Source organism: Elgaria multicarinata, chromosome 2 (assembly GCF_023053635.1).
Source record: "Elgaria multicarinata webbii isolate HBS135686 ecotype San Diego chromosome 2, rElgMul1.1.pri, whole genome shotgun sequence".
Taxonomy (NCBI): domain Eukaryota; kingdom Metazoa; phylum Chordata; class Lepidosauria; order Squamata; family Anguidae; genus Elgaria; species Elgaria multicarinata.
The window spans coordinates 72,297,487-73,450,919 of NC_086172.1; the positions used below are offsets into that span (position 1 = coordinate 72,297,487).

Here is a 1,153,433-nt window from a genome sequence, read left to right on the forward strand (position 1 = left end):
CAATGAAGATTCATCTCACGTGGTTCCCCTAGCTCTGCCTGGTCATATGTACATGTGTGACATGGAGGACTGCTGACGGTCTCCTGGAGAGATGCAAAAGTCTTCTGGTACACCAAGTCTCTAAAAGCAGCACTTTGAGGACTCTGGAGAAAAGAAGCTGTCTGTTAATGTTTGTTTGCTTCCGCTGTGAGCCTCAAACCCGACAGACTTGTGATTAAGTTTGTCATGAAATCATTATTTGCTTCAGAAAATCCTAATCTTGCTTACTGAAACAAAAGCCTGCTAAAAGCTCTCCCAACGTAAACATAAAAATTGACAACGGAGTGTGGGAATGCCAAGATGAGCTAAATGTAGATATTTGGGGAAATACCTTCTTAGGCCCCACATCCATTTCCGTTTCAGTAAAGCCCAAGTCACCAGTGTGGTTAGAAAACAATACATGGCTGTCAAAACCTCAGTAGCTACTCATTGGAAGAAATGTAGGATCCCCTACTTATAAAACGTGTGTGTTTTGGTTTTGGTTTTTAGAATGTGGGGTATTAGCATGATGCTGAAACTGATTTAGGGAAAAAAATCACTTATTTATTTAGTTATTTGTTACAATTCTATACTGCCAAATAGCTGAAGCTCTCTGGGCTGTATACAATTATTATTATTATTATTATTATTATTATTATTATTATTATTATTATTATTATTCTATACCATCCAATAGCTGATGCTCTTTGAGCAGTTCACAACAATTCATTAAAAATACAACATTGTAAACATTACAAAACAACATTTTTGTCTTCATTTCTTATTTCTGTATGTTATAAAATAAAAAGGGGGAAGAAAAGAAAACAACATTATAATGAAACATGGTCAATTTTTTTAAGGCACAAAATTTAAGACAATTAAATAGCTAAAAACAATTTAAATTTAAATTTAATTACAGACCTGTTCAAGACAGCTGACATACGTGCCCCATGATATGCCATTAAAAGCCTGGGCCTCATTCCAGTAGTACACGAGGTTGAAAGCAAAAGGGGAGGGGCCAAGATCACCAAATGTCCATGTATATTTTAGCTTAATTCTCTTACTGACCGTAACTAAGCTTAAGCAGCGGAGCACAAAATCCATGAAACCAACAAATGATCTGTGGTTGGAGGAAAGGGGTTGGGCCATAGGAAGACGACATGGACCTCTGGGGAACTCCAAGGACCAGATTGGGACTTCAAGAGGTTCCCCACTAACTGATCATTTTGAAACTATGCAAACTTCAGAGCCATCTTAATACTAATCCCTCGCTACCAATGAAAAACTGGTTGCCTGCTCTGAACTATTTAATCAGACACCACAGCCTTTTGTTTGGTGAGTATCTTCCCTATTTGGGTTAATTCTCTTGACTGTTCCTTGCAAAAGTTTTGTGTGGTTGCTGCTTCCCATCTAGATGTCAAACTTTCTCTTGTCCCTGAATGCAAATTAGGTTTGTACTCACAACAACCCCATACTTTAGTTTGCTATTATTCCCATTTTACAGATGGGGAAATGCAACTCTGAGATAGCGCAGAATTTATCATTTCAAAGAAAAAATGAGCCTCGAATGTAAGTTTCCCATCCACATCAATCCAAACCAAGCTCTCTAATCCTTAGGGTTGCAAACCTCCCCCAGATTTTACAGGTTCAGCTATAATTTAATCATCTAAGCCAACTGCAAGAGCTGAAGTCTATAAAGCAATAAAAAGCGTGTTGTGTTTTGTTGAGTGTGAATTTGCACACTAAGAAGAAGGACAAGAAAAATAAAAACCTTGCCAAGATTCCTCTTTGGGGAAATGGTTTTGAAAATATTGCATTCCAGCAACAATGCATTTGATTAAAAAGACCCAGCAAGTTCTGAGCCTGAACATTACTGCCAAACTCATCAAAGCAAATGCCGTTCTGATTTTACCTGAAGCCGTGTTAAGATTCCGACATCTACCCTCGGGCAAGGCCTTTGGACCAAGCTCATTTCCCTCAAGTTATACCCAGATAAATTCTCACTTTGTAAAGACAACAAAAGGATGGAGTACCTTCCCGAGCCATGCATTGTTTTAAGATGAGAAACATATGGCAGCATAAAGTACATTGGGTTTATGTTATTGTATTTATTCACAAACATTGGAAGCCATCTGCTTCTAAGGCAGAGCAGGCTATTAATGAATTATACAGGCAAAATGGCCATACTTTATTTTATTTTATAGCTGTTGCATACATCAAATCACTTCATCCCACTATATGAATTTTACCATTCATCATAACAATGAATGTGTAGTCACTCTTCACACCTAAACCCTTTTCATACAAATTTACTCACACCTTCACTGAATGCATGAAAGAGAGTGAGATTGTGCTGGCAAGCCATGGCCTTGTTGTCAGCATCCCCCTCCAGCTATGCCCTTGATTTCTAGAACATGTGAAAAGGCTCCTGGGCACAAATGAACAATACATTGATGGTAGGGTCCATGCAATTGGGATTCCCAATCATGCAGGGTCCCGTCTCATGGAAGCCCCTATGCATTTATAACTTGTTGTATGTGCATGAACCATTTCATGCATTAAACTGAATATATTGGTTTGGAGGCATGGCAAGAGCGGTGCACCAGTGTCAGAACTTCAGCTACTAGGCCGAACAGAATATATAAAAAATCTGTAGTTGCGCGAGAAGTCTGGTTTGAACTTTGAGCTTTTCCAGACCATTTAAAGGGACTAACTGGACATTACAAGAGATGCAACCCACACAACTTTCCCTTCTCTTTCACTGCCGCCCCCCTCCAGTAATATCTCATTTTACACATGTGATGTCGGATCATTATGATGTGTATTTCCCCACTCCCACCCCAGATAATTAGCTGTCATGGCAGTGAATCCCATAGTGCAATGGCTCTCCCACAATCCAGGCCTTCAAGAGGCAGCTGGACAACTATCTATCAGGGATGCTTTAAGGTGGATTCCTGCATTGAGCAGGGGGTTGGACTCGATGGCCTTATAGGCCCCTTCCAACGCTACTATTCTATGATTCTATGACTTCCCTGCCTTCCTTCCCACAACAGATCTTCCAGCCCCCTGTAAATGCTACACAGAGCCAGGAGACCCTGCTGAATGGGGGGGGGGAGAACTCCAAAATTGTGCAGGAGGACCTTCTTTGAACAGAACTCTTCCTCTAGTGAAAGGCCCATTCTTCTCACAGAAGGAAGATCCCACATCTCCAAATGATTTTTTTAGAAAAACTGGAGCTCTTTGGTTTAGGAATTAGGGCTACCCAGAGACAGTTATCAGCACTGTTTCAAGAAGCTTCCAGTAGTCAAATTATAGGATCTCTGCTACAGACTTCTTCCAGTTTCGGGATTGACCCAGCTGCTTACTTCCTTGCTCATTTTCCTGGAGTGCTATGGCAATAGCTAATGTGTTTCTGATTGCAGATTTACTTAGGCAAATGAACTAATGAAAAGTTTCTCAATGTAATGCAAACAACTAATTATGTATGCCATATTATTTTTATGCTCCTAATGGGAAGGGGGGATAGGGTTCATCTTTGTCTCCAATGTTGTTCGTTGGTTTTTGCTAATTACCTGTCATTTAATAAGGGAGACGACATCTCAGTAAAAGCTGGCAGGAGACAAATTAACACCAGTAGTGACACAAGCTTGCCCCCACTGCTAGTCAAATGAATCTAGGTGTTTTGTGCCTTATTGATATGTCTCAATTTATAATGTGAAGTGCCTGGTCTAAAGCTACTTCACAGTTTTATTCCTCTCTGAAGGCTTAAAATGTATTACTAATATCATCTGCCTGCTGGCCAATTTTTGGTTTTGCGTCATTCCTGCAGAGCTGCCCCAGAGTTCATAGAAGCAGCCCTCATCAGGGTGCCATAATGACAATCCACAGAACTTCCCCCACTCCATCCAATCAATTAAAGTGATGCATTCGTGGGAGCCTTCTCCATGGCCGAAATAAGAACAATACTTCTATATAGAAGGATCGCCACTGTTGTTTTCATAGGAAATGGCTAAGCTGGAACAAATATATGAATAATTCCATGTACACTTACACTGTGGCCATTTCGTACATGGCATTTGTCCTTATATCTCCAGAGATCCATACAGAGACTATCTGATCCATGTGCTCACTGCCAAATAATCACGTATGGACTTATGCTATATTTCACAGTGCAGGGATGTACAAGTATTTCAGTTCAGCTCACAAGTCATTTGAACCTGCCACACTCATTACCCGAATCGCAAACACGAATGGTAGTCTATTTTTTTCAGAAAGAATTTTGCAAATTCCCAAAGTTGTGATTGCGTTTTAAAAAAGAGTATTTTGGAAAACGTCCACATTAAAATGCACATTTAAAACAACAACAACACATTTTTTGCAATGCACACTTTTCCCCATTCAAACAAAAAGCAAAACAGGGAGTGAGTGAAACAGAGCTAAAAACTGCAGTTCAGAGAATCTCGGTGAAATTGAGCACCCCTGATTCCCCTTCCACTTTACCTACGAACTTAGGATCTTTTATGAAGGGTTGTATAGAAATCAGTCAACTAACCAAGCAAACAAGCATGTCTAACTTTGAGGATGTCCTGACATGACTTGCACAAAACATCAGTTACTTTCACACTGATTGGCTGGATGATGTCAGTAGGCATGGCCACAGCCACTGACAACATCACCCCACCCATTTTGCCCTTCTCTATGCTTAGAGAGGCGTCTCAGAATTCTGTGTCTCTCTCAGCATTGAGAAAGTCGCTGGTTTTGCCTGGCATCCCCATCGGCCACTACTCATTGCACAAAAAACTGGGAAGAAGGGCTGCTTCTCTCAGTGCTGGCCACTGGCCATTAGAGATGCTAGAGAAATTTGAAATGGACTAAAATGAGTTCAGATTTCTAAGAATCTGACCTGCAGACCTGCAGAACTGTGGACCGATCTCCCCAGGACATGCAGAGTCCACAGACTTCCGATTTTTTTTAACTTTCCCAAAATGTATGCAAATTAATTCACAAGAAAATACACAAATTCATGCTGGGAAATACATGCGGGGAAAAGTTGAATGGAATGGGGGAAAACACACTAAATGTTACACACTAACATAAATTATGTAAATTGTGGCAAACTTTCTTACAGAATTATTTGTGTATTTTTCAGCATAATTAGGAAAAAAATGAATCCCTCTGTGAACAGATGCCAGAACAAATGACACTGCACAATCCATGAAATACACGTGGGATGAATTTCACAATATCCAGACATCCCTACTTCTCACCCACATTCCTGCTGTTACCTCCAATCTCAGATTGGAGATAACAGGCAGGAATTTATCAATGTCCCCTGAAAGAGCCCAAGAAGGCTCCCTGGGTTGGATGCAAAATTTCCAGTCCATGAAGGTTTTGTATCCCTGCTGTAGTCTCTGGACCCATCCAGACCCTATGGAGGTCCATTGTTTCCTGGTTTTCTGTAGTCCATGCTGACAATGCCAGAGCACCGGCGAGACAACTGGCTGACTGTTGTATGACTTTTGCATCACTGGGGATCTCTACTGTGCCCGTGTTCCTAGCAACTCTCTTGGGGCTGCCCACCCATATATCTCCAGTTCCTGGTATTTGTTATTGGTAGTAAGCATGACCTATCGAGTTATACACTAGGGATGTGCTCCGCTTCTAAACGGACCGGCGAATTAGAAGCGGAGCGGGGGGCTTCGCCTGCCCTTAAGGCGGAGGCGAAGAGGATTGGGGGGCCGGCGGAGCGTGGCGAAGAGGATCGAGGTGAAGGTGGATCCTTCGCCTCGATCCGGAGCTCTGCCGGAAAGGTAAGTGGGGTTTACCGGGCCCTGCCGCTGTCGCTGTCGCCCATGCGGCAACAGCGGCAGGGCCCGGTAACCCCACCACCACCCTCCTCTCCCTTACCTACCTCCATTCGCGGTCCGTCGGCGTCTTCAATTGAGCCCGCGGTTCAACCAGGAAGTCTGGGCCGCTTGCGGCCCAGACTTCCTGGTTGAACCGCGGGCTCAATTGAAGACGCCGACAGACTGCGGACGGAGGCAGGAAAGGCCCCCCTCCCCCTTGGTCCCTTACCAGGCTTTGCCGCCGTCGCCGCACGGGCGGCGATGGCGGCAGGGCCTGGTAAACCTCCCACCCTCCTCTCCCGGCCTTACCTGGCGCCACTCCCCTCCACTGCGGAGCTCCGATTCGGAGCCGGAGCTCCACGGCGAAGAGGAGCGGAGTATGGGCGGAGTGGAGTGGGCCGACCCAAAATTTTCGGATCGGCCCGCGGGGCGGAGTGGGGGGTCCGTGCACACCCCTATTATACACTTCTCGAAGAATATAAGGGGGTGGAATCTGCAGAGTAAATATATGGTTGGCTCAGCAGTGTGTTTAAAAGAAAACCCAAGAAGATGTGACAAAAGCAAATTGGGACTAGCTTTCCTGAAGCCACTTCTTAGCACTTACATAATAGGGTTGTACTTCTATAAAGCAAATTTTGCAGACCATTGAACCATACAATAGAGAGTAAGTGAATTTCTTCCTGAATAATTGTTCAAAACAAGAATAATGTGCATTTCGTAATTTAGCATCCCTTCCCCCTAAGTTCATGCACAGCGTATTGAATGCCCTGTCACTTTGTTTGGACCATTATAAAGCAGCCTTCCCCAACCTGGTGCCTTCCAGAGGTGTTGGATTGCAATTTCCATCATTCTCAGCCAGCTGGAAGGATGCTAGGAGTTGTAGTCCAACCAGGTTTGAGAAGGCTGTGATAGGTGTTTAAATCTTTCACAGTTGATTTGTTCAGACATTGCAATAGAATTTAGCATATCTATGACTAGAAGTGAGCTTTGAAAATTGACCTGCTAGCTGAGCGCGCAATTGTCTGAGATAATGCAGTGCAATTGTCTGGATATTCTAAATGTTATGAAGTCTATAAATGTAATTTCGCATTGTGGTGAGCCTGGCTTGGCTTGGCCAGTGTCTTATGGAGGGATGTGATGTGACGGGGAATTACTTACAGCTCTAGAATGGAAGTTACTTCTGAGTGATAATGAACTGCAATCTGTTTGCAACTTGCTGAGAGTACAATAACAGGACCTGGTTAATATCTCAGGTGAGTAAAGGTTAGAAGTAGCACAGGATAAAAGAAAGGAAGAAGTCACCTCTGATAAGACTCCTATAAAGACACCTCTTCTGCAAAGAAAGAAAGCTACCAATTTTGGTAATTATGAATGCTTCCATATGAGGCTTTTATGACATCATCACTGGGCTTCTTTGAACAAGTGATTTATAGCTTGCTCATGACTGGCCACTCACAGAAGTTTGCAGGTCTTTTTGATGATGGCATGTGTCTCTTGCATGTCTCCTGCTCCTTCCCCCAGCTATTCCATTTAAAAAAAACTTTGAAGATCCTGATTCTTCTGAAATATCTCAAGATTTCCTGCCATGTGCAACCAAAGTTGTTTTACAAAACACCCAGTAAAGGGCACTATTCTATTCAAGTATATGAGTAGGGAAGTTTTCAATTACAGAACCACATGGTCGCCCCCCTCCTCCCGTGTAATTCAGCTCATTACAATTGTGGAAAAGAAGCTGGAAGCAAAGCACCATGAAGCAAACGTGATTTCCCTTTAATCTAAAGAAGCCCACCGTCCTGCACTCACAGAATCCTACAGAAGTTTGAAACGTCACTGTCTTCTACTCGTGACCCTCCTGTGTTTTCTTACCACGTCCATCTTTTTCCTTAATGCAGAAAATCCCTTAAGGGGAAAAAGATGGAACGGTTGCACAATGCCTTCTGACTGTTAGCACCAGAAGCCATTCTTCTGGAGGCACCCTCCATTACAGTCCATAGAACAGCCTTCCTCAAGCTGTTCTATTTTTTTCCCCTTAACGGATTTTCTGTGCCAGGCATTAAGACAGAAGCAGCAGTAAGAAAACACAGAAGGGTTATGAATGGAAAATATTGCCATCTGGACCCCTGCAAATTTCCATGAATGAGGCAGGGTGATGGCACCGTAAAAGCCTAATCTGAAAGCACTCTATAACTTAAGGGGCTGTCAAAGATCACACTAACCCACAATTAATGGTTAGTGTGTTGTCTGAGCCCAGGATATTTTCTGCAGGGTGGCTTGTTAACCATGTGGTGTAGCTTTTTAAGCATCCTGAACAACCCAACAATAAACCATGGATTCTCAAAGTGGCTTGCTTGAGAAAAAATAAGCCACATGGTATGGTTAAAAGCCACCCTGTCGAAAATGTCATGGGTTCAGACAACACTCCAACCCAGAGTTCAACAACAACAACAAATGGTTCAGCAATAACCCACACTCATCCTCTGAATGTGGGTTCACATGTTGTGAGAATTCAGTTTAAGAGAGCAGAAAAACTCTAAAGAATTAAGAGGACATTTTATGGATTACACAAATTTGTAGAAAAGTTTGAGGAACCAGTCTCACTTAGTGCAGAGAAAATCAGATTAAATCAAGTCTCTGTCCATCATTTCCTTCTCTACACTTGTACAAAGCCATTCTGATCTCGGAAGCTAAGCAGGGTCAGGCCTGGTTAGTACCTGGATGGGAGACCGCCTGGGAATACCGGGTGCTGTAGGCTAAAAAAAAGCCTACGGCCATACTACCTTGAAAGCCATTCATCCCCCACCCCCATAAAAATAAGAGAGGGGATTTCGTTTGTCAACCTTCAGAAGCTGGTGTGGGTGTAGATCTTTTACTTTAATCAAAAATAAAAGGAACAAGGTGCCACCACTTTTTTCTTTGTATTTCTTTCTTCACTTTAAGGAAAGCCAAATTGCCATGCAACATTTTATTTATTTATTTATTTATTTATTTATTTATTTATTTATTTATTTATTACATTTCTATACCGCCCAATAGCTGAAGCTCTCTGGGTGGTTCACATGAAAGTTCTTTAGAATTTTGGTTGTTGTTTATTCGTTCAGTTGCTTCCGACTCTTCGTGACTTCATGGACCAGCCCACGCCAGAGCTTTCTGTAGGCTGTCACCACCCCTAGCTCCCCCAAGGTCAAGTCTGTCACCTCCAGAATCTCATCCATCCATCTTGCCCTTGGTCAGCCCCTCTTCCTTTTGCCTCAATTTTGTTTTCCCCCAGCCCCATGAATGGCTGAAAAATCCTGGAACAAAAGTTCAGTCCAGTTCTATGATTAACAGCAAAATCCTCTATATGTGAATTCAATAGTTAAGTCCCATTGAATTCAGTGGGGGTTACTCCCAGGTGAATGTAGGATTGCAGCTTAAGGGAGAAATTGCACTCCACTGTATACTGAAGGTAGCTTTCATTCCCTTTAGGAGATATTGGGCCATGTTTTCTGTGCAACCATGGGATGTGTGTGAAGAATTTTATTTATTTATTTATTTATTTATTGCATTTTTATACCGCCCCACAGCCGAAGCTGTCTGGGTGGTCTACAAAAAATATATAAAACAAACAGTATAAAAGCATAATATAAAATACAATATAAAAACAAAACCAGCATAAAATTGAGCATCAATGCAGAAACTAATACAGATTTAAAATACAAATTTAAAACAGCAAAGTTAAAATTAAATTGTTAAACTGTGAAAATGCTGAGAAAATAAAAACGTCTTCACCTGGCATCTAAAAGAGTATAGTATAGGTGCCAGGCGAACCACAGCAGAGAAGGCCCTCCTCCTGGTTGCCACCGGCCTCACCACCTTTGGCAGGGGCTCACGGAGAAGGACCCCTGAGGATGACCTTAGGGTCCAGGTAAGTACATATGGGAGGAGGTGTTCCTTCAAGTAGCCTGGCCCCAAGCCGTTTATGGCTTTGAATGTTAATATCAGTACTTTGATAGCACAATTGAACTCTCAAGTTGTTTCTAAATAGGTAAAACTCTGTCGTTGTAGTTCACTTACATCCCAAGATGGACCTGAGCCATATGATCCAGTCATGGGATCAGGAAAAAAATAGTTACTGAGATCCTTCTGCCAGACTTAGCTTGAGGTCAGGAGTGATGTCAACAACGGGTTATAATTTGTTTCCCCTTGCCTGGTTAAGGCAGAGCTGCACTAAAACATTCTAGCTGGACTTCCACCAATTCCTTTCACTAATCTTACGGCTGTCCTCAGTGAGCCTAATTGATTCCACACCTCAGGCCTTAAGATCATGCCACTCGGGGTGATTTCAGATCCCAGAGTACAGGAAAGTTTAGGACTGTATTTTTGCTTGACCTGCAATATATTGACACTTCATTCACATCTTCCCAAGGTTGAATTCCTTTAGCGCTGTCTTTGAAACTCAGCAGGATCCTTTAATATTAATAAAGCACAACACTCCATCCATGGTATATATGGGATTGCTTTTTTAAAAGAAAGCAAAATATTGGTGCCTATTGCCTCTAGAGATTGTCTTGATCTAAATAATAATATAACCTTCTCTGTAACATTTAATTAATCTTCTGCTATAAAATGTGCCCTCCCAAAGACGTTTGTCTTCCCCTTGAGCAATTCAGTCATAGTCACCTTACAATAGCCCTATACACACAGAGATATACTTGAACTCTCCCTGGAAGCCTACAGAATCAAAAGACATGAATAATACCTCTATTTGTATGTACTTTTTTGTCTAGCTTTTATTCAAGAGATCTAGAAGACTCTGAATTATTGCTAGAGTTCAGGTGTTGTTGTTTTTAATGTGATGTGCCCAAACTCAAATTTGGCAGGAATTATATCCATATACCCTGATGCCTTTACCTCTAAACCCAGAAACCTTGTAGAGACATTTGGTTATTATTTGGTGAGTGGAAAACATTTTGTATATATTTAAAGGCACTTTCTTCTCATTAGAATGCCACATATCACTGTGATAGATATCTTTCTAACTGGTTGACATACCACCCTTCCAAAAAGCTTTCAGGGCGATTTACAAAAGCAATAGATATTGGCACTGCTGACTGTGTAATTGGGGACTGGAAGAAGGAACCAAATGGTATGCTGTTATAGCGGAAATACAATTTACAGATTATTTGAAGAGGTAACTCATTCAGTTATATATTTCCAATACTTTTCTTTGAACAATTTTATGTATTATTTTCATAAATCATGGGCACCCAAATCCTCGCTTTTTGGTATCATCATCATCATCATCATCATCATCATCATCATCATCATCATCATGATGTTTTATGCCTTGCTTGAATGAATAATTGCACAGTCTTCCAGCACAAAACTCCAAAGTGTTTAGTCAAGCTCTTGAAAATGGCTTTCTGCTGGTTAACGGCAGCCTTTCTCCAGGCATGTGAAGGAATGTTGTCTCCTAGTCTGGTATAGCTATAGAATCTCCTGAATTGCTCAGAGATAAACACAAAAGCTGCAAGATGTTGGTGCTTCTTGTTGCCTCTTTTCAAACTCCTGCACATTAAGTCGATGGAGAATAACATTTTTGTTCACCTGAGCAGTTCTGCCAGGGCTTTTTGCTGCCAATGGTTCAGAAAAAGGAAACACTTTTGAGTTTATCATCCAGCTGAATAAACAAAAGGAAGCGATGCTGTCAATTCCAAACAAAAAGCCCTCAGGCCAAGAGAGAACAAAAGGCCAAGAATACATTCAAAGCCCTTACATTTAGGGGAGCTGCTGCACGTCTGCTCCTGTTAATACACTGGCTGAAAGTACATTTCAGAGCAAACTAGAGTCCGATTTTCTGTGGGCTCTTAGAGCTCTCTGCCTTTTGATCATTGACATACAGTTTTCTTAGTCCCAGACCTTTGTCTAGCACATTATTTTGAAGGATGGATCAGGTCAGCAGAGCAGATAGCTTGGTGACCTCCATTCTTCTGACTTCCATCACCAATCACCATCTCTCTCTCTCTCTCTCTCTCTCCCGAAAACTCCTCAGTGTGAGAAAATGTAAATCACAGGCACCAATTAGATTCTGATGGGAGTGGCATTCAACAAGGAGAACTTCAGTAAATATCTCAGCTGACTTGGGCAACAAGTAGTGAGATGTGTCACTTCAGACCATATCATACGGCTGCCCTGGGCTCCTTCTGAGGAAGGGTGGGATGTATGTATGCATCTACTGTATGTCAAGGAGCTGCTGAAGGAAAAAGAGCAGCTACAGTTCTGCACATGTTGGGCTTTTCTACATGTGGTACGTTTCGTATGCTCATCATTCCTTACGCACTGTTGTTTATGGGTTCTTTAGACAATGTCATGTCCCTCGAGTTTTGCTTCTGTGTCTAACCAGCACTTTTGGCAAGTTTTCTTAGAGCAGAAAAATATGTGCCATTTAATTGTGAAAGCAAAAGAACGTGGGATTTCCTCTGGTGTATTTGCACTATTGCATTATACCACAGTGCCACCTAGAGGTTATGTAGCAGAAAACAGAAAAGGAAAGGCTTGGATCTACATCTTGGATCCAAGCACTACATCTTGGATCCAAGATGTAGTGCTTGAATCTCAGTTCGGCGACAAAACTGTTAGTCAATACAGTGGATTAACAGCCCGTTAACAGCCTGTAGAAAAACTCTCAGTCTGTGTAAAGGCATTGCACCAGGACAAGGCAGGATCTGCACAACTGTGCATGGGAGGGATGTGGTGCAAAGGAAGGAGGTCTTTGCCCCTTCCTCCTCACTCTGCCTCTCCCATTCTGGCTTATATCCCTTTTCATTAACATTTTATTGAATATTAATGGAAGACACAAAGGGGGGAACACCCTTCAACAATACAATAAGAATCCAGAAAAGATAACAGTTTTGACGTTTCCTGATTTATGAATGTTTCCTCCAGATTCCTCCACCCAATCAACATTCCCCAGTGAATTACAACTACTGGTGGAAAGGATAAAAATAGTTTGAACATAATGAGAAAATTAAATTAGGTGAAACTAGTGGGAGGAGGGAAGAGAAAGGAGAGGAGAAAAGGGGCTTTAAGCACACAAGACAGATGATCACTTAGAAGACAATTTTAGAAAAAGAAGCCAAATTATATCAAATTTCTCTGATCTTTCCCCACTGTAATATGTGATTCACAGGCTTAAAATGGTCAGGCTTAAAAGCTAACCCAGTTTTCAAATTTAGGTGCAGAACATGATTTTCAGAACTGTAAAGTCATATGTTTGTTTAAAAGTGACACTTTAGATTGTACGGATGTGTCCATGTACAAGGAGATGAAATGAAAATTCTATCTGCTTGTCCCACTACTTACCCGCAACATCCCTCATCTTCCTTCCTTCTCTGCTTCACTTCACCCATAACCACCCTTCGTGCTTCCTCAACCTCCCCTCATCCCCATTTTCAGCCTTAAGGCCCAGTTTCCACTTTGGAGAAAGCTTGTGGGGCGGCATTCCACATGGTGATGGATGGAGGCCATGGGCAATAGTGAGCCAGGCTGAAAAATCTAAATCCACTCCCTAAAGTTCCATTGTTATTCATTTACAGCAGGAAGCACGTCTACTCAGAAACAAGCGTGGGCAGTCCCACTCCAAGAGCTCAGGATATGATCACAGATGGACAAAGAAGACCCAGTGGATAGAACAAGCAGGAACAGGGCTCCTCCACCAGCAAACCTTTCTGTATATTTTCACTTTGGGGATAAACAAGCATACAGAAAGCAGACTCATGGTGTGCTTCAGATAGAGTTTGGTCAGCTTTAATCAGAGCAATTAATTGCAGAGGAAGATGATTTAATTATGTTGTTTCTGGCATCAGTGTGTATCCTAGCTTGGCTTGCACAGTCAGCTTTCATGTTACATATTAATTAGTGCTGTGCCAAAAATTTCTCCTGCATATCTTTTTTACCATTCTCATTCAATCTGATAGAAAAGGAATTGCTTGTGAAAAGAAATTTAAAGGAGAAGGAAATTTCGGAGAAATTCTCATGGGTTGAGTTCAGGGTTCTTGTGCTTCCATTACTGAGGGGGTGGCCAAGGAGTGTACAATGGGAGTCTGCAGCTTCCCGCACTTCAATTAAAGCCCAAGGTAAGCCATCATGAGGTAATTGTTCCAATAGGGCTTTTTTGGATGAGGAAGTGCAGGCAGCCTGGGAAACCTCAACGCAATGGAAAGATGTATAAATAGAAAGTAATCACACACACTTTTACTCTTGGCTAGCACTAAATTTTCTCCACCATTTTTTGTGGCGGCCCCTCCCCCCACCCCCACAATGGCCTTGAATGATTCTAAGTATAGGGCATGGCTAGAAGGATGCAAAATTGTGTCAAAACTGCCAATACAATTGCTGTTGTTCCCACTTGCAGTGACGGCACAAAAGACCAAAAAAAAAAGTGAGGAAAAAAGAGATAAGCTGTGCTACATCCATTGCTAATGGTGAACTATACCTCCAAGAAACTGCAAATTTCTACTTTCCCTGGAGAAATTTGGTGAAGTTGTCTTCCCGGTTTCTCTACCCACAAATAGGGTGGAGAATTTGGAGAGACCATCCCTTTTGTGCATGGGTGGTGCCATAAGGGATCAGCAATGAAGAAATGAGATTGCTTTTTATTTATTTATTTATTTATTTATTACTCACCTGTCCCTCTGGATCGAGGCAGGGAACAACATCAAATATAAACATACTATAAAATATATAAAACTGATTAAAAACATACAAAACTAACGCATTATTAAAATAACAGCCAGACATTTTAAAATTTGACTGGGGCCATAGCTAGACCTAAGGTTTATCCCTGGATCATCCAGGGGTCAAACCTGTTCATCTAGGTGACACACAGGGGATCCAGTGCTCAGGCAGGGGCGAACCCTGGATGATCCTAGGATAAACCTTAGGTCTAGCTGTGGCCTGGGTAGGCCTGCCAGAAGAGATCAGTCTTTATAGCTTTTTTAAAATTCAGAAAGACTGTTAACTTGGTGAATCTCTTCTGGCATATATATACAATGGCAAAAAGATTAGTGTATATGATGGCAAAGGGATACAAATGCAGATTGATATTCCACACTAAGAAGCCCAAGAAATGTAGAATTCTAAAGGGTGTTTAGGTTCCACTGGTCTGTTGGTGACACAGAGCTGTATGTTACACATCATCCATTCTGCTTCCCTATGTAGATAGGCAGGCAGATAATTCCCACATCTTCAGAACCACTATGCGAAACATTCTCTTTCTTTTGCCTACAATCATATACATATGGGTTGATGCAGTCACTGGTAGTCTAAGAATTTGAATTCTTCTTGCAATACTCAGTGAGCTCGCTTGACATGCCAGGGCAGGTTAGAATGCAACACAAGGAGAAATCTCCTGTAATCCCAGACTACCATCATAAAAGGTCCATGGAAGCTGCAGATATATGATGCTTAATGGCACAAAATCAAAGTCATCTGCACTTCAGTGAGGATCTCAAAAAGCATTCTCTGGCATGCTTTTATTTTAGCCTTAGGGCTTACTATTGAAGAGAGGGAGCAGTCAGTCCTTCCTCATGTTTTTTCCTCCTCTTTCTGTCAAGGTGGTTGCTCCTTATTACACTCTTCCTTTTGTACTTTGCCCTGTGCTGAATAATTGACTTGACATCCAGTTCAAGGCTGTAATGCAGATGGGGCCTTTTGTGTTCATTCATGTATACTAAATTTCTCCTGAGCATCCCTATTTTTCCCCATAATTAAAAATAGCCAGCAATATAAATGAGCCTCTAGAGTAAATTTATCTTCCAATATATCAACCCCTTAAAGTTTGCCAGGTCCCAAGATTTAACCCCCTGGTTTCAAGAGTTCTTTAAAGTATGCGTACATTTGAAAGGAAAGATCCATTGAGTTGGCTTTTATATAGATCTATTTAAAGGAGAGATGTCCCTGAGTTTTGTAGGGAGGTTTTTCCAGTAGGGATTACCCCTAAAATTTACCACTAGGGATTGCTACTAGAAATACATTTTAAATGAGTATTTAAATGTGTATTTAAACACAAATGTTATGTGGATTAAAAAAAACAGATTAATGCAAAAACAGGACAAAACAGATTTATGGGTGAATGTAGGCTGATCTGTCCATTGCTATTTACCTTCATGTGAGATTCCCACAGTAAATTTCTCATGGTCAGAAATCACTTTTTTTATCCCCAATCCTACAATGGAGATCCATGTCCACAACTGCATATGGATCCAGAACCAAATGTGCTCCTCCATTAGAGTCCACATGCATCAAAGTACAATTAGAACCATTTTGTGATTTTATTATTAAAAAGTGGTGCTACATTCATGGCTAATCAATCCAGATGTGCATTAGAAGATGCAATAGAAACACAATGTTTCTGGGTTGTTGTTGTTTTCGCTATTTAAGCTCTCTGATTTATGTAGGTTAATTGAGAAGAATGTGACCTCTGCCTAACAGCTGTTTGCTAAAACACCAAGGACATGTGCTCAGTTTAAGCAAGAGCTAAATGGTGACAGACTTACCATATCCCAATTTGGCTGCTGTTGTTTTATAATGAGATGATAAGATGCAATGGCTTGTGATGATAAGAACTGATCTTATCAAATTCATATATTCAGGTTATCAGTTGTCAACTGTTGGTATATCGTGTGAATAACATATTACATGGGCACATTCTAAATTCAGGTTTTTCAGTGAAGTCTCAGAGAGCTGTTTAGCATATGTTTAAAATCAACATTAATATTGTGTGTGATGGGATAAAATGTATCATCCCTTGTAGAGGAAATAGTTTGGCCCAAACATTTATTTGAGTTTTTAAAATTTAAAATAACAGTTTCCCTGTTAGAACAGATTCCTAAAACCCTGCCTAGGACATGGAATGTGGTAATTTGTGATTCACCCCTGGACTCCAGTAGCACAGTTACGTCATAAATGGATGCACATGTAATTAGGTTGTATTTTAAAATGTCCGTTAACAGAAACCATATTTAAGACAATTATAGTTCTGTATCATGATACTACTTAACTAAGTTTAGAACAGGAAGATGTAGACACAACTTACAAGCTTTAAAGAACAGGCATTTCCAGTAGTTATGGCTTTCTGATAGCAGAGATCTCTTCCCTCCTGGAACTGACCACACCCAATATCTTCCCTTTACAGTACTCTTATACTCTCACCCCTTTGCATCTATCCATACTGCTCTTTACATCACTTGTTACTCCTTTTTTCCCAGTGAGCTCTGCCCACACCAAGAGAATTGCACTCTGGCTATGTTTATGTACCCCAGTCTTAACCACAGGATTACCCTTTTTTGTATTATCTCACACAGCCTGTTTACAAATCATAGAATAGTAGAGTTAGAAGGGGCCTATAAGGCTATCGAGTCCAACCCCCTGCTCAATGCAGAAATCCACCTTAAAGCATCCCTGACAGATGGCTGTCCAGCTGCCTCCTGAATGTCTCTAGTGTGGGAGAGCCCACAACCTCCCTAGGTAATTGGTTCAATTGCCATACTGCTCTAACAGTCAGGAAATTTTTCCTGATGTCCAGTCGGAATCTGGCTTCCTGTAACTTAAGCCCATTATTCCAGGTCCTATACTCTGGGATGATTGAGAAGAGATCCTGGCCCTCCTCTGTGTGACAACCTTTCAAGTACTTGAAGAGTGCTATTATGTCTCCCCTCAGTCTTCTCTTCTCAGGGATAAACATGCCCAGTTCTTTCAGTCTTTCCTCATAGGGCTTTGTTTCCAGATCATCCTTGTTGCCCTCCTCTGAACCCCCTCCAGCTTGTCTGCATCCTTCTTGAAGTGTGGTGCCCAGAACTGGACACAATATTCAAGATGAGGCCTACCCAGTGCTGAAAAGAAGGGAACCAGTACCTCATGCATTTTGGAAGCTATACTTCTATTAATGCAGCCCCAAATAGCATTTGCTTTTTTTGCAGCCACATCACCCTTTCCCTTACTTTGCTTTTCTGCTTTTCACCTATCCCATATTTCAATTAATGCCACCTTAGAATGTGCTGGCAGCTGGTTTCTACTTATGCTGATGTTTGCTCTCCACCTATGCTAACTTCAGCAATAGCCATTTTCACAGTGGAACCCTTTGGTGTACTGGTAAAACCTTTACTCTTATCTATTTTGTTCAACCTATGCCTTTTTTGTGTGCACATTCTCACTCCTACACTCACCCACCCAGTGTATGTGACATAGGATGTGGTTATTTGTATGTGGTCCTAAGTACAATTATTATTATTATTATTATTATTATTATTATTATTATTATTATTATTATTAGACCCAGATGTCATGTAACTTTGATATGCCAGCAGTCCTTCTGCATGAGTCTCCCCTAGTAATTTCAACGAATGTCCAAATGGAGCTGTCCCTTCCATGAAGTACATTGTGAAACCTCTATTAGCGAAGGCATCAAAGGTTCAGGTATGAAATGCTTGTAATGGCTTTTGATGAGATGAACCAAAACTTCACCAAAATTCCCTGCCACAGCAGTCACCCACTATACTTGCCCCAGACATCAGTAACTTTAGCAAATACAACTGTCCAGGTTTACCGGAATACTTAGTAAAAGGAGGGAACAGAGCGTTAAATATAAGAGGGTGGCAGGGAGGGAACAGAGTGTTAAATATAAGAGGATGGCAGGCACAAACAGGGAAGACAAATTGCAATTGCAAATTGCAATTGTAAACCGCACAGAGAGCTTTGGCTAAGGGGTGGTATATAAATGTAATAAATAAATAAATAAATAAATAGAAGAATGTGAGCAAATCCATTTACAGATGTTGTAAGATTAACAATGTGCATAAGTGGGCCAAACCACATAGATGAAATAACAGTCTCTCCAGCTTCTGAGGGGGCTGTAGAAAGCAATAAACAAAGACATGTTTCAGAACAGTAATACTGTCAACCGATAGTGTCAGATTACAGCAGACTAAATATTACAAAGCGACTGAACTGAAGAGCAATGCATTAAGGACAAAAACGCCTTCAAATGCTCAAATATAACCAGCTTGCCAATAAATGTGTCTGATTATCAAGACAATCAAATTGCAAAGGGAGCTGACAGTGAGATGATAGAAGGTTTTTAGAAAAACAGGCCCCACTTGCTTCAAAATTAGCAGATTTGCTGGTTTGTAATTGGCAGGGTAGCTGCCTGAATAAACATAGCATCATCCAACGTCTGTTGGCTTCAAGTTAATTAGCCATGAGTTCTCTATTTTGGAACAAGAGCTCTGTACTGTGAGCTTTCCCAAATGGAGCATTTAATCGTGACTGGGGGACTTGCTCAGGTTGAGAAGCATTTGAAGCCAAGCCTAATATTCCATTCCTCGATGCAGGACTGTTCTTTGGGGATGCAGCTAATACACTTCAGGCCCCCATCTTGGAAAGATCTCAAGAACACTTGATTCTGAGTCTGTCGTAGATCTGTTAGTTGCGGTTATTATTCTTTTTAAAAAATATGTCCCTCCCATCCACCCCCACAAAAAAAGCCCACCCCAGACTCAGCTGACTATGAACACTACAGAAAAGGGAACCAGAAGGCCCACACAGGCAACCATTTAACCACGCATTTTACCATATATCTGTACTTGATCTCTACCTATACAGCTGAAAGTTTGTGTGTGGGATGTATGTCCGGAAATGTTTACCCACTTTCAGATGAGTTACAAACTTGAAATTTGGTATGTTGATAGGTCTGGCTGTACAATGTACCAGAAAAATCTAAAAACACAAAATTTTGGGTTTTAAGTCTTTTTAAAGAATTTATTTTTTTAAAAAAACTAGGCTTATGTCTACAACTCCCAACGTGTCTTGGGTAGAACTCCCAGCATGCCTTGGGCAGGAAACCAAACATACTGGCCTTTGGTGGCCATTGTGAGTGTGAGGGTGGGGTGGGGTGGGGGGTGCTGTATGCCTTTTACAACCAAGACTCCTAAGGTCAGTGTTAAGCAGTCATTCCCACATAAAAGGAAACTACCCACCTAAATGGGGTCCATTTGCAGTGCTTTCTCCTGCCGACTGTGAGTAGTTTTAACATCATAACTAGATATAACAGTGTGACTTTGAGAGGGGAAACTCTGAACATGCTCAAAGGCACTCTGTCCTGATAATCGCTGTTTTCTCAGAACCTTGGGGAAATGCACATGTGGCCTTTGCCCTTAAGAAGGAGGGAGGAAGGGGAGGCACTTTCACATGCCCAGAAACAGGCCTGAAGAAGGGGGCAAGTGCCCAGGCCAGCCCCAGCCCTTCAGTACAAACTCCTGAGAGAACACTTGATGGACAGGAAGCATGGGCTGAGGCAGTCCCAGCAGGACTTGAGCAGAGCTGGGTGTGTCTACTGACAGTGACTTACCTCCCCTCCTCAGCAATGCTATTCCTCAACACTATTGAGGAGCATCATTGGCAACGAGAGGAGGAAAGTGCCTCTCAAAGGATGTGGGCACCTGCAGGCCACCAAAGGCATGCTGGGAGGTGCAGTACTGGCATGTAGAGCGGCTGATTTTAAATAAAGCATGGATTAACAAACCAGGTCACTATGTGTAAGCCATGTAAGCCATCTCTCAATCCTAACTCAGCTACCTCTTCTCCTTCTACTTGACTTTCCCCAACTGCCGCTAACCCTGCCCACCATTCCATTCTCGCCTCAGCTATCAATCATTCCTCCATTCACTCTCCTGTTTCAATGGTATAGTCAGGCTTTTACATAAAAATCATAAACTTTATTCAGTAATTCCTGCATCTGTCTTGGAATGTTGTAGTTTAGTTATAACAGAAAACAGCAACAATACAGCATAAAAAATCTCAACAAGTTAAAGGGCCTTGGAAAAGTGAAAATCCATTAATGCAGCCATTAGGCAAGCCTGCCTGGGAAAAGGGAATTCATAAGCAGAGTGCCACATCTAAGAAGGCCAGCTCTCCAGTCGTCTGCCACCACACCTCAGACAGTGTTCAAAGATTAACAACTCCCAGCATGTCCTGGGCAATTTAATCCATTTAAAAGTTAACTCACAGGCATAGTATTGGCCTACTACTTTAAGATGATTACCTTGCAGACATATATCTTAGGGGGCCAAAGCAATGCTTGGTATATTAGTAGTATACAATAAACAACAACACAAATTACAGTTTGTAAGAAACCAAGCACCGAAAAGCTAAGGAGGAAGAGAGTGTAAGTGAAATTCTCATTCTCCCAAAGCAAGCAAACCACAAGAAAATGATGGACTGTGGGGTTGTGAAGGTGACTAGGGTTGTGGAAAACTGCTGACTAACAACATAAGGCCGCCTAATTCTCTCTTCTTCATCTTTTAGAGCAGCCTTCCTCAACCTGGAATGTTCAATTTACAGACAGGACTTAATGGAGGTGCGACAACTGTGGTACCTATAATGTGGTATAATTCCCCTTAGAGCTCGACAGAGTGATACACATGGCCCACCTGCCATGGATGAGCCTGAGAGAGCTTAATCCATATGCCCCCTTCAAGCATTACTCATGTGAAGGGGAAAAGTGTGTAGCAGGGGGCTATGTGGCCATGCCTGAAGCCCTAACCCTGGCAACATGCCACTCCTCCCAGCCCTGGTATCCAAGTGTTCACATGGACATCTGAGGTAGGGAAACTTTGCATGTAGGCCATTAGACACTTCCCCAGGTTTCTGAACCCTGATCCCACATAGAGGTCTATGCACAAATGCTTCTCTGATATCGATGCAAACATATGGACAGTGGAGCTGGGGCTGAAGGCATCTTTCTTTCTACACACTTAACCCATTCACATGAATAGCAATGAAAGAGGACTATGGTAGTTTGGTTGTCTAGATGGACTCAAAAGCTGCATGGGGAGTTGTGTGTGAGTACTTCAAGAGAGTTCTGAAAGATGTCTTCCCATGTAGCTTTTAAGTGTGTGTGTGTGTGTGTGTGTGTGTGGAGAGAGAGAGAGAGAATATCTCACAGCACTGTTTCTAGGGCTTTCCCAGGCCAAGCTGATTTGTATCTAGTGTTTAGATAGTCCAGGAGAGGAAGATGAAGATAAAAGAGACAGAGGGGGAATTTTCTGATTAGCCCTTCCTTAAGTGGATTATGCTGGCCTTGCACAGTATGAACAGTCTTAAACCCACAGCATGCCTGCACAATGTTTGTCAAGTTATTATGCACATAGTCATAAGAGGCAGCAGGTTTCCAGTAACAGCCAATTTAAGTGGATGTTAGTTTTGAGAGACTGTATGTTCTGTGCATAATAACTGTTTGCTGCACAACTGCATTATTCAAGAATAAATAAACAGGAGCTAAATAAGGGACATTAGCCAGCTTTATTTTCCATTTGTTGGGACAATGAAGTGCAGCTGATTCTTATCTAATCAGTGATTTCATGAATGTCCTCCTACAGGAAAGCCAGATGCAGCCTGAACATCTTCTGTAAGCAGTAATGATGTACTTGAGTACACAATGGGTAATTACTTACTTTGCTACAGGAATATATATATATATATATATATATATATATATATATATATATTGTTTTCTCCAGAATGATGCCAAATTGTCTTGCAACTGGTGGGTAAGAAAGGACTGAGAAATCCACTATCTAGTGATTTGCATCCCAGTGTGAAGGAGCCCACAGACAGAGGCAATGGTGCCATTTCTTTTTTAAAAAAACGCTCCACATTTCTTAAAGACTCTGTGCATGAATTTGTTAAGTTGTCTGATGCTCCTTGAGGAGGCAGCCCCCGCCCCCAAATATGGATGTCGACAGGAAAGCTTTTGCACCTCTCAAAAATGTCGTCTTTGAAAAACCCTGTCGATGCTTCTTGTTTCGCTCACTGAAATGATCATGTTCAGAAATCATCTTTAATATTACTTCCAGGGCCCACATGGATGCAACAGTGGCATTTTTTGATTAGCAGGGATGCTGGTATCATCTGGCACCCTCATCAGTCAGCACCATGTACATTGATGGTGCTATATAAATAAATAATAATAATAATAATAAGTCAACATTTAGAGTGAGGAAGGACTTTCCCCTCGGCAAGTTTGAGGTGTGTGTTGGGATTTGCCTTTTTCTGTAACCATGAGCTACTTATTAGGGCTATGCATTCACTTCGGATAGGTCCAATTCCACTGGTGTAGCAGAGCTGGGGCTTGCAGGCAAGCAGTAATGACACTTTTTGATTTGCAAGGATGCTGACATAACCTGCCTCCCACCTGAGAATTCCCTGAGTTTAGCTGCAGTCCTCACAGTAGTTGAGTGGGGGTGGGGGAGAGAGAATGATCCCAACAACAATATATTGTTCCTTATTGTAATGCAAGTTGTTGTTGTTGTTGTTTTGCCATTGTTTGGTCTTGAATGGACAATTATTACAAATGGACAATTATTATTGAATGGACAATTATTACAAATGGACAAGCATTACAAAGGTCCTGCTGCTGCTGAGGATAAAACTCCTAGAACAGGCTTGTTGGTATTGATCAACACAGCTGCTTGAATGTTTGGGCTCTCTTTGGGGGTGTGGCTATGGTGACTGTCATGATGGGCACCTGCCCTTCAAAATTACTGCTGCCAACTTCAGAGATATTTGGACCACCTCCAAACTGAGGTGACTCATATCCAAAGTGGATTCCAAGCTATAGTGGGCTGATACCACAACCCAGGGTTCCAATTCCCCCTCCACAGGAGGAGAAGCCTCTGATGGACTGCAAATTTCTCAGACCCAGAAGAGGAAGTGGCCGCCTATCAATGCTTGTCTGTTTAGGATTTGTCTTGTTAAAGAAAGAGGAGCAGGCTTGGCTGTTTTGTTCATTTTAGGATGGTAGCCCACCATTGCGAAAAGCTCCAACTGAGCTTTATCACACCAGTGTTATACTGTGCTATCACTGCAAATTGTGTGCAAAAGACTCCGAAGTTTTCCAGCTTATAATCTGCTTTTATTGTGAAGTATTCCCATGCATCCTGCTTTAATTGCACTTCTTAACCAAGAGAAGTGCAATATTTTGCTACTAGTTTTCGAGCGTATCATTTGTTGTCTTCTGAGCGGCCACTGGGGCGCAGGAGCAGGATTTGAAGAAAAGTTAAACAAATGCTTACATCTGCGTAAGCTTTAAAGATAAAGACATCAAAATTGGCACCTTAATAGATATTAAGGAGAGCTTTAAGCATACCAAATTTGAATCTGATTGAGTCATCCGTTGATTTTTTATGGTTTTTTTATATTTCCCCGCTTAAACCCATTTCCTAGAATGCAAAGGATCTAGCCACCTGGTAGCAACAACAACAACAGCTTAGCGCTGTAGGGGATAATTCGAGGGAAACAGCTATGTGGGATGAAGTTCTGAGAGAGGTTGTTTTGTGTCACTGCTGAGAAAGTGTGGGAACAGGGGTGAGCTTTTCTAGCCAGATAACCCATGTTCCCTCCTGCCCCATCTAGATGTATCGGTTTAGCCTCGCAGCAGCAATTCTGCAAGCTTTTCAGCTGATGTCCTTCTAAAGTGGTATTGTATAGACACCCTCAGCACTATCTCATTAGCATACTGATGGCACTTGATTCCATATCTCTGCTGCCACCTCTGTGGAATGTTATTGCCCAAGTGCCATGGAGCAGAGCACCAGTCTCTCAGCACCACCTTCTGGAATCAACTGGCCAGATCAATCTCCCAGTTGATCACCAAAACACAATGCCCCTAATTCCCATCTGAGACAGATAATCTAGATAGAGTGATTCCCAACCTTGGTTGCCCGGATGTTGTTAGACTACAACTCCTATCAGCATGGCCAACAACATCTGAGGACCCAAGGCTGGGAATCACTGATTTAGAAGGTATCCCAAACTCCTTTTTCCAAGAGCTAAGGCAAAACATTTGTACAGTTTTTCACAATAGAGTCTCGATATGGTGAAATACAATTGCATACAGAGAATGAAGCCATTACATCTGTGCCTGGGTTTACCATATGCTGATTGGTGGACTGTGACATAGGGAGCTATCAGACTACTTGTCCATCTTGTCCAGTATTGTCGCTCTGAGTGAGACAAGCTCTTTGAGGTCCCAGGCAAAGGACTTTCCCAGCACCTCTTACCTGATCCTTCTAAATGGGGATGCCAGGAATTGAACCTGGGACCAACTATAAACAAACCATATGCTTGACCACTGCATTGAGTTACTGTCCCCCACCAACTAGTAGGTCCTCCATTCATAGATTAGTAGGTCCTTCATGTAAGCCAAGATACCTTTCCTACACAATGGGTCCTTTTGAAATGGAGACAAGAAGTATACAAAGCAGCTAATTAGCACATGCTGGACTTGAGCTCCAGAAAACCAGATGGAGAATGGAAATGTCTTGTTTAGGAGCATCAGCATGAGAAGCTGCAATTGCAGGTATGTAAAAGTCCAGAGAGTAACACAGCCTCCTATAGTTTTTTATCCCAGTTCCCCAAAGCACTTAGTTAAATTTAAACTCAAGCACTCATGTGGAATTCACTAAGGTGACTCAGGTTAAGTGAGTTTCCACCTCTCACACATTTATCGAAGGTCAAATTGCTCAGGTCTTTTCATTAAGGCCTGGGAGTACTAAATGATGAAGAAATGCCATCGACTCTTCTCTTGCATAAATTTCTAGCCCTCAGGGCTATGCATAGCAATGACAGCAGTACTGGCCAGCAGGGACACGATTCGATTTGAAATGTAGGTAGCATGGATTGAAATCTCATCTTTATATAGCTTGAATGGCATCTGGAATTTCAGTCACTTGTCATTTTGTAAATTTATTTATTTATTTATTTATTTATTTATTACATTTCTATACCGCCCAATAGCCGGAGCTCTCTGGGTGGTTCAAAAAAATTAAAACCATTCAAAGTATAAAACAACAGTATAAAACCATAATATAAAATACAGTATAAAAGCTCAACCAGATAAAAACAGCAGCAATGCAAAATTACAAATTTAAAACACCATGTTAAAATGTATTTATAGATTGCTAAAATGTTGGGAGAATAAAAAGGTCTTCACCTGGCGTCTAAAAGCATATAATGTAGGTGCCAAGCGAACCTCCTTAGGGAGCTCATTCAGAATGACAATAACAATACTGGGAATAACAATGGCGTAATAGTATCATATGGGTTTGTCCTTGTGAAGATAAAAGACAAGCAAGAGGAAAGCTTAAATGCAACTACGTTAGGCAAATTAGAGATGAGAAAAAGATGAAGAGACATATGAATGCCAACCTGATAAGGCTCTCACAAGATAGGGAGCAGTGTCGAAGACTAATCTACGGACTGAAACATGAGAAATAGAGGAGGAACACTATTGTTAAGAGAGATGCGTATGCATCTTAAGGTATTTCTTCCATATATTTCTAAAATATGTATTTTCCTCATAAAAGAGTTCACATGAACGGCTTCTTTCCTCCCCCATCCTCCAAAAATTCAAGTTTAAACCACAACACACCACTTTCTAAGGGCTCATCTACACCAAGCAGGATATTGTACTATGAAAGCGGTATATAAAAGGCAGGAGCCACTCCAAGCAGGATATAGCGGTATGAAAGCGGTATATAGTATGTGTCAATGGGCCCCAACAGTTGTCAGTGCACTTCAGTTCCACTATAAAGCAGGAGTGTGGCTCCTGCCTTTTATATACCACTTTCATAGTAGAATATCCTGCTTGGTGTAGATGTGCCCTACGTCTCTGAGGCATTAATTCTTTTCTTAATTTAGGACTGAGCTCTCTGTCTGCAGGCACAGTCTCTCTTGCCTAAATAAGTCAAGTGTGATGAAATTTTCTGGGCACGGTCTCCTCAACCAAGCTTTTGGACATCTGCTTCCCATCACAACAGGTATAGCTAGAACTCAGCTGATCCAAAGACAGCTAGAGACAAGCAGGCTTAGAAAGCTCCAGATGGCAGAAAATGTGGTGGGGGTGGTTGTTTTTTATCCAAGATGATGCAGTGAAAATGTATAACATGCATCACAGGGAATATTGGGTCTGTTGATCTGTTATCTGGCTAATCCCCAGTGTGGGACCCTACCTGAATTATCTTGTTCAGGCTTCAAGGTTGGTCTCAGGAGATGAGAGATGCCAGCCTCTTTCAACAGAGGTCTAAGCTAATCCCAAGGGAATGGGAAAGAATGAATAAAAATGCTCCTTTCGTGCAGCATCCTCTTCACATGGGATTCCGCCAAAGCTTTCTCAGCTGTGGATGGAATACCAATGAACCAATCTTGAATATTCAGTAGAGGGCTGTGAGTCCGCTGAAGTGTAAGAGTGCTTTTATAATGCATTGCCACTGCCACATGGGTCAAGCTGCTCCCCGCTGAAATATGTCTGCAAGGCTTGAAGGAAGTGGTTCATGTATGTCTCTCCCAAGCCCGTTGCCTCACTGATTTTAATGTAGCGTAGATGAAGTCAGACCTGGGCTTCAGAAAATGAAAAATGGTAACAAAACATTAATACTGTTGATGGAGGAAAAGGGGGAGAGAGAGATTGAGAGAGAGAAAGAGTGACTGCTGTGGGTGTACTTTGTATCTGTATAAGATTCAGCATCTGTATAAGATGCACTGGTGTTTAAACTACTACGAGCTTTTCTGGGATGGGAGCAACTACAGGTATGGAAATCATGAGAACGGACAATTAATTCAGGTTACTTTTTACTTGCTTGCTTGTTTCTGGTTCTTTAGCATTTTTGTTAAACTCGAGGACCAGAAATTTCATGTATAGTTTATGCAAAATTGAGCTTAATTGGGACTAGATAGTACCATTTAAAACAAATAAATTAAAGTCAAAGCCAATAATTTTTTTAAAAAAAGTTTTATATAGCATCGTTTTAGTGTTGGCCAATGGCCAATTAAAACCATGACAAATCATAATCCTACAAAAAGGGACATTAGCTAAAAATACCAACTCACAATGTAAAAATTCATCAATTAAATGCTTAGCATCTCCATCTCCAGTGTTCTAAAGGCTATCTATAAAGTCATCCACTACTTGAATAAACCTGTTCTTGGGTAAGCTCAGATTTATTCACTTGGCATTTATTATTTTCATTTTATTTATTTTTTGGCCTAAAATACCGTGCCATATACTCCAGCTGTCCTTACTTACCAGGAGTAATCACAATTTTCTAGTATTGGTTCCAGGTAAAATGCTGCTCTTTTTTGTCTTTTAGGGACAAAAGATCCCTAAAAAACAACAAAAGATGTTTTTTAGGGCTTTATATATACTAGTACCAAATCCTTAAACCTGTCCCAGAAGCAAATAGGGAGGCAGTGCAGTTCCCTAAGCAAAGGAGTTGCCTGCTGAAAAGGGGCAACTTCTGTAAACAGCCAATCTGCTGCATTCTGCACTAGCAGCAGCTTCCAGACCAGCCTTAATGGGCAGCTCCACATAGAGTACATTGTAGCAATCCAGCCTTGACATTACTACCACCTGTACCACTCTGGCCAAGCTATCCCTGTCCAGGAAAGGTCATACCTAGTGAACCAGGCGAAGCTGGTAAAAGGCACTGAGTTCCCACGGCCACTTCAGCCTTCAACGGCCAGTGATGGATCTAGGAGTGTGCCCAGGTTACCAACCTGATCTTTCCAAGTCAGTCCAACCCCATCCAGAACAGGCAATGAGCCTATCTCTCAGTCTCAGGAACCACTCACCCACAGGGCTCCCATTTTGCCAGGATTCTGATCCCATTTTGCCAGGCTATCTTTGTAACTTCTGTAACCCTGTAGCCAGGGTTAGGACTGGGAAGGATTCCTAGATCTGGGGGTGGTTTTTCAGACAGATTAGGCTGTTTTCCTAGAAATTAAACACTGTGGGTGATCCTTAGCATGTTACACATTTCTTCTTATTCATACCTGCAAAATATTGGATGAAATAATTGAAGGTTTCCATTCCAAACTGCCAATAGAAATCAGTGTCCACCATGGTCTACTCATTACAGGATTAACTCTGTTTTTGTTATGTATCTCTATATAGCCCCTCCATTTTTCAGCATATTTTTAAATGTCTTAGAGCCCTTGTGGGGATTTTTTTTCCTTATGAATTCTCTCTGAAATCCATCTATTTGCAACAAGGAAAATAGGGAAATAGTTTCCTTTCCATGACCTAGACACAATGCCCTGATAGTTATAATTGTGTGGTGTGACCAATTTTCCCTAGAGTATTGCAAGATATTATTGATTTTCTTCACCTTAAGTTTTAAGTCAAAAACCCACACAAAATCCATTCTTTACCATCCTGCTCCAGACCTTTCAGCATGTGACAGACAGCTGTCTACAGTCATTCTCCACACTTGTCATTCTGTCTCTCTGAATACTTCATACTTTACGTCTGTCATGTCAGTTTATAATGGTTTATGCATGGTAACAAGGAGAGCACAGAACGCAACTTCATAGGGATTAATTTTAAGAAGAACATGGGGTAAGAAAGGTTTTGTTTGTTTTAAACCTCACAGGCTAGTTTTCAGACCATGCAATGTACAAAGCTGGCAACCAGCTTCCAAAATGGAGTATTTCCATCTTCCTGGAACAAAGCATCTAGACTTGTAAACATTTCAAAAATGCCACATTCAGTACAATACACCTGCCCTCATCTTTTGTTAGTGAGACCACCCTTAGACACACATGCCCCCAACAAAGAATGGGATGGCGGGAACACAACTACACCAATACATGGAGGGAGGAGCGCATTTATTTCACAGGGAGGGAAAATAATCCAGACTTTCCCCACTCCAAAAAGAAACCAAACATGGAGGGCAAGAGGCAAAATGAGTGCAGGACGTGGACAACATCATATGAGTACTGGGCTGAAAAGCTGCATACCAGGCATGGTGTGTGATGGAGTTCTAGCTAAGGTCAAAAACACCACCAACACACATTCAAAAGAAATTATAAACTGCCCTAAGAATGATGCAGAAAAATGGAAGCCCCTTTCACTGGGAAAGAAAACTTCCAGGAAATTTCTGAGATTTTTCTTTTCTTACCTTCTAGAAATTAAAGGACAGTTTTCAGAATTTTCTCCACTTTTTCTTCACATTATTATTATTATTATTATTATTATTATTATTATTATTATTGTGATGGCTGCATTCCCTCCCCTCAATGCCCTGGAGTGATGCTAGGTATATGTGGCATTGTGAAGAATGGGGCAAAATGGGGGCCAGGCTGTCAACACAGGTGATGCAGTGCAAAAAAAAAACACACAACAACAACCCACAACCCAAAACCCTTGGGGAAAAGAAAGAAGGAAGCTGTTGTACACCTGCCAATGGTGATGCCTACCTGTGAAAAATTGTTGGAGAATTTCTCCTCCCCCAGGAGAAATTTGGTGAAATTGCCCGTCCAGTTTCTCTACTCACAAATAGAATGGAGAATTTTGAAAGGCCGCTTGTGCACAGGTCTAGTTTTACTAACACATAAATGCTAGATAAAATTACTTTTTATTCCAATGTATTCTTTTTATGATTCTCATCAAAATTAGAGAAGGCTTGGCTGGAACCCTTTTCCCTCGGTAAATCAGTTTCTCATGTGCAAGAGAAGCATTCAAACATCTAATTTCCCATCTGTATTCTGAAGTGGTACATTCACTGAGAGTGAGCCACAGAGGGTATTCCCATGTAGAGCCAGTGTGGTGTAGTGGCTAAAGTGTCGAACCGGGAATCGGGAGATCCAGGCTCTAGTCCCCGCTCAGCCATGGAAACCCACTGGGTGACTTTGGGCCAGTCACACACTCTCAGCTCAACCTACCTCACAGGGTTGTTGTTGTGAGGATAAAAATGGAGAGGAGGAGGATCATGTACGCTGCCTTGGGTTCCTTGAATGAAAAAAGGTGGAATATAAATGTAATAAATGAATAAATGTTTACTCAGACGTCACCCCTACTGTGTGCAATGGGGCTTATTCTCAGGAAGGTGTATATAAGATTGCAGCCACAGTAGGTAGATGATTGAGAGATGATGGTGATGACAATGATTGTGTAATCAAAGTGCTTTACAGAATACAACAGGACAGGTCCTTGCCCTGAGGCACTTACCATATAAATAAATAAATAAATAAATAGGTTATCCATGGGTAATGTGGTGCCCATGGACAGCAATCTACCCACAAGGTAACTTCCTCTGTGGCCACTGAGGCACATCCTTCCTCCCAATTTTATTTTAAAAGGATTTCTACATTTTAAAAAGGATTTCTACATTATCTTAATGGCAGCTGGGACCACTTCAAAGTGAAGGGAGAGCATTTAGCTGCTGCCATCTTCATTTTAAGAATGCCTCTGGACCGTATCTGACAATTAGAGACATCTGTCAGGTTTCCCAGTCTCTCGGGCAAGCACACATTCTGGCAAACTAACAGGGGACACCCAAATCACTGAGACTTCTTTATTGCAGGAAATTTCATGGCAAAAGCTTAATGGTTACACACTTCAGAAATCATATTGCTAATGGCCGTTAGCTATAGAGTCCAAGAAATTCCAGACCAGTCAAAAGCTAATCACTACTACCATGATGAGATCCCCATCAATGTGGTTTCCCCGTTGCTATCTCCACGGTTTTGAACACAAAGGAAGGTCAATCCATACATGGGTTCCAAATCCAGACAAGGGAGGGGAATGATTCCTGACAACATCCTTAGGAAATTAAAGTGGTTGGTGGCTGCAAGCCAACATTTTCCTCTGCAGGATGCCCAGCCAAAAAGAATGAGAAAAGAAAAAGGGACCCCTGTCATTCCTCTCAGGTAAGATGACAAGGAGAAAGAAAGAGTGATGAGGGGATGAGGTGGGGAGGGGAAGATGGAGGCATAATTAGAATGAGAGGGGGGAAAGATGGGGGAATGAATTGGCTGGCAAAGAGAGGGGGAGGGAGAAAAATGCTTACCTTTGTCATTTTCCGTGACAAAATAAGAGCCAGAAAATCCAATTTTTTTATTGAAGCAAAACTTCCTGTGTGTAGGAAAAGCAGCACAATAAAAATGTCCACTGAATGGGCCACATGGTCATTGTTTGCTTCCTCTTTCCTCCCCATGTGAAGAAAGAGGAAGCTGTTCATCTCTACTGTGGGACAAAAAAGTGATGGTAGAGAAATGCAATCCCCGCCCCCATCTGATGATGCTCAATAACATCTCTGTATTGCACCAGATCAGCCTTCCACAACCCAGTGTTCCCCTGATGTCTTGGACTCTAAATATCATCATGATGGAGGTTCCAATCCAACACATCTGGAAGGTGCCAAATTGGGGAAAGCAACTCTAGATTCTGAGGATAACCAATGTGTACTCTGGAGGAGGGATGGACTGTGCCTGCTGGCCCTCTGTGAGTTGACTGAAACTTCTGCTCACTGCTTGCACGCATCAAAACTGTATGTGTGCAGTCTGTAAGTGTGATCTCTACTCTTCAAAAATGAGTGTGTATGGAGAAAGCCTACATATGAACAGGGCTATATACAAAGAATCAATGAACACATGGAAGTTGAGGGCAGGGTGAGTGAGCATCTTTCCTCCACCCCCATGCATTGATTATTTCTCAATCAGTCATCTAACAGGGCCATAGTTTCCATAGTCCGTGGGCCAGATCTATATCTTGTGACAAATCATTTCAATCCCATCATGGTAACGCTATATCCCTCTTGCTCATTTATGCCACATAGGACACATACTGACATTTATTACGGCATTTGGGTTTATGGGGAATAAACAGCATGAAATAACACTATGAGCATCATCACACAGGGGAAAATCGTGTTTCCTTACCATTGCTTCTCTGCCCATGCATTTGTCCCTCATTACTTCTTCCTTCTCAAGGGAAAAGAAAGAGGAAGTAAACAATGTGTACGTGACCCATTCAGTGGGCTGTTTTGATCGTGCTGCTTCTCCTGCACACAGCAGGATATAGCAGAAAGTTCTGTCTCAAAAAAATAAGTTGGGCTTACTGGGGTGTTTTTTTGTCACGTAGAGAAGGCTAGAAAGGGCAGGAAGCGCATGGGAGGCAGACAACATCATGAGAGGGACCAGCGAAAATCAGTGAGTGTTCAGTAACGAGTGTGCAATAAAACGCTCATCTGATGGTGCTCTATGATAGAATGTGCAATGTGCCCCAACAGACAGTGCACTTCAATACCGCTATAAAGCAGTAGTGTAAATCTAACTCAGGTGTAGTATTGTGGAAAACATGTTGGATGTATACCTGCAAGAGCTGGGTTGCCTTGAAAACCCATCTCTTTTATGGGCTTATTGGTAGCTGTGCATAATTCCTTTCCAGCATCACAGTAAGGAATAACAGCATGTTGTGGGATTGGGCCAAATAAGGGTTGCTTGCGGATTCTTACATGGAAAGCCCAATGAAATAAATGTGACTTAGGCTGGACTCCTAAACACACTTAGAAGGGAGTAAACCCTCAACACAGTGGGATGTACTTCTGAGAAAACATGCACAGGATTGCACAGTCAATTCTGTGTATCAGTGTTCTCAAAACATTGCAAAGAAAACTGGATATTAAAAATGATATATCATGGCTCAATAATCAATAACGTGTCCTCTCCCCTACCCCCTTTGTGTGTATATACGGTTTCAGCTATTTCCGCCAGAGAGTTAAGGATGTGAGTTCTGTGTTGCAAAACCACCATGCCGTTGACCTCAGATTTCCTTTGTCCCACGTGGAGGCATTTTCTGCGTCTTATCAGCATCCTGAATCAGAGGCCATGGCATGGGGTGCTGATGGTGCAGCTTAGCTGAACAAGGCTCTTCAGTCACTGCTTCAGAGACAAGATAGCTGCAGGCTATATAATCAGTATGTGTGAAAAGATCAATCCTCTTACATAAAATAAAGCAAGAATTTCTCAAACTAGCCCTCCAAGGAGGAGAAAGAGAGAGGGAGAGGGAGAAATTTCAGAACTCATGAGGGAAATAAACAGTGATTAAATAAAGGCCAGCCAAAGAAGAAGAACAACAACAATAAAATGAAAGAACTGGGAACAGAGTGGGGTGGGGGAGGGGGAGTTGCTTTGTAACTTTTCAGCAATTCTCAAGAGGAGAACCCAGATGCTACATTCTTTGTGACAAAATGATGATCAGCAACTGATTGTGCACATTTTAAAGACTGCATCTGCTGGCAGAAGTAATTCCAAGACTGGGCTCAGGCCCATGAGAACACTAGGAAAAAATGGTTAGCATGCCATGAAAAAGAAATTAAACTATGAAAGACTTCGGTGAGCCTATGTCAAAGTTGGCCCCAGGTTTGAGGGTCCTCTCCAGTTCCATCTGGTACCCCCCTCTAATGTTGTTTGTGGAACTTCTGACATCACCAGGGGTCCCAGAGACTTTTCATGTGGCAGACAGTAGTAGTGCATAATTAGACCTTGGACACAAGCCTGACATCAAGGGTAAGCATGGTTGTTCCTATAGTCCAACAGAAGCCTACTGACAAGAATCCCAAGGACTTGTTCCTCCTCTTTATCATTACAACCTGGTTGTTCACCTGCCTCTCACTCTGGCCCAGACAAGGCTGGCGGTAAGAAAGAGGAGAGGTAGGTGCAATGAAGATAAAGAGGAGGAGAAGCAAGAGCAGCTGGTGACAATGGTGGTGAGATGTTGGCTCACTGAGGGAGGGTGTCTTGCCCAAGTGCCCTCCAAAACCTGGAGCTAGTAGTGGACTTAATGGTCCCAAGCAGGCTCTTTTTGGATGGCCATCTGTCTTACTTCAGTTGTGAAACACAGCAGTAACATTTCTCTCCTCCTACCACAACAGCTTTTCCAAGCTGTTTCCAAACTGCTTCTGCGCATATGTTAGAACAACGATACAAGTGTTTCCCAACTCTCATTTTAATCTATCTAAATAAAAATGTAAATGTCCGTTCGAAACAGACGTTATATCTCTGAAAGTTCTTCACCGATTGCTTTGAAATTTTGACACAACGTTGCATTCGAATACGCGAGCGTTGTTATGCAACTATGTTCTCTATGGGGTCAAAGGTTTGTCTTAAAATCGAAGAAATAGGCCTCCTCAAAACCAGTCCTGCTGATCATTGTGACATCGCCAACCAGTAGGCCAATCCGCTGCCTCTGACTCCTCTCCTATTTGCATGTTTTCTCACAATTGGCTGAGTGAATATAGATGTCACACCTGTGACAGTTACACGTTCTGAAGAAAGGTAACTGCCAGGAGTTTCCGCTAACCTCCTCACCGTAAAAACATCCTTTTTAAAAAACCAAACAATCTGCTTTTCTTCATCCAAATAATGCCTCGCAGAAGATCACACTTAGGTCGTCGTACTTGCGGAGCGGAAGCATTGCGACGAGAAATTGCAAATCAGACTGAGGAAGAACGGGCATCAGCAAACGAGAAAAAAAGAAAAAGAAAGCCTCAAATACATGCCAAGGAACCAGCCAAGCAACGTTCAGCCAGACTTGAGGATGCACAGTTGTGAGCACGGCATTCGCGTTCTACAGTTTCAGATCTGCTTTGTTCTCAACAGAATGAACGCTACAGGCTGAGAGCGGCTGAAAGACGTCAACGAGAAACAGCACATCAGCGTCAAACACGACTCCGTGGTAAACAATCACACGATTACAATCGCCTTGCATTCCGGTACAACCCAGCTGATGATTATAGTTTGAGGCGGCATGTTCTCATTGGCACTATGACTGAAGTGTGTCCTTATTGCAAGGCTCTTAAATTTAATGGAGAAACAAAAGGAATGTGTTGCGCTGCTGGAAAAATTAAACTGCCTCAACTTGGAGAACCACCAGAGCCATTACAAACTTTGCTTGCCGGATATACCGCAGAATCAAAGCATTTCCTATCTAACATCAGGAAACACAACTCATGCTTCCAAATGACGTCGTTCAGCGCAGAAATCATCACAGCTCCATTTATGCCAACTTTCAAAGTCAAAGGACAAATTTATCATAAAGCCAGCTCCTTCCTTCCGTTTCAAGATAGTCAACATAAATTCCTACAAATGTATTTCATTGGTGATGGCAATGATGAATTGAATGCACGCTGCGGAATTTATACCGGCATAAAAAGGTCCATCGTTTCAAAACTGCAACAGCTACTTCACGAAAAAAACAATTTAGTACATTTGTTCAAAACAGCAATTGACATGATGCCATCTGATACACACAAGATTGTTATTCATGCTGACAAAACGCCTGCTGGAGAACATGTGCGAAGATTCAATGCTCCAACTATAGATGAAGTGGCAATTGTTATAGTCGGAGATCAATCTTGACAGGACCTTTCAAAGGTGAAGATGTCCTTATTCCTCGCATTACTATGATTCCAACAGATATGCCATTTCAATTTAAGAGATTGCAATTCCCAATTCGATTGGCGTTTGCAATCACCATCAACAAAGCTCAGGGCCAATCTTTAGAATTGTGCGGTTTAGATCTAGACACAGATTGCTTCTCACATGGACAATTATATGTTGCGTGTTCTAGAGTCGGCAAACCAGACAATCTCTATATCTACACAGACAATGGAACAACTAAAAATATTGTATATCCACAAGCATTGTGAAATTAAACATATTAGAAACATCCGCTTTGTCTTTTCTTTCTTTTCAATTTAACCAGACTGAGCCACAGCAACACGTGGCAGGGTACAGCTAATAATAATAATAATAATAATAATAATAATAATAATAATAATAATGTCACAGAGAAAAAGGTCACAGTTATCCCATTAGTCACATCAGTCACTGGTAACACATCAAAAAGTATACCGAAAACCCACAGAAAGTGGGCCTACAAAAATGCATCCACACCAACATCAAGAAAACAGTCATACTTAAAACATGTTCAATAGTCAGTAAATTCCTGAATCAGTAAAAGACAGCATGACTGCCATGAGTGAGAAAAGAGAGATCTTCATCTTCATCATCATCATCATCATCATCATCATCATCATCATCATCATGAGTATGGGCATTTTTGCATTTTAAACTCAACTAAATCATAGCATCACCATGACTACAGCAATAAAAAGGTGGGATCTGCACCACTGGCAGACATCATTGTCACCATTTCCCACAAGGCGCTGATGTCGTTTTTTCTGGAGCATTGTGGGAAATTTGAAAATAGTCATTTGCCATTAGGTAAAACCCAAACCAGATAGGCTGGCTGGTGGATCCAGTCCACAGCAGGGTTCAGCATTGATAGGCCTTTGGCAGCTGCCTATGGATGCTGGGTCCTGACAATGGGCCTTCCTTGAGTAGGGTGACCATATGAAAAGGAGGACAGGGCTCCTGTATCTTTAACAGTTGTATTGAAAATGGAATTTCAGCAGGTGTCATTTGTATATATGGGGAACCTGGTGAAATTTCCTCTTCATCACTACAGTTAAAGCTGCAGGTGCCCTGCTCTCTTTTAAATCTGGTCACTCTAGTATAGCTCCTGAAGTTTTAACTGTTGTGATGAAGAGGGAATTTCACCAGGTTCTCCATATATACAAATGACACCTGCTGAAATTCCCTTTTCTATGCAACTGTTAAAGATACAGGAGCCCTGTCCTCCTTTTCATATGGTCACCCTATCCTTGAGTACTCATTCACAGAGGAGGCTTCCTGGTGTTTCTCTATATAACATACTTTTCTGGCCTTGCTTTCTCACAGTCAGCCTCTCCTAAGAACAGATAATTTTACCACATCTCTGCATCAGATGTGTTTGGATTATTCATTCATTCTCACTATAGAGACCCAGTAGAGTTTATCCACCTTTTGAGGAGCTGCCCGTTGTGCCACTGTTCCAATCCCAGATTTGAGCTTACCTCCTTCATATCAGAACACTGACTCCTGCAGAAACAAAGTGGAAGTGTGAGCTGCTGAGATATGGGCATTTAGTATCCTTACATACTCAGTTTTAATTCAAGGAGAGAAAATGTGTTCCTCAAAAGCCTGTTAAAATTAAAGCTGCTTTGCCGAGACAGGAAAATATGTGTCTACCAGATCATTTAAATTAAATAGCTGTATTTCCAGGGGCTGTTATTTGAATTTAAAATGTCTTTGTTCCTTGTTATGAGCCATATTAAGCATATTTGCAAAGTTAACAAACACAAACACATTAGAGTGAGAAAGTGAAAGAGAGAGGGAGGGAGGAAAAGAGATAAAACTCTGTCAGCATTCCTTGTGAAAGTGGTGTAATACTGAGCACAGACCAAACCTATGGAAATAAGAGTCTTCTAATTCATTTGTCTTTCCCCACCTTTCAGGACCTTGTAAATTGTAAAGAGCAGCCACCGGAGCCCTCTGGTCAGGACCATATGACAGAGATGGGGTATAACCCCTTTTCTCTTACGTTGCAGTGCCAAAGAAGCACCACCCCAATGCTAATACTAGTCTGGTATCAATGGGAACTTTCCTTCTGTTCCAAATAGTATCTGGGAGAAATTTGATTGGGATTACAAGATGTGTGTGTGTGGTGATCTGTGTACAATTTTTAAAATAAGACAACATCCATCACCTAGCTACACATTTAACTACATGTTCTAGTTTGACCTTCAAGTACATGCTCATCTGTAACAATGGCATATATTAAAAGATGTCAGTTTTCCTCATTTTCATTTATTCCTGCTAAAGACTTTGCATTTCTTGATGAGGAGCCTGAACATTTATTGGTGTAGAGCAGCTGTGGGATACATGTGGTCCTCCAGATGTTGTTGGACTCCAACTTTCATCAGCTGGAGCCACCATGGGCAATGGCCAGGTGATGGGAACTGTAGTCCAACAGCATCTCAAGGGCCACACATTCCCCGTCCCTGGTAGAAAGACTTTTAGGGCATAGATACAGCAATGGTACTTGTATGCAATTGTTGGCTATGTCAAGGAGCCTGAGACAGTAAGTGAGGAGCACAGGGGGTGTCATGCAAATAGGATTTTTGCCTTAGATGCCATATCACATCTTCTTGTACAGTTCCCAATCCAGCAAAGGAATCCGCTGCACAGGAATCCTCTTCTGGTTATCCATCTATAACATGCAGAGCATCGTGCTTTTATGTTTATCCAACCAACCATGCTAACATCAACACAGGATGCCCCAGCAATGATGAAAATGGGTCCGGGCTTAACATTTAGTAGTATCTGTACATCAGATTCTCTGGTATTCCTGTGCTAATCGCTAAGTCATCCTCTGGCTCCCCTGTAACTCACCTTAATGATGAGAGACAGATTTATTTCGGAAAAGTGCAGAAAACCAAACAATCAGCACCTTTTCCCTGCTTGAAAACACACATGCAGAGACAGAGCAGACCCTGGCTAAGCTTTACAGAAGAGAGCAGGCAAGAGATACTATCTCTTCAGGCCATGCAGTTACACTGGCTGAATCACTCTGTGTCTATAGACAGTGATCTAAACGAGAAGCATTTTAGGGGGTTGGGGTGGGTGTCGGGGGTGGGAATGCCTTTTAAGTTTTTGGTCCACTGTATGGGACACAGCACTTCGCAGCTGTATTTTGCAGCTGTAGTGGAGCCCAAAGAGTGTGGGTGTTTGTGTCCCATTTCTAGAGCCAATAATTTAAAAAAGTCTTGCTGCACCATTCAGGCACCAATTCCAGTGCCAACTGCAGCTGTTTGAGGGCCCTCGGTCAAGACCCCTTCCGTGGGCCTCCTCCCTCGATGAGTCTACCTTCCCCTCCTCCTCTTTCTCATCCTTGCTACCACATGGTTGTTTGACAGGAAGAGCCAGTCAGCAAAGCAGCAGTGGCATCTCCTGCTTCTCCTCACTCCAGGGGGCTTTTGACAGAGGGCCCCTGCTGGGCCCAACCATACCTACTCTTGACACTGGGCCTGACTAATTTCTGCCTTCCACTATGCGCACACTCTAGTGCTGCCTGAATCAAGTAACTACACCCTTATGTAGTTGGCCAGCCCTGATGGCAACATCCCCGTCCCATCCCTCTTTAAACTGGAAATCTGGGATTTCCAATCTTGGATTGGCATTGCTGGGTTTTTTATTTATTTGTTTGTTTATTTATTGTTACATTTCTATCCTGGCTTTTTTTCCTCCTTAAGGAACCCAAAGCAGCAAACAAAATCTTCCTCCTCTCCATTTTATCCTCACAACAACCCTATGAGGTAGGTTGGGCTGAGAGTCCTTGACTGGCCCGAAGTCACCCCGTGAACTTCCATGGACTAGAACCTGGATCTCCCGACTCCCAGTCCAACACTCTAACTACTACACCACACTGTCTCTCAACCTTTTTGATGTTTTATTTATTATTACTTAAAATGAACATTTTCGCCATTAAGGATGCCTTTCAGGATGCCACCCTCTCAAGATGGTGTACAAGATAAAAACAATACAAAGCGGATACGATAAAATCAGTAAGTACATATGCAACAAAATTGAAAGATTACTAATAAAAATCAATTAAAAGAGAAATTACCAGTAAAACCAGCCCAAAACAGTATGGGAAGGCTACTAAAAGAAGATTTATATTCATTTATTTTATTATTATTATTATTTTACATAGATTTATATACTGCTTTTCAGTGGGCTATCAGAGTGGTTTACAGAAATGATAAAAACATAAAATATAACAATAAAAACACAATATCACAAAACACACAAAAAAACACAATCACTGCTTAACTATAACCAGACTGGCTGGGTCCCGCTGGCTAAGCATATCCCTTTTCCTGGTTGACTGCAGTTTGTTTGGCATAAGGGAGAAAAAGACACACACCCCTTGCTGGAGTTTAGTTCCACACTGTAAACACTTTGATTGCTGGTTACATGTGGTGGAAAAGGAAGAAACAGCATAATTGTTTGGAATGACTTGGGATTCAACTGCATGGTCACTGTTGGTGGTTTGGAATGGATACTGCTGTGACCTCTGTCCTGTATAATTGCATGAGTTTATCACATTTGCACTGCAGGTTACTAAGTGCTTCCCCTTTACTAGGCATGAATTACTGTGGATTATATCAGGCACCACTCTTAAACAGGGGACATTTGGGTTCATGCATTTTTCTGAAAGCTTGGGCACATGGTTATATTTAATGATGCCTGCCTCTGCTCTTTACTCTTTACTCTTTCACCCTGTTCACAGGACAGCATGGAATATAAAGAGATGTGTGCCACCCACAGTTTTACCAGTACTATTCTTTTGGCCACTATCCAATCCATGTTATGGATTGCTTGTCAATTGACAGCATAATTGCTAAGCATGTTGGCTTAGAGGTAAATCCTTCTAAGTTCAATGGGTCTCTTCAGGTCATGTGTTTAGACTTGCAAGCTAACACACAATCCAATGCTCAGAAGTATGTTCCAGTAAATTCAATGGGGCTTACACCTCAGGAAAGTGAATCTAGAATTGCAGTCTAAGACTGTTTTTGGGTGGTCCAGGAAACAGTTAGGCATTCCTCCTACCCCATCACCAACAAAATAACCAGACAAGACCCAAACAGACAGAAGCATAGCAGTGAAATGGCAGAAATGGAAGAGGCAGGCTAGGACTGGGCCTTATTCTAGCACAACCTTCTCCAACCTGGTGTCCTCCAGATGTACTGGAGTGCAATTCCCATCATTCCCAGCCAATATGGCCAATGCCCCTGTTGGCTTGGAATGATGTGAGTGGCACTCCAACACACATGGAGGGCACCAGGTTGAAGAGGACTGTTCTAGGGACTGTAACTGAATGTGCTTCCAGAGGGAGGACTTCCAGAAGACAAGTGTGCAGCTGTTCCATGTTTTCCCTCCTTAATGGATTTATTCTGTTAAGGAAAAAGACAGAAGAAGTGGTAAGGAAACCTGCGAAGGTCACGAGGGAAGATGAATAGAAAATGTTCATGAATGAGGCAGGGTGATGGCACCATAAAAGCCTCATCTAGAAGCACCCAGAAACACTGATAACGGAACGATTGTGTGAACCAATAAAATATCATTTCACAACTCTGCTTATATTTGAAGCAGAAACGTATTTCCACTTCACACATTAAAATGAAAGCCCCCACCCAAAAGAGACCATGTGAGCCATTAATTCTTCCTCTGTTGCCATTTCCATGCCATATTTGAAGCTGCTCTCAGCCCTGTAACAACTTGCATGATGAAACCCATACAGCCTCAAGGGACCTCAAATGTTTAATTTTTTTCCATCTACCTTTCTTAGGGTATGTTTATACAACCCTTGATTTGTGGTATCATTCCAGCTGAGTTGAGCCATTCCAGATCAAGTCCTGCGATTTCTTCACCACACACTCAGAATCCTGGTGTTCATCAAGGATAACTTTTGTAAACCACCCAGAGAGCTTCGGCTATGGGGCAGTATGTAAATATAATAAAATAAATCAATAAATAAATCAATAAAAAGCAAAGGTTGGGCAGTAACAGCAGTAGCAAACCTGGATAACAGAGAAATAAAACACAAAGTTTGTTGGGTACTTAAAATCTATAGGTGGGATTCTCGAATGCATATAATCTGAAAACATCTCTGTTGTTAGCAATGGCTGGTGAGACCTCTAGTGGAAAAAGTCAGCCTCCTAACAAACATTTCACTTGCTTTAGGAAGCAGCTGTTTCCTGTCTACTTGAGATCATTGAACAAACAAGGAACCAGATATGACTCAAGAGAAGCCAGGATGGGGCTGTTCTGAAAAAAGGTGGCATTACCTCTTCAACACTTCCTTACTTTGCACCTAGAACAGGCCTCTAGGGCAGCCTTTCCCAACCTCATGCCCACCAGATGTGTTGGATTGTAATTCCCATAATTCCCAGCCAGCATGGACAATGGAATAATGAGAGTTGCAATCCAAAGCATCTGGAGGACACCAAGTTGGAGAAGGCTGCTGTGGAGTGTGCATAACATGCGATCCATTAAAGGTTTAATGATCACTTGGATTTGTAGCCCACCTTGAAAGCTTCTCGCAGTGACTCACCACATCCAGAGATACTCAAAATTTACCATAAAACATCTGTCATACAGAAAGCTGGATAGAAAATGCTGCCTGGTTTTGTGAGATCTGAAAACAGCTGCTTTGGCTCTCGATACATGGAAAAGCGGGTACCAAGCTGCATAACAAAAGTGAATCAAGCTGCGTAACAAAACTGAAAAGTTCTAAGGAGGAAGAAAAGAAACCGAAAGTTCCCTACACCCCATGGATCAAATATGGTACAAATATGATTCACAATCTGAAAAACCCTGACACTCACTCATTTATGACTAATTCAATTATTATATTTTTCGGGGGAATAGCGGGTGGCTGGGGAGAATATGAATAACAGGAGGAAGTATAACAGATCACCAAACAGAAGAGGATTTCAGTGTTGATGAATGTACTTTGAAGTTGATTGAGCTTGTGTTCCTGCATTATAGACATACAAGGGGCAGCCTGTGAAAGTTTCATAAGTTGTTTTTAAAAAACACCTACTGTCTGTATCTATTCTCCTTCCATCTCCTTACCCTCTAGCAGATACCACTCAACCCACACTCACTGACAATAACCTATTGATGTTCAGTCGTAATTAGCCATTCAAACAACATCTAACCACTACACAACACCAGCACTCAATTAGGAATAGAAAACATGGGAAATTATTTCCCCACTTCTACTGCTTGCACTGGGTGGGGGGGTGGAGGTGGAAGGCTTCCAGTCTCCACTGGAAGAAGAACAAAGTTGCCTACAAATTGCCTAGCTGGCCTAAAATCCTGATTCCAGATGGAATGCAAGACCAGGAATCAGAGAGAGACTATCCAAAAAACTTGAATATCTTTGAGGAGCAGAGAATAGCAAGAAAAAGAGCTTATCTGATAAAGCAAGGCTATCTATACGACTGGATACCAGGGATGAAATTGCCATCCCTTACTATGCATCTTCAAATGCATGACCAGAGGAAGGGAAGGTCACTCCTCCAAAGCCGGCACACACAACCTCAGAATGGCCAATCATCTAAGACCAAAGAAGCCATTGACTCTGCAGTGTGTGAAATAAAGGAGGGCCCAAAACCAGCTCTGAAGAGAGAGACACCCTCCAGTAGTTGTGCTTCCAGACAAGGCTTTTTTTGCCCCATCATCCTGCCTCATTCATGGAACTTTTTGGGGGGAGGTCCCAGGTGTTGTTGCCTTCCACTTGCAACTCTCCTGTATTTCCCCACCACTTCCTAAGTCTTTTTTCTTACTGTGGAAAATCTGTTAAGGAGAAAAACATTGGAATAGCTGCACAAAGCCTTCTCACTGATAGCACTAAGAGCTCTCCATCAGGAAGAACCCACGGTGCACATATCAGTGCTGTAGCCTGGCTGAACTTTCTTCTCACTGAAACCCTTAACATTCTTTCATCTTTGGAAGGATGTGCCATAGGGCCCATCTGTACAAAGCATGGCCAATGCAGTTTATAATATCAAACCAAAGTACGTCCATGCAAATCTCCCATACACGAGCACTGCATGTTACTTTTATTTATTTTATCTATTTACAATATTTATATACCGCTCCTTATCAAAAAGATTTTGGAGCAGTAAACAACAAATTGAATAAAAGAATACAAAAATCATACTAAAAATAAAAAATGTAAAAGAACAATGGAAAGAGAAAAATAAAAGACCTATAAGAACAATATAAGAAGAGTCCTTCTGGATCAGACAAAAGGTCCATCTAGCCTCGCATCATAGGGGCCAACCAAATGTGCTGAAGAAGCTGCCCAACAGAACATGAAGGCAAACAGAACATGAAGACAATAGGTCATTCCAAAGATCATTTGCTCTCCAGCAAATGGTCTTTGGAGATAATACTGGCTCTGAAACCAGGAGGTTGCATCTAGCCACCATGACTAACAGCCATTGATAGCTTTATCCTCCATTAATATGTCTTATCCCCCTTTGAAGCCATCTAATATGTTGGTCAGCACCACATCCTGTGGCACAATGATGCGTCCTTTTGCAGGGACGTTACCCTGAAGTTCATGTTTAGTACTAAAAGGCCAAAGTGAGAGCCAAAGAAACTCTCTTGTAGGTGCACCGCAGGGATCCCTCTATCACATACTTAGATCAGGTGACATTTTGCCATCATTTGCCCGGGAGCCAATGGAACAAATGTAAGTGGAACAAAACTAATCAAAATAGTATTTCAGCATAGTGGAGAAGAGCTGACCTACACAGTCAAATAGCCCTACACCACTGCAGATTACGGAGGAGGTTGCATATTTGAATGTGTTAAAACAACAAGTCAAAACCTCACTGTACACAGAAAAGTAATACATCAGAGAGAAAGCCAAGCCAAAACCTACTGTACAAGTTTTCTATGTGCAGGGACTGGGAGTGCATGATACAGAGGGGCATTTAACCACATACCCCTCCCCACAAGCCACAAACACACAGCCTGAACCAGTATGCTTCCTACAGGAGTGTACCAGCTAATTATTTTGAATGTGCAAATAAGCTTTGAAACTACTGATAATATTAATGAACTGAAAAAGCCTACCCATTTCATCTCAAATTCATACATAACTTATAAGGTTTAATAGTAATCAATAAGCGTTATTTATGAAACACACATTCATAATATATTAGAGATGATTACAAGCACATCAATATGTGGAGTATAAGACAGTGGTAATTCTAAACTATAGTTATCTAATGCCTTTGGAACAGCCATTCACTACAGCAATCCGTAAGCATTGATTTGCTGTTACAAATATGCAGATTCATTTTGAAAACTCAGTAGAAAACTCATACCCAAAATAAAAGAATCCAATCTAGTAAGGCATCTGACAGACCAATGTGTCTGATTTGGGGCTCTGGATCAACAGAGTACAATTTAGCAATTTGTAAATGTGTGAAATACACATAGATGGAGCTACTTGTAATTCCAAAGCTAATCAGATACTTAAATACTCATGAAATAGCTGGACTAAATCCACTAACTTAATGTAGCTTGCTAAATGCAATGCAAAATCTTTGTCTGGGATTGTTGTGCAATTCTAAACCAATATGCTGCTACGAATAATAAATATTCGTAGCGGCATATTTCTGTCTTATAGTTGCCCTCTTTTTCATTAGGGCAACAATCCTGTGAGATGGTAGATGGGTCACTGTTATGCCTGCTTTACAAACAGGGAAGTGAGGATGAAACATTGAGTTGGATCCAGATTTAGGGGGAATCTTCACTATTGCTTTTAAAGCGCTTTGAAAACGTTTTGAAACCTGTATATGCAGTGTGTCCTGGGCCCCAACAGTTGTCAAAACTGTTATAAAGCACTTTAAAGCAGTAGTGTAGATCCCCCCTTAGTCATACATAGACTAGACCCATTGGAATCCATGGAAATAAAGTTAGTCATGTCTAACCTAAGTCCCATTGTTTTCAGTAGTAGTACTAAGTCTGAACTCAACCCATTGAGATTTGTCCAAGATTACCCATTGACCTTGTACAGTGTGAGACTTGGGGTGCCTCTACATTAAGGGAAAACCCCAACACCCTTACCAAGGTTTCTTCTTCTGAAGTCTTTCTGCATTCACTACGTGCCCCCTTTTGACTGCGACCACATGATTTGAATTGAAAACTTTCCCTTTAGGCAATGCTATTAAATTCAACGAAACAGCACAATCTAGTGGCAAAATTATAGCACTATGACAGCTTTACCCACTGGGGAAATTCCATGATACTGGGTTGTTGGTTGTGTGTGTGTGTTGTGTTTTTTTGATGCAGAGGAAAGTGCAGGAGACATCCTTGAGGTTGACAGTATCATGCAAAGGACCTGCAAACATCCGTGAGTGGCCAATCATGAGCATGCAATAAATCACCCATGTAGATTGTGTACCTGTTGTCAGTATCCTAGTCTAAGACCATTGGACCACAGTAGATCTTTACAAAACAACCTTCACTTTACAGACAAGAGAATGCTGGGTTGTTGCACCTTTTGTGCTCGTGATTTTGATTTGAAGGCTCTCTACCAGCCACTGACAACAGGTACACAATCACACGATAAAATAACAGGCTTACACAGTCTTCTAGTAACATGTCGAAAGGGTGGTGGAACATTGTGTATGTGGTGAGTGTGATTGTGTCTAGCTCTTGGAACTGAGAGTGGCTGGTTGCCTGCCTCTAGCTGTGGTGCACCTCACATGAGGTTTCTAGTTGTGGCAAATTCAATAGGAGGCTTCCAATTGAAGTGAGTGTCCCAAGCTTCCACCTCTCAGACCAATGCTTATTCACATTTGGAAGTTCTGAAACCCACTTCCTGCAGCTGCCACACCAGACTTGGCTAGTCAGTCATAGCACCAGCTTTATACAAAACTATACGAGAATATACAGAATGCAATCAAAATATGCACATTCTCCAAGGCCTGTTGGAAACTAAGCACATTGCCCAGAGAATGTATAAAATGCTCTCAAGTTATGCACATTTACCAATACCTGTAGGAAATTATGCATATTGTCCAGAAAATGCACACAATTCCCTCTTCGTGTGAACAGATTATACAGACATTCTCCATGATGACTGGTGATTGTGCACAATGCCCAGTTCTAATTCACATTACTTCTAACATATGCAAAGCTTATTCTTAAGTATATAATTGCTTGAAACAGCTATTTATTAACATTATTATCATTATTATTGCCACTGCCACAATGGTGGGTACCGGGTGAGATGGGATAACGGAAAAGTGACAGACATACTACCATAGGAGCTGCTTTTCACAGAGAAAAGCAAAGGATTATGCCTCTGCTGTACAAGAATGATTGTGACGTGTGTACAATTGTATTTAAGTTAAAATAGGCAACCTTAAAATAATGCTACTTAAATTGTTCAGCCCAAAGCATACATTGTGTTCTCTCCAGCCGGAATAAATGGCTCCCCATTAAACAAATGCCATCAATTAGGACTTGTTAATCTTCCTATTTGTTTCCCTCCAAGCTTTTTAAAAGGCCAAGACGGGTTTATTTTCCCAAAGCAATATGTCAGCTGCACATAGTTGTCCTGGGTACTAGTGGTGTAAGATGAAGCCCATGCTAAAATATTACTGGGAGGTTAATAGAAGACGAAGCAAGAAAAAGAAAAGGTATATTTCTCTAGAGGCTATTAGTGTAAAACTATATAAGCTGCATGTAACGACATAAATGTGCTTGCAAATATTGTTCCTTGTAGCATTCTTTAGCAAAGAAAGAATAATAAAACACACACACACACACACACACACACACACACACACACACACACACACATATATATATATATATATATGGCATCTACAGGAGGGTGGAGCGTTGCATGTCCCCATTTCTACAAGCAGTGGGCAACTGCTGCTGCAGGCCTGTGTTACTACAGGCTTTGGGGCTGATGTGAGACACACGTTGTGAGATGGAAATCAATGCATTGGGTTAATGGTCCTGGAAATATCTACTTGCGAGTTTGCATGCATGCACTGCCAAATTCTCCCTTTACTCCTTACTTACAAAAATACAACTATAAAACAGCCTTCAGCACCCTGGAGCAAGATGAAGCAAGTTGTCTCAGGTGGTGTAATTTAGGGGGAGGGGTAGATAAAGGCAGGTATTGATGTCTTAGCATGGAATGGGGCAATTTGATGCTCCATTTCAGGCAACAAAATATCTTGGGTCAATGCTATTAGTACATGAGATCAAGCCAGTTTCTCAAATCCAGAAGCGATGCTTTCTTGGCTACCAAATCCCCATGTCTTCATTATTAGCATTTTATTTTTGGATGTAGTGGAGCAACACCCACTACATCCAGAGGAGGATAAACAATGGGAGAAAAAACAATCCTTCCCTCAAGTATGTGATAAAAGAAAGGCCAAAGACATATAAATGCTAGATCCAAAGTACCTAGGCCAGTGTCAGGGAAAACAATTTGATAGGTTGGGTCCAGATTTAGTCATCCTTAGGGTAGACCCATTGGAATGGGTGGGACTTAAGTTAACTTTCCCAACCTGATACCTTCCAGATAGTTCGTACTACAATGTCCACCATTCCTGACTATTGGCCATCAATAGAACCATTAAGACTGCAATCCTATGCATGTTTAGACAGGAAAATTTCTACAACTCCTAGCATTCCTCACCCAGCATAGTATGGATGGGTTGGTGTGATTCCTGTTCCTGGGCCTGGCTTCCCAGAATTTCCAATCATGGAAAACTGGGGGATTGTATATGTCCAGCAGGATGAGCCTGTTCACCCTGCACTAGATCACTGAGCATCCAGTTCTATATGCCTTGTAAAGGGAACCAAGTGTCCATTTCTTTGTAAGATCTTCCTGAGAGAAGGCTTTATTGGCCATGAAATTACTCCTTCATGCTCTCTTAAGTCAACAGGATGGCTCTGGGAGTCTTTATCACATACTTCACCAGATACTGGCCATAAGTTCTGATTAGCACACCCTAAAAGCTACAGTCTCTTTAAACACACAGTAAAGCTTCATGTGGAGCACTCACTCAGTAAGGGATACTGTTAGAACCTGTAAGCCAAATGTAAGTTTGAAAGCTGCTTTGAACATATAGAAAGGCAAGAAATGTTTTAAATGAATGCATACATACAAAAAATTTAATGGTTTAAGTGGGATAATTAACCAATTCCATTTAAAACCCCAATCTCAAAGTTGTGCTTTATATTTTGCCCACAGGTTTATTTATTTATTGCATTTTTATACCGCCCAATAGCTGAAGCTCGCTGGGCAGTTCACAAAAATTAAAACCATTCAAAGTAAGTATAAAATTAACAGTATAAAATCATGATATACAATATAATATAAAAGCACAACCAGGATAAAATCAGCAGCAGTGCAGAAATACAAATTTAAAATACAAATTTAAAACAGCAAATTTAAAATAGAATTTACAGACTGTTAAAATACTGAGAGAATAAAAAGGTCTTCACCTGGCGTCTGAAAGAATATAGTGTAGGTGCCACGCAAACCTCCTTAGGGAGCTCATTCTACAGCTGGGGTGCAACAACAGAGAAGGCCCTCCTCCTGGTAGCCATCTGCCTCACTTCCTTTGGTAGGGGCTCACAGGGAAGGACCCCTGAGGATGACTTTAGGGTCTGGGCAGGTACATATGGAAGGAGGCATTCCTTCAGATAGCCTGACCCCAAACCATTTAGGGCTTTAAATGTTAATACCAGCACTTTGAATTGGGCCCGGACCTGGACTGGCAGCCAGTGAAGTTGGAAAAGGACTGGCGTAATGTGGTCTCGTTGGCCAGTCCCTGTTAATAAATGTGCTGCCCTGTTTTGTACCAGTTGAAGTTTCCGGACCGTTTTCAAAGGCAGCCCCACGTATAACGCATTGCAGTAATCCAAACGAGAGGTTATCAGAGCATGGATAACTGTAGCTAGGCTATCTCTGTCCAGATAATGGGAGCACTTGGTATATCAGCCTAAGCTGATAAAAGGTGCTCTTTGCCACTGACTTCACCTGTGCCTCAAGTGACAGGTTCGGAATCTTGTGGGAGATGAAGCTTTTGAAATGTGAAGATCAGGATGGTTACCATTACCATTTCGCTTTTATTTGGTTCCATGTATCTCGTGCTTGTTCTGAACATGTCCTAAGCAGCACAATGTGGGTATTTTGAAAACCTTGAATTTCTTATATCAAAACTTGGAATACCAAAAAATTCAAAATCTCTCAGTCCAAATGCAGGCCAAAAGTGAAACCTCAAACTTGGAATATGCAGCGAGTTCAAATGCATAAAGTCAGCATTTCAAATTAAAAACAAAACAAATCTGGTTCAGGCGACGGCAGCATGGATAAGAGGGATTAATAAAACAGAGGTGCTAATATGTTACAAGGGAAGCTGCAGTAATTTATAGTTAGGTTCAGTGGATGTCAGAAAGACAAACAGGTCTAATTTTCTACAAGAGTCCCATGGAGGAAAAGAGTCGTGTTTGCCTTTCCCTCGTTCATTTGGCATCGGCTCGACAACAGTGCTTGGGTTGCTCTCCATGAGTTTTATTGAAATCATTCATCCCACCCCCGAGGAATAATCATTCTGCAAAAGAAACTTTCCTTTCCCCCTGCCTCTGTTCTGGTCAATTCCAGAATCTTTTACCCTTCGGCAAGAAAGCAAGTGACTGAAAAGCTGTTCACATGCCCCATAGCTTCTCTCTAGAATTGAGATTGCAGAAAATTGTTGTGTTAGGGGAATGTACAGTCTCCCATACTATCCACATTCTCGGCTCAGATTGAAAAGTTTTGCTATGTCTCTCAAATCACTGACATGGCCAAGAGCAAACTTTCATATACTTTAGCATGTCTCAGTCATGTTAAGTGGAATGTATCTCATGACTATTGATGTAGAATTAACTTGATAAATTCTAAAATCTCTTAGCTGACATTTTGCCCAATAGTAGTCTGTTCTCAATATAGCACCATTCTAGGTGAAATACCGTACAGTGCAAGAGGCTTTTCCTATTCCTTCTGAAGTACACCTCCAGAGAAGCACCTGACCTTAGCATTGTGCCACATGTCTCTTCCCTCACCTTTGCATGACCTTCATCTGCCTCAAAGATGGAAGTAAAGAATTTGTGCAACCTTCTGGGAGGTCACTAAGGTTACAGAATGTACAAACTTACTAAGGTTACAGAATATACAAACTTACTACTTACTATTGTACAAAGCGGGCAGTTGGTTGTAGCATTGTTCCCAGGAGCATCAACAGCTCTAGTTCATAGCAGCAGAACTGCCAAGCTGTAGAACACCTTTTAAATTAAGTTTTAAAAGAAATAAATGAGCAAGACTACCCAACCACTTAGCATGATAGTTCACACACCTACATCTACACACACACACACAAACACACACACACATCCCCAAAAACCTCTGAAGTTCACCTAGGCCAAAAATTTTGGCCAGCTGTACCTAACCTTCTGTGCACAGAAAGATCAGACTTCAAAGCCCACTTCCTAGGCAGGCAACTTTTAGAAAGTTTACAGTGAGTATTCTAATCCACCACCACCACCGACCCCCCCCCCATGTGATATATGCTCTCTCATGACAACTTAGGTAATATGTTCATTCATTAGCATCAAGAAATGTACACCTTTGTCAAAGTTACATTGAGATTGTGAAGAATAACACTCCAAGCAACATAAAATGCCTTGAATTTAATAGAAAGATCCAGTTCCACTAAAGACAAGATTCAATTTATTTTTATTTTAAGTTGATAATCAGAACCAAGGACAGTGGTTGCACAGCAGAGCTTTACTGAAATTTTCAATGGGTATTTGTTGTAGAACCTTTGTTCTCCATTCTGATTTGATTTGAACATTGTCGGCGCAATCAACCAAGGATATACCATCCTGTAAAATCTTCTTGTTATCAGTTCCCATGAAATTTCCATTTAAAATCCAATTTTGCATTAAAACAACAACAGTATTTTTTCTGATTGGTTTTGAAACATTTGCAAGTTTGGGATTTGCATAGTTTGTCTGGAACAGACCAGTATATTTGCATCATCATGGAGTTATTCATATGGATCTCCTGAAGAAAGTGGGAATATAACCACACTGACAACAAAACAAACAAAACAGACTTCTCTGGACTACGAAATTCACATTATTGTCGATGCATTTGTACATGTCTATGTGTGAGAGAGGATGACATGGTTCTAGCAGTTTATCTTGAATAATACACTGTCAAGAAGAGCAAGGAAGCTGAATTCTTCAACACAGATAACAACAGCCTTTTGGCTCCTAACAGCTACCCCATTTCAGGCACGGAATGCAACTCGTAACATTTCAAGGACAAAAAGAGAGAAAGAGACCATCCTCCCAGCAGGGGTGATCCATCACTGCCCTTCTAGAGCTGCCTTTTAAGACAAGAAAGCCTAGTCTGACTGCTGATTGGAAAATCCCAGATTCATCTTCTTGGTATATAGCAGACATCTGTGAGTAGTGTTGCCAACTTTGGGACCAGCAAAGAGCTCGCATGGCAGGGGTCCAAGTCAAACTAGGTCCAGTTTATATACAGGTGTGGCTGTTAAGCTCATTAATAATTACTCTGTGTCAACAGCTGCCTTTGACTGACAATCAATACGTCAAACCAGAGCATCTTTGCTCTTCTCTCTTGGGCTGATGCTGCGAGTTGACGCTGTTCCCTAAACAACTCTTCTCCTCTCATGGAAGATCTCCTGGTTCCCATGGAAGATCTCTTAGGTTAAACTTCAGAAATCAACTCAAGGCCAAAATGTAACTGCCAGAAAAGGCATTCTGACTCTTTCAGATTTGACCTTTCTTTTCACCTGTAATTAGCTGAGCAGTTGTACAGTGATATACTCACTCTCATGGGAGCCATCTTCTCACATTGTATTGAATTCTACATTATGCTTATTAAATGCAGAAGCAATCTTTGATTCAAAAGCAACAAGGCCTAGTGGCCAGGGCCAAATCCTCACAGTTAATCAGTTAAATCTAGGATTTTTGGGGATGTTGAGTAAATGGATTATTATTTTTAATTCAAGCAATTTAATTGAAGCAATTGCTACTATTCTACACAGAAATAAGTCCTACTGTGATTAGTGCTGCTTGCACAGGATTGTGCTCTCTGGAGAGGTTATTAGTTCTATCTAAACTATTAAACTATTAAAATTATAAGGAGTCCAGTTGTGTATAGTTTTCACACACACACACACACACACACACTTTTATTACCCACCAAAAACACCACTCTGACAATTGAACAAAAATGCCAATGAAAGTCAAAATATTTATTGCCAAGAATATGTGTAATAAGGGGGAAGATGGAAGGAAGCAATAAGAAGAATTGTGTTCATATAACTAAAGCAAGTCTCTAAACAAAACAAAAAATAGGAAGAGAAGTAGTCCAATAAATAAGGTATCCAGCTCTATGGGGTTTCCCTTCTCAGACCTGTCTGCTGCTATATAACCCTGGGCTGGACCGCATCCCTAGGCCTCAGCCTGTTACTACCTGGCAGCTTCGAAGCTGCTTCTAGATGGAGTTCCCTCCTCCATTGTCTTCTCTAATTATTTTTATTCACTATTCCTTCAGGCTGCCTGGTCTTCTTCCTCTCTCAATTTTGTTTTGTTTTGTTTTTTTGTTTTTTTGTTGACACAGTCTCAGATTTGGCTAACCAAAAAATGCTCAGAATCTGCTATGGCCATTCCTCAGGCACAAAAAGTGTTGTGCTCCAAACATTCTGCAGGGGGCTCCACTTAAGATGAACATGCACTGCATTCCTCAATTCACACAACTGTATGTGTAATCATTCAACCCAAGTACAGTAGCAGGGATGATCCAAGCCCTGGATTAAAAAGGAGTATTCTAGTACAATATGAATGTGCGTAGACAGAAGTCCTATACAGGTGTTATTCCTGAATAAGATTTTGGAATGTGTGTGAGAGGGACAGGACTATGCACACCAGCCTTGCCCCAGCAACCCCAGCCTCCTAATGACGAGTAGGAGGTCTGAAGGGGGCTTCCTCTACTCATGTTCACTTGAACGCAAGTAGAACCTTTTGCATGATCAAAAATCCTGATAAAACAGAGTTCCCAGTCTGATGGAGGCTTCTACTTGTGTTCAAGTATGCACAAATGGAAGCCCCCTTCAGCTCTCAACATGGGGACTTAGAGGGCATGGCCAGGCTGCTCAGCCCCATGCCTGGCTCTTACACAAGTTCCTGGTGTTTGAGGCTAGAAACTCACAACTATCTCAATGAGCGAACATACAGTGTAAACACTCACACATGGCAACATATGAATACCCTGACAGATTAACACTATGCCAACTATCAGAGGATTGGGATCAGTGGGTACTAGCAAAGCACTTATGCACAATGTAAGGGGGGATTTCATCTGAACAGCCCTTGAGGCAGAGCTGAAAGTTCTCTTAAAATAATGTTTCAACTTGAAATGTGGATGTTTTTCTTTTAAAAAAAATTGTCTATTTTGTTTGCATACTTTGACTTTCATAGCACAAGGACAAATGAAACAAATGGAATGAATTAAGGCAAATTACAGAAAAGTGAGAAAATTATGCACATTAGGATGAACACTACAAGGCTAAACTAAAGCAAATTGAAGTATAAGAAGTGAGGGTAGATTCCTCAGAGGATGCCAAGGATGAATTTGAATGTTAATATTATAAAAGCACATCTTAAAATAATATTATGCTCATAGTACCAATATGTTTTAGTGGTTTCAGTCCTGTGTGTTGAACAGGACTGGCCCTTACAATGGAACCAGTTACCTAGAGAGGTTGTGGGCTCTCCCACACCAGAGGCATTCAAGAGGCAGCTGGACAACCATCTGTCAAGTATGCTTTAGGGTCAATTCCTGCACTGAGCAGGGGGTTGGACTCGATGGCCTTATAGGCCCCTTCCAACTCTACTATCCTATGATTCTATGATTCCATGAAATGGGGTGAAACCTCAGATGGCGGATCCTGAGGGATAGTGGATTCCACCACCAGGACAACTGTGCCCTTCCCCAGTATTCCAGAAAAGTGTGCTGGCTACTATCCTGCTATCACAGAGTGGCTAGCAAAGCTCTCTGGAGTGCCACCCACCTGATTCATAATTTTGAACATTCCTCAGAGTGTGGCATTGGGTGGCAGAGTCCCTGGGAAGACCCACCAGTCACTCAAAAGAGAGCAGTCAGAATGGCTTTCCAGAGCGTGGCCCAAATGCCTGAAGTGGGGGTGGCCCTGGAGATTGCCAGCGTTGCTGTGGCATAGGCTGTCTGTAGGGCCACTTCCCCCCCCCCCAGTGCCTTGCTCTGAGAAAGAACCCCTCACAGAGAGGCTTCAAAGGAGAGGCTTGCAGTGCGGCAACAGAGGGGGAGGGGCATCATTACTGCCATTGTCGGGGGGGGGGGGAGGTGAGATGAGGAGGAGTAGAGTGGGCAGGAGCTGCCACTATCTCTGTCAACACAGCTGGGAGGGAGATAAGAGAGGGTATTAGGGGATGGGGGAAGGGAGGAGGAGCAGGGCAGGCTTTGCTTTCATCAACATCATCAACAACAACAACAACTTTTTAATAATTATAATGTATTTATTTATTACCTGCCTCTCCCTCTGGATCAACATTGGGGGAGGGGCAGGGGGGCCACCACTGTTGTCACAGCTGAGAGGGGGAGAGAAGACAGGATGGTGGTGCAACCTTCCTCCTTAGGCAGCAGGTCTTGTAACAGCTCTGACGTTGATTCTGAATTAAAACATGTCCTCCATTAGACTTAAACAATGTGCCATAGCAGCCTTCTGCAATCTGAAGCCCTCCAGGTGTTTTGGACTAAAGTGCCCATCATCCCTGGCTGGGACTAATGGTGTCTGAAACATTTGGAGAGCACCAGGCTGGTGTAAACTAATCAACACTACACTACATTCAGCGGCAGTGTTGGCTCTCAGTGGTCACAAAACATTGGCCTTTGTCCAGCTGAAATGGTCCCCCACCCACCCCCATTTTTTTGGACTACAAATAGTGTGGTAAATTTGAAATGGACATTTGTTCACAGCACTAGTGCTATAGCATAGCTGTTGAGAGTACTTAACCCTGGAAGCCAAAGCCCAAAAGCTTCCTAAGACATCACTTGACTTCTGTGATCATTCTACAGCAGCCCTCTACTTTTGACCTTTCCGCTCCCACAACAACAGCTCCTCTGCCACCACAACTACGTCTCCTGCCATACAAAACGGCATGTCCTTAAGAAGTCCTTAACATGCATACTTATTATCAGCAGATGTTTGATCAAGATTTATCACAGAAGTGGCTTCCTGAGCATGGACAACATTTCATCTTATTTTACTGTTGTTCCATAGACAGTTTAGAGTGATTGCAGTTCTTATACTTCTAGAGGAAAGCAGTCTTGACATCATGTGATAGGGCCAATGTCAAGGTCAGGCACCTGCGTGGGCCCACACCCCACCATGAGCCCACTGAAAAGAGCTCTCTGGGCTTGCTCCTCCTCTTCACCATTGCAACCTGCTTCTTCACCTGCTTCTCATTCTGGACCAGACAACAATGGTGGGTGAGAAGGAAAAGTAGCAGATGCCGCTACCTACTTGTTCACTAGCTTTCTCTGCCAGTCAAACAAGCCAGTGGTACCTATGATGAGATAGAATATGAGAAGGAGCAATAGCAGCTGGTGACAAGAGCTGTGTTAAAGTAGATTCATTGAGGAAGCCCATTGAGGATGTCTTGCCCAAGGACCCTCAAAAACCTGGAATTGGCATTGTCATGTGACCACAAGTGGGGTGATGCACAAGTCACACAGGAGAGGGCATGCATGCTGATGCTGACTATGCATAGCACACCCTGGGGTATATCCAATATCTCCTCCCTCTGCAGCCCATTGTGCCCCCCAATTAAATGTAATCCTCTGGAGCAGATTTGGGCAGGGGGGGGGGATAAGAAGAGACCTTTCAGAAAATGTACTGCATCAGACAACACAACAACCCACCCTGTGGAAAATATACTATGTTCAGACAACATGATAACTGAAGATTCAACAAATACCCACAATCAACAATAACCCACACTCAACCACTAAGTGTTGGTTAGCTTGTGGTATGAACCCAGCCACAAACTTGGATTATGCAAAGTGTCCAAGCCATTTGCAGGAGCTGTGCAGTTCACCAGTATCTAAAAACTGTTCTGAATAAGTCCTGTGTTTCTTTGTGGTCTGGTAATCAACTGCTATAAATGGACTGAACTAATCATCTTTGAATGTAGAAGGGAATGTTCTTGTCCCCCCCTTTTTTTTTTTGCATTCAGCTACCGATCACATGATGAAGAGTCAGCTTGCATGGATAGCTGGTTCCATGTAGCAAGTTTAACATCATGAAAAGATTGTTTTAACAAGGGCTGAATTTCTTTCAGCCATGGCATCCATTGGGTGACTTTGGACCAGTCACACTCTCTCAGCTGAACCTCCTTTGCAGAAAAGTATTGTGAGGATAAAACCGTGTGTATCACCCTGAGCTCATTGGAAGAAGGGTAGGATGCAAATGTGCTAAACAAAATACATGCAATTAGATCATGATTCGAATTAACATCTACTCTTTTTCATAAACAGGTCACAATCCACATTAGGGACAAGTCTCCTGACGACAGGCTTATAAGAACCAAATATGTGAATGCAAAGTCTCAGTGGATGTCAAGCTCCATATTAAATAGCAATTCTGGCATTCTGCTCCTGCGCTAATGATTGAAAGGTCTCTAAAAATAAAACAAAACCTAAACAGATTGGAAACACACACAGGCATGCATAGGTTGAATTGTGAATTCTAAAGCTGCTCAGCTCAGCAATCTTGACAGCAGATCTTAGCAATACGCCATGTTTTAGATAAGTTAATACAGACATAGGAGAGAGGGGGAAGAACCATTTTTAGACATCATTAGCATATACAGTACAAAAAAGCCCCAGGCTATTCAATTAATTCTAAACCATAATTACGGATAAAAACAAAATTGTATAAATCAGCAGGATTCTGCATTCATTTTTACTATAATGATCATTTAACATTTCCAATTGGATTTGGGACTCAAGCTTAAGCACATAAATTATATCTGTTTCACAGTTCTGTTGGCTCTCACACCAGCCAATCAGGTTAATGTGATGTATCTCATATCCATTCTTTGGTTCCACAACAAACACAACATGCATCTTTATTAGGTCATCAGTCCAAAACACATTGTGCATGAATGAAAGACCCATAGCCATCTCAGACACAAGCCCACAAAACATGAGGGGCCATCCATCATTGCATTCCCTTGGAAATTATCACAGGTTTGGAGTCAGGTTGGACCAAGACCATGCCCAAGGCTCAAGCATGGTGGGGAGAAGGGTGGCCATCTCTCTGACTTTACAGGGACAGTCCTCTCATTGAAGGCATGTTCACTCTAAGGCATGTTTAAAGGTTAAGAACTATAAGAAAGGAGAGCAGGAACTTTATGGAAATTTATATACTTTTTTGATGGCATGTAAGTGGAATCAGGGACATTTTACCAAGGCCATTACCATGAGGCAAAGATTTGGGGAACATACTCAATTGTAAATAATGTTTGATGGTATATATGCAAACTAATTTCCTGGTATATATGTATGAGAGAGAGAGAGAGAGAGAGAGAGAGAGAGAGAGAGAGAGAGAGAGAGAGAGAGAGAGAGTCCAGCTCTTGTAAGATCTTATTAAATTTTCTTGATCAGGACCAGCAATATTCTCAAGAGTGAGCCACCCTCTAGAAAGGAATGATTTGTACAGGAACTCTATGGTTTATAGATGGGAAGGTAGATGCATGCCCCCTTGTTTGAAATTCTAACATAGGAACTAAAAGTCCTAGAGTTCCTTAGTTCATGCTGGCAGGGGGAGCCAACAGGATGTGACAGCATGAGAGTGGGACAAGCACCATGATAATCAGGGACTGAGATCCCAGGAACAGTGGAAGCCAGTGCTGCCAACAAGATTTATAGGTCCCAAACCATACATGAGGAAATGAGTTAGGCATCTGATCCCAAGAATGCACAGAACGGCTGACATTGGATCTCAGGGACAGGGAACAGGGTCTAAAAGTTGCTTGTCTCTGCATGTGTTCATGTGTAATTCATATTCATACATGCTCTGCTGCCAGGTCTCACTATAAACATAGCCAGCCAGAAATGTAGGTCACTTAAACAAAATGAACAAAATGAACCAGTGAGGGAGGAAGCAGCAGCCAGGCACCTCTCCATTGTGCCTGGGTCCAGCTCCAGCTGAGAGCCCCCTCCCTCCTGCTACCAACTGTCTCTGCAGAGGCCACCAGTGAGGGAGGAAGCAGCAGCCAGGCACCTCTCCACCGTGCCTGGGTCCAGCTCCAGCTGAGAGCCCCCTCCCTCCTGCTACCAACTGTCTCGCAGAGACCACCAGTGAGGGAGGAAGCAGCAGCCAGGCACCTCTCTCCAGCTGAGAGCCCCCTCCCTCCTGCTGTCAACTGTAACTGCTGAACTTTGCAACTAAGATTGTAGTGCCTGAATTTGCTTTCCTTTTCCCCCTCCTCCTCCTCCCTCCCAATCCCCTTTCCTTTTGTGTCATGTCTTTTAGATTGTAAGCCTGTGGGCAGGGACTGTGAAGAAATACTTTCGTAAGCTGCCATGAGAGCCTTTTTTGGCTGAATGGCGGCATAAAAATCCTTAAATAAATAAAATAAATATAAAAAAAACCTAAAGGCCACAGATGAATTCTCCATCTTGTCAAAACAGAGGAGGTGTCTGGGAAGTGCTTGTATTACAAGTTTGTAATGGGGTGAAATAAATTATCCTTGTGCATTGTGTGTAACACAGCCAAACCTGATCAGGATGCAGGCACTATTTTGGTCAGCTGTTCTCTAAAGGACCAACAATATCTGGTTCCAGGGAAGGAAGCTGACTGCTGGCGGTCACTCATGACAGGATGCCTGGTGATGCAGTCTTTGAGTAAGGACTGATGGCTTAGATTCATCAGACTGCTCACCACATAGAACTGCTGAAACAGGGAGTAATTTTACAGACAGTTGCTAAATGCAGCAAGTAAGAGCTAATCTATGTCCAAGGTCCGGTTTGAATTCAACACAACAGCTCCGTCACGTTTCTTTAATCACATTTCTTTAACTACACAATAGTCTGGCATGGAGGGAAAATATTATAAAAGAAAGATATTGCTTTATTTGGCACTGCTTCATACATTGACAGGAAACAGGCAAACTGGCGCAGCGCCTGAGGAAAGGAAAGAAGGTGATAAAAGGCCTGGATGTAAAAGGAATAGTTGAAGTAAAAATCAACCAAACCAGAATGTAGTTAGTCCATGGAAAAGGTTATTAAGGCCAGGGTGAGGCTTTATGCACACACTTTTCTAATACTGAAAATGTTTTCAGTAAAGAAGAGAGGTAACCATTATTTACAGCATTCAATGAGATAAAGTTAAAAGGCAATTATTTCCAATTGCAACAGAGTGCTTTGAAACTGGTATAGGGTCAGAATGCTTTGAAGCTGGTATAATGATGTTGCCGTATTGCCCCTCTGCCCAGTTCAAACATGCCTTGCTCCTTCCATTTCATAAAATGGAAGCAAGTAGACTTTTCTTTTGAAAGACATGGGATCCTACACCACAATGAGATCACAGGTACAGAGCTGAGCTGGTCCTGTTGGGTGATGTAATTGTTTTAGATCAGTAGCCATCTATGCGCATGTACAATCTCCCTGCCATGTATTTCTGCAGGCTGTCTGTGGACAGTCTAATTAATGCTACCATTTTAGTTGTTCTAGCCTATTTTGCTGTTTATTTGGGGTGGGTGGGTTAGCTACATTATAATTTGTTATTGTTTACTGGAATTGTAATGTGTGTGTTTTTATTGATGTGTTACTACTGTAAGCCATCTTGAATAGTCTTAGTAAATAGGCAAGATACAAATAAACCACAACACAACCACAATGGTGAGAGACAATGTAATGTAATACTTATTAATTATTTAATTAATTGATTTGATTACATTTCTATACCACCCACTTGTGAACCACTAAGCTCTCTTAGTGGTTCACAACAATTAAAACCATAAAATTCAGCACAATAAAACATAATATAAAACGTTAAAAGTGTAAAGCTACAATATAAAACCAAAATAAAATCTGCAGCAGTGTAAGGATTTAAAACACAGTAACAGATTGAAAAACAACATAAACTGAAAAACTAAAATGCCTGAGGAAATAATAAGGTCTTCACCTGGTACTGAAAAGACAACATAGGCGCCAAGTAAGTGTCTTTGGGGAGGTCATTCCACAACCAGGGTGCCACAACAGAAAAGGCTTTTTCCTTAGTACCACTCACCTCACTTCATTTGATGGAGACACCTGGAGAAGGTGCTTAGAGCAGCCTCCTGCAAGTGTGTTGGACTACAGATAACAGATTATGGGAGTTATGCACCAACACATTTGGAGAACACCAGGATGGGGAAGGCTGGAACTGAAGAGACCTAAGTTTGAATCCAACTCAACTATGAAGGTCACTGAGTGATCTTGGACCAATCCCTCTCCACCCCCACCCCACCCGTGTGTGTGTGTGTGTGTGTGTGTGTGTGTGTGTGTGTGTGCGTGTGTTAACCAACCTCACAAATCTGTTGAGAGGATAAAATGGATAAACTGTCAGGGACCATAACGCAGTGGTAGAGCACACGCTTGGATGCAGAAGGTCCCAGGTTCAGTCCTTGGCTTCTCCAAGCAGGGTTAGGAAACCCTAAAGAACCACTGCAGGTCAGTGTCAGTAATACCGGACTAGATGGACCAATGATCTGACTCAGTCTAAGGCAGCTACCTATGCTCTTATATATTCCATCTTGAGCTCCTTGCAGAAAAGGTGGGATATAAATGTATGTAATAAAACAAACAGATAAATAAAATGGCATTGATCATAATTGTACTACAAATGCAATCTATTTCATAGCTGTTTTACAGAACCCTGAACCAGTGCCTTAAGCAATCACTTGGATGCTCTGGTACACGAATGCATAGATCCGCATGGCTGGGGGCTGCCTCATTCATATCAGTGCTGTGAAATGCTCTATGCGTGCAACCTATTATGCACATGGCACATTCTACAAGATTTAAATGAGCAGGGCTCAGCTCTTTATCGTTAGTCTTTTAAACAAATATTATGGAAGGCCCTTAAGCAATAAATTATGCAGTACATTATTATTAATGATTATTACCAAGCTAGGAACTAATATTATATTATATTAGCATACCAATTTAATATAAACTAAACCTTATTTCCATTACATTTTGCTAGAGAAAGAGGTAATTCGGTTTTATTTAGGAAAGAAAGGATGTAGTTCAAGCTTTCGTTTTGAAGGGAAGAAAACTTGTATTGTGCTTTGATGAGTGGAGGACAGCCCTTATCTATGGACTTAGTCATCACAGAGTTGAAAGTCCCATTTCTACCACTCCAAAGCATCTAATCTTTCCAAATATCCAGCTCAGGTTTCTACTCCAAAAAGAATCGGTTAAGCTTTGAACTTTTTGTACTTCTCTGAATTCCAGTACAAACAACATTTTAAAGCTGTCCTTGGAAAAATGTGGGGAATAAACAAAATAGCCTTTAGGTACAGTACAAGGGAAGGACTTTTTTTCATTAAATGGGAAAAAATCAACTTTCAATGTGAAAAGAATGGGAATAGGCAATTATGTAAGGTTTAATCATGACCTGGAAGTACTTCTGAATAAACATGATTAAAAATCTACTGAATGCCACATAAATGATGTGCTGTCTCTTCATCAACTGATACATTAGGACAACAGTGTGACATAAAATTTAGCCTCATGTAATTCCATGAGATTTACATAGTATCATGGTTATGCTCGGTGCTGCATGGAACAGAGATGAGAAATGGCTTCTGCCTGAAGAATTTACAATCAAATATACCAATGAAAGCCAGTGTGAATCCTTGGATTGAAAGTTGAGCTTTAACCTGAAAGATCACCTGGATTAACTTCCATGGCAAGCTAGGCCATTTCTACACAAGTCCAAAAATCCGGGCTGGTCATGGCCAAGTCCCTGTGCGTCCAAATGATGCACAGGGACTCCTGGGTGCAAGGGGGGATGAGTGCAGGTTTTCCCATGGATAAATAATAGCTGGGGAAACCCAATTCTTCCCATGGTCTTGGGATCATACTGAGACTGCGGGAGGTGTGGGCGCCTGTCCTGTCTTCTTTCCTCCTCCTTCTTTCCGCAAGTAGTGGGGGTTAGCAGAGGGAAGGAGCCAGGCCAGGAGGAATAAAGGGACATAGTGTGGGGAAGGTAGCAGGGTCGTGTGTGTTTTTCCACCTTAATTTTCACTGGAGCACAAGTGCACTCCAGCTCTTCTTCTTTTAAAAATAAATAAGCGGCAGCCGCAATGGGCACAATGCCTGGGATGTCATGTAGACATGTGAACACAGGGTGACAATCTCAGAAGCAGGTAAGCCTGGGATTGCCCCCTCTCCCTCCCTCTACACCCATAGGTGTAGAAGGGCCCCCACTATCATTCAATCTTGGTTCACCATCTGTAAAATGGGAATAACAATTGTCCTGCTTCATAGTAGTAGTAGCAGTAGTAGTAAAGGTAGTAGTAAGATGAAAGGCAAACACAATCTCTCTATATAAAAGCCCAGAGGCCTCCTCCAAGCCACTTATGCAAATAGGAGAGAAGGCAGAGGCAGTGGATTGGCCTACTGGTTGGTGATGTCAACCAGTAGGCCAATCCACTGCCTCTGCATTCTCTCCTATTTGCATGTTTAAAAATTCTGAGCTCACAGGGCCTTCTATGGAAGTTCCAAGAAAAATAACTGCCATCTAGGGAAGTTCCAAGATAGAAAGCCAGAGGGCTCTTCCAAACCGTTTCTAGGGTTTGCCTTCTGGTGCCATCTAGCGACGTTTCTCAGAACTGTGGCCTCTATGGGAGTTCCAAGTTCCGAAGAAAGATAACTGCCAGGAGCTTCCAGCCTAGCAGAGGGGCCAAAACTCACTAACTTCCTCACCAGACTGCTCCTCTACACCTGTCGTATGAAGGGCTTTTTTGGTAGTAAAGATAATAAAGCCAGTGGTGAAGTGGTGAATTTTGAAGTGCCGGAGCTCATCATGATAGCCACCATAGACATACACCAATGAAGAGTCCAAGATGTCTGTGTGTATAATATAATATTATATACCCTGATCATCTATAAAATTCAGACGGTAACAGACCAGTCACTGGCTCTGCTCAGAAGACACCTTAAACCACAGCTTTAACCATGGTGAATAAGACAAAAAGCCTTATTCACCATTGTTAAAGTCGTGGTTTAAGGTGTCTTCTGAACAGGGCCACTATCTAAGCTTAACCACCCAACAAAGGCATCATGTGCCAAGCCAGATCTGTCCTCCAACCACCCAAGCTTACAACACCAGCAAATACTCCTCCAGCAGATGACATCCTCGCTCATGCTGAGTAAAAATTACTGGAACTGCACTCCCTCATTTTCCTGTTCCACAACGCCATTAAAGATGTTTTGTTGTCCCTCAACCAGGGATTTAAAGGCCCGCTTCCCCGGCGCATTAATAGCCAATCAAACACACGAGGCTGGAGAATACACTTAATCCATTTACTTCCGATACTGCAGTATGGGGGTGCTCTCCCGTTCCACAAGACGGAGGCACCCAGAACAAAGGAATCTCACAGTATATATAGGCCCTGACTACAAGAGGGTGTTAGTCTCTTTCTAACCTTTCTATTGGTCAGTTCTGGATTAGCAAGTTAAGGTGCACAATCTCAATGAGTCATAGGTTACATTTGATGCTCTATTGGTCGAAAGTTTTTCCCTTTGTCTGCTAGGACATGATGTCCACCATTAAGGAATGCAAATCTGGCATATAGCCACATGTAGCCACCCTTTGGCAGAGAAGCCATCTTTTAACCCTTGGCGCATTACATTCATTAGAGAGATGAAACCTCTCCCTGGGGACATCAGTTTCACACCAAGGGTACAGTGCATCTTAGTAGGAAAGTGGCTGTAATCTTCATTACAACAAGATTCATACACTATTGGTGCTTGCTGAATAAAGATAACCAGGTGGAAAGGGAGGGAAGTAAACTGGATTAACTGTCACAAGAAAAATATAAGGGTTTTGAAGACATGAGACCCAAAGACTCAACATGGAGCATAAAACAAGTAGGAGTCCTTTCCTATATACAATTAATGCTTCAGGTTGGTGGTACATATTGTTCTGTGTATGAGAATAATGCAGGCTAACACTGAACAAGTTGCTTTCTCCAAGCAAAATCTGGTGTTAGTTGCACCATCAAGTGAAAGACAACTCACATTAGCACTTCTGATGCAGTAGCTTATTTATTTGCAATATTTATATACCGCTCCCCGTTCAAGAATTCCAGAGCAGTGGACAAATCGAATAAAAGAATAAAAACAGAATAAAAAAAAATAAAAATATATTTTAAAAAAAGAAATAAAAGTGCAATAAAACCACGGTTGGGCAATAAGAGAAGGCTTCCTGGAACAAAGATGTTTTTGGGAGGTGCCAGAGGGAATACATAGTTGGCGCCTGCTTGACCTCCAGAGGCAGGGAATTCCATTGGATGGGGGTCACCACACTGAAGGCTCTTCCACTAGTGGACTCTAATCACACAGTGGCCTGGTTCAGACAACACACTAAACCATGCTGCTTAACTACAAAATGGTTAATGGAATGCATTAAGGTCAATGCATTCCGTTAACCATTTTGTGGCTAAACAGCATGGTTTAGCATGATGTCTGAACCAGGCCAGTAGGTCTATGTGAGACCACAAGGAGCATGCCCTCCAATGACCTCTGTGACCAGACAGGTTGATAGGGGAGAAGGCGTTCTCTCAGGTATCCTGGTCCCAAGTTGTTTAGGGCTTTGTACACCAGTACAAGAATCTTAAACTTGGCCCAGTAGTGAATAGGCAGCCAGTGCAGTTCCCTCGGCAAAGGAGTTACATGCTAGAAAGGAGCAGCTCCCAACAACAGCTGAGCTGCTGCATTCTGCACTAGCTCCAGCTGGTAAAAGGCACTCCGAGCCGCATCATCTCGAGTAGTTCGCTCTGCAAGCACCTCTATTGCAGAGGGACCATTCTGTGTTCCAAATCCTGCAGTGCAGGCTCATCCGGTCATATAGGGGGATCATGCTTTGGGGTAGGAGGATTAGGTAAGATGTCCCTTTATTCAATCAACAAATGGAGTGATGAAAAAAATGCACTTCCAGGTTAATCCTGAATACGCCTAGATGCACACACATGTCTGTGCCTCCCAGCTTGTACGTTCACAGCTTTGATTCTGCCACAAAACCAAACCCAGGTCTAGCTGACATGGACTTCATTCTTCAGAGTAAATTTCAGACTAAATGCTCAACATAACACTCTGCAGATCTGTCTAGAAATTGAGAGGAAAGCTCACAGAGAAAACCCAAACACTGTGTTTTGCATAAATTCGTCTTACTGATACGGTAGAAAATGGGAGGGGGGATTATGTTTTGATACTTGAACGAGCAGGCCACAAAACTAATCTCCCCTCAGCTAAAATTGAATTTAAATATAATCAAACTTGCATTGCTTCGGCGCCTTCATTTATCTTGCTTAAAACTTATATGCAGTCTTCGCTTGGACTTCCTCTGGGGCTGTTTGCTTTTGTTTCCTGAAATCTGCTGTCCTCAGCATTGTCTGCTTTCAAGAGAGATGATGGATGGGGCACCAAGTACATCCGTTATCTGCTATCTGCAGGAGCAGAACCCATGTGCGTGGCCTCTTCCTATCCTGCCATCGTAGTTACAGCTAAGCTCAAGAGGAACCAACTCTTCGAAAGATAAAGCAGCATTTCGGAACAGGGCTAGGAAAGAAGATTACACGCGGTGTGATTGATGCATTGGCAGCTCCATTGTAACAGCTGCTCTTCTTCCATAGGGGTGAAATAATTCCAGACAGACCAACAGTAAAAAATTGTCTTTACCATTACATCATCTTCCCACGGTCTATGAAAGGGGTGGGAAGCTGAACTTAACCAGGAATGATTGCGGGTTTCCATTTAGCAGAGTGAATAAAGTTCGGTTGTCTGGGCTCAGTTCCTTAATAAATAATAACTTGAGAAGAATGTGCTTGCTAAGAAGAAAATGTGGAGCACAGGAAATTGTTCTATAATTAGGATGGGTGCATGAATTAAGATCAAATCACGCATTTCTTTAAATGTGTGTCTCGCAGCTCTGTCTTAGTTTCATTTCTACTCTAGAGTAGGTGCAGAGCCCCTGATCTAAATCTTTAATGCCCCCCTCACCCCCATGCTAGGGTCCTGATCCAGATTGGGGACCATGCATCTACTCTAGAGTAAAAATGAATTTTAAAAAGAAGCTGGGGCTGCCTTCATAGCACCGAGTTGGCAACACCTCCATCTTCAACCCCATGCTTTCCCTCTCCTGGTGCGGTGTCGAGTAATCCCAGTGCCAAAGAGGGAGCACAGGGTTTCCCAGAGCCACTCCTGCCCTCTTCCTGGTGGAAGGCAAAAACAAGTGCCTCCACCATAACTCCCTTTTAACACATTTTTTAAAAAAGTGACAAGGTCACTAATCGCTACAATGAGATTAGAGCCTTCAGCGTGGTGGCTCCCCTCCTGTGGAATTCCCTGCCTCTGGAGGTCAGGCAGGCTCCAACCTTGTACTCCTTTCAGTGCCTCCTGAAAACATATTTATTCCAAGAAGCCTTTCCTTAATATGCAGCCTTGAATCTCTGTTTTTGCTTCTTTTAAATTTTGTTTTAACTGTTTTATTTTGTTTTTATTTTCATTTTATCTTGTACACCGCTCCGAAATTTTTCAATGGGGAGCAGTATATAAATAAATAAATAAAATAATCTTTATTGAATATGTCCATCCTATATAGGGCTCACAGATTCTTAAGTACTGTTCCCAACTTTCCAGTCTTAAGAAGAGTAACACATATCTGTAATCTTTAAAAGCTGCATTTTTATCACCATGGAAGCCAACACCCAAAGAAATCCATGGACTATCTCCAGATGCCAAAAGCAATTTCTTTCCACGTTGACAAGAAAAATCACACTCTCAAACAGGTCCCTATAAGGCCATGTCTTCTTTATTGATACATTGTAAGCCGCTCCGAGAGCCTTTTGGCTAAGGTGCAGGATAAAAATACTCTAAATAAATAAATAAAAATAAGCCTATTTGTATTCATTTCCTGTGTGCTATTGATGCAGGACAAGTCATGATTATGCTTTTATCCAGGATGCAGTATGTGGTATTGGTATTTTATGTCTGGTCAAAATAATACTCCCAATTACAATGCATATGCTATTTCTTCCTTTGGTTCTGAGCATTGCGGGTTGTATCCAATGGTGTCTGACCCACAGTGGAAAGGACCTAGCAGTTAGAATGGATTTGTCCTTCCCCCTGCACACATACCCATATGTTCTCCTTACATGCAAACACTTCCAGAACAAATTTCATCATGGTGCAAGGTTGGGGGAGAAAGGAGAGACAAGGAAAACCCAATTGCATGAGTGAAGGTCTACTCACATAACATTGGATGTAGTCCAGTATCTTTACTGCACATATATTCAAACCTTTCCCTTCCACCATAATGGCTAAAAGCCTGCTCTTAAAAAAGAAAAAAGAAAAAAAAGATGCCTAATATTATTAGCAAGGTCATTTTTGTGTACCATCTGCAGTTATGAATGCATGGAAGATGCATACCTGCCCTGATGTTTTGTCCTGCTCGTCATTCCAAAATGAACAGAATATTGTCACGAAGAACCTCAATGGTGGGCCTTCTCCATTGCCACACCCACCCTCTGGAAAACCCTCCCTTTTGTGGCCCTAAGCCAATGCTTACTTGGTTTATTCCTAAATCCAGCACTGACTTCAGTTGTTGCCTGGAGGGGGAATAGATCAAGGCAGGAACTAGTGTCTGAATTGCTTAGCAAGTCTTCTCAAAGTGTTGGCCCTGACTGGGGTGGAATGAGGTGGATGTCTGTCATTAGGACTCCACTTCAAGCAGCAAAACGTCTTGGGCTGCCACTGCTCCACACATGCCCCAGTTGGGTACAATCCTATAAAACTGGGAGAGCTGGAGCTTGCAGTCTGGTTCTGCCTTTGTCATCATGACAAACAACCTGAAAATCAGGTTCATTTATGGCATTGCCAGGAAGGTTCATTTAACTGCCTTCTTGCCGCATTCATTTTCCTGCTGATTCCGTTCCAAAACATCACTTTTACAACATGATCATTAAATTGTTTGTCTCTTGTGTGTGCTTTAAAGTGTGAAAAGGGAAGGAGGGGAAGAAATATGACGGCAAGGCATCACTCCATATGGCAGCTCCTGAGGGCTTGTCAAAGGCTTGCAGACAGGGACTTACACGATTGCAAGGCATCACCCTATCAGCAATGCCAATGTCTATACAAGAACAAAAGACAGTGATGGAGACAAAACCAGAGAATTGTCCATCCTTCACGTGCCAAGAGCCTCAAACGAGCTTGTCTGGTTTGGAAATCCTGGCAAAGCATTCTTACGCTACATTGCCATAGGAGACAATTTTAAGTGTCCATCAGCCAAGTGTTTTATTGCACACTCATTACTGGGCACTCACAGATTTTCACGGGTCCCTCTCATGACATTGTCTACCTCCCATCCCTTCTAGCCTTCTTCACGCTACAAAAAAACACCCCAGTAAGTCCGACTTATTTTTAAAGTCAGAAGTTGCTGCTATCTCCTGCTGTGTGCAGGAGTAGCAGCAGGATCAAAATGGCCCCCTGAATGGGCCACGAGCTAGTTGCTTACCATCGCTTCTCCGCCTTTCAAAAGAGGAAGTAATGAGGGACAAATGCACAGGTGGAGAAGCAGTGGTAAGCAAATGCGATTTTCCCCTGTGTGATGACACTCTATGATGGAATTCTAAGAGAATGAAGAGGGCACAATCTATTTGTTAAACTAGCTTAAAAGGAAAATGGCTTCGTTTCACAAGGTCAAAGGAAAAGGAGGCTTTGCTGGGTGGGCTTCATCAGCAACAGGGCTTCCAGGCAGAACTGCCATTACCTGGTTGGGTATGAGGGTGCCTAGAAACCATTCCAGTCTTGGGTTTAGAATGTATCTGCTAGATGTCAATTAAAAACTCTGCTCATTCATGGGTTTACTGTGCAACCTTGTTCAAAGCACTAGTTCTGAGAGTTCTGCTTCAACAGTTACCTGGAGTGATGTGGTGGATGCCTTCCTCTGGTAACTCTCACCTTGTTCCTTGTCATCTATGCAATCACTGGCCACATGAGTCCTACGCAGGCACATGTGTGGGTTAAAATTGTGTAGGGGGACAGGGCTTTGCATAGAAACCCTGTTCCACTGTCCCTGGATGCACGGGCTCTTCTAAAGGCCTTTCTGTGTTGAGCAGGAAGATCTGCAAAGGGTTTCTAATTTCTACTCACGTTCAGCTAAACATGAATAGAAGCCTCTGCATGATCTGAGGCAGGATTTCTGATTGCGTGGAGGCATCTAACTGCATGCAGCTGAATACAAGAAGGAGCCCTTTGCAGATCTTCCTGCTTCACCCAGGAAAGGTTCTCATGGAGCCTGCACACCTGGGGGCACTGGGCAGGAATTGTGAGCTCCCCTGCCCCCCTACACCATTTTAGCCCTTACATGTACAGGCGAATGCCTGCCTAGAGCTACAGTTAAGGCAGTTCACGTGGTATTTGATCTACAATGAGCCTTTCGAACATGGATGTTATCCTTTGATATTGCAGGCATCAATGATAAATATGAGTGAACCAATCGGGAGATTCATTTGCTCGAGTAAGGTTTTGGCTTCTCATGTCCATAAGGCTGGGATTTGTCGACAAGCTCTTCAAAGGGGAATGAGAAAAGAAAGCATATACATAATTCATCCTTGGCTAGATTGTTGAAGCTTGCAGCCATCAGCCATGACATATTTACATCTCTCTAGCTTTTCAGATGTTCAGCACAGTGAGTGACATATTTACTTATCACAATAACAACAACAAAAATCAAATAACTTGTTTAGCTGAGCATATAAAAAGGAAGGCAGTTGATAAAAAAAAACCCCACAAAAACCCAGTTGCACGTAAAAGGAAGGTCCCTCAAGAGGTGTGAAAGAGATACGGATCAAGCTGTCATCACCAAGACAGGTTCCATCTGCTTTAGGGAGACATTGTTGAGGCTGATGGATCTGTAATGTAATGCAGAGACCAGATAATAAACCTGAGGTAGGGCACCAAGTTGTGCAATGACCTCATTTGCCAGTTGCATGTCCCTGATGTCTTTGAATGCTCCTGCACAGAAATAGGGTCCTTAATATTTACAGAAAGTTAAGAAAGAGAGGAAAAACTGAATGTTGTTATTATTATTATTATTATTATTATTATTATTATTATTATTATTATTATTAATTTACATATAGCACCATCAGTGTACATGGTGCTGTACAGAGTAAAACAATAAAATAGGAAAACCCTGCCGCATTGGCTTACATTCTAATAAAATCATAATAAAGCAATAAGAAGGGGAAGAGAATGCACCAAACAGGCACAGGGTAGAGTAAAACTAACAGTATAAAAGTCAGATCAAAATCAAGTTTTAAAAGCTTTAGGAAAAAGAAAAGTTTTGAAAACCCCTCAGGACCCTCCCCACATACCCTCATGTGTTTATCCACCTGCATGGCCACATGAATGCCTGTTATGCACAGTATTTATTTGTTTGTTTGTGTATTTGTGATATTTATATACTGCTAAATATATATTTTTTAAAAAAAACTAATTCACCTGTATTGTTACACTCACCCACTTCTCTCAGTAAATGAGAAGTTTCCGGAATGCTGTGCTTCCCCAGGTTTGGAGTCTTATTGGCATCTTGTAACATTTGTTTTTATTTACAAATATTTAGGTCTGGAATAGGTACAGGCATGGCTTAAACACCAGTGGGGTAGTGGTAGATGTTGAAGTGCAAGAGCTCATCAGAGCCCCTGTAGCCATGCCCCCAAGGACAGTCCATAATGCTCCTAGGAGAGAGAGAGAGAGAGAGAGAGAGAGAGAGAGAGAGAGAGAGAGAGAGAGAGAGAGATCACTTTTGTATTATTTGAACTCAAAAGAATACACTCTGGTTTTAAACTCCATCATAAAACACAGACATTCCAAACAAATACATATATCCCTACTAAAATCTCTCAATTAAGTTTATGAGGCACAACTGCAATCCGATGCTTAGTTACCCAGGAGTTAGCTCCATTGAACTCAATAGTGTTTACTTCGGACTGCTCGTAAAACACATGGAGTTTTAACAAATGGTCTCCAGACTGCTGAAATGCAAGCTTTCCCTTTTTAAATAGAAATGCAAACAATCTGACAAAGAAATGTTGATATCTAAACTGCTAGCATGAAGTAGGAACTCCATCAAAGAGAAGGAAAGAAATATCCAGCCTTTGTATAATGTATACTGTCCCAAACAATAGTAATGTTTGAAAGTCTTATTATCACCTCATTCTCTTGCCAGAGCAAGGAGAGCCCATTAATTACCCCGGTGCTTCAGCAGGTGATGCCCTGGCTCCTGCTCTGAAAAGCGCCCTAGAGCTATACTCCTTTGCATTTCTGCTCCACTGCACCACTGTTAAACACTCCAACAGACAGCCAAAGTCCACTGCTCCACATCTCCACCCAGCACCTGAAAATGCTTACATAGCCCAATCTTTTTATTGTGAGCTTTTATTGTTTTTAACTGATATTTTACTGTCTGTGCTTTTATTGCTTTCAATGTTTACTGTCTATGCTTTTATTGCTTTTAATGTATGGTTGTAAGCCACCTTGGAGGGCTTCTGCCCTGAGAGGTGGCTAAGAAATGCTTGAAATAAATAAAATAAATAAATGAAACGCAGCTCTCTGCTCTGTGTGTTTCTGCATCTCTGGCATTGGCTCAAACTGTGATCCATGCTGATAGCCCTATTCACAGAAATCTGACAGGGAACTCATAACAAGATATAAAACTGCCGAAGGTCTTACCACAAGAAGCAAAGCCCTATTTTCCTGCTACTTCCTGGCTGAGTTTGGACGACATGCTAATCAATGGTTGTTTCCCATTCTGTTCCTATTACACCCCCCACCCCACCCCACCCCCGTTGATTAGTGTATCGTCCAAACTCAGCCCCTGTTTGGTTTGTGACTCCTACATACTACTCCTTTTCACCTCTCAACTGTAGTCCATGTTGGAAACACTGCAACCTCATCTGCAAGTTACAGGTAGAGCCAGTGTTACAGTTAGTTCATGGGAATTTAGGCATAGCTAGCCTTAGGATCGCTATAGCCTGCAGTGTGGCTTCCTGTCCTCCCCTTCCTTTCCTCTCCCCCCTTCTCTCTCCAACCTTCCTCCATTGCTGAGAGCACATGGCTTGCTCTCTCACTCCTGCCAGTGTTATAGAACACAAAGAAATGGACTGGACAAACTTGATGTGAAACCCTACATTGTACATGCACGTTTCTGCAAGAGTATTTGTGAGTAAAACTGTTTTCTTTCCTTCACTAAAGAAACGTATGGTTTCTTTTTTGCTTTATATGTGCATGTGGGACTGGTAAAAGCTCATTCTGTTTTCTCCTCTGCTAACTGCCTTTTTATCAGGAGGCAGCAATACCAAATAATCCTATCAATTCATCCCTTTTTTCATTCAAATGGCTACCACTACAGGTGTTTCCAGAGAAGGTGCCTCATCTATAGACTGTTATGAGGGTAGGGGGGGAGCAGATGTCATTGTCTTCTACTTATCTCTACCATTTTCCCCACCACTTATCACATGCATACCATTTAACATAAAGAAGTGACACAACACTGATTTTGGAGGTACCATTTTTGTTGTATCCAATGCAACACCAAGTTTTAAAGCAAGGTTTCTTGTTGAATCTGAAAAACATAAACATAAAGGCATGGATCCAGACTTAGTCAGGCTTAAAGTAGACCCTATGGAATCATTGGGACTTAAGCTAATTAGAATTTCAAGCTTTTCGTCTTTCATACGATGAACATGTATGTACTCATGGGTACATCTACTGTGGTCCCATTCAAACAAATGGGATGTAAGTATTAGTATCTTCTACCATTGCCGTTCACTACAGTCTTCATCATCTAATGGATCATGTTGATTGTATCTCAAACATTAACAGTCCATAGAAGTATGGCAACTAAAGGTATCCACTAAGGGTATCCCTAAAGGTATCCACTTTTGAGGTTCTTTGCTGCAAAAAAAGAGGCAATGGCAAAGGTTGGTGTGTGCATGAGCATGAACACTTTAGGAGGGGGGAATTATTGCAAAACTTACGTATAATTTAATAAAGTAGGACAGAAACTATACATGGATTATAGGGAGTCTAATACAAAATGAAAATTTGCAGTCATACTATGACTAATTTCTATATAATTATTTCATTTCTATTATTTCATTTCTTAACTGAAGTTCTCTGGGAAGTTTACAACAATTCATAAAAATACGACATAATAAAAATAGTCTAAAAATGTTAACATAGAAAAATTAAAACAACGTAAACAGCTAAAAACCATTTAAATAAAAACAATGTTTAGCACAAACCTGACTTCAATAGTAGTCTAGAAGTTGTGATCTATGGCATAGATTAAAATACAGAAAAGCAGCGGTGCACAAGCTTGTTAACCAAACCGGCTGTGAAAGAAAGCATTAAAACACCTCTGACATGCAGAACTCAAAAACTATGTCCTTTTCTATACATCACATATTTATTGTTGACCTCTGCAATGCAAAGAATATCATTAACTAACGGCTTTTTCTTTCTTTCTTTTTTAAGGCTGTTGCCCAGGAGCATTTTCTTTTCTTTCTTTTTTTATAAGTCCTTCTTGCACATGGACATTCTGTTTTTCCTATTGTGGGGAATATGGAGTGTGGGAAATAACGAGGCAGACAAAAGATTGGGATTTTAAACAGGGCCACATTTATTATTAGATCTGCAGAAAGGGAAAACCTAAGCGGGCATCTTCTCTAATCTGGCCTCATGCCGTTGTTTTATTGGGTGAGACATTCACGGCCTGAGAGTGGCGCCTCAAAGTTCGCCATCTCCCAGGCTTCCCCTTTTGGGGTAGGGAGGTCTTCCGTGTCAAACGCCCCTCGTCCCGCATGGCTACGATGTCGGTGAGGAAGGTTGGCCTCCAATGTAACCCTTATCACTGCCAGCTGGGATGCAGGGCTCGCAGCTGGAGAGCCTCAGGCATTTCCGATCACCACAACGGCGCCTCTGAATGCTTACCAACCCTAACCTGCTCAAGTTGCCCACACATACCTGCCTATCAGCAAATGCAATCAAATTGTTAACAATGCCAAATCTACCCAATTATTTCTCCCCACCTGTCTTACAGTGTGAAGTAGGTGGTGGTGGGGGAACTCATAACCAATAAAAGATTATGAGCAAAAAAATCCTACTTGGCCCCCAAAAGGACGACCAGCAAGTCCACACTACCTACAGGGAGGGAGGGAGCTGTGCTTCAAAGAGGAGGAGGGGAGGTGCGAGACCCAATTTATGAGCTCGGATTCCCCCTCCCCACTCTGTTGGCACCATAGGGAGGCTGCCAAGGGCGTGCCTCCACGCCTCGTCTCCCACCCCCACCCACAATAGCCTCCCCATGCCCAGACTACGCCAGGTGTGGAAGTAAGGCACTTGAAATAAGCCCAGAAAAGTTTGATTGAATAAGGTTGTAGAACACATGTAAAATGAATGTTAATTCAAAGAAGTCAGCCTAGATATCCATGCTAGCTTGGTGTCCTCCTTTGCATTTGCCCCACTTACAGTGAAGGGCTGGACTGATAGTAATTTACTAGATGTAAATATGCTAGAATGGGCACAGGTATATTACCTAAGCCTCTTTCAAATGTTCAATAAATGCCTGCGGGTGAAGGGGGGAGATTGCAGAAGAAGCCCCCACACACACTACCCAACGTACATGTGTTAATTTTGAAGATCTGCAAATGACACCACATATACACAACTGGGACCCTTGAGAACATGAAGTAATAGGAAATAGTCTTAATTCACTTCAAATCTCTGCATGCTTATGAAGTCTTTGATCCCGTTCCCACCTCATCTTAAGAGTGCCCAACATATTTCTATGCATTATCATTAAACAAATGCAACAGACTTCATGCGAGCAGGAAGAAAGCAAATGTAGCATGAAAAAAAGAATAAACGGTGTTTTGCTTCACTGATAACAAGGTAAAACAAGATCCCACCTGCAAAGGAAAACATGATTAATGGGGGGGAAAATAGAAGGAATTGGAAATGTAAAATGTGCTAATGAGTTTTTCTTCATTTTGACGGTTTTGGAGTTTTGACTAAACAATAAAATACCACAAAATAGCTTACAGCAGATGGAATTAGACACAGAGGATAGTGTGTTACAAATGCAGGAAAATGCAGTTTAAACATGTTGAACGTTATTAAACATCGTATAAATGTTTAGAGATGTAACTGAATTCAATAGGGCTTGTTTCCAGGTAAGGGTGTACAGGATTGCAGCCTCAGTCAGCTGGGTAAAGCATAATATAGCTCTTGAGATAGTAAGGTCCATTGTGCATGAATTTGCTGAAAAAGCCTGGTGCAGTGTGCAGTGCTGGAGGAGGGGGTGAATTTCAACCCAGTGGAGATCACATGAAGATACCATTTATTCATCACTGTCTCCCCATGTTATTGAGATCTGCAAAACAGGGCAATCACGTTGCACACATTGCGATGCTCACATGTTTCAGCCACTCACATATATACTAGTTCAGCCAACTGCTACTTCCTTAAGTTCCTTGTTGGCTTGCATGTTAAACGATCGTCCCATGCGATCATGTGATTGATGAGCATGTGAGGCCCACCCATGGTAGTCTTTCCATGCTCTGCGACATGAGGTCTTTTTTAATCGAAGATGTCCAAAACTGAACCTAGGATCTTCTGCATTTACCACTGATCAATGATAATACTTGATGGCTATCACACTATTATCTTTGAATAGTAACTTTCAGAACTCTCATGAATAAGCTTTCTTTACAAGCTTTCTTCACAAGCTCACTTTACCAAGGACAGTCCTCTGCTAGAAGGCATCCTCTATTTGAAAGTCTGTCCAGTCCTCGTCCAGTTTAACCTTATAACTTTAACAAGGGTGAACAGGAAGTTGTCCATCAACAGTTAGTACCTGGATAGCAGACTGAACAGGTAAGTACACTAGTCACCTTGGCAATTTTCCCTACTGTGATGAGATGTATTGTGTTTCTGTTTAGATGATAGTGATCATTTCTAAATATCCTCTTTCTGGGGTGATGTAGAAGTAACCACCCTAACACATCTGCAATGATCTTTCTTGGAAATGCTCCATTCTAAAGTCCTTTGCTGTTCTAAAAGTCACTTCCTCCTTCTTTGTTATAGTTCAGGAAAAGCAGATGTTTTCTTTCCCTCCTTTCTTGTAAGAAATAGCACATTTTTCATCTTTATTGTCAAATGGAAAGAAAGCCATTTCCAAGAAGTGAAATAGCTTTCAAGGGCCAAAACAGTGGGAGTGTATAAATGAGCCCACCATTGGCCCGGCAAGTGTCCAAGGTAGTTTTCTATCTGCCAGGCCACCATAACAGATGGAGACACCTCTCAGTACACCCGCAAACTTCTTTTTATTGTCCCGCAAATGGAGTAAAAACAACAACTCACCACCCAATAATGACTCATTCTTATTCCTTTCACAAAATGAACTGCACTTCCTTTCATCCCTCTTCATTACTCTTATTTCTCGTGGCAGTCTAAATGGCAGGACAAAGTGAAAACCATTCTTCTTATAAAAGCCATTGGGCTACCTTCCTGTTTTTTTGCTTTTGTTTTTGTTTTCCAGACGTAGTTTGAAGAAAAAAGAAAAACAAGAGGCGATGCTGGTGCTATCCTTTCAGCTGTCTCTTTTTTATATATATAAAACTGTACACCTTTGGTGAAAGAACAAAATGATTTTGTTGTGGACTGGCCTAAAAATGCCTGCCCCTTTCCTTGTTCCCACAAAAAGAACACCTCGATTTTAGCCCTGCCTCCAGTTCCTAGACCCACTCTCAGCAAAGTCCTGTCTAACACAGAAGGCGTCAACCTTCTGCCCAAGGACCAGTTGTTGTTGTTGTTGTTGTTGTTGTTGTTGTTGTTGTTGTTGTTATTATTATTATTATTAGAGTTGGCAATCATGGGAAGAGTAGGGATGGGTGAGAATTTCATTTCAATTGCTAAGAATCTACAAAAATCCACACATTTCTTCATATTCAGGATGGGAAGAACTTGAAAGTTTTAAAATTTGAATGTGGGAGAAACAGATTTATCACCCAGGGCCAGTGCTTTGGGTGCATCGCTTTTAAAAGTCTGCATTTGAATCCTTATGTATTAACAATGTTACTGCTGAATTAGGGTTCCCACATCTTTCTTTTCTGGCAGGCTCATCACCTTTAACAGCTATACAGTAGGCATGTACATTGTGGTCCTCTTTATACATATTGAATTTGGCTAGGATGGATGAGAACTTAATTTCAGCTCATTTTTTATAAGAATTTACACAAAGCCACAACTTTCTTCATATCTGGGATGGAAAAAACTTGAGATTTTAAAAATGCAAATGTGGAAAAATACAAAAATGACAAATTCCCTCCAACCCTCAAATAGCAGACTATCCTATGCCAGCTCTCCAAAATATTATTTATTTATTTGTTACATTTCTATACCTCCCAATAGCCAGAGCTCTCTGGGCTGTTCACAAAAATTAAAACCATTCAAAGTATAAAACAACAGTATAAAACTATAATATAAAATACAATATAAAAGCTGAACCAGATAACAACAGCAGCAATGCAAAATTACAAATTTAAAACATCAAGTTAAAATTTATTTATAGACTGTTAAAATGCTGGGAGAATAGAAAGGTCTTCACCTGACGTCTAAAAGCATATAATGTAGGTGCCAAGCGAACCTCCTTAGGGAGCTTATTCCACAGCCGGGGTGCCACAGCAGAGAAGGCCCTCCTCCTGGTAGCCACCTGCCCTCACTTCCTTTGGCAGGGGCTCGCTGAGAAGGACTGTATAGAAGGACTGTAAATAGAGGACTGTACTCTTGACAGTGGGACACATGGCCACCCTATCTAACTGTTAGGGAGCTTCATAAGTACAGGATTAGGAAAACAATGCTATTTTGAGGATAAGAAGAATGGAATTATCTCACTATTTAAACATCTATATATTGACATTGCGTATGTTGAACTGTTCACAGCCAATCCTGTTCCGTACACTACATGAGGCCTATTCTTGCTTGGATAGTTTTGGGCATTCCATCTCCCCAGGTTTTTACCTTTCAGCAGTGGATCGTGCTTTGAGAAGAGCGTGCAGAACAGAGTTTTCAACCAGATTGAGCCTGACAAGTATCATATGCTTTGCTGCTCCCGCTAACTACTGTTTCCCTCACTGGCCTTACTGTCATTCATTCTGAAGAGCAGGTGCATTAGCGCTGGGGAAGAGTGGTTCAAGCATCTATAAATAGCTGGATTTGCCCAGTATAATTGCTATTTTGTAAGTGTCTGTGGGAATAAAATATGGTATTTCCCTTAAACAGCTGAAAATCTCTCTCCTTCCTGGCCCCTCAGCCTTCTTTTTCTGATAATCTGCCTTCCTTTCACTCTCCGGCTTTAAGGCTATCAATCATTTATTGCCAGACACAAATTACTTCCTCAGGCAGGCCGCAGCCATCTACTGTCCAGTAACTGCTTGTATTACTTGGCACTCTCCCCACCCCCACCCTCCATCCCTTATTTCTCTCTAGCTCTATCTCCCTCACACACCATCACAAAGTAAAGGACTAGGCTCACATTTAGCCTGAGCCAATTTTAATGCATTCCTTTTTATTTATTTAATGGATTGCCAAACCACCTTTCAGATAAAAATTATCATCCCAAGGAAGTTTACAATAATCACTAAATATAATAAGAGTAAACAAAAAGAACACAGTTAATATTAAAATAATAGTTAAAACATTCAAATAAAAATCTCAGCAGCAGATAAAACAATATTGTGGCTTCTCCTGAAGAAAATTTTGTTGAGTATGGAAGATCTCAATAATTATAGGCCAGTAGCAAATGTCCCCTTCTTGGACAAGGTGATTGAACATGTGGTGGGGGACCAGATCCAGGTTCTCTTGGATGAGACTGATTGTCTATGTCCATTTTTATTGGTAATTAGGCCTGGATTTTGCATCAAAACAGCTTTGGTTGCCTTGTCAGATGACCTCTGTCAGGAGAGAGATGGAGGGAATGCAACCCTGTTGATTCCCCTTGACCTCTCAGTGGCTTTCAGTACCATTGACCATAGTGTCTTGCTCGTACTAGCTCCCAGTCCAATTCAAAGTTCTAGTTCTGGACTCAAGTATCTGTTGGAACACCTCCTTCCATATGAGCCTACCTGTGCCCTAAGGTCATCTTCAGAGAACCTTCTCAAAGTGCTTCCTCATACTGAAGCCCAGAGGGTGGCTACTAGTGAAGGAGCCTTCTCAGTGGTGGTTCCCAATTATGGGAAAAAATCCCCATGGAAATTCACCTAGTGCCAATGTTGTTTTCTTTTCATCACAAGGTTAAGACATTTTGGTTATCTCAGATCTTTTAAATCTTTGCTATTTACATGTAGGTAGTTTTAACTCTTTATTTCTTGGCTGGTTTTAGCTCCTCATTCCCCATTGTTTTTTCTTGTTGGCTCTTGTATTTGCTTCAGTAAGTTAATCATGTTGGTTTTACTGCGGTGTTTTTAGATCTAACATACTTTGGACATATAATGAGAAGAAATTAGAAAAGACAATGCTGGGGAAAGCAGAAGGAAGAAGGAAAAGAGGAAGACCAAACAAGAGACGGATTGACTCCACAAAAAAAGACATGAAGTTACAAGATCTGAATAGGGTGGTTAACAGCAGATGTGAATGGAAGTCACTGATTCAGAGAGTTACCACAAATTGAAGCCGACTTGAAGGCACATAACTAACTTTCAGGTCTTTGAACTGTATTTTTAAAGATTTTTTAATTGCATGACATCTAAAGAACTATTAATTTGGAAAATCCCACCAATCTGCCATTTTATCTGTATACCACCCTGAGATCCTTGTGATATAGGATGGGGTACAAATGTCTAAATTAATTAATTAATTAATTAACAGGCTACGCCCATTCAGTTTATCCCAGAATATGCTGAATAATAAATATAAGAATAAAAAGAATGAATGTGATTTATCTGTACAATATTCTAGTTTCTCTGTTTGGGCAATGCCAGCCAGTCAGATCTGCTTCTCTCCACCACATGAAGCTCAGCACTGCTCCTGACAGTACTGGAGAAGTGTCCAAGGACTGGTTACTGAGTGGCGACTTCATTAATAAACTGCACATCCCAAGAGAACTTTAGACCTCCAGAGGTTACCCCAAAAAACACATTTCTCCCTTCTGCAACGTGTTCTCACCACCTACCCAATCTCTGGAAGTCAAGAACTTCACTGCAGTGCAGGAGGGAGGAAGGGTTCCAGCACTTTGGCAGGGGATGAGGGAAGGGAGCTTTTCTTCAGCCAACTACAAGCAGTGCCAGGAACAGCCAATGAATTTCCCACGGCCCATGTGTAGAACATGCCAACGTAAGCAGGCACCTGATATGATGAAGTCTTGCCAGTTCTACAGTGCCACAAATGCATTCAGGATATGGGGAGGGAGTGGGCGAAGGAGCCGGGATTTGGGTTGTGACTTACAGCAGAGTTGCTTTATACAGAGAAAGCATGGCAACACAGTACTTCGTATTGGAGGCAATAAACATAGGCTAGAGCCTGTTTAAAAGAAGTTCAAATTAAATTACTTTATTAGTGCTTTTATACACATCATCCAAAAGCACATGGTGCTTGTTGCAGCAGCAAGAGGAGAAGAAGGATGAGGAGAGAGTAGAAAATAGGAACTGATTGAACTACAGGACATTCTCTATCACCCCCAGTGTCTGGAAGCATGCAGAGGGGTTCTTATTATCCAACAGGATTGAGAGAACAGACTGCAGTTTGGTGATCACCTCCAAGACAAACTTTGCATAGGTTAGTGTGATGAGTGAACACAGTATAACTGAGGTATTGTTTGGAGGGCCTTCTGATAGTTCCTCAACAGCATAAAGCAGCGACAGTGGCACAGAGTAATTGACTGAATATAATTAGACACCCCTAATGAAAGGATTAATTACCATGTCCTGGATTAATGGCGAAGGAGCTTTGGTATTTGACAGCTCCGCTTCCGAAGGAGCAATTTTCAGTGTGGGTTTTGCTCCTGAATAAATCTTTCCATTCTTTTCACACAGTGTTGTTCATGAACCTCAGTGGTTTCTCCAATCTGACAGTGTTTATTTTCCCTATACTTGGCTTGATCTCTAAGTAAATGGAAAATAAACCAACTGAACCAAAAGCCGCCTTTCAGGAGCTTCACAGTTGCCCTATGTTCAAACCCAATATGTTCAGAACAAAGGGGTGCTTAAATTGTGAAGGTTTCTGGAGGCAACTGAAGAAACAGGCTCTATTCCACAACAGCTTATGCCGGAATAAAACATGATATCGCCTAAGGCAGCCTTGCCCAACTTGGTGCCCTACCCAGCAGGGGATGATGGGAAATGTAGTCCAACACATTTGGAGGGTGTTAGTTTGGAGAAGGGTGCTCTAAGTTGCCACAAGACTCTTTGGCATTTTAAAAAATGTGACAGGGGGCTTACCCACCTACCTGAACTGTTTCCCCAAAGACTTTGTGATGAAAATTGGGCACATTTCCAGAATATTTCAGCCAACAGATTTCTGAAAAATAATACAGTGAAAGAAAATAGACCTGCAACTAGAGAACAATTGGCAGCTCTCTCTCTACCAATCTCACAAACTAAGGGATATTTTATTTGATTCTGAATGATAGCTTGACTTGACTTGCACAAGATGTAGTGATGTCCACCAATTTGGATGACTTTAAAAGGGATTGGAAAAATTCACAGACGAAAAGGCTATCCATAGTAACTATTCTTGATGGCTATAGGCTAGTCCAGTATCAAGGTAATATGCCTATGTACACTAATATCCTGGGGAACATGGATGGGAGGTTGCTGATGCACTACTGCTTGTGGATTCCTGGGATACAGCTTCCTGGGCCACTGTGTGAACAGATGCTGGACTAGATGGACCCTTGGTCTGATCCAGCATGGGTCTTGTTATGTTCTTATGTTCATATGATCCAGTACAAAGCAACTGGGGGGGGGAGCCTCAAAACCAGCAGGAATCCAATGTCTTGCTTAGGCACATGCAGAAGGATTGTGCTAACCCAGTGGATTTTTTTTACTTTTTTGTTCTTTGAAGCACTCTCACCCAGTCTATACCTAGCTATAAAGTCTTCAAGGCTCAAACTTTCTACAGGTTCAAAGTAAAATGCTAGACGTGGGACCTGCAGTGTGCCTTCACTTGCTTGCAATAGTGCTTCTGTCCAGTGTTCCTGTAAGCCAGCCCTTGTCCAGAATATTATAAGCTGTTGGAATGCAAGCTTCTTGGACCTGCTGGCACAACTGACATTTTGAAAAAGTCTCCCAGGCGCTACCACAAATAGCCATGGGGGGGGGTCAAATCTTGAGAACACCCCCTTCTCTGGATTCTTGCTTTTCTTGCTTCTCCTCAGCCATTCTTTTTGTCCTCACCTCTATTAAAGTCGATGGAGCAATTTTGCTCCATTGAATTTAATAGAGGTGTGGGAGGGGGAAGGCTCCTCTGCCTAAAGCTGCCTTAAGGGAGGGAGACATCAACCCACCACCAAGGGACTTGATGCCCCCAATGACCCTTGGACTGACATGAGCTTTCTCTTCCCCAATCCCATTTTCAGCAAGACACCCTTTTCCCCATCTCTATTTAAAGTCAACTGAGCGATATCATTCCATTGACTTTAATAGAGACAAGGACAAGAAAGCAATTAAGAGATGAAGAGGCAGTGAAGTTGAGTGGACGGAAGTGCAAAGGTGTGGGCACATTGGGGGGGAGGGCATCAGTGTACCCATGGTTGCTGATCCCTGCTGAGAATACCTTGTTTGAGTTCCTTACAGCAAATTCCATATTGGCTAATGAAGTACATACAGACGTTGCAAATCCCATTCATTTATTAAAGAGGCTACTGCGGGATTGCTCCAGATAATCCCCATGCCAAGGAGCAAGCGCAGGTTTTATGGTGATCATCCAGCCCCCTCCCCCCTCCCTCCCTGAGCAACGCAGTACAAGGAAGAAGAGGAGGAGGAGGAGGAGGAGGAGGCAGCTTGGGGAAGAATTTCCAAGTCAAAGTAACACATTCATGTTTAAAACTAGTCTTACCATTTGCCAGTCAGGGATTAGCAGACACACCACTGAAAAAAGGATGAGAAACAGGTAAACGGCACACTGAATGATCACAGTGGAAAAAAATATATATTGAGCAAGGCAGATCGGGGTGTTGTGGTAGCCATTCAGCTAGCCAGCCAGGGTGACTAATCAGGAGTTGCCATCTGCTGGAAACGCCCCCGGAGCAGCTACAAGGCAGCGCCTGAGCCAGGCTGCTCTAGCTCTGGGTGGAAAAGTTGGCTCTTTGCCCTGGGGTGGTTTTGAATGTGCGGCTACATTATCTAACTGACACCACGCAGATTTGGAGTCACTCCGGGGTAAAGAAGACGTCAAGACAGCCCCCAGATTTTTTTTCTTTTTCAACATTCAATGGTTATTGAATGCACACAGTCTTATGGGCTGTTTTTTAAGGTGGGCTGCCCCTTATTATTATTATTATTATTATTATTATTATTATTTATTTATTTATATAGCACCATCAATGTACATGGTGCTGTACAGATAACACAGTAAATAGCAAGACCCTGCCGCATAGGCTTACAATCTAATAAGTTGTAGTAAACAATAAAGAGGGAAGGAGAATGCAAACAGGCACAGGGAAGTGTAAACAGGCACAGGGTAGGGTTTTTGTTTTGTTTTGTTTTGTTTTTTGCCCTGAAGTTTTTCTGTACACCTTCATATCTCAGGACATCTCCATACATGCCGATTCTTGATTCTCAGGCTCAGTCTCCCATCCTCTTTTGGCTACAGTCTTGTGGGTGCTCATCATCACCTGATCAAAATTGATTTTTATTTCATTTGTAAGTAGATAGATTAGGTTGGACTGAAAGCCACCAATTGGCCCAAAGCCAACTTGCAATGCAATTTGCCATACTGAAATGTGTGTGTGCTATTTGAGCAAAACAAATCTAACACACACACTCCTTGGGTTCATAGAACTAGTCTCAAATTTATTTTGATCCTAGCCATGATCAAGACAGGAGCATGTAAATGAATCTTCGTAAGGTGCTTCATTTGTCTGAGTATGAAACAATTAATTAAACACAGCCCTGTTTGGCTACAACTATTAAAAAGAGAGTGGGCAGCTTTCCTATCAAGGACTTTGATGGATAATTAGCTCTTCTGCCCTGTCCACCGCAGGCTTTCAACAAGTTCCCTCTCGGGTGTAACGATGCTTAACATTCAACAAGTTCCCTCTGGATTGTAATGATGCTTATGACTGCTGATGCAAATGTCTCTTTAATAAATGAATGGTAATTGCAAATGCCTGTACGTACTTCATTAGCCAATATGGAAATTGCTTTCACTCTGGGATAGTTCACAAAGCGGAGCTTGGCAGAGCCATTGCTGTGGGGGTCGATGCAGTCAGCATTCCTCACAGAACCCTCCCACCGCATTTAACCTTGCTGTACTTAAGTTTTTGCAAGAGCAAAATTGTTACCGAGGGAGTGCCAAGGGAGTTTATCATCAAGAGGGCTTGGGAGAAGTCATTTGGGCTAACTTCCTTTGCGGTGGGTGGGGGGTGCGATAGGAAAATCTGCTCATAGCTGTTTATAATTCCCATATTGGAATATAATGTGCCACGTCCCTTTATTGAAACGATCAAGCTCTCTCTGGAGAGTCCTTTCATCTCACAACAGATGCACAGTTTCACATAGGATGCACACATCCTGGGTGATTTAAACACAGTGGTGAGGCAGCAACACTGTTCATTAATGCATCTACAGACAACAAGGAAGAAGCTAATGGGGTGTGTGAATGGAACTTCATCCTACACTAATTTGGAATTTACATTTCATTTGGAATCTGTCTGACGAATCACAATTAACACAAAGGGCTATTTATATATTGTTCCTTATGTTGAGGGAGGAGGATGTGCCAAGAATACAGAGCCTTCAAACTACAGGATATCCCCCTTAAGGTTGGGTCAGAGATAATCACAGCATTCAACTTACTAGTCTTCATGGTTGTAGAGCAATATACATGAAAATATAGGAGATATTAATATTAAACACTTAAATTGGCACACACATTGATACTGTTGTTTGCGTGGGATGTACATATAGAAAACCCAGATTCAATTCCGTATTTTGACATTAACCTTCGTATCTTATCTACTTCACAGGGTCATTCTGGGGATCAATGAAATAAGAACTCAAAAGCACTTTGCAAAGTGCTAGTTAATAATCTTTATGTAATCTATTTTATGCTGTTTATGGTTTTATGGTTTCTAATGTTCCATGTTTTAATCTTTGTAAACCGCCCAGAGAGCTTTGGCTATGGGGCGGTATATAAATGTAATCAATCAATCATCATCATCCAGAAATTTGTGCAGCTCAACTATGGGCTTACTCTCAGAAAATGAATTTACCTTTTCACCACCATTCTCACCAGCTGTTGTTGCTCCTCCTCTTCTTTCTCAGGATTGCTTCTGCTTGCTTCACAGGCAGAGAGCCAGTGAGCAAGTAGGCAGGGTCATCTACTGCTCCTCCTTCTCAGTACCACCACTATCTGGGCTAGAGTGAGAGGCAGGTGAACAAGCAGGTTGGAAAACCCCAGGAGGCTCTTGTCAGTGGGCCCCTGGCAGGCTGTGAGGGGCCCACTGTCAGTGGGCCCATGCCTACCCTTGTCACCAGCCCTGCTCACAGCTACGTCTATTTTTTCTCTTTTACTTTAAAGACAGTAGGGGAACCAATCTGGATTGAGTTCATATTGTGTTGGACTAAGGGGACTTTAACCTTTTGCCCCCTGCTGTAGTTCCAGTCTAGATCTGGGCAGTATCCTTGCATTCCATATTGATGAAAAGTGAGCAATCAAAGCAAATGGATCACTTAGTATATTGCAGGCATGCCCCTACCCACCCAATGTATACTGTAGGAATTTATATTGCACGGATGCCCCCCACACCCAATTCAGAGAGGGATTCCACTGGACAGCAAAGGGTTAAAAAAACTAAATTACCACACACACACACACCATGCTAGGCTCTCTACAGTAAGTCCCCTGTACTTACTATAGAGTAAAAGGCAAAGCTGCTGGCTCTGTCTTTAAACTAGTTTGGACCTTAGACCCGAAAGCTCTTCCTTCCATTTCTTCATGTTGCAAATGGCCTCTGTCCAGTTTTTCCACCGTACCTTTTATGACCCATCCACATTCTAATGTAGTTTATGTCTCCTTCTGCCTAATGGCCTCTTCCATTTCTAAAGGCAATAATATACATGTGCTGCAAATGCAGCTGCTAGCCCTATGGCAACTTAGAAAGCTCTTTGGCTGTCATTTGCTAACAGGAAAGAGAAGGGCTTGTTTAAAAGTAGTAAGCCTGCCCACCCATGCACCCCACCCCACCCCTCTCTCTCTCTCACACACACATACACTACTAACATTCTCAGCCCTCTCCCTGCCCATGGGAAATAGGGGAATGGAATATTAATGTACAACAGCATTAATGTTGAATGCATCCTAGCCAACAGGATGTGGCTATTTCCGAGTCTGCATAAACCTCTGTGGCAAAATCCAGGCAGGTAAGACAAATCTTGAGTTAGTTTCTTTTATTCCCTTACAGTTTGCTGAGCTCCCTTGATTCACACCAGCTTTCAGTGGTGTGTTTTTGTTTAACTAGGAGCAGTGAAGTGGAAACTGCCATTAGATGCTGTCGCTAGAAAGTGTGGCATTGCCCGTTTACCTTCCCTGTCTAGTTTGGTTCAGTAAGGCGCCCACAGACTGAGGAGGTGGAAGCAACAGCTAGCAATCAAAACACATGGTTTGCTTGTGATGTGATGTTTCTCCCACCACATGGACAGCCCGCCCCCACCACCATGTTATTGCATAGATTTGTCTGGCCACACTAAGGACAGAAATGACTAAAAGCTTTAAAGAAGCCCTTTTATTTAACCTGATCAAGAATTTTCCTGTTACAGCTAAAGCAAGTAAGTAAAAGTGAAACCAGAACCAACACAGAGAGAAAAGACTACATTGTAAGACACGGGCGGGGGTGGGGGGGAACACACCTCAACTCCCTATTTCTACATGCATTAATGATTTAGTGGCCGTCTTTTTCCCCCAGCCAATTATTTCTCTCTCAATAAGATGGCTAATTCATCGCTATTGCTTATGCCAACACTACTGTCATATACCCTCCTGCAGAAAGGCAAGTGTATCCAGCTGGTATCCCTCATACAGATGCAGCAATTCCTGTGGAGATAATGAATGGGGAAAGTGCAGCCACAATCCGGTTTGATTCCAAGTTTGAGAGGGGCCCTGGCAAAGTGTCAGCGGGTTGTGGGTGGCAACAGCAGCAGCACTGTAACTTGCAGTGGAATGTTGTGAGCTGCCCACCATTTTAATTACCCACAATGCCCTGACCACCTTTTTAATTACCCACAATGCCCAGGGGCATTTATGAAACATTAAATGTTAGGCACCTCACAGCCACCTGCCACTAGGTAAGCCCAAACCTGAGAGGGTGGGCACATTCCAAGGGCATCCATCAGTGCTAGTGGGCCATGGAAGCTGCCCAAGCATGCCAGCTGGTGACTCTAGGCCTGTTCACAAGACGCAGAAACTGCTTCTGGCTTGTATTGTATTCTGTCCATGTATTGCCTTCTTCACACTACTGTTTGCCAGTGTGATTCTGTCCAAGGAGCACTCAGAGATCACTTATCCTCCTTTCATACCATGGAGGGAACATATTATTATGGAATTAATTATTATGGCATTTTGTTCACTGGCTTGCTGCTTAACACTCCAGAATGATTCTTTGATGCCTCATCAATGGAATCTAATTGTTAGGTGAAGTTCACCTGATACCTGGAGATCTTTCTTCCATGCTTTGAAGGAAAAATGTGTGTGTGTACACATAAGAGCAGTTTTGAAGAGACAGAGCTGTGAATGAGCTGAAGGTGTAAGCCTAGGATCTCAGGTAGGATAGGTGAGCTTCAGGTTCTGCCCAAGAATTTCTCACTGCTCAGAAAAATATGAAATATGCAACAATATCCACAAAGGCAAATGCTCACTGAGTTATTTCTAGGGATCCTGCAAGGATTACCAAGTGCTCCAGAGCAGGCAAAATCACTCCCTGCTGTTTGTGGGGGCTACCAGCACCCAGTCCTGCCCCCCCACCCCCATGTCAGCTTGCCAGACTGGAGGCCTTATACACACACAGGCTCACTGGGTTACTTCTAGGGTGCTTGCAAGATATCCCTAGCTGAGGCAATAAGGATTACCAATGATATTAACAACCACTCACAAACCTCTCCTAACTCATCTACTTACGTAATGTTTCCCTAAACAGACAATGCTAGTTACAAATGCACAAACAAAACAAAAATAACACAACCGAAAAGCATACAAAATAGATTCATTCATTATATGTGTCATGGTGGCAGATGTTAACTTACAGCCAGGGTAGGGTGACCATATGAAAAGGAGGACAAGGCTCCTGTATCTTTAACAGTTATATGGAAAAGGGAATTTCTGCAGGTGTCATTTGTATATATGCAGAACCTGGTGAAATTCCCTCTTCATCACAACAGTTAAAGCTGCAGGTGCCCTGCCCGCTTTTAAATCTGGTCACTCTAGTATAGCTCCTGCAGCTTTAACTGTTGTGATGAAGAGGGAATTTCACCAGGTTCTCCATATATACAAATGACACCTACTGAAATTCCCTTTTCTATACAACTGTTAAAGATACAGGAGCCCTGTCCTCCTTTTCATATGGTCGCCCTACAAATTGAATCAATTCTTTTGCATCAGTTTTGCTGAAAACCAACAGTGATCGTAGCTGTCCTGCAAATCTCCCATTCTCTCTTCCTTCTGAAGGTGCACACAGAAGTTGTTTTCCTCCTTAAAATCTGCTCTTGAGAGCAGTAGTCGAAACCGTGGATTCCTTGTAGATATGATGGGTCACTGTCCACCCACTTCTTACCTAATCAGAAAATATTCTACTTCAGGGGGTGGAGGGAGTTCCTTGGCAGCGTAGAAGCCCATTTAAAAAAGTTAATTGTGTTCCCAAGTTCTCTCTCCTGGCATTTATGCTGATGATATTAGCGCTAAAGAGCTTGAATGAAAATTTGTTGAAGAAACATTCTCTTTTAAAATGTTAATCCTTCACCTCTTTCCAGATGGCAGCTTGGAATGCTTGGTAACTGAGGCTTATAAGATATTCTTGTTGGGTACCATTCCAAATCAACTTTCTGTGACATACATATTAATGAACACAAAACAGCTGAACTCAAACAAAACGCACCAGCAACATTTCCCTCCACTGCATGGGGCTGATAGTAATCATATGCTGCTCACTCTTGCCATTGCTATCACATTTCCATTGTTAGCATTACAAAAGGAAAAAAGGGGAAAAGGTGAGTAGAAAGATTACTTTTGAGAGTTTAACATGGAATGTAATCAGTCCCAAGGAACACTGGGTAGTTTTTAATCAGCTCGGCCAGTATCCGCTGTTCATCTTTGTTACCCATTCGCTGACACGATGCTATCTGACACAATGGTTGTTTTTTTATGGCTTAAACAAGTTCCCACATGGCTGAATACGGGGCCATCTTGAAGTGGATTTGGCCATATTTGGCAAGATGAGACCTAGGGTGGTGCAGTGAACTGAATGCTAGGTATGGAAGATGCAGCTTCACAAGCCCTGCTCAGCACTGGAGAATCCTGGATGCATTTAGTCAAGTCACTGAATTTCAGCATAATCAAGGTCACAGATGATGATAAACAAAGACATTGCTGGGTACTTAAAATGGGGGGGGGGGGGGCAATCTTTCCATTGGCATCAGTGGAAGATTTTTCAAACTTAATTGCTAGTTGGAGGGGGGAATTGGGGGAGGGCTACAAGGCACAGGGAAGGGAGGGTTAATCTTTCCTCCTAAGCTGTGATTCCCCCAGGAAATCCCCCCCTAGATGTCAGCTAAGCTTCAGTGGAAAACATCCCTTGGCTCTGATGGACACTTATGGCTCTGGGGCGTAGACAGACCCCAGGCTGGCAGGGAAAGATTCAGGGCTGGGACCCCATGGGCCCACCACTAGCAATGCCCCTGCCAATAAATAATATGTTGGACAGTATCATGCATGCTGAAAGGTGCAACAGAAATTAATATTCTTCTGGGGTCATATGATGCTTTGACAAAGCTAAAGCTAAGTAGGTTTCCGTCTGGTGACTACCTGGTGTAGACAGCAATGTAAACTGCTGTAAGCTTGCCAATAAAATAGTGAGATGTAAGTATAATGAGAATACCTGAGCTCAGTTCAAACTTCTGATGCTTACCCTGCCCTGGGAACTTGGTCCATAAAGGATTCTCTCCGCTCAAAACAACCTACCAATGCACAGGGATGATATTTGGAGCCCTTCCTCTGGGAGCCCTCACCATCTAAGCGAGGTGGGTGGTGACAAGAGAGAGAGGTCAGGTTTGGTTGTAGTGTGCTGCTTATGGAATTCTGTTCCTAAAGAAGCTGCTTCTAAATTGACATGTTATTGTCTAGTTTTGTATATATCTATATAAATAAAAATGTAAATGTCCGTTCGAAACAGACGTTATATCTCCGAAAGTTCTTCACCGATTGCTTTGAAATTTTGACACAACGTTGCATTCGAATATGCGAGCGTTGTTATGTAACTATGTTCTATATGGGGTCAAAGGTGTGTCTTAAAATCGAAGAAATAGGCCTCCTCAAAACCAGTCCTGCTGATCATTGTGACATCGCCAACCAGTAGGCCAATCCGCTGCCTCTGACTCCTCTCCTATTTGCATGTTTTCTCACAATTGGCTGAGTGAATATAGATGTCACACCTGTGACAGTTACACGTTCTGAAGAAAGGTAACTGCCAGGAGTTTCCGCTAACCTCCTCACCGTAAAAACATCCTTTTTTTAAAACCAAACAATCTGCTTTACTTCATCCAAATAATGCCTCGCAGAAGATCACACTTAGGTCGTCGTACTCGCGGAGCGGAAGCACTGCGACGAGAAATTGCAAATCAGACTGAGGAAGAACGGGCATCAGCAAACGAGAAAAAAAGAAAAAGAATGCCTCAAATACGTGCCAAGGAACCAGCCAAGCAACGTTCAGCCAGACTTGAGGATGCACGGTTGCGAGCACGGCAATCGCGTTCTACAGCTTCAGATCTGCTTTGTTCTCAACAGAATGAACGCGACAGGCTGAGAGCGGCTGAAAGACGTCAACGAGAAACAGCACATCAGCGTCAAACACAACTCCGTGGTAAACAATCACACGATTACAATCGCCTTGCATTCCGGTACAACCCAGCTGATGATTATAGTTTGAGGCAGCATGTTCTCATCGGCACTATGACTGAAGTGTGTCCTTATTGCAAGGCTCTTAAATTTAATGGAGAAACAAAAGGAATGTGTTGCGCTGCTGGAAAAATTAAACTGCCTCAACTTGGAGAACCACCAGAGCCATTACAAACTTTGCTTGCCGGATATACCGCAGAATCAAAGCATTTCCTATCTAACATCAGGAAATACAACTCATGCTTCCAAATGACGTCGTTCGGCGCAGAAATCATCACAGCTCCATTTATGCCAACTTTCAAAGTCAAAGGACAAATTTATCATAAAGCCGGCTCCTTCCTTCCATTTCAAGATAGTCAACATAAATTCCTACAAATGTATTTCATTGGTGATGGCAATGATGAATTGAATGCACGCTGCGGAATTTATACCGGCATAAAAAGGTCCATTGTTTCAAAACTGCAACAGCTACTTCACGAAAAAAACAATTTAGTACATTTGTTCAAAACAGCAATTGACATGATGCCATCTGATACACACAAGATTGTTATTCATGCTGACAAAACGCCTGCTGGAGAACATGTGCGAAGATTCAATGCTCCAACTATAGACGAAGTGGCAATTGTTATAGTCGGAGATTATTATTTATTATTATTATTTATTTATATAGCACCATCAATGTACATGGTGCTGTACAGAGTAAAACAGTAAATAGCAAGACCCTGCCGCATAGGCTTACAATCTAATAAAATCATAGTAAAACAATAAGGAGGGGAAGAGAATGCAAACAGGTACAGGGTAGGGTAAGCAGGCACAGGGTAGGGAAAAACTAACAGTAGAAAGTAACAGTAGAAAGTAGAAAGTAACATCAATCTTGACAGGACCTTTCAAAGGTGAAGATGTCCTCATTCCTCGCATTCCTATGATTCCAACAGATATGCCATTTCAATTTAAGAGATTGCAATTCCCAATTCGATTGGCGTTTGCAATCAAACCAATGGGAGCGTGAAGGAACAAAATTGTCTTCCATTTTTATATTCAGTTTGTTTTTTAGGATAATATGAGGTTAAATCTGTCTGTGCGCGCGCACACACACACGAATTTAACAGAGGGCAAATGTTTAGTAAGAATGTAGAGGTCAGGAAGTTGTGCTCAAAAAGCAGGAGATACAGTTCAGCTGACGGTAAGAGGAAGAGGGGGGAAGTTTTGACTCGGGAAACAAAAATTTAGGCCATAGTCCAGGCTGGTCATGGCTGAGTCCCTGTGCATCCAAATGAAGCACAGTAACTCTCGAGGGCAGAGGGGGATTGGCATGGGTTTTCCCAGAGATAAGGAAATGCTGGGAAAACCCAATTCTTCCCACGGTCTTGGGATTGTTCCGAGACCATGGGAGGTGTGGGCGCCCAGGTCTCGCAAGTAAGCGCGGCACCAGAAATGGGCATGGAGCATGGCTCCGTGCCCTCAGGGGAGGGGTGGCAGCAATTTTGCCACCCCCGGGATGGCAAGGAGGGAGTTTGGGGGGCGTTTTTTTTAGAAAACAACAACAACTCACATTTCCGATGGAGCGGGGCCTCGCTCTTGTGCGACAGGCCCCACTGTTCCCCCCCCCAAAAAAGTGGCACCCACACTGTCACTGGATGTGGCATCGGCATGTGGACCCAGGGGGAGGATCTTGGAACCAGGAAATCCCGAGATCCTACCCCCTCCCTCCTGGAAAGCCAGGAGGTGTAGAAAGGGCCTTAGTTTGGAGAAATGAACAAGAAAGAAGGCCAGAGCCCTAGAGGAAAGAAAGAATCACAGCTGCTGGAACTGGAGAACTGTTTGAGAGAGGTGGACCAATGGTTAGCTGGATGTGCTTGTCCCTTGTTGTTTTTATGTCACTATTGTGCATGTCATTTTTGTGTGTGTTTTGTTTGTATTCTTCAGCCAGATGGAAACATTCTTGGAACTTTGTGGTCTCTTTGGGCAGCGAGGGGGCAGGTACCCACCTCATATCTAACAGCCAACCACCAAATAACCTAAGCTAGATACCTGAGACCTAGAGAGTTATGAGGCTGATTTGATGGTGGCAGATGGGAAAAGAACGTTTTTCACCTGGTGGCTGTGGAAAAGGCCACAGGAAGGAAAAGGCAAAAAGGAGTTCAGGCATACTATTTTGCCTGTTTTCCCTTATTTGTTTATTTATTTATTTATTACATTTATATACCGCCCAATAGCCGGAGCTTCCACCTAACATTCAGTACCCTTGGCTTCTGGGGGCAGCGGGGTGTCAGTTGGAGGTCAGGGCTTCCTACTTTAAATTTAAACTTTTTAATGTTCACTGTTTAAAACTTTTGTAAACTGCCCAGAGAGCTTCGGATATGGGGCGGTATATAAATTTAATAAATCATCATCATCATCATCATCGGTGTTTATCATCCCTGTCTAGGATATTAAAAGATGTGTAACTTGTTGTTGTATAAAACATCAAACAAAGGCACAGCATTGCACAGAACTGGTCTGCTGCTGCAGGGTTACCAAGAAGAGGTAGCAGTCTGTTGCAAGGGAATTAATTAAAGGTGTTAATTTGTGTGTGGCCCTTTTAGCTTCACTTCACAACTGCCAAATGCAATTTGTGCACTATCCTTTTAACGCCATTTAAACACACACACACACACACACTTTGAATCCTGGGCATCTGAGAAACCCACCACAAAACACAACCAGAGCGCAGCTGAACTGCCATCCCATCTCCCAGTATGAGAGCTTTGTGCTTTTAATTACAGCCTCGAGCCATTTTTATTTGACTGTTGTCTTTAAGCAACTGGAAGGAAGGAATATGCTCAATAATCACAGAATTAGGACTTCTTTGCCATCTTAACTTTTGTTTTCATCTCATTTTACAACACTCGGGCACTATTTTGTCATTTTTAAATGAGGCATTTGAAAGGCCTGTTTAATTATTAACATCGCAAGAACATCAGCATGGATCCGCCCTAACAGCGCATGGCCATCTTCCTCGTGCTCCGTAAACATGATATTTTAATCAAGACACACAGACAAATCTGAGCCGAGTTCATTGCCAGAGGCCTCTTGCATATTTTATCACACAAGCAAAACAACATAAAAGGAAACCAGGCTTTTAGAATAAGTTTTTTTAAAAAATAACCTTGAGACTTCCTTGAAAATTACACCGTTTAGAAGATGAAATGATAAAAATGAACCATTTTTTTCTATTGCCTATCAGGTGGGGAAATTGTCCTGCGAGCCCGAACTTCTTGTATCTCATTTTGCAATGAGGTTTTGCAGACCCCATGAGACCAAAGGTCCTTTTAGAAGAAAGCGTTTTTCAGTGTTCGCAGCACCTAAATGGTTTACTCCAAACCATTGTTAAAAAGTTAAACCAGAGTAAGGACTAGTTTTATCCTCAGATCCCTGGGAACATAAAAAAAAACCCACCTTCCTACTAGATCAGGGTACTTCTCCATCCAGCCCAGTACTGATTCCTCTTAAGTGGGATCTCAGCCAGAAAAAAAGCTCTTTCCCATCACCTGAAACCTGATCATTAAACTGGACATGTCAGGGATTGAACCTGCGATCCACTGCATACAAAGCAGGTGCTCTGCCACTAAGCTATAGCCTCTCCTCAAATTATGATGAATACAAATGTCTATATGTTATGGTTGTTCCCTTCTATTTGGGAGTACTAAGCCCAAATAGATCAGGTTAGGGCTGAACCCTCCTCTGTGACATACTAGCTTTCCATCTGCTAGGATACCTTGACCCAAGAAAGCCTTTCAGACATGCAGTCTGCTGCCTGCATTCTGAAGCGGGGGCACCTAGGAGGAGGACAGCACCACCTGCATTTTCTGAAGAAAGAATTGGCTCACACATACAGGCTCCTCATTTGGCATCTGCAGCATGACATGGCGATTTGTACATCCAAATGAGAAATCACAGATTAAATACCCCTGAAGTGATTGTTTGCATCATCTCCCAACAGCTTAAACATGATGCCCTTTCACGGAGTCCACTGACACATTCAAAGCTGCCTTAAATAGGGTGACCATATGAAAAGGAGGACAGGGCTCCTGTATCTTTAACAGTTGCATAGAAAAGAGAATTTCAGTAGGTGTCATTTGTATATATGGAGAACCTGGTGAAATTCCCTCTTCATCACAACAGTTAAAGCTGCAGGAGCTATACTAGAGTGACCAGATTTAAAAGAGGGTGGGGCACCTGCAGCTTTAACTGTTGTGATAAGGAGGAAATTTCACCAGGTTCTCCATATATACAAATGACACCTGCAGAAATTCCCTTTTCAATATAACTGTTAAAGATACAGGAGCCCTGTCCTCCTTTTCATATGGTCACCCTACCTTAAACCAAGTTGGACGATTGGTCCATCTAGCCTAGCATTGTCGACACTAACTGGCAGTGGGTGTCCAGGATTTCAGTCAGGATTCTTTCCTAGCCCTACCTGGAGAAGCTGGGGGTTGAACCTGGGACCTTCTGCATGCAAAGCAGGGGCTTTACCACTGAGCCACGGCCCTTCCCCCAAGCCATGGGCCTCCCCCCAATGAATGATGGCTCATTCTCCCAATGGCTCATTCCCCCAATGAATGATGGCTCATTCTCCCAATGGCTCATTCCCCCAATGAATGATGGCTCATTCTCCCAATGGCTCATTCCCGCAATGAATGATGGCTCCTGCAGCAATCAAAGGGTAGTGTACTCATAAGCCAGCCTTGCATATGGCTGCCACAGTTTGTTTGTGTGTGGGCTGTCCTCTCCAACAGTCTGTTGAAAATGTAGATGTCATGGGGGCTGCTCTGGGGAGGCAGACATGAGAGGCCGGGGCTGTGAGCACAATTCCACTCCCAGCCTCCACCCGCACACCGCCTGCATGGAGAGCTAATGAGCGAACAGCTCTAGTGGCTTGATTTATCAAGCAATGAACATGTGTGTGCAAGCTGATAACATTCCAAAAGCAACTAAAGTGTTTGTGGGGGAGATGAATTCAATCGAAGGCAAATTCAATCAAGGGAAGAAAGAGGGAATCCTCCTACTTTAAAGGGGAAGAGGAGTTTACAAGCTGCACAGTCTGCAATATGCTCAGCTGAAACACCACAATCAGAGTTTTCATATGGCCTATAAGCTAGGAACATAGGAAGCCGCCTTACACTGAGTCAGACCATGGGTCCATCTAGCCCAGTATTGTCGACACTGACAGGCAGCGGCTCACTAGGGTTTCAGGCAGGAATGTTTCCACAGCCCTACCTGGAGATGCGGGGGATCAAACCTGGGGCCTTCTGTGCGAAAAGCAAGTGCTCTACCTCTGAGCCACAGCCCCTCCAACGTCAAGCACCATACATCTTAGTAGAAGCAACTCGGGGGGAGTCCACACCAGCCATTTATTGTTCCAGAATCATCACTGACAGGGCATATGATGTTCACCTGCTCCCACGGTGATCTCAGCTGCACCTCTCAATTTCCCCGGAATATCCCTGACCTCTTTTGTCACCATTTTTCCAGCTCTCTTGCATCCATTCCGAAAAATGTTTGTGGTTTGCCCCCTTTTGTGAGATTGTTGCTGTACACTGCGAGTTCCAGGCTCAGCAAACAGCCAATTACTTTTGAGGGGCATGTGCATGGGAATTGGAGGTGTGCAGGAGTGGACCTGTCCGCCATTTCCACCACATGTTTTGAATGGTTATTGGCATGCTTTGCTGCCAATTGTTGTTTTTTTAATACAAACATATTTCTGCTCAGGAGAGCATATTCGATGGAGTTCCTATCCCCCCCCCATGTGTTGCTGTGCATCTGCACTCATGCACATCCCTCACAAGTCATTAAAAAAAACCTGTGCCCATAGCCATCTGCCTAGCCCTGCCCACATGTGCCGATACACATGCAGAAGCACCGTAACGAGGCACACGTGCTCCCGGAACGGCATCCTTGTAATTGTGGGAAAGATCAGTTGTGTGTGTCCCAATGACTGGTGATTGCAGAAGCGAGGAGCATTCAGAAGCATCCTTCTTCCACAGCGAAAGGGCTGCAGGAGGGGATCTACACTAGTATATGAAACGTCGTTTTTACAGTCATTGAACGTTTTGTTTTTGAACAATTTAAAACGTAGCAGTTTTTAAAACGTTTACTTACTTTTCTCTTTCCGTGGGAATGCATTCCTTTTGGCCACACTAAGAAAATAAATCCATTTGTAATTTCCCCTCCTACTTCCTCTTCTCTCTGAGACAATCCCCCACCAGCCAGCAGCCTCCCAAAAGTGAAACAGGAAGTGGCTGCAAAAAAGAGGCTTGAAAGAAAAAAACAGCTCCAACTTTGGGTGCGGAAATTACATAAACATGCCCCCCAGGAATGTGATTGGCTAATTAAGAACTACAGGAAACCCATTTAATACGATGAAATTGGCCACATCATACCAAATAGAACAACTTATTTCAGAGAAGTTCAAAATAAAAACCGGAGAACAGACAACAATAAAACCTCACAAACTATATGTCATGTGGCAAAATACTACCAAACACACACTTAAAAACGGTAAGACACGTTCTAACTTGACTAGTGTAGATCCCCTCCAGGTGTAGATTAGCCATGCTGGGAATTGTAGGACCTATTCTGTCTAAACAAGCATAGGATTGTGCGCAAAGAAGCTGTTTTGTATGGAAATAAATCTTTTGTGTGACAGTATGTTTTCTAGTCGCACAACACTCTTCATCTAGGGGAATCAAGTATAATGAGAGTGATATCCAGTACAAATCTATAAATAAATACAAAAATTTTACACCTCTGCCTGATGAAGAGTTCTGCAATCAACTAAAGTTGGTTAAAATAAGAAGCACTGGTTTAGCTGTTTGCATCTTGGAGGTGATGTCTTTTATTCCCCGTTTCTGTGAGGCAGTGATTTCCAATCCCCACTGCCATATGCTGCTTTGAATTTTATGCTGCAGTGGTTTATTAACGCTCAGATTTCTCTTTGCCATTAAGGGGGGAATACAGCGTTTGAAATGGACTGTGAAATAAGGTAAAGAAAAGTTTAATCATGCTAAAATCAATTTGGTGGAGGGTTTTTATGAATAGTTACCACAGCCCTGCAGCTCGCTGCTTGTTAAATATTGTGCATGCTTTTGCAATCTGACCAGCTTGGGCTGCTGCAGTTTTATGGCTTTCTAGCTAAAGGCTTGTTAGCTGTTGAAGAGAATCCAATGTCTTGTAGGACAGGACTTGCCATGTGCAAAGTAAGAGTTAGATCTAGATGCCAAGTCTCTTCTGTGAGAGCCATGCATGGTCAGCCCTACCATTAGGCAGAGTGAGGCCACAACCTCTGGCAGCAGATGCTGGGAGGCAGTGGTGGCAACCCCATAGCCTCTCCTCCTGGATCCCACCCGCAAGGCATTTCCCTCCCTTGAAGGGCCTGCTGCCCTCAGTTTGTGGTGGAGATTGCTGTCCTGTTGTCTTGAAGCAAGATTGGCCTGCCAGTCAAGTTGCTTCTGTATGTGGAATGGAAAGGGTGCCATCTTCTTCCTTGCCTGAGGCAACAAAGTGTCTTGGGCCTGCCCAGCAGCAGCAATAATTTGGATTACTTGTGAAGATCTGAATTTGTCTCACCACTTATGCAGCATTAGGAAGAAGGAAATGGGACCTAAGGAGGCCATCTAACTACTTAGCAGCTAGAGAAGTGAAGGAATGTCTCAAGGACAGCCAACCTGATGCCCTCCAGATACATCAGACTTCAATTCCAGCTCCCAAGCTCTGCCAACTAGAGGAACCCATAGCTCCGTGGGCAAGATCCAGGAACCCAGTGGGGCAGAATAGGCCCGTGGGTCAGGGGTTCTGCACCCCTGTTGTATAGGATTGCACTGTGAAAGATCTGCAGTGATGGATTATACATACACAAAATCCCACACAATATGGTACACTTTCCATCCCTTTCTCCTGTACTGCTCCTCGCTTGTGCTCGAAGATATCCAAGCAGGAGCATCAGAAGCTTCTCTAATGAATGTATCCTAAGGGAGCCCCTTTAGCTTCCCTTTCAGGTTGTCTATGAATATTCCTTTCCTCATCAAAGTGAGCAGAGGAAAGCGAATGGCTTATTCCATTGGCCAGATGATGGTGAGCCATATGTTATGGGTGGGGCAATCAGAAGAGATATTAGGGAGGCTAAAAGGCAGTAGGAGAGAACCTTCCAGACATTGTTGAGCTTCTGTCATCCCCAGCCAGCATGGCCAATGGTGAAGGAAGATGGGCATTGTGATCCAACAACATCTGGAAGGCCACAGATTCCTCACCACTAATGTAACAAATGTTAGTCTCAAAACCATTCTAGACTTGATAATATTGTGTAAGGCACAGAAAGTGTAGGTGTTTGTGCTAGTTGGACATTATGTAGTTAGGTTGAGCTTTGTTTTTGGTGTGTGTGTGTGTGTGTGTGTGTGTGTGTGTGTGTGTGTGTGTTTTAAGGTTTATATTTCCTCCACATGCCTTTCATTTATTCGTTGACTTTCTCAGCCACCTTTTCCAGCAAGGCCTTGTCTGTAACCTTTGTAGGCCAGTCCCTCAACCCATCTCTGTTCTGGCCAACCCAAGTGTTAAATTGGATAAAAGCAACAACATAGAGTGTGGAGGTCAAAAACAGAGTAAACACAGTCTGAACTTTCCTGAGTCAATAAAAAAACAAAAGCAAGCAAAGAAAAACTCAGAGGGAAAGTGCAAGTAACTCAGGCCGAATCTACACTAAGCTTATGATGTTGTAAAAGAGACTTGCAGGAGTAGGACTTCTTGCCGCTTTTTTTACATCTTGTGCAATACTGTTTCCCTCGAAATATTGTTTTCTCCACAATATGTAGTCTCATTGGGTCACACTATTTTCCTCCTCTTCATCTCTTCCTTGGGTAACTCGCCCATTGGTCTCAGTTGGAGCCCATCGGAGACAACCACTCTTGCGAACCAACTACTCAACTTCCTTCAATGCTAAATTGCTCTGTCCGCCCTCTTGTGATATAGAGCTTGCACATCTTTCAGTCGAAGGATTCATCCCTGGTCCCACTATTGGGCCTGTTCACCCAACATGCTAACCCACATTCAGTGGTTGAGTGTGGGTTGTTGTTTAACTGTGGGTTAGTATGTTGTCAGAACCCAGGAATTTTCCACAGGGTGCTTGTTAAGCATGCAGTGTGGTTTGTTAAACATCCTGAACAACCCAATAACAAACCATGGGTTCTGAAGGCAGTTTGTTTGAGAAAAATAAGCTACACTATATGGTTAACAAGCCACCCTGCAGAAAATGTCCTGGGTTAAGATAACACTCTAAACATAGTTAACAAACAACACATGGTTCAACAACAACCCACACTCAACCATTGAGTCTGAGTTAGCATGCTGTGCAAACCCAGTCTATGGCCACAGCTAGACCTAAGGTTTATCCTGGGATCATCCAGGGTTTGCCCCTGCCCGAGCACTGGATCCCCTGTGTGTCACCTAGATGAACATGTTTGACCCTTGGACGATCCAGGGATAAACCTTAGGTCTAGCTATGGCCTATGACTCCATATGATTACACCTATGTTTTAAAAGCAAAACTGTGTTGGAAATTCTTGAATTCACATTCCAGTCCTTCAAAAGGCTCATATCCATTTCAATTATGATGCTATGGTTGCAATTTTATAAAAACTTATCAGGGAGTAATCCCATTGAACTAAGTGATGCTTATTTCTGAGTAGACATGTATAGTTAAGATTCCATTGTATGTTGATGTGAAGTCCAGTTGCTGTAAAGCACAGGCCCAGTAGGTTGTGGTTGCCAATGAGGTGTGGGGATTAGATCAGTCTTCCTTGCATTGATGCCCTCCAGATGTGTTGGAATGCTACTTCCTTCATTCCCATCTAGTGGCCATCAAGTTGAGGATGGCTGGATTAGAATATTATGCCTGGACTGGGAGGACTTATGATCAAATCGCTCAGCTCACTTGGTTATTTTGGATCAGTTGCTCCCTTTTGTAACCTCCAGCACAGCGTCTCTGTCAGTATAAATTGTGATGACATCACAAGTGCTTACTGAGAGCTTTATCACACCAGCGTTATACTGTGCAATCACCGCGAATTATGTGCAAAGGACTCCAGAGTTTTCCATCTCATAATTTGCTTTTATTGTGAAGTACTCTGAAGTTTCCCAGTTTATAATCTGCTTTGACTGTGGAGTACTCCCATGCATCCTGCTTTAATTGTGCTTCAAAGGCAAAAGTTTTGACACTAGTTTTGAAGAGAATCATTAGTTGTTTTCCAAGCAGCCACTGGGGGCGCAGGAGCAGGATTTGATAGGTTTAAAGAAAAATTAAACAAATGCTTACATCTGCATAAGTTTTAAGATAAAGACATCACAATTGGCACAGTAATAGATATTAAGGAGAGCTTTAAGCATACCAAATTTGAATCGGATTGGGTCATCCGTTGATTTTTTAATGATTTTTTACTATTATTATTATTATTATTATTATTATTATTATTATTATTATTATTGCACCATCAGTGTACATGGTGCTGTACAGAGTAAAACAATAAAATAGCAAAACCCTGCTGCATAGGCTTACATTCCAATAGAATCATAATGAAACAATAAGAAGGGGAAGAACATGCACCAAACAGGCACTGAATAGAGTAAAACTAACAGTATAAAAGTAAGATCAAAATCAAGTTTTAAAAGCTTTAAAAAAAAGAAAAGTTTTTAGCTGAGCTTTGAAAACTGTGATTGAACTTGTAGTTCGCAAATGTTCTGGAAGAGCGTTTCCCACCTTAAACCTATTTCCTAGTATGCAAAGGATCTTAGGAGCGCTGCCGCCCGGGGTGTGATTTAGCTAACAACAACGATAGCTAAACGCTGTAGGGGATAATTCGAGGGAACAGGTACATGGGATGAAGCTATGAACTCCTTGAAAGAAGGGTAAAATGGAAATGTGCATTGATGTTGTTGTTGTTGTTTATAAAAAGAAAACAAATTGTGCCATGCACCTTTAAATTTCAGCATCATTTCATTTTCTCCTTCCTTGCCACTGCTGCTTATAATAAAATAGAAAAGTTGAAGTTTAACAGCAGTTGCCTTGGTAGGAAAGTGATTCTCATAAGGTAGCTGAGAAGCTGCATGGAGGAAACAAGAACTGATTCATGTTCAGCCTTGTTGGGATCCTGCAATGAGCCCTGATTGATAAGGTGCTGGGCCTGGTAAATCATAATGTAAATAAAAGGACAATTTTTCAGAGGATGTATTTACAATGGGGTTAGCATGCTACATTTTCTAGGGAAATATATGTTCTTGTCAGAAAACTTCAGGGGAAGTAAATGAGTTTGAATCACATGAGTAGGTTTAAATGCCAAGCTGAAATTTAGTAAACTACTTTGCACTGTCTCTTTTTCTTCATTAAAAGAGGGACATTTTTCTCTGTCTCTTGATGCTGTCAATAAAAAGCCTGGGTTGTACCCTTTGGGTCAGGCCTTGTTTCCTGAGAGCCGTGAGCGCATTATGCTGAGCACCCACCCACGATGTCTGTCCAGCTGACAGATAAACATACTGTATGTGCAATACCGTGGAAAGCCTCCACAGCCCTGCTGGGTTTCTACCTTTATTACTGTTTTTTATTGCTATGATTGAGTTTGTTTACCTGGAAAACTACGTTATTTACTACAGAAGGCAGGGAATTCATTTATAGTTATTTATTTATAGTTATTTATCAGGAGAAGGGGGAAGAGTGACTGCCCCAGCCTTCTCACTAAACTCGCACAGTGCTTAACCTGTCTCTGTGTGCTAAAAGATTTCTTTTTACATTGACCCTTTGCCACTGGGGCTGAGATGCTTTGTGACTGGGACACTTGATGCTTGGTGATCTAGAGCTGTCGTGAGCAGCACTCTGTTTGTAGAACGCCTCACCACAGGAGGGGAGGTAATATTCGCCAACCATGTATCCACACACACTCGTACTCCCTGAAATGAGGCTGTGAAGGTGGCACAGGTGAATCAGCAAAAGCAACTAGCCAGTTCTTCCAATGGGAGCCTTTGCTGGATCTCCATCTGTTCCATGAATGGAAAGAACCCTTCCATTTTCAAGAGGGACACCCTGGATCCAGTCCCATGGCAGAAGTGAAAAACATGGTCCCCCTTAGAGGCACTTTGATTTCTACAATAACTTCTTGTAAAATACATTAAGTTACCAAGACTATTTCCCATGTCCTCTTTAGTCAATCAGAGATCTATGGAATATTGATTTACAGTTCTTAGCTAACTATATTCTAGCAGCAACCAGTAAAATAAGTATTAATTGTAGATCCTCTGATTCTATCTCCTGTTTAAGATAACCTAAGAGGATTATTCCAGTGACTGGAGTAATATAATTAATATCCTATAAGTTGATAAATTAGAGTCAATATATCTGACTAGTATTGTCTCAGTCTTAGACAAAGCCAAAAATACGCACAACATCAGCATTTCGAGAATGACATCTCCAATAAATGCCACATGCTAATATTGATGTAATTCAGTATGCGTAGAATTAAATTACTGTGAGATTATATATAAATTAGCACTAATAAAATTAATTGGTATATAATTCATTATCCCTGTCCATTCTTTCTCTTGTATATATAAATTCCTTATTTATTTAATATCCTCCTCAATATCTAATAGTGAACTGTAGATTTTTCTAATGAGATTACTTGGAGAGGCCCTTTTACCTAGATTTCAAAATTAGACTTATCCTGCATAGTAATACCAGTGATCTAAAGCCATCCATTTTGATAACCAATTCTTCATATGAGATAATTTGATTATCTTTCAAAAGGTTGTATCCAGGTATTGTATCCAGATGTTTTTGTTTCCGTATGTAATCACTCCCAACTGAGATTGCATCTTTCATTGGTTCATTATAAACCACTAATGTCAGTGGAGACAAACCTGGATATAAATACTACTATCTATGGCAAATATATAAAGATGTTTCAGATTTCATCAAGATTCTTGTTTTGTAGTTCATTTCTGAAACCGTATCAAATCAGTTAAGCTTATTCCTGCATAATCTTGCTCTGCTTTCATGTTTTCATCTAGTTTATATCATTCATACAAGAAGGCTAATTTTGTTGAATGATAATATTGAATAAGCTTCAGAACTCCAATATCTCCTCTATTATTATTCTGATAGGATAGTCTAGCTGAGACTGTTGAAGGGTTATTAAGCCAGACAAAATTCAATATCAGTTTGCCAGGAATTCAAAGTCCGCTAATAGAGGTCTATTAATAGGTATATAAATAAACAAAATATATAGCAATATATTTATTAAAATGGTAGCCACGATCCAAAAGTGTAATCTCTATCATTATAGTGTAACAATCTTCAAGGCTCAACCAGAAGCATTTTCTTTATGTCTCAGTAAAGACATAAAGAAAATGTCTAATTTTAGGGAAAGATTCTAGTGGATGTGTCAATCAAAGATCGATCTAATATTGGTCTGAATACTCCATTGGAATCTCTACATATGAAAAATTCCGCTGTGGACCATAAGATTGAGAGAGCAAGCGTAAGTTCCAGGAGAGAGTGGCTAGGGCCATTCAATGTTGCAGAGTTCTCTCCCACCCATGGAGAGGGGGGTCTGCAGTCAGTCAAGGTGCACTGCTGGAGGCCTCCTCATTGTGGCAACATAAAGCTCTACCACCACCATTCTTCCACAGTCACTGTTTGAGAGAGGGATTTTTTTAAAAAAAGTATTGGTCAGGACAAATAAAGGAATGGAAGAAGAACACAGCCCCCCTCTACAATTCCTAGGGCAAGCCTTACAAGGCTTAAGTAAGTGGGCCATGTGTCCTCTTTCACAATGGACAGTCCTCTATTTGAAGGACTGCCAGAGGACTGTCCTCTGTTTTGAAGGTGTCCTATATGTGAAGGGGTGTGTCCAGTCCATGTCTGGTTACAAGATCAACAACCACAAGAAGCAAGAGCTTGAAGTTGCCCACCTATCGCACCTGCACATCAGACTGAGCAAGGGTGTATAGGTCACCTGGGCCAGTTCTACACCAAGCAGGATATTGCACTATGAAAGCAGTATGAAAGCATTATATAAGCAGCAGGAGCCACACCAAGCAGGATATAGCACTATGAAAGTGTTATATGGTATGTGTCAATGGGACCCAACAGTTGCCAGTGCACTTCAATACCACTATAAAGCAGTAGTGTGGCTCCTGCCTCTTATATACTGCTTTCATAACACTTTCATAGAAGCTATATCCTGCTGGGTGTAGATCTGGCCCTGGTTGCTGTCTCCCACACTATGGTGAGATGTACTATATTTCTGTTGAAATTATAATAATTATTTCCAGATTTGCATATATCACATAAATTAGCATATGCACATTTTATGCAAGCTGATGTCCTCTTTTGCCCTCTTTTTGGGTGATTCATAAATGGCCACTTTAGTTCCTTTGCCAATGACTCTCTCCCCGCAAACTTTATAGGCTTTTTCTGCCATTTTTGCAACCAGTCTGGCAATCATAGAGAATTGGAAGGGAGCGTAGAGGCCATCTGGTCCACCTTTCTGGTCAGTGCAGGGTGGCAGCTACACATTTTCAGGGAGATGGCTAACCAGCCTCTGCTGGAAGTCCTCGACTCCTCACTCTCCTTTATTCCTCATATTGAGGCAGTAGCTAAATCTTATCCTGTATAATATTGCCAGGATTCGATCATTTTTGTCTGTCTCTTCTGCCAAAACGCTTTTTCATGCACTGGTTATTTCACGGTTGGACTACTGCAACCTTCTTCTCTCTGGCCTTCCTTCTTCTCACATCAGTCCGTTGGTTTCTGTTCACCACTCTGCCGCAAAGATCATCTTCTTGGCTCGCCGCTCCGACCATGTTACTCCGCTTCTGAAATCTCTTCATTGGCTTCCAATTCACTACAGAATCCAATATAAACTTCTCCTGTTAACCTTCAAAGCTTTTCACGGTCTAGCTCCTTCCTATCTCTCCTCTCTCATCTCACACTATTGCCCCGCTCGTGCTCTTCGCTCCTCTGATGCCATGTTTCTCGCCTGCCCAAGGGCCTCTACTTCCCTTGCTCGGCTTCGTCCATTCTCTTCTGCTGCCCCTTACGCCTGGAACGCTCTTCCAGAACATTTGAGAACTACAAGTTCAACCGCAGCTTTTAAAGCTCAACTAAAAACTTTTCTTTTTCCTAAAGCTTTTAAAACTTGATGTTGTGCAGACTTCTACTGTTACTTTCTACTGTTAGTTTTACCCTACCCTGTGCCTGCTTACCCTACCTGTACCTGTTTGCATTCTCTTCCCCTCCTTATTGTTTTACTATGATTTTATTAGATTGTAAGCCTATGCGGCAGGGTCTTGCTATTTACTGTTTTACTCTGTACAGCACCATGTACACTGATGGTGCTATATAAAATAATAATAATAATAATAATAATAATAATAATAATAATAATAATAATAAGTCCTCCAATGAAGGAGTGTCCTCCACCTCCCAAGGCAGGCTGTTCCACTGCTAAACACTTTTTAATGTCAGGACCTTTGAATTTTAACAGGAAGCTGATCAGACTGACAATACCCTGTACTAATCCTACTTCTCCGCCATGTGGAGTGGAGGCAGGCTCAATCAGGGCAACACCCCAGCATCTAAAGACCACAAGAAGAAAATCCTGTGCATAAACACATGTATTCCAGATACACACACCTCCCCACGCCTATGTCAGGTACCCCTCTTATATGAAAATCCATGCGGGGAATTTTAGTCCTCCTCGAAATGAAGCCCAAAATGTCCAAATGTCCTACTGGGACTTGCCAGTCCAGTCCAATTAATTATACTCTTTAGTCAATTCTAATTTCAGTCCATGTTCCAACTTTTCCCCTGCTAAAGCGGAACTTATTGATGTGTTAATTAAAACTATTCACCACACATTTTGGAAATAGCTCTTTTAATTCAACCAGAAAGAAAGAAACATATCTTTTATTAAATCCATAGGTCATCTCACAATTCCCCACTCCACCCCCGCAAATCCCAAAACTCAATGCAGTCTCAGGAAATCTGAATAGGTTAAAAAAATGTATTTCATTAAATGTTTGTAAACAATGCTAACACATTTAGCCATATTGGCCTATGAGCTGCTCTAATTTCTTCCTCATCATGTTGGCAGTGATGGTGGCTCTAGTTTCCTCAAACAATGCTCATAATTCCTAGAAATAATTTTATTCTGCTTTAATTTAGCTCATAACTCATAAATACCGACAATCTCTGCCCACTTATTAGAGATATTGTTTCTTCAGTGGATGTGGCTGATTCTACCCAAGAATCCCAAATTCAGCATCACAAGCTGCCTTCTACTAGGCCATCTTGCAAACTATTTTCTACTCCTGTCTGTCAGTAACTGTTCAGAATCCAGTAGTAAAGCGATGTGATTTTAGACCTCAAACTTATTTATTTATTTACTTACTTATTTTATTTATGCTCTACCTTCCTACCAAAAAAATGGCACTCAAGGCATCATTTATTGTTTATTCATTCAGTCGTTTCCGACTCTTCGTGACTTTATGGACCAGCCCATGCCAGAGCTTTGTGTCGGCCGTTGCTACCCCCAGCTCCCCCAAGGTCAAGACTGTCACCTCCAGAATATCATCCATCCATCTTGCCCTTGGTCGGCCCCTCTTCCTTTTGCCTTCCACTTTCCCTAGCATCAGCCTCTTCTCCAGAGTATCCTGTCTTCTCATTATGTGGCCAAAGTACTTCAGTTTTGCCTTTAATACCATTCCCTCAAGTGAGCAGTCTGGCTTGATTTCCTGGAGTATGGACTGGTTTGATCTTCTTGCAGTCCAAGGCACTCTCAGAATTTTCCTCCAACACCACAGTTCAAAAGCATCTATCTTCCTTCGCTCAGCTTTCCTTATGGTCCAGCTCTCGCAGCCATAGGTTACTACGGGGAATACCATTGCTTTAACTATGCGGACCTTTGTTGTCAGTGTGGTGTCTCTGCTCTTAACTATTTTATCAAGATTTGTCATTGCTCTCCTCCTAAGAAGTAAACGTCTTCTGATTTCCTGGCTGCAGTCAGCGTCTCAGTAATCTTTGCACCCAGAAATACAAAGTCTGTCACTGCCTCCACGTTTTCTCCCTCTATTTGCCAGTTATCAATCAAGCTGGTTGCCATAATCTTGGTTTTTTTGAGGTTTAACTGCAATCCAGCTTTTGCACTTTCTTCTTTCACCTTTGTCATAAGGCTCCTCAGCTCCTCCTCGCTTTCAGCCATCAAAGTGGTGTCATCTGCATATCTGAGATTGTTAATGTTTCTTCCTGCAATTTTAACTCCAGCCTTGGATTCCTCAAGCCCAGCACGTCGCATGATGTGTTCTGCGTACAAGTTGAATAGGTAAGGTGAGAGTATACAACCCTGCCGTACTCCTTTCCCAATCTTAAACCAGTCCGTTGTTCCGTGGTCTGTTCTTACCGTTGCTACTTGTTCGTTATACAGATTCCTCAGGAGGCAGACAAGATGACTTGGTATCCCCATACCACCAAGAACTTGCCACAGTTTGTTATGATCCACACAGTCAAAGGCTTTAGAATAGTCGATAAAACAGAAATAGATGTTTTTTCTGGAACTCCCTGGCTTTCTCCATTATCCAGCGGATATTGGCAATTTGGTCTCTAGTTCCTCTGCCTTTTCTAAACCCAGCTTGTACATCTGGCAATTCTCACTCCATTAATTGCTGGAGTCTACCTTGCAGGATCTTGTGCATTACCTTGCTGGCATGTGAAATAAGTGCCACTGTCCGATAGTTTGAACATTCTTTAGTGTTTCCCTTTTTTGGTATGGGGATATAAGTTGATTTTTTCCAGTCTGATGGCCATTCTTGAGTTTTCCAAATTTGCTGGCATATGGCATGCATCACCTTGACAGCATCATCTTGCAATATTTTAAACAGTTCAGCTGGGATACCGTCGTCTCCTGCTGCCTTGTTATTAGCAATGCTTCTTAAGGCCCATTCAACCTCACTCTTCAGGATGTCTGGCTCTAACTCACTGACCACACCGTCTGAGCTATCCCCGATATTATTATCCTTCCTATACAGATCTTCCGTATATTCTTGCCACCTTTTCTTGATCTCTTCTGTTTCTGTTAGGTCCTTGCCATCTTTGTTTTTGATCATACCCATTTTTGCCTGGAATTTACCTCCGATGTTTCTAATTTTTTGGAAGAGGTCTCTTGTCCTTCCTATTCTATTGTCTTCTTCCACTTCCGCACATTGCTTGTTTAAAAATAATTCCTTATCTCTTCTGGCTAACCTCTGGAATTTTGCATTTAATTGGGCATATCTCCCCCTATCACTGTTGCCTTTTGCTTTCCTTCTTTCTTGGGCTACTTCCAGTGTCTCAGCAGACAGCCATCTTGCCTTCTTGGTTTTCTTTTTCTCTGGGACGTTTTTTGTTGCCACCTCTTGAACAATGTTGCGAACTTCTGTCCATAGTTCTTCCGGGATCCTATCTACTAAATCTAGTCCCTTAAATCTATTCTTCACTTCCACTGCATATTCATTAGGAATATTAGTGAGCTCATATCTAACTGATCTGTGGGTCTTCCCTATTCTCTTTAGTTTGATTCTAAATTGTGCAATAAGAAGTTCGTGATCTGAACTACAGTCAGCTCCAGGTCTTGTTTTTACTGTCTGTATAGATGTCCACCACCTTTGGCTGCAAAGGATGTAGTCAATCTGATTTCGGTGTCAGCCATCTGGTGAAGTCCATGTATAAAGCCATCTTTTCGGTTGTTGGAAGAGAGTGTTTGTTATGCACAGTGAGTTGTCCTGGCAGAATTCTATCAGCCTATGTCCCACTTCATTTTGTTCTCCTAGACAATGCTTACCTGTAATTCCAGATGTCATTTGACTGCCCACCTTAGCGTTCCAGTCTCCTGTAACGAAAATAACATCTCTTTAGCAAATAAAATTTATTAAAACAATACATTAAAATAGAATAAAAACATAACAGTTACACATTATTATTATTATTATTATTATTATTATTATTATTATTATTATTATTAAGAGCACCCAACCTACCAGACCCACCTATGAGCTGAAGGCCTTCTTAAATAAAGCAGTCTTTGCCTGCCAGCAGAAGGACAACAGAGAGGGAGCAAACCTAGCCTCCTATGGAAGGGAGTTTCATTGCCTGGGAGCAGCCACTGAAAAGGCCCTCTCTCATGTCACCTTCAAATGCACCTCAGAAGACAGTGGTCTTGAAAGAAGGCCTTCTCCAGAAGATCTTAGGAACTGGGCAGGCTAGTATGGGAGAAAGCTGTCTTTCAGATAGCCTTGGTCCTAAGCCATATAGGACTTTATAGTCAAACCCCAGAATTCTGCCCAGAAACAAACCAGTTGCCAGTGAAGGTGTTGTAACAAGGGAGTCATGAGCTCCCTGTAATCAGTTCTGATCAGCTGAAGTTTCTGAACAGTTTTTGGAGGCAGCCCCACATAGAGTATGTTAGGGTAGCCCAAACAGGATGTGTAACTAAGGCATGTGGGCAGATCAGACATCTCTGGGGACTAGACTTATTGGTCTTATGGGGTGGGAGGGTAGATAGCCATGTGTATTATTTAATTGCCAAGCTCATAACTAACCTTTCTGTTCCACCACCCCTCTCCTTTTCCATGTTTTACAACTGTTTCTGCATTCCTGATTTGCCAACATGATTTTTTTAAAAAAAAATACTCTGAGCATGTGCAATTCCACATTATAAACTTACTTAAACCATGGCAAGCTGGGAAGTTCCTGATTCAAAAGTCATCCAAGTCAAGCGTTCCTTCTCCTGCCCTCCCAACACTGTAAAATAGGCGTAACAACAGGTTGGATCAAGATATTGTCATGCATATTTATTACTCTATTATTTACTGACTGCATTTTTATCCACTTTTCAGACAATTATTGTCTCTCAAAGCCAGCCCCATCAATAAAAGAGAGATACGCAAGGCTTTCCATCAAGCTTATAATCTAATATGGCATGACACATTTGCAGGAGGAGCAGAAGGTCTCAGCTTGATTCCTGGTGTCTCCAGGTAGGGCAGGAAAAAGTCTTGCCTGAAAGCCCCAAGAGTCACTGCCAATCAGTGGTCTGCCAATCAATGATCAGACTCAGTAAAAGGCATCTTCCTCTGACACACAGAGGAAGGGGAGTGGAGGGAAAAGGAAGAGGAGGAAGATGGGTTTTTCAAGTTGAGAACAAGGTGGTGAGCCAGGCTGATCTTCCCTTGTTGGTGTTCTTGATTGAATGAGGCTCTTGTTCCTTAGGCTGATGGATGGGGCCAGAATTTCTTTTCTCCTTACTTCAGCAGTCCCAGGGCAACTGTCAATTGGAGCCAAGTGGGGTAGAGAGTGGGAAGTGAGCCCCCTGCAACAGCTTCTTCTCTGGCTGATGGATGGAGCCAGGTTGGTCTCCCCTTGGCTTGGTTTTATCCCTTGGTAGCAGCAGGTGCAGCCTCTCTGTGTCCCTTGGTCCCCTGGCTGATGGCAAAAGCTAGATCATGGTTCTCTTCTGCTCTCCAGCATCAGGAGCATGACTAACATATTTCCCATTGATTTCAATGGTTCTACTCGAAGCATGAGCAAGTCTAGATATAGCCCAATATGTTTTAATATATGATTCATAAGCCAGCCTGAAGGCCCTCTATACAGTTAGTGGAAATGTGGAAGACGGTTGTTATTTCAAAGAACTCAGTGGTGTGCTTCTCATGTCGACATCTGTTTGGGCCTGTTGCTTTTAGTGGTTAGCTATGCTTCTTCTTATCTCTTTGAGCATGAACAACTGGAGAGACTAGAATATAAGCCTCTGATGAGATCTCAGGATTAGCCAAGATAGCTGGGATGGAGCTATCTGTGCTGGGTTGCTGCCAAACATGCTCAAAGTCATTGGACTATGGCCAGGATATATGGAGGTTACTATGATTTTTGTGAATCTCCCAGAGAACTTCTGCTGTTGGGCAGTATAGAAATGCAATAAATAAATAAGCATAATAGCATATATGAATCCCTGAGACATTTCAGGGAGAGGGGGGCAGTAGGGATGTCAGAGAAATACACAATGGAATCAAATGAGTTTGGATTTCTATAAATCTAATGCACAGATTCCACAGCAGACCAGTTGCATGGAATTTGCAGACTTGGTGGACTGTTTTGGAATTTTATGCAAATTTAGAGAAATACATAAAATAAGAAAATGCACATTTGCCCCATAAGCTAAATGAGTGGGATTTGCACATTTTTTTGCAAATGCAAATTTGCGCAAATTTGGGAAATTGGAAAAATCCAATTCCACCAATGAGCAGACGATGGAACAAAAGGCACCTGACAATCTGCAAAATGCAGACAGAATGGATTTTACAAGGCCCATGCATTTTTAGGAGTGGTGGCATCCAAATGCAGGGTGATCTGGAAAGGTGCTTCGTATGAAAGGATGGCATCGGAGTCACATTTGTTGCCATATTTTGATGGCAGCCCAGCAACTGTAGGGATGTAAGTGTATAATCTTGCTCTGTAGTATTTTCTTTCTTAGTTTTCTTTCTTAGTTTTCTTTCTTAAACCCTGCTTAATAACATCTTTAGCCTTCTACCATTAGTGCGTTCATTGTATCCTGAGCCCTAAAAATAAATCGTTGTCTCTTGGCAACACAATAGGAAAAGTGGTGGCCTGAATTATCCTATGCAGTTAAAAAAATGAAATTAAAATCACAGCATAGTTATGTGCTGTGATTTTTTAAAAAATGGAATAATTGAGGTTCTACTTTTTCTACCCCAAATAGGATCCTCAAAGTAGGATACAAATCATATATTAAAATAGAAAAACATTTAATTCAATGAATCAGAACAACACCAAACTGCACAGAAACAAACAGCAGTAAAACGTCAAAAAACAGACACACCAGCACAAAAAGCCGGCAAAAGCAAGGCTGTTTTGACCAGTCTACTGAATATGCGTAATGAAGCACTTTGTCCAGCCTAGGGTGCTGCTTGAAGTTGTTTGCTAACTTTGCCTAGAATGTGTTAAAACAAGATCCAATCTGTTCTTTACAGGACATGAGAAATCCTTCCCTGTGCAAGCATTCCATGATTTCCCAGTTGAATTTAAATCCACCTAGTGCATAAACTGTAATGTTAGCAAGCCAGCAGCTAACCCTCCCTATCTGCACTGATCACTGGCACACTTCCATGACATGCAAATAGGTCTGTGTAGGTGTGCATGGAACGCTAGGAAGGGGCTTCTGTGTCAAAATCTAGCCTATGAGACAAAGGAGACATGACTTAAAATTATCAATTTCTTCTGCTGCCCCTTACGCCTGGAACGCTCTTCCAGAACATTTGAGAACTACAAGTTCAATCGCAGCTTTTAAAGCTCAGCTAAAAACTTTTCTTTTTCCTAAAGCTTTTAAAACTTGATTTTGTTCTGACTTTTATACTGTTAGTTTTACTCTACCCTGTACCTGTTTGGTGCATTCTCTTCCCCTTCTTATTGTTTTATTATGATTTTATTAGAATGTAAGCCTATGCGGCAGGGTCTTGCTATTTTATTGTTTTACTCTGTACAGCACCATGTACATTGATGGCGCTATATAAATAAATAAATAATAATAATAATAATAATAAAAATCAAGACAAAATAATAGTAGTTATTACTATTAGCACAGTAGCACTGTTGTTGTTTTTAATGTTTTTTTAAAGCTTCACAGATAGTGTCCCAGTTCAGACATCAGAATCTCAAATAGTAGTTTATCAGCTCAAGATAGCGCTCCCTCCCCCCTTCCACTCTTCCCTTTCCCCTCAAATTCCCATGTTTGGCACTTCAATCCTGGCTTGTTAAACCACCGTGTCCTGTGATGCCCAACCTGAGAAGTGGTGGTAAAACACTACTTGCCAACCAGGCTATTTTCAGGTATGAACCAGGCCAAGAGCCCAGTAATCCTTACAATAGGGTAGGTGGGTGGGTGCTTGTGAAGGAGGAAACTCACTTACCATTGTAAAAAGTTGCTGAAGAGGAAGAAATTCAACAGAACAGCTTTTCTTCAAACAGAAATGCAATTATTTATTTATTTTTATTACAGTTATAGCCCACCTTTTTTCCTCTAAGGAACACAAGGCGCATACATAATCCTCATCCTCCTCTCCATTATATCCGCACAACAACAACAACCCTGTGAGGTAGATTGGGCTGAGAACTTGTGCCTAGACCAAAGTCACCCAGTAAGCTTCCATAGCTGAGTAGGGATTAGAACCCAGATCTCCCAACTTCCAGTCCAGCACTCTAGCCACTACACCCACACTGTGAAAAGTAGGGCCGGCATCAAGGGTAGGCATGGTTAGGCACTTGCCAGGGGCAGGGCTGGTGCCAGACTATTTTGCACCCTAGGCAAGGCGAGCTACTTGCACACACACACACACACACACCAAAACATTGCCAACCTCGATTTTTCAGAACAGAAGTTTTGTAGAAAAAATAAGAAGCACAAAACTTGAACTTATGTATGTTTTTTCTTAAAACAGCTAATTTGTATAAAATTGTGACCCTTAAATGTCAGTACTGCACCCCTCTGAGGTCTGCGCCTTAGGCGGCTGCCTAGTTGGCCTAATGGTAGCGCTGGCCCTGGCCAGGGGCCCACACCCCAGCAGCAGCCAAAGCCCCTCTTGGAGTTGCTTCCCCTCTTCGCCATTGCAACCTGCTTATTCACCTGTCTCTTGCTCTGGCCCACACAGTGATGATGGTGAGGAGGGGGAGCAGTAGATGCCACTGCGCACTTGCTCACTGTCTCTCTGCCTGCCAAGCAAGCAAGTGGTAGCAATAAAAGAGGATGAGGCGCAATGAGAGCTGGTGACAATAGCAGCGACAATGAGAAGGTAGATTCAATGAGGAAGGAGCCCATTTGGAGTGTTTTGCCCAAGAGCCCTCAAAACCTTGGAGCCAGCACTGGTAGAAAGCTCTGCCTATTGAATTCTGGCCCAGATGTACTACCGGAATAATAATTTTAAAAGGTAGTAAAACTCCACTTCATCTGAATTTGGTGCACACATGCTACCTGAAGCATCATAAGAGCACTGCAATTTCATGGCATCCTGAATGGCATGACCTCATTTCTACAGCTTGAAGCCCAGTTTACATCCCATTGATCCTAACAGTGTAAAAAGGGCAGAGTAGAACCCGGTTTTAGTGGTGAGTGGCATGGTTGCAATAAACGGAACACAAATAATCTAGTGTGTGTTGCAAATAAGAACAGCAAGGTTATAGCTGCCAGGGAGAGGTATTTGAAAGCATTAGCGGTCGTATGTTATTGCTGGCATCCTCATAACATCCCCCGCTTTTCTAAAAGAACATTGCATTCTGAAGTCAAGTCCTTAACAATCCCCTCTTTATCCTGCCAGCGAATATTAGATTCAAAAGGGAATGACAGCAATTTTCATGTGTGAAGCTATAAATGTGACTGTTTAATAAGGAAGAAAGGACATGTACATACAATGAGTAGTTTGGAATGTATTTTATTTATTTTATTTTAACCTGATTATCACTTGTAAACAACTCTTCTTTCTTTAACAAATGAAATGGCTAGATATAAGATGGGGCCATACATCAGATGTGTGCAGGTTACTATACCCTTTTATCTCTTTTAAACTCCCTGGAATATCTGCATGAGAATAACTGTGCAATTCAATATATGTCTAATCAGAAGTAAGCCATATTGAGTTCAAGGGGACTTATTCCCAAGTAAGTGTGCTTAGGATTGCAGCCTTAGGTTAGTTTTAATGAAAGGCAATAGTTAAAAGTTACCCTATTTTTAAAAGATGCTCCCTTGGAGTTTAACTCAAAGCAATTGTTTTCCTTGAATTGTGACCAACCCCTATGGGAAACATAGCTACACCTGTTCAAAGTGATATTATTTATTCAACCAACTGAGTCTTGTTCTATAGCAAAGCTGCAATTAAACACAATGGCCCTGTTCAGATGACACACTAAGCCATGGTGGTTAAGCATTTTGAGCTAAACGTTATGGCTTAGCATGTTGTGCGAACCATTCCTAACCATGGGGGCTACATAACCATGGTTTAACCATGCTCGCTAACCATTTCCTACAAAAGGGTTAGTGTCCTAACCATGGCTTAGTGTGTTGTCTGAACAGGGCCATTAAGTGGATGGTGCGTGGGTCTGCATTTGGTTTCTTCCTGTAAGGTTACTCCCATTCTTCATCAAGATTATGTGAACTGAATTTTGATGGAAATTGTGCTCTGCCGCTGAGCTACTGACCAAATACAGGTTGCATAACAGAAAGGTGTGAAGTAAAAGTTCGCCAATTTCTATGGATTTTGGCTTAGCAAGGATCAATTTGTTTTGTATGGCCTTACAGTTGATCAAACTTGTCCATTAAAACTAGGGCTTGATATATTTTCAATTTCATTGTTGCATATTATATAAATTATATAGTGTGGGGATATGAAGGCTTTTAAGATCTAGAGTGGGGCACCTGCACCTATTCTAGAGTAAAATAAAAAAGGGGTGGTCAGCTGCTAGTTATAGATTTAAATCTAGGATAAGTAGATATATCTAAGTAACTGCTTTTGAATTAACCCATTGGTTATTCTAATTCTAGCTTATTACTTTCCACTCTTTCCTGACTGCTGTCAGCCCTCCAGTATTCCCACTGTATTAACTGAGGTCCTTTAACTGGAAACACCAGGGATTAAACCTAGGATTTATTGTATGTAAAGCATGTCCCCAACTTCCCAACTTTCTTCCAAGCACCGTCCTTCCAAATGCCTCGCACATCTTTGCTGCAGTTTCTAAATGGCAATCCAGAATTAGAACTCAAAGCAAATTCTTCATGTATTTGAAACGGAGCAAAAGTTCAGGATTTAACTGTTTAAATGTCCAACCTTCTCTAAATGCTTATATTCTAAAGCTTATAGAAGCTTTTTTTTTTAATAAGGATAAAAAAATAAGGGAATTCATCATTTGAAATTCAACATTGATGGATTTGCCTTTTGAATCTTAAGTCTTGTTAGGGGGCAATCCTCTGGGATTACTACCCAGTAGACAGACGCCTATGCCCTGCTGGACTGCTGCTGGCAGGGCGGGAGGAGCAATGGAGGAGATTGTCTCCCCATCCTACTTTACACACACACACACACACACACACACACACACACACACACACACACTAGATCGGCCTATGAGAGGTCACGCTGCTGAGAGCAGGGCCAGAGATGGGACTGGAGAAGCCATAGGATGCAACAAATCCCAGGTTTTCCTCTTCCTTCATTTCCCACAGCTTCTGTCCCACAATACTTCCTTTTTCTTTACACGGGGAAGAAAGAGGAAGTAAACAATGACCATGTGGCACATTCAGTGGGCGTTTTTATCCCGCTGCTTCTCCTTTACATACTACATCTGGAAAAAATTGAGCAGATGGGGTGGGAGACACACAGGAGGTGGACAGCATTGTTAGAAGGACCCACAAAAAAGCTGTGAGTGCCCAGTAATGAGCATGCACTAAAACACTCATCTGTTGATGTGCATAGTTATTTATTTTATTTTATTTTATTTATTTCATTTATATCCCACCTTTTTTTCTCCAAGGAACCCAAGGTGGCATACATAATGCTCCTCCTCTTCATTTTATCCTCACAAGAACCCTGTAAGGTAGGTTGGGCTGAGAGTCTGTGACTGGCCCAAAGTCACCCAGTGAGTTTCCATTGCCATGTGGGGACTAGAATTCTGATCTCCCAACTCCCAGTCCAACACTTTAGCCACTACACTACACAGGCTCTTGTTAATTGGGATAGCGGAAGGAGGGGGTAGGGAAACGTATTAAGAAAACACGAATTAGAAAATTTGCCAGCAATTCAAACTGGAAGAGTTTCTTTGAGAATTTCCCATTCCCCAAATATGCGTCAGCTTTATTGTCAATTGAATTAAGCGCAAGAGTTACAGTACGAGGCACAGTCAATTTGATGATTAGCTTCAATGGTATTTAAGAAGCCAAGCTGTGCACAGGATTGCAGAAAAGGCTTGTAAGAGCTGAGCTGTTAAATCAAAGCTGAACTCCTTGTAAGAGGGCAGCTCTGCTGCAAGTTAAAGATAAGTAGAATTCATTTTGTTAGAGGCCAGTTGCTGCCGATTACTTAAAATTACTTACTTCTGCTAAAATATTTCTTCTGCTGCTGCAGTGTCTACAACCTTGCCTCCCGTCCTTCATTTTCTCTCTGTTTCCTGATACTTTCCACATTGATTTCAATCTCAAAGTCCTTGCTGATCATTTTCTTAATCCTTGTTCATCTTTATTGACATGCCTCCGTTCAACTGTTAATTTATTTATGCATATTCCTAAAAGAGCAATTCATAGACCATCCTAGGACTAGCAAGGCATGGATGTTCTGGAGAGAATCACTCTTAAAATAAAAAGGAAGAAATATGTTCTAAGTGTTTCTTATGCGTACTTTAAAAGAATGTCTGAAACTTACAGGGCTTTTGTAAATACCCACAAAGTTTAATCTTTGCCTCAGATAAGGGTTTGAAAAGGTACAAAATGAAGGAAGGGAAATAAACAAAATCAAGACAAAAATTGTAAGTTGTGTCAAAGAGGCCAAAACACCAATCAGGGTCAAAAAGAGAAACTGCAAGATAGTAAAAATAAGTAGTTTTCCATGAAGAAAAAAAGAGGCAATTCTTCACCTAAAACTACAGTGAAATGAAATATTCCAATCATTTTTCTGCTGACATATTGGGAGTGTCTTGTTCTTCGCTGCAGTACGACGGCTGAATATTTTGGAATGCTAAGACGCTCACGAGTAACTGATTGTGATCTGCAAGACGCTAAGGATCCTAGACTTCCCTTCCCCCACCGCTCCATTTCCAGTTTTTGCTAGTTTGTGCCCCTTTTCCAAGATAAAATAAAAATAGAAGTTAAGCGCAGACCAAGTTTATGACTGCTGGGTTAACAGAGGATGGTGTGTGTGTGTCTGTGTGTGTGCACACGTGCGCACAGGGCCAGCATCAAGAGTGGGCATTATTGTGTCCTTACTTATTGTATCCCAGTGGGGTCCAATAACAGGAGCCCTCTGGATTTGCTCCTCCTCTTGAGCATTGTCGTCTGCTTGTTCATCTGCCTCTTGTTCTGGCCCAGGCAATGGTGGAAGGGAGGAGGAGGAGGAGGAGGAGGAGGAGGAGGAGGAGGAGGAGCCACTGCTATTTGCTCACTGGTTCTCTTCCGATCAAGCAAGCAAGTGGTATCAAGGTTCCTCTATATTTGGCCCTGGTTAGGCCTCATCTTGAGTATTGCATCCAGTTCTGGGCACCACACTTCAAGAAGAATGCAGACAAGCTGGAGTGTGTTCAGAAGAGGGCAACCAGGATGATCAGGGGTCTGGAAACAAAGCCCAATGAGGAGAGACTGAAAGAACTGGGCATGTTTAGCCTGGAGAAGAGAAGATTGAGGGAAGACATGATAGCACTCTTCAAATACTTAAAAGGTTGTCACACAGAGGAGGGGCCAGGATCTCTTCTTGATCATCCCAGAATGCAGGACATGGAATAATGGGCTCAAGTTACAGGAAGCCAGATTCCGGCTGGACATCAGGAAAAACTTCCTGACTGTTAGAGCAGTACAACAATGGAATCAGTTACCTAGGGAGGTTGTGGGCTCTCCCACACTAGAGGCATTCAAGAGCAGCTGGACAACCATCTGTCAGGTATGCTTTAGGGTGGATTCCTGCATTGAGCAGGGGGTTGGACTTGATGGCCTTATAGATTATAGATTATAAAATTTAAGATACAGATTATAAAATTTAAAAGGGGGAGGAATGGCCCTGTTCCTCTCCTCCCTGCCCCCCCTTTTTACTTTTATTTTTACAGGCACAGTGCCAACTATGGCGACTAATCAGGGGGTGCCATGGGCACCGCTGCCAAAGTGCCTGACTGTTTTGGAGCGGAGTTTCCAGGGTTTGCCCACAGATGGCTTTGCAGTGGCGGCTGTGTCATGTAGATGACATGCTGCTACTGTGAAGCCACCCCGGGGCAAACCCTTTGTATAGACGTGCCCATTGTCCTCACCATAAAAGTCCATGAACGAGGCAGGTTGATGATGCAATGAAAGCTTACCCTGCAAGCACCCAAAGTGTAAACCTTCAGAAATCAAGCATTAAATTAAAGAAGACGATGTTATTTTCGCCGTTTCTTTTTTACAAGTCTCCCATGTTTGGTAATTTCTTCACTCCAATGTCGTAGTTCATATACCTGTTACAACCCACTTTTTGCTTGATTTAGGAATGGAAAATGAATAGCCACTGATAAGCACAGGAAGCAAAGGTCACACTCCATGGAACCCTGCAAGTAGGTGGTTCCTGCTCTGATCATAGCCAAACCATCTATTTTCAAGTGACCTAATTCCTTTTATTATATAATGGCCCTACTATTGCTAAGGATTCCACAGTTTGAGCACCCAGAGTCAGATATTATAACCCTCTTGCCAGTGCAATGTCACTGCTTCTCCTGATGCAATAAGTCACCTAGGGCCAAAGTAGACATTGTGGCAACTTGACCCATGTGAGTATTGCCTGTTTCCTATAAGTGGGAGGGGGAGACATTTAAAGCACAGCATGTGCATGGGAGCTGGTCCTCTGACCTTACCCCCCCCCATGCTCCCCCCCCCTTGAAATAGCCATTTCTCTCTCAATGAGTCTCAAAGAGCAGAAGTAGCCCTTGTCAAGAGAAAACCAGCTGGAGAGAAGGGGTTTCAGATTTAGTGCTCCTCTACATTTTACAAAAAATCACGCTGCCTTACCGTGGCTTTCTGCATTCGCATTCTTTCTAGGATGCGATCTGTACCATTACATGGGCAGCCACATGGCTTGGAATTGAATACTTCTTCTATCTGCTCCATATGTTCAATTAACTTTAATGAGACAGCGCCATCCATTGGCGTAATTACAGCAGAACACTGAGATTACACAAGGGGGGATGCTATGGTTGGATATTACCACATTATCTCTGAGTTTTTTTAAAATCTACAATCTCTAGGAAATAGCATGGGAGGGGCATTGGATGCTGACAATGTCATGTAATGAACCCATGAACCTCCTTCCTATCTCTCCTCTCTCATCTCACACTATTGCCCCGCTCGTGCTCTTCGCTCCTCTGATGCCATGTTTCTCGCCTGCCTAAGGGCCTCTACTTCCCTTGCTCGGCTCCGTCCATTTTCTTCTGCTGCCCCTTATGCCTGGAACGCTCTTCCAGAACATTTGAGAACTACAAGTTCAACCGCAGCTTTTAAAGCTCAACTAAAAACTTTTCTTTTTCCTAAAGCTTTTAAAACTTGATGTTGTGCAGACTTTATACTGTTAGTTTTACCCTACCCTGTGCCTGCTTACCCTACCCTGTGCCTGTTTGCCTTCTCTTTCCCTCCTTATTGTTTTACTATGATTTTATTAGATTGTAAGCCTATGCGGCAGAGTCTTGCTATTTACTGTTTTACTCTGTACAGCACCATGTACCTTGATGGTGCTATATAAATAAATAAATAATAATAATAATAATGAACTTCCGTAAGAGGCCAATCACTAGTGTGTTATAAATTGCTCTAGAGGAGCTTATAAAGTTTTGGAATACTGCTATAAGTGATCAGGGAGCTATCTTGACGACAGCGTATTGGTTCTAATCCCCACATTTGTGCTCCTGTGGGATTGTCCCCCCATGAAAGAGTGAGCGCAGGAGGTTGCATGCGAGGAGGAGCCCCTGTGCACCAGGGTGCCAGCACCTCCTTGCATCTTAGTTTTTTTGTTTGTTTACCTTTTAGGCAGGCCAGCAGGCATTTGGCTCACTGGCCTGGCCCCTGCCCCCTCTCTGGGTACATGGCAACCAATCAGGGTTCACCATCTGCCCAGACATACCTCCAAAGCAGCTCCGGAACAAGGCAATAGGCGGCAGCTGCCGTCGTCACCTCGCTCCAAGAGGAAAAAGTCGGGGTAAGTCCTCGACTTCTTTAATTTGGAGCTTCAGGGGAAAACCCTGGGATGGCTCCGCAATGGCTGCTGCATCATATAAACGACCTAGTGCCACTGTGGATTCACCCTGGGGCTTTCCCCTCATCAAGACAGGGCCCAAGAAAAAGATAGCATGGAATGGTAAGTCCCTTCCCAATGATCTATAATTCTATGTGCATAGCAATATGTTGGTGCCAGGAGCCAGCCACACTGCCTGCACAGCAACCAACATTGGCATGGCCAACTTGCCTCTGGCCCTGATGTAGAACCATGCCACTTTTGAGGCACTGTCATTAGGTGAAGAGACAGAAGAGCCTGTTATGTGACAGCCAACTGTGGCTGGGGTCCCCAATGTGCTCCTCATTGGCACCAAGAAGCCACAAACACCTCCTTGGTGCCAGCCTAGCTCCCTGCCCCTCTGGTTTTTTTTTTTTTTTTTAATGATATTATTTACCGTATTTCTTCAATTCTAAGACACACTTTTTTCCCATATAAACATTTCTAAAAATGGGGTGCATCTTAGAATCACGGGTGTGTCTTAGGGTGGGTTTTTTTTTTCTGTTGGTGGTACTGAAATTAGTGTGAGTCTTACAATCAATGGTGTCTTACAATCGAAGAAATACGGTAACTGAGAGGCTGGTATGCTCCAAAGTAAAGTGTTGGCCTCCAGCACCATCTTTATTGTGTTGTTGCAGCCCAGTATTTTGTAGCAAGCCCAGCCTCCCAGAGAAAAAGAAAAAGTAAGCTGATGATACAGAGCATGGGTGGTGGGCTGTTTTGCCTGTGCTGTTTGTTGTGCCTTTAAAACTGGAGCAAAAGTGGGGGTTCAAAAGAGTGATTTTGTGTTTTGGAATTCATACCCCACTTCTGCCTTGTACTTAGGTTCTTTGGCAAGTTACTTTCATTTTAGCCTCACCAGTTCACGTTCTGTGAACTATGTGTTTTCTGACTAACCACACCCCACCATGGCAGCCATTTTGTAAACAGGCAAGTTCTCCAATGACGGCCATTTTGTGAGGACACCCACATCACTCCCTCAGTTCCAAATCTGCTCTTCAACACAAAAGTATTGGGGACCATGGTTAAGTATGGCCTCAGCAGGCCCAGTGGAGGACAGCACAACCCTTTCATTATCATTTAATGAGAACGATTTTCCTGACAGAACTTGCTTCTCTTTCGAGGGTTTTAAGTTGTTGCAGTATCGCTGGACAGGATGAGTAGTTCATGGATGCCTCCAGAAAACTGGTGAGAAATGAAATAGTAAATTTGTATACAGAAGGCCATGAAGAAATCTACACAGGAAAATGACTCCTCTCAAAAGTCCCAATACCTATAAGTCCGTATCCAAGAAGAAATTTCCATCCTCTTCCAAGTCTTCAAGGATTTTAAACCATCCTCAAATGGGCCCCTCCAAAATTTTCACTTAGATTGTAAGCCTATGTGGCAGGGTCTTGCTATTTACTGTTTTACTCTGTACAGCACCATGTACATTGATGGTGCTATATAAATAAATAAATAAATAATAATAATAATAATAATAATAATAATAATAATAATAACCTAGAACGTTATTTACTGCCTTTATCTCAGTGTGAACTGCTAAGGCTGTGACAAGTCAAGCAGTGGTTTGGAAAAGTCAATTTTAAAAAATTATTTTCAGCGATGCCGTGTTGCAGCACATCATGTCAACTCAGTCACTCAACCTGCATCAGTCACATTGTGTTAGGTTTCTCCTGACCTCACTCCTGTGCCTGGCACTTTGGATAGGACTTAAGAATGGCATACAGGAAGGCTGATGTGACAGGAGGGCTTTAGCTCTTTGGCATAACATTTGTTTTGCATATGTAAGCTCATCCAGTCTTGTGTTTGATTTGGTAATGATGTGAAAGCAAGGCATTGCCTTACAAAGCAAGGCATACTCCAAGACCCAACTGTGGTGTGAAAACAAATTGAAGAGGATGATGTCTGGATCACCACGCCCACCTCATAAAATTCAATGGGTGCTTCCAAATGGGGCTTTTATTGTGTGATCACCCTGACTCATTCATGTTATTTTCCTGGGGGAGGTGGCTCCAGATGTTGTCTTCAGTTTGTAGCTCTCCCATCCTTTCCCACTACTTCTTTCATCTTTTTCTTGTAAGGAAAGATCCATTTAGGAGGATAATATGGAATAGTTGTCCAATGCCTTTTCATTGTAGCACTAGAAGCCCTTCATCTGGAAGAACCCCGTGTTTGGGGCAGAGCAATTGCAGGATAAAAGCCTCATCTAGGAGCACACATAGTCTCACCAACAACAGTGGAACTCTCTCAATGTATATCTGCTTACATTTGCAGATGTAAGGCCCTTGCTATTCATTGTCCTGTAAGCCCTTGTTTTTTAACTGGTGTGTCAGGACCCATTACTACAGGGGACTGCCAATGGTGCCCACAGAGCTCTCCTCTCCATGGCCCTTTAAAAATGTTTAAATAAATACCTCAGAAAATGTTAGTGTCATGGTTCCTCCTGAGGAATCTTCGTCTGAGTTGGAAACGGACTTACCAGAGGCTGTAGACCCTCCTTCCTCTGAGGATATACCAGAGGCAGCGTTGCAGGGAGAAAGGGGCCATACAGCCGAGGAGGATGCAGGCCCCTTGGAAGAGCTCCATGAAGGCCATACTCCCCCACCTCCTGTCTCCAATGAAGCAGATTCTGAGCCTGAAGTAAGTCATCCACCCAGCCCGCGGGAATGAAGGAGATTGAGGCATGCAGCGCAAGTCCGGCCAGAAAGAAGAAGTCTGCGTCTGCAGAAATGTAATGCTGTGAACGCTGCACTTAAATAGCTGGCTGAGACAGAAGGCTCAGTAATGAGCCACAGCTGGAGATGGGTGGGGCCAGGCAGGATGCAGGATAAAAAAGGGAATGAAAGAAGCTGCCTGCCACTGGCAACAACCCTTGTGAAGTTGCTGGTTCTGCTGCTTGTGCCGTGACTCGTGCGTTGGCATTTTGGTGACTTGGACCCCGGACTGGACTTTGGAACTCCCCTGACTCTCTCTGCTCTTTGGACTTTGACGCTGCATCTCTGCTGCCAGGATTCACTTATCTCTGCCTGTTACTCCTGGCAGCGAGGAGCTTTGCAGCTGGCCGGCTTCCTGGACAGACCTGATAAAGACTCTGTATTTGTAAATACGACAGTTAGGGCAGTCTCCTTTCTCTCCCTTTCTAACACCTAGCCTTATTTTTTTCTCTATCCTTCAGCCCTCAGCCTTACTATGACCCCCTCTTTCCCTGCCTCTAGCCTCACTATTTCTCTCCCACCAAGGCTTTAGCTTACTTTTGATAAACCAGGCTCTCATGGCAGCTATTATTGAGTAGCCATATCTACCCACGAGTTCAAAACGGTTGGGGAACCTTGCATAACTAGGCCACATCCTGATTTAAGGTGGGTTATAAAAGCAGCCCTGTAAGCATATATACACCAGTTGCTGGGGAACATGGGGGAAGCTGATATTGCACCATGTCCTGCTTGTGGGTTCCTGGTCAACAGCTGGTTGGCCACTGCGTAAACAGAGCCCTGAACTAGATGGATCCTTGGCCTGATGCAGTATGACTCTTCTTATGTTCTTAACCGTAAAGATGAATGATGGAGGAGGAGGAGGAGGAGGAGGGTCCCCAAATGCATGTTTAAGTTAAAGTTGGGTCCTGATTTAGTAAATGTTGAAGGCTAGTGCTATAATCTATATTGATCTTCCAGCAATGAAACCTCTGACAAAGAATTGTTGAATTGATTGATGACATGGAATGTTCATGAACATTCAAGTAGCTCAGGGAAGTTTTAAGCAAGAGAACACAGGAATTGGTGAAAGAAGAGAAAGTTGTCTGACTTGGTGTGACAAACACAACCTTTTCCCCTTCCTGTTATGTCCCAAGAGCCCAGCTGTGACCTAAGCAGGAACCAGTGAGGCCAGTGGAGGAGGCACCAAACCCAAACACCATTGTGGAACTGGAAACCCCCTAAGCCTGAGTTGCCAGACAGCCCAAACATGCTGGAGACCCCTGAAACTGAGACATTAGAGACACCCAAGCCTGGACCCAAAACTGCAGGCTCCGGGCTAAGTTCCAGCGATAGGCCAGCGCACTGGCTTCCAAGAACTCCACAATCCATGAAGTCAGTGTGCCAATGCAGGCAGCATATCTGGCATGAGTTCTTGAAGAGACGAAGGAGTGCGAGGCTCAAGGCCACAGTCTGCTCCTTTTTGGAAGGGATGGAGTCTGAGAGAGGGCTCTGGCTGTCCAGACAGAAAATCCTGGCCTCAGGCCTTATTGAGTTCTGCTTAGTGCAGTGACACTTGACCCACCTTGCTGCCAGAATATGATATGACACTCCCTTCCAAAAATGTCTCTGAACAAAGGTCATCTTTTGGAACCAAAATCCGCATTATTCCACATCTGAGACTTGGCTGTCCCACCCCCTTCGCATGACTCAGCCTTATGCTAACTAGGTTAACACAGGAATCACCTGGAGGACACATAACCAGGTAACCCCAGGCACAGTATGAATTTTTAGTTCCTCTTTAGAAGTTGCCCAGACCCCATAAAAATACTTTTGTTTGTGAAATCTCCCTCTGTCTTGGAGGAGATGGCAAAGAGTCAAGATTACACACTTCCATGCTGTGGAGTCCCATGTGCCTCCTGACTACAAGATGCTTTGCTGAGTTATTTGGGTTCAGGTCCCAACTAATTTAAATCTTAGCTACATAATTCTGTTTCCTTTTGTTTCAAAAGCAACTAACTATTTCTGGATGTTTCTCTCCTTGATTCTTGTATAAAAATAATAAAACTGGAGGTGATTTTAGTTCCACCTAGCTTGAAGATTGGTGTTACTCATACATTTTGTTTCAGGTGTGAACGTCCAAGATTTCTATTAGAACTTCTTCAAGGGTGTTGTAACAATTTCTGCAGAAATTATTTACAACAGATTGTCTTGCTATAAACACTTGAAGAAGGCCTAATAAAAAAGCAAGAGGCCTAAATGCGTTGGGCTTTTTCCCAATAAATTCATTTATAGCATCCCAAGGTGATTCTCCCTTTTTGTGCTTACCCACATGTTGGACTGCATGGCATGCACCAGGGGTACAAAAAGTGAGGCCCACTATGCCATTTCTGGTGACGAAACAGCCTCTCGTGCATCTGCCACTGACAAAAAAGCAGCAGCATCCAGATGCAAAGACCTAGCCCCACCTCCCTCCAGAGCCTTATGCAAAGTGGCCTCCATTGCCTACCAGCTCAGATCGGACTGGGGTCAGAAATTCCAATTATCCCCATATTTTAGCCAAGCTCCAAAAAAAAAAGGGTGGAGGATACATGTATAGAAGAGACCCACACAAGTGGTCTGCTTCACGATTTTATCCCACATGTTGAAGAGGCAAGCAAGACCTGTCCTAAGCTGCACAATGGCTTGCCTCTTCAGCAGTAGAAACCACTTCAATGAAACTGGAAAGGAAACCGACAGTGATGTGCTCACATCTCTCCCACACATGTATATTTTCTTCTTTGGATCCTGACATTTTTGATTAAAAAGAAAGAGGTGAATGACTGCTAGCTCTTTTATAACTGACTTTATAAAGCTAAATTATACATTAAGCAATAAATAGAAAATTGGATATAAAAACATGATAATTTATCACTGCCATAAAAAATATGTGAAGATATACTGCTACATAAACTCTTATCCCTGCCAATAAATGCAGACACAAATAGCCTTTTGCATTGCACTTAGAAACTCTGACCCAGGTGCTGGTGTCTCTCAAGAGGACAGGTATTTCAAAGCTGTGGAGCAATCATAGAGAACACCTCTCTATGACCCTGCTCAGATGACATGCTAAGCCACGGTGGTTAAGCATTTTGAGCCAAATATTATGGTTGCACATATCGTGTGAACCATGACTTAGCATGCCACGTGAAACATATCTAACTATGGTGGCCACATAAACACAGTTCAAACACACACTAACCATTTGTTGCAAAACGGTTAGTGGCCTAACCATGGTTTGCATGTTGCCTGAACAGGCCAAATGTGCCCTAGCACAGAGACAATATATTTAAGTAGAGTTTCTGTCCACTAACCTTATAGATCACGATGGGTTGAAGGGATATAAGGAAGATAGGAAGCTACCTTCTACCTGGTCAGTCTATTTGTTCAACTAACACAGCATTGTTTGCTCTCATGAGTAGCATCTCTCCTGGGACTCAGGCCGACTTCACGTTATATACCACCAGGTCCATTTTAACTGGAGATGGAAGGGGTAAAACTGGGGTATTCTGCATGCAAAACATGTGCTATGTTGCTGAGCTATGGGCCCACCCAACTAATAAGTTCCAGAAAGTGAAGGGTGTGGAATAACTTATTAAGTCATGCACAGATAATGCCTTTGCATTAGACAACAAATCAGACCAAGCTTATATTAGAATGAAATCATTACTACTATAAAACTTAATGAATATAAAGGAAACTTATTTGACTCCATTTGGCTACCAGGCAACATTCCCCCCACCCTTTTTTGAGCCCTGTTTGCACACTGATTAGCTCTTGCACCCTGGGCGATCCCTGTCACTGCACCTTTAAATATCCCAAGAACAAATTAACCCTTAGCTGCATCCAGTGGAGGCTGGTAGCTCTAATTTTGGTAAGGCTATGAATCTATTCTGGGTTTTAGTCTAGAACCATCCAGAACTCTAGAGCAGCTAACCAAGGTGCTGAACTCTAACCCCCAAATAGGTTCAGCATCTTGGATAGATCCTTCAGAGTTCTAGCTGGTTCTGACTAAAACCCAGAATGGATCCTTAGCCCCACCAAAATCAGAGCCACCAGCCTCCTCTGCTTGCGCCTTTATTTCGTGTCTTCCCCTAACATTGCTATTCCAACACAATTCCTTATGCATTTTTAAGGCCACATCTTTTTGTAAAACCACCATGTTGAATGGTCACCTTTTGTATGCCAAATTTCATAATGGCCAGGTTGTAAACCACTTTGAATAGAAAGTATAGAAATACATCAAAATAACATCATCACCATCAACGTCATCTATTTCAGAGAACTGAAATAGCTACCTATCAATATGACAAGTGAGGGTGGTGGTGGATGAAGACAGAGAAACTTTCTAAAGAGTAAGGAAGCCAAACTGCTGGGCGTTGGGGATGCATCTTCCTTCTCCCATCAGGATCTCATCACATTTGCTTTGCTTCTGGAGAAGCAAGTCGGTCGTGAATTGAAATGGGTGCTGGATCCCTCTTGAGGTTCTCCTTGACTTCCCTACCTCATGACCATCTTGCCCTTCTCCACTTTGTACCAATATCTGTATTTGGCCATTCCAAATAATGTTTTTAACATTGCATAGAACAGGAAAACTGGACCATGCTCACTGGTCTTATATCCCCACTATGCATTAAGGGGGAATTCTGAAGAGGCAGGGGTAGCTGCACTCATGATTTAGAAACTTAATCATGGCAAATTCTCATCAAAGGAGAGCCTATGTGTGTAGAACTGGCTCCCTTCTTCAGACCAGCATGGATGACAAGGTGAGGGCACAACAGCAGGGGCAGAGTCAGTGGGCATGCCCCTACTCTCCTGCAGCATGCAAAGTAAATCACATGATTTGGAACACCCAATAGGCCTCTAGTTCCTAAGGAATGGGAACTGGCATTTATGTGTATGATTTTGGACATATTTAGAAAAATGCCACTTGTAAGCTGGCAACCTCAATGAATGTGTAGCAGGAGATCATATCCAGGACTGGAGTAATGATTCCCTTTTTAGAATCTTATTGTAAATCACAGGAGTTGCGAGATAAGCAGAGGCTAGAATCGTCAATAAGCAGTCCAAGGTCTGCATGCCAAAAGTATCCGTCGGAAGCCAAAGTAAACAATACAGGTTTCAGGAATACACAGAAGAGTAGTTGAGATCTTTCCAGGGTCAGATATCATTCAAACAATGTCAAGGAGCTGATAGGGAGGTGACTGGAACAGAACACCAAACACAACAATTGCTCCCAGCAATCAAACAGCATCTCCAGCTTGCTTTATATTGGGATGCTGCTGTTGGAGTGAGACCAGCGGCATTGGGATGCAGCTGGCTTCTGTCTGCTAACGTGAAGGGCCCTTCCCCAAACTCTCTCAGGCTCAGCTGTTCAGCCTTCCTCCTCTATCCCAAACAGAGGCAATCAGAGACACAACACTTATTGTTGTATGATAGATAGATATAGATGTAGATATTTGTTGTATGGTTTTATTGATTGTTTTCTCTTTTAATATTGTTTTTAACATTTTTATGCTACCTATGGTATTTTATTGATTGGTTTTATCTTGTTTAAATTGTTTTAACTTTGTATGCTGCCTGGGGTATTTTGTAGATAGGTTGGGTATAATGATGATGATGCTTGTGTGACCCCACACATTACCTAATGTACAAAAACATGTTTCATTAAGGAGGGTATGTATCTGCAAGCTCAGCTGCACAGAGTCTTTTTTGTTGATCCCATGGTTCCCTGGATTAATAAATTAATTGGTTTAAATATCTATATATCACCCTTCATTACCAAATCACAGGGTACAAAACTCATCAAAACAATAATTAAAATAAAATACAAACATAAAATAACAACAAAATCTATTAAGGCAAGTATTACACCATCTAGGTTGGCACATTGCAGTAGGGAAAGAATTCCAAAGGCGCAGTGCCAAAAGGCCTTCTCCTTGGTTGCCATCAGATGGAACAGCCATGTGCAGGTGACAGAATATCCAGGAGGCTCTGATCTGTAGATCTCAGTGAATGGACAGGTTAATATAAGAGAACTGAAAATTAATTTACCATAATGAGTTTTGTTCCCTTTATGACAAGGCATTTATTGTGCATGCATGATTCCCTATTCATGGTTATTTGCAGGTTCTTTAGATGGAGTGGTGATCTTCCAGTTTCAATCTTCCAGAGTGCTTTCCTGTTTTGTTTTGTTGTTTCTTTAGAATGGGGAAAAAGGGGGTATTATTTCTGAAAAGGCTGTTTCTACTTGTGTACTTGTGCTAATACACTATAGAAGATTTCCACCTGGAAGTTATGCAGCAGAAAACAGGAAAAGTAAAGCTCTTTGCATAGAAAGATCTCAATTCTGTGATGTAACTGAAAGTTGATACAGCAATCACCAGCCTCATGTAGAAAAGCTCATAGTTACAGGTGTGGATATGTTACATGGGATATTAACATGGGGCTTCTCTGAGATTTCTTCTCAGAATTACATTGTTCTGTGGATGGTGTCCTGTCTGAGGTGGCCCATAAATGCATGTTCATCACTTGATTACTTTGGCATCCAGCAATGACCTGCATGTGTAAATGAAGAAGTCACAGGCAGAACTCTCATGCTTTTCAGTAGAGTTATTTCACATTTATGAAGCATCACGTGTATAATAATCAAAGGTAGACAAATAAGTGACATACATGCATATAAGAACCAGTACTTTCATTCACTTTTGTGAACTATATAAAACAGAAAACTTGTATGTCCAGTGAGTTTTTTGTCCCTTACTTGGGGTGGGGGGGGGAGGGGGGAGAGAACACGGGGGAAATATTAAAATCAATTGAAATCCTTTCATAAGCAGTTGTAAAATATAAATAATGTCACATCTTTTTTTAAAAAAAATGCCATATTTTCTAACTTCTTTGACTGCATGCAATATTTTTTTCAAGAAAAGTCTGTTTACTAACAATGCAAAGTAAATTCAAAAGGAAAAGATTTTTAGCATTAAATTAACTTTTCATCAAAATTTTAGCTATTTCAATCCAGCAGAGAGAAAGGGAAATCATTCATTATTTTGTTAAATTTAATTAATTTACTAAAACTCCTCATGGTTCATTGAATTCAATCCTGTATCTTCCAATCTTTCCTGGGTCCATTAAGCTCATGGGGTTCAACTTCATCTCTTCAAACTCATAAAAACCTCATCAAAATGGAAATAAAATGCGATTTTGAACTTGCTAATGAAGGAAAAAATGTTCACTTTCCAGCACGGTTGAATTAATGGATTATCTTTGCCAGACCACTTTAAAGAAGAACTTCTGCATTTGAGGAGAGAGTCTAAAATAGGGGATAATTATATAAAAAGCCATTTTCTGGACTGGTAATTGTCACTGCCTTTCATCTGCTGTGATTAAGGATATTTATGTAGGAAGAGCCAATCTCCCAACCTAATGCTCCTTCTTCCTATAGTTTTGAAGGGAGAACATAATTTCCCCCAACAGTGTCTTGCAGTGATTTCTGCAGTTGTGATTTGTGGCATGTTGTGGCCACAAATCTTTCACATATGTAGTGGAATATTTGATGTACAGTCATGTATGAACCAGTGCAGGTATCACAGATGCCAATAGGAGTTGGGTGAGAAGAACATGTTCTTGCTGTCATGTCTTTACCAGCCAAATAGCTTTATGTTAAAGGGATTTTTTAAAAAAAACAAATCTTAGAATTAGGCAACCTATCCAGCATACTGTTTCCCACAGTTACCATTGAGATGCCTCCAGTTCAGGAAGTGCACAAGGAGAACATAAGAGCACTGCCCCGCTGCCCCACTATACCGCCTGCGCACCACTATACTGTCATCAGTAGTTAATAACCTGACTACTGATAGACCTATCCTTCATTCATTTGTCCAATCCCCTTTAAAAGGGGACTGGATAGCAGGGATGAGGTCAGCGTGCCCCTCCAAATGTTGTTGGACGGTGCATAGTGTAAGGGTTGAACAAGCACATCAGTAACCTCTTACCACTGGATCTAGCATGGACCCCCAGAAACAATACATAAATAGCTCACCAAAGTGAGGTGGAAGACTTTATTAAGACTAAGGGTAGGATATACATGGGAAGAACAACTAAAACCAACTAAACGCATGCATAGCATAAAACCCAGTAAACTGGTAAAACAAGAAAATTCTAACTGTAACTTAGGGTGATCAGATAACCCAGAAAATTCTGGAGACCTCCTTTTGGAAAAGACAAGACAAGAGGCTTGGGGAGGGATCTTGCCTATATACTCTTTTCCCATTTCATCTTTGGCTCCCCGCTCCTTCCTTGGCATTGACCTGGCACCTCAGTTTCACACCTCCCTGGGCCCACTCCTCCCTCCAGCTGCTCAGGATGGTTTATGACCTTGGTGTAGAGAAGGAGCTTCTTTGTGGCACCAAGGCCTCACTATCTGCCTTCCTCTCCCCTCCAGGTGGTACGGCCAAGGCTCTTCGTGATTTAAAACTTCACACATAGTACAAATACAGAGAACCTTTTCAGGCACTCAGTATCTGTGGATACTAAATATATTTGGGGATAGGGTGGCAGCAATAAGCTCCACCCCCGATATACACATTTCCATTTAAAGGTCTGACAAGGGCTATTGTAAGGTTTCTGAGTTTGTTTAGAGAGCTTCCTATGTAAATAGCTCTATGCATGGGAAGGCCCTCTATAGAAGTTTGAATTCATATTGGAAGGTCAGATGTGGAGTTTTCCCTTTTCCCTACACCCAGTATTCATGGATAGGGAGTACCTGAAAAGTATTTTTAGGCTACAACCCTACTTACCTGGTGGGATTTACTTCTGAATAAATACGTTAAGCACTGCTAAAGATATATGCAGGCACTTAACTTTGAAATTGAAATCAATAGAACTTGAAAAGGGCTTATTTTTTGACTAGATCATTCGTCGTATTTATTTACAGGAAGGTACTGGGCAGCGAAACAGATGCACTCATTCTTATTCCTTCCTTTAAAATGTTAATAATAAATACATTTTAATTATTTATTAAATGCTATCTTCACCTTTCTTTCCCCATCATCTCTAAATATTTTCCATTACCTCTTAAAAGCTTCTCTCTCGCACATACATCTTTATAGGTGGTGGGGGAGGATTAAACTGATTTCTTTAGTGCTTCCTGGCACAGTCTGATGAAAATGCTAAGACAAATTTTGGATGACTAAATATTCTTGTTGCCCTTTCACATTTACCTTTGCTTCCTAAAATATCATGAAATACCAGCCTAAGGACAAACCAAACCTTCTACCGCTGCTCTTTCCATTTTGAGTTCTTGTATATTTATTGAGGGCAGCTGAGTGCAATTTGAGGATCGTAACTTTGCTAGCGATCAAAGTTCTCACTTTTGCTTCTATGGCTCCTCTTGAAGACTCCCCCACAAAAACTCTTTTTCATCTGTTCCTTAAAGTATTTCCAAGGAGAGCGATATAGCCTGTGCGATTGTAGTATCGATATACCTGCAGCACAAGCAATTATTTTTATCATAGATCTTAAACCAAGGATATTTTACACTACTTTGACAGCCATTCCTTATTTCCGGGTAATGTTGATGAGAAGTGAAGTTCTATGACGAGGGCAGAGGGTGAAAGCTTGGTATTACTACTGAGATATCTCAGTATTCACCAAACTACACTTTCCAGGATTCTTTGTGAGAGGCCAAGACAGTTAAAATGGTATAAAGCCAGTATTTGTGATTAATGTAGAAATGCTCCATAATTAGTTTACTCTAGGACAGGGGTGGGCAACTTATGGTACTCCAGATGTTTGGTCTACAATGCCCATCAGTTCTAGCCAATGGTTAGGGATGATAGGAGTTGTAAGCCTAAACATGGGGGGGGGGGCAAGTTGCCCACTCCTGCTCTAGAGACATGTCCACAACATTCCATACAACTGGAAGAATTTGAAAAATAAAAGAAGAAGTTCTCAGTCTGCTGCTTCAAAATCCAAAAGCTGACTCTGCTGTGCTGATTGCCAGAAACAGAAGGCCCATTAGTTTGTGAGGGCAGGATGCCCAAGTGTATAAAATGACTGGTGTAATTGATAGCTCTTCCATGTGGGCCAAGGGACTCTTCCATGTGGATATCTTGACACTTAACATAAATATAAATTAAAAACTCTGTAACAACATATTGCGATAGGGCAGGGCTTGCAAAGAGTTACAGCACTCCAATTCCATTGTTTTTGATAACTCTGTTGCCAATTTTTTGTATGCGAGACCAAACACTGGCTTTGAAGTGCAAGCCCTCCCAGCTTCAACCCGCCTCAATTCTTGTCTTCCCCACCCTCTCCACTTCATCCTGCTGGTGCACCTCCAAAAAGTCTAATTACTGGTAGCACTAACACCATCAAAACAACATAGAAAAGGTGAGCTAAAGGAACAAGTCAAGTTCTGATGTAATACATGGGAAAGAGCTGAATTCTTACAAGATATATCTTAATTTCTCAAAATCTCCTTGAATTTCTTTTTTTGGGGTTACTTGCTGTTAGTTCTCTTGGACCTCTCAGCAGTTTTAATACCACTGATTATAGCATCCTTCTGGATAGGCTGTCTGAGTTGGGATACAGGGTCTCTGTATTGAAATGCTTTTGCTCCTACTTGTATGTCTGATTCCAGAAGGTGGTCCTGGTGGATAATTTCTCTGTCCCATGGCAATTTTGCTATGGGGTTCCTTAGGGTTCTAATTCCCTCCATGCTTTCCAACCTCAACATGAAACCATTGTCAGAGGTTATTTGGGGGTGGGGGGTGCTGAGGTGTCACCAATATGCAGATGGCTCACCTTTACCTCTCCTTTTCATCTAATTCAAGTGAGACAGTGGGTATTCTCAACCAGTGTCTCAGGATTAGTTCCAAGCACTGCTGTGGCCCCTATAGTTTAGAGTCACAATATTATTAAGAAGTAGACTGGGATGGATTAGAACACAGTTCAATCATGAGGTACGAAGGGCCCGAGAGCCTAGCTCTGCCTAGTTTCTCATCTGATGGCAGGCTGAGGGGGGCTGGTTTGGGTCTGCTCAGACTGGGAAATATCAGAATGATGAGAGAATAAGTCTACCTGGTTCCACAGAGGGGAGTAATCTGAGGGAGTTGAAGACTCCTGACCAGTTGCAAGTTTCGACTTTGAACAACATGCCTACCGCTAAGAAAGCTGATAGGCTCTCTGTAAAAATCAAGCAGGCAGAGGAAGACAGACTAAAGAAAGACGGGTTTCAAACACCTATAACACCTATAGAAAGCAGAATAGAAATGTTTTCTTTAACATACTGCTGGTTTATGGCCTAGATTTCCCTGTTAGGACAGACCCTCCCCTATATTTAAGCTAGGGGTGTGGGGGGGAGCTGCAGAGCCTTCACTGGAAACAACCAACTTAATTACCCCAAACACTTTCTCATCTGGTCTAGTCATGATTTCCTGTTTTGCTTCAAACTCTGTGCTGTTAAGAATCACCAGGAAATATAATGCTGGATTTTTCATAATTCCTGGCTTCTTGTCTACTTTGAATTCTGTGCTGTTGAGATCTTGCCTTAGAATCTATTCCTGGACTTGACCTATGTCTCTGACTGTATGTAAATATCTACCCATGAAACAATCTCTTTTCCATCCTGAATCTTGTACCATGACCTTAGGGTACAGAAGTTGGAGAGCCTGTGATAGGAACATCTCTACTGCCCAGTGCTCTCTCTTGCCTTGATTTACCATCATTGTAATTGCCTCAGATACTGTCATGCCTGGATTTATCATGAACTTAAAACTGTTCTCTGTTCTGAAACTGATACCCCTTGTGGCATGTATATTGCAGATCCTCAGGAGAACAGAAAAGTAGTAATGCTAGTATTTCATTCATATTCTAACCGTCTAATCTGTAATGACTACCATTGTGCCCCATAGCTACCAAAGGATCAACACCTCCACCACCAGTAGGGCGATGAAACTTTCTTAGTCACATTCTTATAAATGTACTTAGACCTTGAGGATGAATCTTAAAAGTGAACCAAGAGCACGTTGATCACTTATAATGTCGGAAATACACAGGAATTGCTCTAGATATTGGTCTCTGTAATGCAACCTGCTCTCAGATCCATCTGTCTCCAGGGACAGCTGTCCTCCCTGATCCACAAGCTTCAGCTCCTATATTTTCTAGTTAAAAAGAATACCCAAAATGCCCAGTTGGTTCCCTTTACCTAAACAGGAGAATTACCCAGGAAATAAGTACACTATTGGTAATGCAGGAAGATGAACAACACATGGAATTTTATATTTTAAAAAAGAACCATTTTTAATTAATCCTTTTTCCTTTTTAATGTGAATTTAACAAAACAAAACAGAAAACAAATCATGAAAATAAAAATAAAGAAGGAACAGAAAATTACAAGCATATAAATATCAATATTTCTATGCAATAACTTTTGTGAACAGGCCAGAAAGCTTCAGCTATTGGGCGGTCTAGAAATGCAATAAATAAATAAATAAATAAATATTCTATCAAGTTCAACATTCTTTCTTTTAAAAAAAAGTGTGTGGGGGAGGTTATGTATAACAGTCAAGAAAAGCAGACCAAATATCCATATATTTATCCACTTGTGAGTGGCGTCTCTATACCACTCATTCAAATGTTGATAACGTTGTTAGGTCCTCAGTCCATTGCATTATGGGAGGTGAACATTTATCCTTCCAATGTAGTAATATCCATCTTTTGGCTGTCATAAGGGCTTAGAAAATCCATTTTAAGGGCTCGGAAAATCCATTTTAAGGGCTCAGAAAATCCATTTGTGCTGACCATACGTTACATTAGCTTCCAAGAGACTAGTAAATAGTTTAGGAAGACATGTACATCATTCAATATTAAATACTGTTCCAATATGAAGTTTTTCCATATTATGACCTCTCCCAAAAGGAGGTGACTATTGGGCATTGCCAAAACATATGAATAAAAGAAGAAACAAACAAATTAAAGTTCATTTAATACAAGAGATGTTATATCATCACTCATTCAGTTCTTGGGCCAGATCTACACTACTGCTTTAAAGCGCTTTAAATGCGCTTTATAACAGTTTTGAAAACAGTATATAGAGTGTGTCCGGGCCCCATCTGTTGTCAAAAGTGTTATAAAGTGCTTTAAAGTGCTTTAAAGCAGTAGTGTAGATCCTGCCCAAGGTCTTACCCTACCTACTCTACACCTTCCAACTCCCACTAACTAGATGCAGTTTTATCAATCCCTAAGGCCCTGTCTCCCATCTCCTATCTCTTAACTAACTGACTGTCTGTTCTCCCTATATATAAATTCAGTCTCCACACTCACACATACACACACACACACAAAAGCCCCTCCAAACTTTCGTGCACTCTCTACCATACAATTAACCCTAACTTACCTGAGTTCTATTTAACACAGAAAACACATATACTGTAAACATTAATACAGATACAACATGGCAAGCTTTGTGATTCTCTCACAGTCTCCTTCATTTGTGTACAACTCAAGTATGTCATTTCAAAAATGTATCTTTCAGTTATGGATATATATAAATCTTCATCAAAAGTATTCTTGGAACTCGTTCCATCTTGTAAATTTAATATGCATTTGAGGACCAAGGTCACAGAATATTACTTGAAGCATTTCATCTTGTTAATTTAATTCTATCAGTTACCATAAACATATGTCCCACATGACGTAGATAGTAATTATATTACATTCATGTTTTCATATATATTAATTGAAGAAATAGGACAAAATTATCTTGGCCTCTGCAGGGAACACTGCTTTGCATAATAGATGTTACAGAGTGATGGTAAATATGTTGAGGCCTCTAATAATTAAATCATTTTATCATATGGTTATGGGCTTTATGTCAAGCCAGTATTACACTCATAATCTACTCTAGCTAGACTGTGATGTGATGTCTCAGTACATTGATTCATTACACCTGTGGGGGGACAGGTGGACGGACCAGAAATACATCTCTTGGTGAGAAAGGGCTCAAAACAGAAAACATCTTTAATCAGAACCATATGCCTATTAACACCAGTTGCTGGGAAACATGGGCAGGAGAGTGCTGTTGCAGTCATGTCCTGCTTGTGAGTTTCTCGTGGGCAGCTGGTTGGCCACTGTGTGAACAGAATGCTGGACTAGATGCACCCTTGGTCTGATCCAGAATTGCTCTTCTTACATTCTTATGTTCTTCATTTCACTTTGTCCTCCGTGTAATTTTGTGTCAGTTTAACCTTTATCAACATAGCCTTTGTGTTTTTATCTGAACTCCTGATTACTCCAGGCCATTAAGATGAATGAATTTATACTACATTGTATTCCTCCTGCCAAGGAGAAGACAGAAGGTCACAGAGCAGCACAATTTACTATGAGGGATGTCTCCTTTTGGCAATACAAATGGATGGCATTCAGAGGACATTCCAACGTATTTTATTTCCTCTCATCTGTATAGAGGTCACAACTCTTTTTGCTGCAGCATTCTGGGAACTCTGTTTTCAGAAAAGGATTGAAAATTACAGGTGAAATGCTAGCACTTACCTTGCAGTATTATTGACTTACATCAAACCAAAATGGAAAAAGTGAATAGAAAAGCAACAAAAAATATCAGTCATAAAAGGGAGGTTAAAGATTAAGGCTCAAATCCAGCACAATAGATGTTTTCCTATGCAAACCAAGAAGTAGGATAATAGAAGCTCCATACTTGCCACATTCTAAATTGTGCTAATTCATGCAACTGAGTTGCTAAAATAGTTTTATATAGTCAGACACTGTGTATGGGATAGGATCCTCCATTCATAAACATTCTCACCAGTTCAAAGTATGCTACTATTTAAAAAAACTACACGGTGTCCATTATGTCTGTAGGCTAAAAAGGAATTGTTCAAACAAACAAAAACACATGTCTCCTATGGCCCCCAAAAGCAAGCCAAATCAAATGCTACAGGGGGATTATTATAAATTCATTTCAATCCAACAAAAGAAGATCCTCAAGAGATGTTTTCAGTTTAGTTGTAGTTGTCCCTTAAGAGAGAGGAAGGTATTTCTTCTCTATCCTAGCCACTCACTTCCAATGCATTAATTAGAAATTTATAATGCAAGAATGTTTTGGAAGGTATCAGAAAAATAGCTGTCTCTGTTGCATATTGAAAGTGGCTGTTACCTTCTTATATTAATTCATCTCAGTCTGAAAATGAATTTAGTCCTTGGATCCCCAAACTATTAGCCATCAGGATACAACCCATAGTTTCAGAAGTGACACTTTTCTGCCATTTTAGTATTGGCACTAGACTTCCATTGTCTGACATCCTTGTACAACAACCAAGCAGGGTGAGGCATACCAAGCCCCAAGAATGATCGCTCTCTGCCATTACCTCCTTTAACTAACTAGAAATAATGCTCTCAAGTACCTGGCCAGCAAATTATGCCTGCTGCACCTGGGACAGGTGTCACTTGAAAAATAATTGGTATTGCATCAGCTATTTATTGCAAGTGCTGGCTATAGTGAACATTTCAGCCAAGTTCATTTGAAATGTGCCTTGATGAACTGTTGTTTTAAGACCATGACTATAATGATAAGGGAAATCATTCTGGCAAGTGTATTATGCTGGTTAAAATGAATTACTTTAAATCATTGCCCCTTAACTTGTGGTCCCGCAGTGTGTGCATATATTATTTTATTCTTAGAACTTGAGTACCCAATACTAGAGACTAACACAAATTGGGGGAATAAATCCTTGATTGAAAACTCCCATTTCCATGAATTCTCAACAATATTTTTCATATAGATGGCGGTAGCAGTTAGATGTCCCAATTCAGATTAAGAGGCAATGGCTTGGTAATGTTAGGAAGTGGTCTATGTGCAACCTATGTTGTTTAGAGTAGACTCACAACTAGCTAAGGGAAGAGGGGACTGGCAGATGAAGGTAGGAATATTGTCAGCCAGGTAGAGATGCAGAGTACATGATGGATAGATCTGAAAGGACTGCCAAGCTCATGTGTAATGGATCCATTCTCACTGAGTATCATATACAGGATCAGTGGGGCAGAGTTAGGGAGAGAATATAGGGTGACCATATGGAAAGGAGGACAGGGCTCCTGCATCTTTAACAGTTGTATAGAAAAGGGAATTTCAGCAGTTGTTATATGTATGTATGCAGGACCCGGTGAAATTTCCTCTTCATTAAAACAGTTAAGCTGCAGGAGCCCTGCCCTCTTTTGTATCTGGTCCTACTACCTATGAAAGTAGTAAATGACAGCTCCTTTCTTGGGAGACTTGTTGAGATACTGTTTTTTGTGATCATGTCTATTAACGCCTTTTACAACTCTTCAGGTTTGCTTGTGGTTCATGATAAATTGAATTATGTGGTTTCATCTGTAGAGGGACAGGCAAACATTAGGGTAAACATTTACCCTGGTTGTTTTAAACCTTTCTAATCTAATCATCCCAGAACAATAAAAAAAAATCCTCTGTGTGTGTAATTAAACTATATTAAGGGTAAATGTGAACTTATTAAAACATACTTAACATCTGTACAAACATGCAAAACCATATAACACCACATAAAAAAAATTCAAATACAAAACAAAGAAAACATTAAGATAGTACAACTCTCAAATACTCTAAAGTCTAAATCTCAATCTGAAACTAAAGACACTACAAAACCACTTTGTTTTTGTTTGTTTTTTGTTTTTTTAAAAAAAACAATTAGCAGAGCCAGGACAAAAGAAATAAGTGTGTAAATCATGACAATGGTGGCTGCATCATATTACCTTTGATCTTTTTTAAAAAAAATGTTATGAGATTGAGGTTGAGATGGATGATCTCCCAGGATCCCTGCCAATTTGTTTATAAGAGCAGGGTGGGGGGCTTAAACTTGCATGACAGGATTGGGCCCAGGCAAATCATCTGTCCTGGCACAGTCTGTTTGTTAGGTCAAATAAGTTGATATGTTGCCCACTATACTCCTGTTGTCAAGGAGATTAGCTTTAGCAAAGTGTTAAAGAAGCAGCCAGAAGCTCCTTCTAAAAGAGGACATGTCTTCCTCCTCCCTTTTTATGTGGTGATGAAGTTATCCAGCTGTGCCTGTGCAAAAGCAAACCATTTTGAGACTAGGCAGATTGGTATCAAAGGAAAGGGGGGAAAGATGAAACCGAGCTGGTCTGCTTGAGTGTTTTAAGCTCTGAGCCTCCGCCTATGCTCAACCTATGTATTTGTAAATAAAAACAAATAATACAGCCTCTCAGCACTTGAAGAATTGGGGGGGGGTGCGTAAAATATTATCTGTTACAAGTCTACAAACGATAGAAAACTCACAGACAAGCATCTTTTTAAATATATTAATTATTCCATTCTTCTGTTATACTTACTGATTTACAGTTCAAACTTTCTTAATTCAGTATTTAAACAGTATGTTTTTGACTTGGAATTGTGCTTTTGAAATCTTCAGCATTTTGGAAGGAAGGCAATGTTGCTAGGCTGTGGTGAACACTGCTTTCACCTTTACTGATCAGCACTCAAGGATACACTCACTGCTCTAATGGATTGTAGGCACATTTATGTTTTTTGCAGAATTTAACCTAAAATGCATTTGTTTTACCCGAAGGCCATTTGTCCTCACATTATTCTAGTGGTGTGCTGCAGTTACCCTCTTATAGCATGCAAGGAATGAAATATAACTTTTGCACAAGCCCAAAGTGCTAAGAAGATTCTGTCCCAATGGGATATGTCTTACAGTTATGAGGGTTTACTTGGGCTGTTTATATGAGCTTCAAAAATACATTTAGGATCTTCCTAAGACTGACTCACAAAGGCCTCAGCCTGGTAGAGTCTACATATAGGGGTGGGGTGGAGACATAGTAGTAGGTCTTGGGCATCTGTGCACACACAGCCATGCTTAGAATGTATTGTGCAATCTGTGCACCCATACGTCCAACGCATACAATCTGTCAACCTCTTTTTATGACAGACAGATTGCTTGACCATGACATACTGGCATTCAGATGCATTTGCATTGGCCTTGTCTCGTATAACATAATCCAAACATGGGGAACAAGCCAAGTAGCACAAATAGAACCTACAAGTTGAGCTGTTGGGTGAACAAGGCCAGAGAGAGAGAGAGAGAGAGAGAGAGAGAGAGAGAGAGAGAGATCTTTTCTTAAAAAGAAGTGAGCTCTGATTTATGGTTCTTTTGAAACAGGTGACCCCAGTTGTAGCTAGTATATAGGAAGAGTCCCTGGATTTTCTCTCTCTCTCCCTCTCCCCTCCTTCCCTTCATTTCACTCTGTTTTTCCCCAATTCAATAAATAATGTAACCCCCCGATTTTTGTAGGTTTTCTTGTTCAAAATTTTTATAAGCTGCCTTTAGTTCTAGAAGCAATGGACTAAAAATGTTTTCAGTAAATACGATAAGTCCTTGGTTTAGCTTGAATAAACCTGCTCTCTCAAGACGGATGGTGAGGAAAACATTGGCGTTGTAAACTATCTAATTATGTAGACAACCAAACCTTACCAGTGTTGTGTGGGGAATGCTTGCTGAGAAGTAGCCCAACAATGGGCAAGGTGAAATGGTGCATTTTGACACCTTTCAAGCGGAAGACCTTAATACCTCATTACTATTAAGGGTAGCAGACCTTAATATGCTACACAAGTCTGCCAGGAAGTTCTCCTGAGGAATGCCTGTTGAAATGGATGGTAGCTGTGCAAAAGCATGGTGACCATGGTAGATTGAACCCATGACTATTAGTGGCAGGTGGGTGCTGTTTGTATTACTGGTTTTGGACACCAGAATATATCTGACTGACACCGGCTATACTGTGGCATGGCCAAGCTCATATTCAGCTTTGTATCTGTAAGCTAGGCAGAGGCAGATCTAGGCTTGGTCCTGCTTGCCCATTATGATAGTCTATTCATAGTAGGATAGACTCATAATAACCATAGCTGTGCCTTCAGGAGGAAGCAAGCAGTAAGGCAGAGTCAGCAAAGGTAGCCTACATGGATGGACAGGGATGGTAAAGCACTACTTTTGCCTTGGGGCATACATTGTCAGGGAAGTCCAGCAAACTTGAAGGCTGCATTCTTATGCACACTCACTTGAATGTAAGCCCTATTGAAGTCAGTGTTTCTCTTCTCCCCTGGCCCACCACACCACCCCTTACGCTTTATCTCCTTCCATACAATTTCTATGGCCCTGTTCAGAAGACACCTTAAACAAAAAAGCCTTAAGCACTGTGGTTTAAGGTGTCTTCTGAACAGGGCCTATATCTGTTTTGGTAGATCCTCCAGGACAATTCAGGACCCTCTGGATGATTCTGACAGCAGCTATAACTGTTAGAGCTGCCACTTCTGAATCCTATAGGATTTCATTCTAGTAGGCCTTGGGCTTTCCTACCCTAGATCATGCCATATATGCACCAACCTCACCATCTTTAGATTTTACTGGAGAAAATAGGATGCAAATCATGTAGATTCAATAGTCTTTTTTTTCTCCTCCTTCCCCAAATAGATGCCTTCAGGATCAATGCGGCATCTCCATTTCCCCACACCTACACCCACCTACACCGTCTACTTTTCCCATTAACGACCTCCCCAATGCTAAAATATTTATGTACGAAGATGAGACTGTTCTTCAGTTTGCCACTAATGATGTTTGCTTCCATTTCTAATGCCCTCTTTGTTGAAATGACATGTATGATCACCCAGTTTAATACTATTCATCTCTCTCCATCTTAATAAAAATCTGCCAAGCGTTCTGTCCCTGAGAGCTTTAATCCTGCTAATATCTTTAATGCGCTCGACCCCATCAACTCAACTTGCCGATTCTGCTTTGGGCTTAAATTTGCTCTCCAGATGCTTAAAAAACATCCCTCTTTTCTTTTTCAAGCTAAGCAAGCTGCTGATTAAACTACAAATAGCAACAATGCTGTTCAAAGCACCAGGGGGGTGGGAGAGGGTGGAGCTGAGCTGTAGCTGCAGCTACTGTGGTGGTTTAGTCTGTTATTTTATGCAGTTTGAATTGGTTCTGTTAGGCATCAGTGACTATCCTTTGCAATTGAATCACTGAAGTAATTATTCTAATGCAATCCTCAAGGCAATCATATCAAAGACTATGGCTTGTCGTGCACTCATAAGTAGAAGCACTCCCCATTGAACTTGGTGGGACATCCAAGTAAACACACAGAGGCTGTAAGGGCAATTTCTCAAGGAATATTTAGTACCTTGGTACAGATGCCCAAGTTTCTTTGTGTGTGTGTGTGTATTTTTAAAAAAGTAGTGTGTGTATCTTTTTTCCTTTTTTTAATTTTATTGTGAATATCAACAAACAAAACAGAAAATACATTGTGAAAACGGGGAGAAAAAACACATAAATTGTGTATAGAGAATTATCATTTCCATCATATAAACTGGGGGTTTATATGATGGAGTTATACAAAGTTTTCAAGAATATTCGTATGTTTATCCTCTTGCAAGTTGCATCTATATAACACTCATTCAAAATGTGGTTAATGTTATTAGGTCCTCGATCCATTGCATTATAGGAGGTGTAAATGTGTGTGTGTCATGTCAGTTGGGAAGGATGCACAGCTATGTCAATTCCTTGTCACTTTCTCCTTTAACACATGTGGAACTGAGAACCAAAGTCTTTTGTAGTTGCCACTGACACAATAAAAGGTAGTTTGCTAGATTCCTTACAGGATCACAGAGACAGTGAACTCGGATAAAAATAATAATCTACGTTATCTTCTCAATCAGCAGTGATTAATTTCTCCATCCAGAGGACCGCAGATTCTCCACAAAGGCCAGTGTTCCCCTGTCATGATGTCATCACTCTTTCCCCAGCAACTTGGCTAGGAAGATTTTGACCATCTAGGCTGAAGAACCTGAAGCCTCCACTCAACCAACCATCTTTATTCCTATTTGGACATGTAGAGATTACATCAGAGGCCTCTCTGCATTATCTAAGTGATCTTATTGGCATTACTTTAGCCTGTCTTGGCTACCATACATTACAACTTGGCCAATGAGTACTTTTCAAAAGAGGTCAGCATTTAAGGTGGGTTCAAAAGTGAAGAGGAAGAAAGATGTAAACAATGTATAAACTGGAAAATGTAAATGAAATAGAACAGAGAATCTCCACTTAATGAATATGTTGTGGACACTTCCTATATAGTTCCAAACAATTAGTCCTAATTAGAGTAGATCCCTGAAATGAATGGGACTTAATTTAGATTAAAATTGGATACAACCTTTAGGTCAAACCATAACAGAAAAGAAAAGAAAGCTAAGATTTTCAGGGATCCAAATTTTGTATCACATTCTACACAAAGCTGTAAGAGGCTTTAAAAAAAAAAGTCTGCGCCTAAGGATTTCCTCCTCTATCAAGTACTTAGAAAGAATTCTGAGGTTAGATGAAAGTTGCTACTAATATGTCCTGGCAGTTTCATTTTCTCTCTATATTCTGAAGTATCTAGGCAAAATTATGCAACCTCTCACCTAGGACCAGTACTTAAAAGAATCGTCCTAATCTGCATATTTTGCTCTCAGGTGGGACCTTCTATCCAATTCAGCAACTCTACAGAAATCTTGATAGTTCTGATTAATTTGTACAATGGGAAGAGTAATAAAACAACAACAGTCATGCATTGGAGGAGCATGTCATGATGTCCAAGGAAGGATCTTTAACACAATATTGTCCTACAGCAGCCTTCCCCAATCTGATGCCCTTCAGATGTTTTGGACATCAACTCCCATCAACTCCAGCCAGCATGGCTAATGGGTAGGAATGCTGGGAGTTGCAGTATAAAACATTCAGAGGGCACCAGGTAGACTGCCCACACAGTTCAGATCACAGTCCACTCCAAGCAGAGAGCTGGAATGAAGGGACACCACACTAAAGTTCTTGCAAAGTGGATTTCTCTCAAAAGGAAAAGCAAGTCTGTATTCCTTAAACTGTATAAATCAGGATCGAAAGATCATCAAGCAAAGCTACAAACATGAATTGTCTTTGCTAGCAGTTTTCCGTAAGCATGGCCTATGAGAATCATCTTGACAACACTCATTCTGACTGATGCCGATACTTCCATTGAATAAACAGCCAACGTTATTGTGACGGCATCAGTGCGAGACAAGTAGCTATAGGGAGGAAAGGGGAACTGCAGAAAAAAACAAGCGTTTTGAGTGGTAAATCCACGGAGACGGGATTTGCTGAGTCTATGAACAAACTAAGCCACCACATCAAGGCTGCTTTATGGAGATGGCATTGAAGAGCATCAGTATAGATGAAAGTGTCAGAAGCAACTCTGTGGAGAGGCTGTGTCACTCTCATGCCAGCAGTGTCAAAGCAGTGGGAAATGGCACAAGATATGCTGTGTTTCCTCTGGAACCTGCGGGGGTGGGGGGGAATCAATCAAACCTCTGGAAGTTTAATGAGTCTTTGATGAGGAGAAGAAAATGATCTGAAGCCCAGATTTATGTAAAAATGAACGACTTTTTTTTTTTTAAAAAAAAAACACCTTTTCTTACAAAGGCATTTGGGGATATAATGGCAATATTTGACATAAGACACACCTGTTATTTTCTAAAACTCTCTCGTAACTCTCCCTCACTTACCGACTAGCACACCTGGAGTCCTGCTCCTTCCAGCATGGGATGGAGGTGGACAAAAAGACTGGAGGGAGGGGAGAATAAGGCAGGTAGAGCCATGGCTGCATTGGGAGAGGTGAAGATGTGTCCTATGTTGAGGTAAAAGGTGAGGACCCTATTTCTAATGTTACATGAGTGGGTATACATTCCAATAATAATTTAGACCACCTTCACAACCTGTTGCTCTCAGATGTTTTGGACTACAACTCCTATCAGTCCTGCCATGGATTATGGGAGTTGTGGTCCAATATATCTGGAGGGCACAAGTTTACGGAACGCTTCTCTAAGCCAAACTTTTATGTAAAGGTGGGCAGGTCAAAAGGATCCTCTAAGAGGATCCTTTACTTTTCTCTTTGCATGGGATTTTCTTCTGAACCACATCCCATGTGTTGGAAATCACACTTTCTTACCCAGCATCAGATACTACGTCACTTCCAAAAGACACTGCTGAAAGCCAGAGGATATAGCAAGAGGAGCCACATAATTCATTTCATATCGTCAGTTTTTCTAGGAACCTGTACCTTTTCCCCACCCCAAAATCAATTCTTGTCATAAAAGCATGTTAAACAAACTGTGAAAAAAATAAGAAACCTTGTATTTAGGATTATTTGAATATATCTTATATAAGACTACAGTAGTGTAATTCTTACTACTCGAGATCTGCCCGACTGATTTTGCTCATTTTTGTTTTAAAATAAAGCTTAAGCAGTGTAGATGTGCAGACAATTTTGATAGTTTTAAAAGCTTGAGCTTTAATAGCCAAACAGTATGTTTCCACACCCTGGCCAAGGGCCTGAGGCAGTCAGATATCTACAGCACCCACATAGTCTGTGCTGTGCAGCTGTGCAGGGAGAAAAACACAAAGCCAGGAATGGAGGGCCTTGGGCTCTGTGAGTTGAGCCCAGTCTCGAAGCTGCCTTATTTATTTATTTAAAACATTTATATCCCGCCCTATATCATTAAGATCTCAGGGCGGCATACAGGGATAGTGGTGGAGGCAGCAGCAAATATTTTGAGGTGATGGCGGTGGCGGAAGAGGAAAAGAAGCTGCCCTCAGGAAAGCTGGGTTTTGAAATGTGGGAGAAGAGGGAAGGAAGTGGGCTTGAAGCCTGCAGGGAAGAAGTGAATGTTGTTCAGTGGTGACAGGTGTGAGGAAGCAAGGGCCAAAAGTTGCATTGAATGAAAGTAACCTCCATAAAGCTTCTGGAGGACTGACATAGTGGGGAGTAAAGGAACAGTATGTTTCACCCTTGTGCTAATAGTAGCCATGGCAACATGGGCTTTACACTAGTCTACAACAGACCAGGCAGGCAATGGATTCTGAAACCAAGTTCCCCTAGTTTATAGATTGTCACATGCATCCTTACCATTGAACCAAGGGTTCCATTCTATTTTACCCCTTTGAACCCCTATTTTTGAGCACCACGCCGCTCAGCTCTTCACCCAACCAACTGCCATGTTGTTGCTGTTATTACTATCATCCCGCCTTTTGTCCAATGCTGGGCCTCCGGGCGGCATTACAAAATTTAAAACATATACATTTAAAACCTATAAATAGAGATATACAAAAGTTAAAACGATATTGAACATATTCCAATATTAAAACATTTAAACATTTAAAATGACAGTTTTAAAAGTCCTTGGCACAGACAGAGGTCCAGATCTTTCACCAAAGGCCTGCCACAACAAAAAAGTATTTCCCTGCCTCCTAAATCACATCAGGGAAGGAGCCAGTCTAGCTTCCCTGGGAAGAGAGTTCCACAGCACTGGAGAAGCCACTGAGAGGGCCCACTTTTAAAATGGCTTTGTGAATATTCCCCTTCCTGGGAATGACCTGATGCAATTGTGTTGCTAATTTAGCATTGTACAAAGTGGATTTTTAATGGAAAACCATAAAGGAACTCCCAGAAAACTCAATAACTATTGTGAATGTTAGCCCCCCCCCAAAAAAAAAATTCCCCACCCTTCCCAATCTTCAGAGGATGGTTTCAGCCCTCCACACACACCCTGATTATGAGGGAAATGTTCTATTGTTTAGATGACACAGCATTTGTTATTTCACTTGTTTACTTCCCTGTTTGTGACGTGTTGCCAATCAGCCAATTAATGGTGCACAGAACCTCAAAACTAGCAATTGCCAGCAAACAAAGCACAAAGTGGATGAGGAATGCTATAAACACATTTTGAATTGCCAAATGCTAAACATCTGCTTCTCTAAACTCTTCTAGCCCGATTTCAGGGCGGAACGGATATAATAAGTTCCAGTGGAAGTTGTCATACTTCTTAATCCATTAACGGTTGCTTCGCAAATGATTTCCAGTCCAGTTCCCTTCTAGGGAACTTTCTTCTGCATTCTGAACTTTATGCCTATACCGTAACTAACTAAATAAATAGAGAGAACTGCAAATGTGCAGAGTACCTTTCCGTTCTTTGCTTTCACACAGAAACGGAGATCAGGGCCGGAATTATGATGACTGCTTTACTATATAATAAACGCAATAAGGTAATCCATAATGTGTTTACAGACAGAATGCAGGCATGCATAAGCCAGGGAGTCTCTTTGCCAAAGGCTACTCAACCAAGATAAAAATAAGTTCCTGATCTGTCAAGCTCCAAACATGGGGCTAAACCCAGGGCACTGGGATACTGCCTTCTGCCACCACTCCAGCACAGCTAGAGTCCACACAATGGACATTATTCCTCATAGGGAAAGGACCAGTCAGAGTCTTGACTTGCAGTTGCTCAATTTTCTGTCCCCTTTTACTACAACTGCAAATGACAGGTATACAATCTTTGCATCAGGGCTGTGATGGGCAGCTGTCAGATGAAGCTAGCTTATATTGGTCCAGTTCAGACATTATGTCAGGACTAGAGAATCCTTTTTAGCTGGAGGGCTGCATTCCTTCAAGGGAAATGTTCCTGGGACTACATGCCAATGATGGGCGAAGCCAGTACCAGAAATGGGTCAGAATAGAGTGACCCCACACTCTCTTCTTTATCCCATTCTACCACCCTATCTCTCTCTCTCTCTCTCTCTCTGACCCTGTTCAAACAACATGCTAAGCCATGGTGGTTAAGCATTTTGAGCTAAACATTATGGCTAACCCTAACCATGACTTTGCATGTTGGGTGAACCTTTCCTAACCATGGTGGCTACATAAGCACAGTTTAAACACACTCACTAACCATTTGCTGCAAAAGGCTAAGCAGCCTAACTATGGCTTAGAGTGTCATCTGAACAGGGCCTCTCTCTCTCTCTCTCTCTCTCTCTCTCTCTCTCTCTCTCTCTCTCTCTCTCTCTCTGCCTCTTGTTCACACATTCTCCATCACATCCAACCTCAGAGATCTTTGATTTGTTTAAATTAATAGATGGGAATTGAAGTCCACCGAAAGTCCAGATGTTGGTGGACTTTGGCTCCCATCATCCCTGACCACTGACCATGCTGGCTGAAGTCCAACAACATCTGGAGAACCACACTCCTGGTTTAGTTAGAGAAAACAAATCAAGACCACAAGATGGCTTCAGATCCTGGCTTACTCTCAAATCATTATTTAAGCAAACCACTGTTCCTGAGTTCAGCCATCATAGGTAAGTTTAAAAGTGTAAGTGTTCAATCTTGTGCACAAAAAAGGAGGAGGGGGAGAGAGCACAAGAGTCCATGGTTTTGGCAAACACCACAGGTTTCTCTTTACTTCTGAACTGGAGCACTGAATCAGACCACTGGTCTATCTATCCCAGTATTATTTATTCTAACTGATGGTGGCTGGCTCTCCAGTCAAGTTCTTTCCCAGCACTGCTATCCAAAATCCCTTATTCATTGGAAACTGCAGGGAATGAACCAGAAGTTCTACACCGAGCTATGGCCCTTCTGAATAGACTAGATAGTGACCATATTTTCATGCCACCTCAGCCCATCATGGCCTATTTAAGCCTTGGTGGGTCATGCCCATTTTGACTATGACATGGGTTGTTCTAGGATTACCTTAGGGTTGTTTAACCTTCACATAACCTACACTGCCCAGGTTCACACAACATGACAAGCCACAATGCATGCCCACCATAGCTTGCATATTCAAAATGGTGGCTGGCATGCCCCCATGCCCCCCATGTGTGAATTAACCCACGGTGGCTTACTGTGACATGTGAACTAAGTGGTGTTGCTGTAAGGCATGAGAAAAGTAAGAAAAGAAAAGCTCCATGTCAACCCATTCAGGATGTGGGTGTATGCGTAATAAGTACCTTTCACAAGCTTTAGTGCTAAGACTGATGATAAGGCTAGATTGGAACATACCTCTTTGCAACTGCCTGCACATCCTTCAGAAAGGACCACATCAACATCTGAGAACTTATTTGCCACGATGGCAGCTACTGTAGCCACTTAGCTCTATAGAAGGTATTAGCCAATACATGAAGAAAATTACAATGGGTTGTTTTCGTCAGTGCAAAAGAACCGCTGGCAGATAGATTTCCCCTTTCTCCCTGAATCCTCCCATGAGCACCCCAAATCTGCTCTGAAAGGTTGGGGGAACCCTCTGGAGCAGATTTGGGGTGTATGCAGGTGGCTGCACAGAGTGAGGAGAGCATGAGGAAGTCCAGTCGTGCAAGCAGAAGTCCCGTTTCATAAGCAGATGTCCGCTTCTGTGAGGTTTGGATCCAACCCAACATCTCCAGCATCCAAATCTTCCTCCATGCCGCCTTCTGATCTATTTTCATGTAAATTCTTATTTTCAACGTATCATAGAAGTCATTTATGGGGGCAATCTTTTCTATGGGGAAAAATGGTCCATTATTCGAAAATTTAAGAATAAACACGGGTGCATTTTTTTCACCTTCATTTCATACAATGAAAACTGTTTCTCCACCACTGCACACAATACAGCAATCTCAGAAATATTATTAACCAGAAAGTTCCAGGATCATCCACCTTTGATTTTGCCTTCTTTTTGACAGTCTCTTCCAAAATGCACCAGCTTCTGTGGGCTTCCTTGGTGTGCATGATGACCGACACAAGACATCAAAGCTCCTGCCACCGTTTAATTACATTTGCAAAGCATTTAAACCCATGCTGGCAACAAAGCTTTGAAGGCTGGCATTTTAATTTTACCCCTAAATTTCCTATGAAACTTGGCATTTAGCACGAATATTTTGGCAGCATTCAAAGCCGATCATCTCACCAGGAGGTTCATGAGACATAATCTCTTAATTTCCCCTCCTATCATGTTCTCTGGTATTAAAATGTCTTTGCTTGGGCCACAGCTCTGCAGAGCGTTTAAGCAGGTGCTCAAGTTCAACTCGAGACACTAAAAATATAGAATAGAAATGCACTTTCCAGAGACTTTTACTAGTGCTTCCAGTGCTAGACAAGTGAGGTTTATTCTCCCTTCCCCAAAAGATGTTCTGCTTTTTCTAACCTCCATCTCCAGGAATAAAATTAGGCTGAAGACTCACACCATTCCTTCGGATATTGGAAGCGGCAAGATATGGCCATCGTTGTCACTCATGGTGCGTTCATTCATCCTTCTGTTTCAGTATCATCCCTGGTCAAAGAGGCTTTGCAGATTGTTGTGGTGCGACTCTGACATATGAGCTGTATTCCATGTTAATCTGTTCCAGCAATGACAGAAAGGGATCATGTGACAACTTAAAAACAAAGTGTTTTTGTTAAAAAAAAGTATCCAGAGAATTTAAAGGAACATCTCCTCCCACATATACTTGCTCGGACCCTTAGGTCACCTTCAGAGGCCCTACTCCGGATACTCTGCTGAAGAGGGTGGCTACAAGAGAGAGAGTCTTGACCGTGGTAGAACCCCACTTATGGAATAAAGTCCACAAACATAGCCTGACGCCTATGTTGTTATCCTTTTGGTGCCAAGCAAAAAACTTTCTTTTCTCCCAGGCATTTTAGTGACCTAGTTCTTGGTTATTATGGCTGTTTTATCAATTCCTGTGCTATTTCTTGTTTTGTATTATAATGTATTTTATTCTTTTTAATATTTGTATTGTATTTTAAATTTAAAACTGTTCTATGGCATTTTAGTTTTTTTTTTAACTGTTTGTAATCCACCCAGAGAACATTGTTTATTGGGTGGATTAAAAATATAATATATTCATTCATTCATTCATTAAAAACTAGCAGGTTTACTGTAGCATAAGCTTTCATGGTCTGGAGCCCATTTCATTAGATAGCCTGAAATGTTGGCAGTTAAAGATGGATATGAATATAGGGGGGGGATCATAAATGGTGCAGCCAAGGGCTATGAAATGCAAGAGGCAAAGAAACATAGATGGCTAAAGGAAGGTTCACTTGACCCATACACATGGGGGGGGGGGGTTTGAAGAGCTCAGCAAGGGATTGACCTTGGAGCTAAAATACAGGGCCCCACAACCCAGGAGGTCCCCAAATGACCACCCAGAAAGTGGCAAGTACAGAAGCAAAATCTACTTTATTCCTGTATTTATTATAGTTCATACAGCAGTAAACACATACAACCCTTTCCCATCAAACCCAGGTGAGGCAGTGGCTGTTCTGAACCAGTGCCCGGGCACGGTAATGGACTGGATGAGGGCTAATAAACTGAGACTCAATCCAGACAAGACGGAGGTACTGTTAGCGGGTGGTTCATCTGTCCAGCGATGTGATGTTTGCCCTGTCCTGGACTGGGTTGCACTCTCCCTAAAGGATCGGGTCCGTAGTTTGGGGGTGCTCTTGGATCCAGAACTGTCACTTGAGGCACAGGTGAACTCAGTGGCAAAGAGCGCCTTTTATCAGCTTAGGCTGATATACCAGCTGCGCCCTTATCTGGACAGAGGTAGCCTAGCGCCCTATATATCCTAAATTACAAGAGGAGAGGAGAAGCAGGGCAATGCCAGCAGCCTTCTTAAAATAAGATATATATTTTTTCTTCCTCTTCCCTTCCCATCACTTTTTCCTTTTGTGTTGTGTCTTTTTAGATTGTAAGCCTGCAGATTGTCTTATTTTACTGCTTGCATGTACCTTTGGTACATGGTAACCTTTTTTGGCCGAGGAGTGGGATAAAAATACTTTCATTAAATAAATAAATAAACTCATTAAAAAAAATCTTAAAACCAGACATTGTTTATCCTGTACTTTGTACTTCTGACATATTTAATAGCATATAGCAATAGGGATGTACGGATTTTGGAAAATCCATTTCATCTTTGTTTTGTGGATCGTCAGGTGCCTTTCATTCTGTCATCTGCTCATTGACGGAACTGGGAGGTTTTCCCATTTCCTGAATTTGTGCAAATTCGTACTTGTGAAAAAGTGCAAATCATCCTCCATACAGAAATCCTCTCCCCCAATGTTTATTTTCATGCCTTCGCCTATGGAAGAAATGCACATTTTTGACCAATGTTTTTTGTTTTGTTTTTGTTTTATACACATTTTTCTACTATTAAATCTGTGTAAAATTCCAGAAAGTTAAAATACCAGTCTGCAAGACCACAGAAACTGTGCAACTCAAGAAAAGCGAGTCCACTGTTTAATCCACAGGTCAGATTGTCTTAGAAATCATTTGTTTCTGTTATGGATTTCTCTGACATCCCCACAGAGCAGTGTTATGCATTCTGTAGACTTCATTAAAGGAGTCTTTGTTTCCAAATGGTCTAGTTCATTATTAAGTGGAACGGGCCTTTGCAGGAGGAAATGGTCCCCCAAGATTTGACAAGGTCATTGCCATGGGGTGCTTTGCGGTATAGGGGTGGCAGCACTGCAAGACAGCGTGACTCGTCCAATGTCATTCAGTGAACAATGATCCCTTATAGCATCCTGAAACATGAGATTCATTGCGACATTTCAGGGATGATGCTGGGTTGTATTTTGCAGCCCATATACATCAAACACATAGATTTCACTGTTCTTGTCCTGGAATGCCAAGCAAGTACAGTAACAGTGACTAATGCAACCTATTCCTAATTGGCGCTGATGAACCAGAAGCCATCGTCTTATCTGTGTGCTGAATGCACTTTCACCCTAAGCAACATCAGCAAGTGCAGCCTCACGCTCATCAGTATAACAAACAGTGCCTGCTTCAGGGAAGGCAACAAAACAGGCCCTTTTTGATTAGCTGAAATACTGATTTTTTCCCCCTTCAATACCAAGTAGCAAGGGATGCAATGAGGTTGCCTTTTCATGCTGCCGCTGCACTCCATTTTTATCAAGAAGTTATTATGTATTAATCTTGAAATAAACTGTTCAAGAAAGTCTGGAGATGTCAGGAGAATGGGGTGATGAAAACATCCTGTGAGAGGTTCTCACTTTGCTTTATTTTGTGTCTGTTTATGTATGTGACAAGTGGAGTAGGAACGGGGGCGGGGGGCACATGGGGTGTGTGTGTGTGGTTTTGTGTTTCTTATCCTATTTGTGTCTCCTCTTTTTCCTGACATAGCACAAATAGTCAGTGCCAGATCCTCAGACGTAGTTCCTAACAAGAGTCTGGAGATTATACACAAACAGAGCTTCCTTGCTGCTCAGTAAGCTTGCCTGGCCTGGAAGCTTTTATAGGGGTCAGGGAGCATCACCTCATTCACACTGGCTTCCCCACATATTTTGAACAGGCTTAAGAACATAACATCATAAAAAGAGCCCTACTGGATCAGACCAAGGATCCAGTGCAACTGCCACCCATGTTCCCCAGCAAATGGTGCCTATAGGCTTAGTGCCTCTGTTACTGGAGGTAGCACATAGCCAACGCCAACAACAACAATAATAATAACAATAATAATAATAATAATAATAATAATAATAATAATAATAATAATAATAATTTATTACTCGCCTATCCTTCTGGATCGAGGCGGGGAACAACATAAAATACAAAATATTATAAAATACATAAAATTGATTAAAACATATAAAAATGAATACATTATTAAAATAACAGCCAGACATCTTAAAATTCAACTGGGTAGGCCTGCCAGAAGAGATCAGTCCTTATTGCTTTTTTTATATTCAGAAAGACTATTGAGTTGGCGGATCTCTCCTGGCAGGCCATTCCACAGTCTGGGAGTGGCAACAGAGAAGGTCCTCTGGGTAACAGTTGTTAATCTAGTTTTTGCTGGCTGAAGGAAATTCCTCCCAGAGGACCTGAGTGTGCAGGGCGGATTGTATGGGAGAAGGCGATCCCAAAAGTAACCTTGACCCAAACCATGTAGGGCTTTAAAAGTAATAACCAACACTTTATACTTCGCCTAGAAACTAAATGGCAGCCAGTGAAATGATTTTAAAACTGGTATGACTAGTAGCCATTGACAGCCTTCTCCTCCAGGAATTTATCCAACCCCCCTTTAAAGCCATATAAATTGGTGGCCATCACTACACCTTGTGGTAGTGAATTCCATAGTTTAACTATTTTCTCTGTGAAAAAGTACACAGCACTTCCAGGCTTATCCTCGCCCACCCCCTTTTGAAGAGGCTTTTGTCCATAGTTACCTCAGAACTGAGTAGTTGGCAGTAGCCAACCCTGCCTGCATGCTAGTAGGACCCACTGCTAGTGAAACAGGGAACTAGTGAATCCTGCATCAATCAGAAATGAGCTGAAGAAATGGACCAAATCAGCAGAGTTTCCAGAAAGGATCTCCACTGTCCTGTCCCATTACAGAAATGAACATCTCCACACAGAGATCAGTCATCAATATAACTGGAAAAATCCTGAAAATATAAATCATGATCACCATAATAATACAAATACAAATAAATACAATAAAACAGTCTAAAAACAATACAATACTAAAAGTGTTCATCTAAACTACACAAAATTTCACCCCACCGCAGCCTCACAGCCTAGAATAAAAGCAGCCCACAAGAATTGGGCCATAGCTAATGTCTGAATGCGTGGGAAAAGAAGCATGTCTTCTCCGGGCCCTCCAGGTAGGGTTGCCCCCCACCACCACCACAAAAAAGAGCTGTTCCCAACTACTACCCTCTGAACTTCTCTTGGAGGGGACACACAGAGAAGGGCCTCTGAAATTGACCTCAGGGATGAGCTAGGTTCATAAAGGGAGATGTGAGCCAGAACCAGAATTCGGCACTAACTGCAGTTCCTGAACCATCTCCCCTTTCTCACCCAGCATACAAAAAACACATTGCAATAATCTTCCCTAGAGGTTGCCAGAGGATAGACCACTGACTGTAGGGGTTACCTTGAATTGTTTATCGTAAGTCTAAGCTTTCCCCTTGTCTTTCTTAGCCTGGCAATCCTGCCCAAGCCTGAATTACTCAGAGAGCAGATTGTGCTGATCAAATAAACTATATTTCAGATGGCACGTCAGGGGAGGGTGTCAATTTTTTTAAAGTACCCCATGTTAATCTGAAAATGGAAAACTACTGCAGTGGGGAAAGACATGGGCTAGAACCCTTTCACCTCTGCTGTTCCCACCCTCAGGGAGGTGTTTGTGTGCTTTGTATAGGACCATTCAAAAGTGGTGTGTGTCACCCCCACCCCACCAGTAGCCTGAAGTATTATAATTCTTCCTATCTCCTCCACGTTCTACCACCTCATTCTGCTATATGTGGGTAGACCCAGTCACCTTGCTTGCCTCTGTCTTACCACAGAGATCACTGGGAAGTAGAACTGAGTTAAGGGGTCATAGTTCTGGCCCTGAGTACAGGCTGCTGCCTTTGCATCAACCTGCTACATTAAAAGGAACCAGAGTAGATTTTATTTTGTGAGCTCCATCCCTTATAATGTTACTTTTCAGAGTGGGAAGGAATAAATGCCATTTCCCAGGTACTTCCCCTCACCCCATTTTTGGCAACTCATGAAACAGCAAAAGTAGACATTTTAGTAAAAGCACCCCAATTGCTAAAGAAAACTCTGGGTGGCTTATTCCCCCTCCCCTCAGAAATGTAGCTGCATCTGACACAACTCCTTTGGGAGCTCTTCAAATTGCAAACTCTCTGTTCCATATTACATTTATTCCTCTAATGGATCCTAAATGAGTATTTGCCAACAAGCCTATTACGTGTCCATCATTCTCCAGCTTTTCCTCCTCACACCCACACTGATTCTCCCCTTTCTCGCAGCTTTCTCTGCTCCCCTCCGTCTCCCCCGCTTCTTTCTTATTTGTTTCAACTGCCAATTTCAAGCTGCATGGCAACAATAAGATCTCCCTGCTGCTTGGGCTGCTTATATAACTTGAAGATCCTCTCCTCTTAGAACGGCAATCCCTGGAGGAGCAACTTTATGGGTTATTAGTGGTTGCATCAGCAAGATATTTTCCCACCAAGACCCAATGCGTTATTCATGCAGCTGTAGGTTTGTTGTGGTAATTTATGGACTCGGGGGAATCATGATTTTTATACATCAGAACAAACTGTATTTCTACCACCTTAGGGTTAATTGCTGGCAGTGATGCCACTAGGGCAAGACCACAGAGCACATGTCCAAGCTGGGCCCCCAAACAACACCCCATCAGCAACAGCCCATGCAACCTCTTTCCTCCCCCCCCCTTTCTTTTGCTTTTTACAAAGTGGGTGCCCTGTGGAGCAAACCTCCATAGGTGCCAGCTGTCTTCACTTCCCCAGAGTGCTTCTGAGTCTCACATGGGTCACAGAAGCACACTAGGAAGTGAAGATGGCAGGCATGTTTTTCTGGCGCTTCACTTCTACTCTGGAAAAAAGTTTTTTTAAAAAAAGAAGTGCGAGAAGGAAAGATGTCAGTTAGAATGGGAAAATGGAGTACTATTTTTTTTGAAAGCATAAGAAAACATGTTATGCTACTTGTAAAGTTATGTTATTCTGCTATAGCACAATGTCACCTAGAGGTTATGTAGTGGAAAAACAGGAAAGGAAAAGCTCTTTGTGTATAGAGCTGGGATCTCAATTCTGTGATGAAAGTGAAAGCTGATACAGCAGATTAACAGTATAAAAGTTCTCCGTATGATATCTAATGCAAGCAGTCGAGGGGAGCAATGCAGAATTTTTGATATAGTTTTAATGAAAAATATCAATTGTGCTATAAGTTTGTAATGAAGTCTATCTTCCACATTTTCATAATGTTTTATGGCTTTAAAAAAATTAACAAGATTCGTAATGTTCAGAAATGATCATCATTAAATCTTGGGGGGGGAGGCGTTGTGTGTTTAAAACACATACTTTGCCTTATAAGACTTTTGGCAGCCTGTAATAATAAAAAGGATATATATAGTCAAGAACAAGTTAGATCAGTCAAGAATTACCATTCCAAAAACCTTAGAAAACCTTATTCAGAGGAATAAACATTTAACAGCAGATGTACAAATGCATAAACAATATGGATAACTCTCAGGAACAATATACAACTTATGCAGAAATACAACCATGCTGGCTTATAACATTGGCTCAGGGAAAATGTCCTTGCCTGGTCCTCCCCTTTTCCTTTCAATTAAAGCTGTGCACAAATGGCATTTTGAAATCCTCCACCCTATTTAAGGGCAGAGCGATTGGGGAGACAATTTCACCGAATTCCTCCAGTGGGAAGAGAAATTTTCCCAACAATTTCCCACAGGTAAGGCTCACAATTGGCAAGGGTTATAGCACAGTCTCTTTCTTTCTTCATTAGGGTTTTCGGTGTTTTTGTGCTGCCACTGTAAACCGTGTTGGTAGGCTGGCCCTCATTTTGCATCCCCCACAATACAGGTGTGTGTTGGTGTGTTGTGGGGGCAGTATTGTGTCTGGATCCAGAAAAGTGTTGGAGCTAGCGTTGGGCCAAAATCTGTCCTCGGATATTCTGAAAGTTTTCTGCCCCCATGAAAGAGTCTTCCACCATTCTATCTCATTCACAGGGTGTTTTATAATTTATTTTTGTTATTTCTTTGAGCTGAATCCTGTGAGGTGGGCTCTGTGTGTGTTTTCTTTCTATTAGACATCTCTCTGTTGCTCTGCAGCCTCCCAGGCTGCCTGCACATTTTGATCTGAAGAAGCCCTGTGAAAGGAAGTACAGCACAATGACTTCTTCTGGGCTTTAATTGAAGTGTGGGAAGCCAAGGAGGCTAGAGGCTGCTGGAGAGATGATTGTATGATAAACAACAGGATACTTGTGTACACTCTTTGGCCACATCCTGTTTAATGTAAGCACAAGAAACCCAATCTCAACCCATGAGAATTTCTCCAAACAAAATTTCACCATTGAATTTATTTTTGAAAGTAATTTCTTTTCTATCAAATTGAATGAGGATAGTAAAAAAAAAAAAAAAAGATGTGAGGAAAAATTTCAGCAGAGCACTACATTCAGGGTTAACTTGAGCTGTATCCACCACAATGCAAACCTCTGTACCGTAAAGACAGAGTTAACTCTAGGTTGGCCATGGTCCTCCTTTAAAGTCCTCTACACAGTCCTCTGTTTCAAGGTCCCCTCTATTTGAAGGGACATCCATTCCAAGTTCAATTTAGGCCTAATCCACACCAAGCAACATATTACACTGTGAAGCTACACTACTGCTTTATAGCGGTACCGAAGTGCACTGACAACTGTTGGAGCCCATTGACACATACCATATACTGCTTTCATACCTCTATATCCTGCTTGGTGTGGCTCCAGCCTTTTATATACTACTTTCATATCGCTTTCATAGTGCTATTTCCTGCTTGGTGCAGATTAGGCCAAGGTGAAGACATATGTAAAACGAACCATAAGAAGGGAAAGTAGGATCCTTGAAGTTGCCCATTAACAGTTAGCACTGTTCTCCTGGTCAGTGTTCCCAACTATGGTTAGATAGATATATTGTATTTTTGTTAATTGTTGTGAAGCACCCAGGGAGCTTTGGCTATTGGGCCAAATAGAAATTTATTTATTTATTTATTTATTACATTTTTATACCACCCAATATCCGAAGCTCTCTGGGCGGTTCACAAAAATTAATAAATAAATAAATAAATAAATTTGTAAATAATAAGATATATATATATATATATATATATATATATATATATATATGTCAGCAATTCTTTCTAAATGTGCAACTGTGCATACACATTAGCATGTACAAATTGGTGTCTTTCCCCCACCCCCTCATTTCTGGCGACACATTTCCTTTTTCTTGGTAACTGAGACAGTCACATTTTATAACACAGAATTCGTCCGGCCTAGTTTTGCAAAATAGAAATAGAATGAGAAATCAATCAGTTTCTCCCTAGAGTGGTGGTACATTTTCAACTTTATGTATTTATTTAAAATTATTTTTAGGCCACCTTTGAGGGTAAAACTCATTATTGGCAAATTTCAAAGCATAGCCAGTCTTAGGCCATAGCTAGATGGGGCGATATCCCGGGAATCGCCCTGGGATCATCCCTGTGCATCCACATGACACACAGGGCATCCTGGGAGAAGGGAGGGATGATCCCTACCTTGCCCTGGGATACCACCCTACCCTTTAGGCACAGTTTTTCCCAAGACCGCAGAAAATATGGCCCACCACCGCAGTTTGTCCTGGCTCCTTGTGGTTACTCGCATGGATCCAGCAACCATGCACAGGGTGCAGAGCTTCTCCAGAGCTCTGCACCCATTGGGAGTGGGTGGGGGGACAGGAAAAATTGCTTTTAAATAAAAAAAAAACCTTACCATTTCCGCACGAGCGCTCCTGCGCTCTTCTCCTTTAAGAAAAAAACCCAAAATGGCAGCTGCAATGTCCTGTTCCTCCGAGGACATTGTGTACTGCGTGTAAACAGAGGGGGATGATCTCGCAATAACAATATTGCGAGATCCTCACCCCTCCATCGCGCTATACCCGTATTTCTAGCTGAGGCCTTATATTGCAAACAGAGTGAGTGTTTAGATACACATCCTGAAAGCACTAATATTCTCCTTAACGCACACACAAACTGAAGGCTTTTGCTCAATTCATATTGCTTTCATTTATGTTCCTATAGGGTTTCCTACAAAATTCAGTCAAGGTGTCCACGAATCAAGGCTCCAAACTGAGGAGAAATTCTGAACTTCCCCATTCTTGCCACTTAAAACCTTTACACAGAAACATCACAGAAATAGTTTATACACATTAGCATGTACAAATTAGTTCATGTTGCTCTGAGTGCAGCCCTGAAGGATTAGTAAAATAGTCCACATTAATTAGACTGAAAACTCACGGCTGGGCTAAATAATAAAGCTTCATTTAGAATTTCCATTTGCTGTGTAAAGGCTGCATACCTACCTCGCACAAACCAGTTGTGCTTCAAACCATAGTTTTGTTTTATTTCCAAATCTTTCTGAACAGAATTGCTGGATGCTTTTGTGACTGTAACAATTTTCAAAATAAAAAGATGCCCTCCTGTCCCAATTCACAGAGTTGGGACTGCATTTGGTTCCTGTTTATGAACTTTTCTACATGAGGCTGCCAATCTGCTGTATCTGCTTTCAGTTTCATTTCAGAATTGAGATCTGAGCACTACACAAGAATCATTTCCTTTCTTCTACATAACTTCTAGCTGGCACTGTGGTATAGCACACTTACACAAGTGGAAAAAAAGCATTTTCTTTCATTTTTCACCAACAATACCACATTTTTCCCAACTCTAAAAAAAAATAATGCCGAAAGTGTTGTTTGAAAACAGAAGTGAAACTAGAGCATCATGACATTGTCTAAAGACCAAGTAGACAACCATGAGTAGGGAATGATGAGCACACAAGAAATGTTTCCTGTAGAAAAGCTCCATGCCTCAAATTCCATAAAGAGGCATGGAGAGAAGATGCCAGTCAGAAAACGAGCCAGCCCCAGCCCAGATAAAGTATCTCCCTTGATACTCTCTGCTGTGCTGCAGCCTTGTGAGTCCTTTCAAGCACCCATGAAAAGTGAACAATGTGCCTGGGAGAGCAGACCCCTCCTGCCACACTGTTGCCTTTCCAGCCAGAGAACGTCCGTGGCGATACAGCAGAGGCGGTGCAACCTGTGGCGCTCCAGATCTTATAAAATCCCAACTCTCATGAGCCGCGCTCAGCATGGCCAACGATCAGGATGATGGGAGTTGGAGTCCAACAACATCTAGAGGACGAGGTTCCCCACCTTTGCTATATGCCCTCTAAGGAATGATCAGCAGGAGGTTGAAGATGAGCCCCCAGCCAGCCCCCCTGTGTCCTCCCCACCCACTACCCATCCCAGTTAGGCAATCATCTGAAAGCACGGATGGTCCTTCAAGGCAAAGATTTAATTGATAACATCACACTTCATCAAACTATGGAATTCATGACCCCAAGATGCAGTGATAGCCACCACTTTGGATGGCTTTAAAATGGGGTTAGACAAATTCCTGAAGGAGAAGGCTATCAATGGCAACTAGTCCTGCTGGCTATATGCTACCTCCAGTGTGGGAGACAATAAGCCTATGTACACCAGAATGGTGGACTAGATGGGCACTTTGTCTAATCCAGCATGGCTCTGCTTTTGTTCTTAACAAGGGACTCTGCAAAGGGGCAAGTGCACAGGCTGGATGAGGGCCCTTTCTACACCTAAGGGTTATCCCAGGAAAATGGAGGGCTCATTCCTGCCTGCTCACGGGAACCCCTGTGTGGCATTTGGATGCACAGGAACAATCCTGGGGTGGGTGGGGGGAAGCAGGTGTAGAAATGGCTGAGATGTGAGAGACATGGGGCCAAGCCTGGGCTGTCCATCAACTTCCAAAGCCCTATAATTCCCTGTTTAAATATTACTCAGCAGCAGTGGGAAGCAGCAGCAGTGCTCGAAAAAACTCTTGAGTGGCCAGGGTCTGCCATTTTTATTTCCCACAATTCCCCTGATATTGTGAACATTCTGAGAAATTAAAATGGCAACCTGACCCAGCTGCCTTGTGCTGCTTAGTGCATGGGCCAGGAAAGTTTTGTGTGTTTTTTTGTTTTTTTAAAGGGGTGTCTTGAACATGGGCGGCACCTGCCAGAACGTTGGAGCCCTGGCAGTTGCCCAAGGAGGACAGGTAATATGTCAGCCCTAATTCTTCATTTTACACCCACCTAAAAAAAAATCAATTTACCAATAACATGCAGCTCAGTATCCAAGTTCACAATAATGTACTGATATTTAAAACCATAGGCATACTTCAGTGCAATCGATAAACATATGTTTATTATTAGGAAATCAGATTACTTGGATTTTTTTAAAGAATAGAAATTATTTTTATCCTGCTGAATAGCAAGCCTTTATTGTTCCATGATGGCACCTATATACTTCAGATACCTGGCTTCCAAACAGCCTTGTTCAAAATGACTGGGGACAGAGGGCCTCTACAGCAGCTCCAGCCCAACCATGTGCATTCTAAGAGCGTCTCTACATGAACGATTTATTGCACATCCATGGATGTTTGCAGGCCCTTTACATGATGCTGTCAACCTCCAGGATGTCTCCCACACTTTCCACCTATAATCTTGCTTTTTAAAAAGACAGAGATAATGTGGTATAAATAATCATAGGCTGTCCCTGGCTTGTAAAGCTGGCATAGTGCTATAATTCTACCACTAGATGGCACTGTTTCATTGAACTTAATAGCAGGGGAAGTTTTTTCACTTCAGAATCATATGGTCACCATCTAAAGGAGCCTGTTATAAAGACTCCAGAAAAAGAAATCTTAGTGATGGTGTGGAGAAGGGGTCCATAATGTAGAGACATCCAAATCTGGACTCAAGAGGAAGACGGGGGGGGGGGGGGGGAGGAAGAAAGACAAAGGCTCCTTGAAAACAAACAAAAACCTCCTAATCCATCAGTTCCATCACCCCTGGGGACATGAGCCAATCAATATCTTACAAGAAGGCAAAAGTGGGGCCTGACTGGTGAAAAGCCAATCATGGAAATGTATGCTAAGATGAATTGCCATTCCTCATGCTAATGAAATATAATTTGAATCTAAATGTTTCATTATTAGGTAGACCATAAAAGAAAGAAAAAACCTATTCAATGCCTTTGACCAAGAATCTAGGAAATTCCCTTGAGCAATTTAGGATACTTAATTAGGATTAGTGAGCAGATGGAAAGAGGGAGACGGATTTGTTCATTTAAACAACAGAAAAAGAAACCCACATAAGAAATAGAACATGCTGGCATTGTTCCTTGCCCCAAATAAAGTTTTGTCCCTTTTAAAAATAGAAGTTAGTCAGGTCAAACAGATCAATGTAAGCCCAATTCATCACAGGGATGTTTGTGAAGAGTGAGGCTAAAGGGTAGCCTTGGGAGTTGTCCTGCTGTGGTGTCCAAGATGAGAATGGAATTAGATATGATTTTAAGTACCTTTTGCTAAGACCCAAAGGGGACTCTGGGTGCCCATGAAGAGCTTCCGTGTTGCCACTTTCTTTTCCTTCTGGAAACCCCTTGCACCTCATGGAATGTGGCTCCAACCTGTCCCCAAAGTTTCAGTTGTTGCTTTCTGGAAAGCATGGGGCGAGGGGCTTGGAAGGACTCTTCAGGGGGAACATGCAGGTGTCATCCTTTGATGTGAGGGACAGGATTTGGATGGGTTAGATAGGGATGAGGATGGTGGCACAAGCTGAAAAGATAGACAGCGACCCAGTTTGCACAATCATCACTGCCTACCATAGCTTGTTTAAGCCATTGTGGGCTGCAGCACATGCCGGGTGGTTTTTTGAATATTTAAAAGACAGCTGTGGTTTGTCGAGTCATCTGAACCCAGGTGGCAGGAGTTGTGCAAGGGTTAAACAACCCTCGCATAACCCTACAGCAGGCAATTGGTTATGCAAGGGTTGTTTAATCCACTCACAACCTCTACCGCTCGGGTTCACAGGACACAACAAGCCACAGCCATGGCTTAAATTAGGGTGACCATATGAAAAGGAGGACTGGGCTCCTGTATCTTTAACGGTTGTGTTGAAAAGGAAATTTCAGCAGGTATCATTGATATATATGGGGAACCTGGTGAATTTTCCTCTTCATCAAAACAGTTAAAGTTGCAGGTACCCTGCCCTCTTTTAAATCTGGTCACTAGTATAGCTCCTGCAGCTTTAACTGCTGTGATAAAGAGGGAATTTCACCAGTTTCTCCATATATACAAATGATACCTGCTGAAATTCCCTTTTCTATTCAACTGTTAAAGGTACAGGAGCCCTGTCCTCCTTTTCATAGGGTCACCACACTTAAATACTTAAAACGGCTACCAGCACACACTAGCCTATGCTGTAGCACACTGTGGCTTATACAAGCCATGCTGTGCTGTTTGATCATGAAAACTGGCCCAACATGACTAACACAGGCCTAGATGATGGGACAGGTCATTTCCCAGTGCAGTCTTTCCTTCCCTCCCCACTATTTCAAAAGACTTTCTGGCTGGGTGGTCTCTGAGTTGGTACTGAAATCCTCAAGGTCTCTTGTTCTGGATGATTTAAAATCACCAAGGCTGGCTGGCTATTTCTGGCTTCCGTGAGTCCATTCTAAAGAATACCTAATCGATCATATCAGGTTAAGTGTCAGTCAAAGTGACACCATTGTCATGATCAGATCATTATCTCTTGAAATCCTAAATCTTTGCACTTCTGTGTCCTCATCAATTTTCCTCTCTCTGCTTTGAGCTGTTCCATTAACCAACAGGGTTCATCTACACCAAGCAGGATATTACACCATGAAAGTGGTATGAAAGCGGTATATAAAAGGCAGGAGCCACACTACTGCTATATAGCAGTATTGAAGTGCACTGGCAACTGTTGGGGCCCATTGACACACACCGTCATACCATATATCACTTTCATACCATTTTCATAGTGCTATATCCTGCTTGGTGTAGATGTGTCATGGGCCCCAACAGTTGTCAGTGTACTTCAGTACCACTATAAAGCAGTCGTGTAGATCTTGCAGTGCACTTCAATACCTCTATAAAGCAGTAATGTGGCTCCTGCCTTTTATATACCGCTTTCATAGTGGAATATCCTGCTTGGTGTAGATGAGCCCTAAGTTTGCAGGTCACCACCAGGGTATTATATTTATTTATTTATTTATTTATTTATTTATTATAACACTTTTATCCCGTGCTTTAGTCATAGAAGGCGCTCAAGGCAGCTTACAAAAACCATTCTTAAGACAGTCCCTGCCCTCAGGCTTACAATCTAAAAAACATGACACAAAAGGAAAGGGGATTGGGAGGGGGGAGGGGGGAGGGGCAAAGCAAATTTAGGCACTAGATTCTTATTTGCTAAGTTCAGAAGGTCATTGACACAGTGGAAGGGCTGCCGCTTCCTCTCCCTCTGATGGCCTCATCAGTGACAGTTGGTAGCAGGAGGGAGGGGGGCTCTCAGATGGAGTTGGATCCAGGTATGGATAGATAGGAAGATTATATGTAGGAACTTCCACCCATGTTCATTGAAGACCTGATACAAAATCCCTGGAAGCTGTTGGAGGTTTTTTTTTTGTCATGATAATGTGCTTAATTAGAAAAGGGGAAATTCTCCTTAACAAATTGTTTCAGGAGATTATTGTGAACTAAGGTGATGGTGGCATGGCTCTTACTAACTAATGGACTGGACCACTTGTGCTAATTTGGATACTCTGATTAATAGGTAATCAATGTTAATATCTCAAGGAGACTTCATTCTGGAATTCTTGCCTCATTTATGTTCAAAAGGACTGTGGTAGAGCTTAACCATAGAGCAACATTTCCCAAGATTAAACCTTAATAAAGTCAATTACTCTTCGCCTGCAATCCCACAGAAGAAAAGGTTACGGTAAATTTAAATAGGCCACTTGATCTCCACATTATTCATGGAGTCATTGACATATGGGAGTTGTGGCAATCTGTGGTCTTAAATACAGCCTGGGTATTATCCACATCTTGGCTTGACTTTTCTGAAACCAGACGAATTACTTCAACCTCAGCACAACGGTAATTATAGCTACCTATGTGTTTTGATCTACAATTCAACAGGGCATAGATTTACAAGTCTCCAGTACTATACCGCTCAAGTCACAAATCGAGAGGAATTTTTAGTTATTAACTGTTTCTGTAGCACATTTATAGGACAAAGGTCTTTTGAGGGGGTGAGAACCCACTAGTTGAGCACACACCTTGGGGGTAGAAAGTCGCCAGATCAAGAACATAAGAAGGGCCCTGCTGGATCAGACCAAGGGTCCATCTAGTCCAGCACTCTGTTCACACAGTGGCCAACCAGCCATTGGCCAGGGACCAACAAAGCAGGATTCAATGTCTAGTATCTCCACTGTAAAATGGAAAGAAAAAGGAGGGTTGTCTGGTGACAGGACTGGGAAAGACCCCAAAGACCTAAGACCCGGCAGTGCTGAGCAAGATGGACGAATGGTCTGGCCCAGTGTGAGGCAGCTTTTATATTCTATAATTTAAGAGAGGAACTATAGATCAGTGGTAGAACACCTGCTTTGCAGTCAGAAGGTTCCAGGTTCAATCCCTGACATTTCCAGTTAAAAAGTTATTTTACAGCAGGTGATAGTGAAGTCCTCTGCTGAAGAGAATGAAGAGCCCCTGCCCCAAGCACGCGAAACTATTCTCCATGCTAAATTGACAAAGAGCCTGACCTGGTATGAGGCAGCCATTTATCCTCACAACCATCATGTGTGATTGACCAAATGATCATCCCTGGAAACATCAAACCCCTGTTCTCCTAATTCCATACAATGTAGCAGGCCTCATGCTTTGACTTCTCAGGCTCTGCATGGGGTCAGTATTTGAAATGTGTCTACATCCTTTGAAAGGTAGCCACTGACTTGGGGCAAGGGAACAGCCTTCATGTCCTGAACACTGAAGAACTGTAAACAAACTCAATGAAGGAAGTAGGTCAGGAATACACTTTGCACCACAATGGAGAACATTCTATGGGTCAGTTTGGAGTGGTTATTTTGATGAAAACAACAGCCTGCAGGGAATAAGACACACCATCACTTCTCCCAACCTTCATAGTGGTCCTGCACTCATTTCGCCTCTTCCCCTCCATTTTTCGTTTCTTTTTGGAGCAGGGAAAGGAGCAGGGAAAGTCTGGTTTTTCCCCTACATGTGAAATAAATGCACTCCTCCTTCCCATGTATTGCTGTCATTGCATTATATCTGACCATCCTGTTCTTTGTTGAGGGCATGTGTGTCTATGGGCAATCTCGCTAGCAAAAGTGGAGGGTGGGGCAGTTCTCCACTCAATTGTGAGGGGGGAGATAGGGAGGTCCCATTTAACTCAATGTTCTTATTCCTGAAGAGACATGACCAGGGGTACATTTTCACCTTAAACAAAATGCAGAAAATGCACCTGGACAGGGGTGGTAGTGTTTCATTCTGTGAAGCGTCACAGTTAAAGACTTGGGGGTTTTTTTAGAAATGGAGCAAGGCACCAACACACAAGGGCTCCATCACACCTACTTTTTTATCCAGGTTTCATCCAGGTTTCTCCCCCCCTCCTCCATTTCCTTAGCGAGTCAAGCGCTGGGCACTTTCACGTCTGTACATGGTTGCGCTCTTTCAGCTCATGTATCTTTTCACCTGGAGTGCTACTATGCTGGTGAAATCTCTGTACCCTTGGGAAAGGTTTACAGGGGGTGAGGAGTGAAGGTTTGTTTTGCTCCATTGAAAGGGTGGGCAGATGCACAATTATTTTAACTAATTTCTTTTGTAAAGGTGGTCAGGTCCCCTCTTTTGCTCCAAGGTAACCAAAATACTTACATCTGTGTAAGTTTTAAAGATAAAAGAGATCAAAATTGGAACAATGATAGCTCTTAAGGAGGGCTTTAGCCACCCCAAGTTTGAATCAGGTTGGTTCAACCCTTGATTTTAAGGATTTTTTTAATTGAATTAACAAAAATGCTTACATCTGTGTAAATTTTAAAGATAAAGATATCAAAATTGGCACAGTGATAGCTCTTAAGTAGAGCTTTCAGCATGCAAAGTTTGAATGAGATTGCTTCATCCCTTCATTTTTTAGGATTTTTCTAAATTCCCCCCCCCCAAATGTTTTTCCTGGACGTTCACAAGTGTGATGGATCACTTTTCCTTTCCTTTGATCATCTGAAGCTGTGCATCTCCAAGTTTATAAAATAGAGATCTACTGGCTCCCTTACTCTCGATCAAGGTGGAGAAGTGGGTAAGAAATAATTTTTTATTATTATTATTATTAAATCCCATTGATTTCAACTGTATTTACATTCAAGTCATAATAATGTGTTTGCAATGTGCAATGTGTTTCAATGGAGGCAATTTACACATCCACCTGCCAGTTATAAAGGGTTAACAAATCAAGTGATGGACATGTCTGTGCGAAACAGGCTCAGGGATAAATAAATGTAAAGCTACTGCCACATGCTCCAGAGTTTGTCCGCATCAGCAAACATTCATATGCAAATTATGACTGTTCAAGTCCATAACCATTTTCAAAGTTCATTCACAGTCGCAGGATTTCTCATGTCTGATATAGAAGGATGAAACTGACAGTCTTACTTCTTCCACATTCAATTATTTTTAATCTCAAATTCTTTGTTCTACTTTTTCTTCTTATCATCATCATCACCATCACCATCACTTCTATACTGCCCAAGAGCCAAATCTCTATGGGAAGTTCACAACAATTTATCCCATTTATGAAAACATTTGTGAATTTTGATAAGTTCTTACCAAAACATGAATCAAGGAAAACTCTTACATACTCCTAGTTATCCCAAAATAAATGTAAAGGCATTTTTAAACAGAAAAACATCCTGCAACTTTTTCCTGTGGAAACATGCATGGGACTGCACCCTTAATCTTTAAGGTGCCACAGGACTTTTTGTCCCGATTTAGACGACACGCTAAGCCATAGACCATAGCTAGACCAGGTCTATATCCGTGGATTGTCCCGGGATCATCCCTGTGCATCCAAATGACACACAGGAGTTCCTGGGAGCAGGCAGGGACGACCCCTCCATTTGCCTGGGATAATCCTTAGGTCTAGCTAAGGCCATAGTGGTTAAACATTTTGAGCTAAACACTATGGCTTATCATGTCATGTGAACTATGACTTAGCATGTCATGTGAACCATTCCTAACCATGGTGGCTGAATATTGAATAACCATGGTTTAAACAGGATCACTAAACATTTGCAAAAGGGTTAGTGGCCTAACCATGGCTTAGCATGTTATCTGAACAGACCCTTTAAGTTTAAGAAATATTTACGTTAATACTTCAGATAATTTGGTTTCTTTCAAATACAATAGTCACTATTGGGATATTACAACAATTTTGTGCATCACTTCTCTCATACACTCCGAGTACAAGGAGATTCATGAACTTCTACATAAAATCTAAAGCTTCCATTGCTTTGGATGGATGGATAATAAGGTTAGCACAATCATGTGACACTGTGACCAAATCCTCCCTCATCTTCCCCTAACTGCCCTTGATTATCCAAGCTATGGAAGATCCACCAAAATGAGACAGTCATAAAAATGTATCTCTTGTGTCACAAATCCTACCATTTAAGCAGCCGTTAAAACCAATGTCCCATGACTTGACTGTTCAGCTCTACTACTAGAAGAATTATGAGGTGGGTGTGGGAAGGAGGGAGGGAATAAAAAGATACATTTGGGAAAGGAACAGAAGCTGGTCTTCTCTAGTGTTCTTAATGACAGGTCAAGATCTCCAAATAATCTCCCTATCTCCCCTGCAGGGGTTTGTCATCAAAGAATGAAGGCGAAATGCTTGTTCTGGAGAGGGAAATGGGAGGAGAAAGAATGAGCACACATATTACCAACAGCTCAGTGGCCATGTGGAAATGTGTCAGTCACTGTCAAGAGCAGGAGAGATTAAAAAGGAGTGAAAGACATTGCAAATAGGAACACAGTGATTGGTGCACCACACTGGGCAGGGATTTACTGGAGTTGAAACTCAAAATCAATTTAGGTAGGTCTACATAGTAATTAGACATGGTGCCATCCACCACCCAACATTCTGTTTGCATTAAATGTGGGATGACACCATAGAATAGAGATGTCCATGCTATCTGGAAAAAAGATACAGCATCCTCATTAACTAGAGTAATCATCCAAGTGAGTAGCTCTAAATAACTACTCATAAAAATATTGTTATATTTGGCTTTCTGTACAGGTGACATTAGGAGGACATAAGGGGAAAGAAAGCATGGCTCTCTCCTACTGTTGCTGCACAATAGGGCCAGCATCAAGGATGGGCCTGGTTTGGCACCTGCCGAGGAACCACACCCCAGCAGGAGCCCACTGACGATGCTCCTCCTCTTCCCCATTGCAACCTGTTTGTTCACCTGCCTCTTGCTCTGACCCAAACAATGGTGGTGAGCAGTAGATACCATTGCTCACTGGTTTTCTTCCTGTCAAGCAAGTGAGTGTTAGCAATGATGAGAAAAAGGAAGATGAGCAATAGCAGTGGATGGCAATAGGGATGAGAAGGGAGACTCAGGCGTGTCTACACCAGCCATTTATTCCAAGATCGTCCCGGGATCATCCCTGTGCATGCAAATGACACACAGGGGATCCCGGGAGCAGGCAGGGATGATCCCCCCATTTTCCTGGGATAACCCTTAGGTGTAGAAAGGGCCTCACTGAGGGAGGGGGCCCAATGAGCATGTCTTGCCCAAGGATCCTCAAAACCCAGGAGCCAGCACAGCTTCTTGTTGGAATAAGCAATAGCATTTCATTCAAACCCATTGTATGAAGTGTGAAATAACTGGTTAATGTATGTAGGGAGTTGGGGGGCAGTGCTGGTTTGGATTTTACTTTTGCCTACATACTTTTCCTGATTTATAGGAATCCTCAAAGAAAGAGAGGGACAAACAGGGAAGAAAGCATGGCCAGCAGCTCTGAATGTAAGTTTTCAGTGGGCAAGCAGAATAACGGGAAAGTTCCATTATGGAAATTTAAAATGGAAATGCTACTATCCAAAGATGACCTATGGAAGGCAATCACCACAGTCAGACCAGCAGAAAACCCTGGTGAATGAGACAAAAAAGGACCACAAGGAAAGGCAACAGTAATTTTCTTGGTGGAAAATAATCAGTTAATCCACATAAGGAATCCGACCACAGCAAAGGGCATGTGGAATGCATTGTAATGGCAGCTAACGAAGCAAGTCAATGCATGACAACCAAACCTGGACCCTCACTCCCTGTGAGAAATAAAGAGATATGTTACTTTTTCAATAAAGTTAATGCCAATATATATTCAATAAAGTTAATGCCAATATATATTCAATAAAGCTAATGCCAAAATGTATATTATGATTTTGTTAGAGTGTGGGCCAATGGGGCAGGGTCTTGCTACTGAGAATATATGGTTGAAAATAGCTTCAGCCTGGAAACACTGATCTTCGCTGAGGCATAATTGGGAAGGGCCCAAACAGGTGCAAAGCGCCGTTAGACTATTCAGTTGAAGTAAAAGAGAATAATACGGAACTTGTGGTTAGACTAGTGGTCAGAAGAAGTGACAAAACTGAAACATACATCTGTTGTTTCTTAACTTGTGATTTTGTGGTTACCTGATGGGTGGAGGGATGATCAAGAGCAATAAAGTGGGTAGGCCCAGATAAATCAAACCTATATTTGGGCATAAGTAAATAGAGATGGGTGGAATATTAAATGAAATGAAAAAGCAAGTAATCAAAGGCGGGACAAAGCTGCGTGCCGGGATAGGCTGTAACCCCACAAGTCTCTGACCAATCACGAGACGGGGAGGGACCTCTTCGGCCGGGTGTAGGGTATAAGATGTCTTGACATGTGCTTGGAGGGTGTGCCTACTTTGCTGGACACCCAGACTTGCAATTCTGTATCAATAAAAGGAACAGAGTGCTTTCACCATTGTCCTTGAATCTTTATTTCAAATCGCATTTCTAACACTCCCCAAGAAAAAAAAGCATATAGATGTAAAGTATCATTTTTAAGATATTCACTGGTGGTTGTTTTTAAGTATAATTTTAATGGTGTTTTAATTTTTGTAACTTTTACTGTTTTAATTCTTACCTTCGCTGCTCCAGAATCTGTTTCAGATATGGAGTGGTATACTAATTCTGAAAATAAATAATCAGGGGGTGTTATTGACCTGCAGTACTGTCCTGCGGAAGATATTATAGTAAATGCTCTTTTCTTTATCAGGGGAATGTAACCGTAAGCTATCGGATAAAATGAATCCAGTGGATACATCGAGAAGGGGTGTGTTGGAATAAGCAAAAGCCATTAGTTTATTTATTTATTTATTTAATGAATTAAACACCTCAAAAATAAATTTCTCTAGGCGTTTAAAAAAATGAAAAAATACTCCCCCAAATCACGATAAAATCAACATGATAAAACTAACAGATATGTCAAAACAGCTTAAAATACAATAGCACATTGCAAGAACAATATCACAGAGTCTAAAATAATTAGCCCGCTATATGAGGGGGTTGAAAAGCCACTAAGGGTGCAATCCTATGCATTTTTGGACAAGAAATAAATAAAGTCCTACAATTCCCAACATTCCCCAGCCAGCATGAACTTTTTCCTCTCTAAACATGTATGGGATTGCACCCTAAATAGTTATTGCATGTAGGCAGTTGACGTGTTGGTTTTGGTTTCACTTTTGCCTGCTTTAGTTTTAATAAGAGGATGCGTGTAGTAAGATGGCTGCCTATTTGGTACAGGGCCAGATTTAAGGTTTCACTGCTAGTGTATAAAGCCCTAAACAACTCGTCCCTCTCTTCACATTTCCTAGAACAGCCTTTTTGAGACGGCGTGATCAGAACAGAGGCCAGAATTCCAAGGGTGGCCATGCCATCAGTTTGCATGAGGGTATCACAATATTGCCAGTTTCGTTTTCAATCCCTTTCCCAGTTTGAGTTTTAGTTTTTCCATGTGGGAGAGGAATGCACATTGTATTTCTTTGTGGATTCTTCTAGCTAGTGGAACAAAAGGAATCGGCTCCTTTGCCTGAATAACCTTGGGTTGCTGCCAAACAAACACACTATTGCCCTGCCAATTTGGGGGGAGGGGGGGTCCAGAAGTAATAGTCCCATATTTCCCCACCACTTGTTCCATTTTTTTTTGTTACCACTGAAAACCCATTAAGGAAAAGGAGATGTCATTACTGCATTATATCTTCTGGTTGCTAGTGCAAGGAGTCCTCCTTCCGGAAGCACCCTTATTGCTAGAAAGGTTTGCAGTTCTCCTTGATACTTTTCTCCTACTATCTGATCCCATTCCTTTACCATTTCTCAAGTCAAAGACAGGGCTGTTGATAGCCTTACTGAGCTTATCACCGAGCAACTGGATCTGGGCAAGCAAGCAGAGGGAAGCAAGCAGAGAGGCAAAAGGGTACAAGTAGAGTGTGGATCATTTAAGGTAGGGTTGGGCAACTTGAGGCCCTGAGAGTTGTAGATCGTACCCCTGATCTAAGGCTTATGATGAGAGTTCAGAGATGATAAGGGGAAGGAATCCCTGTTAGTGCTAGGTAGGGAATCACTAGGGTTTCTCTTGTTAGCACTAGCAAAGGAATCCCTTCCTTATCTCCAATCTCTCATCAGAGATAAAGCAGGGATTTCCTTGCTAGCATGAGAAAGCCAGGCAATGCCACCATGGTGGAGGTGCAGGGCAGGTAGGGTGACCATATGAAAATGATGACAGGACTCCTGTAACTTTAACAGTTGTATTGAAAAGGGAATTTCAGCAGGTCTCACTTTTATGCATGCAGCACCTGGTGAAATCCCTTCTTCATCGCAACAGTTAAAGCTGCAGGAGCCCTACCCTCTTTTGTATCTGGTCATGCTAGGCAGGGCTCCTGAAGCTTTAACTGTTGTGATGAAGAGGGAACTTCACCAGGAGCTGCATGCATACGAATGACACCTGCTGGAATTCCTTTCTCTATACAACTGGTAAAGATAAAGAAGCCCTGTCCTCCTTTTCATAGGGTCACCCTATGCAGCGGGTCTAGTGGGCTTCCCAAAATATGCCACACTTGTTGCACCCTTGATCTAAGTAGTAGCTAAAGCAGTTTTCATTTCTATTTTAATTGATAGTTTCAAAAGTATATACTATCACATAATACATTGATACAAAATCTTACCTAAACATTGTGTATCTACAAACAATCAGGCTGAACCAAATTCCCATTTCCACAGCCGCATCCTTTTACTTTTTTCAAGCTAGAATTTTAACCCTCTTGAATTATTTGACTGATTAATGTATTTTTCCTCTCTCTAGAATTTGAACTTGAAATTCTGGAGAAAGAGAAAAATGCACTGATCAGTGTACTGAAATTCACAACAACGTCTTGGTTCAGGAGAAGAAACAATATTGACTTCGGACCTGCGGTTGTGTTTAGTGGAGTGAGTCTCTTAAGGGGTACCGTCATCCAGTGAAAAGCTTCCTAGATTTATATGGCAATTAAGTAGCAATTAGAAGAACACAACTAAATAACCTTTTCAAATGTGAAATATCTATTAGGAATTCAATTATAGTAAATCTTTAAGAAAACCTTTTTAGAAATAACTAAAATCAGACTTCAGGTTTTCATTATTATTATTATTATTATTATTATTATTTTGAATTAATATAATTTCTTCTAACTACCTTCAAAATGTTCAGGAGGAGAAAAATGTTCATCTCTTAATCTTTGCAACACCACACAACCCCCTCCCTCCATCTAGCTGCTTCTCTGCAACGAAGATCTTCATTTATGCTTACTGGTTTTAATTCTACTTCTCATTCTTTTGCCTGACAAGTCAGGAGTGGATTATAAGTGATGGATGGGGATGAAGGAAAGCAATGACCCCAACAGACAACGTGAGAAGTAAAAACAAGATAGCAGATTCTCTATGTATTGGCACATTTTGCTTCAAAAGAAAATAGAAAACCTTTGAGCAGGGCCGCAGTCAGAAAGCCTGACAGCTAACAATGATTAAAAAGCCCATAGGAAAGAGTTTGGAGTGATATAACTTTCTAACGAGCAGGCTACAACTTTTGTTACATTCACATTGGGTTTTGGATGGAAATGGAAGCTGTTATTTGAGGAAATGTATAGATAGGAATGTAAGAAGAGTCATGCTGGATCACACCAAAGACCCTAACTAATCCTGTTTCCCAAAGTGGTCAACCAGATTCCTAGAGGAAATCCACAAGCAGAGAAATAGTGCCTCTGATACTGGAGGTGATATACAGCCGTCATGACTACTAGACATCGATAGCCTTATTCCTGGCACCCTGCCATCAAGCAAGTTGGATGGTTCCAGATTGCAAGCTAATTTCCGTTTTGTATGCAGTTTTATTGTATCTGCTTGCATGCAACATATTATAACCAAGAACACAGGGTTGGTCCCAGTTCACACAATCACTAGGGTCAATGCTGAAATGGTATGGCAAATGGCAGAGATGCAGCACAAGCCCTTTCCCTTCCTATGGTATGCAGATAATCTCCCTTACATGAGCGGCCTGATCACACAGATCACATCTGGTTCACACAAAGTGGCAGGGAGGGTGTAAGAATTCTGCAAACTGGGCCTCTACATTATCAGGCTTTCCTGTGGAGGCCCCATGTCATAGCCCTCTTTGGAGGATGATCTAGAGCACCCAAGCCAAACATTGTGGAGGAGCTGCCTGTGCCTTGTGCCAGATTTGGGTGGGGGGGATCTTGGAACCTTGGAAAAGACAGGCATCATACCTTCCTCTCAAGACACACTTCACCCTATCTCGGACTAGGTGTCAGGTGTTGTGTGGCCACCAGGCAGCACAAGTGCCTAAAGTTGTAGGCTCAGGTCGATAACAGACAGAGAAGTGCCCACCTGAGTGAAGACTCCTTGTGAGTAAAAGTATACTCATGAGCAAATCTCTACTCTTGAGTAGACCATTCCTTAGGTGGCATTGATGGCTTGCTGCTGTGCTCTGCTTCGGGCTCTGAAGGTTCAGGCTTATAAGCCTTCAACCCAGAAATTCTGGTTTGTTTGTGAGTTAAACAACCCAGAGTTTACCCAACAACAAACCAAGGACAAGTGTGTTAACACTGGATTGTTTAACCCATGGACAACCCAGCGTTTCTTGGTTCTCATGGGCATTCCTGTGTTGTTAATTGAAAGCAGAAGATAGCACGCTCATCGTTTCACCCATCTCTGTGACATGTGAACCAGATCATGTAGTCCAGGACACGGGCCGCTTTTTCCTAAAGCTTTTAAAACTTGATGTTGTGCGGACTTTATACTGTTAGTTTTACCCTACCCTGTGCCTGCTTACCCTACCCTGTGCCTGTTGGCATTCTCTTCCCCTCCTTATTGTTTTACTATAATTTTATTAGATTGTAAGCCTATGCGGCAGGGCCTTGCTATTTACTGTTTTACTCTGTACAGCACCATGTACATTGATGGTGCTATATAAATAAATAAATAATAATAATAATAATAATAATAATAATAATAATAATAATAATACCAGCTAGTTAGTAGATGTCTATTCTCGGCTAATTTTGCTCTTCTTTGGACTACCCTGCATTTAGACTTCTGACTGACCTTGCCTTTGGAACGCATCCCAGCTAAAACCCAGAGTTCTTTCCCAGTGCCACTGTAAGCAGCATAATCAGGTTCACACAAGATATGTATCCATTCTCTGGCTAGATGGCGGTAAGGCATTATACGACCCATGCTAAGGGGATCTCTAAATGAGTGATTTATAGCATGCTTGTGACTGGCCATTCCTGAAGGCTTGCAGGTTAAGTTTATGATGTTGTAAACACACAGGATGTCTCCTGCCCTTCCCCCCAGCAATCCTGGGTTTTTATAACACTGAGATCATCTGGCACCTATTTATGATGGGGTTTTAGTGGGTTTTACCTAGGTGACCATATGAAAAGGAGGACAGGGCTCCTGTCTTTAACAGTTGCATAGATAAAGGGAATTTCAGCAGGTGTCATTGGTGTATGGAAAACCTGGTAAAATTCCCTCTTCATTACAACAGTTAAAGCTGCAGGAGCTATACTAGAGTGACCAGATTTAAAAGAAGGCAGGGCACCTGCAGCTTTAACTGTTGTGATGAAGAGGAAATTTCACCAGGTGCTGCATGCATACAAATGACACCTGCTGAAATTCCCTTTTCAATACAACTGTTAAAGATACAGGAGCCCTGTCCTCCCTTTCATATGGTCACCCTAAAATTTTACCACTAAATGTCTGTTGCAAGCAATTACGTGGACCAATAGGCATGCCAAAAAGGTGGCTGTTTTGACATGTGTTAATAATGTGTTACTCAGTTATTATGAGGTCCAACCCACATAACAAATGCTCTGAAAAGACACTTGGGTTTTTCAGGGTTTTTTACAATTTGGACTTGGATATGTATGATACCAGGACTTTGAAATACCTTGTAAATACTGCCTACCCTTAGAATTGCCTCAGCCTACCAATACCTGAATTAGTCATCTGTCTGTAGCTCCCACCTCAACTAGCTCACTGAGATAGTACAGTACTGCATTCTTTTACTGTACAACCCTATCAACTCTCTCCTCACTCCTCAAAAACATTGACAGGGGGGGGGGAGATTTCTAACATTATCAGGCAGTCTGACTCTGCCACTTGAGGTTGATGATAAATAATTGACATCAGATCACAAAACAATGAATGTCACTGGTACCCGTCAAGTCACAAGCATTCAGGAAACATTCCAAGCTGCCCTAAAGCTATAAAAATAATAAAAACAGGGCACTGTCTCGTCAGCTCAGAGTGACAGATGCACGCTATAATACATAGTGCTATCCAAAGTGTAAGAGTTTATCTTCACACAGGAAAAATCCTGTGCCTTACTCTGGCTTTCATCCTTGCAGTAATCCTGCCATCATGACACATCCCTTCACATGTGACCACATGATTTGTACATTTCTTGGAAAGGCCCCATTGTGTTTTAATGAGACAGCACCATCAAGTGGTGGAAAGATCCCGCAATATCCAGATAATACAACAATATTTTTTAAAATGTGTGATTTCTAGGGGATAGCACAGGAGACGTCCTGGTTGTGGATGATGTTGCATAACGCACCCACAAATGTCCATGAGTGCCCAATCATACGGGTGCTACAAATTGCTCATTTAGAGAAGCTTGATGACTTTGGTTACCAGGCTGGGATTTCACTATGGCTCACTCTCACACCATAAGGCAGATGTTTGCAGTAAATAACTTTGAAGAGGAGATTCTCATGAACATTTCCCCCCATAAAATGGAAAAGCAGCACACTAGGTCACTAACCATATATCAGACTACCACACGGATCTAGACAAAGAGACTTACAAAATGTGGCCATAGAGCCAGGAAAGAGAGGGCCCAATCTCTTGAGATTCACCCAATCTCTCTTATATAGGGCTTCCAATTGACTGGAAAGAAAGGTATGTGGGTGGGGCAGGAGGAATAGCTTAATTTATCCTTGTGTCTTCAACAGCTTTTTGATCTGCAAAAAGTCAGCAAGCAAAGCATTTACAAAGTGGAGAGATAAGCACCATCATCTGCTAATGTCTGCAAACAATGCTGCTGATGAAAGCACAACTACAAAGTTTAGTTGAAAAGTTGACAACTCAAATGTGTCCTTGCTTATAATTGTAAACAGGGTTTTATAAATGATTGTTATACCGTAACCTTTTCTAGACTTCAAAAAATGGAGCATAGTAGGGGTGTGCACGGACCCCCCCTCCGCTTCTCTTCCAGATCTGTGATTTGCAGATCGAGCCGCTCCGCTCCGCCCCCGCTCCGCCTATGTCCGCTCCGCTCAGCTGCAGAGCTCCAGATCTGGATCGGAGCTCCATTTTCCCCCCCCCATAGGCTTGCATTGAAAGCTAAAAAAGTATACAACTTTTTTTCTGTTAAAGTTAGAAACCTCAAGTTTGGCACCATGACACCTCATGGACGTATATACATGCACGCCAAGTTTCAAGCCAATCCCATCATCCCCTGATTTTTGGGGAATTTTTGAAAATCGGCCACCCCATTCACACCCATTTCAATAGCTCCGTCAGTTTGCACATTAGAAACCTCAAACTCGGCACCATGATAGCTTATCCAGGGATACACATGCATGCTAAGACTCAAGGCAATCCCATCATCCCCTGATTTTTGGCGGGGCTCTAACCTCTAACACACCACCCATAACCCAAATTCACACCCCTTTCGATAGCTCTGTCAATTTGCACGTTAGAAACCTCAAAATCGCTACCATGATAGCTTATCCATGTGTCCACATGGACACCAAGTTTCAAGCCAATCCCATCATCCTCTGATTTTTGGGGAATTTTTGAAAATTGGCCACCCCATTCACACCCCTTTCGATAGCTCCGTCAATTTGCACATTAGAAACCTCAAACTCGGCACCATGATAGCTTATCCAGGGATACACATGCACGCCAAGATTCAAGGCAATCCCATCATCCCCTGATTTTTGGCGGGGCTCTAACCTTTTAACTCACCCCAAATCAAGTCCCATTTTACAACTGCGTCAATTTGCATGTCAGAAACCTCACCTTCGGTCCCATGACAGCTTACCCATGTGTCCACATGGACGCCAAGTTTCAAGCCAATCCCATCATCCCTGGATTATTGGGGAATTTATGAAAGTCGGACACCCCAGTATCTGCAGACGGCTCAATGGGCCCATTTCAAAGGAAATCCCAACATGCCATGAATTGGGGAGTAGAGATAAACCTAAATATGAATCTTCTTCCACACATGAAAAATGTATTTGGAACTTCCAAAAGTCTAAGTGAGCGCAGGAAGGACTTTTCCCCTGAGTCAAAGCAAGACACACAAAAACCAAACCATCCCTGCGAGGTGGGCAGGGGAAGAGGGAGGGAAGGCAGGCAGGCAGCAGACATTTCTGGGGGCACAAGGAAGTGAGCCAAGGATAGTTTCAAAGCCAGTAATGCATATAAAATGGAATAAATAAATAAATAAATAAATAAATAAATAAATAAATAAACAAAGGAGGGGTGGAAGAAGCATTCCTGTACAATCCGACCCGCACACTCAGGTACTCTGAGAAGAATTTACTCCAGTCAACAAAAACAAGGCTGACAACTATTACCCAGAGGGCCTTTTCCTCTGCCACTCCCAGATTGTGGAATGACCTGCCGGGAGAGATTCGTCAACTTAACAGTCTTCCGGATTTTAAGAAAGCTATAAAGACTGATGTCTTCCAGCAGGCCTACCCAGTTGAATTTTGAGATGCCTTTTAATAATGTGCTGCTTTTAATGTATTCGTTTTAAATGTTTTAATTATATGTATTTTATGGCATTGGCATTTGTGCTGTACCCCGCCTTGATCCGGAGAGAGAGGCGGGTAACAAATTTATTATTATTATTATTATTATTATTATTATTATTATTATTATTATTATTATTATTATGTGGCTGCAACTCATGATGACTACGTACAGTGAATCAGCTCTCCCACTTCAAAATGCATACCTCAAAGAAGCACTTGGTTGATCACTATGGCAAATAGCATGCTAGCCTAGATAGGCTTTTGGTCTGTTATAGCTGGGTTCTTCTTATGTTCTTCTCATTCACAAACACACTTCCTCTGCCCCTGCTCATTTGTAACTTCCAAAGCCACTTGTTAAGATGAGGGACAAAACATGACACACAATACATTTCATGAAATTAAGAGATCATTCATAAAGAGCCATCCAGTACTTGTAGAAAATTTGGCTCAGCTTTGGACGATCTGAAAGTTTTTAGGAATAAAGTGGCTTTCTACATGAGTTTAACATGCTCAAGCAGCTTATTACTAAATAGCCATGACTAACAATAGGTGAGTTTCCACCAACTTGACTCAGAAGTGAGCCAACTTGTTTCTCAATAGAACAGGAAATAGCTCTTCTTATTTCTAGGGATATCAAACACCTGCAATGGATTCAAATGAATTTGGATTTCTATCAATCCGACCTGCAGATTCCACAGCAAACCAGACTTTTCCTGAGTCACGTGGATTTCACAGTCTTGCAGAGCAGTTCTTTTACTTGGGGGGGGGGGTGTTCTTCAAATCTGTACCTGCGCAAATGTGCATTCGCGCACGTGGACATTTGCGCAAGTGTAACAAAATTCTCGTACATCCCTTAAAAACAGCCAATTCCATCAAGGAGCGAACAATGGAATGAAAGATGTCTGACAATCTGCAAAACACAGGTGGAACCTATTTAACAAAACACATGCATCCATACTATTTATTGCCAAGGCAAGCCAAATTCAACTCTGCCCTACCCTACAGCAGCAAACTCTGGTAAGAAGGAGCAAGCAGGAGAGGCAGGTCTCCCCTGTCCCAATGTCTGGTGCAGGACAGTAGAAATTTGTCCTACCTTCTTCCAGCACGCCACAACTTGCTGCTGCTAAAGTGCCAGCATGAGCAAAGGGATTTGGGGGATCAGGGAATAGGGGTGTCAGAGCAGATAGAAAGGCAGGCTAGGTTACAAAGGGATAAAATTCTTCTTTGGCTCAGATGAAAATCGTAATGGGGTTGCTATGCTCACCTTGCCTGCGAGGTGATGGTATTGTGACATACACCTATATATGTCATGGTACAAATATTACACTAATGAAAAGTGTGTATATTATTATTTGTTCATATCATCGCAGCATGTGGATTAGTTCCATTCCTCCCCTCTGTCATGAGTCATTTAGCTTGGGGGGAAAAGAGGCTAAAAAGAGACATGATAGAGGTGTACAAAATTATGTATGATGTGGAGAATGTGGACAGGGAGAGATTTTTCTCCCTCTCTCAAAATACTAGATACCGGGGTCACCCCATAAAGCTGATTGGTGGGAGGGTCAGGACGGATAAAAGGAAGTACTCCTTCACACAGCCCATAGTTAAACTATGGAATTCAGTACCACAAGATGTGGTGGTGTCCACCAATTTGGATGGCTTTAAAAGGGGATTATAAATTCCTGGAGGGGAAGGCTATAAATGGCTACTAGTCCAGATAGCTATGTGCTACCTCACCCACTTTATAGGGTTGTTGCAAGAGTTACAGGATAATATATATAATGAAGTGCTTTCAACTTGCAATAGCTATACAGGTTGGTATTTTCCTGTACAAACTTGTATTTTGTATTTGAGATATTTTGTACTTCCCATTTTTAATTTTTGCATATGATTGTTAGCCACCCAGAAAACTCTGCTTAAGGATGGAATATAAATTATTATTATAATTATTATTATTAGTAGTAGTAGTAGTAGTAGTATTTGGGCCATTATCTGGACCATTGAGGGTACTGTAAAGACTATTTCTTTTTGTAGAAAAAGAAAAGAAAAAGAAAGACCAGGCTTAATATCCAAGGTAGTAATGATAGCGGTGGGAGGGGGGGAATACACTCATAGTACTTAATCAAACAGTACAATATAAAAGTGTTTTCCTATATAGCTATAGCTACATGATAAAAAAATGTAGTTTGAAGTGGTCTTCAGACATCTCAAGTAAGCCTCTCTTTCTGGGGGAATGGCAGTTTTTTGCAACACTCCCCTCAAATAACATAGATTTCTTAAGCTCCAAGGGAGCTGACATTCTAATTCTTATGAGCTCCTAGTGTCATTCTGCTCCAAAGGTAACCACATCTTGCACAATACAGTCTTCAGAGAGGAACATTTTATTTCCCCTTTGGAAAACACTGTTGCCACCCTGTGTGCCCCATCTCACACTGTATTTTGTCCCTTACTGTCTATCATACACAGAGGGGCTCTCTGTGAGCTCTCCAGGAGTGGAGAGCTCTGCCCCCAATTCCATCTTGATTAGTCTCAGCAAAAGCTGTACTACCCAACCCAAGAATGCAATTTAATGGGGCACTCTCTCTAGGATCCAAACATTATGTCGGTTGATTGTTTATGTGTTTGTATGTAAATGATTTTTTATATTCTGAACAATATTATATTTTAAAGGTTTTCAAAGTTTGTTAACCACCCAGACAGCTTTGGTTATTGGGCTGTACAGAAATGAAATAAATGAAATAAAATTAAAGTAGGTTTCTGTGCCCCTGTATGTGTGTGTGTGTGTCTTGATAAGAACCTTTGAGCAGGTGACACAAACCATCTCTTTCCAAACACTGCACTGCCCCCTGCAGGGTATTTGGCAACAATGCAGGGCACATTAGAAACTGCAGGCAGGTCTGGTCTCCTGGAAACATAAACTACTCAGGATGCCGGCTGTGGCCTTTAACTCTTCAATGCTTAGCTTGAAATGTTTTGTTTCAGATTTACTGTGGAGCCACCCTTAATGCAAAGGCTATCTCCAAGGCACTTCTTCAGATGACAGCTCTCTGCCCCCACTTCTTGTTTTCCTCTCTTCTGATTTAAAGCTGTCCTCACCAGTCAAATTTAGGATCATCCCTTCCCAAGATGAGATAAAATAAGACAAAGAAGGGGGTGGTTGGGGAACAAGGCTGAGTTATGGGGCACTGTTTGCCTCCCTCTGACCCTCTGCCAAGGACACTGGATAATTACCCTGAATGGTGTGATGTTGTTTTCTTGTTTTGTGTTTCGGCTATGCCTGCTCACTAGGAACATTTTGTTCATTCAGGATGGTTTGCTGTTTATCTCGTTAATTAATTTCTGGGCCTTTCTAGGCTCCCACATTTGCACACACATAAAGATCAGCACGTCCCTGTATGTGACTAAGCATCCAGTGATAGCTGCATTTAGGCTTCGTAATCCTTGAAGAAACCAAGATATCGTCATGTCTTCATTATCAGGTGGCTCAGGACAGTAGTCATTTAATCTACTGTATGTGAACATTGAGCATTTCGGAGTCTAGTTCACTCACTGGCTAGACAAAGATAACACGAGGCACATGAGCTGAAAATGGATGAAGCCCTTTCCAGGTGTTACGCCTGCAGAGGCATAGATGAACACACATAGGCGGGACAGGACTGTGCATGCAGCCCAACAGTCTTGCAGGGGGCTTCTACTTACATTCACTTGAACAAGAGTGGAAGCTTTATCAGAATTCCCAGTCGCACAAAGGGTTGTACTCATGTTCAAGCAAACTCAAATAGAAGACCCCAAGCTGACCCCTGTGCTCTTCAGAGGGAGGTCAGGGACATGGGGTGGGTGTGGCAGGCACACACCAGGATGTTGGAGATAGGACCAGGATGGACAAGGCCCTGGCCCTCTTATGCCTGATTAGGAAACACTAACATGCATAACAGTGCTCAAGCCTATAAACCGAATGAAGGGAACAAAATAACATCCATTCAAACTCCTCAACTGAAATCTGGATTGCCAAATATGTCAGATGAGTCCATATAATGTGTGCAAAGAATGCAATGCAAGGAAACGTTCTTTGGAGCAAGCATAATCACTCAACCGAAGGTGTCTGGAGAGGATATAGCTGCAGATTACTGAAACCAGTGAGCCAAGCATCCCACTGTATGGGAAGGCAACATAGTCACTAGCCAATCTTAAAAGAAGAAAATATTTCATTGTAAAATATTAACAATAGAGATGCTGTTGAATTGCACCACAACATCTTCAGACAGGAACCCATCCCTGAGCCATAGAAGGATGATGTCTCTTGCACCTGGTGTCCAGTGGCAAACAAGCAGTAGAAGTACATAAGAACACAGGAAGGTGCAATATACTGAATCAGAACATTGGTCCATCTAGTCCAGTATTGTTAACACTGACTAGCAGAAGCTCTCCAGGATTTCAGGCAGGATTCCTTCCTTGCCCTAGGTGGAGATGCTGGGAATTGAACCTAAGACCTTCTGCATGCAAGTTATATGCTTTACCATTGAGCTACAGCTCCTCCTCTAGCCAGTACTTCCCTAACCAATGCACCTAGCCAGAGCCTGGGAGCAGGTAAGGCAGAGTCCTAGTGTACTCAGGACATTGCCTCCCATGCTTTCACTGGCCCCATGGCCTCCTGAGCAGTAAGCACCTCTCACTAAGGCACCACAATCCAAATGTGCAGGGGGTCCCATTTTGGGCCCTGACCAAAAGTCAAGGAGAGTCAACGCCACCCAGTCATGGGCTGGCCAAGGCATGGAGAATAAGATATCCATTCAGAAAACCAGGGTCTGGACGAGAAGCTTTGGGTCAAGCATAGCAGAGCAGTCCAAGGGCAGGCATAATTCTAGGAGCAAAGTCTAGCATGATTCCAGGTGGAGCAGAGAAGGTCAATCAGTGAAGGAAGTAAAATCAAGAAGCTTGGCTGTAAAGAGATGACCTAAAGACCAGTATTGTTCCTGCAACCAACAGACCATAACTGAGACCTGATACAGCCTTTTGGTCCCTGGGCTCCTTCCAGCCCTAGCTGCAAATGGTTAGTCCAGCCTTCAAAGCCTCCTTCTGTTTCCAAGTAGGCCCTTACTCCCAAGGAATCAGGTTCCTTTGGGCCTTGAGATGCATACTTAATCTCCAGGTAACCTTCTGCCATCATTGCTCTTGGCATTCTGCTCCAGGTGGCCTCCTGGCATCAATTCCCTTGGGAGCTGGGAGGATCGGTTCAACCTCTCCCTCTGACTCTGCAGGTGAGGCATCTGCTGCAGCTACATCAGGAACTCCTTTGGAAGGTAGTATTCCCCTACAAACAAGCCTGGTGTAGTCTCTTCTCGGAATTTAGGGGGGTACTTTCTGGTCCTCCTCTGTAAGCAAGCCTGGTGTAGTCTCTTCTTGGATACGGGGGGTATCATTGGAATCAGGGGCTCCCATTTGCCCTGTAGGGTCTTAAGATTCCATGCTAGTTGGAACCTCATTCAAGGAGGAGTCATCCTGGGACCCAGGACACTGTGAGAAGTGGGTGATGCTAGTGAAAACACTGTCCACTCACTATATTAGAGGATTGGAGCTTGTGAGTGGCAACTGTCCCGGGGCAATTTGGGGAAATCCCTGGGCTGCACTAGATTCCACTATATCCCAGCTTCTGATGTTGACCTTGAACAAGGAAAACTGGCTGCGCAAGTCTGGAAGAGAGGGTTGAGGAAACCATTCCAGTTTCAACACTCCGCTCTGAAATAGGAAGGAATAGATTGTCCCGTCCCGTCCCACCCCGATCACCACACACACACACACACACACCACCACCACCACCACCACCACCACCAAAGCTTTCTAGAGTGGAACTAAGTGCTCTTGCCCATTTCTAATTAAAAGCTGCTTTACTGCTGCATGACAGGAAGTGATAGATGAATTCAGCTCCATGTATTCTGCTGTCACAACTAGCAGCAGAAGAAAGATCAGCCTCTTGCATTGCAAGTGGAGAGCCAAGTTCCTAAGATTAGGTCATGTGGATCCAACTGGGGACCAAACCTAGGCTGTGAGGTGGGGAACAAAGGTGATCAGAATAGTAGAGGCTATGGGTAGTATCCAACCCCTTCATTCTGCGAACTCAAATAGCTTTAGCAGAGCTCCACTGAAGGCTTCATCTCACGTACCTGTTTCCCTCGAATTATCCCTTGCAGCGTAAAGCTGTCATTGTCGTCGTTGTTGCTAGCTAAATCACACCCCGGGTGGCAGCACTCCTAAGATCCTTTGCATACCAGGAAAAGGGTTTAAGGGGGGAAATGTAAAAAAATAAAATAAAAAATCAATGGATGACCCAATCTGATTCAAATTTGGTGTGCTTAAAGCTCTCCTTAATATCTATTACTGTGCCAATTTTGATGACTTTATCTTAAAAATCTACACAGATGTAAGGATTTGTTTAATTTGTACTTTAAACATATCAAATCCTCCTCCTGCGCCCCCAGTGGCCGCTCGGAAAACAGCAAATGATTCGTTCCTAAACAGGTAGCAAAATAGGTTGATTCTTTTGGCTTTATAGCACAAGTAAAGCAGGATGCATGGGAGTGCTTCACAGTCAAAGCAGATTATAAACTGAAAAACTTCAGAGTCCTTTGCACGCAATTCGCAGTGATTGCACAGTATAACCCTGATGTGATGAAGCTATGAATCTTTCCATTGTGCAAGCAGTTGCCCATTATGCTGGTGCATCTCTTTGTGCAACAGTTGCACAACCAGCCACACAACAGATTGCACAAGACTCTTGAATTTGCACAATGGGTTACACAAGCATAATGCACAACCTCCAGCGTAATTGCACTTGAGCAAACATAACTTTAGTTGGATTCTTCTCTTAGACACAGTTCAGAGCCCAGTTTCCACTAGCGCAACATCATTTGCGCGAACAGAATGACCCAGTTGGATGTGGCCCATTATCTTTATATTTCAATAGAGTGAACGGAAGAGATCGCCCAGAATGCCTCTCCTCATTTTCCCTCTGTGCTGGAATCATCTGGAGAGCTTTTTGCACCTTTTGGCAGGGCTCCTTCACAGCTTGGGTCCGACTTCACTCTCAACTGCACTGCGTAACTGTGAGCAGATGTGTGACGGAGGGTCCTACCTTTCAAGTATGGGTTCTAGCAAGATGGCCTTGTAGTTTCTCCCAGCTATATGCCTTTGTATGTAGAGCTATTAGGAATCTTGATCCTCCTAATTCATCATGTATCTCCCCTGGTGATCATGTCAACAGAACCCACTCTAATAGCACTTATCCAAACTTTTGATTGTTTTAGCTACCCCCTAGGCTATTTGGATAAATTTTGTTATGCTGCATATGATATTGCTGAACAATATACAATTTCTCTGTCTTTCTCGATGCATATAGATTTTGATTTATAAGGCAATCTTGTGAATGGGAGAGGCAGGGGTGGGGGAATTTGAGAGCTGTCAGTAAAATCCACTGCGCAATTACCTTCTCCCTCCTTTCTTTCATTCATCTCTGCTCAAGTTCCCAAGGCACCAGGTGTCCACCACCCATGGGGAAGCCAGAAGGCTGGGCATTTTGGTCCCCAGCAAATCTCAGCAAAGCAGATGAGAGAATAACACTTTGCTTTGCTGCTTTATCGTCTCCATAAGGAAACACATAATTCAGCCTTCCTACCCAGTGGAGTGCTGATGAGATTTATTGGAAATGCAAGCCATCTTTATGAACATGCTGGGAGCCAAATGTATGGTTGTGAATTCATTTGCTGGGCGATACTCAAAGAAGAAAAGAAGAAGAAGAAAGGGGAGATAAATATCAAACGTGGTATGGAGTGTGTGTGTGTGTGTGTGTGTTTGTGTAGAATCAGATGTTTGAAGCCACAAAATGTACATAAATAAAGCACACAGCACAATGATTATGTCCTTCAGGACTCTTGCAAAGATTTGTACGTGCTGCAGGATCCCCATGGCCAGCCTCCAATTCCAAGCACATTAGTAGCTAATCTTAGTGAAGATCAGCTGTATTTGAGAACATGCACACACCCCATTGAGCACTTTGGCATTCAGCAATGGTAAAACTCACAATTAAATGGCTGTGCAGTGACAGTCAGTTTAACCAGGAAAGGCATTCTTACCTGGTGGTTGGCAGATCTTCACCATTGTACTGCAAAATACACAAAGGATACTTTACTGTTTTACTGCTCCAAAAGGTCACACATGAATGACCCACTGAACGTAGACACTCCCCACGCCCCATTTACTGTGCAACTCACTTATAGCTAGCCTGACCACAACCACCAGGGAAGTCCAGACTCCTCTGGGAAAATAAGGACCACTGGAGCAACCTGCGCTGAGGGGCAAATCACCGGGAAAACAGTTGACCTGCCCGGCGGCGGTTGCGGTAGGCCTTGTTTCCCCAGCGACCCGGCGTTCTTCCCCAGGATTCCAGGAAATAGGAAGTCTCGCGAGACTTCTGGGCCAGGAGCTGAGATCTCGTGCAAGCTCACTCAAGATCTGGCTGCCTGGCCAGGAACAGCACTCACTTGGAGGTGGCAGGAGAAGACGTAGCAGCAGCGGGACGACGACAATCCCCATCACCACCGGGAAGGTACGTGGCTGGGAGCGCAGCCATCCTCCAGGGGGCTGGGGGGCTGGGCGTGGGGCCAGCAGTGCGAGTGCAGCCATCCTCCACCCCATCTTCAGCTGCATGGGTGGCTTAATCCTGACGAGAAATCCATCAGGAAGCAGAGGCTGCCCTCCTGCCTGCCCAGGTGTTGGAAGAGGCCCCGGTAGTGCGGCATGAGGTCGTGCTGGAGCCGGTCCTTGGCCTGCAGGAGGGCACCGGTCTCAGCATCCCTCCTCCCTCCTCCCGCTGCCGCCTCCAGCTGCTGTTGCAGCTGCAACATGCTGGCGCTAACTTCGGCCACCCGGCCATGCTTGACGCCAAAGTCACCACTCCAGAGCCACCCCAGCTGGCGCCGCGCCTTTCTCACAGGTCTCCTAAGGTCTCGTAAGGCGACAGCGGCGGCATAGTGCGGCTCAAGGCTTCCACCATGCCTAGGCCAGAGCAGTCCTTGGAGACATGAACAGGAATCCACTGTTAAGCTAGCTTCATACTTTTTTCCACTTTCCAAATCCTGATGACTGTTATTTTCTGTTGATGGGGAGGGGGATGAAGGAACAGAACATTCTCAGCAACCTTGTCAAACTACAACTAGGACCCTTTGAGAGAAGCCATGTCAATTAAACTTCTATAAAAATGAATTTGTTTGTGTGTTGCAGATCTGCAGCAGTATGCCCATCACATTGAGTTGAATACAGACATAGAATGCAATCTTATGCATGTTTCTTCAGAAATAAGTCCTATTGAGTTCAATAGGTAAATGTGTAAAGGATTGCAGCCTAAATAAATTGAACTTAGATCCCATTGAAATCAATGGAATACATTTGTCTGAAGACCCATTGATTGCTATGTCAACTAAGTGTAGCTGCGTTAGTCTGGATCCAGCCCAGTGTTTCCCAGATTTTGACAGCTATGTGGAGGCGCTTTTTAAACAAAGGGGGGGGGGGGTGGAGAAAAAAAAAAAAACCTGGCTGCTGCTGATGAAACCATGCAGTCTACACATGTAACCACAGACTTAAGATGGAATCTGGAAGGTGGTGGCAGACAAGTAGTTTAGGCTCTCCTAGGTACCATGCAGGTTTTGGGTTAAGAACCTAAAAAGAACTGTGCTGGTTCAGGCCAAAGGCCCACCTAATCCAGCATTCAGTTCCTACAGTGGCTGACCAATGCACAACTGGAAAGGCAATGAGCAGAACATGAGTGCCACAGCACCTTCCCACCAGTACTAGCTCCCTTGAGTCAGGCAGTCTCCACAGGGCCCCTCCCTCAGGGAGTGTACCTTCTCACTCCTCGTGGTGGTTTTTCTAGATGAACATGATGGGCTTTGCCAAGTCATGCTGTCTTTAACTGATTCAGAAATGTCCTGACTATTGAATATGTTTTAAGTTTGACTGCTTTCTGGATGTTGGCATTGCATGTATTTTGGTAGGCCTGATTTCTGAAGGTCTTCTGTAAAAATAATAATAATGATGTGATGCTGGTGACTGATGTGACTAACGGAACAATTGTAAATTTTTCCTGTTGCCATAGTTCTTTAACTTCCATAGCCAGTGGTATATTTTCTTCCCCTCTTTCTTCTTCCTTTTCTGCAGCAATTTTGTCATTAGATATTACTATGTCAATGAGGTAGATGTGTTTGTCTTTGTTGTTTTTGACAGTTATGTCTGGTTGAAGTTGAAACAAGCTAAGAGGCGCTAGACTTTACTCCACTTTGTTCCATGGCTAATGTTTGCAGGGTAATAGTAGTTTATACTCTTTCTGAATGCTTGTTTGCTTGTTTGTTGTACTAGATTTTCTGTACTTGTCAACTGCTTCATTTGTTCAGTGATAGCAATGTGCTGAATCTGTGAGTATGAATATGAGAAAGGTGATGGAGAAAGAGTGTTAAATATTAGGAAAGGTGAGACTATGGTCATCCAGGGAAGGATTTGCAGTCAGAAAAGATATTTGAGGGAAGGGGAGACTGTATCACACAGCGTATAGCAAAAACTTCGAAGAACAGCAAAAGCTACAAAAGTAGGAATGAGTGAAGTTAATTTCAGATACATTGAATGTCTCACTTGTTCTTTATTTCAGTGATTTTAACACTAAGGTGTTATGTAGAACAGGTTTGTCTTAATTGTGTGCTGTGAAATCATACCTGTGACCAAGGCCATGTTTGGGTGGGCATGCCCCCTTGGGGGCTGGACATGTTGGTGAGCATGCCCCCTTGGGGCGGCCATGCTGTCCTCCTTTTTGGTTTCCAAAATATGGTCACCCTACTTATAGCACCCTTGCTTAGTCTGAATGTTCTCTTAAAACCCTGATCCACAACATGATGTAATGCCTGGGTAGGTATCACTAATGCTGCCTCCTTATATTGAGGATCAGTTGATCAATATGGATGCTGCTTACTATTCCCTACACCAGGTGTAGGCAACATTGTACCTGCGGTCACCAATTCTCCCCTGGACATCTTTTTTGGGTACTCACCAAGGTGCCCTAGTCAGCCCATCTTTTTTTAAAAAAAAATTAACACATTATCTTACTGGCAGCTGAGATTACTGTGAAATAAGTTTCTGTTGGTGCTGAAATCCAAAGTAGTTGTTTAGTGTGTTGGGACTCAGACCTCACCTCTGCCTTGTACTCAGTCTTTTGGGTTGCTTATTTGTGCTTTGCTATGCCTCTTATGGCAGCCATTTTGTGGTGGTGCCCAAGACACTACCCCAAAGGTTTGCCTACTCCTGAGCTATATTGATCCTTGATGATGCATTAAATCAGGGGTAGGCAACCTGGAAACCTTGAGATAGTTTGGACAGCAACTCCCATGTTCCCTGGCCATTGGCTGTGCTTGCAGGGACTTATGGGAGTTGTAGTCCACAACATATGGAGGTTGCCTACCCTGCATTAAATAGACTGAGGCCCTTGCTAGACCTACCTGAAAATCTGGGCATGTGGAGGGGCCAGCCCGTGCTTCAAGTAGCGCGGGCAGTCGCTCCTATCCACACGTCAGACGCGATGGGCTGCAGGAAAGCCCCGTCGTGTCCGCCATTTTGTTTTACTCCTTAAAGGGCCGGGTGCACAGGAGTACACCAACGTCCAAGGTAAGGGTTGTTGTTGTGTGTGTTTTTAAAAAAAGGGTTCCCCGCTCACCCCGCCCCCAATTTCCCCACCCTGGCTGCGATTCCCCCCGTGATCTCCGGTTTCCCCCCCGCAATCTCCTATCCCGTCCCCCCCATCCCCCCCACCCCTCAATCTCTCCCCCTGCCCCGATGGGCTCAGTGCTCCTGTGGAGCGCTGTACCCTGTCCGCCACTTTCCCCGGCTACTCGCGAGTAATTGCGGTAGCCAGAAAAAGCAGCGGACTGGTCTACATGCCCATGGTCTCGGGCTCAACCTGAGACCGTAGGAAATACCAGGCCACAAGCAGTGCCGGTTATCCCGGGCCAAGGGAGGGTTACCCCTGCCTGAGCCTGAGATCCCCTGTGCATCAACTGGAGACACTGGCGGGCCCGGGGCTCGCACCAGGCTAACCCATAGTCTAGCAAGGCCCTGAGATGATGTTAAATAGTGTGAGAGATGCATATTGACTATATAGAAAGAGAAAAGATAGGGGAGAAGCCTCCTGGAATCCCATGTCAAAATGAAGGCCACATGCATGTATCTCACAGCTGAGTGATTTGAATTGGTGGCAACTGCATAACAGTGTTGCTTTAACTCCCTTCTGAAAGTTGCATTAATGCAAAGCCTGTAATAAAGCAGGCTGAGCCCATGGATATCACTGATCCAGAAGCGCTGGTGCAGAAAAACTTCTGAAGGCCATGGTACCCGATCAAAACTGCCCAAGGAATAGCTATCCCCCTTGCCCACAATGGCATTCATGCTAAAATCATTCCACTCTGTTCTTAACAAAGATTTATTGCTGTCAGGAGCCACGGCTAAGCAATCACCATCCTGTCCTGTACCTGTTTTGTTCGTGTTGTTAAGTGGTTTATCTCTTTTCTGTGCTTTTAATGAGATCTTCTTGCTGTTGCATGGCCTCAGTAAACAAGTGTAAAAAGATAGTTATATCAGAACAACCAATATTATCTAAACACATGTATCTACAAATATTATTATTACATCCGTTTGGAGTAGCCATTTGTGGGGGAATTTGTTGCTTGTTAAGGAGTGAGCTCCACCCTGCTTCCAGATGGCAAAACTCTTTTATGGGGCTTAAATCAATGCTTCACTTTATGTTGCAGCTGAAATTATCCAAGTATCATGTGCCCGCTACATAACATCTACATAAGAAGGCAAGCTGTCACCAGTGTCAGGTTCATCTATTAGCATGCATGTTCCAATCAAAACAGGATGAATAGTTGTGTCAATGGAGATACACACACTGGAACTAAACAAAGTAGGCCTGCTTTGTGTAATTATAGGAGCACATTTCTGTCCTGTCCCTTTAAAATTCCCTGGCATGGGAATTTCAGAACATTGTGGCTCCTCTTTTATCATTTTACATACTTCCTTCAAATCCTGGAGATTTGATTATTTTCTTGGCTCGTCGTTTTGACCATGTTTCTCCTTTGATGAAATCTCTTCATTGGCTTCCGATCCCATACAGAATTCAGTATAAGCTTCTTTTGCTGACATTCAAAGTGTGTCCTGGTCTTGCACCTTCTTATCTTTCTTCTCTCATTTCACTTTACCATCCCCCTCGTACCCTCCATTCTTGAAATGTTATGTTACTCTCCTGCCCAAGAGTTTCTATCTCTCTTGCCCAGCTTCGCCCATTCTCTCTGGCTGCCCCGTTTGCTTGGAATGCTCTTGTAGAGCAACTACGTACCACGAGTTCCATTGTAGATTTTAAAACGCATTTGAAAACTCATTTGTTTTCAATAGCTTTTGGTATTTTAACTTGATTTACTGTTCTTATTACTATGTTTTTTTCTCTTATTTCTGCTTTGTGAACCCCTTTCCCCCCTTCATATGTTTTAATGTGATTTTAGATTGTAAGCCTCTAGGCAGGGTATCACTGTTTTATTTGTATATTTTGTACAGCACCAAGTACATCGTTGGTACTATATAAATAAATAAATAAAAATAACCCTTGGGTATTTCAGAATATCCATGGTACTTGTTAGAACCAACATTGCCCACATTGTATACCCTCATTTCTGATATTCCAATAATAATAATAATAATAATAATAATAATAATAATAATAATAATATTCTGGCAGGAATAGACTATATGGACAGACACAATACAGCTTCAAAAATAATTCACCAACAACTGGCCGTCAAATTCAACCTCATCAAACAACCTACGCCATACTATACATACTCACCCGAAACAATCTTGGAAAATGCAGATCATAGAATATACTGGGACAGAACAATTCATAGAGACAAAACAATACCCTGCAACCAGCCAGACATAACAGTTATAGACAAAGCAGAAAAACACACTTACCTCATCAACATAGCAATACCTAATGACAAAAAATGTTGTAGAAAAGGAAAACAGAGAACACCAATGGCTATGGAAGTCAAAGAACTATGGCAACAGGAAAAGGTCACAATTATTCCATTAGTCATATCAGTCACCAGCATCACATAAAAAAAAACCTATACAGAAAACCTTCAGAAATAGAGCCTACCAAAATACATGCACACCAACACCCAGAAAGCAGTCATACTTAAAACATGCTCAATAGTCAAGAAATTCCTGAATCAGTAAAAGACAGCATGACTTGGTAAAGCCCATCATGTCCATCTTGAAATACCGCCATGAGCGACAAAAGAGAGATGATGATGATGATGATGATGATGATGATGATGATGATGATGATAATAATAATAATAATAATAATAATAATAATAATAATAATAATAATAATATGATCCTATATGTCTTTCTCAGAAAAAGACTCAAGGTGTTTTACAAGCTTTTTACTTCAAACCCCTTTTGGGGCTTCATAAATTACATTGACAGGTAATTAGGTTGCAGGGAAGTGAGGAGGAGACATGGGGCAGCCTAAGGAAGTCTAGGGGCAGATCTACACCTCATGTCATATCAATATGATCCCATTATGGTGATGCTATATCCCTCTTGCACATTTATACCTCGAAGCACACACAATGACATCTGCTGTGGTATTTTTGATAGTACAAAATAAAAAGCATGAAATCTCTAGAAAACTGGCATATGAAATGCCTAATGTGCCCCAACAGTTCTCAGTGCACCAATACCAATAAAAAGCACTAGTGTAGATTCAGCCTAGGGTGTTGTTTGACCATAGTTAGAAGAAATGCAGAGAGGAGAAGAGTTGAACAACATATCTTCAATTCTCCCTACTGTCTTCTCCTTGTAAGGCAGTTTTTAATTAATTTCTAGATCAGTTCTGTTTCTAATGTTTTCTCATTGGTGTGTGGGGAAGGTTAACAATGTTTCAATCCCTTTTCCCAACCATCTGTTGTGGGCAGGGAATGATTTCAAGTTCTTTAGAAAGTCAAACATGAAATTGTAGTAATTTGTTGTAAATTGAACTGTTATATGGGCTTTAGCAGCCCAACTTATATAAAGAGGGTTTCATAAAAAATTAAAAATATCTTCCTTGAAATTAATTTACAGGGACTTGACATTACAAGTCCCAGCATTCTTGACCATGGGACATACTGGCTTGCAATTATGGGAGTTGTAGTCCCAACACCTTTGGAGGGCACCAGGTCGGGGAAGGGCTGCTCTAAACAAAAAAAAGAGAAGTAGGTGGCCCTAAGTTGGCTTGCAATTATGGGAGTTGAAGTCCAACACCTTTGGAGGGCACCAGGTTGGGGAAGGGCTGCTCTAAACAAAAAAATAGAAGTAGGCACTTTCTGCCTCCTTAGGGAGGATGTGGCATTAAGGCTTCTGAGCCTTAACTCACAATTTCCCTGCTTTTTGGTGCTTGGTTGAAAATTGTAAAGCCTTAACATTGTTTTGTAGGGCTATGCTCCGCTTCAGTTCAGAGAAGCGATAGCGGGGTGGAGTGGCCTGATTTGCCTCCGGTAAAGGCAGAGGAGAAGTGAGTCAGAGGGCTGCGGATCAGGGCGAAGAGGATTACCTCAATCCGGAGCTCCAGACTCAAGTAAGTAGGGGGGAGGGGGACTCATCTGGGCAGGGAGGAGGGAAGCTTACCTATGTCCATTGCGGGCTTCAATTGAGGCCCCGGCTTGAAGCGGAAGCGGCCGCGGCCTTCTCTTCCGCTTGAAGCCAGGGCCTCAATTGAAGTGCGCAACGGATGCAGGTAAGGGGGCGGGGGGGTTGGCCTACCTGGCGACAGCGGAGCCAGGTAAGGGGGCAGGGATGAGGGAGGCTTACCTGCGTCCATCGCCATCCACCGCGGGCTTTAATTGAGGCCTCAGTTGAAGCCAGAAGTGAAGGCTTCCGGCTTCAAGCTGGGGCCTCAATTGAAGCCCGCGATGATGGACACAGGTAATGGGGGGGGGGGTTGGCTTACCTGGCACCGCAGCTGCCGCAGTCCATGCGGCGATGGTGGTGGAGCCAGATCTCACTCCATGGAGTGGGGGACGGGCGGATCGGCCCAAAGCGGATCAAGCCACAAAGCGGATTGGGGGGTCCATGCACAGCTCTATTGTTTTGTAAACCATAGGGGTTTTGTTCAATGAATATTTGTTTTGTATGAACAGATATGTCTATTTCCTTGTATTTGAAACATTTTTCTTTCTGCATAGTTTATTTCTTCTTCTTCTTTTCTATAACGACAAACAGGATGCTGTCAGTTCAGATTGTGCATATGAGATGCCAAAGGGAATGTCTGACTCAGGTTTTGCTTTAGAAAGTGCTGCTTGGGTATTAAAAAGGTTGTCCCCGATGAATGAATGAATGAATGAATGATCAGATGCCTTCTACCAAGTAGGTAGAAAAAGGCATCTGAAGTGGTAGAAGTGCTAAGACAGGCAGGCCAATAAATAATTTGTACGTTTCTTCAGGGCACTATGAAAGCTTCACCGCCTAGAACTTCCAAATCCATCTTGTATATCGCATGCAATCTTTCAGATGAACCATCTCTTAAACCAACAGCTGAGCGCCTTAGAAAACTTTTAAATAACTTTTCAGTCCCGTCCCGTCCCGTCCATAGCATGCAGGCTAAATTCTAGTTCAGCCTTCCAAACCAAATATTTTCCTACATTTCCAGTTATCACCTTCACCTCAGCTCCAGTTCAGGACCTAGTGAGCCTGGATCACAGGAACTACTTTATTGCATAACAGTCCTTGTATTTCACTGTCCAATGTGGAATAGATTTGATGACTTGGATTCTTCATAGGTAATGACCGTAAACACCAGACCCTCTGCTTGGATTCTTCTTCAAAGAGAGTCCTAGAGGTCTTCAAAGGCAGTAGGGATTGATTATGAGGCTTGTCTTTATTAGGGTAACCATGTGGAAAGGAGGACAGGGCTCCTGTATCTTAGTTGCATTGAAAAGGGAATTTCAGCAGGTGTCATTTGTATGCATGCAGCACCTGGTGAAATTTCCTCTTCATCACAACAGTTAAAGCCACAGGAGCCCTGCCCAGCTTTAACTGTTGTGATGAAGAGGGAATTTCACCAGGTGCTGCATGCATGCAAATGACACCTGCTGAAATTCCCTTTTCAATGCAACTATTAAAGATACAGGAACCTTGTCTTCCTTTCCCCTTCCCCATCCCCACAGATACACAAAAAATGTGGCATATATCTGTTGTTGTTTTAGTGCCTAGCAAATCAGGAGCATTTTTCCTTCTCCTTTTAACCCAGCCAACATGAGTAAAAGGGGCTACAGGCCAGAGGACTGAGATGTAAGCTTAGTCGGTGGGACTACACTACATATCTAGCAGTGCCTGAAACGCACAATATCACATAGCAATCATTCTCCTTTTAGTGAGAGGGTGGACTGGATTTTTATGGGTTTATACCAATGCAGCCTCTGTTTTATATTGTTTTAGTGGATTTGTTGTTGTCATGACCTTGGAGCCCAGGTATGAACTGGATTTGGACTCATAGCCTTTCTACATAAAGCTTTTATTGTGTGTGCTCATAATTGCTCACTCATGGTAATTTGTGGGTCTTTTATATGACATCCTCCCCCAGAGCCTCTCCTTGGCTTTGTGATCATTATCACACTTTGTTTTGTTTTTCTTAACAGGTATATTCTGGTATATTCTGAATGGTGATCCATGTATTTGCATACCGTATTTCTTCGATTCTAAGACACACTTTTTTCCCTAAATAAACAGCTCTAAAAATGGAGTGTGTCTTAGAATCGATGGCATCTTAGAATCGAAGCAATACGGTAAGAGGAAAAGAGGAAGCTCCTGAAGCAGCCTCGAGCCATGCAAGTGAGGAGGAGCTGGGAGGGTAAGCGCCTAGTTTTTTGTTAGTCAAATTTATTCATAAGTCCCATCAATTTCCATGGGACTTTACTCGCGTGTCATCGTCCCCTGGTGCACAGACGAGTAAAGAGCGGGACTGGAGAGTTAAGCATTTTAGCTCCTTAATTGCGTCTTCTCCTCTCTCTCCCTGCCCGAAAATATTGTTTACTCTTTGTTTCAAAGCCCCCCCTTCTTCCCGCGCAAACGGCGGTTTCTTCTCTCACAGAGGGAAAAAAGAAAAGGACACAACCATTAGAAGAAAGCGCGGACGGGGGGGGGAGGAGGTTGGCTGGGCGGTGAGGGAAGTATTTCTTTGATTCTAAGATGCCCTTTTTTCCCAAATAAACATCTCTAAAAATGGGGTGCGTCTTAGAATCGATGGCATCTTAGAATCGAAGAAATACGGTAATTCTGTTATACCACAGTGCCATCTACTGGCTGTATAACAAAACATATAGAAGGCAGGGAGGGAAAAAACCAGAAAAAAAGCATGTGTAAAGGAGTCAATCTTAATCCCATAAAGAATCTGGAAGCAGAAGCCCTGGTAAAGGTGCAGGAGAAAAGCCTCATGTAGGAAACCCTTGGAGGCTGAACAATTTGTGGTGCCAGCAGAGGAGGCTCTGGATCCAAGCACCACTGCAGAACCAGGGGTCCCTGAGTGCAAGAACCCCCAAGCTTGGGCCAACATCTGTGGACTTTTGAGCCCAGCTCTAGCACTGGGCCAGCACACCATTCTCCAAGAGCTCCACATTCTATGGAACTGATGCACCAATGCCAGCAGCATGCCCAGCATGAGTTCTCAGAAAAACAGAGGAGTACTAGGCTCCAGACCAGAAGTCTGTCCATTTAAGGCTTCCATTTGTGGGAAAGGGCAGAGTCTGGGCGGGGCCCTCTGGACTAAACTATAAAAGGCTTCAGTCTGGGTTCAGACCTTGTTAGAGCAAGTTGCTCACTAGGAGCAAAAATTGGCCTACTTTGCTTCTGTTTTCGTGTATGTACACTCTTGCTCAGACGTGGATATGATAGCTAGCCTGGACTGGAAAGTGTCTTAAGTGGATGTTTTAGTTTTGTAGTGTTAAATCGGTATATTTTAAATTGTAGTTTATGTTTAACTTGTGTGTGATATGCCTTGGGAGAGCTCCTTGTCCTGAAAGGCAGCAGAAAGATTAATAATCATAAAATAAGAAATGAAGAAACCAAATAATATAAAATGAAGTACTAAAATAAAATAAAAGTAATATAGGGCTGAAGGTAATATTAACATAACCACCTTTGAAAACACCAAGTTGCAAATGCTTAAAACATCCAGTGAAATGCACGGAAATCTACTTACACTAATAAATCCCATGGGGTGAAATTACATGTTCTTATATAGGAGAAAAAAATATTCAGTTCCCACAAGATAATTCTTTCTCAACTATTCTCTTCTTCACAACTCTGAATTGCCTCTCTGAAAATAAAATGGCCTCCGTGAAAAAAAGAGCCTTGTCATTTATTCTGTGGCCACCGTCAGTTCCCCTGTGCTAGAAAGGGAACTTACTTGGCATAGCTGCAGAGGTCTTCTGAAAGGCAGACAGATGTTCATTCAATGAATATCCACACCAACAGTCAACAGGGTTGGCATCAAGGGTAGGAATGGTCAGGCATTGGCAGAGGACCCACATCCCAGCAGGGGTCTCCTGACAAGAGTCCTATGGACTTCCTTCTTCTCAGCCCCACTGCACCCTGCTCATTCACCTGTCTCTCATTCTGGACCAGACAACAGTGATGGTGAGAAGGAGGAACAGTAGATGCCACTGCCTACCAGCTCCCTGGCTCTCTGCCTGTCAAGCAAGCAAGTGGTGACAATGATGATGAGAAAGACGATGAGGAGTGTAGACGAAGGTTGGAGTCAATCCAACCTTCCTGCAAGGTAGGCCCCGGACCAAACGTCCTGTCGTCCCCGGCCACCCCTTGCCCTAGCCTTCTTCCCAAACGGGACGAGCCAGAGATTCCTGGAATAAAAACACACACACTCAGCTAAAGGCCAAAACAAGTTTAATACCATTCAGCTAAAACTAACACGTAAGGTTTTGGCCAGAGGTAGCAGCAAATGGGGAAGAGGGGAAGAAGAGGACGGGAAGGGAGGGGAATCAAAGGAGGGACCACAAAAGGATGATGTACTAGAAGCCAAGGCTCCATCTAAAATTTCAAACACACAACCCACCCCTAGCCATAAAAGCGGCTAGCCTTGTCTCAGGAAATCCAGACATTTAAAATAAACAAAAGACCCTAGCTTGCTCCGAGAAGCTGTCCCATGCTGACTTGGGTGTTCTTCCTCCAAAACCAGAACAGAAGATGCTCATCCCAAACAGGATACCCTTTTTATCCCCTTTTGGAATTTAGGGCCCCACGACCTATCTGAACCAGCCCCCAGCTCTGCCCGGCTCCTAACAACCCTCCCCTCCTAGGGAGGGCTGCACCCTCTCTCACACAACTAAACCCAATTATCCTAACGACCGGGGAGATAACCTGCAGGTGAGAGGCCCAATCTGACCTTGGAGTCTCGGCGCCGAGAGTTCCACACTCCCACCCCCACTTAACATACCATCATAGCTACACAACACATACCAGAACAGAAACAGAACAAAAAAAATAGTACAATTAAAAAGCCAGTACAATTAAAGAGCCAGTACAGCCCGCAAGTCAGAAAGGCCCCATGTCCTTCACAAGGAGCAATTGCACCTGGTGACAATGGCAGTGAGAAGGCAGATTCACAGAGGGAGGGGGGCCATTGAGAGTGTCTTGCCCAATGGATCACAAAAGCCTGGCGAACAGATCACTTACCCCAGTGACTTCAGCCCATGATGGGTTTTCTTTTTTTAATCTGTTCCTGTCAATGCATGGGCATTTATCCTGCGATTGAGACTGATTACTCACAGAGGTTTGCAGATCCTTTACATTACTTTGTCAACCTTCTGCACCTCTCCTGCGTTTTCCGAGCATTTCCACAGCTTAATTTGAAGCAGAAGTAATGAGCTAACGAAAAGAACTGCTGTGACTCGTAGGTGAAATGAAGATGTGGTGCTAGATATACAGCTAGGAGATGATGCTGTTGCAAATGAAACCTATAGATTCCACAGTTAAACAGGAGAAAAGGGGGTGGGCAGGAAGGGAAGCCAGTAAAGGGCAGCTCTTATCTCGCTAAGAAACCAGGAGCAGAAGCCTGGTAAAAAAGCCTCAATGGAGAAGCTCCACCTCCATGACTAGCATGGTGTCAGGTTTCTCTGAGTATCTGCTTCCCCCATTATTTGATCATCCAGCTTTGTGCTAATGTGCCATTTTAATTCTGCCATACACCAGTGTATATATATTAGAAGTATATCTTGCTTTTGTTAGTGGGGGACAGAATACGCCTGTGTCCAGCGGAATCAGTTTAGGATTTTTGAGGCAAAACTTTCAGAGTGTTTGAGGAACATTTCTTTGGGTTTGCATCACCATCCACCAGACTCATTTTTTTGGAGGCTAATTTGTCTGATCTCCACTGGCATTTCTTGGAGCTCCTCCCGTATAATGTGCCTCAGCTTATGACCTTCAACCTCCCTTTGAATACTACTACCTTCTCAATTCCCAGCCTGTTTTGCTGCTGGTGTTTAACAAGGTTCATCTTTTTCAGAAGGTGCCTTGATGCAAGACGTCTTTTCCCAGATGACCACCCGAGAACAAGGTAGATGTCCTCCCAGATAATCAGCCGGTGGTAAATGAAACACAGGGAATATCTGTTTCCCTGTTTCTGATCAGCCACTGCCGTGTTTGACTGCTTTCATATAAGGCAGGAGTGCACGTGTGACAAGACAAGATTCATTATCCGTACATCACTGGTTTCACTCCCATTAATTTCCCCTGGTTACAAAGCTACAACAGCCTTCTGCTGCACCCTCATTAGCTCAGCACTGACCCGACCCTGAAAAAAATCCCCCCACTCCACTATGCTTCAAGGGACCTGCGGCATCTTTGAATCAAAAACTTTCTTCCCCAAAGTCATGCATAGCGACATGGCTTGTTTACATTGGGTGCCTACTCCGACCTCAAGCCACCATGTGTCACACCAGCATGTTTTGCCCTTTTGTAAAAAGCATAACACCTTGCTTCAAACTTTTCTTTCCTTCTTTAAGCCTGTGACTTTGGTTAATACGGCAGATCATGCAGAAAACATGTTAATTTCTCTCTCTCTCTCATTTAAATCACATTTCCAACGATGTGCCTAACATGAATAATCTGGAACAGTGGTTTCAAACTCTCTGTACTCAGGGAATCCTTTCTACATTGATTGGCCTACCAGGAAACCCCCTGCCCATCTGCCATAGCTAGACGGCACCAGTATGCTGCAGAGTATGCCTACGTAACTCACACAGGGCACTGGCTAGGAGTTAGATCTCTCCTTTGCTTTATGTCAGCCTTCCCGGCCTGCTCTCCTCCAGATGTGTTAGCATAACCACCTCCATTTTTAACAGGAAACTGTAGTCTCCATTGCACACCAAGCAAAATGTCATGATGCCCTGTATGAGAATGTCTCCTTGTGTGCATCCTTGTATCCTTCTTATCTAATATAAACAAGAATCCTGGCTCCAGCTGTCTTCAAGTGCTGTTGTGTCAAGGTTAACTTTTGTTACTTACTGTCAGGCCAAAGGTATTGTTCACAGGACTGTTTAGCATAATTAGCTATGCCTCAGTGTTATGTTCTGATTGGTTAATGCTGCTACTGGGCCCTGCCCCTTGAAAGCTTTAATACTGTACCATATTCCCTGTGTCTTTTGTCTGATTGCTCCCTTTGAAGAGACCAGGCCTTGATTACTAATCAATAAAGCGCTTTTGAACCCTCTGTCGCTGGAATGGTGGAGTCGTGCTTAAGGGCTGTTTGGATCTCGTCCTTGGGTGAAAAGAACATTGATCTAACAATACTGCAACTCTCATCATTCTCAGCCAGCATGGCCACGGCCATTTTAGTTCAACACATCTGGTGGGCATCAGTCTGGGGAAGGTTGCCTTACATGGACTGAATGTTCAACCTAGAAACATTCCACATTTCCCTTTAGCTGCATATTGCAGAGGAAGATCAGGAGTGATGGGTCACTATTTCAAGGGAATTTGTCCATTGTTACTGATCTTCTCATTGAGGAATCCCTGATAAGCTTTGAAGAACCCTTGTGTTCCTTGAAACACAGTCTGAAAGCCGCTGACCATTATCTGTCACCCATCACTTCTTTTTTGTCCTGAAGAAACACAGAATGCTGTTGTTTGTTTCACAATGTTTAAAAAATTGAACTAAATGAAGCCCATTCAGTTCAGTTTTCATTACTTACTTAACAGATACTCCTAATACTGCCTTTGATACTGGAGATAGCACATAGCCATCAGGACTAGTAGTCATTGATAAAGTCTTCTCCATAAATTTGTCCAATCCCCTTTTAAAGCCATCCAAAAAAAATTATTTATTTATTTATTTTATATACTGCCCCATAGCTGAAGCTCTCTGGGCGGTTTACAAAAGTTAAAAACAGTAAACATTAAAAAGTATAAAAAATTTAAACCATCAAAAATATAAAAACAGTATAAAACAGTACCCATTTTAAACTACAATTGTTCTGGAGTCCATTAAAAAAAAAAACTTAGCATATGTTGTTAAATGCTGTTAAATGCCATCACTACATCTTGGGGAAGTGAATTCCATAGTTTATTTCCTGGGTAGACTTGTATAGAATTGAGCTGTTTTGTATGGTTGGTTGGCTGGGAAAATGTCCAAATTGATCAGAATTACATCAGTCCCTGGCCCTACTCCATGGCCTTAGTCCCCTCACCACCACCACCACAAGTGCTGAATGCAAGACCCTTCCCGAATTGCAATTCAGGGACTGGGCAAAAATAAGCTTCCTACCCCTGAACTAGAGCATTCTGGGAAGAGAAGGTCCTGTCTATATGTGGGGAAAGCCCTGGGGTGGTTCTTCAGTGGTGCTGTGGTGCTTATACGACACAGCAGCCACTGCAGAGCCATCCTGGGGCTTTCCCCCAAAGCTCTAAAGTAAAAAAAACTTACCCCAACTTTTTTCTCTGGAGAGAAGAAAGGATGGCACTTCTGCCATCTATCACTGCTCCAGAGTCACAACAGAGGTGTGGCCGGGCAGATGGCAACTCAATTGGTCACCATCTGCCCAAGCAGTGTGTGTGTGTGTGTGTGTGTGTGTGAGCGCCAAATGGCCACTGGAACGCCCCTACACTTCCTCCACCATAGGGAGAAATGAAGTTCTCTAGTCCTTTAGCAGGGTAAGCCCTGTGAGGTAAAGGGGGGAACCAGGGAAGGACAGGCAGCCCCTTCTCCAATGGATGTAAGCCCCACAGTCACTCCTTGGTGTGGAGACAACCCTGCAGGAGCAAAACTGTGGGGTTTGGGAGGGGCTCACGGCACCAATGCGCTGTTGTCAAGACAGGCCCAAAATTGCAGCCAGCAAGAAGCAGCCAGCAAGAGAATTTCCTTTGCTGCTGCCTCTACAGGCTGTGGCAAAGAAACAAAGACTAAAGGGAAGGTTTAAAACACACACTCGAGTGAGTGACAAAACAAATATAATTTTGACAAATGAAACATTAAATTAGTTTGATTTTAACAAAAAAAAAAGAACAAGGTCTTTGAACACAAAATTAAATAGGATTATAAATCAAAAGGAATTCTTGCACATGCTTCTTATGCAGGCTTTCGTCTTTTCTCATTTCTTCTTCTAGATGAGGAAGTGGAGGGGTGGCATTTCAAAGAGGGTGAAAATTAGGAATGTTTCAACATGCATCATTCAGGTTGGTGTGACATCACCCTGCAGGGGCAGAGAATGAAGAGCATCTACATCCCTCCTGTAAGGAGGCTTAATACCGGGATTTGCAAATGGTGCCTTAGGAAGTCTCTCTAATTCAAGAAATGAAATTGTTCCCTCATCTCCTCCAAAGATTTGTGAAATTAAAGTAACAGCAGATAGCTCTGTTGGTGGAATTCACTCTGAGCCCAAGCCTGAGGAAAAGGGAAAGAAAGAAAGAAAGAAAGAAAGAAAGAAAGAAAGAAAGAAAGAAAGACAGACAGACAGACTGGATGGGCTCACAACCTGCTTTGAAAATCTATAGAAAAGGGGAGCAATAGAAGAGCAAAGAAGAGCCATATTAGCTGCGAGAGCAGTCAGTCAATACAAGGTTAAGGGGGAAGACACATGCATTGTGCAGCTTCAATCTCCTAGCCCAGGAGCGGGGAATCTATATGGGTCCACGGCCAGAATCCACTCACCCCACATCCTGTCCTGAACAAGCCTGCAGAGGGGAGAGGGAATGGGCCATGTAGGGTGCCCAACCCTCTATGAGCCACTGGTGGTCCTCTGTCCCTGTCATAGCCCAACACACACAAACTATGCTGGAGGAGAAAGCCTCAAGACGGAACACTCTATACTTCTCTCAGGAGATGGTTCTTTCCTATGAGGAAACTCACCATGAGGTTCCTTGTTTCTATGGTCATAATGCTCCTTCCTTTTGGCACAGATGCACAGCTACTTGAGGTCAAGCTGTATGTGGCCTTTTCTGATAGTCCTGGCCTTAAATATAGGATTGTTGTCACTAGAAATTGCCAGCAGTGGGTGGGGGTACAGAGGTTTTGATAGGAGCCTCTTCCCTTCACTGTGGTCCCAACCAGCCCTACCATGAGGCAATGTGAGGCAGCCACCTCAGGTGGTGTATGCTGAGGAGCCAGGAATAGCAGTGAGGTGTTGGAGGTCAGACCTGTACGTGTTAAACTATGCGGCCTGCCCTACACACACACACAAGCAAACCTGGTGTGGTAGAGAATACTGTCCCATCACCAGCGTTGATGCAAAATTCAACTGATGATTGGCTTCTGTATGTGGAATGGGGGGTGCACCATTTTGTCTGCCACCTGTCTTGCACTAGCCCTGCTGATCTGGACTCACACCTGCAATTTGCATTCCCCCCCCCAAAAAAAGGAGGGGGGGATCCATTGAAACGTAAACATGCTTGATACGCATTCCGAAATTGAACAAGCCCCTAATCTCTTGAGGGAGTGCCATCTCCATTGTTGTCATGGGTATTAACATACATGTCTCCTCCTCTGAAATTTGCCTCTATTTAAGGTATCACTACCATCCCATCATTTACAACCCACGCCTTACGATTTCTGAAATACATCTCACTGGAGATGAGCAATTACTTTGCAATGACGGCTACAGCTCTGAAAGGAAATCAGGCTTCTGTCACGGTTCCCTTATGTTTTTACATCCTTCCCCCTCACTCCTATCTGGTTTTTTTCTGCTTGCCTCCCTTTACGTCTTCTCCCGTTGTTTCCCCAACAGCAGTCGCCAGATGGCGCTGTGGCACACACTTACCGGTATTGATGATAAAATGATGGATGCTCCCTCTGCTACCGATGAAGTACAAGAAGACTTATATTAGCCCAAAATGAATAGCACCGTGTCAGCCGAGGGCAAGCATTTATTTCTACTCGGTTGCCGTTATTTTCTGCCATGTTGTCATATTATCTACAGGGCCAGCAGCTTCCTGTCGAGCAGGTGAATCACTGTGCCTGGGCTCTGTGGGCTGAGTTATGCCTCTCGGGGCCTGGGCTCACTCTTCCTGCCATTCTTACTGATCACACTTTGCATCGCATATTCCTAACACCTTGACCAGCCCAGAGCTTGCTGTCACTTTCTATTGCACAGCATCATTTGCATCTGCAAAGCACACAGGCTGCTAGTAAATCCCACTGTGCTTTTGTGGCAAGCAGCTGGTGATCTCCCCAGCTGGCTGTGGGCAGGGATCCAACCTGCTGATACCCTTCCGGGCAGCGTCAGCAGCTGGAAGGGATCTCTGGCAGCCGTCTTTCTTGCCCTAACTGCTGTGGCGTGTCCACCCCTAATGCAACAGGTTGGAAAGCTCATACAGAAGGCATGTCCATGAGATGAAACAGGCATCCCCTCTACATCTTAGAGCTTCATCCCACCTACCTGCTTCCGTCCCATTATCCCCTTAAGCGCTAAGCTTTCACGTTTGTTGTTGTTTTTGCTACAGGGTGACAGCAATCCTTTGCATACCAGGAAGTGAGTTGAAGGGGGGAAATGTAAAAAATCATTAAAAATCAATGGATGGCCCAATTCAATTCAAATTTGGTATGCTTAAAGCTCCCCCTAATATCTACTAATGTGCCAATTTTGGTGTCTTTATCTTTAAAGCTTATGCAGATGTAAGCATTTCTTTAAAATCCTGCTCCTGCGCCCCAGCGGTGGCTCAGAAGATACGCTCAGAAAGCAGGGGCTAAATAGAGTGAATCTTTTTGCTTTGAAGCATGATTAAAGCAGGATACATGGGAGTACTTCACAATAAAGCAGATTATAAGGTGGAAAACTTCTGAGTCCTTTGCATGCAATTCACAGTGATTGCACAGTATAACGCTGGTGTGATAAAGCTCTTAGAGAGGCATTGCCTCACTTGGGATTCTGTACTCAACTCTGGATACCTGATATACTGTAGATAAGGATATCACCATTGCTTCTTGCTCACCTAGCTGCACCCTCCTTCCCAGAAGAAGAGTGAGTGGGTGAGAAAGTGAGTTGCAACAAAAGAGAACAGACGCTGTTCCCTTACCTCTCCCGCTGGGCAGTGGTGAGGAGTGGGCTTGACAGGGGCCCTGTGCCCACTACCACAGCTCACAAGGAGAGATGAGGAGAACATGCAGGCTGTGATGGGTGATGCTCCTTCTCATTTTTCCAGTCACTGGCTTGTCTGGACAAGAGTGAGAGGATAAGGGTTACATTAATGTATTACATGCAATACTGCATGTAATAATGAAGCCACAATGGTCACTTTCCCTAAAGATAGATAACATGATAGAGGTGCATAAAATTATGCATGGTGTGAAGAAAGTGGAAAGAGGGTCCCGTCCCCGTCACCCTTCTCATCAACTAGAACTCTGGATTATCCAATAAAACTGATTGGTGGAAGTTTCTGGACAAGACAAAAGGAAGTAATGCTTCATGTAATGCATGATTAATTGGTGAGATGTTCTGCCACAAGATGTGCTCATTAAGTTGGATAACTTTAAAAAATGAATCACACCAATTGATGGTGCATTAGACTATAAATGGGTATTAGTCATGATGGCTATAGTAAGAGCCAACAGTATGTCATTGAACATCAGTTGCTGAAGAGTTACAACAGGAGAGAGCTCTTGCCCTCGTGTCCTGCTTTTGGGCTCCCCAGAGGCAGATGGGTGGCCATTGCAGGAAATTGATGGGACTACTAGATCAGGCTTCCCCAAGCTTGAGGTCTCCAGCTGTTTTGGACTTCAGCTCACATCAGCAACAACCAGCAAGGGCAATGGTCAGGAATTCTGGGAGTTGTACTCCAAAAAATCTGGCAGTTGGGGAAAGGTGGGACTAAGGCAGGGGCACGCAACCTTTGGGGGCCTGTGGGTAATATTTGGCAATTTGAGAAAGTGGCATGGCCACCACCCCTCCAGCTTCCATGGCTAGTCACAGAAAGCAAGGAACCTGCCCAAGAGACTGAGTACAAAATGGAGATGGGGGCTGAGCCACAACGCACTACACAATTCCTTTGCATTTGCGTTTTTCAGGTCCAACAGAACTTATTTCACAAAAAGCAAACTCTTTCCCCCCCCCCACCCGTCTGTCAGCCAATTCCTTCCTTCCTCCTGCTTTTTCTCTCACACTCTGGATCACCACCATATAGTCAGTCAGTCAGACTCTCTCTCTCTCTCTCAATCACTCACTCTCTCAGCACCCACAGTGTCTGTCTCAGTAACACCTCAGTGGGCACCAAGAAATGTGTCCAGGGTACACTGGTGCCCATGGGCACCAAGTTGCTTTTCCTTGTACTAAATAAACAGGTGGTCTTATCCAGCAGGTCTCTTCCTATGTTCTTAGAAACAGCTTAGAAGGAGGTAAGCTGAAACAGAGGAATGGGATCATGGAGTGTTTAAGTTTTATTTATTTATTTATTTGTATTGTATTCAATCCCAGCCCCTATCTGCTGCATTTTCACTAGAATTCTTCCTCCTCACACAGATCCTGCTCACTTTCAACTCTGCGGCATTCCAAACCTGTGGGCTTTCCTTTGCTTAGTGGGCAATTTGGAGCAGAGAAATGATTGGTCCCACTTTCTCCACCACCACTACCACCACTACCACACACACACACACACACACTTCTGGGCTCAAAATTCCACCCCAAAAAGTTGCTTCACTTTAAAAAAAGGAACCATCCAGGCCCGACATATTCGCATGCAAGCTGCACAAGCAGCTAGCTGCACATGTAACCTTAGATAGAATAAACATTGCTGTCTGCCTGACCTTGAAATTTGAGAAATTCCCAATCTCCTCTAGAGCTGACAGAAAGTACAAGGAAGAAGGAGTGGGTTTCTGCTTTTCCTGTCATCTTTAAAGTGACGATCCATTTGAAAGGTGTCACATTTTCCTTTCCCTAGCTAACGCTCAGCCTTTGCATGGAGTGAACTTGGCTAGCAAGCAAGCTAGTTTGCCTGATGTAAATAAAAAAAGGGGGTGTATAACAAATAGTGTTTTTCTAACAGTAAAATAAAGAATGAGATGTAAAGGTATAAGGAGCTGAAAGTGAATTGCAAGACTGTGGGGGAATGGATCAGAGACTGCATCCTTCAAAGGACTCATATAGGTAAATGTAAAACATGCCTCAGCACAGTGGCTTCTTGTTGAAATAGTGTGACTGATCCCTTAAATAAGAACCATATGGATCAGTCCCTTAAAAGATGATTAATACCTATGGAAGAATGTGTACATTTGAGCTTTTGCACAGCAACATAAGAAGGGCCTCGTGGGATTACACCAAAGATCTTTCTAGTACTTTCTTCAAAAGCGCCCTGTGGCAAATGCACAAGCAGTTAAGGCAATAGCCCTTCTTTGTTTCTTGACCTGAGTATTAAATAGCCCAGGGGTGGGGTACCTCAGGCCCAGGGGCCAAAACTGCCCATCCAAGGCCCCTAAGAAGGCCCCACCCCTTTTCCCCAACCATCAATCCTTTGTGCAGTCCCCTGCTGCCCGCCATTTTGAAAGATTGAAATTCCTTGCCTAAGGCTTGGTAAATGCTTTTGGCTCAACTCCATTTGCCTTTGGCCCTGGCACACACACATCCTCCTGGGAGCTTCTGCAAAATTAAATTTAGCTCAAAGACATTCTCCTCCTCTGTGATAGTCAGAGGTATAGTGGCTCTGAACAAGATGATTCCATCTTGCTATTGGGGCTGGTAAATCCTGATATACATATGCTCCATGGATTCGCCCAATCCATTTTTAAAGCTCTCAGAGCTTCATGGTTCTCCCTGAATAATTTCATCTGCATTCAGGGAATCTCTAAGCAAAAAACAAGTCTTTCCATTCATGGACAAAATTTATTTTTCAACCTGTTTCCCCACAGAATTTCATGAATACATTTATCACTTCTCCTGGATGGACAGTATTTCATTTGTGTATAGGAAGGGGGGTTTCTTCTAGTTAATACCCTTGAAAATTAAGGCACATTACTGAGTGGCCTAACTGGCAATTCTCATTGGGATAAAACATACCCTCTAATGGCCAAAACAGACCCTTAATGTGTGTCCAGCGGCTATCTCTCTCTTTCTTTTCATTTTTACTCGAGTGTAGGTGAAGGGCCCTCAATCTGGATTGGAATGCTGATGTGGGGGGCTTTTAAGATCCAGATCTGTGGCCTTAATAGGTCAGCTAGGTGTCATCAGCATATTGATGCCTCATCCACCAGCTTCGTGTAGATGTTAAAGAGCATGGGGGACAAGATGGAACCTCACAGCTCACATGCTATGAAGTATTCCATCCAACTAGAATGTCTTTGTTTAAAGTAGAATACATGAGATTAAGCACAAAATTAAATCTCTCAAAAGCCCTAGTCACTAACTCATCAGATCGCATGACCTTCAGCATGTTCCAGTGTTCTCTGAAAGTCTTCTTCATCACTTGAGACAGTTTTTATTGATAGAAGGAAGTGCTGTCTTGTCCATTTCCACACATGACACCTCTGGTCTCGAGCAAAGTTTCATAGTTAGCTTAATTTCCTTTACTTAGGTTCTCACTTGGCGTACAAAGAGATAATATAGATTCCCTGTCAAACAGCTGAACCCAATCCAGATTGCTTTACAGCTATGCCATCACTTTAAGGGGTGGAAATTAGGAAAGCAATACTCTGTTGTCCAAATTGCCAGACTGAACTAAATAGAAATGAATGCCCTGGTCACATTTGTATAGGAACACTTATTCCTACACTATAGCAATGACTTTGAAGGTACAAAATACAATGTGCCATATCTTGTATTGATTTTTGACTGCTGAATGTTTTATGACAAAGGACTGCCCAGCATGAATTCTGAATAGGAGATCAATATGATGCTTAAGATATCATGCCACTTGATTGACACATTTCCTGTCCGTTCTTCTAGGATTGCTGGCCAATTTCCATGTGTATCTGATGCATGCCTTTCCTTGTAATGGGCAATAGTTGACCTTCTATTATCTTCTATCTAGATCATATGCTCAAATGCATTTTAAAATCTCTATATGGGTTTCTATCAAATTGTATCTTGTAGTAAAATACAAAACCATCAAGTGGAGAGGAAAAATGTTTTCAAGGTTTAGTACAATCGGGACCTGCAACACAATGTTTCAGGGTGAAGAACTCCTGTTCAGCCAGCCACACCTTTGTTCAATGTACTCCATTCCTCCTCCTTCCTATTTTCCATTTTGCCCCTAACACTCAGACAACATTCTGTGCCCACTCAGCATTCTCTGTCCTCATTGGGATGTTTTTGGGCTTTCCCACCCCTCACAGACTTCTTCTAAAGATGTATTGTACTTCTGCAAAGCTTATTTTCTGCCCAATCCTGCTGATACCTCCCTCTATGATTATATTAGAATGAAGGTGTAGCCCATGAAAGTGACATTAAGGTAAGTGCATAGTAGATCTTTGGATGGTTTGATCTGGGATGGATTAATGGCCAATAATATATATTAAGAAAGGGACTAGATCATATATAATTGCAGGGATTCCTCCCCCTGCCTCCTTCCCAAGCTCCTGATAGCCTCCAGGGGTGGGGCTTGGGAATGATGGAGTTTAGGGAGCTAATGGTGAGGGGCCTGCAGACAGAGCCCAGCCTCTGTGGGCTAAATGGGGAACATCCATGGGCCAGATTAGGCCAACAGGCCAGAGATTTCCCATCCCTGCTGTAAGGTAACCCAGTATTATTCTTTCCATATGGAACATGAGTGGTTTGTCTAAGTCCACCTATTGAGTTCGCAGCAGAGGCAAGATTCAAACCAGAGCTTGTGAGAATTCTTGACATTTCTATTGCTCTAATAGAAGCCTTAACTCTAAAAATAATAATAATAATAATAATAATAATAATAATAATAAAATAATAATAATAATAATAATAATAATAAATTATTTCTTACGCGCCTCTCCATTTTGATCGAGGCAGGGGACAACAATAAGCGATAAAATACATAAACCTGAATTAAAAAATAATATATACTGTTAAAAACATCCTAAAATATTTTAAAAACATCTTAAATATGCAAATATAATAATGAAAAAACAAAACAAAAAAGAGGGGAAGCCAGAAATAATAGAAAAGAAAGAGAAAGAAACAAGACTTTTATAGACAGCTATTGTAGGCTTAGCTCTCAGTAAAAGAACAATGAATTCCTCCAATGGCGTGGGACGTGCTGAAGCCCTCATTTCTGATAGGCCATATATAGACTCTAACAAATCATAGAATCATAGAATAGCAGAGTTGGAAGGGGCCTACAAGGCCATCGAGTCCAACCCCCTGCTCAATGCAGGAATCTACCCTAAAGCATTCCTGACAGATGGCTGTCCAGCTGCCTCTTGAATGCCTCTAGTGTGGGAGAGCCCACAAGCTCCCTAGGTAACTGATTCCATTGTCATACTGCTCTAACAGTCAGGAAGTTTTTCCTGATATCCAGCTGGAATCTGGCTTCGTTTAACTTTAGCCCATTATTCCTTGCACTCTGGGAGGATCGAGAAGAGATCCTGGCCCTCCTCTGTGTGACAACCTTTTAAGTATTTGAAGAGTGCTATCATGTCTCCACTCAATCTTCTCTTCTCCAGGCTAAACATGCCCAGTTCTTTCAGTCTCTCTTCATAGGGCTTTGTTTCTAGACCTCTGATCATCCTGGTTGCCCTCCTCTGAACACGCTCCAGCTTGTCTGCGTCCTTCTTGAATTGTGGAGCCCAGAACTGGACGCAATACTCTAGATGAGGCCTAACCAGGGCCGAATAGAGAGGAACCAGTACCTCACGTGATTTGGAAGCTATACTTCTATTAATGCAGCCCAAAATAGCATTTGCCTTTCTTGCAGCCATATCGCACTGTTGGCTCATATTCAGCTTGTGATCTACAACAATTCCAAGATCCTTCTCGTTTGTAGTATTGCTGAGCCAAGTATTCCCCATCTTGTAACTGTGCATTTGGTTTCTATTTCCTAGATGTAGAACTTGGCATTTATCCCTATTAAATTTCATTCTGTTGTTTTCAGCCCAGCACTCCAGCCTATCAAGATCACTTTGAAGTTTGTTTCTGTCTTTCAGGGTATTAGCTACCCCACCCAATTTTGTGTCATCTGCAAATTTGATCAGCGTTCCCTGCACCTCCTCGTCCAAATCATTAATAAAAATGTTGAAGAGCACTGAGCCCAGGACTGAGCCCTGCGGTACCCCACTCGTTGCCTCTCCCCAGTTTGAGAAGGTTCCATTGATAAGTACTCTTTGAGTCCGATTCTGTAGCCAACTGTGGATCCACCTAATAGTTGTTCCATCTAGCCCACTTTTAGCTAGTTTATCAGAATGTAATGTGGTACTTTGTCAAAAGCTTTGCTGAAGTCAAGATATATGACGTCCACAGCATTGCCACAGTCCACAAGGGAGGTTACCCGATCAAAAAATGAGATCAAATTAGTCTGACAGGATTTGTTCCTGACAAATCCATGTTGGCTTCTAGTAATCACTGCATTGATTTCAAGGTGTTTACAGACTGACTTCTTTGTAATCTGCTCCAGAATTTTCCCAGGGATGGATGTCAGACTGACTGGTCTGTAGATCCTAGGTTCCTCCTTTTTGCCCTTTTTGAAGATAGGGAACGTTAGCCCTCCTCCAGTCGTCTGGCACCTCACGCGTCTTCCATGATTTTGCGAAGATAATAGACAGCGGTTCTGAGAGTTCTTCCGCTAGCTCCTTCATTACTCTAGGATGCAGTTCATCGGGCCCTGGAGATTTGAACTCATTCAAGGAAATTAGGTGTTCTTTGACCATTTGTTTATCAATCTCAAACTGCAATCCTGCCCCCTCAACTTCTGCTTCACTTTTTCCAGGGGCAGTCATAGACCCGCTTTAGGGAGAAGACTGACCCAAAGTAGGAATTGAGTACTTCAGCCTTTTCTTTGTCATCTGTTATCTATTTGCCATCCTCATTAAGAAGTTTAACCACCATTTCTTTCTTCTTTTACTACCCATGTATCTGAAGAAAGCCTTTTCATTGCTTTTAGCATCCCTCGCTAATCTCAGCTCATTCTCAGCTTTAGCCTTCCTGATGCCATTTCGGCACTTCTGTGCCACCTGTCTGTACTCTTCTTTTGTAGCCTGGCCTTCCTTCCACTTCCTATATGTATCCTTTTTCGTTTTCAGGTCGTCCCTAAGCTTTTTGTGGAGCCACATTGGTTTCCTCTGTTGTCTTCTATCTTTTCTCCTTGTTGGAATTGTTTGTGATTGTGCCTTTAAAATTTCCTTTTTAAAATACTCCCACCCATCCTGCACTCCTTTTCTCTTTAGGCTCACTTGCCATGGGACCTTATTTATCATAGTTCTGAGTTTATAAAAATAAGCTTTCCTAAAATCCAGAGTACGTGTATGGCTACACTCAGCTTTTGTCTCCTTCAAAATCAAGAATTCAAGTATGACGTGGTCACTTTCCCCCAGAGTTCCTGTAACTGCCACTTTATCCACTAAGTCATCCCTATTGGTCAATATCAAGTCAAGGATTGCCGATCCTCTAGTTCCTTCCTCCACTTTCTGTAGGAGTAAGTTATCACCCACACATGTCAGGAATTTCTTGGAAGGGCCGCTTTTGGCAGTATTTGTCTCCCAACAGATATCAAGGTCATTGAACCCCCATCACTACTACATCACACTTCCTTGAAACACGGACAATTTGTTTCTCAAAAGTTTTGTCCTCGTCTTCTCCTTGATTGGGTGGTCCGTAGTAGACTCCGATTATCATGTTCTTTTTATTCCTTGCCCCATTTATTTTAATCCAGATGCTCTCGATGGGGCTCCTAGTCTGATCCACCTGTATTTCTGTGCAGGGATAGGTATTTTAAACATATAGTGCAACTCCGCCTCCCTTTCTATTTCCTCTGTTCTTTTTGAACAAGTTATATCCTTCAGTTGCTATATTCCAGTCATGGGAGTCATCCCACCAAGTTTCAGTTATATCTATCAGGTTGTATTTGCCTTCATGTAATAAAAGTTCAAGTTCGTTCTGTTTGTTTCCCATACTCTGGGCGTTAGTATATAGACATCGAAGATCATGTGTTTTATAGTCTGGCTTTGTTCCTACATTGTTGTGGACACTATTTGGGGGCACTATTGGAGCTGTTCTCTGTACTGTGGTGCATGGGCCTTCATCCATTGTTGCCTCGAAGTTTACGGCTCCCGCCCCAGTAAGCTGTAGCTAAATATACTGCCAACTAGCACTAGACTGTAAGCAATATCTAATCTGCAATACTAAAAGGTAAAACTCCTCATCTGATCCTATTAAAGTGATCTAAAGTATAAATTCCATTATCAGCTCAGTTCCTCCACCTCAAAGGCCATCTCTCTATTTTCAAAATGGGATTCTTGTTAATTTATCATGGGAATATGGATCAAACTGCAGTTGATGAGAATTGCATGCCAAGTCTCTCTCACTCTAAAATTGTTAGTGGAGCCATTCCTTTGCTTTTAATATACCTAAGAGATGCCAAATAAGTTAACTTGAAAACAACCCTTGGAGAAGTATTAAAAGAAAAAGTTGTTTTCCAATCATTGGTACAAGCTAACAAATAAGTGTTATGATAAGATGTGAGGGGAGTGGAGAGGGATCAGATCCCAGAATCCCCCCCCCTTTCTGAGGTCATAGCAGTGTCTTCAGCCTTGGAAGGAAGACTCTGAAGAATCCTATGGACAATGGGACTCCTCCAAGAACCATGGGTTTGCTCTTTCCAGCAACTTACAGGTTGTTAGTAGCAATTCTGTTGCTGGAATTCGGATAGGTGTAGCCCACTAGGCCCCTTTATTTCAGTAATGCTGTTATGCTGAAAGGATGGGAAAATTAGGATGTGTGGATAGGGGGGAGGTCTTTCTTTCTTTCTTTCTTTCTTTCTTGCAACCCCTGCTGGGCGCAAACAGCAAAATCAAGCCTTTCTTGGGCTAGCTCTCTAAACAAATCAAGTTTTACACAAGCCCCAGAACAGGATAGCCACTTCCCTTGTAGCATTATCTGCAGTTTGATGGGCTTTTAAAAATGATTTGAAGAGACACACTTCTTTTCACGTCTGTTAATGGTTTTTTTTTCTTTAAGAGTGAATCCTTTGCACCACAACAATTATTCCCTCCTGCTTTAAGCCGACTTGCACCCTCATCTATCAAGAGGACACTTGAATTGTGCTACTAACTCTGCTTTTGTGCTAAGAGTTTCCCCATTATCTAGAAGCATCCTAAGGGCTAAAAAGAAAAAGCACAGGCCAGGAAGTGACCAGCAAAGAAATGAATTCCTAGCGCTATCCGCTGCCTGTAAATGAAAAGAGAAAGTTGTTGATAAAAAGAAGAAAAAGGCAGCAAAACTCAACGATCTTCCCGGGCTTATTGAGCCCTAGAGCATAGCAGCGACACCTTGTATATTTGCACTGCAGGAGGCCTATTTGTGATTAAAGCGCCAGACTTCTCATAACTGCTGATTACATTGTAGGTGTCAGGGGGACAGGGAAAGGAAGCCAGCTTGCAACTGTCTTTCCATTGTGCAGTTCTTTACTCAAACATTTGTCAGCATATGGATGCCTTCAGTTCAGCATAATGTAAATGTAATGGAGACTGGCAAGTCGACTGAAGAAAGAGATGCTGTTACATACTGTGAGCCTAAATTCCACTCTTTCCTCTTATATGTTAATCATTCTCAAGTGTAATATGCACCATTTTGAACCTCTGAACAAATCCCGACAGAACGCTTTTAAATGTTCTCTCTTACACAACCCCTTTTTTGTAAAGAAGCTAAACTGTCTCCTGCTGTGCATAATCCCAAGGAACCCAGCCCACTATACTACAAAGAGCTTTGGCCACTGCTTTTAAAAAAAATAAAATCCAAGCACACACACACACACACACACACACACACACACACACACACACACACACAGAGAGAGAGAGAGAGAGAGAGAGAGAGAGAGAGAGAGAGAATGTCTTTTCTTTGAGAAAAGAATAATTTTGCATTTCCTCAGGGAACTCTTACTGATGCTTGAAGTCCCACCCAGTTCCTGCCCTCTTCACTCGATTATGTTCCTTAATCACTCCTCAGAGGTGGGTTTTGTTTTTTTTCAAGCTGACCAATTTCAAGCGGCAATGATGCGTTTGGGCTGTCTCTGGAACTCTTACGTACATTTCATGGAGTCACATTGGGATTGCTCAGTCCCCATTCTTTTTTGTTGGGGACAGTTCCAATTACACCTTCGTTTTTCGGAACTGCTGCTAAACAGATCTCTGTGCCATTGGTTCCATTTCTGTGATGTGATGTGAGAGGGAAAGAAAGAAATGCTGTCATTTCAAAGTTGCATTACTTCTTCGTTGAATTGTACTACATTGTATCCTTAATTGCATAAAAATCACATCATTAGTAATAGCCGAAAAAAGCTAAATAAATGCATTGCCATTTCTGAATATAAAAGACACACAGCGAATCTGAGAGAATGTAACGGTCAATGGAAGGGGGGGGGAGATCATGAATTTCTCTCTGTGTTTTAGGCTCTTACCTTAATTATCTTTCCTATCTAATTTACTGTTGGTTTCAGTGGGCTTATTAAGTCTTACAGTGTAGCAAATATCACTGCGGTGTCCCAGCTTTTAAGATTGAATAAAACAACACAAGATTACTTCAAAGTTGTTTTTACTGGAATTGTTAATTAGTCTTATTTTTCTTGCAAAAAAATGTCAACTAGAACTGAACTAGACCAGAATATCTGCTGAAGTGTTTGGTATGGAAATTCCTTGGTTAAACTTCTTACAGCACAATCCTATACATGTATACTCAGAAGTAAGTCCCACTGAGTTCAACAGAGTTTACTTCCAGATAAATGGGCACAGAATCTAATACTGTGCCAAAAATTTCAATTATTCCATTTTGCCATTTTGTAGGGGACAAAAATTCTGGTGAAAGAGGCTGGGAAAGGTGAGAGTTTTGGAAACGTTTCCCTTGAGGTGGGGGACAGGGTTTTCACATACCTTTTTATTTATTGGCAGTTCTAAGGGGTCTTCTTTCTATTTATTTATTTTTAAAAACAACAACAACAACACCCCCAACACTTTTAGGACCCCAAGAGTTCTTACTGAATGCCTATTGGGGAGGGGAGGGTCATATGGTCTCCAACAGGCATTCACAAAGAACTGCTGGGCTCCTCCAAGTGCTTCAGTTGACCCCACTTCAGAGCTCCATCCGACGAGAGTTTTATTGCACGCACATTACTGGGCACTCACGGAGTTTGCTCAGGTCCCTCACATGACGTCGTCTGCCTCCTGCACGCCTTCCGCCCCTTCTGGCCTTCCTTTCACGACAAAAAAAATCTGGTTAAGTCCACTGTATTTTTAAACTCAGAATTGCTGCTCTCTCCTGCTGTGTGCAGGAGAAGCAGTGCCATTAGAACAGCGGACTGAATAGGGCTCGTGTTCATTGTGTACTTTCTCTTTTGAAAGAGGAAGTAACTGAGAAACAAAAACACGGGTGGAGAAGCGACGGTAGGGAGTGTGTTTCCCCCTGGTTTGATGTATATTACTATAGTAGTTGTGTGCCTTTGGCACTCGTTGGTTGCTATCATTCATATCAACTATCTTTCAGTTTAGACATCTTTCATATCTTCCTGAATCAGCCTGATTCAATCTGAAATGTGGCTGAATCAGACGTACTCCCCTAGTATTTTGAACCTGAGAGTGAAATGCTGAAAAAGTAATTGCCAGTAATGTAACTTACTGTTAACACTAATTGATTTAAGTGCAACTTATGGACAAGGTCACTTTTTTGTTATTCTGTATTCTGTTACTCTCGTGCAGCTCGGGAGTTCATGGCATCCGTGACAAACATGGGCCTATCCCAACTGGTTAACAGATGGAATCAAGATCTGACTAGGGCTATCGACACAATCGCTCCCAAACGTCCTCTCCAGCCCGCTTCTAATAGGGAACCCTGCTATACAGAAGATATCGGGGAGCTGAAGCGGCAAGGACGACGACTGGAGCGCCAATGGCGGAAAAATCGACTTATATCCGACAAGACACGACATAGAGAACATCTTCGTTCCTATGGGGTGGCAATACGTGCAGCGAAGAAAGCTTTCTTCGCTGCACACATTGCGTCTGCGAATTCGCATCCAGCTGAATTTTTCAGGGTGGTAAGGGGTCTAACGCAGACACCTTCCCCCCTGAACCCAATTTTAGAGCCTTCGGTAGTTCGCTATGATGCTTTTAATGATCGTTTCACAGATAAAATCTCTAAAAAAAAAGCTGACTTAAACACACTCATTATAGCAGAAGTTGACAACGGAGCGTCCAGCGACTCCGCAAGTAGGATTACACTGGATCAGTTTCAGTTAATGAGTACCAAGGACATGGACAAGCTGCTTGGATGAGTGAGAAAAACGACTTGCCCTCTCGATCCCTGTCCTTCTTGGTTGGTCATCCAGGGAGGAGATACACTTAGATCACAATTACAATGTATTATTAATGCATCACTCAGGGAGGGTAGTTTTCCATCATGCTTAAAAGAAGTGGTGGTACGGCCGCTTCTAAAAACACACTCCCTGGACCCCCTGGATTTAATAACTATAGACCAGTATCAAATCTGCCATTTTTGGGTAAGGTGATTGAGAAGGTGGTTGCAAACCAACTCCAAGCAGTTTTGGATGATGCAGATTATCTAGACCCATTTCAAACTGGCTTCAGAGCAGGATATGGAGTTGAGACAGCTATGGTCGCCTTAGTGGATGATCTATGCCTGAGTATTGACAGGGGGAGCGTATCCCTACTCTTGGACCTCTCAGCGGCTTTCGATACCATCGACCATGGTATCCTTCTGGATCAATTTAGGGGATTGGGAATCGGGGGCACTGTGCTTCAGTGGTTCCGGTCCTACCTCTTGGGCAGGTTCCAGATGGTGATGCTTGGGAATAGCTGCTCCTCAAAGAAGGAGCTGCTGTGTGGTGTACCACAAGGTGCCATCCTTTCCCCAATGCTATTTAATATTTACACGAAACCGCTGGGAGAGATCATCCAGAGGCATGGGGCGGGGTGCTATCAGTATGCTGATGACACCCAAATATATTTCTCTATGCCTTCGACAACAGCGTCAACTAAGGATAGCGTGTCTCCTCTGAATGAATGCTTAGAGTCGGTAATGGGCTGGATGAGGAAAAACAAACTGAAGCTGAATCCAGACAAGACGGAGGTGCTCACTGTCAAAGGCTACAACCTGGGTTTGGAGGTGTGTCAACCGGTTCTGGATGGGGTTACACTCCCCCTGAAAGACTGTGTTTGCAGCTTGGAGGTGCTTCTGGATCCGTCGTTCCAAATGACAGCCCAGATAGATGCAACGGCCAGGAGTGCCTACTTTCAGCTTCGGCTGATATGCCAGCTGCACCACTTCCTAGAGTTAGAAGACCTAAAGACGGTAGTGCACATGCTGGTAACTTCAAGGCTCGACTTCTGCAATGCGCTCTACATAGGGCTACCTTTGTACCTAGTCCGGAAACTTCAACTAGTTCAAAATATGGCATCCAGACTGGTCACCGGTACACCTAGGGGTGACCACATTACACCAGTTTTAAAATCTCTTCGCTGGCTGCCAATTCGTTTCTGCGCAAAGTATAAAGTGTTGGTTATCACCTTTAAAGCCCTACATGGTTTGGGTCCAGGCTACCTGCAGGATTGCCTGCTCCCATACAATCCACCCCAAACACTCCGGTCCTCTGGGAAAAATTTACTTCAGCTACCAAAGACTAGATTAACAACTGTTACCCAGAGGACCTTCTCTTCTGCTGCTCCCAGAGTGTGGAATGGCCTGCTGAAGGAGACTCGTCAACTTAACAGTTTACCAGCATTTAAGAAAGCCATTAAGACTGATCTCTTCCGGCTGGCCTATCCAGTGGGATTTTAAGATGTTTTTAAGATGTTTTTAATGTTTCTAGGATGTTTTTAACAATGTATATTATGTTTTAATTGAGTATTATGTATTTTATTGTTATTGTTGTTCCCCGCCTCGATCAGAATGGAGAGGCAGGTAAGAAATAAAATTATTATCTATCTATCTATCTTTCTATCTATCTATCTGAGATATACTGGTGTAGCAAAGAGCAAACAATCCCTCCACTGCTGGATTTGTCTCCAGCTTTCATTTTATTTATTTTTCTTTCTATTTTGCAACATATCTTAGACTATATAATGATGATCAAATTTTGTCTGCAACATTTTTAATACAAACGAAGATATAAAACAAAAAGATCTAATGCAATGAAATTTCCTTTTCAGGTTTAGTGTTGAGGAAGACTCATCAAAATTTAAAATGTGAAATTTGCAGAATATCTGATCATCTCTGCTTGTCAGTATGATGCACAATGTGTAAAGTTAAAACAGAATTCCTGGGCTTTATGAATTTTCAGTTTGTAGCACAGATAAGAAATGATAAAAGGAGTAAATGAACCAAAGGAAGAGCTGGTTAGAATTTAGATTAAAAGATAAATAGCTCGTCTGATAAATTATGTCTGACTTCCAGGGAGAAAAAGTTTGGCTCTTTCATAAATGATGACATGGTACCAAGCTAAACTTTTCTGAAGGCGCTTTACCTAAATAATTACTAGCTAACGAACGGCATGACACTTGGGTGATGGGAATGTTAATAAAAGGTTTGTGTGGTGCAGTGCCCTTGTACTGTGCTTGTCAATCAGAGAGCATAGATGCTTCAATGATGTCAGTGCTGTTTCTCAAGTCTAAATCGTAACTCTCTAAGAAGATGGTGAGCTCATGTTCCATGGGAGACTTGGATAGGACAGGTGCAGGCTGTCAAGCTCCCATGCAGATGGGGCACTGCGGCTAGAATGTGAATAGAATTGCCTCCATTGAAGAGGTTTTGCCTGCTCCATCAGAGTCTAAGACAGATTCACATAACATTGATTGTCCATGGGTTTTGGTCTGCAACTCCTTTGTGCATGGCATACTCAGGGAGAAGTTTAGCCCTCATTTCAAATGCTTTTCATGAGGATTTGAGCCACAATTTAGATGTGTTCTGGAGTAGGCATGGCTGGGCACCTGCTGAGGGCCACAGCCCAGCATGGGCTCACTGGCAAGAGCCCCCTGGGCTTGCTCCTCCTCTTCACCATTGCAACCTGCTTGTTGACCTGTCTTTGACTCTGGCTTAAATGGTGAGGGTGGCAGGCCCGGCACAGGGTCTCTTTCCACCTGAGGCAAAAGAGAAGATGCGCCGGCCCCACACGGGCCCCCACAATGCCCCCTTTCCCCTTCCCTGCCATGCTCTCTAACCTTTACCTTTCCTGCCACCATGTCAGCTCTGTGGAGAGCCTCACAGGCAGAAGAAGTGGTGCAGGGCCCTCACAGAGGATAGCTAGATCTAGGGAGATCTGGGTGTTCTCTCACAAGAGCTCTGCAGCCACTTCTTCTGGCTGCATGTGGTGAGGGAAGGAGAGGGTGGTTGGCTGCTCTAGAGAGCTCTGCCAGTTGCTTTCTTGCTGTGGCAGATACCACGACAGGAGAGAAATTGCTGTGGCTTTCCAGAGCATCCACTGGAGGCTGCATGGGAGTGGAGCAGTGCAATTTGCCACTCCTCCTGCTCTGCTATCAATGCAGGAGCATCGCCCTGCATCATAGGTGGGCTGGCCATGGATGGTGGCGAGGAGGAGGAGCAATAGATGCCACTATCTACTTGATCATTGGCTCTCTACCTGTCAATCAAGCAAATGATAGCAATGATGAGTAAGAAAAGAGGAGCAACAATGGTGATAGGCTCATTGCCAAAAAAAACCATTGCCAAAAAAACCCCACTCACACACTACTGCCAAATCCCCTGCCTGCCCATTGACCCAAAGCCTTCCACCCACCTAAATCTGCAACCTGCCCCCTGCCCCCAAATTTGTTGAGGGATATATATTATTTGTAATACTTCTGAACCATGTAATATAATATAATCTTCAAGCAGATCTGCTGAACTAGGTAGTAGGTTTTTAAGTTAGGTTGGGGAACCTCAGGCCCAGGGGCCAAATCAATACAGCCTTCAGGGTTTCCCCAGATGGCCCCACCCCCTTCCCCCAGTTCACAATTGTTTGATAGTTTCCCAGCTTTTGTGCACCTTTTCCCATTTCAAAAGGCTGAAATGCTTAGTTACTGCCAGAAAGAATTTTAATATAAAACCTGCCAGTGTTTTTTGTATTTTGGCCCCACTGCTTTTGGGTTTAGCCTGCCCACCACAAGAAAGTGGCCCAAGAACTTCTCCAAAATTGTATTTCGCCCTCAGGCTGAAAGAAATTTCCCAACTCTGGTTTAAGAGAAGAGAAAGTGTATCAAGTTAAGTGAGGCATTAGAGATTAAGACTGTAATTCTATTTCTGCTGTGCTGAATCCTACCCCATATTTTCGGGAAGTTTTTTTCTCCCTGTGAAAGAGGAATTTTTTTCCTGCCTCTTTCGCAGGGAGGGGGGATTTTGGACAATTTTCTCCTTGGAGAGGGGGAAAGCATTTCCACATATCTATTTAAAGTGTAGCCGGGTGTTTTCTTTATGTAAAGCTCTTTTACATAAAGAAAACTAGGGGTGTGCACGGACCCCCCCCCGCTCCTCTTCTCTTCCAGATCTGCGATTTGCGGATCGGCCAGCTCCGCCCCGCCCCCGCTCCGCCCATGTCTGCTCCGCTCCGCTGTGGAGCTCCGGATCCGGATTGGAGCTCCGTTCCCCCCCCCCCTTCATAGGCTTGCATTAAGCTAAAAAAGTATACAACTTTTTTTCTGTGAAAGTTAGAAACCTCAAGTTTGGCACCATGACACCTCATGGGAGTATACACACGCACGCCAAGACTCAAGGCAATCCCATCATCCCCTGATTTTTGGGGAATTTATGAAAATCAGGCACCCCATTCACACCCCTTTCCATAGCTCCGTCAATTTGCACGTGAAAAATCTCAAACTCGCCACCATGATAGCTTATCCAGGGATACATACGCACGTCCAGACTCAAGGCAGTCCCATCATCCCCTGATTTTTGGGGAATTTATGAAAATCGGGCACCCCAGTCACACCCCTTTCGATAGCTCCGTCAATTTGCACGTTAAAAATCTCAAACTCGCCACCATGATAGCTTATCCAGGGATACACACGCACGCCCAGACTCAAGGCAGTCCCATCATCCCCTGATTTTTGACAGAGCTTAAACCTGCAGACAGCTCAATGGGGCCATTTCAAAGGAAATCCCAAGATGCCATGAATTGGGGAGTAGAGAGATGAATCTTCTTCCACACTTGAAAAATGGATTTTGAACTTCCAAAAGTCTAATTGAGCGCAGGAAGGACTTCTCCCCTGAGTCAAAGCCAGACACACACAACATCCCTGCGAGGCGGGCAGGGGAGGAGGGAGGGAAGGCAGGCAGCAGACATTTCTGGGGGCATAAGGAAGTGAGCCAAGGATAAGCCAGTAATGCATATAAAATGGAATAAATAAATAAATAAATAAATAAACAAAGGAGGGGTGGAATTAAAAGCAGCAGCGTTGCTGAATAAACAACAAGAACTTTTTCAAAAAGGCTATATCTGTCTTTTACCAGTAATAGGGGGACGTGCCCAGGGGAGGGGGAAGCAGCTGCCAATTTGACTGGTCCTAGTGACCAGTCTTTTAAGAAGCAACGCTGTCAGTTCAACTCATGAAAGCCATTGCTCCACCACGAGAGCTCTACTGAGGAGTAAAGCTGTCACTTCAACTCATGATAGGCATTGCTCCACCGGGTTACTCTCTTTGGAGGGCTCTGATGGCCCTCCAAGTACAGGAGAGAGTGGGGGCACGTCCACATGGGGTGCCCTAGGGTAGCTCATCCCCTTGCACCACATGTATTCAGTTGTTCCCCAAAGTTAGGGTGGGTAGCACTGCTGTGTGTTTTCCTATCTGTTAGTATGATTTCAGGTTGTATTTGTGCATTTGGTGGAGCTACTGTTTTAAAAAAACACTGGGAAAACTCCGTTCAGAGTAGAAAGAGAAGTTTCCCAGAATCCCAAGTTACCCATTTTGCCTATCCCCTCCTCCAACTTTGGGATCATGTGATCATGACTGGGAGTTGACTCTGCCCCTCAGCCCTTCGGAAAAGGTATTTTTCCTGCTGGTTTTTTAAAAAATTCTAGCAAGCGAACCACATCACGCAGAGAGCTGAGAGTAGGCTCAAAATGACCCCATCCATGACTCTCTAAGCACAAGAATTTTCAGAAAGATAGCTTCAAAAACAACACAGTTATCCCCCTTTCTTTTCCGCAATGCAATCCTATGGGCGAAATGTTTCAAGATGGCGATCGGACCGGACCGCGGAAAGAGGAGCGCTCCGAAAGTGGGCGCTTCTCTTCGCCTTGCTTCTAGGGGTCCGTGGTCCGCTTCTACTCCGCCTCTGGGCAAGGCGGAGCAGGCCAATTCGCTCCTACTTCTGCGCTTCTAATCGGAGCGGAGCACATGCCTAAAGAAAACACCCAGAGGCTGCATTCATGGCATTGAGTTGCCGCTGCTTTTGAGAAAAACCCGCATTTTTGCTGCTGTGTGCTGCTGGTAGCTAATCCCGATGCAGAAGGTAGTGCGGGCTTTCCAGGGTCATTCCGCTCACCAGACCCACCCCCTGGGCTTCCAGCGACCAATCAGCTGCCCCTTTCCGGAAGCCCAGTCTTTACCAGAAAGGATTGGCTCTCAAGGAAAGCAGGTGGCTTAGGGACACTTGTGGAATGTGTGGCACCCCTTCCAGTGACTTGCCTGTCCTGGATTGTGCTGGTGGACACCCAGTCACGCCAGTGGTGAGGCCACAAGTGCCTGCCATTCCTGGGCCCCAGGAAGTAGATCCCTTCCAGGCATTGCATGCTGGGAGTTGTAGGCTCTTTCCCTGCTAGGGCTGTGCACTAAATGGCAGCTTCACCAAGTCCGAACAGGCTTTCACAGTCCTAATTCTATATACCAATCAGGGACATGCAAAGCAGTATGTGTCAAAGCCTTTCCTCAGATTATGGAAAAGAGACTAAACATAAACTTGATATATTAAAGAATTATAACGAAAATTTTTATGCAGCCTGTAGATACCATTTATTTATTTATAGCATTTTTATCCTGCATCTCAGCCAAAGAGGCTCCTGGAGAAGCTTACAATCAATTAGTAGAGAAGAGATGTTAAATGTACTAACCTCTGTCAATAATTAGATTTAACGTATTTCTTTTCATCTATTTACTTTCTTTTTTTCTTTTTCTTCTTTTTGTTGGTTTGGTTGATTTTGTAATCAAATCTTTATTTAAAAAAACACAAGATGGCAAGGGAGTTTAGGCTGAGAGATAAGCCCTGTCTGTGCACATAGTTGCACCACACACACACTAAATGCATGGCAGGGAGTAGGAGCATGCCTACTGACCCCACCACTGTTCTTATGTATCCATTGCCATCCCCACAACCCCTACATCTGGGCATTCAACAAGATGTCTGAAAAGTAAAGCCAGTGAAAGGGGCTATAATGACTTGCCCAATGCCACCCAATGAGTAAGGATTTGATGTTGGGTCTCTCTAATGTAAGTCCAACTTCCTAGCTACATCACATCACAGTTGCTTCAAAGATAAATATTTCGTACTGTTTCCAATGAAGTGCTCTTGTACTTCATAGTTAGAATCACCTTAAATGAAAATGTCCATAAACATGACAGTTTAGAAAATGCAAATTTCCTGCAATACAAGCAGGTTGACACAAGAGCAACGTGATTGAAAACAGCAGCATTTCTTGGTTTTATACTTCTCAAATATTATACCTTTCTAAAACACCAACCTTCCGAAACCAAATGTGTTGTACTGCAACTCCCATCATGCTGTCTGGGAATAATGGGACTTAGGACTTAGCTAGACCTAAGGTTTATCCCAGGGTCGTCCCTGCCTGCTGCCAGGATCCCCTGTGTGTCATTTAGATGCACAGGGATGACTCCGGGACGATCCTGGGATAAACCTTAGGTCTAGCTAAGGCCTTACTATCCAAAACATCTAGAGAGCACCAGATTGAAGAAGGCTGTAATACTAGGGTGACCATATTTAGGAAACCAAAAAGGAGGACAACATGGCCGGCCCCAAGAGACTGTGCCCTGAAGTGAGAAGAAACCAGATGTGAAAGAGTTAATGTCAGAGTGACCTATCTAGTTAGTTGTTAGATGAGCACTGGCTAACATCCACATCATTTAACTGAGCACAAGCATATGTAACCATAGCAACAATCTCACGCATGTTATATAAATCACAGTGGTAAAAACCTTACCTCGTGCAAACGCACTTGTACACATTACGAAAGGTAAGAAATATTCACAGATGCGCAGTAAGACTGTATTACGTATGTTTGAAAAACTGTACAAAAACTTGAGAAAAAAGAAAGTCTGGGTTGCTTCTGTACTTTGAACACAGACAGTCATTTCGCTGTGAAATTAAAGCTAAGCTAAAACCTTACCCCGTTTATTGCTTATTGGATTTACGGCAACTAGACACTTACTTAAATCACGTCCTGATTGGATGCATATATCAGCCCACCAACATAGCCGGCCCCAGAGGGTGTGTCCAACCCCAAGGGAGCACGCCCAGTCGAACATAACTTCGGTCACATGTCTGATTTTACAGCACACAATTAAGACAAACCTGTTCTACACAACATCTTAATGTTAAAATCACAGAAAGAACAAGTGAGACATTCAATGTATCTGAAATTAATTTCATTCACTCCTACTTTTGTAGCTTCTGCAGTATTTTGAAGCTTTTGCTATACTATGTTTGATACAGTCTCCCCTTCCCTTAACTTCTGACTGCAAATCCTTCACTGGATTCACCTTTCCTAACATTTAACACTCTTTCCCCATCACCTGGGGATGACAAGTACATTAAAGAAATAGCATTTCATAATGATTATTTAAGAAATAATAACACCTGTTGAGTAAGGTTGACTATGTTTTATAAGATACTTATCCCAGACTGAAAAACAGATTTTTATATCCTTGGGTTCCTTTTTCCCTGGGATTTTTAGAAACCTAATTTGTCCCAAAATGATCATGGTGATAGAAATGTGGTGTTCCCATTAAATAAGTACAAGCATTTCTATGTTTGGCTCTCTAATACTTTAGGAATAATATGATTCATGTATATAAACATCTAGGATAATTGTTAATACCAAGCACCAGGGGAGAAAATATAAGCTGTGGATATTTTTTTAAAATTATTATTAAATAAGAAGTCTGGCTAGGTTCATAAATACTTAAATTAATCTTCATTTTTAGTACATTGATAATTTTATTTCCTGAAAAGTTTACCTTACAGCACAGTCCTAAGCATATTTATAATTTATTTAAAACATTTATATCCCGCCCTATATCATTAAGCTCTCAGAGCGGCGTACAGATAAAAGCATACAGTATAAAACAATAAATATGCACAGTTAAAAACAAATTAAACCACAAACCAAGTTAAAACAATATATAATTTAAAAGCAGTAAATTATATACTCAGAAGTTCCTGTGAGCGATAGGATTTACTTCCAAGAAGATGTGCGTAGAAGCTATGCCTTTATTTTTGTTTTTTGCCTGTAGAGTTAGATCTGGGGTGGGGTGGGGAGACACACTGTAAAAACTGGATATAGGATTGTACAATATTCTCAGAAAAGTTCAGTTTTTGGAGTAGGCTATTTGTTGGTTATTAGTGCAATGTATAGCCTAATTTTGCTGAGTTCTTTTCTGTTGAAGAAAATTGATTCAGTAGCTAAACACGTAGTTTTTCAGTTCTTTGGTTTGCCACTTTTATTCTATATTCATATTTCACATGTGTCATTCTAGTTAGAAGCTAATAAATCTAATTCTTAGGAAAGGGGCTGTGGATGGACCGTTCAATTTTCTTTCTTTCTGCATTCAGTTTTGTATATAGATCAAACCATGAAATGAAGAAATCAGTCTCAGTACCTCCCCCCTGCACACACAGCTAAAATGGAACAAGGTTGAAAACAGTTCTATGCACACTTACTTGGGAGAAAGTCTCAATAGGTCCTAATTCAGAATAAACATACAGAGGGTTTCTCTGTAAACAAAACAAAAAATAAAACCGGAGGGAAGGATAACAAAAGGCTGGGAGACAACACAGAGGAACAGCACCCTGACTGCAAGCAGTAGCTAACAATGAGTGGAAGAAAATAAAAGGCTTCCCTATGGAGCCCCCACATGCCACCAGGCTTCAAGAAAAGGCTTCTCTAGATTCCTCCCTCTCTCTGGCTCCCTTACCTCTGGGCAGCAGCTTCCCAGCCAGGAAGGGGCGTCATCACTGGGAGGGCGGGGCCAGCAGGCCCCAGAGACTTGCCTCGCCTGGAGAACCACTACTCCCAGCATACTCCCTGACAGTCATACTTCCTCTCCTCGAGTCTCAGACTTCCGGGAAATCGATAAAAAAAACGAATGGGTATGTTTATAAATTTCAAAAGAGCTAGCCAAATTGGCCAGATTGGAAGATAGTTCCTTTTCTTGGCTGGCAACATTGCACTGGCCAAGGGATGGCCTGGATCGCCATGTGGAAGGGGCTTGGAAGCTGCAGATTTTCTGGACATTTTATTAATTAATGGGATTTCCCCCTGGATCCGGTTTGGCTCCATGTTTTCCTGACCTATCCTGTGAAAACCGGACAGTTGGTCACCCTGTTATGCTAGGATAAATCTTGAAATACAAACAACTGGAAATGTTCTAATGGTATTTTTAAAAAACAACAACTTGGATTTGAGTAGAAATGAATTAAATGTCATTTCCCTAGGAATTTAAGTGGAATTTGTAATTTACAACAACAACAACAACAACAACAACAACAACAACAGACCTGAATATGATTTCTGGCCTTTTAACATTTTGGGTATCTGAAATAGTATAGCAAATGTCACGCCTTTTCCATTCTGTAAATGTACACTATGAAATGTTTTCTGGCATTCTCAGTAATATGTATTTTGTTTTCCAATAAATAAATAAAAATACCACTTGGTTTCCACTAAAATTCACAGAGTGTAGAAGTCAAATACAGAATTTTGCACTTCACCTGAATTTGAAATGTCAGATTACCTTGGGGGAGGTGATTAATTCTATCTGACTGGCTCTGGCTTCCTATAACACTCTTAGTGGCTGGCTGTCAAAGAATAAAGCAGAGGGACTATAGGTCTGGAAACCTTGTTTTCCTTATCTTCATTATACTCAAACTAACATGGATACAAATGTCAACTCGAATTTGCAAAGTATGCAGTTCGATGATAAATGTTTTTAAAAACATACACGCAAAGTTCTTTGGCAAGCACTCCAGAGTAAAATGTTATTTTGTCATCTTTTGAAATATCCACACAGAGCATAGGCAAGAGAAGGGCAGCAAGATCTTTTTCCAAGGTGGAAAAAGAAAACCAAGAACCCTGCTGAGAAAATAATAAAAACATATTTTTAAAAATCAGGGAGATAGAAAGACAGCACGAAGGCAGTATCAGGAAGAGAGTAACTTTGAGGAAATAGTCTGCTTGTAACTGACTGAGAAAGTCTGAGACGTTGGGCAGGCAGGTGAGGTAGATTATATAAGGGAGTTGTAAATTTTCTTCACTGAGAAACGTTTCTTGTTTTGTTTTTGCTGTTTTGAACCCCAAACTCAAGAGCAAGGTGTATTTTACAAGGATCAGGATCATAAACATAATAAAGATCAGTCCAACTAACGTTTGCATACTGAGCCATATGGTGGGGACTGTAATGTAGGAAGCTAAGCCTTAGGGGCTCTTTTGAGGGCCAAAAGCCAGGATACAAATAATTTAATAAAACAAACAAACCCTCCTGATCTCAAAAGAAATGGATTGTCTGTTCCTTCTTAAAGCTGCAGCCCTGTACCTACATATGTGCTTTCATACCATTGACCTTGGTGTGGCATGATCAGAACTGTGCACAAGAGGCTCTCAGAATTCTCCACCATATTTTTCGGTAGAGAAATTGGTGGACAGTGTCAGCGAATTTCTCCAGGGGAAGGAGAATTTGTCCAACAATTTCTCACAGGTAGGCATCCCTATTGGAAACAGCTTGTTTCTTTCTTTCTTTCTTTCTTTTTTTTTCAAAAGGGTTTTTGGGTTTTGCCAGTGCCAACATCAACTGTGTTGTCAGCCTGGCCCACATTTTGCATCTTCCACAATGCCACATATACCTAGCATCAATCAAGGGGACTGAGGGGAGGGAATGCAGCCAACACAAAAAATAATGGTAAAGAAAATGTGGAGAAAATTCTTTAAAATGTCCTTTTATTTCTAGAAGGTAAAAAAAGAAAAATCTCAGGAATTTCCTGAAAGTTTTCTTTCCCCATGGAAGGGGCTTCCATTTTTCTGTCTCATTCTCAGGGCAGTTTATAATTTATTTTGAATGTGTGTTGGGGTTTGTTTTTTTACCTCAACTAATCCATGTGAGGTGGCTGAGGGTACTGTTTATATTTTTCTTTCTATTACACATCTCACTATTGCTCTACAATCTCCCAGGCTGCTTGCACTTCCTGATCTGAAAAGGCCCTAAGGGTGGAATAAAGCCCCATGATTTCGTCTCCTGAGCAGGAAGTGCAAGAAGCCAAAGAGGCTCCAGGCTGTCAGAGAGATGAATGTATGATGAAAGACAGGACACACCTGCATACTTCTCAGTCATCTCATAAGTAAGGTAAGCACAAGAACCCTGAACTGAACTCATGAGAATTTCTCAGAAATTTCTTCTCCTTTGAATTTATTTTTGAAAGCAATTTCTTTTCTATTAAATTGAATGAGAACGGTCAGAATTTTCGAAAAAGAAATTTATGGCACAACACTAGGCATAACAGTGTGTAGGATTGAAGCCTATGTAAATAACACCCTGTCAATCAAAGGCATGTGATAGACATAAGAACGTAAGTAAAACCCCACTGGGTCACAGCACAGTCCTAGCTTCTCCAGCACTCTGTTCCCACGCTAGCCAGCAAGCTGCCTATGGAAAGCCCATAAGCAGGACATGAGTAAATGTACCTTTAACTCGTGTTCCCCATCAACAGGTATTCGGAAGGATACTGACTCTAATACTGGAGGTAATATATCGCCATTATGACTAGTAGCCTTTGGTAGCCCTATCCTCCAGAAGTATGTTTGGCCTTCAAACAATGGGAAATGGGCTAAGTTTGTTTTTATAGCTCAGCAGAGTCAGCAAAGCATCCCTCCTACAAAACACAAGGACAACCTTGAGGTAGGGAAGGGAAGGAAGAGGTGTTGCAGACAATTGCACTGAGGCATCCACCTCTCTGGCAGGAAGTCACTCACTTTATCTACAGGTTAAGAGGCTTGGCAACAGTTCCAAGAGGCTCCTGCTGCTGGTCTCCCTGTAAATAAATGGGAGGTTTGCGTTTCCATGGCGACAGGGCCTTTTCTACCTCCATAAGCAGTAACACATGCTAACAAATTAAATGCTAAAAATACCAAAGAGAATAGGAGAGCAAAAGGTTCCATTTTCTCTCCCCGTCTTGGGCTAATTTAAATGCATTGACGCTACCCAAGAGGGAAGCGGTTCTTTCAAGTTCAAAGATTTCTAACTGAACTAATAAAAGAAAACACGGGGACTTCATAGTGGAATGAGGCGTGCAGAGCGTGTTGATGCGGGATGGTGTCTGAAAGAGCTAATGAAGGACCTGGATGCACCATAATTTTCATTCTCATTTTAATTGCACTGCCTGGTCCCTTCTTTTCCATCAAACAGGCCCCAGCCAGGAGGATGGAAATTCCAAATATAACTGTGATACTGGTTCACTTCCTTCTAGAGAAGCTGTCAGTAAGCACTAGATGAGACAGAGTTTCAGTTTGAAATGCAAGCCTAACTGGTTTTCTCTGGAGTGTTCTCACAAAATGAAGCCATTTACAAGGCACAGTGTTGACACCTGCACATAGGTTCCTCGATATAATAACAGGCCTTAAGGGGTCCCACAACTGAGTGGCTGAGATTATAAAGCAGCATCGCTTGCCATCATAATATGTCAGCTATGGAGAACATAACATTCCTCACTTCCTTAAAGCAGTAGGCCGTTCAGGGACATACTTTTACAAGGTCAATTCCCTCGTGTGGAGAGAGTACTGGAAATGGATGCCTTTTGTAATCAACTGTTATAAATGGGGTGGTTGAGCCAGGGCAGAAAAAAACCAGGCCCAGTGCACCATCCTAAAGCACCATCCATGCACAAAAGCAACAGAAACAGCTGCACTCAAACTTCTTTGTCTTTGAATTGGACCTTGCATTAATGGCACCACATGGGCTTTAGCTAGACCTACCTTTTAGTGCACGACGGAAGGGTGAAGACCTCACGATGGTTTTATCATGAGATCCCTCCTCTGTTTACACGCAGCGCACAATGACCTCAGATGGAGTGGCGTCGCACCCACCATTTTTTTCCAGTTAAAAGGCCAGCAGCGCACGAACGCTCGTGCGCAAAAGGTAAGTAATTTTTTAAAAATAATTACTTCCCCCATTCCCCCCCACCCCAGCCCCGATGGGCGCAGTGCTCCTGAGGAGCGCTGCGCCCCATACACAGGTCCTCGCGAGAAATCACGACGAGCCAGGACAAACTGTGGCGCCTGGCCACACGTTCCGTGGTCTTGGGCTCAGCCCGAGACCATGAAAAAACCAGGCGTAAAGGGGAGGTGAGATCCTGGGGCAAGGGAGGGATCATCCCTCCCTGATCCCGGGATCCCGTGTGCGTCATCTAAACGCACAGGGACGACCCCGGGGATCACCCCGGAATTTCGCCCCATCTAGCTATGGCCATGGAGGCTGCTGGAAATAACTTCTATGCAAGGTTGTACTCCCGACGCAGCCATAACGTGTTGCACCAGTCACTCTGGGATCTCTCACTGATGTGGATGAAACTCAGCATTAATTGGTCTGCAAGGGAAAGAAGAGGCAGGGAGAGAAAAGGGTGTGGCAGAAAGAGGAGAGAAAGGGGGTGGTGAAAAGAGGTGATCCACCCACTTTTAGCTCTGGTCTTTCCCACCACTGGCTTCAGCCCTACCTACCAGCGACATGCAACCCCTGACATTACCCACAAGGGTCTGCTGCAATCCTCAACAGAAAAAAGGTTGCCCACCCTTGGAATAAGTAATTTCATGGGCCAGATCTATACCCAGCAGGATATAATACTTTGAAAACGGTTTGGAAGCTGTATATGGAGTGTCTCCTGGGCCTAAACAGTTGTCACTACTGTTATAAACCATTATAAAGCAGTAGTGTAGATCCTGCCATAGAGACCTTTTCCAACAGCTCCATATGAAACTGCGCTCCAGTTCTTTTGGCCAAGTTAAAACTGGCATTCCGCCCCCCCCCATGTCCCCTCCACATACCTGCACACACATACAAGCAAGAGAAGGGATGCTTCATCTTTTCCCTTCCCTCTTCAGGCTGTCATCAGCTCAAAAGCATGCTCCTCCCCCACAGTCTGCTTTTCTCTCCTCTAGCAGGAACAGGGAAGGGGGAGGAGCAGAGACATCACAAGAGTTGCTGCGAAGGGCCCTTTTTGAGCAAAAAAAAAAAAAAATGGCCAGCAGGGAAAGGGCTAACTACCTCCTTTCACTTCTGCCCTTCCTCCATTCCAGACTGGCAGCCTCACCCTGACTGCTTCTCATTATTTAATTATTTGATGCAGTTGTTTTAGAAGAAATTCAAATCAGAAAAAATGCAAACAAGACCATGTGTAAAGTGCTGCTTGATCCTAGGTGGGACACCATACGCCCCATAAGACTAGCAAAGAAAGAGGCTGATCAAGGATGGACCATGGTGACAAACAAGTGGGATTACAAAGAGAAGGCCAAGAAGCAGTTCTAAGCATCCTTGGCCCAGAGAGGTGTGCCAGAGAGAATAATATGAGTTTAATAATGATGTGACTTCCTATAGCTGTATAGGAGCAAAACAGCACAAATTTAATCCAGGAAGCTCAACCAGTACCTTCTAACTGTTACTTCATACCCACAATCTGGGTAATCCTGGGAGTCTCATTCTCTTAGGCAAGGGTGCTGTTGTGTTAAAGGTGACTGGCTATATGCACTCAATCCTGATGATACCAAGGCCAGATCTAGAGAGTCATCACATGGGGAAAATAGCATTTCCTTACTGTTGCTTCTCCTCTCCCGCTTTTGTCCCTCGTTACTTCCAGCCCAGAGGGGAAAGAGGAAGTAAACAATAACCACATGTCCCATACAGGGACTGTTTTTATTGCTCTGCTTTGCCTGCACACAGCAGGAGATCGCTGCACATTCTGTGGGTGTTTAAATCGAATTAAAAGGCAGAAGGAGCAGGAGGTGGACGACATCATCTAAAGGACACACACACACACATATCTGTAAGTGGGCAGTAATAAGCGTGCGATAAAACGCTTGTCTGATAAACTTCCTACACTAAGCAGGATATAACTCTTTGAAAGCAGTTTGAAAACGGTTTGTGGAATGTGTCATGGGCCACAACAGTTATCAGTGTACTTCAATATGAAGCAGTAGCATAGATCCTGCTCAATATGCCAAGTTGTGGAACTATTTGCGGGATGTTACGGACTTCCTGAAGGAACATCTTTCCTTCTCAACTCCACCCACCCCAATCCTGGCACCTAAAAATGTAAAGTCTATAGACACAAAAATACAAATGATACAAACATTAATGAAGTGCAGTAGAACTTCTTTGTGTTACAGGACAGATTTTTCCCTTCTTGTTCCAAAGAAGATATTTAACGATTGCTATTAAAGAGCCAGAAAATATCATTCTTAACCAATAATAGAGTTTATGAATGGGAGTTATCGCTCAGTGTAATGAGGATTTATTCAATACAGATCTTGCCATTGTCATTTCAATTATATAGAGTAATTACATAATCCTCACACGGATAGCGTAACAAGGAAAGCTTAGAATGTAAATTGATATTTCATACTTACGACAACTAATAAGGGGCATGTTTCACAGAATGGTAATAACAGGAGCTCCTGTCCCTTCTCAATTAAATGTTTACTCCAGATGATCTGACCGGTTCTATCCTGCAGAATACAGAATACTCATCTTACAAATCAGATACTGCAAACATGAGGAGTCCTCATGCATGCAGCAAACTATGTGTGGATTATGTCATACCTCTCACTGTGCACAAAGCAGCAATTTGTGCTCATGGGAGCCAATTAATGGGCTGGAACAAGGCAATTTGTGATAATGTGAAACAGCCCTAAAATCATGTGAAAGCAGGGGGCAAGATGACGACTGGGTGACACTTGGAGAGTTGACTACCTGGAAAAGAATTGCTTCTGATTTTTCCATCCAGCTTCTACCGAATTGCTAATCAATGTAATTACTAGGAATTGGCAAAGGAACCAGGAACGAGGAAATGTGCCAGATAATCAGAACCAAGGCACAAAACTAGGAGTCAGAGGATGGTACCCAACTAGCGTCCCTCTGTCAACAGAAGGCATCCATTAGTAGAACAGGGAACAGGTTTCAATTTTCAGAAATTACCCCTCCTCCCTGTACCCCATCTGCTTCCCACCCCCCAATTGCACTAGAAGTGTGGGGAATCATCTGGAAAAGATATTGGGAGACGGCTGCCCCAAGGGGAAGGGGAACCGCTAGAAATGCATCCCTTCTCATTCTACAGAGAGATGCCTTCTGTCAGTGGAAGGATACCACCCAAAGCCAATGAACACATCACAGCCAGGAAAAGCATGGTTTCTCAGGCAAAGAAAGTCCAAATGGCCAACCTGCATAGGTGAGGCAAGTCTAGAGCATGAGAATATTTTACTGCCCAGCAAGATCCTCAATTGACAGTTCTGATGGCTTACTAGCTGTACACAGAGCCAAGGAGTCCCAGTTCTAGCGCTGGCAGATCTTGTCATACAAGATTAATGCTTTCCCACATCATGAAATTGACCTTGGGAATCCATAGTCTGGGCCAATCTGGTATCACTATACAGCCACTTCAAACATTACACCCTAATTTCAAGGTGGAATTTCTGCTTGATTTCCTAGTCAGCTATACAGGTTATAAACCACTGTCCCTACACATTTCTCTGTGCTATAGCGATGGACATTTGAGTTATTGGGACTGACAGACATATTTGAGTGAATGAATGAAATATAAATTTATTTTTAAACCCATGGGAAAGAAGTGCATATAGTTAAATTATATTGGAACTTGTTGTTTGTTGAATGTTGTGCTCAGCATTTGAACATTTCTTCTCATAACTTCCTTCCACAACTGACAGAACATTGAAGTACAATACATATTTGGTTCAAGAAACTGTGATTACTAGAATGAAAATAGGCCGTTTTTAGCATTCTCCCTCAGAACCTGAGTCACAAAGCCTGTTCCATGAAAATGTAGGGTGACCATATTTTGGAAACCAAAAAGGAGGACAACATGGCCGCCTCATGGGGGCATGCCCACCAACATGTCCAGCCCCCAAGGGGTGTGCCCACCAGCATGTCCAGCCCCCAAAGGGGCGTGCCCACCCAAACATGACCTTAGTCACAGGTCTGATTTCACAGCACACAATTAAGACAAACCTGTTCTACATAACATCTTAATGTTAAAATCACTGGAATAAAGTATAAGTGAGACATTCAATGTATCTGAAATTAACTTCACTTATTCCTACTTCTGTAGCTTTTGCTGTATGTTGAAGCTTTTGCTATACTGTGTGTCAGCTACACCAAGCAGGGTATATTCCAATATGAAAGCGGTATATAAAAGACAGGAGCCACACTATTACTTTATAGAGGTATTGAACTGCACTGCAGGATCTACACTACTGCTTTATAGTGGTACTGAAGTGCACTGACAACTGTTGGGGCCCATGACACATCTACACCAAGCAGGAAATAACACTATGAAAGTGGTATGAAAGTGGTATATGGTATGTGTCATGGGCCCCAACAGTTGTCAGTACACTTCAATACTGCTATAAAGCACTGGTGTGGCTCCTGCCTTTTCTATACTGCCTTCAAAGTGGAATATCCTGCTTGGTGTAGATGAGCCCACTGACCTAATCTACACCAAGCAGGATATTGCACTATGAAAGTAGAATATAAAAGGCAGGAGCCACACTACTGCTTTATAGCAGTATTGAAGTGCACTGACAACTGTTGGGGCTCATTGACACATACCATATACCACTTCCATACTGCTATATCCTGCTTGGTGTGGCTCCTGCCTTTTATACACCGCTTTCATGCCGCTTTCAAAGTGCAATATCTTGCTTGGTGTAGATTAGGCCATAGGTGCTTAGTAAAGGAGATTTCAGAGAGTTGGAGTGTGGGTGGGTTGGTATACACACACACACACACACACACAATTTTGGCAAGGGTAGAAAGCCTGTATGAATGTTAGTGGTCAGTTAGGTGGAAGTCACATTAGAAGCCACTTGGATTTCAAAGATTCTTTTTTCCAGAGCAATTATTCCATAATGACTTGCATTAGAATTATAACCTGCCATCATGCTGAGGGCTTTGCTTCTCTTTGCTTAGTGTAAAGAGAAGGTTTATTTCAATACAGTTTAAGCTGAACTCTAATAAACCTCATTTACTAAACTTGTCCTCCCATTTTGTTCAAGTTCAGGATCTTCAATTAGATTTAATGAGACCTATTCCATACAGCAATAAAATATCCTAGGATTGTTAAAGGCACATTTATTTGAGCTCTAATAGGAGACAAAACCACTTTTCCTGCGAATGTCTTAAAATAACCCAAGCATTAACAGTATGAATGCATATTTAATGATATTGTCACATATATTTTTCCTGACAATGAACATGCCAGCACCTCTCCTTCAGCAGTTTTTGCTTGTGCTTACCATTAAGGGAGCTGTTTGTTTCAACCTATTTGAAGTCAACAACTTAATATTTGTCTTCATTTAAGGGCAAGCAGTTATGCAAAGATACTTAACATGAAGGCATACGTCTCTCTTTATGTACCTGTGGTGGTCTCTCCAGGTGCAGCCCACATTTCCTTGGCATTTATTTAGTACTGGAGGGTGTCAGTAGATGGCAGTGTGGTTTCTATAAATCAGCATAAACCATCTTTTCTGGTGCGTTTGTATTTTTTTGTACTTAAAAACGTACATTTTAAAATTATTATTAATATTATTATTATTATTATTATTATTATTATTATTATTATTATTATTTCTATACTGGGAAATGGCCTGCCAGGAGAGATTCGTCAACTTAACAGTCTTCTGGAGTTTAAGAAAGCCATAAAGACTGATCTCTTCCGGCAGGCCTACCCAGTTGAATTTTAAGATGCCTTTTAATAATGTACTGCTTTTAATAATGTATTAGTTTTATATGTTTTAATTAATTATATGTATTTTATGGTGTTTGTATTTGTATTGTACCCCGCTTCGATCCAGAAGGAGGGGAAGGTAACAAATAAACAAGTAGATGATGATGATGACAATGATATGATGACGATGCACCATAGCCAAAGCTCTCTGGGCAGTTTACAAAAGATTAAAACATTAAAAATGATATACAAAATTTAAAACTATTAAACATACATCAGACAGTATCAAAAAGACAACATACATCTAAGTGTACATAATCCTGTCATCCAAAACCATTGTTGGTTAGACTGTTAACTTTTTAACATGAAACTATTGACCTGTCTGCAAACTTATTTCTTTCCAGCAATAAATTCTAAACCGCAGGTAGAGAGTCTGCAGAGCTACCTTGAGCATTTTTAAATTAAAGTTGGGGTTTAAATAGTTGTAATAAAACTAAATATATAGAGGATGGTAGACAGCATTAACACTGAAGAGAAGATTGTTTCTAACTTGAAAAGATGGTGAAAACAGTGGGGATGGGGAGCCTTCCTGGTCCTGCCACGTCCAAAGTTTGGACCTGAAGATTTTCTTTTGAGCTTTCATACAGGGATGTAGAACGTCAAACACAGTGAAGCAAATCTGGCCTGCCTGGAGCTTTCAATCTGGCCCTCCAGGGTTGTTAGATGGTCATACAGGACTCTGACCCAACCAACAATCATTTAGTGGTTTCCTATTTTTTGTTTAGAGAACACTTTCACTATCTTTGGGATGGCACTCAGCATCTTTCAGTATGTGTATGTGGGGTTGTTGTTGTTTTTTAAAAAAACATTCCTTTGCGCAGGATTGCACCTGCACAATTGCGCAAATGTCTCCTATTTTTTTTAAAAAAAAATGTTGCCCTGGAATGTCCCTCTTTACTTCTAGGACAACTTGCTGGTGTGTGGCCCCTGGGGGACAATCCCAGAAGTGGAAAATTCTGTGATTGTCCCTCCCTGCTCCCCAAAGGGCTGCAGGTGTAGATGAGACCTTCACCTCCACAGTGTCTGATGCTTCCTTTCTTAATGGGGCTTAGTCTCAAGCTGCAACAATATGGGAGAGGCTGTGGCATGCAAGTATCCTCATGGCCAGAGTCTTCAGAGTCTGAAAATGGCAAAGCAGCCTCCTCTGGACACAAGAGAGCTGATCCCCAGAACCTTTTGGGGAATTGGGTCCTGGGGAGGTGAACACCTTGTGATGGTTTTCTGTGACTGAATCCTCTCTCTGAGCTGTTAACTCTTCTTCAGATAACAAGGGGTGGGATCTACTGAGGATGAGGGTTTATGGCCCATGACAGTGTGTGTGTTCGTCTGAATGTGGGTGTGTATGGGGATGGTATGTGTGAATGCATGTGAAATGGTTCGAGACAAACATGTCAGGGCTCCGTGCCAGTAGTGGAGTTGGCTCCCCAAAGTGCTTGTCTGGAGCCCATTTGGGTCCCACCTCTGCTCATTTGGAATAAAAGAGATGGCAAATGACAGAGGGCCAAAATAGATAGGGAAACAGGGAGAGTTAGTAGTAGTAGTAGTAGTCGTAGTAGTAGTATTGCATTTATATCCCACCTTTTTTCCCTCCAATGAACCCAAGGTGGTGTACATCCTCCTCCTACTCTCCATTCTATCCTCACTACAACAACCCTGTGAGGTAGGTTAGGCTGAGAGTTTGTGACTGGCCCAAAGACACCCAGTGGGTTTTCATGGCTGAGTGGGGACTAGAACCCAGATCTCCCAACTCCCAGTCCGACGCCTTAGCCACTGCACCACAAAGTGTCAGTCAATACTGGTTCAAAACCAACCATGGATCCCTGGAAAGCAACTGCTTTCCTGGACTTTATTTGCCATTCTGAAATGTGTCAATACTCACTCAGTCGGGCAAATACATAGCAGGCTCAGTGCAGACTCCAGTTTCGCCAGCTTCTTAACTATACAGTGACAGAAAGGAATGGACTGATATGTTCCCCATTGTTTGTGAGGAGATAGTAATGAACTGCAGCTGCAGTGGCTACAACTTGAAATAAAAGGAACCAAAGGAGCAATGTAATTTGCTCCGACCATAGATCCCATCACACAGGGCTTGATTACTTCTCTCTCTCTCTCTCTTTTTAACCACTACAGGATTCCTCCTTTCCTCCATCCCTCCCCTTTCTACCATTGTCCTCTGCTTTCATGAAAGTTCGGAGTTGATGTATTTCAGGTTGTTCAAAATTGACTAGAGGGAAGGTTAAACTAGAAATGGGGAGGGAGAGTGATGATTCACAAACACACTTTATATGTTCTCCAAAGGGATTGATTTAACTATAAAAGCAAAAGATGGGGCAGATATTGAACCAGTGAAAGGGAAGCAAAGAACCCCCTCTCCCCCAAAAAATAAGTTGATGCTTCAATGCTTCAGCACCAAGGCTGAACCCGCAGTCAGAAAGAAAGTACTTTTATTCTATTTACAAAGAAGCGGCATGAGGTATTATTTATAATATGTAGAGGCAGATTAAAGATGGCCGCTCAATTTATCATCCGTGCGGCTCATTGCTGAGCTGTGCATGGCACAGATTAGAATGGATAGCTTCCACAACAGGACCCTCCTTAGATTAATATGATAAAGCAAATTCAGGCTCATGTAAATCTGACCAGCAACGATACCAATTGATTGTGTCGTTCTTTCATTGAAGCTTAAGTGCATTCACCTTTCTCACTGCACAGTGTTGTTGTTTTTCTCATCATTCCTTTTCCAGCCATGTTTCCTATTGAGGTGTCTTGCTCATTTTACAAGTACGTTAAACTGAATTCCCTGCACCAGATGATGCTATTTCACTGCTTTCTGCTGTAAATTACTTTCTTTGGCATTCTAGAGTTTAAAAGAGAGAGAGGAAAACTGTTGTACGTTAAGAAGAAGAGAGAATTGTATGTGAGACAGATAGTCAAACAGTTTGTCATGTGTTGACTAAAGGTCAAACTACACTGTGTGTTAAATGTGTAGTGTGCAGCTGACCATCTCTTTCTTTTTACTCACAAGTAAGCATGCAGGGCCCCGATATGGACTGGGACCATCATGTGCAGGTAAGGGAGGTTTAAATCTCCCCCCACTCCACTGCTTGTTTTCCAGAATTCCTCTCTTACACATGTAGTCTAAAAAGGCAAAGGCCTTTTAGGCAAGTCCTGACTCACTAATCTTCTTGAATTCATTGAGAGTGTCAACAAACATGTAGACAGATGATCTGGTGGACAATGGATTTCCAAAAGTCTTTTGATAAAAGTTCCTCACCAAAGACTCCTGAACAAACTTAGCAGTCATAGAATAAAAGGGGAGGTCCTCTTATGTATCAGTAACTGGTTAAAGAACAGAAAACAGAGATAGGAATTAAATGGTCAATTCTTCCAATGGAGGGAAGTAAATAGTGGAGTCCCACAGGGATCGGTATTGGGACCAATTCTTTTCAACTTACTCATAAATGATCTGGAATTATGAGTGAGCGGTGAAGTGGCCAAGTTTGCTAATGACACCAAATTATTTAAGGTTGTTAAAACACAAAGGGATTGTGAAGAGCTCCAAAGGGATCTCTCCAAGCTGGGAGAGTGGGCGTCCAAATGGCAGATGTGGTTCAATGTAAGCAAGTGTAAGGTGATGCACATTGGGGGGGGGGAGGGACAGCTTGAAGTACAACCTGATAGGATCTGAGCTGGCGGTGACTGAACAAGAAAGAGATCTTGGGGTTGCGGTGGACAGCTCAATGAAAATGTCAACCCAGTGTGCGGCCGCTGTAAAAAAAAAAAGGCAAACTCCCTGTTGGGCATTATAAGAAAAGAAATTGAGAATAAAACTGCCTTTATGGTGCGACCTCAGTTAGAATACTGTATATAGTTCTGGTCACCACACCTAAAAATAAGATATTATAAAGCTGGAAAAAGTGCAGAAAAGAGCAACCAAAATTATTAAGGGGCTGGAGTATCTCCCCTATGAGGGAAGGTTACAACAGCTGGAGTTGTTTAGCTTGGAAAAAGGCAAGCTATGGAGAGACATGATAGAGGTATACAAAATTATGCATGGTGTAGAGAATGTGGATAGAGAGACACTTTTCTCCCTCTCTCAAAATACTAGAACCCGGGATCATCCCATGAAGCTGATTGGTGAGAGATTCAGGACAAACAAAAGGAAGTACTTCTTCACACAGCACATAAATTTTAGAATTCACTACCACAAGATGTAGTGATGGCCACCAATTTGGATGGTTTTAAAAGGTCTCTTCTTTCGTTGCTTCTCCTTAAGCTTGGAACCATTTCTTTACAAATATATCAGAATTGTTCTTGTGTCTTAAGAAGCAAACAAAACACTGCTATTTATGGTGGAACATTGCATCATGTGTGTGTAAGTATATATCACACACAGTATTGATGGCTCTTCTTGATTGATTGATTGATTAAATTTCTATCCCACCTTTCCACCAACAATGCTACTCGTGGTTAAAACAATAATGAAATGCCAATTAAATATAAAATCTTGATTAAAACAATTAAATGATCAGGAATCAATTCAAACACAATTTAAGGAAACAGCAATAAAAGAAGTAGCACCAAATGAGTTCAAACTCCCTTGAGCAGCAGACTAGCTTACATGCCAAAGGCCACCCTGAATATAGACATATTTGCCTGTCAGCAGAAGGACAAAAGAAAGGGTGCCAACCTAATCTTCCTCAGCAGGGGGTTCCAGGGCCTGGGAGCAGCCACTGAGAAGACCCTGTCCCTTATCCCCACCCAAACGTGCCTTTTATGGCCACAGCAACCAGAGAAGGGCCTCCCAAAAAATCTTAAACCTGGGACAGGCTCATATAGGAAAATGCAATCTTTCAAATAGCCTGATTTCTGCTTCCTCAGTCTTCAGAACCTAGGACCAAAGCACTCATTCTGCTAATTGCATAGATGGAACTGAACCTGATTTTGTTTTTACTCAAGTATAACTGCATGCATCACAGTTTGGATCAAAAGCATCAACTGAAATCAATCGTGCCTTCTTGTTCAATTTTTTAAAAAAACAACAATGGGCAGGTGGGGAAAAATTGGAGGGAAATGGGGAGGGAAATGTTTAATCTTCTCCTCCTGAAACTCTGCGTTACACTGCTTAAAGAAAAGTATCAGACTTGGCTGCACCTACGCAATTAGCAGAATGTGTAGTTTGGTCCCTAGTAAAAAGGGTGAGGCAGCATGGAAGGACCAGTGAGGGAGAGGACCTCTCAGTCTCCCTGTCAAGTGACCAGCATCCCTTCCTTGGGGAGAATTACTCACATTGCCTAGAACACTACTGGAAGTACATTGACAGTGAGTGATGATGCTTCCAGCAGTACAGAATAAAATAGAACTAAGGGGGAAATAGCACTCATATCAATAGGTGGCTTGTATGATAGGTTGGACTTGGGAAAGAGCATTTGTGAATTGATTGCAAAACCATTCTGCAATAGAGGAACACTTCTCATTTCAACAGGAGGTTCTTTTCCCCCGCCCCTAAAGTTGTGTTTAAATGGCCTCTCACAATTCCCCACCTTATTATGGGCAGAGAAATTGGCCTGTTTTGATGGATTTCTCCAAAGGGAGGAGAATTTCACCAGTGGACTCTCTGTATGCAGGGAAAGCCCTGCGGTAGCTTCGAATCTGCACTGCGACACAGGTGCAGCTTCACAGCCACCACGGGGCTTTCCCACAAAGTTGCACATTGAAAAACTTGGGGACTTACCCTGACTTTTTCAATGGAGCAAGGTCAGTATGGCTCTTTTGCTGTCTGATGTCGCTCTTGGACCAATCCAGAGCCAATCCAGGGGCAGTCCCTGGTGGAAGGTGACCAATCGCTGGACACCTTCCATTAGGAAGAGGGGTGGCGGCTCTGGTATCTGGATGGCTGCCAGAAACCCCACACTCCCTCCTTGGCATCGGGATTACCCGATGACACCACGGGAGAGTAAAACTGTGGGATTTTGGAGGGGAACAGCCCCCAACAACATCTCAGCAATAGGGCTCAACATTAGCAGTGGCATTCGCACACAATCTTCTTTCTTTTTTCCTGTGTTTTGTTTTTGTTTTGCTGCTGCTGAAAGTAGCAAAAGCAGCAATGGTGTTGGCAGCCTGGATACCATTTTAGTGCCCAAGACATTTTCAGAGGGAGGGGGGAAGAGAATGGCAACTGACACACACAGCCCAAAATTAAAAATGGCAAAGAATATTTTGGGGAAAAAATGCTGCCACGTGTTTATTTATTTATATTTATTTAGTTATTCATTGCATTTATATACCGCCCCATAGCCGAAGCTCTCTGGGCAGTTTACAAAAGTTAAAAACAGTAAACATTAAAAACAAATATACAAAGTTTAAAAACATAAAAAGCTTTAAAACAACAATGTATGTTCCTTTTTTTTCCTACGAGGATCATCAGACAGGGGTGGGGGTGGGGAATCACGTTTCCTTACCATTGCTTTGCCTCATGCTTCTGCACTACAATATGGGCAGTCATTTTCCTTTTCCTTCAGACGGGGAAGAAACAAGAAGCAAGCAACAATCACGTGGCCCATTCAGTTGGCGTTTTTATCGTGCTGCTTCTCCTGTACACAGCAGGAAATGGCAAGTTTTTTACAGCCAAAAAAATCGGATTTCCTGGGTCCCTTTTTGTGACGGAAAAATGAGCCGAAGGCACAGGAGATGCACAGGAGGCGGACGGCGTCACCAAAAGCACCTACGAACATCCATGAGTGGCCAGTAATAAACGTGCTATAAAACGCTTGTCTGATGACGCTCTGTGAGGGTGAGAAAAAGAAAAATTGCAGAACTTTCCGTGCAGCTCTATTGTTGATTTTTATTCTGCTGCATTGAAAGAACACTCCTGTACCCTCCTTCTCCCTGCCTCAAGGATCCGTACTCTCTTCACCTAGAATATGTAATAAATTGGCAGTGGCGGTGTGTGTGGGAGAAAAGTAGATGTTTTGCCATACAATTCCCATCTGCCCTAGTCAGCATAGTCAATGGTGAGGGATCATGGGAGTTATAGACCACAAGTTGCCCCTGATTAATTAAACACACGCTGGCTTGCAATGTGCTCTGTTGCCTCCACCAAGATCCAGCATAGAATATCCCAAAATTCAAATTTTCCCTTTAAAGCAAGACTGGGGAACATGTGGTCTTCCAGATGTTGGTGGACTGCAACCACCATTAGCCTCAGCTCCCCAGCATAGCCAATGTGAGTTGCAGTGCAGCAACATCTGGAGAGCCCCATATTCCCCACCCCTGGAAGGCAAGTTCCATTGCAGCAGAAGCTTTGGGGAAGGGATTGAATCCCCCTCCCTGATGAGCACCCTATCGCTGCTTTGAAGAAAAAAATACATTTTAAAAACACACCATCAGATCATCCAGTCACTGATCTTCCACAAATGTGCAGTTTGGCCCTGAAGTGGTGGCTTTTCTACTTTGCTGCTCAACTGCAATCTTTGGTCTTTGGGGTGGCTGTTAAATGAGTGACAGACAAGCAGGCACAGCAGAACCGACTGAATATAAAAGTCAATGCAGAGTGACAAAGGAAAATCCTGGGTATTTATGACTTGCTGACATCTCCCATTTGAGGCATTTTAATCAGTGGAATGTTCCAAATAGAAGGTGCTGATAGCTGGTATCTCCATGCTGCTGCCTCAAAAGACTTGCCAGGACGTGGGAGAAAAAGGCTTTAAAAAATGGAGCAACGTTTGGCATATTTAGCAAAGGAGAGCATCGGGAGCTGCACACAGAGGTGATCTTCCTTCGCAGCTAATATGACAGCTTATTGCAGTTTATTATTTATTGGATGGCAGCAGATCCCCTAATTCCTCACTCATAACTGAAACAAAGCCAAAGGGCTTAACTACATATTACTTTGCCCGCTCTTCCTTGTAAGTTTAAACAAAGCATGCTGCGACATCTTAACTTCACTCCCATGGCCATCAGCCGGTGACATCTGGTTGGGCAGGCCAGTGTTTGTTGCAATGATGTCATGTATGTAGCAAAGCTCTAGACATTACAAGTAGTGGTGCACTGAGACTGGACCTTGAGCCCAAAGTCCATGGTCCCACAGCCCAGGGACCTCCAAATTACCACCGAAGGGGTGGCAGGTGATGAGGCTTGCAGGACAGCAGAAGCAAACTGTTATTTTATTCCTCTAGTCATGGTGGTGCTATGACCTAAATGAGTTTAAAATGTGCAACTGTAGAGTCTTTCTTTCATTCATTCATTCATTCATTCATTCATTTATTACATTTATATCCCGCCTTTTTTCCTCCAAGGAACCTAAGGCAGCATACATAATCCTCCTCATCCTCTCTATTTTATCCTCACAACAACAACCCTGTGAGGTAGGTTGGGCTGAGAGTCTGTGACTGGCCCAAAGCCACCCAGTAGGTTTCCTTGGCTGAATGGGGACTAGAACCCAGATCTCCCGACTCCCGGTTCAACACTTTAGCCACTATACCACACTTTCTATGAGGGGTGGCCAACAGTTTTGTTTGTTATTATTCTAACATATCAGGAATGTAGAACAAAACATAGAACAGCAGCAGGGGTCAGGGGAAGAGAAATGTGCTTCCCAACTGAAGTTGTCTAAAGGAGGCCTCATAGGACCCCTAAAGGCACAATCCTATGCATAATTAGACAGAAAAAAGTCTTACAATTCCCTGTATGACTGTGGCCACAGCTAGACCTAAGATTTATCCTGGGATCATCCAGGGTTCGCCCCTGCCTGAGCACTGGATCCCCTGTGTGTCACCTAGATGAACAGGTTTGACCCCTGGATGATCCAGGGATAAACCTTAGGTCTAGCTATGGCCTCAGCCAGCCTGGCTGCTTGGCAGCATGCTGGGAATTGTAGGACTTTTTTCTGTCTAAATGTTCATAAGATTGTGCCTTAAGTCCAGACTCTAAAATTATCTAGCTGCACCACTGATGGTAATGATAAGAAAAAGAGACTGAGCACTGGCAACCTCTTTTGGCATGTGACTATATCTGCATGTATTATTCTTCCCACCCCTCCTTTCTCTTTAGCCACTTTATTGTCTACACCAGGGATGGGCAGAAAGTAAACCTCCAGAAGTTTAGGACTTCAACTCCAAGCATTCCTGATCACTGGCCATGCTGTCAAGGGCTTCTGGAAACTGGTCCAAAACATCTTCTGTGTACCCCTGGTCTACATCACTGTCAAAATGGTCAGCTCCTTCAGAGCAGGGATCTGCTCTCCCCTTCTTTTTGCTTATGATACTCTGTGCAGCACATTGTGAATGACTGCCATTGTATAAATAAAATATGCAGTTATTTAATGCAATTTTTAATTATTTTTAGTTTTGCTTTTATCACATTTTTGAATTGTCTGGTACCGATTTTGCCTAAAGAAGAATCACCACCACCACCATGACCAGTGAAAGGAACAGTACAAAAGAAAAAGCTGTTCATTTCACTCATCTCCCACCACCACTAAGTTAATTGTAGGCTCAGAGTCATGCTATCATCTGCAAGTCCAGCATCTTTTTGTTTGCGTTTTACTTCCCTTTTTCCAAGTCCATCAAGATTTTTTTTTTAAAAAAAAAGGAGTGGGGGAGAGATGAAAGACACCGCCTCTCTACAGGTGGAAGGGTTCTCTTCCTTAGATATTGAACCAAAGTTTTCTTCAGTGGTCTAACATTCATGGTCAGTGTGGGTGATCAGGCTGTAAGAAGAATTAAAAAATTAATGGCATCACCGCATGGATACTTTTGAACGGAACTGGAGCTTTTGGATTGAAGGAATGCAGGATAAATTAGTAGAGCTGGTTAGGTTAGGTTACTTTTCTCAGCAAACCTTTTCTTATTGGATCTGCCTCATCTCATTTCAGTCCAGTCAGCACACAAATTAATGAAATCAAGCTCCTTCTCAAAAATGGGATTAGGTGGGTTATACAATCCATTCAAGTTTAGGGCTATTTTGCATGTGTGTTAACCTATTTCTAGCCCCTCTGTTGGTGCTCCTGACTGTGAAGAGAAACAAATGTGCAAAGGAGGAATGACAGCCATATATATGTATTTACCACGTACTTCTGTTGTTCAGGACCCATGGAAAAACATCAAACTTTCCCCCTCTTTTTCAGAGGGGTCACCATGTTAGTCTGTTGCAGCAAAAACAACAGAGTAGTACCATAAAGACTGCAGCAAAAACAGAGTAGTACCATAAAGACTAACACAGTTAATTCTGGCATAAGGTTTCGTGAATGCTGCCCACTTCATCAGTTGCAGGACTGATGAAGTGTGTCTGATGTATGTTCATAATGCATCTGATGAAGTCGGCAGCGTCCACGAAAACCTTATGCCAGAATAATTGTGTAGTCATTAAAGTGCCACAAGATCATGTGTGTGTGTATTTGATTCCCCCCGCCCTCTCCACTGACTATGAAAACAGAAGAGATGGAGGGGAGAATCACACTTTATTTCCAATTCATTTCTCCGCATAGTAGCTCAATGCACAGAGGGAGAAATATGGGAGAGAAATGTGCAAAGCAGCCCATGGTAAAGTTAATCAAAAGCAGGGCTTCTGTCACACAGTGGTTAATCTATGCCAGGCATACTCAGCCTATGGCCCAACAAGCCCAATTCAGCCCACCAGCCATTTATGGTTGCCTACAGTCCAGGCAAGAACCAAAATCAAGTTTATTAAAGTCCCATTGCCAGGCCTGATCATGGGCAAAGGATAATTTATTTTCAGAAGGGAGTGAACCATCTGCACTAGCGTAGTTTCTATCAGCAGGTAAATTCTTAATAACGAGCAATTAAAATGAGTCTTTCTGCAACCTATAATGCAAGTGATATTATTGCGAAGAGTGTACAGATAAATGTCATGCTACAGCTAACTTTGGGACAAATAATTTGAGCTGGGGGAAGGAGGACAGACTAGTCGTAACATGCAACACTCAGATGACCTCTGCTGCCTTTGCCTTAGAAACAACACAACACTTAGCACAACATTGAATTAAAGCCCATCTGGCAGAGGCACCTTTTAACCTTTAATAGAGGCTTTGCATCTGTTTTTTCTAAGAAAACAAATAACTGCAAGCACCAGTCAATTAAGGCACGGAATGTGGTGAAAAGATATTCAATGTGGTAATTCACCAAATAAACTCATTAGACAGTGGGTTTTGTGTGTGTTTTTACTTTGATCACTGAAGAGAGATTATACATCCTTTTTGATGCAGCTTGAAAAAAATACTCCATCTATTTTCCATCTAATTACCCACTAGATATTTTCCTTTTTCAACCTTGCTGCTGAGTTCAAAGAGCGTACTGAAGCTGGGTTTTTTTTTCCTTTCTCCTTCTTCAAGAAAAGTCACCATAATATTAGCTTTGTTAGCAAAGTTTCAGCAGCCATGTTCTGCTAAAATGGGAACATCTTATTAAATACATTGTGCTGACATACACTATGCTTCTGTGCAGTGACACAAAATACTATTTAAGCAAAATCTAAAACCCTATTTGGACATTTAGGCTACAACTGCAGGAGAGGGAGAGTGGGGCCCATTTGCTGATCCAACCACCATCACATCCTCACTGGCCCTGCCCACCCTGTGGGGCAGGGGGAGGTCTGAAGGGTGGCGTCTGCTCTCTGCACATGTAGGTTTGCAAGCGATTTAGAACCCTGTACAATAAATCAGTGCCATCTGGTAGCAATTTTTTTTAAAAAAAAATTATTCTTGCATTCACAAAATGAAGGCTTCAGTGTAAACTCAAACCAAAGGCTCTTCCATGAAGATCAATGCATCCAAAGATAACATTTCACAAGGGCAGGATCTACACTACTGCTGTAAAACAGTTTATATCAGTAGTGGAAACTGTTGGGGCCCAGGACACACTCCATATACAATTTTCAAACCATTTTCAAAGAGCGTCATCACATGGGGTGGGTGGGGAAGGAACTCAAGTTTATGATTTGATAAAAGGGAGAAGGGCCTGCAGCCAGCCATACCCAAATTGTCTGCAGTCTCAGATACAAACTTCTCTGACCCAATCAATTCAGCCTGTCAGCTGCAATTCGTGCCCATCCATATACAAATTTGCATGTCATTTTCTTCCTTTCTTTCACTTAGGAGACTGGCAAGTTCACACTTTCTTGGATTTCCATTTGTCTCCTTTTCCAACCCCCTCGGCAACCACCTACAGAGAGGTAAATGAATACTACGAAGAAAGGTCTTGAGAAGCCAGGCTGAAATTGTCAGGGCATCCAAGACACTCATCAGGCTCAGGCTGATCAAACGATGCCTGGACGCAAGGGAACATATCCAGACACCCACTGGCTGGCTTTCACCTGCCAGATATGCACAAACTGACCCTGGATGGCTCCCTGCTGCATGAATCTCAGCAGGCTGCTCCGAGAAAGGGAAATTTGTTTACAACGTGAGTAAGAAAAGGTCAAATTCTAGCATTTCTTGGTTCAGTGGTTTACAGCACCTTCCAGAAGCCGAGGACTGCTGGGAGATGCAACTGGCCTCTTTGTTATCTGTAAGGGCAAAGCCAGAGAGAGGTTTAATTTTCCCATATCTGACTCCAAACACATAGTTGTCAGATGCTCTGTTGAGTAAATACTGGTGCACTTGCAGTACAGAATTAAATCCTATTGTTTTAAAACACACACAAGGAATTTGTGTATGCTGGCATGCAAGAGATGCTGAAGCAGCAGCAGACTTGCGGGAAACACTGGTTATGGATGAAAAGGGTGAAAAATATAGGAAATTAGGAAGCAGCCTTATACGGAGTCACAGTATTAGTCCATCTAGCCCAGTACTGTCGACACTGACTGGCAGTGGATCTCCAGAGGTTTAGGCAGGACTTTTTCCAGCCCTACCTGGAGATGCCAGGGATTGAACCTGGGACCTTCTGCATGCAAAGCAGGTGACCTACCCCTGAGCTACAGCCATGGAAGTTGGGGATGGTGGGTTGATATTCACACCCCTCAAAAAGCACATACTTGACCTAAAAATGACTGAGTGAAAATTCAGCATGGATCAATTCAGTACAACTACAGATGATATCTAGATAAATGCCTGTTACCAAAAAAAGGACCTGGCCTTTTTCTACCTACATTCTAAAAAAAAAAAAAAAATCCTATAAAGTAACTTGAGCATTAAATCACCCATTCCTTCTCACTGCCCAATGATCTTAGTTTCTTGCAGGATGGATGGATGCACCAATAGGTTTCTTCCCTCTCCCTCCCCAAAATAATTCTCTCCTGCATTATGACCATTCCAATGCCCTTGAGAAACAGCATTGTAGTAATGTGTGATAATCCATTATAAACCTATATGTAGCCACCGGAGCCAAAGGAGATAGATTGTTCTTATTAACACAACCCTGGGTTCCATTATGCAGAAAGAAAATGGAGCTTTTGGAATGTCCAGTCAGTGGAACAATTATAATGATAATGATAAAGCAACAGGGCCACACACACAAAATTCCAGTGCAATTTCAAGACTACACTGCTGGCTGAGCATTAGTTCAAGGAGTTTGTTTAATGCTTTTACTCTTCATGAATGCTGAATTTTCAATAAAGATTTGGAAGCAGCATAAGTAGCTGATAACATTCGCTAGGATAGATTCACCCTTCTATCACTTATTCCCCAGCCTAAATAAAGGGTGGGTAAAAAATTGCTGGGAAGCAGCATTCCCATAGCAAGTGTCCACATACTGGCACGATCCACCCAAAAGCTTCCCTTCATATGTACATCCCGGCATATGGTCTCTTTCGGCACATGATACTGCCACCTTTCTGAAGCTAAACAGGTCTGGATCTAGTCAGTGCCTAGGTGGGAGATTACATTGGACATACACACCCCTATGTATGTCACACTGAGTTCCATGATGCAAGAAAGGATATGACTGTACCAATAGACTAAAACTGAAATAAATGGGAAGTGTAGAAGATTGGATTGTGTCCAAAATGTCTTTGCCCTTAGTTTGTGTTTGTGACCTCCATAGCTTAAGAACTCAAGAGACATGATTTCAGCCTTTGGTGACCTCTCAACATACAGGAAGTAACAGCATATGTTGGTATCCAAACAGGGGTGCAGACTTCTCAATTTCCGGGGGGAGGGGGGGCATGGGGCTAAACCAGGGCAAGGGGGCTATGCTTATTTGTTTACATTTATGTATGTATATATTTATATTTCTGGAAACCATCCTTCATCAATGGATCCTAGAGTGTTTAAAGCCACATTAAAATAACAAGTACTCAACAAAAATACTATATTTTATTATAGTTTATACCCACCATCCAAAGGCCCATACAATATACCATCCAAGTTGAAGGCCAAGATAAAAATCAATAAACTCTTTTTAAGGATTTAAATAAATTTATTATAACTAACCAGAGGGAGCACTTTCCTTCCTAGTGGATTTTTCCATATCAATTCAGTGACAATAAGTATTTGAATCTTTTCCCATACTGAAGACATTGGGGAGGCATCCCTTCCAAATGTACTCCCCAGTGGACGGTCTGTCTTTTTCTCTCAACAAACCTCTCCTCACACTGAGGGCGCTATTGCAGTGACTGGCTGGAAATGAACTTGTCATCTATTTCAAATGTTAATATGGCTGGATTCACATAGCATGCTAACCTACCATGGATTATCATGTTGTCTGAACACAGCACATTTTCTGTAGGGTAACTTAATGCGTTGTCTGAACACAGTGCGGTTTATTAACCATCCAGTGTGGTTTATCCAGGGAGCTTCGGCTTTTGGGCAGTATAAAAATGCAAATAATAATAATAATAATTATAATAATTATTATTTTCTTGAACAAGCCACCTGGAGAATCCATGGCTTGTCAATGGGTTGTTCAGGGTGGTTAACATCCACACTGCATTGTTATTGATCAACCCAATGGAAAACATGCTGCATTCAGACAACACGATAACCTGCCCTGAAGAAAAAGCACAGTATTCAGAAAACACAATAACCCATCCTGTGGAAAACGCACTGTGTTCAGAAAACATGATTATCCATGGTTCAAAACCAACACACTGGGTGGGTTAGCATGTTGTGTGAACCCAGCCAGTATCTGTGAAGTTTCTGCCTCCTTGTCAAGACACTGAGAATGCTACTCATCTTCAGGATGATGCCTCCCATGTCACTCATATTGATTTGGCAATGAAGGTTTGCCCACATTCTTGACAGTGATGAGGCTTTTCTCCAATGGCGCATCCCTGGTATTCTTAAAGGCCAGTTTGGCAACAAAATTTATCCCACATTGAAAACTTATCCCACACAGTGATATGGCTTCTTCCCCATGTGGAATATTTGATGCCAACAAAACATTGATTCAGTGCAGAAAGTTTTCACACACCGAAAACAACTGTAAGCCTTTTCTCTGATGTGAGCTCTTGTAGAGGGCTTGACAGTGGAAAGCTGGAAAGGAATCAGAGTTGTACTGACATAGTGTGCTATATGAATGCATAGAGAATGAGTAGATTTCAGCAAGCTTTAGCTAACAAAGGTAGGCCCCTTTTATAACGAACAATTTCAAGTAGGTCTCTCACATGCCTTAATTGGTACCAAGCAAGTACTGCTCCATGTGTCAATAAACCTGCAAGGCCTGTGACAAGCTACCTCATCCTTCTAAAGACAAGGGTATCATGCCTTGATTCTCATGGAGGAGCTGAGAAACTCCCCCTTTCATGATGGAATGTTGTGGCCCTGTTCTCAGGGAAAGGGTGAATAATTTCCCAGCCTGCAATGCTTCAACCATCATCAGGAAGGATGAAGGGAACTATATAAGCTTATGCTAAGAGCAGACCAATTCGGTCTCGTTCCATGGGAGGAAATGTTCACAATCAGCCTGGAGAACTTTGCTCCTAGGGGAACATCTCATACACTGTGGGGTCCCCAGAGTATAATCAGCTGCGACAGAAGACTGGAGGCAGGTCTTATCAACTGAAGGGATATGAGCTTTCTTTAGCCCATTCTACACCATAAGGGTGTAGAGCGATGCAGGGGAGATGATCCCGGACTTACCTGTTTCTGGGATCATCACCCTGCATCCAAACGGCCGCGTGACGTCCCAGGCGTCAAGCCTGTTGCGGCCACCATTTTTTATATTTTTAAAGATAAAGAGCTAGAGTGCTCCAGCAGGGGGGAGGAGGAGGTAAAAAAGACCCCCTGCTCCCCACCCCACCCCAGTTCCCTCCCAGCCCGGCTCCTTCCCTCTACTGACCCCCACTGCTCAAGGGGAGGAGGGAAGGAGGTCTGCCCACATGTATATTTCCTTTATATAAATAAAATATATTTATTTTGTTCAAGCCAGGGTAAGTTTCAGCTTACGGGGGGTGGAGTGGTATTTATTTATTTATTTATTGCGTTTCTATACCGCCCAATAGCCAAAGCTCTCTGGGCGGTTGTCCTGGCAGCTTGTCTTTGGGGTCCCTCCCTCCCTCCACTGCGCCATCCCCTTCCAGGGACCCCAATGCTTCCCCATCATGCCATGCCAAGAGTGATGGGCAGATGAGTAATGTCTCTCTGGGTGTAGTGGCGCCACGCAATACTCCCACTGCCCAACGAGAGTGAGCAAGGAGCAGCTACTGCCTCTGCTTGCTCACCCGCTGCACTCAGCCGTACTGCATCCATAGAGCAAATGGAAACAGCAAGTGCTCATGACCCAATCACAGGCCTTCTGGGTGGCGTGGCAGGGAGGAACGGGCATAGTGGGAAGCCCAAGCAGCTTGCAGTGGCTCACCTGTCTTCTCCTCTTGGGAGGCACACAGAGGCTGGAAGGCTCGTCTAGTGGGCTGGCATGGGCTCTCTCAATCTGTCAAAGCAGTCGAGTGGGGAAGACTGGGCCCAGTGAGGATGTCCAGAGAAACTGAGCAGAAGCAGAGGCAACTGCTCCCTCTCCTTACTCACCTCTCTCTCTCTCTCTCTCTCTCTCTCTCTCTCTCTCTCTCTGGGAGATGTAGCAGGGAGAACTGGGCCCACCCCATGGTAGAACATCTTCTGTAAATGCAGAAGGTCCCAGTTTCAATCCCCAGCAACTCCAGGTAGGGCTGGAAAAACTCCTGCCTGAAACCCTGGAGAGCTGCTGCCAGTCAGTGTCAACAACACTGGGCTAGATGGACCAATGGTCTGGCTCAATATAAGGCAGCGTTTTGTGTTCCCACTTTGCTGCCCTGCCTCCACTATCAGAGGCAATCTGCCTGTATAAACCAGTTGCTGGGGTACATGGGTGGAAGGGTGCAGTTGCACTCCTGTCCTGCTTGTGGGTTTTCTTTGGGCAGCTGGTTGGCCGCTGTGTTGGACTCGATGGACCCTTGGTCTGTTCAGCATGGCTCTAGTCTTACATTTTTATTCCATGTGGCCAAAGCAAGAACAGCTGCCATTTCCTCTTGCTGTTTGCTTTGCCTGTGTTCTCCACTTCGGAGAGGGAGAGGGCAGGAGAGTTACACCAGGCGGGGGCTGCTCCTTTCAACCAACCCTGATGTGCTCCATTTGGCAGATGAGGGCTGTGTAGAGCAGCAACACCAGCGTAACTTCACAGGGGCAGCCGAAGCTCTCTGGGCAGTGCACAATTAAAAAACATAAAATACAAGTATAAATTTAAGACATTAAAAAGTTTAAAAGGCAATGTGAAACCAGCTACATTAAAGACCAAGGAAAGCCTGTGTAAAAAAGGTATGTCTTCAGGAGGTGTTTAAAAGTATGTCTTCAGGGGGCGTTTTCTGCCTCCCGAACCGCATGAGAGAGGGTCCTCCAGAGGGAGGGTGCCACCACAGAGAAGGCCCGCCACTGTTAGCAAAATTGACTCCATTTTGGAAATGATTGCTGTGCATGATGGGTATGCCCTATTTGTAACCTTCTGCTGTTTTTCTCTTAGCTGCATCTTCAAAGTAGTTGGAGCCAAGTTAAGCAGAATGCACTTCAAAGGAACAGGATGTAGCCTAGTACCTTATCTGGAGCTGCTAACAAGCAAGCATTCCAAAGTTGTATTATATTAGAGACTATGTCATAGCAATTAATCAATCCAATTAGTAAAAAGCACCTAGCTCAAACCAACTCCAGCCCGCCTCTTGATGAAACAAAGAGGAGGAGTTGGGAGGGGGGAGGAAGGGGGATACTAGCTAGAAGTATAAAAATGTTTTACTATCTGTAAACAGGGTCCGAACTGCTTTTATTGCCCTTCGCACCAAAGTTGCAACTTTCAATAAACCTCTTATAATCTCTTTGGAGGTCTGTGCCTTTCTATGGGATCCACCCCTAGGAAGAAAGAACAAGGCTATTTGTCTAACACCACTGAGGTTCTCCATGGCGGCATTCCGTTCGTCTTGGAATGGCCAGTAGGGCCTCCTCTGAGGATTGTAGTTGTCATCTGGGTGTATATAAGGGAAGACGGTCTGCTAGGTTTCCTGGTCCCAAGTTGTTTTAAGATCATGACCTTTCCCCCTTGATATGGATTAAGCAATTAGGTTTGGGGCCAGTGGGATCCTTGCGGAAACAGGGTTTTTCTTTTCTTGCTTCCTTTCCCTGGATCACTTTGGTCTGTGCCACAAGCTACCTTTAAGCACCCATTCTAATACTCAACTGACCTTCAAAGTAAACTGTGCTCTGCATTTGGCTGACACACTCCTACAGTCACCTAATCCTATTGCTAACATAAAACAACCATTTGCAAAGAATTGGATGGTTTCAAGTGCACACAGTAAGGAACTGCAATTTGCTTCATGAGCAATTTTATTTACATCGACAGCAGCAAAACTAAATTGAAAGGGCCATTCCTTCATTGACTGGGTTTGCTTCTCAGCTAAGGCCAATAGTCTATTCAGCTTCAAAAAAAAAAAATCAATTCATCGTTGATTTAGCCTTCTGTGTTATTAACACCACAGTAATACAGGATATAGATTTCCCACTTCGATGAAATGTTGATGTCTCTTTTAGAGTCAGGGAAAAAGCCACCGAAATATAAAAAATACCAGTTTGATTAAGGACACCATGTATCTTTGAAAGAAGCCTACATCAGCCACATCTGAAAGCCTTTCCTCAACAGACATTTGTTTGTTGTTTAAATAGCACTTATTTATTATTATTATTTTCTTCAGATGATACTTTTAATTTATTTTTTTAAATCCTGTTTCAACAACAGAAAACCCTGAAGCTGCTAACAGCATTTCAAGAGCCAGTGTGGTATAACCGATAAAGTGTTGGTCTACGATTGGAGAGGCTCATGTTCAGATCCTCACTTGGCCATGAACCTCACTGGGTGACCTTGGGCTAGTCACTACCTCACAGGGTTGTTGTGAAGATAAAAAAAAAATGGGGGGAAAGAATAGGTTCTCTGTCCTGAGCCAATTGGAAGAAACACAGGATATGAACTATTAAAAATATTTTATATTAAAATCGCAGGGGGAAAAGATAACATTAAATCTATATAAATAAAAATGAAAAAGACCGTTCATTACTGTCGTTATATCTCCGAAAGTTCTTCACCGATTGCTTTGAAATTTTGACACAGCGTTGCGTTCGAATATGCGAGCGTTGTTATGTAACTATGTTCTCTATGGGGTCAAAGGTTTGTCTTAAAATCGAAGAAATAGGCCTCCTCAAAACCAGTCCTGCTGATCATTGTGACATCGCCAACCAGTAGGCCAATCCGCTGCCTCTGCCTTCTCTCTTATTTGCATGTTCTCTCACAATTGGCTGAGTGAATATAGATGTCACACCTGTGACAGTTACATGTTCTGAAGAAAGGTAACTGCCAGGAGTTTCCACTAACCTCCTCACCGTAAAAACATCCTTTTTAAAAAACCAAACAATCTGCTTTACTTCATCCAAATAATGCCTCGCAGAAGATCACACTTAGGTCGTCGTACTCACAGAGCGGAAGCACTGCGACGAGAAATTGCAAATCAGACTGAGGAAGAACGGGCATCAGCAAACGAGAAAAAAAGAAAAAGAATGCCTCAAATACGTGCCAAGGAACCAGCCAAGCAACGTTCAGCCAGACTTGAGGATGCACGGTTGCGAGCACGGCAATCGCGTTCTACAGCTTCAGATCTGCTTTGTTCTCAACAGAATGAACGCGACAGGCTGAGAGCAGCTAAAAGACGTCAACGAGAAACAGCACATCAGCGTCAAACACGACTCCGTGGTAAACAATCACACGATTACAATCGCCTTGCATTCCGGTACAACCCAGCTGATGATTATAGTTTGAGGCAGCATGTTCTCATCGGCACTGTGACTGAAGTGTGTCCTTATTGCAGGGCTCTTAAATTTAATGGAGAAACAAAAGGAATGTGTTGCGCTGCTGGAAAGATTAAACTGCCTCAACTTGGAGGACCACCAGAGCCATTACAAACTTTGCTTCCCGGATATACCGCAGAATCAAAGCATTTCCTATCTAACATCAGGAAACACAACTCATGCTTCCAAATGACGTCGTTCGGCGCACAAAATCATCACAGCTCCATTTATGCCAACTTTCAAAGTCAAAGGACAAATTTATCATAAAGCCGGCTCCTTCCTTCCGTTTCAAGATAGTCAACATAAATTCCTACAAATGTATTTCATTGGTGATGGCAATGATGAATTGAATGCACGCTGCGGAATTTATACCGGCATAAAAAGGTCCATCGTTTCAAAACTGCAACAGCTACTTCATGAAAAAAACAATTTAGTACATTTGTTCAAAACAGCAATTGACATGATGCCATCTGATACACACAAGATTGTTATTCATGCTGACAAAACGCCTGCTGGAGAACATGTGCGAAGATTCAATGCTCCAACTATAGATGAAGTGGCAATTGTTATAGTCGGAGATCAGTCTTGACAGGACCTTTCAAAGGTGAAGATGTCCTCATTCCTCGCATTCCTATGATTCGAACAGATATGCCATTTCAATTTAAGAGATTGCAATTCCCAATTCGATTGGCGTTTGCAATCACCATCAACAAAGCTCAGGGCCAATCTTTAGAATTGTGCGGTTTAGATCTAGACACAGATTGCTTCTCACATGGACAATTATATGTTGCGTGTTCTAGAGTCGGCAAACCAGACAATCTCTATATCTACACAGACAATGGAACAACTAAAAATATTGTATATCCACAAGCATTGTGAAATTAAACATATTAGAAACATCCACTTTGTCTTTTCTTTCTTTTCAATTTAACCAGACTGAGCCACAGCAACGCGTGGCAGGGTACAGCTAGTGATACAATAAAAATATATTTCCCTGTTGTCTAAATGTAGTGAGTGAGGATGCATGACGAATTGATGAGGATTTCCTAAAGTAATGTGCTAGAACTCAAAACACCCTGTTTTGCATTGCCACTGTCCACACCTCAGATGGTGCAAGACTATGGGGACTCTTAATACACAGGCAGATTGATAAAGAAGCAAGTAGTGGGGGCTGGTGGCTCTAATGTCAGTGGAGCAGTGAATCCGCTCCGGGTTTCGGTCAGAACTCTTTGCATTTTGAATAGCTCCATTAGAGTTAGGACTGAAACCTGAAGCGGATTTACAGCCTCACTGACATTGAAGCCACCAACCTCCACTGGGAACAAGTGATATTTGTAGTAAAATTATAGAGTTGGAAGGGATCTCAGAGATCATTTAGTCCAACCCCCTGCTGGGCTCTGTACTGCATGGCACAGCTACAGCATCTTCTTAAATACTTCCAGCGAAGGAGAACCCACCACCTCTCAAGGCAATTTGTTTCACTGCTGAACAGCTCTCATCATGGCTAGAAGGTTCCTCCTAATGTTTCACCGAAATCTCCTTCCCTGCAATTTATAGCGAATCAGGTCCTTTTCAATAGATGTATAATCTCATGAATTCTCACCATGAGTCCTTCAAATAGGTCTTTAATGTCACACATAAAAACATAGAAGAGACTGTCACAATGATGTCCTTCCAAGTCAACCACTGAGCCTACAGCTGAAATGGAATCATTCTCACACACGCGTCATCAGCATCATGTTTAGGGTACATTTGGCCATATCCTGCTTTGTTGGAATGGACACATGAAAGAGCAAGGCAGAAATAGACATAATAAAAATTGCATGGTGCACCATGCGTAACTGTGCAAACAGGGGATGACTGAAGAAGCTTGCGAGATGTGGCTATTAGTGACCCTTCGGCAGGGTATTCGGTGTCCCAGGTTCTTCAAATGCGACATCCTGGCTTAAGCAGTATATATGAACCTGGTTCTAGTGTTGAAATCATCTCTCACCTACCTGGCATCTCACCCTCATTCATCAACGGCTATTCCAATCCCACTTTGAAGGCTGCTCATAAAGTATTTCCCATTCTTGTACAGGCCCTAAATATAAAACATTTCCCCCTCACATTTGCTATCCTCTCCACCACCTCAATGCACAATGTTTTTCATGAGCAGTTGTTCAGATCCAGGCCTGTAGTATTCTCTTGTTAGGAGTGTATGCTTCCCAAGGGTCACAGAGATGGAGGAAGGAGGTTACAGCCTCCCTCACTGTGAATCTATGCATTCCCCACCTCTGTGTGAATACCCACAGGCACATGTATGCCCCCCAACACTGGATTGACCCTCCAGGCTGAAAGGGCTGCACACCCATGTCCTATTTGATCCTTTATCTGAGCACACTTTTAACCTAGGCCCTGGTCTTTGTGGTATGTTAGTATTAGGTGCCACATGCCTGCTGGGGTAGATTTGTGGGTACCCAAATATAATTTCCTTTTGAGAAGATCAATCACTGGCTTTTTCACTATACTTTGGCCTTAGCAGGTCACTACCTTTGGGCTAAGGAAGAAATTTCCTGCCTGATCAGGCTGCCAGTGATCTAGAAGGTTTTCTGTTGTCCTTTGATGCTCGAATGATCTGTCATGACGCGTCCTGCAGGCAACTTAGTACTCTTTTTCCTTATTTTGTTTTTGTTTGCTTGGCTATGGCACATTGTAATGTGACCTCTGAAGATGAAGTTGTGCAGAGTGCTGTGCCAAGGATCCTGTCTTGAGTCGTGCTTGGACCTGCAGCCTTCTGACTTTTTCTCTACACAAGTGATTTTTGGTAGGGGTGTGCACGGACCCCCAAATCCGCTTCGTGGCCCAATCCGGAAAATCCGGATCGGGCCCGATCCTCTTCACGCCGCTCTGCCCGTCTCCCACTCTGCTCCACGGAGCGAGATCCGGCTTCGCCGCCGTCACTATATGGACGGCGGCAGCAGCACAAGAGAAACCACCCACCCACCCTGCCCCCTTACCTTCCTCCATCGCGGGATTCAATTGAGGCCCCGGTTGAAGCCGGAAGAGGCCTCGGCCTTCATTTCTGGCTTCAACCGGGGCCTCAATTGAAGCCCGCGATGGAGGAATGTAAGCGTCCCTCCTGCAGAAAGAGCCAAACAGTTTCCACTTCCAGGTCAAAGGTAGGCAGCAATCAAGTGGTGGTCCTCGCACTGGTGGTTATCATATAGTAAACTACTGCTGCAATCCCACTTTCTCTGCTACCCCCAATCATTTTATTTTGGACTGCTTGTCATTGAACACACTTTATATCAATGCTATGCCTTATGGGGGTGCTTCAAAATCAAGCATTTCTGGCCAAATTTCATTTTGGCGATTATTCCTCTGGAAGCTTCTAATGGTCACGGGGTCGGGGTTCTCCTACATTCATGCTTCCCCCTCCCATACTTGCAATCTCAGACTTTCATTTTTTCTTAATAAATACCGCAATGATGTTTGGTGCAGCCTGGAAAAACCGAGAGGAGGAGGGCAGTGAGATGAGATCACAAAGTAACTAGGTGGGGCTTCTACCAAAATAAATTAAAAGGCAAAATTAGCAATTTGAATGGGTATATGACTGGGTAAATGACTGCAATGACACAAATTCATGAAGCCTTAGCAATGAAGAATAAGGGGGCAAAATATACAAGTTTCCTTTTTTGTTGGCAAAACAGGCCAGGAAGGACAAAGTAAGACTTTTTTGCATAGCAAATAGAGTAACATGTTAGCAGAAGGCATAACACATGCACGGGAAGTAGCATATTATATTTGAGAGGTTTGAACCTGGAGATAATGGGTTTTTCCACAACAGGCTTTTTATCCTGCAACTTAATGAGCTTTTGCTTCCAGATTCTTTGTGGGATTAAGATCAGCTGCTTACATGGGCTGTTTTTGGGGACTGTCTTCCTCAACAAGTTCAATATGTTTCCTTTTACAGACACTGGATGGTGCTATGGTTATAGCAGAACTGCACAATTTCATACAGTCATTAAAGTGGATTTATACTTATTACTGCATTATCCTTCATCTTTTACAAACTGGGATAAAGGACAAAAAGTATGGGAGACACCTTGGAGGTTGACAACATCATGTAAAGGACCTGCAAACTTCCATGAGTAGCTAATCACAAACATGCAATAAAAGCCTCATGTAGAAATGATCCATTTAGAGTTTAACAAAGATTGATAACACACACACACACACACACACACACACACAAATGTCTTCTATGCAATTTCATTTTTCTTTGGTCACAGCAAACTGCAGTGCAGTGACTGGGGAAAGAAGGGGGAAAAGAGATGTGCTAAATTATGAACAATGAAGAATAAAGCACTTCTGGGGACAGCTTAAATGACTGGTGGTATTGTTGATTTTTAACAGGCCAATTAAAATCCCTGAAGCTCCAAGGGCCATTCATTAGGGTACAGGGAGAAAAATAGGGGTGTCTTCAATGCTTTGTTCCTTTAAAAAAAAAAGCATCAACAATGAACATCTTTCTGTGCTGTCCAATTATGCTATAATTAAACTAAATCAGCTAGTTGGAGCATCAGCAAGAGAAGAAAAAGGCAGCAAACAATTGAGCTCCACACAGGAGTCCTTTCTTTTATTCTATAGACTGCCACAGACAGACCAGGGTGCTTGCAAAGCCAGGAACTTAATGGATGCATCCCACCAGCTTCCAAACTGAAAATACTTTTTTCCCCACTCCCTTTTTCATCCTTACTTCCAAAAATCAAAAAGAAAAACAAACCACTGACATCATCCACTGAAGTGTTGATTAAAGGAGTTGACAGGAAAGAGAGGGAATGAAGAAGCTGTAGTTCTGCCATCTAGAGTCCAAACACTCAGCTGAATCAGAAATTTGTTAAGCAACCTGTAACACAGAGGGAGAAAGAGAAATGTGTGCACAACCTAGGGCAGCTTTCCCCAATATGGTACCTTTCCCATGCATGGACTGCAACTCCCATGATTCTCAGCCAACATGGCCAATGAAACATGCTGGCTGGGAATTATGGGAGTCACAGTCCAACAGATCTGGAGGACACAAGGATGGTGAAGGCTGATTGAGAGCAGGGATGACAAACTGGTAGGAACCTAGGAAGCTGCCTTATACTGAGTCAGACCATTGGTCTATCTGTGTCCTGCTCCAAGTAGTTTCAGTTCTTTGCTATGCAAAACACAGAGTTGATTAAAATAGATAAATCAAGCAAGCAAAATTCAAGCAAAATTTTACCAGACAAGTATGGAATTTCTACAGAGAAATCAGAGGAGTAGCTAAGGTCGCAGAATATCAGTCAAGCAGAATCAGACCCAGAAGGCAGCATCAGGCAGAAGTCCAAACACAAGCCAGATAAGGGAAACACACTCCCAATCAAAAGAAGCTGACAAAATGGTATTTTCCAGCAAAGGCTAGACTTAGCATGCAGGCTTATATTATCAGAGCCTCCTAGCCACACCCAAGCCTCAGCTGCACTACATCTCAGGCCTTACTCCTGAGGAATTCCCTCCTCCCGAGGAGTTGTTCTTTGGAGTCGGGTACTTCTTCTTAAAGGATCCCTGCTGATTTGCCTCTTGAGGCAACTGCACACTCTGGGACCGGGGGGTGGGGGGGTAGGGTTGCCACTCAGTCTCTGAAGCAGAACTTCCCTCTTCCATACACGTGATCCTCTCTTCTGAGGGCCCAGACTCCCCCAGGCCCCCTGATATGAGTGATTCCATGGCATCATTTGTCTCTAGATCTTCCAGCTCCTCAGAAGAGGAGGGATTTTCCAACAAGGAACATGGTAATCTAGCCCAGCATTGTCAACACTGACTGGCAGCAGCTCTCCAGCATTTCAGGCAGGATTCTTTCTTAGCCCTACCTGGAGATGGTGAGGACTGAACCAGGGACCTTCCGCATGCAAATCATATCCTCTACCATAGAGCTACAGCCCCTCCTCTGGTAGTCTATGGGCTGTATCTGGCCCCTGAAGCAATTTATTCAACCCATGGCAGCTCTCCAAAACTTTTACCAAGGTGAAATTAAAAGTCTGTATCGTCTTTCATTGAATAGACATGGGGAATGCTCAAACTGTATAAGTGAGTGAGAGATCCCACACTTGTATATAATACATGGCCATGCCTGAGCACATTCTCCATAACGGTGTAGCTCTTACCGTTAGATACATGGCACCAAAGTTATCCCAGATCCTGAACACTCATCAGTATACCTGATAAAATACACTTCTAGCATCTGAGCCACTCTTATTATTTCTTCATTAATTTGTTATTTTTATATCCCACCTTTTCCTCCAAGGAGCCCAAGGCAGCCTATATGCTCCTCCATTCTACTTTATTCTCACAACAACCCAGTGATGTAAGTTAGGCTGAGAGTCAGTGACTGGGTTCAATATGCAGCCCACCATGGCTTATTTATTTATTTAAGCCATGGTCGTTTGCAGCACATGCCGGGCAGCTTTTGAATGTTCAAGCTGTAGCTGTAGCTTGTTGTGTCATCCGAAGCCAGCAAGGTTGGACTGTTGCGGTGGTTAGCAAACCACCCAGAACCAATGGGCTGTTTTAGAGTTGTGGGTGATTTGTTAACCATGGCAACAGCCCACCCTTGCTGGGTTGGATGACACAGCTTGAATATTCAAAATAGCCACCCACATGCATTGCAGCCCATCATGGCTAAAATAAGCCAAGATTGGCTGCTTGATCATGCAAACAGGCTCAGTGGCTAGCCCAAAGTCACCAGTGAACTTCATGGTTAGGTGGGGATGAGAACCCAGGACTCTTGAGACTCAGTCCAACACTCTAACCACTACACCACACTGGCTTAGAAAAGCCCTTAGAATACAAAAGTTGATCATCCCTGATCTGGATAAATAAAGCTGTTCATATATGTGATGGAGGGAGCAATCCTATGACCCCTAGACAGAGTCAAGTTTGGAGTCCTGGATCTCAGGAGTATGAGTTCCCTGCCCATCATAGCCGACACAGACAAAACCATACCAGCTGCCTCTCAGAGGTCGCAAAGTGGTCTCTCAGAGGTCAGAAAGGTGGTTCTGTGGTCATGAAGGGGAGGGAACTGGGGAGGCCAGCTTACAAAGAATCCTCTGGCTTTCCCAACCTCCCACTCTGCAGAGCCCCAGTTAGATGGGCAAAAAAAGCCCATCTAGCAAAAATGCAGAATGGGAGGAATGCAGAGGGACTCAGTTCTTGTTTTGCGCTTGTTTATCTATTTATTAAATTTATATCCCACCTAAATGTGCTCAAAGTGGCAGCAATAATAAAATCAAGATTAAAATTAAAATTAATTACAACATAACGTAAAACAAAACAATTAAAAACACAACATCATTGTTGCACGTTTTACTAACCTGTATTATGGTATATTGGCCTCATGTCATCTGCTGGGACCAGGGCCTACTTTTGCCTTGAGTTAGAATTCCACCCACATGATACATGATCCTAATGAAGAGAATATATATCATACAGAAAAGGGATCTGCTGTTCTCATATGTGAGGCAGAAATCATCATTTTGAGAGAATAGTGAGTTTGATGGTTGTGCGGGTGGGGTGGAATATGCAGACTTTTGCTTTTAATAGAAAACACAAGGTTCCTGCAATTTAAAGTAACAATGAAGATTGAGAGTTATATCAGACAAGTGTTTTCTTGCACGCTCCTTACCGGGCACTCATAGATTTTAACAGGTCCCTCTCACAATGTTGTCTGCCTCCCAGACCTTCTAGACTTCTTCATACGACAAAAAAACACCCCAGTAAGTCCGACTTATTTTTAAAGACGGAACTTGTCGCTTTCAAAAGAGGAAGTAATGAGGGACAAACGCAAGGGCGGAGAAGCAACAGTAAGCAAACACGATTTCCCCCTGTATGATGACGCGCTGTTTCTCTTCCTAACCAAGAAGTTATCCACAAGTTAGTCTCCATGCATGGAGAACAGGGTCATACAATTCTATGCATTAGAACCATAATCAGTAACTTCTTTTTTTGCAACTAAGTTTCAATGTTTTTATATTTAATGGTCAAATAGTAAAACAAATGTCTCAGATCTAAATAGGCTTTTTGCCCTGACTTTTAAAATGAAAGACTAACCAGGTGCAATTCACCTGTCTTTATATCTTCACATTTTCGAACTAAACACTGCCTTTCTACCCAGCCCATCACCCAGCCCTAAGCATTACACAACAAAGGCTCTGAACTTGCCCTACAATTAAAACAGCAGAGGGTAGAAAATTGCCCCCTTATTTCCTCACCCAGACATCTCTTTTGTTGACAGTTTTTTTCCCATCCCTTCATGCTGGAGAATCCTCAAGGCCTTGGATAATAATGCTGCACAGAAGCAGCTTCTTGGAAAAGGTTGAGGCTACATGTTTGCCTCCCTTCACAAAGCACCCACCCCTATCCCCAGTAGACAGCTTTTGAATGGCTAGACAGACTGATGAGTTTCCATCAACCTGCTGTTTCTCTCACTCTGCAATTACTTCTTGCCTTGCACCTGCTTGAAGTGGGAAAAACAGGATGTTGATGGAGTTCTTACCATATTGCAAGAAAACTTTCAAAGAAGGTCACACTTTCTGAATAATCCAGTTTATGCTAGTTTTATACCCATGAGCTGCATTGTCCATCTCTATGCCCACCGATTTCAAATTAATTTGAGAACAATTGTTATACAGCAGAACTTAATCAGAGGCTGTGCCAACAGAATCAAGTAAACTCATCCCACCCAACCCCGTTTTGTTACATTTTTCTGCACATACTTCTGGTGTTCCCCTATGGCCCACCAACCAACCAAATCAATGGACCCACAAGTGATGCAGGTCCATTGATTTGTTGACTGAAGTTTCATACTGAAGGTTGTAACAACTGCATGGTCATGTAAATGTTTTCTGTTTGGCTTCTAGGGTTTTATTCAGGTAAATTAGAATTAATGGGATGTTGGGGGGGGGGTAAAAAGTTAATAGTCCGGAGACAGGAAAGTCTCATGGGTTCCCTTCCTTCCTGCTTCATCGTTCCTCTGTGACAGCCTTCCTGAACCTGGTGACTTCCATAAGTATTGGACTACACCTCCCATCATCCCCAGCCACTGACCATGCTGGATGGAGGCACAGTCTGGACAGATGGACATAGTTCCTCCAACTAGCTGGCTTCCAGACCAGATCTACACCAAGCAGGTTATAACACTATGAAAGCAGTTTGAAAACAGTATATAGAATGTGTTGTGGGCTCCAACAGTTGTCAGTGCATCACAATGTCATTACAAAGCAGTACTATAGATCCTACCCCTGGCTTCTTGATTGCCTGCTCCAACTTTGGCAACTATTATGGAATAATAAGAAGATGTGAATGGATTAGATTTAACTGCATTCTTGCTAAATAACAGGGTTCTAAAACAGTTTTTCAAACAGTTTATTTTCATTTATATCTCACCTCATGGTCCCAGCTTTTCCATAACACTGTCAATGGGAGTCCCCTCTTTGGCTCCGTTTCAGACAGAAAAACATCTTGGGCTGCCACTGCACCTTGCTGAAGGTGAGGCATACTGGGTCTAGCCAGTGCTTGAAGGGAGAGTTACTGGGCGCCCTATGCCTGCCCACTTTTGTCCCTTGGAATATAACTGAGGTATATAAATCCAATCCTCTAGCAAAGGTGCAATCCCATGCAAGTTTAGACAGAAAAGTATCCTACAATTCCCAGCATTCTCCAGCCAGCATGACTGGCTGGGGAATGTTGGGAGCTGTAGGACTTTTTTCTGTGGCTGAGGAGTGCTGTAAGACTTTTTTTTCTGTATAAACATGCACAGGGCTGTGTCTTAATAATACTTAGCATTAATATAGCACATGACAATTGTTATGTGCTATATTATTCACTACCAGAATACATTCATCTCATTATTTTCTAGTCCTCAAGAATCTTCCAGTTCTTCAGAAGATTCTCCACATTCCCCAGCCTTCTCGTGATTGTGGGCGTGGGGAGAATCTTTTAAGTGTGACTGCAATTTGTCGTTCAAGTCTTGCAACACAGAAGTGCCATTTTAAAATGAAGGCTGAATTCTACACACACTTGCCTGGAAGTAAGTGCCATTAGACTCATTGGTCCTTACTTCTGAGCAGAGATACGATTGCACTGTAAGCCCATTTTTAATTCCTTCTTCCCCAGCTTTTGGTGTTTGGCAGCTGTGCATAACATAATAGGTTATGATGATGAGGCCAGAATCAAAATCAAGAGTTTTTCCAGATGGCCCTGAGAGGAGGTAAAAGATTTAGTTTTATTTCACAGGAGTCCTGATAGCATCAGGCTCGGAGTCTCGATACATCAATGTCTCGCAGCAGGTGCCAACTTTGCAAGGAGCTGCCGGGACGCGTACGTCTTCAGGCTGCAAATCCAGTCCCCTTGCTCCCTTTTTCCTCAGCACAGATGTAGGTTTTTGACTCGGCCAGCGCAGAATAAATTAGAAATCCCTGAGGGAAGCCACCATCAGGATGTGCAGCTGTAGTTTCATTTCTCAAAATCCTCCCCCACCCCCTCCATCTACCTCTAGCTGCCAAAACAGGGGAAAGCAACATTCCAGATCTTCTGCTGGCTCATGACCAAGCTGACATCCTCTAGTGTTAAGTAAAGAACTGCCACGTGAGCCCCTCTGGGGCAATGGGCTATAGATCTTTGCAAAGAAGACTGAGCTATTGTCTGGATGAGTGGTGTGACCAGATCCGTGCCATGTTGTCATCTCTGCACTTAATTTTGTTGTTACCTACTACATGGGTATTCTGCCTTCGCAGGATAATCCTGGGATTAACCCATTTTATCCTCCTAAAAAGCTTGTTAAACTGAGAGCTTCATCCCACGTACCTGTTTCCCTCGAATTATCCCTACAGCGCTAAGCTGTCGGCGTTGTTGTTATTGTTGTTGCTACCGGGTGGCAAGATCCTTTGCATACCAGAAAATGCGTTTAAGGGGGGGAAGCAAAAAAAAAATCATTAAAAATCAACAGATGACCCAATCTGATTCAAATTTGGTATGCTTAAAGCTCTCTTTAATATCTATTACTGTGCCAATTTTGATGTCTTTATCTTTAAAACTTATGCAGATGTAAGCATTTGTTTAATTTTTCTTCAAATCCTGCTCCTGCACTCCAGTGGCCGCTCGGATGATACATTCAAAAACTAGTATCAAAATACGGCAAGTCTTTTGCTTTTATAGCACAATTAAAGCAGGATGCATGGGAGTACAATAAAAGCAGATTGTAAGCTGGAAAACTTTGGAGTCCTTTGCATGCAGTTCACAGTGATTGCACAGTATAACGCTGGTGTGATAAAGCTCGGAGTCCATGTCACCCATTGAGCTTCATAGATAAAGGCCAAAGTAGATGTTAGAAGGGACACAAGAAGCTCCCAACTCTGGATTTCTCAAAGGTCTAATGAAGGGGCTGGGGAAGCATTTAAAGGAGAGATGTTATCAAAGAAAGGGGCTGCGTAACCCTCCCCCAACACCACCAATTCTCCTTTACAAATGCCTATGCTTGATCTCACTCTCACTCTCTCCCAGAAGCCCAAATGGAAACTGAGGCTGTCTCTAAATGAGTGGTTTATCTCCCCCTCTTGCCCCACCCCTTATCCCACAGTCAGAAAATGCAAGGATAATCCACTTTAGAAAATAAATCCGCCCAATTACCCCGTGTATTGGAGGCGTTGCACTATCATTCTGCCACTAGATGGAGCAGTTTTGTCGATTTGAATGGAAGTTTAAACTCAGGGCAGAGAGAGGAAGTATTCCATTCAAACCATGTGGCTGCCCATGAAATGAGCTGTTTGCAATCTCGGGATGAAAATGGAAGCAAGAAGCAGGGTGGGTGGGTTTAATATAGATAAACTCTGAGCCTGGCTGGAGGGGAAAGCAGCACCAGGTAATTGGTTTGGAATCAGCAGGCAGTAAATGGGCTAAGCACCCATTCCTCCTACTGCTAATCCTCCCCTGTAGGCCCCTCTGCCCCCCCTCCCCATTATCTCAACAAATGTGGGCCGAAAATCCACATTTGCCACAATAACTGAGGCTTTGAGCACAGATGTGCCTGGGCAGCTGTCATCAATTGAGACAGGCCGTCATTCCATCTGCTTCAGCATTGTTTACACTGCCTGGCAGTGACTCTCCAGACTGTCAGACAGGAGTCTTCCCCCGGAGATGCCACTGACTGAACCTGGGCACTTTCAGAAGAGCTTCAGGTCTTTCCTCGACACAGGTCTTTCCCTGTACCCCCACGGCTTTGTAATTTGACCCTGCACTAGCTTTCCTCTGCACTATTTGCACCATCTTTCAATACAAAGTGCAAGAACTGGGTCTGGAAGCACATGAGTGTTTTGTCAATGGTTTTGTCAATAGCCAATGGTTATTTTTGGATATTCGGAGGCAGAACCTCACAAAAGGCTGAACCGGACAGGTGCTGTGGTGCCAGGCTGTTATGGGGTCGTGTTTGCTGCTGATCTTATCTGACTCGCTGATCAGATACGTTATTGGGGTTCCCAGTAGCTGGAAGGATGTATGTTTTATGCTTTTAATGTATTGTCTTGCATTTTCCTGCTTTATTAGCCTACTTTAGCTAAATAAACTTATTTCCTTCAACATTGGTGTGTTCATTGCCTCTGAATATCCAAGAAGAACCATTGTCTATTGATGAAACAATTGGAAAATCAATGACTCCCCCACCTTGATGAAGCTACGCAGGTCTGGGTCTTTCCCATGCATGGAGAGGAGACAACCTGGGACTGCATGTGGCCATCTTGAGTTTCATGAAGGAAGAAAGGTGGGATAGAAATGTAATCAATAAATAAAGTCTTGCAAAATTGCATCATCATAAAAACACAGTAGCACAACTGTGAGCCTTCCTTTTCCTTTTTCATGGGAGGTTTCTTGTTCACAAAATCCATCATCATCTGTATTGCTTAATTTAAGAGCCCAGAACTTTAAAACTTTCTCAGTTGTTTCCCACATTGGAACACAAGAATCTCCCAATGCATGGCAAAAGACCTTTCATAATACAACAATGTCTGTCTTCAGGTGAAGGATAATCCATTGTACACTGTGATCATGATGAAGTAATGGCATTGCTTATGAACAGTGGTGTAGTGGTAAATTTGGAAGTGCAGGCACACCCACCATGACACTCCTCATAGATGCACCCCTAAGAAGGGTACAAAAATTCAGAGACCTCTGTTGATGCAGATCAACAGACAAAGAGCTTCATCACACCAGGGTTATACTGTGAAATCATGGCAAATTGTGTGCAAAGAACTCTGAAGTTTTCCAGTTTATAATCTGCTTTGACTATGAAGTACTCCCATGCATCCTGCTTTAATTGTGCTATAAAGCCAAAAGACCCACCCTATTTTGATACCCCTTTAGGAGCGAATCATTTGTTTTCCTAGCAGCCACTGAGGAGGATTTGATAAGTTTAAACTACCAATTAAACAAATACTTACACCTGTGTAAGTTTTAAAGATAAAGGCATCAGAATTGGCACGGTAATAGATATTAAGGAGAGCTTATACCAAATTTGAATCAGATTGAGTCATCCGTTGATTTTTTTAATGATTTTTTTTACCTTTCTCCCCCTTAACCCCTTTCCTGGTATGCAAAGGATTTTAGGAGCGCTGCTGCCCGGGGTGTGATTTAGCTAGCAACAACAACAACAACAACAACAGTGTTACACTGTAGAGGATAATTCGAGGGGAACAGGTACATAGGATGAAGCTATAGTTCTAGCAGTTTTCATCTCCATAGAGCAGGCCCTTTGTAAAACAAATGGGCCTTAGTTGACTATTCAAGACCAAACCACACCAAAATATTTTGCATTACAGCAGGGAACAAAATATTGTTGCTGGGAAATTTCACTCCCCTCCCATGTACTGTGAGGATTGCGGCTAAGCTCAGAAGTAACAGGCAATTCTGAAGCAGATGGCAGATGATGGGCTCCATCACACCGCACTCTCAACATGCCTGGTTTGCTGTTTTGCAGTACGGTACTCACATGACGTAGTGCCTGTACTGCAGTCACCCTGCCTCTTCCCCTCCATTGTTTGTGTTTTCCTAGAGCGGCTTATTTCTTCTACACAGGATTAAAGCACTCCTCCACCCCCATGTATTGCCATCTTCGCACTATGTCCTTTTTGGGGGGCATGTGCTTTGAAGGGAGGTCTTGCTGACAAAAGAGGGGGCAGGATAGTTGTCCTTCTCCAGCAAGCCATGTCTATTGAACAGGCTTGTGCTGAGTCAGCTGAGCGAACTTTTGCTGCTCCAACCCCACCCCGCCTATGGGAATTAACAAAAATGCTTACATCTCCATCATTTTTAAAGATAAAGGCTGACCTCGGATGACATGCTAATCAACTGGGGGATAATAGGAACAGAATGGGAAACAACCGTTGATTAGCATGTCATCCGAACTCAGCCAAAGTGGTGAAACTTGGCACTGTGATAGCTCTTAAGCAGGGCTTTAGGCATGCCAAGTTTGAAGCAGATGGGTTTATCCCTTGAGATTTTAGGATTTAAAAAAAAAATTCTCCCCTCAAACCATCCCCACCCTAAACACACACACACCCTGCTCTCTGATTCTACATTAATTCATCCCTGCCCATTTATGGAGGGATCTTTTATCCTTTACTTTGGGGATACACAGCTGATCTCTATTTTTCAAAATTAGCTATAAAGCTTGACCTCTGGAAGACTTCCCATTCCTAATAACCATGTATAGTCCTCACTAAAGTTTGGGTATTTTCTAGGATAAAAGACAAATTGTGCTCCGTGGATTTGTTTTCCACAAGAGGCCCAATCAGTATCAAGGAAATTGGTGGCAGCAGGTAGGAGACTGAAGAAGGTGAAGGGGGGGGATACATTTCAAGTGGTAGAATGAATTAGATTACATTGGTGTTGTAGCAACGCAGGAAGATTCCACAAAAGCCTATAACACAGGCTAATGAGAATTTTATCATGCTTGTTAAACGGGACATTTAATTGTGCAAAGGGGTTGTTGAATGCAATGTAAAAACTGGTTAATAAAAAGAAATTTTAATTGCATACTCAGGCCTGTAATGTCTATGCTGTCCGACAGAACGGAATAGCCTCAGGCCGCAGCAGTCAAATGCTTTCTTCATTTTGTACTGGTGAACATGTAATGCGATTAGGGCAGTTAATTTCCTCTGACTGGCATGGAAATTAATGAAGCATGGATGATTTACATGGTGGGTTTTATAATTATTCCAATTGATCCGGGCAGAAGTTAATGGTTGTTGCTTTTCTTGGAAAGGTAGCAGCCTTTTGTGTGTTCACACATCCACTTCACTCTTGGATCGCAGCCAGATCTACAGGATAAGGCTTTGTAGACGGCTATTGTAGCTGTCAGTGGTTACAAAAACCCTGAGCGGTGAAGCAGGGAGGCTTTGGTTCAAACCTTACTTCAGCCATAAACTCATAAGGTGGCCTTACACAAGGCTCAGCCTTCCATCTGCCATATGGAGATAATACTGTCTGACCTTATGGTGTTCTTGTAAAATTTACTGAAATAATGTATCCAAACTGTCCTAACAACTATATAAATGCTAAGTATTGTTATTAATCAATAACAATCTAATTGCTGAAAGCAAGCCAAAGAACATGTAACTACATTTACTCATGTTTATTTGTTGTTTCCATTGTCTCTCCCTAACTATTCTTCTTCTTGTGTTACCTTCCCAATGTCAACATTCATATTTTAATCATCACATTTGGGGGAGGTAGTCATTGTTTTCCTTATTAAATTTTGTATAGAGTCTCATATATCAATGCCATTGAATAAATAAGAATATAACAACAATCCCAAACTTAATTGCATATGTGTTCTTATTTAACTCTTTGCTAATTTCTGCCTTTTCAACTCCTCATTTGCTTAATTAACTCCTAATTAACTCCAGTTGTCTCTTTTACCTTGACTAATTAATGAACACCCTGTAAATGCCTCTGAGAGATAGCTTATCACCTCCCTCTAAATCCATATTCTAGTTTTGATCTAATGCCCCAATCCCTGAAGTTTAACATTTTATAAATGGGTCAGTGAATGCCCATGACCTTTTCCCCAGGAGCGTATTAAATCTGTATTTATTTATTTGTAGGCCTCCCCAAGATCTTTCCCACATCAGTAAGACATCGTGCATATTATGGCCCTGTTCAGAAGACACCTTAATCCACCTACGCTTATCAGTGGTGACTCGCCATTAGAGGGTCTTTATTCAAAAGCAATTTACCACTGAATAGCCAGTGTGGTGCAGCAGTTAGAGTGTTGGACTGGGAACTGGGAGACCCGGGTTCTAGTCCCCAATCAGCCAGGAAGTTCATGGGTGACTTTCAGCCAGTCACTGACTCTCAGCCTAACCTACCTCATAGGGTTATTGTGTTGATGCATTTACGTATTTTATATTTACTGTTGTTCCCTGCCTTGATCAAAATGGAGAGGTGGGTAAGAAATAAATTATTATTATTATTATTATTGTTGTTGTTGTTGTTGTTGATAAAATGGAGAGAAGAAGGGCCATGTAAGCCACCTTGAAAGAGGGGGAAAGGGTGTGATATAAATGTAATAATAAATAAATAGAATCTGTGAGTACTACATGCTGGCTTCACACCAGGGCTGGCCCTGTTATTAGGCAGAGTGAAGCAGTTGCCCCAGGCAGAAGATTCTGAGAGGCAGCAACAAGTGTTAGAGGAGAGACCTGTGCACCATATATCCTGCTCTTCAGTTAGCTTGCTCCCTTCAAGTGTAGTGAAGAATGCTGTCCCATCATCAGTGTTGAAGAAAGGTTCATCTGCCAGTCTTCGGATAGGACTTGTTCTCTGCTTTCAGAAGTTCTTCACAGCCAGATGTCTGGGCTAGGCCTGGGTCACACAATAGAGGACAAATTCCACCCAGAGGAATTTGACTAGCCACTGAGGGGCAAAGAATGCTGTACTTAGTATCTCATGCATCAGATGCAGCAAGGGCATTCTTAAGACCTTAAGCTGAAATTTTGAACTGGGAAGTAGAGAGGGGAAAGGGTGTGGCAAGGAAGATATGGATAAAGCCCTTCCTCCCAGAAACAACACAGGCAATACCCAATTTATATGATTTATATTGATATAGCAGAGCAATTTCCATTTCAAGACAGGATGGGAAGCAGAATGCTTACACAGTTTCCGAGCACAAATATTACATGCTAGAAAGCATATTACATATTTCTGAAGCTAGCTCTTGTAGTGATCTTGGGACAACCTTAGTGAGGTTTCATCATGGCATATTTGGAGCTGGGACTCAGCCCTTCTGATTGCTAGATCGCTAGAACATGTGACATAGTAATAAATGGATTGTCTCTGAGCATGAGTGGAGAGCATTTCCTCCATCCATGAGTAAGCATGACTAGCTCCACATATGTTGGACATCAGGTGGCAAGGTTTCCAAGTTGCAGGGCATGAGTTCTAGGAAGGTTTGAGTTTCACCATCTCTCTTTTTAGAAATGAACCATTGGTATGTTAGAGTAACAATACTGCAGTTGAAGGGATCCATGCTGAGATTCAACTATCAAGATTCAAAGGACTGTTGACCGAGCCCCTGAGTTGACATGATTATAAGCTTTCATTTCAGCAAACAGCATGATAAGTATTCTTATGTTTAATTAACTCAGCATAATATTCCTGCTGAGTGCTGAAGCAGCAACGTGTGTACCGACATTTATTCTCTCCCACACCCAAAATACAGAAGGACATATTATGAAAACATTATCATTAAAAAAATAAATTGGCTGGTTTACTGGAACCCATAAAAGCACTAGTATGCAGGTGCTTGTTACTGGAATAAAAAAATGTATTTCCCCATTTCTGAACAGAAAGATAACTAAAGTGTGGTGGTGTAATGGTGTCAGGGCTCACAGGGACGGAGCACCAACAGTTTTTTATTAGCAGGGACGCTGATGTCATCTACCACCCCCTCAAAATTCCCCTTTCCCTCTGAGCTTAGCTACAATCCTCATAGCAGCAGTGGGGGAAATGAATTATCCCAGTGACAATATACTGTTCCCTGTTGCTATGCAAAGAGTTTTAGAATGACTTGGTCTTCAATGCCCAATAAAGACTAGTTAGCTTAATGAAAGCAAAGTTCTTGGTAAAGATAAAACTGGTAGAACTGTTTTCTAAATACGAATCAAAACAGCTGCCTGCAGTTTGGGACTCTCCTTGGGGGTGTGACTATGGTGACCATCATAATGAGTGCCTGCACTTCAACATTGACCACTACACCACTGCTAACATGTATTTAACTTGCATTGTTACAAGAAGTGAACTGAAATGGGGAGGGCATTTTTGTTAAAGGGGCTCCCAAAGGGGGACCTTTTTCACAGTTTTGAGGAAGTCATAAAAGTTCATGGGGGAATCTTATTCCCAAGGCAACTGAGCTGAGAGTCCTTAAGTGGGTTAAAAATGTAAGGAGAAGCCACTGTGGGGGAATTTCCCAACTGAGCTTTCCATTGCTGTGGCAGCTACCATTTTGAATATTCAAGGCACCAGATCTTGTTGTTTCATATGAACCTGGCGAGGATGGATCGTTGGGGGTTTGGGGGGTTTGTCAAACAATCCACCTTTGCTGGGTTTGCACATAACAACAAGCTATGCCCTGCCCCCACCATGGCTCAAATATTCAAAATGGCAGCCGCCACCACCACAATGAAAAGCCCCGAGGGGAAATTCCCCCATGGTGATGGCTGCTCATTACCTGCAAACCAAGTTCTTGGCTAGCTGCATGGTGGCACTTTCATTGCTTTAATTGTGGCATTTTCATTTTCAGGGATTTTCAGCGTGACATAGCTAACAGTTCTTTGTGTGCGTGTTTTTCCAGATATGCAAAACAAATAATGGGATTTGTTGAGGGGAGTTGGAAGAATTTGAGGTTCATGTACTTTCCCTCCAGAGAGAGAGAAAGCAGACTTCCTTCATTCTCAGCCTATGCATAGCAAAGTTCATTACCAATGCAAATACTTCCAAGTCACTTGAAGTAAATACCTTCTTTATTTGCAGTCCTAAAGTATTTGAAACAGTTATTATAAACAATAGCTTAAGCAGCAGGGGTAATCAAAGCATGTTAGAATTAGAGATATCAATCCCTCCCCTGGGGTTTGTAAGACAATTTGCATCTCATGAATCCTTTCCACAAATTCATATATATATATATATATATATATATATATATATATATATATATATGAATTCTAAACATACACATACATACACAGAAGCTTCCAGTCCCTGAGGAGGGGCTTTCCTTTTCTGTACCAGCCTGATGGACCTCTATGAAATTTAAGGCAACTTATTATTTTAAGGCAACTTATTATTTTGCTTGTTGGGGCCTCCATTGCCTTGACCATTCAAAAAGATGTCTCTTCCCTTACTCTATCAGCACAAGTTCACAATTTTGCATGAGATTTGCAATGAGCATTGAACCATGCAAAATACTCCTTGCATCTTTGGTTCTAAAGACCTACAATAGGCCAGTGATCTTCTCCATCCACCCCAATATTCATTGGCAGTGTTTAGGTCCAAGCTTTGAAATGCTGCCATATTTCCTGTTGGAAGCAATTTAGGATTAAGCACTTTGGCAAAGTTGAGGGCTGCTTGTAAAAATGCAATTCAGCAAGTAAGGGCAGTCCTAAGGAATCACCAAAAGGGAAACATGTGACTGGAGTTTAAGAAAACCTCCTCCCTCTGCCTTGATTTGTTCTGCCTAATTTGGTGGAGCTACTGACTTCTAAAATTAGGTGAGAAAGACAAGAATTCCAGCTCTGCCCAAACTAACACACACACACACACACACACACACCATGCACCAGTACCTCTCAGATCTCAGTCCATGGAAGCAGAACATTTTCCTTTAATCACATTTATTTAGTTTTCTTCCTTTAAATCCAGCCAGGTTACGTTCTGAATAAATTCAGGACGTAATCTGTCTGGATTTAAAGTCAGAGCAAACTGACTTTAAACAGTGTGTTTAAATCATGGTTATGTAGCTACCATAGTTAGGAATGGTTCACACAACAACATGCTAAGTTCTGTTTGAACCACTTAAGTCTTACTTTCTTTTTCTTGATTTCAGAATAGCAGGGCATCTGTCATTCTTTTCTGCCAATTTTCTTTGATCAATTATCATTTTTTCAAAGGATGTGTTAGATCTCTCTGTTAAAGCGAGATGGGCAGTATCTGGCAAAAGTCATGCTCCCCTCTGCTGTTTTGGTGTGCCCTGACACAGAGCCCTACTGCAGACTCTCTGAACTATTTTGGCTATTCTTGCAGATTCTCCAGCTGTTCTGTCCTTCCCTATCACAGACCCTGTGACTATTCTTGCCTGCCCTAAAACAGAAGTGTTGGAAATGCCAGGTTAATAAAGGTTATTTTATTAATGTTTATGCACTCTGAGTTATGTCAAATGGCTTATGTATCTTAAATACAAAAAAAAATACATTTTTAAAAAATGTGCAGGTTTTGAGGATTCAGAATATGGCAAACCTACTAGTAGTCCTACATTACAGATCCTGGCACTGTAACGCTCTATTCATATTTATGTCTATCCTATACCAGTGGGAGTATACAAAGGCCTGATGCTGGAGGGTTTTTTTTGTTCTTCCAGTGTAGTCCAAAATATAACCAAGAGCATCATCAGACGGGTGGATTTTCATGTTTCCCTACCGTCGCTATGGTCTCCTGCTGCTGTCCCACGATAGTGATGATCTCTTTAAACAAGGTGAGAAAGAGTAAGCAGCAATGCCCACATGGCCCATTCAGGGGCTGTTTTTATTGCGCCACTTTTCCTGTACACAGCAGGAAATGGTGGCACATTCTGGTTTGTTTGGGGGTTGTTGTTTTTTAAGTCAGATTAATAGGGGTCTGTTTTGCAATGGAAAAACAAGTGGAAGGGGAGGGCGGCATGCGGGAGGTGGACAACGTCATCTAAAGGAAGTGCGAACATCCATAACTGAGCAGTATCAAGCGTGTGATAAAACGCTTGTCTGATGATGCTCCTAGCCTGCCTGTCTTTGTCCACATGTGTGATTAAGCATTCCTCATAACAAAGTATTAGCTATATTTGCTTTAAAAACAACATGCAGCAGTCTACATAATCTATAAACCCAATTGTAATATGGGATTATCATTCAAATTCTTAATGTAAAGCAGCAGGTTTTTCACAGGGATTTAAATGATTAGACTGAGCTTTCAAGAATATAGTTCAGCGAAAGCCCCGTTAGTTGCTCAACCAGCAGTATGCAGCACTGTGTCTTGAAAAACAAGCTGAGCAAATGGAGGCAAATTTTGTTTGGTTTTAAATTAAGATGGGAGGGGGGAGGGAGAGTGCTGGTGTGGTTTGTCCATGGATTTATTGATTTATTTATTACACCATTGTGTACATTTGATTTGCAGCAATTTCCACCTCTTTGTGAATTAATAAACTAACATGATTGCAAAGAGCCCGGTTTTGACATCCAGTCATTACAGCACCTCACCCCTGTGTCTCATATATATATGGCGGCTGTTATTTCCTTGGGCAATTTATCAGCTGTCAGTTAACAAAGGTTGATGTTCAGCTATTTAAAATCCAAATGCCGCCTAACAACGCATTTCCCCCAAACACTAATGAATGCACTGTCTATGATGAGGTCTCATGTGCAAAACCAAATACAAGAATAAAGAGGGAGGGCATTTGTTTTCTAACAGAGCACCACATATGCTGGCAGACCATCTGGTAAGTTCACTTCAGCAGCCATCACACAAAAAGTGGTTTACATGTGCCTGAAGAAGCAGGATTCTATTGCGCAATGAAAACAGTGTGCTCCACGTTTGCCCAAGATGACACTTGGAATATTTTGTAGATAGGCGGGGTATAAATTTAATAATAATAATAATAATAATAATAATAATAATAATAATAATAATAATGAGGCCAAGTGCAGGGATTTAGCAATGTTAAGGCCACGTAGAGTGGTCATGTGTCTCTTTTAAAGAGGACAGTTCTCTACTTGAAGGGCTACCAGAGGACTATCTTCTATTTTGAAGACACCCTCTGTTTGAAGGCTTGTCCAGTCCAAGTCAGGTTTAAAGATAAAGAAGCATCTGAAGGATGAGTTGGGCTTTGGAATTGCCCATAAATAGTATCTGAATAGTGGAACGAGCAACGAATACTAGTCACCTGGGGTCCATCTACATGGGGCCGTTTTCACTGCTGATCCCCCACAAAACCCGCAGCATCACAGTTGCGAAGCGACAACCTCCATGATATATGGGCAGGATGGAATATAGAATATCTTGCTCCGAAACTTCACAGGATCGGTTACGTGACTGTAACGTGCAGCAAGTAGTGACTAATGAAAGCATTTTTTTTTCTTCTGTTCAACTCCCTAGCAGTGAAAGGATGCCTTTGCACATTTATGCAGCTTTGAATCTATAGGCACCCACCTTCTCTCTGCTGTGCGCTTTTGTAGCTGCGAAACTTTGACTCAACAGGCTTCTGCCCCCTTCGCTCATGTGTTCCTAAAATGAAATGGAGGAGTTACTTCGGAGTAGACATGAAAAAATCCACCCTCACCCACCCACCCCCTCTCCCTATGGTGGTGGCTGTGCCCCTAAGCCCAGGTGAAATAGGAAAGCCTGAAGTACCTTATTTTGAAAGTACACAATTGCAGAACTGCAAAAGGATACAGCAGTAAAGAGTGGAAAGGCAGCGAATGAGTTCATATTCCAAACAGCAAAGTTTCAAAGTAGCAGGGCCAGCTCCCCTCCCCACTCCTGTACTCGGCATAGTGCAATGAAAGGCAATGAGTTGCTTCCAGGTAGCCATGTTTAGCCCTCTACTCTCACCACGTGCCCCCCACCCCATGCAACTTTCCTTTCAGCCAATCAGCACCACTTCCACCAGCCCACATCGAAGCCGGCAGAGATCACATGGACTGTACTGAATCCGCAGTGACTGGGAAATCCATCACAAAATGAGTTTGGGGGAAAAACGTATTCAGGGCAAGAAACACAGCACTAGCTATGAGAGGGGTGTGCGTACTCTGACATGATTGACTTGGGGGTCGAGTAGAACCAGAGTAAAAGCTCCTTATAGATGTCCTCCTGGTCACACTCTTCCACACTAGGATGAGATGTACTGTATTTCTCTTTAAATTATAATAATGATTTATATGCATCTATGCATATAAATGATCAACTGCAAATTCTTTCCTCTTTCATCTTGTTTCTGAAGATATGTGTCCTCTTTTTTTTACAATTTACAAAGAGCCACCCTAACTGCAGGAGGTCACTGCCCTCTCTTGCTGGCCTCTCCTGTTCCTGTAGGGAGTGAGCCAAATGATTCATTCAACACAAGCAGAAAACACCCACACACTGAGGGGGCAAGCGACCAGGCCAATCAAGTTCAATGGCACTCAGGGCAGCAAAACTGAAAGGCAGGCAACTCCAGACCTTGCAGTTTAAAGAAAAGGTTCACTGCAAAGAGATGTTGAGCCTCTGTGCCCTTTGGCTGAATACGTCTGAGCAGAACTAGCCTTGCCATGAAGTGGCACGATGCCTGCTGTTTCAGGCAGTACATTCAAGAGCGGCTGCTTATTTATTTATTTATTGCATTTCTATACTGCCCAAAAGCCAAGGCTCTCTGGGCAGTTCACAACTATTAAATACAACATGATATTTTCTTCTTGCTTCTGTTCTCCACCTAAAAAGAGTTTTGTTTTGTTTTTTAAATTAGCTTCAGTCCAAAGTAAGGAAGAATTTTGACTTTCCAATTCTGACATGGAAAGATGCAAGGCCAGCATTGCCTACAAAGAATTTCTCTCTCTTTCTCTTATTTTATTTTATTACGATTCTATACTGGGCAATAGCTGTATAGCAGGGCAGTTCATGAAATGTAACCATAAAATGCAGCAGTATTATAAAACATAATATAAACACCTTTCAATGTTTAAAACAGAATAAAACCAAAGTACAAACCAGAATAAAAGCCAGCAGCTTTTTCTTTTTCTTTTCATTCCCTTCCTCAATAAGGTTGCTTCTGAATGCCTAATTGTATCAAGCATTCTCATGTACCATTTAAGCTATAGAGATGCACTTTGCATGCAGTTTTGTAAAAAAAAAAAATGCCACCATGTGCTTTTACAGACTTGCGCAGGTGTGACTGTGCCAGCTGCACAGCAAGAAGTCTTTTCATTACTCCAAAGTTTAGAGAGAAAAGGCAATATTACCAGTGAGAGGCAAGGGTGTGTTTGGAAAATGGACTTTGGCAGGCTTGGCAAGGGTCTGGATATAGGCCACTTAACTGTAACATGTAGGAGAAATAATGGGAAAAGGATGAGAAGCTTTTGTAATTGTCAATCTCACTACAAGATTATCCCCCTCCCCACTCCCTCAGTATGACAATGATGGATCACAGCTAAAAATACTAATGCCTTGCAACCTCTCCTGGGTTGTGTATATTCTGCCCCATTAACAAATAACCAGAGTTTCCCCCCACCCCTACATATAGGAATTACAGATTTTGTTTTTTTCAGAACTGACTATTTCCTTTATGATCAGTTCCCTGCTGTACAATTCCTCATGAGTAAGTATTCAAACACCAAACATGAACATAACTTTGTTAAACTACCACCCGACATTCATAGGAATCATAGAATCATAGAGTAGTAGGGAACGCCATCGAGGCACTCCAAGCTGCTGTGGCCACTGGGCATATTGATAAGGGAGAAGATGCTCTCTCTCTCTCTCTCTCTCTCTCTCTCTCTCTCTCTCTCTCTCTCTCTCTCTCTCTCTCTCTCTCTCTCGTACCCTAGGTCCAGTTGTTTAGGGCTTTATACACCAATGACAAAACTTTAGACCTGGCCCAGTAGCAATTCCTTCAGCAACTCTTGCTCTCTTATTTTCTTACCAAGAACAAAGGATAAGCACTTCAACAACAACACTAAGCCTATGTTAAGGAAACAAAACTTGTTCCACTGCAGATTGGTTTTTCATCAGTTGCCCCCTTTTACCTGACCAAGATGTGGTAAAAATAGTCAAACCATTTCCTATTACTGCCATTAACTGCCATCTGTTATCTCATTAAGGCGGAAGTAGATGCATGCCCTACATTTTTCCAGCGAAAACTTTCAAAGGGTTTTTTAAACTTTCACTTTTGCTTTAGTTAGTATCAGTTTTGCATCCTTGCATTGATTAACCAGGCCTCCTTTGCTTTCAGAAGAATAAAAAGATCAATGGAGATTTCTTTGAAGTAACATGCCTCATGCCAGATTTAGAGGAGTTGAAGAAGAAGAAAAATGCATTTTGTTCCAAAGACAATACATTTCATCATTTCCTGCAGGCTGCCTGAGATCAAACTACATGTCACATGAATCATGTAGCATGGAGCTCATGGGCATCTGCTCATAGGGGCAAGGGGGTGCAACTGCCATCCCCTCTCCCCCAGATTCCAGTCACAACATCACTCTGAGAGAGGCAACAGTGACTGCTCATCTATCTCTACATGCAGTTTCCAGCCATAAGGGCAAAGCTCAAGGCAGGAGATCAGAAAATTAAACACAAAGGGCTCCATCACACCAGCAATTTATCACACACTTGCCATTCCTGTTATGTAGATTTGCAGCATGGTACTCGCATGACTAGGGTGACCATATGAAAAGGAGGACAGGGCTCCTGTATCTTTAACAGTTGCATAGAAAAGGGAATTTCAGCAGGTGTCATTTGTATATATGGAGAACCTGGTGAAATTCTCTCTTCATCACAACAGTTAAAGCTGCAGGAGCTATACTAGAGTGACCAGATTTAAAAGAGGGCAGGGCACCTGCAGCTTTAACTGTTGTGATGAAGAGGAAATTTCACCATGTTCCCCCTATATATGAATGACACCTGCTGAAATTCCCTTTTCAATACAACTGTTAAAGATACAGGAGCCCTGTCCTCCTTTCCATATGGTCACCCTACATGACATCATCCCTGTCCTGCACTCATCTCGCCCCTTCACCCCTTGTTGTGTTTTATTTTGGTGCAGGGAAAGTCTGGATCCCCCCCTCTCATTTTATTCCTTTGTTGGGAGCATGTGCTAATGGGGTCTTGATGACGAAAGGGGAGGGCGGGGTGGTCCTTCTCCTCCAGCACGGTCATCATAGGGACTGGTTGGTTAGTCAGTTGAATGGACTGTTTAGTGCTCCAGCTGTACTGCCCCCATTGCCTGCAGAAGAGCCCAGATGGAACCTTAAAAGCTATTGCTAGATAACAAAGCCAGAGCAAGGGGGGGAAGAGCCCACGCCCATCAGAGTACCACAACTAATGAACTGGAGGAGGGAGGAGGAGCGGGGTGGAATGGAAGAGCAAACAAGTGAAAACCCAAGTGAAAGGGACCATGTGTGAGGGAGCCCTTGCAGTGCTTATGAAACGGAGATAAAGAATGGCAACTTCGTCCAACCCCTCTGGAGGGCACCAGGTTGGGGAATGGCCTGTCCTGGCTGCACATTAAAAGGGAAAGAGAAATGCCTAAACCACTACAAGAGTTTCCACTCTGTGGCATTAGGCCGTGAAATGAATAACCTTTTCTTGAAGGCTAATATTCATTGGTCCAGTGAAGCATTTTACATAGCCTGCCAGTAATGAGCTACCCTGTCACCGATAGTCAATCAACTGTCCAAGACTGTAAATCCACTGCTAGAACCTGGGCATTGCAGTGTCCATTTCCCAAGCAAGCCCTTGAGAAAAAAGACTGAAATTGACAATTGAAATTGGACTAACAAGATGTAGAATAAATGCAAACAATTACTATGGCGTCTTCCCCCTAGCCCCACTATTTTAAAATAATAAGAAAGATTCACATCCTTTCCCATTGGAATGCAGCATTTTTCGATGGATAAAGGTTTCATTACTCTTTCTGTTTTTGGTCCATTCGGTAATCGGTCACCTATGAAGTAAAGCACTTGAGAATGGTATTTGTTTGTTTAAAACACTCCAAAGCGAAGACTGCTGAAGCACACAAAGTGGGGTGTTTTGATGAACTCTAGAACTGCGTGCATTTGGCAATTTTACAATATGCATCATGCATGCCAACAAATGTAGGGTGACCATATGAAAAGGAGGACAGGGGTCCTGTATTTTTAACAGTTGCATTTGTGGTTTATTCGTTCAGTCGCTTCCAACTCTTCGTGACTTCATGGACCAGCCCACGCCAGAGCTTTCTGTCAGCCGTCGCCACCCCTAGCTCCCCCAAGGTCGAGTCCATCACCTCCATAGAAAAGGGAATTTCATCAGGTGTCATTTGTATATATGGGGAAACTGGTGAAATTCCCTCTTCATCACAACAGTTAAAGCTGCAGGAGCTATACTAGAGTGACCAGATTTAAAAGAGGGCAGGGCACCTGCAGCTTTAACTGCTGTGATGAAGAGGAAATTTCAACAGGTTCTCCATATATACAAATGACACCTGCTGAAATTCCCTTTTCTATGCAACTGTTAAAGATACAGGAGCCCTGTCCTCCTTTTCATATGGTCACCCTACTTAAATGAAGCAAGGGAAAGGGAAGCAGAGGTCAAGTGAGTTAGGGGCAAGAGGGACTCCCCTGCTGACCCACTGTCTGCCAAGCATAAGCCCGGCACCAGGATGTGGCATCCTTGGGCCTCTCGCAGGGCCCCACCAGCACTGGCTCCAGGCACTGTCACTGATGGTATACCTGGGGGCAATTTGGAGCCGCCACTGCAAAGGACTGATCTGGACCTTTAAAGTGATTTATGGTCTAAAACAGTGGTCGCCCAATTCAAGGCATTAGCAGTCACCCCCCAGTCTCACCAGGGCCCACACCCATGCATTTTCTGGAAGCATCGCTTCCAGCTTCCGGGAGTAGGTTTTGTTTGAAAATAAGGTGCACACCTTATTGCACCCTCTTTTTGCAGCCGCCATGCCACTGAATATCCGTGGCAAATTCAGGGGCAAGGCAGGGATGAGTGGGAGCCACAGGTGTGGAGGGCAGGAACAAAAGATAAGGCTTTTTCATGCACAGTACCTAGATTGCGCTACGCCCTCCTGAGAGAGGCCCGCCTGGCTTCCTCGCCCTTCGCCTTTCGGTGAGCGGCCAAGACCTGACTATTTCAGCAAGTCATTGAGCTATGTGAAAATTGGATCACCAGGCTGAGATTATGCCCTTGAGTTGGTTTCCTGGCATTTTATTTAATGTGGTTTGGCAATTGTTAGTTAGCTTCAGTTGCTCTAATTGGTCTCATCATTGTTGTATTGTTTATCCTATTAACCCCTGGGGGTGGGGGCTTGTACCGGAAAGTCCCGATAGAAATGTTCTTGTAAGTAAATAAGTAAGTAAAGGCACACTCCTCTGCACGTTTAGAAAGAAAAAAGTCCAACAACTTCCAGTCCTGGCTGGGGCATGCTGGGAGTTGTATGACTTTCTTCTGTCTAAACATGCATAAGATTCTGCCCTTAATCTTCAGTCTTCCTTCCACTGAATCCTATCCATACTTAGCTAGCAGTAAGCCCCATTGAATCAGTGGGGCTTGCTTCTGAGTAAATTTGCTTAGGATTGCACAATGTACATGCCTGGAAACACTAACTACCTTGTTTGGTGCCAGAGACATCACTGGTGTATTAAGTGGTGTCTTTGGGATCATTGCATGATTGCAGCAGAGAAGGGGGCTGGGGGATAAAACTCTAGTCCGGCCTTGAAAGGGTAGTGGGTGAAAGTTTGACTCAGAGGGGATCTACACTAGTATATGAAATGTTGTTTTTACAGTCATTGAACGTTTTGTTTCTGAACGATTTAAAACGTAGCCGTTTTTAAAACGTTTACTTACTTTTCTCTTTCCATGGGAATGCATTCCTTTTGGCCACACTAAGAAAAGAAATCTGTTTGTTCTCCCCCTCCCCCCGGTCTGCCAATTTCCCCTCCCACTTCCTCTTCTCTCCGAGAATCCTTCACTTACAAACAATCCAGCAAGCAGCCTCCGAAAATTGAAACTAAAAGTGTCTGCAAAAAAGAGGCTTGAAAGAAAAAAACAGCTCCAACTTTGGGCGCGGAAATTACATAAACATGCCCCCTAGGAATTCAATTGGCTAATTAAGAACTACAGGAAACCCATTTAATACAATGAAATCGGCCACATCATACCAAATAGAATGACTTATTTCAGAGAAGTTCAAAATAAAAACCGGAGAACAGACAACAATAAAACATCACAAACTGAACGTCATGTGGCAAAATACTACTAAACGCACACTTAAAAATGGGAAAACATGTTCTAACTTGACTAGTGTAGATCCCCTCCTAGATGCAGCAAGCCAAGATTGGTTTTATACCTAACAGGCCTACGACAGGAGCTGAAACAGGTCCAGAGGCAGGGAGTTTAAGGGTGGAGAACCTGTGCCCTTCTAGGTGTTGTTGGACTCCACCTCCCATGAGTCCCAGCAAGCATGTCCAATGGTCAGGGAAGATGGGGATAGTAGTCCAACAACATCTGGAGGACCACAACTTCCCCCCTCTTGTTATACGTATAAGACCACTTGCCCTGAATTCTGGCAGCCTTCTCTGAGTTATGCAAGAGTACTTGGATTCCAGCTAATGTAGAAAATTGATTTTGTCATGAGCAGATTAACCTGCATCACAGTACTCCAATGCATAGTACTAAAAATGGTTCTTCCATTTCTTTCTACCTAAATATTTATGGATGAATCCACTTGCAATTGTGGCGTAGTTGCCAAGTTATTTGTGCCTGCAGCAATGCTTAGGGCAGAATTACACATTACATGGAAATGTGTGTGACTGAAACAGTATCCTGACAACTGGGTGTTGTTGTTGTTGTTGTTTTGGGATGCATGTAGGCTTTTTTAGTGGAGGGGTGACATAATCCTCTCATCCAGCTGCAGCTGTTCCTTAGAAAAAATATCCACTAATATTTGTTATTTGCATTTGTTTGCAACGTGTACTTCATCCCGGATAGAGCTGTCGGCAAGAGTGAATAAACTCCATCCTTCAGAAATAATTTTCTAAAAATCAATCTTTCTTCACCAAGAAAAGCTGAATTCTGTAATGTATATATCTTGCATCGTTCGCCATCTCCTAGTCATGGGGTTGGACAAAGAACTATGCAAGCAAACTATGAACTGAAAATCCTACACAATCCCAACCCTGATCCAATGCTAGAATTTTCAAGTCCATCTTCATGACCTTAAGGACTAGAAATGTGCTATTAGAAATGAAACCTGAAATTCTCAGGATTGCTGTGCTAATCCCAAATTCTTCTGTACCCTCTCGTATTAGGGGTGCACAGGCATACTGCTATGCATCCCAAAAGGGGTTGAGCCATTCCAACACTTGCAAAGGCTTGCATTAAGTTTGCACGAGTCAAGGCGTCTGGAATCCCACCAAGGGAGGGAGAAGCTCACTGGAAGAGTTATAGCAGGAACAAGTGGCCCTCCAACTGGTGGAGTGCAGCTCCCAGCAGTGCTAGCTAGTATAGCCAATGGTGGGGGATGATGGCAGTCGTGATCCCAAAACAAATGGAGTGCAGCATATTCCCCATCCCTGAGTTAAAGCACAAAAGTGGATGGTGAGGGATTCCAACCTAACACTTGCAAAGGCCCAAACATTTTGGAAGCGGTCAGTCTGCTGCTGCTTTCCCTTGGCCCAAGGTTCAGGAAGAAGGGAAAGCAGGGAGACAGCAGGCACTCCCCACAAGCCCTAGCAGAGTATCTTTCCTTACCCGAGATGGGATTGGGCCTACCAGTCCCAGAGTCCCCAATGGGAAACTGAGGTGCCACATGCTATTTCCAGCAGGGAGAAGAGCTTCCACGATGGAGCATCAGATTTTGTGGGCAGAACTTCCAGTCCCATCCCCAGCGGTCAAAGACTGGAGACCACCTGTTCCCTCCTTCATCTCCTTCCCATGTAACAAAGTACATTCCTGCAAGCCTGGCCTCCTCCCCCCCCCCCCGATCTCTGCACCTTGTCTGCAGCAAGATAGCCTTGTCAGCATGCTGCCCTTTCCACCTTCAGGTGTCATGCAGTGCCTGTGCATCCAGCAAAGTATCCTGAAAATCCTGGAACTTCATGACTTCTTGCAATTGCCCAACCTTGCTCAGGCACTGCACAGCCCTGAAGGTGGAAAGACCTTACAGGAAGTATGCTTTCAAAGTGGGCAGGCATCTCCGCACCAGAAAAAGTAAACTGGCTGGCCGGTAGCCAGCCAGGCAGAGCCAGCTGGATTGGGAGGTGCACTAGTGGGATGGGTGCATGGGCAAGCAAGAGGCTACTTCTTGGTCCTGCCAGCTGCCTGCATGGCCGGCCATGCAGGTGGCCAGCAGAACGAAGAAGCAACAAACCCTTTGGAGAGGGAGAGTGCCTCTCTTCCCACATTCCACCGCCAGCTGCGCCAACTTCCTACTGCCTCATGGCAGGGCCGGTCCTTCATTTCTGAGCTTTGGAGAAAGGAAGGATAAGCCAGTGGCATTGGCTTGCAGAATCGAGGCTAGCACAGTCTTGACAACAGCCAACTGCAACACATACTAGGTGCCTGTTGCTGTTGCGAGAAATCATAAAGCAGAAGTCATCCAAAGTTAAGCTCTTCTACATCCCATTAATTTCAGTGGGTAAGACTGAAGCATGTACTTAACTCTCTCAGTCAATCAAGAAGACTTACTTTTGCTTGTATTTCGCTACATTATGTTTCAGTTTATTTGGGCTTTTTTACTTTTTTATATAATTTATAGTTCTGGTTACATAGGTCAAGATAGATAGATAGATAGATATTCAGTGTCAATATAAATGCATGTTCCCATCTGGGTTTAATGTTATTTAACATTAGCTAATTTAGGATACCCAGTCTCTTTGCCCACCCACCTATACTCTCCAAAACTCTGTATATGCCAATGGAGGCATTCTCCCATCTTCTTCTTTGTTCACAAAATCAATGAATTTCTTCCATACCACCTCAAACTTGCCTTCGCTTAGTCGTCCTCACACTTTCCTCAGTTTTGGGGTCATTTTTTCTAAAAGAGCAATCTGCCATACCTTTTGGTATCAATTATCAATAAGGGGCACTTTGCCATCTTTCCAATGCTTGCCTACCAACCATCTAGCTGTCAGTAGTAGATGGCTTATTAGTTCCTTATTTAACAACTTACTGTCCAATCCTCCATATTGATTTAACAGTGCTAGGTAAGAAGACGGATAAACCCATTGTCCAGTTATTGAGCTAATCTCCTGGAAGACTCTTTCCCCAAAAGTACTCGCCTTAGGGCATGACCACCACATAGGTATATATGTCCCTACACCCGAGCATCCCCTCCAACATTCTGGGCTCATCACTGATATTCTTCTAGGTGTGAGATACCATCTGTGGGTCAGTTTTAACATTAATTCTTTATTTTTACTTGATATTGTTTTAGATGTCCCACAATGCATTCCAATCTTTTTTCTCAATTCGAATTCCTAGGTCTGTTTCCCAGACCATCCTAACTGAATCATTTGTACCAACTTCCTGAGTCATTATCCACTTGTAGAAATTGGAATCCAAACCTATTGGTGCTCCTTTGTATTCCACCACCTCTCATTCAAACACCGTTAAATTCCTAGTGGCTGCAGTTTCTGTTTATTTGTATAGTTAATGGGTATCACAAATCACTCTTACAAATCCAAAATGGCATTTTTCTCTTTTGCAAAAGTGATTATGCTCAATTTCTCTGCTTTTTTTTTTTTTAATGCTGCCACTCTGACATCAAAAGTAGCCAGAGTTCCACAACGTGGACCATTTTTATTTAAGAAATAAAAATCAGACTTAGGAGGGAGATTGGTATGCTTATACAGACTACAAAGCTTTATGTGGTCCATTTCCTCCTGATGAAGGAGGGAACATACGAGCAGTAACACATTAAACTACGATTACCTAAGAATATGTTTTATCTTCTGTCCGTATCCTTTTGGTTCTCCCAACTTTTTAATCTTGAATCCAATGCCTGGAGAAGCAAGCCATTTGCTTTTCATTTTAAATTGATCACTGTTTCTTTTTGGTTGTCCAAAGGCAGGAGATGGGAGGAGTTTGGACGATCCCCATGGCTATATATATCGCTTTTAAAAATTCTTGTTCTGAGCTGCTCTTTGATAGAAGTAGTGGGGAAGATGATGGAAAGCATATAAAAGTAAAGAGATGACAAAAGTGTTTATGAACAATGGGGTTTGGGGCAAAAATGAGCTGTTAAAACAATAACCAAAGAGGTCTTTTTTTGGGGGGGGGACACAAGGATAGGGTAACATTTAAACCAAGGATAGGGTAACATTTAAATCCTTCATGAGGTCAATGAACCCAGTGGAATTTTAGGATGTTTTTTAGGGTGTTTTAATAATACTATGTATTTAATTAAGTTTTATGTATTTTATACTTATTGTTGTTCCCCGCCTCGATCCAAACGGAGAGGCGTGTGAGAAATAAATTGATGATGATGATGATGATTTCCCACTCCAAATGCTAAATCTGGTGCCTTCCACTGTAACAATTTTGAAAGAGGTAGCCTTGGGGATGTCTATATGCCCTATTAACCCCATAGTGGCTGCGCAGTGGTGCTGCATTGTATATATGACAGAGCCACCAACTCACAGCCACATCGGGCTTCCCCACACACACACACGAAACAGTGCATTTTCAAAGTGTTGATTTACCGCAACTTATCCCTTTGCTCCAAGGTCACCACGTTGTTTCTTGTGTCTGGTGGCTCTGATTTGAGTAGGCATAGCAATGGACGGATGAGATAAGCATGGGAACGCAGGGCAGGGGATGGGCTTCAGAACCACCAAATGCTGCAGCTTTTCCTGGCCAGATAGCTTGCGCTCCCTCCTGCCATCATTTTCACCTCTCAGCAGCGATGCTGCAGAGTTTTGTGGGAATCACCTACCAACGTGATTTGGACACCACCACTCCATGTTAGTCTATTGCAGCATAAACAACAAAGGTTCTTGCGGCACCTTAAGACTGACAAAAGGTTTGTTCTAGCACAAGCAGTCATGGACACTGTCCATTTCATCAGATGCATCTGTTGAGGGCAAAAGCATCACATGCAGACACACACATGCAACATTCATGCTAAACAAGCAGAACAGGAATTTAAGGATGAACGTACACTGGGGTTTATTATTTATGCTCTCAGAGACATTTGCACAGTTCTGACTGAACTGAATGATTTATGGGCCTGTCCCTGCCACACAAGCTAGAATCTTTAGGGATTTACTTTCGCTCATACCAAAAGTAGTTATTTTCATGGATTAATCACTTTTATTTTTATTCATTTTTAGCACAGCATATCCCCAGAGCTCATAGAGTTAGCATTTGTATGTAGTTTCCTGTTACAAATAATTAATTTGGAAAGCACCTGCACCCTGGGTTCTAGGGGATCAGGTCTACTCGTGTTATCTCAAAGAAGAGATGTGGGAACACAGTGAAAAAAAATGCAGTGTGAATCTATTTCTGCTAGCAGAATTAAATTCAAAGCCTGCTGTTCCCTTAGGTCTCACATAAGGGAGCTTCATACCAACCTGATCCAATGTAGAAACATTTTAAAAAATTTAAATAGGGTATTAACCATGGTTGCAAAACAATGGCTGCTTTTGGACATCCCGTATTTCTTCGATTGTAAGACGCCATCGATTGTAAGACACACACTAATTTCACTACCACCAACAGAAAAAAAAACCTAAGACACACCCACAATTCTAAGACGCACCCCATTTTTAGAGATGTTTATATGGGGGGAAAAGTGTGTCTTAGAATCAAAGAAATAGGGCAATACTAAACCATGGTTTAGCATTATGAGAATGAACCTAACCAGCCCTGGGCTCATCTGTTCTTTCTTCCCTTCTCCTCTCCTAGCACAGCCATGCTTCCATTTTAGAGTAACTGCAGTTTAGTGTGTTACTGTGGTTAATCATAATGACAGTTAGTGAAAATAAGCCAGCTTCATAAAGCATGGTTTGAAGTTGGCTTGTTTCCACTAACAATAGTTAAGCTTAACCAGTTTTGCTGGGTTAGGACCGCACAGCAAGCTGTGGCTAATGGAAAAGGGAACGCTTCAGAAGACTGCGCGAGTAAGCCCAGGTGTCCAAACCACACCACTGAGTAAATGCTAGAAGCATAAATTATTTTTCTTTGTCATTTATTGAGCCTCCAATACGGATTGAAGAAACTATTATTAGCCCTATTCAAGCATTTAGATTCTGGTTTTTCTCAGCATGTGTGGAGGAGGAGTGCTCTAACCCCAAACCCGCCTTCCGTTGCTGCACCTCACTTGTGAAGGGCACCTATATGAAGAGGAGAGCCTCCTGTATTCATAGAGGCTCTCCATGTGAGCCAGATACACTGGAAAGGCATCCTACCTGCTCACATGGAGGGCTTCCGTGGATACAGGAGGCCCTCCTCTTCAGACAGTCGGCTTCCTTGAGTTGAGGGTGACAATTGCAATGAGGGAAAACTGTGGGACTCGAGCACTCCTTGTCTTCACATCTTGAGAATAACCAGACACAGAATACCTGAATAGCGCTATTGTCATATTTCAAATAAGAGTGCTCCGTATCAGACAACCCAGATTTAAAATTGTATGAGTTGTGTAATTCAAATCCTAATAAACCCACTGAAACTGAAGTCATTGAACTCCAACAAATATTGAGCAAACTGCATTCTAATTGAAATAAATAATGGAAGAGGCCAAAATAATACAACTGAATACTGAACTATGTCACTACAAATGATTTTCACACCAAATGCATTAGCAGTCAATTTCAAATAATTGTTATAGTATTGGTACCTGTCAGGGTTTCTAATATCGGCTGAGATGGAATACTCTTATATTCTAGAAAGCTGCTTCTTCTAAAAATCATTTCTTTAGCTGTTTAAAATTTAGCTACGTCTTTATTATGATTTCCTTCACAGCTATCTTGGGAGGAAGATCGTTACAATTCACATTTTACAGATACAGAACTGAAATAAAGTGATTTCCAAAACTCAGTGAGTCAATGACTGAAGGGGAATTTAACACGCACCCCAAATGTGGTCCAGTTGCAGCATGCTGCGCACTGAGCCATGATGAGACAGTATATCCAAGGGGATGCCAGGCCCCAGCCAATGCCATTGCGTAAGCAGCACTCCCAGAATGAGAGGCTTACAAGTTATTTACAAGCATTCACATATCTGAAAGACTTACTTGTTAGAATGTAATGGATATCATTTACTCCAGTCTCCTATGCTAGGTTCACTCCAAGAGATAACACCAAGTATTTATGGAGTAAATGATGTCCATTAAATTCTACCAAGCAAGTCAGTTTATCTTCTTCATATTTTGCCTCTCATTCTTTATGTGTTACTCTTTTATAATTTTATATGATGATGCACATTTGCATGAGTTATGTGATATAAAATGGTGGATATGTGATAGTATAAACATTATAAATTGTCTTTTTAGATTACCCTGAAGAAGGACCTGAAGGTCTGAAGTGCATCGGAGTTCTTTTATTGTATTCAACTTCCCTTTTTTCCATCCCTTTGCCCTTGGCTTTTCTAGCATTTCTTGTGGGTTTCTTCCTTTTGTTGGCTCTTAATAGATCTGTTACTTAGGATGACAATATGAAAAGGAGGACAGGGCTCCTGTATCTTTAACAGTTGCATAGAAAAGGGAATTTCAGCAGGTGTCATTTGTATATATGGAGAACCTGGTGAAATTCCTTCTTCATCACCACAGTTAAAGCTGCAGGAGCTATACTAGAGTGACCAGATTTAAAAGAGGGCAGAGCACCTGCAGCTTTAACTGTTCTGACAAAGAGGAAATTTCACCAGGTTCCCCATATATACAAATGACACCTGCTGAAATTTCCTTTTCAATACAACTGTTAAAGATACAGGAGCCCTGTCCTCCTTTTCATATGGTCCCCCTATCTGTTACCAACTCTTGGGGCAAAATCAGATGTTACTTTAATTGTATAATTAGCAACTAAGTCTGTGGCATTGTTGTTGTTGTTTTGAATAGTACAGGTGCAAGGAGTAGAGCAACTTTAATTGGGTCTGCAGCATGTGGAGAAAGGAGATTTAATCCTTTCCTTACCAGCTGCAATTCCTATGGGAAAAAAACCCTTGTCTCGTAGAAATTCGCCTAGTGGCGCAAATGGGAGTTATTGTTTTTCCCAAAGGCTAATTGCCATAGGAGGGGATAGTTTCATCAAAATTATGCGGGGTGGGGGGGTGGAAACCAGATGTTGTGGATAATTATGGCATTAAAGTAACATCTACTTTGACCCTTATATGGATCCTGAATGATCAAGGTTGCAACAAACAACCCAAGGGAGAAGGCTAGGTCCATCTAGCTCTAGCCGAGTCTTATCCCTGATGTGCTAAATTTTTGTGCATAGGGAGTTTTATAGCATGGAAAACATTTAAACATGCATTCATATCCATCTACTTTCTGTAGTGATACAGTCCAGGGAGGGCCAAAATGTATGCCTTCTCCAGGCATTTCAACATATGCCACGGTGTATACCATTACATGGCCATCATGCATTGACCCCGCACTTTGAGTCATTCTATGAAGTTTCCAAATCATTGCTCTTTGCCGCGAAAGTCTCTCTACTAAAAACAGCATACATGCAATAGATGTAGAGATCTATTGGTCCATCTACTATTGTCTGTTCTCAGTGACTGTGGCTCTCAGTGAATGTGCATCAGGACTTCAGACTCAGGGCCTTCTCAGAGACTTCCTGAGTCTCAACCTGGTCCTCTATGCTTCCCCAGATGACAGTGCCCCCTTCCCTAGCCCCTTGCAAAACCACTGATCATTTGGGGTTTGTGCAGTTTTCCCCCCATCTTAAAATGTTGAAATGCCTCTCCTAAGACTTACTGGCATTAAGAGCTTAAAGCTACAATACACTGGTATTTTTTTTTGCATTTTGGCCCCACTCCTTTTGCCTTGGGCACCCCTTCCTTCTGACCACTGAAACATGGGCCCCAAGAGCTTCTCTGAAATTCATTGTGACCCAGGGGCTGAAAGAGGCTCCTCACCCTTGCTTTAACCGAAGATGCCAGGGATTGACCTTGTGCACCAAAGCGCATGCTCTACCACTGAGCTACGATACGACCCCACACATTTTTCAAGATCATGCAGATGAGCCTTGCATAATCCTGGATATCTACCCCAGCCTAATTTCCAAACATTTTACAAAAGTACTGCCAGACGTTCCTTTTTAGGTCGGCTTTTGGTATTCATGGACAGTTTATATTCATTTATTCTTAATTTGTTTCTTAAATTGCCATCATTAGACACTTACTCGAGATGCTGAATCAAGTTGTTGACATTATACAGCCTTTTTTCTTCCCTCTTTTTAATCTCTTTTTGGCTGCTTTTATATTCTAATAGGGTCGTGTTATTACCAAGAGTTTGTGCCCATCATGAATTCCGGTGGATCTGAATCTGTCAAAACAGTTTGTGGTGTTAGGTGCCATCTAATGCTTTTCAGCTGACAGAACATAAATATACGGTTTTCTCATTTCAGTGGGTCCTTTCTAATATCGAAGTTCAGCTTTATGATGGCATTTAACATGCCCTTTCCACATATGAAGCCATCCTGTTGCTTCTCATCAATCATTATTTGGTTTTTGAACAGACTGCGAAAATAGGATAAGTTCTGTATTTCTTGCAAACTTTAGCAATAAAAGTCTTTGTTTTTCTCTTTGTATGAGCACTAAGCATCATTGAGGTGCAGCTAACTGTTTGCAAACTGTATACTTGTGAAGCAGCTAAGGTCTTGCAAGGAAGTCTAATTCAACTAAACCTCTTCGCAAAGTTTTAAAAGTCAAAACAATCCAAAGACCAATTAACATACAAAAATGAAAGGGGCTAGTATTATCATCACTCCATCTCCAGCAATGAAAAGAACAATATTTAAACAATATGGTCATTATAAAGAGATAAGCTGTGGTCAAGAGTGGCTTCTAATTTTTTTCAGGCTGCAGTCCTCAACATACATACTACAGAGTCAGCTACCTTGACCAAAGTGAAACTTATTTCTGAGTTTACATGCCTAGGAATGTGCTATTAATGTGTAGATTGCAACTAATATATATTGTCAAACATTTTTAATTCATAACATTTTATATGCTTATATCCAATGCCATAAAATCTAATGTATATAATAGGTAAAATATCACATATATAGCTATAGGTGTGTGTCTCTCCTCACACTCCAATCAATGGCTTTTCTCGTTGTAGATTCTTCCCCTTCAAATCTCTCTTGCGCCTCATTTGGGAAAACATGGTCTAGATTATATACTAGGAATTAGACAACCAGGAACGCTTGAGTTTGCCAAGATTTTCTGAACTCTGTTTTAAAGCTCGGTTTACCTCGCTTCTATTTTCTTTGCAACTTCTTCTTCTTCTTCAATGGGGAAAAGAGCACAAATTGTGCAGATTCTCTTTTTAAAGTGTGCACTCCCTCCTCCCTTATTGACCAAAGCATTAAAATGCATAATTTTTGAAAAAAGCTCATTTTGAAATACGCATTTCTCAAAACTACGCATTTTTCAAGCATGATTGCAAGTTCGGGTATGTTTGAGTTTTCCTGAAAAAAATTGTGATCCTGTTCAAGTTCACATTTGGAGGCAATTTTTGATTATTTGCAAACTGAAATTAAGTTCTTGTACATCCCTGTTACATACTGAAGTTATTTGAACTGTGGTTCTTTATTACTTTGCAATCTCCTGTTCAGAGTATTTGAAGTGGGTCCCATTCTTTCCCCCACCGCCTCCCACCGCCCTCCTAACTTTCTTAACACATGACAAGGAACATTTGCCACCAAACTCTTGAAAGGCAAAAGGAGGAGCTGTCAATTAGCTTTCAGGTTGACTGAAATACATTCCATCGACTGAAATTCAAGAAGTTCCTCTTTTGCCTGTTTCCCATCTGGGTTTTCCTTTGAGCATCTTCCACACCAGGCCTTGGGTGAGCAGCAGCTTAGCAAGGTCAGAGGGCACTGATGAGAAACACAGCAACATTAGTCCGTACAGGGAAAAGGATCAAAAGATCTAAGCCTGGCTTTATACTTGGTCTTCCATTAGGTTTGTTAGCACAGATGCTTCTTGCTGAATTAGAAAGTGCAAGAAGAACCCTTTAGATTCAAGGGGTGGAGATGAGGGAGGAGGTGGGAATTTAGCTAGCTACTGGGATTCAGATCTTGCCCTGTTCTTTTTAATTTATGCATAAAAAAACATGGCTCTGTTTGTGAGAGGTTTGTGGACAAAGATGCTGCAACAGGCTGTGCAAGACTTCATATAACACACCTCACCATTGCAATCCGGGCTAGCAAACCTACAACAGCATACAGCTGTTTCAGTGCTGGAATGATTTGCTACTGGCTGATTGTGTGAGAAACATCCCAGGAAGAGGCAAGCACCTCCCTGCATGCAGCCATGCAGAGATCCCTGTAAGGAACCAACAACGCAGGAAGGCTGCAGTCCAGGCACATCCTGCTCTAGACTGTGAGACTCAGTGGGCCTAGTGAAGCCATTTGCCCGTGTGTGAAGAACCAATACATCAGACCAGGCTATCTGTTATGATGAAGAGGGAATTTCACCAGGTTCTCCATATATACAAATGACACCTGCTGAATTTCCCTTTTCTATGCAACTGTTAAAGATACAAGAGCATGTTCCTCCTTTTCATAGGGTCATCCTTCTACTGTAAGCCTTCAAGCAGCTTATTACCATCATTGAGAGAAGGTGCAGTAGCATGCTACTTGAAGAAGTAATGTCCCTACTCTTCTTTTTTCTGTAAACAACTCAAAAACAGGCACAGCAGAGAATTGCTTAAGTAAGTTTATTTGAGGAAACAGACAAGTAAAAGAGTCGATCTCTTTGAGATTCAAGCACTGCACTCCCATGGTTTCTAAAATACATTTACTCAGGAAGAGGCACAGCAGTATGCTGAGAATTTTTAAGGGCTTGGCAGGGGCGTTGCTAGGTATTAAAAAGACCTGAGGCCTAGGCCCATAGTCTCTTAAGACACGTATTTGCATTAAAAAAAACCATGGGGTTCAGGCTGACATGACACAAATTTGTATATAATCTACATGGGTCAGTTTATAAGTAAACATGGCCTGGTCCACTAGATTTGGTGGTGGTGGTGGTGGTGGTAATGGAAGTATAGGAGGATTTATGAAGGAGTGAGATGAACTGATTGGCATTATGGAAGGAAATGTAAGTTGAAGGAGGTCCTGGAGAGTAGCTGGCACAGACGTTGCTGAGTGGAGTTGGAAAGCATAAGAACATAAGCAGAGCCATGCTGAATCAGACTAAAGGCCCATCTAGTCCAGTATTCTGTTCACACAGTGGCCAACCTGGCTGTGGGAAACCCCTATGTAGGATATGAGTGCAATAGCACCTGCCTGTTCTTGTTCCCCAGCAACTGGTGGATATAGGCACACTGTCTCTGATACTGGAGGTAGCATCGAGGCATCAGGACTAGTAGCCATTCTTAGTCCTTGCCCCCCTGAATGTGTCTAATCCCCTTATGAAGACATTCAAATTGGAGGCCATCACTAGACAGTTTTCAAATGGGGTCAAGGGGATTGTTTTGTATTTGATCAAGGCTGTAAGATCCCTCAAGTGACTCTTCTGAGACCGAATGTCTCGAGTATTAATTAGCCAACTAAAGAAAACAGAAAAGGCATAATGAATCTGGCTTGCCACTCATGGTTTCATGTTGCCTCTGTTGTCCCTGTGATGCTCCTTGTCTGCAAGTGCTGCAAAGAGCAGGATAGGAACAATGAAGGTCACGCTAGATCAAAAGAAAAGTAAAAGAATGGACAGTCTCTGTTGTGATAGAGCCTCACCCTGAGATTCCCAAGTCCTGCACAGTGTGCCCTTGATCTTTGTATACCCCTGAGCTTTTGAGGGGGCCTAGTCCACCTTTTTTTCTCTCCTTCCATTTCCCTCTCAGTTGAGATTCCAAAATCTCCCACACTGGCCTCATAGCTGCTTGCAGTCATTGTAGATGACTGGCATCAAAATAGATGCCATTTTGGCTAATATACCTACTTACAACCTCATTTGCCAAGATATGGCAAACATGGGGGGAAAGGAGGCTTTTGAAGAGTGAAAATCAATAGAAAACATCCCTCCCTTACACACCATGTATCCCATGAATATACTCTACTGAAGCTGTTTTCCAACTGACCAGACTTATTCCTACTTATAGAGTCCAGTGGTGGAGAAAAAAAAAATTAAAAAATAAGTGTGAGATATTTGCGGGGACAAAATGCAAGTATAAAAAGAGGTAAACACCACCTCCCGGCCACAAATTCTCCCCTGCAAATCCCCACAGCCATATTACCCCTACAGTTGCCTTGCCAGAAAAGCATGGGGCTGGGAACCCCATATTTTCCTCATAACATAGTCCTGCCTTCAGCTACAGCTTCTCTTCTCGACTTCTCCGGTGCAACCCTGAATCAGCCATTACCACAACATTTCACAGAATGCCTCAATCCTCTCATAAGGTTTCTCTACATCAAGCAATACTCCCGCAGTCTTACAGGGGCTTTCTCTTCTGGAGTCTTTGTGGGCTTATGATTGGCACAATACACATGCTTCCCTCCCCCTCTGTTTTTGCCAGTTCCTTCCCGTATGTTTCATTTATACCGCCAGCAGATGGTGCTGCTATATTGTGCGATTTAGATTGATTACCACATTATCGGTGATGTATAAAATGGCAAATTCTTGCTTAAAAACAATGGGAGAGGCTGATGATGTCATGAAAAAGACCTGCAAAGTTCTGTGAGTGAACCTTCACGAGCACACAATAAATGCCTCATGCAGAGGCAGCCATAGCCAGCTCACTATGAGGCAGCTTGAGGCCTTCTGAGGCCCCTGCCAAACCAAGGCTGGTTCCTATGTGGCATTCTTGAACCTGCTACCAATTCTGTCCAGCTGCTTTGCTCTGATCCAGTCTGTGCTGCCCCAAATGGCCTCATGTGTGCCTCTCAGGTATGTGCGGCGGTGCTACTAGTGTTTTGTGAGTTGCTTCATAAAAGGAGCCTAGGAATGCCAGGAGCCAGGTGCTGTGCATATTTACTCTTCCAAGCAGTTACTGGAGAATTATACAGCCACCAGAGACCAAAGGGCCATCTATTCCAGCATGCCAGCCTACACAGCCCAAACTACCAGAGGCCATAGTCAACACATGCCATTGATGTCAGCCCAATTGCTGATGCTGAATTCAATCTCCAAATTCGGCACATCTCCCACAAGCACACATTTCCTCTTTTGATGTCATTTAATGCTGAGAAATGTTTCCGCTGTCACTCTGCATTCCAAGTTTTCTTATGTCTTTACATTTCCTAAAGGAGATTCTTTAAGGGTCAGACAGTGAGAGACCTTGCTGTGCTGTTTATTGCATCCCATTAACTTTTGCTCCTAAAGATGACATCGTTCTGAACGTTTGATCCATTCTTTTAAGGGCGCACGTGTGGAATTTATTCTCATTTTCTTCCCAGCCAAGCGGTGTGAAGTCATTAACATTCATTTCAATTAATGGGACTACAGCTGAAAATAAACCCAGCACCTGCAAGTAAAGGAAGGAAGTGACGACGGGAATATTTTAAACAGTGCCTCCTTTGAAACTTGGTGGAACCTTTAACAAGCAAGGTCATCCTGTACTATACCCATGACAAAAACATAGCCATGGCAACCAGGGTATTAATATTTCAATATTTGCATCTATTTAACATTTACAAAACCATCATATTGAATATTTCAATATTTGCATTCATTCAAATCGTATTCCTAAATGCCCAGCTTAAAAGCAAAAATATCAAGATGGTCCATGTAGCTGTGAATAAAGATGAACACTAGATGTTGTCTTTATTAATCTGCTCTGGTTTGGGCTGATCTAGATATCTCTTACTTAGCTTGCTGATAGAGGCAGGTCCAGGTAATAGGGGACTCTTGGCAACGTTCCCTCTGGTTCTCCCCACCCACCCACCCACCCCAACATTGGTGCTTGAGTGGCCTTACCTAGCAGAAGCAGCATGTCTGCATCTTGGAGCTGCTGCTGTATACCAACAATGCCTTGGAGCAACACCATGTCAGGGGGGATAGTGGGAGATTTAAATGGCATATTCCAAGCCCAGTCCCTTCTAAAATGGCAGGGTAGGCACCAGCTACTCAAGAGTGCTGCATGCTGATCTTGGCAGAGGAGCTAAAGTATTGCTAAGGTCTGCTTGTAAATACTTAGATATGAACTATACAGCAGCACAAGTTTAGGTAACTTTCTTTCAACTGTCAAAATTATGTCCTGTAACTTTCATATGGCCAGGATTGTACTATCCATTATGACTGTGAAAACCTACTTATCTAGTCATGCTCCTGAATTTTATAATTAGTTGGTTTGTTGGTTGAAACTTGTGTGTATGTAATGCTCAACTTTGTAATGAGGTTGGATCACTGTCTTACAAATTTATTATTAAAATTTCCAAAAATATATGTAACTATCGGAACATGCACAGCCTGCATCTAAATTCCTGCAATGCACTGAGTTTATTGGATTAACTCTTTTCTTTCAGAAGGAAATGTGATGATGTCACTTTAATCCTGTATAGAAAGGTTGGCATTTGAACTCTTTCCACAAAACAATAATGTTAACAAAAAACAGCCACATGAGTTGTAAACACCTCCATATTCCAATCCAGTTATCTCTTCTCCTTATATCAATCAGTGACAATAAGTTAACATTATATAGAAAGGCTATGTGGAATCAACCAACCAGGAAGGGATACATAACTCAGTGATGTATGACAGTATGACACATTACTCAATTCCAAACTACAGCTCCCAAGACGCAGTTTGATACTGCACATGCACAAAAATCAAATTAAAAGAGAACTCTCGTTTGAAATTACATGAATGAATTTGCTGCTTCCCAAGAACATAACAAACTCATTTGGGGTAAGTTCACCTGTCACATGTATATTAGAAAGGTTCCCACCTTTGTACTGTCTTTTTTTTCTCCCCAAATGTCACTGCTTTCTTCAAAACATCAGGATTGTTAACTACATTAACAAAATTCTCAACATGTAATTTCCCAGGACAACCACAGTGTTTAAGGCCTATCTATGCATGTTCATGGGAACACTTTCCAAAGGATTTTGGAGCTTGACCCCAAGATCTGTGAGATAATTCCACATTCAAAAGAAGTACTCCATCACCAACACATAGTTAAACTATGGAATTCTCTACCACAAGTTCTAATGATGACAAACAACTTAGAGAGCTTGAAAAGGGGATTAGTGAAATTCATGGAGGATAAGGCAATTAATGGCTACTAGCCATGATGACTACATATTATACTACAAACGAGAAGAATCTTGGAATTGTTGTAGATTGCAAGCTGAATATGAGCCAACAGTGCGATATGGCTGCAAGAAAGGCAAATGCTATTTTGGGCTGCATTAATAGAGGTATAGCTTCCGAATCATGTGAGGTACTGGTTCCTCTCTATTTGGCCCTGGTTAGGCCTCATCTACTGCGTCCAGTAGACTGGAGTAAACTGGAGTATTGCGTCCAGTTCTGGGCTCCACAATTCAAGAAGGACGCAGACAAGCTGGAGCGTGTTCAGAGGAGGGCAACCAGGATGATCAGCGATCTGGAAACAAAGCCCTATGAAGAGAGACTGAAAGAACTGGGCATGTTTAGCCTGGAGAAGAGAAGATTGAGGGGAGACATGATAGCACTCTTCAAATGCTTAAAAGGTTGTCACACAGAGGAGGGCCAGGATCTCTTCTCGATCCTCCCAGAGTGCAGGACACGGAATAACGTGCTCAAGTTAAAGGAAGCCAGATTCCAGCTGGACATCAGGAAAAACTTCCTGACTGTTAGAGCAGTGCGACAATGGAATCAGTTGCCTGGTGAAGTTGTGGGCACTCCCACACTAGAGGCCTTCAAGAGGCAGCTGGACAACCATCTGTCAGGGATGCTTTAGGGTGGATTCCTGCATTGAGCAGGGTTTGGACTCAATGGCCTTGTAGGCTCCTTCCAACTCTGCTATTCTATGATTCTATGATTCTCCAGTATAAGGTGCAGTATGCATTGCAATACCAGTTACTCAAGAACACAAGAAGGAGTGTGCTATTGCATTCATATCCTGCTTGTGGGCTTCCTCTAAGCATCTGTTGGCCACTGTGAAAACAGAATACTAGACTAGAAGGCCTTTACTCTGATCCAGCATGGCTCTTCTTATAGGGATGATCTGAGTTCTACTCCGACATATCTGGAGGGCACCAGGTTGATGAAAGTTGTAGTAAACCATACTAGCACTTCAATACTGCTATGAGACTCTCATCATGTTCCATTCTGATTGCTGAAGTACACTGCACAACATATCATGAATTACTTGTATGTAGGGCAGTGCTGTAGTGACACTGGAGTAGAGCTGTGTTTCTTGCCCCATCTTCAACATTATGTCCCTCCAAGATCCATGTGTGGAGCACTGTTGTCTGTAAAGGAATCCCTACATGTAAGTAACTCCATGTGATCACCATGCTCATGAAGTTGGATGTTCCAGTCACATGCAGCTCATGTGCAAGAGCAGCTGCTCACATCTATGGGTTCCTTTGAAGACAACAGCACACAACATGTGGACGTCAGTGGTCATGGTAAGTTCAGGGACACAAGGTCATGGACAGGGTGAGAAGTGCATCCCTGCTCCAGCTCCATGACAGCACTACTGTAGACATGCACAATGCGTAATCTGCTTGTCATTTGAATTTTTCACTTCAGTACTTTGGTGTGTGTGTGTTTATTGCCTTAACTTCCTTTTAGGTGGTGTCATTATTGCCTTAATGCTCACTATTCATTTCTTTCCAATGCTTTTTAGCAAGGATCATCTTGATCTCCCACTACGGTTGCTTTAGCAGGAATGAACGAAATGCACAAGTGCATTTTGCATTCAGTGTTTTTGAGTTAACAAGCTGATTGACTTCAGGCTAAAGTTTCACAGTTTCCCATCTGACTTTCATTACCTACAAGAAGATGGGAATTCAACCTGAACTGAAAGTAATTAAAGGAGCCTTGGAGAAAGGGGGGAGAAACTTTCTCTTCCAATGTATAATTGTAAGGAAAAGAGCAGAAAATGCAAATACATTATAGATGCAGCGATCAGTTGTTTTTATCACCACTTTGATGATAGTCGTTATAAAGGGCCAAAATGTATTAGCATTCTCCAAAGAACCCTTTTGCTGTTTGTCTAACATTGTCTAATTGGTATAAGCTTACTCACAATCTCAGCCAGAAGTGAGATAAGAAATTTACACTCCCATTTTTTACTTTGCCATATATCAAAAGGGTTATTTTCTTTATCACTCTGTGTGACTGGCTGAGATATCAAAGGGAAACTTTAGCATGGTTTGCATATCAAGTTGAAATATTTCAAACTCCTTTGACAAGACAAGTGGGGCAAAATTGGCAGAAATACCTACCTGTTACATAGAGCTTTTCTACCCTACAGCTTATCACAACTCAGTTTTATGCACTGTTGCGCTGCATTTGGTAGTCTGTCTAGTATTTTAACTTACCTTTCTCTGACGCATCAGAGTCTGACTGGCACAGAGATACAATATTTGGTGGAGTGGTCTTGCAATCCAGTAAAATCTACCTTGTAGTAAACTCAGTGGGTGGATTTTGCACATGTTCAGCATTGGACTCATCCATTTTGCCTCCCCACTATTTGTTTATTTATTTACTTATCTATCTTCATAAAACAAGTGCAGAAGTATTATTCATTCACTCATTCATTCTGTAGGGAACATTATGAACGCACGTGCTTTCTGAAGGTGGTTGATCCACAGGGATTTGATGGCACTTTTGACTTATTTTGATTTCCCAGGATTTTTGTGCCTTTAAGTTGGCCCCTGAGTGTACTCTCTCTGAGGCCAGAAAACCCTCTAAATTAGGCTGTTGCCAGCCCCTCAGCTGCAGAGGAGGCTGCTGTCCAGATGCCAGTGCTGAAATAAGATGCAACTTCCAGTCCAGTTGGCTTCTGTACAGAGAATGGGGAACGGCTCTCTTGCCCTTCACCTCAGGTGGCAAAATGTCTAAGGCTGGCCCTGTTCTTCACATCAGCAGGTGTCAAGCCCCATGCAAGCCCTGATATGCTGGCAAAGCATCTTGCCACACTGTGTGGGTAAAGTGCATTTACTAAACAGTTCACCCCTTGTGGCCAGATCCTTGTCAACCAGATCTCCAACTTCATTTGGGGCCTAAGGCATGACCACTTTTTATCCCTAGTGGAACAGGCACAAGGGAGAGGGCAAAGAACAGATCACTTTAGTATGACAGCATTGAAGGAGCTTCCTAGGCCCTCTGCTTGATGCAGGAAATACAGAAATAGAGTGTCTCCAACAGATGGCTGACCAGACTCTGTTTGAAAATTTCCAGCAAAGGAGAGTCCACCACCCAAGTTAATATGCAAGCAAGTATCATGGTCAGGAATAGAATAGAATAGAATAGAATAGTGTAGTCTCAACCTTGGCAACACAACTTTTAGTAACACCTGTAGCAATCCCTAGGCATATTTCATGAAGCCATTGAAGCTCATAGCCTAGACAAACACATGGAATAACACTTAAAACCAAAGGAGAGAGCCTCATGGAATTTTCGTGGAAAGCATCTCTTGATTTAACATCATGAGCCTAGGTAGCCTCCTCTTGGTGGACTCATCTGTGTGGAAAACAAGGGTGCAGCCACTTAATTACCTACTGTTGTTTGCCTCTTCTGCAGCATGTCTTCCCTTGCCTCACCATTACTGAAAAGAGACATCAGGTTGTAAAGAAAGATCATGGCTAGGCCCTGTCCAGTTCAACATTGCATTAATGTCCTAGATGAAGGCTACTCAGCTATGACACAGAATGGGAGCAGTTGCAGATTCTTCGGAGAATCTGCAAAACTGAACATGAGCAGTGTGATAATGTTGCACAAAAGGACCATGCTGTTATAATTTGAGCTAAGTGGAGAATAATTTTCAAGGCTCTAAAAGCACCATGACTGCTACAGCTGGAAAAATCATAGGAACCTAGAAACTTGACACTGGCAACTAGGGATCTGAAATTTTAGTTAATCCCTGCTGTTCTGGTGCCAAAAAATATGATCTATGCTGCTAAAATGTTGATCCTGGTGCCCCGGACTGCGCAATATTTTTCTAGTCCTGCAGCCACTGCTTCAACAATACAAACCTGAATGTAAGTGCTTGGTTGGATTCAAATGGCACTGGCACAACCAGCGCATCTAGAGTAGATCGGAGCTGTTGTTCCTTTGGCTCTCAGGGAATTGTTTTATCTCAGCAGCCCAGCTGCAGAATGGTGGAGAGCCATGTCAACTAAGAAATAAAAATGAGTGATGCCTATAAAAGAGAGATATCATGAGAATCTGCCATTTGGGAATAATGAAAGGCACGGGCAGCTCAAGCCGATTATGCAGCCTTACTAGAGGCCTGTCAGCTTTGATAACAAAGGCAGCCATCAATTCCTGTAAAAATGGCAACAGTGTGAATTGGAAATTTTGAAGCACCATTTAAGGTTGAAATGAGATTTTCTTCAGAATGCATTTGTCTGTGTGTTCCTGCTCACTTGAAAAGCACTGGACACTTCAGAAAGAAAGGGCAGCGGTGAAAGTGTTGGGTAGGATCTATTATTATCATCATCACCAACATCATCCTCTCCTCCCTCCTCCCTGCTTCCTATAGAAAGCTTTTCAAATAAAAAATGTAAGATTAACTCTGTTTTAGTTTCCATTCTTCCCAAAGTATTCCAGCTTTCAATTAACTACTACATTCATATTTCTGCCTTCATCTAGGTTAGCTTTCTTGTCCAAAAGGATTTCTGTGCCCTAGATACCCAAAGACCAGAGGAAGCACTGTTAACATATTGGCTAAATGGAAACCAATTTTCTAAAAAGTTGTCTTGCTTAGTTATTCCTCTACTTACAAAACCTTTTGAGATATTTATGCAGCACATGAAACTAACCAATGTACTTTTGAAACCTTGCTTAACTAATATAAATCAAACATGCTAGATCAAATCCCAATTGATTTAGGGCATCAGAAAAATTCCAGAAAACTCCTATCACTGCCCTGTTGAAATGAACAGAAGCTGTGCAAGAGCAGGGGAGCGCATAGGAAAGAACCTCCTGCCGGGCACGGCTGCCAATTGTACTCATAAGACTGGACCTTAACATTAAACAAAATGGAAATAAAAGCTGTCGTATATTCTCAATGGAGTGAATGTTCTCGTAACTACTCAAGTCCCAATCCTCCCTCATCTAGAAATATCAACTTCTATGATTAATTCATAATGCAGCCATTTCACAGTTTCCATTAAGCTTTTATATTTAACAGAAAATCCTCAAGGAGAAAACAAACCTCTCAGCAAGAATTTAAAGCCAAAATCTACAAAAAAATAAAATAAAAATAAAGTCAGTGATAATATCCCCCTTTATCCTATCTCTCAGGAGTTCTTTCATTCACTCTCTTTCAGGCAAATTTGAAAGTCCCCAAATCCTCCTGGTCCCAACTGGACTAGTTCTGTCACTTAACTCCATTAACATTTCTCTCTTTTTCAGGGCTTTTGCTTTGATGGCACACACACACACACACACACACACACACACACACACACACACAAACCCCCCACCCCAAACTCTTCAGTTTTAATATAAATCTGGGGCATGTCACTTTGGCATGTCACTTTTTTATTTTTAGAAAGATACTCACACTTTTTACTTTGTTTCCACCAGTTTTCCAAGAGATTTTTTTTTCCAAATTACTTCATGATGTGTACTCTACTCAGGCAGTTTCCATTACTTCACCTCATCGTAGAACTATATGACGCTTGCAGAGAAATCCTATAGCAATAGCAAGATTCTGTGGGACAGTTACCATCACTTCCAAAGCTCTGTCTGCTCACTCTAGCCAAGGCAAGAGTTGCCCCCCCCCACCTGCCAGCTTTTTCTTTGCATTTTTGGAGGGTCATCCTTTATTTCTTTTTCCCCCTCCCAATGCAGGAGAGCTCCTGACTACTCACTACTACTACTTACTACTACTACTACATCACTACTCAGGAGGACACATGTAGATCCACCTCAAGCTCCAGTCACCACATGGCTCCTTCCCTTTGTGTCAAGAGGTTCTCTACCAGCCCTGAGATGCTTCCAGATGGAAATATTTTTAAAGGATTTTCTGAAGTAAGGAAACGTTTCTTTGTTTGTTTGTTTAAAGCATTTATATACTGCTCCACATCTAAACAGTTTCCAGAACAGTGAACAATAAAAGATAAAATAATAAAAAGATAAAAGAAATAAAATGCCATGTTTAAAATTGTTATTTTAAAAACATGCCTGGTCCATCAAGGAAGACTTCCTAGAATAAAGCTGTTTTCAGGAGGCCCTGGAAACAACAGTGCAGGGAGTTTCATAGAAATGAGGCCTCCACATTGAAGGCTTTTCTTTGGGTGGACTCCAGTCGAGGCATAGATCCATGCAGAAGAACCAGGATGACCTCAGTGACCAGGCAGGTTGATAAAGGGAGAAGGTGCTCTCTCAGATATCCTAGTCCTTAGTTATTTAGGGCTTTATATACTACTACCAAAATCTTAAACTTGGCCCAGGGCCCTCAGCAAAGGAGTTGCCTGATGAAAAGGGGCAGCTCCTGATAACAGCTGAGCTGCTGTATTCTGCACTAGCTTCAGTTTCCAGACCAGCCTTATTGGCAGCCCCACAAAGAGTATGTTGCAGTAATCCAATCTTGAGATTACTAGTGCCTGTACCACTATGGCTAAGCTAGCACTGTCCAGGAGAGGCCACAGCTGGCAAACCAGCCAAAGATGATAAAAGGCACTCCGAGCCACCATGGACACCTGATCCTCCAGTGAAAGTGATGGATCTAGGCGTATCCCCATAGTGCAAACCTGATCTTTCAAAGGGTGCACAACCCCATCCAGATCAGGCAATGAGTCTATCTCCCAGACTGGGGAGCCTCTCATCCACAAGACTTCCCTCTTGCTGGGATTCAGTTCCAGTCTATTGGCCCTCATCCAGCCAATTACTGAGTCTAGGCATAAATCCAGAACTTGCACAGCCTCACTTGATTCAGATGTCACAGGGAGACAGAGCTGTGTATCATCAGCATGCTGATGGCACTTGGCTCCAAATCCCCTAATGACCACTCCCAGCAGCTTCATATAGATGGTAAACAACATTGGGGACAAGAGGGTACCTTACATAACCTCATAGCTCCATTGCCAAGGGGCTGAGGAAAGGTCACCCAATGGTACTCTCTAGACGGAAAAAGCAGCAGGAAAGCAAAGGAGGGTTACGAGTCAAAGTTGTATGCCCCCCCCCATAAAATTAAGTGCATATGGCAGGGTGATAGAGCCATACAAGCCTCATCTGGAAGCACCTCTGGACAGTATGCTCAGTGCTGGTAAAGATTGAGCTATATTTAGTTGAGTTTGTATCAATAGTAGCTGAATATTGTTTGTTATGGTCTGCAGATATAATCTCCAAGGCTTTGTGGGCAATGTGATTTGTGGGCATATCGTCCGCTGCACTAAGAAAGTAAAGGTGTCTGTTGTGGTATGTCATCATCTCCTCCTCCACGTCTTCTTGCAACCACAGATCCTTTGCAATAGTTTCATTCACTTTTATTGTGATTATGATTATTTATTCGCAATATTTCTGTGCCACTTCTCATTTGCACAAATCCTGAAGCAGTTTGCACAACACCATAAAACAATATCATAAATACGCAGTAATACAATTTTAGAGAATGCTGAAAACATTTCATGGCTGGGGGGAAGCCAAAGAAGAGAGAGAGAGAGAGAGAGAGAGAGAGAGAGAGAGAGAGAGAGAGAGAGAGAGAGAGAGAGAGAGAGAGAGATGGGTGCTATAAATGCTAAAAAGATGTCAGCCACTGCATCCTGCACTTTATAAGCAACAAACAGGCCTGGGTCAATTCACAGGAAGATTCCTCTAGCAATACAGTAAGGCTCAGGTGCTTCATAAGGCTAGGGTGACCATATGAAAAGGAGGACAGGGCTCCTGTATCTTTAACAGTTGCATAGAAAAGGGAATTTCAGCAGGTGTCATTTGCATATATGGAGAACCTGGTGAAATTCCTTCTTCATCACAACAGTTAAACTGCAGGAGGTATACTAGAGTGACCTGATTTAAAAGAGGGCAGGGCACCTGCAGCTTTAACTGTTGTGATGAGGAGGAAATTTCACCATGTTCCCCATATATACAAATGACACCTGCTGAAATTCCCTTTTCTATGCAGCTGTTAAAGGTACAGGAGTCCTGTCCTCCTTTTCATATGGCCACCCTACATAAGGCAATATAGGACCAGGACAGCATAGGGCATCTTTGCTGGCCCCAGGCACTCCATCCTCCCCATTGGAATTTGGGACTGAAAGACCCAGGAAAAGTGTGGGTGTATGGAGAGTAAGTTGTAAGCAAGCACAATTTGTGACAATGCACAACATCATTACTACTCATGGATGCAGCACATTTTTAAGGCCTTAACTTCCAATTTCCTTGTTTTGTGGAGTTCGAGCCAACCTGAGAAAGCCTTAACTCTGGTCTTTTAAACGTACAGGGTGGTGTGTTGTTTTTTTAATCATTGAACTTCTATACCACTTTTGATTGTAAAAACAGCTCTGAGGCAATAAAGTATCAATGTAATTATAAAGTAGGGTGACCATATGAAAAGGAGGACAGGACTCCTGTATCTTTAACAGCTGCATAGAAAGGGGAATTTCAGCAGGTGTCATTTGTATATACGGAGAACCTGGTGAAATTTCCTCTCCATCACAACAGTTAAAGCTGCAGGTGCCCTGCCCTTTTTTAAATCTGGTCACTCTAGTATACCTCCTGCACTTTAACTGTTATGATGAAGAAGGAATTTCACCAGGTTCCCCATAAATGCAAATGACACCTGCTGAAATTCCCTTTTCTACTCAGCTGTTAAAGATACAGGAGCCCTGTCCTCCTTTTCATAGAGTCACCCTATTATAAAGGGCATTCAAAGTCAGAATAAAACAAATAAAACAAAGCTAGATTTTTTAAAAAAACTTCAAAAACCTTATTAACCTGGGGGTACAAAAATGGCTTCACTGCCCACCTAAAAGAAACAGAGAAGGAGCCTCTCTAATTTCCCTTCTCTTCAAAGAAAGATCGGAAGAGGATGATTGTAGAACCCAAATCACAACATCACACTCCACTTCCCCAGTTATATAACACCAGAGCAGTACTTCACCTCTGCTAATTGTGGTCCTCTTTCATCCGCTATTTCTCATTTATCTGGTGCATCCTTCCTCTGCTCTGGCAATCCAGCCTCCAATGATCTATGCTTCTGCAGTGTTTGCAAAAAGTGCCACCTGGCCTGGTGCTCCCTTGGGAAACTGCTGCCTCCTCTTGATCCCTGGGCTGCTAGTAGATGGTTTATACTCAAGCGTCCTTCAAAAGCTTCGCCGTCCACATAACCATCAGTTCTTGGAGAACTGACCGTGTTAGCAAATCGTTAATCTAGACCAGTCTTTGTCAATCTGGTGCCGTCCAGTTGTTTTGTACTGCAACTTCCAGCATTCCTGACTATTGGCTGTGGTAGGTGAGGCTGATAAGAGTTGTCATCCAAAACACCTGGAGGGCACCAGGTTGGAGAAGGCAGCTATGGGCATTTGAATTAAAACTTTCTGCATCCACATTCTGCAGTCCACGGATAATATAATTCACTAGTTTATCAAGGATGACACCTTCCTCTACCAGCAGGTTATGAAGTTCCACTGCTAATCCTATTATAAACTAGCTCTTCACATCGGATCCTGGGATAGTTTGCTACAGGCCCCTTTTTGGGTTGCCAGCTCCAAATTTGTCTAGCAAGATTTACTTTAATTAAACCCTCCATTCAACAGAATGGAACAGGGGAAGCTCTATCCAACCATCTTTCCAGTGCAAATGAATAAGAATTCTTTAAATCTCCATCCTGACGTCTCCTAGCTTGCAGGGCCAGGCCTCCTTCGTTGTGATTTTAAAGGCTAAACTACACATGATACTAAACTAACAGGCTCATTAGAAACCACATTAAGATTTGTTTTTATTTAAAAGCAGCTGGAGGGGAGATTTGCATCAAAAATTGAGGGAGCAGGGGGAAGGATACATCCTACTACTTTAAAAAAACTTTACTTTGTTTCTAATGATGCATTTGGTCTCACAGCTAGGGTGGGATCCAGATTTAAGCTGGACCAACTTTGCTGCTAGAAGTGGATGTGTCCATCTCTTCCTTCCCAGGCCATCTCCTTCAACCTCCTGAAGATGCTACACAGAAAATCAGGAGACCCTTCTGAATGGGGAGAGCTGTGGTGTGCGTGAGAGGGGGATTCTCCAAAATTGAAACAACCTTTCTGTAGCGGAGCCCTTCTTCGTGTTGGATGCAGATTGTGGATCCAACTCCTAGTTTGTCCCCAAGTGCTTAGACAACTGGCGCTAGTAACTTAGGACTCTGCCTTATATTGAGTCAAACCATAGCCCTGTATTGTCAACCCTGGCAGTGGTCTCCAGGGTTTCTGCCAGGAATTGTTCCCAGCTCTACCTGAAGACGCCACAAATTGACCCTGGGACCTTCTGCATGCAAAGCTGCAGTTAAAGCTGCACCCATTTCTTCAGCATCCGCCTTCTGAAATCCTGCTCTGATGAGTTCACTCATCCACAAAGACCAAAAGTTCAAAGCTTGCTAGGTGCTCACTGGTTCCAGGTTCAGCTGGAGTCCTATTCAGGAGTTCAGGATTTGTGTAAAAGAGGAGGAGGAGGAGGAGCTCTCTAGCCTCACTCCGCCTCTTGCACATTTCCATCACCCTTTACTCATGTAGGGCGACAGGCTAAAGAAAAGAGCCTGCTGTAATTCTGGAGGCTCTCCAGTCACCTCAGAAAGCTGGAAAATCAGGGTTCTTGATCACATGGCGTACGTCCACAGATACAGCAGCTTCTCCTCTTCAGACTGTTACCCTACACAAGTACAGAATGAAAGAAATTCTCAAGGAGGGGGTGCAGCTAGAGCGTTTCTTCTCCTCACGTGCTGATTCCACAACAGTCCTAAACACCTGAATAGGTACATTTCTTCTTTTCTTACAGTGATTTCACCTTTTTCAAGCCACCCCACCAGTCATAGTAGTTCCCTAAATGAACAAGCTCTAGTCAGTTACATGAGTTACTCCAGGCGTACACATATGAGAACCTGTTCTTTCAACAGAACTACGGAGTGGAACCACTAACTCAGCAGAGAGACCAATAACTCTGCAGTCAGGAGATAGTATAGCACCATCTGCTGGCTGGAGGCACTACATACCTAATTATTACTATAATTGTGGCCTGTTTAGCACTCTCTTTAATGATCTTCTCTTTGAGTGACTTAAACTAAAGATCACCCTTTCAAGACCAGTGCAGCACAACAATGGAACCCATACCCACTACACTTAACCACAAGGCTATTAAGGTAATAGGCATTAGTGTAAGATCTTTCCCCAAGGAGCCTTTATTTCATTTTGCGGTTAACAGTTCTGTACTGTATTACAGCCTGCCCTTGTATTACCAGCAGCCTGCCTCCTTCCAAGCTGGCAAGTTGAATTCTGCCTTCTATGATTTCCTGCTAATTTCTGCCATTAAGGAAGAAATTCTGAACAGGTTTCTTTTCTCACCTCCCCACCCTTCCACTACCACCACCCACCCATATATCCTAGGTCTGATGTTTATAATTGGAAAGGAGTTTTGATCTAGGAAGGAAGGAGAGGCAGATTAAATATGAGGCAGATTAAATTTCTCTGCAAGCAGATGCGGTGCTAGGATAAGGGCAGGGAGGGCACCGATCCCCTGCAGAGATCCTGTGGTGGTGGCAGCAATACCCCTTACTCCAATGGAGGCTGGTGGCTCCAATTTCAGTGGGGCTGTGAATCCTTCCTGGGTTTCAGCCAGGATCAGAAAGAATTCTGAAGGAGGTATCCAAGGTGCTGAACCTAGCCTGGGGATGAGGTTCAGCACATTGAACAGCTGCTTCAGAGTTTTTTTCTGATACGCTGATGACACGCAGCTCTATCTCCCTGTGACAACTGAATCAGGTGAGGCTGTGCAAGTCCTGGACCAGTGCCTAGACTCAGTAATGGGCTGGATGAGGGCCAATAAACCGATACTAAATCCTGGCAAGGCGGAAGCCCTGTGGGTGAGTGGTTCCCGAGTCCGGGAGACAGGCTCATTGCCTGTTCTGGATGGGGTTGCTTTGCCTCTGAAAGAACAGGTTCGTAGTTTGGGGGTACTCTTAGACCCATTTCTGTCATTGGAGGCTCAAGTAGCCGCCACGGCTCAGAGTGCCTTTTACCATCTTCGGTTGGTTCGCCAACTACGGCCTCTCCTGGACAGGGATAGCTTGACCACGGTGGTACAGGCATTGGTAACCTCAAGATTGGATTACTGCAACGCACTCTATGTGGGGCTGCCCTTGAAGCTACTCCGGAAGCTGGAGCTAGTGCAGAATGCTGCAGCTCGGCTGTTGTCTGGAGCTGCCCCTTTCCAGCTTGTAACTCCTCTGCTGAGTGAACTGCACTGGCTGCCTATTCGCTACCGGGCCAGGTTTAAGGTTCTTGTACTTAAACCGGGCCAGGTTTAAGGTTCTCGTGTACAAAGCCCTAAACAACTTGGGACCAGGATACCTGAGAGAGCGCCTTCTCCCTTACCAACCTGAGGTCATCCGAGGGCCTGCTCCTGGTGGTTCCACCTAGATCCATCCTCCGATTGGAATCCACCAGGGGAAGAGCCTTCAGCGTGGTGGCGCCCCTCCTGTGGAATTCCCTGCCTCTGGAGGTCAGGCAGGCTCCAACCTTGTACTCCTTTCGGCGTCTCCTGAAAACATCTTTATTCCAAGAAGCCTTTCTTTAACATGCAGCCTTGGATTTCTGTGTTGTTGTTGTTTGCTTCTTTTTAAATTTTGTTTTAACTGTTTTATTCTGTTTTTATTTTCATTTTACCTTGTACACCGCTCTGAAATTTTTTCAATGAGGAGCAGTATATAAATATTCTAAATAAATAAATAAATAATAATAATAATAATAATAATAATAATAATAATAATAATAATCCCAGAATGGAATCACAGCCCCAATGAAATCAGAGCTGCCAGCCTCCACTGTCTTCCTTCCTCTCCTCTGCTCCTTTTCCATCCCAGCCCGCGTCTCTTGTTCTGTGCAAGCATGGCTTATCCACTGCCACACTTATCTGAGCTGTTTTGATGCCCTGCAGCTCTGTGCCTCCCTAGCTTCATACAAGCAAGCATGCCAGGCAGGGCTCCCAGAACAACAATCCTCCATAATGTTTAAATGGATTGGGGTAAAGAGTGAACATTGGGGTTGAACCACGCCTGGTGGAATATGGAGGAGCATCAACTTGGGAGCCCTGCCTGGCATGCTTGCTCAGAACTATAACCATCTCAAGAGCTTGTTCAAAGAAAAAGCAGCACCATGCCTGCTATATTAGAGGATATTAGAGTATGGAGGAAATCACATTTCCCCAGAGACAAAACATTGCAATTTGGTTAGGACAATGCAATGTAAGAACCTAAGGAGTGCCCCAATGCTGTATTGGACCAAGGATCCCTCTAATCCAGCATTCTGCCCCCTGCTCAGAGCTGTATTGCTTCCGATTTTTCCTGTTATGGTAACAAGCTATCGATGAACTTCTGACCTAACCTTCATGAATTGGTCTAATTTTTATTAAAAGCCGTCTGTGTTGATGGTACATTACAGAAGTGCTTCCTGGGGAGGGGGGCATCTGAACACACCCTCACACACAATAAATGAGGATTCTTTTTCCTTGTCTTCTTTTTTTCCTGACCTTTACAGTTATGGTAGTGAGGTGGGGGGAAGACAGAAAACAGAAATTGGAGGCATGTTGCTCTCACTGCTGTTCTTCCAATATTTCTCCAATCCCTCTTTCAATATATATGTTAATATTGACTTATTGATTTATTGAACTATATTTATGAATTGCTTATCTTAAATGAATTCCTAGGCAATGGACAGAGGATCAGATAACCTTAGTAGACACTGAAAACCCAGAAGGGTTGGCACCTAATCTATAGCAGTAAAGAGAATGAGCCCTAGGACACTCAATGCCCTATTCTGAGCCATGGTTTTATTTATTTGTAATATTTATATACTGCTGAATATAATAGAATCTCTCAGCCATTTAATGATGGACAAGACCTCCAACATCTTGGGTACTGCCAGAAGGGTGTCTTCTGATGGCACTGCAACCAGGCAGGTCAATAGGGGACCAGGCAATCTCTTAAGTATGGGAGTCCTAACAATGTCTTCAGTTACCTGAATAGGATGAAGAGTATGAAGACATAGGATGAAGAGTATGAAGCTATGAAGGGCAGTGCCCTCACTGTGTTCCTTCTAAAACATACCCATTCCTGTCCGAGGGCAAAACCTGGCAATGAAAGAATTGTGCAGAGTTGCAAGCAGTAGTTGGCTGTGTATGGCCCCAGCAAATACCACCCCAATTCCTGGAGAAGTTTTGCACTCCTTTAGGAAAAAGTCTCTTTCCTACTGTTTTGTTTAATTAATAAGCCAACAGATATATGGATACATTAATAAATTAGGACAGCCCAGCTGAAGCACATGGGAGGCATGGTGAGGACTTTGGGACAGAAGTCCAGGTCCCCACTCAACAAAATGAGCAGGAGGGCCCTCCACCACAGAAATCGTGTAGAATCATAGAATCATAGAATAGTAGAGATGGTAGAGGCCTATAAGGCCATCGAGTCCAACCCCCTGCTCAATGCAGGAATCCAACTTAAAGCATCCCTGACAGATGGCTGTCCAGCTGCCTCTTGAAGGCCTCGAGTGTGGGAGAGGCCACAACCTCCCTGGGCAATTGGTTCCATTGTCATACTGCTCAGGAAGTTTTTTCTGATGTCCAGCCAGAATCTGGCTTCCTGTAACTTGTTTTTATTGTGCGGCTTTTCCTGCACATAGCAGGAGATCACGGCACAAAAAAGTTGGATTTGGGGGGGGGGGCTATTTTGTGACCAAAAAATGAGCAAAAGGAGCGGGAGGACATGCACACATCCGTAAGTTGGCAGTAGCAAGCGTGTGATAAAACGCTCGTCTGATGAACTAATAAGAAATGAGGCAGAGTTTGTCTGGCTGGTACACATTCCTTTTATTTCTGTTGCAAAGCCGGGAGGAAACCAGGTTCGCAAGGTAGCAGGAGAATTTGCTGCATGCTTTCTTTTCACCCTGTGTCTGTCCTCACCCTTATTGTCCTGTGGCTCCATTACATTGTTAACCCAACGTAACACTCATTGTAAAATCCCTGCTTCTGAGCAGCTTAGAAATTAATGTAATGCAACATGTAGTGAAATATTCCAACCATGAAGCAACAGCGCCACCTTAAGACACTTGACCTCCAAGACAACCAGGACAAAAAGAGCTAGTTTTGCTGCTCCCTGGCTCACTAGTAACCATGGACTCCTATAGTAGCCTGGCGGGCTGATTGACTAGTAAAAGGACTGCATTGGGACTGTCCAGTGTAGAAGTAAAATTCAACTACTAGTCCAGGGGTTCATCTTGACAAAGGGAAAGCCCCGGGATGGATCCGCAGTGGCAACAGGTCCTTTATACAATGCAGCGGACATTACAGGCATTCCCCTGGGCATTCCCCTGAAGCTCCGCTTTTTTAAAAAAAGTCAGGCACTTACCCTGACTTTTTCATGCCTAGGGGGCAGAAACCCGCATCTCCAGTCTGTCGCCATCCTCTGGCTTTGTGCCGGAGGCGTGTCCCAGACCAATGGCTAGCCCTGATTGGTCGCCATTTTTTTCTCTCTCCCTCAAAGTACTACAACTGAATGAGGCCATTCAAGGAAGTTGAATTGTGGGAGATTCAGGAGAAACACAGTACATAGTTGATTTTGCTACCACAAGATGTGATTGTGGCAAACACCTTAGCCTGTTTTAAAAGGGGGTTAGACAAGTTCATGGAGGATAAAGCTATCACTGGCTACTAGTCATTGTGTCTATACCCCCAGGACCAGAGACAAAATGCCTCTGAATACCAGTAAAGGGCTATTGTCCTTGGGTTCTGCCTATGGACTTCCCAGAGGCATCTGGTTGGCCACTGTGGGAAACCAGATGCTGGACTAGATAGTCATTTGTTCTGATCAAGTAGGGGACTTCTTATATTCTACCCTGCCAATTCTACTGCTCATCCAGGAAACTGTGGAACCAACATACAGGAAGTGGATGACAAATATGGTAAATCTCATCCATCCGACTTCAGTTCCAGATTTCAGATCAATGAGCACCAGAGTGTCTCCACTTCTTGTGAGTTAACCCCACAGTTTACCAGGAAAGCAGTACAGTTGGGGTGTGTGTGTGTTGCCATTGATGATTCCTTGGAGGCTATTGCTGGTGCAGAAGATAGAGCCTCCATGGATGTGATTTCATTAGTACAACACTAACATGCTGAAATCTTCTGCAAACATTTTATTACTATTTATAAAAGCCCTAAATGTTTCTGGCCTGACATATCTTTTTTTTACCACTCTCTTCCCTATAGCCTATGTTAATCTTCTCCATTAGGGTAGCACCAAATTATTTCATTGTTAAGATGTACATATTTTCTCACACTTGAATGTCCAAGGAGCTGTTTCCAGAAATAATCTGAACTTCATATTCCTAAGAGTTCATCCATTATTGAGCTAAGCAAGGCTGAAATTTTAAATTCTACACCCATCTTGAAGTTTGAAGGCTTTATTTGGAAAGCACATATTGGCTTGTTTCCTTTATATAGCACCAGCAATGTTGTCTTTGACATTTACCCACCCTTGGCTGTTAACATCACCACGCTCTTGTAATAACTCTCATTTAAATGCAGGAAGGACTACAAATGCCATGCCAAAGGCACACACCTAAAGGGGTAGAACTGAATGTCAAGATGAACATCACTCATAATTTTACCCACTTGCTAGATATTTGGCAACAGCAGGGAGAAAAAAATCTGACTTTATGAAATTGCAGTAGCCATGAGGTTTCTAAGATTAAGATTTGTAAGGTATTAAAATAAAAGGGGGGACTTGATGCTGCATAAGCAGACTCACCTCTCCACTCTATCACCATTAAACAAAGCAGGAACTCCTTATGGCTGGAAAGTGAAACCTGGAAGCAGGGGGGCCACTTGCAAATCACCACAAAATAGGAAATGCACAACCAAACAGAAGCCAAAAGAGGGTGCCAACTTGCATGCCATTTTCATATGTTAATTTTATGTATACATGCAAATTTGGAAACAAATACTATAATTTAATTAGAAATTCAATACATCTTACCATAGTATGGAAGACTGTGGCCAGGTTTGTGCCCGACTCAGTCTGCTATCCAGGCCCCAATCTACACGGAGGTGTCTTCTGACCCTAATGTAGTGTAAAAATGCATTTTTGCAAAATGATATCTGCTCCTCCAATGGCACACGTAGCCAATTAATGCGGTGTGAACTTGATATAAATTCCACTTCTGTGAGGCAAATGTAATCTTAAACCACATTGATGTGGCTATATAAGCAAAATCTTGGATATCAACAAGTTCCCTTCCCTTTTGTTAAAACAAACTGATGCGCAGGTGCAATGCTGCAAAGGAGTGATGGTTCAAAGGAGTGGCGTTTTGTTTGTTGGTTTTTTATAAAAAGGCATCCCAAAAGCAACATGCTGACCAGGGCTGGGCAGAGGGGAGCCCAGTGGGGCCAGTTGGCATGGGCCTACTACCCCTCTCCCTTTTCACTGAAATCTGAAATGGCACCTCTGTTTACTGAGGCCAGAGAAGCAGGGTTCTCAAAGCATTAAAATGGTGAGCAGAGAGAGAGAAAATACAAAAGGAAGTGGTAGTGTTGAATGTGGGAAGAAGAAATTGTGGTCTGGGCAGCACTAACAAGCAGAAGGAATGACAGAGGAGAGAAACTCAGAGCATTTCTACAAAGGCTTTTATTGCATGTTCATGATTGGTCACACACAGAAGTTTGCATGTCCTTTGCATCGTCAACCTCCAGAGTGTCTCCCATGCATTTTGACCTTTACCTTCTTTTTAAAAGACCGGAGATAACACGGAAATTAGGGTTAATCCAATAAATCAGCAATGTGTAATTACAGAGTTGAGCTATACGGCATCGCCATCTAGTGGCTGTCTAATGAAACAAATAGAACTTGCAGACTTTGAGTCCTGGAATCAAAGCACGTTTCCGCCTGTGTAAAGGAGCCAAACTTAATCCTGCAAAGAATCCAGAAGCAAAACTGCCAGTAAGTTGCAGGATAAAAAGCCTGGTACGATGGCAGCCTCAGCAGGTACTCAGAAAGTAAAGGGGACAGATCCAAAACCCAGCAAAGAGGAGGAGATAACCATCCAAGTTATTATAATGGTTCTGTGTTGCTCCTTCCTGCCACAGCAGTGCCATGTGTGGGTTTTACACAGAGTGTCAGAAGAGATACATTGTCTTTCTTTTAACTATATTAATGCCTTGGGGCTGACCTATGCCAAGATCAACATGGCCATGTCTCTGGAAAATGCATTATATGAAGGGATAATGAATTATCACGCAAGGGACCAATGAGACAAATCACTCACACATACACATCCCTTAATATTTATTTATTACATTTGTGTACCGCCCCATAGCCGAAGCTCTCTGGGTGGTTTACAACAGTTAAAAACAATGAACATTAAAAACAGATATACAAAATTTAAAACTGCTAAAAATATAAAAAGCAACCATCACTTACCTCATATATCAACATATACACACACATAATTCTTACTATTATCAATAATAATCTGTATAGTTTATAGTAATTAGAACTAGAATTACATTATTAATTTGATATCCAGTGTTATCATATTTATTAATAATAAATTTATTTTGAAAGAAGCTAATTCCAGATAAGAATGATGTACATTTTCACATGACTTTTTTCCTAGGCCCTAATCCTTACAAGTTTTAATTCTCCCCCCTGCAGGTCTCTGATCAGCCTATTAATGTTAGTGCCACTTATGCACATGCATTGGGACAGGGAACAATTCTCTTAATGAATGCATGCATCGCGATAGGATTTAATTGGCGCCTAGCAGGAGATCTACACTTGCCAAAGAGGTAGAAAGTTCAAGGGAGAAGGAAAGCAGCAAAGAGCCATTACGAATTTAACCAGCTGTGTTAAAGCCTCAAAGCTTAGAATTAAAAGCTTTTTAAAAGCTTCAGTCAAACTCATTGAGTCATCAAAATTTAAAGGCGGAATGACTCAAACGTGGAAGTTAACCAGGGTCTTTAGCTAGAATAACAGGCGGGAGAAAGACAAGGCAGTCAGAGGGGGGAACACAAAAGAGCCTGCTAGCGTTATTGATATAACATTCTTGAGCGGCTATAAATCCAGCGCTTAATCTGCAAAGTGCGGTCCCGTGACAGTCGGCTGTCAGTGGGACATGAATGAGAGTGGGAGCTTCAGAGATCGTGGATGAGAGTAACGTTGGGTTCCGACAGGGACGTGACTCACTGCGCCGGTGAGGCTGATGGGGACCAAAATGGGATCCTGCTACCAGTTTGGTTGACTTGGTGAGAGGATTGTCTAAGCTTGATCCCAAGGATTCAAGGGTCAGCCCCACTGGAAACGGTAGGAATGAGGTGCGTCTTAGCTGGGTGGGGCATTGCAGCTGAGGTCACTGCCTAGGAGGCAAACAGGGTGTCTAATGAGGAAAGATTCCAGAGGGAATGGTGGGTATGGAGACCTGGATTTTGCTATTAATAGAACGGCTTAACGTCAAAATCATGCACATTGTGATACAAGTGTGAAATTTGGTATTTATGACCATGTAGATTAAAATTAGAGATAGAGGCATCTCAGGAAATCATTGTAATGGCCAGCACCTTGGGAAATGGTGCCCAAAACCCAGTTTTCGCACAAAAACTCTATTATTTGTAATCCCACAGAAAAGATGTCTTAGGGTGACCATATGACCAGATTTGACTGGATTTGTCCAGGTTTTTGATGGCAAATCTGGGTGGGGGAGGGGAAATCCGGATTTTCTTCAAAGAGCAGCTCTAATGGGAATTAACAAAAATGCTTATAACTCCGTTATTTTTTAAGATAAAGACATGAAACTTGGCATAATGGTAGCTCTTAGGAAGGGCTTTAGTCATACCAAATTTGAAACAGATCTGTTCATCCATTGATTTTTTAGGAATTTTTTTTAAAATTGAGGTTTTAAAATTATTATTTTTAAAACCGTCATTTTTAAAGATAAAGAGATGAAACTTTGCACCATGAAAGGATTTAGGTAGAGCTTTAGCCACACCAAATTTGAAACAGATCTGTTCATCCATTGATTTTTTAGGAATTTTTTTAAAAATTGAAGTTTTAAAATTATTATTTTTTAAGCTGTCATTTTTAAAGATAAAGAGCTGAAAGTTGGCACCATGATAGCTTTTAGGTAGAGCTTTAGCCATACCAAATTTGAAACAGATCTGGGGCCAGTAGCAAACCCTGTTAACAACAACAGCAGCTTGCAATGAGTGAAGATACAGTCAGAAAAGATATTTGAGGGAAGGGGAGAATGTAACACACAGAGTATAGCAAAAGCTTCAAAGTACAGCAAAACCTACAAAAGCAGGAGTGAGTGAAGTTAATTTCAGATACATTGAATCTCTCACTTGTTCTTTATTTCAGTGATTTTAACATTAAAATGTTATGTAGACAGATTTGTCTTAAATGTGTGCTGTAAAATCAGACATGTGACCAAGGCTATGTTCAGGTGGGCACGCCCCCTTGGTACTGGACACGCCCCCTTGGGGATGACCACGTTGTCTTCCTTTTTGGTTTCCAAAATATGGTCATCCTATCTTAGTACAAAATTAAAGAGCATAAAACTTGCTACAAAAAACTCGGTAACAATCTTTTCATAGGAGCAACCCTCGTCAACATATAAAGGTTTTATTCCTTCCCATTTGTCTGAGACGTCAACAACATGCACTATCTCACCCTCATTTCAATCTTGCACTTTGTGTCGCAAGCCTGAAACTTTCAGAGAAATTGTCATTAAGCACTCTGCTATATTGGGAGCAGGGAAGCGGAGGAAGTGTGGGCTGCTCAACATTAAAAGTTCTCACTGTGAACCTGCCTGGATATTACCATGGAGGACTGTTTGTTGGGCACATGTGAGAAGTCTTTCTCATGAGTTATCCTCAAACTATGGGATGCACCCCATCAAGAACTATAAATGCCACACACACACACACACATGCACACACACACTTGGCCTTTTAGAAAGGGAATGGATGCTCATCTTTTCAATCTGGCCTTTCAAAATATGTACTTTTAATTTTGGTTTTTTTTACATTTTTACTGTTCTCATTTCTATTGCTATATGGTTTTGTTTATTTATTTGTAATATTGCTATACTGCTAAATATAATAAAACCCTTAAGTGGTTTTAAATTGCTCTACACTGCCTTAGTAGCTCTTCAGCAGATAAGATAGTAAAGAAATTTTAATAATAATAACAATAACAACAATATTAGGCAAACAAAGCTCAGAGCTTAAGGGCACTTAGGGCAGCCATCCCCAAACTGGTACTTTCCAGATGTTCTGGACTACAATTCCCATGACCCAGTCACCTGTCCAATGATCAGTGGCTATGGAACTTGCAGTCCATAACATCGGGAAGGCACCAGGTTGGGTTAGTCTGACCTACACAATCAAAACTACTTTCTTTTAATGAGAAAGAATCATAATTCTACTTTATTCTGCCCTAGTCAGACCTCATCTGGAGTCCTGCATCCAGTTCTGGATGCCGTACTTTTAAGAAGGACATCGACAGTTTGAAACAGGTTTAGATGAGGGTATAAAAATGCAATGAATAATAAACAAAGTTGGTTAGGAATTTGGAAAACAGGTCTTATGAGAAAAAGCTGAAGAAACTGGGTATATTTATCTAGGAGAACAGAGGATTGAGGGGTGGACACGATAGCACTCTTGGAATAACTGAAATGTTATCGCATAGAAGGTGGGAAAGACATGTTCTCTCTGCCCCAAATGCGAGGGCTAGATCTGATGGACTTGGAAATATTTTGTTTGCACATTAGGAGAAACTTCTTAATGGCAAGAGCAGCTTGAAAATGCAACCAATTATCTGGGAGAGGGGCTTCTCCCTGAAGATCTTCAAGTAGGGGCTGGACAGCCATTTGTTGGGGGCGCTCTAGTCCCTGCATCAAGCAGGCGTTGAAGCAGATGGCCTGCAAGGACCTCCTTCAAACCCTATGATTCTATGCACAATATTCCTGTTCCTTCCAATCCTTTTTTTAGCATCAGTACTTTGTCTGCACAGAATAAATGGAGGCGGGAAAGAAGAGCCGTGGTGATGTTCACACACCCTTTGCGGTGCTTTGTCTACCAGCTGAAACACTGGATCCAGCTGGCCTCAACTGTAGGACTCCTTTGTACAGCCCTAGTACTTCCCCTGTCCAGATTTCTTCCCTGGTTCCGGATGCAGGCTTTCCACTGAGTGCATTTTTGTCTGTTCCAGCTGCCACAGCGTTTGCTAGCTCCTATCAGTTATGTAGATATCGCTACAAGGCTGGAGCACCCTCTTGTGCTGGATCAGATTCAGCGAATGTTGCAAAAGGGACCCCTGAGTCTGCACAGAGTCTGAAGATCACACTACATTTTATTATTCCATTTCAAAATGCACCGAGTCAATGGGAAGTCTACCTTTGATTTTCCTGAAATGGAGATCTAAGCTAAGGATTGCTAAGTTTTGAACCAGCCCCTGTGGCTGTTCTTTCTAAAGCTGTTTTCTCTCCAGAAATTAGTTGGGTGATCGTGTTCCTCTCCACGCCATGAAAAGTTGTGAGTTTCACATGTTGGTTTCTGCACATTATCAACCCTTTCTTAAATGCAAACCAATTTCCTAGAAGGGTAGTGGGCTCTGCCTTGCTCGGGGCGATGCAAGCTCTCCTGAGGCAGCAGAGCACCTCCGCCACATGTGGCTCCAATGCTGCTCATGCTCCTTCGCTGCTGCCCCTGCTGAGTCTCTCAACAATGCCCCACCCCCTACCGCAACTCCCACCTATCTCCTCATTGCCGTTGCTGCCGTTGCCACAGTGGAAGAGTTGTGCTCTCCAGGGCACCTGGGCACTCGCCTGCCAGCTGCACCCATGGGGAGGCCCTCCTGACAGGGGAGGATTGTGCAATTGACCACTCCTCCTGCTCCATTGCTGAGGTGGGGGGGTGTTTCCCTGGAGGGCTGGCCTGCTGTTGCTGGATGTCTTCAAACAAAGCTGGACAGTCCTCCGGTGGGGATGATTTTCTGCATCGAGCGGAGAGTGAGATTAAATGGTCCATGAGCTCTCCTCCAACTCCATTGATTCTATGAAACAACAACCACAGCAAAGTCTGACCAGCACCAAATTTATAGCTAATGAGTGTTGAGGTCTGAGAATCACTCCTGAATGCCTTCCTCAGACTATGGGTAATTGGGTGTTTTTGTCAGAGGGGACTGAAGAAGGAGATCGTGTTATTATGCTACCGCCATGCCTAGAAATCCAAGAGCTCTAAAGGCACAGTGCTGGATGCAACTGTGTATTATGTTATAGGCTATCGTGATTCTCTTCTTGACTATTTACTTTAACAAAGCCCTACCTGCTATGCACCAGAACTGAATAAACCTCTTCTCAAGTTTTAGCAGGAAACAACATGAAGAACTGACATGAAGTTAAGGGGAGGAGCAGTTCACTAACATTTCCTAACTAGAATTTAACTTTGATTATACACAAAAATGGTGACCCTCCCCACTCCCAACATTTACAATCATGGCTCCTTAGGGATATAGGATCTTTGGTGTAGGGGGAGAAGTAAAAAAAGTGCAGAATTTAGTGAAGTTACGCTTCCCAAATACCATCATAGCTCTGAAATCTGCCATAAAGTGCTGATTGGGCACTTTGGCGATTGGGCGGTATAAAATGCAATAAATAAAAAATAATATTTGTGTTTGTGTGTTTTAAAATAAGAAGCATTTCTCAAATTTGAATTTCAAAAGCAAGATTTGAAAACGTTAAAATTCAAATGAATTTTTGCTTTTTTTTACATTTGTGCAAAAAAAAAATGTAATTGAGTTCTAATGTGCACAGCGGAGTATGATTTTCTAAGGGCCTGAGAAGTTACATTAGTAATATTGAGTATTAATTGTTTGTTTCCTTGGTCATGGACATGGTTCTAAGTGATGTTGCTTTACTGTTGTGAAACTGTTTTTATTTTATCCACTGTAGAAAAAAGAAACCCCAGAAATTAACTGGGCTGTATAGCAATATCATGCAATATCTGAGAGGCCTTAACTTCTGCTATCATGTGGCTTTGTTAAGGTTTCATTTGAAACTCCTGCAGGTTTACTATCTGAAACAAACTTATCTCTCATTATAGCATATTTGATTGAATAATTTTATCATTATGGGAACAAGCCTAATCAAATGTCAGGGTCCAGGACTCTTCTTTCCCTTATCCACCTCTGACTTGTGCCGGAAAAGGACATTGGAAAAATCCACTTTCTCCATTAAACTACTAGCCGCAGTTTGTTGTTACATCTGACCCATGCCAAACTGTCATTAGTTTAAACTATGGTTTATTGAAACAAGTCAAGATCAAACTACAGTTTCTGAACTTAGATGGTTTCAATAAATGAACCATGGTTTAATCCAGGGACTCAGGACCAAGGGCCAAATCCATCCCATCTGTAGCCCCAATCTGAAGTCCCCATAGAGCAATGCTCCCTTCCCATGGTCCCACCCACTTTCACCAACCACCAATCATTTGGTGGCATCCCGTCTCTACTGCAGTTTTTCTCCCATTTTAAAAAGTTGAAATGCCTCTGTTAAGACAATGGGGTTCATCAGATGAGGCTGAGATCCTGCATTACTACCAGGGCTTTCTGCTTCCAGATACTTTGCAAGATTAACATCAACAACTTTACACAGGCAGACACATGGTTTGAATCGAGGAAAGTTTTTTCTTGCCAAGTTCTATATGTTTCTATATGTCTTGTTTTTCAGCCACTAGATGGCACTGTGATTATGCAGCAACGTCATCATTTCACTCAGCCAATAGATTGATGTCCCATATCGCATTATCTCCGATCTTTCTGAAACCAGGAGAAAGGTCCTAAACCTGAGGTTGACAATGTCATTAAAGGACCCACAAACTTCCAGGAGCAACCAATTTTCATTGCATGCTGTAAGCCCCACGTGGAGAAGCTCTTAGTTACCGGCAGTAAGAGCTTTAAGCTAAAATATGCTGGTATTGTTGGCCCCGCCCCTTTTGACTTTGGCCCCATCCACCACTGCAGTGCAGCTCCCGACAGCTTCTCCTACATGGAAGTCAGCCCTTGAGCTGGAAGAGGTCCAACACCCCTAGTTTGAACCAACTGAAGTTCCTGGTTCTGATGCAACTTTAAACTATGGTTAGTTTAAACCAGGATCTTCTTCACTGTCATGTGACGATAAAGGTTTGGTGGGGGCAAGAGCTCACACCCAAGGTTTGAGCAGGCTCACTTCTGTAACACTGCAGCAAACCAGTTTCACAGCCTCTTCTCAGTAAGGAGCAGAACACCATACTGTAGCAGAATGTAAATGTGTTTGCCTACATGTTACACTACAATGTAGATTAGTGTACACAATTGCAGCTACCTATGAGAATGCACTACCTATGAGAGTGCACTATGGCCATGCACTAAGAATAGCAACAGCAACAACAAGAAGACATTGCTGGATTTCCCCCCCCCCCTGGTTTTTCGTCCTTCAGTGCTAGAAGACGGTAAAACTCTGGTCAGCTGACAGGTCTCCTTGGCTATGGATCCCACCAGCTACCAACTTGACATAAATAAGTTGCCATTAGCCCCAAAAGCCATTGTGGTGCAGTGTTGGACTGGGAGTTGTGAGGCACAGGCTCTAGTCCCCACTCAGCCATGAAGCTCAGCTTTACACAAGTAGGTTGTAAGAATTAAATGGAGAGGAGGAGGATCATGTAAGCCGCCTTGTATTTGTTGGAGTAAAAATGGTGGGGTATCAATGTAATAAATAAATAAATAAGCAAGGTAATGAAATAAATAAACAAACAAGCAATATGGCCCAGCTATTCCTATTAGCTATGATATGACCATTGCTAATATCTTAGGGTGCAATCCTATGCATGTTTAGAGAGGAAAAAACACCTACAACTCCCAGCATTCTTCAGCTGGGGAATGCTAGGAGTTGTAGGACATTCTTGTGTCTAAACATGCATAGGATTGTATCTTTCGCCAACTTTTCATGAAGGTTGGACAATGGAAGAGGGTGAAAGGCCTTGTAAAGCACAAGAAGGGATGCGTAGACCTGAACTACAAACGCTGCATGAAAGGCAAGAAATCCTCCCTGTACCGTTCAAGTCTAGGCAAGTCTCCCCCCTCCCCCCATCTCCCAGAAGCCATGGAAGGCTGTTTGCTTTTACAGTACCGTTATTTATGGCGAGTGAAGTGTGCCGTAAATGCAAGGATGGAAAGAGGCTGTTCAGCTAGAGTAAGATGCTCTTCAGATGGCTGCTCAGGGGAGAGAGAAATGTTTTTGCACCGCTAATTGCCTCATAAATTGGTTTTAGCCTCGTGGCTGAGGCTAACGTCCCCATTTAAAGTTCATAAAAGCACTCCATGCGCTAGTTGCTTTGGTCTCGGCAGATGTGAAGAGAGGTGCTTGTTGGAGGGGCGGAGGACAAGAGGGGCGGCCCTCATGCAGCTTCAGGCTTGAGGGGGCAATTAAAAGCACGGAGGTTGTGCAAACGTTGACTCTGATCCTTGTCTCACACAGACAGTGAAAAGAATACTGAGACCTAAACAGTAACTGCCTAAGGGAGTTTGTGGTTCAAATCTCATCTAAGCCAAAAACCCATTGGATGGTCTTAGCAAGCCCACAATTCTCTCAAGGCAGGGGCCTACTTTACAAGGATTAGAAGGATTCATAAGATAATAGCTCGGATCCAGACTTAGGGGCTGCCTATATGTGGGGAAAGCCCTGCGGTGGCTGTGGATCTGCGCTGGGTAGGTTAGATGACGCAAGCGCAGCTTCGCAGCTGCTGCAGAGCTTTTCCGCGATACTGTGATATGAAAAACTTGGGGAATTACACAGACTTTTTCAAACAGCGCAACATCAATACAGCACTTCTGCCATCTGACATCACTCCGGGGCCAATCTGGGGTCAACCCGGGGGTGGTACCTGGTGGAGGGCTACCAACGATTGGCTGCCTTCCACCAGGAAGAGGTCAGGTTCAACTCTGATGCCCAGATGGCCGCCCAGAAACCCCGCGCTCCCTCCCCGGCATCGCCCCGGGAGAGGGAGGCGGCGCCAACCCAGCACCGTGAAGACAGCCCTTGATCATGCTTAGAGTAGACTCATTGAAATCAAATACACTTGAGTCATGACTAAAGAGCAATTGATTGCAATACGGATTCGAATGGGTGAAACAGCACCACTGCTTGGGCAGGAGGACTGCAGCAGGATGGGGGAGAGGGGAAGGGTCAGATTAGGCACAGTAGCTTAACAAACTATGCATGGTAGCTTATTAGCCCAGTTGTGGGCTTGGGCATCATGGACTATTTCAAAAATAAGCTATTGTGAGTAGTTTTTTAACTAATCATGGCTTAAATTGACATCCGAACCCAGATACTTCCACTGAATTAGCTACATAACCCCAAGTTCTCCTTCTTGATTAGTGACAACAAGCTTGGACCCCATCAGCATTTATGTAAAGTTAGGTTTTTTTTGCTCCAGTACGCTTCACTATACACTTGTTTACTTCGAGCTGCATTTGCCATATTGATGCTCACTCTCCTACTTTGGTGATATCCTTTTGGAGCTCCTCACAATTCCTTTTTGTTTTAACCACGCTACATAATTTGGCACCATCAGCAAATGTGGCCACCTCCCTGCCTAACCCTAACTCCAGATTGTTTATGAACAAATTAAAAAGCACCAGTCCCAATACAGATCTTTGGTGAAGCCCTCTGCTCATTGAAAAACCTCCCATAAGCCTCTGAGAAATGTTTTTGAAAACCACTGCACTAATCAATAATAATGACTTCATTTACATTACAGATGTCGACAACTGCACTGTCATTTGGAAAGAAAAAAACCTGGGCGGGGGGATACCACCTACCTTTACATGTATTTCATTTTCTCTGCATCATAGCCAGATTCTGCATTCAATTCTCTAAAATGTTTAACACTAAGATCAAGTTTATGTATGGGAAGGAACTGTAACCACTTTTAGTTTAAAAAAGAAGGGGGGAGAGATTTGAATGCTTTGTCCATGGACTTCAAGGGGTGCAGTCATATCCTCCAATTGAATCCCAATTAATTAAATTCTGGTGGCAGGCTAGGCTTAATTAAATAAAAATGTGTGAAGCAAGTTTAAGTAAGGGCAATTAGATGGAAATGCACTGTGGCTGGATATGAATGCTGATTAACCTAATAACAGACAGTAGTGCAACTTTATGGGAGCTAAATGGTTTGTTTAATGGATAGAATGGCTTATAGTGTGTGATATATAAAGTCCTTAACAATAAACATTTAATTAGCAAACCTTCTTCTGTTTTTCTTCAATGTGCAGAGCAAAGTGGTTAATAAAATAAGTCACCGGATTGGAGTAATTTATGTCTTGGTGAAAACTAATCTTGAAACTGCACTGGTGGTAGCAAATAGAAAATGTCTGTTTCTCTGAGATTCTGGAAGGCTTGAAAAAGCGAATGCTCTATCACATACATCACATCCTCCGAGGGCAGTATACATGGGGCTAGTCCGTCACCCCCCAACTCCCCACCACTCCATTTTCTCTTCAAAACAACGCTTGGAGATGGGTTAAGTTGAAAGTGACTTTCCCAGGGCCATCTAAGCATCCCAGGGCTGACACAGGCTTGCAGTTGTAGGAGAAGACAGTTCTCCTGGCATAGACACTTTCCCCCTGGAACACACAGCCAGAAGGAGAATGCTGAGTAGCTCAAAAATGTACACAACTTGCATTTCAGGCTGGACCAAGACACATTTCTGCTTAAGTCAGAGCATCAGGCAAGACCCTTGACCCTCCTGAATTTTCAGTGCATAATATCCACAGCCAGCAAAGTTACTCTGGCACCTGAGGCAGAAAATCCCACCAGCAGCTTTCTCCCTCTCTAGCAGCAGCAATGCAACCTTAGGAAATTAAATAACTAAAAAGCTGCTGTCAGGACAGCCCAAATCAGCTGCTTAAGGCAGCTGCCTCAACTATCAACGGAATAGTTGCTAGCCCCGATTGCATAGCCCTGCCTGCATTTTAAACCTTAATCAGCCTCTTGAGCTGTTGAAGTTCAGAAGTGCAGAACCTCAGGCCCGTGGGCTAAATCCAGCCCTACAGGATTCTCCAGATGGCTGTCCTGCATTGGCTGAAGCAGTCTCAGTGATAGGGCTGACCACACAGTCAAGTAATATTCCAGCCATCAGACAGATTTCAGTTCAAGGGAGTTCAGGCAAAGCAGGAGTGGTCAAACAGGCAAAGGGTTCAAACACAGGCAATAGGAACGTTGCAAAATTCCACCTGGGTCCACGTGGACAGCAAATGCCCCAGCATCTGGCCCTTGCGGGCCCAAGCAGACATGCCTGGTGCTGGGAGGGACCCACATCCAAGTGCTCATGCACTGCCAAGAGTACTCGGACAGAGGTCTGCCTTGGCATCCAGATCACATGCTTTTCTCTCACTGAGTTAATGGAGGCAGCCATTAAGGATTAATAGGGTCTTTAAGGCCCCTATCAGCAGGGGGAAGGAGAAACGCACAATTTTCCCAAGACTGTGGAAATCATACATATCCCCCACTGCAGTAATTGTGGCTACCATTAACACAGCAGGGGAAAGGGCCAAAGCTGGGCAGGCAGCTGCCAAGCACTCACGAACCTCACAAGCCCTCTGCAGGGGCTCACAGGGCCCAGCTTGTGGAGTGCAGCCCAAGGCAGCAGGTGGGGCAAGAACTCCCAGCTCACCAACCCCTAACAGGCAATCAGTCCAGTATATGGAGTCAGGCAAAGCAGGAGTGGTCAAACAGGCACAGTGAAGCAGTCCAATACATGCACAATCCAGTAGCAGAGTCAAGCAGTAGTCCAAGGTCATAGCATAGGGGTTCAAGGCAAGGTCAGGAAACCAAAAGAAAAGGCAGGAGAAGCTTATAAGACATTGTTTCCAGCCACTAGTAAGCTCTGACTGCAGGCTTTTACTCACAAAGGGTGCTGAGCCCTGTCCATTTTGTGGGGCTAGAGAGCCCTGTCCATTAGGGCTCTCTAGCCCCACAAAAGAGGAGACCTCAGGCTGAGAGAGGTTCAACATCCCTGTAAAAGATTCTCTGGCCATAGTTTATGCATTCAAGGGCTTTACTACATGAGGCTTTTATCATGCACTCGTGAAAGGTCACTCACGAGCCTCCATGGCTTCTTCCGTCCTTTATGATCAATATCACAGCTTTTCCCTTAACAGGGAAAATGTGGTATTAAATCTGGGTCATGCAATATTGCTTAGGGTGACCATATGAAAAGGAGGACAGGGCTCTTGTGTCTTTAACAGTTGCATAGAAAAGGGAATTTCAGCAGGTGTCATTGTATATATGGAGAACCTGGTGAAATATCCTCTTCATCACAACAGGAGCAGCTGTGCTCCTGAAGCAGTTGTGCTTCAGCACAAGCAGGAGCTATACTAGACTGACCAGATTTAAAAGAGGGCAGGGCACCTGCAGCTTTAACTGTTGTGATGAAGAAGAAATTTCACCAGGTCCCCTTATATACAAATGACACCTGCTGAAATTCCCTTTTCAGTACAACTGTTAAAGATACAGGAGCCCTGTCCTCCTTTTCATATGGTCACCCGAATATTGCTGTGTGTAAAATGCGCAATTGCTGCCATCAAGTAGCTGTTTAATAAAACACTTAGAACTTGTAGAGAAAGAAAAGCCCGAAACAAGCAAAGAGAAGCACGTGCAAAGAAGCTGATCGTGATCTCAGAAAGCATCTGGAAGCAGAGGACCCGTTAAAGCTGCAGTGTAAGAGCCTGGTGTAGAGAAGCTCAAAGCAGCCAAGGTGCTTTTGTAGCATGCATTTGCATCGGGTGTAATGTGTTGTGTTCTGCCCTGATACTGCAACATCTCTAGTTTTTGATGGGAAGATGTTATCAGTCCTCCCTTTTTCCTACTGTGCCCCTTCGTACATGACTCCAGAAGCATGAGAATTGCTGTAGTGTCTCTCTTTTCTGTGCTGCTGAGATCAAATGAGTGGTTACATGGGAGAAACCTGTCATACTGCAGCTTTCCCCACACCAACATCTGTTTTTGTGAGGAATTAAACTGTTATGGGTAAGGATCACACCATGCGCTCTTCCCATATGACCTGACACGCCTGACTTGTTACCTTACCCAGGTAGCACAGGAAGCAGCATTCCCAGCTAACATCATATTTGAATGGGACCAGCACCTACCTGTTTCCAAAGTAGCTACAGGCAGCTGCAGCTAGGGATATTCCATCCCACACTCGAAGGCCCAGAGAAGTGGTAAGGAGAGAGAGTTAGTTAGTCCTTACTAGACGGTGTCCAGATTTGCCTAGGACTCCTCAAAACCTACTGATTTGAAGAGAACTATAGGACTCTCATCTTTAAATCCTGAGCTGTATAATTCAAAACCAGCACATGGGGTGAGATGTACCAGTCTTCAAATCCACCCAGACCAGAACCATTCTTTCTCCAGCGGCAAGGTACTGCTGGCAGAATAGGACTTCTGGGTCCTCTCCTCTCCCTGCAGCCTCCTCCATGACCTCCAAACCAGCAGCTTGGAGGGCATGGAATACATAAGGCCATTTTGCTGGCCTTATGTATTCCTGCTCATCACAAACCGGCCTGTCTCATGACCTAGCAAAGATGGGTGGTCCCTTGTTAGCAAAAACAGCCCAAGGAGAAGAGCCTGATCTTTAACTGTCAGCAGCAAGCTAATGAATCCTGGGTGCTTGCTAAGTCGCCGCTCCTGCCTGGTTTATTTATAGCCTTGCAAATTGAACCGACAGTACAAGACCCAGGACAGACTGATTGCCAATCACGCTTGGGTTTCGTTCAGGCTGCTAATGAAGAAGAAAGGGACACCGTGCTTTGGTAGAAGCTGTGATACATTTGGCTTCAGGCACAAGTCATCCCAAGACAAAGCTGCCAGCCCCACGTCTGCAGCATCATTAATTTATGGTCCCACTGAGCACCCTGCAGTTGTTGCTGCCAAGGACACTCTGTCCAGAAAAGGCATCAACATCATCACAATAGAGGTGCAGGGGTTATTGATTGAACAAACATTAGCTGTTACTTCATGACTTTTCTTGCGACTATTGTACATTAAATGGAAATACGCAAGCCACATTGCAAAGATATGAAGGTTGGGCCATCAGCTTCCTGCTCTTCCCACAAGACACACCATGATCATAAAGCCTTCTACTCGGTGTGATTGATCAGTATCTAATTGTGCTCCAGGATTAATGCTAATGATCCTCATGATAAAGCAATGCTTGTGCAACATTAATGCTTCCAAAGACAATGGTCAAAAGCAGTGGCTTGCTGCAGAAATTTGGTGCCGCCACTAAATTCCAGCAACAAATCACCACTTTTCCCATTATTATTATTATTATTATTATTATTATTATTATTATTATTATTATTATTATTATTTTCTTACCCACCACTCCCTTTGGACCGAGGCAGGGAACAACATTAGTACAACAATACAATATAAATCAAATATATAAAATTAATTAAAAAGCCAATGATATAGCGTAAGCATTGCTTTACGCCAATGCAATGTCATCAGTGCTAGTGCTGGGCCACAAATGGATACTACTCACTCATTTAATCCTTAGCACAGACTTGCAGGAAATGACTAATCCAAAGCAAAGGCCAATTCAGACAACCATTTATGTACATTGAGACGTTGACTGAATGGATCCACGTGGCACTCAGATCACTGGGGTTGATTAAGAATCTATTGTTTCACCATACCATTTTGCTCCAATGCTGATTTACTCAATCCATATCTTGGCATGTGCAAAGCATAATTCAAACTGACTTCCAACATTTTGTGAATGCTTTCTCCAAGGATGCGGTATTTAAAATAATTTCTAAATAATTCCTGACTAATCCACCACAAAGTCATAGGTTAGCACAGGGTTGTGGGAACAGTTTTGTAAGTGTGCATTGAAATAATGGGGGAATTTAACATTCTACAGCCTTTGAATTAAAATCTGAAATAGAATACATGATAGTTCCTTTGCTTTGCGAACTAGAAAAACTACCTGGTGTCTAGAGAGAGGAGGAGGCAGGTCCACTTCATGAAAGACGTTCATTGTGACTCTGTAACCACATGGCTCACCCAACTATCATGAGGTGAAAGGTTGCCAGGTTTTGTGCAGCTGCTGGTGCTTACACTCTTTTAATTAATTTTATGTATTGTATTGTATTTAGTGCTGTTCCCCGCCTCAATCCAGAAGGAGAGGTGGGTAATACAATTATTATTATTATTATTATTACATTATTCCCCCAGCCTGGCACTCTGGGGTCGCTAGGGGAGTTTGTTTGATTTGCACTTCTGTATAATTATGAACATTGTGTGTAAGTATTGTACATGTATGGTGCTGATCAATGATCATAATAAAATTTATCTAACTTTCATGAACATGTTCTCCCCCTGCTCTCTGTCCACACCACTGATGATGGGGTCAGGGTGGCCATGTGTCCTAATTTACAGAGGACAGCCCTGTTTTGAAAAGCTGTCAGTCCACTCTTTGGATGTGCCTTCTACTTGAAGGGCTGTCTGGTCCAAGTCTGGCTGGAAGAAAAATGCTATAAGAGGGTAGAGCAAGGGCCTTGAAGTTACCCATCAGCAGTTAGCACTTGAACAACAGACTGGGCAAGTCACTGGCCTCACCCACATGAGACGACAACCCATGGTGGGGTTGTCACCTTTGTTTGTTTCAGAGCGGCCTGGCATGTTGTCTGAACCCGGCAGGACATGGGTTGCTGAGAATCCATGGCTTGTTAACGGATTGTTCAGTGACTTGTCATGAAGCTGGCAGCATGGGCTCTGCATGGTTTGTTTGAAAGGGCTATACAGATGCCTGGCAAGAGCAGTGAAAAAATGGACCACTCTTCGCAATGCCCTCTGCCCCTCCTCCTCCAGGTCAGTGACTCATATGACAGCAACTGGCTTTATCCCCCTATGAAGCAACTTAGCACAGCTGTGTGTGCATGCATGATTGATTTACCGCTAGCTAAACATGTGTGGCCCCAATTCAGGACCATGGTGATTCAGGTGGGGGGTAAAGTTTTCCACCTCCTGTTTTCATGCTGAAACCTCTCCCAGGGGGGGTTAAAAAACCAAGTATCTCTCTTCCTCCCCCCCTTTAACCCCATAGGGGGTGGATTAGCTTCACCCACTAAATCCTGCATTGAAAGCTGCTGTTAAAGACACAAAAGTACAGCAGCCTGGCTTTTTCCTGGTCAATTGGCAATCTTCACTGCAAGAGATCTCTATGACCTTGAAAGCAAGAGCAGTGTTTGAATCACCAAGTCGTTACACATGCAAAACACATGCTATTCCATTGTGCTGTGGTCTCTTCTTTACAACTTTTTACAGTGATAATCATACTTCTGTTTATGTTCCAATTTTAATGGGTCAAATATGGTTCCAGGGATGGTGAGAGAGATGGGATTCTAACTCAGAGCTTAAATTTCAGTGCCTAAGTTTTTGCACTAGTTTATATTTCTGCAGCGATTTCTAGCATAACCTTTACATTTTGTAACTTTGTACTAGCATAACATTAAGCTTCACCGACTTTGTATATATTAGCATAGCAACCCTTAAGAGTTCAGCAAATTTCTCATGGATTTTATAATATTCATAAAATTGTCATCCTGCATAAACAGACCATAACAGTACTTTGCATGCAGGGATAAAGATATGTGTATAAGAGAGACAATGTGCTTTTGAATATATTAGAGAAAGTTCTTTGAAATAAAAAGAACAGTACAAGGAGGCAGGATGACACAAAATTATATTTCTGAACATATGGGATAAATAAATTCATGAAGTACATGTCACTAAAAGTGGGAGTCACATTTCTCAGTACACCAGGATAGTTTCTTGTTGTTGTAAAACAAATGGAATACCACCCAGAATGTCAGGTATTCTAAGAGTTACAGAGTCCAAGTAAATGGCTGATTTTTTTTTATTTTTTTTTAAAAACCACATCTTCTGTTAAATACAGAGAATCAAAGTCATTGAGTTAGAGAAGCATTGGAAAACAGGGATAACATCCAGCGAGCATCAGGTAAGATTTTAATTTTTTTTAGGAATACAGCCATATCTGCAAGTGAGAGAATTACATAGGCAGCATATATCAAAATAGAACTGCAATTGTCCACGTATTCATTTTTCAAACAATGAGAATAACTTGCTTTTTCGGCTTTATTAATGTTTCCCCAGAGCAAAAGTAAACAGGAAGAAATGAAGAATTCTGATTTGACATGTTAAATGGCAGCAACTATCTGCATTTTTATTTTAGGGCAAGAGCTTGTATACATGGTACCATAGCTGAGGTTTAAAAAAAAAACTGGAGAGGAGTGGGTTAGAGGAAAAGTTGACCTTGCTGCTTAGTAAACATCATTGAATAGGGAGGCATTCAGACCAAGCCAGTACCTGAACCTTATCACAATTTTCCTGATCTCTGGTTTGGCCAACTCTAGCTAGCAACACACCAATATAGCACCACCACCTTCACTCACACCTGAAATCCAAAGTCTGTCTCCCACTTTTAGTATCTCATGTTTGCTATAAAAAGTGGGACTAACATTTATTAACTTCACACATTCCAACTCCTCATAACAGGCTTTTTAATCTTTCATTAAAATATTTTAAACCATGTGCATATGGCGCAAAAAGGCCTGTCCATCCATGTGCTACAAAGCCCATAAGACGCTCATACTTTCCAAGTCAAGTGGAACACTTCTCTCTGCAGTTTGCAACAGCAGCCATGCTATATAAAGGGAAAGCTAGGCTTGTTAGCAAAGATGGACCTGTGGTTTCCACCCACCCTGCCCCAATTACTATACATTTCTCACCAAATGAGCAGAGGCACACAACGTACTTCCAATCCCTAAATGATGTTGCTTCCTGGAGGAAAATTCTCCTTTTCCAGCTTGGTAGCTCCAAAAACTTTTGGAAAAGTGGTGTTTCCGTGCAAGTGGGAAGCTGCCCAGAACATCAAGGGAGAAGGTGACCTATGCAAAACTACTTTGTGATGCTCAGCATTTATAGTGGTCTGGCAATCCCAAAACACTCCACAGACCAAAAACTTCTGAGGCTGCACTCTGTCCAGCAGAGCTGTCCAACAGGTGAGAAATGGAGCAATGGGTTTTCCATCACTACACTGCACACCTGGAACTCATGGGTAAGACTTACTTAAACATGGAAATTGGTGCTAAACTTTTCTTGACTTATGAAGTGCTATGTTAACTGTGACTGAAAGCTTGGCTCTACATTAGGGTCAAGAATCCACTATCCTATAGGATCTCCCTTAAGAGAACTTTCTCTTTCAGTTACCTTTTTACCAGTGCAGTGTGTGGCTGATTGTCAGTCATTAAAATGTGGTGCTTATCGTAAAGATGAGAACCCCAAGCTGCTCACACTGTATGAAACAGTGAAGGATGTTTCTCCTCAGTGGTAACAAAACCCTATATTAAAATCAATTTGTTGAAATCCACCAGGGAATTTGCTCTTCTAATTGGCCAAAGAGCCCCCCCCCCGGCCAAAAACACACACACAACAACACATAGACAAGGATGAGTTATCCAATTTGGTTAGGTACCATTGGCTAAAGATTGAATAGTTACCTCAGGATCATGCAATCACCTCTGTTGGCCATAGTCTTAGAACACAGAGGTTTTTTGCCACAGATCATCCATGTTTATTTCTGAACACACAGTTCCTGCAAAGATCTTTCAGAACCTTTCCAGTTGCACCATTGTCTGAATGACTTAATTTTTTGTGAAATGAAGATTAGAGGCTATATCTAATGCTAGTCTACCTTAAGTACCATTCATTTCAATGGATCTACCCTAAGTAGGACTATCATCTTTACCATCTGTAAAGCTTCCTATGTATGTTAAGATGAGGTTATAGTAAAATGTGTACTTTGGGAGAGGAGGACCAGCTTTACTTTTGCAAAATCTCTCTTTAATGAGACATATTCCATTCTCTAAAATCTTTGCAAAAGTTATCTCAAGTTGCCATATTACTTTATCAAGTTTCCCTTTGGTATATCTACAATCATAGCCCTGATTTACAGTTGGAGGTTTGAATTATATGGAACCACTCTGTGCCAAGCACATGAACATAAGCCCCATTAAGCTTTTTGAGAGCTTAAAGGTATCTTGATTTCTTCAGCATTCAATAGGGCCCAGCATAACTGGCTCTTTGCAAAAGATGCCTAAAAAGTCTGCAATCCTGCACTCATTTCTCAGGAAGTAAATCCCACCAAAGTCAATGGGACTTAGTGCTGAGTAGTTATGTACAGGATCGCAATGTTAATATTTTACCAAAATGGAGTTATCACACCCAAAATGCACCTTAATTTAACTGCAGATCTGGAAATCAGTAATCTTCACGGAAATGTATCTACACAATCAAGAGGAGGGTGTTGATCATTTTCCTTAGGAAATTCTTCCAGAAACAGACTGTTCACTCACTGGGCAGGGAATATGATAATGCCCCCCAAAGCACCACCAGTTTCCTCACTCATTTTCCTTTTCTTTTTTTTTAAATCAATTGATTAATCACATGAGTTATCAATGTCAATTGATTAATCACATGAGTTAACTCACATGAGTTAACTGATACATTCACATAAAATAGCATATGTGTAGAAGCAATGTGTTTTTATTCCATTAGCAGGAACATCCCTGCTGGTGAAAAGGTTCTCCCAATCCTCATGAGCAGATTTTGGGTGGGGATACACAGTAGATTACATGAGGCAGGGCGGGTGGGGTGATTTGCAAAGATCTGCTCTCCTCTATTCAGCCGGTGGAAAATAGCCTATAGATCAAGAGTGCCCCACTGACGGAAGAAATCCTTCTGTCCATGGAAGCTACTTTGAACATACTTTGTTTTTAGATGATTCACACATTGCAAGCATTGTCTTAGAGTATGAGATAACATAGAATGCCTCTGTAAGATGTGCTTGCCATTTACAGCATTTATAAGGGCTTATATGTTGTTGTTGTTTTTAAAAAACTGCTGCCTAATTAATTGGTGACACCTTTTAAGTCAATTAAATATGTTTATAATTGATTCATTTAGCCAATCAATCATTGAAGGCCTAATACAAATATATTCCATTATAACACTTGAGCTTTCTACTCTTGTAGAAGGTCCAGACCATATGAGAAGTTTTCCTATTTTTCAGTTGAATTATTCCCTTTTTATTGAGCACATTTCTTCAGAAGCAAATTGAGATCAGTGAGACGGACCCCTTTCCCTGTTACACCGACTAAAGAAAATTGAATGAGACCCGAAAACTACAAGCTTATTAACCATTCTTTTAAAGGCCAAACTTGATACCATTTGTACAGCGTCAGAATACAGAATCAATAAAGTACGTAATACAGTACTGGATGGCTGCTTTTCCAACAACAAAATGAAAACTTGATCAGAAAAGTTTTGTAACACTTGTCTCAAAAATCAGACACAAACATCATGAAGAGACAATAAATTAGAAGTCAGCAAAAATTTCTATGTATTTTTAGCAGCTAGAGAAGCAGTTTAAGTGTCATACCTTGATTCTGGAAATTATAATCTCATCATCATTTTTTTTAAAAAATCCACAGGGTTGATTCCCGCCTTTTTTGCATAAAAATAGATATTACACTTAATGGATAAACATATTTTACTTGATATTCCTTTATAGATGCCTCACAGTGTTTCCCTTTGTAGGAGGACAAATTGCTTTTAGAAATACTTAAGAATAGTTCTGAATGATGCAAGAATAAGGATATGCTGCATTAACCATCAACAATGCAATAATTTACAAGCTTGTAGTGGGCTAATTTTAGGAGATGGTTGATGTACTATATAGAATAATTTAAATAACGGAAGTTTGGCAGAAGGAAGGTGCATCACCAGGTCCAGAATACATTGATTCTTTTTCCTTTTGGAAAGCCCACTGAGTCATTTTTTAAAAATTTTTGAAAACATTATAAAGCAGGTAGCTTGAACCACTTTCCAAATTCAATTTCATAGGTGCTCTCGGGGGGGGGGCACATTCCAGTGCTGGCTGGGGCCAAAGGCGAAAGAGGTGCAGCCATAAATACCAGCAATTTAGCTTAAAAGCTCTTACTGCCTGCAACCAAGCCTTAGGAGAGACATTTCAACCTTTTAAAATGGCGGAGAAAGCTAACAAAAGTCAGGAACACCCTACCGCCACCCCAGCAAATGATTGGTGACTGGGGAAAAGGGGGGAAACAAGATGGCCACCTGGGGAACCTAGGTAGGCCAAATTGGAACCCAGGTTGGCCAGATTTGGCCCCTTGACCGGAGATTCTGCACCCCTGTTATAAAGACTGGAGTTATTTTACAAGAGACTGATGAAGTAGTTGTAAGTGCATACGCAATTGTAACTACAATTACAACTGTAGTAGCAGCAGCACTCACACACAGTTCCCTAAAGCCCTTGGTTTTATGGATGCACTCTTGACTGTGCAGGGACTCTGGATTGGGATTTATAAGTGGATCACAAAATGGGACCAGTGTCTTGTTACTGAGTTAAAGAAAAGCCCCACCTTTGGCCTTATAGACTGGGATCGGACAAACGATAACCAAGAGTGGGTTAATGAATGGTGGGTCACTGTGTCATCTGTTGGGGCCTTTTCATACTATGGTTGGTTATTTGGCCGAAATAGCCAACACTGTGCAGAATTATTTGAACAACCATTGTTTAGCGTGTCGTGTGTCAGACACCGCTGACTATTTCATCACACATAGTTGGTTATTTTCAGTGACAATAGAGTCCCCTGGCAAGAGCGATCGAAGTGGTGGCTGCCGCTCTAGAACTTGCAGTGGCTGATCGGATACTAGCAGGAGGACTGAGGGGAGAGAAGGCAGGGGATATGTCAGTCAAACACACCATTGACTATAATCAACTTGAGGCTGGCCTTAATCCACATCACGGTTGATAATGATCATGCCATGGAGGGGTACCACCTCAAAAATCAACTATAGAGTTGACTATTAACCCACCATTGACTATTGTGTTGTCCGAACCCAGCCATAGTAAAGAGTTGTTATACTCTCTACCTCTGCTCTCCCCACCCCAACTTCCGTGTTTGTACAAGCCATTTTAAACTTCTTCTTTTTTGTGGTGCAACTTGGCTTGCTGTTCTGTTCTAAAAGCAGCTTACGTTTTATAAGATTATTCAATATGTATTTCAGTGCAAGAGGAGATAGCCTGTCCGAGAGGAATCCCTTCTAGCCAAATAACTGCATGTCTACACCTACCTGCTATCTGGGGCGGGGAAGGGGGGAAGATCTCATGCTTTCCCACTTCCTGGATTGTCCCCCAGCATGCACACACCACCGCAACGTCCCGGAAGTCAGGAGGGATGCTCTGGCGTGGCGTGTTTCCCGCTCACCAGAAAAGGGGAGACTTTTGCATAAGTGCAAGGGTGTGATCCAGCGCAAAAGTTTAAAAAACACACACACACACAAAAACCCCAAAGCCAGTGCTGTAAAATGCCGACAGCCATCCCAAGGATGGCAGAAAAGCTCACCCCCTTACCCCCGATGGGCACGGAGCCCCTTCCCCCAGCAGAGCTCTGCACTTGTTTGTTGTGATGCGCTACTTGTGGGGAGGAGGGAGGACCCAGGAGCGCGTGCCACACCGCCCACCATCCTCAGCGTTGTCCCAGGACGGTGGGAAAAATCGAGATAACTGCTGTCCATTTTATTCCTGGGAAAGTGTGTGGTCATCCCCAGTTGACCCCAGAATCCCATGCATCATTTGGACGCACAGGTACAAACTCATGATGGCCCCGGGATAAATGGATGGTGTAGACATGCCCTAAGAAATACAATTAAAAAATCCAAAAGAGAACTTGGAAACAAATGAACCCAAACATAAAAGGATCATAAAAAGAGTTCTCTGGCGGCATCAGTCATTCAAGGAAAGTTTTAAGTACTACAAGCTTCAGTTGTGCTGGGAGGAAACAAACCTGTTGCTATTGATAGAAATATTGTTCACTCTGAAAACTGCCTAGCAACGTGTTTGCACATAACAATACACAAAGCAACTTAACAGGAACAATGGAAGCAATGCAAATTCAAATATATAAATTGGAACAATGGTTTTCACATTTTCTACCGAGAAGGAAATGTTTCCACTTTGACTAGTTGATTCAGAAAACCATGATGTGTGCTACGTAACCCCTGTGCATCGCAAAGGACACTGGGGCACATTTCAGGGTGCACGTTCAACTCAACAAGACATTGGCCAGGCCTGTTGGGCCACAGTGTTGCTCTACATGAACTGAGAGGGTACTCTAGAAATCACTAAGCTCTCATCAGAAGCTCCACATTACAGGGGAAGTTCAGTATCAGCGAGCAAGCTGTCTGGTAGGAAAATTGGCCTTCAATCACTGGCCTTCTTACTGAGAAGCTCCTGATAATCCCTGAGGAAATCCAGGATTTCTTAAAATACAATTTGAAACCCACAGGAGTACCATTTCCAAGCTGGCTTTTTACACTGCAATGTCTCAGAAGTGAGAAATTTCCATTTCAACCAACTCCATTTTAAAAAATAAGTTATGCATCTATTTTCTCCCCTCCCGCCTGACCCCCTGCCTTAAGAGCCACTGCACTGCCAAATAAGTGTTTAAGACGGAGCGCAATAACTGGTGCACCAGCATGCTTTTCACAAACAGTGACGCTGCAGGCACTGCCAGGAGCTTGCATGGGTCCAGCAGCATGGGGGCATATTACTAGACAAGCAACCGCCACTATCAACACCCCTATGTGGCCTCCTAAGAGGCATCTGTAGCATAGAAACAGCTACACTGGCACAACTGTATGGACTGAATATTGGTATTAACTTCTTATAATGGAACATAAGCTGGTTGGATTTCTCAAGCAATGGACACAGCTATAGGTACACCAGTGCAAGTCCCTGTGCACTTTGGCAACTGCTCAAAATCTATAAGCTCAAGCTGTCTGGCATAGTCACCAACTGTGCATGAGATAAAACAGATGAAGAGGGGTGTGTGCATCTGTACACTTCTTCAACACACAGAGGAAACAAAAATAGGAAATAAAGTCCCCCCCCTCCTCAACTTTCCCCAGATTTCATCATGTTGCAGATCTCTCTCCACTCCTTCCTTTCAGATGCAGCAGGATTTAGAGCCACTTCTTGCTCACTAGCTTAACAAATCCGGAATATATTTTTTAAAATTCCCAGTAAAGCTATGTTTATACCTTTACAGTGCTTTTGCTTTATTTTTAAAAGACAAAAAAAAAGCAAGTGTGAATGTAGTATTTTAAAACACATCTTTGGAGGGACGTTGGGTTAAGCATAGCTTTCTTCATTTTCCTTTCCGATATGCGCTCACAGTTAACTTTCTTTGCATTTAAATGTATAAATCACAGTTCTTGTTAGATTTTCCGAAGGAAGAATGACACACACACGCACACGCACTCACACACAATCATAATTTGTGAACACTGTACACTAAATATTTCTTTTCAACAGCATGACAGGCATTGGGCTTATGGCAAGAGGTCTGAATAATTTGCAGGGTCTGGAATCCAGGGGATGCCACGTAAGCAACTTCAGCCACAAGACAGGTTGACTGCACTTTCCCACAAGGTAAACTTTATTGTGTAGTTTCAGGATAATGGGACAATTAGTATTTCACGGCTTATGATGCTGAACACACCCTAATTCCAAATCACACAAAATTACTCTGCCACTTTGGTAACAACCTTTTGAACACTGTTCAAATCAAAAGGAAAAAGGACTTTTTTTCAACCTGTCTTCCTTTATTACCTATATATTTGATAACAACACTTTGAATTCAATGTACTTCTAAAACGTTTTCTGTGAAGAATCCAACCTTTAGGCTTTTGTTCCTTTAAAATTCTATTATTTTTAGACTTTCCCCAGCGGGGGGAGAGGAAGAAAACACCTCTTGCGCTCTTGCTGAAGAGAAGCCACCAGAAACAGTGGGACCTCACTGCACCCGTTCTGTGAAATTCTCTGGGAAAACTCCTCGGCATTGGTCAAAATCTTTGTTCTGAAGCCAATCAGACTCTTTCACACCCATCAGCCATCCTTCATCCTGCCAGAGAGAGAGAAAGAGAGAGAGAGAGAGGTGGAGGAAAACAGAGTTTGACCAGTGTAAACAACAAATGGCAAGGCAGCATATACCTCTTAGCTCAACGAACCTGGCCTTGGGTAAATAAAGTGATACGTTAACTATTGTTGATAGTCAACTACCCCACTTGAGAATGGTCATTGTGCTTCTTTTGCATACATTGAAGCTTTATTGTCACAGACTGTACTTTCCATGTTTACCATTTAATCTCTGTTCACATTTTTCTCCCTTTACACTCATCTGCATCTATATGTCAGCTAAGGATAACATTCCATACATCCACAAAAGATGCCATAATAAATGTGCTAGTCCTTCAAGGTCCTACAAGGCTTCTTGTGTAAATGAAATTTCCTACCCTCCAATTTTATTTTATTTTTTGCCTAACCCACTGTCCATTTGGCTATCTGAAGATGAAGGTACTTGGCTTCACATCCTCAGGTCTTCAAGGTTGCAACTCATTGCCTCTAAGAGTCTTCAATCAATTGTCCTGTCCAACTCAATTCAAAGCACCCAGAGGTGCTGAAACCACCAAGGCACAGCATATACAAGAAACCAAATCTTATGTCAGGTCACATCAAGTCAAGCCCAGTCACATCCAATCAAGTCAGGTGTTGTCAGGTCAAGTCCCATTTAGTCAGGTCATATCAGGTTTGCTGAATAGCAAAGCAAGGTTAGACCAGGCAGAGTCTTTCAGCACTTTGGACAGCTCCAAGTTAGCTGAGACTCAGGCCTCATCTACACCAAGCAAGATACTCCACTATGAAAGTGGTATGAAAGGCAGGAGCCACACTACTGTTTATGGGGGTATTGAAGTGCACTGACAACTGATGGGGCCCATTGACACATACCATATACTGCTTTCATACCACTATATCCTGCTCGGTGTGGCTCCTGCCTTTTATATACCACTTTCATAGTGCAATATTCTGCTTGGTGTAGATGAAGCCCCAGACAAGGAGAGCTGTTGACTAAGCAACTGTCAAAGGCTTTCTGAGGCTTACAAAAGCAAGCAGCTCCAGATCTGCAGTAAGCTCCACCCCCTCAGAAGGCTATAGGGGGAAGTGTGCTTTGCATCTGAGAAGTCAGGTAGAGGCATGTCTTCTGGTCTGGAAGGGCCTGGGATAGCAGGGTCAGGCTAATGAAGGGATTCTCCTCTATTTCCATGTCTGCTTTGGAGTAAGAGGACAGATCGAGTCAGGGGAGCATGACATCAACTAAACTACCGTATTTCTTCGATTCTAAGACGCCATCGATTGTAACACACTAATTTCAGTATCACCAACAGAAAAAAAAGCTTTGATTCTAAGAAATAATAAACGCATCTGAGATTCTAAGACGCACCCCATTTTTAGAGATGTTTATATGGGGAAAAAAGTGTGTCTTAGAATCGAAGAAATACGATAGTTTGTGGATTGTATTTTGACTGTTTTCTATTGTGTGACACCAAAGCATATCCTTGTTGGAACATAGAACATAGATCTGTACATCTATAGCTCAGAACCAATTTCTCAGTCAACTGAAAGCAAAATTAAGTTATGCCGCAGTGCCTGGTTACATTCTTGCAGATCAACAAAATCAACCTCCCCCTCCTTTGTTGAGTAGATTGGCTGATGCCCAGCCTGTATTCAAATGTCACGAGCGATCCTTTGGAAAGGGGGACGGGATATGAAGAATGGGCAAGGAATATGCCATATAAACCTCAAAAGAGTTTGAAAGAAGCTGTCCAAAACATAGAGAGAAGTCTTCCCGTCACTGAGCATACCACCGCATTCTCACTTTGCAAACAGAGTCTACATGGTGGCTATAGCTAGGCTGTCCACAATGGACTTACTGCCATTCACTACTTGTAAAGTAAAACTGCAGTGCTTGTGAGCTCCTACTCTAGAGCTTAGAGCATCACCTAATATTGCACTCCAAAGTTATTGCAAAATGCCATTCTTGTGATTGGTTTCATCCCCCTCTTCCTACAAATACATCATCCAATGGTGTAGGCATGTCTGTTTAATATAGACCTTTGAGAGTTGACTAGTTGTTTTAAACGGATATTGTTGGTTTTTATGCTTTTGATGGTTTTAAATTTTGTATATTTGTTTTTAATGTTCACTGTTTAAAACTTTTGTAAACTGCCCAGAGAGCTTTGGCTATGGGGCGGTATATAAATGTAATAAATAAATAAAAATACAATAGAGAAGAGAAGGCAGTACTACAATGCCATGCAGAACTAGTTTTCCTACATGATAATATCACAACCAATGTTGTGATATTATCGTGTGGGAGAGACAGAATTTGTTTAAAATGGGAACACAGCGTAATTTAGCATGCAAAGTAAACACATCAAAAGGTGCTGTTGGCTAGGAAGGGGTAATCTTAATTCCGGCTTGCTCACTTTAGGAAGAAACTCTGCCATATAACAAAAGCAATAGAAACTTGTTCTCTCTATAGGAACAGAAAGCATCAAAGAAAGGGAAAATAGTTAGTTTCTGGGCACATTCACACATACTGTTAGCTTCACCCTTCCCGGTGCCTGTTTACACTTCCCTGTGCCTGTTTGCATTCTCTTTCCCTTCTTATTGTTTACTACAACTTATTAGATTGTAAGCCTATGCGGCAGGGTCTTGCTATTTACTGTGTTATCTGTACAGCACCATGTACATCGATGGTGCTATATAAATAAATAATAATAATAATAACATGAGGCATAAAGTGGTTCTTGCATTAAGAGATCTACGGGTTGTATCCAATGTCAGTTTAACTTAAGTTCCATTCATTTAAATGGGTCTGTTGTAATTAGAACTAACAGTAGATACAACCCATTGCTACACAAATGTAAGCCCATTCACATTTCAGTATGCCCCATTTATACTTTCTCTTGTATGTGAAGAACAGTCACACATTTACACTGTTAGAGAACAATTCAAAGGCTATTTAGGCTTTGCATCTGAAAACGTTCATTGGAAGTCAGGAGTCAGGTGTGACTGCAATCCTGGTCCACAAGTCTGACTCGAATCGCAGGTCCTTCCTACTGTCAGGCTTCTACTGGAATGTCTCCCCAACAATCCATTAGGTTGGTTATATAGATTATTTTATTTTATTCTGTGCCTAGGAATTTTCTCCCTCAGATCCACTGATCCCTCCAATGAAGTATGCGGGCAAAAGGACGTCTTAGGCCAGAAGTGCACAATCTTTTCAGCTCCAAGGGCCATATGTGATGCTGGCTCAGGGTTTGGGAGGCGCACATGCATATTTATACCCACATATACACATATGTGCACATGCATAGATTCCAGTGAACCTGATACAGATCGATCTTTCTTCGCTGCTAGTGAGGATATGGTTGCTACATATCATGTCCATCATCAGTTTAAGCTAACTATTTCATTTGCATGAGGTGCTCCAGGAATCTTCATTCATAATGGGGATTTCAATCCAAATCTTTCTGGTCCAGATCTAACATTCTACATGCCATATCATATTGGTTATGAAACAAAGGAACAAATAAAAAGCCCACATACTCTCCGTACCTGCTCTTCAGGGTTGTCAAATGGAATCACCAGGACAACATCCCCAGCCTTCAATTGTAGTTCATCATTGTCAGTGGCAGCATAGTCATGCATGGCTTGTACCTGAAAAGAAATAAGGACTCCAGTGAAGGGGTGGCTGCCCTTTTACCAGAGCCGGTTGGGCAAGTTGTGTGCAGGCGTGTTCGAACTGCCCACCAGGAGTCAGTCAACCAAGGCAGGAAGTTTGTGTGGGACAGAGCAGGGCGGGCCAACTGGGCAGCAACCCCCTTTCCTTTCCCTGGAAGGGTGGCCAGCAGGCACTGAGAGCAAACAGAGAAACTAGCATGGTTCAAACCATGAATCAGCGCTCAGGAGACCCCCTAGGAGGTGAAGGCAGAGGAGGGAGGCACACAGGCCTGCCCTGAGAAGGAGTGACCAAAAGACGCCAAGGCCTTCCACTGTTCCTCACCTTAGCACGCCCTTCCCTTGAGGCCTCGCACCTTCTCAACCAACCCTAGAAGGTGCGAGGCCTCAAGGGAAGGGCGTGCTAAGGTGAGGAACAGTGGAAGGCCTTGGCGTCTTCTCACCCCTCCATTTCATTTAATTGTACTAAATCACACACACACACACACACACACACACACACACACTCACACACACACACACACACTCACACACACCCCTCTTTATTCCCTGATTTGTGCCCTTGTCAGAAGTGGTGATATTTCTATCCCATTCCCACCCTCGTCATCCCCCACAAACTACTTTCATTAGTTTGGAGGCTGACTGGTTTCTTGACCTCAATAACTGGAGCAGAGATCTTGCTGTTCCATCTGCATAGAGCTTGGGCCCACATAACCCCAACAAGCAAGTAATATTTTTTAACAATCAGCCACTCCACATCTCCTTACCCTGTGAAGTATTTGAACCAGAGAGCTCTGTACTTGGATGATTACATCTCAAGGACATAAATGAAGGGGGACAGGAATGGCTGTTCCTTTTAAATTCCTTAGCCAGTTTCATTAGTAAAAGAGCAGTGGCTTGGAGCAGTGATTTAATTACAAGGTCCCCTTCTAGCTACTGTTTTAGGAGGCTATAGGGGGATGATTAGACTAGAATTGGAGTGAAATGAGAGGACTGTGTATTTCATTAATAACCCCCACCACCCACACACACACACACTTCAAATTCTGATCTGGAGTGTACAAATTGAAATATTTATTCATGATCCAACAGGCATGGTCTCAACTGAATGTAAGCCTATGCGGCAGGGTCTTGCTATTTACTGTTTTACTCTGTACAGCACCATGTACATTGATGGTGCTATATAAATAAATAATAATAATAATAATAATAATAATAATAATAATAATAACATGAATTATTTTTCATGTGGCATTTCATGCATTATCACTCATTTTTACCATCCAGAACACTTTTATGACAACATCAAAGGAGACTTGCCACCTGTAATATGGAGATAATGATAGTGGCATATTGCACTATAGTGACACACTCCAACCAGCAAGGCTGTTGTAAGGATAGTTAAAATAATGTGTGTGAGCCACTTTGGGCATTTCAAAAGCGATACATAAATGTTATGTACTGGAATTTCCACACATGTCAACATGCAAAATAGTTCACAATTCTTATTTTGATCCTTCTCACAAAAGACACTAATTTCTCAGGGGCCGAACCACAGCATTATATCTGATAAAGATGAGTTCCCCACATGCAAACCCTCCATATAGAATGACACACGTGGGGACTCACCCTGCATTTGCTCAGGTGACCCAGCCCATTTTGTGGATGGTTAATCTTACTTGCTCTTCCCCTTTCATTTTAATGTTCAAATGAGTTTTTCATGCAATGCCTTCTGGGATACATGCCTGGCTAGGATGAATGTTCTGGTGTGTCTCCACCCCACACACTCACCTTGAACAGGAAACCTGGTGGCATGTCAGCCCTCTCAGAGGGGGCTCCACTCTCAACTGTTCCATTGACTGTGGCTGGGAAGGTCTCCACAACTACAGCAGGCAGAGAGCTCTAAGAAGGGAAGGATAATAAAAAAAGGACTGAAGTAACAAAGAAACAAGGAATAAAACAGTGGGTCCTGCTTGAGAAAAGAACACAGAGGCCCACTATAAATCAGAATTCATTCACCAGAACAATAACAGCCAGACATGAATCTTTTATTCAAAAAATCATTGGGTGCCGGGGCCTTGTTTTTTTGTTTTTATTTTTATCCCTGCTGTGGATGTTACGATTTATGGTCCAGAGTAGCCACTGAGGTAAAGAGAATGATACATGAGAGGATTGGAATAAAAAAGGGGCATCACAGAAGGTGACAAATATTAGAGGGAAATCAGGGTGTATAAAGATTAATGGAACAAACAGCAGGTTCTGCCACAAGGGTGTGAAGAGGGAGAGGTTTACAGTAAAAGGCAGAAGTTCTTCTAAATCCTTTCCCCCCACCCCATCCTTGATCTAAAATTTGTGTTCCTCTTGGATGCCTCTAACCTCTATGTCATCGACACTGCTCACAGTCACTGCAACTAACAGCATAGTATGACCTTGTGGAAGCAACAAATTCATTGCCTCTGGCCAGATTTCTTAACATAGCCTGCATGGTGAAAAAAATGGAAGCTGACCACAAGGAGGGAGAAAAAGGCAGTGGTGGGTTCTGGGTCATTTAAAAAATGTAGCCCTCATAACTTGCCTGGAGGGATCTGTCAGAGTAAGTGAAGGCTGTTGGGCCGTATATAAAAGAGCCGCAGTGATTAACTGGGACTGAAGAGCTCAGTGGAGATGGTCTTCCAAATTCAGACCACCTGCAGCTGCTGCTGTAGCATGCTTAGCTGTTTGTGTCAAGGCAAAGAGATAGATAGATAGATAGATAGATAGATAGATAGATAGATAGATAGATAGAGGAAGGCCATCTATGGACAATTAATGGGCTTTGTTCCATAGTTACAGGCCAGCAAGCCGGGCCTCTCTACTGGGGATTCTGTCCAAGTGGCACTACATGAATATCAGAAGCTAGGACATTCAGGTTTCAGTGGGTTCACATCCGACTATGCTAAAGGGGAACTAGTGCTTAATCCCATATGCCAGCAAGAGCCAACATTAGGGGAGAATGAGACACACACCCCTCCCTCTCCCTTGCCTACGATCTTACTGAGGCAGATCCTGAGTCAGTTTCGGTTTTAGCTGCTTCAGCTCCAGCTGCTGCTTCTTTGCCAGCTGCCTCAGCACCAGCAGGAGCGGCTTCTGTGGACTGCAACACAAAAGCCAGTTAAACTCCTGGAACCCCAACGTGCCCAGGAGATCACATGCCTTTTGGGGACCCTGCCATGACGTGCTACATTTCTAGGGCTTGTATGAACCATGAGTTCCTGCAGGTCAGTGCTCAGCAGAATTTGGTCCCTTCGCTGAACTGTAGCAGCCACAATTCAAATAGTTGGGTATCAGGCACTCCCAGTTTCTGCGTTGGCACAGTTCCACGGTGTACCACTCTGACGGAGAACAAGTGCCCCTGGGCTAAAATGAAACCTCGGTTATGACCTGATGGTCACCTTGCGTGGGTCAAGCGCCTCTGTTTCAGAGGCATTTTCATACATGAAGCTTAAAGGAGGCTCAGCTATTCAGGGGTAGGCAAACCAATGCCTTCTAGATGTTCTGCACTACAATTCCCATCCGCCCCAACCAGCAGGACCAATGTTCAAGGATTAAAAGAGTTGTCTACCACTGGTTTACATTAACTTCAGTTCACATGGAAGAGAAAACAAAAGGAAGGTGTTTATTCTGCAAATTTTCTAGCCAACTGAGGGTTTATATCTGCATTACAAAAGTGCTCAAAGCAAGAATTACTTTAAAACTTCACATCTGAAACACTCTGATGGCCCTGTCCTTCGGCACATAAGCTAAGAGCATACCAAAGGTCCTGTTTTCCACGCAGTTGCAGGATTTTTTGTATTTTTGCATTATTGCTACTGTATCACTTTGTACTGCCTTGCATTGTTTGCAAACTAACATTTTGCCTTGGGTAAAATATTTAAAATGTGGCTGACAGATAAACTCATGCTGACGGAAATGGAGACGGAAACAAGGGTATGATGAACTCTAGTACTCTCATAACAAACTTCCTTACAACAACAAAAACACCTGCCGTTTGGATACAGGATAGTCGACTGATACATGAAGACTGAGTTCACAGTTTACCCAAAAGAAAAAAGAAAAAAGACAGCCAGATATGAAAATGGGGTAAGCCTTCCACACATATATGAATAGAGTTAGCTATGAATGGTGAAAATTATGAATTCGCGAAAAGGCAGTGCTCTCCGCCCCAACAGAAAGAGTATTTATGCTATCAAAGACTGCCACCACCTGGCCACTGGAGAAAAAGCTCATAAGAACCCATCCAATTTCCTATCCATCCATAGGGCTCATATAATTCTTAATCCTGCTAAGTGTCTATTAGAGGTATGCAAAGGAAAGGTAGATAATGTGGTAATAGAACCTAGGGAAGAAGGGAAGCAGAGCCCCAAGTAGCTATTAGGTTCACTATTGAGGCAAGTGTTGCTCTAAAGCAGGGATAGGGAACGTGTGGTGCTCCAGATGTTGTTGGACTCCAACTCCCATCAGATCTCGCTATTGGCTATGCTGGCTAGGACTGGTAGGAGTTGCAGTCCACCAACATCTGGAGACCACATGTTCCCCATCCCTGCTCTAAAGAAAAATCCAAAGTCCTCCGAGGCAAACTGTTTACTAAAAAACATCACATAAAGAGTGCCTGGTGTGAAAGTACAGTGAATTGCATCAGCTGGCATAATCTAAAATAATTCTTTCTCCCTTTACAGTAAACCAGCCCATCCAGTATCAACATACCAACACCTGGATGCTATTAACAGATTATGTTACCAAGCAGTTAAAAATTTTCAGGTATCACAAACAACTATGGGTCTTGTGGCACTTTAAAGACTAACAAATTTTTTACGGCACAAGCTTTCACGAACATCAAATGCAAGTTGGCTGAACTCTATGAAAGCTTAGGCCATAATTCATATGTTAGACTTCAAGTTATCACAAGAGAACTTGATTTTGCTTCAACTCCAATCATCTGTAAATCTGTTCGATGCTTTCTTTTAATAGTCCTAAACAAATTAAAACTTTGATTACTAGGTCAAATGTCCAAGTAATTGGGAACACTTTTTCACATCCACCTGATACAGTAAATGTGAATTGCAAGGATGCCATAGGTTTAGAATATTTAAAGCCCAAATTTATAAAGGCTTACTCAGAGGTAAGTTCCATTGTGTTTAATTGGGCTTATTCTGAAATTAAAATGTGTATAGGGTTGCATTCTTATTGTCTCACATGCTGCCTGTATTTGGGAAGGCAGGCAGCAACTCCCAGATGTCTTACAAAAACAGTAAGTGCTAAATACATCCATATGGGTCTTATTCATAGGAAAATAGGAAGATGCCTTCTGCCAAATAGGTTCACTTATTTCCCTGCTGTGCGTGCCGGTGGAATTTGCAAAATCACCCTCACCTTGGGTTGCAGTGTTATACAAACTCAGGCAGCATAGCGTCTTGGAGTGGGCAGCACCTCTCAAACAAACCATGGGCTGTTGTTGGGTTGCTATCCATTCCTAACAAGCTTTGCTGCACAGGTTTGCATGACACAAGCCCTGGTAAACCGGGCACCCACAGGAACCATGCAAAAATGGTTCCCGTGGGGCCCCGGCACAACTCAATAGCCCCTGTGGCTAAATTAAGCCATAGTGGGCTGCCATGCCATGTGAAACAGCCCACTGAGTTAGACCATTGGTCAATCTAACCCAGTATTGTCAACAGTGGCTGGCAGCAACTCTCCAGGATTTCAGACAGGAATTTTTCAATTCCTGGAAGTGCTGGGGACTGAACCCAAGGCCTTCTGCAATCAGAGAGCCAAATTGTGGGTTAATTCTGAGTAATCCATGGGTTAATTAATTGATGTGTTATCGTTATGTATGAACCGTCTCTGTGTTCAACCTTACTGCATTTTGGGGGGATCTTACCTTTGAAGAGATGCATTCTCTCCTGCTCTTAATTCTGTTGTGGGTGATATTTAGAAATGGTTTTAAGTTTTAATTGTAAGTCACACCTTGGGGACCTATTTAGGCCCAAAGTGGGCATATAAACTTATAAATACATACAATTTAACCTCTACTCTTATTTGTTCCACAGAGGTATGTACTGTCCCTGATAACTGTATATTGAAGAGTGGTGTAAAAACACAAAAACAAAATAAACCAGATAAATAATAGATATCTGGAAATGGCTTGGACTTTTTCACAGTTTTATTGGATGAGTTTCAGTTATTGAGGCCCGAGGATGTGGACAAGGTGCTTGGCCAAGTCCGGTCGACCACCTGTGTGCTTGACCCTTGCCCCTCGTGGCTCATTACATCAAATAAGGAGGAGATCGCCGGCTGGGTCCAGGAGGTTGTAAATGCCTCCTTGAGAGAGGGAGTGGTGCCGGCCTCTTTAAAAGAGGCGGCAATTAGACCACTCCTGAAGAAGCCTAACCTGGACCCGGAGGATGTTAACAACTACAGGCCAGTGGCTAATATCCCCTTCCTGGGCAAGGTGCTTGAGCGGGTGGTTGCAGGACAACTCCAGGCACTCTTGAATGAAACGGATTATCTAGATCCATTTCAATCGGGTTTCAGGCCTGGTTTTGGAACGGAAACTGCCTTGGTCGCCCTGTGGGATGACTTCTGTTGGGAGAGAGACAGGGGGAGTGCGACCCTGTTGGTTCTCCTGGACCTCTCAGCAGCCTTCGATACCATCGACCATGGTATCCTTCTGGATAGGTTGTCTGAGCTGGGAGTTGGAGGTACTGCTTTGCAGTGGTTCCACTCCTACTTGGATGGCTGATTCCAGAAGGTGGTGCTGGGGGATTATTGCTCTGTGCCGTGGCTCCTAAGCCATGGGGTTCCACAGGACTCTATCCTATCCCCTATGCTGTTTAACATATAAATGAAGCCGCTGGGGGAGGTTATCTGGAGATGTGGACTGAGGTGTCAGCAATATGCGGATGATACCCAGCTCTACCTTTCCTTTTCATCAAACCCAGGTGAGGCAGTGACTGTTCTGAACCAGTGCCTGGGCACGGTAATGGACTGGATGAGGGCTAATAAACTGAAACTCAATCCAGACAAGACGGAGGTACTGTTAGCGAGTGGTTTATCTGTCCGGCGAGGTGATGTTTGCCCTGTCCCGGACGGGGTTGCACTCCCCCTGAAGGATTGGGTCCATAGTTTGGGGGTGCTCTTGGATCCAGAACTGTCACTTGAGGCACAGGTGAACTCAGTGGCAAAGAGCACCTTTTATCAGCTTAGGCTGATATACCAGCTGCGCCCTTATCTGGACAGAGATAGCCTAGCTACAGTGATCCATGCTCTGATAACCTCTCGTTTGGATTACTGCAATGCGTTATACATGGGACTGCCTTTGAAAACAGTCCGGAAACTTCAACTGGTACAAAACAGGGCAGCACGGTTACTAACAGGGACTGGCCGACGAGACCACATTACGCCAGTCCTTTTCCAGCTTCATTGGCTGCCAGTCCAGGTCCGGGCCCGATTCAAAGTGCTGGTATTAACATTTAAAGCCCTAAACGGCTTGGGGCCAGGTTATCTGAAGGAACGCCTCCTCCCATATGTACCTGCCCAGACCCTAAAGTCATCTTCAGGGGTCCTTATCCGTGAGCCCCTGCCAAAGGAAGTGAGGGCAGGTGGCTACCAGGAGGAGGGCCTTCTCTGCTGTGGCACCCCGGCTGTGGAATGAGCTCCGTAAGGAGGTTTGCTTGGCACCTACATTATATGCTTTTAGACGCCAGGTGAAGACCTTTTTATTCTCCCAGCATTTTAACAGTCTATAAATAAATTTTAACTTGGTGTTTTAAATTTGTAATTGCTGCTGTTTTTATCTGGTTGAGCTTTTATATTGTATTTTATACTATGGTTTTATACTGTTGTTTTATACTTTGGATGTTTTTAATTTTTGTGAACTGCCCAGAGAGCTACGGCTACTGGGCGGTATAGAAATGTAATAAATAAATAAATAAATAAATAAATTTTAACTTCTCCTTCCTGGATTGGTCTACCTCTTCTGGGACTATTAAGAAGCTCAGCTCCTTTACCCAATTCTTTCTCCTTTTCCATTACTATGTGCATCTGTGCCATGGCAATTACCTTCACTTCCTTCATATTATTCTCATTATACAGAGAATTAAACAGATGAGCAAACATCGCTTTAGAGAAAAATGGATGCTAGCAGACCAACAGAAAGAAGCCATTGCAGGAACAAGTATAACGTTCACAGCTCTGCTGGGAACAAAAATAAGACCAAAACCAGACACACATGAATTCCATGTCTTCTCTATACAGACACCAATCATATGCTCCCCTCCATTAAAACAAACACCACAGAGAGGCAACTATATGTATTTCGAGGATAAATGGTGCCTAAGATGGTCACCAAATTCTCCAAATCTCACCTCACATATAACAGAATGTAACACAACACTCATAGCTGGAAGAGGCCTATAAGGCCATTGAGTCCAACCCCCCACTTATTTTATCTCTTGTATTCCTTTTCCATCAGCCAAATCTCTCTAGGACAAATTAGGAATTGCCGAAGGTGAAAAGAGAACAAGCAGTAATTTTAATACTATAAGGCTAGACTCACTGTAAAAGTAGAGGAGCAGACAAAATGGCAACATTATAGAATTACATTATTAAATCTCACATATTTGGTGAGCATTTGATGCAGCAAAGGACCTGTCACTGGCTGGAAATTACATCCTCAACATCATTTCCCACAGGGGGCGATGAGGCCTTTTTTTGTTGTTGTTTATTCGTTCGGTCGCTTCCGACTCTTCGTGACTTCATGGACCAGCCCACGCCAGAGCTTTCTGTCGGCCGTTGCCACCCCTAGCTCCCCCAAGGTCAAGTCTGTCACCTCCAGAATATCATCCATCCATCTTGCCCTTGGTCGGCCCCTCTTCCTTTTGCCTTCCACTTTCCCTAGCATCAGCCTCTTCTCCAGGGTATCCTGTCTTCTCATTATGTGGCCAAAGTACTTCAGTTTTGCCTTTAATACCATTCCCTCAAGTGAGCAGTCTGGCTTTATTTCCTGGAGTATGGACTGGTTTGATCTTCTTGCAGTCCAAGGCACTCTCAGAATTTTCCTCCAACACCACAGTTCAAAAGCATCTATCTTCCTTTGCTCAGCTTTCCTTATGGTCCAGCTCTCGCAGCCATAGGTTACTACGGGGAATACCATTGCTTTAACTATGCGGACCTTTGTTGTCAGTGTGGTGTCTCTGCTCTTAACTATTTTATCAAGATTTGTCATTGCTCTCCTCCCAAGAAGTAAACGTCTTCTGATTTCCTGGCTGCAGTCAGCGTCTGCAGTAATCTTTGCGCCCAGAAATACAAAGTCTGTCACTGGCTCCACGTTTCTATTAAACCTCTCTCAGGGTTGCTCTTCCTCAACCTGGTACCCACTCTGCCTTCCCTACACTTACTCCTTTTTTCCCCTGGGGGAGAGGGGAAGCAGGCAAAGAAGGGCTAACACTAGGGCTAAAGCCCTTCAAACCTTAAGATGAACACTCAGGCCACAGCTAGACCTAAGGTTTATCCTGGGATCATCCAGGGTTCGCCCCTGCCTGAGCATTGGATCCCCTGTATGTCACCTAGATGAACAGGTTTGACCCCTGGACGATCCAGGGATAAGCCTTAGGTCTAGATATGGCCTCAGACAAACCCTTCTCCAAGGTTTTCCAAGCGTCCAACTGTAAAAGTGGCAGGGCACAATGCATTTTCAGTTAGCACAAAGCTGCTCACCCATGTCTATAACCAGAGATAAAGGTTTACGAGATGTTTCAGGCCAAGCTCTGACTTTAATCCCTAGAACACACCAGGATTTCCAGCCCCCCAAATAAATACTATGGGAATTAAGGGTGCAGGAGGCCCAAGGTGGTATCAAGGCCCAGCACATTCTGTAGACCAGGAACTAGGTAAGCCCTGTGATAGAGCCCAGCAGCCAGAACAGGACAAGTTTCAAATACATGGCGGTTTCAAACACTTTCACTTACTTGGCTGATCTCAGTCTCAGTGGTCTGGTCAGGCCAGTCCACCACGAATGCACTATTGCTAGGATTATCGTCAGGAAACTGATCCATAGATTGCACGCTGCTAGAGGGAGTCTTTTCAGACTGATGGATGGAATTTAAGGGGAAGAGGTAGAGGGAGAGAAGGAGAGAAACAGATATGGGAGGAGAGAGCCGTGGGCATGGGTACGGGAAGATACAAAAATGAGAAGAGTGCAGTGAGAAGTAAGACAGCAGACAATGAAACAGTCCCAGGGTAAATTGATCTTTGGACAGGTAAAAGGCAAGCACTATATATTTCTTGATGTGTAATGGTGGGGGCAGGAAGGCAGCTGCAACATTACCTGTACATCCACAATCCTCTGGCAAAAGAGTATCACTGACTGGCTGAAACTGGGATGCCTTGTTAGAGTGATGGAGGAACTTTTACTAGTTTCAGGGAGTGCAAGTGGAACTATACTGGAAGGCTACTAATGCAAGTGTCAGCCAGCCCAGTCTTCCAGAGGATGCAAGTCAATCTTTGAAAACTTCATAATATCCCCCCTGCATTGGTAAACTGCTCTTGCTTTCTGTATTATATCTTCTATGCACTAACGACCTAACCCCCCCCAAAAAAAGCAGCACCGCCTTGGTGGCTTCTCCTCTGCTAGAGATGGGAAAAGTACAAAGTTTTAAATTCTGCCACTGAACCTCAAATAGCAGAAGATTTGATTTTAAAACAAAATAAGGCAGGAGCGATGTTCTTCAGGTTTGCTCACAAAACGGATTCTTCTTTTTTTAAAGTATCAGCATTACAACGGAGTTGCCAAAAAAAAAAAAAGCAAGCCTGTAACTTCTGTTACAGGAATTTCAAGAGGTAATGGCTCTTGAAATGCTTTTTTGAGTTGTGGCTTCCAGGCACAGTTAAGCCTGAACTGGTGCACTGAATTTGAGTTTGACTTAACGACTAAGCTGCTAATTTTAGTTTATTCTATTTTATAATATATGGGGAAATTTTATTCTATAATGTATTTGTGTCATTTCAAATGTAATCTAATTTCACAGTTTGTTTTTGTTCTAAAAAATACTCTTTCCCATCATCTCCACCATGAGCTCCACCTTGAGCTCTTCTCCTGTTTCTTTGAACCCAACACCTTGCTGGAGAATAGTATTTAACAAATAAAGGTTTAGCACCCTGTATCTATCTTATACTCATAGGTATCAGATTCCCAATAAGACCTGGGTTCCTGGACTTGTTTAATCCTAATGATATATACTGAATATACTCTAAAATAGCTTTCTTCCCTTCCCACCAAGATCTGCATCTTTGATATCACAACTATCCCTAACCACCTTTGTCATAACTGGCTCTCTCCACATGCAGACACATCTGAGTATGCATTCTGCATACACACACCCTCATCACCATACACATCTGGTTCCCATTGAATTGTCTGGATACAGCTTTAGCTGTGTGTGGTATGTGCATTCCCATCCTGGGCTGCTTGCTGTTGTGTACAATTAGTTGCACACCACTAGAGGTGGCTCTACATAATTCACTCCCTCAATGGCAGTGATATCTAAGGATATTTCATGAAGGAAAATCCTTCTTAACAAGACATCATTCAGAAATAGACTTAAAGGCTCTATCTAAAATCAAGCTAACTACAGGCAACAATAGCTTCAGCACTGGTTGCACACCCTTTCATAGAGAAACATTCCCTTTCAAACATCTATATTTACAGTCAGAAATAAATGGATTATTTGGCCAATAATGGTTGTAGTCCTAATATTTGTTTAAAAGGCTATTAGTCTGATTTCAAAAGCACAATCTGATGACCCCTTCAGCATTACACTCAAACATACTTAGGCAAGCAGAGCAGAGCACTCTAAAGGAAAGCAGATCACAACAGAAGTCATCTTAGGGCACAGTCTCATGGGTTGTGGCCTTGAGTATCCAGTGTCCTGCCAGGCTACTGCCAGCAGGGCGGGAGGAGCACTGGAGGTGAATTTCAGTTCTACAGCCTCCTTCCCCCACCCCCCTACGTGGGTCTCTGGCCTATCCTCTCCACTCCCCACCTACTGGAACTTCCTAGAGTGGCTGCTCATAAACTTTGTGATTGTACAAGAAAAGGAACAGGGTACTGTGGCATCATACCACTACCATAGTTGCTACAGCACTGCCACATGGCAGTGCAAGGTAATCTGTCATCTGATCAGGTTGCTGCCAAACCAGAGTACCCTGGTACTATTCTTTTTAAGTAAGAGGCACAGTGCATCAGAATTCTTTCCCCCACTTCCTAACGTTAATGGCTAGTTTTACTGACAAACATGTATGGAGCAACAAGGTCTTTTATGAGACTTAACAAGTGTTTTGACTAGGGCTGCAAGCTTACTCATTAGTCGGTTAATACATTAGTTCAGATGACCAGTTTTAATCTCAGGGAACACAAATTTTAACTGTTCAAACTGAGTGTTAAGTTCATATATTCATTTTTGAGGCTGTTCTGTAGCTGGTTTTGACACTGAAATAGATTTATGAAAGATGGTCTTTCCTTCTAACAAAAAGTGGTATCAATCAATAACTTATAAGTTATCTTGCACTTTCTTCAGAACATCAAGAAGGCATCTGCATTGAGGTTTTGGTAATTCGCAAATGTATTCACATTTAATAAATAAAAGACCACTTTGCCTTCTAACAATGAAGTGGGCTGTAATTCATGAAAGCTTATGTCCTAATAAATTTGTCTTTGAGGTCTCACGAGGCTCTTTGTTGTTTGTACTTATTAATTGTACATTATTTTGCACTTTCTTCAGTGTCTCAAGGAAGCATCTAGATTAAAGCTTTGGTAATTTTGAAATGTATTTAATCAGTTATCTGGCAGTTCAACAAATAATTTTAGTCCAGCTAAATTTTAGTTCATCTAAATCCCAATATATAATAATATATGTTCAGATGAGAAAAATATCCAGCAAACGTATGGCAGAGAGGAATATTTGTACATCTTTTGATCTAAACTTAATGTCTGGAAACCCAGCGCCATTCCACACATTGTGAGCATGTAAGTAGAAAAATCTGTTTATTAACCTTTAGAAGTAAAGAGGAAGGGAGTAGAGGTAAGTTAGCAGAGAAAAGCTTAGCAAGATAACAACACAGCTGCTTGAGTCAGAAAAGACAGATTCAGCAGTTTAGGACAAGGCCGTTGTGATGGAGAAACAGGGGGAACCTCAGACTAGGCCAGTTCTTTTAAAAGGCCAGTTGCACCTCAAACGCATATAGTTTGCAGAGATAAGTAATTCAGGCGTGTACATTTAAAACATATGAAGAACCCGCCTGTGAAGACACAGAATTAATAAAGACAGCAAAGAATACACAAACATGATGAACAAAGATGTTTTGTTAGCAGACAACAGAGAGCAAGCAAAAGCATACATCTCAACATGTCCAAAACTGGATGGGTTCTTTATAAACTGATTTATCCCAGTGGATTATTTGGGAGCACAACATGAAAGGAGGCAAGGCTCCTTTCAGTAATGAGAAGATCCTCCATTTCTGCATTAATGATCAGTTACAATAAAACAAGAACAAGCATAGCAATATATGCTGTGTTTGTATAAGATGAGGATTAAGTTTGATGGCAGTTGAAACATATGCATGGTACACAGTCAGAGTTAAGAAATGACATGCAGTTTTTGAGAGGGATAAAAAAGCAGTAAGGTCCACAATGATCACAGCAGCAAGAGTTAAGCTTCAATAAATGCCATTAATAATATGTTAATATCAAAGCGCAGGGTATGAAGACTTTCACTCTAAGACAAGACAGAAAATTGTAGCTGTAACACACCAAGTGAGATCAATGCACAAAAGAAGATGGGAACAGAATGTCATGACAAGCATGACAACCTTTGCATGATAGTAACAAGGAAGATGCACACGCCAAGCACCACATGGGTAGAATTGCACTGAAAGCTGTATTAATAGAAATCTTACCTCCCATAAATCCCAAGGCAGAGACTAAGCATAGCAAAGAGCAATAGGAATAAAAACACATTGAGACTTCATTATTTCAGCCAACATAGAAAATGCAAACATATAAAGTGTCAGGAATATCCTCCAACCTAATTTAAGGGCAGGCACTTTGAAACATATGACACCCTGACATTAATGCAAGCATATTGCCTATTATTTTGGATTGTCCATTTCAATGCTCATGTTCTTTAGCTCATCTAGCAGCTAACTAATAGGCCCATGTTAATACATCACAATCTGCAATTATACAAAATTGTGGGTTGTTATGAAAAAGGCGACATGCTGGTGCACAATCTGATCCCTCTTGCTGCAATGGGTTTTGCTAAACAACCCAGGAATGCTCTGTCCCTGGTTATTTAGCATTGCATCTGAACCCAGACCTTCAACATGTATCTTCCCCGACAAGCCAAGGAAATAATCCTAGAACAAACCATGGGTACTTTTTGGTGTAGTTGGCTAGTGTGGTGTACTGACTGATATTGTGAGCTCTGTGGACTCCATCATGGACTCCCTAGGTGGGCTCCTGCCGAGTCAAGCCACTGTAACTCAGCCTCAGACCGCTGGTCTGCAATACAAGGATAGAAATACTGGCCTGGCCTGCATAATTATTCTAAGATTGCTAAGATAATGTATGGGAAAAGCCTTAAAGCATTATGTAAATGTTAAATATTGTTATTGAGTGTGCAGATCAACAAGACTCCCTGGGCCCGTTTCTAAATATATCCCCGGCTATCTATGTCACTGTGAACAGTGACACACCCCTCCCCACTGGAGCAGATGAGATCTCTATTATCTAACATTTCATGGTGTCAAGGAATGGCAATGATTAACCAACCTGGGCCACAGGCGTGGGTGTGGGCGACTTCCCTACAGAGCTGTTATCTGGTTTAATGGGATCAAAATCCAGATCCAACAGGCTGGCTCCCTCCTGGAAGGGCCCAGGGGCATCAAACTTGGCAGCATTAAGGAAGAAAAGCAGTATTGCATATTAGTCAGATAGAGGAGGCAGGTGGCATGCGGATGGCGTAATCCAGGAACTGAAGGTGCAAAAGGTATGATAAAACTGTATGGTATAAATAACAAATGCTCATGTGTGCTCAATGGCCATGGTCATCAAAACAAAGTGTAAACATTCCACATATCCTCAGTGGTATTTATGGTAGCATCCATTGCATCTATCATGGCCCAGCCCCAGGCAGTATTATATGGGATCTTCTTCAGGTTTCCATGATCTCTGACCTTTCCACACAGGGCCCCAACTGTGGTTCAGAAATCACTGTCTCAAGTTCTACCAAAAATTCTTCAGCCTGCACCTTTCCATACAACTGTGGCATCTATTCCGCTGGTCTAAACACTTCAAACTTAAAAAGGGGAGGTGTGTATGATGCGGACAACTCTTTCAGTGGGAATTACACAGCACATCTGAAACATCATAGTCAGGAACACAGTAGATTCTTCTCTGCTAAGTGTTTCTAGTTTATTCCTCTGTTTGTCTGCCCATATTCCAATGCGTTCCACACTAGAATATTATTTCCAAGACTGATAAATCATGCCAGTTCTGTTATATACCTCCAAGTATATATTACATTGCATCCAATCATGAAAGAAACTTCAAGGTTCTTTTATTAGCCAGTAGTTCATATACTCTTACTAAGGGCCTGTTCAGACGTGCATGGAAGGTGAGTGGACAGGGGAACCATGTGGCTCGGAGCAGGGTGCTACCCACTACAAGGAGGTCTGTCACATGGCACCGTGTGGTTCCCCTAACCACCCACCATGGTTAGAGTGCTTACCTCCATACAGTTTAGCCATGCATCCTGGCATCCTCTGTGCCTTGAATGGGTGGGTGGCAACTGCTCCATTTGGAAAACGGGGGGGGGGGGGAAGGCCACAGATCATAGAAAATGTCAGTGGTGACAAAAGAATCCCTAGAAGTGCTGGATGCTCACACCAACAGTCTCTATAGTCGTGCCATTTTTTTAATTTATTGTTTTGCTGAAAACAGTGAAAGTACCCACGAGGTTCCCACGAAGCTCATCTGCCCACTGTGGGGAGGGAATTCTCCCCTCGCACAACATGGTAAGCCATCATGGGTCATGTTTTTGAGTGATCCACGGTGGTGTCGCATGTCGTCTGAACAAGCCCTATGAGAGGTTATTGAACACACATTCATGTGCACTGCCTTTCCAGCAACAGTACTAGAGACCATGGCAGTGCCATTCAAAGATTGAATAATGTCCTTATTCCTGCAAGATAATTTACAAGCAATCCCTGTTTTTCTCAGCCGGCTGTATCTGAAAGAAGTTTTGCCTAAAGATTTCACCGGGGCTCTACTATTCAAGCAATTTCCTTGGCCATAAAAAATATATAACTCTATTCTTCCGATCCTACTGGTCCTGAACCAAACGGGGCATAACACTAGGATATCTAGTGAAAACATGAATATACCACCCGATAGAGACTAAATTGTGGGTGTTTCCAAGCCAAAACCTTTATACATTTGATATGTACATACACATACCCCAACACCTTATTTCAAGAGAGAATCACCTTTCCACATAGCTGGAGTGTCTTATCTTCATATTTTAACTTTTACTTTCCTTGTATCTTTCACTAGTTTCCAATGATATAACAAATTATCAATGGAGATGGTTCTCTGACTTACCATATCCTCAACGCAAAGAAATTAAACTTTAAAGGTTAAACAGCAACCATGATTTGCCACCTAAAGATTTCTTAGGTAGCTTCCTCTGGAGTAAGGACTTCTAGGTACTCGTTTTCTGTGCTTGACTAAAAAAATAATGGAGGTCAAAGAAGAACATAGACATGCCAGAATCTTACCTGTCACCTGTGCCAGATATCCAAGAGTCCTCTTTCTTGTTAGCTTTCCCTTCCCCTCCTCCCAAATTATTAGCCCAACAATAAACAGAAAGGGGTGCATGAAAGTCAACGGTCATAGGTGTTTCGGGTGGTTTCTGCTCTAGCCATGCGTTGAAACCCCAGGCTCCTTCAGAACAATGCTGCCCAGTTCAGTTGTCCTGAATTTTGGACACGTTTCAAGCCGAATGCTGTGTTTACACAAGCTTCCCCCCACCCCCGCCACAGAAATGTACAATACAAAACATGGTGTAAGAGTTGTTGAGGCATGCTATAAGGAAAGGATAGGTGTGGACAAGGATGGAAGGCTGCTCAGTGGCCCACGGCTTTCTCAAATATCAAAGAGTACAGGGGAGATATAGTCAGAATTTGTGCACTGGGAGCAGTTTCTTGACTCTCCTGTCTACAAGGTGCAAGTTCTTTCACTTTTAGTCTATGCTTCCCTATTACTGCAAATAAGTCTTGTGTTTCCTTTCTAGCACTCCACAGTCTTTCCTGTTACCTCACGAGGGGGGGGGGATATAAAAGCAATGCTTGCATTTTAATTCATAGCCATAACATTGTCTGTTGCCAAGGGCTAAACAAGGCACGACAGGAGATCTCTGATTAGAATCTTCCACTGTGTTTTCTCTCTCTCTCCTTTAAATGAATTAGCAGCTTCACACAGTTGAAGCTGCTTTGAAGATTGGGGAACTGATGAGAGTGTATTTAATCCTTGCCTTTTCCCCAACCTAAATCCACCCTCCACCCCTGAAGCTTTTAGCTCCACAAGAATAAAGCTAATATTAATTAATTAATTAAATTTATATACCACCCCATAGCTGAAGCTCTCTGGGGTTACAGCTTGGGAGGTGGGGGTGATTTAGATCCAGGAACAGGAAAGGGAGGAAAAGGTTAAACACCCTCTCTAAGAGATCAGTTCCCCAATTACTTAATCCACCATCTGGGCTTCTAATCAACCTAGTGCCCTCCAGATGTGTTAGACTACAATTCCTATAATTTAAGGTGACCATATAGAAAGGAGGACTCTTGTATCGTTAACAGTTGTAAAGAAAAGGGAATTTCAGGTGCCATTTGTATATATACAGAACTTGGTGAAATCCTCTTCATCACAACAGTTAAAACTGCAGGAGCCCTGTCCTCTTTTGTATCTGGTTACTAGCTCAGGGCTCCTGCAACTTTAGCTATTTTGATGAAGAGGGAATCCTAGTCCACCAAGGCCTGTTAGCACCATGTGCATTATCCATGTGACTTTGTGAGGTGACCCCACAACCCTTGTAACCTGCGGCCTACACTTGCCTTTTCTCCCAACTCCAGGCCCCTCACGCAATGTTTCAGCCGTCGAACAGGAGGAAGAGGTAAAAGCCGCAGGCCACCGCGCTGAGGTAGGGAAGGAAGAGCGGAGTCAGGAAACAGAACGGCTAGAGGTGTCACTCAATGCTTTTTATGAATAATGATTTTTAAATATATATATATATATATATATATATATATATATATATATATATATATCACAATGATGATGGTGATGATGATGAGTAGTGAGAATATAGCCAGAAAACTGGTCAGACTGCTTTTCTTCTCCCCTCACAGGGACTAGAATTAAGTCATCCCTGGGAAAGGTCAGTATTGTACGTTCCTCCCCCCACCTAGAAACTCCCTCAGGCATAAGCTACACTGGAATAGTTTTGTTTGCAAACAGTTTGTTAAACTATTCGCTTGAGGGGCCATGGGATTCCAAAGAGCTGGTGGATGCTCCTGACTTGAAAATAATTAAGCGCAAGCCTCAGGGCCAGGAATGACCTGCTAAAGGTTGTTCCCAAAGTATCTACAGGCACCATCACAAACCCCATTTATCTTGCATAACTCTTATCAATAAGAGCAAGCCACCCCTTCCTGGCCCTGGAGGGTAAGGGCTAGAGTTTTATAACAGCAGACACTGCTAAAACCACACAGGTACTTCAGATTCATCATGCAAGTGCCTCGAAAAAGGCATAGTTCCAGTTCATATATTTAAGAATCCCACATCACAACTGCCATGTGGAGAAAGTGATATGTGGTCCAGGGTGTCCACGCTGGTACCAGTTACCAGGAGGCTGCAGCACACATAATTCTCCCCCGATGTTTAGGAGGAAAAATCACTGAACAGAGCTTCCAAAGAATCAGGCACTGGCATAGACACCTTAGGACTTCTTCTATATGGTTATAGTGCTAGGACTGCTTGATGTGAGGGATTTTTAAAATGTATTAACTGGGGCACATGTTCTGTAAGCATGAGGCCTTACCTCTCCTCTCCGCCCCCAATCTGAAGCTCCTATTTAGCTGGAGAGAAACAGGTTTGGTCTCCTTTGTTGCAGTGGCAAAAGATGTGAGGCAGGATGGTCGGGGTCTCTGCACAAGCTGCCTCCATCTTCATTCTACCACAACAGATTCCAGTCCAACAATATGGGATTAAAGCTCCCTTACCCTTTTGCCCAGTTCAAATCCAGTTCTTTGCTCCTTACACTCAGCTTAATACCCGGCTGAGCAGTTTTCATGGCCTGACACCTCTAATAAGGAAAGGGAAACAGGCGGGGAGAGGAGGGGGCAAGACAGGGCTGGGAAGAAGGAGAAGCTAACCTGTGAGGGGGTTGTCACACTGATTTCTGGGACAAAATTGTCATCAAACAGGTTGATGATGTTCTCCTGCTTCATCTCCTTGGACGGAGTGAGTTTTGGAGGTGGCGGCACGGGAGGGCCTTTCCTCAACTGCATGCAAGCGGACACATGGCGATGGCACAGACAGCAACACCCAAAAAACCAGAGACAGGAACCAGGTTAGCAAAAAAACAAAATAAAAACACAAACAAACCACAAACAGAGGGAGGTCTAAGGGAGGTCAAAACAAAACAAACACACATTGGGAGGAGGTGGGAGAAACAATCACACACTTCCAAAAGAAGGCTTCGCATCATTAGTTACACTTCATTCGTGGGCAGGTCTCCCTTCTGCAGAGGAGAAGCGTAACACAATTAATATGCATAAGATGGGTCATGCATACATAATTAGAGTCTATGCAACCTTCTGGAATAACAAGGTGGTAATTCACATATTACAATAAAAAGTGCTGAGGAGGAAAGGAGGGCAGCAGCACTACCTTTGCTAGCAATATCTATCTGCATATGAAGAAAGTAGATTCCCAAGCCAGCTTGAATGATTCCTTAAAAAGGCACTCTCCCAACAGTATAAAACCCAATCTTTATGAGTGACACTTCGTCAACACCAGCACTTCCATTGGGTTTTCTGCAGCCTAGGCAGGATTGATGGAAACCAAGAGAAATTGAGCCCATTTCTTTTTGGAATCAGAGCATTCCTGTGCAACACCACAGATGTCACAGGGGTAAAATTATGCTGGTCTGGGGATCCGTATTCTCCTATCACACATTACATGACGGGTTTTCTTTTCTTTTAATCCGAGACACACTTGGGGTCACACCCACTGGATCAATTACCATCTAGATTTTCTCCTTCACATCCATCTTCCTTCTCAGATCTTCTATTAGTCTGATGCCTCCCAATGAATATACTACAAAATTCTAAATTAGCTGGAATAAGTCTCTTTTTTAAGTAGAATGTCAAAGCAGTAGGTTAATTTCCCATTGTATTTAATTGCTTGGTTAATCTAAAAATGTTTCTCTATCAAAATATCACACAAAACCTTCCTGTCACTTTGCCTTGCCTAGGAAAACAGATCTGCTTAGCTATTAAGATCTTAGTTGAGTAAGAACAATCTAAACTACACAGTGGAACAGAACTGCAGTCAGGATAGCCATGCAGGTCACAGGAAATGCCAAAAGAATTCGCATAATCCACAAACTTTCTTCTTGGTGTTCCCTGTAATATGCTATACCTCCCTTGGCATAACTACTTAAATCAAAAAACTGTATTTAATACACAGGACAGCACTCGCATTTCATAAGTATGTTTATCAACTGGCTGATAATTAAAAGCTTCATATGTTCTAGGACAGGGATAGGCATAAGGTAGATTGGGAAATGTCAAAATTACAAGTGAAGCAAGCTTAAGGGGAGGGCTCAGTTCTGGTGGTGAGGAAAAAAAATCTAATCTGAGCCATGTGCTCAGAGGAATTCTGTTCCTTAATTCCAAGTGTATGTCTGTCCTCTCAAGCCACTGTTTCGTACCTGGCTCTGGCTAGTGGACCTCAGGGGTCTAATAAAACAACAGATCCCACAGAAATGCCTTCCATTCTTTGTAGCACAAGCCAATCAGGCTTCCTAAACTCATTATCAGCAATAGCCAAAAAAATTCTGCATTTTTTTCTTACATTAGTGAAGGTACTTCGAAATGTCCTGTGCTCAGATCTCTTGGGAAAAGGCCATTCTTCGAAGTCAATGCATGAGAGGATGTGGGTGTTCACTTACACTGCCATCTTCTCTCACACACCCCACTCATACTTATCAGTATTATTTTGCCTTCCCACCACGTAGCTAGAACTTCATCTGCACCTACACCCACTGAAGACTACAAATCGAATGGAAACCATACACTCTCAAGAGGACAATCTTCTGGCCAAAACTGGGCAATGTGTCACTGTTTTCCACTGTTTTAGAGAAGGGACGTGCCATCTTGAATAAGACCCAACAGATGTAGTGTGACTTCAACATAAAATAAAATAAATTACAAGCATGCTGGCTGGGGAATGCTGGGAGTTATAAGTCTTTTTTTCTGTCTAAATAAGCATGGGATTGCACCCTTCATTTCCTCTTCAAATGCTACTGCATTTAGAAGACTTTAAAAAAATAAACAATCCTTTTTCTCTCTCAGTATGTCAAGTGAAGTCACACTAGAGCTCTAACAAAAAAAACCAAGAACACACTTTCACCATTTTGGAATGTAGATTATTCATTCTCATTCAGCCATTGCCGTTGTCATAGGCAGATTATCTAGCATTCAGACATCAGAGTTCACCTGTTAGTGATCAATATAGTCTACTCAGGGAGAAGGTTTTCCACCTTTTTCTACATACTGATCATCTAGACATATTTTATATTAATTCCCCTAGCCTTTGGTATTGCTGTGGGTCTGCTTGCAATTTATATTATTTTATGTTGATATTCATAGAGTGTATTTTTCCATTAAAAATTCCTATTATTCCATTCCATCCAAAACTCTTAGAAGGGTATAAATTTACCTTCCCTTTTGCCATTAAAAGAAAAATATCCCATGTTGCCTTATTTTTTAATTATGGATCCTTTCCTATCACTGAGCAGAAAACTGAACTATAACATTCAAGGTTTCTTCCAGCTGCAGAACCACTCAAAAGTTCACGGGCTGGCAGGAGGCATAATACGGATAAAACTGTTGTGTGCATGTTTAAAAAGAAGGTCTTCTATTTCACAACAGGTGTAGAACAGGAAGTTGCCTGCATTTTTCAAATATATAATTAGTTTGCATGAGAAGGGGATGGTGAGAACAACCAATCACTGAGCTGAGAAGGGCTTAGCTGAACTCCAATCTGTCAACATTGTCAATCTTCTTTCAAAAGCTCCTGTTGAAGTTCTCCAGATTTTATTTCTTCCTCAACACACCCAGCTTACTAATTTACCTGCAGGTATGCAACTCTGCTAGAGTTCTGGAGGTTCATCAGACGAGCGTTTTATCGCACTCGCTACTGCCCACCTACAGACATGCATGTGTCCTTTAGATAAGGACATCTGCCTCCTGCTCCTTCCACTCGTTTTTCCATCGCAAAGGAGACCCCTTTAAATCTGACTTTAAAAAAAAACAAAAAACACGGAATGTGCTTTCATCTCCTGCTGTGTACAGGAAAAGCAGCACGATACAACAACCCCTGAATGGGCTATGTGGCCTTTGTTTATGTCCTCTTTCCCCTCCGGCCAGAAAGAGGAAGTAATGGGGGACAAAAGTGGGGGAGGAGAAGGAAATGTGCTCCCACCCCCCACCCCCGGCTGTGATGACGCTCTTGTAGTCCAACTATCAGAAGTACTCCTAAGCGATGAAAAGGTTTCCTACATTTTCAACATCGCCTACTTATGTTCCATTCAAAATTCTTATGAAGGGATGAATGTGTATTTCCTTTTGCTGGTGTTTTGTGGCCTTTTGGAATTGCCTCTGATGTGGTACCTTTGTGTAACAACAGATCATAATGAATGGCATAATTAAGATTTGTTACAGACGTTAGCCTAAATATGCATTGAAAGAGAACCACCACCTGATGGCAGTGTTTACCCCCTATTATTTTCTGTTCATGCATTACCTTGGCCAATCTCCCCCCACCCCACGCCGTACTACAGCAATCGTGCTGCTTTATTTTTCTGAGGACTAGAAAGAAGTTGTAATTTTTTCAGATAGCTGAAGGCACTACAATAAAGGCTTTGTTGCCCATGTTGTGCAGGCCCGTCTCACTATCATTTCTGTTCACAGATTTTGCAGGGGTTGCAAAAAGCTGCTTGAGCCAAGACAGTAATTGAGAACAGAAATGAGTGTGTACACTGTTACCATAATACCTTTGGTTTTTCTCAGAAACATAGTTTCTACAGCGTTTACGGCAGCCTAGCCCAACCTGGTGCCCTCCAGATGTTTTGGATTACAACTCACATAATCCCTGACCATTGGCCATACTGTCAGGGGCCAATGGGAGTTGTAGTTCACAGTATCTGGAGAGCACCAGATTGGGAAAGGCTGATTTAAAGGATGCAGAGATAAGGTGCACATGAGCTACCAATTCTCCCTTATTTGTGAATATCTTGTATGTACTGTGGTATAGCAGTTGATTCCACAATTGCACTTGATTGGATATTGTCTATTTTGGATTTGACTCTTCTTAGCTGCCTTGAGCATTTATTTATTTATTTATTTGGAAAGGCATGATATAAATGTAACACATTAATAAAAAGCCCATCTCACCAACAGGAAAGAAGGCTTGTCATTTTCTAGAGTTCATGAAATATACAAAAGCTACATGGCTAGTGGCCAGCATGAGAATTAATTGCAAAATCCCATAATTGATGCACCCAATCAATCCTACTCCAAGTGTTGCGGGGGAGGGGGGGGTGGATATTATGCACTCCGGTGCCCTCCGCTCACCACAGGTTCTTCTTTTCCCCATCTATACAGAAGCAGAGGGCAGGAGATGGCTGTTTGCCACTACTTTCAGCATCACTGAGGGAGGTAGGAGCAGTTGTAGGTGCAACCCACAAGAGGGAGAGAGAGCTGCTGCTTGCCCCTCCATCTCCACCTCTCTCCAGATGGGGAGGATGAAGAGGAAGGGCAGCCTTTCCAGAGAGGCTTAATCCCACCACCACTAGAAAGAGAGCAAGCAACAGTGCTCGTTGCTGTGACACTGTGGATCCAGGATAAGCAACAGGCCCTTCCAGGGTACTGAGGGCTTGGCAGCTGCCTATAAATGTTAATCCCCTATGATGGCTCTGAGCTCAAGATAGAGGGGTTGTTGTTGTTGTTTTTTTAAAAAAAGCCACCAACCCAGGAGTTTGGTATGATGCTTCATTTGTGCACACACTGTGACCACTTTAATAGATGAAGCTATCAACATAGGTATCCTAAATGCAGCCCCAAAAGCACACCCTAGAGCCTTGAAATGTAAGCTTCTATTCAAGAGTGGCCAAGTGACCCCTTGTTTAAAGTTCTAGCAAGTCGCTTCAGCTCATATAGAAGTAGTAACGTTTTTAAACCTTTGACACAAGTTACTAGTAGGACAGAAGGGAATGTAGAAACAAACTTTAAAATACAACTGGAGAAGTCATACATTTTTTAGGGCAGCTTGCCTCTAGGGGTCTAGTATACTTAAATATACGTAAATATCTGCATATACATAAAAATCTGTGTGAGGGAAGTGTAACTGAAAACACACTGCAGACATATGGGGTGCCATAGGAGCATTTGCTCTGCAATTCTGTTCCATATGCACCTCTTATGGATTTCATTATATTAAGCAATATACAAATATTACAAATAAATAAATAAAATGTGAAATATCCGACTATCTATATAACGGCTGACCCTATTCATATAAAGCCAAAATGTAAGCTATTTTCAGTCTGGGTAAAGAGGGCAGTTCAAAAAGGAATTGATCCAGAGACTGGGGGCATTCCTAGTAATAACAGTTCTGTTGAATCAAAGGGTAGTATCCAATGTTCATTCTACATAGAGTAGACCCATTGAAATGAATGGGTCTTACAATAAGTCATGATTGACTTGCGTATCATTCATGTCAACAGGTCTACTCTACACAGGGCTAAGATTGTGTACTACCCAAAAAGCCAGTAAAGAATACATCAAAGAAGAGACACTTCCCATGATGTGACGGGGGTGAGGTATTAGAGCTACCATCCCTGTTTTTGAAGTGATAGCAGCTGTGCTATCTACACTGCTCCTGATCCTATCAGGCTGTCTGAGTCAGTAATAATTGGCATGTGGGCTGTGGGTGACCAGTCCTTTCTCCAAAAGGAGTGCCGCAAGTCAAGTTCACTTCCCTGATCCAACTGCTAGGGCTGTGCATGGGTATCCCTTTTAAAAATGCAAATAACCCACCTGTCAATGGTTTGGACTCGTGTCTACATCAGGAAGCACCCCAAATTGCCTATCTAGGAGAAATTGTTTAAAGTCACTTGTTAATAGTGGAACACCCGCACTGGAACCTTTGAGCTTCTCCATATCCAATTCCAAACTAAGTCTAAACACCTTCAGTTTGGACATAGAACACTTCTGAAATAAGCCTTGGCATTTTCTTTCCTCCAAGAAGTTTACTGGTGGACCACAGGAGGTTTCCAATTAGAATTACCACATTTCTTTTGTTTGGAAGGTGGGCCTATTGCTTTACAAAAAAATAAAGTAGGAACATTAAAAAAAAAAGCAGGTGTTAACCCCATTTTCAACCTTCTACTGAGAAAGTATCTTCCAGAGGGAACCTAAGGCTACAATCCTGTGCACACTTACCTGGGAATTAGCCCCAGTGTACACAGTGGAACTTTCTTCAGAACAAACATGCAAAGGAGTACACTGTAATGCTTTCTTATAGACAGGCCTCTCATCAGTCTACAATTAAACTAAATATTATGAAAATTAACCTGCATTTTATGTCCCACAGCGAGAATTCAATAGTCAAGATGACCATTCATTGGCACACATGTTACCGTTAAAACCAGCACAACATTCTCAAGATATTGCTTGCTTGGTGCTTTAAAGACTAGAACAAACCTACCTTTGTCTGGCCAGCATGAACATGGAAAAGGCCAAGTAAAAGTCACAGACACACTGTATATCCAAGAAAAGTTAAAATTACTGTCCAGCAAAAATGATGGGCGGTATCCAATTTGACACTACTGCTATTGTAAACTATGCTAGTGTTAGCATAAGTGACCTCTAATGCAATGCCAATATTTATTTATAATACTTTTCTACCACTTCACATATTAAAATCCCTAAGTGGTTTACATTAAAATACAACATAGCACTATAGGAACAAGATACAAATAATAAATAATTAAGAACATTAACAACATTTACACACATTGCAATATATTAACAATAAATCAGGGTGGTAACAGAGTCCTCCACAGGTCAAGGAAAGCCTGTGTGTATAGTGTTTGATGGCATGACAGGTTTTCCAAGGAAACCCATCATGCCAGCAAACACTATTGGCATTGAGCTTGAGGTCACTTATGCTACCGCAACATAATTTACATTAGCAGTAGGGTGGAATTAGATACTGCCCAAAATATTACAGTTTAGGAAAAAGTGTAAATATTTTAAAACCTGGTTCAAATCTTTGATATTTTCCTGCTGTGACATTTTTTTTATAGAACAGATGCTACCATGTTTCCTGTTCAGCGATTGGTACAATCCCCACTGCTGGATAAGCAACAGTACAACATACAGTGGTCTGCCCAGATTTTCAGGTAGAGGTTTCACATGCTGCTCATTACCGTAGATTTATAATTGCCAACCTACAGTTGTTCTCTTCAATTGCTATAGCTTTTGGCTAGCCATAGTGATCACATAGTGACCATGCAAAAATGATTCTGCTTAAAGAGGTCAAGATCAGGCCTGTGCCATATTGCATCTCAAACACTGCAAGTACAAAAGGCTACTGATGGGGTCGGGGGGGGACCCTTTATAATTGGCATTTTGGTATCTTCATTCTGTTACTGGTCCAATTCACTTACCTGTTTCTTGTCCACTGATGACAAGAGAATCATAACACACCTTTCTTAATAAGCAAAACCATTTGCCTTCATTTCTTTAAAAAAACAAAACACATCTTCCTCATTCTACTGCCTGGTTCCACTGAGAGCTTCAGTTGTTGGGCGGTATAGAAATGAAATAAATAAATAAATGCCCCGTGTCACTAGTTCATTCAGAGGCAGTGCATGCCTACACAAGTGCTTAGCCATGCTTCTACTTGATCTTATGTACAATCATGTACCACACCTATTACACAAGAAGACCTGCTTAGTATACACATCTCCTATTGAAGAGGAAGTACTGTTGTTCGTTTCTAGACAAAAAAAATGGATTAGGTAAGTACAACATATGAGAGGGAGAGAGAGACTAGATGTTACAAGTTGTCTAGAATTATGAATGGAAAGAAGACCATTGTTCTACACAGAGTAGCCGTCAAAGAAATGCAAACAAGAATAAGCTTGATATGTGTGTCCCCAAGGAGAATACAGCAGCGGCAGCAGCAACAGCCCTCACTACCTGAGATGGAGACTTAGGGATGCCTCCCCCAGGTGTTTCCAAAGTGGATGGCTCTGGCTCGTGGTTGATGGCCTTGGTCTCAGGGCTGGTGATGGGAGTCCCATCAGGTGGAGACGAGGGAGGTTTGTTTGCTTTTGTACTATCACTGCAGGGGGGGAAAAAGAGGGAGAGAACATTTCAGAATTGACATTGGATGCAGCCTTCTTTAAAAAATAATAATTCTTGAAGACAGATTGCATAGGAATGCTGCTGAAATGCTTCTTTCCCCCATTGCTTAGAGGAAGGCACAAATAATGTAAAACAGCACAAATACACAACTCCAAGTCCATAAGACAAGGCTCAGGACAGAGGTAGTTTAAGGGGTGACGGAGGGTGTCCTTTTTTGCAGAAACCAAAATGTGCCGAGGATGGATAGCTGGCCCACAATGGTGCCACAAACTCTTAGGGCAAAACTTCATGTGATGCTAAACTGTTTGGCATTGTACGTATCTTTTTAAAAATTATAATACAGCTACAGATGTGGGGAGGCTTATGGAGAGATGAGGTTTAACCCATTGCTCCAACGCCACAATTTCAAGAAAACTCCCCATGGGAAAATGCCAATGGGAGTTCCCCTACTTTGCCAAGTAACAGCTTGAGGAAGAGGAGGTGATTTGCATCAGGACTGCAATGTAGGAAGAGTTCTAAGGACCTTCCTTGGTCCCAATCCTGACACATGCAATGCGAAACCACTGTATGTGTTTAATGTCACATATAGTTTACACCTTAAATAAGGTAATTTGTTGTCCCTATGATTTCCACAATAAAGGGCTTGGTTGTTATTAAATACTGCCTTAAAATTAAGCAGGACCTCTGATATACCAAGCAGGCACACAGTTTAATCTTCTGAGTGAAAGTCTTTCAACCACCCACACAATGGTATTGCACAATAATTACTTTGCTCTCTAAAACATAAAAGTGATTGGCTAGCCATGACGTTTACAGGCACATACCAAGAGATGGGGCAATAGACTTCATATTTAAACAACAGTAGAGGGCTCAGGAATGGAGCAGACAAGCTGTATTAAACCACATGATTCTTCGAAAGCAATCATGAGAGCTTGTTTCCCACACCACATTTTGTCATCTCAGTACTCAGATTATTACTATAATTTAAAATGGCTCTCACTCTAGCAACAAAACGGGATGTGGAAGCTCAGTTCATGTATATGGCTGAGCATTCATACAACGAAGTAAATCCAACTGAATTCCATAGGAGTTACTTCTAAGTAAATATAGTTGGGTCCTGGTTCTAAGAGGGAGGATCATATGGAAGGTGGTGATACAAATACAGAAAAGTGGACCACCAGTACACACCTCAGTCATGTATATATAACTCCCTTCTACTTTTTATTTTGCCTCACTGCAACCTGTTTCAGCTTTCAAGTCATATCCAAGGGCACACACAGTTGTAAGAGGGTGTGAAGGAAGCAACGGAGATCTCTGTCTTTTAATTCAGAGTCACTCAGTAATATCAGCCGCCATGCATACTTATTCAGCAAGCTAGTTAGTATATGCACACATTGTAATAAAACAACATGTCCCCCACCCCACCCCAATCCTATGCCTTTGAAGATTACATTACTTTCAGGGAGTATACAGGAAGAAATTAAAAAGACTGACTACAACAGAACTTGACCTTTTCAGGATAGAAAACACAATTTATGCCATTCAAGGCTGCCATAATAGTATAAGGAAGGAAGGGTTTAGGGAGGGAGGGAGAGAGATTGCTTTGTTTTCAGCTTTCAAGAAGGAAGAACAGGAGGCAGAAAGACATCTCCCACAAGATTTGAAGGAAAGAAGATACTAGTTCCTATATTTTTTCCCTTCTCTTCCCCCACCCCTTACAATCGTCTTCTCTCATCACAAGTCTTCCGAAAGTTTCCTGCATTTAAAAGGAAATCTGGATCACATGGCAATTATATGGCACCTAGTTTCAAAATTCTAACATATTCTAGGAGGCAAGCCAGCAGGAAATGAAAAAGGACAGTAGCAGTGCTGTGATTTTACCACCCTTATTGCACAAGACACAATGAGCTATATAAGAGAGAGCCCAACAAAATGTCTAGCTACGTAAGAATTCTGTGCGCACACACTCAAATCTACACAGTGAGATATGCAACAGTGCATCCCACACACTTCAGTTTTCTCCTTTTGCCCATGTCTGCCAATTTTCCCCAGCACATTGCCACAGCACGCAGAGCTCAGGCTCTTGCAGGGGCTTGACAGAAGCCTTCAGGCTTAGGACTACCAGGAAGAAATTTAACAACAAATCATAGGAAGAACCTTAGTGGAGTGGAGTGGTTACAGGTATGAGCTAGGAAGATCCTAGTTCAAACCTCACCACTGACCCTTAATAGCTCTGTATGGGGCCAGCATGGACAGAAAAGGCAAGGCCTTTCCACCATTATCATTGCCCACTATGGCAACAACTGCTGTTTGACCCATAACCAACAACCTGTATAAGCTTGCACTGAAAAAGTAGAGCACAATGTATTACTTCGTCTGGACTTAGGGAAATGTAAACAACAACAACATTGTAAGGTTTCTAAATCACCAAAACAGAAAAGGGGGGAGATATTAAAACAAAGAAATAAAAATTATTTGGGTTATTCAGACACACAAATGCAATCTAAAAGAAATTCCAAATCAAAGCAGTTTGAATCATGCAAATAACTCCGTTACAGTCACCAAGCTAACAATGCACTATGCTGTTAGAATACAGCCTAATCTTTGGCTTTTGCATCCAACACGAAGCATACGGGGAAATGCAGCTTGCCGTACTGGTACCTGCTCATCTTTTTCCTCAGCCTGGAGAACAGTTTAGTTTTCTTTCTGTTGAGGACGGCACACGTAAGTGATCTCCATTACAACACGGGTCAACCAATGAGAAAGAAAGGTGGAGATTCCGTGCATGAGCTAACACAGCTGCCATGAAGACATTCATTCAAAGAGGACCTACCGGGCCCTCTCCCAATGTAAGTCAGATAAGCCTGGCGGCGAGTGTATGTGAATGTGTGTGCATGTTGGACATTTTCAAATGTCCATTAAGTACTATATAAATGCTCAGAGGATGAGAAAAGGAGGGAGGGTTCATTACTTTTATTTGCATGCTACTTGTCCAGTTACCTCATAGAGGGAAATGCTGATGGTTGGAATAGAAGGTGGTTGAAAACTAGGAAGACAAGTGATCCTGCAGAGGGTTGGGTTTTGGTAACTGATAGTCTCTGGCCAATTACAGTATCAATGGAAAACCAGCCCCCACAAAACCAATGTAATATTTTGGCTAGCGTGCCAGATGGGGTCCAATCTCAGAACCTATTTTCTGTTGGGGTGTATCTGCCTTTCTTACCCAACATATTTTAAAAGATGGATTTTCATTCTCCTTTTACTAATATACAGAATACTGGCTGATCTGGAAATTTTCATCTCGTTTACCTGTTATATTAGAACTATTCATGCATATTTCTTGGGCCAGGTTAACTTTAAAAAATAAACTTCTTGCTTATATACAATAAGCATAATTCTCTCTAGACCCCACTATGGTTTTAATCCTGCCCTTTTCATTACCTGGGACTTTTTCTCCAAAGCCCTCTCCTTTGGTTTCAAACCTACTGGCAGCAAGAAAACCTCACAGCAAGAATAACTCCAAAACAAAATGGTTGCTTCAAGTATGGCAGAAATCACTCTAGGGTATTCCCAGAGAGAAAGCTTTAATGTTAAAATTATGATTGAGTTGAAGTTACATTGACTCTAAATGGCAGGAGCAAAGGAACAGTAAATTAAAGGGATCAAACTAAATTACTCTCCCCAGGGTTCCTATTCTTCTAACTGAGCAGTCCTATGCAAGTCCCATTAAGTTCAACGGGGCTTACTCCCAGCTAAGTGTGTAGAGGGTCATGTTTCTCTGCTTAAGATATTTGTATGCTTGTTCAGTCTCTCTTGCATTCCTCTCGTTCTTCTTGTGCCACCTTCTTTCCCGCCCCCAGGCTTTCAGCAAAGGTTTGTTTTGCTTAGCATTGTGCAGAAATGTGTTCATGAATGGTTGATAAGCAATCACTCTATATCTTTGGGAAAAGGGCACAGGTAATTTCCAAGAGTATAAGAACCACTAGACTCCCTGATATCAGCCAGACAATTCCCCTTACTTTTAACATGTTATCTATTTAGTGCATGTGTGAAAGAGTGCATGTAAAGCAGTAGGCTAACACAGATAAGGCACCACACTAACCTCCATTTGCTTTCTGAAAGCACTACAGTCAGGCCTTTCCCTAATGCCGGCTTGGCACATTTATCTCATTACTGCACACACAGCAACTGGGGCTCAGAGCAGCTGAGAGTCCAAGTTCCCAAATTGCTTCATCACTCATACATTTGGGTGAGAGCCAGAGACCATCTCATCCAACAAGTGAGGCCTATCTTCCCCTTAACTGTAAGAGCTGAGGGGTGGGGGAGAGGATGCAAATATTTACACAATCCTAACAGTTTTTATCCTCTTCCTGGTCTTGTCCCTAAGTTGTGTTGGTTTCCTCAAACAAAACTATAAAACACAATAGATTTGTTTACAAAGAGTCCCAAGGTATATTGGTTGAAAAGAAGTAGTACGTTCCTGGGTGAGTCCCTGAGCATGTCTACACCAGGGAGGGGAGGGGGAGGATCTCGTGATATGTTGATCAGTCCACATGTGCCGCGCGACATCCCGGACATTGCACCTGTTGCGGTGTCCTTTTTTTTTTTTACAGCGAGAAGAGCTGCAGCGTGTGAGCGCTCCAGCGAAAATTTCAAGGTCATTTTTTTAAAAAAAACCCAAAACCCCCCGACCCTGCTCCCCTCCCCACTCACAAAACCGGGATGGCCACCCACATCTCCCACGGTCTCAGGACGATCCCAAGACCATGGGGAAAATCAGGCTAAAAGCCGTCCCGGTAATCCTGGGGGAATGGAGGGATCGTCCCTCCCTGCCCCCGGGATCCCCTGTGCATCATGTGGACGCACAGGGATGATCCCACAGCGATGCCCAGGGTAAGGCATCATCTAGACATGCCCCCTGGGTGAGTCCCTCAGGCCTAATCTACACCAAACAGGATATTGCACTATGAAAGCGGTATATAAAAAGCAGGAGCCACACTACTGCTTTTTAGCGGTATTCAAGTGCATTGACAACTGTTGGGGCCCATTGACACATACCATATACCGCTTTCATAGTGCTATATCCTGCTTGGTGTGGCTCCTGCCTTTTATATACCGCTTTCATAGTGCAATATCCTGCTTGGTGTAGATTAGGCCTCAAAGTATTTGAAAAAGCAGAACCAGATGTATGGTTACTAACCTTGCTCACATTTTTCCATCAGCAATTCAAAACTTCCCAAATTATACAACAGCATCATTCTAATAAGTAGACTAACTCTGTATCTTTTACATTCTGGGCAATCATGTAAACAATTGCCTATTACCATGTTCTTCAAGACAAGGCTTCAAAGGGACTTAAAGGCACCTGTACAACGACCCCGTTTAGACAAATCTTTTGCCTATATATGCAGCCCCTTCCGTCCTTGAGCAATCACACCAGGCAGACTCTGATGAACCAACCAGACTATTAAATTATGGTTTGAAGTTGATTTAATATCCTGGTTTGTCCTAAAGCTGGTAACCATATTTTCTGGTTTGGAAGAAGAAATGTTCATCCAAAATGTGGCCACTGACCTAGTTCGCACATAACATTAACCCATGGTTTATTTCATTCATGGTTTCTTGCCCCACTGAAGGGGGTTTGTTTTTTCAGTCCTTGGGTTGTTTATTTTCCCCCTCTTTTGCCTGCTCCCTCCCTCTATCACAAATGCCTTGGCAGCACTGTAGTACCAGCATGTAAAGTAGGTGATTTTTTTTTTTACTGCTCTTATTCACTACCTATGTAACAACCCACAGTCCTGGGTTCACATGTAAACACAACCCAAAGTTCACAATCCAACTACAAACCATGGGTTTTCTTACTGGGTTGTTCATGGTTAACAAACAATGGTTTGCTAGCATGCCTACATTCACACATCACAGCAACCCATACAATGGGTTGGTGTCATGTGTGAAGCAGGACATCGTGTGTGGTTGGATGCCTCAGCTGCATGGCACCATTAAGCCCTCATAGCGGCAATTCTAAATGCATTTGTTCATGTGCTAAGCCATTCATTTTATTATATTTAAAAGTGTATTAAAATGTGTCTGACATGAACCCCCTACCCTTAATAATATGAATCATAAGTAAAAGAGTCAAGGAGCTCAAAGGGCCAGCCTTTAGCCCCAGAGCTGAGAATAAGGTTTATTATTATTTATTATTGTTATTTATATAGCACCATCAATGTGCATGGCATTTTACAGAGTACAAGAGAACAATTCCCTGCCCCAAGGAGCTTACAATCTAAAACATGACAAAGGGGGGAAAACAGAGGGAGGGAGGAAAAGGAAGGGGAGGCAGGGGTAAACAGGGAAAGAACATGTGATTAGTTCAGTTACACATACTTATGCTCAGTTACTGACTGAGTTACAAAAAGGCACAGGAACTACAGAATGGTGCCAACCTTTGCCACCGTTTTAACAGGACCTGCTTCAGTGCCTTTGAATAGTAGCCCAGCACACAGAAATGTACTTTTCCCATCACTATATCTCTGCACCAGGAAAAGCTTCATTTGCTAAATTCCTGCATGTCAGCCTGCTGTTTAAATGCAGGAAGAGGGCCAGGAAAACACCAGAGGTGGCAGCTAGGGTGACCATGTGGAAATCACAACAGTTAAAGCTGCAGGAGCCCTGCCCTCTTTTGTATCTGGTCATTCTGTTGCAATGAAGAGGGAATGTCACCAGGTGCTGCATGCACACAAATGACACCTGCTGAAATTCCCTTTTCTATACAGCTGTAATAGATTCAGGATCCCTGTCCTCCTTTCCATATGGTCTCCCTAGTGGCTACCGTAATTGCACTCTCCATTCATAAAGAAGCAAAAGACGTATTAGCTGTGTTCAGGCATTCTTAATCTGTGCAGAATCAACAGGTGAGAAGGAACGCTCTAGCCCCACCCCCTCCTCATGAGTTTCCATCATCCCTTTCTTGTACAGGCCAAAGGCCTAAAGAGGAGACCCTCCTGTATCCATAGTGGCTCCTTACTCAAGGATCCTGGATCCTCGTGTAGGAAGCCTCCATGGATACAGGAGACTCTCCTCTTCAGACTGTTGCCCTACATGAGCGCAGGGAGATGGAAATGTGTGAGGAGGGTGGGGGAGGGCTTCTCTCCTCACACGTTGTTTTTACACACATTAATAACGCCTGAACAGGGCTATTGTTTGCTTCGTCTTCTCTATCATCTCTCTTCTTCCTGTCCTCCAGGCATGACCATATTAAAAAAAATGGTTTTGAACAACCCCCCACCTTTTTTTAATGGGTTTATACATCAACTTGTTCAGGACATGTCAAGAAACATCAGCACATGGGGTAATGGCACCCTTATAGTGAAAGGCATTTCCACAGTATGACACTGAGAGGAAAGCACTGGGTGAGCCAATTCCTGAGTTGTCAGGATGAGAGCCAGGAAAGACAGGTGTGTTTAACAACCAATGTAAAAGAGAAGACCCCAGTTCAGAGAATAAGGCAAATGCAACCACTGAGCTGCCTCACTTCCCCACAACGAAATGAGATTTCCCCATATTCCTTGAAATAAAAATACTAGTCAGTGCTTACTAACCTTGGCTGAGCTTTAACAGGATAGGTGCTTGTTGCCTGCTCTTTCTCTAGACTCACAAGGACATCGTTCAAGTTTTGGTTCAACTGAAACAAATTTTTAAAAAATACTTAGATAAAAGCATAACAAAACGAAGGATGGAAGGTCAATACATCGGAAGGGCAAGGGCACTGTGCTGAGGGACTCGCTCTTCCACGCACATTCGTCTAATTCACGGCCACATAATCTGAACGCACCAAGTACTGTGGGCATCATTTGACTTCCAGGAACAGGTGCCGCATGAGTGAGGTCTGTGTCTCATTTATGAAACAAATTCAGCTCATGTTTCTTCTGTTTCCGGCCTTTTCTCTCTATCTGCCCCTTCAGTCACACACTTGTCCTGCTATGGGCCCTTGCGTCAATACAGCCTCTTTGTTCCTCACTGGGATTTAATGCCTTCCTTCTGCTCTCTCTTCCCATCTGCAGCCAGAAGCCTTGCCTGCAATTGCAGCCTTGGTTGCTATGGAACCACCGTTTGTCACTAAACAAGATCCTAGGCCAAGCTTCGCATCGCACTGGAGGAAAGGAGGATTTCATCTATGCCTGCAGCACTTTGCCTGCCACAGCAGAAATTCAGTTAACCTTCCCCATCTCTAAAAAAATGCAGATATCTCTTAAGGAAAGAGACCTTTCACACACATAACTTTTGCCAAGGGAAAAACGGGAGTAACAGGATCACAACATCTTGTTACCAAATAGTAACAGATTGCTCAAGGTTTGGTCTCATAAAATACTACAGTGTTGGAAGACTGTGTCACTAGCATAATGTTACTACGCAGTCTGGTCCTAGCACTTTTGTCTGTTTAAACAAAGGAAGGAAATCTGGTATTCTCCAGATGTTTTGGACTACAACTCCCAATAGTGCCAACAAGCATGGTCAATGGTCAGTAATTACAATGGTCAGTAAAAACATCTGGAGGGTACTAGGTTGTAGTACCCTGAACTAAGTGAAGGATTCTAAAAGTATTTCCATACAGAGGTTTTTCTAGTCCCTAAACATGGTCATTCTCTAACCTTGATCTCTGCAAGCCTTGTGACAATTCTGTACAGGTCACATCACTTGATGTTCCCATTCTGTTTTATGGCAAAGGCTTTAACTGCCTTTAATTGCTGCATGAAAGACAGAAGTTCAATGGGTGCCTTTTTTCCTAGCCGGACAGGACATCTTGTTGAATTTCTGCCTGTCATAAATCTACAACATCGTTCTGGTAAAACCAGTGTACCAAACTCATTGTGAATAGCATTTATTTCCTGTAATATATGTATTTTACTTATTTACTAAATTTACATAGCTAATCCATAACATATGTTCTCAGGGCGGCACACAAAACATAATGACAGGGGAACTCATCTTATTGCATTTTAGCTCTGCACAAATGTGTACTAAATTTTGTAGCTATCACCAAATTCTTGCAGAAATATGGCTGACAAAAGCAACAGTTTTTCCCACCCTAGACAATCTAGACTGGACATTGTCTGAAGGTGCATGATGCTGCAAGAACATGCTGAAGCAAAGCAAGTTTGGGACTTATCAGAGTTTACCTGGATTGGAGACCACTGGGAAGACACATATACAGTCTTGAACCCCATGATGGAATAAAAGCAGGATACTATGACAAAATATCCATTTTCTTCTGGAATATCCAATCAGTCCATGCCCCTTTGTGTTGTTTGAATTACTGTTATTTGCATTTCAGAATTGTCTTGTCCCAAGCTACTTTTACATTGATCATTGTGTAGCACACAAGACGCTAAATTCCCAATTAAGGTAATTAAATCCCTGCAGATGAGTGCAACTTAAACAGATGTGCAGAATTTCCTTAATCTGCATCTACTGTTTTCAACCGTAAACATGCTCATTCACTGTTGTGGGATTTATGGAGAATTCTGGGAAAGAGAGAGAGAACTCATGTTGCCCTGAAAATATATGTTCTTCTTCCCTGCTGCTAAGGCAGAGGTAGTGAACTTTAAGCCTGAGGCCAAATCCAGTCCTCCTTGAGGCTAAATCTAGCACTTCAGGGTTTCCCAAATGGCTACATGCCTATCCCCAGCCCCAGCCCCAGCCCCAGCCCCTTTCTCCCAACAATTAATAATTGTTGATTTCCCAGGTTTTGTACAGTTCTTTCCTCCATTCTAAAAGGTTGAAATGCCTCTCCTAGAAGGCTTAGTTACTGGCTTTGACACTGTTCAGACAACACGCTAAGCCATGGTGGTTAAGCATTTTGAGCTAAACATTATGTCTAAGCATGTTGTGTGAACTATTCCTAACCATGGTGACTCCATAACCATGGTTTAAACATGCTCACTAACCATTTGCTGCAAAAGGGCTAGCAGCCTAACCATGGTTTAGCATATTGTCTGAACAGACCCAGCAAGAGCTTTCAGCTAAAATATGCTGGCATTCTGGGCCCTGACCCTTTGACTTCACCCTTTTTGCCTTCAGCTTATCCACGACTGAAATGTGACCCTTGACAGCTTGTCTGAAATGGAATTTGGCCTTTGGGCTGAAAGAGATTCTGTACTCCTGTGCTAATGGGCAGAGGACTTTCATATGGAGACATTTACTGTTCATTGGACATTAAACTAAAGCTCCTTATGGATTGGTACTTATTATCTGTTAGCTAGAGAAGTCTCTACAATAAAACACTATTATCAAGGATTCTCAGAGTTTGTCACAGTTGAGCTTCCATAAGCCTTCCAAGCTTAACAAACATGAATTAGCCAACAGAACTCACCAGACATATAGAAAGACAGGTCCAAGGAACAATGAGGGAGCAGGGCCATATGAAAGAATAACTTTGTTTTATTTGATTTATAGCCTGCCTCTCTTCCCTGAGGAAACTCAAGGCAACATATACATTATTCCTAGGCAGTTTCCCATCCAGGCATTGCTTAAACCCAGAGCTGCTTAGCTTCAGCAAAGTTGGTGGCTTTAAAAGTACCTAAGAAAGGAGAGGCCAGTGAAGTAAAAGACCATGACATGAGTTGGGAATTGTGCCATTATTCCCTGAGTATCATCAACAAATACAGCTGTGATTGAGGAAAGATATAGGGGAGAAGCCAGGTGCCATCATCAATGGTCCCCAATAGGAACATGAGTGTCTTTACCTTGCCCATTTCCTTATGAAAGTTCTCTTCTAAGCCAGCAATACTCTGGAATGTGTTGACGTAGAAACCAACACGACTGGTGAATGAAACATAATACAAGTCAGTGGAGCCACAATAGGCAGATATTTCCCCTTCCGTCTCATCATTTCAACCTCATCCCTTCCTAACAGGCTCTTGTTTCCTCCAATTATTCAGTGGTAGGTAGGACTAGATCACATGACCTCCACTTAGCAAAGGAAACCATATGGAGAGATACATTAGTTTATCTTTCTTAGCGCCAGAATCAGTTAAGAACTCCTTAACACACACCCACGAGTAAATACAGAAACATGGTACAGAGCTCACCTATTCCATAGTGAAGGCAGTTCTTCCTGAAGATCAATGTTCATCTCCTCAAATACTTTCTGGGCTTTTACTAATTCTTCTTCAGCCTGGAGAAGAGAGATGGGGCAATTATCAGTACTGCCCATGAGGTACCATTCAGGGGAGGACTCACATAAGGTTGTGGCATATTCTATAAATGGGTCCTGCTTAGGGCTATAGATATACTGCCCAAGAATCTGCCTTTATCCACCTCTATTAAGGTGGTGGTGGGGGCTTCTAGGGAAAGGCATAGACCTGGTGAAAGGAAGTCCTAATGACCATAAGAGAAGAAATCCCCAGTGATCTTCGACTGTGTCTTTGGATGTGATGTGGATGCTGAAAGAGCTGGAAGTTCATGTGCCTTGCACTTCCTGTTCCTTCACATCTCCAACCTGTTACCTGGTGTCATATCCAAAGCCACATTAAGCCTTACACTTACTGTATTCACATCATTTACTGTATGTCATAGCAGCAAAATATGGATTTTAACTAGTAGTGATGGTGGAATTCCAGAATCCTGCTTCACATATGTGGAATATGCTTATTTCAAGGCTTGGTCTTGATCAGTGATGATCCATAGATTACAGTGGTGTTCTGAAATAAGCATCCTCTAAAATATGGACTATGAGGCTCCCTGGGCAGGTTGTTAATTCAGACCAACAGAGATTATGAGAAAACTCTCCGATTTTCCTGGAAGCCCTATGATGCTCTCACCACTCAGAGATTGGTGACAATGACAAAGACCCCACAACAAAACCCATCTCTCTCTATTCCTGGCAAGTAGGAGTCATGGACACCAAATGGAAATCAATCTCCACTTTCTGCCATGGTAAGCCAACCATTTTCTAATTAGGACCCTCAATCTCAATTAACTCTAATCTCACACTACACTCAGTGGTTCATTTATGGTGAGAAGTATAGATGATTGACACTCCCCTTGTGGTTAAAGCTACCATGGGGGAAAATTTAAACAGCTAAATGCATTACATACAATGCTTTATTATTACCAGAAAGCATTTTTTCACTTATAGCCTAGCACAATGTAAACAAACAGTGAATCTAGAGTCTTATCAATTCAGTAGCAGGAAAAACACAAACAATTTGCTTATAATTTAAGTCATAGAGCAGGAATGCCCCAAACCTCTATGGACTGCTTTTTATACAATGGATCACTGTCATGGACTGGACTTCTGAATACTTATACTGTCAAAGGAGGCCTGTGTTCTAAACCTCCTGTCCTTGCCAGGAAATACAAGGGAGATTCCAACCTGACTGCATAGGATGCTTAAATCAAAAACACTCTTGAATACCGAGTCAGATCCTTTGGCTAAGGCATAGATACACTTTCTTAGTAGTTTGCTATCAAGCTAACCTGATGGCTTTTTAAAAAGATCTTTTTAAAATGAAAAAAAATCATCATCATGTATGAATTAATATTTTTTTACTCCTATTTCGGAGTAATTGAGAAAAAAGGGAAATGTGGAGAAAATAAAGTCAGACTATATTTAGGAATGACTGAATCAATGATCAGAATTCAGTAGAGATTAATTTAGTGGAGATTAGGCTCCCACTCTCAATTGCTTCAAACACCTTTGTAAGGCATTTTTATTTTCACAAGAGTTTGGGGAGGGGGTGGTTTAAATTGGGTTGAGGGCTTTTAATGATTTGAGGGGGAGGTTTTTAATGGAATTGTCTTAATGCAGGTTGAGGGTTTTAATGGAATTGTTTTATATGTTATTGTAAAGCGCCTCGATGCCAGAAATGTGAGGCGGTGCTATAAAAATGCTTTAAATAAATAAATAATAGAAAGTTTGAGGCTTGGAGCACATAATCTGCCTGTTCTTACTTTGTCTCTCAGTACTGTACTAAACTGCTTCTATGCTATTGCCAGATGTAACTATTCATGTCCCACAGCTAAAGGAACTTAAAAAGCCATCTGTGTGAGGTTGTAATTATTGTGACATCCCAATGGGCTGACAAAGTAACACCCAAGGCAATGTCCACTCTAGAAATAAGCAAAGAAAGATTCTTCAGTCCAATCAAGGTTCTATGGTTTGATAAGCAAGCAAAAGGGACACAAACAGGAAGGGAAAATTTAATTTGAGGTACATTCTACAGATCACCCACTTACTTCTTGCACAAATTATTAACAAGGTGCCCATATCTTAAGGATACTTTCTACACTACATTTTTATGACACTAAAGCTGCAATCCAATGCACACTTACTGGGAAGTAAGCTCCATTGAACACAAATGATCTTACTTCTGAGTAGAAAGTCACAGAACTGCACTGTAAAGCCATTCCAACACAGTTCATAGCTGATTCACCTATTCTTGAGGTTAGATTTTTATCAAATACGATTCAGAAACTAATTAGGTGGGATGTAATATCTAAGTCCCAAATTGGAATGTTTGATTTGCCTTCATTTCTGTTAAGGAATTCCTGTACTCAGCAAGATGAAATGGCAGCCCGTCCAATCCAGCAAGATGTAGGAAGGAGTTTGCTAGGCACAGATGGTTTGATAGGCTAGCAACCTATCTCACAAAGCAAACATCTGTATTGCTTTTAGTCAGCATTTCGGTAGAGTTGTCGGAAGGCAGGAATTTGCTGCCCTAAGCAGTTTGTCTCTATCCAGCCAATCAGCTCTCACCATCACCTTGAAAACCCGAATGCATTCCAAAAGGGAACATGCTGCCAGAGATGTAACTTTGCCACTACTCTCTCGATGCTTCCACACATCTTTTTCATTTATCTATGAAGGGCCAATGTTCCAAGTTTAATTTGTTTTAGGGTGTAGAAGGCCTTCTCTACCCAGCAGTATTTGCTGCCAGACCCCAAGGAAAGGCTGGGTTATTGTGACAGAGAGCAAAAAACTGAGAGCATGCTCACACATTTAAGGAGTTGGATACATTTTGATTATGATCTGCAGAACGTACCTCAAAGATCATCAAGTCCAGGGGTCGGCTACTGGCAGCTATCTAGGGGGGTGTCTTTACAATGCTGCTTTGGCCGCTTGTTCCCTCAAAACCCCACAGCATCGCAGTTGCAGGGTGGGAACGGTAAATTTTGACGGCAGGAGGGAGCACAGGCTTTCCAGTCGAAACAGCCACAGCGCCAGGCTCAGTGAGCCCTCCTTCCCGCTGTCCCCTGCCCGGACTTCCCACAAACTACCCTGGGCCTTGATCCGCCCCCAGAACGCCCCCAGCCTCAACCTGATGCGAGATCACCACTGATAAACAGAGGAAAGAAGATGGTGACCTCAGCGCAAAGGAAAAAGTCTCAGTAAGTCAGCGACTTTTAAGCACAGTTTCGGGGGGAAAGCCTGTAGTGGCTACGGGTTGGTGGCTGCATCATATAAACAATGCAACACTAACTTGCAACCACCATGGGCCAAACAGGGCTTATAGGCAAGCCTATGATCAGGCTCAAGACATAAACACAGAGTTAGAACAAAATTGAGGCAAATTGTATGTGAAGTGTCAGGGCAGATTCAGTCTTAAATCCTGCTGACAGCCTATTGAATCTTAAACCAATCTGATGGATCAAACTGGGAGTTTCTACTCAAAACAAAACAAAACAAAAACAATGCTGAACAGGAACAAAGGAAATCCTTTGGATCAAGTTTCTTTTTGTTTTTGTTAGTTTAATTCAGAGCATGATCTCTAGGAAAAACCCAATTGAAGATTCAGAGGACTCCCTTTCCCGTTCCTCCTATCCAGCTGAAGCCGGACTGTTCTTACTATGCCAAATTGTTTTATACATGTAGTAAATAAATAGAATCACCAAACCAACAAATGTATTATAATTTCTGTCTAGCATCCCGAAGCTTAATCCATAGGCATAGGAGCAGAGATTGGCCCAGACATTTTAACAGTTTCCTATAAAGTTCTGAAAAGTTAAAAAGGAAAGGGGGGAAAAGCCTTTAAAGCAACCTTCACCAACCTGGTCCATCCTGGTGTTTTGGGCTAAAAAACCCATTAGCCTCAGCCAACAGATGTTGTTTGTAGTCCAGCAACATATGGAGGATTCAGGTCGGGCAAGCCTACTTTAAAGTATCCAAGAACACACAAGGATGGAAGTCCCAGTTTGCAACCAGCAAACTGGCCAGCTCAGGAGAGTCAAAGGGTTTCTGAGGAACATACAAGAAATGTGGTTCCTTCCAGCCAGGACAATGTTAGGGTCCTTCAGCCACAGAATGTTTCTCTTTCTCCATTGCTGCATCTCTCACCTGCCAATGGCATCGTTTAGTCTTCCCCACACTCCCCACCCCAAGTATGTCTACTGCCAAAATGGAATCCAGCAAGGAGGCCCTAGTTTCCCTCCCACATGGCAAGTAATGTCCATGGATTTATTGCTGAGCTCCTTCCTATGAATCTTAAGGATTCTTGGCAGGATCCCTTTTTAACTAACACCCACATTTCTCCAATGATTTTGGAAATTGGAACTAGAAAAACCTTCATAGTCCAGTCCAGTTTCTAATCCAAAGCATAAAGGGCCTCAAAAATGTGTAGAAACACTCCTAATGCTTACTCTAAATCCAGTTATAAACATTTGCATTTTAGAGAAAGCTGATGTACAAACAGAGGATGTCATTCACAAGGGAGTCCATACAGTTCCAGGCAATGTAAGCAGGGGAGGCTGAAGGTAGAAAATGGATTCTCCCCTTCCCGGCTCATCATATGCTGGGAGAAAGGATAAGAGAGGTGGATGTAGCAGCAATGCTATCATCTCTGAGGTTCCCAAACAGAACAATTCCCAGGAATTAATGGCCGGGTTTGGGCGAAAGGGACGAGTGACCGTTGACTGGGAATCATGAACAAGCAACAGAAGGTTGACGTTTGAGTGAGGAGGGTGGGCTGATCATGGTAGAGTTATTGGAAAGTGGAGGCAGTGCTACGAAGCTTTTTATACATGAATTTTAGGCTTATTAGCTGCTAACAAGAACCCCAGGGACAGAAAGAGGAAATCTGTATAAACTGCAGGAAAATACATGCCACCTTAACACTGACTGTATCCCCCACCCACCCATATAAGTATCTCAGAAACTAGAGGCATTTGACCAGGGATCAGCAACTGGACGCCCCAGGGCCAGCTACGACATGAGTAAGCAAGAGCACCAGTTGGCAAACAAGAGAGATGTGTGGACGAAACATGGCACTGGGGCTCGCTGGGTGTGTGCTTTGGATGGACAGACCTGGGGCTGCTCCACCCTCCTTTCTCCTATTTAGCCATCCCATAAACCTAGCTCCTGACTAGGCCATTGCACCATACCAGCATACCCCAACCAGTGCCCTCCATATGTTCGGGATTTCAATTCCTATCAGCCCCAGCCAGCACGGCCAGTGGTCAGGAATGATGGGAATTATAGTACAAACCATCTTGGCACCAGATTGGGGAAAGCTGTAAAACTGGTGGCTCATTTGTTAAACAGCAGGAACAACCAAGAACTATTAAAAGCCTAAACTGGAAAAACTACTCGGCTTCTTAAAAACATGCCATAGCTCCAAGTAGGCCAAAAATGACGTACAAAATGCATGCATGCTTTGTCCTTGCCTTTTAAACCTGTGTCTTAGAATAGCCTTTCCCAACCCGATGCCCTCCAGATATGTTGAACTACAATGCCCATCATTCCCAGCCAGCATAACCATGGCAGTTAGGAATGATGGGAGTTGCAGATGAACATATCTGGAGGACACTGGGCTGGGGGGAAAGCTGTTTTACATCTACATGGATCCTCTTTTGTGTTCCAATATTGCAGAAACCCAAAGCCATGAGTTCAGAGAGACGGATGTTTACACGGGGGCTTGGAGTGAACGCTGCCTGGAGATTAAGAGCACAGCAGGGAGGGCTTCAGCCAGAAATAGCACATGCAGGGTTAGAGAGCAAAGGAGGCTGGGCTGTCACCTGGTTCCGCAGCAGATTAGTCTGAGCTACGAGATGCGCTTGTAGCTTCCCTTGGCACCACTGAGGCGCAGCTTTCTCAAGCAACGAAACAGGCTGTGTGAGAGCATTTTCAAAACAAAAACAAGAGAACAGACAGGACACCTTTTCAGAATTTTTCTTTTTTTTAAAAAAAAAAAATCAAACAAGTTAAGAGTGTTACAGGGCCAGGCTGAGCCAACGACCCCTGACAAACAGGAGAGAAAGGAAGCATTAGGAGACAAGTCAAAGGCGAACCCTACGCGGCATGCCAAGTCTAGTGGTAATTAACGCTCCACAGTATGGTCAAAGAACACCAAGGCCAAGAGCTTACGAATACTCCAGCTGCAGAGAGCAACAGAGAAGAAATTGTTAGTCATTTAGAAGGCAACACAATCCAGGGGGGGTTGGGGGTGGGGGGAGGTCTCCCTCTGTGAGGCACTAGAAATTTTAAGGAAAGCCAGGATTAATAAAGAGACACCAAGATTATTAACAGGCATGCAGATCACTCGAAATTCTCAGCATTTCATTTTAACATCACATTATATCGTGACTGGTAATTCCTGCTCTTTAAAGCGCCTTTAACAGTACGATTTGTACAGAGATGCCACACCAGCCAAATATCTCCCTGCCACACCTGCAGTGAAATGAGCCGCACCCTCCTTAGGTCCGAAGGCGGTGGCGCACCAAGGAACATGCCTTACTCATATTAAGGGCCATCAAGCGGTTAAAGGGGCTGCTGTGCTTCTGGTTCACCACCAAGACTGGCCAAGCTCCACCATCCATGTATGAGCATGAACACCTGAGGTGGAGAAAACTACACATGTACAGCTCTAGCCTGTCCCAGGTCCTGGAACGGTACAATACAAGTCTATGTGCAGAGGCTTCCTCACCTCAGATAACCACACTAACATGTGGATGCCAAGGGTGAAGAGAGCCACAGGTCATCAAGAATGCAGTGGAAGGGAAGCATAGTTCCACAGTCCCATTAGTCATTTAATTAGTCACTTCTTCATGCAAGTAACACTTAAAGTGGTTGATAATGCAAATATAGAAGAAGAGGTACAAAGTGTGGTCATAAGGAACACATGTTATAGAAAGGCAGATGGACAAATGTTTTGAGAAATGATGTCCCCCCCAGTCCAGCACTTCACAACCTTTTCAGCCACAAGGGCTGGATTGGATGTTTTCTGCCATGCCAAGAGCCACACATAGACATATACATACATACATACATACACATACACACACACACACACACACACTCCCATTCACATACTCAGACACACATATAGGGCTTCTCTAAACCAAGGTTTTATCCAGTGATCGAGATTAGTTACTCACAAAAGTTCTTTACATGTCACTGTCATCCTCCAGGGCCTCTCCCATGCTTTGTGACCGTTTCCGCGGCTTTATTTGTAACATGGAAAATGCAGTATTTAAAAATGGCAATTTTTAATAATTCTGTGTAACTGTGATGTTGCACTATAACCACAGTGCTATCTAGTGGATGTATATAGAACTTGCAGAGAAATGAAATTCTCTGGGGGGAAAGGGGGAAGCGCATGTAAATAGCCAATCTAAATCCTGCAAAGAATCTGGAAACAGAAGCCGTAGTAAAGCTGAGGGATAAAAAGCCTGATGTAGAGAAACCCAAACACCCACTCATTCTCATTCCTCCAAACACACACACACACACACACACACACCTCTATCCCCACCCCAAACAGGGCTTTTCTTTGCTAACACTAGCAAGGGAAAGAGTTCATGTATCTCTCACCTCTCAGGAGAAACTGAAGTTAAGAGAAGTGTTTCCCTTGTTAACTCTAATGCATATATTTTAATTTATATGTTTTAAATTTTGTGATTTTTTAAACCCTAACCCTTACATAGGCTGACGTGGGCTTTTTGTCTTTCTCCATAAGTTCTCAGTGAATTCTACACATTTTATTTTACAGTCACTAGATGGCACTGCTGTTATAGTGCCGTTATGGAAGTATACAGCAAGTAAAGCACTTCATAAGCATTTCCCAGAGAAAAAATGGACTTTCCCCATGCTTTACAATGGGAGATAAAGGTCATAAACTGGCAGAGGGACTCTGGAAGTTGACAACGTCATGTAAATGACCAGCAAACTTCCATGAATAATCAATCTTGATCGCACAATATAAATCCCATGCAGAGAAGTCTTTGGTCTACCTGTTGAGTGACCACATGGTTGAGAGGCCCATGTGGCTGAGAAAACCACCATTTTTGGCATTACTAATCCGTATTGCCTCTTCTCCCCAGAAGGAAAACTGGTTTTGATCAATATTCCCTTCTCTCCAGTTGTCTATCTACATTGTGCCATTTGATAAATCTCTAAGCCCATTGCCACTGACTTTCTATTAAACATTCACAGAATTTTGGAACACTTCACTTAGAACAGAGATGACAGACACAGGTATGAGAACTGAAGAATTCTCCCCAAATAATGGCATGTTTATCCCTTTCAGTGAAAAATAACATCCGTGAAGAGAACATTAATCCAGTAGATATTAAAACCAGTTCCTAAGTAGATACTGATCCCAGGCTCATGAAATCACTCCAGCTCATGACCATGACTTGCTTCATCAATAACCCCAGGAGTAACAGATGAGAAGGTCAAGTAGGTGCATCTTCCAAGGGGTCAATGCATTCTTATATCTCAACTGAAAACGTCTAGAGCACGGCTGGGCAACTTTTTTGGGGGGGGGGGGTGTCCAAGGGCCACTTTCCACCACAAAGGCCACACTCCTGCCACCACCAAATATCAGCAGTGCAGCTGTGGCAAAAAAAACCCCAAAATTCCAGAGATGGCCAGTGAATTTTAGCTTCAGGCTGTGATGTAGATTTAAAAGTGACAAATTTAGACTGTTTTAAAACTAAATTTGTCCATTTTAAGCCTCTATCATGGTTCATTGCCAAATTTCAGAAGGAAATTGAAGATTTATTTGCCATCATATCACCAAATTTTGGTGGCACTGAAGGCAGAGGGTCATGCAGCTCACAGGCCACAAGTCACCCACCTCTGCTCTAGGGCTTGGGACAATTGCTCCAGGCTCATGCAGCAAATCTGACTCCACCCTATGATACATTGTCCAATCAGAAGCGGTTGGCTCAGAGAGAAGTCCCAAACGCACTGGCAATTAAAAAGGAAAGGAATGTTCCTGGGAAAGGTAGCGCCTGGAGCAGTTCTCCACATTGAGGCTGTAAGGAGCCGCCTTCATCCTGCAAAGTCTTGCCCTCCTTTCTTTGCTTAAGTCAGCATTGCCTAACCTGGTGCCTTCTAGATGTGTTGGATTATAAGCATGACTGGCTGGGGAATGCTAGGAGTTGTCGCCCAACACATCTGGAGAACACCAGGTTGGGGAAGGTTGGTTTAAATCCTTCATTTAAGTAGGGTGACCATATGAAAAGGAGGACAGGGCTCCTGTAGCTTTAACAGTTGCATAGAAAAGGGAATTTCAGCAGGTGTCATTTGTATATATGGAGAACCTGGTGAAATTCCCTCTTCATCACAACAGTTAAAACTGCAGGAGCTAAACTAGAGTGACCAGATGTAAAAGAGGGCAGGGCACCTGCAGCTTTAACTGGTGTGATGAAGAGGGAATTTCACCAGGTTCTCCATATATACAAATGACACCTGCAGAAATTCCCTTTTCAACACAACTGTTAAAGATACAGGAGCCCTGTCCTCCTTTTCATATGGTCACCCTAATTTAAGCATAACCATTTGCACCTGTTGACCTGCCAGCTCTCCTGTAAATATCAACTTCTATGCTGTTTTTCAATCTAGTAAAATCACGTTTTTCAGGAATTGTGCACTGCTGCCATTTGTTTTCTTGACTGGTCACCTCGTTTGCAAAATACTGTTTTTTTAAGGTTAACTAGAGACATGAAAAATATAAACACAATATTTCCTTTGAATTGAAAATAAATAGCGATCCTATCACACTTTTTTTTTTTAAAAAAAATATATGGCATCACTGACAATATCCTAAATAGTTGGTTGAGAGAGAGAGAGAGAGAGAAGCAGCTATGCCATTTCTAACAAGAGCTCTTTACCTTGGCAATTTTAGTTTCATCTTTCTTCTTCGCAGTCTGTAGAGATTCATAATGATGTCTGGCACTGTCATAATCTACAAGTTTCCTTCCCCGTTTAGCAATGCGAGACTGAAAGAGGGTGGGGGTGGGGAATGAGAGAGAGACAGAAGGGAGGAAGATATCATTACTGAACACCAAAGCCATGCAATTCAATGAGCTAACAGTCTTTACAGTCCAGTTTGTATACATTCTAAGAATGCCAACGATCTGCAATGGTCTCACAGCCAGTTTGCCGAAATATGTTTAGGTTGCCAGACAGCCAATGGAAATTCATCCTTTTTCTCCATGTATGTGGTCAAGTGTATATATGACTGATTTACTACATTCTTAGATGTACACCACCCAAACTGTTTAAAAAGCTAAACAAAAGATATGGAGGGCTGCCCTTGGCTATCTATCCATCCGTGTACAAACAAGAAGGTTTATCAGGCTAGTTTCCGCCTCTAATTTTAAAAGAAATTACTGCCATGCCCACCATGGTAGCCATTTTATGAGTAGGCAAGCCCCCTCGTGAAAGTTTTTTTAACCTGGTGGTTGTTTATTATGGTTTTAATTTTTGTGAACCACCCAGAGAGCTTCAGCTATTGGGCGGTATAAAAAGGTAATAAATAAATAAAAAATAAATAAAAGCCACTTTGTGAGAGTGCCCACAACAATCTCTCAAAATTCCAAATGTACCCCCCCCAAATCATTTTACGTAGTTGCAGACCATAGAGGTCAGAGACAGAGAGGCAGGAAGGGCATAGCATTAGCAAGATACCATGCAGAAACAGCTCCTTCTCCCCTTCTCCATAAGGCATAGATTTTTCAATCTTTTCACAGTAGAAGCAGCCCATGCTAATATGAAATGTGGAAGAATATAGAAAGATAGAACAGACATCACTCTACACAGTTGGAGGCTGCTGTCTGAAATAACTGCTATTCTTTTTGAAATAAAAGATGATATTTTGGGAACAGAACAACTGCCATGAAATACTGCATTTGCCAAGCCTAGCTGTCCACATAAATAGCTCAAGGGATTACACAGTGTCCTCTCAAACAGGTGTGTATTTTGTTGCATCTCTGACCAGTCTGTACATTGTGCTCTCTCACCAGCTTCCTGGCCTGTCAGACATGCTGTACTTGGTTTTATCTCTTGTATAATTAAGTTTCCAGAACAGCTCTGAATGAAGCCACTGGGCATCTTTCAAGAATTCAGTCACATTAAAACACTAGATGGATTTCAGATGCCTCTATCAAGGAAGCCATTTTCTGCTACGAATTTGGCTCAAGTCCACTAAAGCTACCAGAAAGACTCACCTAACTAATATCAGTGACTATCAGTGACTATTGGGAAAGGCATGTACAGAACAGCTGAAATTAGTTCGCCTTGACTGTCTAAGAGGGTGTCTTCATGGTGTCGAGTTGGTGCCGCATTCCCCCAAAACCTCATGTTTTTGCTCCTGTGATTATCCTGTGCCCCAGATAATCCCCATGCAAAGGAGCAAGTGCAAGATTTATTGCTGTCATTCGCCATCTCCCCTGCTTCTCCCTGGGACTAGGGTGAGGAGGAGGAGGAGGAGGAGGCAGCAGCTCAGGGGGGAGAAAATAAATTATTTTTGGAGGAAGAGGAGGCAGCAGTTCGGGGAGGGGAGAAAATGCTTTTTTTATGAAGAGGCGGCAGTGGCAGCAGTTTGGGGAGGGGAGAAAATATCTTTTAGGAGAAAGAGGAGGAGGAGGAGGAGGCGGAAGTGGCAGCAGCTGGAGGAGAGAAAATAATTTAGGAGGAGGCAGCACCTCAGGCGGAAGAAAATATTCTTCCCCTGTGCAAGGGGTTTTTTCCGGCATCCATTCTGCTCGCTGGCCCACCTTCACCCTCTGCCTGGTCGGACGGAGACCAATTGGGGCTTGCCATCCACTGGGAACACCCTTGGAGCAGCTCCTGAGTGAGGACAGACCGGCGGAAGACTCAGGCTGCCCTCACTCTGGCTGGAAAAGTTGAGGTAAGTCCTCAACTTTCCAGCTGTGTATTTTTTGGATCTTTGCCCCAGAGTGGCTTTGAATCTGCGGCTGCATCATCTAACCAACGCTGTGCAGATTCAGAGCCATCCCAGGGCAAAGAAGACATCAAGACAGCCGCTTAGAAAGACACATTCATTTGCAACTACTGGTAAAGAGCCAGTAGGATGGGATGAAGACTTGGACTAGGGGGACCTATTGGGTGAAGTTGGGCAAACTCACTGGTTCTCAGACTAACCAATCTCACAGGGTTGATGTGAGGAAAAAACGGATAAGCCTATGGACACCTTCCTGAGGAAATCTTATAAGTAGTATGGGGAGCGACTGAAAGGCTTCTAACCGTGCAATCCTATGTATGTTTACTCAGAAGTAAGTCCCACTGTGTTGAATTGAGTTTACTCCCTGGTAAGTGTGTACAAAATTGTGCTGTGAAGCTGCAGCCCTATGTCCACTTATATCTAGCTGTAAGGTTCTCCACTTCTTTCAGTCCTAACAATAATCCTGTGCAGGAAGTTAGGCTGAGAATGAGTGTGTGTGTGTGACTGGCCCAAGGTCACCCACTGAGCTTCATGGCTAAGTGGGGATTTGAACCCAGCTTTCCCTGCTCCTAGTCTGACACTGTAACCTTGATTCCCCAGATGTAGTTGGATTACAACCCCCATCATCCCTAGCCACCATGGCCAATGGGGAGCCAAGGTTGGAAATCACTTTGCTATACTAAAGTATCTAGTTTGAAAGACTGTCCTTTTAGAAGTGACCATATTTACCTCTGCACAGCTGGATTTGGAACTGAGGTTACTTAGCACCCATGCGCATGACTGTGGGCGTTACTAGACGAGGCTCTAGCGCGCGTTACCTTCCGCAGTCACGTCGAGGCTTCCAGATGACGTTCACGAGGATCCGCCGTTATCCTGCGGCGAAGCCTCTTTCTCCCGACTTTAAAAAAGTGAGTTTTAGGGCGCCTTTTCCTGCCGTCCCGCGGTAATTCGGAGTACGTGTGGGGGGATGTGAGGTCACTGCGGTCCGCACTGGGCAGGAAAAGGCGTGCTAAGGGGGAGTGGTCAGCGGCTTCGGTCAAGCCGCCTCCGCCATTTGCGCACAGTCCGCCAGCTGGGGCAGCGCGGCGGAGCGGCTTTTTTTTTTTATTCCCCCAGTGACAGTTTGCGCAGGAACGGAGGAACGGAAAAGTGGCTAGTGTGCTGCTGGGGTGTGTGGGGGATGGGTGGGGGATGTGCGCCTGTTCTAGTGGTTTTTTTTTTACTCCCCCAGTGACAGTTTGCGCAGGACCGGAGGACCGGAAAAGTGGCTGGTGACTCCTTGCGGTGGGCAGCTACCGTGGCCGCATAATGGCGGTGCTGTACGCTGCCTGTTAGTGTGGGTACCAGGCTGGCAGAGGGCAGAGCTGTTTGTGGGCTGCTGCCATGGCTACGGCCAGATGTGGGTTGGCTCCTTGGGATGGGGCACAGGGCACAGAGGCGGTCATCGCCGCCGACACCTCAGAGGCATGATGGGAGATGTAGGCACAGAGTGGCCATGCAGACGATTGACCTCGGGTCATATGACACCCGCCACGACCCCCATCAGGAAGTGAGCGCATCAATGTTGACCCTCAACAGCACCAGCAGCACTTCAGCTGGCACTGCCGCCGCTGCGGCCGCCAGGGCCGGCGGCGGCATCGCTGACGGCTGCGCAAGTTTGCGGTCTTTCGGACGTGCGCAAACCGTGCAGCGAGCGAAAAAAAAAGCCGCGGCAATCAGGCCGGTGTGGCTGCGCACCCGTGCTCGCGGCGGCAGCAGCACAACCGGCGCAAACTTCCGCCACAAATCGAAGGCAGGTGTGGATCATGAGGCGTCACGGCTGAACGGGAAAATCCGCTTTCACCGCTCCTCAATGACGGAACACCCGGTAGGTCTAGCAACGCCCAGTGTGGGCATCATCCGAAGAAAACAAAGACACTTACACACAATGATGTAGGGGAGCCAGTGCTCGCAGGGACTCAGCATCACCAGCACTTTTTCATTAGCAGGGGTGTTGACATCTGCCACCCCACTCAGAATTTTCTGTTCCCTCTGAGCTTAGTTACTAAGCTCACAGTTACTGGCAGGGGGTGGGGAAGGCAATGAATTGTTCCTTGTGATGCAAAGGATTTTGAGGTGACCTCATCTTGAACAGGCAATTAAGGCCCATTAGCTTTACAAAAAAACACACCACCTTGCTTAAAAGAGATGAAAATTCCTGGTTTGTTGATATGGGCCAACCCAACTGCCTGCAATTTTGGACTCTTTTTGAGATTGTGGTTATGGGGCCTGAACTTCAAAATGTACCACTTCACCACTGCTTACTTGTAACTATAGTCCACCCTGCCCAAGGATGATACACACACACACACACAATCTTGCCCACTTCTCCATGTAAAATGGAACTTCTGAGTACAATTTAACAAGAGTGCAAGGTCCCACTTGAGGGAGATGAACTCTGTCTCTATAGCATCACTGCTGACAGTTGAGGCCAGTTAGCTCTGCAACTTTACTGAAGAAGAAGTTCCAGCAAGTGGTCAGCCAGGTTAGCAGCAACCCAATGTGCACTTAATGGCACCAGGTAAACTCACCAAAAAAAGCCGTCACCAGAGGTTAGCTGCTCAAAACTAAATGGGGAAACACATGCACAGAGAAAAACAAGGTTTCCTTCACAAATTGGTTAAGCGCATGAGAAAGGGAAGACAGCTTGGTTTTGTCTCTCTTCTGGGATGCAACAAAGGGGGTTAAACAGGGTGTTTGATTTCACTGGGACAAAGCCAAGCTGACCTTTTCTGTGTGAGATCATAGTTACAAGCCCTGCCATATGGAAAGAACATTTCCTCTTCAACCTTCTCAAAGCTCACGTGATTGGATCCTATGCTTAAGAGAGAAAAGTTCCCCATGATGGGACTGCCGCTCTCTCTAGCAACTGTACATATATATATATATATATATATATATATATGTGTGTGTGTGTGTGTGTGTGTGTGTGTGTGTAACTTTACCAGATGCAACCAATCCCTCAAAAGTGCATTAATGGATTCCTTGTGATTATGTTTCCTTGGGGAAAGAAGGGGGTGTTGAAGGCAAGGCAAAAAGAAATGAGGAGCAGAGGCTTTCAACCCTAAATAGAAAGGAAAACCTCATGCAATGACAAAGAGGATAATTCAGCCAGAAAAACCAGTGTGTGTGGCATTTTGTTATATGAATTGTTTAAAAAAATTCCCATCTCTCCCACTCATTGAAAAAACAAAGGTTTGCAGAAATATAACTGCACAAATACAATTAAGTTTTACACAAACCTATTTATTTACATAGTCTATTCTGCAAGCCCATCTTCAGTATGCAGAATGAACATTTGTGCTGGCTGGGTACATTTGTACACAAAATGTACATAGTCCCTAGCTACTCTTCTTTCCATCTTTTTTTCTTTAAAGAGCACTAGGGAAAAGGCATCATTTCGTTACTGGAGCATTTTTGCTTTGAGAGTTCTGAGAGATGACATGAGTGGGGAAGACTCAATAGGTCTTGTGTCCAGTCTGGGCTAATTTTATATCAGCTTCAGGCCATTGAATAATGAAAAAGCAACTGCTGCATTCCACAGCCAGAGACCAGACTTGATGGCAAAAAATGCATCCATAAGAACACACAGGAAGGAATGATAGAAAGGAAATTGGTGGTGTATGCTGAGGGGCTGGGGTCATATACAGCCAAACACAGCAGTTAACATCTGCCAGGAAATTGAGCAAGAAGGCGCTTTTTCATCATACTGAATAGTGCTTCCTGATGCAACACACATTTATTTATTTATTTATTTTATTAAAATGTTTGTATCCCGCCCTATATCGCTAGGATCTCAGGGCGGCGTACAGATAAAATTATACAAACAATAAATATACACAGCTAAAAACATTAAATCATTAAGCTAAAACCAGTATAGAATTTAAAAGCAGTAAAAACCACTTAAATAGTTTAAACAAAGTGCAAGCTTGGTGAATTTAGCACATTCTATGGTTTTGGTAAGTATTATATCCCAGATGCGATCAGCCAAGCCCTCTTCACAACTGTTTTTCATCAGAAATTGAAGTACTGTTCTGATGGACTTTTAACTTTTAAAACCAATTAGTTCTTAGACTTTCAGACAAGGGGAAATCCTATTTCCTTACCATCACTCTGCTTCCTGCTTCTCTTCTACGTTTGAAACAAGCTGAAATTACATGGGAAGAGAGCAGCAACCATGTGGCCCATACAGTTCAATGCGACAACCCATGCGGAACTATCAGGACTATGCCATCTGATGACTGGGCTGATAAAGGTTGATAAAGAGAGAAGGTGCTCTCTCAACTAACTTAGGCCGTTGCTAGACCAGGGTTTAGCCTGGTGCAAGGCCCGGGCTCGTCCCTGTGCGTCCAGATGACGCACAGGGGATCCTGGGCTCAGGCAGGGGTCAAACCTCCCTGGCCCCAGGGTAACCAGCACCGCTTTTGGCCTGGTATTTCCTGCGGTCTCAGGCTGAGCCCCAGACCGCGGGCGTGTAGACTGGTCCGCCGCTTTTCCCGGCTACCACAATTACTCGTGAGTAGCCGGGAAAAGCGGCGGACAGCGCTGCGGCCATCAGGGCAGGGGGGCAGATCGAGGGGAATCGGAGCCATGAGGGATGGGGGAAACCGGAGATCGCAGGGGATGGGGGGGAATCAGAGCCATGGGGGATGGGGGTAATCGCGGGGGATGGGGGTGAAACCGGAGATCGCAGGGGATGGGGGGAACTGGAGATCGCGGGGGATGGGGGGAATTGGAGATCGCGGGGGAGGGGGGAAAACCGGAGATCGCAGGGGATGGGGGGTGGAATCGGAGATTGTGGGGGATGGGGGGAAATGGAGCCATGGGGGGAAACCGGAGATCGTGGGGGGAAATCGTGGCCAGGGTGGGGAAATCGGGGGGGGCGGGGAACCCTGTTTTTAATTTTTAAAAAAACCTACCTTAGTCACTGGTGCGCTCCTGCACACCTGGCCCCTTTAAGATATGAAACAAAATGGCCGACGTGACGGGACTTTCCTTTACCCCATCGCTTCAGACTGTGGATAGGAGCAACAGCCCGTGCTACTTCTAGTGCGGGCTGGCCCCTCCACACACCCGGATTTTAAGGTAGGTCTAGCAAGGCCCTTAGTCCTTTATTGTTTAGGGCTTCATACACTATTACCAAAACCTCAAACCTGTTGTAACCCAAAAATCTGGAGGGCCATAGGCTGCCCACCCATGGACTATACTCTCTGTGCCTGACATAAGAATAAGGCTAATGTCCTTTCACCAATCAACCCAAAACAGGAAAGGTAAGATCCTGCAGAGAACATAGTTTCTTACAAAACTGTTCCTTTATTCATATATAGCATAGCCTTCTTTTTTCAAAAAAGAATAAAAGGATAGGAGTAAAATGAGCCCCATACTTTTATGTCTGGAAACTGGCCGAGGTAGGTGTCCATAGTTAGCAGTGCCTGATCCACCAACTTCTGATGGAAGTCATTCCACAGCAGGTCATTGTTCTAGAACGGGAAAAGAAGATTGGAGATCAGTCAACAACTTTGTAAAATACGGCAATGTTTCTTATATTGGTCTTTCTGAGTCATTTCATATATGATGGAGGGCAAATCCAGATGTACCATGAAACATACATTCTCTCAACAACTGAACTGCAGCCAATCCCAAAGCACTGATGAGTGAACTTGTGTAAAACACATGTTTGCAAACTTATGTTTGTTTAGTGATGTACATGTAAAAACATGTATACTTACCAGTGCCCCCACTTTCTTTGGGGCAGAGAGCTCAAAATGCATCAAAAGCTGCAACGATCTGCAGAAATTAAATAGGCAAAGGTTTCCCCTTGACTGCATCTCCCACACAGCAGGGGAAAGCTCTGTCTGTTGAATGTGTGCCTGCCATATAGTAGTTAGAGGCACAAAAAAACCTGCCAGAAATGGCTAGCCTAGCTATGCCTTCATCTGCAATGCATATAGTTTGGTCTTTGGTTTTGTTATATATGTGGGTTCCAGCCACTCATTGGAGCTCTTATCCAAGGACCCAAAGCATCAGCAAGTGCCCCAGTTCCATACAATAAGAGTAGTTAAGAAATAGTACACATATGGGTCAGTATACTGCCCTGTTGAGGATCTAAAACAACTGCTACTCTTTGGGTCATGTTATGTTTTTGTTGTTCTGCAGAATATTTAAGATCACATGATGAATGTACTGTGGCCTAGGCCTAATCTACACCAAGCAGGATATTGCACTATGAAAGAGGTATGAAAGCAGTATATCAAAGGCAGGAGCCACACTACTGCTTTATAGCGGTATTGAACTGCACTGACAACTGTTGGGGTCCATTGACACATACCATATACCGCTTTCACACCGCTTTCATAGTGCAATATCCTGCTTGGTGTAGATTAGGCCCTAGAACACACTGGCCCAATTCAAATGTAATATTAAACTGGCCCTCCCCAACATAGGCCTCATGTACACCAAGTAGGATATTCCACTATGAAAGTGGTATGAAAGCAGTATATAAAAGGTAGGAGCCACACTACTGCTTTATAGTGGTATTGAAGTGCACTGACAGCTGTTGGAGCCCATTGACACAGACCATATACCGCTTTCATACTGCTACATCCTGCTTGGTGTGGCTCCTGCCTTTTATATACCACTTTCATAGTGCAATATCCTGCTTGGTGTAGATGAGGCCCTGGTGTGCTACAGATGTTTTGGACTTCAACATCCATCAGGCCCAGCAAGCATAATTAATAGTCAAGAATCCTAGGCATTGTAGTCCAAAACATCTGGAGGGCCCTAAGCTGGGGAAGGCTGGGTTAAACAATGATATGAATTGAGCCTCAAGCTTGCTCACCCCCAACCCTTTTCTTCCAATGTAACCATGAGGAGAAAATTGGAAGCATCCACTTCCTGTTCAACACTAACCATGGTTTATCATTACATCTGAAAAGAATAATCTGCAGTTAATTTAAACCATGATTTATTGAAACAACTATGGTTTATGATCTAGCTTGCTTCAGTAAGCTATAATTTAAATGAACCACATTCTGTCTTTTTTGGATAGAACAAGAAACCATGGTTAGTGTTAAAAGGGGATGCTTCCATTCTCCTCATCGTGGCCACGCTGCAGGAGGAAGCTGAGAATTGAGCAGGCTTTTTTTATTTAACACTAAACTATGATTGTGTCATGTTATGTCTGAACCGAGCTGTAAACTCCAAAATCAGACTAACAATTATGGCCCCATGTGATGAATTTGGAGGTCACAATACATAAGTGATGCTGACCCATGATAAAACAGAACCTCACCTCTGCTATTTTATTGGTATCATCTCTTCCCGGCCACTCTGGCTCATAGACTTCTTGCAAACATTCTGTCAGTTTCTTGGAAGCGTCATGCATTGCTTGGAGATAGAAAAGAGAGAATCCGAATTTTGAAAGGCACAGCAGCATCCCACAGAGTACTCATCCCAAAGGGGAAAGAGGAAGGAAATGAACTTTACTCACTGACCTAGTCCTCATCCCAAATACACAGTGATACTTTAACTGAGTTATTTTCCAGGCAAGGAAAACAGAGATTAACATAGGAACACTATATGTACCAAGAACCACTGGGTTTAACATTTCCCATCTAGTGTGGGCAATCAAAAGAAATGGAACATATTTGTTTCAAAACGGTGTAAACAAACTATCATTTGGTAGTGGCCAATTTGCAGTTTTGAACATAAAACATTGTTTGCAGGGTTGTACTTTCAGAGCATTCAGAACAAACAAGTCTGAATTTCTCTCTGTCTCTCATTCCCTCCAGATAATGATAACATACTGGCAAAAGCGTATCGGGAGTTCCTATGAACAATACAATTAGTCAGGACCAAACCATGTGTGTGTATGCATGTGCGTTTAAATTATGAGCGAAAGTATTCCAAAAAAAAAAGTGAGGGGTAGTTCCATCAGAAAGAGAAGTGTCCAATTTTGATTGTCCAAACTAGCACTTCAGTCATGGGAATTAGGAATATATATATATATTATTATTATTATTATTATTATTTATTTTATTTATTACATTTCTATACCACCCAATAGCCGAAGCTCTCTGGGCGGTTCATTAAAATATATATATATTCCACCATGTGACCTTCCACCATGTGACCTCACTCTGGTGTCAAAGTGGAGGCATTTCCGGGTGGATGGCACCCTATGATTGGTCATTGGAAGCCTGGGCAGAGGGCTTGGCGAACAAAATAGCTGCCGGAAAGCCCGTGCTGCCTTCTGCATTGGGATTAGCCACCGCCACCCCTCAGCAGCGAAAGTGTGGGGTTTTCTCAAAATAGGTGGCAACCTGGAGCCATGAAGACAACCCCCAGGTTTACTCTAAGTAAGATTAACATTGGATGGCAAGGAAAAGTACCCATCCCTTGAGTGTTTGCTAAACTCTTGCTGTCAATGGTTTTGGACTCTGAGGCATTTCATGTGACTGGTAAAGGCTATATGTACATTCGGTACAACCGTATGCTAGAAGTAAGTAGCAGTTGCCTGTGATAGATACTTGCCAACCTTCACTAAAATTTCCTACAACTAGTTAGCTATACATTTGTAGCTTTCTAAAGTTAATACAGATAGCATTAACTCTTAGCTGTAAAACACACACAGGCCTAGATAGCAACTGTTGACATTTATCTCACAGAAGGAAGATTCTAGAAATGCTATCACAGCTATTTTTCCAGGCTTTACCTTTTACTGAAGCCAGGTATGTCCGGAGATCCTTCTGCAACTTGCTTCCTTCCGTCTAAAAAGACAGAGAACAGAGAGAGGGAGTAAGCTATACAACAGCAAAAAGGCAACAGTTTGTTTCAAGACTCCATTTAAAGTGCTGGATGCTTAGATGGACTGCCTTCTCCCTTAAAAAAAACAACACTTGTCTGATCATTGTGATCTATGGCTTTTTATCGTTGGTGCTCTGTTTAGGGAACACTATCCTCCATCACAACTTAGATTATCTTCACTTAGTTCCCACACTAGAGGCTTCTTAATTTTCCAAGGCTTTTAGTTTTATTTATTAAATTATTTATACCACCCCATTCAGCCCTCAAAGCAACACACAAACACATACATAGACATAAGGCAACTTATATCCATACAAGTATGAAAATACTGATTCCCAGTAAACAGAGAGCATTAAAACAGACCCATACAAACATGTCAAGAGCAGAGAGATCTAACAAAACGCATGACAAGACAGAAAGGTTTCATCATTTACACCTACACAAAGGGATAGGACCAACTAGGCTTTCTTTAGAGAGGGAATTCCACAACCCGAGTGCTACAGTCAAAGGGCCCTGTCCCAATTCCCAGCCAAAAACACCTCCTATTGAAAGCAATAGAATATAGGGAGAGAACTTGGATAAGAAATACAACAAGCAGGCAGATATATGGGAGGAGACAGTCCTTCCAAAATCCTGGTCCCAAACCATTTAGGACTTTCATGGTTATGACCAGCATCTTGGAATGAGTCCCATTAAATTCTGCTTCTGCTTTTATTGTATCATCTGTTAATTTATTTATTTGTCTGCTGCTTTGGTGATTTTTTTTTAATTGTTCTATTTTTTCTCAGACCCGAACATTTTAGCTGTTCCTATTGTATTGTTAGTTGGTTTGGAGCCTTTAGTGGAAAAGCTACTCATAACTATTTTAAATAAGTAAACAAATCTAGTCCCACCCCTTCTGTCTCCATTTCAGTCTCCTCTGCACATGAAGGATGACTTTGTCTAGACAAGACCGAGAAGCTGTTAGTGAGTGGTTCTTCTGACTGGATGGAGGATGGTCAGCCTGTTCTGAATGGGGCTGCATCCTCCCTGAAGGGGCAGATTCATAGCCTGGGAGTTCTCCTGAAGCCATCTTTGTCACTTGAGACTTCTCGGCCTCAGTGCTATGGAGTGCCTACTATCAGCTTCAGATGGTGGCCCAGCTACACCCCTATCTGAACAAAGATAACCTGGCTTCAGAAGATGTGGACACCGAACACCAATTCTAGCCTGCTTGCAATGTTTCCAATCCTGATTCAGGATTCTGGTTTTGACTATAAAGATTTACATGGCTTGGCACTGCAATACCTGATGGAGTGCAGATAGCTTGGTCCAAATCATGTAGAGCACCTCCATGGATATAGGAAGGTTGCCCCTTCAAAACATCCACATCTAAAGGGCAATGGAAACAGAGGTGCAAAAGACAGGGCTAGCCTTCTCCCCCTCCTCACGTATTTACTATACTCAGTTTTAAAATGTCTATAGACTACTGTCAGATACTGTCATGTGTTTATTATTTGACAGTCAAGTAATTACATGGCAACTATCAATTGTAAACGTGTAAAATATCAAGTATTATTGGATATCAAATATTCAACAGATACATAATATTCAGAGAATATTATTTTCAGAGAAGGCACTTATGGAGAATTTTGGGAACTATTTTTTCCAGTTCTACAGACTGTCATACAGCCAGTTGTTTCACCAGAGCTAGCAGCTATACAGCAGAAGAAAGCAGGAATCAGCAGAGACCATCTCACTATACTTCTCTTGATTGAGAAGCAGAACTTCTCTTTTTTCTGATGCCATTGTCTTCATAATATGTGCCTCTGAAGGGAGTACCAAGGAGAGGAGATCATTCTGATTGCCTTTTCACAGCTATAATTAACTAAGGTTGGATGGACTTTCACTATTGCCACAGAAGCTGCTGTGGACTTTCAAAAGGGAGGATGCAGGAAATGATTGTTCGTCTTACAGCAAACTCATACATGATACTGTATTTCCATTTTTCTCTTATCCTTATACAGGGGACTTCAAAGAGAGGAAACACAGAGAACATCTACCTCAGAAGGTACCAAGCTTTGAATAGATGTTTCTGCCATGATCCCCTTCTCTCTTCCAAATATTCATCCTTATAATCAGTTTTCTAAACTAGACAGCGGCCATGCTACTGCTACGACTATGCTCCAAGAGCTGCACTTTATGCAACATAGACAGTGCTTCTGATATGTAGCCTACCACCCCAGCTGTTGAGGTAGCAAAACTTCCTTCACAGGAAGGAAACTGCCTAAGGAATTATTTGCTACCACCACTGCATCCTGATCCTGTTTAGTTCAAGTAATGCTTCATGAGATCAAAGATGAACTTGGGATGGCATGAGGTCAGTCAAAAATCCATTCCCTACTGATTGTGCAATTAAGGCTGCAGGACTGTGGCACATTTACTTGAGAATAATCCCAACCGAACTCTGTAGTAACATGCATAGGACTGGCCTGCATGATACACCAATAGCAGTAGGAACACATACAAATGCAGCTAGGTTCCAAGTAGTAGAGTGCTATTTTAGAAAGTTATCTGTGAATCATGTTGACAATATTATTGAGGTATGTACACCTGTATGAATACATCTGCATTCTGCATTTGGAAAAATTATTACAGTATTAGCAGGTTAACTGTACACTTTTTTTCACTAAAAGGAAAATGGAGATAGGAAAACATTTTCCCAACCAAATCTATTTCTCTCTCTTTATATTAGCACCATGAAAGTTGCAAACATACTTGCCTATTGGGTACCATATCAATGTTTAGGCAAACCATCTTATAAAATGAGCAGAGGGATATTGAGATTAATTTTCAGCTTGTTTTTTAATATAGAGATTCTGCCAATAGCAAACCAGTAAAGATAATAGAATAGGAAGTGAAGGTACTTGATCATCTTAGTTCTAACATGAATAAGGTGGACCTTTGGTCTGCTGCACCAAGGTTCTTCTCAAGGTTGTTTTTTTCAGTATGGAAGAGATATTTCAGTATAAAAGTTTGGAAGAGACATCACAGTTCATGGTACAGTAATCCCTCATTTGCATCTGGCAAACAAGTTTTCTCAGCAATAGTGAATTTATACCATAGGAAGTGATACTGTAGCCAACCCATTTTTAACACTTATTAATCAAAAATTCTGTATTTGGCCTTAAATTATTCACATATTCAGATTGCTAGCAGTCATTTCAGAACAAGTCCCAAAACATCCTCCATAGCACTTCCTAGCTTGGGAAGTGCTATTAAGTGTTAGTTGAACTTAATTCCCGTTCCTTTCAATGGGTCTTAACTAAGTAGGATTAACATTGGATACAAACAATAATATGTTGCTATTCAGGTTTGTCAAGTCATTACAGTAATGACAATACATTTATAATATAATAATGTTAATATGTATTCCCTCAGCCAGTACATGGCAAGTGATGCTTGCCTTTCATAGGCAGAAACAATAAAAAAAAAGGTGGAGCCATGCTAGAACACGCTATAAAACTCTGGCCCTGTTCAGACAACATGCTAAGCCTCAGTGGTTAATCATTTTGAGCTAAATGTTATGGCTTATCGTCCATGTGTTAGTGTGTTGTGTGAACCCTTCCTAACCATGGTGTCTAATAACGACAGTTTAAACACGCTCACTGGCCTTTTGCTGCAAAATTGTTAGCAGCCTAACCATGTTCTGAACAGGCTCACTGGTCTACAATGGATGACTATCCATTTCATTGTCTAAACTTGCCCTTAGTTATATTCAATTTTTGCTGCATAGCAAATTGTAAGGATTTGTAAATACACCTTTCAATGGATTCTGTGCATTACTCTGCAAGTTATAGAAGTACATGAACATTGGTCTTGTTAGCCCAACAAACTATGAACAGCTTTGGATTGTCTATGACACACAGGCACATAAGAATGAGGGAAAGGACAACAGCAAAACTACTGCCACCATTCTTTCATTTCACAGCCATCACCCATCGCTGACTGACACAGAGGATGCCTGCCCCCTCAGTGACTTGGCTAGTGCGCCTACCCAGTTTTTACAAAGAAAGAAAATGAGCAGGAAGGATATGGTTGTTTATTCAGTCATTCACATGAGGGCTCAGTTTATTCCTGAGAACAGAAGATCTGCTATTTTGACAGATACGTTTCCCTTCTGGAAATCTTCCACTCATCAGTCACAAAATTGAGGCTCATCATTGGTACAATGCATGCCTCAAAGTGGAGGATGGACAGGAAGTATGGGTGGTTGTTGAATTGTGGACCGTTGTTATATGCAAACCCTGCACATTGGTTTAATTATGGGTTGTGAACCACAAAAACCCAGAAAGAGAAATCATGGTTTGTTGTTGGGTTATAAACTTTGGGTTGTTCCTAGTTAAACTACCTGTAGAGAGCGAATGAGCTATTCTTCTGCTCAGGGGAGGCTCTTTTCAGGTGCTAATTTCTCGGCCAGAAGGTGACTATGTCCAGGATCATTCCTAGCATTTTGTTATTTTTACTCCCTCTTGCACAGTAGACACTGACTAGTGCGGAAGGCTCAACCACAACTCCCTCAGTATGTCAAAAGAACACGCTGGGAATTATTTTTAGCATCAACACTTTCCCGAACAACAACGCCCACAAGTGGGAATTTCTGCATATGCAGCACACCTGCTCTCTGCCAGCAGTCCAAAAATGCTTCCCTCTAAAATGACAGCATTTAAGCTGCTCCAGATATAACTACACACAAAGAGAGCAGCAAAGAAACTGCTAGTGTCACATTGTAAATGCCATGAACAGCACCGTGATTAATCCTTGATAAGCATCCACGAGCAAGTGTATTTCAAATCACACAAATATATAGCTGTTGGAATGCACAATATACATTATAGCTATATAATGCATATTGTGCATTTCAACAATTCACGTGATCCACATGCATCTCCTCAACAATTCTTAAAACAGCATGGTAAGAATAAATGTCAGCCTATTTTTAATTTCATTTAGAAGATTTTTATATTACTCATCATAATATACATTCCGGGGCAGTTTATACTGTATATTTTAAAAAACTGGTAAAAACAACAACAACAGCAAACAAATGCAACACACACAAGCTTAAACTTAAAATAAAAGAGCATGCTATACAACAAACTTGTCAGCGTTTGACAAGAAGGTAAGAGGGAGTTAAAAGCCTGGATCAATAAGAAAAGTGTTTGCCTGGAGCCTAAAAGATAACAGGGAAGATAATTTTACGTATAACTGGAGTATCTCAGCTGAAAAGTCTTGTCCCTGGTTACTGTCAGTCTTATATCAGATGGTGAGGGTACCCAAGGAGGGCCTCAGCAGAGGATATTAACATCTGGGAAGGTTGATGTGGGAGTAGCAGCCTCTGCTGACCAAACATTTTTTAAAATCATAACACTGATAGGGCTGCAGCTTAGATAATATTGTTTTCTATCATTTTACCATACTTGGGCTTTGGGTGAGCTTTGAACTAAATGTTAATGCAGTACAACGGCTAAAGAGAACAAGCTATGAACAAGAATGTCCTTGGTGGAAATTTTGCCCATTCCCTGAACAGCCTAAGACCTCCCCCAGCCCTGCAAACCAGGGATAATCATCCTGACTTGGCTTACTAAAATTGGATGTAAAGCATTCTAAAGAGCAAAATGCGTGCACAGAAGGGGGCGAAGTATTAACTAGGCTCCTGTTGCCCTCCATGTGTTTGGGAATACAACTCCCAGCATTCCTGACCATTGGCAATGCCAGTTAGAGCTGATAGGAGTTGAAGTCCAAAACATTAGGTCCTAAAGGTTGATGATTAGGAGGACACCAGGTTTGGGAAGGCTGAAATAGGCCTTCATTGATCACAGTTCACGCACTTTGCTGCATCAGGTCTCAACAGCCACTTACATATATAAATGCAAGTGCAAATGCGGTAGTTCCATTTGCTAGCCCCAGTCTCAGCTGACAAGGATCCCAATTCAAACCTAGAAATTTCCCTGATTGGAGAAGCACCACAGTTCAGTGACAGGAGAGCACCTGCTTTGTATGAAGAATTAGAAAGTCAATCTCCAGCTAAGTGGCTCCAGTTGCAGCTGATGGGCAAGGCAGGCCTGAGACCCTGAAGAACCCCTGCCAGCTCAATGTCAACAATACTAGATGGGCCCATGTCTGGACTCAGTATACAGCAGTTTCATATGTCCAGGGTGGGGAAGGGAGTTTCCTCATTTCAAAGGCAAGTGGCTGCTTTGATGATAAAACCCAAAAGCAAAAGAAATGTACACAGGTGTCCCTTGTAAGTCAGAGAGCAGAAGGAAACAAAATCATGGTAGCCCTTACAATGAATCTGCCACTTTGATAATATAAGGACTACCACTCTGCTCTTGGCCTTACAAGTGTGCTCCAGTTAGTGCAAGAGACAGATGCAAATGACTACTAGCTGTTATCTTTTCAAAAGGTGAACTGCCGTTGCATCTCTGCCCCTGTTGCCTTCGATGCAACCTCAAATCTGCTTAGGCATAGATGGTCTAGCCTAATTAAGTCTTCACATTATCTCCTCCTATCCTGCATCTTAGCACAGCCATACCCTGCAGACTGTTGGGGGAGGGGTTCATTATCCCCACCAGCACTTTTTTTTTTAACTGAACATCTACTCTGAAGAAGAGTTCTCTGAGAACTCAAAACATTTTAGTGGGTCCTAATAAAAGGTATTACAGCACTGGTGATTGAGGGTGGGGCACTCTAATGGCAAAAAAAAAAAAAATGGTGAAAGGCAGCATGCAGCGATGTGCAACGTTTGCCCGCCACGGTAAAATTAACAGCTTATTCTGAGGAAGTAGTGCAAAGGACAGTAATTTGATACAGGTCATCAGAAGAGGAATATTCCTCGTCCTCCTGACCAAACCCAGTTGTGCTGCCCATCAATCTGCAGAGGTGCCTGGGACCACCGGAATGTTAGTACCCCTGCCAAAAAAGCAAGCTGTGTTCGGCTTGTGTGTCACGTAGCGAAGTCAGCCTCTAAGCAAAGACGGAGGCAGATCTCGTGCCATCCACAGGATGAAAGGAAGCATGCTCGTAGTTCTCTGAATGGACATACAAGGTATTTAGAACAAGATCCACCCCCTCTCCATTCAGGAATAAGAAAAAAAGATGGCAGTGCAGGGCGGTGAGAGAAAAGGCTAATTTTATAGCCCTTCCTCTTTCACAGCGGACCATGTGCCTGCGTTGACTGTACAAAAGGAGACTCTCAGCTTAGGGCAAATCAAAGACAGCTGCCTGACTTCACAGCAATGCAGCAAAGAAGCAGACCATTTTTCAGTGGATGCCTAGAAGCCATTTCCATCCTTTCTGGGACGCGCCAGCTTGAACAAAGAAGGGTCTCTTGGTGCACACAGCATCAACTTTCTTTGGTGCTCAAGTTTCCCTAAGCGCAATGCCACAATTCTGGGAACAGTCTGGGGCCGATCTGCTTTCTCAGAGAAGACGGAGAATGCAAACATGATTATGCCATAATTAGGGTGGAAAGAGGACCAAAAAGAGGTCAATGATGTACAAAAAAAATGCACAGATAGATATTACAATTTATATAAAAATACAGAATATCTCACCCTAGCGTGGAAGAATTGTGACCAGGTGACCTGTGTGCCTTGCTCAGTCCACTGTCCAGGTGCTCTTAACAGGCAATTTCAACGCCTAGCTCTTTCTTTTGATAGTTCTTTTATCTTTAAACTGGACTTGGAATGGGCAGGCCTTTAAATAGAGGACAGTTCTCTGATAGCCCTTCAAATGAAGGCCTGTCCTCTGTAAAAGAGGACCCATGGCCACTCTAGCATGATGTACATTATGTTTGGACAGATATTTACACTAAATGCTGGGGGTGGGGGTGATGGGTGGAGTGCTGCTAAAACAGGGGCAAACGAACTGGCTGGCTCCTGCCACTTGATCGCTCCTGCTGCAAATGAAAGGAGCTAAACAACCTAAGGAAACTCTGACTCTTAGCAGTGCATGCTAACTGGGAATTGTGGGCTGTCAGGGGAGAGACAGTCCAGAATTGAAATCCAGCGTGTAAAGAGGAAGCCTGACTAATTTCAATCCGGAAGCCATCCCAGAGTTGTGGCACCACTACAGAGAAGGCCCTCGTCTGTCGTGTTACTCAACAAGTATTCCAAGATGGCAAGTAGGTAGAGATTTTAATACTAGAAAATCATCCCCTACAGGGCTAAACAAGGCCAAGTAGTGTTCTGGTCACACACTAACTTATACTGAAGGTGGACTACCACATGTTCCTTCTGCTGCCATCTTCCCCACCCTCCCTTGCCCCTGTAAATTATATCTCATTCCATCAGCCTTTCAAGGAAATACTGAGCCCAGGGGGAGAGGACATTCTGGGTTTTCAGAATTCATAGTGTAGAATGATATCACTTTAAAGTTGCTCACCAGTTGTTTGTTGAAGTTTTGCACACACTGCTCAAATTGCTCATCTTTTGTTTCATCAGCTTTGCCAAGTTTCTGGAGGACCTACACACACAAAAAGAGAATAGAGAAGAGTCTTTAAAACCACAAAATCACCAGGTATAAACATTACTGCCAGAAAAAGAAAGATTGGGGAGAAGCAGATGCCCCAGGTTCAACCACAAGCATTTCGAACTGCAAAGATCTCACACAGTGGCCACCCATCTGCTTTGGATGATCACTGCCAGGTAGAGGAGGCAGTACTGGGAAAGAGGACACAACAGTCCGACTCCATGTAAGGCAGCTTCATAGCATCGCTATGGGACGTGGGGGAAATCTCTTTAGCCTGTTCCTGAACTCTGCAATTCAAATAGTTTTTTTTTCTCTCTCTCTCCTGCATCATAGATACACACTTGTATCCTGAAGAACTTAGAAAGCTGCCTTATACTGAATCATACCACTGGCCCATGTAGCCCAGTATTGCCCACGCTGACTGCCCAATGTTTTAGGCAGGTGTTTTTCTGCCCTACCTATAGAGGCTGGGGATCAAACCTGGGACCTTCTGCATGCCAGGTATGCATTCTTCCACTGAGCTATGGATGAATGGGACTTTAATTAGATGAACATTGGATACAATCCATTGTGTTTAATAGTTAGAAGATCTCAGCTAACGAAGTATTAAATAACTATTAAATACAGAACTTTTGAGTTGCTCTTCTTGAGTTGCAGGGAAAGGGAGAGGAGTCAACAAGAACAGTTGCTGGGGAACATGGGTGCTGTTGCACCATGTCCTGCTGGTTCATCCCTGGCCGATGGCTGGTTGGCCACTGTGTGAACAGAGTGCTGGAAATGAGCAGGAGGTTGGACTCGATGGCCTTATAGGCCCCTTCCAACTCTACTATTCTATGATTCTAAGCATCTTCACTCCCACTATGCAGGTCCCTCCACAGTAGGGTGACTATATGAAAAGGAGGGCAGGGCTTCTGCATCTTTAACAGTTGTATAGAAAAGGGAATTTCAGCAGGTGTCATTGTTATGCATGCAGCACCTGGTGAAATTCCCTCTTCATCACAACAGCTAAAGCTGCAGGAGCCCTGCCCTCTTTTGTATCTGGTCATTCTAGTATAGCTCCTGCAGCTTTAACTGTTGTGATGAAGAGGGAATTCCTCCAGGTGCTGCACGCATACAAATGAAATTCCCTCTTCGATACAAGCCCTGTCCTCCTTTTCACATGGTCAGCCTACTCAACAGAAACTTCAGTGCGTCTCCTCCCACAAAATAGGGTATTTTGTGAAAGAAGGAGAAGTAATCTCGGGTGGACTCCTGTCATATTTGTCATCATACTGCCACTAGAATAACCGTGGCAATCAGCCAGGCCTCTCTCCGCACCAAGAGTACTTTGTCACAATGAACTTCACCCACCATTCCTAGCAGAGCGAGCTTTAATCAAGGCACTTCATTTATCAGCCATTCTCTTTTAACACTCTTTGTACATAGTCAAGTGTGTAGTTGAAGGTGGAGTTGCCTTCAACACAATTCTGTTTCCTACATAGCTAACTGTCTGGCTTGAGCGATTGCAGGGGTGGAGCTGCAGGGAGGACACTGTTAAGTAACAGCTGCCGTGCATCTCAGCTGCTTTAGCTGCCCCCAATGTTCTTAAAGGCTGCTCCACGCATTTTGAGTGGTGGCATTTTTTAGGTGCGCATGTAAAATATTTTACAGGTGCACCTGAAAAAGGTAATATTTTAATGCAACACGTACGTGTATCGTGCAGTTCATATATCAGAGAGTTGGAATTGGCACTAGCCACCAGTCACGTTTACGCTTGGCAAAAAATCCAGCTTTTCTGACAAATTACATGAAACAGCCCAAAGTCAGTGGATGCGTTGAGACAATTTGCCAAACTATCAGTCTGGGATCCTCCGGAAAGCTATTGTTTGCTGCATTCAGAAACAACAGGTTATGGCTTGCCACCAAACAGAAGTAGAAGCTTCTAAGTTCTTCCATTCACATGAAAAGGAAGGAGAGCTGAAATTATTAATGTGCACATACGAAGCTACAGAACGCTTAAGCTTTATCTGCGGAGCTGCGCAGATTCATATAGGAGGAAAACCGAGTGGGGAAAGGAACGAGGCAGCAAACCCTCATCTTCTTCTCTCTTTGCCCGTTCCCCCTTCTTTGTTTTAATTTTAAAAGCTTTATCTGTGGAGCACCGCCAATTCATATATGAGGAAAACCAGTGGGGAAAGGAACGAGGCAGCAGACAAAGATGCAAGAGGAGGGCTGAACACATCTCCTCCCTCTCGCTGCCCGTTCCCCCCTCTTTGTTTTAATTTTAAAAGCTCTATCTGCGGACCTCTGCAGATTCATATAATTCTAAATGAAAATAGCGCGAAAGAACGAGGCAGCCAGTGGAGAATGCGATAGGTGGGAAGGTGGGGAATCGGCCAATCACTTTGTCCTGCCCTCAAAGTTATGCCCACATTTCAAAATGCAATTTAACTCCCCCAAGGACACATAACTATAATGCGGTGTAAATTAGAAGATTGATCCAACTACAAATCTGCACATTATCCGGTTAAAAACCCGGCACTGCAGTGAATGGACGGCTGTGTCATGTGTCCTGAAACGCAAATCTGCGCATTTAGGTCAGGGTAAAGAAGCTGTATAGACATCTCCCTGGTCATTCCAATCCAATTGTCTAAATGCAACCAGTCTTTTTAGGCTGCTTTAGCATGGCTGTTTGGAAACCTCCCTAGTCAATAAAACAGCCAAAGCTTTCTCCAGTACTACAATAACCAATGATGCTAGCAGGTCTGAGAAGCTGCCACATGGACCAGATCATACTTTTAAAGAGTCTCTTGGAAAGAAGAAGAAAAATGTGTACATACAGGACTTCCCGTTGACCCCAATGCTGACAATGTGCCTCACTCACATGCTTAAGAGTCCTTGGTTTCCACAAACCCTATAATTAGAGATAGATCAGGATTCCTACTCAATTCACACTGTCATTGTGAATTTAGTCATAGATGCTCACACACCCATGTGAACAGCTGATCTCTGTAACATTGCAACATGCATGATAAAGCGCTCAGGTTTCAGCGTATCATTATACCCAAGGGTGCACAAACATCACTGATGGCCAGTGTTTAATCACTGAGTGGGTGGCTAGCTAAGCACTGTCCTCTGCAGAAATCGGAGCTCTCAGAACTCCACCAGTCTGGAGAGACAGGAGGCTATGTTAGCAGGGAATGTGATATGCACTTGGCCACCAACCTGTGTTTCCACCACGCCTGTTATACAGCAGCCTAGTCTTTGGAGATGGGGGAGGAATTGCGCCTGATCAAGGTCTCATTTGAGTTGAGTTTAGCCACAGTGCCTAGATAAACAGGCAGCTGCAAATGTATGAGAATGTAAGTTAGTGTATGCAAATTAGCAAAGGATTGGGGGAGGAAAAGAAAGGGGTTTGCAGTAATCTCCCATCCAAGGCACTGACCAGCTATAGAGCCACTTCTCTAGCATCAGGTGTTTCCAGTCTAATCACTGAAGCCATGTTGGCTCAGAGTGTCAGGGCTGTCAGCTAGAAGAGAATACTTTCAAATGGTATTCCAGAAAATCCAATGTCACTGTAGCATAATGGTTAGAGTGTTGGACTGTGATTCAGGAGACGCGGGTTCTAGTCCCCACTCAGCCCTGAAGCTCACTGGGTGATTCTGGGCCAGTCATTGGCTGAGTTCAGATGACACGCTAATCAACTGGAAGTGGGTGGGTAATAGGAACAGAATGGGAAACAACCACTGATTAGTGTGTCGTCCGAACTCAGCCACTGACTCTCAGCCTAACCTATCTCATAGTGTTGTTGTGAGAATAAAATGGAGAGGAGGAGGTGGATCATATAAGCCGCTTTGGGTTCCTTGCAAGATGAAAATGTGGGATATAAATATAATAAATAAGTAAAAATAAATGCATCCATTCTCTCGCTAATTGTTTTTTTTAAAAAACTTAGCTAAAAAGTTGAATTTAGGAGAGCATGGCAATATACAGTGCAAAATAATTTTAAAATTCATTTCAATCATCTTACATTGGTTTTATGTTCATTTAGGACACTATATGAAATAGCAAATCCTTTATCCACATTTCTTTTTTGCAAACCAGTTTTATTTTTATATATCTCTATCATACCATCATACCCAGCACTAAGAGGGAAATCTTCACATTTTTCCATTCTCTGAAAACATTAAATCAGTTTGCTACTTCTCTACTTGTTAATTCCATCCTTTTAATTGAAAATTTATCAATTCACCATTAGGTTTTAGGTGCAGCTCTATTAACCTTGGTGGGCATATGCAGCAAGAGGAAAGAAGAATTTCTTGATATTATTATTATTATTATTATTATTATTATTATTTATATAGCACCATTAATGTACATGGTGCTGTACAGAGTAAAACAATAAATAGCAAGACCCTGCCGCATAGGCTTACATTCTAATAAAATCATAATAAAGCAATAAGGAGGGTAAGAGAATGCACCAAACAGGCAGTATAAAAGTCAGAACAATTCAAGTTTTAAAAGCTTTAGGAAAAAGAAAAGTTTTTAGCTGAGCTTTAAAAGCTGCGATTGAACTTGTAGTTCTCAAATGTTCTGGAAGAGCGTTCCAGGCATAAGGGGCAGCCGAAGAAAATGGACGAAGCCGAGCAAGGGAAGTGGAGACCCTTGGGCAGGTGAGAAACATGACATCAGAGGAGCGAAGAGCACGAGCGGGGCAATAGTGTGAGATCATCATCAGACGGTTGGATTTTCGCGTTTCCCTACCATTGCTATGGCCTCCTGCTGCTGTCCCGCAATAGCGATGGTCTCTTTACATGGGGAGAGAAAGAGGAAGCAGCAACGACCACGTGGCCCATTCAGGGGCCCATTTTATCATGCCACTTTTCCTGCATGCAGCAGGAAATGGTGGCAAGTTTCATTTTTTGTTTTTGTTTTTTTAAAAAAGACAGATTAAAAAGGGTCTATTTTGCAATGGAAAAACAAGTAGAAGGAGCGGGAGGCACGCAGGAGACGGACGTCATCATTTAAAGGATGCGAGTGGGCAGTAGCAAGCGTGTGAGAAAAAGCTCATTTGATGACACTCTATGATTAAAACAGCATGAAGCAATTCAGAGCCGAATATCAGCCTTACAAGCTGCATTCAGCTATTAGCAAGCATAAGGTCCTTTTAAGAATCTTCAGTTTGCACCCTTTTCAGTTTTTATTTACTATTGGTTTTATGATTTTAGGTGGATTTTGTGAAGGCTCCTTACAGGGGAAAGGCAGAATGCAAAAAAGCTAAATAAATGAAATTAAAATAATGTACACAAGATTGCAACATAAAATTGTTCTGTTTCAAGATGATTTCACGCCTGCATAATACAATTGAGATAATGCTTGGATGTGGCATGATTTATGCAAGGGATGGCTGGTGGGGGTAGGGGAAGCAGTTAACCCTAGAGTTACTATTCTCAATGGAGGTTGGTAACTCTAATGTCAGTGGAACTGTGAATCAGTCAGTCTGGGTATCAGACAGAACAATAAGGGAGCTACCCAAGTGTGGAACCTATTTTGGGGATTTTAGCTGTTTCAGACTGAAACCCAGAGCAGATTCACAGCCCCACAGACATTGGAGCCACTAGCCTCCACTGACTACTCTCACCTTATACCCTGTGCTTCATAGTAGAGCAGCTGAAGATGATGGATGCCAAAATGTTTTGTTTGTGCAAAACTATAGCTTTAGGTTACTCACTACAATAATCGCTAAATTGTTTAAGTGATTAACTGTATTCTTCTGGGATCCAGAACACACTTGTCTGAAATGCTGTTTGATGCTTTAAAATTGTGTGTGTTGTGTGTGTGTATAATAGAGAGATAATGTTACATACAGTGTGTCATACATATCTCATATGATAGGTAATATATGCATGTTGCACATTTCGGAGGATATTTCCTTACACATCGTATTGTTTGTCATACCATACTTAAGAAATCAAAGTCACATTTCTATAGGGGGGAAAAGGGGGGAGAAAAGGGGGGACTCCAGAGATTTTATATCCTTACTACCTGACCACCTTGTTCTGTTGCCAGTTGCAAGAAAATTAACTCTGCAGTCACAAACGTAACACACACTTCTATCCATCACAATCAGTTGTGACCTTCTCCAAGGTTGCAAAATCAGGTAAACTCAGCAGCTATGCAGAATCAGTCTGCTGAGTCATTTTCCCTTTGCTTCCCACATCCCCTGAACAAGCTGAGAAGATTAAGATTTATCCACACACATATTTAAAAGAGCCTTCAAATCACTTTTCCAAAGCAGTACATCATTACCTGTCAAGGTTTACACTGCAGTATCACTTTGTGTGTGTAAGAATGAGGTTGACGTGTGTGTGTGCGCGCGCACGCCTTTTATTGCTGGTCCTTTATTGAAAGCTTCTTTGAAAGGCAAATAACTAAATTTGCTATTTAATCTGGGTACAATAATAACTAGCATGGGGTACAGACTTTTTATTATCACAAATAGTACCCAGGATCTAAAGAGCTGTACAACTATTTCTGTACAATCAAAAAAGGCTTTAGACTTGGGTTTCTCAAACACTTGCCCACCAAGTGATCTGTGATCTACAGCAAAAAATAAAAAATCCCATTGGATTTAAAGTATGCTGATTACTTTAAAGTTGTGGATGGAATTATGAAGTTTCTTCCAAGAGGCCCAGCGAAAGGAGTGTTCACACATAATGACAACGCATTGTTTTAAAAACAGGGACACATGAGCATGCTGCTTGCAACATGCCCTTCTCTTCCTCTTTACTCCACAACCTATGATTGGATCAGCAACCCACAATTATTGTTTAGCCCCTAAACAATCCAATCATCTGGGTTCAGATGTCATGCTCAGCAGGGTAGCTGAGCAAAAGCAGAAGAGAAGGGTATGCTCTCCCCCTTGTGTATGCCAACCCATTTTTAAACCACTGGGTTGTTGTTACGTGCAAACCAGGTCTAAATTTGCTAAATTTGCTCTAGGAGTTTGATTTGACTCTTTTGATGTGATATATCAATCTATGCAATCTTTTAGCTGTCATAAACTAAAGTATGTGGTTGTTTTTGGTGTTTTGGCCCTGCCCACTTTTGCCTTTGGCCACATCCATCCTGGAAAGCAGCCCCTGAGAGCGTCTCTGAAATGGACTTCAGTCCTTTTCAGTATGTAATCAGAGCTCAAATCATCTACGTCAGCTTTGAATAGTGAAAATTTAAATGAAACTGCATTTGATATTTGTACCCCCAATATATTACTACATATTGGCAATACTGGAAAATTGAAGTTGCAAAAGTTCACATTAGTTGGAATTAACTCACGGCAGGAAAAGGCCAAACTAGGTATGAGATTAAATAAGACTTTGCATCTAATATCCATCTTTTTGAAAATTAGAACATAATTATCAGGATTCCAGCAAGCAGGGAGGGAGAGTTTTAACTCTTTCCTTCCCTGCTGCAATTCTGAATAAAATCATTATCCTGACGCTGCTCTATATATTGGGAGGAAATTCCCTACTGGCATCAATGGAAACTTTCCGCTCAATGCAAAATAGCAGCTCTGGATGAGCAATTGCAAAGAGGAAAGACATGGTTAAGTTCCCCTGCCTGCTGTGATCCTGATAGCTGTCACCACTCCTCAGCAGCTGCTATTTGCATTTTAAAAACATGTGCATTAGATGCACAGGCATATTTAACATAACATCTAGCTTGGCTCAGAGTTAAGCAAAGATGTGTGACTTCTTTCTACACTAAAACAATGCGGCTATTCGCAATCGCACGTAACGACAGCCCACTATTTTTATTTATAATGACAGCATGGGCACTATTTTTATTTATTTATTTATTTATTTATTAAAACATTTATATCCCGCCCTATATCACAAGGACCTCTAGCTGCAGTGCACCTGCCTCTTCCACTTTAACACACAATACATGATTGGCTCCTTTGTCTGTTGTACAGTGTGATGTCTGAACCCAGACCACTGGGTTATTTAAGGGCTAAACAAGCCAGTGGTTATGCCAAAAACAAATGATTGGTTAACTGCTGGGTTGTTCAGTCTGGGTTTGCACATCTCACTGCACAACCTATGAAGGAATCAATCATGGGTTGTGCACTAAAGTGGAAGAGGCAGGCATCCTGCCAAGTGTCCCCATAAACCCATCATTTTAAAAACAATTTTAAACGTTTTTTAACTTATGTGCAAACCAGGCCAATGAGAACCTGGTGAGACCCAGGTTTTGTATCTCAAATTGGCCATGAAGCTCCCTAGGTGATCTTGAGCCAGTCACACACCCTCAGTTTAACCTACCCCATATGGTTGTTGAAAAGGAGGTGGGGGACAAAAATGAGGATAGAAAGTGAGGGGAAAGAAGACTACTATGTACTCTGCCCTGAGCTACTTGGAAGGAGCGATGGCAGGCGGGATAACAATGTAATAAACAAATATTGTGAATCTTATTTGCAAACATCTTACACCAATTCTTGTAATTCTACATTCCAAGAGATGCAGAATCAAGGCTGCTTTATACATGACCCGATTCCTACAAAGAAATTGCATTATTACAGTGTTTGGATCAGAATGCATACTGATGCTCCATGCAGGCAAGTTTCTGTGTGTGAACATATACAGTACACAAATGCTGAAAAGCCTTGTTCTAACTAGGGAATATGTGAAATTATTTTATTTACTTTATTTGTTACATGTTCCTCCAAGGAGCCCCAGATGGCATACTTGATCCTCTCCCTCTCCATTTATCTTCACAATAACCCTGTGAAGTAGGTTAGGCAGAGAGCCCAGGGGCTGGCCCAGTCACCCAGTGAGCTTCATGGCCAAATGGGGATGAGAACCTGGATCTTCCAAGTCCCAGATCTCCTGAGTCCCACTCTAACCAGTACACCACACTGGCTCTCAAGGCAAAATTTTCCCACAAGGCGAAGTTAAACCACAAAATGCCTGAAGAGTCAACAGTGACACAAACAGTGACACAAACTATTCCAAAACGTCAAATACTGTTATATTATGAACATCCACGCGGCAGTACTTTGAACCTTCAGAGCTATCCATGTGAGGTTTTTACCGCACCATCGCCCTGCTTCATTCACAGAATTTAGGGCCATCCCTTCTCATGGCCCCCACTGCCATTATCTCTAGCATGGAAGAGCTTCCTAGCCCGAATCCACTCCTAAAATTTGGAGACAACATTCCAAATCCCTTGAAGAGGCTCATCATTTTTTTATTTATTTATTTTATTTATTACACTTATATACCGCTCCCATAGCCAGGGCTCTCTGGGCGGTTTACAGAAATTCTAAAATTGAGGTAAAAACAAGTATACAAAATTTAAAACTTTAAAGCACAGAACATACACACATAAAGCATTAAAAACCGACTGGTTTTTTATGGAAAGGCACATCATGGAGCAGAGGGTTGAGCTCTAGCATCAGCAGCCGTTGCCTTATGATTCCAATTCAGACGGAGGGAGGAAATATGTGCACACACCAAAGCAAAGAGAGAGGTGGTGTTGGCCATTAACAAGAGGCAGCTCCCAGCCCCCGAGTGTCAGAATGGGACTCAACCCAAGGCAAGGCGGGAGAACTCAGCCGACCTTCGCACATAAGCGTATGGATCCCAATCAGGTCCAGGCAGGACCTCGAAGTGAATACTTCAGTACAAAAACTTTTGCTGAAGCAGCAGATGGCAAAGGATGCCTGCCACACCAGCAACATGCATCCATGTCAGCTGTTAATAAACAATGAGCTCATTGGATGACACCCAGCCCCTAGAGAAGTGCAGGTGGTGCCAAATATTAGACTATTCCCAGACAGCGACTGGGTGTTCTGTTCTCCCCCTCTTCCCCGCGTAACACCACCATGCTTAATCTGCCAGATCATTGCAAACCCAAATAGTTAGTTAGGATGGAAACTTCAGGCTCTTTACAGCTATTAATGGAGCATATTAGCCCACACAAAGATGGTTGATGAAAAGGGCCTAACACAAGCCCAATGTATCACTCAGGAGTTATTCAAGTGAGAAAAAGACGACAGGAATTCATTGCCTGGGAAGAGGAGGAGGAGGAGGAAAGGGAGAAGAAAACCACAGACATGCAGCAATGGAAGGTTGAACCAATGATTTGGTAGCATTTCATTTGCTAAATAATCCACACTCTCTTGCCCCTGCACCCTTTATTTTCCCAGAGGCCTGGAGCTGGCCCTCAACATTTTTAACTCCAAAGAGCAGCAATAAGATTGAGAGCTGGAAATTGCTCCCTATCACCCACATAATGTGAAAATGAATATATATTAACCCCATTTTAAAGATATACAAGTCATCATGGCTGCAATGCGATTAGAATTCTCCAATATACTGGGTTATGTTTCTTCAGTACATGTTCCAGCACAGGCTTCCATAGAGCCTCTCTTTTTACCCACAATGGTCATCATCTAGGACAGGGTTGGGGAAACCTTTTTAGTCCAAAGGCTGAATTCCAATCTGGGAAAGGTCATGACCAAAGGCAAACCGGGCAGGGTGGCCATGGTGCAAAAACATTAACAGAAATTCCAACCCTACAGTCACCAAAGGGAAGCAAGGAAGCAAGGGGTCTGGTCAGCAGTCTTCAGCTGACACCAGATTTCAAATCTATCTATTTCTATCTACCTAGAAACCCAAGACCCTGGAGGATATTCAACAGGGATAAAACAAATGCAGATGGCAGAGGGGCAGAGGCAACATGGTGACATGCTGCATTCCTAATCGAGTACATTCATTTAAGTATCTGAAAAGAGCCCACTGCCCACATGTACATATTGGTATATATTAGCCTTTTCCAACCTGGTACCCTCCAGATGTTTTGAACAACAATTCCCAGCATTCTGGGAATTGGCCATGCTGGGTGGAACTGATGGATATTGAAGTCTAAAACATCTGGAGGTTGGGGAAGGCTAGTGGGGCAGGGGGAGAGAGGCAGAATATGAATGAGAGGACCCTAGCACAGTGAAAAAAACAGATGCTTTTCATGCAGAAGATCCCAGGTTTCATCCCCGGCATCTCCAGGTAGAGATAGGAAAGAATCCTGCCTGAAACCCTGGAGAACCACTTGTCGTCAGTGTCAGCAAAATTTGGCTAGATGGGCCCATGGCATGACTCCTATGTTCCTAGTTAATCCTTCTAAGCAATCCTGGCCACTGCATAAGACAGGGATGCAGAACCTCAGTCCCAAAGGTCAAATCCAGACCTCTGGGGGACCCCAGAGGGCCAAGGCCCAAAACACTTCCCTTGCCCTCACCCGTTTCTCCTCATCACCTCATTTGGCGATTTCCCCGTTTTCATGCCATTTTCCCCCATTCTAAATGCCTGTTAGTTGCTAGCAGTAATAGCTTTAAGCTAAAATAAGCAGGTGGTTGGGTTTTTTGTATTTGACCTTGCCCCTCCTACTTTCAGCCATGCCCACCACTAGAATGGAGCCCCAAATAACTTGTCCGAAATGGAATTTGGCCCTTGGGCTGAAAGAGGTTCTGCACCTTGGCATAATATTTTTTCAGATATTTTTATTTATTTATTTATTGCATTTATAACCTGCCTTTTTTCCTCCAAAAAAACCAAGGTAGCGTATATAATCCATGTGAGGATTATGTACTCCATCTTGGGTTTCTTGTGAGGTAGGTTGGGCTGAGAGTCTGTGACTGGCCTAAAGTCACCCAGTGGGTTTTCATGGCTGAGTGGGGACTAGAACTTGGATCTCCCAACCCAGTCCAACACTTTAGCCACTACACTACACTGGCTCTCAGTGAATGTGTATAGATCGGGACTGCCATGTTTAAGTGAGTATGTATAAATTGGGACTGCCATGAGGCCAGTGTGCTCTCTCTCTCTCTCTCTCTCTCTCTCACGCACACACACACACACATACAATGTGGTACCTAACTGAACATCTGTAAGGGGCTACAGACTGACATCCACATGCTGGCTGTTAAGTCAGACTGTTTGTGGACAGGATGATAGGATCACCTGGGCTACTGCTTCTACTTCTGGGATTTTTTTTAAAAAAAGAATCCCACTTTGTGAGGAAATATAAGATACTTATCTCTAAGTGAAGACGTGCTTAATATGAGAATGTACCACTTAGCACAATATCTTGTTGAATTTCCTCCTTAAAGGCAAGAAGATGGACAGGAGCATCTCAACTCTAGTTCAGGAAGCCAGCCAAGCAAATGGCACAGCCCCAGCCAGAAATGGGCACTTACTGCAGCTCTTCTGTACTGTCATCTCCCAAATCAGAGCTGCTTGCATCCGCCCTTGAAGTCGAGGGCTCTCTAAACACTTGGAAACCCCCCAGGTGAGTGTGCGGTGGTGCAGAATCGATCATATGATGCAGTAGCAATAACATGCCCATGCCAAGGCTTTCTGCCGATGCTGCATAGAAAAAAGGTCAGGGACTTTTAGGGTGGATTCCTGCATTGAGCAGGGGGTTGGACTCAATGGCCTTATAGGTCCCTTTCAACTCTACTATTCTATGATTCTATGACTTAACCTGAGTTTTTTTCTCTGGAGCGAGGCCAGGATGGCGCAAAATGATGTTAAGACAGCTCCTAAGCTTCACTTTGGAGTCGCCGTGGCTGGGCAGATGGCAACCCCTGATTGCTCGCCATCCGCCCAGGTAGAGGACAGGGGACTTGACCGGCACTGGAAACCCCATACTTTCCCTGCAGCAGCAGCAAGATTAAGCACCACTGCCACGCAGCAGCAAAAGTGCAGAGTTTTGGGTCATCACAGCACCAACCCGCTGGACAATCATTCCCATTCAAATACCTAAATTTTACCCATTTTTATATTGACAAAGAAATGCATTCTTGCTTGCAAGACACTTTAAGTTGCTTCCTTGTCTGCTCTCACAGAACTAGCTAAGTACAAGTAGGGACACACAATAAAAGGTTGCTTTTAATAGGAGTGCTCCTATTCAGGGCTCCAGCCATCCTGGGATAGGAGCCTTGTAGTTTGTGGGGAGAGGGAGTTTTCAGGAAGGAGGGAAGGCAAATGGGCACTTTTCTCTTTTCAGCTCTCCAGAAACTTTCCTCTGCTCTCCCTTGATATATAGCACTAAAGGGTTGGGAGCTGGTTGTCAGTCACACACACACACACAAACACATTCAGAGCTCACCCCTATGCCAAGTCTCCCAAGAAATCAAATATTCTCCTTTAACAAAGAAAGCCACTTTGCCATACTGAATAGTATGTGTCAGAAATTACCAAGTTGTAACACATTCTCTTTGGAATTCAGGTTGGAGACCACAGCGGCATATAAAAGGCAGGAGCCACACCAAGCACTATGAAAGCAATATATGGTATATGTCAATGGGCCCCAACCGTTGTCAGTGCACTTCAACACCGTTATAAAGCAATAGTGTAGCTCCTGCCTTTTACATACCGCTTTCATAGTGCAATATCCTGCTTGGTGTGGATTAAGCGTAACAGTACATGACTTTAATGTACCAGATTACATGACTTTGACTTGCAGGTGAATTGCAAGAAGTACATTAAGCAATCCATAGACTTGTATTAGTCAGTCACTTTGTTGTAATTAAAATGCAACATTGCCTCTGCCCTAGGGCAACTGACAGATTTCTATAACCTTACATTTTCAACAATTTAACTACTGTTCAAAATTCAGGAGCCATAACCATGGAAAAATATTAAAAGGTTCATGTTGTAGAAGGAGAGGAAAAAATAAGGCACAAGCAGGGAAAGGGGAGAGAGAGGAACTTAAATATTTAAATGGCAAAAAGATGGAACACCATTGTTACCTACTGCCACAGGTAATGAATATTAAACAGTTGATTATAGGGAACATCCTGAACAATTTTCTGGTATTTTTCCAATTGCTTGTTTAATGCAATATTAGTACTTTTTACAGACTGAAAGTGACTTTGCAGCTTCCCCCAACCTGGATGCTAGGAATTGTAGTCCAACACATCTGGAGGGCACCAGGTTGGGGGAATACTGCAGTAATGCCTTCATGGGATGACCTGAAGTTAGAGATGTAAAATTTCCGGAAATTTTAAACCATGTGGGGGGGGGGGGGACTTTTTTTCAGGGGGAATGGGATTTTTTAGGAAAATTGGGGGGAAATGCAATATTAGTACTTTTTACAGATTGAAAGTCACTTTGTTACTTTAGCAACATAAAATGTAATTATGTCCAAGTTGGTTTGGCATAAAATTATTACATTTAGTAAATTAAAAGTACAGTGTATTCCAACAATTATTACAAACTTAGGAACACCTGAACTGTAAGGAACCTCTTTCGTTTTGCCAGTTTATGAGGAGCAGGCAAAAAACAATTTGACAAAAACAGCAGAAGAAACCATCAACATTAGTAAAAAAGACAATGTCTCCACTAGTTCTACACAGTGTCAAGAAGACATAAAGCACCCATTCCCATAAAAAGAAGTGAGTAAAAGGGGTGATTCAATGAATATGCATGAAATTTAATCAGACTCGTTTTCTGAGCTATAGCTATCACTATCAGTTTCAGTCTCTGCTTCAATGGTAGCACCCCCTAGAGGCAGAAATGCATCTTGCATTTGAGAATTGTAGTCTCAGTTTGCAAACTAGGACTTGCTTGTCCTCGGTGTACAACAATTGTAATAATCTAATACTGTACATAGTTTTTAGAAATCATTTGGAGAAGTAAATATTTGAACACCTTGTCTTAAACATTTTATTCATCATGCTAAAATAAAACATTCCATAATCCATTTTTTTATCCATTTTTTCAATTTTTCAGGGGGGAAAACAAGAAAGGCTTTGGGAAAAAATGTTTTTTCCCCGAATTTTTCCATTTCCCCCCCGGGCCTTCACATCTCTACCGGAGATTCCTTCTGTTCTTAGGAAAACTGAATACAATATTAAAAGCAATGGCTAAGATCCTAATGTTTTATTCAGCTTGCAGAAGGAACTTTTGCTCATGGAAGGACAGTTATACTCACAGAAAGGGCCCTTCCATCATGAGTACAACTCTCCTTCCTTCGCCTTCCACAAACAGAGGAAAAGGTTAGGATTCAAGCCATTAATTTCTACTCCATCAATAGCTCTTCTATTAAGTTTCTTAGGAAGAGTAACTTCAAGCTTTAGAATCCATATTCATCCAACAAACTTATTTCTAAAAATATCAGTGGGGTTGTCTTCACGGCGCCGGGTTGGGGGCCACTCCAACACCAAACCCCACACTATCCCTGGTGCATGCTAGTAGCAAATTGTCCTTACGAGGGGAGGCAGCGCGAGCTTTTCAGTGGCCATTAGACTTGCTGGGCCCACCCCTCCCCCTCCTGCAGCTTCCAGTGATTAATAGGAGGTCACCTTCTGCCTGGGAACGTCCCCAGAGTGGCTCTGAATGAAGACTGACCGGCAGAAGAGCCAAGCTGACCTCACTCTGGCTGAAAAGTCAGGGTAAGTCCCCAATTTTTCAGCCGTGCACCTTTGCCTCTTTGCCCTGGGGTGGCTTCGAAACTGCAAGTGCATCGTATAACAGCGCGAATTCGGAGCCATCCCGGGGCAAAGACCACGTCAAGATAGCCCCAGTGTTTGTATCTCTTTAGGGAATCCATTAGGCTTTTTAATGTCATTCATTCATTCCATTTCTTTTGTAGTGAGTAGCATTTTGACTGTACGTTATCTTGGAGCCTAAAGCTTTCTAACCATCTATCAGCTTTAAGTATTTTGGAAGTGTGTAACCATTAAGCTTTTCACAGTGGGATTTCCTCAAATAAAAGAAGTCTCGCTGACTGAGTTCCCATGTCAGTTTGCCAGCATGTGTAAAATGGCAGAGGGAATGGGAATCCACATCTATACCACCTAAAACTCTCTTACAATATAATAATGTAATATAAAACCATTTGCATACAAATATAAAATGGTTTTATTTGCACTTTGTTTCTTTTCAAAATGTATTTTTAATGTGATTTTATTCTGTTTTTATTCTTTTATTCTATTTGTTCACCACTCTAAAATTCTTGAATGGGGAAAAGTATATAAATATTGTAAATAAAATAAAACAATGTTATACAATCAACAACTAAAAAACCCAGGACACATTAAGAGGTCATTTGTCTATGACCTCTTAAATAGGGATGTCCCTAGTTGCTGGAATGGGAGAGAAATGGGCAACATGCCTCATTTTTCCAACACTGGGCTTAGGCAACAAGCAAAAAGAAAGAAGACAGTTTAAGCCTGTGATCTTGTATCCAATTGGTTTTCTAAATTAGGCATTGACATTTCACTGAACCAATGTCAGTCCCTCAGGGAAGCCTCAGTTACTAGGGCTGTTCACATTGCATCTAATTATAGATTTTAAATGTAGGAGGGAATGGACGGAAGAGGATTACAGGATGGTTCTGGTGCTTCCTATTCCACTTTTTTGCATGCTCCATATGCAGTTGGCCTTCAAGAGAATCATCTGGCTACCAACTGTCAAGCACCTCAATGTAAAAAAAATAAATCACACAATTCCTCTGTCAGCAAAATGAAGCAGTATTGCTTTCAGAGCCTAATTCATAAAGAGACATGGGCCAGGGTTCAAACATGCTTAGAAGCTAATCTCCCTAATCTGAACTTCAGGAAACATGGAGACTGTGTAATGTCACTATTAAAACTTGTAAATATTTATTTATTTATTTATTTATTTATTTATAACATATCCCAACTGCCCAATAACCAAAGCTATCTGGCCGGTTCACAATATGCTGTAATTGGTTTAAGTGCTTGCTGTTTTATATGTTTTACCTGCCTTGTTTATATGTTCTTGTAATTTTGTGTTTTGCTTAGTATGTTATGCTGTTAGCCACTACGAGCACTATTTGATGGAAAGGTGGGGAACAAATTTAATAAAAACAGTCTAGTAAGTGAAACTGAGGGAGACTTGGGGATGGAGGAAGCCCGGGAAGAGGGCCCGGGTGGTGGTGGTGGGTTGGTTCCAGTATCCGGCTGGCCAGAAAGCCCAACGTTCCCTGCTGGCATGATTTCCCGTAGCAGTGATACCGTGGGATTTCAGGGGGAAGAAAGGGCGAAGCAGTGCCATGAAGACAGACTCTCCAGTGGAAGTGCTCATTCACACTGAAGTCAGTGGGATGGGAGTACTGTCCCACAATTGCCCCCCACCTCTCAGAGTTCTTCTGAAGTACTTTTGGGCGAGCTGCCAGCAAAAGTGAACAGTCTTCAAAAAGGAAGGCAACGTGGGGGCAGGGGGGGGAAGAGAGAGAGTCAAAGGAAAAACAAATCGGACCAAGGAACAAGGTATTGAAAGGATTATACTGGAAAGCAAACCCAAGTATGACACCTCAACAAATAGCCTTGTCACAACTCTGCTCCCAATGACTGCTATCATATATTACAGACTTTTTGAATGGCCCCAGAACTCCTTCTTTCTTGAATCTGATAATAAACAATGCTCACTCATTTGCACTTCCATAAGATAACAACGTTCGATGGCAGCACAGCATCCATCCCATCACCTGAAAGCACTCAATGAAGCCCAAATTAAAGGCTTAGAGGACCTTGCATGTGACATTGAGATTTGACTGCAGCAAATCTGATATTTCTAAGAAATTAAACAGATTATGTGAATGATTGGACGTACACAGCACACAGACATAAACACACACACTCACACACTGAATCAACGACTCAACCTTCACAATTCTTATTAAGAATCCCAAAGAGACACATGGCAAATCTAGCATCTCTCCATTTCCTGTCTTCCTCTAGCTGCTATGGTCTAGCAAGTCCAGTTACCGATTCACTCACTTCTGATCTCCATAAATGTTTCAAGTTCTCAGATAACAGAAATCCGATTTAAAGCTCAGCAGGTTTTATTTTTGACAACACTAGGAAAGGGCTCGATTACCAAGCTTGGATATGAAGCCTTGTTTGCTCAGTTCTGGGTTCGAAGGGTGGCGACAGATGCTGAATATATTACATACAAGTGGACAGGAGCTGTCATTGCCAGATGGGCTGCAGTGAGGCACAATGGAGAGCTTTTGCCACTGCAACTCAATAGAAGCTCTGTTGAGATATCACCAAGTACAGCTTCTCTTTATCCCTGCCACCTCACTGGAGACATTCATTAGGGTTGAGGGTTGTTTTGTTTGTTTGTTTTTTAAAAAAAGGCGTGCCAGGCAAAGAGATTGTTTAAATTCATGCAACAGAAGAAGTCAATGAAAACACTGAGGAGTTTCGTGACCATTTTGGAAAGGGGCTCTTCTTAAGATATATAATTATTGAAACATTGATTGAGAAGTGTATGCATGTGTATGTGTGTGTGCATGCACAAAAGAGAAAAGAGTAGGAAGTGGGGACGGGAGGGCTGGAGATTGTTCTGATGTAATGTCTTGGAGAGGAAGATATAGAAGCTTCTAACCTTCATCCCTTTACATTTCCTCCTTTCCTTCATCCGCATACAAGAGATGAAGAGTAGAAGCTTCTATATCTTCCTCTCCAAGACATTACATCAGAACAATCTCCTGGCTCACACTTACTCGTCTTCATAATTTAGAATCTCCTGAATTCAGCAATTGAGTCCCCAACCAAATTTGCTGTTTTTGCAGCCATTCTACTTCTACCTGTACAAGCACTCAGTCCCTAATCAAAGGCTTGCAGAAACCGGTATTGTATTTAAGGCTGAGAACACAGCACAACAAATATCTAATATTTCTGAGAAAGTGCTCCATTCTAGTTAGTGGCCAAATGCGGCAAACTATGGCTTGCTTGAACTGTAACTTAGGATTTTGATGTGAGGATAAACCATACTTCAAGCGAACCACAGCTTGCTGAATTCAGAAATTGGACAACGATAGGTTTTCTCTTAACTAGAAGTTTCTAATCTTTACTCATCACATGGAAAGAAAGAGCATGGAGATCATGCCTGCTTGTCCTCATAATGACAAACTATAATTTGTCATTGTGCCTGAATTCAGCCCCGAGTGCTTAAAACCCTCTTTGGACAAACCTATCTGATTGAAAGAAAGCAACATTTCTCTTTTGCAACTCATTGGTAACATGTCAAAAATGTTATGACCTTTGTTCTGGATTTAGAGAGCTACCAGGAATGCACCAAGGCCTTAGTTTGGGTTAAGAGAGATTACAGCACTTCCGGATATAGTTCCAGGAAATACCCGGATCCAATAGGAAGGAAGGAAGATCTATGGTTCTTCAACTTCTCAAAGTGAGAGCTTTAGCTCGATATGTTAGCTCTATGAGGCATTCAAAAAACTTGACATTGGAGCCAATTAGCATTTTAAAAAAAGAAAAAGCTTGTTCGGTGAAGAATTCCAGTTCACAGAAGTGCCGGGATGACTAAATAAGCAGTGACACTGCATCATGCTGCCCTGAAATGAACTTGGGATTCCCCACCCCTAAAACTAACGTAATTTTAGAGATGCTACCTTGTCTTGATGGACATCATCTGACAGCAGAGAATGTTCTAAGCTGAGTTTAAATTTCTTACGTAAGTGGCAGGAAGGGAAGGACATAACATTATAATATTTTATAATAGTAGATAGACTATTTTGTCTCAGGCTGTGGAGTTAGCAATTTTTATCTTTGACTACTTTGTCATCCAGATTCACTCAAGGCAACATTTACACAAAAGTAATTGTCATCTATCCACCGATTATGTACAAATTAGGAACATAAGGAAATAGGGAGTGTCTTATACTGAGTCAGACCATTGGTCCATCTAGCCCAGTATTGTTGACACTGACAGGAAGCAGCTCTCCAGGATTGCAGGCAGGAATTTTTAAGCCCTACCTGGAGATGCCAGAGATTGAAGACTCCTGCAAGCAAAGCAGGTTCTCAGCCACTGAGCCATGGCCCTTCCCATTGCCATCTGGCAGCATCTTGATGTTATCTAAAGCGCTGCCTCGGATCAAAATGTTAGAGATACATTTGTAGGTACATGTGAATGAGAGGAACCTTGTGCCTTCCAAATGTGTTGGACTGTAGCTCCCATCATTCCCTGCCAGTATGGTCATTGATCAGGAATGCTGGGAGTTGTAGTCCAAAACAGCTGGAGGGCACCAGGTTGGGAAAGGTTGACTTATAGAAAGGTCTTGTTGCAGTAAAATGCAAGCCAGCTGGAAGACAGATTCAAGCTCTGAACAGAACAAAATACTGAAGGCTGCTTTAATTATCAACTAGTGCAGGAGCCACTTTCTAAAAACCCTGCTCTTATTTTGAAACAGGTGGCATATAACAGCCTCTCCAGCCACTGCCCTTTTAAAGTCCCAGATAAAAAGTCATATGGCCAAGCAAAATGTCGCGGATATACTGAACACAATTTGGCAGGCAGTCTGGTATATGCTCCCATCCAGTACCAGGTGTAAATCCTTTATGCATCCAGAAGAGGATGTGCAATAGACATTTCTCAGTGGCTCAATGACATGCATGGTAAAACCTTACAAAGAACTTGATGCTATTTAAATGCTACCATCCAATCCCGATATAGGTCTCAACCTTCCTCTGTTAGGCAGAATACCTTGCAATTGATTTATTTGCTTTGAACACTCACACCGTCCCCCACTGCCTCGATGGTGTTCTACTTCTTATTCTATCAGGACTTCGACTGTAGGCAGTACTCTAGGAAATTCGGGTGCAATCTATTGTATGGAAAAATTAACTAGACCATCTTTGTATTGCAAAATTAACCAGGCCATATGGACATTGCTGCAAGAGAGAATTTTTATAAGTTTATTTATATGTGGCACTTCACACATACACAGGAAATCATTTTGGGATGAAAGCATATGAGACACTCTTGAGTCATTCTTGGAGATCAGTAATGGTAAAGGAAGCTTTCCATCTGTAGATTGCTGCTCCAAAACTGAGTCATGTGACCCAAATGCCACCTAACATTCAACTCATTGAACAAATGCATATGAAAAAAACATGTGAGTCATAATTTATTGAAAGACAGTTGATATTCTAGAACAGCCACACTAGAGTAGTGAAGCCAAGAGAATGACAGAATCAACTATTTTTTAGTCCAAATATACCGCAATTATACAGGATATAATTTTAAATTATACAGGATATAAGTTTATATTTATAGGTAAGGGTAAGATTAGTATTAGGTCTGGAAATTTCTCCATTTATGTCACTATTTTCTATGAAATGCTTTCAGCAAGCCAGGGTATATTGCAATTATAATAGATGGAAGCAAAGAAGATTTGAAAAGATGTGATTTTTGGATTAAAGGAAGAATAATTGAATATGCAGACCTGGCACAGCATAATATTCAGTTTTCTTAACATTTTTTTTTATAAATTAAAAGCTGCTTAGAAGGACAACCCAGAACTAACAATTTGCGTAGACCCCTAAGTTTGAAAAATTGGGAGCTGACTGTAGTTCAGATCACGAACTTCTTATTGCACAATTTAGAATCAAACTAAAGAGAATAGGGAAGACCCACAGATCAGTTAGATATGAGCTCACTAATATTCCTAATCAATATGCAGTGGAAGTGAAGAATAGATTTAAGGGACTAGATTTAGTAGATAGGGTCCCAGAAGAACTATGGACAGAAGTTCGCAACATTGTCCAAGAGGTGGCAACAAAAAACGTCCCAAAGAAAAAGAAAACCAAGAAGGCAAGATGGCTGTCTGCTGAGACACTGGAAGTAGCCCAAGAAAGAAGGAAAGCAAAAGGCAACAGTGATAGGGGGAGATATGCCCAATTAAATGCAAAATTCCAGAGGTTAGCCAGAAGAGATAAGGAATTATTTTTTAAACAAGCAATGTGCGGAAGTGGAAGAAGACAATAGAATAGGAAGGACAAGAGACCTCTTCCAGAAAATTAGAAACATCAGAGGTAAATTCCAGGCAAAAATGGGTATGATCAAAAACAAAGATGGCAAGGACCTAACAGAAACAGAAGAGATCAAGAAAAGGTGGCAAGAATATACGGAAGATCTGTATAGGAAGGATAATAATATCGGGGATAGCTCAGACGGTGTGGTCAGTGAGTTAGAGCCAGACATCCTGAAGAGTGAGGTTGAATGGGCCTTAAGAAGCATTGCTAATAACAAGGCAGCAGGAGACAACGGTATCCCAGCTGAACTGTTTAAAATATTGCAAGATTATGCTGTCAAGGTGATGCTTGCCATATGCCAGCAAATTTGGAAAACACAAGAATGGCCATCAGACTGGAAAAAATCAACTTATATCAAAAAAGGGAAACACTAAAGAATGTTCCAACTATCGGACAGTGGCACTTATTTCACATGCCAACAAGGTAATGCTCAAGATCCTGCAAGGTAGACTCCAGCAATTCATGGAACGAGAACTGCCAGATGTACAAGCTGGGTTTAGAAAAGGCAGAGGAACTAGAGACCAAATTGCCAATATCCTCTGGATAATGGAGAAAGCCAGGGAGTTCCAGAAAAACATCTATTTCTGTTTTATCGACTATTCTAAAGCCTTTGACTGTATGGATCATAACAAACTGTGGCAAGTTCTTGGTGGTATGGGGATACCAAGTCATCTTGTCTGCCTCCTGAGGAATCTGTATAACGAACAAGTAGAAACGGTAAGAACAGACCACAGAACAACGGACTGGTTTAAGATTGGGAAAGGAGTACGGCAGGGTTGTATACTCTCACCTTACCTATTCAACTTGTACGCAGAACACATCATGCGATGTGCTGGGCTTGACGAATCTAAGGCTGGAGTTAAAATCGCAGGAAGAAACATTAACAACCTCAGATATGCAGATGACACCACTTTGATGGCTGAAAGCGAGGAGGAGCTGAGGAGCCTTATGACAAAGGTGAAAGAAGAAAGTGCAAAAGCTGGGTTGCAGTTAAACCTCAAAAAAACCAAGATTATGGCAACCAGCTTGATTGATAACTGGCAAATAGAGGGAGAAAACGTGGAGGCAGTGACAGACTTTGTATTTCTGGGCGCAAAGATTACTGCAGACGCTGACTGCAGCCAGGAAATCAGAAGACGTTTACTTCTTGGGAGGAAAGCAATGACAAATCTTGATAAAATAGTTAAGAGCAGAGACACCACACTGACAACAAAGGTCCGCATAGTTAAAGCAATGGTATTCCCCGTAGTAACCTATGGCTGCGAGAACTGGACCATAAGGAAGGCTGAGCGAAGGAAGATAGATGCTTTTGAACTGTGGTGTTGGAGGAAAATTCTGAGAGTGCCTTGGACTGCAAGAAGATCAAACCAGTCCATACTCCAGGAAATAAAGCCAGACTGCTCACTTGAGGGAATGGTATTAAAGGCAAAACTGAAGTACTTTGGCCACATAATGAGAAGACAGGATACCCTGGAGAAGAGGCTGATGCTAGGGAAAGTGGAAGGCAAAAGGAAGAGGGGCCGACCAAGGGCAAGATGGATGGATGATATTCTGGAGGTGACAGACTTGACCTTGGGGGAGCTAGGGGTGGCAACGGCCGACAGAAAGCTCTGGCGTGGGCTGGTCCATGAAGTCACGAAGAGTCGGAAACGACTGAACGAATAAAAAACAAAAAATGGTTCATAAAAGGGTTTGTTGTAAAATATATATTGGACCACCAAGAGCAAAAATAATGATTAAAACGAGATGGGGAAATAGTTTAATATTAATATATTGGATAAACAATGGCAGGATCTATGTATAAGAGGCCCACAACAATATATGGATGTTGCTGCAAGAGATATTTTTTTATAAGTTTATTTATATGTACACTTCACACACACACACCAGGTGAATGTATAAACTGGCTGCTGCAATATATTGGAGGAGTGAACAAGGTTGTACAGACTTCAAACATAGTTAATAGTCTTGAATAGATATAAGATATTTTTGGTGTAATGTGATTCAAATTATAGAAGATATAACTGGATCTAAATTACTATGAATCCAATTATTTTACTATTGGGCAGTTTAAAAGAATTAGTTACGCCTCATAACCAAAGAATGCTTGCAAACATAGTAACTTCTGCCTGAATATTAACAGCAAATAAATGGGGTAAAAACAAACAGTGCCATCTTTAAGAGAATGGCAGAACAATCTTTGGAACAGAATACTTAAATGCATAAGATTTCATTTTATAAGAAACTTTGGGAGGGGCAAGATGCAAAAAATGTTTCCTTATAACAATGAGATAAATTTATTCAGTATTGCAGACAAAATGGTTAGAAGAATACAAACAAGGAGATTTTAGTGATAATGTGTAAAATGGATTGTTCCTAACATTTGTAGTAGCCCTGAATTGAGAGAGAAAGCATTCCATGTTATAATACTCTGCAAAATGTATTTATTTTATTTTATCTTGTTTTTTAATTAATAACATTTTAAAAAAATCTCACTTTTAAAATGAGAATGCAGATCTATGCAGTCCAATTAGCATTTGAATTTCAGTAGGGAGATTGGAAAACAAAAATTTTGATGCCAGAGTTCCATTGCAAAATGGATCCTAAATATTAAAATATGTTTGTCTCCAAATGCAAGACCTTTGTGTTTCCTATCAGGAATTTCTCTTTGTTATAGACCCACCCCCTTTTTTACATTATTAAACGCACACTATCAACATCTAAAATTGGGCTGGAGAAAATAGCTCTGATTGCAAATGTCATGGGGTCTAAGCTACTGCTGGGAGGACAGTCAAGATGTGTTGCTGTCAGTCAAATGCCCAGTTGAGATGTGTTGCTGTATTGGACACCATTGTCAGCTGTCGTCTTTAGAGCCAAGTGACTATTCTCAGCCATTGCAATTCCTGCCATCAACATTAATAACCACAAGACCATCAGCAACCATTACCATGCCCATTCCCAGTTGTTACCCGTACACACACACACACACAAGACAACTCACATTATAGACCTGGAGCTGGTGAAATGTGTTTACCAGTGGAAGGCTGTGAACTAACCCAAAATACAATTTTGTGCACCTGAATGACTGAGAACGCATAACTTAACACATTAAAACTACAATCCTAAACACACTTACTAGAAAGTAAATCCCATTGAACTGAGTAAACAGGCATAAAACATCAAGCTGTAAGAGTGTTTATACTGCTACTGAATTTGGAATCTTGCACAGTTTGCCTGCTGAGCATCCCAGGAGGTTGTTGTTGTTTTAAAATAAAAAATAAGATTTAATGTTCTTGCAAATTAAAGTGTTTTAAAAGTGCACGCTGTGTTTGCTGAAGAGCAGAAACTAACAGGAGCCTGGGAAAGTTCAAGGAAAGCTCTGCTGGATGATGACATCATAAATAGGAATAAGAGAAAATGGAAAGAATTCAATAGTATGAACTATAAGGTCATGTATTTGGGGAATGCAACATTTTGTGATTGGAGATTTGTCCACTGAGAACTAGGAGGAGGAAAGGCCTAAGGATTTGTCTCTGCAGAGGCCACCAGTGAGGGAGGAAGCAGCAGCCAGGCACCTCTCCACCGTGCCTGGGTCCAGCTCCAGCTGAGAGCCCCCTCCCTCCTGCTGTCCCCTGTAACTGCTGAACTTTCCAACTAAGATTGTAGTGCCTGAGTTTGCTTTCCTTTTCCCCCCCCCTCCTCCCTCCCAATCCCCTTTCCTTTTGTGTCATGTCTTTTAGATTGTAAGCCTGTGGGCAGGGACTGTCAAGAAATACTTTTGTAAGCCGCCGTGAGAGCCTTTTTTGGCTGAATGGCGGCATAAAAATCCTTAAATAAATAAATAAAATAAATAAGGATCATGGTTGACTGTAATGGCCATAAGCAAAGTTACATAGCTGCAAAGAGTGCAAGTGCAGTTTCTCACAATGCATTCAACTGGGCATCTCCAATGAGGGCAGGGAAGTATATCATACTGGTGAATTCCATTTGTCACCAGCGTTAAAAATTAAATTCAAACCAGAGGTGCAAAGATGTACAAGTTCATAATTCAAAGACAGCAACATCAAGTGATGTATATGTGATGTAGCCATGAGTGTGTTCGGGCGACACTTTAGTCCATGGAGTGGAATTAGTCCACTCCATGGATGGGTAGTTCATACGGAAGTGCTGCTCCGTGGAGTGGACTATTTCCACTGCGCTGAATTGTCGTCTCTCCCCCCTGCCCCACAGCCACCCCACCAAATGGTGGTGCTGGTTACTGCTTACCTTACTGGGGCACTGCCATTCCGTGGGGAGGAGCAGAGGGGGGAGGAGACAAGGCCGCGGTAGCGGATGAATCCCAGCTCCTGTCAAGAGTAGAGATGGCTCCGCTGGGGCTTCTTTCTCTGGCAACAGCAGGAGCTGGGATTCATCTGCCACTGTGGCCGTTGCTCAGCAACAGGCGCACCGCGTCCCCCGTCATTGGAGGCAATGCGGCTGCTGGTTGTCAATGTGCCCAGCACAGAGGGACAAGCAATGGGGACGTTATTTTGAAATAACCAACGGTGGCATGGTTTTTGCCCGACAGATGATACAATAGTCAACAGTGGCCTATTTAAGCAACGGTTGATGAAATAGTCCACCGTTGACTAATGTGTCATCCGAACTGAGCCCATGTTTCATTTCAGTTCACATTGCTTCAAACAAATTTGTTCAGTTGAGGTAGTTCACATGTACAGCTAGAAAATGAGTGATAAGTCAACAAGCAATGAGATATTGTGTGATGTACAAGCATGGGCAACTCAGCTTTTACACAGAGAAGTTCAAAAAATGGCCTCTTCAGCTAAAGAAAAAAGGAGGTTAAGAAGCAATAGTAACACTCCCTAAATATAAGGGAAGAGGATAGTAAGAGTTGGTGTGGAGAGCTTACAAGCAGCAACAGCTTCAAGAACTAGCGCAGGCACTAAATTGACCCTTAAGACGTTCATGTTGGAATTCAGAAGATTTTTCCACCTATTATAATTTCATAAATCTGTCCTGCAAGAAAAGAGCCTTATTTGTTTCAATACAGCTATCATGTATGAATGCCATGTTATGATCTGGTAAGGGATTATGTCTCAAAGGATGTGCTGTGCTTTGCTTGCACAGAGATAATCCCTAGTACTACTAGAGATTGGTAGGGGCTGTCTTGATGGTGCCAGGTTGCCACCACATTTAGGGAAACCCCACACTTTCTCTGCTGCAGGATGGCAGCGGCTAATCCTGATGCAGAGGGAGGGTGCGGGTTTTCTGGTGGCCATTCAGCTTGCCGGGCCCACCTTCTGCCCATGCAGACAGCAACCAATCAGGGGTCAACATCCGCCCAGGAAGGCCTCTGCTGCAACGCCAGAGAGAGATCAGACAGCAAAATGCACCGTATTCGCCTCGCTCTGGCGAGAAAGTTGGGTTAAGTCCCCAGCTTTTTTAATTTTCAGCTTCGCAGAAAACCCCCATGATGGCTGCAAGGTGGCTCCTGCATTGCATATCTGACACAGCGCCACCGTGCACACACTGCAAGGCTTTCAGAGCAGCCTGTAGGTAAAGCCAGGTAAGGCATCTGCCCACAGCAATCCCATATGCTTCAACAATTCTCCCATACAGAATGCACAAATGAACCAATGCCCCACAAGTTGAAGATCCAAGCTGAAAAAAGCAGAAAGCACCAGGCAAAAGACTAAGCTCCTGGTATTTGTACGATCCTGACTAATTCAGAAGCTTCATACCACCTGGGGTTATAGGAAGTAATGTTGTACAGCCTGAAGAAGACTCCAAGGTCTGAGCACACATACGCCCTGACCTGGCATCAGGGATTAGCACTGATGGGCATTTGCCAAGACCCATGACTCAGCAGTGGGTCTACTGCTGCCCACAACAGTCCCTTCCTCCTTGCCATTGCAATCTATTTACCCTCTCTATCCATGTGGAGGGCGAACACAAGGAAACAAAGGATGGGAGTGAAAAAGGAGCAACTGCCTGCTCATGTGCCTGTCCTTTTCATGTGGGTGATGGTGATGAGGAAGGAATACCAACGATGGCATGTCTACACCGCACGGTGTAGAGGGAGGGAGGTGGGACGATCCCAGATTTACCTGCTTCCAGGATCATCCCAGGATGTCTACACGCTGCACACGACATCCCGTAAGGAAGAGGATGTTGCATCCGCCATTTTGGTGTTTGTTTTTAATCAAAAAAGAGCGCAGGAGCACTCCACCACAACATATACACACACACATACACACACACTCTTATTCTCGTTTCGCCACCCCACCCCGATGGGCACGGAGATCATGAGGAGCTCTGCAGCCCATGCCCGGTTCCGGCTCCTCGCAGTAACTCGCAAGGAGCTGGGACGAAACTGGGAAAAGCCAGCCACACGTACCACGGTTTCGGGATCAGCCCAAGACAGAGGTAAAAGTTGGGATTAAAGGGTAGGGCGATATCCCAGGAAAAGGGATGGATCATCTCTCCCTGCTCCCGGGATCCCCTGTGCATCATGTGGATGCCCAGGGACGATCCCGGGATGATCTCCGGGATATCGCCCCGTCTAGACCTGCCCTGAGAGTATCTTGCCTGAGAGTGCCCCAAAACCTGGACTTAGCACTGATTAGTAACTCTCCCCCTAACATACAACAATGATTTCATCAAAAGGAATTTAGAAACCAGCACATCCAAAGGAATCAAGAAATTGCTTTTTTAATATCCCTTCAGTAGAACATGCAGCAGCTAAGCCATTTGTTTCAAATTAAAGGGAATAACAAGAAGTAAGAGAAATTAGGATTTGCGTTTGAAGAGTGCAACAGTTTCGTTTCATTATTTAGTTCCCTTGCAGTGTGACTTCAAACAAAGCAAAAATGAAAGGCACCTTTAGAATAGCTTTAGATGCTTATGAAGCTATATCAAAAGCAGGAACAAGCAGGACGTAAATTGTATGGTCATTTAATATTTCAGCGCAACACACCACAAGATTTATGGACTGGCATTAAGGGTAGGTAGGCACGGCTGGGTACCTGTTGAGGGACCACACCCCAACAGAGGCCCACTGACAAGAGCCCTCCAGACTTGCTCCTCCTCTTCACCACTGCAACTGCTTGTTGTCCTGCCTATAGGTATCTTGGGTTAACTGCACTGTGGATTTTCAGTTTTAATACCATTAGTATACAGAATAGTTTAAAAACAAACAACCCCTATGTTCTAACCCAGTTTCAGTATTGAGAGCCATAGTACTTTGTGTCACTCCATCCTCACTGAAGATAGCCAATGATGCCAGAAAGAAGCTACTTACCCATACCATGTGAACTTAATTAAGCCGGCAACCCTTATATCTGCAAGTAAGCTCCACTGCTTTCTATAAAGATGGCAAATCCAAAAAGAGCAAAGAGGCTTTAAACACAGTGTGGATAAGGCAGCTTCACATATTTATATGTAGATCATTTTATGGGCACACTTTAAGAATATAAAGTGTGAAGAAGTCTTGAGTCTCCTGGAAGAGTTATCCCAGTACAGAAAACCTTTTAGCACTTTGCTATAATTTGTTATAATTATTGTGGCTCACACGGATTATGATGTTCCCCAGATAACTTCAGACATTACTTTTCCCCACTACCTTCTTGAAAACAGGTAGCCAGAAAGTGCCCATATGTTGTTATCATCTAAGTCGGGGGGGGGGGGTAGGAAATGTTGTGCCCTCCAGATGTTTTTAACTATGACTTCCATAATCCCTGGCCATTGGCCACATTGACTGGAGTCCAAAATATCTAGAGGGTACCAAGTTGCCTACTGATGCAAGAAGCATACATATGGCAAAGTTCCCAGATTGTTCTCTTCCATTTATGTGTCGTATTTGACCATTTTGATGTCATCAAACATGCCATCTGCAAATATTTTCTGACTGGATCTCTACAAACATGATCAGAAACAAATAGAAGTATTTTTGGAAATACTGTCATCCAAAAAGGAGACGGGGGTATCTATGCAGAATCAAGATATTATAACACTGAAATAAGGAAGGGAAAGCCAGGAAAGGGGCTGGAGGGAAGGCAATACAGAGGTGGACTTTAACCCTTCAGATGCCCATGCATAATATAGGGTAACTCTGTGCATCAGAGAAACCATGCAGATTCACTGCTCACAACATCCAGAGCATAATTTCTGCAACAGACCAAGCAAGGATTACAGCCTCTGCCAATTCCTAGATATGCTTATCACAAGACAAGTTGGTGTCCTGAAACACCAAGAGTTTTGTGTGCAAGACTGGGATGGAGAGCTTCAACAGAACATTTCTAGTTGGCATAGAGCAGGAAGATGTTTTGTGGCCCACGTAAGCAACTCAGATGCAAACAGGCAGCTACTGAGTTCACAGAGGACCCAAAGAGAAGAGGCAGCTTCAAGCTCGTACTTGGTAGGAAAAATGTTTCATTCTATTAGAGTTAAAATCACAATGGGCTACCTCCAGTAAAAAAGGCAGTATGCTTATGCACACCAGTCAATGGGGAACATGAGCGGGAGGGTGCTACTGCGCTCATGTCCTATTTGTGGGTTTGCCAGAGGCAGCTGGTTGGCCACTGTGCGAACAGAACGCTGGACTAGGTGGACCTTTGGTCTGATCCAGCAGGGCTCTTCTTAATCACACAGAAGCATTTGTGTGAAGAACAAGTGTCTTTATCTGGGGGCTATAAATACAGACCTAGTGATTCGCAGTGGTGCCGTGACATAGTTTTAGGGTACTTCCAAATGGGGCTTTGAGAGTGCAATCATCTGGCCTCGTTCATGGACTTTCATAACAGGATCCAATCGAACAGTTTTTTATTTGTAACCCTCCTGCTTCTCCTATTTTTTTCCTTACCAGAAAAAAACGTTTAAGGGGAAAACCACAAAATGCCTTTTGACTGGTAGCACTAGGAGCCTCTAGCTGGAACACCCTTGGACTCTGGACATAATAGCTTTATGGGATGTGGGCTTTTTAGATGGTGTGTGGTTTACATCCCTTATTTCAAAATGTGTTCAATCTGCTTTTCAATCGGCTCTAGTCCAATCTGCTTTTCCCTCTTCCCTTTCTATACCTATCTCAGTCTGTGGTCAATGCCATTACGTGCACAATTCTTCCTTTATGTTCTGCCATGAACTGAACAAAAAGCAAATGCTTTAAGAATGAACAGAGAATAATTCAGCCATTGCTGAACTAATCAGAACTGTGGAAGATGGAATTTCATTTAAGCAATAAAAGTTACACTGTTATTGTTTTTAATGATTCCCAGTGTGTGTGTGGGGGGGGGACACTTTTAATAAAAACCTTTGCACAATTCCTATTACGTTGTATTAAAACCAGCAAATATCAGCTCCTAACCTATCTCTGCTAAGTCCAGTCCATCCTCTCCCCAGCTTGCTCAAGCCGACTATGAAGCATGCCAAGTTGTGCTGCATTAAGAAACTGCAGCAGCTCCTTCCCCTCCCCACTTCCCGTCTTGTGCTCTACGCTGCTGGCACAAAGCACACGTGCTCATCCACACACAGCTGCCTTTTCCAATAGCGTCACATTCGCCTCACACAGGCAGCTCCCATAAATACTCTCTTGGGCCTGGTAGGGTTTTAATAAAAGCTGAATAAGTCATGACTGGGGACCAGCAAATGTCCTTCCACTGCCTGCATACATGCTAATATCATAAGGAACTGATGAGCAACACACATGCAGCACCCTGCTGTGTGCACAGGAGGTGCTTTCTGTAAACAGGAGGGGAGGCAGGGAATGAAGGCAGCACGAAGCACTGCATCTGGAAAACAGAAGGAGCCATGATGCCAACAAGAAAAGACTGTTGCCCAGAGCAACCAACTACTTGCTTTACGCACATATAGACTGGTTTTCTACAAATAGCAGGAGTAAGGGTATCTTCTTCTCACTTATGACCGGGGAAGGGAGCGTTGATTCCGGCACCTAAAAATTTGGGGACTTTTTCTATACTTGTTTCATTCTGCTTCAATGCAGTTCCAATGAGAAGTATCTACTCATATTAATGTTGTAAAGATGCCTACCTATTCCAGCCACCACATTATTTAAGATCAGAGCGCCCCTTGCAGTTATTGCTGTTCTATTAATCTGCTCTTTGTTTCATATGTGCTGCTTTCTCTCATAAAACACAGGTGGGGGAAGAAGGGCAAGAAAAGGCAGCACTCTTTCCAAGGCCGTAAGCATCTGGGATTTATATCAAACACATGCAAGGATACCTCCTCTCCACTCCATGCCAAGTGTAGGAGACACTGACTAGAACTCAATTAGCCCTATCAATGTTCATATTTTTGGTAACAAATACTAAGTTACTCAGCTCTTCATCCACCAGACAGTCCTAGAAAGCACATTTGTATTGCTTTATTAACCTTATCCTTCCCCCACCCAGCACCAACTCCAGAGTAATAGAAAAGTTTGAATTATTCAGAACGATTTACCAGGTGTATCAATACACTTTACCTAGAAGGGCTGAATGGAGAAGGGCCATAGCTTGCTAGGAGAAGCATGTGCTTTGTAAGGCAAGAAAATACTCCTGTCTGAAACCCCTGGAGAACTGTTACCACGTAATGACCCTATAATGCATACTTGTGGGTTAATTAACCCCCCAAAAGTCAGGCACAAGCAGGAGCAAGTGAGCGTACTGCCTCCAGAGCACTTCTCACTTCTGCTTTCAATTTACAACCTTGACATTGTGATGGCCGAACCCAGACACTCTGGGTTGTTTAGGGGTTAACTCAACAACAAATCACAAGTTAACACTAGAGTGTCTAGGTTGTTTAACCCCAAAACAACCCAGAGTGTCTGGGTAGGCGTGCCAGAGGAAATTCGTCAGCTTAATACTCCCTCTGAGTTTAAGACAGCCATAAAGATTAGTCTCTTCTTGCAGGCCTACCCAGATGAATTTTAAACCTAAGAATTTTAAGATGTTGTGATTGTCATTTTAATATTGTATTGGTTTTATATGCTCTTTTAACCAGTTTTATGTATTATATTGTATTTAATGTTGTTCCTTGCCTCAATCCAGAGGGAGAGGCAGGTAAGAAATCTACAACTGGGTCGATAATAGGTTGCTAACTGAAAGCAGAAGTAAGGAGTGTGCCAGAGGCAACACACTTCCTCCTGCTCGAGCCTGGCAATTCATGAGTTAATTAACCCATGACTGCACATTACACACGGACCAAGTCAGTGTGGACAAGAAGGAGCTAGATGAACCAATATTCTAGTTCAGTATAAAGTAGCTTCCTATGCTCTATGTGCCAGTATGAGCACTTGCGAAATTTTGGATTTCTGAGGAATTGTTTGTCAGTACAAAATAAAACAAAAATATTCAGTACTTCCCAGTAAGTGGTGCTCACAAGAGAAGAGCAATACTGTAATAGATACAGTTATAAATAATTACAATATTTACAAAAGATGTGGAAGGAATAAGATCCACACAGCTTCTCATATTAAGAACTATGGGAAAGCAGCAACTTCCCCATATCCAACCTACGTGCCAGCCAATCTGTGATGTGCCATCACACAGCCCTTGCATAAAACCAAATAAGAACCCTATGAGCTGCACAGCACCCTGATCTCTAATTAAACTTTAAGGAAGAGAGAGGAGTAGAGTTGTATGCGACATGTGTACCTCCCTTCAGAGTAACCAAATCCTTGTTATTAGCTGTCAGCCTGACATTTGAGAAACATTCAAGCTGTACTTCTCCAGATATTCTGCTATCACTGCACTGCCACAGTATGCCACTAAGAAAATTGAAGTGTGGGGGCTGGGATATAACAGAGAAGCTAGTATATCTCTCCCAAACATCACAACTTAAGGAATGTATGTAAGCCCACAAAAGAAAAAAACAACAACTACAACAAAGATCTTAATTCCAAATGTAAAAATAAGTTAGGTATCTCACCCATTTTGCTTGCCTACCCAAATCCAAACCCTTGTTCTTTACATCTTTTTCAAAAGCTCCATAACTTGAGCTGCCTACAAGAAAAGCTCTTTTCAACTGTCTCAGTTAATACCAAAGCAGAAAATTATGCAAGATATTTCTCAAATCTTGGGTTAACAGTATAAGTGTTACTTAATAAATAAGTTGATTAGTTTTAATGTTGGTTGTGTGCGTGATATGCAACTGAGCCATAATGATGCTGTAGCCAAGCAGCATAATTAGTGGCAATCACAGAATCATAGAATAGCAGAGTTGGAAGGGGCCTACAATCTCCCTGTTGTGGTATATTCAGAACTGTGCTGAATCCCAAAGCTTTCCCAAACCAAGTTTTTCAGAATAAAACAGAAAGAGCCCAGAGATAATAGTGCAAGAGCCAAATTTACAAATGTGGTTGTGATGTCCCTAGGATCCTGCACAAGGCACTGTCCCCTTGAGGTCACTGGATGAGCCTGAGTAATTAGGTGTCTAGGATGCAGGAACATAGGAACTTGCCTTTAGTCAGACCATTGGTCCATCTAGCCCACTATTGTCAACACTGACTGGCAGCACCCTTCCAGGGCTTCAGGCAGGATTCCTTTCCTTGCCCTAAGTGGAGCCAGGGATTGAACCTCGGACCTTTTGTATGCAAAGCACGTGCTCTATGACACTGAGCTATGGCCCCTCCTTATCTGAAAGACTGCCTTTTTCTCCATACAAGCCTGCTGGATTCTTAAAATCTTCTGGAGAGGCCTTTCTTTTCAGACCAACACTTTCAAAGGAAGTGAGGCAGGTGGCTACCAGAGGAGGGCCTTCTCTGCTGTGGCACCCTGGCTGTGGAATGAGCTCCCTAAGGAGGTTCGCTTGGCACCTACATTATATGCTTTCAGACGCCAGGTGAAGACCTTTTTATTCTCCCAGCATTTAAACAGTCTATAAATAAATTGTAACTTGGTGTTTTAAATTTGTAATTTTGCATTGCTGCTGTTTTTATCTGGTTGAGCTTTTAAATTGTATTTTATATTATGGTTTTATACTGTTGTTTTATACTTTGAATGTTTTTAATTTTTGTGAACCGCCCAGAGAGCTCCAGCTATTGGGTGGTATAGAAATGTAATTAATAAATAAATAATAAATACATTTCAGGGGTGTGTTTGGTGTGACCTGAGAGAGGGTCTTCTCGTTGGCTGCTGCCAGGCTGTGGAACTCCCTTCCAAGGGAAGCGAGCTTTGTCCTTCTCTGCCAGCAGGCAGAGACCCCTTTATTCAAGAAGGCCTTTGGCCTGTATGTGAGTCTGTTGGGTTAGGTGCTGCTTTTTATATTTTATTCTGTAATTGTTATGTTTTTATTGATTTTTAATATATTGTTTTGTTGTTTAAATCAATTTTAATTGCACCTATAAGTTGCCTTCAGTGCCATTTTTTTTTGGTTAAAAGGTGGAATACAAATCAAATGAATAAACTTATCCTACCATTTCCACTAGCTATCTTGATCATCAGCCTTTCCCCCCTCTAATGCTTTTCAGATCCCTCTTCTAACTATCCTTCTCAACTCTCCCTCCAAACTGTCCTTTTCAAGTGACACCACCCACCATTCCTTCTCATACTGCTGCTGTCACTTATTCTTCTGTTACAGTGGTACTGTAATAGGGTCACATACAGCAAAGATTGCACAATGTTACTGCGTGCACATAGTAATTTACTATACTTTTCCTAGTTGTGTTTATTTAGGACTTCCTCTAAAGACCAGATAAAGTATGGGGCTTTCCCAGTGGGTTCTACTGTGAAAATGTGCTTTTCTGCAAATTTGAGATAGCTATTATAAAGTGCTTTCTTTTGTAGTTGTAACTATATGGGACAGGAATGGTATACACTGTACTTCTTGAGTTAAGAAAGAGTGTAGTGCGGGAAAACGCAACATCTTTTACTGTACCATCACCAATATAAATTTTGCAACTTAGCACTATGCAACAATGCACATCTAATGTAATTTAACCAGTCCATGGATTTGTGCTAGAACAAACACAGTTTAAGACTAAAGCCTGGAAGCTCTGTTATCCAGAAAGAGACATTAATGAAAAGTAGAATGTTGTCATATCTTCTAATGTAGGGTGACCATATGAAAAGGAGGACAGGGCTCCTGTTTCTTTAACAATTGCATAGAAAGGGGAATTTCAGCAGGTGTCATTTGTATATATGGAGAACCTGGTGAAATTTCATCTTCATCACCACAGTTAAAGCTGCAGGTGCCCTGCCCTCTTTTAAACCTGGTCACTCTAGTATAGCTCCTGCAGCTTTAACTGTGGTGATAAAGAGGGAATTTCACCAGGTTCTCCATATATACGAATGACACCTGCTGAAATTCCCTTTTCTATGCAACTGTTAAAGAAACAGGAGCCCTGTCCTCCTTTTCATATGGTCACCCTATACTAATGGCCCTTTTCCATCCCATTTTTGGTTTGAAAAGCTACATTGGTCTTGCAAAATGAAGATCCCTTCATTACCCTCCCTTCTCCATTTTCTCAATATTTTTTACAGTAGTCTATATTTTCCATAACTTTTACTTCTCATGGATGCTTTTGCCACTTCTTTCCCCCCGCCACATCAGATGGTTACATTACACAGCATACTTACTTTATATTTTTCAAGAGTATAGTCCCTTGTGCAAACGTTGCATAAGAGAGAATTTCAGTTACATCTAATAACAAAGTGATAGTACTATATATTTGGTATGATAGTATTCTGGTTAAAATTGTGATAGGAACTTTTTCAGAGGCTGTTGTGCTTCCATGTTGCCTGTTTACTGAGCATGGCCCAGGTGATGTCATCCCAGCAGGAGCTTTTATTAAGCCACTTCCCAGCATTCAAACCATCGTAGTGGCAATTGCAACCTGTGGCTCGAGTATAACTCCCATCAGTTGACTAGGATTTGTGGCATCACCTGCACTGCATTTCCCTCTGACCTGTGCCCTGAATGCTTCAAGACAAGACTATCAACAGACAAGTTTCTCCCCACTCCACTTTAAATAGAAATATATGTTTAACATTTTTCATCAACCTTCCATCTTAAATTATGATATCCACCCTGCCCCACTTCAATCTAGCTCTTGAAAATTGTGGTTTTCAGCAAGGCCACTGGGACCCATTTTAATTTCTGATGTACTTTTCCAAGTGGAAAGTCTCTCTGTTTTTAAACTCTTGCCCTGTAATGCTTGCCGAATCAGAGACATTTATTAAACATAGACAAGATGACAAAACAACACACACATGGTAGAGTAACCCTGAAAGTAATGAAATTTAGGCACTCCAAAGCCTAAGCATACTGTGTAAGCCTATTTATGGGATCAGCTTCTGAAAATAGCCCATCCAGCAGAGCAGCAAAGAGCACTTTATCACTGAAAGATGGTTTCACATCACCGCACACTCAGCTGTACTTCTCATACTAGCATCATCAAACCACTCTGCAAATTCTGCATTCAGTCATCAATCAAGTTCAAGTATTTGCATGGCCCTCATCCTCTCCTCCCCCATCATTCAGAATCCTTGGAGCAGGGGCCATTTCCTATAATTGGTTTGTTTCCCACACTAAAATTCTCTTAGTTCCTAAAAATGGCTCCATTTCGAGTGCAATTATGCATGTTTCAGTAGGATTTGAGCACACGTTTTGCTGAATGAATGACAGTGGCCTCAATACAGTTTCATTTGCTGCAGGCAAAAAGGGACATCAATAATTGCAGAGTCTCCTTTTCAGGCTGATAAAAGGAATATTGCACTGGCACACATCCTCTCTAACAGATGAATAAAGAAGCTTGATCTGTCCAAGATAGGTGCCTCTAAGAGGCCAAGTCCTCATGTACAGTTTGTTCATGTTCCGACTATGTATATAGAGTGCCCAGTTGGTGTAAAGGGCTGCAGCAGTGAGAGGGGGAAGAAATATGTTATCGACTACCTTATTTGGCCACTGTGGATCTTAGTCTATATGCTACAGCTGATTGTGGGTTCTGAAATTGTAGCTCTAGGCTTTGCAAAGGAAATTCTCAATGATACTTGCTGGGAAGAATTTTGAGGAAAAAACCTATCAAGACCATAGCACTACTCATTCATCAAGCAAATGGCTTCAGACCACAGTAACCTAAAGAACCACCTCCGCCCATATCAATTTTCCTGCACCCCAAGATGTGATGGAGAGATATCATACTGCGTTTGACATACAGCTTAGTTGGGACTTGGCAGAGGACTTTTTCTGGAAGTCTCTTCCATAGGAGGTATGTGTGTGTGACCCCCACTTTTTTTTAAACTTCCTTGAGCAAAGGAAGATAATTATGCACAGGTGCACTGCTTATTAACCTTGGTGTTTAAAATTGGCTCTGAAGTCTTCATTATCAATTTCTGGTTTGGGTTTTTAATTGTTTAAGTTTTGGTGTTTGTTTTATTGATATTTTAATGTTGTAGCCCTGAGTGCTACTCTGGTAAGCAGAAAGGTGGGGTATAAATTATTCTAATAAATGAAGTTGTAGGGTTGTTCCAGTAAGTCAGTTCTCATGAATCAGAACTTCACTATCTAGTAGTGTTCATACTTAAAACAACACTTTAGGGCAAAAGACAGTAAAGCCAACAAAACCTTAGTCATTATAATCAGCTAGACTGAGGCTCAGGGTGAATTCAGCACCAGCACTAAGGTTTGATTTGACATATTTGTTATTATGAAATATCTCTTCAAGAAGGCTGGAGGAGATAATTTTCATACTGAACTTCCAGACAACTGCATTCATCACCTCCTCCAGTTTTAATCCAATTTCTTAGGTGATATTACTGAATCTGTAAACTGACTGAAGCCAAGAGCTGCAGCTACAGAAAGAGGGGGTCCCAAAGGGGTGAGGCTAAAGGAAGACCCACTATCAACCACTTCCCCAAGGGCCCACAAAAATCTTCAGCAGGCTGTGAATGTTACCAAGCATAATCTTCCCCAAAAGATTGCTGACAGGGAGCATACAACTCCCTGTTAAAACAGTTCCACTGGCTTCTAGTTTGTTTCCGGGCACAATTCCAAGTGCTGGTTATAAAGCCCTATTATAAAGCCCTAAATGGTTCAGGTCCAGGTTATCTGAAAGATCGTATGATCCTTTACAAGCCTGGCCATGTTTTAACCAACATCACATGCACACCTGGTGGGAACGCAGGAGAAGGCCTTCTTGGTGGCTGCTCCAGTAGTCTGGAACTCTCTTCCCAGGGAAGCTAGACTGACTCCCTCCCTGATGTACTTTAGCAGGCAGGCAAAGACTTTTCTGTTCGGGCAGACCTTTGGTGAATGAACTGGACCTCCATCTGTGTCAAGGACTTTTTAAACATCGTCATTCTAAATGTTTTAATACTGGAATATGTTTAATATACTTTTAACTTTTGTATATCTCTATTTATAGGTTTTTAATGTATATGTTTTAAATTTTGTGGTGCCACCTTGAGGCCCAGCATTGGGCAAAAGGCGGGATATAATATAATAATAACAATAACAACAACAGTGGGTGTAGCACCCATATGTTGAGCAATCCCAACAGGATTTCGCAAAGCTCAAATAACTTGTGAAACAGAGGGAAGGCTCGAGTGAAGACATGGGAGGCATGCACAGATTACCCATTCTCTGCACCAGCATGACTGCTACCTGAAGGCATACACACCAGGGAGCCATATGTCCTAGGTTACAGAGGACAGTCCTCTATTTGAAGGGACAATAGTGGACAGTCCTCGATTTGAAGGTGTCCTTTGTTTGAAAGGCTCTCAATTCCAAGTCTATTCTGAAGATAAAGAACCATAGGAAGGGGAAGCCAGGGCCTTGAAGTTGCTCATCAATAATTAGCACTCGATGGAAGATTGAACAAAGCACACAGGTCACTATCTTCCCCACTATGGTGAAGTGTATTGTATTTCTACTTAAATTAACAAAATGATTTCTAAATGTGCATCTGTACATATAAATTAGCATATGCAAACTATATGGAAAATTCATCTCCTCTTCTTTTTGGTGATGCATAAGTGGCCATCCTAACAGTAGTGCTAGGGGCCGGGGGGAAGAGAAAACTCTAAACAGGGCTCTGTGAATTCCATAGATCCTTTTGCAGATGGATCTGCATCCACAAGGGAAACAGTTGTACCCACAGAATATTAAAAATTAAGGCAAGACAACTGGAGACAAATTTACTTGTAAGTGCTAATGAGAAATAATTTGCCTGGAATTTAGGAAGAGAGACATTAATTTCCATGGCTCCACACCTCTTGGCATTTCTGCAATTCTTGGCTCCTCTTGGCATTTACTTCTGCCTAACAAGTTACAAAACTACACACTACGAGAACAGAAAATAAAAGCAGAAGTTCTAAGATTCAGACATAATGCAATAGCTGAGGAAAATTAACAGAAGTATTACAGCAGTCAGCAACAGGAAAATAGAAGGTCAGATGCATATTTCCCCTCTGACCCCAACCATTTTTTACAAAATGCATCAGCCACAAACTTTATAGCTTCAATTAGTAAGAAAACCACAGTCTCACTAAATACCTTTTTAGTTTTTCCAGTCACATTTATATTGAAAATAAGTATTTTTCTCATTTTAAATGACATAAAAGACTGCATTTTCTTACCGTAAAATTAAGTCCTTTATGTCATTCTTCATTGAAGGTATACCATAAACAGCTAATCACACACCAGTAAAGAAGCCATTCAGAGATCCAATTAACCAATCAATTGCAGATTTAATAGAGGGAGAGTTTTGGACCTGCCCTATGAAAGTATATGCAGCGCTGATCAAATTGTTATTGTCAACATGCATTGATCACTGGACTGAAACAATGCATTAAGCAGCTGATGATAAGTGTTCCCCCTCCCCACAACATGGGTTGTATCCAGTGCTAGTTCTAATTAGAATACCCCTTTGAAATGAATGGGACTTTAGTTAGACTAATATTGGATACAACCTATTATATACAATCTGGTATGTTTACTTTGCATCTTTAATACACGTGCTTTTGTTTCCATTTATGTATTTATTTACTTATGAGTTTGAGCACATTCCCGACAAAGAAGGATAAAATGATCTGAGCTTTTAGTTGAGCAGGGGGAAAGATGACCAAGGGGGAAAGTGCTAGCAGTTTATAAAACCCTAAATAATGTAGACAGGGGTGGATAGAGTTTTTTCTCCCTCTCTCATACTAGAACCTGTGAGATTGATTGACAGAAGGCTCAGAACAGACAAAAGTAAACATAATTAACCTATGGAATCCACTGCCACAAGATGTGATGATGAGCACTAGTTTAGGTAGATTTTAAAAGATTAGAAAAACCCGTTTATCAGCAGCTACATTAAGAAGTTCATCAGATGAGAGTTTTATTGCATGCTTGCTACTGCCCTCTTACAGATGCGCACGTGTCCTTTAGACCACGTCGTCCACCTCCAGCATGCCTCTTGCTCCTTCCGCTCATTTTTCCATCACAAAATAGACCCCTTTTAATCTGACTGTTTTTAAAAAAAACACGGAATGATCTCCTGCTGTGTGCAGGAAAAGTGGAGCGATTAAAATGGCCCCTGAATGGGCCACGTGTTCTTTATTTACTTCCTCTTTCCCCTCCTGGCAGAAGAGGAAGTACTGAGGTACAAATACAAGTGCGGAGAAATGACAGTAAAGAAACACGATTTCCCCTCCACCCCCGGTGTGATGATGCTCTAAACCTCAAGTGTTCAGATGCAGAAAACCTCTGAATTCCAGCTGCTGGAGATAAATATGGGGGCTACTATCTTCACACTTTGCTTATAAGCTTGCCAGATGTATCTAGCTGGCCCTTGTTGGCAACTCCACCATTTATTCAAATAGTTCAAGAATCCATTTCACATTCAAAGGACATCTTAAACATATATGAGTTTTTCCAAGAAGTATGAGAATGAGTGTGTGTGACCGAAGATCACCCAGTTAGCTTCATGGAAACCAGTCTTCCTAGTCCAAGTCCCACTCTCTGTCCTCTTTTACCATGCTGGTTTTCAATAAAATGTACAGAACAAGATTCCACTGGAAGACAACGCTATGCAAAACACATCTAGATCTATAATGGTTTGAGCACATTCTTTACAAAGGTCTGATCAATAATAAAATGAAATCATACTACCTTCAAATATCATCACTTCAAACCATAGGTTGTAAGAAAAGGAAAAAAAACTAAAGATGGCTTTAACGAAATGTGATGGAAACCCAGACCCAGGCTAAAGATAAAATTTGCCTATCATATTGCAGCATTTTCAGAAAATGGTACATCCATAACAGCAACCGCCTACAGCAAAGGAAAGGAAAGCAGTAGGGCCCACTAAGAATAAAAAACACTGTGAGGCCTGAAGTCTGTTGTACATAGATTGACGGGAATTATTTAAGATATCTGCTTATTTTCTGAGACAAACAGAAGTTATATTGTATAAGGCTGTTTTTGTTTAAATGAAATACAATATAGCTTTTACTTAGCCCTATGAATTGTAGATCATCGCCTCCACGCCAGCAAGAAACAAAGCATCAGAAAGACAAGGAATAAATGCCATTCAACGGATATTTTCCACATATTACAAACCTTCAAGCCAGCTTCATAAGTATAAATACAAGTTTCCCTTGGAAAAATGATTAATGTATTATCGGATGTGGAGAGTTACTCCAGAGCATCACATACCCCAGGCACATTCACATGCCACTTTCTTGATGGGGGAATGTATTTATGCTGATTTGATTATGCATCTTTCACAAGTAATTACATAAACTTTCCTAACAAAGCCTGGTTAATACAGGCATTTTTAACCATTGTGCTAGATATGCTGTCAACATGAGTGGATGTATTAATATGTCCATGATTGCACTGAACAGTATTTAGGATACTTAACGCAGAATTCAAGATCCAGAGAATCTCACTGTATTAACAAGTTTCTAGCCATTATGGTTGCAGAAAAGAGAATGAAAACATAAGTGGTGCCTGATGACATTTCTGAAGTAAAAAATGGATGGAACAAATTTGCATTGGTAAAGGGCTGGGACTCTGTAGAGATCTTGCTCTCTCACCCTAGTTAAGAGAACACAAACAAAAAGCAAATACGCATTAATCATTCAAGCTGCAGAATTTTACTTTTCTGAACTAAGAATTTAGCTGCATAAACTTTGGGACAGAAATGCTCAAGCTCCAAATGGTCTTCTTGAAAAAAAATCCTGCTAATCTGAACACATTGGCTCTTAAAAACATGGAATTTGAGGGAACCAAAATGCCCTATCTCTGCTGCAAGGCATTTCTATTGACTACTCCATTGTCAGCATCCATAATCTACATCACTGACTGCCACAAGCACAAACTTGCCGGACCACACAAAAACGCATTCCATTTTCAAAACTGGCGAGCCGGATGGGTCTGAGAAGCTCACAAACCGGGCTGGCCAAAGACATTTTTTTGTCTGAGGCAGTCCCCTCCCCAAGATAAAGTGCATAGTGCCCAAGGCCAGCCAAATCATTTTGGCACCTGAAGCAGAAAATCACTCAAGTGCCTCATCCCCCTACCTGGCAGTAAAAAAACACAACAATAATGGATTAAATAACTAACAATTTGCTGCCCTTTCATGACACCCAAAATCAGCTGCCTCAAACAGCCCCCTCACTCTGCCAAATGATAGGGACGGCTCTGCTTGACAAGCAGCGCATGCATGAGACAGCCCTTCCTTGTTTGACCCCAGCTACCTAATATTCAGAGGTGTGTTGCCACTGTACATGGAGGGTCCCTTCAGACATCATGACTAACAGCTGTTTATAAAGCTATCCTCACTGAATAATATGTTTGTTTTTGTTTTTTAAAAAAGGCATTTAATCTTAGTTGCCATCACTACATCTTGTGGAAGTAAATTCCATACACTTCGTTGTGTCAATGCTGAATTTACTGCAAGTCAGTTTAATTGGGTGAATTTTCATTTATTACATTTCCTCTATGGGGAAGGAAGAGAGAAAAATTGTCTATCCACACTACTCATCATTTGATAGGAACATAATAACCAGGGAGCAGAGGTCAGAGGTTTTAGAATGTAAGCCTGAGGGTAGGGACTGTCTTCTTTATCGATAAATTGTAAGCCGCTCCGAGAGCCTTTTGGCTGAGGTGCGGGATAAAAATAATCTAAAACAAATAAAAAATAAATACTCCACGTTGTGGGAAAACATTACCAGCCCGTCTATCATGGACTAACATCACCAGGGTAATTCAGTAGGATAGCCATTTACACATCACCAAAGAAGAGTAAATATATCGCTGGAAAAAAAGAGGGCAATATTTGCATATGTTAATATCTATGTGCATAATGGAAAATTTAGAAATAATTGCTATAGCTTAAATAGAAATACAGAACATCTCATCATAGTGGGGAGGACAGTGACCAAGAGATCTGTGTGCCTGCTCAGTCTGCTATCCAAGTGCTATCTTTCTTTAAGGCCCCTGCTCTACCTTCTTGGGGTTCTTTAGCTCTAAACTGGACTTGGACTAGTCGCCCTTCAAATAGAAGATTCAAATAGAGGATGCATTCAAACAGAAAGTTCTCCTCTGTAAAGTAGGATGCACCCCCCCACCCCCATGAACTATGCTTATGACTAGATTCAGCCATATTTGCCATACTCTTCATACCCCACCCCTGACTAAATGCAGCCATGTTTCAGGGAAGAGGGAGTGTTGAGGGAAAGCAGCATCTATCCACTGCCAGTCACTAGGCCTGAAAGTCTTAGGATAGAAGCTGGAATGGTTGCTAGGCAACTACTTTTTCTAACCTTCTTCCTCAAGCAAGTACCAAGGTTGACTTGGGGCTTTGGGGCCTTGCAGGCTTCCAGAAAGAAAGGGAGGGGCAGAAGAGCAGCAACAGGTGGCGGGACACTCTCAGTTATGTCGGATAACCAGATGCAAAGGAGAACAGGGCTCTTGTGCTTTAAATAGTTGTGCAGAAAAGGGGGTTTGGCCAGTGCCCCAAGCCATGCCTGGGTGAAAAAGGCTACCACTATTGAAATGTCCTCTTCCCACAGTTTTGCATTTGATTACACGCTATAAGCACCATAGAGGACTTGTAGGTGGTAGTCTAGGTAGTCCCTTTTTCTAACAAATTGGCACTGAGCTTGTGTTCATGTACCTCTATGCAGTCACAGGGGTTCAGGGCAGAATAATATGTGAATGTCAGCATAATCCTATACATGTCTACTCAGAAGGCCTATTCAATTCAACAGGTATTACAACAAACACATAAGTGGCTATAGGATTACTACCTGGGAAGTGTACAGTCCAAGAAAGTGGCTCCTTAATATAGACTACAGACCTCCTTTAGCAGTAAGTATTAGGCACACTGAACATTATTTATTTATTTATAATACTTGCATACCACTTAATATAATAAAAGCTCTAAATAGTTTAGAGATTGTTTTGCAAAGGAGTTTCCAAAACAACAACAAAAAGGCCTCTCACTCTTCCCCCTAAGAATAGGGTAGCAGCCTCTTCTTCTGCTCCTGCTGCTGGCCCTGTTGGTGTCTTTTAACAACAGAGAGACACATACAAATTCAGCAAATGAGGCTTTTCCACTGTATAAATCTTTGTCAGGCAAAGTTTCACTTACTCATTTTGTCTGTTAAGGCTATAGGAGCAGGGTCAGTAAGGAGTAGAGAACCCTATTTAGACCTTGAGCTTGTGCATATTTGCCCAGAATTAACTCCCATTATTTTCAACAGAGCCTTAGATAAACAATGGTTCAGAGCTACAATCGGTGTGAAATGATATCCTATTTTGAATTAATTATTAAGATCCTACATCAATCATGGAATATAAAATATTTTCTAACATAGACTTTCAAAAACAGTCTTCATGCAACTGAAAACAAGCTGTGCATATTCAGGAAACTAGAATATTAACTGCATAACCAATGGGGCCAGAATAGCATCACTTAATTCAGCTTGCATCAATGTCACATTCCATGCCTTGTAACTTCACAACATCATAAGTCTCTGGTATTCAGGTAGGCATTTAACATGGATTAGTTAAACCCTATCTATAACTAGCTGTAACCCTAGCAAGAAGCACCGCAAGCAAAAAATAGTCCATTTTGCACAGACTCCACATCCCCTATCTCTTTAACTTCCAGTCTCCACTAGAACCATCATGGATGTCTATTTATTTATTTATTCATTTATTTATTTCATTTTTATACTGCCCAATAGCCGAAGCTCTCTGGGATTTATTAACATCTCCATGAATACTACCAGCCCACCCCCACATTTCATTTATTTATTGATAATATTTATATACTGCTTCACTTGAAACAAATCCTAAAGCAGTTCACAAAAGAATAAAAAACATTTTTTTAAAAAAACAAACATCGGGGTGGGTGGGGACGGGACGAGGCCCATGTGTGCACTCTGGGGAGAAGCCAAAGCAAACATACGTTTTCAGTAAATGCCTAAACCGTGCCAGTGTTGAAACCTGATGTATCTCAGAATGGAGATCATTCCAAAAGGCGGGTACCACTACAGAGAAGGCCTGTCTCCATGTTGTCACCAAATGGAATGGTAGGCTGTGGCACAGACAACAGAGCCATCCCTAAAAATCATAGCGACCTGGGAGATTGGTATTGGGGGAGAGATTCCTTGAATGAAACAAGATCATTGTTGCAACACCCCTGTCCTTTCATCAAAGGCCTCCGCTTGAATCGTACCCACCCCAACATTACCTGTTACTGAAGGGTCCAACTGGTATATTTATTTACTCTGCAATAGCTTCTCCTGTACTAATTCGAAAGTATAGAAGACATTATCATATATAGTATCATGAACTTAGTTCAAAATGAATCTCATGAGTTGCAGTGTGTGAAATGGCAGGCTGTACTATGTTGTGCCTTAGTGTTTGTGCATGTGTACATATGCATCAGATTTAACTTTGAGACCCAGGCTAAGACTTGAACAATGGCAGCTCTAGCAATTCACATTAACAATTTTTTTGAAAGCTGTTCTCAAATCTACTCAAAAGGCAAGATAGGGACAGAGCTATACCAGTGAGTCAACTGCATCTCTTAGATAAAGGCTTTTGGACGACACTGCAGGATCAATGTTATGCTGCATTGTGAGCTGTTGTGTTCTAAATAATGGATGCCATTATGTTTCATTGGGCAACAATGTTAAGGAAGAATCAGCAACTCCTTAAAATAAATATGTGGCATTTGTTGTTATTCCACAGTAACTCTCCAGATCTTGGTAAACTATTAAAAAATTCAGGAGAAGCATTATCTAGTTAATAAATCAACTATTTCCTTTAGCCTGAAAGATTTTGTAGATAAGATCTGTGTTTAATGTGTTACCTACACATCAAATAGCTAAATAATAGTAACCTTTTTGTTACTTATAAACAATGTGCTGATTTGAAATATTGAGCCTTTGTGACACTTTCTAGACAAGACTTTTCCCCAAAAGAAAGAATCACATATCTAAATACACCCTCTTCATCACAAATTTATGTACTATTTTTGTATGCAAAGTGCTTTCCTGTTTTATGGCATGCAGTCTCATACCAACCATACAAGACAGGTCTTTATTATTCTTATTGTAGAGATGGTGATTTGCCCATAGCTACTAAAGGAGAACTTTGCCAAGTGGTATTTGAGTCTGGATTTCCAAACATCCAAACCAACGTATTACCAAACCATAGTACTACTCTGATATCCTATTGAATCTCCCCAAGATACTTGAAGATAAGGCAACACAATTAGATTATTGTTGCCAGCAGCAAAAGTAAGCTGTAGAATTTTTAGACTGCCATATATAGAACAAATGCACTCCTGAATGTGTTCAGCAGATTTAGATCACTGCAGCTTCAATTAAAGCCTCCAGTTAAAATGGATATAGTGCCACAAACATGCATAACGCATCACCAAAGCAAAGTAATAGTGTTAAGCACTTTTGGAAGTCATCAGGATGATGATCCTTTACACAGTTAAGTGCAACTAGGGTACAATTCTGGCATTAACACTATTGATAGGAAAGCCATTGGAATTAATCCCAGTGAATCTATACACAAGAGTATGCCATGTATCCGGAAGGGTCAATTTGCCCACAGAAACCAAAATGAATGAAGTTTAGATGTATGTCACTATGAGTAAGATCATAGCTTAAAGTTACTTAAATAGAAGAGATGCAGAGAAAGAGGACAGACAGATATACACAAAAATTGAACAAGTAATATTAATATATATATATATATATATATATATATGTATATACACACACACACACACACACACTATTTGAAGTTTGTCTGGACAGAACTAAGGACATTTATAGAAGGATCACTGAGACACAGGGTTTCTTTAAACGAGCACACTTGTGACTGGCCACTCATGGATGTTTGCAGTCATTTTGACGACGCCATGAGCCTTCCTGTGCATCTCCCGCTCCATTTCACGGTTTTAGCAAAAAAAAAAAAAAAAATCCTCAGAAAACCTGACTCCCCTAAGATATGTCGGGATTCGCCAAGATTTCCTGCAATGTGCAGATGAAGTTGCGCTATAAAGCGCCCACTAGAGGGCGCTGTCCCATTGAACTGTACAAACCACGTGGTCGCTGCTCTCTTCCCTGTGTAATTTCAGCTCGCTTCAAATGTGGAAAAGAAGCAGGGAGCAGAGCCACAGTAAGGAAAAGTGATTCCCCCTGTCCCCACCTGAAAGTCCTCACAGTTGTCCCTAAGGTTGTATTTGTGGAGATGAGAGTTCTATGCTTAGAGATATTCTACTCGAGAGGCAGAGTTTAAAGCATAAGAAGCAGCATGACTCATGCTATCAACTGAAAGTTCCCAAGACCAAAGGCTGTGGAACCATGAGACCAAAGGTCTCGAACAGGATTATGAATGACAAATGATCTGATCCCACTCATCTACGCACACAGCCTTTCTGATTAACACTGAAGTGTTATCTGTGTTTGGTTTTCAAAGCAATTCTGTCTATAGTTGAAGGGTACCAAGTGGTGGCTAGAAAGGGAAGTCAGCCACCTTTGCAATTACTCAATTTAATCCACATATAAGGTAGACTTCCTGTCCTTATCTAAGCAAGCAGGTCATGAATATTTCAAGAACTCAAGTAATATGAACAACAACCCCAGAGGTTTCTGATCTTCCCTCATTATAGACATGCTTCTGGTGCCGAGATTTGAACTGAATTGAATTAAATGCATTTATTTACTTCCTTCAATGGCTATCCCGCCTCCCCCGTAAACTCCTCTATTTCTGGCCCTTTCCATTTCTGTGTAATGCAACACAATCCAAACAAATAAAAGTCTGAATAAAGAGCAAGCAGCTACTCCCTTAACAATGATGTTTTTTGCAGATTCAAACTAAGATTAATATTTCTTGGCACACGAAGAAATTTGATTTTCCTCTCACTGTGTTAATGTACAATAGGCAGCCCATTTGAGCCCTCAATTTGCTCGGCTTCATTGACATCATCATAGAACATTTAGAATATCCAGTTCTTTATGTGGATAGCATCCAAAGTCACTATTCAAAATTGATCATATAATCCTTGCTTTTGTTGTATAGAGGGGCATTCTGTAACAGTTAATGTGATTCTGTTCTATTCATAAATTACAAAGGGATTATGCCAAGCAATCAAAAGAACATCCAAAGTTGGTTGCCTCCCTCCTTTAAACTTGTGCTCCCCTTATGATTCAGAGAAATTTCAAATTCTATACATATAGTTAAAAATGGGTACAGATTATTCAGCACAACCAGAAAGTACCATCCAAGTAAGTATAAGGACACTCACTGGAGATCCATTATAAACAGTGTCACATCCAATAATGCAATCTGTCATGGCACTAGTGACTAAAAGTGTGCAACCCCATGCCAACTTTATATTAAAAGAGACACGTTGGCCACTTACTCAGCTTTTGCGCTCTCCTACAGTTAGAAGCTAGGGTGGCCAATTATGAATCACCAAAAAGGAGGAAATGCATGACCTCAACAAGAAGACAAAAAAAGAAATGATTTGCATAAAATGGATGTATGCTAATTTATACATATAAATGTAGATTTAGAAATAGTTATTATAATGTAAAGAGAAATACAATATCTCTCCCAATAGTATAGAGGTCTGTGACCAGGCAACCTCTATACCTGCCTATTGTGTCTGCCTTTCAGGTGCTAACTGGTGATGGATAGTTCTTGATTTTAAGCTGGAACTGGACAGGACAGTCATTCAAACAGAGGACAGTTGTCTGGAAGCCTTTCAAATACAGGGCTGTCCTCTGTAAAAGAGGACACGTTGCCATCCTAACAGAGATCCTAGGTTCAAGCAAGGCAAAGGACTCCCCTGCTTTGATTTAGGAATGTCTCTCTGTGGTCACTTGATTTTATATAATACCTCAGAACCCCTTTTAATTTATGAGTTTTACTCCAGGGAGAATCCTCCCATGGTTAACTGAGGAACTAAGGGCCTTGCTAGACCTGGCCGGATAAGCTGGCAGGGAGGCGGGGCGACAGCGCGCTAACTTTAGCGCACACCGCCCAGCCTCCTAGACGGCCGACGCGCAGGGCCTACGGAAGCCCTGCAGCGTCGGCCATTTATTTATTTTTTTAAAGGGGCCACATGCGGCCCGAAGACTCCGGACAAGGTAAGGTTTTTTTAAAAAAAATTTAGCCCCCCACCCTTTTTTAAAGTAAGCCCCCTGCCCCCTCTTTCCCCGCCCTCCCTCCCCGTCCCGTCCCGTGTCGCCCTCCGCCATCCCTCCCCGTCCCGTCTCGCTCTCCCTCGTCGTCCCGTGCCGCCCTTCGCCCTCCCTCGTCGTCCCGTGCCGCCCTTCGCCCTCCCTCGTCGTCCCGTGCCACCCTTCGCCATACCTCGTCGTCCCGTGCCGCCCTTCGCCATACCTCATCGTCCTGTGCCGCCCTGCGCCCTCCCTCGTCGTCCCGTGCCGCCCTTCGCCCTCCCTCGTCGTCCCGTGCCGCCCTTCGCCCTCCCTCGTCGTCCCGTGCCGCCCTTCACCCTCCCTCGTCGTCCCGTGCCACCCTGCGCCCTCCCTCGTCGTCCCGTGCCACCCTGCGCCATACCTCATCGTCCCGTGCCACCCTGCGCCATACCTCATCGTCCCGTGTCGCCCTCCCTCGTCGGCCCGTGTCACCCTGCTGGTCCGGCCTTCCCCCCCATCTCCCCCCCCGGCCCGCTCAGCGCTGTGCCCAGTCCGTGCCTTTTCCCGGCTACTCGCAAGTAAGCGAGTAGCTGCAAAAAGCTACAGACCCTGCTAGACGTTCCACAGCCCCGGCCTCAGGCCGGGGCTGCGGAAAAGGCACGCCATAAGCGAATTCGCTTATGGCGCATTAAGGCAGTCATCAGTGCGGCCTGGGCCCGGATTCCCCTGTGCGTCATCTGGACGCACAGCAGGGAAACCGGGTCTCAAAGCATGCTAAGGCCTCATCTAGCAAGGCCCTAAGAGTCATCCATTTTCTAGATCTACTCTCCCACTTGTCTTGACAAAACACATGGAAGTAGTGGCAGCCAGAAGAGACTAAGCCCCTTTCTTGACAAAAAAATACAGTTTGAGTCAAGTACCATTTGCTGTCAGGAAGCATTACCCACATCAGTCTATGCACAATTGTGCATAGATGCTCCATTCACACGCTCCATTCACAACTGAGATATGCATGGTCACGTCTAGATAAATATTAAGAAATGTTCTTTGTAAAGCAGATTTTAAAAAGGGAGGAGGGAATCCTGACACCTCCTACTAGGTTTTTCATCCCTAGGCCAGTCTTTCAAAGTTCTGAACTCTTGTCCCTTCCCTGCTGTACCAGGGACTTAGACCATTGTGAAGCAGCATCTAAAGCCAGCAAGAAGAAGCAGAGATCTCAAGGGAGTATTATAACCCATTGGTCATGTTGGTACAACTACGTTTTGTTTGGTGTTGAAGAGGTGGGCAGATAGTACTGAGAACAAGCAGTGAGGCTACTGATCATCCCTGAGCGGCAGGTTGCCACCAATTCAAAATTGGAGACAAAGTACAGTGTTTAGGGGTAATCAATACCTAAGGACCATTTACATCTCAATGATGTAAAAGAAGATATTTCAGAGAGCCGACCCAAGACCCTTTGCTGCCTGAAGCAAAGGATAAATATAGTGGTCCCTCCCCCACTCATATTCCATATACAGAAGTGAACTGGAGTAGGAATTGAATTCTACTTCAACCCTGGAAATGGGGAAGTGTCCTCTACCCTCCACCACACTGGAGTACAAGACCGGTTGTGTGGCACATACATCTCTATCAGAGGAGAATGGCTGGGGGGTGGAGGTCAGGAGGCTACTTCTGCTGCCTCCCCCCCCCCCACATCTGCCACTTGAAGCAGTTGCTTCAGTCTGCCGAAAAGCAGGGCCAGCCCTGCCCACTGCCCATCTTCCTAGAATTCCAGAGGGAGACGCAAACAATGTGAATCCTCTTCTAGTTCTCCTAGATCATGAAAGCAGGTGTAGAAGATCAGATCCTCTCTACCCCATTATAAGCCTTGCCCAGTGTTCTCAGTGAAGAAACTATTTCACAGATGCAGAACTTAATCTACTGAACTTCCTAGTGCAAGATTGTTTGGGAAATGCCTGTACTAGAGGAAAGTAATAAGTACAAAAGGTACAATATAAAAATTTATTGCTATTGTGTTAACATATAAATGGTGGAATCATTACTACATTGTTGGGGGTGGGGGTTGCAAAAGGACCTCCCAAGCTAGTGACATTGTTCTGCTGAATTGTATTACCTGTAGCTTGTGCATAGACCCTAAAGCATGGCTGGCTGAAGAATGCTGGGAGTTATAAGACTTTTTCTGTCTAAACTTGCATAGGATTGGACTTTAATTTACTTAATGTACAGTTTTACTTCATGCAAATAGAGGTGATGCTGCTGCTTCCAAAATACTAGTTTTGGAAGCAGCTGCTACCCACACATTCTAGCATGAACAAACACATTCAGAGCTTGAAAACACATAATAATGCCTAACCTATTATTTCCTTCATTCTTGTGGCTCTGTGGAGAAACCATCAAGGGCAACAACACTGAACACCATCCAGCCAAAGGTTAAGTACTCCTAAGTCTCATGTGCACACTCATCTTGCCTACAGACCTGAATGGGTCTGTGAAGGAAGGGGGTTACCCAACCTCCCAACAGCGTAGGAAGGGACAAAAAGTTGTTCAGGCTAAACATCAACCCAGCAAGGAAGGAAGGCTGCCAGCACCCCTTACGTCCATCTCAGCCCAAACCAGGAGACTCCCAGACTTTACAGGACACTCCAAGGGCTTATGAAATAAGAGCCCAAACGGCCATCCTCTATTTCAAACCCTGGGCCTGAAATTTTAAACAGTAGCAATAACCAAGTAGAAGGATTTGGATTTAGTATTAGGGTATGCATTTGCTTACAAGTAGGAATACATTAAAATTCACTGGGCTTCCCATTCACAATCACTCTCTCACACACACACACACACACACCCTTCCACAAAAGTCAATTTTGATTTTAAACTTAGTTGTACTAATAAATAGCTTTGGTAATCTGCAATAGAATAGAAGCTACAGTGACATGCCACAGAGTGCCACAGAGTGAACCTGTTCAGATGACACATCAAGCCATGGTGATTAAGTATTTTGAGCTAAACACTATGGTTTAGCATGTGATGTGAACTATTCCTAACCATCATGGCGACATAGCCACAGTTTAAACATGTTTACTAAGCATTTGCTGCAAAAGGATTAGCAGCCCAACCATGGCTAAGTGCGTTGTTTGAACAGGCCCCGTGAGGCAGCTGATTTTAGGTAACAAAATGTTATTTATTTAATTTATTGTTGTATTTTTACTACCAGGGAAGAGAAGAGACACTTGTGGAATTTTCTGCCTCAGGTACCAAAATAGTTTGGGACAGCCCTACATGGCAAATATTATCAGAAGAGTGGTTTTAAAAAAATAATTACATTGATTTTGCATCCTGAGCATGAGGGTACAAAAGGAGTGAAAGACAGATATTTCAGTTCACAACAGCATACTGGGGTATTATATCTTAAAACAAACAAAGCTCTGGGATTACAAAAGGTTTATTTCAGGACACCAATAGTCATCCTGAACAGACACTAAACTCACCATCTCATTATCACATCATGAAATGAATTGCAGAGCATTCAAGGTCAATCTAGAACTTCACTGGGAAGGGCTAAAATGTCTTAGAGTTCAAAAGATCTCTGGATTTCTTGACAACTAGATGAACCCTGGCACAGTGAGCAAGTTTTCTAAATGCACCATGTGACCACATTTAGAGAGAATGTGGAGAAAAGTGCTCTTGGACATAAAAGTCATAGATCAAAGCCACCTTTGACCCTTCAGGTTCCTGTTCTATATATCCTGCATACACAGGAACATTCCCCGCAAGGGAATAAGCTGTTTTTTCAGAGACACTTATTTGTCATTAATGATTTTTTTCATTGAGGAATCTTCTCAGTGGGGAAAAAGCCACAAATCAATGCAGACCACATGCGTTGCAGGGAGAAGGTTCCAGGTTCTATGTCTTGCATCTCCAGGTAGGACTAGAAAGCCCTCTCTCTGGGACTCTAAAAGCCACTGTCCATCAATGGAGATCAGAGGTACAGAACCTCAGCCCAGAAACCAAATCTAGCTGGCGTTGGGCCCCTAATCCAACTTTCCAGGGTTCCCTGGAGGGCCATGCCCCCTTCTTTTGACCCTGCCCTCCTTCTTACCCCATCCCACAGACTGTTTGGTGGTTTCCCATCTTTTGAGCAGGGTTTTTTTTTGGGGGGGGGGGTGTTGTTTGTTTTTGTCCTATCTAAAATGTTGCCATGTCTCTCCTAAGAGCATCTCTACATTAAGTGAAAGAGTATTGTTTATCCGTTGTACTTCCTGGTTCTTGGCACGATTGACATGAGCTGTTTTTCACGGGAGGAGAGGGGAACAAGATGCTGCTGTTTCCCGGGGCCCATTTAAATGTTTGGATCAAGGGAGCACCCCCCTCTCTTCCTGGCATGTGTGCAAAGGAGAGAAGGATAAGTCTTGTTTTCGTAGGTTAACTTGTGCTGTACTGTTTCCTCACAACCCCCAGGAAAGCCAGGATTTACTTCTGAGTAGGCATAAGATCACATTGCAAGTCTGTAAACCTCAGCACACTTACTTGGGAGTAGGCCCCATTGAACTTAAAGAGATGCTCTTGGTGGGGTGGGGGATCAGATCTGCCTCCCTTTGTTGCAGGGAAGCATTTTACCCTCTTCTCCCTCAATCACAGACCCAGGAAAGTCCTTCCTCAGCAAGTCCGTAACATAACGCCAGCTTTACACACTGCCGATTTCGTGCCATTAGGGTTTATTCCAGCGTTTCTCTGTTCTGTTTTAAAACAGAATAAGGGGTGGGGGTGGGGAAGGGCTGGAGATGTCCTGGTTCTTGACAATGTCATGTAATCGACCTGAAAAGTGATTTTCCTCATGTAAAGAAACCCTAAGGCTTACTAACTGGCAGTAAGGGTGTTAAGCTAAAATATGCTGGTAGTTTTGGACCTGTCCCTTTTGCCTTTGGCAACAACCATAGGAATGTCATTGCCCCCCTCCCTTCCCAAGCTTCTCAGAAATGCAATTTGGCCCTCAGGCTGAAAGCGGTTCAGCACCTCTTATGAGCTACATGGGTCTATGTTCCGGCTCAGCCTAAGGCAGCTTCATATGCAGGAATCCCTGGTGGGAGCCTTTGAGGCTGTGTGCCAAATCAAGGCCCACTGCAACTCTAGTTTTGTCAAGGGGACCTTCAGCACTGATGGAGTTGGATCCAGAATGAACAAAAGGGTGCCTTCCATTCATGGAAGGAGGGGGAACTGGTGAAGCTTGTCTCCTCCCCAGTTCAGGTAGCAGAACAGCTTTGCTGGGTCAAAGGCCTCTCGTTGATGGAAGGAGCCCTTCTGGATCCAACCCATTATTCATTTGTGGCAGATTAATTCAGATGATCATAAAGTACATTCCTCCAAAACATGTGGTCCTTTTTTCTTTTCTTTTTTAAACTATGGAGGATCCAGCCTTGCTACACAAGGCAGGGTGAAGCCTCTCCCCCATGTGCCAAATGTCATGGAGGTGAGAAGGAAAAGATATGAGTTCTCTTTCCAGTGTGTATCTAAATACTAGCAGAGTACTGGTAACATGACCCATCCACCACAGCCAATGGAAGCTGGCAGCATTATGTTGAAATCAACATTAATGCATCTTACAGACCGGTGGATCTTCAGCTTGTTACCATTTAAAGCCATTTTGACTTTGGTATGTCACCGTAAACTAGAACGATAAATATTCCCCACTTCAGAAGTGATAGCTGTGACTTTCCTTCTAACAATAAGCAGTTATCTTTTGTTTGTTAAACTCTACATTCTCCCAAACATGACATAAACCATTCTCTTAAGACCTTCCACAAAGAGAATGCCACTGTAGTGGTACAATCCGTCATGTGTAACCATTTTAAAAGTCAGACAATGAAAAAAAAATACATAGCATCCAACCATACCCCAGAGCTAGCACTAATGATGTTGCACTAGCATAAACCAAAACTTACATAACATAACTAGTGCTTGCTAGGGCAATGGCAAAAAGGGACAATTTGCTATTACAATGTCATTAGCACTAGCAATGGGGCATGGCTGAATAATACCCATAGCCAGCTGTCTTCCTGAATCAAGGCTGTATATAGGATCTTATTCAAGTGATACAGGATCCAAACTTAAATGGAGGTAATAATTCAAGCCTCCTAGGAAATTATATATCCAGGCCATAGAGAGGAGCAAGTAGAATAGAGAGAATACTACTCCTTTACTTGATGCAGATAAATTACTCCAAAGCAAATCAAGAATGATTTTCTCCAAGCTGCTATAGAGCAGTGCAGTCATGCCTTCCCCTTTCCAAGAGTAAGGTGACACTTTGACATGCATAACGACTTGCCACATAGGCAAAGGGTTCAGCTGTAAATAGTCCTGCCTCATTTAGAAACTGAGCTTAACCTAACCATCTTGGACTAGGAGGGGCAGAAATAGAACCTTTCCTCCACTGCCTAGATTCTCACACTCTGGGCCAGGCCCCCTTGCAGAGGACAGGTGTGCAAAGGACCTCCGAAGGGAGAAGACAGGACTGCTGGAACTCTTGCCAGAAATCTGGAACCACAGCTGTCAGCAAGCAGCAAGCAGCAGTGGCAAAGAATTGCTCCTTCAAGAATTCAAACAGACACTCCCTCTTCATCGGCCCCTTCTAGAAAGCAGAGCCCAGATTCTGAAAGATGCCGAGCAGAGTCAGAGAATGGAAGTGAGGCCTGAAATCCTGAGTGGCAACTCAGCAAGCAGGCAATTCCTGCCCATCTGGACTGATGGCCAGAGCAGTTTGGCAGGCCCTGTTATCCCGTTATTCCTGCCTGCCAGGAAAGGGCTCCTTCATCATCCCTAGGAAAAAGAACACTGTAGTAGCCTTAACCCAATATTGGTTGATTGGGAGGGTTCTGGAGCATCTTCACACAGGGTGAAATCGCATTTCCTTCTCCGCCTGCGTGTTTGTCCCTCATTACTTACTCTTTTGAAAGAAGTAGTAAACAACTTGCACGTGGCCACTTCAGTGGGCCGCTTTGATCCCGCTACTTCTTCTGCACACAGCAGGAGATAGCGGCAACTTCCGTCTTTAAAAATACGTTGGGCTTGTTGGGGTGTTGTTGTTGTTTTGCTGTTTTTTGTGGTGCAAAGAAGGCTAGAAGGGAGAGGGACCCGTAACAAGAGTTCAGTAAAATACTTGTCTGATGGAGCTCCCAACCTTAAAGATGGCCTAGAATTCATTTTAAATAAATAAAAAACCTAGTGTTGTACATGAGAAGCCTTGTATGGTCATGCATTAAACCGATACGTGGTGTGGGGACCTAAAAGGCAGACTAAATTTGGAAAAGTGCTTAAAGTGTCATTATTATTATTATTATTATTATTATTATTTATATAGCACCATCAATGTACATGGTGCTGTACAGATTACACAGTAAATAGCAAGACCCTGTCCTATTATTGTTGTTTAAAAAGAGAGGAAAATGCTGTTGTAGCGGACAGGCAGAAGTGGTCTAACAGCAGAAGTGATTCTAGATTAATAGCTAACACTCACTGTCCCTGTATTCATTCAGAAACACCTATTACAAACTCTACTTTTACACAAATATGCACTGATAGATTAACTCGCCCCATCCCAGGCAATAGTACAAGACAATGGCAAATGAAAGCATGTTAAGTAAATATGCAAGCTGATTGTATGCATTTTTGCTCAGTCGGCAGTCCCACTTAGGACTTTGTCCCAAGTAAGCCCTGCAGCCTTCAGTAATCTTTTGCATGGGATGCATAAAGATATGTTTGTGATGGGCAGATCTGGTTTCCCTTGACTTGATTCTTGATGGCCATGCTGGTTGGAAATGATGGCAGTTGCAGTCCAACACACCTGGAGGGCATCCGAAGGCTGCTATTCTGGGAAAGTATACATGGTATTTGCCCCCACTTCCTTTATCTTCACAACAACCCTGTAAAGTAGGTTAGGTTAAGAGAGTACTGCTGGCAGGATGAAGATATCAACCTGGGTCTTCCCAGACCTTGTCCACCACTGTGACCCACTACATCACAGCAGCTCTGGTATGACTTCAACGGATGAAGATCCACTGTTTAATTTCAAACAAATAAAGAGGTGTATTGAGGATCAAGTCTGCCCAAGAACTGTCATTATTTCTTCCCGTTACTCAATCCTGTGGGGCAGGGCTCCAGACGTGAAAGAAAGGGGACACACAAAAAATAAAAATACTTCCCGCGTATCGTGTGAAGCAGCAGGCAAGGAGAAGCAGAAAGGGGTGGATTTCTGGTTGTTACTGGGTTACAGCACTGCCTTGCGTCTGATCAGAACGAATTTGCTTGTCAACCACACGCAGCACGTAATCCGATTCAAAACAGAGGAAGCGTGGCATTGCGTGCCGCGCTTCCTCCGCCTTTACCCCCTCCCCGGCGCCGCGTTATGCAGCACGTCTGCGGTCCCTCCGCACGACCCGAGCGAGGAGCGGCGGGTTTCCTCTCCTAACAGCCGCCGATGGAGGGCTCCGATAGCACCACCACGGTCTGCCTTCTCGGCCTCGCTCTCTCGTTCGATCTTTTTGGCTGGAACCGCAGAAAGCCACTACGAGAAAGCCTCTGTCAGAAACTCGCGAGTTACTGCCTGACCTCTGCACGCCTGTCAGTCGGGAAAAGTGACAACAATACTGTGTCTGGGGGGGGGGGGGGTAACAGGAGAACAGCGAACCGGATCGAGGGGCAGCCACAGTCTTGCTCCTTCCGCATGCGCTACAACAGAGCTCCCCACAGGGATCCCCTCATACAGCTCTATCTCTGCTCTGAGACACGATAGAGAGGACGCTGTTTCGGGGATCGGTACTGAAGAATACTATGCAATGTTAGGCCTACTAAGGGTAGACCTATCGGAATGAACGGGACTTACATCAGCCAAGGCTAACATAAATCCCATTCATTTCTCCGAGTTTTAACTCTGAGCAAGACTAACGTTGGATTCCACCCGAAATCTCCACGCTGTGTTGCCACAAGCCAAGGCAGACACGGCCAGGATTCCCGACGGGCATTTCCGCAGCTCTTCGCAGGTGAAATGCTCGGGTGAGGATTTGCAACTGAATCGTCTTCGACTGACCTGGAGCCGGAGGGGGCGGGAGGGGGGAGAGAGAGATGGAGGCCGGCGAGGGGAGATTGACAGCCTCACGTGTGATTTAAGGGGGGGGGAGGGAAATCTCGCCCACACCTCATCTGACGTCGCTTTCTCTGCAACCGAACGGTTTTCGCCGCGTGAAAGGCACGTATCGTATAAACGTAAAACCGAATATGGTGGACACCCACCAGGGGGCGATCGGAGAGGGAGAAACCCACCCACCCCCCGGCCCTCCTAGCCGATCCGTGCCTAATCCCATGCCAAGGCCTCGCCATCAAGCTGCAGCTTCAGACCAAAACCGGTAGCGGCGGGCGGGCGGGCACTCGCGCTCTCTTCTCTCTCTAATTCTCTCGCTTTGACCTTAGCAGTTATAAATAGCCGCTGTCCGCACGCACCTAAAGCTCGGGTTTCTCTCTCGCGCTTTCGCTGGGATGAACGCGGCGTGGAGCAACTCGGGTTAGGAAGCGAAGGTGTGCAGGCGGATGGATTGACACCCACCCCACCCCCACATTTAGAAAGACCGGACAAGAGGACCTTTCGAGCCACGCACCATAACGCAGAGGCGCAGCTGCCCATAACCCAATAACCTTCACCGCTCTGCCCCTGCCGTTTGCACTGGTTCACAAAGGTCTCGCCCTTATCGAAACATGATCAAAACCACCTCCCTATTTCCCCGTTGCCGATCTTCTCTGATCCAGGCCCAAAGTTCACGTTTCCTTTCCCCCACCACCACCACCCCCGGCTGCAATTTTACGCACAACTGATTTGGGGGGAAGCTCCGACTGAGCGCTGCCCGATCAGGGGCTGCCCGCCCAGCCTCGTCGTCCATTCCTCTCCTTCTCTAGCCTGCCCTCCCCGGTTACCGGGATCCGCAAAGCGGGCTTCCAAAAGCTGCGCCCGCGGGGATTGGGGGCGGGGGAGAGACAACGTGGCTGAGCTGTCAATGTCAGTGAAAATACGGGAGCCTCAGAAGGAGCAACACTTCTCATGGGAGCACAGTCCCTTGCATGGCATTGCGCCACATGCACCCCCGTTATACGCCAACATTGCTTTGCACGGGAAAGCCCCGTGATCACCCCGAAAACGCGCGCACACACACACACCACAAAGGCTCCGGATTGATCGGGCTCAAAGAGCACTGCCCCCGATCCCATCCGCTGCATTTTCCGCCCCTCTCTGTTCATTCTTTACCTTCTCTTGAGCCCTGGTGAGTTTCTTCTGCATATTGCTGGCTATTTTCCCTGCAGTGACTCCCTTGCCCATCTCAGCCATCTTGCCGTCCGTTTTTCGTGTTTTTTTTTTTAATTTTTATTTTTTTAAAAACTGCTGTGGTGGTTAAATTAACCAGACTGGGAGGAAGGGGAGAGAGACCAGGAGCGAAACAATGGCCATAGCCCTCTTCAAGAGCCAGAGACTAGGAGGATACAGCCTTTTAAAGAGACAGTACAACCAAGGCACGGCACCGTCTTAAAGGGACAGTGCGCCCTGTTTTGAGCTGGACAGGAAAGGAGGCTTCCGGTCTGTAAAATGGGACCTGAGTGCTGTCTGAAGAAACCGAAAGCCAAGAGGCTTGAATTAACTGCCGACAAGCCTATCGGCATATAGATCAGGATTTTTAATTAATAAATAAAATACATGACAAATAGAAATATATTACAATTATCAAATTCAGGCTGCAAGGTTAAGTGAAACGTTATGGGTAGGGTGACCATATGAAAAGGAGGACAGGGCTCCTGTATCTTTAACAGTTGCATAGAAAAGTGAATTTCAGCTGGTGTCATTTGTATGCATGTCACACCTGGTGAAATTTCCTCTTTATCACAACAGTTAAAGCTGCAGGAGCTATACTGCAGCTATACTGTGACCAGATTTAAAAGAGGGCAGGGCACCTGCAGCTTTAACTGTGGTGATGAAGACGAAATTTCACCAGGTTCTCAATATATACAAATGACACCTGCTGAAATTCCCTTTTCTATGCAACTGTTAAAGATACAGGAGCCCTGTCCTCCTTTTCATATGGTCACCCTAGTTATGGGTTGTCTCTGATGTTAGTCCTGTTTAGAGTTGACCCATTAAAATGAATGGGACTTACGTTAGACTGATATTGGATACAACCCTATGTAAATATTATTGATTGTGCACATGATCACCTTGTTTGAGGCCTTTTATTTTTATTTATTGCATTTTTATACCGCCCAATAGCCAAAGCTCTCTGGGTGGTTCACAAAAATTAAAACCAAAGTATAAAACAGCTGTATAAAAACATGATATAAAATATAATATAAACGCACAACCAGGATAAAATCAGCAATGCAGAAATACAAATTTAAAACAGCAAAGTTAAAATTAATGTGTAGGCTGTTAAAATACTGAGAGAATAAAATAATTTATAATTTTTCACCTGGCGCCTGAAAAAATATAGTGTAGGTGCCAGGCGAACCTCCCTAGGGAGCTCATTCCACAGCCGGGGTGCCACAGTGGAGAATGTTTAACTAACTGAAATAATATCAGTGGTGGTATGCATAATTTTTGATTTCCCAGTATGCTGCTGTATTATGTTGAAATTGCAATGGCCCTATGTAGGCAAGTCAATAAAATAAGTAAAATTTAAAACAATTTAAACCAGGTCAAAACAGTTAGAGTAAATTATTTGACCTGATAAAAACAACTGACATAAATGCACCCCTCATATGCCATCAAATGCATGGGAGTAGAAGACAGTCTTAACCTTCAGTGGGGAGAGTAATAATTAGGGGGCCACCATCAAGAAGACTCTCTCCCTTGGTGCCTGGCCTGAGGTCCAGATACGTTCATGCTGGGTGAGACACTCTCTGATCCCCTTAATGATACCTTATCATATAATAATAATAATACTCCATGATTGTTGGATGCTGCTGCTGCTGCAATTAAAGTACATGGTACTTTGCTGGTAAGCTAAGCTAAAAGAAAAAGAAAGATCTCTATCCCAAGGCTATTATAGTTGAAAATAAAATCATGGGAATGACAACAGAGGGCGAGGAGTGATGGCAGAGACAAAAACCTTTAAAGGTTTTCTTTGGGAAAGCTTGTTTTCGGCTCCAGACTCCTGGAAGATCATGCCTCTGGTAACATATGAAGTGTGTTTCATTCATCACTGACTAACCAGAGCCAGTTCTCACATGTCTGAGATTAGGCAATAGAGTTCCAGGCCTGAGATTTCTAAAAGGCTCACAGCTTTTTCCACCCTTGGGTCCTAAAATGATGTTGGACTCCAATATTTTATTTTATTAATCAAGTCCTGCCATACCTTGCCAGCATGGCCATTAGTCATGGTTGATGGCCTTTGTTGTCTAACAAAATCTGGCAACCCGAGGTAAAGTTGTGTTGCACTGTTGTAGTGATGACACCATTACTATCCAAATATGGATGCATGATACTTGCACAGCCTCTTGCTATACAGCACTTACAGTAGGAAAGGACATGTTACCTGGGGAAAGAATCACTTCTTCCCAGTGAGAAAACAGTGGGGAAAATGTAGTGTCGTCACAATCAAAGTTCTATGTTGAGGAAAGGGATCTCGTTCCAAAGCAACACATGGATGACTATCGCATAGTTACATTTGAAAGCAATAATTGTGTGGAAAAGGTTTGTATTAAGGGAATGCTCTTGGATTATATTGCTTAGTCCAGGACTTCAAAGTATTTAAGACTGGCATTCCTGTATAAATTTGCAAGTTTGACAGTGCAGTCTGTCTACTCAGAAGTCTTGAGTTCGATGATGCTTACTCACAAGAACATGGTTTTAGGATTGCTGTCTAAATTGCTTTAATTGTAGAGCAAGCAATTAAAGGTTCTGTGCAGTCCCTGTTGCAATTGTGCAAACACACATCTGCTAGAACTCCACACACATAGCCCTGACAAACAATTCCCATTTGCACCAATCAGCTATTTGGAGTAGAACCCAGGCAGTGGTGAAAAAGGGATTACACATCTAGCATCTGTTGGTGAGTGCAGTTCCTCTTCCAACTAGAGACATATGTACATATACAAGCCCCCCTCACCCAACCGGATTTGGGTGTTTGAATATTATAACATTATAGTTGTAATGTTTTTTGTATATATATAACATTATAGTTGTAATGTGTTTTTTTGTGTGTGTGTGTGTGTTGGTTCCTAATTTTTATTAGTTGGGCCTGGGAATGCAAGGCACGTTTGAATGAGGGGCACATTTTGGTTATGGTGCATTACTAGATAGCCTCCTGAGAAATAGCTGTGTTTGCATGTTTAGATGGGGAAAAAGTCCTACAACTTCCAGCATTCTCCAGCCAGCATGACCGGCTGAGGAATGCTGAGAGTTATAGTACTTTTTTCCATTTCACAACTCCCATGCATAGGATTGCACCCTTAATTTGTTAAATTATAAATAATCTCACACTTCCATTCTCTCTCTCTCTCTCTCTCTCTCTCTCTCTCTCTCTCACACACACACACACACACACTTCTTCACACAGTGCATAGTTAAACTATGGGATTCACTACCACAAGATCAAGGTCTGATTCAGCATGGCACTTCTTATGTTCTTATGTCTAACCCCCCCCACACACACACACACACTCCTGGTGGTAGGGGCAACATCTGGTGGGGAGCATCATCATCTTCTCCAAACCCTGTTTGAAACACCATTGCATCAGATTCCACAAGTATCAGGAGACCATCTCCTAATCCTACTTGTTAGGGAAATTCTCCTAACCTGATAGGGAAGAAGCGACTTCACAACCAGTCCAGACACAGAGACTCTTTATTAACTATGTGCATAGGAGAAAGCCCTCACCCCGTACAAACCCATGGCGAAAAACTATCTATCATCCACATCAGCATACATTTATACTCATCAGAGTTGCTCTGATGAAGTCATACTTTTCCCTCCTGTGACTGATCACAAGTCCCATACATGTTCCATAAACAGAAACCCATTCTTACATAAACAATGCCATATTTTGGCAGCCTATGACCGGTACAAAACATTGCATTCTGTTCTTTGATAAGCACCTCAAGGAGAGATAGGAATTCCAGATCACGCTCTGACCCTTCAGAAATGCCTAGTCGGAGAGCTTTCGATGGTAAATAGATGACACGATGCGCCTCTAAGTCTACGGCCTTTGCTAGACCATGGGTTAGTGGCTCGCCCCTGTGTGTCCAGATGATGCACAGGGGATCCCAGACTCAGGCAGGGGTCAAACATTCCTTGCCCCGGGGTAACGGGCTCTAGCTGTAGCCTGGTATTTCCCACAGCCTCAGGCTGAGCCCGAGACCGCGAGCGTGTAGACTGTTCCATTGCTTTTCCCGGCTACCGCAATTACTTGCGAGTAGCCAGGAAAAGTGGCAGATGGGGCGCAGCGCTCTGCAGAGCGCTGTGCCCATTGGGGCAGGAGGAGAGATTGCGGCCGGGGGGGAGAGATCGCGGCCGGGGGGGAGAGATCGTGGCTGGGGGGAGCGGGGGGGGAGCGGCGACATATTTTTAAAAAAAATATACCATTGCTGCTCGAGCGTTCCTGCGCAGCAGCCCCTTTAAACAAAAAAAATGGCGGACGCGACAGCGCTTTCCTGCAGCCCATCGCATCTGACATCTGGATTGGAGTGACGGCCCACACTACTTGTACCATGGGCTCACCCCTCCCGCACGGATTCCCAGGTAGGTCTAGCAAAGGCCTATGTTGCTCAGCTTGGTTCCTAAACACAAGCAGATGTGTCTCTCGAACAAGTAACCGTAACCCTGGCAGATAAGGAGCCAAGAGATCAAGGCCTTAGCTAGACCTAAGGTTTATTCCGGGATCATCCCTGGCTGCTCCCAGGATATCCTGTGTGTTATTTACATGAACAGGGATGACCCCGGGACGATCTTGGGATAAACCTTAGGTCTAGCTAAGGCCCAAGATAGCCTTGAGGCTTTCTGTGCCTCTCTGTTTTTAGAGGCACAAAGGTGGGGGCTAGAGGGAAAGTGTCAGGAGTGTGTTTGAGCAATTCATTCACATCAAATTGAGGGGCTTCAACAGGAGCATTTTCAGGTTTCCCTGTCACACTATTCAACAGGAGCATTTTCAGGTTTCCCTGTCACACTAATAAACTATCAACCATTATTCTGGACTGTTAACTATTAATCTGCTTCACCACAACAATATCTGCAGGAAACCTATGTCTTGATTCTTTTTCATGTTTTTGTGGTTTTGTATCTGGAGATAGATCTAAATAAAGAAATGTTGAACCACTGGGATGCAGAATGCTAGCACCATATTCCTTGTTTTAAATAGCCAACCAAAAACTAAACTATCAGTGGAGTTACATTTCGCTGAACTTTTTATAAGGTAAGAAAAAGTAGAGGTGTTTGTTTTTTCTATCTCACCGCTCCTAGTTACCTATGGGGATTGCTGCCCAAGGACTGGTTGAGAGTGTGAATTAAAAACAGATCACTGAATTGTGTTAAGAAAAAAGAATCAGACTGGCAAAACGAGAATGGTGAGTCATCCATCTCAATGACAAACAGTGACAAATCATTCCAGGACTGCTGAGGAGGGAGGTGGGAGCAGAAATACAGACAGCATTTTAAAAGATTAGATTAGGAATGGGCAGCTGCTCCCATTCAGCACTAATCAACCCCAGCGTTTCTCAGTTACCTGGGTGTTCACAGCACAATTATTCAGAATTTCTGGACTAGTCCTGAGCAGCCCCACAGAAACAGATTTGGGCCTGCATATCCTTATCTGTATTGCCTGTGGAAATGGCTGATGTGTGTACAGTACAGCCAGGGATATATGCAGGGCACCCCTCTTAGGCCACAGCTAGACCTAAGGTTTATCCTGGGATCATCCAGGGTTCGCCCCTGCCTGAGCACTGGATCCCCTGTGTGTCACCTAGATGAACAGGTTTGACCCCTGGACGATCCAGGGATAAACCTTAGGTCTAGCTATGGCCTTAGTTTCACTAGTGAATGGGATGCAAAGCACTGGATTTAGTTGTCCTCCCCTCCCTGCCAAAGACCTGATCAGTGCTATTCAGAGCATCTGACCAAGAGATAGCAGTGTTGGATACATTCCAGCAATTTCGAGCACATCTCAAAACATCTAACACAATAGTCACACATGAAGGGCAATATCCAACGCTGCCAATTGACGTAGTGCTAGCATAAATTACATCTACTGTAACGCCAATAGCATAAGGTGCAATAACGGGTTTTCCAGGGAATTGTATTGTGGGTCAACCTGGAATATTGGTGCGCCAATCACATAATCGTTTTTACATCTACTCTCTGACCTGTTTCGCACATCACGCTAGTCCATGGAGGGCTGTCAACACAAGGGGTTGCAGGGTGGCTTAGCATGAGATCTGAACCTGACACAGCTTTTCCGTCAAATGTTATTTTTCGTATACAAGCCACCCTGAGAACCCATGGCTTGTGGTAGGGTTGATTAGGGTAGCTTGTAGTAGGGTCTTAGAGTGGCTTGTCATGACACCTGAACCCCAAAGAGTCAGTTTAGCATGGGTTATTTAAAATGGCAAGAAAACTATCTGGCAAGAGCAGCAAAAAACCTGCTGGCCCCTCCTGATATCGCAAATGATATCCCCTTTCTATTACATCTTGAAACAATGCTAATCAATTTACTCCTCCACGTCATCACCTCCTCAGACAGTGATGCTTTTTTTCTCCTGGCTTTGGGAAGATTTTTACAAATTTAATATTACTTTTCCCTGCCTTCAGGAAGATTTGATGAATTTAATGTTTTTTACCCCTCACCTTTGATGAGTTTTGCACAGATGTAATTTTTTTTTTTTTTTTACCTCTGAGGAGACTTGTACAAATGTAACTTTTTTTTCATCTTCAGGGAGATTTGTGCAAATTTAACTTTTTTCCAGCTTTGGGGAGATTTATGCATGTGTACCTTTTTTCTTTTCTTTTTAATTTTCAGAGAGATTTTTGCAAATCTGCTGAAGTGCAGTAACTAATTACAGTAGCTTTAAAGTAATTACTGCACTTTAGTGGATTTGCACAAATCTTCCCAAAAGTTTTTAAAAATACAATAAGTTAAGTTACATTTGCGCAAATCTCCCCAAAGTGGTGGTGGGGTCTACAAAAAACCCTTTACTCTGCTAATCAGTGCTAATGCACTCATTAACAGAATAGTGGAGTAGGCTGTTTAGCTTATGTTGCAAAGGGCCATGGGATACGTACCAGGAGTGGATGGGCGGATAAGGGTAACAAGCCACAGCAAGCCACAGAGCACCTGATCATTTGATCATCTGTCAAGAGTAACGTGGGTTAGTGAGTGAAAACTAACTCACCATAGCTTATTTTCAGGGTGGCTTATCATGACATGCAAATTCGTATATATTTAATACGATGGTAAACCACGAGCAATTAAGTCATCAAATCAGTATCAATTTGTACTTTTTTTCTACTATGGCAAAAGATACCAAATAATGTTGGGTTCTGACCAGAATTATTACACACAACAATTGTTTCCACCCCCCATTTTCCATTTATTTATTTGTTTATTTTTATTATATTTCTATACCACCAAATAGACTAAGTTCACAATAATTAAAGCCATAAAGTACAACATGATAAATATAATATAAAAGTGTAAAAGTTTTAAACTGCAGTATAGAATAAAAAAATAAACACCAAAATAAAACCTAGCAGCAGTGCAAAAATTTAAAACACAGTAAAAGAATTAAAGCCATAGAAAATGAAATACAAAAACACCTGGGACAATAAGGTCTTCATCTTGCACTGAAAAGACTACAATGTAGATACCACATGAGCCTCTCTGGAGAACTCCTTCCACAACAGAAAAGGTAGCGTAACCATATGGAAAGGAGGACAGGGCTCCTGTACCTACAGAAAAGGGAATTTCAGCAGGTGTCATTTGTAGGTATGCAGCACCTGGTGAAATTCTCTGTTCCTAACAGTTAAAGCTGCAGGAGCCCTGGCCTCTTTTGTATCTGGTCAAGAGCGCAGGGCTCCTGCAGCTTTGACTGTTGTGATAAACGGAATTTCACCAGATGCTGCATACAAACAAATGTCACCTACTGAAATTCCCTTTTCCATGCAACTGTTAAAGATACAGGAGCCCTGTCCTCTTTTTCATATGGTCACCCTAGAAAAGGCCCTCTTCTTAGTAGCCACCCACCTCACTTCATTTGGTTGGAGGTCCCAGAGAAGGACTGCTGAAGACAATCCGGAATGTGGATTATGTGAAGGTTAAACAACCCTCACATAACCCATACTCGCCAGGTTCTCATGACACAACAATCCTGGAGCAGAGGCTGCCTATTCAAAATGGTAGCCGCAGACATTGAGGCCTCACCATGGGTTAAATAACCTACTGTGGGCTGTCATGTCATGCAAACATCCCCAGTATCAACAGGTATTTCATTTATTCATTCATTTATTTACAAGCCATGCTGAGCTCCTACAGCACACAATTTGAGAAGTGTGCCCCAGAATCCCTTGCAATGACATGGATATGACACGGGGGCAGCCCTCAAACTATTGTCATCCCAAATGACCAACCAGAGTAGGTTGTTTGTGGAGTCAGGCTGATACTTTCTGAAAGAGGAGAGTGGTCTGGGACCTTAGATGATTCCATCGGTTACTCCAGGCTATAATGGTAATGCAGAGACAGGATGTGAAACAGCATACACAGCCAAATTAAGTACGCTGTTGCAAGAGTTTATAGCTTTACTGATTTGAGTCAAAATGTTTGTTGCAATGGCAGGTCGGCTTCCTGTGCTGACCTTGCTGTATGTAGACCGCAAGCATATAGCAAGGAGATTGCTCTCTGTTAACCTGTGGAATGCAGGTCAACGGTGCTTTAAATCAGAGCACTGATCATAAAACGCAGCATGTGAAACCACTTGCTGAGATTTTCTCTTCTAGTTTGGTATGAGCAGTCATAGGCAGCAGCCTACTTCAGTCAGGCTTCTCCCCATGTGGAAGTCCCATTTCAGGGGAGACGTAGCTCACATACATAAAGAAATGTATTAAACTGAGCATTATTATTATTATTATTAGTCATTACAAGACAATATACTTTCGTTATTCCAATTCTATAGCAACTGGTAGAATTTGTTCAAAGGACATTAATATTGGGTAGCTTTCAGTTCCCTGATGCATAGGGTGACCATATGAAAAGGAAGACAGGGCTCCTGTATCTTTACAGTTGCATAGAAAAGGGAATTTCAGCAGGTGTCATTTGTATGCATGCAGCATCTGGTGAAATTCCCTCTTCATCACAATAGATAAAGCTGAAGGAGCTATACTAGAGTAACCAGATACAAAAGAGGGCAGGGCTCCTGCAGCTTTAACTGTTGTGATGAAGAGGGAATTTCACCAGGTGCTACATGTAGAGAAATGACACCAGCTGAAATTCCCTTTTCTATGCAACTGTTAAAGATACAGGAGCCCTGTCCTCCTTTCCATATGGTCACCCTACTGATACAGAATGAGACAGCTGATGTTACTTCTGTCTGTTCCATCCCCTGTCCTGCCATCCACTTCCTTCCTCCATCTGTGATGAGCAGGATTCCAAGTATGTAGAACAGCAGGAGGGGGAAAGGGATGAATGACAAACCTCGATATTTAAGAATGGAGAGCCAATGTGGTGTAGTCGTTCGAGTATTGGACTGGGAATCAGAAGATCCAGGTACTAGTCCCCATTCGGCCATTAAAGCTCACTGGGTGACTTTGGGCCAGTCACAGATTATCAGCCCAACCTACCTCACAGGGTGGTTGTTGTGAGGATAAAATGGAGAGGAGGAAGATTATGTACACCACCTTGCATTCCTTGGAGGAAAAAAAGCGGGATATAAATGCAATAAATAAATAAATAAATTCTGATGTCGCTTAATAGTGCTCCCTACAGTGCACTATTTCATCACACAAACACCAGGGAAGTTCATAAATAGGCCAAATCTTACCTTTTGTTCCCCAATATATTCTGAGAAGTTGAGCTTTCTGCACAATGCTTCATCCAACTAAGCCATTGGACCTAGCCTCTACATAATTTTCAGATTGGCTGGCTAGACTACTGACAACAGAAATCGAGCTTGCCAGCCCATTGGACAAAACAACCATCTGTCTCTACTAAGGGGCTGGCTTTTACTGATCTCAGATTCCCATAAATATGTGAGACATTGCGTTTAGTCTGGTTCTTCCAAGCAACATCTATTCAGGAGGCCAATAATGCCCTCTCTTGGACCACATTCTCTGCAACTAACTCTGCATAGGCTTTGTAAGCAAATGTAACTAACTGGGGCCTAATCTACACCAAGCAGGATATAGCACTATGAAAGCAGTATATGGTATGTGACAATGGGCCCCAACAGTTGTCAGTGCACTTCAATACTGCTATAAAGCAGCAGTGTGGCTCCTGCCTTTTATATACCGGTTTCATAGTGCAATATCCTGCTTGGCGTAGATTAGGCCTCAGTTAGATTGACTTTAATAATTTTTATTTGGAAATCTCTGTGTGTGGTTGTTATTGCATTTCCTTGTTATCTCCCGCCTCCTTTTCACCTAAAGAAACCTCTTTAGACGTTTGGAAATTTTGCTGCATTATTTTAAAAATGACTTTCTCACTGAAACCTTCCCCTCATGCAAGACTGCACGGTTGCTAAGCTACCCCCCTGCATTCTTAGGATAGTCATAGGGATTTGTTAAGTTCTGTGAGTTCTGGGCTTTGGGCAAGAAGGTCCAAAGCACTTCCCTTTTTATTGTATAGAGCAGGGCAGAAGACACAAGTCCTTGGCAAGTCTTTAAATCTCCTCATAGGGGGGCAGTATCCAGTGGGGTGCTTATGCCCCCTTCAATTCCCTTCTATGAGTGGTGGGTCCTGCTTGTGAAATAGAAGCAGCAGGAACTGCTTAAGCAAGGGAGCAGGAAAATGGTGGATAAGATCCTGGTTTCTGTTGAACATGTCTTTTGGTACTGTAACATATCTAAGGAATGGAGAAAGAAGCTATTCTCTCCCCACCACCACCCCCATTATTAACAGCCTTTTCTGGAAGTACCTCCACAACTTTGGTATTGATTAGTTTAAGGGATGTGTACTCTTGTATCACCAAAAGGGTTTATGACCTCCATGCAAATTAGGGAAAAAATGTTGTTATCCTCCTGAGAGAAGGAACTGTATTTTGTTATTATTGTGTTAGTATTTTGTTATTAAATACAGAACTGTATTTTGTTATTATGTTATTTTTAAATTATCTTTTACATGCTTTATATTAAATTTGCTGGTCTGTGACCATAATAAATGAAATGATGATGAAACTGGTGGGCAGGGAAAAGAGAATTGACAGGCATAAGTGCCCCATTGGATACTGGCCACAGCTGGATGGTTTAAGTGTTACAGCAAGGATCAGCCTGTAGTTGCAGCCTATGAATAATTCCATTTTGGGGAACCCTTGTAAAGAAGGGACCTACCATATATAACATATTCTCCTCCCCACCCTGCTGCCTAGAACTTTAACAACATGAGTAGCAGGACAGAGGCAAGGAAAACGGAGGAGCAGGTGAGAAGCTGCTGTCGATTAGAGAGCAAGAAAGGTGAAGAAGCAACAACTCCTGTGTGCCTTTGTCCTCTCCCTCTGGGAGGCATCTGGGGAATTTGGTCTTTTATCTTCACCGTGGCTACTCCTGGCTGTCAACTGCCTGCATTCCTGAGAGAATTATTATGTGGAGTCAGTCATGTGACACACTGATATGGCAAACCTTGGTAATATCTGATGTCTGTCTTCTGCCTACGTGGCTTAGAGTCTTTTTTAGATTTAATGGCCTAACACTAATGGGAACTGTCTGTTTCCATAAATTACTTCACCATGCTAGGGAACATCAGCAACTTAGCAAAGCAAACTTTTGAACTTCCTCTTTAGGCATAGATCTTCACAAAATAGGAGATATATACAGTGTCTGTTGAGAAAGAGCAAACGAATGCGCAATCCTCATTTGTCGCAGAAACTAAGGCTGCAAAGGATTTATTGGCTGATGATAAAGACCAGTATTATTTTTTTATTTATTGCATTTTTATGCCGCCCAACAGCCAACGTTGTCTATTTTAAGGAACCGAGCTTTCTAATTCAAGGCCTGCTAAGGAATTCCCACATGACATGTTGTTGAGGGTTCTGAAATATCCTAGGGTGGACACAGTTGGTAGTAGCCAAGCAGCAGGTCTGTGAAACCTCAGTGTTACTGTGTAAGAATGAGAGTTTACCCTCAAGTATAATCCACGCACGCCTGCAACTGAATATTTGAGAAGAGGATTTGTTGTGGTGTGCAAACTGTCTTTCAGGAAAGTTTATCTGCCATTAATAAAGGTATCATTAAGAAGTTTGTCATTTGCCTCTGCCGGCAGGCAAAGACATTTTTGTTCAAGTAGGTCTTTGGCATGTAAGCTGGCCTGTAGCTGAAGGGGATTTTATTGGCTTGCATGCTATTTTTCTTGAACAAGCCACCTTGAGAACCCGTGGCTTGTTGTTGTTCAGATTGGGTTGTTCAGATTGGTTAACAAGCCTCACGAACAACCCTGCAGAAAATATGCTGTGATCAGACAACATGATAACCCATGGTTCAACAATAACCCACACTGGGTGGGTTAGCAATGTTGTGGGAACCCAGCCTATGTCTTTTATTACTGTGTTTTTAAGTTGTGCTTTTAAGTTATTTGGTTTTATTATTGTTATCTTGAAGTTGTAGCATGTTTTCTGTGTAAACGTGCATAGGGCTGCACCCTAAAGATCTTAATCCATTGGAAGTTTCTTTATAGTTTTATTGATTTTTATTGTTACATAATATTTTATATTGACTTTTAATATTTTATTTGATACTGTTGCATTTGTTCCGTGTGATGTTGTTATCCGCTTTGGGCTTCCTTTTGGAGGAAAAAGTGGGATAGATGATGGCGATGATAATGGCAACAATGATGATGAATGCAAGCTAAATGAGGGATGTTTTCCACATGATGTAAAAGGCTGATAGCTCATAAATATTTTAAAACAAATCACTCACTGGCTAAAGAAGATAAAAATAACAGATCTTGCTGCATGTTTTTAATTTTTTCTGTAACCTCCTCATGGCTATTCCAGTTCTTTTTAGACTCCTTGCTATAAGGAAGCTTTACCTCAGGGTCAGAAAAAACTGGATAACATCCAAATTAACTCCACGGAAAAGAAAGAACAAGGCTAAGGATGTCGGAAAATAAAATTTTAAGTAGCCCAACATGTTTCAGTACTGTGGCATATATTTCAGGGCCAGTGGTGTGATTTATGAAATCCATGCCCCTGCAACACATTTTATGTGGGAAAACCAACAAGGGCTCTCAAACTATGTATTGGGGAACATCTAAGCAATATTAGAAGTATAAAACTGGACATTCCTCTAGTAGGCCTTTTTTTTAAGAACTCGAGTTCTGGTAATCTGAAAGACTTATTCTCCCTTACGAGCCTGCCTGTGCTCTGAGTTGTTCGGGGGAAGCCCTTCTCTCGATCCCACCACCATCACAAGCACGCCTGGTGGGAACGCAGGAGAGGGCCTTCTCAGTGGGTGCTCCAGGGCTCTGGAACTCCCTTCCAGGGAAGCTAGACTGGCTCCCTCCTTGGTGTGCTTCTGGAGGCAGGCTAAAACTTTTTTTGTTCCAGCAGGCCTTTGGGGAGTAGTCTGGACCTCTGCTTATGCATTGGATATTTTTTAATGTTATTTATATTTTAAATGTTTTAAATGTTCTAATACTGCACCAGGTTTAATTATATTTTTAATTTCTGTGTATTTCTATTTATATGTTATATCAGATTTTGGGTATTACAAGACTACCCTATTAAAAAAAGAATCAGAGTGGATCTTAAGCCTGAAAACCTTGAGTCTGGTGGCCTTAATGTTGATCTGGATTTCTGCCTCTCATTCTTTAAGGTACAGAGCTTTGCAGATACTCCCTAAGAGTGTGGTGTACATCCAAAAATGAAAGACATTGCATTTAACCAGTACATTTATGGGTATAGCTGAAATGATGTAAAGAAAAGACATAAAAACTGCTGCTTACAAATTATGTCGCCAGTCGCAGGATTGATTCTTTAAGCCATATTTTCAAATACCTCTGTGGGCTGTTTACAAATTGTATATAAGTATACACAGACACAGTATTAGCACATTTATGTGGTTTAACATTTTTTAAAATGATCATATAAATGCATATTAATATGTTGTATTGTCCACGTTTTTATAGCCCGTGAAGAAGGCCCAGAAATATATGACACAGGGCCGAAACACGTTGGGCTACTTTGAAGAATAAGACTTTATTTTCCGAAATCCTGAGACTTGGGCCAGATCTACACCAAGCAGGATATAACACTTTGCAAGTGGTTTGAAAAAGGTTTATGGAATGTGTCCTGGGCCCCAACAGTTGTCAATACCATTATAAACCATTATAAAGCAGTAGTGTAGCACCTGCCTTAGTCCCTCTTTTCCGTCGGGAGTTATTTCAGAGTCTAAGCAAAATGCCGGACAAGATGATAAGATAGCAAAGACCCACCAAGAATAAGCATGGATAACTTCATCATTAGAATCTTGATTCTCCCAATCAATCTCCAGTGATCAAAGCTAATCAGTCTCCAGTGATCAAGGATACAGATAAGTTATCATTCCTTGTATGTCTCCCCACCTCCCACCCCAAATTCTTTCAAGACTCACAAGGATAAAAGTCTAAGGCTGGACTAATCTCCTGTTCCTCTCCTGAGTTCCCATATTTATCTCTGCTGTTCTGATAACGAAGCATTTGAGAAGCCATAAAATGGGCTCTGGTTGAGAATATTATTTACACAAGGCCTAGAGTGCTAATGAAAAGGTATTTTCTTTTGTTTGGATTCGAGAGGTTTCAGCTTTTCCAGGTTGTGCTAAAAGATTAAACTGATTTGGGAAACCTGACCAGTGTACAGATGAGTCATCACACAGCAGTCGCTCTAGGCTGCATGGACTGTGGAAATGCTGCATCAAAATAATTAACATTCTGTGCCAACCCAGCCCCCCACCACAACCAAATTGTTTGTATTTTAGTAGTAGTAGTAGTAGTAGTAGTAGTAGTAGTACTTGGATACCACTTAATATAGAAAAATCTCTAAGAGATTTGGCCCCTAGTCAGCTTTTGCAGGGCAGGGAGGGGCATAGGACTTTTTGGATTCCTAGCCACAGACAACGCTGTGACCATGGACCCAGGAGTCTAAGCTGACACACACACACACACACACACACACAAACACACACACGCTGCTGGTGTGGAGAAAACTATGGATGTTGCAAGAAATCCTCTGTTCCTGTGTGTTCTGTGTGGGGGTTGTGTTGTTTGTTTGTTTGTTCTTTTAGATTGCAAACCTGCAAGCAGGGACTGTTGTTCACTGATTGATTGTAAGCTGCTCCAGGAGCCCTTTTTGGCTAAGGAACAGGATAAACATACTATAAATAAATAAAATAAACAAACAAAGTGAGGCCCCTTCTTGATTCCTGTAAGCAGAACTGGAGCAGGCAGCAAGCGGGTCACCCACTCTGAATCTGTCTGTGCCCTCCTCCAGCCTAACTTGGGCTCCAAAATGTGAAGCTTGCCTTGGAGTTCAGGACAGGATAGCAGGTGGCTAGGGGGAAACGTTGGGTTTCTCGCCTTCCCTGTGCAGTTTTTCCAAACTGCAGAAGTCATCAACAGCATCTCTACGTTGCTAGCATCCTTTTCTATCTGAAATTACTGATCTATAGCTATCATGAACTCCAGGCAGAGTAACTTTCCACCAGGGAATTATAGTCAATAAACAATAACAGAAGTGAGCATGCACACCGGCTGGTGTACAAATATATCATCTGATAATAATAAAAACGCATCAACAGGGATTGCAACACCAAAGGATCTATGCACAGTAGTTCATTTGTTGCTGCACAAGTAATTGCTTCATGGGAGGCCAATCAGGTAGCTTGTTCTATATGGCCTTAATCGTGGAAAGCAATCCTTAAGGAGATCCCCGTGCATATATCTGACATATAGAGGAGTTGCTCTTGTCATTCTACTGGAGGAAACTCCTTCTTTCCCCTTTTGTCAGTCCACACACACACCATTTGTACCATGACATCACTAGATTGCCAGTGGCAGTGTTAGAACATCTTAAACAACCAACTAGCCCTTTGAAAGATTTGAATGTTCGTATCTCATCCAGGTTCGTATTCAACCAATGGAGGCTGGTGGCTCTGATTTCAGTGAATCTATTCTGGGTTTCAGTCAGGAGCAGACAATACTCTAAAGGAGCTATCCAAGGTTCTGAAATATAGTCTCTCTCTCTCTCCCCCCACCCACCCAACCCAGCTCCTTGGAAAGCTCCTTTAGAGTTCTGATGGTTCTGACAATCCTGGAACAGATTCACCACCCCAATGACATTGGAGCCACCAGCCTCCACTGCTTAATGTTCTTATGGGGTGGGGTGGGGGGCCCTTAGATGGTCATGTGTATTACTGCAGTTTTGAAGCACATAAATAGTCTTTCTCTCCTCCCCCCACTGCTATTCCGTACTTTAAAACTGCTTCTGAATGCTTGATATGTTAGGATAATAACACTGTTTGCCAGCGATGATGATGATAATGATACAGGATCAAGTTATAGCAACCAAGAACTACCAAAATAAATCATAAAAGATAACAGTGTAACAACAGATGTATGTAGGAAATGCCATCAATTCCAAAAAACAATAGACCATATAACGGGGATGTAAAATTCTGGTAGGAATGAACACAGACACAATACAGTTTCAAAAATAATTAATAGAATCATAGAATAGCAGAGTTGGAAGGGGCCTACAAGGCCATCGAGTCCAACCCCCTGCTCAATGCAGGAATCCACCCTAAAGCATCCCTGACAAATGGTTGTCCAGCTGCCTCTTGAAGGCCTCTAGTGTGGGAGAGCCCACAACCTCCCTAGGTAACTAGGTAACTCCCTAGGTAAATTCACCAACAATTGGCCATCAAATTCAACCTCATCAAACAACCTACACCATACTATACATACTCACTTGAAACAATCTTAGAAAATGCAGATAATAAAATATAGTGGGCTAGAACAATTCATACAGACAAGACAATATCAACCAGCCAGACATAACAGTTATAGACAAAAAAGAAAAGAACACAAGTATCTCTTTGACACAGCAATACCTAAGGACAAAAATGTTTTAGAAAAGGAAGAGAAGAAGAGAGAAAAATATACACCAGTGGCCATGGACTATGGCAACAGGAAAAGGTCACAATTTTCCTGTTAGTCACATCAGTCACTGGCACCACATCCAAAAAACTATACAGAAAACCTTCAGAAACTGGGCCTACCAACATACATCCACACCAACATCCACAAAGCAGTGATACTTAAAACATGCCCAATTGTGAAGAAATTCCAGAATCCATAAAAGACAGCATGACCTGGCAAAGCCCATCATGTCTATCTAGAAAAAATGCCACAAGTAATAATAATAATAATAATAATACTAAGAAGAAGAAGAAGAAGAAGAAGAAGAAGAAGAAGAAGAAGAAGAAGAAGAAGAAGAAGAAGAAGAAGAAGAAGAAGTGCAGTTTTGTATTTAAACTCAAATAGCATCACAATGACTACAGGAATAAAATGGGATTTTGCCTTTGTACCTGCCACTCTTTGGCTGGTCAGTTGGTGACTCCCTGGGCTTTAGTCACAAGGTCCAATCCTGACTGCACCACTGATCAAACCAGAGCTTTTCTGAGCAATAAAAGCTTTAATGACCAACAAAGAAATACAGACATGGCAGAAATCATATAAATGCTCAAAAGATGGCAGAAAACTTCCATTACTAAAGGAATGTGTAACATGGGGAAAGAAATTGCAGTTTGAGGCAGTATTTTAAAAGGTGTCTTACTTGTAAAGATTAAGCTCTCCCCTCTGCGAATAAATCTTGCCTCCTCCTACTGACCAAATCAGTCCCCGCTACCAAAGCCATGGGAACAACTTATCTTCATAGAATCAGTCTATGAAAGTTAGTTTGAATGGGTTTCTCCATTCCATGCAATGATAAGGTCCCATGTTCTCCACATGCCCTGATGAGAAGTTCCAGAAGATACGCTAATAGGTTTAGTTTCAATTTGGGCAAGTGGTCACTGGAGACTCTCTCTCTCTCTCTCTCTCTCTCTCTCTCTCTCTCTCTCTCTCTCTCTCTCTCTCTCTCTCTCTCTCTCTCTCTATATATATATATATATATATATATATATAAAATTCTGATTCTTTACACAGTTGGGTATGGGGAGCAGACAGGCACCCTGACAGAAGCCAGATCTACACCAAGCAGGATATAACACTTTGAATATGGCATATGGAGTGTGTCCTGGGGGGAATCCGCACGTCGTACCGAGACCGCTTCTAAGCGACCTCAGTGTGACGTGAAAGCAATTGTGTAACTAGCCTTTGGAAGAGCCGAGGAAGAGGCGTCCTTGCCGCCGCCGCTGCCGCCACCACCACCCACAGACCTCCTCGCCAGCTGGGACGGAGAGCTCAGGGGAAGAAGGCGGGGTGGAGAGCTTCTTCTGCTCTCCACCCCGCCTTCTTCAGCCGAGCTCTCCTCGCCAGCCGGCGAGGAGGTCTGTGGGTGGCGGCGGCAAGGACGCCTCTTCCTCGGCTCTTCCAAAGGCTAGTTACACGATCGCTTTCACGTCGCACTGGGGTCGCTTAGAAACGGTCTCGGTACGATGTGCGGAATTCCCCCTGGGCCCCAACAGTTGTCAATACCATTATAAACCATTATAAAGCTGTAGTGTAGATCCTGCAGGGAATGGTAGTTGCCAAAACATAAGCAATATCTTTGTGGAGCCTCAGCAAGTCTCTTTCTTTTGGACAGTGGTAAAACATTAGATCTGATTCTCTCTTGTGGACTGCACTACATCTCCCCAAGCTTTTCTAACTTCCAGTGAATGTGTGTCCTCACTAAATAAAATATTTTAGCCATGAAAGGCTACAGAATCTACAAGGTCAGTTATGATGAAACATACATTCATCATAACTGACCATTAGCAAGAAAGTACAGAGAACATAAACAGCACAAATAAATAAGAAAAAACTATTGGTCTCTCACCCCTCTCCCTCAAAAAAAAAAAAAAAAAAAAGAATCTCAGGGAGTTGAAAAGATACACAAAAAGAGCAATAGGATCAATAAAGGAGCTGGAACATGGTCCCATTTGAGGAAAAGCTAACTTCTGCAGCTCTTTCGCATAGGAAATAAAATAGACTAAAGAGGGATCTGTTAAAACAGGGTCCCAATCCAGCCCTTTGGGGTTCCCTGGAAGGTCATACCCCCTTCCATTGGCTCCACCGCATTTCTCTGACCACTGATTCTTTGGTGAATTCCTGGGCTTTGTGCTCTTTTCTCCCCATTCTAAAAGGTCAAAATGCCTCTCCTAAAGCTTAGTAACTGGTAGTAAGAGCTCTAAGCTAGAATATGCTGGAATTTCAGGTGTTTTGTTTTTGTTTTGGCTCTATTCCTTTCTGTTTCAGCCCTGCCCACCATTGGAATGCAGCCCCTGAGATGGAATTCAGCCCATGTGTTAGATGTTTGTCAAAGTTATGAATGGTGTTGAAAGAGTGGAGATGGCGCACATGCGCAAGAGAGCGCTTTTTTCTCCCTGGTAGGTAACAGTAGAATTTTATGATCACCCATAACTTTAAATTGTAGCGAACAAAGCAGGGACTGTAGCAGCTTGACATTTCTCTTTCTAGTTAAATTTCAAATAAGGACCACATCGTTGTCTTTCAAATAAAGACCCCAAATAAGTACCTGGCAACAGCTATTCCATCAGGCTGCAGCAGAGGGAGAGATGGAAAGCAGAGCCACCAGCTATATTTGCCTCTTCCTCTTCTTGAACTGTTTCCATTCCAGTTGGTTATTATAAGAACTACTATTTTAAGAATTGCTATCTGAATTTGCTTCCCCCCTTCTCTTCCCATCCCGTTTTCTCTTGCGTCTTGTTCAAGAGCTGTCATATTGATCATATGTAAGCTACTCTAGGAGTCCGTTTAGCTGAAGAGTGGGATAAAAATGCTGTAAACAAATAAAATCATGTGAGAGGAAATCAATATTTGACTCAGATCATAACCTGCAACAGCTTAAACTCCTCACTGCTGCATTTACAGGTAGTATCTAAATAATTCATTATATGAAAATCTACATAGTTATCATATCAACTTATTTTATAGTATGTGTAAGTGCAAACAGATGCTCCTAAGCATCTTGAAGTGTTTTCATACATTAGTGTTGGTGTTACGGGTTGTATTTGATAACAATTTCTCATATCAAAATAAAACCATGAAATGTATGACTCGGAAAATTAGACACATGCGTGTATGCATACCCATGCAATGTATTTGGGAATGAAGATGAGCAGATAATTGCAAAAATAGCACCATCTAGTGGTATTTTGTTTCTACATGGGAGGTTGTCCTAGAGTTAATTTGGGTAGTTGATAATGCTTACAGAACATTAAGAGTTTCATTACACATAAACACACATTTTATACAGGGATCATAGCTGTGGTGTTTCTCTCAGCATCAGAATCTGGTTATCTCCACCTTCACTAATGGAAGAATGCAAGTTAGTTGAGGGCAGGGCTGGCTCAATACATTTTGCTGCCTGAAATGAAGGACCAGATGGTGCTCCCTCCTTTTCCATATCCAAAAGCTGACTGGACTAGCTGTTGAATCTTTCCTCAACACCAGGGATGGGGCAGCATTCTCCACCACACCTGAAGCCAGCAGGCTAACTGAAGGGGTGCAGGGCAGGCCGCATGATCCACAGCTCCCTGCTCCAACACGTTGCTGCCACCTTCCAGCAACTGCTGCCTGAAGCAACAGCTTCTCTCTGCCTAATGATAGGGCCAGATCTGGTTGAGGGCAAAAGACTTTTTCCCCACCCACATATGCAATTTACTGACCTACTCACTTTACACATCAGTCATTGCCACTGATGGCTCTTTTTCTTGGTGTTCTTGGTTAGTAAAAGGAATAAAGTCCCAGTACTGGGGGAAAAGGCGGGATATAAATAAATAAGTAAATTTAAACACTGTCTAAAAGCATCATGACACATGCAGTGAAGTTGCCAGCTGAAAATGAGAAAGCCAGTAACTTTCCACAGGTGGGCTCTGTGCACATTTCCGCAGCAGTGAGGAAGGTAGGAAGAAAGGAATGAGGGTTCACATGACATGGTTGGCAGATTACATGGTGAGAAGAGATGACTGAGGGCAGACATGATAGCACTCTTCAAATATTTGAAAGGTTGTCACACAGAGGAGGGCCAGGATTTCTTCTTAATCATCCCAGAGTGCAGGACATGAAATAATGGGCTCAAGTTACAGTAGGCCAGATTCCGGCTGGACATCAGGAAAAACTTCCTGATTGTTAGAGCAGTACGACAATGGAACCAATTACCTAGGGAGGTTATGAGCTCTCCCACACTAGAGGCCTTCAAGAGGCAGCTGGACAGCCATCTGTCAGGGATGCTTTAAGGTGGATGCCTGCATTGAGCAGGGAGTGGGACTCGATGGCCTTATAGGCCCCTTCCAACTCTACTATGATTCTATGTCTTGATTGCTTTATGTAGCAGGACTGTGTACAGCGTGTTTGTTTTCACTGTAAGTTGTTCCTCTTTAAATACATAGGATGATATTTCAGATTTCATTAAGTATATCCCTTATAACACCATGAATCATAGTGTTTCTAGGCAGTGTGAAGATTGATTTCTTTTCTTTCCTTTGTTCTCCATACCTCTCATTCTTAAATGTGTGAGTGGGTGTGGGGGAGTATGAGCACAGATGATCCTGGAGGTAGGTAGAGTTACACCCCAAAAATGGTTTAGTAAAGCCCACTTGATGTAATTGTGTGCAATCAGAAAGGATCTGTTCATTGATCTTCAACAAAATGAAATGATCAAGGAAACAAAAAGATAGGAGTAGAAACACAGAGAACTTAAAAGAGGTGTTGTGGACTCACACTTACCTTTCCTGGACATATATGCAACTGATTAGGACCATCTCCTCTTCAATTTGGCTCATGACTGGACATGTCACATAGACACTGTTCATTGTCATTTTTCTGGAGAGAATGTGTAACTTCAAATAAATTCCTGCTTAGAATCTCTGTACACAGGTCAACCCACCTCCCAAAGCTCCAGACCAGGTTCAGTAAGATTGAGAATGGGAAAGAAACTTTTGAGTTCTCTAGACTTTCTTTGTCAAAGGGAGAAAAAGAGAATATATTCTGACTCAGAGAGAGCCAAACTGACCAACTCAGATCATTATCCATTTTCTTTGGATAATCCCAAAGACGTCACACAATATAAAATATGGACACAGTCCAACAGGTCTGACCCTACCATTATGCAGAGCGAGGCAGCTGCCTTAGGCAGCAGGATTTTTGGAGTCATGAAAGGGTAGTAAATTGTTAGTGATGAATATATTATTGTTGTGTTTTCCTGCCAGGAAAGGGTAAACATGCTTGTGAAATTTTCTGCTTCAGGTGCAAAGTAATATGACTGCCCTTAGTTTGGTACTGTACACTTTGCTGGGAGTGGGGCAGGGCTATATGCTGTTCTGCCTCAGGCAGCAAATGTCTTGGAGTGTCATAGACCTTGCTAAAGCATACATTATATTAATGGGGTCGTGACACTGAAGAATAGGGACATGGTAATGTGTATAGTACAAATGGATTCTAAGGGCAAAGGTTTTACAAAACCCAGAATATGCCCCAAAGCCCAGTTGGCTTGAGTTTGAATCCCTAGCATCTACGGTTAATCATCTTGATCCTGCAACAGGTGGCTGTGTAGCTTGACGCCAGCCATGCTATTTCTGTCTGATCTCTCTCCCAGACATCATATCTCTGTATTTCATTTTTTTTAAAAAAAACAACAACACCTGGATATTATAAACAGTCTCTTATAATATAAATCTTTGAACTGTTATTCTGAGGCTCTTCCGTACCAACTGGCAGTGTACTTACTCCTTTTGAAGACAATCATCTCAGTCTTTTGATAGAGTGTGTAAATCACAGATCATTTGGTTTGCAGGCATAAAACAGGATAGCCCTGTAATGGCTCATGCTTTTAAAGCATCTGATTCTATACAGGATTATTGCATCAATATCAGACAAAAACCAGGGTGGATATATAATTACTTTATTATAGCTAAGGGACAAATAGAGAGATTGATCCAATTAATTCAAAGTCTTTATTAATTATAGGAAATTATTAAAAAGTTCTCCCTTGAATTCCTTTTATATAATAAGAAATATTAACTTACAAAAGAATGCCAGTAAAATATTATAATTAAAAAAGACAGCTAATGCAACAGTCCAAAAAGCAGGTCCATAACAAAATTCAAACTGAGAATCAAAGTTTATTTGTTCCTTGATCCCAGCTTAAACTGGGAGTTTGCCGGAAGCAGGCTTAGATACTGAAAGCAAGTAAGGCAAGATTCCCTGTTGAATTTTTCTTTCTAGACAATATTCAGAAATACAAAGAGGGGTTCCTGAGAAAGTTGGACATATTCTCACACATTTGGAAAATTAGTGCAAAGCTGAGATTAATGAAAGTCATGGCAGATGTACTAGTACCAGGTGCTTTGAAATATGTAATGTGAATGTTTTAAAGTTAATGATTTTCACCTATTATGCCCATAGTCAATGTGACTTTGAAATATGCATCTTCTATCTTATTAGCAAAATATTTAGCTGAAGGCATAAAATGGCTTCAGTATAAGGCGTTCTCCTTAATAAAGCTTTTTGCATAAATGTCTTATTGTTGCCCTCCAAACAGGTAAAAGCTCCAAATACAAACTTCTCCTCTGCTTGTCGTTAGCTATAAAAATTGCTTAGATAAGCAACTACAAAGTGCACATTTCAGAAATACATAAACACCATGTTATTTACCTATCTGTCCTAGAGAGGGCAGTAGCCCACATAAAAAATAAAGCTTTATGGAAAAGTAAGCAGCATATAGTTCATGCATTTTTATTTTTTATTTTTATTTTTTTTAAAAGACTATCAGGATACTAAAGTAAAACCTTTATTTAAAAAGAAATCTATATTTGCAGTAACTGTCAATAAAAATGGAGAAATACAGAAGTTTATTCTTTTACTATTTATGTGGCTCATTGACTTAAATTTTATGTAAACTTTATATACTTTTGTGCGTTAATTAAAAAGCTGTCAGGGAATACAATTCAAACTTTAGAATCTATGTAGCTTGTAGGTTTTGAAATTTCCTTTAAAACGTCTTCATATTTCAAACTACTCCCCTAATTTTGATGTATTATAATTAATATATAAAACTATTCAAGGTGAGAATTCCCCAAAAGGCATTGTACTAAAGAAACAGAAATTGCAAATCAGTATTTATCCTGTACTCCATCACACAGAAATGCTTATTTTTCAGCCCAGAGTTTGCGAGTTCCTGTTGTGATAATTGCAGATATTCTGAAGATGGAAATCTGTTACCATTTATCTCACAGATCATTGCCTCTTATCATCTCAGACAATTGCCTAACAATGGGAAACTAGCTGGGAGGAGGTGATGGAGTAATCACAGTCATTTACTAGAATATACAATGAATGTCTCACTACTTCTTAATGAGTCTCATAGGAAGCAATGCAATGATATTGCTGTGTTTAAGTGCATGAAGTTGAATTGATTACTCTGTTGCCTTTATTGTGTCATCCAAAGATAAACTGGATTCTCAGCACAGAAAAAAAGAATAGAAAAATATTTTAACATGTACTTACATAATGTTCTGTGTGAATATGTATATAATTGTTTTTCAGGAGACAGATAAATCACTATGTAGGCATCTAAAGCTTCCTTACAGAAATCCCACTGAAGCTAAGAGAATCTTCAGCACTTTTCAGTCAGAGATCAAACTGAGGAATTTCTTGAAGTTTTTAGTCTCATTTCCTGTCCGCAAATTTAACATTGATGGAGCCTGCAGGCGTCAATAGTCCGTGGGTTTTGGCACAAACTGATTTAGTTTTTGGAGAATTTTTTATTTCAAATCTTTGAAGCAGCTGGGATTAGGGATTGGAAACAAATGAGAAAAAAAATACAAGCATTAATTTAAAAAAAGAGTGTGTAAGAAAGGTAATAATTATACTAATAGCCCTAGCAGTATTCCACATCTTGTGAAAATTCACTGAAGATGTTAAAACAAGGACAGGATATATTTTGAGCCCATGGGTACATTTGGAAATTTCAAAAACTGTCCTGGGGAGAACCATAAACTGGCTGCCAAACAAGGGTAGCCACAAAGGACAAGTAACCTGCACAGAGGGATGCATGGAAAATTAAGATGGCAGCAGTTGGAGGCTCCTACTTTGCTTTCAAGCAATCCCAGCTGCCAGTAAGAAAATATAAAAAGTAAGAATTGGGAGGAGTAAGGTGTCTCTGTGGGCACCAAGGAAGGTGACTGGGGGAACACTGGTGCCCATGGGCACTATGTTGCCTGTCCCTATGCTAGAACAAAGGGCCATGTAGTCCAGCATCCTGTTGCCAACAGTGGCCAGCCAGATGCTTCCAGCCCAAGCAGGATAGGACAGCAACAGCCCTTCCACATTCTTTGTTCTCAAGGAAGTGGCATTGCTTCTGAACATGGCATTACATTTAGTGATCATGACTAATAACTGTGAATAGCTATCCTCAGAATATCTAGTAGCCTTTTAAAGACATCTATACCTTGTGGCAGCAAATTCCATAATTCAATTGTCTATTGTACAACATTACTTTCTTTTGTCTTCTTCGACCCTACCGTTGATCAATTTCATTCTTTTACTACATTTTCTAGTATTAAAGAAGGAAGAGCGGTCAAGGGGGATTTCTGCAGGTGATTCCAGCATAATTTGGGCACTGCTTTGATCCCATGTGCAGTTCTTCTTAAGGAACTAGAAGGGGGGAGGGTACAGGGAGAGCTTTTGTCAAACTATTGAGAACATCTGGGGCTAAGCAGCCATGTTTCCCAGAAGCTCTTTTTAGAAATTAACCCCTTTTCTTTGAGAATAGTGGGTGCTGAAGATGCCCAGGAGTTGGGCTCTACAAATCCTTGGGTGCCAGAATGGAATGTATGTAGTGGATGGTTGCTTTTGGAAGGTCAAAAGGAAGATTAAGGCTGCATTCCTGGGCACACCGACCTGAGAACAAACCCCAATGAATTCAACAGGACTTAATTTTGAGTAAGAATGTTTAAGATTGCTCTGCAAGCAGTACCACTTATAGGGCTTGTAGCTAGATCTGTCCTAAGGCAACACTTGCCATTACGTTTTCTGTGGCTTTTTTTGAGATTTCTTATGAAAAGAGTGAGAACAGGTGCTACTGTGATGTGGAAATCCCCCAATCCTTTAATAATTCCATTCTGGAACAGTATTGAACAGTATTTATACACTTCAGTTTATGTTTCTTATCTCATCTCTTTCTTTCCAAATATGCATCCAAAAACTAAAGCTCTATTTTAGAATGGGCTAGCTGGTTCAAACCAGCAGGACTTTATGAGATGTAAATTTAAAGTTATTAAGAAGGTGAGTCCAGCCACAAAGTAATTCTGGGATTTTCTGGCTAGACCACTGACAGCAGAAATGAATGCAAAACAACAATCTCTTCTAGGTGGCCTGCTTTTACTGAACTCAGATTCCCATAAAAGTAAGAATTTGTTCTCTACTTATGACCAAGAAAGCAAGGACCATCCTTTCTGTAATGAACTCTGCATACATTCTGAAACCCAAGATTCTACTCAAGTATGCAACATGTAATTAGCTAAGTTAGATTGACTTTATTGGTTTTATTTAGAATTCTGGATGTGTGATTGTTGCCTTCCCTTGTTTTTCCCCCTTTCACCCAAATAAACTCATTTTTTTCAATTTGGACATTTAGCTATGATATTTTAAAAAGGAATTCTCACTAAACTCTTCCCTGTGCAAACGACTACTTTGCATGGGGAAACTAGTATTTGTGTCTTCAGGATTTTCATAAGGTTAGTTAAGACCCTTTCTACACCTAAGGATTATCCCAGGAAAATGGAGGGATCGACCCTTACTGCTCCCAGGATACCCTGTGTGTAATTTGGATGCACAGGGATGATCCCAGTGAAAAAGACAGGCATAGAAACAGCCTAAGTTTGTGTTTCTCAGGTTTGGGTAAGAAAATCCAAACTTCCTTTTCTAGGCAGTATCTAGAGATCACCCACGAGCAGCCAGCCCTGCCAATTCCCTCCTGCAAGTAGTACCTGCCACTTGTGGAATGGAGATTGAGAGCTTTTGGGGGCAACCTGAAATGAGCTGAAGTGCCTCTCTTCTGGAATGTGGCAAGCTTCTGCTGGTGGAACTCTCACAAGGGAGCTCCGCTGTCCTGCCCTGTTCCAGACCGAAGCATTACCGTTCATTTCAGGATTTGCCCCCGGAAGCACTAAATCTCCATTGCACAAGTGGTAGGTGCCACTTTCACAATGGAATCAGCGGGCAGGACACTTGTGGATGGACAGGATTGAATACTGCCCCTTGTTATTTTGTTTTCCTAGGGCTCAGCTGAAGGGAGGACTCCTTGGCAATAGCAGAGGGGCAGACTAGGCTATGTCAAGAGGTTCATTCTGACTGGTGGGAGCCTATCAGTATTTTTTTTATTTTATTTTGAGAACCCTTGTAAAGAAGGGGTCCACCAGGAAGAAAAAAAATCACCCATCCCAGTCTATGATGATGATTACAAATTTTTTTTACAGCAACTTGTGAACAGTCCCACTTGAAAGAAAGTTCTTGCTAATTCAGTGGATTAATCTGCACTCTTAACATAAATTAAAAATTTCATATAACAAGGACATATGCTTTAGTAGCTATAACCTACTAACCTGTATTAGTGCAAGGTGAATTTCCAGTTCAGCAATTCTCTTTCCTATACAACTCCGAATACCATAACCAAAGGGGATGGAACCAAAATTATCCACCCTGTCCATATTACTTTTCCTTAGCCAGCGCTCAGGTTGGAACTCATTTGCTGATGGGAAATTATCTTCTTGATATGATGTAGCATAATGACAGAGTGCAAGTTGGGTCTAATGAAACAAACATATATATAAACATACTAACACATGTACACATGTTAATATACTTATAATTTCAGAAATAGTGTAACAAAATAACGTCAGAGTATTCACAAGGGGATCACAATGGATTATATCCAATGTTAGTCTAACTTAATTTCATTGGGTCTACTTTAAGTAGGGCACAACTAACATAGCGCTAGTATAAGTGACCTCTAGCATGACAGGTGTAAGCTGGCACAACAATTTCCCCCAGAAAATACATTGCATCAGCATATCCTATTGGCATTGTGCTAGAGGTTACTTACGCTCTTGTTACACCAATTGCATAAGTGTACAGGCCCTGTTGGATACTGCCCAGAATCAAAGACAAAAGAGAAATTAATTTATTTTATATACCAATTGATACCTTAAGATTTCTAAGTGGTTTAGATAAGAAATACATAACGTACAATATAAAAGCCAATATAAGAACAATATAAAATAATAAATATATTGAAAATACTATAGAAACAGTAAAACAAAGCAGTGCAATTACACGTTATGGAAGAGATGTCTAAAGTTCACCACAGTTTGTGCTTATCGGATAAGATGTGGGAGAGCATTCCAGAGGAGGCCCACTCATATGCCACTACTCGATGACAAATATATAATAGTTAGATAGAGATATACAGGGTAGTGTTCCATTGTGGTCATGCACCAGCAGGACTCACCACTAGTGCAACGGGGAGCTAGCCATTCTTAAAACAATACCTGATGGAACGCCTTTCTCGACATGAACCTGCCCATACACTACATTCAATATCTAAGGTATTTCTCCGGGTGCCTACTCCGAGGCAGGCTTGGAAGATGGCGACTAGGGAGAGGGCCTTCTCTGTGGTGGCCCCCCAATTATGGAATGATCTCCCCAACAAGGCCTACCTGGTGCCAACATTGCTAACTTTTCGGCGCCAGGTTAAAATTGTTCTCTTTTCCCAGGCATTTAGCAATATGTGATGAGCTTCATTGATCCTGGATCTGTTTTTATAGTTGTTTATAAAGTTGTTTATAGTTGTTTATAGATATTTGTTTCTGTGTATGTCGCATGTTTTGGGGTTTTTATTTTTTATATATATTGTATTTGTTTTAATCTTATGTAAACTGCCCAGAGAGCTTTGGCTATGGGGCAGTGTAAAAATGTAAATAATAATAATAATAATAATAATAATAATAATAATAATAATAATAATAATCATAAATTAGCAGAAATGCTAGTTTTTGGAATAGAACAGGTCAGTGGAGCTCACAAAAGGGAGCACTGCTGATTTGTCCTGATCTGGAAATAAGCATTTCCACCCACTTCCAAGATTACTTTAGGAAGCGCTAACTCCCCATTCTGCTAGTGGTCAATCCCGCTGAAGCAATGGAATGAGCAGGAGCGCAGCAGCAATGTTGAAAACTATATGATTGGGGGCTTTTACTGTCAAAAATCCATTGTGTTCTTCTGCTTCTTCTACCTAGAATTCCAGAGAATTCTTAAAAAGAGAGAATGAACCCTGTAGCCAAGGTTTGTCTCATCAGATCCATCTTAAGTAGCTAGCAGATTTCATACACCAATCAATATATCACCTGCATCTCAAAACAAATTCAAATGGACAGTACTCTTCAAGGGACATACCAGACTAAATTTGACAGTCTCTCACATGAAGGAAAACCAAACATTGCTGTTGATGGTTCAATCAGTTACATTGTCAGCAATAACCTTCCTTTTGTGGGGGAAGGCAGCTGAATGCATGACTGACATACAGCTTCAGGTGCTCTTGGGCAAAATGCATTTTTTTAGAACCCACCACACTGGGTAATGGAAGGACAGTAATGGACATCAGAAGTACAGAAATTGCCTTTCAACATCTCAATAATAATAATAATAATAATAATAATAATAATAATAATAATAATATGTGAACAGATATATACTTTGTTTCTGAATGCATTTCTAAGGCACTAAGCAGCATTACTTACTGCAGTCCTCCTCAGCTATATGTGTGAAGATCATATCTGATATTATTGCATTTGTGTGGATTGCTTTGCGGCTTGTATTTTCTGCTCGTAATAAGCCATTGATACAAGAGACTATTCCCTTTGTCATGTATGATGCTCTTATAGACTCACACTCAAAGATCTTATAGACTCACTCTCACAAGGATCCTGTTGCTTCACTTCTATTCAACAGTTTCCAACGCAAAGACTTTGTTACTGGACTTTTTACAGCCAAACTATCTAATGATCATGCATTAATTCAGATACCCCAGCCTCTGAGGTGCATTTACCATTCTCAAATAAATCTGCTTCTTGCATCCCAAGCCTCAAACTATTTGCATTTGTCTGGGTCAGTAAAAAAACAGGGGGGGGGGGTTAGCAAGAAAGTGTATAAGGGATATCATATGTAGGAGGACAATATTTTCCACCATATTTTCCGTGATCTCAGGCTGGTTTCTAGGATGAAGCAGACTTATACTAATTCAAATTCTTTGAGTGTTGAGCTTGAGAGGGCTCACAATTTGAGGGAATCAGGTGGGAGTTCTATCAAGGTACTGTTTAACATTAAAGGAATAATTAAAGGAATTATTGTTTGATTTGGAAAGTCATAATATATTTTAAGATGGGGGGAAAACCTCTTTAATCCTCTGTAAAGAGCATTTCTGTTAATATGTGATGGTTTCCCACTAGTTCTTATTAAAGTTCTAATATCTTTTGCCACTTTTAAAATGGTGTTAAAGAGATTATTATTGGAAGGCTTTGAAATAGGAAAGACAATTTTGGGAAAGTTGTCATTTTTATGGGAAAGCTGTCATTCTGCCGAAACTTGACAAGTCTCCAAAAATGCAGCTCTGTTTTCAGCTGCATTACTAAGGGATCAGAGTTTCTCTTTATTAATTGTTTTAAGTGTTTTGGGATGAAAAGTCAAGTAATACTTTAAGCTTTAAGTTAATGATCTCACATGACTAAGATTAAACCAGACTTTCACAAAATAACTAGTTTCTTAGTACAGGAAGTTTCATCTTCCCCCTTTCCCACTCCTTCCATAAAGCCATTATACAACTCACCCCTTTAGGTATCATGTATCCTCCAACAATCATATCTTTCTGTGTTACTCTACCATTTCCTGGTAATACTGGAAATAACCTACAAATAAGTATCAATTAGATATTCAGTGCCCATAAAATACATTTTTTTTAGAATTCTTTGAAAATGTCCACAAGTATGTAAATAGAGGTTATCAGAAAACACTGTATGCTTGGACTTTTAAACAGCTGTTGACAAAGTCTCTCATCTATGACTCCTATGAAAATTTAGCAGTCACTGGATAAGAGGGCAAGGCCTCAATACTGGCTAAATTATTGGAAGCAACAGGAAGGAATAAACAAACATCTTTGACAATGTGGCCAAATAAACAGAGGGGGTCTCACAAAAAGCTCAGCTGTGAGGTAGCCACAGTTATAGATGACACCAAATTATTAAGGATGGCAAAATCCTAAAGAGATTGTGAAGAGCTCCAAAAGGGTCTCTCCAAACTGGATGACTGGATAATAGAATGACAGATGAAACTTGATAGAGGTAAAGTGAGGAACAGTCAGACCAAGGGGCAAAAGCCTTCACCAATAGGGTCTAAATTGGCTGAAACCACATCAGAAACAGATCTTGCATGCATGGTAGAAAGTTCAGTGTGCTACAGCAATGAAGAAGGAAAATTCAATATTAGAAAATGGTCTAAAATTAACAGAAGCATGTTAATACCATTTTATAAATCTGTAGTTAACCCACATTTGGAATAGTGTGTACTGGTCACCCTATCTCAATAAGAGTAATGTTGATCTGGAGGAAATATACAAAAGAGCAATGTGCAGTATAATCCTATACATCTATACTCAGAAGTAAATCCCACTATATTCCATGGGTTTACTGTCTGATAAATGTGCATAGATTGCAGCCTAACATGATCAAAAAGAAGGAATATCCTTTTCAATTACAAACAATTAAAAACAATTACAGCTGCAGTCCTAAACACAATTACTAGGGAGTAAAATCCATTGAACACAATGGGACTTTTTTCTCAGTAAACAACATGTGCAGAATTGTGCTATTAGGCAAGGTATAAGGGGTTAAAAATCCTAAAACTTGTGTTCCCAGCCCCAAACATAAACATTTGAAATGAGTTATAAAGAAATTGACTGGAGACACAATGTAACACATAATCTTGCCTTTTCACCATTGCCACTTGATGTTATGATGGCTTCTAGAATAAAATGGTTCTCAGAAAGGATTATGGAACTTCATGCAGAATTGGTCTAGTAAATAAATACTATTAGTGATACTAATAAAAAGAAAATCTCCATGTTTAAAGACAATATTCCTCCAACTATCTTTGCTAACTAAAAACAATAGAGAATAGCCTTTTTCCATCTTGCTTTGCTTGTAATCTTCCTGGAAGCATCTGTCTGGCCATCTTTGGAGATAGAGCCCTGGTTCATATGTAATGGGAAACCATAGTTTCCTATTACAATAGGGTGACCATATTTTGGAAACCAAAAAGGAGGACAACATGGTCGTCGCGGACTGGAGTTCTTGGTTGGCAGATTCCCAGCTTCATCCTGCCCAGGCCAGGCCAGAGGTTCCTGACTGCTTGCCAGCCACTTTGGTTTATTCCATTCCATTAGCTGTACTGGGGTAGTTTTGAAATAATTAAAATTTCCAAGGGGGCGTGTCCAGTACCAAGGGGGCATGCCCACCCGAACATAGCCTTGGTCACATATCTGATTTTACAACACATATTTAAGACAAATCTGTTCTAAGTAACATCTTAATGTTAAAATCACTGAAATAAAGAATGTGAGAGATTCAGTGTATCTGAAATTAACTTCACTCACTCCTACTTTTGTAGGTTTTGCTGTGCTTTGAAGCTTTTGCTATACTCTGTGTGTTACATTCTCCCCTTCCCTCAAATATCTTTTCTGACTGTATCTTCACTCATTGCAAGCTGCTGTTGTTGTTAACAGGGTTTGCTACTGCCCCCAGATCTGTTTCAAATTTGGTGTGGCTAAAGCTCTACCTAAATCCTATCATGGTACAAAGTTTCACCTCTTTATCTTTAAAAAATGACGATTTTAAAAATAATAATTTTAAAACCTCAATTTTTAAAAAATTCCTAAAAAATCAATGGATGAACGGATCTGTTTCAAACTTGGTGTAGCTAAAGCTCTACCTAAATCCTATCATGGTACAAAGTTTCATCTCTTTAACTTAAAAAATGACGATTTTAAAAATAATAATTTTAAAACTTCAATTTTTAAAAAATTCCTAAAAAATCAATGGATGAATGGATCTGTTTCAAATTTGGTGTGGCTAAAGCTCTACCTAAATCCTTTCATGGTGCAAAGTTTCATCTCTTTATCTTTAAAAATGACGATTTAAAAAATAATAATTTTAAAACCTCAATTTTAAAAAATTCCTAAAAAATCAATGGATGAACAGATTTGTTTCAAATTTGGTATCTAAAGCCCTTCCTAAGAGCTACCATTGTGCCAAGTTTCATGTCTTTATCTTAAAAAATGACAGTTATAAGCATTTTTGTTAATTCCCATTAGAGCTGCTCTTTGCAAAAAAATTCCTGATTTCCCCTCCCCCTCCCGGATTTGCCATCAAAAATCCGGTCATATGGTCACCCTATATTACAAGAATGACCCTACCTGAGTCTCAGCTTAATATATTCCTTTTCTTTAATGCAGAAGAAGAGGCAAAAAACTTCTCCTTTAACTTTTGAACTAATAATAGTTTCCAGTTACTTCCAAACTCAGGGAACTTACAATGTTTGGGGCTATTTAACTTAGAAAAAATATGAGTATTGGGGAAACATGATAGAGGTGTATAAAATTATCCATTGTGTGGAGAAAGTGTTCTTCCATATTTCAAATATCCAATATCCCTATTATTAGGCAGAGTGAAGCAGTCATCTCAGGGAGCAGATTCTGGGAGGCGACACCAGTTGTTGGAGGAGAGACCTGTATGCTATCTGGCCTGTTCTGCGCCCACTAAGTTATCCTTCTGTCTTCAGGTACAGTGAAAGATATTGCGCTTTCATTTAGTGTAAAAGGCAGATTCATCGACTGGTCCAGTCGGCTTTTGTACATGAAATGGGAAGGGGCACCATCTTGTTCTTCACCTCATCAGAAAAATGTCTTCAGACAGCCCTGATAAAACTAGAACCTGTGGTCATCCAATGGAGCTGAATGGTAGGAGATTTAGGATAGATTAAAGGAAGTGCTGTGATGATTATGGAATGCCTTCCCCTGCCCCCACTTGGTGGCCCAGATGCTGCTGGTGCTTGTTTCACTTTGGCACCAATTTAAGACTTGGCTGTTCACCCAGACTTTTGTGTCTTAGTGACCATAGCTTGATTCTAATTTACCACTAATTATTTTAAATAGGATTAGGGGTGGAAGGGTGGGCCTTTGGTCTGATCCTGCATGGCTCTTCTTATATCATTTATTCTATGATCTGTTAACAAATCAGAACATCAAGCTATGGTTTAACTCTGGATTGCTTTAGCTAACCACAGATAGAACAAACTGCAGTTCTTTGAGTTCAAGTGTAAAAGGGAACTGTGGTTAGTTTGAAACTTAAAGTGGACATTTTCAATTTTCTCTTGTTGCACATGGAAGAAAAGTGGGAAGGGGGAGCATTCTGATGGCCGAAATCAGGGCTCTTGTACCTTTAATAGTTGTATAGAAGAGGGAATTTCATCAGGGATAGCTTGCCATGAGAGCTACACACCTGCTGAAATTTCCCTTTTCTACACAACATTACAGCCCTGCCTCTTTTGCATCTGGCCATCCTGGGAGTGTGCAAGCCCGAAGCTCATGCTGCTTATTCTAGTAATGGAAAACCATGGTTTCCAATTACATTTAATTCATAGCTGTCTGTTGAACCAAATTAATTACTGGTGTACTCTGGTAAAGCAATTGTTATGCTCTATTGTACAGAATTTATACTTGGATTATGAGTAAATTATGTAATAAAATCACATAATTTAAGGAACTATAGCACCATGTACATTGATGGTGCTATATAAATAATAATAATAATAATAATAATAATAATAATAATAATAATAATAATAATATAGCAGCTCTGAAGCAGTTACAGGTAAAGCAATGGTCCAATTCAGATGATCACATGATTCATGCATCTACATGCAGCCCCTTCCCTTCCATTTCTCTCCTCCCTCTATGAAAGTGGGAAAACAAGCCAGGAGGCTGCAGTAACCGTATTTTTCCATTATGTCCGGATGAAGAAATGATGGCTAAATGGCTTCAAAACAACTCAGGATATGAACCCATGGTTTAAAGTTGGCTTATGAATCCTGGTTTCTTTGGAAGCCATTAACTAAAGCTCCTGGTTTGGACCTAACATCAAGCTATGGTGAACTGCAGCTTCTTGCTCATGCAAAAGAGAGAGTCAAAGTGGGAGCAAAGGGACTGCAGGCTGATGCATGAAGTTGGTTCACATCCTACTTTCAAGATGTGATTGTCTAAACATGGCTAGTGTGTGGGCCTACTGGCCTAATATTTTGAAAAGGAGCTCAAAGACAATCCTTATGATGAAGTGGGCTCATTCGGTTAAGGTGCACAAAATTATTATATGGACATATTAATCTTTAGCTGCCTTTGAGGTTACATTTGCACCTGGGTAATTAGAAGCAGCAATCTAGTGTGTGAGCAAGCAAGATGCAAGTCCACAGCTTAGTGGGGTTAATCGTTTTTTTAAAAACCACTCTCTAACTATACCTCCAAACATGAGACCAGTGTGAGAAACTCCACAGTTTTGACTCTGGTTCTGCCTTTGGTTTTAACAATAGCTTTTCTGCATCAGCTTATCCATCTGCAAAACAGGTATAATTAACTGGTCACAGTGCTATTGAGAAATAAGTAATCAGGAGTTTAATTATTCATTTAAAGCACTGGCCTCAGTGTGACATTATTACTTTACCAACATCTGAGAGAAACCAGGGGCAGGTTCCCATGGCATTTTTTGTTTCTTCATAAAGTAACATATATGATAAAGGTGCAAATAAAAGTGTTACATGCAACTGTATGCAAGATTACCCCAATAGCCCTGTTTTTAAAAGGAAGTATGGAAGGGTGATCAGGATTGGCGAAGGAAGTCTTCTTAACCCTTTGACCCCTCCAAATCTCATGCACCTAATCAGTAGCTTTCCTCCTGCAGAGTTCCAAAAGTGTATTTGCAGAGGGCAGATGTGCATTTAGAACCTCAACTGTGGGAAAACCCACTAGGGGACAATTTGAAGTGGAGAAAATGTGGCAGGGAAAGAATAGACCACATTCTACCCTGAAGCTTCTCCAGTCCCAACAGACTCTCTACAAGCAATTTTCCTGTTTAAAAACGGCAGCTGGAGTAATGTTCCACACCTTCTGCATATAACTTCTAGCTTGATCAAAAGTTACATCAAATTGCAAAATCTAAATTGATTTTATGTATATTTCCTTAGTCCATCCCTGAGCTTCTGAAGAACTGGGAAATACGTTAACTCCCCATTTGAATAGTCTTGTTTTTCCCTCTCTGACATGGAAGCCAGTTGTTTGAATGGGCATTTCCTTATGTCTTGCCCAGTTATCACTTGCGTAAAGTGGAATTAGAACCTGGACCCAAGTAGCTGCAGTTAGCAATTCTATTACATTTAGCTAACTGCCAGCCCAATCCACTGTATCTTTACTCAGAAGTAAGTCCCACTAACTTCAATTGAACTTACTCTTAAAAAGTGCATAGAAATGCACCCATAAGTTTTTTAAAAAAATAAAAATAAAAATGACAGAGCATAGTGAGACATGTTCAAATATTCAGAATACCCCAATATAGAAAATAAAGAAAAATGGATATGTGATAATTGCAATTGAGTTAGAACATAAAGACACATTGTTGTAATGAAGAAGATACAAAACCTTCTGTCAGCTTAGTTTTTATGCACTTACCTTAAGGTTTCTTTGAGAAGAGCTCTAATCATTGGCAGGTTGGGGATATCATCTGCATCAGGAACTTTATCTTTCCCCAAGTTACTGACTATTTCTTTGTAGATAGAATGCTGCACTTCTGGGTGCTTTGCTAATAGATACGTTGCCCAAGATAAAGTAAATGAAGTCTAAGGGGGAGGAAAAGACAGTAGGAAGAAAAACAGTAATAGCATATACTAAACAGCACAGCTGGACAAATAAAGCTATAATTATTAATAATAATGCCTAATACTTATAACACACTTTCCCAAACAGCATACTACTATGTGTGTTTACTCAACAATAAGTTGCACTGTTTCCAGTGGGACTTACTCCCATTGCCTAGAATTGGAGCCTAAATCTTAAATATTAATATTTTGATTATAAGACATACAGCTAGGTTTCCTAGGTTTCCTCATCAACAACTCTTATGTCTGAGTAAAGGTGCTTAGGATTGCACTGTAATACTTTGGTACTGCACTGAATTTTATTTGGTTTTAAGTATGCTTATAGCGGTTTTACTTTCACTGAACTGCAGGCATAAAGTATGCCCCTTAGAAAGAAGCCAAGAAAAGTAAATCAAAATAAACTAAAAGTTGATTCGTTCTTCATCTGTAAATTAATTTATTTGCCAGCATTCAATTATCATCTTCTGTTCCCTTTCTAGGGGTGGGATTACCTAGTGAGGTGGCTACTAGACAGCGGGTCTTTTCAGTGTTAACACCCCAGATACAGGACACCCTTCTCAGAGAGTCTGGACTGGCACCCACATTGTTGTTGTTTATTCGTTCAGTCGCTTCCAACTCTTCGTGACTTCATGGACCAGCCCACGCCAGAGCTTTCTGTCGGCCGTTGCCACCCCTAGCTCCCCCAAGGTCAAGTCTGTCACCTCCAGAATATCATCCATCCATCTTGCCCTTGGTCAGCCCCTCTTCCTTTTGCCTTCCACTTTCCCTAGCATCAGCCTCTTCTCCAGGATATCCTGTCTTCTCATTATGTGGCCAAAGTACTTCAGTTTTGCCTTTAGTATCATTCCCTCAAGTGAGCAGTCTGGCTTTATTTCCTGGAGTATGGACTGGTTTGATCTTCTTGCAGTCCAAGGCACTCTCAGAATTTTCCTTCAACACCACAGTTCAAAAGCATCTATCTTCCTTCGCTCAGCCTTCCTTATGGTCCAGCTCTCGCAGCCATAGGTTACTACGGGGAATACCATTGCTTTAACTATGTGGACCTTTGTTGTCAGTGTGGTGTCTCTGCTCTTAACTATTTTATCAAGATTTGTCATTGCTCTCCTCCCAAGAAGTAAACGTCTTCTGATTTCCTGGCTGCAGTCAGCGTCTGCAGTAATCTTTGCACCCAGAAATACAAAGTCTGTCACTGCCTCCACGTTTTCTCCCTCTATTTGCCAGTTATCAATCAAGCTGGTTGCCATAATCTTGGTTTTTTTGAAGTTTAACTGCAACCCAGCTTTTGCACTTTCTTCTTTCACCTTCATCATAAGGCTCCTCAGCTCCTCCTCGCTTTCAGCCATCAAAGTGGTATCATCTGCATATCTGAGATTGTTAATGTTTCTTCTTGCGATTTTAACTCCAGCCTTGGATTCGTCAAGCCCAGCACGTCGCATGATGTGTTCTGCGTACAAGTTGAATAGGTAAGGTGAGAGTATACAACCCTGCCGTACTCCTTTCCCAATCTTAAACCAGTCCGTTGTTCCGTGGTCTGTTCTTACCGTTGCTACTTGTTTGTTATACAGATTCCTCAGGAGGCAGACAAGATGACTTGGTATCCCCATACCACCAAGAACTTGCCACAGTTTGTTATGATCCACACAGTCAAAGGCTTTAGAATAGTTGATAAAACAGAAATAGATGTTTTTCTGGAACTCCCTGGCGTTCTCCATTATCCAGCAGATATTGACAATTTGGTCTCTAGTTCCTCTTCCTTTTCTAAACCCAGCTTGTACATCTGGCAATTCTCACTCCATTAATTGCCACATTATGTTGTTGTTATTTTTATGTCAGGTGAAGAACCTTTTTCTTTAAAAAAAAAATCTTTCCAGCATTTTTATTCTTAAATATTTTAAGTACTTTTTAGATCTCTTACACTGATGCTGTTCTCTGCTACTGGTTTTATTCTTATGCTCTTTTATTCTGTTTGGGATTTTAGAAATATAGGAAGCTGCCTTATACTGAGTCAGACTATGAGTTCATCTAGCCCAGTTTTGTTGACACTGACTGATGAAAGCTCTCCAGGGTTTCAGGCAGGATTCTTTCCTCACCCTACCTGGAGATAGCAGGGATCAAACCTGGAGCCCTCTGCATGCAAAGTAAGTACTCTATCACAGTGAGCTATGGTCCTTCCCCATGTGTTTCATGGTTTAAAAAATTTACTTGTAAATTGCCCGATTTTTACTTGTAAACTTCTTATTGCCCATTTTATAAATACAGGGTGTTGGTTTTTTTAACAAGTTAGGCACAATGTAAACATTTCTAACTGCACTACGATACTACACATTCTTCAGACCACCAATAGCAGTGGTTTAATGAGTGCAGCCATAATGCTGCTATGATTATAACAGCATCGCATCATAAATCTAAAACACTTTCCCATAGAACTGTAACGAGAAAGTGTGCATGCCTTTCATTTTCATCCATTCTTGTATTAACATCTTATTTGAATAAAACACATTTTAATATATTTGAAAAGTTATTATTATAAAAACCAAATTATATATTTGAACAAGTATAATTGAACTGCTCTGCATGGCTGCACAAGTAGAAGCCTAGACTTAATATTTAGGCCAGGTGGAGCTTGTTGCAAATTACAATGTAATCCTGAAATGAGGCAGGGGTTCTATTTCAATTATCTAGAGTTGGAAAATAGGAGGGAAATACTCTGAGAAAGAGGATGAAACCATTAGGAGGGTGCCACCTTTCTGTAAGGACATTTATCCACGGAATAATGGGCTCAACTTACAGGAAGCCAGATTCTGGCTGGACATCATGAAAAACTTCCTGAGCAGTATGACAATGGAACCAATTCCCTAGGGAGGTTGTGGGCTCTCCCACACTCGAGGCCTTCAAGAGGCAGCTGGACAGCCATCTGTCAGGGATGCTTTAAGGTGGATTCCTGCATTGAGCAGGGGGTTGGACTCGATGGCCTTATCCAACTCTATTATTCAATGATTCTAATGATGGAAGAAAGTCAAAGGCCAATATGGATGATACAAAGTTGGTTGGCAATGGCAAGAAGTAGAGGTTAGCCTACGGTAGTATTTTATTACTCTTCCTTGCCTATATTTTAAATTATACCACCTTACACTGTAAAAGAAACTTTGCATTTTGTTTCATTTTTCTACTCTTTTTGTTTTTCCTGGGTTTGCATTTTCCTTAATATCTGTAATGGAATTAACTATTTTCATTTTTAATTTCTCATCTACTCCCACAATATGGATTATTTGAATGTCAAGTTGTGCTGCTATTTTAATATTTATCAGAATATCTGTCATATACTTACGGATAAAGTTGGTTATGATATTTCAGTTCTCTTTCCCCCTGCCTCACAAAGCTGGGTAAAAAAAAAACCTGGACATCCTGTTCTCAGTGCCTTAGTTCATCTTTTTTTGAGTTTGTTCTGGGTTATTGTCTTGCTCACAAGCTCGGCTTTGGACAGTTTCTCTCTGTAGACTAGAGGCTGGGAACTGTGCCTAACTACATAAGAAATTACTGTGATCTAAACAGTATCTCCTCTCAGGTTCCCAGCGCCTTCACATCCTCTTCAAAACTGGCACTGTGCTAAAGTATCTGAAGTGCTTTGAAACTTAGTAACTTGGCCTGCCCTATTCTGTTCAAAGTCTTTAGTAATCCTTTTATGTGCCTACAGTTTTTACATTCTAAATCACAGCACAGGGGAGCCAGGTCTTACATGCATGCTCTCATGCAGGACAGATGAACTATTCATCACCAGGTAAAGAGGTAGATATAAATGAAGACAAAGGCTCTGGTGGCATGAGACATCTCCAGCAGAGGTTACAAAGGAGCTTGTTTCAACTCTAAAGTGACATTTATGTCTAGAAAATGAAGAGAATTGATGCAATTGATTTACTCTGAGGAAACAAACATCTCCTAAGGATTACCAAGGTCTAGAGAACATAAGGAAAGCATGCCTGAGACTTAATAAAGATCTTCATTTTATTCTGTGACACCCCCCTCCCCAGTTCCCTTTGTTTCCTCTAATTTTGAAATCAGGGCACACTAAATTCAACTCTCATGTATGGAATTGGTTTTAATTAAATAACATTGAATAATCTCTTGATCATACTTCCATAGATTTTACTGCAAGGACTTCCAGAATTAACATTCTAACATGCATGCACATAACTGTAAGGTAAAAGAAAGTACTCTCACCTTTACCTGACTGCATCAAATACCATTGTACCCCTTATTACCTAACCTCTTACAAGCCCCTGCTTTGTTACTTTTGCATTGCTGTTTTTCTTCTTAGAAAAAGTCTGATTATGCAAAAAGTATACGCAGAGGCAGACTGATTTGCTGCTTCTCAAGCATCAGCTGTAACTTTATAGAATCAACACCTAAATATGCATTTCATGTTGTGAGTCCAGTTTAAGGGAACAATCAAAGCAGTGTGAAACCTAAGTTCTATCGGAAGTAAAAGACATTTATTTCCCTTTGACTGGCTAAAGTCAGGTTCTTTATTGCACAATGAGGGAACTAAATATAGATCTTCCAGTTCACGTTATTTCCAAAATGTAGGGAGAGAGTAGTGAGAGGTGGAAAACAAAGTATGCAAACCAGAAGCAAAGTAGCATCTAAAATAGTCCCTTCATTTTCTCTCTCTTTCTGAATAATATGAATATAAGAAGTTTAGGGAGTGTGCATTCACCCAATATAGCAATAATTACACTAATAAAGTTGTGATGATGATGGTGATGATGATGATGATGATGATAATGATGATAGTAAACTTACTGTATCTACTCCTGCCAAAAGCATTTCTGTCATATTGGCATAGATTTCTTCTACTGTGAGATCTTTACTCTTAAGTAGAGTTGTGAGAAGTCCACCATCTACTTCTTCTCCTTGGTCTAAGAGGGACTTTATGTCATTTAATTTATTATCAACATGAATTTGACCTTTGTGAGTAAAAGGGAGAAAAAAAGGAATATTTTTGTCAATCGCTGAGATTTAATTTCTCATGCGGTTATTTCTCATTTGTACTGTGGCAACTACAAACCAATATGGGATTTTCAGTACAGATTTAGAGATTAAAAGAATAACTCATTCTGTAATGCCAAACCCTTTCAAGTCTAAAAGCTTCAGTGCAAAGTACTTGTTAGAAAAGTGTCCTAACTCTGTTAAGCAAACTGGTTGTCGTGGCAAGGCACATAAACGACATCCTTACTATGAATCCTATTATATGGAGAATTGCACCCAAAACTGAAAGCCATTAAAGCTGGTGAAAAAATAAAGATGTTTTTAGCAACCATTGTTTTAGGTAAGATGCAGCACAGCGTGAGCACATTTCCTTAGGTAGGATACATCACTACAACCTGAAGGAGCAGGTGCACAGCTTGGTACTACTCCTTAATTCAACATTGTCACTAGAGGCCCAAATACCCTCAGTGGCCTGGAACAGCTTCAGCTAGTTCATCAGTTGCAGCCTTTCTGGGATAGTGATATCCCTATGGTAATCCATGCTGTGGTAATGTCTGGATTGGTTATTGCAGGGGCGGACAACCTATTTTTATCTGGGGACCTCTGGATTAAGTTATAGAGGGCATGACTGCACCTCAAAGCCCCATCCCATCCCACAACATCATCGAGCCCCACCCTGACTCAGCCCAATCCTTCATGGGGTGGATGGCCACCCCCGAGACAGAGGTTGCCCACCATTGCATTAGGATTTGGTATACTGATTACTGCTGCAACAATACATATTTTGACAACTGGGGAGAAGGGTCATTTATTTTCAGCATTTTCCATGGACAGTTATGAACAACTTAACAAACCTTAGCTTTTCCAACTCAGGCACAGTATTTCATATGAGATTTTTTTTTCCCTTACAGAGACATCTTAAAGAACTTCTTAATAAATCATACTTGGACTTACTTTCTTTAGCTGACATTTCCTATTACAGTTATTGAGGGGGAAAACAAAACGAATGCCATTCAAATAATTGCAAATATACCAAAACATTTTTTAAAAACTTACTAAATTTAAAAAGTCCATCCCATGATCTACAGAATTCTCTCCAAGGTTTTGGAATAATTGGACGAAGCCATTTGGGAATAGCCCCGGCATACATGGTAGTTTTGAAACTGCTAAACATCAACTCCAGTGCTTCAATGTATTCCACAGTGTTCTGAGGGATTTGGTTTTCCAAGCATCCCAAGCGGCACTCATACAGAACAGTTGCTGCTCCTGCACAGGCAAAATAGCTCAGAATTTATTCTTTTCCTTTCCGATATAATTTGCAGTGCAATCCTATACATGTTTCCTCTGAAATCAGCCACGCTGACTTACTCCCAGTAAATGATTGCAGTCCTAAAGTACAGAAATAAAACCCCAACCCATACCAAAAAAAGAGGGGGGGGGAGAAAAAAGAAAGAAAGTAGCAATTCCTACATTGAAGTTGCAGTTCTGTGGACATTTATTAAGGCGTAAGCCTCATTCAGTCAACATGCTTATAATTAGGTTTTGTGTATATATTCTTGCATAGATTTATACACACAGCAAATACAATATGGCATTCAACTAAGTGCACACAACATTGATAGATGGTGTAGACCAGAGGTGCAGAACATCATTCAGCCCATGAGCCAAGTTCTATTTCAGAGAACCTCTGGGAGGCTGTATTCCAGTGGTTGTTGTTGTTTATTCATTCAGTCGCTTCCGACTCTTCATGGGTGGAGCCAAATGCAAAAAGGGTAGATAGAACACAAAACCAAGAATACCAGCCTGGTTTAGCTGAAAGCTCTTGCTGCCAGTAACTAAGCCTTAGGAGAGGCATTTCAACCTTTCAGAACGGAGAAAGCTGCATGAAAGCCAGGAACCAGACCTTTCTCTTCTCCCAGGCATTTTAACAGCATTTAATAACGTTAAGTTTGTTTTAATGGACCCCAGAATTGTTGTTTTAAATGAATACTGTTGTTGTTTTTATACTGTTTTTATGTTTTTTAATTTTTTTGTATACTTTTAATGTCTACTATTTTTAATTGTTGTAAACCGCCCAGAGAGCTTCGGCTGGGGGGCGGTATATAAATGTAATAAAATAAATAAATAAATAAATAAACCTACGAAACCATCAGTGGTCAGAGGAAAGTCGACTTGGCCTTCTGTGAATCCCTGGATTGGGATCCCCAGAGGATTGGATTTGGCCCCAAGGCTTGTTATTCTGCACCCCTAGTGTAGACTGTGATGTTGCAATGCACAGCGCAACATAACTCATCCACAACACACTGAATAACAAAAGGATGAAAGATACCAGGGGGCATTATTCAGAGCACACCAGCTGGGTATGCCCACTTGTGCATCTCAATAAAACCACACCAAAATTAAGTGAATCCAGAAAATGTTGTTTTGTGATACACTGTGACACAACCCCACCTCATCTTCTCAATAACTAAATATTGCTTATCATAGCAATAGAACACTTATAGGATGCTTCACCCATTGACTTGAGTATTGCAATAGCAATTATAGTTAATAATAATTAATGCAATCACATTTTTTTTAATCTTGAATTCCTTTTAAAGAAAAAGTCTCACCTTCCATTGAATACTTGAAAAAAAGGCTGTTAACATTTATTACTGTTTCTCCATCTTCTTCTTGATTTCTGAGAATGTGGATTCTCTTAATTAAATCTGCAATAACTTCATTAACTCCTCCTGAGAAAATGGCAACATCTTTGGGTTTTACCATTTTTTGCCTTAGTACACGTCGCATTTTTAGCCACTGTTCCCCTTCTCTGGAAGAAATAACAGTTTAAAATGATCTAAATAATACTATCTGTCAAAAGGTATAAAGAGAATTTATCATTAGGAGACAATAAGGAAATGTGCTCATAATTGAAACTGTTGCTGGAGGGAGAAATGCTTGACAAATATTTATTCAGATAGATTCAATGTGAAACAAATACTACATTGCCCTACATACTATAAATTACACATGCTGTGTAATATATTATTATACATTTTGATTTATATTTAATCAGAGTGATCCTACCCTTGAGTAACATCCACTTGGTGGGAAGAGGATCCTCTTATGTTTACCTTGACTGGCAGAGCACAGACATATTGGGGGTGAGGGGATCATGCCAGAGGAAAAATATCAACCCTTCTTCTGTAATGCTATCAGAACTAACTCCACTATGGTTACTATTCAGAGGATAGATTAAAAGGGAACATACCTCACCAGTGACCTTAAAATGTTTGACAGATTCCCAGACCATTTCCAAACACAATTCAAGGTGCTGGTTCTTTAAGCTATAAAACCTATACACCTTAGGACTCAGGTATCTATGGGATGACACTTAGGTCCACACGAACCTGCCTGAACACCGAGATCATCTTCAATTGAGTGGCCTTTCTCTAGGTACCCATGCCTCCTTAGGTGGGACAGGTGTAACCAGGGAAAGGGACTGAAGTGGTGGTATCTCATCTCTGGAACCCTCTCCCTAGAGAAGCTCTCCTAGTGCTGATTCTCCTTTCAGCACCAGATGAATTCCTTATTTGCCCAGGTTTTCATTCTTGGTTTTAAGGACCTCCACTTGCGAAACAGAACTCTACCTTATTTTAGGGGATTCCCCTCTCTCCCCACCCCACAGCACATCTTACTCAACACTATCTCTTCACTCTGTAGCATTTTCAGGGGGCTGTAGGAGAAGCCATGGGAAAGAGGGGGCAGGAAAGTCCACTTCTGTCAATGCAGATGGCCCAGCATAAATCTGGATCCAACCCATTGTGTTTTTAATATGTTATTGGAATGACTGCTTTTATTATTTTATTGTAAGCTGTTCTAGGAGCTTAATTGCAAACTGAACTGTGGAATACAACATAAATAAGGGATTATTTCATCTGTTGGTAAGCAGATGCAGAACCACCACTGTCCCTTATTACCTACCTCAGCTTTCTACATGATGAAGCATACAAATTGGAAAGGGGCAGGGATGAGAATTTGCATTTTTGTTTGTTTTATTTCTAAGATTTATTAGTCAGGGCATAGCTAATAACTCTCAGGGCGACATACAGTAAAAGCACAAAATCCCAAATCCACAGAAAAACAGGGGAGGAAATCAATTAAAAGCATCAATTAAAAACAGCAAAGGCTAAAACAGATATTAGAAGAACTAAAACAAATATCCAAGATAAAGCTATGGAAGAAATCAATGTAACTGCAGAAATATAAAGGATTAAAAGGTCTGAAAGAATAAAACGGTCTTTGTCTGGTGCCGAAAAGATAACAAGACAATACCCAGATTTCTCTAGGGAGGGTATTCCATAACTCTGGGGCTTGAAAAAGCCCACTTTACTGGAAAAGGTCCAATTTCAAGTAGCCTCCCATTGTTCAGTTCAGGCAGTATCTTAGCCTTTAGATTTTGTATTAACTGGAGTTTCAAGACTATCTTTAGACCATCATCTTGTCCAAGGCTTTATCTTTAGAGAAGGGGTATCCCAGAATCTCATTGTCTTTCCAATCCACTTCCAGTTACTATTGCTATGACAATAAACCTAGAAACTGGGCTCACAGGGGTACGTAGAGATCAAGGTGTCCTGGGACATTAACCAGCAGATTCTGCCAATCAGCCAAACGAGTTAGAGGGGGAGGACTGGGTGGGATAAAGGCTATGAACCAAAATGAAAGGTGTCCTAGGACATGAACAGATCAAGACTTACCTGAATTAGAGTATTATTATTGATCCATCATGTGTTGATTGCTGCCTTTTGTGCATGAGTAGTGGGGGGACAGGACGCAATGTCATTAATAGTATGCAATGTGTGGTTGCCTAGAGTGCTGTGACAGTGTGTTCCAATATTGTTACATTAGAGTGTATTTATGTAGCTATTGTGCTGTTGACTCTGCTGCTGGATGTGCATAAGATTACTACTATATTACCCTGGAATAGCAGGTAGTAGTGTAGCATGATCACAGGACTGGCCATCCCATTATACATGTGACATGCAAGCATCTTGATGTCCTGGTTATAGCTTTCATCCATCCATCACATTACTTGGAATAAAGTGCCCATTGGAAGTTGTACCAAAGCCAACCTTCTCCCCACTGACCCACCACGACCCTGCCCCCAGTTTTCTGGAAATATAATTTAACAAAGAATGTAGCTGGACAATCTGCCTTTGTATGATCCTTCCCTGTTAGCTTATGTAAAAGATGTACTGTAAAAATCACTTGGAGGATGCATGAGCAGGTTTTTCCAAGCTATTAATCAATCAGTTTGAATCTCCCTCCCTGGGAACCACCCAGGCCCATAGAAATACTTTAGTTCTTTGAGATTTTTCAGTTGCATCCAACTGACTGGCAAAGACTATAACCTGCTTTGGCAAGTTACTCTGTAATGTTGATAAGCCAATGCTAGTGAACAAATCTGATGTTTCATTTTATTTTTAAAGCAATTGACTATTTCTGAACTTCTCCCTGCTTGGTTCTTTCATAAATATATTGAAATGGCAACTGGAGTTGATTTGATTGTCTTGCAGGACCTAGGCTGGACTGCTTGGCCACCACACTAACCTGGTTGGTAAGGAGTTTAGAGGAACCTCTGACAAGGGAAAGCTGAGGCTGATCCGAATCCCTATACGAGTCGTAAACCCAGATTACCATGTATCTAAGGTAAGGGTTATTAAATAAAAATATTCCATAAGATGTATTTATAATACATGGATGGTGGCAGTGCTACCTCAGAGAAATATAGACAAATGGGGAGGAACTTGGATTCAGGTCCTAATAGTTGATCTGATAAGACAGCATTGTTCGACTGGTATGTGTACCTTACCACTAATTGCTGGATGCAGAATGCTGCAGCTCGGCTGTTGTCTGGAGCTGCCCCTTTCCAGCTTGTAACTCCTCTGCTGAGGGAACTGCACTGGCTGCCTATTTGCTACCGGGCCAGGTTTAAGGTTCTTGTACTTGTGTACAAAGCCCTAAACAACTTGGGACCAGGATACCTGAGAGAGCGCCTTCTCCCTTACCAACCTGCCCTGTCACTGAGGTCATCCGAGGGCCTGCTCCTGGTGGTTCCACCTAGATCCATCCTCCGATTGGAATCCACCAGGGGAAGAGCCTTCAGCGTGGTGGCGCCCCTCCTGTGGAATTCCCTGCCTCTGGAGGTACTCCTTTCAGCGCCTCCTGAAAACATCTTTATTCCAAGAAGCCTTTCTTTAACATGCAGCCTTGGATTTCTGTGTTGTTGTTTTTTGCTTCTTTTTAAATTTTGTTTTAACTGTTTTATTCTGTTTTTATTTTCATTTTACCTTGTACACCGCTCCGAAATTTTTCAATGGGGAGCGGTATATAAATATTCTAAATAAATAATAAATAACAACCTCCAACCATTATTCCATCTAATAGGAAAGATCTAAATGCCTAAAACCTTTCCCAAACACTTGCTATATCTTGCTATATCTAGGTAGCTGTTAAATATGCTATTGATCCATCAAGTCAAGTAACTCTAGTAATTTCAACAGCCATATAAATTAAAACAGTGGATTGAATACATTTAGCACAATCCATCATCCCGTGTACCATTTTTCAGTACTTTCCCTTTCCAACAGTCTGTGGCCAGCTGTACAAACACCATAATGTGTCAAGCTACGATATGTTTCCCAGAGGGAAAAGAACACTGGGCCATATGGGAAAGCCCTCCTGTCTCTGTGTACCCATAGATAGCTTTGAGTTGTCAATTACATTTCATTGAAATGTGTTCTTTCTATGAACGGGTAGCTACAAACTGTGCATAAGAATGCAATCCTGTGACAAATGGTGTGTGTGTGTGTGTGTGTGTGTGTGCGCATCTCCATCTCCAACCCTGCGAAGTAGGGCAGGCTGCAAGACACCCTTTCTCCCACCCTTCTCCTCAAAAAGATTATAAGCACTGTTGTTTGGAAAGGGGAGGGAGAGATCCTTGTACAAAACAGAATATTTCTGGATCACTTCTGCTGTTATCAAACATCTGCTGGTATATTAAGTGGTATCTACACACAAATTAGAAAACCTTATCTGTTTTGACAGGAATGTGATTCCTTCGACTCAAATCACTGAAAGGTAATTTGACTACAGCTCTTTTTCATGTTAAAGAAGAAAATCCATGAAATGCTGTTTTACTTATTTCATTAAGCATTTTGAGTTGAATTATTAAATATTTCACCACTTACCAAATGGTGTCATGCAGTTTTGAATATTTACCATGAAATTACCAAGCTGTAATCAGGGCTAAAAGTTTTGGGTGCTTAAATGTCACTGATTTCAACAGGCCTTAAGTGTGCATAACTGTGGGGTGACTGTACCCTACCATACAACACTAACAACAAAGGACTTCATGGTTAACAAACGTAAATGGAACATTCCAGCTTTAGAATTAAAGAATAGATATCTTTATTTTGGTCCATGCTGCATCATTAAGATTTTGCTGACCTTTTCTAATGCACAATCTGGTTCTTACTACATAAAGCACTTAGTTGCTGCAGTTTTATCCTGTGAAAGCAGAAGAATGCCTATGACTCATAAAGGGATTGGCTTCCTTTTGCATAAGCGTATTACATCAGTAATTACTCTGAATGTTCACCAAGGGTATTTGCCAACTCTCATCCCATAGGTATACAGTCATGTTACAAGCTCATTCTTTAAAGAAACACATTAAACAAAACAGTTTTAAATGCATCATCAGTCTCCTTTTTGTGGAACATAATGATAGTGACATCGTTTGGCAACGTGAAGTAAAAAATGCCATTGCACTCACGCAGATATAAGTCCTGTAGCTCTCCCGCGTAGATCCCTGTATTCCTGCCAAGAATCCATGTCAGCTCGTTGTGGCATGGATCCTTCCTCCCGGAGAATTTGAGCCACCATGTCTCGATCTGCAATGGATACAACTAGTTTGGGACCAAAATGAGACTTGAAAATTTTTCCATATTCCTGAACGTGCTTCTGCTATGAACAAAAAGTAAATTACAAATGAATCAATTATTCATTCTTAATGGCAAAAATATCATATTTGTACAATAGTATATTCTAATCTTGGTGTATTTTTTATGAATGGTTATAAATCACCCTGAGAGCTTCGGCTATGGGACAGTATATAAATGAAATAACTAACTAACTAATCTGCAGTGCAACTTCTAATGCAATTTCTAATTGCATATTGCATATGCAACTTCTAATTGCATATTGCATAATCAATATGCAATTAGAAGTAATGAACTACATTTTTGCATAACTGAAAATAACATAAGACAAATCCTATAGATTTCTCTACGTCTATATAATTCCCAGGAGTCCTGGGTGATACCAACATCTTGCTTTCCAAAGTTCAGTTCAACTTCTCATTCTAATCATCAGATGCATTAAAGCAGAAGTCTTCAGTCAGTGTCTCAGGTACAAGGATCTCTGAGATATTCAGTTTCCAAGATACTTAATATCAATACTTAGGTACCCTGAGAAAATTACCTTTCCACAATTTATTTATTCATTGCATTTTTATACTGCCCAATAGCAGAAGCTCCCTGGGTGGTTCACAAAAATTAAAACCAAAGTATAAAACAAAAACATAATATAAAATACAATATAAAAGCACAACCAGGATAAAATTCATGATGTGAATTGCAGTCAGTGTTATCCCTCAATGAATACACCATTAAAGGATCTGGACAGCTAGCATGACTAATGGTACAGATCTCATTCCACCCTGCTTGTTCACATGGAAAACCACAGTTGTATTGTCTGAAGTTATCTGGACATGGTGCCCCCAAATGATAGCGTCGAAGACCCTCAGCACCTTGTGAACAGCATGAAGTTCTAAGAGGTTGATGTGGGCTTTGTGCTCTTCATGAGTCCATGAGACCTGAATTTCTATATCCTTGCAGTGGGCTTCCCATCCAGACAAAGATGCATCCATGGTTATCCGTATTGGCATGGAGTGTTGGAATTGTACACCCCACAAGAGGTGAGCCAGTCTGGTCCACTACTGAAGGGAATCTGCTATGTTCGACAGCAAATGCAGACACACCCTCTGCCCATCCATCGTAGGGTTGAATGCTGTCATGAACCATAATTACAGCCATCTCATTTTGAGCTGAGCAAATGGTGCTGTCATTGTTGCTGCAGCCATGAACCCCAATAGCTTTTGTATAGTGATGGCTCTGCTGACTCAACGGAGTGACACCTGAGAAGCCAAATTGATAATAGTCTTTGCTCTGTCTCGGGGCAGGTAGGCTCAACCCATTCAGGTGTCAAGGACTGCACCTATGTATTTGATGTTTTGGGTTGGAGACAGATGTGACTTCTCTTTATTTATGCGTAGACCCAGGTCGTGTAGAAGGCTCTGTACTATCAGGACATCTTTTTTGAGAGAGTCCTGTGATGCGCCAATGATTAGCCAATTGTCTAGGTAGGGATGCAGATGGATCCCTTGCTGCCTCAGGTAAGCACATACTACCGCCATACATTTGTTGAAGTCATGTGGGGCAGTCAACAATCAGAAGGGGAGTACCATGAATTTGAAAGCAACCGTAGATATTGTTGGCTCCTCTCATGGACGTCAATGTGGAAGTGCGCATCCTTCAGGTCAATGGAAGCAAACCATGCATCTTCAGGTAGTAGTGGCAGGATTGTGGCTAATGACACCATCCAGAATTTTTGGGGTGATATGAAGTGAGCTATTGTATTGTTGTACCAGCATCAGCAAACTGAAGCCTGAGTCTAGGCAATTCACCAACTGAGTGCTGATGGAAAGACTAGATGATTAACATAATGTTTAAAATCTAAACATTAAAATGGCATATTATTAAATGTATGTGTCAATTCCCACAGCAAAAATCATTCTCAAAACAACGTACACAGACAGATACAGAATTCCATAAGTAATATAACCACAACCAGCAAGATTTTAAGGAGTAGACTTTAAGAAAACCAAGTTCTATGTTTTAAACACACACGCACATGCACACACACTGGAGGAAAAGGCAAACTATGTGAGGCAGCAAATGTGTTGACATCTGTGTTGGTACAGCTTCCAGTATTTCTTTAAGGCTCCGAAGTGGCATTTTGTGTACCACTGCCACATGGTAACATAGCTGAGATCTGTTTGAAATTTTGCACAAGACATTGTTGGTCTTTGCTCCAGTCATTAAAATATTGTTTTAAAACATGTTTTTTTAATTTGGTGTCACATAACACTTCTCCCTCTCCCTCCCTCCCTCCGTCCTTCCCTCCCTCCCTCTCTCTCTCTCTCTCTCTCTCTCTCTCTCACACACACACACACAAACACACACACACACACATATGTATGTGTGTATATATATATATGGTGGAAATCATTCTCTCTGCTTTCCTGCTCTAACACTACAAAGAACACATACATAGCTATTGCTCTTCCGAATCAAAGATGTTTCCTTTTAAACTGCGCAGGGCTAGGCATAGATGTTATGGCCTTGCTTAATGTTGGAGTCAGGTTACGGACAAACAGAACCTTCATTGTAAAACCACTCAATCCCCCCTCCCCTTTCACATATGGTGTGATGCATGGAACATTCTATATGTCAAACTGCATCATCTAAGTAGCTGTGATCGTTAAGGGGTTTTAAGATTATTTTTTTCTTCTATTCACTGTGCCCTCACAAAAGTTTTATTAATTCATTTAACGTTGCATAAATGTAATTGTTTGCATAAGATGCTTGAACAAAAATAACACACAGTAGAACAGACTTGAGTCATACTTGCTTACTACCACGTCCTGTAGTTTTTCAATAAATTAGTAAAGTAAGTTCTCTCTAGTTAGATGTACAGTTGTAAAAGAACCTTTGCACTGATTAGATAACTTTGATTAGTTCTTCTTTAACATTGCTTAACTATTACAGTGTACAGCCCTGGTTGTGAACAGGTCGATTTATGACCACACAAGGTTTTCTAATGTGCAGTCCCTCTGTCTCATTCATGGAATGCCATACAGAAGTCAAGATGTAAAAAATCGTCCATGTATTATCATCTTTTGCTTCCCCGTGGCCTCTTCCATCTTTTTTCTGTTCACAAAAAAATCCATTAAGGAAGGAAAGATGGGATAGCTCCACAATGTTTTTTGATTGATAGTGCTGGAAACCATCTGTCTGCATGCACCCCAAAACTGTATGTTGTGCTGGGAAACCTATATGACTAGTTTCTGATGGTAGGTAAGAACATAAAAGAGCTTTGCCAAGTCAGACCGAAAGTCTATATCTAGTCTAGCATCCTATTTCCCCACAGTGAACAACCAAATGTTTCCAGGAAGCTCACAAGCAGGACATGAGTGCAATAGTTCTTACTCACTGTCATTCCCCAGCAACTGGCAAATAGAGAGGCATGTTGCTCCTAATCCTGGAGTAACAATAGTATGCTCTGGGAAATTGGACCCACTTATAGTAGTGTTTGATACTGTAGTTCATGAAGTATTAGTGTCATTACTTTTATATTAATGCTGCAATCCCTTTGTTGCAGCTCAGAACTTCATAACCATGAATCTGTCCTTGATATATAGAGGATGGGGGATGGGGTTATATCATAGACAAATCCTTACCTGGTGAAGACTGGATTTATGCTAAATTCAGCCTTCTTGGGAATGTGGACAAGTTAGAATAATCTCCCTACAATCACTAATGGATCCAGATGGTTTGGCTCTTGATTTCTGTCTGGGGAAGTTCCACCTAAGATTGCAGTCTATCCTATTGAAGCACTAGTCAACTTCTAAAATAAGGAGATGACACCGGCAGTTGACACTTTAGTTGCTAGTCACTCTCTCCCATATGGAAGAGAGAGTCTTCCCCCTAACATTCTGGAGAGTTGTAGGCCAAAATAAAAAAAGTAACACATGACTGAACATAAATCAAAGTCAGGGCTCCATGGCAGTGATTGCAGTGAGCAAAATCTATCTGCTACCATTGTATTATTCAGAGTTCATCCAGCTGAGCTTTTCTGATAGTTATGGGCTGGTTATATCATGTCCCCTAATGGAAGCAGGAGACAGTCTTGGCTATTTGCTGTGGCATATTTGCTAACCCTGTTATGGGGCTGGCAGGAGCAAGGAGAGAATGTTTGTATTTGTGCTCCCTTAGATGGCGTATTTACTCCAGAAAACATTTCAGGTGTGTCCTGGTCTTCTAAGTAAATTTGCTGGATGAGTTTCGGTTGTTACGTTGCTGGTTTTTTCCTGAAGAGGCACACTGAGGCTTGGGTCTCAAGGTCCCACTGTGCAAGGGCACTCCTGCTAGTGAATGAGAATTCTTTCTCATCTGCCTTTTCCTGAAACTGGCTCCAGAGAAGTTTATGAGGGGGAGAGGCAGCAGATGACAAGATGGGCAGAAATATTTTTCCCTTCTGGAAGAGGAAGTGTTTGCCATTCACACAGTGAGATCTTTCTATCCAAGCCAGAATTTTTGGAAAAGTTCTGCCAACCACATCTAGGGCTCAACCCTAAGCTATTCTCGGATAATTGGAATAACTGAAGACTGGGTGATCTGGTTAGGGAAATCATTAAATACCTCTCTTCTGCATCTTTTTCTTCCCCCTTTGAGGCAGAGGTGGCCTTTCTGGATATCCCATTCTGAGTCCCTCTGATTTGGATAATTATTAGTGATGGGTGAACTTAACCCAAGTGAGTTTGTTATTTACTCAGAAAATAACGAACTCTTGCATGTAGGCTCAGATGAGAGTTCTCCCTATAAACGGGCTTTTGCACATGTGCAATATAAAAGTGTGTCTTGGGAGCTGTAGATTGGAATTGTATGGTGCCTTCTCTGAGTCAGAGTGGTGGCAGCGATGAAGGAAATTGCAGGATTCCTGTAAAAAATTAGAGGGGGCACGGCCAAGTCCTCCTCTTTCTTACAGAACCAGAACAGCAGCAGTGAGCACTGGATTAGTCAAATAAAGTGTTATTCCAATCGAGGTAACAAAAGCACAGAAATGGCATTGTTTAGATACAGACTGTGCATGTTCAGAAGGTCACCATTAATTCCAAATTTAATCGCGAATTTGTAAACCACCAGTCCAGGCTAATTAAAAATGTGAGCATTATGAACTGGCAGGGTACAGCCACTGTAAAGAAGGCAAACTCCATGTTAGGCATTGTTAGAAAAGGAATAGAGAATAAAACTGCCAGAATCATATTGCCTTTATACAAATCTATGGTGCAGCCACACTTAGAATACTGTGTATAGCTCTGGTCATCACACCTAAAAAAAAAGACATTATAGGGCTGAAAAGGGGCAGAAAAGGGCAACTAAAATGATCAAGGGGCTGGAGCATCTCCCCTATGAGGGAAGTTGGGGGTAAAGGAGACTAAGGGGAGAAATGACAGGTGTACAAAATTATGCATGGTGTGAAGAATGTGGATAGGGAAGACATTTGTCTCCTTCTCTCATAATACTAGAACCTGTGGGTCATCTCATTATGCTGATTGGTGGGAGATTCAGTACAAACAAAAGGAAGTACTTCTTCACGCAGTGCATAGTTGAACTACAGAATTCACTACCACAAGATGTAGTGATGGTGACCAATTTGGATTGCTTTAAAAGGGGTTTGGATAAATTCCTGGAGAAGGCTATCAATGGCTACTAACCCTGATGGCTATGTGCTACCTCCATTATCTGTGGCAGTAAGCCTATATGCACCAGTTGCTGGGGAGCATGGGTGGGAGGGTGCTGTTGCACCATGTCCTTTATTGGTCCCTGGCTGGCAGCTGGCTGGCCACTGTGTGAACAGAGTGCTGGACTAGATGGATGCTCAATCTGCTCCAGCATGGCACTTAAGTTCTTAGGGTTCAACTAGCAAGCAGACTAATTATAAAATTTGGTGGCATCAGTAGTAATTACCAGCCAGACCTCATTCTACCATTATTGAGCGTGGTGAGTGATCCATGAGCTTTTGGATCAGCTGGCTGGGTTGGTTAGGGAGATTGAAGGTCTCTCTCTTAAGAAACATGTTGTTTCTGCTTCCCTGAAGGAGGAGGTGGCATAGCTTCTTCTGGCAGTGCTCCCAGAGAGTGTTGATAATAACTACTTATTATCTTCTTATGGTTTATTATTTATTTATTTACAATATTTATATACTGCTCAATATCTAAAATAGATTCCAGAGTGGTGAACATAGGAATAAAATAGTAAAAAGATTTCACATGGTCTTGCAGGATTCCCTCTGGTTGTCTCTTTTATTCAGTAGTATAAAGAGTCTATTGAGCAGTTAAACTGCAAGATTATGAGTTGCATCCAGTGGGTTGTATCTAATGTTCATCTAGTATAAGTCCAATTCATTTCAATGGATCTACTTTAACCCTGAATACAATCCTTGGAGAGAGATGAGGTGATTTCAGTGTCTTCTGTTCTGAACCAGGAGTTGCAACCTTTGATCCTACATGGCTTTTAACTATTCTTAGAGCTTGGATGTCGGTAATCTTACTGAAACTAAATCTTGAAACGATTGAAGTGATATGGTTAGCATAGCAGTCCTTTTGACCTGTTAGGTTTGCAATCTGAAATGGATGAATTTGTAATGACCTTCGATTACTGTGATGCACTTTATGGGGCTGGAATTTCTGATACTATAGCATAATTCAAAGATTGCCTGAGTCCCATATGCTTTAGAGCCCATGTTCCTCACCTGTCATTGTGAGCATTAAGATTCATTGAGAGTGCCCTCTTAACTATACAAGTTGCACATCAACTTTTAATAGTAAGGACATCTCAGTGGCTACCTCACAACTACAGAACATGTCTCCAGTTCCAGTTTATTTATTGAGTATTTTTAAAGTCGTGTTCTTCATTTGATGGTTAAGCTAGTAAGGATATTTATGATGATGATTTGTATCCCGCCTTTTGGAATACAAATCCTTCTGTGGTGGTTTACAAGTAACATTAAAATATATTTCAAAAGACCACAATAATATCAATATATAACAAGTTATCAGGATTCTTTCCACAGGACAGCAGGTGGTAGATGGCTCTGTAGGGGGAAAGGGGTTACCTGGTCCCAGGCTCTTGAAGCCTTCCTCTGCCTCTCTCTCTCACTTGAACCATCACATCATCATTATTAGTATTATTGCATTTATATCTTGCCTTTTTTCCTGTTAAGGAACCCCTCCTCTCCATGTTCTCCTCACAACAACTCCGTGAGGTAGGTTAGGCTGAGAGTCTGTGACTGGCCCAAAGTCACCCATTGGGTTTCCATGGCCGAGTGGGAACTAGAACCCAGATCTCCCGACTCCTAGTCCAACACCTTAGCTACTACGCCACACTGGCTTTTATGCTATATACAATCTTTTTACACGTTTTTAAAACATTCTGCTGCCCACTGCCTTGTGACGTAAATAAATATAGCTGTCCCCCACGCCGAGGAAAAGAATGGACTGGCTCTGTGATGAAAAGGGTTTAGCCAGCAGATGTGAAACATTAGTGCTGTCATTGCCAGCAACGGTGTGGATGGCAAATGCACCAAGTCCTTAGGGGTGTGCAAATGTGCTATATGTAGTGTGGAAACACACACACTTGCTCCATGGCAACCATCCTGTTATGTGATGGGGGGAGGGGCAGTCCATAGAACCAGATGTGGAAAAATTAGCAGTCAAGAGCCAACTGAAAGCAGGGGGGGCGGGGGAGTGAGGGAAGTCTTAGTTCCCTCCCATGAAATTCACCCCAGCCCCATTCTCTCTCCCCCGCCCCCGGCCATCATCATCAGTATCACGTGGGGCTCGCTTCTCCACCAGCCTATGGGAAGTCAGGAGGAGAAAGAGAAGACGGAGGAGATAGTTCTGTGTGGTGAAGTGAAGCATTTGGTGCACAGCGCGCCGCTTCCCCCACCCGCCCGCGCGCGCCTTTTGGACGGGCCGTAGTTGGCAGTTTGGCACCGCTAGAACTTTGGCGGCGGCCGCTGCCTCCCCTCTGGCGCTCCCGCCTCTACTTCCTGCGCTCTCCTTAAATGGAGAGGGAGAGAGGGGTGGGGGAAGGCCGCGGGTGGTGGCGGTGGCGGTGGTGGGAATGGGAGTGTTTCAAAGCGCCCGCCTCCTGCTGAGGAGGTTGTGTAACTTTTAGCCGGCTAGTCACGATGCTGCCGCTCTTCCACTTCAGCCACTGAAATTTAGCAAGCCCCAACATATCTATATACTCTAGATGTTTCTTCAGGCACCGGCAGAAGCGAAGGGGACAAAATGGTCTCTCAGTCGAGATGAGGAGAAAGAGGTGGATTTCTGTCCTGTGGAGACCGACAGAAGCCCATTTGTGAGGCAAAGGCCGTGAGTCACACACGTACACACGGCCATTCTCCGACTAGACAGTCGGGGGAGGGGTATTTTGGTGAACTTTTTATTTCTCATTTATAAACTAATTCTCAAACTGATAAGTGGCAGGAAATATTCCGAGTCGAACCCATCTCATGTAGATTTGTGCAAATGCTCTGAAGGAACTTTTTTAAAAAACCCAAAACCTAACAACATCAGTAAGGCACATCTGAGAAATCATTCTTCAGAGGTCAACAATGCAATCCTATACATGCCTACTCGGAAATAAGTCCCCCTGTATACTCTTGATTTGATAGTTATACATAGCGATTTAAAAAGAAAAGACAAACACACGTACACTTTCTTCCTACAAAATTGTCCCAGCTAGATTTAAATAAGCAACGAGACACTAAATAGAGCATAAGATTAACTCTCTCTCACACACACACATACACAAATTCGCTCTCCCCACCCCATAAATCATGCCATTCAGTATGCCCAGCAGCTGGGTACGAAGGGGAGGGAAATGACGAAGAAATTGTAATATGTATTCATGGATCATGCTAACAGATGTTATACCTTTGGAAAATAAAACCAAACTGATTGCAACACCCCGGAGAGTGAAACAATCGTAAGTGCCTTCAATTCGTCCCAGTCGAACGTCATGAAGCCTTACGTGGTGGAGGTTTGGGAGTTCATGTTTCTTGTACCATGAAACTCTAGCGTTAACATTACAATATTACTCCTACTTAGAGTAGACCCATTGAAATGAATGGGGTTTAAGTTACACTAACATTGGATACAACACATGGTTTACTTGGCTTTTTCCTTTGGGATCAAATATAATCCATCCGCACAATGATTACTTTCACTAAATTGTACCTGGATTTCATGAATGCGGCCAAAACCATCCTTCCAGAAAAACTCGACGAGATTGGAGAAGGTCTTGGGTCCTGGCATTTCTTGCAGGCTTTTCACTTTTTGGTGGCATGGATGCTGCTGGCTGGCTTTGAGGAGTCCCCTGCTTCCCTCTGAAGCTGCCACCTTCTCCTCTGCTTTGTCCTCTGCCGCTGCATTATTCTGCACCTCCAGCGACGTGCTGCTCGAAAGTTTGGGCAGCTGGTGAAGCATACTGACAAAAATCACACTATAAACGCAGCTCCTTTGAGGCTCAAACACCTGCTTGCAGTCCATTTTCAAGACTTTGGCGAGGAGAGACATTTTCCCTGAAGTTGGAGGAAACGTTTCTTACCCTTCAGGGGCTGCTTTTCATTGAGACGAAGCTTCTCTGCTTGATTTCTCGTCAAGCAGCGCTTCTCCTAACTCTTACTGCTTGAGCATCAGTTTACACAGACCATTATTAAAGACTCCCTCCCCCGAGGGTGGGAAAGGCGGGGTGGTCTGAGATGAGACAGAGAGAAGGAGCCAACGGTGTATTTTGTTTCATTTAGGTCAGAGAAATGCCCCACTTCAGTAGATGGTCTTAAACTGCCAACATTTGGGTTTCTTTCTATTTTTCTTTCCAATGTCTTGGCAAAAAGGATGGTGGGATTATGTGTCTATTTATTGCGGTCCGCTTGGTTTTCATGTGTCAGCTAATGCTAAATTCTGCTGGTAAGCTGCACGGAGATTGTCACCCAGTATGCAGCAAAGTAAGAAGGGGGAAAGGGGCACCCCAAGTTATTGAGAGAGAGAGAGAGAGAGAGAGAGAGAATATATAGAAAGTAGGTTTTTTTAAACCAGAGAAACTATACCATTTTGCCAAGATATCCTCTAGTTATATTAATCAGAGTGTCTATATGTGTTACTTGGCTTTATGTATTGCTAAAACATTGTAGTATCTTAAAACATATTCCTTGGCCCCTTGAATAGAGCTTTTTTTTTTTAGCTCTTATGTTGCATAACGGTATCACTCCACATGTTTGCAATTCTGATTTTGTTTACACAGAAAATAAACATTTTAAACTATCCCCTCTTTTTGGACTTTTTAAAAGTTAAACCAACAAAACCTATCAAGATTACTTAGCTGAGTTTCTCAAACATAGCCCTCTTCTTTACACATTATGCCTGTTTTAATTTATTTATTTATTTATTTATTTATTTATTTATTTATTTATAGCATGCCTTTTTTTCCTCCTTAAGGAACCCAAGGCGGTGTACAGAATCTTCCTCTTTATCCTCAAAACAACAACCCTATGAAGTAGGATGGGCTGAGAGTCTGTGACTGGCCCAAAGTCACCCAGTGAGCATCCATGACTGAGTGGGGACTTGAACCCGATCTCCTAACTCCCAGTCCAACACCCTAACCACTATACCACACTTGCTCTTATTTGCCTTCCCCCTCCCCATATCACAGCCATATAACTTTTTCAGTGAAAGTTATATTTTAATTTTCTATAGAATTATCAACATACCTACAGCAGTATTTCATCCAAACAATATTATTAATAAGGAAATTCCCCATAAACCCTTTAGTCTAGAGTGCAATATGCATGTTAATTTGGGATAGGAAGCTGGAAAGAGCCCATTTTTAAATCAACTGTATATGTAACCAATTTTATGTTTATATTCAAATTGCAGATCAGGGAATTATAAAAACTAATTTAATCATCACTTGTGACACTGGTTTATGACAATGTATAATGTGGAAAACAGCTTATGTTATTAATGCTAATATTTACTTGTGTTAGTGGAGAATTATAAAGTGAAATAATTGACCATGACATTACCTAGATAGATTCCAATTAAAACCCTGTAATACAGCTTTTCTTAGGTTAGGTTATCAACCATAGTGTCAGCATCACAGGTGATAATGAATCCAAGACCTTTTGAGATCTGGGCTGGAGTTTTGTTCCAAGTTACCATCTTCTTCAGAGCTTGAAAAGTTTAAAATTGTATAGTCCTATTACTCTTTTTAGCAATGGTCAGACATCCATTAAATTAGGTTTCTATGGCTAAAAAGAAGAGTAGAGCTACTTGGTTTTAAGAGCGGCTTATTTGCCAGACACCCCAAATCTATAAGAGCATAAATGTCTTTCTGGGCTCCATTTAAATCAGCATTCTGTTTCAAACTGTGTTCAATTCTGGAAGCTCAAAAGCTGGGCATGGTGCTTTACAAAGATTGGTGCAAGGGTGCCCTTACCTTTCCTAATATAATGGGGCGTAAGTGACATTGGGTTGAATGAATCCATAGTTTTTGTGAGCTGAATTCCAATTATAGGATGTTCCTCTAGACAGGGGTGGGCAGAAAGTAGATTTTCCAAATGTTCTGGACCTCAACTACCATCATTGCTGATTACTAGCAAGCTGGCAGGGTCTACTGGGAGTTAACATTCAAAATATCTGCAGAGAGCTACATTCTGCTCACCTGTGGTCTAGAAGAAGGAAAGGGAAGACCATTTTTTGCAGACTCCTCTTTCTACCTGCAGCCCCCTGAAAAGCTGCGCTGGAAGGTTAGAGGATCCTCCAGAAATATGGGGGGTGGGGCACAAGGTGAAGGAGGAATTTGCAAAAAACGGCTTCCCCTATTCCTCCAGCAACAGCCTCTACTGGATCTCAGTCCCTTCTGCAAATAGAAGGAGCTTTTCTGTTTGTGGAAACAACACTCAGATCCATCCCAAATGATTCTTTGTATAGAGACTATTGCTGGCCTTTCTATCACTATCTCCGGTAGTACCATGATTACACAAATAATCTTGCACATTAGTGTTACTTTGCAAGTTTTGCCTTTCATGCCTTCAACCTGCCAGAGGAGACTCGTCGATTTGACAATCTATTAGCATTCAAGAAAGCTATCAAGACTGATCTCTTCTAGCAGGCCTATGCAGCGGAGTTTTAGGATGTTTTTAGGATGTTTTAACAATGTATACTATGTTCTTAATTCAGTTTTATGTATTTTATATTTACTGTTGTTCCCCGCCTCGATCAAAATGGAGAGGCGGGTAAGTAATAACAACAACAACAACAACTTCTTCAGTATTTCCGCATATCATTCAAAGTATGTTATTTTATATCAATCAATGGGTGTTATTGTTCCAACCAAAAGATATGACAAATACATACAAAAATCAATTCATTAATATAGAGATAGAGTTTCCAGCCTTGCATAATAGGAGAATAGAAGTCAGGGATACAAAAGGTGCCAGCTTTCGTTCAAGTTAAATCTGCAGCTCTGCATCAGTTTACAGTTGTTATATCTAGCTCCCTCTCTCTGATCTTTTTTGTTCCCAAAAGCCATTTGTAGTTTATATAGGCATTAGTATCAGTCAATAGAAAATCGTTTCCATGAGGGCACTCACACTTCTTCAGGTCAAAAAAGCTTTCAAAATCTCTTTAGGGTCAGTGTTGTACAGAGCACAGGTTAAAATATAATACACTAGATCAGTGGTTCCCAATTAGCTAAGTACTGCGGACCCCTTGTTTTTCAAATGCCAAGCCAAGGACCCCCTACTTTTGAAAAAATTGTTATCTGTATGGTAGTTAACTGTGCAAAGCAATTTTATGGAGAAAATAATTTTTTATTTATTCCTTATCCATCCGTTTTCAGGATTAGGTGCAGAGAAGTAATTTCTGAAGCTAGTCTCTAAATCACGCAGGTGCTCAGTGATATATTTTACTTCTGGTAGGAATTCGTCAGTGGACTCCAGAAATGAATGGTAAATATGTGCATGGTGCCACGGATCCCCTGGGTGGGTTACATGGACCTCCTGGGGTCTGCGGACCACTGCACTAGATGCTTGACTTGGTTTGGGCCTCTTTGTATCACTGACACCATCTTATAATGCCCATCCAGAATGTGGTTCAACAAATATTTAGCTTGTCCAGCTCATACTCAGCTTCTCAGTCTTGTGCAGTAATTAAGAGCCCTACAATAGGGAGTTGCCAACATCTGTTGGCTGGGAGAAGAAGTGATTTGGCTAAGTTAGGAAAAAGGTAGAACTGGAGTTTTTAAGGGCTATTGAGAATGAAAATGTGGCTGTTGGGGGATGGTGATGAGGAAAACGTGTGTGATTTGAGAATTTTGACCATATGCAGATTTCAGTTTAGAACATTTGGCCACCATTAGTTGTTGTTGTTGTTGTTGCAGCTGTTGTTCCTTGCACATCTAAACAACTCCAAACAGCCATAGTAGAGCAGGCATTTCTAATTTTCTCAAAAAAAAAATCTTGCAATACAGCATAATACATTGAAAATCATACTATACATTACAGATTCTTCACCTATACATATTTCAGTCATTCAAGCTTTCTTTTAAGAATTTAAATTCCTGTATCTCCATCCAACAAATAGTTCACATGATTTCATATGAAAATTGTGCACTTTTCTCCCTTAACTAAAAAGGAAGTAAAAAGCCCGAATGTCATTTTGACATGACTGCTGTGTTCATTTGACACATTCTCTCTAGGTGGTAGTTGATAAATCTGTATACAGCAGATGTAATTAAACTGAAAGTTACACAGCTGTCAGAGACAAACATGAAGAATGACTGTCACTATGAGTCAGGCGAACATTTTCAAGTCAAACAAACTGAACTCCCTATGTCCTTTTCACTTTGAGCAATAGTGAGAGGCTGTTTGGGACATACTCAGTCTTAGCAAAATAAAAGCTTTTAATAACAATTGCCAGCCCCCCTTAAAAAAAAATCTTTTGACAACTGGCAAGTTCAAAGAGTGAGAAAACTTTCACAAAGGCTGCTGTCCAGCAATCATTACTCAAGCACAACTCCTATTGATTTCAAAGAGTTCTGCTTGAATACCAAGACCTAAAATGAGATACTATCATGTGGTTATAGAGAAAGATGATCACTTTCTTCCAGGATTTATCCCCAATACAAATCCATGAGAAGTTAAAAGGACTCTCAGCAGTTTAATATGATTTATTAACTAGTATGGACATATACATTGTTGTTGTTTAATTAAGTCCTGGTAATTACAAAGAAGTCAAAGTTGACTTATTATAATGGACCTAACCTCTTCTTTGAGAGTAACAGTAACCTACTAGAGGTAACAGGCAAATGATTTATGCTGTTTATAAATACCCCCCCACATACACCTACAGACTGAAAATAAGCGTGAAAACACATCAGCAGCATAACAGCAACAAAGCACAGCTTTCCATGTTCATCAATATAATTTCCTCAGTGGTTACAGGATCATATATTTCTACCTACTTACATTTAAATATCTCAAAAGGTTATTTCACCAGCATCCTACATAGGCCAGACTGGATTCGGATGTCTTACTGCATGATTCTATCCTTGATTTATACCTCTTGAACAAAATGGGAATGATACTAATTCCACTTGCATTGGCAAACCACAATAACTGCCTTGAGCATCATTTTCATGATGGAAAGTTAGGGTACAAATTAAATGCATCAATAATAAATAAGACTGCACAAGCAAAATAAAAGAAAATACAACAGTGTAGCATTACACTTGGGCTGGTGAGACTCTTTAACACAAGGGTGAAAACTGGGCAGAGTTGGGGATGTGGTGGTAGAAGTTAGTTGACATCCTGTGCTTGCCCAGTGATCTTTCTAACTCCTTATATCTGCAGTTATGTTTGCACAAAAGGTGATATCCATTAGAGTCAATAAAGATCCATGGATGATTGCTCTTCTTCAAAGCAGCAGAGGAAAGGATTCCAGTCATGACACAATAATAGTGTATAAACCCACAGTTCTGACATGTCAAGGTGTGCAACATGGAGACTACACCACTCTGTTCCAAAAGCTTTAACACTATGAGCTCACAAGCAGGTACTGGTGATGTGAACTCTGGTGATGGGGCACCATGTAGAAATGCATAAAATAGCCAAGGAGATAAAAAACAAAAAACAAAGGTGGGGCAGATGAATAACAGTTGTCTTCTAAAACAGGTAAGCTTCAGATACCATCACCCACCAAGAATCCCATCTCTGATACTGCAACACAGGTAAGCAGAGGAAGGGACTCAGAAGTGGGAGAACATACCTCAAAGCAGGACACCTGTACTCCACATTTTAGGCAGCTCTTGGACAACAGGGCCCTTATTAGAAACCCTCACTGTGTAAGTCCTCTTCACCACCATCACCACTGCCCTCTCCCTCTGGGCTCAGCCTCTATGGCTACCAAGAAGAGTGCAAAGTGAGTTGAGGCCAATCTTCCTCCTCACTCCTTGGCTTTCTCAGAGAGCTCAGGTGAACAGTCAATGACAGGAACAGCAGCTAGGCTAGAAAGCTCCAGGAGTTGGCAGTTGGCCTCTTTCTATGATGGGCCTTGATTACACGTATAGGGTGCATGAACAAGGTATCACATACAAAGCAGCAGAAAGGAGTTGCCTAATTAGTGTGGGCCTTAGCAAGTGCCCAACAGAGCTGACTCCTCCTTCCCTCCCCTTTAGGCATCCCGAAGAAGAGATGGATATGCAGAACACTTAGGCCAGATCTACACCAAGCAGGATATAACACTTCGAAAGCAGTTTAAAAATGATAAATGGAATGTGTCATGGCCTCCAACAGTTGTCAATACTGTTATAAACCATGATAAAGCAGTAGTGTAGATCCTGCCTTAGATACCTGAGGAAGAGAGGGATATGTGGAAGACTTAGATACCCATAGCTTACAGTGCCTCTTCATTTATTTGCACCTTTTTATTTGCTTCATTGTACAATGCCTTTGAACAGAAAAAAATATTTTTAACAGAAAAAATTATAATTAAATTTATAATTAAATTTCAGTAAAATATTTTATCTTTGCAGGATCAGAGTGAGGATATATGAAACAGAATAAACAGTAACCAGAGACAGAGATCCAATGTAACTGTCTTTATTGGATGCATATTATCCCAATGCTACATTACCTTCCACAATAGATTAACCTCCAGATGTTTTGGGAGGATTATGAATGAGAAAACAGGAAGTTTGGCTGTGACCTGCAGAATGGAAGCGCATCTAGGCAGCAGCACCTTTTCTCAATTCACAAGAGAGCATCTAGGCACAGGCACCATCTGTTGCAGCTGCTATCAATTACTCATTACCATCCGTCTCTCTCTCCACAGGCAGCCCTTCAACCAGCATAGTTAGTTTTATCTATTAAATTAATGCTGCTAAATGATATAAAGGAGGACTCCATGAAGAAACAGTCATTTAATTCTTACTTTGATCATTGTGGCTAGGCTGTCACAATAAAGAATTGGAATTCTTGGAGGACACCATCTTATACAATAACTACAGACGGTAATGATTATAAATATTACAGCAATTGCATGGAATAGAGAGAACAAACACAATGCCTCTGTTCATGACAAACTAGAATAATATTTTTTAAAATAATTGGGGTGGGGAGAATTATAGCCTTGGGGTGCAATCCTATGCATGTTTAGACAGGGAAAAAATGTTCTTGGAGTTGTAAGACGTTTTTCTGTCTAAGCATGCATAGGATTGCGGCATTAAATAGAATCATATTAAAAGCCAAGTTTGGGGCATATTTTAACAACCTTTTGTGTAGATGTGCTCTTTTGCTTCTTTTAAAGCTTAAAAAAATCTAATTTGTTTTGATCAACTTTTTGTCTATTTAGGGCAAAATCCTATGGGTTGCACCCTCCTTAGACAGAAGCCTCCAATCTCTGAGGCTTTTGAATATCAAATGCTCTGATGGGCTACTGCCAGCTGAGCAGGAGGAATGATGGAGGTAATATTCAGTCCATCCTTCCTCCTGGCCCCCTGTAGACAGGCCTCTGAGCTTTAGAGCTCTGTAGGAGACGGAGCTGGAGACTGGAAAGGATTCCTTGTATCCTGGCCTCTCTTCTCTCTTCCTTGTTCCTTGCCCACAGTAATGCCTTTTCAATCCTCTCTGAGGTCCCCCCACAGCCCAATGTCCCATTGTCTGTATGGTGTGAGGAGGTGTCCAAAAGACTGGGACATGCAAAATCTGGATTTCATTAGGGAGGGACCTCAAGGTGGGGATACCACCTGTTGCAGCACCTTCCTGCCAAACACCGCTTTGGCCAAGGCAAATGAATCCAGTTTCTACTGACTAGAAACTGTCATTAGAACAGTCATTTATTAATAAACTGTCATTTATTGACCAGGTAGCCGCTCTGCAGATCTCTCAAAGAGGAGCGTTTGTGGAAAAAACAGTGGAGGCTGCTGCAGCCCTAGAGGCATATACCAATACCATAAAGTGTAAAGCCCTAGGAATTAAGGAGAACCTCTAGGTACAAATACAAGATGGGGGTATTCCTGGCTTGGAAGCACTACACCGGAGAAGGATTTTGTTGTGGTTGTTGACAGCAAGCTGAACATGAGTCAGCAGTGTGAGATAGCCTAACACAGTTCTGGGCTGCATTAGAAGCATTGTATCAAAGACCCATGAAGTCCTTATTTCTGTCTACTTGGCACTAGTGACACCACAACTGGAGCGTTGTGATTCTAAGCCCTCCCACTGGGATGTGAAGAGATCTATCTAGTAATCCACAAAGCTTTATTCAGCAAATAAACATCTCTTCACACCTGAAGGAAGTGAGAATGTTAGGAGCTTCCCTCCATGTTTAATTAGGCTAACCAAGCTAGGCAGTTGCCCTTTCAACTAAAAGGGAGAGTTTCCCACGCAGTCCAAGAGCCACTTTGGCTCAGGGAGGGTCTTTCTCAAGAAGTCTGTGGCAAGTGGCTAGCCTGGTAGACTGCCTCTCACCTGCTCGTAACTCCACCCACTGAGTTCTCCTCTTCCTCCTGAAACCTGTTTGGCCTGATCCTGACATGGAATATTGTGTACGATTCTGGGCACCACATTTCCAGAAGGAAATTGACAAAGTAAAACAGGTTCAGAGGAGGGCAACAAAGATGATACAGGGACTTGATGACATGCCCTATGATGAAAGGCTGAAGAAATCTGGGATGTTCAGTCTGGAGAAAAGAAGACTGAGGGGCGATATGTTAGCAGTGTTCAGGTACATAAAAGTGTGCCACAAGGAAGGTGGTCAAGAACTATTTTCCATTGCCACAGAAATTAGGACCCAAAATAATGGGTATAAGTTACAGCTACCTAGATTTCAATTAAATATAAGGAAAAACTCCCTGACTGAAATATCTGTACAACAGTGGAACAGTCTATCCATGGAGGTTGTGGGTTCTCCATCTCTGGAGAGCTTTTTAAGAGGAGGCTAGACAGCCACCTCTCATGGATGGCTTAATTGGTTTTCCTGCACATTGCAGACAGTTGGACTAGATAATCCTTGTGGTCCCTCCCAACCCCACAATTCTATGAAGTCAGAAAAAAGGCTGATTTAAGTGGGAAGCTTGGGAGGGAGCTTGAGAGATAACTGTTCCTGGGCAAGGCAGAGAAGGTACTAGGGGTGGAGCTGGAGGAAGCAGCACTTGAACGATCAAAAGTTTTGATCTCTGCTTTCTTGAGTGTTGCTGAGGAAACAACCCTCTCACCATATAGATCATAGAAACACATCTACAATCAATAGCTTGTTGTTCATGATTTGCAATCAAATTGAGCCTGCTGTGGACAAGGCTACTCTATAGGTCACTATAAATTATGCCAAAATTAAGGTGATGGACCCATCCCAATTTAAATAGACCATAGACTGTCATGAATTTGAACAAGTTTCCTTCCACAAATATTTAGGCATATAAAATGTTCCTAAATATGCATATAAAATATACGCCTAAATATTTCTAGGAGGAACTTTGCTCCAATTCATGTCTATTTTAATTGGGTTACATAAAGGCTCATCACATTAATTTTGGCATAATTTAGTCAATTTTTCTTGCCCACAGTGGTCACTGAATCTCCTCCATACAGTCCATATAATCTGTATAAAGCAGAACAGAAAATGGTTCACCATTCACCCTAACGGAAATAGGCACATTTAAGTGGTAAGACTACATTTATATGCAAATTAAATCACTTTGTGTTTCAGCTACACGCAACACCTCCTATCCTTTATTCTGGAAAGTTTGTAGTTAGGGACTGAACTGGATCAGAAACAGTACAGAAGGGACTGAAAGCAATAGTACCACTTCACAGCATGGTTGAGTCTTTATTGAAGGCATCCAATTTGGGGCACCAAAAATATTCAGAGGAAAGGGACAACAGGATGCTGTATCTTTTGGGGCACACAATGTTTATTCAGTGCTATTTGAAGCTCTACTATACACTTGGTACAAGAGTGCTCTCATTTCACAATTCTGAAGCAATCTTTAAAAAGTGTCAAATAAAAATGCAGCTTGAAAGTAGTACCTAGGAGATAGCACATAGAAACAGTAAAGGTAAAGTCCATTTGCAACCATCTTCCATCATAAAGGAAATGTTTCACCTCATTTTGACTATTAGCTATTTATGAAATTAAGCCAACACATTTTAAGAGCCTGAGCCAAATTTATGTCTCCTCTTCTCCTTATGGGAAGAAAGAAATGCATAATGCACTTTCCTTATTTCCTAAAGCGTTTAAAAAGTGGATGGACGTGTTTATTTGAAGATGCCTTGCTTCGTGAGCTTTGATATTCCATGTAAACCGTATCATCTGCTCCAGACATGGAGCTCATTGTGCCGTAGTGTCGAGAAACCTAGAGAGAGAGAGAGAGAGAGAATATGTAATTTTAATGATATTCTAGCTTCTCTAAACCCATAAAAGACAGACTGTAGTCCTTTTCACTGAGGAGACCCAGCCGCATGAAGCACCTACATCTGAGCATCTGCCCATGTGTAGGTGCTCTTGTGCAGTTGTTAAGGCAGGGACAGCAGAAGAAGCAATGGGTGCCAGGGGTAGCGCTGTGCCTTCCATTCTAAAAACCCTGAACATATATAATGCATGAAAGGGGCTTGTGATAGTTCACCCCCACACCACAGAATTGCCTCTCCACAATTAGGTTGTGTAATTTCACTATTCTGCTGTAAGTCCTTCATAAGCTATATCTACACACACACACACACACACACACACACACACACACACTTCTGCCCTTTAATATCTATTTCCTTCCACCTTGGAAATATAGGAAGCAAGCTGCAGTTACAAGCTACTAATCCCTCTGGTAGATCAGAGGGTTTGAATACTGGTAAGAAAACACATTCATAAACAGTTGGAATGTCTTACAACTATTGACATGAATATGTGACCCTATGGGCTTAAGATTCAGAATTGCTTGTCTGCAAACAGGAAGGCTTCTTCTGTTCATGGTAGGACCTTTGATCCAATAGAGGCTGAAGGGTGGGTAGAAGGGATTGTAGTTGATTCCCATTCCCCTTTCCACCTATAATCCCTGTGCTACCTGTCATGCTGTTCTGGAAGGTCTTCAAAAAATTAAAAAGCATTTCTGTACCATATTAACAAGTTAACCTGTTACTTTCAGAAAACTAAACATCAAAAATAGCAAGTATTTTTTTCAAAATACTTTGGGGGACCCTTCCCTGCAAGTGTGAATCTGTGACAGCCAATTTTTGAACTGGGAGAGAAAAGAGAAACTGAATACACCTAGCACTGGTAATGAATGTATGTTTCAGAATAATGGTCTAAGTGCTACAACAAAAATAAAACTTCTGCATGCTCTTTATGCAATAAGGAAACAACTGCCCAGAGAGCTTGGGCTATTGGGTGGTAAAGAAATGTAATAAATAAAAACACTTTTAAAAATGTTAACATTTTGGACAGTGTCAGTCACTTCTTCTCCTCTTCAGCTTCCCAATTGGGCTTGGGAAGGTGCTGTAGAAGGAGCACAAGATGAATACGTAGAGGCTTCCCAAAGTATATTTTGGTCTGCACTCTTCAATGGCAGGGAAGTAAACCATCTGGAACAATAAGTGAACTAATCTGACAGCAGGACACCCCCACCAAGGGTGACAAGACACACCCACCCGTGTGTTTATACAGATCTGTCTTCATGACAGGGTCTTCGACTGCTAGCATTTTGCATGATAAAAAAAAAACCTAGTTCCCAGAACTCCAGCACAATCTAGTATGACAAAACAGATGAACAAACAGAATCCAGAATGGGGCTATGCAATGAGGAACAGGCTTGGTTCTATATAGCTAGGGTTACTATAGGCTAGGAGCATGTTTTAGCCCCCACCTCAACAGTGCCACAACTGTTTACTTTCTTCCATAAGAGTGACGAGGGGCCATTAATTCTAATGCGGAAAAGTAAAGTGGGAACTACACTGCGACCAGGGTAGATAAAAATCAATGATTTTTTTTTTAAAAAAACACAACAGATTTTTTTTTATATAAATTGGATTTTTTTATTTAAATTGGATTTTTTTTAAAATAAAATGCTTTTTGAGGAAAAATCTATCTAAGATAGTTTTCTATTTAAGATACATTATAGTCCAAAGGTTATTCATCATGAAATAAGAATTAGTTTTTAATTATGTAGCATGAGGCTGTATATTCAAGTAATGTTTAATTTTTGCGGGTAAATGAATTCCATTAATCCATTCACAATGTCATGCTCTTCCAGAGGTTTCTGAAAGATTATTTTTTTCTATCTAGAAGATATTATCACAGATGCTTGGTTTTACTGTTCTCAAAACTCTGAATTTGTGTCTGCAGAGATCACAACCCCATTGTTCCTTTGCAAATCTATGTATACAGAATCAACCCCTTGACCTCTTAAGTGTTAAGTTTCAAAAAATTCAATGACTAGATTGTTGGGAGTGGAATAGATCTGCACAAAAAGGTAAGATTAAAACTAATCTGAAAAGTTGCTATTCTAAAAATGAAACCTTGATCTGGTTGTAAATATTAAGATTATACCAGCAAGAATGAGTCCTGGTAACTCTGAGTTGTGTAAAATATGGTGAGGAAGAGTGCACTTTTTTTGGGGGGGGGGGAGTCACATGATTAAATTGAGTCTGAGTTGTGATTTAAATCGTGATTTAAGTCAAATTGATTTAAATCAAATCCACCCTGACTGCGACTGATGTAAAACATGCCTACCAGCCCTGACTCTGGGTGATCCAGCCCACCCCCCACAAGAGGAACAGGGGAGAAAACAACTTTCTAACCTCCATCTTGGGGCATTGTATTAGGAAAAAGCGGTTTTAAAAAAACAGGCCTAGCTTTCATTTTTCACTCCTTCTATCCATCCTGGCAGCCACTGGCATTGTAGCAGAGAGAGGACGGTAGGCCAACATCTTCCAGGGGTGGTGATGCATGTGCTGGTCACATGTTCCTTGTGTGAAGGGCCTTGTCGCATTGAAGGAGGAGCAGAGCCACCCTCCTAGCTCTGCCCTCAACGTCATGCACCCGTCCTCCCACAGCTGTGTGCTCAGTGTGGTTGTTTCCAAAGAAGCCACAGCTGATTGCCTGTTGGGGCTCCGTGTGATTGAGACACGTCTGTAGTCAGGTGTCCCTGTTGCAGGAGCCCCTACACAAGCAATGACGCTCTTTGGCAAATAACTGCACAAAACACAGATACCAGAGGACAGGTGCATGACACCACGGGGCGAGTTCAAAGCGTAGCCCTGCCCCTTCTTCAACACAGTCAGGCCCTTCATGTGAAGAACGTGTGAATAGACAGCGGCGCCGAGGAAAGGACTGAAAACACGCCATTCCTTTTTCCTCCATGTCAAACAGGCCTTCAGCTAGCATAATAACCACTTGCCTGGGAGGACTTGGAGCCGTACTCTCCTGCAACCACCTCTTCCTCAGCATCCAGATCTGAAGCTTGCAGAACCTTTTGGAGGAGCTGCTGCTGTTCTTCTTTGGTCGAGAACATAAGCTCTTCTTCCTCCATTCCTGCAAGTTTAGTAATTACCTGGGAAACCAAAAGAGAGACGTTTCTTCCCTCAGTGTTCAGCTACAGAAATTTGCTGTGCTCCTCACAGTGGTCTAAAAGCAACTTACCATTAGCAGAAGAAATAACTGCACTAGCAGAGGTCTGCTGCCTTTTTCTCATTGTGCAAGTGCTAATGGATTACTTGGAAAACCTAAGACCTGCAAGTGATTCCACGTAAGTGGTTCCACAAGCAGCACTTTAGCTGGATTCTCCCCTTGCACATATACTTTGGAACTTGGCCATGTCAGAATGACAGCTAGATAAAACCAAATGAACTTTATTGCTGCAATGACAGGATATTCAGTTCACAATCACAGCAAATTAAGGGGCAGCATGATATAGTGGTTAGAATACTAGACTGGTTAAAATTACCACTCAGCCACGAAGCTCACTCAAACTTGCACTCAACTTAACCGACTTGTTACAGTACCACTGAGCCACTGAACACTGGAATACTGGCTAGTGTTAAAAATAAGACTTGTGCCACAGTTCCCATGCTGCAGACTACTGGACACAGAATTACCTTAAAGCTGTAGCCTTGATCTACTAGAAACCTCTGACGTTTGGTTGAGTATGCCATTTCTTGAGTATCCTGGGAGACGAGAGAATAGAAGAAGGCGTTGTACTCCTCCGCAACCATTCCTGGGAGGAAAGGGAGTATTGGAAGATTAACTCACATAAAAACAAGCCAAAACATTAAGAAAGTCAAAATGCTGTAGACCCCTTACTGACGTATCAGTGGCCGAGTATCATGGATAATCAAGTAAGACCAGCTGTAGCACCTCTGTCAATTCAAAAGTTGCAGATTGGCAAATAAAGAAAGCATCCTTAGATAGGCAGGTCCCAGTTTAAAGCACACTCCATTCAGTTTTTGCATAATTTCAGAATCCAGCTCTTCTGATGTGTAGTGCACTCAAGGGGGTATCTATATACGCTATTAACGCTGTAGTGGCTGTGCAGTGGCACTGCGCTGTTTAAATGCCGCTGCTGCCAACTCGCAGCCACACTGGGATTTCAGCCCCACTCCAAAATTGCATGCTTTCAAAGTGCTGATTTATGGTGACTTTTACCTTTGCTCCTGGTTATCCAGAGGGTGTAGAGAAAAAGCTCCAATTGGCTACTGGAGAGAGCAAGGCTTAGCCTTTTGTTGCTGTTCATGAGAAAGCACGGGAATGCAGGACAGGGGGCAGGATTTTCTCGCCAGATAGCCCGCGCTCCCTCCTGCCCTATCTAGCTTTATTGGTTTAGCCTCGCAGCAGCAATGCTGCAGGTTTTTGAGCTGATGCCCTTCCAAGGCGTCATCACACAGACACCCCCCAGAGCTGGTCCAAGAGACTGCAGCAACAAATGGCACCCTTCACCACTGACATAGTAGTCCCCAAAGCTTATCAAGTTATTTTGGCCAATGAGGCAGAAAATCTCATTAGTATCTCTCCCCATCCCTGGAGGTCAAAATACAATAATAAATAACCACTTCCTGCCCTTTCAGGATATCCAATCAGCTGCTTAAAGGTAAGGCTGGCCATGATGGCAATCAGCATATATATCGCAAATACCAGGTGATGTATGTTCTGGATACCTAAACTATCATTTGACTGGTTAAGATTAGCTTGGGGGTTCTCCTAGATCCATCTCTGTTACTTGAGGCCCAGGTGGCCTCGGTGGCACGGAGTGCCTTTTACCGACTTTGGTTGGTGGCCCAGCTACGCCCCTATCTGGACAGGGATAACCCGGCTGCAATTGTCTACGCTCTGGTAACCTCCAAATAAGATTACTGCAATGCAATCTACGTGGGGCTGCCTTTGAAGACAGTTCGGAAGCTGCAGCTTGTGCAAAATGCAGCGGCCAGATAGATGACTGGGACTAGAAGGTTCGAGCATATAAGACCCACTCTGGCCCACTTGCATTGGCTGCCTGTATGTTTCCGAGCCCAAATCAAGGTGCTGGTTTTAACCTACAAAATCTTACACGGCTTGGGACCACAATATCTGATGGAACGCCTTTCCCGACATGAACCTACCCGAACACTACATTCAACATCTAAGGTCCTCCTCCGTGTGCCTAGTCCGAGGGAAGCTCGGAGGGCGGCAACAAGAGAGAGGGCCTTCTCTGTGGTGGTCCCCCAAGTGTGGAACAATGTCCCTGACGAGGCCCGCCTGGCACCAACATTGTCATCTTTTCGGCGCCAGGTCAAGATTTTTCTCTTCTCCCAGGCATTTAGCAATATGTAATGACCGTGGGTCTGATTTTTTGGCTCATCATTTTTAAAGTTGTTGTAGTGGTTTTAAATGTATGTGTATTTTGCTTGTTTTCATGGTTTTTAATCTTTGTATATTGTTTTTAAGTGTTTTTATCTCATGTGAACTGCCCAGAGAGATTTGGCTATGGGGCAGTATACAAATGCAATAATAAATAAATAAATAAATAATGTAGGTTGAGGCACAGCTAAGATGCAAACCAATGTTAACACAGTCGAAACTCACTCAATAAGAGATCAGGCCAAAAGACAACTGTGACTCTGTTCAGATGTCATGCTAAACCACAGTGGTTAAGCATTTTGAGCTAAACATTCTGGCTTAACATGTCATGTGAACCATGACTTAGCATGTTGTATGAACCATGCCCAAGCATGGTGGTTACATAACCATGGTTTAAACACGCTCACTAACTATTTTCTGCAAAAGGATTAGTGGCTCATACAAGTAGCACAACCCAGCTATTTGGTGTTAACAACACTCATACAACCATTCTTGTGTTTCATTTCCCACTAGAAATTATATTAATTTCCATGCTGAAAAATGTAACACGATAATCAGCTTTTCGTCTTCATTTGAAGGAAACACCTGCCTCCCCCCACAAGTTCACAAAGAATTTTACAAGTCAATAGCAATTTTTACTAAAGTCTTTGGCATGGTAAAGTGATGAGTAAAAGTGTTTTACCGATTACTAGATTGATCCTATATTTAAATAGTTATAATGGGGGAAGAACTGTGTGGACTATACTTTATTGCATATAGTTCTTGCCCATTATAACTATTTAAATATTAAATCAATCTAGTGTCCCACAACCCAATTTCTATATCTCATGCTTCCCTTAGTAGTACAACAAATATTTTTGGGTGCACAACATGTACACACATTTACTAAATAGACACTTTTTTTCTTCTATCATGACATTGGGTTAGTTCCTTGATTTCAGAACGTGGATGTTGTATAAATAAGTTTATGCCCAACTTTTAAATATACCATGCAATAAACTTCTCTAGACTACCCACCTTTTGTCACTTTATGGCTGACATGACAACTTTTTGTCAAGAGGAGGAAATGTTGTGGCAACCATGTACTGTGCTCAGAAATTCAGGGGAATCCTGTTTAGAAGGACCTGGTCAGGAGAGGCCCATATGGACAGGTTTGTTTGCTGGCCAACTTAAAAGCACAACTCACATCTGAATAAGATACCTTTGTTGCTAGGACTGTACTGGCATGAATGGTCCAATTTGCTAGACAAGGTGATAATATAAAACCTTGCTCAGTTTATTCCTTTGGGGCAATGTGGCTAGAAAGCTGCTCCCTCCAAGCCCTAAATCCTACAGAAAGATCATACCACCAAGCAAGCGACATCCCAGAATTCTAAGACAGCTGCCTTGAAAGTTCAAGAAGAATAATTAGAAGCAAGCCCCTTGAGCCTTAAGTCTGCTAAAGTGTGCCTTTCAAAGACATCCAAAATACTAATACTAAGTGTCATGTGAGGAGTGATTAGGCAGGGGAGAGCAAGGGAAAGATGGCCCCCTACGGCAGCACTTTTTATAACTACTCTTGAATTTTGTTTTAACCTGTGACCTCGAGCCGACAGTGACAAAGTAGGACAATGGAAAATTGTACACGCTTAGTCAGCTACATAAGTTGACTTATGTTACTTTCATGCTTGAGTTTCCCACTCAAATGGCAGACTCTTAGGGACAGGCCTCGATTTACCTTTCTTTGCTCGCAGCACTCGACCCAGCCTTTGAGCCTCTTGTCTTCGAGACCCACCATGGGACGAAATCTGAATCAGAACGTTGGCTTCTGGCAGATCAAAGGACGTGTCGCCTACCTACAATACAGAAGGAGCTTCTAAGGAATAGGCACATTAATTAAAAACAGAACAAAACCCAAGTCTTAATAAGCCACATAAGCCTGTGGGTTACAATGGAGGGAGGGGGGAGATGTCAACTTAAAGAGTCATTTTCGCAGGCTGCTCTGTAACATTCCAAGCCAATTCAGTGGCAAGCAGAGCACCTTCTGTTACCTTGGAGATAAAGATGGTGTTGATTTTGGGGTTGTGTTTGAAATTCTGTAGGATCTGCATTCTCTCCCCCTGTGCCGTAGGCCCATAGATATAAGGTCTAAAAAACACAAAAAACAAAACCACAACAACGCGATGAGCGTGCGTGACATTCTGCTGTATGGACTCAAGATGAATGGAGTAGTCTTATTACGAAGACTTGAAAACCATGACACATTTTAAAACAAAACCTACACTGCGTGTTTATGCTTTACGTTTACAGAAACACTTTCTTTTCCTTGCAGCATTCTTTGTTAACTGTTATTGTGGATCCACCCATCTGGAGATAAACCCATTCTGTCAGACACCCCCTTCCACAGAAATAAATCCTGACAGTTGTAAATGCTATTCGCTTGATGTGTGCCTCCTGACTCAACAGATCAGTGGGCTGAATATATCTACTAATCCTACATGAAAGGATGGAAGCAGCTGTTAAAATAAAAAAGGTGTTTTCTTTTCTTTGGTTAAATCCACTGAACATGAGCAGCTGTATTCTCTTTCTCCTTCCCACTCGTGTCCTTGCAAACCGAACTGCCCTTTTGGATTTGTTTTTTTTTTTACATGCTGGGAGCTTCATGTTCTCATGTGGAAAATGATAACCAGTATTCCAACCAACATATTATCCTTCTACATCTTGTGAAGGAGTATCCCGGTTGTTGATGCTTACAGAATGGACTGGAAAAATGCAACTCAAGAGGTGGAAACGGAATGGTGTATACCAGAAGTAACGTCAACCTTCTCTTCTAATATATGCTAGGATATACATCTACTATATCCAAGACAGACTAACAGCATTTTCAAATGAGTTTATAGCATAGCTGTGTGCTCAGTTTTTGTAGGGAATTCATACATGCTTCTTTAAAGCACTTAACTTGTGGGGAAATCACATTTTCCAGCATTCAAAATGCAATATTTTGACACTGAGAAGATACAGTTTCCCAACTAGCATGTGAATTGCACTTACTGGGGATGGGGTAAATGTGGTTGTCAAGACCACCAAAGAAGGATATATGCTTTAGCAACTCTCATCACAATCCAGAAGACAATCACAGATGGTTGTGCAACAGCACTGTTTAGACAAGCACCTCCCTGCTGAACATTTCTTAGTAGTGTCTCATTTTGTTCATTTTAAAGTTTATGTGCATCATTAATCGCTTTTAATAATATTCCCAGAACCATAATTACTGTTAATCTCTGTCCAGCCAGGCTGAACTATACACATGAAAACAAATATCTGAAGTAATAGATTGGCTGAAGCACCTGACAACTGGCATAATAAAACTACTATTTATTCACGTTTATTATTTTAAACACTCTCATTGCAATTTTTGGAAACTGATCAGGGAAATTGTTTTGCTGGTCAAAAGGTTCAGGCTAAAACAGCAGCTTTGTGTTTTGGAATCACAGAAAAACTGGGCTTTCCCAGCTGCAGCTGCCAGAAATCCATTATTATGTAAAATAATCACACCGGAGCACTTTTCTTGGGTACTACAAAATACTCCTCCTTAATTACATTTGTACCTTTTTTTGACACTTGACCCAGGACTTAACAATCCAACCTGACAGATTCTAAAGAAGTTCCCCTGCCACCGATGTTACCAGTACAGGCACACAAAATATCCTTCATCTATCAATACCTACTTGCCCAGCCGAATCGCATACTCCTTCAAAGCAAACACATTGTCTGCAAAGACTATGATCTTGTCATTCCTTCGTTCGTGAAACTTAATCAGAAACTGGCAAGCCCGGAATTTGTTTGGGTTCATAGTATAAAGCAATATCCGTTTCTTCGTTTTAATAGCCACATATTCTCTGTAGAATTCAGGAGACATTGGACACCAAACCTAAGATGATACCCAATAAAACACCGTTAAGATATCCCAAAAGGATATTTCAAGAAGGATTCAGAGAAGTGCAAGGATGATAAAAGTCTATAAAGCTATTCCATATGATACAAGCTAAAAGAGCTACACAGCATTTTTGTGAGGCTGCTAATAGGCCTGACCGTCCTGCACCAGGAGATGAACTCTGCTTGCAGGTTTCTGAGTCCACCAGAAGTAGAGCTTATTTAGGTGTGTTCAAAAGGATCTGAGAGAAGAAACGTCTAGAAGGAGAGGAAAGAGGAGCCAGCCATTCATGTGTCCCATGTATTGGGATGGGGCCACAGCTCAGTGGTAGAGCAAATGCTTTGCATGCAGAAGGTTATAGGTTTGATTTTCAACATCTCCAGACAGGATTGGAAAAAGTCCTGCTTGCAACCCTGGAGAGCGCTTCAGTCACTGTCAACAATAATGGCCTAGGTGGACCAAGGGCTGTCTGACCAAGAGTCACCTCAGTACAAGGTAGTTTCCTAAGGCGAGGAGGCAGGAATGTTTACAGTTTTATTTCGAAGGATGCTTGTGATAATTTAAAAATATTTGAACAGACACAGAGAAAGAGCAGGCAGAATTATTCACTATGTCCCCTAGACAAGACAATGGGTTGCAGCCATAGCAGCACTTATCAAGGGGAATTTGCTTCCTCCTCCCCTTTCCTGAGAACCCTCTGGAAGGGAGCTGCAGCGGGAGGAGCAAGCTGGAGAAAACTGGGTGGAAACAGCTTGTGGGAGCCAACTCCTAGCACAGCCTTCTCCAACCTGGTACCCTGCAGGTGCTGTGGACTTCAACAACCCTCAGCCCCAGCCAGCGTGGCCAATGGTCAGGAATGCTGGGAGTTGGAGTACAAAACATCAGGAGGGCACCAGGGTGGAGAATGCTATCCTAGCATTAGCTGCTGCTGCCTCTCTGTCCAATTCCCTGCTCTGGAGTTTCCAAGCAGCCTCTGTAGTGGGCAATTATGCAATCACTGCCAATGTAGGCTGGCCACAGTGTCCCACCCTCAGAGAAGGCCACCTGCTGAATCTCTGAATGAGCTGTGGCTCTGGGCTTGGTCTCTTCCAACCAGGGGGCACACCCCGCCAGGAAAGACAAGCAGGAAACATAGAAGGGAGCAGGATGCTCTGGTGAAGCTAGGTAAATTTTACTCTCAAATTCTACCTTTTCTGTAAAATTGTGAAGGGTGCTGCCAACTTTGATTCAGAAGAAAGCGTGTCTTTGCTATCAGAAACTTGGAAGCAACGTCTCACAATATGGGTTTTGCAATATGTTTTGTCTCCCAAGGAGGTACTTTTTACTACTTTTTTTTTGACACTAAAACTCCTTAAAGCCATGAGGGCTAAAGTTTATCTAGTCTTCCCATCTCTATCTTGATCCCATTCCTGTTAAATGAACGAAGAAGTGAACGTGCACAAGTGAGGCTTTGCCTGATCCTACAACAGGCACTGCTGCCCCCTGCAGTTGCTCAGAAGAATTGAGCATTTAGGGGCAGATGGATACTGAGGGAAACATTCTGATATTTGCGTTAGAAGAGTCTTTTGCAGGGAAAATATCACTGCCCCCACAAAACATCACAACCACTTAGAATAAACCAACACATAGGGATTTCAAAATTTTAAGCAGAAAAAGCAAATTTGTAGCTACTCTGAATGTTTAAGAATACATTCCACAGCCCAGGATCTCCAATGGCATGAAGAAGCAAGGCATTCTTTACCTCAGCACACTGGACTTTAGCAATATAGCCGTTGTTTTGAAGCTCCATCCAATTGGCTTCATACAGCTTTGGTCCAATGAGGAAATTCAAGTCTACGATTTTGTCATCTTCTCTGACGAGGGTAGCTGTCAGTCCAAGCTTGCAATGGGCTTGAACAATGGTGAGCACACGTCTGAACATTTTTGCTGAAGAAGCATGAGAACAGATTACAATTTGATTTCCAAAAAAGATATATCTAAAAGAAGACAATCAAGCAGGCGTGCCATGTTTATTCTGAGAATGATTAAGTGGCATTAAAGACTTAAGCAAAATTTGGTCAATTACAAAATAAATAAATAAATCATATTGGGTTGGAATCCTGGGTTGTATTAGATGACTTTAAAAAATGTTTAAATACATTGAAAATAGCTAAAGTTGTAATTTACCTTGAGTCTTTTTTTGAGAAAGGCAGATAAGAAATTTAAACAACTGGAACATTTTTGAAGCATTATTGCCACCACATTATAGGATAAAATTGGATTTAATGCTGGATTTAAGGCTGAGGGAAGGAAGTGAGAAAGGCATGGTTCACAGACATGGGCATTGGGCAAGGCTTCTTTACCAGGTATGGTGTGCACTTCATCAAGGATCATAAGGCCCCACTCTTGACTCTTTAGCCATTCCATTACTTTCTCTGCCTCCCATGACCTCTTTGTTGTGTGTCCCAACATGGAGTAGGTGCTGATAGCGACAGAGCAGCCAATTGGCTTGTCTTTGGCATCAGAAGTGAACCGGCAGATTTGGCTGTCATCTATGGTGGACCACATTTTGAACTGGGCTTTCCACTGCTCCACAGAGACAGCAGAATTGCCCAATATTAGGCACCGCTTGCGGACCGTGCAAGCAGCTGTTACTCCTACAAGTGACTTGCCAGCACCTTCAGAGAACAAAAAGAAGAAGTCATCCAAAAAATCTGCATGAAACACACTACTGTTCATAGGATTACAAAGGGCAAAAAAACCAGACAGAAGTGCCCCACTACACATTTCTGAAACACTACAGCCTACTGCAGGAGAATTAAATTGGCACGTGTTTGCATTTAAAAATCCTTGTTAAACATATATGATCACAAATATTTGCACACATACATTAAAGGTTATAATGACCTCTATGTCATGTCTCACAGAGGTGCATATAGTGCAATCCTATACACTATCCTATCCTATTCAGAAGTAATCCTATCCTATTCAGAAGTAAGTCCTACTGAGTTCAGTAAGACTTACTCCCAGGTAACTGTGTATAGGATTGTAGCCTTAGCCAGAAGAAAAGTTAGGTCAATTGTATTGCTTAGCTTAATAACAGTGAGGCTTGGAAATTTACAAAAGTTGAAGTACCTGGCAAAGTACAAGAAAGTGCAAGTTTCTGCGAATATACAAAAATATAGTAGAGTTTAGGAGGTTTTGACAGAAACCAAATATTGTCTAGAAAAGGGGGCAAACATGTACATAAGAGACAGGTACCTCTTGGAAATGGCTGGAATAATGTATGAACAATAACCAAGCAAAAGACCTAACACATGCCATGATCAAATTGGGATTTCATCATGTTATGGGATTACTGATGAAAGATATGGTTAAGATTGGGAGTTGTCACTTTTAACCTCTGGAAATCTAGGAAACAGAAGTCATCAGCACTGGCAGATACAACTGACCAAGCTTGGAGAAGTTTGTAAGACTTCCATTTAATTTTCTTTCATTATTTTACTAGAGGCGTGCAAGATTTCCATCTCTGTCTAAGAAATCTTTGATTCATTATATGAATCTATTCAGCTCTGCACAGAGAGATCAGTAGGACTCCTTGTGCAGTTACCCTGACAATCACATGGTTTTAGTTGCATCCTGTATGTGGTCAAAAATTAAAATAAGATTCCTACACTACTAAAGAGGGAGATGTCACACACAAAAAGCAGCCATGATAAATGTCCTGCCAGTCACAAACACATGGAAAAGCTGAGCAAGTACATTCAGCCAAGAGAATGCTCTGAAGGCAAGTGAAGTAGTCCTACTGCTGAAGCTAAGCAGGAAAGAGTCATGTAAATTGAATGGGAGATTTATACAAGGTGCTCCAAGTTCTTCAGATGAACAGTATACAAGTATAATAAACATATTGCTCTCCTGTGAGCCAAAGAAGCTCTGTCCCAAAATGCTCAGCACCATCACAAAGTCAAAGCCCAAGTCAGAAATCTTTTGAGAGCGTTTTGAACTTCAATCTAGCCAACTCACCACAGGGCAGGACAATCACGCCAGATCTAGCTCGGCCATTCCCAAACATTTTTCTCAAACTCTTCTCCTGGTATGGTCGGAGAACAGCTGTAGGTTTCAGGTCTATATTAATATCAGGATTCACAGAATCATTTCTGAAGTCGTACTCAGCAAGTAGAGGGTACTCTAGCTGAATGCAACGTTTCTGAAGCTCTTCAATCATTTCCTGGAAAAGGGGGCAGAAAGGTAGGGGAGAGGAAGGCTACTTTTACAATTTTGCCACTCTTCTAATTCACTTAGGGCTTTAGGAAGGCATTGAAATCTTTTGTAAGGTTTGAGAAGAACCTTACTAGAAACAAAAAGCAAAAATAAAATATTGAAAGGAAAGTTGCACCAAAATGGATAGCATCCACAAACCTCAAAACGTTTCTCATGCTTTTCAGAGGGTTTATGAGCCACAACAAGACAAGCAATTGTCTCCCACTTTTTTTGTGTATCATACTTTAATGCTCTAGAAAATTGTTGGGGCTGTTCGCACATAACGATAACCCATTGTTTTTAAAAAAACGCAGGGTTGTCATACACAAATGGGAGAGTGGGTGGGGCTGCCTGCAGCACATCCGCTTCTTCTGTTTTTACTCAACAACTCATGATTGGGTCCTGCTGAGCATGATGTCTGAACCTAGATCATTGTTTGGGGGCTCAATAATTTATTTATTTTTATTCATTTATTATTGCATTTATATCCTGCCTTTTTTCCTCCAAGGAACCCAAGGCAGCGTACATAATCCTCCTCCTCTCCATTTTATCCTCACAACAGGTTGGGCTGAGAGTGTGACTGGCCCAAAGTCACCCAGTGAGCTTTCATGGCCGAGTGGGGACTAGAACCCAGATCTCCCGACTCCCAGTCCAACACTTTAGCCACTACACCACACATAATACAGTGGTTAGCCCAACCACAAATGCTCCCTCCCGCTCATGCACGGCAACCCATCTGTTTTAAAACCAATGGGCTGTTGTTACATACGAACCAGGTCTTTAAGCATACATATTTGATTTAAGTTTAGCACTCTAGCCAATGGGGATGGAGAAAACACATCCTGAACTTTTAAAGTTCTAAACCTGATTTAACCTCCATATTGACTACTCTCAAAGACTGAGTGCCCATGAACCTAATCTTACAGTAATTTATGGAAGTGGTTATTCAGTAGAAAATACCTCATTTAGATACGATGATCCTAAATGTTAAGGACACAAGAATGAATGGTTCCCATACGAGGATCACATACGCTGAAGTCTTTTCCAAAATTATTCTGACACTGCTTTCCCAGTTGTGCAGATAGCTGTACATTCACTGTAGCATTTCTGTGGAAGCACCTCAGGAGGGGGAAGAGCAGCCACTACCCCTATAATGTTCACAGAACAAGCTGAGCAGGAGTTAGAATATTACTTTTCTTTGGAGTGGAGTCTCTGCTCCTGTTCCTTCTTCACTTTGAGGAAGAAAGCTAATGTGAAGCTATATAGGGTTTAAAGGTAGGCAACCTGGTGCCCTCCAGTCCAGATGTATTGCACTACAACTCCCATCAGCCCTAGCCAGCATGGTTGATGGTAAAAGGTTATGAGAGTTGTAGTCCAAAACATCTGGAGGACACCTGATTGTCAACCCAAAATAAAGGTTAAAAAGCATTAAATACATATTTGTTTGTTAAACTGAAGCAATTGCTTCCATTATAACATGGCTTCACTCCACTTCATGTATCTAGTGAGATAACCCACTGCCTACAAAATTCATGCTACAACAGGAATCAGTTTAAGGCAACCTTCTCCAACCTGGTGCCCTCCAGATGTGTTGGACTACAACCCCCAGCATGCCCAGCCAGCCAGTTTGAAGAAGGCTGGTTTAAGGCATATTTAGTCTTGCTGATCTAAGGGACATTGTGCTGTGGTCAAGAAAGTTTAGATTTGCATTTCAGACTTCAGCTAAAGCTTACTGAAGAAGGACAGAGCCCACAGGCACGAGGGAGTCTAGGGGAAAGGAAAACGGCTCTTCAAAATAAGAGGAGACAGGGCTGCCAACCAGTGTGAAGGGCCACATCCTGCCAAAAGACATTTTGTTAATTAATAACGAATGAGCTCATACTCAATCTGCCACGACGAGGAGAGTCTTCAATGGGGCACCATCAAATTAGCGTATGTTACCTGCTTCACTTCAAAAGACACTGTCTGGGTTTCTTCCTCCTCCTCTTCATCCTTGTCCATTTGTTCATAAAACTCAAATAAGTCAGCAGGGACATCGGGTTTATTCTGAGCATCTGTGCCTTGCGAACTTGAAGGGCCGCTGCTACCTTCACTGGACTTGGAAATCTAGAACAGAGAGGCAACAGGGGAGAGGAGGAGGCAGCCAGAAAGGAGCTTAAGCTCTACCACTGGGGATCAGACCCATAGCTGTTGAAGACCATATATAAAGACAACTAAACAAAGGACAGGCTGGAAATAAGATGACTCCAAAATGTGATGACAGTGGTGAAAGGAGCTGCAGATAGTACTCTTCAAATACTTGAAAGGTTGTCACACGGAGGAGGGCCCGTCAAGAAAAACTTCCTGACTGTTAGAGCAGTATGACAATGGAACCAATTACCTAGTGAGGTCATGGGCTCTTCCACACTAGAGGCCTTCAAGAGGCAGGGGGTTGGACTTGATGGCCTTATAAGTCCCTTCCAACTCTACTATTCTATGATTCCTCGCGGTGATCTTGGATACTTTAGTGGTAAAGGGAAAGTCAAATGGGGGCATATATGGCAGGGAGAGAAGCCAACATGGACACAAAGATACACCTGTGCCAGCTACAGTTACATAGTAAAGGAAGGACAGGCTATATTAATTAAAGGGGTGTTAAGTAATCTAAGCTTACAGCTGATTTGCTTGTGAATGTTTCTGTGATGAGTTCCGTTTCTTCCCCTTCTGCATTTCTCAGCCGACAGTCCCTAATAACTGGGTCCTGGAGAAGTTGCTGAATGACTTCAGGGTAGGTGCTTTCTACAAAATACCTAGTTGAGAAAAGGAGAAGAAGTCATTATGGGTGTGAAATGCTGAAAATCTGGGGGTCTGACAGACCTATGAAATCACAGTATGTTTAGAGGCAGTTTTAAAACCATTGCAAACCACGGTGCATTTAGAAGATCGTTTGGAGCTCCGAATGAATCTGTAGGTATCCCAAGGTTTCTTAGGTGACATGAGGGCTCGTTTCATGTTGATGGACAACTAACTGAACACTTCCATATTAAAAAGACACTGTCTCTGAGGGAGGGGTAGTTTTGAGATTGACATCTGTGGCTAACCAATAGTCACAATCTACTGCCTGTCCTTCCCTCTCCAATCACAGTGCTTAGGGGGAGGGATAACAAATGATATAACCCATTTCCCCCCATCCTGGAACTCATTCATGCTAGCTTGTGGAGCGAGAAAGAGTCCAAGTTTGACTCCCATATGCACCGTCTTCTTTCAAGAGAGCTTGCAGAACTTTCAGAAACTAACCTACAAAAATAGAAGTCCCCCATGTGTGTCAACTTGGTCCCATATATCATATGTTTAAATTATGGGAGCTGTGTCTGAACTAGAATGAAACTACAACCAATTTTCTTCACTTCTTGAAAATTTGATGTTGGCTGAAAAGAAGGATGTAGGGAAAATGGCTCACATTATGAAAATAATGAAAACCATTCCATGTAAATGAGTTGTCCCCGGAAGTGATGATGACTGGCAAGCAGCATAGATCCATACAGTCTCACAAGTCAATATTAGGCTACAGAAAAGAATCTTGTGCCAAAGGCTGATCTGGTACTGCAAGTATGGATGCAACTTGGCTGGGCGTAAAGTCAAGAAAAGAAGGGGCGGAGAGCGAAAAGTTTGCTATTGATCTCCTGTTTTGAAGACAGGACTCAAGTTTATATGCTTGAAAAATATATAAAAAATAAAGATATTGTATTTATGTTTGTTCTTGTCTGGCCTCTCATAGGGAGAGCACTCACCCACCCATTTCAGCCAGTTAGAGCAAACAGTCAGGGAACTCAACAAATCTCTATTTTTATAAACTGAAGATGCACAACTGTAAAGGATAAAAGTTGCTGTGCAGTTTCGTGTATGTGTATGGGGGGGGGAAGAGAATGGTTTGGGGGGATTTATTTTTTTTAAAAAAATCCTAAAAATCAAGGGATGAAGGGATCAGCTTCAAACTTGGCATGTCTTAATCCCTACTTAAGAGCTCTCATGGTGCCCAGTTTCTTCTCTTTACCTTTAAAAATGACAGAGCTGTAAGCATTTTGGTTTCCCATAGGCTATAATAGGGCGGTTATTCAAAAACGAACAGTTCTCTGACAGGTAATCCAATGGGATGGAGAGACAGAGCCGCTGTGGAAATTAGAGTGGAGAATCACCTCATTGGAGCACTGCTCCAATTTTAGGAGCAGAGCAGACCTGCTCTGCACACCCCAAGAAGTTATGTATGCAGATTCTGCAAATGCTAACATCTTCTGCCATTTTAGGAAGGCCTGACACAATGGAGCAGGGCAGTACTCAATTTTTTGTGCCTCTTTAGGACAGTTTGTTGTATATTTTGAGACTTATAAAGTGATACTACAGCTGACATCTGACCCCAATTCTTAAAGAGGCAGTGCCCATGTTCACATATAATGATAAGCCATGAATCTCAGCTTGTTAAACCCCAGTGTGAACAAGCAATGTTTGCTCCTACTTTTTATTTCATTTGCTTGAGCAGGTAAACAAACCAAAGATAGTTTAGCATGTCTAAATCCATCATTATGGTTTACTGTGCCTAAACAAGCCAGGATTGGTAAAACAACAAACTCTGGTTTAAGGCTGATGCTAGGGAAAGTGGAAGGCAAAAGGAAGAGGGGCCGACCAAGGGCAAGATGGATGGATGATATTCTGGAGGTGACAGACTTGACTTTGGGGGAGCTAGGGGTGGCGACGGCCGACAGAAAGCTCTGGTGTGGGCTGGTCCATGAAGTCACGAAGAGTCGGAAGCGACTGAACGAATAAACAACAAACATGAATTCTGAATTGTTTGGGTGCAATAAACCACAATCCCAGGTTCAATTGTTGGCTATCCCTGCCTGGTTATTTACTAGCTCACACTGGAGAGAAATGGGAAGAAAGCAGGAACAAATGGGTTGCGTGGACCAGCACACAGCTCCTTCCCATTGTGTTTCAATAAGCCGGATTCCTGGCTTAACGTTATACGTGAACATAGCCAGTGTGTTAAGAATATTGCTGGTCCAATCATATTTTCTTCAGTAAAGGCATTCCAAAATAGAAATATCATTCACCAAACAAACATCCAAGACAAAACTCAATATTCAGCTAACAGGAACTGGGGATGGTTAGGAACTATCCCCACAACAAAAACAAGTAACTGCTTACCTGTTGTGCTTCAGGACCAGCTTTACCTTTCCATAGCTGACAGTACACAGCTACAAAACAATAATATTTATTAGAAGCAGAACATGCAGAGGACATCCATTCACACTATACATGTAACCATGCATACAGAGTCTACAAGGTGCTGCAAAACATGAAAGGGAACTAAAGTCTCAAATTCCCAAAAGGCTAGGTAAGATGAGCCTTCCCCAATGTGGTGCCCTCCAGATGTTTGGAGTACAATTCCTTTCAGCTCCAGCAAACGCAGCCAGTGGTGAGAGACAGGAGTTGTACTCCAACACATCTGGAGGAGGCCAGGCTGAGGGAGGCTGGTTTAGAACTCTTCATCACATGAATCATGCTCATCACATACAGCAGGTTTCCCCATCTCTGTTCTATGTCATGGCACCTACAGTCACCAAATGATGGGCATGTTTTGTATAGCACGTGCATATATTTCTAAATTTCTATTTAGGAAATAGAAACCAAATGCAGTTACAAGATGGGGGACACTTGGCTCAGCAATACTACAAATGAGAAGGATCTTGGAATTGTTGTAGACTGCAAGCTGAATATGAGCCAACAGTGCGATATGGCTGCAAGAAAGGCAAATGCTATTTTGGGCTGCATTAATAGAAATATAGCTTCCAAATCACGTGAGGTACTCTCTATGCGGCCCTGGTTAGGCCTCATCTAGAGTATTGCGTCCAGTTCTGGGCTCCACAATTCAAGAAGGACGCAGACAAGCTGGAGCGTGTTCAGAAGAGGGCAACCAGGATGATCAGGGGTCTGGAAACAAAGCCCTATGAAGAGAGACTGAAAGAACTGGGCATGTTTAGCCTGGAGAAGAGAAGATTGAGGGGAGACATGATAGCACTCTTCAAATACTTAAAAGGTTGTCACACAGAGGAGGGCCAGGATCTCTTCTCGATCCTCCCAGAGTGCAGGACACGGAATAACGGGCTCAAGTTAAAGGAAGCCAGATTCCAGCAGGACATCAGGAAAAACTTCCTGACTGTTAGAGCAGTACGACAATGGAATCAGTTACCTAGGGAGGTTGTGGGCTCTCCCACACTAGAGGCATTCAAGAGGCAGCTGGACAAGCATCTGTCAGGGATGCTTTAGGGTGGATTCCTGCATTGAGCAGGGGGTTGGACTCGATGGTCTTGTAGGCCCCTTCCAACTCTGCTATTCTATGATTCTATGATTCTTCTAAATTATGTGCCTGAGGATGAAGCGAAAAACCCCTTGTCAAATGAATTGTCAAGAGCTTTTCTCACACTTTAATGAAAGCAGGCTCACAAAATCCTGCTCAATTTCATAGCAGCAAGTGGCAACAATAGGTTATTTTGGTCAAATTCCTAGACCAGCTATTGTGCTGTCCATGTGAATCTTGAACCAACCTGCAACATTACTCTGTTAAGCTACCCAGCCATTTGTGGACGTTGCCCCAACTTGAATTTTCGGTTACCTCCAATTCTGTCTCTTTGACCTCTTAAATATGGTACAGTAACTGATTTATTGTTGGCAGGTCTTGTCATCTGAAGAACAAGTTAATTTGTGCACAGATGTCCTAAACCAACTCCAAGCATATCATTAGATCTCGCTTTATCTTTTGGTGTTTCATTATCTATTTTCCTTTATCTCTGAATGGATATAACAGTAGAGCAAGTAGATAACAATGGCATACCTTGATAAACTGAATAATCCCATCTGGTACACCGGTTTTACTCAGCTTTTGCAGGTATTCCGTGATATCACTTGTCTGCAAACCCACACTGACAGCAGCATACAGCGAGTAAGCAGTCAATTTATACTCATGCACATGGACAGGTCGACAAACTGGCTCAGCAATGGCAACTAGGAAATCCTGGGCATACTTGTAAACGGGTGAAAAGGCTTCAAGGAAAATATGGCCATCAGGAGCCTATTAAAGGACAGAAGAAAAGTTGCAATAATTTATTTATTTATTTATTTCAGTTTTATACCGCCCAATAGCTGAAGCTCTCGAGAACAGCAGCAAATCATCTACACTGCTGCTTTTAGGCACACAACATACAATGTGGAGAAGCGTTTTATTTTATCTAGTGAACCAAGAACCACAAACCCACTTTGGAAGTTTCTTTGGATTTGTGTTCCTTTAGCAGCAGCAGCAGTAGCAGCCCCTCAGCTTGCATACCACAAAGGAAGTAACTTTTGAAGCTCACTAGAGTTTCAAAAGCAGCTTGTGGTATGGCATTCGGGGAGAAGAGGGGTGGGAGAAGCTTGCTATTCAAACAAAAGTTAGAAATCTTACTGGATTCATAGAACCACTTACATGTGCCTGAAATAGTTCTCTGGAGTTTGGTCAGAACGCTGGTGAGTGCATGGCTTCAAATTCCTTGTCCACTATGAACTAGGAGCTTGAGAGACAGCAGCATGGTAATGGTTTGTGTTGGGCTACAACTGGTTATATTATGTCCAAGTCCCCACTCAGCCAAAAAGCTCACTTTGAACCAGTCACACACTCTCAGACTAACCTACCTCAGAGGGCTGTTGTAAGGATATAGCGTGGGATTAAAAAACGTATGTCATATATTTATAAATAATGAATTCATAAGATGGACATTTCAAGATTACCATCAACCAGTCGGAAGGAAATGGAATGGTGGCTTTTCCCATGGACAAGATGGATGAGATAAAGCATGAGATTAAGGGCACAACCTTATGCATGTTTAGACAGAAAAAAGTCCTAGAACTCCCAGCATTCTCCAGCCAGGAATGCTGGGAGTTGTAGGATTTTTTCCGTCTAAACATTGCGCTCTGAAGTATCTTCCTCAGAATGCCACACAGCAGACACAAGAAGTCCCACTGCACACACGTCCGATTCTTTCCCCCTGAGTTCTCACCTTTTATCTACAAAACAGAATCAGAGGAAAGCTTCCATTTTCATAAAAGAAGGGGACTAACCTAAAATTAATATTCCTTCCAGCTCCCCCAAAGCACTTGAACATTCATATTTTGAAAGACAGAGAATGCTACTGCTACATTAACCACTGTGAAAGAAAACAAGAAAGTTTAAGAGTTTTTATGGATCAAGCTTTTCCATGTTCCTTGAAATTCTTCCAAGAAAATCCAGCCCTTATTTGCAGGAGAAGCTACACTCAGGTTCCCCATATCATAACATAAAACATCACCATCTGCAAAATGTATCATCTTAGGTTAACCCACATGCTTTAAGGTTAAACCACTCAGCATTGCCAAATACCTCCATACATTTCCTTTGTCAGAATGTGAGTGAAGCTTTCTAAAAAGCTATGTGCTTAATGGGACTTACCACCCACAACGGGCGTGAGGAATGATCAGCCTTGAGCAACATCTGGTTCCTGTAGTCTTTTGCTCCATATTCATCAACTTTTGTCCCAGAATCTTCCACTTGCTTTCCTGCTGCTGAGGGAACTGCTTCTTGGGACTCTTTGCCTGGGATGTCATATTCTTCTTCCTCTTCCTCCTCATAGTGTCGTTTCTTAGATTTCTTCTTATCTGAAAACCAAGGCACAAGCAGATAAAACACATACACAAAAACTCAGAAACTTGTTTACACAATGAACAAATCAAAGGCACAAAATGTCCATGACAACACAAATGGGAGTCTCTCATCATGAAGAATCTTCTGAAAACTAGAATTGAATTTCGATACATTTCTGTGTTTTCTGGGATAGCTGTTTCTTTAGTTCAGAGGTGCACAATCTTTTCAGCCTTGAGAGCCACATCTAGCACCTGTTGGTAGATTGGTGGGAGTGACCACAGATGCAGATGTGTATATATACACACACAGAAAGAGTCCATCATTAGCAGGGTCTGTAGTTTCTCCACTGCCAAATCAGGTGGGGAAGCATTTTCTACTCATGAACAAGCAGGGCTGAATCATTCATTAGCACTTTCAAACAGCATCCCAAATACCAAGACTTTGCATGTCTATTCAGAAGGAAGCATGAACAGTATGTCTACTCACAAGTAAGCAGGGCAAGGCTCAGAAGTAAGCAGAAGCCACAAAGGAGAGAGTCCCCCAGAATTCAGAAAGGGTCTAAACTCTAAAACCAATCCACATATTTAACCCCATAAAAACACAACAAAATACCCATTTAAGGTTGCAATCTTATGTATGCTTAGATATAACTACTTCTGAAGAGACCTGTATAGGATTGCTCTGCTCAGGGCCGCATGTAAACTGTGGGTTGTGTGTGAGAAGTGTATTTCCTAGGAAACAGTCATAGAGAAATCATATAGTTAGAGGAAACTATCAGTTTTCCCTTAGATTAAGCCAAAATTAGAATCCCTAAACAGAAACCATTTTCCATGTAGTAATTTGCATGTTAATCATGACAGGGATTTGTGAGAGTTGTAGTCCAAAACACCAAGAAGGCATCATGTCCCCTGGTCTAGAGCTTTTCACGCTGTTATTTTTTATGTGCAAACTATTTCCATGGAAGAAGCCCATAACATATTAGAGACCAAAAAGAGGGGTATCGCTTCTCAATGATTTCTCCTCAACTTGCTTTAAATGGGCAGTAAATTATGCTCAAGGAGTAAGATGAATAAACAGAGACCCTGGGACATCAGATTCAAAGGGACCACTGAAGGGCCAAGCTTCGAATCCAGCAAATGTTCAGGAATCACCCATCAAACATTTCACAAGTTTTAAACAGAAGCCCTTTGCACTGTCCTATATTCTCCATGCGATACCGTTGAGGGATAAATTCTAAAACACTCAATGGCTGAGTTTGGACGACATGCTAATCAACCGGGGTGGGTGGGTGGGGGTTAATGTGAACAAAATGGGAAACAACCGTTGATTAGCGTGCCATCCGAACTCAGCCCATGTCAGCCTCTTTGCATTCACTTCCTAGCTCTAAAGATATTGCAGCAACTTGTTGGAATTTCAAGCAGCCTCCCCTGCTCTTCCTCCTCACTAACTTTTTAAGCAGAGATGCTGAGAGTTGAACCTGGTACTTTCTGGGAGAAGAACATGTGTTCTACCACTAAAATTTATCCCCACTTCCAGCCCCTAATTGGGGTATCAAGGCTTTATGTGCATGGGAGATCTGCTTTACTAACAGAAGGAAGGAAGGTGTTTTTTTTATTTTAGAAAGGAAGGAACAGATTACTTAGGAGACTTCGGGCTCAATCCTATGATTGTTTAGGAAGAAAAAAAGTCCTACATTTCCCAGCGAGCTCCAGCCAACATGGCTGGCTAGAGGGACGCTGGGAATTGTAGGTCTTTTTTCCTGTCTAAACATGCATAGGATTTCACCCTTAGGAATTAAAATAGGCTTTCAAATACTATGCCTCAACCCAAACTCATTTTATCTATTCCTCATCCTTCTACAGCTAAGCATTAATCCTACATTTCTTAGTTGTTTACTGTTAATTTTTATTTTATTTTAGTTACATATAAAATTAAGAACACAGAATTCGAACCACTGTCTGCTTAATTTCTAAACCCAATAAAATAAACCAGACCAACTTGCCCAGAAAGTATAGGTTCCTAATGTGGTAGCCCAGCTTTCCCCAAACTGGTGCCGTCCAAGTGTGCAGGAGTGCAACTTCTACTGTTACTTTCTACTGTTAGTTTTACCCTACCCTGTGCCTGCTTACCCTACCCTGTGCCTGTTTGCATTCTCTTCCCCTCCTTATTGTTTTACTATGATTTTATTAGATTGTAAGCCTATGCGGCAGGGTCTTGCGATTTACTGTTTTACTCTGTACAGCACCATGTACATTGATGGTGCTATATAAATAAATAAATAAATAATAATAATAATAATAATAATAATAATAATAACTCCCATCATGGCCATACTGGCTGGGAGCGATGGGAGTTCCGATACAACGTATCTGGAGGGCACCGGGTTAGGGATAGGCTCTATTAGCCCTTCTTCCTAACACCAGATGCTGGTCGTTGTTGCTAGGACTGGGCCGTGAACATGTTGACATACATTCTCTCCGCCCCTCCCCTACCTGCTTCTCTTATCCCTTCACATACTCTTAGGCACCTGTGCAGCACAAAAGAGGTTCCGGGGTTCAAATCCTGCCCTCCCACTAGATGCCAGAAGGGTACTTAAGAAAACTCAGGGGCTCCAAATTTGAGGAAACGCCACTGCTGGTTTGGGAAGCCATGGAATCCCAACACCGGGACTAGGTGCGTTTCCTCGCCGACAGAGCCTCGGGAGAAAGCCCCTCAGAACGCCGCCCCCCTCGCCCCCTTTCTAGGGGAAAAGAAAGAGCGCTGCTGCCCCCAAAGCCAGCGTCACCCGCTCACCTCGCTCCTTCTTGCCCATTCAGAAGCGGTCTCAGCCGAACTGCGCACGGCTTCCGACGCTTCGCCCCCCTCCCCAAGCCCGCCGCTTCCGGAGCAAGAGAGCGAGCGAATCCGGTTTCTCCGCCTCCCGTCACACGGCCGGCTCCGTGGGTGTAAACATGGAAGGCCGCGGAACGAGGCGCTTGCCGAAGGCCGTGCGTGGCCAGGGCTTGGCACGGTGCAGCGGTGGGTCGACCGCTCCCATCTCCCCTCGGGTCGCTTTTCCCACTTGCCGAGGGAGTGCATTCAGCTAGCAAGGCCGCCCCTACCCTTAGGCGTAAACAGGTCGCTGATTTAGGGGGCGTCGTAAACGTGCAGCAAATTGTGATTTAGAGCGCAATCCTACGTCTACTGACAAGTAAGTCCCAAGATGATTTCAGCGTGACTTACTCCCGAGTACGTGTGTATAGGATTGGAGCCAAAGGACTCAATTCTATGCATATTTAGAGAGCCAGCCCAATTCCCAGCATGCCGCCGCCAGCCGTGCTGGCTGGGACAACATAGGTAAGATTGCACCCTTAATTATTCTGGGTAGTATCCAGTGATAGTCCGATTTAAGAGTAGATACCTTGAAATGAATGGAATTTAAGTTAGACTCAATCCTGTATCTTTACTGCCAAAGAGGCACCTCTGGAGTTTTCTGCCTCAGCTGCCAAAAAAAAATAAAAATAAAAAAATCTTGACCAGCCTTGGGTACTGTGTACCTGGCTGGAGTGTGAATGGAAGTGTGTGTAATTGCTGCTTCTACGATTGGCACGCCACAGAAACAAGCTGAGGAACGGGTCTCCTCATATATCAGGACGAGATCCATGCGCCAGCAGACATGTTGGCGCCTGCGTCGCTTTTCCATCTGTGGCCATCGCAGCAAGCAGCAGCTGGCACATTGCCATGGTGTGTCTCCGCGTGCTGTGTCTCCCCTCCCCTTATGCTCCTCCCCAAGGTAAGCAGGAACCAGTGACACCATTAAGTGAAGAGGGCGCGGGGGGGGGGGGGAGATGAACAGTCAACAGTGTATGAATACTGTACTCCATTCATGACTACTTCTGTGTCGCCCAAATGTGGCACACAAATAGTCATGCGTGGAGTGGACTACTCACACTCTGTTGACTAAAGTGTTGTCCAAAAGCACCCGATGACTGGGTTCAGATGACACGATCGCCAGCGGTGGGTTAAATAGTCAACCGTTGGTTATTGTGTTGACTGTTCGGACTTTTTCACACCACGGTTGGTTATTTAGCCAAAATAATACAAATAATGAACACTGTGCAGAGTTGATTATTTGAACCACCATTGTTTATCATAAAGCATCAGAAGCCATGCCTGGATGGGGAAGGAGGGACACTGCGCTGGTGCAAGGATCTGTCCTGCAGCTGTGACGAGCAGGAGAGATGCTTGCGTGTCCCCTGTTCTCATGTGGCGAATGGGAACAGGATGCGCAAGCATCTCTCCTGCTCATCATAGCTGCAGGACAGATCTTTTCATTCCCTGCCCCGATATCAGTGGATGGATTTCTGCCATGGTTTGATGTTGCACGTCAAGCCACAGGAGACATCCTACACACACATACACACAATCTATTTGGAGATTGGAGGATCAAGGGGGGAGGAACGTGCATGAGGAGCCCCCAATCATGCCACCCCACCAAAGGACAGGATGATTGGCAGCTTCCCAAGTGCTTCCCTAGACAGGATTATTTCCCCTGCCAATAGTGCCCCCCCCCCCCGGGCGAGAGTGGCAGTGGGTTTTGCTGCTCTTGCCTCGTGACGCTGTAAGCATGAAAATAATCCACGGAGTCTGCCACACAACACGATAATCAACTGTTGTGCAGATAAACAACTTTGCAAACAGTTGGTTAACTCCATTGGTTATTTCTGGAAAACTGTGGTATGGTTTCCCCCCGACTAACGTGTCGTCCAAACGGAGCCTCTGGCTGAGTTTGGATGACACGTTAATCAACGGTTGTTTCCCATTCTGTTCCTATTACCCACCTATCCAGTTGATTAGCATGTTGTCCGAACTCAGCCATTGTGTGAACAAGGCTTCTACTCACACAAGAGTTGGATCCAGGGGATCAGGGGTGGACAGGTTGTGGTTTTTTAGATGTTTTGGCCTACAACTCCCATCAGCCCTAGGCATCATAGACAATGGTGAGGAATGATGGGAGTTGTAAGCCAAAACAGCTGGAGAGCCACAAGTTGTCCACTGCTGGCATAGTGTTACAGATTCTATTTCTTGCATTTTATGACTGTGTGTATATGTGTGCATATACATATAATCTCTGTGCAGAACACCTTGTGCTGTCTTCAGAATGCTACAAACCTGATTTCTTTTAGCTGTATCTCCATAGTTCTTCCAAACTATATTCTGCGTGAAGGATAACCTCCAGTAAGAATAGAAATGGCTGCCTTATTTTTCTCTTGTGTACATACCATGGCTCAATGCTGCAAATAATCAAGTGATTATATATTACACAAACACACGTATGTGTGAAGCAGCCCTTTCTGAGATAATATGCAAGCTGAATGGTAGGGATGCCTATATACATTTTAAAAATATTAAAGTGTCATTAACCTGAGTTATTTTACTACAGGTCATAAATGTAAAAAACCTTTTTTGTTGTTGTTCAAACATTACACAAATACCAATGTTTTGATTAGTTTAAAATAATGAATCAGAAGTACACAAGCGTAATAGATTTTCTGCACATTTAACATGATGCTTAAGTTAACTTGTAGAAATGTAATGTATAATAAGTGTCTTTATTGTTTTATTATACCCTTTTGGCTAAGAAAAGCAGTGTAAAAGTTGTATATGTATACACTACCTATAAGATGTATAGTGCAGCATATTGGCTGAAAGAATGAGGCTGCAATTCTAAACACACTTACCAAGGAGTAGACCCCATTGGACACAGTGGGACTTACTTCTTAGTCAACATGTGTATGATTTTACTTTTGAGTTATGAACCAGAAGTCCTTGTTCAAAGCTCACCTTATCCTTAGACAAGCTATTCTTTATTATTATTATTTATTTATATAGCACCATCTATGTACATGGTGCTGTACAGCGTAAAACAGTAAATAGCAAGACCCTGCCGCATAGGCTTATATTCTGATATGCAGCTCTTGCATGTGCATCTAACCAGTCCTCAAGCACTGTTGTAAGAATTATTGAAATAATGTACTTGAAGCACTGTCGATAAACAAGCATTATATGAAGTGCTAGATATTAACTATTAAGATACTTTTTTGAAATAGAAGAACACAAACTGGAAATAAATATTTGTTTTATTAACACTTAAAAGTGCCATTATCTATAGTCATTCCATAAGCTCATAAGGTTACATCCAGTAAACCTTTGTACCATAACCTTTCCAGAATGAATTAACTTGGAAGAAAAAAAATTGTTGTATTTTTCGTTGTATTAATTCTTGCAGGTCCTCATGCACAATCATCCGAAACGAAGATGTGTACCAGCAATATACACATTTCATAAAACAAAGTCATTTGGTCAAACACAGAATATAATATAAACATGGCTTCTTTTATATTTGATAAAAAACCCAAATAAAATAAAAGCCATTTACCAGCAAGAAAATAACAAATACACAGATTTTAAAAAATCAAAATGTTTTTATACATTTTGTACAAGCACACTTTTGAGACTACAAGGTCAAAATGTGCATGAACAATGGAACAAACCACACCATACCAGGCCATTAGTATGCTCTTTTAAAAAACCAATACCAGCGCTTTTCCTAACTGTTGGTTTTTGATATCCACCAGTATGCTATTTACCCAACATGAATTTTCAGTTGGTACGTCCTAAGCATTTTACAAAGATTCTTTCAAGCCACAAACTAGGTTATCAATTTAAAATTTAAGCATTAATTGGTATTCGGTAGTACCTTCAACATGCTTTAAATTTTCCCAGTACCAGAAAACAAGGAAACAGTTAAGATCAAGAGGGAGACATTACATTCAATGTAACAAAAAAGAACAGGCAATAAAAACATCTGACTTTTCTAAGACTGGTTATGTGTCTCGATTTTATCAAGCAGCTATAAATTCAAAGATTGCCTTCAGCTTTTCAGAACAGTATTATTCTCTGTATCACGGAAACAACTTTTAGCTTTTTCTTTTTTTAAAAAAAGGCAGTCCTTACAAGACAAACCATACCGTTGTCCAGCCAGAGTGTTTTAATATACAATTCATGTCAATTTTTGGAAATACAAATACATTTTGAATGGTTAAAAACAAAAATTAAAAAAATATTTTCTGAACATCAGCCAGCTGAAAATATATTTATCTAGTAAATTATCTCTCAAAGCTTTTATATATTTAACTAAATGCAGTACCCTTAAAAAACAATTGTTTAAAAATGTAGAAATGAAACTGGAATAAGTCTGCGGGAGAGAGTGAACACAATACATAGAAGGCATTTTTATATACCCTATATATTTGGAAAGTTCTTAGACACATTCGCCACAATCCAAAATCCACCGAGCCTTTGAATATATGAAGCTCCACATAAGCAGCGGTTTCCCTATACACTCCATACTTATGGAAAGTTCGGCATGCACACTCTTCAGACCAATGTGAAAGAGTTTGGCATTTGGCCAGTCACCCAGTCAAATAATGATTAGTATTTAGAACTGTAGAAGTAAGACTGACCCCAACTACAGAAAAGAACCAAATTAATTAACTTCTATTCTGAAAAAAAATAAATTAAATGGTGGTAAATGGACAATCTTTGACAGGTCAATTGGCCAGTGTTCCAATAATATGAAGTGAACTAGAAATCCCTGTTCATATGGAATTCCATGAATGTCAAAGCTCCTGCAGGTGCAACCAAGTTGCTGGATTGGGGCTATTATTGGGAACTAGTAAGCAAAGTTAATGTCCTGAGTTCCTCAACCAAGATAAAGCCAGAAGCTGAGACGCATTTATACTGAATTAAAAAATCATACATTCAAGACAGTAGTACATTGCACACATACATAATTCACATACACTCCATAACAGTTGGTCAGAGTATTAAATCAGTGTACAAATTAAACTTTTTCAAAAAATGTGCAAAAGAGTCAACATTGATAGAAAAAAACCACCATTGTGTACATACATTACAAACTGTGCCCAGCATTCAAACAGAGAGTAAAAACATTTACAGAGAGAAACCAAGGGATTAAATAGAGAATTTGACAGCTGCATAAAAATGTACATTAGATCAAAAGGGTAAGATTTATACATTATTTATAGCTTTTGGAAAAGTAAAAGTCTACTGTCGACTTCAACCAACACCTCTTCCCCATAGTTACAGAGACATTTGCTTGAGGTACGAGACGACAGGCTGAATGCATTTGGGTTGCAATAATCTGTCCCCACATTTGGATGAACAGTATCAAGTTTTAATTGGCTGATATTAGCAAAAAAGCAAGCAACTTGAGATTGAGAGTTTAGACCCTGTTCCGAAAAGAAAGCACAATCCTTTTCTTACAATTCATGATTATGTGCCTGGTGTGTGTGCGCGCATAAAATTAATATGAGTTAATCCTAAACAAATGGATTTGTGAATAGTCCCACCACTGACATCAAAGCAGTTTGTGAATATGTAAAGCATTTGGAAGACTGACCCTAATTACAGAAAAGAACCAAGTCAGTTCAAAGGGATTCTAAATGTCTTCCCCAGACGATACTGGTAACCCAAAATGACACTCTCCCGTTCTGAAAAACTAGTGAGTCAATCCTTTATCAACAAGACATTACCATCAAACGATCCTTGACAATTTCAGTTGCCTCTTCCCCCCTCCTTTTGTTGTTGTTTGTTATTAAGAGGGAATGTTCAAAAGGGCAATACAGTAATATAGTTTTGTTATGTACACTCCTGTTTGAGAAATGAATAGCTAGCACATAAGATAAATGAAGAAAATGCTTTTGCTGCTAAGGATTTCAATAGTTTAGAAATCTTAGTTTTGCTTACTTAGATGTACATCTTTGACTTCTGCTGATCCAGGATATCCGAGGGAGAAGTATGGCTCTGAATTATTTGGAATAAGATGGACTACTTTCCCAGCAAGCTGTGCAATATTCTAGTTCGCTATGGCACAAGGAATACTTTGGCCCATTATACTGACTTAAAGGCTTACCTCTTAGCCCCCTCCTTCCCTTCAGCTGCAAACTTAAAAACTGTGGACTGGAACAGTACAACGTTTGGAAGTATATACCCAGAAAAAATACACAGAAGGACTTAATGAAGGTGAATATTTGTACAATCTATCCAAAATCCATTGAAATCTAATGAAATGCATTGTGATCTAATTTCCTCCTTTGTTCCTAAGTGTGAAGTGAATAGTTTATTTCAAGTACTTTTATGAAATCTCTAAAATTCACCCTGTATAGTTCAAAATGACTGACAATTTTGTTGCAAGAATGTGGATGTTCTTTACTTAGATTAAACCACCGCACAATCTGCCCTAAGTATCATCGATGACATAATTGTGTCAGATTAGCCAAAAATATGTTTGACCCAGACAATTGTAAGTGGTGTTCCACTCATGAAGCAAGGCTTTCCTGCTCCCTTTTCTGTGTTGCAGCCCCCAGTGCCCTCCCCCTGGAAAGCTGTTCCTAAGGCTCAGGAAATCTTCAGGAATAGTGTGGGAAATGGGATGAGGGACTGCTAATCGAGGAGGGAGGCAGCAGAAATCATGATTCCCACAACCTACACTTGTTTAAATGAAACTTCCTTTTTGCTCACACAAAGCACTTCAGGATCCAACCTAATAAGCCTGTTCGGGTGATTGCAGGGGAGAAAAAAAGCCATCATGGCCTCTCTCGCCAGTCATTGTTTACATAATTACGCACATTGTGAGTTGTAGGGTGGGTATGAAGCCGCCATGCTGTGTGCCAGGTTCAGATGACATGCTAACCCACACTGCAGTACGGATAATTATGTAAACTGGCACACGGGGAGAAGGCTCAATGGCTTCTCCTTCCCTCACCCATGGTAGTCTGAACCCAGTCAATGTCTTCTCATACCTCGGCAATCACCATGTTATGCATGTTTGTTAAGCCATATTTACAACATGAACGAATTCCTATACTGCAAGGGGGTCTCATTGACATCGTGCACTTACACCTGACATTAAGTATATCATCAGGGAAAAGTACCTTCTCATAGGAATGAGCTGCTTTTCAAATGTTTCAGCCCTATTCTTTCAAATTGAGTGTGTAGAACTCACAAATCGGCCATGAAAATGACTGGAGCTGAACTCTTAAGACTGTGAAAGACAATGTACTCTGTTAGGAGGCCTTTGCATCTGAGATTTCAATTTGCTATCACCCCCATGTACAATGAGTAGCACAATGTACTAACGAAGTCATTGACATTTCATTGTACTGCCTGACAAAGAAACTGGGTCCAACTTCATCCTGTGGTTTCACCATTACTTATCTTCTCTCTTAGTAACTTGGCTTCTTGTGGCATGGAGAACATCTTTGTCAGAAGGATTGTGCAAGAATTGTAACCTAGATTTGTTCCACTGCAAACATTTTTGTCCTAATTTCACTATTGGAGGTTGTCTATTGTCTTCATATTGTAGTGGCCAAACTTGCTTGGACAGGGTTTTTTGTTTTGTTTTTTGCATGTAAGAATCTTTAGATGATCCAGCTGCTCTATTTAAAATTCATACTTGAGGTAGTTTGCAACATTTCTTTCTGCACTTATAGTCACTAGAATAGAGAGGTTGTGCCCACATGAAGAATCATATGACAGACACTCTTTGGCAGATATATGAGTGTTTTCACTTGGTCAGCTTTCCTTCCATATACTTAAATCACACCACTGAAAGGCAATGTAATCACTGCTGGATGAATACTGCACAATTTCAAGCACACCTGTCCAATGGGAGAGATCCCATCAAATTTTAATAGCTTCCTTCAAAATTTCCTATATACTTTGTCCAAAAGGCCAGTTCTGGTCAGCCTAACAGATAATGAGAATGATTTGCTATGGTAAGTTTATGAAGCCAGGGATGAATTTGATGGTGCACCTGCATCATCTGCAAGTACAATCTAAAACGTTTCATTGTTTTAAAGCCAATTTGGATGGCTTTAAAAGGGGGTTGGATAAATTTCTAGAGAAGGCTATCAGTGGCTACTAGTTCTGATAGCTATGTGCGATCTCCAGTATCCAAAGCAGTAAGCCTATATGTACCAGTTGCTTGAGAACATGGGTGGGAGGATGCTGTTGCACTGTGTCCTGCTTTGTGGGTCACTGGTCAACAGCTGGTTGGCCACTGTGTGAACAGAGTACTGGATTAGATGGACCCTTGGGTCAGATCCAGCATGGCAATACTTATGTTCTTATGGGGTATGTTCAATAGCTGTGAAAAGATTAAGTATGCAACACTGCAATTAAAAGGCCAGCTCCAGTCACCAACAAAAGTTTAACAAGTTAAAACCCTATCTTCCATTGGTTTTCAGTTGTGAGAAAGGTTTCAGATGAATTTACAGAGGTGAGTAATATTTTTTCATTCCAATCTGTTTTCCTTATAAGTTACCACCTAAACTGGATTTTGGATAAGTTGTACATACACCCACCTTTCTTTCAATCTTGTTTGCTTCTGTAACATGCCCCCATCCACAACTGAGGCATGGACATAATTTTACCTTCTGCTACTAGATTTTCCTTGCTACTTCAACAATACCATGTCTTTACACCATCAACACTGAGCATGAGTCAGGCAATGCCCAATAAATATGCTGACTAGCACCTGCAGTTATTAGAAACAGTACTTTTTGTGCCCCCCAAAAGGGCTGCACCGTACGATGCCAGGATCCATTAAAATGTCACAAAGGATACTGGGTGCAATGCTCGGGTCACACACTTATTCAATAGCACCCCTAAAAATATTGTTGCTCAGGCAACCACATGGATTGCACGTCCAACTGGGCCAGCCCTGGTAGTTTTTATATCCAGCACAAAACTTATAAATGATTGGGAAACAAATTAACAGTCACTAAGCTAGATAAATATCACTTTTGGCTGTGTAACGGGGTAGAAAAGCTTTGGTTTTAGTGATCTGAAAATGCATACATGCCATGAATACACACATGGAATTATCCAGCAATTAAGTACTGGTATGCTGGCAGTAATACCTTTGTTAATCCAAAATCACCACATGGACTTACACTAAAGCACATAAAGTATATTTTTTCCCATGCGTGTGATCTCTTTCAAACACTAAAAAAAAGAAAGAAAAAAGGAACTATATTATGAACGCTGAGCAGTTTTTTCAAACATCTGCAGCTGCCATAAGACAGCTGCTGCAAAGTTGATGGAAAAGATTGCTAGTGCAACTAACTCATTAATACAGCATTAAATCTGGACAATGGCAGGAACAAGGTTTGTCCTCATTTGTTTTAATCTCATGGCATCAATAGAAAGGAAATATGTTACCTGAAATCATAACTGATTTGTCTTTACAGAATCAATACTGTCACATGCTTTAAGCAAACACCTTCCTTCAGAACAAGGACCATCACAGAAGAATTAGGCAACCAAGACAGAAGCATTAAACGCTGTGTTCTGAAATACAGTGCAAATGTCAAAAGCAAGGAGATTTTAAAGAGAGCAACAATGTGAAAGATTTCTTACTTCCCGCTTAGATGAAGAGGGAAGAGCACTTTTGAATCAAGGTTAACTGTGATTGACTTCCAGTGGAGAGATTTAAGCATATGTTCAACACTTCCTTTGAAATAAATGAGATTTGAACAAGCCTAACATTGGCTGGACTGAACCCACATACTGTACCATTTTGTTTGTTTAGAAATGAGCCTTCGTAAGATTAATATTTGTACAGAACTCTGGAAAAAATATTGTAAACACTAGGTAGTTAATTTAAAAACATGGGACCTCTAAAATTTGGGATTTTACACTTTCTACAGTTCAAAGACTGTTTTTTGTTGCTGTTGCATTACTTGACCCCGTTTGTAATTAATATGTAAGCAAACAAAATTAAGGCATACAGATAAAGGCACTCAGATCTGTTTGAATTTTGTTGTTGGCATAACTAGAAGGGTTAAGTTTTATTCTTTTGGGTGTGCATCCTAAAAATGGAAGTGCAACAAACAATGTTTACCTAAACTGAAAAGCAAAATGTTTAGAAATGTAGGGAATAAAGCTTATGCTGCAGATTCAGATTTCATCAGACAGAGTTTACAAGATTTGGGGGCCTCTCTCTTTTGATCTCTATTGGTCAAGTTAGGTAGTTCCCTGATTTTCAAAGACTTACTTTCTTATTTTAGGTCCCACCCAACTGAAGGCAGTTGGGCTGGATTCCATAGGTTGTGTCCAATAATAGTCCTACATAGCTTAAGCGTAGACTTATTGAAATGATTAAGATTAACATTAGATACAAACCTGTAACAACCTCTTCTCCCCCTTAACACCAAATTCACCAAAGAGGACAGCTTACAAGATATAAAAGATAGAAATAAAGTTACCACATGAAATTCTTAATTCAGGTTGTGATTTGGCGAGTTACGTCAGTTCCATGCTATGGAATGTCTAAGGCCTGTTTGGATGCTACTTCGCCAAGATTCTACCACAGCAGGTCTGTGGACTTTGCACTTCCTTCACAAACTGCCCTTACTGTACACAAAAGGCAAGTGAAGATGCGTGACTGAATGTAAATTTTTTATAAGCCTTCAAGATATAGTTGTTTTAAAAGGATATTGTTTTTATGCTTTTGAGGGTTTTAAATTTTATATATTTGTTTTTAATGTTCACTTTAACTTTTGTAAACTGCCCAGAGAGCTTCGGCTATGGGGTGGTATATAAGTGTAATAAATAAATAAATAATAAATAAGATGGAACCCAAGCAAGGCAGAATCTGAGCAAAACCCTTGGATCGCTTTTCCTAAGTGTAGCACTGCTTGACAGCTGCTTCTGAAACTTGGGCAATTTAAGAAGTTGCTTCTAACGCATTTTGCACAACATTATTGTTGGCTGAAAAATACAAATTAATATGCTGCCTAAACTCTACTAATATGGCATATGAGCCGGGTTAAGACAAATGAAGGCACTGTTATTGCCAGATTGTCAGTTTATGCTTGAAGAGAAAATTATTTTGTTGTGAGAGTTATTTTGCCAATAATCCTTTGATAATGGTCCATTCCGAGACAATTTTTCTCATAATTGTCCTTAATAACCATAAACAGTATCCACGATTTTGAAATAGCCTACACACAACATAGCAGTAGCATGCAAGGCTATTGCTTTATGACCTTGTATCTCCCTGTATTCTTGGAATTCTAAGAACCCAAGAGTTATGGACTAGATTCCTTACAAAATGGGGCATAATTAAAAATTAATTGACACTCTTACTAGGATTCCAAACAAGCACCATGCATAGGGAGGGATATATACAACTCCTTTTCAGAGATTATAGTGTTTTTACCTCTACACAGAACAGCAAATGTTTTGTTAAAAGGCTCTAAGTAAAGACAGAGGACGCTACCTATAAAGTAATCATGTAAGCACTCCTCTGTCCCATTTGGCAAAGTCTTAACTATAAAAAAAAACTGTAACCCCAGATTTGGTGTCAATCACTATGCTTTTTTGGTTTGGTCACCTCACTGACAAGTTCACCTGAGGCACAGGGCTTTATCTAAAAATTGCATCTTATTAATGAAATACAAAATTGCTAGGGATTATGAGTCAGGTACATTTGACTCATCCAATCTGCTCTTTAGGGGTAAACCATGAGTAATAACACACCTACCTACAACATTAAAGCACTGGGATTGATAGAAATATGGGTTCATGATAGCATTTACAGAACGTGAATGGCATTAAAAGTTGTAGTTAAGAGTTTGGAAATACCTAGAGACATTTATCTTTTTGCAGCACATTCATATTGCCATTGTCAAGACAAAATGCAGTATTGTAAAAAGGCACAAAAAGCAGTCACCTTATTCTGCTATTTTTTCCCCCTTGTCAGCCACAATGAAAAAATGGCGCTGCAGTTTAGAGGAGCAAATTGTGCACTGCAATCTGAGTAGATGATAGAATCTGAATGTTGCCAAGCTTCAAATAGTTCCATTGAACAATTCAGGAAGAGTTTAAAATTCATATGCTGCACTTACATTTTCTTTGAAGTCCATTTTTGTACTTTACAGCAACAGAAATACCCTTGTTAAAATTTTGAATTTCATGCTGTTTAGGCATAAGTATTCAGAGCACAAAAGAAATGGGAGATATGTTTTATGGCCTTCTGTAGCTCTTTAGAACAAAAGAAATGGGAGACCAAAGCAAGATAGGCTTCAATTATAAACAGGCTTAAACAGAGATTTTGGGTTACTCTATGCTATTCCGTGTTAAAGTGTGGAATAATATGCAGTAAAATAAACAATATAACCAAAACCCGCAAGGCATATTTCACATTTAGTATCACTCAAGCTGCACAGAACTCTAGAAAGGTAGAACTGATATCTATGTAATCTGTTAGGGATGCCAATAGTTTTGTCCTAAAGAACTATACTCATCCAGACATCCAAAAAGCCTGGCTACAAAATAAACTCCATTTGTGTTTTATATGAACTCTGAATACCTGAAGCTCTGAAAGTACTCTGAAAGTTTGCATACTCCCACCCCCCGCTAAAAGAGGTATTGCCTCTTATGTTTCTCATTCACACAACTCTCTAATATTCTGCTAAATAAAGTTTTTACCCCTTCACTTATCAGTGACCACTGTCGTACCTGTACATTGTAAGTAACTAACATTTTAAGGATCCTTCTGATCAAAATTTAGAGTTTCAGAGGTCTGCACATTACACATTCCCTCCCCCTTCAGGTTTCACAAGCAAGTGGTCTTCCTAGGCTTTTGTCCAATGAGAAGACATCAACTAACTTTGTTCCCTTCTCCATTGATCTCTCAAGATGAGCATTTTGTATTTTAGATAAAGATCATGCTGCCACCTACCCTAAATGGGGTAGTGGTGGGAAGTCAACCATATCTTCTCTCTGCTCCAGATGCTAATGTAACAACACTAATATTGCTGGATGGAGATCCATGGATGATAAACAGGTTAAGACAGATCCAGACTCCTAAAATTAAACCTCTAGTATAGGATTTTACAATTCCTTTAATTCATTTATTCTTGCCTCATAGCAGAAAAATGAATCTTAGGATTAAGTCTTGCAACCCTACATCAAGGTACTTGTTTTAATGTTCACTCTCTCACCCCACCTCAAAATGGCTTTCATGCATCTCAGGCTTCTAAAGGCAAGGGGTGATGGGACATGAGCCCATCTAATTTTTTTTGAAATTCTAATATAAAAGAAAAGCACCAACATATGCTGTTCTTTACACAGCTAAAGAACGAGGACAGGCAACCAGTGATTCTATTCCAGCACCAATGATTTTATGTTCTAGAGCTCTCAAACACGATCTTCCCAAATTCATGTTAAAGTGTACACTGTTGAATGCCACCTAAGCCAAAGACATCTGACTGCCAACTGTTAGAAGATGCCTGACCACCCACATGCACAAAATCATTTAAGGCTTTGTAACAAAGTTGGAGAAACAAATACCAACAGCATGTTTACTCAAAAGAAAGTCTCAGTATGTTCAATGAGGCTTACTCTTTAGTGTGTCTTAGTTGCTGTTCTTACTGTTTCTAGAGAGAGGGCAAGATTCATTAAACATGCACCACAAATCTCTCCAATGGAACAAGACGTTCAGTTCAACAAGTCTTAAGTTGGTGTAGCTATAGAGGTCACTTAGAGGCTGCAATGATTGTCTGTCTGCTAGATTTTAAACATTTCAAAACACTGAAATTTGAACAGAGAAAGGAGCTTTGACAAAAATGTAAAACATACACAAATAGCTTGGTGTAGTTGGGAGAGGGACCTCAATCTTCACATTTGCATGTATTACACAATTTGCATAGTTAAAGCTTGATGGAAGTTTAGCAGAACCTGGAATCTTATGGAATTTTCTACAATGGACTGAGAAAAGAAGGCTTCGGTCCATGAGGAAAAAAGTGTACAAGACAGGAGGACAGCACAGATCTGTGCTGGAAGATAACAGACTGTCAGCTACAAGGAAGTGATGATAGCTGCTAAGATGGGTTACTCAATGGAATTCCATTCAGACTCTTTTACAATGCTTTTAGCAAAAACAGACTACTTATTTCCTCTGCTACCACAAGGATTTGCTTATTTAAATAATCAAAAATATGATCCTTAAAAGTCCACTCAATCTGGTAGATTCTATGCCATATTCTGTGTTCCATAGAAAATTGCAAAAGTCCCTTAGTGTAACTTATTACAAATTTTGTTCAATTGTCATTTGATTCTCAAACTTCAGTGCACTCACTACAGTAGGCTCGTACATATGCAATGCTCTCTATCCCTTAACCATGTCTGAAGGATTAGATACTGCCCCAAACCTTCCCATCACACGAATATTCCCTGCTAGCTTTAACCAGTAGCATTTACATTAACCATATATAAAGAACTGCAAACCCTGGTTACTATGGTCTCTAACCAGTAGTTAAGCTATTGGGAGCATTACATATGTACAAACCATATGCCATATAGGTAGATTTAAACTGTTCCAGATCTTATTGCTGTGTACGTTTCTAAGGACATTTCTTTTAGTTTAATAGCATATATAGGCACAGTTCGTGCACTGTTCGCATAGTATCTATTAATCTTGACTGGGCCTGTTTACATGACACTTCAGGCTCTGTGCTTTGTAAAACTGGTTCTCTGGAGCTGGCACTAACCACAAACCATGCTGTCGCACACAACACTTTAAGCCACGGTTAGAGCTGCTAACCCTGCTGCAGACAGTCCGACTGGTTAGTGAGTGAGCAGGGTTTAGCAAATGCATCACACAAGACACCTTAATCCCTGCTGCTTAACCAAAAGCCTTAACCAGCAGGGTTTAAGGTGTCTTCTGAACAGGTCCAATGTGTTTTTGGCTTGCCTTTGACTCTTTTATTCAGGAGGTCCACAAGGGTTTCCTTAGGAAACATTTAATAGCAGTGTTTGCAACACCAATTATGGAAAACAGAATACGATCCTTCAATGGGTGGGAGGATGCTGTTGCACTGTGTCCTGCTTTGTTGGTCCCTGGCCAACAGCTGGTTGGCCACTGTGTGAACAGAGTGCTGGACTAGATGGACCCTCACTCTGATCCAGCATGGCACTTATGTTCTAATGGCTTCTACTGCCTTGTGACAGTAGAAACTAGAATTATTTCCTTTCCACAGCTCTTTCCAGTTTCCTGAAGGTTTAGAAAGTATTAAGCTTTCTGTAATTATTTTTGTATATTATATTTGGATAGCCAAATGTGAATGTATGTAGTTGGGACAGTGAATGTATGTAGTTGGGACAGTAATCTCAAGTCTGATATTCTTTTAATTACTAATACATAAGGTATAAAATGCATTAAAAAACCCACCAGTGTACCAAGTGATAAAAAGTACCTTATTCTTCATGCCATTATCATCAGTGTGCTGGAACTGAATTATGTGGTAGGGATGCACGTAGAGGCCTCCAGGTCTATTTCTACTGAGCGTACTTTTCCTCTCTTGCTCATAATGAGTAGGGATCTTTTACACTCCATCTCAAGAAGTAGTCTACAATTGGAAAAGCCAAATTCTGCATGCTCTCCATGATGCAAATTACACAAATTATGCAAATGCCATTTGATTAATTAATCAAATGTGCAGCTTAGACACAAAATTCTGTTCAGCCTCAACAGAAGGGATATTCTAAAATTTCCGTATATGTGATAGTAAAGGAAGGAAGGAAGACTGGGTCTCATGAAATATTTTAGCCAATGGGCAGGATAGTCGGGACAGTACAAAGAATGTGGAACAGGGAATGATGAATATTACTCACTCTGCCCATTAGACCCCGCCCAGACCATCTCTAGTCTCAGAGTTCTTGGCAGGTCCAGCAAACATACTTGTTGCATGGTATGGGGAGACCACTCTTCAACTCTAGAGGAGTAAGGATCTACAGCAAGCTGCTTATCTACAATTCCTGATCTAAAACATTCATGCAACAGAACTATTTGACTCCTCCATGAACTACCTAACTAGGGGGTCCTCCCATCTATTTTTTTTAAAAATTAGTAATACAGTTATTTGGTTGCAGTTGACGTGCTAGTTGGTTTCTTTTGCACCTGCTCAGCAGTCTCAGTTTTCAGCTTCTGAAACCATTTCCAATATCATAGAGGAGACTCATTTCAAAGCTGAAACACAACTAAGACCTCTCAGGGCATCTATCTACATACTACAAGGACAACTGGACACATTTTTCTTTTGCTACATCTGTTAGCGACATGTATATTTTCCCTGCATCCTGCTCTGCTAGGGAAAAAATGTACACACAACTCCTGACGGTCCAAATACGTTGCCTTTAACCCCTTAAATAAGGAATGAATATGTACTAAAGTGCTTTAAGCGAACCACATCAGTACATTACTGGAAAAAAATTCGTAGGGAACAAAATCCTCATTCTAAATACGCAGAGAAAACATTAACAATCTATAGGAAATAAAGAATCAAGAGAAATGACTTCTCCCTTGTCTTTTCTCAACTTCGTGGTAAAAAAAAGTGCAGTCAGAAAATAAATGCAGTAGGTGAGAGCTGGGTTGAAGCAGGCCATCAGTGATAATGTGCAAATGTGTGTCTTAGCAGTTCGTCTGCAGATGGTCGCAACTTAGCCTCAATAAATATCCGCTTTAGAAAATCCCGACCGTGGTCTGAGACATGAGGTGGCAGCTGGGGATTGGTTGGCTGTGTGGCAATTTTAAAGATGGCAGCCATTGCTTCAAACTCTGCCCAGGGCGGTTTCTCAGTGAGCATTTCAACTACTGTACAGCCAACACTCCTGCAAGAGTCAAGAACGAAAAGTGAGTTAAAGTCAAGCAGATTAACAGACTCCCCATTATGCACAGGAATGATCAGACAGTGTGCCTAGCAGGGACATATGGATTTTGTGCAATCTATTCCACGTGTGTTTCACAGATTGTCGGGCATCATTCCCTCCATTGTCCGTTCACAGATGGAATTTAAAAAAGTGGGGGGCTGTGGAAAAGTACACAAAAAATTATGCCAATGATTAGAATATAATCTTTGCTTTGATGGTCAAAGCCTTGATAATACAAACACTTGTTATATCTACAGAGGCTTTTTGGTGTAAATACATTACCTGGGTTAGATCCAGACACGCTATTCCAATATGACCTAAATCTAGCAGAGGCTCCCTCTAGAGGAAGGAAGGAAGGAGTTGATTTTCATCACTGGCTTTTCCCCTCGGCCTCCAGTGCCATCTCCCAAACTGTTTTGGAAGGTCCCCTAACCTTCCAAAACAGCTTTTCAGGGGGCATAGAGGACTGCAAGGGAAAGGCAGAATTGATGAATATTGCCTCCTTACCACCACCAGCATTCTAGATCCAATCCTATGCCAGCACCAATGTTCTGTGTTGGGAGTGAAATAAACTATTCATCTCTAAGTTGGTGGAAGCTTAGAAGTCTTCTGGAAAAATTACAACAGGGAGCTTGGAACCCACTAATCCTTTGTGATTTAAAACAGGTAAACATTTAAAACTGGCCACTCCAGCTTGTGTGTTTTGGCTTCTTCTAAAATTCCAAGCAGAGCAAAATCTTTTACAACTAGACATGCTTAATAATATGCTGAGAACCCAAATTAGTATTATTTATTCAGAACATTAAGGCAACTCAACATTAGGAATGTATGAGTATTCCATTTGGGTGTTTATGTGAAAACTCAAAGCTATTTTTCCAGTTAGACTCTGGCAGATTTCCCCCCCCCCCACTTTGACATTGACTCGATCTGTAGTGAATTGATCCAATAAACAGATTCTTTGTGTGTGTGTTTTTAATGGTGGCAATTTGTGCAAATGAGATTTTTTGGGGAGTTAATCTTGAAATTGCGCAAAGCCGCCCTACTGTTTCCCATCTTCCACAAGCGTGCAACAGTGCAGATTCAGCTGTCAGATATGTGGTCTTGCCTTGTCAATTTCCCTGTATGTTTCATATAACAACAGGAGTACCAAAGCGGAGTTGGTAACATACAAGGAAACTGACAAAGCAAGACTGTGTATAGCCTAATTTCCCCACTGTTGTGAAAGATGGGGGTGAGGGGGGATACTAAGACAAAGGAGGAACCCATCTGCACAATTCAGGAGGACAGAAAAAAACCCCAAAAAATGTGAATGAAGTAAGTGGACCAAAGGGGAGAGGACAGTATCTCCCACTTGGCAAAGTAATAATCTCACTATTAAATGTTGAACTGACACTTGTCAGTGTTCTCCCTTTCAATACTTCTCCAGGACTCCAGCAAGTCCAGAAAGGGCAGTTTTTGGACTTCCCACCTTTTTGCAACTCCTTCTTGGAGCAGTTACTGCTGTTGTGCAAATTTCCTCTCCGTTTACTTCCCAGCCTCTCAATTTGCACGAATTTCCTCTCCATTTACATCCCAGCCTCAAATTTTGTGCAAAATTCTCTCTCTCTTTTTTTTTTGCCGGGGCAGGGGATGTATTTGCATGGATAAGCGGATGATAGAATGTAAGACACCTGACAATTCATGAAACACAGAAGAATGGATTTAACACAATCTGTACACTCCTAATTTAGACTGTGCTACTTCATACTGCAGTTGGAGGCTCTCATGACTGAATATTGCTCCACAGTAGGGGAAAAATACCTCTACCTGAAGAAGGATTATAACCAAGCTTTATCCCTGACATGTTAACTTTCTATCTAAAGGGATTTCGTTTGTAGAGAAAAGGAATCTGAGCCCCCACCTGCAGCGTATTCACAGGCTTACCCAAGCCTGGCTTTTACGTCTGATGTTTTCATGGATCATTGAACTATATCATAAAGAATCTATCTTCTCCATCAGAATTGTTTCACAAAACTGAACAGATATGGCCAGTAATATTGTTCTGCTTATTAATGCCATGTTATAACTGACTGATCCAAATGTATGAACCGAGCATCTTGATCATACACATAAAAGAAACACACAGTAGAATGGGCTGCAATAAGAGTTATGTAACCCTTATGTAAAATGTTTTTTCAGTACAGTAACATAGACATACCAAATATCTGCTTTTCTCCCATAACCTTCTCCACTAATAACTTCTGGACTCATCCAGTATGGAGTTCCTGTGGCAGACTTCATTCCTGTACCAGACAGGCAAATTGTTTGAAGCCGCTTGCTGGCACCAAAATCTCCCAACTTAACATTGCCTGCAGAGTCCCGGAGAATATTTGCTCCTGAAAAATATATGAAGAAATGACATGGTATATATTTGACAGGCAACTGTCCCTACCCAGGTTTAATAAGAGCAGTTTGTATGTAGTCCCATGGAGGCAGCAGAATCTTACGAGAAGATGCATGGATATTTCCATGCATGTGTACAATTTCATTCTTTGATTTAGTGGGCCTTGTTTCCAAGAAAATACATTAGGTACTGAGAACAATACAGATTTACTGGACCAAGATCCAGTGAATGTCTTAAGTTTCCACTCACATACACAAGCCAAACCAGAGGAAACTGGATGAAAAAGAGAGATTTAAGATCAATAAAGTTCCTATCATTTGACTTGTAAAACTACGATAGTGGTGTATGTGTGTGTGCTGTTCCGTTTTTCAAGACAAAATACATTTCCAAAATACATCAGGCGAGAGTCACTGGCTGTTCTGTATGCCTGGTGTTGTCTACAGGTAAAGACAATGAGCCAAATTTCACCCCAACCATGCAGGCCCTGCATGATGGCCTTGGGCAAGCCACTATTCTAGCACTGTCCTACTTTAGCTTAGTAATGTGTAAAACATTCCTGTAATTTACGTGGAGCTCTTTAAACACATAGAAAAGCCCTGTATAAATACAAATTATTATTATTTACACTTTTAGTGGGACAATTCTCCCCTAACCCAGCTCTGTTTTTTACACTCTTCTGTGACAAAATTTCTAGCATTGGAAAATAAATCATAATGGATAAAGGGAAAGGAACCACCTATTATCACTGTAATTAAATAATGCTGTTTAGTGATTTGCTCCCACAGCCTTGGAGATGTTTCACGACTTTTTGAAAAGCAATAGGAATGACGGTCTATTCATTTCCTAGCCATCTCACTTAAAACAAAATCTTTTGCTTCTCACCTTGAAACACGACCAACTACCAACATGATTTTTTTTAATGTTAGGAAGAGTCTAGATAAAACATTGATGTTTTCAATGGTTTTATCATGAAAATTTGAGTCATCACTTCCCTTTATTTAGTTTTATAAAAAGCAAAATACCACATTACTTATCTGCAATTCAGCAAACAGACCCCCAACAATTCCCCATTTTTTACCTTTAATATCTCTATGTACAATCATGTTACTGTGCAAATAGTGAACTCCTTCCAAAATCTGCCTGGTGTACTTCCGGGTCACATTCTCTGTGAGTGCGCCATATGCCTTCAATTGATCTTTAATTGAGCCCTACAGGCAAAGAAAGAATGAAATGCCATAGCACCATGTTTTAACAGTAGAATGGTTATTCTAGAAGAGGATTATATGAAAAATGCTGCATTTAATCTCTTTATCTTTAATTTCAGTGGTTTTAAACTTCTACTGCTCAAAGAGGAGATTTGTGTTTAAACTTTTAAAAATTCCTAAAAATCAAGGCATGAACGGATCTGATTCAAACTTGGCATGGCTAAATCCCTTCTTAAGAGCTATCATGTTACCAAGTTTCATCTCTTTATCCTTAAAAATGAGGGAGATGTAAGCATTCTGGTTAATTTTTTTAATTTGAAAAGCGAGTTCAACACATAACACTAGCTTTGATTTTATATTGGATGTCAACATGGTGCAATATCCTGGCTCATGCCAGGTTGGATGTTAGCTGTATAATATTTGGTCATCCGTTACACAAAGCCATGAAATTCATTAAAACAAAAACCTAAACAACGTTTACTAAACAACGTTAAGGCTCTACAGTTTTCAACCAAGCACCAAATGCAGGGAAATTGGGAGTTAAGGCTCACAAGCCTTAACACCACATCCTCCCTAAGGAGGCAGAAAGTACAAGTGAAATTCTCATTCTCCCAAAGCAGATAAACCATGAGGACAGGATGGAAAAGAAATAATAAAGTATACAAAAGCAGTTATTCCAACACTCTATAAGCAAATCTAAACTGCGGAATTAAGAAGCTAAAATCTCAAATGCCTGGGAGAAAAGAAATGTCTTTGCTTGGCACCAATAAGATAACAGTGTGGGGGCCAGGGAAGCCTCCTGAGGAGGGTGTTTCATAAGCAGAGTGCCACAACTGAAAAGGCCCACCTAACTTCATTCAGCAAGAGCACCTAGAAGAGGGCCTCTGAAGATGACCTAAGGATCCAAGCATATACATATTTAAGTATACTTTCCTTTGGGTTCTAAGGAAATGGGTGCACAAAAATACACATTAAAGGAGAAATGCCCAAACATGAGTACACCAAAATGCATATGCTTGGAGAAATGCATACAAAAGCGTACACAAATTTTCATGCAGACTTTCTTTTGAGACAGATTACTGCTTTGGCTTACCCCTGGCATATATTCCATAAATATAGAGAGAGTTCTTTCAGGAGGGTCCCTCAAGCAGCCATAATACTGAACAATTCTTTCATGTAGCAGGTTTTTCAGCAACTGAATCTCACATTCAAGTGCATTTACCTCCTGAAAAGCAAGTGCAACGTATTAAAAACTTGTAAGAGTTTGACACACATAACTTTCAGCATTAATTCATATGAAAATGCATGATGTACACACACAAGCAAGAATAAACCTCAGACAGTATGAGATGAGATTCATTAGCTGTAGACCAACCAAAGATGGTGGCGCATTTATGAATAAGCATTTCCATTTCTCTTACCTTACTAGTCTCTGGGCTGTCAGGATCAAACTGAACTTGTTTAACAGCAAGCTCTCGTCCAGTGTCTGCATCATAGCACAGATAAACTCTACCAAATGCACCCTGGCCCAGCGGTTTACCAAGTACCCAATTAGTTGGAGCTCGCGGAGCTGAAAACAATGTCAAAAGTTTTATACATAATATTATTCAAGGAGAAAGATTAAAAAACCAAGTCTTTCAGGTAAGCAGCAAAGACCTATCCCAGTGTCAATCAGTAGTAATTATCAAGACACCAAACAACAAGCCAATCTAAACTAACTTTGTATTGCTCACTTTAATACAACAAAGGGCACAATCCTATGCATGCTTAGACAGGAAAAAAGTCTTACAGCTCTTAAAACCCCAGCATGTATAGGATTGCACTCTAAACAAGCTTAGAATGAAAGTGTTCCAGTGTAGCTTGTATGCAATCTAAGTAGCAACTCCTAATAAAGCTAGGTGCGTTCAGTGTAACAATTAAGGTTGCTCAGTCACACACAAATGTATTCCCCTTAGCCAAGTGTTAGGAAAGTTTTTAGTTACAATACAGTTTTCCTCAGCTGCGATGTACTGAAATATGACCTCTTAATATAGGGATGGGGGATGTGTGGCTTTCTAGATGTTGGACTGCTGCTTTATTATGATTTTATTAGAATGTAAGCCTATGCGGCAGGGTCTTGCTATTTATTGTTTTACTCTGTACAGCACCATGTACATTGATGGTGCTATATAAATAAATAAATAACAATAATAATAATAATAATAATAATAATAATAATAATACTGGCCACATTGGCTTGGGAGGATGGGAGTTGGAGTCCAACATCATCTAGAGGGCCACACATTCCCCACCACTTTCTTAAGGTGGGGGAATAGTACGTCTCTTTAAATTTCCCATTCTTCCACAAAACTTCCCAGTCATCTAAAAGTACCTATGTGCTTTTGATTTTTCTCTAGGGCTGCGCCTACACCAACTGTCTTTCCTGGAACTAGTCACAGCAGATCCTGTGAAATGTCATTTTGGGTGGTGGCATTTTTCAAGACTCCACTTACACGTGAATGAAGTCTTCCCCATATTCTCTATATCTGTCTGTCCCAATTATCACAAAGAACATAGTCTCCCACAAGCTTGCTATTTGAAACAGCAAGGTGGAACCTTCCTCTCCGAGTGGTTCTACTCACAAGCACCACTGCTTGACAAAAGCAAATAGGGTGCTTACTTGCAAGTCATTCTTTTGCATCTAATGTGTGAAGAGTAACACATGAATATATTGGGACAAAGAGACTCAAACTGGCCAAAAAAATATTCAAGGGTGCAGACACAGCATAGGCATCTCAACAGCTGACTAATCAGTTCAGATGAGCTGTCACATGACATTATACACATTTTTTTCCCCTTACAGCGGCTAGGTGGGCTGATATCCATTACTGTCAATGTAGGATTGTCTATGTCACTGCCTCTTCTCCGCATTCGTCCATCTTCATATTCTGGAGTGAAAACGCTGCTCCCACTGCTCGTACTCAATGAATGATCAGTTGGGCTGAAGCTAACTGGAGACCGTAAGCTGTTTCCCTGGGTCCTTCTAACCCTTGGAAAAGTTTTACGACCTGCAGAAATGAGCAAAGAAATCTGACAATACAGTACCACGAAACTCAGCCTTTGGTTGTACATTCCACTGGATGCAAATGACAACAACAGGATATTGGATAGATCTGGAGCCATATTGCAAACCTCAGTGGCGATCATAACTTCCGCCCATTCCCTACATCTCACTGAAAAGCTGATCCAGAGGTTTAGGAAACCCTGCACAGCAGCACAGGAGGGCTGCAGGGGAAAATCAGCAAAAATCGCCTCCCACTTCCTCAGGCAGGAGTCGCAAATGGAACAAAAGAGAGGGAAAAGAACACCACCGAACCAAGGGTGGGTGGGGAGAGCCAAGCTCTGGTGCTATGAAACAATCTTTAATCTTCAGTGATTTCCTCAATCTGCTCTATGCTTTTCGGAAATAATAAATAGTAAAATAAATTTTACATGAAGCTCCTGCTCACCAGGAGCTTCATGTAAAATAAGTATAACTACAAATTAGACAAACAACAACTTAAAGATAAAACATTAAACAGTTTAAGGTTAAATGCTTAACAACACCCATATCAGATGAATGACCTTTTTAAAATCCTTTGCTAACATCAAACATTAGAACTAAACACTTGCCGGAAAACACAAAGAATGAACTCATCTGAGGAAAAAAGCACTTGACTGTGATTTCACAAACCTTAACACAATGTAAAAACAATAAAACCTAAATGCAAAAGAAAACAGTTCTTGGCTTGCTGGACGTCCCCTCCAAGCTCCGTAGTATCTCAAAACACTCTCCTCCTTCTCCCAAGGTCAGTTGGGAGCAATTTAAGTTAATCCATAAACAGCCAGCAGGCTTAATAGTCTTGTGTCAGATTGATCCTGTCAACACTTAGCTGTAACCACACAGCATTATCACTTGAAGTGTCATTTTATATTATTTCCATTATGTTTTACTATAAGTTTTGGGGGGAGTTTTCTTGGGAAGACTCAACTTTTCTACTGCTCCCAACGCTGCAAACTTATTTTAGATTTGCTTCATAGAGGTCAGATCCAGAGAATTGTTCAATCCCTTGGGTTCCAGGCTTTTTAAGCAAATAATCCAGAACAGTTCTCTTTTACTGAGTAATGCCTCGCCCCCTTACTTTTTCTATTGCCCCAAACACTAAGGATTCTGACCCATGGGTGGTGTTCAGCGTTTAATTTTAAACTGTTTAATGTTTTTCGTTTAAATTGTTGCTTGTCTAATTTGTAGTTATACTTGTTTTATATGTAGCTTCTGATGAAGGATGTGTTTCCGAAACGCATACAGCAGATTGAAGATTAAAGGAAAAGAGTTTGGCTCTCTTTTCCCCCCCAGGAGTCACAAGTGGCCTTCCATCCATGGAGTTCAATCCATAATAATTACGTCTTGGAAGCCTACATTATATATATTCCCTCTCTCTCTCCCTCTCTCTCCCTCCCTCCCTCGTTTCACTGGTGGAAGAATCCACTGCATCAAAGACCCTTCCCAAAGCAGATGGACACCCTGCTGATTTCGAAAGGGCTTTCCTCCAAGAGCACATACAATTACAGCATTTATATTTAATACTGACTGGGTTCACATGACCGTTGGGCTAAAAGAAGTCACTGTGGCTTCTCCCCGACCCCACTAGATGTTTACATTACCCATGCTGCAGAGCGGTTTGGCGGGTCATCCAAACCTGGGATGCGGCATAGTGGGGTTTCATACACACCCGACAACACACAACATGCAGAAGGGGCTATAAGGTAGGTACAAATCCACTCCTGCTGTGCCACATGCTGGGTTTAGATGACACACTAAACTGCACTTCAGCACAGGTAATTATGTAAATAACCAGCACACGCATGGGGAAGGGGTGGGGGGAAACAACGATGGCCTTATTTACCCCTGCGATTGTGCGAACCCGGCCACTATGTTTAGGTTTTGTTTTTAAATTCATCCATTTCTGCCTACAAGGCAATCCTAAAAGCTCATGTTACTAAACCCATCACACATGGTAGAGAATACACCACTTGGATCAAGAATTAAGAAACATTACATTTCCAATCTGGAAAAGAGGCTAGGCTAGGGGAAAATATATATATTTCAAACTTAACACAATGGAAAATTAAAGCTGTATGCCTTGTTTGAAGGTAATATACATTATGGTTTTCAACAAGAAGCATTCATCAAAAGTGTTAAAAGGCCCACAACTCACCATCATTGTAGTCTTGATGATGGTATGAAATATGATATCTTCGAGGATAAGTTCCACCTTTACCAAAGGGGAGATCATAATCTGAAGAAAAAAATACATCATTTTTTCCCATTAAGCTGTGTTAGGTTTTTCTGGTAAAAACATTGACTGAGCTAGTCAAGACTGTGTATAAGGCTTAAGTGCTACTTCATGTATTACCTCCAATTTCAAATCTGAAAAGAGTGCACAACTTGCAACACACAAAGGGCAGCATGTGTGTCTTTTTCATCCATTCTTGATGTATGGACTTGGGACAAAACAAGCATTCATGTTGCTTTTCATATATTGCACTCGTACGTATTTTAATATATCTTTGGGTTCTAAAAAACAGACTTTCACTTCCATGTTGTGTTCTGATATCTTTGCTACTAGGAGTAATTCTAATTTAGGGTGAAATCTAGACAGAAATAGCTCCTACAATATACTGGGATGGTTTGCGTGCTGTCCTGATAAGATATGCTGAAAACAAGCTATGGTGGGTTGGTTAACCGCTCGCAAAGCCAAGTTACTGCCAACAGATGATCAGGTGCTTGCTGGCTTGCCATGGTTTGTTTCCCCCTTCATCCTCCCATCCCCTGGACCTTTGCAGCACAACTCATCTATACTCTGGCTGTAATGAAATTCCCCTTCAACCTTTCTTGCCCTGTGAAGCGCCTGCATTGACACATATCTGCCATATCTTCAGGAGGGGGAGGCTTATCATATTTTTTTGAATAAGGTGGCTAAGGGCTTTATTTTTTTAACACTTTAAAAAAGCGCCTTCCTTGAAGTCAAAGACAAGCAATGTTCCTCTTCCTAGCACAGTTATGGATGTATGTGTGATTGACTTACCTTTCGCTAAGTGTGCATGCCCCAATTCATGACCATGGTGATTCAGGATTGGGGGGGGGGGGATTTAAACTTTTCCCATTCCTGTTTTCATGCCAAAATCTCACCCTGCCATGGGAGAAGGGTTTTTGAAAAAATAAAATTGAGACTTTTTTAAAAACCATCCTATGGGGGGGGCAGATTTTGTCCTGAAAACAGGAGGAGGGAAATCTTACATCCCCTCATCCCAAATCACTTAACCACAGGTAAATCAATCGTGTAAACACACGTCGACTCACAAGGGGATAAAACCGGTTGCTGTCAAATGAAGCACGGAGCTGTTGGAGGGGAGGGGAGCACTTCAAGGAGTAGTCAGGCTTTTTTTGCTGCTCTTGCAGGGTTTCTCTGTACCCCTTTCAAAACAGCCATGCAGAACCCATGCTGCTGGGTTCGCACATTGCAGTAAGCCACCCTGAGAACAAGGTGCCTTTATGGGTAAAGTGCTACTGGATTAAAAATCATCAAGTTCAATTGCCATGGTCTAATGCAGGTGTGGACTGCACCCGTGCCTGGGCTGCAGAAATCTGGTGGTGTGACAGCAAGAAAGGGCTAGTTTTTCTTTTTGCTATGTCACTGCTTGTTTTCCTTCAAGCAAGTATAGAGCAGCCCCTTGTTGCTGCTGTGCCATGAATTTCAGCAGAAATTGTAGTGGAGACATTGGGGGCCACAGAAGAAGAGAAAAGCCAGGGGCGTGTGTGCATATGGCTTACAAGTTGCTTGCCCCTGGTCTAATGTCATGATATGGTGCTATTAAATCCCAGCTTAGCACTGAACAATAGTTAACTGAGATAAGCACCTGGAAGGTTAGAAACACTTTTATGGCTTCACATTTTGAATCAATGAAAGCCAAAGTATCTTTGGGGACCTGTCAAATTAACTGTTCATGTGTAAAAGTAAATCAGGACTTCTGGAATTCTAAAATTAATTCCCTTTGTTCTGTTTACATTTGATCTGATACTAACGAAAGAGCAATGATGATGATTCCCTTCACTGAAGTATTTGGAAGTTATAGTTACATGTATCATTTCTGATTGATATACAGATTTATCAGTCTTCCAAAAAATCTGTATTAATTTTTTTAATGATCATATATGGCTGTATTCTTTTTGTACTTTTGTCATTACTACAGCCTTTGAATAAGACAAATAAAATCCTACTACATTAAATTTAATGCATGCATCCAGAGACACATTAAAGTTACAACAAAGAGTTTTCAACAACATAAAAAACTGCGCCCATTTATTTTACCTACCAGAGAATTCTTGGTGGTTATCTGGATAGCTCTGTGCTCTTGGCATCCGGGATTTGGGACAGTTGTCTCTAGAAGCACAAAACATTGGACTATTACAGACTTGTGTAAAGAGCCATCTGAACGCAATTGGATTCTGTGACTAACGGTTTTAAAGAACACAGCAGAAAGATGTTCCTACCCATCTAAAGGGCTGTCGAGTGAAGGGCAGCTTCCAGAGCCAGAGTTTTCAGGGCTACTCAGTGATAATGGATCCAGCATCTGGAAGAAAGTAGAAGAGACTGAATTAAACACCACAGAACTGACGGTGGTCCTTGGAGGATATTGTTCGGCCACATGGATTCTCCAGCATGAGGTTCCTGGTCGATTTTGACCCTCAAGCTATTTCACATCTACATGAAACCATTATGTAGGATCATCAGGAGTTTTGGAGTGCGGTGCTATCAGTATGCTGATGACATGCAGCTTTATTTCTCCTTTTCATCCTCATCAGGTGAGACTGTGGATGTGCTAAATCAATGCCTTGTTGTGACAATGGACTAGATAACTAATAACCTGAAGCTCAATCCAGACAAGTTTGAGATGCTGATGGTGGATGGTACTTCTGACCAAATGGAGGGTGCTCAATCTTAAGGAACAGCACTGGCTGTTGGTCCATTTTAAACCCCAATTCAGTGTTGGAGCTAGAGATGGGGTAGCTCTCCAAAGCTCACCTTGGATTAATTTGTAAATTATTCCAGATCTTCAGTGTTTTTGGGAAAACCTCAGATCATTTCTACAAGCCAATCAGAAAGCTCACAAAAATACCCATCGCCAACAGTCCTCTCACCCAATTGCAGGGTAAACTGCAATTACCCTGCAGTTGGCAGAGAGGACAGGAACAGGGCCGTACATGGAGAGAAGAGAGTTTTCCACCCTTCCCTCCCTCCTTTTCTAACCCACAACACACTGGCTAACAATGCACAAAGCCCTGTGACCCACAGGAAATGCAGTTCTCCTGAGGGTAGCCCTTGGTAGAACTACATCTTCTATTACCTCCTGGCCTTTGTGCCATGACTTGCTGGTTACCCAGTGTGTCGTGGTGATGGAGAAGGAAGGTGGCAAAAGATATTAAGCAGTAAAACCTGCATGCAGAACCACCTTTTACCAAAGGCAGAAGCAAAGAACATGCTTACTGGATCTATGATTTCTGGAATGAATTCGCCCTCGCTGTTGATACTGGTGAATGAGCCATTCTGTGCCACTTCGTGCAGCTCATCTGGAATGTATCCTGGAGGAGGAGAGCTTCTGTCCTGAGTATAATAACCTGTTGATTTGTAAAAGTATGTGAGGTTATAAATATCTTTTACCACAAAGAATCACCTATCTGCTTGGTTTTAAAATTAAAGAATGTGATATTTCTTTGAACTTCTTCATAATGGGGCTGTTCATATGACATGACAGTCCACTGTGGGTTATGTAGCATGTGTGGCCACTATTCTGAGTATGCAACTTTGGCTCATGCATTGTTGTGTTGTGAAAACCCAGTGGGTGGGTGTTTTGCGATGGTTAAACCATCCATCACCATCACATAGCCCATCACCCACTCTTGCTGGGTTTGCATGACACCACAACCACCAAACATGGAGGTTAGATATGCAACATGATGCCTGCGGCTACTACAACTTGTTGTAGAGACATGATTAAAGCGTGCAGACTGTGTGGATCACAAAACTGCTGGGAAGCAACACTGAAGACTAGCAGAATATACATATCTCCAAGCTGCATGAAAGAATTCTCAAACTTTTCAGAGGTGATAGTGAAGCTTTGAGAAGTACTTATTGATCTATGACATACATGGTGACAGAGTGAGAAGATTACAAAGAAGATGTGCTAGCATTCATTAAAGTTGCAACACCAATTAGGAAGTAGCTGAGTGTACCGAAACTTAATGAGCAGTTGAAATGAAATGTCAAATTAAAACTGTATTCCACACACAGTTTGCCATGAATATTATTCTTTATGGGAAACGACAGCATCATCAACCAGCTCTTGTTAAAGTTGCATACACACATTGGAAGCTTCATCTGTGCCAATGTGCAAATCTTATTTTGAGGAAGAAATGTTTATTTGTCTGATGAAGTTATGTAAAGGAATCACAGATGGTCTGAAGAAAGAAGAGCAAGGGGGAAAATAGCACAGTTCCTGATAGAAATGTCAAAAAAACAAACAAAACAATTCTATTGAAATCTTCAAGTATATGTGTGTGTGTGTGTGTGTACACACACACACTGACAAAATGTGTTATATTATTTGTCATTATATCCTAATGTAAAGGCTGCAATTTATATGGACTTTTAATACCTTTATTGAGAAAATGGTTCTCCTACAACTCCAATGATTTACTTGAATAAACATTTTTCATTATCATCATTATATTAATACAGTTTGAAAGTAATCAGGTATTATGTAGCTGGCTTGTCTATTTTACTGTGTTTATCAAAACATGTTTCCTGCTTCCATTTTATTCCAAACATATATTATAGTAGTTCACAAAATGATGCCTCAAGTTACAAGGCTTACGGATGTCTCCACATCAGAAGATATATAAGTTCTGCACAAAAAGGGAACAATCTGATCACAATTTGCATCATTATTGGTGACCACCTCAACTATCGGGCCTGTCCTCATGCTTGTTGGCTTTGAGGTGTATGCAGAAGCAGGCAGGATTGAAGGAGGTTGCAAACAGAGCTAGGAAAAAGCTGGGGAATGTGCAGATTCATAGAGAAATACTCATACAGCATGCAGAAACAGAGGCCACAACAGCTGATGTACATGTTTAAAAGGCATGAATGTTAAGCAGCTTGAAACCCATTCCTTGACTGCATTGAGTCAACTCTGAGGCAAGCATTTGGCAAATCTGCTACAGAACTATAAAACATTCAAGCAACAGAGGCCTCACACTAACAAACAAGAACAATCAAGCCATGTAAAACAAGGAAGGATATAATCAAGCACTGAGTACAAAACAACCACTTCCGACAACTTAAAGTACGATCTTTGACAGGTTTCATCCGACAGACAAAAGACCAAGACTCTGGGAACTTCTCTAGACAGGTCTTCCTACACACAGCTACACACATAAACAAGCGTCTATGACTTTTGGCTGGCCTTGCTGGCCAAGTTCATCCCTCTGCCAGCAGCTCCACTGAACAGCAAAGAAATCTACCCAAACTTTTCTTGCTGGAAAGGCAGGAGAGGAACATTCCAATCACAGCCAATGCTCAGCTAAGAGCCTCAGAGTCCGTCTGCCCAGCAGCAGCTGCAGGATCCTCCTTCCCCACTGATCTCTCCCCCCTGGGAAAGGAAAGCCAAGAGCATGCAAGCGACAGCTGCTGCTCAGTGGCGGTGCTCACAGCTGCCCCACCAAACAGTGACTGCAAGGTCTTCTCTCTCGCAGAGGGGAGGAGCATGCTTCCAAAGCTCCAACTTTCCTCCTAAACTTAGATCCGGAATGGGGGTGGGGAGAAGCGACTGACATCAAGCCGCCGGGACAATCTCTACCTATTGACCCAGTTCAGTGTCAGGAGGGAGGCTTTCAGCTAGTCACGTTCATTAGAGGCTAATGCCACACTCATCATGGTGGGTGTAACTGTTACATATATTATCACTTTAAATGTGATACATTATCCCAATATTATCACTTTAAACGTAAGAGTTGTTTTCTCATACGCCTGTTGCTTAAAACCTAGATGCAGGAAGTATCCCAAAAACTTTCCGATATGTACTTCATCTTTTCTACCTCCCACACACAAAAGCGAGAGAGAAGCCTCTGTTGCTTGAATGTTCTGTAGTTCTACCTTTAATTGGGTGATTATTTATATCTCACCTTTGCACCAAGTACCTCAGGTTCATGGTTCTTTTCCCTCCCATTTTATCCTCACAGCAAACCCATTAAGTACGTATAGGAGTGGTATATAAATTATTATGGGAGTGTCTCCCATATTTATTTAATATACCATTTATTTAGTATACCTAAAGGTCATCATCAGAGAGGGTTTTGAGGGACCCCTGCCAAATGAAATGAACAGGTGGGTACAAGAGAGAGGGCCTTTTTAGTGATGGTGCCCCATCTGTGGAATGCCCTTCCCAGAGATGTTTGCATGGTGCTACAATATGGTATTTCCACCACCAGATGAATAGCTTTTAATTTCCCCAGGCATTTTAGGAACTTTTTAGTGCTTTTAGTTCTTTGCACTGTTCGACCCGCTGATTTTACTTTTGGCTTTATCACATGCTACTGCTTTTTTAAAATCAAACTTGTGTTATTGTTTTATTGTTACTTTGTGTTTTACTTTTATTCTGTAGACTACCCAGAGAAATTCAGTTACTGAACAGTTTAAAAGGTCATAAACAAACAAACATTACCTATAACAGAAAGCCTGTTTTTCTTTTCCGTCACTCTGAAAACAGTATTATCTAAATCTTCCAGTGATGACAGAGGCTCCACATTACTCTGGAGATGAAAGTATAAAGATGATTATTTATTCCTAAAAAAGAATAAAAAATCTCCACTCTTATAAAAATGTTCAAATTACAAAGGCATAAAAGAAATATGATGTTTAAACTGTGTAGAGTACTTCAGAACTGTGAAAAAGACTTCGGTCAATAAAACACATTACCCTTTTGACTTATAGGAGAAAAGCTCCACATTTCTCTCACACAGTGATAGTAGCCAGTAGTAATAAATGAAAAATAGCTGATATCACATTTTTTAGCATCCTCTAAGCCAGGAGTGGGGAACCTCTTTCAGCCCAAGGGTGAAATTCAATTTCAGAGGAGCTCTTGGGGGCTACATTCCAGGCCGGAGGCAAAAGGGATGAGATCAAAAAGTACAAAAAATACCAGCATATTGTTGCTTAAAGCTTTTACTGCCAGTAGCTAATCATTAAGAGAGGCAGTTCAACCTTTTAGAGTGGCGAAAAGACGGCTGAAGAACTGCACCCAATGATGGTTGGCTGGAGAAAGTGGCCGGGGCTGGAGGAAGGCAGCGTGGGATTAGGGCTACGGGCTGTCAGGATTGAAACGAGGGCTCCTACAGTTTCTGATAACTCCGATTTGGATTCAGAGCTAGACTTAGAACGCTTAGACTAGAGAATGGGGGAAGAAACTGCCTGAGAGTCTCCAGGAGTTGGGGAAGAATCTTCCAAAGGCCTTGACAGCCAGTTGGCCCAGGCCAAGACACCATCTTTCCCCCTCCCCACCATGGGAAACCTAGTCCATTCCGAGGAGGAGGAGGAGGAGTGTGCCCTGGGTTAGGCAAGGGCCACACTGTCAGTCTAAGCGGGAAGAGTTAGGGAGTGGCTTGTGATGCTCTGCCAGAACAGGTTCTCACAGGAGCATATACAAAAAAGAGCCTCCCTAAATGCCTTTGGTGTTCACCGTAGCTACCTAACATCAATTGGGTGGGAACTTCTCTAACTTGCAAAAGCCTTCCCTAATTGAGAGTTTAGGATTAACTATTTAGGCCCTGGGTCAGTCTTTGAGAGCTTTCCCACACTGAGACTTTTTGACCCTTGTTTTTACCAGGGCTTCTGCTTCGGGATTCTTTGCGATAAGATGCGCCCTTTACTAGCTTCCCTCCCCCCCACATCCCGCACACTTTTATCCCCTTAACCTGCCAGATGTTTAATTAACAACAGCACCACCTAGTGGCTATATATAGAGCACCACATCCTCTTTTCATGTACAAGTCACTGCGTTATTTTTGTTAACTCGTTATTTCCGTTTCAAATTAAGTCGCAGAAATGCTTGGAAAACACAGGAGAAGTATTGGAGGTTGGAAATATCATGTAAAGGACCCACAAACTTCCATGAGTAACCAACTTCAATCGCAGGATAAATGCACCATATGGAGAAGCCCTGAGTTTCACTGAAGCTAGACTGTGGAAAAACCAATTATTGGCATAATAAAAGCCATGACATTGTGTAAAGGAGGGGCTATTGTTCTTGATACGGGCCTGAGAATCCCCAACCTTGCTTTAAGCTGTTCAGGGCTGTGTCTTTCCCACTGCCCTGATGAGGCAAATAACAGGAAGTAAAGCTTGCATCCTGTAAGGGTAGAAATGTGCTGTTCAATAATCCAGTGCTTGCTACAACAATTCAATCCCTATGCACACTCTAAGATGGAGAGGGGAGCAATTTTTGCTAATCCCCCCTTCCACCCACAGCACCACTCTCATGCTGTTCCAAAGCTTCTCCAACCCACCAGAGAAGCTTGTTATGGGACAAAGGGGGCTGAAGGGGAAAGAAGAAACTGGTGAAAAATGCTGCACTGTCCCCTTTCCTCCAGGACAAGCTGAACTCTATTGTGCACAAGAATGGATCCAATCCTGCATGTACAAAAATATACATTACATACACACATGCACACACCTGTGTGTTTCCATGGGCAACAAGCAATATCTTGAGGCTCTTCATGTGAACACTTCGATCAAGGAGCTCTACAGCTTTGTCCAAGTCATCCTGGGTAGCTAACGGGATCACCAACTACATGGGACAAACACATAGAGAGCATGGTCACAATATCCACAGTTGGTGTGTGAAGCTGAAGCATAACAGTTTTCCTGGGCTGAAGATTTAAACTGACCAGAGCAATACCTAAGTGACTTCCACGTTTGGCAGAACTTGGCTGGCAGCATGGTATAAAGAGGAAGGAGAGGGTGTTTGAGATGGATATGAGTATTTCAGTGAAGGGGCTAAGGAAGAACAGGAGCCAGAAGATACTGATACTGTGCAATGTGCTGAAATTTAATCCATTAGGGTGTCCCACTACACAACCTATCCCAGTTTCTAAGGCTCCCCCAGCCACAGGAAGTTTCTTTGCAATCAGATTATTTTTAAAAAAAAATTCAAGACCCTTAGGATGATAAGTTCTGCATAGGATATTAAACATTCAACATGAAAGACATAAAATTTTCTTCTGGGTATAAGTTACCCATAGATTCTCCCAAGAAATTTAGTAAATAAACAAAACCAGGTAAACCAGACATACATGCAGCAACATCATGTAATATGTTTTCAGAATTCTTCCATGCAACAGTATTAAAGCAGATTAGTAACCATATCTATTTCACATGGTGACTGCTTGAAGCCATCACTCTATTTTAATACTTTGTACAATAGCCCAGATTGTCTGCCTAGTGGCAAAGTATTACATATGGTGGTTTGCAGGCTTCAGAGCCAGCATCTACCATATGCATGAACAATTTCATACGTGAACTGGCCATTTATGCATACACAATTTTCTCTCTCTCTCAAAAGGGGTGGAAGGATCATGGTTATGCCTACTGTGCCACATCTACATGGTGGAAAATATGTGTCCTCCTGAGGGGCAGGCCTGCTCTCTGCTGTGCACAGGACCTAACTGACCAACCAAAGTCTGAACCAGCCCTATGTGTAGAAACTAGCCTATGGGAGGAAAGTTTACTTCCAATGAACTAATTATATCTGAATGCATCCTCCAAACCCAATTTTGCCCTATGATTTCCTCTGGCAAAATTGCACCTTGTTTTAATATTTTTAACATTCGGCTTCATATTTTTTGCTTCACGTGTTAACAGGCCTGGAAATGAGAAAGAACACAAGCCTTCAACATCACGTACAGCTGTTAACCATTTAAGTTATAATGTTGTTTGAGATGTCTCTCTGTTTGCAAAAATCGAAAACATGATTTTAGAAGTCAGGGAATTGTATTTAGAAGAGGTTTGAACTACTATTGAGATTTATTTATTTTTTGTACACAATATTCCATCTTATGGAACAAACGTCAGATTCAAACCAAGCAGCTAGCATCTTAAGTCTGGTAGCTAGAGTGGCCAGTAGTAAAATGGAGGAAGAAGAAGAAATCAGCAAGTAGATTCCATTGGCCTTCCCAGAACTGATAAAAGACAAGTGCTGTGTCTTTGGTGTCTGGTCCTGGCTAGTTGCAGTCAAGTAAGTTTTATCTGCTTAATCATGATGATGTTATTAGTGGAAGAACACTACTCTGATTTGTTTTTTACTGTTGTCTTGCTACAAAGACGTTGTTTCTTCACTTTCACACAGTGGCTGCATTTGCACATAACAGTAAGCCAAGATGCTGGTGAATCCTGGCTTACCATAATTGAGGTGCTCCTACTTGGTCCGTTCAATTGCAGCTAAACTAGTGAAAATAGAAAGCTTTACCAAGATGTCTGAATCTGTGATGGTGGTTTGCTGCACCCTTTACAAATCAAGATTGTAAACATGCTTTGTTCTTGATTTAGAAATCCTGGTTTGTTCAGATATCACAGTACATTTTTATTTCATGGTAGTATAACTGCTAGTGGCAGGAGCCAAGTGGGAGGGAAGGAGTGGAGACATGACAGAGGTGTATAAAATTATGCATGGTGTGTGGATAAAGTGGATAGGGGAAAAATTCTTCCCCTCTTTAGAACCCAAGGTCATCCTATGAAGCTGATTAGTGGGAGATTCAGGACAGATCGAAGTAGCTCTTCACACAGCACATAATTAAATTACAGAAGTCACTGATCTAGTGACAGCCACCAATTTGGATGGCTTTAAAAGGGGATTAGACAAATTTATGGAGAATAAGGCAATCAACGGTTTCTAGTCCTGATGGTTATATGCTACCTCCAGTATCAGAAGCAGTATAGCCTTGTGTACCAGTTGCTGGGGAACATGAGCAGGAGGATACTACTGCACTCATATCCTCCTTGTCGGTTTCCACAGGCAATTGTTTGGCCAACATGTGAACAAAATGCTGGACTAGAAGGATGTTTGGCCTGATCCAGCATGGTTCTTATGAGCAAACTGCTTGTGTGCACCAGCTCACAGCTCATTCAAAGTAAAATGTTTATTGAAAGTTATATCTCAGGAAGGAAGAGGATGATACTGTTATGAAAGCAAAAAGCCATGATGCACAAGGTAGATTGCAGCCTACTGGTGACTTTCAAAGTATGCCCAAATTATGTCTTAAGTATAAAATTTCAAGGTTATTAAATGTTCACCACAAACAGTCAAGGAATAGTTATTTTACCTCATTATTGCTGTAAAGCAAATTCATAGGCTGTCCAAAGGCAACTTTAGCTTTTAATGCAAGATCTTCTAGCTTGATAGGTCTGGGGAACTGTAGAATTCTGTAATACATAGTATGGCTTTGATGAGAAAAAAATCCACTGACATGAAAACAAGTGGTTATTTATTACAATGATGAAAGTTAAAATTTTGCTCATGAAATAGTGACATTGTATGGGTTGTAACCAATGGTTGTGTAAGCAGAAGGAAGGTCACACAACTGATCTTTCACTTCTCTTCCTTACTTGTTCAGAGAGTCAAGGGCCCTCTTGAACAGTGGGGGCTATGCCATACAGGGCTAGAGTGGAAGTGGGTAATTTCCTGAAATGAGGCAGAGGGTTTTTGTACCAGCAGGAGCATTACATGCAACCCTACATATGTTAAAAAATAAAAAAGGTGCATTACTAAAGAAAAAACTCAAAAAGAGCATCAAAAATGAAAAATCCTAAATATGAGAAAGTGAATCCTACTAGGCGTCTGATTGCTGCTGGATATTGCAGCATCTCAGCTGGGAACCAGGCTACTTGAAAGACCGCCTATTCCCATACGTGGCTGCCTGGTTCTTACGATCTTCTGGAGAGGCCTTTCCTTTCAGACCACTGGCTGCAGAAGCATGTTTGGCAGCTACCTTTTCATGGTTGCTCCCAGCAGTGAAACTCCCTCGCAAAGGAGGCTAGGTTTGCTCTCTCTCTCTCTCTGCTGTCCTTCAGTTGGCAAGCAAAGACTGCTCTATTCAAGAGGGCCTTTGGCCTGTTAAGTGGCTCTATTGGATTGAGTGCTGTTTAATACTATTTTTCTGTAATTATGCTTTTATTGTATATTACTATATTGTTTTAATCAATTTCAATTGTTTCTGTAAGTCGCCTTGAGTGCTATTTTTTGCTAGAAAGGTGAGGTACAAAGAAATAAACAAATATATTTCAGAGTATTGCTTCAACCCAGCTTCAATAATTCTTTTGTACAAAGCAGTAATCAAATAGCAGCTCATACATACAAGCTTAATAAGAGGTAAGTTAATAAGATAATTAGCTGCACAAGTAAGGTTTTGTCTGGCTTATATGAATTTTTTGTTGCTAGAAAACCATACTTAGAAGTGATCTATTTAAGATCTGCAGCATACCCCATATTAAGAAAAACTCTCCTTATTTTTGGTATTTCCACTCAACCAAGCGTTTGCTAAGTAATTAATTCTATGTGATAGCCAAATTATCTTGAGGATCTCTCTCAAATACATACTGTGCAATCATTTCAGGTGAAACCCTGAAGAACAGAACTGGCCTTTGTACATTTGTGCTCCCAAATAATCTGAAGTCAATCCTCGGCACAAGAAGAACAAAAGCTATCTCATTTTTGAGATTTGTTGTCTCTGAACCCTAGTAACTGACTCAAGAGATGGAACACCACTGACAACAGGTTCATGAAGACTTCCAAGCTCCACCCTCAAAATCTTCTTTGAGATTATTTGGGGAATGGTTGGATGGTGTGAGGACATTAGTGATTCTAGTTTACATTTATATTTAAAAGGGGGGAATAAAAAAAATGTATTAAGGTATATTGCTCCTCATACTGTTCTAGAAACACAGAACAGCAGCAAAAAAATCCCACCTGAAATTCTTCCATACATTTTAGCAGTTTACTTATATTACTGTTTTCTAAACATCAAAGTTGCTTGAGGATCTGTCTATTTCTTTCTCTCAAGACAAGTCACTACTCTATAAAGCTATAAAATATTCTGAATGGATTCTGGAGACTAAAAAATTGTTCAAGTCAAGTCATGAACTAGCAGCTGAAATACTAGAATGGATTATGTTTACCTTTTTTCTCCCCGATGTTCAAATTTGACTCGGATGTCATTCTATGAGAAAATTACACACACATATCAAAAAATCAGAATCGTAATAAATTTCTTAACTAGAGTTTGAAAGCATTCCTCCTGAGATTATAGAGGGTCAACAAATATTCCCAGATATTTGAAGCGACATTCTTTGGCAATGGAAAAAAATAGGAAGTGGGAATTTGGGAAATGCCTTACCCTAGTACACAGCACACATCTGTTTAAGATCTGTTCTGCAACACTATATCCCTTTCATTTCCCTCCTAATTTGGAAAATATGCACACCACAAGGTGGAACATTCCCAGGAAGTGAAAATCACTCACATCAAATGCAGACACAGATTCTTCACTGTGTTAGGAAAACAAGTTACAGGATTACCTGTTTTTTCGGCGAAGGAGATTTTGTTTTTCCTGTTTCTTGCAAAGGCAATGAAGGACGACTTATCTTATGAAGGACTGCCAAATCCTGCATGATTGAATCCAAAGCTTGCTGCTCATCTGTTAAGAAAGTAGCCATTAACAGTGTAAAAAAAGCCTTTAGGAACAAATAAGAGCTATCATTTTAAGAAATACCTCTGATAAAACAAGTAGGATTCGAAGATGGATCACATGATACTTTTAAGAGCATTCATAAAGTGGATTTCAAAACTGCCAGATATTATTACATGAACTGATTACGGCAGACACCCTCATAATATAAAATAAAACACCAAATATATTAGAATTTAAATTAAAGTAAGACTAGGAAATACATGATACTATCAGCAAACAAACACTACATAAAAGAATAGAAAATATTGATATATTAAATCCCTAACAAAACATGACAAGATAACCAGCCCACTTCATCTAGCTTAATTTATACACCTATTATTGTAATATCAATAATAGTTGTGATGGTGCTGCTTTATTCAGTTTAGTTTTATTCCAGTAAACTATTACTGGGTGCCAACTCTTTAATGTTGTAGTAATACCTTCTCATCCATACTTGTTTACATGCTGTAAATTAATTACCATTACGTGCCAAGTCTTTCTCAACCATTCTTCCACAAAGAGCTTCTAAGTATTTCCCCAATTATAACTGGAATCATTTTGGCCATAGGCTAGAGATTGCCCACTGCATTATAACGTTTCTTTCTAAAATGGCTTCTGGTATCTTTTAAACAAGCAAACTTGCAGCTTAAATGAAAGTTTATGCTCTATTATCTCCTTATTTATAAAAGTATTTTTTACACTGACACCACATCGTAATTTTAACTAGTGTCTAAGAAAAATAATACCCTAAATGGTTTGCCATATAAACACTCTTTCACAAAGACATTCAGTTCTAATTTTTTTTTAAAAAAAAAAGTGGTTTGAACAGCTTTATAGCTAAGCAGAACCTTGTTTACTGCTGTATTTATTGGCTCATTGTCACCATATAAGGACCTTTAATCTGTGATCCATTGCACCCTCAAGCAGAAATGGCTACTGGTCATAATGGCTATGTACTACCCACGGTATCGGAGGCAATGTGCCTTTCAATACCTGTTGCTGGGGAGCACAAGGAGGAGGATGTTATTGTATTTATGTCCTGCTTGCGAGCTCCCATAAGCATCTATTTGAATATTGGGAACAGAATGCTGGACTAAACAGCAGTGATGTAGGTGTTCCAGAAAATTAAGAATTGGAAAATTTTCCAATGTAAACAACGCTAATTTGCATAGGGTCATTCACATCGGAAAATTCTCAGTTTGCATTGGAAAATCACTACGAAGTGATCTAATTTAGCATGTTTACCAAATACAAGTAAAATAAACAACAAAGCTAAAATGGTATGCCATGTTAATTTTCTGTCTCAATACGCCACAACTATGTGATCTGAAATATTTCAAGAAAAGTATTAAAGCACACTTATAGGGTGTCTTCATATGACACGACAACCCATCATGGGTAACTAGCCACACACTGTGGATTGTTTTTCCACACAGTAGGTCAGTTCAGACAACACATTACTCAACGGTGTTTTTAGAACTCAATGGTGGAGTTGTTACACCACCATCAAGAAATGTGTTGTCTGGAGGGAGAACTCCACCCCATAGTGGAATTTTTTTTTGAAAAAAAAACCCTCCACCCTGAATAACTATGCTGTGTGTTGCCTGAAGGGCTCCGTGGTTTCTTGCTGTACTGAATGGAGTTTCACCACTGTCTACACAGTTCCTTGGCTAGAGTGGCCAAAGGAGGAAGTGCTGTTCTAGGAGAGCTGTTGGGATTGTTTTTTCACAGCAATGGCTGATGGGATAGCATTGGGAGGACTGAGGGAGGAGAGAGGGCGGAGGAACAATCAAGCGCCATTTTGAGTTTTACTCTATTCCACGGAAGCCCACATTCACACAATGGTGGAGCTGGAACATGTTGTGGTGAGTACCTCCTAAAAACTTCACTGTTGAGTAGATTTTTCACACCACATAGAGAAAAGTGTTATGTGAACTGAGCCAGTGTGTGGTTTGTGTGCCCAACAGAATACTGGGCACACAACCAAGAGTGTGTTGGCTATTCCCTCACTTCCCCTTGGTCCTTCAGTTGTCTCCGCCTGGGATCCCAGGGGACTTGGCAGCAGAACCCATATTCTAGGAGTCAGCAGCTGCAAGATGCAGAACAATACCTGGCCCCTGGAAATACCTTATACCAGAATCAACAAGTGAAGCTTTTCTCAGCTTTGAGATCAACATTATTCCTTAATAACATCTTCACATCAAGTCAATGTTAAAAGTAAATCTACAGAGATTAGTTGAAACATTGCCAACACTAGGTAAAGTGAAGTGGGCTGCTCTATCCTGAGACAAAGAAGAGGTTTGGCAGCAAGAGCAATATCTGTGGCAGGAGAGGCAGGCAAGATATGTCTTACTAAGCTATATTAACCGGTAACAAAGGCTATACACAATCCTTCATAAAAGACACTCACAATTTCCCCCAAATTAACCATTTTGAAACTGAGATGTTGAAGTATATTTCCAAATTGCAATAAATACACTTGCAAATTTTCAGGTGTGTGCCCGTGTGTTTCATATTCAGACACTTCTGCATTGTGGACACAAGACAGGTGTTGGAGCACTTTATAAAATTCAAAAAACTCACCCATAATGGCAGCCAGCCAGCAAACCTGAATTTCAGAAGAATGGTTCTCCCATTAGAATCCTTTTATTGCCTACACAAACCAAAAAATAAATAATGATAAACAGAAGAGAATAAACAGTTCAGAAAGGACTATAATTGCAGGCGTTCCCCTCCCTCTCTGAAAAAAGTCATTGCCTAGACTTTAAATGTAATAAGCTGTTAGTGGAGGGAGAAAATGGAGGGAACAGTGTCAAAAATTAGCTACAGCTCTGCCATAACTACCCCCAACAGCTTCATCATGAGGCAATATAGGTTAAGATTGCTATAGGAATACCTTGTTTACTGTATTAGATGCAGCAAAGGAGTCAAAAATGCAATGCAATGAACACAGCTTTAATTTTTGCTGGATTACCACATCTGTCAAACCACAGCCCCCATTCACAGACGTCCACATTATCATGGAGCAGAAACATGTTCAGCTGACTGCATCACCAGTATACAGGGTTTGTTAGTCTTGTATATCTTAAATCATAGAATGGAATTATAATACACAGTCAAGTAATATACTATAGTGAGGATCACTACAAGATGGAGACTAAACTGTGAGCAACTTATAAAAGCCTTATGGATGGGTTGCCAGGAGCACAGGAGAGGGCCAATTCTGGTAAAATGTAAATTATTCTTTGTAAAGTAAATGCCAGAGTTTGCCTCCTTCACAGAAGGTAGGCAAAAAACTGAAGTCCACTTCGAATAATGTTGTAGCAAATAACATCATTTAACCATATGCTGTGTGAAGAAGTATTTCTTTTTGTCTGTGCTGAATCTCCGACTATTCAGCTTCATGGGATGACCCAGGGTTCTAGTATTTTCAGAGGGGGGAAATGGCTCCCTATCCACATTCTCCACACCATGCATAATTTTGTACACCTCTATCATGTCTCCCCTTAGCCTCCTTTTCCCCCAAGCTAAACAGTCCCAGCTGTTGTGACCTTGCCTCACAGGGGAGATACTCCAGCCCCCTTGATCATTTTAGTTGCCCTTTTCTGCACCTTTTCCATCTCTACAATTTTTTTTTAAAAGAATAATGATCAGAACTGCACACAGTATTCCAAGTGCAGTTGCACTACAGATTTGCAAGTCTCACCATAGGTTTATAGGTCACAACATCAATTTGTACATGAGTGAACAACTCAACATTTTCCCATGGTAAAATTGACTGAGCTGGAATGAGACTATTTGCAAATTTGGACAGGGGACAGACATACCACTCTCTTCCCCATGCATATTATACCTGGCACTAAAGGTGAATAAACAGGAGGCAAGTCCATTTTCATTCTGGGACATTGGGCTGGAGTAAAGTGGCATCTTGATTTGCTTCTTTAGCATTGTTCTGTATAGTAGTGCACGTCACTGTAAGTTTTATGCATTTCTAAATTAAAATGGCAAACTACGGCTCAGTTCAGACAACACATTTCTCAACAGTGGTTTCAGAACTCCACGGTGGAATTTTTACACCACCGTTGAGAAATGTCTGGCAGAAAAACTCTATGCAACAGTGGAGGTTCTTTTGAAAACACTCCATGGAGAATATCCACGCTGTGCAGAGGAGAGTTCCTGCACAACCATTGTGTTGTGTAGCAGGCTCCATGGAGTTTTCCACTGCATTGAGTTGACTTTTCCCACTGGCTAGAGTTCCCTGGCAAGGGTGGCAAAAGTAGCAAGTGCTGTTCTAGGAGAGCTGCCGGTTTTTTGAGGTTCTTTTTTTTTCCTCCAGCAATGACTGATAGAATACCATTGGGAGGACCAGAGGAGGAGAAAGGGCGGAGGAACTGACAACCAAATGTCGCAATGGATTTTACTCAAGTCCATGGTTGCTCACAATCACACAACAATAGAGTTAGAACGTGTTGTGTGGGGAGTACCTCCTAAAATCTCAACCACTGAGTGGAGTTTTCACACTGCGTTGTCTAACATGTTGTCTGAACTGAGCCTACAAGTATGGCAGAAAATCAACTAAACAGTTCAGAGAAAGACAACACTGCCAGAGTTCAAGGGCAGTCTTTTTAACAGACTTGCCTCTCATTGTGGTGTAAGCCAGGGCAGTTTTAAAAGCAGACTTCTAGCAATAAGCATAGGATAAAGCCAACCCAAAGCACATTTCTACTGCAGTACCCACAGAGATTCAGATCTTCTACTTTAGTTTGACCCTTTTGTACAGAAAGAATTTCTACTACTCACCTAGTTAGCCACCATTACATGCAGCATATCTGGCATCAGAGTAGCTGTGACTCCAAAAATTCACACATTAAGAAGTCACAATACGGATCTGATGTGCTCTTCCTTTCCAGGTATTTTTAAAATTAGTAATTTTACCACAATACAGCCTGGAATCTACAGGGAGACACTAGTGTGGTGGTGCCCAATTTTTTTAGCCTCTGAGAGCCTCATAAAATATTTGCTGGGGTGGTGGAGACCACACATGCACATTCACATGCAACTCATGAATATACATGGGTTGTGTGTGGGGGTTGTTGGGAAATCAATCCAATTATTGCTTTACGAGGATTTCCTGGATTACTATGAGGAAGAAGAAAACCCTCTAGGAACAGGCTCTATGGTTCCTGCCATACAAACACCATTCTTAGAACACCTTAGGAAATAGGCAGGAGCCTCTGAACACTGTTTTCTCCACAGGAGAAGATATTTGTATGCTGCAACACACTAAAAGTATTCCACATACCCCTTCACATTATGGTGTAAGGAAAAATCCCAATTTGCATCAAAAGACACTACTTATGAACTCCTTGCACCATGTAGACATTTGCTGTGGAGCGCAATTTAGAGCAACCTCCACATGATGGCCACTTCATGTGTTTCTGGTAGGCACCATCCCTAAATAGGAGTAGTACCAAAATAAAACAGAGCAACAGGGTTGGGTGCACTAGTGACCATAAAGCAATAATATAAAATATTTTATTATTAATATTGTTTTATCTACATTGATTGTCACCAGTACTTCCAACCTAGCTGCTCTGCTTGTTGTATTTCTCAGAGGCTGGAAGAAATTTCCAGTTCTGTTTAAGCTGATTTCACACCATTCTAGGAGGACACTGTCCCATGTCTGTTTTTTATGTGCCTCACATCATAAAATAAGCTCCAATGAAGCAGGGTATCCTTTGAACTTGCTTAATGAATGGATGCCAATTTTTAAAAGCGTGGATAGCATATTGCTGTTCCATCCAGCTTTAAGGGGCAGTTCGGCAAAAGTAAAATATAGAGCAAGAAATATTTCTGGTTTCAGCATGGATAGTTTTACCTTCAATCCTTCCCCTGCTCCAAGTCCAACAGTAACTTATGCTATTTCTGCTTTTTAACAACTATAGAGATATTCTCTTAAAATTAGGTCAAGAACTGAATTACAGGCAGGCTGCTGGGGTTCCAGAAAAATATCTTGAAGATTAGATGCAGCCTGTGGGCCACTACAAGATGTAGTGATGGCCACCAATTTGGATGCCTTTATTTGGATTGGACAACTCTCAAATAACCCTAAGACAAGCCATGGGTTAAACAACCCATTTTGTCAAGCAATACCTGCTGCCTGAATTTGCACAATATGCCATGGCAAGCTGGCCACCTGAAGGCACCATGCAAAAATGGCACCCACAGGCACCTGGCACAACACAACAGCCTCTGTGGGCACATTAAGCCATGGTGGCTGTTGTATCACACAAACCAGGTTATTATCTCAGTGAACCTTAAAACAGTTGTAAAATATAGGCCACGACTACTATTGGCATAATTACAGATGTCGGTGGCTGCTGCTGCTGAGAGAACAGCACCTTGGCTCAGACTTCATGGCAAGTTCATGGTTGTTACTTCGCTGCAGGATTCCTTGGCTTGCAGCCAAGTGGTACACCAGTGCTCATCAATGATTCACTATTTTATTCCTGATTAGTAGCCAGCAAAGTGTCCAAAGAATTACACCCCAAAAGTATTGTCTTTCTAGCAATGAAAAGCTAATAAAATACCTCCAAAGAGGTAGAAGGGAAGCTTTGGTATTAATCTTTATGTAAATATATGTCCATGTGGCTACCTTCACTTCCTTCCACAGAAAATAATTTTTGACAGCTAAGATGCTATGCTAAAGGAAATAGCAAAAATATCTGACTATGCAAGATCAGATAGCACGTGTTGAATTTTGAAAATCCTATGTTCTTAACACGTTTGAAATCAGTCTACTACCTAAACAGATTCTACAGAAGCAAAACTTTAGCTAGTTCTGGTAGTTTTTCATACTGTACATGAAGTTCAAACTGTTATTGTTTTTAAGTGCTAGTTTCTTTGCAAGCCAAACATTTCATAGCACCTATACTATTTAGGTGGAGAGGTGGATCAACACACTTCTGCTTTGCATAAACAACCTCTGCTCAGCCTGGTCAGAGGTTGCTGCAAACACTGAAACCTTGAGTTGTAACTTATATTACATAAGTTATATTACTTATATATTGAGTTGCAAGTTATATTACTTATATATTGAGTTGCAACTTAAACAACCCAAAGTTAATCAATGATTTGAGCCTTGTACAAAATTGAAGTGCTCTTGCTGAGCACCTATGTTATTCAAAATATGACAATATGATAAACTATGTATATTTAATTCAATTAAAATCTATGTTGTGAATATCTTGTTCAGGAGATAGAGATAATGGCATGAGAAAGAAACTGCACACTTTGTCATGAAATTATATATATATATATATATATATATATGGGGCAAAAGAGAAGAAACTGCATATTTATAAAATCTTTTAATCCTTTATCTAGTTTAAGTGTGCAATCCAAAAGAATTAACCACCAATGGGAGCAGTGACATTGATTTTAATAAGATGTAGTCTTGTGCACCTTCAATGTTCAGGTAATAAACAATTTATTGGCTACGCAGACCAATTTCTTTACATAAAAAACTTTACAGCCACCTTGCTGTCCATTTTTTTTCTTTTTATCATTGAGTGAATTGCTTTTTATGTGCTACTTTATAGGTGTTATTTTCTACCAAGGTGATAATTAAATCATGTTACAATTTTACTGTTTCTAGAACAAGTCTATATCACCACTTAGTTGTTCTGAGTATCCTTAGAGTACTGACCCTTTTTGCAATGTTTTAACATTGTATCTTAAAAACAGCAAGAATTTATCACTGCTTTTTCTTCCAAAAAGTGCTAAGTTGTACAGCTTACATGCTTCTCTTCTGATAAAAACATTCCACAAAACAATAGCTTATCATGATTCTGTGCAAGTTTAAAACATTTTTCCTACTATCTTCTATTTCTTGTTTTTCTGACTGGGTCCACATAACACACCAATCCATCCTAGGTGACAAGCCATAGTGGATTGTCATGTTGTGCAAACCTGAAACGATTCCGACAGGGTGGTTTGTGAATGGGCAACAAGCCACCCTATCAATCCACAGTTTGTTTTATGGGTTGTTGAACCCACAGTGGGTTGGCATGTCATCCAGACTTGGCACTGCCAACCCATTGCTGAGTGATCTCGCTCGTGACAGCCCATCCAATGCTGCCCAAACAGCACTTTTGGAAGGGCTGACACTCAATCACTAACCACCTTAAAAAAAAAAACTATGGACATTTGCACAAACTGGGGCAAATGTGTTTAATTATTACTATTATTTTGGCCCCAGTAATATCCACAAATGTCCCATATTTTATTTTTATTTTTTGTCAGATTTTTGAAGTTGCACATGGGAGGGGAAAGTGAAAACACTTTCACTCTGTGAAAACACATCTCTACTTCTTTTTCACAGAGATCTACATGCCACCCCCTTTCCCCTCCCATTCACACTAACTGCAGCAAACTTTGAAAACTCCTTTGACAGCTGTCAAATGTAGTTCCTAGGAAAGGAGCAAAAGAAGAGGGTGGTTCGTAGATCTCTATGAAAAAGACATGCTGGGGAATTGGACAAGTGGGGGTTTGAAGCAGGGCACCCCCAATGGTCAGGGCAAAATGTAAAACCCTGGGAATCACCCTCTTCAGGGGGTGATTTTCACCCCTTTCCCCCACGTGTCAAAGGGTGCAAAATCAGCCTATATGTAGTCCTCTCTGGTCAGTTACACTGCATGTTTGACAGCTGAACCATAGACAAAGGAAGCCTATCTATTTTGAACAGCCACAACTCCGAAAATCGGACAAAAAATAATAAAGAAAATACTGGGATATTTGTGCACATTAGTATGACTAAAATAATAATACTTTGGCCCAAATTTGCACAAATGTCTGGAGAAGATTTCTTTTTTAAAAGCCGGGAACTGCAACTGGGTCACGATTCCCATAGCAAAGGGAACTTGGCAGCAGACAATTCAGGTTCTGCTGCCAAGTCCTCTGGTTGTATGCTGGAGGACTGAGGGAGAAAACCCATGGTGAGCCTGATCGTTTGCCCGGCTTACCTAGGTTGTTCTGATGACAACCCATACTGGGTGACTTATTCTGCAGCATGGGCAGTCGTGTCGTGTGAACTCACAATCTCGCTTGTTGGCGTGATTACACAACTGAAATTAGGCCAACACCTATGAATTTTGGGGGTTTATTCCTGCTTAGCTTAATCAAACAACGAACTGCAAACACAAGGGAATTTAACCACCACCATTATATGATCTAGGAACTCGCATATATTATGCTGCAAGTATAACAATGGTGCTATTAGATGCATTTCCACTTCACACTAAATTATAGTTTAGCACACCATGCAGCAAACCTCAAGACTGCATGCTTTCCTCCCCTCCTCCTTTGTGGCTGGGAGGATGAGTTTAGAAGCTTCCATTTCCAAGTAACCCTAGCGTGACCATATGAAAAAGAGGACAGGGCTCTTGTATCTTTTAACAGTTGTATTGAAAAGGGAATTTCAGCAAGTGTCATTTGTATATATGGAGAACCTGGTGAAATTCCTTCTTCATCACAACAGTTAAATTGCAGCAGCTATACTAGAGTGACCAGATTTAAAAGAGGGCACAGTACCTGCAGCTTTAACTGATGTGATGAAGAGGAAATCTCACCAGGTTCTCCATATATGCAAATAACACCAGCTGAAATTCCCTTTTCAATACAACTGTTAAAGATACAAGAGCCCTGTCCTCTTTTTCATATGGTCACCTTAAGTAACCCACAGTTTTCCATGTTGCTCAAACTCAGAAATGTGACTTATCTTAACTGTGGCTAGTTTAAACAAGCCAGTTTCATAAACCACGTTTAAAAGTCTTGTTTGAAACTAAACATAGTTAATGTTATTCCCAATTTGTTAGTCCAATCAATGACAAACCATGGTTAAACAAAACCAGTCCCTCAGAAAGTGCTTAAGGAAGGGAAAGAGACATGCACAAGGTTCACTGCATCTTGTTCATGTAACACTAAAACATAGTTTAGCTTGAAATGAAAACACAAGCGCCGCGTGCTAAATAAGCACTAATACCAAAATGACCAGTGCATATAGTTGCATCTTAATAATGTATTTCCATGCTTATATGTCAAACTCAAGCAAAATCCCTTAACATTCTAGAGACATTCACACTATGTGCAAGCCTGCAATCTCAGCTTTTAAGCATTTCAAATATTGCTTGTAAATTTGTTATTTAGTAAAACTGTATTATGTAAGACAACTAATAATGTGTATATGTAGTGGGAAGTAAATTCCATTCAATTTACTGGAACTTATTTCCAAGTATACAGACATGCAGAGGATCAGACTGCTAGGTTGCAATCTTGAGAGCAGTTATGTCCAACCAAACATATTAATACCCAAACTAAATCCATTCAGCTGCTTAGAAACTCAAATTAATCCCCCCTCAATTAAGACATAAAAATGACAGTTAAAAATCAGAGATAAGACTTGTGAAAAACAGACAGGTAAAAAGAAAAAATGGCACACACTTTTTACTGAACCTTTACCTCATAACTAGCTTAAGGTAACTTTTTTTGCAAGAAGCCAGGAATCATAGCATCATAAATATCCTTTGACTCAAAGAATTTCTCTGGCTCAAAAATAAAGAGCAACAGAAGAAAATATACATATCTGACTAAATAGATAACCTATACAGGTTAACATCCTTAACAGTATCAATATTGATCTTAATTCATTGAGTGCTAGTCTTTAAGGCCAAAACATCTAGCACTACCAGTTTATGGACAGTATCCAATGTCAGTGAGACCTACTACTGGCACAACAGGAAGCTAGCATGTTCTGAAACACTTGTTGTTGGAAAGGAACGGGTCAGGAGAGCTAGCAGAAGGGAGCTTTACTGACCTGTCCCATTCCAGAAACAAACATTTAGGCTCATTTCCAAGGTTGCTCTAAGAAATGCTGGTTTCCAGTATCACCAGCAGTGGGTCACACTGGTGCAACATACTCAGCGGAGGCACAGTGGCAGTGTTGCATACAGCCCTATGTAATTAAAACAGAACAAGAATGAGGCATCTGCAAGCTCAGGAGAACCCCAGGGTTTACAAAACCACAAACAAAACCCTTCAGAAGAAAACTACAGAATGGAAACCCCCCCCCCCACCCTGCCCCACAAAAAACACAAACCTATGAGTACTGAGTGTGTTCATAGGACACAGAATGTGAATTGTAGGGGTGCGATGGAATGCTGACTGACTGAAACAATGAACAGAAACACTCCATACTGCAACATTTTATTCCAGGTTCTACTTGTCAGTTACAATGCAAAGACAGAGAATCTAGTGGCACCTTAAAGACTAATGAAAATAAGCTTTCATGGACACAACCCCACTTTGTCAGATACATGAAGTTCATATTCAGTTGGGGGATATATACATAGATATTTGCGGGGGTGGGGGTTGTAAATAGGGAGGCCAGATTATCATGAAATGCAAGAGATTAGGCAGTGACCATTGTACCTAAACCTTAAACCGTAAACAAGTAAATTGACCATTCACAAGGCAGTAAAAGTTAATTACAGCAAAGCTAGGAAGATTTTTACATATTAATGCTGTTACGAATACAGTAATAAATTACTCCATGGAAAATGCTATATTTATTTATGACTTCTCCATTTATTTTCTTGCACACCATTTTTGGCTACAAAAAGGTCAAAGTGTTAACTTGCCAAAATATCTTTTTCAAACTGTGCTTTCTTAACTATGTTATGAAAACCATCATTCCAAAAATGAACTTCTACAAGTCTTTTTAGCTATTTCCATAAAAAAGTCTGAAACATAAATATCCCTAAGATGTGGTCAGCATCTCTCAGCTTTGATCTTCCAACCAACAATGTTGTGGCAAACTTTGAGGAATTTTCTTGCCAAGTAAGAGCGGAAGCCAGAGAAATTCCTTACATGTATTTCTACACTTCACAACTCAGGGCAAAAGAAGCCTAGTGTTCACTTTTCCCTTACAAATACCTAATGATATGCACCTCTCATAACTTCATAACAGAACAGTTATAATCAGAGACAGAGACTAGATCCTTCAAATTATAATCATGAATTCCTGTAGAATGAAATTAATGAGCTCAAGTTCCAAGCAATCAGGATACTTTAAAATTATAGAAAAACAGTAAACTCACCAACACTATCTCACCCATACAAGTCACTTGATCAAATCATAACCTTTTCTGCCAATACTCTATTCTCCAAATCCACACACTAAAATTTCTGACTAGTCAAGATGGCCACCAAAACTCATTAGATTATGGCTGTTGTGTATCAAGTCCTCCATATAAACTCAAACCTCCAACCCACCCCAAAAAGCCACTTTAAAACCCCAGCTTGTACCCATCATTACTACAGACCACACATCATTTCAACGCCAAGTCTATTCTGTTTCTATATCCTTCCCTTAATAAACTACTATATTAAGGAGTCTCCTACTTTGTATCCATACTCTTTTGAAATGCATTTGTGGATTCTTTCTTATTTCTTATCTCACAGGACTGTATATCAGCAATTAAAACCTTATTTCTTGGTTCAATTGTCTACAATGCCTGGTGCATATGTGTGACAGGGGTGGGGGAGATAGGGGAACACATTTCACAAAATATATTCTGCTCTGATAAATGAGCACATATACTGTTATCAATAGCGCAGCATGATCCTATGTTTTATTTCCTGAAACCTAATTGTGTTCCGTGGGACTTACTCCCGATTAAGTATGTTTTTTTAAAGACGCTCTCCAAGCCCCGGTTGAAATCCTAAACACACATTTACTGCAGAGTAAGCCCGACTGAAAACAGTGAGCCTTATTTCCGAGCAGACCTCCACAATTGCACAGCAAGAAACCACAATTTACTCCTCCCTTTACTTCCTAGGCTGCCCTACAGCATCATGTTCCCCCTTATTCCTCAATGACAACTCAAGGGTCCTCCGAAAACCCGAATCGCCCCCCCTCCCAATACCTTTTGTACTTGGGTTTTTCCTTCTTGTAAGTACAGGTAGGAGAAGTGAAGTATAACCACCAAAACTAAAGCTATTAAAAACATTGCATGCACCCCCAGCAGCTCTCTGTGTGTGAGAGAGCGAGCAAGCGAGAGCGATATGCCGCCCGCCCCCACCGAGCCTTTATAGACCATCTCTTCCACCTAGACCCGGACGCTGAATTCCGCTCGTCTCCCCACATCACCAGGGAACAGAATCGCTGACACCAACAAATCCCATAACACGCACCCTTAGCATACCTGTGGGGCAGAGATCAGGGTGAGGGGAGCTTCAGGCCCCGAACATCGGAGAGATCCAGGATCCCGGCTTTCAGCTGAGGCCAGAACACTCACGTCAGATAGGAGGCGGTGGGGGTGGGGGGACACTGAGTGGGGGAAGGACGGCAGGCCTAGAAGCCCCCTCCCCAGAAGGAAGAAGGCAAGCAGCACGTTAGGCGGGGTGGGGGGAGGGGAGCGCCCCAAAGGCGCCTGTGTGAGGGAGGGGCCTCCGCGCGCTGCCTGTCTCTCGCGCCACCCGGGGGCGGGGGGGAAATGAAGGCGGCCGGGAGCCCCCCGACCCCGTGGCCGTCACCTACTCAGCCAGACCTCCCCCCTCCCTACACTCCAGCCGTTCCTTTCCTTCTCAAGAGCTCCTCAGACTCCGCCTCCCCTACGCAGCAACCCGTGACATAGCGGGGACGTCAACGTCACGGCGCACGTTTGTAGGAAAGGTTCGAAGCCTCGAAGGTAAAGCGGCGGAGCTTCCGGGGGCACGTTCCGCACACACATATCTATGGTCCCGAGACGTGTAAAGCAGGTGGTCAGGGGGGAAGTCGGGGAAGGAGGCGAGGAGAACGAACAGCTTAAAATTCCAGTTTAAATAATAATTTAAAAAATCGGCATCTATGGTTTTTCTCTAGGTGTAGAGCGGCGGCGCTCGAAGACTTGGAAGTCTGTATGACAATACGTACATGCGCGCGCGGGCGCGCGCACCCCCCTCCCGTAAGCTTTGTATCTCATAGAGATAGGGAAGAGTAGCGCACTGTTGGGGAGAAACAACTTCCGAGTTCCTCTAGGCTGCAATCCGATGCATTGAATTCAATGGGTCTTTTGAGCGACACTCATAGGATCGCACTGTAAGTCTAATATTTGAACATCTGAGAGTCACATTCCTCGCAGTCCTTATTGGCACTTCCGCTCTAAAAGTGATTGGGATCACACTTTTGCAAGAGTTATACCACCAAGAGGAGCATCCACGTTTAATTTTAAGCGCCATTTCCCCCTCGCTAGGGTGGAAGGTAGGGAAGCCGGTCATAGAAAGCAATTGCGAAATCAAGGATTTTAGCCTGCCTATCTTTGGGCGGCAGCGTGTCCTGCTCCCCCCTCCCCCTCCAAAGGCGGCGGCAGCAACAGCAACGAAGAGACAAGCTTGTGCTCCTTCTAACTACGTTATTTTTATTTCTTGTGGGGAAATGTTTTAGTTTTTAACATGTAAGCGTGGAACATGTATGCGTGCAAGTCAAGGAGCACAAGGCTTCTGCATGCAATTGAATGCTGGATTTGGGATCTGAGGAAGCACCTTAATTAGATTGACCGTAAGGACGTTTTGTATGAGAAATCCGGACTGAAGCCACAGTCTCAATAATAGCTCCCAAAGCTGCAAAAATGGGGATAATAGACCATATTATCATTGGCATGCAGGGTTATTTTATATTCAAAATCGCATTTTCCACACACAAGAAGAGCCTAATAGAAATTAGTATTGTCTCCCATCCCTGCTGCTACCTTTGTCTCTGGATCGACAAGCTACCCTGAGACAGCTATGTAAAATCCTGGGTTACTCTTTTTTTTAAAAAAAATATCTATGGGCTGTTCTCCCTACCGACCCTGAGGGACAGTTAAAAATGGTTTCTCCGGTGCGAACCCAAAATCTCGCCATCCAGTCAACGACGCGTGTCTCATAACTTTTGTTCTTATCTCGGTGGTTCACAAGCGACGTTTTCCCCACACTTTGCAAGCGACACTAGGAACTGGCGACAGAGAACGCATGCGCAACTTGTTCCTTCATTCCTTTCTCCCTTCTCCCAGCTTTTTTTTAAAAAAAACACCTGCCAGTTCTGTGTGGGGTTAGGAAGAGACAAATAAATGGGAAACTCGCTAATACGTTCGATACCAACTGGAAGGAATATTAAATTGTACTTGTTCCTTAACGTAGTTAAAACGCATGTAAAGCCTGAAAAGATACTTCAAAGTGCAGAGCGCTGACTGGATCACAAGCAAATGATTTTGCTAATTGTCTTTCATTTGGCAAAATATACAAAAATACAACTTACGTTGCTGCAATGACCTGAGTTTTTCCCTCAGAGTCCTAGTTTATTTATTTTCTAATTCCATGGGATACTGTCAAGTATAATACCACCACCACCCACCCCACTGCAGCCTTCCATTTCCCCGCCTCACGCACACGTTGTGATCTGGAGGATCTTCTAACCCTCTGGAGCAGATCTGGGGGTAACATAGGGGACTGCAAGGGGAAAAGGAATCTGTTCTGCTAGAGCAGCCTTTCTCAACCTGGGGCGCTCCAGATGTGTTGGACTACAACTCCCAGAATGCCCCAGCCAGCTCTGCTGGCTGGGGCATTCTGGGAGATGCAGTCCAACACATCTGGAGTGCCCCAGGTTGAGAACCACTGTGCTAGAGGATGCCATTCCATCTGCAGATGGACACTATTGCCATCATTTCCTTTTTTCGATACATGTTAAGAATAGCATGGGAAAAGATGTTCTTAAGCTGCAGTTAGTACTGATGTTGCTTACTTTCATTGAACATGGAAAACAACTCTGAACATAGATGTAAGCCACTAGTTTATTTTTACTATCGTCATCTGTCAGCTTTCGGAGCTATAGCAGGAATTATCAATGCAAAGCGATCAGAGAGCCCACTGTAACAACTGTAGAGGTTCAACCTTATTCACTTCAGTGCCTTGCTAATACAACATACTCTGGAACACCACTGTGTTTTAGTAGGAGGAGCTTAAGAGTAAAAATCACAAATGTAAAGGGTATGAGACACACATTTACCCTTTCACATCAAAGCCAATAACAGGATGTGTTGACAAGTATGATGACTCTTGAGTGCAAGTTTTTATATTGCTATTATTTTAAAAAACAAAACCAATCCCTCCAAAGTACATCTTTTTATCTCAACGAGGCAGAGTTTCTTATCACTGCAGTAAATTACTGAAAGGCAGGATTTCTCCACTGACACGGACGGAAGGGAACTATCCCCATTTCTTTGATTTATAGCTTTGATGGAGGTTTTCCTGAAAGCATGGTCCTGAGTGCTTTGGCATTATCTCCATCTGGAGCAGGTGGCCACCTGTTATGATCTGTGAGAAAGGACATAACAAGATTCAGTTACCTTGTAAAACAAGCCACTGCGTTGTTCTTACCCTACCCCAGCTAAGTCTCCATGAACAGCTTCCTTAAAAAGAGAATACTTCCTAAGGGCAAACCTAAGGGAAGGAGTCAATGGGTTCAAACACTTTTAACCTATGCCAAAAAGAAAAGAAAAAGTGGTTACATATAGGGCTTCATCTGATGAGCATTTTATTGCATGCTCGAGTCGTTACTGGACACTCACAGATTTTTCGCAGGTCCCTCACATGACGTTGTTTGCCTCCCGCGCCCCTTCTGGCCTTCTTTGCGCCACAAGAAAAACCTCAGAAAGTCCAAAATATTTTTAAAACCGGAAGTTGCTGCCCTCTCCTGCTGTGTGCAGGAGAAGCAGTGTGATTAGAATGCCCGACTGAAGGGGCCTCGTGCTCATTGTTTACTTCCTGTTTTGAAACAGGAAACAGGAAATAACAGCAACGAAACCAGGAGCGGAGAAGCGAAAGTAGGGAGTGTGTTTTCCCATGTGTGATGGAGCCCATAATGTTCACAGATCGATTGCAGTACCTGGGCTTTTCCAGAAAGCAGGATATGCTGACAGAAATTGTCATGATAGAAAGCAATGAGCGGAGTAGGCATGGGTGGGGAACTTGTGGCCTTTCAGATGTTCACCCATCATCTCAACATTAGCTATGCTGACTAGGTCTGATGGGAGCTGTAGGCCAAAACATCTGTCGGGGTGTGGGAAGAGAAACTGTCTATCCCTGGATTATGGGAATAATCAGGAAGCTGAAGAGGGCACAGAAGCACTGGTTAAGGTTCCTATGATTTCTAAGGTGTCACTGAACGCTACTGTGTCTTTTCAGTTTCCACAAGAATAGCTCTGTTAGTTGTACTACAGTAAAAAGACACCAGAAAGTTGCGGCATCTTACGCTGTGCCTGCATCAGCAGGGTTGTGTTTTTTTTTGCAGTGTCTACTGCTCTTGGATAAGGAAGACATGCTGTCTTAATTCTCTGATCTGCCACCAATCATGCTCCATTTCCTGGGGCGTTTTGTACCAAAGTCACATTCCTCAATTAAGAGGTCCGAGTTCAAATATGCCTGGTGTGGGTGTTTCTTTAGGTGATTTTGTACCACTGTATCAATGCCACCATTCATTTATACATACCATTAAAATTAATCTTGCAGCAAAGATGGGAAAGTCAGGTTATTTCAACACATCTGCACTCCTTCTGAAAACGCAATGGTCTGATTTGCACAAAACAGTAAGCCAGAATTCTGGAGAATCTTGGCTTCTAAATGACCTGTGTGCTAAGCATGCAGCCTGTTGACTCCTACTTGGCTCACCGTGCTAGCATTATCGGCTGAACAAACTAGGAATAGTTTGTTTAGCATGCTGTCCAAACTAGGGATCCTGATTTGTTGCTCTCAAACAATGTGTAAGCCAGGAACATACCTTGGTTTGTGATCCTAGATTGTAAAGCAAGTGACAAGCCAGGTTTGGGTGATGCACTAAACCAACTGTCTTGCTAGTGGGAGCCAAGCGAAAGTGAACAGGTTGGCTGTAATTCTCCAGAATCATGGCCTACCATGTCATGTAAAACGACAACGCTCCCAGGCATTTAACAACGCTAAGTTTGTTTTTTAACAGCCCCCAGAACTGTTGTTTTTAAATGGATACTGTTGTTTTTATTTTGTTGTTTTTATGTTTTTGATGGTTTTAAATTTTGTATATTTTTAATGTTTACTGTTTTTAACTTTTGTAAACTGCCCAGGGAGTTTCAGCTATGGGGCGGTATATAAATGTAATAAATAATTAAATAAATAAATAAACACTTAACATTTATTGGAGGGCTATGGGTAAACAAGTTCAAATCTGGCATTTAATGGGAAACCAACAAAAACTCAGCCATTTTAGAAGGAGAAAGCATGTACATCTGGAAAATACAACATGAACATTTCTGGGTTAGTCTCTTAAATGAAGTGAAAGATGAACACAGCCTTAGAGATTTAACTGTGTTTTTATGGCATGCCAAGGAGCACAAGAAAGGCCACTTTCAACAGAAGGAAAGCATAGGGTCTCAAGGAGTTAATATGCCGTGCCAATTTCCATGTTCTCTACTGCGTAATAGTCTCATCTTAGAAGCAGCACTCCTTCATTCGCTAAAAAGATCCCTTGAATATTCAAGTGTCTAATATAACAGCATTTTTTTTAAAAAAAATGAGCAGGGCTTTATTTACCTGGAACTTCCCAAGCAGTATTATATAAGCTCTGTCCACCATCAATTTTCACAGTTTCTCCAGTTATAAAGGAAGCAGCCGGAGAGAGAAGGAAACACACCAAAGGAGATACCTTACAAAGAATCAGAACATTTACTTACTGTTAGACTGACAGGGGTTCAATCTCTGCTATGATCTTGCACACATTGAAATAAGTGTGAGTAGGATAGGAGTGGCATTGTAAAATGGCCACCCCTAACACACCCACTGACCCTATGAACATTCCAACACATGTCTGCAGCATGCATACACATTTACACACAACACAGATGTGTACTGCAGTGTAGAATCTGCTGCCATCCTGACATCTCCCCCTCCCCAAGTGTTGCCTGAATGTGTAGTCTCAAATACAGTTCTGAAAGGGGCTCATGTTAGCTACTTATTCCAAGGTGGTCCCCATCAATAAAGGAGTAAAAAGGCTGGGTTGTATCCAATGGCAGCTTTGCACTGGGAAACAGTCCTTCTGACTGGGCAAGGACGGGAACCTGATCCCCACCCCCCAATTCCTCCTACTTAGTACAGCCTTAGTGAGGCTCCCACAACTCTAAGGAGCAGCTGGGGTGAGGAGATTGCAGTGGGTAGGAGGGATTGGAGAAAATCAGGTGCCCCATCTTGCACAAGCAGAAGTGGCTACAGCACTATTGAGGCCCAGTATTGGGCAAAAGGAGGGATACAAATAATAATAATAATAATAATGATGATGATGATGATGATGATGATGATGAATACAAATTGCTAAAAGTATTATTTAACAACAACAACAAAACCTTAATTGGTGACAGCTCTTTCGGAAGGGTTATCCCCACCCCACCCCACCCCACCCCACCCCACAATGTGCTAACCTACCATCTGGTTCAGTCTTCCCCAGTCCAATGCCTTTCTGGACATAATGGGAGTTACAGTTCAACACTACTGGAGTGCAGCTGGAAAAGGCTGATCTAGTTAAAGCAGTCTCTCTCTCTCTCTCTCAATCATACACTCACTTGTTAAAGTGATGATTCATATACTATAGCCAGAATCCAAATTATCCAGTTTCACAATACTCTTATCAAACTAATTGAGATTCCTAAAATCATTTGTTATTTAAGTTACTGTGCATGTGTGTGGGCAGAGAAGCAACCCACAAATAAATAAAATAAATAGTAACCTTTTGATACCTCTTCATAGGAGAGCGTTTTTCCAAACTAGGTTAATTTCACACAATAAATTACACAGCTGTTGTAACGTGTCTTTCCCAAGGTAGCCCTCTTGTTGCGGAGAAGCTGCACTTTTTTAGCTCTCAAATCAATAATTTGATAATGGGGAAAATATCATCTCTCACATCCCAAATCGCAAGAGAATTATAAAAGTGAGTGGTGTGTGGCAGATGGATGCCCTAGGCTCATGGCACATGCTGGGCAAATGGTGAGCGATAAAATACGATTGCCCTCGTGTCAGTTTCCCCATCCTTATGTGAACTAAAACATTTTAAAATTCTTTAGAGGCCAAGTGCTCCTTTCTGTAGCACTCAAGTGTCCAAGGATGTAATCCACCCTTGGATTATAGGAGTTGCATTGGGCAATGAGAGATGGGTCAGGGAAGGGGCCATACCCACACATTTTGCCTCCTATCTCAGTACACAGGGATGGGGTGGCTTAAACTATCTCCCTCTGCATGCTGAGATTGCACTTCTCCATCGGCTAACCACCTGGGCAAGAGTGGGTGTGTTTGTGTGTGTACGTGTACATGTGCAATTTACATTGTGCTCCTGACAGCCCAGGAGCATGAAAGTGCAAGGGAAGAGGGCGTGTGAGGAGGGTCATTCCCATCCATGTTCTTCCTCAGCACAATAGTGGCAGCAGCACTGAGGTGGGGAGATTCAAGAAGGGGCATCTGACAGCTTGGACATCCATGGTAGGCTGCACAGGTGGCCTCCAAAGGCCACACGCAGTCTGCCTATATGTGATGTACTTCTTTAAAGCAGGAGTACTCCTAAAGGCATTTTAAATTATATATATATGGGGGGGGGGGGGGAGAGAGAAAGAGAGAGTCAATACTACAATGGTATTCAGATCAATGCCCTACCATTCTGTGAATGTCTTGCTTTTTAATTTTGGGTGGGTTGTGGGTTGTTGTTTTTTTACATATTGGGAACCCCCTCTTTTCAGTACAGCAGCACAAATTCCCCTTAATAATATATAATATAATATATATACACAAACACACACACTAATCAGGAATCCCAGCTATAAATATGTCCCACTGCAAAACTGGTTTGTGCTGAATATTATGGTTTGTGTAAATATTATGTAGAGAGGAAAAATCTAATGTTTTCTTTAATCAGCTTAAAATTCTAAGAGTGCTAAAAGGTTAAGATACTACTATACCTCTTCAGGAAGTCCTAATCTCTTTGCAGGAATCTTTTTAACAGAGCCGCCAAACAACTCTTCACCACTTTCGTAATTTGCAACTGCAGTTTCTGAAAATATTGTTCCCTGTGTACAAAGGACACACTCGTTGTAAGTCTACATTATTGTATTATGCAGCAGTATAAGCATTAAAAAAAAGATCAGTGTACTCTGAGTAGCTGGAATGACAGAATATGAATATATTGCCAACAATCAAATCACATAAAGCAAAACTACATAGTTGAAAATCAATTGCATTTCCAGCTGTTATCCACAAGTGTTCCCATACAAAATCTTGGCTTACTTTAATTTGCTTATAATTTCCTTAGTAAACAGGCCTCCGATTATCTCCTGATCCTGATACTACATTTTTTGCTCATGTGGTACAGGATTCACCCTGAAGATACCCACTTACATTAGAAAAAATACCCCAAAGCACGCACACACAAAACTGCTTTTAAAGGTAGAACCCTCTCCAGAAAACCCTTCACAGGCTCCAATAATAACTGCCAAGTGAACCTCCAACATGTGAAAAAGCAGCTGCCTCCAGCACAGCTTAAATACCCTGAGGTAAATAACAATTAGAAACCCGACTATGTATGGCTCCACCCTCTTGGGCACCAAAGTTTGTCTGGTCACATATTGCATCACCTACCGGGGCAACTGCGTTAATTCTCACGCCTCTATGGGCCCACTCAATGGCGAAGGATTTGGTCAGGTTATCAACTGCAGCTCTTGCTGCACCACTGTGGCTGTGAAAAAAGGAAATCGAAAGGCAGTCTCAGTGTCCATCAACAGGGTAACCTGGGACCACCTACAGCATGTAGCAGCTCCATCAAGATTTATTTATGTATTTATTTAGAATATTTATATACCGCTCCCCATTCAAGAATTTTGGAGCGGTGAACAAATAGAATAAAAACAGAATAAAAACACATTAAAATACATTTTTAAAAGCAACAAAGTACAAAAAAACACCCCCACAGCTGATTATTAAGGGAAGGCTTTCTGGAACGACGTTTTCAGGAGGCACTGGAAAGAATACAAAGCTGGCACCTGCCTGACCTCCAGAGGAAGAGAATTCCATAGGAAGGGGGCTACCACACTGAAGGCTCTTCTCCTGATGGACTCCAGTCAGACCATAGGTTTATGTGGAACCACCAGGAGGATGCCCTCAGTGACCAGGCAGGTTAATAGGGGAGAAGGCGCTCTCTCAGGAATCCTGGTCCCAAGTTGTTTAAAGCTTTGAACACTAGAAAAAGAACCTTAAGCCTGGCCAGGTAGCAAATAGGCAGCCAATGCAGTTCCCTCAGCAGAGGAGTTGCATGCTGGATGCTATGTTACCACAAGGTAGCAAAAGCAATACCGACCAAGGTTAACATCGGTTCAAATTCAATGAAGCCATCTTCATTGGACAGATTTCCAGTCATGGAACAAATCCAAATGATCTAATCTTAGCAGAACAGGGCAGTCAAGTCAGGAGTATTTATCAGTCCAAAAGTTAATCAGGAAACTTAGGAGGGCTAACATGGGTCAGTGAGCCAGAGACTAGCTGACAGAAAGCTTGCAGTACAGAATCCTACCTTTTGCATTTGCCCTTTTACAGTTATTCCATCCTGACTGAAAGCTCACATGATATAAGTCACAGCCCCTTATGTCTCTCCAAATTATAAACATGCCAACAAGTTATAGGAGTATGGATAGTTGCTGGAAGATATTGCTTTTAGTACATGGTGATTTCTGAGACACAAAATACAATGGTGTCTCTTACAGCAGGGATAGCCTAAACATCCCATAGGCTCTATCCAATGTTAGTCTTTAAATGGACCCATTGAAATGAACAGGACTTAAGTTAGACTAACATTGAACACAATTCCATGGAATGGAAAAGTGTAAATGGCATGTAAGGATAGGATGCCTTGCCTCATAGGCCTCGGGTGCATCTTTCAGTTTGCAATGGGAGGGGTCCTGTTTGCTCAAATGAGAGACTTTCATGCCATGTCTATATTTCAGCTGGTTTAGAAGAAATGCAGATTCCTGTTATCCGAAGACTGCTTCTTCCTTTGTTACACTTTTTGTTCATGGGAGCATTCCGAGACAAGCCATGCCTGCCACACTCAAACGTTGAGAGCTATTTCTTTGATCCACAAATAACGATCATAAACAAGGGCAGGAATCCTGAATTCCTCAAAGACTTTTGTTAAAATAGAGTCTCAGAAAGCGTATCTGGAAACAATGTATTAAGAAATAGCTGTTGTTCCATTTATTTTTGGTGCCCAGCAAGTGAAAGTTTGCTTTCACTTAAACTGCTATTCAGAATTATAGGTTTAAATTAAAATTAAGTAATGTGTGTCCTGTTATTAATATTTCTTTTTTTATTCAGAGGCTTACGACATGCCAGGCATCCCTTTCCACATATCAGCCACAATGTTGACAATAGCACCTCCATGATCCTGCATCCAAGCATTGTACACTGTAGAGAGACAAAAGAAAAATAGTAGTGAGTGTCTTTGTATTCCAAGTTTCGTGGTGTGCAATGCTTAAAGCATGTTCTGCTTGTGGTGTCTTTGATGAGTGTGGCCCAGAGGTGCTAACACACGTCACAGGGCCGTTTTGGTGGGGACACTCTGGCTATGGAACTCCCAGTAGAGACAATAAACACAAGAAAGAAAGAAAGAAAGAAAGAAAGAAAGAAAGAAAGAAAGAAAGAAAGCTCAGTCTAGTGCTAAATTTAAGCTCACTGACAAAATCTATGGATTAAAGCTACTGAAATAAAATAACAGCGCAATCTTATACATGTCTACTCAAAACCAACCCTCTGGAATTGGAAGGGACTTACTCTCAGGAAAATATGCATAGGATTGCACTGAAAGTTTATCAACTTGGCCACAGGTGTCTTTGTAAACACGGATTCATCAGGTGCAATGGAATAAAATCCAAACATTCGCCAGAACACCACAACTGAATTGCACATTTTAAGACTGCATTGATCGTGAACCTACAGTATCTGTACACTATGATCAACATCTGAGGTCTGTCTCTGCGGGAGGCTCAGAGGATGGTATCAAGGGGGAGGACCTTCCTGGTGGCAGCCCACCAACTGTGGATTGCTCTCCCAACTGAGGTCCATCTTGTGCCAACACTGTCATCTTTTCCACATCAGATCAAGACTTTCCTCTATTTCTAGGAATTTGATGGGTTTGATGTGGCTTTTAATATCCATTATTTTATCAGGTGCTGTGTTATTAACTGTGCTTAAATTGTTTTAATCTTTTTGTATGCTAAAGATTTTTATATTGTATTTTGGGTTTTAATTTTGGTGAACTGCCCAGCTTTGGCTATTGAGTGGTATAGAATGGAAATAAATGAAATAAATCTTCGTATCTACAGAAACACAGGATACCCATGCACCTTGCTATCATTTGGTCCCCTAGTTTCAGAAAAAACATCTAGGCTGGTCCAGCTGGTAAGTTCTGAAGGCCCAGGCATGAGTGTTCCTTGACAGAACAAAATGATTCCCTTACCAGTTTTGGAAAACCCCAAAACAGGTTTATTTTAGATATGTTGTGCACCACCCTTTCCCCCCCACAAAAAGGCAGTATAGAAGATTAATAAATATTTTTAAAATATTAAAATATTAAATAAAATAATTAAAAATAAATAAAACATGTTTTCTCCACACACAGGCTGACTTCCTGTCTTTCCTAAAACAAATTGTCCTGGAGCTTCTGGTCTAGATTAGGTGAATCAACAATGTCCCAAGAGACCATTAACAACCCATGAAAGATCCCAAAGTTCTCAGAATGCCCAATTATGAAGAACTGGGCTCCTAGGCAATAACGGAATTCTTCAAACAGAGAACAGTTCAGGCCAATGCAAAGGAATTGAGCCACTATTCAAGGAAAGCAGAAGGAGAGTTTTTCCTATGGCTTAGTAGCCAATATTTCCATTTACATCGGGAGCAGGCAAGTTGTGGCCCCCCAGATTTTTGGACTACAACTCCCATCAGCCAAAGCCAGCATAGCCAGCAGTGGGAGATGATGGGAATTGTAAGCCAAAATACTTGGAGGGCTACAAGTAGCCCACCCCTGGTTTACACCCAGTGCTCACCTGCTTTACAACAATAGAAGGTTCCAGTCAGGTTGGTTTCAATCACAGCATGCCAACCTTTTGAACGGATTGCTTCTGCTGGGCTAGGAAATTGTCCTCCTCCATTATTGACTAAGAAATCTATTCTACCATAAAGATCCAATGTTGATTTCACCAATGCCTCTACCTACAACAAAAAAGACGTTGGGTTGACAAGATTGTGAGGAGCAGCCTTTGGCAACAGTCATTTCTACTTGATGTTTTCCTTCATATGTTTGTCCAAAAACACAACTGTTTATATATAGTAACAGCTCACTAACAGGATTTCTTCAATACAGCATGAAGTTATATTCCTATGACTGCATGCATCATACTGAGTAATGAATAAATAGAGAGAGAAAACACCCACTTTCCCTAGGACTCAGGGAGGGCATTCATCATTCTTTATCCTTCAGGACAGCCCCTCCTCTTCCATCAGTAGGCAGGGCCAACGTCTTGTCATCTTCTCCAGAAAGAGGGTATTCTTGGTCCCCGAACCAGCCTGGCCTGCAGGCAGTACAACAGGGCCTCTGGTCAATTCCGTGCTCATTGCATATTTATTTGTTTGGCTGCCCAAGCTTTCCACTAACTGTGTATATTCCAACACTTGGAGGAAGATTCTGTCTAGGTGTAAGGAACCCTGAATTGGGGCAAGTTCAGGATATCCTTCATTTCCTACAGGCTCATAAATCAAATGGTTTGAGCACTAACACCCTGAAACAGCAGGCTGTAGCCCTGAACAGAGTCCTAGGTTGTAGAAGTGGACCTGACCTCCCATCTCCATGTCTGCTGATTCCTCAAGTAGGCAGCACTGCTGAATCCTCCACCCATCCACAGATACCTTTCATGGAATTTAAATTGGGTACTTACAGTACTAATGAGGCCCATTTGAGCCTTTAGTAAAAGACAATATTTTTAATGACTGTGACATTTGCTCACAGGGTATCGGAATTGGGAGCACTATCTTCTAACCCACAATTATTGTTCCACAACAATAAAGTAGTACTTCACCCTGATCCATCGTTTATTCCCAAGGTGAATTCAGTATTCCATAGGAGGTAGTGCTACCATCTTTCTGCCCTAAACAAAAAACACCAACAAGATTAAAAACTGGGATATGCTCAAAGTCATAAGGGCTCTCCATTTCTTCTTGGGCAGGACAGCCACACATAGGAAATCTGAAACCATGTTTGTATCCTTCATGGTGCATTGCTGGGGAAGAAGATGCCGGGCATAACCATTTCTAGAAGGCTTCGGGCGTGCATTCAAGTGGTGTATGGTAGCCTTGGAAAACATCTCCAAGGGGTGGCTACTCATACTGCCTAGGTGGCAGCCACATCTACTGCACTATGGGGTAGGTTCTCCATAGATGAGATTTGTACGACTGCCACATGGGCTTCCATACCTTCTCTAAACACTATACATTGGACAAATACTCTTCTGCTGATGCAGCTTTTGTAGGAGGGTGTTGCAATGACTTATGTCGGCTTGTGATTAGCCAGCTGGACTCCAATCCAGGGATGGCACTGCTTTTGTATATCCCTAAGAATTATGAATGCTCTCTGAGTCCTGGGAAAAAGGAAACTTTTACTGTGAATTCATTTACAGAACTCCTGGAGGGCATTCGCCCACCTCTTTACTCCAGTCGCTGATTGGGGGGGGGGGGGTTCTCTTAAGGCTATTGTCTCTACCATACATATGGGAGTGCTAGGCAGCTTTTCATGGGACAATTTCTTGGTTTTGATGAACAATTGCTCTATCATGATAATGTGTTTCAATACTCACAGTAACTGGCATGTTGTCAAGAGTTATATCAATTTGTTTTTTATATTTTTGGGAGGTAGAAGGGATTTTCTGCTTTTCCAGTATTGGTCTAGAAACCAGGAATACCCCTCCATTTGGAGGAGAAGGCAAGATGGTAGCCCTGCCGACTAATGAAAGAGGAGGCCTTATCCCAAAGGACAAAGGATTGTGCTTTGAATTCTCATGCTAAGAATTCCCTTTTTCTTTAATTGCACTTGCAGCTTTGCTGTGAAACTGTAACCAGAGGAAAATTGGACACAATACCAGAATGCGAAGTTTTGTCTGTACTGAATAATTCAGGTGAAAAAATGGAACATAGGTTCATGAAAATTCCAGCCCATTCTCTCTTGTCAATTGGATTCCTAACTCCACCACCACTTTCTTTTGTTAACAATGAAGTAGTCTTATGCAGGAAGAAAAACAAACAAGTGGGAGTTGGGTTATTTTACATACAGCTTGTATGTACAGAACCTTGGCAACAAATTCATTATTTTCGCCCATCCCTTTTCCCCATTATTATTATTATTTATTTATTTATATAGCACCATCAATGTACATGGTGCTGTACAGCGTAAAACAGTAAATAGCAAGACCCTGCCGCATAGGCTTACATTCTACAATTGCTGTCTTCGTTCACTTTCTAACCTTTGGGAATCTGGGTTTTGCTCTGTACTGTTTCTGGCTTGATCAGAGTGAATTATATAGGACTATATCAGTTTTCTGCATATCTCCTCTCTGTCTTGCATTAAAACCCTGCTCTCTTTTTCAAAAAAATGTTTGAGAGCAAACTCTTCAAAAGCTGGTACAAATCCTTGTGCAAACATACTCATTTTTGGGACAAACTCCAGAAAAGTACTGTGTTAAATCTGCTGCAGTCTTGTGTTAAAAACTAACCAACATGTTGCACATGAGCTTTTATAGGGAAGAACCTATAACATATGTCAGGTACTGCGGCTGAGCCAACGTCTTCATGATAACTTTATCCTAATAAATATGACAAACGTCTAAATCCTCACACAGTAAAAATTGCTGCAGCTTCATAGAAATTACTTTTGAAGTGGTGCAATTTCAACTGTACACAAATGCTAGTTAAATAAATTGTACAAATTGGCAAAAACCCTGAAACCGTCGCTTGGAATGGAAGAGAGATTTTCAGTTCATGAGAATGATTATCCACCAGATGTAGGGGGGCATTCTTAAATCCCAGTTGAATGCAAGTACTACAGCCCATAATACTCTGAAATGCTATGGGGCAGGGGGTGTTGAGTGAGTCAATCTTATGCTCTGAATGAGAAACTTTTCCTTCTTAAAGAAGCAATTTAAGCTGCCGTTTTATACACTCTTACATGGGAGTAAGTCCCATTGATCGCCGTGGCACTTACTTCTGAGTAGTCATGTATGGGATCAAACAAAGGGTTAGCAGAATTGCAATGTTAACATCTTTAGTATTCAAATTTCTTCTGCTGTGGGTTGTTAGTTTTTACCAATAATGTTTGCCTTTCTTAAACATGTGGTGTTTACACAATTCTTTAATTATTATGCCATGTAAGATTATTATTCTCATCTGCCTCACTATTATTCCTTTGTCTAATAGGATCAGACCAAGCTCCATGTAGTCCAATAACCTGCTTCCAATATAGGCCAGCCAGAATATTCTGGACACTCATGAGTAAACCATGGAGGTGATGGTCTTTCCTAGTTTTTGTCCCCCCCACCCATTGTATTTAGAGATACACTAGTGCATAGAGGCTGCATTTAGCCATCATGGTTATTAGACTTACTTTCCAGCGAATAGAGCAAGAAATCCCTTTGCAAGTTCCCCTCGCTCATGAACCCACGACAAAGTTAGGAGGAATAACCACTGCTTACCCCATGGCATAATACTCTTAGATTTTAGCACTGTCTGGCTTGGATGTTTTTATTTCTAACATTAGTTGATTTTATTAATTTTTGTTCCTTTATTACTGCATAGATTATATTGTGTTAAGCTGCCTTGGGAGGGCTTTGCTTTTAAAAGTAGCCTAGAAATATTTAAAAATATGTAATTAACTAATATAATGATGAAACGGGACACATAACTGGATTCCTGTTATAACAACTAATAACTTAGTACATTAAAAATATAATTCAGTCTGTTGTTATAATTTTATTGTTAAGATATCAAAAAAGCAACCATTTGCCTTATGTTTTTGTCATTCATATAACAGTTTAGAAGTCATTATTCTGACTAGATAGATTTTTTTGTTTGGTTGAACTGTTCAAAATTGATGTAATTATAAAAAATATAAGTCATTATTTTGACTCTTGATACTATTGTTGTCTGATTTAATTGTTAAAATTGATACACAGTTGTGTGCCTGTTGGCATTTGTTATTATCAACTGCAGCCTTCATGTGTTTTGAGTGAAACTCCCACCAGCCTGAGCCAGCATGACCTATTATCAGGGATAATGGGAGATATGCTCCAAAATATCAGGAGGGCACCAGGCTGGGGAAAACTGTCTTATGAGAACAATGGTTTAATTGGTGGAGAGCCACTGTGGAGTTGGAAACCCAGGTTCTCATCCCCAATCAGGCCATGAAGCTCACTGGGTGACTTTGGGTCGTCACTGACCCTCTGCCTAACCTACCTCATAGAGCTGTTGTGAGGATAATATGGAGAGGAGAAGGATGTACCCTGTCATGGGCTCCTTGGAGGAATGGCAGAATATAAATGTAACTGATAAATAAATCACCAGGGCTTAATAACTTGATATAGATTTTGGTTAAGACGCCTATAGTTCTAATGACACCTCTAAAAGCAGCAGGCATGGCACTGAAGGCTGTCCGGTGCCAGCTGTTTAATAACCACACGGAGCTCATCCTTACAACTGCACAATCCAGATAAACCGTGAGGAGAAGAAAAAAGCTTAGAGAATTGAGGTCATCTTCACACATGACAGCTTCCACTAGCTCAATTGCTCCCTTTCTTAGGCAAGATGATGGAAGCCTAGTTGGACTCGCTACAGTATACAAGGTACTTGATGTAGAACAGCCAGGAGCAACAGAGACTATAATGCAGCATCACTGTCTTCTTAACAAAGGAAACTGGCAGGCTGTGCAGTGTTTGGCAGCACAACGCCAAAGAAGCAGAATTATTTATGGCACATTTGTAGAAAAGAAAGCTTTGTTAGAAAGCAAGGAGGCCCCTGAGGGTATGGATGAAGACTTCACAATTCACTTTCAATAAGTTATTCCCTAGGTACCTCACATGAATCTGCTGGTTCAGATCACTCCAAAAAACAGACTACAGAAGAGTTCCAGAAGTCCAGCTTCTCTCCAGTTTACCCATGTAGTGTTACAAGCAAATCAATCTGTTGTACCATTCTCAGACAAACAAAATGTCTGCCTCCAATCTCAGAAGACAGGGGAGAAGCTAGGCAAAGGCTTTGAAAGGTTACCAGGTAAACTGCTAAACCACCATTCACAGATTTGAAAAACAAAATGTCATAAACTAAAAGAAAGGAAAAGACAGACGTCAAATTTTAGAAATTTATTAATCAACGTGACAAATAATTCCACATCTATTTCAGACAAACCCAGATAGCAGACAGTACTCCTATTTCTGCATATTTCAGAGGTGGGCAACTTGTGGCCCTCCAGATTTTTTGTCTTATAATTTCCATCAATCCTAGCCAGCAAAGTCAGTGGTGAAAGCTTATGGTAGCTGTAGGCCCAAGTATTTGGAGGGCACCAGGTTGCCCACCCTGGTATAATTAATAGATTTTCATTAATACAGGTTAGTTTGCACACAAAAAATGAGGTTGTGACCTGATTAGTGAACTAAGTGAAAGGCAAAATTAACTTTCTGACCTGGTTCATAAGTCATGACTAAATATGGGTTAAACTCATGGATTAAACTCTGTCTGTGGCAGAGTGAGCGCACTGCTTCGAGCATCCTCCCTTCTACTTTGCATCTGGCTTTGTAAACAAACCAAGAACACCCTGTTCCTGGGTTGCTGTTGTTCAGGCATGTTTAGGGTTTAATAACCCAGAGTTTTAAGATAACAATCACCCATAGATGGTGCTATATAAATAAATAATAATAATAATAAAAACTCTGGGATGCTTATTTCTAAATATCCCAGAGTATGACAAAACATCACAACACAACATAAACCTATGAATGGAGCATACCTGGGTTGTTTACAAAGCCGGGGCCTTTCCACACGTCGTACCGAGGCCGCTTCTAAGCGACCCCAAACCAATCGTCTAGCTTACCTTTGGAAGAGACGAAGAAGAGGCGTCCGTGCCGGCGAGGTCAGTGGCAAGGACGCCTCTTCTTCGTCTCTTCCAAAGGTAAGCTAGACGATCGGTTTGGGGTCGCACTGGGGTCGCTTAGAAGCGGCCTCGGTACGTGTGAAAAGGCCCCCAGATGTAAAGCAGAAGTGATGAGTGCGTGGCAGGCACCACGCTAGAACAACAGATGAAATGCTATTATGTGCGGAACAAGTGTTATGTCTCTGCTCTTTTATAAAGCCCTTTACTGATTTTTTTGAAGTAAAATCAGCAAATACACACTTTAGCAATATAAACATCTGTGTTGACACTTCCAAAATCAGCCAGTCTTGATGTCTAATGCCACAATAAATAAAAGCTACGACATTTAGGAAAGTGACAAACATTTGTCTCAGTCAAAATAACTGCCCTATTATATGTTTATTCCTTTTCCTTATAAAACAAAATCACCTAAAGAACTAACTCCTTAATTGCATGCATTCCCTATCACAGCTAAGGTTTTGTTGTTTTTGTCCCTTTGGAAAGTCAAGGTGCATTGTTTAGTTAAAGCTGGTCATTTCTAGACCCTATCGCCAGATACAAGGGCCGGCACACGTGTGTACATTTCTCAGTGCCTACAGACTGAACACGGCTAGGATTGGTTATTCATTAGGTAAAGGAGCTTGTTTTCAATGACATACGTAAGATTAAGAACAATTTTGCAACAAGATGTATAGACAATCTTTCCAAGAGCTTACAAGGCATTATACCATCCTAATAACAACCGTTATGAAGGCAACCTAGAACAGCATAACTAGCATTTCCTGTGAAATTTTGTGGTCGGTATTTTGTTTTAACCTTTTTGATCGTTTTATTTTGGAGAGGGGCGGGGTCACAGTTTACTTAACTGGTATTAAATACATCCAAGGCAAATATTCTCCAGAGAGCTGATATACTAGTCATCCATTCTACAGGCTAGCACAAGAATATATTTGGGTTGGTGGGGTTTTTTTACCTCCTCTTCTTTGCGAATGTTGCACTTTATAGGGGTCACCTGGGCAGAATTCGTGTGTGGAATTTTGGCAGCCAGCTCTTTCGCCGCAGCATTTAATTTGTCAAGTTTGCGAGAGGCAATGACTACATTGCAACCTGTCCAAAAACAAAACAAAAAACCAGTTTAGACATTCATAGTAATAGTTGCATTAGGCTTCGGACAGGATCAACAAGGTAGTTCAAGAAATGGTACTGTATACATACTGACATAACCATCCTCCATCTTTTTTCTGGATTATCAACCACTTCCAGCAGTTCTGGAAGTGTACTCATAAGGTTAGATCAAATCTAAACAATTCTATAACTCGATATTCAGCTTGCAAATTGTATCCTCCCCACTCCTAGATTGGAAAAAAATATTCATTTCTTACATTTCTATACTGCTCAGTAGCTGAAGCTTTCTTCAAACTGCTTTGCAGCCATTTCCTGAGCCTATGGGGTTGGAATCCAATTAATACATCATGAAACTAGTGTAGTACTAGCAGGAACTAGACTTTCTTTACCCAAAGAACTGCACCACCATAATGTCTTGACCTGGACGGGAGTGGGGTATTTTGTCTCTAGGACCTAAGCAATTTGCCAAAAGATCAGAGTAAATCCATACCCAAAACCATGACTCCAAGATGGATGCCGCTTTGTAGGAATAGCCACACTCACCATTTCAGAAGTATACGAGGAAGTCATCATTTTATAATGGCATCATCATAAAATGTCCATCAGTTCTTGTGACTTTGTGTCCCAAGTTTGTACAAATACCATGCATTAGTCAAAATGGACTATGCTGCAGCACACAACACTTAATGACAAAGAAGCTGCCCACTTTTTCTTTATGACTCCACTAATCTACAATTACACAAAGCGCACACTGTGAAGAAAGCACAAACCTCTGCGCCGCCCTTGCAAGGTAGGCCTAGGTCAAACACTCCAACCCAGCTACCCACCATCCCTGCCAACCAGCCAAATGCTGGAGTTAAACTAGTTACCCTGGAAATAACCACAGCGCTAAAGCTTGAGGTAGTTTATTAATCCAAGTAAGGCCTCAGGTGAGAATACAATTAAATGGGGGGAAGGGAGGGAAGTAAAGCAACAGTAAAAGTATATTTGAACTAAAATAACAGCAACAATAAAACCATTTTAAAAGAGAGTCTTAAAATCTAATAACATGAACAAGCTGTCGATTCAGAGCAACTCAAAGCAGAAACAAATGTATGTCTTGGCTAAACTGCCTATACTTACAGCAGGGCTTCCTGCATCGACCAGAGGAGTGTGAAGTGCCCTCTAACCTCTCGCCTTCATCCCAGAGGGAGAAGATTCTCACACTTCAGCTGGAATCCATGTTCTCATGAATAATAGCCTATTAATTATGGCCTTGGAGTTCTGGCTGCCTCAAGGAAGTCTGATAACAGGGCCAGGTGGCAACTTTACTGAGTAATTCCCTTCAAGGATCATTGAGCAGAGACCCTAGCGACAAGGCCCATGTGCCTTCCCCTGCGACTTGATTCTTGTTAACACCGGCCTTAGAGGGAGGCCACAGGCACAGATTTCATATTTTCGGTATTTCTAGGGGGCAACTCAGAAGAACAGGACCCTGTTCTTAACACACACATCAGAGTGCAAGTTAGTTTAGTATTTAACCACCCGCCTAAATTAACAGACAAGCAACAAGGATGACAATTCCCTGATGTAACCTATTAATGTGGCAGTTTTGGAAAAACTTGTAGTCCAAACACAGTATACAAATATCCTAAATATATCCAGCTCATTTTCAATCTGTCAATCATTTTCACTGACACTCAGAGTCATTACCTATCAGCTGTAAGTACAATTTAAAGACAGTTCACAATCTGCCTTGCTGGAGCTAACATGATAGATCACTGATTAATAAGAGATGTTAATCCTCTAACAGAATGACCAAAACAGCCAGGAAAACAATAAATAGCCTGGCCAATGATTGGGAATCCTGGGAGTTTTGTTCTAAAACATCAAGCAGACACGAAGTTTGGAAATGCTATTGTACGGCATAAAGGGGGCAGAAAAAGGAGCCACTGACAGCATCTGAGAACAGACTGTCAGGTTTCTGGGTGAGTGAACCAAAAAAGTGACTAGAGGTTTTTCTGCCATTATGACACATAAGGAGAAATCCAGATTAGCTGGTGGTATTTTCAAGGCCAAAGTGATTATTGCACCTACAGTCAGGTGACTAATTAGGAGCAGCTGGAATGGTTTGCTGACTCACAATTGGGTGTGGTAAAGCTGATGTAATAATACCACATGGTAAGAATGCTACTAACTGGTTGGCTCAAAGGACTATAGAGAAGAATATGGACTATGGAGCAGAAGGTTTAGAGTGAAAAGTCATTGTGTATATTGATGTAAATATCTACTGCTGCACTGCCATGCTGTATGATACTGCACAGTAAAGGACTTAGTTGAGTACCACTGATCTTTGCCTGTGTGGTCTTTCATCTTGAGATCAGCTTCTTTGTCTTGACGCTGGACTTCCTGAAAAACTCTGCTAGTGTGAGTTGCATTCTGCACTAGCTTTAAAAAGTGGATTACTATACTTACCATGTCACAGACTGCCCAAGTAGATATTTAGTGAGTGAGCATATTCCAGAAATGTGGGCATATCTGTCATTAAACTGGGAGAGTCACAAAAATGCTGAACCAGAGATGTAAAGCTCAGCCAAAGAGATGTGAATTTAAACTTTGAATTTAAAGATCAGATATTTGCACTGCTTTTATCCAGCTTCAAGAACTGGGCAACTATACAACTGACATTAAACAGTACCCAAGGCTAGTATTGCTATGGAAAGAAAGGCTTGTTTGCTCTTTCAAAAAAGTTTTTTTTAAAAAAGCTGTTAGCTCTTGAGCTGGAATGGGGGAAGGGGCAAAATTATCTCCCAATGACAGGACATAGCAATGCAGTTATACATTTTTTTTCCTTTAAGAGACAGGTGTACTTATGCACTTACTCTTTCATTTTGAAGTGTTCATAATGGAAGAAAACAAACCTGTTAGATCAATCTCCCCCCAAGCCCTTAGAGAGAAGAACTTCGTTTGGTTTGAAGTTCAGCAAAACAAAAAATATCCTGCACTACAAGCTGAATCAGAAACGTGAAAGGAATTGGGGAGGGGGTATACTTTTATAATATGGACAAGCCATCTTGGCTGGGAATCGTAGTCCCAACATATCTGGAGTCCAGTATGTTGGGTAAGTCTGATCTAGATGGTAATGGTCAAAGTCCAGGATTCAAACATTGCTGAAAGCTCAACAGATTTTGTAGTGGGGGGATGGAGCACTATTCTGAGAAGTTGCACTACAATTCAGTTAATATTTTGCTTTGAGGCCCATCATTACATTCACGCACAGCTCTTGTGCAGATGGGCCTCCTTCTCAACCCCAGGTTTGCGCCCACCCACCCTCAGCCTCTTTTTAAATCGCCTCTTCTCTATTTACTGAAGCAAACCCCACCATTCCTATTCTCTCTCTCTGTCCTTAGGGTAGTTTTTTTGCCCCGAACCCTGAAGCTCTCTTAAAGGCATTCCTGTCGACACTCCACCCCAGTGTGTATGGTGTAACCCCTTTAGCCGTCACCTCCTCCCATGTAGACTAAGATTGACACCTGCCCGATTCCCCCTCCCTCTTGTGTCTGCTGTAATATCTTTATGGCAAGCCGAGATTCAATAGGCAAAGCGGTCCCAGTCATCACACCTCTACGGTGACGAGAAAGCTGCACCTGTTGAATTCCTGCCTGTCCTCTTAAGGCCGCAGCGCCACTGCCAGGAACAAAACGACAGAGGCAGCCCTAGTTAGAGTAAAATAGCCGCCGCAGCCACTTCCAGCAGACCCACAGCTACCCTCGTCCCCATTCCCAGTTCGATTTGGGGGCTCCCCAGGCTTCTTTTCCCACCGAGCTGCAGCAGGTCGGCGGTGATGGCCTTGCCGATGCCGGTACCCCCGCCGGTCACGATGGCCACACAGCTGCGAAACAGCCCGTCCACCAGAACCCGACCTCCGTGCCCGCCGCGAGACGCTGCCGCCATCTTAATACCAGCCCCGGAGTCCAAAGTCTCTAAAAAGCCCCCGGGCTCGAAGTGACGGCCACGCCCCCTTCCTCTCCTTTGGAATTAAACCACCGAGGAAGGCGGAGCTTGCAAGAGCGCAGCATTCCTGGTACCACTCCCGCCCCCTTTGCAACCCAGGAGGCGGGGTAGGGCAGGGCAGGGCAGGGCGTCCCCATCCAAGTGCAACCCAATGGGATGCAAACAAGAGTTTCTCTTCTCCTATTGCATCAGAGAAAAGGGGTGGGGGTTGCAAGGGGGCGGCGGCGGCGGCGGCGGCAGCAGCAGCATCTCTCCCCCACCACCACCACCGCCGCCGCCGCCCTTTCCCCCGCAACACAAAAGGTCTATCCGTGCCTGGTTCCTCTTTCACACACACACCCATCTTAGAGGGAGGATTTGAGGGTAGGACCTCAGTTTTCCATAGTCCTCCTTGACACAGCTCACACAGGCCCCCCAGGCGGCCTTCTTCTTCGGGGGTCTCAGCAGCCCAAGGCGGGTAGGAGGAGTGCTGGGGTGGCGCTGGATCGTCCGTCCCGCTGGATCAGCCATAAATCACGCTGCAAGCTCGGGAAGGGCAGGAAGGGCGCTGGATTTCACCCACCTGCCCTGCACCCCGAGGAAAAGAAGCGGCGGGGTCCCCCAAGCAGAGCGATGCGGAAGCCTGCTGATCCGACGGAAGGTCAGCCCAAAGTGGAGGGAGCCCGGCCCACCTCCTTCTGCTCTTCGGAGGGCATCCGCGTGGCATCTCTCTGGGCTTCCTCTCCTCTGCCGACGATCCGTTTGTTTGCAGTGCGAGAAGAGGCCCTCTTTGCCTGTCTGCGCTAGCCTCGCCGGGCTTGGAGAAAGAGGCGACAGTGGCCCGCTCATCCCATCTTCCCACCCTCGTCGCTAGCCGAGGAGGCGAACGAGCAGGGGCGTCTTCCCTCCTTGGCGTCCCCAAGGTGTGCATCAGGGCAGAGGCAGCTGCAGGCCTCGCTGATCGTGCAGGCGCAGGTAAGCAAGAGTTTAATTAAATGGGGTTTTATTTGTTCAGCATTAGGGGACCATGCATCTCCATCTTTCCTTTCTTTAAAATTTGTAGCAGGTGCAAGCCAGATGTTTCCCTCCCACACCCCTTTGTTAATGGGTCTGTGGCCTGCTGATGCATGCAAGGGCTGCTGGTTCCATGCAATCGCAGACGAGTAATTTCTATTGACCGAGAACCCATTGGATCTAATTCTTCTGTTGAAATTAATTCCTTTTCCACGATGTTCTCAAGGAGACGCTCACTTCTCCAACACTACATAGAAAGGATCCAGAAGATTATGAGCACATCACGTGTTGTTGAAGATTTCTCAGCTTGGGGCGTATTTGCAGTGGAGGCTGGTGGCTGTGAATCCGCACTGGATTTCAGCCAGAACTGTGAAGGAGCTATCCAAGGTGCTTAATCTAGTTTGGGGTGGGTGGGTTAAGCACCTTGGATAGCTCCTTTAGAGTTCTGACTGGTTCTTACTGAAACCTAGAGCGATCCATAGCCCCACTGACATCGGAGCCACCAGCTTCCACTGCATATTTGGGATATATGAGTATTTCTTATGAATATATGTACCCCAACACAGGAGTCCTTTTCTTATTAGAAGCATCCTCTGAAAGGAAAGAAGGATAGCTAAAGCCCCAACTTTCCTTGCAAGCGAACTTGCATGTGGGGAATCTTGCATGCATGTTAGAACAGGTCTGGGTTTTTCATGGAGGCACAGGACTGTGTATGACAACAAATAAAATGTCCTCCCTCATGCACCTGTACTGTGAAGCTTCTTCCTAAATCCATTGGTGTCAATTAAATAAATGGGATTCACTTACTGTGTCTTAGGTTGGATTACTTTGTAACAGGAAACTGACAACGAATTGTCATACTCTTCAGTTCCAGGCTTTAACTGTGAAACTTCTTACCTGTTACCCAAGCCGCCTTTTCTACAAGCAGCTCCTGGAAGGGTGGGATAATGATCCAACCACAATGAACGAGGCCTATTGCACAGGTCAGCAGCAAGAATGGGAAGGAGATCATTTTCTTGGGAAAGAGACATGTGATTCCCCCCACCCCCCATGGTTGGGTCACTTAATTCCCAGCAGTTGTAAGACTTTTTCCTGCCTAAGCGTGCATAGGATTGCGTCCTTAGGCTACAATCTTATACACACTGACCTGGGTGTAAATCCCATTGAATTCTGTGGGACTTACATTTGAGTAGACATGCATAGGGTTGCACTGCTAGGCTGCAAGCCTATGCACATTTATGTGGGAGTAAGTTTCATTAGACACAATATAACGTCTGAATAAATATGTATTGCAGAGTGCTATTAAAGGGCCAAAAAGGATGCCATGGCAGCCACAGGTAAAGCAGTAGCCCCTGCGAGCATTCCCCATGATGTGTGCGCCACTGGATATAAATACTCTTAACACACGAGTCAGCCCCTTGTTCATAACGAGAATGCCAGTGGTACATCCACCCAGACCACTGAGAACTGTCATGTTACCTCTATACCCCAAGTGGCCATCTCATACAAAAAATGTGTTTTATGTGATGAAGCAAACATGGAATACTTACACGGGCAAGTGCTTTAACCTGGCCACCGTCATGTTTATTTGGGGCCAAATGTTACCTGGATAGGTAGAAAATTGGTTCCTACATGATGCAGGTAAAAGGGCCTCCAGTGTGCTGATGTAATCACACTTTACAATAGGCGTATAAAGATTTTGCTTGAATGTAATCTTCCTCTCAAGTACCACTGTCTCTTTGGGCTTATGAAGCACAAATCAGTCTTATCTCACTGGCTCAAACTGCAATTCTGAGGCAGTGAGATGAATCTTTGCACAGATATTATCTCTCTACCCCACACCCTCTTTGTCAGATCACCCTCTTTGTTACTAGTGCAAATGCCGAGTCACCACGGGGGCTAATAGTCTGAAAATAATTGGATGAAATATGTTTGCCCGTTTCTGTTACGACTCAAACAACTTTATACTTTTAAAATAAATGTACTACAAGTAAACTGGCAAAGGTGAAAACAAACAAAAATGTTCTTTTTTAAAAGATCATTTGCCATTTCCTGAAGTTTGAGGTTGGAATCATGTAAAAAAATTCCCTCTCTTCTCCCTGGTGCCCTTTCCGCTCTTTCTCCTCAACTTCTCTTCCTTCTCTCTAACCATCACCAACTGACTTTTCTTCAGCCCCTTCCCCACGTTCTGTGCCTGTACTTTCATTCGACCAGCACTCTAAGAGCTCACAGGCGTCAGCATTATTACACATGTCGCATGGTACATTACATGCACAGTGTGAGGCATATGCATTAATCTCCCCTTTGCCTCATCCCTCTCCCTTTCTGAACTGCCCAAAGTTCAAGCTTTGAACTGTTTTGAACTTTCTGCATATTTCCTGCTTAATCTTCAGTTTAAAACAAAAATGAGCAAAATCGCTCTAGTAGATCTCTAGTAAGCCTTAAACCATGTTATTCCTATATAAGATTTCTCTTTGACTTTGGGAGAGGAAGACATTTTTAAAGGAAAATTACACCCACCCACACTCATAAAAGCCTGTACTAGATTTTCATGACTCACCATGGACTTTTCAAGGATAACAATAGGTCATCATGGATAGCAGCCCCAAAATGAAGAGTCCAATTTTAAGCATATTAGGACAGCAGTAGATGTTGTTGAACACAGTGGGACTATCATCTGACTAAACATGTTTCAAATTACATTGTTAATCCCACTGAAATCAATGGAACAGAGTGGGTTTAAGCACACAATCTGCCCACCTAAGTGATTTATAGATTCTAGCCTCATATTTTCAATCACATTGCCAGAAGCATTGTCCTAATGGAACCCTGCTGAGTTAACCACCAGTCTGAATCATCCATATGAGCTCATGCTTTCTGACAGCACAATCCTGTGTATGCCTACTCAGAAGTAAGTCCCATTCAGTTCAATAGGGCTTTTCCTCAGGTAAGTGGGCATAGGATCGCAGCCTAAAACAGCAGTTTCTTTCATTGTATGCTTTCCTTTTCTGAATACCCAGTTTCTCTTTAGGAATTGATTTTTCCTTATTTTTATAACCATTTGATATGTGTCTGGTTTCTAATAGAAGTACGCATTCTGTAAAACTAGAATAGGGATGGAACAACTGAAACAATCAGAGCAATCACAAGTAGTTGCCTTGCATGCCATTTTCTTGATAGAAAGGTAAGGTACAAATAAAATAAATAAATAAACCAGTTTGCTCACTGGACATTTTTGGAGTGGAGTATAATCTGGTACTGGTTAGAACAGGCTTCGCCAATTTTGGCTTCAGGTATTTTGGATTTCAGGTCCCATCAGCCCCAGCTAGCATAGCCAATCACCAGGACTACTGCGAGTTTTAGTTCAAAACATCTGGAGGGCACTAGGTTTGGAAAGGCAGAGCTACAAAGGAACAGTTGTTAAGGATGCTTCATTCAAACATGACAAGAAATATAGATAATGGATCGTTGCTCTGTACGTGGGGCTAGCTAACGTATTTTTGCTGTTGCTTTCATGGATCTTTGCTTCCACAGAACTGGACACTGGAAAAGTAGCCAAGTCAGTAGTGGTAAAATATCCACGAAACATTTGAGATGCCTTGGAGACTGCTCAGTTTACTATGGCATTGACTGGAGGAGAAGGCTACTAGTGGTGAAGGCTATCTGCTACCTCCAGTATCAGAGGCAGTATGCCTATGTATACCAGTTGCTGGGTAGGTTGACCATATGAAAAGGAGGACAGCTCTCCTGTATCTTTAACAGTTGTATTAAAAATGCAATTTCAGCAGGTGTCATTTGTATGCATACAGCACCTGCTGAAATTCCCTCTTTATCACAACAGTTAAAGCTACATGAGCCCTGTCCTCCTTTTCTTATGGTCACCCTACCTTTCTGCCCCCTTTCCTGCTTATATGAGTCTTGGAAGGAGGGAGGGGGCAGATGATAGGGCCAAGGAGGAATTTGGGAGAGAGTAATGATGGTCCTCATATCCTGAGGCAGATTTAAAGGTACAGGGGAATGTCCAGGTGGCTACCTGGCAACTCTACATAGCTGCCTTTCTAAATTTGGTTTCTAATTTTATAAAGTAGAGGTTCACCAGGGTCACTTTTGATTCTGGAAACATATCCACCAGAACAAAAGAGTCACATGAATGCTCTTGTTTTACAACTGACATATTTGTGGGAGCGAGGACAGTACACCCTCAAATTATGCACTAATGGGGAAAGGTTGCTAGTTCCTTCTCCACTTAAGATCTGGCCACATAATGAGAAGACAGGATACCCTGGAGAAGAGGCTGATGCTAGGGAAAGTGGAAGGCAAAAGGAATAGGGGCCGACCAAGGGCAAGATGGATGGATGATATTCTGGAGGTGACAGACTTGACCTTGGGGGAGCTGGGGGTGGCGTCAGCCGACAGAAAGCTCTGGCGTGGGCTGGTCCATGAAGTCACGAAGAGTCGGAAACGACTGAACAAATAAACAACAAAAACATTTAAATGGTATACTTAGGCCACAGCTAGACCTAAGGTTTATCCTGGGATCATCCAGGGTTTGCCCCTGCCTGAGCACTGTGTCACCTAGATTAACAGGTTTGACCCCTGGACAATCCAGGGATAAACCTTAGGTCTAGCTATGGCCTTAGTTGCTAAAGGATAACTGAGCACTGGGTGTGGGTTCTGCCTATGCAGGAGCAAGTGCTGCCTGGGATGAATCATGTTAGATGCCTCACTAAACAAAGAAATGCATAGAAATAAGGACAGATGGCCCCGAACAGAACAAGAGCCATTCAGGAATTCAGCATTTTCATGTTCCCTACACCCAGCAAACATCGTCCTATCTTACCTGTCTGCTTTTATTCCATGTCTCTTTAGGATTTTGTTGTGTTTCCTTGCCTGTCCTGTTGTTATGATGGAGGCCAAGGAAAGCTGCATTTACTACTTTATGGTTGCCCTACATATCTCAGATGGACCATATAACACAGTTCTTTAATCCCAGGATTAAATCTGGGCTAGGAAAAATAGGTCTTCATCATTCAGGGCATTAGTTCTGCTGGTGAGACACGGGCTCCCTTCACCCGAGTATAACTGATGCAAAGATGCTTTTATAGGTTAGAAACATTAACCCAGGAATTATTGTGATTCTCTTTCCTTCCCAATGAGAAGGTAACTATTTACTTGAAAACAATAATTGTCTTTTTCTACATAGCAGCATAGTATTGGGTGAAGGAATTATTTCATCTTGCATTGCATTTCTTTGGGGCTTACTTTGGCCTATATTTAATTCTGCGCTTGGCAGTTTTTGGCGAAAGGGGTAGGTGGGAGTTCAAAGATGTTGGTACATAATTTGATCATTCAACATTTGATGACTCCAGGTTGAATGCATAAATTGACTCCACTGAAAAGTATCATGTTTGAGGTGATAGGAGGTGATGTGAACGTTCTGTCTGTGATAGCTTATCCGTTCATGTTTATTACCAGTTGGTGCATGTTTATCATCACATGATAAACATGCAGGTGATATACAAACTAGGGGTGTGTGACCTTTTCGGCCCTAGAGGCTGAAAAGTGATGCAGCTTTGGGGACTGCATATGCACAGGCACATACATAGGCATGGACGTACGGACACTCTCTCTCTCTCTCTCTCTCTCTCTCTCTCTCTCACACACACACACACACACACACACACACACACACGCTCTCTCATTCTCTCTCTGATCTTCTGCACATGACTGATTTATTGCATGCTTGTGATTGGTCACTTGCGGAAGTTTGCAGGTCCTTTTCATTATGTCAGCAGTCTCCAATGCCTCTCCCACTGTTTTCAAGCAGAAATCCATCATTTTATAAAAACCTTGAAAATGCAGTAATAAATGAAAAACACGCCATCTGCTGATGGTAGAATTGAAACATTTGGGAAGGAACTGGCAAAAACAGGGGCGGGGGAGTGTTGTGCCTATCATTAAACACGTGAAGACTCTAGAAGACAAACCTCCAGGAAGACTGCAGGACTGAATGCAGCTTCTCTCTCTCAATATTTGTCTCTCTCTCTCACACACACACATTAGCCATCCTGCTGCCAATTGTTCTTTCCTTGCTGCTAGCAGCGGTGGGAAAAGAGCAATTTATGTGAGAATCTCTGGGGGAAGGAGTGGAGAGTGCAGGCACCATGGAAGCTGACAGGGAGAGAATTCAGCAGCAGTGTGCGTGTGGGCTAAGTGGGTGGAGTCAAGACCTCAATGGGGGCACAGTAAAGGGTGTATGTTGAGTGGTGCAGGTTGTGCACTCCTGTAATACTCAAAAGCAAGTTTCTCAAAATGAACTTGAAACCCTTTTGAGTTCTCTTCCTAAAAAGGCCCGTTTCCCTCCTTGCCCTTTGGAACAGGGGTAAAGGTTAAGGAGGAGGAAGTGCATAGTCTTCAGTGTAGATTTGACAGAACAAGCCAAAGTGAGTAGGAGCACTGTATTCTGCGTTAAACAAAATGTTGCAAGTGCCTTCAAACTGGGTGCTTCACATGACTTTTAAAGTGATCATTGTTAGCTGCCGTAGCGTAATAAAATGGCATTCTGTGGCAGGCATTACACAATTACTTTCTTCAAACAAAGCAGTCTATGTACCTTGTCCTTCACTGACAAAAAAACCTCCTTAAAAATGTATCTAGCCACCTGCTTTTCCCGGTATTACATTAATGCTCCCATTGTCTCTTTGTTTTGGAGTCTTCCTCCAATGCTATGCAAGTAATACCCACGTTCCTGCCAGAAACAAGTCGTTTTCTTTAGCCTTGTTCTAGTGTAACCTTCCCCAAGCTGGTTGGGGATGTTTGGTCTACAACTCCCATTGTCTCTGACTGTGATGGCTGGAGGAGATGGGTGTTGTAGTCCAAAATATATATAGTTGGCACCAAGTTGGGGATGACAGCTTTAGTGCTTTTTCCAAGTGACTGCATGTGGTATAATTGCTGAGGCATGGCCTTGGCCCCTTTGAGCTGTTTCATGAGAGAGAAATTGGAAGGTCCATCTCCTCTGTGGCTGCTGGCACTCTGCTATTGCAGCTCCTGGAAGAGTGAGAGTGGTTCTTTCATCCAGGTGTTTCAGTGGTGACTTTAGGAGTGGCTGTTCTGGATTCAGAATCTTCTAACCCAGTGGTCTTCAACTGGTCCAGACCCGAGACCCACCATGGACTCCCAACCTGCAACATGACACCTATTTTCACCATTGCCCAACATGGCAGCAACAGCTTTTCCAATGACCCATCTGGACTGATCTTGCATTCCACTTTTGGGTCACAACCTGCCAGTTGAAGACCACTGTTCTAATCCTTCTGTTAGTTAAACTAGCTACTCTTGAGAAGTCTTGATACAAACAACAGGTATCTAACCAAGCTGGGAGGCCAACAATTATGTTTTTTTTTTATTTCATATATAATACTTATACCCCATTTAATATCATAAAACCTCTAGGTGGTTTCATACAAAAGACTGTAAAAACCACAGCTATAATACATGTATAATACAATATAACAAACAGGTACAACTTGCAACAGAAAAATAAAACACAAACAGAGCAGCAACATGATCAGTTACAAGGCACAGAAAGCGTATGTAAACTACATGGGGGAGGGCGTTCCAGAGGGTGGGCGCTATTACTGAGAAGATGCACTTTCATGATGTTACTTGGCAACATTTCATTGGTTGTGAAATGGCCAACAAGGCCTCCTCTGAAGAACTCAGAAGTTGACTGGGTGTTTATAAAGGAAGGTGGTCTATAGTAGGCATCCTGGTCTCAAATTATTTGGGATTATAATTTGGTATACTGTAAGAGAGTATGAAGTAGGAGATACATTTTTTCAATCATAAAACAAAGTGGAAAGTGCTCTTATCAGAATGGTTTAAATAATCCTGTGAAGATGATACCTGGAAGCAGGGTGATTGAGGGAAACTCTTTTAAAAGCTAGATAGAATCTATTTCGAATGTAGATGAAGCTAATGCATCGCTTAGTACTTAAGATAGCTCTCCTTTAAATCTCCCAAAGTGCATTTTGACTGACATCAGTTGAAACCTATTATAATAACAATATCATTTTCAATTGGCGGATGCAAACTTAGAAGCTAATATTCATACCATTGACCTGTTGATATCTGGGCCTTGTTGTCAAACCATGAACAAAACTGTTCATTTACCAGGATATATTTTTGAGCCAGTGCTAGGAGCTAAGGGAGATCTGAAAAAAGAGCTCTCATTAATTTGGGTCCAGTGCAGCTCCAGGTGTAAAGTCAGAACGGTATATTGGATATAGTGTTCATAGTATTACACTTGGTACCACATGCATGCAAAAGTATCTTCTAAAAATCAGGGGAATTTGCTTTTGCTTTGGAGGTTGTTTTGATCTGCAAATTAGTGACTCTAAGAAACTGGCTTTATGTTTTGAAATTCAGAATCATATGGTTGAACCACTCCTGGATTCTACTAACAAATCCCTGCAGCAATCTGCAACTGTGTTGACAATACTGCTTGGGGGTCATCCAAAAGTCCTTTCTTGGGACTACTGCTTTAACCGTTACTGGCCATCTGCTCGTTTTGGGGAGAGCAAGATTTGATGGAATGTGTACTTGCTAACACTTCCTTTTTGGCAATGTAACCATTTCTGAGGATTCTTCCTCCACCCCTGCAATGGTTGAACCTTAATTGGTATAAAAGTGAGATCTTGTTTTTTAAGTGATGATCATTCATCTGCAAAACATCTTAATTGCTTTCACACTGAAAAATTGCCCCATTGTAATTGAATAAACACATGTCCTCACTGTTGCTTATTCAAACATGATTATAATTTGTCAATATTTTTGCACCCAATATGTGCTAATTAGCTGTTGCCCTGCCAGGTCAAGTACATTGTGCTTTTGAGGCGGAATAAATCTGTCCGCATCTCACCCTTTACTTTGTGCAATAGGAAATCTTTTTAACTAATGGTGATAATTTCCACAAACTCCACAGCTTTAGTGGCCAAGCAGTTGTCCACAGGAAAGCCACAAGCACGACATGAATACAACAGTACCCTGCCACCCATGTTCCCCAGCAATTGGTGTACATAGGCATACTGCCTCTGAGGTAGCGTATAACCATCAGGACTAGTAGACATTTATAGCCTTATCCTCCTTCAATTTACCTGCGTTAGCTTCCTGATAAATGCACACCTGGACCAAAATATACATTTCTGTTGTCATGTGCATGCCTGTTCCCTCCGGCATTCACACATTCTGGCAAACTGACACAGGACACCAAATCAGTGAAAAGCTTAATGCTTACACACTCCAAAAACACTCAGAGCTGATTGATGGTCAGAATGCTTTAGGCTCCAAAATAACGTATGGTCAAAATGCTACTCTCTGCAATAGCAACCTGGTTGTCCAGTTGCCATCAGGCAATCAAAAAGAGGAATTCTTGAAAGGCTTAGCAAACCATCCCAAAGGAGCTTCTCCAAACTCCACATACGTTGGTAACACTCAGGGAGCATGGCCAACACCTACAAGATCACGGGAAGGGTAAAATCTCAGGCACAAGAACTCCCCTGCATGTACTTTAGCTCTGGGGGAGCTCTCTGCCATCTGAGCCTGCCAGGGAAGAAAACCTACAGTCAATCCTACAGTCAGCTGAACACTGAACTGACCAGGGAAGGTAAAATCTCAGGCACCTACACACAATCCACAGCAAATGTGAGCTCACAGTAGTTTTCATGGCACAGATCCAATGCATTGCTTCAAATCCTTGCTCACCATAAACTTGCCAAATGCTGTAGGATGCTCTTTTTTCTTTTAAACAAATGGATTATGTTCCCCCACTATTTTCTCCCTTTTCTCTCTCTTTTAGGACTGGGAATGGAATGTTTTCATTTGGTGGTGCTGAAACGGCTGCTACTGTTAGAGGCAGCACATCCCCTTGCAAGTCAGTATTAATATCTCATAAGAACAAAAGAAGCTGATTTAATAAAATAAAAATAAAAACTTGCCAAGATGCCCAGCGAGAGGCTCCAAAGTAGTAGTGGGATGGAGGAGCCTGCACTAAGGGAAACCAAGGGCAGGACACAGAGCCCTAACTGCAACTCCTTACGCAGGGCTGTGGCGACTGCAGTGACTTTCGATGGGGAAGCCACCACCGAGAGAAGGAAAAAGAGAAAGAAAGAGTCACGCCCAGAATCGATCATCATTTATCGGTCAGGGAATGAGAGCAAGGTGGAAGAAGAACAGACGGATGAGGATGGAGCTGAGAGAAGTTCCGAAGAAGGCTCCAAGTTCTTGGGACATTCTCTTGGAGGAGATGGTAAATGCCCTGGAATAAATGGTCTGTGGTTTCTCCTCTAGGGAAGGGGTTCTATGGCTTTCCCCCACACACACACTGGCCAAGTTCAGAAGATACCTTAAGGGGTCTTAAACCATGGCTTTAACCACAGCGAATAAGGCAAAACACACACCAAAAAAACCCTTATTCACTGTGGTTTAAGGTGCCTTGTGAACAGGACCACTAAGGACTTATTGTTTGTTCTGTTTTCTTTTTGTCTGACATGTTCATGCTATGTGCCCAAAGGTTTTTCTACTTCTGTTGTCTGAAAAGTATTACTCCTAAGAGTTACTACACAGCTGTGAAAGTTAGTGATTGGTTTGGTCTTACAAGGTGAGAAACCTGGGAAAGTAATACCAGGAACATTTCAGCTCTATCCTGTATAGAGCAAGGTGTACCCTTGTTCTTCATGGTCCTGACATACCTAACTCTGCATCAGATTGAGCTATTTTGTTTTCTTTTTAGACTAATGCTACAAACTTATACACACCTGCATGGAAGTCAATCCTGTTGAACACAGTGGGACTTATCACTGATTAAGCATACATATTATCGGGATACATGCTAGTCAAAATCATGCGAGTGAACTTCTTCATTGGATATAGATGTTCAGAGCAAAATTAAAATAAGCATTACTTATATGCACAAGTGAAGTAGAGCCTTTACTCTTGGAATAAAATAGCAGATTGTGTTACTAGCTATGCTTTGCTGAGAGAAATGACTGACGATTCTCATACTACCCTACTTGCGTAGCGGAGATGGCCACAATTTAGCACAGTGGTGCACAGCCTTTTTTGCCCCAAGGGCCACGTGATGCTGGCTCAGGGGTGCTGCACATGCGCATGCACACAAGAATACACATACGCACACCCCAAAAATCCTAGCAGTGGTGGAGAAAGAGTGACCTGTATGAGGGTCTCTGGGGTACTGCATAGAAGTATTGGCAGAGGGAATTTGGTGGTGGGGTCAGGACATCCATGGGAGGCCACAGGTTGAGCACTTTGATTTAGCATATGAAACCTGCTGGATCAGACCATCTACTTCAGCATCTTCCCCCACCCCCATTGGTTTCTTTTTTCTCTTTGGGAAGCCAGCACACAGGGTGTGAAAGGAGCTTCCCTGCTTGTGCAATGGAATGATCCAGCAGATCTCTGCTAGCACAATTTGAATTTGAGGAATGTCACCTTTGGATACTGCCCCAATGTTCCAATATATATTTGAGGCACTGCAGAAAATGCAGTAAAACTCATTGCACAAAAATGAAACTCCGGTTTGTTTTGCTTTTGATTTATTCAGTTTCTTTTTGTCCCTAGGTTCTTGGGCAATGCCCTTAGATAGCAGATATGTTACCTTAACTGGAACCATCACAAGAGGAAAGAAGAAAGGCCAGATGGTGGACATTCACGTGACCCTCACTGACAAAGAGCTGCAGGAGCTGGCTAGGTCAAAGGAGCCTCCAAAACCTGAAATGGCTGAAGGGAAAAAGACTTGTGAGGTTGGGCTGGATAAAGGCCCCCATGTCCTTCTTTGGAGCCTTGCCTGTCTCCCTGTCATCTTTGTCATGTCCTTCGTGGTTTCCTTTTACTATGGGACCATCACTTGGTACAATGTCTTCTTGGTGTACAATGAAGAGAGGACCTTTTGGCACAAGATCACTTTCTGCCCCTTTCTAATCATCTTCTACCCTATCATAATCATGGTGGTTTCATCCTCCTTGGGCCTCTACACAGCAGTGACTCAGGTCTCCTGGGCCTTTGGGCATTGGTGGCACGCTGTCAGAGATATGGAGAAAGGGTTCTGTGGCTGGCTTTGTAGCAAGATGGGCCTAGAAGATTGTTCCCCATACAGTATTGTTGAACTACTGGATTCTGACAATGTCTCAGGTACCCTCTCAGCTAAAGGCTCAGCCCAGGGTGAAGAGATTTCAGCCGTCTGAACCTTTGCTTTAAGTGACTCTGATGCCTCATGTTCACAGGTATTACAAATCAACCTACAGTGACTTCAGGAAGCGTGCACTGTCTTAAGTGATGAAACCTTGAAGCCAATTCAAACATTCAGGGGGGGAAAACCCACATGGGTCAGTCCTTCCTGGATGGTACGACTTCAAAATGAAGGGGTGATTACAAATCTAAATACTTTCTCCTTGTCAAAAATTGACATTTTGGGCAAAGCTAGCATGCCCAGGAGAAGGGTTCTAGTCTTGCTGTATTTTTGACTTGCTAGTATTCAATATGACGCAGTACAGACCTTGACTTGCCATAGGCCAGTATATACCACTTCAGGCTGTCAGTGAAGAGTTGCCTGTTTGAATAAACGAAACATCTCCCTGCACATACAAAAATAACATGTCATTCAGACAGCTGTGCAGGATTTATTTTTAATAACATTAAAACATTCAACCTACCCAAAGCCTGATATGGTTCAGTCCAGGAGCAGCTTTACAGCTTGATTCTGCTGGTTGTATAAACTGGTCCTTTGATTCTTAAATGAATGTGAAACATCAGTGTGCTGGGTAAGAATCTACCGTTCCTTGTGAACATGTATGGCTGGTTTATAATACTGCTGGACTGATCAGTTTTATTAAAACACATTGTTTAGTGACAAAAAGAAAGAGAAAACTGTTTTATTGGGGTTATTTGGTTGGGAGGAGAATGGAAAGAGAAAATGGGCTCCAAAGCTTCCTGCATTTGCAAAATGGATCTTCAAATGTGAACATGCTGATGCAGTCTTCCAATTGATGCCTGACTCTTACTTGTGCTGAAAATCAGAAGCTGCCAGGTGATGGTGGCTGCATTTACCTGAGAGTAAATCCTATTAAAACAGAGCCCAAATGCTATTACCTTTAGCCTAAGGTGACAAAGGTGCTGTCTTACGGTTTTATCCTAAGACATAGGTGCTGTCTCAAGGTTTTTTGGAACAGACACCACTGATGGATCAATTTTTCCCTCCCCCTGCAGCCCCCAAATGCCTCCCCATATCTGCTCCAGAGGGTTGGGAGACCCTCTGGAGCAGATTTGGGGGGTTGCAGGTGGGAAGAGGAGAAGGAAACTCCACTTGCCTAACACTGGATTTTGCCTCAAGAAACAAGAGTCCCAAGAACAGTCTCCTGGGAAAGCAGTGGAGAACTCGAATGCTACAAGCCATGTCAGGCCCTTTCTCCATTTTATATGCCCGCTACTATTTCTCATTGGTCCCTATTTAGTCACCACATATTTTAAGTCCATTTAATATTTGTCAGAGTGTCAGCTCTAGCATGTGGTTTAATGTGTGAGCAGAAAGCCACAGTGAATTGAAACCTTCCTTAATGTGAGGGAAAGCAAAAACATGTACAAAATTAGTAAGATGAGCTTGTGAATGAAGTTACATTTATGTAGATGTCCACCACCCCTTACCTTGCTGCTATCACTGATCTCAGATTGGAAATAGAAGTGGGACTGCCAGGGTCCCTTTCCTTGGGTCGGGAGGATGCACAATTGAATGCCTCCTTCTAGCACCAAGGGGCTGTCTAAATGCTTGGTGGTGTGGTGTTGATTATATCAATTATAGCAATTGGGCTTTCTGCTGAAGCTGAGGAGAAAACTGACTTTTTTCTCTGGAGCGAGTCAAGGACACACAAGATGACGTCAAGACAACCCCTAAGCCTCACTCCAGAGTTACAGCGGAGGTGTGGCCGGGCAGATGGCGACCCCTGATTGGTCACCATCTGCTTGGGCAGAGGACAGGGAATGTGACTGGTACTGGAAATCTCACACTTTCCCTGCGGCATCAAGATTAGCCACTACCGCCCTGCAGCAGTGAAAGCACATCATTGCGGCAGCAACCCACCACCATAAAGACAGCCCCCATGAAAAAAGGTGAGGTCAGGGGTGGGGCCATAGGCCCTGATGTCATCTGGCCTCCTACCCCTAAACTGAACCCATCCACACAAGCCATATTACAGACTATACAATGGGATGGAAAAGGTGCTGATACCATTACAGAGTACTCAAATCTTATTGTTTGTATGGTGCAAATATCGTAATATTGGGGTCTGGTAGTTACACCACATCTACATAAATTTTACATTTTCTTCTGGGATATGCATTATTGGGCCTTCTTGCTTCATGGTCTATTGACTTCTGTGAGGTAAACGAGGTTTAAGCCCAAATGCTGGTGCTATTTGTATTTGCCTTTCTTATGCCTTCCTAAACTCTAGATTCTTTTTCTTATCACACCGCTTTAGTTGCCTAATGCTGCAAAGTGTCTGTAAGGCTTACTAACTGTATGAAAAGCCATGCTGTAGTTGAAAAGCACAATGTTCTTTCCTTCCTCTACTCAAAATTAATTGCTGATAATGTGCCATTGGGTGTGTAATATACAGATGTAACATTATTTGAGCAGTTGAGCCTGTCTGAAAGTATACTCATTGCATTCAGGTCAAACATTCAACTTTCTCTCCAAGTCAAGCTCAGGAAAAGCCAAAAAAGGGATTCTGCAAGTTTGCAGCAGAAGTTGGCTGTTCACAGTGCTAACTCGCTAATGCTTGTTGCCGTTAAGCCTATGCGGCAGGGTCCTGCTATTTATTGTGTTATCTGTACAGCACCATGTACATTGATGGTGCTATATAAATAAATAATAATAATAATCCATCCCATGACCAAAGCAGCTTTGCATCTTTTTAAAAACTGAGTTTTGCTTTCCAAAATAATAAATGTATAGCAGTTCTTAATTTTTATTTTTTTTAAAAGTGAATAGCCTGCCTAAAGCATTGCAGGAGGGGCAAGACTTATGACTGACTGAATCAGTATTTGATTCACTTGGATGCATGTCTGTAATTTACATTGACCCAGTTTGCATGATCAAATTAAGCTTGTTCTAATCAGTGGCACATGCCAGCTGCCACTTCCCTAATTCTCACCACCACCACCCCAGCACAGCCTGTTGTATCCAAACCTGGGCAGCATGGCTTGTTTGAGGGTTATTTAAGCCATGCTCAGTTATTTAAGCCATGCTCGCTTATTACATCATTTGAACCGCTCCATTGTGAAATTGGAGAAAAATCTGCAGTGGCTCCTGTTTTAATGTTACATCTTTATGCACCCATTTGTTTATCTTGCTGGAATTCCCCAAAGAGGCTTACTAGCTGAATGTGTATAGTTACTATGTTTGTACTGGGAGATTTAGGGTTGTATCCAATATTAATCTAACTTAAGTCTCATTCATTTCTACTCTAAATAGGACTAACATTGGATACAACCCTTAAAGATATATTTCCTAATATTTATTGGATCTCTCTCTCCCTCTCTCCTTGATCTCTGGCCCTAAAGTGTACCTTTGTTCTCCCTTGCTTGACTTGTATTAAAGTGCTGTGGATGTTAGTTTTGTATTTATCATTTTTTTCCTTTTTAACTTCTACATTTTTCTTAAGATTCTTTCATTCTTCAACCCCCATTCCACAAATATAAGCTGTCTTTCATTGAGATTTGGATATTCTTGGATTCTTCACTTTAAGAATTAAAGTCCTAACCTTCTTGTTGTTACATATTCTACTAGAGTTGGAAGCACAAGAAATAGTACACAGCAGGTCTATAAATAGTGTTGTTGTTGTTGTTGTTTTACATTTCTATACCACCCCATGGCCGAGGCTCTCTGGGCTGTTTACAAAGATTAATACATTAAAATATGGTATACAAGGTTTTAAAAAAATCATTTACATAAAACACAAACAAACAGTATACATGAAGACAACATATATCTAAAAACAACTTTTAAGCAATCAGCCATAACCATAAGACAAAGCCAGGACTTATTAAAAGCTCATCATATGCTGTCAAACATCTGAAAAAAGAGATGGGTTTTAACCTAGTGCTGAAAAGAAGCCTGGCACCAGGCAGGCTTCACTGGGGAGACTATTCAACAGTTGGGAGGCCACCCCTGAGAAGGCCCTCTCTCTTGTTGCTGCCTTCTGAGCCTCCCTCAGAGGAGGCACCTGAAGGAGGCACCTTAGATGCTGAGTGTAGAGTATGGGTAGGTTCATGTTGGGAGAGACGCTCCGTCAGGTATTGTGGTCCTAAGCCAAGGCCAGAAGCATCTGTTAGATTCTCAGCTGATGTTTCTCCCTATAAATTTTTGTCATTAGCAAGATTAATGTAGAGATAGCGTTCAGAGTTTCTGATCCAATCCCTTTATTAATCACAGGACTTTAAAATATCAAGTTACGGAAATACTAAGCAAAGCACTAATACATTGATGTTGAAAGTGCAGGGATATAAATTATGTAAATAAAAAAATCTGCCTTAGTGATCCCACACACCATCACCCTGATTTTCATTACATACATTCTTTAAATGATAATTGCTCTCATAGATAATGGGTTGGATCCACACTTGTTCATACTTAGACTCGACCGATTGAAATCAATGGTTCTTAAGTTAGTCATGTCTAACATAAAATTCACTGCTTCTATGGGTCTAGTCTGAGTCATCAAGCATGTCCAAGTCCAACCCATTGTCATTGTCAGATGAGCCTTTTTTAAAAAAAAAATTAATCATTTAATTGTGATTTTAACAAATCAAATCCCGTAGAAAACAATGAAAATGAAAACATTACATATATAAGAAATATCAGTATTCCAATAAGTAGAAAATTCTAAAACAAAGACAGAAAATTATGTGTAAGCATCAAGAAAAGCAGACCAAATAACCATTTATTTATCCATTCATGTGTAGTGCTGCCCATGTTTCCTTCACATTGTTGAGCATGCTAGTTGCCCTCCCCTTTTAGCTACTATATGTGTGCATCTGTACATGCACAGGGCCTCTTCGCTCACATGCATGCAGGTTGTGCCCCTGGCAGCCACATCAGTGTTGCTGTTGCAAGCCATGGCTGGCAGGTCAGGTGTAATCCTGCTCTCTGTCATGCAGGGCTAGGGAGTGTTTTATGAACAACCCTAGTGACAGCTGTGACGATACTACAGTAACTACCTAATTAGTAGTTATAGGATAAAAAGACATCTGAGAATAGCTGGATAGAGGATCCAACATTTCCTGCTTTCTGGCTCCCAGCAGCCCCAAGGGCAGTGCAGATCCTTCCTGTAACCATCACATGATCTGCAGAGTCAAAGGGGATGTCAGTCAGCCAGGCTTGGCTTGGCTCAGCTTGGCTGGTGAAGAAGTACGATGTTGAGCATGAAATGCTGTTCAGCACAGTACTACTCTTAAACAACCATTGCTTGATTCTGCAGCCACTGGCTCCTCCGTGGTGGGGAGGAATGCATTAGGCTGGGGGGTGCCTTCTGGCCTAGAAGATCCTGGGATGGCAGACAGTAGCTCACTGGATGAAGCCTCCTCCACCTTGGAGTCCTCTTAGTAAGAAAATCAAGGCCAAGGAACATGGCAGATGTTACTAGTTCATGCGAATGAACAGCAGTCAATTTAAGGACCAGCAGTGAATAGCTGGTACTCTGTTTTATGGTGACAATAACTTACAAGCATCTTTAGTGTTTAACTAGGAAGAAATAGAATAGGAGAGGAAGCAGAGGCCCAAAACCATTATGGCTTTTGCACAAAAATGCCTTGACAATCCCAGGTTTGGTTTGCACAACTCTTGTGACGCCCTACTAAAGCCACACCTGTTGTTTGGATCAATTTCCTTTATCATCAGCTGTGACAAATCCTCTGAGTGGAAGTGTGCTTATGCAGTCAGGTTCTGTCTTTATTTCACAATTCCTAGTAGTGGCCCTCTTTTCCACAGAGACTTTACTAGTCTTGGAGCTTAATTATTGCATGGAAAGATTCCTTGCAGGACGTTCTATTGTGATAAAATGTCTGGGCTGCACCCTCCCCCGCCCCACTTCCCACATCCAAAATTGTTCATGGTGAGCTTCATCTAGTCTATGTAAAGATCCTGTTGCTGTTTCATAGGGGAAAGGCTCAGTTTTACTGTATACAGAATCCATTCACACAGCTGTGGACCTCAGTGTCCTGCAGCATTACAGCTTCAGCCCTTGAGGTAATGTGCCCTTTCTTGGGATGCAACTGGAGACCTATTCTTTTATTCTCTTGTAAAGTGGCCCAAAGAAGCTTAGCCTTGGGCAGCCTTGCTTGTGACATTGCTTCAGGCCTAGAATGTGCTTGTTCAAAGTAGGCTGTGTTTTAGGATAGCAAGGACATCTTCAATGATAAAAAATAGGCAAGGTTTCCTCTGGGGCCATCAGATCTCTATGGCTCCTTTATGGTGTGTGTGTGTTTAGATTTTTAAACAATTTTGCATGACTAGGTGTAATTCTGCTAATGCAAAGTTTTTACTGCTTGCGGAAATCCTGAGTTCATCCTTGAGCAAGTGTGAAATCCAATAATTTGATTCTGCTTGCACAAGCTATTGCAAAAGCTGTTGTACAAAGCATTTCACATGGTGTTGCATAGGTTATTCCACAAGGTGTTGCAAAAGATATTGCACAAGCTTTCCAGAAGGCATTCTGCAAGGTGTTGTGTGACTCCATTAGGTGCTAGCTGTTTAGCTAGCGGTTGTGCAACCACTGGCAGAATAACGCTAAATCTTGTATTTTTCACTAGCATAATGCTGAATATAACCCATATTCTGCAAAATGAAATTGCCATTTAATCTAGTGCCTCCTTTCTAGCAGACATTATACGCAGATACATCTAGTTTTAAAGGTGAGCCAGCAATACCTCTGCATTCCCAAATGAAGCCCATTAATCAAATCTTGATAGCTATTCTACAATGAAGTTCCATGTAAATTTACCAGGTCCAGAGGGAAGATCAATAATCAACATTTAATTTAAAATTATTAGCAAGGATTTGCAAGACTGAATAAATAGACCCAAGAGGGATGTAGAAAGGATAGTGCTACTAATTGCTTGCCTGTATATTTAACACAAGCACCTCTATAATATTCTGCAAACAAGGATGATGGGGTAGATGTGATACCACTCAGGAAGAAATGTTTTGACAACAGAATTAAAATAAAACCCCAACATACATTGGTTTGCATATTGCACCTAGAACAAAATTGGCAGTAAATTACTGTTAAATATTAATAGGAATAGTGATGAAGACTTGATTAATTTCTGTTGGTTGTTGAATTATCACAAATCCAGGCACGAAGAGTTTACAAAGCTTTCTGGGTCAGAAGCTAAAAGCAATGTTTGGGCTCAATCTAAGAACTGAAGAAGAGCCATGCTGGATCAAACCAAAGGCCTGTCTAGTCTGGCATTCTGTTTACATGGTGGCCAACCAGCTGCCTATGAGAAGCCCACAAGTAGGACATGAGTGCAACAGTACCCTTCCATTCGTGTTCCCCAGCAACTGGCACACAAAAGCATACTGCTTCTAATACTGGAGGTAGCATATAGCCATCACAACTAGAGTCATTGATAGCCTTATTCTCTATTAATTTGTCTAATCCTCCTTTAAAGCCATCAAAGTTGATGGCTATCGCTACATCTTGTGGGAGCAGCTGGTTGATGAAGTACTCTTTTATCTCTTCTCAATTTACCATCAATCAGATTCATGAGAATAATCCCGGGTTCTAGTATTATGCGATGAGAAAACCTCCCTATCCACTTTCACCACACTATTATAACTCTCTCTGTCTCTTTCCCCCCTAACCTAAACAACCCCAAAGTTGTGACTTTTTCTCATAGGGGAGTTACTCTATCCCCTTGATAATTTTAGGTGCCCTTTCCTGCCCTTTTTCAAATCTACAATAACTTTTTTTCAGGTGCAGAGATCAGAGCTGTACACAATATTCTATGTGCGGTCATATATAGATTTGTATAAGAGCAGTATGATTTTGACAGTTTTTTTTTCTTTTTCTAATTATGTCCAACTTTGGATTTGCCATATCACAGCAGCTGCACACAGGTTCGACACTTTCGTTCAGCTATTCGCCACAAACTCAAGATCTCTTTCTTGGTCAGCCATTGCTAGCTTGGATCTTATCAGTGAATACATGAAGTTGTTTCTCTGCCCCCCGGTTTATAATTTTATACACCGGGGGGCAGAGAAACTTGCTTACATTTAACGGCTTTTGCCATATTAATGCCCATTCTCTCAGTTTGGAGAGTTCTTTTTGGAGCTCTTCACAATCCCTTTTTGTTTTAACTATCTTAAATAATTTGGTGTCATTAGAAAACTTGACCAACTCACTGCTCACTCCTAATTCCAGATAATTTATGAACAAGTTAAAAACCATTGGTCCCAATACAGATCCCAGTAGGAATGCACTGTTTGCAGCCCTCCGTTGGGAGAATTTACTATTTGTTCCTACTCTGCATTCTGTTCTTTAACCAGTTACTGATCCATAAGAGGACATCTCTTATTCCATGACTGCTAGGTTTGTTCAGGAATCTTTGATGAGGGACTTTGTCAAAAGCCTTTTCAAAAGCATTCCTGTCCACATGTTTATTGACACTCAAAAAATTCTAGAAGTTGAGATAGGACATATCTTTACAGGAGCCATGTTGACCTGCATGCACACAAGCAATAATTCATGTGAGATTGCAAGTTCACTTCTTCTATGAAAGGTAAAAGAGAAAGCTGTGATTTATCTTTTCATGGAAGTGGATCTGTGATCTTATGTGAGTTAACTGCGTCCACATGTTATATTCCTCATGCAAATTAGAAACCAGCACATTTTTAAGTGCAAGTTGACTCCTGACATTTTGTCAGGACCTACTCCTTATCAGAGAGCTAAGATTGGGCATGGCTGCTTATTAACAGCACAATCCTATACTTGTTTTCTCAAAAGTAAGACCCTTTGAATTCAATGGGGCTATAAACTCCATTGGACATAGGATTGCAGCCTTAACGTGTTGCAGCCAGAGAGGTCCGCCTGGCGCCTATACTGTACTCCTTTCGTCGCCAGCTGAAGACCTTTTTATTCACTCAGTATTTTAACACTTAATTTTAACTTAAATTTAAATTATACTGTTTAACTCTGTATTTTAACCTTATATCAATTTTGCTGTGTGGTTTTATCCTGGTTGTGCTTTTTATACTGTATTTTGTATTTGTGTTTTTAACCTGTTGGTTGTTTTATGATGGTTTTAATTTTTGTGAACCGCCCAGAGAGCTTCGGCTATTGGGCAGTATAAAAATGTAATAAATAAATAAATAATAAATAAATTAACGCTACATCTTGTGGCAAACTTGGACTTGTTGTTGTGAAGATTTAGCAGATTCTACTAAACAATTTAAAAAAACCACATTCATTGCAATGTTATCTATATAGTTCTTTTTTAGATGCATGACATTGGTAGTGCAATCCTATACATTATCTACTGAGACATTAGCGCCACTCAGTTCAATAAAATTTATCCCCAGGTCTACAGGATTGCAGCCAATTTTGTGGTAACACAACTGATGCAAAACAGTTTTGAAAATCCCACAAAATAAAAAGTGCAACACACGAAACTCCTTACTTTTTCTTTTTTGCTTATACTTCAGACAATAAGGTGGCAGAGTGAAAGCTTAAAGAGAGAGATTATCTCTCTGTTCAGATATCCACCTCACCCCGTTTTCTCACAAAGAGGTCATAAGGGTATGTATGAGAGACACACATATCTTTCTAATGCATCCTCTCTTGTCACCCTCATTCCTCTGATTCTCCCCCTCCGCTTCACACGCCCCAAGTCTCCATTTTCCCAGGCGCTGCCATCAGGTGTCGCTGCCGCCCTCATTCACACGGCGTAGCAAGGGCGGGTCAGGTCCACTCACCGGATATCGGCCGTGGGCTCCGGAAGGAAGAGGCGCCGAAACCGTGGCGGACGGAATTAAACCGCGGCAACCATGGCGCGGGCCAAGGTAACGTGTGGGGACGGGGCTACGCGCTCAAAAGACATCGTCAGTGATGTTAATGCCCGCTGCTTCCCTCACATGGGGGAGAGGAGATGTGTGTAACCGTGTCAAACGCCAGTGGGTCGGCGTTCAGGAGCCAGGAACAGAAGGCTACTTCTGTCTGCTTTTTCATTTGCTGCTTAAGACGGAATAGGGCGCAATCCTGTGCATGTGTAGATAGACACACACAAAAGTCCTACAATTCCCAGCATGCGGGCATGCTGGGAGTTGTAGGACTTTTTTGTGTCTAAACATGCATAGAATTGCGTCCATAGGGTAGTATCTTATTTTAGTCCTATGTAAACTAGACGTATTGAAATGAATGGGACTTGTTAGTTGCAATCAACTTAAGTCCAATTAATTTTAATGGCGCTATGTAGGACTAACATTGGATACTACCCATAGTTACCTGTGAACACCTTTCTTATATGCGTTTAACAATTGGATCCTCTCCCCTACCCTCCCTCCTTTAAGAATGTTTTTTTTAACCAGTGAAGGGGGTTTCTAATCCCTGTGAAGTGCTGTGTGTGAGTCACTACAATAACTCCACTACCTATATAACCCTACTGAACACAATGGAGATTTGGGTGTTTGTTTTAATAAAAAAATACATCTTAGGTGCCCATGTGTGGAAGAATGAGTGGTAAAATGGTCATCTGAATCCCTCCTATAAAATTAGGAGGTAGTTGTTTATGGTGTAAACTTGAGTTAACTGTAGAGTACAGTGGATGCATGGCCTTTCTTAAACACAAGGGGGCATTTATTCAAGATCCATGTGGGTTAATTACCCTAACTGCACTGTTCTATAGTCAGTGTTGGTAAAAAGTATTACCACATCTTCCCAGTTCATACTTAGGAATGAAGATGGGAGTTCTGTGGTACAATCCTATATGTTTACCCAGAAGTAAGCCTACTGTATGGGATGTAATGCTAGGTAAGTGTGTATAGTACATCAGAGTTTAACAGTGGTGCATACAACAATACATGCACACTGCTGGAGCTCTCTTTTTCTCAGGGTATGATAGTGCTGAAGGTATCACTTTTAAAATGCATAGCTTCCATGTAGCATACCAGATACTTTGCCTTGGATCTCAAGAAACATACCATTCCAGAGGGTCCCTTGACCTTCAGGTGCTCCTCCTGGGGTGTGGTGCAGGAGACTGTGGCGGGGGAGGGGGTTGAGCAAGTTATTTCTCAGCCTTAATTTCATAACCGTTAAACAAAACTAATTTATTTTATAGAATTATTATAAGAGTGAATTAAAGAAATGAATGTTGCTGTTAAAGACATGGTGGGTTATATGGGCAACAAATAATAAAAAAGTCCCTGAAACTTGGAATGCATTAGATGTGCTAAGGGTAGACATAGGTGTGTACAGAAAGAAATATGTTATGTGGACAGTTCCAATCTGCTTAGCTACTTGTCTACCCTATTACCCACAGTTTAAGATGGCAAACAACATTTACAAAACAAGAATATGGCATCTGTAATAAGAATATGTCTGTTTGTCAGCACCATAGCACCAAGATCATGAAACCTACACCTTGACACACATACTAAGGGGCTGCTAAGGGTGTGCACCTCATGGATATTTTGTTTTTAAAATGCATTCATTAACTTTAATTTAAATGTGTCCATGAGATTGAAGTGTGCAGTAACACCTTCCATCAATAGGTGGGAGAATTCCCTTACTAGCACATGGTTTTGCTCTCATTACTGTTTGAAGCCAGGGGAGCTGAGTTGGCCCACGGTAGGACCCATTAGTGCCCTATTGCTAGCAGCAAGCGCCACCAGTTCCCGGTGCCCATGCACAGCTCCTGCCACCAACAATACAGCGTTTCTGGGGGGGAAGCACCCAAATGACCGGAAACACAAGTGCTATATTGTCGCCGCCGGTGGCAGGGGCTGTGTGTGTGCCACCACTGAGGCTAGGTGCACATGCACTGGGAACTGGTGGTGCTCACCGCTGCTGGTAGGGCACCATTGGATCCTACCCAGAGTGTCCAGCTCTTGACAACTGTAACAAACAAAAGGCTGTTCCAACCCATGCGATGGCAGGTCTAGTTTAAAACATGAGGCAATCGTACAGTAAAACAAAAAGCAAAATGTACACACCATAAAGGGTTTTCTATGTTTTTTGCCTATTTGATCTCTGAAAAGCTAGTATAATCTTTATTACAAAGAGCACTAATTTCTTGGAAGAAATTAGAACTCTTTTTCTTCCATGCCCCATATTTTCCTTTATTTTATCTTGTGTCATTTTCTTGTTGTTTTGTTGTGATTTCATATCTTACATTTTTAAAAAAGATTTAAGAGTTCAATTGTATGCATTGGTTCAGTGGGACTTACTTCCAGATAAGCTGTCTGTGTATTGGCATCCTGCCTTCCTTTGTGATGGAAAAAAGTAGATGTTGCAGCTCCCGAAAGCTCCATTTAGGGTTATAAATATGTGCTTGCATTATTTCACCCAGTTGTTTCAGTTTGTACCTTTTCTTTTACTTTCTAAAGGCAGCCGTGGTCCTGTGTATGGATGTGGGCTTTTCAATGAGCAATTCTGGTCCTGGAGAGGAGTCTCCTTTAGACCAAGCCAAGAAAGTGATGACAATGTTTGTGCAGCGACAGGTAAAAGAAACTTGGGGACATATGCGTGCGCACACACACACACACACACGAGAAGTTGCTTGGAGCAGAGCTCTTTAAAACAGCATTTTCCAGCCTCAAGAAGCATTTCCAACAATTGACCTACTGTCCTCATAACAGTTTGGCAGCTGAGGATGAAACTTACATGTAATTAAATAAGTTTTATATATGATGCATATAAGTTAGGAAAAATGAATCTGTCGTAATTGAGGCTTAGTTGTAAAATTTATGTTTCCCACTTTGTATTTACCCTGCCATCTTTTTATCATCTCCAGGTGTTTTCTGAGAGTAAAGATGAAATTTCCTTGGTTTTATTTGGCACAGAGAACACTGCAAATAGTCTTGCCAGAGGGGATCAGTATCAGCATATTACTGTGCACAGACACCTGATGCTGCCAGATTTTGATTTGTTGGAAGACATACATAATGTGATTCAGCCTGGTTCTGAACAAGGGGACTGTATCCTTTCTGAATGTCGAAAATCTTTTCAGCAGATAACAGTTGTGTGAAACACTTAAGAGTTTGCATTGTAAAAAATGGTCTGGAATTGCCATGTTAACAAATTTATGTATTTATTGTGTTTATATACCACCCAATAGCTGAAGCTCTCTGGCTGGTTCACAAAGATTAAAACCATGAAGACAATTCAAAGTATAAAACAAACAACGGTATAACAACACTGCATAAAAGTACAGTATAAAAGCACAACCAGAATAAAACCGAGCAGCAATGCAGAGATTAATACAGATTTAAAATACAGATTTAAAACCGCAAAGTTAAAAAACTAACATAATAAACTGTTAAAATAATGGGAAAATAAAAAGGTCTTCACCTGGCATCGCAAAGAGTATAAAGTCAGTGCTAGGTGGACCTCTCGAGGGAGCTCATTCTACAGCCAGGGTGCCACAGCAAAGAAGGCCTTCCTCCTGGTAGCCACCTGCCTCACTTCCTTTGGCAGAGGCTCATGGAGAAGGACCCCTGAAGATGATCTTAGGGTCCAGGCAGGTACATATGGGAGGAGGCGTTCCTTCAGATAACCTGGCCCAAGCCATTTAGGGCTTTGAATGTTAATACCAGCAGTTTAAAATTTCAGCAGTCCTTGCATTTACAAATCAACTAAGGGGCAGGATACTTAAGAGACAGATAACTGACATCCCCCCAGCCCCCATCTGTTCAGTTGCTGCACTCATCAGGAGATACCCTCCTGGAAGTCCTTAAGATTTCAGAAGTTTGGTCCATGATGACTTGAAATAGGGCCTTTATTATCTCCCACTTTCTCTGGAACTCCCAAATTAGACAGGCACCAACTCTTCTGGGGTTTTGGCCCCAACTGAAAGCATACTTGTTCCAACAAGATTTCCAAAAACAGTGATCTAGTTGACTTTGCTCTCATATTTTGTTATGGCTTTATACTGTATCATTTGTATATTTCTTAGAGACATGCACTTTTTTCACTTCTAATGTAAACGACTCATAAATATTAGTAAATAGCTTGCATAATTTAATGAATTAAGAAGTCTTTGGAAGTGCCAGCTTATTTATTATTGGCAGTATCCAATTCGGGCCTGCCGCTGACATAAACTATATTGCGATATGTAAGCGACCTCTAGCACAGTGCCAATAGCATTTGCTGCTATGACGGGTTTCTCTGGTGCAACACAACTTATGCTAGCGATTGGGTCGAATCGGATACTGCCCTATATTTATAAGATGCCTGTAAAACAAATTTTCTAGGCATCTTACAACTCTAGGCATCTAGCAGATATATAAGCATCTTTACTGGATTTTCAGAAGACTCTTAGCTCATGTTTTTTGCCAATTGAGAGTTCTATGAATGCTCATAAGCACACATGCAGCTATGCATAAGTTGGGGCTGGTCCCATTAATTTCAATGGAGCAACTTCATCTGCCAAGGTGAGTGTTCCTTGGAAAATTAAGATTGGGCTTTGCCTTTGATATAAATAGGAGCGGTAACTCTGGAAAGGGGTGCTCAGTGCAATCATCAGCTCCTGTGTCCATGAGCAATCTCTGGGCTGGAATATAAATGCTTTGTTCTGATATTGAGTTGATTAAGATTTGAGATTTCTTAGCCCCCCCCCCCTTTTTTTTTCTTAGGATTTAGAAGCACAAATAATAATGGTTAGAAACAGGCAGAATTCAAAGGATCTAAATAGCATCTCTTTCTCATCCACTCCAGAGATATGGGGTGGGGGAATAGCAGTCTGCTGTTACAGAGATAATACGTTAAGTGCTTGGCATACTTGAAATGCACTAGATAAGTGCTAAATATTACTACTATGCCACAGTATAACAACCATATCCTGCCCAGTATATACCAAATAGTTTTATTATTTAGTTGTCTTTTTCTTAATGTGCTTAGTGCTTGATTCTCTCATTGTGTGCATGGACTTGCTTCAGAAGGAAACAATGTAAGTACCGTGGCTTCCTTTAAGAATTCTGTAATACAGTTTTGAAAATGGATCTGAGTTCATTTCAGTGCTGGAACATTATGATACTAGGGAAGATGCCACCTTTTAAAACTATTGTTCCATAGTGAATATATGCAATGAGCATGAAACTGACAATAATAGTAAACTTTTAAAAAAGACAATAAAGAAGTATTGAAGGATGCTAACCAGTGAAGTGCTCACAAAGGAAATGAAAATCCCCCATGCATTTTGCCAGCAAACCTAGTAAATAGCATTGTTTTTGGATACCTTCAGGTCAAAAGTGGGTTTGTTAGTTAAGTGGGGGAAATGATAGTACCTCTCAACCAGTGTTTGTGGACCCATATTCATACCAGGACAAACTCTAGAAATTGTTTTATCAACAACAAACATTTCTCCTATTATAGGATAAATTGAAAATAAGATGCACTGGTCTTTCCTCCCCTTAGGGAGCATTCCTACACCCCCTAGACAGCTTCTGGGGGACACATAGGATTGTTCGGTTTTCTGGCTCCAAGCTCAGAGACAGCACTCTGAGCCAGAAGCCAGGGAACTGTGCTCCCCTGCCCTTTACTGCCAGCACAGAGTGAACCATGGTGGCTGCCGCTCCGTGCTTGTAAAACCAAGCATGGAGAGGGTGAAAAGGGGTGTTTCCAGGGGTGGGGAGGGGGGGAGACCATGGAAGGTGCTTTAGACAGATTCCTATGTGACATGTGACCTCCCCTCCAAAGCTCCCTGGGTTGACCTTCAAAATTGAGTGCCTAGCAACAACTGCAGGACAGGCGAAGCACGGAGGAGAGGATCCCCTCTGTCCTCCACGTGCCCTGCAGTGGATACTAGTAAGTCCCGAGTTCGGGGGCTTACGAGTACCCAGGGTGCAACTCATAGGATTGCATCCTTAAGCCTTTTATTGCCAGTTTACAGAATTCTCTATCAGTTTAGTTGACTACCTCATTGCCCAAGGGATCAACAGCACAGCGCTAAAAAATAGTTCTGTGTTAATATAAAATGGCAGGTTTGCATTGGCTTAAGCATAGGGGAAATAGAGCCCACTGACTTCAGGATGGCTTTCCTGAGGAATAGCTGGTGAGCTATAGCATTTGCTATAGCATTTTTATGGGATATAAAGGGAGTTGCTTCTCTCCATTACTAATAAAGAAAAAAATACAAAACTGCAGTGCTGATTGATTGATTGATTGATTAATTAATTCATTCATTCATATTTATTTGTCAATTTTATATGCTTCCTTTCCTGACAGTCCGCAGTGGCTAACAAGGATTGTAAAATAATCACAGTGCATTGAATATTGTAGTTAAAGACGATGAGCAATATCCATTGCTGCCCATGGGCTAGTGGGACCCAGCGCTAGTACAATAGGAAGCTAGTGTTTCATAAGGCAACTGGGAAGAGCAGCAGCCCTCATTTCTAGAATGGGTCAGGTCAGCAGAGGTTGCAGAAGGTTGATTTTGAAAGTGCTGCTTCCTGTTGCTCTAGTGGTAGATCCCATGGGCGCAAAAGAATTAGTGGAGGCACAACAGCAGGATTGGATACTGCCCTATGTAAGTGACATTGAATATGGATTTTCGTTTTTTAAAAAAAGATGTGGCAGGAGAATCGTATGTATAAGATTACATTTTGTAAACATTGTCAAACTTTGCAGGTGGATATTTGTGCTATTGAAACTAATTCTTTTCCATCTTTTTTTAAGAGGGAAAAAATATGACAAACGACACATTGAGGTTTTTACTGACCTCGGTAGTCCTTTCAGTGAGGATCAACTGGATGTCATCATTGCTAACTTGAAGAAAACAGGCATCTCACTTCAGTTTTTGTGAGTGAGGAGAGACCTATGAAATACCATTACTGCTCTGTGCTGTTTTGAAAAAGGGGATATTACTGCTATAGCTAGCATTTTAATGGAAATGCATTCCTAATGTTTTTAAATAGGCATTGAAACTTGCTATTACCTGGGGTGTATACACTCTGCATACAAACAAAAATTCAAATAAAATCCGTGTTCTGAACCTATGTGTGTGTATATATGTATGTATATGTATGTGTATATATGCAAATGAAGCCGATGTGCCCTTTCTTCTTGCTTCGCATATCTGATTCTGCTTTTAGTCGTCATGGAGAGGGGCAAAGAGTTAATACAAAATGTAAACACTCTTGTCTCTTGAGCGTCGGAATTGTTCTTCCGTCTTCTGAGATTTCAGCTTGAATTGATCGTGCTCTTTCAAGTCCGCCTTTGTAACTGAAGGCTAGAAGCTGACTTTTTCAAATGATAGCAAAGGGCCGAACTCCACTTTGGAGAAGCTTTTGGGGGCCGCTTTTGTTTGGTGGGTGGGGCTGAAGGCAAAGAGAGTGGGGACAAAAATACCAGCATCTTTATTTTATTTATAAAAGCAGTAAAAAGCAATTAAAACAATTAAAACTATGTACAGGCTTGGTGAATTTAGCTATGTCTTAACTTGGCCGAAATGAAGGCAGTGCTGGCACCAGTCAGGCCTCCAAGGGGAGGGCATTCCACAGCTGCTGCATCAAGAAGCTGTATTCCTAAAGAAGATGTATTTTTGTTGACCCCAAAGCGTCTTCCCTTCTGGGGTAGATAGCTGCTTCAGCTGGCGGGGGAGTATTTTCACTGGGGAACCCAGTACAATGGGAAAGCATTGCCCTCCTCCATCCTCATCAGCCTTGATCCTAATTGGATGGCAACCCCGCTCCCCCAATACAGCTGATATTTTTTGTTTGTTTTCAATGGCATGGATTTAACATAGTAACCTGGTTTGCACATAATGGTAATCCAGACTAAGGGTTAAGTATGTTGTCATTGAATTGTGGGTTGTTATTGAATCATGGATTGTACGTGCAAACTATGGGTTACTAACCATGAACAACCCAGAGTTCACAACCCAACAACAAACCATGGGTTGTCTTCCTGGGCTGTTTGTGATTCACAATCCATAGTTAAACCATAGTGCAGGGTTCACACATAACTACAACCCACAATTCAATGACAACCCATACTCAAGCTGTACTTGGGGTTGTTGTTACATATGAACCAGGCCAATGTGTAGTTCAGTCCTCGGTTGCAATCACAGAAGATATAAGAAAACAGAATGTCTCATAGATGCATTAAATTGAACTCTTAATTTGGATTCTTTCTGCAGCAGAAAATACATCAACTTTATTTATGAATTCTCAAAAAAGTTGCACCTTATTAATGTCCTATACAGAATGAGTCATGTCACCAGTGACTAATAGTGCATCAATAAATAAGTACCAGTGTGGGCTTGCTTGCTAGGCTTGACAATGACATTTGAAAGTGTATCAGAATAAAGGGAGAATGTGAATTATAAATTCACATTTTTTTTCTATTTAAAAGAAGAAGAAAAGACATTTGAATTTATTTGCAGTTGTTCCTCATGAATGAAGAACATAAGTTGAACTTGCTTTTAATTGTATTCTTAGTTTGCCATTTCCAGGGAATGATGAAGGCGGAAGCGGGGACCCAACTGGTGGTGTCCAGTCTAATAGTAACCAAAACCCTTTCCCAAGGAAGGGGCTAAATGAGCAGCAGAAAGAAGGCCTCCAGATGGTGAGGAAACTTATGTTATCATTAGATGAAGAAGAAGGTCTGGAGGATATCTACACTTTCAGGTAACTTGAATTCTTGCAACTTCTTTTATTAGAAGCTCTGTTTTTTATTTAACTCACAAGAGAGTGTAAACTCTATGCCCAGAGGGATTTCTTTTGTATAATTTGGGCTGTGTAGCCTCTTGGCACCACAGTCTTCTTTTACTTGGAAGTAATTTTGTGGTATTTTACTTCAGTGCAAGTGTGCTTAAGCCATTGTGGATGTTCAGCAGCAGGAGGGTGTGATTGGGAGAAGAGAAGTAGTGGGCAGGAAAGCAAGTGCTTATTCTTTTTTAAAGTAATATTTGAGTTGCCTCTTTACATGCAGGCACTTGAGGCAATATACAATATTAAAGCAAACATAAGTTAAAATACAAAATCTGTATAAAAAATCAGTATAATCAACAAGCATCTTCTTCATACAGGAATAGTACAAGATCGATCATACCAAAAACCAAAAGGCAGCATAAAACAACCAGCAGTCTGATTAAATAAAATTGGCAGTAAAACCAGCTGTCATAACAACATCAACATATGTATTGCTATGATTCTATCAGCAGCAACCTCTACACCTCCCCACAGTCCCCAGAAAAACAGAATCAGTTCTACTAGGTGCTAATGGAGGCCTTTGAAAGCAAAACCTATACTGGTTCCTCAGTATTATTAGGGATGTGGTCAGGCAGGCTTTTCATAATGTCGGTGCCCGAAGAGACAAGGCCCTTCTCATCCTTACTGATTTTACTTTAGGAGAAGATAACACACAGAGCACCTTCTTCTTGCACCTGCCACTCACCCCTTCTCCCTTGCACCTTGCCATCCACCTGCTTTTAGCTGGCTCGTTCTTTTTTAAATTTCATTTGCTATTCAAAATTATATACCATTTCCCACAGAGGTATCAAAGCGGTGAACATCAAAATTCAATGGCATCAAAACATAATGTAACAATAAAACAACACAATACAAAATTAGTAATAAAACTGCATACTCCACTGTGTGCTACAAACCACAGCTGGCTGGGTCACATTTTAGGGAAAGCCTCTGTAAAAAGATGGGTTTTAAGAAGATGTCCGAATGTCAGAACCGTGGGAACCTGTCTAATGTCAGTCAGTAAAGTGTTCCAGAGGGTGGAATTTGCAACACTAAATGCTCTGCTGCAAGTGCTCCTGAGGCAGCATGGGGCACCCTCAGAACTGATCCCTCTGACGATTGCAGAGATTAGGTAGGGACATAATGCGCATGCCACGACTGGGACAAAAAGATCCTAAAAATACAATACTCAAATAACCGCCTCTGTTGTGGTATAATGTTGCTGCAATATTAGCATAATGACATGTTTGAACTAGCGTTGTAGTTTGGATGGAATGTGCCAACACATTCATGCTGGTACAGCAAGACTTAAACTTCAAGTGGTATAAAAATTCAGCAGAATCTTTAAAAGAATTGCCATAACATTGTCACATTTATCAACCTTAATGTCACGGAGTTGGTTCACATATTAATGCACATGACCTGATAACTGGAGGTGAATGTGTGAATACCTTCTGTTGAAATGCTTCATATTTTGAGACAATATGGATGTTCTGTCTGTGGTATTATAGGTATGATGAACATGGGTGAATCAGAGCACAGAGACATTAATGATCTGTAGACCTGAGAAGTTACATTTAGCCTATCCCATGATTCCTTCTGCACGAGGAAAACTGCACAGATAATTTTCTAGAACATAGTTTTGTTAAAACAGAGAAGCAGGTTTGTCCTTGTAATGTAGGTAATTTGTTGAATGTTTTATTGGGCCTCACCCAGATAGCTTTCCTCTTTGTTCTGTCATTCAGAGAGAGTCTGGAGCGGCTTTCAATATTCAAGAAGGTTGAACGGAGACCCATGCCTTGGCCCTGCCAGCTTACAATTGGTTCTAAATTGTCTATAAGGATTGTGGGCTACAAATCTGTAAGTTACAAGGGCTACCAAGAAAGAAAAAAAAAGTTACCAGGGCTACATTATGGTTTTACTTCAGCATTAAATAATTTTACTTCAGAATTGTGGGCTATAAATCAGTAAGTTACTAGGACTATATTGCAATTTTACCTCAGGATTAGGATAACTGGGCACATGCCAGCTTGCTTGCCAATAAAAGGAGAGGCATCTCATCAAGTATAAATTAGTTGTAAATATTATTTTTATAATATAAAATATTAGATTAAAACTGAGATTCTTATTTCTGAATGTTACATTTGTATGGAGAAATCAAATCTGGCAGTTGTAGAAATCGAGTAAGAATTAATATTTTCCTTAATTCTCGTAGGGAACTTGTCATCCTTACTGGGTAAAAAGGTTTCTATATGTCGTACTTAATATCATCATAATAGGGAGAACTTTTTAAAGCTGCATTTGGTCTCTTGTAATCACTGAACATTGGAGACATTGTCATACATGAGATTGTGTACCTGAATTTTCAGGCAATTTTCTAAGGAATTTTGTTTAATATTGGCAGTATCGGGGTGGCCAGGGGAAGAAATTTCATGTGTTCAGGATAGTTTTACTTATACAGTGTAAACTGATCGTTGATTCCTGCCTGGCAGAGGAAAGTGTGGGGTGGGAGATGGAGTTCTTAGTAGGAATTAATATCTCATTGATAAATTAAAATTAAATACCTTCTCACTTTAAAATCTGATGTCAAGTTCACTGAGGAGAAAGCGAAAAAAACCTGGATGGTTGTGGAGGCCAAGACTAAAAAAAAAGAGGATGTGCAGAAAGAAACAGTTTACTGCTTGAATGATGATGATGAAACAGAAATTCAGAAAGAGGATGTTATTCAAGGTATGACTTCCCTACTTTGGACACCTATGTTTTCTAGGGGAAGCTCTGAGTTTGTAAAAGTGTTAACAAGTTTTTCTTAGAAACATCTCTTTTTGTTTTTTATTCTCTTTTGGATATTTTCTTTGGCTTAGTTCAGATATAACGATAAACCATGGTTTATTACTGCAAGAAGGAGCCTGTTTTAATTTTACACTTGTGCACTTCTCTTCCCTTCTCCTTTGCATGTGCAAGAAGGAGATCAGAAGCTTTCACTTTCGAACTAACCACGTGTGCCCTGTTTGTTCAATGAACTGTGGCTTGTTTGATTAAGGTTAGAGTCCAACCATGGTTTGAGATCCTGGATTGTTAACTAACCACAGTGAGAACAAAACACAGTTCTCTGAGTTCAGATGTAATGGGGAACTGTGCTTAGTTCAAAAGCAGGAGTTTTCAATCTCCTCTTTGTGCCATTGAAGGAGGAGGAGTTGGGTCCGGGGGCAGGGGGGTAGACTCCTTCTCACAGTGACAAACCATGTCTTTAGGTCTTAGTCAGGCCTTTGCCGTTTTGTTGATCAATCCACTTGTATTTCTTTTGGCTTTTGTGCCAATAGTTTTCATACAGAACAAACATCCAGTAGTTCAGTCTTGTTCTGATCATATGTGTTGGAAAGGACATTTGGAAGTACATGAGTGCCCCCTTACTCATTTAACTCACCCTCTTGGCTTCAAGGTATTGGACTCATTTCTCTTTGGTGTACCTCAGTCTAGTTTTCCCTGCTTGTTTGAGTTAGCTGAAGAATCTGAATGCTGACATTCTTGACCCCTGACCAGTGCAAAGCAGCACATGTGAGCTCTGTTCTTGCCTCCATTACAGATTTGCTTTGCTCGATTGGTGCTCGAGGCCAGAGAGGCTATCTGTTTTCAACGTACCTTTAATTTCTCTATAGTTTCCTTTGCAATAAGAGAAAAACATTACTTCTGATTAGGAGATAAGCACCGAGAAAATGTTGCGTTCCAGGGTGGGTGGGGGGAACTAAGATGTTTTATTTGTCCTGCCATTTACTGATGGGAACTATTATTGCTACTGAGCTTTAATTTATTGTTTTATCATTTTAATTGTATTGATTCTAGTTTAGTGGTTTAATTTTGGTGCTTTTATTTTAAATGGTTTTTTAAATACTGATTTATTTGTTTTGTTTTATTTAATTGTAAGCTACCTTGGACATTCTTTTGAAACAGCGGAGCATGAATCTTTCAAAGATTCTGTGCAGTTTTACAGCAGAGTATATAATAAAGGAAAGCAAAATACAGAAAATGTACCCTAGCTCAACAGAATGGTTTCTTTGTAAAAGTGCTGTTGGTGTTTCATGAGGCATTGGTGCATATATAACGTGACATTTTTGTTCTGTGAAATCCTCAGAGGGTGCTTCTCCAAGGCTCCTCCTGATTTGTTATGTTACTGATTCTGGGTTTGCCAAAAATAATTTTAAAAAAGGTTTTGTGCCTTTAGCAAGCAGGCTTTGGATTTGCTTTATTGGTACAAGCATTAAAATAAAATGCAGTAAGGCAAAAAAAAAGGGGGGGAAAAGAACGAGAGTACCACACATTCCAAGCAGCAGAGCATTGAAAATGGCTTTGAGACATGCATGCATTGTTAAATATGCAGAAGGCTTATTGGGATGTTAAAAGACAGAAGTGCTGTATGATTCTTCGATGCTATGAGTAGGGGTCCGCTTGGTGGAAGCATGCCAATCCCTCCCACCCAATCCTTTTAAAGCTGTGACAGGGCAGCTATTCTTCCACCACCACTTAAAGCAGCCTCACCAGTCTTTTTTCCTCTACCCAGTCTCTTGTCCTCTAGATGTTTGGGACTTCAGCTCCTATCAACCCCAGCCAGCAAGGCCAATGTCCAGGAATTCTGGGGGTTGCAGCCCAAAACACCTGGAGGGCACTAAGTTGCTGAAGGCTGCCCTAAAAGGTTGTTGGTTGGTGTTCTGGGGGATTGAATTTGAAGGATGCGTGCACTGGAAGCATTCTTCCAACCCCTCAGCCCCGCTGAAGGGACCCCTTGAAGGAAGGGGATTGATCCAGGAGGAAACACACTGCAGAGTGCCAAACACCTAAGCCTAATTCGTTCCCTGCCCACAGGCTGAAAGGAAGCAAGCATCAGTCTTAACTCCTAGCCCCAGGTGGTTGAAGACTTGTGGCTGCATGCTACTTTTCTGCTTCCAGGTATTCCAGGCAGTGTGTATGCTCAGCCCACCCATCCACCCCTTATTTTCCTGCAAGGTTGTTTTTCTTGAAAGACTAATCCATCCTCTTCCACGCAACCCATTTCGGCCCCTGAGGTTTCCACACGAGGACCCCCCTCCCCACACGCACATTACTAACGTAGGAAGTGATTCTCTCATTCTGCAGGATTCCGTTATGGGAGTGATATAGTTCCTTTCTCTAAAGTAGATGAAGAACAGATGAAATACAAGTCCGATGGAAAATGTTTTGCTGTCTTGGGGTTCAGCAAGTCATCTCAGGTATGGCCATACTGTCGGAGAATGCTTATGGTTCAACTGCAGGACTAGTAAAGCAAAACAGATAGACTGCTTTTCTGTAAAGTAAAGCAGATAGACTGCTCTGAGTAGAAGACACATGGGTGAAGTAGTGGGGGAGGGAGTAATTTTAGTTGGTTTATGATGCACTAGAGTTCAAAGACAAAGGGCCTTGGTCAGCACCTGGAGGAGGGAGGAAGATAAATAGCTGGGCTTGGTGTCAGGACGCCGGACCTTATCTGCCAAAAGGCCTTGAGTCATCACAGGGCAGAGGGAGGTGTGAAGTGGAGGCAATTGAATGGAGCCAAGAAGGGGGGGGGCAGAGGGACTGATAGGGAAAAGGAGTATAAGTTGGGGCCCACCCCTAACACCAGGGATGTCTGTTTTCTGGCAAAGAGGAGAGGAAGAACTATGATATGGGGGCCCAGCCCGGCGTGAGTATTTAGGCACAGTCAAGTTTTATTGTTTTTAACCGTTACTGGGTTCTGTGCTATGCATGCGTTCATGATATTTTTTTAGTTATTCTTCCCATGTATCAACCCTACCCTTAGTCTGATTAAAGTCTTCTATCTCACATGGTGAGCCTCCTGCGTCTTTGTCTTGGTCTGTGCTAAATCCAGTAGGAGCAGGCCATAGAACGCTGTCCTACCTTTACAGTTTCCACTCAATATTTATCTCAGGCCAAAAAGAGGGTGGGACCAGATGAGTCGCAAAGGCGCTGACTACTTACTGTGGCAAGAACAGTTGCTGTGAGCGTCACCGGTTTGCTCATTTGAAGAAGTTGGTCATTTCAGTACCTTGGATAGCTCCATTAGACTCCTGGCTGTTTGTAAGTAAAAGCCAGGATAGAATTTCGGCCCCACTGAAAGGGGATCCACCAGCCTCCTCTGCTTTCTGGAACCCTGTTCTCTCTCCTCCATATTAAAAAGACATATTATGAAAGAACAGTCTCATAGGTTGAGCAGTAATTTGGTGGTTTTTGGAAAATGGGTACAGAATCGCTTCAATCCATGGTTAGAAGGCATGATGGAAGCAACAGTGAGGGACAAAGGAGGCTGATGTATGAAAGGGAGTATACAAAATGTGAAATTGAGTGATGAGAGATGTGGCAAACCTTAAACCTAAGAGCTGGGTGCTTGAAGTTAACTCAAACGATAGCCAGTGCACAGACTTTAGCAACTATTAAAAAAAAAGACTACTGGAAGATGCTGCAGTGCTGAGTTTGACCTTTCAAGTGTGGAATTGAATTTGCACGCCTCTGACGGTTACTTTAAACCGTTCAAAATGGCATTGGCATAAGATCTAAGCTAACTTTCTGAAAACATTCATTTGTAGATCCTGAGACATCACTACATGGGGTATCAGGTTCTGAAAATCTTTCCAGCAAAGGATGATGAGGTGAGAAGAACCAGCCTTTAAGCTTGCTGCTGGCTAGATTTTTGCTGTATCTTTAGACCTCTGACTGTCATTGAATAAAATGCTGCATTTAGTACTTTAAAAAAAATAATGAAACTTGTAAAAGAAGCTATAATTTGTAAAATTGAGGGTGGGTGGGGGACTAAAATGTCACAGCAAATAGCATTGGAAGATCATGGATTGGTGCGACAGCACTGACTTTATACAGAAGGCCTTGCCTAGCACACCCTTCTCAAGCCAAGCACTACCACTTGAACAACCTGAGGGTAGGGTAAAACATATGAGAGGGTAAAGGCTAGAATCTGGAAAGGTTTTACTGTGTATGTAATGATAAAGCCAAGCAGACACATGGTTTGAGGTAACAAAACAAAATAAAATGTTTATTTTTGTTCAACAGATCTTAGTTACTTTAAATGCAGGTTAACCTGCTTAATCTACTAGTTCTAATCAAAACAGTAATCTTAAGTCTCTTAAAATCTTATCTGCATTCACGCTCCACACCACTGAACACTCCAAACTAAACAAACTCTAACTTCCTTAACTCCCCTAACCAATCTCCTCAGCCAACCTATTTATACTCGTCCCTCCCCCTCTCTCACAGCATCATCAGCCACACCCACTCAGTCAAACATTCCACACTCATGAGACATACAAACCCAGACATACCTAAAGGACAGAAAGGTGGTGTCGCCACAATTGGATGTCTGTGACACAGAAGAAGTCGTACTTTGATTTTTTCATTCCGTTAAGCAGCATGATGCAATGGTAGTCTGGTTGTTTGTGCCCCCTCACCCCCACCCCCCTGGCATGGCTCTAGCATGCAAGGCTCTGACAGCACAGTGTAGCTGAATTATAGCAGCAGCAGAGAGGTGAATGGAGCCTCTGCTTCTGCTCTCTGCCAGGGATACCTGAAAGGTACCAGAAGTTTTTTTTTCTAAGATCAAGATGTTCCAGCACCTGCAAGTCTGTATTGCGGCCCTAGAAACATACAATACTCCAAGCCAGCTCTTCTATTGTCTCTTTCTACAAGCTTCTGCAATAGTATTAGGAGGGTGATTGGTTCCAGAGACTTGTTCACCTTTAAAAAATGGAACCTCTCCCAGCTTTTAACACAATAAGAAAAAGAAACTTAAGAGAAGAGGAATCACACTTTTTTTTGGGATACTTTATATTTCTATATATCCCGTTATGTTTTGAAATGGTAATATAGTACATGACCTAAAGACAGTGCCCTACTTTGGTATGTCACTTGATGTTATGACCTGGTTGTGCGTTATCACTGTTTCCCATGCTTTCGAAGAGGAAAAAGGTGAGTTTTGAGCCAGTACTCTGAATTAAAAACAGATGTGTCCCCATCTCTTTGATCCGTTGTAAATCTTGTGCTTGCTGGGCTTGAATATATGATCATGTGCCTCCTTTGACAGGCTGCTTCAGTTGCTCTTTCCGCCCTGATTCATGCTTTGGATGAGTTGGATATGGTGGCCATAGTGCGTTATGTCTATGATAGAAGGTCTCAGCCCCAGGTTGGAGCAGCCTTTCCATTAATTAAGGATGACTATGAGGTAATATTTTTATGATGATATCGTTCGTAATGCCTGTTGTCCTCTCTTCCCAGCAGGGCTGGGTAGCATATATTCCATCAGGAACGTTGTAGAAAATTGAAAATTTTAGTTCAGTATTTCCACAGCAAGTTTCTAGACTTTGTTACTTCACAGTGAAGAAGTTGTGTGCTCGTACATAAAATCTGGAACAATTTTCAGAGCAGTTTTTTTAAAACAACAACAACAGGAAGTGGTAAGTGTTCAACAGTAGATCACTACTGTGACATAGGGAGCATATTTTAATTTGGAGAAATTTCAAGCTGGTGGGTCACTTTCTGAGAAAGGCAACATCCATTCATATATATTACTTCTGTGTTGAATATTCTTTTCCAGCGTAACCACCCCCCCCCCCCCCGGTACTTTCTAGAATGTGTTTTGCAGCTAGATAGCATGATAAACTTGCATTTCAGTTGAGTTTTCTTGACATTCCCCCTCCTTGACCCAGAGGAACTTCCATTCTGCTGTTCCCAGACTGTGGAATGGCCTGCTGGGAGAGATCCGTCAACTTAATAGTCTTGTCAAGTTTAAGAAAGCCATAGAGACTGATCTCTTCTGGCAGATGTAAAAAACATCTACCCAGATGTTTTTTAACATGCCCAATTGTTATTTTAATATTGTATCAATTTTATATGTTTTTAACCAGTTTTATGCATTTTATTGTGATTTTGTATTTAATGTTGTTCCCCACCTCGATCCAGAGGGAGAGGCGGGTAAGAAATAAATATTCTATTCTATTTGATTTTGTTTTAGTGTTTGGCATATGTACAGCTACCTTATATGGAAGATTTGAGGCAATACATGTTTACCTCCTTGAAAAATAATAAAAAGTGTACACCAACAGGTGAGCTTGCGTGTTGACTCACATCCTTAACAGAGCAGTCTTATGCATGTCTACTCAGAAGTAAGTCCAACTGTGTTCAATCCTGCTTACTCCCAGATAAGTCTGTACAGGATTTCAGCCTAAATGCTCTACTTGATATGTGGAACCTTTAAACTTGCACAAATCATAGCCTGTAAAATAGTAATAGGTAGAACCAGATCTTTCTTTTGTATTTTAGTTTTTAAAAACATTCCCCCGTCTTTCCATTTACTCGAATGAATTCTCTCTTCCAGCTTTCAATGTAGTTGAAGGATAAATTGGTACGGACATTAACTGGAGTTAAGGCTAACCAAGATAATTCTCCATTTTCAAACTCTGATCCAGACACATCTCTAAGCTGTAGTTAAAGTTGGAAATAGCGAGGGGTGGGAGGAAAATGTGCTATCAGATAATCATTCCTAAACTCTTTATTGTGTTTCAAAGAGACCCTTTGTAATATTTGCATTGGCTCCCTGTGGTTTTGTGACACAATTCAAAAGCCTCCCCCAGCCTGGTGCCCTCCAGATGTTTTGTACTACAGCTCCCAGCATTCCAGACCATTAGCTATGCTGACTGGGGTTGATGGGAGATGAAGTCCATGCACATTGATGGTGCTATATAAATAAATAATAATAATAGTAAATGTTAAGTATATGAAAAGAAATACTTGCTTAGTCATTAAAATTGTGTGTGTATGGCTATCTCAGGGTTAAACAGAGAAAGACTATCTGTGGGTAATTACCTTGAGATAGAGGCTGTTCTGGGAACCTTGCCAAGATTCTAAGTTAGCCTCATCACAGCTGTATGTAATGTAGATAAGAATTGTGTAAGATGTGTATATAGTTTCTCACTTTGTAAAATGGAACTGATCGCTGCTCTCTGATCACTACTCTATGATCACTGCTCTCTGTGTATGCCTCAGTGTGCTGATCTGAACTGATCTGAATTGAACTGCACAGAAGCCTGAAGGAAATAAACCAGCTCTGCTGTGTAAGACCTGCATGATGTGTGTTTGTTTCTGAGCACAAACAGAGTTCCAGAGAGAGAAAAGTTCTGGCAAAATAACCCAACAAAGGTTATGGGCCCAGTCTAGCCTAGACCAGCCTACGCCAGCCTAATCCAGGCAGAAGAACCAGAACTTGATGGGAATGGTGCAGTATCAGAACCAGGAGTCTGCTAAAACAGAAAACTGTTGATGAAGAAAGACATCAAGCTAAAGCCAGTGCTGCAAAGTGAGGAAAAATCTCAGTCGGCTGACTCTGAGGAGGACTCTGAGCAGGAGGACGGTGAGATACAAATTCCTAAAGCAGAGGAAATGGCAGGAGCTAATATGTCTGGTTTGCATCAATTGTTGGAAAAGCTGAATGACTCTAACTATGCATTATGGTCTTACAAAATGCAAATGTATCTGATTCAGGCTGAACTGTGGTATGTAGTCACAGAGGATCCACCAGATAGAGCAGATCCACAGAATGCTAAATGGTTTAAGGACAATGCAAAAGCAATGGCAGTTATTGCATTAGCTGTGGAAGACTCTCAAATTTCCTTCATTCAGTTTTTGAATACATCAAAAGAGTGCTGGAATGCGCTACAAGCTGTATATCAAAGAGAAACAGCGGGCAGTAAAATAATTCTAACCCGGAAGCTGTATGGAATGAAGCTGAAACCAGGGGAGTCTATGTCAAACCATTTGAAAAGCATGAGAGAAATCTTCAATCAACTCAGGGCACGAGGGATGGAGTTTACAACTATACACCAAGTCTATGTGATTTTGTCAAGTCTTGATTCATCGTACGACGCGGTTGTCACCATGATGGAAAGTCAAGAGGAGAAAAATTTAACCCTTGAGTATGTAGCTGGAAAACTACTGGAAACCTATGAAAGAAGACAAGCTTCAAAACAACAGAGCCTTAAACTTCCTGTGGCTGAATTTCAACAAAGCCATAAAACTTCTGATGTGGTGGCTGCATTAAAGGCAAGGAAATGCTTTAACTGTGGTTCCACAGGACACTTAAGGCGGGATTGCAACAACAAGAAGAAAAAGCTGTTGACAGCAAAGTGGAGAGAAGAAAACAACATGAATGAAGCTGAATCAACAAAGAAGTGTCTTCTAGCAAGAGTCAAAGAGAAAATGAATCCTTGGTTTTTGGACTCTGGGGCTTCAATAAGTATGGCAAAAGACAAACTTTCATTTGTAACCTTGGAAACTTCTACTTCAAAGCAAAAGTGTGTTACCCTTGCAAATGGAACAAAAATCCAGATTTGTGGTGTGGGTAATGTATATTTTGATTGTCTGGGAGTTGAACTACAAAGTGTTTTATATGTACCAGAATTAGAAACAAACCTTCTAAGTGTGTTTCAGTTAACAGAAATGGGGTATGAGGTTTGTTTTACTGAAGAAAATTGTACTATAAAACAGGGAAACAAGGTGTGTGTGCAGGGAATAATGAAAGATTCTTTGTATGTGATTAATACTTGTACAGAAAATGAAGTTGTAGCCAGCAAAGTCACAACAAAAACAATAGCCAATTGCAAACCACACCAAGAGTGTATCCATTTAACTCATAAAAGGTTTGGTCATGCTAACTATAAAACAATTTCTAAGATTCCAGAATTGTGTGAAGGAGTGAAAATCAAACCATGTTCTAACTATGTAGAATGTAATGTATGCAGTGAAACCAAGTGTCATAAGTCAAACATTCCAAAACATAGTGAGAGAACAACAAAAAGAATTTTTGAATTAATTCATGCAGATCTTGCAGGTCCTTTTGAGACAAGTCAAGGAGGAAACAGATTTTTCTTGTCTATTGTTGATGATTACAGTAGATTTGGATTTGTGTATGTGTTAAAACAGAAGAGTGAAACTTTTGGAAAGTTTAAAGCCTTTGTTAAGTGGAGTAAAAATAGATTTAAAGAACCTATAGCTAATCTAAGAACGGACCGGGGAGGTGAATTTCTTAGCAACCAATTTAAAAAATTCCTCAGTGATGAGGGTATACAACATAACCTTACTGCTCCATATTCACCATTTCAAAATGGAGTTGCAGAAAGGAAAAACAGAACCTTGCAGAACATGTTAAGAGCTCTATTGAAAGAGTCAGGATTGTCTAACCTGTTCTGGGCAGAAGCTTTGTCCACCTCAAATTATTTGTTAAACAGGCTTTACCACTCTGTACATGAAAAAACTCCATATGAAATGTTTTACAAAAGAAAACCTAGAGTGTCACATATAAGGGTTTTTGGAAGTAAATGTTTTGCTCATATTCAGAAAGAAAACAGACCAGGAAAGCTAGCTCAAAGAGGTTTGGAATGTAAACTGTTGGGATATGATACACAAACAAAAGGCTATCGTTTGTGGTCTCCATATCACAAAAGTGTAATTGTGAGCAGAGATGTAGTTTTTCATGAACAAATGCAGGAAACAAAACAGTATGTAAGTTTGCCTGTAGAACAGAAAGCTGTAGAAACAGAAGAAATTCCTGAACAATCTCAGCAAGAGAGGGAGGGGGAAGAAACTGTAAAGGAGGAAACTATGCCTGTAACTATGCCAAAGCGACCAGAAAGGGAACGCAAAGCTCCAATTCGTTATTCAGATGAATACCAAAGCAAACAGGTTTCTCATAGAGCTTTACTAATAGCCTATGAACCTACTTCATTTGAGGAAATTCAGGAAATGGAACCTACAGAAGCTCAGGGCTGGCATGAAGCAATGTCAGAGGAAATCAGAGCAATGGAAAAAAAATGAAACGTGGGAGCTAGTACCTTTACCTGAAGGTCGTAAAGCCATTACCTGTAAATGGGTATTCAAAGTAAAACAAAATGAGGAAGGACAGGTGGAACGTTCAATGGTAAAACACAAAGAGATGCTTTTAAAGCTGGGTCTCAGATTGTAACACAATTTAAACAACATGCGCAAGAGGAGGACTGTTAAGTATATGAAAAGAAATACTTGCTTAGTCATTAAAATTGTGTGTGTATGGCTATCTCAGGGTTAAACAGAGAAAGACTATCTGTGGGTAATTACCTTGAGATAGAGGCTGTTCTGGGAACCTTGCCAAGATTCTAAGTTAGCCTCATCACAGCTGTATGTAATGTAGATAAGAATTGTGTAAGATGTGTATATAGTTTCTCACTTTGTAAAATGGAACTGATCGCTGCTCTCTGATCACTACTCTATGATCACTGCTCTCTGTGTATGCCTCAGTGTGCTGATCTGAACTGATCTGAATTGAACTGCACAGAAGCCTGAAGGAAATAAACCAGCTCTGCTGTGTAAGACCTGCATGATGTGTGTTTGTTTCTGAGCACAAACAGAGTTCCAGAGAGAGAAAAGTTCTGGCAAAATAACCCAACAGTAAAGTCCAAAACATCTGGAGGACATCAGATTAGGGAAAGCTGCTTTAGATGCTTTCCCCCTGTGACTGGCTAGTCTGTTTGCCCTTGTCCTAGTAGTACATATTTGATACATGTGTGAAACTTTTGGAACTGGTAGAAACTTCTTTCATGCCATTTTAACTTAGGTTCAGGTTTGTTCAGGATTTTTAGCATTATTATCTCTGTGTCTCGAGGAGTCTAGTTTTTAGTCCCAGCTGCTCCTGTGGAGTTGGATCCCTTCCTGTTTTTCCTCATGCCAGACTATAGTTTCAGACATTTAAAACCATTAAATCATTCAAGACTTCCTGGTTGCATGCAGGCTTAAAGTGCAGGGATTGGTATGTTTTGTAATAATATTTTTTTTAAAAAAAACAACGAACACCCTGACAAGAGACTTTGTTTCTTGCACTAAATGTGATGGTTATATGCAAACCTTGGAGTAAAATAAAATAGTAATATCTTTGCGAACAAAAGGTGTCAGGATGTAGAAAAGGTGAAAGGCAAGCAGGCAGATTTATTTATTTATTTATTTATTTATTTATTTGTGCATTTATATCCCGCCTTTTTTCCTCCAAGGAACCCAAGGTGGAGTACATAATCCTCCTGCTCTGCATTTTATCCTCACAACAACAGCCCTGTGAGGTGGGTTGGGCTGAGAGTCTGTGTCTGGCCCAAAGTCACCCAGTAGGTTTGCATGACCGAAAGGGGGTCTAGAATCTGGATCTCCCGACTCCCAGTCTAACTCTTTAGCCACTACCCTGATCATTGTGAGGAGTAGAATGGAGACAGGCTGCCAAAGACATTGAAAGGAACAACCCGTTTGGTCTGTTTTAAAAAATGCACTGCATATAAGCAAGGTGATGCTAATTGGGAAGGGTGATGGCACTAAATATTTGTGGAAAGCATGCAAGAAGAGTGGCACTTTACAGAGTAAGTGGGGATTTTGTCCTGAGCATTTAGCATTTTTCCATGTATGCTGCCCATAGTTTCTGTGCTTTCCTTTGAAGCATCCAGTACTGCCTATTGCCTACTGTTCCAAGAAGTAAATCTGCTTCAGTAGATGATAGGATAACCTGGTAGAGCGATCACATATTTCATCTTTGCACTATCTAGGGTAGTGATGCTTTTTTCTCCCCTGGAATTCAAGTGGGGGAGAATGAGAACTGCTTCATCTGAAAACAGAGTTCAGAATGAGACACAACCTGGCCACCATCTTTGATGTTGGGGTTGCCGGTGCATGAAGCAGTGAAGGGAAGCACCTGCCTCACAGTGTTCCTGATTTCAGCTGTGTTACATTTTCTCTCAAAAATGAGTGACTACATGTGATTTATGTGGGATAAAATAAATGCAGACCATCCTTGTGATGAACACTCTATTAACATGAGGGCTGCAGTGGAAATTATTGGCACTTTGGGAGAATTATTGCCTCATCCACCAAAAAAGGAAATTGCAATAATATATTTATCTCCTGAATGTTTATTGAATCTTTATTTGTCTGTATCTGATGACCCAGAGGATCAGTTGCGTGCAGTGGACTCTCTGATTGATTCCATGAGCTTGGTTTATGAAGATGAGAGTGAAGGGACAATTGAGGATATATTTAAAACTAGCAAATTCCCAAACCCTCAGTTTCAACGATTGTACCAGGTAAGATTATGATCTTATCAGTATTACCTTGAAACATGTTTTATTTCTTCAATTGTTTCTTCTCTATTTTGTTAGTCCTAGCAAAAAGAACTGTGTAGGAAGTGTAATATTGTAAAACTAGCTCCATGCTATGGGTTGTGCACCAGCCTGTGTGCACCAGTTGCTGGGGAACATGGGTGGGAGGGTGCTGTTGCACCACGTCCTGCTTGTTCATCCCTGGCTGATGGCTGGTTGGTCACTGTGTGAACAGAGTGCTGGACTGGATGGACCCTTGGTCTGATCCAGCAGGGCACTGCTTACGTTCTTATGGTTATTGTGATGAAAAATTCTGTATTTTCAGTTGCCTCATAAGAAATGGAGCAAGATGTGGTTTTTTTCAGTCAGTTCAGCTAGTTCTTTGTGGGATTTGCAAATTTGGACTGGGGACAGTATTCATGTGCTTTTCTGGTATCAGAAAGCAAATTCTGTAGCAGCTCACTTAAATTATGTAGCAGTTCCCCCACAAATTCTTCTTCTACCTGGTTTAGAGCAGAGTAACCTATATGTGGCCCCTCATCATTTATTTATTTCGATCTCCCAGGAAAGTATGTGGGCTGCCTAAAATAATCCAGTATTTCAGTAGTGAAAGTGTTGGACTTCATCCTAGAAATTGCTGCAGAGAAGCTGGATATTTTGGCAGGCAAACCTAAGTTTGAGTTAAGGGGGTTTATTATCCAGTTTTTTGCTTTACATGGGACATATTTTGGCTTTATATACTAAAATAGAATTTGGTAAAAAGTGAGATCCAGGTTTGATTTTATCACTGCAGTATTTTTTAATCTTAACGTTCTGGCTTCGCATTCTAATCTATGCGCACTTTTGACAAATCTACCACATGCTCACCCAGGAAGACTTGATAGTATGCATGCTATATTTGAATCCTTTCACCTCAATCTATCTCTTGTAATCTCATCTCATCCCAAAATAATGCCTTTCATGTCAAGGAATTCTTGAACTTCTTCTCCACAACAAATACTATCCTGCATTCATGAAAAACATTTTGCTTGGTAGAAGCTAAAGCCCATCACATGTATTACCTTGTATATATGTTTAATGACTTGAAATCATGTGTTCTCTTGTCTTCTCCCATCAGTGCTTGCAGCATAAAGCGTTCCATCCTGATGCACCTCTGCCCCCTATTGAAAAACATCTCTTAGACATGTTGGGGACACCCCAGGAAGTGACAGAGAAATGCCAGGTTCCCCTTGGAAAAGTAAAAACACTGTTTCCTTTGAAGGATGTAGGTAAAACAAAAGAGCAGAAGACAGCTCAGCATATCTTCAAAGACCAGTACGTTGACACAGACATCATGAAAATGGTTCTGTAGTTGATAATGTTCATCTGCCTCTGGCTACGCTGATTTGTTTACATAGCATGCTCCTAGGCCTATAGTTGCACCTGAAATCTCAAATTATTGTGTCAGTTAGGAGTTGTGTGTGTGGGATAAAGATGCAATATCTTTGAATAGTATTATTTATTTATTTATTTATTTATTACATTTTAATACCGCCCAATAGCCGAAGGTCTCTGGGCGGTTCACAAAAATTAAAACCATCATAAAACAACCAACAAGTTAAAAACACAAATACAAAATACAATATAAAAAGCACAACCAGGATAAAACCACGCAGCAAAATTGATATAAGGTTAAAATACAGAGTTAAAACAGTATAATTTAAATTTGTTAAAATTAAGTGTTAAAATACTGAGTGAATAAAAAGGTCTTCAGCTGGCGACGAAAGGAGTACAGCGTAGGAGCCAGGCGGACCTCTCTGGTGAGCTCATTCCACAACCGGGGTGCCACAGCGGAGAAAGCCCTCCTCCTAGTAGCCACCTGCCTCACTTCCTTTGGCAGGGGCTCACGGAGAAGGAGTAAATAGTAAAGTAGTATCTGTCTTTTGTGCCCTCATAACTTCTGTGTCAGATACACCTCTTTGCACGCAGCAGGGAGGCATGTGTTGAACCTCCCACATGTACAAGGAGCTTCTCGTTTGAGACATTATATAGGGCTGGCCTTGTTGAATATTGGCAAGGGTTGGGTGGAAATTGGTGGGTGGAATTGGTGCAAAATGCTACAGAAAGTTTCAGATGGTGGTGCTGCTTCACCTGGCTACCTGTAGCCTTGTCAGCACAATTCAAGGTGCCAACATTCACCTTTAAAGCCTTAATGATTTGGCCCATTGTCTTGAAGAGTATGGCACCTTCTGTGTGCTCCTTGTGATATCTGAGGTAGTCCAAGAACATGTAGCATCCCTACTTCTAATTTTGGGCCACAAGAGCCCTAGAAGAGGCACTGGTTAAACTTACCTCAGAGCTGTGTTGTTGTTGTTGTTGTTGTTGTTGTTGTTGTTTTTATAAGTTTAAACAGTAGTTTCCCATCCAAAGTCTTCAGGGTGGGTGCACACCAAAAATTTAAACAAGAAATGTGTGGGACCAGACCAAAGGTAAGCAGCTGCAATAACATGTGAATCAGCCCACAGTGTTGAATCCAATGTTAGTTTATACTAAATCCCATTCATTTCAATAGGTCTTCTCAAAGTAGGACTAACACTGAAGACAACCCAGTAGTCTTAATTTCTATCGGAGTTTTCATTTCACAATACACTGCACATGGGGAGAAGACTTATATGGTATCATTAAAAATGCATCTTGTTAAAAATGAGAAGTTTGTCTTTGGAAAGCAGTTTGGGGTGTCGTTAAAGGTCATCCAGTAGGCAAAGTCTTGCATTTTTAATTGGGGTTTGTCTAGTAATTACTGACAGCTGCAAGTTGAAGTTTATCAAGCTCTCACGTGGGTTGATGAAGGAGATGGATTAGGAGACATACAGGTCTTCTGTGTACACAGATACTTAATCAGTTTGAACACAGGAACTAGCAAATTACATTAGAAGGGCAAATAGATTTCTCTCTTTAAACGTGAAATTTCCATTATCTCTGATGCCAGTTTAATCATTTTAAAGGAATCTGTTGTGAATGCAAAATATCGTGAAAGTGCTCTCTCTCTCTCTCTCTCTCTCTCTCTCTCTCACTCACTCACTCACACACACACACACACACACACACACACACTTATAGGGATGATGGTACTTTATTTTCAGGTAGCCAGGAAAGGCAATCTATAACTAACATCATAGTGGACATCCAATCACTCTGAAAACAGGTTTGATTCCTTACTTTCTAAGTCTACTCCCTTGTGACTGAAACAATGTGTAATATATTGGGAGCTTAAAAGACATCTGCATGCCTAAAGCGTGACTCCTGAAACTGCCTTTGCAGTATCTACGTTTCCCATATAAATTGCCCTGCTCATTATTGTTAAAATAGTTTCTTTGGATTGATAGGCTTGTCTTGTCTACTTCCAGTAATGAAGATGCGCCCGATGCTAAAAAGTCAAAAACAGAAGACAATGAAGGTGGCTTTAGGATTGCAAGCCTTGCTGAAGGCAACGTCACCATGGTAAGGACTTTTTGCAGAGCTTGCTATTACAGAATAGATTAGGTTGGCTTCTGGGCCAAAGGTGTCACTCACTAATGAAGTAAGGCAAAATCAAGAATGAGCATAGCCAGTTCAGCCACTCATACAATTTCTGGGGTGGTTTCCTTTCTCTACACCTTCTCAATGGTGCCCCTCTATGTAGTTATGGAATGATTCCCCAACAAGGCCTGAGTGGCACCAGCATTGCTATCCTTTCAGTGCTAGGTCAAAACTTTTCTCTTTTCCCAGGTGTTTGGCAGTATGTGATGAGTTTTAATCAATTCTGAATTTGTTTTACAGTTTGGCTGATTGCTCAAAGTTGTTTTTAGATGTATCTAGTCTCTGTGTATGCTCTTTTGTTGTGTGTGTGTGTGTGTGTGTTATGTTTTTTAAAAATTTGCATATTATTTTTAATCTTTTTAATCTTTATACACTGCCCAGAAAACTTTGGCTATGAGGCAGTGTATTATTATTATCATCATCATCATTATTATTATTATTATTATTATTATTATTATATTTTAAATTTCTGTGCAGCTTAAACCTCAGAAATGGACGCAATGGCCAAGAGAAGGTCTCATTTTAATGTAATGAAGTCTGGTTTATTGCAACCAATAGCGATGGAATTTCGAAGGCTGCAGCCTGCATTTACCTCAGTTTGTTTCCTCCTCTCTCTTTTTAGTTTATTTGATGCTTTGGATTGAACTACAAATCTTCTGCTCTGTTCTTTGCAAATCTTTGCTCTCTGCTTTATTTTGATACCTTGTTTGTCTCTACAATGCATTAGGCAAAGCTTGTTTTGACTTTGCAAATAGATATATCAGGGGTTTAGGGGAGAAGAGTGGCATGTTATATTTGTTATTGTTTTATCTATTTGTACAGCAAAACATAGGATTTCCTTTTACCTTCTGTACAAACTATGTATGGCTTGGTTTCTGCTTTTTCCTGCTCTGCCATTACTTACATTTTGGAATTCCTGAGTGGGCTAGTAAAGTCAGCTGAATATTTGGTTTTTCTTACAAATGACACATTGGAGGGGGAGGCTAGCTAGTCTGAGTCCTTTTTGGTTAAGATGTTTGACTTCCAGTTACGCATATGCCAGACTGAATAAGCAGTCTGTGCTGTGGGAAGGTTCTTCAACTGTACCAGGAAAGCCACACCGGTCCCTGTTATCCTGACCCAAACCTTTGGAGCAAATGACCACATCATGCAAGGGCAGTGCAGTATCTGTTAAGTTCATCTTATAGAGCTGCTCTTGTCATATCCAGATATTCAGGGTCTTTCAGGTTAATGCATATCCACAGACCTATTTGTTTCTGCAGAGAGGGGGAAGAAAACAGATTTCAACTTAAGTTTAAAATAAGATGAGGAAGACAGAAGTGCAGGAGCTGATGATATAACTGCTGCTGGTTTATTTTGTAGGTTGGGAGTGTTAACCCAGCAGAAAACTTCAGAGCGTTGGTGAGGCAGAAGAATGCTGACTTCAAGGAAGGTAAATGGAACTTTATTTATTTACAAGGTCAAATTTTGCCTACCTCTGATTAATCATTTTTGAATTGCATTTGACAATCTCTTAACGATCAAGGTGTTGAAAAACACCAACTTCTTTTTCACTGATCAACCAACCTTATGTAGTAGGCAGCCTCCACGCAAGACAGTATGAATTTTGTTAAATGGTTGTCCTGTATGCTTTTGGAGAAATCCTCTTTCTTGGTCCAGATTGAGGCATTTTGGCATCAGGCCGCTGCTCATGTAAGACTCTGATCTCTTCTTGGGGGGTCATTTCCCTATTGTTATTCTTGTGTTTGTGGGGGAATGCATTTAGAGCTAGTGGCTGGAAATTAGAAAAGGGAGTGGAACTCTTAAATCGGGAGGAGGCAACTTGTGGACATCCAGATGTTTTGGCGTACAACTCCCATGATCCCTTACTATTGGCAAACTCTGCCTCCCTGTCCTCTGATCTCTTTTATTTTTGCTAGGCTGACTTTTGACAGGGTGAGAAGGAGGCTCAGGATAAATTGTCAACCTTCATTCCCTGCCCCCTTTCCCCCCTCTCCAAGGTTGGTTTTCCATCCTCGGAGAGGGAGCTGGTGTGTTTATCTTTGTGCTGGCTGTGAAGGGGCATGGGGGGGGGGTGGATCTCTGACTCCCTCTTCCAAGGTTGGAGCACTGTTTCTGACCTCGGAAGGGGTTTTCTGAGCCATCCTATCGTCCCTGGGACGCTTGCCCAGTGACCATAAGTTTGCTCTCTAAGCCAGTCCCTGTGCTTACCATCCTCCACTAGCAGGAGGAAGAGAACCTCTCATTCATCGAACTCTATTGGCATTTGGTTGATACAGTATAACCTGTTGGTGTTCTCTGCCCAAGTGGAAATATGGAACCAGGGGACAGGGAGATGCAGTGAATGGAATGAGTCCTTCATTGCACCTTACCTTTTCAAAGCATAGAGTAGTGCTCTTCAGAAAATTTCCTGATGCACAGGCTGCTTTGTGCATATAGCGAAGGGAAGCATACCAGCCAGAGACCTGCTCCAGATTTCTTATGGTGTGGGGATGTGGGAGAAGTGTCTTCCAAACAAACCCCATCTCAGATTGATACTGAGCATGACTCGGGCACTGTCAACACTGAGAGAGATTTAGGGGCCCATAGCGGAGAAAAATCCTACACTTCAGGGTATAATACAGCTTCCCCCAAACTTGTGTCCTGTTTTGGACTTCAACTCCCATCAACCCCAGTCAGCATGGCCAAAGATCGGGAATTTTAGGAATTTTAGGAATTCGGTATAATGAAATACTCTGTTGTTTTGCAACATTATATAAAATATATTGTATCCAACGTTAGTCTAGCTTCAGTCCAATTTGTTTTAATGTGTCTACTTTAAGAAGGACTAACATTGGATGCGGCCCCACATTTAAAAAAAACTTGAATAGAACTTGATAGGTGAGTGTGGCATTTTATCCAGTTTTTTAAATCTTATTGAGTTTAGTTTAATTATGGTTGCTCAGGTTTGTGTGTGTGTATACAACTGCGATAGTCTTAGTCTCACTTCATAATTATGTTTGTGTTTTCATCTGATCATCAAGAGTACCTAAGAGATACCTGTAGCATCTGCTGTTTAATTAAATTAAACAGCAGGCATTCCATGCATTAAAAAAATAGTTGATCTGAGGGTTTTTTTTTAAAAAAATGGCAGATCATGGTGAAATGTTGTAGGCATAAATCGAATGTACATACCTCAAAACAAAAATCTTAGCTAATAAAATAAATATTGCATTAGGATCATTAGTTCAGCAAGACAAGGGTGTCTTTAACACACATTATTAAAATAAGCTCATGGGTAACTGCTTAGTAGCTGTCTTTAAAGTGTATGATGTCTATGCTTGAATGGCTTAACACCAATTTGCTCTGGTCTGTGGAATGGTTTGTAATTACAGGATAGATTGTGTGGGGTGCTCCCTACATATTCTATAAGGAAAATGTATTGGTGACATTCTTAAGTGTTCCTGTGCAGCTTTTGAGGTGTTATTTGTATACTTTAGAAATAACTTCAGATAAAATTAACTAAACAAATAATTGTAACTTCCTGAAGTGTTTTTCTTCTTCTTTATTTGTAGTTTGGGGTACAACTGTTCATGCTAGTTCCCCTCCTATGTATATTTTTCTACTTAATCTGGAAAATGATTTCAATCATGAAAACACAAAAGGGAGAAAAAGACTGCAGAAAATGACTACTCTGTAATTCTACACTTAATTATTTTGAAGGTTCTAACTAAAAAGGAAGGGGAGTGGAAATCGATTCTGCCTTTACATTAAAATCTTCCATGCATTTACTTAGCAATACGTGTCATTGACTTTCGGTGAAATGTGCTCTTGTGTAAGTGTGTGCAGAATTGCAGCCCATCCAAATAATGTGAGCCTTGAGCATGGTACCCTTCGTTTCCTCCCTGCGTGGCTCCAGCAGCCAAGGCCCAAACACCCAATGTGTATTTGAAAGAGTAAATCTCTTTGAAGTGAATGAGACTTACTCCTAAGAAACTTTGTTCAACAGGAATGGGGAGCCTTTCCCACTGGAGGTTTCTTCAGCAGTAATGCTGGAGAGGCTGGAGTCACAAGTGGGCATGGCCATAGTGCATACTCCCTCTCATTCTGCAGTTGACATTGGGGGAAAACCTCCCATTTATTCAAATGGGAGTTTTGTTTTCCAATGAAAATTGCAGCTGCTAGGGCCCCCAGATTCAGTACCTTGATATGGAGGGTGTTGTTGTTTATTCGTTCAGTCGTTTCCGACTCTTCGTGACTTCATGGACCAGCCCACGCCAGAGCTTTCTGTTGGCCGTTGCCACCCCTAGCTCCCCCAAGGTCAAGTCTGTCACCTCCAGAATATCATCCATCCATCTTGCCCTTGGTCGGCCCTCTTCCTTTTGCCTTCCACTTTCCCTAGCATCAGCCTCTTCTCCAGGGTATCCTGTCTTCTCATTATGTGGCCAAAGTACTTCAGTTTTGCCTTTAATACCATTCCCTCAAGTGAGCTGTCTGGCTTTATTTCCTGGAGTATGGACTGGTTTGATCTTCTTGCAGTCCAAGGCAGGGTAGATGGGCTTTAACCCTTTCCCCCCAACTGGTCCTCATTCCTCCCTCCATTCCCCACATCTCCAATTTGCCTTGTCCAAACAAAAAACCATTCATTTCAATAGATACATTTTTGGCAATGCAAACTCCAGGTACAGCCCACCTTATCTGGATTTGGAGCAGGGGGGACAAAGTTAACACCCCCCCTCCTGCAGACCCTTGATCCTTTCACCCCCTCTAGCACCTGCAATTTGCTGCTTTCTTGTGCTGGCTGGAGATAATAAGGTGCTTCTCCCTATCCAGCCGGCACAGAAGTTTAGGATGGGGCAGGGACAAGGAGGAGAAGCCTCGGGATCTGCATGGAAATCTTTCATGGGCTGCGTTTGCCCCATGGGCTGTACATTCCCCATCTGTGGTATATAGGATTGCAGCTTACATAAAGTTATTGACAAATATGGGAATGGAAGTCACATACTGGATCTCCCTACAATGCTGTAGGGAGATCCAGAGCCTATGCTGTCCTTTACCTTGTGGTGTGACAGTTCTGGATTCTTCTGCATATTGCAGCAAAGAAAGCATTGACTGATCCTTCATTTAATTCCGGTTTTTATGAAAATTATCGATTGTGACAGCTGAAGAGAGATCAGTAAAACTGAGGCTGAAATTCCTGACTGTTTCATATAGATCTTGTGTTTCCTCTCGGAGTTAAATACAGCACCAGAAGCATCAGCTGCTGTGGCTTGATGACCTTCTAGCAATCAGGCTGTCTTTGTGCCAAGCAGAAAAGAATACATCACCATGGTGGTATATGAGAGGATGGTTGTATTAAAGAGCTTGCCTTTTTGAGAAATGCTGTGCATCCTTTGAGTCTGAGACATTTTCATTAGCCTTAAAAGCTGTGTGAATGGGTCAAGGAGATCAGAATGAGGTGGGAATAGGCCAGGAAGTGGGAGATGGCAGTGTGGAAACACCTACAATGATGCAGAAAGCGTCTGCAGAGAAAATGGCCAAGCTTTGGGATGTGCCATGGCATTAAGATTACAGACAAATTAATGTGGTTGGTTATGTCGGCAGCCACAGGGGAGAAAATGTTATGTGAAGTGATTTGAGCATTTAGAGTGGAAAGGCCTTATAAATACTAAATAGTATTGAGGGCTGAAATCAGTTTGGCTCAGTTTGGAATCTGCGTTTATGAACTTTCTCAGCTGGTTTTTTTTTTCATGGCGACATGCGTCCATCTTTCGAGAGTTCTCCCAGCTTGTCACCTTGGCAAATGGGTGGTGCCTTCCACACGTGTACGGTGTTGCTGCTGGGAATGACAGTTTGGTTTCACATGCCCTGCACTCCTACCACAGCACCAGCAAGACAATACAACTGCCTCCCTCTGTGCCCCAAAACAAGAACACCAAAGAAAAAAGAGGATTTTCAACCACCACATCAAATATTTGCAAGAAACAACTGAAAGAATTGATTGACCCAAATAGAAAAAGGTACTCATCAACCAAAAGGCTGCTTGTTCAGTTGATCTGGTCACAAAATACATAGCAATCAAGCCAAGTAAAGGGTTAGGTTAAGGTAAGAATAATACATGAACCGGCAGAACTGGCCCTTGTTCTCCTGGATGCAGACTCCAGCTCAAAGTTGAATACTTTGAGCTGGAGAAGGAATTCTTGTGGAAATGGTCCTGAGAGGGACACGTTTGTATCACAGACCATGTAATTCTGAACTGTGCCGCCACTGTTCAATAGTAGGAGATATCAGTTAGCCACGTGATGCAAGAGAGGCGAGAGTGAGCTGGCAGAATTCTCTGGCTGTGCCGTTAGAGACTGCAGGTGTAAAACGGCATTTCATATTTAAAAAACACCTCTTGCTGCATGTTGAAAACTAGCACGTTAGGCAGAAAGCTTTGGCTTAGTCCTCTCCCTGATGTGTTAATTCACTACATGCAGAACTCCAAAAGTGGATACACCCCAAGAACTTTGGGAGACCCTGCCACCTTATTCTGCGCAATACGTAGACCCAGGTTTTCAAACACAATGTCTTAGCACAATGCTTTTCATCCAGAGCACTTGCAGCAGGGGTGGAGAGCCTCAGGCCCAGCAGCCAAATCTGGCCCTCCTGGGCTCCTAATTTGACCCTCTGGGGTTTCTCAGAGGGTTCTGCCCCTTCCCCTGGCCCCATCCCCTTTCCCACAACCTGTGATCATTTGTTGGTTTCCTGGCTTTTGTGCCAGGAAATCCTCTCCTAAAAGCCTCTCTTAAGGCTTAGTTACTGGTAGTAAGGAAGTTAAGCCACAACATGATGGCATTTTTTGTTGTTTGAACTTGTTCCTTTGCCTTTGGCCCCACAGCCAAAAAGTCAACAAAGTAGGCACCAGGCAGACCTCTCTAAGAAGGACATTCACCATTTGGGGGCCACCGCAGAAAAAGCTTATTTTAAAAATTATTATGATCAATGGCTTCCTCTTAATAATCTGCATGATGTTTTGGCATTCTTAAGCAGCGCAAGTCAAGTAAGAGTTGCTGATTCTCTTTTCAAAGCGTGCAAATGTGATAGGTGAGTTTGGCTGGAATCGAACTCTTGAATCCCACCTGCAGGTGACAAGTTACTTCACTTAACAGCGCTGTAAAGAAGAGTCTCAAAACACAGGGGCAGGGCGGGAGGCAACAATGACATCTGATTAGTATCACTCAATGCCAGAAGTATTTAACATCTTTTGCACCCGGCTGGACACTTCCAAGCTTGCTGTTTGAACTCAGATTGGCAGATTCTAGCGAGGGGTGTCTCATCCTATCACTCATGTTTCTCTGAAGGCTGCGGGCTCCTCCAAGCAAGAGCTTCTGCTGCACGTCATGCTGAAATGAAAGGGAATTGTACAAGAGTTAATGTTGCTCTTGCATGGCTCTTGTCCTCAGCAGGGTTTATAAGAAGTTGCTGGTGGAATCTCTTCTAGGATGACTGTCTTTAGTTTGGGGAAGACATTATACAAAGTCTTCCTGTCTTTTATCTCAATGATTTTAGGCCATTATTTTGTTTGCAGCAACGTGCTTATATGGTGCCAAGTATCTGCTATCAACAGGTATTTGTAAAAATGTAGGGTGTTTTTTCTTCTTCTAGATACAGAAGTGTCTGCTGTTCCTCCTTCTCAGGCTTTCCATCACTTGGCATTAGTTTTGATGGCCAGGAAGATCAGAGAATATGGCAGTGGTTGGCAATAGGGCATTTAGCAAAGGCATGGAAGTTACCAACCATGACCGCTGGAAGCATTTCACAGCCTGTTTTTGGTTTCTCCATGGAAGGGGCCAAAGGGCCACCCATGCCGATCCCTTTCACACTTGTGCACCTACCAGCTCTGCTTTCCCCAGGCTAAACGACTTGGCCATTCCACAGGCAGGTGCCTCTTTGACAGGTGCCTTTAGAGCAGGTCGCACCAGATGACTGGAGCAGGTGAGGCAGGGCGTGTGCTGCAGCTGAGTCAGGTAAACCACTGAGTACTTGAACAAATTTGATCTGCACAGCGGTAATTCGAAATTCCTGTCCCTAAAAATCCTTTCTCCACTGATCTGTTTGTTGAGAAGGGCCTGGTTGGTTGCCACAGGATCCCTATGCATTGCAAAGGATTGTGGGCTGCATTGTAGGGGGCGCTGTGCATTTGTCTGGGGTGACAATTCCTCCTATGGAATTCCCTGCCTCGAGGTCAGGCAGGCGCCAAGTTTGTATTCCTTTCGGCACCTCCTGAAATCGTCATTGTTCCAGGAAGCCTTTCCTTAATGACCAGCCACCGTTCACGGTTCACTTTTCATTTTGCTTCTTTTAAAATTTATTTTAAGGTGTTTTATTTATCTTGTACACTGCTCCAAAATTTTGAATGGGGAGCGGTACATAAATATTGTAAATGAATAAATAAACATGAGAATAAAGAAAACCCATTCACTGGGCCTTCCGCTAAAAAGGACTCAGGCAGGGCCCATGCATTTTACAGCTTTTCTCCTTAGCCTTGAGGGCTAGAAACTTTATAAAACCTTTTTATAAATGAAAGCAGAGATACTTGTGGGTGGAGTGGGGGGATTCTATATGAAATAGCATGTTCTGTGTCTGCATGTTAGGCCCATGGATATGTGAAATACACAAAACCCTGCCTGTAGCATTACTGGTTTTTTTACTCACTGGCTTTTCAGAGAGAAAAAAACAATGAGATTTTATTGAAGCAACAAAATTCTCTTTATAGTTCTTCAGGCCTGAGGATGTCAGTGTCTTTCAAGTCTTTTTCTTAAGCTGGAGTCCCGCCAAGACTGTTCTGCATCATTTTTTTCTTCATGTGGGTGAGTGACTTGACACTGCTGACAAATCGGATTTGGACATTTGGCAGTTCATGCATCTGAGATCAGAGACCCTGTTAGCCAACAGGTTCATTTCCTTGAGCAGAGGACCTTTTTGACAACGATTGCAGTGACCCCATGGACTCCAACTCAGGATTTTCAGCCTCAGGAGTTTGTTTGCTGGTCACATGCTAAATAGCTAATGGCAGATTCTTCGTAACTTTATAAGAGAATGGAGGGTGCAGCTTGGGGTGTAAGGGAAAGAAGGGTGCTTTTCCAGCTAGACAACCTAATTCCTGCCTTGCTTATAGCCTCACTCACACTTTTGAGTGATGTTGTTGCATGACACAATGTGGCCGGGCTCAGGCAGGTTGGGGTCTACCCTAACCTCTGCTCACATCTAGGCGAGCATTTTGAGGTGGTGTTAGAAAAATCCCCCAGCCATTGCATCCCTCCCACTCTGGAAATCTGCAAGTGTTGGGTGGGAATTTCTTTAGTATTAAAGTCTCTCATTTCCACTAATGACATGTGCTCCTTCATGGAATTATTCAAGCAGGTTTTAGCCCCCTGGGGTGATTACAAACAAAATAAAATGCCATCTCTAAGCAAAAGTGGGCTAAGGCCTGTTCAGATAGGAAGAAAGTGGTGGTGGTTTTAATGGGAGAAAAGGTTGATGTGTTAGAATGAGCCTGAGAATTCTTTGAAACTTGGGAGTTCCTTTCGCACAGGGAAGACTTCCGCTACACTCTCTTGGTGCCTGGGGTTTTAATTTAACACATCATTGAAGAGGCAGCGCTCTTGAAGTGGGGCAGGGGGAAACAGCAGGGCTTAATTTTTATTGAGGCAATTTGTAAGAAATTAGAATATTTTATGAGAGAATCATTAGCTGTGCGGGGAGGCAGCAGGGACAAGGAAGAATTAACTTGTGAAAACCGTTAAGGTTTTCATTTAGTTGGCTGGCAATGTATAAAATACATAAAGCAAAAAATCTGATTGTTCTGTAAAGGAATCGGCAATGTATGCATCTTAGCTAAGTTCCTTGTTGGGCCAATCCATCACTACTGCTGCAGCTACTACTGTTACTACTACTGCTGCTGCTTATTGAGCCAGCTATGTTCCTACATACTATCAGATCACTAATTGATATGGTGTTTGAATGAGAGTTCAGTGAATACATAAGAATACTCAATTAATTATTTTCAAACAGTGTTTCAAGGAACTCTAGGGCCCCTCAGATACTTATCAGGGTCTCTTTCCCCCTCTGTGACATCAGTATTGATGGCCAAGTTTCCCAGTCAGTATTGGTGGATAACCATCAATTCCAATTTTCCCATAGGGGCATGTTGGATGCATTCTAATGATCCTATGGATTCCTAGAGGGTAACTCTGAGGCTGAACAGGCCCACATCAAACAGAGTGTTCCGTAGAGCATATTTCAACTGTCTGCAATGCACAGACTAATTTATGTTAACCTTGAGGTTAGAAATTTTAAAGCTCTGTTCTATACTGTTGGGTTTCCGTGAGCATTTTTATCTTGGAAAACATTTCTATTACAATATACAAAATGGGAGACATGTGTTGTTTTGGGACCAGGCATATTTTGTTTGTGCTAAAAGCGTTCTGAAGTTCTGTTGTAGTATTTGGGGAAATGGAAAGGCAGATGCTGTAATCATTACAGTCCTAAAAGGAAAATTGTTGCGGTAACTTTATAGATTCCTGTGGAATTATTAACACTTTACAGTTACTTAATTTGTTTGACTTATTATGGATCATTATAATGTATCCTTTAGAAGTACTGTAGGGACAGCTTTAGTATATGCCAGGGTATCTTGTTGGGCTTTTTTAAACCCTCGTTTTTGGGCATATCTTGCCTGTTTGACAAGGATACTGAAAAACCACCATAAAAATTAAATATGCTCATGCTTGTTTGGTGACAAGAGGTCTGGACCAAGTGGAGGATTCATGACCAGGTAGACTCTGTTGCTCTGGCAAATTCCTGGATCTATTCCAGAAACTTTTTGCTGCAGGAGCGTCATGTTGAATCAGGAGCAGAGCTGACTGGGAAGACTTATGAGGGAGAATCAGGACGATAAAAGAAAGTACTTCTTCACACAACACTTAGTTAAACTATAGAAATTGCTACCATAAGACATAGTGATGGCCATCAATTTGGATGGCTTTAAAGGGCGATCGGACAAATTCATGGAGGATAAGGCTATCAATGGCCGCTGGTCCTGATGGCTACGTGCTGTCTCCAGTGTCAGAGGCAGTAAGTCTCTCTGAATACTATTTGCTAGGGACCACAAGCAGGAGGGTGGTATTGTGCTCCTGTCTTGCTTGTGGGCTTCCACCAGGTATCTGACTGGCCACTGTGTGAACAGAATGCTGGACTAGATGGACAATTGGTCTGATCCAGCACGGCTCTTCTTATGCATGGCAGCCTGAGCCATCTAACTCACAGCAATAACTCACCAATGCACTTTAAAACGAATCACTTCAATAACAACTTCCATTAATGAATAATAAGAAATATCATCCCTGGAAATAGTCATTACAATTTATTAATCTCTAAAGATATGAGGTAACTCAATGCCTTGCTGCATCTTGGAATGTAAATTACTTTCAAAACATGCTTTCAAGGCACATTAGCTGACAAAAAAGATAATAATAATAATAATAAACTGAATATAGGTCAGGTTAATTAAATGTGCTCTTGTATGAATATCTGGGTATATATAATTGCCCTAAGATCCAAGGAAGCCAATCTATGAGCCTAAATGGGCTTCTACACATGGATAGAATCCACCGTCAGCATTAGCAGCTGCTGGGGGGGTGGGGAATATGCATACAACACCCAGGTAAGCGTTGCAAACACTGAATACATGCTTGGTTCTATCAGTTCTGAAAGAGTTCCTATTAGGATAACACTCATGTTGTAATATGTCAAAATCGTTAGAAGTTTGTTGGAGCAGAGTAGATAGAAATTTATTGACCAAGGATATCACTGTAGACACACTGTTAGACGAAAGGGGGGTTGTATATTCATGTAAGAAGCAGGGGTATCTTGAACCTGTATCCTCTCTATCTGCTTAAAAGCCAGAGACAGAAAAAATCCTCACTAATAAAGTATTTAAATCTCCCACCAATCAGCTTCATGGGATGACCCCAGGTGTTGCTGGACTGCAACTCCCATCATCCATCACCATTGGTTATGCTGCTAGAAGTGATGGGAGTTGCAATCCACAAGTTCCCCACCCCCCACCCCTTTCCCTTCTCTTGCATTAAAGCATGACTTGAATTGGAACAGCCCTTAGCAAGCCAACCAGAACACTATTGAAGGCGGGGTGGGGAACTTGTGGCCTTCCAGATGTTGTTGGACTCCAACTCCCATGGTGGGAATTGAAGTTCAGCAATATCTCAAAGGCCACGGATTCCTCCCCCCCCCCCCCCCCCGATTTAAGGCCTTGAAAAGGTTTGTCTTCTCACTTCCATGATAACCTAAGATGAGCCCAGTTCTTTCAGACTCAAGATTCATTTGTTCTGGCATTTTTCTTTTCTAAAAGTAAGGGCTGGTCATTATTGGGCAGAAGAGCATTTCTCCATGACATGGAAAAGAAATGTCCATGGAGTTAGGCAGGCTAAATATTCATACTTTGCACCATAACAAATACATCATGACCTGTTGCACTGAATTTACAATGCTTGGCCTCAAAGGTCGCATTTTTTTTGGCCTTGGTTTGTTCTTCAACGCATGCTAGACAGGCTTCCTCTCAGTCTGGTTACAAGAGGTCATGAGTTTAAAATATTTGTGTTACATTCCAGTAGCATTTTGTCATAATTTTAAGGGTTATTTAATATAACTGAAAATATTAAGATCTGGTTTAATTTTTTGAAAACCCTTTGGTCTTTGTCTGCCCCGTGCCTTATTCCTAACTTTCCTGTTTCATCTTGCTATGCTGGCTGTAGAAGTGCCAAGTGCCACAGGGCAAATAAATTGTCCTTCGTCTTAACTGGTACTTCATATGAACATCCTTTTATTAGTGGTAAACATAGATATGAGACAGCACTTCCATAAATTGTAAGAGAGCTCCCAGTAACTTATTGGTCAGAATTGAAAAAGCAATCTCACCTCTTGATCTCAGCCTTTGCTGTCTATTTGAAGATGACATATTTCATCTAGGAGGTGGTGTTTTCATTGGTTGGATATCCCACCTGCTTTCTGCTCCCTTGGTCTGGAGATTATGATGATAGCTTGCTCAGCCTCCCCCCCTCCCTGTATACACAAGATAAAACTGGGTCAATGCATTTTTCATGAGATACTAACCTAATAAAAGAAGCAAAATCAAGTTGAAAACAGTGCCTTGGATCCTAACTTTACATGTGTGAATGGAACAGTATATGTTTATGAAATAAGGCTTCCCCATCTCTCTCTTCCCTCTGCGGCCTCCTCAGCCCCCTCCTTCCACCATCTTCCCAGATAGTTTGCTCCTGGGAGCTTGGGGGCTCTTGGGAATGGTGTGGAATATGATGCATTTCCCTGCTGCTGAAGTGAACAGAGAAAGGTCTTGGGAACCAGGTCACTGTCTGGGTGCTGGCATTCTAATTTTGGGATGCTCAAACCATTATCTTATTTCCAACAGTTAGCTCTTTCTGATATGTTTGTGCCCATCCTCCTTTGCATGTCTACATTTTATTCTGTGGGCTCCTATCCAATAATGTTTCTCATACCGACTTAGGGCACAATCTTATATATGTTTAAATGGGAAATGCTGGCTGGGGCAAGCATGTATAGGATTGTGCCCTTAGTGAGCTTGATTCAGGCTTCATCCCAGGTCTTGATATCCAAACCCGTAAAGTACTGTGGACTTAACTAGAAGTCCAAGGTGGTGAAGGGATTGCAAGAGAGAAGTTTCAGTTATCACGGGACTTTTGTGTACTCTTTCTTTTTTTTTTCCTTTGGGCATGTCTACACCAGGGAAGGGGAGGGGGAAGATATCGTGTTATGCTGATCGTGAGATCCTCCCCCTTTGTCCACACACGGCGCTTGACTTCCCGGGAGGAAGGAGGACGTCGCGCCCGCCATTTTTTAAAAAAAAGAAAAAAAAGAAGCCCCACCTCTGCTCCCCTCCCCACCCCCGATGGGCTCAGAGTGCTTGAAGAGCTCCATGTCCTGCGCGTGGTTCCCAGCTCCTCACATTTGCTTGCAAGGAGCCGGACAAAACCAGGATGGCCACCTGCATGTCCTGCAGTTAATGGGAAAACTCCATGGGAAAAACCGACACCATGGGAAAAACTGGGCTAAAAGCTGTCCCGGTAATCCTGGGGAAATGGAGGGATCATCCCTCTCTGGCCCCGGGATCCCCTGTGCGCCATGTGGATGCACAGGGATGATCCCGGGGCAATCTCGGGGATAAGGCATAGTCTAGACATGCCCTCTGTCTGTCTGTCTGTCTGTCTGTCTGTCTCTCTGTCTGTCTCTCTTTCTTTCTTTCTTTCGGACTGTGCCACCAGCACACCCAGCTAACCCCTGATTTGATGTTTGGAATAGTCCCGATGCAGCTCTCAAATAACAGAACACTGCCTGAGCTCCTTGACATTGCCCCAGGCTTCTTCAACGAATGGTTGGATACAAGTGTGATAGATCAGGGAGGCAGAACCTCAGCCCCTAGGGTCCAGCCCAGCCCCCTGTGTTCCCTAGAAGACCTTACCCCTGACCCCACCCCATTTTCCCCATCCTCCAATTGTTTGATGGCTTCTCAGCTTTTGCACAGTTCCCCCTCCCCTTTTAAAAGGTTGAAATGCCTCTCCTAAGGCTAGGTTAATAGCAGTGAGAGCTTTAACCTAAAACAGGCTGGTATTTTATTTTTGGTATTTTGGACCCATCATCCCCTTTTGCCTTTGACCCTGCCCACCATTGCAACGTGGCTGGCTCTTCTCCAGAATGGAATTCACCCCTCGGGCTTAATGAGGGTCTGCACCCCTGTGATAGATAGTGAGTTGTTGTTTATTCGTTCAGTCGTTTCCGACTCTTCGTGACTTCATGGACCAGCCCACGCCAGAACTTTCTGTCGGCTGTCGCCACCCCCAGCTTCCCCAAGGTCAAGTCTGTCACCTCCAGAATATCATCCATCCATCTTGCCCTTGGTCGGCCCCTCTTCCTTTTGCCTTCCACTTTCCCTAGCATCAGCCTCTTCTCCAGGGTATCCTGTCTTCTCATTATGTGGCCAAAGTACTTCAGTTTTGCCTTTAATACCATTCCCTCAAGTGAGCAGTCTGGCTTGATTTCCTGGAGTATGGACTGGTTTGATCTTCTTGCAGTCCAAGGCACTCTCAGAATTTTCCTCCAACACCACAGTTCAAAAGCATCTATCTTCCTTCGCTCAGCCTTCCTTATGGTCCAGCTCTCGCAGCCATAGGTTACTACGGGGAATACCATTGCTTTAACTATGTGGACCTTTGTTGTCAGTGTGGTGTCTCTGCTCTTAACTATTTTATCAAGATTTGTCATTGCTCTCCTCCCAAGAAGTAAACGTCTTCTGATTTCCTGGCTGCAGTCAGCGTCTGCAGTAATCTTTGCGCCCAGAAATACAAACTCTGTCACTGCCTCCACGGTTTCTCCCTCTATTTGCCAGTTATCAATCAAGCTAGTTGCCATAATCTTGGTTTTTTTGAGGTTTAACTGCAACCCGGCTTTTGCACTTTCTTCTTTCACCTTTGTCATAAGGCTCCTCAGCTCCTCCTCGCTTTCAGCCATCAAAGTGGTGTCATCTGCATATCTGAGGTTGTTAATGTTTCTTCCTGCAATTTTAACTCCAGCCTTGGATTCGTCAAGCCCAGCACGTCGCATGATGTGTTCTGCATACAAGTTAAATAGATAAGGTGAGAGTATACAACCCTGCCGTACTCCTTTCCCAATCTTAAACCAGTCCGTTGTTCCGTGGTCTGTTCTTACCGTTGCTACTTGTTCATTATACAGATTCCTCAGGAGGCAGACAAGATGACTTTTTATCCACATACCACCAAGAACTTGCCACAGTTTGTTATGATCCACACAGTCAAAGGCTTTAGAATAGTCGATAAAACAGAAATAGATGTTTTCTGGAACTCCCTGGCTTTCTCCGTTATCCAGCGGATATTGGCAATTTGGTCTCTAGTTCCTCTTCCTTTTCTAAACCCAGCTTGTACATCTGGCAATTCTCGCTCCATGAATTGCTGGAGTCTACCTTGCAGGATCTTGAGCATTACCTTGCTGGCATGTGAAATAAGTGCCACTGTCCGATAGTTGGAACATTCTTTAGTGTTTCCCTTTTTTGGTATGGGGATATAAGTTGATTTTTTCCAGTCTGATGGCCATTCTTGTGTTTTCCAGATTTGCTGGCATATGGCATGCATCACCTTGACAGCATCATCTTGCAATATTTTAAACAGTTCAGCTGGGATACCGTCGTCTCCTGCTGCCTTGTTATTAGCAATGCTTCTTAAGGCCCATTCGACCTCACTCTTCAGGATGTCTGGCTCTAACTCACTGACCACACCGTCTGAGCTATCCCCGATATTATTATCCTTCCTATACAGATCTTCCGTATATTCTTGCCACTTTTCTTGATCTCTTCTGTTTCTGTTAGGTCCTTGCCATCTTTGTTTTTGATCATACCCATTTTTGCCTGGAATTTACCTCTGATGTTTCTAATTTTCTGGAACAGGTCTCTTGTCCTTCCTATTCTATTGTCTTCTTCCACTTCCGCACATTGCTTGTTTAAAAATAATTCCTTATCTCTTCTGGCTAACCTCTGGAATTTTGCATTTAATTGGGCATATCTCCCCCTATCACTGTTGCCTTTTGCTTTCCTTCTTTCTTGGGCTACTTCCAGTGTCTCAGCAGACAGCCATCTTGCCTTCTTGGTTTTCTTTTTCTTTGGGACGTTTTTTGTTGCCACCTCTTGGACAATGTTGCGAACTTCTGTCCATAGTTCTTCCAGGACCCTATCTACTAAATCCAGTCCCTTAAATATCTCAAAAGCCTTTCTCTCTAGAAGAGACCTAAAGGTTGAAGAATGGAGGTTGAACAGGGGAGAACAAGTGAGCAGCAAGTGTCTGGGCTTGAGTATCTTGATCTCTATTTTGGTTTAGCAATTGCACATTGACAAAATTGGGTGTTTAAAAGGATGTAGGGTTGTCACCTTTGTTGTTGGTTTTTTTAGCATAAATTTCATGTGTTGGTGATGAGGTTACACAGTAATGTTGGTGGAGGAGGAAAAAATGTTGCAGATACTAAGGCCGTAGCTTTCACTCTCTTGTTGAATTCCTCACTTCCCTTTCCTTTGCATCCCTCACCCTGCAACCCTCCTCCATCCACCGGTTTCTAATGTCAGAGTTTTTTCAATATGATACATAGTTTGCATGAGATTCACATTGATTGCACCTTATGAATGATTCCACCTTATGAATGATTCCTCTGATTTTGCGGTTCTCTGTCTTCTAGTCAGTCAGCAGCTGATAAAACACATTGATCAGTTTTTGGAAAACAGAGGAACCCTCTACTATATGAAGAGCATCAACTGCATACAAGTTTTCAGGGAGGAAGCTATTAAGGTAACATGGGTTTGAAAACTATGCTGCAGCCTTCCGAATCCTGATGCCCTTAAGATGTGCAGGACTACAAATCCCAGCATGCCCACATTTGGAGGGCACAAGGTTGCTGTATTAGGTAGTAGAACGTGGAAGTTGATGTGCACCTGTCCCATCGCAAATACATGAGACATCAAGAAGGATGCATGGATTGTAATTGTTATAGCATACTATGGGCTTAAAAGGCACCTTGGTGCTGTATAATTTGGTCTTTTGGCCTCTTCAGGGCATAGGCCAGGTTCTGCTGGGGGTTTTCAAATGTGGAATGATAATACGTGTCACCTGTTAAATGAAAAGGAAGCTCTGCCACCCCCTCCCCCAATAACTTCTCATATAAAGCAAATCACAGAGGAGACAGTGCTGCTTTGTGAAATGTCATTCCTCAGTGACTCACCGCACATTAGAAGTCTGGTTCTATAAGCAAGGCCAGATAAATGTGCAGTGGTTTGAAACACTTCTATCCTCCCCCCCACCGATTCAGACAGAGTGTTATGATGAATTAAAAATATGATGTCACTTTGGTGGCAAGCTAACTTTTTTTTCTCTATGTTATTCCTTTGTCATTGTTGTTTCAGCTGTCAGAAGTGCAGTGCTTTAATGATTTTCTGGAGGCCTTGAAAAAAAAGGTGGAAGGTAAAAACCTAACTGATTTCTGGGAGATTATAATACAAGGTATGTCAAACATTATTTATACAGTGTGTGGTGGTAGGGGAAAGGAGAGGATTGAAGTTCTGAGGAAAACTGGATATTTTGTGAGGAAAATCACTCTTCGTTCCAGAAAAATTTGCAGATCTGAATGAAGACTTATTTCCTTACAAATAATCTATATAAAAACAATGGGTAGTCTCCAGTGTAAAGTAGGCCAATTGAATTGAATAGGGCTTAAGTTAGTCATGACCAACCTAAATTCAATTCATTTCAATGGATCTACTCTACGTAGGACTAATGTTTGTTCTAAAATATATCGTGTAGGGAGGTGACAGATCTGGAATGCATTTGATTTTCCTTGTGAGGTTACACAATATTAATATAATAATATAATGGGTTGGATCCAGAGTTTTTACATCATGGAGCATTCCCGAGCAGAGTTCAGCTCAAGAACATTCATGCTGGTGGAAAGAGGGGGCCATTTTCACTTATTTCCCATGACCCTCTGCATCCACCAGCATTATTTCCCCCACTGTTCTGGGTTGTGCCTCAACCCTCCAGGACAGTTTTGGGGTTTACCTAGGAGATTGCAGAGGGAGTGAGGAATTTACGAAGATCACCTCCTCCCCTTTTCAGTGATTGGGAAAGCTTTGCAGGATCAAAAGCCTCCCACTGACAAAAGGAACCCTTCCATTCATGTAGGCTTCTGCTGGATCCAACATGTTAATAATTCCAAAAGCTTCTCTCTAGTTGGACTTGGCTAAAAATCACTTTAAATGAATATTCACTAGTTGCATTTGTACATCGTGGTATTTTGCTTCTTTGTGAGACCTGTGTTATCCTATGGAGCTCAAAAAGCATTTTGTTTTGTGGTGTGCTTCTACTTGTAGTGTTAAATGGAGAAATTTTATAATTGCTAATTGTTCGGTTATTCTTAGATGGAATTTCCTTGATCTCAAAAGAAGAAGCTGAAGGAAGCTCTCTGACAGCGGAAGATGCCAAAAAGGTATTTGAATAGTACATTTAAAAGACAGATATGCAGCTTGCAAGAGCAGGTTTTACAGCAGGCTCCTGGTAGACATAGAAATTCTGTCAGCACTTAGCAGTGTGGTGAAATGATCCCATCTTTAGGCCAGATAATGTTCATTTGATTGTGCAAAAGTGCAGCTTACTATTTAACCTAAATGCAAACATAGATGCAAATTCCTACAAGATCTGATGACAGGCCCATAGCTCAAGCTGCTCTGTAAAATTTCCAGCTATTGTGCTTCTCCCACTGTTACATTATTTTCACTGAACAATGAGTTTGCCCATTCATTACCCTGCAAGCTTCTCTGTCTAGAAGCAAGATGGACCTTGCATTCTGGTTCACTATATCTGGCTTTTTGAGCCGCCTCCTGTGGGTCCCGGTTTTTAGGTCTTCATTGTTGACATAATAATATTTTGAGCCTTTATAGGAAGGCAACAGGAGAGAGCCTACACAGCACAGTGGTATATGGTTTGGCAGACTTTGGCCTGGTTCAGACAACATGCTAAAGCATGCTGCTTAACCACAAAATGGTTAAGGGAATGCATGCATTCCCTTAACCATTTTGTGGTTAAGCAGCATGCTTTAGCGTATTGTCTGAACCAGGCCATTGAGTAGTTGCCTTTCCCACCCCCCACATCTCATATCCTCCTCTCTTTTCCAGTCTCCTTCTGCCATTGCTTCCCTTGGGGTACTGTATCCAAGGCAAGTGGCAATAAGGAATTGGTCCCTTTTCTCATCTTTACATGCATGGAGAGGAAACGAGGAACCCATTCATAATCGCCTTGAACCCACTGAAGGTTAACATGCCACCATCCTGTGAGACTGTGCATGCTGTTCTCTTTCTTAGGCCTTAAAGGGCATGTAGTGCACATGGATGCACCCTTTCCTGTTGACTTGTGCATGTGGCTTGACTTCTGCAAGCCATAGGTATTCTTCTATCGTTTAAATTTTAAAATTTAAAGAATTTATAGCTCTTTCAGACTAGAAGATAAAGTGCTTTGCCTGGAGCTGCCCTCAGATCCCACCTCAAGTGCTTTGCCCACTCCAGGCAAGCAGCGAATTACAAGGCCGTTGCTGCTGACTGAGTATGAAAGCACCACAAAGGAGCACATGGGAGTAGGGGGCTCATTCAATACAGGGGCAATGCTTGTTTTTCTCCTTGGACAAAAACCATGCCCTTCCAATGCTTTGCTCTTTGGTTTCATGCAGCAACATGAGATGGCTCACTGAAGTGGTAGAATTCTGGACTGTACCACTTCAGATTCCAGTGTGGGGCATAGGTGAGGGAATACTATTTTCTGGTCTTTAAAATTGTATATTAGCACATCAGCAAGAAGGATGTGCTAAAGCTTTCTCCCTAATGTTCTAGTTTGCTATAGAGGGAGGCATTCCACCCCTGCATTTTGAGGTGGTATAGTCTACTCTTTCACTTCATTCCTGTCCAATTCTGCTGCTCACGTAAACCAGGACTTGAGCCACGTGGAAACCCCTTAACCTTGTAAGCTTTCTATATGAACCCAGGCCCACTTTAAATGTATTTGTCATGTGCACTGACAGCTTTGTGCATGTAATGTTAGCTTGTCAGCAGGGCACCTATCCAAGCCACTGATCAGTAATGTGCTAAGTTAATGTATGAATGAAGCAGTGCATGTGGTAAGTGCATTTAAATGTGGCCAGGCACGCATGGAGTGTTTACTCTGGCAAACGCTTTCCCTTTGGCCCATGTCCTGCATAAATCGGGCCCTGGTCTCTCTTATTGAAAGAACTGTTCTCACTAAGGTTAGTGTGTTCTTGAAAGAACAAAGGTGGGAAGTGCTCCCCTTTAGAACACGGAGATGTGATGTTAACAGACCTGCCAAGCTCATTCTGTCATTATCTTGAGGAAGGTAATGGATTTCAGCACAACTATTACATGTAATTTTGCTTCTGCATAAATATAAAACAGATCTTGTCAGGAAAGGGGGTGGAAATCAACTGCTGATACTCAGTGCTTTCTCGATGGGAAATAAAAAAATGTCATTTTGTTCATAAACAATTTCTCATCCTCAGTGTTTTCAAGACTCTGGTGTGTTGTTTACATCTAATTTAGTGCCAGGATGCCTCTTTGGAGGCCTCAAGGCAAACGTGTAACTTTCAGAAATAGCATTTTACCTTAATTAACTATGTAAAATAGGATTTGCTCCAGTGAAAAAAGGCTTTTAAATTTGACAACTTGCTTTTACTTCAATATTGGCTGTACAATAATGGTATTACATCCACAGTGTCAAGGAAGGAGAAACACAGAGGCATGACGTGTTAAGACTGTGTAATTTTCCCTGCTGGATAACCTTTGTGAATTTATTATGCTTTTGCTACAAACAGCTGCAACATCCGAGCATCCTTAAAATAAACATTGCTTGTTGGATGGCATTTGCCTGCAGCTTCTGAAAGGGGTGGCCTTTGAGTAATGACATGTGAGGTTGGGTGGAGTAGCCATCAGGTTCGACCCAATGTCACATATTGGGACTTCCCCTTTGACTTCTCCCTTCTGGGTCTTCCGTGCACCCCTCAAATCTGCTCTGGGTAGTCCCCCAACTCTCTGTAACAGATTTCCAGGGCTGTAGAGGGAGGGGAATCAATTTGGTCGTTGGATGCAACCTGTCATGTAGAAAAACATTAATCAAAAGTGTAATCTGTTTTTTCTCAGTTTGGAAGCTGAGAGTAGTACTGTCCTGTTCTAGACCAAGCAGAAACCCACATGGATGAATACCAGGCAGCAAGGAATCAAGGCAGGCCTGAAGTTGCAGCACCCAGGAGAGCTCCTAGTGAACAACTTACTCCAACAAAGTCTGAGGCCAAACTGAAGCCTTTTATGCTTCAGACTCCACCCTTTCCTGCAGACTGGAAGCCTTAAAGGGACAGGCCCCTGGCTTGTAGCCTAGCACTCCTCCATTCCTCCAAGAGCTCATGCCTGGTATGCTGCCAACGTTGGTGCATTGGCTCCCTGGAATGTGGAGCCCTTGTATACACAGGTGCTGATCAAACAACCCAGGGACCCAACCCAGGGACTCATACAATGATAGCTTGTAGCATGACAAACCACACAGCATGCACACCTGCATACTTGCTCACAACATCCCCACAGGCAACAGAGCACCCAGAAGCACCACGTTGGAGACCCCTAACATAGGGTATGCCTTTCTGCAGTGCTTTGACTGCATCAGTAGTGTTCCCAAAGGTCATTTGTTGTCATCCAGGCTGCTTTCAGGGCTACCAGACCAGAAAGCATTGTGAAGCTGTACTGTCTTTTCTTTTCCTTAATTAATGTTCTGCAGTAGGACAAAAGGCAGAAGAAGTAGTGAGAAAAAGGGAGGGTTGTGATTGGAAGACGGTAACATCTGGACCTCCTGTGAAATTCTGTGAATGAGGCAGGGCAATGGCACCCTGAAAACCACATCTGGAAGCACCCCTAGTAAATCGGACCCATTATCCAGTTCACGACATGCAGATTTACCTCTCTGTTCCCTCCTTCCCCCCTCTTGCTTTCCCTTTATCTTCTATTTTTTTATCTTATTAACTTGGAAATAGAAAATGGTTTTTCAGTAATTCTGCCAAGACCAAGATTGTAAAATAATGCATAGCACTATCCTATACTTGCTTCGTCCAGTGTATGGCCTACTCTGTTCAATGGAGCTTATTCCCTAATAAATGTTTGTAGGATTCCAGCCCCTGTTATAGGAAGCATCTGTTTTTCCTGATAGATATGTGTCATCCAAAATAATGATATCTGTTTTTCAAGACTTTTAAGCTACCTTGGGTTCCTTGCAGGAAAAAGGTGGGATATAAATATAGTAATTAAATAAATAAATGTTTGTTATTGCTGTACATAATGAAAGATCTTTATTCCTGATTACATTCAAATTAATGTTTTTTGTAGTTCCTTGCTCCCAAAGAAACACCCATGGAAGCTTCACCAGTAACAGATGAAGGTGGCGATGTTGATGATCTAGTAAGTATTTTAAAGAAATCTTCCAACATCATTATTTCAGCCATTACTTATGCTGGCTGGAGATAGTGGGGGTTGTAGTCAAACACACTGGAAGGCACCAGGTTGAGGAAGACTGGTTTATAGCAAATACTTACAATTTATTATACTGCTGACCCAGCCCCCTTGTCATATTTGGGTTTATCTTTGGTCTATGTTTTAAAGAAAGGTAGGATAGAAATGGAGTAACTGTATTTTGTGGGCCTTACTGCATATAAGCCTTCCAGTTTTTGTTAAACCTTGAGTCACTGCCGACCTCTCAAGAATAACTGTGACACTACAAGTAATAGGGCATCAAAGCCTAGCAGTGTTCCTGTCTGAGAGCCCTCTCCGTTTGTGCAGCTCAGTGCAGCTTATGATTAAATGATTTATAACCTGCCATTATTACTTTGAAATTGCAAGCCTTGTGCTGATTTTATTTTTTACTCTTTGATGAAGTTCTTTACTAAAACCAATATGTGGAAGAACATTTGGCAATGCATAATCTGAATGAGGGACCAGGACAGTCCACATCTATCAGATTCTGAAACTTGACAATGTCCTGCATTTACTGGAATGATCTCTTTCTTTCTATGGGCCTGTTAAGCCATGGTTAGGCCACTAAACCTTTTGCAGCAAATGGTTAGTGAGCGTATTGAAATGGTCATTATGTAGCCACCATGGTTGGGAATGGTTCACACAACATGGTATGTCATGGTTCACACAACATGCTAAGCCATAATGTTTAGCTCAAAATGCTTAACCACTGTGGCTTAACATGTCGTCTGAACAGGGTCTGTATGTTTAAGCTGACTGTATAGACTTAACATGTACTGAATTTCCTTCTCTATTTATTGAGGCACTAGAACAGGGATAAGGAATGTGTCGTGCTTCAGATGTTGTTGGACTGCAACTCCCATCATCCCTCATCATTGCCTATGCTGGATAGGGTAATAAGAGTTTCAGTCTAACAACATCTGAAGGGCCAGCTGTTCACCCACCCACCCCATTCTTGCACGATCACAGGGCAAGGCTGCTGGACCAAAAAGACTTCTAGATAGACTTTGTCTCATCTTCTAGAAAGACTTTAGACCTGTCACTTCTTTGTTTCTCTTTCAAATTAAACACAGGCACATAATGCAGGTACCTTATTCAAGTAGGTTTAGGTCTGCCCAGTGTCTGGATGGGATACCATGTAAACTGGGAATCTCCATGTCAGTGCTTTGATTTCTGTAATGGATGAAAGATAGGAGATAAATGTAATAAATTTATTTCATTAGTAAGTCTGCTTCAAATTTTAAGAAGATGCACAGATTTTTCTTTAATAACCACCACCTCTGTCCTGATTGTGCAAGTTGTATCCTGAAATTGATGATCTCTTTTACAAGGATTATTTTTTCCTTTTGCAGCTGGACATGATTTAAATGGATGGGCAGCATCTGGGAAACTATGGATCCAAAGATGTCTTTAGCATTCAGGGAGAACAAAATTAGATGATAAAGAACCACGTGGACCAGGAAGTCCTCTCTGGGGGCTCAGTTCCAGAGAGTAGGAACCAGCTCTAAGGAAATCGCCGGCAAGGTGTAAATCTTTGTTTTCTCTTTGCGACAAGGCTTGAAAATAATTGCCAACGCAAGCCATTGTATTTTACCACTCAATCTTCCTTTAATAAGTTGGATCAATATTCTCTGATACCATTGCAGTTTCATACCTGTTGCTACAATATGTCAGTCTTTGTTATATTCACAAGAGATTTTGATGGTTTAACCTCACTGCCTGGAGGGGGAATGCTGTCAGAGTGAAATCCCAGTGGACGTCATATACAGAAATATGTGTAGTTTTGGGCATGCTAACAGAAATACTGTGTTTTTATGGCTACCATAAATGCCTGAAATACTGATAAAGAATCTTAAAATCTGTTTCAAAAATTTGTACCCATAAACTGCAACCTAGCAAAGCCACCAGGATTGTGAATGTTTGCCTTTCTATACCATGTTTCTTTCAGCAGCTTCTACATTAGAGAAGGATTCATTCCCAAAAAGAACTAATTAGGAGGCATTTTTGGTTAAAAGGTGGTAAACTCCTTTTTCTACCTAATTTGAATGTGACAAATTCAGAAATGTTCTTTATCAAACTCAGTTTTGTCATTATTGTATTTTCAATTTAAAAATAAAACAGTGGTATCTGAAATTGATACTTTTCTTTATAACAGACTCATCCTGCAACATTAACACCTGTTGCTCAGTGGAAAGAAATAAAATTGTTCTGCGTAGGTTATCAAATCATTTTACAGTAAATATAACCACAGGTTGTATGTATCGTGAGGTCTGTTTCTCCATACTTTGAAACAAAGGAGATGGAGGAAGCACACAAACCGGGGAGACTGTGGCCATGGCTAGACCAGGCCTATATCCCGGGATTGTCCTGGGATCATCCCTGTGCATCTAAATGACACACAGGGGATCCCGGGAGCAGGCAGGGACGACCTCCCCATTTGCCTGGGATAATCCTTAGGTCTAGCTAAGGCCTGAGTCTCAGACTGCCTTATTATCCCGTGTAAAATGTCCAAGGTGTTTCAGACAAAGTCATTGGTTCCAGTAAGTCCCAGCCAGTATTCTTAGATGTTATCGTATTTCTTCGATTCTAAGATGCCATCGATTCTAAGATGCACCCCATTTTTAGAGCTGTTTATTTAGGGAAAAAAATGTGTCTTAGAATCAAACCAATATGGTAGTTTATCCCTGATGAAGGACCTTGTCCGAAATGCACTGGGCATTTCAAACTGGGCTCGATAAATAAGGCACTTTAATACACAGTCTGCCATATTTGTGCAGTTCATACTTTGAACATTTATCACCACTGAAAAGCAGTTGAAATAATTGTAATGTTAGAGGTGATAATGTTACCCATTGATACAAGAGCCTGTTTTGATTCTGCATTTCAGTGCTGTGATGCATTGCATTTCCCCTTCATACAACGATATTGGTTTGATTTTCATCCAGTGGAGAATCCGCATGTGATGAGTTCTCCACAAGCATCAGGTATTGAAGATATACAGATTTCACAGAATGGTCAGCCACGTCACCAAAAATGTACTGGCACACATGCTACCACACATGGCTGTCCATCAGTCACCAGATCAGGGGTGGGCAACTTGTGGCCTTCCAGATGCTTTTGCCTATAATTCCCATGATCCCTCGCAATTAACTATATTGGCTAGGGCTGATGGGAGCTGTAGGCCAGTTTGCCCACCCCTTCCTTGTACCTTTAAATGGTTAGAGGCAGCTGCTGTGTGCCTCCCACACCTTGGCTTTACAGTCCTTTCTATTAGCTTCTGCTGTCACCAGAAGAACTCAAAGGTTGTCTGACAGCTGCTGAGAGAAGGGCGAATGAAGGTATCACTAGAAGAGAACAAGCCACAATGTCTGTGTTCCTTCCTACTACCTGGGAGCATTTAAAGATGTTAGCACAGCGTCTGGTGCAGACCAAGCATTTCTCTTGATGTAGCCATAGATGATTAAGATCAGTTACTAATCTTCCTTTTCCTTCCTTCTTCCATTTCTCCTTTTTATTCTTACATACAACTTTTGTTTGGGGAAAGTTGTCTTTTTTCTACAGGGTTGCTTCAGCTGTTTTCGTTGCTTTAATTTTCCTAACATAATGTGAAGGTTTCATGGTGCAGCTAGTTGTCAGCACCACTAATGCTAAAACCATTTATTTTATTTTATTATATTTTTATACTGCCCAATAGCCGAAGCTCTCAAAAATTAAAACCATGAAGAGCATAAAAACAACCAACAATTTAAAAACACGAATACAAAATACAATATAAAAAGCATAGAGCTTGTAAACTAACTTGACACTGAAGAATTTGTTACAGCCTTGTTTGTACTTAAATATAATATTGTTACCATTGGGGTAAAATTGGGGCGGGGGGGGGGAATAAAATCTAAAATATATTTAACAAGGACTTTAGCCTGTTGTTTTACACTTTGTGCAAAATGGCTTCTTAGTCAGAAAACAGTGATCTTCTGTCCTAGCTGTGAGGAGGATGAGATTTAGTATACTTCTAAGTCTTGGTTTTCCAAGACGATAAGCCTTGATATATCTGCACTGTATGTAGGTTTCTGTATGTAGTTTGGTTCTTTCAAGTGAACTACATGATGGGTATGTGACTGAATGTGCTGTAATGCTAAAACTGTTATATCAGCAAGAAAATGCTTAATTGGAATTTCAGTCAAGACCTCTTGATATAGTAGAAAACAAATAAGCTAGCTTGATAAAGAGGACTGAACATCCAGGTCAATCTGACATTGCCAGAAGAGTTATGGGCCATCTGTTGATAAGGTATAATGAAGAGGTTTTCTTTGGTCTGCCTTCGTTTTCCTTTAGAACTTTGCTAACTGCTAATGGGTTAAGATGCTACAATGTATAAATATACCTGCTTTTCACTCTGCCAGTTGAGAAGTTCTTTGTCTGTAGGACTTTCTCCATACAGCTGTATTACACTCAATAAAACAGAGTTGCCTTACAACCAAAGTGGATTTTTATCTTTGACACAAGTGATGGCAGCATAAAATTAATGGGGAGGAAAAGAAAAAGTACATTTTAAAAAGAGGTGCCCTGTTATCCCAGGGAGAGAGGGGGTTGATGTTGCCATTGCTTGTTTTGTGTAATGGTTGCTTGTTTCCTCCATCTTCTCCTCCCCATCCCATCATGCTGATTTACTAGTACGTCCAATTATTATTGGAAACCAAAGCTAGAATTATACAGACCATGGTATTTCCGATCCCCATGTATGCATGCGAAAGTTGGACAATGAAAAAAGTGGAAAAGAGGAAGATCAACTCATTTGAAATGTGGTGTTGGAGGAGAGTTTTGCGGATACCTTGGACTGCAAAATATACAAACAAGTGGGCTCTAGAACAAATTAAGAACTCTCACTAGAAGCGAAAGTGCTGAAACTGAGGCTATCATACTTTGGATATATAATGAGAAGAAATGGCTGATTAGAAAAGACGATAATGGTGGGAAAAACAGAAGGTAGAAGGAAAAGACGAAAACCGTAAAAGAGATGGATTGACTCCATAAAGGAAGATACAGACATGAAGTTACGAGATCTGAATAGGGTGTTTTACAGCAGATGCGAATGGAGTCGCTGATTCATAGGGTCATCATAAGTCGAGACCGACTTGAAGGCAACTAACTAACAGATTATTACCAATTATTGCAATCATCGCAGGGAGTGACAGAGCTGTTCTTGGCACGCAGTATCAATGTGCATGTCACCTGCAAAAGCACCATAATCAAAGAAGTTAGATATCCGTAGGAAAAAAATAGAGGCTTTTCTTCTGCTTTCTCCCTGTGCACAAGGATCCAAGGACTTCTTTGCAAAAAAAGGGGGCCTGCTGGGTGGGTGCCCAAAGGGTGATGGACTTTGAGCTGGCTGGATTAGCCAGAAAGTTAATGTTCCAAACATTTTTTCTTCAACTTTAAGAATAGAGTACTGACATATCACTTTGTCATATATCCTGCTAGCTGTCCTTTAAAGACTGTGCAGATGATTAATCATGGGCATCTTTTTTCATTAATTAAAAGTTTTTACTTGATTAATCTAACCAATTAATTGGCTAAATGCTGCATCCCAATTAAACACAGTTATTATAGATCTTTTAATGAATAGATGTTTCATGATGTTGTCTTTCCCCTGTCTAGAAATCATTATTCCATGCCTCTGACCCACATGTGTTAAAGGCCACGTATAAAGGATAACTACCTTTCCTATAAACTGTCAGCAGAATGATGATTCGTTAGATCAGAAGGTTCTTTAACAAAAGACATTTAGTTATGAAGAAGCCAGCATAACAACTGCCAGTGTGGATATAAAAAGCTAAGAATATAAATGTGAAATATGGTCATATGAAAATGCACTGAAACATAATTCTCAGATTCCATGAGGCCGATAGTTGTTCAAGGCAATGGATGATAGTTTAAGGGGATAGCTTGACATTTTGGCCAGCTTAGGTCTTCCTGATTCCAAACAGTTTAATCATGTTCTTTTTATGCAGTATTTCCAGCTTGATCCTTGAAAAAATAGTTTTGTTGGAGAAATGTAGTGACAGAAAAGAAACAGTGTTCTGTTCTAGCAGAACAGTGAGTTGACCACAAACTGTAGGTCTTAAATATTGTGTGAAATGGAACTGCCCTGTTGTTGGCTCTGAGGCTGCCTTTGAAAAAATATCTCAGTTCTCAAGCTAATCACAAGTAGTGGTGTAGCTGCTTTTACATGGCATTGCAGCCATTGGATAGCTGTGGGGAATATTCTGTGGTTGCAAGAAAGTGGCACCTTAAGTCTGAAGGTCTTGCTGTGGAGTCCAGCTCTTGAGAATCCCACATTTTTGAGGCTGACGTTATCCCTACTGATTTGCTTTTTGGAACCAGCATGACTTGTATGTTGTAGGGAGGGCTCCAGGCTCATTATGATGCTCCAGGTTAAGGTAATCAACAGTGTTCACCTCCACCCAACTCTGCAGTAAAACAGAGACTATCTTGCAGAGCTTAGCCAAATATCCAGGTGCATCTTGGGCCTGGGAAAGAATACAGCACATGGACCACTGTCGTGCTGTGAGGAAATCAAGGAATCCAGAAAACTCACAATAGGAGCTGATTCATTCACCAGTGGCATCATTATTACAGCCGTCTTTTTTGCACTGATTGGGAGAAGTTAAGAGAATGTCACAGCAGACTGGAACACTATCCTGATTCAATCAAAGCATGTACAAAAACTGGATCATACCTGTACATCTCTGTTGGAGCTCTGTTTTTGTGGAGGTTTGCCCCTCTTTGGCAATCACAGTGTATAAGGTAGATACATCATTCATAAAGGGCAGGGCAGGTTGCTTCAGTTTTCCTCCTACTTATCCAACTCCTACTGGGATGGAAGGTCTTACTTTCTTGTAACTTTTACAGAAAGTGAAAAACGATGCCACTCTATTGAGCAGTTTCCTTTCTAGTGTGTCACTTATTTAATTTTAAGTCATCTGCAATGATCACAAGCACTTTAAGGCAGCCTAAAAATAATTTCAATGAATAAAATGTGTTGTTGTTTATTCGTTCAGTCGCTTCCGACTTTTCGTGACTTCATGGACCAGCCCACACCAGAGCTTTCTGTCGGCCGTCGCCACCACAAGGTCAAGTCTGTCACCTCCAGAATATCCTCCATCCATCTTGCCCTTGGTCGGCCCCTCTTCCTTTTGCCTTCCACTTTCCCTAGCATCAGCCTCTTCTCCAGGGTATCCTGTCTTCTCATTATGTGGCCAAAGTACTTCAGTTTTGCCTTTAACACCATTCCCTCAAGTGAGCAGTCTGGCTTTATCTGCTGGAGTATGGACTGGTTTGATCTTCTTGCAGTCCAAGGCACTCTTAGAATTTTCCTCCAACACCACAGTTCAAAAGCATCTATCTTCCTTAGCTCAGCCTTCCTTATGGTCCACTTATTTGTCTCTGGAGCACATCTTTGCTTGTGGCATGCAAATTGGGTTACACAGATTAAGCAGTGAGAGAAAGTAAGAAGATTCCACATTGTTGGAGTCACTGAACTTTTGGCCCCTTCCAAACATGTCTTCCTGTTTGCCTAAACTTCCAAAGGATGGCTAGTGGTTTTTTCAGTGGAGCAGATTTTTGTTTTTATATACGTACTTGTGGGTAATGGGAAAACTACATCAGAATTGGAAGGTTAACGGAAGAAATGGTGTCAATATTGTTCCTGATATGGCAAGCTATTTTATTTTGCCTTCTTTCCAGCCTTCCCATTTCCTTCTTATTATGATGCTAGTCATGTACGTTTTTCTTCCCTGAAAGCAAAAAAGCAGATCCTTCAGCTCAACACATTTCTCAAAAAAGTAGACATTTTAACAAAATGGCAAATTACAGAAAAATGGTGGCATCTCCCCATTGTGAAAACTCAAGAAGAAAGCTATGAGCTGATCTCTCCAAGGTGAACATTGGTTATCTTGCAGAAGTCCTACAGAACAGAAATATTGAGGTTCAGGTTCCCTAGATATTTTGCCATTGCAGGGCCTGTGTAGGCAGCTCTCCTTGGGGCTAACCTATTGAAACACACACTTTGGCAGCTCTGGTATTTGTAGCTGAAGCCATTTCCTCCCCTCAAAGATGTCCTCTCTAAATTCTGTAGGAGAGGTAAAAAGCATCAAATTATACAGCAGAATCTCTGGGTTAGCCTTGATACTGAATTCAGTATTAAGCCAGCAACATCGCCCTTCCATCCTTGAGCCTAGTTCAGACATTAGGTGAAATCTGAGATCAGGCCTTGGGAGTGTGTGCTACAAGTATGGCATCCTGTTTGAGCTGTGTGATTGTATACAACTGTGCATGTGTGCATCTCTCTTTACAGGGGAAACAGACAATGCCTTTTGGGGTAATCATGTATGTGTTTATGTTTGGAATCACCAGGCTTCCACATCAAAGAAAAGGCTGCTTCTGTGGGTTGGCATCTGTTTCTCCAGCTGTGCCAGAATTTAGAATGCATTGTTGTCCAATGGAATTTTGTGCCTGTAGATGGGGAAGTGTGGGATTGCTGTGAAATGTAGAAAAAAATCACAGTTAAAATTAGCACATAACTAGCATTTTTTAAAAAAAATTAACTTAAAATTTGTGTATTGCTGGGCTCATGGGTACATCAGCTTTCTGCAGAACAATTATTTTCATGTATCACATCTGTGCAGGAAGTCAGCCCTGAACTTTATGCAATGGTTAGCTCAACAGAGGGAGAGCGAGCAGAAATAAGCTATGGACCTTCCATAAATTTAAAGCCCTTTTTAACTGAATAAATAGTCTGGCTTTAGCACTGGACAAGGTTTACCCCATAAAACACAAGTTCACTTCATATTTTCAAGGACTCAGCAGAGTTGGCTAGTATCAGTTGGGATACATTTTAGAATGTTTTCAGGATGTTTTAATCATGTATGGTGTGTTTTAATAAGTTTTTAATGTGTATTTTATATCATGTTTTTATACTGTGTTTTATATTTAGAATGGTTTTAGTTTTTGTGAACCGCCCAGGGAGCTTCGGCTATTGGGCGGTATAAAAATGCAGTAAATAATAATAATAATAATAATAATAATAATAATAATAATAATGCATCAGAAGTAGTGCAGGTCAGCATGGGTTTGTTCTGGCTAAAGCTCCATGTGTCTGCACGGCTTTACTAGCAGGTTCTACCAATACATTTATTTGAATTTTTAACCCACTACATCCCGAAGAGTCATCAAATAGCATTTTTAGTACCACATGAGATAAACTTGGCAGTTCAAAATACTCTCTAAAAACTCAACTACGGCAGACTAAAATGTCTCTACGGTACCATCTGTAAGAAGCATCTTTCAGTATCACTCGAAAGCTTCAGTGTTTGGAGATGGGCAAGGTTGAGATGGAATACCAGAATTATGTCCAAAGGCATCCTGAATTGGGCATCATTTTGGAAATGCAGGCAATGTCACAATGACCCAATACTTTATGTGACTTTGCCCTTCAAACTCCAGAAGCTAAAATTGCTCATTTATTTTCCTTTCATGAAATAATAAGCATCAGTGACCTACTATCGCCCTGGAGAGAAGGAACTTCTCACGGTTGGTCCTACCATTACACAGAGTGAGGCAGCCACCTCAGGCGGCAATGCTGAGGGGTAGGGAGTGGTGGTGAGGTATTGGAGGACTGAGTGCAGTCGTGTATGTCACATGGCCTGCCATGGGCCACCACTACTGCATTGCAGCATTTGTTTGAATAGACAGCAGTGGAAAAAAGATCTGAGTGTGCTCTGCACCCTCTCAGCTAGCCTGCTGCCCTTGGGTGCAGGAGAGGATGCTGTCCCATCACCAGGGTTGAAGTAAGATTCAACCTGGTTAACATTTGTACATGAAAAGGGGAGAGGGACCATCTTTTCTTGGGTCTGCCCTGGAACTTACCAACACTGCAAGCAAGCAGATAAATCCTCTTAGCTACCTCCAAAATAACTGAAAAGAGGCAAAGGGGCTGTGGGCAGAGAAATGCTTGCAGTGGCATGGGGCTGTTGTGTGCCAATAAGCTTCCCCCTTCCTATTGCATTGTGCCTGCTTGAACTAAGAAACAACACAATGTTTTCTAGAAGCATCTTATATATTTTCATACTCAATGTAAAGAAAGGGCATGTTGAATAGCCTGCACTCTGATTCAGAATCGAAACAAGCCAAAATGGAACAGCAGTAGTTTTATCTTCACTGAACTGGCTGTATGGACAATAATAAGTATGACATTTGCTTTAGTACTAATGATGTATCGAAATGCAGTGAACACTGTCTTTTATGTGCCCATTTTAATCACCTACTTCCATCAGACAAATCTCGTTGATTTCTCCTAGGTGGCAATAATGAAGGTCATCCCCTGATCCATTGAAGTATTCTGAGCGCGTAGACTTTCTCTCTCACACACAAATGAGTCTCTATCATTTTAATGGAGGGACAGTTCTTTGTACATACCCCTTGACATACATTCAGCTGCCACTTTAATTGAAATGAATGGGGAAACTTGCAGATGTAGGACCTTTCTGCCCACACTGTAGCATATCCATTGAGTTCTGGAGCTGGTCAATTGTTTGGGTCTCCTACTCCCACTGCTGTGATGTTGCAGAAAGGAACAAGTGGAGCCATGAGACACTACTGAAGGAAAACCGATGAAGCAAATAGAACCCCAGCAATGACACCATTCCAAACTCCCTGCAGTCGCTAATGCAGCAATAATAACCATAGGTCTGTTCTGCTCTGTATGGATCCTTTGCCTCCATTATGCATGATGTGAACCAGGTACACTCATCACCTGCAGCACAGTTTAAGTCACATAAGTTGAGTTGTGTAGCAGCTGATGCACAGCTGATCCATGGAATTGTACTTATTCAGAAATTCCCTAGTGGCTGCACACACGAAAAAGAGAGATCAGTTCTATGTAGTAGCTAGAGATTTGGGTTCAAGTTCCCAAAGTTCACTTGTGGCAATGGGCAAGTCAACTAATAGGAATAAGAGTGAACTACCTCTACAAGGTAGCTTTGAAGATAGAAATGCCAATGTGAATCTTCTTGAGTCGATTAACGTGGTAATTTGAAGACGCCACCATCACAATGACTTGGAAAGTCTTCTGTAGTACATACAATAGACCCAAACCAGCTGTTCTAATTTCAGCAACACAACCATGCATTCAAGAAGTTATACGAACACACACATGGAGACAGATGGATACTACTTAGATGCAGAGGCATCCTGCCGCTTGGATGTATTTGACGTTCTATATATTATTCTGTTGGTAGTTGGACAAGTGCACATGTTCAAAACCTTCCAAATAATTCTTTTTAAGGGCTGGAAATAGATCCACTGTGTCACTTCTCCTGCTGCTGTGATGCAAGACAAGAAACTGTGAGGAGCTTACTATTTGCCATCGGCATTGTGTTTTGCTTTGTTTACTAGCACCCTGAAAAGGCTGGAATTGGGCAGTTGTGCTGTTAACATCCTGAGAGGAAATGCATAATTTATATTTACTAATAGAACTTGGAGATAGTCGCACTTATCTCTGACTCAGTGGGCCGCTGGGCACAGAAAATGGTTGTGAGAATGTTGCCTCTTCTGTTCAGAATAAATGGCAGAAACACACTGAAATTGGATTCTCTGTTTTATGAGGTTTCTCAAAGGAAGATCATTTGTTATTTGTGTTAACAGCGGTGTCAGTAATTGGTGTTTGAACGACTCTGAGTTTTAATGCCTAATATCTCAAGCTATAATGTTCATGGCAAGGGCAAACATTCCAGCCTTGGGCTGTTATAGCTGAGCGGGGAGAGTGGTTTTTTGTTTTTTGTTTTACAAGGGCCTGGCCTTCTCGAGCTGGAAGCAAAGGGTTGCAGAATTCTCTTAGAGTAATTCTCTGTGTTTGTTTGTTCTTTGCTATCACCTCTCTGTTTATAGGTTTTGTTTATTAGCAGGCCTTCCTAGCACACCTGATGCTCTTCTTCAGCTTCACGAGCGCCCAAATAAAAGCAGCGCACTATGCAGCAATAAGAATGCTATGTAGGAAAGACTGCCTGAATCTGAGTGGCTAGATCCGCCTTCCGGAATCTTCTGAGATTCAGTTGTTTCAGAAACTCGGCCCAAGGCCTGAAGTGATGATGTGAGAGTAGGAGGCATACTCTGACAGAGAGCGTCATCACACGGTTGGAAATCGCATTTCCTTACCATAGGTTCTCCGCACTTCCTCAATCTTCCAGGAGGAAACAAAGACCACATGGCCCCTTCAGAGGCTGTTTTTATTGCACCGCTTTTCTTGCACACAGCAGGAGATGGCGGCACATTCTGGCATTTGTTTTTTTTAAATAAAAAAGTAGAATTAAAAGTGGTCTATTTTGCGACAGAAAAATGAGTGGAAGGCGCGGGAGCCTATCTCTGACATATTTCAGTCTAGATTTTCACCTGGTTTTGGTATCAAAATTTCTTTTGTAACCCTGTTAGGCTATCTACATCTTTAGACTAACCAGTATCATCATCATCATCATCATCATCATTACTACTACTACTACTACTACTACTACATTTTCTGCTTATTAAGGAGGACACAGCTTTGATTTCCAAAACTGTCTTGTGGCTGCAGGCATGTATATCACCATGCGGATGTTACCGTTGCTACTTTGGAGAGATAATAATTTCATTTAAATTCCTTGGCAGCCTCTTCCTTTATTCCTCTCTCTTTCAACTGCTACTTGTCTTCAAACTTTGCTTCTTGAACTCTTAAACATTCCCCCTATATACTCTTCATTTGTGAACAACTAAAAGACTTACAATTAAAAAAAGGGGGGGCTCCTGTACTATCAAGTGGTGAACTTTTAATGAAGTGGTCTTTGTGCTTGATTATATTAACAATGTAATGAAACAAATACACCCAAACGGCAAAGAACTCCCTGCAGCTACAATTAAATGAATGAAAAAGATTCATATTGATCTGATCACAAAGCTATCATAGCAGAAGGTAAAATAGGCATTGGGCCATTTAATATATGCTCACATCAAATAGAATCCTATTTCGAAGAACTTGCTCATCCTAAAGAGATTGGTACAAACAGAGGTGAAAACTTTGCATCGTTTTTGGGACAAACTTTCCAAAATCCACTCTCCCAGTTTTGCACTGGAAGTTTTACCTCAGGGGTGGGGAACTTTGTTCCATTTAGGGCTACATTTCCTCAGGGGTAATTTGTTGGGGGTGGGGTGGGGAGTTATCAGTAGTGGGCTGGACCACAACCAGTAGGAGCCACCATTTTTTTCTCATTCTCCCACTTGCCCCAGATCTTGCCCCAGTCTGGGAGGGGAGCTATAACCTGTGATCCGAATTCTGAGTCAGACAGGGAATCTGTAGAGCCAGGCCCAACTATGTGAAGCCAAGTGCCTGAGAACTCAGTTCTACCAGGCCTCCCACTGGTGTACAAGCTGGGAGGGGTGAGATGCGGGATGCTGACACAGCCTCTCTTTCACAGATGGGAGCCTTGACCTTGATGGTGGCCCCTGCTCCTCAACCAGGGAAGTCTTCCAAAGGAGCAGAGCAGCAGGAGGAGATCTCTGCAGGAGATGGAGTTTCAGAAGTGACTCCTTTGTTCCATTGTCAGCAAAAGAGGGTGGGGCAGAGGCATTGAAACCAGCTCATGTCCCAGAACACGGACACTGATACAAGAGTCATCACAGAGGCAAGGAAACCAACCACCAGAAAACCTTACTCTCTCTACATCAGAAAGGCATTAAGCCTTCTATGTGGATATATCTTGCAGCAATATCAGCCAATAGAGCCCCCATAGCAGGCTTTACAGTATTTTCACACCCTCTTCTGTGACATTTTCTGAAAGGACTGAAGAATGTGATGGGATCTGTTAAGACACCGATACCATCACAGATCCTATCGGTGGTCCTACATGCACCCACTAGACCACCGCCCCCTTTGAGCTGCAGACAAAAACAGACTTAAGACTACTGACCTTTAAAATGTCCTGCTTAGTGGCTATCATGTCTGCAAGGTGAGCTGGAGAACTAGCTGCTCTAAGGGTGGACCTACTGTACCTATGTTTTTATAGTGACAAGGCTGTCCTTCATCTTGATGTTGCCTTTTTACCTAAAGTAGGGTGACCATATGAAAAGGAGGACAGGGCTCCTGTATCTTTAACAATTGCATAGAAAAGGGAATTTCAGCAGGTGTCATTTGTATGCAGGCAGCACCTGGTGAATTTCCCTCTTCACCACAGCAGTCAAAGCTGCAGGAGCCCTGCCCTCTTTTGTAGAGTGACCAAATATAAAAGAGGGCAGGGTTCCTGCAGCTTTGACTGTTGTGATGAAGAGGGAATTTTAGCAGGTGCTGCATGCATACAAATGACACCTGCTGAAACTCCCTTTTCAATACAACTGTTAAAGATACAGGAGCCCTGTCCTCTTTTTCATATGGTCACCCTACCTAAAGTGGTTTTCGATTTCCATCTGGGGCAAGGTATCCTTCTCCCTGCCTTTTTTGCAACCCATTGACACCATTAGAATTGACAATGCACATGCTGGATGTTCAGTGAGCCTTGGCCTTTTACATTACATTCTGTCGCCCCCCAGGGTTGTTTGTTACAGGAGCACAACTAAGGGCTCACCAGTTTTCTTTCAGAGTCTTGCAGCATGGGTTGTTCACATTTATTATTTATTGCATTTGTATACCGCCTCATAGCCGAAGCTCTCTGGGAGGTTCACTATCAAGCTTGCGTATGAATTGGATGGATTTGAAGTACCTAACCAGGTGAAGGCACATTCTATACTGGCCATAGCTACTTCAGTGGCATTTAGGAGAGGAATACTGATGGGCCTATCCACCAACATTTGTGAAGCACCATCATCTCGACATTCGAGCCAGAGAAGATTGCTCATTTGGCTGTGCAGTCCTGTCGGAAGTTCCTTGTTAGGACACTGACCCACCTCCATGGTTAGTCATCTTGTTAATTGCCCATGTGTGTGATGCACAGAGACCATGAAGGAGAAAGTCAGGTTGCTTACTTGTAACTGAAGTTCTTTGAGTGGTCATCTGTGCGTTCTCCGTCTCCGCCCATTGTCAATAATATTACTGTTGCTACCGAGTTTGTTCCCTTGGTAATAAGGGGCCACAATGGAGATTGACAAAGAACTGAGGCACTGGGCAGGTAACCCACCAGAGTATGCTCAGTAGGACAGTGGGGGACGGTTCCCGCTAAAATTTCAGCTATCGAAGTTTCCTGAAGTGCAGCTACACACAGGCGCAGAGTCCAGGTATGCGAATGCGCAGATGACCACTCAAAGAACTCCAGTTACGATTAAGCAACCTGACTTTCTCACCATTTGGGGAGTTGGGGCACGAGGGCATAACATCAAATTTTATTCTCTTTCTCCTGCTTTTGGTGAGGAGCATGGTAACCTTGCCCCTGACTATAAAAAAGACTATACAAACCTGGAAATGTTTACTATACATGCCATATGTACTGTAACGCCCCTGGGCCCTTCAAAGGAAAGCTGAGATGTTAGGTTGGATCCTGACTAAGACAAATGTTTTAGTTCCATTCTAAATCCCATGACTAACTCGTCTCATTGATTTCGATGGGACTAAAGTGTGACTAGCTTAATTTGGATCCCACCAGTGTCAAAGTTGAGCAGAAATGTGAGAGAAGCTGAGTTGTGACACATTTTTCAGTTAATAGCACCCTAACTTCCAGCTCAACCTGAAGATGGTTTTGACACAGTCCTGAACTTTGCCTCTCCAATTAGACGACGATAATTAGTTACGTGATAGGACAGTAACTAGACACATGGTGTAGATCCATCTATCATATGAAATGAATGCTGATCATCATGAGGCTTTTCTCTCCCTGCTCCTTGCCTGTGGTTTTGCAGAAAGAGAAAGAAAGGGGGATGAACAGGAGTGAGTGGGGAAGCACTGTGTTTTACCCATAGAATGTAAAATTATATAATTATAGATCTGAAAGGGAGCTGAGAACTTCTCCAATCCTTTACGCTGAAGCAGGGTATTGTCTAGATTGTGCTAATGTCTAGATTGTTGGACAGGTAGAGATTCAAATGGTGCAGCATACTACAAGTGCCTACAGGTACTGAATGTTTCAGAAGAACAAGAAAGTGAGCCAAGTCATACATTCAGGGCCAGTGTCAAAGGCATGCATGGTCAAGCACCTGCTGGGGGCCACACCCCAGCAGAGCCCCACTGACAAGAGTCCCCTGGAGCTGCTCCTCTTCCTCTTCATCATTGCAATCTGCTTGTTCACCTGCCTCTCGGTCTGACCCAGACAACACTAGTGATGAGAGGAGTGAAGAGAGAGATCTCTGGTGACCTAGTGAATGCAATGATTTTGTGCCCAACAACCTACCCTGCCAAGCACCTCTTTTTCTCCCCCTTCACCATGACCATGACCTTAATGCCATGTGAAATGCAGCCTAGGCTTGTTCAGCGAAGCTCTATGTGGACAAGCATGTTGGTGCCATGACTTACAGAGCGTACTAGTGCGAGCTTTCTGGATGGAAGAGGGGTATGATCAGAAAAAGCTTTGGAGAGCCCCTGATTTGATAAGACACTTCTTTTGCATTGTGTCAGTTTATACTGGATTCCTGGGCATCACGCTGCATGGAAAAATAGCATTCAAGGCCTAACTTGAACTGATGCCAAGAGGCAGGAGCCTCAAATGTAAAGCTATTTACATCTAGCGGCCCTGTCCTTAGCTGAACCCGGGATGCTGAGGTACAGCAAAGGATTGGGTACAATGCTGAGTTTTACATCTCATTCCCTCTAATAGTGAACTCACCCAGGGTAGAGTATAACTTGACTGCGACACGGTTTATTTAACATGATTCTTTATTAAAGGTTGGCCATGTGAATTTCACTTGATGCGCAAATAACAGCTGCAAAGGAGGAGGATTTGATCCGGATTGGGACTGTGGGATGAGGTGGCCAAAGGCTAACCTCCTTCTCCACACACCATAGTCCTTGAAGAGTTTCATTTCTCTCTCCTCCCCCTGTCCCCCGCTGGTGTTATGTACTATTTAAAACATCATGACATTAAAAAAAGTATAGTGTAAGTATGTAGCACTTCCACTTACTCTGGGGGTGGTGCATGACTGACACCAGCTACAGGACTTCTGCTACTGCTGCTGAAGGGGTCTGGAGACTGTCCAGCTATGACTCCTGCCAGACCCAGACCCTGTTCTACCGCCTGGCTCGTTTCCACCTGGTCTGGGAGGGTGAGGAACCGACTGACTCCACCTACAAAGGCTGCTCATGAAGGTGGCTAAAGGCCATCAGGATGGCATCTCATGTAGTGTTTGTACCTTGGGCAACTTTCAGCATTGGCAAGATGCATTTTTGCTATTTTGGTTTGTTTTGTTTTTCCCCCTTTCGTTAGGCCTTGGTACGATAGTTTAATCTTCGTGGAATGTTTAAATTTACTGTATATTTACTGAGATCTTTAGCCTATCTGTTTGACTACTTAAAATCATTATGATTTGTAATTGCTAGTGAATTAGCAGGAAATGTTCCTGCATCTTATTACATTATTTTTTCTGATGTTGCCGTAAGCTGGTTTGAGCATAGTTTTACAATGAAAAAGTGAATAAAAATAAACAGATTGTGCTGCTGCTGCTGATGATGATTAAGAGTGTCATCAGACAGGGGTGGGTGGAGGGTGGAATCGCATTTCCCTACCATCGCTTCTCCCCATCCCACTTCTGCCCCACAATAATTCCTCTTTTTCACACGGGGAAGAAAGAGGAAGTAAACAATGACCACATGGCCCATTCAGTGGTCATTTTTATTGTGCTGCTTTTCCTGAAATGGCAGCATGTTTCGCTTCAACCCCCAAAAGTTGGATTTTCCAGGTCTTTTTTGTCACAGAAAAAAGATCAGAAGGAATGGGAGGCGAATGGGAAGCAGACGTCATCATCAAAAGGACCCACGAACATCTGTAAGTGGCCAGTAACAAATGTGCGATAAAACACTAATCTGATGACGCTTTGTGTCTGTGTTCCCCATCGTGCAACAGAGGCAAGGACTTATTTATTTATTTAGTAAAAAAAAATCAACTCTGGAGGAAGTTGACTTTAACTGAGCATTTCACTAGTATTAAAATTCCTTGTGTTGTTTAATAGGAACCAATTTTTCCATTTGCGCAAGCTGTTAATAACAATCTTGATGACAGCAGTGGCAAGTTTGTAATTTGTTAGATGGATTCTGTCCCTCAAGATTTTAACATATTTCCATGTGCAGCTTTTCATTTCCTGTTAATTTATTTACTATGAACATTATCCGGTGAGTAATTTCTCCTTTCTGACTGACTGTTACATTGGTTTCCCCTGAATCATTTGATGGGCCATCATCCAAAACACACTTACGTGCACTTAAGCCTATTGAAGGATACCTTACATTGAACTGTGCTATGGTGTTTATGGAATGAATCTTCGGGAATCCAGTTTTCACATTAATCAGTAGTTTCTCTAACTTTCCTTTGTTACAAGCTCACTGAGAAGAATATTTGCTAATACACTTCATTTATAAACTATGGATTGCATGTAGTATCCATTGGGTGAACTTGCAGTGATGTTTGTAGGCACTGAGAAGTGATGCCTAAAAAACCCTGTTTGTCTGTTTTTTGTTTGTTTTTTATGTGCAATGAATTTTGCTGCCTCTATGGTTTGTATTAGCAGTCTTATGAAAGTGTAGCAGCAGTGGAATCCATTAGGTGGCTTCTCCAGGAATCCTGGGGGCTGCCTTGACAGTCTGAAAGCCCCAAGGTGGCTGTGATGCACCTCCCAACCATCATGGGGCTTTCCCGCAAAGCTGCAACTTTAAAAGGTCAGGGACCATCTCCAACTTTTCCCCCCAGAGCGAGAGGAGTGCAGTGCAGCTGCAGTCTATCCTTCCTCCAGAGTCACAGTGGAGGCATTCCCAGGTGGATGGTGCCCTTAATTGGTCAGCATTTGCCCAGGCAGAGGGCAGGGGGCATGCCTGGTGTGCCAATGTCTGCTGGAAACCCCGCACCCTCCCTCTGCATCAGGATTAGCCACTGCCCCTTCCCCCCAATGCAGAGAAAGTGTGTGGTTTTGCTTAAGGCAGTGGCAACGGGGTGCCATATAGGGAGCCCCATAGTTTAACTAAATCTCCACTTCCCAGTGGAAAGTAGAGGTGGGGAAAAATTCATTCAATTTGCATTTTAATGCAAATTTATCAAATTTTGTACTTTTAAAGTTATACATGAACCAAAACTTAGTTATCCTTTAAAATTCACAGTTCTATGAATTTTGCAATGTTTTCCAGTTAGAAAATGCATACAGAAATGCATATATTAGGGAAATGTGTGTGTGTGCGCGCATGCACATACATCTCTACCTATAAAGCAGAAAGTGTGTGTGTATATATATATATATATATATATATATATATATATATATATATATTATCGCTTAGAAAAAATGTGGATATTGGGCATGATTGCGTACAAAAATGCACATATTTTTGCATATATTGGGCAAAAATGTGCATGAAGTTTTAGGCAAGGTTTAAAAAATATTCTCTAACTGGTGTGGAAATGGGAGGAACCAAACAAAAGATTAGAAAAAATGAGAGATGAAGAGGAACCAAAATGGACAGATTTGTTCTTTCATTCCTATTGCAAACATCATCTAATGGCAAGAGCATGGCTTTCTGCAATGACATGCAGAAAGATGTTGTTGTTGTTGTTGTTGTTGTTGTTGTTATTATTATTATTATTATTATTATTATTATTATTATTATTATTCTCTAGGTGGTTTACAAAGATTAAAAACATCAAAACTACAATATGCAAAATTTAAAAACAAAAACTACACAAACAGACAATATACATGGAGACAAAAATATATTTAAAAACAACTTTGAGCAATCAGCCAAGGCAGTCTGACATGTAGTTTGGGAATGCTGTACTTTCATGTCCCAAACAAGCTGATGAAATATTCTGATAGCCAGTTTCAGGCAAAACGCTGGCAAGCATTTTATGTGTAGAAGTGTGGCCACCTTTCTGTCCTTCAAAACCTAAGGCAGAGTTCACATGACTAGGAGCCTGTCATAAATTTTTGTTAAACTTCAGAGATTTTAATTTGTGGGACACAGGGCCTGCCCAGTTTCCCAACTTCCCATGGGAAATCTAGGTCTTTTACTGACACCTTGACTCATTCTGTATCTTGTCATACCTGAAAATAATGAGCTATTATATTACTTTATATGACAGTTAATGAGTGCCTTGTCCACCAGAAGCAACTATGGGACCTCTCTTCCTTTATTAAACTTTTGTTCCACATATATATGGAGGACTCTTAGTACTTGTCCTTCAGTGGTCATTTCCATTTTGAAAGATTTTACCAGCCCCCAAAAGGAATTTTATGTTTAAAAAGAAGTCATGTCTTGAGATAAACCTGTACTTAATTCTGCAGATAATATGATAATTTTTTGAGATTTATCATATTATTTGCAGCTAATCAAAAATCTAGGGGAAGCAATGATTGATAAAATTCACCATGCCACATGCACAGAAGCTCTGCATAACCTATCCCTTAGTAAATTTTATTTATTTACTTACTCACTTCATTTCTATATTGCCCAATAGCCAAAGCTCTCTGGGCAGTTCTCAAAAGTAAACCCACAAAATGGACTCTTGACAAAGTAGACTTTAGTTTTCATTGGTTTTTCTGCAACTGGCGAACATGGCTACACCTCTGGAATCTGCCATTAGTAATGGCTGTTTGTTTCCACATACTCTAATGGGGAATTCTCTCTCCACCCCCACCCATATACAGTAGAAACAGATACTGCCAAGACTATAGAGTTCTGAAGTGTGGCTGGACTGGATTGGACCGCATAGTAATTAATGTGGAATGCAACTGGTCATTCATGGAAGTATCTCTGATGTATAAACTTCTCTGAAATTACTTTGCTTGATTGTGTAAACAGTCTTGTGTATATCTGAGAGATTCTTAAGAGATGAATTACTGCAATATACAGACTTAACTGGTGCAGAATTGAGAGAATAAGTGGGGTAGGCTTATCCAGTTAGAGCATGGAAGACTGGGGGGGGTTGAATTTAGGTTACCTTGTCTACCTAGTTCTTATAATCCAACTCCTTCATACAGCTTGTAATGTCTAGTTGAAAAGTCATGGAAGGAAGGATGGGTGCTATGACAAGATATATGGTTCATGGTCTGGTCACATCAGGATTATATCAACACAATCAAATGTCAAGTTGGCAATGCAGCTACATCTATGACTGCCTCTCTAGGCTGCATTTTGCCCTAAGAACTAAGCTCAGTGAGAAACACAGATTTATTGAGGACTCTAGCAATTAATTGCTTGCAGGCCAGAGGAAGTTCCTCTTTTGTCAGTCAGAATTTTAATTAATCAAAGCAACAGATGGGTTGCATTGGCCTCAAACGTTGACATAATTAATTCATTTATTATCCTGTTCCGCTGCACAATGACTGCTCTTAAAGGGCATAATTCATTTTTAGGCCATCATTTTATTCCCTACTAGACCACTGCGGCTCTATCACTATAGTAGAAGTTAAATGATTTTTCATAACTTGTTTCCAATAATGAATAACATTCAATCTGGGGAATCATCTGTAAAGATGTCCTTTTCCACAACAACAAACATTTATAGTAGCCTCCAGATGTATTGTACTTCAATTCTCATCAGCCCCAGCTCACATGTTCAATAGTCAGGAATGCTGGGAGTTGTAGTCCAAAACAGCTGGAGGGCAGTAGGCTGGGAAAGGCTGACTTATAGCCATTCTTGATTTGACAGAAGGGATAAAGTTTGACTTGGAAAATGCCAACTGCATCGATCAATTGCTTGTTGCCTGCTTCCTTGAACAGCAAAGGCTCTTTCATACAATCAGTTGAGCTTGGGTATGATGCACTCTGCAAGAGATGCACCAGGCTGTTCAGGGTGGAGTTGTTCATGATGAAAAGTGAGCTTCTATCAGAAGGCTGTCTGGTTTGTGCTGTTAATCTTCCTTGTAAATTAAGCTTAGTGTACAGTGCTGGGATGCTACATCATTGGGATTGTGGCTGCAGAGGAAAGGGTGGAGCAACCTCGCCTCCTTATGTACTGTGGTTCCAATGGAAATTCTCCATCCTGCATGCGTAGGATTAAAATTTTAAAATCCCCTGATGTAGCTGCGAGCCACACAATTAATATAACTTGAAGTTGGGCCCTGAGGATGGCTTTGGATGTTACAAGCAGTATCGACAGCTGGATGCATGTATAAGTTGGATCTGGGTTTGCACTTCTAGTAATGTCCCAATAGGGAACAAGCATTTTCCCCATGGGAGGTGTTTAGAGTGACCATATGAAAAAGAGGACAGGGCTCCTGTATCTTTAACAGTTGTAGAGAAAAGGGATTTTCAGCATGTGTCATTTGTATGCAGACAGCATCTGGTGAAATTCCCTCTTCATCACAATAGTTAAAGCTGCAGGTGCCCTCCTCTCTTTTGTATCTGGTCAAGAGGGCAGGACTCCTGTAGCTTTAACTGTTATGATGAAGACAAAATTTCACCAGGTGCTACATGCATTCAAATTGCACTTGCTGAAATTCCTTTTTCTATACAACTTTAAAGATACAGGAGCCCTGCCCTCCTTTTCATATGGTCACCCTAGAGGTGTCCAATAGCTGAAACCTGGCTAGTTCTCCTTGTGTGGCAGGAGAGCAGGACTAGTAAAGGAGACAGTAGCAGCAGCAGCATGGGAAGGGAGAATCTGACGATGATCAAATCCATTGTCAACCCCTAATCCTATTTGGGAAATAGCTCTTCCTGTTGCTCCCCATCTATTCCTCCTTTAGCTGTAAGTGTATAAAGAAATATAGTTTCCCTAGATATTTTTCTCTGCTCTGCAAAACCAAACACACACACACCCCAATCCTAGAACAATTGGCCTGAACCATTTATTTTATTTTTACAATGTATGCCAAGGCGCAGTCGCCAAGTTACCACCAGCGAGAAACAGGTAACAAATCCAATAACAAAAGGGTAACCTCTGCAACTGGTTCCTGAAAAAGCTATTCAGTTGGTCATTGTGTAGGGCACTATCTTTTCGAATAAATCACCAGGAACAAAAAGGCTGTTTGGAAGAATAGTAAGTATAAGAGGCTTGAAGATGACAAAAATCACTTCATTTTTGCTTAAGGAGGGGAAAACAAACTTTGCAGGGCCTACAGACGATGTTGCTGGCGGACACCTCTCTTAGTGCCTACCAGGCAGCCTGCCTGTCTTAGTTTTTATTTTATTATTTAAGATTTAAACACCACTGAGTTTAACTAGGAGGCTGGCATGTTACAAAGTGAAGGGTGGCCCTCCAGTACCATCTTTACTGGGGTTCAAAAGAGTTGTTTTGTGTTTTCGAGCTCTGAGTCCCACCTCTGCCTTGTACTTAAGTTCTTGAGCATGTTACTTTTCTTTTAGTCTCACCATTTGCCTTCTCGGAAACGAGTATTTTGTGACCAGCTGTGACCACCATGGCAGCTGTCTGATGAGTGAGCCCACAACACTCTCAAATTTCCAAATGGGCTCAATGACCCCCAAAAGGTCGGGGACTCCTGTTTTAGGGTAATTGGCAAAGATTCATTGGGCCAGTTTACGCAATCATTGCAGCCCACTGTGGCTTAAATAAAACAATGGTGGGTTGTGGTACAGGTGACCCCTTGATGGAGGGTTGCCATGGTTTGTTGTGTCATCCAGACATGGGCAGCAGGGATCAATAACCCTCAAACAACCACTGCTGCCATTGGCTTCTTTCCTTCCATTGTCATTGTCTTTAACACATAACCCATCTGTGTTTTCCCACGGCTGCTCCCAACCGCAGAAAATCTACAAAGAAAAAAAAAAAGATGGAATAGCTGCACAGTAGCTTCTGATTGGTAGTGCTAAGATCCCTCTGTCTGGAAGGACCCTACATTTACCAATGACCTGACTTGGTATAAGGCAGTTTCCAATGGTTCCACGAAAGAGGGATACTCCCAAATGAATATTCTATAATACTCATATTTGGTAGAATATTATATAAGAAGATAGTTTTTGAACAAACTGATACTATTATAGCAGGTTTTAACTGAATGAATGAGGGGACAACACTGAGCTACATGGACCAGTGGTCACAGTATGGCAACTTTTTATGCCAGCAAGGCAAGCAAAGTAAGAACATAAGAGCTCTGATAGATCAGACCAAGGGTCCATCTAATCCAGCATTCTGTTGACATAACAGCCAACCAACAGCCCAAGGGAAACCCATAGGCAGGACATCAGTGCAACAGCACCCTCCCACCAGCAACGAATGTACATAGCCATACTGCCTCTGATAGTGGAGGTAGCACATAGCCATCAGGATTAGTAGCCATCAACAGCCTTCTCCTCCAGAAATTTGTCTAACCCCCTTTTACTGCCATCCAAAGTTGTAGTTTTCCCTTTTTTGCCATGATTATGGTGATTGATGTTACCTTTTCAGGACCACTGAACAAGGACATCCTTCCACCCCCACCTTGTGCATTTCCTTTTGTACCAAATGCTACAAAATAGAGAACAAAGAGCTTCATCCCACATATCTGCTTCCCTCGGATTATCCCTGCAGTGCTAAGCTTTCGCAGTCGTTGTTTTTGCTACCGGGCAACAGTGATCCTTTGCATACCAGGAAGTGATTTTAAGGGGAGAAATGTAAAAAAATCATTAAAAAATCAACGGATGACCCAATTTAATTCAAATTTGGTATGCTTAAAGCTCCCCCTAATATCTATTACTGTGCCAATTTTGGTGTCTTTATCTTTAAAGCTTATGCAGATTTGTTTAAAATCCTGTTCCTGCTCCTGTATTTAGTAGGGGCTAAATACAGCAAATCTTTTTGCTTTATTGCACAATTAAGGCAGGATGCATGGGAGTACTTCACAATCAAAGCAGATTATAAGGTGGAAAACTTCTGAGTCCTTCGCATGCAATTCGCAGTGATTGCACAGTATAACGCTGGTGTGATAAAGCTCAAAGTCAATGTATTCGGCCCTTTGTTACTCGCAGATAGCAACGGAAAAGGGATTTCATTAAGAACAGCCAAATTGGTGGCCATCAGTACATCTTGTGTAGTGGATTCCATAGTTTATCTATGCACTGTGTAAAGAAATACTTCATTTTATCTGTCCTCAATCTCCCACTAATTAGCTTCATGAGATGACCCCAGGTTCATTGCCCGGGGTGGAAATAAATAAGCAAGAAGGAAGTAGATTTTACAGTGTTGTATTGCTGGTTGACAGAATCAGAGAGGAGTAAAAAAATCCACAGAGACTTTTGGTGTCCTTCCCTTCCTTTTTATTATTTTAAAAAATAACTTTCAAACACCAAAGAATAGTTTGTTTACCCATCAAAAGCACTTATTATTTCATTCTTGCTTCAGGGGCATGACAGGAAAATGACACATTCACATGGAAAATGAAGCCTTGAAATAAAAAACCCTTTCCCATTAGGCTGATTTTTGGAGACAGCACGGCCACCTTCTTCATCACCCCCCTCCCCAACCCTAGTGATCCAGTATGTTGCATCTGATCCAGGAGAGTTTTCTTTCAACACAGAGACATTGTGATTTCGACAAACCAAATCAGTCACACCCACATCAAGCTGTGTTAAACTCTTGGGAAGTTTCCACGGCATGACCTTTTGAATTATTTTGAATGAAATAAAGAAAGAGATAACTCAGTGGTAATGAATACAGTACTAGTGTGTATGAGATGTAAGAATCCCTTGAGAACAAATGGGTGTCTCTGCATGGATGAGGCACAAACAGGACTGTACATATCTGTGGCAATGAGTGTATACAACTCAACAGCTTTCCTTCTGTAAAAATGCCTTATGAATGAGTTCCACCATGAATAGGTAAATGTAGCACTACAGTCATAGAATAAAGGCCACATGGAAGTTGCACGAGAGCCCCGGATTGTATGAATGCATTGTAAAAACATCAGTTGAAATTCTACGCCTTCTGCAAGGGAAGGCATAGACTAGACATTGCAACCAAAGAGAAGGAAAAGAGGACAGTTCAATTAGGAGGATGGCTTCCCCATCACTGCCAGCAAGTTCTTATTTATGCCATTCACTGTTAAGCTGAGGCATAGAGAGGATGAATGTATGTGAGGATGAATACTGAGCAAAAGACAGGAGAGTTGGAGGGGAGAGAGCTGTGTCATGTTGCTCTTCAAAAGTTTGGTTTAGGAAAACATACATTCCTTCCATGAGAAGTGAGAAGTTGATAAAGGTAGAAGGATCACCCCTGATCTCCCTGTTCTATATATAATAGCAGTAATGAGACCTACACAAATGGGCAGGAGAAGTCCATGAATGGAAATGTGAAGTTATTTAAGGTGGTCCTCTGTTTGTGCTGTGGATTGACACATCATGATGTCACCCATTCTTTGTGGTCCATGTCTCAGAAACATAGAGGCTTAACTAGGATAAGAAGATAAGAAGTGCCATGCTGGATCAGACTTAGGGTCCATCTATTCCAGCACTCTGTTCACACAGTGGCCAACCAACTGTTGACTAGGGACCAACAAAGCAGGACATGGTGCAACAGCACCCTCCCACCCATTTTCCCCAGCTTAAGTCATGTTAGTAGCAGAAATACTTTCTTTACCCCCCTCTGTCTTGCATTAGCAAGACACATCATGCTATTAGAGTTGGCATAAGAAGAGCCATGCTGGATCAGAATAAAGTGTCCTCTTTTCCACAGTGGCCAATCAGATGAGAAGCTTGCAAGTAGGATATTGGTCAGTAGCCATCTCCCACTGCTAGTCCCAGCAACTGGTATTCAAAGTTGCTCTGGTGGCACTCAACATGATATTGGGTTGTATTCAGTGTGATTCCTGCTTAGAGAAGACCCATTGAAATAAATGAGGTTTAAGTTAGACTAGCATTGGATATAACCCAACATCATTTATGATACTGATGTTACGATATTTTGCTATTCTTCTGATAAAACCTTTTTCTCAGAGACTTCATCCTGGGCTAAAAAAAACCCAATCTGGCTATGCAGTGGAACATTCAGATAACTGTTTTGCTACACAAACATATGTCATTTCCATTCATCAAGCCAAGGAGCCCAGATTTATTTTCACTCGTTTGGAAGTGTCAAAAGCATCTGCCACACTTGCCAGTGAAAAGTAGGTACCAACCTTACCTTTCTTTCTAATTAGTCTCATTTCTGAATGGTGGCACTTCTAATAACTTGGCAGCAATTTGAGTTTCCAAAATGTTCTGTAGTATTTAACTGGTGGAAATTTTTACTTTTAAATTTCTGACACCTGACCAAAAGAGTGTGCGTGTGTGGGAGGGAGGGAAACCCTTCTGTTATTTTTATTGTTTTTCCTATTGCATGCTTTGTCAATAACAAATGTAGCAGTTTGCCTTCTTCTGCTTGGAATCCTTTTATTGTGTTTAATTATGAATTACAATTCCTTTTTTAAAATCAAGAAGTCTTGGGAAACCATTTATATAGGATCTTAGTACCAGGCAATAGGATATAGACCTGAATTTCCTCTTGGCTCTCAGAGGACCAACCAATAGCAACAGACCAAGGCCTTTGTGATCTCAGATCTTTGTGCTTTCATTATCGTTGTGCTTACTTTGATTTATGGCTCAGATTATGATCTGCTGCATTTCAAGAGTCAACAATTTCCCTCTTTTCACTGATAATGGGTTGGATCCAGATTTAAGTGGACTCCCCTCCATCCAGCTTCCTACAGCAGTCTTTTCAGCTTCTTCAAAATGTTGGGCAGAGGGACCTTCTGTGAGTATACCCCTTGGAAGGCAGATCCAACCCATAGTTTGAATGTGGCAGAAAAGATGAGTAAATAAGAAGACAACAGAGGTATCCACCACCATTCACCCACACCCAATTTTTAGGGCTGTGAAGAGCCTTAAAAAAGAGCCCTGTGAAGAGCCCTATTGGAGAGCAGATTCCAAATGGGGCATCTGTTCCCCCTTCTTTCTGCCCCAATTAAAAAAGAGGACTTCTGTGCCAGAGAAGATGGGGGTGGGTGAGGAGGCTTTGACTAACGTTCAAAAATATCTAGGTCCAAACTTGCTCACTTCCACCCCGCTACAGAACTGTGGGGAGAAAGTCCTACTCCTGGCACTTAGCCGGGATCACTTTGGAGAGAAAGGCCTTAAGAATCCTTCTTGGCTTCACTGCTCAGATGTTTTGCCTTTGGTCTCCCCTCTACATTTTCTCTAATGTCACCCAGTCTGACAGCTGGGAAATGGGCAGTAGTTTTCTCCCTTTCATTGAAGTGAGTCCTTTGCTGAAGTAAGAAAGCGTCACTGTTTCGTAAGAAGTGGTGAAAGGTTTGTTTTTTTTAATAAAGAAAAGAAATATTCCTTTTTTATTTATTTTTAAAAGATGCAAAATTAAAGGTAACACAGGAGAACTGCCAAAGCAAGAGGGGAAGCGTGAGGGACAGGAGAGAAACATTCAAGAAGAAATTTCTGTGTTGGTTAAATCATATTGTCTTTTGCCTTGATCCATAATATGCACTTCGTTTGGTTTTTCATGCTACATTAAAAGAGGAAGAGGACATTATCTTTTTATTTTTTTGCTTAGTAAAATCTTGTATATGGGTAAAAAGGGGAAATAGAGGGAACCCTTCTATGAACCCAAGGAAAAAGAGAGGGCAGAGGAGCACCACTATAATGCCACCTGAACATGCTGAAAAGAAACTTGCAATCTCTCTCAGCCAGCAGCTAAGGAAACCATGAATTCAAAAGCATGTTGTGGAGGGATAGATTGGAAAACGGCACCTGCGCTCATGTAGTAAGAGGCAGACATCATACCAAACAAAGGAGTAGTATATAAGAAAGGCCATGAGGACGACAACATTTCTGACAGTAGTACAAATGAGGTACCAATTTAAGATCTTGTTAAAATGTTTACACAGTTTAAGGAAATGTGTTTGGTTCTCTCTCTCTCTCTGGCCATCCTTAAAGACTCAGAGTTTCTTCAGAATCTCTGAAGCTAGGCTCCCGCTTATCATCTTGGCAAGACAAAGGGTTCTAGGTTTGGGTTCCTGCTAGGTGGACAGAAACAGGGAGAACAGTTTTAAGTGGAGACAGACAGTTCTGTTGTCAGCAAAACATGCACATGTACTTTTACAACAAAGCTTGTAGCCAAGAAAGACACTGTGGCATCTGCTAGGTAGCATGCCTAGCCTCCCCTCTGGGAAGACCCTCCTCTCCTCTCCTTCCATTAGCCATATACATCAAATTTGCACAACACTTTGTTGAGGAACCCAAATTCTGTCTTTTGGGGAGAGAGCACTGAGTGCTGTTCATTGCCAGGAAGTGACGTGCTTCACCACTGGTTCTCACGATGCCCCATGAGGTAGTTAGAGTATGATCATCCCCTGCCAGGGCAGGGAATTTGCTCAAGGCTACAAAGGGAGTCGGTGGCCAAATGAGGAGCATTATTAGTGCCTGCCTCTTCCTTCCATAGCAAGATGCTCTTCTGCCTTTAAGCTTTCAGTCTGTGAACTTCAAAGGATTTTGTTCTTGTTTATGATGAAGTGTCGGCACCTAGCTTAATATTACATCCAATGGCCTGTTAACACCATGAACATGGTTATCTTCCACCTAAAAAGGGGGTTAGATCTGGACTTAGCTATATTTAGAGTAGATCCACTGAAATGAACAAGACTTAAGTCCTACTGAGTTCAATGAGTCTACTTTAAGAATGACTAAGTCTGGACCCAACCGGAGGGCTGCTTTAAGTTCTGGTGCCACAATAGACTGCATGAGCTCTTCATCCAAGGCTGTTGAACCCTAACCCCCAAAACTGCTTGCATATGCCAACCCTGCATTAACCACTCCTGCGCATGCTGGTCATGTGCCAGCTGATTTTTCTATGTACCCTGATGGCATGTTGTTGTGATGGCCGAACCTGGTGAGGGTAGGTGGCTGGTGTGGTTAACAAGCCACCCAAAACCCACCATCCGTTGCAGGGCTGCTGGGTGGTTTGTTAACCAGCAGACCAGCAACAAGCAACTGTAACTTATCAACTACCCTTGTGTCATGCGAATCTGTTCAATGAGGTTGATTCTGTTTGGCACCAGTGACCTGAGCTGCATGCCACACACAAAACTCTCCCTCCCCAACTTGCTTTTATATGAGGCAACAGCAACACAGTATCCATGGGTGCACCTGGTGCCTACCAAGACCCCTGACTGTGCCTGCTACTCCTCCACTCATCCTTACTCACCTCAGTAGTGAGGAAACAGGAAGTCAGCAGACTGGGTGAGTTATATTCCAATCTGCAGGCTTCCTGCTTTCTTGTTGCTAGGCGGAAGTACGCAGAAGTGGCAGTGGTGGCAACAGAGGAAGGAAGGAAATCCGGAGGAGGAGGAGGAGGAGGAGGAGGAGGAGGAGGCAGAAACGGTGGGTGGGAAGAAAAGCAGTGGTAGGTGGCAGAGAAAGGGGAGAAAGGAAAAGTGGTGGTGATGGGGAGGGGAAGAAAGGAAAAGTAGCAGAGCTGGGACAGATCTACACCAAGCAGGATATAACACTATGGAAGTGGTTTGAAAATGTTACATGGCATGTGTCATGGGCCCCAACAGTTGTCAGTGCACTTCAATACTGTTATGAAGCAGTAGTGTAGATCCTACCCTAGAAGCAGTGGAGTGGTGAAAGAAGTCACAAAAGGGGTGGGGGGAAAGGAGGAGGAGGAGGAGGAGGAGGAGGAGGAGGAGGAGGAGGAGAGTCAAGAAAAGAGGAAATCCTGAAACTAAGTATCTGTGGGCAACTGTGCCCCCCCACAAAAGACAAATGTGCCCAAAAGTGTAGTCTACCCCTGGCTTAGATATGCAAAGGGCCATATCTATCCATATTTTGATATGTCAAGCTTGAGAAACCCAAAATTTGGACTGTTTCTCATTTCCTTAGTTGTTCACACATTGGTTTAAAAGCACACTTGCTTTAATCAAGTGTCCAGATCTACGACGAGGCTAATACGGACAGCTCAGCCTGCATTGCTCATGCCTGCCTCCAGCTGTGCTAGAGTCATGTAGAAACTGATGGCAACTGGGGTGGGACTGGGCAGGAATCTGATTGCAACAGCAAACAGTGCAGGTGGATAAGGTATGCTGAGCACATCTTACTCCCACGGCTTACCTCCTTACAGCCTCCGGACAATATCCAATGGTGTCATTCCTTAAAGTCACAGAACACTAGTGCAGCTCTGCTGAATCTTTCAGTCGCACAAGCGCCTGTGCATTACACTAGCACAGCATGCACTAGCAAAGCATGTGGTGCGTTCCTGAAAATGGTTGTGCAAATGGGACTTTAGTTGGATTCTCTCCTGGCGCATGGCTCGTCACCTAGTTTCTGCTGGCGCAACGTCGTTTGCGCTAGAATAACGAGGGCCAAACTAAACGTCACCTAGTTTCTGCTGGCGCAACGTCGTTTGCGCTAGAATAACGAGGGCCAAACTAAACGTTCTGCTAATTGAATTACTTACTGGAATGTAAGCATTCGTGGCCCCAATTTGGCTTAGGGCCATGGAAATTTGGGAGTGGGGATTTAAGCTCCCCCCTCCCATTTGGGGTTGAAATTCCCTCCCTCCCTATGGGGGCAGGTTTTAAAAAGAAAACAATGCCTCCATGGATTCCAATGGAATGCCTTTTCTTTTTTTAAACCCCATCCCCCAGCGGCAATAGTGGTGGTGGTGGAATTTTGGGACCAAAATGGGAGGGGGAAGCTTAAATCCCTCCTCCCAAATCACCACAGTCTTGATTCGAATAGAGGCTGTGCATGCTTACACTCAAGTAAGTAAGCCAAGCACACACTAGCATAACGTTTTGTTGGGCCCTGACATAGTTGGGTAGTTCCTTCTGTCTCCAGGTGCATTTTTCTGGGCCCTCCTGTATCAGACGTGCTCTGGTTGAGAGATGAGAAGGTGGGGAGAAGGCTGCAGGCAGGGGAATAAGCGGTGGGTAATTGCATGTTGCTTTTACTGTTAAAATCAGCCTCCCCCCGCCTTGTTTCTAAATGAGTGTAGATGATCTGAGTTTAAAGACAAGGATCTGCCCCTCTCATGTTTACTTTGACCCAAAAGGTTCAGGCAAATGGTGGCGGGGAGGCTGGTAGGGAGTTTCAGGGATGAAATTTTGAAGTAGCAAATTGCAGGACAGGCAAATCTTTTGAATACCCGAGACTTGCCCATTCTCTCATTCCACCATCCGGATAATACTTTCACAGTGCAATCCTATGCACGTCTGCTTGGAAGTAAGTCTCATCGGCCTGGTTCAGAAGACACTTTAACCATGGTTAAAGCCATTCAACCATGGTTAAAAGGGCTTTAACCATGGTTAAATTGCTTTAACCATGGTTAAAGTGTGGTTTAAAGTGTCTTCTGAACCAGGCCATTGAGTTCAGTGGGATTTACTTCCAGGTAAGTGTGTATAAGATTATAGGATTAGTGGATTTACCCCACTCCACCGACTTTCTCTGCAAAAAAAATGTCTCTGCAAGTTTTCCTACCTTTTTCCCCTACCTGATCTGATTTTTGCGTCATGATGATGGAAGACAGCCTACCCCAACCTGGGGTCCTCCAGATGTTTCAGACTACAGTTCCCATTAGCCCAGCAAACATGGCCAATGGTCAGGAATGGGAGTTGTAGTTCAAAATATCTGGAGGGCACCTGGTTGAGGAAGGCTAAAGTAAGAGTTTGGGGTTCTTAATTTTTCATACTTTCTGCTTACCCTGGGGCTAAAAGGACTTAAAATGATTGGAAGAGATCCATAATGTCAGAAAATTATTAGTAGAAGAGTCATGCAAGGAATGCAGAACTAACGGTGCAAAATATGCATAATGTGTGTAAAAGTTCTTGTTTCTCAAATTTCATTTTTGATAAAATTGTTCATGGAGCACAAAGGTTTAGTCTTTCATCTTCATATTACATACCACAATATTCTTTATTTTGCCTGCTATCAGATACTGTGAAAAACTATTCATATCTCTGTTCGCTTAAGATAATGTTCCTGGAGCACAAAGTTAAGTTCTGCTTTGGATATCAGCACAAGTACTTAAGGTTCCTTGCAATGTTTGTGTACCCCATTTTAACCCAATGAAAAGTAGACTGGGGTGGAATTGCATGAAAATTCATGGTGTATTTTATAATAGTGATGACTTCATGTATTTTCATGGGGAAATGGATTTGGTTTAGTGGCAGCATTATCAGGGACCATCACATGGAACTTTTCTACACAAGGTTATTAATGTGCTGGATCTACTTTCAGTTTTGTTTCAGAATTGAGATCCAAGCACTACCCAATGAGGGTTTCCTTTCCTGCTACATAATCTCTAGGTGGCACTATGGTATAGCAGAATAGAGCAATCAGACAAGTGGAAAAATGTTTTCTCTCATTTTCACAAATAAATGCTGCATTTTACCTGCTCTTAAAAAAACTTGCTAAAAATGCTCTTTAGACACATGTATTACATTAATATACCGCCCAGAGAGCTTCGGCTATGGGGTGGCATATAAATGTAATAAAATAAATAAATAAATAATGAAATTGGATGGTCACAACATCATCTAAGAACACATAAAACACCGTGAGTAGGGAATAATGAGTGCAAAATCAATTCCTTGTGAAGAAAAGCTAATTAACTGGGAATGGGGCCCTACTGGTATCAAACCCAGAATACTATTTTTTAAAAGCTCAGTTTGTGGAAGTAATAGGCGTTTGAAGTCAAAGTGATCAAGCAGTGATCAAGCTTTGGAATAAACTTGCTACTTGTGAACCGCCCAGAGAGCTTCGGCTATTGGGCGGTATAAAAATGTAATAAATAAAAAAAATAAAAAATACTAAGATTCAGAATGAGTCTTGTCTGGAATAATCCCTTCTATAGGTTGATCCTGTTACAACAAAAGGAAATTTCCATAATGAGACAATATGAAGAGGCCATCATGCATGTTTGTCAACTATTGAAAGCATGATTAGTCCTTTCAGGACCCTTCCAAGATCTTCCTATGTGCTTCGTTTCAGATATTTGCACAAGTTTCACTACAAATGACTTACTATCTGCAGAACAGAAAGGCGAAATTGCCTTGATGGACTTCTTGAACTAGCGATTGCTTTCTGCCACTCATTTCCCCCCTCGACCACCAGAAATCATAACCTGAAAACATCCAGTGAGCAAATCAAAATGAAAGGAAGGATTCTGCAAATGTACCATTTTGTATTGTGTCCTCCTGGAACTCTTTACAAAGAGTTATAATAGGCCACAAGAGGATTATTTATTTAAAATAAATCTTGCCATACACTTCTGGAGCTGTTTCATATCCTCTAGTACAGAGGTATGCAACCTGGTGCCCTCCAGATGTTTTGGACAACAACTCCCTTCATCCTTGACCATTTGGGAGTTGTAATCCAAGACATCTGGTTGGTAGCAGGCTACCTACCTGTTTAGCAGGTAACCAGCTCCTCCACCCTCCTGGTAAAGGGCGGAAAAGAGAAAGAAGGCAGAGAGGGAGGAAGGAAGGCCCTTTACTCTGCTGCCGCCCATTCAAGGGCTCTCACAGCAGCCTCTCTTTCTGCCGCCCTCTTCCTGGTGGAAGGCCCTGGTGGACCTCAGATTGGCCCTGGATTTCAAACTGCAGCATCGCAGGGAAGCCCCACGGTGGCTGTAAAGCTGTGCCTGTGTCGTCTAACCGATGCAGCACAGATCCACAGCCACCATGGGGCTTTACCTGTGTACAGACAGCCCCTTAGACTTCCCCCCCTCTCTTCCCTTTCCATGTAGACATATCAGCCCTTTCCTTCCTCCCCCAACTAGATCAGTTGCACCCACACTTCTAACAGGTGAGGGGGCAGATTGCCTAGGGCCCCCCACAAACTGGCACTGGATTGGTACAAACTCATGTAAATGAGAGAAACGAGAAAACATTAACAAAGAAGCACCATTTGGGGTAGGGAGAATATATATATATATATATATATATATATATATATATATATATATATTCCTGAGCCTAGTGAGTATTTGGGGAGCATCTGTTCCTACAGCACTGCCAAAGCTAAACAGGCGTGTAGCCCTGATCAGTTCCAGGAGCCCCATGTAAGAGGAGGATATTAATAAATGAATGTAATGTGTTCCTTGAAACCTGATTACTAAACAACAGTTATAGACTGATAGAACGTTGAGAGTAATCACATTAGGTTCCATATGCTGCACAGAAACGATGTTATCCACAAATGAAATGTGAGGAACATTTTTCCCCACACATGTTATGCAGATTTTGCACCTGTTTTGCATGTTTTCTATGATAGTTCCAGTAATTATTTCCATACATTACAGATCTTTTTCAGTCATTTTGAGCCAAGTCAGATGAAACCTGGGAATGTTATCTCCCCAAATACTTACAGTGCAACTATAAGCATGTCTAGTCAGAAGTAAGCTCATTGAGTTCAATAAGACGTACTCCCAGGTAAGTGTATATAGTACTGTAGCCTTAAGCTGGCAGGGTGCAAATATTTGAAAAAGCTACAGGATATTTTATTGAGAACATTAGGACAAGATCATGGGGGCCACTGGTTACTTCTGTCTAGTACTGAGAGAGAGAAAATAGTTTCCAGATAGTGGAATAAAAATCTCTTTCTGAGCACATTTTCTTGTTTGTTGGACAACTTATGCTATATACATGCTTCATTTGGGGAAACCAACTTTAGGCTTGTGTTTCTTCTGTTTTGATATAGCTTCTTCTAACTTTAGTTGAAGGCCCATAATCTCATTATCTGTGGAACAACAATGAAAGTCCTAGAACTGATCCTGTTTCGCTTCCGCACATAAAAGTATGCCTTGTGCGGGCTAGTTTTAGGCATCCAGTTTGAAACATTATGGCCTTGTTTGTTTTCCAGTGATTGTGCCCACGCTCCTAAGAATGGTTAACAAAAAGAAGTAGCAGCATGCAGCAACCATACACCATACAAAATGGGGTGCACAGTGTACTCCCAGGCCATACAACAACCACAGAAGCTTCTGTACTTCCCAGATGCTAATGCCCCAAAACAAAACATTAGAGGCTCCAGGGCCGACCAAAGACATTTTGGCATCTGAGACAAAGGACAAGATGGTGTCCCCTTCCATTCCACATTCAGAAGCCAACTAGATTGGCAGAAGCATCTTTCTTTAGAACTGGCAACGGGATTGTGTCCTCCACTACATCTGAGGGCAGCAGATTAATTTAGGAGGTGCAGGACAGACTGTGTGGCATACACAGCTCTACCCTTTAAAAGAGGGAAATGCCCCATAGGCTCAGGAGGAGTGGTTTTGGGGGACTGCCACTGCTGCCCCCCAGAATTTGATGCCTGAGGCAGTTGCTTCAAGTAGCCTAATGGTAGGGCCGGCCCAGATCCCCAGGCTTTTCTTTTGTTACAGTGGCTGTTAAGTACACAGCTATTATCTGTGAGCATTTCTTGCCCCCAGACTATAATTGCAGTTCACCTGGGCAGCCACTTGGCTAGTATTAAAGTGGGTTCTAATCTTCCATGCACTGTAAAGGACAGTGGTCAGTTGATGTATGTTTAATGAATTAGTTAATTAAACATATACAACTTAGCCATGACTGTGAGAGGTGATTTTTTTTCCCTGGGAGAAGTGACAACCCGAGGAGGGGTCACGATGGGCAGAGATTTGTCATGGCACAATGAATAAAGTGAGGACTAAGGAAGGGCTGGTGGAAAAGCACAGTCAACAGGCAAAGGCATTTCGATGTTCCACTTCTGAAGCCAATGTTCCTGACAATGGTAGTTTTAAAATGCCCTTGGAGAGTATTTTAAAAGTACTGGCCAGCATCCACCTTATGTGAAATAAATAGTTGATTATGCTTAGAAGACTAAAGCCCTGGAAAAACAGCTGTACATCCAGAAAACACACCTCACGTGAACTGCTGAGTTGCCACATAGTCCTAGCTTGACTGAGGCTGGACAGCCATCTAGTGGGACGTTCTAGCTCTAGGGTCTTAGCTAGACCTACCAGTTAGCCCCCAATGGAGGAGGGAAGATCCCACAATGTGTTTATCATGAGATCCCTCCTCTGTTTACATGCGACGTGGGACGACCTCAGGAGAGGCGTCATGCCCACCATTTCTTTTTACTTAAAGGGACATGTGCAAAAGGTAAGTATTTTTTTAAATTTAAATTACGGACCCCGCTCCCCCACTCTACCCCTGATGGGCGCAGTGCTCCTGAGGTGCGCTGCACCCCGTGTGTGGCTCTTGGCTCCTCACGAGGAATTGCGAGGAGACGGGTCAAACCGCGGCATTCCACGGTCTCGGGCTCAGCCCAGGACTGCGGAAAAACCAGGGCCAAAGGAGAGGGCAAGATCCCGGGGCAAGGGAGGGATCATCCCTCCCTGATCCTGTAATCCCCTGTGCATCATGTGGACTCACAGAGACAATCCCGGGGATCACCCCAGGATTTCGCCCCGTCTAGCTATGGCCTAGGTTTCCTACGTCGGGTAGGGAGTTGGACCAGAGGGCAACAGGCCTCCCTCTAACTCTATGACCAGGACTGCAGCCTGGTGTCTGGTTTGGATGGTACCCTAACCCTAGCCCTGTGAAAGAGCTCAATGTGGAATGAATAATGTTTAAGTGCTCCTTACCCTATGCTGGCCAAGGCCAAAAGGATATGTGAGTGCTGGCATGCATTAGCTCCACATGGAACACCACTGTCAGGGAAGAGAGAGCATAAGAGCTGCCCATGCTGAATCGTATGAAGGGCCCATCTAGTCCAGAACATTATTTCCAACAGGGACAACCGGAACTTTTTGTGGCAGCAGAACCATCTAAAATAGCCCTGAGGCAGTGGATGCTTCCAGACAGAAGGCTCCAAGTGCTACCAATCAGAAGGCACCATGCAGCACTTCCATCTTTTCTTCCTTAATGGGTTTTCTGTAGTAAGAGGAAAGTCGGAACAAGTGGTAGGAAAATGTAGAAGGGTTATGAGTGGAAGCTGACTATGTGTCTGGACCTCCCATAAAACTCCATGGATGAGGCAGGGTGACGGCACAATAAAAGCCTCTTCTGGAAACACCCAGCAAACGATCATGGAATCCCTCATGCTGAACTCCTTATGTGCCACTTTTTCAATCTTTTGAGATGTTTTCCTCGTGGGGAGTTGTTCCACCTGGGGAATGTTATTAAGGTCACTTCCTTGATACCTGCAATAATAGGCATACGGTTAGGGATTCTTCGTTTCAGAAGTTGAACTCAGGTTGATTATTCAGTGAATTTGGATGTTGTGATCCAAATTTAAACCTGGTCCTGTGAATATGTCCAGGTTGTGATTCATTGCGACCTGGTTCAATCCATTTTTTAAAAAAGAGAATTTTCCAGGATGTGGTGAATCACAGTCTAGCACATGTCAAAGCTTTCACAAATTTGCTTCAAGGCATACAAATCTGGTGAACATGTCAATTCATGTGGACTGGTAAAATACGTATAGTAATAATGACAATCCACTATAACCAAGGCAAATTCACCTGGGGATACTGCAGTACCTGTGAAAATGCCAGTACACTGTATTCATAAATGTAATCAGGGGCTGCAGTTCAAGCATACACAATTTCTACCAAAGCAATTCCAATGGCTTGTCCCAAAGGATCCTGGGAACTGTAGTTTAGTGAAGGTGGTAAGAGGTCTCTCCCAGTGATCTCTGGCCGACCTCACAAAACTAGAGTCTTAGAGCGTCATCAGACGGGGGGGGGGGGGGAATTGCTCTTTTCCCCTGCTTCTGTCCCACAATACTTCCTCTTTCTTCACACAGGGGAAGAAAGTGGAAGTAAACAATGATCACATGGCCCATTCAGTGGCCGTTTTTATCACGCTGCTTTTCCTACACACAGCAGGAAATGGCAGCACATTTTGCTTCTCCCCCCCAAAATTGGATTTATTGGGGTCTTATTTGTGGCAGGAAGAAGACCAGATGGAGCAGGATACTCGCAGGAGAAGGACGGCGCCGTCAAAAGGAACCGTGCAAAACCATGAATGGGCAGTAATGAGCGTGCGATAAAACACTAGTCTGATGATGCTCTTAGAGTTCCTTTCAGAGAGGGGACAGCAGTAAACCAGTTTTACAGTGCAGTTCTATGCTTGTTTACTCAGAAGTAAGTCTCACTGGATTTAGTGGAGTTCAGTGCCAGGAAGATGTGCATAGGATTAGAGTCCAAGTCCACAGTATGGATTTGACCTGGAACTCTTCTGATTTGAATGAAATGCTCCTGGCCTAAGTTCTAAATGTGAGAGACTGTTCAGAAAAGCAGCAAACTTAAGAGCAGGCATATACACAAATAAATTTTGAACGCAATAAAATCATACGGGTCTATGGAAAATCACTGTTTCAGAGAAAAATGAGCTGGCTTTGGAGAATGAAGTGAAAAGGCCAAGTAGGAAATTCAATAGGGGACAATCCCACTTCCCCAAATTGGCAAATGAAACCGTGCTCATGAATGACAACATTCAAGATGCTGCACCTTTCCATAATGGATGGCATAAATCAAACCCCAGTAACTTGTGCTTTGGACATTTGTACAAATGTTTGTGGCTCACGTGAAAGTTGCCCTCCCCTTTCCCAGGGACACTCCCTCGAAACCCTCTAAAATGTTAATGTTTGAAGAGGGAAGTAAATCAGGAATTTCTATGTATTGTATGGTAAAAATTTGGGCAGAGCCTTTACTTGTATAAAATAACAATTGCAACAAACTGACTGCCATTTCAGCTTGAACACCCTGCCACATAGGGCCACATAATAATTTATGCATTCAAATACTTGAACCCCTGGTTAATACAGTTTGAAAAATACTTCCTTCCTTCCGTTCTTTCTTTCCAATGTGTGTATGGTTGTGTGTGGTTGTTTAAAGCCTTAGCCTTTCCCTCGTAATAAGACCAGCTGTACTTCTCTGCTTCCACCCCTTGAAGCCTCTGCCCTAGTTCAGTTTTTTAAATTTGTATTGCACTTGTTTTGTTGTACTCTCTAGTGACTGCAAAACGTTAACCTCTTTTCAGCCGGTGCATGCAGCTCTCTGCCTCTTGCCATCCTTGGCTGGCCAAGGGGCCTCTTGTGCTCTGTGCATGGCTGAAGGCACACCACGCCCCCTCCGCTTTGGAGTTCCTCTCCCATACTTTTGCGTTGCATTAAGGCCTCCTGAATTCCTTCACTCAGACCGTCGTGACTCTCATGACGAGCTCTCTATTTGTGCCAGAGTGGCTTCTCTGTTCGTGAGGCCTCAGATGGCTGAGTATATGCAAGATGGTGTAAGCACAGTGGTGGTCAGACAAGGTGCCTGTGGCGTGACTAGCTCCCCGGGCCACGCTGTCAGCTGGAACGGAGTTGCTAGCTGCACCACCAGTAGAGGATGAATGGTTGGTCTGAGAGGAGGTTCGTTGGTTGGTCCGGGTCCCTGTTTTTTGATCCTCCAGGTCCTTTGCTTTGTCATAGTTCAGCACTTTCCACTGTTGATTAACCGCTTGCCACCGTTTAAAAATGCGGTACACTGAGGGCCCTTCGTGGATTATTAGACCTGCAGGATAAAGGAGTGAAAGGGTAGTGGGGCGGGGTGGGGTGGGGGGAGAGAGAGGATTTAGAAATATTCTATGAATCAGTCACTGACTCACCTTCACTGCATGCAGACCTTTGGGAATCCCTAAGGGCCAGCTGCAAGTCCAGTCACTCCATTCCATATGAGAGCTCTTGCTCACTGAGAATCTCACTGTTATAATTTTAATTTGTTACCATGGGACTCGGAAGAGGGCCTGCCCCAAAGTCCCATAATTCTGGATTAAAATGGCGTGAGTACAGAGGAGAACCTCAAAAACATCTGAATGACCTTATTGGAGCAGATCACATCCATCTAGGTCAGCACTTCTTTTGTCCAAACAGCACACAGCAAGATGCCTCCATGAGCTCACAGGCCTGGCATTGGCTTGCCAGTATCTGGTATTCCAGAGGTACAGTTCCTCTGTACGTGGGGGTTCTTCCACTTCACCATCATGGTTAATACAGCCTTCATTACTGTGGCCACCATTTTGCCACAGTTAGTTCCCTTCCCAGAAAAGCCTGCTGCTGCCAATTTTGGGCAGGGCATAGAAGAAATAGTTCTTTCAGTTGTTAAGATAGTTGTGTTTTAACCTCTGTCAAACTCTGCTTTGATTTTACTGCTGTTGTTGGCTTACTACTGTAGTAATTTTTATTGTAAGAATTTTTAACATTATTACTGCCTTGGTTTTCTTTAGAAAGAAATATGGGAAGGCTTAAATAAATTTCATTTTTGTCTGTGATCAATATACAAGTCCATAATAAACCAAGATGAGTGCCTTTATACAGGAAAGCAGGATATCTTTACTGTATATCAAAGGTCTTAGGAACAGACACATCTTGCTGAAAACAAGCCTTTTGCATTACCCCCATGTTAGTTCCACACAGCTAGTGTGCAGATCAGCTTATTAATAATGTGTCAATGTGACAAGGTTCACATTTCTTACCAAGCCTCTTCAAAAATCGATATTTGTCATCTGATTTTTTTTTTTAAAAAAAAAACCAAACCCAAAACATCAAGAGACAACTAATTCTGAGTTCAGATTTTCTGGTAAAAATCTGAATTACAAATTAAAATTTGAATAATTTTGGGAAAACTTCCATATTGTTACATCCCTCTTCTCAACTCCCATCTCTTTCATCTCTGGATATATAATAATTATGTAAACAACAGAAGGGTTATTATGTTTGGAGTATAGAGTTTATGCAAACAGTTGTGACATGTAAATGACCAAAAATACTGTGCAGTGATGTTGTAGGGTGGCCAGGCATCCTACTTAGAATCATAGAATAGTAGAGTTGGAAGGGGCCTATAAGGCCATCAAGTCCAATCCCCTGCTCAATGCAGGAATCCACCTCAAAGCATCCCCGGCCAGCTGCCTCTTGAAGGCCTCTAGTGTGGGAAAGCCCACCACCTCCCTAGGTAACTGGTTCCATTGTCATACTGCTCTAACACTCAGGAAGTTTTTCCTGATGTCGAGAAGAGACAGTCTTCTATTTCGTGGAGCTGGTAGAGGACAGTCCTATATTTGAAGCCATCCTCTTTGTGAAGGACTGCAAAGTCTAACTCCAGTTTAAAGGTAAACCACAGGAAAAGCGAGAGCAACAGGGGGCCTTGAAGTTGCCTGTCAACAGCATCTGGACAGCAGGCTGAGCAGGCACATGAGGTCACCTGGTCAGTCTTCTGCACTATAGTGAGAAATATTGTATTTCTATTTAAATTATAGTTATCATTTCACAATATTAGAAATTCAAAACATATAAATTTGCACAAGCAAATATTATGCAGATTCATTTCTTTACTTGTCATCTTTTTGGCAATGCAATTCCTCTTTTGGATGATGCATAAATGGCCACCCTAACAATGTGTGTCCAAAACACCCAGAAATTTGTTGTGTGTTTCAATGGTCCTTGCAGATTTTGGATATAATGAGAATAAAAATGTCATCTGTACTAATTCCATGATACTTTTTCTGGGTGGGCTTTTTTTTTTTTTTTTTTTTTAAAAAGGGCTATTGATAAGGCTGCAATTTGACATGAGGCTCGCTTTGTGTGAAGAGGATCACCACCCAGCAAGCTGCATTTCCTCAGTGGAATGATGATGATGATGATGATGATGATGATGATGATGATGATGATGATGATGTCACATATGGTTTTGCCCTGAGCCTGGGTCAACAAGCTCAAGTTTTGGCTTAAACTATAATGACATTGTGTCACTATAATGACTATAATGACATTAAGCCATAATTGAGGATGTGTATGACAGTTTTGAGTGTTTAACTTCAAAATGTTTCATGTATATTATCTTGTTAAGTCCTCACAACAACCTTATAAGGCACCCTTCCCCTACCTGGTGCCCTCCAGATATGTTGGACTACAACCCCCAGCATCCCTCAACTGGCTGGGGGATGGTGGGAGTTACACATTTGGAGGGCATCAGGTTGGGAAAGGCTGATATAAAGAACACAGGTAGGCATTCAAGAGGCAGCTGGACAACCATCTGTCAGGGATGCTTTAGGGTGGATTCCTGCATTGAGCAGGGGGTTGGACTCGATGGCTTTCTAGGCCCCTTCCAATTCTGCTATTCTATGATTCTATGATTCTATCATTATTATCCACATGTTCCAGTGAGTTCATGGCAGAAGTGTGCTTTGCACCAGATACTTCATGATTCATAGCTCAGTCTTTTAAACTGGCTTGTGCTCTTATTGTCAAGGGACAGGTTTTGGTAAGTAACATCCATTAGTGAGGCTGTTGTTATAACATATTCTTTAGTTTGGGTGGGCGACAGCAGGAAGATAGTAAAAAAAACCCCCAAAAAACAACTCACCACACGCACAAACTAAACCCAGTCTCCTATAAACACCACCCCCTAAATTATGTTGTTAAAATGAATTATGCAAAACAAAAAAGTCTGCATACATCTCCTTAATTTACAGACTGATTGCTCAATTTGGCAGGCATTCATTAGCTGAATTTGGATTGGTTTGTCGTATTCTTATTGTCAAGTGAGAGGTTATAGGTAAAACCATTTACTCTTGTGGAAGAAACAATAGATAGACAATGGGAGATATACAGAGTAGAATGGCAAATGGGAACCCAGGCTAAATCAAGTCCTACCCTCCCATGAAATCCTTCCCAGAAATCTTCTGGTTTCTAAGCCTAGTTTTCCCTGAGGTAGTCAACCTGTTTCTGGACTGTTCCATTTCAGACTGCAGGGGGAGGTTCACATGACTGAATGCTCCTATCTACAATAAAATGGAGGGCCTTTAACAACCATCCCCAACCTAGTCCCTTCCATCTGTTTTGGACTACAACTCCCAGAATTCCTGACCATTAGCAATGTTGGCTCAGGTTGATGGGAGTTGAAGACCCAAAATCTAGAATACATCAGGTTGGAGAAGGCTAGGCTAGAGTGAGCCAACTGAGCAGGTGAAGACCTGCTGCTCTACTCCTTACCAGCGTCACTGCTCACTTGTCCACCCACTTGTGCTCTCCTGGAGAGTGAATCATAGAGTGGGAAGGGACTTCAATGGTCATCTAGCCCAACCCCCTGCCAATGAAGGAAATCCACTGTAACAATAAGAAAGAACTGTTGGATTTGGACTGGATAGGATGTGCTTCCTAAAAGACTTTGTGAAATGTTCCAGTTTATTTTTGTTTTATTTTAACTTTTTTTCTTTCTGTCCATTTTTTTTTACAGAGGACAATCCTCTTTTTGAAGGACTGCCTGAGGACCATCGTCTGTTTGAAGACATCCTCTATTTAAGGGCTGTCTAGTCCAATTCCTGTTTAAAGGTAAAGAACCATGAGGACTGTTGCCCATCAACTGACTGAACAGGCCAGCACACAAAGCCTCTGATCACAGTCTTCCACACAATATGGCCAGATGTGCTGTAATCAGTGGTGTAGTGGTAAATTTTGAAGTGCAGGCACTCATCATGACATTCCCCATAGCCACATCCCTGAGGAGAGTCCAAACATTTAGGCAGCTGTGTTTATCTATATCAAACAGTTCTAACAGTTTGTCTCCACCAGGGGAAGATCTTCTGTAAAGCTAATGGGTCTTAACTGCCTATTCAAGTCTAAGCCACCCCAAAATACTTTGCATTACAATAAGGAATGATATATTGTTGCTGGGAAAATTCATCCCCATACTGTGAGAATTGCAACTAAACTCAGAGGGAACAGGCAAGTCTGTGGGAGGTGGCAGATTTCCAGTACCAGAAGCAGTAATCCTATATACAGTAGTTACTGGGGAACATGGGCAGGAGAGTGCTGTTGCCTCCCCCCGCCGCCGCCGACACACGCAAGACAAGAAAAAGGATTCCCATTGGCACCAAACAGAGATATATTTTTTCTTAAGACATCAGCATCTCAGCTATTAAAAAGTGCTGACACTGTTCCCCTGCAAGCCCTGGTGACCCCAAATTGTAATCATTGTTTCTAAATTTGCATCTATACATACAAAGAGGATGTGCAAATGTTACGCAAATGTTTCGCAAATTTCGGCATTTCCTTTGGGCTGGGGGAGATTCATAAGAGGACACCTAGTTAATTGAGGATGAGGCCTAAGCCATTAGCAAGAAATGTTTCCCATACCTCATATTAAGAGAAAACTGCAGTAACAATATACCACCTCCTAAATACATTACAGGGTAAGGAAAATGGACTATGATTCAGAGGGGCAGACATGTGCATATGTTTATACATACCCATATGTTTCCCATTTTCTCCCAGAGGCTCCAAGAATGTCTGCAATTCACCAGATCATATTCCCCCCTTCCCCAAAGTTTGAAAATCAATTTCAGGAGCCAAATATTGATCTTGGGGGTCAAATACTAACTGCAAAATTAATGTCAGTACTCCCACATTTCTGTTAAAAGTTTGGAGAGGAATCTTGACCTCAATTATTTAAATTCAAGTATATGACCTCAAGAGTCTGCCTGCCTCAGTGGATCATGAGTCAGATGTGAGAAGTTTAATTCATTTCATCCCTAAAGCTTATCACAAATATTAATGAGCAGGCTGATTCAAGACGTTTTTAAAAAATCAGTGTTTGTTTTGCCTTCCAAATTATAAGTGTGTATGATCCCATGCAATTAATAATACGATGTTGATAGATGGGCTAGTGCATCAACTGAGCACCTGCTTTCCCAGATAAATCGGGCTTCACAATATTTACTAAAAGTGCAAAAATAACTTTGTTTTCCTTTGCAGTTGCTGGGATCCAAATTACTTATTGATTTCCTAGCACTGAGCTCAGGAAGGTGTAAAATTAAAAAGGAACCAAGCAGAGAAGTGGGTGGGGAGACCGAAATAATCATGCCAATGCATTTGCAACTGTAAACGGTGAAGAGTGAGCAGCAAGGGAGTCTACCAGTTTAATGGCCATTTGCAAGCAGCTCCAGGATTTCATCCAGATACATTTGAGCTATTTTAGTTAAACAGGGATGAAGATTCCTCAAGCAGTTGCAGAAAGCCTCTTTCGGTAGCAAAGCGAGACACTTGCATGGAAACCCGGGGCCAATTCTCACTTCCCATTTTGTTCTCAGGTATGGATCAGTTATGGACAAACCAAAGGTGACATTTAATATGTAGCTTGCCATGATGTCTCTGCTTTTTCATTCATGTGCAAAGGTCAGTGGAGGCTGGTGGCTCTGATTTTGGTGGGGCTGTGTATCCATTCTAAGTTTGAGTCTGAACCAGCGAGAATTCTAAAGGAGCTATCCAAGGTGCAGAATCCTAGCCCCCAAAATCGGTTCAGCACCTTGGATAGCTGCTTTAGAGCTATGGGCTGGTTCTGACTGAAATTCAAAATGGGAGATTCAGGACAAATAAAAGGAAGTACTTCTTCACACAGTGCGTAGTTAAATTATGGAACTCACTCCCACGAGATGTAGTGATGGCCACCAAATGGGTGGCTTTAAAAGGGGGTTGGATAAATTCCTGGAGGAGAAGGCTATCAATGGCTACTAGCCCTGATGGTTATGTGCTGCCTTCAGTATCCAAGGCAGTAAGTCTGTGTGCACCAGTTGCTGGGGAACATGGGTGGGAGGGTGCTGTTGCAACATGTCCTGCTTTGTTGGTCCCTGGCAGATAGCTGGTTGGCCACTGTGAGAACAGAGTGCTGGACTAGATGGACCCTCAGCCTGATCCTCCATTCTTATTCACAGGCCCAATGAAATTGGAGCCACCAGCCTCCACTGGCAAGGTGGGGCGGGGAGATTCTTATCAAGATTGCAGTGCACAGGGAGGGGAGCTCTATCCTTTCCCTCCCCAGCCATGTTCCCCTGAAACTGCTCCCTCCCAACACCCGCAAGGCTAGAAAAAAGATTCCCATTGGCACCAAACAGAGATCCCCCCCTAACAACTCCAGCCATGTGGGAGAGGGTCACAGCTGTGGATGGCAGGAAAAATCTCCCCTCCCTATGCGCTGTGAACTTGATAAGAATTCCATTCCCCACCCCTAAACACATGCCTCTAATTTAAGAAAAAGTGGAGACATCCCCGCAGGCTACATATGAAATGTCATGCAGCCCTGCATACATATGAACCTGCCTTCTACTAAGTTAAATGAATGGTCCAATTAGCCCAGTGCTTTTAATTCTGACTGGCAGCATTTCAATCAGGGATCTTTGCCAGCTTGCTTACCTGAGATCTTCTTATTGGGAGATGCCAGGAGTTAAATCTGGGACCTTCTGTCTCAGAGGTGCCCTCTCTCATGACCCCTCCCATTGCAACACATCACAGCAGTTTCAAATAGTGTGGATGTGTGTGCCTTTACATTGTTGAATTTTGCAAAAATTCACAGAAACAGACATCAGTATAGGGGTCTCCTCCATGTATTTTGCCAGGAAAAGCAGTGATTTAATACACAGAACTGGCAGAAGGTGTTTGGTTTTTTTGTATTTGTGTCTGTACCAAAGTACAAAATGCTAAATGAAAAGTATCATTCTTGTAATTAAATAACTTTTAAAACATCCATTAGTGAAAGTGAGAATTTTGAGATTGTGCACTGTGCTTTAGAGATGGGAGATGGGAGAACTCAACGAATTGTGATGAAGGGGTGGCAGAAAATGGAACACTAGAGGATTACTAATGCCTAGGTTTGACTTATGAAACAAGACCAGACCATTCAGATCTCCAAAATTCAGGGAGAAAACCAGAAAAGGATAATTTCTTAAGCGTCCCTAGAGCACAGTGCAAGATCATTGTTATAAACAATTATATAGTATATTGCCAACTCTTTGCTTAAAAAAAGATGACTGTTTAATTTGTGTTAATAACATTGTTATGGATCTATCTATCTATCTATCTATCTATCTATCTATCTATCTATCTATCTATCTATCTGCAAATGCTTTTGAAATATACCTTTTTTTGCAATTGAATCTCGAAAAAGATTTGAACTGGAGTGAATTGCTCCCCTTCCCTCTAATTTCAGTACACACATGGAGTTACTGGGATTAGTAAGGTTTTGTAATGTTGAACACCGCTCAGACTCATCTAAGAATGAAGTGCAGCTTGTGGGGTATTTCGGTTTTGTTTTTATCTTATTCTCATCTTTCACTGGCTATCTGTGTATGAAACGTATAAAGGATGGGGGAAGAATATGCCAAAGATGATCCCAGCCCTGCAGATTTTGAACAATCCATAAATGAACCAGCAATCACCATTACAATAAAGCACCTTTAGCCTTGACAGGAGAACCTGAATCGTGTGTGTGCCGAAAGGCAGCCTCCCCATTAATTACCCTTCCCATCAAGCCATGAAAGATCAAGTGCCGCATATTAGTTTTAATTGGCTATTGATCTCTTCTTCTATTACCTGCGGTTGTGCAGTGGGGTTGTTGCATGTACTGCATGGCTCCAGTTTCTCTCAAATTCCTGGACTTGAACAGAAAGGTCTGAGGTTCCTGGCTTGCAATAGATTGCTCCAGTGGCCCAAAGCAAGCTGCTTTACACTGAGCCAGCTCCTTGGTCCATCTAGCCCAGTATCGTTGACACTGTCTGGGAGTGGCTCTGCAGGGATTCTTCCAGGATTCCTTCCTAGCTCTACCTGGAGATACCAGGGATTGAACCAGGGACCTTCTGCAAGCAAAGCAGGTGCTCTACCACTGAGCTACGGTCCCTCTCTTACGTAAGGAGAGCCATGCTTGATTAGACCAAGGGTCCATCTAGTCATAGGAACATAGGAAGCTGCATTATACTGAGACAGGTCCTTAGTCCATCTAGTTCAGCATTGCCAACACTGCAGCTCTTCAGAGTTTCATGCAGAATTCTTTCCTAGCTCTACCTGGGGATGCTGGGGATTGAACCTGGGACCTTTTCCATACAAAGGACATGCTTCACAACTGAGCTCCTGCCCTTAGGCAACAGTGTTAGCTCCAAACATGTCCAGCTGGTGGAGGGAGGGGAGAGTAATGATTTTTTTGAATATTTTCATCTCCCCAACTGTTCAGATGCAAAACAATTATTCTTCAAACAGTTAAATATTTTTTGGGTCTGATGAAAAAAGATGTGTGTGGGCATCTTCAGAGGGGCGTTTTTCTTGCAATCATCATGGTTGGGTCACTGTTTTCCCTGGACGCTTTACATGTCGCCGTCACCATGCAGTTGGTGCCTCATGTCTCTCCTTCCCTCCATTTTCGTGTGTTATTTTGCAGTGGGGAAAATGTGGTATTTTTTTGCAGTCATACGATGAAACCACCATCGTCTCCCCATGTAATCCTCCCATCGTGCTATGTCCTGCTTTGTGTGGGTGGGTGTTGGGCGGTACAGCATTGATGTCAGGATCAGTTGGGAGTGTCTCCTCTCGCCCCTCCACTCCTGCTCAGCTCTGTATTTCAGGAATGCCAAAGCAGATGGGCAATGGGGAGGGGAATGATGGTTGTAATGGCTGTGAGCACACATAACCCGTTTCTATTTAATCCCCCTCTCCCAGTGTATACTCAGATGAGAAAACTGTTACTGTTGCTTTTACAGGGACAAGACAGATTTGCGCAAGGGTTTGAAAGAGGCGGACCTCTGAAGATGCAGACTTCTGAACTTGAGAAGAATCAACATTTAACAGTAGGTTGGGCGCTGCTCTGCAAGTGCTGCCCAGAAAACCTTTAGCCCTTTCTATTCAATTCCCACATGCACAGACACACAGGAGAGAAGGGTAACCTCCTTCAACACAATCCCCTCTCCCAGTGTATTCACAAATGAGAAAAGTGTTACTGTTGCTTTTACAGGGACGATACTGACTTGCATGGGCAGGGGGGCGGATCTCCAACAACGCAGACGTCTGAACGTTCCAAGAAGTGTCTCATTTCATGTTGAGAGAGGGGAGGGGCTGCGCCAGAGGGATGGACAGTTGATAACATCCTGCCAGGCTCCACCCACCCTTGTAAATGGCATTATAGCGTTATGCATAAAAAGAAAAAATGGCTGCATAAAGACCCCATTTAAATCCCGAAAAGAATCCAGAACAGGAAGAAGTGGTAAATTGCGGGAGAAAACGCCCCCTCTGAAGACTGTGTTTGATGTGTTTGATGCATGAAAATGTAGAAACACAAAGATAAGTCTACACATGTGATGATACAGCATGTTCAACACTTGCTACAACTGGCAATGCAGCAAAATTGCTCTATCCTGTGGCCAAGAGGGTGTCTATATGATGACGCTTTGTAGTTGCTTCCGCCCAAAACCTTGCAGCATCGCTGCGGCAGGGTGAGAACACTAAACCTAGACAGCAGAAGAGAGTGTGGGGTATCTGACGGCCATGCTGCTGGTCAAGCCCACCTCCCTGCCCAATGCCCTGCCTTCCTGGGCTTACCCAGGCCTGGGAACCACCCCTTGGAAGACTCCTGAACAGAAGCCACCACTGACAGATGGGAGAAACAATGAGGTCGCATCAGAGCAAATGGAAAAGTCACGGTAAAAGGACACTGAGGAAAAAGTGCAGTTTTGAAAGTAAAACCCTGAGGTGGCTGTGAGTTGGTGGCTGCACCATATAAACAATGCCTCACCACTGCACAGCCTTTATGGGGTATGTAGGGCATATATAGACAGACTCCAGGCTCGTCTTTTAGTATATGATAATGTGATTCAACTTTTTCCATAATGCTCCTCAAGTGCTGAAAAAATGGTCTGGCAATGCAATGTAACAGAAAGTCACTTCACTCGCGTATTGTTAAAGAGTTTATATCGTACCCTTTAAAAAACATTCTCCTCTCCCTGGAAAAAGTTTGGAAAAAGATTTTTTCCCCAGCATACAGTCCTTGTTGAACTCACTGTCATTTTCAGTAATACAAATCAACACCATTAACAGCCAGGAAAACTTTCCCAAAGAGCCTCTCTCTCTCACACACACACACCTGCACACAACAGCACCGACACACCAACACCTCCATGCCCTCCATCACAGTTTGCATAATCGTTTTTGCTATTTCGGTCATCCGATATGCACGAGGCAAACCAGCCCAACGAGAAAACAAAAAAAAGCAACCTGATTCCTGGGCAGCTCTGTTGCCTATGCAGATACGCTGGTGTGTGGGTGGACGCAATGGCAACACCATGCATGCCATCTGTTAATCTGTCTTGTGATGCACAGTGCCCCTCTCCGGCTGGCCCTTCTGTTCCTCCGCCTCACATTCTCATTAGTTGCTGACACTTCTCGTTGTTCAACAAGAGAGTGTTTCCAGCCCCGCTGACCCTGAACGCCAGTCAAATCTGCCAACATCAAACTTCCTTAATTGCAACCTTCGCCGATACAGGCAATGATACAGGCAACCGCATCTGAGCTGCCCTTTAATTAATGGCCAGGTGTTTGTGGGGATGAGTGTGAACTTCCAAACTGTCTGTTATTGCACTCCTCTCAGTGGTGTAAGCTCAGAAGGGAGTTCTGCCAGCTATATTCCCATTGCATACACACATTCACAGGAAAAAGTCCCCCCACCTGTATGCACTGGAACTGCCTCGAACATTTTGCTACCTTCTCCACCCTCGCTGAGTGACAGAGCACATGGTTTGCATGCAGAAAGACCCAGGTTCAATACTTACCATCCCTAGGTAAAAGGGTCGCTAGTGATGGGGAAGACCCCTGTTTGAGACCATGGTGAAAGGTTGCCAGTAGTGCTGTCCAGGCAATTTGCACTACAATACATGGTTTGCATCACCCCTGGGCTGGGGCTGAGTTGCAGACCAAAACATCTGGAAGGCACTAGTGGATGAGATGGAGAAATGGTCTGACCCGGTACGATGCTGCCTCATATGTTTCCTATAGCACTAGAAAGCTTGGTTTCCCCGTGTTCTATGTTCATATGCGCAAATAACGCAGGAAAGGGAAGGTATGCTCTCCCTCTGCCCTCTCTAACAGCACATTCATCTCTATTGTGGTTGCTGCATGGAATGCAGTCGTGCAACAATCCCAGGCACCTACTGGAGAGTGCCTGTGACATTCACAAATAGTGGGGAATCAAGATCCAATTGCCCCTGTGTAGCTCTTTCCTGTCTAGTTTGTCGCTAATGAGCAAACTCCCAATGCGTCTTTCTCATTGGAAAGACTGGCTGTACTTCCTTTTGATACAATCTTCTTTTTAAGTTCTTCACAGGATGAGGGAGCCTCTGCTTTGTGGAACCACTACATGGGCACTCATCCAGGAATATACTTTCTACAAGGGTCTTGCCGGAGCTTGTTCCAGGCTCCCGGATTCTAAGCCAGAACTCAGGAAGGGATTAGGAACTGCACAGCCTATCTTCTTGACACAAGAAGCAAGACTCTTTTGCTTCGTTCTCTCACCTCTTTTGTGCAAACTGGTGCTGGGCCACATTTCTATGTGGTTCCATTTTCACTGTACAAATGGCCATTTCAGGCTGTGCGAAAATATTCAGGGAAATTGTATGAAACCTTCCGCTGTTTCATGCGTTTTCACAGCCATTTCCCTCCCAACCTGCTTCTGCTTTTGAGGTGCTGGAAGAGAGAGTTTGTCTCTATTGCTAAGGCAACCAGGCTGACACTCCCTGCAGTGTTTCTCTGGCCTGCCTTATTTTTGGTGGGGGAGCACATCTGGATGTGTATCTCAACGGAGGTGAGTGTTGGCTTGGGTGCTCCCCTACACCTCTTCCTTGGAGGGTGGCCGCTTACCCATCACCCAAAAAGAGGAAATGCATCACCAAAAAGGGGGTGAAAAGAGGATATAGATTTACATCAAACTTGCATATGCTGATTTATAGGTTCAAATGCACATTTAGAAAGAATGAATTTAAGCAGAAACACAGTACATCTCACCATAGCGGGGAAGACTGCAGCCAGGTGACCTGTGTGCCTGTAATGGGGAGAACTTCCACTCCATTTGCTCCTCCATTTTGCATATAAACCATTCAGAGTTCTAGAAAGTATTCAGAAACCCGTCTCCCCAATTTGACAAAATGATAATCCTGCAGAACCTCACCCAGGTCTCCAGTCTCTAGTGTTGATTCCTTTAAAAGTGGCCTTTTGTGCACCCAGGGTCTGTGCCTCTCATTTCCAGGGCTCCCTGCTCATTGGGACACTTCTATGAATGGTGAATGCCTCTGGAGATTAAGAAAAGAAAGCAGATGAGCCAGGATTTTTGTGCTCATCACCAGAAACACCTGGGGGTGAGTGGGGGGTGAAGATCGCACAGGCAGCTATAAAAAAGTAGAGCAGTCTTTCCCAACCTGGACTACAATTCCCAGCATTCCTGACCATTGGCCATGCTGTCTGGAGCTGATGGGAGTTGAAATCTAAAACATCTGGAGGGGAACAGGTTCAGAAAGGCTGGAGTAGAGTCTCGGACTACTCCACAAAAGGAAACAATGGGGCCCGTCACATTGCTTTTCTCTGGATCATGCTCTTGTGCTTTTTTAACAGCTTTGTGACAAGCAGAAATTCAGCTGGTGAAGCTTGTCCCATCACTTCACTTACATACCAGGAAAAGCGTTACCTGCTTATCGTCCAGCTGTTCACCACTCTCCCGGGGCGGGGGAATTGCAATCGGATTAAAGGGAAGTAGAGAAATCACCCCCTGATCACCCTAAAATGCAATCAAAACATTACTTTTCCTGCTCCCCCATCATTAGGGGGGATTGGCTTATTTTGCTCCATTTTGCATCCATCTCATGGATGGAAGGAGAATACTTATCTCCCACTGACAGATGAGCTAACCAGCTGCTCTCAGCCTTTCCTGCTTTATCAAAGCCACATTAATCATGTTACTTACTGGCAGTTACCAGCCACCCACCTGCTCTCTCTTCCCATCAGCAGCCAAGTGAGAGCTTACAGCTCCCCTTTTTTTCTGACCCCTGCATAGCCAGGTAAACAGCATGGGAAAGTGGGTGTATGGCTGCAAGGGCCGCTGCCCATTGTATTGCTCTTATGGTCTCTGGAGCCCAAAAGGAAGGGTGGACACTACTGGTGATTAGATTCCATACCAGCCTGAGGTTTCTCTGAGTTGCCTCTGGTGGAAATCCACTGCCATCAATATAGGGAACGTTTGCAAGTAGTGGCAGGTCATTTAGGGCACCAGAAGAAATTGCAGTGGGACATGGGAAGCATAGAAAGATTAACAGCAAGAAAAATGATGGGGTCACAATATAGGAGATGAGCTACGTCACGACTTGTACTGCATCTGTGCAAATAAATCCACAGGAATTCATAAACTATAAGCATTTTGTTTTGTTTTGCTTGCTCAACACTCATTCCACCACATATGCCATGGATTGGCATTCGTGGCAGACTGACAGCTTGAGAGAAAAAGAGAACCAGCTCTTTGCCCCTTAACAAAAGCTTTCCTGCCATTGTGCTTGGAGGAGACGTAGCGTTTCTTTAAATGAGCGTTTTATAGCACGCTCATTACTGGCCACTTATGGATGTTTGCAGGTCATTTTGATGGCGCTGGCAGTCTCCTGTGCATCTCCTGCTCCATTTTCCCATTCTAGCACTAAAAATAAATCTTCAGAAAACCCAACCCTTCTGGGATAAAGCAATATTTGTTGTTGTTTTCTGCCATGTGCAGGCAAAGTTGCACTATAAAGTGCCCACTAGAGGGCGATATCCCATTTAACTGCATTGAGGCTGCACAAACCAGGTGGTCGCTGCTCTCTTTCTCATGTAATTACAGTTCATTGCAGAAGTGGAAGAGAAGCAGGAAGCAGAGCCACAGTAAGGGAATGCGATTTCCCCTGTCTGAAAATTACCACTGGTGACTAGGGATGTGCTGATTTACAGTTGCACTATTTTGGACATTTCATGACCCATCCTACTCAGTTTGTGCCACTCTCTTTTAAATCAAGACTGGGGAAATACCTGGTTATTGTCCTCATCTACTCCACTCCACCCGCAAGATTTATTTATTTATTTAAAATATTTTATACCTTTTCCTTATAAAATACAACCTTAACTAGAAATGGCTTGATTTTGCTCTTCATCGTTGTTCTAGGCTCACACTATTTGCACTGTCACACGCCTGCTACAGAAGATGACTGATTACTCTCTTATTCCATTCTTCCCCACTAGGAAATCAGTTCCCCATTTTTCTTTCTTTTGTATGGGGATATTGGAGTTTATTATTTGGGGATCAGAACAGGTGGCACCTCAATCGTAATGGATATGATCTGTGATAAATATCAGAGTTTGTGCATGCAGGTCCTTGAAGGATTAAAATTAGAGCTGAAATGAATCTTAGGCCATAGCTAGAAGGGGCGATATCTCGGTGATCGCCCTGGGATCGTCCCTGTGTGTCCAAATGACACACAGGGCATCCCAGAAGCAGGGAGGGATGATCCTTCCCGTGCCCTGGGATATCGCCCTACAGTTCTAGCTCACTTTTTCTGTGGTCTTGGGATGACCCCGAGACCGCAGAACGTGTGGGCACGCATCACGGTTTGTCATGGCTCCTCACGAGTAACCACGAGGAGCTGGAAACGGGGCACAGAGCTCCTCAGGAGCTCTATACCCATTGGGGGTAGGGTGGGAGGACCAGGGAAATTTAGTTATTTTTTAAAAAAAATATTCACTATCTGCGCACGAGCGCTCATGCGCTCCTTCTTCTTTAACCCCCCCCCCACAAAATCGTGGGCGCAATGTCGCGTACCATGTGTGAACTAGGGCAACAATCTCACAATCATAAAATTGTGAGATCGCCTCCCTCTGACCCCCCTCGTCTAGCTGAGGCCTTAAATTTGTTGCTAGGGCTGAATTTGAATTCTGACATCAAATACTTTGAGATTCTTTCTGACTTCTATAAACAACACTCTGTTATCTAAAATATCATGAGTTAAAAGTACAAACTTGAAAAGCAAAAGCAACTCCCCCCTCAATACAAAAGTAAGCGTCAAGTCGGAACTTTTCTTGGTATATGAATAAGAGATGCATACACCATATTGTATTTCTAATGATGTTGAATCTTATTCTCTGGAATTTAGCATAATAACAATTCTCTGTACCAAACTACTGGGGAACATCAATGTAGTGGGAGCTTCTAATGTGAGTGTGCCTTGGGAAGATGCCCCAGAACAAATTACAAGATAAGACCTTCCTAACTGGATCAGACATTGCAATTGTTCTACTTTAACCAAGACGTTACAAAACAGGACAGCTCCAGATGGCTCCCCAAAACCACCAGATGCAATGCTGCTGAGCCCCAACAGAGCAATACTGGTTCTCTCCCTCTCCCCCTCCAACATAACATGTCATCTCCCAGTTCCTCCTTACAAAGGAATTCAGGTGGCTACATCCCCTGCTGACTTTGAGATCCTTTCACCCACCTATACAGACAATGTCCATGAAGCCGTACATTCCATAGCAGATCTGGAAGAGCAGGTCTTGGCGCTGCCATTTGGCAGAAGGACTGAAGGTTGACCAGATGAGCCACGAGATACTGGCGATGAGGAAGAGGGAACCCAAAATGGCTGCCGCTATCTGAACCTTTTCAATGACGGTCAGAGAAATGGCCTGCCACTGCAAGAGGGCAAGGGCAAAGGGAAAGGGAACAACAGACAAGTTAGAAAGAAAAAGAGAAGGACAAGAGAAAGGTATGTGTGTGATTTATTCCTTGTTGAGTGGCATCAGTTGTTATTAATTAACATCCTATGGCATTTCATATGGACTTTTATACAAGAAGATAACAGCTCTTTAAACAGAATGGACTATATCATTACACAGTGGCCTGCAGAAGCAAAGGAGAATCATGTGCTTGCCTGTGACTAGAAGTCAGAAAGATAATACGACTTCTTCATCTTGTGGTCCCTTTGCCATTAGTACACCTTGTTCTGAACCCTATGGGTTGTTTATAATGGGTGATTTGAATAAACTGTTTATATTTAAATTTAATGGATCTGTTAAGTCTATTTTTTTAAAATAAGATGAAATAAAAGAAAACCAGAATGTTTGAATTTTATTGTGCACACAAATTTTAATTTTACAGGCAAATGGAATAGAATTTGCACAAACACTTTCCTAATCATTGCCTCTAATAGAAACCAGAATGCTTGATTGCAAAAAGAACTAATGGGTATCTTGGAGAAGGAAATTCTGCACCCAGAAAACACACGAAAATGGGGAGAAACAAGGGAAGCTAAAATACAGTTGTGCAAATGTACATGTCCTAAATTACGTATGGGTAGACTTCAGGCTTGCAGGATCTACTTTTTTCTTTCTTTCACTGAAACCATAAGACCCATCAGGGCCAGGTAGCAAAGAGTGGCTCAGGTGGGTGGACATATGACAAAGGGTCCCTCTGAGCACATGCTGATTCCTATCAGCTTGGTTCAGCTGCATAGAAAGTCACCTAAACAACCTTCTAAACAGCAGTGAGTAGATAAAATTTGGAAGACTATGACTATGTCCAAAGATACTGATTACATGCAGCAAGCAGGTAGAGTATAGCTAGTATGCAATAAATCTGACTTTTCACAGTCATACTTCCAACAACAAGGCTGTGTTCAGACAACACAATAGTCAACGGCGGGATACTAATCAACTCAACAGTTGTTTATCTAGGGTGTGTTCCTCACACAACACTGAGCTCTGGGAAACCAGAATTGGAACCCTCGGTAACCTGCTGTGATAAATTTGCTAGGCACTTCGAGGAGAAAGTTGCTCGTACTCATTCGGAACTTGATGCCACAGTTATCGCAGAGCCTGGGGAGGTGTACAGTGCCCCATCTAATCATGTTTTTTGTGATCAGTTTCAGTTGTTGCAGCCTGATGATGTGGACAAGACACTTGAATCGGTCCATCCCACGTGTAAGCTTGACCCTTGCCCATCCTGGCTAATTCGATTTAGCAGAGGTGGATTGGCTGGGTGGGTCCAGGGGGTGGTAAATGCCTCCCTCTGTCAGGGAGTGGTGCCTGCTGCCTTGAAAGAGGCTGTAGTGCGCCCTCTCCTGAAGAGGCCCTCCCTGGACCAGAGGTATGTGAGAACTACCGCCCTATTGCTAATATCCCCTTTTTGGGCAAGGTGCTTGAGCGTGTGGTGGCTGGGCAATTTCAGACGTTCTTGGAAGAAACGGATTATCTGGACCCATTTCAGTCTGGTTTCAGGCCAGGGCACGGCACTGAAACAGCCTTGGTGGCTCTGATTGACAACCTACTCCCGATGAAAGACAGGGGGAGTGCTACCCTGTTGATCTTCCTGGATCTCTCAGCGGTGTTTGATACCATTGATCATGGTATCTTACTGGGTCGGCTCTGCGAGATGGGAGTAGGAGGCACTGTGTTACAGTGGTTCCGCTCCTACTTGCGGGACCGATCCCAGAGAGTGGTATTGGGGGATTCCTGTTCCACCCCGTGGCAATTAAGCTGTGGGGTGCCACAGGGTTCTATTCTGTCCCCCATGCTGTTCAACATCTATATGAAGCCGTTGGGTGAGGTCATTAGGGGTTTTGGGGTTGGGTGCCATCAGTATGCTGATGATACTCAGCTCTACTTCTCCTTGTCGTCGGAGTCAGCTGGGGCTGTGAAGGTGCTGGACCAGTGCCTGGAGGCTGTAATGGGCTGGATGAGGGCCAATAAACTGAAGCTGAATCCTGATAAGACGGAAGCTCTGTGGATTGGTGGTTCCCAATTCTGGGAATTGGGTAAGCGACCTGTTCTGGATGAGGTGGCACTCCCTCTGAAGGAGCAGGTACGTAGCTTGAGAGTACTCCTAGATCCATCATTGTCACTGGATGCCCAGGTGGACTCTGTGGCATGGAGTACTTGGGGTCAGCTTCGGCTGATCCGCCAGCTACGGCCTTCCCTGGACAGGGACAACCTAGCCACAGTAGAGCATGCACTGGTAACTTCCTGATTAGACTACTGCAATGCACTCTATGTGGAGCTGCCCTTGAAGATGACACGGAAATTGCAGCTAGTGCAAAATGCAGCAGCTAGACTGCTGGCAGGTACATCTTACAGAGCTCACAGAACACCGGTTTTAAAGTAACTGCACTGGCTGCCTATACGCTTCCGGTCGGAATTCAAGGTGCTGGTAATGACGTTTAAAGCCCTAAACGGCTTGGGACCTCGATACTTGAGAGAGCGCCTCTCCTTATATATGCCTGCCCGAGACCTTAGATCTGTTGGAGGAGCCCTTCTCCGCATCCCACCAATGCAACATATACGTTATGATGGGACAAGGGAGAGGGCTTTCTCTGTGGTGGCACCCCGACTGTGGAATGCCCTCCCCTTGGAGGCCCGATTGGCGCCAACATTGATTGCATTTCGACGCCAAGTAAAAACATGCCTTTTTAACAAAGCGTTTGATGGTTAAACTCACTGGCACATTGTTTTAACTGCATCTATTGCTTTTAAATTATATATTGTTTTAACTTGGATTACGGTTTTGTTTTTAACTGTGTATATTTATTGTTTTATACTGTATGTTTTTATCTGTACGCCACCCTGAGATCTTAGTGATATAGGGCGGGATATAAATGTTTTAAATAAATAAATAAATAAATAAATAAATAAATAATCCACTGTCGTGTGGATTAGGATCAGCACTGAGTTGACTATTAGTCCACTCATCCTCTGCCCTCTCTCCCCTCTCAGTCCTCCCACTAGTATCCCATCAGCCATTGGTGCTGAAAATCTATCCTGCTGGCTGGACTAGAGTGGCAGCCACTGCTCTGAGTGCTCCTGCCTTGCGCCTCTGTGGCTGACAAAATAACCAACAGTGGCCGAGGAAATAAGCAATGGCACCCTTCATGCAACACGATAACCAATGGTGTTTCCAATAGCCAACTGCATAGCGTTGGTTATTTGCATTGGTTAATTCAGTCAAATAGCCAACCGCTGGTTAAAAAACACACCTCCACACAACATGATAATGCATGGTGGGTTAAATAACCTACTGTCGACTATTTAAACCACCATTGGTTATCGTGTTGTCTGAACCCAGTCCAAGAGAATATCTCTGGTAAATTTTTTTAAATTGCCAAGGTGTCAAGTGCCATCTTGCAAAGATCTTTAAATGATTTCACATCAAATTAACACAAGGGAATATCTTCATGTTCACATCTCTGGAAACTTTCCATACCTCTATTCTGCTCTTCATTTCTTTATACCACTTTTCACAGCATATGCTTATTTGCTGTTTGTTAACTCCTACTATAATCTGATAGACACTTGATTATTGCCCTTCATTATGACCCTCTATAAAGGTTTCAAATTTTGTCTCCACATATAATCTTCTGTTCCCCAATCTACTTTGTGTCCAATGAACTGTTTGATTATACTGTTATTCCAGCAGTTCGCTTTGACTTTCATTAACAATATCTTCATGTTTTATTGTATCATTCCTTATCAATCCCTTAAATCTTGTCACACCATCTTCTGTCTAAAACACTGAAGGATTTATCTCATTATAATAAAAAAGCCCAGGGTGATAGATCAAGGCTAAGCACTTTCTTATATTCATTGATTCTAGATTCTCATAATAGCCCTTACTATTGGATTTGAAAAAAACAATTAATTTCCTCCTTTCCACTCCCTGACCAAGGCAAATACCTAAGGTGTATCAAATAATGACTATTCTTATATCTTAAACCATTTTAAAGAAGATGTTTTCCATTGATTTGCTTCTGATTATAATCTAATCAAATTAAGATGAACATTTTGTTCTGGGTTACTATTTGGCTGCCTAACTGTGGCCACAGTCCTATGATCCCAGGAAGGATATCCCAGCAAGGCCCTTCTGATTTTTCAGATATCCATCTCCAAGGGTAGAGAGAAAGGTCCAGCCTTGGAGAGAGAGAGTGGGGTGGGTAGGAAAGAGAGAGAGAGAGAGAGAGATCCAACAACTTTGAAGCTGCTTCTCAGACTTTGGGGGGGGGATCCGCACGTCGCTCCCAGAGCGCTTCTATGCGATCCCAGTGCACCCCGAAAACGATAGTCTGACTTCCCTGTAAAAGAAACGAGGAAGAGCCGTCCATGCTGCCGCCGCCGCTGCCGCCGAGGAGAGCTCTCCCCCGGCGAGGAGAGCTCGGCAAAAGAAGGCGGCGGCGGCATGGACGGCTCTTCCTCGTTTCTTTTACAGGGAAGTCAGACTATCGTTTTCGGGGTGCACTGGGATCGCATAGAAGCGCTCTGGGAGCGACGTGCGGATCCCCTCTGGATGTTTATTTCTTGGCTGGCTTTATCTCCTCATTTTTACTGTGAATTATCAGGTTGGTTTTATACTGTTGTTGTTCTTTAAATTTATCATGCTGCCTTTGTCTGTGCTTTTGTATTTTTATTGTGTCAGTTTTATTACGTATTGCTTTTAGAGCGTTGTGTTTTATTGTATTTTATTCTTTTTAAGATTGTATGATGCCTAGAGAATTTGTTTTATTGCAATCTTATAATCACCAAGCAAACAAGTAACTCCAACTTTGGAGAGCACAAAAAGCAGGCATGGTGGGAGAAGCTGTGGATCCCCATGACCCATACCGCACGCCTGTTCCATCATGTCTTCTGAACAGGGGGTAAACTATGCCAGCCCTGAAGCTGACATATTTTATTTCCTTCTGATTGGGAACAATTTCTGTTAAAAGCCAAATAAAAAAGCACTCCACCCACCCACCCCTGGCTTTCTTTCTTCCAGCACAAACCAACAGGGCATAAGAAAAGGCATTTTCTTTTGCCTTGGTTTTTCGCTCTCCCACCCTCATAAGTTTGCTCTTATCTAGATCCAGTAGTTAGTGAGCATCTCCTTAGGCTATTTACTCTAAGCTTTCCCCATGATATGCTCAGGACTGTAATCAATAACCCTAATCTTAATCAAGAATAATAGCCCCTGGCTTGTTTCCTTGGCAGCATTTTCTGTCAATGGAACAAGACCAGTTGAGTTTACATGCTTAGAGTGGGCATGGATTCCTTAATTTCCCTATATGACTCACCAAGTGCCCGAATATCATCTTCACTTATAAGAACAATGACCCTGTTCAGACGACACGCTAAGCCACAGTTGTTAAGTGTTTTGAATTAAACATTATGGTTTAGCATTTTGTGTGAACCATTCCTAACCATGGTTGCCACATAACCAAGGTTTTACTAGCCCTGTTTTACTAGTCCTGTTCAGACATGCTAAATCATGATGGTTAAGCATTTTGAGCTAAACATTATGACTTAGTGTGTTGTGTAATGCTAACCAGCACACAACTGCTAAAATATTAAATGATATCAAAAGAACAGGGGTGGTAAACAGACATTTTATATAACTTATCATAGGTGAACAAACATTTTATATAACTTATCATATACCTGATGGAACGCCTCTCCCGACATGAACCTACCCGTACACTGCGCTCAACATCTAAGGTCCTCCTCCAAGTGCCTACTCCGAGGGAAGCTCGGAGGATGGCAACAAGGGAGAGGGCCTTTTCAGTGGTGGCCCCCCGACTGTGGAATGATCTCCCCGATGAGGCTCACCTGGCGCCAACATTGTTATCTTTTCGGCGCCAGGTCAAGACTTTTCTCTTCTCCCAGGCATTTTTAACAGCATTTTAACAGCATTTAACAACAAGTTTGTTTTTAATGGACCCCACAATTGTTGTTTTTAAATGGATACTGTTGTTTTTATACTGTTTTTATGTGTGTGTGTGTGTGTGTTTTTAAATTGTATACTTTTAATGTTTACTATTTTTAAATGTTGTAAACCGCCCAGAGAGCTTCGGCTGTGGGGCGGTATATAAATGTAAATAAATAAATAAATAAATAAATAAATATTAAATGTAAGAATACAATGACAATTTACAAAACCAAACAAATTGTTTTGCAATAATCAAGTGTTTACGGAACTGAACAAACTGTTAACAGTAACTGAATACGAATGGTTTACAAAAACAGTGATAACTGAATTACAGGCCTCCAGCTTCTTTCACCTGTTTCACAACTGCTTTGTCAGAGTCAGAATATCACAAGCAACTTGACACTGTTTATGGGTGGGGAAAGAGGAGGATTTGTTGAATTTTGGGGGCACTAAAAAGTCTTTTTGAAAACTGAGGAACAAATTCAACAAATCCTCCTCTTTCCCCACATATAAGCAGTGTCAATTGTTTGGTTTTTGTAAATTATCATTGTATTCTTATGTTTAATATATGCTAAGTTATATAAAATGTTTATTCACCTATGATAAGTTATATAAAATGTTTGTTTACCACCCCTGTTCTTTTGATATCATTTAATATTTTAGCAGTTGTGTGCTAGTTAGCATTATTCTATTTTGTCAATTCCAACTGCTGCCTTCTATATTATTGTATTAGAGTGTGTAAACCATGATTTAGTGTGTCATGTGAACCATTCCTAACCATGGTGGCTACATAATCACAGTCTAAGCATGCCCAGTAACCACTTGTTGCAAAGGGGCTAGTGGTCTGACCATAGCTTAGCATGTTGTCTGAACAGGCCCAATGTGTCCTCTGTTTCTGGCTCAGCCAATCTGCTCCGGCAAGGTATTGTTTGAAAACCTTTGCAGAATGCATGCCAGCACTCTTTAATTTAGCCTAAAGTTGTCTATGGACATGGATCATGTAATTCCGAGTCAAAGATTTCTCCATTGCCTCTGGACAGTCAGGTCTAAGTGTGAGGTTTGCAGAGGCCTTCTGTGACATCATAGCAGCTAATGCTGCAACATCAGAACAACTAAGCTAAAGTCCGATGCACTGTGATATGGCTGCACCAGTCACTCGGGTGTCACTTACAAGCCTAGAGCTAGATAACTGGCACACTTGCCAGCGTAAAGCAGGCCAGCTGTATCACTGACTCATCAGGCAAAGCCAGGAAGAGAAGTGAGCAACCTGGAAAGGCAGCCGTCTAGAGGGAGTGCAGAACCACTGGAAGGGAGGTTCAGTGATGTCCCTATACAAAAGCAAAGAGCTCTAAATTAATGTAAAGTGGAACCAAAGGTCATGCCACACTACAGGGACTAAGATTTGTATATAGAAAGAAAGACAGAAAGACAGAAAGAAAGAAAGAAAGAAAGAAAGAAAGAAAGAAAGAAAGAAAGAAAGAGGTAAAAAGATAATCTTTTCTACATATCCAAGATCCTGAGCATTTTTATAAGAGGCTGTTACTCCGCTGTATCTACTTCTGGTTTCACTGCAGAATTCCAATTCGACCACTATCCGAAGAGCATTTCTTTTCCTGCTTTTCCTCTACATAACCTTTAGGTGACACTGTGGTATAGCAGAATAGCACAAATACACAAGTGGAAAAAACATTTTCTTTCACAAATAGTACTGCATTTTTCCTGGTCTAAAGAAACTCACTGAAAGGGCTGTTTACAAACGGAAGCGAAACTTGGGGGTCACAATGTCATCTCAAGAACCCATAAGCAACTGTAAGTAAGGAACGATGAGTGTGCAATAATGCCTCATGCAGAAAATGCTCCCAGTTTATGATACGGAATAAGGAAAGCTGATCCTTAGAAAGTGAATTATACCCAGTATACAGAGAAGCACCTTCTGGAAATTATGGTGGTCACAGAAGAGGAAATGCAACTAAAAAAAAAAAAGACACAAATTTGCTTAAAATTTGCATGTATTAATTTATATGCATAATTTAGAAATGATTACTATATTTTAAATAGACATAAAATGCATCCCATTGTAATGGGGAAGACTGTGACCAGGTGACGAGTGTGTCTGCTCGGTCTGCTGTCCAGGTGCTAAGTGTTGAAGGGCAACTTCAAGGCGCCTGCTCCCCCTTATTTTACATATTTATTACCTGCATTTTTATACTGCATATTAACACTGAGTTCTCTGGCCAGTGTACAGAATAGATCTTTATCTTTAAACAGGACTTGGACTGGACAGCCCTTCAAACAGGGGACTGTCCTCTGACAGCTGTTCAAATAGAGGACTGTCCTCTATAAAGTAAGACTCATTGCCACCCTATATAATAATTGATGCGTAGCATTCAGAGGTGTTGTCTGATTTTCATCTGGAGAAGATGTTTCTATCCCCCACACCCCACCTTTTAATAGATTAGATTATAGGAATCTTATTTTATTACTCCGTTAATATTTGTGGCATATATGAAGAACAGTAACACTATGGCATATATTTAGCATGTACTAGGCCTGGCATAACCTTTTGTTCTTTGATGAAACTTTCAGTTTGTCATGAAGATGAGCTGTTAGCCTGTTTATTAAGGTTATGTTCTGATTAGTTCCACCAGAGAGAAATGCAGGAACATTACCTTTCCCATGGAGTTTTTTCTAGCAATTCAGACTAGAAAATGTTCATTTAATGAGAGCAATTCAAGTTAAGTGGCCACTTCACTGAAGCAAGCAACCTTCTAAACATGCTTTTACTGGCCTGCCACAGGACTGTACAAGGTTACTTGGAAATGAAGGTTTCTTGGAAATCACTTTTGGATCTGCACAAGTGGTTTTATTTGGGTGTGTGTTTGTGGGGGGGGGATTTGGGAGCTGTTGCTGTTTTAAACTGGAAAGAGCAAGGCAGCTTGGTGTGTTTTGAGCTTCATGAATCTGGTAGCCTATATGAATTCTTCCTCAAGCTGAGTATAGTCTGTTCTGGCTGTGGGTTCCCTACTATATCTCAGGAAGCCTAGATTTCTGAGACAGAACTGTAGATTTGTAAATGCAGTTAAGGGAGGCGGGGAACTCCACAGAAATTGTTTTAAACTGCCTGGAACCACTGGTGTGGAGTGAGGGTTATTAATATCGCAACGATATTGCTATGTCTGCTGGCCTAGAACTCCTTTAAGATGCCAATCGTGTGGCATCTTAAAGATGAACAAATATATTATGTCATAAACTTTTGTGGATTAGAGCCTACTGAAGCCTGTGACAGTTTATGCCATAATAAATTCCCACTCTATGATTCTTTGAAATACAGCCATTTTGAAGGTGCCACAACACTGTGTGTTGTTTTTGCTGCAACGGATTAACACAATGGTAGGTAGACTTCAGCCTTTTGAGATTTACTTTGTTCTTTACTAGAACCCCAAGTTTCACCAGATCCTGGTACAAAGGATATAAGCTTAGAATGAAAGAAATCTAAGCCCAAGAATTTGTTTTGAGTGCCTGAACTGAACACAGCCCATAGTTCTTTTATACAATAAACCGCACCTGGGACTCAAGTCATCATGAGGGGATCGTACAAATTAAACCTGTCAAGGGCAATAAGGCACCTCCAAAAGTCATCGATAGCCACAATAAACCGCACCTAGTGATCCCAAGCTTTCTTCATGTCAGTAGTAAGATTTAGGGCAGGGGAAGAGGGAGTCATTTTGTTGCCATTGTTAAACAACCAGGACGTCTAGAGGGATGTCTATATGCACCCGAAGCCGCGTGGAGGTAGAGAATCTGCACTGCATTAGTTATATGACGCAGCTGCAGATTCGCAGGCACTGCGGGGCTTTCCCTTGAAACTCTGAAGAGAAAAAGTCAGGGCTTACCTCAACTTTTTTCTCTGGAGTGAGGCAAGTTAGGCACACCCGCCCTCTCATCTTGTTTCAGAGTTGTGGCAGAGGGGTGGCTGGGCGGATGGCGACCCCTGATTGGTCACCATCTGCACAGGCAGTGGACAGGGGATGGGCCCAGTGTTGAAATCCCCCTGCTTTCACTGCAGTGTTGGGATTAGTCACTGCCACCCTGTAGCAACAAAAGCATGGGGTTTGAGCTCATCACAGCGGCAACCTGCCACCATATAGAAAGCCGCTTGGAAATCCTTGCCAATCCACTGCAAATCACTCAGAGGTCTACGGAAGATCTAAATCTACCTTTTCCCCACTGCTGGACTAACATGGCTTCCCCTCTTAATTTGTTAGGGAAATTATCGGTTAGGATCCTAGGAGGATAAATGATTGATTGATTATCAGAGGGATAGAATAGCTGGAGATCTTCTGAGGTTTTTTTTAAAACAGAGACAGCCCATCAGAGCTTGCAAAAGGTGACTCCATTCCAGCTGAGGGAAGGGGGCAGAGTTTGTATGTGAAAAATAACCAGCTGGCTGTTTGGGAGAGACCGGGCAAAGAGATCACTGGCAGTAGGAATGGGTGAATCTGCCAAGCTTGAATTCACTCAGGTTTTCGTTTTCCCAATGCTAAGTTTGTTCTATCCAATTCTGCAACAGATTGTGGTTTTGTTTTGGTTTTGATCTGCACAAAGATCTGTACATGTTTTTGTGCACATTTTTTTTAAAAAATATGCATTTTTGTACTCATTTCCCCCAAATATGCTCATTTTGAGAGCATTTTCAAATATATACATTGTCCCCAATGAATGAAGTATTTTTGTGTGGATTCCCCGCCCCTGTATACATATTTTTGTGGATTATTTAGCAAACTGCATCAAAAACCTCAGAAATATATGGAACCTTGAATAGGGCTTCAGTGTCACAACATTCCATACCGTTGAGTTATTCTGGGACTGTCCTGCTGCCCCCTCCCACTCTCTTGCCCCCCCTCCCCAGAGATGTGTTGTACCTAAGCCTGTCTGAGGGTTATCCCAACTCTGCCAATGCCTCTCTTGCGGCCTTCTCTGTAGTGGAACCCAACGTCTGATAAACCCTCCCTTGTGTAGTTCGGGAGGCAGAAAACATTAAACACCTTCTAAAAACACACCTCTTCGGCCAGGTTTTCCCTGGACTGAAAGTAAACTAACAATGCCACTCATTTTGCTTCACCTTCATTTTTTTTTTTTTTTACTGTAGTTGTTTTAAAGCTGCGCTTTTAATGTGTTTTTAATGTTGTGTTTTTAATATTGTACTTTAAAATTCTGAACTGCTGAAAGATTTTATTATATTCAGCAGTATATAAATACCACAAATAAATAAATTGTGCATGGGTGATGCAGTTTTGATTGCGTACGAATGATCACAGGACGACTCAAACTGGTGTTTAGAAGGAATTCTATTTATATATCTATATCTATGTCTTTGTACATTGATGGTGCTATATAAATAAATAATAATAATAATAATAATAATAATAATAATAATAGCCCTACATGGGCCTTTCCTCCAGGCTCATGCAATTTTGGATATTTTAGGAATGCAGAGTTGCTTTTGATTGTATAGTTATCTAACCTGGGTATTTTTCTGTTGTGTAGTCTTTGCTCCTGTGTAGTCCATTAAAAGTAATTAGCAGCCAAAAGTGCTACCTCATGTGCACTAATTTATTCCACAGATGGTATTTTCAAGGAGGCACTCTTGGCATTCACCTCCTGGATGCTAACAGTCCTAGAAGGTCTAAAATGTGTATGACGGTCCTGTATATGTTTAGCTAAGGGCCAAGTGAAATGTGTGACGCAGGAGATCCAATAACAGAAACTCCTGTGGTTTTAAAAAATGTTAACAGCAGCCACAGGGGGAACAACGAACTCTTCCACTTAATTTTTTTTTAGAACCAGCATTGCCAGCAAGTCCAATTAAGATCAGAACCGTGGCACTAAGGGAAAGGAATTTTAAGCCAATTCCCCCCATGCTACTTTCCTGATTAAAATTGTGTCCCTTCTCTCTAGACTGCTATTTCCTTTGTCAGGCAAAACAGGTTAGTACCAGTGCACAAGCATTACTTCTCTGGGCCTGGTACACACTTGTAACACTGATCCTTCCTTTCCCCCATGATTCTTTGTCTGTCTTGAAATTTTTTTTTGGGAGAATTAATTGGTTCTTTTGCTTCATAGAATCACAGAATACTAAATTTGGAAGGGGCCTATAACGCCATCAAGTCTAACCCCCTGCTCAATGCAGGAATCCACCTTAAAGCATCCCTGACAGATGGCTGTCCAGCTGCCTCTTGAAAGCCTCTAGTGTGGGAGAGCCCACAACCTCCCTAGGTAATTGGTTCCATTGTCGTACTGCTCTAACAGTCAGGAAGTTTTTCCTGATGTCCAGCTGGAATCTGGATTCCTGTTACTTGAGCCAGTTATTCTATGCCCTGCACTCTGGGATGATCGAGAAGAGATCCTGGCCCTCCTCTTTGTGACAACCTTCTTTATGTAAGCCATTTTCTGGATATCTGATTTGTATTTATGGCCAGACCTGGCGTCATGGCAGGTATGTAGATTAATTATGCTTGTGTGCTCTGAAACATGTTCCTGTACAAGCACATGCTGGCTGGGGGATGCTGGGGGTTGTAGTCCAACAAATCCGGAGGGCTTCAGTTTGGAGAAGGCTGCCATAAGACTTGATATAAAAGGGTGAAGCCCTTCATTTCCTCCCATGTTCTCCCTTTCTCTGTTTGCCATTCTTCATCCTTCTCCCCACACCCCGGCAACGTTTTTCTTTCAAGCTAATTGTGAGACATATTTATTACGCTGTTTTGTTCTGGAGCTTTATAGATACTATGCTGTGAAGGGAATTGGAGTGGGGAGGCATAAGAGGATTTGGATTGTTCAATCACAGAAGTGCGATACCTGCATACATTGTTGTAAAGTTGATTAAAAAGCACAGTAAAAAAATAGAAAAGAAAAAGAGGCCACTTTCGTTTCGTCTCAGAAATTGTGTTGGGACTTCTGTCGGGAGTGGTGCCCTCTTAGGGATATTCAGCTCAAGCCATTAATTGAGCTATAGATCAAAATCAGTGCCATGACATGTTCCCAGAAGACAATGGGAACCCGTTTTCATAGCACTGTGATGTGTTCTCACAGGCGTGTGCCCATCAGGAGAGCCAGCATGACACCGTTGCTTGGACCCAGGTCCTTTACGGCCTGCGGGAGCATTATCTGAGTCGAGTTCCTCTCAGAATGCTCTCATTGGCAGAAAAGGGAGGGAGGCAATCTGTGCCAAATCCCCCTTTCCTTTGAAACTTTACGCACCACCTCCCCCACTGTTCTGGAGGGTCCCCCACCTTCTAGAGCAGATTTTCAGGGGTGACTGGGGACTGCAGGGGGAGGAGGGAATACAGGGAAATTGCCTCTTCCTCCAATTCCATCAGCAGTAATGCTCCACTGGATCAGAAGTCTTCTGCGGATGGAAGGAGCCCTTCTGTTCATGGGTCTAACCCAATGAATATAAAAGAAATGGACAGGGCATTACTGGGTTCAAATCCCCACTCAACCATAGAGCTTTCACCGGATGACCTCAGGACAGTCATGAACTCTCAGCATAAGGTACCTCACAGGGTTGTTGTGAGGGGACAATGAGATTGCCTAATGAATGCTTCCCTGAACTCCTTGGGATAAAAATACAGTTAATAAATAAATGGATGAAAATAAGGGAGGATGGCACTTTTTCCAGGGAATGAAATTTCTGGAGGGAGAGAGAGAGAGGCAAGGGCCCATAAGCAGTACGTTACAGTATTCTTGGTTGGAAGTTAAACAGAATTGAGAGATAGTTGCGGAGGGCCCTGTTTGGGGAGGAACAGGTGTCCTTCCCACCACCACCTTTTATGTTTCAGAACAGATTTTATGACATTCCAGGAATACCAATTCTCTGGCCAAATTGCAGGTTCTACAAATCACATGGATATTAATATAAACTAAATGGGCCAGTCCAGGAGGATGGCATGCAGCCCTTGTGCCACGTAGGAACATAGGAAACTGCCTGAGAGACCATTGGCAGATGTAGCCCAATATTGTTGACCATGACTGGGTTTCAGCCAGGGTTTCCCAATTCTACCTAGAGAATGCAGAACCTGAGAAACTTGTGACGTGTAAGGGCACCCACATTTGTGTATTTGTTTACTCAAGTATTGTTGCATTAGCTTAATTGCATTTTTTAGCAGAATGAACAAAACAATGTCAGATTCATTAACAGTATTGGAATCTGTGAATTATTATTATTATTATTATTATTATTATTATTATTATTATTATTATTATTATAAATGTGCAGTATATAAACTCCTTTATTTGAACCCTGTCTTATCCCACCCTGAGATTGTAACGCCTAGCTTGCAGTAAAGCCCAGCTTGCAAAATTCAGTAGTGCAGCAGTAGGCTGCACTGATTTCATTTTGACAAAGCAGTAAAGAAAGAACGCAGTAAAAGGAAAATAAATGGCATACCAGTTTATTTTCCTTAGTTCTATTTCATCTTCATTTTCTTCTTTGTCAGTTCATTTGACAACACTGGGTACTGACTGCAGTTGTTGTTAATTTGTATCGGCTCCTTAGTTTTGAAGTATGCTGCAGTCAAATCGAGAACTACCTGATCAGTGTTGTTTTTTTAATGATAGGAGGGACATTAAAAAAAAAGAAAAAAGTAACCACTCATTTTTACCCAGGGAATTTTTTTGTTAATTTAGTGCACAATTCAGAGCCAAACTAGAAATGACTCCTTTCACATAGTTTGGTGTTGCATAGCCCGACAAGGGACAAGCCAAGGATGTTATTGAAATCTTCTGATCCTTGCCAAATAATTTTCATCCTTATGACTAAAACTGTATATGTTGTTGTTCATCTTATTTGACACTACTACTAACGTAAATAACATTGCACTAGCATATGGAAACTTTGGAGGCTGGTGGCTCCGATTTTGGCGGGGCTATGAATCCATTCTGGGTTTCAATCAGAACCACCTAGAACTTTAAAGGAGCTATCCAAGGTGTTGAACCAATTTTGAGATCAGGGTCCAGCACTTTGGATAGTTCATTTAGAGTTTTAGATGGTTCTGACTGAAACCCAGAATGGATTCACAGCCCTACAGAAATCAGAGCCTCCACAGAATTTTGCTGGCACAATGGGATTTCTGGGTCAACATGTCACACCAGGAGCAGCTATTGCTGTTAGGCTAGAGGCTGCTTACATTAGCACACCATAATTTGCATTAGCGTTAGTGTCGAATAGATTACTGCCCATTATTAGAAATATTCAATAGTAACGATAGTATCGGTAAGCTGCACTGATTTTATCTAAAACCTCTTAATTGAACAGGTTGTTCTGAGAGAACAGCAGAGAGGGTTGGTTAGAAAACATAGAATGTGTCCCAAATGCAGCACCAGCCTGACTAGTGAAGACAGGCAAAGTTCTATTGATGCTATTAAGGCATCCAGTGTTTTTAATTAAACGCTCCCACCTTAGAGTTTCAGCCCATTTTCATTATTATTATTAGCTGTTCTTAATACCCCCAATGTAAATTTTTGTTCCTTTGGAGTGGGGCGCTAATTATTAGTTTCCTGTCATATTGTTTTTGTCTTCTTTTCATTTATTATAGGGGAATAATGGGAGAAAAAGCACACTCACCAAACAGGAATGACACTGGGCAATTAAGAGAGGCTATTAAAGGGACAATTAATTGGCTGTCACTCACTAATCCCTCACTTCTGCTCATCAGGAAGCAATAAAATGGGCTGGACTTACAAGGAGCAAACTTGAAATGGATTTAGCTGGGAACCTTTGCTGAACAGAAACTTACTTGTGACCAAACATGATAGGAAAGAGAGTTACTATATTAAGTGTCTGTGTGGAACCTCAGTTTCAGTTCTTCTAGCTAATTCTGGGAGAGCAATTCTTCAGCAGTCCTAAGGGGCTCTAAATATGAAAATGAGTTCTATTGGGACTTAGTTATGTTTTGCTCAAACCATGAATAGTGTTGAAGTTCAAAATAAGAATGACACAAGAATGACAATCTAAAGCCCAGAAAACCCATGGTGCATTGTGACTGCGGTGAAACAGTGCAAAACATCCAGTGCCTCTCACTCAAGTGATCCATTAGCAATATTTAAGAAAAGGTGATGCAAACTGAGCTGGCCGAAATTTAAATAGGAAGATGGGTCCTGGAGCTGGGAAAAGGCAACAGACAATATAATTCTGTCTGTCGGCTGTGTGCATGCCTATTGAAGCCTCATCAAAGCTTGAGTCTTAGAGACTTTTGAAGCAACATAAGACTTTCTTTTTCTTTTTCTTTGGTGATCAGCGCTAAGCAGGTTAGAGGGTTTTTAAAAATTAAAATACTGACTATATTTTTAATGACTTTATGTAAAACTTTTTTTAAAAAGTATGTCAAAAATAAATAAAATTGGAAGTTCAGTTCTGCAATTCACTGTGCAATGTAGAATACGATGCAACACTGAGCTACACATACACACATGCAGCAACAAATAGGAGGGGAAAGCATAAAAAAATAAGCCAAACAATGGAAGAAAGAACTTTGAAATAATCTCTAGTACCTTTACCTGCAGGGGGTTCTTTGTGCTTATGGCAATGACATGGTACTTGTAATAACACAGCTCACAACTCCAGCATCCTCTTTCACTGATCCATTTGATCAGGCAAGGTTGATGTGTACATTTCACTGACCCGTCACACCTACATGGACTCAGCAACTCACCCTGGAAAGAGAAAGAGAGAGAATCAAAAACTTGTTTTTCTTGCTGTAGCCCAAAGAAGGCAGAGCAGGGCAAAATGATGGAACTGCATTTTCTCCAAGGGTCAAAACGGACAATTGCTTCCTACATGGCCCATGTGGGTGCTCTAACCACATGGAGATGTGGCCATCAATAGGCTCTGTGCATGTGAAGAGCTGAGTAATACCAAGCCCTTGCTTTCCTGGCGATCGAGGAAATGTTGCAACGATTAGTTCACCTAATGACCAGAGCCCACAGAAAATGTTAGAAGAAACATCGTAGTTGGATTGGTAAAATGGGATGATTTTATAAATTTCCACACTATGCTTGGGTTGAGGCACCCAATTATGCATGAAAGAGATTATATCTGTTTAGAAGAAGATACTGATGACTATGATTACAGGCGCTGGATGGAAGGCCAACAAAATTGGAATCAGAAGGGACTGAAACTCTATTGAATCCAAACCACACACTAGCTCTCTGCAGATTTAACCACACAATCTAGACCACAGCGTATGCCACATTGTAAATAGGTGCATGCCATAATGGCACCAGCAAAGGATATCACATCAGATAGTTCAAGCAACTGAGCCAAGCTATATTCTACAGGGAGGGGTCCTCTATCCTTCGTCACTAGCCTGTGTGTTCTGGAAAAATATCTTCTAGAATTCAAAGAGGACAATCAGTTGGACTTTGAATGCTAAGTAACTTTCTAAGACTTCCCAAGGGATGTTTTGTTGGGGTGTAGCTCTATGCTACTGAATTCCCACCTCTTCAAGTTGATTTATTTATTTAACACACTCATGCTCTGCCTTTCCAAATTTGCTCAAGGCAGCTCACAGTAGTAAGCCACACATAATACATCAAAAACTGTAAATCGTAGCAGACCAATTAACTTTTTTTAAAAAAAACCAGAAGCATGATTTCAGTGGGAACTCTCCTCTTGTTATCCAAAGTCCCTTGTATATAGTGAGAGTTGCATGATGGAAAAGGAGGAAAGACAAAGGCTCTGAGAAAGACTGTTTCACAGAACTGGGGCAACCACCAAGAAGGCTCTGCTCAGTAACCAAGACAACCTCTTTTCCTTAACAGGAATTTAATTTTTGTGAAACAGAGAGCTTTGGCTATTATAGGAATGTAATAAATAGTATAGGAATGTAATAAATAGATAAATTAATTAACAGATGAAACATGAAGTAGAGCCTTGAAAGATGATCTTAACAGGCAGGTGGACTCATGCAGGGAGCAATGCTCTCTGAGATGGGAGTGATCTCTCCAGGATGTTCTCCATATTGTTCTTCCCCAAGGTCTTCAACCTGATACCTTGGTTGGGGGCTAAGGTAAATGCAGCACCTGGTCAGAAATCCAGCCAAAGTTGCTTGGCATTCAAGTTAGATCATCATCAAGAAATACCATTAATATTCATTGCATTGTTACAAGTAGCGACTGGGTTATAATGAGAAAATGTGAATTCTGTCATTCTGTCTAAAGCAAACTCAAAAGCTCTGTACTGAGTGAGTCTGTCATCGGGCAGCAGACATACCCATTTGGGTAGCAGCAAATGAACTTAGGAATAAAGATAGCTGGGCTAAACCTGCTTGCCTCAAGGCTCTTCACCCTCACCACAGGGTGCAATAATGGAATGGCCATGGGAGGAGGGGAACATTTATATTAGCTTTTTATGCTTTCAAACAGCTGCTAGGATTGAAGTGGGAAGGATGGCCAGGACCTTATTCTGTGCCCTCCCAACCAGAGTACACAGTCCTGCCACCATCTCCTGACTCAGAGGATGAGTCCTCAGCAGAACCTTCATCTTCTCAGCCTCAGGGCAAAAGTAAACATGCTTCAAATCACACACAGCAGAACTATGCATGATTGGCTTATTTACTTCAGTGTAAGCACACTGAAGTAAATTCAGAACAGGACCATTATTATTATTATTATTATTATTATTATTATTATTATTATTTATATAGCACCATCAATGTACATGGTGCTGTACAGAGTAAAACAATAAAATAGCAAGACCCTGCCGCATAGGCTTACATTCTAATAAAATCATAATAAAACAATAAGGGGAAGAGAATGCACCAAACAGGCACAGGGTAGAGTAAAACTAACAGTATAAAAGTCAGAACAAAATCAAGTTTTAAAAGCTTTAGAAAAAAGAAAAGTTTTTAGCTGAGCTTTAAAAGCTGCGATTGAACTTGTAGTTGTAATTCTTGTAAAACTTGTAATTCTGTTACCTTACTCTCAAGTGATTGTATTTCAAACTGTTGATATATAATCACTTTAGATAATGCAGTAACTTGATATAAGTGACAAGTAAATGCAGTAACTTGATTTAATCTAAAACAATATATTCAAAAGAAATTACCCCTCCCACAATGCCTGTTTCTGAGAAATGACCCCCTTCACAGCCAGGCATTTGGGCCTGGGCAGCTCTCTGAAGACCCACGCTGGGCACTTTTTCTGGCCAATGTGGCTCTTCAAAGAGCCAGCCTTCCCTGTGGTTCATGCTGAGAGGATCCTCAGAGCGGGCCAGAGGGCAGGTGGCTGTTCCAGGGAGCCCCCTCTCTGCCCATTGCCTCACTCTGAGGAGCTCTGTTTCACTGGCTGTTCTCTCACTCTCATGGGAGAGCTGGCTCTGATCAGGCAAACCAGGCATTTTCAGTCTAAATGAATGCGAGCAGAGATAACAACATTACAACCAGGAGCTGCAGTGAGACTTTCTAGGTTCTAGTAATAAGTTATTAGCAGAAATTACTAATATCCTGAAGTAGTGATTTAGTTCTTGCTGAGATTCCCAGATTCTCCTGTACCATGTAAGGTGGCCACTTGTGCATTACCAAAAAAGAGGCCCAAAAGAGCAGGGGCTAACTCTTAATGGGCAACTTCAAGGTTTTCTGTGTCTTAGCACAATGCACATAACAACAAAAAATCTGGAGTCTATGCAATGAAATATAGATGCTCGTTAGGTTTTTATTCATACCTGGTCAAAGAGGGCTATCAGTTTGTCCAAGCTTCCACTCATTTCAGTAACAATGACAGAGAATTTTACAACATTATTATTATTATTATTATTATTAATAATAATTTATATAGCACCATCAATGTACATGGTGCTGTACAGATAACACAGTAAATAGCAAGACCCTGCCGCATAGGCTTACAATCTAATAAGTTGTAGTAAACAATAAAGAGGGAAGGAGAATGCAAACAGGCACAGGGAAGTGTAAACAGGCACCGGGTAGGGTGAAGCTAACAGTATAGAGTCAGAACAAACTCAATATTTAAAAGCTATAGGGAAAAGAAACGTTTTTAGCTGAGTTTTAAAAGCAGTGATTGAGTTTGTAGTTCTCAAGTGTTCTGGAAGAGCGTTCCAGGCGTAAGGGGCAGCAGAAGAAAAAGGACGAAGCCGAGTAAGGGAAGTGGAGGTCCTTGGGCAGGTGAGAAGCATGGCATCAGAGGAGCGGAGAGCCCGAGCGGGGCGATAGTGTGAGATGAGAGAGGAGAGATAGGCAGGAGCTAGGCAGTGAAGAGCTTTGAAGGTCAGTAGGAGAAGTTTATAATGGATTCTGGAGTGAATTGGAAGCCAATGAAGAGATTTCAGAAGTGGAGTGACATGGTCAGAGCAGCGGGCCAGGAAGATGATCTTAACACCTAAGGACTAACAAATCCATTGCATCGTAAAGCTTTTGTGGGTCAGCTGGTTTCATCGTATACATGAATCTATCTCCTTAGTTTATCTTTCTCCCTCTCTTTGTATACACACACAGAGAGAGAGAGAGAGAGATAGGGAGGGAGACAGAGAGAGAGAAGGGGAAGGGGTGGAGGTTTTATATAGGTTGGTTTCTTTTGTAGTGGAATGTATATGGAGGAAGTTCCTAGGTTTCATGCCTAAAGCTCTGACAAGAGGGTGTGATGGACAGATGGTACTCAAGAAGGCAAAGTTTCTTGCCATTTGTGGAAAAAGAAAATTAACTGAGCCTTGAGCTAGGAATGAAATATAGAGAATAGCTTTAATGGCCTCCTCCGTGCATGTACCTCCACACTGAGTGTTTAAAGAATGGGAAGCATTAATGTGGAAAATAATCACTAGGCATTTCCTGCATTAAAAACATAATGATGTGGGATTTAATAACATTAATCTGCTGCTGGTAAACCTCAGTAACCATGTATTAGTAATCTGTCATCACTGAAGGCATTTAACCCTAACTGCCCTTTTGTCCTGTTTAACGTAAGAACTTCTTAAAATAGTCACAAAGTGCGGAGTGAATAGTTGAAAGGAGAGGGGAGATCTGGAACTCTCCCACTAGCAGCAATAGGCTGATCTAAATATTGTACACAATGGTGTACTTGGGGAAGGACTTTTGGGGCAGAATGAGCAGGAGGGCCCCCAAATGCAGCACTTATTTTGAAGTAAGTGAAGTCATATGTATTGCCATCGAAAGAGAGCCCTTCCCATGAGACCATTAAACCTGGAGTCTAAAATTATCTAACTGCACTGCTGATTCTACAATCCATAAGCAAGCCATTTCCAAATATTAATTATTCCTCCTAGAGGTCTCACGTAGTTTAGATTCCATGAAATATTTTTTTTGAGGTTTCTGCATACGCCCACCCGTCCACCATCAAATGACATTGCAAAACCCTAAAACAGGGAACACTGCTGAAATTGTATTCTTCTGAAGAAGGGTTAGAGAGGGTTTTTCTTTTCTTTTCACATTTAAGGAACACATTTATGGGACAGATGATGGTTAGCCTAAGATCCAAGAATCCCATTATTTATTATGCACTTGAAAAACTAATTTTGGAGGCTGTTTGCTTTAGTTTTACTTTTTGGCTCCATTAAGGAACTTTGAAGCAGTATACCATATACTGATAGCTTGTATAACATCAACCACCTTAGCGATTTGTCATAGAGCTAAGGAAGAGTAGGAGTGAAATGTTGGATCTGCAACTGCTGGAATCTTGCACCACAGCAACTTCCCTTGATTAGCTTTTCTAATTTTGCTGTAAGGAGCAGAAGAGTAGTTGTTGACCCCTCATTTTATACAATAATAGTGTGACACAGCCAGCTAAGGGATGGCAGAGAGGAAACGGTAAGACAACCTTGCATTAACCTTGCTTTTCAAACTGTTTGCCTTTTTATCATGAGTACCACAGTCCAAAGCTCTCAAGTTCTATACTTGACTTTCAGATTGAAATCAATTGATCTTCAAAGTGCATGAGTTTGTGCTGCATTTTGCACATTTTTTTTAAAAAAATAGTAAACACATGTTTTTATGTTTTTTATGGTGTCTTTTTTGCAATTTGTGTTCGCATACTAGTGACAACTGTTGATAGGACAGTTGCAAATGAAGTTAGATCTGTGCCAGCTCCAGGTTTTTGAGGGCTCTTGGACAAGACACCCCAAATGGGCCCATTCCCTCAGGTAGGCTACCTTTTCACTGGACAGTGGGTGTTCAACCTGTTCTGGATGGGGTTGCACTCCCCCTGAAGGAGCAGGTTCATCACTTTGGAGTTCTCCTAGAACCATCTCTGTCACTTGAGGCCCAGGTGGCCTCAGTGGCACGGAGTTCCTTCTATCAGCCTTGGTTGGTGGCCAGCTACGCCCCTATTTGGACATGGATAACCTAGCTTCAGTTCTCTGTGCTCTGGTAACCTCCAATTTAGATTACTGCAATGAGCTCTATGTGGGGCTGACTTTGAAGAGCTGCAGCTTGTGCGAAATGCAGTGGCCAGATTGATAACTGGAACCAGAAGGTTCGAGCATATAAGACCGACTTTGGCCCACTTGCATTGGCTGCCTGTATGTTTCCGAGCCCAATTTAAAGCGCTGGTTTTAACTTATAAAGCCTTACATGGCTTGGGACCACAATACCTGATGGAATGCCTCTCCCGACATGAACCTACCCGTACACTACACTCAACATCTAAGGTCCTCCTCCGGGTGCCTACCCCGAGGGAAGCTTGGAGAATGGCAACCAGGGAGAGGGCCTTTTCAGTGGTGGCCCCTCAATTATGGAATGATCTCCCTGACAAGGCTTGCCTGGCGCCAACATTGTTATCTTTTCGGCACCAGGTCAAGACTTTTGTCTTCTCCCAGGCATTTAACAGCATATGCTGAGGGTTTTTTAACTGACCCCAGAATAGTTGTTTTTAAATGGATATTGTCTGGTTTTGTTTGTATTTTTATGCTTTTTAAGGTTTTAAATTTTGTATATTTCTTTCTAATGTTCAGTTTTTAACTTTTGTAAACAGCCCAGAGAGCTTTGCCTACAGGGCTGTCTATAATTGTAATAAATAAAATCATCATCATCATCATCATCATCATCATACACCATCATTGTCACCAGCAGCTCTTGCTCCTTTTCCTTTTTCTCATCATTGCTGCCACTTGCTTGTTTGACAGGCAGGGAACCACTGAGCTCCTCCTTTTCTTCACCACTGTTGTCTGGACCAGAGCAAGAGATGGAGAGGAAGAGGAGGAGGAAGTCCAGACCCCCCCCCCCCCGCCGCTGGAGTGTGGGTCATCAGCAAGTGCCCAACCATGGCTATCTTTGTTGCCAGCCCTGGTTTAGATGTACATAATGATTGCCAAGAATCTGAGACATTATGGGCATGTTCAGAGGACATGCTAAACCATGGTTAAGCTGCTAACTCTTTTGCAGCAAATGGTTAGTGAGCATTTTTAAGCCATGGTTGTGTAGCTAGAATGGTTAGGAATGGTTCATCCGACACACTAGGTCATAGTTCACATGACATGCTAAGTCGAAACATTTAGCTCAAAATGCCTAACCGCCGTGGCTTAGCATGTTTGTTTGAACAGGGTCTAAAAGTGACATTTCCACACTTGTGTGAAACTTTAAATAACCTTAGATATCAATTCTGAGTTTTAAGATCTATCGATGTGAGAAGGATTCACTAATTAATCCAATTTATGAGTCAGCCACTACATTTCATGATATTGCCAAGCAGTTAGTAAACTGAAGTAGTAAAAGCACTGAGATCAAAGAAAACTAATCTCTCTCTCCCTCTCTCTCTCTCTCTCTCTCTCTCTCACACACACACACACACACACACACACACACACACACACACACAGAGAAGTTGGTGTAAAGCAGCACAACAGCAAAGCAACAAGGAGGCTCTGGATCCACTGTGGAAGAAAGAAAGACTAACAACAATGTCCTTGAGTGGGTGGTTGTGAGCCAGCTCCAGACACTCTTGGATGAGAGCGATTATCTGCATCCATTTCACTCAGGTTTCATACCTATGTTGGGAGAAAGGCAGGGAGAGCATGACTCTGTTGATTCTCCTTGATCTCTCGGTGGCTTTTGATATCATTCACCATGGTATCCTTCTGGGACGACTGTCTCAGTTGGGAGTAGGAATGTTGTGGGCATTCATTTGAATCCAGGAATCTGGTGGGCAGCTCCCAGTCCAGAACCCCAGACTTGGCTCACCAAGCCATGGGGAGCTCGCATATGTGCTCATCAAGCGCCACACAGTCTGCGAGCACCCACAGGTGCCCACTTCCCCATGTGAGCCAGCTGCGGGCTGGCATTTTCCGTAAAAGCTGGGCTCCTGAAATGCACAGATCTGATCTTGTGCACAATGACTGCTGTAAATGGCCATTTCCGCAGAATTAGAGGCATAAAAGGGTATAATGCTTACGAATGTATACAACTCTGCAGTGTAGTGCAGTTTTGTTACCCAGTCTTCTGGTGTGCTGGTGTTTAAGAGAACTTGCCAATTTTTTTAAGCTCTTGAAGAAAGCCCAAGTGGAGCCTCTGCCCATCTCTGTTGTAGTGTAGGCCTTGGAGCTGTACAAAGCTGAAGTTTGTGTTTTCTTATGTATGTTACTATTAAAGAACCCTGTTGTGAAGATACCTGAATATATTGTGTGTTGCCTGGAGAGCAGACCCTAGGAATGGACTGGAAACTGAGCAGGTCACCCCCTACAATATTAACCATGCCCCACTACAGGGATAAAGGGAGTCAGAGAAATAATTGAGGGTTTCAGGTGCAGATGGAAAGACACCAGTCTATCCACTGAGAAACAAACAAGGGTAGATCTGGTATACAAATTCTTAGAGGCAGGTCTACCTATGTTGGTAGACCTGGTGCCCAAGCCTTGTTGCTGCTCAGTTACCAGATCTACCAGGAATGGGTAGACCTGTTCTTTGATGCTATCAACAGTTTTTTAAAATGTGCAACCACCATGAAAAATATGCAATTCCAAAAGAATGTTGTTGCACTTCCAAATTCAAGTTAAGCAAAAGTTGTATTAGCTTGTGTAAAAAGTGGCTGATAACAATGTGGAAAGTAAAGAGAGTAATCCGGGCTCCTCTAGAATCCATTTCTCCTCCCACTGCTAAAGACACTCCTCTCTAGAGGCTCTTTTCCCAACCTGATGCCCTCCAGGAGTTTTGGACTTCAATCCCAATCATCCTCAGACAGCATAGCCAATGGTCAGGAGTGCACCATGTTGGGGAAGACTGCTCTAGAGAGTGTTCACCAATGTTTCTGAGACAAAAGAAATCATTCCAGGACAAGCCATGTGATGTTGTCGATGTTATGAGAAGGGCAGCGATGCCGTAAAATATCTGATACGATCTTTTTAAGACAGCTGTACTGTGTTTCAACATTTGAAGGTTTTTTTCCTGTTGTTCCTGGCTTTTATGTTTATTCCTTACACCAAATAAAGTTTTGTTGGAGTTCATGATACTTCTTGAATATGTTTCTTCTGCATTAGTGCTATTCAATTAGTGCTGCTGAATTCATTAGGTGCTTCTTCTGCATTAATGCCGTTCAGTTCCCAGGATCTTCTACTACTCTGTGTAGGCTTATAAATGTAATGCAATGTGATGCTAAGCAACGAAGTGCACACGACGAAATTGCACAGCTGTTTTATAGTGTTGCTGTGCAACTCCCCTCCCCTTCTGAATAAATTCCTGCAGACACCCATGCAAATGTTAAGGACTCCTCAACAATAATAAGCCTTGCATATGTATAGTTATATGCATATTTAGAAATAATCACTATAATTTAAATAACAGTGCAATACATATGACCAGGTGACCTTGTGTGCCTGCACAGACTGTTATCCAGGTGTTAACTATAGATGGGCAACTTCAAGGCTCAGTTCTCCATTTGTATAGTTCTTTATTTTAAAAACAGACTTGGATTGCACAGCTCTCTAAATGGAGGTTGCTTTCAAAAGGAAGACTGTCATCTGTAAAGCTGGACACATGGCCACCCTAGAGCTGTTGTTAATAAGTTTAAGTGACAAGCCTTAGCTTTGCTGGGGAGATAACCCACTGACATGTTCATTCTAGGATTTTCCAGAGGTAGACTTCAATAACCCTTGAGCCAAGCTATATGGGGCCAAATTATTCCAAAGGGATTGCCCCTTTTGACATTCAGTTGTAATGGTGTCAGAAGAAACAACCTGTCCCTGTTTCTTCTGGAGAAAAATAAGAAGAAAGGGCTGGAGGTCACTGGTAGGGCACATGGTTTGCATACAAAAAATTCCAGGTACAATTCCTGGCATCTTCAGGTAAGGCTGGGGGAAACTCCAGCCTGAATCCCTGGAGAGCCAGGGTAAATGATATTGAGCTAAATCCATTTATTTTAAAACATATATCCTGCCTTATATCCAAGAAGTTCTAGGTGCTTTACATTACAATCAATAAAATACCCCTCCAATTTTCAACATAACATAACATGAAAATAGTAGTAGAAAACAACAACCAAAAAGCAATCAAAATATTTTAAATATTAAAAAAAAATAGAGGCCAATTGAAATAGTAAATTAAAATTACGCATTATCTAAATGACTTCTGAAAAAAGAAAGGTCTTCACCATCTTCTGCATGGTTATTAATGAGGAAATAAGATAGGCCTCTGTCAGACTGATCTGACTCAGACAACATCATATGTGACTGTCCTGTCACTAGACTAGAGAATGAGAGAACCTTATACAAACATTTCACTGAGGATGAGCAGTATTCTCTATTCCTGTCCCATCTTGAGACTTAAAGGTTCTATGTGTATTTCTTTTCTCTCTCTCTCTCTCTCTCTCTCTAGCTGGCCCAACGTTTTTTTGGGGTTGTTGTTGTTTTGCTGCTTGAGGCAAAGAACAATATGGTACCTCCCCACCGCCAACTCATTCCGTGTACAGAAGTGAACTGGACTGGCAGCTGAATATTACTTCAGCCCTGGCAATGGGACACTGTCCTCCACTACACCTGAGGGCAGACTAGTGTAGGGCATTCAGGGCACCTCTCTCTCCTTCAACAGAGTGAATGTTCAAGGGGCTGCTGCTGCCAACCCCAGCATCTGCCAACTGAGGTGATTGCCACAATCTGCCTAACAGTAGGACCTGCTTTGCATGTGTATTCCAGACCTGTGTAGTGATCTGTGTAGTGACTCCCCCAACAGGGAGATGTTCAGTTATTCTCTTTGTTTTGTTGGGCATATGCAACAAGTGTATAGTTTACACATCTTTTGGAGCCAGTCAGTCTTTGGTGACTCACTGAACTTTACTGGGAAATGGTGAAAGTGGGGTGATTTCAAAGAATGTCTATTAAGGAAAAGAACATTTGCATTTGGTCTGCAACAGTGAAAAGTACAATTTGTGTCACTTCTCTGAAGCACATTTGTGATGAAATATTTGTAAGTCTGTACAGGCAAAGGAATGAATTATGAGAGACATTTAAAAATGAAATCTTTTGCTGCTTGTTAAAAGCATCCGTCTCCCATGTCCATCGAAATGGTGTAGCTGTAATTGGTATCAGTAGGTTAAATGACAGTTGTCAAGCAGCACTTGACTGTGAGAAATTACAAGAGTAGTATCACCTGGATGCAGTTGTCACTTTTGTCACTTGTTGCTAATACGAATAAGTGACAAGCTCTAGCTTTGCTGGTGAGATAACACAGTGACTTGTTCATTATATGGTTCACACATGCACCCCAGAGGATCTCTCCCCTGCCCCCTGCCTCTGACTTCATGGAATAAATGCACAGCTTTACACTGTGTGTTGGGTTTTTTTTTTTGTACAGCATCCAAACATTATTCTGCAAAGACATTCTTTTGCTGTGGGGAGATTGTATTTCACAGGACATAAGCAGCAATGTTGTTTTGTTGGGAAAATGGGATTCTCCCCATAGCTAGTGCATTCAGATTATTGTGAAAAATATGTTTGCACAAGTGTCACAAGCCACCAATCATGGGCAGTTTTTTGTGCTACCCCAGGGCCAAGCCACATGTTACTTTTGAAGACATGCATCTTTCTTTCTTCCTTATTCTAAAGTCAGAGCAGGGAACCCACTCATTTTAATGAATCACTTCTGGGCAATGAAAATTACATGTGTAAAAGGCCTAATCTGGGAGCTCCTTCAGATGGGGGTGGGAAATCTCATTCCCTTACCATGGCTCTACTTCCTGCTTTTCTTCCGCATTTGCAACAAGTTGTAATTACACAAGAAAGAGAGCCGCTACCATCTGGCTCATACAATTCAATGGGACAGCACCCTCTAGTGGACATTTTATAGCACAACTTCACCTATACACAGCAGGAAAACTTGACAAGTACTGATACATCTCAGAAGAGTCAGCTTTTTTGAGGTTTATTTTTTACCGCTAAAGCTGGGGAATGGAGCAGGAGACATGCAGGAGGCTGACGGCATCGTCAAAATGACCTGCGAGCATCCGTGAGTGGCCAGTCACGAGTGTGCTATAAAACGTTCATTTAAAGAAGCTCTGGATCATGACTACACGAGGGAGCAAGGGGTAGAATCCAACCAAAGTCCTACTTAGAGAAGACCTGTTGAAATGAATGGGATTAAATTAGCCATGACTAACTTAATCCAATTAATTTCAATGGGTTTACTCTAAGTAGGACTTTGATTGGATTCTATCCAAAGGATTAAAGCTCCCTTACACTCCCTCCCCCAAGATAGCAGTGGTTTTCTTGCCATTTAGGTTTCATGGTTATGGTCTGAAGGTACTTGGTGCAGTAACCTTCCTAAAGTGAAGCAAGTTTTAGTCTGGTCAGGTCTAGGATGGGAGATTGTTGAGGTAATCTGTGTTATGCTGGTTTGAATTACACAGAAGGAAGTTAATATATAAATGTAGCAATCAAAAAAATACAAATAATGAAAGACTGAAATATAAATCAACAACATAGGTGTCAACCCATCAATCCAATGTCGTTTTATCTCAGCCTCTGCCTTAAAAACCTCCCAACAATTAAAAATATACTTCCAATTTAAAGAGATTTTTTTAACTAAACAGGAGAAAAGACTTCCTAAATTGATGCCCTCCAAATGTAATACAAGTTCTTCTTAAGAGGATGTGTGTATAATCCTGCAAGACTTTCAGCTCTCCCATCTTAATCGGATCCATCAATGCATATTTTAAAAGTTCAAAGTTAATGCTTTTGGCATGCGAGCGCCTTATAATACGATCCTTATTAGTGATGCCTTCATACTTTCAGCAAATGTAACTTCGCAGTTACTCGTGCGGGAAGCTGTTAGCAGAGAAAGACATTCACTAATGGGCATTTTGGAAAACATTATGCTGGCAGAGGGCTGAAAGGACCAGCAAGAGAGAATTCATCGAAACAGATACTTCTTAGAACCCTGTGATGTCAGTTTTCCTTTTACAAAGAGCCAAATGAAACAGATCAATGCTCCCCCCCACCTCACTTTCTTTCTTTCTTGGAAAGCCAGAAAACCTTTTGGTAAGACAGTGCATGTGTCTTGCTGGGATTCTCAGTGCGTGGCCCCTCTGTATCCTCTCAAGCTTGGCTTATGTTCTCACTTTCATAATGAACAATCAAAGCCAGGCACAGAACTCTGGCAAAGCGCTAGCCGCTTCAATGGCCCCATCCAAATTTTACAGTTTATGACATGAGGCCTGCTATTTGCCAGCATCATCAAACTTCCTTTGAAAGCAGCAGGACTTCTGCCAACTTGTCCGGAGAGTGGGAGAAGTGATTTTGGCTAAGCTGGGTGATGGAGTATAGCAAATGTATAGCGGTGTGTACGTTATGGTGATGGAGGGCAGCCTGGGGGTTCTTTGGCTACCTGATTGTCATAGCAACAGAAGGTGAATGCTAATCAGCCCCATCAGTCAGGCAGGACTGGAGCTCCCTAGGCCCACAAAGAGCCTAGTTGGTAATAAAGTGCCATAAATGAAGTGCCATAGAAGCAAACACACAAGGCTAAGAGTGGCATGCCTCATGTGAGAATCAACAAGGCATTGCCAAATAGATTTAGGGCAGATTTCTATGCATGTTTAGACAGGAAAATGTCCTACAACTCCCAGCATACCCCAGCCAGCTATGATGGCTGGGGAGTGCTGGGAGTTGTAGGACTTGTTTCTGTCTAAAGATGCATAGGATTTCATCCTTAAAGGTGCAGAAGAGAATTTACAAATAAAAAACAAACAAGGGCAGGATCGATACTACTGCTTTAAAATGGTTTATAACAGTAGTGACAACTGTTGAGGCTTAGGACACACTCCCTATACAGTCTTCAAAACGTTTTCAAAGTGTTATATCCTGCTTAGTGTAGATTGTGCGCTTAGGTTGCACTGAAGCCAGCATTCATGCAATTGGTGTTGAGCGTCATCTGACGAGCATTTTATCGTATGCTCATTACTGCCCACTCACAGTTTCTTGCAGGTCCTTTTGATGACACCATCCACATCCCACACAACTCCCGCTCCTTCTGGTCTTCATTCCACTACAAGGAAGACCCTGGTAAATCTGGGTTTGCTTGTTTTTTGAAGCAAAATGTGCTGACATTTCTTGCTGTGTGCAGGAAAAGCAGCACAATAAAAACAGCCACTGAATGGCCTACGTGGTCATTGTTTACTTCCTCTTTCTTTTCCGTGTGAAGAAAGAGGAAGTATTGTGGTAAAGAAGCAGGGGGAAGCAATGGTAAGGAAACACGATTTCCCTCCAACTGATGACACTTATGTCAATAAATTTACTGAGTCAATGTGAGTTCAGTTGCTTTTATGTACTATTTTATGTATGTCCTGCCTTATCTTGTTGCAGTTGATGTTGTTTTATTGTATATTGTATCAGAATTTTTAATTACCTTTTGGACACCATGGGAACCATAAGAGATTGTGGAGTTCTCCCTCTGAGGCTATAGACACTCAGGAGGGGAAATTCACCCCTCATAGCCATCAGGGGAAGCACCACAGTTGCTTCCTCACCCAAGGTTGGAACTCTAACGTCAGATAAGGTTGCAAATAGGAGGGGATGGCGGGAAAGAGAGGGGAGGCCTCGAGAATCCACAGGATCCTAAAGCCTCCCAGTTCCCATTCTGGCCTCTGGTGCTGCAACTCAAAAGCACATGTAGTGGAATATCAGCAGAAAGAAGGATGGAAGGGTGTCTACCAGCAGACCATAGATTTTCAGAGCACTCTCTGGACACCTCTAGGATTGCTCTGCCCCATACTAAATAATATACACAGTACCCTGCAGTCAGAGCTTGAGACATGGAGAACCCTACTACTTAAAATTCTAGCATGCATGGATAAAAAGAAAGTCAGGAGGCCCTAATACTGATGATGATGATATGAAGAAAGAGAAAGAGAAGGAGAGGAGGAGGAGGAGGAAATAATAGTCAGGTGATTCTTTATGCCATTTCTACTTCTTATTATCAAGTGAAATCATATAATGGCACCCCTTTAGGTGAATGGGTTCCTGAAGGTCAGATGAAGGCAAGTTACCCAGAAGAGGGAAGTTACCTGGAGAAGGGAAGTTATCTGGAGAATTGTGCAAAGTTGCCAGAAGAAAAAGGCTGAAGAATTTGAAAAACAGGTGTGTGTATGTGTGTGTGCGTGTGTGCAAAGCTGAGTGAGGAATTGCAAACGGGACTGAGATGTAAACAACAAACTGTGGGTAAATAACTCAGTTTGGCGGGAAACCCTGGATGGAAGATATCAAATCAGATAATTCAGGAAGTTTGCTAACAGGTAGAATGAATGTTGTACACATTTCTAAGGGAAAGGTAACATTCTTCAACATCAGAAACAAGAGTTTCCAAAAGAAACAAAGTGAGCCAAATAATGTACAACCAAAATTCATAGTCAACAAATTGACTACATTGTGAAAAGACTTGGGGGAGAGAGTGCATAAGATACGCCCAAACCAGCAGAACTCAGAGGAAGACATGAACAGCAGTGAAGCAGATAGCATTCTAGCACCCTTCCTGCTTCTGAGCGTTTGACCTGGGTTGGCTATGAGGTTCTACTGATCCAACACTGTTAACTACTTGAGTGAATGTAACAAATAAGACTGGATTGAAACTAACTGCATTTTAGCTAAATAAAGATGTTCTAAAAACTGCATTCAGGGTTTTGCGTCTCAGTCTGTATCTCACCCTGTCATCCCAGGTGGTTTTATTTTTGTAACAGTATGATAATCACAAAGAAATTCTGATAATAAAGGCAAATCCATATATTGAACACAGGAATGAAAAGGCTGACTTACGAACTCTGTTTTAAAGAAAGGAGGTGGTGCTGGTGCTGGGTGAAGCTAGTGGTTACTATAGCCCAGGAGGTAGTACTGTGAATTAGGGCAATCCTTCATAACCAGGTGCTGTCCAGATGGAATGGACTACCATGCTTATCACCGCCAGCCAACATGGCTGGCTGGGAATGATGGAAGTTGTAATCTAACCCATCTAGATAGCACCAAGTTGGTGAAGGCTGTGTTTAGGAATATCCCCAAATTCAAATGCTCAGGACATAGCTGGATGTTATAATAAATACAAAGTTGCTGTTCTTTCTCCCCTTCCTTTGGTAACCACAATACATGACGGAACACCTCTCCCGACATGAACCTACCCGTACACTGTGCTCAACATCTAAGGTCCTCCTCCGGGTGCCTACCCCAAAGGAAGCTCGGAGGATGGCAACAAGGGAGAGGGCCTTTTCAGTGGTGGCCCCTCAATTATGGAATGATCTCCCCGACAACGCTTGCCTGGCACCAACATTGTTATCTTTTCAGCGCAGGACTTTTCTCTTCTCCCAGGCATTTAACAGCATTTAACAGCATATGCTGAGTTTTTTAACTGACCCCAGAATAGCTTTTTTTTAATGGATATTGTCTGTTTTTGTATGTATTTTATGTTTTTATGTTTTTAAATTTTGTATATTTCTTTTTAATGTTCACTGTTTCTAACTTTTGTAAACTGCACAGAAAGCTTTGGCTATGGGGCGGTATATAAATGTAAATAACAACAACAACAACAACAACAACAACAATAATTCTTATGCTACATCAACACAGCTTCTGGAAGAAATGGTATTTGTGTGGGAAATAAACTTTGTTGAGTCCCACTTCCATGTAATCTTGGGATTCCTATGTTACCAGAGGCATGTGGGAAGAAGCCATGATGCAGCTGATCCTGAGGTAATGTAGGAACATACCATAAGAATGGAAGCACCTTTCACAAGTGTCCTCCACTGAACACATTTATTTTATTTATTTATTAAATTTATATACTGCCCCATAGCTGAAGCTCTCTGGGAGGTTTACAAAAAACCACCCACATGGAGGTATACTGGGCCCTTGTTAACTTGCCCCGCCCCAAATATCAACATACCTCTAGCTCTGCCCCCTACCCTAACTTCTATGATATATGAAGTTAGGGTAGGGGGCAATGCGGAACCCTCCACAATTGGGGTTCCCAATTGCACAGAGGTGTCTATGTATGTACAGCTCTAGGTTTATGGCTCTCCATTCAGACCTTCTATTGAACATGCAGAGATTAGAAGCACAGCCAATGGGCATGTTGGCGGTGAAGTGAGCAGGTGTTTCCTGTTCTTCTTCCATGCATCCAGTGAATTTAGGAATGGCAAACCTGAAAAGGGCTAGTGAGAGACAGAAATATAGGCAGATTTGACATAGTAAAGCTCTTTTTGTATTCTTGTAATATTTTACTAAGGCAAGTTATCCATGTTTTCAAATTTGACCTAGTTGGCCTGGATCCAAGACAATAATCCAAGATCCAGTACAGCACAGCCCATCTGTACAGCTACTCATATCAGAACGCTACTTCGCTGGCCCAGTGTGATATGCTGGAAGTTGAAAAAACAACTGTTTTTCTTTTCATTAAGTGTCTATACTGCAAGATGTAGTTGCAAGAGTGGAGATATAGTATACTGTGACATCTCTTGATACTCAAATAACCTTCCCAGCTCTTGTTGGGAGCAATTAAGAATGTGTGAGAAGATAGTCTCTGATAGACTGCCATCAACTGCATGGTGTAATTGCTACATAAAATAATTAGAGTGCTTTGTTTACATTGTTGTTTCAATGCTGCTCGAAAGCTAAACAAATTCCTTAAGCAAGAGTGGATTTAATATTTCCCCCTGCTTTACATTACTGTATAACAGTCTAAAGAAATGCTTTCCATATAGCTTCTCTAACATAGGAGAGGGCTGCATAGCCCTCCTGAACCAATGAAGTGGGCCAGATGATGTTGGGGGGCGACAGACATCCCTTCCTCTAACATCATCTGGAATTCCATACCCCTCTCTCTATGTTCAGAGAAAGGGACTCAGTTGGTACCTAGAGGAGGCCATGCCCCTTGACAACATCCCCCTCATTGAGGGCTTGGTGGTGGCAGCAGATCATCCATTCTCCCCACCCAGATACAATTCCTTATCCCTGGGATAACAAATACCCTGGAAACTTTTGTTTTAGTCACACATGCCCACACAAACACATACCTCCCTCTCATGCCTGACCCCAACATAGCGCAAGATGACTCTCCAGATGAAGAGCCTGACCCGCCAAAGCATATGGACCTTATGGGCCCCCCTAACTTAAGTGAACCCAAAGAACCTCTGGCATCAGTAGAGAAGATGCATCTGGCCCTTCAAAAGCACTGCACCCTGACGAACACCCAGGTAGGACCCGTTAGGACTGTTACTTGCCTGTGGTGTCAGAGGAGGCGGCAAGTGTCCATCCATCCCTCAAGTGCATCAGCTCCAGAAGGTGGAGGCACAGGCTGCCTTGAAGGGTTAAAGCAAGTTCTCAAGACCAGTAGCAACTGGCTCCTCATGAGTAAAAGCCTACTCAGAAGTGAAGGTCTTCCTCATTAGTATGACTCCTGCCAAAATGCTGATGACCTGCAGCTGAGCCTTGGGTGGGGCTCTAGAAGCTCTGGCTAAATAACAAGCTTTCATTGTCTTTTTACCAGTTCTGTTGCCTTGAATTCTTGCTAGATCTTCTGTGCTGTTGACCTTTAGACTCCTGCTAGATTTTGAACTGCATTTGTGTTGGGCTGCTTTCCTGCGTATTGACCTTGGCTAAGCCTCAGACCCTACTCTTGTAATTCTCCTGTATTAACTAGCAATTCTGTGATCTTGACCTTTGCCTGCTTACTGGCTTCTCCTGCTTCGAGCTGTCCTCTTGCTGGACTAATAGAACGGTGTTTGACCTTTTGCCTGTCTACTGACTTGCTAAGGGATTTTCTGTGGCATTGGCAAGACACTCCCCAAGTAATAAAAAGTAGAAGGGATTTTTCCTTACATGGTCAATTTCCTTTTGGATGAGAGAGCATTGGAGGCAGTTAAAAATTGTTGATGACTTGTCTCCAATATTCTGTCAATTTAAAATAATAAGCCTTTAATTCCCTGAGTACAAGTTGAATAGGGAGTGAGTCAGTCCAAACACAGGTGGTTGAACAGTTCTCAAAGCAACATCCAGAACACTTCAGGGTCTGTAAAGTTCTTTCCAATAGTCTGAAACCTCTGCCATTTCTCCAGAAATCATTAAGACAAACTGTTTCCTCATTCTCTGTTCAAAGTCAAACCTTATAAACTGCTTCAAACCTGCAAATATACATATTTCAGATAGAAGCTTTTGAATATCAAGATTCAAATTTCAAAAATCACATTCCAAAAAGAAAATTTAACAAAACCATTGCTACTTCAGAATGAGTTTTCTTTTCAAAACTTCCTTTTTTGGTTCCCTATCAACAACAAAACACTGTGGATGAAGGGCACAAATGCCTTTATTATTTAAATAACTTTGAGGGACATAAAATTTGATAAGATCTGTGCTTGAGTGGTCTTTTTATGTTATCTTTGACATACCCCTCAGCCTTCAGAAGGTTAGTTATCCTCCCTTTCCACTCTTCTGTGTGAAGTTCTCTGATTGTTGAAAATGTGGCTATTGTCAAAAATGAGGAAATTCATTACCACAACATGACAGATTTATATAAAATTTGAATACGGCAAATTAGAAGTGTTAGAATGAATGACTATAATTTAAACAGAAATACAGTACATCTCACCATAGTACAGTTGACTGTGACTAGATCTGTACCGCCTGTCATATCAATCCCATCCTAGTGATACTCTTGCACATTTATACCTTGTAGCACACAAAATAACATCTGTTGCTTTATTTTGGATAATACGGCATAAAAAGTAGCAAATAATGCTAGAAAAGTGGTATACGTAATGTGCCCCAGCAGTTATCAGTGCACTTCAATACTGATAAAAAGCACTAGTGTAGATCTAGCTCTAGTGAGCTTTGCTTAGTCTGCTGTCCAGGTGACAACTGTTGATAAGCTCCGTCAAGGCTAGCTCCCCCTTCCTGTGGTTCTTTATCATTAAACCAGAGTCCCAGTCCAACACTCTTTCTACTATACCAATCTGTCTTATAAACAAAACATGTTGCCTTAGCATTCAGTTCAAGCTTGGTTTAGGCTTTAAGTGCAGTTTATAAATTGTAGTACAGGTGATCAATTTAAAAGCTCACTTTTTAATTCAGTTTTGTAAGGCAGTATGTAAGTTTAGAAAAGTGCTGATTGCGGTAAGTGTATAAGTGACTACACCTTTGCATTCCCAGAGACATACAACCTTTCCACATCCTTTCCTTAATTATCCCTCATTGTCTATTCCCTTGATAGAAATCCCCATTCCCAGAGGGCTCAACTGACCTAAATTCCCCTTCAGATTTCTACTCACTGGAGTCTGGTGCAATCCAGTAGCTGATTCACACACCTTTGTTTTGAAGTGAGGCCCTTCTGTAGTAATTGGCTGCAGCAGAAGTTGAAAGTAGGGACTACAAAAGTAAGACCAGCTTTCAAGGGAGCCTAGTGGAGCACAGGGGCAGTGACAAAGTGTCAGGGAAAACAGCTAAGTAGAGTGGTGAGTTAAGTTTAGCAACAGGGTGAAGAGGCCAGGGCAGTCATCTTTCTCTCTTCTTGATATTACAAACCTCAACTTCCTAAGTGAATAAACCAAATGAACAAAACAAAAAACAGATGTGAAAGCGGAAAGCCAGCAGAGATGTATTGCACAGAGGGTTGCAACTGCCTGCTTGACAGTTGTTGTCTGGTATTTCTATGGTGCTCTCAGGGAACAAGTTCATTCCCTTGAGGCCAAGATAGCTGACCAGGAGAAGCTGAGGGAAGCAGAGAGGTTTATGGGTGAGGTCTTTGGGGACCTGATAGCACCATACCTCCCTAGGGGTGACAGCTTCACTGCTGTCATGAAGAACGAGAGTCTTGGGGAAGGAAGTGTCACTCCAGAGGTGAGGGAAATGATCACTTAGGCCTAATCTACACCAAGCAGGATATTGCAGTATGAAAGTGGTTTGAAAGCGGTATATAAAAGGCAGGAGCCATCCCAATCAGGATATAGCATTATGAAAGCAGTTTGAAAGCGGTATATGGTATGTGTCAATGGGCCCCAACAATTGTCAGTGTATTTCAATACTGCTATAAAGCAGTAGTGTGGCTCCTGCCTTTTATTTTCTGATTTCATACCGCTTTCATAGTGCAATATTCTGCTTGGTGTAGATTAGGCCTTAGAAGGGACAGGTTCCTTGGGAGACAAACTGATCCTTTTCTGCCTGGGGATCTATTGTGGATGGGTGGGGACTATCTCCTGTGATGAGTCCCCACTGAGAAACGATCAATCAATCACTGGATTATTAGCCATCCATCCATCCATCCATCAATGGATTGTAAGCCAGCACCTATAATAATATTAATAGGTGCTGTGCAGTAAAAATTGGGAAAATCTGCTAAGGATTAAAACTCGTTTGAATATGAGTGAAGCTGACCCTGCCGTCTGCAGTTTTGGCAGCTGAGTTCAAACTTGACATATTGCATCGAATATTCATGTTGCACCTGTTCCTCTATCTCTGCAGGAGGCAGTTTCAGAGGCAATACGATATTCTTGGATCTCCCCCCCCCCCACCTGCATACACTCCACTGCTCCTGCTGTCTCTTATTCTCCCCTGCCCTGCCCCCTCCCCCACTCACACACACACACACAGCAAAAATCAGACCCATACAAACTGGAAAAATAGAAAACTAATTGTATTTAAAAAATGGTTTATTAAATGTTGGCAAATTGCACAATTACTGAAAATCAGTGAAGTAATCAGACTGAGAGATGGCAGACAACAGATCCCCAAATCTATGGAGGAATGGGAACCTTTTATTGAATATTTGGAAAATAATCATGATATAGAAATTAACATATTCTTGTTTTGCTTTTTTAATAAAATCATTGGCTTTGGAAGATATGTGAAACTTTATCATATGTACTATTTAATCTACTTGATATTTAACTCATTCTTGGCTGTTTTTGTGTTGTGTTATGAGAATTTAATCTATTTGATACTAAACTTATTCCTAGATGTTTATATGTGGCATTATGCTGGGTACTTTTGATGAGTATGTAATATAATTGTGTATTATAATTGTGTTGTATAATGATATTGTCGTGATCATGCCAGTTCCCTCTGCCATTCACACATGCTGGCATGAGACACGCACATCAGTGAGACTTCTTTTATTGAGGAAATCACATGGTAGACAGGTTACACAGTCTCCAAAACACACTTAAAGCTGAATGATGGTTAGAAAGCTTTAGGCTCTTTTTTCTGAAATGATCCTTAAGGCAAACACTCGGAGGTGGGGGTATTTAGGGTATGCCACCATCCAATTTGAGCTTCTCCAGACACCACATACACTGGTACCTCAAGGGACATGACCAATCACCTAAAACAAAATCCCAGGGAAGGGTTGCTCTGAGCCAGCAGAGCCAGGCAGAGAAGATCAGTCATGCACTTGTCAATCTCAGCCTACTACTACTGAGCTGACCCTGGTTACCATGACTTTAGGGAAGGTTACATCTCAGGTACAGGAGTCCCATCTGCTAAGGACTGGCAACTCCCTGCCACCTGAGTCTGGCCACACACACACACACACACACACACACACACACACACACACACTGCACAGCAAATGCAAGTCCAAGTCTATGAAAAGCCTCAGAGTACTTTTGATGGCCCAGTTCTTAGATATCCAAAGTCCAAATAGCAAAGCGTCCATGTGCAGACTGCTTCCGAAGTCCCAATTGGAGATGGAATCCAAAACAGGAGGAAGGTCAGGCATTGTTTTGAAAGATAAAACCTAGCAAAGCATTTTCAGCTTTGCAACAGCATTTAAAGCCTATTCAAAGTCACTTGACAGACAGGTCCTCTGACCTGGAAGCCATGCCCATGTGCCAAGAGGGTGGGACGGCACCATCTACTACAATGATGCTACAATCTGAGTCACAGCTTCCAAGAGCAGCCTCCTTCTTATCAAAACATGCTTAAGTTTTCAGAGAACCAGCAGCTTCAAGGCTGCTAGAGGGAGTAAGCAAGCTAGCTAGATCCCGTGGGAACTTCTTACAGAGACAAGTTTGCAGAGACATCTGACATTCTCAAACCATTTCCTAATAAATCTACCTACTAGGTACAAGACCAGCCTTGTACCTATACCTGACAGATATGTTACATAATGTTTTATGTATTAATAAAAGCAGATTTTAAAAAGCAGCTGTACTGTTAATCCACATATTAGAGGGAAGAGTAGAATTTTGGCCCCGTCATGCCTGCTCCCCCAGTCCCTATGTGCATTTGGCATAATGTCTGAAAGAACCTTGTGCATGCCAACTATACATACAACCAGAGTCCCTTGAATAGGCAGTATTCCAGTCAAGTGTACAGAGTTTAAGGCATACTGTTTGAGTGCAGGCTTTTTCAGATGTTACACCAAACATGCACTCAGGGTAATGTCTGAACAGTCCTGGACCATCACCCGATAATGTTATTTCCACAGATGGGCACCGAAATGTTGAGAGAGTCAAAACAAAGCCCTCTCCTCTCCTACTTTTAATCATCCTACTCTTGTTGGAATCCAAATCTTAAGCACGAAACATCAACAAATACATGTAAATCAACAAAATGAGTTGGTGCTAAAGCAGAAGCAAAATTCATGCTATAATAACATGTTAAATGTACTAACAACAACTTGCTATAGGAATGCTGTTTTCCAGTTTCCATTTTATAAAGGTGTCTGTGGTGTTACACCTCACAAGTCAGTTCCCAAATGTATGTCTGAAGTTTGTAAATCTGTGGTTTTTTAGAATGTTGGCCTGAGTGGGTGGAGTTAGAATGTCTTGGGAGGGGGGAAGAGTGATATACTGAGGGGATTTGGGAGAGACTTTTGGGTACTCTTAGGGCTCTCTGTGTGTTAGCTCTTGGGGTTTAGAGTACTTGGGTCTGGAGAATTTGAGGTTCAGTGTAGAGAGTGGTGTCTTTGGAGTGTGGTGTGCACATAGTTGATGTATATTAATCAATACTGATAATAAAGTTCAAGAGTGATTGTGTGTGAGAAAGGAAAGTGCGTATGTGAATGGGTGAAAGGATTGGATGGAAGGTTTCAAAAAGGTTTTAAAATGTTTGAAACAAAGCTTGTGACCTTTTAAAATAAATTTTAATTATTTTGTTTTTAACTACCACAAAAATCCCATATGTCTGTTCGGCATTTATCATTTGAAGAGTATACATTTAGCACCCACTCTGACAATTATTCACCTCAGCACATATAATTCACAGTGTTTTATTTTATATATTGAAATCCTTCTCCATTTAACCCCTTTCTCCACATAGTTTGGAGGAAGGTGGTTTTTATCCCTTGCCTCAGGCATATCAAGCGGTGGTGCTTGGCTTGAGCAGGGAGTAGCTGCGGCCGGGTCTGGTGTTCAGAGCCTGTGTCGTGGCAGTGTCATCTCTTGCTGGAGTGATTGCAGGGGCCAGATGAAGGTACAGAAGTATGGGCAAAACAGAGCTCAGTGGTAGAGCACCTGCTTTGCATGCAGAAGATCCCAGGATCAATCCCCGCCATCCCCAGTTAAAAAGGATCAGGTAGCAGCTGTTGTGAAAGACCTCTGCCGGAGGGCCTGCAGAGCTACTGATAGTCAAGGTAACACCATATTAAAGTAGGTGGGCAAATAGTCTGATCTGGTATTAGGCAGCTTCCTAGTTTCGGATGTAGTTGGGTTTCTGCTTCTGCAACCAACTCAGCTGCAGCCTCGGATGCTATTTTTAAAATAAACCACTCATTAAGCTTGAGGAGAGAACAGCCACAAATGTGGTATGCCTAGCAGTGCCAGTGCGAAACATCAAGAATACAATATGCATCCTTTTCTTTGTCTCGGGAAGGCTTGCAAGTGATAAACAGAACTTGTGATGTTCACTGTATGAACAGGTCGTGCAAATCAACCCTGAGATGTACAGTAAACTAGGTCACCCCTGTTGACTACAGACTGTTGTCTGTGGAACAGCACCTGTTCAATCTAGCATCCTCCCTCCAGCTAGACTGAAGAACTTGTCTTTTTCTTCTTCCTAGTTAAGAAATCTCATGTTTTCAAGCAAGAAGGCCTCCCCCTTCTCTAGTCTCTGCTCATCTTCCTAGCAGATTGGTTGTTGTGCAACTCAGCGGGGTGTTAGCTCTGCCTTTGTAGTGAAGCGCCATGGGGGCAGGGGTGGGAGGAGGCTGTTATGACTGGTTTTGCCTTGCTTTTGTCTGGTTCTTCCCTCATAAGTGTTCTGTGCCTCATAGACGGAAAAGAGGTAGGGAGGAAAATGCAAAAGTGAATATGCTTTCAGAAGGATATGAATGCATGGAATATTGTTCTTAAAAAGAAGAAAACTTGAGGGTTGTTTTCTCTTAGAACAGAAAGACCAGGATTCTGGAAGTGGCTTTGGTGATGTCAGTCACCGCCTCAAAATGGTGGTGTGAATCCACCCTGTAGGTTCTGTCTGAGGCGGAAATTACTATATGAACTGAAGGACCTTTCCCAAGACCTTTCCTTAATGGGGAGTGATGAATTGTGGGGGTGAACAGGGCAGTAGCAAAGGGAGAAAGGCTGGTAAAGAATGGCTGCACAGGAGGGGACTGCTGAGCCAATCGGCACGATGATGGGGTGGGGCCAGCAGAGTGAGAGCTCTCCTTTGTTCTACCTCCAGTTCAACTTAAGGCTCCTAAAGGCAAACCTCATCTGTCCTGAATCTCCCGCTAATCAGCTTCATGGGATGACCCCGGGTTCTAGTATTCTGAGAGAGGGAGAAAGATGCTTTCCTATCCACATTCTCCACACCATGCATAAAGAGCATCCTACTTCAGTCACCATGCTTTTTGATCAGTCAGTTCACACATTGTCCTCATGCAAGTGTGACGGCCTTTTAAGTTACTAAACCGTGCTTTGGTTTCTCTTTTTACTAATGATTTGCATCCAAAATGTCAGGTATTTGGACACCTTACATTTATTACCATTATGCTGACATGATTCTTGAATGTTCCATGCTTTAGACAAATTATTATTATGGATGGTGAGCTTACTACACGGCGTTATTGAAAGCAAATAAATCACCCTCCAAGTGAGCTGGTTTGCTACTGCTCCCCTGTAGACCTTTCCCAAGCCAAGGGGCAGCAACAGTCTCAGCCCATGGGCTCCTTCCTGCTTCCTACAAATGGCCTCCCTTCCTTGGAGTTTAATATGATCTTAGCGGAAAGTATAGTGGTTGTTTTACTGTAATTGCACAGTTTCAGGCTGCTGTACTATTGTATTTGGCAGAAATTAAGAAATATTTTTTAAAAAATTAACTGCAGGGGAAAGAAGAACGTAGGGGGCAGGGTGGGAGATTTTACCAGCATAGTAGTGCTCCAGGTGAAAAGATACATGAGCTCAAAGAGCACAACAGTGCACAGACGTGAAAGTGCCCAGTGCCCGACTTGCTAAGGAAACGGAGGGGGAAACCCTGAATGAAAACTGTATAAAAAAGTAGGTGTGATGGAGATCTTAGTCCAGCATTGTCAATATTGCCTGGCAGAATGCCTCAAATCAGGCTTTCTACAACGTTTAAGGCAAATGCCTATCACAGCCATACTACTAAAAAAAAGTCCCTTTAACTACAGATCAACTGAGATTTGAATCTGGGATCTTAAATTATAAAAGAAAGACTAAGTTGGCCATTTGTGTATTCCCCCCCCCTCAAAAAAAATGAGGGGAAGGACAACAGAGGACACAGGTTTACATAAAATGTCAATTTATGCATCTAGATGCAAATTTAGGAAGCGTGATTATAATTGAAATAGAAATGCAACACATCTCCCCAGAGTGATCAGTGTGTTAAAACAGTTTATAACAGTATTGACAACTGTTGGGGCCTAGGACACACTCCATATATACTTTTCAAACTATTTTCAAAGTGTTTTCATCCTGCTTGGTGTAGATCTGGCCTGGGTTGGATAAATTCCTGGAGACAAAGGATTTCAATGGCTACTAGCCCTGATAGTTGTGTGCTATCTCCAGTATTCGAGGCAGTAAGCCTGTGTGCACCAGTTCCTGGGGAACATGGGTGGGAGGGTGCTGTTGCGCCATGTCCTGCTTGTTCATCGCTGGCCGATGGCTGGTTGGCCACTGTGTGAACAGAGTACTGGACTAGATGGACCCTTGGTCTGATCCAGCATGGCATTTCTTATGTTCTTAAGTGCCTGCTCACTTTGCTGTCCAGGTGCTTACTATGCAACTTCAAGGTCTGTGTTTTCGCTTCTCATGGTTCTTCATTTTTAAACTAGACTTTGCTTGGATAGCCCTCCACATAGAGGATGCCTTCAAATAAAGGCTTGTCCTCTGTAAAGTAGGATACATGGCCACCCTAAGATATACTCTCTTCTGCTGAGCAGCAGGCTTTCTTACACAGGATTTCCGGACAAAGGTTTTTTACAAAGTTCAGGGTTTTTCATCAGTGTTACAGACAGCCCTTGCAAGAATCTTCTTGATGAAGACGTTTGGTTCACACCATTGCAAGCTGAGCCAAAAGTGTTTATTTGCACGTAATTGTGTTCGCAAATAAACACATAAGCCAACCTGCTATTATCACAGTTGATCTTCTGCAACATTGTATTTTATTGTGTGGCGTTACAAAAAGACCGTGTTTCATAACAATCACAGTTGGCAGGAAGGGCTTGTGAAAGGTTTATGGATCTACAGTGTTGTGAGCCTAGACATTTTTGCAGAAACTTGGAAACTAGCCCAGAATTTGGCAGCTGTGTTGGAATTTTGGCAGAAATGTCACTGCCTACAGATAGGCAAGACATTGGGCTACCACTTGAGAAGATTTCTGTATTATTATTATTATTATTATTATTATTATTATTATTATTATTATTATTATTAAAAATGAAATTAAGGTGGAAACAAAAACTAGATGAAAAATGGTCCATATTTTCTGTTTTACTCAACACTACCTTGCTAAAGTCAGTGGTAGAGCACAGTCTCTGAAGGCCCCAGGTTCAATCCCTCACATTTCTATGCAGGGCTGTGAAAGATGTTCTCTGAAGTCCTTGAGAGCTACTGCCAGCTAGTGTAAGCAATACTGAACTAGTAGGCAGCATCCTATGGGTTTATTATTTTATTTATTTATTTTCTATACTGCCCAATATCCAAAGTTATCTAGGTGGTTCAGAAAAATCAAAACCATATATAAGCATAAAACCACAATATAAAAGTGCAACTTGTGCCCTAGCCAACATTGATCCTGTTCCGTTGTCCACAGCTCCATCTTATCTCAAGGAGCAGAGCTGGCTCTACAGTGCCAGAGAGGGCAGTCAGGTGTAATATCTCTATTCTGCAATGAGACATAGACTTCAGCTTGATCATTAGCTCTCTGCACTGGAAAATCTCCACTGGAAAATCCATTGGATTCCATCAGTCTCTGAACCTGACTTCTGTGTCATTCACATGGTCATATGGTACAGTAGTATGTGTGATCATATGTTCAAACAGCCACAGCATACTGACAGCATAGGAGAATAAGAAGGCTGGAGACCGGCGATAACTTTTTAAAGGCCTGGAAATAGTTTGAGAGAGTGGAAATACACACCATGACACCTTTCAATCCACCTTCAACTTTCCAAACAAAAGACTATTGCCTGCACCTCAGTGAAAGAAAGGGTAAGACTCCTGTTGGGGTGAAGCAGGGAAGGGGTAGCCCATCACAGAACTCAGGCTCCTAGATGCTTAAGTCAATGAGCAAAGCTGCCCTTGAAGCTTTTATAGGACAGAAGCACATGACTGGCTCTGGCCAATTGCTCTTCAGAGAATATCTTGCTTGTCTTGCTATTTTCCCTAGTGTCCCTTCATTTGCCCAGAGCTTGCAGCTGGTGAACACATGGAAGACCTACTAGACATCCTTCTAGTCCTAGAGTCAGGAACTGCTACAGGCTCAAGTCTTTGGCACCATTGGGAAATATTGGATCCTAATTCCAGTTGAGAGACTGGTTGGAAGTGATAATAAGAGCCCTGCCCCTGTGGGCAGAGTTGACACCTACATGTACACAAGCATGTCCATTGCGTAAAATTATTATTATTATTATTATTTATTTATTTATTTATTTATTTATTTATTTATATAGCACCATCAATGTACATGGTGCTGTAAAAGACATTCAGCTAGCCATTAGGCTGGTGGGCACTTTTTTTTTTTTACTGCCCCTGCATCTTTTACACCAGCCAATAGACACAGACATTTAGCAGGCGAAGTTCATCCTAGAATGGAGTTATGTAGTGAAATAAAGCTCAAACTGCTAGATGCCTACATCTCAGGCTGCTGTCAAAAGCTCTGGAGCAGACCCAGGGGCTGTCTATATGCAACGAAAGCCCCAGGGTGGATGCGTAGAGGTGCAGCATTGATTATATGATGCAGAAGCCACCGCACAGGCATTCCAGGGCTTTCCCTTGAAGCTCCAAAGCAAAATAGTCAGGAACTTCCCCTGACTTTTTTGTATGGAGCACAGCAAGGCTGGCACATCCTCCAACTGTTGCCTCTCAACAGTTGCAGCGGAGGCATGGCCAGGCGGATGGAGACCCCTAATTGGTCACCGTACACCCAGGCAGGGGGGAAGGAGAGGACCGATGAGCCAAATGGCTGCTGGAGCAACCCTGCACTGCCTCTGGCATGGGGAGGCATCTCCCTTTTGCTGGGGGAAAAGTTCTCCTTTCCCTTGGCTTCAATCCTAGAGAGATAAGGGGGGGGGGAAGCCAGGGAGGGATGGGCAACCATGGCAGCAGCTCCCTCTCCATGATCTATATTATTTATTATTATTATTATTATTATTTATTTATATAGCACCATCAATGTACATGGTGCTGTACAGAATAAAACAGTAAATAGCAAGACCCTGCCGCATAGGCTTACAATCTAATAAAATCATAGTAAAACAATAAGGAGGGGAAGAGAATGCAAACAGGTACAGGGAAGGGTAAGCAGGCACAGGGTAGGGAAAGACTAACAGTAGAAAGTAACAGTAGAAGTCTGCACAACATCAAGTTTTAAAAGCTTTAGGAAAAAGAAAAGTTTTTAGCTGAGCTTTAAAAGCTGCGGTTGAACTTGTAGTTCTCAAATGTTCTGGAAGAGCGTTCCAGGCGTAAGGGGCAGCAGACGAAAATGGACGAAGCCGAGCAAGGGAAGTAGAGACCCCACGCTCACTCCCTGGTGTTGGGATAACCCTGCAGGAGCGAAACCGTGGGGTTTGGGGGACTCATGGTGCCAATGTGCTGTCATCAAAATAGCCCCCCAGTAATGCGTATATGCAGTGGATTTTGATGCAATGGCTTACTTCTTGCAGTCTGTTCCTCTCCTCCTCTGGAGTAACGGTAGCTTTTTAAAAAGAAACCTCAGTGAGGGAATAATAAACCCTTTGAACACTTGAGTGAAAAATTGACCAGAATGAACGTAAGCTAGGACATACTAGCTACAGCTGAAAATGGCATAGGTGGTGGATGTGAAGAGCAGGTTCTGCCCAGTTGACACCTCCTGCAACCTAGTTAATATGTGTGCAAAAATTCATTGTGCTGCATTCACTCAACATTTCATAGGGCTGATTCCTGAGCAGACATTTCAAAGGGAAGCACAGATTGTTTACAAATGCAAATTGAACTTTATTGTTAGATCACAATTATTACCGTGGAAAAGCACAAACAGCAGGCTGTTCCATTTGGACTCCGTCCAAACTCATCTTGCATTCGAGAGGATGTCCTTCCAGCAGACTGGCAAGGTAGGAGGCTGAGATTGCTAACAGCACAGACAGGCAGGGTGTTCTCTGTGAGAGCCAGGTGGCCTGTTTTATTCAGCCACTGGACAACAGCAAAGAGATCTCACCTGCCCATCCCAATGAAGGCATGCAAAGACAGAGCCATGCCCCATGAAAGCAATGCTTCTCTTCATCAGTGTTAGCTTGGTTAAGGCCATATGTAATTTCAAGGAAGGATATCTCATCTGGAAAAGGAAGCAGTTCCCACCTCCCAAGGAACCCTTGAAGCTGAGAGACAAACTAATTGTGATGCTAAGTGCATCATTAGCAACCACACTTGTTTTTTGTTTTGTTTTAACAGAAGGCATAGGGGGCCACATTCTGCCTCTTGGCAAAGTGAGGCCTCCTTTCCACCCCTACCCCCATGTTCCTGGCAAAAATCTGGCCCTCTTCCCCAGCTGCTATTAGCCCTGGGAGGAAAGCTCTCATTGGGTTTCCTTTCCCACGGATTGCAGTCTTGAGGAACACATCTACCACTCCGTATCAACAACGCATGCTAGATCAGACTAAAGCCCTATTTGGTGTCTTTCCCCAGTGGCCAACCAGATACCTATGGATGACCACAAGGAGGATACGAGTGCAACAGCATTCTCCCATTCAAGTTCCCCAGCAACTGGTATACAAGGGCACATTGCCTCTGATACTGGAGGTAGTATATAGCCATTGTGACTAGTAGTAGCCATTGATGGCCTTATCCTTCATGAATGTATCTAATCCCCTTTTAAAGACATCTAAGGTGGAGGCTATCATCGTCACACATCTTGTTTATTTAGCTGAGCTATGTGCTGTATGGAGAAGTAAATCGTTTCGTCTGTGCTGAATCTCCTACCATTCAGATTCTTTGGATGACCCCTGGTTCTATGAGAGAGGGTGAAAAATGTATCTCTATGAATTAAAAAAAAGAAGGAAAAATGAACACAGATGTATAGTTACTAAAGAACTGTTTAGCATCATGCCCAGTTCGGCCATAGGCACGTGCACGGGGTGTGCCAGTTGTGCCCAGGCACACCCTAATTTCCCAGGGCCGCCCCCACTTTCCTGCCCCCTGCCCCAATTGGAGCAAAGGAGGGGAATGTGAGCTTTCCGGGGCTTTTGGAAAGTGTGTAATCCCCCCCACCCGCCCTGCCATGCTAATGGGAGCTGCCTTTAGTGCGATGGGGGAAAAGGCCCTGGAAAGCACGCTTTCTCACCCCCACTGCTCCAATCAGGGCCTTGAAGGTGCACACCCTAATGAAATGAGCTGCGCACACCTATGAGTTCAACTCTCAATCTGTGATAGTGTCTATTTAAAAATGAGAACCTGAGTTTCAATTTTGTTGCCACATAACAGCTGGACCAGGAGAGGGGAAACTCCAAACTCAAATGGATTAGAGGGTCATTTCCCCCATGCAGCAGGTACCAGCCCATCCCCCCGCCCAAGAAAACTTCCAAGGCCACTTTTGCTTAATAAACCCCTACCAAAAAAGGAGACTGAAAGAATGAGGAGCTTGGTAACAAAGAACTTTCCTCAACAATTATAATAGTTTTTCCTCAGAGACTTGATGTACATATAGGGGAAACCTTAATGCAAGGGAGGTTGTTAAGTTCCTGCCAAATAGCTCCTGCCCACCAACATCCATTTTGCCCAGTCCAGTTACGCCCAGAGCACCATGAGAATTCCTGCTTCAGCTTCACAGCTGAATTTCTTTTGTTTCCTGTTCATCCTGGTTATGTTATCCAAATAACAGTTTCAACACAAAAGGGAATCTGGGATAAGGAAAGGCAAACAACCCTAGCCCATTTCATTTTGCTCAATAATTGTTTTATTCCCAGGAAACCCTTCTCACTACAGTATAATTTAATGGAGACAAGACAAATGCACCTATTCACTCTCCACTGCTTCTAAATTTACTCAGCTGATACTACAATGGGGAGCTTAACCTCACCATAATTGAATTTAAATAGCATCCAGTTCTCTGAGGCAGACCAAGATATGCATAATAAATAAGCAGGACAGCATGCAGTTTCAGGGAGGAGGAGAACAGCTTCTATCATGTCCAGGTTTGTGTCTTCTCCTGAAATGTTTGGGGCTGAATAATATATGAAATTCAGAGACAGGCTAGCAAACTGCTCAGTAAGGTTAGTTCTTCCCGTGACTCTTCCCATGATTTGTTCCATTATTTACAGATAGTGACTTGCTGAGATTTTGCCTAATCCTGTGCTCTGTGGTGATATGTGCTCTACCTCTGTTTTTAATATGAAAATTGGTTCCTCACAAAATAGCAGCAGCTACCAACCTTATCACAAACGTTCTTTACAGCATTGCTAATTTGGACAAATGCTTTGCAGCTCCTTCTGTATCAGCATAGATCTACCAGACACTGTTGTTTCACAGAAATGAAATTTTGGAGTATGAATTTATCATTATAGCTAGCCAGCACCTAGGGTGACCAGGTGTCCTCTCTTATAGAGGAGAGACCTCTTCTTGAAGGGCTGTCTGATTTAGTCCATCATAAATTGCCCATCATAAATTAGCACCTGGGGAGCAAACTGAGCAAGGCATACAGGTCCCCTATGGAGACATGTACTATATATCTATTTAAATTATAATAATTAGTTCTAAATTCGCATCTATGCATATAAAATAGCATATGCTCTTTTTGTATGTGCAAGTTATTGTCCTGTTTTGTCCTCTTTCTTATAGAATCATAGAATAGCAGAGTTGGAAGGGGCCTACAAGGCCATCGAGTCCAACCCCCTGCTCAATGCAGGAAACCATCCTAAAGCATCCCTGACAGATGCTTGTCCAGCTGCCTCTTGAATGCGTCTTGAATGCCTCTTATTTTGCATGCCATCCTTTTTGCAATTCACAAGTGCTCACCCTACTCTAATCGCATTTCTCTTCTAGACAGAGAGAAGGTGGGTAGACATGGTGCCTGCTTTCTTGGGGGCAAACTGGGAATCTGGGGGCAGGAGGGGAGATTGCAGGACCCTAGGAGCTCATTTTTTCCATAGTCATTGGTCTTTCAATCTCTGAGGCCCCTGGTGATGTTGAATGAGGTCAGGAACAAAGGTCAACAGATACATTTAATTCTATTCCACACAACTTGACCTCTTGCGTATTTATTTCTAAGTACAAATCCCACTGAATTCAATAGAGCTTACACCCAAGTGAGTTTGCATTGAATTGCAGCCTTAGAAAGAGCATGTTTTATTTATATATTATGGAATTTTTATCCCACCTTTCCACAGGGAACACAGAGGGTTCAAAGTGGCTAACATCATGTAAGAAAAAACAATAGAAAGTTCAAAGCAAGATGAAACACCACAGCAGCAATCAGTAGGACAATACATCAGAGGGAACAAAAGACGTCAAAACTCAAGGGATCCTAAAAACAGCAGAGTTTTTAGTGGGATGGTGAATCTACTCCAAGTTTCAGTCAGAACTATGAAAGAGCCGTCCAAAGTGCTTCATGCCTTTTAGCCAGAGTCAGTCAGAACTCTAAAGGACTTCTGACTGAAACCCAGAGAGGATTCAGTGCCCCACTGACATTGGAGTCACCAGCCTCCACTAATCAAAACAAAAAGCTCAGCTTATGGTGGAAGACCAGCTAGGTGGTGTGTGGTGTGTGCATATGGGGTGGAGTGAAGCAGTCAAACCAGATCTTCCAGGGCAAGACCTTCCACATTCTGGGTATTGCAACACAGTAAGGCCCTTTCCCACCAGTCACCCTTCTGAGAGCAGCAGGACACGGAGGAGGGCCTTTCCCACTGTGCCCAGTAGATAAGGATGCTCATCTGGAATGCTCATCAGGTCAGGGGTGGGCAACTTGTAGCCTTCCAGATGTTTTGGCCCACAACTCCCATCAGCCCTAGCCAGCATAGCCAATGGTGAGTGATCATAGGCCAAAACATGTGGAGGTCCACAACTTGCCCACCCCTACTCTAGGTGTTCTGGTCCTAAGATATTTAGGGTTTAAAAATTTTGATAACTAGAACTTTGAATTGTGCCTCAAAATGGACCGGCAGCCAGCAAAGATGGTATCAAAACTGTTGTATCTGGTCAGCACTTTTGCAGCTGAATTTTGTACCAGCCAAGGTTTCCAAATCCTCCTTGAAAGCATAGACCACCGTTGCAGCAAACCAGTCCTGTTGTAACTAAGACATGCTAGACCCAGTAGGGCTGTTAGCCCCAGATCCACCCCATAGGGCCCCTACGCAACCACCAATGACAGATAGCAGGAAGACAGAGAAGAAGATGGAAGCAGGCACAACTGCCACCAGGTTGATAGGTACTTTGCTGAACCATCATAAATCAACCAGAGAGTTGATTTATGATGGTTCAGCAAAGTATCTATCAGCCTGGCAGCAGTTGTGCCTGCTTCCATCTTCTTTTCCAACATAGAGTATCTAATGGGCCCCAGAGGCATTCTGGTAAATGAAGGTGACAGCAGGCAGGCATGGTTGGAGTAAGGTGGCCATTTATGAATCACCAAATAAAGAGGAGCCTAATTTACATATAATTTGCATATGCTAGTTGATATGTATAGATGCAAATTATTAGAACTTAAAAAGAAATTTGGCACATTTCACCATTGTGTGGAAGACTGTAGCCAATTGACCCGTGTACCTGTCTGTTCAGTCTGCTGTGCAGGTGCTGAATGCTGGTGAGCACCAGTTCTTATCTTTCAACTGGACTGCAATGGACAGCCCTTTCAGTAGAGGACACCTTGAAATAGAGGACAGTCCTCTGACAGCACTTCAAACAGAGGGCTGTTTTCTGTAAAAGAGGACACTTTGGGGAGGAGTGCTCCTGCCACTGCTGAACTGGGACGAAAAATATTTTTTTTATTTTCTTAAAACATTTGGATCCTGCCCTATTATCGCTGGAAATGTAGGACAGAGTACAGTTAAAAACAGAACAACATAAACATAAATAATTGACACAGCTAAAAATGCATTAAACTGTTAACAAATTAAAATTGGTAGGTGTTTTTTTTTAAAAAAAGCAATAAAACTATTAAAACTACGTGTAACCATGGAGAATTTAGCCCTCAAAGGTTTTGACAAAAAGCCATTTTTAACTCGGCGCTGAAATGAAGCCAGTGTCGGTGCCGGTCGGGCCTCCAAGGAGAGGGTATTCCACAAGTGGGGTGCCACAACAGAAAAACGAACCCCTTCCCTTTCTGATGCTTCCTGGTACAGGGAGGGAGCAGAACATGGCCAAGGTGGCCCCAGGATATGTGCCAACTCCACCCCTCTTCAAGTTTACCAGGCAACATCGGGAAGTGGTTTCTCTTTCTCCGTGCGGTGGTAGATGTATCTGCTCCAGTGCTTGGCTAAGGGGTGCATGGAACACCATGCTACTGTTTTTGGAAAAAAGAAAAGGGAATCCTTCCTTGATGCCCCCCCCTTTTTAAAAAGAAAGAAAAGAAGACCTCCCTTCCTGATACCACCTCATAAGTTTAGGAGGAGAGCAGAAAGACCAGAATGGCAGGGGTAGCATGCCAGCCCTCACTGGGAAGAGACATCCCTGGGCACTGCTGCCACCTGGGAATCTAGGAACTCCTGCAAACGTGATTCTTCAAGGGAGCTGCAACTCCATTCACAAACAGGCTGGATCAGCAGGCTTCCTCAAGGAGCACTTTTGTTTTGTTTGACTTAAGTGTGTTCCCGTATATGTGCCTCTGGTCTATGGTCTATCTTGCTTTTATTTGTTCCTATTTAACTTGATAATACCTGTGCATGTTCCATCCAGCAGGCGAGCCCCATCAAACTTTCTTATCTGATGCAAAGTTCTACTCATTTCACAGCATGAGTTGTTGTTCAGCCGTAGTATATGCTTACCCACCTCATTAAAAGTTGGATGCTAAAAGACAAAATTCTCCTCTAAGTAACACCTGGAGTGATAATCTTTCCCTCTCTTTTGTGTTGTTCTCACTGGCACAGTTACACCAACCACCATTTGAAATTTCACAGGAGCAGAAATATTTTATGGCTACTTGGTTGCTCACTAATCCTCTTTGAAGAGATGGTTATCTTTTGCAGGGATAACTTTTCTCATTATTTTTAAGAGATAGTATAAATTGCATATATAGAAAGGAGGGAAGGAAAGATTAGGAAAGTGAAAGAGATTTGGTCTCAGATATGCAGATGACACCACTTTGATGGCTGAAAGCGAGGAGGAGCTGAGGAGCCTTATGACAAAGGTGAAAGAAGAAAGTGCAAAAGCTGGGTTGCAGTTAAACCTCAAAAAAACCAAGATTATGGCAACCAGCTTGATTGATAACTGGCAAATAGAGGGAGAAAACGTGGAGGCAGTGACAGACTTTGTATTTCTGGGCGCAAAGATTACTGCAGATGCTGACTGCAGCCAGCAAATCAGAAGACGTTTACTTCTTGGGAGGAGATCAATGACAAATCTCGATAAAATAGTTAAGAGCAGAGACACCACACTGACAACAAAGGTCCGCATAGTTAAAGCAATGGTATTCCCCGTAGTAACCTATGGCTGCGAGAGTGAAGGAAGATAGATGCTTTTGAACTGTGGTGTTGGAGGAAAATTCTGAGAGTGCCTTGGACTGCAAGAAGATCAAACCAGTCCATACTCCAGGAAATAAAGCCAGACTGCTCACTTGAGGGAATGGTATTAAAGGCAAAACTGAAGTACTTTGGCCACATAATGAGAAGACAGGATACCCTGGAGAAGAGGCTGATGCTAGGGAAAGTGGAAGGCAAAAGGAAGAGGGGCCGACCAAGGGCAAGATGGATGGATGATATTCTGGAGGTGACAGACTTGACCTTGGGGGAGCTGGGGGTGGCGACAGAAAGCTCTGGCGTGGGCTGGTCCATGAAGTCACGAAGAGTCGGAAGCGACTGAACGAATAAACAACAAAACAAAAGTGCTTATGGTCGAACAAAATGATATTTAAGAATGTCTCCTTAATATGGTGGAAGAGTAAAGTAAAAGACTGGTCTCTTAATTTCTTCCCCCATTTACATGTTTTCTTTTCGCCTTCATAGAAGGATCCCAGCTATGAAGGATGTCATGGGTTGGAATTATGAGGCCAAGGCCATAGCTAGACCTAAGGTTTATCCCAGGATCATCCCGGGTTCGTCCCTGCCTGAGCGCTGGATGCCCTGTGTGTCACTTAGTTGAACAGGTTTGACCCCAGGACAATCCTGGGATAAACCTTAGGTCTAGCTATGGCCCAAGTTGATGCTCGAGGCCTTGAGTGGCTTCCAATGGACCTATACTCATAACATGACTGACCTTTTCTGATTTCCAAGTTGAAATTGTCAAAAGATTCACCCCAAAGATTCACACACAGAGCATATCAAAGCAGTCTCGGCTCTCAGCATCTTGCTGCCCAAAGCAGAAAATCCAACCACACACTAGAAATATGATAATGACTATCTGAAAGTTCGCAACCCTTTGATTGCATTCCAGATCTGCCACTTCAGGCAATAGTCCCACTCTGCCTAATGTTAGGGCTGGTCTCTCCTGAATAAAGGTGCTGGTGTCTGCACCTGTGAATTTCCAGAATGCAGTTAGAATGAACTGTGTGGACAAAGAAATAAAGGAGATTATGTGGGGATTAGATAGACGTAGCCCACTGTTTAAATATTTGGTAGGATCTGGGGGGAATCTACACTACTGCTTTTAAAGTGCTTTAAAGCACTTTGAAAACGTTTTGAAAACTGTATATGCAGTGTGTTCTGGGCCCCAACAGTTGTCAATACTGTTATAAAGTGCTTTAAAGCAGTAGTGTAGATCCCCCGCCCTGGTCAAAACTGTTGATATGGTATAATCCAACTACTCCTACTCTAACTGTGTGAAGTCTAGGGGTGCTTAAACTCTCTAAATGGGGCAAATGCATCTACAGAAACCTTGCACTTAGACCTCTTTCATAGACCCTTGGCAATTACCCATCCCCACCATTCATAACCTTTTCCTCCTGAGTTGAACTTGCAAGCAAAGTTTAAGGGTATTTGGCATATTCCAGCCCAAAGATACATTTTAAAATCCAACCTATTTCAGTGGTATGCTTAGGCTGCAATCTTGTACCCATTTACTTATTTATTATTTATTTAAAACATTTCTTGGCCGCCTTTCAGGGCAGAAGCCTTTCATAAGGTGGCTAGCAACAATAAAATACACAAAAAGTTAAAATATTTAAAGCAATAAAAACAAAATCCCAATAAAACAGCAATTAAAACAATAAAGCCAACAATAAAGCCAGGGCCGGATCTACACTAGTCTTATAACGTTGCTAGTGTCCCTTTCTAACATGGTTCTCTGTATCACGGGGCACACTAGCATGACTTAACGTTTAGCTGTAACGTTACTGCAGGGCACATTGTTAAATCCTTTCGTTGTTCTCCCTCTGAGCGTAGCAGAGCTGCTGGGTTTGCTCTGCCCACTGCCTGCCTCATTCCTAGCCAGCAGTGCAGGGCAATAGTCATAAACACACACAAACCCTCTCCCAAAAAATCTTAACACAAGTCCCAGGGAATTGCTTGAATGTGTAGGAGCCAGCCACTTTGCTGAAGCTAAGCTAGGCTGGGTCTGGTCAGGGTTTGGATGGGTGACCAAATTGAAAAGTTTTAGCAGCAGCCCCGTTTTGGACTGGGAGCAGAAACCCTTGTTAATTTTCCTGCACGCAGCTACAGTGATCCTTTGAGCGCTCCTCAGCTCCTTTGCAAAGAGGGGGGAAATGTTAAAAATAATAAAAAATGAACCGGACCCAATTTGATTCAAATTTGGTATTTGAATTACTGTGCCAATTTTGGTGTCTTTATCTATAAAGCTTAGGCAGATGTAAGCATTTGTTTTAAATCCTGCTCCTGCACCCACAGCAGTGGCTCGGGCGAATCTTTTGCAAAAGGAGCACAATTAAGGCAGGATGCATGGGAGTACTTCACAATAAAAGCAGATTCTAAGGTGGAAAACTTCTGAGTCCTTTGCATGCAATTGTCAGTGATTGCACAGTATAACGCTGGTGTGATTTATCTGCTGTAGCAGATAAGATAGTAAATGGGGGGAAGGAAGGAGAACAGGAAGTGGGCGGAGCAAACCCAGCAGCTCTGCTACTCTCAGAGAAGAGGGAGAGGAAAATTACCAGTAGAACGAGGCACATGAATCTGTAGCCACGCTGGAACTAAGAAATAGAACCTGTAAGTACAACTCATTTACAACGTTAGAGACCAGGGTCACGTGACATTGTGCGTCACAATAACCCATTCAAAACGTTAGAATAACAGTGTAGATTCCCACCAGCATGAACAACAATAGCAGCAATAACAGTGCATGGCAGACTTCTGATGAGAGTTTGTTCCAGAGCTTTGAGGCCACTGCAGAGAAGACCCTCTTCCCTGTGGACACTCACCTAATTGCTCTCACAGATGGGCAAATAAGAAGGGCCTCTCTTTCTGATCTTAAACTGCAGGCAGGCTGATCTAGGTGAAGGCAATCCTTCAAGTAATTAGGTTCCAAGCTGCTTAGAGCTTTAAAGGTTAAAACCAGCACTTTGAATTGGGTTCAGAAACACACTTACTGGGGAGTAAGCCCCATTGAACTCAGGCATGCTGAGCGGTCAGCAGCGCACTCCTATACATGTCTACTCAAAAGTAAGTCCCATTGAGTTCAAAGGGGCTTACTCCCAGGGAAGTGAGCAGAGAATTGGATCCTAAATGTCTCCCACTAAGTGATTGGGATTTCCCACTGCTTATCTTGATGGGTTGCGTCCACCATATGCACATGTTAGCACTTTTGTAGGGGAAGACATGCAGCAGTTTCATGCTTCACATGGCACTGTGTTCCCACAAGAAATATGTCTACCATGAGAAGTGTGTTATACTGGTGCTTGCTGCTGCACACAGAAAGTGTGAACAATGGATGTTGAATCCTTCAACACCCATTTACACTGGTTGGAAAGAGCAACATACCTATCAGGGCTCTTAAGTGACTCTATGTGGGTGTTAAAGGCCACCCATCTGACATTCACACTCAGGTGTTTGCTGCAGGAAACATTGGTGGCACATCAGAATACCCGTGGTCATTAAAAGTATTGTGTCAAGTGTGGAGCCATTCTTATTAGGACCATTAGAATTTTGACCACAGCAAGGAAGTGAAGTTTCACTAGATTTGCCAAGTTGATATAAAGTTGTGATACGACTCAGCAATGAATGAAAAAGAAGAAAAGGGGGTGGTGGTGGGGGAATGACCTCTTCTCAGTTTTCTTCATTTCTCCCCCTTTGAAATCCCATGTTCATATGCAGCACGCAGCTGCCTCCATGTCTTTCATCTGCAGAAAGTAGCTCTAACAGTAATGAATGATGGACAGTGCTGTAAAACTTCCCGCTGTGGTTGTCAGTTAGGAACAGTGGGAGGACGGTGAACTGAAAATTGTATTGAAAGAGCAAGATCCGTCAGCATAGAACCTGCCTCTCTGTCTATCTACATACACGCATACACACACTCTCTCACGCACATATACTCAAGAGATTAAATGTTTCTTTATGGTGTTATAGGAAGATAGGAATCTGCCTTATATGAAGTTTGATTCATCCAGTCCAGTATTGTTGACCCTGGCTGGCAGTGGCTCTTCAGGGTTTCAGGCAGGATTCCTTCCTAGCCCTACCTGGAGGTGGTGGGGATTGACCCTGGCACCTTCTGCTGCTTTACTAATGAGCTACTGTCCCTGTCCTAAGGCAGCCTTCCTCAACCTGGTGCCCACCATCATAATTGGTGCCCTCCAGATGTGTTGGACTTAAAATCCCATTATTTAATTATTTATTACATTGTTATACCACCCAATAGCTGAAGCTCTCTGGGTGGTTCACAATTATCATCCTGGGGATGGTGGGATTTGTAGTTCAAAATATTTGGAGAGTAGATTAGGGTAGGCTGCCAGGAACTGCATCAGGTAAAAGCGTGTCAATATTGTGCATAGAAAATAGCTCTGGAGCTATTGCAGTGCACGAGTTACCTACAGCCACTAGAGCAAGCCTTGCGGGAGAATTTCACACCAAGACAACAACAGGTGTTTTAATACAATATACTATTTTACACATCCGGTCCAAGACTGAAACACTCAAGGAAATGACACGTTGATTTTTTTATGAGAGTTTCCTAGAGTTATTCTGATAGAAATGAGACAGAGTGAGATTTTAATATTAGCTACTATGACTGACGAAAGACAGAGTTGAAATTGGTGCTAAAGATGCATGAAGGTGTATTGATTCTAAACACACACAGCCATGGAAGTACATCCCAACAACAACAAAAAAAGACAAATTGCGATGTATAAAGTAATAAAAATAGACAAAATAAAACATATATCAAATTTATAGCTTCAAAAAATTTAAATATGAACTTACTATATCACTCAAATGCATAATATAAAAGTAATCATATGTAAAACACACCAAACACATTTTGACCATATCAGGTCTTCTTAAGTGGTCAAATATTTTAGGGTGACCAACTGTCAGGATTTCCCTGGATTTGTCCTGGTTTTTGTTCTTTCCATGGTGTCAGGGGGGATTTTCTATAATTTTCAATAATGTCCTGGAATGACACACCTTCCCCTTTAAGGCTGCCATTAGCATGGCAGGAGTGAATGACATGCTAATGGCATGCCTTTCTTGAGGCACATCATTCCTCCACCCCGAGCTCCAATTGAGGTCTTAAAGGGGAAAGTGGGTCATTCATGGACATTATAGAAAAGGCCCCAATTGGAGTGGATGGTGGTGGTGCAGAATGAAATCCTTTCCCCTCCTCCACTCCAATCGGGTCCTTTAAGGTGGCGGGGGAATAACGTACTTTCTGCAGGACTCAGAAAGCTGCTTCCCCACACACACACTAGGTGTCCTCTTTTTTGGTTTCCCAAATATGGTCACCCTAAATATTTCCCACTTATTCTTTTTCATATTAGCACATTAGGAAACATATACCAGGCCTCTCAAACCAATCTACCAAAAGGATGGGTCAATAAGAAGAGCCATGCTGGATCAGACCATTCTGTTCACACAGTGGCCAACCAGCTGTTGATAGGAAACCCACAAACCGGACATGAGTGCAACAGCACCCTCCCACCCATTTTTCCCTGGATGAATAAGAAGGTCTTCACGTGGCACAAAAACACAATAAAGAAGGCACCAGGTGAGCCTCTCTGGGAAGGCTACTCCACAGCTAGGATGCCACCGTCAAGAAGGCCCTCTGCCTGGAACCACCCACCTAACTTCAGTTAGGGGTACATGGAGCAGGGCCTCTGAAGAGGTATATGCGGAAGAAAGTGATCTTTAAGGTAAACTGGTCCCATGCTGTTACGGGCTTTAGAAGTTAAAGCCAGCACTTTAAATTGGGCCCAGAAATGGACTAGGAGCCAGTGCAGCATTGGCAAAGCATCATGGCTGGCGCTACCATTAGGCCAACTAGGCAGCCGCCTAGGGCGCAAATCTCAGAGGGGCGCAGTACTGACCTTTAAAGGGTCACAGTTTTACACAAATTAGCTGTTGTGTTTTTTATAAAAAAAAAACACTAATTTTTGTGCTTTTTATTTTTTCTACAAAACATCTGTTCTTAAAAATCAAAGTTGGCATTTTGGGGGGTGGGGGAGGGTGCAAGTAGCTCGCCTTGCCTAGGGCGCAAAGTAGTCTGGCACCGGCCCTGCAAAGCATTGGCAAAATATGATCAAAATGGCCAGTCCCAGTTACTAATCTTGCAGCCCTATTTTGGACCAACTGCATTTTCCAAACCACATTCCAATCGTTTAAATGGGAGCATGGGTAACAGTGGCCAAGTTATCTTGATCCAGGTAGGGTCACAGTTGGCATAGTTAGAGCTGCCAATACAAAATCAACAACCAGCATGTGGTTCTGCCCTATTTCTTTAGTTCATGGCTTTAGGCTCCATTGTTTGCCCTTAAATCACAGACTACAAGAGAGAAAAAACAAAAGAAAAACATACCAACAATAGCCAATTTCTTATTGACCTTGGAGGCAAATGCATATAGAAAACTCAAGTGGATCACTCAGTACAGAAATGTAGTTTTCATCAGCATCTCTATGGGGGAAATAACATGAGCAGCAGCTCCCAGAAAATGGCTTTCCGCTGGATTTCTACAAACGGATGGCTGCAAAGGTCAATACCTGTTGCTGAGAACATACACCTGGCCTGGTCATCTGTGTTTACACTGCCAGTGACTGAGAACTGTGTGCACTTGGCTCCAGCAAACTGCGCTGCTGTTTTGGTTTAAAAAAGCACAGCTGACCTGCTTCTGTTGTACTGTATCGGCAAAGGTGCAACACATGAATTCCTGACACAGAGTGGCCCTGGGGATCAGCAGATTCTCTTGTAATGGCCGGGCTGCTATGAAGGAGGAGCTGCATGCCAACAGCTCTCGGATGCTTTCAGTACTGATTTGCAGGCGATTCAGACTTTACCTGTTGACAGATGAGGCTTCAGCAAATGTGGTCTTCTCAGATTAAGTCAAGTCAATTTCAACAAAACACGCAAAGAAAACTCCGTGCAAATAACGAAGACAGGGAGAATGGGGGTCCTTCAAATGCTGATAGATCAGACCCCACATTTATTTATTACCTGATTTTAATGAAGACACCAGTGGGTAAGCCCGAGAACTTTTGGCCTGCCAAGCATGTCTGCTAGTATTGAGCTGTGATATATTAGGGATGGATGGAGCTGTCAATCTTAGACTCGATGAGAGCTTCATCAGACAAGGGGTGGGTGGGAATCACATTTCCCTACCATTGCTTTGTCTCCTGCTTCTGTCCCACAATAGGGATGAGCAATTTCCCCTTTCTTCACACGGGGAAGCAAGAGGAAGTAAGCAGTGGCCATGTGACCCATTCAGTGGGCATTTTTATCACACAGCTTCTTCATTAAGTAATGTTATAGTAATGTAAAATCAGATTTTCCAGGTCTTATTCTGTGACGGAAAAAAGAGCAGAAGGAGCAGGAGATGAGCAGGAGGAACGCGGTGTTTTCAAAATGTCCCACGAAGAACCGTGAGTGGCCAGTCGTGAGTGTGCCATTAAATGCTTGCCTGATGATGCGCTGAGATTGTCAGGTTTTTAAGGCCCATCTCTTTCTGTCCCATGTCCACATGGGCTTGCAATGTATTGATTTTTAAAAATCCATACTGAAATCATACTTTGTGCTCATTTCCCAAATGCACAGATTTGTGAGTGTTGTAAACAAGTACATTTTCTCCTCAGGTACTTTACATTGCTGAAATGTGGTTTCATGTGAAGCTTTTTTTATTATTATTTCTATTCATTTTCTATTTATTGCATTTATATCCCACCTTTTTTTTTCCTCCAAGGAACCCAAGGCGGCATACATAACCCTCCTCTCCTCTCCATTTTTTCCTCACAACAGCAGCCCTGTGAGGTGGGTTGGGCTGTGACTGGCCCAAAGTCACCCAGTGGGCTTCTATGGCCAAATGGGGACTTGAACCTGGATCTCCCGTCTGCCAGTCCAACACTCTACCCACTACACCACACTGGCTCTCAAATACACGCACTTCCTTTCACATGCAAATTCAATTGATGTGCTCCCCTCTTCCCCAAGGTGGGCTGCACCGCAAAGCTTGCAAAAATGCACATTCCTATTGCTAACTCTATCTCAGCTTGCTGAAACTCTTGAGAGCTGCGAATATGGTAAATCCATAAAAATTATTTATTTATTGCATTTTTATACTGCCCAATAGCCAAAGCTCTCTGGGTGGTTTATAACTCAACATAGCAAATTTCTCACCCCCTCCCTTTCCCTCTAATATTCTACTTCAGCAGATGGGGTTATTAACTGACTACAGTTTTACAAACAATGTTCAACTGCTTTCATGCCATTGCACTATTGCCACAACCTACTCCATGCTCCACAGAGTGAGATAATTTTTTATTATGTTTTGCCTTCACAGCTTTAGCCCTTGATACAAACTGCTGTGAAAAACCAGGTGTGTGTGTGCTCTGTATGAACTCTGCAACCCTGACATTTAGTGTTGCATTGCATTAGCCGTTGTCACATTCAATAAGTTTCTTTTACACTCTTGGGCTATCCTGGAAGCCTACAGTGGCTACATCCCAAATCATTGTGATGGGCATCGGCATCTTCATCTCAGCCCCCCTCTTCAGTAAAAATTTGCTCTAGCCTGACTGGTTTTGGAAAGTTGCACTTTCATAACTGGCTGGGCACTGCCTTTTAAATTAAAAGCTATTGTTCTGTTGTTCTTGGCCATCAGATCGAGGTGCTTCCAGACAGAGTGCTCCTAGTGCTACCCAACAGAAGGCAGCAATTCAGCCTCCCCCACACACCCCGTAATGGATTTTTTGTGGTAAGAAAAAAGAGGGAAGCTCAGAAGGGTTATGAGTGGAATACGGCAATGACTGTCTCCTCTGTGAAATTCTGTCTTGACGCACCCTTACAGTTCAGAATGTTGCTTGTTTGGCTCTAGCTGCAGCTCTTCTGATTGGCTCCAGCAAATCTTAAAAGTCCCTGACAATAAGTACACAGATTGAGAACTTTTCTACATGAGACTTCTAATCACTGCATCTACTTTCAGTTTTATCGCAGAATTGAGCTCTGAACACCACACCAAGATTCGATTTCCTTTCCTGCTTTTCCACTACTTAAGCTCTAGGTGGAGCTGCTGTGCTATAGTGGAATAGTGCAAATACACCAGTAGAAACAGTGTTTTGAGTAATAATACTCCATTTAGAATACCCCATTTACTGCATTCTAAAAACAACTGGGAAAGTGTTCTGAAAACAAACAAACAAAAAACAGAAGCAAAACTGGAGAGTCATGACATCATCAAAAGAATCTTTAAACAACCGTAAGTAAGGAATCACGAGTGCAGAAAAGTTCACATCTTCAAGCATGTTCTACAATTTAACCTCATTCTGTCCCCACCCCGCCCAGCTCATGGTAATGGAGTTGCACCCTGGGCTCGAGCCCGGTAAGGTGTACTCTTCCCCCATCACCACCATTGTGGGAGCAGAACAACCCACAGCATGACAAAGAGATGGTATGCTGAAAATTGTCTATTACAAGGTGGAACTGTAACAAAATGCTGCAGTACATAATGCTTCTGTTTAGTGTTCCAGCCAGCCACAACCTCTTTCTAGATACTCCATTCCATTAGCCCCTCCAACAGACACTCAGCATTCTGTGGCCACTGAGCATGCTCAGTCCTCATTGGGCTGAGTTTCGTGGGGTAGGGTTTCCTGCTTAGAGCTCCCCACCCCCGAATATATTTTTTCTACTTCTGCAAACCTTGGGGTTTTCCCAAGCAGCTGATAACTCCCTCTTGTTTCTCAGTAGCCCCATTCTGGCTACACAGCCATCATAACTCAGCATGTGAATTCGCTAGTAGGTGCTTAATATAGGAGAAATGTAAGTTATGAACCAGAAGCCCACTGAATGATCAACTCATGCATTGTAACAGGGATTGGACCTAGACAGAGAGACAAGCAGCCACAGGAAACAGCATCAGAAAATGGAACAGTCTATGGATTCAATCCTGAACACACTTCTTATAGGGATTAAGTCCCCATTGAATGCCATAGAACTGCTTCTGAGTCAACATGCATAGGATTAAGCTGTGAATCTGATTTGTGCAGCAGAGGTTGATAGTTCAGGTTTGTCCTGTTTGACCTGTCAGGAAATTCTGCCGCTAACTACAGAACTATCAAAACAGAGTGGGTCTGCAATTATAATAACTGCAGCAAAAGGGATACTAAGTGGGATGGCCATGTGTCCTGTTTTACAGGGGACAGTCCTCTATTTGAAGGGCTGCCCTGTCCACATCTGGTTTAAACATCAAGAACAATCAGAGGAAAGACCAGGGGCCTTGATCTTACCCTCCTCAGCACCTCAATGGCAGACTGAGCAAGGCACACGGTTCACTTTCTTCTACACTATGGTGCATTGAACTGCATGTCTATATGCATTATAATTATTTCTAAATTTACATCTGCACATGTAAATTAGCATATGCAAATGTCATGCAAATCAGTACCTTCTCTTGTCCTCATTTTTGCTGATGCCTGCCCTCTTTTTTGGCAATTCCCTAGTGGCCACCTTAGATAGAAGCCAGGCTGCAGGACCAAGCAGTACCTCATTTCAAGCATCTGCTCTCCTAGATCTCTTGATGTCGACCCAAGAAAACTCTGGCCTCATGAATTGGTAATGACAAGGTAAGTGCTCTGTCGATCAGGCACAGAACGGGAGCCCCCCCCTCGGGGGGCCCTCCCCAGCACCACCAGCACCAGCCTTTGCTTGAGGCCTGATTGCTTGCTCTGTCTCTTTCTGATCCTTGCCAAGTGGACTTTCATCACACTGGCAATTAGGGGGATAATAATTTAAAGAGATGACTGAACACACAGATCTGCTAATCCTTTCACAGGGCCTGCTCCCCTTAATCTCCTTCAGAACCTTTAACATCACATGAAAACAAAGCCATGCTCCCGCAGCTCCACCAATTGCTCATTAAAAGGGAAACTTTAACCTCATTCTCTCTGCCTCACAGGCTTTCTGGAGGCAAGTGTAGGACAAAAAGTCAGCATTCCTGACTGTTTAAGGTTGAAGAAGAGCTGAAATGACAAAGCCTCGCAATGCACAATTTAACCATGGGCTAAGAGGCTATGGAAGAGTAAAGAAGTTAAAAACCACCACCACCACCCTCATGAGTAAATTACAGAAAGACAGAGCATAGAATAGTGTTGTTACGGTGATCCACTGATCACTCTCTCCTACTTGATTCCCTTTTATGGTCTCCTGGAGTCTGTTCTTATGTGGGTGGCCTCATCAAATCCTGTGGCTTTCAGTACCACCTGTATAAAGATGACAACCATTTCTCTCTCTCTCTCTCTCTCTCTCTCTCTGAACTGTCCTCCTCACTCCAATCCTGCAACTCCAAGCCCATTTCTGCTAATTCTTCTTGGAATATCAAATTCAATATGGTCAGGACCATATCTCCCTCCTCTCTCCAGATGTCTTCCTTGTCCATTGACAATATTACCACCCATTTGTTAAATTGACAATTTCCCCTTGGCTTTATCTGCGATCATGTCACAACATGGTCCCTTTACAACATTGCAAGCCCCCACAAACAACAACAACACAGCCCCTTCCTCTCTATTCCCTTGGCAAAACCTGTGCTCCATGCCCTGGTCAACTCTCACCTAGACCATTGCAATCTTTTCTTCTGTGGTCTCACCTTGTTCTGGTCATGTCTATCCAGCAATCTGCTGCAAAAATCATTACCTCGTTCTGTTCACGTGATGCCCCTCCTGAAATTTATAGACCAGCTTCCTGTCCTCTCATAGATCCAGCACAGACACCTTGTCCTTACCTTCAAAGCCCTCTATGGCCTCCCATCCCCTTCTCTCTCTGCTCTTGTTCCCATAGGGGACCATAGCTCAGTGTGACAGAGCACCTGCTTTGCATGCAGAAGGTCCCAGGTTCAGTTCCCAGCTTTTCTAGGTAGAGCAAGGAAGCAAATCATGCCTGAAACCCTGGAGAGCTGCTGCCAGTTTGTGTTAGCAATACTGGGCTAAATGGACCAATGGTCTGACTCAGTATAAGGCAGATTCATATGTTCCACAGAGCTTTGCCTCTGAACTTTGCTCCTTTGGGCCCCCCATCCTCTACTGCAAGGGTGGGCAACTTCCAGAGATCTGGGGTCCATTCCTCCACCCCACAGAATACACCAGTGGCTGCACTGCTGACCCCCAACCCCCACTGCACTGTCAAATTTATTGTGAGAATTCAGCAGCAAAATCACCCTTCTCTGGCAATTTTGCAGTAAAACAAGGTGCACAGGGAATTTTCACCTTGTTTTAAAGCAAAATCATGCTCCTGGAATATAGCAGCTGTGGGGGAGGGGAGCATGAGAAAAGACAGGGGGGGCTTTACTGCCTGAAGGTCCCCTCCTCCACCCAAAGAATCTGCCTCTTTCTTTCCTGTTGCCCCGTGTGCTTTGAACTGTCTTCCAGAACCCCTGCCTGATGCTGTAATGCCTGTCTCTGAGGGCCTCGGAATGATGGCTGAATAAAGTGGGAGGGGCATAGAATGGAATGAGGGAGGAGCAAAGCTTCTGTTGAAAAAGGGCAGAGAAGAGGAGGGGGAGAGAGAGAGAGAGATGGAAGGAGAGGAGGAGAAAGAGGGAAGAAAAGAAGGAGAAATCAACAACGTTGTGAGAAGGCGAAGGCGACAGGCTGCAGTTTACTGAAGAGTGTGCCTCTGCAAGAGAGATAAATGAACAAAATACACATCTGTTGCTGGTCCAGTAAACCTGACACTGGTACCTGAAAGAGAACTGTGGGTTGAAGGAAAGAGTTGAATAGAGCTGATTCATCATTTTGTTAATTGTTTCGTTCATGTTAGTATTTCTTAAATCTTCTTAAAGTAAATTCTGTTAAAGTAAATTCTGTTCATGGGTCTCTGGAGTGATTTTAATCTGACTCTCCTCATCCTGGTTATAGATACCTGAAACATTACAATGCCACCTCTCTCACTTCATTCAAATTCCTCCTCAAAACCCACCTTTTCTGTAAAGCCTTTGGGACAACCACCTTGTTCTTGTGCCCTCCTGTCACTTAGCCTGTCATACCATTCTGACTGGTATGACCCTACATACCAGTCAGAAAACTGGTATGTAGGGATGTCAAAGCAATCTGCAATGGATTCAAATGATGAGTTGGGATTTCTATGAATTTGGACGGCAGATTCTGCAGCAGCCTGGATTTTTCCAAGTTGCATGGACTTGCAGACTGGTTTTTCTTTGTTTGTTTGTTTTTACATGGGGAGGGGGATTTGCGCAAATTTGCACAAGTGCAAATTTGCGCAAAGTGGAACTAATTTCTCATACATCGTGGAAAAAATCTCATTCTATCAATGAGCAGGCAATAGAATGAAAGTGCCTGACAATCTGTGAAACACAGACGGAATGGATTTAACAGAAATCTGTACATCCTTACTGCTACTTTGTGCATCTATTCCAGGAGGCTTCAATGGAAGATGGTGATATGTGGTCCTCCCATAAAATTCCATGAATGAGGCAGTGCAATTGCACAATAAAAGCCTCATCTGAAAGCACCTCCAGCCTAAGCAAATACAACTGAAATATGTTGGGGTCCTCTTAATGCTTGCATTCACTGCTCTCTCCCTTTACTGTTTCCCCAGTGTCAAATTTTAGATTGTAAGCTCCTCCGAGGCAGAGACCAGTCCTCCGTAAAGTTCTGTGCACACTGAGGGTGTTATATAATTTAACAGCCACTTGCTGGATAAAACGTAATTTAGTTCAATTTTATTGTTTATAACACCAGGTCATCACAATACAACAAAAATGAAGTGAGTGAAGCTTTTCTCACCTTTTCATAAATGCTTGCTTCAGCTGCTAAGTAACAAGGCTGCTAATAAAGGCACAGTAATAAATTAAAAGGTGGCAATCCTACTGTGGAAAGGAACAAAATGGATAATTTACTCCCTGGAGTATGGGGGAAATCTGTGAGAAGACCAATCCTGCTGAGGAGAAAGATTGTTTGCTAAACTGTTTGCCTAATGCTGTTTAGAAACAAGTCTGACATTATGCAGTCCATGCTTAAGCAGCTCAGAAATGTAGTTGACTATCGCTATCTTGGGGAACCTCTGTAAGGCAGGCTATCCTAGTTTTTACAGAATACTAAGTATTCAAGCGGTTATTTTTAAAGGACAAGTTTCTAGCTCTCATTATTTGCAGAAAAATGAAAATATGTAGACAAACGTAACATAAATTAGAAGGGGGCTCTTTCTGTGTGGGTAGGGTGGGAGAGATGCTAGAAATATTCATGGGGATCATCATTTAGGTGAGGGTTGCCAACTTTTAAACTGGCCACTATAGCTGCACCTTTAACAGACTGGTAAGTGTTAATACTTCCCTCCACAATGTGAACAGCTTCATTTGTTGATTTCTGTACATCAAGCTGCTGTTCCAGGCACAAGAGCAGGGCATTGCAGTCTTTTCCTGGTCTGTTGGCAATCCTATTCAGTTCAGGTTCTAGTACTTATTAATTTTGCCGGGCGATTTGTTTTTAGGGATGATAGATCCCTAGTCTACCCTCAAAAAGTGGGGTCTATGTATGTAGCTTCCTTTTATGGACTAGCACTGGAAGAGGCATGGCCACCAAGCCCACAATTGTTGGGAGGAGTCTACTCATCCCCACAACCCTCTCACACATTCTTATTTATTTATTCAATTTATATCCCAGCTTTTTGTCCAAGGAGCCCAAAGTAGCATACATGATCCCCTTCCTCTCCATTTTATCGTCACAACAATGATAAAATGAGGTAGGTTAAGCCTGAGAGTGAGTGCCTGGCCCCATAGTGACGCAATGAGCTTCATGGCCCAGTGGGGAATTGTTTCCTGGTCTCCCGAGTCCCAGTCCAACACGCTAACCACTACATTGCACTGGTTCTTCTCTTTCAATTTTTTCAATGTATGGATTCCCCTCTGGAGACAATCTTTAGTCACCTCAGGAGAGAGGAAGTTGCAGCCTCTCTATCAAGCTGAGCACAACAGAGGGATGTACAAGTTCCCTTCCCCATTATGTTTTAATGTCAGTGGCGGAAACACACCTTTTCCATTTAGGAAGGCACCTTCTGGAAGCTGTAATCCCAGCAGGCGAACCTCTTGGTGTAATTAAAGCAGCTCTGTGGGCTAAAGACGATAATCAGTGTCAAGCCATTATTATTAATTAATTTGATCTGCCCTGTAATAGCTCTAATCACAATACACACTGCAGATAAGGGCAGTCACGGCGCTATTGAACTCCATCAAGGACAATGGGGCTGGCGTGGCGGAGCTATGCAAAGGAGCTAAGATGGCTCCATCTCATCGTGTTTCTTCAGTTCAGTCCAGAGCCATAAACAACCATTCTGGGCAGGGAAGGCCAGACTCCACTCCCTCCCTCCTATCTTACTAGGTGTTCATCCCTTTTCTGAATAGAGTACAGATGACTGTTTAGAAAGCCTAGTATGAAGCAGTAGGGAATGTGTGGTCTGCCAGATGCTGTTGGAGTGCAATTGCCTTCAGCGCTAGCCAGCATGCCCAATACTGGGACCCTTTAAGTCAGTGCTGGGCCAAAGTCTTCCCAGGAAACTTTTCTGCTGATTTTAGAAGTGGAATTTCTTTAATTGAGGAGTCCGAGAGACTTCCCAGTATTTATTTAATTATTTTATTATTGCATTTATATCCCACCTTTTTCCCTCCAAGGAACCCAAGGCGGCATACATAATCCTCCTCCTTTCCACTTTGTCCTCACAACAACAACCGTGTGAGGTGGGTTGGGCTGAGAGTCTGTGACTGGCCCAAAGTCACCCAGTGGGTTTCCATGACCAAGTGGGGACTAGAAACCAAATCTCCTGACTCCCAGTCCAACACTCTAGCCACTACACCACACTGGCTCTCAGTATGATTTCTGAGAGGAGGCAAAAGAGGATTCCAGTTTCTTTCTGTCTTTTAACCATTGCCATAGCTTTGCTGCTGCTTCAAGCAGACCAGCGGAGTTGCAGTGTCTTAAGGAATGGCCCAACTGGAATAATACAATGTCAGGAGGCAGTGTAGGGAGGGAAAAGATACTCGCTTGCCAGTGCCACCTGCAGGCTTTGGAGGGCCCCTGGGTGAGACACCCTCAATGGGCCCCCTCCCTCAGTGAGCCTACCTTATCACTGCCATTTTCATCAGCCGCTCTTGCTGCTCATCTTCTTTCTCACCATTGCGACCACTTTGCTTGCTTGACAGGCAGAGAGCCAGTGCGCAAGTAGGTAGTGGTGTCTCCAGCTCCTCCTCCTCACCACCGCCATTGCCTGGGCTGAAATGAGGGCCAGGGGAACAAACAGGTTGCAGTGTTGGAGAGGAGGAACAGGTCCTGGTAGCTTGTGTCAGTGGGCCCATTCTAGGGTGTGGGCCTCAGCAGATGCCTGACTATGTCTACCCTTGACACTGGTGCTGCCATTTCCTCTCACATAAATCATGATGATAAGCTTCTGACACCCTGAAAATAGATTCCCCGCCCCTGCTAAATTTGCTGGAAATGGCATTGCATGTTTGCAGAGGGCCAAATGGCCAATGTGAAAGTTGAGATGGGGGGCTGACTTTGCACTACTTCAAGTATGATCCTTGCTTTGTAAGCGCTGCTGTTCCTTAAAATGGTTTCATGTTTGAATCACCTATACCCAGGCTAGATCTAGGTGTTACGTGCTATTTATAGCACGTTCGTTTCTGGCCACTCATGGAAGTTTCCGGGTCTATTTAATTAGGGTGATCGTATGAAAAGGAGGACAGGGCTCCTGTATCTTTAACGGTTGCATAGAAAAGGGAATTTCAGCAGGTGTCATTTGTATATATGGAGAACCTGGTGAAATTCCCTCTTCATCACAACAGTTAAAGCTGCAGGTGCCCTGCCCTCTTTTAAATCTGATCACTCTAGTATAGCTCCTGCACCTTTAACTGTTGTGATGAAGAGGGGATTTCACCAGGTTCTCCATATATACAAATGACACCTGCTGAAATTCCCTTTTCTATGTAACCATTAAAGATACAGGAGCCCTGTCCTCCTTTTCATGTGGTCACCCTAATTTAATGATGCTGTAATCAAACAGGAGGTCTCCCGTAGTCCCCACCCCCTATTCCATTTTAAAATACATCACAGATAAACTGGAATAAACTTCTAACAGCATGAAATCAGCAGAGTGTAAGCTGGCATTGCGCTATGAACCTGCCATGAAAGGAAGGACTTTGAATAGAGGGAGGCAGATCTGATTCCCATGTGTTTACTCAGAAGTAAGGCCCATTGTGTTCAATGGGGCTTACTTCCAATAAGTGAGATGAGGGTTGTAAACTTACAGGAAAATCTTACTTCTACTCAGAAGTAAGTCCCGGTTTTCCTGTGGGCTAAGAGGAAACAGACAACAAGAAACCCCCATCCTTTGCGCATATGCCAGGGAGGGAGACGCTCCCTTGATTAGGGTGACCATATTTGGGAAACCAAAAAAGAGGACACCTAGTGTGTGTGTGGGGAAGCAGCTTTCTGAGTCCCGCAGAAAGTATGTTATTCCCCCGCCACCTTAAAGAACCCGATTGGAGTGGAGGAGGGGAAAGGATTTCATTCTGCACCACCACCATCCACTCCAATTGGGGCCTTTTCTATAATGTCCACGAATGACCCACTTTCCTCTTTAAGACCTCAATTGGAGCTCGGGGTGGGGGAATGATGTGCCTCAAGAAAGCATGTCATTCCCTCCTGCCATGCTAATGGCAGCCTTAAAGGGGAAGGTGTGTCATTCCAGGACATTATTGAAAATTATAGAAAATCCCCCCTGACACCATGGAAAGAACAAAAACCAGGACAAATCCGGGGAAATCCTGACAGTTGGTCACCCTACCCTTGATTCAACTGTGTCTGCCATTTAAAAGAGCAGGACCTTCCCTCACCCCTCTCCTCCCGTGTAATCCAATTCATATCACTTTGTATCAATCTTGCTGAAGAAACAAGAAGCACGACAGCTCCGGATAAAGAATGTGATTTCCCTCAATGTAGAGAAGCTCCTACTCTGAAGTGCACTGATAACTGTTAGGGCACAATCCACTTTCCATAAACTGCTTAGTGTGTTGTGTGAACCATTCCTAACTATGGTGGCTACATAACTGCAGTTTAAAAATGCTCACTAACCATTTGCTGCAAAAGAGTTAGCGGACTAACCATGGCTTAGCGTGTTGTCTGAACACGGCCATTGTATTAGTATTAGTATTATTTTTAGTATTAGTTCTATTTTGAGAGAAAGGGGGTATGGGAGAGAGATTTACTGTTTTTGATGCATGCGGAAAAGTGGCATTATAAATAAATAAAATGAGGAGGACCCCATTCAATCAGCTTATATAATATTCTAAGCACATTTCGTCTCATAGAGCAGTAAGGTTGCCAGCTCAGCAAATTAAATATGTGGCACTGTGTTTCTTGCTTTCGGGCCAATGTTTCACTGGACAATGAACCAATTAGGCTCAGTGCATAGGGTGAACAGGAGGACAGGGCTCCTGTATCTTTAACAGTTGTATTGGAAAAGGGAATTTCAGCCGCTGTGCCATTTATACACATGCAGCACCTGGTGAATTTCCCTCTGTCACAACAGTTAAAGCTTCAGGAGCCCTACCTAGCATGACCAGGTAGAAAAATGGGCAGGGCTCCTGCAACTTTAACTGTTGTGATTAAGAGGGGATTTCACCAGGTATGCTGCATGCATACAAATGACACCTGCTAAAATTCCCTTTTCAATGCAACTTTTAAAGATACAGAAGACCTGTCCTCCATTTCAAAAGGCCACCTATTGGTGCTAGTCCCACCAAACCATTGACTCTATTTCTTAACTCCTAACTCCATATTTAGACCTGCCCTTGCTTCTAACCCCCCATGCCTCTCTACACCCTTGGCTGTCCAAGTTTTTTTTAAAAATTAAATCAAAAGCCGTATGAGGCAGAGAGAAGGAATTTTACCTGAAACCTGTGGCATGCCTTCCCTGCAGCCCCTTAATAGCTGCTTAATAGCCCCTTAATAGCTTCTAATTTTATTTTCTGTATCTTATACATTATAGGCTAATCAATAAAGTGATTCTATAAAACCCAGCCTGGCACATATTAAACATATTTGTTCATGTCATAACATGCATAGCACAACGTAACGATATATGAACCTTACATCTATTCATTTCACAGTTCTCTGCTTAGTGATATAATCCATAAATGCAAATCATATTTCATTATAATTCCTTTATCTCGTGTCTTCTCTTGAAATGCTATCAATTCATTTGTTGCCATCTCAGCAACCTGCACAACCCACACATACATTTCTGGACTATTAATATCCTTCCATGCCTGTAGAACCATTGTCTTTCTAACCAATGAGGCCCATGTGGTGAAGACTCTTTGACAGCTCATCAGAGAACCCACACTGGAGAAGCCTCCAAAGATGAATTCCTTAAATGTTAATTTATAGCCTAATTACTTTTCCAGTGGGATTCGGAAGCAGCAGGCTGCCCACTGACCTGGAAAAATATGGTGTTATACATGCAAACCACTCTTTCTGCTGCTGCCTCTATCTATAAAAGACCAAGAGGTTTCTGGTTGAAAAGTATAAAGCATAAACAATAACCCTAAATTGGCAATACAGCAGAAGATCCTACCAATTTAGTGCTATTTAATTTTGAAGTTTTAAATGTGAAATTTTGAACACATTGTTTAAAAAGCAACAACTTGGATCTCTATTTTTAGCCAAAGTGGTTTTTTTTTGTTATTCCTCATTGAGCATGCCAGAATGTCTGCGCGTCCACACAGAAAGGCTCAATTCAGGGCAGGTGACCTGAATTGGTTGAGAGGATGGAAATCAGTTTGGTAGGACCAGATCGAAAGCCTCTGAAGTCACGTCAAAGATCTGCTGCCTGCAAAGCTCTGCATGTGCAACCCCCTCCCCACAACAGGTGGTTTGTTTATTTATTTATTTATTTATTTATTTATTTAATTACATTTATATACCGCCCCACAGCCGAAGCTCTCTGGGCGGTTTACAACATTGTTTTGATGGTTGATGTTTTCAGCTTTCAAGAGGGATGTGTGTAGCTGGATTTAGTGCCCCTATATCCCAAACAGGTGGCAGGTCTCCATTGTGTCAATGATCACACTGGCAAGGAAGGGAAGCAACTCCCAAGATGGTATTTTTCCAAGATGGCACAATCCCAGATCTGGTGTTGAGAAGGCTATGGTCAACACTGAATGACACCCAAAGCTGATGACAGCCAGTCTACACAATATTATCCCAAGCCAAGGCAGCATTTGGAAACAGAGAACAATATAGAGAAGCAAGGCTTTTTCAGTTCATGGTTGATATGCCTTCCTCCAAGCAAATGTTTTGGAACTGCCCCAACCCCTGTATTGCATTTGGTACTTTTATAATATGAGACATACCTTGATTGATTTATAGTCTACACTCTGTTTGTTGCTTAGCATACTACTGGTCTGTGTTGTGTGGATTGAACCATGTGTGCATGGAGAAGGGAGATAAATTATTGCATTGACAATCAGGCACAGGGATGTGGTCTTGATGCTTTCCTGCTTATTTATTTTGATTTTTAGAGCTGAGTTACAAACTGCTTCCTGTATCAAGAGAAAACTGTATGACTGCTTTGTGACATGAACTTGAGCACAGATTGCTACACTTTGGAGTGGCCGTGGAGAGTCCAATTTAATTTGAGCTAAAACTCAAACTTATATGTAACTTGTTACCATTCGATGCCAGTGCTAAGATCTGGAACTTTTACTAAAGTTTCCCTGCAGAGTGCAGGGTTTTTAATTGCATCCAATTCTATCCATGATTTAAAGCTGGAAATTATTTTCAATGCCAGGGTTATGCCCTAGAAAATGTGAAGTTACAGCAGACACACTTGAGTGTCTTTGAACATTCCTTGATAAATGAAATGGCTCAGGGAGAAGCATTTTAACAATGGACAAAGAACACACAAAGACAAGAATAGCTGTTTGGACTTTTCACTTCTTAATGGAGAGAGGATGTTTTCTTCTACTTTAAAAAAGTATGGCTCCTTTTACACCAGGGGTGGACAACATGTGGCCCTCCAGATGTTTTGGCCTACAATTCCCAGTATCCTTCACCATTGGCTATGCTAGTGATGGCTGATGGAAGTTGTAGGCCAAAATATCTGAAGGTTTACAGGTTGCCCACTTATTTTATACTGATATTTATTTATTTATTAATTTATTAATTACATTTCTATGCTGCCCAATAGCCGGGGCTCTCTGGGCGGTTCACAAAAATTAAAAACATTCTATAAAACTGTAAAACTCTTGTACAGATAAAATGGGCAAGTTTCATTTTCTCCTTCATGCAGGATTTGTGTTATTTCCCAGCATACATCAGCACTGCCACATAAACTCACCCGGCGTTGACTGATGACTTAGTGGCAGGTGGCCTCTGCATCTGACTCTCTACCGTACATCTCAAAACATGCCGGTGCGTCTTTGATGGTCTTATTGCACAAACAGCAACAGAATTGTCCAGCTCTGTGGACTAGTGCAGTGCAATCACTTTGGATCTGGTTTAATTAGGGGTAGTTGCTTTTAAATGAAGCTGGAGGCAAACAAAGCAGAGATGAAGCAGCTGGAACTGAAAGGCTTTGAAAAACTTAACGAAGCTTCATTGGCGTTTTAGAAGCTGTGTATTTGCATTGCCTATGCCTAACTTTGTAATAATTTCCAATTGGCTCTGGAGACTTTTCCTAAAAAAAGAAGACAGCTGGAAGTGGGGGAAAAGGAGGGTGACTGAGAGCAAGCTGGCACTGTAATTGACTGGTTCTATCTGTTAATGGCATGATGCCAGACGTTGCCTGCAAACTTCCAGTTCTAAAAATGCCTTTTAATTTTGTTCCACTTCTTTCATATCGTCTTCCTCTTCCAATGTGGACATCTAAGTGCTAAACCAGACTTCCCCAAGCCAGTACCCTCCAGTTGCTTTGGACAACAACTCCCTTAATTTTTGTCCATTGGCCATGCTTTCTGGGGCTGATGGGTGTTGAAGTCCAGACAGCACCAGCTTGGGGGAAATTTAATAAGGCTGCCATCCTAAATTGGTGCCCTTCAAATGTGATAACTCCCATCATTCCCAGACATCACAGCCAATAGCTATGCTGGGTGGGGGATGATGGTAGTTGTAGTCCAACACATCTGGAATGCAACAAGTTGGCAAAAGCTGAAGTAAGATATAAAGATATTATATTTTCCATCAGACTTTGTAGCTTAAAAAAAAGTACTATATCCCAGATTTCTACTGATTGCAAGCTTGCCAGGCTAGATTACTTAGCCATTCTCATGATGCCGAACAAGTAGGCTCCACATTAGAAACAAAAGTATTCAAATTGATTACATTTTAGAAGAAAAGGTTTTGATTCATCCCAATTGCAAGAGTCTTCCTGCCTGAATTCTCTAGATAAAACCCAGAAAAACCACCTCTTTACTTAACTGCTTCAGAAAAGTGTGCAGTACATTGAATTTCTTTACCCTGAACCAACGGCCTTTTCCAAGTGCTACAATGTCATTCGGGAAAGAATCCACTCATTGATGTCAAACCTCTTAATATCAGTTGAGTAACAAGACATATGGGACACTCAGCAACAACCTCCCCCACCCCCGAAACAACAACTAAGATATCACTACTGTAGAACTCTACTGTTCACAGTAAGAAATCAATCACATAGCTTGTTTACAGAAATTGAATCCTGATATAACAACCAAACCCCTTAATTTGCTTCACCCTCCAATTAATCAATTAGTCAGAGGCAAGTTGAAAGCAAATAAGAGAGCCCCTGATTAATTAGGGGCTTTCCCCCACCTCTCTTTTGTCTCAGGGAAAGAGAAAATAACTGTTCAGACGGCATGCTAAGCCATGGTGGTTAAGCATTTTGAGCTAAACATTATGGCTTAGAGTGTCATGTGAACCATGAGTTAACATGGCGTGAGAACCATTCCTAACCATGGTGGCTACATAACCATGGTTTAACATGGTCATTAACCATTTGCTGCAAAAGGTTAGCGGCTTAACCATGGCTTAGCATGCCATCTGAACAGGCCCAATGACAACAATCCAAAAAAGAGTTAGGTGTGCTCAGTGCTGGCCAGATTTTTGAGGGCCCTTTGGCAAGACATCTGAAGTGGAACCCTTCCTATCTACTCACCACACTATCTGCTATTGCTCCTCATGCTTCTTCTCATCATTACTACCACTTGTTTGCTTGACAGGCAGAGAGCCAGTGAGCATATAGGCAGTGACATCTACTCCTCCTTGTTCTTACCACCACCATTGTCTGGGCCAGAATGAGTGGCATGTGAACAAGCAGGTTGCAATGGTGAAGAGGAGGGGTAAGCCTACAGTACGTTATCAGTAGACCCCTGCTGGGGTGTGGGCCATCAGCATGTGCCCAATTATGCTAGAATACATCCTTGATAAATTCCTCTGGCGATAAGTTAGTGGCCTGAATGTTCCACATAATCCGTAGTGTACACTTTTGCTTGATGTTCAATTTAAAACACAAACACCCTGGATGACTCTAGATTCATTCATTTGAACCCACAGTTCTCCTTTATTAGTGGAACCGTTATATTAGAGCAGTAAACAACTTGCTTTCTTCAGGATGGTATAATTAGTGCTAGAAGGCAGAAGACAAAACGGTTATCCAAAGTAGCTTTCTTTGACACAAAGCCAGCTGTTAAATGGTTTTCTTTATCCCAGCTCCCTAATTAGAGAAGAGGAGGAGCTTCAATATATTTTCCTTGATACGTTAAGCAAGCTAATTGGCCAGTAACAGCTAGGATATTTTCTATCTCCCCCACATCGCTTTACACTCATTTTTAAAATGGCAATTATGCTAAGTTATGCTAAGTATTAATAAATATGGAGAATTTTACAAAGGATTCCACTAATCTAGAGATGTCTTGAAAGACTGTTGCTGGCAAGAAGTCCTTCCCTGGGAGCTTTATTTTTATAAAAGTGGTTTATTTATTTATTTAAAACATTTCTTGGCTGCATTTCAGTGCGGAGGCCCTCACAAGGCGGATTACAACAATAAATAGTATTTCTATACAGCCTTTCTGGATCAATCAAGGTAGTTTACAAAAGATCCAAAATGTAAAATCCATAATCAAAGAAAAACATAGAAAAATAGTAAAAACAACATTAAAAACCACAACAATTTAAAAAGCCAAGTTAAAATGATGCAGCTAGACTCCCTTCTGGCCTGCAAAGGGTGTGGAGACCAGTTGCAACTCCGAAGGGAGTGCAATCCAGAATATAAAATTATTATTGTTATATATTATATATATGGTGCTTAGATAGATAGATAGATAGATCTTTACAACGAACATGAATGACATCCAATCTAATGACATCCTCCTCCAATCTAAAATAAACACATGAGATAAGATGGGAGTTTTCCCATAATAGGGTCCAGTATGTGGTTTTTTTTAGGATTAATCTCAGCAAACCACTTCCCTTATGCTGTTGTTGCAATTTTTAAAAACTTCAATGAAATCGATTGTTAACTTGACCTTCTGTATTAAATTAATAAAGAGTACAGCCTAAGACCATCAGTTTACAAGGGGAGATTAGATGGAAGAGTCCCATGGCGCCTTAACGACTAATAATTGTATTATCGTATATGCCGTGAAGAAGAAAGAATCCATTTTGTCAGATGGAGGAAGTGTAAGTTGACAAGTGTAGGGGATATATATATATCCTGCTAAAGTCTGTACATATATAATATGCACAGACTTTAGCTGCCTCTTTTCCCAGACAAAAGGAGTTGTTATGAGCACCTTCCTTGTTTGCTATGCCCTCAGACACCATCTTTTGCCTAGAAATAGCAAAATGGCTCAGAATTCGTTTCTAGAAATAAACGTTGGTCTGCTTGATTCTCTGAAACACTTCTCAAATTAAGGGCCCAAATTCTGGAATTTTGTGTAAAATCAGTGTTTCTAGCCAGCAGAGTTTTCTTAAAAACATAAACAATGGGGCATAAAGACCATGGAACTTCAGGGGTTTCTATTTGTCTTCATGATTAAAATAATTTGTACCCATAAATTGACAGAAAAAATGATCCTGAACAGAGTAGAGTAACACATGTAAAGCTCACAGGGATATTCTGCTCACCCCCATCAACTCAGTCCTGCATGTTGGCCCCACTGGAGGTGGGGCCAACATGCATGATCCCATGCTCCATACATGCAAAGCAGAGTGGGAGTTGCTTTCCATGGTGAAATCATGCATGACTAAAACTGGGGTCTCCAACATGGTGCCCATGGTCATTAATGCGCTCACAAACACCTCTCTGACACTCACCAGGCTCCCTGTTTGTACTGATTTTTATTTAATTTCTTAAGTTCTATGTTTCTAAACTTTAAACTGGGAGGCTAGTATACCACTAAGCAAAGGGCTGCCCTCCAGTGCCATCTTTATTTGAGTTCAAAAGAGTGGGTTTTCATTTTGGAGCTCAGACTTTCACCTTTGTCTTGTATTAGGTTCTTGGGCAAGTTACTTTTGTTTTACATCAGTTCGCCTTCTTGGTAAATGAGTGCCTTGCAACTGGCCATGCCTTCCATGACAGCCATTTTATGAACAAGTAAGCCCCTCCCCATGGCAGCCACTTTGTGAGAGTGCCTAAGAGGCCCTATCAAATTTCCAACTGTGGCCCAAAGCATTTGGAGACCACCGTGTTCAGGCATAATGCCTGATCAGGGCTAATACCTGCCCTCTATTTTATCCGAAAAACAAAACCTTCCTTTTCAGCAACAATATATCTGTGGCTACCAGATGCTGAAGACAAACAACATGGGATTACTATCTTTTGTGCACCCTTGGTATTTTACCCCCCCCCTCCCCACTGCCCTCTCATTCGTGCCTTCGCTCCTCAGTTTTTGTTTTTCCTGTAGACCTCTGCACCTAATCTCTGACTTCTTTATGGAAATTGTGCCTGCTTGTGCTTTATTTATTTTTAATCCATCAGGAAAACTAAATAAAAAAATGTTAGCAATATTTTAGCTTGGTAAAGATCTCATACTAGGCCTCCTCACTACACCAGGCCACACCCATTCATAATTTTCATTCAGCACGATCCCTCAGCTCAGTCACGCCAGCCCCCAGGAACAAAAGGCAGAAATGTTTAAAAATGGAAGTAACATTTATATATTTTTAAAAGTCCCCCAAAGGCTCCGTACAGTTGCAGTGTCCTTAGATAACTCTTCTCAATGGAGCTTTAAGGGAAACTGACACTCACGTTTTGACACTCTGTCAGTGTTTCCAGATCAGTAAACTGTCAGCGCCACTCACCCTTTAGGGGTGATGTTGAGGGTTTTCTCAGTTTTCACAGCTCAGCTCACTTGCAGGACTCAAGTGTGATGGAGCCTGCTTCTTTCTGCAGCAAAGGCCCCTGAACAGGAACAGGACCCTGGACTGCCTGTGGATTCAATAGGTTTGCTAATTTTTCAGTTCACAATGGCTGTGCCACTAGGCACACTGATGGCCAAGCTAACACAATGCTAAATGTGTCAGCAGAAAACGCACTGTCAAACAAATAGTCCCCCTGCTATTCACTGAGACTAGAGCAGGTGGGTAGGGGAAGTTTAACTCTTTCCTCTCCCACTGCAGTCCTGATGCTTATGTCCCTCCCAATGTGATATTTGCTCCTGTCTTTTATCTTGATTTCAACAGCCCCTCATGAAGCCTGTCATTTGCATGGTGTGAAAGCATGGTACCAGGGCAAACCATAATCGGCAGAAGCCTTTTCACCTGTCCAGACGAGTGTGGGAGCATTATCAGCCACCCATGCACATAACAGAGCATAAGTTTGGCATTGACAGGGGAATTGTAATAGTGGCCAACCAAAAGGAAATACAGCTTCAGAATTAGTAAACAGAGAATGTAATAAAATGTCCTGCAAACAGCAGCTGCCTTAGGCTGCCTTTCATTGGCATAGTATATGGAGATTCATTACTGAAAATGAATGCATCTAATTTGTTTACTAGGGGGACCATATGGAAATGAGGACAGGGCTCCTGCATCTTTAATACTTGTATAGAAAAGAGAATTTCAGCAGGTGTCATTTGTATGCATGCAGCACCTGGTGTATAACCAGAGTGACCAGTGGCTCCCTCTTTGATGTGCTTTTGGAAGCAGGCAAAAACTTCTTTGTTCCGGCAGGCCTTTGGCAAATAATCTGGGCCTACATCTATACTAAGGACTTTTTAATTTGTCATGTATTTAAAATGTTTAATGTTTTAATATATTTAATATATTTTTAACTTTTGTATATTACTTTTCATAAGTTTTAAAATGTATATGTTTTAAATTTTGTAAGGCCGCCTTTAGGCCCAGTATTGGACAAAAGGCAATAATAATAATAATAATAATAATAATAATAATAATAATAATAATAATAATAATAATAATAATAATAGCAGCAAGGTTCGTGCAACTTTAACTGTTGTGATGAAGAGGGAATTTTACCAGGTGCTGCATGCATACAAATGCCACCTGCTGAAATTCCCTTTTCTATAAAACTGTCAAAGATACAGGAGCCCTGTTCTCCTTTCCATATGGTCACCCTACCTTTACCAATGGCTGTTGTTGACATGGCATTCCTAACACAGAGATAGAAATGAGCCTGATTTTTTGCATGTGTAAATCTACTCTCATTCATGCTACCTGGTCAGAGAGACTAAGCCTGCAATCTTACACATGTCTACTCAGAAGTGCCATTGAGTTCAATGTAAAGGGGTAGTGGTGACAATTAAAGTATCTGCTCTAATATTGGCTTGCACGTCTTGTGATCCTGTGCATGCAGAACTTTCATGCCTGAAGTAAGCAGTGCCTCCCCTCCCCGCATCTCTTTGAGGGCACCATCAAACATCTCTATGCCCTGTCATTCCCATCACTGTTCACAGAGGGAAAAGCTTGAGATGTCACAATGTCATTGGAACATGCTGGAGTGAGTTTGGGGCATTGCAGGTGGTTAATCAGCCTTGGAAGAATGGGAAGCCAATTAAAAGAAGAAGAAGAAATTTCATGAGTAAAGACATATAATTCTTCTTCCCAAGTTCCATTGGTGTTAATAGTATTTGTGCTGATCTTTGGAAAAGTTACACTGGTCAAAGGCAGAGCGGACTACCACTCCTAATGATATCATCCTTTCATCTTTTATTCACACTGCTGCATTTTCCCTATGCCTGAAGCCAGAGTTGTGATCTGGGACCTGAAACTGGTTTGCTACGTGACCTTGAGCAAGGCACTTAAAGTCACCGAGGAGCTGTTCAGAAACTGAATCAAAATCCCAATGAGAATCCTTTGCTTGAAGTCCTGTGTGACAGTCATATTATTCATAGTTATTCTAGGGTGGCAGCCCCAGAACAGTTCAAAGTAAGCCCAGGATGCTGTTTACCATTCTTCTTCATATATCCCCGTTTCATTTAGCTTACTATTTACAAGTCACTTCAAGATTAAACATTCTCAGTTGATTTCTTTGTTCATTCCATTTCTGTATATGGTAGTGACCTGAGCTCTGAAACTTATCCATTTTTTGTTAAACGGATTATACCTTGTAACAGGATTTTATTGATTGACTGGAAAAATATATTGTAATAAAAGACTAATTCCTTGGGGGATTTTGTGTTTCCCAAAGAGTGTTGCATAGCTTATTTGCTAGAGTTGTCTGGGGATATGGCATGATTATGATTATTAAGTTCCACAACACCTAACTAAGTGCTGTGGAAGAATAAAAGCAAAATAAACCCTGCCTGTAGCCTTACAAGAAGCCTTGCAACTGCATGTTGCAAGAAATATGGGGCTGTTAGCAACAATGGCAGTCCTGTGCCGAGGTCTCCCTTGCTCCCTGCATAATGTATAGTGTTACAAATGTTACTGTTTAGAGCCACAGGCCATCTCAATCAAAACTTAAAACAGAAATGGATCATCCAAAATATGCACAAATATACAAACAAGTATGTTAGCCTTCCCCAAGCTGTTGTTTTGGCCAATGGCTTGCTGGTTGGAGGATAATGGGAGCTGTAGTCCAACACCTGCTTGGGGAAGGATGAAGAATATTATTAAAATGAACAAAATGCATCCTACACAGGCTGTACAGAAATTTCCCCTGTGCCATCGCAGTGTGTGCCTTTCCCATCCTTGGTTCCACATCCTTGGTCCTTGATGGTTGGGAAAGGGAAATGCACTCCACTGGTGACGTTAGGATATGAATGTCCTGAACGTCACCCTCTCAGCCCCACCCTGCCTTACAATTTTGACATCAGTATGAAATATCTTTGGGTATCTGGCTGCCAGCACCTCAGCAGGGCCCACTGCTGACATTTTCCTTGGGCTTTTTCTTAAAATGTGCATGGAACGGAGGAGTCACTGTTTAAATTTCCCATAATGCCCTGGAGTGATGATACACCAGGGGCATTGTGGGAGATTAAAGCAGCAACTCCCAACTGCCTGCCACTGTCGCTGGTCAGCGCTGTTGCACCACTACTGCCAGTTAAGCCTGCCAGCTCCCTTCAGGAGGGACCATCAGTGGGCATTTTGTTGAGGGCCTCCGAATGCAGGCTTGCTTGAGGCCACTTGAACTTCTCTAGCACCAGCCTCCCAGCAGCTTCTATAAAAGGAAACAGGGAAAGGCTGCTTGTTAATAGGACCTATTAGTATTTCTTGGCTGTACCTCAAGGTTGACTTGACTCTTTCACTTGTTCTGCCTTGACCATTCCTGAACCCATACTGCTTCTGTGTTCTACCTGGTCTGTTTCCTGCCTGTTTGCCCTTTGTTTTCACTCTTATCCAGTTACACCACATCTGTCCTGACTTGCCTCTGACAGCTCCTTTACAGAAGGGGAAAAAGTGGTCATAGGTCTTCAGTTTTAGCAAATCCTTGTTTGTTTGTTTTCCATGCAGAAGATTCCAGGTTCAGTCCCTGGCAGCTAAAAAGGTTGCGTTCTGACTTCTTAAAAACACAGGACGTTGTTGTATGCTGGGTCAGACTATTTGTTGACCCAACCCACTATTGTTTAGTCCGCTGGGCGGTGGCCAATCTCAGGCAGAGGTCATTCCCATTGCATGCGATCTGCTCCTTTTCAAACTGGATATGCCAGGAATTGAACCTGGGACATTCTGCATGCAAAGTGTATCTTCTATCACTGAGCTACAGTCCCTCCCAAGGATAATTCACACTTAAAAGATACTCAGTGTGGTTGGCTTTGACTGTTTTCAGTAGTTAGGAGGAAGTGGGGACCGAGCCCAATCCTGGACTGCAGTTGGGTGCCAGCGGTTCTCTGCTGTACATGAGAATCTGTGGATCAAGAGCATTCTTTTCCATGAAATATATAAAATAACTCCTGGCCATTTCATTTTTTGCAATAAAAGCTAACCTTTGCAAAGGTTTCCTGCGGGTCTGACCTGTGTGCCCAATTCTGGAACATTCATTTCAGTGCCTACGTTGTGGTTGCACTGCATCATATTTATTTGGTGGGTTGGGAGGGGGGAGGTCTTTTATTTAAAGCACCTTCCCTCCTGTTTTGATGTATTAAACAGCTATGTAAAAATGGTAATTAGCCACAAAGCTACTGTTTGATCTTCTAATATAATTTATTTTACTTGCTTCCTTTTAAATCTAGGGTTCATGGAAATCATTTCTAGCACAACCTCATTTATCGCAATGGTTTGGCAGAGATCCAACACTTCTAAAGGAAAGAGAACAAGGAGCTGTGCATTTATTATCGGATATTGATGCAAGCGATGATGTAGCAGAGTGGCCAGGGTGCTTTGCTACATCTCTGGGTCTGGGTCTCACAATGGATGCACCCTTCTAGTCCTGTTGGAAAGCTCGCAATAGTGGGCTGGTGTTGCCAGATGTGTGAGAATTCTGACATATATATGAGAATTTGGAGGGCTCCGTACAAATACAAGATTCCCGCCCCCACTTTCATATGAGAATTCAGACTTGCTTAGTGCTGCATGAATTTGGGTGCCAGAATGTTTTTGGAGAGGGCAGCAAGTAGCAGCTTCCATTGCAGGGTGCCCACAGGGACCTCCAACACTGCCTGCAAATCTCTCTCTTTTCTCTCTCTCTTCCCCACTCGCCCTTTATCTTTCTGTTTCTTTCCACTCCCAGTCCCTAGCCTCATTACGTCTATTCCCCCACCTCTTTATGGGCTCTATCACACCAGCATTTTATCACACTCACATGGCGTTGTGCCTGTCCTGCAGTCACCCTGCCTCTTTCCCTCTATTTTCTGTGTTTTCCTAGAGCAGGGATGTCTGCATCATGTCTAGCCCTACTCCCTCTGTTTTGGAAGAAGGTCTTTCAGGTAATCAATCAGAATCAGACTCTGAGGTAGAGGAGTTGGCCCCAGATGCAAAAAGCCTTATTCACCATGGTTAAAGCCATGGTTTATGGTGTCTTCTGAACAGGGCCATTGTGTGTGGAGGATGGGGGGCAGGTGTTAAAGGAACTTATAAGATAAAATCACCCACTCCAGCCAAACCATCCCCTAAAAATGAGAAGCCCATCTCCAAAGGTAAGGGGCCAGGGCCACTCTCGCTCCCATGTAATATGAACACTGTTATAGATCCGGACTACCTGTAGATGGGTCAGGAAGTACATTAATACACCCATCTGAGCCTTAGGCTAGAGTCTGGAGACTAGAGTGCTCCCACTCTGGTGAGAACAATGAACATAGCTGTCCCTGATGTAAAGTAAAATGGGATGTTGCATTCTCCAGGGAGATGCCTTTAAAAAAATAAATTCAAAAAAAATCACATAATAACTGTTAACACTGCAGCAGATACATTTTGGTGTGATGTTATGATTCAATAAATTTTAAGGCTATTATCTCAACAACAACAAGAACAACAGCAACAGTGCTTTTCCCCTGATGAAAGGTCTAATCTGAATGCACCCCCTGTGCCTTTGTTTAGCACACAAGAGACCTCAGGGACTTGACAGCTGCCTCATGCAGCAAATTGCAGATGTGTGGCTTTTTGTCACCCCACAACCCTTTGTGAATCAAATTGAGATTAATTAAACAATAATAGCAAGCTCCAGTCCAGGAGGAATGGTGGCTGCTAGAAGGTGGGTCCACATTGCAGCAATAATAAATAAAAATGAGTATTTGTATAGAGCTTTAGACCGTTCAAAATGTGTTGCATACATTATCTCAATGCAACAGCCCTGCAAAGTAGGCCAGAGTTATTATCCTCATAATGAAGTTGGTGGAGGGGGTACTGAGTTTATGTCATGGACCAGGATCCAAAACTCTCATCCTCAGAGAAACCTGATCCCTTGTCCTCTGAGGAGACTCCAGAGTTAATCGTTCAGTGAGATGACTTGGCCATAGAAAGGCATAATGAGACTTCTACCTCCCCAGTACCCAATTTACTAGAAAGACCTCAAGGTGTTCAGAGGAAGCTGCACTACCATCCTGAGACTCTGAGGACATGGGCAATGAAGACATTAACAAATCTCAACCACTGCCACATAGTTGCAGCCTGAGATTGCTGAAATAGGCCAGGCCCTTTTAAGAGATCAAGCAAGGCCAAACAGCCTAAATCAGCCTCAGTCTTGCTCTGATCCTCATTGGAGTGACTTGTAGATAATGCTTCAGGCCCCAGCACCACTTGGAGCTTTCCATGGTGCTGATATCCTTCTGTAATGCTTCCCGAGAAACCTGAGCCAACCTGACCCTTGCTCAGGATCTGATCTGTAGCAGAATCCTGTAACCCAAGCTACATCACAGGGCTTCAGTGAACCCACATCCTGAAATGGTACAGTGTATGGGATAATGGCTTGCCTTGAGCCACCTATTGAGTTTATAGCCAATTTGCACAATAGTAGTATAAAGTTACACAGAGCTTACACAGAGCCTAGAGTTGCTCCAAAACGTGGGGAATTAAGAGAAAAGTGTTAAGGGGTGGAGGCACACTTAATCCTTTCCCCTCCAAATTTTGGCACTCCGAATTGCTCCTCCAAGGGACTTGTCACCCTGTAATGTTCAAAACGCTTGCTTTTTTAAATTATTTTTTATCAAGGGCAGGCATTTCTTCCACTAGTCAGTCCGCCAAGTCCACTGCCATCAACATTGGGCAGTATCCAATGTTAGTCCTACTTAAGAGTAGACCCATTGGAAATGGATGGGAGTTTACACTAATATTGGAGACAACCCAAAACATTTTCTGGGTTGACTTTGCCATCAGTTATTAGATTACCTATGATTGTTGAGGTTAGCAAGATCTAAAGATGGCTTCTTTCACAGGGGGGTGACCACTTTCAAGGCAGCACACACATTGCCCACCATAACATAAGCATTAAGTATCATACTGACTAGGTGTGCCCACCTCTAGCTGTTGGCAGCCAAGAAGTTCAAGGATTGAGCAGGCACACAATATTGTGCTTCTCCCAATATCTTGCCTACATGCAGTGGTGTAGTGGAGCTCAAGCTCACAGGGATGTAGTGCAAACACTTTTTATTAGCAGGAATGCTGGCATCATCTACCACCCTGCTCAGACTTCCTTGTTCCGAGCTTAGCTGTAGTCCTCATAGTATCTGGGGGAATGAATTTCCCCAGAAATGATACTGGCCCAGTTCAGAAGACACCTTGAACTATGACTTTAACCATGGTGGTTAAGTCAGAAAGCTGGGCTGTGTTCAGAAGACCCCTTAAACCATGGCTTTAACCATGGTGAATAAAGCAAAAAGCTTTTTTCATCGTAGTTAAAGCTGTGGTTTAAAGTGTCTTCTGAACACAGCCTGGCTTTCTGGCTTAACCACCATGGTTAAAGCCATGGTTTAAGGGGTCTTCTGAATGGGTCCACAGTGTTCCTTATTGTAATGCTTGATCTTGAATGGGCAATTAAGACCCATTAGCTTTATAAAAAGACCCCTGCTTCTGGTGGAGAGGAAAACTGCTAAAACTGGTTTGTTAATACAGATCAACACAACTGTCTGCATTTTTATTTTATTTTTTAATTATTATTTTTTTGCTCTCCCTGGGTGTGTGGCTACGGAGACTATCATGATGAGTGCCTGCATTTCAACATTTACCACTACACCACTGCCAACATGATCCTCAGGTGGAATCAACTGAAGCAAATCCAAGCAACAGTCTGTGACTAGCAGAGACTAGATGGTCTTCCAAATACAGAGTCAGAAACCAATGTAGCATCCAACTCAGAGCAGAATCAATCAATTTTATCTGCAAAATGTATGGATTTTAGGCCTATGAATATAAATCACAGAATGAGGCCTGGCATAAAACACAACTTTAATCTGCAGAATCAGTCAACAATTTATAAAGCAGTCTCTTACAGACAATGCCACTTCTCGGGAGGAATGAGCCTCGAGCAGCCCCTAAACACTTTCCTTTTTGCGCTGGAGGTGCTTAGTTAACATACAAGTTACGCCAGCAGCAACCTCTTGCTAATGCTATGCCAGTGGTAATTTTTGTTTATTTCTGCATTATGCTCTACCAACCTAAGAGAATTTAGGAGAGACCCTCTCTGCCAGCATACACATACAGGTGTAAGCAAGACAGAGCACAGGCCACAATGGGCCTATACATGCATGGGAAGTGATATTGGGCATAAAATTTAAAAAGCCACTTACTAGCGCCGAAGATGAGTGGCATTGACAGGCCCAGGGGGAGTGTGTGAGTAAGGCAGTATGGGAGCTGAGTAGGATTTTCCAGTGGTTGGGGAGGGGCAGGGGGAGTCAAAATAAACGTTATTTTAAATCTTTATCTTCTCTGTGAGCCCCTCCCTAGGAAGTGAGGTGGGCATTTACCTTTTCTGCTGTGGCACCCTGGTTGTGGAATGAGCACCCTAGAGAGGTTCGCCTGGCACCTACATTGTCCTCTTTCCGGCGCCAGGTGAAGTCCCTTTTATTTCCCCAGTACTTTAGCATTTCATCATCCTAGTATTTTAACTCTGCTGTTTTAAATCTGTATTTTAAATTTGTAAAATCTCTGCATTGCTATTCGGTTTTATTGTGGCTTTATATTGTGATTTAAGTTTCCATATTTTATACTTCAAACTCTATGGTTTTAATTTTTGTGAACTGCCCAGAGAGCTTTGACTATTGGGCGGTATAGAAATGAATGAATGAATAAATAAATGCTACATCTTTTCCATTTTTACTGTAGAGTATAGGCTGTGCCCTCCAGTTTTAATGGGGACCCTAGCATTTAATGGGGACCCTAGCAGGTTGGGGAACTGCCTTCCCCAACCTGGTACTCACCAGGTGTATTGGATTCCAACTCCCATTATGCCTAGCCAGTATGACTGGGGATGATGGGAGTTGCAGTCCAACATATCTGGAAGGCACAAGGTTGGGTAAGGTTGATATATAAATTTAAGCACTTTTGCATAATTCATGCAGGCTGCAGAATGTAGCTTCTTCGGTGCAGAGTTTTGCATTGGAGTGGGGGCGCGAGTACCTTCAAAGTGAAGGCTACAAGTGGCTCTTGGCCTGCTAGATGTTCTAACCGAAACCCACCAATACACATTGCTTGGAAAGCAAACCTTGGAAGTGCAACCATTACACTTTCTCACTGCTGTTGCTTTTGCTTTGTCGGTCCGGGCTCTGCCAGCACAGATATTAGTGAAAGCCAAATAATGTAAATTCTTTAAGTACCAAGCAAGCCTCAGAAGGAGATAGATCCCTTAGTCACTTGGCTGGCGATATCCTTCTAATCTCATCCTTCTTAAGCGACGTGGCTAGGAGAGAGTGAACTGCTTTGCATAAACGGGTTTGCTTTCTCTGAGCTATCACTCCTGCCACCCACCCACAGACCCCCACAGATTACAGATGTCCCCTGGATTAAGCCTGTTACTATTTTGAGTCAAGAGCGAACAAGCTCAGCAAGAGCTCGGGGGAATTTTCAAGTGTTGTCTTGAAGCACTAGGAACAGTAAAAAGAGGGGGCGGGGAGGAAAAGAAAGGAAGATGTGCAGCAGCCACCCATGGAGAACATAACAGCTTCCTCTTCACCCTCCTATGCCTTGAGAGGATCCCAAAGTGCTTTTAGCAAACACAAATGAACAGAGCCTTTAGGGACACAACATTAATGTAATACAAAGAAGGCTGACATGTACTATACTAGGCTGACACACTTGGCACATCTCAAAGAAGAACATTTGGGAATTCTTTTGATTAGTAGGAGTGTTTTGATTTTGGTCTGTGAAGCAGTGTGCATCTAGTTGCCGTAATTCCACCCATCCAAACATCCCCACTGTTGTTCTAAATCAGCCTTCCCCCACCCGGATACCTTTTGGATGCATTGGACTACAAGGCACATCAGCTGGGGATGATGTGAGTGGTAATCCAACACATCTGGAGTGCACCAAATTGGGGGAAGGCTGATCTAAACTTTCATCGCCAAATTACCAGCCACCCTTTCCTCTTCCACTGTGGAATGAGGTCACTGGGGTTTTTATAGTGAGTTCAGCATATTATTATTATTATTATTATTATTATTATTATTATTATTATTATTATTATTATTATTATTATTATTTGCATAAAGCAAGTGTGTGCAGTTTGATCTGTTGAGAATATTGGCAATTTACTTCTCCCATTCTGTGCAGCTGTTAATAATAAAGTAGAAGTAAGCCAAGTAACCAGTTCTTCATGTAGGACTTTTGAACTGACCGTTGGCCATCTAAGACCATAAGAAGAGCCCTGCTGGGTCAGACCAAAGGACTCTTTAGTCCAGCTTCCACAGTGGGCAAACAGATGCCTCCAGGAAGCCCACAAGAGGATTATAAACAAAATCACATTTTCCCAATTGTGTTCCCCACAACTGATGTACAGAGGCAACCTGTACAATAGAGCCATTGTACAGGTTCTTACGTTCTTAGCTGTCTCAAGTTGCAGATGCTGGGCAGCAGTAGTTAGGTACTGGAGGGCAGAGCTATGTGTACTATGCGTGCACCTTGCTTTGTGTTCCCTAAGCTAGCCTGGTGTTGACTTGGTTCGGACAACACAGTAGCCAATGGTGAGTTAAATAATCAATAGTCAGTCATTGATTATTGTGTCATCTGTCGAGACTTTTTCACATCACGGTTGGTTATTCGACCAAAATAACCAATGAAAATAACCAATGCTACGCAGCAGCTGATTATTTGAACAACTGTTGGTTATCGTATCATGTGTCGGGCACTGTTGACTATTTCATTGCACACAGTTGGTTCTTTTCAGCAGCTACAGAGCCCCTGGCAAGGGTAACCAAAGTGGTGGCTGGTGCTCTAGTCCAGCCAGCAGAATTCGCAATGGCTGATGGGATGCCAGTGAGAGGGCTGGGGGTGGTGGAAAGAGGGTGGGGTGTGTGTTAATCAAACACACCGTGGGCTGAAGCACACGCCAGCACATGCGGGTGGCCATTATGAATAATCAAGCCATGTCCGCAGTTTATTGTGTCATCCGAATCTGGGTGGTGGTGGGTTGTGAGGGTAAACAATCCTTGCATAACCCATTGGTTGTTCTAGGGTCATGTAATCCTTGCACAAGCTCCACCACACACATGATAAGCTGGTTTGAATATTTAAAAATTGCCGCTGGGTCGGCTACCGTGGTAATGCAACCAGGTCACATCCTGCCCATCATAGCAGCAGGCATTTCACTATTAGCAAATTACATCCAAAGTGAGATTTCTTGGAACACCTTTTGTTGAGATTTATAAGCATGTCACGTCTGCTACATAACATTTGTTTCCTTTCCAACATGATATGAATGCCTTTTGAAAAGCTCCAGCAGCTTTGGTTCCCTTTCCCTCTTACGAATCCTCGTTGGCTGCCTTCCTCTAATCAAAGTTCTTCCTCTCATTAAATCTCACAGCATTGTTTCTGATATTCTCCTTGCAATTTGTGCTAAACTAACAGGTTTATAATTGCCTCCTATGATGCATGGCCCTTCTCCTTTGGACGCGCTGTAAAATTCACATTGTGCCTGCCACTTTGTAGACTGCAGGCATCTTAACTGTCATTGGCAAACGTCTAATGATACCAGTTGAGGCTTCCGGCCCATTGCACGTTTTAGCTGGCGAGGCCCTTCCGTTCCAAATGGCTGTCTCAAAGAAAATGGGCAGTGAGGCAAATCTTGATGTAATCATGAGAAGGAAAGACATGAGAAATATAAGCAAGGACAGGCTTTTAGCTCAGTGGCAAGAGTCAATGCTCTGCATGAAAAAGACCCCAGGTTTGATCCAGTGCTAGATTCTTAATCTGCAGGGCTTTGGAGAGCTGTCATGTTAGAGAACTGGGTTCAAGTCGTGCTACCGGTAACAGGTTGGATCAAACCTTGCCCCTGCCAGCCTTTCAAGAAAAAGTTTCCCCAAGAATAAGGTAATGCTACCCAGCTATCTAAGGGCCAGGCAGGGAGAAACTGAGTGTAAAGAGCCACATGGGTTTTCCTGAGGAGGTGGACTCAAAAGAAAGGAAAGAGAGAAATGTTAGCAAAACAGCAAATTATTCTTTTAGCCTCCAATCTTGTGGGTGGGTGTGACATCACTAGGCCTTTACACTAGGCCTGTCGCATAAATCCTTCTCAGGCCAAGCACCACCACTTGAAAACCTGAGGGTTAAATAAAACCTTTCTCCTAGCTATGAGGGAAATAGGTTTAATATAGGATCTCTCAAAACATACTGTGGGAATACTCTGGTGTGGGTGTTTAATAACTGTAAGGCAGATAAATAATGCCAAGCTGACACGCAGTATTTGGTAGCTAACAAAATAAAAATAAGTTTATTGTTTAAAAGCTTTAAATCAAAATATTATACTTTCAGTCCTGCCTGATCTAAACTCTCCACACACCAACCACCTCACTCTCTTCACACCAATCTTAAGTTCCTAGAATCCAAACTCTTCTAACTCTACAACTAAACAACTCTTCTCACACGCACTCAAACTCACACATACTAATCTAGATATATACAAGATAATCAATTGTGGGGTAATGCCACAGTGGCCACTGCTCTTCTACCCAATCAAGATCAGTAATGGAAAGGGGAGACATGAAGAAGGAGACTGAGTTAACCTTAGTAACTGCTCTTGCCCTCTTAGGGAGGTTTACCTCTGTAGGCTGTTAATCCATTGCATCCACTTTCAGTTTTGTCATGGAATTAATATCTGAACACTACATGAGGAGTGTTTCCTTTCCTACTTTTCAGCTACATAACCTCTAGGTGGCACTATTGTAGTAACAGAATAGTGCAAATAATGCAAGAGGAAATTGCACTTTCTTTCACCATTGGAAATAATACCCCATTTCCCCTCCTCTAAAAGAAAAGCATGGGAAGTGATGTTTACAAACAGAAGCAAAACAGGAGGGTCATTACTTCATCTAAAGAACCTGTAAATATGATTAGAGTGCACAACAAATGCCTCATGTAGCAAAGCTCTTTGAAAACAAGGGAGTTAGATAGACTGTTGATTAGGGTGGCTACTTCAAAGGGAATATATCATCCTAAAAATAGGATCAAAGAGGAGACAGATTTACATAACATTTGCCTATGCTAATATATATGTTTATATGCACATTTAGAAATGATAACTGAAAAAGAATTTACAACTTCATTATTATCATCAACAGTAAATATAATTGACAAGATAACAATGATAAATAGAACAATATTCAAAAAATACAATTACAAATAACCATAATGTTGGCAGATAAATGCATAGCATAAATAACAATATGTAGAATCTCCAATAAAACAGTACAAATGAACTAAACTAACCAAAACAACTGAGCGCTACACATAAGAGAGAAGAAAGCACAGTACAGAAATATTAAAATCCACAAATAATTCTCTATTTCACATGAGGGTTCTCCACAATTAGCCTCCAAGCTCAGGTTGGCAGCCACACCTCTTACTCGTAGCAGCCTTCCACCCAGTTCTCACTTGCACCTCCTCTGATAGCTCCTTCCCCATCTCTCCCCTGGGGAGGTAAAGACTGACAGTCCTTCTTTTGGCATTACTCAGCCTCTCTCCACTAAGCACCCCATCCAGCATTGGTCTTCAGGCAGCAGGCTTTTATCGGGCTCCAAGATGGGATGAGGCAGGTGGAAATGCTCAACCCTTCCCTGTTAGTCCCTCTCCACCAAAACACTCCCAGGCAGAATGTTTTATTCTTGCTGAAGGTTTTACTTCTGACCTTATACTTCTGACAATATTTTTTAATTTGTGTACTGCCCAGAGAACTTCAGTTATTGGACAGTTCGAAAATATAATGAAAAGCAAAATAAAATACATCACATCTCACCATAGTGGGAAAGGCTGGGACCAGGGAGCCTTTAGGTTGCTTAGTCTGCTGTCCAGGTGCTCACTGTTGATGGGCAACTTCCAAGGTCCCTTCTTGCAGGGTTTTTTCTTTTTTAATTTTTAAACCAAACTTGGACTTGAAATAGGGGATGTCTTCAAAGAGAGAACTGTCCCCAGTAAAGTAAGACACGTGGCCACCATACTATTGTTTCCAATGACATTCGCTGCATGACCTTGAGCCAATCACTAGCAGGGTTCAGAGCCAGGATCCTCCACAAGTGGAGGCACTCTATACACATAGAACCCTAAAGCCCTTTCCAATGCCCGTCAAATAAGCCTGACAGATATGTCAGCCATAGGGGGAGGCAGGGTTACACCGGGTGGCCCCTAAACCGGTTCACAAATTCTTTGAACATGGGGGGCTCTCTGCTGTCTCTCAGCCTAGGACGATGGGGGTACTCTGCTATCTCTCAGGTAAGGATGATGAAGTGATCTGAAGTGTAGTCAACTGAGCTCTTTGGAGGTAAGGCAGGATAAATAATATGTAATACATAAGTGAATACAAATAAATGAATAACTTGGAATTTTATGAAATCGTCATCCATGAGTTTGAAATGTTCAAGTGTCAGCTCATGCAAAAATGATCTTGAACATAGAATTGAAATTGGCATGAAATGTTTTTGAGCAGAATACTTTGTTTGATTTTTAAATAATTTTAAGCTTATGTTTCTTTTCAACACAATGACAACAAGGTGTCTTAGGGCATCATCAGATGAGCATTTTATTGTGTGCTCGTTAGTGGGCACTCACAGATTTTCACGGGTCCCTCTCACGACATTGTCTGTCTCCCCACCCCTTCTACCTTTTTTGCGCACCAAAAAAAAAAAAAAAGGCCCAGTAAATCCATATTACTTTTAAAGATGGAAGTTGCCACTATCTCCTGCTGTGTGCAGGAAAAGTGGTGCGATAAAGACGCCCCCTGAATAGGCTATGTGCACTGTTTTACTTCCTCTTTCCTCTCCCTGAGGGAAAGAGGAAGTATCACACAACAAGAGCAGGGGCGGAGAATCAACAGTAGGCAAGCATGATTCCCCACCCACCCCGTCTGATGGAGCAAAATATTACTAGAAACATCCAAGATCAAAGTGTAGTAAATATAAATATACAGAAAGAATACAGTCCCTATACCCACTAATCTGGGAGTAAGTCCACTGAATTCAATGGGGCTTACATTTGAGTGGACATGTATATGATAGGGTGACCAACTGTCAGGATTTCCCCGGATTTGTCCTGGTTTTTGTTCTTTCCATGGTGTCAGGGGGGATTTTCTATAATTTTCAATAATGTCCTGGAATGACTCACCTTCCTCTTTAAGGCTGCCATTAGCATGGCAGGAGGGAATGACATGCTTTCTTGAGGCACATCATTCCCCCACCCTGAGCTCCAATTGAGGTCTTAAAGAGGAAAGTGGGTCATTTGTGGACATTATAGAAAAGGCCCCAATTGGAGTGGATGGTGGTGGTGCAGAATGAAATCCTTTCCCCTCCTCCACTCCAATCGAGTTCTTTAAGGTGGCGGGGGAATAACGTACTTTCTGCAGGACTCAGAAAGCTGCTTCCCCACACACACACACTAGGTGTCCTCTTTTTTGGTTTCCCAAATATGGTCACCCTAGTATATGATTGTGCTGTAAGAGTTAAAGAAATGGTATACTTGGGGATGCTGACAAATCCTGATCAAAGTTGGCAGTTTTGCAAGTATTTCGGTAATAATTTTTGATGGGAGAGCTCACCTTGACTTGCTTTGGAATCTTCTTGGAATTGATGAGCTTTCTGAATGAGTGTCCAGAAACAACAACAATAACAACACCCACTTATTTCCCACATGCTCTCTCCTATCTCATAAAGTTGGCACATGAGTGTCACGCATATGCATGTTATCACATTGCACCTTAGGGGCTGTAGTTTGGGTTTGGAAGCCCCAAGCATGATTGAAGTTATGGTGAATGTGAATGCCATAATACCATGGCTGCTGCACTGTTTTGTGAATTCATTGCACACACATTAAAAAGTACATGCAATATCAAAGCGATCAATGAGTGTTTCGTTGCGAGCAAGGTCTTAACATTAATAGTACTCAAGTGCATGTCCCTACAAAGCAACTGGCTTTGGACACCTGACCGCTGAATGTAAAGGTGTTGAATCTCATTGCTCGATCTGAGCTGGAGAAGAATGTCTTGTGGGGTGGGGAATGGTGCTCAATTCAACTGAGTGGACAGATTCATACACCAGATAATCACAAATGCAAGCACTACCGGTAGTCATCGCTAGAGATGTGAAGTCCCAGAAAAATACTGAACACTCACCCCCACTAATTTTCCCCCTGTTTTTTTTTTTTTTTCTGGACCATCACATCACAGAAGATAAGAAATGAAAGTAACATAAGCAATACAATTGAGAAGGAGAATTAGGGGATCTTTTTCTAAAGTACTGTTCCAATTTCTGTTTTGGTTAGAAGATTTCAGAAATGTGTAGTAAGATCATAGATATACAGAACATGCACAACCGGAAGATCCAACTCATAGAACTGTGACTTCAAATCTAAGCTCCCTGAGATCACAAGAAGTTGGAATCTGTTATTCTATGGACCATTTCCTACCAGCACCAATTTCAGTATCAACTGGAGGTGACAGAAGAGTGCAACATAAGAATGACATACATGATCTGATAGTTCTCCTTTTCCTTCTCTCTCCTTCCCTTTTATTTTCATCAGAGCCAGTCCAAATACATTCTACATCTCCGATTAGACCCGCTTGTGCCCTATACCCCTTAAGATTAAGTTCCTTACTGGGCTTATTGAACTTCATGCTTGCCATGTACTGATGCTTAAATGCAACATCAATTCTCATCAGCCCCAGCCAGCATGGCCAGTGGTCATGAATACTGGAAATTGTAGTCCAAAACACCTGGAGGGCACCAAGTTGGGGAGGCCTGGTATATGTGTTAGGAAATCCCACGTCCCTTTCTATAAGAGATCATTTTTTCCTGTCTTCCCTCTGGACAAGATTCAAATGCAGCCCAAGCAGAGACAGATTCAAAGAGAGAAACACCACCTTCAAAATATATGGCCTCCATGTATTTACAGGAAGGAGTCCCTATTTCATGGCCCACTGACTTCCAAATCTGAAGGAAGCTTTTATGGTCTTGCCCTTTCGACAGAGTAAGTACCAACAAGAGGACACAGCTACAGAAGGAGCATTTATGCACGGCTGCCTTTGCAATCTTGCCACCCACTGAAGTGTAGGAAGCTTTTTCTTCTAGTTAATTTCTCTCTCTCTCGCTCTCTCTGACCTGCTTGGCTCCCCTCCCAGTAAGATCCAGACCTATTGAACATCAAGGTTCACTTGTCAAAGCATCTTAATTTCTCTGCTGCCCAAGCTAAGCTTCACCTGCATGGCAGGCAATGTTCTGTGAACAGATGACGTGAACCAAAACAGAAGAAAATAATCAACAGGCCTCTCGCTCCCACACAACTTGTGCAGGTGTTTATGAATCACCCTTGCCCTCAAAATCTGAGTTCCAAAACAGAGAAAATCCAGAATGTTTCAGTTGAAACAAATTGATTCTCCAGTGTCTGGACCTGGCTGGATTATAAAGGTGTTGTGACAAGACAAGTCATATTCTTAGAACAGCCTTCCCCAACATGGTGCTCTCCAGATGCGTTGGACTTCAAATCTCCTAATTCCCAGCCAGCAAGGTCTTAGAAAAATCTATGCCCCTGTCTACTGTTGACTATGACGAACACTGAACATCCTGAACACACAGCATGATGCTTAGTATATTTATTCAGAAGGAAGTCCTACTGAGTTCAGTGGGACATCCTCCTTAGTAAGGATGCATAGGAAAGGATGCAGCATTACCTGCTCTGAGGATTGCTTCACATGAGATAAGTTCCAACATGCATATCACTTTTATGTAGAAAAACCACATAGGCACCATGACATGTTTGTCTCTTTCACTGCGGGCTTTTCTACCTAAGGCTTCCTGAGGCTTCGGCTTCCGGATTCTTTGAGGGATTAAGAGTGCCGCCTTTACACATGTTTTTTCCAGGGCTTTTCTTTTTCTGCCTTTCTATATGTTCCACTAGGTGGTGCTGTGGTATAGCAGAATTGCACCAATACACCAGGATTCCATGCTGCCATTCACAGATATACCAGACTTCCCTCATTAGAAAACAACAACAACCCTGCTATAATGTTTGCAAATGAGAGGCCCTGGTGGAGGATGACGTTTTGTAAAGCACCTCTAAACTACTGTAAATGAGGAATCACACTCATACAATAAAAGCCTTGTGTAGAAAGCCCCTTTGTCATCTTTAGGCCCAAGCATTTTAATGTATTATATAATTATGCCGTTCTGTCATGTAGATTGGGCCAATGGTCCTTTCGCTAGGGTTTGGTGTTGCTTGGTAGCTGACGTCATGTGTGGGGCTGAGAAATAATCTGAAATGGTAAATGTTCCTTCAGCTACCACAGGATCATCTGAACCTGGTGTGTGCCAGGAAGTCATGGTGCTGGAAGTTAAATCCCATTCACAATGCAGCAAGTAGGAGTTGCTAAGAGAGGGTTGGTGGTAGCAGCCTGGTAAACCATTTGAGGGCTTTTTTGCTGAACACCAAGCTGACTGGTTTGCTAACACAGAATTGGCACCAATGGACCTTTTTCTTTCTTCCCCCCACCCCTGTTGGGAAGAGGGTGAATATAGTGGGGAGGGGCAGAAAGTGACCAAGTGGGAAAGTTTCACCCTACCCCTACCCTCACTACCCACATGCAATGGCCCTGATCCAAATTGGGGTCCCACACACTTACCCTAAATTAAAACAAAGTTCAGATCAGCTACATGCAATGCATTTAAGGTAGCGTGTTATTCATCCTGTCTGGTGGTGTTGCTGCAGGGCTGGCACCAACCGTGCATTTGCTGCTGCTCCCACATAATGCCTGATCAACCTCTACATTTGTAAATGGGCATATGTTATTATAAAGACACTGTAGCTGCCCAGATCTCTCTCCCTTGTCCCCAGGAAACTAGACTGGTGAATGCTGCTCTGAAATTAATAAATTATACTTTGCATTTATGTGATGGTTTTCATGTGGACAAAGTGTTTCACACAACTTCTTGCACAAATCCCTGCACCACCTCTCTATGGGAGGCTGGTAATATGTAACAGGGATGGGCAGAAAGAAGATCTCTGGGTGAGTTCCAGTAGAGTGGCAAAGATTTCTGAATCTCAAGCTTTTAACAATAGCAACAACAAAATTACTTCCCCCTGCCTATCTTAGGCTGATGAAATGCAGGAAGATTGGGATAACTGGGAGTGGGGTTTGTGTAAGCTCAGTCCAGTTTTGATACTGAAAGCAAATTCCTAGCCTCAGAGACACCCTCTTCTTTCATTCTACTTGTCTCTGCTTGGTGGATCTTGGGGGGTTCTAGTGAAAACAACAACAACAACAACGTAGATCTCAAGCCTGAGGCGTGCCCACTCCTGCAATATCCTAATTGTGAACTCATTTTGTGAGTGCCTATCGATATGTAGCCACAATGACCATGGGAACCCCCAAGTTTGCGAAAGTACCAAAAAGAAAAATCTTTCAGGAAAAAAAGAAAACCCTATGTGGAGGAGTAGAAAGCAAAAGATACCCACCCCGTGAGGATTCTGCATGCTCAGTGGGGACAGAATGCTGGCTAGGAATATACAAACTGTATATTACATCTGCATTTCATGGATTGTCAGGAACCTTTTGTTCTGTTGTCTGCTCATAAATGGAATTGGATTTTTTTCCTATTGTGAAAATGTGCAAAAAACAAACAAACATGTAATTTTTCACATTTTAGTGTATGGGGGGAAATGTGCACTTTTGGTTTTTCTTTTCTTTTTTTCTTTTTTTGCTTTTTAAAAAAAATTCTACAATTTGTGCCAAATTCCAGAAAGTTAGGAAAACAGTCTGCAAGTCTACGGAATCTGCCTGACTACCAAGAAGTGGGTCAGTGGCGGAATCTGCAGATTGGATTCATAAAAATCCAAACTGATTTGATTCTGACATTTCTAATCCAGACTGACTGTTGGAGGGGATAGAAAACGTGGTGGTAGCGGTGGAATGGAATGGAGTAGTCTGCAGAAGAGTATGGCTGGGGGAAACCCTAAATAGGAACACTCATCAAAATGTTGCAGGTCCCACTTGTTATTCCCAAATTACAGATAGAGATTTGAAGGTGGTGTCCTCCAGATGAGTTGGGACCACAATTCCCTTCATTCCTAGCCAGCATGGGAGTTGCCGTCTAACACCTTGTGTTCAACTACAACACTAGTGAGTTTGTTTCCAGGTTTTAACCAGGGACATTGAAGCTCACAACTTACCCTGTCACTTATAATGTTATACCAGCTTCCAACTGCTCCAAGAAAGGGAATCACAAAACAGCATTATGGATTGCTCTCAGCTAAAGGGCAGCAAGAATGCTTCTTTTTCCTGACTCCCTTTGCCAAACACAAGTTTGGAAATGAAACTCCAATCGGCTTATACCTAAAAGGTCCCAAAAGCACGTGCAGAGCTTAAGAGGCAAGTGAGGCAGGAGCATGGAGCCAGGGTTTCAAACCGTCATAAAATTGAAAACTGAAAATCCTTACAGACTTTTTTTCTTTTTTTTTTGGCTTGCCTTAGTCATTACATAAAAACTTTTTGAGAGGACAGATTAGAGCGACACCAAGGGAAATCTTATTTCAGCTTGTCTGTAAAGGGAATCAAAACAGGATTTGCATCTCTTTATGGGACTTGACAGGATATTGTATGGATAAAGAGTTCCTGTCTGTAAAGTTTGCATTTCTAATCAAGAATGGGGCGGGGTGGTTTTTTTGTTTTGTTTTAGCATTCTTTAAGATAATTCCTTGTCCACACTCCTCCTCCTCCTCCTCCTCCTCCTCCTCCTCCTCCTCCTCCTCCACCACCACCACCACCACCACCAGAATGACTTTTCATAACTGGGCAAAGGAATTTTTCATATTATGTCACCTAATGAAGATTATTGCCTGATTAAGATTCTTGTGGAACTCAAAAGCTTGGACATTTGCTTTGCAACAGAGGTTGCTCGAGTTAAGGGCACACTCCTATGTATGTTTAGAAAGAAAAAAGTCCTACAATTCCCAGCATTTCCCAGCCAGCATGGTTGGAAGATGTAGGACTCCCCACCCCACTGCTCTAAACCTGTTTAGGGTTGCACCCTAAATCTGTTTATTTAACTTATTGTGACATCAGGAAAGAAACAATTTTAGGGACACTTTTTCTAAGGGCTTGCTAATAAATATCTACGGTAGAAGTAGCCTTGGATTATGATTTATTTATTTATTTATTACATTTTTATACCGCCCAATAGCCGAAGCTCTCTGGGCGGTTCACAAAAATTAAAACCACAATGAAACACCCAACATATGATATTTACATGCGAAATGTATTTGTTATGAACACTGATACCCTTTCTGTTTGGTCTGTGATTGTAGCCAATCAGTATTCTGTGCATAGGATTGCACCCTAATGCTGCAATCCTATATCCATTTACCCAGGAATGAGTCCCATTTAACCCAATGGCACTCTGATATTATACGTAGATGTTATGCATATGCACTGAAATTGTCTTAAAAGCTTCAATTCTCTGTAAAGCAGAGAGTTTGCCTTTAACACTGATTACAATCTCTACATATACACACAAAAAGATATGGTTCATAGATCCCACCTTTCCGGGACTAGTGCAGAAAGATAAACCATTTGTCTAGCTTGATAAAGATGAAATATGTAAGATACACAAGGGGAATAGTTCTATGATGCATCTTCAAAAAGGTGGCTTTCTAAACATATAAAAAAGACATAAAATTCTGTAAGGTGTAATTTGTCTTGGGGAAAATGTCTGTTTTAACAAAGAGTTGTTTTTAAACACACACACACACACACACACACACACACACACACACACACACACACACACACACACCTCAAGGCATTTCGTTGAAACCATCAGGTTACAGAAGCCATCATCACTAAGGTCTGAGTGGTCACTTATCCTTTGGCTAACTGCCTGATCCTGGAAATCAATACTCTGCTTCGGTGTACTGATCAAGTACAGGGGCAGTAATGGGACACTTCAACACTAGGACCTGATTATAAGAACATGAGAAGAGCCATGCTGGAACAGACTAAGGGGCCATCTAGTCCAGCATTCCGTTCACACAGTGGCCAAGCAGATGCCCATGAGAAACCCACAGGTAGGACATGAGTGCAACAGCACCCTCCCAGTCATGTTCCCCAGCAACTGATATACAGAGGCATACTACTTTTGATACTGGAGATAATATTTAGCCATCATGACTAGTGTCCACGAATTTGTCAAATCCCCTTTGAAAGTAATCCAGATTCGTGGCCATCATTACATCTTGTGGCAGGAAATTCCATCGTTTAACTATGCACTGTGTGAAGGAATACTTCCTTTTATGGTATCTGTCCTAAATCTCCCACCAATCAGCTTCATGGGATGACCTCAGGTTCTAGTATTGTGAGAGAGTATTATTATCCACTTTCTCTACACCATGTGCAATTGTGTAAACCTCTATCACATCTGCCCCTGCCTCCATTACTCACCCCTTTTTTAAGCTAAACAATCTCAGGTGTTGTAACCTTTCCTCACAGAGGAGTTGCTCCAGCCCCTTGATCAATTTGGTTGCCCTTTTCTCCATCATTTCCAACTCTAAAACATCCATTTTCACCCTAGAAGGGGTTATGCTCTTACCCAAGCCTCTGTGAGCTATGGCTGTGCCCTTGTGTGGACATTTTGACACCCCCAGAAGTCACAGAATCTTGTACAGAGGGGAGCCAGGTAGCATTAACCACAGACTGAGCCAGGAAGCAGAGCCAAGGAACACACTGAAACACACCAGATCCAAGAGGACAGTTGTTGCTCAGGCAAATGGTCAACCCAAACAGTCAGCTTTTTATAGCCCTCCCTATCTTGGATGGTCCAAGGGCCAGGTTAGGTTAGTTGGGCTAATCCAGGGGCTGTCTATACACTCTGTATACCCCATGGTTGCTGCGCAGTGGTGCTGCATGGCTTATATGACGCAGCTGCCAACTTGCACCCACCATGGGCTTTACCCCTGGAACTGTGGGCTTAAAAAGTCACAGACTTACTGCAACTTTTTAATTTACTCTTAGGTCACCACCTTCTTTGCTCAACTGTCGGTGGTGACCTCACTTCACATCAAGGCTGGGGGCATACCGGGGTGGATTGAGGCCTACAGTAGGTCAGAGGGGATGCATGGGAAAGCCAGGCAGAGGGCGGGGGTGCGCTCGATGAGCTGAATGTGTCTTGCCACATGGGGCAGCTGCATAAGTTTCCATCTCTAGCCTTGGTGGCTTCCGATAGCTGATCAAAACAAATAGTAAGGAGACAATATAGCACTTTTCCAGGAAGCAGAGGCATTAGAACAGTGGACTGAATGGGCCTCGTGCCCCTTGTGTACTTCCTCTTTTGAAAGAGGAAGTAACTCAGGAACAAAAATACAGGTGGAGAAGCGATGGGGGGAACGTGTTTCCTCCCAGTGTGCTGGAGTTTTCAGAGTAAACCCATTGAAATGAATAACTAAAATAAATAGGTTTACTATAAGTAGGACTTAGGCTGGATTATGCCCATTGTGTTCTACCACTGAGCTATGGTCCCAGCCACCCATTGTTCCACATTCCTTCCCCGTGAATAAATCCTACAGAGCCTTCCCAAGGGGTAGCATTTTCAAGAACTCTGTCATGGCTCAGGGCTAGATCTACACTACTGCTTTATAGCAGTAGTGAAGTGCACTGATAACTGTTGGGGGCACAATCCTCATTCCATATACCGCTTTTGTAGTGCTATATCCTGGTTTTTATTCCACATTCGTAATGATTTGACACAAAGTGTAGATCTGGCCCTGGTCTGTTCACTTCACTCCTCACCTGGACAAAATGAAGTCATGCATGATCTATTCAGTTTTCATTTCCCACTATGAATCATGTTGCCAAACTCTTCATGTTCTGAACACTGCATGAGCATTCGCTCCCTTCTAAACATTGACCCTGGCCATGGCTAAACCAGGCCTATATCCTGAGATTGTCCCGGGATTATCCCTGTGCATCCAAATGACACACAGGGGATCCTGGGAGCAGGCAGGGATGACCCCTCCATTTTCCTGGGATAACCCTTAGGTCTAGCTAAGGCCCTTTTCGGCAGACTTATTTGGCCAGATGCTCTCCCACCAATGCTATTACATTAGAGGTGGTACAGGACACTAAAATGCTACTTACTCCTTTCCTCCTAGGGAGATTGTAACATTTGCACTTTCAGAATGGCAAGTCAGCACTGGATTTCATACCGTGGAGAAGGAGAGACTGCTGCACATTCTGATTTAATCCCTTTTATGTACAACTTTACAGACCCCTTTGCCTGAAAAAGGATATGTCATCTTCTATAAAAATCTGCATGAGCAGCCCTTTGCATTAAAAATTCACTGGATTACCCCCCAAAACAAGTAAAACCTACTTTCATGAGTTGGAGTTGCAGAGTGGAATCTTTTCCTACCAAATGCTACATTTGCTGTGGTAAGGATGTAGTTTGCCCACAGCATTAACAGCCCCATTAAGACGAAACATTTTCATAGAGGCCAACTTTCATTCTGGTGAAAGTGCACGGTATCGAGTGGCATATAACTAAAGAAGTCTTCCAGCATTCATTCATTCATTCATTCATTCATTCATTCATTCATTCATTCATTACATTTCTGTATCACCGAATAGCCAAAGCTCTATCGGCAATTATAAAGCATAATATAAAACCTTTTATATACAAAAAATTAAAACAGTTTGAAAAACTTAACAGCAATTAACAACAAAACTACCAGGACCCAATTAAAAGCTAACATTAAAAAGTCCCACCATGTACCATCCAATGCTTGGGGAAAGCCTTAAGATGGTGTTAAAACCAAGACAAACTTCACTGGGGAGAGCATTATACAATTGGGGGGGGGCACCACTGAGAAGGTCGTCTCCCTTGTTGCCATCCTCCAAATCTCCCTTGGAGGAAGCACTCAGAGGAGAACCTTAGATGTTGATCATAGTGTACAGGTAGATTCATACTGGGAGTGGTGCTCCATCTGGTATTGTGGTCCTGAGCAGGTGCCAAACATACATGCTTAAGGTGTATTCCATTCCCCTTCCCAAAACTGTCACCCTGGTAGATGCACATTGATACTTGTGTGCTTTGAGTACAGGACTGTAGTCAAGCATCATGAATTGCTATTTTTATTTGAAGGAACGCCTCCTCCCATATGTACCTGCCTGGACCTTAAGATCATCTACAGGAGCCCTTCTCCGTGAGCCCCTGCCAAAGGAAGTGAGGCAGGTGGCTACTATAAGGAGGGCTTTCTCCACTGTGGCACCCGGTTGTGGAATGAGCTCCCCAGAGAGGTCTGCCTGGCGCCCACACTGTACTGCTTTCATCGCCAGCTGAAGACCTTTTTATTCTCTCAGTATTTTAACACTTAATTTTAACTTAAATTTAAATTTTACTGTTTTAACTGTATTTTAATCTTATATCAATTTTGCTGCGTGGTTTTATCCTGGTTGTGCTTTTTATACTGTATTTTGTAATTGTGCTTTTAACCTGTTGGTTGTTTTATTGTGGTTTTAATTTTTGTGAACCGCCCAGAGAGCTTCGGCTATTGGGTGGTATAAAAATGTAATAAAAAAATAAATAAAGATATATGTCCTTTAAAAATGTCATTTGTTGGAGAAAAAGCATCCCCCCCCATCATATTAGGATGTGTCCATATTAGTGCATATCTGATGTTTGGTATAAGCGAATGTGCAGCTGGGCTGTGAGATCTGCACTGTGCCACAGGTTGGTTGTGTGCTGATTGGGTCCTCAGTGTGCACCATCAGTGTGTAAGCAGGTCCATGCAATCTGGGTGACAGAAGTGGGATTTCATGGATATTCTTTCTATGTTGAAGCCTGCATGGTGTTAGAACTGGAGTCAGTAGTACCCCATTGTTCCATGTGACACAGCACACCCATCAATTTTTCCTGCCACATTCTGTCTATGCCTGCCAATAGTTCAATTATGGTGTTAATCTACACTAAGTGTATATATATAGAAGAATGTTTTATAGCTGGTTCAACTGCCATTGCTGGGAGAGATAAAAGACCACCTAGTCCACCCACACGTGCCCACCCACAGATGCACACACACTGCCCGCTGCAAGTCTGAACCATCCACTTGAACTGCATGGTTTACAGTTCAAACCTTATAACCAAAATCTAAAACCACAGTATACCACTATCTTCTGAAACATGGGACAGCTAACCCTACACACTTATAGTTCTAAAACTGTAGTTCCTGAATATTGGCATTCAACACAGCACTAACAGCGAACCTCTCAGAGGGCTGGCAGCATAAGTAACTTCATTTCTCCTCTCTCTCTCTCTCTCTCTCTCTCTCTCTCTCTCTCTCTCTCTCTCTCTCTCTCTCTGTGTGTGTGTGTGTGTGATGTTGTCTGTCTATCTATCTATCTATCTATCTATCTATCTATCTATCTATCTATCTAATCTATCTACTTTGATACCACTATTCTTTCTAGAATGCTTTTAGCATGGAATGGTCTTTACCAACATCAACTTGTTCAGTACCTTATTCTGGTGTGGTAAGTCTTGTACAATAGAAAACAGCAATAGAAAACAGATGCTCAAAGGTGGTGGCACCTGAGCTCAGCGCATGAAATAACATGTCTGAGAACAGAGGTAAATCTGGTAAATTATTGCCCAAGTCCAGGGGACTACCTTGTCTCTACAGTGTTAAACGGTATATACTGGCTCTGCCTCACAAATACTATTCTTCCACATCACTTTGCTATGTAAAACTTGTGATGTTGTCTCAGGGATATTATGCACCCATTCATAAACAGGGGGAATATCCCTGTGAAAATAAAATCAATGTCTGTGATACAATAAGGAGCTAAGAACACCTAGGTTACATTGCTTTCCAGAGTACTAAAGTGTACATACCAGATTATGATCAACAGAAACTCTTCTGCATGGAGAACATTGAAATCAAGTGGGAGTTGCACAATAGCAGAGGTGTGTGTGTGCGTGTGTGCGTGCATTGACCATGTTAGAGAAACTTCTCCTAGTTTGAACCAGTATATCTTATTGTGATGTGTAAGCCCTTGTTCCAAAAACCACAGTTTGAAACTTCTGTTGTACAACATCAATTGCTCATAATGTCTGTATATTATACCAGTAGTCTGGTATGTACACTTTAGTACTCTGGAAAGCAATGTAACCTAGGTGTTCTTAGCTCCTTATTGTATCTGTCATGAGATAGTCATGCTTCCTAAGTACACATCCTACAAAAGTGTTTTTATCTCATTGCTTTCAACGGCACATTTAGTTAGCCATTTCTTTCTTTCTTTTGCTTTTTTTTAAATAGTTTTTAAATATATGGTAGAGAGCTCAAACATTTGCTAAAGGAAAGGCCAATAGAGCACCACTAAGATTCCGATTTTGGATTAAGGAGCACATGCTTTTGATAGCATTTGAAAAAAGTTATTAGCCATTCCGAGACAGTATTATACATTGGACACCCAGGAGTATTGAAGGTAATATAACTATCTTTCATTATGCACCATGTTTTAAACAAATGAAAGGACATGATATTTGAACATCTTTTGAATACTTCTAAAATACTAACTGGAAGAAGTTGTATGGTCCCAGTTTGTCCACCATGTTACAAAACTTTGGTTCAGCAAAATCTAGGCCTACTGTTTTTAATATTAACTAAACCAAACACTGATTCAGTAATGAGAGAATCATAACAACAGGGTTTAACTCTGAATGACACATATCTAGGTCCAAGTGCTAGCTTTGCCCTGTGCTGTGCAAACTTGAAGCAAAGTCCATCTTTGTAGAATATGACTGACACATGAAGACAAACTTCAAACAGGGCATCTCCAGTACTCTTTCAATGAAATGTAGCTCACAAGAACCTCTGCAAGAAAATCAACCTGCCTTTCTCTCACCATTCCCTGTTACAGAGAAATGTATCCCTTGATTTGGAATGAACTAGCAGGAATGTAACTGAACAAACTCCATCACCAGAACAGCTATACAGGTGGCGGAGCTTGATATGTTTACCTGTAGTTTTGTCCATTTGCATTTTATCTCTGTATCTATTGTGCTTAAGCTGATGAAAACAGCCCTGGGTTATTGTGAGGCTTTTGCGGTGTTGTCTTCTTCTTCTTCTTCTTCTTCTCTCTCTCTCTCTCTCTCTCTCTCTCTCTCTCTCTCTCTCTCTCTCTCTTCTCTTTCTTTCTCTGGGATTTGTGTCTGCATCTATGTATGCTCATTCTGAATCTGAGGTATGATAGTCCCCCTTTCTCTTTTCTTCTTTCTGTCAAAACTTATTGAGTTGGAACTTTTCACTCCCTGACTTCTTCCTTCTACCTTTCTCTCCAGCCTTCTCAATAGGCACCAAGATATGGAACACCCCAGGAGGAAAAACAGAAGCCCCTGTATCCTAATATCAAGGACTTTTCTAGTTTGGGGAGGGAATAAGGATGGAAAAGTTTGGGGTGGAGTGGCGGCAGCAGGTGGGGGGGAAGGAATGGGGAGACTTCACATCTAAAAGGGGTGAGGATACCAGTTTACACCTACTAGGCACTTTCTCTCCATCTCTCTCTCTCTCTCTCTCTCTCTCACACACACACACACACACACACACACACACACACACACTCACTCACTCACACACACACCTACCATCTCTGGGCCCTGAAAGCAGATCCTGCAGAGAGGGGTCCTCATTCCACTGTCCAAACTGCTCCCCAGTGAATACCGATCCTCTGTCTTTCCTTTGCAGAAGTCATCCGAGGAGGCGCTGCTCATCATAGACATGGGCTGCTCCACCTCTCCCCCAGGGCTCCCCCACTCTTCTTCTGGAGGGCTTGTTGTCCCCACTCCTCCTCCTCCTCCTCCACCTCCACCACCACCCACGGCAGCCGGTGCTCTCCAAGGTCCCCTTGGCCCTCCATACACAGCAGTCAGGGTGTTGTTATTCAAAGCCTGCAAGCTCAAGGCTTGGTCTCCACTGTTCATGGGAGGGAGAGGTGGTGGCGAAGGTGGAGGGGGTGCAGGGGGTCTCCGCAGGAGGAAGACCTTCAGGTCATTGAACAACATGCGGCAGCGGCACTTGAGGAGACCCTGGTGGTGCAACATCTGTCTGGGGATCAGCAATCCGTAGCAACAGTACCATAAAACGATCACACTAGTTAGTATTAACATGTGCCTTCTCTTCCAGACAGGCACGGGTGGGAAAATTTGGGCCAGCAGGGGGCGCCCAACAACAAGACAGCCGGGTTGGTTAATTTCCGTTTCCTTTTCTTGGCTTCCACCCAACTGTCATTGATAACATAGATTGATAACAAAAGTAGAATTTGCAGGAAGATCTTTTGGATATTTCACAGCAGCCCCGTTTCAAAAAAGAAGAAAACAAACAAACAAACAAACAAACAAACAAAAAACCCCCACAATAATAATGAGGTTTTCTTTTTCCTTTTTGTTAACAAAGTGTGGAATTTTTGACCTTTTTCTTTCTGTGTCTCCAGTTTGTTTTTTAATGAATAATTCAACAATTTATTCTTTTTCTTAAAAAAAGAAGAAGAAGAGTTATGATAAAATATTAATTGAAACGAGCTTTCTAATTCCAATGTACTAGGTAGGTTAGTTCAGAAAAACAATGTGGTGGGGATTGATAACAATTGGTAACTCCAAGAAAGAGAAAGTGACGAAGGGAAGAGAGAATTCAAGTCACCAGAAGGTGTGAAGAGAAAGGGAGAGAGGGAGAGAGAAAATATGGTTCTTTCAACAGTATTTGGCATGTCAAGTATTTCTCCTTATTACTATTTTTAATTTAGTTTGAGCGTTTTAAAAATGTGCTTCTGACAGAATAGCAGTAGATCAGATAATTAATAAGATGCAAAATCAGTTCTTGTTGCTATCAAAAGTTAATTTCATTGGGGGGAAAAGATGCACATATTTCTTGGAGAGAGGGGAAAACATGCCCTCAATGTTAAATCCTCACAGGTTACTTGAAATGTTGCTTTATTAAAATATTCTCGATAGAAATATTTAAAGTCCTGAAAGGAAGTGAGCATTAATGAGGTTAATTTGGACTCCCGATTTCAATGTGGGGTTTTGTTTTACCTCTCCCGTTCCTGGAGCTGTCTGGATCTCACGCAAACATTTTTATTTTTTGAAAAAGTATTTGTTTTTTTCAGAGGGGGCATTGGAGAAAGACGTGGATCTTAGTTATTCCTCAAATTGTTTTCCCTCCTTGACTTAAAAAACAACAACAACATCCCAAAATGCAGCAACAAAAAAATCCGTAGAAAGCTGGTTTATCCTTTTGCATGAAACCGACTAAGGAAACGTGGATCTTACATTGTCACGTTTCCTTTTCCCCTTTCACAAAATCGGGACGTCATCAAACGCATTGACAGCCTGTACAGACCATGGTGGCTGACGCGGAGGAAAAGGTGCGTTCAGCAGAAGCAGGGATCTCCTTTTGATGCATACGGCTCCTTCCTTTCCGCCGCTACAACCATCTCCAGTTTCCTCTGCCACTTCCCCCGTCCTCCTCCTCCTCCTCCTCCTTCTCCTCCTCCTCTTTCTCTGATGGTTGTTTTCGCTCAATGGCATTGACGCTCAACCATGGCAATCTTTAAAATAAAAGGAGGAAGGGGAAACAAACAAACAAACGGGGTGGGGGAATAAAAACAGCCCACACGTATAGAGGATCCTTGCCTTCGAGAGGGATGGTGGTGTTAAAGAAAGGGGGAGAAAAGAAGAAAAAGAAAAATGAGAAGAAGACGGCTTGGAAGAAAGACGATGAGCCAGACCCAAAGCAGGGCTGTTATTTGGCTTGCAGCTTCCACCGTCTGGGCAGCGGTGGGCTTCTCCCTTTCGGCAGCTTCCCCTCAGCTCTCTCCCATCCGGTTTTCAGTGATGATGTGGCTGTTGCTACCTCCTTGGGATGCAATGGGAGAGGAGGATAGTTTTGCAGTGCAAATGGGGATGTCGAGGAAGGGCGGGAGCGAGGGAGGCTGGGTGGAACGTGATTCTCTCTCCTCCTCCTCCTCCTCCTCCTCCTCCTGCTCAATCCTTAAATAAATAAAGCCAAGACAGAAAGGCGGGGCGGGGCGGGGAGGAGAGAGGGAGGAGGATACATTCAGGTTGATGCCCAGCCTTGCTCTCTCCCCGCCTCCAGTGTCGACAATCGCTGTCAATAAACCATTTGGGGTGTGTGTGTGTGTGTGTGTGTGTGTGTGTGTGTGTGTGTGTGTGTGTGTGTGTGTGTGTTGCTAGTGGTGGTGGTGGTGGGGAGGTCTTGCTTAGATAGAAAATGTGCCCGGAAGCTGGTCCGAGCTGCAGCACTTTCAGCACCAGAAACCTCTGGACAGCTCCCTTCCCAACTCGACACTTCAGGCTACCGGGAGACTGATGCAACCAACACAGGGGAACGGAGGAGGAAGGGGTGTGGAAAGCAGAGAGACACAGACAGACAGACAGACACACTTCACGGTACTGAATTGTCCTCCGCCTACCCTATTAGCTTCCATCCTCCTGCATACACACCCATATGCATTCTTGGTTCCTGCAAATATTATGTTGGCATGGTGAGGTTACTGTTTCCATACTGTGCGTCCGTCTGTAGCAGTTGCGCCTGTTTGTGGAAGAGACAGCAGCAGCAGCTGTGGAGATAGCTGGGTTTTCAGGCTCAACCTACTGTGTGTGTCCCTGTACGTGTGTGGTGGTGGTAGGGAGTTGACTGTTTGTCTGCCTGCCTGCCTGTCACGTTTCAGTATGAATACTGAAGGATGGCTGGTGAAAGTCCCTCTGGAAGTAAAAAGGTGGATCCAACTCCCAGTGATTCCCTTCGTGTGTATCTGTATCTGTGAGTGTGCCTGACTTGCATAGGATCACGGTCTCTGTGACTGGTTATATATAGATGCGTGTATGCATGTGACATTGCTGGCTTTTTTGGAGTTGTGTTTGCCAGCATATACATCTGTGGCTGTGTGAGTATGAGAAGCACATTTTTTTAGGTATAGAAGTTGGTCTGGTAGTATTTTCCCCCCCCTTTCCCCCCCCCCGTCTGTTCTTGATTGTTTAGCAAGTTTTGGTATTACTTTCTCTGTGTGCTTAACTATGCAGGGCAGGTGCAATGTGCAACAGGTATCTGGTGGGTGCTAGCTGAATTTGCATTTGCATTTTGAGAACACTGTATGTGCATCAGTGTTGGTGTGCTAAACTCCGTATACATGAATGCATGTCTCTGTATAACTGTTCTTCTTTATTTGTGTGACTTTAGTGGGGAACCTATATGTGGACTGATCTGGGTGTGTGTTTCCCTGCATAATATGAGGACCCTTGTGCCTTCCCTATCAGAATGTGTGTATTACATCCTGCATACTTACAACCCTGTGCTTATGTTTGTGTGACTCTATTCTTCCATCCCCTGTTCTCAAGTGGCAGCATTTTTAACCATGTTTCCTCATGGAATACACTAGCACTGCCTCTAAAATACAACAGCCATTGAACATCTCCATGAATACTTTTTTTTTCCAAACAGGAAATATTAATGCATTTCTCCCATTAATGCAGTGAAGAATCAGGTTATTAAATAAATCCCCCAGAGAACATTAGTTATTAGGCAGATTAGATATGTAATAAACAAACAAATACATTACTGCATGTGTTAGCACAACAAACAATCCATTCTGTTGCTTGAGTTTCTTTATTTAATTATTTTACTCTAACATGCTTTTTCCAGGTCCTGGGAAATGAATGGTAATTTTTAGGGTACAGCCACATTACCTACATGTGTAATTCTGTATCCAATGCAGAAGATTTCAAACTGTTTGGGTGGAAAATGTGAATAATCTGACAAATATTCGCCCTACAGATTAATTAGCTGCAGACGAGTTAATGGTTTAATATGGCAATATTGTTTCATTTAACGGCATTTTACTGTTTCATTTAATTTGTGTGTGTGTGTGTGTGTGTGTGTGTCCATTTTGTCCAGCAGGGTTGTTGTTCTAAATACATTGCATTATCACAAACCCTGTTTCCATGCTGGCTGGGGCAGTGTGTATATATGTGGGATAAATACATATTTCTATCAGGGAATGTATCAAAGAGGCATTGTGGCAACAAAATATTGTGCACCATCATTATTCACTACCTTCCTACAAACCAGTAGACTATAAAGTAAGATTAAAAAATACAACCTAAAGAAACTATAAAAGCTAAGAAGGAAAAGGAAAGGAACCTCTCATGCAAGCACTGAGTCATTACTGACTCTTGGAGGGATGCAAGCTTTTGCTGATGTTTTCTTGGCAGGCCTTATAGCGGGGTGGTTTGCCATTGCCTTCCCCGGCCGTTATTACCTTTCCCCCAGCTAACTGGGTATCATTTTACCGACCTCGGGAGGATGGAAGGCTGAGTCAACCCGAGCCGGCTGCCTGAAACCAGCTTCCGCTGGGATCGAACTCAGGCCGTGGGGAGAGTTTCAGCTGCAGAAACTGCTGCTTTTATTATTATTTTTAAAAAACTGCTTAAATAAAACTGTCTTCTCTGCCCACCCAAAAGCAAATGGTGAGGAGGTGAGACATACCTCTTTTCATTCCATATGCTAGGCACTACAACTGGGAAAGCCTTATTTCAGGTACTTAGATAGTTTAGCTCTTTGTCTTTGAATTGGAACAAAGGTCCTGGGCAAGCTCATACTGGTGTGTGTATGTTTGGGAATATGGTTCCTGAGATATTCTGGTCCCAAACTATCTAGGGCGTTAAAGGTCAAAGCCAGCTCCTTGAAAAGAGCTTAGAAGAGAAATCATAACCCACAAAGCCAACAGAGGATTGGTGTAATGTTGTCTGAATGAACAGCTACTGTGCAGAACCTTCACAGCTGCATTGTGGACCTAATGCAGTTTCCAGATTCAAGGACAGCCCCACATAAAGCACATTATAGCAATCTTGTTTGAATGACTGAGACATGTCTGCTCTCTCTCTCTCTCTCTCTCTCTTTCCCTCCAGGAAAGGTGCAATTGGTGTATTAGCCAAAATTGATCAAAAGCACTTAGCCTCTTAGCCTAGAACAGAATGAATGCTTGTCTGGATTATGTTTAAGTTTTTTCACCCTCATCCAATCCAAAACCACTACCAGCCACTGATTCAGAGCATCCACTGCCTCCTCACCTGTTCTGAAAGCATCACCTTTTAGCTCCTCTCTTTTCATCCCAAAGCAGCTCACTAATGTTTGCTGCTGAGTGAGCACCCAATAGGGAGCCATAGTCAATCTCAGCTTCCTGCCAAACACACCTGTATGATGCACACGTTTGTAAATGGGTAAATGATATCAACCTTTCCAAAACCGGTACCCTCCAGATCTGATGGACTTCAACTCCCAGCATGCCAATGGCCATACCAACTGGGGATGATGGGAGTTATCGTGGGATTCCCTGGGTAAATGACATCAAATGATTCCCTGAACTCAAGGCCCTCGGACCACAAGAGGAGAATTGTCCTTGATTTCAGTCAGTTTATTATTATTTTAAATAGATAATACTTATATACCACCATGTATACTGTGTTTTTAATCAATATTTTATGTATTTTATAGTTATTGTTGTTCCCCACCTCAATCAGGATGGAGAGGTGGGTAAGAAATGAATTTATTATTTTTATTATTATTCATATAATAATATCTCTAAAACATATGTGAGAAAACATCAGCAGTTTGGGGCTTGGTCTCTTGCCTTCTGACCCATGAAAGGCAAAAAACCTACTATCAATAAGCAATACAGGCAAGATTCAAATGTCACTCAAAGTTTATGCTGGGCCAGTTCTCTGATGATGATGATGATGATGATGATGATATGGGCTTTGGTGAGAAAAAGTCTGAAACATGCTTGAGGCTTCTGCATTGTTACCTAATTAAGGATAGAGCAAAAATGCCAATTGCTAAGCACAGCCAAATGAAAACAGCATGTGCAATTAATTTACCACAAATAATTGACACATCAAACTGCTGTCAGTTTTTTAAATGTTTGATCGTTGTAGGCCGCTGTGCCATTGAAAAATCACATTTTTGTCTTTTCACAGTAGACTAAGTTGTTTTGCCAGAAACCTCTGGAAATATCTGAAGGCTTCTGGAAACTGAAAGTCTCTAGTCTAATAGTGTCATTGGAGGAAAAACAAAACAAAATATCAAGGGACTTTAGAGGAACTTTCTATTTGCAGGAGATAGGCATGTGAGCAGCAGAAGCAGAGAGGAAAAGGTACGTGGGGACAGTAAGAGCAGTTGTTTCTCCCCCAACTTGAGCTGCTCTGATCTGAAATAAGCCCCCCAGGCCCCCAAGAGGTCCGACTGCCCCCCACACCACCCAAAATCGTCATGAATGTCCCCCAATTGATTGCCTGTTTGGCTCATAATAAAAATCAAACTTATCTATAGTATGTGTGCATGTGTGTCCAAATCCATCTGCAGCTTATTTAGACTTTTCAGTTGCCTTTTTTAAAAAACCAAAGCTGCAGGCCACCCAAAAGCATATTTGTGTAGGCATTTCATTTGGCCAACATAGAGATTCTTAGCCATGTGCATGTGCCTGTATTTTGTAAACCGCCCAGATAATTTTGTAAACCGCCCAGAGAGCTTCGGCTATTGGGCAGTATAGAAATGCAATAAATAAGTAAATATGCACATAAGCAGTGTAATACCTAGGGGTGTTTGCACTGGCATGCACTGTTGTATGTGCGTAAGTCAGTGCATGGACAAAGAACCTTTTAACCTTTGTGCCAGCTGTGTGAAGCACAACCAGCATAGGCCAATGTGCAAGGCTTTTTCTGAGACAGTTTGCTGCCTGAGGAAAAGACAAGGTGGTGTCCTCATTCCTCCCCACCCCCATTTGATGTACAGAAGCTGTCTGGACTGGACTGGCAACTGAATATGTTTATTAGGGAACCTATGTAGGTTTTATCCACAGTTACAGTAAAGAAGGAGAGGGGGGGAACAAAAAAAAATTATGCAGTCAATACAATATTTCCAATGAGAAGAAGAAGCCCGCTTATCACACAAAATATAATACATAAGTTTAAAATTATAGTTAATATAATTTTAACTATAAGGGAGAGCAAGATGTTTGTAAGCACAGGATTATTAAGCAGAGCAGTTGGCTTCTAAGTCTCTTCTGATCTGGGCTGCTTTTACTGCAAATCTTGCTATGCTTATCATAACAGGGTTATGAATTTTATAAACTGAATTTTATTTTAACAATTGAAGGAAGCAGACTAACTTAGAGGGCACACAGGGCAGGTTGTGTGGCACACCCAGCTCTGTCTTCCAAAACATTATCACTCTCCACCACCCCTCAGAATCTGCTGCCTGAGGTGGCTGCTTCACTCTGTCTTATGGTAGGGCTGGCCTTGCCATTGTGTTTCAGTAGTTTCTGCACGGTCACTGCCATGTTGAAATCAGCCCTGAAAAAGAGAGAGCATCATTGCAAAAGAGAGGGAGAACATCCGGATTTGACCATGAAGAAGCCGAGAGGCAGCTCTACTTTTTATTTTATTTTGAAGGCTTCTTCTTGAACCGCCTTCCATCGTTCACAAAGCAAATGCTTCTTTCAGCCCATTTTGCTATCTTCCTGCTCTTGTCAATAGCAGCAGAGAGCTTCCTGCTCCACTTCAGCTCTCCTTAATGGGACAGAGGCAGCCTTCATTGCTTTGTTCTCAGCCACATCCCCCTGGCAAGCCATCACTTACAAAGACTTCACCAAAGGCTCCTGGCTGAACTCTCAACGATCAGGAGCTTCCGCACTCCCATGAGTGTTGTGTCGCAGCAAGACTTCCTGTGTCTTTCCTCGATGAGGATGCAATTAAGGAAAACCCTGAGTGGGATCACCACGTTGCCCGGCCTCCCGGCCTCCCTCCACCCACCCAAGTGTTTGATATGCTGCAAAGGAGATTGGCATCACTGGATGGGAAGGAGGCACAACAGGGAAGACAGAACTGAAGCAGTTAGCTTAGCAGGATCTTTTTGGGATCCTGCTACAGTGGGGAAGTGGTTTTTTTCTTTGAATAAACAGCGGTAGGGGAGACGGCTTAGAAAACTCCTTGCTCAGGCCATGATCCCTTCAGGGCCAGAGAGTGGCTGCCTTCTTTGCTTAGTTTTTGTTTGTTTTTAATGTAAAGCTAAATATGATCACACATTTGATATATTGTCTAATTTCGTCCTGACTGATTCCTACCTTTGAGGTCAGAAAGCAATTTCTCCCTTGGACAGATCAGTCAGTTTAGATTAGATTTAGATTAGATGTTTATAGGGCACATTCTTACAAACAATTTCACTCCAAGTAGCTCACAATAGAGGCTAGCAATGCTAGGATGTTGGGCCTTTCACTTGTAGTTTGTAGCTTGGCTCACTAGCTTGAGTCATTTGGAATTGTAACCTTGCAGATACTTCCTTGTGGCATGCATGGTGTTCGGATTGTGGAGGATGTTCTATGAGAAGCTGGTAGGTGGTTTTTCTTGCATTGTTACAAGAGATTGAACTGAAGAGCCTTATTATTTATTTATTTATTTATTTATTTATTTATTTATTTAATATTGCATTTATATACCGCTCCCATAGCCAGGGCTCTCTGGGCGGTTTACAGAAATTCTAAAATTGAGATAAAAAACAAGTATACAAAATTTAAAATTCTAAAACACAGAACATACACACAAAGAGCATTAAAAATCGTTAAAAAAAACTAAACATGTGGGTGATTAAGATGTGTCGCCATATGCCTGGGCAAAGAGGAAAGTCTTAACCTGGCGCCAGAAAGATAGCAGCGTTGGTGCCAGGCGAGCCTCGTCAGGGAGATCATTCCAGAGTCTGGGGGCCGCCACCACCGAAAAGGCCCAATCCCTTCTTATGCCTTCCAACTCTGTGGGTTTCTCAAGTCAGCTGAATGCTAGTCAATGGGTCCCTAAGAAAGCACAGTCTCTTCTCCTTCTTCTGATTTAGCATGTAAAACTGCAGACTGACAGAAAGAGCTGGAGTCTGTTGCATGTACCTTCCTCCCAAACTGCAGTGCCCTAATCCCCTCTCTCCCGGTTTTCAAGCCCTAAGCTAATGTCCATGTTAGAGGTTTGCCCTCTGCACTGATGAAGATGAGGAACCCACAGCAAAAAGTGTGACTTTTTAATTACACTCTCCAACAAAACTGAATACTCATTATAAAAGGCCTCAGGTTGGCTCTGAAGGTTTCAGGCCAAAGGCCAAATGGTTGCAAGTACCCAAGAAATACAGTAATGATCTTAACAAGCAGGTCCTCAAGGGACCTAGAATTTAGGTATTAAGCAGACAGAAAACACTGGGAACTTGGAAATTTTCTGAGTATTATGGATGTGCTTGACCTGCCTCTGGTAATTTTAGTTGATATTCTCAACTACACAGTGTTCTAATTCAGGCTGCTTGAGTGACAATATTGTGTTTAATACTTATCCTGGAAATTCAGAAGTGCTCATTTCATAATGCAGGATTAACAAGCCCAATTCATCAGTAAACAAGTACTTTGGAAACCAATGTGAGTTCAGGAGATTTCATAAACTTTTTAATTTAGTTGTTACAAGGGCGCAGTGGTTCTGTCCCCACCACAGCAAAAACATTGATTGCTTCTTGAAGACCAATAACAGATTGTTATTGTGGCATAAGCTTTTATGGAATATTAGTGTTCTCCAGTCCATAAATGTTTACACTATAATAAACATGTTAGTTCCTATGGTGTTGCAGGATTCCATTGGTTTTTGTACAGCATACTAACATGTCTTTCCCTTTGGAATTTACCCTTATAACAACCATGTTCTCTCTGTGCACATGCATGTGTGTATAGAGGCACACATACAATTATGGAATTGGTCTGGATGACCGCTAGGGTCCCTATCTGCTCAAGAGATACTTGACTTTAATATTAATTCATTACATTTATCTCCTGCCTTTCCTCTAAGGAGCCCAAGGTGTGCTAATGACACGCAGCTCTATTTCCCTGGGAGATCTGAATCAGGTCAGGCTGTGCAAGTCCTAAACTCAGTAATGGGCTGAATGTGGGCCAATAAACTGAAGCTGAATCCTGGCAAGATGGAAGCCCTGTGGGTGAGGGTTGCCAAGTCCAGGAGATAGGCTCATTGCCTGTTCTGACAATAGGACTGTTTTCAGGAGGCACTAGAAGAAATACAGTGTTGGTGCCTGCCTGACCTCCAGGAGCAGGGAGTTCCAAAGAACTATGCACGGTGTGAAGAAAAACTTCCTTTTATTTGTCCTGAAGCTTCCACTAATCAGCACCCACACCACTGTACACCTCCATCATGTTTCTCCTTACTCGACTTTTTCGAAGTGGAACTCCAGCTCCCATCAGCCCCAGCCAGCATGATCAAGGGATGACAAAAGTTATGGTTGTAGGAAGAGCATTGTTTCCCCATCCCTGCTTTACAAGCTGCTCACACTCCTCCTTCTTTTTCCTCCTGACACATACCAGGAGATATCTCCTCCAATTGTGGTATGGAAAAGCCTAGACTGAGAGAATTAGAATATGAAATAATGTTTCTTTCCCAAATCTTCAAATATACTCTACCCTGGGATTTAACATCTTGGGTAGCCCATATTGCCTCCTGAGTGGCAGCATCTCATTTCTGGAACAGCAGGCAAACAAGCCCAACTTTGCATAAATACAATATATGCAAGCTCCAATTGCTTACAAGCCAGATAATCGTCTTAACTTCGCCATAACAATAGAGGGATTTTCCTGGTTGGTAGAGGCACTGATAGCTTGCAAAACAGAGCTCAGAGTCTTTCCTGTGGAGGAAGACCTTTTGAGCCATTAGTGAGTTTATTCCATCCAGATGACATTAAAGGCATCGAAGCCCCGGTGGAAGCGAAAAGGCCTTTCTAGTTGCAGGCGTGTTTTTTTCAAATGGATTTCAGCAAACATGGCACTAACCTGAAAAGTCCTGCCTTAGCAAAACTTCACGAGTGGAGAGAACCTGAGGCCTGGCAGATGTTGTTGGACTATAATTCCCATTAGCTCCAGTTAGCATGGCTAATGATCAGGGTTGAAGGGCATTGTGGTCCAATAACGTCTGGATGACCACAGGTTTCCTCACCTGATCTTGAGGAATCTTGAAATAAATAAAAAGAGAATTCATCAATATTTTTCAAGTGATTTTCACACCTCCTTACAATTTATTTATTCATTTATTACATTTTTATACCACTCAATTGCTGCAGCTCTCTGGGTGGTTCACAAAAATTAAAACCATGAAAAGCATAATAAACAACCAACGATCTAAAAAACACAAATACAAAATACAAGTAGCATTGGTTTAGATAAAGCCAGAATGAGTGAAAAAGGTGCTGGTGGATTCTAGTGAATTAAATGGTCTTCTGGGTGGTCTGCTGGCTGGCTTGGCTAGGTATTGGCTGCTCCTAACGACAGACTGTCTCATTTGGATTGACAGGTGTTGTTCCTCTCCAGAGTGTATTATTGAGACCCATTTCATGTTGCTACTGTGGGCTTGATACTGCTCCCTTGACTTGGTAACAGCTGTAGTCCTGCGTGATACTGGGTTTTCCAAATCAAGTGGTACTTTGGCCACAAGCATCTCCCCACCTCCACCAGGTCACTGATGATGGCAAGGGAAATACCTGCTGAACTGCATTGCCCTCAAGTGAAATGGTGTGCTCCTGCTCAAGATCAGGGCAGAACACTGAGAGACAGAAGCCTCTTCATGTGTTATCTACATGAAGGGTCCTTCATGCAAGGCTGTGGATTCCCAGTGTCCTGGAGCTGCATGGCCTAAATGTCCACATTGTGAGCATGGGCCTCTGGAGAGGGGTAAGCCTATGTACATACAAGTCTGTGTGACCTCCAAGCTCAATGTGTCACATGGGGGTGGGGGAAGCTGTATGACACGTTGGATACAGTCGGGGGACAGCCCCACTTCGCCTTCTGAGGGCTAGCCCTCTGGTTAGGAGAGTGAGGCAGATGCCTCAGGCAACAGATTTGGGGTGTCATGAAAAGGCAAGAAACAGTTATGTAATTTATTACAATTGCTTTTTGTGGAGAAATTTTGTTTCTTCCCACATGTTTACTCCCTGAAAGTGGGAGAGCCCTTGTGAATCTTCTGTCTTGATTGGCCTAGGCTACTATGAACCTTGCCTTTGGGCAGGGGAAGGGGCGTTTGCTACTGTACCTCAGGCAGCAAAGTGTCTTGGGTCAGCCCTGCTCCTTCTACACATGGAGACCTTTTGACATGGAGAATGTAAAAAGGAGGTGATATTCAGATGTGTCTAGTGAATACAAGGCTGAAGTGAGATTGCCCAAATCCAAAATGTTAGCTGTCAGAATGGATTTTGTTAAACCCATTCCATCTTTGTTTTGCGGATTGTTTTGTTCCATCGTCTGCTCATTGATGGAATTGGATTTTTAACCCAAAATTTCATTCTATTGGACACCAGCACTAATGCAAATTAGTGCAAATCCCCCCCCAAAGTAAAAAAAACAAGTCTGCAGAAATCATGGGGTTGGATTCATAAAAATCTGAACTCATTTGAATCCATTGCAGATTTCTCTGACACTGGTAGCTGCTACTAGTCCCCACCCCCACCCCCCACCCCGTTACAGAGCAGGCAGAAACTCAGCAACGTGTTGAATTTCTGCCTGACCGGCAATTATGAAAGGCATAGGCAACTTGACAGAAAAATAAGGTGCTGAGCCTATCATCTCTGGGGCAACTTTGGATTTCTAATCTTTGTCAAAGTGTTCTGTAGGAGACAGAATGACAGTTAAACTAGTTTAAATCAATAATGTACATCAGCCTTCCACAACGTGGTGCCCTCCCAATGTTTTGGACTTCAACTCCCATCCGCCCCAGCCATGCTGGGAGTAGTAGACCAAAAACATCTGGTTGGGAGGGCTGGTGTACATCCTTAGTGTTGATGCATACAAATAGGTGTGTCCATGGAGACTACTTTAAATTGCTCCCTGTGGTGGTTGCCTCCGCATGGCAAGCCATTTTTCTGCACTGTCCTACCATTCTGTCTCTTGGCCATTTTAAAGCTGCCAAAAGGCTGGGCTGGCAGGAGGCTTAGAGGCAGGAGGCTTCAGTCCGTGGGGAGCTGTTGCAGGTTGAGTGCTTGCTGCACGGAGGCAGTGATCACAAGAAGCAATTTAAAGTGCCCCCCCCAACTTGTAGTACAGCACTGCGACTGCTGACTGTACAAAGCAGACCATGTGCACATGCATGCATGACATGGGAGTCCAATTTCCCAATGAGCAGAAATGGGAAGTTCTTTCCCTTAAATCAGGGGAGGATCCCACCATGGGAAGTCATAGAATTTAACCAGCTTGTGTTGAACCTGCCTGTAAATCAGTCCAGCAGAGATGAAACAATGAGCTGTTTGGACCAGAGCTGGACATGAATTATAAGAATAATAAAATATGAATTCAAATATGCTAATTTGATTTTAAATTCAACATTTTAGAATAGGCACCTATCAAACTCTTATCAGTTGATTCTGGAAGCACTGTTGTTTTTCCTTTTTCTTTTTCAAGAACTTTGAATCCAGCACCGAATTGGAGAGTTTTGTCATGGGATATGTGATAAATATCAGTTTGCATTATTAAAAAAAGTCATTGAATACAAACCCTACATTCCAAAATTGAAATTTGGAAAATGTCAGTTTTTACTATTATTTGCAGTAGTTATTACTATTAATTGCATATTTTGCGAAGCACAGTTAACTTTACGTTTAAGGTAAATTTAGTTCCCGCTTTTGTTTTGACTTTATAACATTGGATATCCTCAAAATTCTGAAGAATGGTGAGTGTGCTTGCATGCAGAAAAGGTGAGTGTAAAGAACACTATAAAAGATATAAAGATATTCAGTTTCTTAGGGTTTTTCGGGGTTTGGGGTTTTTTTTAGTAGTACATGGGGTTGAGATTGCAGGTGACTGTCCCTAAAACAAAATGCTCTTCCCTCTAACAGTTCTTTCCTGTTCCATTTGTAGTCCTAGGAAGAAGCTCTTCTTACATCTAGTCATTCAAATAAATTCCATCTCAGGCTTTTGCTCTATCTTCTCTTTGCAGGATCAAATGCTTCACAAAGCAATCCTTTTCTCACCCCAGGGACTAAACCTTGGCAACTCACCTCCTGCCATGCCACTGACATCTCTTTGGAAAAAATAATAATAGACATGCAAAGTGCACTGCTTCTATGAGCACTCTTGTTATCGCTTGCTGAGCTCCCCACCCCGCCCCCACCCTGCCTGAATGAGCATTCTTAGGATCTGTCAATATTTCAATTCAATATACGCTACCAGCATCAGCGTCAAAGGTTGGTATGGTCAGGCACCTGCCGAGGGCTCCTACCACATCAGGGACCACTGAAATGGGCCCCTTGCAATTGCTCGTCCTCTTCATCTTTGTCATCTGCTTATTCACCTGCCTCTTGCTCTGGTCCAGGCAATGGTGGTGATGAGAAGGAGCAGCAGCAGTAGATGACACTGCCTGACTGCCCACTGCTTCTCTATCAAGCAAGCAATTGGTGCCAATGTTGGGAAAGAAGATGAGGAGCAACAGCAGCTGGTGACAGTGGTGGTGAGAAGTGAGAGTCATTGAGGGAGGGGGGCCACTGAAGGTGTCTTGCACAAGGACCTTCAAAGAACTGGAGCAGGCACTCTGTCCTAGCTATATTCTTCCCATCTCTCCCATGAAATGGAAACTTGGCCTGTAGCAGAACGTGGGGAGCAGAAAACATGGCATCTTCTTGAATAACATGGAGATGGAATGGAAAACTTGCCAGATAGACACTGATGGTACAGCCTCATCAGCGTGTGTAAGGCATGGGTGTATATGTATGGTGGGTGGGTGTTCACACATTTTCCCAGGCATGCACACTAATACTGATGCCCATCCATATTTATCCATAATGCAGAGCCTTACAGCCAAAATGCACACTCACCAAGACTGCATGATTCAGCCCTTCACAGGCCCTTTCTACACCATACCAGTGTAGAAGAAGGGAGGGAGGGAGGGAGGGAGGAGGATCTCGCGATATCCTGATCGTGAGATCCTCCCCTTAGTCCTCATGCGGGTGTGACATCCCATGAGGAAGGAGGGTGTCATGCCCACCATTTTTTTAAAGGAGATGAGCGCACGTGCACGCCAATTAAACGTAAGTTGTTTTTTTTAAAAAAAGCCCCCCCACACACACACCTCCGATTCCTCCCAGCCTGGTTCCTTCCCTCTACTGATCCCTGGTACTCACAGGGAGGAGGGAAGAAACTGGGATGGGCAGCTACACTTGGTACAATCCCAAGACCACAGGAAGAATCAGATTTTCCCAGGGAGTACTTTTCCCTGGGAAAACCTGTTCTCATCCCTCCTTCTTCCCGGGAGTCCCTGTGTGTCATTTGAATGCACAGGACTCGGACGTGACTAGCCCACATTTTCAGGCTGGTGTAGAAACGGCCTTGGACTGAGCCACTTCCGACTCAGGGCCTTGCTAGACCTACCTGATAATTCGGTGGGGAGGAGGGGTGCCGCCGCGCTGCAGCTAGTGCGGGCCATCACCCCTAGCTAGATGTAACATGCGACGGGGTAAGGGAAAGCCCCGTCGCGTCCCCCATTTTTTTTAATTAAAGGGCCACGTGCGCAGGAGCGCACCAACGAGAAGGTAGGTTTTTTTTTTAAAAAAGGGGGCTCCCCGCTCCCCCCTGCCCCTGATTTCCCCCTCCACAATGTCTGATGCCCCCCTGCTCGCCCCCCCCGCTCGCTCGCCTGCCCCCTTGCTTGCCCCCTCACCCCCTCGCTCACCCGTCCACTCGCTTGCCATGTCCACCCTCCCGCTCGCCATGTCCACCCCCCCGCTCGCCATGTCCGATGCCCCCTCCGCCCCCGTCCATGATCCCCCCCCCAGGCCCGATGGGCACAGCGCTCCTATGGCTGTGCCCAGTGTGCGGCTTCTCCCGGCTACTTGTGAGTAAGCGAGCAGCCGGAGAAAGCCACAAAACTAAGCTAGACCTTCCACAACCCCAGGCTCAGCCCGGGGCTGCGGAAAGACAGGGCCACAAGCGGATCCGGTTATCCCGGGTCAAGGGAGGGTTTAGCCCGGCCTGACCCCGGGATCCCCTGCACGCACAGCAGGAAGCCCGGGCCTCGCACTGGGCTAAACCCTCGTCTAGCAACGGCCTCAGATGGTGATTGCACATTTGACAATTCCTCCATGTTAAAAATCCCTGCCTGGGGAAAACTAGCATGACAAGCAGAAGGTTTTCAGCTTAGCCTTCTCCCTGATATGTTATTTATTTTTTTATTTTTATTTTTTTAATGTAGATGGTGGGCTTTTAAAGCACCACACAAGAAAAAAATGGAAACATTTAAATGCATGACTCCCAGCCGTCTTGAACTGGTGAAGTCCAAAATGATTAAATACATGATTCCCAACCATCCTGAATTGGTGAAGTCTCCATGTAGCTTTCCATGCTAACTTTAATGCCCAGATCCTTGCAGGAAGGGAATGTGGGGAGGTTATATTACTTTCCAGCACTTTGGGAGGGGACAAAAGACTGACACAGTCCCCTTCTTTACGGTTTTGCACCTCCCAACCCTGCTACTTCCTAAGTTTCTCAGCTTGATGGAGAAGGGACAGCATGGAAATTGCTATTTCTAGTAGCTTTTGCTAATCTGTTAGTTCAATTAATTCTGTGTTTGGTGTTGTTGGTGGTGAGTGATGGCATAGCTTTAAGCTACAAGAACCTAACGGGGAGGGGGAAAAGAGACAGTCTATAAAGTTAGAAATAGGTTTTATTATATGCCCAATATGGGTGAGCATACCAGAGAGTGGCAAGGGATTATGGTGTGGGGAGAGAGAGAGAGACGAGAGAGACATACCTGATATGAAATCCAATGAGGCATTTTGCATTCACACCATCTATACATTTATATTACATCCTTAGCCTATGCTAGTGTATACCAATTTAGTTATGCTAACTTACACGAGCCCTCAATTTCACAACAAATTACTTACAACAATGCTTCCCGCCACCCCTTCACTGGACAACACGCACCACTGATTGTATCTCGGAACCAGAAAGAAAAAGGGTTATTAACATGTGCTTTCCCTTCAAACTCTTGATCTATCTGTTATCTATTGTTTCTCCTTCCAAATTTCTTTGCCTCACTGTGTTACTAAATCCTATGCAAGTTTGGGTATGTAGGATTCCAACTCCTCTGTGTAATTTCATCCCCATAATCTATATTTCCCTGAGATGCTACACATCTACAGTTTATCCCAATTAACTTAGTGTGTAAATTGTTTAAATGTATTTTTAATGTATTAAATTTTTAAAATGTATTAAAAACAATTAAGAACTGTGTTCCCTGCAATGTACCTGTGTGGAGGAGAATGAGCAAGCAAGTGACATATGTATTATGTACATATTGCCCAGTATATTTGCAGTGGTGCAGTTAGGTAATTTTAGCATTTAGATTTAATGCTCCCTCTGGGCTGATCATGACTCTTCAGATTGTAACGGGTAATACTTTATTTACTTCAAAATGTGGTATACAGCCCTGTTGCATTTGAGCGGCCCTCCTATTCATTCTGCTGAGTGGCATCCTGGACTTCAGTCCTAAAGTTCTGCTCTGATAACCCTACTGTATCCTTGATGGGACCTGAATTCAACAACCAGCACGGTCTTCTAGTTAAAGACCTGGACTTGGGAAACTGAAGCTCTGGGATTCAAGTTGTATCTCTGACATGGACCTGGGTGTCCTTTGCCAAGTCATTCTCTTTTAGCCATAGTGGCCAATCTGTTCAATGGATATAGTTGTGATCCACCTCACAAGATAGGAAACCACAATCAAGAGTTTCAAAAAGGCTGCAATCCTATGATCCCTGGTGGCGTATATTGGGGCCATAAGATGCTTCAGATCTCACCCTTGGAGGGTAGACAAAGAAATTCAAATTCCGAGGAGGAACTTCCTTGGAAACTTGCACGGCCCTTGCCTCTCTGAGGTTGGAGCTCTGATATTGGTAGAGGTAAAAAGGGGGGCATTTTCTGGCCATGTCAGGGGGAAGACTTGGATCCATAGGATCCATCCCTTCCAATTCCCACTGTACACACCCTGGAAACAGGGAATCTACACCAATCCTCGAGCTGGGGGGCATCGTTTCCACATAATGCAGTCATACATAATGCAGCCACACAGGGCTGGTATCATGATAAGGCACCTGCTGAGGACCCACATTTTTATTTATTTATTTTATTTATTACATTTTTATACCACCCAATAGCCGAAGCTCTCTGGGCGGTTCACAAAAATTAAATATTCCAGCAGGGGACTACTCACAAAAGCCCCTTCGATCTGCTCCTCCTCTTCACCATTGCAATTTGCTTGTTCACCTGCCTCTTGCTCTGGCCCAGACAACAGCAGTGGAAAGGAGGAGCAGTATATGTCACTACTACCTGCTTGCTCCCTGCCTACAGAAGGATATGGCACTGCTCGCTTGCTCACTGGCCCCCTGCCTGTCAAGCAAGCAAGTGACAGCAATGAGGAGGAAGAACAAGAGCAACTTGTGACAATGGTGGTGAGAAGGTAATCATAGAATCATAGAATAGCAGAGTTGGAAGGGGCCTACAAGGCCATCGAGTCCAACCCCCTGCTCAGTGCAGGAATTAGGGGTGTGCACAGACCCCCCGCTCCGCTTCACTTGCAGATCCGCCATTTTCCGGATCGGGCCGCTCCGCCCCGCCCCCGCTCCGCCCACTTCCGCTCCGCTCCGCCCGGAGCTCCGGATCCGGATCCGGAGCTCCGTTTCCCCCCCCCATAGGCTTGCATTGAAAGCTAAAAAATTATACAACTTTTTTTCTGTTCAAGTTAGAAACCTCATGTTTGGCACCATGACACCTCATGGGGATATACACACGCATGCCAAGTTTCAAAGCAATCCCATCATCCCCTGATTTTTGGCGAATTTTTGAAAATCGGGCACCCCACACACAACATCCCTGCGAGGTGGGCAGGGGAGGAGGGAGGGAAGGCAGGCAGGCATGCAGCTGGCATTTCTGGGGGCATAAGGAAGTGAGCCAAGGATAAGCCAGTAATGCATAGAAAATGGAATAAATCAATCAATAAACAAAGGAGGGGTGGAATTAAAAGCAGCAGTGTTGCTCAATAAACAACAAGAAGAACTTTTTTTAAAAGGCTATATCTGTCTTTTACCAGCAATAGGGGGACGTGCCCGGGGGAGGGGGAAGTAGCTGCCAGTTCAAGACACTGACAGCCACAGCTCTGAGAAGAAGTAAAACACTCACTTCGACTCAGAACAGGCATTGCTCCACCACTGAAAAGTGACCATTCACTTCAACTCATGATAGGCATTGCTCCACCGTTTTACTCTCTTTGGAAGGCTCTAATGGCCTTCCAGTGCAGGAGAGAGTGGGGGCACGTCCACGATGAGATGCCCTAGGGGAGCTCATTCCCTTGCACCACATCGATTCAGTTGTTCACCAAGGTTAGGGTGGGGAGCAGTGCTGTGTTTCTATCTCTTATTCTTGGCTTAGTATATGATTTCAGGTTGTGTTTGTGCATTTGGTGGGGCTACTGTGTTAAAAAACACGGGGAAAAGCCCGTTCAGATGAAGAAAGAGAAGTTTCCCAGAATCCCAAGTTACCTGTTTTGCCTATGCCCTCCTCCAACTTTGGGATCATCATGACCGGGAGCTGACTCTGCCCCTCAGCCCTTTGAAAAAGGTATTTTTCCCGCCGATTTTTTAAAAACGTCTAGCCCGCGACCCGTACGATGCAGAAAGTTGAGAGTGGTCTCAAAATGACCCCCATCCACGACTCTCTGTGCACAAGAATTTTCAGAACGATAGCTTAACCCCCCCCCCAGTTATCCCCGATTCTTTCCCTCAATGCAATCCTATGGGCGAAAAGCCGAAAACGCAGTTTGAGCCGCGCGGTTGACCCGATTTTCACAAAAATATAGCCCGCGACCCGTACGATGCAGAAAGTTGAGAGTGGTCTCAAAATGACCCCCATCCACGACTCTCTGTGCACAAGAATTTCCAGAACGATAGCTTAAACCCCCCCCCCCAGTTATCCCCGATTCTTTCCCTCAATGCAATCCTATGGGCGAAAAGCCGAAAACGCAGTTTGAGCCGCGCGGTTGACCCGATTTTCACAAAAATATAGCCCGCGACCCAGACAACGCAGAGAGGTGAGAGTGGTCTCAAAATGACCCCCATCCACGACTCTCTGTGCACAAGAATTTCCAGAACGATAGCTTCAAAAACAACGTAGTTATGCGCGATTATTTGCCACAATGCAATCCTATGGCGAAATGTTTTCAAGATGGCGACCGGAGCGCTCCGCCTGAACTCGGAGCTCCGAAAAATGGGCGCTTCTCTTCGCCTTGCTTCTAGGGGGTCCGCGGTCCGCTCCTACTCCGCCTCTGGGTAAGGCGGAGCAGGCCAATCCGCTACTGCTTCTACGCTCCTAATCGGAGCGGAGCACATCCCTAGCAGGAATCCACCCTAAAGCATCCCTGACAGATGCTTGTCCACTGAGGGAGGAGGACCATCGAAGCTGTCTTGGTCAAGGACCTAAAAACCTGGCACTAGCACTGTGTGTGCTGTGAAAATCAGAAAACACCACTTCTCTCTTCGGTTTGCCCTGTTGGTACAACCCACCCCCTTCACCAATAGCACTGCTCTGCCCAAGTGTCAGTGAATGGTAAAAAAAAAAATGTGGTAGGATTAACAATACATTCAAGCTGCCCAACTGCTCTTTCCCCTTTCACTGTCTATGAAAAGGGCTAAGGGCTACAGAAGAAAATACGGAGCAGCAGGTGGTTCTTTTATGACAGGCAGCAGATGCTGGGGCGATAACAGCACTGTGAAGAAATATTAGCCCACTTCTTTATTTGTGTGATGAGAGAGGGAGTTCCCCTTGGTCCAGGGGTAATAATATCCTGTCGCACATCCCATTTGCAGCCACCTGCAAAATTTTATGGAGAAATGAGCACTTGCAAGGAAAGTGTAAGTGTGTGTGTGTGTGTGTCGAGGCCCAATGAAGGTTGTCTGCTCTTATAAAAAAAAACAACCAATCCCATTAGTGTTGCCCTAAGACATCGATCTAACGTCTATCATCCCGCCTTCTTCCTCCCCCGTCTCTATATTTATCCTCTGAGATGCTCATTTTCCTTAAAGTGTTATCCATTTTAACGTCATGTCTGAACTGACACAATCAGTAGGAGGAGGCCTGTCTAACTTGATGCCGCTTCTCATATCTGGGAGGGCTAGAACTGCTCTTATCCCTAATACTGCTTTATAAAGATGCAACGTTCCATCAAAATACTGAAAAACGAGATAAAATGCAGAGTAATTGAATTCCTGATTGAAGGCAAAGGAGTATCTGCCGCTCCTGGTTCCCCACTTTCTGATATCAAGCTCTTTGAATCTGGATACGGTATTAGGACTTCAGCCTCTGTCCCACTGATTTTAATGGGACTTTTCACAAGTAAGCATGCAAATAGATTGCATCCTTAGGCTGCAATCCTAAACCCAGGGAGTAAGCCTCATTGAGCACAGTGGAGCTTACTTCTTAAGAAACATAACCCCGTCCCCCAAATAGGTCCAGGCCTTTGGATAGCTCCTTTGGCGTTCTGGCTGGTTCTGACTGAAACTCAGACTTACGGCCCCTCCGAAATCGGAGCCACCAGCCTCCACTGGTTCTGATAACGAAGCCTAAGAAGCGGTCCTACGCAGGCGCAACTCGCAGCAAATACGCTCCTCTGAGCGCTGGCTTGGACCAAACTTCATTTCCCATGGAGCATTGGGGCCTTTTCTTCTCGGCTACAGTTCCCACAATGCGTGGCGCCAGTTGCCTGAAGGGAGTTGTAGTCAAGAGCGGGTAGGTTGAGGCCTTGAGGAGGCTTCCTCTTCTGGTGGCTGTGTAGTGTCCAGCCTCTGCATGTCGGCGGAGCTTGGGTGACGAAAAACGGCAGGACAGCGACATTTCCCGGGAACGGCCTTTCCACTTGTGTACGTGTGTGCGGGGCTTTTGGGCAGGACGAAGCCCAGTTTTATAGCTTAAAAGAAATGAGGCTCACTTTAGGGAGGGATCTCCAGATAAGGAGCATTTGGGAAGCGGGGGGACGGACGGATCTGAACGTGGGAATAGATGGGAGTTGTAGTCTAGTTTGAGATAGGGGTAAGATTATGTAAGGCTACCGAGTATAGGAGTTGTGCCCCGTTTTGAGAGTGAGGGTTGGAGAAACTCAGTCACTGGGGAAATTAAACAGGACCGAGTAGCGGGGAGAGACTGAACCCCACTCTGTACGATAGGAAAACCAGCCTAAGAGTTTTGTGGCACCTGAATAGCGTCGTAGTCTGCAGGTCTACTCAAAAGTAAGTCCCCTTGAGTTCAATGGGGCTGACTCTGAGGTAAGCGGGCATCCTATTATAGTCTAAAACACTTAAATGCAGATTTATTATGGCATAAAATTTTGTGGTCTCTGGTTCATGGAAACTTATAGCATGACAAATCTGATAAGTCCTGAAGGTGCCACACAAGGCTCTTGGTTGTTTTTGCTGCAATAGTTTAACACAGCTAACTGCCTGGAGGGTAGTGGTGTTGAGTCAATCAGCTGAGTTTTAGAGGTTGCGAAGCTAATTTCTGCCTTAGCTCAGTGGCCCACATAACCGCCTGGCATGGGCTCAAGTTCTATATTTTATAAAGCCAGGTTGTATTGTGTCAGCAAGTTGTGCACTTAAATGGATGAAATGTTTTGGCTTTTAAAGGCTTGTAAATTAGGCTTAGGCTTGCTTGAGACAAATGTTTTGTTTTGTTTTTCCATAGAGCTGAAGGTGGCTTGAAAGAGGGATAGCTGTTTGTGGTGTATAAACTTGGCCCGCTTTTGCTGCTGGTGAACAGATGTTGCAAGTTTTGTATTGTTAAAGAATTCACACTGTCTGTTGGATGCCAGATGACACCAGGAAAAAAGAAAGATGCATCTACACCATAAGAAGCTGAGCCTCACTCAACCCATTTAAAATTGGCTAAAGATCTGTTGGCTACCTCCAGCCATTTAAAGTTTCACAAGGTACAGTATCTTTGGGTCTTCTGAATGGAATGCTGGAAGATGTTGTAGCTAGCCTATTTTTTTGTGTTAGCTAAAGTTGATGTATAAGGTTAGGCTACGTCTACACTAAAGCTCACTTCTATTTGGTGATGTTGACCTTCAGGGTTTTTTAGCGCTTTGTTCCTCGTTGTCTGCCCCATGTGTTTAAGAAGCGCATGGATCACAAATTCTTATTTTTGTACTTCATCTTGATTTTCAATGTAGGACAAAGGCTAGGTTTGGGTGCCGTCTTTTTGAATTTGTTTCAAACTGTGTAGACTTTTCTTTTGGTCCGTTGTCATTTGATTTGGTATCTGTTGAAAGGTTTGCCACATGTCCACATTGTGGGCACCCTGTCAGTTGTTGTCTGTGAGAAAGTATGAGACAATTATGGGCACACTGGCAGGTTCATCTATCTCAGGGGTAAGTAACATGGTGCCTACAAGTGCCAATGTGCCTCCAGACACATTCCTTAGTGATATCCCACTCCTCCCAATGTTTGTTTTTAAAAATATTTTTATATTTCCTACTGGCAGCAAAGGTTGTTTCCTTGAAGTGGGAGGCTCTAGCTGCTGCCATCTTAATTTCCCATAAATGTACCAGGGCAGGTTATTTATCCTTTGTGACTAGGAAAGTTTCTCAAATTTCCAAATCTGCCTATGGGCAGCAAAAGTTACCTACCCCTGATTTATCCATTGTTAGATAATCTAAACTGTGTTGGCCGTGGGAAAATCAACCTAGTTTGTCGTCAGTGCAAAAGTGTTGTGTGACTCAGTCCTCCGTTTGGGGTTGAACTGTATGTAAGTAACTGTGCAGACAAGCTTATACTTGAAAACCATATTCTGTTTCTTTCATTTTGTGTATATTGCTTTGTGAGGGCTTGTTCCTGAAAAGTGAGTAATAAATAACTGGAATAAATAAATAAGAAGGGAATCATATCCCCATCTCTCACAAGTCTGTCTAAAACAATTTCTAGGCCACTTTTAAGGGTGGAAGGGAATGCCTCTTCTAAGGTGATGCCTATTATGATGCACTCATATGTTATCTAAAAGCCAAAGAGGGTATGCTTTTTTGTTCTGAACTATAATATTTTCTTTTATGCAATTTTATCTATTAAATGTATATGCCACCCAACTGGCAATGCCTTCAGGGACGTTTACAATCAATTCTACTCGGTTAATCAGTCAACTAAAACATATATGATTAATTGGCGAAGGTTTCTGGAATCAGGTGACAGACCTGTCTTTAATTATTATTTTCAACCCCCAGCTATAGAGACTTTTAACGAGTGCCTAATGGAAGATGTTATCTGGGCTTACAGAAGAACAGAAAAGGAAGATTGAGGAGAACAGGCAGAAGGCTTTGGCAAGGCGAGCCGAGCGACTGGCAGCTCAGCAGGGCAGTGTTGCTAAGAAGCGGCCTGATCTGCAGAGTCTTGCTAGGTGTCAAGCAAACCTGCTGCAGCCTTTGAGGAAGGAAAGCCACCACACCAGCCTCAGTGACCATCACTTCCAGATCTCCAGCAACCATGTGGGGAAGAAGAGTCTTCAGATGCCACACAGTTTCTGTAGTGCACATCCACAGACAGCCCCTTTGTCTGGTGCCCAAGACAACGATTGTTCAGAGGGTCCCAGCCACCATGCCAGGCAGCTGAATAGCACTAAGCAGCCCTCACCAGGGGTGCAAGACTCTTTGATTCACTCTCACTGGCATCCTTCTGATCCGAGTGCTCGGGAGCAAGGTCCACCTATCCAGCATAATTGTAATGTGTTGCAGCCACCTAAGTGTTGCACAGCAGTCCAGACCCTTGTGGAACAGCATCCATCTATACTAGATGCTAACAGGAATCCTCACAAGGTTAAAGATTTGCAAGCTCAGAACAAATCCACCAGGGAGCATAGTGACATTAAACATATGCCTCCACAGGAACTCATCCATACTGCCTTCGCTGATTGTGAAATGCAGGCAAATATCAGCAGTCAAGCCTGCAAACAATTTGCCAAGAAAGAAGGGAGTAGCACACTGCAGTTTTATGGCACAAAAAACCCTTTAGCTCCTGTAAAAGTGAGCAGTGAAGCAAAATCACTTGGTTCTAGGGGTGGAGGCAACATATCCGAGTCACCTGTGCAGAGAAAAGCATGCAGTGTCCTCAAAGGGAAATGTGTGAAGCACTCTGATGACCGATTCCGTGTTGAAATTGGATACAATGCAGAACTTATTGAAATGTTCAGGAATTTACCAAGCAAAAACTATGGTAAGACAACTGATTATTGACTATGGGCCTGTTCAGACAACATACTAAGCCATGGTAAGGCCGCTAACTCTTTTGCAGCAAATGATTAGTGAGAGTGTTTAAACAGTGGTTATGTAGCCACCATGGTTAGGAATGGTTCATATGACATGCGAAGTCATGGTTCACACAGCACGCTAAGCCATAATGTTTAGCTCAAAATGCTTAACCACCAAGGCTTAGCATGTTGTCTGAACACGGTCTGTGTCTCTTGTGCAACAGGTAGTGCTTGCAGAAACATTCATAATTGGGTTTGTGTCAGAAATTGCAGAATTGGGTAGCTTCTTTTTTATACTTTGACTTTTCAAAAAGAGCAAGTATCTAGTCCTTGTGAATCTGGAGAAAAGCCTGAATGAATTGTAAATTGTGGAGAGATGCGAGGTCGGGGTATATGTGTTTCTAGTGTAACCTGTGAGGTTAAGAGAAGCCAGAGTGAGGCTACCAGACCCTCCAAATGTCCTCTATTTTTTTTACACATGATAAATCTCATTGCTGGTCTTGGCATGTGTAAACAGCCTGCACAAATAAACAAGTCCTCATGTTCCACACACAGGGCCATGCTGATCCTCTGCATGCTAGTACTGCCAATACAGGCAAACATGGAGCTGCGAAAATGGGCAGCACATTCTACATGAGAGCCAGTGTGGTGTGGTGGCTAAAGTGTCAGACTGGGAGTCAGGAGATCCGGGTTCGATTCCCCCACTTGGCCATGGAAACCCACTGGGTGACTTTGGGCTAGTCACAGACTCTCAGCCCAACCTACCTCACAGGGTTGTTGTTGTGAGGATAAAATGCAGAGGAGGAGGATTATGTACGCTGCCTTGGGTTCCTTGGAGGAAAAATGTTAGTGTAGAAATTTCTTGTGCAGATGCACATTAGAGTTTCTGAACATATTAACAGAATATTTTCTAACCCAAAATGACTCTTCAAATTCTGTTCCACTTCAGATCCTGCAACAAAGATTTGGAATTTCAGTCTCGAAGACTATAGCCATCTCAGTAAGTACTCAGACAATTTGAGATAATGTGCCTGGAATCCCTTAGATACAAAATGTCCATAAATTTAGATTAGAGAGCTTATGGGATCCTTACTAAAATGATTTGCTTAATTAATGGCAGAAAAAAAGTGTTTTATATTTGGAAGTTAGTTCCCGTGTACAGTAGGAATACTCAGCCTTTTTCATGCGAGTTGTACTGCAGCTGTTCAAAGAAGAGGAAGATTGTTTTTTGGGGGGAAAATTAACCATTTTTAAAAATTCCATTTAAGCAGTTTGAAATTTGTCAGCAGCTTTGCGGGAGACAAGGGCTGCAGTTTGAGGGTTTTTTAAAAAAGAGGATTTTGTAACTCATCAATAATAGAAAGTTCCAAATGCCAGCAAAATCTTTACTTTCCAAGTGTAACTTAACTCGCAGTGGAATTGGAACAGTCTCTGCTGAGTTAAGGGAGGTTAACTGATAAAGATGCATCTTCTGAGCTTGCTTATTTAGCATCTTTTACCAAAAATATGCTCTTTTCTGCTTTTCTTCTGCATCTCATAGTCTCTTATGCCTTTTTTCTCTGTTCTCTTCATTCTTTCATTCCTTGATGATTTTCTTCTTCTTCATTTGTTCTCTCCCCACCTCACCCCCTTGCAAACCTGTCTTTATCTGCAGTGGAAGCAGCAAAGCAACTTCCCTCTGTGATTTTGACACCTCTGTTGGGAATGGAGGCAACCACTGGGGCCACTGAGTCATCTCCTGCTGGTAGAAGTTCTCGCTTGCGATCCCTCTTGCAGACAGGCATTGGCTGGCAGAAACCATCAGCAACCATCAGAGGGAAGTGTGTGCTGATTTCGTACTCTCGGTTTGAAGTAGATATTGGCTATGCTGCCAGCGTCATAGGGGCATTCAAGCAGTTGAATTCTAGGAATTATGGTGAGTGACATAGCTGATGTCTTAACTTCAGCAATGCAGCAGTAGTTATAGGCTTAGTCTTTGCTATTGGCATCTTTCCTTTGTTTCCTTTCGTACCAAACCCATTGTTTTGTGCAAGGGCTAGTCATCCTGATTCACTTTGTGCCCTGCAGGAAGTCGTTTGCAATTGTAATTGGCCTATTTTAACCTGAATCTCAAATTTATCCAGACTTTTTGTATATTCCTTAACCTGCTTGTATAAATGGAGTTTCACTGTGCTTGTAAGGAGTTATGAAATGTAGGTTCTCACTTAAGATGAATGCACTTTTTACATGCTTATTTGTTTTTGTTTTTGTTATTATAATGTACAGATATGAACACCAGAAAATGGAGTTTTCTACTGGAGGACTACCTAAAACTAAGTAAGAAGCTGCTGCCTCTCCTTAGTATGCATTGTTCTTTTGAAAGGGTTATTGCTCACTCAGGACTAATTCCTTAGAATGTGTCTATTAAAGTAGAGGTAGCTGAGCTGGTAATGAATTTTACCTTTGGCTCCTCCCATGCTTTACAAAGGGGATGGCGCTCACAGCTTTTTCCTACTGACAGGATGGCACTCAAATCTTCATTCCCCAATAACATCCGTATAAAAACCTGTTACTTTTGGCAGCCCAAAAGCCTGTTACTATTGACAGCTTAATCCTGGACTGTTTCCTACGTCCTACAGTTTTGGACACAGCTGGGAGCAATAGGTAAATCGTAGGCTTTCTGTTGTACCATTGTAGTGGTTCTAACTGGGGTACTTTGGCCAAATTTTATTCAGAGGTAGGAAAATTTCCAGCCTCTGTGCTTCCCCCCATCCTTTCTTGTGAGGGTCCAGAACAATAGGAAACTGGGCATTACCTTGAAACAAGTCTGGAAATGGAGCCTTTTCTCCTTTCCCATGGCTTCAGACAGATTCCCAACTTCTTCATGGGCTACTTGCAAGGAAATGGCAAAGAGGCCTCTATAGATGCTCTTCTAGTGCACCCGAGCCACTGAGCCCAAAAGAATGGGCACACAGCAGCTGGGGCCGTGCAACTGTAGCTTTGTAAATGTATCTGTAATCATGCCAGTGACCTGATTGGGCATGGGGAGACTAAGGAAAAGGAAAGGAACCTCCCGTGCAAAGCACTTGAGTCATTACTGACTCCTAGAGGGATGCCTGCTTTTGCTGATGTTTTCTTGGCAGACTTTGTAGCGCGGTGGTTTGCCATTGCCGTCCCCAGTCGCAGTTACCTTTCCCCCAGCTAGCTGGGTACTCATTTTACCAACCTTGGAAGGATAGAAGGCTGAGTCGACCTGAGCTGGCTGCCTGAGAACCAGCTTCCGCTGGGATCGAACTCAGGCCGTGGGGAGAGTTTCGGCTGCAGTAACTGCCGCTTACCACTCTGCACCACACGAGGGGAGACCAAATCCAGCTCCCTAACCCTGCTCCCTCTCCTGCACAGTTACTCCTGGGGCTGTGCACACGTTGCTCTAGCTGCTGGGTTGGGCTGGGGAACTGTGTGCAGCAGCCATTTGGGCAAATGATATGAGTGCAGAAGTTTGGTTCCTTCTTAGCTGCATTGGTATGACTGTCTTGAGTAGTTTGCAGTCCTCTAACATGGACTTCTATATACCCTGTCAGCATTTCTTTTCTAAATGGGCCCTCCTGCTTTCCTCCTAAGCATTTTACCCCTTTATCCACTTAATTGCCTTAAGATAAAAGGCCACTTGGGGACAAGAGGAAAGAAAAACACCTTTTGGATGAATCACTCAAACTACTGAGACATCCTAATTTTCCAAGCTTGTCTGCAAAACTGTAACGATGGTGTAATTGCTGCAATTTGCTAGTTTATAATTCTAGCATGCAACTTTCTGAGCGTAATAACAGTGTAGGGGCTCTACTTCAGCAGGAAGAAACCTCTTTCCTTGCTGGAGGAGCACAGATCAAACCAGAGAGTGCAAATCATACAAGTACAAATAGAAATCATATATTTATATACTTTCAGAGTGAGGGATTTTGCCTGGCTAGCAGGGGTCTAATCTGCTTCCTTCACTCTAGAGATAACCAAAATTAAAACTGGCAGTCAGTAGTTTGCTCAGGCTTTTAAAATGAATATAGCGAGTGCCAATTTGAGTTCTCAAGTAAATGTTCACTGTCAGAATTACGTTTCTTGATTTCCATATTTTAGTGGATTTTTTTTTCTTTTAAAGAAAGGCCTGCTTAGAGGATTTTTGTTTGTAGCGTCTAACACTTTGCAGCAACGTTTTGATTTCTGTGTCAAGAAAAACCTACAGTTGGTGTTCAGCTTAAAATGTTCATTGAGCAGTGCTTAATCCAGAGTTGTCATATTCAGCATTTTTTGAGTGAATTATTTGATCATTTTATTTTTAGAAGGGGAATGAGGCATGAAATAAGTATTTAAAAATATCTAAACACTTGGAAATTCTCACCATTTCCCATTCCCAAGAAGTTTCTGCCTTCAAAAATTAATCTCTGAGAAAACAATGGTGAGGAGCAAGAGATGAACGGAGCTCTTTTTTACATTGACTTTTAGACATATGCTTCAGATGATTGCGGAAAGAGATGCTAGTGAAATGTACCTTACATGGTTTCACTTTGGTGCTGCATTCAGTTCAAGTTAATACTTTTACATAGATTTTCTCAATGCTTCTCCTGTTTCAGTACTGAGTGTGCAGTTTTGTGTTTGTGCAGTACAATTGTGAAATTTGACACTGTGCATAGAATGCATCATTCTGGGAATCATTTTTAAAAAACATGTTTTTAGCTCTTATTAGTGTGAAGAAAGGCTTGAAATGCTGTGGGCATTGCCCTAATGTCTATGCACATGTGCTTACTCAGGTTGGCATTATTTTTTTTCATGAAGTCATTATTAGGATGAGTAATCTTTGGCTATCTCTTAAAATGAAAGCCTAGGAACTATCAAATACACATAAACATAAAATAAAATGGTTTGGGAATCTAGATGAATAGCCACCCTATTTGTGTGCTAATTCAGGTTCATAAGTGAACGTCATTTCAAAATGCACATGAATCCCTCTTGTGTGTGTTCTTCAGTCGAACTGGTAAGGAGCTTTCCAGAAGTAGAGGTAGAGCCACTGCCCAAGCCAATAGTTCAAGCCTTTGCTGCTCAGTTCGTGACATCCGTTTCAAAGGCTGCAGACATCCCTGAAGCAAATCTTTCCGGAGTGGAACCTAAAGTTGTGACAAGCCTCATGCCATTTCAGAGGGAAGGTGTGAAGTAAGTCAAGTCTAAAGCTTTCTGCAAAAGTGAGTCCTTTGCTTAAAATTTTGGCAAATTGAGTGTCGTCGCCCCCTCCACCTCAACTGTCTCATTCTGCCAGACAATCTGGAAAAGGTAACTTGAATCTAATGCTATTGAGACAACAGCAGGGAACTCCCAGGGTCAGTATCATGGCATATGAAAACAAAGCTGTTCACGAGTGGCAGATAAATAATGCATCCCTATGGTTGTTACTAGGTACTGATCCATTTTAGAAAATGAAAGTTGCCCATTTCAGCAACAACTGCACGGTGAATTGCCACTGTTAATAATGTGATTATCTTTGTCTGTAATTCCTGCATTTAATTTCCTTCTAACCTCACTGGTTATATACAGCACTATATGTACAGTATATAAACCTGAAATTCTCCATAATACTCCATGCACCTGATGAAGTGGGCTTATAGTCCATGGAAGCTTAATGCCGGAAGAAATTAGTTAGGCTTTAAGGTGCCACAAGAGTCTTTGTTGATTTCATTGTAATAGAGTGACACATCTGTCCTCTGATAATTCTCAGGAAGTAGGATCCTGTACCAGATGCAAGATTTTGTACAGTGTAATGTGTATGCAAATGCACATAATCTTGATCCCTAACCATTCCTTCTAGCTACTCTCTCGTGTAGGGAAAATAGTATGTCTGCTGCATTTCCCACTGCATAAATAATGGGCATATCAGTAACTGCTCTAGTAATTGAGACCTTTTTCAGGGCACCCTTGAAAAAGGTAGAGGTTCTCACAGCCCATGGGTAGTGAGCTCCCTTAATTCAAAGGCTTTTTGCTAAACAGGTTGAAATATATTTACATGAAAGCTTTATTTCTGCTTGCCTATTCTTTGTTCAGGATTCATATACGTATGAGTCTGAAGATCTGAAATCGAATGGGAAAGGTCCCTTTTTGGAACAATGTGAACAAGTGCTTTTTTCAAGGGGAGGAGATGATGGTGATATTTCACTTAAAACCACATTTAGGTTCTAGAAGAATTGAATTTTATTGTGGAAATGGAAGCTTAAAAAGGGGGTTGGATGAATTCCTGGAGGCGAAGGCTGTCAATGGCTACCAGCCCTGATGGTTGTGCGCTATCTCCAGTATTCGAGGCAGTAAGCCTGTGTGCACCAGTTGTTGGGAACTTGAGTGGGAGGGTGCTGTTGCACCATGTCCTGCTTGTTGGTCCCTGGCTGATGGCTGGTTGGCCACTGTGTGAACACAGTGCTGGACTTGATGAACCCTTGTTCTGGTCCAGCATGGCACTTTTTATGTTCTTAACGTATTGGTCTCATCTTTTTTCCCCTTTGGTCTTCAGTTTTGCCATCTCCAGAGAAGGCCGCTTGCTACTAGCAGATGACATGGGCTTAGGAAAAACTATCCAGGCAATTTGCATCGCTGCATATTATCGAAAAGAGTGGCCGCTGCTGGTGGTAGCTCCTTCCTCAGTGAGATATACATGGGCAGAGGTAAAGTCTGTATTTTTGGAACATCTTTTTTGTCATCTGTCTTGGTTCGTTTCTAAATTCTGAGAGTCTGCAACATTCAGTGTGGGTAGAGTGGGAAGAAACAGCACTTTGTATTAGCTCTCAGCCTGATAAAACTGCAGGAGCTCTGTCATTTAACATCCCTCCTTCATTGCTGCTTGTGATTCTCATTCACTATTCCAGAAGACATGTAACAATAGAGAACATGGAGCCTAGAGCAGCTCCTGTTTAGGGATGAAAGTAGATGGAGTTATGAAAATAGATGGAGATTACCCAGTCTCTTAGGGTGAAGTCCTGAAGCCAGCCAAAGGCCAGCTTAAGTACTGTTGGATTCAGTGGAAGTGCTGCATGGCCCATGGAGAAGTAGGCCTGCCAGGAGGATAACAATTACGTCACCAAAGATTTCTAATTTTGCCCAGGGAGAGCTCTGCAGGCGTATGTGTCCCGCCAGCATGTTCTGCCCCATTTGGGGGCATATCGGGTGGATGAGCATAGTGGGAGGGAGGGGGAGAAGAACACCTCCCTCCCCCACCAAAATAAGGCAAAGCCACCCCACAACCTCTTGCCCTGGCTGCAGTGAGCTGGCAGGAAGCTGCCATAGAATTCCTCCCTCAACATCTCCCTCCTCCAAACTTTCCCACTTACTCATGTAAATTTGGTCCTTTTTAACCTCAGAACCTATACCAAATGGGTCCGGAGCACTCCGGTGGGTAACCAGTGCTAATCCAAACAGACAAACATTTAATCCCAACTGGCAAGCATCACCATGGACATGATTGTAAATAAGAATCTATTTATTGTAAAAAAATATATATGCAAAATTAAACAAGTGGCATTGTGGTTACATAAGTGTATAATCTCTCTCTCTGTGGTTAAAAAAACAGAGAATGCAATCCAAATCTAAAATTCATTAAAAGAATTGCAGTGGCCAAAGCGGGTATTACAGATTTAACTAATAAGATAACAGCTTGAGCTTCTAACGTTGTTATGACTCCTCCTTATCCACGCCTACTTGCGGTTTAAAGCTAAACTAAATCAAATTAAACTAAACCAAAACATAGTTAACCCTTCCTATTCTTCCTCCTGCATGTTATTAGAATCTAAAAGATATACTAAAGCATTACTAAGTTCCTCTAGACAGGTGAATAATTAAACATAGAAGCAAAAAACCCTTAAACATCTAACTTCTATCTTCAGAGATAGCTTTCAGTCTTAACCTAGAGAAAATATTCCAAGTCCCAACTTCAAGAAAATATTCTAAGTTCCAAAGTCTAAAAGCATAAAGAGATTCATAGTTACCCCAAATCCTTGGGTTTGTTAATCCAAAAATCAGAGGTGAAGTCAAAGAAAAGGAAAAATAAAAATAAAAATCTACCTTGTAGCCTTTGCTGCCTGTACTTTTATACACTTGTTCTGGCCAAAGATGCCCCCCACCCCAGTGAGTGGTGAGACTACCATCTTCCAATCACAAATGATATGAATAAGTGATTAGACCACCCATTCGCCAATTAGAAGTTAGGTGTCTCCCCCTCCCCAACATCTCACATGTTATACCCATATGTTTTGGGGTTCATTAAAACATGGCTGCCATATGGGCGTATTATCTTGATTGATGTATTTCTGTCTGGTGCATCTTCTTTGAACTCATGTTCGTCTTTGGACATATTTGGTCATATCTGCCCAAACACCTCCTCCCAAGTTTCACGTTTGCTCAGTATTATGACTTTCCACGTCCAACTTCGAGTGAGGACATTCTTTTATCAGCAGGTGCACACCACGAGATGTCAAAACATTTCTTCCCTCCTAGTGAATGTCTGAGCATGCTCAGTTTTTTCATTCAGCTTGCCCATTTAGTGGTAACCTCAGTTCCCCAGATGTGACATTTAAAATAATACTGGTTGAGTTCAGGTGGGTGCTGTGGGGATGAATATGATTAAGGGATTGCACAGCCCTTTGTAGACCTGTATGAATGATGTCAGTTATTTTTGCAAGGCTGCTGTAAGCTTTAGGCCATTCAGATGCAGAAAGCATGTTTTCTCCTCATTTTTCTTTCTCTATCTTTTGCTGCTTTAGGCTTTCCACAGGTGGCTTCCTTCCTTAAGCCCCGATAACGTCAGAGTCATAGCAACAGGCAAGGACTGCCTAACGGCAGGATTGATAAACATTGTCAGTTTTGACCTTCTCAGCAAGATGGAGAAGCAGCTCAAAACCACCTTCCAAGTTGTGATTGTTGTAAGTAGGGCATCCTGTTGGGAAGAGCAAGTGGCACAGATTTTGATGGGCCAGCCAAAGGCAGAGATGGAAGACGTGTTCACGGGATGGTGGGGGCCTATTAGTCTCAAGAAATGAAAGGCTCTTACTCCAGATAATTTGTACATAAAGCTTGTCTGAACTGAATGCATGTCGGTTTGGGTCATGTGCTATGATTTGCACAGTAAGACGTTGGAAATGGCTGCTCTTGTAATGTTTGGATGAGTATATCCAGTTAATCAGCATTTCAGCTTCCACTGTTGAATGGTTATAGCAGAGTTTTGCTTGCAAACTCATTGTTGAGAAAAGCTATCAGTTTTAGGAAACTCTTCTTGCATCAGATAGTTGCTGCAATTGCGGCAGTAGCCTGGAAATTTTAAACTATTCTTCAGCTTTATGGAAACGAATGGCGGAGAGCTTCAGGCTTGTGTGCTCCCCTCTCTCCACCTTTTTGGTGCAGAAGAGAAGGAGAATGAACACTTCCCTTTTTGGTTTTGAATAAGCCACAGGTTCATGTTATGCCCAAATTGAGGATACTGGTTTATTCTAAAAATGGTTAGTTAAAACAAACCAGGATCAAACTGTAGTTTCAGATCCTGGTTTGTTAATTGGCTGCACTTAAAATAAATCATGGTTTCCCAAACTCAAATGTAACTGGGGCTTTTGTTTTATTCAAAACCAAAAGTAAAAGCTTTCAGTCTTCTCCCCTTCTGCACAAAGTAAGGTGGTGGTGGTTGGGAAAGCATACGTGGCTGAGACTCACTACTCATTCACAATTTAGGATTATGTCTAAGATATGTATAACTGCTTTTCTTCAAATTTGCTCCAAAATTCCAGTTTTTATTTTGTGTGTGTGTGTGTGTGTCTGTAAAAGTCCCTTGTTGACATCATGGTTCACATTTCTCACACTTCAGCTCTCTACATTTACTTGGAGACAAGTAATCCTGATCTCAGCACAAACTCACTTTCAAGTAACTGTGTTCTGGGTCCCAGCCAAATATTTTTTTCTGCCCAGTTGAGTGTACCTGATCTAGATGCTCAAAGCACTTGGATCAATTAAGGTCCTGAATCCAAGAAACCTATTAGATATTTTCCTCACTGATAATACAAAAAAGTACCTATCAATTATGTTACCTTTTACGCTTGAGGAGTAGTATGCTCCCTGAGAAATCTTTTGCACTGGCCTACGGCTGGTTGGCCACTATGTGAACACAGTGCTGGACTAGATGGACCCTTGGTCTGATCCAGCAGGGCACTTCTTACGTTCTTATTTTCTTATGAGAGTGTTGGACTAGGACTGGGAAAAGCAGTTCAAATCCCCTCTGGGCCATGAAGCTCATTGGATAATTTGGGGCTAGTCACTAACTTTCAGTCTAATCCAAACTAGTGCTCTACAAATGTTTTAGTCTCCAACATGGTAAGAGGGCAGGAATGGTGCGAATTGGAGTCGTAAACTTTTGGAGGGTATCAGATTGGGGAAGGCTGGCCTAACCTATCTCATGGGCTTGTTGTGAGGATAACGTGGGAGGAAGGGGTAGCTTGAAAATAAATAAATGTGACACAGAAAGGGACAAGATCAGGTTGTGCAAAGAAGATACAATAATGTTGTTTTAAGCAGTGCCAGCTACAGGTTTTTGGGGGCCATTAGGTAAGACACCCTCAGTAGGCCCCCTCCCTCGGTGAGTCTACCTTCTCACCACCATTGTCACCAGCTGCTATTGCTCCTCATCCTCTTTCTCATCATGGACACCATTTGCTTGCTTGGCAGGTAGAGAACCAGTGAGCAAGTAGGCAGTGGCATCTACTGCTACCAAGGGCATGCCAGAGTGAGAGGCGGATGAGCAAGCAAGTTGCAAAGGTGAAGAGAAGGAGTAAGTCCAGGGGGCTGTTACCAGTGGGCCCTTGTTGAGGTGTGGGCCCTTGGCAGGTGCTTGACCATACCTACCTTTGACGCCAGCCCTGGTTTTAAGAGTTGCATTGATTTCTTTTTGCGCATGGAGCTTAGCAATTACCTCTTTCCCTACCACTTCATGTAATATATCTGATTTGGACTGGCAGGATTAGGCTGTGTTTGGACATAACAGTAAACCATAATTTAGTACCACCATGCCGTCCTAACTCCCCTTGGCCATGAACATGGGTTGTGTGTAGGATTGTACTTTTAGCCAGCCCAGGCCAACATGGAACTTATCTAGAGCTCACACACTATATCTTGACTTAGAAACAAATGCAAGGAAAGGAGATGGGCCACTTGAGGCCCTCCGGATATTTTGGCCTAAAACTCTCATCATCCTTCAGCATTGACTATGCTGGCTAGGGCTGATGGGCATTGTAGGCCAAAACATTAGTGCTACATAAATAAACCTTGGGCTTGTGCCCTTCCCTGTTCCCTTTCACTAACCCTAACCAAATCAGGCTTTTACACGGGGGATCTGTGATTAGATTTCCTGTCTTCTTTTTTTAATATTGAAATGTAGTAGGGAGGCTGCCAATGTCCTTGGAGCAACAGTGTAGAACATCTTGTGGGAGATGATGTTTACCCCCCCTTCCCCCAGTGCCATTTTCTCCAACCACAATGACTTTTCCAGGCCACTGTTTGTCTTCCTGGTGTGTGTGTGAATACACCTGTGTGTGCACATGTGTAACTTTGATTGAGAAAATGATGTGGAGGAGCCCTGGTGTCCATGCCTTCACTCCAGAGCAATTGGCTGGCTATTCCCCTCTCCCCTGTGGCTGTATATTAGTAATAATAATAATAATTGAAGCAGACACAGATCTCTTGTGTAAATGTGCAGTTTGGCCCTCCTTCATATTCTTGCTGGCTGCATTACAGAATTCAGATCCTATGTTTCAGAACAAATAGCCCTACAGGGTGTTCTGCTTCCCCACTCCTCTCTTCAATTCTTCCTTGGCTGGTGACTGTTATTAGCATAACCTTATTGCTAACCAAGATTGAGAAAGCAGTATCTTACAGTTGAAGGGGGTATATTATTCTCTCTATGCATGGCTGCTTACTCGACCAAATGCAACAAGATGAGCACATTCCCTGGGAGGGTGCCAATTTCCTCAGTGTCCTGAAGCTCAGCCTTGTAACAGCAATGGAGAGAGAGCTGATTGCAGGAGGGGATCTCTCAAATGGTAGGTTATTATCTACCTGGCGAGCCTTTAACAGCAAACCAGTTGGTTCCTAATTAGATTTCCGCCTCTCTGATGTTTTTCATTAACCCCTTCATTGGGCGGTGAGCGGTAGGGGAGTAAGTGCAGCATGGGACTGACAGTTATCTGCATTTAAGAGGAGGACGTTCAATGGCAAAAGAATATCAATAGTGAAAATTGTTTTTCTTCCTCTCCCTCCATTTGCTTGGCTTTGATTGTCGAAATGAAAGCACAACCTTGTGATCTTCCTCAGTAACTTCTATTTCAAGGAAACAATCCTGTCTTGCATTGTGGAGGTTTTGCATCTAGAATGTTGCTGTGCCGATTTAGTCCTGTTCCTGTTTTAAAATCAAGACCATTTAATTGCCTATCATTGCTTAGCTGTTTTTCAATTCTCTCTCTCTCTCTCTCTCTGCTTTTTCTTATTTCAGGATGAATCTCATTTTCTTAAGAATGGGAAAACTGCTCGATGCCGGGCTGCAATGCCTCTCCTGAAGGTACAGTTTTCAGGGACCCTTGGCTTTTAGCGCTGTGTATGCAAGATGGCATGCATGTGCACAAGAGTGATGGAAACTGATTGGAAGGCTCAGAGAACTTTGCTGTGGCCTACAGTGATGTCCTGACAAGCCAGGAGTTATAAGAAAGCCCACACTGAGTGTCATAATGAAATGGCCCCTGCTCTAAAACCTCTTCTCAACAAACCCTGCTGGTGTTACCATAGTCAGGTCAGTGGGATTCTGATTTCTGAGGAGGTGAAACAGTCTAAAGAGCAGTAAATTTCCCCCTGATTCTGTATTGATTGATGTGGTGCTCCATTATGACCCAAGATGTTACCTGAGGGCAAGCCATGTCAAGTTTTTGCTCTGTTGTTTGCTCTCCTTGCAAGGAAGATTTAATAATTGTAGAGGGGTGAATTCCGCCTAAAGTATCTGAGATGGAAAGACCATGAGGACTTTAATTTGGTGTGATGGCTTTGTGATTGGCATTTATTTATTTATTTATTAAAACATTTATATCCCGCCTTATATCACAAGGGCAGCGTACAGATAAAATCATACATATAAAATAGAACAATAAACATACCATTCTAAAACAAATTAAACCATTAATATGTTAAAATAAGTATGAAATTTTTAAAACTGTAAAATCCAGTTAAAACAAGACAGTGTGCAGGTGGTGGATTTAGCCATCAAAGGCTTTGTTTAAAAACTATGTCTTAACCTGGCACCGAAATGAAGCCAGTGCTGGCACCAATTGGGCCTCCTAGGGGAGGGCATTCCACAGCCAGGGTGCCACAACACAGAAAGCCCTCTCCCATGTTCCATCATAATGTATATCTCGTCTTGTTAGGGCACCAAGAAGGGCTTCTCCAACAGATCTCAGGTCTCAGGCAAGCAGATATATAGAGAGGCACTCCCTCAAGTATCGAGATCCCAAGCCATTTAGGGCTTTAAACGTCATTACCAACACCTTGAATTCCAACCGGAAACATATTGGCAGCCAGTGCAATTCCTTTGAGACTGGTGTTATATGGTCTCTATGAGATGTTCCAGTCATCAGTCTAGCTGTTGCATTTTGCACTAGCTGCAACTTCTGAGTTGTCTTCAAGGGCAGCTCCACGTAGAGTGCATTGCAGTAGTCTAATTGGGAAGTTACCAGTGCATGTATTACTGTGGCTGGGTTATCCCTGTCCAGGAAAGGCCATAGCTGGTGGATCAGCCGAAGCTGACCCCCAGTACTCCAGGCCATGGAGTCCACCTGGGCCTCCAGTGACAAGGATGGATCTAGGAGTACTCCCAAGCTACACACCTGCTCCTTCAGAGGGAGTGAAGCCCCATCCAAAACAGGTCGCTTACCCAATTCCCAGACTCAAAAACCACCAGCCAACAGAGCTTCCGCCTTATCAGGATTCAGCTTCAGTTTATTAGCCCTCATCCAGCCCACAGCCTCCAGGCACTGGTCCAGCACTTTCACCGCCCCAGCTGATTCCGACGACAAGAATTAGAACTGAGTATCATCAGCATACTGATGGCACCCAACCCCTAATGATCTCTCCCAGCGGATTCATATAGATGTTGAATAGCGTGGCGGATAGAACAGAGCCCTGTGGCACCCCACAGCTCAATAGCCATGGGGTGGAACAGGAATCCCCCAATACTACTCTCTGGAATCGGCCCTGCAAGTAGGAACGGAACCACTGTAACACAGCGCCTCCTACTCCCATCTCACAGAGCCGATCCAGTCAGATACCATGATCAATGGCATCAAAAGCCACCGAGAAATCCAGGAAGATCTCTCCTGTCTTTCACCCAGAGTAGGTCATCTGTCAGAGCAACCAAGGCTGTTTCAGTGCCGTGCCCTGAGACCAGTCTGAAATGGGTCCAGATAATCCGTTTCTTCCAAGAACGTCTGAAGCTGCCCAGCCACAACATGCTCAAGCACCTTGCCCAAAAAGGGGATATTGGCCATGGGGTGGTAGTTCTCACATACCTCTGGTCCAGGGAGGGCCTCTTCAGGAGAGGGCGCACTACAGCCTCTTTCAAGGCAGCAAATACAAAAATTCATTCTGATATACAGATTATTGAACAAAAAAGTAACTTCACCGATGTGGTGTTACAATGAAAATTCTGTTTTCCTTTATACATGAGCAGGGTTGTTGGTTTTTTTGGGTTTTTTTTGCACAGTTAATGCGCTGTTGCCTCCGTTCTGTTTTGCTTTGTGCATGATCAGGGGTTGTGGTGTTGTTGTATGGTAAATGCACATCTGTTGTGAGCAACACTTGTTGTGGAAGTTTTGCTTCCAGTTCAGTGATATTCCATCTCCTAGCACTTCAACTTGCAGTATTTTGTAACCAACAGAGGATGACCCTTCCCCAGACAGTGCACCTCCAATATTATGACGTGGAAAGCAGTTGTGTACCTATTGTCTGACATCATTCATGATGAATGGCACAGCTCCTTCTTCCATGCCCATATTGCTTTGTGGACATCTGATCATTTCTTTGCTGGTTGTGTGTTCCCTTGTTAGTGCAAAGAACAAGTCTACTGCACAATGATTTCATGAGACTTTATGTGTGGTTGTGTGTTCTCCACGTTTAAAAGCACATTTAGCTGTTCCAGCCCTGCAATCCATTATGTTGCATTTGGTATATCAAGCTATTGGTAGTGGATTAGGCTTTGTCATGAGAATTGCACAAAGGAGCTTGATCTTATGTAGTTTTATTGTGCAAAATGGTCATTATCCTTATGATGACTTAACAGCCATTTAGAATTTTCCTCTAAAATTGCAGCTTGGACAGTTCAATTGTAACCTTTGCTCCTTGCTCTAATTTCCCTCTTTCCACTCTTTACTATACCTTCTTGCTGGTACAGCAGGGTTGCACTAATGTTAAGTGCTTCAGGATGTTGGTAAGAACATGAGATGACCCCTGCTGGATTGGACAAAAAACCTGCGTGGTTCAGCATTCCCTTTCCAGGAGTGGCTAGCTAGATGCTTCTGGGATACTTACTTGTAAGCTGAATTTGCTTTTAAAGGCAATAACCTTCCCCTTATCGTTTGTCCTTAGCATCTGGCATTCAGAAATACACTTCCTCTGAACATAGAGATTCCATTTGGGTATCATGGCATTTTTGATAGATTTATCCTCCATGCTCCTGCCCCCACCCCCTTATGAACATATGAAGTTGCCCTATACCACTGGTGTTGAACTTATTTCAGCCTGAGGAGCCAATTCCAGTTCAGAGAAGCACTTGGGGGCTATATTCCAGTGGTGGAGTGCGCCAAAGGCAAAAGGTGCAGGGCCAAAAATACCAGCAAATGAGCACATGATAGGGTCCTCTCACAGACGTGGAGGAAGCAATCCTGTGTCCCGCACTGGTTACCTTTTCGCTCTTGCAACATGGAGTGCGGAGAAGGGGGCACTCCTGTGGCTGGGGAGGAGACTGGGCAGTAGCCATACGACACATCCAAGCCTGCCCCAGCCACCTTCCCTCCCACAAACCTCCGCTAGATGGGTGAGATCGCCTGTCTAGCTAAAATGGCGCCTCCTGCTCTGCATTGGATATTTGTAAGCCTCCAAGTTCAGAGGCTTATGAGTACCCAGGGCAGATCCAATTGGGTTGCATCCTAATCCAGCTTTCATGCACCCTGTATTGAAACCCTTCTTTAAAAAGAGATCAACAATCTGTAGTAATGTTTTACTAGGTTATCTGAATGTTAATGCTTGCGTCCTCCTTGAGGCGTTTGAACAGACACTTCCACAGCTGTCAATTTCAGAGCTTGATAAGCTTGTTGGTGTTTTTATTTAGCCGTCAAGTTTTTGTATGCAAAAACGAGAATAGGCAGAAAAAATAAAAATGAAACAAATGTCTATAATTGCCTTGGCACCAGACAGGCAGGTGGGACGTATCTGATAGGCTTTTCATCTAGTTCCCTCCCCTGCACCTAGATATGATGCAGATATTGAACACATTAAGGACGCAATCCATGCCGGCTGGGAAATGCTGGGAGTTGTAGTTCTTTTTCAGCCTAAACATGCATAGGATTGTGTCCTAAGTGAACAAAATCAGGTAATTTTGCCTTCCTGTAATTTAAACTTCACTTTACAGTAGCATGGAGCAGAGCGAAGTTCAAAAATCTTAATAGTAAAAGCTTGGATGTTTAAATGCTTTGCTGAATAAAATCAAGACAAATACATAATTGCCCATTATTCCAAAGTGTTCAAGACATTGAGATATTAAGCGTCTTAGGATATTAATGAATTCCAGGTCACAGAGGTTTCAAAGTAATATTTTCAAGTGAAGCTGCCCTGAAGAATAATGATCTGTCTTTATTTGCTATAAATATTGATATGTCAGTAACCATCAAGTAAGTTGATTTATCTTGAGGTTAATAGTTACTCTTCCATGGGTATTTAATATAGATCTTAAAAATATGATTTTCTGGTATGTAATGTGAAAATCCTTAAGATGGCTTGGGTGAAGGATATATAATCAATAATGGATTAATAAGGAGCCTTTAAGTTTCATATTCATTCTGAAATTCTGTTGCAGACCAGGTCTGAATATTGTATTTTGGTGGTGGGGAAGTAGGCATCATTAGAATATTAAAAGCTTTGCCTTAATCTTTGATATCATTTAGGCATCGATGGCTTCTTAAGATAAAGTGGCATTTTTTACAATCCATTTTTTGCTTTGGAATATAAATTGCTGTTGAAATGACTTTAGGGCAGTGATGTATGGAATCTTCAAGTGGGCCCATGTATAAAACATAGGGCTAAAGACTGAAATTCCATGAGTTTCAAAAGTAATTATTCATAGAAGTGTTCTTTGTGTTTCCACTGTGGTACCCCAAATCCTACTTCTACTCTTCTACCATGGGACTGCATGCGTGGGAGTTATGAACCTATAATATGGATCAGGAAACACTACCTCAAAAATTTCCAAATTAGTCTGATTAGATCTGAGTGGACTCTTTACATCTGAAGTACTTGGGACTGCAGGTTTTACACCTCTAGTCTGGCAGCAGCCTCAATCCTAAATTGCACACATAGGGCACAGTAGCTTTCACCATCTCTGGGAGAATTGCTTTCATAGACCTAGCCTCCAGATCTCCTAGGCCAGGGCTGGCTAAAAGTGCAATCCTATAGGCACCCTACGTTCATGGCTGGAGGGAGTTAAGGTGGCATGGTGGTACCTCTGGCCTTTGTTAGTGGAGTGGAGTGTTGCAGGGAGGGGGGGGCAGGCCCCGTTGTGGAAAGTTGCCTCTGCTGGTTCTCCAGCTGGCAGTAACAGACAGCTCCAAAATGGGGTGTTTTTTGAGCCAGGCAGATGTGGGGAGGAGCTGGCAGGACTGGAGATGAGGCGGTAGATCCCCACCTCATTGCTCTCTGCTGACCCCAATGAGGTTTGCCCTGTAAAATCTTTACTGCCCCAAGGATGTACCAGGTAAGCCTAGTTCTCACTGAAGTTGTCAAGTTGCATCTGGCCTGAATATTCCTCAATACCTCAATGTAAAGATGCACATAGAAAACTATGTCTCCGGGGAAAGGATGTTGTTCCACAGAACTCAATGGGAAATGGTGACAGATTCCAAAGAAGACACCTGCTGCCACTTTCAAAGCACTGAAAAAAAGAAAACCGACATCTGTCAAACCTGCCTGTGTGTCAGGAACACGATGATGTGAGCTTTAAACCTGTAGTTTGAAGTGGTACAGCCCAGATACGGGTTGACTGCCTCAGTGAGAACTAGGCCAGAGCTACTCATGTGTTGCTGTCCCATTGAGGAACCAATTTAGTGACATGCTTTATGAGAACAAATAACATTTTCTGGTACCCATAATGTGGGTGTAAAAGCTTGAATAGCCACTTCCTAACACTTTGCTAAGCTTCCAGCAACGGGCTTGTTTACTTGGTCTACTTTGGGTTTCATGTAGGTGTCCTCTGAACTGCTTTGTTTCCACAGTGAACAATGCAGAGCTGGAGCTGCCCTGGCATAAGTCGTTCTGCAATGAAGATTCTGGATACATATTGTTTAAGACAGTTTGTCCCACAGGGCAGAACGTTTACTTTCGGGGACCTACACAAAGCTCCTGCCTCAAGATGCTGTGGTGCGAAGGGATTCTTCACATGTTCCACCTTGCGTTGTCCCTCTCTTCTCTTAATGTGTGAAGGGAGAGAGCATGTTTGACATGCTGTGCAAGTGTGTGGGGTTTATCTCTTCCTGTAACACAATGAAGTGGCCCTGATTAAAATCAGACTAGCTTCAAAAGAACAATGGAAAAACACCTGCTGAAATTAAGTTGAGATTGTTTGCAAGATCCAGTGATGAGCTTCCCTTCTTAATGAAATAGCTATAGTTCCAGAGCCAGTGGGACACAGGTTAGGATTGGAAGAAGTTCTGGATGTTGTTATTCCATAATTATTAGGGGTGTGTGTGTGGGGGGGAGGCTACTTGTTCAGAGATTCGGCATGGATATGGATCATGTACTTAATGGATGGAGGGCTGAGTCTTTTAAAAATGCACTTTATTGGCAGTCAGTTAACAAAACTTGCATGATTGGTCATGTTGCACAGCTGCAGTGCCCTATTATGCAACCTCTGGTATATTCAGCAGATATATAGTTATCCTTCACTGTCATTTATTTATTATTTATTAAGACATTTGTATCCCACCCTGTATCGCAAGGATCTCAGGGCGGTATACAGATAAAATTATACAAACAATATAAAACAATAAATTTACACAGCTAAAAACAAATTAAACCATTAATAAGCTAAAATCAGTACAGAATTAAAAAACAGTAAAACCAGTTAAAACAATTTAACCTATGTACAGGCTTGGTGAATTTAGCCAACAAAGGCTTTGTCTTTCTTAGAGCTTTTAAATGGCAGCAGACTTCGAATGTGGTCAATGTGCCATATGGAATTACTCATGCTGGAGATGCAATCGACTGCATTTTTGGAGATGTGTTACCAGCCGTGGTTCATCTTTGGAGGCTACAAATAATATGGAAGTCTTTTTTGCTGGGGTGGTGGTGATGGTGGATGTTGCCTTCAAGCAAGACTTGTTCATCCTGTTTTTGTTAATAATCTGGAAACAGGGAAGCTGAAAACTTAGTGTGTGCCGTTTTCCTAGTGTGGAAAGAATCTGTTTCATTATATTGGGTAAATAGGATATTTTGGATGTCTTTAAAAATTCAGTGCCCTTTCTGTAGGAATTGCTTTTCTTTTGAGAAAGAAATGTTAGTTGTAAAAATCTTCTAGTCTTCAAGATAGTTTTTTCCTTCTTCCTTAGTAGGTTTAAGAACTTGTACTACCCTTGTTTTCCTAAAGCTGAAAGGTCTGCTTGCATTTAAAGGTAAAAACTTTTTGAACTAGTTTGCGTTTGGGTGTAATTTGAATGTGCTGGTCTGGTCGTAATGACTATACTTTAAATTATTTCCAGCAGTGAGATTCAGTGAGATTCTAACCTTAAGGATTATTCCAAAGTTATTATGGACATGAGTTACAATGCTGTTTTATGACAGAAATAAAATTTTATGACAGAAATAAAATTTCCAGAAACTTCCAGATACTGTCTCCCCACGAGTCCCAGTTTTTCTTTCTCTCTCAAAAAGCAAAGGCTTCTGCATTGAAATTACCATCCAATATTTCCATTTTTGTGTCAGGCAGGGCAACACACACTTTAAATGTTAAACAGCTGACAAGGGCAGAATAAGAAGGAATCGGGAGGATGCTTATAATTGTATATCCAGCACGAAGTGCATTTAAATAATAGCCATCATGCCAAGCAAGTCAGGCAGCATGCTGCAGGCCACCTGCTGTGAAAATCATTTAAAAACCCAGTAAATCATTTGTATGAGAATAAGGCACTTTTGCATGTTCAATGAATTTTATTTTCTAGCTTGTTCCCCATCCATCCTCCTGCACTTCGAAGATGCTGACTATCCAACGGAGAGACCAGGATATTGGGTTATTGGCTCTGCATTTGAATGTGTATATAATTCTTGAATTTCTCTTTTTGTGAAGTCATATATATATATATATATTCTATAATCAAGTGTTTGCATTGCATGAATTGCGGCACTAATACTCAGCGTTACCTCTGCTAATAGCATTGTCGTATCCCTTGAGATTCCAGTCAAGACTATTTCAATATTTCAGTGGTCATCCATTCTAATTCACATTACTGGCAGGCTCAGAGCCATTGACTGGAAGATGACAATGGCCTGCCTCAGACCTTCTAATGGAGCCTTCCCTAACCTGGTGCCCTCCACGTCTGTTGGACTTCAACTTCCATCAGCCCCAGCCAGCATGCTGGGAGTTCTCATCCAGAACATCTGGAGGGCCCGAGGTTGGAGAATGCTGCCCTAGTGAGTTGCCAGCAGAGACAAAACTACTTGGCTTACATCTCATTCTCTTTACTCACTGTACCATGTTAGTTCTGCTCATCAGTACCACGTCTAACCCATTTTGGAACCAGATGGTCACCACGTAATTAACCTTCTACAATCTTTACACCCCCTTAGGCTGCCAAACGAGTAATCTTGCTATCAGGGACCCCTGCCATGTCCCGCCCTGCGGAGCTGTATACACAGATTGTGGCTGTCAGACCATCCTTCTTCTCTCAGTTTCATGCCTTTGGGCTCCGCTACTGTGATGCTAAGCAGGTAATTTGGACATGGGGACCTTTGGAGAAAGAAGGAAATAAGATTCTAGCTTTAGTTTATCTCTTCTTCCCTAATTTTTGGGTGTTGGAGCAAAAAAGGAGAAGAGTTTAATTGTACTTAACCCACACCCCCAAATATCATACTCCACAATCTGTAGTGATAGCTAAATGTATTAATATTTATTTGTAGCATTTCTATGCCACCTGTCCAAGATGGTATTCAGCACATTGAATACCCCCTCCCTGCAATAACATAAAATATCTACAATAAAACCATATTAAAACAACATTAACATCTCTAGGAGCAAGTTTAAAAGCCAAATGGAAAGGATGTGTCTTAACTCCTTCTCAAAATGCTGAGGCAGCGGGGACCAATCTGAACTCTGAAGGGAGATCAATCCACAGTTTGGGAGCCATGCAATAGAAAGCTCTGTCACATTATTTGCAAGCGATGGTGTCCTCCAGAGGAGACTTTTCTGCAGGAAAGATACCTGAGGTCATTCTGCTCCAAAGTGCTCAAAAAGAGGGTTAAAAATTGTTCTGGATCCATAAGGATAGAATTTGCAATAAAAGTGGAACATTCTTAATATAAATACTAATTTCTTGGTTAAAAAAACCGTTCAAACCTGAACACTTCAGTTTAAAAGATACTCCATTTAAAAGGAATTGATTTAGCTTCATGGCAGAAAACCACAAATCTCTTGCAAACGCAATAGGTAAAGATACGAAATTAGTTTATTGGTTTACAATCCAACTCCTTGGCACTTCCTGCTTGTAAAAAAAAGTGCAACAAATGAAATGTCACCTGTTTATTTATGAGCCTCATTTTACCAAAAAAAAAAAGATACTCTGGAGCTATTTTTCAAAGTAGTTGATGTTAATAGTAAGCATTAAAAAGATGGAAAAGTGGACTTAAATGGGGATAGATGGGAAAGGTTAACTGGGAAAGGTTCAGGAACTTCCAGCAGCTTTTGTCAAATACTTTTCAGCACTTACATAGGCTAGAAACTTCCTTTTTTTATATGTATAAAAATATCCAAATAATGTTCTGTATCAGATTCCCAGTGCATAAAACGGGAGGGGGGACTTGTAGCCCTCCAGATGTTTTGGTTTAGATAATGGTGAAGGATAATGGGAGTTGTAGCCCAAAAATCTGGTGGGCCACATGTTGCTCATCCCTCGAATAGATGCAGATGATGATGATGAAGAAGAATTTGATTTGTACCCTGCTTTTCTACCCAGAAAAATAGCACTCAAGGCAACTTACAATCCTAAGTAAAATTTGATTAAAACAGTAAAACAACCGCATTAAAACACAATTACAAAATAATAACAGAATAAAACCAACACCCAACTCAACGGACCCACTTACACATCAAAGGTCTGGTTGAATATAAAGTCTGCCGGTGGAAGGAGTATAAGCACAGTTTTTGCAATGGCTTTAATGCTGCTGCTAATGACAATGTAAATGCTGATGCTTCCTATTATATGTCAATTTCAGCGACCTTGGGGGTGGGATTATTCTGGATCATCCAACCTTGGCGAGCTGAAACTCTTGCTGGAAGAATCCATTATGATCCGGCGCCTGAAATCGGATGTGCTTTCCCAGCTTCCCACAAAGCAACGCAAAGTAGTGGTGGTGTCTCCTGAGGGCATTAATGCAAGGACCAAGGCTGTGTTGACAGCAGCTGCAAAGGAAATGGCAAAGGGTTATAAGAGTGTGAGTTGGAAATATTGTTGGGCAAGAGTATGGCTGCGTTCAGTTTGTAAAGACAAAATATGGTTTGTTGTTATGGCTGAGCCTACCCTGGTATGTGAGTGGCCGCTGACCCAGAATATCAAACCACAGTCTGTGCTGTGGCTTGCTGTGAATTCAACAATCCATTGACTAAACCCCAGTTAGGGGTGTTGTTCCACCTCAAGAGGCTGCTGCACCATGGAGATGGGAGCGGACTTCAGAATTTCTAAAGCTGGGTGATAGAATAGAAAAGCAGATCATCAGTTCTAAACTGCAATTTGCCCATTGTATATTTGAAAGCTCAAACTTATCTATGGTTAGCACAAACCATGGTTTGGTGTGATGTCTTAACTGAGCCTCTGTCAGTAGCTACAATGCACAGGGAAGAGTTGTTCTGTCCACTCGGGTTTGCTACTGGCCCAGTTGGTTGGCCGGAACCACTTTTAATCCAGTGTTGGCTGTGCAATCTTTATAGGTGGCTTCCTTTTCTGAGCATTGCTGTGTCTTCACAGGACGGGTGGGAGAGGAGGAATTTACCGATGTGCTGGGTAACGTCAGTCAAGCCCCTGCACAGGGTAGATGGCAAATACCTCAGGATAAAATCTGTATATTCTATAGTAGGTTCTTCCTTAGGTTAACTCCATTTTACACATTATGCAAAGACAAATCTGAACACCATAAAGTGTTCAGATAGCTAGAGCCAATCACTGCCCACTGATTAATCAACTTTTGTATGATGTGTTTGCTGCCTTGATATGTGACATTTTAGGGGACACGCCTAAAAATGTAATGTCTGAAGTGGTCCAAATCTACCTTATACAGTAAATCTCTGCTAGATTTGGAATTAAAGGATTTATCAAAGAGTCCTTAGGCAAAGAGGGAATTCTCCTTTCTGCTAAACCTTCTTCAAGTTCCCAGCACGTCTTTTAGTTTCCATGTTGGAGGGGCCATAGCTCAGTGGTAGAGCACCTGCTTTGCATGCAGAAGGTCACAGGTTCAATCCCTGGCATCTGCAGTTATTATTAAACTTTACAAAAACTGCCAGGTTTGAGGGAGGAGAATTATATGATTCATAGATTTCATAGGACTTTGTCTTTTTTTCACCCTATATGTTTTTTGATACTGGACCTGTTGGCAACGAGTATTTTGTAACTAGCTGCATCCAAAAGTAGGATAGGTTAGTGTACCATTTAATTTCTATTTGATGGGAATATGCAAATTCAAAAGCTTTTCACCTGTGAAAAATGGTCCAATAAAAAATATTGTGTTAGTCTCTCTCATCATCTGAGCCACCACCAGCAACAATTGCCCAGATACCACTGATGGGTTTTTCAAATGCTTGTTTGTAGAAAAAAGAAGAGAAGGAAGCGCTCATTCTCTTTTACAATAGGACTGCAGAAGCCAAAATCCACTGCATCATGTAAGTTGATTTTTTGGAGTAGAATGTGATCTACCTGTGACCAGGCAATCTTTACTACGATGGAAAGGACATGGCAAGACGAGATTGTGGCAAAATCTAACATAGGAAAAATGATAATTAAAACACTTAAACAATTTAGTGGTGACCTCTGTGTTGAATCAGCCTGGTGAATTTATTACAGATGTCCTCAGACTGAGATGTTAAGATTAGTATCTTAAAATGACCCAGTGCACTTAGGGTTGAGGCGATGCTTTTGCTGAAATTTAGGAAGTCCTAATTGTTCTCATTTTTATTTAACTTTATTAATCACTTTTCTACAAGATGATATACAGACCATCATTAGATAATGATGATGATGATGATAGATAATTAATACTACTGCTGCTGCTACTACTAATAGTTCATTTAGACTTGCAGTATATTCATTGCACTTGTGAGAAGTCCTGGTCCTTATATTTCTGGAAAAGGTTTTCTAGTTTGTCTGATCTCAAGTGCGTGTAAGATGTAGATCACAGGAACTGGGGGGTTGGCTAAATTATCGAATTTCCCAAATAAAATACAAAGTTAAGAACTGCTGAATTAGCATTGCATATGCTTCTAGAACAACAGTCATATTTATGTCTTCATTTTTTTCTCCCCTCTCTCTAAAATCAGAGAATATATCCTAGATTTATTGGAGAGTGGAAGAAAGAAATTTCTTGTATTTGCTCATCACAAACTAATTCTGGATGCCATCACTGAGGAGCTTGAGAAAAAGGTAAATGGCCAGTTAAATGTATTATTACTTCTTGCCCAGGATTTTGAAAACCTGGTTAGTTCTTCTCATTGACAGCTTGAGCCATTTGGCACCATCGATCAGTCCGCTGTGGCTTATTTAAGCCAGAATGGGCTGCAGTGCATTCTAGCAGCCATTTTGAATATTTAAACTGAGGCTTACTGTGTTGTTCAAACCTGGGGACCATGGGTTATGCGAAGGTGGTTGATCAGCCCTCACGTAACCTGCAGTCCCCAGGCTTAGATGACATGATAAGCTGTTGTTATGGCTTGAACATTCAAAAAACACTCAGCATATGGCAGCACGTTAAACAAGCCATGGTAGGCAGCAGTGATCATGTGAATGTACGAAGATGCTAGACACTATTCTTGATGGCAGGTAATACCTCATTCCATACATGTTCTCATTTCTACCATGTCTTGTTTTTTCCTGAATCCAAAACGTACAGACTTTACCATAGGGATTTATAAACCTAAACTAAACCGGTCAACAAGAGGAATTAAATACATGAATATAATCTTCCAGCTGTCAGATCTTGTATTGTGAATCAATACCATGTCACGAACTAAAACTGGTTAAAATGAACAGGTCTGAAAACTTGACTTGTATAAAGTCATGCACTAAGGCGATGTGTGCAAAGAAATATGAAGAGCAGCAAAAATTACTTTTAAAACTGATTTATCCACATTTTTTGCACTGCTTAACCATCTGACATAGTTTCCATAGCAAAATTCCTTCATCAGTGATCCATACATTTTGCTTAGCCTTTGTAACCAGCCAAAATTTGTGGTCACCCCTGACCATACTGATTCCTTGGCTTGGAATTTTTCCTCCAATATTCCACTGAGCTTTGGAGAAGTTTCACTGTCTTCGAATGGCTCCAAAACTGAGAGCTAGACCAGAGATGTGCCCCGACCCATTTCTCTATTTGTGCACAGGCACTCACTGGATTAAAAGGATGTAGTCATCCCTGCTGACTTGGTATGTACTTTTTTAGACCCTTCACGAGCCCTTCCTATACTGCCTAGCCCATTTATCACAGTAAGGTCTAAAAAGAGCATTCTCTCCCTCATCTGTCACTTTCGTGCCTAAGATGAGATTTAATCACAAATCTTTTGAGTCCATGTCCACCTTGTGTTCCTGGAAGCAATGACTTTGTCAGGGGTGCCTTAAGCATGTGCCAAGTGAATTTTCCAACAATTTAATGTTGATATCTTTTTTTTTAACCTTTCACAAATATCAAAGTGATTGTTTGATTTGGTACTTGATTGGCTATCAACATTTTGTAAATGTATGGCCAAGGATCAGCCAAGGTTTGAGTTAAGACATGGACCAGGTTGAGAGCATTTTTATCTGTCCCAAGTGGTGAGGGGGAAGGGTCAAATAAGGCTAGGCTAGGAGCAGGCCAGCGTGACAGGAAGTAGGGACCCCAAGTTTAAGGTAAATTATTAACCAGACAGGTTATTTGGTTCACTGATGGATGCGAGAGAGAAATCTGGACACGTCCAATGTCTGGATAGGAGAACATGCAGAAATCTCGACACATCCAATATCTGGATAGGAGATCAAGCAGAAATTCCATGTACCCCATTCTGAACTGCTTAGAGGAAGGGAAGTGTATTAAACTGAATGAATCCCAGTATAGCAAAGTGTAACTATTGCATCCCAAAGCTTGGTGTAGCATGGTAACATGTAAGCCTTGGGAGGAGCAAGCCCTGAGGATAAGTGACCTCTTGTTTCTTCACCTTCTCTTTCAGCACCTTGGGTACATTCGTATTGATGGCTCCACACCTTCAGCTGAACGTCAGTCTCTTTGCCAAGAGTTTCAGTTCTCCGAGAAGCACTCTGTGGGTGTCCTCTCCCTAACAGCAGCAAACATGGGGCTGACCCTCTCAGCTGCTGATTTGGTGGTGTTTGCTGAGTTGTTCTGGAACCCCGGGGTAAGAAATAAGAGGTGCTTGCCTGACAGTGCTCCTACCAAAAGGAGTGTTTCATAATGCCTAGGTTAGGATATAGGGAAGGGGTGGGGAGCCTCTTTCAGCCCCAGAGCTAAATTCAATTTTGAAGAAGCGCTTGGGGCTGCATTCCAGTTGTGGGTGATCAAAGACGCCAGGATATTTTAGCTTAATGCCCTTCCTGCTAGTAACTAAGCCTTAGGAGAAGCATTTCAACCTTTTAGACTGGGAGGAAAGCTGCACAAAAGCCAGGAAACTGCCCAATGATAGGTGGTTGGGGGGAAAGGGGAAGGGGCAGGGCCATTTGGGGAACTCCGGTAGGCCGCATTTGGCCCCTGGGCCTGAGGTTCCCCATCCTTTATAAAGGGGAGCATTATGTAGAGAAAGTGAGTTCAGAACATGGAGGAATTATTTAGCACTGAAAATAGTTTTGCCTAACCCACTTCCTCCACAACCAAGTCTTTTTGGATTGCTGTTAGTCATCTGGCAAGACGCCTTTGTAGCTACGGTTGCTGGAGGTGCTGCTGTAAGTTTTGTGTGTAGTGTTCTTCTTTAGTGCCACTGGTGACTGCACGGCTCCCACGATAAATGAATTTGGATTTTGGATGTTGCATCAGGTGAGGCCATGCTTTAGGTGCTACCGGCTTTCGTGAATTGGCTCTTGATGAATAGAAGCAAGCTCTTTGGCTCAAATGCTTGCAAATTGCTTATTCAACTGTTCTTCAGTTTCAGGTGGGACTGCAGGTGTTTATGTGGCCATTGTTTCTTTTAAGTTTGGAGAAGTGCACAATGTTTCATGTGGCCCACCATCCTGAGGAGTGACTCCTGCAGGTGCCGGTTGAGCTGGGCACCTCCTTAGTGTGTTGTCCTGATTGGGATGGTGTGTGGTGTCTGAAGGGAATCACCATTGTTACCTCTGATCATTGGTTGCAGATAGCAGCGGGGATTCTTCTCGCCACTGTGATAGGATAGGGCTTGGGATTGTTATCTCCATGGGCTGGATGGAGGGCCTCCTTTAAACAGTCACTCCTGTTTATAATGTGTCAAGTCCTTTGCAATCTCAAATGGGCAAAATCCAACAAAATATCACTTCTAAATCCAAATTCAGTTGGATTTAGTCATGACTATCATTTTCTGGATTATGCCCATTGTCTTTTACTTCACTACTCTATGAGATAGGTTCCTGTTGTTCCTGTTTTAAAGATAGGTAATTGAGAGTGAGAGCGAGTAGCTTCCTAAAAGCCATACATGGATCTGTGCAGGAGGCAGGACTTGAACCCAGGTCTCCCAGCAACAGCCCCATCCCCAATTTCCCCCTTCAAAATGAAGATGGTGAAAGTCTAGTAGGTTTTTCTTTTCTTTCAATACATGGTTATAGAAGCAATTTCAAATCTTAAGTTCTCGATTGGTTTATACTGGAGTGCTCTTGTATCTCAGGCAAAGTTCAGAATAACCCTTGTACACTTCGGTAGCCAATTGCAAGAGCTTTGTAAGCGCATTCAGCTCCATGCATTTTTTAAAAAATCTTTTCCAATCCTTGTGCTGAATGCACAAAGTCCTTTAACATAGCCAGTTGCACAGGGATGCTTAGAGCTGGGTGTGCATGCTCACAAGTAACTTGTCTTCACTTTAGCTCTTCATGTGTTGCAGACAAATGCTGCATAGGGCTAATGAATCGCCCTGATGATGAAAAAGAACTATGCGAAGTAGCCAGCTAACTCATTTCAAGTGGTTTTGTGAATGCTCTGAGCTTCAGTTTCCTCTTAGTAAAATGGGAATATCAGTACTTTCTTTTCAGCCATCGATTCTCTTTATTTTAATAAATTTTGGCAGCAAATTGGCAAGCAAGGGCCATCAGCCGTCTTTGGATTATAGCAGCAATAAATTACTGCACCTCTCTGTTTTTTTATTGTCATTCATTTATTTGTTTTTTTAAAATGCAGGTTTTGATCCAAGCAGAAGATCGGGCGCACCGAATTGGGCAAACCAGTTCTGTGAACATCCACTACTTGGTAGCAAAAGGCACAGCTGATGATTACTTGTGGTAGGAAGTGGAAAGAATTTTCGAAGCTATGATTTATGGTTTGATCCAGGAAGAATGAAGTTCACCCCCAACTTGCTATGCCAGCAGTAGCGAGTAGCCAGTTGTCATGTCAGCACTGCTTCCTGACTCTCCATGCTGCCCCTTAACCCATTCCCATATCCTGCCCCACCACGCTATCAGATCATGATAAAAGCGTCTAGATGCAAGGAACGCTTCAAAGTCAGAATTCCGTTCTATCACAAATATCATTATAGTGCATGATAATCTTCCTTTTTCCTTGGTTTTTAGTTTGCAGAAATTTAATCCACCTCAGATAGTTCCTGGCTCAAGTTTTGCAAAGTGCCCAATGGCTTTTTGGGTGGAAGATCTGAGTACTGAGATCAGATCCACCTATGCATAGCTGGAATCTCTCTTCTGCCATTTCTCATACACTTCTTCAGCATTCCATAGGGAATGGCAGTAGCTCAGTGGTAGAGCAGATACTTTGCATGCAGAAGGTCCCAGGTTTAATCTCTGGCATGTCCAGGTAGGGCTGGGAGCAATTCCTGTCTGAAGCCCCAGAGATCCACTGCCAGTCAGCGTCGACAATCCCGGGCTAGATGGACTGACTAAGTATAAGGCAGCTTCCTATGTCCGCATGAATGATTTAAAAGGAAGGTAGGATGCAGTTCTCCCCATCAAGGCCCACCTGGTGCCAACATTGCTATCTTTTCGGTGCCTGGTTAAAACTTTTCTCTTTTCCCAGGCATTTAGCAATATGTGATGAGCTTCATTGATTCTGGATGTTTTTATAGTTGGTTATAAAGTTGTATATAGATGTGTGTTTCGTTGTATGTTGCATGTTTTGTGGTTTTAAATTTTGTATATTTTTAAAAATTGTTTTAACCAGAAGTTTGGTTCTCTTCTCTAGAGCCCTGGATATCAGCTTTGCACATAATTGCATCCTTGCTTTGCAAAGATCTAGGAACTGACATCTCGCCTACACATGAAAGAAAGCGAATGACAGTCATTTCCCCATTTTACTTATAAATCGCCATCCACGAAACAGCCTTAGCGCAAGAGCAGGGGTAGGGTGGGGGGAATGTGCTGTTTGCTAGTGTGACATGACAATGGCAGCAATCTTTCACTCCCCTGCCTTTTCCCCCTATGGCAGTGTGTGCGTTTGGGGCAGAAGGCTTGTTTTGCATCCTGGCCTGCGCTGCCTTTTGTTGCAAATGCATAATGCAGCTCTGTTTATTCTGAGCCTCATCCGCATGACCACATTTATTGCAAAGTAACTGCAGCAGCTACAGATTGACTGTGGCAGAGGGTTTTTTGTTTTGTTTAATGTGTACAGGGTGCTCATGCGTGAGAACAAGTTTATCAAATGACAAGCTTGTGATGTGGCAGAGCCCACTTTGGGTGATAATGCCAGCAGGCCGTTTGATAATGATGCCCAAAGTGGTGTCACCACCTTAACAATAATGATATTTACTTATTTTAAAGACTTGACACCACGTTTCAAGACTAAAACATCTCATACAAACTATTTATAAACAAAGCAGTAGAACAAAATGTCACTAGCATTAAAAACAGTAATTATTTTAAAATTTCAGAACCTAACAACTGAAGGAGCAGCACAATCACATCAAACAACCAGCGTAACATCATAAATTATTCTAAGAGGAATTAAAACAGGAGAGATAATAAATTAAACCAATCCAAATTCCTATCCAAACAAGGTTTAAAAACTGTTTGTTTTTAAACAAGTCTTTAGGGCCTGTAGAAAAGAGAAGAGTGAGTGGGTTGATCTTATCTCTAAGGAAGTTCCACATTTGAGAGGCCACCACTGAAAAGGCTGTGTCTTGTGTTTCTGCTACCTTGAATGTTCTCACTGGTGGGTTCCCAAGCAAAGCTTCTATAGCCAGTATCAAGACCCAGGCAGACTCATATAGGTACAGGCAGTCCTTCAAGTAACCTCTGGTCCCAAACAATTAGGGCTTTAAAGGTCAGTACTAGCACTTTTGTTTCTTTGCATGTTTTCATATTTCCTTCCCTGTTCCTAGCACTATCTGTCTCACTCTGTGCATGTTTGTTTGCTTAAATTTGTATCCCACCTTTCTGCCAAGTGATGCTCAACTTTTCAGGTTATCTTATCAAACAACATTTTTGATAATGTTGTCTGTTCTCCCCCTCTTCTTAATCTGTTATCAAATGATATACTGACTTGCAAGGGCTATAGATCCTACAGTGAACAAAGCAGAATGCTTGTTTTACTTGCATTCGAAACAGCCTACCCACCCACTGGGGAATGCAAGCAAAATTTGTTCTACTCACTGTAACTGTTCCCATTGGTCATGTCCTTTGTCCACATCAGTGGCATATCACCTGCCACTAATGGTCCTCAGAACCCTTCAACCGTGCATGCAGATCCAACCAGTCTTTCCAGGATGGGATTCTTCTTTTTGCCTTTTGTTTTGTTTTGTCTTTAAATCAATATTTTGCTCAAGAGCCCTCTTCTCTCCTCCCCGCCGACCTGGGGTGACCTTCTCTTCCCCTTTTGCCTAAGCCCATTTTGGCACCCGTCATATCCACCCACACATGAGAAGCACAGGGGGAGCTGCAGTCACATAGTGAGCTAATGAATGTGGCAGTTTTTCCAGAACACTTGGAAGTTTGAAAGGTATAAGTTTCTAGTCCTGATAGTTATTGGGGGGAGAGAAATGTGACGGCACTTCCTGCATAACAAAGATTCAAAACTACAGAGGCTGGGGGATGGGTCTCTATGAGCTGTACAAATGTCTCTCCCTGTTTCCTTTCTTAACATCCTATCACAACTTGGTGTTTCCTTTCATTCTTCACTTCCAAATAAAATATCCCAAATTCATGGAGTGGGTCAGCAAAGGGAAAGAATTTCAAATGTGGAGCTCAAGACCTCTGCGCTTAAAAAATCTAGAAAGACACTGACTGGGTCTAGCTAACAGACTCGCTAGCCCATAAGAAGTGCCATGCTGGATCAGACCAAGGGTCCATGTAGTCCCCTGGTCTAAACGATGGGTTAGCGTGTTGCCTATTGTGCTGGCATCGGTGGTGGAGATCCCCTACAGTGCTTTTTGGCAAGAGGGGCCAAAAACACTGCCACTGCTCTGCACCACTAGGAATAGTTAAGCTGCTGCAGTTAAATCCTCACTTTTCCACAGAAAAGCAAAGTCATGCAATGGTGGCTTTCCATGAGTGGACCCTGCTTATTAGATTTCGTCCCATTTTTCAAAGATTCAAGGGGTTGGAGGCCCCCTCTACACAGGTAGAGATAGGGGACCTGACAAAAGCTTGGAAAGCGGGAGGGAAGGAGGGAGTAGGAGGGGGAAGGGAGGCCTTGGAAATGGGAGTAATGCGGGCTGGGATAGTGGGGGTGCAGGGCAGTAGGTAAGGCTCGACACTGGTTGAGAACGTGGGAAGCCAGCAGAGACAGAAGAAGATGCCCCTAGTGGGAAGTTAACCAATCAGAGACAGGGTGTTGATGTAGCAGCAGTGCAAAGGATGGCAGATATGGTTTCCACCACAAAGGAAGGAAGCTAAGATACCTGCTCAGCTGGGCGGGAGGACTATAGGGTGTGTGTGAAATAAACTACTCTGCACAGCTTGTTTGCTTGATGGGAACACAGTGGTTTGTTTGCATAACCACTTATCCAATGTAGCTTGCCACGCAACATGGATTAGCATGATGTATGAACTAGTGTTGACGTTAGTGGGGTGAGAGGGAGCATGGATCAAGGACTAATAACAATACCCTTCATCTCCATGATCTATGACCATCAGTTACTTGGTTAGGTGTAGCTATCAGCCACATGATACCCTGAGCCTCCTGAGTTATAATTCAAAACTTTAAACAAGACAGATGCTTATTTGAAGACTTGTCTCCTCCACCAGGCCTATGATTCAAGAGAAGATCAGAGTATTAGGTGAAGCTGGCCTGTCTGAAGCCAAGTTTTCTGAGACAGCTGAAGCCACAGATTACTACTACTGCAAGGTAACTATTTGGAAAACAACTTTTGTTCCATTGAACATTAATGTAAATCCGGGAGGCACTTAATTTCTCTCTTGTGTTGTTCTCAAGCGGTGTGGTGCTTTGTGTAATAAAAACAGAAAGAGGATGGGGACATCTCTACTTGCCTATCCTTTAGAGGAGGGAGATAGAGACATGTAAGGCTGACAAGTTATGATGGCAAAGGAGCACAACTAAATAAATAGGTTTAATTTCAGGTCTAGACAAAATCACAGAGTACGTTTCAGGTGAAGCCTATCCCCAGACACTCGTTCTCTCCTAGGCCAACTGTAGTGGGGTCATGAGTTTGCCCTAACAGACCTGCCCCAGGAAGTGCTCCTGCTCTCTGTGAGTTGCCCTTCCCCCAGGAATCTGACCATGAACTGTAGTTGCTGGGAAATAGCAACTGTTCTGTCCCCTGCAAGCTTGACTTACCATGTGCTGTTGCCTTTCGGGAACAGTGCCTGTGCTTGGATAGTGTCATCGCAATGACCTGGATGGAGAAACTCTAAGATGGTTTGCCTGCTACTTCAGTGTACCTCCTCTCTCTTCTCCACTCATACAGCAACGGGAGGAAGTCCTCTTGAAGACTCTTTCTCTCTTCCTCTGTATGTCTCTCACTGGAATATTCTTCACCTATTCTCTATTGATTAGCAGAGCTCTTTTGTCTACTTGCTCCTCTATAAGTTTGCCAAAGATTTTTCCCTTTCATTTCATAGCAGGACCCAAAGCAGCAGACGATCTTAAACCTTTTCCAGAGGACCTTTTCAGAGGATGCAGATGACATGGATGAAGCCCTGCTTGTGGAAGCATTGGATGCATGTGAAGATTCTGGACAACGAGATTCATCGGTTGAAGGAGAAGGAAACCTCTTCCAATCAAGCTCATGCAAGAAAAGGCATATTGATGACTTTTTTTGCGGACAGTAATGCAGACAATTATGCTTATTTTTTATTATTATTTAAGGGGGGGGGGAAATCAGTATATTCAGTAAATGTGGTTGTTCAAATAAACTTAATATCTATTTTTGAAGTGTTTTTGAATTTTGCACATATAAGTATCTTTTTCTTTTACACAACAGGAGGAGACTGACACTAACCAGTTATTACATATGTAGCCCAAGCCTATATAGGTTGGAAGTAGTCTCACTGAGTTTAATGGGATTTACTTCCAGATAAATATGCAGCCCAAATTGCATTTTAGTTACTATGAAAGACAGAGTTACTGATGAAAGACAGAGCTCTAAATGTAAGAGTTCCAAAAAGTGCAGTTTTTCTACCAATGCATAACTTTGAAGCAAAGGTTTTCTCCAGTGTGGGCCAAAGGTTCAGGTATGAATAGAGCTTCCGGAATTCAGTCAGTACAGGATGCAGCAGGGATCACCCCATTGTGCAGTGATGTATTCACCACTCCCCTGACCCCGTGGCTAGCTTGAACAAGCCAAGATGGGCAAGGGTCAAGAGAGGATATGGTGGGTCAAACAGATGCCAGCGTCTTGTTTACATCCTCTGGCTCCAAAAACTGGAATTGATCCCACAAAACAGGATAAGACAATGCAATGGACACCTCATCAGACACTTAGTCAATAGCCGCGTTCAAGTCAGGATGAAGGTGAGCCATTTTATCCTCAAAGTGTCTTGCAAACTCATCACAGCTAGCATTTGAGGGTCCTAGTATTGGACTGGGTGTGTTAGATGTAATTAATTCCCGAACCACTTGGAAAAGCTCAGCTGGATAACAGCTTGAGGATGCGATGGAGGCAGCAAAGGAAGCCTTCTTTGCTGCCTTCACTGCCACGCAGTAAGCACGACTGTACACTCTTACACGTTTGGTCATCTTCAAGACAAGTCTTACACCATTTACGCTCTAACCATCTTCTGACCTGTTTCATTGCCCAGAGCTTCCTAGTAAACGAGGGGGCCTTCCGAGCTCCACAGTGTTGAAGAGGGTACTCAGGAGCGATTGTGTCAATGGCCCTTCATACCTCGCCATTCTGTAGTGCGACAAGGGCCTCGACAGAATCATCGGCTCTGGCTACTGAAAATTCCTCCAAAGCATTCAGGAATCAATCAGATTCCATAAGTCTCCAGGGGAAGACCATCTGAATGGATCCCCCACCTCTGCAGGGAGGGACTGGCACCGTGAGACCAAATTTCACTGGGAAGTGGTCTGACCAGGACAATGGGGTGCTTTCTATCCCCCGCAATATTCAGACCACCCCCCTCATGCCCTGAGGTAGAGACGTATGCCCTGCCCTATGTGTTGGGCTGGTGACAAATTGAGACAGCCATAAGTCCCGAGCTGGTCCTGTTAAGGCAGCCTTAGCATGGATGTTGAAATCTCCCAGGACCAAGGTTCTAGGATTTTCCAGTACCATATCCAAGACTGCCTCAGACAGCTTGGTCAGGGAATCCATTGGGTAGCAGGGTGGGCAGTACCCTCACTCCTAGGGTGGAGAGGTTTCCTGGTGAGCGAGACCCTGGCCCTGAAGCCTGGGTTGGTGCTGCACTGAATAACCAGATGGGCAAAGCTGGGTCATATCTACACCGCCCAGTTCACCCATCCTGGTCTCAGTGATGCACACCAGGTCAGCTCCTTCATCCACAATCATATCATGGATGAACGACGTCTTGTTACGAACCGACCTGGCATTCACCAGCACCACAACCAGGCCAGAGGGTACAGAGGAACCTGTGGGATGGGGAGGGGATCAGAAAGGGGAATGGCTTGTAGCCATCTGACTCCCCCACGAGTTGGATAACGTTTCCTCCTCATTGTACCATGACAATTGCTATGGTGGCACCCTCTACCTCCATATTACTCTCCCTTCCACCCTGGCACATCCTGATTCGTAAAAACCCCTACCCCAGAAATTTAGAAGAGAGAAAAGGAGAGAAAGGATAAAAGAGAAAGGAGGGGAAAACGTTAAGTAACAGTAACAAAGGTTAAGGCAAATAAATAAAGCTCATGCATGGTCACATTCCATCTCCAGTTGGCTGGAGTCCTTAACTTCCATTCCTATCTTTCCTCCTCCCCTGACTCTCATTCAGGGGAGGACTCCACATGCCACAATTCCCCCACTTAGGCTCTCACCCTAGGTGGGGGTCACAGGCCTGTCTCTGACACACAGCCTGGCAGCCTTCCTATATCCAAACCAACAGGGGGGAATGCCCCTGCCCCCGTGTCACCCCTTTGGGGTTGGCACCGCCGCACGTGGCAGGGCTGGTTCTTATGAGCCTCTTCCCTGAACCACTCCAATCCCTGGTAAGGCTCCAGCTGCAGTACAGTCCCCAGCTGCAGGCACTGAGCAGCAAGCTGCAAGTTAAAATAGTCCAGCAAAGCAAGCTAGCAAGCAGAGCTAAGCGTTAAAAAAGAACAAGAAAAGAAGGCACTCTTGTTAACAGGTAAAATGCAGTTGAGGCAGAAGGCTAGATGTTGTAGCTCACCAGTCCCGCTCTGTACTGCAAATAGGTGTTTCTATTCCTGTCCAATTAAGCACACTGGCAATCTAGAAAAGTATTATTTCTGACATTTCTGCAAGAGAAGCCCGCCAAACAGCAAGCTTTTCCTAGGTTTTGGCTAGAAAATCCAGATTTGTTCACATTTCTCATTTGCCCATCGTCTATACAACCATAGATAGTGTGTACTTCAGCAATGCACTTTATGAGGGCTGCCACAGAATGCGGTTTGGAAATTTCAGTTGGCATGATCCAAAGCAGTTTTTCTCATACATCTATCTACTGTGCACTTACATGATTTGCCTAATACCCATTGTTTCATTCTTTTTTCTGTACATCATTTCATCAGAACCTGCCCCTAAAAAGTGGCTTACAAATACCTTGAGTTGTATCAAATGGTGTCATTCTGCTGGCAAAGGGAGACCAGAGCAGATTCAGAGTGTGCAGGGGGAAGGTGAGGATGAAGAAGTCCCATTGCATAAGCGGACATCTGCTCATATGGCATTGACTCCAATGCCCTTGAATAACAAATACATTAGTAAGCTAGAAATGTAAGAAATCTGTGTTTTGGATGCTCCGCCAAAGCCATATCAGAATTGCATTGTGTGCAGTGTACTAACCTCTACATTTTAAATCCTTTGTTTACTTTATCGTTTTTTTCATTATTGGGGTATCAACAGCATTTTTTAGTTTCTATTATGGTAAAGCCGGCTCACTAACTGAGCAGTTGTAGCTGTTTTCTCTTTTATAGCTTGCCTAGCTAGGAAATCAAGAATCTGCATTCTGTGGCTACACCTCCAAGCCCATAAAATCTGCAGTGATACAGATGTGTTTTGCTACTTGAATCTTTGCTGTAACTCTGCATTTAATGCCTCTCCACAGGATTTTTCAGGAGGTGAAAGGCTCCTCCTCAAGCAGCAAATAAATTCTGTTCTGTGAGTTTAGAGGCTTTCAACAACCCTATTCTCATGGGACAGATTTAAATAATTAATCAAGAAACCGCTAGAAAGAACTGCAGGATGCCTTTTTGTGGTCGGGACTGCTAAATTGTACGAGAAGAGGAAATTTTGGAAGATGATTAGATTTTCTGCGTGCACGCACATGCACACACATCCAAAAAGGACATATCCGAGATAGGCATCCTTTTGGCAATTTAAGAAACTGTGCTGGGGGCTGTCTTGACGTTGTCTTTGCCCCGGGGTGGCTCTGGATCTGTGCTGTGTTGGTTAGATGACACAGTTGCAGATTCGAAGCCACGCTGGGATGAAGATGTGTGGATGAAAAGTGGGGGACTTACCCTGACTTTTCCAGCCACAGTGAGGTCAGCCTGGCTCTTCCGCCAGTCTGTCATCGCTCAAAGCCACTCCAGGGGCGTTTCCGGGTAGAAGGTGACCTCCTATTGGTTGTCAGAAGCCAGGGGAGTGCCGGCAAGCTGAATGGCCATCAGAACGCCCTGCACTGCCTCCGACATGGGGAGAAAAGTTTCCCTTTTGAAGAGGAGCCTTTTGTGTTTTACAGGGGTAAGGGGGAAAGCCAGGGAAGGACAGCTGTAAACTCCGCACTCGCTCCTTGGCATGGGGATTATCCAGCGCAATTCAAGCAGAGCCCGCTTATTGAAAGCAAAGGGAGGTGGGAAAGGAAGAAGCCCATTTCACACACAGGCAAACTGAGGCAGCAGGCAAATAAGAGTCAATGACTGCAAGGGAGAGAGTTTGGGTTATGTAATCACATGTTTAAAGGAGAAAAAGAAGGATTTTTTTAAAAAAAAAACATGTTCACAATATAATTGAGATGCATTATATAGCAAAACAAAATGGATTCTAGGCCCAAACATACATACACACAAGAATTTCTCAACTTGAAAATCACACACAAGCCCAAATAATTTTTTATACAACATGGCAGCACAGACTGAAATGTATTCCTTTTTCAGTCACAACCCTATTAAAATATTTTTACATAAATCTATTGGGCTCTGATGGGAAAGGGTTTTGTTAAAACAAAAGTATTTGTGCTGGGGGAAACGATCCCCTATATGCCCAGAAATGAACAAGGAAGATCAGCAACCAGCAGCAAGAAATATTTTTTTAAAAGTAAGAGACATTTAAAAAAAGCAATAAGATCATACCAGGAGGAGGAGGATGGTGAAATTCTTGAAACTGTCCCCCACCCCAGCCCCTGCTCGGACTGAGCTGGCCAGATAGGCAAAGGTTGAAGAACAAACAGTAAAACTTTAACAGAACTATTATACACTGGACAAAAGAGGCTGATACCAAAAAGCAACATGCATATATGAAGACAATGTGCCGAACATTAAAAACCTCAAAAAGCTTATTGCAACCAGCACAGAAATATTCTACCAGCCAGATTCAATTCACAAAAAGGTAAAAGTGGGTTGACAGGAGAATCTTTTAAAACATACTTAATTTAAACAGGGCACATTTGGTGGCAGCTGGCAAAGCAGAGGCAGCAACCTGATCCCTGGTCTCTCCTTTCCTCCTCTGGCTTGCTTTTTTCTCTTTAGTTGGATCTCGCTCCAGCAGGGGTGTCGAAAAGAGCGAGCAAGAAAGCCGAGGCTGCTCTGTTTGGGAAAACCTCAGCCTGGCCTGCCTGGCATGTATTTGCTCTCCTCTCCCTCCTTGCTCTTGCACACCCTCACTCCTTCCTAACCTTCTCACCTCTTTCTAAAACAAGACACAATTAATCGCCAAGACAATGAGGCCTGGAAGCCTCCAGAACTGGCTCAGAAGCTGCCTTCTTGGCTGTCCCAGAATACAAGTGCTTATAACAGGGGTCCAGCAACTGGGGTGGCAAGCTCCTTGTTTGGGGTGGGGGTGAGATGCTCCCCCCACCGTGCCACCACGCGCACCAGCCTAAGCTGCTGCTCAAAGGGAATCTTTTATAATGATAAGCTGCCTGTGGGGTAGAAATATATGAAATAATACAGTATGTTGTGTTACTATTTAATCATTTCCTCCACCTATCACACCCATCAGCTAAATTGATTCTCATCTTCCTTATCTGACTGTTATTTTTCTATTATATTTGGGTCGGGATGCCAGATCAGCTTCAAAAAGGAGGCACTGCCAAAGTGTGGAGAGTTGGTGACAAAAATGCTTAAGCATTTAATAGTTATGATGATGCTCTTCGCTATGGGGCGTTGTGGGACAAAACTGATGTTACTTGAAAAGTGTGTTTAGCAGCTACGACTCTCCCCCCCACCCTTCATTTTTACTCTAGAATAGGTGCAGAGACCCAAAACAGATCAGACTCATGGCATGGGGTGGGCGGAGTGGTTAGAAGGGCTTTAAAGATCTGAATCGGGTTGCAGTTAAACCTCAAAAAAACCAAGATTATGGCAACCAGCTTGATTGATAACTGGCAAATAAAGGGAGAAAACGTGGAGGCAGTGACAGACTTTGTATTTCTGGGCGCAAAGATTACTGCAGACGCTGACTGCAGCCAGGAAATCAGAAGACGTTTACTTCTTGGGAGGAGAGCAATGACAAATCTTGATAAAATAGTTAAGAGCAGAGACACCACACTGACAACTAAGGTCCACATAGTTAAAGCAATGGTATTCCCCGTAGTAACCTATGGCTGCGAGAGCTGGACCATAAAGAAGGCTGAGCAAAGGAAGATAGATGCTTTTGAACTGTGGTGTTGGAGGAAAATTCTGAGAGTGCCTTGGACTGCAAGAAGATCAAACCAGTCCATACTCCAGGAAATAAAGCCAGACTGCTCACTTGAGGGAATGGTATTAAAGGCAAAACTGAAGTACTTTGGCCACATAATGAGAAGACAGGATACCCTGGAGAAGAGGCTGATGCTAGGGAAAGTGGAAGGCAAAAGGAAGAGGGGCCGACCAAGGGCAAGATGGATGGATGATATTCTGGAGGTGACAGACTTGACCTTAGGGGAGCTGGGGGTGGCGACAGCCGACAGAAAGCTCTGGCGTGGGCTGGTCCATGAAGTCACGAAGAGTCGGAAGCGACTGAACGAATAAACAACAACAAAGATCTGAATCGGGTCCCTGCCCCTAGAATAAAAATGAAAAGACGGCATAGCTGCTAGACACGCATTTAAAGTAACGTCTGTTTGGGAGGCTGTGTCCAGTAGGACGACCGCTATTCTTTTCAAGGCTAAAAAAGAACAAAAAAGTAGACGCAACCAGGTAGACTGATCATAGAGTCTAAACCCCTCCTGGCTTGCTCACTATCCCGCAATCGCTTTCCTATCTCTATGGTTGCATCACGTGTGTTTCCTTTTACTTCCTGTTTCGGCTGGCAAAGGGAGCTGATAGTGCGCGTGCGCAGGGAGCGCTTCCTTTTCTCCTTTCTTTCTACGGCCTGCGGGAGTAGCAAAATGGTGAGTGCAGCTCCTTGCCTTTCTATTCAGTTTTATCCGCCGCCATCCTGCTCGCCGCTCGTCTCATTAACGCGGTCGCTGCCGGGGGCTGGAAATATGGGGGGCAGGGTTATTCCGTGAGCCGTGTATTGAAAATATTACGGGCTGAGTGCCACGGAAGCGAGTCCCGGGCGGCTGGGCCCTCCTGAGGCTCCTGGCTGGGCCTACAATTGGATAGAGTCGGCTTGGGGAAAGAATGGGCGCTATGTGGATACTGTTAAGGGGAGAAGAAGCACTCTTGAGTTTGAGGCTACTGGGCTTTGTTCCTCCTTGGCCGCGAGGCCTCGCTTGACTTGGGAACTGCGTCTAATCTGAAAGTCTTTGCCCGCCGCCCCTTTGGTTTAACAAATTTAAACTATAGAAGTCTTTCCTTGCCTAATTGAAAGATAGAGAGGTTTTATGCGTTCTTTTTAAAGCATTGGCTGAACGGGTGGACGAACAGAGCTTCAGGAGCGTATTTTAAAGGTAGTAAAATAATAATAATAATAATAATAATAATAATAATAATAATAATACAATATATTTATTAATTATCAGCCTCTCCCTTTGGATTGAGGCAGGGAACAACACCAAACACAATATAATAGATAAAATTAGTTAAAAGAGCGTATAAAACCAATACAATATTAAAATAACAATCACATACATCCATTGTTTTCTGGTTATCTGTGATAATGGTTTTGCCTGTTCTTGAACTCAGTCAGGTAAGGAGTTTGTTAACCATCCTTGGGTTGGTTGCTCCAGTCTTTACCTTACACCCCCTTCTCAGACGTTTTCCTAGCAAAATATGTTTTAAAAAACAAAATCCTTAGTGCATAATTCTGTGCATGTTTAGAGAGCAAAACATTCTACAACTCCCAACGTTCCCCAGTCAGTGTGAGAGAACTATAATCCTTATGAATGATTAGAGCAACGTACCAACATGTTTTTCCATAAGGTTTGAAATGCATTTGAAATCCTGTGTCAATATCTGTCATGGATACTTCAGAAAGAACATTCAGTAGAGCTTGTAGGGCTCACCAGCATGTGAATTGGATCGAAAGAGATGCCATGCACTTCATAGTCATTAGTCTTTTCTTTAAATATTTGAAGAGTAACTCCATTTTAATGACATTTGGCTTGTCAAAGTCCTGCTGTTCTGTAGGCTTCTACCTGACATCATCTGCTGGCTTGAAGAAAAGGCGGCACTTGTTGCTCAGGAAAGAATGACAGCACTTATTCTAGCAGGCAGTAACAGAGGGAGTAAGAAGGGAATCACTCAAAGCACTTTGTAATATCAAATGTAATAAATGAGTATTCATTTCAGAGATTGCTTCCTCCCCAACCTTCCCTCCCAGTCTCCTTTTCTTCTTGTGTTGTATCTTTTAGATAGTAAGTCTGACGGGGTAGGGACAGGCCACGTTGAGATCCTTTTTTAGCTTAAGGGAGCGGTAAAAATGTTTTAAATAAATATATCTATCTATCTTTGGTGGATTCTGTAGTTGCATGGGGTGCTGATGGGCTTAAGTCTTGCTCCTGTGTATAGGAGTGTCAGATATTTTGGACTATGGCTCTCATCAACTCCCGCCATCATGGGCAGTGCTCAGGGTTTATGGGGAATTCTAACCTCAAACATCGGGAGGTTGTTGACACCTACTCAAGGGCATCTGACTGTTAGGGATAGCCTGTCTTGGGGATAAGACCTGAATCTGTAAAGCTCTGGGTGGCCTCTGTCCAGGGCTGTTGTCCTACCTCACAGAATGATTGTGAACCAATCCCCCGAGTTCCTTGGAGAAAGAGCAGAACACTTATAAGATAGGGACATAGGTGACACTGTATAAATAATAATAAAAGGGGAGATTAAATTAAGTAAAGGAGCGATGGTTGATTTGGAGAACACTTTCCCTGCAATGGTTACCTTTGTAAAGAAGAGAGAATCTTGTAGAGCCTAGTTGGCTGAGGAACTCTGACATACAATGAATTCCCTTACACATAGGGGAATGTGGCAAAAAGCAAATGAATTGAAACTAGTGATAGTAGAATGCATTGTGCATTTGTTGTCCTTAGGCAATCTAGTTCTTCTGGATATCCAGTTTTTGCTAACAGTAAACTGAGTGTTTCGGGGTACGGTGGGGAAGGGTGGTGGTGGTCATGGCCCTAGTGGAGCACTTGAAATGAGTAGTTTGTATCTTGGAATCCTGTTTCTACTTGAGAGCAAATCCCATTGGACTTGGTCAAGTCTGAATAAGCATGCATGGAAGCAGGCTGTTAAATCTTGCCCTTTCAGTGTATTTAGCTCCTTTATGGTTGTAATAAGGGTGGGCATAGGCAGGCACTGATAACGTTGTCAGAAGTGAAACATGACATGTTTTGTAATCCTACTGTAACAGGCCAAACGCACCAAGAAGGTTGGGATCGTGGGTAAATATGGTACCCGATATGGAGCATCCCTGAGGAAGATGGTGAAGAAGATTGAAATTAGCCAGCATGCCAAGTACACCTGCTCCTTCTGTGGCAAGGTGAGGATGTCTTTCACTGCTGCAAGCCTCCCATGACCCCTTGGTGTCCCTTTCTCTTTCATTTTGGGTCTACTCATGCGTGAAAGGTCCCACTTTAGATTTTGAAGCTGTGGAATTGGGGTGATTCTACATCAGCATTACACACTGTTGAAAATCCTATTCATTTCCCCTTTTTAAAAGTGGGTAAAAATCAGTTTGCTACTGAAATTTGGCAGCAAACCCCACTACAGAGGCTTACGAAGGACAAATTTAGCTTGTTTTCCAGCTGAGTGGTTTTTTGTTTCTTTGCTAATACAGTCTGTGGGGATAGGGTGGGCAGGGAGGTGGAATTGGTTCCAGGACTGCCTGAGATTGCTCACTCTTGCCTTAAAACAGAACAAATTTATCTGCAAGTACAGCCTATGATATGTACAAGTAGAACTATTGTACAACACACCACCTATCATAGAGCAGGTTAACTCTGGTAACGTTTTATTTACCAAGCATGTGAGTTGAGAGTGCCACTAGAATTGTCCATGAAGCTCTTTGCTTCATTTAGTGTTACGTTTCAAAACCAAAGTGTTGTAGTCATATAAAGTGTAAACACACATTAAAAAGGCAATTGCAGGTGTACTGGAGGGAGGGAGTCCTAGAAAAATGCAGTTAAACCAATCTTTCCCAACCTGGTGCCACCCAGATGTTTTGGATTACAACTTTCAGCATTCCTCACCATGGGCTATAATGGCTCTGAGTGATAGGAGTTTAAGTCCAAAACATCATTTTTACCAAACCTTTAGTTAATTTTCTTAGATTACTCTTTTTGTCTTAATTAACCTGCTCAAGTACTGTATTCATGGTGCTTTATATTTTTGCTCAGGCTGAGGAAAATATATATGCTTTTCTTAAAACATGATGAGCACGATAATTTCTACCTTCTACATTGTGGGCTAACTCACAATAGTTGATTAGTGGGCCATCATTTCTAGAGAAAGAGTGATGAAAGGAAGGTTGGGGTTCAAAATGGTTACATGAGAGGTGGCAATCAACAGTTCTATTTTCCTTTCCTCCTGCCACCATAGCTGCCTCCTTTTGTTACCCAAGGTATAGATCAGTGTTAAGTGATCTTTACGTGTGACCTAATATAGCTGACAGGACTGGACTTAGGGCAGCTTTGGATATGTGCTTACCATGTCAAAAACTGGGGTGTTAACCACATGATCATACATGATGATAACTTAATGCTCTTTTATGTATGGTATTAGAAAGCTGCAGTAAGACCACTTTAATTTTTAAATTCATATTAGTTGTATGAAATCTTGGGGGGAAATCATGACATGTATTTTGATTATTTGTGTGGTGAACGTTAAATGAGTAAGTAAGAGAGATATATTTATTTTTTACAGACAAAAATGAAGAGGAAAGCAGTGGGTATCTGGCACTGTGGCTCTTGCATGAAAACAGTGGCTGGTGGTGCCTGGACATACAAGTAAGGGGAAATTAACAATGCAGAAGTGGGTGTGGGGTGTCTTTTCTGTCTATGGCGGATACTTTGTGGAAACTTGCTCTGAGGTAAACATTCATCTAAGATGGGCAGCTGGATTCTCTGGCATGATCTGGAGTACTGATTACCTCAAGTTTGGTATTTTCTCCCTGCATGCATAGGAATAAATAATCTAGCCCTAAATAGAGCATCAGTATCCTGATCACAACTCTCTAAATGGGTCTGCTTCCTTATTTCAGTTTTCTTCCCACTCAAAACCCAGTCTTTCAAACATTGTGACTAGAGCTCTTATCCAAATCAGTCCATAAAACTTGCATCCACATGCAGTTCATTGTTTTCAGCAAAAGTCTGTGTACTTCTTAAAAGAGTCGGTGTAAGGTAATTGAGTAGGACCAAACTAAACCATAAATTAACCGTATGCATTCAGTGTGCCTTTTACTTTAAAAGCAACAGCTGTGGGGAGGGGGTTTAAACCTTTCCCCCTCTGCTATAGTCTCAGTGGATTCTCCCCCCCCCCATGCTATTGTTACTACGATGCATAGCAGCTGGGGGGATTTTATCAGGACCTAAGCAGAGGGTTGAACTCTGCGCTGTGGGCTTCTGCCCCCACTCCCTCCTGCTGTTCTGTCTAAAGTAAAAAAAAAGAAAAGACCTGTCAGTCCCACCAACATCCCAGGCACACCTGATGGGTATGCGGGAGAGGGCCTTCTCGGTGGCTGCTCCAAACCTCTGGAACTCCCTTCCCAGGGAGGCTCGGCTGGCTCCCTCTGTGCTACACTTTTGGAGGCAGGCAAAAACTTTGTTTCAGCAGGCTTTTGGAACTATTCTGGATCTGTGTTAATATATTGGATTGTGTTTTTAGTGGTTTTATTTTTTTAATATGTTTTTAATTTTACTGCAGTTTTAATTCTATTAACTTTTGTAAATTTATATTGATGTTTTAATTGTACATGTTTTAATCTTGTAAACCGCCTTGACTCCCAGTACTGGGGAAAAGGCGGGATATAAGTTGTGATGATGATAATTTAACATATCATCTAGTTTAGCCCTAGCTGAACCTAAAAAATGGTTCAAAAGGACTTACAAAAAGGACTGTGTTTGTCTCCTTTGGTGTAATAGTTATGCTTTTGTTTCTTCCAGCACCACTTCAGCAGTGACAGTGAAATCTGCCATTAGAAGACTGAAGGAGTTAAAGGACCAGTAGAAACATATTTTTGTTCCAGTACTGTTCTTCCAGTATCTCAATTCTGTACATTAAAGGTGGTTGTGAAGCTGCACAGTGCTTGTTTTTTGTGTAAACAATTCCATTAAGCAGTGTGTAATGGGTTTCTTTAAGTGCTCCATACTTGTACATATATAGTTCCAAATCAGTTTGAACAAAATAAAATGTAGACATAAAATGTAGTAATAACATCACTTTAAAAGTATGATGAATAAATGTAGAGTTAAGTGCTGCTAAGCTGTATTGGTTTAAATGGGAGCCCTAAGCACACTTGTCTCCTATTGAAATCAGTGGTATTTAGATGCTAATGTTTTAGCTTATAGATAGTATGTAATGTGTACATTTTAAGACCAAAAGCGATTTCCCCCAAAATGCTAAATGGAGCTGAAGTGTATTAATGGATGTGCTATTTTTGAGAGAAAGGGGAGGGGGCAGGCTCATTAGGAGGTAACTGGTTACTGCTGCCAGTGGAGTAGCTTGAATGTAAATGGGACTGCCAGAACCCTCTCTCAATTGTTTTTTCTCCTACTTGTAACTTTTATAAAGTAGTGATGGTTTGAGTTTCAGGAAGTAGTCTTAATCTGCAACTGTATCTGGCCCTCTTGTGTTTCATCTTTTTCAGGATTCTCTCTACACCAAATTCCGAAAAGGAGGTACTAATAAAACTCATATTCATGTAATAACTTGATTAGAGGCAAAGCAAAATATTTTTTTAAAAAGCTGCAAGCTTTTGAGATCTTTTCAGGCAAGATAGTTAACAAAAAGCAGGTTTGGGAAGGGGGAAATGACTTGAAGAAGTTAGTGCCTGCATGTTCAAGAGTCCCCAAATGAAGTGGGGGGAAGGGTCTGCAGACTGCTTAATTAGGCTCTGCAGGTTTATTTATTTATTCCATTTTTATACTGCCCATCAGCCAAAGCCCTTTGGGCAGTGCACAATCAGTTACAAATTTGTACCTGGAGATGCACCTATAGAGCACAGCTAATGACACTTGCAGCGAGTGAACTATGATGTGTATCTGGTCTTGGTCAAATACAATTAAGGTACTGTGGAGACCCCTGCAGCATTCATAACTATTGAGTCGCTCAAATGGCACAATGTAGCAATGGTAATTACACTGGGGCTGGGGGAAAGTTGTATTTTGCTCAAGTACAAAAGGCTGCCCAACTCCCATTGCAAGAAGCATAACCTTTAAAGTAATATATGTGGAAGTAGAAAGCAATTCTTCTAAACCTCATTGTTGCAGACTAAAGTGAGAAAGCAAGCAGCTTTTGCTTAGAGGCCGAGAAATCACAAGGAGCCTTGAGCAGGGTCATGCTGAGGTTCTGCTGCCTGAATTTCTCCTAGTCCAATTGTATGTCTGCCTATGGACTTTCCCCTTGATAGTTCAATGCTTGAGATGCACTGATGGTGGCACAACTTCCATCATCTTCACTGTTTCCACTGGTAATGCTTTATAGTCTGAAGATGTTTGCATAGTGTGTGTGAACAGAGTATATTCAATTCTGCCAGGTGTTCGTAGGTGTTTTGAGATTGTTATGTTCGTATGGAAAACCAATCCAAATCAAGTTTATTAAGCAACCAATTACAGCTTGTAGCTGTACATACTTACAATTTGTAGATCATACATAAGAAGCAAAGTCTGTAAACTACAAAATTAGCCTCATAGGCTTCGCTGAGCAGGGAGGCTTTTACAGTAAATTTGGCTGTATTATCTGATCAACAGCAGAGATTTGATTTTATCCATATTGCTATGAGTGGCCACCAACTAAATTTTTCATCAGAGAAAGAAATCTGGAAAACAAATGCAAAGGTATGTTCTTGGGTGGATTCCTCAGAGAGCCAGGCTTCAATTTTACAAATGGCCTCATGTGGGAGCTGCAGTTCCACCAATTCCATTTTCCCTGGTTATAGTTAGACTTGGCTCTTGCCTTTTCATTCCATATTTCAATTATGGCATCTTTCTGCATGAGCATTGTTTTTGTCCTCATGTTGTCGTGTGCCTGGGGCTTCTTGGAAAGATGCTGAAGAGGACCAAAGGTTTAGGTTAGGGCCCCTCACTGTTTTGGTGTGTGGCAAGGTGAGCACGGTTTGTATAGAACAGACTACATTGCAAGGAGTGGGCTTTTTTTTTTTGCTTGCAAAAAGTCTGAAGAAATTTTAGCAGAAATACCATGCCTGTTTATTGACCTTTCATGATGCAATTTCAAATGCATGAAGCCAGACGGTTTTTCCTCTTCCACAGATGCAGGACTTGTGTAGCTTATCAGCTAGCGCTTCTATTCATCTTGTAGTTTGTAAATAAAGAGATTACACAGACATAAGCTTATACTGCTCTTCTAAAGGAAAATCATCCGATCAAGGCTGCCCCTAGCTATCCAAGCACTTGAAAGGCACGTGTGAACCATATGAACAAGAGGAAGTGTGTTTCTGGTTTCCCCAAAGTGAATACATCGGGGCAGGGAAGGTATTTAAAAATAAGACATGCTTTTGAAAGATTCTAATGGTAAGTCACCATAGTCCATCTTGCAGGCCAAGTCCAGGCACTCTTGAATGAAACTGACTAAATCTATTTCAATCAGGCTTCAGGCCTGGCTTTGGAACAGAAACTGCCTTTGGATGACCTTTGCCAGGAGAGGGAAAGGGGGAGTGTGACCCTGCTGATTTTCTAGGGCTTCTCAGCAGCTTTCGATAAAGTAGATGATGGTATACTGGATAGGATGAGTTGGGTTCAGAAGGTGGTGCTGGGGATTATTGCTCTGTGCCATGGCATCTAGGGCATGGGGTTCCACAGGGTGCTGTTCAATGTTTACACAAAACCTTTGGGAGAGATTATCAAGAGATGTGGGCTGAGGTGTCATAAATATGCAGATGACACCCAGCTCTACCTCTCTCTTTCATCAAACCCAGGTGAGGCAGTAGCTGTTCTGAATCAGTGCCTGGGTATAGTAATGGACTGGATGAGGGCCAACAAACTCAGAATCCAGATAAGACGTAGTTAGAGGGTGGTTCATCTGTCCAGCTAGGTGATATTCAATCTGTTCTGGAGAGGTTTGCACTCAGCCTAAAGGATCAGGTTCATAGTTTGGGGGTGCTCTTGGATCCAGAACTGTCACTTGAGAAACAGGTGGACTCACAGGCAAGGAGCATCTTTTACTAGCTTAGGATGATATACCAACTACACGCTTATCTGGACAGATACTTTTCCAGCTTCACTGGCTGCCAGTCTAAGCCCAAGCCCAATTCAAAGTGCTGGTATTAACTTTCAAAGTCCTAAATGGCTTAGGGCAAGGTTATCTGAAAGAAGCCTCCTCCCACAAGTACTTGTCTGGACCCTAAGGTGATTTTCAGGGGTTTTTCTCCATGAGCTGCTGCCAAAGGAAGTGAGGCAGCTGGTTATTAGTAGGACCTTCTCTGCTGTGGCATCCTGGTTGTGGAATGAGCTCCCTACAGAGGTTCACCTGGTACCTACATTATACTCTTCAACAGCAAGTGACCTTTTTATTTTCCCAGTAATTTAAATCTCTGCCTTGTTGCTTGGTTTTATTCTGGTTGTACTTTTATATTATGTTTTATACTTTAGGTTGGGCTTTGCAGTTTTAATTTTTGTGAACCCCCCAGCGAGCTTTGGCTATTGGGCAGCATAGAAATGCATTATAAATAAATAGTGCAAGGATTCGATTTATCAAACCACATGAACAAACTGGTCTGAGTAGTAGACGCCACTATTCTGAGTAGATTAGTGTGCAGCCAACAACTTGGGATGTGTATTGGTACCCAATGAGACCAGCACTTTTAATCATCACCCAAGACAAAGAGCCAAAATGAACAATTCTGATGTTTTTGTATTGGGCTACCCACGTTACATTAAACCAGAGGTCAAGCACATATATTTGGTTTGGCATCCCATTTAATTTATTCCAACTTTATCAAAGTTTATCAATTGACACAAAATAGAGAAAAGAAAGCATTGTGATTTCTAAACAGGAGTACAGTTGAGAGCTGATGCTTGCAATGTTTACATGGAAAGCAACCCAATTCATCTTTGATGGATATCAGCAGAATACAGATAGCACCATTCCCCCCCTTTACAATTTACTAGGTGTTGTAATATGAAATCTGGATGCCTCCCAGAGGGAAAACAACAAAAGGAAACAGAGGTGTTGTGTTTTCTTCAATGCTTTTACAACTACCAGTTCTAGGTTTGTACTTGAGGAATCTACAGCTAAAAGTATATGTTTGAGAGGCAGACAACGTTCCCCATCAAGGCACTAACACCAGTGTTCTCCTTGGGTGCTAAACAGAATGGAAATGAAGAGTAAATAAAAATGAGCAGATTTGTGTTTGTTGGGGAGGGGAGGATCCCAACAATGTTAAGGCCAGTTCTTGTTTGAGGAGCCTTGGGATGGGATATGCCAAACACAAAACCGAAAGTGCGTAGCATCACCAGAGGGGCAGTGAGATGGTCCTCATTACATTCATCAATTACCGCAGCAAATTAGACTGTCATCTTATATCCAAATGATCTAACTGTATGGACAGTGTACATTGTCCACGACTAGAACCTCTCCCATGCACTTGAGATCTAGTCCCAGTATAACTACTTCCACTATTGCCCTCACAGTGCAAGTACCCTTCTCCCCATAAAAGCAAAGGAAATCTTTACTTTCCTTATCTAGCCTACTCCAACAGCCATAGTTGGTTCCAGCAGATCTCCCAATGGCTGCTCCTGGTTTTTTGCCCTAGTGTTTCAATCTCATGCCATTTCTTCCAGCTAATTAATCTCTGCCTTGAAAAAAAAAATCAAACCAAGAACTAATCGCTTACAAGCCATTTCTCTACATATTATTTGTCTCAGAGGTAGCAAGTCCTCAGGCAACGAATTATCTCTCTCATTTTCACAAAGTGTGGTGGGAGGATGCGTGAAAATACCTCCAATTCCTAATTACTCCATAGTTTTTGAAAGGGTTTCTCTTCCAAGGTGGGAATGCTGACAAGTAAAACAGTTCCACATATGGAAATAAGGTGGCAAAAGTGGCAGGACCAAGGAGTCTACTACTTCAGACAGAAACAACCATGGAGTCATCTTCCAGTTGCACACTTACTCATTTCTGCAGAAAAAGAGGACATCTGTGCTTGCGGTTTTTCTTCCAATATATACTGTTGTTCTTACAAAAAAAAAAAAACCCAACCTCCAACAATTGCACTAAGTACATGAACCTAGCAATTGTCCTGTAAAATATACATTGGCATACATTATATATATATATATATATTTTATACAAGGAAAATCTCATTGTCTAATACAGCTGCTCAGTCAATTTTCAGTATTTGCATGAGCCACATAAAAACAAAATCAAGAGTGCGAAACAATACCAGAGAAACTGAATCCATTCTTGGGAATGGAATATTGAACACCACATCCCCCTAACTCCCAGATATTATTCATCTATACACGTGTGTATGTGCATGTATGTGTATATCTCGTCTGTTTGCTTTTCAGGGGCTTTACAAAGCACTATATATAGTGTAGGGTACTTATAAAAAAACACATTGCTCATCTAGGTCCCATGCAACAGGAAGGAAGGACTTTGGCAGCAGCTCACGTGTAGGTTTTAAATGGGTTTTTGCTTCTTGTGTAGTGGGGGGGGGGGGAGAAAAAAGAATTCTGGGGTTGTTCTTCCAATATCTGACCCTTCCCTCGGTTTTGACTCTTACTATACCTGATTTGGAAAAGAGTAGCATAGGCATGAAAAGATTCCTGCACATCAGAAGTGTCTTAGGATTAGACCTACAGAGAGGCTGAATACAATTATAAGGCCCTGCCTAATAGCCTGATTGGCACAACGGCTTGTGGCATTCAGTTCTTCATGAATGAGGTGTCATGTTCACAGTTTTAAGGATTTAATGAATTGGTGAGGGGAAAGGGGTGGTGGTTACACCTCTGTGGACCTTATGTGCAATGCTTTCTGGGAGAAGAAGGTGGTGGTCTGGTGTAGCCCTACCCTGCCCTGTGCCTCCCAAGAAGGCACGTAGCATTCCTACTGGAGGTGTCCTGAACATTGATTCTTTCCTTAAACCTCATTTCTCCTAAAACCCACCTAATGACAAAACAGGACCAACAGGGACAGGTTGTCAGGGCACTGTGTAGCAAGCAACGTGCAGTATTTACAGTCTTTGGTGTGTGAGGCATGGGGAGACAATAGGGCAAAGATTCTCTCGTCCAGCCAGGTGAGAGCATGAACACCTCGGCTCTTTGGAGAGGCCTGGGTGAAGAGGGCGGGTGAACTCCCTCTACCTGAGCTCTCTTCCCTGCTTGCTTCTGGCAGGTTTGCAGGTGGCCAGTGGAAGGTGTTAGGTCTCAGGCAAGAAAGTGGAAAAAAGTGGGGGAAAGGCTGAGAAACCAGTCCCTCTCTAACTAGCCCCTTTGCAATTCCTCCCCAATGCTTTAAAGGCAAGCAACCAAGACAGCATGTGTAGCCCACACAAAAAAGTGAGAATCTGCTAGAAACACAAGAAACACAAGAAAAAAGGAGAGACTCAAGATGCATTGAAACCCATGTAAAATCCAGCACTGAGATTAGCCGCCTGCCAGTGAGTGGGAAAAGGTCCATCTATTGCACATGTGGGCCTTGTGCTCCCCGGTCCTCCTGCTCATGCTCCGTGTAGTAGAGGTGGCATTCAGGATCTCCACGAATGGTGGGGGCTCCCTGGATGGGTTTTCCGGTGTTGGGATTAACACACCAGCATTCCCCTCGCTGGCCATTCACCGACATTTTGCACTAAACATGGAGAGGGAAAGGAAGAAGAAAATACAGTTGGCTAGACAGACTCCACATAACAGTATATGGCAAACAATTGCTTGACTTTCCAGCCTCAGAAGACTTTGTTATTTGGCCACGGTGCCTGCTGGGTAGTGAAAGCTACACCAAGCCATTCTATGGTTCCAGCACTTTTCACACCAGGTACCTTCCTCATTGGTCAGCACAGCACCGTGGGGTAGACCACTGACATTCCCATTTATGCATGAGGAAAATGAGGCTCAGAGACAGTGATTTGCCTTCAAGGCCTTTAACGGATTCATTTCTAAGCAGGGATTCTTTCTTTTTCTGATAGACTAATCCCGTTAGCATCCCGACTCTTCATGCAGTAAATGAAAGACTCATAGAAATGCAGTGAGCGAGGCAGTCAGCCACATGCATCTACACTCAGGACAGCACAATCTCTGTTTGTCTATAATACTACTGTAAGGAACCAGACCACCAGCAATGCTAACTCCTTTTTCCCTTTGTAGCATGAAGGGCGATGGCTATACAGGTCCAAACTGTATGTATGTACCTGCCTGCAGGTTTAGGCTGATATAAAAGAACACATAGGCTTTTGGTGCAAGGCAAGGCCATGTGTAGAGCAGGGTTCATTCAACTCCGCTAAATCCCTCACGGGAACTAATCCATTTAAGGGGGATTAGCCACAGCTGTGGGGTGTGGACCTTCCAAGGTAATTAGAACCTTGAGGGAATCAGGGCTGCCTCTTTCATCCCCAAAAGGGGACCGCTGCATCAAAGCAACACCACACCCTACACTTATGTTCACACCCAGCGTGTCCAGCAGGGGAGTTGCTAAGAAAAGGAAGCTATGCCAGCAGCATCTTCCAAGAGAACGGTAGCTGCTCCCAACTAGGGACAGCTGGAATGGCTGGTGCCCTCTAGATGTCTTGGATTACAACTCCCATAATCTCTGGCCATTGGCCACAGTGGCTGGGGCTGATGGGAGTTGGAGTCCAAAACATCTGGAGGGAACCAGGTTGCCTAAGAAGAAAGAGTTCTTGGCTTCATGATCCTATGCTCCAGGTGAAGAATCATCGTCGTCGTCGTTTTCTTATCCGCCTCTCCCTCTGGATCCCGGCAGGGAACAATATTGGATATAAATACCATAAAATACATAAAACTTAATTAAAACATATAAAACTAATGCAATCTTAAAATAACAGTCAAATATCTTAAAATTTGCCTGGGCAGGCCCGCCGGAAGAGATCAGTCTTTATAGCGTTCTTGAATTCAAAAAGCCTATTAAGTTGACGAATCTCTCCCAGCAGGCCATTCCACAGTCTGGGAGTGGCAGACAAGAACGTCCTCTGAGTAACAGTTGTCAGTGTAGAACAGGCTTAGAGAGCATAAGAATGGTTTGGCCCTTGGGGCACATGGAGAACAATGGAGAGAGGGGAAGCTCTCCATCATGATTTCCCTGTCAGCTTCTTCTAGAGCAGGAGAGGGCGATCGAATTCTTGGGAGAAGGGGGGAAATGACACAGCCTTCCACAGGCCAAACGATGTTAGGTTGGAGCCATGCCCCTTCATTTGGGTGGGTGATCCAGCTGACGCATAGGCCAGGAACTGGCTTTATTGCATGTGGGGCTCCCCACATTGGGGAAAGCCCGAGTGCAATGAAGCTGCCCTAGCTGGCTTTGCCTACCACATGCCTTTTACCATTGGGTGTGGATGCAGGGCAGGTGAAGCACACTCAGGCAGAGCTTGCAAGGGGAAGGCAGCCGATGAGCAAAGCGTACTTGGCCATGCTAGCAGGACCTTTCAAGAATGACATGTAAGAGGGTCTTCTCTGCAGTGAAGGAAGTGAACATAAGAAGTGCCCTGATGCGGGATCAGACCAAGTGTCCATTTTGTCCAGCACTCTGTTCACACAGTGGCCAACCAGCTGTCGCCCAGCAACCAACAAAACAGGACATGGTGCAACAACACCCTCCCACCCATCGGAAATCCGCCATGCTCTGTTATTGCAGGCTTTTAAGGTGGCCTTGAAATCGTCTTAGTTTACCGTGGCCTTCTCTTGATATGACTGCTGTTATTGCTGCTGGTTTTATCGTTGGCTTTTATTGATGTATTTATTGCTATTTTATTGTGTTTGTTTTTACTGCTTTTAATATTTCAACTGGTTTTATGTATTTTGTTGTTGTAATTTACCTTAGGAGGGCTTCAGGTTCTGAATGGTGGCCAAGAAATTTTTAAATAAATAAATTTAAAGGATATTCTTTAAATTAATGTATACATCTCCAGCTTTTTTATATATAAGATAAACTCGCAAGTGGCTCAAGGCATGCTGTTTAAATGCAACCTGACGCCTGATTCTACAAAGTTCATTTGTTCACATCTGCCAGGAGTTCTATGCTACTTATGCCAATCCATGTTCAACTGTGTGTATCTGCAATGACTAGAACTGACTGGACCAGCACTCTTGATCCCTGAAAATACGTTTGTCTGAAAGAGCCCCTAAGCAGTCTCCCCACTTGCCTGTTTGAGATTGTAAAGGCCTTGCTTGTCACAATTTGGGATATTCAGGGCGTAAAGATGCTCCAATGGACCACGGTCATCTGGCAGCCGCATGGTTGAGATGCGTTCCAAGACCTGATCCAATTCCAGCTGACAGGCGGTCTGCAAAAAGCCAAGAAAGCAGGTGTGTGTGTGAGAGAGAGAAATCAGGGTATCAGGGCTCCAGTCAAAACAATGGATGTGACAATTGCTTTCATCTTTTGACCCATGAAGGGTAAATTCAAGGACTCCCTCTGCAGCATAGGGGGTGCAAAATTTGCTCATAGCTTTTTTTTTTACCAAACGCTTTTCCCCCCAAATCCCAACCACTTCCCCCATGTCCTCCCTCGAAGCATCAGGAAAGTGTAGGCAGAGCTTACTTCACTTACAATCACATCCCCTAAAGGTCATTAAATGTGTGTTGTTGTTTTCTTTTAAAATGAAGGATGCAAGCGTTGTAACAATGTAGGGATTTACAGCTGACTACCCTCAACTTGAAATTGTTTGAAATTCTGGCTTGCATCAAGTTTGATTCATGGATTGATCTTCTGAATATGCTATTCTAGATAGGTCGGATATGAGAAGAAAAGTGTACAAAGCTCTTTGCAAATATTTAGGACTGCTTTAGGAGGTTTTTCTGCCATCCCTTTCCTAGAGTAATTTTGGAAGGAAATTAGTTTCATGCATAATTTCCATGGCAATTGTCCTCTTTGATAATGTTACAGTTGATCTAATTCAACCTTATTTATTTATTTATTTCATTTTTATACCACCCAATAGCTGAAGCTCTCTGGGCGGTTCACAAAAATTAAAACCATAATAAAACAACCAACAGGTTAAAAACACAAATACAAAATACAGTATAAAAAGCACAATCAGTATAAAACCATGCAGTAAAAATTGATATAAGATTAAAATACAGAGCCAGAACAGTAAAATTTAAATTTAAGTTAGAATTAAGTGTTAAAATACTGAGAGAATAAAAAGGTCTTCAGCTGGCGACGAAAGGAGTACAGTGTAGGTGTCGGGGCGGACCTCTCTGGGGAGCTCGTGCCACAGTGGAGAAGGCCCTCCTCCTAGTAGCCATCATTAGGGGAATTTTGATTTATGGCCTTAAAATGAAAGTTTTAGAGAAAAAAATAGAATTCTCACCCACCAGGCTAATGAAAAATCACTATTGAGCTAGTGCTTTGAGGGTATGGTTAAAACATGTAGGGGAGACTTTATGAAATCCACAAGCCCCAACCTTCAACTTCCATCAATTTTAGTCAAATCATAGCCTCCTTTTGCCCTTTTAAAAACAGTAAGTAATGTAAGTAAAAACAGTAAGTCACAAGATAAAGTCCCTCCTGTAGATCAAGCACTGTACTGAGCAGTAACTGATGTGTTTTCTTTTTCTGTCTGTCTTCATATGCCTTCATAGTCAGAACTAAAATAGTTACTCGGCCCACAGATGTGCATGGGAATGGCCTTGTTCAGACAACATGCTAAACCAGGGGTTAAGCATTTTAAGCTGATCATGGCTTAGTGTGCTGTGTGAATCATTTCTAACCATGATGGCTACATAACCATGGTTTAAACATGCCCACTTACCATCTACTGCAAAAGGGTTAGTGGCCTGAATAGGCCCAATGGAATGAACTTTTAAACTTCACAGGAGCACCATGGGAGGTGCTTTGCCCTAGGTTCATCCCATGTGCTCCTGAAATGCTTAAAGGCTTACGACCCTGTAGGCTGTTTCCCAGGATGATCATAAGGGCTTATGAGCCCATGGGATGTGCCCATGGCAAAATAACACCCATGGCACACCTGTGGTGTTTAAAAGGGCATCCGTGTATTCTAGGATTCTGCAGTCATGCTACACAAGCAAGGAATTTGGTATTTGGTACACAGACATCAGTATCCGGAGACTCTCAGCTTTTATTTTCTTTATAACAAAAGATCATGTTCTCACTCTTAAGGCTGCATGAGCAAAAACAGGCTTGAAACTGTTTGGGCAACAAATGATGAAATCAAAGGCAGATGAGACTTAACGGGGTTCTCAAAGGTCAGAAAGTTATGCAGCATGCATAACTCTACAGTCCTTCCCAGAGCAAGCAGCAGCAGAATAAATGCTGCAGAACAAGAAAACGCATGCAACATGTTCTTAATATGAGTAAGTATTATACAGGTTGTAGAATTCAGCTCTTCTTGGTCGAGAAGCTGAAACATCTTCACCAGCTTTAATGGAACCATGTTGTTGGAGGAGGAGGCAGGAGATCCGAGATCCATGTCCAAATACCAATGGTAATTAGGGAAGAGTGTCAGTGAGCTTTCTTCCCTTAGTGGTTGTGCATAATTTTCAAGAGCAGGAGATCAAGACTTATACAGAGGCAATATTAACCATCTGTGATAATTGGAGGCACTGATGTTGGGTACACTCCCTGATTGCGTATTAGTACTAGAGAGAGTATAAACATCGTATTACCACTGGCAGTGCAACCAGAGCTATGAGTATACTATGTACTAAATGTATCAATGGGCCTGTTCAGATGACACACTAAGCCATGGTTAGGGCTGCTAACCCTTTTGCAGTAAATGGTTAGTGAATGTATTTAAAACGTGGCTATGTGGCCATCATGCTAAGGAATAGTTCACACAATACGCTAAGCTATAACGTTTAGCTCAAAATGCTTAACCACCGTGGCTTAGCGTGTTGTCTGAAAAAGGGTTAGTATTTTCAACCAGGATAATTTATTTATTATTTATTTATTTATTTTATTTATTACATTTTTATACCGCCCAATAGCCGAAGCTCTCTGGGCGGTTCACCTAATATTTCTCATAGAATAACCTAATATTTCTCATAGAAAGCATCACTGCTTCAGCTGCAGTATTCAAAACTTCCCAGCACATGAAACGTTGTCATCATGCTGCAAGTTTCCATGCTCCCACGAGTGGGCCCTGGACCAGGAAATGCACAACATGCTGGTTGCAATCCATGTGGCACATGCTTTAAAATGCGACTGCTGAGGTAGGGAGCCAACCTTACAGAGCAATCTTGTACACAGTCCCACTGCATTCAAGGGGATTACTTCCTAGTAAGCACATTTTAAGATGCAGCCTTATTGAAGCCCATGATAGATCCAGTTCTAGAGAATCAGCAAGATTCAGAATCTTTTGAGAACCCCCAAAGATATTTCGCTATGGTTCTGTTTGCTTGTGTGTGTGTGACTTTTACGTAGCTTAGACTCCCCAATATCTGTAAGTTATCAACAGAGCTACATGTCTTGTCTGATCTGGCCACCCGTGCTCATTCTCCTCTCTGGATTTTTAAGAACACAAAGGCCACCCACACACAGTTAGCTTGCCAGGTCCCTATAACACACACACACACACACACAGCCAGCCCACAACCACTTTGAAGCAACATTGAAAACCAATTCTAACACTCCAGTCCACTGGCAGTTTCTGTCCAAGAAAGCGTCCTGAATACTTTGCAGCCACTCAGACTCAGCTTGGAAGCAAGCCAGTCGGAGAACAGCAAAGCCAACTAGACTACTGTGAGGGTGGCAATTTACAGCACAGAGTGGGAGAAGGGAAAAGGACCATACAGTAAGCAATAGCAGCAGCACAGCCACCCTGGGGGCATCCAAGAGGAGCGGGCTTTAGGAGCAGCTTTTTGTCGTCAATTCCACCTGACAGGTGGGGAAGAGGCTCAAAAATTACAACTTTTGTTAGGAATTATCCCTGTTATTTGCTTGAGTTTACCAACTATAAACCTGATTGACCACTCTGCCTGACTCCTAAGGCCCTGCCAAAATCCATCAACCTCATGAAGAGGCATCTTCTGTTCTGTTTTTTTTTTGTTTAGTTTCCTTTCTCGTTTCACTGTGCTGTCTCTCCTATTTCCCTGGTCCTGATGCAACCTTTAGCACTATATAAAACACCTCTGTCCGGAGTGTGCCTCTATTCTTTTCCCCTGAATCACTATTCATCAATGTGCTAAATTTGCAAGGCAGATATGTTTTAAGGACCTCATAACAGTTAAATCATCGCTACGCTGCATTAAATTAAGTGCCTACTAGATAAGGATGGACTTTGGCCTAACCTATCATTTCCTACAAGAATCTCACTAACCAGCAAGCATTAGCTGGTGTACCAGATATTGCTCAGTTGACAGCAATCCACCTTCTGCCATCCACGCCTGGTATAGAGACACACTCAGCAGCAGTCACCATGTCTTTTTATTAGCCATATTCCTGTACTTTTAGCAGCAGACCGATGCAGACATTTAAGAAGTGAAGCTTTCCCCACTGCTTCAGAACTCTGTTTCAGTATGTTGGCTCTGTCATTATTTATTTATATACCGCTCTCTAACAAGATTCCTGAGTGGTAAACAATAAAAGAAAGAAAAACAATAATCGAAATACAAAATTAAAATATTTAAAGTCAGATTATGTCAATGAAACCATGGCTGGTCAATCAGGGAACGTTTATTTAAATACAAAAGTCTTCAGCAGGCACTGAAAACAAAACAACGCCTAAAATTGTGGATGACTTGGCCACTAAACGTGTGGATGACTTGTGAGTATCATGAAGTCCTAGTGTAATTTCCCGGCCATTAAAACAAAATGGTCCACCCAGTGTTGTATATATGAATAACCCTTCCCTCCCCAGACCGTTATCAGTCTGAGGTAACTGGGGCTATAACTATGATAAGCCATTTTACAATACACCTAGTCTCACAAACAGCAGATGATGTCGTTAACCTGTTTCTGGACAGCACCATTTTGTACCATTCTGTATAGGTGAAAGGGTTGTGTAGAATAAAACAAACAAACACATAGGAAAATAGAAGTTGGAACAGCTGGCCTGGGTTACAAGCCAAACCTATTTCTCAGCAGCTGAGGGAATGTTAAACATGGATCCCTCAATACTGAAAAGGAGCACATGTATACCAGAGCCACACTTCTTATAGCAAGCAAGCATAAAGTACCTTGTGATAACTTTCAGTCAAGGCAGGAGTGAAAAGCAGGCATGGGTCTTCTGGGCCTAGATTACATGTGCACACCCCTCCTGCCTACTTTTGCTCTTTTCATTGATTTATTCACTCAATTTCCTGAGGGAATCCCCCAAAAGAAAAGGGATTCAGTACTGAAGGTCCCATCTAGTGAAGAAGAATTGATGAAAGAAAGGCTTTCAACCTCCTCCTATTTAAAGAGTCCATTACCTCAAGCTGCTACCAAACTGGGGGAGGCATGTGTGATGGAGTTTTAGAAAAAGCTCTGCTGAACAGTCAAGCCTGACGCAATACCCAAACATCTTTAGCCATGTATAGCACTTCTTGGAAAATAATGAAGTGTTACAAAGAACCAATACAGATAGTTGAGGTAAACTTGTAGTTTACCTCACACAATCCTTTACCAACTCACCCTGGGAGATGATGGCCGCTGTTGTTCATTTGTGGGGAAGAGCTTGGTAGGTTTGCCCATCTGTCTTTGCTGCTCAATCGCCTTTTCACGAATGATGGCAAAGTCCCTGCCATTTTTCAAGGTCTTTGACCGACAAGCTCCATTCACCACACTGGTGGCACCATCCACAAAGTTCTCTGCAATAGATCCTTCAGTTTGTTCCTCATTTTCTGCAAAGACAAGAAAGAGGTAAAAGGAAAAATGGAAGCTATTAGTGTTTATTACAGAACGCGATTGGTTTGCACAGCTGTGGAGTGAAGGAAAAAGTTCCCACAGGCTCCTATAATACGAGCTCCAGCCAAACAATATGTAAGTGGCATACCAGCTAAGCAAGGTGTGAAAGAACTCCATGCAGAGTGGCCAAGAGAAGGGGGTAATTCTTTTTTCAGGAGACAAGCACCCTCTCCTCCTGAAATATGTTTCAGCCTTTAAATGCTTGATTGAACAAATTGTCTAAGCATTTAACAATGCATTCATTTTAAAATCAGAATCCACACAGAATCCACAGGAGACAATTTGGCTAAACAGGCAGAACATAATGTCCCATTTGTACTACAAAGAGAAAGAAAAGTATCTCAAAAAGGCAACGTGCCTGGCCTTTTAGCAGCACACAGTTCCTTGTTTATCCATTTTGTCTTTCTCTTTACCACCAGGTCAGATATAGTGGGCCTTATAGGCCCCTTCCAACTCTACTATTCTATGCTTCTATAAGTTCATTCCTGACCTATCACCTGCAGGCTTTCACGAGGTATCAAAACAGAATCTGGTGCTCAACAAGGGCAACTGGAACAAAATGACAGGTAAATTATCCCCAAGGGTTCAAGAAGGCACACTTTTGGAAATTAATAAAACTAAAACAAAAAGGCAGAGAATGCAACCAGATAAGAAATCATGCCAAGCAAAGAATACCAAAAATGCAATGAAACAAAGCAGGCTCTGTATTGTTTATTATCAAGCTCATTATCTCAATTATTGTGTAACAGAAACCAAATATAAAATAAAGTAATAAATAATCCAGACTTGAGCAAAGCAAAAAAAAGTGACCCATCCTTGCTGCTAGAGCTCTTCAGCTTCACGATCCAACACGCAGATGAATTTAACCAAACTTTGCATAAGCTCCCCAGCTGCACTGAAACTACTCACCATTTTTCATGAACCTTTTTGAAAAGGTAGAGGTATCAGCACTCATGCAAACATGTCCTTCATTGATTTAGATTGCCCATATTTGCATTCCCAGTGACAAGATCACGCCTGATTGGCTACCTAGTGTTGCAATCCTGAGAGGTTTTCAGGAGACATTTCCATTCTACTAGTTCTGACCCAAAAGGTTAGAATTTGACATGGTCGTATTTGCACACACATTTAGCCTAATACTCTCAAAAATGAAAGCAATTGCACCGCCATCCTTGGCTTATAGGGTTAACCGCAACCAAAGTCTATGGAATCTGGGCTCACAGGTGTTTGGATGTTGCTGAATGCAGATCAGCCTTTGCACAGGCTACTTCTAGGGCGAAGCAGCTGTACAAATTTGGTGCTGACATCTGACCTCCACCAGTCTCATGGTTGGTGCAGGAGTGGGCCCTGGAATGCCAAACGTTCTATCAACAGTGGTTTGCTGTGCTACAGAAAAGGCCCAGACTTCTCAAGGCCCTTGCAAAGATCCTCAACTGTCTTTCTGGCTCACTGGAAATGTCAATTACTGCATATAGGCAATGGCAAAGACCATCCAGCAAGCAGTGTGCTGCTAACCGGTCCTGCACTGTTTTTCACAAGCAGCACAACTTCTCTCAGGGCCAAACAAGGTATTATTTTAAATCTGAGTCTAGCAGCTTTTTAAATATACTCTTAATAGGGCCCCCAATCTCAATATTAAAAGACCACACTACACCCCCACATACACACACTAGCGTCCTGACCAGATCAGCCCCCCTATGCCTACTCTAGAGTAAAAATGAAGTGGGGGGAAAGGTATGGCTGCTAGATATGGATTAAAAGTAATGTCTGTTTTGGCCCCGAGGGCTGTGTCGGTGCCACAGGTGGCCATAACAGCAATCAGACCAAGAGGACGTGTTCTCCATCCCACAGAGCCTGCCGTCTGTTGCTGGAACTTGTAGACTGGGACGGGGCTTGGCATGCAGTTAGAAAGGCTCCGTTGATCAGGTCGTGATAGAGGGCTAGGCTCCTTGTTTTGTTCTCATGTCTGGTCTGGCCAATCCAGAAGCCTCATTCAGCTCACCAATCCACTAGTCAGGGGGCCCAAAGGTTGCACTTCACAGCCTCCTCCTATGCCTGAAGAGTGCTCTAAGCACACAAGTCCTTGGCAGCTTGTCAAGTTAGCTTCCTTCCTGTCCTAGATAGATCATGAAGTTCCTTGTTCAAATTCTGGACCACACTGAAAAATGAATGGTTTGCCTTGCTTCACAATCTAGAGCTCAGGGCACCATTAACCTGTTCTGTTGCCATCTTTAGCAGCCTTTGACATGGGAGGATACCTTCCCATTAGCTCATGACACTGTGGAACAGCCTTCCCCAACCTGGTGCTTTCTCCAGGTGACTACAGCCACCATGGCAGCAAGCACGGCCATAGAAGACCGCCACCGATCCACCCATGGTTGCATGGCTGCTTAGTTGTTGGTGCTTTCAGTGGTCCTATACAAAAGCAGGAGAGCCAGATCTGGGTCCAAGAGCCAGGGAACCCTTTCAGTTAAGTGGTGCATTATTAACCCCACTCTCCCCATCCATTATCTCCCACGGCTGCCCGGTCCTTTCAGTTTAGCTGTGCGAGTAGAGAAGGGATTGCTAAGCAGAAGAGTGAACAGTATGTTCTGGTGGCTGGTTGCTTAGCAAGTTCCTCTCATTGTCTCGGACTGCTGCTGGCACGGGGATGATCCAATTGGGCACCCACTGGCCTCCTTTGGCTGTAGCCTTTCCCCAGGAAGTGCTTTCAAGCCCTTCAAAAGCACACGGAAACGGCAGCTTGACAATCCCTCTTCAGCACGAGCAAGGCCAGCTTTAGCGGCATGCCCTACTTGCCCATTTTGCTTTCTTTCCATCAACTGGAGGTACATATTGGGGGCCGAACAATGGACTCATTCTTCCCCCATCCTTCCCCTGGTTTGATGTGATGCAGTCTTCCCCATTCATCCAATTTATAGTCCAGAATCAGTGTCCCAGCCTGACGCGTCGCGGCGTTGTTGTGGCAGACTTCCTGCACCAGCGTTTGCTGAATTTCTGCAGGAATCGAGGGACAGCAAAAGGCTCAGTGTGTTCGGAGAGGGAAACATCAGGAGATATCCCTGTTTTTGTAACATCTGCTCTGGCCCAGTCAAGTGGGCACCTTTGAGCAAACAACCTTCCTGGGCCTCACAGATGCTCTCAAATCTTGTCATAGGAAGATCCCATAATGCAGCAATGGGCAATGTCTGCATTGTTACCCCACCCCACCCCAAACACACCGGGGGCTATAGCAACACCCAGTGCCAAAATGGCTATGACTGCCAAAATTGCCAGTGGCAGCAGGGCTCCCCATGATCTTGCTTCCAAACGAAATGTGCGACCCCTGGAGGCTTTTCTCACAAAATTGCTGAGGGTTTTGCTGATGCCACCAGAGTGGCAAATTTGGTGTGAACAGAGAGTCACAAAAATGGACATGGTGGCACAAAAACAGACACAGAGGGCTGTGTGTTGCCTTCTCTGTGGCCATAAGCCAATAAATATGTATATACATTTTGGGACTCTTCAAGTATTACACTGCTTTATGTACTAGAATTTATTGAGGGTTGTTGCTGGTTCTAACCCTAGCAAGATGGTAGCAACATCTCGGTTTAACCATGGTTGAGTCCTGAAAACTGTTTTGAACGTCAGGGCTCAGCTCACTGAAATCAACGCACAAGGGGCTGCTTCACACATTATAGAATTCCATTATGTAAGTTGTCTGGCTCAGTTTCCCTCAATACCCCCTCGAGATGCAGCTCCCTACCATGCCACTTCACTTGCTGTTCTCGTGAACAGCTTTTCAGGGGGTTACAGTGAGTACTGGCCAAGAAAGTCCCAGTGTGAGGAGTCCTAATCACACTTTTTTTGGAGGGAAGGAGGGAGAGAGACATTGATCTGGTTCATACTTAATGCTAACCCATAGTTTATTCAAACCAAGGTTTGCTGAATTCTGAGTTATGTGGAAACCCAGCCACACTAACGAAGCATGGTTTAACCACAAACAACTCAGAAAAAGAATGCATAGTTTATTCTTCGTTCTCATGAGGAAGCAGGCAAGAGTGGGATACAGAGAGGGAAATAAACATTGCAGAGATTGAGAAAACAAACCACAGTTTGTTCAATTTCTGCCAAACAAATCCTAGATATGGCAACGAACCCTGGGTTAAACATAGCTCAATACTAGATCTGCTTTGCATGCAGAAGGTCCCAGGTTTGATCCTCAGCATTTATCTCCCCGCCCCACCCAAAGCCCAGCCCAGCCCAGCCCTCCGTGTTTCCTCCTGAACATGGCTGTAGTCCTCGCAGTAGCTTCTGGAAAATACATTTTCCTAGCAACATAGAAAGACAGAGACACATAGAGAGATAAACAGATATATAGGGGTATGTGTCCTTTGGGGAGGGGCTGTGCCTCAGTGGTAGAGCATCCGCTTTGCATGCAGAAGGTTCCAGGTTCAATCTCCGGCATCTCCAGGCAGGGCAGGAAAAACTCCGGCCTGAAACCCTGGGGAGTCGCTGCCAGTCAGTGTCGACAATACTGGGCTAGATGGACCAAAGGTCTGACTCAGTATAAAGCTGCTTCCTATGTTCCTAGTATTATATTTCAATCTACCTGCAAATTTTATAATGTATAAAGTGGCCCCAAGCAAACACAACTAGTCCCAGACTTCCACATTAAGAGATTAGTTAGAAAGATTTCACACCACTGGGTATGACTTCTAACACACCTATCCAAGCTCTAAGCTATGCACATTTGCTGCATTTCTAATCCAGGGTATGAGGAGACAGCCAACTCTTAGGATAAACATGTTAACAGCTATGCGTTCCATGAAAGTTAGGAACAGAGGTTCCCATGCCTCCAGTGATACAATTTGACCTCAGGAACCCACAACTGAATATTTTAGAACATAATTTGGGAAGGACAGCATCCAGTATAGCCAGAAGTCTGACTTTCCATTCAAAAAACTAAAGCCAAAGAGGAAAAAATGCCACATGTAATACATTTTTTCAAGGAAACAAAACACAGAAAGGTCAAATAGCAACTCCACCCTGCCCTTTAGAGTCTGCATGTCCATCTTTGATTTGGTCCATTTTATCTTCTCAGCCATATTGGCTTCAACTAAATTTCGTTTCAATAATATAAACTCTGAAACCACACCACACTTTTCCAATGTCTGTTTTCCAGACACTGATTTCCCTCTAGGGCGTTACCTCCCCACTTTTCCCCACCCCACCTCGTTTTGCATTTTTTTGTCTGCCTTTTTTTTTTAAGGTCACAAGCAATGATTGATATCTGTTTCTGAGTTTCAGATAGACTGACATGAGACCTCGTCCCAGTCTGGGGGGAGCTATAACCTGTGACACCGATTCAGAGTCACAAGGGGAAGGTGTAGAGTCAGGCCCAACCATGGTTAAGCCAGGTGCCTGAAAATTCAGTTCTACCAGGCCTCCCACTGGCTTACAAGCGGGGAGGGGGCGAGATACAGGATGCTGATGTGGCCTCTGATGTGACCTGTCTTCCACAGCTGCGAGACCTGACCTTAATAGAGCCCCCCGCTTCTTAACCAGGGAAGTCTTCTGTGGAAGCAGGGCAACAGGAAGAGGCTCTACAGGAGAGGGAGTTTCAGGGGTGTCTCCTTTGCTGTGTCGTCAGCAAAACAGGGCGGGTCAGAGGCATCCAAGTGAGGCGCAGCCACAACCTGAAAGCCAGGTCTCCATGCCAGGATCGAATGCCTGACAGCGATCTTTAGATGCTACTCCCCTGAATTTAAACCAGAGCAACAGCAGTAGACTTTGCTGGTAACAACATATCGGTAACCTGGAAAGCTTCCTGTTTTCACTGGAACTGTGGACTTATTCTGTGTGCTGAACCCAGAGATGGTTGGGTCTTTTGCTGTGATGCTCACAAACTGATTCTTGTTCAAGGAATTATGTTGCAATCTGTTAACTGTGCATCTTTATTGGGACTGTAAAGGTTTGTAGCTAATTACTGCAATAAAAGGTTTTACTGAGACTGTGCCTTGGCTCCAAGAAGTTAGGTTCTGACAGCTGGATCTATCCACTTACAAGATACTCCACTTATTCCATTAAAGGACAATTAGTTATGTCAGACAAAATAATAATAATTATAGATAACCTTTTGTCATCTGATAAAGTTAAGTGGACTGTGTGAGTTTTGCACATCCATCACTCATGTATTGTATGCTTTCGGTGAAACACTTGGAAGCATACAGGCAGCATCTGGTGAGGGCTCAGAGACTAGAGATGGTCCTCTCCAGACTTTGGGGAACTTGAGAAGGGGTGATGGTGGTCAAGATCCACCCCCTACTGGCCCAAACTAAGTTTTGGAGAGCATCCAGAGAAGGAGCAAGCTTTGATTCTGGCATATGCCGGGATATACATGAACTTAATCACTATGCCCAAAGAATAAGCTCATAGTAAATTTACCATGTAATAATGTTCGTGAGCATTTATTCCCAGTCTGGAGTTGGAAATTAGAAGCTGAATAAACAAAATTATATGGGTCTGTGAGCTGTAAGACATATATTGTAAGCCACTATCTGTAAGTTATGCTCTACAACACTAGAACTTCTTTCAACTCTCCTGCCATTTAGACTTGTTTGGCAGCCTTGTATTCATTCTGGTAATTCTCCAATGCTTCCTGATTTTCAGATACCCAAATAAACAAAACACAGGGCCATCAGTATTATCATTAGTATCAAGATGAATTGTATAGTTTTATTTAAAAAATAAATCAAAATGCCCATTTTTAGCATCCAATTACCTTCTGAACCATGTGATCAAAATGCCTTTAGAGTCCCTGGTATGGGATATGGTGTGTGTGTGTTCCCAGGTGTGTTCCTGCATGCATGTGCTCATGTGCATGCCTGTACCAGTGCGCTGTTCCCAGCTCCCCTGCCAATAACAGATACAGATTTTAGCCCAGGGCTAAAAAGGTTGTGTACTTCTGCTTTAGACGGTGCTATAGGTAGCAAATGGGCACAAGGTCTTGGGCTTTGCAGATAATGCCTCTTTAAAACTCTGGCATCCTCAGATGGCTTGCAGCTATGATTAATCATGTCCAGACTTGTGAAATCACCAAAGAATCCCAATGTTTAAGTTGCTCCAAAGCCACATCTTGATCCAAGAAATTCAGAACATGACTTCAGGAGCATTTCTCAAGTCTCAGCTACTGAGCAAAGAATGAGCAACAATCAGGATGCATCCTTCTTGGTCTATCTCACATATAGTCAGGAGAAATATTTTCCATATGTTCCTGAGGTTAAAGAGAATGTGGAAAGTTGAGAGAAGCTGGTGGGTTCCACTGTCATCACTGGGGGCATGCAAAAGACAAGGAAGTGTAAGGAGACTGGCCCAGAGGAGGTTTCAGGCCCACAAGGGAACATAAGAGCCCTGCTGGATCAGACCAAAGGTCCATCTATTCCAGCACTCTGTTCACACAGTGGCCAACCAGCTGTCGACCAGGAAACCACAAGCAGGACATAGTGCAACAGCACCCTCTCACCCATGTTCCTCAACAACTAGTGCATACAGGCTTACTGCTTCTGATACTTGAGGTTGCCCTTAGCCATCAGGACTAGTAGCCATTGATATTACCCTCCAGGAATTTATCCAACCCCCTTTTAAAGGCATCCAAATTGGTGGCCATCACCACATCTTGTGATACTGAATTCCAGAGTTTAACTATGTGCTATGTGAAGAAGTACTTCCTTTTACCTGTCCTGAATCTCCCACCAATCACCTTCATGGGATGACCCCAGGTTCTAGTATTATGCAAGTCTTCCCATTCACATTCTTCACACCATGCATAATTTTGTACACCTCTATCATGTCTCCCCTTGGCCTCCTTTTCTCCAAACTAAACTATCCTAGCTGTTGTAACCTTCACTCATAGGGAAGATGCTCCAGTCCCTTGATCATTTTAGTTGCCCTTTTCTGCACTTTTTCCAGCTCTCCAATATCTTTTTTTAGGTGTGGTGACCAAAACTGTACACAGTATTCTTAGTGTGGTCACACCACAGATTTTTATAAAGGCAGTATGATACTGGCAGTTTTATTCTCAATTCCTTTTCTAATAATGCCTATCATGGAGTTTGCCTTCTTTACAGTGGCCACACCCTGGGTTGACTTTTTCATCGAGCTGTCCATCACAACCCCAAGATCTCTTTCTTGGTTGGTAACTGCCAGCTCAGATCTCATCAGGTTATACTTGAAGTTGGGTGAGGTTTTTTTGCCCCAATATGCATCAATTTACTCTTGCTTACATTGAACCACATCTGCCATTTGGATGCCCACTCTCCCAGCTTGGAGAGATCCCTTTGGAGCTCTTTACAATCGCTTTGTGTTTTAACAACCTTAAATAATTTGGTGTCATTGGCAAACTTGGCTCACTTCTAATTCCAGATCATTTATTAAAGAATTGGTCCCAATACCGATCCCTGTGGGACCCACTATTTACTTCCCTCCATTGGGAGAATTTTCCATTTGTTCCTACTCTCTGCTTTCTGTTCTTTAACCAGTTACTGATCCTTAAGAGGACCTTTCCCCTTAAATCTAGGACAGCATCCAAGAAAAACAAAAGCTTGAGATATGGGGTGTCATCACGCTAATGTGGAGCAGAGGGGCACAGAACTTCCAACCTACCAAACGAAAAAAGAAAGAAAAGTTTGGATAGTGCAGCAAGAAGCCTCAGCCTGCAGTCTTTTCCATCTGCCCCAGTGCTCTCCATGTGGCAGAGGGCCTTTGCAGAGAAGAATTCTCATGGCCCCTTTGTCTACTGTTGGCTTGGCTGCTTTGAAAGCACAGGAAGCCTTGGATGGGGATAATTTCACCCACTTGCAAACACAATCTCCTGCTTTTTTCCTATTCCTCCTCCTCCTCCATCATCATCATCTGCCCAGAGAGCTTCAGCTATTGGGCAGTATAGAAATGCAATAAATAAATAAATCATCAATATCTTATTTTTCTGTTTCTAACTTCCTATCTCTGCAAACCCCATAAGCACCACCTGCTCCTTGAAAAGTCATTTGTGATTTACCAACAAACTGCAATAGATTTTCACACCTGGGACGTTAGGATTGGATTTCACTTGGACCAGAGACTTTTCATCAGTGCTTACAGCAAAACACCTATCAGAGAGGCATTGGATATGCAAACCAAAGAGCCCCACAATGCATATTCCAAACAGCTGGTGTAGGACAGCATAGCTTATTAGGCTAATGTCCAAATCCCAATTCAGTCATGTTCTGGACTCGGGGAAGTCCTGTTCTCTCTATAAAATGGGAAGAAGGAACTTCCGCACAGGATTAAAGACTGTGAAGCACTTCACCCACTAAAGAATAAAAGAAGTTATTAATAATACATCTTTCCTTTTCCCACTCCTTCACTTTCCATACTCAAACATCAATGAAAGTGGAAATGTGATACAGAGTGGAAAGAATGCCCTGTAACCATAAACTTTTCCATTTCATGATTTATTCACACTCAAAAAGAACAAAATCACCCCAGTAGTTTCCTCTCTCTTTTTCAAGGTCAGAATTGATAAACGTGATCACCCAGAATGTGGACAGAGCAAAGAAGTTAATCTTGATAAAGGAAACAAGACATCCCAGTGTTTATGCCCAAGGGACAGCACTACCAACAAAGCCACAGTGTTGAAATTTCTTTTCATCCATTACTTTCCAAGTCTGAAGTAGTGGGACTTCTCTAAAGGGCATGGGCAGAAGTAAAAGCTCCATCCATTTCCCCCATGCATGGTATTCTCTGTGTGTGGGATTGTGTGCTGTTTCACTTGTTCTACTGTTGACTGGTGAGGCCCAATAGCACACCAAATATTTTTTCAATGCCCTATTACAATCTTCCTCAACCTCCCAGAATTCCTAGTCATTTGCCAAGCTGGCTGAGGTTGATGGGAACTGACGACCTAAGGCTCAAATCCAGATCAAGACAGCAGTGGGAAGGAAAGGGTTAAAGCCCCCCAAAACTACCATCTAGGTCACAATCTAGTTTAGGGCCCCCAAACCTGCTATTTGCTTTAAAAACAAACAAACATTCGCACAGTTGCTAAATGCATGTCTAATTTGGCATAAGATACATGCATGTCTCAAAGTAGGCACCATCTAAAAACAAAGTCTGCTTTTTGTTCAGAACTATTGATTTTATTCATCGGCAAGTTTAAAAATAAACTTAACACTTAACTGACTAATCAACTAAGAGGTCTTAAATTGGAAGCCAGCACTAGAAAGATGGGGAACTTTCTTCCAGATAAAAGAAGTGAAATTACTGTACGATGTGACAATAACAGAGATGGCGACCATACAATAAAAAGGCAACGTGGAAAAGGGAGGCAGCAAACATCAGGAAAAGAGACAGACTGACTAGGTTCGCACAACACGACAACCCACCATGGGCATTCAGTCATGGTGGGTAGTCATCCGAATTCAGTGTGCTTTCTGCAGGGTGGCTTACTTTTCACAAACACCCCACCCCAAGAATCCATGGCTTGTTGAAGAGTTGTTCATACCCATGGTGGGTTGTTGTGTCATCCAAAACCAGGAGACCAATTTTATTGTGGGTTGCTGGGATTGGCTACAGAGCTGCTTGGCAAGAGTGGCAAAAAGCCCTGCCACTCTTCGTGATCTCACCCATGCTGCCTCCAGCCTCCTGTGCCAGTGACTGCCCCTCCACTGATGCCCAAATGGCTTTTTGGATGGTCACTTCTTCACCACCTTTTATTTTTTGGGGCTTTGGGAGTATGCAAATGTATTCATATTTTTAAAATTACATTTCCCCATTCTTTCGTAAGTGTGCAAGACTATACTTTTGCCTGTCCAATATGTGTAATCTTGCCTTGTCAATTTCTTTTGCATACTCCCGAAGCACTGAGAAAAATAATTTTAAAAATGTTGGCAAACAAAGTCCAAAAAGAGGTAGCAAAAGTCCAAAAAGATGTAGACGGGAAGTGCTGTATCTTTGTGTCCTTGTCAACAGAATTTAAAAGATTCTAATTCCCTTCATTGTTTCAGGTAAGCCCCTCACAAGACAACCTTGACCCCAAAGTCTAAAGATAAAGCACACCAGCTGAGCGACAGCAAGCCTCTCACAAGCAAAGCCACTGAATAAAGCCGTCTCCTCTGCTCTAGTCAGCAGAAGCAACATTGAAGTATGAGCACCTGTAGCCACCATATAAAGCTTCATAGCTCTTAAAAATAAATCCATGCTCTAAAATACACCCACAAGCTTCCACTGGCCTCAGATAATAATAAAAAAAGTTGCATTGTGTTACAGCTGTGGCAGCCACCACTACATCTGCTAGTGTTTCAAAAACAGTTATGCCTGGTTCAATTGTACTCCTGGGTTTATAGCTGCTTTATTTACATCCGCTGGACAGGTTTATTCTTTGCTTTGCTTGTAGGAGCTCCACCCAAGGCAGGAATGAAAAGCTGAAGCCGCGATCGTTCAACGTCCTCCTGAGCCAAGCCTTAAAAGAAAGCCCCCATCTCGCCTCATTTAAACTCTGAAATAAGGCCTAAATAACTTGGCAGCACATACGTACTTCAAATCTGTAATACTTTAAAAAGGCACTGAGGGTGCTTCCAGACAGAGGGCTCCTAGTGCTAATAATCAGAAGGTACTGAGTAGGGATGTGCTCAGCTTCTAATCGGACCAGCGAATTAGAAGTGGAGCGGGGGGCTTCGCCTGCCCTTAAGGCGGAGGCGAAGAGGATTGGGGGGCCGGCAGAGCGTGGCGAAGAGGATCGAGGTGAAGGCGGATCTTTCACCACGATCCGGAGCTCCGACGGAAAGGCAAGTGGGGTTTACTGGGCCCTGCTGCTGTCGCCCATGCGGCGACGGCGGCGGGGCCCAGTAACCCCCCCGCCCTCCTCTCCCTTACCTGCCTCCGACCGCGGACGGAGGCAGGTAAGGCCCCCCTCCCCCCTTGGTCCCTTATCGGGCTCTGCCGCCGTCGCCGTCGCCTTGTACCTTGGTGTGCATGTGTATCCCTGTGCATGTGTACCCCTGGATAAGCTATCATGGTGCCGAGTTTGAGGTTTCTAACGTGCAAATTGACGGAGCTATCGAAAGGGGTGTGAATGGGGTGCCCGATTTTCATAAATTCCTAAAAAATCAGGGGATGATGGGACTGCCTTGGGACTTGGTGTGCATGTGTATCCCTGGATAAGCTATCATGGTGGCGAGTTTCAGGTTTCTAACGTGCAAATTGACGGAGCTATCGAAAGGGGTGTGAATGGGGTGCCCGATTTTCATAAATTCCTAAAAAATCAGGGGATGATGGGACTGCCTTGGGACTTGGTGTGCATGTGTATCCCTGGATAAGCTATCATGGTGGCGAGTTTCAGGTTTTTAACGTGCAAATTGACGGAGCTATCGAAAGGGGTGTGAATGGGGTGCCCGATTTTCATAAATTCTCCAAAAATCAGGGGATGATGGGATTGCCTTGAGTCTTGGCATGCGTGTGTATACATCCATGAGGTGTCATGGTGCCAAACTTGAGGTTTCTAACTTTAACAGAAAAAAAGATGTATACTTTTTTAGCTTAATGCAAGCCTATGGGGGGAAAAAACGGAGCTCCGATCCAGATCCGGAGCTCCGCAGCGGAGCGGAGCGGACATAGGCGGAGCGGCCCGATCCGCAAATCGCGGATCTGAAAGAGAAGCGGAGTGGGGGGTCCGTGCACACCCCTAGTACTGAGCCAGTCGGTCTCCTTTTTTGGTAAAGAAGATGGAAGTGGTGGGAAAACCAGGAAGGGCTACAAATTGAAGATGATGTCTGGACCCCCACAAAAAAAACTCTGTAAATGAGGCACAGCGATTATGATTACATAATAAAAGCCTCATCTAGAAGCATCCTGACTCTAGATCTGGGAGGTGGGGAAGGGAGTACCCAAGCTAAAGATCTTTATTCACAAGGACAGCAAAGGAAAGTTACCCAACCCAAGTTCTAAGGCCATCATCTGAGGTCCTCCTCCATGTGCCCCTGCTAAAATAAGCAAGGCGGGTGACTACAAGAAAGGGGCCTTTTCAGGGGTGGCACCCCATATGTGGAATGCCCCAGCTATGAGCAGCTCACCTGTCACCTCTGCTATGGTCTTTCCAGTGCTAGGTGAAAACCATTTTGTTCTCTCGGGCATTTTAAGAACTGTTTTTAGTGCTTTTCGACCACTGCACTTTTATTGCTCCTTATTTTATATGCTTGAGCATTTTTACACTTTGCTGTTGATTTTCTCTCGGTTGTATTACGTGCATTTTTAGTCATAATTCTTTAATCGCATTTTATGTTTTTAATGTATTGGATACCACTCAGAACTTGGGTTATGGGATGGATTAAAAGTACAATAAATAAATAAATTAAATATTTATCAACTTCCTTCCCCATCCCTAAAACATCGGATTTGGCCAAAGTTATGCAAAGCAAACACAAACTCCAAATATTTGGATTTTAAAAGCAAGTGAGGTAACAGGATTATGAAAGTCACTTTTCTTGAAATCCTGGAGAACCACTGCCAATTGGAGTGGATTATACTGGGCTAGAGGGATCAATGATCTAACTCAGAATAAGGCAGCTTCATTAAATGCTGCCTTGTTCCTTGCCTACATCCAATTGGACACCCTTATTTTATCAGGCCATGGAAATGCTGGCCACAACTCTCAAATATCTTAATAAAATGGCTCCAGCACATCCTCTTTGGTAGGGATGGACAAACAAGCGCTGGTCAAAATCACCAGGATTCTCCAAATATTTCACTGCTCAACTCATGCCTGATTCTTGCTTACCTTTGCAATCGCTGCTCGCTCTGTGCAAATGGGAAATTTACATGAATTGAGCAGTGATCACCATTGGCTTTAGGGGCATTTCACAAGGACATCATTATGGTTATTTGTTCATGACAACTTTTACCTTTGCTGACTCAAAATGAATGTGAAAGCGTTGTTGCATGAGTGCACTGCAAACTCGCACAGGCCTATTTAAATCTGGTATGTGGGCAGCCATGGGAGAACCCTGCATGGCAAGTCGATGATTGCATGCATCAGCCACCATGTGCGAGATTTGGCTTGTGGCACACGACTGCAAACGTCACTGTCTGCAGGACTGCAACCGAAAGCACTGCACAGAAAAAGATGCAGCTTTCGCCTGGTTGACGCTCTACTGCTCATTCACTAAAGCTACGTATGAATAATCTATTGTACAAAGTTGCAATCAAAGTTTCAACTAGACTTGGGTAGTGTACTCCATTATGGCTCTTTGAATTTCACATGCATCTTGATTGTGCTGTTGAAAACTGTTGCACATCCATTCCTGGGCTCTGGGCCAAGGTTCCCACCATTAAAAATTCTTCCTCAAACAATGGTTCCAAGTGTCCTGCCCTTTACCCAACATGGCAAAGACTCTGGCGGAGGTGGCAGTCACAGAAAGGGTGCCAGACCTCAAAGAGAGGACCAGAAGCTGCCCACTGCTTGCTTGGTAGAATGGCTTGGACATGAAATTAGCAGGAGACAAAAGGTGGGGTGATGAATGGGAACCATTCAGCAAGCCTGTGCCTTACACCCCCATTGCCAATTCAAAATCTGCAGCATCCCCAAACCACATTTTATTGTTCAGAGAGCCACAGCCCAGTAAGGTTCCCTTTGTTCCCAGCTTGTAAGGAAACCATGAGTCCTGGGCAGGATCTACACTACAGCTTTATAACAGTTTATAACAGTTTTGACAACTGTTCGGGCCCAGGACACGTTCCACATACTGTTTTCAAAATATTTTCAAAGTGTTATATCCTGCTAGGTGTAGATCTAGCCCTACTTTACAGAAGACAATCCTCCATTTGAAGGGCTGTCCAATTCTAGGCTGGTTTAAAGAGAATTGCTCAACAAGCGTCCAAGCCCCCTAATAGATAGCACCTATGATTCCTGAGTGACTAGTGCTGCTTCCAGATATGGATTATATTGTGCAATCGCCCTACCTCATTCATGGAATTTTATTGCGGGGAGGGCAGTCGGATACACACATCCTTGTCTTCCATTTGGAACCTTTCCACCCCACCCCCTGCTTCTTCCATCTTTCTTACCACAGAAAATCTGTTAAGGAGGGAAAGACGGAATAGTTGCACCATGTCTTTTGATTGGTAGCTCTAGGAGCCATTGGTGTGGAAGCCAATGGCTCATGAACTGCCAAGTCTTGGCTTGGGGTAGAATTAAGAACAGCATTTTTTTTTTTAAAGAACACCATCCGGAGTTGCTACGGACTGCCAAAAGGGTCAAGACTTGTTTGCAAGCTAATTTTGCAAGCTAATTTGCAAGCTTGTTTGCAAACTTATTTTGATCCCTTTGGTGCTCTGTAGCAGCTCTGGACACCATTTCTCTCTCTCTCTCTCTCTCTCTCTCTCTCTCTCTCTCTCTCTCTCTCTCTCTCTCTCTCTCACACACACACACACACACACACACACACACACACACACACACACACACACGGGCTTCCCCTCAAATATTGGAGAGTGTTCGTTACAACATCTGAAAGGCAGTCAATAGGAGTTGGATTCTGTCTTAAAATGTACTCTGATTTCTTTGCAAACAAACAAAATCTGAAGCATCCATTAATTCTGACCTTCTTCAAGTTTTGCTGTACTTGCTGTAGAAGCAAAGGGTATAACCACAACATGGTTATGAAAATATGAAAACCTTTCCATTCCACCCATCAAAGTCCCCAAGGCAGCTTAACTAGATAAATCAATGCTAGTAAATATATAGCAGAACTATAATTTATTTATTTATTTATTACATTTCTACACCGCTCAATAGCCGGAGCTCTCTGGGCGGTTCACAAAAATTAAAAACACTCAAAGTATAAAACAACAGTATAAAACCATAATATAAAATACAATATAAAAGCTCAACCAGATAAAAACAGCAGCAATGCAAAATTACAAATTTAAAACTACAAATTACAAATTTTAAGAACCACAACAGTAATTGGATGCTAAAACTAAGTGGGGCACAGGGACACCTGATTATCTATTAACCCTAAATATCCTTTGAAATAATTGAGTGGTACCAAAACAGACAGCTACATGAGTTGGACACGAACTCATTAAAAAGCAGCCTTCCCCAGCCTGGTGCCTTCCAGGCAGCATGGCTTGGGATAGTGGGAGTTGTAGCCCAACACATCTGGGGACATAAAGTTGAGGAAGGCTACTCTACAGCCTCCATTTTCACCTTTTAAAACTACTGTGATGTTGTTTTCATGGATTTTAAAATTTCCTGTCACCAAAGAGGAGTTTGCAAAGTTAAGATGACCAGAAAGTATAGGAGAGTTAGGGTGCCATCCTATTGGGAGGGCCATAAGCTTCTGAATTCGGTGGCTGACAGCCATCCAGCGTAGAGCAGGATGGGTAATGGAGGCAATCTTCGCTCCCACGGTCCTCCCATTCAGTATTTTGGCTAGATAGGCTTTTTCACCCATCTAGCTGGGGCACATCCAAGCAGGATGGAAGAAGGTAGGGCTGGGCTGGGGCTACCCAGTCCCCTCCTACCTACTGTCACCCCCCCCCCACTCATTCCCTCCTCTCTGAGGTTGCTTTTGCAAGCTTAGAGAGACAGCCAGTTCCCTCCATGCTGGTTGCAAGGGAGCGGAGCTCAGATTCCAGGCTCTGAGGTTGGAACACGGGTCTCTGACCTTGGATCCAGGGATCCGAAATATCCTATGGTCCCCCAGACTCTCTCGGGGCCATAAGATTGCTCCCTTAAGGGATCAAAGGACTTGCTATTTACAGATGGGACTCAAAAGTCTGCATGTGGTGTACTAAATGTGTGCTGAGGTTTGCAGGTCCTCCGTTCCTGGAATGCCCTCCCTCAAGCTTCCCCTGAAATTCAGGGCTCCCTCCAGAGCAGCATTCAATGTGCAAAGGGCTCCAATCTGGTGGCAGGGAGAGCGAGCAATTCCCTTGTGCATACGCTGAAGCACTTTCCATTTGCGCACAGAGGACTTTGGCTCCTAGCGTATGAAAAGCAAACAGAGCAGCAAGTCTGTGCTGAGAAGCTACTGTTAATATATTCAGTTTTCTATGTTAAAGTAGCTTTCTGCAGGGCAAACAGAAAAGGAGAAAAATGTGTCACACCTTTTGCTGCAGTGAAATCTTTTAAAGAAATGATTTTTAAGCAGAAGAAAAGCAGCACCTGTCCTCATTCCAGAAAAGCTGTAGATTTACTCTTTACTAACAGAAGTACAGATGAAGCTCTGTCCCCACCAGCTGTTACCCAATACTGTTAAACTGACATGCCAGGGACTGGACGTGAGACCTCCTGCATGCAATTCGTGCGCTCTACCCACTGGGCTAGCTAGCAGGAGAGAAGTGGGAAAATGAGTTATCCTCAGAGTTGTTTTCCCAAAAAAGTTCCTCTCAGCTCTTTCTAAAAGCAGGTCCACATTTTGCACAATTCTGTCAGTACCCATGTGGGGAATCCCTACCGGCTTGGCAGCTCTTGGAAGGAAGGGATGTGAAATGAAATAATCCTGTTTCTCATGAATAAAGCAATGCGTGATTTCATTAGTAAAACAAAAACGCTAATTCTCAGCTTGATGCCACGGACAGAATGACGTAATCTGGGGACAGTCTCTGCATGCAAGGAGCTGCTGTCACTAATCAGGCTCTGTGTCTCGACAGAGCGATATTTGCCCTTGCCACATTTACCCAGGGGGCCATCAAACCAGCCGCCAGCAGAGCAAACGCTCCGGGAAGTTTTCCACTCCATTGCTGGGGCAATTTCCAAAAGACACTGTCAAGGTTGACAAGCTGAAAATCTGTCATGCCTCTAGCCTGAACTCTTACAAAGAGAAGAAAGAAAAAAAGAAAGAAAGAAAGGAAAGAGCTGCGTCAGGGTGAGGACAATATGCAAAAGACACGAGAAACGGAAGCACGTCAGCAGTCCTTGGGCAGAGGGTAAAGAGGCTGCAACACAGCCCAGTCCAGCTTTGCTTATAGCTTCCTTTGGAAAGGAATGGACAATGTAATTGATTAAAAACTTAACAGAACACCTCATACAAGGGAGAAATAGGCAAGCTGTTGTATTTGTAGATGTTGTGCAGGTCAATACTAAAGCCAGCTGAAAATAAATAGGCCTAGATGGGCATACTTCTACATAAGAAGAGCAATGCTGGATCAGATCAAAAGCCTATTTACACCGGCACCCTGTTCGCACAGTGGCCAACCAGATGCCTGTGGGAAACCCTCAAGCAGGACACGTGTGCAATAGAACTGGACTATTTAAATTATAAGGGGGCAAAAAGAACTAAGTACATTTTCTGCATTTTACAGTGGATACTTTTTCTAGGGAGATGGTTTTAATAGTTACCAAACCATCTGCTTCCTCTGCCAGTTGTCTTTTTTAATAAATAAATAAACCTCATTTCATCGGTGTTAAATATTACTATCAGCTGCTTTTCCCCATTTCCTGACTAGCATTTATATGAATACCTTTTCTTGAACTTGACGTTCCAAACCGAGTCCTACACTCAGGAAGCAGAAATCAAATCTGCTGGACAGAAGTCCCAACACCGCTCATAGGTTTCGTTCAGAAGGATTTCCAAAAGTGGGAACACTCCAAAAGGATCCATCTAAATTAGTCTCCATGTTTTCAACACTTCTGGCTTAAGATTCACTACATTAGCAGAACAGGTATCAAAGAGATTAAATTATATGACTTACCAAAACAGCAGAAATTAAGAAATCATTGGATTTGAATGAATCTACCCAAAAGTTCATAGCTGAACAAAACCATATAACGTATCCATGAAATCAGCTCCCATAGCAGAGGACTTGAAAGTCACAAATATTAACACCAGTTTTCAAAAAGGGATTGGGGTGGGTAGGGATTTAGAAAATTACAGGCCAGTTAGCTTAACGTCTGTCTGATCAAACTTGTAGAAATTATTAAAGTTGAAATTATCAAGAATATGAAAGACGTCTTCTTAAAGAAGCATCCCTATAGCCTCCTGATAAACCTTTTAGAGTTAAATTGAGCCACACAGAGATCTGGTTCACATGATCAAAATAAGCCACTGATGTTTATTTAAGCCATGGTGGCTTATTTTAAACCCTACAACAGCACATGGGTTATTGGAGGGTTGTTTCTCCCTCCAACAAGCCATGGGAAAGGGTGGTTCGGACTCAGAGTATCTACACAAGTTATCTCCATATTCCACAGAGTCAATTTTATGCGAATACAATCTTCCTCCCTCCTACTTTTAATCATCACTGTTTGATTTAAGAAGAAAAAAACATTGAGATGCCCAACCTCCACCTCCATCCCCCCATATGTCCCTTATTTTTAATTTCTGGCTCTAACCAAGGTCTTCCTTTTTTTTCAAAACCATCTTGAAGCAGGGAACAAGGACCACTTCTTATTAATGCTGCTGGTGGTTTCTCCACACAGACTCGGGAGCGAGGGAGAGAGCCTGTGATGCCAGGCAACCATGTGAACTGGGACAAGAATTCACAATAGAAAGCAATTTCAGTTTGGCTAACATTTGCTTTCTGGAAGACCTTGGATTTGCAAACGTCGTTGTTACTCACAGGAAGAATTCCCAATCAAACCTATGCAGAAGAATCACACCCAAGGATCATTCTTGTCTCTAAAGCCTGTCAATAGGAAAAGTGACTCAGTAGAAGTCTACTTGAGCTGGCATACAAAAGGTTGGGGAAAACTGTGACGAATTAAACATTCAGCATAGATTGTGTAATGGCATGAATAATTCTTTTCAAACTAAAGAGGTTTCGGCAAAAGAGATGTAGCTTGCTACAATGCCCAAGACCTCAGATAGGAAACCGGAGACCTTAGAGCTTAGACAAATTGTTTTAAATGAAACACTTCCTAACTCTGTTAAGATCTCACAGTGGAGGGATGTATTATAAAAGGCTAAATTGCACACTTAATGATGACTTGTCTTTCTGATTTCTGTGAAGAAAACTAGGCCCCTTTGGGAAAACCATTAATATTTAAATTTCCATCACAAACACTATGGTTTATACTACAATAGAGGCTGTAGTAGATGAGGTGTTTCCTAATAACTTAATGTTGAGATACCTCAGATCCATGGGGCAAAGTCAGGCCCATTTCTTCTTTCCATCTGATGTTTTGGCAATTTCCCATTGGCCATGAAAATTCATGTGAAACTGCCATTGGTTTACTTCCAAGGCCAATTTGTTAACCTATACTACTGGTCCTGCCATTAGACAGAGTGAGGCAGCCATATTGGGCAGCAGATGCTGCGGGGCAGGGAGTGGAGGGGAAGTGTTGGAGGACAGAGCTGCATGTGTTGCACAGCCTGATTTGCACCTTCCAAATGAGCCCTTAGACACAGTGGAGGATGCCATCCTATCTTTAACATTGAAGGAAGATTCAAGTGCCAGGCTGGTCACCTTCTGTACATGGAATGGGAAGGAAGGGGCGCCATCTTCTCCTTCTCATGCAGCAAGTTGTCTTGGGCTGGACCAGCTGACATACCGGATTCAAAGGAATTCTAGGGATGGGGGAGTTAAACTCATAGGAAAATAGGTGAAAGCACCAGGGAAGAACATGACAGGCTCCCTCCCTTCTATTTCTAATAGCAGTTCTGTTTTTCTAGAGGTGCAACATAGAATTCCTGGAATTCCATTTCTCATGTCTTTTCCCCATTGGAAAGTCTCAATAGTAAGCAAAGTCTGATGGGGGCAGAATGACTGCTTAACCTCTCCCCATTTGTCTCCTAAAATACCTCCCAAAGCCACTTTTGTTTCCCATGGAATTTACTATGTGCAAATACCAAATACTGCTGAGCGGAATGGAATTGGAGACTTGCCTCTGCACAAAGAAGTGTTGTGGCCCAAGAGATGCAGACATGCTTCTCTTTGATCATCTGAATAGTCATTTCTTTCTCCTAATTTTATTTATACAAGTCCTATGTGCGCTTACTGATCGTTAAGAATACTGAGGCCATGCCTACAGCGGTGTAGACCAAGGGGGATCTTGCACAGATGCCAACAGTCTTTTGCTATCTGCATGAAAAGTCAAGGTCACTGGTGCTGCAGGAACATGGGACGCTACCTTATGACCAACTCAGACCCTTGGTCCATCCAGCTCAGCATTGTCAACACTGGCTGGCAGCAGCTCTGCCAGGTCTTGGACAAGGAGGCCTTCATAGCCCTACCTGGAGATGCCAGGAACTGAACCTGAGACCATCTACATGTAAAGCAGATGCTCTATCTCATTAAATCTGCATCCTCTCAAGACATTCCAGCATTCTGTCCACAGTATGCCCAACCAACTCTCGACCAGGAGCCCACATGCAGGACACAGTTGCAACAGCACCCTCCCACCCGTGTTCCCTAGCAACTGGTACATACAGGCTTACTGCCTCTGCTACTAGAGGTAGCACTTCGCCACCAGGAGTGGTAGACACTGAAAGCCTTCTACTCCAGGAATGTATCCAACCCACTTTTAAAGCCATCCAAATTGGTGGCCATCACTACATCTTATGGTAGAAAATTCCACAGTTTCACTATGCGCTGTGTGAAGAGATCCTTCAATTCATCTGTCCTGAATCTCCCACTAATGTCCGGGGAAGTGGACAACCCACTGATACTCTTGGAAGAGATTAATCTGGAATATGTTCATCCAGCTGCAGAGGCCGCTATAGCTAAAGAGCATCCATAGGGAATCACAGTGGCACTTCAAATGCCTGGAAATGCCACTCTCACACAAGTTAGTTTTCTATATAAGCAAGCGTGCCCTTAAAAAAAATAGTCCCCAAACTATCTTTAGATTATAAATTCACATGGACAAGCCATGCACAGGAGGACAGGGGAGAAGAAGAAAAAAAAGAAGATAAAAAGACCCAGGACAGGAAGAGCTAAGCCAACAAGAAGAGGAGAGGTGAAAATATTAATGGAGCACGTAGGAAAAGGTTAGAGCAGATTTCAGATGGTAAGAAGAAAGCATTTTGATGCAGTTGTTGGCACAGTTCATAATGCTGTCTACTTCATCCCAAAAGAAAACATTTATTAAACATTACATTCAAAACAATCTTTTGTGAGTCATATTCTTCTCACCCATCCCTGTAGTTATTTCAGCAACCATCCTAAAGCCCCATGCCATGCAACTCCTGCATCCAAAATTATATAACCCACCTTTTTGTTCAAGTACTAACAGCAACATTTTAAAAAGGGAGGGAGGGAGGGAGAGAGCCTTCCAGTTCTCTCTACCCGCTCCCCAAACCTTGAGCCTTCCAGTTCTCTCTACCCACTCCCCAAACCTTATCCTTTTCCCCCTTTGCGAAGGATGATGCCACAGTGCTGCAGTTGCATATGGGGTTTCTCATTTAATTGTGCCATAAAAGAAAAGAAAAAAACCCTGACCTGTTAGTTATGAAACAAAGTTCAGGACACACAATTACAGGGTTTTATCCCCAGAAACACCCATCAAAACACCAGGTTCAGAACTGGGGAAAATATATAGGCAGATGGGTCTTTGGATTTAATAATATATAAGCAAGAGGTGTTCTTTGCATACCCTTTATTCTCAATTTTAACATTGTTAATTTGTTCCTTCATCTACAGTAGCTCAAGACATTTACATATATCCACCACCCTCTCAGATAATTTCATGCCTCCAAGCAACTTAAACACTTGCCTGAAAAAGCTTCTGCCACAATTCATTTCTTCAAGGAGCCGCCAAAACACCCTCTTTAATTGCTTTGTATATGTCAGCATTATGATCTCCCCAAAAAGCAACACAAGTTCTTCTGGGCACCCCAAATCATGAGAACTCTTATTGGATACCGATTAAATTGTAGTTGTGGAAAGATTGAAAGAGGGTTCATCTAGCAGCAGTTGATACTGATGCAAGAAGTCACTGCTTTTGGGAGGGGAGGAGAGAGAGAGAGAGAGAAGAGAAAGGCAGACTTAAAAACTATCACAGAGGGCTAGCATGGAAGAATTGCCAGGCACTTCTTCGATTCTCTCCTATAAAACACCTTCCTAGAACCTTGATGTTATCAGTTATTACTCAATCCGGACAAGACGGAGGTACTGTTAGCAGGTGGTTCATCTGTCTGGCTGCGTGATATTCAACCTGTTCTGGAGGGGGTTGCACTCCCCCGAAAGGATCGGGTTGATAGTTTGGGGGTGTGTGTGCTCTTGGATCCATGAGGAGTGCTCTTGGATCCATATCTCTCTTTTCGATCTACATCCAAGGAAGCTGTTCTGGTTCTAAATCAGTGCCTGACGTCAGTAATGGACTGAATGATGGCAAACTAATTGAAGTTTAATCCAGACAATATCTGCTGGACCTTAGTTCTGCTGGACCTTTTGGCTTCTTTCAATACCCTTGACCATGGTATCCCTCTGGGATATCTGTCTGAGACGGGACTGGGAACACTGTTATATGGTGACTTCTGTCCTTCTTGGAGGGGCGATTTCAGCCAGTGGTGCTGGGGAATTCCTGTTCGATGAAATCACTATGAGAGATTGTATGGAGTTTTGGAGTTTGGTGCCATCAGTATGCTGCCAATACCCAACTCTATCTCTCTTTTCGATCTATATCCAAGGAAGCTGTTCTGGTTCTAAATCAGCACCTGACGTCAGTAATGGACTGAATGACGGCAAACTAATTGAAGCTTAATCCAGACAATATCGAGGTGCTTTTGCTCAGTCGAAAGGCAGATCATCCAGGGAATAGGGATTCAACCTGTACTGGATGGGGTTACACTCCCCCTGAAGACTCAATCTCATAGTTTGGGTGTACTCTTGGACTTTGCCCTGGACGTCCAACTCTCAGTGGTGGCCAGGAATGTGTTTGCACAACTAAGGCTAGTGCGCCAACTGCACCCATTCCTAGAGATGTCCGATTTGGCCATGGTCATGCATGCCTTAGTTGTATCTGATTTGGACTACTGTAACATGCTGTATGTGGGCCTTTGAAACCTGTTCAGAAATGTCAGCTGGTCCAGAATGCTACAGCCACATTATTGACCAGGGCTGTTACACCAGCTTCTATCTGTTTTCAAGCAGGATTCAAAGTGCTGGTTATGACCTATAAAGCCCTATATGGCTTGGGACCAGGCCTTCTCCCATTTAAGCCTGCCTGGTTAAGATCTTCTCAAGAGGACCTTCTTTTGAGACCACCATCTTCAGAGGTGTGTATCATGGCTACCCAAGAGAGGACCTTTTCGGTGGCTGCTACTAAACTGTTGAACTCCCTCCAAAGGGAGGCTAGGTTTGCTCCCTTTTATCCTTCTACTGGTAGGCAAAGACACCTTTATTCAAGACAGCCTTTGGACCATAAGACATCTGTTGGGTTGGCTGCTGCTTTTTGTTTTAATTTTATTTATTTGTTATTCTGTAATTGTTATGTTTTATTCTTTTAATCAGTTTTGTGTTCGTAAGATGTCTTGAGTGCCATTTTTACAGAAAGGTGGGGTACAAATCAAGTCAATAAACAAATGTGCCATCACAACAATGATTTCGTTGTGCAGAAATACCAGCATGGCCATACCTGACATGTGAAAGGAGCTCTAGCATAGATCCTGCCTCTGTGTACACTGCCTTGAGTAAAGCCAAAGAGTGCAATGTAACTCAGGAAAAAGGAAAGGAAAGGAACCTCTCGTGCAAGCACTGAGTCATTACTGACTCTTGGAGGGACGCCAGCTTTCGCTGACGTTTTCTTGGCAGGCCTTATAGCGGGGTGGTTTGCCGCTGCCTTCCCCGGCCGTTATTACCTTTCCCCCAGCTAACTGAGTACTCATTTTACCAACCTCGGGAGGATGGAAGGCTGAGTCGACCCCAGCCCCCGGCTGCCTGAAACCAGCTTCCACTGGGATCGAACTCAGGCCATGGGGAGAGTTTCAGCTGCAGAAACTGCTGCTTTACCGCTCTGCGCCACACGAGGCTCATCGCAATGTAACTCAATTAACTAGAAATTAGGTTTTCAGTTTTGTTTTAAGAAGAGATAGCCTTTGAACATCCTAAAAAAAATACGTAAGAGAAAGTCCAACTACTCCAATTCCACAGAGAGTTAAACAGGCCATAGTCAGGACTAGCAGAATTAAGTTTTTGGTCTAGAAAATCTTGCATACCAAGGATTAGACTAGATCAGCCTTCACCAATCTGGTGCCGTCCAGATATTTTGGACTCCATCTCCCAGAATTCCTGAACATTGACCATGCTGGCTTGACCTGATGTGAGTTGAAATCCACAAAGTCTGGAGTACTCCAGGTTAGGAAAGGCTGGACTAGATAATCTCAGGGACAATTTTTGACTCAATGATTTGACTCAATGAGCTCCCAAGCCCCACTAGAACTCTGTGCATCCCTTTCTGGCTCAGCTGAGAACAGAATGTGCCAGAATGAATCATAAAACACAACATACAAGTCTTTACTTGACCCATCAGTCACCAAAGGAGGAGAAAGAATTACAGACACAGATCCTAATTAGAGGTGTAGCCATCCCTTCAGTAAGCAGGTTTAGTTCTCTGATTTGTCTGGGCACGTTCACCTCAGCAAGTCAAGCCCCAAGACACCATCTTCTCTGATACAAAACAAAAGGTTAATTTTTAAAAGAGTTTTGCTGAAATGGCCAGTTGCCTTGCTGAAATGCCTGTCTCCCCCCACCCCCACTCCCAACTCCTTCCCACACATTGCCGCTGGAATGCTGCTGTGGTGGATGCTCCTGGCATGATGACAGTGACCCATGGACAAGGGGCCCCACTGCAAATCTGATAGCTAAAGAAAGTCAAAACAAACTCATTTGACTGAGGGCTTTCTCAGGGTAATGGAGTGGAGTGCCAGGTTAGGACACTGAACGAATACAGAGCAAAGTAGCAAGCAAGCCGTACCACCTGAGCTGCTCAACAATATTCTGGTAGTACATGAAGTACACTAGGAGTGCTTTATTTTATGATGACTCTTTCTCTCAGTAGCAATGTTACTCAAGAGGCCAATTTATGCTTTAAAAAAAACCTGTGAAAAAGGTCTACTCCCACGAGTAGCGTAAGTTGTAGGAGTTGCAAACTCACAACTCTCTGCTGTGAAAACAAAAATGGAAACGTCTGATTTTTATAGAAGCAAAGTGGTGATCTTGCTGAAGTCTCTCATGTTACAATAATCATACAAGTAGACTGCTTGTGGGAGCAGGAATTTTGGTGTAATCCAAAATACCTTACGTATTGTTGGAACTGGCTTGTTGACACAAAGAAACACACACACAGTTTGTGTGTGTACTTCAGTCAGTGATTGAAATTTGGTGACTGTTAACGTTCACATGTGATTCCTAACAATCTCACATTAATTTCGGGCCTGTTTATGCCCTCTGGGAATGCTGACAATCACATTTAGATCAATACTCATCGGGAGTACTTCTGAGTTTTAGAACAGTCTTAAAATATATCTGAATGTAGAAATTCACCAAATTTTGGATGTTTATTGCAATATATATCACTTCAGATATAGTCCTTGACATCCTGGAAAAGGGGTCCCCAAACTTTTTTGGGCTGGTGAATACATTTGGAATACTGGGAAAGTCTTGTGGGTACCAATACAAAATGGCTGTCATGGGGGAGCAAGCTGATTCACAAAATGACTGCCAGGTTGGGCGTCGTCAGTGACAAAGCACCAATTTCACAAAAAATAGAAGGCAAACTGCTAAGGGTTAAAGATCAAGCAACCAGCCCAAGAAGGTACAGAGCAGAAATGAGCCTGAGAACAACTGAACCCAGGTTTTTCTGTTCCAACAAAATACCCGTTTCACATAAATGAAACTGGTGAGGCTAAAAGACAATTAACTTGAACATATCTCCCTCACTACCCTCCCAACTCCTGCGATGCACGCCGTAACTAGATTCTTCTGTCAAATGGAATGGTAGCACTTGTTGCATTCCAAGTGAGTAGACCTCAGCCACTTGGGAACCAATACTGTATATAAAAGAGGAAACAGGAAAGGGGCTCTGTTGGCAGAATGATAATGGCCTTTTGCAAGCATAGACAGAAATCATCCACATGGCTGGCTTCATTTGGTGCAAAAAAATGAAAGGAACCAAGATTCCACACAAGGTTCTTTTCGCTGGCATGAATCCTTACCTGGAGCAGAGTATAACTGCTCACGTTTCTAATCCAAGTAATACAATAAAGGAACTGTGATATGGTTCAGACATAATGGCAAACCATGGTTTCTAGTAATGTTGGAACCAACAGCATCGTGCAAGAACTATTTGTAGGTAAGCACCAAAACCAAAATCTAAAATCAAGATCTGACTCTGGTTTGGAAGCCATAGTCCAGGCCAACTATGGTTTGCTGTTGCATCCAAACTGACAAATCATGGCTTGGGATGTTCTTCAGCCTTCTCAGGACACTGTTTGGATAACATGTGGAGATTCTCAGAGGAAAAGGAAAGTGCACAAACCAAGAATTTGCGGTAAGTCTGGGATACAAATCACAGTTCTAAGTCTAAACTGCAGTTAATGACAAATGATTGTGCTATGTCTGAATCAACCTAGTGTTTTTCTGTCTTGTAGACAACGTATTCATGCACCTGCTATTTGACAGATTAAGCAGTCTGACAGTATTTTATTAGTTTGGTACAGATTTATTATTACATTTATATCCTGCCTTTTTCCTCTCGCAAGGAACCTAAGTCAACCCCCCTCCTGTCAAATTTATCCTAAGAACCCTGTGAGGTACATTAAGATGAGAGCCAGTGACTGGCCCAGAGTCACCCAATGAGCTTTATGGCCAAGTGAGGACTAGAACCCCAATCTCCAAAATGTCAGTCCAACCCTTGGATCACTACACCACACTAGCTCTCCATTAAATGTCATTAATGAACCACAGACATGATGTCTGTAGTAAAGAGAACCTTCAAAATGCAATGCATAATAGAAACTTCTAAGAAGGCATCAGATGTACCCAGAAACAGTAGACGTATGGGATTTTGGTCCCTTGTACAACTGTTCAAAAAAGAGGAAGGGGGGAAATGTGGCTTTGTGACCAACATTTGAGCTAGCCAATCAGTGCTGTGGACAGCCCTACTCTGAGAAGGAGGGAAAGGTACTATTATGATTGGCCAGCTTTTGTGCCAATCAGCACTATGCAAAACTGGCTTCAGCTCAAACCTGAAAAGCCAGGCTTTCCCTAAGTTTGATCTGGGGAAGGGGATGGTAGTGTATCACAATTGTGGTGAGTGCATTTTATTGGCTGACTCAATGTCTCAATGCATCTGAAAATTCTAGACAATCATCACTGAAATATGAGGTTAATGGGAAGAATCTGTTATGACAGCCGTTAGAAATTATTCTCCTGATTTGTTGCTGAAAGTCTTTGGAGACTGATGAAAAAGCAGCGAAATATTAGATCAACCCTTTTATCAGCACTGCAACTTAAACAGATGAAACCACAAGTTCTAACACACTATATGAGTATTTCCTATTCCACTACTACCCAAATAAGAGACAAGTCCATTCTTTGTACCATCATCCCTTACCCTGCCTTGTAGTTTTAGAGGGATCCTGAGGGTATATGAATACAGCCTGTGCAGAAATTCATATTGTTTGATGTCCAGTTTTCATGATTACATTATCTTCACCCTACCTGCGGAAGGAGTTCCTACAGGTAGGAGACCATGCCATTATTATTCCCTGTTTACCCAGGGAAGCTTAGTTATCAATTAATGGTTGATACAGTATCCCTCTCTAGGAAACTGTATCACCCATTAACTCCAATGGTTATGTCAAATGGCAACAATGGACTTATCTCAAATGAAATCTTTTGACTAAATCTCACACCCACCCACCACGATAACACAAAGATGATGTTACTAAACAAACTTATCTGATGGGTAAAATGCCATACTCTGTGGCCACCTTAACAACCACCCTTCTCCTCCTCTCCTGCTTCCCCATTGGGCTATACATTTGCTGGACAATGTCCATATGGGACACCTACCCTTTTGAGGAAATAGAGCAGAGCATCTTTTTCCTTAGCAGTGTCACATCTGTCCAAACAGCTGCAGGTTTTTCTGAGCAAGGGAAGTCAAAATGTGGTGGGGTGTGTGACATCATGGGAGGTGCAAGGCATGGAAGTGTACCCCCTCCCCCGATATCATCTAGCCTGCCTGATTGATCAGGGGAGGGGGAAGAAGGGGCAGCAATTCTGTCCCTGGACCAAAATAGGTTCTCCCTCTTGTTCTATTGGCCAGATGCCATATAGAGGAACAAACTTTACAAAAAAGAGTTTGCTTACTATTTCAGGATGGCTGAGACATTATAAAACAGAATTAAACTTCCATTTTGAGGGCTTACATTTTGTTCATTTGATTTACAAGGGAAATATGAACATTCTCATAGCACTATTCACAAGAAATTCTTATGGAGATAGTCATCAGCCTTCAAACTTGGAGGCTGATGACTATCCAATGCACGGCAGCCAGAGGATGGAGGTAAACCTCACCTCTGTGCCCTGGCTGCCCTGCGATTTTGGCTAGATGGGCGATTTTGCCCATCTAGCCAGGGAGCATTGGAGCAGGAGGTGGAGAGGCCATGTGGCACATAAGAAGCTGTGTAATGCAGATTTCGTGGTCCCCTCCCCTCTCCCAGCACTGCCCCTTTTTGTGCTCTGAGTGTGGAGATGTAGCTCGCACAGCAAGAACCAGTAGATTCTGGGCTCCAAGGTCAGAGCCCTAGTTCTGACCTCAGTTCCCAGAAACCAACAAATCTTATGGGCCTCTAGACAGTGCATAATGGCCGTAGGATTGCTCCCATATTTATTTTCTATATTTAAAATTTATTTATTTTATTTATTTATTACATTTATATACCGCCCCATAGCCAAAGCGCTCTGGGTGGCTTACAATTATTTTTACATCACTTTAAGGTTGCAATCCTTTTTATCCTCCAAGATAAAAACCTCACAAAGTGGATACCATAACAATCAGTAAGAACATAGGCAACAAAAGAATCCATAAAGCAATAAAAATCCATAAATGTGAGGAAAAATATTTCAACAAATAATTCTCATATCAAAAATAAAATTCAGAATTAGTCTAAAGAAATAGTGATTAGATACTTAACCCTTTTACTTTCAGGGCTAAACTACCATTAAAAAAAATAACTACAAAATCAAGAGCAGAGAGAATTTACAAGGTATTTGGTTGTCACAGCAGCTCTTATATGGAAAGAGAGAAGCACCTTGAATATAAATAAGTGTGCAAAATAGGTCAGCATTTATTTCCTTTGCCAGTGAAGGTTGATTTCCCTGCACCCCCTTCCCTTGCATTTAGCCTGGATGAAGGTGATAGAACACAAACTGTACTCTGTTCAAAGCTAAATAAATAGCAACATTTATATTTTGTAGAAATTTTAGCCACAAAACAAAGTGATGCTTTAAGAATTTCCAATAACTTGTTAAAGGGCTTCTTCAATTGTGAACTGTTTAACATGTTGGATGAGTTCACTACAAGTGCAACTTTATTACTGTATAAGAGGCACAATATATGGACAACACAAAATAGAATTATTATTGTGTGTCTTCATCAACTCAACCGCCTGCTGGTTGAGGGAGAACAGAACTATCAGAACCCAAAGTTGGGTCAATTAAAAACTTTTCACACTGACTGCCTGGTCTGTTTCCTTTACAAGCAGCTCATATCACAAGATGCAGGCTGTAATATTTAATAAGAAGTTTGGTAAAAAATCTGCCAACAAGCATCAATTGACAAGCATAATAAATAAGCTTTGTATTGTTGTGTTGATTTTATCAATAATAGTTTTATTGGGGCCTACATTTATCATAATATTTTTAATGGAGTTCATTGCTATTTGTACATTATCCTGGGCAATTAAGGTGCAGAAAAGTGCATTGAATTTAATTTTCGTATGCATACTAAATTCTGGTTCTGACAAATTCCTCTCACTGTAGTAACAGGACTGAGAGCTTATAGTAAGAAACCTATATCACATGTCCAACGTCTGTCAATCCACATGTGAGGATCTAATAATGGAAATTGGGAGAGGTCACTTTAAGGCGGGACATGAAAGGGATGTCAATTGGCATCAGAAATGCAGGGAGAATTGTTTTAAATCAAGACAATTCAAATTAATGGTTTAAATCACCAAGAAAAAAAGATCAATTTCAATCACTGGTTTAAATCAGTTTTCCCATTTGGACTTTTTCATATATTTCCTTAACAATGGTGAAATATCTGACCATTAAGCCATGTTAATTTGCAAATACAGTATGATTTACAGTGTTTCATTCTTTGCACATCTTTGTTCACTGTATATATTTTACATGCTTTCCTTTTTACCCATAGAGGGAATGTCTTTAAAACATTCCTATATACGGTCTTTCCTATCACCAGCACAGATTTCAGTTTGAGGTTAACAGCACAATCCTATACATGTCCCCTCAGAAGTAAGGTGCAATGAGCTGGCTTGTTGACATGGATCAACACACTTGCCTGAATGCTGGGGTTCTTCTATGGGGAATGTCTATATGGAACGGTCATGAGTGACTGCACTTCAAAAGCTACTATTACACCACTAAGGGCTATTTCAACCCGTGCAAAGCTGGGTCCCTTTGCTAGCTCATTATAAAATGGATCCCACACAGTGTTTAGAATTAACTGTTTTTTACATGAAAAACAATGCTGTACAGTACCAAGGCGTGATTACAGTCATAATTTAATTTGGATGATTTAACTTGCTCTGACTTGACAGACATGTTTTACCCAATAAAAAACTACAGAAGAGTTACAGTATCTGAAATTCATAAATAAGGTCTCCAAATATGCCATGTGAAATCACTGCCATCTCCTTCTTCTGCACAAACATTTTTCAAAGCACACCACGGCCTCCAGAGTATGCTAAAGTGTTGAATGAATAAATAAATATTAACTGGGTACAAGGTGCAATAGCGGTATAATATTAGTGTCGGCTGGGTCAGTGACACAAGAGCTACCGACATTGTGCAAGGCGACTGTCCTCTGCCAACTGCACAATCCCAGGAACTGTTGTGAATCCCAAAGGCAATGCTGCTCTTGCCCTTGAACCCAAAGCAGTTTTGTGCAAATAAAGCACATCAGCCAAGCGATCTGAACTCCAGCAATTTTATACTATCCTATAGAGAGCTAGGGGAAGGGAAATCTGCAGGCGTGTCTTTGAGATGGACACCTTTAACATTGTTCACAATCTTTCTCCCACGTCAACAAGATCTTGGCAAGGGCTGCACAATATAGGTATCCACTACCAATCCTTGTACACATCAAATGGGTGAAGTTGTTTCATCCGTTATAATGCATTCAGAAATGAAGACAGTTCACATTCCAGATTAGAAATCCTATTCCACTACAAACCCTGACCAAACAATTAGAAGACCACATCCTACCGACAACAGCCTTGTGGGTAGGCCTGATTTTGCTACTGAGGCAATTCAATAACATTAGGTTTCAGTCATGTGCAACATCCACCAAGTGCTAAAGCATATACTCAAGCCATTCAGGGGTCCAGGGAGTTGAGAAATGGTATAAGAAGAATTCTATGTCCAAGGACCATAGTATAATACAGGCACACACTATTCCCTCCCACAAAATGTAAGGCTATCCCTTCTCGCATTGCCTGTTCCAATGCTGCAATGATGCGGAAGTTGAGTGGAGGCTCATAAGCTTTCAACTGTTCTTGAAATACTTAGGTGGCATCAGTTCATTTCTTTATTTAAAAGAGCTACTTTGAATGTTTTAAACAAGCTGGAATATAGGAACCCTAAGTAAATTGTGCTGGAGACTACAATGTACCTTGTCTAGCAACCTGCAAGAGCAGGTAAGATTAGGAAAGCAGTTCCATGTGGCTGCAAAATGCCCCAGTGGCACATGGAGTCAAGCACCTGGGCCAGCCTTCCCTAAACTGGTACCTCCAGATGTTTTGTACGCCATCTCCCAGCTTTCTTGACTGTTGGTCATGCTGCCTGGGATTGATAGGAGTTGAAATCCATCAACTCTGGATGGCACAAGGTTGGGGAAGGCTGACTTCAGCCTTGCTGGCAGAATCCCCAACAGGACCCCCCCTACCTTATTTAGGAGAACATCTTAATAGCCCACTACTGGACACTGCTCCAGAAAGGCCACATGAAAAGGTCCCAAGAAACCTGAAAATACACTAAACCTTGCTCACTAGAAGCTGATATGTCAAGTGGTGTATTAATACCAAAATATGTTGCTGTTTTTAATAGATTCCCACTATATTTGTGCAGATGGCATGCTGATCACTTGGCTAATGAAGAAGAAGAAATTTTATGAAAGAAATTATGAAAATATTTTGAAAACTGAAAAATGCAAGTGTTACACTATTCCCATGCTGGGGAAGATTGTGGCCTGTGGTTTTGTTTAATACTTCTTGTGTGCCTCGCTGAGGTTTTCTTCTTCTTAGTTAGCCAAGTAGTCAGCATGCCATCTGCACAGTTATTTAATTCAGGATCAGTTAATTCACATTTCAGATTTCAATTCATATTCAGGATATCATTAGTTGCAACTGGAGATCCTCTGCGCTGTCTCGCTGCCTATTGTTTCATCATTTTAAATCCAAGTAGAATGAAATTTGCAGGAATAAAACATCTCCTTTGGGGCATCATGTCTCCTAAATGTCAACAAGTTTGGACAAAGCGTCCCATATTTGAAAGGCAACTAACCTCTGTCAATAACTGCTGGGCAGTTGTTTCACTTGTAAAAAGCTGTGTGAAATCTGCCCAGCAACTGTCCACAGAGGCTGTAAAATATTTTTCTAATATACAGAATATTGTTTTCCATTGTATAAGCAAAGGAACTGTATCAAAAGTCACCTCCTTTTAAACTCCCTCTTAAATTGGTAAATGTTTCCAGTGCTTTTTCTCTTTCGTTCTACTGTTGGCAGAGCAAATGAATGTTTATTTCATATATTTATATCCTGTCCTTCCCCCAAAGAGCTAAGGGCAATACATATTTATTTATTTATTTATTTATTTAAGTATTTTTATGCCGCCATTCAGCCAAAAAAGGCTCTCATGGCGGCTTACAAAAGTATTTCTTGACAGTCCCTGCCCACAGGCTTACAATCTAAAAGACATGACACAAAAGGAAAGGGGATTGGGAGGGAGGAGGAGGAGGGGGGAAAGGAAAGCAAATTCAGGCACTACAATCTTAGTTGGAAAGTTCAGCAGTTACAGGGGACAGAAGGAGGGAGGGGGCTCTCAGCTGGAGCTAGACCCAGGCACGGTGGAAAGATGCCTGGCTGCTGCTTCCTCCCTCATGGTGGCCTCTGCAGTGACAGTTGGTAGCAGGAGGGAGGGGGCTCCCAGCTGGAGCTGGACCCAGGCACGGTGGAGAAATGCCTGGCTGCTGCTTCCTCCCTCATGGTGGCCTCTATGAACATATGGTTCTCCCCACCACACAGTGTGTTTCTCACCACACTCTGGTGAGGTAGCTTGTGCTTAGTGTGACTGGCTCATGGTCAGTTAGTGAGCTTTATTGTAAATGGTGAGGATTTGAACTCAGGTCTCCCTGCCTAATCCAACACTCTAACCGAGCTTCCCAGCTTGGTGCACTGCAAATGTTGCAGATTTCCAACTCCAAGCAGCCCCAACCAGTATGGCCAATGGTCAGAAATGCTGGGAGTTATAGTCCAAAACATCTGGACAGCACCAGGTTGGGGAAACTCTTCCCTCCCCATGCAAATAGTAAGTGTGGGAGGTGAGAGAGGGGAGAAGAGATTTCTATTTGGACTGCAATGGGAGGCTTACCATGGATCCTATTTATAGTTTGGTGTTAAGAGTGGGATATACACAAAACGTAACCTACAGTAGAAAAGAAGAAGGGTATGCCTATTCATCCACACAAAGTGCACGTAACATGTACGTAAAAGAGAGAGAGAAAGAGAGAGCGTGTTATGGGCGGGCGGAGAGAAAACAACACTAAATGGGATTTTTCTGGAAATGGCTCTTCAAGAAGTTCCCAGATGCTGTGCTTCATGTGCCCATATGGAAATGGAGAATGCTTTCTCTGCTGCTTCTCATTTCCTCCTTATTTGGTTTTACTATTTCCTTGTTTTGTTTAGTACATGAGAGAAGAATTCATGGTCTTTCCTCAGACTCAAGGAAAACTATTACCACCCCCACTCTTTTAAATCCCTCACCACCAGTAAAAGGACACAACTTTACCAGACAAAGACTCTGAGCAGGAAAGCAATGCAGATGGGATTGTAAACAACTAAAACACAAAAGACTGGAGTCTTATCTGTTGTGAGCATGTGCCACTTTATACTAATGTTTAAACCAAATGAAGTAAAGGACCAAGAAAACAAGAAAATATAACTAGCATTGGTTTATGACATTTCCCACCCCCCTTCCTCCACAGAGTTCAGGATACTATACAAGGGTTTTCTTTCTTCCCCTTTATCTTCACCATAACACTGTGAAGTGGGTTAGTCAATTGTGGGTTAATAGTCAACTCCATGGTTGATTATTCAGGGGGTAGTGCCCACACAACGTGATTATAATCAACTGTGGTGTGGATTAAGACCAGCATCGAGTTGACTATTAGTCAACAGTGTATTTAACTGATACATCCACTGCCTTCTCTCCCCACCTCCCAGTCCTCCCACTGGTATCCCATCAGCCATTGTGAGTTCTACCAGCTGAACTAGAGTGGCAGCCACTGTTTTGGTCACTCTTGCCAGGGGACGCTGTAGCCGCTGAAAATAACCAACTGTGTGAAACGAAAGTCAATGGTGCCCAACACATGGCACAACCAATCGTTGTTCAAATAATAAACTCTGCATTGTGTTGATTATTTTGGCCGAATAACCAGTCGAGGTATGAAAAAGTCCTGACAAACAACACAATAACCAACCCACCGTTGGTTATCATGTTGTCCAAACCCAGTCACAGAGTGACTGATGGATGATTCATATCTGAGCAGGAGTTTGAACCCAGGTTCCACCACCACCCTGTATTCCAAAACTCTGCCTACTGCACCACATAGGCTCACAAAATCTAGACTGAGATATAAACTTAACATCATCTAGATAGCATAGGGAGAGAAGGTAAAGTGAATCGAGTAGGACAGCTCAAAACCTCCCTTGCACACTCCCTCTATAATGAATTGTACAGTGCATTTGCAATCTACTGAGCCTGCTGTCAGATAAGGGAATATTCTTCAAATATTCTTCAAATATACTCACCTGGAACAACTGTGGAACATGCTTACTATCAGGACAAAAATTTATGGACTAATCCAAATTACATTCAAAAAGAGAATCTTGTGTTCCCATCAGATTTTCTTGGAAACTTCGCCAAATCGAGCCCAGTGAAATTAAAACATTCAGTGCACTCACTACATAGTGCATATAAAAGAACATAGTATCCCTACCTTAGTGTGCACACCTGTACAGTAGAAGCCAATCACAGCTCTCCAAAGCCTGTACACATGGCATTCATACAGCTTAAAAAGGACAAGTTTGCAGGCTGTACCATAGGTACAAGCGGTGTACCCACCAACATTGAGGTCTCTAAAGAAGTCCAAATGATTTCTAGGAATGTATTTCCAAGTAAAGCATATCTTGAATCAGAGCCTTTACATTTTATACATATTTTCACTGAGACTAGTTATCAAAGCAGAAAAAAACCTCACTTGGGAGAACAGACTCAAGCTTCAAATGCACAGATAAAACATTATCTGAAGTATCAGAATACTTTTGAAAGGGACATACAGTTTATCTCCAACACAAGAGAAAGGAAGCGTATGCCAAACGATCTCATTAACCCAATGTTAAATACTCAAGATTTGTATAAAACAAAAATGCTACTACATATGTAGGGATATACAGACGTGACAAATGTATGGAACTGTATGTTTGCGCCCACCTTGTGGAATGCTGTCAACAGATTCATTAGACCCCCAATACTTTACTCTTTTAGGCAATATTGATTGATTGATTTCATTTCTATACTACTCCATAGCCAAATTTCTCTGGCGTTTCACAAAATTAAAGACTTAACAGGCAGGTACATGTGGGAGGACACAATCCTTCAGATAAGCTGGCCCCAAGCCATTAAAATGTGGCTCTTTAAGGGTGCAATCCTATATATGTTTAGAGAATAAATGGCCTACAACTCCCAGCAATCCTCCAAACAAGAATACACCCTAAGAAGGTGTATGATTAAAAGCTTTAATTACCCCCTTAGGGTTTTTAAGCCCTGTTACTGGTTTTGTTTCAATTTTGTTTCATCATGTTCTTGTTATTTAATCCTGTTTTTATCTGACTTCTTTTACTTTTACTTTGTATTTGAAATTATTTTGTACACTGCCCAAAAAACAAAACAAAATGGAAAAAAACAAACAAATTCCATTGAAGCTGGAAATAGACAATAGTTCTTAAGATGAAAGTGATTGGAGAGGCATTACTACCTACAACATACACACATATTATTCTGGTCAATCAAGTTTCTGAAAATCCAAAATCCCATTAACCTCTTTTAACCAGAGGTGAAAACAGGATGAGTGTAAACACCAGGACTAACTGATCTTTCTTTCTACTTGCCTTCAATATTCTGAAGACAAAACCTATTTTGGTTTCCAGTCTGAGTGGTGGCATGCATATAAACATGCCTGGCATAAGGGTTAGGTAGGTTAGATGTTGTACATGCAGCTAGTGTTGTGCCAAAAAAAAACCTTCCACGTTGACCCCTCCCATTCAACCTGAGAGAAAAGAAATTGCTTTTAAAAAGAAATTCTAAGGAGAAAAAATCATTGGTTGGATTTAGGGTTCTTGTGGTCACCTTACTTATGAGAAGCATGTACAAGTGTCTTGTCTTTCATTGCACAATCATCTCTCCGGCAGCCTGTAGTTTCTTCTGCTTCCTGTACTTTAGTTGAAGCCCGAGGACAGTCATCATGAGACAATTCTTCCCATAGAGCTTTTCCAGATCAGGAAGAAATTGAAAATAAATTTAAAAATGAGTGAGAAAAATGGAAGCCTCTTTCATGGGGCGGGGGCGGGGGAGAACATGAAACCACACATGGAGGGGGGGGAGAGAGGGAAAGAGAGAGAGAGAGAGAATTTCTACACCTGCCTTTTTCCCGGGATCATCCCTGTGCATCCAAATGACACACAGGGGATCCAGGGAGCAGGCAGGGACAATCCCTCCATTTTCCTGGGATAATCCTTAGGCGTAGAAAGGGCCAGAGAGAGAGAGAGAGAGAGAGAGAGAGAACCTAAATGGCACCTGTGAGTCTCAATTCAATACCTCTCCCCACTCTCCTTCTTTGGTCAAACCACTGTTCGGTAGAGCATGCAGCAGGGTATTTTGCTTTGTATAGAAACCCTGGACCTTCTGCATGCAAAACAAGTGTCCTGCCTCTGAGCCACAGCACACTACCTGATCTGAAAGCAACTGTGATTTAGAGTCCCATGCTGGAAGAGCTGCACCATGAAGACACTGCCAGAAAGGGTTCAAACTGGTACCATGCTGCATGCAATCTTCTAGGACAGAAGGACCCAATATTTTTCAGCCAGCCTCCAAAGTTGGCTTCACATAAGAGATACAAATCACTTTATTAGAGGCATAACAATATACTGAATCATGACTCTGAGCTCCAGATTCACAATGGATCCAGCTTGCTCTTTTACATCAAGGCGAGACACGGCCTGAGGCGTAGGTGAAGCCGCTCGCCCCTGCTGCAAATTAAGCACCTCTGTCTAAGAGCCTCAGCGATCGTATCTTCGTGCAGCATGGGCAGTCATGCAGCACTGACTAAACTCTTTTAAGTCCTGTTCTAACATGTGTTAGAACATGAATGAAAGGATGAATTAGTTAAAGGCTAAGGGGCAGGCAGATTTGTTTAAAAGCATGCCTGGAGCCACGGTCAGAAACATCTGGAGAAAGACTCCCAAGGACGCATATATTGCTAAATTGTCCGGAAAAGGAGAGACAGGATGGGATAAAGTAAATGAAAAAAGATGTTTTTCTTTTTCTAATGAAGCACCCACAAATACAAGTAACAGCGAGCTGGCTCACACAAAATGCTAACCAGTGGTTAATTCAACCCATGGTTTGTTGCCCTATCTGGTAGACTATAGAACAAACTGAGTTTGGAGGACACAATAACTTATGATTGTTTAACCCATCGTGGGTTATTGTGTCATCCGCCAGGAATAACCCATGATTGTTTCTTTGCTCAGAATAACCCACTCTGATATCCAAAGATCTGTAGTAGGGGTTATTTAACCCATTGTGGATCATATCATCTGTCAAGCACCATGGGTTATTTTGGTAACCTACAGAGTTGTGCAGCAAGAATGGTTCAAATCACTGCCACTCTGCTCCTCACGGATATTATCTATGTAATGGAAACAACTTACATGGGCTACTTCAGGTGTATCTATGGGGGGAAAGGTGCAATAGGTAAGCAATGGCTATGGGGGGGAATGTGCAATTGCGCTTTAGCAATGCTAAGAACACTCTATGCTAGCAATGACTATAGCGTGAAATACGTCATTGTGCTTTAGTGGTTTTGAAAACACTTAAAGGCATCTATGCCAGCAATGGCTACGGGGAAAATGCAATTGAAGGTTTTAAGGGTGTGTTGGATGCCTCCCAATTAGAAGAGTCTATGTATGAACTTTTGTCCCAATCCTTCTAAGGGTTTACTTGCCCCACCCCCTCTTTGGTGCACATGGGGTTTTCACTCTTTTGTGTGTATCGCACAGGGTTTGATGTTGCATCAGGTGCCTCCCAACTAGGGCGGGGGGAGGGAGAGAGAGAGAGAGAGAGAAGTTTTGTCCCAATCCTACAAACTTCCAGCACTTTAGAGCCACCACCACCTTGTCAGGATGATGCCAGGAGCACTGAATTAAGCTCCATGTACTTTGCCCTACACTGCTCCCTTTTCATTGGAATATTGTGGAAGGTTAAAACAGGCTATTGTGATGTTGCCAATGGGTGAAACAGCGCAACTGCTGGAGCAGGAGGATTGCAGCAATGCACAGTAGTTAATTTGTCTGATCATGTGGGGGATAACAGCAGCTTATTTTCAAAATAAGTTATTGTTGAGTAGTTTATTAACCCATCATGGCTTGAAGTGACATCTGAACCCAGCCACCGTAGCTTGTTTCCCTCCTCCTTCTCTCGCTGCCTCCCTGTATCTCCCAAAGAAGAAGAAGGCCAGCTCCTCCTATCTCCTATGTCATTCACAACCATTTCTCTTTTGCTTAACTAGACCTGTGGCATGCACATCCGAATTTTCACCAAATAAGACAGCTAGGAAGTTTAATATAACCACCTCGCTATTGGATGACTTTATCTTGTTCAGGTTTTGGAGTGCATTGTCATCAGTATACTGATGACACAAAGCTCTATTTCTCCTTTTCAACCTCATATGGGGAAGCTGTGTATGTGGCTAAATCAGTGCCTTGTTTTAACAATGGGAGATGAGAACTAACGCGCAGTTCTTCTGACAGAATTGGGGGCGTTCAACCTGTTCCAGCTGGGCCACACTCCCCTTAAAGGCGCAGGCTCGTACCTTGGAAGTTCTCCTGGAACCATTACTGGCACTTGAGACTGAGGTGGCTATAGTGACATGAAGTGCCTTCTACCAGCTTCAGTTGGTAGCCCAGATACGCCCCTATCTAGACAGGGATAACCTGGATTTATGCTCTGGTAACTTCCATATTGGATTACTGCAATGTACTCTATGCGGGGCAACCTTTGGAGACAGTTCAGAAATTGCAGGTTGCGCAAAATGAAACTGCCAGGTTGATAGCAGGAACCAGAAGGACAGAACATATAACACCGATGCTGGCCCTCCTGCATCGCCTACCTAACCTAACCGTTTCCAAGCCCAAATTAAGGTGCTGATTACACAGCTCAAGATCGCAGTACTTTAATGAAGCACCTCTCCCGGTATAAACCTACCCATGCACTGCCCTTATCATGTGAGCCTCATCTCCAAGGGAGGCTCAGAAGTTGGCAATAAGGCAGAGGGCTTTCTCAGTGGTGGCTCACCCAATTATGGAACGCTCTCCCCACTGAGGTCTGCCTGGCACCGACATAGTCATCCTTTCAGCATCATCTACTTCCCAGCATTTGAAAGCATATAAGGCTTTTAATGGGTGTTGAGATTTACTATTGATTGTTTACATTTTAAAGTATTTTTGTAGGTTGGTTTTATATTGTATTTTTATAGGGCTGCAATCTTTGAAAACCACCCTGAGAGCTTTGGTTACTAGGCAGTAGAGAAATGAGATGGAATGAATGATGTTCATAGAGAGAAAATCAATCTGCAGAAAAGATCTTGGAATGGCATGCTTCTAGGTAAAGCTTGCCATGGAAGCTGTGCTAGCACATCCTATCAAAATGACTGACTGGGACATGCACTCTGGCATGTCTCCTTAGTTTTTATATTCAGTGTTGTAAATACAAGAGAAGTTGGCTATTGACACTCCCTTGCCCTATTACTGCATACGCACATGTTACTAGGGTGACCATATTTTGGAAACCAAAAAGAAGGACAACATGGTCGGCCCCCAAGGGAGCATGTCCAGCACCAAGGGGGCGTGCCCACCTGAACATAGCCTTGGTCACATGTCTGATTTTACAGCACACATTTAAGACAAATCTGTTCTACATAGCATCTTAATGTTAAAATCACTGAAATAAAGAACAAGTGAGAGATTCAATGTATCTGAAATTAACTTCACTCACTCCTACTTTTGTAGGTTTTGCTGTACTTTGAAGCTTTTGCTATACTATGTTTGATACAGTCTCCCCTTCCCTCAAATATATTTTCTGACTGTGTCTTCACTCATTGCAAGCTGCTGTTGTTGTTAACAGGGCTTGCTACTGGCCGGCCGGATGGCTGGCTTTTTTTAATTTCAATTTTTTAAAAAAGCTTGTGTATAATTGTCACAAGTTTCTCTACTTTAAGATTAGGGTGGGTGTTGTGGCAGTTTACCTAAAGACTGGAGATCCCCATAATGCCAAGGGCTGAAACTGCTCAATATGCAAAACCCCAAAGAGGAGGTTTGACAACCTGAGTTTGAAGGATATGGCTCCAGCAGTTTTAAAACACAATAATTTTAAAACTTTGAACTTTTAAAAAAACCCTAAAAAAATAATGGATGAACAGATCTGACTCAAACCTGGCATGGCTAAATCTCTCCTTAAGAGCTAACTTTCAGCCCTTTATCTTTTAAAAATGTCATTATTAAAAAATAATTTAAAAACCTCAAACTTTTAAAAAAATATCCTAAAACTCAATGGATGGACAGATCTGTTTCAAACTTGGCATAGCTAAAGTCCTTGTTAAGAGCAATCATGGTGCCAAGTTTCATCTCTTTATCTTTAAAAATATTTTTTTTATTTTAAATCCTCAAATTTTAAAAAATTCCTAAAAATCAATGGATGAACAGATCTGCTTTAAATTTGTTATGGCTAAAGCTCTACCTAAAAGCTATCATGGTGCCACTTTCAGCTCTTTATCTTTAAAAATGGCAGTTTAAAAAATAATAATTTAAAAACCTCAATTTTAAAAAAATTCCTAAAAAATCAATGGATGAACAGATCTGTTTCAAATTTGGTGTGGCTAAAGGTCTACCTAAATCCTATCATGGTGCGAAGTTTCATGTCTTTATCTTAAAAAATTGACAGAGTTATAAGCATTTTTGTTAATTCCCATTAGAGCTGCTCTTTGGAAAAATCTGGATTTCCCCTCCCCCCTCCTGGATTTGTCATCAAAACCCTGGACAAATCCAGGCAAATCCGGTCATATGGTCACCCTACATGTTACAGAGATACATGAAAAGGAGCAAAGGAAACAGCATAAAGAGTGCTTTGGATATGTAACCTCCAGGCCTATCTTCAGATTTATGCTCTGCACAAAATGTTACTTTCATTGTATAAATACAATATTTTTACTTGCTGTTCACAGCCCTGGAATCTTTTGCGTGAAGGGCAGAATACGAACATATATTCTTGGAAACACAGACATCCATTCCTCTTTCCAGATGATACTCGTATGTGTCTTAACTAAAATATGCATGCACATTTTTGGCCCCTAAAAGTGAAATGGGAAGGAACTCAACAGCAAGGAACAAAAGACCAAATAGTGATTAGCTGTAATAAATGAAGACAGGAAAAGAGTAGAAGTGACGGGGAGAACGAAAGAGAAGGGAAGGTATTACAGTTGTCTAGAGAGCCTGATTTTGCATGGACAATTTGGGGGTGTTAAAAGCTGCCTTTGTGCATTCCTTTTCTGTTGCTATGGCTTGCCTTTTTGTTTTTAAATGGCCTTGGGCCAGACTTGAAATAGAAAGGCACCAGACGGAGAGGAACAGTGGAAAGCCAACTAAACAGAGTAAGGTGTGAACACATCTTTGGAGGAAGAGGGGAACATGTAGGAGGAATGCCATGTGTTTCATAAATGCAAAGTCATTTTCTTTCTCACTTGTTTGCACTTCCAAGGCAAATTGTACTGTTCAATGAGAAAAGCTCAGGTAGATGTGTTTTGTTTATTTAAAATTATTTTTAGGCTGCCTTTAAAGGTAAAACCCTCTCAAGGCAGCGTACAAGATTTAAAAAAAAAACATACAAAAAGGCAATAAATTTACCATAAAAGCTATATAAAAATGAATTACATCAATAAAACCTGCAACTCATAGATTATGGGAAAGTTTCACACGTTTCCTTTAGACCCTTAAAGAAAGTGCCTGATGAACTCATGATAGAAGCTGACTCCAGAGGTGTGGGGCCACCACTGAAATGACCCTCTCCCTTGTGTTGTTGACGCAACTCTACAAGCTCACATTGAGTGGGAATCAGTGACTCCTCAAATTCATATAAAGATTCCTTTTGAAATAACTTTGCTTTTGGCCAAATCTTGTATTGACAAAACCATTTAGTTATCTCAAGTAGCAATAGTGCAAGATGAAGAATTTCTGTCATAATTTGTGACCCAAAAGACAGAAGGTGTGTGCCATGTTAGCGCTCTCACCAGCTACAGTCACGTTTGGTTTATACACAGAATCTGTTTGAATGCTAAAAGCAAATACCACTGTGCTTTGGTCAGAGGACAGATGACTGGAACTATCTACAGATATTACAGTTCAGCTTAAGTAGGGGAGCTGTGTCTAAGTTTTTTTTTAAAAAAAATCTATGATGTCTTCTTTGGCTTAACTTTACCAAAATTTAAATGATTTGATTTATTAAATTTACATGTCCTCCAATCTGAGCAATCAAAACAAAATAAAATGTTTAAAATTGACAAACTTAAAAAACAATTTTAAAATGCATCATATTTATTATTATTTTATTTATTTAAAATAAATTCATGCAGCATAAAGATTATTCTAATCAAGGCAATAAAACAATTAGCAGCACATATTAAAAACCATACTAAAATAATGAGGCATGTTTACTAAAAAGGTCTTCATCTGTCGCCAATCATAAAGAAGGTGCCAGACACGTCTCTCTGGGAAGGCTATTCTAGTCCCAGGGTCCCACAACCAAGGAGGCCCTCTCCTTAGCAGCACCCATCTCGCTACACTTGGTACACTACATGGAGCAGGGCCTCAGAAACAGATCTTAAGATTAGGGAAGGTATAACTAACACTTTAAATTGGGCCCAGAAATTGACTAGGATCCAGTGCAGCTGGTCAAGAACTTGTATCATACATTCAAAACATGTCATCCCAGTTAATAATCTTGCAGCTCTAATTCTGTAAAAGATGACCAGATTCTGCTCCATGTGTTATTTAGCACCTGAAACCTGCAGTGTGCGTGAAAGCTGCAGAGCTGACATGAAATGAGCACACTCAGTCCGTGCTTTTCGAATCAGTGACCTTACCCTGCCTCAACTGCTATCAGAAAAAAAAGTTATCTCCATCCCAGAACAGCAGCTGGGGTTAGGTGATGTCATGCATGTGACTGGATTGTTATTGAATTCACCTGAGGAGAGTGGAAGGAAACTTTTTACCTCCCTAGTTCAAGAAATGTGCTCTGACTGAGTGTTTAGAAGAGGCTTAATTATTCTTTGGTTTGGCACACAATACATACAATGGTAGGATGGAAGGATGGTTGCTATTTTAGACATTGGTACATAAGGATGCCTTTGAGATTTGGCAAGAAGTGTTTGTTTTTGGCTGATGATTCCTCTGTAGTTTCAAATTTCAAGCAAAGTTTGATAAATTCCTATTACATTTTTACATCTACAGCTGTTATGTTCCAGCTCTCCCAAATGTTAAATGTAGAGGATCTTTCTATGCTTATAAATGGGAATGGGTTTTTGGGGTGTGTGGGAAGGAACTGTAATTCATACTAGAGTGTTGTTAAAAGAAGCTTGTAAATGGTGTCTTACCTGGAAGATGTCATTACCTGTTTGATTCTGCTTGATATGTCCATAGGTATTATATACGGATGAAGAATGGTGTACGATAATGACTAAGAGGATGAGCTTTGAATCAGAAAGTCCCTTGTTTGAAGCCTGCCTTTGCCACTTCTCAAACGAGTCAGTAATCTGCCATTTCTTGATCTGGATTTTGTATATGTACTGTATACTGGATAAGTCTGACATATGAAATAAGAGTTTATGCAGGATCAAGTCATCTACTGAAAAAGTTACAAACACAAGAGTACTGAATTAGACAGGGACATAAAATTTGATGGCTGGACCTTCAGGGGACATTACCTCATTGGAATTGTTTAGGTATGCCCAGCCTAGTAAATTCTAGAAACAAACAAAAAAGGGAAATTGTTGGCATGGACATTAGAAAAGGTTTCCCTGGTACTGAAATATGACAGGGTATAGAAAAATTATGTCCACGGACCATCTGGCAATCTGATGGGGAAAGAAAAAATGTTGTTAAACCAGGTTGTTTTTAAAAGGCAGTGTTGTGTGCAATACATTGCAATGATCTAAAACAGGAGGTTACCTGTGGCCAAACTATCTCCATCTAGGTATGCTTGCAACAAGCATCTTTTGATAAAGCTAATAAAGGCATTTCAAGCCACAGAGGCCATGTAAGCCTTTAACAATGATGTTGGATCCAAAAGTACCCTCAAAACAGTCAGCTTAAGCCTTGGGAGTAGAGCCGCCCCTTCCAGAATACATTTAATACCGGTTTAAAATGTTTCTGCTTAGAGTAACAACTGAACTGCAGATCAGTTTAAAATGCATCCCTGCAGGAATGAACTTTTGTGTGATTGTGAGAGACTGCTGCAAACTCAAGGATATAATTAGAATGGTCCAACTATGTCATATTGTTGGACAGATGCTACAAGTGCTTCTTTTCTTTTAATATCCAAAATATCAATGAACTATGCATTTGTGGCCAGGGCTCCAAAGTCAACGGGAATTCAAGACATCATCCAACATAAGATTCCAACTGAATTATGGAAAAATATGTGGACAAAAGGTTTAAAGTACACATTAAGTACCAGACTAAAGGAAAATTTTTATAAGATGATGTATAGATGGTATATGTCTCCATCAAAGTTAGCGAAAATGTAGAGTGGTTGTTTGTGGGACTGTTGGAAATATGAAGAACAAGAAGGAACCTTTTATCATGTGGTGGACTTGTAAAAGAGCAAAAGCATACTGGGTTAAAATACATGTATTAATGCAATTTTAAAAAAAGATAAACAGAAATGAAACCAGAATTGTTTTTGCTTGGACTCGGGGATGATCATATGGTGACAGTGGCAAGACTACTATATGCTCAATATTGGAAAAAAAACAAATACCAACAATGGAAGAATGGCTCCTTAAGGTGATGGAATTGGCGGAGATGGCGAAATTAACGGCGCTAGTACATGAAAGAACAATAGCCTCATATGTATTGGACTGGAAACCTTTTATTGAGTATATACAATAACAGCAAAAGGATGATTTATTTGTTTGTGGGTTTTATATATAACCCGTACCTTTGCCTTTGATGTGTGTGTGTGTGTGTATATATATATATATATATATATATGAAATTCGTACCTGGCAATATAGAAACAACGGATGTTTGACGTCTGACATGAATATCGCTTTAAATGAAATATAGCCTTACGTACTGTGTTTATTTTACTAGATGTGTGGTGTAGTAGTTTGTAGTGTTTGTTTTCTGTACCTTCCTTATGTGTCTATTTTTTGTGGAAAATAAATAAGTGTATTAATTGGGGGGAAAAGAAGACATCTTCCAAGAAAGACATCAGTGCTGCCCTACTGCTAAATTCATTTATCCAATATATTTATGAGAAGGAAGTCCCTAAGGCTTACACATTTTCAATAATATGTAATTATACAGAATATTCAACAGCTGAGTGACCCAAAGTCATTAATAATGAAAAATTGCCTTCAGACAGAATGGCTCAGCTGTAATGTTCAATTGAATCAATTCTACTAAATTAAATCAAGAACATAGAAAGTGGTTAAATTTCTGCAATACTTCGATAGCTTTTGTATGTACATAAACTTGCAAAGCCAAGTAAGCACTAACAGCAACATGCCTTCAAGCTTTCCTGTTTATACACCAACATTGATCAGACTTTGGTGAGAGTGTTGGGAACCAAACCATAGATGCGTAAAACTTTACTAAAGAGGGAAACCCGACAGAATTCTAAAAAAAATTAAAAAAATTAACAGGCATACATTTGCCTTGCTTAAGTTTAAGATTAATTTATAGAAACACTACTAAAAGTGCCTTAAGTGTCTTTCTCAAGCTCAGTACTCCATAGGTCAGCTCAACAAAAACATTACTATTATTACATTTATATCCTGTTTTTTTTTCCCTCTTGCAAAGGAATCCATGGCGGCTTACATGGTCTTCCTCCTCTCTGTTTCCCCCCCTCCCAATAACCCTGTGAAGTAGGTTAGCTTGAGACGCAGTGGCCAGTTCAAAGTTACCCACTGAGCTTCATAACTCAGTGGGGACTAAAACTTGGATCTCCCAAGTCCCAGTCCAGCAGTCTAACACATAGACCACATCCATACCTTGAGACTATTGCTAAGATATGAAGGCATTGGTCTCTGCAGTGCATTGTAAAATGAAGCTGTATCAACTCTACACAAATATTCCTAGTGTCACGTTTTAGCATCAATGACAAAAATTCTATTTCAATTCAAATTGGGCCCTTCACTTTGGGATTTTCCATTTGCCTCAGAAGTCATTCTAGTTTCAAACAGAGCGGGATGATCTTTTACCACATCTGAGACAACTTGCTTGTGTAACATGAATCCAATGGAGCAGGGCACTGCAATTACTGAAGACTCCATTAGCAGAAGTTGTAAAACCCTCTGTGCTTAAAGCTAATGTAGCATCAGGCCAAAGGCTACATTCCAGAGAAGGTCACAAGTCTTTAACTCCTCTTCATACCGGACGAGAGTTAGAAGGTTGTAAAGAAATCCCACTTCATAACGTTTCTATAAAAATGTCTTACCTTGATTAAAGCACTTGGATTAGATATTTCAAAACTGCATGCAGCTCCTCTAGCCTAGGTAACACATCCTGGATAGCATTCTGTTCCACAGCCATTTCTTTTCTTCCCATCCCTTCATGGCTCTATGACCATTTCCCCCACCCCACCCCATGATCTGACTCTAGCATGCATTCCAACTCCTTCTCCAGGTATTTTGCCTACGCAAGTCTACTTTCTTACCCCAGTCTGGCTGGCTGCTGTGCTAGGACTAACATGATAGGAACCAGTGAGCTGTGATTACTTTAGCCCGGCCTTCCCAATGCGCTCTAGATACTTTGGACTACAACTCAAAGCATTCCTGAGGTTGTTGGGAAGTGTAGTCTCAAACTGCACCAGGTTAGGGAATGCTGCTTTAGCCACAATCTGTGCCAATATTACCCCTGGACTATGGTTTGTCCAGCTCTGGCTGCATCTGATAACTTATGATTGCATTTTAGCAGAAGATCAGGATAAATCTTTATTTATTTATTTGATTTATATCCCACCTTTATTTCACTTGCAAGGAACCAAGGCAGCCTACATGGTCCTCCTCCTTTCCATTTTATCCTCACTACAACCTGGTGAGGTAGGTTAAACTGAGAGTCAGTGATCAGTTCAAAGTCATCCACTGAGCTTCACAGCCAAGTGGGGACTAGAATCTGCATCTCCTGAGTCCCAGTCCAATGCTGTAGTCACTACACCACACTGGCTCTCTTATGAATATTTGTCCCTTTAAGCACTTGTTAGCAAGAGACAAATTCAATATAATACATAATAAAAACTAATAAATAGAAATATAACCATTCCTGTTTTTGTCTAATCTCGTGATTAGCCAAATTCATGGAGAATATGTGCATTAGTCAAGACAGCTAAATGCTACCTTCTCATTCAGACCACCAGTTACCAGATACTGGGGGGAAATTATCAGGAAAAAGCTGTTTCCATTGGGCCCTGCTTACAAGTTTCCTAAGGGCATCTGCATGGCCACTGTTGATAGAGGAGTCCTGGACTAGATGGGCCTTCAATGTGATCCAGCATAGGAAGCTCTAATGTCATGCTACTGGTCTGCCAAGCAATCCTGGCATAGTTAAGTTTTTCAGACTCTGTGCTAAGCCAGCAAGGGTTAGGACTGCCTGGCGAGTTCTACCATTATATATCATATAAGCCATTTTAAAATTGATATCTCTTACCCACCAACCCCACAACCAAATTGTTTATGTGAATTCAATTCCTAATTGCGGATAAAACAAACCACTTGTGATTATTCAAAGTCAGAGGTCCCAACAAGGCCCCTGGTCTTTTAGGAAATATCAGGTCCAATTAGCACCAATATGAACTCTATGAAACAAAGAGGGAACACAACATCTACTAAAGGACAAGACAGAAGCAGCAGTTTTCAACTGGTCCTGACTGAGACCTACCTCGGATTCCCAACCTGCAACATGGGACCCACTTTCACAATTTCACAATAGCCCAACATGGCGACAACAACTTTGCAACAACCCATCTGGACTGATTTCCAAAAGTGGGTCGCAACCCACTAGTTGAAGACCACTGGTCTAAAGCATTCTGAATACTTCCCCTCAAGCACCACCCATTTAAAAAGACAAGTCAAAATCTTCCACTTATTTCAGTTAGCTGCTTGTTTGATATTACTTGTGCTAATAGTTGTGCTAAAATAACTAAAGTGGTTATTCTCCCAGCTTTTGAAATCAAGAAACATCTACAGTGTCGCCTAAGGCTAGCCCCCTTGGAATGATCAGACACATTGCTAGATCTTCCAGGCATTACTAAACCTAATTAAACCAGAGCTGCCCCTGAAAATGAAAGTGCAAAGCAGGCTGCAAAAAGTGCAATTTCAGTGACATTTCCAGGAATGAATTAGTGATAATAAAAAACCCCGCCAAGGTCTTCACTGATTTGTGGTGGGGCATAGCTTTGCAAAAGCTTTAGGGAAACAACAGGCTGCAACCCCAAAACACCCCACAAAAGAAAAAAACGCAGTCCCCAATCCACGCAACACAAACACTGCAGATTAGGAAGAGAATGTCCTGACACACCTTAGAGACTTGCTGTAGCATGAGATTTTGTAGGCAACAGTTTGTTTCATCAGATGTGTCAAGCACACCAAGGTGGTGTGAATGGAGAAACAGTGGGCAATAAATCAAGTTAACAAGGTGAGATTAAATTAGCAGGAATGGGAAAAACTGAGCAAGAGCACTGTATCAGCAAAAAGAAAGGGTTTTTTTGTAGCAGGATGGAAGCTGAAGTTAGGTTGCCAGATACAATCCTTATTCAAACCCTGAGTAATTCTGCCAAATGCATTTATGAAGTCTAATTCCATATAATATCATATCAACTATTGATTTTTTGTTTAATTATGTTACCCCTAAGGTATTCAAGTTCCCAGAAATGCTCCCTTATTGATTTGCATGTTCCCATTCATCCAAATTGTGTCTACTTTTTTTTTTTGCAGGAACTGTCCTATTTGGTCTGTGTACACTAGGAGATACCTTTAGTTCTCACCTGGTTACCTTAAGTTCGCACCTGGTTACCTAAGCTCACTTGATTAAATAAAAGGACTGATAAGTTTGGCTACTGACGGCCAGTTACCTGTCACAAAGGAACAGTCACCAAGATGACTTGGACAGCAGTGGTCTATGTGTATTTACGCTGAAGAAAGACCCACTGAGTTCAATGGGGATTACTTTTAGGTGAGTGGGCACAGGATTGTAGCTTGTTTCTTTGCTAGATGATCACAGTGACTCTTCTCCAAAGAGGACATTGCAGTTTAAAGATACCAAAAAAGTCCCCATCGCATAATAGTGAGGAAAAAGTCACCCCTAATATCAACACACCTAAACGACTCCTCAAACCTTGAGGATAATCTCATATCAATTCCAAATTCTGCAGGGCAAAGGTATTCCCCATTCTCATACTGCTCAGCCCCTAATAAAGGACTGCCGGTTCTGCTTACTAAATAGCAGTCCACCTAGAAGGATGGGTGTATAGTCCCAACGTGTTCATGTTTTCTCTAGGAATGGATGCAGATGCATGTCTCCTGGTTTTCACAAATAATTTCCATGAACTTTCATATATGGTTCTATTCCCGCATTGGTAATGTAATAAGCAGGTGCTGCTTATTACATTACTTCTTCTATCTTCTAACACTACAAATCAGATTGCTGATCCTCACTCAGCAAGTTGTGTTTATGTCAGTAGGGCTAAAAGTTACAGTTCTTTGAAGTCTGGAGTCAATTGCCAAATGGATATTTATCACTCAGGACCCTGGAATGAAACCGGACTCATTACACAGAGGATTTGGAAGAATGCACTGAAAACAGTTGGCAGCAACTTTCAGTTGCAGGCTGAGATCGATGCAATGGAGGTAATGTCAAGTTTGTGGAGTTAAAGAAGCCAGGAAGGAAACCCATCCAAATAGCATCAAGATACTACTGCAGTCAATCCAGTCTTGCATTGAGAAAAGGGAACATTCAGAACTTTGTAGAACTGAACCCCAAAGGGTACAGCTACACTTGGCCGTCAGTTTGATTTCCACAGACTTTATATTTTTGTTCCAACATTCCCCAGAATACCCACAGCCTTTTTTGCAATCAGTAACGGCATCCGTTCGTTGCTGAGGATTATTTGTATTTCTTTCTGCCTAGAGCCCTTTCTGGGTTGGCAGCACGGACCTCAGTGGAAGATTAAACAATGCTGAAGCCCACAGCAGGAGAATTCTCAGTCTTATTCCTTGTTTCACTTGGGCAACCTTCCTGACTCTCATCAGGGACAAAATAAACTTGCCAACCCCTTAATTTAGGAATTGCATACAAGTTTGGCATTCCAACCCCCAATCAAGAGAAGGAGTTCCCCCCTCCTCCAACCTACCCTAGGCAAAAAAGTACAATTCATGGAATTTACACGAAGAATAAATCAGCACCTGCCTCTTGGTAGACAAGAAGCACTCTTGCCAAAGTATGTTAAATTCAAATTGATTTCAAATCAGTTTCTGAGAATTATCTTAAACCATTTCCCCTTTACTTCTCATGCTTGAACTCAGCAATAACTGGATTTCTCCAGTTCTCCATCTCTGCTTATAATCACTCACATGCATGAAAGATTGAAAGACTAACAATAGATTATACTATGTTGTTGGTCTTTCTATCTTTCTTATACATTTTACCTTAAGATTGACTGCGTCCACCATGGATCCAGAGCCTTCTTGTCATTTTGCTATTGTGCCGCTTTACACCTACTTGCTACCTGCGTGTATATTGCATATTGCAGACATCCACTATATATGTATATTGTAGACATCCAGCTGGAATGTCATACTGAATGAAGAATGTTAGGTGGAGATAGTTTTTTTTTCTATTGAAAATTTCCTCTTTGTTTAAGCAAAATGTTTCTAATAATTCATTACAGCCTCAGCCTATCCGAGTTCTTCTCCCTTTGGTGCAACAACAGTTTGAGAATTTCTCTAAATACTCCCGGTTTTAAATATCAGAGCTTCACACTTAACACTATTACAGTTATGCTCTCTATGGTTATGCTCTGTGTTGGCTTTGATCACATCTTGGCACAATATCAAGTAACACAGAGACAATGCGCAGAAAACCTTTTTTTTAAAAGTGTGTTATTAAGGACATTGCTACAAAAGGATATAAAAAATCAAATCAAGCAACACTGATCAAATGGTATAGCAACATAAACCATATATTACAGCAGAAAGATAATTTAATCCAAAATTTAGTTTCATGTGACATTCCCCTTTCCTTCTTCTGCTCATCTTATATCCCCTAATGCTCATCATTTTCTGAATATTATGCAATTCAGCAACCCAGTAGTTAGTTTTTTATTTGTTTAAGGCTGCAAGCCTAAATGCATCCGAATTTAAAGGACTTACTTTGGAATATAGTGTGTCTAGTTGAGTGAATTCACTGCAATACAATCGGAAGAGTTTAAGAGATTATATAGTCAAGAACTCATCATGGAGATGAATTATGATAAAAACTGCCTTCATCTACAAAACTATTGTCTAAGACAAGTTATGTGTGCACACTTATAGTTTACACACAACAAATGGACAGTTTCTTGTCACCCCGATATGTCACAGCACAACAGACACAGGTTCTACTTAAATCCTTCCTTCTCTACTTTAGCCATAGTCCATTTTAATTTAATTGTAATTAGCTTCTTGTGCTTAAGGGCTTTAAGTAGGGCTGCCTAGATAAGCATTTAAGCAGTAAATTACAGCATCCTCAGGATATGGTATCTTTAGCTGCCTGGGTAGAAGCCAATAACAGGTAACAAAGAAAATTAAACTTGAACAGAATGACTGAAACATACTTCAGTTTGTGTTGCAATTGTGGTACAAGCCCTGGGAACTCCATGTTACACTGGTGTTTGCCATAGCAAATATCTAAACAACATAATGTATCTTTAAACATCCCTGGGGAAGCAAGCCAGGAGAACATGGCTAGCCAAAGCTCTTCAACACATGTCTACTTTTGAGTTTAGGGATACAGACTTGCTGTTCCTACTTTGTGTTTGTGGTGAGAAACACTGGAGAAATAGAAGTGCGAACATCAAAGATGGAACAGCAATTAGAGCTATTGTGCATCACACAAAACAGAGTTGGTTGAATCCTGAACTGGAGCACTTTGGACTGCAAGTGAAGAAGGGTCTTATTTTTGAAAGCCAGTTGCTTCCTGTTCACCCTGCCCCATTTTTTTTTAAAAAAGGCTGCATGTTAAACCAACACCAGGGAACATTTTGCAAGCTGCCTGTTGTACAAGTTGACTGCACGTGGGTAACTTTTTACATGGAAAAGCATTGAAATCTAAGACTCCCCCTTATGCAGTCGACATGGTATTATTTAGAGTTCTACCACCCCAGCCTACTCGTGCATTAAGGTATAGCTCTGCCTTCTTAGTCTTACCTATAATGGGAGGTGAGGTCGACCCTATACAGTTGTGCTGTCCTTAGGGCAGGACTTCTCCAGGGCTGCACATGGGAGAATGAGCCAGAGGGGCCCCCAAAACAGGGCTGGCTTACCACATTTCAAAGTAATACCCTTGGTACCATCTAAAGGGGGGCAGTAAAAGCATTATGTCCAGAGCCTAAAATTACCCAGCTGCATCACTAACCCCTCAGATCCCATCTCCAGAGGTTCACATCTAACAATCAGTCACTGAGATCCAAACTACAGCTGAACCACCCTCAAACCTTACCTGCCTTATGTGTATAGTCCCTTCTGGCATTTGTCCCACAGCAAAGCACCTCTCCTGCCCACTCCCGTTACCCCCATCATCGGTTCCCCCACTGCTATCCATTAATTCCACACACACACCATGCACAAACTCCATTTCCTTTCTGCTACTCCTGGTTTCCTTTTACACAAAGGGTAGTATCCAATGTTAGTCCTACTTAGAGCAGAACCACTGATACTAATTGAACTTAGATTAATTTAAATCCCATTCATTTCAATGGGCCTGTTCTAAGTAGGATTAACATTGGACACTATTCAAACCCCCCCATTCTGTTGTGCTCCCCACCATCACCACTGTCAGCAGACCCTCATTCACATCTCAGCCCCAATCACTGTTCCCCGAACTTAGCCCCCACCCCCTAAGCCTTCTCTTGGATCTCTCACTCCCAAACCCCTCTTCACAGGACTCCAGAAGAATCCCCCCTCCCCAAATTCCTCGTATGCAACATTTCTCACAGAAAGTGAGACATTTACTGACTCACATATTCCACTCCCTGCAATTATTAAAACGTTCACAGGTGGTCCCATACAGCCCCGTAAAGTGTTTCTCTCAGCCAGTCATTTTCCCAACCACGACACATTCTCATCCAAGGGCATCCCATCCACCCCAGCCTTCTCCCTCACGTCGGGCTTATGTCCTGGAATATGTTTTTGTACAAAGCCCTAATGTAACGTATTCAAAACAATGGAAGAACAAAAGTGTTATCCGCGCCTCTGAGCACGTGCAGAGAATTTCCTCAACCATCTCGCAAGGATGCGATAGGGCTTCCAGGCAAGCCTAGAACCTCTCATTTCAGTAGTAAAGCGCAATCACCCAGCCTCCCCGTATCATCAAGCCTCAGCATACCTAATACCCCCACAGCCAGCAGTAGGACATAACGGCCGACACAACCTTGTTTTGAAGCCCATCTCCATAAACCTAAAAACATACGAAAGCTGGGGACTATAGCACTCGCTTAATGATGATGATAATAATAATAGCATTAATATGATGATGATGATGACGATTCCTTGTGCTAAAATCATTTATCGGCGTAAGGCCGGGAAAGGATTTGCTTAAATTTTAAACACGCGTGTCTCGAATTTACACGTGCTCAGAGGACCGCATCCGAAGGCAGGCTCCGGGGTTCACCTGACGCCCTGCGTTCCCACGACACCTCCCGGCAAACTCCCTTTTGGAGCGTCGCGGACGCCCTCCCAAAGCCCGCGCGCAGAGAGACGCGTCCAGCCGCGGTCTGGCCCTTCCACTCACCCGTCCCGCGTTGGTCGACGCTGGCGGCGGCTCCGTGCTCGGCGTCGTCGCTCCATCGGGCGCAGCTGCCCTGCCCATGGACGAGCGCCTGGAGGGGCAGCTCAGAGTCCGGACGCGGGTAGCAGCGGAGCCCGGAGGCGCAGTGCGGCGTGTAGACCCCGCAGGGCTCCCCCTCGAGGCGGGCGCAGACCGGGCAGCAGCCGCAGCCGGGCTCCCGCACCAGCTCCGGGCAGGCGGCGTCGGGTTCCGCCGGGGCGGGCGCCGGGAGGCAGGCGGCCAGGCGCTCGGGGCTGCACGGCGGGCAGCGGAACAGCACCTCGGGGAGCGCCCAGCCCGCGGGCGAGCCCGACACCCACGAGCCCAGCCCCAGCCACGCGCAGGAGACCACGATCATCGACAGCAGCTGCACCATCTTGGCGGCACCGCTTGACTGAGTGGCCGACCGAGTGCCCGCCGGCCGGGCAGGTGCTGCTGCGGGAGCGACTGGAGAGAGCCCCGGCTCCGCTGGGTCCTAGAGGCAGGCAGGCAGGCAAGAGGACTTCGCCGCTCCAGCCGCGCCTCGTGCGGAGTGAGGGTAGCTCTTCCACGCTCGGCCTGTCCCGGGGCTAAATGCAGTGAAGCAGCGGCGAGAGCAGCCACGTCCTCCCTGCTCCTGCAGAGTAACGTTAGCCGTTGCGGCGCAGACCAAAAAAACCCCAACAGGTGGCACCTGTGGTCTGGCGGTATTTGTATCCTCCAAGGGGCTCCGCGGGGGTGGGGCTACCTCAGAGTCATGGGGGATGGCCTCGGAAACGAGTCACAGGCTCAGCCCAATCTACCTCTCAGGGTTGTTGGGAGCATAAAACGAGACAAAGCCGTGAGTCTGCTCTCACCATCTTCACAATCAGCACTCATTACCAAAAAGGGAAAGGGAGGGAGAAACCAATTCGAGAATGAGAAAACCGGCCTGCTTTATCAACGCCATCAATCCAAGCGGTTACTGATGTTTGCTTTTTCTGCTTCTTCTTCTTCTTCTTCTTCTTTTTTGAGAAGTTCTGATTTAATTGATTGCATTTTGTGTTTTATTTTCTGTGTATTTAGTTTAATTCTTGTATGCTGACTTGAGGGCTTTGGGGCTGTAAAGAGATAATAAGAATGCTACCTATTAAGGGTTGGTTTGACAAAATAAGGGAATTGCTTGTAATCCTAATAGTTTGTTTTGTTTTTAAGATTTTTTTACTCTAATGTTTTTGGCTGGTAATATATTGGTTTCACTTTAGTTTTATGCTGGTGCTGTTTTTAGATTTTATGTTTTAATCCTTTTAATTTTTTTGTTATTGGGCAAATAAAATGAAATTATAATGGACAAAGTATCTATTCAAATTATGGCTGCTTTGTACCTGAATTTCAAGGAAGGTTCCAATTTCTTTAATGTTAATTCACCTTCTTCACCTCCCCACCTGATGTTGGTATAATTAATTTCCCTGCTGGGAGTGGGTGTGTTAAAAAAAAAACCCAAAGAACCATGCAGGATACATAAAGGTAAATCCCCCCCCCCCCAACACATACACAGGATGTTGTGATAGCTGCCTAGTTAATTGGCTTTAAAAAGTGATTGGACAAAGTCCTGGAGCAGAAGGCTATCAATGACTGCTAATCTTGATGGAGTGTGCTACCTCCAGTATCAGAAGCAGTATGCCTATGTACACCCACACATGGGGAACATGGGTGGGAGGGTGCTGTTTTACGCATGCCCTGCTTGTGGGTTTCCTGTTGGCAGCTAGTTGTCAACAGAATGCTGGACTAGATGGACCTTTGGTCTGATCCAGCTTGATGACTCTTATGTTCTTCTCACCATTTTGTCTGTGCCCTCCCCACTTAGGATTGCACTGTTATTTAGTAAGGTTAAAGTCATGTTCCTACTTACCTCAGAATAAATACCATTACATTCAATGGGACTTACTTCTGAGAAGACCTGCTCTTCCACTCTTGTAAAGTATTTGAGTCTAAGTAAGGATTGTCTCTAAGGGTGCGATCCTATAAATGTTTAGACAGAACAAGTCCTACAACTCCCAGCATTCCCCAGCCAGCAATAGTACTTTTTTTCTGTCTAAGCATGCACTCAGAATGACTCAGAAGTTCATTATGTACTGCACACAGATGACCTAACCATGCTATCAGCAGCATGAAGAAACTTTCAGCTTCTAGAAAATCTTTGCAATATATGAGCCCTGGAGGCAAGCATTACAATCATGCATTTAAAAAAACCAAAATTAATCCCCCAAATCAGAGTATTCTTAGGAGTAATAGCCAAAAACAAACAAAACAAAAACCTGATATTGAAAATAATTTAAATTGAATAGATGTAGACCTCAAGATTAATGCCTCAGACAGCTGCAGATGGCCAATGAAATTACTAAAAACAACCATGGATTAAATACACACAATGATAAAACTTGCTGCAAGACTACTTTTACCCATTCTGATGTCTTGAAGACATCCATTAACTGAACAGTCCTATGCATGTCTATTCAGAAGTATGTTGCCATTGAGTCAATTTGAGCTTACTCTCAGGTAAGTGGGTATAGGATTGCAACCTCAATTTGTAGTGCATGAATTAAGATAAAAAGAAACTTTGCAGTTCCAGCAAGCACATTCTGTAGGTGGGATAAAGGCCTCTTCCGAAAAGGACTACACCATAACTGGCATTTGGTTTTTCCTTCTATTCAGGAATTTTAATTTCTTGGTACCATCTCCATCAAAGCAGACCAAAGGGTTAATTCAAATGCCAGTAAAATCCCTGCCTGATATATTATCTACTGGGTTCAGTGACCTTTGGACAAGTGAAGCAAAAAGAAGAAGAAAAGAAAGAAAAAATACAAAATGGTGCTGAAACAGCTCGCCCAAGTGCTAAAACAGCAACACAGCTCTGTGTTGAAAGCAACATTAGTATTACGTTGGACAGTCGCACATTCTGGCAGAGAACTATTGTTTTATGAGTGGACACACCTGGCCATTTGACCTGAGTTGGGTGGCTCTTTGTAACCTCACCATGTGGGGTGATTTTAAAACAGCTTGCAGTCCCCTTGTAAACTCGCCGCTGGGTGATTGCATTCACATGGCAAGAGGGCTATCTAGACATCTGGTGAGTTTTCCACATTACAGCAACCATGTGGAGAAAAGGGTGGCAAGGAGGGGTTGGATTGAATTTGCTTCACCGTCTGGCTCGATGCTTCAGATGACTGGCCTGCTTGGAAGGTGCAATCTCACTTTGGTGTGTTTATAACCACCAGACAAATGGGTCATCATTTGTATTGGAATAATACAATGAGCAAAACAAGCAAATGGCCATTTAATATGGACTGAGTTAACCCAAAACATTGAGTGAGGGATGCAGCTATGTGATCTGCCTGGTACTAATCCATCACGGAGGCACACCTCATTATTGGAATGCCCCATGTGTTCCCAAATTTTTAGTCCCCCAGGATACTAATTAAGTAATTATGAATTCAAAATTAAGATACTAGGCTGCAGAGGGGGAGGGGCTATAGCTCAGTACTAAGGCACATGTTTTGCATGCAGAAGATCTCAAATTAAATCTTTAGCATCTCAAGCCAAACTATCTCAGGCCTTTACCAGAGGCCTTGGGTATCCATATTTATTTAAATTCATTTTATTTAAAACATGTCTATACTTTTGGGGTTGGGGTTGGGGTTGAACCTCAATCAAGGTGATTTATCAAAAAAATTCAAAACACGCACAAAAAAGATAGAGTAAAGCTGTACTAGGTTCCTGCATTGATCAGGGGGTTGGACTCGGTGGCCTTATTGGCCCCTTACAGGCCCCTTCCAACTCTACTATTCCATGATCCTATAAACCCTTAAAAACAATCTTTTAAATGATAATTTAAAAAGCCAAATTTAAAGACACTGTCCCTGAATGGAGAGAGAATGGGGACCAATCCTAATATCAGCAGGAGAGTGTTTCCCCTACAGAGCAATGCTGAACAGAAAGAATCAGCCAGCAGTCAAAGGGTTAAGCAGCCCCTCCTTTTCAAAACCATCAGGAGATCTCTGTTATTTGGGTCAGCCCTGAATTTAACACTGGCTGCTTGTTGGTGCTGAAGTTGTGCTGAGATGAATTTGTTGGATTTGGGGGTGGGGGAAAATGACAAGAAGATGCATAACCATTATATTTGTTTTGGCAAATTGATACTTAACATTGCCTTAAATTCATGGAGACATAACTTTCATGTGTTATTGTTTTTGATACTACATCGCTCAAAGATGAAATTCAGTTATAAAATGTGAAACTTCTCAATATTCAAAATCTGAAATTTTCCTGATCTGTGTTTCAGCTTGAGGCTCAAGGCAGAATTTCACCATCAATGAAAATGTTGTCAGTCCGCACACAGGAGCAAATGTCATCTCCAACAGAGTTGGGTCAGCACTGGGGTCTTCTCACTAGGGGTGTGCATGGACCCCCCACTCCGCTTCTCTTCCAGATCCGTGATTTGCGGATCGGGCCGCTCCGCTCCACCCCCGCTCCGCCTATGTCCGCTCCGCTCCGCTGCGGAGCTCCGGATCCGGATCGGAGCTCCATTTCCCCCCATAGGCTTGCATTGAAAGCTAAAAAAGTATACAACTTTTTTTCTGTTAAAGTTAGAAACCTCAAGTTTGGCACCATGACACCTCATGGAGGTATACACACGCATGCCAAGTTTCAAGCCAATCCCATCATCCCCTGATTTTTGGGGAATTTTTGAAAATCAGGCACCCCATTCACACCCCTTTCGATAGCTCCGTCAATTTGCACGTTAGAAACCTCAAATTCAGCACCATGATAGCTTATCCAGGGATACACATGCACGCCAAGACTCAAGGCAATCCCATCATCCCCTGATTTTTGGCAGGGCTCCAACCTCTAACGCACCACCCGTAACCCCAATTCACACCCCTTTCGATAGCTCCGTCAATTGGGAAAAGTCCGTTCAGACTAAGAAAGAGAAGTTCCCAGAATCCCAAGTTACCCATTTTGCCTATCTCCTCCTCCAACTTTGGGATCATGTGATCATGACCGGGAGTTGACTCTGCCCCTCAGCCCTTCGAAAAAGGTATTTTCCCGCTGTTTTACCCGATTTTTCCAAAAAATCTAGCAAGCGAACCGCAGCACGCAGAGAGCTGAGAGTAGGCTCAAAATGACCCCCAGCTATGACTCTCTAAGCACAAGAAGTTTCAGAAAGATAGCTTAAAAAACATGGTTATCCCCTATTCTTTTCCGCAATGCAATCCTATGGGTGAAATTTTTCAAAATGGCGATCGGATCGGTCAGCGAAAAGAGAAGCGCTCCGCGTATGGTCGCTTCTCTTCGCCGTGCTTCTACGGGTCCCCAGTCCGCTTCTACTCCGCCTCTGGGCAAGGCGGAGCAGGCCAATTCGCTTCTGATTCTCCGCTTCTAATCGGAGCGGAGTACATCCCTACTTCTCACACTATGACACCTTCTTCTGTCCAAGGTACCATGTGCCACTTTCTGCCCCTCCTCTTGCATCATACCACTGGGAAACACAGATCCAACCTTAAAGCATCTCCTCCTCCTCCTCCTTCTCCTCCTCCACACCAACAGATAAATGAAAGCGTAGCAGATCTAGTTTTATGAGTCAGCTAAACAACAGATAGAAAGACACAATTTTCTCTGTGTCACTCTCTTTGATTTAGGACGTGAACAATCAACCAAAACTCCAGGAGACTCTGGAACCCATTGTGTGAATCCTTACTAGGTCTGTTGACAATTCAAGAAATTTTGCAGTGCAATCCTAGGCAGTGCAACTCAGAAGTAAATCCCACTGAGTTCCACCGAACTTACTCCCAGGAAATGTTTGTACACAAGACTGCCATTGAACAGTACAATTCTGTGCACACTAACCTACACATATGTCCTATGGAATTCAGTGGGGCCTTGTTCCGAGTAGACACATGTAAGATTGTGGGGTGTGTCAGCTATATGAGTCTGAGTCAATTCATTGTTTAATGAATCAATTAAATATGCACAGGAGTAGAAATAGTAGTTCTAAAGCAAAAAGCATACTTTGTTTTAGGTGATGCTCATGCATGTTAGGAGGAATGCTTCTTCTAAGATGACACTTGCCGCCTACAGTTTTTCTGGAAAGGAAAGGAACCTCTCGTGCAAGCACTGAGTCATTGCTGACTCTTGGAGGGACGCCAGCTTTCGCTGACGTTTTCTTGGCAGCCCTTATAGCAGGGTGGTTTGCCGTTGTCTTCCCCGGCCGTTATTACTTTCCCCCCAGCTAACTGGGTACTCATTTTACCGTCCTCAGGAGGATGGAAGGCTGAGTCAACCCGAGCCGGCTGCCTGAAACCAGCTTCTGCTGGGATCGAACTCAGGCCGTGGGGAGAGTTTCAGCTGCAGAAACTGCTGCAAGGCATTGGTGTTAAAAAAAAAAAAACTGATTAACTTAGGTTTATTTTTAGTCAAGCAATTTTTTGTAATTGATTAAGAACCAGTATGGTTAGTGGTTAGAGTGTTGGACTGGGACTTGGGAGATCCAGGTTCTAGTCCCTACTCGGCCATGAAACTTGCAGGGTGACTTGAGCCAGTCACTGACTCTTAGTCTAACCTCCCCCACAGGGTTGTTATGAAGATAAAATGGAGAGGAGGAGGATCATGCAAGCCATGGCACCTTGGGTTTCTTGGAGGAAAAAAGGTGAGATATAACTGTAATAATAAATAAAGCCCCTTAATCATTTTAGTTGCCCTTTTCTGCACTTTTTCCAGCTCTATAATATCGTTTTTTAGGTGTGGTGACAGAACTGTACACAGTATTCTAAGTGTGGTCGCATCATAGATTTGTATAATGGCAGTATGATACTTGCCATTTTATTCTCAATTCCTTTTCTTATAATGCCCAACATGGAGTTTGCCTTCTTTACAGCAGCCACACACTGGGTGGACATTTTCATCGAACTGTCCACCACAATCCCAAGATCTCTTTCTTGTTTGGTCACTGCCAGCTCAGATCCCATTAGGTTATACTTGAAGTTGGGGTCTTTTGCCCCACCGTGCATCACCTTACACTTGCTTACATTGAACCGCATCTGCCATTTGGATGCCCACTCTCCCAGCTTGGAAAGATCCCTTTGGAGCTCTTCACAATCCCTTTGTGTTTTAACAACCTTAAATAATTTGGTGTTGTCAGCAAACTTGGCCACTTCTCAGTCCTAATTCCAGATCATTTATGAACAAGTTGAAAAGAATTGGTTCCAATACCGATCCCTGTGGGACCCCACTATTTACTTCCCTCCATTGGGAGAATTGACCATTTATTCCTACTCTCTGCTTTCTGTTCTTTAACCCGTTACTGATCCATAAGAGGACCTCTCCTCTTATACCATGACTACTAAGTTTATTCATGAGTCTTTGGTGGGGGACTCTATCTATCTATCTATCTATCTATCTATCTATCTATCTATCATCTATCTTCAAAACAAAATAACAGCATTTTTGTGGGAGGTCCCACTACCTCCCTAGGTAATTTGTCATCAGCCATGTTGGATGCAGTGGCAGCTGGTGGCTCTGGGTCTGTGATTCCATTCTTGGTTTTAGTTAGAACCAGCCAGAACTGGTTCTAACTAAAGGTGCCGAAGTGCCAAACCTATTTGGGGATGAGGTTCAGCACCTTGGATAGCTCCTTTAGGGTTCTGGATGGTTCTGACTAAAACCCAGAATGGATTTACTACCCCACTGAAATCGGAGCCACCAACCCCCACTGGTTGGATGCTGCAGCCACTCACTAGCATTGTGCCTGCACAACGCCTCCCAAACTTTCCCTGATCCAGACCTGCCTATACCATTGCCTATATACCATCACATAATTGTATATATCAGCCTTCCCCAACCTGGTGTCCTCCAGATGTGCTGGCTAGGAAGGATGGGAGTTGTAATCCAACACATCTGTAGGCCCCCATGTTGGGAAAGGCTTGCCTATACAATTGTATCATTTCTGGTTGTATAGTCTGTAGATGTTTCCAGTTTCTAATGGAAATTTAGATTTGAAGGCATGGAAGTCTGGGAGCAAAATGCATTTGGAAATAGTAAATGAAGCAAAAAAGAAAAAGCTTTTATTTATTTATTTCTAAGATGTATTGTTTGTCCTATGGCTAACAGCTCTCAGGGCAGGTTAAAATTACACACACCCATCCAACAAATAAAATTCAATAACTACATAAATATAGAAACAGCATAAGAGAATCAATTGAAAACAGCAGAGGGTAAAACATGCATCACAAGAAGAATAGACCAAATACATCAAAGATAAAATTACTTAAAAACATTGCATGGCAGCAGCAATCAGAAGACTGAAAGTCTAGAGAGAATAAAAAGGAACTACCAAAGCAACTACCTATCAAAGCAACTACCAGGTGGACCTCTCTGGGGAGGGTATTCCAGAATTGGGAGTGCGGAGACTACTGAAAATGTCTGCCCCTGAGTAGCCTCTCACCACCCTTCAGCATGTGAGGCTGAGGTTTATGCAATCCTAGTGCTTAACTAGAAGTAATCCCCATTGAACTCAGTGAGGATTACTTCTGAGTATATGACTGTCAAATAACAAATGATAAAATAACATGTTGAGTTAATAGAAGCAGGTACAACGGGTTCAGTTAAAATAAACAAGGTTGCACGTTTGAGACAGCACTGTTGACTATGAGGTGCATCTGGGTGAGAGAGCTCTGAGGTGTACATGAATGTCCTGCAGGGGCAGGCTTATCCACTCACTTCAATGGCGGGGAAAGGTCCATGTACAGATGGTGCTGCACCTTCTGGTGAAGCGGATGGGGGAAGTTCTTACAGATAAGCAGTTTCTGACAGAGCAGTACGACAATGGAACCAATTGCCAAAGGAGGTCGTGGGCTCTCCCACCCTAGAGGCCTTCAAGAGGCAGCTGGACAGCCATCTGACAGGGATGCTTTAAGGTGGATTACTGCACTGAGAAGGGGGTTGGACTCGATGGCCTTATAGGCCCCTTCCAACTCTATGATTCTATACCTGAGACCGGCTTTCTCCAACATGGCACTCTCTAGACGTGTCAGACCCCCAAAATTCCCATTGTTTTTTAATTCCTTCAAACTCAACATGGCTCGATCCACACTTCTTTTACACTGAAGTGTGTTAAGCCTTCTCCAGTAAATATATGTATCACTCATACTTTTCCATTCTGTTGTACTTTAGACATTTAAAAGGAAATAAGGACTACTGTGCCTTTAAAATAGTATCTAGGTGACATTTAGGTTCGCATACATGTGTGCCTTGATAATGAACAGCACTCTATTATGAAATGAATAACGCCAGAAATTTGTGAGTGTGAGCACTAGGTCATTCCCCAAAGGGAATAATTAAAAACCACTGAATTGGCTTACACTTGATTTTCACAACCGCCTGCTTGGTTTGGTTTCTGCATTTAGTAGCATCTCACCCAAGAGCTGCTGGCAGTGAAAAATCCTTTGAAAAGAATTATTATTTGCATACATTAAGCATAAATAATTGTTTCCATAGAGAGCTTCTTAAATCTGCCAGAAGGATTAAAGTAGTGTCAGATTCCCTTTCTATAGACTCAGCGATTCAGGAAAGTATGAAAAAAATATTATGCTGCACCAACTGCCAATATATCATGAAAACCAGTTAGAACACTTTTGCCGAATTCTTAAAAAATCATATTCTCAATACATTTTATAACATTATCAGGAACTGTAGAAAGTTAGAATCTTGATGATTTCACTAGATGGTCTACTGAACGTATGTCATTTTAAGATAAAAGTGTTATTTTTCATTATAAAAGTCTTTGATTAACATACATATCCCAACTGTTGTTTTTTCATGACTCTACCTAAATGTTATTTTTAAAAGATAGGTTACTTAAATGGGCCACATTCTAGTTTCTATAAAGAGGAGGGGCTAATAAGGAACCATCCTTGTATTTGGATAGGTGGTAGAGCTATAAATGCTATCTTTGTAAACACCCCTTTAAAGGGAGAGGTGTGTGTGTGTGTGTGTGTGTGTGTGTGTGTGTGTGTGTATGTATGTGTATATATAAACACAAAGTGGGTTTTCTGAAATGTAATGTAAGGGGAATGAGAGTGATGAGGGAGACTATGAAGACAAATAAATGCTTCCACTAATAATACAGTATACTACATATTTTTCTTTTTCATATAAAAGTGAGAGGAGCCTGGAAATTGTGTCATTAGTACATGACACTTCAAAATTACATACTAATTAACAGGCAAAAAAAAAGCACAACCCTCTGTAAAATGCAAAATTAATGTAAATGCCAAAATTATATTGACAATGTAAATGTCTAAATGATATCAAGATGCTAACAGTGTACCGCTACCCTCAGGAACCAACATTGTTACCAAAGCCCTGTGTTGCAACACGAAGTAGGAAAAAGAAATCCAACCACCCCAAAACAACACAAGAAATATGGAAATACAGCCAAAAAAAATTCAGTTAATTTCTGTGTGAGTGTAGGGGGAGAAAGGTAATTGAAACTATATTTTAAAACCAAGAGTGTGTTTAGTCACTAGTGTGTCTTAAAATTTTGTTTTTTGTGGGGGAAATTTAGGAGGCATGATTCAGCAAGGTCCAAAGTTTAGATTTTGGTCATTCAAGGTTAAATAATGAAAACATCATCAACGATTATGTATTTATATTAGTTGCAATCACCCATACAAGAGAAGCAATCACCATGTGTGATGGGGGGGAGGGGGTGAAAGCAAAGGCATGCATATTTAATACTTAGATCTATTTAATTGTTTATAACAATTAACAGCTGGTTCACTTTGCTATTTCCACCACACAACCCTTTAGAGAAAGATTAATGTGAACTGCGATGTTCATTTGATGTTGTTTATTCGTTCAGTCTTTCCGACTCTTCGTGACTTCATGGACCAGCCCACGCCAGAGCTTTCTGTCGGCTGTCGCCACCCCTAGCTCCCCCAAGATTCCGTGAAGTCAAGGCCAGACTGGGCCAATTTGCATGACAGGACAACCCGTTGTGGGTTAATTTACCTATGAGAACCTGTGGTGCCAGCCACCATTATGGATCTATAAGCCCTGCCTGGGGATTGTCTGCACCCAGGTGGTGGGGTTTCTCCCCCTCCTTTTCCCCCCTTTTTTTGAGGGTTAAATAAATCTTGCATAATCCTAAAACAGACTGTGAGCGAACCCATGGTGGGCTGTCGTGTAATTCAAACCAGGTCAATGGGTGTCAATGGTGCCAGCTTGCCACATGAATAGTCCAGTTGAACAACTAGCCTTTGTCCATGCAGACGTGCATGTATACACAATCAGGTGGACATTTAGCAATGTGAACTGCCCTGATAGATGTACTAACAAAGAGCCAGCCAGAGATCGAAAGAGTCTGAGGCATAATCACATGAGTTTTGAACGATAGCTCAGGTTGTCTGCCCCTTAGCCACGCTAAAACCCAGAACTGGTTGATGTTTGAACGGGCTGTAAATCTCATTCTTTTAAAAGCTCAAGTAGCAGTTGTATACTATAGTTATTGTTGCTGTGTTATCCATTGAAGGCAGGAATTGCTCAGCTTGGCATTATTTTCCTTTTTGGCAAAGACATGGTCTAACTTTCTGCCTTAACTTCGGAATTAATGCCACCTTTTACAATTAAAAATAGTTCTGTAGTGGGAAGGGAAGATTACTTTTGTTCGTAGGCTCTCTGGTACCTGAGAGACATAGGCTATGTTCACACATAATAGGACTGTTCACACAACACAACAGCCCACCGTGCATTTATTTGATCCAAGGTAAGCTTGTGGCATGTATGACCACCATTTTGAATATGGAAACCCTGCTCAGGAGTTGTCATGTCATGCAAACCCTGTGAGCATGGGTTATGCAAAGGTTAAACAAACATGGTTGGTTTATTTAATCCTTGAATTATTATTATTATTATTATTTATTTATATAGCACCATCGATGTACATGGTGCTGCACAGACCACACAGTAAATAGCAAGACCCTGCCGCATAGGCTTACAATCTAATAATGACCCATGCTCTCCAGTTTCACATGACATGACAAGCCCTGAGTGGAGGTTGCATGTGCAAATTGGTGCCCATGGGTGCTATGGCTCATTGTGAATTAAATAACCCATGACTAGGCACAGCATGTCATCCAAATATGAACAGTGTGAATTCATGGTTTATACTAACTATTGTTAAGTCATGGTTTATACTAACTATGGTTTGCTACTTGCAAACCAGACAAGCAAACAATCCACAGCTTATTTTCCCTGTTTCGCTCCCATCTATTTTGTAATCCCTCAGAGTAGTTTAGTTTTCAGGCTGCACTTGCTGGCCTCTCAGTAAACAAGCCATGGATAAGCCACAGTTCTGCGTTCAGTCATCACAACAAGGCAGACATTGATCGTGTTCAGTTGACATGCTTGGCCGCAGTGGTTAAACATATTGAACTAAATATTATGGCTTAGCATGTCATGTGAACCATGACTTAGCCTGTAGTGCGAATCATTGTGTGGCTACATTACCACGATTTAATCATACTCAAATAACCATTTGCTGCAAAAGGGTTAGTACCCTAACCATGGCTTAGCATGTTGTCTGAATAGGCCTTTTGTAAGCCAACAACAAACCATAGCTTTTATTTGTGGTTTGTAGCTGGTTAACAAAACATGGATTGTTTTCAGGGGTAGGTTTGGACACAATTGGTTTGCATGTAACAACAACCCAGAGCATGGGTTAAGTATGGAAGAGAACTCATGGTTTGTCGTTGTGTTGTGAACTCTGTGTTTTTTGTGGTTAGCAACCCATAGTTGAACCATAGTGCAAGGTTCACATGTTACAACAACCCACAATTCAGTGACAACCTATACTCAATTGATCCTCTAGGTTGCTGTTGTGTGCCATATTTCGACAAACCACATCATGTTTTAGCATTATGTGTGAACCAAACCATTTCCTGCTGCTTCTCTGTGATATCCAAATGAAAATGTCCTCTATCTAAAGCACATACATACTCAACAAGGAACATTTTACAGCTATTTGGATTTTTTTTTAAATGTTCTCTCTGGGGGTGTAGAGGGTAGGTCAGAGTTTATATGAGCTGCAGTTTCTCCCAAGGGGTGGTGATAGAGAGAATGACTTTTCTTATAGATTTAGTTTTTAACAAGCAGGGATCTGTTCAGAAGTGTTTGCACTCACTATAAGTTCAACTATTTGCTGTCAGGAGTTTATTTTTCCATAAAAAATGTGGCATTACCAAACAGATGCAGGCTTGTTTCTGGGGGGTGGGGTAGGGAGGAAAAAGGGAGAAAATAACTGCAGTTGCACCTCCCTGAGGCATTAGGCCCCTGCAATTGTCAGCAGACAGGATCTCTTTCAAAGTGGCACTTTCCCACGGACATCTACAGTTGATTGCTTTATGGCTCTTGGCTTTGTCAATGAGGAGTTAAGCAAAATAAATGGGCAAACCAAAAAAGGAGGCACCAAGAACTGAAATTTTCTTTTGATGATGATGATGATGATGATAGTGGTGGTGGTGGTGGTAGTGGTAAAAGAAAAGAACAGAAGAAGTTGGGAAAGGGAACAAGGATGCATTCAGCTACACTGCATTGTTTTCTTTATTCCATACCTTAGAGTGGAATGAGATATTATGCCCTCTTTGTCTTGTACTGCCCCCTCCTTTGTATGATTTAGGCATACTTACCCATGTTGTGGCATCATAATCAAATGTCATGTATTTTCCTGCCTCTGTGATGAAATCAATAAGAAATGACAAGGAGGGTTGCTATTTCCATTAACATCTCACTATCAAGGGTAACATTAAATTCTGCCCTCAACAAAGAGATTCTATTGACTCCTAATTTTAACAGCTATTCCCTGGCCCACCCTCCCTTAGGGAAAGAAGTCATCCATAGAGCCAGCTTCCTGATGGAATTTATGCACACAAAAGAACACAACATGGCAGTGATGATTAAACGTTACATTGCAGGCTGTTCGACTGGGAACACAAAATCGGGAACAGAGACTTTTAGCCTTCTTTCCCCTTTAGGTTAGTATTGGTGTTTCGAGGCAATAGAGAGACACTAGGGAGTTGTACACACAGCATGCTAACCCACACTCTATAATTGAGTGTGAATTGTTTTGAACCATGGCGATTTGTTGAACTGTGGGTTAGTGTGTTGTTTGAAACCTGCCAGGGTGTGTTCCTTATCCTTGTTCAGCTTCCTTATCCTGTAGTGCTAATGACCTGGAGACCATAGAGTAGGGGTAGGTGACCCTTTTGGGTCATTGGCACATTTAGTTTTGGGCACTACCACAAAATGACTGCCCTTGGAAATGTGGCAAAAGACAAGTAACCTGGTCTGAGCCTCAACACACTAAACAACTCCTTCAGGCCTACAGTATTCAGCATCAACAGAACCCTATTTCACAGCAATCCCAGCTGCTGGTAAGAAAACAGGTTAATTTAAAAAAGTGGAAAGGGTAGGACATCTTGGTGGGTACCAAGGAAGGGGTCCAGGGGTGCACTGGTGCTCATGGGCACCATATTGCTTACCCCTGGCATAGAGACTTTCCCCCTCCCCTAACTATCATTCTGAAAGTCATTGACCTATGTGATGGTAGGAGAGCATATGTATCCTGATGCTTAGAGTGTTGAACAAGGATTGGAGAGATTTACATTCAAGTTCACACTCACACAGGAAACTCACTGGATGACCTTCGACCAGTCTCAATCTCTTAACCTAACCCAGCTCACAGGATTGTTGTGAGGACGACATGTGGGGAGGGAGAACCATGTAGGGCACCTTGAGCTCCTTAGAGGATTGCATACCATTGTTTAAAAGTTATTTTAGCCATCATAGTGATTCTCCAGTTTCGCTTCTGCTTTTTAAGAGCACTTTTCCAGTTTTTATTAGAAAAGGGAAAGTGGTGTATTTCTGAAAATGAAACAAAGGTCATTTGCTGCTTGTGTATTTGTGCTATTCTCCTATAGCACAGTGCCATCTAGAGGTTATATAGCAGAAAAACAGGAAAGGAAAAACTCTTTGTATAGACCTCGGATATCAATTCTGTGATTAAGACAAAAGTAGATACAGTGGATTAACAGCCCTGTGCAGAAAAGCTTCTAGATTAGCCCAGGATCACCTTCTGCAACAATGAGCTATAAAAGGCCCTTTCTCGTTGTTGTTGTTGTTGTTTCTTCATCATCTTCTTCTACTACTACTACAACCACTACTACATTTACATCCTGCCCTTTTCCTCTTGCAAGGAATTCAAGGTGGCTCACATAGTCCTCCTCCTCTCCATTTTATCTTCACAATAATTCTGTGAGGTTGGTTGGTCTGAGAGTCTGTGACTGGCCCAAAGTCATCAACTGATCTTCGTGGAAGAGTGGGGATTAGAACCATGATTTCCTGAGTCCCAATCCAACATTCTAACCACTCCGCCACACATTGGCTTACAGTTGCTGAATATGCAGTTAGTGTGGTGGGCAGGTGCATTGATGAGGGCCTCACACTCTATCATGCATACCTGAACCCATCTATTATTATACTCATATTGCAGATGGGGTGGAGCTGATGTTAAGAGATAGTGGCTTGTCTAAGTTATCATGTGAGTACATGACACAGGTCATATACCAGGTACTATCCTACTCCCTCCCTCAGCTACATCTGCTAAACAATATATAGATTGTTCTATACTATCCCATTCATTTGGGCAATGCACTGTTTAATGCCACTTTGGCATTCCAGCCATGTGCCACAAGCTTGAGCTGGTATTTAAACTGACTTTTGAGGCCTTCTCCCTTCTCTTCTTACTGAAACACAAACAAAACCTTTGGCTCTGTTAGCCTGTGCTACTCAGCCTGGCCAAATGACAAAAGGTCCCCTAATAAATAGCTTCTCCATCTTCTAATTCCAGGGGACAGAATCAGGGTGGGGGTCAGCTGTTCCCAGTATGCGGTGGGCAAAGGAGCTAACAAGGGTCTCTGTGTACATATAATAAAGGCAGCCTACACAATGCCCCCCCTTCCTCCCTCCCCTGCCCCATTAGATTTAAGTCACGGCCTTAGGAAAACGCTAGCTTTTCTAATGGAGCTATTCAATCAAAAACAATGCCACCAACAGGCAGCCAGAGAAGGAAAGACAGACACATTCCAATATGGAGCAATTAGTTAAGAGGCTCCATCTTCTAGCAGTTTCATTTGGGCACGAAATCAAAGGAACAGCCTTGATACCATAGAATCATAGAACCTCAGTATTTGGTGATGACTTCAAAGGTCAACTAGCAAAAATGTTTGTGTCGAGGCAGGACCATCACAACAAAGAGATATTAACTGACACGAAATCATCCATCCAGTGGTCAGACGAAAAAGCTGGGGCAAAGCAAGATGCAGCAACACTCAATGATCTGTACTTCATTGACTCAGCTGGTTTTGATATAGATCATAAGAGAGCCTAGCCATCTCTTCTGTTTTATTTTATTTATATATTTTTATTACATTTTTATATTGCCCAATAGCTGAGGCTCTCTGGACAGTTCACAATTAAAACCATAAAACACAGCATGAGAAGACACAATATAAAAGTTTAAAAGTACCACATCAAACCAAAGTAAAATGCAACAGCGGTTACACCCCAGGGAAAACCTGTGTGAAAAGGTGTGTTTCCAGGAGGTGTTTAAAAGAGGCTACATTTTCTGCCTCCTGAATTGTACGAGGGACGGTTTTCCAGAGGGTGGGTGCCGCTACAGAGAAGGCCTGCCACTGAAATTCTTCATTCCAAAATGTACATTCTTTTCATTTTGGAATGACCAGCAAAGCCTCCTCTACTGATCTTAAATATCGCCTGGGTATGTATAAAGGAAGGCAGTCTGCTAGGAATGCTGCTCCCGAGTTATTTAGGGCTTTATATAGTAATAACATAACCTTGTACGTGGCTCAGTAGATAATAGGCAGCAGGTGTTATGTGAGCATAATTAGGTGTCTAGTCCATCTGGATCTGGAGAAAGTTTCTTCCCCTAACATGTTGATAATCTTATGAGTGCAAGAAAGACCTATTAATAAAACAGTAGAAATAAACAGCAGGGATGAAATTGTCCATATTTCTCTCTTCACTTTTCAAGGAAAGAATGCGATTAAAAATCCCTTGGGATGGCTAAATCCACATTGCACTACTTTTGAGCTCCCCTGGGATATCTGGTTCACCACTCTGCTGGAGAGATGCATCTGTGGTCTGATCCAGCGTAGGAAGTTCTTGAGATAAGTAATAAAGGATCTGCCACAGGTACTGCCAGCACTTTCCCCAAAAGGATCAGTTTTACTACACAATGAATGTTATAGTTGCCATTCAGTTGCATTTTATGTGGAGTTTGTAAGGAGGAATCTTAGACTGGAAGGTGAAATACCAGGAAGTGGGGGTGGAGCGCATTGTTTTTCTTGTTTTACCTCAGTGGAATTCATACATCTTTTGGTGGCCATGCCTTTGCAAGTCACTTCAGGCAAGGCCATGGATCAGAGGCATCACTGGAATGTGCTGCTTCGAGGAGGCCATTGTGCAAGTCAAGCATGGTTCAGTCTTCTCCTTGGTGGTGGTGATGATGAAGGCCAACATCACGTTGGTGATGGGCCTCAGCACATCTGAACTGTAGCCTTTAGTTCTAATATGGACAGATGATGACACCATGACCCTGGGCAAAGGCTGGAGGGCATGGTCCAGACTTTGTAAGAACCAGCCACCATTTCTGCCCCGGCCATTACGAAAGATCAGAAGAGTCACATTCATATGTTGTCCTCACAGTCTTCGCCACCATTGCTGAGTCAGAGGGAAAAGCAGGATCTCTCCCCAACTTAGCGACAGCAGAAGCAATGATGGATGGGGACTGCTTGGCCTGGGCCCAATCCTTAAGCACCCAGGTGTGCAATATTGGTAAGGAAATAAAGGATGGGTGGTAGGAGCAGGAATGAGACAGAACTGCAAATGAAAATCCATAAGCCCTTTCCTCTATCACAATGTACAGTGCTAGCTCCAAGATTTGACAGTTCCAAGTTTGGCAATATGCCTTCACAGCCCCCCTCCTCACTCCCTGGGGAGCCCCCTCATCTTTCTAGCCACAGCCCATTTGCTTGCCCTGTCCATCTGGGCCCAATCTCTCTCTCTGGGCCCAATCACCCAGAGAGAAGGGGGTGGGGAGAGAGAGAAGCCAGGTAGAGACTGTTCACTCTGTCTGCAGACGGCAGGTGAACAGGTGGCATCTGCAAGCAGCAGGTTCAGGGAACTTTGGGGTTAGTAGTGGGCCTTGGCAGTTGCCAAGCATGACAACTTCTGATGCTGGTCCTGGCAATGTTGGTTTTGTCAGGACTATTCTACATATCTGCTGTTTAACGAGTAATAGAACTAAGGGGGGGGGGGAGACTTGAGATTTAGAAGATTTAACATTTGGAAAAGAGAGCAGAGCCTCTCCCTTAGGCTTCCTGTCCCAACATTTCCTCTTCCTTTCCCAAAACTTTCAGCTTACCTTCCTTCCCAGCTCTTAAACCTAACCCTATAAGAACACACTAAGAGCTATGCTGGGTCAAACCAAGGGTTCATCTAGGCCAGCATTCAATTCACACAGTGGTTGATTCACAAGTAGGACATGAGTGCAATAGCACCCTCTCGCTCGTGTTCCCCAGCAACTGGTATACAGAAGCATTTAGCCTCTAATGCTGGAGGTTGCATACAGCCATCAGGACTAGTAACCATTGATAGCCTTCCCCTCCATGGATTTGTCTAATCCTCTTGTCTAATCCCCTTAAACCTTTTAAATCTTGAGTTCCCTGGCTTAGTTCCATTACTCATGATACACTTGCTGTATTGTGTAGAACAGGGATAGACAACTGGCAGCCAGACTGTTCAATCCAGTCCCAGTGTAGCCCCCAATCCTAAATTCTCTGTTTATGCATCTCAATGGCTTTCTCCCACAGAGGCAAAATGCTTTTTAACCCCTTCATCCCTAGTCTGAAAAGCAGCAAAGGGCTTGTCAGAACTTTCCCTTTTGCATCCATCAGCCCTAGCTTCATCTCCCTGTATTTTGGCTACCACAGGACTGTGTCATGGGGCAGAACTAACATTGCAGGCCCTTCAATCCTTGCTCAGATGGAAACACAAACCATGTTGCTAATCATATTTCCAGAAAATTTCAAACTTTCCCCCTTCTACCCAAGAGGTCCAAACTATTTGGGCTATAATAATTACACATGCTGTCTTCTCATACCTTCTCTTATTTGGGCATGATGCGTAGTGTGTAAAATAAATCATCATGTGATTTATTGTGAACCGCCCAGAGAGCTCCGGCTATTGGGCGGTATAGAAATGTGATAAATAAATAAATAAATAAAATCATATAACCTGTTCAGAAGATACGTTAAGCCATGGTGGTTAAGCACTTTGAGCTAAACTTTATGGCTTAGCTTGTCATGCAAACCATGACTTACTTTGTCATGTGAACCGTTCCTAACCATGGTGGCTACATAACCATGGTTTAAACACAGTCACTAACCATTTGCTGCATAAGGGTTAGCAGCCTAACCATGGCTTAGCGTATTGTCTGAACAGGCCCACTGAGTAAATGTCATATGTAGGAATGGTTGTGTCTGTGTTGTACTATCTAATTTAGAATTATGAGGCATGAGAAAAAAAACCTTGGAGAACAGAGATCTTGGCCTCTGTTCACCAAACAGTTAGTTAGCCTTCAAGTCAACTTTGACTTATGTCAACCCTATGAATCAGCGACCTCCATTTGCATTTGTTGTAAACTAGGGTGGCCATATGAAAAGGATGACAGGGCTCCTGTATCTTTAACAGTTGTAGAAAAGGGAATTTCAGCAGGTGCCATTTGCATGCATGCAGCACCTGGTGAAATTCCCTCTTCATCACAACAGTTAAAGCTTCAGAAGCCCTGCCCTCTTGACCAGATACAAAAGAGGGCAAGGCTCCTGCAACTGTTGTGATGAAGAGGGAATTTCACCAGGTGCTGCATGCATGCAAATGACACCTGCTGAAATTCCCTTTTCTACAACTGTTAAAGATACAAGAGCCCTGTCCTCCTTTTCATGTGGTCACCCTATGTAAACCACCCTATTCAGATCTTGTAACTTTATGTCTGCATCTTCCTTTACAGAGTCAAGCCATCTCTTTTTTGGTCTCCCTCTTTCCCCTCTACATTCTGTTCTACCTCCGTTTGCCTTCTGTTCTACCTTCCTTCTTCCTTTTCTACCACCCAACACTGCTCCTACACATTTTTGTTGTTGAAATATTTAAACTGGATTCTGGTGGCCGCCTTTGCAAGAATGGACATTGAACTACTTGGAGGATTGCCTTATTGTGTACCCAATTCTTAAAGAGTGCTTTTGGCAATTGCCACAAGATCTGGCTTAGATAGCTCTTAACAGGGGATTAGATGGATTCATGAATGGTAGGTATATCAGCTGCATTTAGCGAAACAATGTAGAGCTAAATGCAGCCCCCTTTGTTCAGCTACAGTGTACCTCTGAATAAAGATTGCTGGGGAAGTGGGAAAACAAGTGGGGTGGGGGGTCAGTGAGGAATGCCTTTCATGCCCTGTATGTGACTTCCCAGACACAGGAAGTTGGAGTAGACAGACCCTTGGCTTGATTCATCAGGGCTCTTGTTATACAACATTAGATTCCACATAGAAGAGTCTGGGTAGTAATAACGGATTAAAATTAACCATACAGGGAACAAAATAACACAGGCAATGAAAGAAGGAAAGACAGTAAAATGAAATTGTAACAGTCTTCTGATCCTTGTTTCCACAATAAGGAGCCAGCAAGGATATTTCTCTAAGAGGGCCAAGTTGTTAAAAGTCTTGTGGAAACCTTAAAATTTTGTGTGTGTGTGTGTGTGTGTGTGTGTGAGAGAGAGAGAGAGAGAGAGAGAGAGAGAGAACGGAACGAAGGAACACCTATGAGAATTCAAGACAGCAGACCATCATAACGAGAAAAGAGTTTGCTTTGTAAGACAAATGCTGCCACCTTCTGGACATTCACAATGATATGATCCAGTTAGACCGGGTGATGGTGGGCTCATATACGGTTGATCTGCTGTACATGGCCTTGGTACTTGGGGTTTTTTTTTTGTTTTGTTTTAAATTTTGCTGACTGTTTTTATGCTGCTTTTTTATATTGTGGTATTTTAAGGTTCTTTGCTTTGAACGTTTGCTTTAATTTGTTTTATTGTCGTTTTAGCTTTTTGTAAACTGTCCTGGGAATTGTGTTGAAGTGCAGGATATAAATCAATGAACATTTTTAAAAAGCACTTCCTGATCATGCCTGAATGAGAATTGTATGTGTGTTTTGAAACGTTTTATTTTAATTAATTTTAAATTTTAAAAATACGAAAGATTTTATAAATGGTACACAGCCATTTATAGGAGTTTCCATCTACCCAAAATGCAACATCAACCTGTCCTCCTGCAACCAAGCATAGAGAGAGTGCCATCTCTGAACTGAACACTAGTCTTTATAACAGTTGAACACCTTCAGCTACTCAGGAGTAATTTGGAGGAATAAGTCATCCTAGTCCTTTCCCTACTCTTCCATCACTGAGGAGGGGGTGGGAACAGAGGTCTGTTTCCAAACCTGCCCATGTTACAGTGTTCTAAACCCTCTGGTTTATGCTTGGCTCATAGAAAGTCCCAAGTTCGATCCCCGGCATAAATGGAGGCTGGTGGCTCCAGTTTCAGTGGGGCTGTAAATCCATTCAGGGTGTTAGTCAGAACCAGCCAGAACTCTAAATGAGCTGTCCAATGGTCTACAGCCATACTACCCTGAACGTGCCCGATCTCATCTGATCTCGGAAGCTAAGCAGGGTCAGGCCTGGTTAGTACTTGAATGGGAGACTGCCTTAGAATATCGGGTGCTGTAAGCTGTCTAAATGTGCAGACCCCATGGCCAAAATTAGAGCCTCCAGTGCCTGGAATCTCCAGTTAAAAGAGAAAGGACCAGGTAGCTGGGGGTGGGAAAGCTGCCTGAGACTCTGGAGAGCTGCTACCAGAAATAATAGGCAGTCGTACAGGGCCAGCTGTATCATTAAGCTGAGTGAAGCAGGTGGCAGATGCTGGGAGGTGGCAGCAAGGTCTAACCTTGGTATAAGGCATCTTTCTATGAAGGGAAGTAAAACACGCTTTCTTCCAATCCCAAACCAGAATCTGTGATTAGGGAGGTGAGTGTCCCTCACCATTTCTGAACCTTGCTCCTTTGTGTATGGGAAAGACACAGCACTGTCAGCAAGTTACATAGGGTCACCTCCTTTGTATCTGGTCAAGAGGGCAAAGCTCCTGCAGCTTAACTGTTGTGATGAAGAGGGAATTTCACCAAGTGCTGCATGCATACAAATGACACCTGCCAAAATGCCCTTTTCTATATAACTGTTAAAGATACAGGAGCCTTGTCCTCCTTTCCATATGGTCACCCTCTGTTACAGCCCTCAACTGGCCTTATGGGAGAGGAGAAGAGACATTGATTCTCTTTCCATGAGATCTCCATTGGTGGTGGTTGGGGCTACCAAGGTTCAGGGGTGGTGAGCAGGCCGCAATATCCCCAAGTGCACTGTTCTACTTTTCTTCATAATGAGTGGTGGCTTATTTGGTGAAAAGTCAAGGCATGCACTTGGGGACAACATGAAGTGGGGTTTAAATCTGCCCCTGTTGATGAGAAACAGGTTTTGCCTTCCTCACAGTAGTGTCCCAGATTGCAAACTATTGACTTCATCCCATAAAACCAAACCCTATTCAGGGTTCCAGCCAGTCCACCATGTCCTCTTCCAAGATGTTCTATTCCATTCTCCTTTGGTGCCCCTCCCCCACCAAACACAACAGATACATGGATGGTGCCATGTTTGCTACATAAGGATTCACACCTGGAGTACTGATGGGAGCCTGGTATAGATCTGAGCCCACTTGGCCTACTCCAATTATACACTTCCCACCCTTCTACTCCACAGTCCTACTCCTTCATCTGTGTAGCCAGACTTTTGATTCATCTTCTTAATCATGAGTGAAATGGAATGCTGGGAACAGAAGCCACCTTCAGGCATTCCGCAGGGAGGGGAAGTGTGCTAGCTCCACCCCTGTTGTCATTTCAATTGCTCTCTACACATGGTGAGAAACTTTCTGAAGGGGAGAGTCTCCTCTATTGATGGAGGCTCCTCGTGTGAGTTTGAACATGGTAGATTAGGGCTAGAAAGAATGCTGGGAATTGGCTATGATTGTTCTGCTCTGGCTGGATCAGGCTTAGCGTTAAGTTAAACTAAGGGGCAATCCAAAAACAAGTCTATAACCTGGCAATAATCAAAAGCACGGTTTTACCAGTCAAAAGGGAGAGTTCCAAAAGAGAGATCTGAAGAGCAGTCAAGGTCAAAACACAGATAAGTAGTCAGATACAAAGCTCAGCCCAACAAGCAAAGTTAAGCAGAAGTCCTAGGTCACTAGCTCATAGATTCAATCACAAAGTACTAGAGCCAGTAGAAAACATTGTTTCCAGCAATGGCTAGATTGATACTACAGGCTTATATTGCGAGAGCTTTCTGAGCCCTACTCAGGGCTCAGCTGCACTTTGCTACAAGCCTTGCTCCCAAGCAGTCCCTTCCTCTTGAGGAATGTGTCTTTCTATTTGAGCACTTCTCTATAAAGGAGCTGTATCTGCTAGGGCTGTGCTCCGCTTCTCTTCGGGTTGGAGAAGTAATAGCAAGGCCGCCTGATTCGCCTCCGGAAAAGGTGGAGGAGAAGCGAGTCAGGGGGCTGCGGATCGAGGCGAAGAGGATCGCCTCAATCCGGAGCTCCGGGCGCAGGTAAGTGGGGGGGAGGGGCTCATCTAGTGCTGCTGCTGCAGTCCCTGTGCCAATGGCGATGGAGCCAGGTAAGGGGGCAGGGAGGAGGGAGGCTTACCTGTGTCCATCGTGGTCCGTCATGGGCTTCAATTGAGGCCCTGGCTTCAAGCGGAAGAGGCCGCGGCTTTCTCTTCTGCTTGAAGCCGGGGCGTCAATTGAAGCCCGCGACAGACGCAGGTAAGGGGGTGGTGGGTGGTTGGCCTACCTGGTGCTGCCGTCCATGCGGTAGTGGCAGTGGCAGAGCCAGGTAAGGAGGCAAGGAGAATGGAGGCTTACCTCCGTCCATTGCAGTCCATTGCAGGCTTCAATTGAGGCCCCAGTTGAAGCTGGAAGTGAAGGCCAAGGCCTCTTCCGGCTTCAAGCTGGGACACTTCTTACCTGTGTCCGCTGTGATGACGGACACAGGTAAGGGGGTGGGGTGTGTTGTGTTACCTGGAGGGAGAGCTGGATCTTGCTCTGCGGAGTAGGGGATGGGCGGATTGGCCTGAAGAGGATCGGGCTGGATCTGGAAGTTCCGGATCAGGCCACGAAGAGGGTCGGAGGGTCCGTGCACAACCCTAGCATCTGCCTGCCTCTTGAGACAATGACACTCTCAGGAGCTAGGTGGTCACTCAGCCTCTGACTCAGAGACAGAACTCCCCCTCTCCTGTGGGGATAGAACTATGGTCATCTCCCCTGAGGACTCAGGATCCCCCAGGTCTCCTGCTGGCTTCTTAATGTTGGTTGTCTCTGAGAGCTCCAGCTCCCCCTCAGAGGATTCCTCCAGTGGGGGCGTGTCAGTGATAGATAAACACAGGTGTGTTGCTAGGCTTTTAAAAGATTTGTGGCCCAGGCCATAGGACACCCTTGTGCATATGCTAATTTATATCTATATATGCACATTTGGAACACATTTTTGGGATATATTTAAAGTTCTCTGAAGGCAAAGCCAGCCAATTCATTTCTCATCCAAACAGCTTCAAATAAACAAACTCTTCAAATTAATTTGCACTCCAAACCAGACCATTCAAAATCAGTAGTTCCTCTTCAATTCCAATTAGTTGGAAAACTCTCCCTGTTCCCTCCCCATTTCTCTCTCTCCCTCCCTCCTGGAGGAAAACTACCCCCACCTTATGCAATTCAGCTTAGGAGAAAATCTTCCTTAACACCAATGGGTGTTTTCCCTAGGCTTAAATGCCATGGGGGTGGGGGTGGGTTGGACCAGTTCTAGCCTGTGGGGAGGAGAGGGTTAACCCTTCCCTCCCCATTTGCAATGTCCCTTAGCAATTAAGCTAAGAAAGAAATCTACTAGTGGCCTCAATGGACATGCAGGGTGAGGAATAGCCATGGGTTGCCTGGAAATAGATAGAAGCTAGAGACAATATTTTTGAACTGTATTTCTAAAGGAGACCTTACCACTGCAATTTGTGGGAAATGAATCTTTTTTTCTGGCAGTCTGGTCTACCGGAAGAGGTGGATGACTGTGGTTTTGTCTGTGGGAAAGTGAATCTTGTTTGTGGATGGCTCTTCTTGCCAGAGGTGGAAAAGATATCTCCTGTTTTTTGACTGGCCTGAAAATAGTTGGTATTGCTATTATTCTAGGTTTTCTTTGAATCAGTTTGGCTCTGCTTTGGGGCTGGCTTTCTGTTCAGATTTTTAAAATATTTGGGTTGGTGGTTTCTGTGTTCTGCTTAGGTACTTTGTAAAAGTCACCTAATAAATTGATTAAATCCACATAAAACACTATTTTAATTCTTCCTTTCATGTGTTTTTCTTACTTTTTATTATTAAAACTCCATCTCACCATTCCTAAAGTTTCCTCTTAGGCATTACATTAGTATGGGCCAGATTTACACCTTGTGGTAATATTGATGCAATCCCATCATGGTAACACTATATCCCTCTTGTGGATTTTATACCTAGGAGCACACCTGATGATGTCTGTTGTGATATTTGTGATAATATGGAATAAAAAGCAGGCAATAATGCTAGAAAAGCAGCATATGGAATTATAATGTGCCCTAACAGTTATCAGTGCACTTCAATACCATGTAGATCTAGTCCTGGTTGTTGCTGGAGATTAAGTTGACATTTGTAGATAAATTGTCAGCTTTTTGTGTAAAGCTGCTGTTGGACTATACTTCAACTCACACTTACTGGCAAAACGTTTTAAGCTTGTTTAAACTGTCGTGGGTTGCAGCACGTGCTGCCTGCCATTTTGAATATCCAAGCTACAGCAAGCAGGCACTGTGGGTTGTTGTGTTGTGTGAACCTCGGTGGTGTGGGTTATGTGAGGGTTAAACAACCCTTGGATAACCCTAGAACAACCAGGTGGGGTCACCCAACATGGCAAGCCACAGCACCCCCCAAACACCATGGCTTGTATATTAAAAATGGCAGCTAGTGTGTGTTGCGAAGACCTGCAAGTTAATTAACCCATGGTAGCTTGTTGCGACATGGGGACAGGCCCTGGGTGTGTGAGGGGATCTATAAAGAGGCAGTTTAGGGATTTTAGTTTGGATCATCTCTTTTAATCCAGAATCCAAACATCTATTTTAAATTATTATTATATGTGGGATGAAACTGACATTTGCTTTGAAAGAGAGATGTGTGCCTGTCTGGTAGGCTTTTGCTGAAACCATTTACATCTCTGCAGTTATTAAGAAGCAGAGATAGTTGAATATCTTTCTTACACAAATGGGTTTGCACCCACCTCAGAAGAATTGAACCTTCAAAGTTTTGGATATTCAGATGTGATTACACTTAGGCGCTTTTCCAGAACTTCTCCTACCACTCAAAACACAAAGGATGAACAAAGGCCTCTTCCCCCCCCCCAATTTCTTTTTTATTTATTTGTAACATTTATATTTTTATTGTATTTTATATTATGCTTTTACACTGGTTGTTTTATATTTTGAATAGTTTTTGTGGTTTGAATTTTTGTAAACCACCCAGGGAGCTTCAGCTGTTGGGTAGTATAAAAATACAATAAATAAAATAAATAAATAAAATAAGTACACCGCTAAATATTATATTATTTATAATCTAATCTAATCTATTATAATCTAATATATTATTTATAATATAATATAATCTCTCAGTGGTTCACAGGATTAAAATAAAATATTAAAACACAGATTAAAACATGGTGTAAAAACACAGCATTACTTCTCTGACATGGTGGACTCTTTGACAGGGGACAACTCCATGTTATGCACAAATAGGCAGGTAGTGTTCTCAGTGATGTCAGACGTGTGATTTGAACCCTACAGAAGTCCGTGTGAGGGTGGAATTTGAATCCAGATGCTGTGGGTGGGGAGAAAGGATTAAGTAAGTACCCTCTTCCATTTATTGCTTCTTTATTAAAAATCCCTCACACCTGAAAATACGTTTCTTAAAAGAAAAAAGAACTGAGCAACAACAGTCTCTTACACAGGTTTATACATAACATAAGGTGAGCCCTCAATTTCATCTTGCTTTAGGGAGTCCAACTAAAGTGAACACAAGACAAAACTGGGCACGGGCTTCTCCAAATTTATCTCCCATTCACTTGTGGTTCCAAGTACTATGTTTATCTCTACTGGCGTTTATTATGTTTGGAGGGGCTTATTTATTTTTATTTATTTACAGCATATCTATACTATACCGTCCAATAGCCAAAGCGCTCTGGGAAGTTATTTTCCTGTTGTAATTATAAAATTACTGTCTTTTCTACTAATTTGCTTGCTAATGGTTGCTTGATATATGTATAAAATAAGCCTTGATGGTTGTTGAGAGCTATTACAAGGCCAGCCAGGATGGGGCTGAGAGGAAAATTATACATGACAATCTCCTGAATATTTTGCCCCTGAGGTTTTGGGATTTTTGCTTAAGCAAAGCAGCTACCGGAAACTACAACCTGGATTAAACCTTGGAGGAGGAGGCCTGGGGGAATGGGCATCTTTTTCTTTCCCTATGGGCCATTCTTCTTGACAAAGGTGTCTGCCTCTGAGGTACTTTTACACCCCTAAGGGTACTAAAGTCAATGTTCTGTCATTCTGGGGAGGGCAGAGACAGTGTTTTGATTTACAAAGTAGACAAGGAGAAACAGATCTGAATCTTGAGAGTTTCCAAAGGAATGATTCCAGCTTATGGAAAATGATGTTGCTTTACAAAATAGCACACTTAGTTACTATTCTGCACAGTGGTGAGCGTGCGATACTATTATCGCTCAAGAGGGACTAGTAGAAATATCATATTGATGCTGTTGCAGCCAGACTGGGACAACAAAAGGCCATCCCTGAAGTGTGGCTCTCCGTCCCAGGGTCCCTGAGGTTATGTGCTAGAAGTGTGATGTCCTGGATTTAGGAAATAGCTAATTTTGCTTTAATGAACTTGCTGAGAAGACTATTGAAGAAAACGCTAACCTACTTCTCTTAAAACGATATCAGATGTTTTAGTATGAAATGCCAATGCCAAATATTTATTTAATTAAGAATTTGAAAAAGTAAATATGCAAAAAATAGTAATTGTATTAAAGGAAGGATACAGGCTCAGAAGCAGGTTCACAGTGAATTTGGGTAACTGGCGTAAAAATAATAATGGACAAGTTGACCTGGATGATATCCAAAGAGAAAATATTGAGTTAAAGCCCTATCAGTTGGGTCAAAAAGTTATTTGAGAAATGAACAGCTGTGAAACTGTATTATTCCAGGTCAAAAGTGTGCTTAAAGTTTTTTTCTCATGACTAGAAAAAAAATGTACTCAAGTTTAATTGGCAAATTTTGAGTAAGGAGTTACCTTCTCAAAGGTATAACTCAAAACTGATCTTATGAAGCCTGAACAGTATATGTGTAAGCCTTTTTTGTATGTCCTAATTTTAGGGTGTTGTTTTTTTAATTAATCTTTTTGTTGTGATTTTAACACAGCAAAACAAATAATAAAAACAGAAAAAGGACAAGAAATTACATGCATAGAAATATCAACATTCCATGAAATTTATTTATTTAAAACATTTTTATCCCACCCTATATCATTAAGATCTCAGGGCAGCGTACAGATAAAAACATACAGTATAAAACAATAAATATATACAGCTAAAAACAAATTAAACCATGAACTAAGTTAAAACAATATGCAACATTCTACAAGAAACAAAACAAAATACTGAAAATTATGCAGACCAAATATTCATATATTTATCCATACACATGTGATGCCTATAAACCACCCATTCAAATGTTGATAGTATTGTTAGGTCCTCAATCCATTGGATTTTAGTAGGTGAATATTTATTAGGGCTGTGCACCATCTTGGGCTGAATCCCCAAACCTGAGGCAAGTCGGGCCAATTTGGCCCACCTCAGCCTGAATCCAAGCTGGTTCCGTGTCTGCCTGAGGCACCCCAAGGCTGAAGTGAATCATCACTAAAACCCTCTGGGTGCCTTGGGCTGATTTGGGGTGGTGGGCCACTCCCCACCACCCTGCCCAGGAAAGCAGGCTGTGAGTGCATTGGACTCCCTGGACTCACCTCCCTCTCCCTCCCCACTCTCCCCGGTCATCTCCCACTGGGGTCATGGAATTACCTTTAAATCATGTCTATAAACGGCCATTTCCTCTTTAAGGCTGCCATAGTTTTCAGCCATAGATATACCCTATTTCTTCGATTCTAAGACACTTTTTTACCATATAAAGATCTCTAAAAATGGGGTGCGTCTTAGAATCGCGGGTGTGTCTTAGGTTCCCCCCCCCCGTTGGTGGTACTGAAATTAGTGTGTGTCTTGCAATCGATGGCGTCTTACAATCAAAGAAATACGGTAGTAAAAACAGAGAGCCCCTATGATCTTAACTTTAAATTGCAGCTCAACTCTCAGAGAGGAGGACACAATTTAAAGGTAAGTCACGGCGGTGGCAGCTTTGGGTTTGGGAGGGGTGAGGGGGAAGTGTGCTGCGAGTGGAGAATTGGGAGTCCTATCAGTTTTTTAGCTGTCAAAAGGGATTGGAAAATCCATTTGCACTGACCATACATTAACTTCCAAGAAACCAGTAAGAACACTCACTTTCCCCACAGCATTGCTGTCACACTTCCTTCCTACTTATCAATTACAGAAGAGTTTGAGTATTTCTTCCACACATCTCTAATTAGGAAGAGCTCTAGTCCAGAGATCTCCAACCTATCTGAACCAATAGGCACATTTGGGAAAAGGCTGCGGGCACCACCACAAAATGGCTGTCACAGAGGTTGTAGCTAGTCACATAATGGCTGTTCTGGGGGCCTGACTAGCCAAATGCCTCTAGGAAGCCTACTAGCAGCAAATTAAATCAATATACCTCCCATGTTTGTTAGGAGGCAGGGATAGAGTGAGAGTGTGTGATTATCTTATCTTTCAGCTAACCTTCCAAGAGACCCACAGGAAGTGACACGGTCAGCATGCTCAGATTGGCTTGCAACATAATTGCCTCTTTTCCATGGCACTAGTGGCAGGCATGTGACCAAACCTTTATATCTATCGAGCAGAAGTGACAATTTTGCCCAGAGTTGAACCTTGGTGTTTTCTTACATACTCAGAGATCAAGCCTCACTAGCAAGGTTTGTAATGGAAAGATTTTGGTCCCTTTAGGGAGGAGGAGGAGAAGAAGGAGGAGGAGAAGGAGGAGGTGGCCCAGCTCCTTTAATAGTTGAATTGCCAGTCAACAAACTCTGCAGCATGGTTTTTAGTGTACAAGGACTTGTAACCCATGGGGAGAATGACCTTTCCTAGAACTTTAAACCTTTGTTGGTATAATTATTCTCTCTCTCTCTCTCTCTCTCTCTCTCTCTCTCTCTCTCTCTCTCTCTCTCTCTCTCTCTCTCTCTCTCTCCTGTTTCAATTTTCCTTTTCACCAACTGTGCTGAGCTACTAGCTGACTGCAAATTCATAATTAGATCCCCGCCTGGTACGTGCGTGGCTGCACACAGGGCGAGGGGTCCCTGTGTACTACATTACAAAATCAATGAAGCATCTTGGAGATTGGTGTGCTGCCCAGGAAGATAATTTAGCACATATCTCCATGCTCTGCTCTTAGCTTAAATTCTGAATAATCCAAGAGTTGTGCAGTCAATAAGTAAACACCGAGACTTCCCTCTTACTCCCCCGTAAAGATGCCATTTGTTTCATCAAGACAATACTTGGATGAGGAAGGACCTGTGTTTTGCCTTCAGTGAAGGAGACGGGGCTATGCTCTTTTTTGATAGCCAAGTTCCCAAACAAGCATGTCCAAGCACATAACCATCTCTATACCTAAGCTCTATCTTTCTAGGGATGTTTCTAGAGGGAAACAGTGTGGACCTATCATTGCTGAAGCTGACCTGGCTTCAAAGCCTAAATCAACAATGAATTAATTAAGTACAGATTATACACAGAACATTTTGTCAATGATTACTACCCTGTTCCAGATCAACGGCTCTATTCACAGAGATATCTGAACTAAGTCCAAATTGTTATACTGGACTTCCAAAACTTCATATAGCTGAAATCCTCCACACATATGCACACCACCCAGTGCTTTCACATGAAGCAAATTGTGCCCTTTTTGCTACATCATCACTTTTATTCTTAGTTACTGAAAGGACAGCCCTCTATTTGAAGGCCTGCCAGAGGACTGTCCGCTGTTTTTAAGGCATCTTCCCTCTGAAAGGCTGTTCAGTCCTGGTCTGGTTTAAAGATAAAGGATCATCAGAAGGAAGAGCTAGGGCTTCAAGTTGCTCATCAACAGCTCCTGGACACCATCCTGGGCAGATACCCAGTCCACCTGGTCACAGTCTCCTACACCAGTGTGAGATGTACTGTATTTAAATTACATCAATTATTTCTAAATGTGCAGATATACCTGTATATTGCATATGCAAATTTTATGAAAATAAGTATCCTCTTTTGTTGTGCATGTGCATGTTCTTTCCCCAGACTACTGGGAACATGGTGCACAGGATGTGGGGGACTCACAATGTAATCTCCCCCACTCATAAGGTGAGTACTTCCAAACATTATGGTGGGGAGAAGGATCAGTCTCAAGATGGAAGCTGATTGGGGTGGTATCCTTTGGTCAACATAATGCACGCTCCAGCCCTTAGAAGAAGTCCCTTTTGTAAAACTTTAGAAAAGTTATAATTGATTGCAAACACTTGGACTTTTCACATTCACATTCCTGTTCATGTGCCTGCTGGAACAGGTACATACATATATTACAACTCCTACTGACTTAAGCTAAGTAGTGAAAGAGCATGAAGCTAAACATCCAAGGTTTTGGGTGGATGGGCTCTCTCCAGTCCTGCCCAGGGTTATGGAAAGAGCTGCTCAGACCAGACCATAGCAAACCTTTTAGACACACAGCTTTCAGAGTTATGTGAAATATTTTCCCCTTTTCAAGACTTGGCATGCCCAATTTTATAAGAAAAATGGAATTTATTAACTGAAAATGTTTATCAAGGGCATTTCCCTCCATCTTTCCTTTCCTTACCAAGGAATATTTCCTCTTCCATTGCTTCTTGGATGTTGAAATATCACTAGATTTAGGAAAAGAATAGGCAAGCTGGCGCTTTCAATGGAACCCATTTCCCCCCAATTAGAGTACTTAATTTTAAAAGGTCACCCTGTTCCTTTCTCTGCTCTGGTATGCACTGTAGTGATGTGGGCATAACCAAGCAAGCTCAAAGCATCTGGGAGATAGTTTTTTCAAAAACAGTTTCATCCTACTGATCCACCAACTTCCCAGAATTCAGAAAACATCCAGGCTGAAGATGGCTTTGACTGGTTATTGGCGGGAAAAGCAAGAAAAGCACATGGCATGTATGTGTGTGCACATAATTAAGAGCTGCTTTAGAGCTCCATCAGAAGGGGGGAAATCACGGTTCCCTACTGTTGCTTTCCCGCCTCTGTTTTTGCTGCTCTTTCTTCTCCATGAGAAAGAGGAAGTAAACAACGTCCACGTGGCCCATTCAGTGGCCCATTTTTATTGTGCCGCTTCTTCTGCGCACAGCAGGAGAGAACGGCAAATTCTGTCTCTAAAAATAAATCTGACTTACCAGGGCTTTTTTTGTCACGGGAAGAAGGCTCGAGGGGGTCGGAGACGCACGGGAGGCAGACGACATCTTGAATAAGACCCGCAAAAATCTGTGAGTGCCCAGTAATGAGCGTGCAATAAATGATGTCACTCTCCAACTTGCAGGTTTATCACTTGATGACTACAGCATCCAGTGGCAACATGCATGTGGGAATGCCCTGTGTCATATATCGAAATGCTGCAGGCAGAACTTCCATATCCCCACAACTCTCACACAATTGCTTTTCAGTTTGAACATTCAATGAGTGATCGAGTGCTGATTTATAAAGCGATATACAATAGGATCCAATGGATATTCACCAAAGCTTCTTTGTTGATACCTTTCCCTGGGAAATAACTACCTCTATTTTCCCTTTGGAGGATGCCTTCTTTTTTAAAGTGTTCCTCAGTAGAGTTGCCATTCTTCACTTGTCAGCCCCTTCTGTCACTCAAAATGAAACTCATGTGAAGGCGCATTGCATCTCGAGTGCACATGCATTAACAGCAGTCTGCCATTACACTGTGGCTGAAACTATACATGCCATGCAGTTCTGTGTATATTTCCCCACCCCACACCCTAGAAACCAAAAGCAGATGTGAGAGATTGCAAAGGTGGGTGATAAACTTTCTTTGGCAGATGTTTTCCCTCACCGCTATCAACAATCTTTTGTCAGGTCTTAAAAGGTATGGCCTCGGTGACATATGGAAAGGAGGACGGGGCTCTTGTATCTTTAACAGTTATATTAAAAGGGGAATTTCAGCAGGTGCCCTTTGTATGCATGCAGCACCTGGTGAAATTCCCTCTTCATCACAACATTTAAAGCTGCAGGAGCCCTGCCCTCTTTTGTATCTGGTAAGCCTGCCATTAACCAGTCATATGGCAGTGATTGGAAAGTCTCCATCCTCTCATCTTTTGAAAATATATATTGCATGACAGCATTGTAATGGTATGGCACTAGAACACTTTCATTGAAGTGGTATTTTGCTATTTTTTTAAAAAAAAATATAGCTGGGAAAATGCTTTAACTCCACTTAAGATTGATTTAAAACAGATAAATAAATAAATGATAAAAATGGCATCTACTACAAAGGGTATAGTGCGTGTTGTTTTGAACTGAGATAGGTTTAGCTGCCTGACAAATCACTGCTTGCATCAAAACCATGCCCCTTTAAGAAGATGAAAGAGTAGTGTTTATTTAAGGCACTGGTGTGGGCAGAACATAGTAGGGTGTACATACAGAAAAAGCACAATTTCTCCATATACTGTGGGAAATTAATGACAATTCTATGGTTGAGTTCAGACGACACTTTAGGCAACAGGCAACTCACCGTGTGTTATGTTGCCAGTACTCCCCACATGACATGGTCCCCGACCCCACCCCAGTCGTGCAGCTGAAAGTCCTGTTGTCCTGGATGGCTGGTGCTCCTCCCTCAGTCCTCCTGGCCCTAACCCATCAAGTTCTGCCGGCTCTACAGGAGTGGCCGGGGCGCTTTCGGCCGTTCCTGCCAGAGAACTCTATGGCCAATAGAAATAACACATGGTACACATAACAGAGCCCACCATATGACATTTTAATTAACGGTTCTTCGGATAAGCTACAGAGCAGCCTGTTGTTTTTCTCCGTGGGTTAAATGGAAAAAATAGCGCACCGTGAGTTGTATGCCCATTGTGTGTGTCCCTCCCCGCACGACAAGATAAGCAACACAACGGATGATTGACTCTTTACTCCCCTGTTACTTATCATGTCATCTGAACCCAGCCTATGTGTACTTACAGCAGAAGAGCAATGATTTATTAGCTCTAGGAACTGTCTGCCTAGAAGCCCTCCCAAATGTCTGCAATCATTAGCAATCAGCTAGTCACTCTGCACAATTGGTGAAAGACAGAAAGAGGTTAGCAGTCAGCCGCCATTTTAAAGCTGAGAAAGCTGATGGAAACTTGGCAGGTATTTTTCCCCATATAAATTTAGTTGGTTGCTGATACCTGTGGAGACAGAATACAAAAATGGGAGTAGATTAGTTTAGTCTAAACGAACACTCTGTTCATGGGGATGCAACTGCACTATGCATTTGTTCAACAACACTATGTCCAGTGTTGTTGAATAAATGCAAAAACAAAACAAAAATAAAAACCCCTCTCCTCTGAGGTGTCTAGTCCAAGAGGAACACAGTGGATTCACTGCCAAATTCATAATTTTGTCATCTTTTGAAACCTTTCATCTTCCCACCACAAAATAAAATGCATTAAAAAAAACCACCGCAACTCCAGTGCTGTTGAAACACACAGTCAACAGAAACTGGAGGTGCCTCTTAGAGATCTAGTATTCCTCTTCACCCCCGTCTCTCCCCATTTCCATGAATGCATTAATCTAGATTCTTGAGTACTCTTCTGCCTTATTTATAGCTAGCCTGTGAAGACCAAGGGAAAAGCAAGGAAGGAAATGTTGATTTGTGTGGCATTTATATTGCGGAATGATCAGGACCCTTGAATATCCAGCTGAGGTTTTATGAAAACCCATATTGGCTCTTGGGAAGATGTTTCCCCTGTTCATGTTCTATATAGCCAAGTTTCTGGATTCAGAGGTGGCAGAGGGGAGGGGCTATAATTCAGAATCCAGGTGGGTCACCAGAATGGCAATCAAACAGGTTGCTTTGCATCCAGCCCATAAGAAGGAAATGTTCTTCTCTTGATATTAATTAATCAAAGGAACAGAGAGGGGACATGGAGCAAATTCTTCAAACCAAAGCCATGAGTTATAAATACATTTGCCTTGGCTAGCACAGAAGTTCCTTTGGAAAAGCCTAACAAGGGCAGACTGAAATATTCCATTCTGTTGGAGACTAAAAATAATAATAATCATTCCTTGTTGTTAACATGAAAGATATGAGAGCAAACTTTGCCACGGTCCTGTCTCCACTTTCTGGCTAGACAGTTCTGTCCAGGGCACCAAAAACCATGCCTTCTGAAATGAAAAGAGAGATTTCTTTCCATGGGGATCACCCATAATTTTGTGTTATTCCTTTGTTCAAAGGATTGAAGTGGTGTTATTTTTCAGGCCTCTGCGCTGTGCTTCTGTTGTGATGACTTGGAGAGTTGTTGAGAGCACAGTGCTACTTTGCTAAGCTGCATCAATCACAGCATCATTGGTGACCCCTTACCTGCCCTTTTGTTCTAATCATCACAAGGAAATTTAGACCCTGCGGATAGCGATGTAAGCTACCCTGGAGGGGGTGGGGTCCCGGGTATTGTTTGGACGCCATGGCATTCTCTCTCCAGTTGTCTGAGCACATGGAGAACATTTTTTGTACATCTTCCATAAAACAATCTGGTACCCTAGAAAGAATGACCGTTTGATTTAATCCTTACCGCTGTGCATGCTTGCTCGGTTATACTGCGTCCAATGAGATGCGTTTCCTAGGACGTGCGCATAAGTCAGACTGCAGCCTTAATATGGAACACATTAATTGGGAAGGACCGTAGCTCAGTGGTGGAGCATCTGCTTTGCAACCAGAAGGTCACAAGTTCAGTCTCTGGCACCTCCAGTTGAAGAATCTCAGGACACCATCCAAGCAGTGGAGGCTGGTGGATCTGATGTCAGTGGGATTGGTGAACCCACTCTGGGTTTCAGTCAGAACTCTAAAGAAGCTATGCAAGGTGCTCCAAGGGGTCTGAATGAAACCCGGAGAGGATTCACTGTCCTACTGACACTGGAGCCGCCAGCCTCCACTGCATCCAAGGTCTCAGGCAGAGGCCCCAAATGGCCTTGAACTGAATCAAAACATTGGCCCATCTAGGCTAGTATAAAGAGGCCCAGAAAGATTTGTGCCTTAGACCTTGGAGACCCTCTGCCAGTCATGGTTGGTCCAAGACATTTTTCTGCCTGAGGCCAAAGACAAGATGGTAGTGGTACCCCATCCTAATCCATGTACAAAAACTAACTGGAGTGGCCCTTGAATCTTGCTTCAACACTAGCAATGGGACAGCCTCATCCTCCACCACATCCGAAGGCAGCAAATTAGCTAGACTATGGAATCAATGGAGATTTTCCCCCTCTTTTTTTTAACACCCCCTCCGCCCCGCCCCGGTGTTTGTGTACGTGTAAAATTTCGGGATGAAAATGGAAGGGTGAGGAGAAAGATGAAATCCCCTGAGATTACACCACACCAATAGCTGGTGTGGTGCAATGGTTAGAGTGTTGGACTGGGACTCTGGAGATCTGGGTTCTAGTCTCTACTGTGCCATGACGCTCATTGGGTGGCTTTGGGCCAGTCACTTATGCTTAGCCTAGCCTACCTGACAGGGCCGTTGTGAGCATCTAATGGAGAGGAGGAGGAGGAGGACCATGTAAGCTGCCTCAGGTTCCTCGTAAGAGGAAAAGAAGGCAGGGTATCAATGTAATAATAAAACAAATAAAATAAATCACATTCCTCCCTCCCAGATCACCATGGTCCCAATCGGGGTCATGCAAGCTTACACTGGAGTAAATAAGCTGATCGTGAGTAGCTCTGGTATGGATGTTTTGAAGAATGTTTTGTTTGGCAGAGTCAAGAATTACAGGAGTTGGAAGGGCTCCTGTGTGGCTTACCTTCACCAAACCCCTAATGATATTCAACGCATTTGCTTTACCACTAAGCCATGGCCCTTCCATTCAGCAGGTGGATCTAGCAGACATGGATAAAAATCAGAGCTCAGCCATGGAAGCGCTGGGCTACCCTGCACAAATCATTATATCTTATGACCAAGCTAGATGTGATCCCAGAGATATGTGAATACATCTCCAAAGTCTCTCTCTCTCTCTCTCTCTCTCTCTCTCTCTCTCTCTCTCTCTCTCTCTCTCTCTCTCTGTGTGTGTGTGTGTGTGTGTGTGTAAAGTCACCCCCACCTCATTTGGAGCTGAATTATGGCACTGAGGAAAGTTAAAAAAAACCCAACCCTTTCTGCACATCCTATTGCCGGGAGCTCCGTAATACAGCTTCCCCTACCCCCTCCAAATTGCTATTAGGCTCAGAGGGGAAAAAAACCATACAGATGAGTGTATATTTTCTTCCGATTGCTGGAGAATGGTAACATTACATCATCACAATAACCCTGTGAGGTAGGTCAGGCTCAGAGAGAGGGAATAGCTCAAGGTCACCCAGTGAGGCTTGTGGCTGAATGGGAATTTGAATTCAATTCTAGTCCAATACACTCCACTATGCACCAGAGAACTGGCACAGAGGGAAAGGGCTGACTTCCTCCTTGTGAACCAGTCCAAATCCATGCTGTCTCTAGCTTCTTTCAGAAAAGAAGATATTTGAGATGGCATTCATATATTTCCAGTGTCATACCTAGTTTGCCCTTTGACTCAGTTTGGCATCAGTAAAATGGGAATAATCACGTTGTGTTGAAAGTGAGGTAAGAAAATGTTACTCTGACCTGTCTGCATGATACTACCACTAGAAAGGGATGTTGACTTGTGCCCCATGCACTGATTCCTGGAAGCTCGATTTTGCTCTAATTTCTGACCAAAATAAGCTTCTCTAAAAATACTTTTCTGGCTCTAATGTTAGCTGAGGTTTTAAGATATGAAGTTCTGCAACAGATACCAGATTTTGTGTTAGGGCATCAAGTTAGGGAAGCCTGCTCTGAAGGCATCTGCAGTTCAGAGCCTCCCTTTAACTTCCTGCTTTCTTCTAGGACACACCATTCAGGTGTTTTGAGAATAGTTCTGGTCTGTGCTGCCCTCATCTGGTGAGAAGTAAAATTACAACAGCTACCATTTTAATTTTTTAATATTGGATATAATTAGTGTGTGTGTGTGTGTGTGTGTGTGTGTGTGTGTGTGTGTGTGTGTGTGTGTGTTTTAAATTAGGTGCTTCTGAAGCATATGAAGATCTGTGAATGGCACTAAGTTAATGACACCAGATTCTGGACAGGTTCACATCTATCTACTCTAAGGTAGTAGCTTATGGAAAAGCCTCATCTGATGTTTGTAACACTCTTAAGATGGAATGGAGGAGGTGCTTTGCAGATGTAGGCTGCAATCTTATACCTTTAGCTGGCGATAAGCCCTAGTATTGAACACACAGGGGCTTATTTCCGAGTAGACCAGTAGTGCTATGCCCAATCCTGTCCCTTATTTTTGGGAACTTTTTTCCCCTGGCAAAAGAGGCAATTTTTTCCTGCCTGTTTTGCAGGAAGGGGGAGAATTTTGGGGAATTTTCTCTTGGGGATGGGGACAGCATTTCCACATACCTTTTAAAAGTGTAGGTTGCTGTTTAGGGGGTTTTCTTTCTGAATTCCACCACCACCACCACCACATTTGAAATATATTTGGATTTGGACATTTGTACTCCAAAAATAAAGATTGTAAGCAATCTTTGTTGTCGGAGTACAAATGTCCAAAGTGGGAATATTTGTGGATTTTGAACTTCCCCACACAATAGGTGTACTTGTTGATCAGAGGAGTTCAGGGCAGTTAAGGGAAAGGATCTCAGGGGTTCAGATCCAGGATCTTCATCTATAAGAGCCACTCCTAATATTCCATCATACCCTAGCATGACCAAGGCCGGATCTACACTACTGCTTTAAAGCGCTTTATAACAGTTTTATAGCGCTTTAAAGCAGTTAAAGCGCTTTATAACTGTTATAAAGCTCTTTAAAGCAGTAGTATAGATCCTGCCCAGGAAAGATGAAAGGGTGTTTCTGTGTGGATAGGAGAGAGACCATAGCTCAGCAGCAGGGGATGTACTTTGAGCGCAGAAAGTGCTAGATCCAATCTTTGGCATCGTCAGTCAAAAGAATCAGGGAGCAGGTGATGGGAAAGACCCACTTCTGCCTGGGACCCCAGAGAGCTGCTCTCAATCAGCATGGGCGATACTGATAAGTGGTATTAGGCAGTTTCCTATGTTCTGGATAGAAACAAACCTGATTTTCAGGGCTTCTCCACATCCAGCAAAAATCAGCACCCTTACCAGGGCTTTGTTTCTGGACTCTTTGCAAGTTTAATGATCAGCAAAATACACACATCTCCCCACTTTGTTTTACCCGTTGCTTTCCATATGTTTCCTTCCCATATGTTTCATAGCATGTTTTCCATCTACTGCTGCATTTTCAGGGCTTTATAAAATGATAGATTCCCGGAAACAGCAAGAGAGACATCGGACGTTGATGACATCATGAAAAGAACCAGCAAACTTCAATGAGTGACCAGTCACAATTGTGTGCAATAAATTGCTTGTGTGGAGAAGCTCTCAGTGTCTGGGATCACTGTGGAATAGGTTGAGCTTCCACCTACTGGTATTCCATGAGAACATAAGAAGAACCCTGCTGGATCAGACCAAGGGTCCATCTAGTCCAGCATTCTGTTTACATGCACTCAACTTCTGCAATGCGCTCTACATAGGGCTACCTTTGTGTCTAGTCTGGAAACTTCAACTATTTCAAAATATGGCAGCCAGGCTGGTCACTGGTGCACCTAGGGATGACCATATTACACCAGTTTTAAAATCTCTTCACTGGCTGCTAATTAGTTTCTGGGTGAAGTATAAAGTGTTGGTTATCACCTTTAAAGCCCTACATGGTTTGGGTCCAGGTTACCTGTGGGATTGTCTTCTCCCGTACAATCTGCCCCACACACTCAGGTCCTCTGGGAAGAATCTACTTCAATGAGTCATAGTTAGGCTGACAAGTATTACCCAGTGGACATTCTTTTCTGATGCTCCCGGACTGTGGAATGGCCTGCCGGAGGAGACACATCAACTTAACAGTCTATTAGCATTCAAGAAAGCTATAAAGACTGATCTCTTCCAGCAAGCCTATCCAGTGGAATTTTAAGATGTTTTAGAATGGATGTTTTTAACAATGTATATTCTTTTTAATTCAGTTTTATGTATTTTATATTTACTCTTGTTCTCTGCCTCAATCAGAATGGAGAGGTGGGTAAGAAATATTTTTATTATTATTATTATTACATAGTGGCCAACCAGCTGTCAACCAGGGACCCACAGTGCAACAGAACCTTCCCACCCATTACTGTTTTACTCTGTACAGCACCATGTACATTGATGGTGCTATATAAATTAATAATAATAATAATAATAATAATAATAATAATAATAATAATAATGTTCCCCAAGAACTGGTGCATGTAAGAATACTGCCTCTGCTATTGGACGTAGCACATGGCCATCAGTACTACTAGCCTTTGACAGCCTTCTCCTCCAAGAATTTATCCACTTCCCTTTTAAAGCCATCCAAATTGGTGGCTATCGTTCTTTCTTTTCTCTGTTCTGAATTTACCATCAATCACCTTCATGGCATGACACCGGGTTCTAGTATTATGAGAGAGGGTTGCAACTTTGGTGTAGGTTTAGCTCCCATCTAAAGATGTACCCAACTGCACTGTTTGCCCTCTCCCATATAAAGGAATGGGTGCCATGATCTCCTATGCAGAAAAGGAGGTGGGGGCACTGTTGTGAGGGTGAAACTGGCCAGGCTCTCACTGACAAGAATAGGGTTGGCTGTGCCATGAGGCATATCACTGCCTCCATGGTTTTTGCTATGTACAAGCCTTCTGTCCTCACAAACTCCAGTGATGGGCACTTTGCTAGTTGTCTCCCTTAGAATAAAGTTGGCGGAACATTCATCCAGCATACACAGACATTCTCCAGGCCATGCACACAAGCTAACTGAATGCATAACTTTATTAAATAAATGCTTTGTCATTAGAAAAGACAAAGATCAAAGAGTAACATAAATTATAAGTTGAATAAATAGTATACAGCAATCTTCACTTTTTTAATAAAATGTGAGATTCTTTTTTTTTTAAGTACAAAATGCTAAACAGAGCATTACACTCCTCCTCCATTGTCAGTTTTTCACAAACTGCTTTTTAAACCCCCCTCCCCCACCGGTAAGAGTATGAATATTGTTGTTTACTGCAAAAGAAAAACAAAACAAAAAAATCCATTGAGCTACTTACTGTATGTATGTAAAGCTATTCAAAGCTACTGTAAAATGTGTCGAGTAATTTTGCGTAATGATTATAACCAGGCAGGAAACTCGGAATCATGTGTGTTGTGAACTGTGCTGTCATGGGGGAGAACTGCACTGTCGCAGAGCTGTTCCCCGTGGTGCTGTGGGAGGGGCTTGGAGAGGGCGGAGTCGGAAGTGGAGGGATGCAAGCCCCGCCCCCTTGAGCATTAGGCCAGATACTCATGCCAGGAAGGTGGCCTGGTCCTCCAGTGACCTGTCAACTGCTCACGTTATAGATGCTCTGTTAGGGAGGAAAGAGAGAGAGAAAGAGAGAGGAGAAATAGTGCAATATGCTTTTGTACTAGTGGTTTCAAAATAGAACTGTCCACAGCAGCACTGGCAAGGAATATCTCAGCTTGAAAGCAGGCCTTCGCTCCTCTGGGTGTTATTGTTTATCTAGGGCTACATCAGCTGCAGTGGGGACCACTGCATCTGGATACGCTCTTGATTCCCACCTGCAAATGTGGAGACTGAACACTGCTTTGGAGACTAGAGCTTACCCAATGCTTCCTTGAACAATTTCCCTTGTGAAAACTGCCCCCGAAACCTCTTCTGCACTTTCGCTGTGCAACTGCCCCTGAAGGGACAGCGTCCCCACTGCTTTGTTGTTTATTGTTTCCGCCTCGCCTCATCCTCATGCATTACTCGGACAGGACGGTTTCTGTCTTTGAAGAAAATCGAAAGAGGCCTTTTCTCCTTTGTCAGCTATGGAGATTGTATCCTGAGCAGGCCGGCCTGCGACGGTTTGCTGTTGAGGCAGAGAAGCAAAGTGGTGTGTCATTTCCCCTCCCTCCCTATTAAGGTGCTTAGTACCCAAGGCAGGTCAAGTTATTTTGGCACCTGAGGCAGAAAATCCCCCAAAATGCCTCTCCCTGGCAGTAAAAATACAACAATTAATTAAGAAAAAAAATCCTAACAATTTGCTGTCCTTTCCTGACACCCAAGACCAGCTGCCTCATTCTGCCTAATGGTAGGGCCTGACCTCAGTGATATTCATCTGCCTCACTAGTTAATGTAGCCTGTTTTCTTTTGGGGAGCACATGCATGTGAAGAGAAGATCATTTTTAGTCATATAGGCTTAAATGTGGTGGGCATTTCGTCCCCTGCCCACTGCAATTCTCCATGCAGCACAAAAAAGAAAAGAAAAGCCTTTCAAAGGTTTCCCAGTCCTTGGGAACAACGGCTTTTGAGGATATCTATGTGGGGCAGGGGGCTGCAGCAAGAATTGCCCTCCACACAGTTCTGCTGATGGAAAGAGTTGCATCAGTGTTGGATCCTGTCCATATTGGCGAGCCAGAGGGAGGGAAAGCTGTTCATTTTATGGCAAGGATGCCATGTTTCAAGCTGAGATGGTGACGGGTTATAACAGCACAATTGCTATTTCTGCAATGTCGTCACCATCATTATTTAGATGCTGGGATGTGTGACCCTCACCAGTGGCTTATGGTCAAGGAGACCTTGGAGGATGAGTTGCCAGAAATGAGCACTGAATCCAGTGACTCATAATAGGCAAATGGACTTGGAGATGAAGGGTTGGTAGGTGGTGTAAAGAGCAAAGACTTATGGATGGATGGCCCTTGAGTAAGAAGGTTCAGAACTGCCTTTGCTGTGGTTTTTGTTTAAACTAGCCTCATTTCAAACAGATTTTGTTCTCCCATACTTTCTTACATTAGTGATTCAAAAGTTACAGGTTGGGGAAAAGAAAAAGGTTTCCCACAAGTTCTTAGTTTCTAGCTGTTTTGCATCTTTTGCAGCCTTCAGTGCTCCCCAGGATTTTCACTAGCCTGATTGTACTGCACTTTTTCAGTGCTCCTAGACAGTGATCAAACTCAGCCAAGGTCATGCCGGTGGTTAGCTGGAGTCCTCTTAAAGACATACTGAGCTGCCATCCCACTTTTGGTTCAAGCACAGCAAAGTTAGCCTTTTTTGCTGATGGGACATGGCCTTGGTGGAGCCTTCTATAGGAAGCAACTGACACCCAGGCTTGGAAAGATCTTCTACCCTTCCTAAGTCCAATCTCAGAAAGGGATGCTGCTAGAACAGTAGTAACTTTGCATGGGTTAGGGCAGTGGCTTCCCTGCCTTTCAGCTAACTTTTGAGTGCTGCTGTAGTTAATCTAGAGGGATTGGCCTTCTAGTGGCTGAAGTCTACACATAGGTGTCAATATTACCCACTCTGAGTCACCTCTCCTGATTGTACACACACACACATACTGTGTGTGTGTGTGTGGGAGAGAGAGAGAGAGAGAGAGAGAGAGAGAGAGAGAGATGGAAGGTCAAGAGGCTATCTCTGTGTCCCCTTCAGATGTTATTGGGTTGCAACTCCCATCAGCCCTAATAGCTAATAGTGAGGGATCATGGGAATTGCAGTCCAGGAACATCTGGGTGGTCACATGTTCCTCTCTGCTGGTGTACTGCCTAAGAAGGACTCTTATTTTGTATGGAGCGAAATGTTTTCAAGTTCCAGGAAATAACAAAAAGATACATAACAAGGAAGGAAGGAAGGAAGGAAGGAAGGAAGAAAGGAAGGAAGAAAGAAAGAAAGAAAGAAAGAAAGAAAGAAAGAAAGAAAGAAAGAAAGAAAGAAAGAAAGAAAGATGGTTTGGGGTGAAACCAATTCAGGAGGAGGGCCAAGAGACTCTCTCCACTGTTTGGGAAGGGAGAGGGATTTTAGTAACATTTTTTCATCTTATGCAGTTAAAGGCGTATTTGCACTACAGACTCACACTGCTTTAAGGGTCTTCCTTCTCCCCAGGGTAGTTTAGGAGGGAGACCTAGGAGTCTCCCAACAGAATTCTCAGCATCCTTAGCAAATTATAGTTCCCGTCATGCTTTGGGGGAAAGTCCTGGCTATCAAACAGCTACAGAGCCAGTGTAAGTTTGCAGTGTAAATTTGCCCCAGTGCCTTTCCTTTCATGTGCCCAGCACAACTCCTGCCCCTTATATGCTACGTAGATTATATATTTACCTCTCCACACATCCCTTCCTCCTGTTTAATATACATTTAACAATATAGGTTGGTTGTTTTAAAACCCTAAGCAATGGAAGCCTTCTGCTTCTCTCCAGCCCATAGCCATCCTGGCTTGGAAATGTCCCATGTACTACTGACACATGGAAGAAAGCGCACTGCATCTACTGGGGAGTGAGCAAAATGACCCCAATGCAACTTTTGGAAGCCTCACCTTCATTCATAATGGGGCCCATTTGAACCACCACCTTCAAATAGCTCAGAAGCCAGTTGTGTGAGCTCTGATTTAGCATAGATATCACCAGGTCTTGTGGGGCCATTTTGTTGCTCGGTCTAGAACCAGACACATCTATGCTGGAGGACCGCAGGAATTCCCTGAAGGAGTTACCTCCTGGAAATGGCAGGGGCAGTTTAAAGCCTTACGTCACCTACTGGCTTGGCCATTAACAACGGGTCTTTATGGCTGTTCATTTGGGGGGTTCCCACATCAAATGACTTTGATGACACTTTAGATCTCCCCTTCTTGGAATCCTGGCTATTATCCTGGCTGTGTATGGCTAAGAGACCTGTGTGTGGCTTTAGGGTTGTCTCCATAATCTTCGATGGCAGGGGTGAGCAACTTCTAGAGGCCCAGAGGCCATTTTAGACCATCAGCGCAGGCTGCAGTCCACAGGATGCACCCCAAAAACAAATAACAAAAGTGCTGAAATTGCCGATTTGCCACTGACATTTTGGCACTCCGTGGGCCATGTGTTGCCCACCCCTGTTTTATGGGGAAGGAGGGATGTGGACAGGACCTTTCCCATGCCATCAAATCTAAGACAAGTGATTTATCAGCTTCTACGAGTCAACCACGCTGAAAGCTATTGCCAGAGAAGGAGAAATCTTTGCATGATTTCTTTCCTCTTGATTGACAAAAAATCTCAGGGATCGCCCAGATGCCCCACATAGGTCTCCTGCATGGACATTAGTTTGTGGCTATTTCTGGCAAAAGAAGGCATCTTGGGTACTTGCCCTCCCTTTCATCATTACCACAAATTTGCATCCTATTTGTGGCACATATGTCCATTCGTGGAACCCTTGTATCGAACCTTTAAATTGGTAGGCATTTCTCCTCCCGGCCGATAGGCGCTCCCTTGATTGGTGTAAGTGGACTGTACCATGCTTGTTTCCAGGGAATTGGGAAGAAGCCAATTGGTTAGGGTTGTTCTGGTTGTTCCAACTGATTGGATCCTGATTTGGATCCTGATTTAGTCATACTTAGAGTAAATCCATCGAAATCGAGAAGAATTTGACTCAATAGGTTTACCATAAGTAGGACTAAATATGGACCTAGCCCAAAGTCAGCAGAGCACCCCAAAGCCTATCCAGTTAAGCCAAGAAGCATAGCTAAACCATCCCATCAGGACACAACCCAAAGGCAGGTAATAAAGGGGCATTTTCACCTTTCCACAGCCTAAATCAGGGCTGGGGGACAGCTGTTATAGTAGCAAATGCCCCAGTCAAAGCACAGTTCGTTTTTTTGTTGGACAGGAGCACATTGTAGGTTTAGCTCCAACTCTGAGGAGTAAATGTATAAATGTCTCATTACTGCTGCCAAAGCCCAGGGGAGGGAAAGGGACAGATGGAATACCTAGAGGCAATTTTCCACATCTCTGGAAATTTGAACTTAACAAATATCTGGATCAAAGATCAAGATATGGGTCAAAAAACAGAGTGGATTTTGTTTGCATTGTTGAAATTTGTGGTGGGAATTCTACCCCTAACAATCAGACTTTGAAAGCTTTTACCTTGGGAGGATTTTTTTTTTTTGTTTCCACCCTAATAATTCCAGGTCTCTGCACCTCCAAAGGTAGAGAAACCTCTCCCCAATGCTCCATAAAATGAGACTGCCAAATATTGATTCCCTGATTCAGATCTTCTGGCCAATTCTCACATTCTCAGCAAGGACAGCTATGGTAGGCTTTTTAGCTTTGTTCTGGAGCTGAACATGATGGATGGTAAAGGGGTGTGTATATGGAGCAAAACGCACCACCACAGTCACTTTCATGCAGTGGCCATTCTGCCAGGAAGATTCCTTATTTCCCTTTCATCTGTGCTAGTAGTGTGTGTGTGTGTGTGTGTGTTGTGTGTCGTGGGTGTCCTTCGGGTCCTCCTATCAATGGCACTTTTTCCCACTGCTCCGCAGGCAACGCAGGCTTTCTTTGCCTGCCACAGGAAAGCGTCTCTCTCTCTCTCTCTCTCTCTCTGTGTCTTTGTCTCTCTGTGTGTCTCTCTGTCTCCATGCTTCTGATTAGCGCATGGTCTGGAAGTGCGTGCAGCCAGCCACCCCAGGTCATCAAGTCCTTTGGAGACCTCCTCTAGGAGGGAACAATCGCTAACAGTTCCACTTCTTTTGCACCCTCGGGCCAATTGCAAGTGGCCTGATGCTTCCGAATGGTTACTATTTCAGCGATTCCTCCAACGTTAGCGATGGACGTTCCATCGGCGTTGCAGTTGTTTTTGTGCATTCTCATTCATCGTCATGGGCACAGAAAGACCCTTGTCATGGCATTGTCCATGGAAGCATACCAAGGAGTTCAAAATGTTAACAACAACAGCAATAATAACAATAAAAAGGCTTTAGTGGTCTGCCCAAGCCTGAATATGAAAGCTGAATATGAAAGCTGTCAAACCAAAGGTTTCTGCAGGCAGTTTATATGTGCCATTCTGTTTGTTCTCACAGCTCGAGTTAGTACTTTTCCCTTTCCAGACAGAGGCTCTGCGCCTTTCGCAGTGGCACAACAGCCAGAAATTAAAGAGACGTTGCTTTCCCCACCACGCTTATTGAATTCCTGCTCGCCAAGTAACCACTAAAAGATCCAGAGCCCCTGTCAGGAAAAAAAGGTGGCAACCTACTCACAGCCGGTTCCTCAAGTACACTTTGAAAGAGCAGAGGCCTCTGTCTACTGAGACATCCAGACATTCCATAGACAAGTGGAAGTTGGTAAAACATTTATCTGGCTATGGATCAAGTTTACATTTCTAGTAGGTGTGATTTTATAAATCATGAACTAACCTCTTGAGATGGTCCGTGCGAAGGACAACGTTTTGGTTATTAGAGTGAAATATCAGTTGTGTTTCCACGCACCCCTCATCCTTACAACAGAAAGGCAGAGGGTGATAATATTTCCTAGCCTATCAGGGATGTGGAAATCTGCAGGTTTGTTTACATAAGCCATGAAAAAGGTATGCATTTAGGGCCTGCAGGCGACCTGACACAGTGTTACTTCCAACTTGGGCCTACAAATACACACAACCTTGAGCACCTTTGAGGTTCACAATTCACTCCAAAGGAGCTTCTAGGCCTTCACCCATGATAAAAATCAAAGGGCTCTGCCTTAAGCAAAGGGGCATGTTCAACAAAGAGCAAACAGGTGCACACATCTGTATTTACATAGGAAGGGGCTGTACAATGACACCTTAAATAACCAGGTCAAACCGCTTACTTACTGCCCATGGGGACTAGTCAATGGGAACAGAAAGCTTTGGATTCTTAATGATTGGCTTTGCTTTATCCTGCTGTTGGTTCTGTTGTTCTCTGACCATTTCCTTTTATTAAAAAGAAGACCAGAGAGTGTGCGTGCGCACAAGAGCAAATAAAGTTGCATCCTGGGGTAAGGGAGAGGGCCTAAAAAATGAAGTGTTTTTTTTTTAAAGCAACATGCCAGAATATCTGTATCTATAAGTGAGAGGCCTGCTTGTCCTAGGATTCTGCTGGTTAAACTACACACTTTTCAAATCTGAAAGGTTTTAGACCCACAAAATTGAAGAAAAGAGAAAAGAAAACGTAATTCAAGTGCTTCTTAGAGCTTCCTACGTCAGTGCTGTCTGGGTGGCAGTGTGGAGTTGGGTGCAAGCAAAGTGGCCTTTGAGGTTCTTTTAGGGCCATGTCCCAAGGGAGGTGGCTGGCTTGTTGTCATCATCGTCGTCATCATCGTCTCCTTCTTCTTCTTCATCATCATCATCATCATCATCTTCCCTTTTTCTTTTTTTTCTTTTTTTGGCTTAACGTGTTGCCTTTTCTCCTTTAGTCTCTGCCTTTGCCATTGAGAGAGGCTGATGACACGCTACAGATTCCGAGGTCCTCAGTTTCTTAAATGAGATGAAAGGAATCGGTCTCTTGGGGCGCCGTGAGGTGTGGGGTAGGTGATGGGTGGGGAAGGGCTCTGGCAGGGAGAGGCAAGAGGGGTCATTCACTCAGTGTTGCCACTATCAAAGTTGTGACACTGGAGGTCTCCAGCTACGTAATCACTTCCCGGCAGCTTCAGTCCATACTTGTCCACGCACCAACACAGCCCACGTTTCCGGCCCCGAGATGGCTTGCACTGCAGAGGAGGAACAAACAAACCCAAAAGATAAAACAGTGAGAGGGAGGAGCTGGGATAATTAGCCCCCCCCCCCCACACACTCCGCTTCCCTACAAGACAATGGCTGGGTTCACACAGCAGGCTAACCCACACATGCGGTGTGGCTTATTTTTCAGAACCTATGGTTTATTGTTGGGTTGTTCAGGTTAACAAGCCACTCTGTGGAGAATGTCCTGTGTTTGGACAACACACTAACCTCCGGTTCAACAACAACAAAAACCACGGTTCAACCACCACCAAGCTCAATCACTGAGTGAGGGGTAGGATGTTGTTGAACCCAGCCTCTTTTTCATCTTAGAGGAAAGTAACCTGAGCTTTCTATGGACCATGAGGATAAGACATTAATTAAACTAAAACCAAAAATGAGCAAAATTTGGCTTCTGGCAAAGGCTGCTGGATTTTGGAGGTGGGGAGGGCAGGGAGCACTCTCTGTCCATATTGTACCTGTCTTTATTTTTCTCTCTGCCACAACTAATACCAGCTTCAGAAGGTATGTAATTTTTTAATAGGGCAAATGGGAAGGATTTCTGGATTCAAATTCCCCTCTCTGTTCAATTAATCATTAAAACAAAAACAAAACCAGTGAGAGAGGCTAGTCATGGATCTCCTGTATCATGATCAGTTTGAATTGTAAAGCACATCAAATCATCAGACACAGTCATAGTTTAGGGCATGATGGGAACAAAATACTATTCAGAGATTGGATTGACTGATTCAAAAGACTGTGAAACTGAGGACTCCCCCCCACACACATAGGGTGAGCATGTGAACTCTTTTACAGATGATGTGTTGTCTGAACAGGCCCGCAATGGCTTAGAGTGTCGTGTGAACCATGATGTAGTGTGTCATGTGAACCATTCCTACATAACCGCGGTTTAAACATGTTCCCTAACCACTCGCTGCAAAAGAGTTAGTGGCCTAACCGTGGATTAGCATGTTGTCTGAACAGGCCCATTTCCTCTGATTTGGTGATGAATAAATGGCCACCCTAACACTGCCCTTGCCTCTAGTTTGCAAAGCACGTCTCCTTGACTGCCATAGGCGCTTATACCTGTTTCCTCTTGTAGAAGCCTTTCCTGTCACAGTTGGGAAGGTGGACAGCGCGAGGGATCATTCGCTGGCTAGATTTCAGCTCCTGCAGTGATGCCTCCATCTGTCTCCGGCAAGGGCCCTGAAAACAGGGAGGACAAAAGGGAGAAAACAGTTAGGCCCTCAGAACAGGTGGTGCCCAGAGACCCAGCACTGAAGATGATGAAGCACTGAGCTCCCAAAACAGGATCAGATGAACTAGAATGCTAAATATTCCATTGAGTAGGGCAGGGCAATGGTGGGGATGACTCATTGTATCTAGGGTGTGCTTGCTCTATTGCCTTTCTGAGAGCATTTCTATGCCAGGGAAAATCCCACAATTTTACTAGGGCTCTCTGCCTCTGTTTTCACGCACAATCACAATGTATTGCCTTTGCACACCCTTCCCTTCCCCCTCCTTCCCCCCTTTGTTTGTGAGTTCGTTAAGTTTCATTTATACAGCCACAAGATGGTGCTGCGGTCTTCTTCATGTAATTGCAGGATTTCCTATTTTCATACTGAAATGGAAAAGGGGTCTTTTTATTACTAGTTTATTTCTGTTTCAAATTAAGCTGCGGAATTCCTTGGAAAACACAAGAGAGACGCTGGAGCGTGATGCCATCATGTAAAAGACATGGAAGCTTCCATGAGCGGCCAATCATGAGCATGCAATACATTGTTCATTTTGAGGAGCACTGAATGTGCCTAAAAATTCTCACCATTTGGAACATTAGTCCCGTAAGAGGGTGGCTGTGGGAGGTGGGGGTGAGATGGGATGTACATTCACTTAAAAAAACAAAGAGAAAAGAAAAGAAATGAAACAAGTGAGTTCCAAATCGAAATCCATTATGCGTTTACTTTTTCAGTTGTTTTTGTTGGGAAGAAAATGGGAAACCTTCTGGAATAGCCTGTGCATGTCACAGAAAAGTTACAATGTGGAGGAAGGGGGGCTGCAATTGAATATGGGCACACTAAAACTGACAGACATAAAATGGGAACTATAAAAAGGGGACATATTGTCCAATCTGTTCAAACTCTGGCATATCTGATAGCCTCATGGAGCAGGTAGTAGAGAGCCTCCCTGGAGGAAACTGACTGATGTATGTGACAAGCTGCTGAATATCAAGAGTTCTCCGTGTGGGTGAACATCGCTATTTACAGTGGTTTGAACGAGCAGCTGGAGAAATATGGGCCTCAGCTTAGGGTGACCATATGAAAAGGAGGACAGGGCTCCTGTATCTTTAACAGTTGTATTGAAAAGGAAATTTCTGCAGGTGTCATTTGTACATATGGAGAACCTGGTGAAATTCCCTCTTCATTACAACAGTTAAAGCTGCAGGTGCCCCGCCCTCTTTTAAATCTGGTCACTCTAGTATAGCTACTGCACTTTAACTGTTGTGATGAAGAGGGAATTTCACCAGGTTCTCCATATGTACAAATGACACCTGCTGAAATTCCCTTTTCTATGCAAATGTTAAAGATACAGGAGCCCTGTCCTCCTTTTCATATGGTCACCCTACCTCAGCTTCAAGTCTCCCACTAATCAGTACACAAACACCCTCTCTGTAATCATTCCCCACTGCCATGACAATTATGGTGGAAATGAAGGTGGTAGGGGAAAGAAAGAAGGGAAGATAAGTGATGGAGTGCAGGGATAAAGAGAAAGGAGAAGCTGTCTTGTGGAGCTCCAGGGAGGTTTGCACTCACCAGCTCAAACTCTGGTCTTTGCTCAGGGGCTGCGACCCGAGGGTGTGCTGTGTTTTCTGCCCCACCCACAAACTTGGATAAAGTCAACTTCTTCAGGCGATCTTTCTTCAGGGCCACAACCTTTAGATCAGAGAGGCGCCCATGTCCCTTGTTCCTGTATATTTTGGGTGAGTAGGTCTCCTCCGCCATCTCTGATGTGGTTGGCTCCTCATGCTCTCGGGATTCCCTTTCTGGATACAAGGAAACAAGAAAGAGAACGATCAAGATGCGTTTGGACTCCCTTGATCTATAGTGTACGTTTGCTGTGGCTGTTGTAGTAACAGTCGCAAGATCCAGCCACAAGAAAGAAAGAAAAATGTAAATAGTGGGATCATATGCCAATGAAATGGAAAAAGTACAGTCTGTGACCATTCAGTTCAGGGACCATCCACAGCAGCAGTAATTAATGTATTTTATTGCCATTTGACCCCACTGTCTACAATGTAAACTTTACGTTCTTTTCTCCTCTACACCATATATATATATATATATTATACTTGCAGCCTGGTGCCCTTCAGATGTGTTGGACTACAATTCCCATCAGTCTCAGCCAGCATGGTCAGGGATTATGGGAGTCATAGTCCAACATCTGGAGGAGGCCGGATCCTGTGCTCTATTCCTTGAAAATGTATGCCATAATAAATGTATTTGTTTTAAGGTGTTACAAGAGTCTTTTGTTGTTTTCCCACAAAAAAGACTGATGTGGTTCCCTCCCCCACTGCCACCAGAGTAGTCCAGCTTGTTGGAACTCAGGGGTGCTGAACACCGTGACCAGGTTCACACAACTGCTGTGGTTGGTCACGGCTTATTTAAGCCATGATGATCCGTGCCACCCACGGGTGCCATCCTAAATATTCAAGCCATGGACACGTAGTGTTGTCTGAACCTGGGGACTGTAGATTATGCAAGGCTTAAACAACCCTCAAAGAACCCATGGTCTGTTTTAGGGTTATACGAGGGTTGTTTAACCTTTGCATAACCCACGGTCCACAGGTACGGACAACATGGCTGCAGCTTGAATATTCAAAATGGCCACTCACACAGGTAAATATAAGCCACAGTAGGCTGTTTGATTGAGTGAACTGGCCCATTGTGTTGCTTGTCTGTGAATCAAATTTACCACCATTGGATTTACAGTGCATAGCAGTGTCTTCTTCTTATGTGTTCCTGATACCACAACAGAGGAATCAGATGGCAACCAGTGGGGCAGAATTAAGTAGATTCCTAGGGTTATTTTTTGAGATGAGGTTGTGCTAAATTTGTTAAGTTCCCAACTCTTGCTGCTAGCTCAGCTATTGGCAGAAGGAACATCCTAAGAGCCAAATGAAACATGATGTTAAATCAGTGTATAATTGCCTTTATTGCACATGTCTGCGGGGGAGGAGGAAGCGGAATCAGGACTGCAGCAGGAAGAGAGGGAGAGTTTAATCTTCTTAGTTTTTAAAATAGTAATACAGATTTCTTTTTGTACTTCTGCAAAACTTAGGGTTCCTCCAAGCATGCTGATACCTCCCTCTTGCTTCTCAGATGTCCTGTTTTTGGCTAAAATATGATTGGCCCTCACCAGCAGTGTTTGCTATTAGAGGGAGCAATGGTCTGTCATATCAGCACTGTCTAGAAACATGCATTCTGACTGTGTCCAACCAGCTGCCCCAGAAAGTTTTCAAGCAGACAGAACACTGATATCCATCTCCTCTTAGTCCTCAGTGTCTGATCACTGATCACCGATCAGTACTGCCACTGAAAGGGAATGTTACCTTCCTGGGTATCATGGGCCTGGCTCACAGCCATCTTTCCTCCATGTATTTATCTAATCCTTTCAAGAAAGTAATCTATGCTAGTGGCCTTCCCACCTTCCTGTGGCAGTGAATTCCCCAGGGAAAGTCAACCCTACCTCCTAAGCTTGCTGCCTGTGTATTCAAACTCTCTGATCCCAGCCAATATGATCTTATTAACAGATGGTCATTTTCAGAGCTCCAGAGTGGCTTTAAATATAGGAGCGACTTGGTGACAGCCTATACTTAGCTAACTTGTGACCTTTAATGCAGCCCTTAGAGCAAAAGAGGGTTATTTTTGGTTCTAGATTTGAATAAAGTTCTAACTGCCAGGGACGATGGAATCCTACGGTGTCCCTTTCTGCCAGACCCACTTATAGTGCTACTAGAGTGTCTGAGAGATGGGGTGGGTATGGGGAAACACTACAAGGAAGTGCAGACAGGAAGGAAGGGTAGAAGCTTTGCTTCTCATATTGTAGGAAGCACCCAACCTTCCAAGCACCCACCCACCCACCCAGCCTTCAACACGCCCCCTCCTGCATGGAAACTGAGTAGTCCCAGATGACCCAATTTGTGCTGAACATGTGTTGGCAAGCTGGCTGGAGAGGAAAAATCCGCCTTCACCCCTCTTCTTCCAGACAATGTTTCCCGCTATCCTCCCACCATCTATGAGCACTTAAGCTAGCAGAGAAAACTCTAAGGCTCTTGAATTGGGGAGGGGGGATCTGTCTTCATGGTGCTGGCTTGGCGTCACCTCCCTCCCAAACCCTGCGCTTTCCCTCTCCCAGGGTGGTGTCAGGTAATCCCGATGTTGAGGAGGGAGTACGAGTTTCCTGGGTGGCCATCTGGGTACCGGAGCCACCCCTGACCTCTTCCTGGTGGAAGGCAACCAATCGCCAGTCACCTTCCACCAGGCACCACCTGGTGGTGATGCCTGGTGGAAGGGACGTTGGATGGCAGAAGAGCTTTACTGATGTCACTCCAATTGAAAACATTGGGGTAAATCCCTGGCTTTTTCACTCCGCAGCTTCGCAGGAAAGCCCCGTGGTGGCTGCACAGCTGTGCCTGCATTGTTTAACTGATGCAGTGCAGATCCAGAGCCTACATATAGACAGCCCCTGAGACTAGTCAGTGGGAACATATCTCACTGGTACTGAATGAACTTTACTGGCTTCCGGTCCATTTCCATGCACAATTCAAAGTACTGATGTTTTACTTTGAAGTGTACAAGTCCCATCATCCCATATGCTGGCTAGAGCTGATAGGAGTCACCAGCCAAAACATCTGGAGGGCCACAAGTTGGCTGACACTGCCTGTATGGTACTTAAAGGAAAGCCTGCTCTATATGGTATTTGTACCCCTCACTTTAGCTAAAAAGACTCCAAGAGCACCTTACAAATATCAGTACTAAGAAGGTCCCTACCCTCAAGCTTTCTTAAAAACATGACATGTGAGGAAAAAGGCATGAGGGAGGAGGAAGAAAAAGATCAAGCTCTGGCACTAGTTCTTAACTAGTTCTTATCATAATCAACTGGGGTGGAAACAGTTTTGGTAGACTGATGACCGAAGGCTGCCAGCTTGGTGACAGTTGGGGAGAGCCAAAGGCTGTGGTCTCTCAGCAAAGGCAATGCAATAGCCTTGTTTTTCTTCTCTCTTTCTGCTCTGCAGAATGCCACAGGCCATGTACTGACGACGACTTCAGGGCTCTCCTCCAGGTGCCCCTGCTATCTGAAGTAAGGCAGTTGCTGACCAAAGAAAGTGGCTGGGTAACCCACTCTGTGTGGTTTGTTGTTGAACTGCGGGTTATGGCATTGTGTGAACGCAGCACATTTACTGCAGGGTTGCTTGTTAGCCATGCACCGTGGCTTGCTAATCACTTTGAATAATCCCAGAACAAGCCATAGCTTCTCAAGGTTTTATTCACCTGCTGCTTTATTAGTCCTCAGGCTGCTGTTAAACACACAGGAGCAGAGCCAGTTTAAAGTGCGGGGAGGGGTGGGGGAAGCTGGCAACCCTACCTAATTTTAAAGGGGTATATCTGTCAGTGGCTATGCAAGGAACTTTGCACTGCTTGCTCCAAAAAGGCTAGAAAATCTCTGTATTGGGATACTTGGCTCTTCTGAACAGACGGCTGCTTATCAAAGGCTAAATGTTCATGCCATCGTAACTGCAGGGACAATTATTTTTCAAATTGTTTTTCTGGTTGTGTGATTTCCTGCTTGTTAGAGGAGTTATCCCCCCCCACACACACACACATACCATTCCATCTTATCCAGCAACAGAAGAAACTTGGAGGTACGGTGTCAAGTGCTTTGATCATTAGGGCTGACAGACTAGCTCCAAAGAGTGATACAGTCTGGTAAACTGATCTCTCTCCTTGGCCCAGTGTCACAGAGCTGAACTCCCTCCCCCCCCCGCCAGAAACGATGAAAGGACTAAAGTAAATACCTGCCCCCGCTTCCACATTTCTTTAATCCAATAGAAACGTCTCCTACGTGGACCCCATGAATCCTACTCCAGACAATCCTGCTGAACGGCTTTGGTTCGACAGAGAAGGAGCGCAGTCAAATGCATGTTACTCGTTCCCCACTCTTTCCTTGGATGTTTACACATTTCACTGGTATGGGGTCAAGGTAGGGTAATGCCAAACATTAGCAAGGTGGTACCCTTAGCCAACTCACTAGACAAGCAGAAAAGTTGCATGCATCAGGGTGGGGAGTGCGAGAGCTCTTGAAGCCTCATGATCCAAAGAGCTGTCATCAGGTTGGCCAAGTTGCAACAGGTGTATCCAGCTTCTGTTTTGTTTTTTTGTGTTTTTTTTTGTTAAAAAAGAAGTACCTTTGCATGACTTTATTTTGTTTTGTTTCCTTCCCCCTGCTCGATGCTATGGACTTTTCTACATGGGGCATTTATCATGCACCTGTCATTCCCTGCATGTGGCTGTTTACTGGTTCTTTCAACACTGTCATGACCTTCCACTTTTGTTTCTGGGACTAACCAGCGATCAGAATGGAGAGGCGGGTTAGAAATATTTTTTTTACTCTTATTATTATTATGGCGAGTTTATTTTAGAGCAGGGAAAATGCGGCATGTAATTGTGAAAATGAAAGGAAGTGTGATTTCCTCTTGTGTATTTGTGCTATTCTGCTGTACTACAGTGCCTCCTAGAGGTTATGTAGTGGAAAACTAGGTAAGGAAACACTCCTTGTGTAGTACTCAAATCTCAATTCTGAGATAAAACCAAAAGTAGATATGGCAGATAAACAGCATAGTATTGAAAAGCTCTGAACTCCAGACTGTATCTGTCTTTGTCTAGGAAAAAGGACTGATCACAGTGCCAGTTTAGTGGACAGTCTAGATGCATGCACAATGCACCTGGATAGTTTTTTTTTTTTAAGAATATATATATATATATATATATAGTACATTTATATCCCCCCTTTTCCTCTTGTAAGGAACTCAAGGCAGCTTACACAGCCCTCTTCTCCATTTTTATCCTCACTACAACCCTGTGAGGTAGGTTAGGCTGGGAATCAGTGAGTGGCCCAAAGTCACCCAGTGAGCTTCATGGCCATGTGGGGACTAGAACCCGGATCTCCTGAGTCTCAGTCCAACACTCTAACCACTACACCATACTGCTTTTCTACTTGGAAAATAAGGCTTTGTTTTTAAAAAGGGCCTAGCCACTGAGAGGCTCACATCTTCCCTGAAAACAATGATGCTTAAGATGCCTCATTGCTTTTGTCCCAAATAATATTCCTTTTGACATATTCTTTTGCCCATGCATGTGACAGAAGAATACTGAGCCAGACACACAGTTACATGAAACAGCCCCTCCATGCAAAACTGTAGGGTTAATAATGGTCACATCCTTTCCCCAAGTCCTTTTCCTGGTTCCTGAATTATCTTCACCTTGGGTGCCATATTATCCTGTGTTCTGAAGAGGGCACCAGAGGCATGCCTAGCAATTGGGGAAATACAATCTGGGTATATAAATGGAGCAACGTTATAAATTGCACACCACATAAGCAATTGGTTCAACCTGGAATCCATCTGCAAGCCAGGGTAAGAAAGCGCTGGCCAAGCTCTGGTACTTGGGATGGAGGTAGGAGCAGCCCCCAGAAAAAGTCTAATTTGGGAATGGGGTGCAAAGATCACAGGGAGGTGGTGCCACCTGGAACTCTTTCACAGGCTCTACCTTACTCCCCTCGTGGGCCCTCTCTCTTCCTCCTTAGGGACGGTTCACATTATCTGGCAAGTTGACAGTTTACTTAGCAAGCTCTTGTGATTCTGGGTGGAGTGGATCCATGCAGACTCCAGGATGCGGTCAAGTGATCGTAAACATAAGAATGCAAGAAGGGCCCTAACAGATCAGAGCAAAGGTCCATCAAATCAAGCAGCCTGTTTTCAACAGTGGCTAGCTGGATACTTCTCTGAAGCCTGGGCACGGTAATGGACTGGATGAGGGCTAATAAACTGAGACTCAATCCAGACAAGACGGAGGTACTGTTAGCGGGTGGTTCTTCTGTCCGGCGAGGTAATGTTTGCCCTGTCCTGGACGGGGTTGCACTCTCCCAAAAGGATCGGGTCCGTAGTTTGGGGGTGCTCTTGGATCCAGAACTGTCACTTGAGGCACAGGTGAACTCAGTGGCAAAGAGCACCTTTTATCAGCTCAGGTTGATATACCAGCTGCGCCCTTATCTGGACAGAGATAGCCTAGCTACAGTTATCCATGCTCTGATAACCTCTCGTTTGGATTACTGCAATGCGTTATACGTGGGGCTGCCTTTGAAAACGGTCCGGAAACTTCAACTGGTACAAAACAGGGCAGCACGCTTACTAACAGGGACTGGCCGACGAGACCACATTACGCCAGTCCTTTTCCAGCTTCATTGGCTGTCAGTCCAGGTCCGGGCCCGATTCAAAGTGCTGGTATTAACATTTAAAGCCCTAAACGGCTTGGGGCCAGGTTATCTGAAGGAACGCCTCCTACCATATGTACCTGCCCAGACCCTAAGGTCATCTTCAGGGGTCCTTCTCCGTGAGCCCCTGCCAAAGGAAGTGAGGCAGGTGGCTACCAGGAGGAGGGCCTTCTCTGCTGTGGCACCCCGGCTGTGGAATGAGCTTCCTAAGGAGGTTCGCTTGGCACCTGCATTATATGCTTTTAGACGCCAGGTGAAGACCTTTTTATTCTCCTAACATTTTAACAATCTATAAATTTTAAATAACATGGTTTTAAATTTGTAATTTTGCATTGCTGCTGTTTTTATCTGGTTGAGCTTTTATATTGTATTTTATATTATGGTTTTATACTGTTGTTTTATATTTTGGATGCTTTTAATTTTTGTGAACCGCCCAGAGAGCTCTGGCTATTGGGCGGTATAGAAATGTAATAAATAAATAAATAAATAAATAAATAAATAAATAAAATAAGCAGGCCATGAGAACAAGAGCACACCACACCCCCGCTCTGTTGTTTTACTTCTGCACCTCCTTTACAAAGATATACTGCTCTTGAATGTGGATGGTCCATTGAGCTAGCATGGCTAATAGCCTTTGATAGACCTAACCTGCACAAAACTCTATGGTTACTGGCATTGCCACACCTTCATGAAAGTAGTTTGAGAAGGTCTATAATTGTGGCATGGATTGTAAACTGGGCATAAAGGAGCTAGAATGCTTGTCTGCAAATCCTGCTTCACCATGTGCTGAACTCCACATGGATCCCCTCGACTCATATTCTTGGCATGTCAGTTTGCTGGAGCAAATGGGACCTGAACTAAACATTGGTCCAAAAATGGTTTCATGCCCCAGCTGTGAGCTGGCATTCTTTCCCAGGCTTCTGGAGCGGGATTCCTCACATCAACAGTCAAACAGTGACCTCCAGTGCAAAAAAGGCATGGTTCACTCCAGGAATTTTGATGTGATTATTAGCAGTGCAAAGGAACCTGGCGATGAGTTGCATGGGTTGAGTTGCAGTCTTAGACCCCTGTGCACATCAGCCACATCCCCTTGCCAGCATCAGTCTGAAGGGGGCCCTAACATGCATGAATGTATGTGCATAAGGCTCCCTCCATAAGATGCAGATCTTGATTGACCAGAGAAATGCCAATAGGGTATTGGCATCTATGGGGCAGGGCTAGCCTGCCCATGCATGAGAACCCCTTCCCATATTCACACTGAATACCCTCTACAACTCCCATGCCTGGCTGGGGCATGCTGGGAGCTGAAGACCTTCCCCCCCCATCTAAACATGTCTAGGATCGCACCTTTAGGGAGCAATCCTATGGTCCCTAGACAGCATCGGGTGGGGGGGGGGTATGGGATATTTCAGAATCTTGGATCCAAGCATGGAGACAATGCTCTGATCCTGGACAGGAGTATCTGTGCTCCAAGCCCAGAGCAAAAAAACTCCACCAGCTGCCTCTCTGAGGTCAGGGACACAACCTTGGAGAGAGGGTAAAGGGTGGGTGAGAACGGGAGGAGACTGGAAAGTCTAGGATATGAGCTATCCTGAGGCCTCTCTAACCTCCTTCCCCCGCCCCCGAAGTGCCCCAGCTAGATGGGCAAAAAAAGCTGTCCAGCGAAAATGCAGAGTGGGAAGACAGGGAGGTGAAGCTTGCCTCTGCCACATGTCCTATTCTGCAGTGGATCATTGTAAGCCTCTGTGTTTGGATTGCCCAGGGTGAAAGTAGTAGGACTGATCTCTTAATGGGTAAAAGATAGACAGTGGGAAGAAGTCTTGCTTGGGATGAGCTTGACATTGTCCCCATTCAGAAGACACCTTAAACCATGGCTTTAACCACGGTGAATAAGGCAAAAAGCTGTGGTTACAGCTGTGGTTTACGGTGTCTCCTGAACACAGCCTGGCTTTCTGGCTTAACCACCATGATTAAAGGCATGGTTTAAGGTGTCTTCAGAATAGGGCCATTGTGTACATGTCTTGTTTATTGGTTGTCTGAAGCTGCACATAAAGAAGGATGAAAAAGAGTCCCTATTAGGCTTTGCTGAATCTCAGCATCTTCATATACCTATACTACAGACTTAAAACTGGTTTAAAAAATAGTCTCACACTCTTCCCAGAGAACTCTGGGAATTCCAGTGAAGTCTTCTGGCACCCCAAAGAATAACAGATTTATTGTAACATAAGCTTTCGTTAGTCCTTAAAGTGGCAAAGGCTCTTTTTGTTTTGGCTGGGACACTGGAAGTTGATACCTCAGTAATCAGGTTCCGAGGGCAGTGGATCTCCAGATCTTTTTGCCTACAATTCCCATCAGCTTTAGGCAGCATAGCCAGTGGTAAAGGATCATGGGAGTTGTAGGCCAAAACATCCGTAGGGCCAAAAGTTGGCCACCCCCATCTTCGGAAGAAGGGGTTAGGAATCTGTAATGGAAATCTCAGCATTCTCACCAAACGACCACTTCCAGGATTCTTTGGGGAAGCCATGATGGTTTGGATTCTAAACAGATACGCTTTATGTATTGAAAGAGGAACTGGAAAGAAAGTGAGATTCGGAGAAGAACAGAATTTGCAACAGCCTGATTAAGCTGGCTTTTGGTCATAAGAGGAGCCAAGGTGGATCAGGCTAAAGGTCTATCTAGTCCTCAGAGATCTTTGGCTATTGGGCAGTATAGAAATGTAATGTAATACATACATACATACATACATACATACAATAGTCCATCATCCTATTTTTTCACAGTGGCCAAAGGGTGGCCAGTCACATGCATTGCCAAAACAGAGGGCAAAAGAGGGCTCAGAGTTGCACAAAATGCCACCTGCTAATTTATATGCATAGAAGCAAAGGTAGAAAGAATAACTACAATTCAAATAGAAATACAGTTATTTCACCACAGTGGGGGAAGACTGAGCAGGTGAACCGTGTGCTTGCTCAGTTTGCTCCTCAGGTGCTAAATGCTGATGAGCGACTTCAAGGCCCCATCTGATGTTTCTTAATCCCAGAGATGGACCGGACAGCACTTCAAACAGAGGACTGTGCCCTGTCAAGTACGACATATGGCCATTCTACACGCTGGCTATGGGAAGCTCACAAGCAGGACATGGGCACAATAGCCCTCACCCACCATGGTTCCCCAGTCGCTGGTGTTCAGAGGCATGCTGCCTCTGCTCCTGAAGGTAGTATTCCGCATGACCATCATGACTACTAGCCATTGCCTTACACGTCAATGTTAGACCGGGAAGCATGTGCATTTTTAGTTGCTGTTGTTGGGTGTGTCCATATACACCTGGTCTGTTGTGTATGATGTTAATCCCAATATCAATGTTGATCTTTCTTTTGGATCCTGCTGCAGTAAGGCAGTGCTCTGCCTCACACATGCCAATGGGGCCAGAGAGAGAAAAATTGACTATTGATAAGCAATGTCATTTTATGCTGATCTCGGAATGCATTCTGATCAGGCACTGATTTTAAAACAGGAAGAAAACAGGTGGTTGCCTTAGCCGCAGATTGGTTCAACTGGGCAGGATCTACACTACTGCTTTATAACAGTTTATAATGGTTTTGACAACTGTTTTGGGCCCAGGACACATTACATATACCGTTTTCAAAGTGTTATATCCTGCTTACTGTAGATCTGGCCCTGGCCAGGTACCATCCTTGGTGGTCTCAATCTGAAACCACCCCCCATAAGATAACTAGCTTAACGGCCCTCTTTTATAGTCAGCACAAGCTCGAAAGGTGGGGTAGGGACTCCCAACATTAAGGCTGCCTAGAGCTGGAGGAATGGAGAACTGGAATTTTGAAGGGCAGAGGTCTCCCCTGCTTTCCTCTCCCTGCACAGAAGCTTGGTGGGATTATGCAGGGATCATGTGTCCTCGGCTAGAATGCAGAGGAGCGGGTTGCATCCGGTGGAGCATACACACTCGGCCTGGACCGTGTTACTGATACTGCATTGCGCTGCTACCTGATCCCCCAGCTGGTTCTTGAGCCTCACTCAAACAGCCTGAACCCGAGCTGCCTTTCCAGCTGGGCTTTGCGCTACACTGACTTGATGCAACCAGGATCCACCACCTACATGAACTACACACATCAATGTATCTAAACAATCCGTCCCCTGGCTCTCATTGGTTAACCTCCAGGTCCTATTCTTCCACCTATGAAGTTCAGGCTGGGGAGGAAAAAGAATGATAGGGGACACCTACAGTGGCTTTGAGGTGTATGTGTGTAAAGGCAGCACACATTGTATGACTAGACTTTGGAGATAAGTAACAGGGGAATGTGATCTCCATCACCTCCATTGTGAGCTTCCAGAGGTATTTGGTTGGCCACTATAAGAGCAGAGATGGGGAATGTGTAGCCCTGCAGATGTTCTGGCTTACAACTCCCATGATCCCTTACCTTTGGCTATGCTGGCTAGGGCTGATAAGAGTTCCAATCCAACAACATCTGGAAGGCCACACATTCCTTGCCAGTGCTGCTACTGAATTATGGCAGATTCTTTGGTCTACATGCCACTCCAGAATATGTTTAGATGTGGAGCTTTAAATGTTGTAATAAACAAATAAAAAATAAAATATATCAGGGGCAGGCAACCCCGCACCCTCCAGAAGTTTTGGAAGATAACTCACATCAACTCCAGGCCATGTTGCCAATGGTCGGGGACTGTGGGAGCCTATAGGCTAAAATATCTGGAACTGGTCTAAATCTATCAAGACAGTTCTGATGGGGAGGGACCATCACTCAAAACTGGGGCTTCGAATGCAGAAGGCTCAGTCCCTGGCAAAGGCAGGAATCGGTAGCAGGTGATGGAATAAAATATCTGTCTGTGCCCCTGGAAAGCCACTGCGTCAGAGTAGGCACTGGGTCTGCTGGACAAAGGCAATTTCTTAGGTTTTAAAAACAGGTCTTGACTCAGGCTTCCCAATAGCAGCTCTTTAGGATTTATATCCACCTAGGAAAACCATACGCATGCTGCCATGTTTGACAAGCATGAATGCATCTATTTTGCCATGGATACATACGTTGGTGAGGGTGTTGTCACTTTCTGACATATGCACACCTGACAAGAGAAGCCCATGTGCCCTACGTGGTGAAGAAGATATGATTCCTTTCTTTATTTGCATTTAGAAGCCATTAGCCTCAACCAGGTCATGCCAGATTTCCAATTGTAGGCTAAACTACACACCATGTTAAATGCATAGCATGTAACTGATCCTAGCTGGTTAATTTAGGGCTTTTATACACAAGCAATTTATTGCATGCTCATGACTGGTCACTCATGGAAGTTATAGTGGGTCCTTCACACAACCTCTTAAACTCCAGGATGACTCCTGCGCTTTCCTCCCTTTATCCTGCTTTCAAAAAGATTGGAGATAATGCAAAAATGGTCATTAGTCCATCTATCTGCTGTGTAAAAAGCCAGTTTAGTGCTATAATGACAACACCATCTAGTGGTTGTAAATTGAAACACACAGAAACATATAGAACTTGTCAAGGGAGGACTTTCCTTGATTCGAACCACGTGTCTGCCATTTAAAGAGGCCCATTGTAATATTGCAAAGAAACTGAAAGGAGAAAGATCCAGTAAGGGTGGAGGTTTTGTTTTTTTTTTTGCTTAATGTAGAGTAACTCTTACTTTACTGTAAACATATAAGCCCACAATCACTGTGTGTGGGATAGGGTGTGTGTTAAACTTCCCACTAAATCACAGTTCCCCTACCACAATAAGGGGGCTAAAGAAAAAACTCTATTGGTGTCAATAGAGATTTCTTTCTTTCTTTAGCCCCTGCCCATGGGGAGGATTTAGGGGAGATGGGGATGTGTGGGAAGGTTTAACTCCACCCCCCCACACACAGTGGTCCTGATCTGGATCAGGGCTCCAAACATGTACATTAAAGTAAGAATTAGCTACACACTACACATTTAATGTTATATGGCAGCCTTTGCCAACCTGGTGCCCTCCAACTGTTTTGGACTACAACTCCCAACAGTCCCAGCCAGCATGGCCAATGGTCAGGGATGGTGGGGGTTGAAGTCCCAAATATCTGGAGGGTGTCAAGTTGGGGAAGGCTGCCAGTATGGTGAAAGGCCCTTTTCCCAATACACATGTCAAATTCATTTAAACAACAATTTACCTGAGAGGAGAGACTTAAAAAAACACAAAAACTTTTATCCTTGAGTTAACTGGAAAGCCGAATGAGTGACAGAATTGGCGATGCCATTCGATGCCAAGAAAGGGAGCCTTCACGGCTAGGTCATAACACCTCCGAACAAAAGGCCTCATTCTAGAAAGCCTGGCAAGTGAGACAAACCCTTAACGGCAAGCAAAGGATGAATCAAGGATCCCTGTTGCCATGAGCTGGAGAAGGCGGAGGCCGTATGGATAGTTGCGGGAGGTTGAACGTGGATAAGATGGAACATGATGAACCATCACGTCGCTTGGGATCCACACCCTGATGATGTCAGTGCCTCTGCATTTCCAAGCTCGCAATGCCAAGAGTGGATTCTCTGCCAAGCCGTCACTCATGATGCCAGAGAATGAGCTATGGTCAAGTCCCAGGGACTTTTGCCTTCTTAGCAAGGGCAGTAGCTCATCTACCCAAAGAGTTGGGTAACGTGCTGGATGCCAGTCATATTTCCACTTATTCAAAAGTTTGGTTGTAACCCTCATAGGAGCATGTGAAGCAGACAGCATAGGGATTGGGATGGTAGGTCATGGAGTTGGCTTGGAAGTTGGTAGGCCAAATGGTGCCCTGGGTATGCACACCAGCTTTAATTCTGTATCTCAGTCCTGAAGGAAGAGATCACGTTGCAATGTATTTTCCATTGCACTCTCCTCTTTGAAACAGGTGTGGAGGTTGGGGAGGTGTCTTTGAAACCAATGGGAGGGAATTGATCTCTACCAGCTTCAGAGCTGGCATTGATGAGGAACTGCTGGCTGGGTGGGGGCAGGAGAGCTGAGGGTCCTTCCCCACCACCTCTGACAGTAACCAACATCAGAGGTTTCCACAGGGCCTGGAGTGGACATCTGACACTGGAGGGAGAGATCTGAAAACCCCATGGCCCCTGGGACACGCCCCAGCCCCGCAGGGATTTTAGGATTACAGCCTTAGTGAGCTTCAAATATTGGCAGTTTGTGAACACTAAAGGAGATGAATATTCACAGATGCTCAAAGTTGTTTTAGAAGTATGAATGAGAGGTAAAAGTAAATTAAAGAGATAAAGTGGTAGAAGACGAGTTGAGATGTCTTCTTCAGGAGGGAACAATCTTATCTGTCATAGCTCTTGTTGGCCCAATTGGTATTAGGTAGAAAAGCATAACTAAACCTATTGGGTTTCTCTCAAGATCAGGCACCCACCCACTAATAATACCATACTGGTCTGATGGATTTTAAGATGCTTTTTATCTTGGAATTTCAGCTGGTGGAAGTGAACAGCTCCACTTTTCATTCAAATATTGCTGTTCCTTTTCCAGCCAGGTGATCCAGTAGCATAGTAAAGCTGGTACATCTTTGGGAGGTGGGGTGACTGGAAGACTAATTTCCATGGTGAATGAAGAAAAAACCCCCAAACAAAACAACAACTAACAGTTTTAGCCTTGAAATAAAGATAGCCGTTTTTCAATGCTAACTAGCACTCATGTCAAAATGTACACTATTGGTACACTATTGGTGGTGGAGCTCTGAGCACATCTACTGGGCAAGCCAGCCTGTGGAGAAGAGCATAATACAACAAAGTCTGCCTATTTGCCTAAAGAGCTGTGTAGTATAGTGGTTGGAGTGTTGGACTGGGACTCAAGAGATCTGGGTTCTAGTTCCCATTCAGCCATGAAGTTCACTGTGTGACTTTGAGTCAGTCACAGACTCTCAGCCCAAACTACCTCACGAGGATAAAAATGGAGAGGAGGAGAGCTATGTAAGCTGCCCTGGGTTCCTTGCAAGGGGGGGGGAAAGGGCAGGTAACTCGTGGCCCTCCAGATGTTGTTGGACTACAACTCTTGTCACAGCTGTTGGCCATGCGCCCCACCTGTGACTTAAAGCGTGTAGCTTTTTTTAATTGAATGGGGTGGTGGCATGAAGAGAAACGGCCTTGTCCAATGCTGAGCTGAAAAGAAAAAAAATCAGTCCTAATGAGAATTATTTTTCTGAGCAGTTGCTAATCCCGCTAGAGATTCAGTGTTGAAATTAAGCTATTTTCAGAATTTGTTGAGGTCCGTAATCTTGCATTGTGCAGCTCTGGTAACTCTCACAATCATGGCCGCTTGTTGCTGAATTTAATTTAATCCCCCCCCCCCTAGAATTGGCAGCAGCTGCTTGCCGAGATTGCATCACGCCGCCACCCCGACACGGACGTCTCTCCACGCTGCCCTGATAGTGCAAGACAGCTCACATTGCCCTCATCTTCTCCTCAGCCCACCTTCTTTGTTACAGGAATCGCCTCAGCTTGTCAACCTCTGTCTAGCCTTGAAGTGGGCATTCCAGGGCGTGGGACCCCCCTTCAAAATGCTGACCACCTGGCTAAGAGTGGCTCCTGGGGCGGAGGGCAGGTAGACACGCAAGTTTAGAACCAGCTCCGAGGTGTGGTAACCGGAGAGGGATCTTTTGCTTCTAAGACTGTAGCTTGGGCTCCCAGCCCTGTGGGTGGTGAGTGAAAGCTGTTATCGGCAGACAGCTGTTTGGTGCCCAGCTAGAAGGGGTGGGGGGAGGGAAGCGGGTAGGGGGATTAATCACAGTTCAGTTCCTAGAGGTCAAGTGTCTGTGTAACCAACTGCACCGCCGCTAATGCCTTTTAGGCCCCTCCCTGGTCAGAAAGGCCACAGACAGGATGATCTAGGGAGATACCGAGTCTGTCTTGAGAAAGTTGATCTCTTGGTCAGTGGAGAAGCAGAAAGGGGATAAAAGCAAAATGCCTCTGCTTGTTCTCCTGGTATGCTTTGCACTGAGGATCTGCTATGCTGATTCACCACCACCACTTATTTCTATCCTGCTTTTCTCCCGAATGGAAGCCCAAAACAGCTTCAGAGTAACTCTTCCCCACATGCTCCAGGGGAGGCAACAATGCACAGCCTGCATCAATCCAGGGTAGGATGGGAGCCAATTGTGAATCACCCGCCCCCTCCCAAGAAGAAATGTATCATAAAAAAAAGAGGATAAAGAAGACAGTGATTTACATTAAATTTCCATGTTCCAATTGATTGGTATTGATGCAGATTTAGAAACGTTTATGATAATTTTAAGAAAGAGCATCTCAGCATAGCATGGAAGGCTGTGAATTAGGTGACCTGTGTGCTTGCATATTCAGCTAGCTGTCCAGGAGATAAATGTTAATGGGCAATTGTTCCGATGGTTCACTGTTTCTAAATACTGGTATTGCACAAGACAGCTTTTCAAGTAGAGGGCGTCTTGAAACAGAGGACAGTCCTCTGGCAGTCCTTCAAATAGAAGACTGTCCTCTTTAAGAGAGGACACTTGGCCACCCTAGCAAGTCACAGGTAAGGTTGCCACGTCCCCCTCCTAACAGAAGCACTGTTCATTTAGTAGGTGCCTGACAGGTATAAATTCAACAGGTGCAGTCTCACTCTCCCCTCCCCTCCCCCAAGTATGGGGAAATCATGTAACTATTGGATTTCTGTTAAAGGTGCAGAACCCTGTGCTAGGGAACAAAAAGTGGAAACTGATGGTGTTCATGGGATCAGCACAGTCCACATGAGAAGGAGATACGATTGTGTATCTACCTTCTTCACCAGCCAGCAGTGAATTCTGCACTTTGGGTTTTGTGCTACTGAAGTGACAATCAGAGAGAAGGTGAAATTCCCCTGCCTGGTCTGGAAGATTCTAAGACCTTTAGGGTTGCCAACTTTTTCACAGCCCTGTACAGCTGTGCCTTTAACAGCAGCTTGATCCACAGGAATTCACAGTGGACAATGCCATGGACACCTTTTTCCACAACATGTTCAGACCTGGCTGCTGTTCAAGGCAGGGAAAGGTTGGCAACATTGCCTTTGCTTGCACTTAAGTCATCAGAGAACAAACAAAAGAGGCAATATAAAAATACTTCTCAACACGTGAAACAGAAAAAGAAGAAAAAGGGAAAAGAAGAAAAAGGATGAGGAAGAAGAAAAGTCATAGAATCATAGAATAGCAGAGTTGGAAGGGGCCTACAAGGCCATCAAGTCCAACCCCTTGCTCAATGTAGGAATCCACCCTAAAGCATCCCTGACAGATGGTTGTCCAGCTGCCTCTTGAAGGCCTCTAGTGTGGGAGAGGCCACAACCTCACCAGGCAACTGATTCCATTGTAGTACTGGTCTAACAGTCAGGAAGTTTTTCCTGATGTCCAGCTGGAATCTGGCTTCCTTTAACTTGAGCCCGTTATTTCGGGCTCAAGTTAAAGTTAAGTTAAGTCGCCATGGGGTGGGCGAGAAGAATGAACTGAAAATGTACAAAACCAGGCACTGGCTTGGGGATCTGTAATACATTGAAGTAGAGATTTAGGTTTGCCATCTCTGAAACCAGAATCTAAAGCAGGGACGGTTGCTCTATCCTTTTCCTGGCAATGTCCATGAAGCAAAATGCTACTGGAATCGCAGAACTGGAAAAGACCCATTGGGTCGTTGTCCTCCCCTAGCCTTCCCCAACCTGGTGCCTTCCAGATGTGTTGTACTACAACTCCAATCACTTAATGATTGGGGAGGGTGGAAGTTGTAGTCCAACACATCTGGACGGTGCCAGGTTGGGAGAAGCCTGCTTTATCCCAAGGACAGAATATTGCACACCTAAAGCATCCTCCTTGGGTACCTAGTTAATTGCTTCTTGGAAACCTCCAACCTGTAAGTTTCCACAGCTCCTCTAAGCAGTTTCTTTCATCACAACTATCCTTAAAGTTGGGAAATGAATCAAAATGTTTACCCAAATCTGCCCTTTTTTAAAAAAACAACAACCCATCAACAACAGAACATAGCACAAAATTATATTTGTATAGGAAAAAGTAAAGAACTGAAAATTGCAAACATGGAATGCACAAGTAAAAGGGAATATATCCTCTTGTAATAACCATCCATGGGAACCAGGATGAGGCCAGAGAGAAAGGGCATCCTCAAACGAGCATTTTATTGCACGTTCGTTGCTGGGCACTCACAGGTTTTCGCGGGTCCTATTCACGCCATTGTCTGCGTCACGCGTGCCTCTCACCCCCTCTAGCCTTCATCATGCGACAAAAAACAAAACAAAAACAAGCTTCAAAGGAGGAAGTAATGAGGGACAAACATGCTGCTGCGCATCCCTCATGAATAATAAAAAAAATTAAAATCCTGCGCCCCATAGCCATCTGCCTAGCCCCACCCACTTCTACCGATACGCACGCAGGAGCACAGGAACGGGGCACATGTGCTCCAGCAACAGCACTCCTCTAATTGTGGTACAGATCAGTTGCGTGTGCACCATGAGGGGCGATTGCGGAAGGGAGCATGCCTCTGCCTTTGCAAAAGGGCTGAAGGTGCAGATTAGCCCTTAGGCTAGATGGGCACTACTGCTTTATTGAAGTGCACTTATAACTGTTGGGCCACAATCCACATTCCATATATCGCTTTCATAGGGCGTCATCTGACGAATGTTTGATTGTACGCTCGTTACTGGGCACTCGTAGATTTTCACGGGTCCTATTCACGATGTCATCTGTGCGCCTCCTGCCCCTTCTTCCCTTCTTTGCATGACAAAAAAAGACTCCGGTAAAACTGAATTACTTTTGAGATGGAACTTGCCGCTATCTCCTGCTGCATTCAGGAGAAGCAGCGTGATCAAAACGGCCCACTGAATGGACCACGGGCACGTTGTTTACTTCCTCTTTCAAAACAGGAAGTAATGAGGGACAAACACGCAGGTGGAGAAGCGACAGTAAGCAAACACGCTTTCCCCCCATGTGATGATGCTCATAGTGTTATTTCTGGTTTTTATTCCATATTTGTAAAGATTTATTTATTTATTTATTTTATTTATTTCATTTTTATACCGCCCAATAGCTGAAGCTCTCTGGGCGGTTCACAAAAATTAAAACCATGAAGAGCATAATAAAACAACCAACAATTTAAAAACACAAATACAAAATACAGTATAAAAAGCACGACCAGGATAAAACCACACAGCAAAAATTGCTATAGGTTAAAATATGAGATTAAAACAGCAGAGTTTAAATCTAAGTTAAATTAGGTGTTAAAATACTGAGAAAATAAAAAAGATCTTCAGCCGGCAACAAAAGGAAAACAATGTAGGCGCCAAGCGAGCCTCTCTGGGGAGCTCGTTCCGCAGCCAGGGTGCCACAGCGGAGAAAGCCCTCCTCCTAGTAGCCACCTGCCTCACTTCCTTAGGCAGGGGCTCACAGAGAAGGACCCCTGTGGATGATCTTAAGGTCTGGGCAGGCACATTTGGGAGGAGGCGTTGACACAAGTTGTAGATCTGGCATTGCAGTAAAAGTTGTACTTTTCTTTTACATTATTTTTTTTTAAAGACAGGTTGCATTAATTTTTTGGGTCGTGTTTGGGGAGTAAAATGTGATGACCACTTCTGTTGCTTTGGTAAAAACTCCTGTCTTGACCAGAAAAAGCTGCTTTTAAAACACCCATTCCTGCTTGGGCTGCTCTCCTGATAACCTCCACCTAGAGTTTCTTTGCGACTTTTGAGCTGCAAAGACAGCCTGGCTGTCTCCCTCAGCAACCATACAACTAAAACAAATCAAGCAGACAGACTGGGATCCCAACATAACTGCATCTCAAACACACATGTTTTCTGAGCTCCTTCCACCCATGTTTTGAAATGGCTTCTCAGCACTCAGCAGGATCGGTCCCCCAAGGCAGCTGCTCAGAAGATTGTACACCTGGTGACTTAGGGAAACCCATTCATATTGTTATTTGCTCTGTCTGTTGACACAATGTCTTTCTGTCCCTCGGTTGTGGCTGAAAGGGGGGTGGATTTCAACGAGATCCCTGAAAGGCAGAATGCTTGGAAAGGTGTGGGGGGTGGAGGAACTGAGTGATGGATAGGTGGGTCCTTGAAACAGTTACCTCCTTAGAAAGCATGGCCTGGTCTCAAGGGAATGGCAGAGGCATCCTTCTTTCCTTAATTTCTACTGAGCTGAAGAATTGTCTTTATTTGTGGGGGTGGGATGGGGAGGGGTAGAGGTGACTGGATAGGAGGGAGACAAGGTTTATAAGCCACCAATTCAATCAGAAATTGCGAGGCCTAAAAGCATTACTTGATTAATCATTACAATTAACCTATCAATGGCTCAGTGGCATTTCATTAAAAATATGGGTCAGATTTGCCAGAGCTGACCATATGGTCATTCTTACCCCCTAGGGTGTACATGGCAAGAATTGTTATATACTGAATCTTTTAATGATAGTTTCCCTGGGGGAAACGTTTCCCAACATTTTGGAGCTCTGCTCCCCCCGCCCCCCTCATCTTTAAACTACCTTCTGAGCCCTCCAATCAAGCACCATTCAGCAGTTCCATGGGTGAATCTACCCCACCCAGCCACCCCCACATCAGACATGCAGCTCACTGCTGCTTTCAAGGACTTGGGAATTGAGGGCATTCATCCAACATGGGCAAAAGAAGAGGAATAGAACAGACCATGGCAGCACATCCCATCCTAAAACAAAAACTTCTTAGAACAATGCAAAAGGTCCTCAGGTTATACCTGGTACAAGATCCTCTTCTTCCAGGGAGCTTTGTATCCCACCCTCCAAGGGATGGGGACCACCCCATTATTTTAGAGCATCATCAGACAGGGGGAAAAATCATGTTTCCTTACCATTGCTTCCCCCTTCTATCCCACAATACTTCCTCTTTCTTCACACGGGGAAGAAAGAGGAAGTAAGCAATGACCACGTGGCCCATTCAGTGGCCATTTTTATCGCACCACCTTTCCTGCACACAGCAAGAAACGGTGGCACATTTCATTTCAAAAAAACAAAAATTAAAATCAGATTTACCGGAGTCTATTTTGTGACAAGAAGGCCAGGAATGGGAGTCACATGGGAAGCAGACAAAAGGACCTGCGAACATCTGTAAGTGGGCAGTAATGTGTGCGCGATAAAATGCTTGTCTGATGAGACTCTTAGAAACTAAAGTGTAAAGCAGCCTTACACCCTCCAGATCTTTGGGACAACAACTCCCATCAGCCCCAGCCAATGTGACTATTGCTCAGGGATGACGGGAGCTCTAGTTTAGAGTATCATGCTGGGCAAGGCTGCCATAGAGTATTGCGTCAATATCTGCTGTTCCTAACCAAGTTCCTCTATTGGGCATCCCTGCAAGCCAGACTAGGCCCACGGGCCAGAGGTTGCCTTCCCCTGCTCTGTAAGCATCCAGAAAATGGCCACACTTAAAAGCAGGATAAAGGGCTAAAAGTCCCATGGGTTTGACCCAATAAGGACAACCCCCAAAATATCTTGGATGGAAGCAGCAAGGTTTCTGGAGAGTGGTAGATAGCAGCTCGCTGGAGGAAGAGGATCCTGTCCCAGGATCAATTGTGTTCTCTCGAGTGTGTTAATTGATAGAGAACAACATCCAAACCCACTTTAAATACATAATTGATCAGTGACTGAAGAGAACAGTTGTGGCACTTTCCAGTTTAAACTTGTGTATGGCTTGTGTTGGTGATTAGAAAAATCAAAGGGAGCAGAAACTCTGAATTATATGAGCATCTACAAATGTTCACCAAATAAATAGTTTTTCACAGAACCTGTTTCCCGCCCCACCTCTGAACTCTTCCGCTCTGGCTCTGTTCAAATAAGGCTGACAAAGGCATAAAAGGGCTCTTGAATATTTGGTCCTGGGAGGTTTCACACATGGGTGCCACATTTTAAGGATGCAGAAGAGGAACGAACACAAAGTGGGTAAGGATAAGTGTTGTGTCATCCCTCTGATCCTCTCTTACAGCTGAAGAAAGCTTCTCAATTTTAACAGCTACATAGCAGGCACAACACAGCTTCTGCTTTCCTCATGGTTGGACCTCTATTTATATACGTACCAGTTGTATCCCACTTTTACCAATGGCCTCTGTTCCAAGGAACTGACCCCAAATCCTTACCTAGTTAGGGGCCAAACTAGACATAATGTGGGTGATCTACAATTAGAATCTTCTGCAGTTTAAGAAAAACTAGTTCCTTGAATTAGGTTGGGGCTGCAGTGCTGGGGAGGGGCAACCTAACCCTCCCCTATACTGTTTTCTCAATTAAATCCTCCCCCACCATCAACAAAGTGTCTGTTTGCCAGATGGAGGAAGATTTACAGGAACCCATCTGATATCTTTAAGTGTTCCCCCACTGGGCAAATAGGAACTTCAGGGTGAGGCTTTTGTAATTGGGAAAATAGCATGAGGGGAAAGGATGGGCTACTAGTCCTGATGCCTCTATGCTACTGCCAATATCAGTGGTAGTATGCTTATATGCACTAATTGCTGGGGAACATGGGTGGGAGGGTGCTGTTGCAGTCATGTCCTGTTTGTGGCCAACCAGCTGTCAACAGGAAACCCACAAGCAGGACATGAGTGCAACTGCGCCCTCCCACCCATGTTCCCCAGCAACCTTTCCAGGACAGAGGATCAGTGGGCATCTACTTCCAGATCTGCATTTACTTGTTATTACATAACACCACCTTCTCTGCATACTGCCTTTATAGCATCCTAAACCAGGGTGCTCACTGTCCAGGGGTGGGGGAAAGATGGGAAGAAACTAGCCTGGCCTACACTTCAATAGAGTTTTGAGCTGCAGAGATCAGCAGCTGGAACTTATCAGTACTTGGGGCTAACATTTATATTTTATATATAAAATCACAGAACTATGGGGCTGACAGTGTCCGATTATGCTAAAGCTCTGTGCTAATACAGAATCCCACTTAACCAAACATCCAGATCGACCCCAAACGGAAAAAAACCCCCCACTACACCCTGAGATCGCTCAGAGGACCACAAGCTGCCAAAATGTCAGAGATGCCTGGATCACAAGGAATTTTAGGAGGGGAAATGCAGATGGATCTTGCAAGAAGGGAGGATGATCTGAAAAAAATGCAAACCCAAGGATAATCCGGTGATCAAAAGAACAAACAGTATCGGAGTGGGAAGGGTTCATGTATAGGCAAAGTTGCCCACCCAACTTTTCAGTGTTGGTAGCCTTGCATTAACTTGTTGGCAGCCTTGCATTAACTCAGTGTGCAGAGGCTAATACTATAAGGGTGTAATCCTATGTGTGTTTAAACAGAAAATAAGTCCTACATTAGGGTGACCATATGAAAAGGAGGACAGGGCTCCTGTATCTTTAACAGTAATGTAGAAAAGGGAATTTCAGCAGGTGTCAATTGAAGTGGGTGAACTTCCCTCTTCATCACAACAGTTAAAGCTACACCAGCTATAGTAGAGTGACCAGATACAAAAGAGGGCAGAGCTTCTGCAGCTTTAACTGTTGTGATGAAGAGAGAATTTCACCCTCTTCAATTGATACCTGCTGAAATTCGCTTTTCTACATTACTGTTAAAGGTACAGGAGCCCTGTCCTCCTTTTCATATGGTCACCCTATCCTACATTCCCCATCAAGCATGGCTGGCTGGGGAATGCTGGGAGTTGTAGGCCTTTTTTCTGCCTAAACATGCGTAGCAATTGTGCCTTATTAGAGTGTTCTCTCTTAACAACGTTGTCAGGGGCTGATGTGATTTGGAGTCCAGTAACATCTAGAGAGCCACAACATCTGGAAGGGGCAGTGGCTCAGTGGTAGAGCATCTGCTTTGCCTGCAGGAGGTCCCCGGTTTGATCCTCGACATCTTTAGGTAGAGCTAGGAAAGAATCCTGCCTGAAACCCTGGAGAGCCACTGCCAGTCAGTGTCAACAACACTGCGGTAGATGGGCCAAGAGTTGCGGCCCTCTTCTGTGTGACAACCATTTAGGTACTTGAAGAATGTTATCCTATCTTCCCCTGTCCCCCAGTCTTCCTTTCTCAAGGTTAAACATACCCAGTTCCTTCAATCTTTCTTTGTAGGACTTGGATCATTCTCGTTGCCCTTCCGTTGCAGCCTTCTACTGAGTCACACCAAGGGTCCATCTAGCCCAGTATTGTCAACACTGACTGGCAGCAGCTCTCCAGGGTTTCAGGCAGGAGTTTTCCCAGCCCTACCTGGAGATGTCAGGGATTGAACCTGGGACCTTCTGCATGCAAAGCAGGTGATCTAACACTGAACCAGAAGCCCTCCTCTGCTCCCAATCTGCACACTTTCATTGAATGTCTGGACAGGGACGCCATACATAGAGCTGCATGTATGGGCTGCCCTATTTATGCATTCAAACAATGCATGCAAAAGTGTGGGGTGGTGCCTGTCAGTCCACCCAGCCCAATGCGCATTCACACTGCATGCCTAAAGGAGCAGTAGCAGCAGCACGATGGAAAAGGACTCAAGTGTTGAGCAAGCAAGCCGTGGGGAATCGACTTATGTACATCTATGGGAGAAGCGGGCTTCTCATAAAATTCTCAGTCATGCTCAGAAACAATGGGGACCAGCAAACCAAACACACATAACAGTCAACTTGAACATTATATTGTACTGGGCATTATGTATAAGCAGGGCCTGATCTGGCCCATACAAAATAGACATATGGAGGGGAGTGAGAGCATGCCTGCCCTCTGGCACACTTACCCTGCCTCCAATGTCCACTTCACAGTGTAATGTTAGAACGAAAGGTGACATCAAGGACAGGTGAGGGGGCCCCACCCCAGCACAGACTCACTGGCAACAGCCCCCTGGAGCTGATCCTTCTCCTCACCTTTGCAATTTGCTTGTTCTTCTGCCTCTCACTCTGGCCCAGAAAATGGTGGTGATAAGAAGGAGGAGCAGGAGATGCCACTGCCTGCTTGCTCACTGGCTCTCTGCATGTCAAGCAAGCAAGTGGCAGCAATGATGAGAAAGAGGGCGGCGATGGCGGCAGGACCCAGTAACCCCCCCTATGGGGGGGGGACCGGAGCTCCGATCCGGATCCGGAGCTCAGAGCGGAGCGGAGTGGGCACAGGCGGAGTGGGGGCGGGGCGGAGCGGGCCGATCCGAAAATGGCGGATCTTAAAGTGAAGCGGAGTGGGGGGTCCGTGCACACCCCTAGTAAAATCCAACCCATATAAACTTGTCAATGGGAATGTCTGGGCTTATATGGCGAGACACTGCCAGATTAGGCAATACTGGGCTAGACAGACAAATACTCTTAACTTGATGCCCAACTTTGGATGTTCCTCTCTTTCACTCCCTCCTCTTTTTTTTCCAAACCTGAGGGTTTTATTTTGTATTTGTTTGGCTCCCTTCAGTTCCTTAAATCCATTCCTTCTCTAAAATCCAAGTGCCATCTTTCCCCTCAAGAACCCATACTGTCTTTCCACAAAATAAGAGAAACTCAGTGTTAGTGCTTGGGTCTGTTGGATTAAATGTCTCCCTCCCCCTTCCCCTATCTTAGAATATATATGAAGAATGGAGTTTTTCCAGTTTCTGAGAAAGCCACAGGCCTGTTGCTACTAGCCTTGGCTTTAACGTCTCAAGGAGTTTTGAAGTCGTCTTGGCTTCATGCGGCGAGAGAAAGAGAACAGTTCACCGAGAGCCGCCAGTTACGCCCTGGATGAACAGCACATTCTAGCAATTGCAGAGAGCACACAGCTTGCTGCTGCCATGACCCTTGACCCAACCCTCACCCTGCCTAACCCCAGTTCACCCAGAGCCCCCTCCTCCCTTTCTAACTGTGCACCTGCCCCTCTTTATATCCCAGACACTCCATTGCAGCTGTTGTGTGTCTGTTCTACCCAGCCCCATGTTAAATTCATTTGAGCAGAGAGTGTGAGGGGAACTATGTCAAAGGAAGGGTAAAATATTAAATCCACCACTAGCTGGAGGAAACTTAAGCTCCGGTCACTGCTTCTCCCCTGTCTTGTGTAAGCTGAGACAGCAAAAACATTATTATTACTTCTTTTCTTTTCTTTCTCTCTCTCTTTTTTTTTAAAAAAAGCTAGCTCCAAGACTCCCTCCTTCCTAGCAACAGTTATTATTGGCTTATGGTCTCATAAAGAAGGCTACCAGCGATTTATTCTCTGTTTTGTTGGGGGGGGGGAGTTGCAAGAAAAAAAAGGAGCATGATGGGAGAGAGGAAAAGAGAACTTTGGGGCAACAGTTGTTTTCTAGGAACTTGCTTCTTCTGTAAGTGGGGATTTGGGAAGAGTAAGAACCTTACATTTGTCTGCCATTGCTGCAATCCCAGGCTGTCCCAAGACATTTTTCCACCTGAGGTGAAGGACAAAATGGCGTCCTCCCTCCCCACATTGCACATACAAAAGCCGACTGGACTGGCAGATGAATTTTATTTCAACAATTGTGTTCTACTCCACTGCAACTAAGAGCAGCAGGCTTGTTTAGGGGGCATAGGGCAGGCTGTGTAGCACACACACCACTATGTCCTCCAACACTCTGTTACCCTTCCCTATTTCCTAGCATTTGCTGCCTAAGGCAGCCACCTCATTCTGCTTCATGTTAGGGCCATTCCAAGTTGAGACAGACCATTGGCCCATTGGCCCTGATACAGGCCGCAGGAAGATTTCCAAGGGTATCAAAAGGAGTCTTTTCAACCCTGCTGTCTGAAATAGGCTGGCAAGTTGCAAAAGAGGACAAGTCTCCTGTGCCTGTAACAGTTGTGTCGAACAAGGTTAGGCAGAGAAGTAGATCTCCAGATGTTCTGGACTTCAACTTCCAGCATCGTTGACTTTGGGCCATACAGGCAGAGGCTTCTGGAAGTTGAAGTCCCAACGATATGGAGATCTACCTTTGGCGCACCCCTGGGAATTCCAGCAGGTGCAGTTTAGTGTGACAAATGCAGGAGCCAGGTCCTCTTAAAAGTGCAGGAGTGCTATCTCCTCTTTTGCATCTTCCTGCCCTAGCCTGAAATCCTTCTTGGGTGGAAATGCAGAGAACCAAACCAGGGACCATGTACATGCAAAGCAGGGGCTGTCCCATAGAAACATGGGCCAACACCCTCTTAATGTGCACCAGCATGCTAAAAATGTCATGTGCAAGGGAAGCCGATGCTGGCTCTTGCTTCAGGCATAGGATTGGGCTATTTATTTCCTCTCCTCGGAGAATATGATGGAGAACTGCTGGTGTGATATGGTGAAGCAAGGCTGAACAGTAGAAAAAGCAATCACTTTTTAAATATATATAACCAGTATCATAAAATGATACCCTTTCATTTTTTCATAGCTACATCAACGTGCCTCAAGAAAGCAGCAGGGCCAAAGCCTACAATCCCAACTAGAACTGATTTGCATTTGCAGAACAACTGGTTTAGTCTAAGAATAAATAGCATAAATAATAAATAATCTCTCTTCTGTTTTGGTAGGTGGATTAATTGGCCTTGTGAAAAAACGAATCCACATTGATTGGTTGTCATTCCCCAAACTAGCCATGCAAATGTCCAGTTGCCTGTTCACCCCAGGTGACTAGCATATTTCCTGGTGCTCATGAAGGCTGTTTACTCGCATCTATTTCCCAAAATCTCACCTTTAATTAAAAATAAAAACAGATATGTTCTAGACTTTTGCGGTTCCTAAGGAATCACTTTGATGTTACTATTACTACATCACACAAAAGTACACACACAGACTTCCTTCAGGCAATGTTTCTACAGTGCTGCATATGGCCACTAGGAGATGCTTCTGCAGCAACTACATATATTACTAAGAAAACTTTCCTTGCACAAGGAAGATTGCAAGGGTGTGGGATGGTGCCTTAGAGCATCATCAGACTAGGGTGACCATATGGAAAGGAGGACAGGGCTCCTGTATCTTTAACAATTGTATTGGAAGAGGAATTTCAGAAGGAATTTCAGTCATTTGTATGCATGCAACATATGGTGAAATTCCCTCTTCATCGCAACAGTTAAAGCTGCAGGAGCCCTGCCCTCTTTTGTATTGGGTCACTCTACTATAGCTCCTGCAGCTTTAACTGTTGTGATGAAGAGGGAATTTCACCTGGTGCTGCATGTGACACCTCCTGAAATTCACTTTTCTATGCAACTGTTAAAAATACAGGAGCCCTGTCCTCCTTTCCATATGGTCACCCTACATCAGACAAGCATTTTAAAGTATGCTTGTTACTGGGCACGCATGGATTTTCGTGGGTCCCTCTCACGATGCCGTCTACCTACTGTGCACCTCCCGCTGGCTTCCTGCTCCTTTTGCCGCTTGTTTCATAGTAAAATAGTCCAAACAAAATGCGACTCTTCTGAGTTATAATGAAATTGGTCGTCATTGCCTGCCGTGTGCAGAGAAATTTTGCTATAAGATGCCCACTAGAGGGCGCTGTCCCACTACACTGAACAGGCTGTGTGGTTGCCCCTTGTTTCCCCTTTCTCTCCTGTGTGATTCTTCTCATTCCTATAGTGGAAGAGCAGCAGGAAGCAGGTGCGACGGTAAGTAAACACGATTTTCCCCCATCTGATGATCCCCTTACATTAACAACATATTCAGTAGAACCACATGGGGAAGCTCATTTGAAACTGTACCACTTCAAATGGCTGAATGCTCCCCCATCTTTAAAACTCCCAAGCCCATGAAAAGCTAGTATATCAGGGAGAAGGATTCTTGTTGAGTCTTCCTGTTGATCTGCTCATTTTGTATGTGCAGGGAGTGTTTGAAAAAGAACATCTGTGGAGAAGCATTCAGTCATGTGAACGTGCACACACATTCATTCTAACGTGGTGCAATTCCAGGGGGAAATGCCATGTGCTGCTTCTGCACATGTGTTTCCAAAAGGATTGGCTGTATCGAGACAATAGAAAAGAAGAAAGCTTATAGATTGGTCTGGGGTCCTACCATGGGAGCATAAGCAAATAAAAGAAATGAACAGGAAGTGAGAAAGTCAAACATCATGGGCAAGAAGGGTGTCTGTGACCCCCCAGATGTTGTTGGACTACAACTCCCTTCATCCCTCACCATTGGCCATGCTGGCTAGGGCTGATGAAAATTGAAGCCCAAGAACATCTGGAAGGACACATGTTCTCCACCAGGTAATAGCCAATTCAAACGAACAGAGGCTCCTACATTTTTTAAAAAAAAACTGGCCTTGGCCAATGTTTCCTTCTATCTGCACAGGAGTCATCATAGGCATAGTGACCAGCCCCTGCTTTAAGCATACCATTTCTTGTCAATCCCAGACTTCTGTAGCTCATCCTCAGCAGGAAACAGAGGAGGGGGTGGGGGGAGGATGCCCATGCTTCAAAATCAATAGGGACAGAAGAACTTTCCTGAGCAAAGAGGAATGCACCATTAATTTATTATTATTATATATATAGGCCTGACTTTTTCCCCTCTCTTCAGTTTCCAGCTCTGGGCCAATTTTGGTCATTGATAGACCACAGCCGGGGATTGGCTTCCTGAGCACTCGCTCCTTGGATTTCTGGCCAACCTGGCACAAGCCTTCAAGTTCAAGTCAAACTTCATTTTTTCCTCTTCACCAGTTGCTTAGAAACATGCCTATGAAAATATACTTCTCCGTTCTCACACTCTACTGTTCTGGTGCCAAGAGCTTTTATTTTCCCTATGCCTTGCCCTCGGAAATTCCTGATTTTTTTGGATTTTTTTAAAGTCTTGTAGGCATAAATTTATACCCGAGTCATTCATCTATTCCCCACACATTTCTGTCTCCTGGAAAGGTGACTTTGGTATTATTTTCAGAGACCACTTTGAACAAGACTGGATTACATTTTAACTGAGGAGCAAAACCGGGCTTCTCGAAATTCAATTGAAAGACTTGTGGGGAGGGAATGAGGGTGGGGAAAAAAGCAAATTCTGAAATGCTTTCTAGAATATTACAGCCCCATTAAAATGCTATGGCAACATTTGAAATATTGAACAGACACCTGATATTATCCACAGGTATCTGACCATTTCATCCTAGAGCTAAAGATACTGGCTAGTTATGTCAAGAGTTCCCAAATCATTTTACTAAGACAAACAACCAAATGAAGGGTTTTTTTGTTTTTGTTTTAAGAAGTATCCAGTTTCTGATCCTGAAGTCCTCAAGAATTGTTATACACCAAAGGTTGGTAGCCTAGTAACTCACAAGCTTCATGCAACCCAATAATAATTCCATGACCAACTGGGGAACTGCGATTCAGTGGTAGAGGGCCACCTGCTTTGCATGTAGAAGGTCCTAGGTCCAGTCCCCAATGAAAATTGGTACAAGGGCTGTATGGCCAAGAAAGAGATTTCACTTTTTGTTTCATCACTCTTTGGGTTTGCATGTTAGGCTACTGCTGATGAGGCTTCAGAAATTGGTCATTCTTGATATAGACCATTTTGAAGCACCTGCTCAACAGCTGGATCAGGAAGCGTGAGAGAAGGGGGAGGGGTGGGAAGGGAAAACGCGCAGGCGTCTTCAGACCAAATCGAAAAGTCAAACTGTTGCTGGTCTCCTCTGTCTGTAAGTGGCACTGTTGTAACTCCAAATGGTGCAGCTGAGTGCAATGCTTTGCAGGCTGCTGGATTTGCATTTAACTCTGTTCTTCATATTACTAACCAAACACACACAGATGCACACAGATATAGAAGTACCATAGATGATGTGCTGCAATAGGGATCTTTCACATTGTTTTAGCGTGAGCAGATTGTTACACAGTTTATTGGGTTCCAAGACAGGAAATCAAGTTACAGTATATCTCCCTCCCTCCCTCTCTCTCTCTCACGTAACAGAGCTGTTCCACCTTATGGAATGGTCCAGCCAAAGTCTTTGACTTTAGCCCCTTCCAAAAGCAGCACCTGAGTTTTTTTGCAAATTTGTTCTTTACTTAAAGAAACTTTCACTCTGCCAGATGAGATGACAACTGAACTGAGCCAATGCCTTCAAGCAAGGGCAGGAGGAGAAGGAGGAGGAGGGGAAGGGAATCATAAAAGCAGCAAGATTTATAGGGTGCTGGGAAGGAGAAGCTGTAGCTGCAAATCTTCCCTGTGTGGCTGCAGCAGGCACTCTGGCAGAAAGCAGATGCCTGTTTTTGCAGAAGGGGAGGGATGAGAAACAGTGGCTTTTGGAGAGAGCAGTGCAAGGTTCCCCTTTGCATCCAGGTATGGAGAAAAGAAGAAGAAAAAGTCCAAATGGAATACAGGATAGGAAATGTATTGGGTCAAGATTTGTTTTCCTCCCACCCCTAGAAAAGGCTTTGTTTCCAAATGTGTATTTATTTATTTATTTTTTAAAAGCATTATTTTATTCCACTTGCTCATTTCTCTGCCAAAGTTTCTTGGGCAACAAGGAGCTCTGAATGCATCAGAAGGAAAAGCCACTCTGAGGAGGATGACACAGGGTTGCCTTCACAGGTATGGAGGGCTGGACTGAATGAAACTCAACTGGGTATCTGCTTTCACCACCGAGATGCGAAGCATAAAAGGTTGGACAATAAAGGCCAAAGAAGATAGACTGCTACCAAACCTGACAATATAATGGAAGGGAAAAATTGGGAGGGTGAAAAGTCCAGGTGCTAGGTACCAAAGGCAACAGTGCAATTACTAAATGTACTGGCTGGACTTAATGTTTTTACTGCCACTTCCCCTGCTTAGATGGTACATTACTTCAAAATGTAGTAAGTCAGCCCTGTTTGCATTTGGAGACCATCCTGCTCCTTCTGCCACATGGGGCCCTGGACCTCTGCCCCCATGACCTGCCCCATTGGCACCATGGAGCAAAGGGGGGGGGGGTGGAAATGACTAGAAAGGTGGTGCAGTCAAGATAGTGCAGCAACAACCCAAGTGGCTGAGATGCAACAGGTGGTAAAGAGTGAGAAAGCAGGGTGTAATAAGGATGGGGAAAAGTTATGCAAAGAAAGGAAAATGGGAAAGGAAAATTTAGCTGCAGAGGAAGCAAAGGTAAGGGCAACAGCACTGAAGGAAAACCGTAACTATGCGATAGTGCAGAGGTTTATAAGGCCGGGCGGGGGTGCGTGTGTGTGTTTGTGATTGAAGAAGGCAAGAGAGATGCAGAGGAGGGATGACCCGGGCGTAATGGGATTGAAAAGGTGGCCTGATGGGATAGGTGGTGCCTCAAGGAGCTAGGCATGTTCAGAGGGCGCTGAGAGCCTAGCAGCCAAAGCGTGGGGATGTGCGGAAGGAAGAGCGCGGAGCAACATTGAGCGAGATACCCCCCTTGAACCCAAGCCAAGGCCCAGGGCAGGACTCACCATTCTTGGCTTGCTCCCTGTAGCTCTTCTCATTGAGGCAGGCGCCTCTGCCGTGGAGCAGGGCGTGCAAGGGCTTCTCCTCGCCTTGGCGCGGCAGGCAGCGCAAGCTTTGCGCGCACCGCTCCGTGTACACCCCGCACGACTGTCCTTCAGCCAGGGCGCACGTCATGCAGCATCCACAGCCGGGCTCCTTCACCAGCTCGCAGCCCACAGGGCTGGGGGGGCACATGGAGAGGGCTTTCTCGTCGCAAGATTCACAGTGCACAAAGGAACCCAAAGCACGCGAAAGCCCCAGGCACAGGGACAAGAGCAAAACCTGCGTCAGGAGCATCTTCAAGGCACTTGCAGCAGGCGCAGGGTCGTCGCAGGCAACCAATGCAGGATTGATTGTCTTTTTGAAGGATGAAAAAATATATTTTTAAAAAATCTCCTTCCTTAGATTCCAAAAGAGCTTTTCCACCTCAAAATGTTGTGTAAAAACAAAAGAAAGAAAGCAACATTAAACCAGGATGTCAAAATCTGCAGGCAGGTAATGGCAGTTGCCAGAATTAGAAATGCAACAGGTTGAAGATTGGGAGGAAAAAGTTGCTGGAAAACGGGTTTTTTTTTAAATAAAATAAAAGAGCAAGACTAGCTTTGGTGAGGCTGCACAAAGGTACAAAATAATCCACACGCCTCACTTTAAAAAAAGAAAAAGAAAAAAGCAGCGTCTGCCGGTGGCTGGGAAGGAGGCAGCAAAGAAGTGAACAGGCTTCTTTTCGACTGTCCTGATATTATCTGCAGCAAATTCAAACAGCAACGACAAAAAGTCTAGAGTAGCAGGGCTTTTGGTGGAGAAGCGATTTCGCTTGGGACTGGCTGCTGTAATGTACAGACATTGGATTTACCCTCCTCTTCCTAGACTGGGTGAAGAACAACAAAGAGATTTTGCTGTAAAGTTAGAGGGGTTTTCGTTGTTGTTTTTGGTTTTGGTTTTTTTTTTTTACAAAGTCGGCAGTAGAAAGACAGCGAAGGAGGAAAAGGAGGGGAAAGAAAGAGAGAGGGAGAGAAAGAAAAGTATTCCACTTTGTAGATCTCCCAACACTTTCCCCCTGGAGAAGTTTCTAAAGAGACTGAATTGTGCCGAGGAGGCATGTCTTTTAAATAGACTGCCCCTGGCTGCCTGCCAGCCCCTTGCTGCAATCTGAGATCCCAATGACACTTCAGCCTGAATGGGTGCCAGTAACCAGGGCAAGATCAGTGCACACTCCGAATGCGGGTGGGGGTGGGGGGTGGGCTGCGTGCGTGCGTGCGTGTGTGTGTGCGCAGCTTCTGACTTCTAGGCTTCTTGGCAAGGATCAACAACATTATCGTTAGCAGGGGTGCACACACGCACACACACACACACCACCCCAAAGGCATTCAGTTGCCTTCTTTATCCCGGACACAAGAAGGCATCATGCTTCCCTTCCCTTGAAACGGCAGGGGATATTTCAAAACACTCCAGAAGTCCGGTGGGTCATGTTTTTATTCGGTGCCCAAGGAGAGCAAACCCCACTGAATCCGACGGGGCATGGGTCCGAGTATAAGGACACAAAGGGATGGAGGGACATGTGGGGTTGTGAACTGAGCCCTGCTCCTGTGCCTTTAACAGCACCTCGTTGTACGGTTGCTGACACATGATCACGCTTCTCTCCGTGCTGCGGAAAGCTTTACCTGCTGATTTCTTCAGATGGAGATGCAGGGGGGAAAAAGGAACAGGAACCATTTTTTCAGGTCAGTTGGCAACACTAGCTACAAGAGGATAGCCTTGCTGTACCTAACTTACCACCACTGTATGCACTGTGCTAAGGAGTGCTCACAGGATCCCACTCTTACCCATTGGATTAACTCAGCATGAATCTATAACCCTACATTTTCCCGTCGAGGCGCATCATTGCAGTGCTGTAGGCCAAGGAATTGTTCGACGGATTAATTTGACAACTCCTTTGGCATATGCCGCGTCTTCAGGATTTAACACGGCAGGCGTCCCTCGACACGTGACAGGACATCGCTGCTGCAGGGTTGCTCATCTGCACAGGTCCATAGATGCATGATTTGTTCCGTAAGGTTGTTCAACAGGGACAGTGTGTGCGCGCGCACGCACACGGGCTGTGTGTGTGACAAAAGCTTCTTATCCCTCAAACACAAATGGAACAAACAAATCCAAACCGTCAACTATGCCCCCTGCCTCCCCCCCAAAGCATGATGGGTCTAATCAAAACTCAAGGGTGGGTGGGGGAAAGTTGGCTACATAGCAAGAGGACATTTGCCATGTAATTCTCACGCATCCTAGATTACAAAGGCATCCTTACCTCTGCCACCCTTCTTGGTGCTCTTCTGAAACTTCACCTTGCAAAGGATTCAAAAACATCCCAGATTTCAAAAGGGAAAGTTTTCCCTCCACTAAGCAAGGCGAAGACGTGCAGAACGTATTCTTGCCTGCTATAAAACGCCCTTTCGTTCTCTTTAGTGCATGACTGACTGTAAAGATGAATATGGCTAGGACGTACGTGTCTCCCAGCGGCCTTCCCAATACCCTAAAACTCAAAACACAGCTTTGAATAAAACAGTGCATAGAGATCTCAAATCACAGAAGAGCATTCTGAAATCCTGCCTTCTGTATATAACCTATAAGGGGAGCAGTCGGGGGTGGTACCTTCAAGCTAAGAAAAGCTGGGGACCAGGTGGGGCCGGCCGGGCGGGCGGGAGGGATGACCGAAAGCAACCTGACATTTTTGTTCAGATTCACAAGTAGCAACCCTCCCCTCTTCAGCCTCAAGATAGATTCTCTTTACAATCTCGAATATGCCTGCATTGCGTTGCTTTTGCCACTAGAATGCACCCTTATCTATGATAAGTCGCTGGTTTTGCAGTTTAAAAAAATGTTAACCCCTTGCTGCCAACTTGGCTTTGCTTGAAGGCTCTTCGCGCTGGCTACCTCATGATTGCCTTGCGTTTTCTCTCTTGCCACCTACATGTGGGAGTGACTGGAGTCCTCGGATATTTCTTTTCTTGGAACATTGGTCCCAAATGCTCAAGAGCTGACGATTTCTGGTGCGCATGTGTGGAATTTGAAAGCTGACAGATACCCAGAAGCCAGCTTCACATCAAGATGGGATTGACACCTCCCCATCCCTGAAAGGGGCTGAGAGCCTTTAAGCCAGGGGTGGGCAACTGGTGGCCCTCCAGATATTTTGACCTACAACTCTCATCAGCCCTAGTTAGCATAGCCAGTGGTGAGGGATTGCCCATGATGTGGAGAAAGTGGATCAGGAGACATTTTTCTCCCTCTCTCATAATACTAGAAACACAGTGGGGTCATCCCATGAAGCTGATGCATGGGAGATTCAGGACAGATAAAAGGGGGTAGTCCTTCACACAGTGCATAGTTAAACTATGGAATCCACTTCCACAAGGTGGAGTGATGGCCACCAATTTGGATAGCTTTAAAGGGGGACTGGAAAAATTCATGGAGGAGAAGGCTATCAACAGCTACTTGTCCTGATGTCTATATGCTACCTCCAGCAACAAAGGAAGTAAACCTATGAAACCAGTTGCTGGGGAGCATGGGCAGGAGGGTGCTGTTGCACTTATACCCTGCTTGTGGTTTCCCGTGGGCAGCTGGTTGGAGTGTTCTGCTCTTGTGTTTTGAAGGCAGCTTTATCAGCCAAAACCTGCCAATAAAGTTTTTCATGGCATGAGGATTTTATTTATTTATTTATTTAAACATTTATATCCCACCCTATATCACTAGGCTCTCAGGACTGGCACGATGTTCTTCTAATGTCTGCAAATCAAGATGTTTGATAAAGGCACAGGAGCAGGAGGCATTAAAAAAAGTTGGCAACTGTGCCCATCTCCCTGGTCCAGGGCTTTACGATTTATGGCCCATCAAGAAGAATCAACATCAAACCAAAGAGATAATTTCTGACTGCACTGGCTATTTCATGGCTGGCATAAATTCTCTCTCTTGCCATGTATATGTAGGGAGGGGAGCAGCAGGGAAAGACAGTGTGTTGGCTTGCCTGGCTGGCAAGAGGGAGAAGTGGACCGAGTAAGGTGGCCACAGGCAGTACCAAAAAAAGGAGGAAATACATCACCCAAAAGATGGCAAATTTGCAAAAACATTGCATAGGCTAATTTATATGCATAGATAGAACTTTGAATATAATTGCCATATTTTAAATAGAATTACAAGGCAACTTGCCATCGTGTGGAGGACTGTGACCAGGTGACCTGAGTGCCTGGCTCAGTCTGCTGCCCAGGTGCTGTTGATGGGCAACGTGAAGGCTCACATCTCCCTTGTGATTGTTCTTTATCTTTGAATCATGGAATAGTAGAGTTGGAAGGGGCCTATAAGGTCATCAAGTCCAACTGGACTTGGACTGGACAGCCCTTCAAACAGAGGACCCCTTCAAATGGAAGTCTGTCCCCTGTAAAGTAGGACCCATGGCCACCCTAGACCAATAGTGGACTGGAAGAGAAGGCTAATGAACTGAAATGCAGACCAAGCAAGATGGAGGGATTTAGTGGCTGCTGGTGCAGTTTCCTCTGGAGTTTGTTTTCAGCCTGTTCTAGATGGGATTGCACTTCCCTTTAAGCAGGTGTGAAGAACTGGTGTCCTTCTGGATATTGTTGGACTACAACTCCCATCATTCCTGGTCTTGGGAGTGCAACACATCACGAGAGCCATAGGTCCCTCACCCTTGTCCTTATGGTTTATGTTGGCAGTTTAAGGATATGACTGCCTCTGCCTCTGCTCCTTGATGCTTAGGTGGCATCCATGATTTAGAAGCACTTTCCAGCAGATTGTGCAAGGCATACAGGTCACCTGGTTGGTGTCCCAGCAGAACCTTTGCTCACAAAAGGAAGATCTTTGGTTGATGTCCCAGCAGAGCTATCGCTTGCAGAAGGAAAAGCGTTAGTTGGTGTCCCAGCAGAGCCTTTGCTTGCAAAAGAAAGATCTTTGACTGTTTTCCCAGTGGAGCCGTTGCTCACAAAAGGAAGATCTTTGATTGGTGTCCCTGTGGTGCCTTTGCTTGCAGAAAGAAGATCTTTGATTGGTGTCCCAGCAGAGCCAGAGTGAAGATGCCCGGCAGCGACGGATAGAATTGAACAATCCCACTTGGCAGTCATACTCGAAAAGCAACACAACTGTGACTTTGGCTACCTTTTGGCTATGGTGGCCATGGTGGGTGGAGAATGATGGGAGCTGTAGTCCAACACATCTTGGATGTGCCAGTTTGGCGAAGGCTGGACTACTGCAATGGGACTGCCTCTGAATTTTGTTAGAACCTAGTGACAAAACCAGGGCCTTTTCTGTAGTGGTGCTCAGGCTTTGGAATACTCTCCATGGAGATGTCCACCCTCTCCTTTTCTTGAGTTTGACCAACAAAATTTGGATGCCCTGATTTGTGCGAGGGGAACGGCTCTCCACTAAGGCAAAGCCATCATTGGATTTGATCCATAGGAAACTTTGGATCCTACCTTTGCTTGAATCTTGCACCATATATTCCACTCTCACCCCCAAACATTTGGAACTTTGTGTTCAAATTAGGCTTGGACTTTAAGCCCTTATTTGCTGCTACAAACCTTAACCCAGCCTTCCCAAACTGGCACCTTTCAGATTTGTTTGACTACAACTCCCATAACCATTTTTTTTACAATTGGCCATGCTGGCTGAGGCTAATGGGAGTTGTAGTCCAAAACCTTTGGCGGGCACCAGGTTGCCTATCCTTGCTATAGGTCAATTTGGAATTTGCCAGATGTTAAACAGTTTCGCTTTTTGACTGTTAAATTACAAGCCTGGTTTTCATCCTAATGTCTGAATTCAACCTTCTGGGTTCCAAGTATAAATCCTGCACAACTATTATATCCCAGGGCCTTGATTCCTTGAGAATGAAGTGGGAGCTATTCTGTTTGTTGACGCACTCCTCTGTCCTTGATGGCTTCTAGGGGACCTTTTGTAGTGAACACCGTTTCGCTAATCTCTCTCTCTGCAACCATTGGGGTCTAGACATTTACTCCCCTTTTTTCATGGGATTCTGGGGCAGGATACTGAATTCTGCATTGGATGTCATCTGCCGGATGTTGTGGGCCCATCACAGATAGCCAAGCCCCTGTTTATGGCTGTTGGTCCTGTGGAAATGGCTGGTGTTCAGTATACATCATCTGCTCCGTGCTTGACAACTGACTTCAGGCTATAATGCATAAAAGTGTTAGCTTTCCAAACAGAGATGAAGGGATAGAGCATATGTCTTCTAGACAGTTTGGCTTGACATGTGTATTCTGGTGCCACTTGACACATCAGACTTTTTCAGGGCATCCAGAAAGGCTAATGGATGACTCATGGATAAGAACTGACTTTATCTGGAAGGGATTCTGTCCAGATAGCTCGGTAAAAGGATAATAATAATAATAATAATAATAATAATAATAATAATAATAATAATAATAATAATAGAAATATGTTTAAAAAGGATTTTGTTGCAGAAACGTAAAGTTGTACAAGACTAAAAAAAGAAAGAAAGAAAGAAAGAGTTTTCATGCAATTAAAAAGAAGGCCAAGGATCAAAGTTCCTTGTGGTTTTAAACATCTCCACCCTGAAATGGAGATAATGCCGATGTGTGCGGATGAGAGAAGGGGCAATGACAGGAGGACATAAATCACAAAGTCCACTGGCCAACCACATTCAGTTAGCTAAGCTTGGTGAAAGAAGGGTAAAGGAGCAAACGAAATGGCCTTCAACAGTGTCAGCACCAGGTTTTTGAGGGCCCTTGGGCAAGACACCCTCAGTGCCCCACTCCGTCAGTGAGTCTACCTTTTTATTGCCATTGCCACCAGCTGCTTTTGCTCCTCCTCCTCTTTCTCAGCATTGCTGATGCTTTCTTGACAGCCAGGGAGACAGGGAGCAAGTCGGCAGTGGCATCTACTGCTGCTTACCACCACCACCACCACCACCACCACCACCACCACTACCACCACCACCACCACGACCACCATTGTCTGGGCCAGAGCAAGAGGCAAGTGAACAAGCAAGTTGCAATGGTGAAGAGGCGCTCTAGGGAGGTGGATCTTCTCAATGGGCGCCTGCTAGGATGCGGACACTCAGAAGGTGCCCAACCCTAATTCCAGACCTGGCATTTAATTCCCCCCACTGCATGTTGGGATGGTTAACAAGTGATTTGATGAGATGCCTCATAAATAAACCATCTTTTCTTTCTTTCTTACCAGCGAATGCATGACGTGAACAATGAAACTAAATATATGGGTTTCTCGATCTAGGATGTTCTATTTAAATGGTATTGGATGAAGGCAAAATCCCCCCACCCCACTAAGGAACACAAACAAATAATGTATTTTTGGAAAGTTGCATGCAGGCAGTTATTTATGCCTGCCTCTACACGAGGCATTTATAGCACACTTTTGTGATTGTTTGCATACAGAAGTTCGCGGGTCCTTTTCATGATGTCATCAACCTCTGATGCACTGTCCCCATTGTTTTCAAGCTGGAATCCACCATTTTATAAGTCACCGAAAATGCGGTAATAAATCTAAACGGCACAATATAGTAGTGCCATCTGCTGGTGGTATAAATGAAACATATGGGAAGGAATTGGCAAAAACAAGGTGCGGGGGTGGGGTGGGGGTGGGGAGCTCAGGGGAAAGCACATGTGCCAATTGTAAACCTGTGAAGACTCCTGAAGACAAAACCCTGGTAAGGCTTCTCTATGTTTTTGCTTAATATAGAGAAGCCTTATTTGAAGCTTTCTTACCATCACTGTATAATTCCTATGATCCTGCATCAGTAGTTGATAACTATATAAAAGTAATGGAAAAGATGAGGAGCGGGTGGGGGTGGGGAATCCCTCCCTATTTGCTTTTTCCTTGATTGCAGCTATTTCCCAACATCTCCATGCAAGTCAAGGGAGTGGTGAAATTCACTCAACTAGATCAGGCCAGCAGCTTCTGGCCTAGTCAATTTCACTCCTGAGGAAACCCTAGAAAGAAAACATGGATTGTCCTTGAATAATGTGTCATTGCTGAGCACGACAGGTAGATTTGCATTGCTTTCTTTACTGAAGAGCTGACTTGAGTCTTATGTAAATGCACGAATAAATGTGTGTTTGTCATCCAATACGTTCCTGCAATTGTGCCACCAAAAATGTATTAGTTACTCCAAGCATTCATATCCTGCTCTTAATCAAAAGGCTCCCAGAGTGGCTCACAAGAATCAATAATCAGAGCTGCCCCTACCCTTAGGCTTACAAACTAAAAAGTCATGAGGCACAAGGAAAGGGATTGGGAGGGAGGAGGAAAAAAAACACCACATTATTATAATGCTGGATTCAGTTGCCCAATTGGATGGGAACATATGAACTGAACTCCAGTTTGCACTGCATCTCTTGCCCTCCTGGGCTGGTCTGCTCCTCTTTTCTTTTGATTAGGCTGCTAGACATGCTTCTTGGGGGGTAACATTTGACTTGTCCAGGTTATAGCTTGAAGCACAATGAAAACCTGAGAAACTGGTTTGACTAGAGGCTATGCTGGGAAACACACACACAAGCACACACTATTGGCAAGTCTGCTCTTCAGCATGTCTCGAGGGCTTTGGAAAGGCTTCAGGCGATTTCAGCCAGGGCCAGTAATCGATGGGAGTGTGGGGAGATCTTAGCCTTGCTGCGTGGGGAGGTGCTCCTCCTGCCAGTAACAGTATATATACAGCAGTGAAGGGAAGAACAGCATTTCCCCCTTGCAACTCTGGGAAATTGTCTTGTTACTGCAACAGGAAGGGAGGCTGGAAACAAAACATGTGGACACAGAAAGAGTTGACAACTTTGCATTTCTTGTGCTAGAAGTCGATTGTCTGCAAAGGCCTTAAAATGCATTCTCTGAACTGCACAGAAGTCTGAAATAATTATGTGGGCTATGATCCAAAGCGGAAGCTTTATGCAGGCATTCAAAACATCATGTGATTCAGATTGGTTGAGGGGGGAGTAGAGATGTGCTACCTGGCCCTTCACCCTCCATCACGTCCTTATTGCCCCATTCTGCCCCATCCATGCATTGGATCTCAAAGTAGTTTACACCATTTTTTTTTAAAAAAATAGAAAACGTCCACAGTTAGAACAGTTATAAATAGAAAACAATGCAGTTAAAAACACACATTTAAAACCAAAAGATTAACATTCGGAGTTAAAGCATTTAAAAAACAGAGAGAGAATGCTGAACAAAGTGGTTTGTCCTGCGTTCCAAGAGGAAGAGCATTCCACAAAGTGGGTGCCAACAGGAAAAAGCCTGCTTCTGAGTTGCTGCTAGATGGCAGTCTGCAGGTTGTGGAGCAACCGGCAAGACCTTCTCTGATGATGTACACTGGGAAAGGTGACCTCCCAGGTAACCAGGTCCCAAGTTGTTCAATGAAACCTTGAACATGGTGCGGTAGCTAACAGGCAATCAGTGCAGTTGCTTCAACATGTGTATGGCCAGGCGCTACACCCTACAGCCTGGCCGATGCATACGATGTCTTCTGCAGCTTCTGGACCAAGCACAAAGGTAGCCCCACATAAAGCGCATTACAGTGATTTAACTGTGAGGTTACCAGTGCATGGACTACTGTGCCAGGTTATCTCTGTCCAGGAAAGCGTGTAGTTGGCATACCACAAAAGCATCCACTTTGCTACAAAGGAGCATGATTAGGACTTTCTTGGTGTAGTTGTGATGATGAGGGCTAGGGGGCATACTGGACTCACAACTGCTGCAGCTGCAGACCGTTTCGTAGCCAGCCTAACACTATGGTGAATCCAATGATTACTTTGCAAGCAGTGTTCTGTGTGGCTACAGGCAAAGACAGAAAACCATGAAGGCAGCACTAGTGTTGGGGATACAAATGTGGATGTATTGGCATCTCTGCATGCATAGTTACAGTCCCTCAATACTCTGATCGATGAGGACATGGACCTTCACAGTTCCTAGCAGAGCTGTCAATGTTCCATGGGGCCTTTGCACCCACTATTCAGTGTGCCGTTTGGAATCTACAGAATCCCCACACAAATAAACTATTGGGAGATCTTTTCTTTCCTTTTTGGAAATCAAGGTTCTTCTGGCCCAGTTCTCTGTTGGTAGAATATGAGAAGCACTCTTCAATTTCAGTGAAAAAACACACAACAGCAGAATGTCCATTCCTCCTTGGATGTAGTGCACCATTTTCACTAGATGATTTTGTTGTTCAAGACACCTATCCCCAATGTTATGTTATGGTGCTGTCCTTACTGGGGGTGAGGATCTAGAGCATCATCAGACAAGTGTTTTATTGCACGCTTGCGACTCCCCACTTATGGATGTTCATGCATCCGGTAGATGTTGTCACCTGCCTCCCACGTGGTTCCTGCTCCTTCTTGGCTTCTTTCTATCACAAAATGGGCCTCTTTTAATCCGACTTTTTTTAAAAATGGAATGTGTCGCCATTTCCTGCTGTGTGCAGGAAAAGCAGCGCAATAAAAATGGCCTCTGAATGGACCATGTGGTCTTTGTTTACTTCCTCTTTCTTCTCTGGGTAGAAAGAGGAAGTATTGTGGGACAGAAGTGGGGGCGGAGAAGTGACGGTAGCGAACCATGATTTTCCCCGTCTGATGTTGCTCCCAGAATGCCCAAACTTATTAGCACAGCCCACACAATCTTTTCTAAGACCTGATTCTCATTCTCATGTTCAATAGGGAAGAATATTTCATTTAACCTACTGTTTTTTGGTTTTGTTTTAAATCTTGCTCTTTCTTGAAGATGTTCAGTAGGGGTGTGCACGGACCCCCCACTCCGCTTCACTTCCAGATCCGCGATTTGTGGATCGGGCCGCTTCGCTCCACCCCCGCTCCGCCCATGCCCGCTCTGCTCTGCTGCGGAGCTCCGGATCCGGATCGGAGCTCCGTTTCCCCCCCCATAGGCTTGCATTAAGCTAAAAAAGTATACAACTTTTTTTCTGTGAAAGTTAGAAACCTCATGTTTAGCACCTTGACACCTCATGGAGGTATACACAAGCATGCCAAGACTCAAGGCAATCCCATCATCCCCTGAATTTTGGGGAATTTATGAAAATCCAACACCCCATTCACACCCCTTTCGATAGCTCCGTCAATTTGCACGTTAAAAACCTCAAACTCACCACCATGATAGCTTATCCAGGGACACACACACACGCCCAGACTCAAGGCAGTCCCATCATCCCCTGATTTTTGGGGAATTTATGAAAATCCAACACCCCATTCACACCCCATTCGATAGCTCCATCAATTTGCACGTTAAAAACCTCAAACTCGCCACCATGATAGCTTATCCAGGGATGCATACGCATGCCAAGACTCAAGGCAGTCCCATCATCCCCTGATTTTTGGCGGGGCTTAAACCTGCAGACATCTCAATGGGGCCATTTCAAAGGAAATCCCAACATGCCATGAATTGGGGAGTAGAGATAAACCTATATGAATCTTCTTCCACACTTGAAAAATGGATTTGGAACTTCCAAAACTCCAAGTGAGAGCAGGAAGGACTTCTCCCCTGAGTCAAAGACACACACACACAACATCCCTGTGAGGCGGGCAGGGGAGGAGAGAGGGAAGGCAGGCAGGCAGGCAGCAGACATTTCTGGGGGCATAAGGAAGTGAGCCAAGGATAAGCCAGTAATGCATATAAAATGGAATAAATCAATAAATAAACAAAGGAGTGGTGGAATTAAAAGCAGCAGTGTTGCTGAATAAACAACAAGAAGAACTTTTTTAAAAAGGCTATATCTGTCTTTTACCAGCAATAGGGGGACGTGCCCAGGGGAGGGGGAAGTAGCTGCCAGTTCAACTCATGAAAGCCATTGCTTCACCACGAGAGCTGAGGAGTAGAGCTCTCACTTCAACTCATGATAGGCATTGCTCCACCAGGTTACTCTCTTTGGAGGGCTCTAATTGCCCTCCAAGTACAGGAGACAGTGGGGGCACATCCACATGGGATGCCCTAGGGGAGCTCATCCCCTTGCACCACATCTTTTCAGTTGTTCCCCAAAGTTAGGGTGGGTAGCAGTGCTCTCTTATTATTGGCTTAGTATATGATTTCAGGTTGTGTTTGTGCATTTGGTGGGGCTACTGTTTTAAAAAACACTGGGAAAAGTCTGTTCAGACTAAGAAAGAGAAGTTCCCAGAATCCCAAGTTACCCGTTTTGCCTATCCCCTCCTCCAACTTTGGGATCATGTGATCATGACCGGGAGTTGACTCTGCCCCTCAGCCCTTCGGAAAAGGTATTTTCCCGCCGGTTTTTTAAAAAATTCTAGCACACGAACTGCAGCATGCAGAGAGCTGAGAGTAGTCTCAAAATGACCCCCATCCACGACTCTCCAAGCACAAGAATTTTCAGAAAGATAGCTTCAAAAACAACACAGTTATCCCCCTTTCTTTTCCGCAATGCAATCCTATGGGCGAAATGTTTCAAGATGGCGATCGGATCGGACCGCGGAAACCAGAGCGCTCCGAAAATGAGTGCTTCTCTTCGCCTTGCTTCTAGGGGTCCGCGGTCTGCTTCTACTCTGCCTCTGGGCAAGGCGGAGCAGGCCAATTCGCTCCTGCTTCTGCTCTTCTAATCGGAGCGGAGCACATGCCTAATGCTCAGGGAACTGTACATGGGATTGCAACATTTTTTTTTCATGTCACTTTGCTTGGTGATGATTTCTTGTGAGGGTACTTTATCCTTATCCAGTCCTGTGAAAACTAGAAAGTAAAGTCACTTCATGGGGACTATTCCATTTAAGTCACCTAGGAATCACCTCTTTCTTAAATACTACGAAAATCTGCAAAAGAAGGGTAGAACACATGCTTTGCATGTGAAAGATCTCAGGCTGGATCTCTATAATCTTGAGGGAAGGCTGGAAAAAAATGCCTGTCTGAAACCATGGAAAACTGATGCCAGTCACTGTAGACCAGACTAACCAGCCTGGCTCTTTCCAAATGTTTTGCCTTCAATTCCCATTAGCCCCAGCCAGCATGGTCAGTGGTAAGGGATGCTAGGGGACGCAATAGTAAGAAGTCCTAAACATTGAACCTGGGACCTTCTACACACAAAACATATGCTGTACCACTCACCTACAGCGCTACCCAGTAAACGTACTGTATGATATCTAAGAACAAGCCAAATGATACATGGTAGCTTTCTTAAGGGACCATAGCACAAACCTTTATCCATCAAGATCTAACCCTCAAACTTAAGCAGGCAGCCTTTTTCTACTCAGCATCACTCTGCGTGATAAGCTCTGGATGCTTTTGAATGTTATCAGAAATGCCAAACGAGGGAGTACCAGAGGGTCACTCTTCCTCCTGTTATTAATAAATTGATGACACTTCTATACTGTCCCAATACTAAAGTTCTCTTGGCTGTGTTCAAGCAAATGAAAACACACACAAAATAACAATAAAACAATGATAAATGACACATGATAACAAAAGCAAAGTAAAACCACCAGCAAAAATAAAACAGTGCGAAGACCTAAGAGCACTTAAGCAGTTCTTAAAATGCCAGGGAAAATAAAGTGGTCTTTTATTAAATTTCTCAAGTACTCAATAGCAGAAGTTCTCTGGGTGGTGTACAAATTAAAAACAAAGCAACAATAAAACAATCCTATGACATAAGTCACATAAAAACAGGATAAAACAAGTTCTACATCTAGGAAAAAGAAACCAAATGAACAATTACAAGATAGGGGATACTTGGCTCAGCCGTACTACAAATGAGAAGGATCTTGGAATTGTTGTAGATCACAAGCTGAATAGGAGCCAACAGTGTGATGTGGCTGCAAAAAAAGCAATGCTATTTTGGGATGTATAGCTTCCAAATCACATGAGGTACTGGTTCCCCTCTATTCGGCATTGGTTAGGCCTCATCTAGAGTATTGCGTCCAGTTCTGGGCACCACACTTCAAGAAGGATGCAGACAAGCTGTAGCATGTTCAGAGGAAGGCAATGAGGGCGATCAGGTGACTGGAAACAAAGCCCTATGAGGAGAGACTGAAACAACTGGGCATGTTTAGCCTGGAGAAGATAAGGTTGAGGGGAGACATGATAGCACTCTTTAAATACTTGAAAGGTTGTCACACAGAGGAGGGCCAGGATCTCTTCTCGATCCTCCCAGAGTGCAGGACACAGAATAACGGGCTCAAGTTAAAGGAAGCTAGATTCCATCTGGACATCAGGAAAAACTTCCTGACTGTTAGAGCAGGACAACAATGGAACCAATGACCTAGGGGGGGTTGTGGGCTCTCCCACGCTAGAGGCCTTCAAGAGGCAGCTGGACAACCATCTGTCAGGGATGCTTTATTGTGGATTCCTGCATTGAATAGGGGGGGTTGGGCTCGATGGCCTTACATGTACTGCCATAATATGATTGGGTCGGCTGTCTAACTGTTTAGCTAGGTTGTTTCCTGGCCCTACTGAGGTTTTTCAGGCTGGTTTGAAAGATAGCCCCATATACAATGGCACTGCAGTAATCCACACGGGAATTACCAGAGTGTGAATGTCTGTTGCAAGGCTATCTCTGTGCAGGTAAAATCATAGATGGTATATCAGCCTAAGCTGAGAAAAGGTGCTCTGAGCCACCAACAGCACCAGAGCGTCTAGTGATAATGATGGATCAAACCGGATCCTTTAGGCCAGGGGTGCAGAATATGATTGCCGCGGTGGTGGGAATTCCTCCAGTCCCCACTAGGATTTTTGTGGGTTGGAAGACATTTGTGGATTGGATGGCATCACCTTCTACTCATTTCACCCTTTTCCATGCTGGGAAATGGAGAGTTCTGTAGCTCTTTCAGCACAGAGAAAGAGATCTGGACAGTGCTTAGACAGTGCAAAACCATCCAAGTCCCTTGTTTGGTGTAGCACGTGCCCTGAGAAAGCTGCCACTCCTCCCAGTGCCTTCCAGGTCCTTGGCTTTGTGTGGTGTACTGATTGGAGTGTCGGACTGAGATTGGAAAGGCCCGAGTTCAAATCCCCACTCAGTTACGAAGTTAATTCAGTGATCTTGGGCACGGCACTATCTCTCTCATCTTAACCTATCTCAGAGGGTTGTTGTGAAGATAAAATGCTCAGGTGTCCCACCTGCGGTTGAACAGGCTTGGCTTATAGCATTATTTTCTGGCTTATGTTAAGGTGTCCCTAAAATGTCAAAGCAACACTCTTCAGGGTACTCAGACAAACAAAACAGAAGATTGCTCTGCAAGGGGATTTTTTTTTGTTCTTAGCTATATCTCTACCTCATACTTTCACCATAAATTCCTTCTCTCTCTTCCTAAGCAGAAGTGCTGCTTATTTCAAACACGTGAAAGGGGGAGGGGTGATAAGTGTGAGGCAGGTTGTGTACATCTGCTGAAGCAGCAGAAATCTGTATCGTTCTCAACATCCTATTCGAAAAGGTGACCAAGGCACAAACTGGGGTTGGAATTGGCTGGGAAAAGGGGAAAGTGCCGGCAGCTGAAGAGCAGAAAACACCTGCAGCTAATAAAAGCAAATGAAAACCATCGTCAGCAAACAGCAAAGAATATCGATTAAAAAAAAGGAAAGAAGAGAAGTATAAATCCAGCATTGTCTTATAGAAACACACTGACAGATGCTGCGGCCTCTTGAATTCTGTAGGCGCTGTGCAATTATTTACTTTGCAATGATGTGAAAATACAAGGAAGCAGGCCTGGCCGTAGAGTTGGCCAAGTTTCCAATCAAACTATACGAGAACAGAACACGAGTGGAAAGGAACTGCAGAAGCAGACCAAAATAGGCCTACCGCTACTAAATGAGCCACAATGAGTGAATGAATGGAGGGTCCTCCTGGCTCTTACAGAAGGGTCCTCTGGCTTCTGGAGATGTAAGTCTGGGACAAGGGCGGTTTGAGATGCATTTAGTAGCTTGGGATGGGAAAGGAATTAATCACACACACATTTCTTACAAAAAACAAAGGGCATGGCTAGATGGGGTGATATCCCAGGGATCGTCCCAGGATCGTCCTTGTGCGTCCACATGATGAAGAGGGTATCCCGGGAGCAGGGAGGAACGATCCCTCCCTTGGCCTGGGATATTGCCCTACCCTTTCATTCCAATTTTTCCCGTGTTCTTGGGATGATCCTGAAACCGCAGGACATGTGGCCTGCCATTGCAATTTTGTCCTGGCTCGTTGCGAGTAAACATGAGGAGCCGGGAACCAGGCACGGAGTTCCTCAGGAGCTCTGTGCCCATCAGGAGTGGGGTGGGGTGGGGAGCATGAGTTTTTTAAAATTATTTTTAGAAAAACACCTTACAGTTCCGTGCTCATGCACTCATTTTCCTTTTAAAAAAAATCCAAAATGGTGGGCACAATGTCCTCTTCCTCCTGGGATATTGCACACCATGTGTAGACGAGGGGGACAATCTTGTGATTATAAAATCCTGAGATCACCCCCACCCCCACCCCTCATCTAGCCATGCCCAAAGGCATCTATGTTGTCACCATCAGAAAAATTGTGAAATCCATAAAGCGTAATACCTTGATTAGGCCAACCGAAAAATCACAAAAAATGTGTAAGCTTTTGAGATCTCCAGATCTCTTTATCAAGCAAGATGTTACAAAAAGCAGTTGGCATAGTGGGAGGGGGATAAGAGAGGAAAAGCTGACTTTAGTTGAAATCATGATGTCTGTATAGCCAGGGTTTAAAGATGATAAGGAAGAGGAGGGTTTGCATGCATGCATGCATGCATGATGGCTTCAGGTTTCAGTGCCCCTAGGACTACTGGCAACACGAAAGTAGTATACAATCATTACTTCCTCTTTTGAATGGGCCACATGCATGTTGTTTACTTCCTCTTTCAGTGGGCTATTTTGATCTTGCTGCTTCTCTTGCACACAGCAAGAGGTAGCGACAACTTCTGTCTTTAAAAACAAGTCAGACTTACTGGGGTGTTTTTTTGTGGTACATAGAAGGCTAGAAGAGGCGGGAGGCACATGGAAGACAGACAACGTCATGAGAGGGACCCGTGAAAATCCGTGAGTGCCCAGTAATGAGCATGCAGTAAAACGCTCATCTGATAGAGCTCATTATTTCTCATGCTTTCACGTTTCTTTCTTTTCATTTACAATTATCTGTTTTGCTACATTTCTGGCCTATGCTTCATTTGACTTTTATGATTGCCACGGAGGTGGGGGGAAATTGTTATCTTCCAGTATGACAACTAACGTTTTTTAGACAGTTGGTGTATGTTCAGACTGGTATTAATATTATATTATTGCCTAATAACTCAGAGGTGGGCAAGGGTGTGCATTGTATGTGTTTTCTGTTACACATCTCTCCATTGCTCTGCAGCCTCTCAGGTTGCCTGTTCTTCCGCATCCCAAACGTCCTACGGGAAGAATTCTCTCCTGCTGTCTTTCCTCAGGCTTTAACTGAAGTGCGGAAGGCCAAGGAAGCTGTGGGCTGCTGGAGAAATGATTGTAGAATGAAAAATAGGAAACTCATGGGCCGTAGCTAGACCTAAGGTTTATCCCAGGATTGTCCTGGGGTCAAACCTGTTCATCTAAGTGCCACACAGGGCATCCAGCGCTCAGGCAGGGGCGAACCCGGGATGATCCTGAGATAAACCTTAGGTCTAGCTCTGGCCATGGACACAGCTCAGCCACCTCAAAAGTAAGGTAAGCACAAGAACCCCGAACCCAACCCTGATTTGAATTTCTTTTTGAAAGCAATTTCTTTTCTATCAAATTGAATGAGAATGGGGGGGAAACGTGGAAGAAACTTTTCGGCACAGCACAAGATACCACTTTCATAGTGCTATATCCTGCTTGGTGTAGATCTGGCCTCAGTGTGCCATATTAGCTATCGTACTCACATGGCCATAGCAACTCATCATGAACACGGCTCACAAGTTACTCACTGACTGTTCAGATGCCCCATAGTCTCGTGATAAAAGCTACAGGTTTACAGCAAGCGGTGTGGTCATATGCTAGGTTCAAAGATCCCTTTTTCTACTGGGCTTGTGAGGTTTGCAAATGGCCTGGTTTTGTGGAGTCATAGGAGCCTTCTAGGCAAGGAGCCATGCGCCTGTAATGTCAACCTGTCATAAAACTGTTTACAGCTACAATCTTTCTTTACTGTAAACCTGCCATGAAGACTCGGCAATTTGGCGGGGTAACAAGTGTAGAGGCAGATGTGAAACATCTGGAGCTCTACACAAGATAATCATATATATGTCTGGTGTTTTGCACTTGTCAAGGAATCTGGAGAGTTGACTTCTGGATGGGAGAATATATACAAGTGAATGGGGAGAGATGACAAATAGGACAAATGGGAAAGGCCTGGAGCAAAGGTGACCGCTTTGCAGATGGCATTCAGTGCTCATGGGGACATAGGAGGAAATGCAAATGCACCAAATGTCTACTATCCAATGGGAGGAAGGGCTAGGCAGCTGTCATTCTGAACCTACTAATGGGACACAATGGAACACACCTGAAGCGGAACAGCAACTGGCTCCTCTCTGCTTTGGCTCCTGGGACATTAAAAACAGTTTAGCAGCTGATGATAATGAGTGATGCTTAAGGACTTAGAGTGTTTGGGGACATGCACTTATGTTTGAGAGCAGGGCTCTGGAGCTGAGAGCGTGATGTGGGTTTCCTTTTAATCAAAATAAAATGCAATTTATTGTTAAAAAAAGGAATATATTTAAATCAAAATAGTGGGGGAAGGATAGGTTATGTGCTGTCTAGGGTTCAGGTTACAGCAGAATAGTGTGGCCATAAAGAGGCTAACCTATGGAGTTTTTCTACCAAGGCATTTATTGTGCGCCCATCATTCTCTAGTCATGGTTCTTTAGAGGTTCTTTAGATGACATCATGACCCTCCAGTTTTGCTTCTGTTTTTCAACAGCACTTTTAGCAAGTGTTTTTTTTAAGAGCAGGGAAAATGTGGCATTATTTCTGAAAGCAAAAGAACTTGTACTATTGGGGTTAAAACATTTGATCTGAGGTCTCAAAAATTTAATATCAATATCAATTTGGGAGCCTGTTTCTGGTTACCCCAATGGTCACTGTAAATATTAAATTTTAATTTACCTTTGAACTGATACAATGGAATTGTTACTCTGAATTGAAGGGGAGTTGATTTATGATGAATGAAAATGTATATCACTTCTTAATAGCAACAAAAAAACCAACATTCTGTAATTTGAGAAAAATCAATAAATTTTAAATAAAAAATCCAGGCTGACCCTTATCTGTGTTAATTCAGAACTAAGATCACCAATTTCAATGGGACTCATCTCCAAATAAAATGTGCATAGGATAGTTTGCAAACTGAAATGATAATACTATGTTTGTATCATGCTTAAAAATGTCCAGAAATGCTTCACATGGATTATCTAATTGCAATTTCTTTCTTTCATTTCTTTCATTTCTATACTGCCTTATAGGTGAAGCGCTCTTCAGTCCTTACAACAACACTGTAAGGTAAATCAGTATTGTTATCCCCCATGTTACAGATGGTGGGGTGATAATGTCTGGAGGCTTAGAGAGAGAGTGGCATGCCCTGACTTCATGATACCTAGTTTAGAGCTTTGATTGGTTTGCAGGTCATTTACATGATGCCATCAACCTCCAGGGCCCCTCCTGTCCTTTGTGATCAATATCTCAGCTTTTCCCTTAACAGAAAAAATATAGGATTAAATCTGGGAAAAACCATATTACTGTGTGAAGTGCGCAAACTGCTGTATACCACAATGCCATCTAGTGGCTGTTTAATGAAACATATAGAACTTGCAGACAAAGGAAATCCCCCCTCCAAAAAAACAAAACAAAACCCTCAGGAAAGTACATGAAAAGAAGCCAATTTTGATCTCGTAAAGAATCCAGAAGCAGGAGCCCCGTTAAAGCTGCAGGATAAAAGCATGGTGTACAGAAGCTCTCTGTTTCTAAGCACTTAGAAAGTAGTGTGTGGAATAATGGATGTTATTCAAGTGAAATCTGTATGGGATGGAAATGGGAGAAAGGGCCAAGCTAGACTTGAGTTTAAATGCCTGTTTGCATTTAAGGTGCAGGCCTATTAAAATGCAAATTACATCAGCCACTGAAGAAGAAGGGCTGAGAATTAACAGGACCTGAATAGGTGTGGCAAGAGAATATAACCCTTTCCTCTTATGCTCTGGTCCTGAGGGGGAAAAATAAAGTTGGCATTTGCTTTGAGGGGAAATCCCTGACTGGCACACTGGCTCCTGAAGTGGAGTGCACCAGTAAATTTACCATAACTGTCTTAATATTTCCACTTATTTATTATTTTAAAATCAATACCACACTTTCTGGCTCACAGTAGGGTGTTTCCCCCACTTTTTTCTTTTAAAAATCAGAATGTATAATACAAATGCCTACTTCAGCAATGTTTACACTTACTATGGAATAGCTGTGCCTCAAGCACATTTGGCAACAATTGGTGTCTGTATATAGGAGATAGTTGTGAGCTGGGTCAGGTCCATGCACACGCCAAAGGTATTTTTTAATTAAAAATATACAGACCCTGCCTCAAACATCTTCTCAAAAAGAAAAATGAGGGGGGGGGGAGTAGAGACTGTGGTGTGTCAGAGACATGTATGAAAACTGTCCATGTAAATAATGGCAGCTGAGAGAAGAAAGGGCTAATTTTAACTACTGGTATCTGCAATTCCCTGCTGTCCAATTTATATTGCATTTGCAATGCTAATCACTGTGTGAATAGAAAACTATCTTAATAATTTAAAAATGCACTAGTGGACCATTATGTTTTATATACGACAGGCCTGCATGTATTCTGCATACTCTCAGTTGCTGTTGTTTTTTAAATAAACACACAAAGCCACTCTTTTTACGTAACTAAAGATAGTACTGGAAGGCAGCTTTTTGCTTCACAGCGTGCCAGCCTCCTAGTTTTTTGTTTTAAAAATCATTTAAAAAAATAAAAATCAGGAGAAGCAGGAAACCTAGTGCATGCCGAGAGAAGTGCCCATGGGCCCCATGTTGGAGACCCTGGGCATAAGAATTCATAGATAAGACACCACTTTATCTGGTTTTGTGACTCACCCAGAGAGCTTTGGCTATTTGGCAGTACAGAACTGCAATAAGTGCAGGTGCTATTCTAGGCATGTTTAGACATAAAAAAAAAGTCTTACAAGCCCCAGCATTCCCCAGCCAACCATGGCTAGGTTTGTGACCTAAGTAAGTAAATAAATTGTTAGCTTTTAGGTGCCTATCAAACTTTTTGCTGTAACAAACCAACGCAAATCCCCCTCTGGCAATTGATCTATATCTATGTCTGTGTCTATGTCTATATCTATATATCTTTCAATGTGGTAATGAGGTGTGCCTTCCCAGTTATAAATTTATTTTTAAAAAACCTGGATGAAAAGTTTGAGAAACAGTCTTCTGGCAGTTATGGGTCAGGAGGATGGCTTAGGAGTAGTGAGTGATGGGCAAACGTATGTTGTGAATTTGTGATTTCCTCTGAAAGCAATGAATTTCTCCATGTGAGTTTGGGCAAGAGTTCTTCTTTAATACAATATTTTGTCCCATGAACACGAGTCTCTGCGCTGGCGCAATACCTTAGAAGCTGTAGTTTGGAATTGACTAGCGTGTCATGATGTCATGCATCACCTTGTTATGTACGCCCTTCCTGATTGGTTGTTTTCTAATGGCCTGCCTCTGCAAAGTGATGTTTATTCACTGTCGCCATTCGCCAGTAGATGGCAGAGAGAAGAAGAATGATTCGCGGAGCACTGCTCCTGTTCGCGAAGCCAGAGCTGTCATGAAAACAGCAGAAGTTGTGGTGGATGCAGTGGGGGCTACATCACACCAGCGATTTATCACACACTCCCCATGCCTGGTGTGCAGTTTTGCAGCCCGATACCCACATGACGTCGGTCACATCCTGCACTTACTTCAGCTCTTATTCTCCATGTTTTATTTCTTTTTGGAGCGCAGAAAGTCTGGATTATTTTCCCTCTCTGCGAAATAAATACTCTCCTCCCTCCTGTGTATTTCTGTGGTTGCATTCTATCGACCATCCCATTCTTTGTTAGGGGCGGGTGTGTCTAAGGGAGGTCTCGCTAACAAAAGAGGAAGGCGATGTGATTCTCCACTCAACTGTGAAGGGGGAGGGAGAGAGGTCCCATTTAACTCTATGTTCTGAGTAGACATGAACAGGGATACTTTTTCACCTTAAAAGAAATGTGGAAAATGACCCTCCTTGCCCACAGCTCCCTCATTTTTAAAGCCAAAGTGATAGCTCTTAAGTAGAGTTTTCAGCATGCCAAGTTTGAATGAGATTGGGCCATCCCTTGATTTTTGAAGGATTTTTTAAATTCCCCCCTTAAACCCTTTTCCTGGTAGTTGCAAGTGCGAAGGATCGATTCTTTGATCATGCTAAGCTGCACATTTCCAAGTTTGTAAAATGGCGATCTGCTGGTTCCCTTACTCAAGAGTAAATCCCATTTTCAACTGCATTTACATCCAGTTCATACTGAAATCTCATGCATACTTAACTTTGAGTAAACCCCATTTTAGTAAGTCTGTCTCTGTTCACTGAAGTTTACGCAAAGGTAAGCATGCATTGGATTTGAGTATGAATTGGATGTAAATGCAGTTGAAATTAATAGGATTGACACAACCCTGCAACCCTCTCCAGTTCATGCTCCAAAGCCTCCAGGGAGGGTAAGGTAAGGGGCGTAGCCTAGGCAACAGGGAATAACCACGAAAGTATGTACAAGAGAGACAGTTTTCCAAAAGTGAGTTCAGTAACATGAGAAGCTACTTTCTAGGAAAAAGCAGTGCAAGTAGGCTACAGCCTACTTCTGGCCTTAGGCGTTGGCAACAGTTGAAGCCACTGCATGGACCGCGATGAAGCCAGGTAAGTGGGAGAGGGTGTTTACCTAGTAACCGTGAACATCTGTGGAGCATTCAATCTTCCAGAGCAGAGATTGGCTTCTCCTAAACCCATCAAATATATATCAGAGCAGGGATGTGACCAATCGGAGCTCCTAATGTCTCTGACATAATACTACCATTTTGTGCATGTGGTGTGTGTATTTGAAAACCTCCCACTAAAGAACATGACCATTATGCGTGTGTGTGGTATGTATGATGTTCAGCTGCCTTATATGCCATTTCTGTAAATATCTGCAAGGTTAATAGTTTATATTATGTATAAAGTTCCAAGAAGTAAGTAGGCCTCAAGGTACTTACAATTTATAAAGGGGGGGGGGTGGTGTTGAATACCAGAGTGCTGATTGGATAGTTGAGGGGGAGTGCTTATTGGCTCTGTGAGAGTGGGAGGAGCTGGAGTAATGTAGCGCTTTATATAGAGAGTCTGGGCTGACAGCAAGACAGTTAAATAAGGGGTAGGATATGAGACAGTGTGGTTGATGATTGTGTGAAGTGAAGGGTAGAAGTGGGGTAGAGAGAAGTGGATGATTATATGAGGGAAGTGTAGGATTACCGTATTTCTTCGATTCTAAGATGCCATCAATTCTAAGGCGCACCCCATTTTTAGAGATGTTAATTTGGGAAGAAAAGGGCATCTTAGAATCAAAGAAATACTTCCCTCACCGCACAGCCAACCTCCTCCCCCCCTCCGTGCTTTCTTCTAATGGTTGTGTCCTTTTCTTTTTTCCCTCTGTGAGAGAAGAAACTGCCGTTTGTGCGGGAAGAAGGGGGGGGGCGTTGAAACAAAGAGTAAACTTAACTTTCCAGTCCTGCTCTTTACTTGTCTCTGCACCAGGGGACGATGACACGCGAGTAAGTCTCATGGAAATCGATGGGACTTATGAATAAATTTGCCTAACAAAAAACCAGGCGCTTACCCAACCAGCTCCTCGCTCGCATGGCTCGAGGCTGCTGCAGGAGCTTCCTTTTTTCCTCTTACCGTATTGCTTCGATTCTAAGACGCCATCGATTCTAAGACGCAGTCCATTTTTAGAGCTGTTCATTTAGGGAAAAAAGTGCGTCTTAGAATCGAAGAAATACGGTATATGAAAGGAGTGGATGATTATACGAGAATGAAGATAGTCGAGTTATAGACAGTAGTATTATACAGAAGCCAATATGCTTAGAACCTTGTAACCATACACGTTTCAACTGAGGAAACCATTGAGCTTGTACATGCACTTATGTTAATAAATTCAAATTATATTTAAACAACTGATGTGGTCTGTGGAGGAGTGACTGAGGAGAGAACAATTAATGGTGGCAGCGGAATGGGAAACAGGGCTGGGATGTGGGGCTTAAAGAATAAAGTTGAGACAGGAGGAGCAGCAGTAGACCTAAACCCTCACACACATCATCAGCATAGGGGGGATTGAAGTGGTCCTGGGTGCTAGTGGCATGGATAGTCCTGTCAGGTAGTTTGTGGGCGTCTCACGTGAAGCTGAGATTTTGCGAGGTGGCAGGACATCATAGTGTGCCTAACTGAAAACCTCCCTATAAGGAACATGGGGTGATGGGATGCGATAGTTTTGATAACTGATATTGAATTGCCACAGCACTCTCCCTCCCTGTTCTGTTCTCCTCCAATTGCAGTGTTTGGGGGATGGAATGCCAATTAATGAGATCAGGGGGCATTTGTTTGCAAGTGAGATTAAGAGAAGGAGAGAGACTCATAGAAATCAGCCACAGTGTGAAAGTGCTGCTGGGCTGAGTGAGTGAGCTTCTACACCTGAGTCAGGCAGGCTGTTTTTCAGTTAAACTATTACTCCTATTGGCTGGCTGGGCTAAAATTCTCTATAAATTACTGTATGAAGGGATCTGCTCCACAGTTGGCATGCTTAAAGCCCTCTATAAAAGCTGCCACAGTGCCACTTTTCATATGTTTATCTTTAAAACTAAGGGAGCTGTGAGCGTTTCTGTTAATTCCCATTGATGAGAATGTACCGGTTACCTCCGGCAGACTGGAGAGAGGGACTTGCTCCAGAAATTAGGGCAGAGAATCGCCTCTACGGACCTCTGGCTCAAATTTCGAGCTGGAGAAAACCCACTTGGCACACCCTTAGCACTCAGTACAATATTTGGCCCTTTGGCCTGCCATGTCTGTTAGAGTTCCAGCTGCTCTCTGGCTTGTGTTGCCCCTTCTGTGTATGAGTCTCTTGCCCTTCCGACCTAAAATGTTTTACTTCTTGAAATCTTTCTTCTCTCTTAAGTCCTTTACTGATTCCACCCCACCCACCCTGCCATTGTGAGATGTGGTAGTAGAAAAGACAGGAGCTATATTCAAACACGCTGTAACAAATGGAACTGCGCCCCAGTTGAACTCTTGCATAACTGTGGGACTTGTCAGCACCTTCGACTAGAACAGGCCGGTGCTAGCCAGGCACGGCCCTCCGAAAGAGCCAGGCCGGCTCCTAAGAAAATAATTTTTTAAAATTGTTGTTTCATTTCATATTTCGGAAAGGTAGAAGTAATGAACTGAAAAGCAATCCAAGAGGCAATGAAGGAAGAAGGAGCCCATGCCAAGCGGAGGAACAGTGGGGCATTAAAGACACAATTGCCTCTTAAATTCCAAGAGCGTAAGCACACATCAAAGGCCTGAGCGTTGGCCAAGCTGTCTCTCCAACCCGCCACCCCCATGTTGCACAGGCCTACGGAAAGAGAATGCCACAACCTGGGAGAGGTATATTGCTTTTCTTATTTCAATTATTTGAGTTCCAGGTGGCTGTAATTCCTTGGGCAAATGTATGGTAAATGTCAATAGCGAGTCCAGGGAAGCTGCAGGATCAGATCAAAGTAGAATCTGTAGAATAGCTTGGTGGGTAGGAGGTAGCTGTTTTGTATGTTTCAGCTGGAAAATCCTGCCGTTGTGACTTCCGTCTATTTTTATGTTACGTTGGCAATGAGATTGCTACCAGGAGCATAAAATACACTGGCCTTATGAACAGTATGTAAGAGTACTCCACACGTAATCTGGGCCATTTTAGTCATAAACAATCCAACTTCTTTTCTGGTGTGGTTAGCATTAACTGCATGGGGAGTACCTTCACACACCTGGTTTTCCACATAGTTAACTGTACAACCTCCAGATGCAGAAAAGAGGGAGGGAGAAGGAGGCCAGGTAGCAATGCAAAAAGAGGGAGCTTCCAAGGCACACTGGAAATATGCATTTAATCAAGCCCAACACATCTAGAGTGAAGGCTTTTTATCAGGGATACTGTGGGTAAAATCCAACATAAGCCCTACATAGAGTTGACCCATTGAAATGAATGAGACTTAAATTAGTCATGGACTCAGTGCCCTGACAAAGAAGCAGCTTTTCTTAAAATGACATGTTTGCGGCATACCTTGGAGGCTGCTTTTGCTGCAGATGGAAGTGCAGAAGAGGAAAATTTGGCTGATGGAACTTGTCATGCGTGGAAAAACTGCCTGCTACTAAAAGAAACAAACATAAAAACATCTTTGTTCTTGGCATCTCATCATCTTAGTAGCCCACATTTGGCTTGCACAGGGCTGGCAAAAGTTGCACCTCTTGAAATGCCCTTTTCTGTACTAGTATTAAAGGCACAGGAGTCCTGTTTTCTTTTGTGCCTGGGTTACCTTAACTAGGAGACCATTATGCTGGTGGCATGGCTTCCACTGGCAACCCGCATAATGGGCTCTTTATGTCCTATAAAAGGGTAACTATTTACTAGGGTGTCCAGGTGTCCTACTTTACTCCAGACAGTCCTCTATTCGAGGGGTTGCCTGGGGTAAAAAAAAAAGGTACTCTGTATGTCTGGTGAAATTGGACATTTGGGGAAATTTTGTTCTTTACTTACATGAGGCAGTCTGAGGGTTTTTAATTTCTTGTCGTGCCTTTTAGCCACCTTAAAACCAAAGCTACAGCTTTGCTGCACAGCATGCTTTCAAAATATTCCCAAAATGTCCCCTGACAATGACTCTACATAATGACATGTTGTTCCAGGGGCATTATATGGAAAAAAAGATGGCTACCTGTATGGACCCATTCCATCTTTTCTGGCCATGTCTAGGTGACCACGGTACCATTTATCAGTGTACAGGTTATAAATAGATGCTGAGCATTTGGCTACCTGGGAACACTTCTGGTGACAGTGCTGTGTGCCCTTTTTTAAATCCCCTGTAACTCAGAAGATAGCAGCTGTTTCTTTATTCCATAGCTAAGGAGAAGCTGCTACCTTCCCAGTTGTAGGGAAAGTTAAAAAACAAACAAACAAACAAGTAACCAGCAGAGCCTAAGGCACAGAAAATAAGCCAATTCAAACAATTGGTTCTCCACATGTGGCAAACTCAGTTTATGTTACAGCTGGTTGTGTATAAAGCAATCTTATAAGCATTTGTTTAGGTGCCCAGATTGCAGATTATGAGGTGAATAAGAAAAAATGAGGCCTTTGTGAGCTGAACAGAATGCTGAACTGGATATATGATGTAGTGTCTATACAGCCATGCTGTCAGAGTAACATGCAATGCGTATGCTATATGCTAAGGGCTGATCTTTTAACCTTGACAGCTTAATAAGGGATAGACAAATTGGAAGGGGGTGGGGGGAGAAGATGCCTGCCTCTCCATTTGCCAGTGCAGAGACGGGCAGTGGAAGTAGTGTGTCACAGTTGTTTAGCTCTGTATGGAGAGTCATCCTCTGAAGGTAGTTCCAAGTCTTCCACATGACACCCCCACATCCTTTAATCCAGCGCCACTTTTCCCCAGTGCATCATGCCGCAATATTCCCATGTGCTGAGATGATATAACCACATCCCAAACGAATTCCGGATTACATTTCATCCAGCAAAATGCTTCAGCCGACTGAGAACATTGTGTGCATTTCATTCGAGGGAAAGACCACATTTGTGGGACCACCACCATTCTCAGACGTTGTATTCCTTGCCTTCTTCCAAGTGATTCCATTGAGCTGGACTCAGGACAACAGAACGCACTGCATCCGCCTTTGAATGCAAAACACATGAGGAGATATTGGAGGGATTAGGTATCTTTCGCCCGGAGGGGAAAGATTATTGAGGGCGTGGTGATGGGACATGTGATAACAGCTTTCAGATGCTAAAAGATCTGCTATGGCCATGAGGGAGAATACACTTTCTCTACTGACTTCTAGGGGAGTACAGGAGGTGTGGAACAGGGCTGGCCATGCATCAGCTGGAAAGGCTTTTGTCCTACACCTCAGACCTATAAGAGAAAATGAAATAGTGACAACGGCTGCTTTTTCTGGCATATCTACACCATAGACATAGGGTCAAATCACAAGTGACATTATTAAGGTTTACTGATGTGATTTTAAAAATAATAATTAAAGGCATACATGGGATGGAGTGGACCAGATGGGGAATGTGGCATGGGGCAGGGAGGCTTAAGCTTTTGGCTGCACCACAGTTCCAATTAGATTCAGGGGGTCCTCGTGCCTGCTGTTTGCAGAGGGAGGAAATCTCTCATTGGCACCAACGTGAGATTCCTCCCATTGTAAATTGCAGGTGCAAGGCCCACTAATTCCTACTGGGACTGCAGCAGGAGCAAGGGGTTAAAGGCCCCTCTCCTCATGCCATGTCATCTCCTTGTGCCTACTGTTTTTTATTTTTAAAACCCACACACTCATGTATACAAGGGATGACAAGATGAATAACGCCATATTGAAATTGCTGGTCAATGTGCCAGGATGTTTTTGATTGGCAAGGATGATAACACAATCTGCCACCTGCCTCGCCCAGCTCAGTCCTCCTAAACGTGGCTGTAAACATTCCAGTAGCTTCTGGAAAATGGGTTTTCCTAGCAACATAGAGATATAGAGACATATAGGTAGATACATTAGATATGGATCAACACAGCTGCCTGCATTATTGGACTCTCCTTGAGGGTGTGCTTATGGAGGCTGTCATGATGAGCACCCAATCAAACAACCTATGGTTAACAAACCATGTGTTGGTTATGAGTGTGCACTCACTCACAAGCAAGCACCACACTTCAAGAAGGATTCAGACAAGCTGGAGTGTGTTCAGAGGAGGGCAACGAGGATGATCAGGGGTCTGGAAACAAAACCCAATGAGGAGAGACTGAAAGAACTGGGCATGTTTAGTCTGGAGAAGAGAAGACTGAGCGGATACATAATAGCACTCCTCAAATACTTGAAAGGTTGTCACACAGAGGAGGGCCAGGATCTCTTCTTGATCATCCCAGAGTGCAGGACACAGACTAATGGGCTCAAGTTACAGGAAGCGAAGATTCCAGCTGGACATCAGAAAAAAACCCTGACTGTTAAAGCAGTATGACAACGGAACCAATGACCTAGGGAGGTCATGGGTTTTCCCACACTAGAGGCCTTCAAGAGGCAGCTGGACAGCCATCTGTAAGGGATGCTTTAAGGTGGATTCCTGCATTGAGCAGGGGTTGGTCTTGATGGCCTTATAGACCCCCTTCCAACTCTACTATTCTATGATTCTATAATTTAAATTCAGTGCATTACATCATAGTAGGGAAGACCTGTGTGACCATTCAGTCTGCTGT

General features: G+C 42.5%; 11 protein-coding genes and 1 non-coding gene across 28 annotated transcripts; 5 read left to right on the forward strand and 7 right to left on the reverse strand.

The window, feature by feature from the left end:
- Nucleotides 1-345,093: 345,093 nt before the first annotated feature.
- On the reverse strand, nucleotides 345,094-849,217 carry BIN1 (bridging integrator 1). 11 transcript variants are annotated; one of them, XM_063116713.1, is made up of 21 exons: nucleotides 849,201-849,217; nucleotides 486,225-486,314; nucleotides 425,387-425,467; nucleotides 416,868-416,922; nucleotides 415,446-415,540; nucleotides 413,539-413,634; nucleotides 406,041-406,148; nucleotides 401,940-402,032; nucleotides 396,017-396,102; nucleotides 395,672-395,747; nucleotides 392,528-392,610; nucleotides 387,591-387,635; nucleotides 384,762-384,906; nucleotides 376,641-376,769; nucleotides 371,980-372,096; nucleotides 371,106-371,129; nucleotides 367,121-367,240; nucleotides 360,151-360,249; nucleotides 358,908-359,018; nucleotides 356,985-357,095; nucleotides 345,094-353,436 (listed from the first exon to the last, which is right to left on the reverse strand). In XM_063116713.1, exons 2-21 carry the CDS (start codon nucleotides 486,303-486,305, stop codon nucleotides 353,329-353,331), a joined length of 1,863 nt encoding a protein of 620 aa, XP_062972783.1. In that variant the 5' UTR covers nucleotides 486,306-486,314; nucleotides 849,201-849,217; the 3' UTR covers nucleotides 345,094-353,328. The 11 variants fall into 11 exon arrangements, with proteins under 11 accessions (XP_062972783.1, XP_062972784.1, XP_062972786.1 ...); XM_063116714.1 differs by lacking the exon at nucleotides 849,201-849,217 and having other exon boundaries at nucleotides 356,994-357,095; nucleotides 486,225-486,431; XM_063116716.1 differs by lacking the exons at nucleotides 387,591-387,635; nucleotides 849,201-849,217 and having other exon boundaries at nucleotides 486,225-486,433.
- On the reverse strand, nucleotides 510,853-545,991 carry LOC134393606 (cytochrome P450 27C1). The gene is made up of 9 exons (XM_063118663.1): nucleotides 545,559-545,991; nucleotides 536,184-536,374; nucleotides 530,980-531,179; nucleotides 529,424-529,633; nucleotides 528,182-528,345; nucleotides 523,176-523,342; nucleotides 517,236-517,314; nucleotides 513,958-514,161; nucleotides 510,853-511,138 (listed from the first exon to the last, which is right to left on the reverse strand). The coding sequence occupies exons 1-9, from the start codon at nucleotides 545,895-545,897 to the stop codon at nucleotides 511,022-511,024; spliced, it is 1,671 nt and encodes a 556-aa protein (XP_062974733.1). The 5' UTR covers nucleotides 545,898-545,991; the 3' UTR covers nucleotides 510,853-511,021.
- Nucleotides 555,772-581,413, reverse strand: ERCC3 (ERCC excision repair 3, TFIIH core complex helicase subunit). The gene is made up of 15 exons (XM_063116712.1): nucleotides 581,330-581,413; nucleotides 578,345-578,550; nucleotides 576,719-576,955; nucleotides 575,032-575,081; nucleotides 572,504-572,639; nucleotides 571,792-571,956; nucleotides 569,614-569,818; nucleotides 567,954-568,268; nucleotides 567,353-567,537; nucleotides 565,406-565,608; nucleotides 563,729-563,825; nucleotides 563,416-563,533; nucleotides 559,964-560,082; nucleotides 559,267-559,419; nucleotides 555,772-556,230 (listed from the first exon to the last, which is right to left on the reverse strand). The coding sequence occupies exons 1-15, from the start codon at nucleotides 581,346-581,348 to the stop codon at nucleotides 556,096-556,098; spliced, it is 2,343 nt and encodes a 780-aa protein (XP_062972782.1). The 5' UTR covers nucleotides 581,349-581,413; the 3' UTR covers nucleotides 555,772-556,095.
- MAP3K2 (mitogen-activated protein kinase kinase kinase 2) lies at nucleotides 592,160-634,123 on the reverse strand. The gene is made up of 17 exons (XM_063116703.1): nucleotides 634,025-634,123; nucleotides 623,346-623,415; nucleotides 620,608-620,726; nucleotides 620,209-620,249; nucleotides 618,357-618,456; nucleotides 615,713-615,826; nucleotides 613,706-613,793; nucleotides 610,474-610,604; nucleotides 609,480-609,559; nucleotides 609,302-609,369; nucleotides 607,144-607,224; nucleotides 604,747-604,953; nucleotides 603,328-603,476; nucleotides 603,000-603,131; nucleotides 601,780-601,909; nucleotides 600,516-600,693; nucleotides 592,160-598,279 (listed from the first exon to the last, which is right to left on the reverse strand). The coding sequence occupies exons 2-17, from the start codon at nucleotides 623,347-623,349 to the stop codon at nucleotides 598,054-598,056; spliced, it is 1,848 nt and encodes a 615-aa protein (XP_062972773.1). The 5' UTR covers nucleotides 623,350-623,415; nucleotides 634,025-634,123; the 3' UTR covers nucleotides 592,160-598,053.
- Nucleotides 636,611-657,116, reverse strand: PECR (peroxisomal trans-2-enoyl-CoA reductase). The gene is made up of 8 exons (XM_063116725.1): nucleotides 656,979-657,116; nucleotides 653,027-653,160; nucleotides 645,935-646,100; nucleotides 644,216-644,297; nucleotides 642,480-642,576; nucleotides 641,804-641,911; nucleotides 639,399-639,510; nucleotides 636,611-637,151 (listed from the first exon to the last, which is right to left on the reverse strand). The coding sequence occupies exons 1-8, from the start codon at nucleotides 657,109-657,111 to the stop codon at nucleotides 637,063-637,065; spliced, it is 921 nt and encodes a 306-aa protein (XP_062972795.1). The 5' UTR covers nucleotides 657,112-657,116; the 3' UTR covers nucleotides 636,611-637,062.
- Nucleotides 668,063-671,395, forward strand: TMEM169 (transmembrane protein 169). Of its 2 annotated transcripts, none has more exons than XM_063118664.1 (2): nucleotides 668,063-668,494; nucleotides 669,805-671,395. In XM_063118664.1, exons 1-2 carry the CDS (start codon nucleotides 668,167-668,169, stop codon nucleotides 670,425-670,427), a joined length of 951 nt encoding a protein of 316 aa, XP_062974734.1. In that variant the 5' UTR covers nucleotides 668,063-668,166; the 3' UTR covers nucleotides 670,428-671,395. The 2 variants fall into 2 exon arrangements, with proteins under 2 accessions (XP_062974734.1, XP_062974735.1); XM_063118665.1 differs by having other exon boundaries at nucleotides 668,063-668,473.
- Nucleotides 680,226-733,192, forward strand: XRCC5 (X-ray repair cross complementing 5). 3 transcript variants are annotated; one of them, XM_063116704.1, is made up of 21 exons: nucleotides 680,226-680,296; nucleotides 682,838-682,951; nucleotides 683,245-683,428; nucleotides 685,350-685,398; nucleotides 687,126-687,248; nucleotides 688,889-689,077; nucleotides 690,886-691,000; nucleotides 691,732-691,870; nucleotides 694,268-694,380; nucleotides 695,731-695,793; nucleotides 697,236-697,373; nucleotides 698,163-698,253; nucleotides 704,159-704,292; nucleotides 705,425-705,621; nucleotides 707,694-707,787; nucleotides 709,228-709,297; nucleotides 725,176-725,285; nucleotides 725,897-725,993; nucleotides 726,908-726,975; nucleotides 730,916-730,987; nucleotides 732,412-733,192. In XM_063116704.1, the coding sequence occupies exons 1-21, from the start codon at nucleotides 680,282-680,284 to the stop codon at nucleotides 732,424-732,426; spliced, it is 2,190 nt and encodes a 729-aa protein (XP_062972774.1). In that variant the 5' UTR covers nucleotides 680,226-680,281; the 3' UTR covers nucleotides 732,427-733,192. The 3 variants fall into 3 exon arrangements, with proteins under 3 accessions (XP_062972774.1, XP_062972775.1, XP_062972776.1); XM_063116705.1 differs by lacking the exon at nucleotides 730,916-730,987; XM_063116706.1 differs by lacking the exons at nucleotides 725,897-725,993; nucleotides 726,908-726,975; nucleotides 730,916-730,987; nucleotides 732,412-733,192 and having other exon boundaries at nucleotides 725,180-725,272.
- Nucleotides 849,218-919,004: 69,787 nt separating the features above from the next.
- Nucleotides 919,005-956,729, forward strand: SMARCAL1 (SWI/SNF related, matrix associated, actin dependent regulator of chromatin, subfamily a like 1). 4 transcript variants are annotated; one of them, XM_063116710.1, is made up of 18 exons: nucleotides 919,005-919,106; nucleotides 919,924-920,167; nucleotides 921,455-922,439; nucleotides 923,423-923,473; nucleotides 924,128-924,388; nucleotides 924,739-924,789; nucleotides 927,468-927,651; nucleotides 928,994-929,144; nucleotides 931,236-931,394; nucleotides 935,000-935,065; nucleotides 943,597-943,737; nucleotides 945,238-945,456; nucleotides 946,824-946,894; nucleotides 947,549-947,651; nucleotides 949,427-949,609; nucleotides 951,568-951,668; nucleotides 955,578-955,677; nucleotides 956,415-956,729. In XM_063116710.1, the coding sequence occupies exons 3-18, from the start codon at nucleotides 921,488-921,490 to the stop codon at nucleotides 956,619-956,621; spliced, it is 3,000 nt and encodes a 999-aa protein (XP_062972780.1). In that variant the 5' UTR covers nucleotides 919,005-919,106; nucleotides 919,924-920,167; nucleotides 921,455-921,487; the 3' UTR covers nucleotides 956,622-956,729. The 4 variants fall into 4 exon arrangements, with proteins under 4 accessions (XP_062972780.1, XP_062972778.1, XP_062972781.1 ...); XM_063116708.1 differs by having other exon boundaries at nucleotides 919,006-919,106; nucleotides 956,412-956,729; XM_063116709.1 differs by having other exon boundaries at nucleotides 919,018-919,110; nucleotides 919,926-920,167; nucleotides 956,412-956,729.
- A 6,708-nt stretch (nucleotides 956,730-963,437) lies between these two features.
- Nucleotides 963,438-968,810, forward strand: RPL37A (ribosomal protein L37a). The gene is made up of 4 exons (XM_063118666.1): nucleotides 963,438-963,518; nucleotides 965,927-966,055; nucleotides 967,438-967,520; nucleotides 968,676-968,810. The coding sequence occupies exons 1-4, from the start codon at nucleotides 963,516-963,518 to the stop codon at nucleotides 968,737-968,739; spliced, it is 279 nt and encodes a 92-aa protein (XP_062974736.1). The 5' UTR covers nucleotides 963,438-963,515; the 3' UTR covers nucleotides 968,740-968,810.
- A 3,835-nt stretch (nucleotides 968,811-972,645) lies between these two features.
- Nucleotides 972,646-1,040,190, reverse strand: IGFBP2 (insulin like growth factor binding protein 2). Its single transcript, XM_063118323.1, has 4 exons — nucleotides 1,039,779-1,040,190; nucleotides 983,491-983,699; nucleotides 978,059-978,199; nucleotides 972,646-975,537 (listed from the first exon to the last, which is right to left on the reverse strand). Exons 1-4 carry the CDS (start codon nucleotides 1,040,188-1,040,190, stop codon nucleotides 975,370-975,372), a joined length of 930 nt encoding a protein of 309 aa, XP_062974393.1. The 3' UTR covers nucleotides 972,646-975,369.
- Nucleotides 1,040,191-1,061,622: 21,432 nt separating this feature from the next.
- Nucleotides 1,061,623-1,061,741, forward strand: LOC134393827 (5S ribosomal RNA). Its single transcript, XR_010025112.1, has one exon. It is a non-coding gene; the product is annotated as a 5S ribosomal RNA (ribosomal RNA).
- Nucleotides 1,061,742-1,081,402: 19,661 nt separating this feature from the next.
- IGFBP5 (insulin like growth factor binding protein 5) lies at nucleotides 1,081,403-1,124,315 on the reverse strand. Its single transcript, XM_063116707.1, has 4 exons — nucleotides 1,123,909-1,124,315; nucleotides 1,091,903-1,092,132; nucleotides 1,090,179-1,090,298; nucleotides 1,081,403-1,089,085 (listed from the first exon to the last, which is right to left on the reverse strand). The coding sequence occupies exons 1-4, from the start codon at nucleotides 1,124,237-1,124,239 to the stop codon at nucleotides 1,088,954-1,088,956; spliced, it is 813 nt and encodes a 270-aa protein (XP_062972777.1). The 5' UTR covers nucleotides 1,124,240-1,124,315; the 3' UTR covers nucleotides 1,081,403-1,088,953.
- Between the last annotated feature and the right edge of the window lie 29,118 nt (nucleotides 1,124,316-1,153,433).

Excerpts from the sequence above, each read along its gene's own strand:
- BIN1 (XM_063116713.1), bottom strand. The coding sequence starts at position 486,305 with ATGGCTGAGATGGGCAAGGGAGTCACTGCAGGGAAAATAGCCAGCAAT. Across the intron at positions 402,033-406,040 it reads ATGAAACTAAAATTGCCAAG|CCTGTTTCGTTGCTTGAGAA; the intron begins GTAAAGAGCTCT and ends GCTCTCACACAG. Across the intron at positions 376,770-384,761 it reads TCCCTAAGTCTCCATCTCAG|TTGAGGAAAGGCCCTCCCGT; the intron begins GTAGTGAGGGCT and ends GCTTGCATGCAG.
- LOC134393606 (XM_063118663.1), bottom strand. The coding sequence starts at position 545,897 with ATGTCTCTCCTCGCCAAAGTCTTGAAAATGGACTGCAAGCAGGTGTTT. Across the intron at positions 536,375-545,558 it reads GCCGCATTCATGAAATCCAG|CAGAAGCACGTTCAGGAATA; the intron begins GTACAATTTAGT and ends TTTTGTTCATAG. Across the intron at positions 511,139-513,957 it reads TTCACCTTGCACTAATACAG|CTGCTTCAAAGATTTGAAAT; the intron begins GTTAGTAGGTTA and ends CCCTAATCCCAG.
- ERCC3 (XM_063116712.1), bottom strand. Across the intron at positions 567,538-567,953 it reads TGAAGTGCACACCATACCTG|CAAAAATGTTCAGACGTGTG; the intron begins GTAAAGAAGCCT and ends ATGCTTCTTCAG. Across the intron at positions 563,826-565,405 it reads TATGCGATTCGGCTGGGCAA|ACCTTATATCTATGGGCCTA; the intron begins GTAGGTATTGAT and ends TGTGTTTTTTAG.
- MAP3K2 (XM_063116703.1), bottom strand. Across the intron at positions 609,560-610,473 it reads TTCCAGAAATCATAGATCCA|ATGCTGGATCCATTATCACT; the intron begins GTAAGCATGTTC and ends ACTTTCTTCCAG. Across the intron at positions 600,694-601,779 it reads TGTACATAGAGATATTAAAG|GAGCAAATATTCTCCGGGAC; the intron begins GTAAAAAATGGG and ends TATATTTTTCAG.
- PECR (XM_063116725.1), bottom strand. The coding sequence starts at position 657,111 with ATGGCGGCAGCGTCTCGCGGCGGGCACGGAGGTCGGGTTCTGGTGGAC. Across the intron at positions 642,577-644,215 it reads AAAGGGATGCCTGGCATGTC|CCACAGTGGTGCAGCAAGAG; the intron begins GTAAGCCTCTGA and ends CTTTTTTCACAG. Across the intron at positions 641,912-642,479 it reads GAATTAACGCAGTTGCCCCG|GGAACAATATTTTCAGAAAC; the intron begins GTAGGTGATGCA and ends CTTTGTACACAG.
- TMEM169 (XM_063118664.1), top strand. The coding sequence starts at position 668,167 with ATGCCCAGCGAGAGGCTCCAAAGTAGTAGTGGGATGGAGGAGCCTGCA. Across the intron at positions 668,495-669,804 it reads TAAATGCCCTGGAATAAATG|GTTCTTGGGCAATGCCCTTA; the intron begins GTCTGTGGTTTC and ends TTTTGTCCCTAG.
- XRCC5 (XM_063116704.1), top strand. Across the intron at positions 695,794-697,235 it reads TTCCAGCAAAGGATGATGAG|GCTGCTTCAGTTGCTCTTTC; the intron begins GTGAGAAGAACC and ends CTCCTTTGACAG. Across the intron at positions 725,286-725,896 it reads TCAGGGAGGAAGCTATTAAG|CTGTCAGAAGTGCAGTGCTT; the intron begins GTAACATGGGTT and ends TTGTTGTTTCAG.
- SMARCAL1 (XM_063116708.1), top strand. The coding sequence starts at position 921,488 with ATGTTATCTGGGCTTACAGAAGAACAGAAAAGGAAGATTGAGGAGAAC. Across the intron at positions 927,652-928,993 it reads TTTCAGAGGGAAGGTGTGAA|TTTTGCCATCTCCAGAGAAG; the intron begins GTAAGTCAAGTC and ends TTTGGTCTTCAG. Across the intron at positions 951,669-955,577 it reads ACAGCTGATGATTACTTGTG|GCCTATGATTCAAGAGAAGA; the intron begins GTAGGAAGTGGA and ends CTCCTCCACCAG.
- RPL37A (XM_063118666.1), top strand. Across the intron at positions 966,056-967,437 it reads CCTGCTCCTTCTGTGGCAAG|ACAAAAATGAAGAGGAAAGC; the intron begins GTGAGGATGTCT and ends TATTTTTTACAG. Across the intron at positions 967,521-968,675 it reads GGTGGTGCCTGGACATACAA|CACCACTTCAGCAGTGACAG; the intron begins GTAAGGGGAAAT and ends TGTTTCTTCCAG.
- IGFBP2 (XM_063118323.1), bottom strand. The coding sequence starts at position 1,040,190 with ATGGTGCAGCTGCTGTCGATGATCGTGGTCTCCTGCGCGTGGCTGGGG. Across the intron at positions 978,200-983,490 it reads AGCGGCCATCATCTCCCAGG|ACCGCCTGTCAGCTGGAATT; the intron begins GTGAGTTGGTAA and ends GGCTTTTTGCAG. Across the intron at positions 975,538-978,058 it reads GCCTTTACAATCTCAAACAG|TGCAAAATGTCGGTGAATGG; the intron begins GCAAGTGGGGAG and ends CTCCATGTTTAG.
- IGFBP5 (XM_063116707.1), bottom strand. The coding sequence starts at position 1,124,239 with ATGCTCCTGACGCAGGTTTTGCTCTTGTCCCTGTGCCTGGGGCTTTCG. Across the intron at positions 1,092,133-1,123,908 it reads CAGGGAGCAAGCCAAGAATG|AAAGGGAATCCCGAGAGCAT; the intron begins GTGAGTCCTGCC and ends CCTTGTATCCAG. Across the intron at positions 1,090,299-1,091,902 it reads AAAGACCAGAGTTTGAGCTG|GGCCCTTGCCGGAGACAGAT; the intron begins GTGAGTGCAAAC and ends CCCTGTTTTCAG.